The sequence below is a fragment of the Rhinatrema bivittatum genome, chromosome 13 (genome assembly GCF_901001135.1).
Source record: "Rhinatrema bivittatum chromosome 13, aRhiBiv1.1, whole genome shotgun sequence".
NCBI lineage: Eukaryota > Metazoa > Chordata > Amphibia > Gymnophiona > Rhinatrematidae > Rhinatrema > Rhinatrema bivittatum.
In genome coordinates this window covers 69,232,318-70,348,719 of record NC_042627.1, presented here as the reverse complement: position 1 = coordinate 70,348,719, position 1,116,402 = coordinate 69,232,318, and the positions used below count along the sequence as shown (strand labels likewise).

The following is a 1,116,402-nucleotide window of genomic DNA, read 5'->3' as shown; positions in this document are numbered from 1 at the left end:
GGAAAGCAATGAAAGAATTTTAATACTAGAAAAGATTGCTTTCATAACTTTTGCTCATTTTGCATACATGTAGCTCCTTGCCAGTCACATACAAATGTCTAGGTGTAAGTTAGAAGCCAGGGATGTCTGCTGCACCTATCTATGTCCTTACAGATGTATTAAAAGGCTCACAATGTACAAAAATGTCCCTAGTGACCACAATAAACATGATGGATGGTATTTATTTTACTTGAACTCTTATCCTCTCCCTATCACCCATGCTCCCTAATTATGTATCCTCCAACCGTTCAATAATGCAGACGGCTGACTGTCAAGTTTCTCAGATTATTCTGCAGCTGTTTAGTTAGCATTCCCATTCTACAAATAAAATGACAGAGATATTCAGAAAAAAAAAACAAAACCCCACAATGAAAAACAGAGAGTATAAATAGAGGGGGAAAAAAGCAGGAAAAATGTGCTTTTATTGGTTTAAAACTTTTTTTTTCTTTTTACAACACAATGCTTTGCAAACTCCTGTATGGGTTGTGAGCTGACAGGAAGATAATAAGAATTTCTCTTCTTGAAGAAGAAAGTAATTTAAATTGACTTCACACCTGCAGCTTAGAAAACCCAGTTTTAGCACATATTGTGGCTGAGGAAGGACATTCTGTTCTCTAAACGCCCCCCCCCCCCCCCCCATTCACCTCCCCCTCCCACACACACACACACACACACACACACACACACACACACATCCTTTTCACACTCTTTGCTTCAGTAAGCAGCACATGGCAAAGCCATTTGGAATCCACAAGCTGAAATAGAGTTCTGCTGAGGATTAGTATTCCGTGAGCACTACCACTGTAGCACAGATCCTGAAGGGTCTTACGGGGAGCACTAGTTTTGCTTCATTTAGCTCTGAGCTTCCGTCTGTTGTTTGCCTGTTTCTTCTGTGTCTGCCAAAATACGTACGGGTTTATACCAAAGTTTTCAGTAGTTTCCTTTTTTTTTTTTTTTTTAAATTATTTTAACTTTTATTGAATTTTCGAATTATGCAATTAGTAGGAATGTCCTATGACCAGAAACACAAGAGGGAAGACAAGGTAAACCTATATATACATGAAAAAACAAACAGGAAGCTCGTAGTATTATCTGGAGAGAACACAGATGGAAATTATAGGAGAGATAAAAGAAAGAATTACAAGAAAATGGCAAAGGCAAACATCTGGGTGCAATTATTTTCAGACCAAGATCACATCATATTCACAGTACTAGTTCCAGTTATTTTCTTAGAATCTAGGAAAATCCTAAGGTGATCCAGGAGGAAGAAAATATTCTTCACATCACAATATTTACTATGCATTCACAGGGAGAATAAAAAAAATCATTCTTCAAAAGCTTAAGCCATAAATAACTTCCTATGCTCCTGGAGTGGATCTGTCAGTGATGCTGATAAAATGGCACCCAGTGACCTCATGAGTTCCTTGGCCCCGCACGTGCTGGACCAAGCAGCAAGCCATCGGGTGCCATTTCATCCACTGGCATCAGCAGGATGATGGGGGCACTATCTCCTGCCCCCCCCCCCCCCCCGTGTTCCCTTTGAAGACCAACGAGGGCTAGGCAGGGGGGGGTGACAGATCAGCCCCTTGGGGGTCTCTTAGCAATAAAATTTTGAGAATAGAACCTGGTGTGTTAAGAGTGACTAGGAACTGTTAATAAAAATACGAATTATCTGTCATGACCAAGAAGTGTTTGCTTAAGTCCCTGCGCAAAGAAAAAAAAGAAAAGAAAGATGCAGTTTCCTGGTCATTGGTCAGGGTTCCTTGCATTTGGAAAAGAGGATAAGCTGCTCCTAGGACTACACTTCCCAGAAGTCTCCACAAAGCAGTTCCTGGGAGAATCAGTAGGGAGTTTCTCAGGCAGGGTGTGGTCAGCTCTCCGGTAGAAGCTGCCGGCTGCCAGGTGAAATGAATAAGGCAGCTTTAGCAAGAGAGAGTGAGCAGGCAGCCAGGCCATGGAGGAAGATTCAGAGCCATTATAATATCCACAGATTCTCCATTCTTTAAGATAAGTCCTCTATTTATTTATTAAGTGCAAGTGTGATGTTTCTTAGCTACTTAATTACACCCTGGACAATTTGGGACTGTGAACATAAGAATAGGAGGTGGATTGTTATATTAAACAGGATGGGGGGGGGGGGGGGCACTGTAAGTCAGTATGAAATGCTGTTGGATTTAAGAAATGATGATTTTGAAAGCTGTTCGCCTCCTTAAGAAGTTAAAGTGAAAGTCTGTAATAATGGATGTTTTACCCTGATCAAGAGTGGATGGACTGTGAATGCTGCTTTCAAATAATAAAATGTTGGGGGGGGGGGGTTTGTTTTTTTTAAAGCACAAACATGACTCTGCTTCAGTGGTACATTAAGGCTAGATGTGGGTTCTTGGCCTGGCCACAGAAGTATGGAGCCTATGTTGTTTATGCTGCTGTAAAGGAAACAGTCCTCCATAACCTTGAGACTCCTCTCAAGACCTCTAAGCATTTCCAGGAAACCAGGTTATTGTAGCCTTACTTAAATGACATGCTGGTGGCAGTAGGGACCCAGTGCCTTGCCAGATAGTCTTCTGATCGTTTGTTTACACCTCTACAGGGTGAGTTATATTGCAAACTGGTGAAAGTATTGCTCCAGCCAAAGAATCAAGTGAGCGATTCCCTTGCAGTGTCTCTGCCTTATTTATTTATTTGAAATTTTTATATGCCGACATTAGTTTGCAAACATCATACCGGTTTACATTATAACTGAAAGAGGGAAAATACAATGAACAGGGAGGGGAGGCAGAGAATGTGATAGGAACTTGAAGAGAAGAAATGCGGTGGTAGCAGCTAACTAGTCTCTTGCTGAAGGGTAGCAAAAGGATTGAAAGAGTCTATATACAATAGTAATAACATATGCAAGTGTGGTTAAGGAGCATTGCCAAGTTAAAACAGTGTTTTGTGCCAGGATAGAGCACAAGCAGGTAATGGAATGTGGAGAGGAGGGCAGCGGGCAGTACTTATTCTGGGTAGGCTTGTCGAAAGAGCCAGGTCTTGAGTTTCTTTCTGAATTTAGAGTAGCATGTTTCAAGTCTGAGCACTGTCGGGAGGGAGTTCCAGTGCTTAGGCCTGCAATGGAAATTGCGTGATCTCTTGTGGTTGATAGGTGGGCTTTTTTAAGAGAGGGTACTGTGAGGGTTCCTCTGAGGGTCCCGATGGGCCGGTCAGAATGGAGGAGGTGGACGGGTTCATTGAGCCAGTTTGAATTATGGCCGTAGATGGATTTATGAATTATGGATAGAGTCTTAAAGAGGATGCGTGAAGGGATGGGGAGCCAGCGCACCGCAGTGGTGTGATGGCTGCCGGCTTTCACAGGCCCGCCCTCCGCTTCACCCCCCGCCCCCCGTTCCTGCCAGATTTTTTAAGGTCTGCAACCTTAGAAAATCCAGCTCTGTGTGACTTACAAGATAACACTCATAATTTTCAACAAGAAATAATAAAATAACATACATAGAACAAACATATATATTAAAACAATAACATTTCATATTACCAAACAGTTAAAATAATAAAATAAAAAGCAATGAATAATCTGCACTAGAAAGACTGTATATCGGGGAAATAAAATACATAAAGCAATATCCACTCTAAAAACTAAACCAACATCAATCTTGGCCCAGTTGAAGATGGAATTGCTCTACAGTCTGCTCAAATTAAAAAAAAAACAAACAAACAAAAAAACCTTTAATCTTCTTCTTTCTGAAAGATTTAATGCAACTCTCAGATCTTATTTCATTGGGTAAACTGTTCCAGTGCTCTGGGCTGGTAACCACAAATGCATATTCACGTTTCTCGCACAAGTAAAACTGTTAAACAGATGGACCCACAAGGAGATTTCTTCCCTGAGATCTTAACAATCAGGAAAGACCATAAATCTTCCAGAAAGTGGTACCACTGCATGTAATATTTTGAAAATCAGCAACCATATGCCAAAATATGGGTAACTAATGTAGTGATTTCAAAATAGGGGGGTAATATACTTTGTCCTAGAAGTCCCAGGAATTGTATGAGCTGCTGCATTTTGTGCAATCTACATAGCCTGTATAATATATTTATTTTATTTAATAATTTTTATATACCAACTTTTCATGCAAGCATATCAAATCAGTTTACAGTAGTTAGCAATTAATCATTTAAAATTATTTGCATTTCCAAAGAATAAAGAAGTAAATACATTATTTCATAATATAATTAACATAGCAAACTAAATAGTATGCTAAATAATCAAAATTTAAACACAGGCCGATACAGAAAAACGCAGGAGAGCACCTGCTCTCCCGGCACGCGCACAGGCCAGTGTTCTGTGCGCGCGATACAGTAAATAAGAATATGCTAATTTGGGCCCACGGTAAAAGGAGGCGCTAGGGACACTTGTGCATCCCTAGCGCCTCTTTTTTTGGCAGGAGCGGCGGCGGCTGCAGGCAGGTTTGACAGCCGACGCTCAATTTTGCCGGCGTCTGTTCTCGAACCCGCTGACAGCCACGGGTTCGGAAACTGGACTCCTGCAAAATTGAGCGTCCAGTTTTCAAGCCGCGGGCTGATTTTAAGTTTTTTGTTTTTTAATTATTTTTTACTTTTGGGACCTCCGACTTAATATCGCCATGATATTAAGTCGGAGGGTGTACAGAAAAGCAGTTTTTGCTGCTTTTCTGTGCACTTTCCCGGTGCCGAGAGAAATTAACGCCTTACCTTTTGGGTAGGCGCTAATTTCTGAAAGTAAAATGTGCGACTTGGCTGCACATTTTACTTTCTGAATCGCACTAGAATAACTAATAGGGCGCTATTATTTTCGGGGGGTTGGACGTGTGTTTGACGCGCTATTACCCCTTACTGAATAAGGGGTAAAGCTAGTGCGTTGGAGCTCACTGTATTGTATCGGCCTGCTAGAGAGGTAATATAGTTAGGGTAGAGATAGTATAATAAAAATATACATTACCTTGGTATTAAATCAGAAGTGTAAGATAATTATGCTAACAGCTCTTGGTAGGCTTGTTTTAAAAAGCCAAGTTTTAATCCCCTTTTTTAAATTTGATGTTCCTTCTTAACATGGAAGTCCCAAAAATATTGGATTAAAGTATTTTAGGCTATTCAAACATTCCTTGAATGACAGTTTGAAAATTGCAAGGTGACAAATGAGGCTGTGAATGAATAATATGTAACTTAGAAGAAATGTTCAGAGCAACCCTCTTAACATGAGGCCTAAATGAAAGTGTGCTATGACAAATTACCCCTAAATTGTGCACCTGGGTGGAAACTGAAAAATTGTGACCATCAGTCTCTATTGAAGCCAGTACATAATTTTTCAAACATCTAGCCGAAAGCAAAATTTCAGTTTTCTGAATATTCGAGCACAACTTGTTAGCAAAGAATCAGTTTTAATGTATCCTGCTTCAAGGTTAATCTTGTTCAAAACTAAATCCATGGAGTCTGTTACTGGAAATGTAAACTGGATATCTCTTAATTAAGATCTAAATCAGCTAAGCGATGACAAATTGATCTTATATATATAAAAAAATAAATAAAAAATGTATAAGGAGTGGCTGAGCGTGCCAAACTCTGTGGTAGTTAATGAAGCCCAAGAGGAAAAATGTTTGCAAATTTGTGAGAGCAATTATAGAGAAATAATCTAAACCAATTGAGTTCATTCCCAGAAATAACAAAGTTGGGCAATCTACTTAATAAAATATTTTGATTGAAGGTATGTAGCACTGCCAAGATATCCAGAAGGATTTTAAAAATCTTTTTCCAGCATCAAATCTTCTACGAAATTTGTCTACTCTGGATAGCAAAAGTTGTTTTTTTTTTTTGGTCCTGTGACAAGCTCTGAAGCCAAATTGCAGACGGTTCGGCGATTCTTGTTTAGTCAGATGGTCGTCAAGTTGTTAAGAATGAAATTTCCCCCAAAGCTGAGATAGAAATGGTAACAAAGAGATAGGTCAGTGGTTTATAAAATCATTGGGATTCAATGAAGGCTTCTTTAGCAAAGGTCTAACACTAGCACCTGTTAACAAATCAGGCACATATCCCTCAGACAATAAAACAATTTATCATAGAGGTTAGTGCTTTAGCGAAATCATTACGAGGTAATTTCAAGGTGCCAGTTGAACATGGATTTGTTTAAATTTGTTGTATACCACACCGTCCAGGGATTTCCTGATTGAACGGTTAATAAGAATGAATGAATAAATAAATAAATGGATGGATTTAGAGGACAGGAATTACTGTTTAACTGGGCAATACATTGAAGAATTTCAGGCTGAGATACTCTTTTGAAAGTATCCCGTTTGTCTCCCCATCCATAGTCAATTTCTGACACAGTAGAAGCTGTACTAAAACCAGAACTAATAGTCTTAATTTTGTTCTGAAAACAAAACAAACAAAAAAAAAAAAGCATTCTCTCTTGTGATGCTTGAACATATGGAAACTATTTAAAGGCTGAGTCAACTTATGGACAATATTAAAAAGCTCCCTTGGACCTCCAACTACTTTAATCCTGGCTGTGAAATAATCTGTCTTTGCTGTTACTACAATGTGCTGATAATCTGTAAGTCTAGCTGCATGTTGTGTTTGGAGCATCTTGTGGACTCTTAGTCGCAGTGGAGGTGACTCCTCCCACAGGAAGGGGCCTCGTGGGGAACCACAGCAATAGGCTAAACTCAAAGAGCAGACGCTTGTAGGTGGAAAGCTTTATTGTACTGCTGTAGATAGATGGTATGAGGCAGGAAGGAAAGGCACTGAAGTCCGGCAAGGTGCCAATACGCTCAGACAGTCTCAGATGTAGAAGTCTCACCCAGATGTTCAAGGTAGGTAGAGGCCCACAGTGCGGAAATAGCCAGCCTGGTGGGTGGAGTTGGAGAACTGAATCGCAGAGGTACTCACAGGAGCATAGTGTGGATGTCTTCCTGGCAAAGGAGATGGTGGGACCGAAGGTCCGTGGTGCAGGACAACTGGACTGATAGGCCCTTGAGGAGCAAATACCAAATAGTGCAGATCCTGATATGAAATAGAGAAAAGACCCCCCCCCCCCCCCGAGGAGCAGTTGTCTAGAGCTTCATCAGTAGAGACCCCGAGTGGTTGTAGAAAGTGAGAGGCCCTTGAGGAGCAAATACCAAATAGTGCAGATCCTGATATGAAATAGAGAAAAGACCCCCCCCCCCCCCCCCGAGGAGCAGTTGTCTAGAGCTTCATCAGTAGAGACCCCAAGTGGTTGTAGAAAGTGAGAGGCCCTCGAGGAGCAGGTGCCTAGAGCTTCATCAGAGCGAGATTCCCCATAGGGTAGAGAGGCATCTAAGCAGGCAGCTTAGAGCAGTCAGAATAGCTAAACCGAAGTCCTTGCTAACTCAACGTAGGTAGCGAGGTGGAGGCTTAAATACCCAGAGGTATTGACGTCATGCAGTGGGGACACCCCCGAGGTTTTCGCCATGACGTGTATTTAGGCATAGGCAACGTGCGCGCCCTAGGGGGACCATGGGAAGGAGCATGGCGGACTGGGATGCCCATGCTGTATTGGAGACACCAAGGGTTTTGGCACTCAACACTGGAGGCAGCCATCTTGGACAGAGTGGAGGAAAAGGGTAGAAAAGAGGTAAGGCAGAGCGGTTTGAGCCATCTGCGACCGACAGACGAAACACTGCATAAGTCAATGCATCAGATTTGGACTTCCACCAGTGTTAATCAGCTATACGAACCTAATGCTTCATTTTTCAAGTGGTCTTATTAAAACAAGGAGCAACCCACAGCTGTAATCTAGGTTTTTCTTGCATAGGACACATGCTAATGTGTCTTGCCAGACTGAAACCATAGTACTAACGATAGTCATTTCTAACAAACCTTGAATTAAATTCAGAATGTAAAGACTCGAGGTATAGATGAGCTCTTGGTTTGTTTTGGGTTGGGTTTTGTTTTTTTAAGTTACCTCTGCATATTTGTATAATTGCACTGGAAAACTGAGATCTACAAATAAAATAAAATTTTCTAACCATAAAACTTCTTACAATGACCAGGTAATATATGGCCAATGTGTGATAGCTGTTTTACCAACAAAAAATAAATGTAGAAGATGGCCAGCCCTATATGTAGGCTTTTCTATATACTGAGTTAGGCCTAAACCTTCATACATGAAGCAAAGGCCTCATCAAAATATAGATTTAAATCACCCATTAAAATATGTTGTAAATCTGTATCAGAAACCACCAAAATCTCATGAGAGAACAATTCCATAACTAACTCTGGTGGACAATAACAAATAGGGACAGACCAACATGGTCCAGATAAGAAACAGACATTCAAATTGTGGATAAATATCTAATGCACATTTTATTTTATTTATTTATTTATTTAACATTTCTTTTATACCGATATCCGTTCGCACATCGTATCGGTTCACAGTGAACAAAAAACCATTGGGCAGTGCCCGTACATATAACATATAACAGATAACATAATATAATATGATGAACTTAGGCAACATATAAATAATTTTTGGGAGGAGCCCTTACATATAACAGGCATCAATGGGTAGATGCTATGGAATATAACTATATACATGATAGTGCAAAGTACAAAATCAATTGAATCAAAGATAAACACGGTGAGGATTTGATCACTAACAGAGCATCCCCTGATTGAATTTAGAAATAAAGTTTATTAAATGGGTGGACATAGCTGGTTTATGTCCATTAAATCAGAGTTAAGGAGCCATATTTCAATTATACCAAGAATATCAGGAGAATGAGAAACCAATAGATTGCTCAGATTTTCACTCTTATTCCTTACGGACCTACAATTAATCATGCAAACATGAAGGTCCAGTTGGGATAAAGAAGGTTTGCTCCCTTGCTGGAGAGTGATCTTTTTAGTGAATTAGACTTTCTGAACCCACAAAACCCCTAGATTTATGTTTGAATTGTAATTTCTCATATTTTCCCATGCCCATCAAAGTAGTTTTTTTATGTGCTGCTTTAATTCATAAATCCAGAAATGCCCATTCCACGCCCCCCGTTTTTTTTTTTTTTTACTATTTCATTTGTTCGTGTACCAGGAGATACGTGCGTACTCGGGCAGCTTATAAAATCCACTCGGCACATGCTGGCCCAGCATATTATAATATCTCCTGGCTTTGGTGCACATCGTACTTTTAAAATTCATATGCAAATAAGCTTATGTCCCAAGCAATAGGTAGACAACAAATGGAAAAGCACAGCGTCCTTTATCTGGATTCAGCAAGGCTTTTGATATGGTCATACATAGGAGACTCATGAACAAAATAAAGCTTAGGAATGGGTACCAAGGTGGTGAAATGGATTTTCACCCCTACCTCTCCTTCCACCTCCCTCCCTTCCCCACTCTCCTACCCTACCTAACACTCAAGATGTAAAGTAGAAAATGTTACCAATACGAAACGTGTTAGTACTATTATATTTATATTTATGTTTATATATTATATTTATATGTTACCAATATTCAAAACCACCTGTTATAGTTTACCGCATCACGATGTTTCCAACGCTCAAGATGCCTGTTATAGTTTACTGTATTATGTTATAACTGTAAACTGGAGTGAAGGACTTCTCCAAACTTCGGTATATAAAAGCACACAAATAAATAAAATAAAATTGGTTGACTGACAGACAAGCAAGTAGTGGTAAATGGAACCTACTCTGAGGAGAAAGAGTGATAAGTGCAGTGCCTCAAGGATTAGATCTGTGGCTGGTTCTGTTCAATATCTTTGAGCAATACAGTAGAAGTATTAGAAGTTTGTCTTTTTGTGGATGACTCTAAAATCTGTAACAGAGAGAGGACAATCCTGAAGGAGTAGAGAACATGAGAAGTGGTCAAAGATTTTGCAGCTGGGATGCAGTGCCATCCATTTGCAGTGCAGAAATCCAAAAGGTCTGTGTGTGATGGGGGGGGCGAGATTGATGTCTATGATCCAGAAAAAGAGTCCTCTGGGTGATGAGTGTCTGACTATCCAAATACAGCGAAGCAAGGTGGTGGCTGGGCCCTGGCCTGAAAGGCAGGGTCCCAAGGCTGGGGCCTTCACCAGAGACCCATACCCAGCCCTCGGAGCAGCTCCAGCACCTCAGACGTCCTCTCCTTTTCTTCTTCAACTGACGCTGTCTGCTGAAAAGAATCAAACATTCCATGAATTGAAATTTGTGGGGAGAAAAAACGCCCAAAAATGAAACAAAAAATGAAAACACTTTTTTTTGTTCCCTGCACATCCATAGTAATTGCTACCCTCCTGGAGTTTTTAATAATTTTCCATTCTGAAAGCAAATTATCAATTGATATTTGGTTTATGAAGTTCACCTTTAAATGAAGTCATCCATTGCCTGCTTCATGAAACTTTGCCTTTCATAAATGTGATCTTTTCTAAGTCACAAATTCTGTTACAAATCCGAGGCATTAGACTCACATGGAACGAAAGAGAGAGCTTGCCTGCCTTGATGTTACCATTGTTCAGGATGAATGTGTGTGGAACAATAACACAGAAAACCAAGTCATTATCTATTTCCAGAGAACAATTTGCAATGTTATTTGGGATAAGAGTTTGCTCATTCACTATAAATAAAACTTTCACTGTGACATTATGGAGGAGCTTCCAGTTTCACCATGCAAGCTTTTGCACAGCAAAACAGAAATATCAGGGCGGTTTAACATTGCAAATCAATAGGGAGATTTATCAAAACGTGATAAGCAAAATATCTCAGGGGGCATCCCTGCAATATTGTGTCACTCCATGATAAAATATTGTGGTGGGAGCCTTGTGTTTGTTTTTCTCGGGGAAAAATGCAGGGAAAAAAAACAAAACAGCATGGCAGAGCCCTAAAAAAAATATGGGATGGTGATCCACTTCACCAAGGCTGCCATCTTTTTAAAGGACCCACCAAGGGCCAAATGTGTGCCCTGCAAAGTGTTCTACTCCCCCCCCCTCCCCCCAGGAGAGTCCTACCCACTGCTGCCTCACAAGGCAGCATGAACCCTAAAAGCACTGTCCCCTTCCCAAATCCCAGCCTTTTGTCTAAACCTCCCCAATTCCTTTCAAACCACCGCCCACCCCCAATCCCTGGTAGCTTTTTAGTATATTTATAAATGATCTGAAAAAGGGAATGATGAATTACGTGATCAAATTTGCAAATGAGACACAATTATTCAGAGTTGCGAGAAATTGCAAGAGGACCTTACAAGACTCGAAGACTGGGCATTCAAATGGCAGATTAAATTTAATGTGGGCAAGTGCAAAGTGATACACATGGGGGGGGGGGGAGGAAGTAACCTACAATGTACTGTAGATACATGTTCAGTTCCATTTTAGGAGTTACAGCCCAGGAAAAGGACCTGGGTGTCAAAGTGGATAATAATTTTCGACTCTCGGTTTGGTGTGTGGTGATCAGAAAAACAAATAGAATGTTGGGAATTTTTAGGGAAGGAATGCAGAATAAAATGGTGGATGTTATATTGCTCCATTGTGGGCCTCACTTGGAGTATTGTGTGCCGTTCTGGTCACCACATCTCAAAAAAAGAATATAATTGCATTGGGAAAACATACAGAGATGTGCAACCAAAATAAGAGGGATGGAACAGCTCCTCTATGAGAAAATGCTAGAGGTTAGGGCTGTTCATCTTGGAGAAGAGACAGCTGAGGAGGGGGGGGGGGGTGGCGGATATAATAGAGGTCTATAAAAATGAGTGAAATAGAATGGGTAAATGTGAATCGGTTAATTACTCTTTTTCCAAAAATTCAAATACTAGGAGAATACTGCATGAAGTTAGTAACAAGCTCATTTAAAACAAATCAGACAGAACTATTTCACTCAATTAGCTCTGGAATTCATTGCCAGAGGATGTAGTAAAGTTCATGTGGCTGGGTTTAAAAAAAGGTTTGAACATGTTTCTGGAGAAGTCCATACATTGTTATTAACCTGACCAACAACGAACTGCTAGAAATAACATTCAAACCTCAACACCCCCCCAATGAACTCTTAGATCACAGAACAAAGAAATCCCGTACTTAAGAGGTTCTTATCTAATGCTGACTAGAGAGAGTGATTTCAATTGATGGCCCAAAACTATGGAATTCTATGCAAGAAGAAATTTGAACATTAACAGATAAAGAAATTAAAAAATGACTTAAAAACTTGGCTATTCAAAAATGCCTCCTACTTGACTGAAACACCCAGTTCCCCACGACTCAGATAACCAAAATTAAGTCTTGAACAATAACACCCCCCCCCTCGCAAATCACTATAATCTAGCTTTTGTTTTAATGTTATATGTCTACTATTGTATTACTTCCATTTATAATGAATGTTTGTCCACCTTGTACCACTCGTTATAATTATAAATGTTTTTCCTGTAAACCGTTATGAACTATCAATTCTCATATGGAATGACGGTAAATAAATAAACTAGATGGTTGGTGGGAAAGCCACTCCGTATCCCTTGGCGTTAGCAGCATGGGATCTATCTGTTTTTGGGATCCTGCCAGGTACTTGTGACTTGGATTGGCCACTGTTGGAAACAGGATCCTGGGCTTCATGGACCTTTGGTCTGACCCAGTATGGCAAATCTTCTGTTCTAACGCTGTCCCCTCTCCCTGTCCCATGCACGTTTGAATCGTGTCACTGTTTCCGACAGTGGTTATTCCAGACTCCCTCTGCCATCTCAGTCAAGTAAAATTTCCTCTGAGCTTCCCTATTCCCAACTTCCTACAATGACGTCTTACCCTTGAACTACTTTTTCTATGTGAAATATTACCTTTTCGTATTTCATTGAAGCCTGCTGTTTGGATGTCTCACAGATGTTCTTATGCTTTTGTTTTATAAATATGACTATTTTCTGTTTGAACCGTACAGAGCGATTTTTCAAAGGCATTTATCTGGGTAGATAGGTACTGACCTATATAAAATGGCCAGATTGACAATTTCTCTCCTCAGATGTAGTAAAAGTACACACTGCTTCCTGGGACGGTCATTTTCAAACAGGCGTGGGGGCGCGTTTATGTCGGAGCATGCCCAGAAATGTGGCCATTTTATAACTTGTGCGCACACATGAGCGCATGTTATAAAATGGCCTAGCCGTGTGCACAGTTGCATGCAATTTTAAGTGTGTATGCACCTAGCCGTATAAATCAGGGTATCTTATAGGGATGTGCAATCATTTTTCCCCGAATTAGGCGATGTCAACAAAATTGTCTAATTCGGAGTGGTTCGGGAGAACCGAAAAACGATTTAATTTTTTCTAAAATTTCGGAAAAAAATTCATTTTTGAGCTAATGCGTGCTAATAGGAATTAGTGCACACTAACCCGAAAATTGGGGCCCCTGAAAAAAAACCCACGAACCACATGAAAAATGAAATTCCTGCGGGGGGGGGGGGGGGGGGGGGGGGGGGCCGAAACCCAACACAAAATTTTTACCCGAAGCACATCTCTAGTATCTTATAACCAGCGGGCAACCACACCATTGCCAGCTTCACCAGTTCGTCCACCAGTTCACCCAGTCGAGAGTTAGGTCCTCGAAACTCCCCTGGTTCAATAGCCTGCACTTCTCCCCCTCCCCCTATTGTCCACACTCTAAACCCATCAAAAAATGGCTGGTTGGGTTATTTTATTATTATTATTTTTTTTAACGTTACACCTTCTCCAAAGGAGAAGTAAAATCGCATGGTTCTGGATCTGGGCCCATGCCAGAGGAGTAAGTATTTTAGATGCAAATCTCTTGACCCCAGAATGCCTGCACCCCACCCAAACCATGCCCCCCTTTTGAAATCAAGTGAGATGTGCACGCACCCGGGCAGCTTTAAAAATTCGCTGGGCACGCATGAGCTCGACTTGTGCGCGCCTCACCCAATCTTTTGCGTGCTGGGCTTTTAAAAACCTACCTTAAAGCATGCATACGTTTTTAGGCACATTAGAAAGAGACATTCTTGTGGACATGTTTGGGTCAAGGGAGTGACACGGCACAAGCAATCGATTCTCAGCTAGCGTGCGCTACTGCCCCCCCGCTCAGCCTCCCTCACAATTAATGGGGGCATCATATGCTTTTTTTTTTTTTTTTTTTTTTTAGCACACGCTTTGCAGCCGCAAACTTTCAAAGGGAAGCAGTTTGGAAATGTGTATGCATTATGCATGACAAAAGCTACTACTCTTTCAAATTGTGCGCGCCCCACCCAAGCATTAAGATACTGACTCAGCTTTTACATTGATAAAAATTGTGACATCAAACCAGAGAGATGACCCTATAAAAGTGAGGCCTGAGCTTTTTACAGGCAGGTGCGTCATCTTCTCTATGATGGGACTGGCAAATTCATTTTTTTTTATCTGCAATGTATGTCTCCTGCATGAAGGAGACAGACATTTTGGCCCAACACTAGGTCTGAACAGATTTGAAAATATATGTAGAGTCAATAAATAAGGTGAATTCTTACTTTTTGATGGTACGCTTAAATTCACCTTATTTATTGACTCCCTCTCATATATTCCAAGACCGCTGTCTATAAGATTAGGATTTCCCTCATCATAAACACCACTTTAAGTCTTCATGTTTCATAAGCAAGGACAGTTTGCTGTATTGGGCTGTCACCGAAGATGTTGATTTATAGCACTGCACTTTACCAAGAGGCTTGAAATGCTTTATGTAAATCCTTTTACAGCCCCCTTCTTATTATAAACACTCTGAATGCATTATCAGCACTTACGGTGCCAAACAGCCAAGAAGCAGCAGTGGTTGCAGAAGAGGCCCTGAGCTGCCAGCAGTGGTGGCTTCCCTTCTTTTAAGGTCCAGCAGCCATGCATTCCCCGCAGTCTGCCCTGGCATTCATCCAGATACTGGCGGCATCTATTAAGCACTCGGCATTGCACTAGGTCGACCACCTGAAGCAAATAATTAATCGGAGCTGCTGCTTATCCTGATTTTGAATCTTCCAATGCTTTCTGTAGAAAAAGTTATAATTTACTTTATATCGGCTCGGATTTCCATAAAAATGTGCAGGTTAGAAATATTCAAAGATTGTGTTGGGTCTTTGAATAAAAGTGGGGGAAAAAAAAAAGGAAAATATGTCGGTTGAAGCTGAATTGTGGGTGGCTCGAACATTTGCAGTTGATTCGCAGCCTGTCTTTGTTTTTAATTATTGGAAACCCTCTGGTTTGGCTGGAGGTTTAGCTTTAGCACAAACCGGTTTGCTCAACCCTTGGTGCACTGTTTTTTTTTGCTTTACCTTCCGGTGTACAATCATATTGTATGTGTTTATTTGACAAGCTGCTGGTCTGGACCGTATGTATGTTGCAAAAAAGTGCAAACTATGTAGCAGCAGAATGCCAATAACCTACCGGCTATAGATTTTTATTTTGTAACTGGATCTTGTTGCCTCTGTCCACTCGTGCCACACCAAATGCATCTCTGGTCAGAGGTATTTGGGTCTGACGAGTGGCACATGCCTAATTTGTTGGCCAGTTTGTCTATTTAGTAAAGAACCTTAAATAGCCAGACCTTTTCCTCTAAGCACATTTGTGCTGAAGACAGGGAATGTAAAAAGGTTACCAAAAAAGGCAGAGGGGTGAGGGTAGGAAAGAGAGCAAGACTTTAAACTTGAAGTAGTAACTTTTTTGCTTTCAGGAAGAGAAGAAAAACATGTTTTGTTAACTGGAAGGAAATCGTTTGCGATACAAAGTAGCAATCACAAAATTGTTACTATTTGTAGAAACTCATAGACGAGAGCATTAGCAAGTAATTAACTTCATTGTGCAATTAGAGAGTTCTATGTTCCCCTGCAGGTTCTCCAAGTGCACTGAGGAAGGCAAAACATTTTTATTCTTTTCACCGCAGTTTTCTTTGATTTCAGTAGGCTTTTTACCATGCAGCCCACTGCATTGATTCTAATAGAGAAGCCTTACATTTTTTTTTTTTTTTGCAGGATACTTTGTGTTTCTAAGGCAGATTTTTTCCTATAGGAAACACTGCAGCCCCTTTTTATTTTTTTACAATCTTGTTTCTGTGACCTGCAGGGAGGTGACAGTAATAAGTGTCCCTCATACCTCAAGTGGTGCAGCTCAAAATTAACTCCTGTCTAATGAAAGCACATTTCATTTAATAAGGGAGATGAGATGGCGGAGATTTTCCTGAAGGCAATCAATTGTACTAAAGAAAACAAGGCACTTAAGGGGCCCCTTACTACGTATTTTCCCCATAGACACAGAATGGGAGAAAACCTTTAGTAAACAGTCCCCTAAATTTAGTTTCAGGGATGCTACAGAAAAACTGATCTTTACCATGTGGATTTGATAGGAATTCCTGCCACATTTTATAGCAAGTGAATAATACCACTCTGCTCTTCCATTGCCTCTGACACTTCAGCTCCAGGGTCAAGGGATGCAAAACCCATTCATGAGTCCTTCGACTTTAAAGGTATCACCCACTCCCTCAAGGAAGGGAGGGGACATGCAAAATATTTGCGTGCGTTACTGAAAATGAATTCCTGTGACGGTGCAATTCCAAAAAAAAGTGAGTGAATGATCAAATTATGTTACAATGCAGCTTTACAAAGTCTGTCATAAAGGAATTGGAGTCATCAAATTTAATTTTCTTACTATGCAGAATTAAAAAGAGAATATTGCAAGCCTACGCTCAGTTAAAAAAAGATATTTAAAAGCTGTTGTGCTTGATACTGTTCTTTCTGTTTGATCTATAATATAGAGCTGTTTTGAATGAAAGATGAGTTTGAAAACAATGGGGTGAATTTTCAAAAGGTTCACGTGTAAAACTTGGCATATACGTGTGTGAGTAGCCTGCACTTACATAACCTAGTAATGACTGCAGAAAAAGACCAAATGGTCCATCCAGTCTGCCCAGCAAGTTGGCTATGGTAGTAACTGCCGCTCTGTGCAGGTTACCCCCATGTTTCTGTTAAGGGGAGTAACTGCCGCTCCGTGCAGGTTACCTCCATGTTTCTGTTAAGGGGAGTAACTGTCACTCCATGCAGGTTACCCCCCATGTTTCTGTTAAGGGTAGTAACTGCCGCTCCGTGCAGGTTACCCCCATGTTTCTGTTAAGGGCAGTAATTGCCGCTCCGTGCAGGTTACCCCCATGTTTCTGTTAAGAGCAGTAATTGCCGCTCCGTGCAGGTTACCCCCATGTTTCTGTTAAGGGCAGTAACTGCCGCTCCGTGCAGGTTACCCCCATGTTTCTGTTAAGGGGAGTAACTGTCACTCCGTGCAGGTGACCCCCATGTTTCTGTTAAGGGTAGTAACTGCCGCTCCATGCAGGTGACCCCCATGTTTCTGTTAAGGGTAGTAACTGCCGCTCCATGCAGGTTACCCCCATGTTTCTGTTAAGGGCAGTAACTGCCGCTCCGTGCAGGTGACCCCCATGTTTCTGTTAAGGGTAGTAACTGCCGCTCCGTGCAGGTTACCCCCATGTTTCTGTTAAGGGTAGTAACTGCCGCTCCGTGCAGGTTACCCCCCATGTTTCTGTTAAGGGCACTAACTGCCGCTCCGTGCAGGTTACCCCCCACGTTTCTGTTAAGGGGAGTAACTGCCTCTCCATGCAGGTTACCCCCCACGTTTCTGTTAAGGGGAGTAACTGTCGCTCCGTGCAGGTTACCCCCCACGTTTCTGTTAAGGGGAGTAACTGCCGCTCCGTGCAGGTTACCCCCCACGTTTCTGTTAAGGGGAGTAACTGCCGCTCCGTGCAGGTTACCCCCCACGTGTCTGTTAAGGGCAGTAACTGCCTCTCCATGCAGGTTACCCCCCATGTTTCTGTTAAGGGCAGTAACTGCCTCTCCATGCAGGTTACCCCCCCATGTTTCTGTTAAGGGTAGTAACTGTCGCTCAGTGCAGGTTACCCCCCACGTGTCTGTTAAGGGGAGTAACTGCTGCTCCATGCAGGTTACCCCCCATGTTTCAGTTAAGGGGAGTAACTGCCTCTCCATGCAGGTGCCCTGCAAGTCATCTTATGTAAAGAGTAGTATTATTTACAATCAAAAGCAAGCAACTGTCAAACCCAAGAGAAAATTAAAGGTGAATTTTAAAAGCCCAGCGCACACCAAAACCAAGGAGATACATGAAAATGCTGGGCCGGCACGTGCCAATAGGTTTTTAAAATCCTCCGGATAAGCGCTTATCTCCTGCTGCACACACGGGGTAGATTTTAAAACTTAAGCATGGATGTCCACGTGCGTGTGCTACCCGGCGCGCGTGCACATGGACACCCGATATTATAACATGTGTGAGCAAGTGCGCGCATGTTATAAAATCAGGGGTCGGTGCACGCAAGGGGGTGTACACTTGTGCATCTCACGTGTGCCGATGCCCGCGGCCTTCCCCCCCGTTCCTTCCCAGGCTGCTCCAATTTCGAAGCGGTCTGGGAGGGAACTTCCTAACTGCCCCACCCAACCTTTATTTTACCTCTTGCGCCTGCCGGCACGCGATCCTCCAACGCAGCGGTAAATGGCCACTGTGCCGGAGGCCTCTGGCCCCGCCCTGGGACATATGCACATCCCGGGGCTTTACGTTCATCGCCGGGCCTTTCTAAAATAGGCCCGGCGTGTGTAACCCCACCTACGCACATAGGGCTTTGAAAATACGAGCCACAATTTTTTATTTTTTTTTTAAATGGGCATTTCTGGATTTCTCAATGAAACCAGTGCACAAATACTTACGCACATGCCGGTGTTTCCCACTGCATAACTGTACTCCTGCTATGGATGGTGTGCAAGTCATAAAATAAGACAATCTAGGAATGTCGTCAGGGTTTTAAGGGTCAGGGTTAACAGAGGAAAAGAGAGATTAGTAAACTAGAGGGTTTGGAAGACAGATCCCTTGCCTGGACAAACTGGGAATGAACTGGTGAAACTGGCAATGGCTTGGAAACACGCCCCTTTCAAAATGGTGCCGGCGCTACCTTTGCCCTCACTATGTCGACATAGTGAGGGCAAAGGTAGCGCCGGCGCCATTTTGAATATTGGCAATACGGCCCGAGTGCAGAAGGTCGCTCCCGGACCCCCGCTGGACTTTTGGCAAGTCTTGTGGGGGTCAGGAGGCCCCCCCAAGCTGGCCAAAAGTCCCTGGGGGTCCAGCGGGGGTCCGGGAGCGATCTCCTGCACTCGTGACGTCTGGTCACAGGAACCAAAATGGCGCCGGCACTACCTTTGCCCTGTCATATGATAAGGGCAAAGGGCCACCTGCGCCATTTCTCTTAACGCAGCCATGGCCCGAGAGTGGGAGATCGTGCCGGGAACACCCCCCCCCCACCAGACCCCAGGTAATTTAAAACATTTTGGGGGGGTTCGGGAGGGTGGAGGATTTATTTTAAAGGGTCGGGGTGGGTTTTGGTGTGCCGGTTTTCCCGCCCTCCCCCTCCCCCGATAAAAATATTTTTTAACCTAAAAAACTAAGACGATCAGATCCCCCCCCCCCCAGCCAAAATCAATCGTTAAGACTATCGATCACATGATTCACATCCCTAGTGCTAACAGGAGTCTCTGCTAGCAGAAGGCCTGTGCTGAATAATGGGAGCAGTGTAAGCCAGTCTTGAGAACTTATGACATAGAAACATAGAAAAGACGGCAGAAGAAGACCAAACGGCCCATCCAGTCTGCCCAGCAAGTTTCACACTTTTTTTTTTCTTATACTTATCTGTTACTCTTGGCTCTTAGTAACCTTTTGGTTCTATTTCCCTTCCACCCCCACCATTAATGTAGAGAGCAGTGTTGGAACTGCATCTAAGTGAAATATCTAGCTTAATTAGTTAGGGGTATTAACCACCGGAATAAGCAAGCTACACCCATGCTTATTTGTTTACCCAGACTAAATAATTCAGTCCTTGTTGGTTGTTGTCTGTATATAGTTCCACTTTTATTCATTCCCCCTGCTGTTGAAGCAGAGAGCTATGCTGGATATGCATTGAAAGTGAAGTATCAGGCTTATTTGGTTTGGGGTAGTAACCGCCATAACAAGCAAGCTACTCCCCGCTTTTTTTGTGAATGCAAATCCTTTTTTCCACGTTTCCTCTTGCCATTGAAGCTTAGAGCAATGTTGGAGCATTAACCGTGTGTATGTTTATTGAATAAGGGCATTACCTCCAGGTAGTAGCCGTCATTCCCGCAAGCTACCCACTCTTCATTCACGTCCTCTAGACTTTATGGATCCACAGTGTTTATCCCATGCCCCTTTGAAGTCCTTCACAGATCTGGTCTTTACCACTTCCTCTGGAAGGGCATTCCAGGCATCCACCACCCTCTCCGTGAAGAAATACTTCCTGGCATTGGTTCTGAGTTTTCCTCCCTGGAGCCTCAAATCATGACCCCTGGTTCTGCTGATTTTTTTCTGACGGAAAAGGTTTGTCCTTGTCTTTGGATCATTAAAACCTTTCAAGTATCTGAAAGTCTGTATCATATCACCTCTGCTCCTCCTTTCCTCCAGGGTGTACATATTTAGATTCTTCAATCTCTCCTCATAAGTCATTTGATGAAGACCATTCACCTTTTTGGTCGCCCTTCTCTGGACCGCCTCCATCTTGTCTCTGTCTCTTTGGAGATACGGACTCCAGAACTGAACACAGTACTCCAGGTGAGGCCTCACCAAGGACCTGTACAAGGGGATAATCACTTCCCTTTTCTTACTCGATATTCCTTTCTCTATGCAGCCCAACATTCTTCTGGTTTTAGCTATCGCCTTGTCACATTGTTTCACTGACTTCAGATCATTAGACACTATCACCCCAAGGTCTCTCTCTCCTGCTCCATGCACATCAGCCTTTCTCCCCCCATCGAATAAAGTTCATTTGGATTTCCACTCCCCATATGCATAACTCTGCACTTCTTTGCATTGATTCTCAGCTGCCATATTTTCGACCACTCTTCCAGCTTCCTTAAATCTCGTCTCATTCTCTCCACTCCTTCCGGCGTGTCCACTCTGCAGATCTTAGTGTCATCCGCAAAAAGACAAACCTTACCTTCTATCCCGTCCGCAATGTCGCTCACAAAGATATTGAACAGGACTGGTCCCAGGACCGATCCTTGCGGTACACCGCTTAAAACCACTCTCTCGTCAGAGAGAGTTCCATTTACCATCACACATTGTCTTTTGTCTGTCAACCAGTTTGCAATCTAGGCCACCACCTTGGCACTCACTCCTAAGCTTCTCATTTTAATCACCAGTCTCCTGTGCAGGACTGTATGAAAAGCTTTGCTGAAATCCAAGTAGATGACATTAGTGCTCTTCCTTGATCCAATTCCTTGGTTACCCAGTCAAAAAAGTCAATCAGATTTGTCTGACAGAATCTTCCCCTGGTGAATCCATGCTGCCTCTGGTCCATCAATTCTCCCGACTGTATTCTCTCTTTCAACAGTGACTCCATTACTTTTCCCACCACCGAAGTGAGGCTAACTGGTCTGTAGTTACCAGCCTCTTCTCTGTTCCCACTCTTGTGAAGTGGGACCACCACCACTCTTCTCCAATCTCTCGGCACCACTGCCGTTTCTAGGGATCTATTGAACAGGTCACACAGCAGACCCGCCAGCACATCTCTGAGCTCCCTCAATATCCTGGGATGAACATCAGGCCCCATGGCTTTGTCCACTTTAAGTTCCAGCTCTTCCCATACATTTTCTACTGTGAACACAGAACTGAAGTATTCATTTAATATTTCTGCCATTTCTTCGTCTCTCTCCACACATGACTGATCTGTATGTAAGAGAACCTTGCCAAATTCCTATCGACACCGCAAATGGATTAAACCAGTGATATCTTTCATTATCATGAGTAGAGATGTGAATCGGAACTGGAATCTGTTTTGGATTTGTGGACCATCAGGAAATTATTTTTCCCACATTCCAATTGTTGGTTTTTTGTTTGTTTTTTTTTAATTGGCGCCGGCCGTCCATTGCTTCTATGTGACAGGAGCCAGCCAATGGCAAGGACACCTTGTCACATGCTAAGAGCAAAGGGCCATCGATGCCATCTTGTTTTCTGGCAGCCAATGGCCTGAGAGCGGGAGAATGCTCCCGGGACCCCCACTAGACCACCAGGTACTTAAAAATTTGGGGGGGGGGGGGGTTGGAGGGGTCAGGAGGGTGGAGGGATACTAAAGAACTAATTTTAAAGGGTCGGGCTGTGTTTTGGGGTTACTTTTAAATGCCCTTTCTTTCCGCCCCCCCCCCCCGCATAATGATAAGAGAACCCACGAAATTAATCGATGGGGTTTCCTATCGTTATCGGGGACCCCCCAATATCTGACGAGATTGAAAATATCAGACGATATTTTCAATCGTCAGATAAACGATTCACATCCCTAATCATGAGTAGTGAACTCTCTTGCTACCATCAACTTATAATAAAGCTGAAAAAAGAACCTTTTCTTAAATATTTAGCATAACATTCTACAGATGGTGCATTATGTTTTTAGTATAAGAAAACTAAATAAAATGTTAATATTAGACCTCTTGTGGACAGCATTATTTCTATATATCCAGAACTCAGCTATACTGGCAATGAAATTAGCGTCTGAAAGTGGTCTTTGAGGATAATAGATTTTTTTTTTTTCAGTAAAATTTAAGTACATTTTTATTTCTCCTTTTTTTCAGTCCTGGTTCTTCTAGGCATTTTTCTTACAAGAACAAATTTCAACATGCATATGAAAAGACTTGCTCTGAACAAGGATGACTCCTTAGCCTTTGTGGAATAAGTTTGATTATATTGTTTTTAATGGAGGGAATATTCCTTGAGAACATTCAGTCATATATGAATACAAAGAAAGGGGGCAGGAGGGACTATCATTCCTGTGCTAGCTGTGCATGCTTGAAGTCTCCAGCCGTTGGACATATCTCTCCCCAGGATCCTGCAGATAAATGACACAAATCCCACAGTGCTACAGTACTCCCTGTTGCTATGATAAATAGCAAAGTGTCCAACTGTAGCTTATTTTATTAAAAAAATGGAAGGCTGGCTTTGGCACTTATTCACACTTACACCATACCTTTTTTTTTTATTTTGTTTTGTATTGTTTACAATAACATATTAGTCATTAAAAAAAAAAAAAGTCATTGAGAAGCCAAAGAGTTTCATCAAAGAGAATTGTTGTCTTATGGAAAATCCATCAGCTTGTGCTTTATTTTAGTGTTCCTATATAAAACATTCTTCTGTGTTCACATACAATCATTGACCTTGGTTCTATTTGTCATAGGAGTCCCATAACAGGGAGGTTTGTCTTATGCAAAAGATAAGCTATCTGGCTAACTGTCATGGTCCCGGGCCGTGCCCTGGTCCCTCCACCTACCTCGGGGCCGGCCCAGGCCGCAGGAACTTCTCTTCGGCCGTTTAGGCCCGACCTGGCTCCTGCTGCGGCGTTCTCTCCTCAAGGGAGATGCCGCCAATCCTCCGTGGCTGGCCCCGCCCCCTAGGCGCACTCGCACGTGCAGGGGCTCCAGGGTTTAAAGGGACCAGTGCAGGAAAACAGAGCACAGCCCTAGGGATGACATCAGACGCTGCAGGGTTATTTAAACCCTGCAGCTGGCTCTAAGCTTTGCTTTGCAACTTGGTTCCCTCTGTTTAGAGCTCCTAGTTGCTGCTTCGGATCCCTGATCTGGTCTTCGGCTTCTGACTCCTGGCTTCCGACCTTGGCTCATCCACTGACTTCTGGCTTCAGCATCTGTCCCTGGCTGGACTCTGGCTTCTGGCTTCTCTTCATCTACAGGTATCCGATTCTTTGCTCACCAGGGGGCCTCGCCTAAGTCCCAGAGGCTCGGGTCCTCACGGGCTCCTCCTGGGGGGACCGCGGGCTTCCAAGGGTGAAGTCTTCATCGACCTCCTGGTGTCGGCTGCTTCCCTGGTCTATCGCCTCTGGTCCTCGGTCACAGAGGATCTTGCCTAAGTCCCAGCAGTCCGGGTCCTCATGGGCTCCTCACAGGGGGGACTGCGGCCTTCCAAAGGTTAGGCCTTCCAGGGCCATCTCCTCAGTGCCGCCTCCCAGCTGCGATGTCCACGGTGGGTCCCCACAGAGCATCACCATAGAAACATATAGAAACATAGAAGTGACGGCAGAAGAAGACCAACGGCCCATCCAGTCTGCCCAGCAAGCTACGCAGTTTATCCATTTTTTTCCCCCCCTTTTTCTCCCTCCCACCCGTCTCTATTGGCTTCCAGCACCCTCCGGCCCCAATTCCCTTCCACCCCTCCACCAATGCAAAGAGCAGCGCCATCCTAGTGAACATCCAGCTCAATCAATGCCGACTCAAGGGTCCACCCTCCTATCACTAACTCAACTCAACCCTGATCCTCCCATTCCCTACCCCTTATTTAACTGGCTGGATAATTAAGTGACTTATCTAGCTAAGTGGTACATGCCTTCCATAGCCAGATATTATCTGCTGGATAAGTCTGATTTATCTGGCTAAGTCCATTTTGAATTTCAAGCTTCATATATTCAGCTTAGAAATGCAGCTTTTAAATTATAGAAACATAGAAATGACGGCAGAAGAAGACCAAATGGCCCATCCAGTCTGCCCAGCAAGCTTCACTCATTTTTTCTCTCATACTTATCTGTTTCTCTTAGCTCTTGGTTCTATTTCCCTTCCACCCCCACCGTTAATGTAGAGACCGGTGATGGAGCTGCATCCAAGTGAAATATCTAGCTTGATTAGTTAGAGGTAGTAGGGGTAGTAACCGCCGCAATAAGCAAGCTACACCCATGCTTATTTGTTTTTACCCAGATTATGTTATACAGCCCTTATTGGTTGTTTATCTTTTCCCCTGCCGTTGAAGCAGAGAGCTATGCTGGATATGCATCGAAAGTGAAGTATCAGGCACATTTGGTTTGGGGTAGTAACCGCCGTAACAAGCCAGCTACTCCCCGCTTTGTGAGTGTGAATCCTTTTTTCTTCTCCCCTGCCGTTGAAGTTATGCTGGATATGCGTGAAGTATCAGTTTTTCTTCTCCCCTGCCGTTGAAGCAGAGAACTATGCTGGATATGCATTGAAAGTGAAGTATAAGAATGGAGTGATCAAGCTAGTTGAAAGGCATCAGGAATAGAGGAAGGTGGAGGTAGTAATTTGGTTATTTGGTTTGGGGTAGTAACCGCCGTAACAAGCCAGCTACTCCCGTCTTTGTGAGTGCAAATCCTTTTTTCCACATTTCCTCTTGCTGTTGAAGCTTAGAGTGATGTTGGAGTCACAGTAACCATGTGTATGTTTATTGAATAAGGGTATTGTCTCCAGGCAGTAGCCATCATTCTGGCGAGTCACCTACTCTTCATTGGCGGCCTCTTGACTTTATGGATCCACAGTGTTTATCCCATGCCCCTTTGAAGTCCTTCACAGTTCTGGTCTTCACCACTTCCTCCGGAAGGGCATTCCAGGCATCTACCACCCTCTCCGTGAAGAAATACTTCCTGACATTGGTTCTGAATCTTCCTCCCTGGAGCTTCAAATCGTGACCCCTGGTTCTGCTGATTTTTTTTCTTATGGTAAAGGTTTGTCGTTGCCTTTGGATCATTAAAACCTTTCAAGTATCTGAAAGTCTGTATCATATCACCTCTGCTCCTCCTTTCCTCCAGGGTGTACATATTTAGATTCTTCAATCTCTCCTCGTACGTCATCCAATGAAGATCCTCCACCTTCCTGGTCGCCCTTCTCTGTACCGCTTCCATCTTGTCTTTGTCTTTTTGTAGATACGGTCTCCAGAACTGAACACAGTACTCCAGGTGAGGCCTCACCAAGGACCTGTACAAGGGAATAATCACTTCCCTTTTCTTACTCGATATTCCTCTCTCTATGCAGCCCAGCATTCTTCTGGCTTTTGCTATCGCCTTGTCGCATTGTTTCGCAGACTTCATATCATTAGACACTATCACCCCAAGGTCCCTCTCCTGCTCCGTGCACATCAGCCTTCCCCCCCCCCCCCCCATCGCAACTATAGCAAGGGGTCCTGATTCTGCAAAGTTCAGAAAGGTGAAGACCATTATGCAGAGAGGTACATTATTTGGAGGTCTATGTGGTTGAGGAACCTCTGGTAAGCACTGTAAGCTACCTGCACAGACTCTGTCAACAGATAAAGATGGGCATTTTCTTAACTTCCTGCTATTATTGACAATTACATGAACTGTCTCCAAAGAGAAACTATCCAACAGGGGAACAAGAAATATGTTCCTGAGAAGTTATTGGTAACAGCAAATATTGGTTTTCTTGATCCTTTGAAACTGTACAAGAAACATAAAGCAGTGTCAGCATGAGATTTAAAAAGATAGTGGATCAATAACTTACAAACGCACAAGGCCTTGTTAAAGGACAACAGCTGCCCAAGAATTGCAGCTGGTTACTAGGGCATGGAAATAAAATAGCAATGCCGTTTTGAAGAGGAAGCTATCTGTCATGACGTGACACCTACATGACTTGCAGTTTTACTCTGCTGGGTCAGTTCTGCTTCTTCCATTTGGCATCAGTGCTCCAGTGCCAGAATAAATTAGTATTAAAAAGTCAGTTGCCCTATGAAACTAGGGATAAACAGCCCAACGTTTTTTGTTTCAGGGGTTTGATTTTTGATTTTGTCTTGTTACTGATTTTTTTTTTACGTCATTGCCTTTTTAGTGTGAGCCAAATTTTATTAGTAGGTGCTAGTGCACACACAAACAAATGACAGTGCATCCTATTAGAAACTAGGAATTAGAAAGCTCTAGCATAGGCTTCCCAAACCTGTCCTGAGGACCCCACAACCAGTCAGGTTTTCAGGATATCCACAATGAATATGCATGGGGAGTAACCTGCACGGAGCAGCAGTTACTACCCTGAGCAGAAGGCATGGGATTGCCACCTTTAATCAATAAGCTTGAATACTCTTGATGCAACTGCTATTTCGCTCTCTGCTTTACGGGAGGGGTGTGTGTGTGTGTGTGCGTGTGCAGAAAAGAGGAATCTGATTCCGAGTCAACAAACATGGGCCCTGACTATTTTCTACAGTCTGGGGTACTGATGCGCAGACATAAGAGTAAAAAGCATGGGACTCCTCCTACAGCCAAGTCCATAAGCAAAGCACATCAAGCAGTGCTGTCTGAATATTCAAGAAGGCTCATCACCCAGTAAAAAATGTTGCTAGCAGTAACTTTTTATGGATTATCATAAGGCTTGGGGATAACTGTATGGAGTAGCAGTTGCTACTCTTAAGAGAAGTATGGCGGTAATCTGCACGGCAGATGCTACCATAAGAAGCTTGCTGGGCAGACTGGATGCACCATTTGGTTCCAATTCTGCCATCATTACTATGTTACTGAGTTTCCATGTTATGCAAATTTATCTCATGCATATTTATTGTCGATATCCTGAAAACCCAACTGGCTGTGAGATCCCCAAAACAGGCTTGGGAAGCCCTGTATTAGAGACTACTATAACGCATTGTATGTAGGAATCCCCATCACCTGAAACAGCTGCCTACAGCTTATACAGAATACTTTGTCCCACATGATAATGAGGACAGATAAGTCTGACCACATAACCCCCAGACACTGACGTCCAACAGTCTACTACACTAAATTCAAGATCCTAACCCTGAACTACGAAGCCCTCAAACACCCGACGCCAACCTACTTCAGCTGCACTCTCACCCTCTATGTGACCTCCTGTCACTTCAAATGTGAACACCCATTTTTTTTCTGAGTGTTTTGATTGGCTGCTTGATTTATGATAAAGGAGTTATGTTTTCCTGTCCTGTTTTTGGTTTGGTTGATGATGTGCACCTCTGCTTGTTTTATGGGCACTCTCACAGAGAATCGGCATCATTGTGAATTATTTGTTTATTTATTTATTTAAGGTTTTTCTATACCGGCATTCATGATAAGATCATATCATGCCGGTTTACATATAAAAGGGGGTGCAAAAACTGTTCTTTTAACAAGTGCAACGGAAGCAAAAGTTACAATAAAACAAGGTTGTAGAACTGGGAGAGGAAGGAAATAAGGATAGTAGCGTAAAAATTTACAGAGGTAACTTATTTACATTGTGCAGTGATGTCTCTTTATGGATATTAACATTGTGCAGTGAGGTCTCTCAATGGATATTTGACTCCGGAAAGGCTTGCCTGAATAGCCAAGTCTTAAGTTGCCCCATCTGGGGAAAAGAGATATGTTGGAGGCTTCCATGGAGATACTTCAAGGCATGATGGGTATAGTTTCCCTACAGTGCACCGAAAGTCTTTTCCCAAGTCCCAAAGAACACGCTCTGATATTTGCTGACGTAAAAACCATTGATCAAGTTCCATATCATACTGGTAGATGGCATATTTGGCTCTTTCATTCATATGAGTCTCCCGGATAAAGACACAAAAGGAATTAGAGATCACAACAGCTCTAACACAAGGGTCAGAGTAGCGCTTTGCTGGAATATTTGCTGCCATGCTCCATTCATTTTTATTTACATCATATACTTTGTTTGTATATATATCCCTGAGGCAAGCACTATGCTGAAACATGATTGTCAGGTCATGGCATTTTATTGTACATTTATATGCGATGTGGCTGGTTTAATTATTTTTTAATATTCATTACATAATTTGACTCTGATTTTAAAAGGATTTATTTTTTATCTTGCAGATTTTTGTTTTCCTGTTTCAGGGTGCCTTTTTTTTAGTTCCTTGCTCTATTTATACTTGCAGCACGCTGGTACTCTGTTTTACCACAGAGAAGGCGACATTAATCCCACTGCCCCAGATGTCAGGATGAAAGCAAGCATGGGGGTAGGACCACAACCAGAGTCATTGTGGATTACTTCTGAAAGTGGGAAGAAATAGGAAACAGATTGCACCCCGAGAGACTGGTACCCATTGGCTATTGGACACCTTTCACTACTTTTGCCCTTAACCAGAGCCCATCTTGCTGTACTTTTTTCTTTTGAAAAAAAAAATGACCCCCAACATATACTTTTATAACTGTCGAAAGCATCCACATTTATTTTCAAATTTCAAAAAGTAACTTCAAAACAAAGGTTCATAGGTGACACCTATTTGTCTTATGAGTCCTGGGCTTGGATGGCTTCTTGCAGGCAATGCAATGATGAGCTCTTTCTGTACAGAGGGAGTCATCTAGACTTTGCTGCCTCCAAATTACTGGGTATTTCGAGGGGAAATAGTTAGATTGCCTGTGCTTTCCAGTGTGTTGGCAGGTGATTACAGGAATCGCTCTTCCAGGATTACATCTGAGGGTACAGCTTGGTCTTTTCCAGCTTGTGTGGCACAGGGTCCAGTATGATGGCATTGCCTCCCTGCATCCATTCATGCACTCTGTGTAGCAGCTGTGTAATTGACAGACAGATATTGTGTATGCAGCACCTTGGGGTGCTCTCTGCAAGCCCATTGGACCTGTGGAACCAGCCGCACATTCTATATTCCTAATACACTATACCACACCATGCTACAATATAATTGCAGTTTAAATAACATTTTAGAAAGCTCAGATTTTAATGTAAACACCTGCAGACAACATGTTGAGAGTTGTTTATAGGGTCAGCACATTTTTGTCTGCTCGTAATCCTTGCCATTCACCATATGGTTCTATTGCACAGTAATGACTTCTTGCATATTTTCAGCATCCTCAATCTCTTCTCTCTCTCTCTCTTACTCCCTCTTTCTCTCACTCTATTTATCTTAATCTGTCTTTTGCTAAACCTGTTATCTTTTGCATTCTGAAGATCTTTGTGCAGAGCTGTGGAAGGTAGAGCAGAAGAGCAAACAAATTCTAAGCCCTGGAGAAACTTCCTAGCTGTTCAAAATTTTTTTCCATAATCTGGCATGCATTTTAATTTTCTTTTATCTTCCTGTCTCCGTGTCCAAAATTCAATACACTGTTTTTGCTCCTTTGGTGTTGAAGAAAACTTCAGCCTGAGATTAAAAAAAATATATATTGTCCTACGCTAATTCTCAACCCATTTTGAGTCATAAAACTGGTTTAGGGATATTATGTACACATTTATATATGAGAAAAAGAACCGCATTTGCTTGAGGGTTTGATTATATTTTGAAAGAAGGGACGCATCCTTCAGAGAGTTGAGAACTTCAGTGGACATTTTGCACGTGTCTGCTTTTGGCTTCTGGCCATTCACGTTAAAAAAAAAAAAAAAAAAAAAAAAATCCTTACTCAATAGCAAAATGATTTTGTTCTCTTGAAACTCAGCTATGCCAGTGGATAAAGATTTCCACATTCACTGCGATAATTATACACTGTGTTTACACTTTTGAACAGCCATAGAAGTGCATTAAGATTTAGTGGTGTTTTTATTTTCCCATCCTCTACAGCACTGTTTCATAGGGGAAAGCCCCCTTGCTGTTTATTTATTAAAGACATTTATAAAAGGGAGCCTAGCTCAGCCTGGCAGCTTTGTACTAAACGAAATTCCTGTAGACAAATTACAGCTTGAAGTGGGAACTCGTCTGTTAGTGTTCACAAATCAGGATGGCCTACGTCAAATCGGATGCATCAACGCACACACCTAAGGGTACTGGTGGAGGGTTTGTTCCTTTTCATTTAAAAAACAATTGTTCATTTTCTGTTTTGTTTTTTAAAGGGCATTTCATTATTTATCTATTTATTTAAAATTCTTGTATACCACTTATCAAATGCCCTAAGTGGTTTCCAATAAAAACCAAGACACAAAGGCAGTAGCAGGCCAGCACTGGGCCCACACTCGCCCTGCCATAAAAATCACAATTCTAAAAAATAAAACAAAGCCCCACCAGGTAATTTCTCCATCCCCCCTACCTACCCAGGCCCTGTTCCCATCATCAGCTTAACTGCAATCATAACCATTTTTATTTTATTTTATTTATAGAATTTTAACCTTCCATACAGGTACAGTCAAAAAAGAAAAATACAATGGATTTTTGCAGTTTCCTATCTTTTAAACTTACCAATATTAAGAAACAGTAATAACTACATTGTACATAAAATAGATTAACTGCAACATCTCTCCATGTAATATTAATGAAACAAGAGACAACTCCTATCTTGAGCGATCAAAAGAAATTTAGAAAATCTATCTCTGTTGAAATATTGGAAATAGAGAAATTAGTGTTACTTATCATTCTCATACCGTAATCAAGATATTTCTTGATTTGGACTTACCAGGAGCTTGAGTTTAGAAAAATTTGTAACTGATCAGGTTCAAAGAATACGTTCTTAACCCCTTGTTTATTCACTATACATTGGCATGGGAACCTAAGACTAAACTTGGCTGCAATCATAACCATTTTCATGGAGCAAGATTGATCCCCAGATGCTCCTGCCCCACCGGTGCTCTGATCAAAATGGCACCAGCACATTTTGCAGTACAGAGGCATCCCTAGAGATGTACCCTCTGTACGACAAAATGGCAATGGCCTTTTGGCCCACTGGCACCATTTTGAATAGAGCACCAGCGGGGCAAAAGCATCTGGGGACGAGTCCTACCCCCATGAAGCTGCTTGGGAGAGGAGCTGGGTGGGGATTGGGAAGAGGCCTGACAGAACTCTGTTTTAATTGTTTAAAATCATGATTTTTTTTTTTATTGTGGAAGAGGGGAATCGGGATTCTGGGGCTGGCTGCTATCGCCTTGATTTGAAAATGAAACAAAGGGAGCAGAATTTTCAAAACGAAATGAAAGAGAAGACATCTCCAAGCCACCCGCACATGATCGCTCTAGGAGATTCTGTATGTGGAAGAGAGGCTCTGTGTCTATGGCTTAAGAGCAAGGCAATTCACTGAGCCTGAACTGATGCTTCTACAACCACTGTTGGTTGTCACATGTTTGACCTAGATGCAATTAAAGGAAAAGAATTCCCTGGCCTCTCGCTCTTGTCCATAGCTACTTCCTCATCTCTTCGCTTATTCTACCCATCCATGTATAAATGTGACCTGTGACCACAGATCAGACAAGATAGATGGCCAGAGAACGGAGGTGCAGAACCAGAGAAACCAAGCATACAAAAAGCAAAGAGAAATGAACAGAAAACGAAGCAGGGTAATAATGAATGGAAACAGGAAAAGTTAGGTTAGGTGCAGAAATCTTAATTTGAGTTTTACAAATGTCTCCATGTAGGGAAGAGGCATTTCTCCTCCACCACTACTAAAGTTGAAGAAAAAAATGCAAACAGCAAATACTTTTTTTTTTTTATTAGAGTTGGATTCACTCAAGTTCTCTTTCACCTCCAAATTTTGGGAATGTGGTGCCATTTTAAAATGACAGGGGAATGACAGCAATGTTTTCTGTTTTCTAGTGATGTTTCCCATCCAAAACACAAAAACAATGAAATGTCATTTTGTTTGTTTTACCATTTGCTGTATCAGGTTAGGCAATTCCAGACCTGGAGTGCCACAAAGAGGTCTGTTTTTGGGCCATCCACAATGAAATATGCATGAGAGAGATTTGCGTGCATTCATTGTGGTCATCCTGAATGCCAGACCTGGCTGTGGTGCTCTAGGACAGGAGTTCCCTACCCCAAGCTATATTATTAAAGCCATTTAGTGCATGTGAAAACCATTTCAATACACTACAACGATGGAAATGAAATAGAAATAAAACAAAATGAAATGAATCAAAACTTTTTTTTTTTCCATGCCTCCCCCTACCCGATTCTCAGAAAAGTTTGAATAGATATTCACAAAATATCTGTAAAATTTAAAGCAATATTTTCCATGGCCGTAATACTTAGGAAAAGGAGCCATTGTGGGCACTCTGTTACTGTCTAGCCAATGAATACTAATTCATCCAGGTACATATGCTGCTCATTAGCATACTTTATAAAGGAAGCGAAGGCTTATCCCAGGGGTGGCGAACTCCAGTCCTTGAGGGCCACGGACAGGCCGGGTTTTCAGGATTTGTGACCCTGGAGGAACAGAGTTTGCCACCTGTGGCCTAACCGATTTTCTGTGTATTTGTCCCCCCCCCCCCCCCTAATAACATTTTTGTTTGGTGTCGTAACTCTATCAAAATTTGAGGACATGTCAGAAGGGGCATGAGGAGCCTAGCAGGGGTGGGTTTTTGTGTTTCGGGCCCATACACATGCACATCCCAGAAAGTAGATTCCCTTCCTTCTGGATACAACTTCTTGTTCGTGTCCCGGATACTTGGTTATGCTCTCCATTTCACCTCTGTGAGCATTGCGGTCAAGGTTTGGTCCCTCCTGATGCCGGCTTTTCAAAACACGGTCCGCGTGGGTGGACTGTCTGTTAGTTTCGCTCACATCAAGAATTGTATTCCTCGATGAAGTTTAAATAAATAATACCTTTCTGAACAGCAAAACTGTTGAACTAGTCTTCTCCCAGCCTTCTTTGTTACCTGTTACCGGATACTTGAGATCCAAATACATTTACTCCTGCTCCAGGATGGTGCATGTCTGGGCCAGAATGCTGCCGTCATCAAGTTTGACACTGTTAAAACTTTTGCACAATGTATTAAGATTAGGCGAGCTAGCTCTAGCAAACCCCTCTACTTCTACTTTATCATAAAAATTATTTGCGACTTTCCCCGAATTTGAAATACCGGCTAAAGTGAGCCATGCAAAAGTAGTTTTTAAAGGACTGGCACTGCTTTTTCTGCCAGGGCTTATCAGCCTCTTAAAATCTACTTAGGTAAGCCAACTGTAAGCCCACCTCTGGGAGCGGGCTGCACGCCGGTGGGGGCCATAAAACAACTTGTTTCTTTGTGGCTGGGACCCTGGCTAGCTGAACTCTACAGTCTCTGTTTTTCTCCCCAAGGTGTGAGTCCTTTATTTGGGAAATTTCCTTTCAGGGTCCCGAGTGCTACGGGTGGCTTGTAGATTTTTATATCCCTGGGAGGAGGGGTACACACTTGTATGAATCCCACCGTGGGCTATAAGTGCCAGCAATCACGCTAGACTCCAGAAATCACACCACTCAGCATCCAAGCATAATTACTGATAAATAAGCAGTTTTAACATGGCAGAAACAACTTGGTTCTTAGAACCACTGGAAAATGACTTGATAACAGTTCCTTTCCTTCTCTCAATCTGTGCAGGAAGGTTCCTTTTAAGGGACCCGAAGTATCTCCACTCTCCAGGGTGTAGAAAAGTGAAGGCCCTAGGTGGATAAGGTACCCTTTCATCTTTGTAGGGTTTCCACTCCATCCCTGGATAACGATGGGCAAAACCAGACTTGGCACAGAGAGTTGAAATGTAGCTTTCTCTCCCCAGGGGCGAGGATTCCAGATGGTGTCCTCTTGGATGTCAAAAAAAAGTTCTTACTCATACACCGATCAATTCCTTGCTCCTTTAATTGTCCTCTGGATCCCAGATGGCAGGGATCCTCACAGGAAGAGCAGCTCACTGTGTTCCTCTCAGGTAGGAAGGGGCAGCCAAACTCCTCCTCCTGATTTCCAAATGAAGGCCTGGCACTGGGTCACCACCACCTCCGTCCTCCTTTGGAGGTGTAGAAGGGCAGCTCCAATCCCAAGGTTTCCCAGTCCCTGAGCCCAGGAGGTGCGCAGGGTTCCACCAAGTTTCTTACAAATCAGGATTACAAAACCCAGAGGGAAATCCTAACCAGCCAGGGAGAGGTCCGGAAGGAATATCCTCCCGGGTCTGATCAGGATCCCTAGGCTATGTGAACCTGGGTCCACTGACTGGGCCTCAAAAACAAAAAAACAGCAGCTCCATACTATCTCCTAATCTGAGTGAAACCAAAAGGGACTGCCTGCCTCCTTACTCCTACGAGGAAGCTGCTTAAAAATTTTCAGGGGGATGACCATCCAGCCAAGGGGGTCGTATTTGTATGGTATTCTTCCCATCACTAACCTATACCGTTCTGTCTGGGATATGCACATGTCCACATTGTCCAGGGCCTACTGGTAACGTGACTGTGGGGTCCATTACACAACTATTTAGAATATCATTTACAACATGCTCTTCAAATCCTTTAACATATCTGGTGTCTACTCTTCCTTACATTCACATTTTTATACCCTCTAGCTCATGCACATTCACACACTTCCACACATGCCCTGTACACATTCTACATGTATGGAAACTCATACTATCATGGCAACAACCCACATCCATGACATAGAACAGTCCCGCAAAATACATTCACAGACATTTATTACCCTTATGGCCATAGGAAGTACAATGGCTTAACACGAAGCTCAAAAATAGTTTTTGCTTTCAAGCAGACTTGTCTATCAACCAGCATGAGAGCTATCAACTATCATGCATTAATTTACACATACATTACCATAGATTCTGTAGCATTAAATATAATTTACTTGACATAAGAACAGGTCAGGGGTAATTTTCAAAGAGATATTTATCCATGGAGAAAGTCACTTTCAAAGTGGGGGGGAAAAAGTATCGACACACTGTCCACTTTGGCCCATGAGAAAAAAAGGGTCATTTCCGAGGGTGAGGCCAGACTGGCACTGGGGCTAACCCAGCAAAGTCCATGTAGGACATTTTATTTTAAACTCCCTGTGCATGCTTGATTACCAGTTGCCGCACCTGAAATGGGTCCTCTCCAGGCTAGACCTTTCCAGAGGGAATCCCTTTCTGAATGAGCTTGCAGGCCCATAGGTAGAAGAGACCCACGCACCTGCAAGCCACACCTGGGGGGTGGGGAGGGAGGGTGCAGCTGAAAAGGTCTATCATTGGGACTCTGCAGAGAGAAAGTAGGAGGAGTCTGACATGCTGGTTTCCTCCTCCTAAACCCAGTAATGCCATTCTGTTGACAAGAGAGAAAAGCACTGGTTACTATAGAAGAACATTAAACTTTCATATAGCATTAAACTCTTTACTAGCTATGATGACAATAAGATGAAGGTAGAGCAAAAGGAAGAGAATGGCATGTGATAATTCTATAGTGTCATACTAGAAAGCTAGAACGCATGGTGAATAGCAAACTGTGCACTAAGATCTCAGAATGTAAGTCAGATTGGCCGCTGTGAATGAGAGGAACTGGGCTTGATGGACCTTTTGTCTGACTCAGCGTGGCACAGCTTTTATTTCTTATGGAAAAATTAGCACATATTAGGGATGTGCAATCGCTTAGGCCGAACTAGGCAATTTTAACAAAATTTCCTAATTCGTCCTGGTTCGGGAAATCTGAAAACTGAACCAAATTTTCCTGAAATTTCAGGAAAACTCAATTTTTGGGTAAGTGCACACTAACAGGAAAATTTGGTTCAGTTTTCGGGTTCCCCGAACCAGGATGAAATAGGCAATTTCATTGAAGTTGCCTAATTCATCCTAAACGATTGCCCTTCCCTAATATGTGCTAATTTTAGCATAAGAAATAAAAGCTATGCCACGCTAACCAGAAATTCAGGTCCCCCGAATTACAAAGGCCCGAACTACAGGAAATCGAAATTTCCCACGGTGGGCCGAAAATGAAATCTGAACCAAAAGGTTCGGGCTTTGCACATATAGATGAAGGAGTATAAGATACCAACGAGGGCATGCATAAATACCATGGTATGCGTTTCTCTGTGCATTATTTAATGCACACATGGTAAGGCCTAAAGCTTAGCTCCCGCCTTGGACTAGGTGTTAATTATTTAGCTGACAAGCAATTGAAAGAATTGATAGAATGCAATGACACTTACTGATGGAGGAGATGGGACTTTCAGAGCAGGAAGTGTTAGATAGAAAGGAGGAGGTCAGAGAGGGGAGAAAATAACACACGAGCAAATCCCCCAAAAAATATAAAAATTCCACTTTTTTTTAGACAGGAAAATGTATTTTCGAAGCAAAGATTCACTGACAACTGTTTTTCAGACATTGTTATATACTGCATGTACTAAAAAAAAATTAAAGGATAACTTTAAAAAATCTCCACAAAGGCCACCAACCGCCCCCCCCCCCCCCCATGTACATATATATGTGTGCATGGAGAACTACTGTAGAATACATATATTGCTCTGTATAGATTATAGAATACATCTATATCTGCCCTCAACATATGTGTGCTTCAATACGCTTTTTTAATAAAATGAAAGAATGCACTTCTTCTATTACCATATATAAGCATAGGTGTGTATATTTTATGTGTGAAAAAATATAATTATGATTTATAGGTGGAAGGAAGTGTATATTAAAATACGTGTGCATCCTTGAAATCACCATTTCACCGATACCTGTGCAAGGTCACCCACGCTGTCTCCACTTCTCTGAGATCCTTCTAGCACCTCACCCTGATCTCTCACTCAAAAACAGCAGACGGGTCTGATATCAGTTGTGCTACTTAATTACTAATTAGCAGGTGTAAAATTGCATGAATAAGTTGCCTAACGTATTAATTTATTTATTTAAAGAGTCTTCTATACCGATATTAGAGAAGACATCATATCGGTTTACATTGAACTAAAGAGCGGAAAATGATACATGATAGTATTCACGTAGATCTCTTCTAAAATAATAACATCGGTGCTTACCTTTTAGCCCCAGCCTCGTTTGCCGCTGGAAAAAAACCCCTTTATTGCTCAGGTAGTAAGTAACCTGAGGCAGCCCGCATTCCACCAGCTTGCCATCTCCTTACCCCATATCTGCTTAAAATCCTATAACTTCTCTCCCTTTTAATACAAAGCACATAAATAAAAAAATAAAAACAAACTCCAAGAGGAAGTGATGTCTGTGTTGCTGGGTATACAGCCGTACTCTCTGGCCATGACTGCGAGAACCAGTCTGTTTTGGGATGGTGCTGGGGATGACACCTCTGCTATCCTAAGAAGATTCACTGCTAATGGCTCCGAACGGGAAGCAGGCATAAAACTGCTCGGCAGTACTGCGGTGAGGCAAATGCAAATAAATAACCTTTTCATACGCCGCTGGAACAATCGTATTCACAACTGGTGGTTTCCTGGCCCTTGTCCAAGACAGTGAAGCATTTGAGGGCCTTGAAAAACAAACCTTTCAAGGGTTGTAGATTTCTCTTTTCTTCCTTTTTTTTTCTTACACTTATGCACTGATTTATGTTAAAGGAAGTTCTACAGCAGATACAGATGGCAATTTTGAAAATCATTTTCTGTTTATCTACGGGTTAAGTTCCCTTGCTGTGGGCACAAAAAAAACTCGCATCAGAAAAGGGGTGAAGTCCAGGGTGGGGAGACCAAGAGTGGGAAAGTAAATTTTTACATCCATTCAGATTGAAGCCCCATTCCCCAGCTGCCTGCACTTTCAAAGGGAAATCCCATATGGGGGTTTTCCTTTGAAAATCTGTTTGCAGGCCTGTGAGTATAACATTGAAAATTGCCCCAACGGTGCTTAGGAGCCCCTCTGTGAGCCGCACCACTCCACACAACGCTTATGGATCATACAGAGGGATCTGAGCTGGCTGGATGTTCTAGGGTCAGTAAAATGACTTGAAAATGTATTAGTCCAAAAGCAAGACCGATACCCCAACCGAAGGGATGCAACCTACGGAAATAAAGAAAGGGGCAGGGAAAATTAAGTCAGAGGACCTAGGACTAGAACTGTTCCTGGGTGCTGCAGGGATCGTGAATGAACCTGACAAAATTGTTCTGTGGGGCCCCTGCACAGGGAGTCGGGCTAGTGAAGACAGAGAATTCAGGAATGCTACTCCAATCGAGTTTGGGGGTTAGTCACCAGTCTTGTTAAGGCGTGAATATGGAATTTCTGAGCAGTGTAGGAGGCGAATATGCCTCAGCTTTCCAGAATGGTGAATTAGGTGATGACTGAGAAACATTTATGTGGGTGCAAAGCTACTACATGTTGCCTGGACCCTTTTGCCCTCAAAGTAGTGATAGAGTTTAGATCAAGACTGTGTATCATGGCTGGTTTATATTATCAACCCGATTTTGGAACAGGATGTGCTGCCTGAGCTACTGAACAGAGAAGGATGTATAAATATAGAGGGAAAACAAAACACTGCATATCCAGGTTCATTGGGTCAGTAACATCCAATATCTAATTTATTGATTATTATGAGCAAATAGAGTCCATTGTAGTATACTGGCAATTGCTGGATTTTGTGGAGGCTACACAAGTCCTAATCATGTCAATTGGATTTTCAATTTGGGCACTATACTGAGAGAGATTAATGGTGCCAATGCAAGCAGACAAGGTACTATGCAAGGTGAGTACTCTGCTCCAAAATCTCTGAAGTTTTGGATTACCACAGAGGTCCATGTTAACTTTATTATTTAATAGCTATCTGGCCTCTGTGGTGGTGGTAATCTGGAGATTTGTAGGGTCACCTTTTTTGCTGATTATATTCAATTGATATCTAGAGTGGTCTCTCACCAAGGCTTGACCATTGCAACTTTGGGTGCATGTTTACCAGCTGTCACAGTATAGTTAAATGTACATAAATTTAAACTATACCCTGTGAAATCAGAACTGTTTAAGGTGAGCAGGTAGAAGAGGGAACTGTTATTTTCCAAGATTGCAGGGTTTGAGTTGAAACCCAGAGAGGTGGTGGTTAGTTTAAAGTATCCATTTAGATGGCTGGAATCGGATTTAACACTAATACAGAGGGTATAAATTAATAAAGTTCTCTACACTCAATAAATGACTACACTTCTAGAGAACTACACACATCACAATAATATTCAATCTACAAAAATGTTTATTCATGTGCATATAATAAACTCCTATCTAGACAAATACTGCCTGTCCCATCCACACACATCCAATCATGTTAAAAACAAACATACGTTCGCTAGCTCGTCACTTCCGGTGTAACGTGAGTAGCGTGATTTTGTTAGCGTTGGTTCAGGTATGTGTTTTATCTCTCCAGTTTTCTTAGTAATAATAGGGTTTTTTTTCTGGTTGTAGTTCTTGCAATTGGATGAATTTTGTGAAGAATTCCATATCGTATTAAACTTGAGAAGAAATTGAAATGTAATGATCGCCTTTAAGATTTTGTGATGTGGTCTCAGGCAGTGAGCATTTGGAGGACTTGCAGTGGTAAGGCAATAAATATTTTTAGTCGGGGGTAGAAGTGGTGTTTATGGTAGCTGTTTAATTAAAATTGTTTGATTGTTACAGTGGAATATTGGAGTGAATGAAGCCCTAGGAGTTAGGGTGAAACAAAGATCTTTGTTGGACAGTGTGGAAACTGTGGATTGAGGGCAGCCGATTGAATGTGAAGATAAGCAAGCATGCATATATAATGGAGACAGACAAGAAAGTGAATTCAAGTTGATATTGCTACTAGTGGGAGCAACTGAGTATCATTTAGGTATAGGAGAGAATGGCAGTATATTATATACTAAAAATATGTGATGAAAAGATTTCGGAGGCAAGGGGAACGTGACCCAGGAAGCCGAGATGATGATCTGAGCAGGGGTCCCACACACTTTGATGCTATCTAGGGAGAAGGAAATGGGAGGAGGGATCTCCATGAATGACATGGAGGGAGGGCAAAAAAGGCACTGGAGTTTTAAATCTGGCCCTGTGGATGCCTAACTTACATTGGAAGAACAACTTTTACATGTGGTGAAAAAAAAACAAACAACCCTCATCTTTTCCAGTCTTAGAATGATTCATACGTTAGAGTCCTCCTTTGACCAGAAAGACCCATCGTTCATTGCACATTGTTTAATTATTGGTCCAATGGACACCCATGCCTTGATTTATCAAGGGCTACCAGGGGTTAAGTTGAAATATCTGCAGCTCTTGTACTATACAGCAGCAAAGCCGATAAAGAGAAAAAAGAAACACATGTTTTGCAAGAGCTAGGCGGGCTCCCTGTAGAAAAGAAGATCCAATTTAAGATCATTTCACTAATTGTCAAGTGTCTTTCTTCATCTGTGGCAAGATATTTAGTGATTCTGTTATGTCGTTATCAAGAACCCCGAGATCGTCCCAGCAAGCATTTTCAGAAGTGCCGTCTTATCCAACTGTTCCATTGCTTTGCTCCATCTTTAGGGAATTGGCTGCCAATTGGGGATGTGCCTCGCGTTGAACTACTTAAAATAACATAAAATAAAGAATCCTCACTCCTTGAGCATGCCTTTACCAGAACATCTGAAGGAGTGGATTTTTAGGATATTTAGACCATGTGATTAACCGTTGCTTAAATGAGATGGCATTTAGGCATCTTGTTGTTTTAATATACAATTAAAGGTGAATTTTAAAAGCCCCAGCGTGTGCCAAAATCGAGAGATGCGAGCCCAAAGCCGCTCAGATGTGTGCGAATCTCCCGCGGAGTGCGCTTCTCACTCCGATTGAAAAAGGGTCATGAGCATTTCAGGATGTGGGCAAGAGATGTGCCCACAAATATTTATCTGCCTGGATGCACTCCCAGGTCCAGTGCAGTGTAAGTTTACTTCTGCTGGGTAGGAGGGGTAAGTTTGAATTAAAGAAAACTAGCCATATCGGAGGGGTTTTAAGAGTCTGGGATAAATGAGGGAGTGTAGGCTATCTGAACCGGGGGGTTGGAGGACCTAGCTCCTTGCTGGGTGAACTGGTGGACAAATGGGTGAAACTGGCAATGGCATGGCCCCTCTTAAAATTTTCTGACTTAACCAGTAGAAGCATGATGAACGTGGCTAGGCATGCGCCCACTTAAAATTGGGTGCACGCACTGATATCGAAGGCTGTCACCTTTACCTGGCCTGGCTAGTCTTCTCATCATGGGCCGAGCCGTGCTTTTCTGTTCTTTTAGGCATCTTAGCTCGCTGTCTATCTCCATTTATCTGAGCTGATGATTGGGCATTCCATAGTTCTAGTTGGTGGTTGTATGGGGTCTTGCACTTCTGACTTATTGTAGCAATCTATGTATGATGGGTTTTTTCGGGGGGGAGGGGTTATATACTTTGAAAACACAGGGATGCATTGTATTTTTTGCTATCTGTTTTTTCTTGCCAACATTGTATTTTGTCTTTCTATGCATCAATAAAACTGTTCAATATAAAAAAAAAAAAATTGGGTGCACATATGCGTGCGCCCAGGCCATTATGTAACGTGCACAAATGTGCGAGCAAGTTATAAAATTGCCGCGATTCCTGAGCACGTGCTGGCACTCGTGAGCCAATATGCGCACACGTGCTGCTTTGAAATTTACAGTTCCGGTGTAAAATGTTTAGTTTGGTTGCAATCTGCCTTTCAAAAGGAAGGGAATAAATTAATGAATGAACTGGAAATCTATTGTACTAGCAAAGATCCACTAAATCAGGGGTAGGGCCTCCATTGTATGTAAATCAATCTCCTGCATATTCATTGTGGATATCCTGGAAACCAGATCTGTTTCTGGCATTTGAAGGCCAGAATTGCCTATCTCTGCAGGCTGCAGAAAACATTTGTGGTCAAGTTAGTATTTCATTCATTCATTCATTCATTCACCAAATACTTATATCACATCTAACAGGACACATTGAGATGTATATCAAGCATACCTTTTGTTACCCTATTATAAAGGACATATAGCATACCTCAGTGCTCTCTGTGCCTGTCCACATGCCAAGCCATTCATGTCTAACACTTTTTTGCAGATGGAGGAATAGTGCCAGTGGTTAGAGCAGCAAGCTGAGAACCAGGGAAGCCAGGGTTCACATCCTGCTGCAGTCCTTGTGCAGCTCGGAGAAACCACTTCACCCTCCATTGCCTCAAGTGCACACCTTGGGCCTGATTTGCTAGGGCCTTTCTCTCATTCTGCGTCTACGGGTGCTTAGTAAAGCAGGCCCTTCTAAGACTGTAAGCTCTCCGGGGACAGGGAAACTACCTACAGTACTCGAATGTAGCTTGCCTTGAGGTACTAATGAAAAGACTTGAGTGAAATAAATTTTTAAAAAAAGTCACAATCAGAACAGATGCTCCGCCTCCAGCACAAACCTGACCCGGCACCTGGATGCCTCTTGCTCTCACCCTTATGTTCCCCTATCCACTGGCTCCAGTGTACGCACAGAACCGACCAGCAAACACCCAGCTTGGGGAGGGATTCTTCCAGTCCTCTTCGGGGGGGGACTGGACCCAAGGCCAGTCACAGTCTCTCTCCCACTTACTTTGTTGTGGTCTCCTTTTAAAACGAAAGCAAAATAACTAAAATAGTTTTGGTTTTGTTTTTGAAACAAAAATGCTGAAATGTGGGAGGGTTTCTTTTTTTTTTTTTTTCTTTTTAAATAGCGAGTGCTATTTGCAATTAGTAGACACTAAATCATTTCATAAACTGAAGCAAAATGGAAAAAAATAAAACTAATCCTAAACCAAAAAGGCAGCATGCACACCCCCTACCTTTTTTTTCTCTCGCAACCAGGACAGACGTGACCAGGTCCAGCGTCTTTTTTTTTTTTTTTTTTTTCCCCCCCATGCTCATTCACCATGTGCACGCCCCGCTGAAACGCACCGCACAATGCGCCTTTACGGATCAGGTTGAGCAGTTGCTAATTCCGCTCCGGTGATATCACTGCAGGTTCGTGTCGGGTGCCGCATTTTGAGACCGGCATTACTGCATATTCAGGGCAGATAAGAAAAAAACCTCCCATATTATTACAAATCATATCAGGTTCTTATATTCCATGGAGAACAATTTGGGCTTATGTCTGCGATTTTTCTATTTTTTGGAAGTCTCAGAGCTCAGTGGGAGCTCTGATCTGCTGGCAGCATCAGCCACTTTCCGCTGCCTGAACTTGTGAGAGCGCAGTGAATTCCAGAGTCGTGTGGCAATGGTGCCAACAGTGCTGCTGCCACAACTATCGGCAAAAGAAGGAAGTCAGTGCTGCTGGCAGCTCAGAATCCCTTGACTGGGATTAGAAGCCTTCCAAAACAGAAAAATCCCTGAAAACCTTAAATCCTGACAACAATAAAAGGTTATCGGATACGGTGCCTACAATACATTTTTTTGTAATGAAAAATTGGCTTGTCTGAATCCTTAATGCAATCCAGTCTTTCTCAGCCCAGGAGAGGCAATGGACTCTTACTCATCTGTGCATGTCTGTTGCTCTTATGATGACATTTTGGTGGATCACCTCTAGTAATCTTGCTTCTTTCCTGAGCACCAGGCTTTGTTTTGGATGCAATTGCAATGATAAAACACTGTGGCATAATTGATCATCCTGAACAGTTTCACTGCCACTGATTTTCGATAAGATGTTTTATTCCCATGTGGAATGCAGGGTAAACAATGCCAGCAGCATGCACCTCTCTCGCATTACAAGACTCTTACCTTCATAACAAATTAAATCTAAAAGTACCCAGACATTTATCCGCAGTGCCAAAAATAAAAGCCAAAATCAAACTGAACTGAAAATTGTCTTTGTGCCAAAATGAATGAATTTTATCCTCAGACCCTTTAGAAGTGAAATTTCAAAATGTGACACATGTAAACATTAGCATATGTGCCCATATATTTGTGTATTCCATGTTTTATAAAAGTGGAAAATGCACGTGTACTTTCACTATCGCATACATGTGTATGCACATAAAAAAAAGGGGCGGTCTAAGGTGTTCCAGAGCAGGGCCAATACTTAGGGGCAGATTTTTAGAGGAGCATGCTCAGGGTACATTTGTGTGCACTACCCGGTGCACACAAATGACCACCCGATTTTCTAACATGCACATGCTGCCGCGCGCATGTTATAAAATCCAGGGCCGGTGCGAGCAAGGGGGTGCACACTTGTGCACCTTGCTTGCGCCAAGCCCTAGGGGAGGCCTCGGAGGGAACTTTCCTTTCGCTCCCCCCCCCCCCACCTTCCCCTCCATTCCCCTATCTAATCCCCCCCTACCTTTGTTGATTAAGTTACGCCTGCCCGAGGCAGATGTACCTTGCACGCGCCGGCCATCTGCCGGCACGCCATCCCCCAGCACAGCCGCTGTGCCAGAGGACTCGGGCCCACCCACGGACCATCGCCCTGCCCCCTTCCCGCCCCTTTTTCAAAGCCCTGGGACATGCGCGCGTCCCGGGGCAAAATAGGCTCAGCGCGCGCAGGTTGTTTTTGTTTTTTTTTAAGGGTTATGCACATGACCCTTTGAAAATCTACCCCTTAAGGCGTAAGTTGCTATTTTAAAAGGCACGTGCATACATTTCCCACCTTCCTTATGTATTTTTAAATCTGCTAATTATCTGACATAAATGATGATAAACATGCTTATTGTGTAGTACTGACTGGGTAATCAGTATGGGTAAACTGGGGGAGTTCAGGCTGAAGAAACAGGAGGGGCTTGATGCCCTGCAAAAGAACCTGGGTGAATTGGTGGATTAATTGGGAAAACTGGTAATTTCCTTGATTCACGCATGTTTTTAAATTGGCTGACTTACCTGTGCATAGTGACTTACACAAGTCCTACTTTACTTTTGCACGTAAAATATAAGTGTGTAGAAAAAAGTTTTTGGGTTTTAAAAAAGAAGTAAAAGAAAAAGGAGGTTTGTTTCTTCTAAAATATCCTTGTAGGGGTGCGTAATTAAATATGGGGGGAAGGATAATTCCTTCTCAGATCCAGAACAATTAAAAAAAACCTTCTCAGAAAATAGATTCAGGTGTATAAAGAATAAATACAGTTCCATGTACAATTATAATGTGAGTTTATTCCCTTGAAATTTGGCTCCATTTCCTTTATGTATCAGATCTCAAACATTTTCCTGTAGTTAGAGGTTCATTTATTCAATAATGTTGTTTGTTGTTCTTGACTGGATAAGTAATTATCCTATTTAATTTTGGTTCCATGGTTGATGTAAATGATCTGTATTTCTTTCTGGCAAGATATTTAAAAATTCTTGTATTGAATGTGAAAATTCATAAATAAAAAATTAAAAAAATAAGTGCATATATTTTTTAAATAGGAAGTGAATGCACATTCAATGCATTGATGTATGTGGTTTCAATGCATTACGTGAATTTGCACATATGCATACTGTTGGATCATGTGAATCATGTGCCCAATTGTTTTAATGATCTGGATTGGCTGGGGGGAGAGAAAAATCTGATCGGCATGATTTTTTTGGTGGTAAAAAAAATCATTTTTCTGAATAGTGCGCACTAACACGAGTTAGTGTGCATTGACCTTCCGTTAGTGCGCACTATCAAAAATTGTTACTTAATGGTTTAAAAGTAACATTTGAGGAAATGTTAGTTAGCTAGAGGTGCACACTAAGCTGCGCATGCTTGGTGCTGTCCCCCGTGGCCATTTTGCTACCAGATATAGCACGCACTAGCCAGAAAGAGAAAAAAAAGTGCCAGCAGGCTGCAGCAGTGACAGTGCCAGCAATTGCCACTAGCCAGTAGCCAGTCTAGCCTCAGCCTGCTCTTTAAATTTAACCACTGTAAATATAATAAATTAATAATAAAGTTTTTTGTTTAGTTTTTCTATAGTATGTTAATGTTTTGAAGCTCAGGTTGCAAGTTTCTTTATTAAATGTTTTGTTTCACTAAAGTAAAATATAGAGAATTACTTAATTTCATTTTATGTAAAGTTTCTTTAGTTTAATACACAAAGTACTTCTTTCTTTTCACTAGAGTAAAATAAAATAAAATGAAGCTTAGTTTATCACAGGAACTGCAAACTTGAGCACAGTGAATGGGGGGGGGGGGGGAAGAGGGATGTGAAGGGGGAGACAGCCCCTACATTCAGTAGCTCTTATTTTCTGAAGAGATCTGTCCTTCAGAGACCATGGAATGGGACTGCTTGGCCCTTTACCTCCCCCTTTCCCTTCCCTATGTCAAGCTACCAACCGTTTCCATTTCCCATCCCCCATATATTAAACCATCACCTCAGTGGGAACCTTGGTAACATCAATAAATAAGAGGGCAGCCAATAGGAATACATATTCATTTCTAACTGACCTGAAAAGTGTCAAATTGTATCATTTTCGGGTAGTGCGCACTAACATTGGGTAGTGTGAACTAACTTCCGTTAGTGCGCACTAAGACGATTAATGATTTTTTTACAATAAATTGGGGGAATTTCTATTGTTTCGCACTCTTTAACAATTAATGACGATATTAAAAATATCGGACGATAATTTAAATCGTTAAAAAACGATTCACATCCCTACTGTTGGACTGCCAGTATGAGTTCCACTGACATTGTATGGAACCGACTAATTCTTGTGTGTTCAAGTGATTTAGAAGTGTGAGAAGTGATAACTTTATGAATAATGTTTCCAAGAGGGAATTTGTTTGAACATCTGCTGTTTCCTTTTTCAGTTTATTTGATGAGTTGTAAAAATCACAGCTTGCATTCGCCGAAAACAAATCTTCTGATCAGAATTATAACAATTTCTTTCCTATTTGAAAATCATGTCTTAAGGATAAGCAACTTAAAAGAGAAAGGGCTATGAAATAATTGCAAGTCTGACGGAGATGTCTGATAGAGTGATTAGTGGTGTTGATCAAAATTTCAGTTTTATGGTTACCATAGAATAAGGAAAGACCCTTGATACCTCATATTAAACATGTACAATGAAGCAGTCCGTCTGAAAATTCATCATTTATTTGGCTCAATGTCAACAACTTAGAGATTGATGTTGAAAAGATTTTCCAGCTAAAAAAGGTGTAAAACCAGTCAAATTCTGTATCTGGCTGCTATAACCCGCTACAGGAGATCTTTCAAAGACAGATTGTTCAAATTTAGGGCCTTGTTTTCCAATATCGCATTGGTAACGCATTAAGGGGCGTGTCCCATGCAAATGAGGCTTTTTTCGTGCAGCGGGGAAACTTCGCGTGCTGCGATGTTTTCGCGAATCGCGGAAACATCTTCGCGGTGCATGATAAACAACCAAAGAATTATCGCACTGCGCGAACAGCCTTGTTTCCTGAAAGGTTTATCGCGGTTCACGATATTTCCGGACAGCCGAGAGAGAGAGAGAGAGAGAGAGAGAGAGAGAGAGAGAGAGAGAGAGACTGACTTGCTATTATGTCTACTCCCTAGACAGGTATTTGTATCCCTAAGAGAGGCTCACCTAGTAACTCGAGGTGGGGATTAGGTATGAGTGTAGGGGGTTGGGGGCCACTTTCACATTCAACATGAGACGTACGAACAGAACAGTGGTCTCTTGTGAAGATTTGATGGCCTTCGGAGTGAGGAAACTCACTCCAAGATGAGATTTGGGCAATGTTCTCTCAAACTAGCTTGATGGACACTCTACCTGGGCAACAACAAGCTAGTTTGAGAGAACATTGCCCAAATCTCATCTTGGAGTGAGTTTCCTCACTCCGAAGGCCATCAAATCTTCACAAGAGACCACTGTTCTGTTCGTACGTCTCATGTTGAATGTGAAAGTGGCCCCCAACCCCCTACACTCATATCTAATCCCCACCTCGAGTTACTAGGTGAGCCTCTCATAGGGATACAAATAGCTCTCTCTCTCTCTCTCTCTCTCTCTCTCTCTCTCTCTCTCTCAATTTTAGGAAAAGTGGGAATTGTAATTAAAAGAATAATAAAAATTTAATTTAAGAGACTCTTCTTTAACATCAATAAATTGAAAGGATGCAGAAATTTAATTTTCAAGGTTCAAACATTGTTTTGGATCATTAAATAACATGGCCTCCTGCCGATGAACAAAGGAGCATCAGAGATAAAGAAGAGGGAACCAGTATGACAACATCAAATATAAATAAACCTTTACATATCTTTTTAATTTACTTGCAGGATGTATTACATAACACTCTGGTTTTTTTTTTTCTAGGGCTTTATAGGTCATGCAAATCTTATTATTTCAACTATGTTTTGCTTCTTTCAGTTGCTTTAGTTCTTCTGATGTTTCTAAATCTTTAGCTCTGATCTTTCTCACATGCTTGGCTATTCATACTGGGGTAGATTTTTTTTTAAAAGGGTGCGTGCAGTATCCAACGTGCACACATGTATGCCCGATTTTATAACATGCGCGTGCATGTTATAAAATCCGGGGACAGCGCGCACAGGGGGGTGCACAAGTGTGCACCTTGCGTGTGCCGAGCCTGCTCTGAGCTGCGCTGCCAGCCCCGCCCTTTCTCCCCTACCTTTTTTGAGTTGTTCTTCTTTTTTTTTTTTTTTTTGTTGCTGCAAAACTTACTTCAGTCGTGGGGCTGAAGTAAGTAGCGCATGCTGGCCAGCTGCCAGCGCACGATCTCTGGCACAGTAGCAAATGGTCGCTGGGCCTGGAGCCTCTGACCCCGCCCACACTCCGTCCCCTTCCCGCCCCTTTAGTAAAGCCCCGGGACTTACGCGCGTCCCCCGGGCCTTTTGAAAATAGGCTCGGCGCGCGTAACCCTTTGAAAATACGGCCCACTATTTGCAGTCTTCAGAAAAAAAAAATCATCTGTACACAAATTGTCATGTTAGAGACATTTCTGCAAACTTACCATGGATGAAACATTGAGAATTCAACATCCAGGATGGAAGGAAACAAATATGTATGCATTCCACTTGCAATAGGGTATAGAACCAAAAGGAATGACCCAAGATCACTTGCTTACTAGATTCATATCCAAACTATTGCATATGAACTGCTCAGGATCTTGCATCACTGGATTAGAATTCCAGTCTGACCAATTGCCTTCTTACATTAGATGGTGATGTCAAAGAGCAACCTGATCAGCACCTATCGAAAACCTCAAAAAATATCGGTGAAAGGTGTTGGTTCCTATGTGACATAAAAGGAATTTATTATGGTTATCTGGAAAATGTAGAATCTAGCCTTGTCGATGAATCATGAGAGAAGCATAGTCCGAGTTGAATCACAGTTTGCTACTTGTAAGCAGAGTGAATAAAAGCTTTGTCTAATGGCCAACTACAGTATGTCTATCTTTCATGTCACAAGCGCAATACTGTAATTTCGGATCTTTAAATTGGAATTTCATCACTCCATTCACCGAGCGTTAGGTATGAAAAGAACTGTGTGAACAATCTTCCTATTTCTGTCTCAAATGCTCTGTGAACTCATGAGCCCAGGAATATTTTGTTCAAAGTTTAGTGGCGCATCTGCAAGTGAGAGAGAACTCGGGCGCTAATCATCTTCATCTCTGATGCTTCAACCTCAAGCTCACATAAAAAAAAAAAACCTGACTAATTTAAGCTTTCATGCAGTGGTTATATGTTGTAATAAAAAGACAAACCGTGTCGCTTTCCTCTCTATATGCCTCAGCACACTTTCTGAAGTTAAGTAAAATTTCTACTTTGCATCATTTATTTATTTTTTTCAGTCTGCTTTTGGCATAATGCAGAGCCGTGCCGTGTGTGAGGATGGGGAGGGGGAAAATGAAAGTTTTATGCACACTCAGCACATTATGTCCTGTGCTGCTTATGCATCTAGCGCCTTTTTAATTAATCAGGGAAAACATATTTTATGCCTAATGGTTGTGGGTGCTGCATGTGAGCGTGCATAGGTACCTGGACGTGCAGGTATATCTTTTGCCTGCATTTTTAGCTGAGTGCTCCTAAAGGGAGGCTGCATGAGAGCCACCTGGGCATAGTCCACAGCAGTGGCCCATTCGGAAAGCCTGCAATTTTATAAAAGGTTACCTTGGCAGATTATAAAGGTGCAAGCTCTTGAACCGAATATGTATAGTTCCCATCATTTTTTCTAGTGCATTTCGAACCTGAGAAAAAATATCTTGAGACTCGGAGAAAAATGCTACCAGATGTATCCAAAGGGCCTTATCAGGAGCCAGTGACCAGGAAACGATGTGTATATTTAACTTTTGTTATCTAAATAGCTTGACTTATTTATTTTTATTTTTTTTAAATCACCTTTTATTCAAGATAAAGTTGATATTACAGGCAGAATCATTCTTTCAGCCCCAGGAATATATCAAAGCATTTCAAATTTCTGCATAGCCCACCTTCCCCCTTGTGTACCCAAACTAATGCATTCATTTCTAGGTTTGACCTTCACCCAAGCTGTAGAGAAAGTAATCCAGAGACAAACCTGTGATTTCTCCTCGGGCATAATCAAGAAGGGACCCTGTCATTTCCTTACATTCTGGTATTTGTCCTTTGCGTAAAATGTAATCAGTTCCATTGTGAACACTGTCCAGATTAACTGTAGTCAACTGTTCATTGATGGCTTAGATTGTGCTTTCCAATATAGAACATCCTTTTTGTCTCTCCACCACCAGGAGCTATGAAACCAGAGGAATTCCTTCCTTCTTGAGTAAGGGATAAGCTAATTTTCACAAAACCCATCACAGGAACCATTGGATGGAGACTTCCAGAGCATTTCGGGATCTAAGTTATCAATTTCTGCCAATAGATAGATTTACTGGGTATGCTCATCGCATGTATTTTTTTTTAACATACCCTCATCTCTTAACAATCGTAAATATGATACAGTACACAAATTCAATAATAATTGACAGAATATGAATAGACTTAAACATGAACCAATGGACAAGATTAAGAAGAAATTAGATATTTGAATAAAGAAAAAGCAGATGGCTGAGTATTGAGATTAAGACTGGAAGGAAAGGAAAATGTGACTGAAAAAAAAAACACTCTGGGGGAGGGAGACTTGCTGCCAAACGGCCAGATTTAGGCCCAGTGAATGTAGATCTCCAGATGGTGCTCTGGTGTATGGTCTCTGGGCAGGAACTCTTGTTGCGAGGACTGGACTAAAATAAGTTGGGAGAGGAAATTTAAAAAAAAAAAAAAAAAAAAGATGAAAATCACTGGCACATAACGACAAATCCCAGCCCTGGTTTTGACTGACCTAGAAGCCCAAAAGGAGAAGATGGAAACTGCCAAGTCAAAGAAATAAAACCCCCACATGGGATGTCACTGACACATCTGAGGTACCAGATTGGCATCAGTACAAATGATAAGGCGATAAGTTGGTAATACTTGAAGATCAGTACATAGCTGTGTGAAATGCTTCCTTCTGTTTAAATTAATTGACCTCATGTTTCCTTATATCTATTTATGGAACAAACCCTTCTTGAATAAGGATGTGGGAGATCACAAGAATTTTCATAGAAAATCCTCGTCAAAATTTGTAGCGTTTTCACTGTACAGAATGATCTGGGAATGGAGGATGTGTGGAAACTGTCAAAATTATTTGAACAAGTCAAGAATTACTCAGTGAAATTCTGCTACAACTGCATTGCAAACTGTGGATGCTATTTATTGAATTGTGCTAATGCACATTAATATGCGTCATTAATCAATCAGCCCATTAATTTCAATGAGGCCTATTTATAAGCAATGCACATTAATGCATGTTAGCACAATTTCAGGTCAATTTTCTTGGCTAAATGGGAGGAGTGTATGAAAAATCTATAGACGGGAAACCAAGAAAATTATCCTGCTTTGGCTTTAGCGGTTGAAAAATTTGCATTTCTCTCTTCTGGAGTCGCTGATTTTTGAGGCAGTAGCACCTTGTCAATATCCTTACCATAACACCAGATTTTCATTTTTGCTCTCAACAATGTTAGCCCTGTGAAACACGCTCTTATTGATGTGGGAATATTTGCGCACGTGGATGCTGGAATGGTGTGACTGGTCGAGGGAGCGTGAGAGCGTGCGTTCATAAAGACTAAAATGTGAAACTATATACGGCTGCAATGCCATACAGGTATTCCAGATGATGGTGTCATTTTAGCAACTTTTAAAATTAACTCAGATCACATCCTTACTTGTGGCTTAACCTGCAGTTCTAACTATATTTCTCATGTCATACACATCTTCAGCATGGCAGAAGTAATTGAACTTAATGTCCAAACACTAAAAAACAGTCTATAAATTTCTGTGCCATTTATTTGAAATTTCAGAGGGGCTGCTTCCTTTAATCTTATCTCTCCCAGACAGTTACTGTATTCCTGATGTAATTATAGTGATAAAACAATGTGACATAACTGCAGGGTTCTATCACAGGATCATTGCTGTTGACTTAAGTGACAGGGTAATAATTTTACAAGAGGTTTTCTCTCTTTCCACTACTGCTAATCTTTAAACTAGGGGCAGAGATTTTTGATAAAACACATTGCACATTCTAGGAGTTCTTACATTTTCTTCTCTCTTATTTTTTTTAATTACATTCTGAGAGAGGCACTCGGATGAAATGTCTAACACTTTTGTATATGTTACTTGCAGCCTGGAAGCCAAGAACTCATAATCACGAGAAGACTTATATATCTGTAATCCGCTTAGGAACATGAAGCCTATACGCGTGGAATATACGTTCACTAAAAGTAAAGAGATAATTGTACTGACAAAGTACAGTACCCTCTCACCTTCTGTAGCACAAGGTGGTCGATTCTAGCTTCAGAGTCTTCAGTGTTTATTTTCAAATGCATGATCATACGAAAAAAACAGTGTCAGCCTCGGGGGGGCCAATTGTGCCATTTTGAAAATGGGAGCCACTAGGGGGATATTGCTCCTGCCTCATTTTAACTTCTTGCGACCCATGGATAGGGTAAGATGAGTCCTGATTGGGTGACTGGATAGGGGAAAGCCTGGGAGGTGGAGAAGGGGATTAGTGACAGAAAGGGGGAAAAACCCCAATGAATTTTGTTTTGAAATGAACGTATGTAGTGGGTCCCCTGTTTTAGCTGGTTTAGCCACATCCAGGGGTGCTACCGGATGGGGAGAAAAAGTAATTTAGGGCCCCTGGCAAGGTCAGTCACTACTACTATCGGAGTACTGCCCACAGTCAAAACCTCCACTTGGAACAAGGAAGCCCTATAAGAGAGCAAGGGGAGCATGGGATACGGCCAGTGCTCACACCAGGGTCCCTCCATTCAACGAGAGCACTGGGAATAGTAGGCAAAAATCAAACTGGAGTCCAAGGTGGTGGTCAAATAAAATAATCCAAGCTAGTATTCAAAAAATCAGAAGCACTGGAAAGATTATGGCAATAAAAATAATAGTTTGTCCATATTGTGTGTTACTTCCCTTCTAGGCTCTCTTGGAGGGTTGGATAGCTGGAATGGGGTCCCAGGCCAAACCAGCGAAAAGATAGAAAGATATCCCCAAGTATAAAAACTGTAGGGAAACAACTCCCAAATACAAAAAACATTAGACAAATTCAAATATGGGTCAAAAACTCTCAACTTTTAATCCAAATTCAAATCTGTTTTGATGTCTCTAATACAAGAATCCAATGTATATTCTCTTCACCCAAGCTATTTCTGGTCATCTTTGATCCAGTCCTCTGGGATCCGGGGGTATGCCCTTCCCCTTAGGCACTGGTCAATCAATCTTTTTCCAAAATCCTTCTTTAAATCTCTTTCCTCAAAAATCCTACTTGAATGCTTGAATTGTCTTTGAGATCCTGGGGGAATCTCCAGCTCTCCAACCACTCTGCCTTGAGATCCTGGGGGGAACTTCTAGACCCTCTTGATTTCAAACCTGGGGGAATCTTTCTCCACCCCACTTGCTTGAGATCTGGTGGGCATCTCTAGCTGTTCTGCTATCCATCTCAACTCTGAACTTGCTCATGGGGACTTCTATATCCCACACAAGCATCCCACAAAAAGGTGGGATTATGGCAAGAGGAGGAATTCCAAAAATATCCTCCTCCTACCCCTTGCTAGAAAATCACTGGGGATAAAATGAGTGACTGGCGTAGCCCCATCACATACATAATGATGCAGAGTGTTTTGCTGCATTTTTCATATTGCTTTGAAATTAATGCACACCCCTAGTGGAATTAGCAAGACCTGAAAATGCAGTGCATAGTACCACTAAAGGATGTAAGATGGCAGAAACAGTATTTAAGAAACCTGCAAACTCCAGTGGATGGACACAGGAAACTGAGCTTTATAACTTAGTGGAGATAGAAATGATCATGTCTGCTATTAACCCTGAGTATAGTCAGTAATGATTTGCAGGCAATATTACACCTAAAACAAAAATAATAAGAAGAATGCATTATTAAAACAGTAATAGATTTTAAATATTTCCATTTTATTATCTTACATTTTTGAACAGTCAAGAATAACCTCAGCTGTGACCCCATAGCTCATGAATTTCACATCATTATCTTTGTTAGGGGAAATTTTCAAAGACATTTCTGCATGCCAACTATTGCTGGCCTTAGGAAAAACCTCCTTTGAAAATGGACCTTCAATGTCCACAGCATGTATACTCTTCCCTGAAGGGAAAGCTGCCCTGCTGGGGGTAGGGTTAGGGTGGGGCCAGTGACAAGCAGATGGAGACTTCATTTTGATATCTCTGAATCTGCAAAGTACCTGCAGGGTACAAAAATCCCCATGGCGTAGACCCATCACTGAATTTTCTAAAGGAGCTTCACAGGGAGTTTCTCTTTGAAATTACCCATGGCAAATTTGAAATTTGGCCCTCTTACTTACTTATTTATGAACACTTGATGATCTCCTTTTTTCCAAGAATAGACTCAAGCCAGATTCCAAAATTAAATTTAGATCAAATATTCAGGTACAGTATACGATAATAGCAATAATTACGTGTCAATGTGCAATTCTAATTTAATTGTTTTTACAGTATTTTATAGCAGATCATATTTGAAGTGGAGATGGAGATGATGACAGTGAGGAATAGATTTTGATACAGTTATGAGGTGGTCCGAGTTGAATCTTTTACTTTAAGGATCAGGTATGTTAAGAGATAAAACATGAAAGCTCTTTTGGGGAATTTAGGGGAAGGCCTGGTCAAACAACCATGCCATAGTTGGTTGTTTTTGTTTTTTTTCCCAGAAAATGAAACTACTCCGCTCGAGGCATAGGGAAAGTGGTACTTTTGTTCGAAATATTTGGTGAATAGCAGCTGAAAACGTGAAGTCTTGTACAGCTCAATCTGACAGAAGTTAGGGGAAGGGAAGAAAGAAGGGCCATTTGGGAGAAATGGAGTTCCCTTGTGGGAGTATAGGAGGAAGGAAGTTGGGTGTGAGATACTCAGAGAGACCTGTTTGTTAACTCATAAAAAGATGAAGAAGACTGGGAGGGAACAGGGGGAGGCCCAATGGCATCACCGTGAGTAATGTTTGAAAATTCACCCCCCCCCACACGTGCTGCCATCGCGTGCGCGTGCGGATTATGAAATCCAGCACACGTGCAGATGGCCAATGGATTTTAGAATATGCATGCGCCGTTGCGCGCATGTTATAAAATCGGTGTATCCATATGCGCGCGCCAGGGAACAGAGTGCACATGGACACGCATGCACTTTCTTTAAAATCTACCCCATAGTGCATATATTATTGGAGTAAGGTTTCATTTATCGAGAAAACTGTACAGCTGATGAATCTGGAGCAGCATAAAGGAGGTTCTTACCACCTTGGTGATGTGTATTTTCATCATGAGATTTTGATCAAGTTGTTTCCCCTAGGGTTTGCACTGATTTTGTAGGATGAAGGCAGATTCCTGAGGCAGAAGGTTTTACAGGGTGTGACCTTGGTGACTAAGCCAGAGGATTTTTGACTTGATGGGGTTAACTTTGAGTTTGTGTTTGCTCAGTCATTGGGCTATTATTCTAAGACAAATCATTGCAATTGCGAATGGATTAGGTTTTTCAGATCCCATTTTGATGCAGAGTTAGATGTCATCTGCAAAAAGTGAATTTGAAAAAGAGAAACCAGGGGGAAATCTCAAATAGAGCCAATGCCTTACTTAAGAGACCATCATAATTAGGGGCTAAATAGTGTTACCCATCAAATGAAAGGAAAGCATAAGCAATGTTTCTTTTTAACATTAAATTATCATTGGTCTCCTTTGTGCAAGATTTTTTTCTTGTTTTTTTCTTATTTGCTTATAAATTATTTTTCTTAATACAAATTAGACATTGTCCATTATCTGCAAAAAGGTGGCGTTCAGTGTTAAATGACTAGATAAGGTTGCAGATTGAATGAATGTAAATGTTGAAAAGGATTGGAAAGCATACTTGCACTCTTTGGTACTCCACAAATGAGATTGCTGGGAGTGGAGATGTGAATCGGAACCGGTATCTGTTCTGATTCTGGTCTGACTTAATGAAGAAGGGATCCAGTCTAAGTTCTGGAATGCTGTTCTCTCTAGCAGCTGCAAATGCTGGAGATGCCTGATTTCACAATTGCACTGCATTGGCAGGAGAATTTTCACAGGGGCTGGCACTTCAAAGGCACTGGCTTGAGAGAATTTTCATTAGAAGAGAGACAGAGTTTCACAGAATTACCATCACGCGCACAGCAACGATGAAAGTATGAGGAGAGGGAGAGAAAAGAAAAGGTGCATAGGTGCTGGCGCTGATTAAATATTATATTTCAAAGGGAAAAAAGAAGCAAAGGCTTACCGGGGATTTTACTTCATTGGAACTTCAGGAGATATTGCTGAGGACACTGCTGCTTTGAATTTCATAACACAGCTTCTTAAACAGTCCGGGCCTGAATGTCAGAGGCTGGGAAGATAAGTTTGAATGGGGGCCGGTGGAAGATGCGCCGAGGTCAACCGCTGGTGCCGCGTGTGCTGATGTTATCCCCCAGTACCATGAGAGCACCGTTGGATGAATCCGGCATCAGCGGTCTGGGGCATGTTGCTACTTGGACGACATAACCGCAAGGACTTCCTTCACGTTTTCTTTAAGCCAAGAGCGTGGGTCCTCAAAAAAGAATTCTGACAATATTAGAGTAAGCTGAAATGGTGTGCTTGATCTAGTGTTCTCTTCGATACACTTGAAGATCTTCTTCCAAAAAGTGTGGATATGCTGACAGCCCTCGCTCATATGATTCAATGCACTACTTTACCCAGAGCATCTCCAGTATAAGTCCATGTTGTCCAGTCAAATTCTATGCGTTCTGACTGGGTAAGACAGATTTGATAAACAATTAAATGCTGACTGACTCTCTTGACGAGCGACATGCAAGGTAGAAGTCTTACCGTATTGTTTACAATTAAAGGCCATGAGATATAGATTACGTTTCCTTTATCAATGGTCCTGGTAAATCAGAATGTATGGTTTCCCTTTCTAAAAGGAGTGTACTATTGTTCTGGGGAGGTTCACAAAAGAATTAGGCAGAAAGGCTTGGATTTTACTTCCTGATGTGGGCGCTGCAGATGGCCTGTTCTAGCTGTTTATCATTCACAAGCACCATCAATCCTAATGGATTTTGAGTTAGACTTTCATGCAGACAGGAGCCCTCTGTCTCCTGTTGTATAACTTTTTCCTTATTTGATGGAAAGAGGTTGAGGATTTTCCCTGGTGGGGGTCAGCCTCTCATATGATCTGTTTCTGCTTGTTTTTACTCTTAAAAGCCAATTTTTTGAGAGTTCTCCTTGTGAGAGCCTTGGTATCCATTTCACAGAGGATTGGAGCATTCCCTGTTTTTAAGGCTATATCAAGGGGTAGGGAAGATCTTCAGTTTTTCTACTACCCCTTCAGGATGTGGACCTGACAATGACCTGATGCAGAGGAGTTTCAACATAAATTATCTGTTTTAAGTAACTATCTACCTAATTGGGGAAACAAGGAAGTTTTGCCACCCTTCCTGTCTCTGTTTTGATTTTTCCGCCTTTTGGAGATAAATAATTTTTTTTTGAATTTGCATGCCTGGGACTTCTTGCTCCTCTATAAAATATATTGATATGCTTAAGCTTCACTTGCCTTTTGCATTTTGTTTTCTGGAGTTCCACTGTTGCCCTGACAGATATAACACAGATGCACAATAGATAATGACAAACAACAACTGACCCATCCCCTCTGCCATCTTATTCTGGTCTAAGTATAGGTGCGGATCACTCTACTTTTGCTTGACTCTTTATTGGTAGAAGGTAAAAAAAAAGAAATACTTTTTTGCTTGCCTCACTACTCTCAACGGCAGAAATTCAAAAGAGCAATTGAATACAGAAATATCACTTGGCAGTGCTTCAGAATGCAGAAGTTTTGTATTCATCGGCTTAAGTAGATACACAGTCAAGGTGTAATTCTTGAGAAACCTCTCTATTGGCTACATCTGTAAAGTGAAGACCGTGAAAGGCGTGCCACTTGTGCTTGTATTACCAACTCCAGAGGGAGTAAACAGCATATTTTCTGAGACCTTATGTAATGTATGTGTGTTCCATACCCACTTTTAATTTCTATGAGTCCTTGTCTCACATCACCCAAGTTGCTTCATGCATTACAAGATTTCTTCCCCGATCTTTGTTTTCTGTATCAATTCAATGAAGCCCTCATTATACAGAACCGAATTTGCATGTCTTATTGACACGGAGACAGCAGCTCTTCTTGCTCAGGTCATTTTGGATCAGATGTACTGTTGTGTTTCTGCCATTTTGCACCAATGGAAAATGGCTTAGGGCCAAATTTTAAAAAGCCCACGTGCACAAAAACTGGGGTATACGAGCGTGGCCAGGCCATGCGCATTTTAGAAACGGCCCGGCCATGCGCGTATCCCCCGATATGTGCAAAAGTGCCGGAATATATAAAAGGGGTGGGGGAAGACCGAGACAGCGGCCATTAGGCCCTGTCCTTGGGAAGCATGCGAGTGGGGCACCTGCGCACACGTGTTCGCCGATACAAAATTGGGCGCACACATGTGCGCGGGCATCTGATTTTATAACATGCACGTGTTGGCACGCGCATCTTATATTTATTTATTTATTTATTAAAGGCTTTTATATACCGACTTTCTTGATACAAATCAAAGCAACTCGGTTTACATCAAACTAAGCAGTAACTATAACCAACCAGTCAAACCATATATAAAATTGGCGCATGCATTTGCGCACGTTGAGAACCATGCCCAGGTTTAAGAGTCTACCTTCAAGTGTATTTGGCCTTATGTCTCTTGATGACACAAATTGCTCAACTGTAATCGATGCGTAATGACTTTCTGCACTTTGTTTATGAATATGAGAAACAATACATTTACCATAATGATGCTGTTGAAGATTATGAATCACTTTAGTCAGCCAATAGGGGATGAAGGAAATACAACTTTTGAAGCAATGATGAAAATAGTTATTCTGAATAATGTAAGAGATTTGGAATTTGTAGGAAATGTAAGATTTGTATAAGTCTGTAATATAAAATGATTTCATAAATAACAAAGAGGTTAATTTCAGCCACTTACCAAGGCACATACCCCACACTTAATGCAGTTTTGTGTACTAGAAAAATCCTCTAGGTGAATGACATGTTCCTGGGAAAAATGGTGACATCAAACAGTTTGCTTTTTCTCATTCTCCAACTCTGTTACCCTTGAATTTTGACAAATGCATGCACTTCATTTAAATGATCTCCGGAATTGATCTAAGCAATGAGAGCTGACTCGCTAATCACCATTGGTATTTAGATATTGAATTTTCTCTTGAACTTTATTCCGCATAGGGTCTTACCAAGTCATAAAGCTCTTGATATATGCATGCACAAATTGAGATGTTTGTCATCATTACGGAGATTATTACACCCAACTGCTTCATTTTGGCCACTTTTTCCACATTGACATTGTTGTCACAGTAGGACAACCTTTATAAATAAATGCATTTGAATGCCTGGTATGTTGCATTGTGCACATGTGTGCGGAGAAAGAGTTCCTTGATGTATTACTGTTGCCAATTGCTTTGATCTATGAATCATCAGAACCCTCTGAGATTTTCTACAGCAGAATTTTCAGAACATTACAAAACACTTGGGCATGTTTAGCCAATCAGATTGCATGTTTGAATGAACATTCCTTCCCTGTAATTTTGTAATGAGAAAATGTCTTATTTTCTATAATGGAATAACTCTCTTATCTTTTACTGATCCTTTGTAATTAGGGGTTCAGGGAGGATTCATTCTTAATCTTAATTGAAGAAATTGCTCTAGCTTTATAAAACTGCTGAAAGTTTTATATTAGAGTGCCTCATTTGCATGCTGTTTTATTACCAGAATGCTGAATTTAATTGACTTTCTCAAACACCGAGCCTGCTCACATCAAACTGCAGTGGAAGTAATCAGTTAGGGGTCAGTTCAACCCCAGTGGCTCTGGCCTCTGGGGTGTGAATAGCAGACAAATTCTAGATATTCCCAAATATCTACTGCTGTAAAAGAGGAAATGTGATCACTATGTCCATGTGTTTTTGAACTTTCAAAAAGGTCTGAATAAAGATAAAGGGGTTAAGTGTGCATGCTAAAAGGTAAAGTGTATGCACAGGCTATTTATGGAAATAGGATGATAATGACTCATGAGATCAACAGGGCACTGGTAAATTTAGTACCACCTCAGAGGTAGATTTAAATATTAGCATGATGGTAGTACCATAGAAACATGATGACAGAAAAAGACCATATGGCCTCTCTAATCTGCCTATCCATACAATTGCTCAGCTCTACAATCTGGACCACTCTCTTGGATATCCCCCCTGCTTGTTCCATGCTTTCTTGAATTCAGATACTGTCCTTATCTCTGCCGCCTTCTCTGGGAGACCTTTCTATGCATCCACCCTTTCAGTAAGAGATGCTTCCTTAGGTTACTCCTCAGTCTGCTCCCTTTCACCCTTATCCTATGACCCCTTGTTTCAGAGTTTCCTTTCTGTTAAGAGACCCACATCCTGTGTACCTCTGAGGTATTTAAAATGTCTCTCTCATCTCTCCTATCTTGCCTTTTCTTTAGGTTACACATGTTTAGATCTTTAACTCTGTTCCCATCCTATATGTTTTATATTGAATATCATAGAACATTTCAGTAACCATGCTCGAGACCGACTCCATCCTGTTTTTGAAGGTGCGGTCTCCAGAACTGTACACAGAATTCCAAGAGATGTCTCACCAGAGACCTATACCGGAGCAATATCACCTCCTTCTTTTTCTGCTCCAGGCTTCACCCACAACCAAAAACCCTCTTTGAACTTCCCCCAGTACGAAAAAAGACCATGTCAACTCCCTATTTCTGGATGTAGCTGTCTAGCTGATCACACCACTGACATTTTCTGCCTCCCCTTGATACAACTAAAATGTCCTTCTGAGGCCTCAGGCCCCAGCCAAAAACCTTCCCCTGTCTAAACTGGTCACTTTCCATTCTGAAGGTCCTCTCAATCTTCGCTGACTACATTTCTGTAGCGCTACACGACATTCGCATCGCTGTACAAACCATGCATAAAAGACAGCCCTGCTCAATAGAGCTTACAATCTAATCAAGACAACCATACAGGAGGAAATGGATAGCGCTCCTTTTGGCACTGTAGTAGCATGCACGATGGTGCCATCTACTAGCGCTTCACAATGTATCAAGCCATACAGCTTTTATTTCTCTTCCCAAGGACTCTGAGTCTGCACTGAATACATTTTCCTCAGCTCAGAGCATCATCCATTTGCCTGTTGCTACCTAACTCCTCTTAGAAAATTATGGAAGCCAGCCCATTTTACTGTATCTGATTTCATTCCAATAGAATTGTTCAAATAAAGTCACAAGAAAAATTTGCAATATGTTCTGTTTAGATCCATTCCTCCCCACCTTTCAGAAATGGGCCTGCGATTGCTACACTGCATCATCATACTTGGCATTTGAAAAGTGAGATTGACAGTGCTTCTTACTTACTGCAACATCACTAAGACAAGGCAAAAATCACAAAGCACACCCATGGGGCCTATGCAATAAAACTTATTATTGCCATTCTTCTTTAGTTTGCACCAAAAATAAAATGCTATACATGAAAGCCCTAGCTTGCGTGCTGAACTGGCATGAAAACATGTTAACCTGTATGTGCTAAAATTAACTTTTGCAGCTGTAAATGAAAGAGCATCGTATGCAAATGAGGCCTTAGTGAGAGTGAGCTAAATAGCATGGTATGCTGTTTTCATGTGCTTTCTGGCACATACTTGCCAAGACCTAAAATGTAACATTTTACCTTGAACCAAGTGCCAACTTTTTAGCATGCATGCTGTTTCAGTGATCTCAGCCAAGAGGATATATTAGGGCTTACTGACAGAGAAGGTGGAATTGTTTCAGCATGAGATGTTGTGGGAGGTATGGAGTAGAGGATGGGGGGGAGGGAGAGAGAGAAAGGAGGAGGACAGAGGAGAGACACCATCCCATATTTGAGCACTTCCAAAAACATTCCACATTAATTTAGATGAGAAAATGTATTTTTAAACCAAATGTTCATCAATGATTATCAAATGTTCCATTCTGCATAGTGTATAAGACAAAATGTTGTAACTATTGCAAACAGAGGCCCATCCTGCAAGTTTCAGTCAACTACTATGATTGTGATGAAATGTACAGTATGGGTTCTATATCCTACATGATCTTAGTAGGTATAAACAATCCGAAAGAGAGGTGTTGCAGTGGAGACCAGGCTGAGGAAGCTGAGAAATATCACTTTCAATGAATGCACTGAATGGGGAAATAGGAGAGATGTTCATGATGCAGCCTCTTCCCACCCAAGGTTGGAATCTACTGTCGAGCCTTTCAGCCTCTGATTTATGATCTTCTGAGATAACCGCTCCCACATAGCATGGATGGAGTGAGTCAGTCCTGTGGAAGGGGGGAGTAGCTTCTCGGAATGGGGCACTCAGCAGTGTTGTCGGTCACCTGAACTTGCTTTGTTGGCGTATGGCGATAGCCATTGCTCTCATTGTTGTGGTTAGTCTGACCAAGGACCACTATAGGTGGTCTGAGGCTTCAGCCATGAGCAGCTGTCCATGCTCCATGGCTGCTCCCCACTCTGCAGGGTAGTGATGTGCTTTTCATTTGAAATGGAAAAGGAAATTCTAACAACATTTTGTGTTTGGGAAAACAAAAGGAAAGGAGCCGACCCACCTCCTATAGGATGGGGAAGCCACAATCAGGGCAGTGCTCCACCTCTAGCCATTCAAATGGGGTGGATCAGAGAAGGGGGATGAGATTGGGGTGTGCACCAGTGACTATAATAGAAGTGTGAGCAGAGCCACCCAGGCATTCGTTGACTCTATATGTCCTTCACATATATAAGTATTCATCTGACAGTAGACAACTGTAGTTGCATGTGCCTTTCATTCTGTCATCACATTGTAGAAATGCGTGTTAATTTTCTCAGCTGTAAGTTTTACTTTAGCAGGCAGTCAATGTCTACTTGCTTCATAGCTGAAATCTTCACAGCCAATCTCCACTTTGTTCTAAAGCTAATGGGGACAGACGTAAAGATATAAATATGTATACCCTAGAAGAAAGGGGGAGATATGATAGAGATATGGAAATACCTCCAGTGTTTCTATGCAGGAGGCAGGCCTCTTTCAAAGGAGAGGAGGCTCTACAACAAGGGGTCATGAGATGAGGTTTAAAGCAGGTAGACCCCGGATTCTAAGGAAATATTTCTTTACAGAATTGGTAGTGGGTGCATAGAACATCCTCCTCGTGAGCTGGTGGAGAAAATGACAGTATCTGAACTCAGGAAAGCATGGGATAAACACGAGGGGGGGGGGGGGAGCGATATTCAGCTGGCAGATAGCCAGATAAGTCACTTATTCAGCAATCTCTTAGCTGGAGAAATTTGTGGGCAGGCAGTGGGTGGATTAGGAGCAGCATTACTTAGCCAGATAACCTATCCAGCTAAGTAGCGATATTTAGACTTAGCCGGATAAGTTGTCCGTCTAACTTGAAGCTGCTCAATAGCGGATATTCAGCAGCATAGCTGTGCCACTAAATAAATATCCATGTAATTCAGCTGGATAAGTTGTATCCAGCTGTTACTTAACCATTTAGGCTTTAACTCTCTACCTCAGAGAATCTCTGAGGGAGTGGTAGGGATTGTAAAGCTGGGGTGGATGGGCAGACTAGATATGCCCTATCGTCTTTTTTTCTGCCATCAGGTTTCTGTGTTTCTAATTTTTCTATATTTATTTATGTGATTTTTTTGGCCTCTCTCATGATGTGAGCTGCAAGACTATGCTTTTATTAGTTTTTTTTTTCTTTTTCTATGTATTTTCAGTAAATGTAAATGTTTTGGGCTTATTTTGTTTTGTTTTTTTTTAAATGGATCATTTCATTTCTTTCCAATATGCATATTTGATTTATACATTTTGGCAAACGATAAAAAGAAAGCTTTAGAGAGAGAGAGAAACAGCATGTGACTTTCGATTGCGTATAACGGAGGACTATACCCAAAGCACATAAAGGAAACCGCGCCACAGAACACGCAGGGAGAGTCACAGCGGAAAGGGATAGATGGAGGGAGCAGACATTGGATTAAAATCAGACCAAATGGCCCACAAACAAGGCAGGAGGACACATCTGCTACCGCATTAGCATGCCAGACATCAAAGGGAAAAGTCAATCCTGCTATTTTGTTATCTATTTTATATTTTAGGCTGCATTTACTATTTATTGTTTATGCTGCATAAATACCCCTAAGGATCTTTCATTCACCAGCAAAGCACTTTAAACCCCCAACACTTCTGCCTCCTGGATCAGGGCAGACCTAAAATGTCTCATTCAGTAGAGTTTCCATGGGCAAAACAGTGTTTTATTTGCAGAAAGGGACTTTTTTTTTTTCTTTTTTTAATTGCCTGCCCAATATGCGAGTAAACTCTGTTCATGTAGAAGCTTGCCCGGTCTGAAAGGAGATATTTCTGAGGGATAGAGTTGAGGAAGGGTTTGGACATGCGAAAAATACATTTGAAAATGTAAACTGTATGCAAATAAATATTCTCAAAAAAAAAATCCCTGTACTGACTAGCAGGTGTAGTATGTATGTGAGGGCAGGTTTTGGCAAGATTATTTTCAAAGCGGATTTATGCGGGTGAGCCTGCTTTGAAAATTTGGGCAGCTTATGCATGCATTTCCCAAGTAACTCGTGCACAGTGTTACAAAATTCCACCCTAAATGTCCATTTTTTTTTGTCTTTTTCAGCCTCCTGTTCAGCCTTTATAGATTTGAATAGCGAGTTTTTTTTATTCAACGGCCTGTTCAAATAGCTATCTGCCTCAGCTTCCTCTCTGGATGCAATGTGGGAGAAAGTTCCCCTCCCTGTTAATACAGGAGGTAATTTTCAAACAGATTTCTGCGTGTGTACCACTGCTTTACACACGGGTATGGGGTTTTTATATCGATGTACCAGTAAACTTGTGCCCGAATGCCCTATTTGCACGTTTATCCAGACTGCGCTGAGGTATTACCGGGGACAGGATTGGAGTGGAGTTTTCATTTATGTGTATACTTTTTAATTTTAAAAATTACATGCTCTGGAAATATCCATGCTCTGGAAAGCAAGAGGAACTTTATGCAGGCACCTTCAGTGGCATAACTTTCAAAGTGAACACATACACGTACATTTCCTTTGCTAATTGGTCTAACTTAGCCATGTATTTGCTGCATGAGTTGCGATGCTACAAAATTAGTCTCTCATAGTCCTACATGAGAAAAATAGGCAGAAAAGTCCTTGTTATTTGTTGTTTTGAATTGGCATAATCTGAATATATATTTCTTACATTTATTTATTTATTTATTTATTTATTTAAATGTTTTTTTTATACTGAAGTATAGCTAGATGCCTTCACTCCGGTTTACAGATATAACAACTTAGTACATTTTGCCAACAACTAATTAAACAGGGTAAAACTGTGATCAAACCGGGTAATGATCAACAAATTGATTGAAACTTATGTAAATTAAAAACAACAATAACTTAGAGTGGGTTAATTTATATAATTTGAATTGTGTTATCATTGAAGGGGGAAATATATTTTTAACGGAAAGAAGTGGATGTCAATGTTCGATTTACCTATGAGAAACTAATTTTAGAAGTCAGTGGATAATTATATAGCATCATTCTTGTCCGTGAACAGTCAAGCTTAAATGTTCTATGTAATAGTCTTGGGATTGTTCAGGCATAACCGAAATTGGTTATGTGTTAGATAAGTTATGTGTAGTTAACCGATACCGTCTTTAAAAGTTTGACTGAATATCCATGTTTTGAGCTCTTTTTTAAAATGATTTGATGTTGCTTTGTGAGCTCAGGTAGTCTGGTAGTGAGTTCCATAATTTCAGTCCTGCAATGGAAACGGCTCTGTTTCTTGTGTTGGATAGCTTAGCTAAAGGAAGTGATGGTATGACTAGATGTAATTTACTTTTGGTAAAGTTGTTACCTTGTTTCATTGTAACTGCAACTCTGATGCACCAGTTATAGTTTTATTGTTATATGCACCCCTTGTTCTAATGTAAACCGGCATGATGTGATCTGCTCATGAATGCCGGTATATAAAAAACCTAAATAAATAAATAAAGAACCTGCCTTCTAAACATAGAAAGCCAAGATCACCCTTTCATGTGTTTCGGTGTCAGTCCCCACTTAAACTTTATTCAAAGAACACAATAGTCAACTTTTACTCGGGTGTCTTGCAGCCATACTATTTCCATCCACCCCATATTATCCATTTCAATAATAGATCAGACAGTGAATGGCTGGTAACCAATAAGAATATAAGAACATAAGAAATTGCCATTGTTCAGACCAAGGGTCCATCAAGCCAGCATCCTGTTTCCAACAGTGACCAATCCAAGTCACAAGTACCTAGCAAGTGTCCAAACACTAAGTAGATCCCATGCTACTGATGCCAGTAATAGCAGTGGCTATTCCCTAAGTCAATTGAATTGCTGTAAAGTCAAACCAGAAGTCTTCAGTCTTTTGATCACGAAAGGAACCAGTGAAAAGGATAAGTGAAACATGTACTTCCATAGACAAGTCTTCATGCTGACAAAGTTTTAGGCCCAACAGCCACTCGCTGAACTCCCATTTCCGGAAATATGCTTTTATTTCCAAGTCACTCATCCCCAATCACACGTTACCTCCAGTAACCTTACAGACTTAATAGTCGCTGTCTGGTAAACTCTCAGGAACATTTGGGCTTCTGCCACTGATTCAAAAAGATGTGTAGTATTCTTATGCCAGTCTCGCAAATGCACTGGGTACTGTAGTGCGAAGCGAATCTGTCTGCTTCCCAGTGCCGAACATACTGTCGCAAACTGCTTCCTCTATGACAAAACCCAAGGTGAAAAATCCTGGAACAACAATATATGTTGGTCAAACAACCAGAGTTCTTTATTTGTATGATTATAGCTGCATTATTTCCACCTTTTACACATAGTTCAATAGCTTAAATATCACCACATTCTTCCCTCTGCAATTCCTCCAAATTCTCATGTATGCTCGATGAAAAGAGGCTCATGCCTTATCCAGCCCTTGCTCTAAATGGGATTTCAAGTGCTTCTCCTTTATTGATTCAGGGATGCCCACCACTCAAGTTATTTCACCTTGAGTGGTTTTCTAAGTCTTCAAGTTTCTCTGATTGGTCTGCCAGCTGTTTTTCCAGTTTTTGAATTTTTACTGTGGCCACGAATGCATCATCCTCCACCATGCTGTTTCTCCCCTCCATTGCCTCCAAACGCAACCCATAATTAGCTATCGAGTGTTTTACCTCTGTGATTTGAGCTGAAATCACCTCAAATGTACTGCTTAATGCCACCACAATTGCTTCAGTAAATAAGCACAGCCCGATTTGCATCTTTTACCATTAGTGGTGATGCATTTTCTTTTGAGGCATCCATTTTGCAGTCATCTTTCTCTTTCCTGGTAAATCTAGTGGACATTACTTTGGGTAAATGCATAATAAATCTGTCCATATATAATAATGCACACTACTTCTGTTTAGCCTGAAGATAGATTTGACTGTGATGGCACTCAACATTCTGGAGACAACACCTAGAGTCCTAGATCAAACATTTATTTATTTATTTATTTTATTTATTTAAGAATTGTTTTATACCGGTATTAGTCGAAACATCATATCTGTTTACAGTGGAACTATAGAATGGAAAATACAATGAACAGGGGAAAGGGGAGGGGGTACACAGAGCCGATAGGAGTAGCATGGAAAGAAACATCCATCCGGACCCACTGCATCATTTGATATGAAGGAAAAAAACTACAAAAATACAAACATGGACTTTCCTACAGTAGGTCACCACTGTGAGGTGGAATCAGCACGTCTTGTCTTCTCCTAGTCTTCCCAAGAATTTCTCTTCTTGAGCCGGGACCTAGGGATTGACAGGAATGCTTCAGAAATAATGAATTTAAAAAATGTCTTAACTCAAAAAGTTGCAACTACCCTACCAGACTGTTTGTGTATAAGAATGGCACATGTCTCCTTCCTATTCTATGTAACCAGGGGGAAAACAAGTAAAATAGTTCCTACTATTCCAAACTATAACTCAAAATGCCACACCAATCTCTGAACCTGGCTGCACTTAACAGGAAGGAGCCTACCAATATAATCACTACCCAGGAGTGCTGTAACAAAGTGGTATGCTCTCTACCCACGTTCTTGACTAGGGCCATCTAGTGGAGATCCCAAGGGGGTTGCCACAACTAAATTCATATACCATAATAAAGTGGGGAAAATGCACTAAGTTCAACATAGTTATTATCACAAGAAATTTAGATGCATCTCAGGAAGTGTAACCTATAATATTTAGCTAAAAACTCATTTGCATGATATTAACATGAGTCATTAACACATGATACAGTCTATGCACCTTGGTACATTGGCTTCATTGTTTGTCACCAACACTATATTTATCAGGAATAGGTATAATTTTTTTGCTTAAGTGACACAAATATGATTTATCTTTTGGGGGATTTTATGTTCCTGAAGAGTGAGTTGTTGAGTGAGCAAATGCTGACTCAGGATTGCTTGATGTTGAAGGCATGTAGGAAGCATCTAAGTTATTTTTAGCATATTGTGGCAGTGATTAGTGCTTCCTAGTGTTTCATTATATTGTCTCTCATTTTTTCTCTGTTCCGTACTCCTTCCTGTGGATCCAATCAAATGCTACTTAAATAATATAATGGATTCATCAGCCTTAAAAGAAGAACTGCCTTTTTTCTAGATGATGATACCTGACTTCCTGGCATTTGGCACCAGATGACTTTTCAGAACACCAAGTACTGTACCATTTAAAGGAACAGGCATATATAACACATCAATCTATCTTTTTTACTCTATATATAAAACATTTATGGAAACTAGACACAGTTATATTGTAGCTAACATGCTATATTATTTAATTAAATTATTTCAAGAACCATTCTAATAAATCTTTGGAAAATCTTTGGAGAATCTAAAAGAATCTGCTTTTCATAAAAATGGCCATTGTTTCTTGAAACAATTTTATATAGTATAATGCCTACAAATATGATAAGCTTCAACAAGTTTATATAATGAAACGCCTACAGATATAAGCTTCTCAATTTAATTTTGAGAAATACATAGCTGAAATAATTCAAATGATATATACAAAAATTAGGCTGTCTAAATTGATAAATTAATTATCCTAGTATTTTCTAAAGGAAAGTGTTATTTCAGCAGTTTGCACAGTGCTTCCTTTGAGTAGATTATGGAAGTGTTATTTAAAGAAAAACATCAGCATTGAACACATTGGATATCATTGTAATGCAATATTGTGCACATTTTCCTTAGAAGACAGCTCAATTTATTTATCACTACTGGGAAGCCTTGTGGATGCTTTTACTGGCATCAAGATTAATGTAGAATTGGGCTTCTTTTCTTTATGGTCAAATTTATTGTCAAATGATATTGCTTTGCTGGTCAGGTATGAGTGGAGTGTGGTGATCTTCTCGTTCCCTGGCTCAGTAATCTGATCTTTCACTACCGTGTTTCTCAGTATCTATAGAAATGCACATTTTGAAGATTAAATATGACTAATTTGTCGCTATTTTCTACTTCTGATTTATGGATTGTGAGTTCCTACTGGTAAGTAGCAAGGATGGAAAAAGAGAGGTCTAAGGGTTTCGCTTTCAGGTTCCAGGCCTCAGGAATGGTCTCAGGTGGGACCTCTCACCGGGAGCATTGGAGGCAGAATCGGCATAGGTCCAGTTGCAGGATTCGCAGAGTTGAGGAATTGCAGTGGTTCATTGCGCTGGAGCTAGGCAACCTTATTTTGCTTGACACTGTAAATGTATTACTGTTATCAAAGATTTCTCATTTTCTAGTTGACACTCAAGCAAGATAAGTCTTCTGAATCTCAGTATTCTAAAAAGTTGAGCAGATTCACATTGGGGGAGTTGTATAATTTGAAGAATTACCTAACAAGATTTTATTTGCATAAGAAAAAATTAAATAAAAATGTTGAAATATTTATTTAGAAATCCAATAGCTTCATATAAAGTAAAAATGGTACTTGTTCACAGTTTGAGTCATAACCTAGAAGGCGGTTATCACCCTCAGAAGAGGTACCAGACATCAGAGTTAGGCAATAAAATTTTGATTCCCTGTTTTGTTGTTTGTGTTTGTTGTAGTGGAATTCACTACAGAGGCTTGGGTTTATTATAATGATATATCCAAGCCAGATTCCCACTGCTTTTTAAAGAGAAGGCCCACAGGGGTACATATCCATATCCAATACGGCACCTAACACTCTGAACAAGTCAATTTTCAAACACAGAGGACCTACCTAAACTGAATTTGAAAAACATATTGGGCCGATATTGAAAACGCATTCAGCGCTCAATGCCCAGATGAGTCACTTATCTGGCTATCTTTTAGCCAGTCAATTTGTAGATGGGCAGTGGATGGATTAGGGCGGAGCTACTTATCCAGTTAACTTAACCAGATAAGAAGTGATATTCATGCTTATCCAGTTAATCTAATCGGATACGTTACACCAGCCATAGAGCTGGTCTAACTTAGCTGCACATAACTTATCCAGCTAAGTAGCAAGATATATACACAGATATTCAGCGGCATAGCCAGCTAAGGGGGGTCATTTTCTATCCCTATTGCATGCGAAAAGGGACTTTTCGCATGCAAAAAGTCCCTTTTCGCTTGCGATAGCTAGATAGGGGTGGAGTTGGGGCGGCGTCGGCACCGGAAGAGGAGGAGTTGGGGCGGCATCGGGGCGGATGCCACGGAAACTTCGCTGGTGGTGAAAACGTAAGACCCCCTTATTGCTGCCAGTAACGCGCCCAATAGCGCCACCTTTCCTGGTGGCGCTATTGGGTGCGAAACCCGGCAGCGATAACACCGCGGTGGTGTGATTGCTGCCGGCTTTCGCAGGCCCGCCCCCCATTACCGCGGGATTCAGATAGCCCTGTGAAGATAGAAAATCCAGTCCTAAGTTATTTAACTGGCCAGCACTCAATATTGGGCCCCTAGTTATGTGGCTAAATATGTGCATACATTTAAGTAATGCAAATCTGAGCTAGAAATTTAGGTATGTTAGCAGCATGCTCCTATACATTATCCTTTGAAAATGTAAAGTGCATCTTCCCCAGGGTGCCTCTTTTTTTTTTTTTTTTTTTTTTTTTTTTTTTTTTTTAGGACCAAGTTTGTGGATGTTATGAAATTGTTTTAATAATGTACCACATAAAGTGTACCCGCACGCTGCTCCATCACCCGGTGCACACTGCACAACGAGTTAAACTTCTCGAAGTAAGCACAGGATATGGAACAGCTCACGGGCATGCATTTGTTGAAATGGAAATGATTATCTAGAGCACAATTTGGGGGAAATAAAATCATTGACTGATGTATGTTGGGGGTAGCTAGCTCCTTTTTGGGCCCAATATTTGGGAGCAACACTATCATGGAGCTTTAAAGGGGTTGTGCGTGCAAGGGATCTCCCTACCCAGATTAAGCCCTTCCTGAATCTTTCAACATGCTGCTTCTTTATGCTCTGCAATGCTGGCTTAGCATTAGAAATGTTCAGACTTCAAAGATGTTTTGATTTTTAAAAAAGGACCTCCGTTTTATGTTCATTTCCAGTGGGTGGCAGTACCAGGGAATACAGAAGAGTATACTTTATTCACAGGACAATCATGCAAAATGCATCCTTGTAGCATTTTGCATTTTCTGTCTGATAATTTTTGGCTCCACTTGAAATATCAGTGACTCTTTTAAGCACTGACTTTAAGAAGTGCCAGTTTCATTGGTGTCGCCAGCTATAAAGGATGTACTGTTGTGATGCGGAGCTCGCTTCAGCAGTGTAAAGACTTTGTGTTAGCTGTGCATGTAATCCTATTTAGAAAGATTGCTCTGTCCATCCTGATTGTGCTATCTGATTGTTGTAACAACCCATTTAAGACAACTGTTTAGGGAGTTACAAAAAAAAATTCAATAAACATTTTACTCTGCAGAAAAGGACATGCATACTTTCTTTACTATTTTGTTTCTTTCATGTTTTGAAGCCTGCATATAATTTCCTTACTGGGCTTCCGAAAATGACTTCAAGTGATAGATTCTGAGTACATTTTATTGCACAGTAACTGTTACGTTCAGTGGTCTGCAGACTAACCCCTCAAATCACCACCTTCGTTCTCAGGCTGGACCCCTGTCGTGACAAGATGCCCTCGCAGCAGGATGCCACTCTTCTCCGCACCAGGCTCCGCTTCTCTTTATGGCAACACGCCCCCGGCTTGCCCCGTGGCTAAGCACCGCTGATTCTCCTCCGCCACAACTCCCCCTAGATGTGCATGTGGCTGCCACTGCCAGATTTAAAGAGCCCCTTGCAGGAAAAGCCCCACGACGTGGATTGATGACCTCATGCAGCCAGGACAATAAAAGGCTCTCCAGACCTTCACGTCCTTGCCTCAGCAACTGAGGTGAGGCTAACAGGCCTGTAGTTTACAGCTTCCTCTTTGCTACCACTCATGTGAAGCGGGACCACCACCGCTTTTCTCCAATCACACAGCACCACTCTTGTTTCCAGGGATCTATTAAACAGTTCTTTCAGTGGACCTGCCAACCCCTCTCTGAGCTCCCTTAGTATCGTAAGATGTATCTCATCTGGCCCCATGGCCTTGTCCACTTTCAGGTTACTTAGCTCTTCCCATACATTCTCTTCTGTAAATGGGGTTGTGCCTACTGCACTCTCATCCATGGTCTTGAAAATCAGTAATGGTCCTTCCCCAGGGTGTTCTTTAGTGAACAACTGAACACAAACTGAAGTATTTATTTAATATTTCTGCTATTTCTTAATCTTTCTCCCCACATTGTTCCTTGTCAGCTTTAAATTTAACTATGCCACCTCGGGCCTTCCTCCTTTGTCTGATGTATCTGAAAAATGTTGTATCACTTCACTTGACCTCTTTGGCAATCCCTTTCTTCTGCTTGACATTTTTTGCTTTCCTGATTTCTCTCTTCATCTCCTTCAAGTTCACCACATATTCTTCCCTGTGTTCCTCATTTTGGGATCCATTTTGGCTTTATTTTTTCAGCCACCTCCTTTGAGAACCAGATCGGTTTCTTTTTCTTCTTAGTTTTGTCAACTTTTCTAACATAAATTTGTTGCCTTTGTAATAGCTCTTTTGGCCCACTGTTGTTCTACCTCCCCCATTATTCCAATTCTTCCTCCAGGTACGACCCCATTTTGACAAGTCCATATTTTTGAAATTCAATGTTTAGATTCTTGTGTGACCTCTCTATATCCTATTTGCGATTTCAAACCATACTATCTGATGATCACTGGTGCCCGGGTGGGCACCTACCCGAACATTAGCCATCTTTCGGTCACAATGCATTCTGATAACTGAGCCCTTTCTATAGCATGCATGCTAAAATGTTAATACCTGGTCCGAGGCAGGCATAAATTTTTGGTCTTACCATGAACATGCTAAATAGTACATGGAGAGGAGCATACTACAAATTTTCCTATGTACCAGCTAAAGCTTAGCTTGTATGTGGCATGGCTTCATATACATGTTGGCATGCATTAAGTTTAGTTATACCTGCTAACATCTTCTGACCCTAGTTTAGCATGCTACAGTATTTATGTGCATACTAAATGTCCTTGGCATGCACACTGACCTTTAGTGCATAGACGCCTTTGTCACACTGTACTAGATATGGATCATATCAGAATAAAAAGACTTTGGAAGCACTAACAGATGAGGCATAATCTATTCCTCAGTGACCTTTCTGGACGAACTGTTTGCCTGAGGCAATTTACTCTTGACAACCATTAAGAGAGAATAACCTATGCAGAGGTTATCATTTGTATTACAAACCATAATTCTGTTAGTTTTTAATGCCAGCATTTGTTCTATTTACAGCCTGCTATCCTACCATCTACTTTGTACTTTTGATTTTTTGGTTGAGTTTCCATAGAAGTATTTTATCTCATAATGCAGGGTCTATGCCAAAAGTTCTTATGAAATGAGACTTAAAGACCCAGATAATGTATATCCTTCAGAAGAGATCAGACATATAGAAATATAGAAATGACAGCAGAAGAAGACCAAATGGCCCATCCAGTCTGCCCAGCAAGCTTCACACTTTTGTGTTTTGTTTTTTTCTCATACTTATCTGTTTCTCTTGGCTCTTAGTAACCTTTTGGTTCTATTTCCCTTCCACCCACACCATTAATGTAGAGAGCAGTGTTGGAACTGCATCTAAGTGAAATATCTAGCTTAATTAGTTAGGGGTAGTAACCGCCGCAATAAGCAAGCTACACCCATGCTTATTTGTTTACCCAGATTATGAAATTCAGTCCTAGTTGGTTATCTGTATATAGATCCACTTTTCTTCATTCTCCCTGCCGTTGAAGCAGAGAGCGATGCTGGATATGCGTGAAGACGGGGGATATGATAGAGACAATCAAATACATTAAAGGTATACTGTAAATCGAGCACTAGGAGCAAACCTTTTTTTTCAGAGGAAAAACAAGAGTGTAAATAGGCATGGACATTGTTTAAAAATACCATCTTTGAAGCGCAGGCAATATGTATTCCATGCACTAAGAAAGGTGGAAGAAAGGTCAAACAATTACCAGCATGGTTAAAAGGCGAGGTAAAAGAGGCTATTTTATCCCCAAAAAAAGTCTTTCAAAAAGGAGCCATCTGAAGAAAATAGGAAATATCATAATCATTGTCAAGTTAAATGCAAGATATTGAAGACAGGCTAAGAGGGAATTTGAAATGAAGTTGGCCGTAGAGGCAAAACTCATAATAAAAACTCTTTTACATATATCCAAAGCAGGAAACCTGTGAGGGAGTCAGTTGGACTGTTAAATGATCGAGGAGTTAAAGGGGCTCTTAGGGAAGATGAGGCCATCATGGAAAGTCTAAATTAATTCTTTGTTTCTGTGTTTACTAATGAAGATGTTGGGGAGATACCAGTTCCTGTTGCATCCGTCGGTCTTCAACGGCTTCTCCCCACCTACCTCTCTCTACTTGTGGCTCCTCCCACTCACCTTGGACTGATGGCTGCCGCTGCGTCTGCTTGCCATTCTTTCCGGCATCCCCGGACTGGCTTTGGTGCTGTCTCCCGCCATTCTCCTTCAAGGTACTTCCAGGGTGCGCACACATGCCACCCTCATCTTTAACTTCACGTTGGCGCGAACCTCAAGGGCGCCCCCCTGTTCTGACCTCATGACCCCAGGGTAAATCTGCCTACAGTATTTGCTAGCTCATTGAGTTAGCAACAGGATTCGTACAGATGGGATTCACTCTCTGTTCCTTAGCTACTCTGCCACTCCAGCTCTGTCTGGAACTCTTACTACCCTTCGTGGTCGCTAACGGGATACCTGCTCCTTGGGGGCCTCTCTGCTTCTTTCAGGTGCTATCAGGAAACCGGTACTCGCTCCTCAAGGGCCCATGTTCCCTGTGTCGTTGCCTGCAACCCCTACCCTTCTACTTTGAAGAACTAACTTATAGTCACCATCAGTGAGTACAGAAAACATCTCTCTCCACAGTACTGCTTCACTGGAATCAGGTACTCACTCCTCGAGGGCCTGCTCTCTGCTCCGGTGCCAGACCTCTCGTCTAGTGGAATCTCTGCTACTGCTAGTGAGTACAAACCACTGAGTCTCTCTGCTCTCTAAGGGATCAGGTACTCGCTCCTCGAGGGCCTGCTCTCCCTGTCTCGGAGCTCTCCTATTTCTATTTGGGACTCTGAATGCTATTCTTATTGTGCTCATAACTCTGTCTCTTTCCACTACAGCACTGCTCTACAGAGGATTCGCTGTTCCAGCGTTCTGTGACAGACATGCCCAGCCTGGCTCTACAACCACTACTCACTACTGCCACCTCTGGTGGTTCCATAAACTGTTTAATAAAAGATTCAAATCTCTGTTTGTCTGGCCGGAGTTTAGCCTGACACTGTGGTCCCTCAAGGGACTGCCCCCCCGTGGGAGTGGTCAGCTGCCACAGTGTCCAAGGATCCACCCAAACACCATTAACCATAACAGTTCCAGAGATGGCTTTCAAAGGTGATTATTCGGATGGGCTGAACCAAATCACAGTGACCTGGAAGATGTAGTAGACCAGATTGAAAAATCACCTGGACCATATGGTATACACCCCAGGGTTCTGAAAAAACTAAAAAAATGGAATTTCAGATTTGTTGCCTCTCATTAAAATCGTCCATTGTACCTGAAGACTGGAGGGTGACCAATGTAACCCCGATTATTTATTTTAAAAGGCCTCCAGGGGTGATCTGGGAAATTAAAGACCAGTGAGCCTGACATTAGTACTGGGAAATATTAGAAACTATTCTAAAGAACAAAATAACAGAACATATAGAAAGACATGGTTTAATGGAACACAGCCAGCATGGATTTACCCAAGGGAAGTCTTGCCTCACAAATCTGCTACATTTTTTTGAAGGGGTTAATAAAAATGTGGATAATGGTGAACCAGTACATGTAGTGTATTTGAATTTTCAAAAGGCATTTGACAAAGTCCCTCATGAGAGGCTTCAAAGAAAACTGAAAAGTCATGGGATAGAAAACAATGTCCTTTTGTGAATTGCAAACTGGTTAAAATACAGGAAACAGAGTAGGATTAAATGATCTGTTTTCTCAGTGGAAAAATGTAAACAGTGGAGTGCCTCAGGGATCTGTATTTGGACCGGTGCTTTTCAATAAATTTATAAATGCTCTGGAAAGGGATACAATGAGTGAGGTGATCAAATTTGCAGATGACACAAAGTTACTCAGAATAGTTAAATCACATGCAGATTGTGATAAAATGCAGGAGGATCTTGTGAGACTGGAAGAATGGGCATCCAAATGGCAGATGAAATTTAATTCAACTGCAAGGTGATGCATATAGGGAAAAATAACCTATGCAATAGTAACATGATGTTAGGTTCCATATTAGGAGTTACCACCCAGGAGAAAGATCTAGGCATCATAGTGGATAATACATTGAAATCATCAGTTCTGTATGCTGCGGCAGTCAAAAAAGCAAACAGAATGTTGGGAATTATTTGAAAGGGAATGGTGAATAAAACAGAAAATGTCATAATACTTCTGCATCACTCCATGGTGAGACCATACCTTGAATACTGTGTACATTTCTGGATGCCGCATCTCAAAAAAGATATAGTTGTGATGGAGAAGGTACAGAGAATGGAGACCAAAATGATATAGGGCATGGAACGGCTCTCTTATGTGGAAAGGCTAAAAAGGTTAGGGCTGTTTAGTTTGGGAAAAGGATGGCTGAGGTAGGTTATGATAGAGGTCTACAAAATCATGAAATTTCTTGAACAGGTAAATGTGAATCTGTTCCTAGAAGTGAAGTCCATAAACTGCTATTAATAGCAGGGAAAAAGAAGAAGCACTATGGGCCGACTTAAAAAAAGATGGGGCATCCATTTTTATTGGAGTGGTTTACAGGCCTCCAAACCAAAAGGAAGAGCTGGACAGAGATCTGATTGAAGACATCCACAGGATAGCAAAGAAAGGAGAAGTGGTGATCGTTGGAGACTTTAATATGCCAGATGTAGACTGGAGAATCCCATCTGCAGAATCTAATAATAGTAGAGAAATAGTAGATGCCCTGCAATTAGCTTTGTTCAAACAAATGGTAATGGAACCCACGAGAGAAGGAGCTATACTCGACTTAGTGCTCACTAATGGAGATAATGTCTCAGACGTCCAGGTGGGTGCCCACCTCAGCACCAGTGATCATCAAACGGTATGGTTTAATATCACAAAAAGGACACGGAAAAGAAGCACAAAAACCCAAGTTTTGATGTTCAAAAACACAGACTTTGATGAAATGGGGAAGTACCTGGAGGAAGAACTAAAAGGCTGGGAAAACGAGAGAGATGTGGATCAACAGTGGACCAATCTAAAAGGAGCAATCACCAAGGCAACTAATCTATATGTTAGAAAAGTAAAGAAAAGCAAAAGAAAAAAGAAACCTATCTGGTTCTCAAAGGAGGTGGCTGACAAAATAAAGGCTAAAAGAACAGCGTTCAAGAAATATAAAAGATCCCAAAAGGAGGAACACAAAGAAGAATATCTGGTAGAACTGAGGGAGACGAAGAAATTAATCAAGATGGCAAAAAGTCAAGCGGAAGAGAGGATTGCCAAAGAGGTAAAGAGTGGTAACAAAACATTTTTCAGATACATCAGTGAAAAGAGAAAAGTTCAAAGTGGTATAGTGAAATTGAAAGGTGGAAAGGATCAATGTGTGGAGAGAGACGAAGAAATGGCAGAAATATTAAATGAATACTTCAGTTCTGTGTTCACTAAAGAGGACCCTGGAGAAGGACCGACACTAGTTAACAAGAAACTGGAGGGGAATGGAGTAGATGTAACGCCATTCACAGTAGAAAATGTATGGGAAGAGCTGGTGAAACTGAAAGTGGACAAAGCCATGGGGCCTGATGAAGTTCATCCCAGAATACTGAGGGAGCTCAGAGATGTGCTGGCGGGTCCGCTGTGTGACCTATTCAATAGATCCCTAGAAACGGGAGTGGTGCCGAATGATTGGAGGAGAGCGGTGGTGGTCCCGCTTCACAAGAGTGGGAACAGAGAAGAGGCTGGTAACTACAGACCGGTTTAGCCTCACTTCGGTGGTGGGAAAAGTAATGGAGTCACTGTTGAAAGAGAGAATAGTGAACTATCTACAGTCGGGAGAATTGCTGGACCAGAGGCAGCATGGATTCACCATTGGAAGATCCTGTCAGACAAATCTGATTGACTTTTTTGACTGGGTAACCAAGGAATTGGATCGAGGAAGAGCACTCGATGTCATCTACTTGGATTTCAGCAAAGCTTTTGACACTGTCCCGCACAGGAGACTGGTGAATAAAATGAAAAGCTTAGGAGTGAGTGCCGAGGTGGTGGCCTGGATTGCAAACTGGTTGACGGACAGAAGACAATGTGTGATGGTAAATGGAACTCTCTCTGAAGAGAGAGCGGTTTTAAGCGGTGTACCGCAGGGATCGGTGTTGGGACCGGTCCTTTTCAATATCTTTGTGAGCGACATTGCGGAAGGGATAGAAGGTAAGGTATGTCTTTTTGCGGATGACACTAAGATCTGCAACAGAGTGGACTCGCCGGAAGGAGTGGAGAGAATGAGACGGGATTTAAGGAAGATGGAAGAGTGGTCGAAGACATGGCAGCTGACATTCAATGCCAAGAAGTGCAAAGTCATGCATATGGGGAATGGAAATCCGAATGAACTGTATTCGATGGGGGGGAAAGGCTGATGTGCACGGAGCAGGAGAGAGACCTTGGGGTGATGGTGTCTAATGATCTGAAGTCGGCGAAACAATGTGACAAGGCGATAGCTAAAGCCAGAAGAATGCTGGGCTGCATAGAGAGAGGAATATCGAGTAAGAAAAGGGAAGTGATTATCCCCTTGTACAGGTCCTTGGTGAGACCTCACCTGGAGTATTGTGTTCAGTTCTGGAGACCGTATCTCCGAAGAGACAGAGACAAGATGGAGGCGGTCCAGAGAAGGGTGACCAAAAAGGTGGAAGGTCTTCATCAAATGACTTATGAGGAGAGATTGAAGAATCTAAATATGTACACCCTGGAGGAAAGGAGGAGCAGAGGTGATATGATACAGACTTTCAGATACTTGAAAGGTTTTAATGATCCAAAGACAACGACAAACCTTTTCCATAGGAAAAAAATCAGCAGAACCAGGGGTCACGATTTGAAGCTCCAGGGAGAAAGATTCAGAACCAATGTCAGGAAGTATTTCTTCACGGAGAGGGTGGTGGATGCCTGGAATGCCCTTCCAGAGGAAGTGGTGAAGACCAGAACTGTGAAGGACTTCAAAGGGGCGTGGGATAAACACTGTGGATCCATAAAATCAAGAGGCCGTCAATAAAGAGTGGGTGGCTAGCCAGAATGACGGCTACTGCCTGGAGACAATACCCTTATTCAATAAACATACACATGGTTACTGTGACTCCAACATCGCTCTAAGCTACAACAGCAAGAGGAAATGTGGAAAAAAAGGATTTGCACTCACAAAGTGGGGAGTAGCTGGCTTGTTACGGCGGTTACTACCCCAAACCAAATAAGCCTGATACTTCACTTTCAATGCATATCCAGCATAGCTCTCTGCTTCAACGGCAGGGGAGAAGAAAACCTGATACTTCACGCATATCCAGCATAGCTCCCTGCTTCAACAGCAGGGGAGAAGAAAAACTGATACTTCACGCATATCCAGCATAGCTCTCTGCTTCAACGGCAGGGGAGAAGAAAAACTGATACTTCACGCATATCCAGCATAGCTCTCTGCTTCAACGGCAGGGGAGAAGAAAAACTGATACTTCACGCATATCCAGCATAGCTCTCTGCTTCAACGGCAGGGGAGAAGAAAAAAGGATTTGCACTCACAAAGTGGGGAGTAGCTGGCTTGTTACGGCGGTTACTACCCCAAACCAAATAAGCCTGATACTTCACTTTCAATGCATATCCTGCTTCAACGGCAGGGGAGAAGAAAAACTGATACTACAAGCATATCCAGCATAGCTCCCTGCTTCAACAGCAGGGGAGAAGAAAAACAACCAATAAGGGCTGAATAACACAGTCTGGGTAAAACAAATAAGCATGGGTGTAGCTTGCTTATTGCGGCGGTTACTTCCCCTACTACCCATAACTAATCAAGCTTGATATTTCACTTGGTTGCAGCTCCATCACTGCTCTCTACATTAATGGTGGGGGTGGAAGGGAAATAGAACCAAAGAGCTAAGAGAAACAGATAAGTATGAGAAAAAAATGTGAAGCTTGCTGGGCAGACTGGATGGGCCGTTTGGTCTTCTTCTGCCGTCATTTCTATGTTTCTATGTTTCTATGTTTCTATGGAATTTCCACTGCTACTACTGGCAATAGTAGCACTGGATCTATTAAATGTTTGGGTGCCAGAGGTCTAGAATTGGGTATATGTGAATTGGTTATATATCCTTTCAAATAATAGAAGGAGTAGGGGGCATTTCATGAAGTTAGCAAGTAGCACATTTAAAACAAATCAGAGAAAATTATTTTTCACTGAACACACAATTAAGCTATGGAATTCATTGACAGAGGATGTGGGGAGAGAAATTAGCTTAGCTGAGTTTAAAAAAGGTTTGGATAAGTTCCTGGAGAAGTCCATAACTGCTATCAATCAAGTTGACTTAGAAAATAGCCACTGTTATTACTGGCATCGGTAGCCTGGGATAGACTAAATTTTTGGGTACTTGCCAGGTACTTGTAACCTGGATTAGCCACTGTTGGAAACAGGATGCTGGGCTTGATGGACCCAGTATGGCAATTTCTTATGTTCTTTTGTGCAAAGTTTGCATAATTGAATCTCGGCATGTTCTTTCCTGCACATACTTTTGCATTTGCTTCTGTGCGGTTATAAAAAATATGTAGGTGGTTTGAAGCCACATTCCTGGTGCTGCTGGGATTATAATATCAATCGGAAATTTTACAAGGCGTTTCCCTTTGAAAATCAGCTTACAGTGCCCTGGGGGGAGGGGGGTTGTGTCATTATGGCCCTCTAAATAATCTCATGTGAACAACAAAGAAAACGTGATTTCCAGAAGCTTTAGCGCCGAGTTCTAGAAGCTGTAAATGGTCCAGTAGAAAACTGGAACCTTTGTAAAGATTTTTACAACTGACTTTTATAACCAAGTTCATCGTTAACTTTTCAGAACGTTGCAAATACAACTTACTGAATCCTGGTTGGAGCTGACGGGCATTGATGATTTTTTGGAAACCAATAGCCACGCTCTTGAAGTCTTTACCTGAGGTATTTTCCCTGTCTGAATTCTTAACTCCTTGAAGTCCGCAGTCCTGTGGTTCACTCTAATTCTTTCTCCCCTAAAAATCTGATCCCAGATGGGCGAGCACACCCGGTCCCTAGCCTGGGACTCGTGGGCTATAGGCAGGGGGGATGTCCCATTCGAGGCACGGTCGAGGGGGGGGCATGGCCAGCGATGTGGTACAGCTCTTCTTCATTTAAATATGCGCTCGTTTAAACAGGATCACGCCACTTTCCCGTCAGCTGTTATCAGCAGTGACATTTTAGCTTTCTGAAATCATCTTCCGCCTTCTGTGTTACACCTGTGGTGTTCAACATTGGCTTAAGTATTATTTGTTGTCATTTATCAAGAGTAAGAAGCTATGGCCTGTGATAAAATCAAGTCACGGAGAACAAGAGAACTCCTCCGTTCCTAATTGCCAGTCAGAGGGCAATGTTCAAAGTGATTTGCCTGGGTAAAAGGCATTTACTCGCACTAATCTGCTGTCTGCAAGTTACCCTCCCTCCATGGGCTCCAAAGTCGGAACCTTGTTCCCCCAGTGCTTGTGGTTTTTAGCTGCCTTGAGGGTGGGACTGGTCCCTGAATGGTATTTTTTAAATCCTGCGTGGCAACGAAAGTCTACCTGCAGCCAAAAGGAAAGTGCAAGTGACCGTCGTATTTTTTTGCAGGAATTTACAAACGTTGAAAGAGAGAAGCTCGGGCATTCGTCCGCTTTTGAAAACCTGGTAGAAAGGCCTGCAGTAAAGAGAGGATGTGTGGGCTCAGCGCAGGCAGGTTAAAAATCACCCCATAAGAGGGACATTTTCATTTCTGCAGCTAAAACGGAGCTTTTCCTACACCTGTGCGGGCATATTTTACGCACCGTGACAAAAGCCGGCCTCGGGGGCAGGGTTTTGAATGTTCGAATGCAGGCAATTTTTATTATTTATGGGGGGAAATACTCGCACAAATTAATTAGCAATACAGGTAGCTAAAAAAAAGTTATCCCCTTAATATCTCTGTATTATGAGACCACTAGCTGGCTTGCCTCTTCCCACTCTCTATCACTGATTACAATACTTTCCCCGAGTGAGGTGCAATGTGTTCCTGAACTCAATAAAGAGCTTAACGAGGCCGATATCAAAACGCACTTATCTGGGTAAGTGCACTGCTGAATATCTGGCAAGGATCAGCAGGCACCACTTAGCCGGATAAGTCAGGGGTGGGGAATGGGTGTAACAGGGAGGAGTTGAGTTAGCTGGATAAGGGCCGCCGGATACGCTTCTCCAGCTAACTTTAAGACAGCCGGGCATACTCCGTGGTGCTGCTGCACCACTAAATTTATAGTGCTAGTTAGGCAGATAAGTTTATCTGACTAACTAGCAGAGCAGCTGAATGTGGACCCCCAATATTTAAAAAAAATCTTGTATTTCTAGATTGCCTTGCCAATTTTAGCTTGAGGTGGTTCACAACATTTTTCATATATAAGTCCCTACACCAAAGAACTGACAATCCAAGGGGCTTATTTACTAAAGGTTTTCTCCAGTTCTGTGTCTACGGGGAGAAATGCTTAAAGGTGAATTTTAAAAGCCTGGCGCATGCATTACTTAGGGCAGTGCGTGAATAGGTAGGCTCGCGCGTGGTGGGTGGATTTTAAACCGTTTTGTAAACCGTTGTGATGGCGAAACCGAACGGCGGTATATAAAACTCAACAAATAAATAAATAAGCCATAAATAAATAAATAAATAAAAGCCGGCGAGGTAGGCATGTGTCTCCCGCAGCACGCACATCTCGAAAGCTTTCAAAAAATGGCGGGATGTGGCCGTGTTCTGGGTGGGGTATGGGCATTTCGGGGCAGGAACCAGAGATGTGCGCATAAATACTGACGCGATCTGGTGTGTGCCCCTTGTGGAGTCACCTTACTTCTGCTGTGGATGACGTCTAAGTTAAAAATAATGAAAAATAGGCAGATCTGCAGGGTTTTAAGGGTCAGGGCTTATTGGGGGGGGGGAATGAAGACTATTAAACTAGGGGGTTTGGGGGACATCTCTTTTCTGGGCAAACTGGGGATGAACTGGTAAAACTGGGAATAGCGTCGACTCGCACCCCTTTTAAAATCCCCCGACTTACGCGGTAGAAGCAGCATTTGCAAGCACATGTGCGCACCCACTTAAAATTTGGCATATGCATGTGCACACCCAGGCTATTTTATAACGTGTGTGTGTATACGTGCGCAAGTTGTAAAATAGCCACGTCCTTGGGCGTGGACGAACGCACGTGCTCACCTGAGCACTGGTTTGAAAATTACCGTCTTTGTGAAGGCAAAGGAAATAAAGTGGTTTGTCTGTGATTGCACAAAGCATTTGTGGGAGAGGTGAGCTTTGAACTCTTGGTTTGCTTCCCCTGCAGTCCATTGCCCTAAGCACTAGGGGCCACTCTTACCTGCCTGCCCCCTCACCCTGCTGTGCTTTTAATAGCACTGCTGAAGTGGCTCTTCCAGATCCTGATGAGTTTGACGACCCCCTCCCGCCCCCTTTTGTTATTAATTGGGGTGAAAATGAGACACCACCGAACTCATTTATATTTTCTCACATTCCCTTCTCTGGGGAGTAATGGCAGAAAATCTGCTGGAGAGATATATTGCTCCTAGGAGCAAGAAATCCATTTAAGTCACAGATAAATCAAAGGAGGGGATATTAAAAATAAATTCCAAATGTAAATGTTTTTACGCTGTTAAGCATTTTCTGGATTTTGACTGGGCTGTATCTCTTGTTAAAAGATGGAACATGATTTGAAGCACTGATGTCTCAGCATCAATTTGTCTCCAGATTCCCGAGTAGACGGCAGCGGCAGGAATTTGACAAATGCGCTGCTAAATCCACCAGGCACACGAGGCTGATTCAAAATGTGTAGTGTTGTTACTCAAAGTCAGAGATATTATGTTCGTTGCCATAAATGCAGTCAATTATATTTTCTTTCCGAGCGCGGCAACCTGCGGCAGTTCAGAAGCATGGGCCACGTCGCGGAGCATGTCCTGAGTTTTCCAAAGACCCAGCAACCACTGACATCAACCTGAGAAGAAAGTGATAAAATGGAAGGACACTTGTTCCTTGGAATAGTCATCGGAAGAGAGATACCTTCTACCTTGCATCCTGCATGGGTTGTAAGCCACCACGAGTTTCTGTTGGGTCTTTGAAACTGGCTTAGTGGATGGAGCTTGGGACTGAATTCCAGTCCCTGCCAGGGATGAGCATACCATTTTTGCATTAAATTTGGATGAGGAACCCCACCCACATTTCGCATTTTGCTTACCTATAAACAATTATGGGATCGATTGACTAAGATTTATCTCCCATTTTGTGTCTATGGAAGAAAAGCTTAGTTTATCAAGCCTTGTTTGCTCACAAAATGAATAGGCACCACTAGAGAAGAAACAAAAGTTGCATAGGTGCTTAAGATCACTGGACTATAATACTAAGATATTATTATATAATACCATATATCATTTAGTTATATAATGTATGTATAGCACCAGCATTGCATACAGCACATCACAAGATATTTCCCATGACAATGGCCCTATCACACAATCAAAGATTGAGCCAAATTACTTGTTCAAGGTCACTCATGTGCCTATGTACTAAGCTTAGTGCACAATTAGTGTGCCTTTAACACATTTTTAGAACCTAAGATATGCCAGGTTTGATCACACCTAGATCCATTGAGCCCAGCATCTGATATCTGACAGTGGCCAGTTCAGTTCATAAGTTCTATATCTGTCAGATCCCAACAAGTAGATCTATTTATTGTTACTCACTCCCAGGGAGAGCAATGGCTTCCTTAGTCTGCCATGATAGTCACTTTGACAATATCTCCTGCCTTGCACCTTCCTTATGACTAGATTCAGTCCTGACAGAGCATCTCAATCACACCTGTTCTCCCACAGAAATATTCAACTCCAATCAGGGCATTTCTCTTTTAAACCTAATAATTATCTTGCACAATTGAATTCAGACTTGTCTACTGTTCACTATTGGTTGGGTAGGAGGACTGGGTGAAATGATGGAGGTTTCGGCAAACTGATTTCAATTATAAATTCGTATAGCAACTTCGGCATGTCAACAGGATTTTACATGAGCAAGTTGTGATTTTTTTTCACACGTAAAATGCACGTGCTTATATTTTAAAAATAGGTAAGAAGAGTATGCACTTTTAATGCACTGCAGGTCGTGCATGACCATACATATTGCATGTATGTGTGGGGGAAGACAGAAACACATTTTATAATCTGCGCATTCCTGATACATACAGGTTATAAAATGCTGTCATAAATTTCCTAGTGGCCATATACGGCTATGCAGAATTGTTTGAAAATTACCCTTCCTCTGGTAAATTTTAAAATATATCTGCTTCTGCATATTTATAAAATAAGGAGGGAAAGTGAGGGTTTTCATTGCATTGCAAATATATGTGCATGCTTTCAGAGCAGAGCTACACTGCATTTCATAAACTGTGCAGCAACCCACTTTGGATCTTTGAAAAATTCGAGGTGGATTTTGATTGGCAGTTTAGTGGCTCCACTTTAATTGTGACAAAGTTCTGAAGTGGATTAGTTGTTTAGATCCACTCGAGAGGGTTCCCGATGAGTTTCAGAGTTTGCCAGGCTTCGCGGGCAAAAATCTAAAATTCCCAGTAAAGTTGAACTAGGCTGACATCTCCCCAAGGTACGGTCCAGGATCTCAGAACTGCTGAGGTCACTAGAAAGGCGTTCAAATGGAACCCGGCCCCTTTACTAATAGGTGTCGGGATACCACTGACTGACAAATACGGTCACGTACCTCGAAGCTGAAAGAAAGGGCAAGAGAAAAGACAGTTTGTGAACAGTCGGGTGCTGATCTGCAAATTGCATGAACATGTTAAGAACAGGAGCCAATATGAGCGTATCTGGCTATTAACCTATGTGTGTGACACTTCCTTTTGCTCTTCTACCGTAGAAGCAAGTACACCATGCACAAAGCAGTCCATGATGTTTTTCCCTTGTAAGGTATCATTTTGCATCTATTTTTTTTTTTTTTTAGCAAGACCTTTAGACCCACCAGTAAAAAAAAAAAAAAAAAAAGTTCTCCTTTTGTGTGCTGCATTTCATTCCCGGTTTGCTTTATTAAATTTTTTTTTTTCTTTTTAAGCGGTGCCTGTGAGTATAAATCACTCCAGTTTATATGCTTTTGTTGCTGTGGCAACTCTTTGGCTAATTCAATTCCAAAGTGTCTCTCTCAATTTCAGAGAAATGATAAAGGGTGAACTGGCTTTTAAAAGCAGGAGTCTGCATGTATAAAAGAAGAGAAAACCACAATAAAAATGACAATATCCATCTCTCTCTCTCTTTCTCCCTTCTTGTATTTCTATATTTATTTTTTTTTACACTGCAACATTTTGTAACCAATAGTGAGCAGCATAAAGGTTAGATCAATAGCTGTCTACTTTGCTAAGAGTTTTCGGAGGAAGTGAAAGTATAGAATCTTTAGCCAGTAAAATGTAATGTTGGCACTGAAGGTAAAAGGAACAGCAGATTAAAAAAAATAAATATATATATATAGTCAAGAGTGTGAAGGGCGGCATTTCATGTGAGATTGTATCTTTATGCCCATGAAACTCAGGGAAGATTTTTTTTTTTTTACTCTGAAAGTGTTAAGAGTTTGTTTTTGTATATGTGTGGAACTGAATGCCTTAGCTTCACTGTACTTCAATGGGTGGTTTTAAGGGGGATTTTATTGTCTGGAAAGTTAAGGCTTTTCCTTGCCAATGGATGCAAAACACATCATTAGTGTACATCTCTATCCCTTAGGGGAAAAAAAAAAATATATATATATATATAGCACGGGGTTATTTCTGGGTTGAAGAAATCTGTCAAAGGGAGGGCCATTTTCAAATGTACTTTCCATGGCTAAAATAGTGCTTTAGAAATGGTTGGTTATAAAATTGGCTACCCAATATACGAGTAAACTTACACATGTATGCGCTTTAGGGATGTGCATTCGTTTTAAATGATTTGGCACATCTGAAATGAAAATGGCCTTACAGGAAAATACGTGAAAATGAGTATTTTCGTTTTGTAAAAAAAAACAACAAACAAACCTGGCCATCCCAAATCCCACTAACCCCCCTCCTGCCCTGCAAAGCAAGCCTCATAGCTTGGGCCTACCTATCCGGGCTGAGCCAAGCCCAGCTGGGGCCTGCCTAAATCCTTCTGACTCCCCTGCAGAAAACCTGCCGGGGCTGGGGATCTGCCTGGTCCCTCTTACTCTTTCCGTGGGGGTTGAAGGAGAAGAAATGGGCTCTATCTCATTTCTGGTCATCCTGAGGCTGGTGCTGAAGAGATGTCACTTTGGTGCCTGGCTCATGGGTAGCTGGTACCATTATTTGTACAATTGTATGTTTGTACGTCATACAACATAACATTGCCAGCCAGGCCTCAGACAGCGCCAAAGTTATGTCTAGATAGCTTGAGAGCCAGTTCATAACCTAACTGGTCAGCGAGATTACATGAGGAGGGAGACTGCTGGGTATGACTTATGAAAAACCAAAAACTTCCCAGTTGAAATTTTTACATAATTGTTTTTTTTAAATTTTGAAATGCACAATACTTTGAACAGCAAATCTTTAAACATGGATTTTGAATTGGTTTGTTAAACACACCTTCTGGATCTTAAATTTTTATTTTAATGAGGAGGAAAAAGAGTTCAAACGCCATTTCTCGGGCAGAACGCCTTCTGAACTGGTTTAAAGGCCAGAATCATTAGTCATAAAAAAAAAAAAACCAAACCCTCCAGATTAAAATAAGGAAATCATAGCTGTTGAAAGTGTTCTTCAAAAAACGTGTGTACTTCATACTATATTAATATTCACAATTAAAACCTCTTAAAATGTTTTTGGATATTTTTTTTGCTTGTGTAGTGTCCCATTTCTCCAGGTAAGAGTTTGTTTGAAGGTGTGAGATTATGTAAGTGTCACTATGTCATAACTGATGAGATTTTTAGTTGTTAACGATTGCACTGACTGCGCTGAATAGCAATTATTTATATGTGCCAACCCGCCCAAAAGAGCTGATCACCACAGCCTCCTTTCTGACCTCCAAATGGATGAATCATCCCCAGTCTTTGTGATTTCTATTAAGTTGTGCGTGGGTAAGCAAGACATAGCGCCCTGATGGACAAGGCCTTTATTTATTTATTTATTTTTTTCCTCATTTGGGGCCTACAGAAGAAAAATTTAGCAAGGACCCCATAGTGAGACAGTGACTTACTGGAAGTCACGGAGAGAGCCGTCAGCAAAGGGAATTTCCAGGAGCTTTCATGCAGCACTGTTCGATGCTCCAACACTATCCGGCTACATCTCCTCTGCTTGAACCCAAACTGTACATGATAACATCGTCATTATTATGATTATTATTGTTACCATTAGATTTTTTTTTCTTTATTTTTGATCCTGCAGTTTCCGCTTCCTTTTTTTTGGGTTCAGGCTCATAAAAAATGGGCCTCCGATTGGCTGCACTTTCAGCCTCCCCCTCCCCCTCACGTAACCGTGGTCATAGGAAGAGGATGGGATATTTCTTCATCCCCGTCTTGTCTGGCAGCTAAGCTCGTTCGGGGGCTTGCTGTTTAGTTTATGGGATGGGGACGTAGTGGTTTGTGTGTGTGACATTCTTTTCTTAGGATTTCTTTGTGTCCTGGCTCGTTCTGTTACCTGTTGCCTTTGTATTAAGAAGAATCGTCTAAGCTCTTCTAGGTTTGGGAAAAGATCTATGAAATCACTTATACAAATTAAAAAATGTATACAAAGGACTGTTTTCAATAGGGATTTAGTTGAGTGGCTAAGTAGTTACCTGGCTCAACTGCCCTGTTTGAAAAATTTTAAACGGACCCCAACAGCTGCTGAAGTACACACAGCAAGGTTTTGGCTGCATGCATGCTTTTCCTCAGGGTGTGTTTAGGTTAGGGGAAACGAGCAACATTACAGGTATTTCGATTTATTAATGTATGCACAGTGTTTTGCTTTATTCTGCCACCCTGCAGTTGAAGAAAGGGGCAGAGTATGCAGGCACAAAAATATCCACATACCTTGTCGGCAATTTAGATTTTATTGTATCTATTTTTTTAAGGAAAACTACTCATGCTGTTTCCCTTTTGAAAATTGTCTATAAGGTCTACAAGTACAATAGTGGTCCACTATAAAAAAAAATATATGCTTTGATACATACCACACATTTTTTTTTTTTTTATAGAACTAAATGCATGAACTAGCATGATCAATCCATATCTTCATTGTGACAACATAAAAATGTATGCCATTATAATTTACCTGAAGGTTAGCGCAGAGCTCCCATGTTTGTATCAACCATGCTTATATACCAAATGCAAAATAGTATAGTGCAATGATCAGTATGCATTTCCCTCTTGTGTTTGGCCCTTAATTCTATACCATGTGGCCACGTTTCTGCAAGTGTAATAGTAGTGAGCTTTTTATTTGTAAGGTTTCTGTGTACCTCAGGTAACAAACATAAGAATTAGTATTATCCAAGCAACTTCCAGAGATCTTCCTCCTGCCCATTAAAACAGAGCCTCAAATGCAGCTCTGGGACCGGATGCAACAGATCATATCTGTCAGTTCCTTTCTCCTGGATAAGCTTAATGATCTAAAGAGTTAGCTGATGCACCCAGATAATGGAACCGAGCGTGCTGTGTATAAACTAGCTAATAGGGAAATTAGTAGCATTAGCACTCAGAAGATCTTGGTGTCATTGTTGAAAACGAACTATAAGTGTTATTGTACTGTCAAGGTACAGCACTTACCACATCAAGAACTGACTGCACACAACATGTAGCAACTATGGTGCTAGTACGTTTATATAAAATCCTAGGGAGACCACCCCTGCAATGCAATATACAGGTTTGGTGTTCTTATCTTAAGAGGGGAATAGAAGGGCTAGAAAAAGCATAACAAAGAACAACAATTAGGGGCATGTATATGACAAGAGAATAGAAAACCAATACATTTCTTTTTCCCTTGGGAAGGCAAGATTGTCTGTAAATATTTAAAAGTTAGAAACTGTTTTTTGTTAGCTGCTCTTGGCACTCATGTATGTCAGATTGCTATCTATTTATCTAATTTTCACTGGAAGTTTCCACTTGGTGCTAATGAGCTCTTGATTTGCTATGGCAGTAGGGTATTTTCAGAATAGTAAAGTGCAGTACCGCCACTGAGCGACTGGGGCACAACTGAATATTTAACTTGCATAACCCTAGATAACTTAATTATTTCAGCATATTCTACCAGAGTCAAAGATCACTGGTGCATTTAGCAATAATGTCACTGAGAAGTCACTTATTCTGTGAGGAAGAATATGGATGGGATAATCAATTAGCAATTATAGAAACAATGTGAAGTAATGCAAAATAATGACATCAGTTAAAATGTGGTTAACTGAAAACATCTAAAGAGTTTCTTCTTGAAAGAGTTCCACGTCTAAACTGAATCTACTGAGTATAAGGGTGGATGGTAAAATGCCAGCAGAAATCTTCTGCAGGAATTAAGTTATTCTGTAACTGTCGGGATACCAACAAAGAAGTGAGCTGAATCACTGCTAAAAAAAAAATAAAAAATCAGTCAGTACCATTGCAAAGTCTCTTGGCATCTTGGTCAATTTGCATTCAGCCTGGAAATATGAGGTGATGCCTTACTCAGGGCCCTGCTTATGGTAAGCATTTTTCCCATAGACATAAAATAGGGAGAAAAAAAACACCTTCAGTATTGAGCCTGATATTCAAAAGATCTAGACATGTAACTTTAAGCCTTAGATGCCTAGATCTGAAGTTTTAAACTTTTTTCATACTCAGCCATCTAAATGTAGGTCCTCTAATTCACAAGGCACCTAAATGGAGGCACCTGAAAAGCGGGTATGTTTAATGATGGAGACAAGTTGGTGTGAGGAAGTTAGGTGCCTAGTGCTGATTTTCAGAACTAGGTACCTAACTTGGGGCCTCATTTTCTAAAGTATCGCAGGCCTGCAATACTTTTAGGTAATGAGGGGCGGGGGGCCAAAACGGGGGGTGGTTCTGCGCTAGCCGGCAGCGATCGCATTGCCCCGGTGCGATCGCTGCCGGTTTCGCACCCAATAGCGCCACCATAGAAGGTGTAGCTATTGGGCGCGAGCTAGGACACGAAAAGGGCCTTACCTTTTCGTCGTCCGTGGCGTCTTCGCGGAGTCGGCCCCGGTGACGCCCCGACTCCTCCTCTTCCGGGGCCGACTCCGCCCCCATTTTGGTATCACACGCGATAAGGGACTTTTCGTGTGCGAAACGTCCCTTATCGCGTGCGAGCCGTCTGGAAAATGAGGCCCTTGGGCTGCTAAATCTAGGCACTGCCATAGCAGCCCTAAACCTGGCCCCCCCCTGCCTCCCACTGTGATAAAAAGTATGTGCCGGGGGGGGGGGGGGGAATCTGCTGTAGCCCTGGTACCCTTTCTGCTTTAGGCACTTTCAAAATCTAAGCAGGGGAGCTATCAACCCCCTCTGCATCATTCCTCCCCACTCCTGCCTCCCTCCAGGGAACCCCTGACACCCTCCTTCTTCCTGATGCCGAGTCAGGAGAATGGTAGGGTCTTAGCTGAATACTGTGATACCTTTGACAGCTCCTGGAATTTAGTATTCATTTTTTTATTGCACTCATTGAATAGATAAATCCCTGTTCATAATTAAGTACTTACTGTACTGAGATTGGTCTGTTCACTGAGTGTAGCAAATAAATGAATACTAAGTTCCAGATGCTGTCAAAGCTACATACAGATAGAAATGAATTCTTCAAAGGAGTTAAGTGCATGTATGTATAAGCCGCTTGTACACGCATATGTGTTATTTTAGAAAGGTCAAGAACTGCATATGTTTAGTTTCACGTGTACATTTTACTAGGGAAAATCAGGGGTGGTCTAAAGATGTTCCATGGTGGGGTTCTGAGGTACCCATGGTAATTGCTATTTTGGAAGAGGTGTATGTGCATTCATACATTTTACAATTGGTAATTGACTTGTGCAAGCAGAATTAGACTTGGCATGTCATTTGCAGTTTTTGGTTGGGATGTCTGGAGGAACTGGTGGGGGATACAGGATGAAGTGTTAGGGGACCTAGATGAACTGGAGAAGGACTGGATGAATTGGTGGAGATATCGGTGAACTGGTGATCCCAAGTATTTTTAAAATGATATATGTGCATACTTTATAAAATACCTACCTCTGTATTTAATTCTGGGTGTTTATTTATACAGTATCACAATTATTTTGTGTGCAAAATATAAGCATGTATGTTTATAAAATATGCATAGAGAAAGTATGTATTTTCTTGGATTGGAAATATATGCTTGTATTCAAACATATGCGCATACTTTAGAGCAAAAATATCTTGTATTTTACAAATTGTGCAGCTCCTCCTGCAGTTTATAAAATACCAGCATTAATCTCTGCATGTCCACTTACATGCGCAAATGCTGTACCACAGATAGATTTGAAAGTTAGGCTTTCTGAGGTCAAAATTCAAAGCACGATCAGCGCTCTTTAACTGGATAAGTGTAATTTATGCAGCTAAGTAGCCCCGCTCAATATGCGCCTACGTTCAGCAGCTGCCACTTAGCCACATAAGTCACTTATATGGCTAAAAAGTGAGCTGTGTAACTTGCGGGCATGTACTGGGTGGATCGAGTTAGCCGTAAAAGTAATGCAGCTAACTACCGATTTTTGGTCAGCCACACAAGTTATGCGGCTAAGTTTAAACGAGCCATAGAGCAGGTCTAAACTTAGCCGGTCCTATGGCTAAGCATGGATATATATGCATATATTCAGCGGTTTAGCCGTGCCCCTGAATATACCGTGTAACTTAGCTGAAAAAGTTATAGCCCGCTAAGTTACTTAAACGGACAGCCTTGGATACTGACCTCTGTGTATTCAACCAAGCTGGAAGGAGGTAACACCATGTCGTCCCAGTTTGGCTGTGGGAAGGTATTGGTTAGGGATGTGCATTTGTTTCATACGTTTCCTATACAAGCAAATAGGGATGTGAATCGTTTTAGGACGATTAAAATTATCGTCCGATAATTTTAATATCGTCTTAAACCGTTATGGAACACAATACAATAGAGATTCTAACGATTTATCGTTATAAATCGTTAGAATCGTGAGCCGGCACACTAAAACCCCCTAAAACCCACCCCCGACCCTTTAAATTAAATCCCCCACCCTCCCGAACCCCCCCCCCAAATGACTTAAATAACCTGCGGGTCCAGCGGCGGTCCGGAACGGCAGCGGTCCGGAACGGGCTCCTGCTACTGAATCTTGTTGTCTTCAGCCGGCGCCATTTTCCAAAATGGCGCCGAAAAATGGCGGCGGCCATAGACAAACACGATTGGACGGCAGGAGGTCCTTCCGGACCCCCGCTGGACTTTTGGCAAGTCTTGTGGGGGTCAGGAGGCCCCCCCCAAGCTGGCCAAAAGTTCCTGGAGGTCCAGCGGGGGTCAGGGAGCGATTTCCCGCCGCGAATCGTTTTCGTACGGAAAATGGCGCCGGCAGGAGATCGACTGCAGGAGGTCGTTCAGCGAGGCGCCGGAACCCTCGCTGAACGACCTCCTGCAGTCGATCTCCTGCCGGCGCCATTTTCCGTACGAAAACGATTCGCGGCGGGAAATCGCTCCCTGACCCCCGCTGGACCTCCAGGAACTTTTGGCCAGCTTGGGGGGGGCCTCCTGACCCCCACAAGACTTGCCAAAAGTCCAGCGGGGGTCCGGAAGGACCTCCTGCCGTCCAATCGTGTTTGTCTATGGCCGCCGCCATTTTTCGGCGCCATTTTGGAAAATGGCGCCGGCTGAAGACAACAAGATTCAGTAGCAGGAGCCCGTTCCGGACCGCTGCCGTTCCGGACCGCCACTGGACCCGCAGGTTATTTAAGTCATTTGGGTGGGGGATTTAATTTAAAGGGTCGGGGGTGGGTTTTAGGGGGTTTTAATGTGCCGGTTTTGCGATTTTACGTTTTTTCGATTTTTCACGATTTTTCACGATATTTTACCCCCCCAAACGGCAACAATACGATTCCCTCCCCCTCCCAGCCGAAATCGATCGTTAAGACGATCGAGGACACGATTCACATCTCTACAAGCAAATAATATGAAACAAATGCACATCTAATTAGCATGTAATGGGAAACCTATGAAATTAATGAAACGAATGAAACGAATAAATATCCCTAGTATGGGTGTGCCAGGGGGTTTGAGGGAAGAGGGATCATGAAAGGTAACAACACGTTGTTGGGCTGGCAGCTCCCTTGCTCACATTTTGAAAGTGCCAGAGGCAGATGGGGTGCCTTGGGGCTGGCAAGTCCTTCTGGCATGTACTTTGTTTAATGCAGGAGGCAGGTGGCACTGCCAGGAAAGTTAGCAGATCTATCTGTCACATTTATTACATCACAGGTGGGGGGGAGCTGATGGACCCCCTCCTGTTCCCACACGTATTTTCTTCTTTGCAGAAGGGGTGGGTGGAACCCGGACTATTGATGGCATTGGGCAGTCATGGTTTTCAGCAAAGTATAATTGAAGGCACTTCAGTTATGGGGCAATGCGTGCATTCTGTAAAGGTATTTTGCTGGAATCTTCTAGGGACCTTGTGGGAAATTACATAAACTTTAGAAAGGTATTTTGCTGGAAACTGCTGGTGATTTTAAAGGTATATTCTACTGGGGGAAGGTAAGATATCATGCAAGGCCCTACGTTGTTGTAAAGATTCATCTGGATTGACTACTAAAGCACTTGATTATGGGAAGTCTTTGAAGTCTGTTGCTTTATCTTCTTTCTTCATGAAAACTTGGGTCTTAGGGGTTCTATCAGCAGAGCAGTGGGTCCTTTCCCTGGGTAAGAGCTGAAAGTGCCTCTAAATTTCAGGGGTTTTTTTTCCCTCTGAACTTCATAGCGACAAATTAAGACAACTTTGTAGGGAAATGGATAAATTCTGTAAAGGTATTTTGCTGGGAGCAACTAGCAAACATCACTTTGTGTGGAATTGCATAAAGTGTATGAAGGAATTTTGTTGGGAACTGCTTGCGATTGGGAAGGAATTCTGCTGAGGGGAAGGTGGGTAAGTAGCGGAGCCCACCTTCACCCACCCCATGGGATTTTTTTTCCTTATATAGATAGCCTATCGGGAGGCAGTTTGGGCATATCATTAATCAGGCTTAATTGTGGTAATTAAGTTAACAGAGTAATCCTATAAAACATAATTAAATTGAATTCAACCAAATCTTCTTATATCACTTAGTCTAAAACAGCTTGAAGATCAGCTTATATAAAAATATTATGGAGACAGAAGTCCAGCAGCAAGATGGGGGGGAGGGTGTATCAGTCTTTTGGTCTGAGTGAAGCATGCATGATTATCTACCAATTGGGGAGAGGTCGTATGTGTGCACCAGGTGCAAAGAATTTGTGGCTCTCGGGGGACAAGTTGCAGATCTGGAGGAGCTTAGGAAGATAGAGGAATATGATGAGGCCTATAGGAACATTGTGATTCAGTCCCACCTGCTCTCTGGCAGCCCTAGTTCGGCCACATTAGGTCAAGGTCACATTGCAGGTAGTGTTTCTGTGGGAAGGACCAACCTTGCTAGTGATGCATTATCCTCTCATGCCAAGGATATTGTGAGAGGGTCTCAGGAGGGCAAGGTTAATATCACAGAGGTCACTGGCGATACTGTTATGTGGAACATAGATAATTGGTAGCTAGTGGGCATGAAGACTGTATGATGACTTGCCTACCTGATGCAAGGCAAGACACAATTTTTTGAAATGCTGGGGAGGAATAGCCTATCATGGTACTTGTTGGTTCCAGTGACATAGGGAAAAACAACACAGAGGATCTGGAAGGCAAAGTTAGGTGCTTAGGCAGGAAATTGAAATCCAAAGCTTGAAAAGTAGCATTCTCCAAAGTACTATAATTTCCATCTGCAAGCTCACAGAGACAGGCAGCACTCCAGAGTCTCAATGAATGGATGAGATAATGGTGCAGGGAAGAAGGGATTTAGATTCTCTTTATAACCCCCTTCATACCCTCTCTTTATACCCCCTTTATACCCCCCCCCCCTTTGTAGCATTGCATTTTTCAAAATCAACTGTTGTCTTACCCCCATCTCAGCTTTTCAAATCATCTCAGCTTTTCAACTCATTTCACTATGACGATTGTACACTCTGTCTTCCTAATGATTTGTTCATTTTGTCGTTTAATAATTGTACATAATAACTATTCACCATCAGTGATTGTAAATAAGTTCCAAACTGTAATACTATCTATACCCTAACTCTCCCTCAAACCCCCCCCCCCCCCCTTCTCAGTTTAACATCAATTCCACTGTAAAGCCTTGTTGGCTGCATTATTGTTTCATGGAAACCGATGTGATGCTTCTAACGAATGTCGGTATATAAAAACATCAAATAAATAAATAGATAATAGATTCATAAGAAACTAACATTCTGGGGAAAGGGCATCTTATTCTATGATGAGGGCCTTCACCTTAACTGAGATGAATCAGGCCGGGGAAGTGATAATAAAATATGAAACAGGGCAACTTTTAAACTAAATTGTGAGAGGAATTGAAAGTCACTCAGGAAAAATTGGTAACTTGGGCATCCAAGTACCAGTACCAGGACACGCTGCTGGGGTCTACCCTGGAAAGTTGCTATCATGGGAAGGATCTTGGAATTACTGTGGTCCACATCCTGAAACTATCAGAGCAGTGTATAGCAGCAGCCAAGAAAGCCAATCATGTATTAGGGATAATTTGGAAAGGTGCTAATGACTAAGGGAAATATATTATTCTGCCTCTGTATGGAGCTCTGGTGGGACCACACCTGGAGTACTCGGTGCAGATCTGGTTGACTCATCACAAAAAGGATGTAACGGAGCTTGAGAAGGTTCAGAGTGACGATCAGAATGACGAAAGGCCTGTGGGCATCTCTCATGTGAAGAAAGGCTAAAATGCATAGGGCTTCTTAGCTTGGAAAAAAGATTGAGGAGGGACATGATAGAGGTCTACAAAATCATGAATGGAAAATAATAAACCTCTAGCAAGCAGCTGTTTATGAACTCCACAAAATACTATGACCGGGCTGGTGGAGTGGGGGTATCCAATGAAACTGTACAGTTGCAGTTTCAAGAAGAACACTTGAAGGTATTTCTTTATCAATGGGTAGTTAAGCTGTTGCATCAAATGCTGCCAAATGCAGTCATAGGAAGAAGCATAGCAGGGTTCAAGAAGGGTCTGGATGCATTCCTGGAAGACAAGGACATAAATAGATTATGCAAGCTTGGGTACAGGCCAAGTGGTTTTACACTTTTGTAGATCTATAGGTAGATGAACTCTGGTTTTCATCTGGTGACTCTGTGGTCACGGTTGGAGAAAGGATGCTAGGCTAGATGCACGGACCATTGGTCATTCAATATCACAGACCTTTCCTGGTCTCTTTACCTTTGCTTCCCCACCACTCAGGATCTCCTGTGTTCGCCAAATGTATTCATGAACATTATTACCATTTTTCCCTGTAAAACGTTCACTGGGAAACTACTGCCTACATCCATCACCATCTCTGTGAAGAAATACGTTTATAAGTCAGACCTGAGATAACACCCATCTGACCTCAGGTACTATTTGTAAATATATACTGCTTTGCTCTTTATTTCAGTTTTACTCAAAAGAAATGTATGCTGCAGTTAATGTGCCTACCATGAAACATGAATAACTTTGTAGAAGGTTGAAGAGTATCTGGAAGTCAAGATCACAAATATTAGAATAGATGATCTCTTGCTTCTCATATTTTCTCATTATTAAAAAAAAAAGTCTCCTAGTTGCAGCACTGGGATAACTGAATTTCATATGCAGAATACAAAGAGTTCTGTATAGCCAGCTAAGATATTAAGGCTCCTCTACTTAAGATCCCATTGACCTTCATGTTTATCATTCTTTGTTTGTGGCACCAAAGAAGCAGGAAGAAACTGCAAGATTAAAAGAATATTTCTTAGAGACAAAAATGTCATTAAAACAAATCAGTGTTAGGTTTAATTAGCATTAGGCTACAGAAAAAAAAAACTATGTTTACTGCTTCATCACTAGTGAAGCTCTTAAATTAATCCATACTAGTAAAATGTATTCAGTAGGACATATTTTTTAAAATCTATTTTGCAAACTTATACACCACATAATCCGTAAAACAATAAAAGCAGGTCACAAAAATACATGCAAGAGAGCCAAGCATTTAAGAACATAAATTGCCATGCTGGGTCAGACCAAGGGTCCATCAAGCCAACTGAGGGTGTTTCATACTCATATCTTCATTGCACAATGTTAAACCCTATTATTTCAACTGGCAGAATTTTTTAATGCAACCTACTCACTCAAAGCCAGTGCCCCCACTATTGAGTTAGTAGGGCACCCTTGTCTTCTTCAATCTTGATGCCCAGTTCCATCCCATTAACTCAGAGCTTTCCAAACTTTTCATGTTGGTGACACACTTTTTAGACAAACATAATTTCACGACACGGTAATTCAGTCTACTAGTAAACCAGAGATTAAAGGTTAAACGAACGAAACATATTTCGACAATTTATGTATGTTTCCTTAAATATATACATAAATAAAATGTTTCACAACACAACCTATCTCATGAAAACCTTAAATTTATATTAAAAATATATATTCCAAAATTCATGTTATTGTTATAATTTATGAGAAACAATAATAAAACAAATTGTCTGTCCCCCACACACTCATCTCTCTCCTCCCCCCAGCACGTCTGGCCCCCACACACTCATATCTCTCCCCCTCAAGCACATGTCTGTCCCCCCAGCACGTTTGCCCCCCACTCACTCATCTCTCTCCCCCCAGCACATGTCTGGCCCCCACACTCATGTACCTCGTCTTTTTGATTGTTGCCAGTTAAGTGCTTCACTCCCTTCCATGATCACCAGACACTGCTGCTTGCAGTCAGTACTCCTCATGGCCAGGCCTCATTGGCAGCAGCAGCCAATGCAAGGATGACTGGGCTCGTTCCACCCACCAAGCCCCCCAAAAAAACGCGATTGACAGCAAAAATCACCCAATAATAAGCAACCCATAAACTGAAAAAAAAAGTGAATCTCTAGGGAAAAAAAAGCCCAAACTCGCATCAGAGTTGACCGGGCTTGCGCGACACACCTGCACACTGCAGGCGACACACTAACGTGTCCCGACACACAGTTTGGAAAGCTCTGCATTAACTCTATACTCTCTTGTATTAATTTTGCCACAACTTAAGTTGGAAGATATATCGTAGGAACATGCTTACATTTTACCAGGCTGATTTTACATGTTCAGGCATCATGAATAAAACAAAATACAGACAAGTTGATATCACTATATGTTCACTTTTCTTTCTCTTACTGTTTTATTGTATGCACAATGGTAGAGAAGTGAAGTACAAGGTAGAAAAATTGGTTTACATACATACAAATTTTAAGTGATTAACAATTGTAGGGAGAGAACTAAGGTAAGCCTATTCCTGCTAAACATTGATTGTAGTTTTGCAGCTTTATATTTTGACAGCCTTCACCAAAAATGGCTACCAGAAGTAAGCAAATGATTCAATAAGCATTAAGCAACAGTAGCTGCATCTGCAGTGAAAGAATAATTTTTTGATAGCAGTATAATTATGTTCAAAATACTCATTTGCTACTTGGAAAATACTACTAAATGCCTTTCATTAGAGGAGAAAACCAATTGTGGATTTAACAGTGGTGGGACTGGAAGCAACATTTTCAACAGCTTGTCAACCCTTGTAATCTACCGGTAATTGTGGAAATCTGGTTCATCTTTGCCCTATATTTGCCTCAAATCCAGCCACCTAACTGATAAGAAGCAACTTAGAGTGTAATTACAAGGATATCAAACTGAAGCCAATAGTCAGGCAGAGCAGAGCAATCATTTTGGTTTTCTCTTTTAAGGAAGAGCTTGAGTCCAGTTTACTTTCAAGAAGACATACTGGGGGTGATGCTTTCCATAGTCCCACGTTGATGCAAGGCACAGACTTTTAGCATATGAGCTCCTTGTAGCTTATTTTTCATGGGAGAAACTGTCTGGCTAATTTCCCACAAGGTACATGTGTACAAAGTGACTGCATTGTTTGCACCTGCCATTTGTCCTGGCAGCCAACACGAAGCGGAGCAGCATGCATACCTTTGAAAATCGCATTCCCAGGCTCTGGTGTTATTTATTTATTTATTTGTGGGCGTTTGATATTCCGCCTTTTTCCAATGTTGCTCACAAGGCGGATTACAATAGATTTAAATGAACGGAGGCATTAGGGCAGTTTACGGTTAAATCAAAATTTCTTACGGCTTGTGAAGATCTTGCCCCTTCCAGACTCCCAACGACCTGTTTCCGGAGCGGTGGACCTGGGGCGAATGCCCTGTCATGTTAGAGCGGCTTTTTAGGTTGAAGACCCTTGGGGAGGGATTTGTTGCTATATGCTCAGTAAGGGGGTGGGGGGGGGGGGGGGTAGGAGGGCAAGAGAAGGGGATGCCTCTGTGATCTGGGTAGAGCGGGCAAGCTTCTTAGTGGTGGGATTCCTGCTATGTGTGAAGGGGGAGTGTGCTTGGGGGAAGGCAGGTTTGACGAGAGGGCACTTTTTTATCAGCAGGATTTTAGGAGAGATGGAATTCTCTTTGCGGGGATTTCAGGATGCATTGTACACAGGAAATATTTCAAAGCATTTTTGCAGAAGGAGGTTCTATACCATGCTGTTACCTATGGTTTCAGTAACGCCTTATTTGCATATGATCTTCCTCCAGTTACATATAAATAAATACTAATATTGTCACAGGTTGATGTGATGAAGAACTGTCTTAACACATTCATTACTTCCTAGCACAATATTTTTAGCATGGGCAAAAGGGCCTTACTGTGCATGTTTAACTAATTTTTTCAGCTTGTCCAGTTTAATATGATTCAGGTTAAGAGCACATTTTCTAGGCGCTATCCATCTCATCATAGGCCCACAGATTCTGTAGAATTGCATGTGAGAAATAGTCAACCTTATCTCCTGATCCCGTTCTTTCATTAAAAGACAAAATATGTAAAAGCATCAAATAAAGTAATTTAGGCTTGATACCTTCATCCTATGATTACAGTGAATGAAACATCACCCCGTTAACCTTTAATTCTGATGAGAGAGAACCTTAAGGCAGTGAATGCAAAGCCTCACCCTTGCCTAATTCTGCGTGCACTGTAAGGTCAATATAACCCCTGCCAAATGGGTCATTAAAGGACAATGCGTAATTCTTTTAATGGGTTATGGACTTCAGCCTTCCGCATGATCAGTTAAAAGCATCTTGAATGATGAATGGCTGTAAAAATGCATGCCGTAATTACTTATTCAGTAATGTACTTGTGCCGCAAGTTAGTCATGTCCTGTCCTTCCACTTATTTACAAACCAGATAACATGATTCTTTATTACACAATGATAGCAGCAGCAAAAATAAACTCCAGAGGAAGAGGTGTGCATATACCTGTCACTGCAAAAAGGCCATGAAGCATCGGGAGGGAGCTTTGTCATTTTCGGGCTCAAATGGTAAAATCCTAGTATCAATCTCTGCTAAATTCTTGCAGTTTCTAGTCGGCACGAACTAGATTCTGTAGCTTTGCTTTGTAGGGTTGTCACATGATCAAAGTGTGAGTAATGTGTCAGCTGAGACTCACAAAGTCTAACCAGGCAATATTCTCTTTACTTCATTTCATCTGCATAATCTTCAAACGTTCAGTGAACAAGCCCTATATCGGAGGTTGAGTCAGCCAACAAGGCTTGCAAGGATGGCAAGCAGACAAAATATCATTGGTCCCTGGCCATGAGTGGCTCTTAAATGTACTTCTCACACCTGGAGGCAAGGTATTAAACTGGGTGGTGTTGCATCTCCGAGTCCAAAGAACACTATGATGGCTGGCACCTTCCAGTTTCTGGTCTCTGGGGCCAGCCTCTCCCCTGGCTGTCCATGCAGCAACCTGGCCCTCAGAATAGCAAGCTGTGTGCCTGCCTACACCTCTGCTTCCCTTTCCCATTTCATGCTGAGGTGTTTGGAGTTAGAGCCTTTCCATTTTCTCAGAGCTCTGCCCCAGGGACCCTTCTATCTTCTGGAAATAAAGGTCGGCAAAAACAGGTGATGCCTTTTTATTAGAATAACCAACAAAAAAAGTTGCGTCCGTCTAATAGAAAGATGATACAACTTTTTGGTTGACCTTTGTTTCTGCATAGCTTCTGAACTGAAACTTTCTCAAGTCAGTCAATCAGCATCGTCCTCCATGGGGTTGGGTCAGTGCACTGCCTGAAACATTATCTCTATTGTTTGGCTTTAACCCTTTGCTCCCTCTCTGCATTTCTTGTATGGTGCACACAAATCCAGTCACAAAGGAACACATGTTTTTCTTATTTGTGTTTTTGTGTTAGGTGCTATATTCCACATGTTTGTGAGTTCATATGTTAAATCCCCCACAAACCTGCCTCCTCTTGATGCTTTCAGTATCTTGGGCTATATTGTGAACGATTATGTGTTGGACTGAATTAATGTAGGATCCTTGTTTTACCTAAAAAAAATAGGCTTCAGCAAGGGGATATTTGACCCAGATTCTTTAAATGCTAAATCCACGTATCTCAAAGACGTGTTAGAAAACTCAGGGCCAGATTTTAAAAAGGTTACGTGCGTAAATGGTCTTACGCGCACCGGGCCTAATTTAAAAAGGCCTGGCGATGCGCATAAAGCCCCGGGACGCGTGTAAGTCCCAGGGCTTGCAAAAAACGGAGGGGGTGGGGTGGGGGGGGCGGGGCAAGATACTCCGGGCACAGCAGCCATTTGCTGCTGTGCTTGGGATTGCGCGCCGGCAGTTGGCCGGCGCACGCAACTTACTTCAGCCCCAGGGCTGAAGTAAGTTTAGAAACAAAAAAAAAAAGAAGACCAAAAAGGTAGGGGGGAAAGGGCAGGGGAGGTAGGGGAAGGGAAAGTGGGATGCGGGGGGGTAGGGAACGGGGGAAGGCAGCGCGGCTCGGAGCGGACTCGGCGCGCGCAAGGTGCACAATTGCGCACCCCCTTGCGCGCGCATGTTATAAAATCGTGTGTACATATGTGCGCGCCGGGTAGCGCGTGTACACGTACGCCCGCGTGCTCCTTTTTAAAATCTACTCCTCAGTGAGCCCATATTCTTCAATATCACGCCCAACTTTCAACACTTGCAAAAAGGTTTTCACATAACATCCAGTTGTTCGCAACTTACATCTTTATATGTATACTTTTCTATCCAGACATTTACCCAGCTTGCATTTACCCTGTATGTAAAAATATACGTAGTTCTCTTTTATATAAAATTTCAGTTCTTCTCCATCATGGTGCCCTCTTAGCCCTGAATTTTCCACTTCATGTTCTCTGTTTTTATCACTTCAGTTCATTGTTTTATGTTAAGCACGTTTGCTGCCTTCCGTTTTCATGTAAACCGATGAGATGTTCCCAACGACCGTCGCATATAAAATCTTTAAATAAATAAATAAAAAATAACATCCTATAGATTAACTTCTCGAGGTTGCTGGGTTAAATCCTAAAGAAAATATACACTTACAAACAATAACGCAGAATTTATTTATTTAGAATTATTTGTTAATCTCCTAACTGAGAAAAATCTTTCTAAGGGGCAAAGGGTACAGCCCTCTCTCTCTCTCTGTGTCTGTGCGTTATGCATCTGGTGGGGGAGTGTGTTACATTGTCTGGAATAAAATTGACACAGAGGCTGCTGGCACCTCGTAGACTAAGAGATGGATTGAGACATAAGCTTTTTGAGGACAAGAGCCCACTTCATAAGATGCAGATGTCTGGGGAAATTACTCTGATCTGTGCATGCCTGTCCCTGGGTGGTACAAGACCTGTGCACTCATGCAACCTCTGCAATTCCATTCAATTTCTCTAGCACTTTTCAGGCTCCGGTTTTCCCCGGTCTGTTGTCACTTCTGGTATCTGTGTCTGTACCTGCAGTCCCTCAGTTCCATGTGTGACTTGCTTCAATATTGACTCCCTCACTGCTGAATTGCCTTCCGACTCTGTCAAGTATATTGATGGCTTATATAGGGATGTACAGGGGGCCAAGTTTTTGTTTCAGATTTTTTTTTTTTCTTTGTTTCTGGAGGAGGCGAATTTGGGATTTGGTTTATTTAATGTTTATTTCAGTTTGCTTCATTTGTGGAACCAAAATAAACAATACATTTAAAGAAAAAAATGCCCTCCCCTTCCCCCAGTGGGCCCCAGTACCCTTTTGCCCCCTTACTCCTTCTGCACTGCAGGTCCAAGAGTAAAAGGAGCAGAAATTATCCACAGTCGTTCCTGGCCCACCAGTTCTATTTTAAAAATGGCGCTGGCCTGCTCATGTCATTTTATGGTCACAGTGTAATGTGGAGCAGAAGGAACGCTAAGGAATCCACTTTAGACCAACACTGGGACAATCTGCACATTCCTACTTCTTTTCTGGTGCCCCTCACTCATCTGGCACTAAGACGTAACTTATCTTGCTTTTCCAATCAGTTTTACCAGCAAATAAAAGGCACCTCAATGGGGTCCACAACGGCACCCTCAGATGCTTGCCTATATGTCGCCAAATTTGAAACTGAGTCCATGTACACTTCTTTCTGGCACTTCATTCCTCTTTGGCTTCAACAGACTGATGGCATTCGATTAGTTTGGACTGGTACTGACATCCAGTTGTTCTTAGGTTAGCTTAACACTCAGACCCCACACCTTTATTTCATTAACATATTACACCAGTCACAAATCTCTTTGCTCAACATCTTGATTAAAGAGGAGGAAAGTGTTTTTGAAACTACCCTCTCCCGCAAACCAAAATGAAAAACCTGAAAACGGTGGCTATTTGTTCAGTCTTTTTTTCAGGCCCAGTAGGGATTCTTTTCATTTGAAATGAAACGAACTGAAAATGACCATTTTCAGTTCAGATTGCACATTTGTTTCAAATGCATGCACATCCCTAATAGTACCTGTGTGAGCAGCTTGTAGAAGGCACAGATTTTTAATTATATATTTTTGCCAGGTAACATTTCTCAAGCTAATTATACAGTACACATGTCAAGCCAATAGATTCTTTTGAAAGTCTGAGGCAAGTAACTGGGAGTGATACAGCTGCAGACAGTAACTAAACAAGAAGATTCTCTCTGAGAAGTTTGAAGGAGTAATAAAGGGTTTTGCTATTGTATTTTTAATGAGTCTTGGAAAGGTCATTTCTGTGTAAGTATTGTAAATCAATAAATAAGAATTGAACACTGTCTGTGAAACCACTTGGCTAAAGGGATTAAGTTTAATCTGAGGCAAGAGAGTAAACAAGATAGAACCTGATTGCTGGATTATTTTTTTCTTTGCGTTTATTCTGTTATTGAGGGTTTGTGCTGCTCAAAGTCCATGAAAGAGTTCTTTGTGGTGTCGTCAGCAACCATTATCAGGGCTTAAGAAGCATCTACTCATGTGCACACTATTTTATAAACCTCAAACATATGTGTGCGTTTTTGCATCTGTGTACATATGTGCATGTAAAAACAGGTGGTCTGGGGCGGGACTAACATTTATGCATGTAAATTGCTATTTTAAAAGACGCATGTAGATTTGCTCACTTACTTGTGTAATTTTACATCTGCTGGGTTCATATCTGTCCCTGTCCCCCCTCTCCCTTAGTTTTTAAATTTGGAAGAGAGAAATGCGAGGCTTTCAGTGCTTCCCGAGCTCTTTTTTTTGAGGCCATATGAGCCCTTTCCATGTCTGCACTGCCAGCTCCTTGAAGGGTGGCGTGCCACACGACTAGTTTGTTAATTCAAGTGTGCCCTAGGCTTCAAAAAGGTTGGATGGCACTGATTTAAAGGACGGTTTTCAAAACTACGCAGAGTGTTGCAAAATCTGTGGGCACTTACTTTTCCCCATGGATTTTGTTTCAGGTCTGAAAGGGAAATTATTTGTATGCTTTCCCTTTGAAAACTGCCTAGAAAAAAAAGAACCTCGATTTCCCTGAAAAAACAATATATATATATATATATATATATATATATATATATATATATATATAATTATGGAAATGCTAAACTGCTCACTCCCCCCATTGGATCCCCATCTCTGAACCCACCTACTTCTTTCTGCAGGTAAAAATATCCACGGTTACAGCGCACTGCCATTGCTCTGGCCCCAGAGATAAGAGCGAGTCTGGATACCAGTGAGGCTGGCTGAAGCAGGACAGGCCACCTTCCCTTCAGGTTAAGCCTTCAGGTGCTGGTAGCACACAGGATTTGGACAGGGAGCAAGTGCACCGGGAGTGAGACAGAAAGATGCCCGCTGAAACAGAACAGAAAAGGACCCAAGACAAAACAGGACAGGACAAGCAAGACAGGCAAGAATATGCATCCTGAAGGTGGGACTTATCGTAAGGACTCAGAGTAGAGCTAGAACCCAAACACACAACCAGACTTTGGGAAGGAAAGGAGCCAGACAAAACCAGAACAGGGCCGAGACAAGGTCCCAAACTCTGGTAGACACAGTAAAGGCAAACAAGGAACACGAATATAAGGCAATAAAAATGCAAAGCAAACCAAAATGTGAGGCCTAAAGCAGGGCTGAACCAAGAACACAACCTTGAGACTAAGCTGTGTCACTGAAAAGGATGTAAGGCAGAATTATATGTGAGGCAGCACAGAACAAGGCCTCTAGCAAGACCTCCAAGCCATAGAGCCTGGAAGACTAGACAGCAAGTATTCAAGGCCCACTGAGGGCTCCTGCTGGTGGGAAGCATGAATTGACCGCAGACCCTGACATATACGTCGTCGATCCCTTTGTATACTTTTATCTGAATACAGGGTGGGAAATTTTCAGATAGCTCTTTTACCTGGGTAAATGGCTTTTGAAAATTGTTCTCTCCTTGTTCTTTAGGTATGCAAGAATTTTATTTTTTTTTTTCCATTTTATTAATGAATAGAGTGATTTCTATATAGTATTTTATTATCGGACATCTTCTTCAAAGACTTTGGATCTAATGCATTCATAAGGATTTCACATTAACTGCCACCATATGCTGATTTTATTACCGATTTGTGAAATTAAGTCCTAGTGAATCATGGCACCATGGATGACCGTGCTAGTGTGTGACTTCCAGATTGATGGTGACTCTTCGTAAATGAGCTTAGCATTCATCTCCCTGTATGCTTTGGAGTTTGGATGTTTAGATTATTCACCTTCCCAAACCCAAGTTCAAGGCGAGTTATATTTTAAGTACAGTAGACAATTCTCTGACCCAGAAAAATCAAAGTTTTGTATCTGAGACAATGAAGTGACCAGTTCAAGGTCATAAATAGCATCAGTGGGAGAAACAGATCTTGAACCCTGGGCTTTCTAGTTTTCATTTCACTGCTCTGATCGCTAAGTTACTCCACTTGGTTGATGTCATGGAGAATTATGGTGCTTCATGAGACAAGCATTGATTCTGGTTGCCACTACATACTGGCATTTACACCTTCATCATAACGTAGGTATAAATTTGCAATTAGGCATTCTGCAGAATGCACCATGCAATGGCATATTTGAATAACTGGGAACTTTGAAAACCCTTGGAATGAAAAGTCAAAGTGAGACTGCTGTTATTTAATTATATGAGTTACCTTTACCAGCACACATGGAGGTGCTTCTCTTCCAAATGGTCTTAAAGATTTGGATTCAGAGTTAAGATTAAGTCTGCATGTGAGTTTTCTGGTATCCTGCTATTAACCTCTACATTCTCCTGTTTTCCTGTGATTTTATGGTCCCAAAAAACAACATGGAAGCCGATCCAAGATGGCTAGCAGCGATAGACACGAAGAGATAGATCAGTAAAAAGGACTTTTATTGCATCTTGCCCGACTCTGGCCGAGTTTCGCTCTTCTAGGAGCTGCCTCAGGGGCTTATCAGCCACATCTGTTGGCTCTTCCACGAGCACACTAAATTTGGCAGCCCAGTTTATTCATTCAGAACAATGGTTTGTGCCATTTTTCCTTTAGAAATGAAGTCCTTAAATATTTGAATACCTTTTAGATAACCAACCAAGAATCAGCATTATTGGAAGAAAAATATATATATACACACACACCTTTTTAATATATACTAGAACTTACCATTTTTAAAAATAAAAATAATTTAACCAAAGAAGGCATTGCCTACAAATGTTTTGTTGTCTCTGATTAGAATCCCACTTTCTCATATGTCAGATGGAGCCACCATTTAATCCAACATCTTTAACTTTGAGAGGTATCTGACGTAGACAGGGATATCCCCTCTCTTCTTTTTTGCTGTGTATATAGATAACAATCTAAATCAGTCTCATACTAGAATAAAAAACTACTGCTAAATAAGTTTACTATAACTTAGGGCATGTGAATTTTAAAGGAATTCAGAGTATTTTACATAAGAACATAAGAGCATAAGAGATCACTTTATTAAAGGAGGCACTTTTCAGTACCATGGACCTGGTTTACATACTCTCTCCAGGAGCAGAGAAGGAGGGCCAGACAATTAGAGAGATGTTGACTTAAATCCACAGATCAGCTGAAGAGGAAAAGTTACTGAGTATTGTGAGGGCTAATGGTTATTAACCGCTCTTTTAAAAGCTAAGAAACAATTTTTTTGTATCATCTATTGGGAGAGCCAACAATGAATCCAGGAAATTGTTTTGCATTCTTAATAATTTATTAGTACTACTCAGGAGACGGGAAGATCAGATCATTTGACCCTGGATTGTAACAGCTTTGTGAGCTTTTATGTGGGTAAAATGATAGACATGAGGACAGAACTCGAATCATGAAAATATCAGCCGGGGGCTCCTTATTATCAGGGCAGGTCAAGGATGTTTCAGTAGTTGTATGAAAAAAAAAATTCTCTCAGAAAAGTTTGCCCCATATCCCCTATTGAGATGGTGAATGCTCTTTCTAATATGAGAACAACACGTTGTATAGGTGATCCTTGTCTCTCTTACTTTCCACAAAAAGTGAAAGATCTTTTAAGAAGTATTGTTAATATATCACTACAGGAGGGTGTGCTCCTAACTTGATTGGCACATAAGATCAGGGATTATTATCCTATCTAGTACGTCACTTTGTGCGAGATATAGACTGTCAAGAATATCCCATTTATGACAAAAAATAATTGAACGAGTTGTGACTTCTCAGCTAATCTCTGTTGCAGAAGAAAAAAAATTGGATGTGTGTTAGGCTGGTTTCCATGTGGGTCATAATACTGAGAAAGTTTTGTTATTGGTACAGCATGAATTACTATATACATAGATTTATATACATAGAAGGGAGCATGCACGCTAGATTTTCCTGGATCTGACTGAAGTATTTAGATCATACCACTCTTTTGATAAGATGTCATGCATTTGGGATTGGGAGGCAGGTCCTGTATTCGTTAACTTCCCTCCTTTCTCATCATAAAGCATCAAGGGCTCTATTCCTCCCCTATGTAACTGGATTGTGGAGTACCTCAGGGCTCATCACTATTTCTATTGTACTGGGGGGAGCCTACTATAGGTGGCAGGTTTGCATGGATACATTTATGCTGATGACATTAAAATCATCTGTCTTCTGGATCTGAATAGTACTATAGCTTTAGCTCAACTTAAGGAGTCCCTACAGGTGATCTTAAATTGATTATTAAACAACAGATTATCATTAAATGAGCAGACACCGAAGTACGTAATAGTGAGAAATAGTGATTTGTTGCTGGCTCTGATTTCAGTAAGTTTGGTTTTTCATATGGTGGTTTCACTTGGAACAGTGAAATTGCTTGAAGTGATATTGAATGCTTCTCTTTTTTTTTTTTTGGAAATTTGGGTAGCTCAGATGGAACATAACACTTTCTTTAAATTGTATTTGGTAGGTATTCTTCACCTTCTACTGGATTTAAAGTCATTTAGGAAAATGGTCAAGTAAACTGCTGAGGATATACACAGCATCAGGTAGAGCAGTGGTTCTCAACCCTGTCCTGGGGACCCCCCCCAGCCAGTCGGGTTTTCATGATATCCACAATGAATATGCATGAGAGAAAATTTGCATACACTGCCTCCATAACATGCAAATTTTCTCTCATGCATATTCATTTTGGATATCATGAAAACCCGACTGGCTGGGGGGGGTCCCCAGGACAGGGTTGAGAACCACTGAGGTAGAGAAAGATAAGAAAGCATGTTTTATTATAGGGGTCATCTGACAATAACAGAATATAAAGTATAATTTTTAACCATTTTCCTGTGTAATTATTATAGCACAAGTAAAGACAGCTAGTAATGCCACTGAACATAGCAGAAGCCGCACTTCCTCTCTCTCTCTCACTGAACAAAAGTCACACAGCATAAACAATATTTTGAGTTTAATAACATGTATATTCTATTACTTTACAGGTACAACAATTGTCATTGCCTTCCTCAGTTGTTTGTTGGAAGGGATTCTTTATCATTAGTTTTTCCAGTTGTTGTCCATTAATTTTCCCTTCTTTTCTAGACAACAATTGAAAACCTGCCTTTCTAAACTTAAAGTTGACTATTAGTAGGGAATGCAAATCAAAAGCTTAATCCCAAAATTTTGGATTCCTATTGCCCCAAATTAATCTCCATTATAATGTAAAAATTGGCTAAATCGTAGTGGAACATCAGTGAACCAGGTACTGTTCAATCAATTGTAGGCAATGTGACTCCACCCTTTTCAATAACTTGCTCCTTACTGAACTAGTTCAACCTATTTTAACTGTAGTCAACCATCAGGACATATTACCATGAAACACTCAATCCCCCAATTAAATGCCTTTTTGTTACCGAAAACTAATGGCACCCCCTATGTAATGTACGACCCATATTTTTTTGATACAGGTGCCCTATTGTAAACCATTATGATGGTGAATAACTTAATGACGGTATATAAAAACTCCTAAATAAATAAATAAATAAATAACTCCATCAGCTCCAGGCTATCACTTAAAAATAGGAATCCACCCAAAATTTATTAACAAAGCTTACTATTTAATGTTGTTATCCTAAAGTTGCTACCACATCTAAGATTTATATCACCTGAAGTTTAACTGCTTCAAAAGTCTGGCCAAATCAAAGTAAATATAGCAGGGCATGCTGCTGTGCTGCCAGGACTCTCTGTGATGTCTTGGGATTCCAGCAGTTCCGTTGTCCATTGTGATCTTCTTGGTTTAGACTTCTGTACTAATGATTTTGCATGCAATCATAATACACAGAGTTTAGCTTGTCACTATTGATTTCTGGATTATAAGTAGCTGATATCTAGTATTAGGCCTTTTTTTTTTTTATTGGTTAGCCAGTTCTGAATTATTGGCCTTCCAGATTTCTCATGGGCCTTATGTCAATCAGAGAGACACTCTGCAATGTCAAGTTGTTACTAATTGGCTAGAGTTCATTTCAAATCTGATTGAATAGCAAGACTGTCCATGTCAGACCTTAACTGTAATCATGGTTTATTTAATAAAATGTCCACAGTGCTTTCCTGAATGTTATATCTTTTATTGTTGTGCTGAAATCTTGTACAGGTCTCAGGTCTCTGTCTGCTTCACACTGGCAAATCATACTTTGCTGTAATTTCTTTTGATATCTGGAGCAGTTAAACTCAGATTCATCATACTGACCCACTCTACCCCTCTTCTTCAGTTTCCTACCTTTGTTTCTATCTTCTGAGCTAGGAGTAAATGGCTTTGGGTGTTTGTGTTCCTATCTCACAGCATACATCTGTAGGCAGAAGTTATTTGTCTCTATGAAATTGATTTAGTTTTTTTCTAAGTTTAGAAAGAAAAATAAAATATAACAGAAATAAAAGTATATATCTTGTGAAGGGTCCTTACAGGTATATTTTACTGTCTCATCTGAACTACTGAAATGGTCTATTCATTGGCCTTCCTTTGAAGTTGATATACAGGCTTCAATTGGTCCCTAACGTAGCTGACAGAATTGTACTGGGGTGTTTTAAAAGGGCTCCCATTTGTTATGCTTTTTGCACTGGCTTCTTATCAAGCTCTGAGTACAGTTCAAAATTTTGACACATTCTTTTAGAATGATAATGGAATGGTCTGCTCATGTGAAATATGTTTGCAAAATAAATTATTCTGGTATATTCATAAGCATTGTGAACATTTGCTGAATGCTTGCAAAATAACATGGAGAGTGAGCAAACCACGCTCTTTAGCCTTGGATCAACAATGATTCTTTTGCATATGATGTTCCCTTCTTTGCACGCACAGCACACAACTGTTAATAGGCTCATGGTAACATCTTTTTTTTTAGATTTCTTTAATGTGCATGTTAAGGTCTTCCTGCTTGGTATGCTATTTTAGCATGCACAAGAGAGCCTTACCCTCCATCTAAGAGTTTCTTGCATAGGCCCCTGAAGGTCTGATTCACCAAGACTTTTCTCTCATTCTAAGGGGGCAGTTTTCCCAACTGCCTGTTTTGCTGCAGCTTGCAGTTACTTTTTTTTACCTGTGGTCTTTGTACCAGTGTTCAAAGTGAGAGAAACTACATCCTTTCACTTTGAAAACTGCCATGGTTACAGAATACCCACAGATATCTGGACCTGATTGTTCTGTGGGTGCTCTTTCCTTGGAAAAAATATGGCACAAAGGTTTGAAAATGCAAACAGTGGGGCATTCTTTTCCTCCTCCTTCCCCAATCTAAGCAGATCCTTGAGAATGTGTTTCCCTCATGTACTTACCCAGGTAAATGGCTTTTGAAAATTACCCTCCCACATCTATGGGAAAAATGCTTAACAACCTCTCATGAAGAAGAGAAGCATTGCAACAAAGATGGAGAATTGAAATTATTTTAATTGGTAAATTGTCTAAATATTTTTGTTTCAACTGCTGATCTGAAGAGGAATTCATCTGATGTACAGATTCAATATTCATTATTTACGACATATGTCAAAGCATATGTTGTAGCCTGCCAGAAAAATTCCATTCAATATAGTCAGATTTATAGCAAAACATATAGATATAAATATATCTATCCATATACTGTGTGTATATGGATAGATATCTATGTCTTCTTTCCCTTCTCTCTGTTTGGCCCTTTCTTTGGCTGTCCTCCCTGCTAGGGGTGAGGAATCAGAAGGCTGATGTAGACTAAACCTTCCAGGTAAGTAAGTAGGTGCTTGTTCCAAGGTTTTACTATAATTAGAAATGTCTCTTACTTACCAGAATCTGACACGACAGGAAGAGAGACACATACAGCCAATTTGTACAACTCGGAAAAAATTTATTCTGTAGCCAGTAAATATCTTAGTGCATATAAAATCAATCTCCCTTAGTGTTTAATAATTAAGGTGTATTGATAGCTCTCCCTCTTCCTGGGGTGAGATTGCTACAAGTTGCATGATGAACTTCTCTCCAAAAAAAGTCCCACTAATAGGTTCCTTTTGTGTGTGTGTGTGTGTGTGTGTGTGTTCGTGACAGCCAGAACAGTCACTTGGCAATCCTTTGTTACATCCCAATGTCCAGCCTCCACCTGTTCATACTGGTTCGTTATTGCTGACCATATGCTCCCTTCTTCCTTGGTTCTTTAGGTTTCTTTGATTTTCTTGAAAAAAAAAAACCCCAGTTTTATATCCCTATCCCTCTTTCCTGCAGGCACAGAATTCAAATCCTGTCCCCCAGCTGTGGCTGTGTTAACTGAGACATTCTGGCTGCTAGCTCAAGGGATATTTTCCTCCAGGGCTGGTCCATATGTTGATATTAACTTTTTTATACCTTTATGTTCTGTCCATCAATGTCCTTCTGTCCACTGGAACAGAGCTAGCCATTACCTGCCAGACAAGGACTAGTCATTCTTTGAACTCACATCTGAGCATATTTCTACATCTCTCTGTATATGATGTAAATATTTATATATAGAGAGAGAAACGAAGTAAAAAATCGCAGTAGTAATACTATTAACTGAGGGGCAGATTTTAAAATGTACGCCCAATTTTATAACATGTGCGCGTGTAGCCAACTGCCGGCGTGCGAACCCCCTGTGCCGGAGTCCTTGGCCCTGCCCCTGTCCCGCCCCCCTGCCCGCCCATTCAGAAAAACCACGGGACATATGCACATCCCGGGGCTTTACGCGCGCCGCCGGGCCTTTTAAAAATAGGCCCGGTGCACGTAACCCCCTACGCGATTAAATCCTTGAAAATCTGCTCCTAAGTATTCTCATGTGTAAAACCACTAACAAAAAAAACTACTATCAAGAAATACTTAATGCCTTATATGTGCTAAATAATATGGAGCATCATTGTTTTAAGCAGCACAGTGGGTTATGTTTCACAACAGCCAATGTCATATTCATAATCCTCCTGAGGAAGCCAACAAAGGGTGGTGAAACACAGGCCTTATGTTGTGATATTTTGGGGTAGATTTTCAAAGGGATACGCACGTACCCCTCGAAAACCTACCCCAAACCCCCCCTGCGCGCGCCGAGCCTATTTTGCATAGGCTCGGCGGTGCGCGTAAGTCCCGGGGCTTGCAAAAAGGGGCGGTCAGGGGCGCGGTTTGGGATTGGGGGTGTGTCCGGGGCGTGTGGGCAGTCCAGGGGCATGGCTGAGTGCCGGCGCGCGTAAGTTACTACTGCCCGGAGGCAGTAGTAACTTTTCCGATAAAGGTAGGGGGGGCCTAGATAGGGCGGGAGGGTGGGTTAGGTAAGGGAAGGGAATGTGCGGGGGGTAGAAAGAAAGTTCCCTCCGAGGCCGCTCCTATTTCGGAGCAGCCTCGGAGAGAACGGGCAGCGCGCGCTGGGGTCGGCACGCGCAAGTTGCACAAATGTGCACCCCATTGCGCTCGCCAATCCCGGATTTTATAAGATATGCGCGGCTACGCGTGTATCTTATCAAATCCAGTGTACTTTTGTTCGCGCACGCGTAGGTCTTTAAAATCTAGCTCTTTATGTGCAAACTAGTACTGTGCCATCCAGGGCTCCTACCATGTGACAGGATCCGGCCAATGGCACGGATACCCTGTCACATGGTAAGGGCAAAGGGCCATTGGCGCCATTTTGATTAGTGGCAGCCGACGGCCCGGAGTGGGAGATCGCTCCCGGGACCCCCACTGGACCACCAGGTACCCATAAAAAGGTTTTGGGGGGGGGGTCGGGGGGGTGGGGGAAGCTAAGGGGTTACTTTTAAAGGGTTGGGTGGGTTTAGGGGTTATTTTTGTGTGCCGTTTTTCCTGCCCTCCCCCAAAATGATAAGGTAACCCCCACGATCAATATCGTGGGGTTTTCCTATCGTTTTGGGGGAGCCCCCGATTTCTGATGATTTTGAAAATATCGACGATATTTTCAATCGTCCGAAGCCCGATTCACATCCCTAATATATAATAGTGTTGATGGAATATTACCCTCTCTAGGACATAAATTCTTTATTAAATTGAGTGTTTAAAATGGCACTTTGCATTATCTAATCCAGTGGTTCCCAACCCTGTCCTGGGGGCCCACCAGCCAATCAGGTTTTCAGGATATCCACAATGAATATGCATGAGTGAAAGTTTGCATATTATGGAGGCAGTGCATGCAAATTTTCTCTCATGCATATTCATTGTGGATATCCTGAAAACCTGACTGGCTGGTGGGCCCTCAGGACAGGGTTGAGGACCACTGATCTAATCCACCCCCTTTTCAAGCCACCATTAACTCAAATAAATCAAGGCGCAGCTTCATTTCTGCATCAACAACAATGTTGGAGCAGATGCATTAGTTAATTCAAAGTGTGCTAAATTTAAATGAAGAGATTTGCACATGTTGGCATTCTAACAGCTTATTTAAATGTATTAGGGGGTAATTTTCAAAAGGTTTTACATACATAAATGGACTGTACATGCAAATCAGCTTTTTAAAATTGCTACGATAAATGCTACTTTTATGTATGTAGCTCCTTTGAAAATTCACTCTTTAATGTAGCAGTGTGTGCTGTTTACAAAAGCACACTTGCAATTATGATGCACTGGTGTAAATGAATCAGTGGCCATTAATACTGACACACTTTGATAAACAGACTCCCTAAATGCTACATAATATACTCAAAGTGCTATCTCAAATCTTTCTACATCCTCTGGCATTTCCAAATTTTTAGGAACATAGGAGTTCTTAGCATAAATCTGTGAGAACACTTTCTATTACAAAATATTTACCTTTTTTTTTTTCTGAAGTTTATTTAATTTTAAAATCCTTATCTTTCATGAAAACTTGAAAACACAGGTGCAGAAAATGCTTAAACAAAATCCACGAACACATGAATGATTGTTTTGTACTTTATTTTGAGAAGAGACCTACATAAACTATGTCAGGATACATATTTAATTACACTTTTGCCAGTCAATAAATGGAATAATTAACATAATATTGAGGATTATGATATCATGGCAAAAAAGACAATGACGAAGATGATAGAGACATATGACTAAGGAATATTTACAGTGTTCATGTCTGATGCAGTAAGATATATATATATATATATAATCTATAAATCTATAGATATATATATATGTACATAGATAGATGTGACTTTTTTTTTTTTTTAGGAAAAGTCAAGGAATGTTTGCCTTTTCTTTACAGCAACTGGCTAGCTTTTAACATTATTCTGGTGCTCTTTGAGCTCTGATGAATGATGGTTTGAAAACATTAGTCCCATTTTCTGAAGAGTGAAGGGCAAGGAGGTTTGGTAATCCAATGGCCTTTGGCGATATCATTAAACCATAGTTTTCTCCTACGTGGCAAAAATAAGACAATTTACTAAATACTTTTTTTAATATAGAATAATTCTCTAAAGAGAAAAGGGAGAACTCAGTTTTCTTCTAAAGATTATTTCACCTCACCGAAGAGCACAGAAGACTAGAATTGAAATGTGAAGTCTCAATTAATGGCTTACTAAGACTGCAGGTAATACTGTACTCTTTCTTTCCACAAAAGTGAGCATAGGTAAGTCATCAGCAAAGTGTCTAATCTGAAAACAGAATCTAAAGAACAGTAACTACTGTCTCAATCACATGACTTTTGTTTGTATTATATTTTTCTTGGATTTTTTTCTTTTTAGGTCTTGAAACTTTGTATTGGCCTAAGACAGTTCCATTGATGTCCCCATGTTGTGATCACTTTGATTATTCCATCCATTGAATTCTAGAGATGTACTTTTTTATTTGAAAGAATATAGACATTGTCTATATTGTTTATTGTCATTTTTAATGGGAAACAATATATAAAATCCTACAAAATGTCCTTTTTTATTTTTAGTATACACATTCAAAAAAGTGCACACTAACTAGAAATAGTGTACACTAACTCAACTAGTGTGCACTAACACAAAATAGTATGTGCTATTTTAAGTTAGCGTGCACTACAAATGATACCTAGATTGAAAAATGAAAAGTTTCAAAAACAAAAATAAATACAAAACAAAATGAAAATTAAATGAAATAAAAAATGTTGCCATGCACATCTCTATTGAATTTCCAAACTTTGGACCCTAAGTTTGATTGAAAATAGGAGCCTAGGATCTTAAAATAGAAGTCTACAAATTTAGGGATCTAACGGGGTTATTTACTAAAGGCTTATCGCATGCAATATGGCTGTATCGCGTGCAATAAGCCTTTATCGCGCGCGAAAAGGCCCTTTCGAGTCGAGGCAGAGTCAGGGGCGGCGAGGGTGCGGACTTGGTGGTGTCTTCGCTGGTGGCGATAAGGTTAGTAACATTATCATCGCCAGAAGTGCGCTGAATAGTGCCACCTTTCACGGTGGTGCTATTTGGTGCGAAAGTCGGCAGCGAAGACACTGCGGTGGTGCGAAGGCTCCTGGCTTTCGCAGACCCCCCCCCCCCCCCTTGCCCCCGTTTTCGCTGGATTCATCATTCAGCGATGAATGATGAACCCAGGCCTAAGTTAGGGGATAATTTTAGAAGCCATGTATGTGCATAACATGCAAGATTATGTGTATAAATGATTTGTTATACAATTGTCTGGGATTTCTTGCATACTTGTACAAGCACAAAAGAATAGGTAGATGTTTCGGGGGAGGAGAGAGCTGGAGTTGGAACAGAGTTTGGTTTTATTTACATAGATTAGATTTAAAAATAAATGTGTATAAACTAACACATACAAGTTACCCACTGCAAAGAGCAGGTTTAATTTTGTGTGACTTTGTGTGCCAATGTGAACCTATGAGCATAAGTTTGCGTTGTAAATTGGAGTAGCATCATTTTTGAAATGAGTAAGTTATGCGTGTTCTTATAAAATCACCCTCTGTGCACAAGCAGAAAGATTTTTAAAAAAGGGGTGAAGAATGGGAGTGGTCTGGGCATAGGCATGTCGGGGGCTGGCCAAGAAATGTGCGCATAAATACTTAGGCGTCCTTGCACGCGTCAGGGTCCCCTGCTGCGTAAATTTACTTCTGCTTTGGATGGCGTGTACGTATTAAGACAACACAATCTAGGCTGGTCAGCAGGGATTTAGGCATCGGGGTGGAAGCAGCATTTGTGTGCCCGTGTATATGCATCCAGACTATTGCATATCATGCGCACTATGCACACATATGTTACAAAATGGACGCATCTCTGGCTGCGAGCTCGCAAACACAGGCACACGTGCGCCATGCACCTGCTTAAAAGTTATCATCCCGATGTCTTTGCTACATTCGTTTTTGATGTGTTTTGAATGCATTTTTGACATTATGGGGTACATTTTTTTTTTAATTTAACTTTTTTTTATTGAGAAAAAGTGCATATACATGCAGACAGAACAAAGAACAAGTGACACATCATTGTGTACATGAAAGCACCTCTTCCCTTGATTTTCTAAATTTTCCATTTCTTTAATAACCCTGCCCCTATCCCTCCCCCCCCCCCCCAGACATTCATGTAACACATGATCCCGTCTATTATGGGGTAGTGCACATGGATGCGTGGATTTTATAACACGCGGAGTGGACTGGGAGGGAACTGAGGGAGGCCCAATTGTCACCGCATGTAATGTGGTAAAGTTCCCCCCTTATGCGCACCACCCGCGCATGCAGATTATAAAATCCGAGTGCCTATGTGCGCACGCACCTTTTAAAATTTACCCTTTTAATGTAAAAAAAATGCATTCAAAAGTAAAAATGTTTTGAATTTTTTTTTTTTACTTGCTGTTCCATTGGAGCAGAAGCAAGTTGCGGGCGCTGGCCGACTGCCCGCATGCACTTCCCTGGGACAGTGGCTAATGGCCGCCGTCCTGGCCGGCCACCATGCCCCCCCTGCCCGCCTCTTTTCAGGGCCCGGCAATTGTGTGCATATCAGCACTTACACACGTGGCCAGGCCCTTTTGAAAATGCGAGGGCCCGGGCGCCCGAGAAAGCGCCAATATTTGCGCCCGTGGCCGTTTCAAAATCCGGCCATATATTTACAGAATGCATGTTTTTTTTCCAACATTGCTTCTTGCTCCTGTAAATAAATATAAGGTACTTTTTACTAAATCAATAAAGTTTAGACAATTTTGCTTGGATAAATTCTTAATGGGAGAAATTTTGTAAGAGTCCAGATAAGAAAACTGGAAAATAGGTGCCTAAGTTACACCAATTTTCAAGGTGAATTTTATGCATCAATATTGAAAATCACCCCTTGTGACCTTGGGCAAGTAACTTTACCCTCCACTGCCTCAGGTAAAAACTTATATTGTAAACCCACTGGGGACAGGAAAATACCTAGAGCACCTTGAACGTAATCCGATTTGAAAGATGGAATATACAATGAATGAATAAATGACCCCAGGTCCAGTAGTAATCCTCAAAGCACAGTGAGTGTGGGCACTGAGCCTGGTGTCACAGATCCACACCCTCTCTGGGTTTCTGTGTTGGGATAGGGCCCGTGAGCGTAGGCTTAGGTCCCCATGCTTACTGCATTTTGACAATTTCTGCTGGAGTGAGGATCGAGGGGGATGCCACACGTGTCTTCGAATTATGCCAAGGGAGGGTGTGGCAAAGCTCTGGGGGGTGCCGGATGACCAAATCCATCCCTGTATGCACACAATTACACCTGCTAATTTATTGCAGAAGTTTTGAGGAAGATACATGTGCATACTATTGAAAATTCAAAGGTATGTAAGTCCAAACACTTCTGCAGCCACACCCCTAGGGACACCACTGCTCAGTTTGGTTAACTTGCAGGCCTGCAGGATGTAAGCATATAAGTTTACCCATAAGCAATATCTGTTTTACCCTCACAGATGGCTTTGAGATTTACCCTCCCTATGTCTAGCTGTGTGGGTGTGCATTGACAATAAATAATTTTTGTAATTTTTTGTAATTCATCAGTGGTCTGAAAGTGTCAGTTTAAATATTTGAGTGACTATATTGAATGATCCAACTTCTTGGATCCTCTTATTTAATCTAATAAAAAAGTGTCACCACCTACAAAGATTCCAGTTTTCTTCAGGATCAATATGGCTAGCTATAAGATCTTTGCACTTTAACTTCAATAAACTGATAAATTTACATCAATTTCAATAACATTTACAGGAAATAATCATGACAAAATATAGACACTAACAAATAGAAATCAACAATGTAGTTAGTTCTTTAAATCACATGTGACATGACTAAGGCCTCTACTTTTCTTTGGTAACTTAAGCTTAGATTCCTCAACAAGGCATTGTGTGGAATTGTGTCGACAAAATTTAATTAGTCATCAACTTGGAAACGTGTCTGCAATGTAAAACATGACCATAAGGGGGCAAATTGTCTAAATTGGGACAAGATCTGCGGGAACCTTTTGCTCACGTACGTTGCTCCAGTTTCTAAAGAGAATGGGCATATGCACCCTTTTATCATTTGGGTGCTTTCTCCATAGAAAATAACATGCATAAATTTGAAGTTGCAATCTAGGCACGTTATTTACTCCCCTACCTAATCACATCCCCCTAGAAATGTCTACTTTAAATGTAGCGAAAAACACATGGCTTGTGGAACAGCACACAAACTTTTAGCCATATTTCAGGAGGTCAACTTACATGGATAAATCACTATCTACATGCATAAATGGCTTTGAAATTGTCTTTTTATTTAGTGTCCCTTATATTGTAAGAAATCATTGTACGCAGAAGGAAAACGATTCTTTTGCTAATCAGTTATTGAAAAATATATTTTCCAAGCTATTTTACTGTTTTTATGTATTAATGTCTAGCCACATGGGATCTCCCTTTGGTGTTATCCCTGTGCTGGGGGAAAGGCTGCTTAACATCCTATTGAAAATTGAATTCCTATTAAGAGCAGATTGTCTTGATCTGATTTATTTTGCATTCATCCAAAATTTAAAATGTAAGATCTCCATGCAGGCACAAATGTGCGTACGTTTGCCAGCATGCACACATGGATGCAGAGATTTTAAAACATGACGCGCAAGTGTTATAAAACTGGCTATGTGCACAATTTTTTTTTATTAATGCTCATATATGGCGACTCGAGTGCTTACGTGGGGGGAATTTTAGTAGCTACGTGCAATTACCTGTTTCCCGAGTTTGTTTCCACTTCAGCCCAGTAAAGAAGAGGACTTCCTAACACCCCTAGCTAACTTGCATCCCATTTACCTATTAGCCCCCGAGCCTTAAAATCCCACTGACTAACCTAGTTATTTTTGTTACACGACTTACACACTGTCTAGAGTGGAACTAAAGTTAAGCAGTAGTGGATCCTGGTGCGTGATTGTGCGCATAAACACTTGTGCGCAGACTTCATTTGTTAGTTCCAGCCAGCTCATGTCCCGCCCAGACCATGCTCATGCCCCGCCCCTTTTGGTGAGAAAAATGTTTATGCACGTACCCGCACGGCACACACCAGGCCAAGTCACATGCACATCTCCCAGCTTTGATGCCCTTAGGGCTTTTAAAATCGACCAGATATTGAATAGACATATTAAACAATGTTTAGCTTTATATTTCACTATTTTTCTTTAAATGCCTTAGACTCGTTCTTTCATATAGGACAAAATAATTTCTTTTTTGCATTTCTTTAAGCCAATCATGATTGCTCTGCCAGCTCAGAGTGTTTACAGGAGTGGAGTAGCCGCCTAGTGGTTTGAGCAGCGGGCTACGGACCAGGGTTCAAGTCCCACTGCCACTCCTTGTGACCTTGGGCAAGTCACTTTACTCTCCAGTGCCTCAGCTACGAACTTAGATTGCAAGCCCTCTGGGGATAGGGAAATACCTACAGTACCTGAATATAATCCACTTTGAAGTGCTGAAAAAGTGCAAAAAGCAGAATAGAAATCTACATACATCAATGCTTAACTTTGTCTGAGAAATTTGTAAGAGGAATTTTGTTTATATTCTCACTTCGAACTATTTCCATTGATTTGTCTTCCTTTACCATCACTCAAATTTAGTACAGAAAAGGTAATTTAAAAAATATGAACATTTTCGTGAGGACAAATTATGGCAAAAAGCTGATTCAGCAACAGTGAACAGATTCTGTAAAAAAAAAAAAAAAAAATTCTGTCCATAAAATCACAGAAACTAACCCTGGGATTCATCATTCCCCCTCTAAACAGAGCAGAATGATGGCCTATGGGGGGTGACAGTATGCAGCCAGCTGCATTGGAGGTGGTGTGTTTTCTCCCGCTGTTGTTGCAGCTGAGCCGCACACTTTTTTGCCTCCATAGCACCAGGGGAAAAGGTGTTATGTGGAAAACCATTATCTCTGGCAGTGCTGGTGGGCCATAACCCCACCCACCCACCCTCCTCCCCTTCCTCTGATTTAAATGGTACCGCTGCAATAACGGCACATCGCAGTTTAAAGAATGAGAGGGCCTTAGCTATGACACAGAAGTAAAGAGACCCCCTATTTAACTAGGAGTATTGCTCACAGATGCCAGAGGAGCCCATAAAATGTACAGAAAGAAACGTTGAGCACTACAGATTCCCACTGAGCAGATCTTCACTTTCGCTATGAACTCTATTAATGACCTGAAGTATAAACCAGGGTGGAGTGATGGTCAGAATTTACTAAAAAAATACAATAAATTCTGCTGATCCCTCTGATCAGAAATGTGTGTGTTACATGCATTTAAATTTTTTGGGTTAAATTGAGCTGGTGTACAAAAGAAGCTTTGCAAAGTATCGTAACGGTTTTCTTGTGTCTGTTGAAAACTGATTAAAGGTATTTTTCATATGCAGTGCCATGGGTTGTGTGTTTTATCCTACAACTCAATCACTGTAGTGCTTTGCTTCCTTCTGTTTGATTAATTTTATTTCTTTGCTTTAAAAAAAATTCTGTTGACTACAGTGCTTGTGAGAGGTATCAGACTGACAGCACAGAAGCCTTTACGTTTCTCCGCATTACTGGTAAGGCATCGGTTGTGCTACTGAAGGCTTCCCTATCCCTATGCAATCCTTCCAATGTGCCTGAATGCTGTTCTGGTGGGAGGGTACTTTATACTACATATCCGTTCAGTTTCTTATTTTAAATCTTTCTGTTGAAATTGCAGAGTCAGTAACTGTTGCCAGAATTGTTACGATGCTCTTTTCAAGGGACATGGACACCTTTCCACTGATAACTTAACTGAGGCCACCGACACAATACACAGCGGTTTCCAAACAGCATTCAGAAGGTAATACCTTTTGGTCATTATCTGCTGAGTTGGATCTGAAATGGTGATCAAGGGTAAAAGCAAAACTTTATGGAGGCAATTTTCAAAGGAGTTAGACGTGTAAATGAAACATACTATCACAATTTTAAAAAGCCATTTATGTGTGTAAAATGCACTTACATGTCTATAGCCTATGGGCAATTCAATGGCATAGATTTTAGCAATTTTCAAAAGCCCACTTACACGGGTAAAATGCATTTACACGCGTAAAACCTAATTTTAAGCAAACATGGAGAATGCACGTATTCATAAAACACCCAACTCTGGGTTATTATGAGTGCATTGTTGTAATTATTACATGTGTAAAATATATATATTTCCCCTAAATTTACAGACTGGGTGGAGAAAGTATGCATATTCCTGCAATACAGGCGTATGCATGTACTGAAACGTAGGCATGAGCTTTCAGAGCAGAAAAGCACAGCAACTTATAAACTGTATTGCTCCTGCCACACAGTCTCTCAAATACGAACATAGATCTTTGAGGATCTACTTGCACGCACAACTAGTGTACCGTGGACAGTTTTGAAAGTTGGAATCTATAAGCATGTACCAATTAATTTGTTGAGTATTCCATACTGAAAAAAAAAGACTGAGGGTGGCAGTTCTTGGCCTGTTCCTGATGGCTCAGTGGAAGTTCTGAGTACTGCAATGTGGAAGACCCAGGTTCCATTTGGAGACCCAATTTCTTCTTTCTGGGTTGGGAGCGGGCTAGCGAGGTTCCTAGGGTAGAAGCAGCATTTATACCCCTGGAGTCGGGGAGGGGAGGATTCTCAGCCATTGCACTAAGAGGACACCTTGCTGGCCATGTTCTGTGGCCCCTGGTCAGAAAGAAGTGGTGCTCAGTGACCTCCCTGTAAAATAGGGAAGAGAACCTTGGAGGCCCTCTGTAGAAGCTGATTCAAATTGAACTGGTAGCCCAAAGGAGGAGGAGGAAATTTCTGGCAAAGATTAAAAAAAAAAAAAAAAAGAAAGAAAGTGACACTTCTGTGGATGTTTTCCAATATGCTTTGTTCTTACTCACTGGAAAAGTTTAGTGAATTCATACTTGTGTCAGAGGAAGGTCATCTAAGCAATGCAATGTTCGTTTTAACTACAATACAGAAAAAAAAACCTATGAGGTTAGAGAACTGGGCTGGATTATAGGGTTATCAATTTCTGATGCAATGGATCAACAAAAACTTTGCTAATCTGTTGCATGGCTTATTTTCAGCTGATCGGTAGACTAGAAATGCTTCATGCATGTAGCAATCTATTTGCATGGCATCGAAACACAAGGACTAGAGATAGACAAGAAACTGTAAAACACATTTCAAAACACGTTACACAACTGCTCTCAAATATTTAACACAAATGCAAAACCAATTCTGGTCTTTAACATCGCTCCCAAATTGCATCCCAAAGACATTGATGTCTTATTATTGGTTTGAGCGGACCTTTGATGTGTTGAATCATTTTGCACAACTTGCAAGGTAGAAAGTGGGGACAGTCAGTGGTAAGAATGACACACATGAAAGTGCATCATTTACAGATCAAGTTCTCCATTGGCTTTGAAACAAAACATGAGAGACAGAGTTGGGTAAATCCAGTCTTTTTTTTTTTTTCCAGCTTTTTTTTTTTCTGCAGAAAATTACTCTTGCTAAATTTTGCCTATAGGTTTTTCCAGAATTGTTACAGGTTGCTTCTCCTGAAAAATAAAATAGGTTTTTGAGACTGATAAATAAATGTGCTGCCACTTTAGATATAAGTTTATTTAGGATTCCGTGAGCCTGAATTGTAGAATTATTGCTAAGTCATCAGTAAGAAGATGACTTGCTGCACTGGTTGGCAGGGTTTAGTGCTGATCTGTGCTGGCAGGGTTAAGTGGCGTGGTAATATATTTTAGCCCAGATCTTAGGAAGCTGCAGATTCTCCCACGTAGCCAGTGGGTCACTGGCAAGTCCATTATTTCACCATAAATTGCCTGTAGCTAGTCACTGCTTGCCCATAAATTCACATAGAACTCAAAAAACTTTCTGATGGTCTGATTCACATTGTTTTGGCTGGAAATGTAGAAATGCACAAGGAAGGATGACATTAGCCATTTCTGACGATTATCACTAAAATCGGGTCTATTTTCAAAGAATAGCTGAGCAGATGAGGTATCTGGCTATGGGAATTTTGAAAGGAACCTAGCCACCTACATTTTCAGCTGAATATCAACCTAACCCTAGCCAGTCAAACTGTGACAGACTAGATGGCAGGACCACCAAAAAGTGCCAGATATGAATGTGCTAATTTCAGTACCAGCGGTGATTTGGTGCTATAACTAATGTACAAACAATATAGGTATCGAGTCATGAAAGCCGTTCGACAAACAGAGATTATATCTTTGGATAACCAGAATCCCACAAAGCCATACGTTAGGAAAAAATATAAAAGTAATGGGTTCAAGAACTGTTTTCAAGAATTGTTCTAATGCAGACACAATTTTGTACAGTTTATTTGAGGGTGCTGAATTTAGTGGACAGATTATTGGAGTTGTATCTGCCCCATGTTGCATACATTGAAATGACATTTTTTTAAACTAATTTTAACCAGTGTAAAAAAAAACCAAAACCTAATTACAGCATGGCTTTAATTTGTTTCCAGTGCAATGCTTTTTTGTACTGGATGACACCCCCCTCCCCTCCCCTCCCCTCCCCCCCACAAACAATTTTCAGTTTAGCTAACCATACAGTAATCAGAATCAGAATCTATAGAAAACTGTTTTCACTAGATTTGTAGCTTTTATAGTATCATGCTTTGGATTATATGATAGTGATTTCTATTGTTTACTTCCATCACACTTTTACTCAAAGGCTACTTCACCTTAAAAATCCATTATCTTTCAGAGAAGGATTGCTAATGTGCCAATCAAAATGTACCATTGATGGAGATGGCCCAAGGTTGATAGCTTAACCGCAGCCATTTGCATTTTTAAAGTCTTTTGATTGAAAATCCTTATGTGAGTATATGCATGTTAAGCCAAAGGCCTACATTTTGAAAAAATAAACTAAACTTACAACTGCTGACATTTTCTGTAAGTCAGTAATTTAATATCACGGTTTAGCATTTGTGAATGCAAAATCTATGTGTTGTTCTGTTCACCACAAACAAGCAATTTCTGGGGGGGGGGGGGGGGGGTTTAAAGAGGGCAATAATAAAACCCCAGTGAGTGCTCCTTAGAGAGTTTTTCCTTTGAAAAATTTGAGTTGGTTCTCATACATCAAACAGGAGCAACGTCTGCATCTAAAAGCGCGCGTGGATATTTTACAATGAAATCCCCATCAGTACTTTCTGGTACCCAACCTAACCACACTGCTAGTGCCGCACACTTTTGGCATGGCTGAGTGGAATGTGCACTGTCATTTGGTATTTAACCATGTTCCTGGAGGAGGAGGAGGAGTTTTCAAACTGCGATCTAACATAGCTGAACATGCATTTACCGGTATAAAACCTTTCGATATCATTGCTTCCAAACTACATTGAAAGTCAATTTCTTCTTCATCATTGGTGCACTTAGTTGGGTGAACTTTTTGGTAAGTGAATTGTTTTAGCTGTGATAAAAATAAAGCATGGATCCAGGGGCAGATTGGCCTATCAGAGGATCGGGCATCCCCCGGTGGGCCGATCGCTCCAGTCACGTGGTCTGCCGTGCGTGGCCGTGATAGAGCCGCACTCGGCAGACCACGTGATGTGCCCTGGGCCGGCCTGGGCGGCGAATACCCGGGCCAATCCGACATAGTGAATCTGCCGCTGCATGGATCAGTTTATCTTGGAAAAAAAAAAAAAGGAGTTTGTAACTCTGATATCTTAGGAGGACTTTATAGGGACAGTTTTCGAAAGCACTTCTGCGCAAAATAAGTCCAGCTGAACTAGGACAGGCATCACAGCACCACTGCCCATTCTAGCTAACCATTGCTCCCCAAATCCACCCCTTTTCCCAAAATAATCCAGGCAGATATTAGATTGGAGAAGATGATTACTTTATATGTGGTTCTTAAAGGCGGCAGCCTACAGCAACGTCTTCTTAACAATTATTCAACCAAGGATTTTTACACTTTAAACATCAACAGACTTTGTCTAACTTATTTGTGGTGTGGTGGCCACTCCCTCCATCCAGTCACACAACTCAATATAAATTCTCTCTAATCATATACAAGATGCCATGCTCTGCATGAAGGTTGACCAGAAAAGTCAATCCCCTTCCGCACACAAGAAAGAGGGGGAACACTGGCCATCAAAGCCTCAACCCCCCCATCTCCAACATTCTTTTGCAATCTTACCCTTGATTGCTGGTAAAGTGTCTCTTTCCATAAGTCACCATCCCGATCTATAAAAGAGCAGGTTGGATCAGCTCAGGAATGCATAGTCAGCTTGGGGTGATGAGGGGGTCCATCCCGGCCATAAAAGCTGACATTTGACCAGCAGATCATCACTGTTCTTACATTCTCATTTGCAACTAAGGGGGCAGGAAAATTATCTTGCAGTCCCTGCCCATTATGGTTTAGTATCTTGCTTGTTGTGTGCCTCTTCCAGTTGTGGGCATTCCTTCAATAGCTATGCTGTGAATATTAAATAACTTCCCCCCCCCCCCCCCCCACCACCATTTTAAAGCTGGGTGGGGCAAGTGAGAAAGAGAGCAACATGAAAAAAGAGGGGGAGGGATGGTATGGCTGCAGCTTAAATGGAAACAGATATTGGCCTTCCCCCATCTCCTGAATTGTCCTTACGTGCAGGGGCAACCACTAGTAACCCATCTCTTCAGCCCTTCTAACAATGGTATGGATTGGTGATGTGGTTTTCTTGCATGTGGCCACCTCACCACTGAAGATACTGGGCAGGTACCTGAATACTATCCAAAGTGTGACTCTTCTCCCCCTCCACGTTGGCAAGCACCTTTATGCATGTGACTCTCTAAAAATAGCCTTGGTGTGTTGCATGTAAAAGTATGCATGGAACATGATTTCATGCATTCTTTTATGCACTAAATGTGAATTTTAAAAGCTGGGTGTGTGCCAAAATCGGGAGATGGGAGTGCATGTAGCACATCCACCCTATTTTATAAGCCACCCACATAGGCACACAAGTACCGATGCACAAATATCTCACATCTGGAAAAAGAGGCAGAATGTGGGTGGGGCATGGGTGTTTTAGGGCGGGGCCACGAGATATGCACACAAGTAGCTATGCACCTGGGCACGCTCCCAGGTATATTTCAGTGCAAAGTTACTTCTGCTATGGATGAGGTGTAAGTCTTTATAAAAGTACTTCTTGGCATCTGTTTGAGAGGCCTGGGTTAAATGAGGGCATGCAGGCTAAAGAATCAGGAGGATTTGGTGGATCTAGCATGACTGGGCAAACTGCTGGATGAACTGGAGAAACTGGTCATGGCCTGGATGTGCATCCGTTTCAAAATAGGATCACGTGTGCATCCCAAAGTCAACTTACACTGCTGTGCACATACAAGTTTAAAATTAGGAGCACACAAACACACACCAAAACTATTTTATAATATGTGCCCATGTGTGTGTGCAGGATATAAAATTGCCACATATCTATCCACGTGCCTATTTACACGTATGTATGTACACTCACTCACCCATTTGAAAGTTACCATCCCTGGGGTGAATTTTCAAAGAAGTTATGCATGTAAAAGTAGCATATATCATCGCATATATTTCAAAAGCCCATTTATGCATGTAAAGTCCATTTATGCTCCTAGAATCATTTGAAAATTCAGTGAAATTTCAAAGGAACGATGTGCGTAAAAGTAGAAAATGTCAAAAGCCTATTTATGTGTGTAAAACCTTTTGAAAATTGTTTCCATTTTAAATAGACATTCTGGGGCAGAATTGGGCTGTATTCGGGATTGAGCCTCACACAGGGAGGGCAGTTTTTATAAAACACTGCTTTACCTGCAGGAATGACTTTGCAAATAATTGACCTCCCCATTACAACTAAGGGCTTGATTCACTAAGGCATCAGACCCTAAGTTATAATTCCTGAGGGTTCATAATCGAAATGGAGCAACATATAGCCATTGTGAGATCTTAGGAAAGTTTGTGAGGGGGTGGAGGGGGGAGAAAGAAGCAGTATGTATGTGTGACTACGAATGCAAGTATGTGTCTTATGTGCTTCTGGATTTTGTTTATATTGTCAGCTTTTATTTTATTGGTCTATTCTGTTCTAGTATCCAATCTGTAGTACTTGTTTTTAAAACTGTACACTGCCCTGAACTGCTTTGGCTGCAAAAGCTGGGAAACTGATTAACATATGTTTTAAATAAAAATAAATAAAACATTGATCTGTGACTGCAGTCTATAGCAGCCCTTAAAAAGCACTTTTGTGTTAAATTGTTTTTGTTTTGTTTAGCAGAAATCGTTATTACCTATAAATCAGAGCTGCCTGCAAATATCATTAGGGTCCAAGATTGGAAACTTATTTGGGAAGATACAAAGGACCCTATTTTCAAAGGATATTTGCCAGAGGCACCAAATGAGAGAACAGCTACATGAAATAAAACTCTATCAGGTCGGTAGTTCAATGTGGAAGAGGAGATATAAAATGACATTTTTTAAAGGTTAGTGGCATAAACAGCAAAATAAGGAATATTTTATTATTATTATCATTAAGCAGTGAGGCAAATCTCGGGACTTGGCACAGCACACGTTCTCTGCCTCTATAGACAGGGTATCTGCTGTCCATGGTTCTGAAAAGGCCAGAGCAAATTTATGGCAAGTCCATGTGTAAAATCAATAGCAAACACATTGTTTGTTTTTTTTCTTTACTGTTGTGCAATTTACTTATTTACTGACATACACCAATCCATTAATAAATGTGGAAAGACTACTATTTAATAAGCAGCAAGTGCATTAATGCTGATTTAACACACTTTAACTCTTTCATTAATGCTAACACACTTTAGTAAATAGGCTCTTTAACGTGACTGCCCACACTTCTTGCACAATACAGTATCTTTTGTTGTAAAATGATAGTCTATGATTACAGAATATTTTATCTGCTACCTGCCATTTGACCAACAAATGTTTATTCAGCTATCATATGAAATGGACATCTATTTAAATTTTCTTTTCAGTAGGAAGAAACAAAAAATGAGAGGTCTCCTGTAGAAAATCAGTCTGTCAGAAAACAATATAATTTCTTTCTCTGCTCATGCACGTCTGTGAACGGAAATAGCAATCATCTGCAAAGCAACTATGTTTTAGGAACCTTACTGTCAGTGCACTGCCATACAGAGGAACTGGTCATTTCTCACTAGGTCGGGTCATTTTTCATTAGGTCAGCTAAGCTGGGAAACTGCAGAGTCAGTATTCACAGCCCCTGGGAGAGGAGGGAATATTGGTCCTCACTCAGCAGTGACTCCTAGTGGCTGGACATCCCTCTACACTGACATGTTAGCTGGATTCTAGAGGGAGCTGCAGTATGGGCAGAATTGCTGCAATGGTTTGGCTGGGATGGGAGAGGGGTACAGTCAGAGAATGAGATGTAAAATAGGGGGAAAAATCTGGGGTAAAAATGAAGTCTTATGGCATCATAGACCAAAAAAGGCTAATTCTGATTCATTTGGAAGCCCAAAAAAGCAGGCAGAAACTGCTGGCTTCCACCCTTCAAAAAAAAAAAAAAAAAGAAAGAAAAACAACCTATGGTCAATGCAAACTGGCTCTGGAAACTTGTTAAAACACCAATCAGTGTTAACCTGTGTACTGCAAGAACTTATTCAAATAGATGTATATATTATATTTTTTTCTCCTCATTGCTGTTTGCTGAAGGATTGCATGTTTAATGGACCCAGTATTATCTTGCTCTACCATCAACTTCATACATTATATACTAAAATCAGAAAATGCACATATTTATTTAGGCAAGGTATTAAACATAGGTGCAGATTTATTTTTTGAACCTGTAGAGGGCAGGTATTGTAGTTGTCGTGTTCGGTTCAAGATATTGTTTCTGTACTGGTGCCACTAGCTCTTTGAAATTTGATTATTTTATGCAGGAGACAATACATGCCAGAAGAGTCTGCGTCAGCCCATCCCTTTTCTATGCGTCCGTAGCTAAGGCTCTTAGCTATCAGATTTTGCCCATCTCTTTTTATTAATGAATAACATCCTGGATCGTAGAAGTGATTATGCAAACAATCAATGATTCCAATGAATGAAGCCAGCTAATTATAAAGGAAAAAACTGTAATTAACACATGAGGGCCTTGGTAATTATCAAGGTTGGATATAGAAACACAGCAAAGTTGTTTGACAGCTGCTAAAATGTCCTGTTATAAATATGTTAATAGGTGTTGAGTACAACTCATATTATATACGTCATACAGCTTTCATATATTATGTTATAAAAATGTTACCTTAGACACATGAAATAAATACAGATCCCGTGCATAGTTTTTACCGGAGGGATTGATACTAATAATTAAAGGAAACTACTCCTCAAAAAATTACCTGCAGAGATTTGCACCTACTTTGATTAAAGAAAACTAGACTCTTTGGAGTAAATTTTCCAAAGGGATTTCACTTATCAAAATCGCATATACATTTGTAAATATCCTGTGCATATGAGAGCATGTGCTTAAAACAGTAGCTCTCAAACCAGCGCACGGGCACACTTTGGTGTGGGTGTGTGTGTGTTAGCACACACCCAGATACACAGCCATTTTATATCTTGCACACCTACATGTGTGCAGATGATAAAATAGACTGACCGTGCACACATCTGGGCTACATTTTAAGTGGGCAATCAACTATGGGAGAAAATCCAACTTTTTTACTATATAAGTCAGGGAATTTTAAAAGGGGCGCACGTCCACACCATTCATCCACCAGTTCACCCAGTTTATAACTAGGTCCTCCAAATCCTCCTGATTTTGATAGTCTGCATTACCCCTCCCCCCCCCCCCCCCAGTTACCCCCAGACCCTTTAAAACCCTGAGAAATGTCTCTTTCTTTTTATTATTTAACTAACACCTCATGCCTTCAAGAATTAAACTTGTGTGGCAGGAGCAGATCCCCCACCCAGGCGTATAAGTATTTAATGCACGTCTCTTGGCCATGTCCATACCCAGACTCCACCCTTTTTGAAATCTTTTGAGATGTGCAGGCAGCAGGAGATACGCATCCATCTGGGTGGCTTTTAAAATTCAGTGAGTGCGCGCGAGCCTCACTTGTGCGCATATCTCCTGATTTTTTTGATGCGCTTTCAAAATCTACCTCATATTTTCCATTTTCACAGATTTTACCAGGAAAAAAAAAAGTGGTGGCTAGGGTTGTTCCAGAACATGGTACAGAAGTATGCATGGTAGATGCTATTTTCTAAGACAGTGGATTGGCCACTGTTGGAAACAGGATGCTGGGTTTGATGGACCCTTGGTCTGACCCAGTATGGCATTTTCTTATGTTCTTATGCTTATCTATTATCAAGCACATTCATATACTTTATGGACCACATAGTATCTAACTTAGGGACCAAAATGTAGGGGTTCAGCTTTATTTTAATATTGGCTTATTAATAATCAAGATAAATTTAATGTCTAAGATGTTAATCCTACTGTGGAGAAAGATGGGGGAAAACCCGAAAAGTCTGACGTACATTTAGAAAAATAGACCCTTGTGAAGTTTGCAGAGATGGCATCAATAATGCAAAGAAAGAAGGAGATTATGTTTGCAAAAGGTTGCTGCCAGTGACAAAGCAGACTGCAATACTGATTGCTTTAGAACTTAGATCAACAGCAAGAGGGCGGTTCTGGTGGCTAATAGCCTAACTCAAGAAATTCTTTCAACTATAACATAGGCTTTTTTTTAAAAGGGGGACTTTCTTTTTTTCTAAGATTAAATCTACAAAGGATGGCATTTTTCTCAAAGTATATTTTCAACTATATTTCCCCACATCATTGTGAAGCCATTATTCCATCTTGGAAACTTCATTCAGAGGGAAAATGTCAATCTCAATGTGCTCTCCCATTGTGATGGCATCACCGTTGGTTTTACCACGTAGGAAAAGTGAAGAAAAAGGCTTACATGCATGTTAAAGACGTCTAATGTGCATGAAAAATAGCATGCTATGCACAAAGGCCCTAGTGTGCATGCTAAATGGATCTCCAATGTTAGATAATCGCTAAAATTAGAATGTACCCACGTTTAAATGAAGGAATGACATATGATAATTAGCAGGTGTGCACAGATGTTTTGTTTTTCGTTTCATTTTGTATATATTTTAGTTTTTAGTTTTTCATTTATTTAAAATGAAAAAAAAGTAACAATAAAATGAAATAAAACCCCAAAACAATGAAAAGAAAAACAAAACAAAAAAATGGCTGCCCCCATGTTAGAAAGAAATGAAAATTCATCCCATGCCTGCCTTCTGATTACCCCCCATAGACATTCCTCACCCCACATTTTTACTTCTTCACTGGGCAGAAGTCCCTACCCTTTCAGTGCCGGAGGTCAGCACCGTTGTTCATTTCTTGCATACAAAATGGCGCCGGGTTGGGTTGGGGCCAGCCTCAAGTCTGTTGGCACCATTGATAAGCATTCTACCAGCAACCTGGTGAAGAAAGATAATATGGCCATGGGGTTCAGGAGGTTGAGGGGATTAGACGCGGGGTCTATGTTTTGTTGACGACAGTAATGAAAAAAGTTTTAAAACAAAACGAATGAAACTGTGTTCATCATTTTTGTTTAATTTTGAAAAGGAGTTGAAACAAAACTGGAAACTGTTAAATGTTCCTATTTTGTTTCAAATTAATTCAAAATGAGGTGAATTTTAAGACCCACGAGCGTGCGCCTGTTATAAAATCGGCTCTACATGTGTGCCTGACTTTATATTGATGCGTGCAAATGCCACCTCGATCATATAAGTGAGGGGGATTTTAGTAGATACGCACACTGACACAATTGCCTCTTTCCCCAGTTCATTCCCAGTTCACCCCAGAAAAGGAGAGGATTTCCTAAAGCCCCTAGCTAACTTGCCTCCCTTTTACCCTATGAGCCCTGACCCTTAAAACCCTGCTGACCGGCCTAGTTTTTGTTATTTTATTACTTACACGCTGACCATAGCAGAAGTAATGTTATGCAGTAGGGGAGCCCAGAGTGCGCTCGAGCGTGCAAATACTTACGCACAGACTTCATAGTACAGACTCGAACTGCCCATGCCCTGCCCCCTTTTTTGATTTGTGCACCTACCAGGAGATATGTGCGTACTCATGTGGTTTTTAAAATCCAGGCGGTGTGGGCCGGGCCAAGTTGCACGCGTCTCTCCAGGATTTGGCACGTGCAGCACTTTTAAAATCTGCCAGGATATTGCTAAGGAGGCTTCAGTAGGTGCATGGAAATAGTGTACCAGGCCTTCCTCCATCTGCTGTTTAACACGTGCCTGCTAGAACCTAAAATTTAACACCCCTCTCAGTTAATAGGTAGACCTCCTACGCCAAATTCAAGGAGCCCGTGTGGCCCACTCCTCCCATTTAATCCACCTTAGAAGAGTTAGCGTTATCAGACGGAAAATTCCCGTTTTTAAATAAATGAATAAATGTGCCCCCCTCGGGTGAAAAATCAAGGTGCATCTGCATGCGCTTTCCCCATCAGGTAAATCCAATGGTCAGTTAAGGTCATTGAGTGGCTGCGGAGGGAGCGTGATCATAGATGCCGTTGCGTGATGGGCAGGTGTTGCTATCTGCCTTTGGATGCTGAGTTGGGGATCATTTTTCCTGAGAGTCTCCCTGTCTAACTTAAAGATTTAGAAGGATGGATCCTCTGTCGCTACTCAGCAGTGCATGCCATCTGGCTATATTCAAATTTTATGTAGTTTTTCAGGGGCATAGCTGGCTAAATTTAACTTTGGTGAAATTTCAGTCAGAAAATTTTTCCTAAACTTATCCAATTACAATTTAGCTGGATATCTAGAGGCTGAGCTGCTAAGTGAAAATGTATCCTATACTGATCAGACAGACATAAGTGACATGAATCCGAGAGACGTTTGTTCACTTCTAATATTCTTGAGGAGATTTCTTCTAACACAAAATGTATTATTTGCTAGGGCTTCCCTGTCCCAATAAAGTGATTTGAAATTATTTTGGATGCACTGCATGCAAGAAATTTCCTGTCTGTCATCAATTCTAATATCCATGAATTAATTTACATAAATATGTAGTTCCACTGCCCTGTTCAGAAATGTATAGTGTCACTTGAAATTCCTTAAGCATTGCAGACATTACATACCTGAATAAGTTCCCTCATATTCTTTCCATTGAACCTAATTATTTTCAGTGATTTTATACAGCATCACATTTTGAAAGCAATGGTTTCAAGGTATTGTTCTGTAGACAGGAACATATGTATATCTCAGTGTGCACATATACACACACACACACACACACGTATGCTGAGTGCACTGCATGACTCATTGATTGAAATCTTCGTTTTCAACGTTTGCTATACAATCATTGAAAACAATTAGGTTAAATTAGAAGAATATGAGGCAAATCATTAAAATTACCAAGATAAACATGGTCTAGAGAATGGTAATTGAGTTCTGAGATAAGAACAGTTAAGCACTCACTAAACTCTCCTGCCGCATTGCATTAGTTCATGCTATAGTTGTTTGGGCATATTATACATACAACAGGGCACAGAGCTCTTGGTTTTTCCTGCTATACCTTTTCTGCCTCCTTGGTTTTTACTGCACCCCACCCCCATTAGTGAAGATCTGAGTCACAGCTCCCATCACTTTGGCACAGCTCTGCCTGCTTTGAGAGTGGTCGGTACTACACTCCTCTCGGGGCAGGGCACAGCAGCTGTCTTAAGTCCCTGTCTCCTTTCCTCCTATGTCAGTAAGCAGGCAGTCCCAGCCAGGTAGGGGCCCGGTAGGTTCCACCTGGGGATTCACCCAGATATGTAGTTTACCATAAGCATCAAAATCAGCCTCTCTGTAAAATTCACCGCGCAGAGGTTAATCTAGATGTCGGCATTGCCTGACAGTGTGGAAATTACTCCAGGCCAGCGCACCTTCTGAAGTCTTAATATAACAGTCAATTCCATCCAGCCTACAGGAAATGAAAGATTTTTTTTTTTTTTTTGCTTTGTGTGCAGAATCATTCAGTGCCAATTTTCTCCCTTGTTTGAAGACCAAAATTGTGGTCTTGGGGATTCGCCTTACATTAACAATTTTAAGGACATTGACTTGTCAGTCCTGAAGAGCAGAGGGGACAAAGATGGCCTTCATGAACAGCTGAAATTAAACTACGATATTGTGATTTGATATCTCAGTATCATGCAGCGGCGATGCTATGGTTCTGGTTGGTCAATAGCAAATGAGGCAATTGTTACAGTCTAAGAACTGCTGTGCTTTGTCCTGAGTGTGTATCAGATCTCCCGCTGGTGCATTTCATGTTTCTCTCCTACAGCAGATGACCTGCAAGCTTACATCAAATGCAAGCTTATCTTGTTTTGTTTTATCATTCCCCGTAAGGTCTCATTCTTTCCCCATCAAGTCACCTTGTATGGCTTCCAGGAAGTTTCCTGCTTTTCTTTTCCATGTCCTCTCACAGTAACCTCCTGTGGATGGCAGAAAAATATGTAGCTCTTAAAAGATGCTCGCCATGATATTCTTGGCCAGTCACAAATATTACTGTGAATGTGTTTCTTAGCCAGTCGCTATCCTTCTAGGGAATAAATGCTACTTAAGCATGACTCTGTACCTCAGCCATTCTTGTAAAGAGGTACCCGGTCACAATTAATCTTTGGGTCTGATTTCCTCTTCCCCCTCCCTCATGAATAGATAAAGAATTGGAGTAAAACCTTAGTAAATCACACACTTTGATCTTACACTTGGGAAGACAGTGATTTTATGAAATAATACTCTGTTGATTTAAAGCAGTCAACTCGGATATGCCCACGTTTTATGCAGTCCCAAGTTTCTTGCCCAGCTGTGATCGTACTGGTTAAGATAAGACAGAAAAGAAAATGTCATTGCTTGAGTTCTGAAAAGACTGAAGGACCTGACGTATTTTTAGGGAATTCTAACAGATTATCATTATGTGTCCTGAGGATCACTTTTTTGATTAAAAAAGTGTCATCTTTCAGATCTTTAGGGTACCAGGGACAGTTGGTTCCCTGGAAGGGTCACTGAAATTTCGTTTGTTTGAAAGTTAATCCTCCCTGTCTGTGAAAAGAGATACTGCTGAGCTAGAAGAATTCTCATCAATCCATCTAAAAACAGATTATCTGTTCCTGTGACAATAAATGTAAAAGCTGGTGCTATAGGAGAAAAAAAAAACACTTAGCACAGGTAAAGTACAGTACAGTATATGTCAATACCTCTTCAAAGCTGCATATGAAAAGATGTTGTAATAATATTCATCAGGTACTGAGCAATACTTCCACAGCTCACATATTAAGGATAGTTATGACTGGTTGCCGATTGATATTTAGTAGTGGTTTTTAAGTTTGAGTCGTGAGCAGTGATACTCAGCTGGCAGGAAGCAGAAATGTCCTAAGCATTTACAGACTTCATATTCTTTCTGCAAGTTCCCTAATGACTCGAGAGGCGCCATGTTGGAAAGCACGTCACACATGACAATGCACACAGATGCCGGACTACTTCATGTAATCTACAAATTCCTTAAGCAATTATGTAATACAGTAGGATTTACAAGGGAACTGGTGTCTGGTACATAGACTAAAAGCTCCCCCAAGACTTTGTTCAAGGACTCTCCTCAGCTCATGATCATCAATGAGGAAAAAAAACCCCAAAAAACAAGTCCATGCCAGAAGGTGAGATTGCAAAGAAAGCATGGTTGATAATACTGGATATGCTTTCTAGCAGAATCCAATTTAATTTGCTTTATTTCTTTAAAAAAAATACTGCAAGATGTGCGAATACTGGCAACAAAAATGGTACATTCTGATTGACCTATTAACAACCCCTTCCTATTTATTTCATTTAGCTAGTCTTTTGTTCGTTCAAGATAGCAAAAGTGCCTACGTTAAACCATTCATAAGAGAGACCAGAATCGTTTATTATCCTGCTGATAGAAGAACCGCTTTCGGTGGTATATGCAAAGAGGAATTCCACTTCTCCATGTTAAGGGAAATAACAGAAAAGGTTTTTACTTTCTTACACATGAGAAAAAAAAAAGCGATAAATAATAATCAGATCTATAAAGCAGTCCTTCTCCTCTATCAGGAAGATGAAACTTGTTTATGACTCAAGCTCCCCCAACCAGTTCTTGTCTGGGCGGCAACAGGCTTGGGACCTTATTGTTTAATGGCGGCCTCGCACTGCTCAGTGCCCAGCCTTCCATGCTGAAGTGTCAGGCCTTTAACTTTTATTGTCTACAAAACCTATAGGCAAGAACCAAGGAAGAGAAAAGCACAGTGAATTAAATCAGAGAGAGAAAGAGAGAGAGAGAGAGAAAACACTATTTCTGTGTGGTTTTTTTTTTGTTTTTTTGTTTTTCTATTCTGTGGCTTTTGAACAGCTTTGATAGCGTAAGCATTTTTATCGTATGGGCACAATGCAATCTGGTTGCTAAAAGCAGTGCAGCAGATTATTTTGTTTCAGTCAATGGAGCTCTGAATAGCCCAAACAACCCTTCTCCTAAGGGTACCATACTGCATTAAATCTAAAAACTGTAGTAGTTTTTTTGTCAGCAGAGTATGTACGGCTATAATAATTATATAGGTGAGAAAAAGGGGGCACAACATTGATTTCACCATGTTTTTTTTAAATCTTCACTTCGGGTATGCAGTTTATCTTTATTACTGCAAGCCTTCAAGTCCTTAAAGTTCATTTCTGCAAATGGCTAGCCTCCGTCTCCCAAAGAAAAGGCAAGGGGGGGCTCTTTTTTTTTTACCTCTCCTCTACAGCTTTGCAACCGTCCCATAGCTCTGCAATTGTGCATCACTGCATACATTTATGGTAAGTACCTGGGTGAAGGTTATCTGCTTCAATTCGTTGTTTTTTTTTCCCCCTCCCCGTACACACCCTTTTCCTTTGATCATGCTTAGCAGTCCCTCCAAGTCCTGGACAACAACTCCAGCACCGAATCGCTTGCTAATAATCATAAGCTGCTGTTTATCTTGGCCGTTCTTTTCAGTAACGTTAGCACATTCTGATCAAGTGAAGAAAAAAAAAATATGAAACCAGTATCTCTATTTGCCCCTTTCCAGCTTCATTTGTGACAAGAAGCATCAACTCGTCCAAAGTCTTTCAAGCATTTTGATAGGTTCAAGTGGTGAGGACATATTACACAGCATTTCCGTTTGAAAAGGCTTGGTTTCTCCTCTCAATAATTTTATTTTATTGTTGTTGCTGCCCTAAAATAGTATTTGTGTGACCCTGGCATGACCTTGATGAATATATACCGTAGTATCCTCCATTCTTTCATTATAATCTGCACAAGAGCCAGTGCTTTGTAGTCTTTTTCCGGGTCTCCAGGTCATAAGAATTTGAAAAAGTCTTCACAAGTTTCACTTTGCCCTGGTTGTATCTTTAGTGGAAGGCACCTTACCCCTTTATCTTTTGTTGGCCAGGACAGTTCTCATTAAGACACAAGGCCCTGCAATTGGCCCTTTGTTGGTTTCTCTCACAGTGAAAGCATCAGCCCTCCCGGCCAAGGAACCCTTATCCATGATTCTACGTTTTCACAACAGCTCAAAGGCAGCTGCATCAGTTCCTTCAGGGGCTTTTAGACGTGAGGAGAATTAGTTTTATCAAAACGCTACTCAGTGCAGGTGCTGACACGTTACCCACTATCTCAGAGCTAGACCCTTTCCCGTCTCCATCTCTGATTTAAGTCAAATGTTGAGCTGAGTTAAAAAAAATAATAAATTGTATGTGTATATGTAGAAAACAAACCACAAACCTAGCATTCATTTAATGGTGAGAACTCGATCAGATTCTATCCTATCCATTTACAAAGTTCGCCTTGTAGCTGCAGTCTTTCTAACAAGGAAAGGCTAATGATATGACTGTATTAAATCTTTCCAGACTGCCCTCTGGCAATAGAATAATACCAGAAAGGAAATTGTTTCACAACTGCCATTTCAGGCTTAGACCCATCCTTCCTTTACACGTAGAGACCTATTAACAAACAGTCAGTCAAATTTCAAAATGCCATCTTTTATGCCAAACCTCATCTTTCTGACATGTCTAATTTGCATTTTCTTTCCCATCATTTTTGCGCACCTAATAAGAAGAATAACATGTTTGCTTGTGGTTGGGACATTTTTTTCGCAGAGTATCTTACTTTATCTCTCTGAGAGTCCCGCACAAGTCGAACGTGAAGAAACAAATAAGTATCTTCTGTATTACAGAATAGTTAACATACGCCAACATTTTGCTTTATGATATCTAATCAAAGCACGCGAGGTGGATGGTCTGGCACTACCTTCTCCAGCAACTGAGCTGCCCAAAGGGAAGAAGGGAAAACTGTGTACTGCCCAATGCAGTTGAGCAAACTAAGCCATAGGAAAATGAAGTGACTTGTCCAAAGTCAGTCTCAAAGGGAATCAGTGATAGAGCAGAAATGAAAGACGTACACAAAGTATTCAAATGGCCTAGTCTAGCTGCGCATTGTGCTAGTACAATAAAAATTCATTGTGGTGCACACAGGTTCTCTGTGTAAAATAAGCCTTCCACCTCTAGGGCTCACTGCTTTGTTTTGTTTTTTGTAATGTTATTGACAAAATCCATCAAATGTGACAGAGCAGTTCACAAAGATGGCAATGACTGATGTCCAAAACTACTGGATTGGAGCAGTGACCACTCACTGAATGGATTGGAAGGTGATGCTATTCAGTTACAGTTAAGAGCACAAACACCTTCGTTGTGAGCAATGATGGGAAACAAAACACAGTAAATATGACCTTTCAATGGAAGGTTGCTAAAATATCTCATTTTGGTAAATTTGCTTGCATGTGGCAGTGTATTTTTGAGTACGTTTTCAACCTTATTAAAGGTACTAGGTGTTTAATGATGGACTATGAATTTTACAATGTCAACTATGGTTCCTGACTTTGATCTGTGAGCCTTTTCATTTTCTAAAAAAAAAAAAAAGGAATTGATTCAAAGATTTCATTTTACCCGTAGGTGCCATTTACGTTTTCAGAAAGCGCAGATTCTGTACATTGAAGAGTTAGCAAATTATAAAATTGTCCTGAAATTTAGTAGAAGGTAAATGTAAAGTTTCCATGAGCATGGCTGGATTGAATATCTTTCCCTTTTTATATCCCCACACACGGATGCCATTAGGCAATTCAGACTTGAGGTGCAAACACATGTTTCAACTGACTGCCATTCCAGGATGGAAGGACATGGCTTAACAGGGCTCAGGAACCCACTTGGTGTGCTTGCAACAGGAAGTGCTTTGCTGTCATGACTTCTTTTGCATCCTTCCAGAGCTACAACTTTGCACCAAGTTGTGATGTCAATTTGAAGGATTTCAGACTTCCCTGTTTCAAATTAAGATTGTCTCTATGCATTTTCAGTAAAGAGTCTTGAGCTTTGCACTTGGCCAGAGCAAATTAGGGCCGAATTTTCTATGGTCCTTTTCAGCTCGAGTTAAAGAATTTAGGTTAACATTCCATTTGTAGAATCAAATCTCATCTTCTCTCTACCAGCAGCTCCTTCTCTTTCTTCTGTAGTATTGGCGTAGAGGTTATATTAAAAAAAACAAAAACCGAACTTCCTTTACAGGTTTCTTTCAGTGTTGTGTGTAGCAGGCACTTGAGTTTATTTTTGTATGAAGACGTCTGCTGAAATTAGGGCAGGGAGAATGGGAAGAAGATAGAGAGGAAAAAGTGGCAGGATTATTTTGCACAATAGCCGCCGTTAACCAAGGATGTCCAGGTAGATTGGCGTGGCTTTGCCCAGGACCTGGAGTATCTTGTAGATTTCCTTGATGTTAAGCCTTTGTTGGGGCTCTCTTTGCCAGCAGCCCAGCATAATGTCATAGACTTCTTTGGGGCACACACGAGGTCGTTCTAAAACACGCCCTTGAGTGATACATTCAATAACCTGCAACACAGGTCAAAAGAAGACAACCGTAACTACCAAAGCACAGTTCTGAAATACAATTAACATTAAATGTAACCTACAAATACAAAACTTCAAAGCATGGATGCTGTCAATTCAAAATTATAGATTCAAGTATTCTGTATCTTTGCTAATGAAGGTGAACCATCAAAATCCACAAGGTTTTTATAAACTTGGCAAATATATGACATATTTGGCAGAAAGACATGATGGTTTCTTCTTTTTCCCCATCTTCTTATAGACCTCTTCTTCCTACTCCATTGTTTTCTGACCAAAATCTTACCATAGGAAGAGAATATAGAGGGAGATACAATATAGATTGGTATTCAAGCTTAGAGTACTTGAAACTATACAACATTTTTTAAGAGTTGAAAGGGAAGAAGCAAAAATATAGAACATAATAAATATTACATATAAATATCCAAAATTATTATTTAGTCAAAAATTAGATGATAACTGAGCAACAAAAATGTAATTAATAGCATTTAAATCAGGAAAGGATTAACATAATACAGAGCTGAACAAACCCTAGGCATCAAATCATGGCACCTAGTAGCTGCACCAAATTACTCGGGATTTTCATGCCCTGAATGTCCCCAAATACTGTTGTTGCTGTCATTCCAGAACAACTGTCTTATTTTCGTCAACACATCATGTCTCTTTGACGTTGAGCAGCATGGTACAGTGCTAACTCTTGTGCTCGTCTCAGTGTTGCTAAACTTGACACCAGAAAGCCAGTACAGGAGTTCATGCACTGCACAGCTCAAACTGAATGACAGCCTCCCACTGCAGCCTGAAGAAGGACACCTTCACCAAAGCAGTGGCGGCGACAGCAGCAATAGCGTTAAGGGACTTTTGGGATGGCAGTCAGCAAGGTGAGGGGGATTGCTGGCTTAAGCTATCTGGACAGGTAGGTTGTTCGAAGCTGGCTGGTTGGAATGGCAGGTTTGATATGACTAGGGCTAGCTGTCTGGAGGAAGTGGCAGGTGAGTTGACTGAGTGACTAGGAGGATGGCTATCTTGTTGGAGGAGGCTAACTGGCTGATGAATGAATGGTAGAGATGGCTGTCAGAGGATAAAAGAGGATTGAGAGAGAATAAGGCTGGTGGAGATGAAAGGGATTGAGAGAGAGAGGGGAATGTGGGAATGAGTGCATGGGATGGTTGAGATCAAGAGACTGGAGACAGGATGGGGGGAGAGAGAGAGAGTGTCTGTAGGGATTAGATGAAGGACTGAACTTGAGTAGACAGCTGGAGATAAGAGGGAGCTGAGATAGACAGAATGCTGGGGGATGGGTAAGGGATGGGAGAGAGAGAGACTATAGACAAAATGGGAGATTGAGAAACTATCAAGCGCAGGGTGGAGGATAAGACTGGATGGAGGATAGGGACAGAGAGAGTGAGTGGGAGAGAGAGGAAGACTGGTGGGGAACCAGAGCATGAAGATAGGTGAATCAAATAGGCAATCACCTCAAGCATAGCTATCAGTAGGGTGCTGGCATGCTGCTGAAAACATACTTTCAAGGAGAGGATGGGAGGGCTGCTGGTAGTGTGCTCCTGATTTCTAAGCTTTTTCTTCTCCACAGGCACAGTTAATCAAAAAAGAGCTATGGCAGACATTGAGGGACAAACACCCCCCATCCTCACTGATCGCTTTTGGTGGTGACAACTAAAATGGAGGTGGGATGGCATGAGAGAGCTTTCAGTTGCAGGGTCCTATGTTTTGGGGCTGGCTTTTAGATCCAATGAAGGCCTGACATAATATAAGAGAAACGTACATGATTTGCAATAGGTGCTTTTCTTCACTAACATTAGAATTTTACCTATTTCTCTCTATTATTTCTAAAAGTAATAGCCTTTAGAAAACATTTGCAACTTCACCAAAATACTGTATTTCTATAATACAAATCTGTTACAGTATAAAATCCCATTGAACCACGTGTCTTTAGTTTTGCTATTAAAATACCATATTATCTAGGCAAACTGCTTCAGATAACTTTAACAATAAACCAGAATTAGATTTAAAAATCCTATTATCATCAACTTGAAGCCTATTATTACAGGATAATGATATTCGTACCTCTTTTTACACACTCTATCCCTCTAGAAATAGTTGTCATAGCATCAGACTAACGGGTGCTGAAAACTTATAAAGTGGGGAATGGTTTTATGTGCATAAATGACTTGTTATAAACTGCCCGGGACTCAGTGTGTGTGTGACCTAATTTCAAGGGTACTTTTATGTGCACCGGGGAGCGGCATTCCAAGGAGCGGAGTTTGTGTTTTGAAAATAAACTGCGTGATTTTATAAGTAACGTGCATGCACCCATATCGGCACGTGAGCAGAGATTTGCTGCAACTTAACATTCCCCTCTCGCACGTGCAAGCAAGCCCACCGGTTTGCCCAGTTCATATCGAGGTCTTCAAAACCCATTCTGGTTCTTCATCCTGCAAGCTCCCCTCCCCCCCCCCCCCCCCCACTTGACCCTGAACCCTCACGCTGTGTTGAAAACCCTAAAACTTGAGATCTCCAGAGTTGCTCTTCATCTTGACCAGCTGTAAAATTATGTGGCTAACAATCCAGGCACTTGCCATGGTCAGCCTTTTCAAAATATTAATTTACATGCATAAGTCATGGCCTCGCCCCAGAATGACCATGCCTCTCTCCCCCCCCCCCCCCCCCCCCTTATTCTTGATGCATGCACAGGCATGTACACACATACTTCATGGCTTCTTAAAATCTGCATTGCTTGTGGGCGGCCCACATACGCGCATATCTGGGCATTTTTTGCATGAGCAACGCTTTTAAAATCTGCCTGTATGTGCACCTTCACAGGTTATGCCTTTAGACAGGGATGTGCAGGCAAAACATTTCTGTTTCAGTTTGTTTCGGTGGGGATTTTCATTTTCGTTCATTTCATTTTCCGTTTTTAATGGTTCTTTCATTTTTTCATTCTTGGCAACTAATGTGTGCAAGTTCATTATTTGGGTGCACAGTTTGCCAATTTGTACGCACAACTTGGCAAAATGTGCGCAAAACCACAAACTGTGCACACAACTATCAAATTGCACAAATAAGTACTGAACTGTGCACACAAATCAGTGAACAAAGCAAAAAATCGTATTCATTATGGAGCCACTGTCCAATTTGGTTTGTTCCTTTCAGAACAAACTAAAAATGTCCTCATTTGTCACATCTTGTACATTCATTTGAAAAGAATACACATCCCTACCCTTGTCAGAACAGGTGAAACTTTGTCCAGGAATTTTCAAAATGAGCTTATATGCATGGGTTTGCTTTGAAAATTCAGGAGAAAGTTTATACATCAAAAGGGACATACAGACTTTACCTCCACATTTATAAAATTACCCTCCCTGTGGCTTCCAGAAGCAAAGGATTTCATTTTAACTCTCTCTGACGTATTCACAAAAAAAGGTGCGATATCAAATGAATAAATAGGATAAAATAGAAAAGTCATAAATAGGGATTGAGGTGACTTCCTGTCCTTTAGCTCACTCCTCCCCCATATTACCTCTCCACAGAAGCCTGTTAACTTTACATAACTGCTGTGCGACTTTTGCTCTAGCAGCAGGACCCTTCTTGGAAGTCTGCGGTACGTTGGTTAAAAGCAAATCTGGAGTCTTGGCAAAGTATAATCCATATCTCATTCTGTAAGACAGGTCTTTTATAACAAATGAAAGGAGTATTTAAAAAAAATAAAAAAGAAGCAGATTTTATTCTTGGACTCCTGACAGAACCAACTCAATCCAGGTAACCAAATGGAAACAATGCACACTCCTAGCACGTGACATCACAGGGAGAAAGGGATCTTTGCAGATCAAATTGATGTCTTCTCCGACATTATTTTACATAGCATAATACAGAGTCTTCTCAGCTGACCAAGTTGCCGTTTATTTCTGTTTGAGGTACAAAGTTAATCTGTTCACAACTAGAGGGCTGTGCTTCCCATCGATGGGTTAGTTGGTTGCTGTTAGGTCATGGAGAAAGTATGGCTAGGTCTATGAAATGATTAGGGATTTCTTTTCTCTGTGTATTGGAGGCTGATCCTCCCCCTATTCCTATTGATGCATGAGGTTGAAAGCACTCTGATGCTGACAGTTTGACAGCTGACACAGCATGGTCCTGCTTGCCTTTCACTTGAGATTCTTTCTCTCCAAACGGCTGCAAATTTTGCAGCTCACTAGTCAAGAACAGCAGCTCTAATGGAAGTCAACACTGGCCCTTGTTTGTTTTGCACTCTGTAAAATAGTGCTGTCAGCTGCCTAACTTGACAGAACTTCTCTCCTTCAGTGTCTGGATGGTTTGGATAGCATCTTAATTTACAAAGAGTGAAAATATATATATATCATGTTCCTGCACCAGTATTCAAGGGAATTTAATTCTTAGTTTTAAAGTTATTGTACATGAATTACAACACATTGTTGTCTATACCTTGACACAGCTAATCGGATGTTAAATGTCCTCCTTGATCAAGCCTCTCCAGGACCTGAGCTTGATCAATTAGGATGCTACATAGTTCCTTGTAAGCACAGGATGCAGATTCTGCTTTCCAAGCAGAAATGCACATGAGTGCTCCAGTGCATATTTGGTGGGACAGCCAGTGGTGCTGAATGCACAAGGAATGAAAAGTGGCCAGAAAGGATAAGCATCTCAGTGAAAGAGCTCCATGAATGTAGTTATCATGGTTCCTCTACTGCTTGGGCTGCAGTGTATGAGCATTCTTTCCAGCAATGCTTATTGTTGGCTCACAGAGACAAACCTATAGATCTGCTATAACCTAGTTGGTTTGCTCCAGAGTTTCCAAGAATACATACATTATCCTTCTTCATTTTTAAATGATCTATTCCTCAATAAATTAGAGACAGAATCTCCACTAGTAGAGTAGATGTGAACGTCAATATAAAATCATGTGCATATCTGCTTGCATCTACTTGATTTTATAACACGTGTGTGTATGTTATAAAATTGCCGTGTCCATGTGTACGTGCCGGCAAATGCACGCACCTGTGCGCCCACATGCAGCTCTTATAATTTACTTCTATGTGAACAAGTTAGAGTCAAAGGAGCTGCTTTCTATACAGTTGTAAGATAGGCAGTAATAATTCCATGAGATGTTATGCTTACGTATCCTTAAGACCTGAAACATCAAAGTTCAGTGAAAGAGGCTTGACAAGTCTGGAATGAAAATGCATTAGGACGAATATATTGAAAAAAGAGCTTCGAGAATGCATGTGTTTATCTTTTATGAATAGGAATGGCCTAGCTGCTCAAATAAATAATCTTCTCTGATGTATGCATTTAGCTAGCATAAGTAATTCAGATTCACCAAAGGATAGACTGATATCTACTGAGACAAAGGTTGAACATTAAGATGCTTTTTAGTTTAAAAACTACCAGGAATTCCTAGCCAAAATTTTGAAATTTCCATTGTGAGGATCTAAAAAAGATTTTTAAATATTTCATAAGATATGCCATGATGGCAAAGGTCCATGAGCCCCAGCATCCTGTCTTCAACAGTGGCCAATCTGAATCACTAGAACAGTGGTTCTCAACCTTTCTAATGCCGTGACCCCGCAATACAGTTCCTCATGTTGCGGTGACCCCTCGCCCCGCCCTCGCCCCGTGAGGGTGGGGTGAGGGCGGGGCTTTGGTCATATGGGGGCGGGGTTATGGATGGGGTTGGATTTTAGTGCACACTTATCATTTAATTATGACATTTATAATGTGAATGTAACTCAACTCACCATAGGTTCTCACATGCATGGCACACTGACCCATGATAGTCACGGGGCTAGATGTAAAAGTACAGTTTGTATCCACAGGAATCCCCTGACCCACAATAATGGATGTAAAGCAGAATTATGACATTCCCCATACAACTCACCCTACAAAAAAGATATATTCTGGTTCTAGTGACATCTCAGTAACAGCAACTCAAACTCCTTCTATTTCCAGGCTCAATAGCCCTACTTATGAAAAGACAGCAGTTTACCACCAATGCATGTCCTCTGAGAAAACACAACAAATAAGACCGATACAAACGCTTACATGCTAGCAAAATATCTCATCTCGGTAACAGACACAGAACCGACCTAACATACTCCCAGGATCTGTAGTAATGCACATAAACTAATCCGCACACAGTTACACCTGTATTATGGAATACACTAAACAGGAGCAACCCTATCTATGAAAAGGCAACCCTATAAATATTAAATCAGGCCCTAAAAACCAATACACCTCTTATTAGGAAAACAGAACTAGCAAGCAGCTAAAGATCCCCACACAGAAATAATTGTAAAACTATACTAATAAGCAGAATAAATGTTTCTAAACAGCTATGAACAGAATAACATCCAACAATTAAAAACTCATAAAAACTATTAAACATTCTCCAAACACCAATAAAATATTTCAAAAAAGCAGACATCACACAATTAAAATGGCAGTCAAGAAAAATAAACTTAAAAAGCCACCTTTACTTATCCCCTCCAGCAGCTCTCCTACTCCCCTTCCCTGCAGGCCATGGCACTCACCAGAAGCAGCAGTAGAAGCTAAGCTCTATACTTATGGTCCTCTTCCTTAGTGCCCATGTCTCTCACACACACACACACACCATACCAGTCATGCCCCCATGACCAGTTTCTGTCTCTCACACACCAATCATCTCCCAAACAGTCTTTGGCACACACACACACCAGTCACCTTCCTGAACAGTTTCTCTCATGCCATACACACACACACACACACACACACACACACACACACACAGGCTTCCCACTCCCGTGTTCTACTTACATATATGGGCTTCTCACTCTCATAATCACTTTCTCTGTCTCTCTCTCTCTCACACACACACACACTCACTCACTCACCAGTCTCTCACTCCCATGCTTGTTCTCTCCACATGCACAGGCTTCTCATTCCCATAATCACTTTCTCTCTGTTACACACACACCAGTCTCTCTCATTTCCATGCTCACTCTCCACGTGCACAGGCTTCTCATTCCCTGAATCACATTCTCTCATATTCACACACACACACCAGTCTTTTTCTCTCACACGCACCATCACCTTACCAAGCAGTCTCTCTCTCTCATGCATGCACACTCACCCAGGTTTCTCACTCCCATGCTTTCTTTCACCCCCACAACACCAGGCTTCTTACGCACATGCTTTCTCACATACCCAGACTTCTCACTTCCATGCTTTTTCTCTCTCTCACACACACACATCAGTCACCTCCCTGACTAATGTCTCACACTCTCACATACACATCAGTCATCTCCCTGAGCAATCACTTTCATTGTCTCTCACATACACACACACATCAGCTCTCTGACCAGTCAATCACACACAGGCTGGCTGGCTGCTTCTCTCTCTTTCTCTCACTCACTTCCTCTTCTCCCCCGAGCACAAATGGGAGCTGCAGCAGCCTCCGCTGGCCAAGAAAGAAGAATCCCATCGGCCGCGGGAGGCTCATGCTGCTGTCTCCTTTCTCCATTACCGGCTACTTCTATTGCTCGAGGACCGATGCTGCAGCCGCTGCTGCTACTTTTTCGCGCGGCTCTCTCTCCTTCCCGCGCACCGCGATTCACTTCCTGTTCCGGGTCACGGGAGGGGGGGGGGGGGGCAGGCGCAGGAAGAAGAAAAGGCCCAGCCACGGGTGCACAGCTTCTTCTAGCGCCGCTGCCGTTCCCGCTGGGCTTGAACGTGCTGACAGCCCGGCGGCAACAGCAGCGGGAGAGACCGGGAGCGCGCGACACACCTGCCGGTGCTTGGCGGCGCCGCGGACCGGCAAAAAACTCCCACGGCCCGGTCCCGGTCCGTGGACCGGTGGTTGGGGACCCCTGCTTTAGGCGACCCCTGTGTTTTGGGCGTTCGACCCCCGCCGGGGTCGCGACCCACAGGTTGAGAACCGCTGCACTAGAAGGTATCTGGCAAATCACAAAAAGTAAATTCATTTCAGAAATGCTCCTATGAAATAGTCATAATTGTCTTGTATCAATTAAAAAATGTTATATATTTAAATTTTCAACTTTGATACCACTTTCCCAATGGGGTTCAAAGCAGTTTACAACCAACAGGAACAATGCAAATTATTAATGCACATACAGGTCGATTTTAAAAGCATTTCTCATGCAAAAATGGCTCCATACACGCCTATGTGGGCCGCGCACGAGCAATGCAAACTTTAAGAATCCAGGAAGTATGCATGTACACACCTGTGTGTGCATTAAGAATAAGGAGGCAGAAAGGGGCGGAGCCTGGGGGTTCTGGGGTGGGGCCAAGATTACACATGTAACCTCAAATTTTGCAAAGGCTGAACATGGCAACAAGTACCATGTTACCTGCGTAACTTTGCTACTGGTCCTGATGAGGGGCAAGGAGTCCTGAAAATGGGGGCTGGGGAAAGGGAGAGGGAGAGAGAGACACACACACAATCTGGCACTATATATCTCCCACTGAAAGAGGGGCACTTTCAATTCAGGGTGGATTTGGGAGTGAGCGGTGTTACATTGGTCTGCCTAGAGCACAAGGGTCTGTAGACCCTTGTAACACCACCCCCCAAAAGTGTCCCTCTTATAGTGGGAGATATATAGAGCGTCAGATTGTCTCTCTAACAGAGCCTCTCTCTCTCTTCCCCCCCCCCCCCCCCAAAAAAAAATATGGCCACTTGTGCATGTAAAGGCTGCACAAATACGTGCAGCAGGGATATTTTAATTGATACATGTGTACTTGCATGCGAGATATTAAATTAAGCATATCTTTTCTCACATGCCCAATACACGCATTTATGGGCACACGTGTGCTCCTTTTAAAATTTAAACTCAACAAATTAAACTATTTACACCAGTAAAAGTAACCCTGATGCAGAAACATTTGTTTTGAAATGCAGATCGTGTCGGGATGGGATGTGTATTCTTCGAGCTAAGATAAGTTTTTATATGCAATATGTAATCAAAACATTATTTGAAAAAACAGTATAAAACTTTGCCAGATGATTATGCATAAGACAATGAAGGTCTTAGTACTGGTAGTGTCTAGTATGATGGCAAAAAAACATGTGTGTAGTGTATGTGGGAAAGTTTTCTCTTTTAATATATTTCTGAGTTTCCCTTTCCTATTCACGCTGTTTTCTAGTGGAATTACTCTTTTCCATTAAGCCATATCTTTTTATATGGCCAGTGATTTTATTTTTAAAGAATTGCTTCTATCATTTTGCCTGGCACCAACATCAGGAACACTGGTCTATAGTTTGCCAGATCAACCCTAGAGTCTTTTTGAAAAATCAATGTCACATTGGCCTCCTTGCTGTCTTCAGGACCCTTTTAAATGATAGGTCACAGACTACTGGTAAGAGGTTAGCAATTTCATGTTTTAGCTCTTTTAGAACTCTGGAGTAGATGCCATCCAGTCCCAGTAATTTGTTACTCTTTAGTTTGTCAATCAGATCTATTATATCCTCCAATGTCACAGCTATTTGTTTTAGTTGATCAGAATCTCCACCATTAAATGTCTGAGGTGTGCGTATGTTCCCTGCATCTTCCTCCCTAAAGACCGAGTCAAAGAATTCATTCTGGTTTTCCTGCTGTTTCCTCCTCCCTGAACATGACTATTGACCTTGGATCCTCTAGTGGCCCAACTGATTCCCTCCCAGGCTTTTTACTTTGAATGTACTTGAAAAAGTTTTAATTATTAGTTTTTGCCTTATTGGTATTCTTACTTAGCCTGTCTAACAACTCTTTTACATCTAACGTCTATTTTTTCCATTTGGGTTTGCTTTCCATTTTTTGAATGATGCCCTTTTAGCTTTAACAGCCTCCTTTACCTCACCGGTAAACCAGTTGTTTGTTTCTTTTAACGTAAGGAATACATTTTTTTTGGGCTTCCAAAATGGTATTTTTAAACAATGTCTCCACACTTCTTTCAAATGTTTAACCTTTGCAACTGGTCCTTTTAGTTTGGTTTTTTATTATCTTGCAATTTTCTCATTCTATTATAGCCTCACTTTTTAAAGCTATGTGCTACTGTAATAGTTTTATTTAATATTCTCCCTACTTTGATTATGTCAAATTTTATTGCATTATGATTGCTATTGCTTAGAGGCTCCACTACAGTAACCCCTCATACCGGGGGACTAGATATAAAATAGCTGCCCCTCTCATTTCTATGAACGTGGTATTTACTAAAGGGGGCTATTCTAACCAGCCCTCATAACTATTTAAAACAAAATTCAGATTTTGATGGAATTTTTATAAACTAGCTGTCAGCTGTATCAGTCTATATGTCCACCTGAAAGTTCAGCTTCTCACTTTGATCTGCAGAAATAAATGCTGAATCCATAAAACAATTATAGCTTGTCACTTGGCTTCCTTTTTATAACATTTCCCAAATAAAACTGCTTAGACTTCAGCATTTTATTGTTCAAAATGGTGTGCTCTCAGATTCCTTGATATCAGAATTATAAATAATAGCTATGATTTACGTGGGATCTTTCATGGAAAGATGGCCAGAAATGCGTTGCTAGCTTTTTCCATACATATAATAATTATATAGTTTTAATTCATGCATTGTGCATATACAAATCCCTTAAAATATAAATCGTGCTATTTTAAAACTTATAGTTATGTTCCTTAATATCAGCCAAAGAACAAGCTACAGTATATCATCAATGTCCTATAACTCTTTCCAGAACCTATTGTTATGTGCATTAGATATATATACAATCACTTCAGAGGTGCTATGTGAGAAATATTGGACTAAGCACTGAATTATTTAAACAATTTTCCATGGACTGGAAATTTACTATCTGTTAATGCCCTGCCTGGAAGAAGTGGAAATTAAATGTGATACCAGTGGCCTTTAACTCAGACCAGGCATTAAATGACAGTAAGTGTGCTGTTCAGGATTAATTATTGCTGTTATACCTTACAACTGTTGGAGATTTTTTTTTTGTGATATTGATGAAAAATAAACAAAAGATTAAATTATTCCCAGCAGTTAAGTCAATGAAGCAGCATCACTAGGACAGTAAACAGTCAGAATCCACAAATCAGTCAAGAAGCGGCAATCAAATGGACTTTTGCATCAATCCTTTCGATGAAGAACAATGGGAGAAATATTATGCAGATTATATTTTGTTATAACACACTCGTGCTCTCTAGGTTGCTCAGCCCAGGGAGGGAACTAGCTCAGTACCTCTGTGTTGGAGAGCTGGAACCAAGGCTGTTTGCCGTAGGTGAATATCTCCCAGAGGATCACTCCAAAGCTCCAAACGTCACTCTCTGTGGTGAACTTCCTGTACATGATGCTCTCAGGCGGCATCCAGCGAATTGGCAGCATGGTGTGACCTCCCACCTAGGAGACAAGAAATGATGTTATCCTGCATAAAGTATTTATTTATTTAAGACTTTTTTTTTATACCGATATTAGTAGCTACATCATATCGGTTTACAGCAGAACTAAGATTGGAAATTACATTAAACGGGAATCGGGGATGGGGGTTTACATAGTACATTGTAAGTAAGCAATAATACTTTATTTTGAAGGCAGTATGAGGAAAATCATGGCAGGAGAAATCAGAAATATCACATAGTCATTTTGCATCTACAATAGATTTACTAAAGCCATCAACAGGGCTTGTCAAAGTATATGACCCAACACAGGAGAAGACATTGGGGGGAAAAAAGCAATGCTGAAGGGGAGAGTGAATGAATATCTGTCGAATTAAAATTTATTACGGTATCAGATTCAGATGAGGGTCCTTGAGAAACCTGTATACGGTCCAAGACTCCAAAATGCTAGAGGCCTGCTGTAAATCTTATGCGATGCCTAGTTATAGGAAGGGCTCTAAAATATTGAACCAAAGTAGCTCCAGACCAGTAATTTTATTTTCTGATACTGGAGCTCAGCGATTCATGATCAATATGTTCTATTAAGAAACTGAAGTTTCGTTAATACTGCTACCAAAGCAGATCCGTAGCTAGGAAAAATGTGCTACAGCTAAATTATTTGAATTTATTAAAGCTTTTGACAGTACAACATGAAAGGATGTTGGTACAAGGTAAAGAAGACAGGTACTGAGGAGTTCATTTGTCTTTTGGAACAAAATCTGACCAGTGGGGAAGTTTTCAGTAAATTATCATCAATGGACACTAAACCAAAACAGTGTAGAGTAACCAGTGTGCACCAAATTTTCTTTTATTTCTCTTTTATTTTTAAATAAATTAATATGGAGCAGGAGGGTGGTGTTGAAAAGATGAGTATTTACTGCAGGAGCACACCTGTGTTGCCAAGATCTGTAGAAGACAGAAATAAAAATAATCCTCGGCATAAATTCATCCATCCATCACATTTTTAATAGCCTCCTAGCTAACATATGGGAAAAACTAAGTGTCCTTGTTAGTGCACAGGTGGCTATAAAGTAAAATATGTTTTAATTCAGTATTTTAGCTGTAGAGGTGGAGACCTATTTAAACTATGCACCACTTCCTTACACATTTATGAAAAATCTACTCTGCCTGGGGATCAAAATACCCAGAATGTGCATTTGTTTAAAATCTTGGTAGACAAAAATCCTCTTTTACAATTTGCTTCTGCATGTCTCTTTCAGGAAATTGCAGATGGGTTTGTGGTACACCAAAGGTTTTGCACAACTCACTGCCTCACTTTGGCCAAAAGGCTAGCAAAATAGTCAAGTCTCCCAACCATTTGTTTATTGATTGATTTTTTCATTGCTGGGTGAAGATAAAGTAAAGCAGTGCCTGGGAAGAATTGTTTTCTAGCGACATTAAAAGTTACTACTTCTTGCTGATTTCTATGGCTTTCTGTATAATCCAAATTACAGGAAGCATCTCATTGATCTTTTTTTTATATATATATTTTTTTGGGGGGGGGGGCAAGCATCATTTCTATTAATTTTCCCTCCCCCAGATTCATCCTTCATTCTGTTGACTAAAGGAAAATGGCAAACATGGTCCCTGAGGTCAAAGAAAATAACCTATTTGTCTTTCAATGGATCATAATTTCCAAATATGCTATTTAATTTTGCTTTTTTTTTCCAGGGTTCATTACATACTGAATGTCAAGCTGGTTGGCCAAGAAAAGTCAACATTTCAATCAAAGTCCCTGTACTCTTTAATAATAAGTAATTTCAGACCAGATTGGATGAGAGAGTTAGCAGTAGATTGATACAAAGAGAGGGATTTAGTTTAAGGAAAGAGGGATGGGAAAGTAGCTCTTTAATTGTGAAAAGAAGAAATGAGCAGTTTGTAGTTATGATGCTGTTGAACTAGGATCCAGGAAGGAATTTCAGAAGTTGGAAGGCATGGGAGAATTTGGGTAAGTGGACATGACAAAGCAGCAGAGAGACATGACACAGCATTCTTGGTCAATGGCAGAAGAGCAAGAGAGCAGAAACAAGGAATCTGAATAGGCACGATCAGCAGTATCACCGGCTCCTAAACTAGTTGGCGCAATCATCAGTAAACAACCCTGCACTTGTTTCCATTATATGGGAAAACACGAGCTATAATAGCTGGATAAATGGTACATAGTAAATAGCAGCTAAAAAACATGCAAACAAAATGAAGGTTGACCACAGATATTATTAACAATACCAGTATTAAGAGGAATGTTTGGAATGGAGTAGAAAATTAGACAATATGAAGCTATTATAAAAAAAAAAAAAAAGAAGTGCATAAATTCAAGGGTAGATTTTAAAAGGTATGAGCTTGTCCATGTGCGAGCGCTACCCAGCATGCGCCAGATTTTATAATCCGTGCTCGCATGTGCGGGCGGCACACGCAAGGGGGGAGGACTTAGGCAATTCTCACGCGATGACGCATCCCGGCCTTCCCCATTTCCCTTCCCCCCCCCCTACTTCACCTTCCCTACCCTACCCTTCCCCCTCTCCTCCCCACCTCCTAAATCCAGTTTTGTTTTGTTTTTTTTCACCTTTCTTCAGCAACTTACTTCAGCTCCCGAGCTGAAGTAAGTTGCATGCTCTGGGACAGTGAGGCTCTGGGACAGCGAACCATGGTGCTGACCCGGTCCATCCCCTCCCACCCCACTCCTTCCCACCCAGAACTCGTCCTCCTGGCCCCTCCCCCCCCTTTCAAGAGGCCTGGCATTTGAGCGTGTACCGGCCTTTACGCGCGCGGCGGGGCCTCTTGGAAAATTCACCCGCAGGCGTAAGACCCGGCCATGTGCATAAAGGCCGGAATTTACACGCGCCGGGCATTTAAAATCTGCCCGTTAGTCAAATAATAGGTGCCTATTTTTTTTAAAAACTTAGGCATCTACATTTTTGGCTAAAAATTCACATAAATTCATGCTTTAAACTGGGATTTATACATATAAATGCACTTTACCCATGTAAGTGGGCTTTCGAAAGTTGCTACAATTTATGCCATTGAATTGTCAAAGGTTTTACCTTCCTTAAGTGCATTTAATGCAGGTAAATGCTTTGGAAATTTTCTACGATAGGTTATGTTTACAGGCAAATCTCCTTTAAAAATTCACCTGTTACAGTGTAAATTTACGTATGCGATTCAATTGCCTTGATTTAGGTTCCTAAGGGCCTTATTTTCCAAGGCTATTGCAGGCTTGCGCTACCTGCATCGGGGCGGAGTCAGCCCGTCACCGGGGCCGACTCTGTGACGACGCCGTGGGCGGCCAAAAAGGTAAGGGCCTTTTCGCGTCCAATAGCGCCACCTTTCACGGTGGCGCTAATGGGTGCGAAACCGGCAGTGACTGCACCGCAGCAGTGCGATCGCTGCCGGCTAGCGCAGGACCGCACCCCCCCGCCGACCCCCCCCGCCCCCCTTTAGTGCGATTTTCTAAGTATCGCAGGCCTGCGATACTTTAGAAAATGAGGCCCTAAGTTAGATACCTAAAGGTAAGTGGAGTTCACGCTGCAGAGAGGGGCGGTACTAGTGATGCACCACAGGGATTGGACCTTGGACCAGTTCTGTGAAGCATTTTCATAAGTGATTTTGTAGAAGCTCTGTCTTTTGAGGATAAGCACATGCCATACTGGGTCAGACCAAGGGTCCATCAAGCCCAGCAACCTGTTTCCAACAGTGGCCAATCCAGGCCATAAAAACCTAGCAAGTACCCAAAACTAAGTCTATTCCATGCTACTGATGCCAGTAATAGCAGTGGCTATTTTCTAAGTCAACTTGATTAATAGCAGGTAATGGACTTCTCCTCCAAGAACTTATCCAATCCTTTTTTAAACACAACTATACTAACTGCACTAACCACATCCTCTGGCAACAAATTCCAGAGTTTAATTGTGCGTTGAGTGAAAAAGAATTTTCTCTGATTAGTTTTAAATGTGCCCCATGCTAACTTCATGCAGTGCCCCCTAGTCCTTCCTTTATCCAAAAGAGTAAATAATTGATTAACATTTACCTGGTCTAGACCTCTCATGATTTTAAACACCTCTATCATATCCCCCCTCAGCTGTCTCTCCTCCAAGCTGAACAGCCTTAATCTCTTCAGCCTTTCCTCATAGGGGAGCTGTTCCATTCCCTTTATCATTTTGGTCGCCCTTCTCTGTACCTTCTCCATCGCAATTATATCTTTCTTGAGATGGGGCGACCAGAATTGTACACAGTATTCAAGGTGCTGTCTCACCATGGAGCGATACAGAGGCATTATGACAACCTTTGTTTTATTCACCATTCCCTTCCTAATAATTCCTAATATTCTGTTTGCTTTTTTGACTGCCACAGTACACTGAGCTGATGATTTCAAACTATGACACCTAGATCTCAAAATCTGCAACAGGGTAGAAACCCAGGAAGGTGTGTAAAACCTGAACAAAAATCCAGCAAAGCTTCAGGAATAGCCTAGAGCCCACCGGCTAAGATTTAATAGGGATGTGAATCGGGCTTCGGATGATTGAAAATATCGTCGATATTTTCAAAATAGTCAGAAATCGGGGACCCCAAAACAATAGGAAAACCCCACGATATTGTTCGTGGGGGTTCTCTTATCGTTTTGGGGGAGGGCGGGAAAAACGGCACACAAAAATAAACCCCTAAACCCACCCCGACCCTTTAAAACGAATCCCTTAGCTTCCCTCACCCTCCCGACCCCCCAAAAAACTTTTTACAGGTACCTGGTGGTCCAGTGGGCCCCGGGAGCGATCTCCTGCTCCCGGGCCATCGGCTGCCACTAATCAAAATGGCGCCGATGGCCCTTTGCTGCCATAGCATTTTCCTGACGAACCATCTTGGGGGGGTGGGGGGGCTTTCTGCCACTATGCCTTGCTGCTGAACCCCAGACTCTACCCCATGAGGTGTTCTTGACACTGTGGATAGCTGTTTTACACCGCTCATGGTGATTTGTGGCTTTTCTTGTCACATTTTGTGCTACTTTGGCCCTATGTCAGTGCCTGTTTTTTTTTGTCTGCAACCTTTGATGCTTTGTCCCTCTTCATGGTGAATTAGGATATTCTTGCCACTCTTAGTGCCACTTTGCCTCTCTCTTGCTGCCTGGGGGTTCATGCCACTGCTACTGGTGCCCTCTTTTGAAGCCTTGTGGTATTCTTGCCTCTCTTGCTACTGATTTGCTCCTCTGATGGTGCCTTGTGAAATATCTGCAACTGCTGGAACCTTTTCCTATTTACGATGCCTTTGACTCATTGCTATTTTTTGTGCCACTTTGCATAGTTTTCGTGCCTTGGTGACTCTTTCATCTTTTGAGGATGTCTACCTACCAGTTTCTTTAGAACAGATTAGAGAACCCCCATTTTGAAGCTCAACATAGGTTCCATTGCTTCCCATATTGCCTTTAATGAAACATATAGAAACATAGAAATGACGGCAGAAGAAGACCAAACGGCCTATCAAGTCTGCCCAGCAAGCCTTCGCACTCTTTTTTTTTTTTTTTTCTCCTCTCTCATACTTATCTGTTACTCTTGGCCCTTAGTAACCTTTTGGCTCTGTATCCCTTCCACCCCCGCCATAATGCAGAGAGCAGTGTTGGAACTGCATCTAAGTGGATATCTAGCTTAATTAGTTAGGGATAGTAACCACCGCAATAAGCAAGCTACACCCATGCTTGTTTACCCAGTCTATGTAATTCAGTCCTTGTTGGTTGTTGTCTGTATATAGATCCACTTTTCTTCATTCCCCCTGCCATTGAAGCAGAGAGCTATGCTGGATATGCGTGAAGTATCAGTCTTCCTCCCTTGCCGTTGAAGCAGAGAGCTAACTTGCATTGAAAGGGAAGTATCAGACTTTCTCCCCTGCCGTTAAAGCAGAGAGCTATGCTGGATAGGCATTGAAAGTGAAGTATCATGCTTATTTGTTTAGGAGTAGTAACTGCCATAACCAGCAAGCTACTCCCTGCATTTTTTGTGAATGGAAACCCTTTTTGTTTTTTTCCACATTACCTCTTGCCGTTGAAGCTTAGAGCAATGTTGGAGTCACATTAACTGTGTGTATGTTTATTGAATAAGGGTACTATCTCCAGGTAATAGCTGTCATTGGTATAATCTCCAGGTAGTAACCGTCATTCCCACGAGCCACCCACTCTTCATCACATCCTCTAGACTTTATAGATCCATAGTGTTTATCCCACACCCCTTTGAAGTCCTTCACAGTTCTGGTCTTCACCACTTCCTTCGGAAGGGCATTCCAGGCATCCACCACCCTCTCCGTGAAGAAATACTTCCTGATATTGGTTCTGAATCTTCCTCCCTGGAGCTTTAAATTATGACCCCTGGTTCTGCTGATTGTTTTCCGATGGAAAAGGTTTGTCGTTATCTTTGGGTCATTAAAACCTTTCAAGTATCTGAAAGTCTGTATCATATCATCTCTGCTCCTCCTTTCCTCCAGGGTGTACATATTTAGATTCTTCAATCTCTCCTCATAAGACATTTGATGAAGACCCTCCACCTTTTTGGTCGCCCTTCTCTGAACCGCCTCCATCCTGTCTCTGTTCCTTTGTAGATACGGTCTCCAGAACTGAGCACAGTACTCCAGGTGAGGCCTCACCAAGAATCTGTACAAGGGGATAATCACTTCCCTTTTCTTATTCAATATTCCTCTCTCTATCCAGCCCAGCATTCTTCTGGCTTAAGCTATCACCTTGTCACATTGTTTTGCCGACTTCAGATCATTAGACACTATCACCCCTAGGTCTCTCTCCTGCTCCATGCACATCAGCCCTTCACCCCCCATTGAATACATTTCTTTTGGATTTCCACACCCCATATGCATGACTTTGCACGTCTTGGCATTGAATCTCAGCTGCCATAACTTCGACCACTCTTCCAGCTTCCTTAAATCCCGTCTCATTCTCTCCACTCCTTCTGGCGTGTCCACTCTGTTGCAGATCTTAGTGTCATCAGCAAACAGACAAACCTTGCCTTCTATCTCATCCGCTATGTCACTCACATAGATATTGAACAGGACTGGTCACAACACTGATCCTTGCGGAACTCCGCTCTCTCTTCAGACTAAGTTCCATTTATCATCACACATTGTCGTCTTCCGTCAACCAGTTTGCAATCCAGGCCACCACCTCAGCACTCACTCCTAAGCTTCTCATTTTATTCACCAGCCTCCTGTGTGGGACCGTATCAAAAGCCTAGCTGAAATCCAAGTAGATGACATCGAGCACTCTTCCTTGATCCAATTCCCTAATCACCCAGTCGGGAAAACAAAAAAGCAAATTGGAACAAATAAACTTTTTTTCATTTGAAATTAATCCAATAACTGGAGGTGACCTACAAACTGAATAAACAAACTGAAATGAAAATTTTGCCTCCTGACCATAACAAGGATAAGGTGACAGGAAAAGCCAGAAAGATTCTTTAGTGCAAAGGAAGATGAATAGTCAGATAAAAGGAGGTGATATTGCCCTGTATAAGTCTCTGGTGAGCTCTCATTTGGACCTCGTGCCTTCACATGGTAGGGATAAAGGCCAGTTGACGCCATTCTGAAAAACGATGTCAACTAGGCCCGGAAATAGGGGGGCACTTTCTGAGCCCCCACTAACCCATCAACATGACTTCAAGTAGGTAGGGGGGTCTGGAGGTGGGGACCAAGACCTCCAGGGATTATATTTGCAAGGGGGCTCCGGGGCCGTAGTGCTGTTGGGCCACCTGTAGGGGTCTGGCTATTGGGGGAGGGGGATGTTGGGGCAGAGGGTATTCCAAGGAATTGGGGAGGGGTTAGTAGAGGGGTCGGGCATTGCCACATGAATTTTTTTTGTTTAATTTGGGGATCAGGGCCGCCTTGACAGGTGTAGTTTTTTGGAGTCCCGCAGCTTTAACGGGCCTTTCAGGTACATCAGGATGCATGTTAGCAACCCGATGCCCTTGGGAAACAAATAACTACACCTCCCTGAAACATGATAAAATAATGTGGCTGAATGTTTTCAAAGTCTGCTGTGTTATTTCATTACCATAGAATTGCCTATGCAATAGCTGGTTTGCCTGAATTAGGCTAGGGGTGGCCAACTCTGGTCCTCAAGAGCTACAACCAGGCTAGGTTTTCAGGAGATCCACAATGAATATGCATGAGGTAGATTTGCATAGAATGGAGGCAGTGCATGCAAATCTACCTCATGCATATTCATTGTGGATCTCCTGAAAACCAGATCTATTTATGGTTCTCGAGGACTGGGGTTGGCCACCCCTGCATTAGGCAATTTTATGGATGTAAAGTAGTTAATTTTCATAGGGGGATGGAATCTTTGGCAATATTGTGCCATAAACAGCATTTAACACACAAAAAAGCTCTGTTTATCATACGTCATCACCTTATCGTGGTTTCGTGAATCTAATTATTTATTTGTTATATGCGATTAATGTTAAAAAATGAATAAATAAATGCATGAAGTTAGTTCTCTGTGATTTTAGGGTATGCTGTTATGTTAGTATACAGTATATTAGTTGTTAGTGCTGCTTTGCGATTGTTTTTTGGGGTGAGTTCACACATCTCTCCCAGAACCCTATGCAGTTGAATACACAAGCCCTGGGGAACATCTGGTATCAAAGCTTTGCAATCTGTAGATCACGGTCACTGATATTTAAAAACTATTTGTGATCCATTAGCCCACACTGGATTGCTATTTGAATTTTAAAAGTATTATAACCTTGACAACTGACCTTATTAAAATAGGTTTTAAGACAGCACTAATGAAAGGCTGCAGAAATGAGATACAGTCATCTCTGTCCTGACTCATCATCATAATCTTTTCTTATCTCCTACTTTTATCTGTTATTTTGTTGTTCTAAATGTCAACTGTGTGTTACTTACAAATGGCATAATTCATCAAGGGCTTTCTTCTGCTTGTTGCCAGTAGGCAGAAGGACTTGATAGATCAGACCCAGTCATATTGGAACACAGAATACCATTATCAGAGCATTTAGACAACCCTGAAGCTCCTACACAGCGCCCATGAAAAATAAGCCTGAAAATAAATGAAGCATTCCCAGACCCAGGTGTGCTATGGTTATGAGCGCATGCACAATTCAACAGATCTGCAGAGAGAATGCACCGTATTATAGAGAATTTTCAACTAGACACAGCAGAAAATCATAATTTTACAAACTGAGACTCTGTGAAACACTGAAGGATCCAGCTGCTTCCTAATATTAACTTGTGATGAAAGAACATTGATTTTTGTTAGGCAGGCATTCCCATGTATGTAGTTTGCTGATAAATGTGGGCCTAGTTTTAGCAGCAGTGATTTTGTTGAATGTTATTTTTTTGGACAGTACAATTTTATCATTTACAACTACATCAAGCTCAATGTTTCATTGAAAGACTGTGGATTCCGATTTAGTTACAGTAAAGCAGACACTGTCAGGGACTATATAAAAGAATATTTACTTTCCAGTAAAAGCCCCATTATCCAGCATTCAATCCATCAGAAATCTCAACTAACTAGCATCTAGCAATGTGGCATTTTTATTTTTTAAAGCTGCTGCAGGACAGTGAGAATGCACGCCCGCACGCGCCCTTTACAGCCCTGTGGCACCACTCTGAGCACTGGGTGAAGGACAATTACTGGGACAGCTGCCAAAAAACATTTTAAGGTAAGAGAGGACGGGAGAGCACTCTCAGATAATCAACATTTTTTTGATTAACCGGCATGGACTATGCCTCATCCATGCCAGATAATAGGACTTTTGCATGTATACAGCCTACATGCATGTAAATTTGCCCGCACATCTGGCAGGCAATGACAAAACAGGCCATGTCCACATGTAAAGAACTGTTTACACATGCCAATGCCTTTGATAAATACCCTCCCTCTTCTCATTGACAGAAGAAGGAACTTTAGTAGTGTCAAAAGCTTGCTGTCATACAGAGGAATTCTCTCTATCCAACTACTTTGTTGGTTTTCTTTAAACTCATTACATATGGCATACTCTAATATTTTCCTATTCTACATACAGCATCTTTGTCAGAACTGTAATTGGTGTCTTCCCGTTCCAAATATCTAATGCTTGAGTAAAAAAGTATCTAAATTATTAGCAATGACAGCATTTAAATGTCCTTTCAGACCTCCAACCACTAGATGGAGATCACATCCTACATGCAGTTATTCTGTCAATATTCTTAGCCCTTCTCTTGCACACGTGCACATCTATTTCTAATCTGTAGACAGATCATCTCTTACACGAAGAGTAACCTGATTTAGACAAGCTTCTTTTACTCAAACTTTGGAATGCAGGATAATCAATTTGACTGTGGTGCATTAATCATAATATTCAAAACTCATTTCCCCTGATTGTTTTGAAATCTATTTCCTATTACTATCAGTTTTCCCTAATCGCAGGCCTGGCATCCAAAATAGGTATGAATTTAATGTAATTCCGGGGACATTTTGACTTTCTTTAATGCAAGTTCTTTTCCTTCTATGTTATAGTGACTCTTTGAAGCAAGAAATTAACTCCTCATGTTACAGGCTCAAACTCTCTTATGACAATTTCCTCATAACCTCAACCTTTAACATAACCCTTAAAATTAATATGTGAAAGCCTTCTGAAACTATAATTAATTTTCTAGGATATGGTTGGAACAACAAGTAGCCTTCCAGAGGTACTTTCTAATATACTATGCTAGTATTCATTAATAAACACATGACTTTTAAATGCATTTTACTAGAGTATAAAACACATTTGATCAGATATGTTTGCAAATCTAGTGGAATGCATTTGATGCTCATTTATGGAAATATTGAATGAGAACTAGATGTATTATACAGTGATTTGTACAATTAGTTGAAATCTCCTGGATGCTTTGGTAATTAGTGAAATTTTAAATGTAGTAAATGGAATGGATGGAAGAGACAAAGCACAACACCGTGCTGTTTTTAAACAGTTGGAGCTTGATATAACTTATCCAATATTTATAGTCTGATCCACCAATTTCCAGATTACTGTTCTGTTATTAATTCTGTATGTTTGTGATCTAATTCTGTGATGCTCTTGATATACTGTGATTTTAGGACAGTACGGGGGTAAATATTGTTAGAGTTTAGGAGCAATGGGGGCAATTTTCAAAGGGAAATGCCACAGTTAATTGTGTGCAGGCAGAAGAATGAGGGCACAACACATTGAGGTCCCTATTCAGTTGCCGTGTATCTCTATTAGCTGGTTCTACTTAACATAGTAACACAGTAATGATGGCAGAAAAAGACCAAATGGTCCATTCAGTCTGCCCAGGAAGCTTCTTATGGTAGTAACCTTCACTCCGTGCAGGTGACCTTCATGTTTCTGTTATGGGTAGCAGCTGCTAGGGGTGTGCATTCGTTTGCAACGTATTGGCAATCCGCAACATATATGCCGTATTCGTGGGGGTCACGAAACGTATGGCGAACCCCCATGAATACAATTTATCACTAACTAATAAACCCCCACTCTCCTGACCCCCCCCCCCCCAGACTTGCCAAAAGTCCCTGGTGATCCAGCAGGGATCCTGGAGCGATCTCCTGCACTTGGGCTGTCGGCTGCCAGTATTCAAAATGACACCAATAGCTTTTGCCCTCATTATGTCACAAGGGCTACCAGTGCCATTGGTCAGCCCCTGTCACATGGTAGGAGCAATGGAGGGCCGGCGCCATCTTTTGCACCTACCATGTGACAGGGGCCGACCAATGGCACCAGTAGCCCCTATGACATAGTAAGGGCAAAGGCTATTGGCGCCATTTTGAATACTGGCAGCCGACGGCCTGAGTGCAGGAGATCGCTCCAGGATCCCTGCTGGATCACCAGGGACTTTTGGCAAGTCTTGGGGGGGGGGGGTCAGGAGGTGGGGGGTTGTAGTTAATTAAATTTAAAGGATTGGGATGGGGTTTTTTGGGGGGAAACAAATAGATATGTAACTATTGAACGGATCGGGGTCCCCCGAGAATGGATGCAATGGATTTGGGTCCCGACGACTACGAATACCGAATAGGACAAATCCGTTCCTGCTGCACGTCCCTAGCAACTGCTGCTCCGTGCAGGTTACCCCAATTCTTATGTTAAGGGCAGTAATATTAAAAATCAAAACCAAGCAACTGTCAAACCCATGACAAAATTACTGCTAGAGACATTTTTTTTTTTACAGAGTGAGAAGCTTTCCTGATAATTCAGACAATGCTGCTGCTTGGCCTCGCTTTGCTTTTGGACTTGGCCGAAGAAGCAGCCCTGCACTTTTTCGCTAATGCCAGAGTATCAGGACCCAGCATTGTTTGTTGCCTGAATTCAATTCTCCTTTTTTCCTCTCCGCCATCGAAGCAGAGAGCGATGCTGCAGTTGCGTCAAAACCGGCTAACTAGTGAGTGATGTATATTCAGCGGCACAGCTGAATACACAGTGTGTGTATGTGTCTTTAACTTGAAGAGGCTGTGTTTGCATGCGTGAGTGTAAGACTTCTTTTTTGTGTGTGTGTGTAGAAGAGAACAAGTATGATTTTGCATGCATATTTTAGGAATCCATATTCAGAGACCTGCAAGGGTTAATTGCAATATTAACTGGAAAACAAGTGAAATGCAGGATTGGAACAGGCAGGGTAAATTATGCTGAGGGATTTGGGAGAAGTCTGACATGGAGCTGAGTGCAGTAAACGCTACACAGTGCAGAGGTTTGGAGGTGTTTCAGTATTGTGTCCCTTTCTCATTGCCAAGGGAATTGAGGATGCACACCTGTGCCCACCCACAGCTGTGATGTTGGTCCTGAGCCTTTCCCTAGATCTTTTACAGCCTCAAAGGCCCTAGAGTGTACCCTATACCAGTCCCAGATGATGCTAATTTGTGAATGCTAAAACGTAATGCATATATGCACACTAATGAAAGAATGTTAGATGCCAATTAGGATTTAGTGGACATACAGAGATAACATGGTGTGCTTTCTTCCATATGTTATTTAACATGAGCTTGCTAAGGTCTCAAATGTAATGCCTCGGACCATGTGTTAGTTAAAGGGCTCAGCTATCAGTAAGATTTGTGACTGAGAGATGAAGGTCGTGTACAAGAGAAAACACTATGAATAGTTACTTCAAAAAAACAGAATCCAGTTAATGCAGTAATATAACTAAATACAAATAGAAATCCACTACATTACAAAAAAAACTATTTGAGCAAGTGCACTCCAACTAGAACAAATCTACCGCTGAAATAGACTAATGAAACATGGGTCATGTAGCAAGTCTAGATGCTTGGAGAGGGCAATAAATATTTTGACTATGTTTATGTGCAAAATGTTTTCAGTAAAATAAGGGATGATGCAAGACCAATGATTATGTTATAAAGGTCTCAGATCACTGCATTATTAAAGTGTTTGTAATGTGATGGATCTCTATCTATACATACAATAAATGTTTACCCATCAGCCATTGTACTACTACCAATTTCCCAACTCTTTTTTGTTGGAAAAGAAAAAAAAAAAAAAGCCACCAACACATGTTAGACCTTCCTAATCAAATGCACATCTATTGACACAATAAAAGTGTCTTTCCAAACAAAAGGTTAACATATGGCCAGTGGTTTACAAACATTGTTGAGCACTTTACAATTTATAAGGCACAATGGTATGATAGTCACTAAAAAAGGACAATTCCACAAAAACTTATAGAAAGGGTTGGCCAACTCCGGTCCTCAAGAGCCACAATCATCCTGGTTTTCAGCATATTTACAATGATTATGAATTTTATAGTTTTGCATATACTTCCTCTATTATATGCAAATATATCTTATGCATATTAATTATGGATGTTCTGAAAAGCAGGCTTGAGGACCGGAGTTGGCCATCTCTGGTATCGAATGAAAGGATTATGATGGTCATTACTGTCCTTGCTCGGAATCTATTAGGAATGTGCATTTGTTTTACCTGAAGTCAATTTTCAGTTTGTTATGAAATAAAACAAAACTCGTTCTATAAATTTGGAACATTTTTTAGGTGATTCATTTGACAAATTCCTGAAAAATCTGAAGAGAAAAAAAAAATTAAATTTGGACTGAAATGTGCAGAAAATTAAAGAATCAAAACTAACAAACAGAAAGACTGCACATCCCTAGAATCCAAAGACCGTTTCAGGCATTCTGAGACTTGAGCCACTAGAATCTGGGCAATGAGTGGTTATTTGAGGTCAACAATTCTTTTGCTTGACTACACAGTCATTCTCTTAAAACTCTGAGCCCCTTTCTGGATTGTGTCTTTCCCTCAGTCAGGGCTAAAATTGGAACTCTGCCTCCCTCTGGTCCATATCCTCCTTCCTGCTGCAGACTACACATTTCTACAATATCTTGACATTGCCTTCCCAAACTCCAGTAGCCACAGGCTGATCTGGTTCCAGCCCTTCCGGGTGTTCATAGCAGGAAGAGAGTGCTGGGTGCCAAGATCTCTGGAATCGGGGCAAGCATCAATGGGATGGATGTGCTGGCGCTCACCGAAGCAAATTCTAATTGCCAGTCCTTTTCGCTGCATCCTCTGCTGACTGGACGTCAAGTGGGGATAGCAGTAGCACAGTCTCCAGGTTACTGCCTTCACCTCCTTAATCAGATTCCTCCATGTCCTCTGCATCGTCCACCTCCTTGTTTTCCCTTTCCTAGAAGTCTTTTTTTTTTCCTCTCTCTCTCTTCTTCTGGTATCCACATGCCTCTCCCCATTTTCTTCCAAACAGTATTTTATGCAAATCTTTGTTCTTATCCATGATGTTGTTACACAGGCTTGTCTTGAAGTCACTGGGCTTGAGAATGTTGGTGTAGGTCAGAGCTGCAGTCAAGAAGCTCAGCATCTTATTGTTCTTTATCCTGTTATTTTTTATCTAATGGGACATGCCTCTTTGCAACTCTTTTCTGTGTGTGCTTTTATGAAACTACCGTAATGACAAAGCTAGTAATTGATTGCATCCCTCTCATTACAGACTGTAAATGAAATGCATGAACATCAAAATGGCAGTCCCATCGTGAGAAGAGCAGGCTAAATTAAGATAATTAGCATTCCTGAGAAAATGCCATGAAATACAACACAACATAATTACACAGATTAATTCACTTGCACTCACAGCATTTTCTTGTGAAGGGCTCTTAACATTTCAAAGTGAAGCTTTGACAATATTGTGTCCATAATGCAGTAAAATAAGGTGGGACGGTTGAGAGAGAGAGCGAGAGACTGTGTCATGTTTAAAAAGGAATAATTTTCCTATAATAAAGTGAAAAATAAACTGGAAAAACGGAGGGGAGAATTTTCAAGACATTATGCACCATAAAGTGCACATATACAAATGTATGTGAAGCATCTGCATGCAATCTACATTTTATAAACGGGTCCACATATATGTGCCTATGCACTTTTGCGAGTAAAAGTGCGTGCAAAACATGAGGGCATGTTAGAGGTGTGTTGAGATGTAGTTTGCACATAAGCACGGAATGAGCGGTTTTTAAAGTGACTTACGTATGAACATTATCAAAACTATGCAAGTATATTTACTACTACTCATTTATGCACACAAATTCAAACTTTCATGCTGCTTGGCCACATGGTATTTGGCAGGCTGGCTTCTCTGGGTGAATGGTCAGTGGCAGTGACTGTACCTGGAACAGACTGGGCTATACTGGGGATTTACTGAGACATACTGGGCTATAATGGGGTATAAAAGTGAGTGTACCTGGGACTGTCAGAGCTAAACTGGGGGGGGGGGGGGGTACCTGGGACAGATGGGGGAGGTGCAACTTAGACATATCGAGTGGTAATAGGAGGAGGAAGTGAGTGTTCCTGGAAGTGAGGGTCATACCTTCGGTGGGGGGGGAGGGGAGTCCATGATGGAGAATTCATTTTCAGAATGACTCTAATGGGCTTATGGGTACTTGTGTCACAATAATGACTGAAGAGGGAGAAGGAACCCCCTTCAGGATCCACCACTATTTGGAAAATGTCCTTGATCATTTCTTGTAAATTTTCCTTTCCATCTTCTTCAGGCACCCTCACAAATCATACATTAACTCTTCTCTGTCTATTTTTGAAATCTTTCTGCTTATCTTTGAGCTCCAAGACTATTTTTCCCCAAGGTCTTAATCTTTTTATGGGATTGCACAGAAACATCTATTTACTCCCCCATCTGAGTCTCAAAGAGATCCACTCTCTCATAGAAACATAGAAATGACGGCAGAAGAAGACCAAATAGCCCATCCAGTCTGCCCAGCAAGCTTTCACACTTATTTTTCTCATACTTATCTGTTACTCTGACTGCTGAGGTCAGAGCCCTTATTGGTAACTTTTTGGTTCTAATTTCCTTCCCCCTCCCCCGCCATTGATGTAGAAAGCAGTGCTGGAGCTGCATCAAAGTGAAGTATCAAGCCTAATTGGTTAGGGGTAGTAACCGCTGCAATAAGCAAACTACTCCCACGCTTATTTGTTTACCCAGACTGTGCAATTTAGTCCTTGTTGGTTGTTGTCTGAATATAAATCCCCTTTTCTTCATTCCCCCCTGCTGTTGAAGCAGTGAGCTGCGTTGTAGGTGTATTCAAAGTGAGGTATCAGGCTTAATTGGTTTGGGGTAGTAACAACCTCAACAAGCAAGCTACTCCCACACTTATTTGTTTCAGGTCTTATTTGTTTCAGGTCTTTAACATCTGTAAAGTAGAAATGGCCCCTGAGATCTCAGCATGAAGAAGCTGAACTTCTCAAATCAATGCCACCAAATGCCCCTTAATAACTGGACTATCCAAGTTAGACTCAATCTCCTGGGATTGTGTGTGTTGGAGGAGGGATCTGGAAATGAGGATCCAGTACTTGTTTTTTGCTCCTTTTACCCTAACAGACACAAGTGCCACTGACCTGTGATGCGTATGTGAGAGTGGGTCAATTTGTTTTAAATCTGAACTGTCAAAACTTCACTGTATTTCATGCCTGAATTATAACAATTCCTGCTATTTCAATAAATAAATTAAGATGCTCACAGACCATTTTAATATTCAAATAGCTTGACTCCTTAGAATGTAGCATACTGTAGGCGGCAGAAGATGAGAAATTCAAAGAGCCTGAAATATACACTTTGCTGCTTTTCTGGGACCAGGAACACCGAATCCAATCAGATTATACTGTGATTCCTCTTCAATAAGGCACCTTGATTTAACTCTGTAGTTTAGTCTGTCAAAACAGCTATTTTTCAGCATTGTATCTGCTTCTGTTGCGGCCTCTGCACTTCTCTTAGCAGCTCAATATTGCCTCTCCAGTCATGTGACAGGGCCCCTCCATTGCTCTCAGTAAATCTGCAATCCCTGGTGCACCACGGCCATTTTTATAACATCGACATCCCCTATAGCTGCCTGTGACCGCCCCTTGCAGTGTGGGAATCATTCCCTCAAAACAAAGTGAAGCAGAGCCAGGGAAAGAACGGAGTGCAAAGGCTGCAGCTTTATTATTATAATTGACAACAAGAATAATAATTCAGTACACGAGCCAAGGGGCACACCTGACACCCCCCCACACACACTGTCCGCCGTGTTACCTAAGCAAGACAGCCACCAAGCCCGGCCCCCATCCGTACCCTTCCAAGCAAGGGTATGGATGGGGGCCGGGCTGGCAAAGTCAACCCCCCCAGCTTGTGCACCCGTCACAGCTGCGACAATTCCTTAAACAAAAACTATCTTAACACCAGAAATAGAGCCTTCTCAATTGCAGGACCAAAAGCATGGAACTCTTTGCCAAACTATCTATCCTCTAATTAATGACTGCAAATCTTTCAAAAAAGAACTCAAAACATGGTTATTTAGACAAACTTTCATAGTTGGCATTGGATAAACCATCTCTCTCATATCCAGTTCCTCATCCCCACTGATCTTCCTTTCTTTTCTACTCTCTCCGGATATATACTTTATATCCCACCATTCCTCCCCACCCCCCCATATTTTATAGTATATCTTTTTAACTCTTTTCAATTTGTAAATGGAACATTAACTCTCTTTCAATGTAAATTAATATCGCTATATTACATCTCATATCATAACAACCTTCAAGTGCCTCTCTTGATAACTGACTTACGTTATTCTTCTTGTCTTCCTGTTAATAATCTATATCCGAGACTGAAATGTATCCAGTTTTTGTAAACTTATTAATAAGTTAACCCACAGAAATGTTATATGTACTAAGTTGTTTGTTTAATGTAAACCGGAGTGAAGGCAATATGCAACACTTCGGTATAGAAAAGAATCTAAATAAATAAATAAATAAATAAACAGAGTACAGGATTAGAACAACTCTAACTAACTAACAGTGAAATCAGACTAATTATGGTAGCTACAGCCCAGAAATAAGTTGGTGTTTCCCCACTCATGACTAATGGGGGGGGGGAGGGGTGAGAACGCAGGAGCGAGGAGAAAGAGGGTGAGCTGAGGGAGGCAGGCCCCTTTAAATTGGGCTGTGACATCATCGAGCGGCGCCCATTGCCCCTGCTGCACCTGGGCTCCAGGAGGGGGGGGGGGGGTCATCCTAGCCTGCAAGGTTCGCTTCCCTCCTGATCTCCCTCCGCCTCGGTCCTTGCAAGGTGGGGAACTGGAGGAGGTCCCGGCCCGCAGCCTCGATGTTGAAGCAGAGAGCATATCCAGCATAGCTCTCTGCTTCAACGGCAGGGGAGAAAGTCTGATACTTCAAGCATATCCAGCATAGCTCTCTGCTTCAACGGCAGGGGAGAAAGTCTGACACTTCAAGCATATCCAGCATAGCTCTCTGCTTCAACGGCAGGGGAGAAAGTCTGTCACTTCAAGCATATCCAGCATAGCTCTCTGCTTCAACAGCAGGGGAGAAAGTCTGATACTTCAAGCATATCCAGCATAGCTCTCTGCTTCAACGGCAGGGGAGAAAGTCTGTCACTTCAAGCATATCCAGCATAGCTCTCCGCTTCAACGGCAGGGAAGAATGTCTGACACTTCACTTTCAATGCATATCCAGCATAACTCGCTGCTTCAACGGCAGGGGAATGAAGAAAAGTGGATCTATATACAGACAACCAACAAGGATTGAATTACATAGTCTGGGTAAACAAATAAGCATGGGTGTAGCTTGCTTATTGTGGCGGTTACTACCCCTAACTAATTAAGCTAGATATTTCACTTAGATGCAGCTCCAACACTGCTCTCTACATTAATGGTGGGGGTGGAAGGGAAATAGAACCAAAGAGCTAAGAGAAACAGATAAGTATGAGAAAAAAAAAAGTGCGAAACTTGCTGGGCAGACTGGATGGGCCGTTTGGTCTTCTTCTGCCGTCATTTCTATGTTTCTATGTTAATGTCGGGCCACCAGGCATTCCAGCTCGTGACCTCATAAAAAGACAACAGAAATTGCTTCCCCTGAATTTACATTGCACGGGGCATTGAATGGTTATCATTGTGAAGGACAATATATGCTGAGACTCCAGGAAACCTTCAGCACATGCCATCAGACCAAACTGAATATCCTGACTGCAGTTTCAACCATCACATTGGGGAAAGGTTTGCCAGACCCAGCAAAAATGACCTCTCTGAAGGCCTGTGCTACATGAGAAATCATATCCTTTTAAAATCTGCGGACAGCACTTCCACAGTTGCATTTCTTACATGGGGTGGGGGGGGGGGGGGGGGGAGGGAGGGAGAAGCAGTGGATTTGAACGGCCATCCTGCAGCCGGCACATTCGCACCCCCCATTTACTTTCTCTGTGCTTAGATTTTTGCTTGAATAGGACGCTCATAGATTTAAAATTCCTAACCATGCGTGCTATTTTTGTTATGGAATCCCAGGCACAGCTTTAGTCGGACTGAATGTAGGCGGATTTCCTGGGTAAGTCATTATATTTACCCGGGTAAATGACTTTGAAAATTGTCATCTTAAAATCTTTGGGGTAGATTTTAAAAGGTGCGTACAGGAGTAGATTTGTTCGCGCAACCCGGCGCGAACAAATCTACTCCTGATTTTATAACATGTGCGCGCGCTGCTGTGCACATGTTATAACATACAGGGTCGGCGCGTGCAAGGCTGCGCAAAATCGGCAGCCTGTGCGTGCCGAGCGGCGCAGCCATCCACCGTTCCCTCCGAGGCCGCTCCGAAATCGGAGCGGCCTCGGAGGGAACTTTCCTTCCGTTCCCCCCACCTTCCCCTCCCTTCCCCTATCTAACTCACCCCCCAGCCCTAAGTAATTCCCCTCCTACCTTTATTTTACAAGTTATGCCTGCCTGAGGCAGGCGTAACTTGCGCGCGCCATGTTCCGGTCCGGGGGCTGGTCCAGAGGCCACGCCCCTGGAATGCCCCTGGGCCGGAACCATGAACCCGCCCCCGGAACGCCCCGATGATGTGCCGGCCACGACACGCCCCCCTCCCCCCGACACCCACCTCCAGGAAAGCCCCGGGACTTATGCGCGTCCCGGGGCTTAGGCTCGGCACGCGCAGGGAGTGGAAGGGGCAGCTTTTCGAGGGCTACGTGCGAATCTTACTCGCGTAGCCCTTTGACAAATCTGCCCCTTGGTGTTTTTTATCGCGAAATCTTTGCGAAAAAGGCGTCATGGAGAGCCTCCTGCATTCTGGAATCCAAACTGCAGAAAATCTGCGTCAGTAACTGATAGGGAACGAGATATAGCCAATGCCATACACTCATCAGTCATAGTCGAGAGACAGGGCGGGAGAGAATCAGGGAATTGGTCCTTCCAGGCTAATTTGAGTTGGTGTCAGAACGGGACAAGAGAGGAGCTGAGAAATCATTTAAGTGGAAGATTTGTCAAGAAGGTTTGTGGATGGGATAGAACAGCCACAGTTTAAGTCCAGAAATGGCACTTTTTCTCTTTCTTTACTCTTTTGCTTTTCTCATTCTTTTTCACTTTCTATCAGAGTGGAATAATGCCACAGTGTATTTCATTGCACATTTGAAAAACAACAATAAAAAAAAGAAACACAGCAAGGATGCAATTTTAAGACCGCCTGCCTAAACGCAGAGTCTGCGGGTGCATTCGTACCTGCGGAAATTGCGCTAATGTTCAATGTGATAGCACGCACACATTTTCACTTTGAAAATTACCCCCAGAAAAGCCTCTGCACACATTTGTGCCTGCTATTTTGTGTAGGTACTTCTCATGGTGAAAACTGGAATGAGTGATGATAAATGCCACAGTCCAATAAGGCATTTTATGGGGAAAATTTGTATTTTCCTGTAGACAAAAATCCACACATCACCTTTTCTGTTTTCAGAATATTATAAGTTCATTAGAGAAAAAGAGAATGTGATAGGATACATGATAGTTTTTTTCAATGCCCATACACTTTTTGAATTAAAAAAACCCCTAAAGAGCTTTCTTATTTTTGCATTCAGTAAAACTAAGCATTGCTATATAATCATGAAAAATATTACTCCAACAAGCCTTTAATATGCAAATAAATTTTGTTTCACTATAGCCTAATTTACTTTCTAGATAACAGTAGCATGCTATATGCAAAGAGGCACTACCCATGTTGTTTTACTTTGAAAGCAAGCATAAAGTCTGTGTTGTAAGAGCTTCTCCGTATTTTGCATCCACAATTTTTGTGGGCAGTGAAGGTGGTAAAAATAACATGCATACATTTGAAAATCTAATGTACATATGTTTTCCTCCCTGAACTTAAGATGCCCAAGATAATGCCTGTTTTTCTTGCATATAGTGTCATGAATAGTTCAAGATCCCGTGAGAGGGGCATAGGATCACAAGCATTGGCAAGAGCACGCCAAGGCACTATAAGGGGGGGTAAGGTGAACCAACAGCTGCTGAATGAACAAACGTACCAATAGAGGGGCAAAGGGCACAAAACAACAGTGGCATGAAGACCTCAAGGCAACAAAAGAGGTGCAAGGGCATCAACAATAGCGTCAAAGCTTTACAGGTTTGGAGTCCACATTCGTTTCTAACAAATGCTTATCCTTAAATATTAAATTTATAAACCCAAACAATATAACATGAAAAAATTATGAATTCAAAAAGAGACCTGTTATATGGATGTCAATAATCTGAGTGTACCTTCATACGATGCTGTAAAAAAATACGGCTATCGTGACTGTGAAGCCTATGTGTAGGCTTTAAAAATCATTAGGTACCCCAGTGTTGGAATGCAAACTTTTGTAGTGCTCACTGTCCACTGTGCAATTGTTGCTGAAATGATCACGTGGATACTGTTGCAATATTCACTTATCTCAAAATTGTAGTCAGTCTTGCCTCAGCCGACATCCTGATGTTTCGGAGGCTGGCTCCTTCTTCAAGGGCTGGATATGCGCAAGAGAGACCGGTATTCCAGTGAAACATTAGATGTTGTGACAGTGAATTTGATTACTGTGCCAGCAATGTTCAACTTGTTAAGTTTGTTTAGCGGTCTGTGAAGCTCCGTGAAAAACAAGCGGCTGCTCCCACGACTCTGTGCTGGCGCCAGCACAGAGTCTTGCGCATATCCAGCCCTTGAAGAAGGAGCCAGCCTCCGAAACATCAGGATGTCGGCTGAGGCAAGACCGACTACAATTTTGAGATAAGTGAATATTGCAACAGAATCCACGTGATCATTTCAGCAACAATTGCACAGTGGACAGTGAGCACTACAAAAGTTTGCATTCCAACACTGGGGTACCTAATGATTTTTAAAGCCTACACATAGGCTTCACAGTCACGATAGCCGTATTTTTTTACAGCATCGTATGAAGGTACACTCAGATTATTGACATCCATATAACAGGTCTCTTTTTGAATTTATCCTTAAATATTGGCATGAACCAGGCAGCACAAAAAGAGCCAAGTGGCAGCCATAACAATTCCATGACGACGAACGGTGACCCAAAGCTAGAGAAAGCTCTGGAGAAGGTCCACAGCGGTCCCTTACATGCAGATTGATCCTCGTGCCTGGGTACAGGTAAAAGACAAACCAAACCAACTGGAAGCTGTAAGATGGTGATCTTACAATCCCTGGGCAGGGCAAAGTCAAAGGAAATGTCTGGACAAGGGTCGCTGGTGGTCCTGATGTAGTTTTCTATGGCATCAATAAGATAAGGGGCCTGTGCTGAGGTAAAAACACTTCAGTGCATCAAGACATCCCACTGCTATTTCCCTTCCTATCTGGGGGGTGTGTGTGCAATAAATGTGGTATACATAAGATTGCTTCCATGATGCCACATGGGTGCCCAAGTCCTTCAGTTGAGACTCATAGCTTGGATGGTATTAGGCCAATAGTGGCTCATGTGTTACAGGGATCAGGCCTTCTGTTTATTGGTTTTCTTGGGAATGCAGCGTAAAATGGGTGGTATAATCTATTGAAGGCTAAATACCCAATGAGTCTAACAGATAGTAAGAGAACATGAAAAGAACTTTTAAGAAAGCATCAAAGAGGGCACGAAAGTGCTTGAGGTAAATGGATAACATCCATGCAGTAAGTATGAGGATTCGATCCGATGGTATGTTTGTTTGGATCTGGACAGCAGCTCACCTGAGTCATTTGTAAGCACTCCTGATATCCAAGGCACTGAGTAGAAGCCAAAGCAGAAAGAATAAAGACAAAAGCATTGCAAGGCATCAAGAGAAGGACAAATCAGCAGGAGCACTAGTGTTAAAACCCCAAAGCATAATTGCAGAGCAAGCAACAAGAAGAGTGGCGTCGAAACCCAGAAGCATGGATTGCGGAATGATACAGCGAGCACAGCGGCATGAAGACCCCCAGTGGACCATGAGAGATGCAGCAAATATGTAAAGCATCAAATAAGCTTGCTAGTGGCACTGGCCCGATTGCCCTTACCTTTGCTATGTACTAGTTTGGTTGATCCGAAGTGCAGTGAACGCGTTCAGAGGCTTGATTCTTAATGGCATTATCTGACTGCACAGACAAAACGTGTGTGGCAGCTAGCAATGTCCACCGGAATCACTTAGAGACACTCTTTCGATAATGAATATATATATTTTTTTTTACTCAAGAGCTTCAGAAAGAAAGTTTTTAAGGTGTGAGCAGATCAGTGTGTCCTCATCCTATGCCTCTCATCGTCACCTCTGCTATTGGTGCCATCCCTCCTCTTATCTCATCCCCATGTTTGCTCCTGTTGCCAGTAACAGGGGATAGAGAGAGGCAAGATTTTTTTTTTTTTCGTTCGTTTCTGTTTTTGGGGGGTGAATTTGGTTCATTTAATGTTTATTTCAGTTCAGCAAAAACCTCAAAACAGGAAAACAAACAAATTCCAAGCCCCCTCCACTACCCCACATTTTCTGCCACCCCTACTCCTTCCATAGTTGTGTTGCAAGGCTGAAGGGGGCAGGATTGATCCCAGTCACTCCTGACTCCCTAGGGGGCCTCTAAAAAAAAAAAAAATAGAACCAATCAGGACCTTTTCTTTTACACCCAAATGGCCATATTCGGTTTAGTTTTTGATTAATCACAAATTTGGCATTAATAGATCAATGCAATGTACCATAAAAATGTAAGGAAGCTCTGTTTGCACAGGGCATGTCACGTGGGCAGTTACAGCTGTCAGGGAGATGAGCCCACCACCTCCCCAGGCCGACTGATCCGTCTTCAACTGGCGTAGGCTGAACACCATGCGGGGGGATTCTAACGAGACAGTGATTCAGTTCTCCTCTCTACGAAACCTCCTCTATCCAGCACGCCCGTAAAGTCACCTCTCTTAGCAACACTCCTCCTCTCTGTTCCACTGCTTACAATAGTTCCAACTCCACAACCTCTCTCTCTACTCTTTCTTATTCACAAGGGAATCTCCTCCAGTCACAACCCTCTTCAGATTCCTGTCTTCTCCCGATACTGCCCCAGTGTGGGAAACACAGCTTTACAAGGAAACTCCATCTCTCTCTTCCTCATTGTCTCATCTTTTGTGCTTCATGTTTGTCATCTTTTTTTTTTTTTGTCCTGCTAGCACTACTCAGCAGGTAGCATTGCATTAATCAGTACAAAAAAAAAAAAGCTCTTGGCGCTCCTGATTGCCCTGGAGACATATTCCTCTGTATCTATAAATCTGTTGCAGATTAAAATTGCCTTGTTATGGTCAAATTCGAAGTTTCATTTCTTTGAAATAACCTATACGACTATAGAACTATTTTAAAGCATCCCATGTTCCTCCCTTCCTCTTCTCTCTTCAGCTGATAAAGTTAATAACTGTTTCACAATTGCAAAACCAATTCTGATCACCCCTGCACAGAAAAATATTAAATTTTTTTTGTCAAGTATACATTAGATTCTGCTGCTCTGTTCTCTGATTTATGGCTATCCCAGTGAAAGATCACAAATACAGTGAAAATAACAACACTAATTCACATCATAATTTCCTCGTACTCTAAAGTCGGTGTTTTAAACTTCATTATTTCTAAAAATTTAATCAAGGAAAAATGTAATTAGCACAGGGCTGCATAAATCAAGTGCGTTGTTCCCTGCTCTCAAACAAGAAAGACAATTGCTCCGAATGGTGCACAAATCAGTTTCTTAGCTCCTGTCCATGTAGTGTGGTGCAAGGATGTTCGGCTTCCCATTCTCATAACCCTTATATGCCGAGAATCAAACCAGAGTTCTGTCTGTTGATTGTGAAGGCCCATAAAATCAGGGAGTAAGCAAATAAAAGGAAAAAGAAAATCTATTCCCAAAGACAGGAACGACCCCACGCGACCGCCCTGGCCCGTTAACACCAGGGACCCTAGAATCTATAAAACTCTATAACTGTGAAGGTTAAAAAACAAACAAACAAAAAAACCCCCAAACACTTCTCAATATGAAAAACCACCATACATTTGCAGGGAAAACGCAGAAACAAAATGAGCCCCAAAAGTTGCCACCTCCTGGTGCACTGCCAGTCTATTGATTGTTAGTTAATTTGCTTTTTGCAGACTTCAAAGCGTGTATATTTTTATGTCTCCAGCTCTGAAGTGTTTTGCAACTTCTCTTTTGAGGAAGTTTTAGGGCTGTTGGAAGCAAATAAACGCTGTGTACATGCGTGGGTGAATAACCCCACTTTTTGGTTCAGTCCAGAGGCAGACCCAAGAGAATTAAAGTAATATCTCCAGCTCACTTCAAGCTTTTGAGTTGTGTTGAGTATTTTTGGCCAACTAGCACATCTCCCGGATAGACGCTTTTGCAAAGGTTGCCATGTGCCAAAATCGAAATTTCTGGAGACATTCACCTTCCACAGCCCCAAAACAGCCAGAAGTGAATCAAACCAACCCCCCCACCCCTCCTCTCATTTTCACCACAACCAAGATATTTAACATGTAGACATAGAAAGAACATTGGCAGTGAAAACAATTACAACAAATATAACGTCAACTTATTCGTATAAACTAGGACAATGTTGAATGTCTCGCATTGCTTTCATCATACGAGGGCACAGTTTGCACATGTTAAGTGCAGCCAGTTTTCAAATTGTTTCCTTATGAATATTGCCAGTTGTAAAGCACACATGCTAGCAGCATCTGCATACAATCTTTTATGTTATTTGTGCAAGCAGCTTAGCAGGGGCAGAAGAGTGCACATTCATCTGACGTGAATGTACACGTACCGGTTAACTTCCCTGGCCAAGGGAAAGCCACTCTTTAACCCAGATAAACAGTCACATGCCATGAAAGCCCACATGTACTTTTAGCTGGTTGGAGGAAGGGCAGTTTTCAGACAGGCCCAATTGACCCAGGACAATAATGATTAGTTTAGGTAAAATTGTTACTACTTAAATGTCTGTTAAACGTCAATTAAATGTTTTAAATGGCTCGAGAACTCAAGAAAGCAACCTCAGGTGGTCTTTTTTTTTGTTTTATTTTATGTTTTGTGTACTTGAATTCTTGATATTCAACAAAATTGGATCGAGAAGCCCACAGATGCAAAGATGAAAACCAGCAATGGTTCAGACTTTCTGGGGTGACCTGGAGCCATCTAAAAAAATCCAATGATAATTCCTTGCAGACATACATATACCAAGGTAATTTCATGAACACCTTGGGTGCATAAGGATCGAACTGTCCAATCCGCCGTATCTTGTGGCATATAATATTGCCACGGCAAATATTCTTTAAAAGTGTTAACTGTGTATTTATTCTATAATCAACGATACAACTGGAAATTAAAAAGTAAACTTCTTATCTTTCAAAATATTATACAACTCAGTTATCCAGGAGCTAGATGGTGTGTTTTTTCCAGTTTTGAAAGATTCAAATTAAGGGGGTTAATTTCTAAAGCTTTATCGCATGCATTAGGGCCCTAACGCATGTGATAAGCCCATATCACATGTGAAAAGGGCTTTTCACATGTGATATAATGCAAATTAGGGGGAGGGGAGTTGGAGCGGAGTCGGTGGCTTCGCTGCCAGCGATAATGTTACTAACATTTATCATTGGCAGTAGCGCGCCAAATAGCACCACCTTTCATGGTGATGCTATTCGGTGCGAAAGCGGCAGCCGGCGCACCGCCGTGGTGGGAAGGCTGCGGGCTTTCACAGGCCCGCCCCCGCCCTTTGCCCCCCCCCCCGCCTCCCATTTTCACAGGATTCATCATTCTGTGATTGAAGAAAAATAGCGTAGAACCCTTTAAAGATAATCTCAGGCCTCAAAAATTGTTCAGCTCTTTCCATTTAACGTCAATAGACAAACCTATTTAGACTTAAATGAAAGTTGATAATACTTTGTTTAGTATAAAGGAAAATATGTAGCATATGCTGTTAGCATTCCAAACAGAAATTATTTTTTATTGAATTGAACATCTCCAAGAGCATTACTTGATGTAATTCTTAAGCAAACATTATTATATGATTGGTTGATTGTCTCTACGGTATCTAATATCTTATCTGACAGAATCCTCAGATAAGCCTGAACATTTTAGATAATCTTACTCACCTTGATGAAAGTTGCATAAGCTGAAACATCAGTAAGTGTTTACAAATATTCACTGCATGTGATATGAGGTGCAATATGTGATATGACATATTTTACACAATATTGATGGAATACATCAACAAATGATACTGTATCCTATGAAAATCCACATGGCACATTATTTTTTTTTTTATGGTATCTTGTAGTAAAAATCTGTTAAAAGGGACGTGATGGATATCTCATCTACATATTCAAGATTTCCTATTTTCTAAAGAGAACAATATCCTTGGCTTGCAAATTCAGAAAAAAAAAAGGTTTTGAAGTAAACAATGAAATTAGTATGGAGCTAAAATCTTGTTTTGCCATTTCTGTCTGAGGTTCTAAAAAGCATAATGATACTTTACCCTGTAGTAGTCAGTGCTGTAGACATCTCGTGACATCCCAAAGTCTCCAATCTTGACCAACAGATTGGTCCCCACCAAGCAGTTCCTAGTTGCCAAGTCTCGATGGACAAAGTGCTGAGAGCCTAGGTAGATCATGCCAGAAGCAATCTGTGTAGCAATGTGCAACATCTGAGAGAGTCCCAGATCTCCTTTTGTATGCCGAGGCTGCCCATCCACAAGGATCATGGCATCTGGACCGTGAGCCCTGAAGAATTACAGAACGACTAGTTTAGCAAAGATTAAGGCAGGCACAGTCATTGAACATTACCAGAAAAAAAAAAAGGAATGCACTGATTCAGGTTTTGACCCAAATTGACTCCAGAATGGAACTAATCGATATAATTGAATGATTATCACTTTAAAGCCTGTTTGTTCAATTACTTTGTCATAGGTCATCTCTGTTCATAAAGGCAACGCAAAGCACAGTTACCCTCTTCCATGCATCCCACTGAATTTTAAAAAGGTGAGAATCTGTGTTTAACAGGTCAATCATTCTGCGTTAGCAGAAAGACACATATTCCTTGCATAGGAAAGGCTATATGTCATCCTGTGTAACATGGGAAATATGGGACTCTGTACTGTATCTTCAATTTCAGATATTGTTCCAAATTCAAAATTTCAGACATTGTCACAGAGGTGCAAGCATGCCTAAATGTCCAGTCATAGAGAGAACTCACAAAGTTGAGCTACTAAGGCATACCCTTATCTGTAGAATACAATACACTTTTTTACTAGTTTTATTCTTTTGATAGGTTTGTGAGAAACCCAATTGTCCCAGGAAATATAAATGCTCAGTTATATTTTGATGATATGGAAGTTAAATCTTTTAAAAGATGTTGTTTTTTAGTTAATCATTAAGGGGGTCATTTTGTGACAGCCTGCATAAATATGACAGTAAATACATGCATACAATTAAACCGATTTTCTAAGGCTTAAGATTGCTTTGAAAGCTATCCTACCAAAATGTGTTGCACATAATTACACCCGTTAAGTGTGCAAACATTTTTGGGGGAAATTTTATGCACAAACTTTTGAAAATGCAAAAGCATGCATGGAAATGCAATCCTTTCCCAGAGAACGCCTCTGCTTAGTGTGGGCAAACTCATGTGCACAGATGACATATGCCAGTATGTTTTATTGAGTGGGCAATGTTTAGAAGAGGCCAGTTTTGCAGATAAAGTCAATGAAATGCCTTTGAAAATTACTCTCCCTAGGAATAACATAGATTTATGATATTATCTGGCAACATTGCCATTTTATTATTTATTTACCTATTTATTTATTTATTCATTCTTATATTCTACATTTTCCATAAAATTATGTTCGGTGCGGGTAATAAGAATACATATGTAATCCCAACACAAACATGATATTCCGTGGTATAATTTGGACTGTTGAGAAAAACTTCATTGAAATTCAGCTTTATACAGTGTAATAGAATACCATTTATTAAGATGGCAAATAACTTCAATTAACAAATGCTATGTCTCTGCCATGCTTGTTATTTTTAAAATAAATGTTTCACTGGTTATACCCCCATATGGTTGTAAACTTATGCTTAATTCTGAAGATCATATCATATCAATATATATATATATATAAATCAAAAATAAAGGGAATGTGTTTGTTTCACTTGTGATTTCGTGTATTACATGTAAAAAAAACTCCCAAAAAAATTAATTGGGAAAAAAAAGCAAAAAAGCACTACTGCTTATAAATTTACCGTACCAAAAATTTCATTTTTCACTAAAATTGTTATGCTTTATTGAGAATACAATGAAATATTAATTTTTCCAATTTTTTCATAAAACCAATATCAATCCCTAATATGAATGTGTTATTTACTACTTCATTTCAACATTGTAACAATTTCCAACAAACATATCATCTTAAACCCGACTAGTAATGGCCCTCAACTCTGTTCTACTTCTTACCTCAATCTGTCCCTTAACTCCTTTTACATCCCCAGAAATGTAATATTGTTGTTGGTCTTCTATAATGGAAAACACCACTCTATGTTAAAGATCTTATACAAATATCCCCAGTCAAGTTTAGATCATATTACAATGTGATGCCTGAATCACTCATCCTATTCATCAATACCACATTTGGATATCCAAAAACATAATTCTAAATCCCTCATTCTGAACGTACAATCATGGCAGTTTACAATAAAACAGTAATAAAACAGTAATATATAAACCATGTACAAAAAAGTAACAATTTCACAATCACAATTAAAATTAAACAAATCATAAAACATACATATGTCTACTATCCGGCTGTCCTAAAAGCTCAGCATTACCATCCTGATAACTATGCCCTTCTCCCCCTCCTCACAATCAGTGGTTTCCTAACCAGCTGTAGAGGTTCCCTCCCCCACCCTAGCAATTAGTTTAGTTTACAAGATATCCGCAATGACTATACATGAGACATGTTTGCACACACTGGATTTGTGAGACAGGTTTATTAACATAGTAGCATGTTTCAGTTATTCTGCACCACACTTTGGGAGCTCTTGAGGTCTGGGTTGAGACCCACTGTCCCAAATAAAGCAAACCGTTGCATGCTGACGCCAACACTAAGGTACTGCATAGAAGTCAACAAAGGAAAAAAAAAAGCTATGATCTCATTAATTACATAATTGTCCATTGCTAAACAAATAAATAAAGATGAGGGGGGTAATATTCAGTAGGGCGGTTAATGGACAAGTTATCAGACTAAAGTGAGCTGGTTAACTTGTCTCCTATATTCAGCAGGATATATGTCCTGCTGAATATACTATCCTTAAGTTATCCGGCTATATATAGCCGGATAACTTTAACTCTAACTAGCTATCGTTTGAAAATGGCTGGTTATCCCAAAACTTATCTGGCCTTGTGTGGCCAGATAACTAGCTACTTAACTAGATGACATCAAAAGATATCTGGGCCTGTTTTTGGTTTCTGGAAAGGGCACTGGTGTACGACCTCCTGCAGAGAATTGTTACCACAATGCCTGTGCTCTGCGAAACGTGAGGAGCTAGGGATCAGGGGGTGGGCAATTCCAGTCCTTGAGGATGAAAACCAGTTGGGTTTTCAGGATATCCCTAATAAATATGCATGAGAGAGATTTGCATGCACCCTGCCTCGATTGTATGCAAATCTATTCCATGCAAATTCATTAGGGACATCCTGAAAACCCGACCGGTTTGCGTCCCTCGAGGACAGGAATTGCCCACCCCTGGGTTAGATAATAAGGGACAAAAATCCTTAAGGCTCAGAGCGCTGATCCTGGCCCTGGTTCCCACTGTCCTGGAAGCCAAAAGGCACAGGTGGAAACTGCCAGACCTTGGTTCTCTTCCTCTTCCCCTCCCCCCACACACACAAAACGAAAGGATTATGATTCAATTTCCATTAAGTCTAACCTGCAGTGAGTTCTTTGGATGAGCAAATATATGAAAAAGCTTTCAGCCCGTATAACTTAATTAGTTGATCCTTCAAGGTTATAGTATACATTGTAAAATCTAAAAGGCCAGATGAAATATACTGTATAATAAGAAACATGTACCTAAGCTGTATATTACTAGGAATAAACTTATAGTGTAAGCAAAGACAAAACTGATATTGGAGATGAATGAATACATTTATATATAATGCTCAGATATTTCCCTTTGATTACTTCCTGCGAATGTTTACAATGTTAAGCAAAATAGTGTCATGAACTCACAAATATATATGGTTACCATAGCATAATGGGCAGCAGGGTGTGGAACTCTGATCCTGGAGGGCCACAGATCTGCCTGTCCTTCAAGAGAACCATAATATGCAATTTCATCTGGTTCATAGATAATAATTATGCAGATATGTTTCATGAACAGTAAATTGTGGATATCCTGAAAACCAGACTGGTTTGTCTCCCTTGAGAACATACATCTGCTCACCCCTGAAAGACGGTAAGTTAAGAGGAGTTATTGTTGCTTTTTTTTTTTTTTTTTTTTACATCAGAATAAAGAAGAAATAGTATTGATGACCAGGACTAAGGATGTGTGCAGCCTTGTTTTCCATAATGTTGTTTCAGTTAAAGGGAACACACATTTTGATATAGTAGTTATATGGCTGACCTGAGATATTCCAACAATATTTATCGATATTTGAGTTACTCAAGTTGTACAGGTCCTAAAGTGGATTTTTAATGTATCTTCAAAGACTAACCTTAGAGTGTTTACTTCTTGTAGTACCTTGGAATTTTGTACTAAATTCACTTATGAATGTAGTGTGTGTGTATGTGTTTGTATATATATATATATATATATAGTCTTGTAGGCATCTTCATTCCAGCTAGCTCATAAAATTTGACCAAGACAATTCTATGAGCTCTTCAGCAAGCTTCAAAAGTAAAATGCAAGCAGAATAGTTGCCATGCCAACATGTAAAAAATATGTGCAGTCTTTGATCCAATGTGGACAATTTGAAAATTGTCTCCTTATCCATTCTACTTGGATTGCCTGAGGAAGATTCTTCCAGTGCCTAATGTGCGTAGAAATAAAAATGTTTCAGTTTTTTTCTTTTTGGGTTTATTTCATTTTGTTTGCTGAACTAACATAAACATTAAATTAACCATGCAACCAAAAGAAAAACACAAAGAGTCCTGCCCCTGGACCATGCTTACCATTTCTGTGGGCCAGCTGGCACCATTTTTTTAATCGGGAGCTGGCGGAGCAGGCAGTGACAGATTTAGGGTTTTGCTGCCCCTAAGGCACTGTTGGTGCTCTTACCTCCTCCCCCTCCTAGACAACAGAACAGGCATTCTAAGGTTCACGTCCTCCCTTCATATGACAGAGGACAGGGACTAGATTAGGGAGTAGAGCAGCTTTCCTTTGCTCCTTGCTGTGTTATCAGGCATCACCCTTCTCCTCCTCTTCCCAGCACAGGACAGGAGGAAAGGGGCTGGAATAGAGCAGAGCAGCTTTTCTTTGCTGCGTCCCTTTCAGCCTCGCCCCTCCCTTCCTGGTTCTCTGCACTGGGAGGGGAGGGGGAGAGGCTGGATCAGGAAACAGAAGGCTGTTCTCCGCTGAGTGAGATTAAGCACAGCTGGGAAGTAGGAAACTTTCAACTGGCCTGTCACTCTCAGATTTTTACTGCCCCAGTGTGCCCATTGGAAAATCCAGACCTGGAGGCAGGAGTGATTGGGGATTGCTCCCATATCTTTCTACATTGGAGACTACCAGTGGAAAGCAGAGCCATCGTGTGCCATGGACAATATGACCATGGCCATAGGCGCTGCTACCCAAAGGCGCCATTGTACCGCCACCACGTGGGGCCCTCAGTAAGTGGAAATGCTGCGTGGCCCGGCAGCCACGCTGAATTTCCACTCGTAGGCATCGGAACGGGGCTGCCTCATTGGTGGCAGTGTGACAGCGCATGATTTCCTGAACACCACCACGATCCCCTCATTCAGCCTGCCTAGAAGGGCATCCTGGAAGGATCGCAACTTCGAGGCACAGGCTGCTTCTTCTTCCTTGGCTGTCGACACTTAATGTCATTCAGGTACTGGCAGCTGGGAGGGAGGAAACAGCCCATGCTGCAACGCCGCGCTCCTTAGATTCTTCAGGAGCAGGGAGGGTGGAGCAGGGAGGGTGAATGAAGGGTTTGCAGTAGCACCACGGGGGTGAGTGTGTTAAGCAAATCATGCACTGGCCACCTGTGTTGAGTGAGGGGATTGTGGGTGAAAAGGTGTGGGAAGGGGAAAATGGCTGGGAAGCAAGACTGCTAGGAAGTGAAGATCTGGGAGGGAAGGGCCCATGGAGTAAGACCTCTGGGGAGTGGGGTTTCTGGGATGGGAAGGGAAGGGAAGGGGAGGGGTCTGTTGGGGACTGTGGGATCTGGAAGGGGAGAGGGGACTGGGGAGTAAGACAATGAATATGCGTAAGGTATAGGGGAAAAGGAGAATGGATACCTTTTATACCTAATGAAAAGCGTAGAGGGAGAAGTTAAGTAGTTAAGGGATTGATTCCCCAACATGTTACTGTGTATTTGAAACTGTTATTGTTGATATTATTTCTTCATTTTGCAATTTTTTTTATTTTAGGTAATATGTTTTGCACTTATTTTAATGTAAACCACCTTGGTGTCTTCAGTAATAAGCGGGATGTCAGATTTAAATAAATTCTTGAGCGAATCAAGTTTACCTTCATTCGATGCTATAAAAAATTTAGCTATCGTGTCTGTGAGCCTTAATTGTTAGGCTTCACAAATCATTAGCCTAACAATTAAGGCTCACAGACACGATAGCTAAATTTTTTATAGCATCGAATGAAGGTAAACTTGATTCGCTCAAGAATTTATTTAAATCTGACATCCCGCTTATTACTGAAGACACCAAGGTGGTTTACATTAAAATAAGTGCAAAACATATTACCTAAAATAAAAAAAATTGCAAAATGAAGAAATAATATCAACAATAAAAGTTTCAAATACCCAGTAACATGTTGGGGAATCAATCCCTTAACTACTTAACTTCTCCCTCTACGCTTTTCATTAGGTATAAAGAGGTATCCATTCTCCTTTTCCCCTATACCTTACGCATATTCATTGTAGTTATCCCGAGAGCTGGGGCATTCCTTTGATTTTCACCACTGCCTTGTATTGATTTGCAGTCTTGCAAGCCTTGGATATGATCTCTCTCTCCTGTTTGATTCACACCAGCCCTTCGGCTCCGTCGCATACTACCTCTTAGAAAGTGAAGTGGATGAATTGAAAAATGGGAAATGCAGGGGAGTTATTGTGTACACTGCACTACATTCAAGTGATAATGACTTGAGAAGGCTTTGTCTTTCTGTTTCACGGGTACAATACACTGCTTTTATTTTCATCGGTAAGTAAAGCCGTTTGCTTATGTTAAATGGAAAATTAAAATGAATTGTTAAAATCGGGGCAGACTGCTAAAATAATACAGCAGGAGCAATTTGTTTTCTTCCTGAGAGCCCCGAGATAATGTAAAAGTTTGGCGAATGTCGTGCAGTGTCACAGGATATCAAGAGCGCTCTCTTGAAAGGGCACCGAAACTCGCACAGCTGATGTTTGCTCCTGAGTTGCTCTAAGCTCAAATGCCCAAATCACTGATTGGAATAAACACAGCCGACTGGATTGTTAAAATGAAAAATAACCTTATGAGGAAAGACGAGAACTTTCACCGAAAAGCCACACCAGTAAAAATATTTCCGTATTGGCTCAGAAGAGAAATGGCATGCAATATTATGTTTGGAGCTACAGGCCAAAGACAGTAACTTTAAAACGAGCGCACGCGCACCCAGATACACGCACAAGTGAGCACGAGCGCACACGTGCTTGAATTATATATCATCCGTGCAAGTGCACACACATTATGTAAAATACGCCTAGCGTGCATATGTGTGCTCCTAATTTTAAGAGGTTACACGAGGAAACGCTATTCATGTATTTTCCGTAGGAATTGTCGGCTTTTTTTTTTTTCTGACTCTTTATTTATATCATTTCGCAAAAACATTTACAAGCAAAACTGCCTGAAAGAAAACAACATACAGACACTTCCAGGGAAATAAGAACAAAAGAAAATACTTTTAAACTGCAACCACAGATTCAAAAGAAAGGGGTAAAGGGCTCACTGCAGCAACCTCAAAATGGAAAACTATTACAAGAAAAGTTGCAAAATTAATATTAACAATTCCACATTACAATAAACTTAGAGAACTGGAGTAGATGTGGGATTCACAGTTAACTTACGATCCAATAACTTGTTGGCTTTACACGTGCAAGAAAGCACATTTTATAACAGGTTCACATGAAGGAAATTCCCAGTTTTACCAATCAGTCCACCAGTTTACCCAGTCTATCTTTAGGCCATCCAGACCCCTCTGGATTTTCAGTCTGCACTCCCCACAGTTTGCCCAGATCTCTCACCCAGTCAGGTTTTGGCTATAAAGAGTCCTATTCTGACTTACACCTGATAAAGAGAAGAAGTAAATATGTGCAGGTAACAGCCCGACACACGCTGCGTTTGCAAGTTATATAATTGGAATTTATGCGCCTAAATATTGGCCTCCGCCCCAGAATGCCCCGCCCTGCACAGACTCCACCCCATTTTTTACACGAGCAAAGTTATTCACGCACCGGTTCTTAAGAGCATATGTGCGAGGTTTAGAAAATAGCAGTAGCATGAATAAGTGCTACTTGTGCGCACATCTGCTATTTTATGCACGTGTATCTCTTTTAAAATTTACCTTTAATAATATGTCTAGGTCCTAGTGTATTTTAAATAATGTAGAACAATACAGTAATTCAGTAATTGGATAAAGTACAGGAGTGTCTATGTCTAGTAGTATGATAAAAATGATAAATAGTAGTAGTAATATTGGTAAATAAAAGAAAATATATCAGCACATATACAGAAACAGATTGTGATAGTAAATAGACAGCAAGGCCCATCTCTAGTCTATCCATTTTCCCAATACTAGAGACCCCTACTTGATTGTAGCTTTACCCTCTGTTTTGTGCCTATTCCACATGTTCATGAATTTTGTCTCTTTTTTTCCCCCAGTGCCTCCACTGGGATGCTGTCCCATGCATTCACTACCCTATAAATAGGGACCTTCCGTTTCAGTTTTTATTTTATTTGGCTTGGGAATTTCACTGTTAGAACAAAAAGAAATCAGTGGAAAAATGATTTTTCCACTGATTTTTCTCTTGTGTGCTATATGGAAAAGTCATTTTTCCACTGACATCTTTTTTTAAGAAATTGCCATGCTGGGTCAGACCAAGGGTCCATCAGGCCCAGCATCCTGTTTCCAACAGAGGCCAAACCAGGCCACAAGAACCTGGCAAGTACCCAAACCCCAAAAAGATCCCATGCTACTGATGCAATTAATAGCAGTGGCTATTCCCTAAGTAAACTTGATTAATAGCAGTTAATGGACTTCTCCTCCAAGAACTTATCCAAACCTTTTTTGAACCCAGCTACACTAACTGCACTAACCACATCCTCTGGCAACAAATTCCAGAGCTTTATTGTGCGGAGTGAAAAAGAATTTTCTCAGATTAGTCTTAAATGTGCTACTTGCTAACTTCATGGAGTGCCCCCTAGTCCTTCTATTATTCGAAAGTGTAAATAACCGATTCACATCTACTCGTTATAACATATGAAATTCCCAGGCCAAAAAAAAGCTGAAAACCTACCTATGCAGAAATGCCTACAGCTTATCAGCTTTAGAATTTTGCTTTACGTGCCTGGTGTAATTGCATTGACTTTGGAGCACAAGATCCCTCACAGGAATGATAACACGTTACCGTTTAAGATCTTTTAGCTCTCTTCTAATAGTTTTTACTTGCATAACTAGGAAAGAAGCATCTGGTGTTGCGCTTGAGGTGAAAACCTAAGTCATAAATTAGAAGCAAATTCTTGACTCCTTCCACTCCCCACCCAAGGGTGTCCTCTGAGGTCCAGTGTTTGACCAAGTCCTTCAAGGCAGAAAGATGACCACTGTGCACTGTTCCTGTCTATGGTGCTTGACTTGATCCAGTTAAACTTGTATATAGCTGGATACAATTTAACAACTCAACTTCTACATAGCCAGCACGATGCTGAATATCACAGCTCAGCCAACCAGATAAGTCCATCTGGCTATTTTTTGGGCCAGCCAAGCCGCTCGGAATTGACCCTCATAGCACTGAGTAACACCTGACACTATCTTTGAATCTCTGAAATGCACAAAACATCCGAACTAACCTGAGAAATAAAATCAGTAAGAACAAAGTATCAGAGTCAGATCTGCTCCAGGTCAAAGTTTGACTCCAACTATCCATTTGAGGAAATTTTTGAAAAAAAAAATAAAACTAGATATAAATCAGATTGAGGAGGTTTCTAAAATGAATTAATAGAATTATTGAATCAAATAAAAAAATACAGGCATTTCTGACCATTTGACTCACAGAAATGGTCTTTTATGAAACTGCCTGTCCGATATGCAGGTAAACTTGCACATGTATGTCCTGATGGTGTCTAAGATTACCTAGATGGAGTGGAGGCACTCCCAGGCACAGAGTTAGGGAGGGGTTTGGTCTTACATGCATACTTTGGGCTTATCAAAACATTGCACACAATTTTTCCTGAAAATGTTCTGTGCAGGTGATAGCCGGTGCAATGGGGTAGGGTAAATTCTTTCATCCATTAATTATTTTGAAAATTGATGTAGCTTACATGCATTTTTTTGCCACTTAATTTAGGTGGGCTTTTTGACAAATACCCCCTGTGGGGGGAAATTCTCACAACTTTTTTATGTCGGTAAATGCACATTACCACTATAAAAAGCACCTGTCAGTGCACATAGACGTGTGCACGCTTTTTCACAGTGTGTGTGAAAAAGGGCTGGGATCTGGTCATGGGAGGGAACGTGCACAGAACCAGTGGCAGCCCCGCTCCCGCCTCCATCACGGGTGGAGTGGCGCATGCTACGTGAGACTGGGCGTCAGTTTACAGACCCTCCCCCCCTCCCCCCCCGTGTTGAGTTTAACTGAAGTTCTTGGAACAGCTGTGTGACCGGATAAAGAGGAAACCTTAGCAGACCCATATATGAGGGGGGAGACGAACTGGAGAGGAAGACTTGGGCAGGGGCCTGTTTCCTGCAATGATTTCTGGGAGAAGGGGGGTCCCCTCCCTGATGATTTTTTGTGGGGAGAGAGAAAAAGCATAAAAGCACCCGCCTCCCCACCCGGTCTATGTTTTAAATGCAGCCCTGGCCCTAGCGCGCTGGCGTAGATTTTCAAAGTGAAAGTCCATGGTGAGTTTTCCTTGGAATATGCGCTTGCAAGCTAACTGTGGGGTTTGAATACCACCACCTACCCATTCTAGATTGAATTCCTTGCTTTCACAGCTGAGAAAATCTGAGGCAGGGTACGCTTACTGTCTTTCATATGGCACTGTTGTTGAATGGGTAACGTTAGATTGTTGCACAGCCCTTCCGCTGGCCTCCCTTTCATTGTATTCTGATTTCAGGTTTAATACATTTAAGATATCTGCCTCCATCTTTCCAAAAAAAATCTCCTTTTGCCATTGCATTACTCTGTAAGGTTCATAGGAAGTGTGAAGGGATTTTTAAATTTCTCATAAATATGGAGATTAAATCTACTGTAGCAAAATCCTAACTTTTTGAGTAATATAAAGATGTGAGTTTTCAGGTTTCAACCTTTTCATATGCGTGAACAGGAGATTATTTGCTCTGATTTATATGATGCCATGGAAAGGTGAGGAATAACGCAAATTCCTCTGGACTCTGCTGGCGAAATGCTCATATTTTAGGAAAGAGACAAGAAACTAAGAAGTAGCGTAGTCTTGAATTTGAAGCCAATTAATTTCTTTGAAAGAGCAAAAGACTGAAAGATCTTCCTTTTTTTTTTTTTTTACACAGAAACATCTTTTAGAACTCGGTGACTATAGCTGAAATGAGTCTATGGGTCAGTGAACAGTATCTTTGTATTTTAAATATGCCCATCTTAGCTGCAAAGATCTTGGGACGCAGTATTTTGCAAAAATAGGATGCTGCCTGTGGATAACAATACCCCTCTCTTCTAGAGAGGACGTTTCCCTACTAATTGGCTAAAATGCTTGATAATTCTTCATTTTATACCCTTCTGATAGTATCCCTTGCTGTACCATATTTCAAAGAGAAATTGCTTTTCACTTAGGTTCCTTCTAAGAGTCTTTAGATACCATGGCTGTGCATGTAATCCACAATTCCAGGGATCTTTGCAGGTTGTACTACCTTTCATTGGATCTATGCAGATAGTATTGATAAAACGATCAATGTGGTCTCCAAAGCTTGTCTACTGCAACATCTTTTCTGTTGATGGTCCATTTAAAGGTATCAAGGCCTACAGAGATTCTCCAGTACCAAGACAGTTACCAAATGTCTAGACTCCGGTCATCCTGATAATCGTCTTAGATCCAGATGACGTGCCAGTGGGTTCTTCCCTCATTTTGTTTCTATAAGAAAAAAATGCTTAGTGTGCTCTGAAACTGAACGAATATGGGATCTATGTCTTCTATGTTTAACGTTTCCAAAATCAGCTTCCAGCTATGATGTGGAATATCCATTTCATGTTTCTTTGTCTGTTCCCACTGATTCCATGTTCTGCTCAGAACCGCCTTGTAACAGGTTCCAGCTGCAACCGGGCAAATCCCATATCTTTAGCAGATGAATAAATCAATTCAAACAAATATCCCACTTTAAGAGAGCAATTTGCTATATACTTGGGACATAAATAATTATGCATTGTAAATTGATTTGCTTTCAAGACCACCAGATCTCTGGCCTGCGTAGACATTTTTTAACCTGAACAAAAAGCCAAAAGCTTTCTAGGTTGTAGGTTCCCTCACATTTTTTTTTTTAATTTTGTCTGTTTCTGTGCATCTTCTCTTCTGTCCTTCCAAATGATCCACCCAGTAATAAACAAAATCACAGCTTCTTCTCCAGGGGAGGAGATGGTGAGCTTTTAAAAGACTATACAATGAAGTTGTCAGAGCTTAACTGTGGCTTTCAATAAAAATTGGAAAGCAGTAAAAAGGGAGAGGCTAACTTTATAACCAGCTTCTCCTGCAACAGCTCCATAAATAAAGTTGCAGAGGTTTTATTAGAGTTCATCGCACCTCCTGGAGAAAAACAGTGGACAATAAAAGTGACCAATGTGGCAGGGAAGTCATTTTCATCTGAAACTGCCTGCAAGGCTGGGGATGGAATGCACTGGGGGTGGTCAGAATTCACACTTTCAGTGGGGTCTCATCAGGCACCCTTCCTCTCTGTTAGATCACACCGTGGCTTCAAGGATGTCCACATCAGTGCAGGAAAAAGTTCTTCTGCACACACAGACAGGCACGCTGCAAATCGTAGTGTCATGACTGATAAACGGAGGCAGCTGCACGTGGCAGATCCTGTTGAAAGAGGCTGTTGGAGGATGAGGGTGGGGAACAAGCCTTTGGAGGCAATTTTCGAAGGAGTTACGTGTGTAATTGTAACGTACGATGGTAGCGATTTTCAAAAGCCCATTCACAGGTTAAAGTAATCCTTACGCATGTAAAACCTACTGACAATTCAATAGCATCTATTATAGCAATTTTCAAAAGCCCACTTACACACACAAAGTACATTTGCACAGGTAAAACTCAGTTTTAAGTGGTAAATCCTTTTGAAAATTAGCCCCTTTGTTTCTTGGAAACAGAGAAAATGGTTTGGTTTCACATAAGCTGGGTTCCAGATGGGTGAACTGTTAGACAAATATTAATTTGTAGGGTTTCCTCATCTTGTATCTTCTTTTACTCAAAGTACTGTATATATACTTTCTGAATTTAAAATGAATAAATTATGTATTAATAAAAACAACAAAACCAGATCTCGAAGAGGCCTTGACCCAGTAATCTGCAGGTTTTTCACTCACTGCTGTAGCTAATCTGCTTACTGTTTGAGACCGAGAAGGCTTCGGAAATACCTAAGTATGCAACTGTGGTATATTTTAATCTTCCTAGCACTGTAGGACAGTATATGCTGTAGGGATGTGAATCGGACTTCGGATGATTGAAAATATCGTCAATATTTTCAAAATCATCAGAAATCAGGGGCTCCCCCGAAACGATAGGAAAACCCCACGATATTGATCGTGGGGGTTCTCTTATCATTTTGGGGGAGGGAGGGAAAAATGGCACACAAAAATAACTGGATGGCCCACGTAGCGCGGGCCATCTAGTGCTCCCTCCATGTGACAGGGGCCGGCCAATGGCACGGATACCCTGTCACATGGTAAGGGTAAAGGCCATCGGCGCCATTTTGATTAGTGGCAGCCGACGGCCCGAGAGCGGGAGATCGCTCCCGGGACCCCCACTGGACCACCAGGTACCTGTAAAATATTTTTTTGGGGGGGTCGGGAGGGTGGGGGAAGCAAAGGGATTAGTTTTAAAGGGTCGGGGTGGTTTTTTTGTTTATCGGCTCGGGCGCAGCCGATAAACAAAACCACGATCGGGCCTGATGAAAAAAACCCCACATGTGAATCGGAACCGGAATCCGAACCGATTCCGGTTCCGATTCACATCTCTAATATGCTGTAGGTACGCCATGCTGCTGAACTTGAGCCATGTCACAAATAAGGAACGAAAGCAAAGAAAAAGGCAATTAAGGCTTCCAGGCATTGATTTCTTCAGAAAAAGAGGAACTGTTTGTTTATTTGCTAGTAGTACAAGTGATCCGGCAGCTGGAGAAAAACACAGTACAGTTCATTTGAATTCCCGCACTAGTAATGCAATTATGCATGTACTCAGCAGTCAAAACAAGAAAATATCAAGGGTCCAATTTACAGGCAGTGGCAGGCAACAGTAGTAATTATTTTAAGAGGTAAGTACCACTCCATTTACCATACAAGTATAAAAACATGATTTCTGTGTAACATGAGAATATCATCAAAGCACTAATTAGCGGTCCAAGGATTTTTCTAAATTGCTACGTTGAACTTCCTAATAAATATTTTAAGTGGGGGCAAGCAGAGGTTACAGTGCATATTCAAGGCAGGTGGTCCAGAGACTTTAATGTTTTCCCCTATGTACACTTAGTACTGTTTCTCTTTTACTTTTTCGGAGATCTGTTTTTGGGTTAAAAGGGTACTGCAATTATAAGTATGTTAAAAAAAAAAAATCACATTCTGTAAATGTCTATATATCATGACCAGAAAATCCTTCCCCCCCCCCCCCCCCCCGCAAAAAAAAAAAAAATTAAACCCACATGTATGAAATAATTAACAGAAGATTTAGCTTAGATTTGCGATGCACATACAGAAAATGTTTGGTTGAGTTTGTTCATTCGTTTCAACCATTTTTCAGTGCATTGTTTCAGTTTGCTTCATTCATTTTGGTAGTTTAGGCATATAAATGCCATTTTGAATACATAAAATTGAATTTTATGTACCTAGGATAGTGGTATTCATTTCTGGCCCTAGAGGGCCACCAACAGGTTAGGGTTTTTAGGATATCCCTAATGAATTGGCATGAAACAGACTTGCATACAATGAAGGCAGTGTGCATGCAAATCTATCTCATGCCTATTCATTAAGGATATCCTGAAAGCCCAAGCTGTTGGCGGCCCTCGTTGGCTGGGAGTGAAATCCACTGCCTATAGCCTGTTCCAGGCATCAACCGCCCTCTCAGTAAAGAAATCTGCTCTCATGTTTTCTCTACAGCTTCCTCTCTGCAATTCACATCATTTGGAGTTGGCATTTTTTTGGATTTACTGACTTGCCTTTCCATAGCCGAGATCAAGGTGGAGATGGTCCCCACACAAGAGGGTTTATAATCTAAATTTGCACCTGATGCAATGGAAGGTGATGTGACTTGCCCAGGATTATGTCATAATCCCAAGTTTTTACTTTACCAATGTTTTATTGACACCTGTCGAATAGGTGAAACTTTCTATCATGTCCCCGCCATCATTTTTTTCCTTCAGTGAATATATTTTAGGCATCTAAGTACGCACACATAGACACACACATACACAGACGCATGCAAATTGAGGCTGGAGGGCTACTGAATCTGAAGGGAATTTTATAGTTGGGAAGGCTACCAATGCCGAGGGAGGGAAATCAGGCTGTGGGCGTGTTGACCCATTCTGTTAAGATAAGGGAATGAACTGCTGAGAAGGGAAGCTGAGACTTAGGAGGGAATTAAGACTGATTGGAGCTGAGGAGTGGATGGCTGAATCTGAGAAGGGAACAATGAAGATGATTGAAGCCTGGTGGAGTAGGTGCTGAGGAAAAGGTGAATTGAGTGGGAGAAGGGAGAAAGGACTAAGGATTGGGAAGGGGAGAGAGAGAAAGAACTGGGAACAGAACAGGCCCCACCTTTGATATTCTCAGATGGGATGCACTGGGTATACTCTACAGCGTGACATTTTCAAACTCTCAACCACTGCTAGTATAGTCTAATTAACTCTATGTACGTTAATTACCTCTTGCAATTGTTGTAATATTTTACTAACTTGAATGTTTCAAAGCAATTTTTGAGCAATTGTAACCCTCAGCCGACCGAGGGACAGCCCCAAAAATGGCCTCACTTACCCAGGATGCCACTATCCTTCTCTATGCTGTCCATGTCATACATTCACCTAGGCGCATGCATGACTGAGCAATCTATCTAGGCCTCGCAGTGGGAAACCAGGGTAGTTGTGGTCTGATGATGTTGGCGGAAGCTGGGTATTTAAATCTGACCTGCATTCCCAGCCGGCGCCTTAGCAACAGGTCCTCCTCCCTTGCAGAGCGTGCTGCTTGTTCCAGCCTGCCTTGCCTCATTCCAGCCTGTCTCGCCTCTACCCTGCCTTCTCCTTACCCTGCCCAGCTCTCTCCTCAGATTGCTCACCTGTGCCTTGATTATTGTCTGGAACCGGACATTGCCTGATCTCTACCTATTCCAACCATTGCTTGGATTTCCTTTGCTCCTCATCTGCCACATACCCCGACTACTGACAATTCCAGTCTGCTCTCTATTTATTTATTTATTTATAAATTTTTATATACCGAGGTTCAATTAACAGGATTAATTATCACTTCGGTTTACATTACAACCAGCAAAAATAACAGAGACACAGTCTTGTTTTACAATTAACAGGGTAGAAATAACCTGGATAAAACAATGAAAAGGGTAGAAATAGTCTAGAAAAATATAATCTGGATAAACATAAAATATTAAATGTGTGAAGCAAGTATAGAGAATTGGATTTGTATAACTTGTGTGAAGATCAGGGAAATTGAGTAGAGGAGGACTATGAAGGCCTAAAGTTGGAAAGTGTACTCATGAAGCGGATAAGAACTAAGGCTAAGTTGAGTAGTTATGAGAAGGCTTGTTCTCTACAGGACCTTCACCTGCCGGCCTCTGAACCCAAAGGCTCAACCTGCAGAGGAAGGGGCTGGTATAGGTGAAGCTCAGTTCTGGTTCCCTAGAGTCTGCCTGCAGTCAGTAAGGGCTCAGCTGGGGATCACTAATCACATCACAGCACAAGGGCTCACACACCGTGACAGCAATTCCGTGCAGTTTAAAGTGAATCAGTTACCAACCTATGCACTTGTAGCTTGACGCATGATATACCTGACTTTCATATATGCTTAACAGTGCAATTTGGTATCCCATTTGTGATAAAAAAAAAAATAATAATGATAACCTGCTAATTATTCCAGTTCTTTGTCAGCATTCCAGTGTGATCTCTGTCATGCCTTTGGTATAAAGGTGCTTACCTTAGAAACTTATTAAGGTCCCCATGCTTCATGTACTCAAAGACCATGATGAGTGGGTCCCCATCTGCACAGACACCATAGAACTTAACAATGTGGTCATGTTGCAGGTTGGTGAGCAGTTCAGCCTCCCTCTGAAAATCTTTGCAGGCAGCCAGAGTGGGGTCTTTCAGAGCCTGAAACAGGAGAACAAGGTTTATGCAGTGAAAGAAATCTGATCAAGCATGGAGAATGTGAAGAGCTTTGCCGGAGTAGTTGCAGAACATCTAGATCCTGGGTTTATACCATACCACTACGGTATGCAAGTTGCCAGAATAGCCTGCAGAATATCAATATCTGTTGCTCTGGATAAGGTTGAATGCTAGAAGTGGAAGGCATCCAGATTTCTTATTAACATTTTTAACTTTCCACTTCAGGTACTCTTTATTTCCCCAAAGAGGTGATGACTGTTTTACTTTTGCATGAAATGTAACTGAAAAGTAGACTTGTGAGGTGATTTTCCTTCAACCAAATAAGTGACTTTCTGTGCTTTTAAGTATGAAGATTTTCTCCTACTCAACACATGGTGCAATTCTATTTTAATTACCTACCCTCAAGTATAAAACCTAACTAGGAATATTTAGATGGATGATAGCAGCATTGTGCAGATGGGAAAGCATCCATCCTTATCTCGATCAGTCTATTAGCTTTAGTCATTTAATATCTTCATAATGTTGATCCTACACCTTTCAAGAAAATAGCTTTTTTCCCTTTTCTAATTTTAAGTCTGTATGTGATATTTCAAGGGACAATGAGTTTTAAGTTTAATATACTGCCATTTCTACATGATAATGGAAAAATGGAGGGGAAAGCCCATAATAGCATTTGATTTACGGGTGGTGCTATAGAACGTGGACACAAATGTGACTTAGAAACGAATCATCAGCTACATTTTAAAATATACCTCAATGGAACTTAGCTGGTGATGCCCCCATTGGTGAAGGGGAGCGACCTATTGAACCGAACGTATGGAAATGCAAATTTATTACTAGCATTTAAACAGAAACTTTGTCCTTCGTATACAATGAAATATTTCCAAACTATACAAACCACAGTATCAATTAAAACCTTTCCTCTGAAGTCACTATTTTTTGTGTGTGTTAATATATTGTATTGGACAACTCGGGTAACAAGGAAGAAGTTTTTGTTACTAAACAGGTTTCAGGGATTGGTGCCACTCTTTTTTTTAAAAAACATTTCCTTGCAAATGTGTATTTTCCTTTTAAGGTAACAAGTATATTTTTTTATGATCCTTCACAAGTGGTAAATGTTCTCAAGGATACAGCACCAAAGTAAAATGACTGTTTATTGTCCTCTGTTGCTCTGAACTTGTGATTTAAAACAAGGATCCTATTGAAGTGCCTCAGCTCTATATATTTAGGAGAAAGTTACTTTAATTTGTTTTCTCTCCTTAATGTCTGACCCATTTCGGTTCTCCCTAACAAGGGACTATTATCGTGATGTCCAAGAATATTTTTTCTTGGTTTTGTTTGTTTTGCATTATTATTTTGGTGATTTTTCTTTAATGCAAGAATGTAATGTGCTGGCAGGTCTGCTGAAAGACCTATTCAACAGATCTCTAGAAACAGGAGTGGTGCCACATGACTGGAGAAGAGCGGTGTGAGGAGGCTGGAAACTACAGGCTGGTTAACCTCATCTCGGTGGTAGGAAAGTTAATGGAGACTCTGCTGAAGGAAAGGATAGTGAACTATCTACAAACTGGTGTGTTGCTGGACCTGAAGTAGCATAGATTCACCAGGAGAAGATCCTGTCAGACAAATCTGATTGATTTTTTGATTGGGTGTTTAGAGAATGGGATCAAGGAAGAGTGCTCAATGTGATTTACTTGGATTTCAGCAAAGCTTTTGATACCATACTGCATAGGAGGCTCATGAATAAAATGAGAAGCTTGGATGTGGGCATCAAGGTGGTTGAGTAGATTACTAACTGGTTCCTGACCAGGAAACAATGTGTAATGGTAAATGGAACCTATTCTGAAGAGAGAGCTGTGTTAAGTGGAGTGCCACAAGGATCCATTTGGGGACCAGTTCTGTTCAATATCTTTGTGAGAGATATTGCAGAAGGGATAGAAGGTAAAGTTTGTCTATTTGCGGATGATACTAAGATCTGCAACAGAATGAACACGCCTGAAGAAGTAGAGAGAATGAAAAGTGATCTAAGAAAGCTTGAAGAGTGGCCAAAGGTTTGGCAGTTGAGATTCAATGCCAAGAAGTAAAGAGTCATGCATCTGGGGGTGTGGTAATCTGAAAAAGCTGTATGTAATGAAGACTAATGTGCACAGACTGGGAGAAGGACATTGGAGTGATAGTGTCTGATGATCTGAAGGTGTTGAAGCAATGTGACAAGGTGATAGTTAAAGCCAGATGAATGCTGGGCTGCTTAGAAAGAGGGATGACCAGCAGGAAAAAGGAGGTGATAATGCCCTTGTACAGGTCCTTGGTGAGGCCTCATCTGGAGTCCTTTGTTCAGTTCTGGAGCCCGTATCACAAAAAGGATAGAGACTGGATTTAGGTGGTCCAGAAAAGGGCAATCAAAATGGCGTGGGGCCTGTATCAGAAGACTTATGAGGAGAATCTGAAGGATCTAAATGTGCATTTCTTCATGAACAGGGTGGTAGATGCCTGGAATGCCCTTCCAGATGAGGTGGTAAAGATGAAAACAGTAAACAAATTCAAAAAGGCATGGCTATATATTGTGGATCCCTAAAGGCTAGAGGTGGAAATGAAGGAAAGGATGCATGGGGGTAACCTGCTTGATGCAGCAGCTACTTCCCCTAACAGAAGACATGGGGATTACTACCCTTCAGCAATTAACTTCATGATTTTGATGCAACTGCAAAATCGCTCTCCGCGTTGTCGGTGGGATTATAAAAGGGGAATAGGATTCAGATGACAGTCAGCACTGGCCCCTTTTATGGTCTGGGGTACTGGTACGTGGACATTAGGGGGAAAAAGTGCAGGACTGCTTCTATGGCCAAGTCCAAAAGCAAAGCACATTCAAGGACAGCATCGTATGAATTATCAGGAAATCTCACCCTTAAAAAAATGTTAGCAGTGATTTTGTTAGGGGTTCGACAGTGTTTGATTTTGCTTGTAAATATTACTACCCTTTAATATCAGGCTTGAGGGGTAAACTGCACAGAGCAGCAGTTACTATCCGTAATGGAACACATAGGGGTACCTATGCATGGAGCAGCAGTTTCTACCTTAAGAAACTTGCTTGGCAGACTGGATGGACCATTTTATCTTTTTCTGCCATCTTTACTGTGTATTATATCATATTATTGTATTGAAAGCATTTCTATAAATAAACAATAATATATATTATATATATATATATATATAGTGCTAAATTCAAAAAACATTTTACATGTGTAATCCATTTAGTCAACTCATCTGGGAGGATGCCTCTAGCACAATGTACAATATAGTCTATCCAATGATACAAGAAAAAATATTGCAATTACAACATCTAGAACTGTGTGCAGGGAGGACATGGAATTGAAGGAGCCCTAAACATTGCCTTTTAAATCGTTGACAACCCATTAAGATAAATTTAATTCTTTTGGAAGATCATGAGCTCTTTTCCTTTAAATATCTGATCCAAAGCCCATGAACTCTATTGTTGCCTACCAGGCCAATTAACGTTAAAAAAAAAAAAAAAGTTAATTTTAAACATTAAGTTGTACCATAGGCAGTGTAAAGGAATTGTTCGTTTTCTGAACTGCCATCAGATTGATGCTAATGCTAAAATTTTCCTTAACAATTTTTGAAGGTAGCATCCCTGTAGTACGAAACAGGAAAAGTGAAGAGAATACGCTCAGTCCTGGCCACAATCCACTTTTGCCACAAAATATATGCATGGTCATACATAAGGACATTTGGAATGCTGATTCTGCCTTTTTCTTTGCTCCAGAGGAGCTCAGAAAGCATGCTGTCTACCTACTTTATTATGAAATCTGTCTGGGGAAAGTATATGGAAGCACTTAGCATATAATTTATCTGTAGCATAATGGATATTTTATTAGCATCCAGTCTTCCTCATCATGATAATTATAATTGTAGCCACTTTAAGTTAACTTCTTTAAGTAAATCTTCAATTTTTTCCCATATTAATCAAAATAGTCTTTTCCAAACCATTATGGTGCATCACTTTCGAGTACTGCATCCCCTCCTGTTTCCACTGAAATGAATAAGGATCTAAAATAGCCTCTGCGCAATGAATATTAAGGTGGGGAAGATTCTGATTAGGACCAACTGATTTTGTAAACGGACAAATGTGAAAGCAGTGCAACAGTTTAGGGATGAAAACAGCCAATTTAGGGGCCTAAGATCTATGCAGACAATTTTCAAGTCGCCCATGCAGTTTTAAAGTATGCGGGCAATTTTGGCACACAAATTTTATGGTAATTAAAAAAAAAAAAAAAGCAACACAGGTAGCTTCTTTTTGAAAATCAGCAGAAAGTACATATATTGAAAGAGGCCAGGCACGTTGCACCTCTGTATTACAGTTAATAATATGCAATTTTATGCAAAATTAAATTTCAATTTAATCTTACGTTTAATTTAAGTTCAACACGCTAATTGGCCTAATTTTAAGTTAATTTATGAAAATAGTTAAGGATTTATTGTTATTGTTCAATGTTCCTTGTAAAAAAAACCCCGGTCTGACCTCCCAGACCAGGGCAATCTTTTCGTTTCATGTAAACCGGACTGATTTGTATTGTATACAGGAATTCCGGTATATAAAAATTAAAAATAAATAAATAAAAGTGACCATGAGGAGTCAAAAAGCACACGTGCTTGCGAGAATGTCATGTGTATTATGTGCTCTTTAGCATATCTCTGAGACGTCTTCCTCACAGTGCGGCTAAAAAGTAAGAATGCCTCGGAAGCCTGTGCGAACTTTCAGCCAGGTAAGAGGAGGGCAATTTTCAGCCAAATTTTACCCATGCTAATTATATTTAACAAGATAAATGACTTTGAAAATTGTCCTTCTCATGTTTTCCTTTATTGTTACTCTATGGGAGAAATGCTTAGTGCATTGGACCCTTAGGGGCAGATTTGAAAACATACGCGCGGGCGGACATTTGTGCGCACAACCCGGCGCGCGTAAATGTTCTTTTGGTGACTGCACCAGGGGCCCTGGAGATTAACTTCTCCCCCCCCCCCCAATCCAGACTCGAACCTGGTCCCATACCACCCCAAAGTGAAGGAGAAAGTATCCAATCTGGGGACTGGTTGCAGTAAGACTTAGAGGAGACTTGGAGCAACATTTGAAGAAGTGATGAGGAAACAAGAGAAATGCTAAATAAATTCTTCTGTTCAGTTTTTACTGAAGAAAGAGTTGGAGAAGAACAGCTGATGGTTGTCAAAGGTACATATGAGAGGGAGGATAGACAACACCATTTATAGAGGAGAGTTTCTGTGTGTAACTAGAAAAACTGAAAGTGGATAAAGCCATGGGGCCAGATTGGATGCACCCTACGATATTAAAGGAGCTCAGTGATGTTCTTGTGGGTCTGCCGAAGGATCTGTTCAATAGATCTTTGGAGTCCCTGCATGGTCCCTCAGGACTGGAGAAGGACAGATATTGTCTGTTACATCTCTCGGACTCTTCCCAAAGCCTCCTGCGCCCTCCCGATGCAGAAGGAATGCCGCCATGATCCAGCTGGCCCCAGCAACCAACACGACTCTGAAGCTGTCTGCAAGCTGCCATCATCCTGCTCCTCCTTGTGGTCATGTTCAGAAAGGGTATAGAGAGGCTGGAGACTGTCCAGGTAAGGTCAACTAAAATGGTGCAGGGTTTGTACCAAACGTCCTACGAGATGAGCCTGAAGGAACTTCATGTGTGTACCTTTGAAGAGAGGTGAGACAGAGGGGCATATGTTACAGATGTTTAAATAGCTGAAAGGATAATTGATTCTGGGAAATGTGCCAAATGTGGGGTGGAGCAGGGTACTTATTTTCACTGTTTTGGGGGATATCCTTGTGTTTTAATTTCTTGAGGTGATGAATTTCACTGTGTTTCAAATTGGACCCATTCAGATTTTAAGTTAGACTCTGAATTTTGCTTGCAAGACATTACAGATACTTATATATTAGATTAAAAAAAAAAAGAATTTAGGTAAATAGCTGAAAGGTATTAGTGCACAGGAAGCCAAACTTTTCAATGGAAAGAAAGCTGGGGTCATAACATGAAGGTCAAAGAGGGCAGACTCAGGAGCAATGCCCTAGAGAGGATAGTGGTGATGGCCAGGATAGTGACAAACTTCAAAAAAAGCATGGGATACATAGGGGATCCCTATTGGTAAGAAAATGGTAATGAAGCCCTGGGCAGCCCAAGGAAGCACTGGGCTTCCTGTAAGGCATGGGGTAACTTCCAAGGAACAGCACACAATGAGATTGGAGGTTGGGTTCCTTGTGGTAATTTTATCTATTTTGGCTAGATGAGCATAAAATCATTGCTAGGTAGACTGGATGGGCCTTTTTGATCTTTACCTGCCATCATTTACTATGACAGTATGTTGATATCATTAATAGGGAACCCATAATTTCTTTTAGCTTTATAACAATTACTGAAGATTATAGTGTTAAATTAAACAAAAGGGATCTGAAATAATATTATTCACCAATAACTTCTCTCTAGATTATAGTGTATCATATTCTGATTCCAACTTCACCCTCCTCCCCCCCCCCCATCTCCTGCTCCCAATGCACATAAAAGTATGTGTGAAATTGGGCTATGTGAATAGTTTCGTGTGCAGTGGCCCCCTTACTGATTTTCAAAGCATTACTTACATAAAAGAGGGTTTGATGTGCATAAATTGCATATCAAGCCCTGAATAGCTCCCAGAATTTCCTTCTCTATAAAAGTAGATTTAATTGGGCCTGATCCAATGTATTAAGAAAATGCACGAATATCCTCAATATTACATATCCAGTCATATGTACTAAGCATTTTTCCATAGATGTAAAATGGAAAAATCCTTTAGTACGTCACCCCTATAGTTTTTTTTTTAAACTTTATATTTATTGAATTTTACCAAATAAAAGCACCGGTTCCCACCACCACCTCCCCCCGCCCCTCCTCCCTCCCTACCCCCCCCCCCCCCCCCTTAATCATTCTTACGTGCATCTGCCCCTGTCCTACTGTAAATAAGTTTCATATACTAAATATCTCAAGTGCACATGCCAATTAACCTTGTATATTGGTTCTTTTTGTAACGCCGCCTGTTTGACTCTCCTCTCCTCTTCTTTGTATATCACCCAGTTAACCCCTCCCCTGTTCATTGTAATTTCCTTTCCTTTCTCAATTATTTGTAAACCGACATGATGTGTCCTACGAATGCCGGTATAAAAAAGTTTTTAAATAAATAAATAAAATGTCAATTATACTGAAATTAGGTTACAGAGAATAAAAAAATAACAAACGAAATTGTCATAAAAGAAAATAGTCAGTTCTCACATAAACCTCTATGTAGCCCATTAGAAATGAGGGGGGGAGGGGGGGGAAGAGAATCATAAGAAAATAATAGGAAGCATGAAAGACAACAAATTCAATAGAAATCTAAATAAAAGAAAAGGCAAAGCTAGAGGTTACATTCATTTCAAAGCGGAACTAATGAATCTAATTGGTGACATTAGTAGTAGATACAGTAATTTTTGCATGAAGAAAACTTCTGCTGGGTCAAAAAATATATAGCGAGCATTTTCAGATCAGATTACATTACAGATCGTAAAGACACTCCACAAAATATTGGGCAAGTTTGTTATCCTTAAAAAAAAATTTGTGTTAAGACATAAAATGAAACTGTATAAATGTACATATCAACAATGATCTATTTATTGGTTTAGAAGTTTCTACTTGACCATTGGGAATTGGAGTGATGAAATTAGAATTAGGTTCTCAAATACATGCTAATATTTATTTATTTATGTAAAAGTTTTTTATATACCGAAGTATAGCTGAATGCCTTCACTCCGGTTTACAGGTCAAACAACTTATTACAATATGAGAAACAACTGCTATAACACAACGTAATACAAATTGGAAACAAGTAACCAGATAAGGAGTAACATATATAACCTCGTCTTACAAGTTTTGGATAGCTGGGGATAATACATCTTGTTGATAAATCTTGAATTAGTGATAATAAATAAATAATGATAATAATAAATCTTGTTAATAAATCTTGGATTCGTGAATTAGGCATGCGAATGGAAATTGATTGACAATATTTGAAAAAATGGTAAGATATCGTCATCCGTATTAGTCTCGTCAGTGGTATTATTTAGCAGTCAGTGGATATTTCTCTCATGTATGATTATCCAATTCCGTCTTTGTAGGCTTGTCTGAAAAGCCATGTTTTGAGTTCTTTTCTAAATGCTTTGGTGTCGCTTAGTGAGCTTATGTACTCTGGAAGTGAGTTCCAGAGAGAGGGACCGGCTATGGAGATGGCTCTATTTCTAACATTGGATAGTTTGGCGTGTGATATTGGTGGAACGTCAAGTTGTAATTTGCTCCCTGTTCTTGTAATGCGGTGTGCTCTGTGTATCTGTACAATGTTGTTTAGGGCGTTGCATTCTGCTTATCTACTTATATCTACTTATCTACTTAATATCTACTTATGTTTTCTTATGTCTACTGAGATTTAAATTTCCCGGCCCACCGGCAAGCAGCATTTTACCCAGGTTACTTTTTATCTGGGAAAAATTCAACCAGATAAAAGGAGTGATAGCAGATGGCATTCTGGGGGGAGTTGTCTAAATTTCTACGGGTCGTACTGATATTCAGCACTATCCAGGTAAATTTATCTAGTTGGGTACCTTTACTGGGTAACTTTATGGAGATGTATCCAGTAGCAGACTCACCCAAGCAATTCCCTTTGAACATCCCGGTTAAAGTTTCTCAAGTAACTCTATCCAGATTACTTCCTGTTCACTGTACTTCTCATCTGGACCTCACAGTATTTCCCATTTGATGTTTTGGGTGCCTTGCATTATACAGCAACACTATAAAATTATGATTTGTTTAAAATGTGTCTGAAAAATCACATTGGGAAGAATTACAGAGAATAATCGCAAGAAAAGCATGAACTGGTTATCATGATAACTGCACTTCAAAGGGATAAACACTGATCCTAAAATTTAGGAGTATGTAACTTTCAACAATGAACTTAAACAGAATGGCAGAGGGATTTCACGTATCATGTGCTGGTCTCTTACCTTCACTGCAACAAGCATCTTGTCCTTGGTGGGACTCAGGTTATAGCATTCAGCTAGGAATACCTTTCCAAATGCCCCTTCTCCCAATTCTCTTTTCAGAACTATGTCTCGCCTCTTAATGTGCTGGACATCTGTGAGAAAGAAAATTTCAAGGAAGGTTAGTACAGAAAGCACACTTCTAGGAAAATAAAAGTATATATGTTGACCTATGCCGTAATCGAAAAGTGGGTCAGAACATTGCAAAAGAAACATTTGTAGGCAGAAGAAGGTTGAACTCAATGAACTGTTCCCTTCTTTCAATCAAAATAAAAGCACATCACAGTGTAAAGGTTGATTATAATAAAAAAATAAAACATGCCCTTGGAATGCTGTGCAATATTTCTAACTATACATTGCAAGTTGCAATGTTTACTTTTTTGTCAATTAAAACATTTACTTTTAAGTCATTGCGTTGAAATTCCTTTATGCATCTCCCCTACAATTTCCCTGCGGTACAGAGAGCAGTCATGTTGGTTTAGAAGGTCACCATTTACTCCATACAGTCTGGGTTTTGATTGTTTATACAGATGTTTAAAAGGTATCAAACACTTTGAACAAACTGATCTGAAACCAGGGCATGCATTGTGCCACTTTCTTGCTAAGATGACTATTTCCAGGGCTGCAGGAGAGTTACATGGGAAAAGGCTAGAAAACTTCAAACTAGCTTAAAAATAGCATTTTTTTTAATTGATGCAAGATACTACTCCTCTCCATCTGTACTGAAATATTGAACAGTAAACAAAGATTACAGTGTTCTTGTAGTCTAATCCCCATGTTTTATAAATGAATGGCGCATCTGCCACGCTGTGCGTCGTAGAAGCTTACAAGAGAGCCGAGATGCAGCGGCGAAGAGCATCACAGAAGCTGGTTTTTCTCAAGCAGAAAGAAGGGTCTTTATTTCATTTGGTGAAGCTGCTCTCTTTTGGACTAGGACAGGAGGACTGATGAAGAAAATCAACCATTTAGACTGAGATTCCCGGAAAACTTCTCTCTTTCTTCTTTTACTCCCCCATCTCCTCTCACTCACAGTCTAAACAACTGCAGAAATCCACCGTGGCCAAATGAACACGGTTACTGTTGCTTGTAGCGCTTCCAGCATGTGTGTCTTAGATAGAAGGTGCGCTGATGACGGTGGCCATTCTTCCCAGCCTAGGTCGTGCCACACATTAATTGTGTCTTTCAGGATGACACACTCCGTTTTCAGAAAGAGCTAGCAGGAAGAAAAGAATAGCGGCCGTTGCCAGGGCATTTCCACGCACATCAGTAGGTTTTCTCTGATCTCCACCAGTGGCTTTTGTTGATTTACCAGCGCCAACCTACCTGACCTTGAGAACTAACCCCGTTTCTCCTATTTAGCAGCACGGAGCGCTGACCCTGCATTGAAATCTAGGGATGGCCTTCCCTTCCCTCCTCTGCAGTGTTAAAGCGGGGTCTAATAGGATCATTTCGGAACGTCAGACAAAACAAAGCAGAACTCTGGATGACTGTAACTTGGCTAGCTGCTGGAATACAGGGAGATTAATCTCCTTCTGTGATGCATCATGCCAATATCTAATACAGTTTTCTACCAAACTCAATTTCATGTACCACTTCTATTGCGTGAAGACAAAAATAGTATAACTAATAAAAGAGCTAACAGATGGGAATAACAGTGTCCTTCTGTTTTTCATCAAATTAAGTACAGTAATTAGAAGCACACATTTAAGCTTAAAGATGCTGTCTTCAGCAGTCCAGCTTGATTTTTTAAGGAGTTATATGGTAAAAAGATTGTGAAATTAATGGGCCTTGTAATTATAAACACATCAGCAGAGAATTTCCATTGGCCTTTTAATTAATTGTTCAGTGGGCAGAAGGTATCACATAATTGTAATAAAAAAAATATATATATAAGGCAAACAATATATCCCTTTCCCCTGAAACTTAGAACTAGAGTCTGGGCCAGCAACTCATGGGCTGTCTTTTGTGAAAGCTACAAATAAAGGTGAGAAAGCTGAGCAGTCAGATTATTCCTCGGCAATCAGATATAGGCTCATCACATCTTTTTATCACAATAATTTAAAGATCAAATCAGTTGCAATGTTTTGACTGTCAGTTTAAACTACCTGTAAACTCTATAAATTTCAGGATTACGGCCACCTACCATTGCCTCTATACAGTCTATTAACTAAGATAATTGGTACTGTAGGGGCATGCATTATTAGTAGTGGTAAACTTTATTTACCTCTGCACTAATTGCTTGTTCTTCTATAGGCCCGCTATTGTAATTCTGGCAATTTAGCATAACGTCTCAGCTGGGACTGGTAGGATTTTTACCAAAGTCCATGACAGGTGTCCCTTCTGCACTGTGCTTCGCTGTCCCCATTTAGAGTGAAATTTCAGGGGAATACTAATTTGCCTAGGTAAAATGGCTTGGCTGGGAATCACCGTCCTCTGCCCGTCAGTCCCGACGCGATCTCCTGCTCTCTGGCCACGGCTGCGACCCGTATGACATAGTGAGGGCAAAGGTAGCGCCGGCGCCATTTTGAATATTGGCAATATGGCCCGCGTGCAGGAGGTTGCTCCCGGACCCCCGCTGGACTTTTGGCAAGTCTTGTGGGGGTCAGGAGGCCCCCCCAAGCTGGCCAAAAGTCCCTGGGGGTCCAGCGGGGGTCCGGGAGCGATCTCCTGCACGCGTGACGTCGGGAGCCAGGAACCAAAATGGCGCCGGCGCTACCTTTGCCCTGTCACATGATAAGGGCAAAGGGCCATGGCGCCATTTCTCTTAACGCAGCCGTGGCCAGAGAGCTGGAGATCGCGCTGGGCCCCCCTCCCCCCACTGGACCCCAGGTAATTTAAAACATTTTGGGGGGGTTCGGGAGGGTGGGGGATTTGTTTTAAAAGGGTTGGGGTGGGTTTTAGGGTTGTTTTGGTGTGCCGGTTTTCCCGCCCTCCCCCGACTTACGATTTTTAACGATTTTTAACAAAAAAAAAACACGACGATCAGATTTCCCTCCCCCCCCAGCCAAAATCGATCGTTAAGACGATCGATCACACGATTCACACCCCTAAGGAAGACATCCAATGTTTGGAAAAGAGGATGCAAAACCTATAAACAGCCATTATGCAATTCACTGACCACATCACCACTTCGCTGGAGTGAGTCAGTGTGACCCTAGTGTGATAAAGGTCACACGCTGCAGCAAGGAATTGATGCCCTTAGGCCACACACACCTCTGTCTTTGACAGTGGAGTCCATGGCTGCCAGCTGTAGCAAGGTCAACAGGTGCAAGTGGGAAAGAAGGACACCGATGACTTCCTATGGGGGCCACCCTAAGAAAATAATATCAAGGAATCTGCAGATTGGTTCAGCTGACCACTACTTAGATGACTGAGGATCCTGTCTATGTTGTCCCAGAATGGCTTCCTGGGAAGGAGCTGATCCTGTTGCTTGGTCTATAAATCCTAAACTTCTCAACTACCTTGTTCTGTCCCATTTTTCTTTGGGACAGTCTTGTCTCTTTAGAGGTTTTAACCCAAAGGCCACTAGAATTTACTGCTGTTGACTGAAATTATTTTATTTTGGTTGGGTTGTTTTTCATTGCTTTCTGATATATTCCGATTGCTGCCTTTTTCAAGTCTTCATATTATTATTATTATTTTTTTTTTTTACAATTTAGTTTTCTGGAGTTGGTTGTGCTTGGGTAGTGCATGGGTAGTGGAGGCCTTCCCCAGGTCTTAGAAGCCCAATAACTTCTCCCTTCCTGGGAATTTGCATCGGCATTCAATGCCCAGCTAGCTGGTGGCTGCTCCTGTCCTCCTCCTCCTCGCCATATCAGCCTTTATTTTATTTATTTTACATTTATAGTGTGGCCTTTCCAGAACAAACGCAAGGTGGATTACAAGCCTTACCCACATCTGTCTCACCTCCTCGTCCGACCCTTGAAGCATAGTTAACTTTCAGAAGCTTATTGCAGAATGCAGTTTTTCATGGCCTGTGTTAAGCATTCGTAATATTAACATGCTACCTTACATACATTTGTATGTGATATGGCTTCTTCTTTGGCCAGAATTATTTTGTGATATTGGCAATGCTTGCACAACCGTCATAACACTGAAGTTCTTACAGAAAATTAATATAAAAACTTGAAAACAAAGGTCCCTACTGATCCTCAACTGAGGTTCTAAAGGGCTGTAAACAGGTCTGGTTTTCTCGGTAGCAAAACCATGTACATTAGGCTTCTTCTTCGCTCAAGTGTGTGCGGATGTATCTATCTGATGAATGAATGTTCATGGTGGATATCCTGAAAATCAGATCTGTTTGCAATCATAGAGCCGAGGGCCCCCTGTTCTAAGAGTACGCACAAGGAAGTTGAATGACTTGCTCAAGGTTGTATCACGATTGTTGAAGTTAGTAAAACAAACAAAACTAAAGCTGGCATGGCATAATGTCATCCCAACATTGTCCTGGTATTTATAGACCGCTGGGCGCCCGATGTCAGCATGCATTGTGCAAAGCAGAGCCCCGTCTCCATTTTCTCCATTAGCTAAGGAGGAAGTCTGAGCTGAGCCTGATCTCCCCACTAATAGAAGGCTCATGATTCTTCCTCTTATGCTGTGATTATTTTTTCCTGCATCTCAGGCTCAGCCTATTTTACGCTGAGCAAAACCTTATTAGCCTTCTAATAAACCTCAGAGATTTATTTCTTTTTCCTTAGAGCTTGAAAAATTTACATTGCGGAACTGAGAGAGCATCCCCATGGACAGGCTGATGAATTGCTGCTTACTTTTGTTTTATTTTTGTTGTAAAAAGTTAAATCTTTGCTAATCGCAGAGAATCTAAGAAAGGGGGCCATGTATATGTATATATATATATATATATATATATATATATATATGAATTCCCCTGCTCAGTGAGGTTAATAAATAGCCAGTATTTTTCTTCTGGTGACACTTCAGATAGCGTATTGTCTAACATTTGTTTCTGGAGGGTCTGCATTACTCTTGTGAACCCTTATCTGTGCCTGGCAGAACCCTTCAGGGAGTTTGCACGGCAGCAATTCGACTTTTAGATTTTGGGGAGCAAATGGAAAGCCCTCAAGTAAAATTAGGCTTGTACCCTCTCAGAATGCCTCACGTTTAACCAAAATACTGAGATTAAATGAAAAACGATTGCTATATGATTAGTTTATGAGCGCCAGTCTTATTTCTCTTGCCTGAATGAAGATAATGCAGGCTTGAGAAGGGTTTGTTTGGAGCAAACTGAAACATTACCATTTTTCTACTTTGCCCAAAAGGCAAGCTACTATAATCTAGAGCTTTAGTAGTTCAACACACAGTGGGACTGACCCTCTAAAAGTGGCAGAGTGGACACTCAGCGTAAAAATATATACAAAGAAGTCCTACTCTAAATTCAGATTCAGAGAGTAAAAGCTTGCCTAAAGAGCTAAAGTGTGCTCTTTAGGCAAGCTATTTGCATTAATGCGGCTGCATTACATTTTGCACATTTTAATGTGAGGGTTTTTTCTTGCTCTACTAATAGATAATTAACTATTCAACATACTTTTGCTTCTCATTACTTCATTAACATAGATTGTAAGGATGTGCTGCCAACAAATATTCATTTCAGTGTGTTCTTTTTTTTGTTTTGAGAAGAAGGGTTCTATTTTTTTTGGTTCATTTAATGTTCTTTTCAGTTAAGATCCTTTCCTGAATTGAAAAATCCCATTAAACTCGTTAAACACTAAAACTACCCCCCAAAAAAATAAAAATAATTGAAACAGCCTTTTGGAGACCTTCTACACCCCTCCCACCCTGACAATAGCCCTGGAGCTCAGACTGGGCCATTTGGACCATCTACCTCCCACAAAATAGATCTAGACTGGGCATATCCAGTTGGGCTTAGCAAGGCCTCTATGACCCCCTCCCTTTAAATCAAACAGTGGGGGTCAGGGCCAGGGACCTCCCTGGCATCCTTTCCCTGGTGGTCTGGAGGTTTGAACCCTGGTGTTCCAGTGGTTCGAAAGGGCAGGATTGATGCTTTTTCACAATGGTAGTGCTGGCCCTCCTGAGCAGTGCCAAAGTGACATCACTTTGATGCTAATCCAGGAGGGTTGGCACCACCATAGTGAAAGAGAATTGGATGGGAAAGGAGTGACTGGCATCACTCCTGCTCTTTTCAATCACTCGACCACCAAGGAATGCGGAAGTGGAGGCCGGGGAAGCTCCTGCTCCACTGTTTGTTTTAAGGGGAAAGCAGGATCCGAGGGGCCTAGCCCGGCTAGGCTCTGTCTAGACCCAGACTTGTTTTGCAGGAGAAAGGGGATTAGAGGGACCTAGGGGGGCCCCAACTAGTTCCAACCTCAGCCCCTGGGCTTCTGTTGGGGATGGAAGGGTGGATTGTATGGCTTCCAGAACTCCTTTTTAAAATTTTGTCCCCCCAACATTTTGGGCTATTTTTGTGATGAGCCATTTTTGGTTCAATAAACCAAAAATGGCCTTATTCGTTTCATCTTACCCATTTAGGTAAAAGTAAGGCACATCAGTATTTTAGATTTTGCATTAAGAATGATGTACGCTAGTTTGAGCATGTTAACAGTGCTTTTCATGTGCATTGATCCCTTGCATTAGATAATGCAGGTGTTTAAAGCATGTTAATGCTTGCGTTTACTGTTAATGCAGTTTAGTGTATTAACCCCTTAGAGTAAAATCAGTAAAAAAACTCAATTTTGTTTTTATATTTTTCACAGAACAAAATGGTAAAGCAGCTGTTTAACTAAATATTCATAGATGCTTTTTCTTCACTGTAGAGGGATATTTATTTTAAAAATCTGTAACCTGCCTATTTACCCTTCTAGGTTGATAGCAAAGTGAAACGTTCATTAAAAGTTAAACAAACAAAAAAGAAACAACTGACATAAAACCTCACCCTTCCTAATACAATATGCTCAACAGAAAGAGGAGAGTATGTTCAAGTCAATAAAAGCCTTCACCCCTTGCTAACATCCTCAATTTGAAGACCAAACACTTATACAAGTAATACGGTCTATAATTTTTTCTTTAAAAATGTTTGCGGACTGTTCAGCCTTAATTTCTTCAGGGAGGGGTGGTTCCGCTACAAAAGGCCTGCCATGGAAAGCTTTTGACTCCTGAGACTCGGATAAATGGACTGTCTTTAATGGGGGGGACGACATCTAATGTAGACCTCAGTGATCGATTAGGCTTATGTATTGTAGCTTTAGCAGCAGGCTTAAACAAACCGGTAAATCAGTATTCAAAGCCTTATAGACTAAAAGATAGAGCTTTATATTTTTCCCTTGTTGCCATTGACAGCCAATGTAGCCTAATCAGCACGGGGTAATATGTTCCCTCAGTGGGGTGCCCATCAGAATCCGAGCAGCTGCTATTTTGGACTGCCTGCAGAGCTTTCAACATCAATGCCAGGAGACCAAGATAGAGTACATTACAGTAGTCTAAACGAGTCAAAATAAGTGCTTGAAGAACAGTGTGAAATCCATTTATAGAAAGAAAATAGTTTGTTTGCGTGCAACACACAACTTGGGAAATAAAAGTTTTCACCACCGACTTCACCTGAGGATGGAAAGATAAGAGGGGTGTCAATAATTAATTTCTCACCAAATTACTCCTTATTTGGTGAGAAAAAGGGATCTTTACATAAATCACCATCAAAAAAGATGGCAATTCCAAGAATGGAGATCAGGCAACATATCTTAATTCTGTTTTGTTCATGTTCAAGATCGATCTATGTGCAGTCATCCAAAAACTAATAGCAAGAAGGCATTCACTTGCTTGCTACAATGCATTGTTAAGTAAAAAAGTGAATATGTGAATTAATTAGATATGGAAGAAAAACACGGGCTTTCATGCAATCTATGCATTTTTCGAGAAATATACTGTGTTTTATAAAATCAAGAGGTACAATTGCAGATTCTCACAATGGCATAATTTTTTATAAAATAAAATTGCTCTACAGAAACAATTTGTTGATTTCAAGAACTTTCAATGGATTTATCTGTAGACCAATGTTTGGGGGTATCATTTTCTATCACAGATATGATCCCTTTGGCTGTGGAGTGGTTGATGCAGCCTAGCAGGTAAAGCCACTAGGCCTAAATGGTCAGCAGGTGGATGTGCTCTTATAAGGAGTGGGACTAGGGTTTCACCTATACCAGCTCTGTTCCCCACAGGTTGAGCCCTTGGGCTCCAGGGGCTGGCAGAGCTTAGGTGAGGGTCCTGTAAGGCATGGTCAGGCAAGGTTAAGTAGCAGGCCAAGGTCAGGGTAGGCAGCAAGTAAACGGTGTTGAGGTCCAGGCAGAGGTCAGGGCAGGCGGCGATCAGGCAGCAACGAGGTCCAGGCAGAGGTCAGGGCTGGTGGAGATCAGGCAGTGTTAAGGTCCAGGTAGAGGTCAGGGCTGGTGGAGATCAGGCAGTGTTAAGGTCCAGGTAGAAGTCAGGGTAGGTGGAGATCAGGCAGTGTTAAGGTCCAGGCAGAGGTCAGGGCAGGTGGAGATCAGGCAGTGTTAAGGTCCAGGTAGAAGTCAGGGTAGGTGGAGATCAGGCAGTGTTAAGGTCCAGGTAGAGGTCAGGGCAGGTGGAGATCAGGCAGTGTTAAGGTCCAGGTAGAAGTCAGGGTAGGTGGAGATCAGGCAGTGTTAAGGTCCAGGCAGAGGTCAGGGCAGGTGGAGATCAGGCAGTGTTAAGGTCCAGGTAGAAGTCAGGGTAGGTGGAGATCAGGCAGTGTTAAGGTCCAGGTAGAGGTCAGGGCAGGCAAAGATCCAGAAGAGTAGTCAAGGTCCAAGCCGAAGTCAAACCAGGAGTCAGGCAGAAACAGACAAGACCAGGGCAGAACATAAAGGGACCAAGACACGATGGAGGCAGGCAAGGCGGTACAAAGCAATGCAATGAAAAGGCAGGGCAGGTCAACTACAGGGCAATGCAGCAAGAAGACAAGGCAACAAGGAAAGCAAAACACACAGCGAGAGTGCAAGTTGCTGAGGCAATGCTTGTAGCCTGGCTGGGGTTTAAATACCCAGCCATGTGATGATATCACTGGGTGCCAGTAGTTGTGTTTGCTGTTGCAGGGGCCTTAAGTGTTGGCAAACGTGCCTAGGGAGGCCCGGGTAGGACAGCATGGCGGTATGTCAGCCGCATTGGCGGTGTTTGGGAGTAAGTGTGACTAGTTATGGAGCATCCCGCAGCCGGCCAAAATGTTATATTTTCAAAGCCATTTTTCTGGGTTAATAGTGTTTTGTTAACACAGACTGAAAATTGCCTTCCTGCAATGCAATTAAAAGTATGTTTTAAGGGAGGAGTTCCTGGGAGTGTGGATCAGGAGAGGAGAATAATTTATGTAAATTCAACTCAACATGCATTATTTTCCATGGGAAAAAGCACCTGCAGAAAAAGGAATTGAAAAAGTCTGCAGATACTTTCTGTCCGCAGTAAGTTTCAAAGCGAATGCACATTGCTTATTTTCTCTTTTAAAATGGGTGCAAGCCTATTGTGCCGTCACAGACCTTTCTTGATCTGTGGTCTTCTCTTCCCCTCCCAATCACTATGGTCCCTTGCTGTGTATTCTGGTATTTTTTATGGGCTCAAAGAGATAGGATAAAGACAGAGGTGGTAACTTTCAAATCCGGCGCGCAGGCACGCATGTGACCAAGATCATTGACCCATGCCCAGGATCGAGGCTCTTTAATAATATGCATGCCTATATGACCGCATGTTATAAAATACCCTGGCCATGCACACGTGTGCACTCAATTTTAAGTGGGTACGCACCTGTGTGTGCAAATCCTGCTTCTACATTGTGAGTGATTTTAACAGGGATGCGCGCCAATGCCAGTTTTCACAGTTCATTCCCAGTTTGTCCAGTTAAGAAATAGATCTTCCAAACCCCCTTGTTTTTAACAGCCTTCCTTCGCCCCTGTTAGTCCAGACCCTTAAAACCTTGCTGATCTGCCTAGATTTTTTTTTGTTTTATTACTTACACGTCATCCATAGCAGAAGTAAGGTTACGTGGCAGGGAACCCTGGCGTGAGCCAGATTACGTAAGTTTTTACCCTCAAATTTTCTGTAGAGTGCTGTAGCATAAGAACTTACATGAATGCCCTGGCACTGATTCTGATGTATCTTAATTAGGGGTGTACAAGGAAAAAAGTTCTAGTTCGGTTCAGATCTTTGATTTCATTTCCTGTTTTGTCTGGGTTGTTTGGTTCAAATCTGAACATAAGAACATAAGAAAATGCCATACTGGGTCAGACCAAGGGTCCATCAAGCCCAGCATCCTGTTTCCAACAGTGGCCAATCCAGGCCACAAGAACCTGGCAAGTACCCAAAAACTAAGTCTATTCCATGTTACCATTGCTAATGGCAGTGGCTATTCTCTAAGTCAACTTAATTAATAGCAGGTAATGGACTTCTCCTCCAAGAACTTATCCAATCCTTTTTTAAACACAGCTATACTAACTGCACGAACCACATTCTCTGGCAACAAATTCCAGAGTTTAATTGTGCGTTGACTAAAAAAGAACTTTCTCCAATTAGTTTTAAATGTGCCCCATGCTAACTTCATGGAGTGCCCCCTAGTCTTTCTACTATCCGAAAGAGTAAATAACTGATTCACATCTACCCGTTCTAGACCTCTCATGGTTTTAAACACCTCTATCATATCCCCCCTCAATCGTCTCTTCTCCAAGCTGAAAAGTCCTAACCTCTTTAGTCTTTCCTCATAGGCTCATTTGTTTCATTCATTTCCATTAAATTCAATAGGGGGAAGCAGTGCTTCCCTTTTTTGACTAACTGTGAGCTTTGACATCCAAATTTTATGAAACTTGCTGGCAAGCCTCAGCCGCAGAGGAAAATGCACCAAAAATAGGGGCAAATGCATGAATAACTCAAGCTATCATGAAACAGAGAAACAAGGTGGCAGTAATAGACCATATGGCCTATCTGGTTTGCCCATACATCCAACTAATTTAGGTTTACAGTCCACATCACACTCTCTGTTTATCCCATGCTTTCCTGAATTCAAATACCTTTTTTTTTACTGTCTTCACTACCTCCACTAGGAGGCTGTTCCATGCATCCACTACCCTTTCTGTAAAGAAATATTTCCTTATATTACACCTTAGTCTACCCCCATCTGATGATTCCTTTTTCTACAGCCTCCTTTCCATTAAAAGAGGCCTGCCTCCTATGGGTGGAAACATTGGAAGTATTTAAATATCTCTGTCATATCTCCCCTATCGCACCTTTCCCTGAGGATATATATGTTTAGGTCTTTAAGTCTGTCCCCAAATGCTTTAGACTATTAAGGGTGTGCAGGGGTAAAAAATATATTTCATTTTTTGGTTCATTTTCGGGGGTGGGGTGTTCCCACATGAATTTTGTTTTATTTAATGTTTAATTTGTTTCTTTCATTAAAATCAACAAATCAGACATAAAAAAAAATTTAAAAAAAAGGAAATGGGGCCTCCCATCCCCACTACCCATCCCTTCCATGCAAAAAAAAAAATGCTGGGTTCAGGATGCCCCCCCAGTCCCCTAGGCCAAGGCATCAGGATCAGGATGCACTAAACTGGGGATCCGCTGGCAAGACCCAGGCCCAGGCCGAAGATTCAGCTTTGCATAGGCCAAGGCTGAGGTAGGTTGCCGTGACCACAGCCTAAACTCTATGCTAGGCCAAGGCCTAGACCCCATGCTGGGGCCTCGGCCGGGTACTGATTCCTGCACCCTGGCCCAATGCCAGGGCCCGATCTGGAGACTGGGTCCCAACACTTGGGCCTCAGTCTAGTGCCAGGCCTGACAGCAGGGCCTGGCCCAGATGCTGGGTCCCCATCCCTTTCCTAGTCCAGAGCCTGGACCAAGGCATATGTAATAAAATAGCACGTATGTGATAAAATAGCGGAGCTACAATACAATGACAATGACTGTAAGAGTATGTCTTGCTTTCTCCTCTAAATCAAAAGCTTCTTTTTTTTTTTTTCCTAATCTTTTAATTATGGACTTTTGAAGCAAGGAGCTTCAAAATCTCTGCCTTCTTCATCTCAGATCCAACAGAGTAATGATTGAAAATAAAATGCTATTTTCATTTTCACCTAAAAAAAAAAAAAAGACAACATCAATCCGTGCAGCTGTTAGTTGGGATAAATTGTTTGAAAATATGATTGGTCCTGTTCCATCCTCATTCCATCCCCAACCAGTTGTGCTCTGTCTGGCTTTACTTCCACCACAGCCCTTAATGGGACCAAACCAAATGAGCAGAAAAGGATTAACATTTTTCATGGGCCTAAATCCATTTGGTTCCAGTGACCCACACAGAAACACAAATCAACTCATTTGGATCAAATTTCACATTCAGATCATCCAAATGCACATCTAGTCTTAATTGTTATTTCTGCATGAATCATTTTTGTCACAACAACCTGTGTTAAAAACGGCAGACACCTTGCATTAATAGAAACAGAGCTCCAGACTCCATGTTTCTCCTAAATTTGAGAAACAGAAATACATAAAAGCAGATGTTGTGTGACTAAGCCACAGGCAATGTTATGGTACATAGTTTCTAGCTGAAACTACAGTTTTCTTAGAAAGTATCTTCCGGTCACTCAGAAATTTAAGTAGGGTGCACATCAGTGAATGGAGAAGGAAAAATTATCCCAACATGAGGATTTTATATGCCTAAATGTTAACGAAAACAGCAGACTTTCTTAGTAATTGTACAAATTAATAATAGATTCCATACGCTCCTGGGTATTAAGATTTCTTCTCAATATGAAAACTTATCATTCAAGTGAAAACTCCTGTTCCATCAAAAATGCAGCAAAGCATAAGGTTGAACCGGAATGTCATTTGCTGTGTTGGTAATGTGTCAAATGATTGTCCCCAAACTGCTCGGTGTAACAGGCATTTTATGTATAAACATCAGCCTTTCCCTCCTTCATCTCATATTCCCTCCTTGTTTATGCTGAGAGCCTCAAAGATGACAGTCGTGCAATCAGCAGGATGCAGTTTATCTTATAAAGGAAAACCTATATATATATATATATATGGAACACAGGCAAAACTTAAATACATTTTTTGGCCTTTTTTTTTTCATTTTTCCCCCCAGATACCTTCAGCTAAAAGATAACAACAATATAATGTTTCTCCCTTGCTTGTTTCTTTGAAAAGACAATGGCAACAGCCACTGCCTAGCGAATGGGAATATTTTGTATTTCCTAATACACAAAGGAAAGGCAAAAAGAGATCCAAGGCTAATTTTTTTTTTAAATTCAATTCAGCAATCATTGCACTGCTGATTGCAACCCCTCTCTTCAACCAGATACACAAACCTATTTTCTTACTGAGGGGGTGCAGGAGAGCACCAATCCCTTGCCCCAGCCACCAGGGGTAATCCTGCAGTCATGTGGATTAAACATACAAAGACTGGCAGCTCCGGCAGACTATAGAGCCCTGCATGGTTTAAATTGTGCAATGTCCAGAGCAACTCTGATGGGAAGAAAGGTACACACAGCACAGCGAAGACAGGCTTTAATGTTTGAATAGACCTCCAGGCATATGTGCTATCTAACTGTGCAGTCTTCTGAAATGATAGTTAACATTGCTGAATTTCAAAATGCCTCACCAAAATTCGGTTTATCTGTGAAATGCCAAATGCACACACTTACTAGCTGTATATATATATATATATTTCATGGTTGTACATTGTAATGACTTCTGGTTGTGCTATACCTTGAGGCTTTCCTCCACAACATAGGCATGCTGCACCTGTTGAATTTCAAAATGTCTCACATGTATACCATTCGCCAATATTTTTGTTTCTGTGTGACACACCAAAGCACACGCTTGTTGACTATATATCTTTCATAGCTGTGCATTGTAATTATTTCTGGTCATACTATACCTTGAGATTTCTCCCCATGACAATGGTACCCAATTAGACTAATCAAAAAATGGCAATAGCAAGGTCAATGAATGTCTTCTGATCCAATACTGTTCATGCAAGCAGGATGTTCATACCAATTTTGGTTTACTGTGTAGATTGGCCTCCCCCCTTCCCCCCTTAACTGATGGTGTATAGATTATCTCAAAGTTATTTCAATGTTGTTATAATGTAATTGATGTTTATTTTATTTTATTTTTTATTTAAGGTTTTTATATACCGGCAATCATGAGCACATATCTTGCTGGTTTACATGGAACGGGAGTGCATTAAATACAACAACTAGAACTGTGGTGATCGAAGGAGCAGTTACAAATAACAAGGGTAGCAGAACTTGGATAAGAAGGAAGAGATAGGAAAGAATAAACGGTTAAACGGTATACAAATAAATTAAATGCTATGTAAAAATGGCATGATTAATGGCTGAATATTTGAAGTCCTTGGTTTGTATCTATGTTATGTAGTGAAAAGGGATAGTTGGATCCCATTTCTTTGGAGGTTGACTTGACAATACCATGCTAGTAAGGAGAACTTAGGCTCTACAGAGGTCTCCATATTGATTCTCTGTCCCTCTACCTTTCTGAACCTTCAATCTGTGATAGAAAAATTCATTTAGGTCCATAAGTCAGTATGATGTCACAATTGTTGAAAGACAAGTCCTCCTATCATTTGCTTTATGGGAAATGTACAAATCCAAGGCTCAAGGAGTACAAAATGTCAATCATCCAAAACAATCATCCATAAGCAAAACATATATACTAAACTGAAATGAACAGAAATAAAAATATCAAATTATGGCCTAGATTCATCAAAATGCTATAAATTTTGCATGAATAACTCGTGCAAAAAAAAAAAAAAAGGCATGGTTTGGATAATTTTTCACTTACCACAACATGAGAGAGAGAGAGAGACTCTTTATAAGGGTCTACCTACTACCAAACTATTTATACCACTATAGGAGGGTCAACTAGTAACTCAAGGTGAGGTTTTGGTGGTGGACTAGGGTTTGGGGACCAGTTTTACATGCACAGTCAGACGTACGAACAGCACAGTACACATCAGTGAAGATTTGACGTGATTTGGAAGGAGGAAAGGGACACAAAGATGAGATTTGTACAATGTTCTCTCGCCCTAGCTTGATAGATGCATCAAGTGAAAACATGATTTTATTACACGGCCTACCTTTTATAAATAATTCTTTCATGTCAGATCAGAACAAGTAAAAGGAAGAATCTGATCATAACCAGGATAGGACTGCTGTGATATGAAGCTTATTTTAAAAAAAATCATAGAATTAGGTGCACAGCTTTATCTGAAGCCATCCAAGTTGATTTCCACCTGGATCCCTAGTATGGAAATCTTCAGATTTACCTGTGGTCTGCAGATGAAAATCCACCAGATTTCTCTCATTCAAAATAGTGCAACGGCTCCATTTCTTACCAACAATCATGTCTGAAGAGTTTACAGAAAATATAGTTTTTTCCAAAGCCCTTTTTTTGGGTGATGATTCCATCTATAGTCAGAATTAAAGTACACGGCAGAGCAATATGTGGGTAAATGGTCAGAGCAATATTGCTCTGACCATTGTCAGTCTTATATCTATCAATCCTATTCCTACGGAAACAAAATAGAAAATTTATGAACTCCCGATATATATGAAATACCTGCATCCCAGGGTTCTGAAGGAACTAAAAAATGAAATTTCAGATCTATTAGTAGCTGAAGATGGGAGGGTGGCCAATGTACCTCAATATTTAAAAAGGGCTCCAGGGGCGATCCAGGAAACTATAGACCAGTCAGTCTGACTTCAGTGTGGGAAAAATAATAGTGGAAACTATTCTCAAGATCAAAATCACAGAGCATATAGAAAGTCATGGATTTACCCAAGGGAAGTCTTGCCTCACAAATCTGCTTCACTTTCTGAAGGGGTTAATAAAGATGTGGATAAAGGTGAACCTGTAGATGTAGTGTATTTGGATTTTCAGAAGGCATTTGACAAAATCTCATGAGAGGCTTCTAAAAAAAACTAAAAAGTCATGGGATAGGAGGCAATGTCCTTTCATGGATTACAAACTGGTTAAAAGGCAGGGAACAGAGAGAGTAGGATTAAATGATCAATTTTCTCAGTGGAAAAGGGTAAACAGTGGAGCGCCTCAGGGATCTGTACTTGGACCTGTGCTTTTCAATATATTTATAAATGATCTTGAAAGGAATATGATGAGTAAGGTACGGTAATCAAATTTGCAGATGATACAAAATTATTCAGAGTAGTTAAATCACAAGCAGACTGTGATACATGACAGGAGGGCCTTGCAAGACTGGAAGATTGAGCATCCAAATGGCAGATGAAATTTAATGTGGACAAGTGCAAGGTGTTGCATATAGGGAAAAATAACACTTGCTGTAGTTATACGATGTTAGGTTCCATATTAGGAGCTACCACCCAGGAAAGAGATCTAGGCATCATAGTGGATAACACATTGAAATCATCAGCTCAGTGTGCTGCAGCAGTCACAAAAGCAAACAGAATGTTAGGAATTATTAAGAAGGGAATGGTTAATAGAATGGAAAATGTCATAATGCCTCCGTATCGCACCATGGTGAGACCGCACCTTGAGTACCGTGTACCATTCTGGTCATTGCATCTCAAAAAAGATATTGTTGCACTAGAGAAGGTAGACCAAAATGATAGGGGATGGAATAGCTCCCCTATGACGAAAGGCTGAAGAGGTTAGGGCTGTTCAGCTTGGAGAAGAGACAGCTGAGAGGGGATATGATAGAGGTCTTTAAAATCATGAGAAGCCTAGAATGGGGAGATTTGAATTGGTTATTTAATTTTTCAGATAATAAAAGGACTAGGGGGAACGCCATTAAGTTAGCAAGTAGCACATTTAAAACTAATAGGAGAAATTTATTTTTCACTCAATGCACAATTAAGCTCTGGAATTTGTTGCCAGAGGATGTGGTTAATGCAAGTGTAGCTTGGTTTAAAAAAGGTTTGGATAAGTTCTTGGAGAAGTCAATTAACTGCTATTAATCAAGCTGACTTAGAGAATAGCCACTGCTAATACTGGCATCAGTAGTATGGGATCTACTTAGTGTTTGGGTACTTGCCACCTGCATTGGCCAGGATACTGGGCTTGATGGACCCTTGGTCTGACCCTGTATGGCAATTTCTTATTTTCTTATGTTCTTAAAAAAAAAACAATAAAAAAAAGATGCTGACAGATGCTCATCTGCACTGTTTTTGAATGCTTCATAGTCTCACAGCACTGAGATTTGGTATTGAGGTCTAAGGCACACAGTGAAGTTGCCCTTTCCATGACATTCTAGGTTGTTTTTCTATGTCCAATCTTACCTGAACAAATAAAACGAATGTAATGGACATTGCATTATTGCATGGGGTCAGTGTAAGAAATGGAACACGAATTGCAGCAACCTCTGAAATAGTGGGCATTTTATCATTTGTAATTTCACTGCATGCAAACTGTTTCCTCAAAAGGCTAACATATGGATTAATCATAATAATTTCAAATAGGACAGGCTGTGGCTCTATGAATGATGCACCTCACTCGCTTCAGATAAGGGTGTTACAGAACAGAATAGTGCACATACAGAATAAAGCTGTTGGTTATAGTTAGAAATTTTATTATCCTGAATTTTGCCAAGGACTCATAGTTCTTCTGGAAAAGAAACAAGTATCAATAGACCACTCAATGCATTTTAAACTGTGATGTAAAGTAGATGATCATGCTGTATTTTTGGCATGTTATTTTCTAATATGACAATTATAGCTTTGCAAGTATGTCCAATTTTGTGTTACAAGAATTAGTTTTGCTAACATTTAAGAAGTTAATGAGAAATTCTGTCAGATCCTAGCTAGTATGAACGCTCACTTAGGTGAATATGAATTTATTTCAAGTTAATGTAGAGAAGCCTACTGGGTCTCTACTCAAAAGGATTATACCATTTTTGCAGGTGGGGAAAGAGAAGTATATTTGATTGGGTGACGCCCCCCATGTGGGAGGCTTCCATGGTGGAGTCCTTATGCGATAAAAACTTGGGCCACGATTGTGCAGTGTGGATTTTAAGCTGGCCCTTACAAGAGGTAGGGTGTTCCTGTTCCTACTCCTGGTTTTAATGGGTTTTCTCTTGGGAAAGCACCAATAAGCCTCATGGAAGGAGACTTGGAACTGGAGAAGCTTTGGTCCCTTTTGAGCTTGTGAAGAAAGTTGTATTCACCCTTTCTTCTTGGCCTTGTGTAGGCCTAGGCCACTGTAGGTCACTGCAACCATTGTCTAAGCTCTACACAAGGCCAAGGCTTGGCGTTGACGTACAACAAGGAGGCCCAGGAGTTGATACCTCAGCTGCATACCAACTCCTGGACCTCAGCCTAGGCCAAATTCTGGGCCCAGGTTCAATGCCAGGGACTTGTCCTTGGCCCAGGCCTGACAATAGGCACAGCTTGGTTTTGGGACCTTGGCCTTGGACTTGATCCTGGGCTCTGGCCTAGGCCGAGGCCCAGGCGACAGATCACAGCCTCCAGACCAGACTCCAGTGTCAGGTCTGGGGGTTTGGGCAGTGTCGGGACATAGCCTCCAGATTGGGCCTAGCATCAGGCTGAGGCCCAGGCATTGGGATGTGGCCTCTGGATTGGATCCTAGCAGCCCTTGGCTTGTACCAAGGCCCAGGCATAGGGACTCAGATTCTGGACCAGGCCCTGTCATTGTGTTCTGTCTTAGGCCAAGGCCAAGGCCCAGGCAACAGGACGCTACTTCCGGACTGGAGTCCGATGTCAGGCCTGGGTTTAGGCTGAGACCAAGGCATTGAGACCTGGCCTCCGGACCAGGCCCTGGTGTCAAACCTAATCTGAGGTCCAGGCATTGTCATGCCCATGTCTGGATAAGACTCTTGCCTCTGGTCTGGGCCTGGGTCTGTGCTTGGGCCTAGGCCTAGGCGCCAGTGTCACACTCAGATGTAGGCCACAGTTCCTGATTTGGCCTCGACCTAGGTGAGGTACCAGCCTCAGGCCTAGGTATAGGTCTGATGGGAGATTTCATTTTGGGGCCCCCAAAAGAAACAAATTGGCCCTTATTTGTTGCATTTTAGAAATGTGGTTAAAATGAATGCACATCCCTATCACTTATATATTACCTGGCTATTTAGAGGGAAGTAGGGAGTTACCTTCCAGGTATTTACGAGGATTGAGAGGAGAATGAGTAAGAAATAGGAAGTAAATTCTGAACATCTGGATAAAGGTATGAGACATTGGACTTTAATGTATATCATCTTAATTTAGCTGAATTCACTTAAATCCTCAGATCTGGGAGAGAAATTCTAAAATTACCTTTACAATTGGAAAGGATCAGGAATAAATGAACAAATTAACTCCAACAACAGAATAAATCAGCAAATTACAAAGTCACAGATTTATTGAACAACCGAACATGTTAAATGAATTGAATTGTATGAGGATTTGTAAATAGTCATTTTCAATATTCCTCCATGAATTGTCTCTTAAGTTAAGTTGGAAACATATCAGCTTCCAGCATGATTATTACTGTTGTACGCAAAGTCTGTCTTAATAATGCTCAGGGCTTTGGAGATCATTATCTCCCCATGACGGTGGGTGGGGGGGGTTTCGGTGTCTTAAGAAACGTATGTGAAGTTTGAATATCTTAAGCGTGTAGAATTGAGGTTGGCCCATAAACTCTTCTGTGAGGACCTCAGTTCACGAGTTACATTAGGAATACACATGGGAATCAATAGGTGTTGGATTGATACATAATAAAAAGCAAAACACTAAAACATCAGTAACTATGAGAGAATGCCTGTGAGAAGACATTGAATTTCAGCTGAATAAACAACTCTCTAGACGTGTAATAGTTTGATGAAAAATTCAAATGAATGTAATTTGTTAATTTCCTGCTCAGTTAATTTTGGGAAGGAAGCAATAAGTGGAAAGTGCAATATGTGAAACACTTTAAAAAATGAATTTCACGTCTGATCCCTTTTCTAGGAAATGCTGGGTTGTAAAATCAAGGTTTGACCCGGTGATAACTGATAGGGCTGAACACAAGACCAGGGGACGAGGTCACCTGACCTCAGAGGGACCCGCAACCTCTTCAGCTCATCACACAGAGTCAGAACTAAGAAACCTCATTCAGGAAAGGGTGAGGCCTCGGTTTTGGGCCTAGGCCCGGTGGATGGTGTTTTTTTTTTTTTCTTTAGCTTTCAAAATGAAATGATAATCTGATGAAATTTCATTAAAATTTATTTCATTTTGAAAACGATCTGAATCAAAATAGGCTAATTTCGTTGTCATTTCCTGTTTCGTTTCTCCCGAAAGCACATCCCTAGTTCTCACAATATGGCAACAGAAATTATCAGAGAAAATGAACATCAATGCAGATCTTCATCAATGAGCAATATGTTCTTCATTTTCTGATCTGGTGTGCTACACACTGCAAAGTATCAATGATAGATCATAAATACTGAATATGTAGCAGGTGTTAGCCGCTTCGACTTTTATAAAGGAGCAAGATATAGGAATGACATGAAATAAACATGAAATAATTTGATGTCTGTTTTGAAGTCTTTCCCTTCATACCCATGGCTATTGTGTATCTCAGATCCTTGGTGAGATATATATATTTTTTTAAAATAACACCAAGCTTTCACATCCAAACACTACTTTTCTTTCTTTTGTGTGTGCTCCAATCTGCTTTCAAAGTCAAGCACAGCGAGCAGTGCATTTATCTGATTGCCTTTTAGATTCTTAAAAGGCAAGTGGTGTAATGGCAAATTGCAGATAGTAAGTCACAATTAATTTTGCTTTCTGTCACATCTCATTATGTGAAAATATGTAACTACCCATCAAGGAATGGAAAGAAGTAAAGAAACAAGGGAATAAGGAATTCAAGAAATCTCAAGTGCTTTCAAAAGAATAGCAGAGCATTAGAGTATAGCAGAGTGACCATTAGAGTGGTCAGTGTACTGCCATCTCAATTAATATGCATCCTCTTGCAAACACAGTGATTTCATCCTGTTCTTCCCTGAAAGCATATAACACTTCAGGGGTCAGGGATGCAGGATTCTGTTTATTTTTCTTGCTCTTAATGAATGTAGGTTCAAGGAGAATGAAACCAATTCTTAGGTGAAACTTTTGGTTTTTTCCCCAATTGTTAATAATGTTTTATGCATTTCTCCTCTGGAACTTGTCCAAATCTCTTTTAAACCCTGCTATAGGGGTGTGCATTCGTTTTGAACGCATATGTAAAACACAACTTATATTTTTAAAAGAGAAAAAAAAAGGTTTGATGCGCAACGCATCGCAACTTTCAACTTATTCAACATAGCTATGTTGAATACGTTGAACCTAAATAAACACTTAAACCCCCCACCCTCCTGACCCCCCCAAGACTTACCAAAACTCCCTGGTGGTCCAGCGGGGAGTCAGGAAGCCATTCCTGCATTCCTTTGCAATTTCCTCACGGCGCCGATAGCCTGTGTCACAGGGGCTGCCCGTGCTATTGGTCAGCCCCTGTCACATGGTCACGGCGCCATCTTGTGCTCCTACCACGTGACAGGTAGGAGCACAAGATGGCCTACCTGTCACGTGGTAGGAGCACAAGATGGCGCCGTGACCATGTGGCAGGGGCTGACCAATAGCACGGGCAGCCCCTGTGACACAGGCTATCGGCGCCGTGAGGAAATTGCAAAGGAGTGCAGGGATGGCTTCCTGACTCCCCGCTGGACCACCAGGGAGTTTTGGTAAGTCTTGGGGGGGGATTAAGGACGGTGGGGGGGGAGGGGGGTTAAATTTTTATTTAGGGAACCGGGAAAAGTATGGACAGATCCTCAACTTATGGACTTCTCCATAAGTCCATATTGAACGAAATCGACACCCCACGAAAACTTATCAACGATTCAACGAAAACGTTTTGTCTGCACATCCCTACCCTGCTATGCTAGTTGCCTTTGGCATGTCCTCTTGTGATCCCTATGTCATTGGCCAATTGGGCGGAGCTTAGCCTGTCATTGTAGACATCCTACAACCATGGTTAAACTCACTCCTATCCTCACCCACCCAGCACCGCCCCTAAGCCCCCTACAGCCCCTCCCCACCTCAGCCACCAAGCCCTTATTCAAGTGTCTAAACCGCCAGTTATTTATTAGTTACCCCTTCAAGAAGAATAAGGCACTGCTATTTCAGCATCGCATACCCCTTATGCTCCAAACTAGACTTCCAAATGGTTAAGTCCCTTTGTTTCTTTGTATATGATACGATAGTTCCAAACTGTTAAACTTTTATTTTATTTTAGTCTGTTACGATGTAAAAATAAGACACCATTGTCATATTATCCTATGAGTTGCTCTGTAAACCGATGTGATATTCCAAATTGAATGTCGGCATAGAAAAAAATAAATAAATAAATATATAAATTATATCTAAACTCCTTTGTGTCTTTATGTGAACTTAATTTTGACTTCCTCCCGTAATCTGAGTGTATGGGAAATGCATGCATCAATTATAGCTGCAGATTGGGGCGGAGCTGGAGCATACAGGCAGGGAGGGGGTGGAGCTCAATTTGCATACTGGCAATGCAGGCCAGCGCTAACTTTCTTCTTACATAATAATTAGATGCTTTTTTTGGCTTTAGCTGCCTCTTCCATCTTATCACTAAACCATGCTGGTTTTGGAATCTGTTGACCTTTAGGGATCCTCCCTGGTACTTGGGCCCTGGATTGGCCACTGCTGGAAACAGAATACTGGGCTTGATTGATCCTCAATCTGACCCAGTTTGGCAAATCTTATGTTCTTATGGCTTAGTCTTCCTTCAACTTCAAGGTATGGACTTTTGGTCCACTTTTGCTTCTTCTCTTTTATCCCCATTCCTGGGGTCCAAGTGCTCTCCTACTTAGCACTTAGCACTTAGCACTGAGAATCTGCCCCTTGTGACAAACTTACTTTTATACAATATTGTAGCAAGAGGATGAGACATGAGCATGCTATTTAGCTAGAACATGTGAGTAGTGGTCAGATACAAGGGCCCGACATTGAAAGTGCGTTTAGTGCTAGATAGCCAGATAAGTTATTTATCCAGATATCTGAATAACCAGATAAAATATGGGTGGATTGGCGTGGCGCAACTTATCCGATTAACTTAACTGGATTAATAGCAATATTTGCTCTTATCCAGTTAAGTTATTCAAATAAATTCTACCTGACAAAGAGCATATTTAACTTAGTCGGATATGACTTATCCGACTAAGTAGCAGCTTGTACAGGGATATTCAGTGGCATAGCAGTTTCGCTGAATTTCCCTTTTAACTTAGCTGGGTAAGTCATATCGGACTAAGGCCTGGATTCACTAATGCCGCAAGGCATAGCGAATCACGGCAGTAACGGTGGGTGGGGGGGGGCAAAGCGGGGGGTGGTCCTGTGCTAGCCGGCAGCGATCGCACCTCCGCGGTGCGATCGCTGCCGGTGTCGCGCCGAATAACTACACCATAAAAGGTGTAGTTATTCGGCGCGAAATAGGCAGCGATACGGAATCTTACCGTTTCGCTGTCTGCGCCGTCTTCGCAGAGCTAGCTACATCGGGGTGGAGTCGGCCCCGGAAGAGGAGGAGTCGGGGCATCACCGGGGCCGACTCCACCCCGATGTAGCTAGCGCACGCATGCACTAAGTTTTAAAAAATGACTTAGGTTATATACCCAGATAACTTTAAAAATTGGGTCCTATATGTCTTTGCGCTAACATGCATGCTTATAAAGTAGGCATGAACTGCTGTTGCCCAGTTTATAATACACAAGCATCGCATTAGATGCACCGATTTATGCTCTTATGTGCTGATTTATGCACACTGTTCAAAAATGATTCTATAAAACTTTCCTGACATGAGTTTTAGTGCATAGGCCCCATAATGCACCTTGATGCACTATTACAACATCTAGCAGTAAAACCCTGCAGGTTCGGATTTCCATGGAGATCTATAGCAAACCCGCCTTCATAATATATTCACTACTTGTCTCCCAAACAGAAAGGATGTCAATGTGCTGGAGACATAAGTTGATGACATCAGTATCTAGGCGGCAGTTACCCCGTGAGAGTTGATGCAATGATAAAATGCTGACAATGCCCTCTGTGCCTGCCGGTCTCTTTCATAGGAATTCCAATTTAAAATTATGAATGCTTCTCCTCCGCAAGGTAATGCAGGGACCTTCTGTGCTGCACGTTCCACTTTCCCGTCTATCAGCCGTGCCTAGGCCTCAGCTTCAATTCTTTGGAACTCCTCCACAAAATACAATAGATTCATACTTTGCTTCTTTTGTTCAGAGAGAACTATTTGATTGTTTACCCCTCAGAATAGTGCGCCTGATCTTTGCCTGAGGCCAGCAACTGGATTAAAATCTGACAAAACACAATAGGAGCCGTATGACAAGCTTACCGTTCCCTTTCTTCATTTTCAAAATCGATTTACTCAGACTACCTAGTGCACAAGCGGGGGGGGGGGCTGTTTTCTCCTCCTGATGGCTTTGTCACAACTCCTTTTGTGAGATGCCTTTTTTTTCTTTTGAACCTCCCAATTATGTCCCGCTCATCTGCTCCAGACAGCCCAGGCCCTGCTGTACTGCTATGAAACAATCTGTCATCTTTTTTTTTTTTTAGGAACAGAAGCTTACAGGTTGGCAGTGGTACAGTGTCCACTTCAAAAAATGAAATGCAACGTCTACAGGATAAATGTACACTAGAAATCATGTCCCACCGTGTATGCGCAACTCCTACAAGCAGTACAATTGGCAGGTTGCCATGAGTCGTCTTATAGTAGGGCGCCTACAGAACACAGTAACAGAAATTAGACACAAGCAAATATTGTATTTATGGTTTCTATCGGGGAATTTGACATAGCTGGCTCCACTGTAATTATCACATTTTCATTCACTGATTAAAAAAAAGTCATGTGATATCATGTTTTGATATTTACTTCTGTATTCAAAGCGTGCACCTGATAAAATAAAAAGCTTAATGTGATTCAAAGACTTCTCCTTTGAGATGCTACCTGTATTTTTTTTTTTTTTGGTCCCTGCCGCATCGCACCTGCAAGAGACAAACCACGATGGAGCAGTGTCGGAAAGTCTACCCTGCGTGAGCGATGAGGAAAGGCGAAGTCCTGTCCATTAACAGGGCAGAGAAGATTCTCGCGCCTGATCCCGAATCCTGCATACCATCGCGTGATTTGTGTCGCTGATCTGCTATTCAGGCACCTACTTAAAGAGCTTTTTTTTTTTTTTTTTAACGTAAGCCAGTGTGCTGCTGACTCTAAGTTAAAAAAGAGAAACAGCAGAAACAGAGTGAACACGAGGCTGTAAGTCAGCTTCTTGATTTAGGCCTCTTATTTTTTCATGACAATCAGCCTGAGGTTAGCTTTCCCCTGGATAACTATTCCCTCAAGGTGAAGGCTAAACCATATCTACAGCTACAGAAGGTTTTTATATCCATCAAGAAAATAAATACCTTAAACAAGCCTCCACTCTCAAACAGCTTTTTCTTAAAATAATATAGCAGGGTAACTAGCGACTTTAGCTCAAATGCAGTTTGAATCTAATAGTCACCCTCTCCACTTTAAGGATCCCAGGACCTGATTTACTCTGAGAAGCTGCTGGAACCTGCAGATCAAATCTAAATTACACCACATTCAAAGCATATTAAAATAACCAAAAAATACTTGGCCAAGACTAGATCCCAGTTTTTCTGAGGCGACTGCTATAACAATGGAAAACATTTTAGGCCGCATTCTCAAAAGCATTTCTGTGCATAAAAAGTGTTTCTATTCACATATTTTCAATTCTCAAAAGTGTGCATAATGTATGCGTATGCAATTGCACCTTTTCCCAAGCAGGTATAAATTGAGTGCACATATGCTGTGCCGGATTCTGCATACACCCACTAATTTTCAACGTGAACTTATGTACATAAGTCCTCGTTGAAAATTCGGGCTGAAGCCTGCATGCACTTTCTACGTGGGGACTTCAGTCCTACAAGGGCTTTGTTGTGTTCCGCGCCCGCGCCCCCCCTACCTGATCGCGGCAGCGACCCGCCGCGGCAAGCATCAGGAAGAAAGCCGTCCGGTGCCATTGTTCCCGTGCGTCGGCGAAGGCCCCCCGAGGTGACCGCCAGGCTGGGAGCCGATCCTGCTCCTCCTGAGGGGCATCAAGCAGCTTCTCCCCCGCGGCCGGAATCCAAGATGGCCGCTGCCATCTTAGGCACGAGGCCACGCCTCCTCACTAAAATTAAAGGGACCTGATCCCTTTAACTATTTCCAGCTGTCTTCAATGAGCCAGAGCAGAGGAAGTATATAAGGAGGCCACTGCCATTAGCAATGGTAACATGGGATCTTCTTAGTTTTTGGGTACTTGCCAGGTTCTTATGGCCTGGATTGGCCATTGTTGGAAACAGGATGCTGGGCTTGATGGACCCTTGGTCTGACCCAGTATGGCATTTTCTTATGTTCTTATGGCTTCCTCTGCTCATTCCTTGACTTGGCAACTTTTGGGTTAGTCAGGTCTGCTTACTTCGGTGAGTTCTTCTATGTCGGATCCTTGTTCCTGTCTTGTCTTGGTATTTCTGGTGTTTGACTTCGGATTGGCTAGCGGTGATTCTCTGGTGTGTGACTTCAGACTGGCAAGTGGTGATCCCTCAGTGTGTGACCTCGGACTGGTAAGCGACGGCCCTCTGGCACTTGACCTTGGACTTCTTCTTGACCATCGTCTCCAAGGGCCCACCCTAAGTCCCAGCGGCCCGGGTCCCTACGGGCTCCTCCCAGGGGGACTGCGGGATTCCAGAGGTGAAGCTCCAGTCAGCCCTTGCACCGAACGCTCGACTTCTTGACCTCTCAAAGGTCCACCTAAGTCCCAGCGGTCCGGGTCCCTATGGGCTCCTCCTGGGGGGGACCGCGGGCTTCCAGTGGCGAAGACACAGTTCCTTCCTCGACGTCACGACTCTTTGTCTGCCTCCACAGTCGCCTCTGTCTCCAGTGCCGAGGGTCAGCTGGTCATGTCTTTTGTTCCTGCCTCGCCACCCGACGGGAGAACCTACGGATCTTCCTCCTAAGGTATACCACCCTCCCGTCAGCCCAAGGGTTCACAAGCCTGAGCATAACAGGCTTTTATTAATATTTGTTGATATTTGTCAGGGTATAATTGAGGTCAGTGGGTTGGAAGTTTGCACATATTTGTTAAAAAAAAAAAAAAAAAGGCCACTGAGCTGCATGAGCATTCTGTGATCCCATGTCCTTCATGTAACTGCATATTTTTGCTGTTATTATATTCTAATAAAACAAACGAATTGAAAACAAGAGGTAACATCCTATTGCAGTTTGATTTTCCTTGGACCTGATTGAAACTTTTGGAAATATCCAATTTTGTTATTTGTCTAGTTTATGTGAGATGCAGGGAGATGACAATGACCAGCATTGCATAACTTACATGGGATTCTAATTCCTAATGACTCTCGCGGTTCGCCTTGTGTAAGCTGCACAAAAACGAGGACTATTCTGTAAACGGATGATTATTTTTCTTTCCCTCCTGTGAGTTTGAAGGGCATTTTAGTTGGGTTTCAAACCACACACACCAATGCACCTACAGTACATGTTTCCCCAGCAGCACTATTAAACCCATAGTATAACACCTGTCTGGCCATCAAAAGCTGTGTATTTTTGTATATATGCATACCAGATAATGTTTCTGTACCGGCCTGCATCTATTAGGGACATAGCATATGTGTGCAAGAATAGCAGCAGAAATATCCCATATTTAGAGAGATAAATAATTTATAGTAGTTACTTCTATCTTTTTAATTCTGAAACCTGAATCTGGATATAAACAGCTCTTTCCATCTGTAGTAGCCTTCATAAATTAATTTTTATTTTCACCAGGGGATGTCTTCAGTCCTCTCTCTCTGTTTGCACTGTAGCACTATGCTGAAGCCTATCCATACCCTTTCATCATTATACATTGCCTATTTTAAAATTAAATTATTTTTTTTTTACTTAAAATTATTTGTAGCTAGCACACTCCAAAGTTTGGGGCAGGGAACATGGTTACACACACAAAAAATTAAAAACAACCAATTCATAATAAAACAACAAATAATAAAATAAGTCTGCAATATCAAGGTAGCGTATTCACACTAATTAAAATTTGAGAATATTGCATTCATTGTCATGTAATGCTTTATATTATTATTATTACAGTTATTAGTATTCTAAGAACTCTTGACTATATTATTTCTGAATTTGGATGTATGGATTTTTCTAACTTCCAAGGATGAAGATTTGATTGAATGCTTTAACTTCTGAAATGCCTCTACCAGTGGAATAGGGCCGTGCTTTACATCTACAAGACCAGAGTTTTGTAGCTTAAATCACTTCTTGTTATATTTAAGATTTATGTTCATAGACCCCTTGAAATGACAGCAAGCTCTTTGAAATATATTATGGTGCTCTACATACTCATTCTGTTTGTGCCATGAAGCATTTAACTCATCTGAAATAAAGAGTGGTCAGCTTGGGAGGTTTGAAAAAGATCTGAAATCATCCTGATTTTCAAAAGGACTTACACATTGAAAAGTGGGATTTACATGCGAAAATGCATTTTTTCCATGTAAGTGGGCTTTTGAAAATTGCTACAATATATGCCATTGAATCGTCCATAAGTTTTACCTGTGTTACGTGCATTTAATGCAGGTAAATGGCTTTTGGAAATTGCTACACATGTAATGCCTTTGAAAATTCTCCTCTCTGTGTATAACATGAAGGGAGCAATTCTAAACCTGTCTGCTTTGAGATAAACTCTGAGGATACTTTTTACCCTCTGACTTTACATCAATTTTCAAAGAGTAAGTATTTGAGTACCTTCACTTCGAAGCCTGCTGTGAGGACAAGGTAGATATTTGCCTCTGCTTTTTGTGTGGTTTGATTTTCCATGGTAGTGTGCATAGAGTTGAAAATGCAATTTATGGAGTAAAATTTCAAAGGGATTTCATGCATGAACATAGCATCTATGTACACAAGCACTATACATGCACTTAAAAATATATTCACAAAATGGAAAATGTTTAATCAGAAGAATAACGGGGAGGGTTAGAAGTGTCGCAGATCGGGGTCCAGGAATATGTGCGGTAGTTGCTATTTTGTAAGAGATACATACGTATGTATTATTAAACTTATCCGTATGCTTTTACACTTGCTAATTGGTTCATGCAAGTGAAATCAGATTTGTTTGTCACCTGAAGTTTTTTGATGGGAGGTCTGGTTCAGGGTAAAATGCTAATGAATCTAGCTGAACTGGAGATGGTGAACAAGCAGAGGTATTGGTGAATACGCAAGCATTATCAAAAAGATAGATGCGCATATTTTAGAAAATACCTGCCTCTGTGCAAAAGTCAGAGTCATTGCACATATATGTTATATGCTTTTTATGCACATAAAAGAAACATGCAAGTTTCTATCCTCAAAACATTCAGCCATTAAGCATGCTATTTGTACATAGTATTTAATTTAATTTGTTTATTGTCTAACCATTTATTCTTTCCTATCTCTTCCTTCTTCTCCAAGTTCTGCAACCCTTGTTAATTGTAACTGTTCCTTCGGTCACCACAGTTCTAGTTTGATGTATTTAATGCACTCCCGTTTCATGTAAACCAGCAAGATATGTTCTCATGATTGCCGGTATATAAAAATCTTAAATAAATAAAATAAATAAATACGTTTATAAATCAGAGAAAGTATGCGTATTCTTGCATTGGAAATTCTCACAAGACTGAAAATAGGTGCATTTTTTTTGGAGCAGAGCTATGCAGTATATTATAAACTGTGAAGCTCCTGCCGCACAGTTTATAAAGTACTAGCATTAATCCCCAAGTGTGCATTTACACGTGTAAATGCTGTAGCACGGATCGGATTTAAAGGTAGGCTTCTTGTGTGTTATTTCTCTCGTCAGTCTTCAGCACCCTCTTGCGCTTCCCCCGAACACCTACTGTACATGCAACTAAAAGTGTGCAAGCTGTGGAACAACACACATGCTTTTCACCATATTGAGGGATGGCAATTTTCAGACAGCTAATTTACACATGTAAATCACTATTTACACATACAAGTGGCTTTGAGAATTGCTGCCTAATTTCAAAACACCCTATGTTCGGTAGAGAACATCACCAAATATTATCAATGATACATTTTCCAACAATACCAATTACATAATTGTAAAAGCAAAATACATAGTTCATAACATGCTTTCAAGGAATGACAATGATACCCTGTGATTTGGCTCTCTGAGTTCTGCCCGATATCATTGAAAAAATATCTGTGTGTGACTTAACTGATTCTGCTATTTGCAAGTGATTAATCCCCCCTTAGTCCAAGGGGAGGGCAACACTGAAAGCCTTTCTGCGAGTGAAAAAAAACAAACCATTTTCACCACAGAAATAAGGGATTGGGAATTCTGCCCAGGCTCTCTGTTGGGCAAAGGCGTCTACATTGTTCAACAAATGTGCCTGCTTTTATGGGAGGAGGCATTCCTGGGGGGCAGAGAGAGGGATGACGCCCGCAGGTTTGATTATTCCAACCTACATGCATGTTTTGTGCCGAAAAAACCATCTGCAGAAAAAGCAGGTACCAGTCTCTGCGGGTACTTTTTATTTTTTTTCCAATGGGCAATGATCAAAGCAAAAGTGCCCTTGTACATTTACTTTAATTACGATGCAAATGCTGTGGGTGAAAAGCACCCGTTGAGTTTGCACCCAGGCACCCAGTTTTAATTAGTTACCTAAATAGCTACCTTGTCCATGTCCTCTGAATCATTTGAATGTTGCCATGCTTGTGAAATATATGCTACAGGATCTAGGTCTTTGAATTCGGCAAGGTAGCCTTTTAAAATTAAGCCGGTTCAGAGCTGGTATTTAATGGCTGCAGAGAAACAGTCTACAGTATATCAGAAATAAAAGCACGCATAGCGCTATTCAAGGCTTCAGAGGGAGAAGGCTTTTCCAAACAAGCTTGACTGAATTATTTTACTAGTGTAGATTTGCAATAAAAATTAAAGGTGAATTTTTAAAAGGTTGTGCTTAGAAAAATTAACATATATGCGCTTAAATAGCCTATGCCTACATATAAAGATGAAATATCCATGAATAAATAGGGTTCATGCAGAAATATACATCTGTAACAAAGGGGGCAGGATCAGCAGTTACACACTGAGACTTACGCTTGTAGATTTGGCAACTTACTCACTTATGCATGTATTCACCCCTGCTCATTACCTAATGTAAGTGATATCAAACACCTCTGAATTTTCACTTGAATGCATCAAAACTTAAAGCCTGCGCATAGCTCAAGAAAGTGATAGCTGGTTAGGTTTTTAAGCTTTTCGGCTACCTGTAGCAGATAACTTTTATTATTGATTTATTACGTGCTCCTCAGGTTTGATCGAAGTGAGTTACAGTTATACTTTAGGAAAATATATTCAATCTATGGGAAAAGTTATCCAGTTAACTTTCGTCTGATAACTTGTACACTAAACGACTTTATGAATGACTCCCCCCCCCCCCCCCCCCCCCCCCCGTGCACAGAAACCCAAAAATATATTGGCTAAATAGTATGAGCATGTTATACGGATGTATATTTTAATCATGAGATTTGTAGGGATGTGCATCCATTACAACTGTTTCGGTGGGTACGCACATACCTCGCTGAATTTCTAGTACACACGGGAAAATTAATAGTACGTGTGTATCTCATTATTAAATCTACAAACATACTATCTGCTTTCCTGAGTGTACTAGAACGTCAGCGAGGTATGTGCGTTCCTGCCGAAACGAATGTGATGAATGCACCTGGCTATAGATTTGTAATCCATCTTGAGGGATAAGGAAAGGTGGAAGTCAAGTGACAGTGTAACCATATGGGTCACTAGATGGCATTGTAGCTTTCTTTCTGGGGCTATGTACTTATTCTCAGTGTTTACTGAAAAGTTCAGCCTATACTTTAAAATGAGAATGTTCTGGCTAGCAGGAGGAGATAGTGGGTAGTCCTTCCGATAAAGGGAATGTATTGGGTATTTTTTCCTAGAGTTTATTCTATCCCTTAAAATAGGGAACCTTCCAGAGTGTGGTTTAAGGCCTGCCTTGAAGGTATGTGCAGTTTGTGGAGTGGCAAGTGTGACTGCTGGTCAATGGTTGTGTGAACTGCAGTTATATAAAAGGGATATGTGTATAAAAGGAGAAGATATGCATTCCACTCATTATTTTGTAGACCTCTATCATTTCTCCCCTCAGCTTTTCTAAGCTGAGGGGAGAAATTCATAGAGGAATTGTTCCATCCCCTTCTCTGTACTTTTTTAATTCTGCTATATCTTTTTTGAATGTGGTAACCAGAACTGCACACAATACTCAAGATGAGGTCGCACCATGGAGTGATACAGAGACATTATGATATTCTGTTCTATTCTCCATTCCTTTCCTAATAATCCCTGGCATTCTATTTGCTTTCTTGGCTGCAGCTGCACACTGAGCAGAAGATTTCAATGTATTTTCAATGATGACACCTAGACCCTTTTCCTGAGTGGTGACTCCTAATGTGGAACCTTGCATTGTGAGACCATAATTTGCACTTGTCCATATTAAATTTCATTTGCAGATGTGATCTCTGAGTTTGCAAACTCTTCCTGTAATTTCTCACAATCCTCTGTGATTTAACAACTTTGAATAATTTTGTGACATCAGCAAATTTATCACCTCACTTGTTTTTCCCATTTCCAGGTCATTTATAAAAATCCAGATACACTATATCAAACTGACTCACTTTTAGCCACATGTTTATTTAGCTTCCACAGCAAGCTTCTTTCTTTGACTTCCTTATCAATGCTTTGCATCTGACTTGTCAGTGCTTATGCTGTTTCCTGTTGTCTTCATTCGGATCACTTTTCCATTTCTTAAAAAATGTTCTTTTAGATATTATAGCCTCTCACACCTCACCTTTTTACTATGCCAGTAATCATTTAGCCTTCCTTTCACCTTTTCTAATGTGTGGAATACATCTGGTCTGGGCTTCTAAGATGGTATTTTTAAACAACGTCTATGCTTGAGCTAAAAACCTCAACCTTTGCAGTTCCTCCGTTCCTTTTTTTCCTATTTTCCTCATAGTCACAATTTTTGAAAGGTAAATGCTGTCATAGTAGATTTCTTTAATGTGCTCCCTCCAGTTATTAAGTCAAATTTGATAATGTTGTGATCACTATTGCCAAATGGCTCCAATACTGTTACCTCTCACATCAAATCAGGGCCGGTGCAAGGTTATTAGGCACCATAGGCAAAACTGACAGCCTGTTGCCCCCCTTCGTTACACTCTTCCTACATACAAAAAATGTATACATTTATAATAATTTAACAAACAATAAAATCAAGAAATATAAAACATCAATAGAGTAAAACCATACTAATAAAAAGAATAAATATTTCATAATAGCTGACAAATGAAACAACATCCAGTAATTTAAAAATTATACAGATGTTCCAAATACAAATAAACTATTTAAAAAAACAACAAATATATCAGAGAGCATCCAATAATTAAAAGGAATAAAGATAGAGATTTTTAAAAAAATCCCCTGCTGTCCATAACTGGGATCTTTTGAATTCCAGATGCCCTGAGATTGTTGTGGATTAGGAGAAGAGGGGTTGTTGCTCATTAACTTTATTCTCTTCTCTCTCGCATATATATGTATACATATGCTTGCTCTTTCATACATACACACACATGCCCTCATACATGCACACACACCATGACCTCTCTCACAGATGTACCCACATGCTTTCTCTCATACACACACGCACACATGAACATGCTGTCTCACTTCCCCTCCCCCAGCAGCACAATGACAACAGCAACAGCCTCGTCCTTCAGCCCCCAGTGCTCTTCCTCTTTCTTCAGGCCTGTGGGGGATGACGCTTCTCTGCCTCCTGCGCAGCTTCCTACAGCTGAGCAGGAACCGGGGCCAACGTTATGGCTTCCTGAGTGGGCGGGGCCACGCTGGTCAGCTGCTGCTGCTCTTCCTGCTCCTCACTGCAGCACAACCCAGCCGGTGCCACATCTTCTTAAGGGGAGGATGCGCTCTTCTTCTTCCCACCTATGTTGGCATGGGCATGGTCTCTCCCCTCTTCCCGCCCATGCAACTGGAAGAGAACGCACCATGGTGTGGGTCCCGAGCGGGCGGAAAGAGGGAGAGACCATGCCCCATGCCGATGCTGCCCTCCCAACCGGTGGCACCCTGGGCAGTAGCCTAGTCCGTCTGGTGTTTTCACTGGCCCTGCCTTCCACTAGATATAAGATAGGTTTAAACTATTGCTTGGAAATGCATGTGCCTTGCATATTGAAAGGAGGGTAGTTTCTTTGTTTTTACTCCAGTGTGTTGTCATCTCTTTCTCTCCCTCTCCTCCATGTCTCCCCTGTCTTGCTGCCAGTCAGTGAAAACTTCCTTTTCACATTGAAGAGGGGGTGGATGAAAGACAGTTACTTGCCCCGGGAGGAATCCTCCCTGCATGGGAGGCCACTCTGCTTTTGAAGTTAACCACAGGGTAGGGCTGCACAGCCCACCCAAAAAGACTTTTCACGGACAGTAGTGCTTCACCGCTTGCTGTCCAGTAAGAACTGAAATGATCCTATTGCGAGATTTGTTTGAAGAAGACATAAGAACATATTTCTGGTGTGAATATTTGTGCTAATGCTGTTTTGTTTGGGCAGAGAAAAGTATGTTCGCATGCATTCATGTACAAAGTCCTGTGCGTATAATTGCGGTGTGTTATCTCCTGATCATGGCCTCCATTTTCAGGGTCTCTGTATCTACTGTATTTAGCTCAGCCTTCTCGAGAACAGACTCATTTTAGCACAATTATACTATTTAGCTTCCCCTTGATCAGTAAGTTGGCACCAGTTTGAGGTAGGCATTCAGTTAGCAAGCCCATGTAAACAGGTGGAGGGGGAATGTAGTACATTTACTTACCAAATGCATGCTAAACCCTCATTTTTCTATGATGTTCCTTCATTTGCCTGTATGGCTAGTTCAATTTTAGCATGACTTTCACTTTAACATGCACAGCAAGGCCTTCCTCCAGAACACACTATTTTTAACATGTGCATAAGGGTTTTAACTTGCATGTTAACGTTTTATTGCTCAAGCCTCTTTATCTCAGGGAATATGCATTGAAGAGGAAATCGTTTTAGAGACAATTAGAACAGATTCTGTGGAAGTCCATGAAAGTCTGCGGAGCTCCATGTAGTTCAAGTAGAGTTTCTTGTGCTTATAATCAGCTTGTCCATAGAAAAATGGACATTGTAATGGCATCATCTTTCTCAACAACATTACAAGACCAATCTAGCAGCTACAGCAGGTCTGGTTCTCAGATTATTCACAATGAATATGCATAAAATAGGTCTGCATCATGTGGCTTTTGAAGACCTAAGTTAGCTACCCCTGTGCTATAGCATAAAAATGGTCATATTAACATGGTAGCTGTCAATGAATAAGGGCTCCGTTTTCCTAAGTTTGGCCAGTTGCTCCTGCCGAAGGTGTCGCCCTAGACTTTAATGTGATCTCTGACCTCTTCTCTCCCACTTCCTTCCGTACCTGTCCTAAGCATGCTTATATTTTGAATTGGTTTTCCTTAGTTTTACTGCTAGCGCTCAAATAATTTTGCAATTTTTTTTCCCAGTTTTGGAATACAGAACCTACCAGTGGAGACATGAGGCCAGCCATGGAAAGTCCTTGCACATGCCACAGAAATCTCATGAGGCCTTGTTCCCGCTGCAGATTTCAATGGGTTTCCACATGCTTTTCGAATAACCACAGGGGACACTGCTGTCATTACATTCCTAGAATGGCTTCTGCACCTAAATGAATATTTGTTATCAAATCTCTCTCTCTCAGTATTTAAAAGCCCGATAATGCTTTAAAGAAGGATAATTAAATTCCTTAAAAGAGGCCTTCATAATATCTGTATTTCCAGCTTGTACCTCTTGGCTGCATGTCATCCACCAGCATCGGGATGTGAATATTGATGATCTATGAATATCTCCGACAGACCGCGTGAGCTCAATGCAGCCGGGTTCTCAAATCGCCAGCCGGGAGATTTTGCTTAAGTGCTTGCTCAACACAGATGTCCGTGATCACTCTGAATATGGAACCGAAATATTAAAACAGGTAGCACGTGGTCCAGCGGCAAGAGAAAGCAGAATCAAAGAACACAAGGCTGACAAGTCTCCGCTCCAGCCTTTCCTAGATTTCTTCCTGTGGTGGAGCTGCTGGTAATGATAAAAACAAATGGTATAAGGAGAGCTAATATCATTACGGTGGGTTCCTCTCCCTTTCCTGTCTCTGAAGCAGTAGGGTTGAGAAAGTTCATTTTGTATGCATGATCCACAACAAGCAGGAAGGCTGCAGGTGGGTGTCTGTCAATCTCCCCCAAACCACAGGGCACAACTGGGTTCTCAGCACTGCATTCACTACGGATCTGGGCATGCAGGCTCCATGTCACAGTGATTCACTTGTGGTTGTGCTTGTGGCAGGCATGGATAGACACTGCCGGCTCTTCCTGGGTACAGCTGCCCTCCCCGGTCTTGCTATTGATTGCCCACCCCAGCCCCTTCACTGGAGTTTTCCCTCAGCACTGGCTTCATCTTTAGAGAGTCCCAGCCACCTGCAGAGCTTCAGGCTCCCCTGCCTCTAACTTACAATGAGGTCCCTAAATCCAAAATAAACTAATAATACACTTAAAGTCAGCATAGTTAAGATCAGGGGTGTTGCTAGGTCCTTAAAAGATCTATGGTATGGGCCCATAGGTCCTTTGCTCCCCCTTCACCCCAGAGTTGCCATTGTTTCTATAGGCCAGGACTGGACACTTGAGGACAGGGGGAAGGAGAGACACCAAACCTGACCCTCATTTGCATAAATGTGCCACCACTGCCGTGATTCTGCCTCCTCTCTCTAGTCCCTCTCTGCCCAGGACAGTGGCAAAGGACAATCTACCAATGGATCAGCAGAACCAACAATGCTATCAGTGATGACTGATTCATTCATGAATCTATTTGAAACACCATAAGAATGATGCAGCGTAATCTGCATAGACTGATGCATTCCATTAACTGCGTATGCACGTGTATTATATAGTAACAGAGTTAGGACAGCAGAAAAGGACCAAATGGTCTATGCAGTTTGCCCAGCAAGCTTCTTATGGCAGTATCTGCTGCGCTGTGCAGGTCACCCCCATGCTTCTCTTTTACTGGGTGAAGAACCTTCAGTGCTGTTAGACGTGCTTTGCTTATGGACTAGGCCGTTGAAGCAGTCCTCTGTCTTTTCCTTTAATCTGCATATCAATACCCCAGACCCTAAAAGTTAGGCTCATGTTGGTTGTTGTCTTAATCCAATTCCTCTTCGCCCCCCCCCCCCCACCCCTCCCATCATCAAAGCAGAGAGTGATGGTGCAGATGCTTCAAAGGCATCAAGGCTTATTAGTTAAGGGTAGTAATCCCATTCCTTCAGTTAAGAGTAGTAACTGCTGCTCTGCACAGATTACCCCCATGCTTATTAGTTCCCCAGACTGTAAAATGTGGGACCCTCATTGGTTGTTGTCTGAATCCAATTCCCCATTTTCCCCTACCATCAAAGCAGAGGACAATGTTGCAGTTGCATAAAGCCTCAAAGCTTATTTGTTAAGGGTAGTAAACCCCATGCCTTCTGTTAAGGGTAGTAAGTTACCCCATGCACCCTTTTCCTCATTTCCATCCTCTAGCCTTTAGGGATCCACAGTGTTTGTCTCATGTTCCTTTGAATTCTTTGACTGTTTTTGTCTTCACCACCTCCTCTGGAAGGGCATTCCAGGCATCCACCACCCTCTCTGTGAAGAAATATTTCCTGACTTTGGTCATGAGTTATCCCCCCAGAGTTTCATTTCATGGCCCCTAATTCTATTGATTTCTTTCCAAAGAAAAATGTTTGAAGCTCGTGTATCATTAAACCCTTTCAGGTATATGAAGGTCTGTATCATATCTCCCCTGCACCTCCTCTATTCCAGGGTTTACATATTTAGATCCTTCAGCCTTTCCTCAAATCTTCTAATGGAGACCCTCACAGTTTTGGTCACCCTTCTCTTGACCACCTCCATCTTGTCTCTATCCTTTTAGAGATACAGACTCAAGAACTGAACATAGCATTCCAGATGAGTCCTCACCAAGGACCTGTACCGACCCTATGTACCTGTACCACCCCCTATGTACCACCCCTAAGTTCTTACTGGTTATTCCTCTCTCCATGCAGCCCAGCATTCTCCTGGCTTTAACAATTGCCTTGTCACATTGCTTCGCCATCTTCAGATTGCCAGACACTATTACCCCAAGCTCCTTCTTGTGGTCTGTGCACATCAGTCTCACTCCCCATCTTATACAACTCTTTTGGATTATCATATCACAGATGAATGACTGCACTTCTTGGCATTGAATCCCAGCTGCCAAATCTTTGACCACTCTTCAAGCTTTCTTAAATTACTTTTTATTCTCTCTATTCCTTCAGCCATGTCCACTCTCTTGCAGATCTCAGTATCATCTGCAAATAGACAAACTTTACATTTTATCCCTTCCACAATGTCGCTCACAAAGCTATTGAACAGAACCAGTCCAAATATTGATCCCTGTGGCACTCCACTTAACATGGTTCTCTCTTCATTTACCATTACACGCTGTCTCCTAACAGTCATCTGGTTTGTAATCCATGCCATCACTTTAGTACTCACTCTCAAGCTTCTCATTTTATTCACAGGTCTCCTATGTAGGACCATATTAAAAGCTTTGCTAAAATCCATGAAGATCACATTGAGCATTCTTCCTTGATCCAATTCCCTAGTCACCTAATCAAAAAAGTCAATCAGATTTGTCTGACAGGACCTTCCTCTGGTGATCCATGCTGCCTTGAGTTCAGCAACCCACCAAATTATAGATAGTTCAGCGGCATGTCCATGAATTTTACCACCACCACCAAGGTGAGGCCAACCAGCCTGCTCTCTGATACTCTTCTTGTAAAACGGAACCACCAATGCTCTTCTTCAATCCCGTGGCACCATTCCCATTTCCAGGGATCAATTGAACAGGTTCTTCAGCAGACTTGCCAGCACATCTATGAGCTCCCTCAGTATCCTGAGATGTACCTCATCCGGCCCCATGGTCTTGCCCTTATGAGTGTATTGATCATTTTCCCCAATGTTATAGAACTATCATGAGAGCATCAATCCTTCACACCCTTTACTGATCTCTTCTTAAAATGCACTCACAGCTGGCTGATGGACCCATACACAATACAACACAACACAGTACAAAACAGCACATAGCCACTTACATTCAGCCTTTGGGTTACAGTACTGTAGAGATTTACAAATTGTGCTGTCTTTAATTCGATGCTGACAACAAATTGGCAATGAATGCTTTGAAAAAAGTGAATTACAATTACATTGTAGCACTAACTACCAACACTCAAAGAGTAACAACCCTACCTATGAAAAGACAACACAGCAAGTACTACACTAGACTACAACACCAGTACACCTCCTATTAGGAAATTAGAGCAAGCCAAGCTGCTCTAGATCTCCAAACAGAAACTACATGCTACCAAATACCTCGTCCTGGTCACACATGCAGAGCCACAGATAAATTCTCACCAAACACAGACTAAAGAGACCATAAAATATAAAAAGAAACTCTGTATGCAGTACAACAATGGAAAAATATAAACATCATTACCTGTAAAACATAAAAAATAAATCATAAAACCATACTCAGAGAAAGAGCTGCAAAAAGAATATCCAATAATTAAGAAGTCATATACAATTTTAAAAATATTTCCCAGGTACCAATAAAATATTTCAAAACAGCAGACACAGCAAATAAAAAGCAATAATGGAAACAAATAAAAATAAAAACAATCCCTTGCTCTCTATATTTGGGACCTTTTGATTTCCAGTCACCCTGAAATTATCATGGATTAGTGGGTGTAGGGGGAACACAAACATAAGAACATGCCATACTGGGTCAGACCAAGGGTCCATCAAGCCCAGCATCCTGTTTCCAACATTGGCCAATCCAGGCCATAAGCACCTGGCAAGTACCCAAAAACTAAGCCTATTTCATGTTACTGTTGCTAGTAATAGCAGTGGCTATTTTCTAAGTCAACTTAATTAATAGCAGGTAATGGACTTCTCCTCCAAGAACTTATCCAATCCTGTTTTAAACACAGCTATACTAACTGCACTAACCACATCCTCTGGCAACAAATTCCAGAGTTTAATTGTGCGTTGAGTGAAGAAGAACTTTCTCTGATTAGTTTTAAATGTGCCACATGCTAAATTCATAAAGTGCCCCCCTAGACTAAATAACTGATTCACATCTATCCATTCTAGACCTCTCATGATTTTAAACACCTCTATCACATCCCCTCTCCGCCGTCTCTTCTCCAAGCTGAAAAGTCCTAACCTCTTTAGTCTTTCCTCATAGGGGAGCTGTTCCATTCCCCTTATCATTTTGGTCACCCTTCTCTGTGCCTTCTCCATCACAATTATATCTTTTTTGAGATGGGGCGACCAGAATTGTACACAGTATTCAAGGTGCTGTCTCACCATGGAGCGATACAGAGGCATTATGACATTTTCTGTTTTATTCACCATTCCCTTCCTAATAATTCCCAACATTGTTTACTTTTTTGACTGCCACAGCACACTGAACCGACGATTTCAATGTGTTATCCACTATGACATCTAGATCTTTTTCTTGGATGGTAGCACCTAATATGGAACCTAACATTGTGTAACTATAGCATGGTTTATTTTTCCCTATATGCATCACCTTGCACTTATCCACATTAAATTTCATCTGCCATTTCGATGCCCAATTTTCCAGTCTCACAAGGTCTTCCTGCAATTTATCACAATCTGCTTGTGATTTAAATACTCTGAACAATGTTGTATCATCTGCAAATTTGATTACCTCACTCATCGTATTTCTTTCCAGATCATTTATAAATAGATTGAAAAGTAAGAGTCCCTGAGGCACTCCACTGCCCACTCCCTTCCACTGAGAAAATTGTCCATTTAATCCTACCCTCTGTTTCCTGTCTTTTAGCCAGTTTGCAGTCCACGAAAGGACATCGCCACCTATCCCATGACATTTTACTTTTCCTAGAAGCCTCTCAAGAAGAACTTTGTCAAATGTCTTCTGAAAATCCAAGTACACTTCATTTACCGGTTCATCTTTATCCACGTTTATTAACTCCTTCAAAAAAGTGAAGCAGATTTGTGAGGCAAGACTTGCCGTGGGTAAAGCCATGCTGACTTTGTTCCATTAAACCATGTCTTTCTATATGTTCTGTGATTTTGATGTTTAGAACACTTTACACTATTTTTCCTGGCACTGAAGTCAGGCTAACCAGTCTGTAGTTTACCGGATCGTCCCTGGAGCCCTTTTTAAATATTGGGGTTACATTAGCTATCCTCCAGTCTTCAGGTACAATGGATGATTTTAATGATAGGTTACAAATTTTTACTAATGGGTCTGAAATTTCATTTTTTAGTTCCTTCAGAACTCTGGGGTGTATACCATCCGGTCCAGGTGATTTACTACTCTTCAGTTTATCAATCAGGCCTACCACATATTCTAGGTTCACCGTGATTTGGTTCAGTCCATCTGAATCATTACCCATGAAAACCTTCTCCGGAACGGGTATCTCCCCAACATACTGTTTAGTAAACACTGAAGCAAAGAAATCATTTAATCTTTCCACTATGGCCTTATCTTCTCTAAGTGCCCCTTTAACCCCTCGATCATCTAACGGCCCAACTGACTCCCTCACAGGCTTTCTGCTTCGGATATATTTTAAAAAGTTTTTACTGTGAGTTTTTGCCTCTACGGCCAACTTCTTTTCAAATTCTCTCCTAGCCTGTCTTATCAATGTCTTATATTTAACTTGCCAACGTTTATGCATTATCCTATTTTCTTCTGTTGGATCCTTCTTCCAATTTTTGAATGAAGATCTTTTGGCTAAAATAGCTTCTTTCACCTCCCCTTTTAACCATGCCGGTAATTGTGTTGCCTTCTTTGCACCTTTTTTAATGTGTGGAATACATCTGGACTGTGCTTCTAGGATAGTATTTTTTAACAATGACCATGTCTCTTGCACACTTTTTACCTTTGAAGCTGCTCCTTTCGTTTTTTTCTTACAATTTTTCTCATTTTATCAAAGTTTCCCTTTTGAAAGTTTAGCACGAGAGCCGTGGATTTGCTTACTATCCCCCTTCCAGTCATTAATTCAAATTTGATCATATTATGATCACTATTTTCAAGCGGCCCCACCACCGTTACACCTCTCTCACCAAATCCTGTTCTCCACTGAGAATTAGATCTAAAATTGCTCCGTCTCTTGTCAGTTCCTGAACCAATTGCTCCATAAAAATGTCATTTATTCCATCCAGGAATTTTATATCTCTAGCATGTACCGATGATACATTTATCCAGTCAATATTGGGGTAATTGAAGTCTCCCATTATTACCGCACTACCAATTTGGTTAGCTTCCCTATTTTCTCTTAGCATTTCACTATCAGTCTCATCATCTTGACCAGGTGGACAGTAGTATGCTCCTATCACTGTAGTCTTCCCTGACACACACAAGGGATTTCTACCCATAAAGATTCAATTGTGCATTTAATCTCATGCAGGATGTTTATCCTGTTGGACTCTATGCTATCCTGGACATAAAGCAGCACACCACCTCCCGGGTGCTCCTCTCTGTCATTGTGATATAGTTTTTATCTTTGTCATTGTGATATAGTTTGTATAGCACTGTCCCATTGGTTGTCCTCCTTCCACCATGTCTCTGAGATGCCAATTAAGTCTATGTCATCATTCACTGCTAACCATTCTAATTCTCCCATCTTACTTCTTAGACTTCTGGCATTAGCATACAAACATTTCAAAGTTTGTTTTTTGTTTGTATTTTCATTCTGCTTTTTAATTGATAGGGATAAGTTAGAATTTTTTAGCTCAGCTGAATTTTTAGTTACAGACACTTGGACTACGTTTCTTATTATTGGAACCTCACTGTCGGGATGCCCTAATTCTAATACATCATTAGTATCCTTTGAAGATACTTCTCTCCGAACCATGCGCTGCTGAGCGACTGTCGGCTTTCCACTTTGTTCTAGTTTAAAAGCTGCTCTATCTCCTTTTTAAAAGTTAACGCCAGCAGTCTGGTTTCATCTCTTTCTCTCTCTCATATATACACACTCTCCAACACACACACACACACACACGCTCTCTCTACCATATGCTCTCTCAAATACTCACATACATGTTCCTTCACATGTTTTCTCACAAGCACATGCTCTCTCTCTCCCCCCCCAGAACATACAGTAACAGCTTCCTCCTTGGGCTTATGCAGTGTCTCTTTTACACACTCATACACACATATGCTGTCTCTCTCACACACACACACAAATGTTCACACACACACATACACACGCTCTCTGTCTCTTACACGCACAGATACATGCCCTGTCTCACATACACACATGCTCTCTCACACACACACACATTCTGTTGCACACACACACACACACACATGCACCCTCAAGCTCTGTCTCTCTCCTACACACATGCTCTCACACAACGCACAAATGCTGACTCTCTTTCCCCAGAGTGTGCAGGTACAGGCAGGAGCAGTCTTCTTTCTGAAGCCCTGTGGGCTGCTCGATACAGCAGTCTCCTCCTCCTAGGACCACGTAGGCCCAGCCACTGGCGCAGCCACCGCCTCCTCTATGGGCCATGCAGGCCCGGATAACACAGCTGTGCTGCAGTCTCCTCCTTAGAGGGAACTAAGGCTGAGATTCTGGGAACTTCGGTTTGGACTCGGGGCACTGGGGCCCGAGTGTGTGCCCACTGCTAACGCCAGCCCTGGTTAAGGTTCAAATCTGTCTCTCTCAGTTTTCCTTTTGGTGTTTTCTTGGAGTTTTTATGTTGTTACACGCCCCCCTCCCCCCCCCCCCCCAGCACCACCACCACCAAAAAAAAAAATAAAAAATAAAAACATGCCCTACTCTCATTGGCTGTTTGCCCCTGCTGTGCCTATTCATACTAGAGAGCAGGGCTACGGGGAGCCAGCAGTTCTGCTCTGTGCCTGCAGCACTTGGAGGAGCAGGGCAAGGTCTGACTAGCACAGACTGCTTTGGGTATGGATCTGGGTTCTGACTACAAGAACCAAGTGCCCCTGGACTGGTTGTGGTCTGACGCGGACTTCGCCTTGCTCGACCCAAACTGAGGTGCAGAATAGATTTTGTGGCCCTGAATATTTGTGTGTGGGAAAGTCAAAGTTTTGCAAGAATCTGAGCCAGGTCAGAGCGAGGCCCGCTGCACTCTGAACAGAAGTCCCGCCATCTCTGAGCAGAAAGATCAGTTGGGACGTAGGAGGGTCCAATGCAGGTCACAGTCAGCTCGCTCATCCCCATTAACAATCGCAGCCTGCATACTAATAACCTCGTTAGCTCTGGAGAAGGCCATCCCCATTCAAAATCATCGTGTTTTTGTATATTATTATTTAAACTAAGGAAATAATTAATGGCATTGAAAAAGAATGAAGAGATACTTAAGAATTACAGATTTTAAGACTCATAGACCTCCGTGGATATTCTTTTTCTTCTAGGCTGCTCCTTTTTCATATTTCCTATTTGTAGTCTTTGTTACATCAAGCACATCCTTCTCTTTTTATTTTTATTTTTTTCTTCCCCAAAATGTCCTTAAGGTCTGACATACAACTGTAGGCAGCCTCCTGACAAGCTGATAAAACGACGGCCATGGTTGCATGGTAACTACGGAAGAAAATTACAGTTAGAGGAAGAATTGCCACCTGTGGGCTAGAAAACAAGAAACAGCCTCCTATTTGAACTTGTTATAATAATGACCATAGGTCAATAAGAACATGTTACCCAAGAGTGGTGCTTAGTGTAACGCGGCTTCCCTTTGTAATCTGAGAATGCTAACAGTGAAGCCATCCTGACCTCCGAGGGCCTGTAGAAAAAACATTTTAACCTCCTACCTTAGAAACAGCAACTCGGAGGGGTACTAACTGAGGCAGGCTGACACAACACCTGAGCTGACTTGATTAAGGTTTGCAGACGTTATCCAATATATCACATTGATCTGAGTTAAGCCACTGAGCTGCAAACTAAAAAATGGACTAGGAATGAAATACATTGGGTACTTTCACGTCAAAGTTTCGGAGGTGCAGGAGAAAGAGACAATAGGTTCAGATCTGATCCAAACTTGCTCATTCTTCACTTTATTATACCCAATTGTTATTGATGGCGCACATCTAAATAAATAAATAAGAATCCCTTAAAGACCACTTAATGTGGGACAGATTTCCTGTTTGATTATGCAGAAAAGTGTTGTGTTGGCATGACTATAAACCTTGTGAACAGTAAGGCTTCAATCTTTCCATTCCATCACCTCTCCAAAATATACAGGTTCCATAGCCATCTCACAAATACAAATACACAGTTTCTAAAAAAAAAAAAAAAAAAAAAAGTGGGTTCGTGTTATTCCTGTTTCCTGCTATGTTCCATTGAACCCTGTGCAGTGACAACTGGTAGCATGGCAAAGGGTGATGTAGGCATGCTCAGTCGAGAGAGAGAAAGCTTGAGAGCCTAGTAATTGAGCCCCGAACCCTGAACGAGAGAGAGAGAGAAAGAGAGAGAAATAGTTGGAGCAGGAGCCGTGAGAAAGACCTGGTTCTCTTACTAATGAAACCATGGCTCCTGGGAGATTTATGAAGGCCACCTTTGTGGAATATCAATACTAGAGAGTTAATCTGAAAAGTGTGACTACCACAAGATCTCTGCCACAGGTGGGAAGGGTGGCAGGTCTTGCAATGAAGAGAGGAAGAGGAATGCCAGCCCAGCCCCCTGAGGAGTTCCCGTCTCAAATTTTGCACTATAGATTAAATGCTCTTCCCAGAAGCAGAGAACTGGCAAACTCATTGTTACCTGGTGGGTACACAACCTGTGTAAATACTCAGGGGGGGGGGATCATTGTCAAAGGGCCTACTGTGGGTAAAACAGGTTTTTATGTGCAGATGTGGCCTTTTCCATAAGTGCCCACCCGATATGTAGGTAAATGTGTGCACATGTGCCATGTTAGAGCGGTGGGGTTGAGGCGGGCTTTGGATTTACATGTATACTTTCTAAAATTGGACTACGTGCATGTACATTTTCAGGAGATTTCTGTGCACACCAAACAGCAATTGTAGCTTGTTATGGAGAAGATTTGGTGGGATAATTTTCAGAACGGAGTTACGAGCATGTGTCTGCTTTGAAGACAGGTGTAACCTTACGCATGGCACTTGGGGGATGTGTGAAATTTATCTTCCCTATGAGCGATCATCTCAGACTGGATTGGAATTACTCCTGCTGTGTGGCCTTCCTTTATTCGGGGCCATCCCCTACCTGGATGGCACCCACAGCTGCAGAAAAGATATTTGCCCTTCACAGTGAGTCACCACCAGAGGTCCCACTTCCTCAGCTGCCTGTCCTGGTCACCGAACTACCCCCCACAGCCATATACGGAGAGTTCCCCCAAATCCCGACTACCCCAGAGCCGCCAGCCGGCAAAATGGAAGCTGTTCTCAGGGTGAGATTCCGTGGGCTTAATCAGAAAATGGGAATTTGAATGAGATGCTACCACATTTTTTTGGCAAAAGAGAAATAGCTTCACAGGTGGGTCCTTTCTCTGCCTCGAGCAGCTCCTTCTGGGACCTGACTACGGGGAATAGGCGGCTTCTGGTGCAGCGAATGCACCACAGCTTCAGTGGCAAGTCATTCAGTGACGACTTTACTGAAACGTACAATGCTCGTCTTCTCGTTCATCAAAAGAGCCTGCTGGTTGTGCAAAAGGAGAAAGGAATAATGAAAACGGTAACGTAAACAAGCAAGGGCGCTTTCTGGAAGACAGAACATTCTCAAGTACATTCTAATTAGCAGCGTTAGTACTAATTGACGCTTGGAACATGATTCACAGTTTTAAGGAATCGCTGTGAAATTTTTGTTTATTTCAGATGTTATATTCCGCAGCTTCCAAGCAATGAGCGTTCAATGTTATAGACATATTTGAAACTATAACACACTGTACCTAGGACTTCTTCGCAAGCTGCTTGGCATAAGAAATATGCACTTCCATACAGCACCTTAAGCCACAAAACGTGTACAATGATTGCAGCGTGGACAGATGCTGTTACTATGAATTATAGGGGTGTACACTAAAAAATATTTGTAATTTTCCATTTTGGTATGGGTATGTGTCTTTTTTTTTTTAATGTTTCATCCTTTTGTTTGTTTGGAATAAATGCCAAAAGGAACAGGGGAAACAAATAGTTTTATTTTATTTTTTCTAAGGAGCCATGTTCCCTCTCCCCCTGCTGAAACAAAAATTCAGCAACCCTGGGAGTCGAGCATTGACCCCCAACCCCCACCCAAATGTACCTTGCGTGTGGCCTCAGAAGTCCCAATGGGGCAGGAGTGATCCCCAATTTCTCCAGCCCCACAGCAATCCTTTAAAAAATTGGCACCGGCAGCCCCGAGGCCAGCAGCAAAAATGACTTCACTTTGTTGTGGGCTCATCTCGGGCTGGCGCCATAACGTTGAGCGGCTGTGCTGGCGCCGGCCTCAGGAAGACTGGTGCCATTGGAGTCAGACGGCATCACTTCCATCCTTATCTTTCCCCCAGGCACCCACGGGAGGAGTAAGCAGGGAGCTCCACCCAGCTCTGAAGGGTCGTCGGGGCTCAGGAAGGCCCCCCAGTTATGTTCACTTCAGCCCATCTGGGAAGGCCACAGGCCCTGCAGCTTTCTTTAGGGGGCATGAAGGGGATGTGAAGAAACCCTGGGGAAGTCCTAAGATTCAGCGCCAAGAAAACAGATATACCATAAACATTTTCGGGTATTTTCATGCAAGGCCATTTTTTTTCCCCTATTTGGAATGAAACAAAAAAAATGGCCTTTTTTGCTACACATGTGCCATTTATTTAAAAAAAAAACCCAAAAAAAACAAATGCATATCCCAACTTCTCATGGCCAGGCCCGGGAGGGTGACCCAGCTGCCTTTCTGCATCAGTACTGCGACATGTTAATTCCTTTGGAACTGCATGAGACTTTCAGAAAAAGAAGAACAAATAAATACAAATTTTCGGCCCGATTTTCAAAGGCTGGTGTTTGTTAAAAAAAAACGGGAGAAACACACCTGGCTGGGCCGCACACGTGTTGGGGCATTTTCCAAGACCCGCGGCGACACGCATAAATCCCCCAGTACGCGCAGAAGAGCCGGCTTCAAAAGAAGGGGCGGGCTATGGGTGGGCAGGGTCGACGCCATTAGGCACCGTCCCAGTGAAGCGCGCGCCGACAGCTGATCAGCCCACGCAGCCGACTACTGCTCCGGAGACCAGGTAAGTATTGCTATAAAAATCATAAACTAGTTTACAGGGGGCTTTAGGGGATGGGGAGGAGAGAGGAAAAGGTGGGTGGGGTAGGTAGGGGATGTAGGAAATTCCCTCCCAGTCCATGCTTTTATTGGAGCAGACTGGGAGGGAACTGGGGAAAAGGTCTATCGCATTGCCACATGCATTTTATAAAATGCCCCCCTTAAGCACATGTCGATATATAATCAGGCATGCATGTGCATGCAGGTGGCAGATTTTATAACATGCACATATCGATGCGCGCATGTTATAAAATCGGCGTGTCCATGTGTGTGCACCGGGAAGCGCACACACGTGGATGCCTGCCCTCTGTTACTAAAATTCCCCCTTTAAGATAGCAACAAAGGATGGGAGATTAGCTATTGCTTGGGAACAGGGGCATAGCCAGAACTGAATTTTAATGGAGGCCCAAGGTTAACAAAGGTGGGCACTGTGCTAGCTCCCCAACCCCATTCTTTACCTCATCCTATGTGGCTCTTCATGGCAATAGCTACAAAACCCTTTAATTTCTGGCAACACACTACCTGCTGTCTTTTCACACCCTCCTTGCCTTGGCTGTCTGTTGTTTCTCACTCTCCCTCTGTGGTTATGGCAGCTACTTTATACAAACTGCTAAACAGCAAGTATGCAAGCTGGCTTCCTCTTAGACCAAGCATTCCTGAACATTGAATGGGATAGGAGGAAGGAGCATAATTGCCAGAAGTAAACAGAAGGACTTTGAAGTCCTCAAACCTGTACAGGACAAGCCCAAGAGCAGGGTCTTTCCCCTGTTCCAGGAGACCCTGGACTGGCAGTGATTCCAGTGCCCTCTGTTGCACCTTGATGACCATGCTGCTAGGTGTGGTGGCCTGACCCAAATGTGAGGGGGCACAGGCCCCCCCAAGGGCCATCCATATCTACTCCCTTGCCCGGGAATGTAGGAAATATATTGTATAATGGGGGTATTCAATTTATATTATTATTATTTATAATTATGTATAATATATTCACATTTGTAAAAAAAAAAAGGCAGATTATAAAATGCTTATAAAAATCTAAATTAGATGTTATGTTTTTGCTGTTAGTATGTCAGTTTGGGAAAGAGTGTAATGTTGATATGATTATTTTATATTTTAGCTTTGATATACCTGTCTGTTTTAGTTCCCTAGTGAGAGAGGGCGTAGGTCAGGTTTTAATAGGGTTTTCTATATTGATGCACATTGTCTGTTTTTTTTAATATTATAGTTAATGATTTATTGTATGTTATGTACGCTATTAGGCCTATTGTAACACAGGTTCATTTGTTTTTCATTTTGTTTCATTTGCGCAGCCTCCAGTCCCATTCCAGGCCTCTGCCGCTCCTTTCCCCCATAACAAACATTAAAAAATTCAAGGCCCCAGGGAAAAAAGTCTTGATATGGTATTAGATCACAGTTCCTGCTCTAAAGCTGTGGCCTCCCTTTCTCTTTTGTCGGGGTAGGGTTTCAGAATGGATTTGTGCTGTGTTGCATTTTCAGGAGATGCTGTCTTATGAAATTGTTGCATGGAAATCTTAGTATTAGTTGCGCAGTTATATGGAAAAAAACCCAAAAACCCGACTATATTTTTTGCTTTCTATTGTAGTAAAACTAATCCTAAATCACGGGAAGGATAATATTGTTTTGGAGATGAATATATGGTGGAATTCTATTTGCATGTTTTCTAAATTTGAAATATTGGCCTCATGAAGAAGTGGTCGTTTACTTTAATATATTTAAAAAAAAATATGGGATTCCTTACCCCATTTTTCTATTTGAGTATGCCATTGTATCCTAGTTTTGTGACTGCCCTTATGCACCTTGTTTGTTTCCCGTTTTCACATGCAGCATGTTGGTGAAGTTTTGTTGCTGTTTCATATTTGTAAATCAATAAACAATTTTGAATCATAAAAAAAATTCAAGGCCCCCCAAGGACTGTGCCTGCGCCTCTGGATGATTTTTATACTATCATCGGTCTTTCATTTCCCAGTGAGGAAGGAGCAATCCCCAGACATACAATAAAAATGTCCATACAACAAAATGATGCCAAATGAAGGCCCAGCTGGCACCATTTTGAAATACTGACCCAGCTGGGGTTCACTACTGGCCCATCTAGACTCTAAAGAATAATGATGGGGTAAGAAACATCTGGGAGGGGGACAGGCACAAGAGTCTTTGAATTTTTTTTACAATTTTTAATGCACTGACATTTTGGTGGGGAGAGGGGATTCTATTTCATTCAATTTTTTTTTCATTTTATCTTTATTGTTTAATTTGATTCAAATAAATGGCAGGAAATAAAATAATATATCCAAAAAGGAAAAAACTCCAAAACACCTCTTTGTCTCTTAGCAACACTCAGAACCTTCACAATATTATTTATTTGTGTATATACCGCATCAGCAAGCCCGGCGACGTGCTAACCCACAATTTTTTTTTTAAAAGGAAAACCGTCCGGTCTTAGGTTCTGAATGTTGCTAAGAGACAAGAGAGGTGTCTTTGGAGTTTTTTCCTTTTTGGATATATGTTTGAGCTGATGGAAAAACATTGAGCTCTTCTTTTTTCTAGGAAATAAAATAAACCACAAGTAAAATGAAAAAAAAAAAAAAAGTAATTCAATCGCCTATGAACTAGAGAAAGATATGAGTAAGAGAAACTAAATTAAACTAAACCTGATGTTTAAATGTAAGGAAAATCACTTTTCCTAAATTTAAGAAATATCCTTTTAGCTAGGTTTGATCCATCTTCTGATTGCATGGGAAGCATCTATAATAAAGCATATTATTTATAGATTGTAAGATTCAAATTCCTACCTGTGAGAGACTCTGTTGAGCATGGAGAATTAGATTGTGCAAGAAAGAATGCAGAGGCTATCCTTGTGCAGAATAAAAATGCAGTCACTTATGAAATAGTTTGATTCGTGTTTGTATTTTTCATGCAACCAAAGATAAAGATAAGCTGCTGATGATTCTAGTGATTGCAATGTCCCAGGGAGCTTAAATCTTCAATTTTTTTTTTAAACAGATGCCTCATATATATCTATATAAATAAAAATGTTAAATAGTTTGGACAAAATCGCTAATCTCAGAAACCACTGAACCGATTGCTTTCAAATTTGGCACAACCTTCATTTCGCATACAGGAAGATTCTTCTGTACTTACATTACAGATATGTCACACCTGTGACAGGTAAAATAGGTTTAAAGATTTTTCCGAGAAAACAGCTACATCTGCTGGACGTAAGCACCATCTGTTACACCTTTCACTAACACACGCTACACTAATCATTTCGCCAGTCCAGGTCCACGTTTCACTTCCATTTTAACACATTCGCGCACTTTTTTCGCTGGAAGATAACTATTTCCTTTACAGATAAAATACACCCACCACCCTCCTCACACCCCCCACACACATGCCAAATGTATTTACTTCCCAGGCCCTCACAACACACACAAAACCTGACAGAAGTCCGGGAGGCTCCAGCGGGGGGCCAGGACCGGTCCGGGACACATCTCCTGCACTACGGCCATCAGCTGCCAGCAATCAACATGGTGCCGACGGCCCTTTCCCTTACTATACCACTCGGCGACACCAATGGCGGCAGTAGCCCGTTGACATAGTAAGGGCGAGGGCTCCTCGGCGCCATTTTCAGGACTGGCAGCCGGCAGACCTTTGCCCTTACTATGTCAGAGGACCTACCGCTGCCATTGCTCCACCCCACTGACATAGTAAGGGCAAAGGGCCGTCGGAACCCGTTTCAGTGCTTGCAGCCGACAGACCAACGCCAATACATCGCTCCCGGACTGTTCCTGAACGCTCGCTCCACCGACTGACATTTTTATCAGGTCTCGGGGGGTCTGGAGGGTGGGGGGTGGTAATGAATTTATTGCGAACATCTTGGGGAGGGGTCACGAGGGCGGGCAGGTTTCATTCATTCGGCAACTCTGGGGGGGGCAGGGGGGGCTACTGTTTTTCGCAGGGCTGGGGGAGGGGGGCAGGAGAGTGTGAGGTGGTTAGTTTAAGAGAACATTTCTCATAGGGTTGATTTTTGGGGGAAGGGGGAGGTTCACACACAAATACATACACTAAATTTGCACGATCTCGGGAACACACCAAAATGGCCCTCCCCAGACCACAAAACAAATTTGGAAGTGCACATTTGGTTAGGCACTCCCCTTTTTGGCTACATAACGTTCACAGATGCCCAGGGACAGACCACATGTACCACCAACAATTTTAATTTCCCAGGTCTTGGGGGGGTGGGGTTATTTGATTTAAAGGGTTGGGATTGGTGGGTTTTTTTTGGGGGGTGGGGGGTTCCCACAGAAATAGAAAGACAAAAGTTTTCTGATCTGAAGGGTAGGCAGAAGGCGGGGGGAGGTGACAGTGAGGGGAAGGAGAATGAGGGGGGAGGTGAGTGTCAGGGGAGGGAGAATGAGGGGAGAGGTGAGTGTGAGGGAGTGGGGACAGGGGAGGGAAGGGGGGTTGAGTGACCAAGGGGGAGGAGGATGAGTGACTGAGGTAATTGAGCAAGGGGAAGGGGGGAGGGATATGTACTGGCTCCTGATATAATGAAATTAATTTCCCCTTACTCTGTGTTGTGCATGGTATGTTCATCATGATGTTCAACCTAGGTTTGCAGAATTAGAAGAGCAGTCCTGCCACTTACAGGTCTATTTATCAGAGTGCTGTACTGCTACTGCAGACGTTAATCATGATGAATACACCTGATGCACCCTAATTTTGCATTAACGATCATGGGGGGGGGGGGGGGGGAGTTATTTTATTTTTTACTGTTAATGTCAACTGCTGACCTAAATAGTAATATAAGCTGATGAAATGCAAAATTATGCTAATAAGATCATATAAATATAACACCATTTGCATTAACACATGCATTCGTGTTACCAGCAACATGACAATATAATACACTTCTAAAGATATAATTAAGCATTTGCATTAAACTTGCATGCTAATGCAAGATTTTAATGCATCTTTTAGCCGCGCTTGGGGAAGGCAATTTTCAAAGCTATTTCTGTGCATAATACCCCATGACAATGGGATCTGTGAAAATTACACAGCTTTCCTGCATATAGAGTTATGCTTGTAATGCTACTTTGCACATCATTTTGCATACAAGAGAGGTATCCCTGTGGGTGGGGCTGGGAAGAAGTTAGGCCATTTCAAAAGTACCCGTGGATATTTTCCTGGAAATAGTGTGCATGCAAGAAAGTGGTACAAGTCTGTGCATGTACATTTATTTTCCCCCTTTGAAGGTCGACATAAAATCTGCTGCTACAAAAGTACCCACAGACTTTACACTTCGTGCACAGTTTGAAAGTTGTCCCCTGAGCACATGAGTATCTTAAGCCACGAGTTTTGAACTACCATTGGGAAAACACCTCTACCAAAGTCTAAAAGCCAGAATTGGACGCTTTGGGTGGATCGAGGTAGCGTAGCCCTGACACACTAACAAGTAGTTCAAGCAGGATTTATTTGAACAGCAGCAAAAAAACCAAAAGATTTTCGGAGAGTAGAAAACAGGTACAAATATAACAGCTTCATTTTGGCGAAACAGAGCCCAAGATTAATATGAACTCAGAGCCTAACTTTTAGGTGCCTAGATCTACAGTAACAAAAATCCCCCTAGTCCCTTGCCCTCTCCCCTCCCCCTCTTCAGAGTTCCTACATTTACAAAGTTCTTAAATTTTAGTGCCTTTAAAGTAGATGGGGATACAGGTGGGCCAGGTTGGGTGAATGAAGTCAGGGACTCAGAACTAATTCATAGCACTAGCAGGAGAAGCTTGGGCCCCGACTATTATAGTCTGGGGTGCTGATGCGCAGGCATAAGGGAAAAAGCACAGGACTGCTTCTACGGCCAAGACCAAAAGCTACTACTCTTAACAGAAACATAAGTGTAACCTGCAAGGAGCAGGAGTTTCCACCCTTAACATTAACATAGGGGTAACCTGCAAAGAGAGGCAGTTACTACCATAAGAAACTTGCTGGGCAGACTGGATGGACCATTTGGTCTTTTTCTACCGTCAACACTAAGTTATTATGAGAGGCCATAAACTCTCCAGCTAGGCCTTTCCAATTTAAAGTTAGGGTGCTATATTTAGCTTGAATTTTAGGTGCTTTAGATCAGCTGAATATAGCTGTCTAACTTTAATGCCTAACTTAGGCACTATATTGAGGTATTCAAAATGCTTTAACTATCAGGCTCATAGATAATTTAAAAAAACAAAAGTCTTAACCTCAGTATCGGGTTTAGGCTCCAGGAACAGAGGTTCAGCATTATATCATTCTCCATCTAGGCCTCAAGAAAGGTTTTTTAAACTGATAGAGCAGCAACTCAGTGAGGGTGATAAACAATACTTAGGCCTCACTGACTTCAATGTAAAACAAAAACTAGATGGGGATGGGCCTAAGCCCAGGCCTGATGCCAGAGCTCATTCCATTATGGAGGCCTGGGCCCAAAGCTGGGTCCCATTGCAGAGACCCAAGCCTAGATCCTGGTTAGAGGCCAAGCCCCATTGACAAGACCTAGGCCCAAGGCAAGGTCCTGTCAACTAAGGCCCAGGCTTAGCCCCAAGGCTGGATCCTGTCGCCCAGAGGCCCAGGTCCCAGCACGGGCATGAGGCTGGGTCCTGTCACCATGGCCAGGGCCTGGCATGAACTTAGGCCTAGGTCTGGGCCTTGGTGATATGACCTGTCCTCAGGCTAAGTCCTGGCATTGGCCAGGCCTTAGTAATGGGACTCAGTCTTGGGCTGGGCACCAACACTGGGCCCTAGGCTTTGGCGATGGGAGCCAGCCTTGATCTGGACATGGTGTCAGGTCTGGGCCTCCACAATGGGATGGTCCCTGGTGTCAGGCCTGGGCTTCAGCCCAGGCTTCCACAATGGAACACAGCTAGGCCTTAGTTTTGGACCTCAACTTAGGCCTGGGCCTCAGCTACAGGACTCAGGCCCCCATGCTAGGTCTAGGCCAAGGCAATGGAACCAAGGATGGACCTTGGTGTTGGGCTTAGGCAATAGGATGCAGGCCTCCATGCAAAGTCTAGGGCAAGGCCTGGTCTCACCAGAGGCCCACTTCATTTTTTTTTGTTTTTTAATATATGAAAATGCCAAAAACTTTCAGGTATTTTAATTGAAGGCTATTTTCAGTTTGTTTCATTTGGAATGAATCAAAATTGGCCTCTTTCATTGCATTTTACACATTTGTTTCAAATGAATTCACATCCCTATGATAGCACTAAATGAGCATGGCCAGGAAAGGAGTATAAAGTAAACAAATTATATTAAATTCAAAGCATTTATTTAATATTCTGAAATGATAGAAACATATAGAAACAGCATAATTGAGTTTGGGTGGGAAGGAAAGTGTTCTATAGTTCTGGAACATTTCAATGAAGAGAAACACAATTTCCAAATCTTCCTACAAGCTCTTAATCTAAACAATTTGGATTTTTTGCAATTATCTGGGTTTACCTGCACATTCCATCCAACCTTTACAACTGATCCAAAATAATGCAGTGCGCATCCTTACAGGGATCATTCTACCCCAGTTTTGCATCCCTTACGTTGGTTACCAGTTGCGTCATTGATCCATTATAAAATACTCTGATTTTCAATTTAGTACACGACGAGTCATCGATCTGGTGAAACACATCACGCCACATTTACAAACCCACCAGACATTTGCGTTCTGCAAATAAGAACTTATTAGAAGTTCCTATCCAAAAGCAGCGAGATTAGATAATATTGCTAGAAATCGTGCTTTTTCAGTTGCGGATCCAAGACTTTAGAAAAGGATCCCAGAGTCACTGAGAGAAAGCACTAATTTACAGGACTTCAAAAAGAACTTGAAGACTTATTTATTCAAACAGGCTTTTAATGTTTGAACTCCTCCTGCTATTTACCAGTCATGAACCAGAGAGAAATGTTCTCAGGCTATGTGACTTAACAGATGAGAAGACCTAATCTCTGGGGTATTGTAGATCTTATCCATTTGCAGAATGTCCAGTGCATAACCAGGTTTGTTCAATGAATCCCTGTTTTTGCGTCTGCGTTATTTGTGTTTTTAATCAAATATCAGGTCTGACATTTTGACTATTTCAGCTGCAGTCTCACAAATTGTATCTCCCCCTTTTATTGTATGTATATCTATATATTTTAATTATGTATGTTTCTTTTAAATTGTAAACCACATAAAACAAACTATGTAGAAAGCTGTATAGCATTTTATTAAATAAATACAATGAATTTCTCTTTCCTGTTCTCTTTTGCCCTTCTCTTTTCCTCATTTCCTTTCTTCTCTATTTTGCCTCTACTTCTCTGTCTCCCTTTCTCCTAAATGTTCCTTTACTCTTCACCCTATTTCCCTTCCCTCTCATCCCTTTTTCACTTCACTTTCCAGTCCCCTCCTCCCTGCCTTTATTCTATCACCCTACTCGTAGCTCTACAGGGCTCTTTAGCACAATTGTCCCTATGAAAGCACGCCATGCATCAAAGACCATTTCCTTTACAAAATGAGAAAGAAAAAGACGAAAAAAAAGGTTAACCGCACTGGATATTTGCAGAGCAAAAGGTTTCAAAAGTTCAGAGTTTGCACAATAAATAGTAGACTCCTTGATTGGAATAGGATGAGCCTTCCCACAGCTCTGGCTGACTTCATCATTTTTGTTTTAAATGATTCATGGAGACTTAAAGAAAAAAAATAGTCCACGGAGCTGAGTCAGAACCTTTTAATGGGTCAATTTCAGACAGCCTTGACTACTGATGAATTCCAAGTCCCTTTCCTCCCATGACCCCTCATTCCTCCCATGCTCCTCTTATTCATATTTTGACATTTCATCGGTTTCTTAAAGCAAACCTGCACTTCCCAAGATCAAAGCCATGAAAAGCTCTGTGATAACCCGAGCAGCAGCAGCAACCGTTCATCCATAGCAGCAAATATTTACCAGTCTCCCTTTCTCCTAAGTGTTCCTTTACTCTTCACCCTATTTCCCTTCCCTCTCATCCCTTTTTCACTTCACCCCCCCCCCCCCAGACCCACGTGTGTCTCCATATTCTGATCCATTTGTTACCTTTCACCAGATCTTTCTCACAGAATTAAATACTGTTGGGTCAAAATATGCCTAACACAAATAAACATTTCCCGAGACTGATCTCAGTGTCTGGAATTGAAACCTGAGTTTTTGGAGCACTGTTTCACTTTTTTTTTAAATGTCATTTAGATTTACTTTATCGTATTTTATGAGTAGTAAACACCCAAGGCATTCAAGCATTTAATGTACAGAAAACCTTGTATATTAAAGATGCACTATGCAAAAGAGATGAAGAACAGCAGCCATCATAGCCGTGTAGCACCTTCTTTTCCTCGAGCTAAATCTCAAAGCAGAATTTCCGATCACCCGAGAGCTAATAAAAGGGCTGCCATGTCTGCGTGCAATAAAAAAGTGCAGTTTTGCCAAGACACTGAGGAGGTTATTTTCAAAGGAGTTACACATGCAAATGTAACATCCTATTGTAGCAATCTTCAAAAACCCATTTACCTGCTTCAAGGGCACTTGCACATGTAAAATCCAGTTTTAAGTGTGTAAATCATTTTGAAAATTACCCCCTGAGGCTCACACTTGGGTTTGGTGAACTTTTGAAGTTTACTGAGCTCTCTCTGTACAAATTAGGTTGCCAATGTACTAAAGTGGATTCATAGAAACAGAAGCATTACCACATGTTGAACACCTGAATTATCTCTTACAGGAGGTTAAAGCTTCTGTTAATGTTAATTCAAAATCTATGCCACAATAAATTGCCTCTAACCTTCAATATGGTTGGAGGCAATTACAAAAATTAAGCATTAATTGGAGCGGACTGGGAGGGAAATGGAGGAGGCCCGATTACATCGCCGCGCATATTTTTCTAAAATCTCCCCCCGTGCATGGAGCAGGCACGAGGGGGGAGGGGATTTTATCATGTTCGGGGATTTTATCATGCGGGCCCGAAGATGAAAATCCGGTGTCCATGTGCGCCCGCTGGGAACCGCCCACACATGGACATGTGTACGCTCCTTTTAAAACTTTTTGGGGACAATCCTGTTGGAAGTTTGTGGGTTTCCATCCGAAAACTCAGAGCCAGATTTTGCACCGGCTGCAAAGTACGCACGGTGAAAGACGCACAGGGATTTCAAAATGAAATCCCAGGCTGTGCTTTGCCTCCCCAGACCTCCGTTCCTTTCTTTTAGAGAAGAGGAATTTTCAGCCCTGGGAGCTTACTTAGTTGCCTGGGCAAGTTCCCGAGAGTCAAAATTTGCTGTCTCCCCCTCAGTGGTTTGAGGCAGCCTGCTTTTCACCCTGGGGAAAAAGGGACGGGGGTTGAGACAGGGAAGGCAAAGCAGACCGAGGGATTTCAATTTGAGAACTCGCTGCTCAACCCTTTACCGCTTTGAATCAGGGGGAAGGCCTGTCAGCCCATCTGCACGTGCCCTAAATTATCCAGTCCATTGAAAATTAGCATGCGGTTTTGTACCCGCTAACACGCAAGCTCCTGGCAGGGTTTGAAAACCAAGCTTCTCTTGTTTCTACTTAGTTTCTTTATGTCTTAATTTACTAAAAAAATGTTGGGTTTTTTTCCATAGAGACAGAATTGCACAAAGGTTTTGGCAAATCAGGCCCTTAATGTTCATGGGCTCAAAGATATGTTACAAGCTCTTCACCAAAAGCAGTGCAGCTGCCGGGTTGGGTCCACTTGAATAACGTTCAAAAAGGCGGCAGTAAGCGGAACCTTTTTAGGACAGTAACAACCCCTTCAACAAAACGAAGCAAAATCAGAAGGTTAATAGAGCACAGAGAAAGATGTTGTCTCAATATTCATGTAAACCACAGGCTGCACTGCGATGGTGATGTAAAATAAAAAAATGGGAGGAAGGGGGAAAGAAGGGGACGAGGGATTCGCAGAGTGGAGAGAAGATTGAGAGAGCAGGGTCATTATCTTGTAATGGCTTCCTATCTGGTAATGTCCCTAGCAAGTGTTTTTATGATGTTTTGAAGTGTCTGATCATTTTGGTTCCAACTGCCTTAAGTTCTTGGATAGTTTTAAAGTTAAGGCTATTAATGCAATGGTGTGGCCTGGAAAAAAATGTCCTTTTGCAGAAAAGTCACTTTACTGTTCTGTGTGATGTGCTGTCTTGTATCTGTGTACATTTATTGTCGTCTAACCTGTTTCACATTTTCTAGATTGTATATACAATGTTAGTGGAAGGGCACGAGTGGTATTCTCTTATGTACGGGTCTTTCAATATGTGCTGACACTGCTGGCAAACTTCTGTCTTTCAGAGCTTCGTAGTAAATGATGGCCAGTTGAGATTATTCCTCTCTGGTTCTCCACTGTGAACTTTAAAAGCCCAGCGCGCACCCAAACTGGAAGATGCGCGTGCAGGTAGGACTTGCACATGCCTGCCCTATTTTAAAAGCTGCTGATATGCACGCGTATCTCCCAAGGTGCACACATCTCACTCGGAATCAGAGAGGGGGTGTGGCGTGGGCATTCCGGGGCGGGGCCAAGACATGTGTGTGCAGATACTTACATGCCTGGGTGCATGCCCAGGTCTAGTGTCGCATCACTTTACTTCTGCTATGGAGGAGGTGTACCTTTTAAAAAAACAGCAACTATACCTGCCATGTTTTTAACTTTTGTATTTGTAAACTTCAATAAACATATTGAACTTAAAAACAACAAAAAAAAAAAAACATTCCCAAGGAGTTTAAAGGGTCTGGAGTAACTGAGAAGAGTGTAGGCTACTAAACCATTGGGCGAACTGGTAAAACTGGCATTGGTATGGACATGTGCTAGTTAAAAATTCCCTGACTTATGTGGCTAAAACCCTAATTTGCATGTTTATGCATGCCCACGGCTATTTTATAATGTGCATATATGTTATAAAATCACCATGTCCCTGGGCGCACGCCGATGCACACACGTCAATGTGCGCTTGTGTTACCCTTTGAAAGCTACCATCTTAGGTAGACGAACAATGAAACTAACACCAACTAATCCACCATGCCCAAATCCTGTGGCACTGCGGGCCTCCACCACCTCTGCTGTTAAGGCTATTTTAGGGGTGTGCAGGCTCAAAATTATTTTGTGTCATTGTGTGAGTGTATGGGGGGAGGGTCATCAGTTTTTTTCATGTCCTTTTTTTTTCTTTTATTTCCAATATATTGCACACTATTTGCCAATAATACTTAATTAGGGGATCATTTTTCTACGCCATTTATGCAAACAAAACATGGTGTTATTTGAGTAAATGACTGTTCTAAACTGCCTGGAGCTCAGTGAGCATGCAAATATTTGTATAACCCAACTTCACAGATACTTTGCAGTACGCTGGAGAGAGGCATTCCAGAGGGTGGAATTGGGGCTCACTCACATGCTTTTTTTGTTTTTTTTTAATGTTAAGCTGTACAAGTTTTATGCACATAATTGATTTCTAAAATTGACCCAGGCTCAATGTGCATGAAAGTTGGCCTATGTCCCAGTTTGGCGTCTACTTCTACTCATGCTGAGGCAAAACTGGGGTGGAGTCAGTACGTATGTAAAGTTGTGCCCTACATAGGTGCAACTTTCCACGAGTGGATGTGGGCATGGTTCTGGGTCAGCTGACTTAATATGTCTACGTTTGATTTGTAAATACTCAGTAAAGTGCATGTACAGCGTACATGCAGACTCTGCCACAACACCAGGAGATTGGAAAACTACCCTCCTGGGGGGGAATTTTCAAATCCCCTGGGAATCTGTCTAGTGGATCTTCACGGGGAGAAAACTAACCTATTTAGAGATACAATCCAGGTGAGAACTCTGTGCATCTGAAAATTGTCTTATCCCTTCCTAAATGTCCTCAGAGAATTCCTGTAAGCAACTTTGCTTTCTCTTGAAGACAAGCAGGTTTGCCATGTCATATAATTGTGACTCCCTAACTAAAGTTATCTTCATCAGATAAAAAGAGAACAACAGACATCAATATTCAAAAGCTGTGTTATCTCTCCCCCCCCTTGTTCACTATTCCTCTAACACTAATACAGGGTAATAAGTTTTACCTGCTTTTTTTTTTTCCCCCAAATTTCTTTACTAAATAAGTTCAAACCCCATGGATTAACCCATTAATGAGACACTTGCCCTGATGGGGGATATCTCATGCAGCATATTTTGATTGCATTTAGCTTTCAATAAATCATATTTATTTATTTTTTTTATTTTTATTTAAATTCTTTTTACTATACCGATACTCAAGACGCGGTCTTATCATACCGGTTTACAATAGAACAGGGGAAACCAATTAACAACTATATAGAAGGTAAAAAGTTACATCAAACAGGGAGCAAAAAACATGGGAGCTGGAGGACAGGAAAGATATTTTAAAACGATATCAACTGAAGAGTGCTAAAATAGTCATTGAAAACAATGAAAACAAAAGACAGTTGTATGACAGCAGCATTTAGGAATGCGATGCTTATGTTTATCCTTACACCGAAGCACAGGGGATGGCTCATACTCTTTGAGTGGATGACAAAGCTGCATCAACTCTTAATCTGGTGACTTGACTCTTTTTGTGTTTACTGTGGTTGCTTTTCTAGTTTCTTCCTTATCCAGAGAATATTATAACTTAATGTCTTTAAAAAAAAATCTGGGTAAAAAAAAATCATTTTTAAAATATTGCTTCTCATAATAATAACTCTTCATTTGCTAGATCATACTCATAGTTTGAATGTATCAGAAGGATGTTTGAATGTGTCCGACATGTGCATCACGCCTCTCCCTTACCCACCATTGAGAGTCATAGTAATGAAAGTGTAAAGGTCTGAAACACTAAGGTAGCAGCAATTTCACATGGTACAGTCCATAATATATATGTTTTTAAGAGACCGCATCTGCATCTTTGAGACAATTAAGTTTACATAGATCACATCCACTATGCGGATGACATCTGACCAGTGAAGCAGCCCTGTAATAAAACACAGCGACAAGTTTGCAGATTACCTACAGTATGTTATTGCTGTACGTTCCACCTACCATAAGTAAAAGAAAAAGAGAGCGCGTTGATATTTTCTGTCCTGTTCTAAGCTGTTAATATTGCACAATGATTTTCTTTGCAAAATACCTTGATTTTTCATAAGCTATAGGTACCATTTTTTTTTTTGCATTGCGGCAAGCAGATGTCATGCTTCAAATATTTCAGATAGGAGTAAAAGTACAAAAATAAGGAACTATTTCTTCACAGAAAGAGATGGTGAAGGTCAACCAAGTGCCAGAATTCAATAAAGCATGGGAAGATCACTAAAGATCCAGAGATGCGAGGGAATAGCCTGAGATGGGATAGGCTCGGCAGCATTGTGTCAGGAACGGGTAAGCCCAGTGGGACCTTGCAGCTCTCATCTGCCAACATTCTCTCCATATTTATGTGAAAAAGTAAAACTGCAGCTTCTTAAAAAAAAACAACCCTGAAACCTGAATCTAACAGTCTTGTAAAACAGACTGTCACATAAAAAAAATGCAATACAGTACAGCATTTGTCATGGTGAGAGAGCAGAGTTCAGTCTTGCAGCTATATTGTTTTTAAAATGGAAGAGTCATTTTACAATTATATTATTTATGGTAATTGAGTGCTAGTGAATAATATTTATAGAAAAAAGTATGTTCATTCTTTATTTAATCACTTGATAGACTGACCTTTTTTCCTTATAGCCAGGTAATTTCTATTGCAAAATCTCACTGTAGCTTTACTGTGATTTTATCAAAAAATGGACTCATAAGAAATAAACCACATTTAAAAATGTTATAAAAGCAGGGAGAGTAAATAATAATGGAAGCAGAGCTAAAGATTCACCTCCATGTCAGAGGTTTTAAACCACTGCTTCAGATATGCCTCTGAATTTAACTGGGTGTCCTCACCTAAGAGACATACAAATAAAAATAGACCCCGAAAACACAGTATCTGTTCGAATTAGCTCCATTTAAAAATCAGGGTTTATGTAGTGAAGACTGACTCTATGTATACTTCCAGTGAGACTAATTGGAGCATAATGACAAGCTGCAGTAATTGTTTAATCATACTCCTACCGGCATTATTTAAAAACAAGAAAAACGCTTGCACGGTGGAAGGCCACAGTATCTGAGTAATTTAAAATCCCCCTTATTCACTTCCCCGTCTCTGTCATTGATTACATCTGCCGTACAGTTCACCAGTGGCATAGATTGGCTCATCTTAGTTGATCAGCAGTGTGAACTTTACACAAAGAGTGCTAAAAGGAAATGTAGTATGAAACATGAACGGATTGACTGGTCTTTATCAGGTTTAATTTCTCTTTCATAAGGCTGTGTATATCACACAATCAAATATCTATCAGTGAGTGAGATCTAATCACCATAAAACATTTCCTAAAGATAAACTCTTTTCATCACTGTCAGGACATTCAATGAAGTTCTTTTTTTTTTTTTTTTTAAAGGAAAATCACAGTGAATTAATATAACAGAGTTGTAATGCATCTACTAAGACCTAAATGGTCTTACCCTGAATTTCTGACCTAACCATTGGAGATCCTAACAGAGCTGTGACCGCATACTGATAGTAATAATTTGATGGATCTGCAATGAGTGAATAGCCACTGCTATTAATTGCATCAGTAGCATGGGATCTTCTTAGTGTTTGGGTAATTGCCAGGTTCTTGTGGCCTGGTTTGGCCTCTGTTGGAAACAGGATGCTGGGCTTGATGGACCCTTGGTCTGACCCAGCATGGCAATTTCTTATGTTCTTATGAGTGGGGTCCCATGACTGGAGTAAGAGATATCAAAGAATATTTTATACTATATTGAAGACAGATTGACCAAATGACAATATTTGTTAGATTTCATCAGCAGGTTACCATAGAATTCATAGCTATTTAACAGAAGCTCAGGCAGGGGTCTGGCTGTAGGAGCAGACTATGCAGGCCAGATTGACACTGCTGTCAAATCTGCAGATGCTATATACATCAAAAGAAATGACCTTCTGTGATGGCCTTTGGCAAAGTGCTGGGAGCTTCCAACTTCTACACTTTCACACAATACTGTAACTCCATTTTGAAATTCCTTCCTGTGGAGACATATAGGTATACAATACTGAAAAACATTGTATGGGATATAGAAGTGACATATTTTCCAGTGATGTGCACAATACCATGCATCACAATTATGTCACACACACACAAAAAAGCCATCAGGAAGCAATGATGTCCTTCCTCACTTTATGACACCAAGGCTCATTTAATAGAACTAGGCTAAAATATTATGGATCACACTTAGGAAATTAACCTTTTTATAGCTTGAAGATTTTGTCTTCCACCATTGGTATCAATTCATTTATCCAATATAAAATACCTCGCTTCAGAAACCAAAAGTAAAAAATGTCCAATTTGGGTTCAAATTACGTTCTAGCTTAATTTCCAAATGACAAACTGTAGCCTCTACACAGAGAGAGAGAGAGAGAGAGAGAGAGATCACTGCGCTCATGGGTAGTATAGCATCCCAAGATGAACGGTAGAGATTCATTGTTCAATGTCACACATGGGCAACGCTGCATTTCTTATTTTGGTGAATACAACAGTACTCTTAAAACCAGTGCAACTTTACTGAAATTTTTTTTTTATATAAATAGCACATCCTTCCACTTCAAATAAGGATTAATGCAAATATTTTGTTAGAAAATAAAGTGTTTATTAAGAAACTATATATACTGAACACCCCCACATCTCTGTGAAAATGGAATATCCCATTCTCATTGATACAAGAATAGTTATGTCATGAAAAGCGTGACTTGAATGCCCCAAAATGGAAAGGCTGGAAATGAGGTAATGTGGATTTACAATAAAACAACAGCCTTTACGACTCAATGCACACATGGCCACCCATGTCTTGAAAGCAGATATGGGCTTATTTTTCATCCATGACAAATCAGAAACCTCAAGTTTGTCCTGAAATAGATCAGCCGCACTTTTCATCGCAGTGCAAATTCCTTGCTATTAACAACTGTGCAGACTATCCCCCCCCCCCCTCCCCGAGAAGTTGACCTCGCTTTCCTATGGTGGCACGCACAAGCCTTATGCCACATGCTGTCTTGTGTTATGTCATAAAGGCAGAAGAGATTTACACAACACAAAGTCCACATGAAATGGAGTGCTCTGTTCTCGCTTGCCAACCTTCTGTCCTCTAGCCATTCAAAAACACCATGAGCCCCCACCTTCTAAATACAATTAACGGTATCTCATCATCCCATGGTGAAGGATATTCAGTATTGCGATTTCTGATAAACCAACAACCACAAAACAATAAGAATATAAGTTCTTGTACATCAGGGTATGCAATTTAAATATTTTCTGAAAATAGCCGGAAGGTTTGTTTTTAAATCTTTAGAGCAATAGTGAGTAAAACCAAATTGGAAAGCAAGGGAAGTGGCAACAGAACAGCAACTGATTATGTATATTATTTTACCTTCATAAAAAGCTCCCTCACACAACTCTGATATTTTTAATTATTTTTGATTGATAGAAATGCACTATTTATGACACACCCAAGATATTATCACAAGGGACCTTTCATATCCACGGGGTCTGTATATTGCCTCCTGGCTTTAATCATAAAAGGCCCAATTCACTAAGCATTTTTCCCATAGAGACAGAATGGGAAAAAAAGCCATAGGAGTAGATTTTCAAACATGTGCATACTTCCCAGCACGGACATGCAGATTTTTTTTTTTTTTTTTTTAGCATGCACGCACCAGCGCGTGCATTTTAGAAAATCCATGGGCCGCACACACATGCGCACCAGATTTTATAATCCACGTGCATATGTGTAAATGGCGCATGCACGGGGGGGGGGGGGGGGGGGGGGAACTTTTGCAATTTCCATGCAGCAACGCATTCGGGCCTTCCCCAGTTCCCTCCCAGTCCGATCCAATTAAGGAGCGGACTGGGGAGGAACTTCCCTAACCCCCTACCTAAATTCCCCCCTTCTTCCCCTCTCCTTCCCACCCCCTAAACCCGGCATGCGAGAGGCCCGGCGCTTATGCACATACCGGGGTTTATGCCGGGCCCCTTCGAAAATTCGTTTGGCGCGCACAAGGCCCGGTCACGCGCATAATCCCCGGAATTAATGTGCACGGGCCTTTGAAAATCTACCCTTTAGTGAATCAGGCTCAAAGGTTGCTATTGCATTGCCCAAATAAAATCCTGGGTCCCTTAAATCTTTCTTCTTTCTAAAAATGTTTTTAATTGCAAATAAAACTGAAAACGACCACTAAAGGAATGATTCCAACTTAATTTTGAAAAGCTGAATATCCAAAGTCACCTTATCCCCGACATGGTCTCTGTTTTGAATCCATCTCTTCCTGCTACAGGAGGACATGTTCCTGGTGTTTCTCAGCAGACATTAGGTCAGCCAACGAGCCATTGGAATTCTGATTGGTTCTTGACGTCTGTTAAGATGGCAGCTCTGCGCTGACTTAAGAGCTACAAACCGAGAAAAGGCAGAAACAGATCTCCCTGAAGTAGAAAGCGCTGGTTTCCAAAACACGGGCCGTATCTGCCGAGAAACACCAGGAATGGACCCCCTGAAGCAGGAAGAAATGAAACACTATTTCAGAAGTAGAGTGACTTTGGATAGTCAGCCTTTTAAAGTTGGACTCATTCTTTTAATGGTTGTTTCCAGTTTTAATTGCAATAAAAAACTAAAATGTATAAAAGTAGAGTGATTTAACAGACCATGATTCTATTTGGGCACTGCAATAGTCCATGTTTATGAAGGTCCCCTTTTTATACTATATTGGGTGTGTCATAAGAGAGTTTTGTAGGGAGTTTGTGTACTGACCCTTGTATTCCCTCCATTGTACTGTATCACTCAGCAGTATTATTTACCAGCCACATTCATTATTGTCATTTTGTTTCCACTGATAGCCTATGACGTCAACACCAATGAAAACAGGATTCGATTACAATGAGACCATGAGGGCTGACAGATGAGGATGCCAAGTAGACAGAGCAGTGAAGATGGTGACCCCCAACTCCATTGTCTCTTCTAACCCCTGAATGTGTGACGTTGAACAAGCCATTTAACCTCTCTTTGTTCAATAAGGGATTTTAGGATCCTTGAGGGAGGGGGCATTGCAACCATGTGAATTATTTTACCCAGTGGATGCACTTTTTATATAAATATTACAACTACTATCAGAGGGAATGATACAGGTGGAGGCTGTCAATCATTCCCAAAGTATCACTTTAGTGTGTGGCTTTAATGAAAGACCGTGCCATAGGAAAAGCTTTTTTCTAATCTTGTGATTTCTTTTAGGAAACCATCATAGATGACTTGCATGATTATGGTGGCAGGGAGAGGCCAATGTGCCATAATAATCAAGTGTTTAAATCCTCTTTACCAAGCAGTAAAAATAAAAAAATAATTACAGAACACACAAAAAATTGTAAAACATTTCATTTAAAAATAATTACATTTTTTCTACTAAAAAGGAAATAGCTTATTTGATTCATCTTTTGCATTGCACTTATTTGTGCACAAAACTAGAAGCTTTTGGCCTTTTCTTACCAGTCTTCACTTTGCTAGTGACTTCCAAGACTCACAATCCCTGCTTTATGACATCACATTAGGTTGGCAAGGTAAAGGATGATGACATCATTAATAGAGTGATGTGAAGTCACAGGTTCACAAGGAGAACTCAAACACAGATTCCAAACAGGGAAACACAAGTGATTTTTTTTTCTTTAAAAAAACAAGTACAACTAGCTTTTATTATTTAGACAGATCCTTATTGGATTTATTTCCTCTTTATTTTGCTGCTGCTGTTCTTGTACCTTGCACGAGCATTTAGGGAGCGCGGCGATGGCCACTGGAGTCAGAACCACCCCTGGTACCATGTAAAGAGCAAGGTTTCTGCCGTTTTAAAAGTTTACAGGTGAAAATAAATGCAGTCCTGCGAGAGGAACTTTGATCCATAAGACCAGGTTCTTTACTTTTTCCCCCATTTTCTGAGAGCACAGCCTAAACTTGACACCAAAACAGGGAAGGTTAGAAGCTCAAAAGACGTGACGTCCTTTGCTGAAATAAACACCGACATCCTGGACATATATGCCTTGGTTAAGAGGTTTGGGATGTCCAGGGAGGCTTATTGTGTTCAACATAATTTCTCTGAAACCTACAAAAAAAAAGAAAAAACAAAGGCAAAATAAAGGAAAGAAAAAACAAAAATTGAAAAAAATATATCTTTAAAAGAAAAATAAGTAAATTAATAGCTTTATCAACATAAGAGTACAGTTAAAGAAAACCAACCTACATAGAATTTGTATTTATACAATAGTAAAAGAGTTCAAACAAGTAAATACCAAAATTATCAGCTGCCATTAAAATTCATCAGATAAATACAGAAGCTTGCATATTTTTTTATTTATTTTTTATTTTTTTTTAAATTTGTTCTCAAACTAACCAAGGGCAAATATCCTTCAAGTAACATTTTAGAACACCAAGTCTGTGACTCTGAACCAAGTCTTTAAGGACCACCCAGCCATTCTGGTTTGGAGGATATCTACTGTGAGAACAAATTTAGGGTTTTCCTGCCCCCTAGGGACTGTTGGAGCTGTCGCGCCCCTCACCCTATCCCAATAAGGTCAGATAACAGGGAGTAAAAGGTTTAAGGTACAGTTTCCTGCCTCCGTTCAGGGGTGGGTTCTGTGGCAGTTCTGAAATAAAATCCCATCTTTCATTTTACAACATAAAAATAAAGTAATTTTCCAACCTTGCTTGCGTCTGTACAATTTATTTTTCTTTTTATTGGGTGAGGGAAAGGGACCTCAAGCATAGGGAGAAGATATCACAGATAGGGATGGGAGGAGGAGAAGGCTGAGAGGGTCAGGGACAGGGAGAGGAAAGAAGGAGAACCAAGAATAGGGTAAGGAAAAGGTGAGAGTCCTAGGGATAGGGGAGGAGGGTGAGAAGGAATGAGGACTGGAGATAGAGGGAGAGCAAAGCGGCGATGGGGAGGATGAGTGATGGGAAAAGTCAAGAATATCTGGAGGAAGGGAAGGGGAGGGAGAGGAAGGAAGGTTCTAGGATTGGAGGAGGGGAGAAGGAAGTAAGGATGTCAGGCGGTAGGATCTAGGATCTGAGGGGAAGGGAGAGGTAGGAAGGAAGAGGGGGATATGATCTGAGAACAAGGGAGAGAGGATCTGAATTGTGGCGATGGGGGAAAGGGAGGGGGAAGGAAGTGAGTGTTCCTACCATGTTTTCGTCTTCTTCCCTTTGCATCCCCTCCCAATTGATGTGCCATAAACACACAAACAGACAAACCCACACTTATACAGGGCACCAGGACCTTCTCTCTCATACAAAAATACTGCTTTCACCATTGCCTTCGCTTTATCTCACACAGGTACATGCCCCCTCAGCTGATCCCCCAGCCTTGCCCATCACACCCCAATAATCTCCCACTCAAACTTTCTAAATCTTCCCGAAATGGTCCCCTTTTGGTATGTCTGCACAGATTCATGGCATCCCCTTCTATCCCTGAATAACAGGAGGAAAGGGGCTGGATTACAGAGCAGAGCAACTCTTCTTTGCTCTGACATTTCTGTTCTAGGCTTACCAACTTAACTACCATTCCCTAAAACCTGATTGGGAAGGGAGGGCCTGGATCAGGAAGCATAGGGCTGCTCTCTGGTGAACGAGATTCAGCACATCTGGAAAACAGTATACTTTCAACCAGCCTGATGCCCCCAGAGTTTTGCCACTCTAGGCAGAGGCATAGTGGGGGTCGATTTTTAAAGGAGCACAGGCAAGTCCATATGGATGCACCAATTTTATAACATGCACGCACCGGCATGCGCATGTTATAACATCTGGTGGCCACGCGCACATGCAACCTGGATTTTAAAATCCACGCGCGTATGTGCATGCATCGCGGTCAGGGGTGAATTTTCGCGAATTACATTCAGTGACGCAAGCAGGGCTTCCCCAGGCCGCTCCAATTAAGGAGCGAACTGGGAGGGAACTTCCCTATAGCCCTATCTAACCTTCTCACCTTTTCCCCTCTCCTCTCCTCCCCGACCCCTAACCCCTACCTATTAGGTTTTTTTGTTTTTCTACTTTCTTTGACTTCCCTGTTGAAGTAATCTCCATGTGCTGGCCAGCTGCCGGCATGCGCTTCCTCAGGACAGCGGCTAATGGCACTGTCCCGGCCCACCCTCCGCCCCTTTTTCAGGGCCTGGCACTTGTGCGCGTATCGGGACTTATGCTTGGCTGGGCCCTTTTGAAAATGCGCGCAGCGCTCACAAGGCCTGGCCAAGCCTGCAAGTCCCGATTTTTGCGCGCGCGGCCCTTTGAAAATCTGCCCGAGCATGCCTATTGGAAAATCCCAACCTGCAAATTTGGATGAAATATATTTGCATACCTTGGAGGCAATGCTCGCAAATATAGCTCATGCATATTCATCGTGCATATCCTAAAAATTGGACAGCTGGGTGATTCTCAAAGATCAGGTTGAGAATGACCTTCAGGAACAAATGGCAAGGCAATTCTTTTAAAAGACCTCTTTTCACTAGAATCAATGGCAACAGAGACCTCATTTGGCTTTCCAAATGGGAGCATCGAAAGCCCATCATTGTTTTAGATGGAACTAATATCCCTTAAAAAGAAGGTACTGTCTTTCAAAAAACAAGAATCACGGTATCATACTGAACTGACCACACATCTACAAATACTAGACCAAAAGCAAAATATTGTATGGGTTGACAAAACATATATTAAAGAGATTAACTGGTTCTTTGAACTTTTCTCTTGCTTCAAAATCCAACTATCGATTGTCTTCAAAAGGACAAATATTTCTTCCTGTATTGTTTTAGTATGGTTTGCATGGATGTAATCGTGTGCTTGTTGGGTTTTAAAGTCTGTGGCACTGTGTATGTTACTGGGGATTAAATTAAGCTAAAGTTTTCTTGGACCCTTAATTCTATGCATTTTAATCTGTGTTAACGCTTACTTTTAAATACGTTTTTTTGAAATGTAATACATTTTTGCTATGTTTCTATGTTGAATTCCCCTTGTTTATTTTTTGTACTTTATAATCGGGAAACGTGTTGTTACCTTCTTGTTTTGTCACCACGCAGGTACGTTAGCCATGTTATATGTGATTTTAATTTTGTTTTCTGATTTTATATGTTTGTGTTCCCTACCTTCAATGTTGGATTTGTGTGGGATATAAGTTTTCTTAAATAAATTATATATAGCTTGTTTTAAGGCCATATTGCTTTATGGCTATAATATTTTATGGTCGTAAACCAATATGATGCTGATCAGTGCCATTTTTTAAAGAGGACCCAGTGTGACTATCGATGCAGCACTACAGGAGGAATGGGAGGGACCACAGAGGGGTTCCGTTTGTTTTCTGTTTTGGGGTTTTTGGGGAGTTTTTTGGACTAAAATACATGTGTGACATGACAAAATCTCTGTTCTAAGAACAACCATAGTGACCCAGGAGCATCCCATAGACTAAGATTTAACGATAACAAAAGAGCTCCACATCATGGACAAAAAATGTGCTTAAGAGCCATATTGCTTTACAACCGTAATGCTTCATGGCACTAACCAGCACCATTTTTAAAGAGTACCAAATTGGGAATCACTGTTGCCCCTTTCAGCCTTGATGCACCACTATGGAAGGGGTAAAGGGGTAAAAGGGGGTGGTGGTGAAGGCCATGGGTTTTTAGTTGTTTTATTTCTGGCAAATAGTGCACATTATTTGCCAAAATGAAAAAAAAGTGTGTGTGTGTGTGTTTGTGTGTGTGTGTGTGTGTGAGTGTAGGGAGAGGAGATTCTGCACAGGGTCAGGATTTAGTTTGAAACAAAAGCAAAAATGAAAAAGACCATTTTCAGTTCAGAGTACAAATTTCTTTCAGACAAATGCACAACCCTATAGAGTATGATGCTCCTTTATATTTATAGAGGCAACGTTAGAATGCGGCTTCTTTCATTGTTAAGCACTTATCCACTCTTAGATCCTGTTTCCAAAAAGCGATTATCTATTTTAAGAAGAACTCTTTGCTGTTGGCACATTATTAGGGAGATAAATTGGTTTCCGCTTGTCTTTCTAGGGTTTGTTTTCTTCCTGGGTTGCTCAGAATGTAATCCAGTTGACTATAATTTTGCTTTTTTTTTTTTAATTTTTGTACTTCGTTTGCCAAGCTTTCTAAACAATTTGCAGAACAGTAGATTACGCCAAAAGAGGTCAGATGGACCTCATAGAGAAAGTGAATGCATCTGATGAGTCTCCTGATTAAAATTACTTGCATTTTCTGTTAGGTCTTTCACATATCATGCCAGCCACTGTAGACAGCTGTCTGGGGGATTATCTAGCTGGACCCAACCAGCCATGGGGCTCCTATGCAACACTCACTAAGATCCAAAAAGTTGCTGTGGGATCCTCATGGTCAGTCCATGGATCTCCAAAGGTTGGCTGATGTGTGATGAACAGTGATGTGTATTAATTTTAAACAAATGGCACTTCTGAGCCAGAAATGGCCTTGCAGGTAATACCTAAAAATTGTTGGGTATTTTTGTTTTGTTTAAAAAAAAAAAAAAGGCTTCCCTGGACCCCATGGGCCCCCATTGCTGATTTCATTTTACCCTTTTTTTTTTTTTTTTAATTGCATTTTGGGGAATAAATGTAACTTGAAAATCAGTCGACCTTGGAGTCCTTGTGGACAACATACTAAATTCCTTAGCTCAGGGCATGGTGGTGGCAGTCCAAAAAACAAAACAAAACAGTGCCATTTTTAAAAGGATTGAAGCAGGTCAAGAGCATGTGTACATCGCTCCTGCATCTTTCTTCCAGGATCCTACAGAAGAGGTAAGTGGGAACCGGGAGGTCCCTGGCCCTCGCAAATTTATTAGAGATTTGGGGGGGGGGGGGGATGAGGACCTTAGGGGCTTGGGGGAAGGGAGAGATTCCAGCTGGGTTTGGCTCAGACCAGCAGGATAGCCCCAGGCCCTGACGGATTCGTCCGGGGGTGGGTGGGAGGGGGTTTAGATGGACCTTGGGTCCAAGAAGGCCATAAATTTTAACAAAACAAAAATATCCATTAATTTTCAGGGATTTTCATGCGAGGCCATTTATTTGTTCAGATGTGCCATTTGTTTAAAATGAATAAACATTACTATTCATTACATCTATCCTGCAAATCAGACCACTTTGTGCCCAACTTTATACAGCTCTGCTGTAGCACTGCAGTGAGAATTAAGTATTTGATTACTGATCCTGATTACATCTGTTTCAAAGGTTCTCTCCCTTTATGTATACCTTGATATTAAAAGGGCACTTCATTTTGAGATATCTCACTCAACACATTCAGTGATTTGACATATAAATTATTACTGTACAAGCAGACACAGCAATATGATAACTCATAAAATCAACTCAAAATTGCCTTCTAGGAAAGCTGTTATGTAAAAAGTAAGATCACCACAGAGTTTAGTCAACTAGTCATTGCAGATAGTCTCAGTATGACATTTCCTATTGTGGTTGTCTGTTCCCCTCCAGACCTGCCAAAGTATCTCAGGAGAACAGGAAGATGATATGGCAAACAAGAAGTTAAAAAACATAGTAACATAGTTAATGATGACAGATAGAGACCAAAATGGCCCATCCATATTGTTAGGGTAATAACCGCTGCTCCGAACAGGTACTCCCATGCATAAATATAGACTTTGGGGTCAATATTTAAAAGCGAGTCAGTTAGCTATGTTAGTTTGTTAGAACATAAGAACATAAGATTTGCCATACTGGGTCAGACTAAGGGTCCATCAAGCCCAGTATCCTGTTTCCAATAGTGGCCAAGCCAGGTCACAGGTACCTGGCAAGATACCAAGGGTTAGATAGATTCCAAGCTACTTATCCCAAGAATAAGTAGTGGATTTCTGCAACTCTACCTTAATAATTGTTAATGGTCTTTTCTTCCAGGAACTTGTCCAAACCTTTTTTTAAATGCAGCTATACTAATATCTTTCACCACATCCTCTGGCAATGAATTCCAGAGCTTAATTGTGCATTGAGGGAAAAAATTCTCTTAATAGTTTTAAATGTATTACCCAGTAACTTCATTATGTGTCCCTGGTCTTTGTAATTTTTGAAAGAGTAGACAACTAATTAACGTTTACTCGTTCCATTCCACTCATTTTATAGATCTTTATCATATCTTCCCTCAGCTGACTCTTCTCCAAGCTGAAAAGTCCTAACCTCTTTAGCCTTTCTTCATAGGGGAATTGTTCCATCCCCTTTACCATGTTGGTTGCCCTTCTCTGTACCTTTTCTTATTCTGCTATATCTTTCTTGAGATGTGGTGACCAGAACTGAACACAATACTCAAAATGTGGTCGCACCATGGAGCGATTAAGAGGAATTATGATATTCTCTGTTTTATTTTCTGTTACTTTCCTAATAATCCCTAGCATTCTATTTGCTTTCTTCGCTGCTGCTGTACACCGAGCAGAATATTTCAATGTATTTTCAACAATGACACCTAGATCCTTTCCCTGAGTGGTGACTCCTAATGTGGCACCTTGCATTTTGTAGCTATAATTTGGGTTTCTTTTCCCTAAGTGCATCACTTTGCACTTATCTACATTAAATTTCAATTACCATTTGCATTTCCAGTCTCCCAGTTTTGCAATGTCCTCTTGCAATTTCTCATAATCCTCTTGTGATTTGACAACTTTGAATAATTTTGTGTCATCAGTAAATTTGATCACTTCACTTATTTTTCCCATTTCCGGCTCATTTATAAATATAGTAAAAATCATTGGTCCCAGAACAGATCCCTAGGGCTCTCCACTATTTATCTTTTTCCATTAGGAAAATTTAACAATTAGCCCTACTCTCTGTTTTCTATCTTTTAACCAGTTGGCAATCCACAATAGGACATACCAACTATCCCATGACTTTCTAATTTCCTCTCTCATGAGGGACTTTGTCAAATGCTTTCTGAAAATCCAGATACACTATATCAACTGGCTAACCTTTAGGGGCTCATTTTCCAAAGCGATCGCACGCAAAAAGTCCCTTTTCGCGTGCGATCACTAAATGGGGGTGGAGTCGGGGAGGCGTCAAGACCGGAACAGGAGGAGTCAGACTGGTACTGGGACAGACACTGCAAAGACATCATGGACAGCGAAAAGGTAAGAACCCTTTTCGCTGCCAATTTTGCGCCCAATAGCACCACCTTTTATGATGGCGCTATTGGGTGCGAAAGCCGGCAGCGATCATTCTGCCCCCCCTGTACCACGCGATTCAAAGAGCCCGGTGGTATTAGAGAATCCAGGCCTTAGTTAGCTGTACAGACATATCTAGCTAACTAGCATAGCTGTGCTGTTGAATAGCCCTATAGAAATCGCTACTTAGACGGATAAGTCTTATTCATCTAATGTTTGACATGCTATGAGCATGTCTAGCTTAGCCGGATCAGTTATCCATCTAAGGCTAAATATCATCTACTTAGCTGGAGAACTTATCCAGCGAAATTGTGCTGGCCATTCCCCACCCACAAGTTCTGGCTAACTAGATAGCTGGATAAGTCACTTATCCAGCTATCTAGCAGCCACTGAATATAACCGGATATTTATCAGCCGCAGTTGAATAAGTTATATTTATCTATCTGGCATCTGAATATTGACCTCATTGGGTTTAACAGAGGTTATTCCATTCCTTCATTTCCATCATCTAACCACTAATTATCCTCTGTGTTTGTCCCACATCCATTTGAATTCCATTACCTACTTGTCTTCACTACTTCTTTCAGGAAGGCATTCCATACATCCATCACCCTTTCCATAATGAAATATTTCCTGACATTGGTCCTGAGTCTTCCCCCTTGGAGTTTCATATGGTGACCCCTAGTTTTACAACTTCCATTCCACTGGAAAAGGTTTGATTTGTGTGCATCATTAATTCCTTTTTACCTCAACACGATGGTGATTGCTAGACCAGTATCATGGTGTGCTTTACTCTTGGCATATCTATCTTCACTGATTTTAAAAATTATTATTGGAAGACAACTGGCTACTTATTAGGATTAATATATCTAGGAAAAATAATCCTGAAACTACAGCATTTGTAGAAAGGCATACTTCAATAAAAACTCCCTCTGCCAAAAAAACAAATAAAGCACATTCCTATCCCTCTCTTAAATACAGAAAGGACCTGACTGATGAAAGGTTTATACCTTAGGCACAAAATGGAGAGAAACCCCCACATAAATCAGGTTCAGCTTGCATCATACTACCACTACTATTTTTAAACACTTAACATTCAATACATATATATATTTCTTTTCTAGCTGAGGTCAATTTTTAACATGAATAAAGGGTTTATATTAGAAAAGCAATTCACAACATAAATCTGGAATTGACAGGAATGGTCAAATAGATGTCAAATCTGTTACAACCCAGTGGCACCAGCCCAAGGCACAAATCACATTAGGTAATTACACTACAGACTCAACACTACCATCAACAGTGCAGTCCTATAATCGTAAGCCTTTTGTGGGATCACTGAAAACGGTGACATTTAAAAAGAAAGGGTGGCAGGTTTGTTGTAAGTTCATTTGACATTTATTTAACCATTTCCTACTCTTAATCCAAAATTAAACCACTACCCACAAACCTAATTCCAGTCAAGCAGAGTCCAAGCAGTGCCTTAGTACAGACTCAGGAATGACTACCATTGTCACACAGGGAGAATACTTTTCAAACAGCAGCGCACAGCAGCATATATGCATGTATTTTGCCGCATGCATATTTGCTATAGTATTTTATAATATGCACATATGATATGTGCACATTTTATACAATACGTGTAATTCTACAATGCAGCACACGTGCATACATAGGCTTACATGCAAATTGCATGCAATGTATTCGCACCATGTATATCAATGGACTAACCTTGCGTACTTTACCCACTTATTTTAAATATATACATGTGTATATTTTATGCATGAAAGTCCCGAGATACAGGTGTAAGTCGGCCAATTTTAAACAATGCCACTCATTGAGGAAATTAACCAGTTTACCAATTAGTCTACCAGTTCTCCCAGTCCTTCGCCACGTAATCGAGACCCTCCTGGTTCTTGAGCCTGAACTCCTCCAGTCCACCATAACCTCCAGCCCTATCAGTACTATACAATAAACACGTTTAATATCACTTATACCACATAATTAGCAGGTGTAAAAATATGCGAGCAAGTTAGAAAACGTGTATTTTATGCATGCAACATTTTGAAAATTACCTTTTAGAGTGTGTTTTGCTTTATGGTATGCAATCAAAATATTTTAAGCATATCAATTACGTCATTGGGACCTGTTAACAAAACATAAGGTCTTTGAAGAGGAACCAATTTTTACTTTAAGTAGATGCTCCAGTTTAAGAGACCAACTTGTCTTTTCTTTATTTCCACAATGGGAGCAACTTGACATTATCAGTGTGGGTCAATATCAGTGTGGGAACTGCTCAATGTATGAAAACTGTCTTCAGATACAGTTTTCTGCACATCCAAGCTTAAGTTAAACCATACTCTATGTAGAAGGTTTGATTGTAACACTATGCAGGTTATCTCTGCTACAGTCTGTCCTTGTCATAGGTCAAACTTATCCTCTAGGAACTTATCCAAACCTTTTTTAAACCAAGTTACACTTGTGCAGTAACCACATCCTCTGGCAATGAATTCCAGAACTTAATTATGCATTGAGTGAAAATATGATTATATGTCTAGCAGTCTTTCTTCAAAGAAATTTTACCATTTGGTAGTTTGCCCTTGGTTGTGTTTGTTTTTTTTTTACAAGTAATGATTATAAGAGTATACATGCATATCGGATGGCATAATAATAATGTACTATTTATGATCTGTTTTTTTTCACCCTTGTTAGAAATGGGATTGTTTTGTTTTAAAGGCATATAAGGAGTGTTTCATGCATACACTGCTTGATTGGAATTAAGTTTATGGTTTATAATTTTGGATTAACAGTGGGGCGGATTTTAAGAGCCCTGCGCGCCGGTGCACCTATGTTCAATAGGCCTACCGGCGTGCGCAGAGCCCCGGGACTCGCGTAAGTCCTGGGGTTTTCCAGGGGGGCGTGTCGGGGGCGGGGCCGAGCGGCACGCCGTTTTTGGGGCGGGACGCGGCGTTTCGGGGGCGGGCCCGGGGCCACGCCCTCCAGAACTGCCCCCGGGTTGCGTCTAGGTGCGCCAGCGGCCCGCGGGGATTTATTTCTCCCTCTGGGAGGCGTAAATCCCCCAACAAAGGTGGGGGGGGGTTAAGACAGGGCCGGGGGGGTGGGTTAGGTAGAGGAAGGGAGGGGAAGGTGAGGGGAGGGCGTTAGCGAATTCCCTCCGAGGCCGCTCCGATTTCGGAGCGGCTTCGGAGGGAACGGAGGTAGGCTGCGCGGCTCGGCGTGCGCCGGCTACACGGAATCGGTAGCCTTGCGCGCGCCGATCCAGGATTTTAGCGGCTACGCGCGTATCTACTAAAATCCCGCGTACTTTTGTTGGCGCCTGGAGCGCCAACAAAAGTACGCCAACGCGCCGTTTTTGAAAATCTACCCCAGTGGGTTTATATGCAGCCCTTCTGCAATATAGAGTTGCTTTTTTTTTTTGCCTTTTGCTTTCAACCATTTCCTGTCAATTCTTGATTTGTAGAATCGCTTCCCTACCACTTATTAACTTTCTGTTACTTAAACCTAAACTTATAAATATACCTGGAATTATATCTGATAATACACATATTACTTGTTAAAAAGCTGCAAGAACCTTCAAAATTGCCCCATTAACTTCCTTCTCACGCTAAACAATGCTGCCCATGTGGGTACTTTAGGACTTATCTTTTTAATCTTGCCATTCATGCATAGCTACCTACTTGAGATCTTATTTTTGTTTCCATTTTTTTCCTTTCTGCTTTAATCTTGCCATGTGCTTTAATCCTGCTTTTGTTACTCCATTGTTTTGATTGTTCCCGGTTTTTATGTTAAGGGCACTGCATGAAATGTGCTCTGTAAATAAGGTGAATTACTTTGAATAAAAATGAATGCCAATCACTAAGCCCATTGATTCTGTGATCTTGCATCTACTTTTACTGAGTTGCTATGATCCTTAGGGATTCATCCTTCTTTCTCCATACTATTTAACAGCGAGATCTTAAGTCATGCTGAAATTTTATTTGAAAACTTAATCCTTGAAAAAAAAAAAATGCCTTGGATACAAAAATACTCCTAAAGATTTTAAGTGGAGAATTCTCATAGTCAAACTGGACATGGAAAAATCTAGATTGTTTTTAGGCTGTAATACCATTTAATGAAAGAATTACCCAAACCAGTTTTTCACCGTGAGCTTTTTGAGACTATGGGCCTCATTTTCCAAAGCTATCGCAGGCTTGCACTACTGAAATCGGGGCGGAGTCGGCACCGGAAGAGGAGGAGTCGGGGGCGTCACTGGGGCCGACTCAGCGAGGACGGCACGCACAGCGGAAAGGTAAGGCCCTTTTCGCTGGCTATTTCGCGCCCAATAACTACACCTTCTATGGTGTAGTTATTGGGCGCGATGCCGGCAGCAATCACATCAAGGAAGTGCGATCGCTGCCGGACCGCCCCCCCCCCCGTTAGCGTGATTTTTTAAAGTATCGCAGGCCTGCGCCAGCCATCCAGTGCTCCCTCCATGTGACAGGGGCCGGCTAATGGCACGGATACCCTGTCACATGGTAAGGGCAAAGGCCATCAGTGCCATTTTTATTAGTGGCAGCTGACGGCCCGAGAGTGGGAGATTGCTCCCGGGACCCCCACTGGACCAACCAGGTACCTGTAAAATGTTTTTGGGGGGGGGTCGGGAGGGTGGGGGAAGCAAAGAGATTAGTTTTAAAGGGCCGGGTGGGTTTTTTGTTTATCGGCTCGGGTGCAGCAGATAAACAAAACCGCGATCGGGCACGATGAAAAAAAAACCACATGTGAATCGGAACCGGAATCCGAACCGATTCCGGTTCCGATTCACATCTCTAAAGAAGATAGCCAAATAAAGCTTCTTGCCAGGTTCTCCTGGATGTACAGGCTCATGGCCTCAGTCTCTGGAACAGATAATGGGTAGACCCTTCTCCTTGGGGGTACTTGCCTGAAGAAGGTCGATAACACAGTTGTAAGAGCAGTGCGGAGGCAGGATTTCAGCCCACTGCTTTGAGAATACATTGGCGACTACAGCATACTGTGGTGGGATCCCCAGTATAGTGGCAGCCAGAGTCAGTCGGGCCATGGAAGAACAGATGTGAGACAAGTGGTGAAACAGGAGGAGCTCTAATGTCTCAGCTCCAGTGACTGCCAGTCAATGTCTGGTTGGTGGTGGTCAGAGAAACCAGAGGATAACCAGATTCATGTCCCGGGAAGATGTTCTCCTTGTGGAAGAGACTGGCCCGAAGGGTGAGAAGCATTGCAGTCTCAGAGACATCTTGGAAGAGGATCTCTGTATACTGAGGAAACAATTACCAGGTGTACCAGGATGGTGGTAGGAATTGATGTTTTTGAATCAGTGCTTGGTCAATGAAATTCCCTTCCACTCCAGAATCCAAGAAGGCCTCTATATCCAGCTGACAATGCTCAATGGAAATGAACATAAGAACCATTAGCTGTGGAGAGGAGAGGTTCCAACCTAGGGTTGCCTCCTTGATAAACCCTAGGCACAGGAGTTTCCTGATTTCCCAGGAAGACTAGCGGTTGGAAATGAGGGAAAGTTACTACCATTAACCAATTAGCCATGATGCTTATGATGCACCTGCAACTGACTGTGGGGAAAAGGTGAATTAAATTCAGAAGACAGACACCGCTAGACCCACAGCACAGTTTATAAACTCATGTGTTGTGTTCTCCTTCACAGAATTTGTCAAATGTTCCTTCATTATCTGCTGTCCACATGGCCACTACAAAGTCTACAGCGCTTTTAGTTTTGGGTCCAGAGCTTTGGAATTCTTTTCCATGAGAGATATGGAGTGATAGTGCTTATTTGAATTTTAGAAAAAAGGTAAAACATAATTTGTTTATGGAAGCTTTAAATTGATGTTATGTTTTATAATTTTTTATTTTAATTTGTATTAGTGTAATCCACATTGATAATTTGGAAATGCGGAATATAAATAAATTGGAAATAAATAAAAATATAAAATTCTACGATAAATCTCCATGCATCCACTTATGCATGCAAATCCAGAAATGAGAGGACGTTTAAAAGATATCCTTTAAGATGCTTGTTATTTGTTATTTGCAATTTATTTATTTTATTTATATACCGCAGTACGTAAAGAAATACATCACCGCGGTTTACATTTAACAATAACTTAGCAACATGCTTTACATTGACATTATTAATAGGTATTAAATAAACTAAATTCCATATAACAGTTTTGACGGAAAACAGGCTGAACAGACTGTAGACCATCCAATAAAGTATAACATACAATTAAAATATTGATGTAACTATTAAACCTTAACAAACCAACACAAAAACTAAATAGTATCTAAAACAATACCGGTTCTGAGTGTGGATAATTTGGCATAATTGATAAAGATTTGTGGTAAAGCGAGCCGTGTCACATGCAAATACGTGAAAAGCAGCTTTTTAATATAAAAATGGCTTAATATGGATCACGAGAATCGGATGATGGAAAAAGCCCTTTATTAAATATTGCCCGATTCTGGCTGAGTTTCGCTCTTATATATAGAGCTGCCTCAGGGGCAACTAGAAGGGAACGTTTATTTCCAGCGCGCCCCCCCAATTTCCCCTCCCTTCCCCTACCTAACCCACCCCCCAGCCCTAACTAAATCCCCCCCCCCCCACTTTTGTTAAGAAAGTTACGCCTGCCCAAGGTGGGCTGCCGGCGTGCCATTCCCCGGCCCGGGGGCTGGTTCGGAGACCTCAGCCATGCCCCTGGAATGCCCCCGGGCCGGCACCACGCCCACAGCTCCGCCCCTGGAACACCTCCGAATGCCGCACCACCCCGACGCGCGTCCCGGGGCTTTCCGCGCGCCAGCGGCCTATGCAACATAGGCGCGCCGGAGCGCAAGTCCCCTGCACGCGTAAATCTGGCTGGATTTATGCGTGCAGGGCTTTTAAAATCTGCCCCACAGCTTTTACCTGGTAGACTCACTTTAGAATATTGGCACATTCTGCAATCGTTTACGTGCATTGCTGATTTTATTTCTCTGTTTATTGGTTAACATTTTTACTATTGTAAGTCACTGTGGGCATTTGTTTGACTCATAAGCATAATAACAATAAATAAATAAATACAAGATTCATTTGACTTTGCAGACTTTTATATGTAAATTTTGACTTTGATCTTTATACAAGGCATGCAAATTGAAGCCACAGTCAATGAGAAACTCTGCATCATAATGCAAAATAGTACTGTCACTGGTGGCAAAATGTCACAGTAACATAGCAGCTGTTGTCAGATGAGGACCATTTGACCTAAGCAGACTGCAAAGTAAGAGTCAGAAGAAATATATCAGATATGCACTGAACAGAAAAGCTCTCATTCAAGACAGAGATGTACAGAAGTTGAGAAGTTTGCTCCTGGAAGATATTGGTTTAACCATATATTACGGTTGCTCGCCAAACATTTTGTTTTGTTTTTTTATTACAATAGAATAAACAATAGAAAAATAAAAAAGGAAGAAAACAATGGTAGATCCAGTCAAAACAAAATACCTGAATGTAATCCACTTTGAAGTGCCTAAAAGGTGGAATATAAATTAAACACAAATATAAATAGAAACTGGCCCGCCAAGCTCCTTCCCTTCCAGATACCCTACACCACCATCTTACCCCATCTATGCGTCTTCCAATTCCCAGTTGCCTCTCGTCAACCAATGCTAGTTTTCAAAATGGCCACCAGTTAACCTGAGTTTTACGCTGCTATATTTTATGGCAGATTCTGCAAATGGTAGTTTTAACTCATCTGGACAACTGCAATGCAATCTATGTGGGACAAGTTCAGTAGGCAATCATCAAACTAAAGACACCCTGCATTGCAACCACCATTTCAATCACTGGTTACAGAAAGTCGGAACAGGCTTCCCCCTCCTAAGCGTGCTACACTGGCTTCTAATCATCAAAATTAAAATTCTATCATTTACGTTCTAGGCGGTAATGGTACAGATATGCTTTTGTTGAAAGAGAAAATTTTAATTAAATTTCCAATTTGTTTAATTTAGTTTTAGAAATGAAACATAAGAAAAATGGATTCAATTTTGTTTTCCTTCATTTTTTTTTTAAGTTGTCACCTGTCAGCAAGTCCATGGATTTTTCATATCTGCAACAAAATTCAATCTAGCAGTTAAACAGCCTTGGCTGTTGATCCCTTGTGACATATCCTATGAACAAGTATTGCTTCCTACTATTACTGTCCTTAACATGCATTGATTCTTGACCTTAATATGTACACATAAAACCCCTCAACCCAAAAAGTTCACCTTGTTCTTTATTCTGATAACATGCATAGATTTTCAGCCTCAATGTCAATACATACAATTCTCAATCCTTAAGTCCACAATAAGTTTATTGTAATATGCTTCAGCTGTACCTCCAGTGTTTAACTGTACCTACATTGTAATCTGCTGCCAGCAGTCCTCTAGCATGCTTGTGATTCACTTTGCATTGATTGTCCAGTCATGATAGCCAGAATAAAAATTAAAAAATTAAAGTAAAAACCAACCTTTTATTAAACTTTGAATAGTGATACTATGACACTGTTGAAGCTGCAGATCATCAGTACTGAACCCTTATATTTAGATTTTATTGCATTGTATTCCCTTGTATTTATCATCCAATAGGAAGAAAAACACATTCAGTATACTTGCTAGAATATTGATTAATTGCTCCTTTACTTCTGTAGGAGGTAGTAAGATGAGAGCAGAAAGGCATCAAATACTAAATATTGTAGAGTTGAAATGCTCCTACTTAGAACTTTAACTCTGGAAGCATCATTTGACCTGGTATTTTATTTACCTCCTCCCTCTACTACAGAAGAAAATAAACTGCAACAATTTAATCATTGGAAAGGAAAGCTTCCCACCATGATTTTTTTGGGCACCAAGATAAGGAGAAACAAGGACACTAATACAATAAATGACTCCTAGAACATATCAAGAAAGGGAATGGATGAAAATCTATTGAAAATAAAGTCCATATTTGTTAACATTTGTACCTTTGTTGGCAAAATCTAGATTCCTTATTAATACCACTATTGGGTTGAGCATCTAAGCCTACAGACAAATAATTGTTCATCTTGTGCTAATACAACATAATGAGCATAATTTAAATTGCATTTCTCCTTTATTCAATATTATTGTCATTAATATCTAATTTACTATAAATTATTAAGATTAGTAATGCACAAAGAAGAAGGGTAAATGGGCCTGCCTAATCAGCGAGGTGATAAACTAAGGTGAGTCAGCATTAAATGTAATATAAAAAGGATGGACCACAATAGAAATACATTTATTTTATTTAACAATTTTATATACCGACCTTCATAGTAGATTACCATATCGGATCGGTTTACAGTTTAACAGAGGGAAAAAACTAGAGTAACAAATTCACGTAAACGAAAGATAACCAAAGCAGGAATAAGTCAAAGTTACAATCAACAGGGGGCAGGAACTTGGAAGCTTGCAACAAGCTGGAAAGAAGAAAAGGCCAGTAAAGTAATTTTACCGTAGAGTACAAGTTACAAACTTAAGAACGGTGCTTTAATCTGAAGTCTAAGAGTCCATTTATTTTTTTCTTTGAGAAACGGAGTGACAGGCTGGGTAAGAAAGAAGGCCAGCTAGTGATTGTCTGGTGGTTCAGGGAAGGCTTGGAGAAAGAGCCAGGTTTTAAGTCTTTTCCTGAAAGTTAATAGGCATGGCTCCAGTCTGAGGTTTGATGGGATACTGTTCCAGATGGAAGGGCCTGCTGTTGAAAAGGCTCTGTCTTTGGTCGTAGCGAGGCGTGTAGCTTTAGTGGGTGGAACATTAAGAGTGCCTTTGTAAATGTCTCTAGTTGGGTCTGTTAGAGGAGTAAAGTTTGAAAGGTATTTCTAGGTCAAGTTGAAGTTGATGATGGATGGTTTTATGGATTAAGGTGATTGATTTGTATAGAATTCTGTAATTTACTGGTAACCAGTGTAAGTTCCTGAGAATTGGTGATATGTGTTCGTAGCGGCTGGTACTGGTCAACAATCTTGCTGCCGCATTTTGAATCATCTGAAGAGGTTTGGTAGTGGATTTGGGGAGTCCTAGTAGAAGGGCGCTGCAGTAGTCTATTTTGGCGAACAGTAGCGCTTGGAGGACTGTCCTGAAGTCGTGGAAGAATAAGAGAGGTTTAAGTCGTTTTAAGACCTGTAATCTGTAAAAGCAATCTTTCGTTGTTGAATTGACCATTTTCCTTAGGTTTAGTCGATTGTCTAGAATCACCCCAAGATCTCTAACCTGCTTACATGTGATGTGGGGGTTGAGTGGTGTTGGTTGGTGGATATTGATATCATTTGAGGAGATGATATAGAAATACATGAAAACACGAGACTATCTTGGGGCACTTCAAATCAGCAGAACTGAATCTGCCATGAGGGATGCCAGACAACACGACTAGAAACACGACACCAAGACTGGTTCTCTGCTGGATAGGGAGGTGAGGGAAAAAAAAGGCATCAAACACTGTGGTACATGAACTCTGTGGTAAGTAGGGGAAACTTATTAAACAAATAGAGGAGATGAGAGAGTTGATAAGGTTCCATTTTTCAGAGCTGCACAGTTGTACAGTGAGTAGTGATAGCAATTTAATCAGGGTCTTTCTAGAGCATTTCAGAGGAAGCAGTCAGCTACTTGAAGGCCCCTATCTCTGCAATGGAAATTCAGAAAGTTGTTGATTATCTGCCCCCTGGAAAGAATCCTGGCCCATATGGATACTGTCTAGATTTTTATAAAAATGTATGTAATTTATTTCTTTTATTTGTTACATTTATAACCCACAACATCCAAACATATTGATCTGTGCGGCGTACATAATAAATAATTCACTAAAATTCATGAATACAGCATCAAGAACTCTTCAATTATCTACAGAAGTTGCCACTCTCTGCTACCGAGCTGATAGATTAGATACTACTATTATACTCATATATACAGTAAAAAGGACAAGGATAAAAGAGATGTAAATTCTTATTGACCTATTTTGCTCATCAATTCTGACATCAAGATTCTGACCAAGGTCTTCTAGCTTAAGAAGGAGAATCTCATGCCCATTATTGTATATCAGGACCAGACAGGGTTCATTAAGAGAAGGTTGTTAGAACATACACAAGAGGCACTTTAATCTTATCCATTTAACTAAGTAGCATAAAATGCCAGGGGTAATAAACTCACTGGATGCTAACAAAGCCTTGGATACGATTCAATAGCCTTTTCTGTAGAGATGTGAATCGTGTCCTCGATCGTCTTAACGATCGATTTCGGCTGGGAGGGGGAGGGAATCGTATTGTTGCCATTTGGGTGTTTAAAATATCGTGAAAAAATCGTGAGCCGGCACACTAAAACCCCCTAAAACCCACCCCCGACCCTTTAAATTAAATCCCCCACCCCAAATGCCTTAATACTTCATCAACTTTGGGAGGGAAGTACTTACTTGCCCTAAACCAATGGCAGGAAAACCGGCACACTAAAACCCCCTAAAACCCACCCCCGACCCTTTAAATTAAATCCCCCACCCTCCCGAACCCCCCCCCCCCCCAAATGCCTTAAATTACCTGGGGGTCCAGCGGCGGTCCGGAACGGGCTCCTGCAATTGAATTGTGTTGTCTTCAGCCGGCGCCATTTTGCAAAATGGCGGCCGCAAAATGGCGGTGGCCATAGACCAACACAATTCGACTGCAGGAGGTCGTTCCGGACCCCCGCTGGACTTTTGGCAAGTCTTGTGGGGGTCAGGAGGCCCCCCCAAGCTGGCCAAAAGTCCCTGGGGGTCCAGCGGGGGTCCGGGAGCGAACTCCTGCCGCAAATCGTTTTCTGTACGGAACCCCCACTGAACGACCTCCTGCAGTCGATCTCCTGCCGGCGCCATTTTCCGTACGGAAAACGATTCGCAGCAGGAGATCGCTCCCGGACCCCCGCTGGACCCCCAGGGACTTTTGGCCAGCTTGGGGGGGCCTCCTGACCCCCACAAGAATTGCCAAAAGTCCAGCGGGGGACCGGAACGACCTCCTGCAGTCAAATCATGTTGGTCTATGGCCGCCGCCATTTTGCGGCCGCCATTTTGCAAAATGGCGCCGGCTGAAGACAACACAATTCAATTGCAGGAGCCCGTTCCGGACCGCCACTGGACCCCCAGGTAATTTAAGGCATTTGGGGGGGGGTTCGGGAGGGTGGGGGATTTAATTTAAAGGGTCGGGGGTGGTTTTTAGGGGGTTTTAGTGTGCCGGTTTTCCTGCCATTGGTTTAGGGCAAGTAAGTAAGTTCCTGCCCTCCCCCTTCCCCCGATTTACGATTTTTTAACGATAAATCGGGGGAATTGGTATTGTATCGTGGCCCTAACAATTTTTGACGATTTAAAATATATCGGACGATATTTTAAATCGTCAAAAAACGATTCACATCCCTACTTTTCTGTTCATGGTATTAACAAATTTGGGCTCCCTGGTGATTTTATTGACTGATCAGAGCCCTTTATTCTGGTCAGGATTCTGATCAATGGAACTTTGACACCAACTTTCTCTATATTCACTGGTAACAGACTGGGCTATCACCTTTTTTCTATGCTATTTGATCTTGCTATAGAAGCTTGCACAGGCTCTTAGGGATAGTGCACAAATAAGAGGGATTGAGTTTGTTGGATTTACAGACAAGATATCATTATGTGGACAACATCTTGTACTGTCTGACCCAACTTAACTCATCAGCCCATGCATTTGATGCAGTTGCTCAGGGAATACGAGGAGGTATCTGAATATCGAATTAAGAGTGAAATACTCCCACTGGGCAAAATGTTTGGTTCATTTCAGGGATTTGCATACCTGGGAATCTGGGTGACTCCTAAATTCTATAACTTGTACAAGCTAAACTATGCCCTGGTACTTTCAAGAATCAGAAGAGATATGAGGGATGGGGCACAAATATTTATCTCCCAGGCAGGATACATTAATCCACAAAAAGGGGAAGGAAAGATTAGGCCATATAGACAACTTCAATACATGGCTCAAAACCTGGTGTAAGGAAGAAGGTTTTGGACTTATTGGGGGCTGGGGCCATGTATGGAACAGTAGACGAGGCTTTATAGTAAAGATGGTTTGCATCTGTCTATGGCAGGAAAAAAAGATTTTAAATGAGAAATTCAAATTGTATGTCATTTAAACTAAAGGATAGGGTTGGCAGAATGAAGGTGGAATGTCATTCTCAACAAATAGAGAAAGTGGATGGATAAATAGGGCAGAAAAAGTATCCAGGATGAGCAGCAATCTGAGGGAGAAAAGCTGGAAATCTATGAGCACAAATGCTTGTAGTCTGGGCAATAAAATTCCAGATCTCCAGGTCTAAATGGTGGAGTCGGACTAGGATATTGTTGCTATTATGGAAACATTATTCTGCGAGTCCCATGAATGGGTCCAACCATATCAGGTTATATCTTGCTCAGAAAGAATAGAGATGACAGAAATGTGGTAACTTAAAAGCAAGGAACATGGGAAAAGGAAGAAGTGCTGTGGAGTATCTTAAAAAAACTAAAAAAGATGATGTTACTTCCATTTACAGTGGTGTGGTCTACAGGCCTCTGAATCATAAGAACTGGATAGAGATCTGGCTGAAAAAATCCAAAAACTGGAAAAGAAGGGAGAAACGTTTCTTGTGCAGATTTTAATCTGCCAGATGTGGATTGGAGTATCCCTGCTACAGAATCTGTAAAAATTTGTGGGTCTATGCACAGACAAATGGTGATAGAAACCACAAGGAGAGGAGCAATACTGGATTTGCTACTCACAAATGGAGATGGTATCTCAAATGTCCAGATAGGCACCCACCTAGGCACCAGTTATCATCATATGGTATGTTAGCTATAACAGCCAAGAGGGAGGGGGAGTCACATGAAGTTCAAGCTACTGTTTTTAAAAAACATAGACTTTGGTAAAATGGCAATGTACCTTGAGGAGAAGCTAGAAGGTTGGGAGAAGATGGGTGAAATGGAACAACAGGAATTGGAACACAGTACTCCAGGCCTCACCTGGACTACTGTGTTCAGTTCTAGAGACCATATCTCAAAAGGTACAAAGACAGGATGGAAGTGGTCCAAAGAAGGGCAACCAAAATACTGGGAGTCTCCATCAAACGACTTATGAGTAGAGGTTGAAGGACTTAAATATGGAGAAGAGGAGGTGCAGGGGAGATATGATGCAGACCTTCATATACTTGAAAGGTTTTAATGATGCACAATTGACAAAACATTTCCATTGCAAAAAATCAGTAGAACTAGGGATCATGAAATAAAACTCCAGGGAGGATGACCGAAACCATCGTCAGGAAATATTTCTTTACAGAGAGGGTGATGGATACCTAGAATGCCCTTCTGGAGGAGATGGTGAAGACAAAAACAGTGAAAGAATTCAAAGGGGCATGGGATAAACACTGTGGATCCCTAAAGGTTAGAGGATCGAAATTAAGAGAAGAGTGCTTGGGGGTAACGTGCTGATGCAGCAGTTACTACCCATAACCAATAGGCCTTTATACTCTTGATGCAACTCCATCATTGCTCTCTGCTTCAATGGCAGGGAGAAAAGAGGAAAATGGGACTTTGATTCAGACAGCAACCAACAAGGACCCTGATTTTTACAGTCTGGGGAAACAAATAAGCATGGGAGTAACTTGTTGATGCGGCTGTTACTACCCTTAAAAAATAAGCCTGATACTTTTGATGCAACTCCAACATTGCTCTCTGCTTCAACGGCAAGAGGTAATGGGGAATTGGACTCTGTTGCGACCGTCGCTGCTCGACGTCTCCACTCCACCCTCCTTATCGACTCTCTCTTGCTCAAGTGGAAGGTTGGCTGCCACGGCGTCATTCTGCCGACTCCTCCCGGCATCCCCAGAGTGGCTCAATGCTGCAATCTGCCATGATTCACAAGAGCCTAAGGGCGCGTGCGCAGTGCAGCCCCAACTGATGTACCAGCAGTGGTGCGAACCTCAGGGGCGTCCCCCTGAGATGACGTCATCCGTACCAGATATTTAAGGTCTCAGAAATCGCTAACTTATCGAGTTAGCAAGGAGTTGGATTACAAGGAAGGGATTACTCTACCTAAGCTGCTCTGCCTCCTCGGACTTACCAGGGGTACCCGCTCTTGAGCGCCTCACTCTCTCTTTGTTTTTCAGGTCACAGACAGGAACCGGTACTCACTTCTTGAGGGCCCATGTTTCCGGACTGGTTGCTGAATACTTATTCTGCCTGGAAGTCATCACTGCCTACTACATCAGTGAGTTACTATCTCTCCCTCAGAGCTTTCCCTGGAACCAGGTACTCGCTCCTCGAGGGCCTAACTCATTCCAACACCTGGACTACTTCTAGAGACTATTGTGTGAGTGTTACCATCAAGGTTCTGTTCTTGAACTCTGCATACCCTGCCTACTCACTATATTCAGTTTCTTTACAGCTCAGTTATCCAGGATCGCTGTTCCAGTACCTGAGGGACTACAGCCCTGCCAGGCACTTCCAGCTCACTACTACCACCTCTGGTGGTTCAATATACTGTTTAATAAAAGAACTAGTGTGTGTCTGTCTCCATACTCTGAGCCTAACCGGTGATCCCTCTCGGGATCTTCCCCCGGGGGTGTGGTCATCTGCCACCGGCCCAAGGATCCACCCACAACTACTTCAAACACCAACAGACTCAGACAGAAATCAACAAGGACCACGACTTTTATGATCTGGGAAACTGAGTAGTATGTAGGTAATCTGCACGGAGCAGGAGATACTACTATAAGCTTGCTGGGCAGATTGGATGTACCGACTGGTCCTTTTCTGCCATCATTTTTCTATTTCTATGTATCTATGTAACAGTGGGCCAAATTAAAAGGCAACAAACCTTTATGTAAAAAGAGGTAAATAAAAGTAAGAGCAAAAGCAAACCAATATGATTCTGCAAGGTGGTAGCTGAGAAAAAGGCAAAAAGTTTGGAATTCAAAAAACACAAAGTAACACAAAAAGAGACATACAGGAAAGAATATTTGGCAAAGCTGAAGGAGATGTGAAAAGAACTCAGAATGGAGATAACTTGAGTGGAAGAAAAGATCACCAATGAGGTAAAGTACCATGACTTTAGTTTGGTTTTCACTAAATAAGACATTGGAGAAAGACCATTGCCAGATAACAAGAGTACAGATGAGTAATGAAGAGAGTATTTGGTTGGAACTAGGAACATTGAAAGTGGACAAGGCGATGGGACTGAATGAGATGCATTCCGTGATACTTAAGGAGCTCCAAAAAGTGTTAGCAGTTCTGCTGAAGAACCTGTTCAACAGATCCTTGAATACAGAAATAGAACTGCAGGACTGGAGAAGGGCAGTTGTCGTCCCACTTCACAAAAATGGTAGCACAGAAGTAGTGAAAACTATAGAATGAGTCGCCTTATCTTGGTGGTGGAAAATTTAATGGAGAGACTGATAAGGGAAGGGATAATGAACTATCTGCAATTCAGTGGGTTACAGGATCCGAGGCATAATGGTTTTACCAGAGGAAAGTCCTGTCAAATGAATCTGATTTTTTTTGATTGCGTGACTAGAAAAATGGATCAATGAAGAGCGCTCGATTTGGTTAACTTGGATTTCAGCAAGGCTTTTGATACAGTCCTGCATAGGAGGCTCATAAATAAAGTGAGAAGCCTGGGAGTGGGCTCCAAGGGGGTGGAATGGATTACAAATTGGCTGAGTGAGGGACATCATTGAGTAGTGGTAAATGGAACCTATTCTGAAATAAGAATAGTGATAAGTGGAGTTCCTCAAGGATCAGGTCTGAGACCAGTTCTGTTCAATATCTTTGTGAGCAATATTGTATAAGGATCAGAAGGTAAAATTTGTCTTTTTGCGGATGACACTAAGATCTGCAACAGAGCAGAAACACTTGAAGGAGTAGAGAGAATGAAAAGTGACCTACGAAAGGTCAAGTTTGAAGGTTTGGTATTTGGGATTCAATGCCAAGAAATGCAGTCTCATGCATTTTGGACACAGTAAACCAATGGAGTTGTATGTGTATTGAAAGAGGCAAAACCTGCAGGAAAAAGAAGGTGATAATGCCAATGTACAGATCCATGGTGAGACCTCATATGAAATACTATGTTCAGTTCTGGAGACCTCATCTAAAAAAGGATAAAGAGTCAGGACAGAATGGAAGCAGGCCAGAGAAAGGTGACCAAAATAGTATGGGCTCTGTATGGAAAGCCATATGAGGTAAGACTGAAGGGCCTTAATATATATATACTCTGAAGGAAAGGAGAAACAGGGGAGATATGATACAAACCTTCAAACATCTGAAAGGAATTAATGATGCACAAAAATCAAATAATTTCTGATGGAAAAGAAGCTGTAAAACTAGGGGTCACGATATGAAACTCCTAGGGGGAAGATTCAGGAACAATATCAGAAAATATTTCCTCAGGGAAAAGGTGGAGGATGCATAGATTGTCCTCCTAGAAGAGGCAGTGAAGCCGAGTATGGAAATACAATTCAACACAAGATCCAGCTGGCTAGAGAATGGAAATGAAGAAATGGCGCAACCTCTGTTACATCTAAAGTTTACATTTCTGCTTGGGGGTAACCTGCATGGAGCGGCAGGTGCTACTACTCTTAAAAAAAAAAAAAAAACAACAACAACAAAAACTTGCTGGGCAGACTAGATGGACCATTTTGGTCTTTATCTGCCATCATTCACTAAGTTACTATGCCATCCTTTGGCTCTTGCATTAATTATAACATGTCCCAGGCAGAATACTCCAGACAATTATCTCTTCTCTCAACATCAAGATGGGTATCTTTATTTGGCAGATTAGAGTGGCTTATATTAGCACGGATAGCCTTTGCAGACCCAAATTTCAAGGCAGTATGAAGTTACCAGATATAAACGTATATTATTGGGTGGGAACGCTGACTTCCTTAAAATAATGGCTCTGAAGTGATTCCACTCTTTTGTGGATCCAGTTAGAAAAAGACCAGTTGGAGACTATAGACCTACTATTGCTGTTGACGCCACCTAGTAACTCCCTCTGCTTGGGTAATTCTTAGGAACAACCCCATAATAGTCATACCATTCAAATTTGGAAGTCAGTGTGTATTTTTCCCCAGAGTGCTTGAGGAAGTGTTGTCTGATATTTGCCCTCTTGCTAAAAACCTGAAGGTATCTTACTGTTCCTTCTTCTTGGATATGTGGAAGTGGCATCAGTGTGGATTAAGATATACATGGCAGTTCTGGAAAGAAGGGGAAATAGCTTCATTTAATGAGCTAAAGGACGATTATGAGATTATACCTGATACACATTACCTTTATTTACACATAAGAAATTCACTGGTAAAGCTAAGGAATAAAGATTGATATCTGTAAAACCCAAGTATGTTAGAGTTTTTAAGTGACTCCCTATCAAAAGATAAAATAATTTCCCATATTTGCAATTGCATTCTAGACACAGAGCAGATCTCAGAAAGGATCCAAAATCTTATAAATAAATGGAACACTGAATTAAATACAGACCTTATGATTATGACTCGGACATAATATGGCAGTCTGCACATTCAGTCTCCATCTGCTGCAGGCATGGTACAATTGATGGTCTGACTTCTGCATTGCAAGATACTTGTTAGATTTTACATAGTTATCCAGGACAGCTTCCCCTCTATGTTGATGGGGGTCCTGCCCCTTGATTTTAGTGTGAGGTTGAATTGGAGATTAAAATATTTTCTAATGCAACATTTCCTTAGCATTGACTCGATGCCTATGGTTTACTGGAGGGATGTTGATATTTCTCCAAGAAATGAGAAGCTTATTATTCATTTCATTCAGAACGCCAGACATACCATTGTCCATGGAAAGAGACTCCTAACATAATACAGAAGAGAAGGCAGCTATTTGAAGTAGTATTGATGATTAAAAAAATGACCTACACTGTCAAGGAGGAGCTTGATGCATGAAACAAAGTATGAATAAGCACTGGACCTGCATAAACAGCGACACCCTCATTACCTGAGAAATTGCCCTGAAAGTACACTTGCTAAGCATTAAGTTGCTTGAAGGTCCTACATTATTCTATGGGGTTTTGTACTTTTATGTATGATGTACTTTGCCAATATGAAAATAGCCAAGAGCCTGTGTATTCTATCAAGATGTATCTTATGGATGTATAAATTGCCAACACTTTAGTCTGTTAAGTAAAATATGAAATGTTGATGTACTTAAAGATGTTTAGACATGCTGGCAGAAAGTGTAGAAATCTTTTAGCATTCTTGGAAGGGATATGGTGAATCTGTGGGCTATAATGAATTGATGTTGCAACTACAACTAAATGCCTTTGAACACTCACAGATGATCTAGTAGAATATACATATTTTTGTGTTCTGCACCATTGCAGGCAGCTAAGGAGCTGCAGATTCCTGTGGGCAATACTTTATCTGTAGCCAGTTGCAGATTGCCCAAAACTGCCCATAGATTCCTACAGAAATCTGCAGTTTGTTAGGAGTCTCCGCTATATGTGATGTATCTTTGATACAGTGGAGGCACCTTAAAAAAACTAACCAATTTATTGAGGCATGAGCTTTTGAGGGCAGTGTCCACTTCATCAGATGTCAGTCCATGTCAACGTCAATTGTGCTCTAAGAATGCAGAGTGAAAATGATCATCATGATGCATCATGAAGACTGGCATGATAGATACTGCACAATTATACACAGAACGGCAACAGTCTCCACTGTATTAACAGTAAAAAAAAAAAGGGAAAGAGAAAGAGAATAGCAACTCTGATACAAAAGGATATTTTCTAATCAAATATAATAGAGGCCAACATTAGATTACATGAGCCCTTTCCTTATTTCCATTCCTGCTACTAGATGTTTACAGAATTTGCAGATCGTTCTATATTAATGATTATCTTTGCGACTTTGACCACTGTGACTTGTTTGCTAATGTTGTGTTTCATGATGAAGAAAACAATGCAAGCCATCAAGCCGTGAGTATGTGTTCTATGTTTGCTCCTGAACATTTAATATCATTTTACATTAAGGATTTAATAGCTTTTAACAAGAGACCTACTCTATAAATGATCAAAAAGTATAACAAAGGGAGCTCTAATAATCATTATTCGAACCAAGGGAGCTACATAATACATCATCTTAATCTCCTACTTTGCAGTTATGCTAATTAAGGACACTTACTAAAGTCTGCACAGAAATGTCAAATGGTTCGAATCTGGTGTCTATGTATTCAGCTCAGAACCAATAAACTCTCATAATAAGGCCTCCTGATGCCAGGGAAACAATACTTTAGCTTTTCAAATATAAAACCCACTCCCCTCTACAACATAAAAATGCTCCTAGATGGAAAGAGCTCACGAGTACAGCATGAGGAGAGCTACAATAGGCTTCTTTTGATTTGCACCTTGTTTAATGCTAGGTCTCTAAGTTGGTTTTTTTTTTTTTCCCCTTGTGTGCTTGTTTAGTTTTATTATGTCAGTTATTACTAACAAGCTCAGGTACTAAACTTGCAAAATGGTTTTGCAAGAGGAGCTATGCAGGGAAAAATGTACAAAAATGCTCCAAAAGTGGCACACAGCAATGGCAGGTTTTCCAATCTTTGGCCAGTCCGGCAGGTTGCTGCACAGAGTTCTAAAATACCATGCAGTTCCGTTCTGAAAGTACTTGTGCATGTTTCAGTATGCATGAATATTTGCAATGAATTCTAAGCTCACACTGTATCTCTTTCATAAACTAACACATATTTTATGTATGCTAAAATCTTGATTTAAATGCAGAAGTAGGTATATTTTAAACTATGTGTGTGTACTTGAAATCACTACTTTGTGAGTTCACCTGGTCAGTTCCAGTTCAGAGACCATCCTAGTACCCAAAAATAGCAGACAATAGATGAGTCTGATATCAATTGCACTAAATTGCAAGAATAAGTTGCCTAATGTATTTTTATAAATCTCTTAAAAAACAGCAAGTTCCATTTTGCTCCAGGACAGGCAAGATTAGGTTTTTGACCTGGTGACATCCAGCCAGGCCACTGGAGGCTCATTTAAAAAAATAAAATTCCACAAATATGTAAATACCCAAAAGTCTTTGGTATTTTTGTAGAAAGCTATTAAATGGCTTCATTTGTTTTAGGTTTGGAATTTGGGAATTTGTTGGAAATGAATGCACATCCCTAAAATCTATTCAAATTTCTTGATTTGGGACATGACTAGGCATATCCATAGCATTAACAATGAGGTCTGCATTTATTCAGTGGCAATGTGATGCCCTATTTGTATTCATGAATTGTGAGTTAATTCCAGATGACTATCTCCTATTAGGGATGTGCATTCAATGGAAACAAATGGGAAACATGCAACAAATTAGTCCATATTTGCTTCATTCATGGGCCCCCAAAATGAATGGAGGAGACCCACAAATAAAATAAAGTTTGTCTGATTCATTTATGTTTCCCATTCAAATCTATGGCCCATTGAAGTTAGTCTATTGCTATATATTGCTGAGCAAAAAAAAACAAAAAAAAAAAATTCAAACTAGTAACTACAGCAACCAACTCTTGCCTGTGTGACCTCACAGCCTTGTCAGAACTGAGGCAAGGAAACCTCACAAATTATAGTGCAGCATCTTCTTAAACAGTCTACAGCTGTTATCTGGATGAAATGACACTGAACTACTCCCACGATAAAGTCTGAGCATGTGCAACAATCAGTCTATATTTCCTCTCTAGCTGTAGGCAGAGAAAGATGTGTATGTAGAAACTCGCAGAGTTTTAAATGAAGCTTGGAAACTTTGGGATTTGGCACTGGTAAAGGACTGCTTCTGATCTTTTCTCTCTCACTATCCAAGAAAAACAGAAGCAGTGCACTGCTGCTGATTTTGATTATTCTCTTCACTGGGGGAGGGTCAGGGTAGGAGACAGTGTGGAGATTGTAGTAGTGCTAATGATATATATATTTTTTTTTTCTGGGTAGTGAGGTGAGCACAGCTCACTTACAGATTAAAGAGAAGAAGAGTCTTACCAGACTGCCAGTCTTTTTGGTTCTGTTTTTGTTTTTTATTATATAATCAGTACTGAGGGCACACTACATAGCATATACACTGTATGTGTGTCTGTGACAGATAGTTCTCCATACAGTGAGTGGTACTATGGGTGAGGATACAGTTATAATATCAAATTTATTTGTGATATCCATATCCCCAGTAGGCAGTGCACTTCAATAAATTCATCATGAATGGCAGCCTTGACAGGGGCAGAAACATTGGTGCAGATCCAATGCAGTCTAGTAGCAGGCCCCAAATTAAAAATACTTTTTTTAGCCTTAGAACTGCAGAAGTGGAAAGTACTGGCAGCTCAAGGCTCAAATGCTGGTATGCATCATCACCAGCAAAAGCAGCACCTGCTAGCATTGGTTTCAGGGGAGGGTGGCAGTACTAGCCTGGAGATCTCCTTCTGCAGTCAACATAAAAGCCAGATGAAAGTGGTTAAAAGGGGAATACTTTTCCTCAAGATAATCCCATGGCTCATGCCACCAGTGAGGTGGCAGGCCAGAAGCCCCCAGCCTTGTGTTCAAAGCAGCAACCCACCACAGAAGAAATGGGGTGATTTTCCCCAACATTATCCCGGGACAAGAGGCAGGCAGCATCTGAAATAGTAATGAGGAACATTGAGAAATAATTGCCCTTATGACCAGCCCCTGGTAGGTAGTAACGAATGTGGGCTTTATGCATCTGCTGCCTGTGTTAACCACCAATTACAAAGTGCCCTCCAGGACTACATTTAGTAGGAAGGTCATCCCCAACCAGAACTGTAGTCACAAGTAGGTGCAGTTGGCTAAGGCAGAGGGGAGTAGCATGTATTTCACCAGTGATATCAGGATCCTCATGAATGCTGTGCATGCTTACGTCTCCCTGACAGCACACTGGTGGAACCTGGCTGAGGCAAGGGCATGCAACATCTCTAGTGGAGATAGAGCATCAGGGTACAAGTAGGTTTTGCTGCACACCCAATTATGGATAGATGCTATACCTTATGCAATATTCTATCAGCCATAAGAAAGCTGGAGGGTTGGTGACTAGATCAGAGAGGCAGGAATCTTTAGGTAAATTTCTTTGTGACAGACTATGATACAAATATGGTTAAAGCAATAGAAGATGGGGGCTTTGAGGACCTTGCTTTGCACATTGTTTCACCTGGCAATGAGGAGTGCCCTAGAGCTGGGGCCTAAGAACGAGGGCCAGATTTTCATTGACAGCCCCCATAGGCAGCAGGGGAATGGGGAAGAGGGTGAAAAGCACCTCCTCCCCTCGCATCTCCTGAGATGGGGGCTCAATTTCCAGCTGCTTATCTAGAGTGGCATTGTCTTAATCCTCCACAGCAGTGACAGCAGAAACCTAGAAGAAATTCAGCATAGGGCCTGTAGCCTGAAACCTGCTTAAAGCCCTGCCCCCCTCCTCCTACACAGACTTCCTGTTACAATGGAAACCCATGCAAGAGGCAGGGCCTTGAGCATGCAGTCTTGTGTTTCAGGTCCTGTGCTGAATTTCTTTTAGGTGGCTGCTGCCACCATCCTGAAGGATCAGGACTATGCCACTTTAAATAAGCGACTGGGAGGCAGATCCCGATAAAGCATAGCAGCAGCGTCAACACTCCAGAGCTTATCAAAATTTGGCACCAGAGGCAGATGCCTATGTCTAAATCCAAGCTTGTCAATGACCATGGGAATCTATTCCTGAAGGACATGATTGAGAGGTGCAGGAAAATAGCAGACCATTTCCATCGAAGCATGAAGGGATGGCAGCTTCTCCGTGAGAAGCTGGAAGAATTCAGGATGTCTCACAAGCATCAGCTTCAAGATTCTGGCACCTGCTTGAATTCCAACTATATGATGCTGCAGAGGTTAGTGGAGCAGCAGACACACTTTGATAATCTGTCTTTGGAAACAGAGGTAGGTGTGGATCATTCCCTGGGACTTAATGATCGGGTAGTGAGGAGGGGATAATGGAAATCTTGAAGCTTTTCAAGTATGTCACAGAGGATCTGAGTTTCAGAAACATCGCTCTGGATAGGATCATCCCTATAGTAAAAATTCTGGAGGAAAAGTAGATGGCTTCCCTGTGCAAGAGGGAATGGAAGCAGAAGTGCTGCAGTTTTGTGGACTCTGCAGCAGCAGGTGCAAGAGAGAGACTAAAACCTATGATAGAAAACACTAGATATATGCTTGCCACACTTTGTGATCTATAGTTAAAAGGGAGTTTCATCACCAGTCCAATGTCTCACATTCATGAATGAGATGCTGGTAGCTTGGGTATATGCAGAGGCACAATGGGGATTGTAGAACAAGAAACTGTGGATACCTCAGAAAGTAGTGCAAGCAGAAACAACACCCTATCAGCTACCACTCCTTTCGTTACTTCAATGCATCAAAACCACATTGCCGACAAAGAACCATATCACTTGACACAGACCATAGCTCAAGCAACTGGCAAGAAAGAACATGAGCTCATCTCAGCAATGGAAACTCCAGCACAAATTTCTGTGACACACTATCTCACAGAGCCCATCAAGGTATGGACACAGATGTGCTGGCATATTAGGAACACAAATTGGCAGTCTGACTAGACCTAGCCAAAGTGGCTCAACCCTATCTTTCCTACCCAATAACCAGTGTGCCCAGTGAATGTCTTCTTAATGGCAGGGGACAGTATGAACACTCATCACTCAAGGTTGGCATCAGAGTTGATGGAAAAGCTGGTCTTTTTTAAAGTCAATCTGTCTTTTCTTAGGTTTCCAGAATTGTCATATGAGTGGCAAGTCAACAAAGCTTTTCTGCCTACTGCCAAGTCCCAGATACACCATCTTAGGTATCTTACTGCTACCACTCTGCTTACTTGTCATGCCACAGATATACCATCTTAGGGATCCTACTACTACCAACTTGACAAGCCCAAGATGTATCACCTTATGAGTCTTACTCTATTGCTCTGCCTATCTACCATGCATCTGGTTATACAATTTTGGGGGTCATGCTGATAATATGCCTACCTATCATTTTTATAATGTATAACCATGGAAGTTTTGATGCCTCTGTGTTTGCTGTTTGGACCTCAGCCTTGTTCTGCCATCCAGTTTCTTTATTAGTTATACTGGGGTGTTTTATCCCTAGAAAATAATTTTTGAAAAAAGAAAAGAAATACAAGTTTCTCCTTCCACCCCATCTCTTTTCTAGTTTTCCCCATCTTGCTGTCAAGTCCTGTCTAGACCTCTGTGTTGTTTGAAATGGACCATACTCCATGCTTTGGGGGTTATGACACCTTTGGACTGTTTGTGATGGACTGCATGCCAAGAGGGTTTAGAAACCCTTGTGCTGTTTGCAATTTAACACACTCTATACCTTGGGGGTTTAGACTCTTTGTGATATATATGATGGACCACACTAAGCCTTTGGGATTTAAATGACTTTGCGCTGTTTGAAATGGACATCTTGTCCTGGATTCCCTGAATCATAAGATATTAAGCAGTAGCTTAAGAACATTTGATGCCTCTAGTCAGTAGCATCTTAGATTCTAGTGAAAACTAATTCCAAGCCAGATCTGCCAGCTCCTTCACCTAATAATTCCACATGGAAATGGCTTCAGACCTCCTCCAGGGATTTACTCTGGCTTATCTCTACCCAAAGCTTTCTATGAATTAGATGTTTGCTCCTCATTTGGAGCCTTGACATCCTGGGTGACTGCTTTGCACTTCTCATGATATTTTGGGGTCTTCATGCCACTCTCTCATTTGCTTTCACCCTTTGTCACTGCCTTGAGAGGTTTTCTACTTCTTTTGATCTTTGTTGCTCCTTCATGATGCCTTGAGATCTTCATACCACCCTTGTTGTCACTTTGATCCTCTCATACAGTTTTGGAGGGTTCATACCACTGTTGTTCGTGCCCTTTACCCCATTTTTGCAGTTTTGGGGTGATCTGGACAAGTTTTGTTCCTCTGATGATCATTTTTCCCCACTGCAGGCCTTTGGGCTTTTCATGCCACATTTGGTGCCATGTTGACATAAAACTGTTGCATTAGCATGCCTTTGCCCTTCTGATGATGTCTACCCACCAGTTTCAGTAGAAATGGTTAGAAAATCCCAATTTGGAAGCCCAACATAGCCTGCATTACTTCCCCCATTCACTATAATGGGAAATGAATGAATGAAATAAACAAACAAGGAAAAAATATTTTTTTTCATTTGAAACAAACTTAATGAATGATTGTGGGCAAAGAAAGAAATAAACGAACCAAACAATTTTTTTGACTCGTGCATCTGTGTCTCCTATTCTGTTTTCTAAATGAAAATGCTTCTATGGCCAAGTGAAAATTTTATATTTGGATATCTAAAAGCTTTCACCTTAAGGATACTGATCAAAAAGTATTAAGAGAATAATTTTTAGAATCATTACAATCTGATTTCTTTTTTTCTGACCTGGAAGTTTCTTTCTGCTCCTTTGTACTTGCAGCTCAGTCCAAGTCAGGGCTAGAAGCTGGCTCCATGAGCCTTCATTCCCCATTACCAGGGGACCTTCCACATGACAGCATAGCCACTGGGCCAGGCCTACAATGTGATTTCTGTGTTGATGCTCTATTATTACAAATGTAGGACAAATTAAAAGTACACAAAGAGAGCAATTTTAAAAAGCATTTGCATACTTAAAATTGGGTTTTTACACATGCAAATGCACTTTATTCATGAAAGTGCGCTTTTGAAAATTGCTGTAATATTCGTTATTGAAATGTTCATAGGATTTACCCGCATAAGTGCCCTTTATGCATGTAAGTGGCTTTTAATAATTGCTACAATAAGTATGGCACATTTACACGTGTAACTCCTTAGAGAGTGCACCCTATACATAAATTTTAGATAATTCCTACTGGCATGCACATGCCAGTTTTTTCTCAACTATCCCACAAATATTGAGTAACATGGAAACTCATTAAGTGAATGTAAAATTCTTATCAATTTATAATATTTCTCTTAGCACATATCTTTACTGGATATGCTCACATTAGACAGTGTTTGCTAAAAAGACATTCAGAGGGTAATCTATAAACTTCATTTGACCTAGCAAAGATGCCATTAAGAGTTTTATAAACTAGAATTTCATAGCAAAGAGCCATAGATGTTAATTGAACATTCTGGAAGGATGCCACCTGCCAGGTCTACGAATTATTACTTGTCATAAAGATTTGCTGCAAATGATAAAATGACACCAGGTACTAAATATTGGTACCAGCAGGTGACCTTCCTAGAGCCGCGTCATTCACAATTGATTGAATCTACAAAAACATGTCTGCATTGTAACTTTAACTTTCTAATGGGCTTGGTGAAATTTCACTGTATGCAAATTGCTAATTAGGTAACAGACCCACCAGCAAATAGATTTATTAGCACAACTTGAGTAGAGAAATCTTGCACAGATCTTAGACCCTCCACTGTAGACCTGGAGTAAGTCATTGCTCTCTTTTCTCACTTTCATGATCAAGCTTTCTCCCCAAGGACTTTGTTCACTTAAGTTCAAGACGTAGAAAAAATATCGGCACAAACTTGTTTACACCGACGTCACCAAATAAAATATTCACATCCTATGGTAAAGGATCCTCAGGCTTTGTGTATTTCAGGAACAGTAATTAAACTCCCTTTATGCAAGCATTTAGGCTGTCTCCTGATATGAATCACCTTCTACATTATCAGGCTGAAGTCATCATGAATGACCCTCATTATCCTATTTTAAAAATATGGACTTGCTTTTATGATGCTACCAACAGCTCCAATTGGGCAGAAGAAGGGCTCTGAGCAAAATCTGACCATAGGATAAGCACATGAAAATATGGTTGGCCAAACTTCAACCACAGCACTGCATCACTTTCAGATGTTCAGAATCACTTACATAACCCAGGTAGGAAGAAATCAATGGTGAAAATGGAAAAAGAAACCTGAACTAGAAATCTGGGATTCTCGGCAGAATAAATACTGCTATAGAACAATAACAGACATTCTTAAATACCCTGGGTAGCAGCGACTGTCAGTCACCGGGAGGTATGGGGGGAGAGTGCATGGTAACACACCTTACATATACAATACAGACATGGTAGGCCAGATGTGGGACAAATTGGCCACAGCTTTATTACAGTAAAGGTATTACAGACTTCGTACCCGAGCCATAACATAGGTAAACTAACCGAGGATTAACCACTGTGCAGTCAGCACATCACCTCCAGACTTGGGTCCACCGCAATCAAGCAAGGCCTTTCGCCACCCGGGAGAAACTCATAGGGCGCTCCGGTCACCCACCACGTCCAAACAAGGTGACTGCCCCAACGAAGGGTGTGGGCATCCAGTCTGCCGCCGCACCGGGGCCAGCGTGCCTGGCGGCAGACCGGATGCCTCACATAGATGTTATTCATAATGTGCTGTACATGGTTACTCGCTGAACCCCCCCCCCCACGGCTCGGATACACCCACCTGCTGTGACAGAAATATAGAATTGTCTAGCTAACATAACGATCTAACTACCCTGCTACCCTTGTACCACAAGAGAAGGGGTAGAGAGGGTGGGTTTCCCAAGTGAGGCAGCCGCGCGGTGGACAGAAAGTGAAAGGGACTGGGGCACTGCGCCCCAGCTGATTACTCCCTCTGCACGGCTGCCCCCGCCCATGGCATGACCCAGGACCAGAGGAGGCCCAATGAGCCATCCCTATTCTGCACACAACTCCCCAACCCGATTGTGCCCACCTACAAGCCCCCCTCTGTGCCCCCCACCATAACCCGAGGGGCCCACAGCTAGGACTGGGCATGTTATTGGTGGGGAGGAGGGAGGCCGATGTTGGTATACGAGGGTCGCATCGCCTGTGCCATCGCACACATACCCATCACCCACGCCATCATGTGTGGGCCACATCATCGGCCCACGCCAATGCCGGCAGCTGAAGGGCAGCTCTCCCTCCCTCCCTTTCAGGTGATCATGGCGTGCACAGTGCCAGGTTATCGGTGGCACCCGTGCATGCTGCAGCCCCACATTTTAAGCATTAGGAAAAGGGTGACATGTATGCAAACATTTTTGGAAAATGAAAAATAGGGAATAATTTTGAAAGCCTTTTATGGGGGTTGTATGCGTAAAATCTGCATATATGCGCATAAATAGCCTTTGTGCACTGCTGTGCAGAAAAGTCTGTGCATACAAAGGGAATTGTGATGGTGTTCTAGGGCAGGGTTTGGGAGTACGTGCTCATTTACCTATTTTTAAAAAGAAGTATGCATACGTTTACACCTGGTAATCAAGTTGACAATATTAAAAATCCGACTTCTCTTTTGTCTGAAGATTTTGGGTGGAGGGTCTGAGTCAACTTGTAGTGGTCTCAGTGAACTAGTGCTTGCAAGTATGTGCATAAGTAAGCATTTTCATAATTGAGATTCAAGCCTACAACAGCCAATTTTATATAATCCTGCCTCTGCGCAACAGCCAAAGGTCATTACCCAAACATGTTCAATTAATTAAAGTGTAAAACACATGTGCACACTTTTACAAAATATGCATTAAAACTATGAGGCTCTCTACAAGCCCCCTCCCCACCCCCACCCCTCGGTGACCCCCGCCATAGCCCGAGGGGCCCACGGCTAGGACCGGGCATACTATCGGCGGGGAGGAGAGGGGCCGATATTGGCATACGAGGGCCACATCGCCTGCGCCGTCGCACACATACCCATCATCACCCACGCCATCATGTATGGGCCACATCATCGGCCCACGCCAATGCCGGCTCTCTGCATTAAGAAAATGTGATTGTAATGAGACATACATGCTTACATTCGGGGTGGCAATATTTTATAAATGTGGCTCCTGCAGAACAATCCATAACTTTAGGTGCACCTGCTTATGCAAGAATGTGCTGAGCCGTGCACACTATTGAAAATTACCCACAAAGGGTGACATTTTCAAAGGCACTTATGCGCATAAAATTCTACTGAAAAGAATCTGTTCAAGGACCTCCCTGCAGCACATCACTAGTAATGCCCATCTCCTCAGAGTTAACTCCATTTACTGCTACACTCAACCAGTTTCTAACCCAGGCTGTTACATTAGAGTCCGTACTAAGGATGTTCAATTTATTGATGTCACCTGTACTGAAATCCAAGGTCACTACATCAAAACAGTCTCTCCTGATCACCTGGTCAAAAAAAACGTGATCAAATTAATCTGAGAAGACCTACATCTGTTGGAAAGCATGCTGCCTTGGATATTGTAATTAGAGATGTGAATCGTGTCCTCGATCGTCTTAACGATCGATTTCGGCTGGGAGGGGGAGGGAATCGTATTGTTGCCGTTTGGGGGGGTAAAATATCGTGAAAAATCGTGAAAAATCGTAAAAAATCGAAAAAACGTAAAATCGCAAAACCGGCACATTAAAACCCCCTAAAACCCACCCCCGACCCTTTAAATTAAATCCCCCACCCTCCCGAACCCCCCCCCAAATGACTTAAATAACCTGCGGGTCCAGCGGCGGTCCGGAACGGCAGCGGTCCGGAACGGGCTCCTGCTACTGAATCTTGTTGTCTTCGGCCGGCGCCATTTTCCAAAATGGCGCCGAAAAATGGCGGCGGCCATAGACAAACACGATTGGACGGCAGGAGGTCCTTCCGGACCCCCGCTGGACTTTTGGCAAGTCTTGTGGGGGTCAGGAGGCCCCCCCCAAGCTGGCCAAAAGTTCCTGGAGGTCCAGCGGGGGTCAGGGAGCGATTTCCCGCCGCGAATCGTTTTCGTACGGAAAATGGCGCCGGCAGGAGATCGACTGCAGGAGGTCGTTCAGCGAGGGTTCCGGCGCCTCGCTGAACGACCTGCAGTCCTAAAACGATTCACATCCCTAATTGTAATCCTCTGGATTCCAGAAACTACACTCTCCTCTGTTTTAGCAGTGATTCCATTCCTCCCCACTGAAGTCAGATTAACCCGCCTGTGGTTCACAGACTCCGCCTTCTACTTTTGTGAAGAGGAAGTACATCCACCTGTCTCCAGAACTATTCCCCGACTCTAAAAAACGAACTGATATGATAAGCCAGAGGAGCTGCCAGAACTCTTCTCCGCTTAATACTTTTGAATGTATCCTATCTGGCCTCATCACTTTATCTACTTTTAGTTCAGGTATTTCCTCATGAAACACTTTTCTGAAAATTATTCTAATCCTATTGGAGCCCATTTATGTGGTTCTACCTCTGGCCCTTTCTCAATGAACACCACTTGGCTCCCTATACAACATGCAAATGGACATGCAAATATCTACTATAGTATTTTATAACTACATGTATCTGATCCACACAAATTATAAATTATCCGTATATTTCACTGCATGTGAAAATCAGCAACGCATAGAAAGGGCACATTTTTCCTACCTATTCGATAAACATATGCGTGTACATTTTATGCATGAAACAAAATCAGAAGTTGCCCATGTAAAACCTTGGGGGTAGATTTTCAGAGCCCTGCTCGCCTAAATCCGCCCAAAACCGGGCGGATTTAGGCGAGCAGGGCCCTGCGCGCCGGGAAGCCTATTTTACATAGGCCTCCCGGCGCGCGCAGAGCCCCGGGACTCACGTAAGTCCCGGGGTTCTCGGAGGGGGGCGTGTCGGGGGCGGGCCCGGTCGTCGCGGCGTTCCGGGGGCGTGTCGGCAGCGTTTTGGGGGCGGGTACGGGGCGTGGCTACGGCCCGGGGGCGTGGCCGCGCCCTCCGTACCCGCCCCCAGGTCGCGGCCCGGCGCGCAGCAGGCCCGCTGGCGCGCGGGGATTTACGTCTCCCTCCGGGAGGCGTAAATCCCCCGACAAAGGTAAGGGGGGGGTGTAGACAGGGCCGGGTGGGTGGGTTAGGTAGGGGAAGGGAGGGGAAGGTGAGGGGAGGGCAAAGGAAAGTTCCCTCCGAGGCCGCTCCGATTTCGGAGCGGCCTTGGAGGGAACGGGGGGAGGCAGCGCGGCTCGGCGCGCGCAGGCTATACAAAATCGATAGCCTTGCGCGCGCCGATCCAGGATTTTAGTGGATACGCGCGGCTCCGCGCGTATCTACTAAAATCCAGCGTACTTTTGCTTGAGTCTGATGCGCAAGCAAAAGTAGGCTGATCGCGCTTCTTTTAAAATCTACCCCTTGATTTATAGCAGGAAATAGGTATACTCTATGCTTAAAAATGCATCCATAATTGAAATCACACCTCCGCCAGTTTCCCAGTCCATTGAGACTCTCCGAGTACTTAACCCTGAATTCCCACCCAACAATAGCAGGCAGACGGGTCTGACATCAATTGTGCAGGATTATTAGCAGGGGTAAAATCTTCGTAAATAAGTTGTCTAATGTATGGACATAAAACCTTTTATCAAATAGCAATTTAGGTGCATACTTTTCACCCCATCCCAGAGAGACCCTAGACTAGACTGCCTCCTTTTCGCACAGGTAAATGAGCACCTGAAACCAAAAATCTTTATAAAACAGCATGTATTCAAGTACAAGCTACTTACGCATATATATGCTAACTTTACATGCCTAACTCCAGTTAACTCAGAAACATATGGCTTATAAGATATGATTGTTGAAATGTGAGTTATAATGTGCGTTACGTAAAGGAGGGGTTATCTGTACCTGTATATCCTAGTATTACCTAGTGCTACGAATTGTCATTATTGATGTGTTAAACTCGTTACTACAGAATAGGGATTGTACAGCACAAAGTTTCATTTTCAGTTCATCCACTCATGTTTTTCATTGTTTGCTTTTATCTTTTATTTATTTATTTGTATTTGTTTTCTGGCAAGGTATTGCAAATAGTGCACACTATTTCAATTAGCACACACTATTGGCTATTCTTTGCTTAAAAATGGATAACTACTAACATTTATGTTTTTCTGGGGCCAAATTCATTTTGTTTGATACAAAACAAAAACTGGCTCATTCATCCTGTTTTCCATTTTTATTTCAAACAAGCTGTACCTGACCACACGTTGCTGTGGCTCAGTCTGATTAAATGGAAAAGAAAGAAAAGAGAAAGCGCACATTTGTAATGTTTAATTTCACAATGCTTGTGGGTATACAATATTTGTTGTTCCAGTGTCTGTGCAGATATAGAGATTGTCTGGTTTGCCGACTCTAGCTTTGCTGGGAGTGGGGGTAGAGCGATGCCCATGTAAACTCTTCCCGTGGTGGCTGAGACCCTCGGGCGGCTTGACAGCACTGCCTTCCCCCTCCTCCCCCCCTGCAGTTGCGGGATATTTACTTGGCTTCTCCTTATCTGCGGGACTCAGGGGGCAGGGGAGGAGGGAGAGCTGTTCTCTGTTAAGCTCTTTGCCCTTTGGCTGCTGCAGCCTGCAGCTGCTTGTGATCTCTTCACAGCCACTTTCTACTGCATTTGCTCTGCTCCAGCCATCCCAACTCCCTCCCCCCCCCCTCTTCCCCGGTGGTGGACGGACTGGCTCAGTGACTCTTCTACCCTTTCCTCCTCCTGTGTGTAACTGTCCGGCAGTCCCTATGCCCTCCCCCCTTCCCCAGCGGCGGAGGAATGGACTGAGCTGTTTCTCAGAGCGGCGACTCGTCTGCCCTTTCCTCCTCCCCTCTGTGACACCCAGCATGTAGTGCAGAGCTCTATGGTCCACACATGCGCGGTAGAGCTGCTCTCTACTGCGCATTTGCGGTCCGTCCGTCGGAGCCCATTTATATTGTAGATTACTTGTGTTGCTTTTACATCCATCAGATGGTGCTGTTTTTCCAAAAATCATGTTTTTACCTGCCATCTATATAATATAGGTATATAAAAACACGCGCGTATTCGAATGCAACGTTGTATCACAATTTCAAAGCAATCGGTGAAGAACTTTCGGAGATTTAAGATTTTGAACAAACGAACATTTACATTTTTATTTATATAGATGAATGCAACATCCCTGCTGCAGATGTGCTATATATTAGCAATATGTGTATCCGGGAATAATTAACTAAAGTCCTATGAAGACTCAATATATGCAAATATTATCTTATGCATATCCATTGTCTGTATTCTGGAAACCCAACTGACTGTGGTTACCAGGATGGATTTGAGAATTCCTGCATTAAGACTATGCCAATTCAGATTTTAAAAATAAAGTACTGTTCATTTGAAAATTACTTTTACATAGGAAATTTTAGGCCATCTTTAAAAATAGGGGAAGGGTTTTTTAAAATTTATTTTAGGTGTCTTTCATCATAGAGCAAAAGAAGATCACAAGGTGTAAATTATTATAGTGTCAAAATCATTCCCATACAAATCAATAGGAGCTGCAAAGCCATGGCAGCATTCTAGCAGGACTTATGTCAGCCTTGAAATAGAGCAAATATATTTGTTTCTGAGGCCCTGAGGAGCAAATAAAAAAAGTGTATGTATTTGTGGCTAGGTCTGTGGGTAAAGTGAAGGTTAAGACATTGGAATATAGAGAATCTAAAGACCAATTGGACCGTCCAGGCTAGCCAGTTATATAAAAGTCCACACTGCCCCTAATTAATCTACACATCAGAATTTTTAAATTCATCTTTAACCGTTTTAATCTCCTGTAATTAGAATTTATTTTGAGACTATTTCAAATGTTAGCTATTTCAAGGGTTAGCAAAATATCCAGGGAAAACAGATTTTTTTTATTTGACAAAAAGAAATGGTGGATGAATTGTGGAAGATAATCTGTGAACTCTTCCTTGAAAACCTGATATGCAGAAATCCTGCCAGCAGTCAGTCCACGCTAAAGGCATAAAAAGCAAGAACCTACTCTGGGGAATTGAATCCCGAAGCAAGAACTCTGAGAAAGCAAAGCTGTCAGACACATCCCTGGGGACAAAGGGGGGGGGGGGGGGGGGGAGGAGGGTAGACATGAACCTTTGGCAGCAGTCACCTTACAGTGATATTTCAAGTTTATTTCATTTTTATGCAGAGGAACAAAATGAAACCAAATTAAATCCCTTTCTCCACTTCTGAGCTGCTGATAAATAACAGGCGGCCACAAAAGGTTAAATAAATTTCATCTCTGAATCTCATGCACATACAGGTGTGGGAATGCAAGGCATGCAAATCAGACTTCTAAACTTCTACTGGAAATGGAGGTTAAAGGCAATTTACAGAATTAGGTGGTTATTTAGACATCTAAATAATGCAGCCAGGCAGGAATAATTAAAATACCTCTATTGGTCGATGAAGTGGATACATTACTGGATTTTAATTAAGAAACTTGTGCCTTACACCTTGGATCGCAACTACTGTAGGCTTATCTAATCTTTGCAACTCGAATGTATCTCAGCAACCTGTTCTTTTCTTACTGATCCGTATTTGCCAACCAACCCACATCCAGAATCAAATGTGCCGACCTACAGTAACCATCAAGACCTCACAGTGAAATGAATGACTTATCCGATTATGGAGCACAGCCTGATATCAGCCTGACGGGGCCGGGTGCAATAGGCACACCCTCCCGCATGACTCTGTGTCTGTGCTCTCATTAGCAATACGCAGAGTGACAGATAAATCTGTTTTTGCATCGTTCATCTCTGGCTAATCAGATGTAAGAGAGAAAACAAGGAGGCAATGGGGCAAGAAATTAAAGAAGTTGGAATAGGAGAACAAAACTGAGATGAGAGACTGAGAGGGATATAGGGAAGCTAGGAAGTAAGTTTAGGGATTATGAAGTGGCTTAATGCTAACATGGCAAAGGGAATAGAGGTCAAGGTTAAAAAAAAAGAATGATCTGAGTGAGGGAATAAGAAAGTGAGAACTAGGGAAGATAAGGAACCGAGAAAGCGAAACGGCGAAGGGTTTTGGAAAACAGGAGGCAAGTCAATGTGGTGGCGAAGTTAAGGGTGAAAAAGGAGGCTTTTGTAGGAAAGTGACAGCAGCTAAGGGGCCGGGCAGACAGAGATCTGGGAGACAGGTTTAAGAAGGGACCTTGAGAATAAATAAGAGGTGACTTCCAAGTCTCTACGCATATCAGTCATCTTAATTTAACTTTCGCTGTCTTTGTTTGAGAAGTTCCTTGACTTATGCTGCTAATTGCTATTATTATAAGCTTATTATACATTTAAAAAAATGAAGAAGTCCACATTCAGCAAGCCGGAGAATGGACACGTTTTCTGGTTAAAGTTAGCTGGTTAACTTGTTCCAGATACTCAGTGGGATAAACATTCTGCAGAATGTACTTTCCTAAAGTTATCTGGCAATCTTTAGCCAGATAACTTTACACCTAACCAGTCAGGTTAGGCCCTACAGTTATGTGGCCTCGTGTGGCTGCTTAACCAGATACATTCAATGCATCCAGTTAAGTAGCATCCTTTGATTATTAAAAAAAAAAAAAAACAATCATGGGCCTCCCAGTCTGAGTCCCACCCTTCTGCCACAAAAGTCCAAACCCATTTGCAAGGCCAGGACACACCACCACCAGCACCACGACACCTCCAAATGTAAAAAAAAAAAAAAAAAAAATTGCATCCTCCCATACATCCCCTAAGCTGCCACCCTGCCCCCGAATCCTTCCTAACCACTCAGTACCCTGCTGGGAAGGATTTGTAGGGAGGGAGATGGCAGTGCATCGTGATTCTGGGCTCCTCCAGCTTACGCTATCAGCACAAAGGCTCAGCTCAGGGATGAATATTTACACCGATAGCGCATGATCCCGGCAATAATAGTAGAGTAACGCTGCAAGCAATCCTGGGTACTGGGTGGGTGGGAGGGCTACAGGAGGAGGGTGGCGGCATGGGTGTGTGTGGGGGGGGGGGGGGAGGGAGCTGAGAGGAAATGTCTTTGTATTTAGTGGGGAGGAAGGGGGAGGTCTGGAGGAGCAAGACCGGCTGGCCCCAATATCTGCTTTATTTTTACATTGGGGGGGGGGGGGGGGTTTGGCAGGGGGTGGAGTCATGGCCAGTGGTTGGGTAAGAATATTTGTGGGGGTTGGGGGGGGGGGTGAGAATTGGGCTAGAAGTCCACGGTTGTTTGGGATTTTTATTTTTAATCAAAAGGGTGCTATTTAACTGGATAATTTTGAATATATCTGGTTATGTAGCTATTCAGCTGCCAAGGCCAGATAACTTTAAGCCTGCTCTGAAGTGGGTCTAAGGTTATTGGCTGCACCTGAAATTTGGCTAAGGTAGCTGGATAACTTTGGCATGCTCCGAAATGCCTCTTTTTTTATACATCTAAATTATAATGCCTTGCTCTAACCTATAGGACCTGAATTCTAAAGCAATTCGAAGTAGTGATAAATGCAACAAACCACTTTTTCCAGGAAAATCGTTGCAAAACATTGAAAGCCATTCTATATTTTTTGCTGGTTATCTTTGCTCTATTATCTGGGAAAACAAATAAGCATGGGTGTAGCTTGCTTATTGCGGCGGTTACTACCCCTAATTAAGCTAGATATTTCACTTAGATGCAGTTCCAACACTGCTCTCTACATTAATGATGGGGGTGGAAGGGAAATAGAACCAAAAGGTTACTAAGAGCCAAGAATAACAGATAAGTATAAGGGAAAAAAAAAAGTGCGAAACTTTGCTGGGCAGACTGGATGGGCCGTTTGGTCGTCTTCTGCCGTCATTTCTATGTTTCTATCTAATTACATGTATGCACAATTTTAAGTGGAAGCATGCCTATGGGCTCAAATGCTGTTTCTACCGTGTAAGTGGGGTCGATTTTAAAATGCGCGCGTGCTGACACCATTACAAGTTTTCCCAGTTTGCCTAGCTAAGGAATAGGACTTCCAAACCCCACTAGTGTAATAGCCCTCCCCCTCCCCCCGTTATCCCCGTCGTGCACCTGTGCGCGTAGTTTTGTTTACGCGCTGATTTCAATGTGGACCCCCCCCCCCCCAAGCTCCACCCGGACGATGCACACACGCCGCCCCTTTTCTTGAACTTTTCATTCGCGCACGTGGCGATCGATACGGATGTATCTGGGCAGCTTTCAAAAGCCACACGGTGAGCGCCAGCCCACCATGTTCACATATCTCACGGCTTTGGCGTGTGCCGGCCTTTTAAAATTCACCTGATATTGAGGTGAGCACTAGCAGTAAATCTGAAAAGACTGAAATGCTGACTTATGAGTGAAGCTCATTCTCGTCATGGTGAGTGCAAAACAAACACATTTGGAGACATCATCCCAAGAGAGAAACCTCCATCATTTTAATGCTTAGACAAAAATAATTATAATACTAATAGCAATAATTTGTATTTATATCGCTCAATCAATGATATCACAACCATTGTACCCTGCACTCTATCAGATGAATTCCATTTTTGGGTCTATAGATCGTACGAGAACAACTTTGAGAGGTTAAGCAACTTATTCTAGGTCACACAGTTACTGGCAAGGAGAGGAATGGAATCAAGGTTTCTTGATTTGCAACTGTTCTCTCTGCTGTGCTACCACCTCATGATTGCATGATACATTTACAGAAAAACAGTTTTGTCTAACCATTTCCTTTTGTGCTCATGGCAACAGAATTAAATAGATGGTACACTTAAGTGTAATCTAAAACCACTTTTCCAAAATCACAAGCATTATGTGCAATCATATAGTTATCTTAACCATCTATTTTTCATTCTAGGTCATCTTTTTGTTCCGTCTGATTTCTAGAATTGAATAATGAATAATACAAGTGAAAGGTTTTGGAATTTCCCAGACCACCTCCCCTGAACTCTTGAAAGTGCATTAATTAAATCCCTCAAGCAAGCTTCAGGAGCCTCTGCACAAGAAGGGGGAAACCAAGAGAACAGCAGGGCTACATAAGACAGAATTCGGCTCATGTTTGCCTTATTGACTGTTACGGGGGAAGCATGTTCTTATTCATCTAAATGCTATAGAAAGTTAATTCACAGCCATGCAAGATCTTCTTAATTCCTAGTCATACAAACATCTATGTTAAACATTCAGAATCTAACTACTCTGAGACACAAAACCACAGAAAGATAAAATGCCATGAAGATTAGGACAGCAATGCTGTAGAAAAAAGCTCCCCAAATGACTAGGTAATACATTTCAGACAAATAGGAGAACATAATTTGTACTCAATGCACAATTAAACACTGAAATTTGTTGCCAGAGGACATGGTGAAAGCTATTAGTGCAACTGTGTTTAAAAAAAAGGTTTGGACAGGTTTCTGGAAGAAAAGTCCATAAACCATTATTAAGGTGGAGTTTCAGAAATCCACTTATCACTGGGATAAGCAGTTTGGAATCCAACCAACCTTTTGAGTTCCTGCCAGGTACTTGTGAACTGGATTGACCACTGTTGGAAATAGAATACTAGGATTGATGAACCTTTGGTCTAACCCAAAATGGCAAATCTTATGTTAAAGGGAACCAACCACTCTGGTGTTCAGTATTTCCACAATGAGTATTAGGGGTGTGCATTTCATTCCAAATGTAACCACACCCCTAATAAATATGCATGAGGAATATTTGCAGGCACTGCAAATATACCTCGTGCATTATGGAAATCCTGAAAACCAGACTGGTTTGCGGCACTTGAGTACCAGATGTGGGGTCCTCTACAACAGATCACTGCTGATCTCTTCATTTCTTTGCAACTTGGGATTTTCAGTGCTTATCCCACGCACACTTGAATTTTATTACTGTTTTTTGCCTCCACAGTGAAGCCACTCCATGCATCAGTCACCCTTTCCGTGAAGAAATGGCTTGTGATATACCCCCTTGGATCCTGAAAACAAATATATGGTTATTTGATTTGGTGTCATACGTCTTCTGATGATATTCATTCCAGTATGATCCACATTAAGCATAAAATAGTTTAGATTCACTTCCAAGGGTAGCACTAGGTACTTGCCAACACTGTCTAACAGTGGCATAATCCATGAGTAAATTGCACCTCTTCCCAGGTAATGAGAAAGGCAGTAATTAATTATGCACATTCTTTGCAAAAGTCAAACGTGGCTACACCTCATACTGCCTCAACTATTTCTGTTACCCACAATACTAGGCAGGTAATGGAAATACATCTATAATGGTTAAAACAATTGCTGTGATATAAAAAACAAAACAACATCATAAATAAAATAAGATATGGATAAAAAATCTAAACAGAGCAAGTCTGATAAACAAATCACCATAAAAACAAATACTAAAAAACAAGACCATGATTTTTAAACAACTGCGCGGCCGCACATGTACGCGCATATGCCGGCTCGCGCCACAGGATGCGGTCATTTTGTAACATTCGTGTGTATATGATTGCATGATATAAAATAGGCTGTATGCATGCACATGTGCGCACAGTTTTATATGGCGTGCATCATAATTCAAGCAAAGTTATATGGATACTTTTTCACTGCACTATTGTGCAGAGAAAAAGTACCTGCATAGATTTGTGCCTGCTTTCTCATTGGGTAATTTTTCAGCACAAAAATAAATGCATACGGGATTTGGACAAAATATATTGAACCAAAACATTAAGCTTAAATACAATGGGATAAACCTTCTTTGTTTACAGTATAAATATAGGATTCTTCTCTCCAACCCCAGGAACATCGCTACAGTCCATGCATAAAAATGTGCATTTTGTTGAACAATGCGCAGACTTGCACCTGTAGACAGTTGGGCAATATTCTGCAGATAAAGAGCCAAGAATTTAGATTCCTAACTTTTGCAGTTAGGCTCCTAAATTAGCCCTTTTGAAAATTTACTAGGGCAGAGTCCCCAAATTGAGGCTCCTAGTTTCATTAGGAAACAATGGGTGGTTACGGGTGCTGAATTAGAGTGGGGAAACAAGGTTAGGAGCTTAGCACTGATTCTCAGAGCTAGGCACCTAATGTAGGGCCCTAAATCTAGACAAATAGTGGTCCGAAATTCAGGGGCCTAACTTTTAGGCTCTTAAATTTATGTGAATTTTCAGCTGAAAACTTAGGCTGAAACTAGGTGCCTAACTTTAATTGAATATCTGCCCCTAGTTAGGCACCTAGGGGCAGATATTCAATTAAAGCCGAGCACCTAAATTTAGGCCTCTAAATTTGGTTCCCTAGTTATCGCAGACCCTTTAAACCCCTCAGGAATGGCTCACTCCTTTTATTTTATAACTTACATGTCATCCATAGCAGAAGTAAAGTTACACGGGAGGGGGCCTCGGCGCACGCCGGATCACGTAAGTATTTACATGCACATCTCTTGGTCAGGCACCAAAATGCCCAGACCACGTCCATTCCCTGCTCCTTTTTGGAGACTTTGAGATGTACACGCCGCAGCATTTATGCACATATATAGGGCTCTTTAAAATACGGTTGGTGCGCGCGAACCCGATTTTTTTTTCACGCATCCCCCAATCAATGCGCACACCAGGTTTTTAAAATTAACCTTAAAATGTAAAGAGGATGCGTACTTTCAGCTTTTGTAAAATAGCAATTACAGAAGTAAAGACTATTTGTGTGCATATATGCTAATTATTACTTCATAATTCTTTGAAAATTGCCTCCATTGTATACTATGCTTCTATCAAAACGTTCTTAAACTCAATTTTTGGTTCAGTGTATTCTATTCAACAACGAGCCTCCTTTTTTTCTGATTTTAAAGTAAAAATTCCTTAGGGTCTGATTCAGAGAGGCTTTTCTTCCCATTTTGTGCCAAACATAATAATTATAGATTGACTAGTCACCTTAATAAGGTTTTGACGGTGCTATTTTTGCTTATAGTTCTTTGAAGTCTAAGACACAATTTATTTTTTTCTGGCATATCAAGTTGTTCCTGTACTCACTGACTACTCACATATTGACTCATTGCACATTCTGTATGGTAACTTGTTAGTAATGATGCATTGTCCTACTATATTTTAGACCACACAGTAGTTGAGTGTTCCCAATGGAAGAGTCTGGTGTACAACACGGTATAAACATTACCGTGTTCAGTGCAATGTGGGAATAATGTTATTTGACTTTAATTGAATTGTTTTACTCCAGATCTTGGAGATCAATAAAACTCATTTACAAGGGCTCAACAGTTTAATATATGGGGGTGGATTGTAGGGAGTAATATGTTGTGGTACTTTGATGATCTTAGGTTACAAAATGCCAGTGTCTCTATTGCACACCAATAAAGATCAAGATTTACCTTATTTGTGTCTTTTGAAAATTTAGGTCTATTATTTTTTTTTGTTTTTATTTACAGTAGCCTTGTATGTGTACCTCTCTATCTGTTTCTGAAACAAACACATCCTCACAGTGTCATGCACTCAGTTCCCGCTCCTCAGCCACATCTCCTAAAAGTCAGATGTACAATATATTATACATTAGGGAGTGAATTTTCAAAGAAGTTACATGCATTAAATTTACATATATGCGTGTAAATAGCTTGTACTTGCATGTATGCAAGGCTTTACAAGCATGAAAAATATGCATGTATTTTTAGGTTCACACCCACATTTACATGTGCAAGAAAGGGATAATCTAGGGGTGCTCCAGGGTAGAGATAATAGACATATGAGTACATTGAGTAATATATTCACATAATTATACATCTGCTAATTAACTTGTGCAATTGATAGCAGACTCGTCTATTCTTTGATATTGGTATGTGGGAGGTTTTGTTGAACTAGTGGGAGCCAAGAGTAAAAGTCTAGGAGGGTCTTGATTACCTGAAAAAGGACTAGTGGCGATATCAGCAAACTGATGCTTTCAATTACGTGCACATGTTTTAAAACACATCAGCTTCCGTGTATAAATCAGAGTTTTACGTGAAAAAAGTTGTAGGATTTTTTTTCTGCATAAGAAATGTGCACGTATATATTTATAAAATAGGTAGGAGAAATGTGCTTTCTATGTGTCACGGGTATTCATGTAAAACCAAACAAACGCACAAACACTGGGGGATAAATCTGTGCGGATTTTATAACCTGTGTGTACCTGATATGCTCATAGCAAATTTCAAAAGTCGCTTTCTATGAGTATAACCTTTTTGACAATTCAGCCCTATAGAACTGTCAAAGGAGTTGTGTGTGCAAAGGCAGCAGTTTTCAAACGCCCGGCGCGCACATCAGTTAGGGGATGCACCAAGAAGTGCATTGACGGCATTTTAAAATGTGCCCAGATATGCGCGTAAAACCCACTGCGTGCACATTTGAACGTTTTCCAAAAAAAGGGGCGGGGCATGGGCATTTCAGGCCTGGCCAAGAGACGGGCGCGCAAATGCTTACGCGCGCACTGAGGTCCCCCTGCCAGTAACTTTACTTCTTTTATGGAGGACGTGTAAGTTATAAAATGAAAGGATTGAGCCATTTCTGAGGGGTTTAAAGGGTCTGGGGTAAGTGGGAGGAGTGAAGACTATTAAAACTTACATCCAACAAGGCATCGATCTGTGCAGACGGGGTAAATAAGCATCGGGGTAACTTGCTTGATGCGGCGGTTACTACCCGTAAGCATTAAGCCTTATGCTCACCTTTGATGCACCTCCAACATTACTCTCTGCATCAATGGCAGGGGAGGGCAGGAAATTCAAATCAAACAGTTACCAACAAGGACCCTGAACTTGGTGGTTAGTGAAACAGATAAGTATGGGAAAATAAGTGTGGGAGCTTGCTGGGCAGGCTGGATGGGCCGATTGGTCTTTTTCTGCCGTCATTTCTATGTTTCTATATAAACTAGGGGGAGTGGGGTTGGAGGACTTAGCTGTTAACTGTGCAAACTGGTAACGAACTGGTAAACTGGAATGGCGTGGCCATGCGCTGTAAAAAAAAAAAAAAAATGGATTTGCCCACTCATGCTCGCACTCACTTAAATTTTGGCACACATGTGCGTGCAGCCAGGCTGTTTTATAGCATATGTGCATATACGCGCACAAGTTATGGAATGGCCACATCGCTGGGCATGAGCTGACACATACGCGCCAGTGTGCGCCAACGTACTGGTTTGAAAGTTGCCATCTAATACTGTCTGTGGTATGGGGGAAAAAAACCCCCACTTTTGTGTCTGCATGTAAAACCCACTAAGTGACATTTAAGCATGCATGTTAAATGAGTATTTTGCACCCAAAACACTTTTTTTTTTAACTTGAATTTTTATGCATGGTCCCACACAGTTTATAAAATATTAGCATCATCCTCCACCCATCCATTTACACATGCAAATGCTCTGACTTTCAAATCTGTCCGCAGGACAGCATTGCGTGCCGGCGTGGTGCAGCATTGCACTGCTACAAACAGAGCCATTGCAAACTAGTCATAAGCAAACTAGCTCGTAAGATCAGGTACAGCCAAAAAGCAAATGCACTTCAGTGTAGAAGAAAGTCACGAGGCAAGTGTCTGCTAGTGCCATTTTATTGGTCTACCTGAAATCATTTTTAGACAAGGTTATGACAGCTCCTTTCCCTTTGGCTTCTATGCATATTCAATCAAACTGTAAACGAATGTTATACATAGGTAAAAATAATGCTCCAGAAATGTAATTGCTGTATGCCAGTGGTTATCAACCAGGGCCTGAAGCCTAACCTAGCAAATCTGGTTTTCGGAATATCCCCAATGAATATGCATGAGATATAATTGCATACACTGGGCCTTCACTTTATGAAAATGATTTCATACATATTCATTGTGGATCATCTGAGCAGCAAACCTCCAAGGTAAAGCTTCTGGACGGGATTGGGAGAACTGCAGCCTGTCGGTGAGGATGAGGCAAGGATTTGAATGTGTAATGTCAGAATTCAAGTTGCTCCAGTTTGAGAAGGCTCTAAGATTCTGTTTGCGGTCTGCCAGAAGATAAATAAAGATTGTAACCAGATGTGACTGGCATGGAGTAGTCAGGTAACTGATGATTCATGTTAAGCGTGGTCTCGGATGATGCTCATTATTTATTTATTTTATTTAGGATTCTTATATACCGTCATTCCAAGTGAGAATCACTAGATTACAACGGTGTATAAGGTTAAACATAACAAACAATGGAAGAGTTAAAAGGCAGGCATATAAACATGAAGTCAATCAAAGGATATATTATGGATTTAAGTAGAAAACATTTAGTTACTGAGTTAGAGAGAAGACATTGTTGAAGAGCCTGGATTTCAGATCTTGTTTAACTTTCTTGGTGTCGGTAGATATTCAAAGGTTTTCTGGAAAGGAGTTCCAAAGAATTGGGCCTGCTATTGATATGGCTCTGTCTCTTGTTTGTTTTAGGTGTTAGTGTTCAAGTAATCCTTTGTTATGAGATCTTAGTGATCGTCTAGGAGTACGAGGATTACATTTTCTTCCTAGCAATTCATTGTTGGGATTGAAGTTAAGGTGAATTATTGTTAGAACTTTGTAGAGTATTCTGAATTGCACAGGGAGCCAATGCAGAGCAATCAGGGTCGGGGGTGATGTGATCATGTTGCTACTCCTGATCCCAAAATACCACAAACAAGTACCAGCAATCATCAGCTGTCCTGTGGATTTTCCTGGGCTTGGTACAGCAACCTACTGGGGTTGTATTGATTTCAAGGGTGCTAAGAACAAATTAGTGCCACAGCCGCTGACATCCCTCCCCGCCTCTCTCGCATTTTGCAGATGGTCTGCATGTGTTTTTCATCTGGTGCTTTCAGAAGAAAACATTTTTTTTGAAAGACAAGCCCAGCACTATTGTGCAGAGGTATTCACTTCCAGCCCCTGAAGGCCACATGCCAGTCTGGTTTTCAGGATATCCGCAATGAGCACGCATAAGACAGTGTTGCACGCATGTGATCTAAGGCTGACTTCATACGTAGGATTTTGGTTATGCAGAAAACCAGACCTGACTGTGACACATGAAGGGCTGTCCTGGATATCCTGGTCCCAGAGCTTAGCATTCTGCACTGCCTGGCAGAAGACTCGGGCTTAGGGATCAGCTCTGACTCCCACCTCCCTGGATGATGATGAAGCAGATCCAAAAACAAATATGCGTTGCTCCACTCATTGCTAGGACAGAGAAAGGAAGTGCTGCTGCAGCCTCTCCTTGAGGGTGCTTTGACGACTGTTTCCTGCTATTTCAGCTGCAGAAGTTTACTATTGATACTTGGCCTATATGGGATGCTTCTCTGCTGAAAGATGAAGTAGTAGTTATGAAGTTTGCCCGGAAAGGAAAATGAATAGATAAAAAATGAAGCACGTACGTTTGGAGCCTTTCCCGTGCATCAGTCCTGGATTAGTACCCATGCTGAGATACCACTATTGAAAATGAAATTGAATCAAAATCTACTTAATCTGAATTGTCAATTGAGTTTGCATTCATTATAATACTTGAATCTAAAGTAACTGCATGTAGCCCCATACTAATACTGCATGTGACCTGCTGCACAATGATGCGGGCGTTAAATACATATTTTTTTTTACTTAGAAAGTTTAATTTGTATAGAAGGTGGTTCCCGCTTCAAGCTGCCGGCTAAAACTGAGAATTTTAATGGCTAATTTAGTTTGCATTGGAAGATGCAGTATGCACAGCACAATGGAGTGATTTTTGCATTCATGAGAGCAAAAGCCATTGAAGTCTAAGGGAGGAAAATGAGAGTCTGTGAGAGCGGTGGCTGAATTCTTATGAGAAGCATTCTGCAGGACAAAAGACAAATTCTTAAGGGAAATTGCAATCAATGCCTATTTTATTGCCTGTGGCCCAACAATAATGCCCCAGAAATGAAGGTTCAGCAGACTTTTTTATGGCACGTCAGTGGTAGCACAGTAAGAATTCACAATTATTGCTCTGACAAACAGTAAGTGTCCCTGTGTATTTATTTAATGTGTTTGTTTCCCACGCCCTCTGAAGTTCGGGGCGGGGTACAGAAGAACATGCACAATATAAAAACATCGAGGTCGAAATTCAAAAGCCATTTAGATGGATATTTAGCACGTATCTTACCCGGCTATATTTAGCACTTATCTGGATAAATTCTAGCCAGGAAACTACTTACCGGATATGTTTATCCAGCTAAGTAGCTGAGCCGCACAGCGGCTGAAAATGTTCCCATTATGTTCACATCTCATTATGCACATAAAACATAACAATACATCCAACACAATAATTAAAAAAAACAACAACAATATACAGTCCATTCCTTCTCCTAAGCTCCCCCTCATCTCCAGAGTGCCATGACATTAAATGGGACGTGCCTTCTGCCCCAAAGCTCATCCTCATAGGTGTTAATGTCTTTTCATTTACAAATGGAAAATAAAAACTACTCCAGTATCAATCACTGAGATTCTATTTATTTAAAATATTTGTATTCCAATACTTCCAAATGAACAATTTGTCCAGACCGGATTTCTAAATCATCCTCAGTTACACAGGAAGTTGAGATTTGTTTTGTACGGGATGTGTATGCCTAAATGTGATTCTCTGACTCACAGGAAGTGAAAAGCAAAGGGGCAAAGAGCCAATCATGGGCTGCCTTCTCCTCCCCCCCCCCCCCCAGTCCCGTTAGCCCAACCCTGGGTTTAGTTCACTCGTGAGCAGGGGGGCTGCAGCTTGGTCCCACCGCCTCCCCTCTCCTTCCTATTGCTCGGGTCACTGGGCTCCCTGCATCCCTCTTGAGAGTTTCAAACCTAGCAGGGGTCTAAATGTTACTCCTTCTCCCCTTTTAGCTCCTTCCATCCTCAGTCCTTTCTCCCAGCATCAATGTTTTTGGCTCCCTTTTCTTTCCTGGTCCTTTTGCAGTCAGGGAAGTCTCCTAGTGGAAGGGGTTGTGCGGTTTGACAGCAGCCAGATGAGATGGTGTCTGCGCCAGATGGAGTTTCTACAGCTGCAGAGGGATAAAGAGAAGCCAGCAAGCTTCAACCAGCTGAGGATCTGCCTAGCAATGTCACTGCATCCCCCCTCCCCCATTGGGGCAAGAGAGCAGGGCATGCAGGCTACTGTTGGGGAGGCTGGTGTGGTGAGGCAGGGTGGGAGCAATGCAGGAGTGATGTTGGTGGGACCCGATGATGTCAGCGGCGTGTGCCTGGACAGCAGGGCAGTCACAGGCATGGGCATCATCACTAGGTCAGCAGATGGATACAGAGGAGGGGGTGTGTTGGGGATTCTGGTCTGGCTTCTCTTTCAAGATCTGATGAGTCAAATGTTAGGCCGAAATCATCAAGGCAAGAGGCCTGGAGGGAGCATTTTCATTTTCAGGTAGTGCCAGAGTCAGAGCTGGTTTACATACTTGGCGGCACTGACTTCCTTGGTGAGATGAACCAGGTAGCACTGCTAAACAAAGGGTGGGCAGGCATGAAAGGTCCCAGGCAAGGCATTCGTCTTCCTAGGACTCTTCCTCATCATCATCACTGGAGGAGGTAATTAGATTGAATCGGGGGAGCTGGCAGCTGGATTAAACAGGACATTGTTCATCCTGCTTTGGTGGCAATTATGGGAGGGTGTCCTGAGAGGGTTGAGGAGGAAGATTTGCATTGATATACTCAAGTTGTTGGAGGTTAGGAGGGGTGAGAAGGATGATGAAAAGAAGGAATTTAAGAATAAAGAGGCTGACTCTGGGAAGAAAGTGTCAAGGAATATTTTAAATGGAGCAGGCGGTTTCCTTATAGTAGGGCTTTATGATTCACTCACCCATGCTGATAGCATTTTGGGGGCATTCAAAGATTCTAAAGGCGGGCTTAGTTAAATTACGATGAAAGGTTTAGAGACAGAATGGAGGAGAACTGCTTTATGTCCTTGGGTACTCAGGAGACGAATCTTTGGTTGGCACAGATGACTAATAAGAGTAATGCATTTGGGATTAAGCCAGTGGATCAAAGTCAATTGGGGAGTTCCTTTTGTACCACATAGGAGGTTGGAGGTTTTGGAAAGGTGGATGGGCAGCCCAAAGCGCATGGGAGATGGAGGCAAGATGTATGTTGGGAGAAACTGTTGTATTTGCGATCCGCAGACTACTCCCACAAACCGCCGCACTTACTTTCCCTGGCCGGGTCAGCCCCATTGCCTCTCATGTGGGTTAATTTCCACCAGGCAGCCGTGTGGCAGGACACCGCTTTTCGACATGGCAAGTCGCCGCCAGCAGGACGCCACTGACAGCAATGCACCGTGCCTCCCTTTAGGCATGAACAGGCACTACTTCCCAGCATTTAAAGGGTCTATGGCGGGAAAGTCCCCATGCCCCAGAGCTGCCCTATATAAGGGCAGCTTCCTGGAAGCAACTCGCCTCAGCAACAGGTCCCACCTGCTGAGCGTAGTGCATGTTGCTTCCAAGCCTGCTCCAGTCTTCATCTTCATCCTGCCTGGCCCACTCCTTCCTTGCCTGCCTGCCTCAGTCCTATCCATTCTTCTTCTCCCTCGGACAGATACTTGGTTTTACCTCTGCCTGGATATGCTTGACTGCTGCCTGCCTCTGATACTTTCCTGATCACATCTACTTGCTTCCTGCCTACGACCTTCGCCTGGCCTTGGACTACATCGAATAAATATAAGAGCTACTGTTCTTCCATCTAATGTAGTAAATCACCAAAAAAAAGGAAAAACCAAAACAACTATTTTCTTTGTGCTCCACTACTCAAAACTCATTGAAAACTTTATGTATATTTTTTAGTAAATAGACCGTATCGGCAAGCCTGGCGACGCGCAACCTCACAGTTTTTTTTAGAGGGAGCCGTCCGGACTTCTCATCATTTACGGTCCAGTTCAATTTAACCAGGTTCCTAAATAATGTTCAATTTTTGTAATTTTGCATTTTTTAAAGACATTTTTAAAATTTTATAAATATCCCATGGACAGAAAAGAGTCAGCTCAACACCCGGCCGATTTTTCGCTTCTGCTTCTTCAGGAGCTTACAAAATTGAGCCTCTCCCGCCAATTTTATAAATATCCCATGGACAGAAAAGAGTCAGCTCAACACCCGGCCGATTTTTCGCTTCTGCTTCTTCAGGAGCTTACAAAATTGAGCCTCTCCCGCCAATTTTTTAAAGGGACTCTGCTTCTGGAGCTTACTCCTGAAGAAACAGAGTCCCTTTAAAAAATTGGAGGGAGAGGCTCAATTTTGTAAGCTCCTGAAGAAGCAGAAGCGAAACATCGGCCGGGTGTTGAGTTGATTCTTTTCTGTCCATGGGGTATTTATAAAATTTTAAAAAGTCTTTAAAAAATGCTAAATTACAAAAATTGAACATTATTTAGGAACCTGGTTAAATTGAACTGGACCGTAAATGATGAGAAGTCCGGACGGCTCCCTCTAAAAAAACTGTGGGGTTGCGCGTCGCCAGGCTTGCCGATATGGTCAATTTACTAAAAAATATAAAGTTTTCAATGAGTTTTGAGTAGTGGAGCACAAAGAAAATAGTTGTTTTGGTTTTTCCTTTTTCTTGGACTACATGTCCAGGCATTAGCATAGACCCTTGCCTGTTGGCCCCGACACCTAAACTCAGGGATAGGATAGCAAAAATAGAATTTGAAGCTCAGGGTATATTTTTTTTTCTATTGTTGCCTTCATCAGGCAATTATATAACATCACTCAACATTCTACTGTCTGATGTTAGCAGCCGATGGAATACATTGCGGGTCCAATTTCTGGAAGGAGCTTGAACTAGCAGAACAGAGACAATTAGACAACCCACAGTTTCTTATAGTGACCAGAGAAACACGTTTGCCCAGGAAGGTGTGTCGATTTTGATAATATTCTGTGGATGCAGCTGACAAATAAGAAAGACCAAAATACAGAAAGACCTCAGGAAAGCACTTCAGAGCAGGGCTCCTTTTTTATTTTATTTTATTATTTTTTTTTAATGCAGATCAGGTTTTCCATAAACCAAATGTACAGGACACAAAACTTAATCTCCATAAATTACAGGGCTGGAAGTAACATAGCAACAACAGAGAACTGAATGGAACAAACTGTATTTAACACCATTCCTTTTAGAGAAAGGAAGTGTTACTATACTGTCATGATTTTCCAAAACCCTGATGCTACCATGTTGTTGCAGCTAGAGATCTGCTATTCTTCAGGACGAATTAGGCAATTTTAACAAAATTTCCTAATTCAGCCTGGTTCGGGGACCCTGAAACCCGAACACATTTTTCCCAAAATTTCGTGAAAAAATGTGGTTTCGGGTTAATGCGCGCTAACCCGAAATTCGGGTCCCCCGAATCACAAAGGCCCAAACCGCGGGAAATACGATATTTTCTGCGGCGGGCCGAAAACGAAGCACATCCCTAGTTGCAGCCAGCAATGCACTTTCCTACTACATACACAGCACTGCACGTCTCTTCCATACATAAACAATTACATAAGACAAGGTGTGCTTATTGTTCAAATCACACACTTAAGCTCTGGTATAAGATCCAATTGCTTTTAGTCCTTTGAATGCTGATATTCCAGAATGAATGTGTGTTCTGAGATGTGTTACGTATGTAAATGTTTTTCTCATCTTTCTGTCTTCTTCTGCTTATGCAAATTCTAATGAGTAGTGACCCCCCACACACACACACACTATAATATTTAGACAGGTCGGATTATCTATTTGCCAGATTGCTCCTTTTATCAAAATCATTTTATAGTGAAAGTATTAGGTAAACATCAAACCAATGAAAGGCAGTCACAGGACCTTAATTGACTTGTTGAGCATAATAAAAAACATGACGATCTTTAATCACCGACACTGAAAAAGAGAAGGATTTCTGTGAAGGAAAACATTTGGATGGTAGCTATATCCAGAATAAGGTATATTGGTACATGTTCTAAGCATGGGTCAGCAGCTTAGAGTGTAGTACTCTTCCCCAGTCTTTAGATCAATATAATGATTACGACATAAAATAACTTTCTGACCCTTGATTTCCAGTTCTACCACTATCAAATGAAAATCCCAGAGTAGTGTATATTCAAAAATGAAAAAAACTGTTAACAACTTTATATTTCTGTTATTCACCAAACACCCTGCTTAACAGGCACATGTTTAATGAGAATAGCAGATTAGTGATGGCACATCTGTGCGATCCAATTCCATTCACGCTTTAGTAAGACACTAATTTATTTGTTACCGTAGTTAAGTGCTCTTCATTTATATGGGATGTGATGGACAGGTAACTAAGAAAAATGAAATATGATTTCAACAGTGTGAGCTCTCACTTCAGAAATCTAGAGAGAGGGATGGGTCACTAGAATGTCAACTGAAAGGATGTCATAACAACACCTCTATGACACAACTTCTGAAAACATTCCCAGGGACCCCAGAGCCAGATGAGTTTTCAGGATACCCACAATGATTATGCAGGAGATAGTTTTCCATACATTAGACATCTAGTATATGCCAATTTATCTTGTGGATGCCCTGAAAACCTGACTGCCTGTATCATTCCCATGACAGGTTTGGGAAGCCCTGCTGTATGGGGCATGTAGGTCTCTAGTTTAAATCTTATTTAGTGAAGAAACTGACAATTTTGTCCATGAAGTTTTTATTTGCTGAATTAGTATGTTCTGATTCATTGCACTTTACCGTACTTATTTATTTTAAAAGTTTCATATTCTGCCTATAATGAACATATCATTCCAAGAAGATTACAATAAATACACAATCGTAAGAATACAATATCAACTAAAACTAACAAACAAACAAACCTGTAAATTTTGCACCATTTCTCAAAGGAAAAGCATGCACATACTTTCCCTTTGAAAACTGGCCAAGGAAATGATATTCTCAGAGATTTGCACCTAGTTTTTTGCCTCCATAAGATGAACCTCAACCCCATGAATGCCTCCAACGAAAATGCAGATAAAGGTATGCACATTGTAGAGCAACGCAGCATGTATTTTTCCCACATTCTCAAATTTCAAACTTGGATAAATGGTAGGGATGTGAATTCATTTGAAATGAATGTGTAAAATGGAACAAATGAGCCAATTTTAGGTTCATTTCAAACAAACCAAAATTGAGAAGGGAAAAATGACAATTTTTCATTTTTATTCATTTTCAGCAAATAGCACACGCTATTTGCCAAAAATGGATAAAAATTTTAAAAAATTAAAACCCATGAAACAAAAAAATAAAAAAATCATAAAAAATTAACAAAATGAAGATGAAAATTTTGATTGTTCATATCCCTAGTAAATGGATTTTAAAATGTGCCCTCATTTAGTAATATGAGTGTGTACTTATATTTTTTTTGTTGTTTTTCTTTTATTGTTGCTGTCTTTTTGTGGGTTTTTTTGAAGGGATTTTTTGCATTTTGTTTGCTGTTTATTTTATTTAAGAACATAAGAACATGCATTACTGGGTCAGACCAAGGGTCCATCAAGCCCAGCATCCTGTTTCCAACAGTGGCCAATCCAGGCCACAATAACCTGGCAAGTACCCAAAAACTAAGTCTATTCCATGTTACCGTTGCTAGTGATAGAGCTGGCTATTTTCTCATGGAGTGCCCCCTAGTCCTTCTATTATCCGAAAGAGTAAATAACCGATTCACATCTACCCGTTCTAGACCTCTCATGATTTTAAACACCTCTATCATATCCCCCCTCAGCAGTCTCTTCTCAAAGCTGAAAAGTCCTAACCTCTTTAGTCTTTCCTCATAGGGGAGTTGTTCCATTCCCTTTATCATTTTGGTAGTCCTTCTCTGTACCTTCTCCATCGCAATTATATCTTTTTTGAGATGCGGCAACCAGAACTGTACACAGTATTCAAGGTGCGGTCTCACCATGGAGCGATACAGAGGCATTATGACATTTTCCGTTTTATTCGCCATTCCCTTTCTAATAATTCCCAACATTCTGTTTGCTTTTTTGACTGCCGCAGCACACTGAACCGACGATTTCAATGTGTTATCCACTATGACACCTAGATCTCTTTCTTGGGTGGTAGCACCTAATATGGAACCTAACATTGTTAACTATAGCATGGGTTATTTTTCCCTATATGCATCACCTTGCACTTATCCACATTAAATTTCATCTGCCATTTTGATGCCCAATTTTCCAGTCTCACAAGGTCTTCCTGCAATTTATCACAATTTGCTTGTGATTTAACTACTATGAACAATTTAGTATCCTCTGCAAATTTGATTATCTCACTCGTCGTATTTCTTTCCAGATCATTTATAAATATATTGAACAGTAAGGGTCCCAACACAGAACCCTGAGGCACTCCACTGTCCACTCCCTTCCACTGAGAAAATTGTCCATTTAATCCTACTCTCTGTTTCCTGTCTTTTAGCCAGTTTGCAATCCAAGAAAGGACATCGCCACCTATCCCATGACTTTTACTTTTCCTAGAAGCCTCTCATGAGGAACTTTGTCAAATGCCTTCTGAAAATCCAAGTATACTACATCTACCGGTTGTTTTAACATTTATATTCCACCGATCCTAAAAGCTTACTCTCAGCAGATTATTTTGTTTTATGTCATTTATTTGAAAACAAACAAACAATACTAATGAAAACAAAACAAAATAAAAAAGGAAAATGAATCAGAACTCCCCTTGCCCCACAAAAAAAGCAGCACATCAAAAATTTTAAAAAATTCAAGGTCCTTGTGCATGCCCTATTCCCCCCAACCCCACACACACACAGGGGTAGATTTTAATAAAGTACACCCGTGCGTACTTTTGTTCGCACACCAGGCGCGAACAAGAGTACGCCGGATTTTAATAGATACGCACATAGCCGCACGTATCCTTTAAAATCCGGGGTCAGCGCGTGCAAGGCTGCCCAAAATCGGCAGCCTGTGCGCTGAGCCGCGCAGCCTGCCTCCGTTCCCTCCGAGGCCGCTCCGAAATCGGAGCGACCTCGGAAATAACTTTCCTTCCACCACCCCCCCGCACCTTCCCCTCCCTAACCCACCCCCCCAGCCCTATCTAAACCCCCCTACCTTTGTTGGACAAGTTACGCCTGCCCGAGGCAGGCGTGATTTGCACACACTGGGCCGGCTGCCGGTGAGCGATTCCCCGGCCCAGGAGCAGTTTTGGAGGCCTCACCATGCCCCAGGGCCGGAACCACGCCCGCGGCCCCACGCTGAATGATGCGCCGCCGCGACACGCCCCCGACATGTCCCCCCCAGGAAAGCCCCAGGACTTACGCGTGTCCCGGGGCTTGTGCGTGCCGCCAAGCCTATTCAACATAGGCTCAGCGCGCGCAGGGGAACTCGGTGCATGTTTTCAGGGGGGTACACACATATCTTATGCGTGTACCCCTTTGAAAATCTGCCCCACACTACCTCTTATCCTATTGTTTAAAGCCCAAATGGGGCAGGAGCGATCCGAAGTTGCTCTGCCCCATCAGGTTGGCATTTCAAAATGGCCCTGGCTGGCCCTGAGTTTGGTAACATTTTATGGGACAGACATTTTGTTTTTAACCAGACAAATCCTTTGAATGTTAACTTCATAGATACAGATTCCTGGAAAACTCAATATTTACTACTTCTAACTAAAAGCAAATCACTTCTAAAGATTTGTTCTAATAATAATTGGTGGCTGCAAGCAATGAAGGTCACAACATACTCAGTTTATTACTTCCATTATCAACCCAATAGAACATGGGAAAAACAACCATATGCTGAATGATTCATCAAAGCAGCTGTTCTTATCCCACATAACAAGAACTACTGAACTAACTGCATCATTGATTTCTAAATAGCAGATACTATTATTTAACAAATATTCTATACTTAGATAGGGGCTGTAGTGAGCACTTGCTGGAGTTTTTCTATAAATCAGAGTTAATTTTTCCTAGTGGCTCTGAAGCTATTCTTTTGGGCTTCCTACTCTCAAGGCCATTGGACTGTGCCTATTCAAACACATGCTATCCAGAAGAGGATGGTCAGAAAGTTCTCCAGTTTTCTGTTTGCAGTGCTGATAAATCAGGGTGTCAGAACATATTTTTTGCTTCCAAGAAGGCTGGGGTTAAGTTCATGGAGCAGGAATGGATTTAATTCCAATGTCAACATGCATGGGGGTGACTGGATGTTTAGTATAACAGACTCAAGGTGTTGGGAAGACTTGGAAAGGGACCCAAATTTTGGATTAGGTATGGAATTTATAAGAATCAAAGAGGAAGGCAATGAGGCCTGGAGCAGCCTACCAATGGTGGTGATGGAGGTCAGCTCTGTCATGGAATTTAAGAATGTCAGAGACAGATATTTATTTCCAAACATTTGGTATTCTACCATTTTTCAAAATGGCCTCAAATGAAAATACAATGGATGGGCTAACAGGTATACAAGTGACATTTGTTCAAGGGTCATGAGCAGATATCCCTGAATCAGTCTCAGACATGGTGGATCAGATTTTGGAAAGGCCTTATTGAACAGCCATCCCTTTGCTTTTTTTTTCCAGAAATTGAGGTAGGAAAATTCAAGATGAAGGGATAGTGGCACCTCATTCCAGATTTTGGGTGCCTAAGCGCTGAAAGCCCAAAGACGTTTACAAGCTACTTTCATAGGTTAGTGGGGGGGAAGGGAGATGAGAAGGGAATTTTAGGAGGATCAGAGTTCTCTGATAGAAGGCAAGAAGACAGGAGACATATTCAGAATCCTGCTTATTTACACATTTGAAGACAAACAAAAAGGAGTTTGAATTTAATCCTGCAGTACAGTTTATATAATTTAAGTTTATGTGATCTATTGCTTTGTCCACTACCATGCAAGAGTCGGAGGCATTTCATACTGCAGTTGGAAATGCTGTTCAATAGAGAATTACAATAGTCAATTCTGCTGGTGATTTGTACATGAATTACGGTGGCTAGGTTGCGTTGATCAAACTGGTACCATAGTTAGCAAATCTGGTACAGATACATGAAGGAAACTCTTACTACCTTTGGGATTCCATCGTGAGATTTTTGTCAAGTTGAATGATAGGAACAGAGTTGAGAGGTTGGGTAAAAGACATGAGAGGTGGAATTGCTGGCATCAGTTTAAGCATGGGAATTTGATTCTAACTGTAATGTTTTTAAATATGTGCTAATCTACCTGGAGGCCATTTCTTGGTATGACATGTCTACAAATAAACAAATAATTATGGAAATGTATATACTCATCTATACAAAATGGTAAGCAACCCGAAAGGAAGAGAACTGGGCAGTGTTTAATGGGCATCAGTTATTATGTTATCATGTTGCTTTCTTTTAAATAAGGTTCTTAATTTACACCGGTTTTCAGAAAGAAGATCCTTTCAGTGCTCTTTGCTACTGCATCCCCTTCCTCCTAGTTACACGCGTTCCCTTACTAATGCCATCATGAAGTGGCATGGACACGGGGGGGGGGGGGGGGGGGGGGGGTCAGGTTTAAACCAGGCTGGCTCACCCATTCGTAATGTTTTGCAGCATTAAATATGATTCTGCAGGCTCAGAAAGAGATCCGGTAGTCCTTTTTAAACACATTTCCTCTATAATTTTCAAGGCTGCGTGGCTGAACCTGTGACTCATGTAAGACTTTCCACAGTTCTCTTATGCCCTGGAATCAGCCTGTAGCACACAGGACATGAAATGCTGAACTTTAGTTCTAATGATAAAGGAAGAGATGGCACTTGCAAATTATGAATGTGTCTGCCTGAGACACATCTCACTATTAAAGTGGCTCACTGAATGACAGAGGTTGAGTAGCTCTGCTTCAGAGAGATTAATTACCACTTTGCAATGCTCAACAACTAATCAAAATGTTCCTTCTGATTGAGTTTATAATAATTAAGGAAGTAGAAGCTGCATTTTAATACTTTTTTTTCCCCTCCTTCATTTTCTGAAATAATATTCTGATGTCCCCAGTTTTGACCAGTTGGAAACATTTGCCTTGAAAAAAGGATTCAAAGCATCCCAATATTCGATAAACAAATCAAACATGAATTAATTCTATTTGAGAACTGCAGCAAAAAGCAAAGGCTTTCCAAATTCTATTTTTTTTTATCCCTGAAAAGTTTGGCATTAATACATCTATGTACTAATGCAGCCTATCAGGTTTGAGATCAAGGGTTTAATAACAAAAGCTACTGATAATTCTGAGTTGGTCGAAAGTAACATTAAAAACTCTTATAACATAGATAGCCATGACTTTTTCACCTGGCTGCTCCCCCTAGCAGACCCCAGTCCCTTAAGTCAATAAATGAGTGAATTTAAAAGGTCACAGCTTTATTTGTAAAATAACCAAATACTTTTGTACCCAAGCCATTCATTTGTCAAAGTTGCCCAAGTGCCTGACATAGGTTAGTTAGGAAGTATAAAATTCCCACAACTTCTGGCCTACCATAGTAAGAGCTAGGCAGGATCCCTATAAGAGCCAGGTTCCCACCATGTTTTCAAGCTAGGATGCTGGCTTTCCCAGTGGTGCTGTGCTTCTCGAGGCTGTTGGCATCAGCCATGCCTCGAGAAGCACAGCACCACTGGGAAAGCCAGCATCCTAGCTTGAAAACATGGTGGAAACCTCTTATAGGGATCCTGCCTAGCGCTAGAAAGTGCATTGCTCATAAAAATGTCAGTAGTACTCAAACACCTATGTGGAACAGAAGGCGAGAGATAAGATTCTCAAGATATCAAATGATGCAATCAGAGACTAAGAAAATGTGGCTAAAAGAATTGCTCCAAACTGTATTGGGTGCCACTGGCCTGATTTAAAATAACTAAATAACTAAATAAATAAATTCCACAGCCTGTGCATATAACACTCCATGAACTCCAGAAGGAAGCTTTTTTTTTGGCAGAATGGAAGTATTAAGAAGGGCGTTAGTAATACATTTGAGAGACTGAAACCAGACTCACCATGCCTGGCTCGAGAATGAGATTCCTTCATGTTGAGGTAGGCACAAGTTTGTAACTTTTCGGATCAGTTGTCTGGGCCTCCTTACTGACTTTTGGATACGGTTACAAGTTTAACCCATTCAGAGACATCACCCTATAAGATGGCCCCTCTTCGGTGTGCAAAATCTTAGGCATTTCATTTTGGCAGTCACTGATCCCACGTTTCCCGATGCCAATAACCTAGCCTGTTTAAGTATAGAGCATGCGCATCTCCAGAGAGAAGCTCTACTGCTTTCAGAGCAGAGCATTCTATTTGGCAGAAGAGACAATAATGAATGCCTAGAGTTTGAAAGATGTGCAACAGTCACAGATTTAAAGATTAAGCAAAAGTCATGCTATCTGTGCAACGTCTAAGGTCTGTAAGTTTTATTTTTGTACAAGTCATCTCTAAGTAAAGCTTGTGTGCTTTGAGAACTCTGCAAAATTAAGTGTTTTTGGTGCATTTCTCTTATGTTTAGTAATGTTAAGGAGCAGGCCTGGATTTCTCAATAGCCACACTAGGCCTGCACCTAGAGCACCAAAAACATCTGGGGGGGGGGGGGGGGGGGGGGTGGGGGGGGGGGGCGGCAGCAAGCCGGCTGAAGATGCGCTGCCTTGCAGCTGTACTGAAATGCAATCAGCAGAGCACAGCCCAATGCTTCCCGATCCTGCCCCTATCCTACCAGGCAGCCTGGAGGGAGCAGGATGGGAGGGGGTACTTCCTGGAGCAGATAGAGCAAAAAGGGTTCATTTTGGGGTGATCAGAAGGGCTGAATGAGGATCATTGTGGGGTGAGGAGAAAAGCCAGGGGATGAAAAGGGATTAGCTGGGGGATGTGTGCCTGTGTGGGAGAGAGAAGAGGTCGGTGCTGGGTTATGTGCGTGCCTGCCAGATTGGGTGGGAGGTTAGAGAGGGATGAAAGGGGAGCAGGATCAAAGCATGGTAGGGACTTTTGCCACCACCCCAGGGAATTCAGATCCTCTCTCCCTTGATCTTGGAACTTCTCTTCCTTCCTACTGCTCCTTTCTCTCCAGATCCTAGAACCTACTCCCCAACCTCTCATGCTCTCTCCTCTTCTTCCTTCCAGATTCCTACTCTTCCGCATCTCCCATTCTCCTTATCCCTAGTCTTCTCCCCCTCTCCTCCCCACTCCACCCAGTCCTCTTACCTTCTCCTCATCCCATTCTTGGTCCTCTCACCTTCTCCTCTCCCCATCTCTGATATCTCCTCCCCAATTGAGAGATGGGGGAAAGGAGAAGGAGAGGGGTGAACGGACCTGTTAAAAAAAATTATACAAACACAAGCAAGATTGGAAAATTAACTAATTTTTATAAAGTAACATAAAAGATGGAAATTTTTGCCAATGTGCTTCAGAATGTTCTAATTCTTGCCACCGAATCTACCCTTGAGCTCTGCAGTAAACTGTGGGCTGTGCCTTACACCTTCTAATCTATGTTGTCTGACCTCACAGGAAGGATATGGGGGGGGGGGGGGGGGGGGAAGGGTTTTAGGGGGTGACTGCACCAACAATGCGCCTAGGGCTGGCAAAACCCTAAATCCATCACTGTTGAGGGACTTTGCATGTGTACTTTTAATCTGATGCAAGTGCAAAATTCATTGCACACAAGATGCACTTGCAATTTCAAGGGAGATTTTTGTGATTTATTATTGGTCGACACGCAAACTATTTTCAGAATTTTGGGCTCTATCATCACACAAGTTTCTCTAATTCTTTGGTTATGGTTGTTGCTTATCTCTTTGATCACAGGACCTATTACTGGCAAAGGCTGATCTAGTAAGAGTTTGTCTCCAATGAACATGATTTCAACTGCCTACTGTTCTAAAAAAAAAGAAAATGAGTTACTGTTGAAACTGGCAGATATGAAAAAGAAACTGTCATCAACATTCATCCAGAACTTTTTCTCTGGGCAGCACCAATCTCACTACAGCTCAAGGGCTCATACTCCGTGACATCAAAGTTGTTAATTCACAAGAGAATTGCGAGACTAGGACACTGGGCATTCAAATGACAGATGGCATTTAATGTGGATAGATGCAAAATGATGCAAATAGGGAAGAGCTTCCCAAATTATTGTTACACAATGTAAAGTTCCACATTGGGAGTGGAAAAGGATCTAGGTGTCATCGTGGATAATAAGTTGAAATCCTCTGCTCAGGGTATGACAGCAACCAAAAAAGCAAATACAAAGTTAGGAATTATTAAGAAAGCAATGGAGAATAAACAGAATACCATAATGTCTCTGTATCACACCATGGTGAGACCTCATCTTGATGAGTATTGTGTGCAGTTCTGGCCACCACATCTCAAAAAAAGATATAGCAGAATTAGAAAAGGTACAGAGAAGGGGAACCAAAATAGAGTGATTTCCCCATGAGGAGAAGAGATGAGGGGCGATATGATAGAGCTCTATAAAATTATGAGTGTACTGGAACAGGTAAATGCAAATTGGTTGTTTACTTTTTCAAAAAAGACAAAGACTAGGGGATATACAATGAAGTTACTATGTAATACATTTAAAACAAATAGGAGAAAATATATTGTTTTTACTGAACAGATAATTAAGCTCTGGAATTCATTGCTGGAAGATGTGGTGAAAGATGTTATTGTAACTGGGTTTAAAAAAGGTTTAGACAAGTTCCTGGAAGAAAAGTCCATAAACCATTATTAAGATGGAATTAGGGAAATCCACTGCTTATCCCTGGGATAAGCAGCATGGAATTTATTGATCTTTTGGGATCCTGCCAGGTACTTGTGACCTTGATTTGCCACTGTTGGAAACAGGATACTGGGCTTGATGGGCCTTTGGTCTGACCCAGTATGGCAAGTCTTATGTTCTTAATTTTCCAGTTATTATTAAAAGCTATATTACAGTTGTGGATGTGTTGCATTCTGATAATGTGATCTCTGCATTCCTCCAAAGGTATCGCTTGTTCCTCACTGACATTTGAGTAAATTATGTTTCCTGCCATTTGTTGGTAAGTAAATGCAAAGAACATAATTCTAACGCAGACTTGTAACAACATCTTAACTCCATTCCCTAAACTGAGAGACGCACGTAGGGCTGCTGAGCTGCTACACCATTCTGTCACTCAGGTATAATTTTAGCAGCAGCTGAAAGAGAAAACATTCCCATGTACTACAGACAGGCTATTTCTATGCCCTAGATTCACAAGGCATTTGAGTATCACTTCAGTACTGCAACAATGGTGTATTTCTGCAATAAAATCCTATGAGTGAGGTGTCTGGGGTAAAGGTGAATGGGGTAAGAGAGTAAGTGAGCCTCTATCTACTACAAACGCAATAGGGTTTTTCTTCTTGGGCTGTTTGGATCCACAGAAGAACTGGAGCAGGGCCACTCCTGAAGCATGAAGGCAACTAGAAAACAAAGTTAGAAATGCAGAAGGAGAAAAAGAAAGAGGGGACTTGAAAATTCCATAAAAATATAAGGAAGGAAATGAAAAAAAAATCATCATCATCATCACAACCAAATGAAAATTGCAAGAGAAAAAAACAAACGGAGTTCCTCTTGCTTTTCAAAATGTACTCCAAAGGCCAGGATTTAAGCACTGGAGAAAATTGGGACAAAAATACAAGTCAATTTTAAAATTTAAAATAGTTTCCAGCTATTTTTGGAAGAAAAAAAATGTATGCAGAAAGCACTGTGGGACTTTCATCCATCCCTTAAATTTAGCCCTCAGTGGGCTTGAAATGCCATGGAGGAAGATGTGCTAGCCACTGTACTATGGTGAATTGGGGGGGGGGGGGGGGGGGGGGGGAGCAGACTGGGGGCCGCATGTATGCCAGGTTCCAGGGGGGGGCAGCAGCCTGCCACGCTAGCTGAAAGCTTGACACTGTAATGGTTGAGTTATAGAAAGGGAGGAGGATTTTTTTTTAAATTATGTTAAATGCCTAGGGTAGTGGTAAGGCTGATCAGAAAGAGCACCCCCTCCCCCCCCCCCTGGTAGGGGAGAGTTTCAGTTAAACTGGTAGCCAAAATTACAGGAGGAAACTGTTTTGGACAGAAATAACCAAGGAGAAGTGCAAACATTTCATGATGCCTAGTTTTCATCTTTGGTACATAAATTTGCACACAGTCATAAAAATATTCATTATGAGTATGGGCACATTATTATACATAAAAAAACCCGGTTTCCCCTACTAATTAGGCAAGAATTGGATTCAACTTACGACCACAGGAGCTAACCAATGACAAGGCAGCTTTAAAAATGATTGATGACAGCTCTGTGTGTGCTCACCTCTCTGACATTTCAAGAGATGCTGCACGGAGCTGAATTGGCCTATTTCCCTATAGGAAAGGGAAGAAAAGGGGATTCTAGGCACCTGAGACATCAAGGGCACATGAAAAGAGTGAGCTGAGGGTGACCGGTCGCTCTACTACCCGGGGCAGAAATTTAAAAGAAACTAGATGAAAGGTTCACAAGTTATTTGGTGGGGCAGACACAATGATCTGACAAGGGCAGTTTCCTTATTGGAACTTATGCTAAAAAGCAGTCTTTAGAGGTTAAAAAATAAATACCGTAGTGCTTTTTGCACCAATATTTCCTTGCATGCTTTTCAAGAAGTTTCTTGAATTTAAAGCCTTGGGCCAGAGATGTGCCCACTTCATATTTGGCCTTTTACTAAATCCTTGGTCATTAAATCATTCAGGACCAAAAGTCAATTCCAAATAAGAATATTTTTCAAGCTGAAGACTAAACTACAACTATCAGAAAGCTGAAATTGAGCTGACACTTGAGGTAGAACATTCGCATAGCACCAAAGAAAGTTTAAACTGTTCTGAAACAAAAATTATCCCATTCATTTTTCCATCCTTCCATTTACCGGCATGCTACTTAGATCAAGGTGAGTAAAGGAGGAGATAATTAGTTGGAATTTCACCGTTGACCTATCACAGCTTACACGAGTGGCGGAGATTGAGACAAAGGGGTGGGCAACGTTGGTGCTGGAGAGCCACAACCAGGTCTGGTTTTCAAGATATCCACAATGAAGACACGAGGTATATTTTCACGTTCATTGTATTCAAATTATATCCCGTGCATATTCATTGTGGATGTCCTGAAATCAAGACCTGGTTGTGAATGCTCTACCATGGATAGGTTTGAAAGTTAGGCTCAGTGCGTGCTATTTCCCAAAACAACCCCCCCACACAGTTTTGGCTTTTTCAGCACCACCAGGATTTGTTTCTTTTAAAACAAATTGAAACATAAAAGGGATTTTTTGGTTCAAATTCATTATTTGTTTCAAATGAATGCAAATTCCTAATCCTTAGGGACAGATTGGCTAAGGCAGACCCAGGAATGCAAGGACAACTATAATGTTTTTAGTGATTCAGGAAAAACACAGGCAAATATTTATTTATTTCAATTTATATACCGGTATTCAAAGGAAATCACACTGGGATATGACCTCTGTATTGATATGGGTTCAATAAAGGTTTGATTCTAGGACCTACAGGTATAGAATAGGATGATGTAATACACTCATTGCATGCTTGATTTTGCTTTATACTTATATGATTACTATTTTTAGGTTGTTTGTTTTTTTTTGTTTGTTTTTTACTTGGAGCAATATTTTCAGTGCCTTTGTGGACACATTATCTGCATGATCACAAAGGTCTAAATAGGAAACACAAAAGGATGATTTCTCTGAAACAGAAGTCTGCACCCTATGGAAAGAGAGCAAGAAAATGTGCAGAGGGTTGTGGAGTTTTGGTAGATTCAGCAACTGAAAGTGATTAAAACCCCCTCTGATTTGGAAAGAGGACTGGGAGTCAGCTTTCAAGATTTTCTCATGCAACGAGTCTCTCTCAGCTTGATGCAGACTGCTTGGAAATACAGGTGAAGCCAGTTACGTACACACCCAAGGACCTTCACTAGTACCCAGTATACCTATGACGACATCTTGCAGTTTCACAGCCCTTACTTTGCAATGATGTAAATGAATGATCTTTTTAACACAAGGGTCCTATCATTCATTTATTAGCTTGCACCAAGTATGCTACAGCCCAGATGCATTATAAATCAGTTGTATTTTCCAGCATTAAATATTCATCCGCTTCATAATGTATAATGCAAGCCATTTATTTATTACTGTTAAATGTAACTACTTTTAAAACTTGCATCTCTGCATATCCCACTTGTCCTTGGATTACACTGGTCTAATCCTGCAGGCGTATACTATGAGCTGATTTTGACTAACACGCTTCAAAGACTGCTACTAATTGCAAGTGTTGTCATTTGCATTTTCGTCTTGCATTGCTTGGCCGGAAAGCAATTGCATTTCTTTCGTTTTTCAATTGGAAGTTTGGGGATCTGCTTTCACAGAATACTGTACAGGCTAGAAAAAAATAGGCAAACATGCTTACATGAAATGCAAAATGTGAAAACTGCCATAAATTGTCATTTTTATACCTTCATGACATTTACAGTTTCTTTCTGCCTCACGACAATTTCATACATTTTAAACAAGTTATCTTTTGTATAATACACACTCAAACACGGTACAGCTAATAACACATAAATCTTTGATATCAACAACAGTGCATGAATTTGTAGGACACAGAAACATAGACTGTGAGAGCAGATAAAGTCCATATAGCCCAACTAGTCTAACCAATGTCCTTTACAGTGTAATATTACGTAGACCTAACTCGATATCCAGCTTAACCCTCACTTTCTCACAACCAAAGTTCTTCTGTGCTTATTGCATGCCTTCTTCAGTTCTATTACTGTTGCCATTGGGAGGCTGCTCTGTGCATCTGTCATCCTTTTCCTGACTCTATCCTCTCTGGAGTTTTGCCTCATGACCTCTTATTATGGAATTTCCTTTCTACTGCAACATGCTTACTTCTTGACAGAACCCTCAGAATTGGACAGAGTGCTGTAGGTTAGGCCTCACCAGTAATTTGTAGCGAAACATTATCTGTTCCTACTGACAAGCTCATTAGATGGTCATCCTATTACAGATCCAAGAGTGCACCATCAGAAGAGGTACTATGTTGACAATATGTGGAACTGCCAGGTTCCACCTATTGCAGGTAAACAAATGCTTGTTCTGAATTTTATACCCTGCTTTTGTGTTGGCAGGGTTATAGAGATACTGGACTTCTACTCAACATATGGCAGAGCAGTTATGGAAATTATCTGCCTACTTGCTGAATTGTCTTGATTTGTAAACAGATACAATAGTTTGCATGCAGTGACTATATGCTGCGCACCATGCTTTAAAGTACCATATAACCAAATTCAAGTGTACACTTGTGAAACAAAATTATATGAGACTTTGATTTAGGGGAAATTATTACCAGGAAAGGAAATAGGTAAATAATCCTACCATCCTGCCTATTTTATCTAATCATAGCAAATTCTTCTTTAAAACAGCATTATTCAAAAGAGTTTTTTCCTCCAATCACTACAACATTAGAGCTTCTTTTAAAATCTTTCTTCAGCATAGTGCTTGCTTGTATGGGTGGGCTAATGAAACACTCTTTTTCAAGATATGATGCTGAATCACCATTACATATGCAGCTAATGTGACTGAAATTGCACCAGAGAAACTTTTAAATAGTAATGACACTTCTTAGACCAGATGATTAATGCAGGAACTTACTGCTTCATTTCCAGTGACCTATATTTGGGAGGATAATTTGATAAAAGAAGAACCTACTATGCTGTGATCTGTGCATGTACAGTTCAGTGCAGGAAATTGAGGGCCAGACGTAAACCATGCAAATTTCAGCCTAGTTTCAAGATCAACCATTTTTTTTTTTTGGATTATCCCTACATTCGCTGGAAAAATTCTTTTGGATTCTTTTCCCCAGATAATCTGGGGAAAAGAATCCAACCAGATATGATGCTTGGGATCTGCATTGAATCTGTCTGCGGCGGATTCTGCAGATTGGGATTTCCAGTAGATTTGCCCAAACATACTCATCAATTCAAGACTTCTGCTTAGGATTTTCTTTTCTGAATTCAAACTAATTAGATAAACCTGCCATTGTTAAGCATAAGAACATAAGAAATTGCCATGCTGGGTCAGACCAAGGGTCCATCAAGCCCAGCATCCTGTTTCCAACAGAGGCCAAACCAGGCCACAAGAACCTGGCAATTACCCAAACACCAAAAGATCCCATGCTACTGATGCAATTAATAGCAGTGGCTATTCCCTAAGTAAACTTGATTAATAGCCATTAATGGACTTCTCCTCCAAGAACTTATCCAAACCTTTTTTGAACCCAGCTACACTAACTGCACTAACCACATCCTCTGGCAAAAAATTCCAGAGCTTTATTGTGCGTTGAGTGAAAAAGAATTTTCTCTGATTAGTCTTAAATGTGCTACTTGCTAATTCATGGAATGCCCCCTAGTCTTTCTATTATCCGAAAGTTTAAATAACCAATTCACATCTACTTGTTCAAGACCTCTCATGATCGTAAAGACCTCTATCATATCCCCCCTCAGCTGCCTCTTCTCCAAGCTGAACAGCCCTAACCTCTTCAGCCTTTCCTCATAGGGGAGCTGTTCCATCCCCTTTATAATTTTGGTTGCCCTTCTCTGTACTTTCCTCCATCGCAACTATATATTTTTTGAGATGTGGTGACCAGAATTGAACACAGTATTCAAGGTGCGGTCTCACCATGGAGCGATATAGAGGCATTATGACATTTTCCGTTCTATTAACCATTCCCTTCCTAATAATTCCTAACATTCTGTTTGCTTTTTTGACTGCTGCAACACACTGAGCCGATGATTTTAAAGTATTATCCACTATGATGCCTAGATCTTTTTCCTGGGTAGTAGTTCCTAATATGGAACCTAACATTTTGTAACTACAGCAAGGGTTATTTTTCCCTATGTGCAACACCTTACACTTGTCCACATTAAATTTCATCTGCCATTTGGATGCCCAATCTTCCAGTCTTGCAAGGTCCTCCTGTAATGTATCACAGTCTCCTTGTGATTTAACTACTCTGAACAATTTTGTATCGTCCACAAATTTGATAACCTCACTCATTCCTTTCCAGATCATTTATATATATATTGAAAAGCACTGGTCCAAGTACAGATCCCTGAGGCACGCCACTGTTTACCCTTTTCCACTGAGAAAATTGACCATTTAATCCTACTCTCTGTTTCCTGTCTTTTAACCAGTTTGTAATCCATGAAAGGACATCGCCTCCTATCCCATGACTTTTTAGTTTTCTTAGAAGTTTTCAGACTTTGTAAAAAATGTTTTCCTCTTCTATATTCAATGGGCGCAGTAGAGATGGTTCACAAATGGTGGGAAGGGAGGTGGTGGATATCCTGTTTTTGCTCCTGATAAGGCACAAAAGTGAAAGATCACATTTATTTTTATTAAAAGGAAGTTTAATCCTTTTAGTTTAGCCAGGGCTCCAATGTCATCATCGTCCGTCCCCCCCCCCGATGGGGTCAGTTGACAGCCCAGTAACACCCGCCAGTTTTGTGCATTTTCTCAATTCAAGCCAAAAGGCTAAACAAGGGACCTCTTCAAACATAGGCCTGGATTTTCCTATGTCACACAGCTTAGTGAATCCCGCGGTAACGGAGGAGCGGGCCCATGAAAGCCGGCAGCGATCGTACCACCGCAGTGTTATTGCTGCCGGCTTTCGCACCCAATAGCGCCACCATGAAAGGTGGCATTATTGGGTGCACTACTGGCTGCGATAACGTGGCTTACCTTATCGCTGCCAGCGAAGTTACTGCCGCATCCGCCTCCTCGCTGCCCCGACTCCGCCCTCGGCAACAAAATAGGCTTACAAAATAACCCCCATAGTAACATAGTAATGATGGCAGAAAAGGACCAAATGATCCATCCAGTCAGCCCAGTAAACGTCTTAAGATAGTAACTGCCACACCATGCAGGTTACCCCCATATTTCTCTTAAGAGTAGCAACTGCCGCTCTGTGCAGTTATTCACAAGCTTTATAATAACCTATAAAAATTTTACTGCTAGCAACATTTTTATTGGGTGATGAGCCTTATGAAAATTCAAACAGTGCTGATGTGCTTTGCTTATGGACTTGGCCTTTGAAGACGTTTTTTCACTTATGACTGCATATCAGTACCCGAGACCATAAAAGTCAGGGCCTGTGTTAGTTGTTGTCTGAACCCAATTTCTCTTCCCCATCCCCACCCCACCCCGCCAAAGCAGAAAGCGATGCTGCAGTTGTGTCACACGCATCAAGGCTCATTGGTTAAGGGTAGCAACCCCTTGCCTTCTGTTAAGGTTAGTAATTGCAGCTGTGTTCAGGTTACCCTCATGTTTACCAGTTCCACAGACCAAAAAATCAGGGCCGTCATTGGTTGTTTTCTGAATCCAACTCCCCTTTTCCCCACTGCCGTTGAAGCAGACAGCAATGTTGCAGTTGCATCAAAAGTATCAAGGCTTATCATTAAGGGTAGTAACTGCTGTACCACCTTGCTCGCTTATCTCAATTCTCATCTTCTAGCCTTTGGGAATCCACAGTGTTTATCCAATGCCCCTTTGAAATCTTTCACCGTTTTTGTTTTCACCCTCTCCTCCAGAAGGGCGTTCCAGGCATCTGCCATCCTCTCCCTGAAGAAATATTTCCTGATGTTGGTTCTGAGTTGCCCTCCCTGGAGTTTCATTTCGTGATCCCTAGTTCTATTGATTCCTTTCCAGCAGAAAAGGTTTGTCGAATGTGTATCATTAAAACCTTTCAGGTATATGAAAGTCTGTATCATATCCCCCCTGCACCTCCTCTCTGCCAGGATATACTTATTTCAACTTCAACTCATAGCTCAGCCCTTAAACTTGATCACCATAGAAAGATATATCCACAATAACAAAAATGATTCTTAAAAAGAAAAACCATGTTAGACACACGTATGATTTACACTAATTACTGTCTCATGTGTATATGGCGTGAGCTGCAACAACATGAGAAAGAGAGCAGCTTAGGGTAAACATTTAAACTGTCCCTTTCCAAAACATACACTGTTTCTGAAATGCTTTTCTTTCCGATTCCACAACTCACTTAAAATGCATTTGTGGGAAACCTACATGGAGATTGTCATGCATGTTAAATAGATTCTGCTGGCTGTGTGAGTGTAAGCAAATATGACAGGGCTGTATTTAAGAATTAAGAATTCTGTGCATATGGGGGAAAAAAGATCCTTTATTGAATAAAGCCCAAAGTGGGTGGCACAACCACTACAATTATCAAATACAAAGGTTCTCTGTTGCCCTCGGTTACTATATATGGTACAGTTTTTCATGTCAACTATTGGTTCTTTTCCTATCCGGAGGGCTGCACATTGCAGACTGTGACCCACTGTTCCAAATGACACTGCCAGGGCTCTGCAGGCCTGTTGGTTATTTATTAAATTTTAATTAAAAAAAAACCAAAGATATTATGCAAACATAGCCATCAAGTTACCAGCATTCTGTACAAGGTGTCATATTTGACACACCTGTTGTTCAGACCTGTACATCACCTCCAACAGCTCGACGCTCAAAGACCCTAATGATTATTCTGCAAGCCCCGACCTCACCTCAGCATTTTCTGTCTGAAACATGATGATGATGATGATGATTGACTCGTCATTAGATCCTTGGATACACAAAAGAAAAGCCTGAATCTAACTTTTTAAGAAAGCATGAATAGAGAAGCTCGGGTGGAAAGTCATGGTGAATTGGTAAACCTAGCCAAGAGCTGATGAGAACTGAACCCTGGATACCAAGCTAAGAGTCTCCTGTTGCCGACAAACCCTTCTAGCCAGACTAGAAACAGGGACTTTGTAAACACTGAGGCAAGTTTTAAGACCCGCGCGCGGGCGCACGTGGCAATTTTATAACATACGAGCGTATATGCAGATATTCTGCGTGTGTTATAAAATCAGCTATACACGCGTACATGTGCGTATGATTTTCTATTGATGTGCACATCGGCACACAGATGGTGACTGGCGCACGTAAGGGGGGGAGAATTTTAGTAGATATGCGCGCAGGCGCAATTACCTGTTTCTTTGGTTAATTCCCAGTTCACCCCCTAGCTTACTTGCCTCCCCTTTTACCCTATTAGTCCCGTACCTTAAAACCCCACTAACTAGCCTAGGTTTTTTTGTTACATGATTTACACGCCATCCATAGGAGAAGTAAAGTTCCATGATAGGGGACAACGATGCACTTTTGCGCGTAAATATGTATGCACTGACAATTTTACAGGCTCGGCCCTCCCATGCCCCGCTCACACCCCGCCCCTTTTTGGATATTTCTGATTTGTGCACATAGCGGGAGATTAAAATCTGCACTGCGTGCACCTGGCCGAGTCACATGTGTATCTCCCAGCTTCGGCACACATAAGGGGGTTTTAAAATTTAGCAGATCATCATTTATTATGAATGTGTTGTGAATGGTGGCATCACTATGTGCAAGATCCCAGATTCACCCTTATTCAAGGTCATCACACCCAATGCAGAATTTGCCTCTGGCCACGGAATTGCTATAAACCATACAACGCTCCAGATTGACACCTCCCTCCTGGCTTCTGTTCCTGGTTGCCTCTCTCCCACCATTCTCCTGATCCTTGCTGCCTTCTTCCTGGATCTGTCACAGACTATTGCACTTGGCAGTTGCCGCCCTCCTGTGCCTATTCCTAACAGCCTCCTTTCCACTGTTCTCCGGTACCTGGCTACCATTATCCTGTCACTGCCATAGGCTGTTGCACCTGATCGATGTCTTCATTCCACTGTCTCTTCTTTTCCCTGCTGTAAATCCTCTCCCTCATACTGCCACTGTCACCCATGCATTTCACTGTTCTTTCACTTTTGGTCTCCCTCTTCTTGCTGCAGTTGCTTGGCTCGATGGAAGAGAGAACAAAGCATGAAACACTGAAAAGAAGAGGTATCAAGGGCAGTAACAGGAGGGTTCTTGGATATATCTTTGGAATTCGATATTGTTTATCATCAAATTCTGTTGGAGCAATTGAGGGAACTGGGGATGGGTGGATTTGTTTATAGGTAATTAGACTCAATATTTGAGATCTCATGAACAAAAGATCATAATGGTATTTTCTCAATGATTCACAGTCCCTACAGGAGTACTACAGGGTCTTTATTGTCGGTTGCTTTGTATAATGTATACATGCTACCCCTATGCTCCGAACTAGACCCATATTCCATAGTATTTCAGATGTATGCAGATGATAGAGAGATGGATTTTCCTGTCAAAGTGTAATGTACTTTATGTTGGGTTGCCTGCATCTACCATTCATCCCTTGCAGATAATGCAGAATTCTGCTACCTGATTGATTAGCGATGGTCAAAGATGCGACCACTTATTGTGGACTTATGGAACTGAAGAATCATTGTATTTCTTTTTTTTTTTTTGTTACCTCTATCATTTTCTTTTTATTCTCTTCCTTTCTATTCTAGATTGTTTTTTTGAAAATTAATTGGGAAAACTGCATAAATAATAATAATAAAAATAATAAAGATGGGACCACGTATCTCTGTTATTTATTGATCTTAATTGGCTGCTTGTGAGAAAATGCATTGATTTTAAATTAATAATGCTTGTTTTTAAAGCTCTGACAGGTGCTTCTTCTTATCTGTCGGATCTTTTAAAAAAAATATAAACCATCCCGTGACTTATGATCTCAGTGGAAACAATTACTACAAGTTCCTACTATCCAACAGGCATGTTTAGTAGAAACAAGGACGCATGCATTTTTTGTTACTGGGTCCGAGAAGTGGAATGGGCCCCCAGATAGGCTAAAAGGTATAGGCAATGTTCCCACTGTCCGCAAAAAATTGAAAGCATTTGTTTAAGATTAACCGTATTTTAAAATGGAAAGTATATTTTTAACCATAAGGATGATTATTGTGTATTGTATTATTGTTATTGTAATCTGCTTAGCATGGGTTTCCATTATAAGTGGAATATAAATTGTTTTACATTAAAAATGAATTAGAGGCAGGTTAGAAGAAAAGAAGCACCTTTGGAAGGGGGAGGGCAGATCATAGGGTAAGAAAGGTGAGAGAAGAGAAATGAAGCGAGAAAGAAAAAAAGAATGTAGAGTAAAATAAAACAGAAAAAAAAATGAAAGCTAAAATGAAGAAAAAAAAGAATTGAGCCACGCACACAAGAGGCTTGGAAGATATTTTTTTCACTAAAGATGACATTTATGTAAATTGACAGGCATCAGAATATATATTTGTTTAGAGAGGTCTATTTATGTAAATGTGTCACTAAGGGGGTCATTTTCTAACGGGATCGCACGCTAAATTGGGGCAGTCTCGGGGTGGCGGCGGCACCGGAAGAGGAGGAGTCGGGGGCGGCACCGGGGCAGATGCGACGGAAACATCGCTGGCTGCAAAAAGGTAAGGACCCTTTTCGCTGCCAGTAGCGCGCCCATTAGCGCCACCTTTTACGATGGCGCTATTGGGTGCGAAAGCCGGCGGCGATCGCACCGTGGAGGTGCGATCGCTGCCGGCTTTCGCAGGCCCACCCCCCTCTTCGCCCCCCTGCCCCCCGTTACCGCCGGATTCTCTAAGGTCTGCGACCTTAGAAAATCCAGGCCTAAATCCTCTAATTCTTGCCACAAAATCTACCCTTGAGCTGATGTAGGAAGTCAGGGTGGCTGAGCATCCGTAAGCTTTGCAGCTCTCTGTGGCAGTCTGGGGGTAGATTCCATGGCAGGTCCTGTGGAATGAATGGTTCCACGATTTCTAATTTAGCAACAAGTTCCCAGTGTAAAATTATTTTCATTGTGCCGACTCATTAAACACAGAAAGCTAATATTGCTTTCTAAAATTAAACACTCTAAACAAAGTTATGAAATCCATTTATCTATTTTTATAATAAAGTCAAACCTGCCATGGCGGTGGAGATGTGTGTGAAAAGATTTAACAAAATATAAGCAAAATATTGAATGTAAGCACCCAATAGGAACAGACTGTTCTGACTTGGCCCATCCAATGTAAAAAGTATAAGATTCATGCTTGCATCCACATCTTGGGCCCCTCTCATCTACTTCTTTTCAGGTATTTTAAAGCACTAATGCTCCCTCCTAGAAGACAAAGTCATTTTCACACAATTGGTCTGCCGATTTGTCCACCTTATGTCATCATGGTCGTCACCTGAGGCATTCTTTAGTAGGGATGTGCACAGATATTTTTTTTTTCATTTTATTATTTTTTTTTTTATTTTTTCTTGTTTCCTTGAACTGAAATTAAAACAAAAGCAAAAGAAAATGCAAAACAAAAGAAAATAAAGTGGAATCTGCTACCATTAAAAAAAAAAAAAATCCTCTGCAGATCATTCCCCCATTCTTCCTCCCACCTTGGAGCCCTCTTGTCAAAAAAATATATTCACAGGGCAGGAGGGATCCCTTTGTTCCCAATAATTTTTGCCATACAAAATGTCTCCAGCCAGGCTCAGCCCCAGGCTGGCACCATGCGTGCAGGCAAAACTTACGGTGCCAGCCTGGGGCTGCTAGCACTGTTTGCAATAGCAGCAGTGGCGAGGAAGAAGTGACTGGGAATGTTCCTGCCCCTTTAAATAAATTTTCATTAAGAGTGTCCCGGGGTGGGAGGAGGAATGAGGGAGCACTTGGGAGTGTGTGTTTTTTTTTTATTTTATGGGAGAAAAGAGGCACAAAACAAATGAAAATAAAAACATTGTTTGCTTTTCTTCCACTTCATTTTAAAAACAAGTTGAAACAAAACGGACAATTTTGTTTGAATGGAGGACCTTATTCTGCACCAGTTTGTCAGATAACTATTTATCCAGCTAAATAGTTATCCGGCTAAGTGGGGGCCATTGAAAATGACCGAATATCCAAATAGTTCCAGTTAGTTATCCAGCTAAGTGGTATGTGGGCTGGAGGCTTTCCAGGGCATGGCTACTTAATCTGGCTAATTTAGCTAGATAACTACCAATATTCAGCCTTTTCCAGCTAACAGGGTCATTCGTCAAATTGCATTAGGGAGTTATCGTGGGTGTTAGGGCCCTAATGCCCACGATATCGCCATAACACTTGCGATAAATATTGCATCTCAAAATGCATATGCAAATGTGAAATTTTATTCAAATAGGAGGGATCTGGGTGGAGTAAATGGAAATGGAGGGCTGTTTAACGTTGTGTGTGTGATAACGTAACAAATGCTTTCTTGGTGTGATGCCTGTGATAGCTATGTGTTATGGCCAAACCTGGATTTGCGATAAAATATTGCAAATCCCGTTTCGGAAGGGGAGAGAACATGGTTCAAATCTACTCTTCTTTCACATTTTTTCACTCCAAATCGCATTAAATCTTCACTGATGGTAACTGTGCTGTTCGTATGTATGACTGTGCATGTAAAATAGCCCCCCCACCCTGAGTTACTAATGTCCCCCCCCCCCTTACAGTGGTATAAATAGTTAACTATTTTATGAGCCTCTCTCCCCACTTCTCAGTGGGTGCAATAAATTTAACTTGCGTTGCAGTAAAATAGCTTGGAAGTACCTGGAAAATTACCCTTTTTGCAGGCATTAAGCTGAGAGAGAGAGAGAGAGAGAGAGAGAGAGAGAGAGAGAGACACACCCCCTTTATAGGGCTCTCATACAAGTAAACTATATCACAGTAGGAGGGTCAGCGAGTAACTTGAGGTAAGGTTTGCTGGTGGTCTAGAGTTTAGGGGGCAGTTTTACATGAACAATCATAGGTACAAACAGCACAGTAGACATCAGTGAAGATTTGATGTGATTTGGAGTGAGGAAAGGTACACAAAGAAGAGATTTGTTCATTGTACTCTCAACCTAGTCTGATGCACTCCTAGCTGCTATCAAGCTAGGGCAAGAGTACATTGCTCAAATCTCATCTTTGTGTACCTTCTGCTGTTCGTACCTTTGATTGTGCATGTAAAACTGCCCCCTAAACCAGCACCAGTAAAACCTCAGCTCAAGTTACTAGCTGACCCTGCTACAGTGATATAAATAGTTGCCTAATATGTGGGCCACTCCAGAGGCTCTCTCTCTCTCTAGTCCACTCACTCCGTCTCTCCAAAACAAAATTTGCAAAAAATCCCATTTCAGGCATAATGTACAGCTATCGCAGGTCATAACGCTAGAAAAAAAAAGTGTAGTTATTGCCGCAATAGCATGGATAATGCATGCATTGTGCTATCGCACGCAGCGTTACCATATCTCATTTTCATTTACTCCGCCCGCCTGAATAAATTTTGCAAATTTGCATATACAGCATGCGCTGCGATAAATAATGCATGCATTATAGCATTAATGCAGGTGTTAGGGCCCTGCAAATTAGTTAAATAAGTTAGAAAGTTAACTAGATAAACTTATGCAGCTAACTTTTAGATAGATGAGTATATTCAGCTGCATGGCCATGCTACTGAATATCCCAGCAGGATATTTTTATCTGGCTACCTCTCTCAGCTGATAGTGGCTGAATACAGACCTCATTAATGCTGTTTCAAATACATGGGCATCCCTAGTCTCTAGTAGGTATTACAGCAGGAAAAGAAAATGGGAAAAATTAGACTTGCATGGGCCTTGTGATCTTTATTTACTGTCATATTCTATTTTCATGAATGGGTGAAATTTTAAAAGGTGCAAGAACTTTTCTATCAAATCTGTATACAATCTGAGGGTTTGCCGAATCCGTCCATGAGCTTTTCATTTAATAGTTGGAGAGGAGCAGGGAACCAGCTAAATTAGAGTCTCTCTATGGAGATATACTGCAGCTCTCTATAAAATCTGTAACAAAATGTTTGCATACCAGTAAACTTCCACAGATCCATAGCAGAAGCGAGGCAAACAGGATCATAGCTCCCAGCTTTGCCCCCGCGTGGAAAAAGAAACTGCAGACACAAGAAGAGCAACAGCATCCGGCTGTGCCCAGGAAATGAAACAAGGGCAGCGTGGGCCTGATGCTACAGAAGAGGAGGAAGCAGCGGCTCTTGTGGCTAAAGGCGGATCAAGGTGAGAAGAGAGAATAAATATGCATGTATGTGTATGAAAGTGCATGTGTGTGTGGGGAAGGGGAGAGAAGTGAATGAGTGTGTGTGGAAAAGGGAGAAGAGCGAGTGTGCATGTGTGTGAGATTGCATGAATGTGTGTGGAAAAGGAAGATCAGTGAGTGTGCATTTGTGTGTGAGTGCATGAATGTGTATGGCAGAGGGAGAGAAATGAATGAATGAGCGTGCATGTGTGTGTGTGTGCACATGTGGAAAAGGGAGAAGAGTGAGTGTGTATATGTGGGTGAGTATGTGTGTGGAAGAGGAAGAGAAGTGTGAGTTTGAATGAGCATGTGTGTGTGCAAGTGTGTGTGAGAAAGTTTGTGCACATGCAGCTACCAGCATGATGATCTCAGGGTGACAAGAAATCAAAAGTTCCCAGGTATGGTCTTAACTTGAACTATGCTTAGATTCAGCTGGTTTAAGCTTGTCCTACGTTCTAGGCACGCTGAATTTATTTCCACAGAAGACATTTTCAGTCATATCCTTTCTTTTCACATAATTGCAAAAGGAAAATAGTGATTTTTATTTATTTATTTATTTTAATCTGGAGATAAAAACCAAGTAAACGTTCTGCGGCAAGGAGCAGATTCTGCTCAAGACTCCCAACTCCTCTGGATTGCTGAAAAAAGTGTTTTGGCTGTATGAATATTATTTTGGTCCTGAAGGGAATTCATATTCTTCCAGTGTGAAAATTCAGCATCCTGGAGCAACTGTTTCTGGAGCAACCAGGCCAAAACATTAGCAGGAAAACTGTTTTCGATATTTCATCTGTGATTCTATTATGCTGAACTAAGTGGATAGGAATAAACATCCATCATTATGCACCATAAGCAATGTTTGTTAGTATAGTGGATGACAGAAATCTATATCATGCCAATGTTCTATTAATAGGCCATTAAAGATATAGACTTCTTTTGGCTGACTGAAATTTAGTAACAGATATTGACATGTCCTGCGGTATGAAAAACAAGCCTTGTATTCAATAAACTGGAACTGCACTAGGCTTTGATTAAGTCCTTCTGCAGAAGAGTGGACTCGTGTTTTTAATTTCTTTGAAGTTAAAAAAAAAAAAAAAGGAGAACCATGTATAGAGGGGTGCTACCAAGGATGGCATATGTTCGTGGAACTATTAGAAAGGGAATGGTGAATAAAACGGAAAATGTCATAAATGCTTCTGTATTGTTCCATGGTGAGACCACACCTTGAATACTGTGTACAATTCTGGTCGTCGCATCTCAAAAAAGATATAGTTGCACTGGAGAAGGTACAGAGAAGGGCAACCAAAATGATAAAGGGGATGGAACAGCTCCCCTATGAGGGAAAGACTAAAGAGGTTAGGACTTTTCAGCTTGGAGAAGAGACGGTTGAGGGGGGATATGATAGAGGTCTTTAAAATCATGAGAGGTATAGAACAGGTAAATGTGAATCAGTTATTTACTCTTTCGGATGATAGGACTAGGGGGCATTCCATGAAGTTAGCAAGTAGCACATTTATAACTAATTGGAGAAAATTATTTCACTCAACGCACAATTAAGCTCTGGAATTTGTTGCCAGAGGATGTGGTTAGTGCAGTTAGTGTATCTGGGTTTATAAAAGGTTTGGATAAGTTCTTGGAGGAGAAGTCAATTAACTGCTATTAATCAAGTTGACTTAGGGAATAGCCACTGCTATTACTGGCATCGGTAGCATGGGATCTACTTAGTGTTTAGGTACTTGCGGCCTGGTTTGGCCTCTGTTGGAAACAGGATACTGGGCTTGATGGACCCTTGGAGTGACCCAGTATGGCAATTTCTTATGTTCTTAAGATTTCAATTTCTTAAAGACTTAGGGGGTAATTTTTAAGAGGAGTTACACGCGTAAATATAAAATACCATCACAGCAATTTTCAAAAGCCATTTACTCCAGTAAAGTACACTTACTCAAGTAAATCCTATAGACTATTCAATGGCATATACTGTAGCAGTTTTCAAAAGCCCACTTACTGGAGTCAAGTGCATTTACTTACATAAAACCCAGTTTTACCCGAAGTAAATACTTTTGAAAATTAGGCCCTTAGCTCCAAAAGTAATGCAAAATTGTGGTGACCTTTAGTGTTGCCACAGATTCAGTGAGTGCCATAACAACATTTGAATATTAACGATTGCCCTCAAAACACCTAAGACTACAGATTTCTTTAGTAAACTGAGGGCATTCCATAGGCAGCCGTGAACAGTCTACAGGTGGTGTTGTATAATTGTCTTGTGGGGAACTATGAGTAAGCACAGATAACTCTCAGATCAACTGAGGGAATGTATAACTCTTAATCATCTATATTTTACAAGCGTTATAAATTAAAAATTAAGAAAACTTACTCTTAAGCACACTCAGTAGCTTATTGGTAAGTACTGCCCATAGCCACGTTTAAGACCTGGGTTTGATTTTCTGGCCAGATTATGAATGGTATGGAAACAGTATTCACAGCCCCTAGAGAGTGAATCGGGTGGGGGTTTGGAAGGGGGTTTTATCTTTTGCTCAATGCTTAAGGTTGACATTACCTAGATTCCAGAGGGAGCTGTGGTTTGTGGCCCCTGGTTGAGGAGCTGTTATTCTGAAGGCTTGGTTGAGTTAGGAAGGAATGTAAAGACCATAAGAAACGTGCTTGTGAGTTGAAAATATGAAGGGTTCATTGCTCTGTTGGCTAGCAGAGGCCAGATCAAAACAGGAGAAGATTTCTGAGCCCAAAAAAAACAAATAAAAATCTCCGCCTCTATATTCCATGCCAGATGTGGCAAGGCAATCTCTGCAAATGGATCAAACCAACAGCATTGGTCTAAACTGTAAGACTCCTGTTTGTCATGGAATAACGGGAGACCTTTTTTTTTTTTTTTTTTTTTTTTTTTAATGTGCAGCTCTTTTGCTTAGTAAGCGCCATTTTCTTCTTGTTCCTAGGCCATGTGCAGGTTATGTGTAGTGGCTGCAATGGCCATCATTTGTATAGAGGAAGCTGAGAGCTGCTTGGTAACTTCATCATCTGCATGATGCTACCATGTGTGTAGCACTATGCCTGAAGGACCATTACTGACCATTTCTTATCACTGCTTCAAGACTTTTTGTTTTGGTTTTTTTTTTACAAATAGACCTATTTAGCTATCATGAAACCATGTTCAGCCTGTTTAAGAAATATTTTTGGCTCTTTGAAATGTGAATGAAACAATTTAAAATACATAATGTTTCTTTTAGTGTGTGTTTCTTATTTAATAAATCCATTTTAATTGTAGAAAAAAAAGGAGGGAGAGATGACAGCCCCTTTAATGTTATCTTTATCTTGACCCAGTTTTCTCTTGCTCCTTGGGCATGGCACCATGAGCCTTCATTTGGAACTACATGGAGATTTTTCCCCAATGTTATAACCACTTTTCCCTCCCCACCTCAATGCATTCAGTCTAGTCATTGCAGTGACTGGGGGCCAAGCACCGGGGGTCCTTCCAGAGCCATAAAATAAGGGGTCCTGAATCTGACCACTTGGTGATGACTCACCCTTGAGTGATGACCATGACTCCCTCTTAACTGCCTTCATAGCATTTCCAGTCCCAGTCAACCCAGGAAGTGGATCGAGCTGGGGACCTTCCATGTCAGTGCATGGGCTGCTCCTGACATATTTCATGAACAATACAGAAAAGGACCCTTCAGTATTATTTCACAGATCATAAGCTAACTACTAGAAACCTTTTTTTCCCCCCAAACTGCACAAGCATATCCTAGACTTTGGTTTCCAATACAAGGGCTTTCCTGTTATTCCATGGTTTCATAACCATTGTTACTGTGAAACAAAGAGTCTTGTAATATGTATGAACACCACGATGGATCTATGGATGGCCCAGTTGTGGCAACCATCTCTCCCCACTAACCCCCTGCCCAGCAGCAGCATTTCCTTCTCTTTCTGCCCTCAACTTTCTGACCCCCCCCCTCTCCCCCAATCCTCTCCCCATCAGCAGCAGCCTCCTCTCCCCCAATCATCTGCCCATCAGCAGCAGCCCCTTCTCCCCCAATCATCTGCCCATCAGCAGCAGCCTCCTCTCCCCCAATCCTCTGCCCATCAGCAGCAGCCTCCTCTCCCCCAATCCTCTGCCCATCAGCAGCAGCCTCCTCTCCCCCAATCGTCTGCCCATCAGCAGCAGCCTTCTCTCCCCCAATCCTCTCCCCATCAGCAGCAGCCTCCTCTCCCCCAATCCTCTCCCCATTAGCAGCAGCCTCCTCTCCCCCAATCCTCTCCCCATCAGCAGCAGCCTCCTCTCCCCCAATCCTCTCCCCATCACAGCAGCAGACTTCTCTCCCCCAATCCTCTCCCCATCAGCAGCAGCCTTCTCTCCCCCAATCGTCTGCCCATCCGAAATTATGAGCATAAGTTATATGCTGAAAATAACCATCTGACTTAGAAGCCGATATTCAAAAAAATGCTGAACACCTAAGTCTTCTTGTTTAACTTACAGCCAGTTTCTCTTCTTCCTCTGTCTCACTGGGCCACATGCAATCTGCATCTGTAGGTTTCCACTTCACCACAGATAATACTTCATCTCTCTTTTCAAAGAAGGGCTGATAGAGGGCTGCGTATTTCCTCTCCAAATCGTGAACCTCTTTATAAAATGTAGCTTCTATGTGGGCACACTTCACTTGAAGCTGTTTCACAGCATTAATTCTTCTCATTACTGCTTTAGGTGAAGTTTCAGTGCAACTGGAAGGAGCGCGTGAGACACTTTCAAGTCATTCCTGAAGAGCTGCCAGAACGTGTGGATTCTGAATGACCTGATCTGCCCTCTCTCCTCACACTTGCAAGGCTTCTCTCCCAGGCCCCCACCAACAACATGTCCTCTTGGGCAGGACACCTGGGGCTGAAGCCCTGCTCACCCCCACCCCCTGTCCTAGGCCTCTTCAAAGCACAGAATCTACGGTGGTTACTCTTATTTGCCTTCCACCTGCATATCAAAATAACAGTCTCAACAGCTCATACACAGCAACATCTTAGGATAATTTTTGTATTGGGCCAATAAAAGGCATCACGGTCTACAAGGAATCCAGCTCTGTAAGTGATTGGTAACAAATTCAGCAAAACATCCTATGTTTACATATATCTATCCTGTAGGGTCTTTCTTGGTTCTTGAAATACCTACATTATTTATTCTATAGACATATTAAACATTATGGCTACCATACTTATGTCTAATGTGTCTACAGCATGTACGATAAGGGCAAGGTTCATGTCAGGTATTGATTTTACGGTGTAAAACGTGATCCTAAAAATGAATGAAATCTCTCATTGATGGTATAATAGCAAAATCTCAACATTTTTTGGCAAAGTGACAGTAACTAAAGTTTGCAGACAGGAGTGCATACCCAAAGAAAACTCTGGCTACTCATCTCTAGAGTGGTGGCACAGCAGCCATGGTTTTCTATCACAAAGGTACCCCATCCTTTAATGGTTAAAGAAATATGGCAATAATCTACTTCGCTAAATCATTAGTTTTACAACAGATAAGCCTCTTATATTCATCATTAGTGAGCTTTGACCATTTCTTTTTAATCATGACCCAGCACCCTTTCCCCACAGAGAAATTAAAAAAAAAAAGAGAGAGAGAGAGACAGTAATTGGACACACAATGTGACTATGATGATTGAAGCTGCATAAATTGCTCTTCCTTTCAGGCCAGCACTTATTTGCTTTCCGCGAGCTTTGTGACTACAAACAAGGCCAACAGATATTAGAAATCAGTGGCATTGTGTGCATGTTTTCCATGCTATTTTTGTTTTTCAAGATACAGTGTAATTGGAATAGGGATTTGTCTGTGAATAATTGTATCCCTGGCTAATTTCACCGGGCTCCATTAATACAGCAGTGAAGATAAGGACATATGAAGTATCATTACCCTGAGGAAAATGCTTTAACATATCTCCCCAGTGAGCAACAAAAAATATGCTTTTTTAAAATAGATTTTCCTCCTTTCATTTACAAATTTAACTGAAGTCCCAGTGTTCTAATGCATATTTTATGCTTTGCTATAGATAACATTTACACTTTTGAGAGTATGCTTTCTGCCATTTATATTATAGTACTGGTTTACTTTCTTTAGGTGCTTCTGGGGAAGGAGGCAGACAAATTATTGTTTGTTAGTTGGTAGACATTCATTAAGATAGTAACTGAGTATAAATGTTTGAAACAAATACAGATTTTTTTAAGACAATGCTAGAATGGAAAAAAGAAACCATAAAGCTAACATATATCTAGAGAGCCATAGCTGAAACAAGTTTCCATGATGGTAAAATGAATGAAATGGTTGAAGGACAAGCTGGCTTTTCATAGTCATTACAGTAAGCACAATGGAGTATAGAAATTCAATATAATGGTGAGTTCCCTATTCATGAACTTGACGAAACTCATATACAGTACTTTAAGCTTCTCTCCTTGTACAAACGGTCAGCACTGCAACGTCAAATTTTCTGACAATTGGCAGGACAAATGACCTCCTTCAACATCAGCACCATTGTAGTTATCATATAGATTGGCAAAGGAAGCGCATATGAAAATGGTCAACAGTTACCTTTCTCCAAAGCTCAAACAGGCCACCTGCGCGACACAATCATCACGGGAGCTAAACACAGAAACTCAAGGTCACCCATTGCTAACTTGAGTGCCTAGTGTGGCTCTGTCAGTGACGAGCCGTCACATCTGTATTCAATGGTAAGAATGTTTGGATGTATTCTGTAGAGGTTGCTAAGATTTTGCACAGATCTCAGTGGGTAAGTATACTATTAAAAGTTACTTCAGTTTCAGAATTCTCCGTCAACAGTGTATTATGGATAATTAAGACCCAGGTTTATAGCCTGTTGCTTAGCACACAAAGGGAAACACCAATGTGGCGTTGTCTGCTGTTTAATATTTCCATATAATTTTTCCTGTCGGCTGACCACTGTGACACATTGCCAATTTTTTTCTGCTTCTTTTTGGGAATTTGATCTTTTATTTTCACCATACATGTCTAGGTTTTGCAGAGACCAGTTAAGTAATCTAGCTGCTGTGCAAATAGCTTTTAGAAAGCAAGGCTGCTCATGACAGTATCTTATCAATCATTATTTAAATATTTTAAAGTAGAAAGCAAAGGATTTGTGTCTTCTAAAGCTCCTCCAAAGTATTTCTGAGACCCGATTACGTCATTTTTTTTGGCCGGCTTGAAATATTCATTTCTGCCTTTCCTGTCAATATGTTTTTTTGCACCAAAAGATATATTTAGTAGGCTGAGTACTTACAGGTATCTGGTTTATGACAATTGTGCCCCTGTCGGAAATACTGTTGGTTTTCTATGACTGGGATCCGAGTCATGCCTATGACAACAGTATCTGGTCCAGCATCCATTGATGAAGGAGTGGTGATACCATGATTGATGTGATGGAGAGGGCTGGCAGAATCTTCTTCACCACTTATCACTGCCACTGGACCTAAAACAAAGAAAAACAGAACCGAACAATGAAAAAGAATAATTATAATGATGTCCCGTTGGTATTTTCCCTCACCCTAGGGTGAATCAGATGGTAGCAGGGCTCTACAAACAAGAATATCTTTATGGAAATGGATTATCTTGATCTTGTTTATAGAAACATGATGACAGAAAAAGACCGTATGGCCCATCCAGTCTGCTCACCCACATTTTTCTGAAAATCTTTTCCAGGTTTGTGGGTTAGGGAGACAAAGACCTATGGCACTCCTGTTGTAACATAATTAGAATTTATATACCAATGAAGCTCAAACTCTTCTCTACTGATTCTTACCCTACTTAACATTTGCAGGTTTTATAAATGCAAAGCATGAAGCCTATTAGGCCTATATATCCTATTAGAAAAGGATAGGATAGGAAAAATATACTTCATTTTTGTTATTGCTCATGAGTGCTGTTCTTTTTGTCTAGGGAAGTTTTCCTAGAAATAACCTTGTTCTTCTCATATAACCTAATTAACAACAAAAATAAAAATATGAAAGCCTACAAGACTGAAACAAGAGTTTGACTTCTTTCCATGGCATCTGTGTGAGCTGAGCAACCTCATGTGATTTACTGAAGTAAATATCTACTACTATTTACACCTTTATGGGGAAGATTTTATTCAAAGCTAAATCAAGCAGAGTAATCTCAAGCATTTTGTGATGTCTGGTTAACAGTTCTTGTGCGTCTTTTTGACTCAGCTCTATTGTTAAAGACACAAATTTTGATGGCCTCCATCAGAAGCTGTCCGTTTATGTCGTTCCCTCAACAACAGCATCCATTGAAAATGGAGATGTTTACTGCCCCATAATTGTTATATATAGTTTTGATGATGTGCAGCAGTCCTGTGGTGCAGACAATACAATGTGTGTACAGTACTGGAGAATAGTGAAGACTTATTCTTGACAAAATTCCATCTGCTCCTCCATTCAAGAACTAATAAACACTCTATAGTTTCAATTCTGTCAATCCCAATGAAGTCAATTGAACCATTTGAAGGAAAACTCTCTCTTTCATAGTCATTTTTAATAAAAACCTCTACCATGTAAATCTAGATTTGGTTATGATAGTTTGTAAATTATAGTTTGAGTGGATGTTGCTTTAAATAATATCTTTCAACAACTTTATTAAAAACACCATGACATTAACTTTTGCTTCTAAATGTGACAGACTTTCTGTAGGTTTTCAGAAATACATTTCCATCCATTCTGATCTCACTATTTTACCCTGTTCTCATAGGTATTTAAACACTTTTAGGTTGCATATGATATAACTGAGGCTTAGGAACAAGCATTAATTGCTAAGTCAAAATAAGAATAGAATAAATATTGCATGAGGGAGTTAATAAATAATAAATTAAAACAGCTTAAATTCACCTTATTAATTGACTCCCCCCTTCCCCACTGTAAATATAGAATTTGTTATGGGCTTTGTTATGGGCAATTTTAGATTGCCCATAACAAAGCAATTCAATCATAGAAACAGAGGAAACCAGATAAGATATTAAATTTCCTGTTTTATTTCATTTCATTTTTAAAAGTAAATGGAAGAAAAATGAACACAATTTAATTTGTTGTTCTTTTGCTTTGTTTGAAAGAAGCCACCAGCCTCACACTCCCTATGAAAAACAATTAAAAAAAACTGAAGTCCCCTTGGGAATTCCCCTCTACTTTCCCAATGCCCCCAGAGTCCCCTTAGCCCATTTGTGGATTTGCAGGAGTCCAAAGAGGTCAACAGCAATCCTCAGATGTTTCTGCCAGAAGAATCCATTTCTAAAAATGGTGCTGACCAGCCATGAGGTGCCTCAGGTCTCAGGACCAAACCCCGCCATGCAGTGTCCAACACATCTGTTCTCTCCCCAACCCTGTTTAGCCTCTACCTCAGACACCTGATTGATGAGATAATGAAAAATCCAGACTCCAATAATTTATCTATGCTGCTAATCTTCAGGTCTTCCTATCACTGGTATTGGAGAGAGACGCTGTGGTACAGAAAACAATCTACCTTGCAGAAATCTGGAAATTGTCCACATCCCACAAACTTAAAGTGAGATATTAGTCCTAGAAAACACCCCTGTCCCAAGTGTCAACCTCAGATTGATGCTCAACAACATTGCCTCACAATAAAACTCGAAAATCTGAGTTTGGGTGTCATCCCAGACTCCAGACTACACCAGAAGTGACAAATATTAATTTCGGGCAGCTCGAGTAGATAAAACCATACCTGGAGACAAGTAACCTGTGTATTCTCACTTATGCATTTGTTGTTTCTTGAATGGGCTACTGCAACACACTGTAAGTGGGGTCTTGCACATAAAACCCTCCATTGCCTACAACTAGTGCAGAACAATGCTACCTGGATCCACCTACAGGAACCACATTACTCCATTCCTCAGGGACCTCCACTAGCTAAAGCTTCCAGTTCCCTAGCTGTTACATTTAAAGCCCTATGTTTAACCATCAACTAGCAAAAAGATCTAGGCCCTACCTATCTAAAAAGAGTGCCTGTCTTCCTACAAATCCACCCAAGGGCTGAAATCTGAAACAGGAGTTCACCAAAGTACACTTTTGCCCTCCCTAGGCTCTGGAATTCTCTCCATACAGAAGCCAAATGTGCCACCAACATATTGACATTTAGCCACATAGTTAACACCTGGCTTTTTAACCAAGCCTACTCTTCCCACTGTCAGCAGCATTGCCCTAGTGCCCTGTATATGAGCCTGCATGCTACATATACATAACTACCAACTTTCTCATATAATCTGCACCACACTGAACCATATGTTGTATTGTAGTATATGTAATTTATGTCCTATGAATGTAAAGCACCCAAAAACTCAGTACCTTGCTCTGAGTACGAAAAATAAGAGAATGAGTAATTACATCCTTGTAATAAAGGAATAAAATAAATAAGGGACCAGTGGGACAGGATTGCCTTGAGATGGTTCCTGCCCCATTTGGCTTTCTCCAGATCCCTGGATGGTGTAGGGAGCTTTCAGGAAGGGTGGAAGGTTTGGGGCAGGCTCAGGGGACTTCAGGGTTTGTTTGTTTGGTTTTTTTTTTTATTTTGGGTCACTGACAAACTGTTTGTTTGTCCCCTATGATTTTGATTTTGTTCTGCTTTCCACATCACTGCTCTGTTCTTAGGCACAGCAATAGTCTCCAAAACCTTTGTATTGCTTGTATCTTACACAGGCACTGAAAGTGAAGAAAAACAAGAATGAACAAACAATCCACGATTGAACCGGAGGTGGACTTCTTTCAAAGGAAAGGAAGTGCTAGAATGAGGGATCATGAGATGAGAGTGAAAGGGGGTAGACTCGGGGAAATATTTCTTTATAGAGAGGGTGGTAGATGCATGGAACGGCCTCCCAGTAGAGGTGCTGGAGGAGACTAAACCAGCATCCGAATTCAAGAAAGCATGGGATAAACACAGGGAATTGTAAAGCTAAATTAGTTGGGTGGATGGACAGACTAGATAGGTAATTCAGTCTTTTCCTGCTGCCATCACATTTCTATGTTGCTCTGAAACCATGCAGATTTCAGCTTTGCTCATATTCATTGGACACTACAGAAATTCTTTTTCCCTGGGGTAGTTCCACAAACTTCATGCAGTCTTGATCCAACACATTTCAAGAAATTTCATTATGCAGGGTTAGTTCTATATTCAAAAAATGACAACCCAGTGGGGATTAGTAGACAATGTGATGTAGCTAAAAGGTACATCTATGTAATGGTGGTGTGTAGTGTGCTCTGACAGATGTTTGCAAAAATGCTACACCTGTCTGCTACTACCACTGGCTGTTCCCATGCCTGCTGCTGCTGCCACTCAGTGTTCGAAATTCAGCCAAAGAACATCCCAACACCCACCCAAAACTGCTTCTCTATGTTACAGCCTTGTCTGGGTGCAGCGGCACATCTCCTGCCACCTGGCACTGATGCTAGGCACAGCAGTGATTTGTCAAACTTAAGTGCATACGTGTGCTTTGGAAACTCGCATGACATATGCACATAGCCAATGCAGAGCTTGTGCGAGCTGTTGTAAAATTGCCTCTTAGGATGGACAATTTTCAAAGACGATGCATGGGCTTTTGCAAACTTTTAGCTGGATTAAAGAAAAGAGATGCTAGGTTGGGGGAAAGAAAACAGCATACATAACATGGGATTTTCATGTGCTATTTTTACTCCTACTCTGCCCTGGCTTTCTGGCACAGAGTAGGTGCAAAGCACGTGGTCGGTTTTTGCGTGCTAACCATGTGGCATGCGGGCCATTTCCCTTTGCAAACCAGCTGTAATATGTGCAGGCTGAAAGCGCTCGTGTCCTTTTCAAATGATGTAGGCTACTCAAAACTGCTCCCCCGAAAACATTTCTCACTTACTTTTTATGTGTAATGTAATTTAATTTATTAATTTGCAAGATGTATATGCTTATATTGCAAAGAATTGCAAATCCTAAGGCTAAGGTCCTACTGTGTGTTACATTTTGTGCACTATTTCTATTTTAATGCTCATTATTTTCGAAGACTTGTATGCAGATAGTGCCAGTGGCAAAATAGCATGCATAGCTTTTCTACAGAACCCTTAGCAAACATTTTAACTACATCACTTTTTTTTTTATTTGCATTTGAGCAAATATTCCAAGAAACATATCTTGTACAGAAACAAGAATAAATGAGAAACAAAATGCAAAAAAAAGGAAACCAAAAACCACTTAAAGTACTATACAGAAGCCCACTAACTTAATAGCGGGGAGAAGATCACAATTCAAAGAGAATTTACAAAAAGGAAAACACGAGAATGCTCTCCAAATCACCAACTCATTTACTATATAGAAGGATATACCAACTGCAGGAACAATATTACCACACATAAAAGAAGTTAATAGGTTGGGCTAAAAAAAAGTCATAACTAACATTTTGCTACCTTAACATTTTGCAGGATACTTTAGAAAGAACATGGCACTATCTTAGGCTTTAACACGAGTGGGAGCAGGGAGGAGGCTGGAAACTACAGGCCAGTTAACCTCACCTCGGTGATGGGAAAATTAACTTCTGCTGCTGAAGGAAAACATAGCAAACTATCTACAATCAGGTGGGTTGATGGACCTGAGGCAACAGGGATTCACCAGGGGAAGGTCCTGGTCAGACAAATCTGATTGATTTTATTGATTGGGTGACTAGAGAATTGGATAAGGGAAGAGAGCTCAATGTGATTTACTTGGATTTTAGTAAAGCTTTTGATATGGTCCCACATAGGAGACTCATGAGCAAAATGAGAAGTTTGGGAGTGGGTGCCAAGGTAGTAGCGTGGATTGCAAACTGGTTGATTGACAGAAGACAGAACGATGTTATGTGGATTGCCACAGGGATCGGTTTTGGGACAGGTTCTGTTCAATATCTTTGTGAGCGACATTGCAGAAGGGATAGAAGGTAAAGTTTGTCTATTTGCAGATACATACCTGAAGGAGTAGAGAGAATGAAAAGTGATTTAAGAAAGCTTGAAGACTGGCAACTAGGAGTCATGCTAAGAAGTACAGAGTCATGCATCTGGGGTGCAGCAATCGATGTGATGGGGTGAAAGACCAATGCATTCGGACTGAGAGAGAGACCTTGGTGTGATAGTGTCTGGTGATCTGAAGGTAGCGAAGCAATGTGACAAGGTGATAGCTAAAGCCAAAAGAAAGCTGGGCTGCATAGAGAGAGGAATAACCAGAAAGAAAAAGGAGGTGATACAGGTCCTTGGTGAGGCCTCATCTGGAGTACTGTGTTCAGTACTGGTGCCTGTATCTCAAAAAATATAAATACAGGATAGAAGTGGTCCAAAGAAGAGTGACCAAAATGGTGTGGGGTCAGCATTGGAAGACTTATGAGGAGAGGCTGAAGGACCTGAATATGTATACCCTGGAAGAGAGGAGGTGCAGGAGAGATATGATACAGGGGAGGTTTTAATGATACACAATTGTCAAACCTTTTCCAATGGAAAGAAATCAATAGAACTAAGGGTCATGAAATGAAACTCCAGGGAGGACAACTCAAAACCAATGTCAGGAAATATTTCTTTACAGAGAGTGTGGTGAATGCCTGGAATGCCCTTCCAGAGGAGGTGGTGAAGACAAAAACAGTGAAGGAATTCGAAGGGACATGGGATAAACACTGTGGATCCCTAAAGGCTAGAGGATGGAAATAAAGAAAAGCCTGCATGGGGGTAACTTGCTGGTGTGGCGGTTGCTACCCTTAGCAATTAAGCCTTAATATTGGTTAATGCAACTCCATCATTGCTCTCTGCTTCAACAGCAATGGGAAAAAGGGAATTAGATTCAGGCAGCAACCAATGAGGGCCTTGACTTTTATGGTTTGGGAAACAAATAAACAAGGGGGTAGCTTGCTTATGTGGCTTTTACTATCCTTAATCAATAAGCCTGATACTTCTGATGCAGCTCCAAATAAAAAGCCCAAGCAACCTGTGGAATTGATTCAACTGGACCCATTAAAAGCTCTATCAGATAGTTCCTAAATGTCATTCAGAGAGATCATATTAAGTTTTGGAAAATGAATCAACTGGTAGTTTTTTGCTCGAGAAATATTTTCTAGTTTTTCCAACTTTCTATGGATCACATAGTTATCTTTCATCACTGAAGACAAGTTGATGTAATGTTGCACAGCTTTCTGTTCCACCTTATCTACACTTTTGGAGCACTCAGCCAAAGATTTTTCCTGTTCTCCAAGTCTTGAATTTATGTCTTAAGTTCACAGCTACCTGAGCAAGTTGAGATGATAATGTTCTCTCCAGGGCTTCTTTAGCCAATAGGGGTGTTCAGGGATAAAAAATTAGTTTTGTTTTTCCGTTTGTTTTCATGAAGTATTTCCCCATGAATTTTGGTTAGTGGATTGCTTAATTCATTTCATTCATTTAAAAAAATGAATCAAACATTAAAAAAATTAATAAATAAATAAATAATGAAAATGGGGGTCTCCCAAGACCTCCCACCCTGAAAAATGCTGGGGGCCAGGATCCCCCTCAGTCCCCACTTACTCACTTCAGTGGGGATCTTCCAGCAAGGCCGAGGCCATGGTAGGTCATCATGACCTCAGCTTCAGCCTAGACCAAAGACCCGATGCTGAGGCCAGGCCTAGAGGCCAGCTTCCAGTGCCTGGGCCTTGGCTTAGGGTCAGGCTCAGGCCCTGAGCCCTGGCCTCATAGCTCCAATGATCATGTCCTCTTCTTCTTTTTCCTTAACTGCCGCCGGCCGCTGGGGTCATACCAGAGTTAATTAACTCTAGCGCATTCTCCTCAAGAAGGGCGCTATTTTGCTGTACAACATTGTCTCATCCTGAATGACACTGATTTCTTACGCTCTCAAATGAGTAATCAACAGCATCCCAACTATCAGCTCCTTGGAGCTACCTGCTACCTCCATCACTGTAGCTTCCAAGTGGGCAATTTCTAATGTATTGGGCAAAATGATGTCATCGGCTGCACATTGGACAAAGTGCTGAAACCTTCCCCAGTAGGATCCACCATCATCCTTCTTTCCTTCGGACTCAAAGAAGGTGACGATGCTGCAGGAGATGGAAGCAAATCCTTCCCTGCCATCTCTCCACCAGACAAACTCACGGAGATGTGTCATGCTATAAGCCCTCGGGCAATAAACCACTCCATCGGCTCAGAATCAGGAGGCATACAAAGGCACAGCAGGGTAAGTTCTCACTTTGCCTATCTGCTTGACCATGTCAGCAGTAGGAATTAAATTCAAGGAAAAAACAGCACAGAGTAACCAGAGGGATCTACAGACGTCTGCCATCTTGCTCTGCTTCCCTAACTACATCACTTTGAGATACAGGATTCTTTTTTGTGAAATCTCTTTTCTGAGGGGGTTTTCATGAGGAGTTTATAGCTACTAGATGGCTTTGCATAATTTTGCTTCACAGTCACGCTACCTAAGTAGTAAAATAAAATTTCACAAGCATAAAAGTAAGTGTGAAAAATAGTTACTTGCAAAGCAAACAATAATATTGTTCGAACTAAAAGGTCAAATAGTGCATGCAATCCCATTCAATATTAGATTTTAGCATGCAAAGCAGACTTTGTGAATTTGTCCATACATTAGTAAATCAACCTCAGTTTTTGCTTGTTAATCTGAATTTCATGAGAGAGCTACAGCAATGGGAAATTAAAGTTTAAAGTGATGCTCCCTGGGGAAAGTTAACTGCAACTTTGTAGGTGTAGTTAACTTTCCATAGAATAACGCTGCTTGTGAGGCTTAACAGAAACTGTGTTATTTGATTTACATAGTAATGAGCTGATTTACTGCATCTGCATGAAAGCCAACTCATTAGTATACCCACTGTTCCTTCTGCTTTGCTGCTTTCATGGTAGCTTGGGGTATTTCTGTCATGGTTGGTGCTGCTTTACTTCTCTCATTGATGTCTTTGGGTGTTCGTGCCACTATCGATGCTGCTTTGTCCTTCTGAGCAGTGCCTTGGGGTTCTCATGACTCTATTGTTGGTGCCCTTTGCCCCTCTTTTGGTGTCTTGGGAGGTTCATGACCCCGTTCATTCTGTGGTGTTTCTTTCATGGTTGCTTATTTATTTATGTACAAATTATTATAGCCCTCATCTTCCTCAAACTATTTGTCCAGAACACAACACAAGTTTACAATCATAAAAATACCACATACAATAAAACAATCTTAAAATACGTCATACAAAGTTAAAACTAAACAAATAAAATATGCTAGACAGAGGCTTGAGGTATTTCTGCTGGTGTTGGTGCTGCTTTGTTCTTCTTACAATGTCTTGAGGTGTTCCTAACTCTGTTTGGGCTGACTTGTCCCTTTCATGGTGCCATGGACTGTTCATGCAATATGGATGCTGCTTTGCTTCACTCTTGATGTCTTGGAGTGCTGTTACCTTTATTGCTGATACCTGCCTGCAAGTTTCATTAACTTGTATTGAAAACCTCAGTGTTAAGAGTCCAAAATAGGATGCATCACTTCTCAGATTTTAGTGAAGATGAATTAAACATCATAACAAAATAAACAAATTAACTTGGGAACTGAAAGGAACAAAATGAATTAAAATGGCAAATGAACAGAAATAACGAAAACCAAAATTGTTTTCTGTGTATATCCCTAGTAGCTCCTGCATAGTGGTATGGGGGAACACCTATACTAAAGGCCCCTGAATTATAGTCTAGAAGACCCTGTGTTTGTGGAGACCCTTAGAAGTAAACCTAGAAGAGTTAGGGACATGCCCTAAAAAGTCCAGGGGCAGAGTTGTTCCCGAGGGTGAAGAAGCAGCAGGAGTTTAGTAGCCAGAATAGGTGAACGCCATGCAGTTCCCTAGATAAGCTGAGCAGTGCTCCTTGTGTTATCGAGGAAAGCCTTACATGATTCCCACTTTTGAAGGAGTAGAATGAATGGGCTCCAAGAGAGTAATTAAAGCAAGGCCCTATCAAAGCAACACTACACATCAAATTACTGGGCGGGATTGGCTGTATCCTCTTCCCAGTTCACCTTGGAGATGGTTTAGGTGGGGCTTCAGGATGTAAGAGGGGAGCATTCAGAGGGAGTATCACAGGGGTTCTGTTGGTCCCCCTGCTTAATATTTAACATTACACCAGGGGAGAGGGAAGATTGTGAGGGAGCTGTCAGCCCTCACTGATCTTTTACATTCCTGAGAAAGAATGGGAGAAGGGAAGAAGAGCTGACAGTTCCTCACTTTTCATTTCATTGGAGGTGGGTAGGTGAGGACTTAGCCAGAAAGCAGCTAAAATCAGTGCTATCTAGCTAAGTTTAGTCAGACATACTTCAGTGTACTAAAGATATTTGGATAAAATATAGCCAACAAGGTTTAGGAAGATTTTCAGCTGAAAATCTGATGGCTAGATTCAGCTGAAAATAAACTTACCTAAGCTGGCCAAAAAATTACTTCTAAATAAACCCTAAAACCAAGTAGGACATTTGTTGTGGCTGTGGACCCTTGGGCCGAGGTGGCGTTGTTGCAACGTGCATGGAGGAGCCCTGTGGATCTCCACCATCGGCAGGCATTGCTGGCTGAAGCAGAGACCCAACTGGAAATTTGCCAATACCAACCCATGCTCCCCTTAGGTTGAGTGCTGGAGCCATCTGGTCTTAGGTGTGGACTTCTGTGGATGTGAAGATCCATCATGATGAAGGGTCTCAGGCCAGCTAAGAGCAGGAAGCAGAATCAGGACAAGCAGCAGTCAGGAGAGGCAATAATCCAGCAGGGTTGGGTTCAGAATGTGGACAGAGGCAGCCAGCGTTCTCGCAGAGGTGTGGTTCAGGCAGAGGACTGGGTAGGCAGAGTTCAGTCTAAAGCAGAAGCAGGCAGTGGTCAGGGGCAAGTGAAGGTCAGCAGCATCTAAGTCCAATCCGAGGTTAAGCCAGAAGTCCAATTCAAGTCAAAGCCAGAAGTCTAATCTGAAGAGACAAGGATCGAAGAGGAGGCAGGAGGACAAGGGACCACAGGAACAAGATGAGATGCTGAAGATAGATTAAGGAAGACTGACCACAAGATAAGAACCCAGACTGCCAAGGAACCAGGAACACAGGAAATTGGAAACCACACACAATGGAAAAGGAACCAGGAACAGAAACAGAAAGCAGAAACCAGACGTGCAAAGGCAATGTGCTACTCCAAGGGAGTCGACCTATTGCCAAGGCAAGGAGGCATTGCTATGGGAAGCCTTTTATATGCTATGGTCCTGATGCCATCAGGAGTCACTGTGAGTGATTTCCCACCATGGGCCCTTTAAATCAGCGCAAGTCAGGCACATGCATGCCTTGGGCAGTCCTGTTGGAGCCAGCGGCTTCTCTCTCCGGCATGGTGTGGGGCCTGGTCAAGTGCAGCAGTTGGCCACATCTTTGTCCTGGGAGTCTGCTCAGGTGAGGAGGATTCCTGGCATCGGGTCAGGGCTGGAGGTAAAAACAGCAACCCGCAAGATAGGACCGTGGGCCGCTGAGCGCAATATTCTTCTGGTATAAACATATGGTATGACCTTACACCAACGCTATATATATGTTATTAGTTATTTTTTATACCGTTATTCCAAGTGAAGATCACAATGGTTTACAAAAGTAAAATTCACAATTTTCGGTCATTACATGCTTTGGTGTAGGTTGCCAAAAACAACATTTTTCTTTTAGTTCATTTCATACTTTATTTTGGTATAACATACTTTGGTAGTATACATTTTAGTAATACATATACTTTGGCAAGATACATAGTGTGGTTTGATATGTACATTGGTATCACAAAGGTTGGTCATATGAATCTATGGTTCTATTCTTTAGCTTCTCAGCTGAGGATGTGAGAGATGTTAGTAGGATTGGGATTCTGTTTAGTAATTTACATAGTCATAGGGGAATTGTCAAGAGCTATTTTGATCTCTCGTTACTTGGTATTGTCTTTTGTTGTTGTTGACTCTGCATTCTGTTAGAATTTAAGCTAGGTTATAAACGTTTTTAAATAGCCACATTTTAAATTTGCGTTTGAATGTTTTTCTTTCTGGGATCAGTCGTATTGTCTCCAGTAGTAAGTTCTACAGTTTGGGGCCTGCTATGGAGAACATGCAATCACTTATTTGCTTCAGTTGAGTGTTTCGGATTGCAGGTACAGTTAGTAGTCCTTTGTTTTGGGACCTTTGGGTTCATTTTGGTGCGTATGGTTGAAGCGTCATGCCTTAGTCCTGGGTTATCATTGTATATGATTTTAAATTAAATTTAATACTTGGAAATATATTTGGTATTGAATCAGTAGCCAGTGCAGAGCTATCAGTGAGGGTGTGATGTGGTCAAATGTCCTGGTTCCAATTAATTAAAAGTCTTGCTGCTGCATTTTGTAGTAGTTGTAGTTTTTTTAATAAGCTGGTTGGGAGTCCTAGTAGTAGGGAGTTACAGTCATCTACAGTTGAGAAAATTAGAGACAGTAGAACAGTACAGAAGTCCTCAGTAGTTAGTAATGGTTTCAATCTATGTAGGATGCGCAGTTTTGTGTATTCTGTTGTGATTAATTTATTTGTGTGTCTTTTCATAGTAACATTTTTGTCTGTCTATCTGGATTCCTAAGTCCCGGACTTGATCTGAGGGTGTGATATCAAAATTACCTTGTTTTACAGATGGAGGATTAACTATGGAGGAGTTTCTCCTTAACCATATGAGTTTAGGTTTTTTTGTGTTTAGTGTTAGTTTTAGATTAGAGAGTTCTTGCGGTATTGCCTTCATGTATTTGGAGAGTGTCAATGCTGAATTTTCAAATGAGTTGGACTGTAGAACTAAATGTCGTCAGCATATAGGAAGAAGGCGATTCCTAAATCCATCGGTAATTTACACAGAAGTAGCATGTAGACGTTGAATAGGGTTGCTGATAGTGCTGAGCCCTGGGGGATAATTGTACTGATGGGGAATGTATCAGATATAGTTTCCCGGTTTTACTTGGAATGTATTATTAGATAGGAATGAAAAGAACCATTTATGGACTCTACCATCTATTTCTTACACTGCTGCATGATTTGCCTTTGGCCTTTGCAAGCATTTTAACTCCAGTATCTACGGCAAATGTTTTTACTAATTTTGTAGAATATTTACAAAATCCAAATATTACTTTTTTACATGGCATTTGTTGAACCTGAAATCTTTGTTCAAATGATCTACCCATTAGCGCATTATTCTTGTATTAGGTGTTGACATGCTTGTAAGAGTAGAAATAAACATTTTCTTTTTAAACCAAACAAATATATTAGAGAAAAACATCTTTTGCCATCGCAGAAACATGTCATTTATCTTCAAATGAGCATTTTTTCACAGAGCAGTATTTTCCGCCTCCAGAGAGTTCATTAACATTTCATTTCTTTGCCAATCAGTGCCAACCTTTCAGACCTGGTATTTTTTCTCTTCACTGACCATTGATTTTTGTTTGCTTTTTTTGTCTCCTCTTCAGTGTGATTGACAGACAAACTTGAGAACATCAAGTGTGTACCATGGACTGATAACATTAAATGAATTTGGGGAATAAGCAAAGTCTGCATGAATAGCGAGTGAGAGAGATCGAGTTTGTACTGGCATAGTAATGAAGAAAAGGTTGGGAGTTTTTATTTTTCCCAAGATTTCTTTTTTAATTCATTTCTGTATAAAGTGCTTTTTAATCCACGGTTCCTTTCTCACTGATAACCAATGTAGATGGTTTATTGATCCTGGCACTTCATTCATCATGAAAGCTACGTATAGTGTAGAACTTTCAGCTTTCTGTTCTTGTTCTTTCAAGAGCTTGCAGTCGCAAAATAAGAGGGATTCACCATGGGAATTTAAAAGAAATATATAATTTACCAGGACAGATAGAAAACCGTGCAGTTCTAAAGCTATTGAATGAATGAACATAAGAGGCCTATGATGATAGGCATTGCTACAGCAAATGTTATGATGCTGAGCAGTCTTTTAAAATTTGTTGACCTGGAAATCCAGATGAAACACACCTGGTTTTAAACTAGGCCTCAGAGAAACAGGGAGACAAGAGACTTTACCAAGGTCAGAACCATAGAGCCACCAGATAATCCAATTCCAGGAAGGAGAGTATTAGGCCAGTTCTGGATTTCTGATAACCCTATCCTGATGCATTATGGGACCTGCAGCACCTATTTCAATGGATAGAATCAGGGACTATAAATATTAATCACTATATTTTGAACCACCAAACAAAAATGGCCTGGTAGTAATTGGGGCTGAAGATTATGCAAAATTTTTAACTTAAAGAATGCTTTCTGGATCATTTGTTTAATATGAGGAGGTAATGTAGAAAATCATACCTACGTTTCTGACCATTTTAATTTGCAGCTGTTGGTGCCTATAAAGAAGGGATGTTATCACGTGGAAATCGGGCCAAATACATAATTTCAGGGAGGTTTTTTTTAATGTTAAATGCCAGTTTATATCTTGAAAGTGATTGCCTGATGAAATAATTTATGCTGTAAACCCCTGCCACTACTCCAAAATGCAGCAGCCAGATCCCTAACAAACAGCAGTCGATCCGCCCACATCACACCCATCCTCAAAAGACCTTCACTGGCTCCCAATATTCCACAGAATCCAATACAAAGCCCTTACCCTACTACACAAATCAATACACAAAGATGCCCTCCACCACCATCACAGCCAAAGAAACCTCCGATCTAAAAACACCGGCCTGCTGAACATCCCCTCCTCAAAACAAGCGCACCTCACTGCAACCAGAGAATGCGCCATATCAATAGCTGGCCCTTCGTTGTGGAACACATTCCCTGAACAACTCAGACTGGAGACTTCCACCCAGTCTTTAAAAAAAACAAAACAAAAAACAAACCTAAAAACCTGGCTATTCCAAAAAGCCTTTCAGCCCTCAAGTCTAACCCTCTACCCCCCCATCCCCACCCCGACCTCTCAAAAAAAAAAAATGGAAATGTTACAATCCTAATTAACCTTTAGACACGCCTGCCTACCTCAATAAGCCCCACTATGCCTCCTATGCACAGATTTCCCCATGTAAATAACTAGAGATGCCCACCTCCCCTTGTAACTATAGTCATTGCCCTGTTGAGCTGTTTGAATCAAATCGCCCTGTTGAGCTGTTTGAATCAATTCTTTTTCAATGTTCACCACTGCTAAAATGTAATTGTATTAACTGTTTTATTTTCCTCCGCTCCATGTAAAAATAGTAAGACACGTTCGTCCTACTATTTCTCCACGCTAACATGTAAACCGACGTGATGTACCCCCAATGAATGTCGGTATATAAAAGCAAATAAATAAAAATAAATAAAATATCACTTGTACATTTCACCTATTGTAAAGACTTCTCTATTGATGATAAAATAGGTAAAGAGAATTGTATATCATCCGCATAAGGCTTATAATCCAAATTAAGGTCAGCCAGGACCCTACATAAGGGGATGCATGTAAACATTTAAAAGTGAAGCTGAGAGTACAAATTCCTGCAGAACGCCAGTGTCCAGAGAAAAAAAAAATAAGAATGCTTTTCAGCTACTGAGACACGTTGCACATGACCAGAATGTTAATAGTGAAACTAGGCCAGAACCTTATGCTGTAAACCCAATTCTTCAAGTCTAGACAACAAAACATTATCATTTACAGTATCGAAAGCTGAAGAAATATCTATAAAAACTAACAAAATACGGTGACACCCCCCCCCCCCCCCCCTTTGGGCCTCACTCTTCAGTTTTCCCTCCATTATGCATATTCCCCCCCCAGGTCAAAAACTCCACCCTCCAATCCAAAATACAGAAAATGTCACAGCTGTTCTGGAGCCCTTCCCAGCCCCCTCTTACCTACTGGAGCCACCAGAACTCTCTCAGGCCTTGAAGCTCCAATGATTGCATCCTCTTCTTTCCTCTTTCTGATTAGACTGAAGCTGTCTACTGGGGTCATGCCAGAGTTAATTAACTCCCTGTGATCTTCCTAAGCAGAGGGCGCCATTTTCCTGTAAGGCATCGTATGGCAATGCTGTACATCAAAGTGGTGCCATCGGCTGGGCAGGATGTGCCAGAGTTAATTAACTCTGGCGTGACCCCAGTCGCTGGCATTAGTTTAAGGAGAAAGAAGAGGACATAATCATTGGAGCTCCGAGGTCTGGGCTCCAGTTCTGGGCCTGACCCCAGGCATTGGTACCTGTCTACAGGCCAAGGTCCCGATGTCGGGACCCAGCCTCCAGGCCCTGGGGCCTAGGCCAAAGCCCAGTTGTCTGGACCCGGCCTGAGACAGTCAAGGCCCCAGAATCAGGACCCTACCTTCAGGCTGGGTTGTGTCATTGAGATGGGCCCGGGCTGTAGTCTAGGACAAAGCCCAGGGGTCATGAAACTGCCTCTGGGCCAGTCCCAGCATTGGGCCTGGGCCATGGCCCAGGCATAGGGATCTGTCCTGGCCACTTCTTCAGATATCCAACGGATCAGGTAAGTGTCCGTGAGACTTGAGTCTATCTAATGCCCAGCAGCAGCCCGGGTCTAGGCTGAGACCCCAGCGTTGTGCTCTGGCCTAGGCCATGGATCCTGCTTTGGGCCTTGTCCTATGTCCTTGGGGAGGATCTTGCCTAGGGCCTAGGCCTGACCAAATGTTTTAAATTAATTACATGAATAAGGTTTATTTTATTCAGGGAGCCCTCAATTCATTTCGGGGCCCCCGAAGGGAACACATTGTCCTTATTCCTTGTGTTTCACAGATTCGCTTAAAGCGAATGCATATTCCTATTAATTTCCAACCTGAATGTAGGTAGTAATCTTGAAGTGTTCATTCATATGCAGATAATACAAAACATTCTATGACAACTACTATCCTCCCATGAGGCTTGGTATTTGATTCCACCACCCACTTCTCCGTTGTGAAACTCCCTAAAAGTACTCATTCCCTGAAATACTATAAGCAGTGATCCTCTGGCATGGAGAGCCCAGCTGGGTGACTTTATTCACATCCCTAGGTGATGAACAGGGGACATGGGTTGTCTGTACTCTCTCCATACCAGCAGGCTGCTATATAACATACAGTAAAAGCTGACACAATTCTAGCACTTTCTCTCTCTCTCACCTTCTGAAGCATGCCCAGATCATATTTGCCTAGATGGTTAATTGTCTCTGCACAAGGTTTTAGGTTCCAGATTCTCCTGACAGTGTTCATCCAGTCCTGGGTTTACCCCGTTGCATGCAGGGGCTTACAGTTATGAATTCTCTATTGCAGTTCCCTAAGAAAAGTAAGACGAAGTCCCTGCATGTAACGGAGTAAACCCAGGACTGGATGAGCCCTGTCGGGAGAGTCTGGAGACACTTGGCAATCCTACAGGGTTTACAGGAACATTCCAGAATGACTTGAAACTGAGGGGGCAACTACATTTACAAGAGGTAAGTGAATGGAGCAGTAAGAGGAGCTGAAACCCTGGCAATTGCATTAAGGTTCATTCAACCGTTGGTATGTTACCATGTGTTCAATATATGCCAGGCACTTTGCTATAAAATGTAATGTTATTAATCAGTGCTACTGATTGCAATATATAATTAAAGGATAATAAATTATTTTCTTTTTTGGAGCTATCCCAAGGATAGCAGTGTCCAATTGCTTAATTCTCCTGGTTTCACTAGATTGAAGGCCTGTTTTCCATCTTGCATTAGCTTGTGCTCAGGTCTCTTCAATGACTTCACCTGAGCAATTTTTAACAAGATCACGTGTTAAGGGCAAGGATTAGCGTAGCTTGCCGGTTCTATTCCCCACAGCTCACTGTGCTTTATAGCCAGTCAATATATGTCTGTCTTGACATGTAGGGCTTTTTTTTTTTTCCCTTCTGTTCTTAATGAGTTGGCATTTGAATCAGTTTAAACAGATGGCTAATAATCTGTGGTTAGCAGTCCTAATAGATTTGGCGTTAATTTTTAAACACTATTGGAATCCCTCAGGAATATTCAGATGCCATAGAGGTTCTACATATCCCAGAGACAGTGTGATGCAGAATGGTTACTGATCACTTGAAAATATTATTAACTAGACATGCTGAAACTAGAGAACTCTGAGGCGCTCTATAATTTGCAGGATATGCATACACAAGCTAATATGCTAAATATAATATAATAAATGATGACGAAAGAAGACTGCAGTTGAATTTAGGGCATCAAATATACAAAGGGTTTTGGCACTTATATTCAATCAAGAGCACAAAAGAAATCCTACTTGGTATTTTGCTAAACATACTGTGATCGCAATCCCCGACAGGCTGTACCTGCCATAGGGGTACAAAAACAACTTATCAATATCAAGTCATTTAAATGAGCGTGTGCAGCTGAATCTAGTGAATTAGTGAAAATCTTGGATGCATATTTAAACAAAAACGTGATTCCAATGTGATTCAGCAGAGGAAAGAACATACTAGCGCTTCAGTCGAAAACTTAAGTGCCCTTCTATCTCTGATAATATCCTATGATGGTCTCGCGATATGCCAGGTTTTACTTTCTCAAATAGCAAAGATTCAGATGAGCCCTTGGATTCAGGAAACTGCAGTTTTGGAGCAAGTCATTTTCATGATATAACCAAGACACACTAAGTTTTTCTCTCCCCCCCCTTCACTCATAATGTCTGTTTTCCCAGACATTGAATTTTACAGACTGGGAAAACAAAACAAACAAGCACGGGGGTAACTTGCGGAGGTGGCTGTTACTACCCTTAACCAGTAAGCCTGATACTTTCGATCCAACTCCAACTTTGCTCTCTGCTCCAACAGCAAGAGGTAATGGACTCATAGAGCAACCCGTAAGGGCCCTGACCATGACTGTCTGGGAATCCAATAAGTATGGGGGGAACTTGATTTGCGCAGCAAATCCTGCCATAAGCTTGCTGAGCAGACTGGATGGACCGCTTGGTCCTTTTCTGCCGTCATTTCCATGTTTCTCTGTCTCTATGAAAGAGACTGTCTCATCACTTGTGGCTCAGCTTTCATTACAGGAATTGCATGAACCATGAGAAGAGAAAAAAAAACAAAAAAAAACAAACAATTGTTTGGTTGAGAAAGCTCCCACCAGAGCCAAGAAAATTGCAGATAACCAAAGGAGGTCCAGCTGCCCGACGCAAGTTAAGGATAAAAGGACTCTTGTCATCAGTACACCAGCAAATCCAAGGCCTCAGAAGGGGGGCTTAAGGTGTGTGTGTGGGGGAGGGGGTATTGTGAAGCTTGGTGGTCCATGGACTGCGCCCGTGAACCGCCTCTCTCACCTCCTGCTCCAGGTGTAGGAAAATACCTCCTGTGCACCATACCACCACCATGGCAGGACACCGCTGACCATCTGTGCTCTGGTGTCTTTCCTTAGGCATGTATATGCATCTGTGCATCCTCATGTGCATCTTTCACCAGAATTTAAAGGGGCTGTGGCAGAAAATCCCCCTGCGGCTCCTATTGATAATGTCAGCCTAAGGCCCTATTAACAGGCAATGCTACAGATACAACTTGCCTCACCAACAGGTCCAGCTACTACGTACTGTGTGTGTTGCTCCGGTCTTAAATTCTTCAGTTCCAGACTTGTCCTCTGTCTTTGATTCCCTCCTTGTTGCCCCATCTATTCTCCTTGTCTGCCTGCCCATTCTCGCCTTCCCGACGGATACCTGGTTTGACCTCGGCCTGATCTTAGATACACGACTGCTGCCTGTCTCTAACCACTGCCTGCCCCTGGATGTGTTTGACCACCCCCTGCCTCTTACCATTGCCCAGACCTTGGACTCGTCTGACCTCCTCCTGCCCTTGACCCACGCCTGCCATGGACTACCACCCTTGTCATCAGTAGGGACCCCGCTTAAGTCCTGCTGGTCGCAGCACCCAAAGGCTCAACCTGAGTTGAACGAGGGTTGGTATAGGCAAAGGTCCTGAACGGTCTCTGCTGTGCCCGAGTCCGCCTGCCAATGGCGAGGACGTGCAAGGCCCCTCTCTGCAGGTAGCTCCAACCTTGTCTTGGGCCCAAGGATCCACAAACAATGTGTGTACAAGCACATGTGAAACCACTGGGACTACATTCAAAGAGGCACTTACATGAATAAAGCCAAGTTTTATGCACACAATTGCCTTTCAAAATTATCCCTTAAAAATAGAGGCAGGAGAACTCTAAACCCAACTCATGAGTAATGAAGTTACATAATTCAGGTATGAAAAAACTAGGGAGGACTGTCAATCAACCCAAACCGGTCACTGTTGGAGACAGGCTGCTGGGTTCAATGGACTACTGGTCTAACTCAGCATGGCACTTGTTACAATCTTAGGTAGTGCATTCAGGAGTACCGCACAACCTTTCACTTAAAAATACTGTGGGACATGATATAGAACCTTGCGGTCAATACAACGCAGGGCTTTCCCCACACTGAAATAATGTATTTTCTGTGTTAAAATGACTAATATGTTCAAGAAATTTTACTAAAGTTACAGTAGGTTAAGATTTAATGTGGGCATGGCTAAAGGCACATGAACACGGACTTATGAAAACCTCAAAAATGAATTAAATGAAGCAAGTACATACAGTTACCATACTTGGTTTTTTTTGTAAGATGAACATTTGTTTTCCAGCATGGGCTTATCTAATCCTTCATTTTGCCCACAGTTCGACAGCCCGATATTCAATAATACCCACTACAAAAATGTCTTGGTTCAAGCTGGGAAGAGAAAGAAACTTGTCTGGAACTAATCTGGGTTTTTATATTGCCACCAGAGTCCCTCACCAGTGGAAATACAGCTGATTCCATACCTTTTCTTTATGGATTTCTACAAACTGAATGGAAATAAAACAGCCTCTGTTTCTTTCAGCACCACATAACGTCACCCATGCGAGTTATAGAAAGAGAGCAAGGAGATGGTGGTAGGGTCCACAGATGCCCTTCAGGGAACAGGAGCAGTGGATTATTACAATATCATATCATCATTCAACTTGAAAGAAGTGCAACCAAAATATGGACTTTAACCATTTTGTTGTTTGCTAAAATGTTGCTCAAATGGAATTTAAAAAAAAAAAAATGTATAGATGGATTTGAAAGCATAGCCCACGAGTAAACAATTAAGCATGACACTGTAGAAGACAGTTTAAAAAAACACCTTACATAGATGTGAGCAATGAGTGAAGAATATGGTTTCCAGATGCCCAATGATGCAATTTGTAAGCAACATAGAACACGTTGGAAGGTAGCCATCTGATCACCCCTGGTAGTGACCATTTTTCTCCTATGGATGTACGAAGCCAGGCCATCTCCTCGTGTGTACTTACTATTCTTAATATATTATATAGACTATGTCAGCATCTCTTTGACATAAGATAACATCACAATGTCGGAGTCTATCCTTCTTGCCTTGCTGTTTGGTTGTCTGTTTTTATTTATCCAGTGTTCGGAATGTGTGGATATGGTTGGATTATGCTCTCTCTATATGGCTCACCTTGTTTGCTATAAACTCTTGATAAAAGTGCAGCTTGACAGAATACGTTGCAGCCTGAGAATGGGATTATACTTAAACAGAGCCACTTTCCCCATTTCTCTTTACCGAGCAGGTCCTGATTTAGCTTTTCAACAGACCCAGTTAGAAGCACCTTCTCCCTTAATTCCAAACACCTTTACAGAGATGGATTGAAAGGGCATGCATTTGTTTATGCCAAATGTCGGCAGCCATGACGGGCGGCGTGCGGTTCTAATTGTTTGGCTTGTAACCGATTCCTGTGCTGGCATGTCGAGCAGATTTTCACCGGACTGGTTACGCAGCATCCCATCCTGCAGACACCGCTACAAATGGAGAAAGCTTGTGATGGGATTATCTATTCTCTTTCCATGCTACTTCATCATTTGTAATTAGATTGATAGCAATCTTCTTGCCGTGGTGCCTGTGGTGTAGCCATGCTGCCACATGCTGGAAGGTCTGCAGAGGTTTTTGTGGCCAATGCCAAAGGCAGTCAGCCAGCTAAGCTAACAGTGGGCAATGGCTTGTGCCAGCTTTGTTAAGCTTTTGTGAAAGCGTTTGTGGGTTTTTTGTTTTTTTTTAAAGAAAAACTCTTGTATGAAAGAAAAGAGCTTTACTCTTCTTGAAGAGATGATTTTAAGCGAAGACACTGCATCGGAGTTTAAGGGACAGAAAGAGATCCACACTTACAAACACTGCCATGCTGTGATTTCCAAGGGTTCTATACCTTTTAAGTGCCACTCTGGTGCCTACTTGAGTGTGCATTGGGATGAAGAAAAGAAAAAAAAAAATAAGTAAAAGAAAGCCAGAAATAAGTCAAACTAGATCTGCTAAGAGACCTCTGAATATTGACACTGTATTAAAGGGCGGTCAATCAAATTGAATAAATAATAATAATAACAATGGGGTAGGTTTTCAAAGGATTATGCGCGTAACCCTTTAAAAACCCTCCTGCACGCGCCGAACCTATTTTGCATTGGTTCAGCGGTGCGCGCAAGCCCCGGGACGCGCGTATGTCCCGGGGCTTTGAAAAAGGGGCGGGACAGAGGCCTCCAGTACAGCGACTGTGCTGGGGGATGGCACGCCGGCAGCTGGCTGGCGTGTGCAAGATACGCCTGCCAGAAGCAGGCATAAATACTTGTAATAAGGTGGGGGGGAGGGTTAGATAGGGGAAGGTGGGGGGGAGCGGAAGAAAAGTTCCATCCGAAGCCACTTCGATTTCAGAGCAGCCTCGGAGGGAACAGGGAAAGCCATCAGGGCTCCCCTAGGGCTCGGCGAGCGCGGCAGTGCGAGCATGTTATAAAATCGGGTGCACATTTGCGTATGCTGGGTAGTGTGCAGAAATGTACCCTGCGTGCACTCTTTTAAAAATCTGCCCCAATATGATCTGAGCCATAGATGCTCATGAACATCTAGGGTTCTGCTGCAGGTTTGTCATTTATGTTTAGGAAACTGGAAGGGTGGTGGGGGCAGTAGGGGGTGGGGTGAGATTGTGCAGACATTTTCTTCCTCTGCCTATCCTCCCCCTCAGAAAACTGCTTTAATTAATATTCTCTCTCAGATAATGAATGATCGAGATATCACATCGGTTTACATTCAGGTACTGTAGGTATTACTCTATCCCCAGAGGGCTTACAATCTAAGTTTTTGTACCTGAGGCAATGGAGGGTAAAGTGACTTGCCCAAGGTCGAAGGAGCGACAGCAGGACTCGAACCCTGGTCTTCTGGCTCATACTCCACTGCTCTAACCACTAGGCTATTCCTCCTCCCTTTTATGCTTTAATACTTTCTCTTCCTTTTCTCTCCCCTCCTGTTTTTCCTTTTTTCTCCTTTCTATTCTTTCTACCTGCCCTGCTTTCACTGTTTTTCCTCCTCTTTCTCCTATATTATTCTCTGGATTATCCTCCCCCAACCCAGGGTCCTCTCCTTCTCCGTCTCCTGCCATCCTTGGTCCTCACTCTAACCTCTCTTCTTCCGCCCCATTCTCCACCTTTTCTCTCTCTTCCCCTTTATTCTCATCTTCCCCTAATTCAACACTCTCCCCTTCTTGCTAACACCACCTCTCTCCTCCATCTTTCTCCCCTTTTTTCCCTTGCTCTCTTCTCTCCCCCCACACTCTTGCTCTTCCCTCTCCCACACCCACAGTCTTGCTGTCCCCATTCGCTCTCTGCCCTAACTCTTGCTCTCTCCTCTTGCTATTCCCTTTCACTGCCTCACATTATTGACTTTCCCCATGCTTGCTCCTCTCTTCCAATCCTTACTCTCCCTTCTTGCTCCCCCAACATTATTGCTCTCTCCATTCTCTGCTCTCACTCATATGCACACACATCTTACTCCCGCTTCTCACTGCTCCCTCCCCAAAACTCTTTCTCTCCTCTCACTGCCCCACCCACTCACTGTGCTTTCTCTCTCCTCTCACTGACACCACCCATATATTCTCTTGCTCTTTCCTTTCTCTGCCCCCCAAGACACACTAAGTTTTTCTCTCCCCCCTTCACTCACACACTTTCTCAGGTTCTCTCCTCATCTCCTCACTTGCCATCTCCTCTCTCTCTCTCTCTCCTTTACCCTGATCCAGGCAGGAGATAACGTGCTTCTCTGCTCCTCGCTGCTGATTGGTTAATTATGTTGGACCTGAACCAATCAAAGGTGGGGAGATGAAGAACTAGCAGCAAGCTGAGCCCTGTATGAGCTTCTTTTGCTTACTCAAATCCATCCATCGTGAATAAGAGTTTAAGACAGGATTCAGCCTATGTGAAACCTTTTATTTCGGTGGTGGTGATGGTGGGGGGAGTTGTTGTGGGAAAATACTTAATATTGTGAATAATCCTAGGAAAGAACCTTCTCTGATTCCTCCTCCTGCCTCTGTCAAATCTCAGCTAATATGCTGTAAAAAAAGACACCTACTCTGGCTATATTTGGCAACTGTGGATATCAATATCCCACTTGCTGTATCTGTCAGGTCATGTTAGAAATTGGCTTTTTCAGTTTCAGGAACCAAATTACAGACAGAAAGCCACTGAATTACTACAACACAAAAGTCATAACAAGGGACAACTGATACAGTATATAGGAAAAACTGGAAAAATTAAGAAAAAGACTATCATGCATGTTTAAAGGACGCAGATTTAGACTTACTACCATGAACACGTCATCCTTAGCATGATCCTGCCCATGCATTTTATTTGATATTTGAAAATAATTAAACTGAGCATCAAGCACTTTATTCACCATTTTTATTTCAAAGTTTCCAGAGCCATCCAGCTGCTCTCATGCTGGGATTATTTTTTTCACAGAATCCTTACTCCATCACATTAGGGTCCAGCAAGCATTTGCTCATGATGGTATCTCGTTTAGCGATGCATTCACGATCCTGCACACGACTGTGCTTAAACGGTCACGGTAATGTTCTGGCCATTGGAAAGAGATGCTTAGTGGTTACCGTTTTGTAAACAAGAGCAGTCATTTGTAAATTTTGGGACATCGTTGTTTCAATGCAGACTGCAGACAGTACCCTGAGGTGGACAATCTTGCCGAAACACGGACTTTATCAGCTCAGGTAAATCTAATCAGCTTTGAGAAAGAACTTCAATTTGGGCATAAACTACCAGTTTGAAGTTAGATTTTGGGTATATTTTAATAGATTTATCTGGTGTTTTCTATTAAAATTTGGAGTGCTATGTTGAGAAGTATATCGTGAATTTTGCACTTTAAATTATTGAACTTTCAAAAGAAAACTATATAAAAAATATTGTGGGACTAATGACTACAAATTGGGAATGACAATCCTTTGAGGACTCCCTACATTTTTTTTTTTATCATATTCCCTTTCATAACTTCAATTTTTCCTTATTATTCATGCTTTCCAGTACATTTACGCCCAAGTATGGAAAATAAGACATCAGATCCAAAAAAAAGCCATGCCCCCAACCTGCGATGAAAATCCCTCAGCACTTCCAAAATTTAGGACCCACAGACCCCACCACGGTGGCTTCCCTGATTCTCTCACTCTACAGAGATCCAACTTACGTTATCCATGGAGGAAGAATGTCGTCAAAGTGGAGCAGGGTCGATCCCCAGTGTCCCCTGCCCTGCCAGAAGCCTAGTTGAAAATAGTGCTGTTTGGCCTTCAGGGCTGCACTGTTTTGCTATATGGGGTTATAGGTTGTACCATTGGTCAACAAAATGGCACAGACTTCAAGGCTGGCTGGCTCCATTTGAAGTTACTGTCAAACCTAAATTAAAATCCACACCACAGCTAGGTGATACCATACAACAACAACAACTGTTAATCAGATCACCTCTGAAACGAAAATGTTAACCCAACTCATATTTTCTAATGCTTTATAAATAATATATTATATAGCACTTTGAACAATGTCGTTGGAATGGGGTTGCTGATTTCAAATATACGCGATTACCCCACAGTATATGTGCTGGAGACTGATTTTTATAATCATTAACCGCTAACCTCCTTCCACAATGTGCTGATGAAGCTAAAGTGCACTAAACCACTTGAAATTAGGCACCAGGTAGGGCAGGAGCAACTGGGGCTGGTTCCTGCCCCGTTTGGACTTCCTGCACCACCACAGATGAGGTAAGATTGGTCTAGGGTAGAAGGATCAGGGAAGACCTGGTGGGAGATTGGGTCGAGGGAGGTGATATTCAGTCTTGCGAGGGTGGGGGCATCAAAGAATGTCCAGGGTGAGGAGGGCTTCGGTTTGCTTATTTCAGTGGCACAGGGTTTTTGCAGCAGTGGGGAGAATAGGTCTAGTAGCTGCACGATTTAATTTTATTTCATTTTTAAAAAAAACAAACATATGAAATTTCATTTGTTTTCCTTTTGATTTAAAAAAAGAATTGAAACAGGAAATGCTGTTAAAATGTCCCATTTTCTTTAACAAATGCACATCCCTAATTGACATTGCCCTATAAAAGATACAAGAATAATACTTAAAACATTAAATTGCCAACTAACTTCACATTTCAAGTTCCCTGGGCTCTAACCAAATCAGATACACATGACAGTCTACATTTCAATTTTGCTAGAATTAGAAACTCATATCCTTAAAGCTCCACACCAATTATTTTTTATATTAGTTTTTCTGTTCTGTAAATGTTTCTGTCTGGTTCTGGTAAGTCTTTAAATGAGAACAACAATCTTGGAATTAGAAGGGACACCAAGTCAGATAATTCTGGGATGCTGGCGAGGAAGATCTGAGCAGACCCCTGCAGAGAAGTATAGACATTTTTATTTTTTTTTTTCTGCAAAGAAACAATAAGAGCTACAGGAAACCTAGACACAAACACACTGCAGAAGCAGCTGCATCAAGAGGTCAGAGCCATCCCTTAATGAGACCTGATCAAGCCGGAACACCGCATTCTACGGAGCATGTAATAAACAAGGACAGACTCCACTTCACACTATTACTGGTAACAAAAAAAAAAAAAATTCAAGCTAGCACAGTCGAGGTGTCGGGAGAAAGGATTTACTTTCTCAAATAGCAAAGATTCAGATGAAACCTTGGATTTAGGAAACTGCAGTTTTGGAGCAAGTCATTTTCATAACATGACCATTTCCAAAAGCATTCAAGAACACCTTACTTGGAGAGGAAGCCTTTGAATTTGAAAGACCTGTGCTTCAAACTAAGCAAATCGGTCTTACATTCAAAATGGTCTGCATTTCAAGCTCATCTGCAGGAAAATAATTCAGCGAGGACCATTCTATATTGAAAATGTGTAAAAATCCCATGAAAGACATAGTATTAGCACAGAAAAATATTTTTGTACTTAAAGGTTGCAGATGCCCATTACAATATTGCAATTCAATTAATTCTAAACTTTCATCAGAACACAAGTTGCTTATGCCTTTGTCTGTGTATACAGTATCTCCTGAACCATTCAGCTCGGTGTGTAGCTTCTAATATCCCGCTCACAACAAACTTACATTTGTAGCTGGGATAGGAAGTGAAAGGGATGCAAATAGACAGCTTCTATGGGCACTATAAATTATAGTTGATCGGTATATAAAAAGCAATAAAATAAATAAATAAAATTTAAAAAAACTTACTTTTCCTCTAGCTATATGATAGAAAGCCTTAAAACAGAACACTCAAGGAAATACATGATAAAGAGTTATCTGCTAGCCATCCATTGCCATATCTCCCAACCTCAAAGTGCTGACAAATAGCCGAAGGATCATGGATGAGCTCTAGGAACCTCACTAGAACATTGAGGATATGCATGTGTGCCTCACACCCAACTTGCACATTGAGAGAGTGAAAGAGCTTGCAGTACAACCCTTCCTTTTCATGGGGTGGAATGAGAACCACATGCGTGCAGTCTATGGCACCCAAAACATTAAGGAACTGTGCAACAGCACAGAAATCCATCTTCAAAGTCTGCAGTTCAGGCCTCGATGAGGGAAATCGGATGTGAACATGAACATGGAAGTGCAAGGCTCAGAGCACCCAGTGCAAGGATTCAGAAAACCTTATTTGTGACATGCCCCCTACCTACAACAGTCGTTTGGAAGGAGCCAGAGGCCAGGAAATGCACAAGGCCTGGGGTGGCATGGGACCTGACTGGGACAGAATCCAGTTCATATTTCAGCTTCTCATATAATGCCATGATGATGGCCTATCAGCTCAAACGGTATCTCCTCATCAGCCTCTCTTCAGGGAGATGAAGCAATATGGTATGGTCACAAACTGTATGCAGCCACTGGGCCCAGCGTCACCTCCTGCGTGGTGAGAGTCTCTCAGCCCTTGAGGTCCCACCTGCCCCAGTTCCCTATCCACATCCTGCTGTGGCATGGGTGGCATTTTGGTTTCCCTGTCTTCTCACTGGTACTGCTTGCTTCTCTCAGCTGCAATGTAGCCAAAAACAGACAATAGTCTCTAAATATTTTTGCCAGGACATAACCAGGCCTGCTAGGAAGGATTTTTTTTTTTATTGGTCTAGAGCTTGGTAGGTGGGTCAGGACCAAAACATATTGAGAGAAAAATGTGATTTCTGTGCAATATTGCATATCTTTACCCAAAAAAACCCACCTCCTCAGCATAATTCTCTGTTTTCCCTATTTGCATAAAAATTAGCAAAAAAACATTTTTAATACAAACTACAATATTTTACCATGCTATGTGAATATATTTTACATGAAGGGTATTTTTTACATGATAAAGCACTATCATAGCTTAGTGAATGAGCCCCGGGATCAGTAGGTCATAATGTAGAGAGAGTCTAGTGAACAGCTGAAACGTTTTCCCATTCTACTTTAGAATTAACTACAGATACACAGTAGAGGGGGTTGTAAAATGTCAACTTCCTCTAAATTATCATGTAGAGAGAATTTTTAGGTAATTATATGAAGGCTGGAAATAGTAAGAATAACTTTCAAAGATCTCCACATGTCAGCATATCACCCATGTATGAGTGCATGGAAATCTACTATAATATTTTATAATCCATGCATGTCCATGTAGATTATAAAATTCGAATAAATCCACCCCCCAACATACTCATATATAATTCAGTATGCACAAATATTTGCAATGGATTAATTGCAAATACTTTGTCTACCTAATATATAAACATACACATGTAGATTTTATGCACAAAAAAATATAACTTACAAGCATTAAACCATGATTTTTATGCTAAAGACCTTGCACTGATTGCCCATTGTAGCCCAAATTTAAAGATCATGGTATCGACATTCTGGGCATTAAGAGAAGGAAACCTGTGTATTTATCAGCAAGATTACATTAGTAACACTCTGGGACGGGTGGTAATTGGAAGTTTACTGTGAGCTCTTCAATGGTGGAATCTCATTCCAAAAGACCTGAGAGCTGAAAGCAACCATAATATATATAAGAAAAACAAAACAAAACCCTGAAGATGTAACTTTTCCCTTTGAAAGGATGCCTTAAGGATAGGGAGCTCTGAGGGAGTTCAGTTTCTCAGTAATCTGGATAGACAAGGTTTATGGCAAGAATTGTTTTTATCTAGAAGTGTTCAGCACTTTTTATTGTGTATGTGGACTGTGCTGTTTGGTGGTTGCTGGAAATATTTTGTTTTTAATATGATCTGTAATATGTTAATCTATGAAATACTGATGGTGCTCTTAATTTGTAGCTCTGGTTGTTTGAGATTTTAAGTAATATATAAACTACACTTAACAGATGTTTGTCTTTGATTGTGTCATAAGATTTTTCGGTAATGTAAGATTATTAGGTAATGTAAATAAATGACCACAATCCCTGTCAGATACATCTCTGAAACAATCCTGCATCACCGTCTAGATTTTTGATTTAGGAAGTGGAAAACAGTACAGCAAGTCATATCATCTTTGCAAACCAACCTCAGAATCCTTTTGGTTTGAAACGAAAAGAAACAAAAAAAGCAGAATATATAACCACATGCAAAATAACAGAAATATGGTTACCACATTAGACCACTTTTATAAATAGAAATAGTGAACAATAACTAAGTTGTAGGTAGCAGCATTTATTGGACCAATTTAATGCATCTGTGTCTAGCTTTCATGAGTTTAGACTCCATTTGTTAGGACAATGCATTATCTCGAAGGGAGTACAACTCTCAAAAGCTAGCCACAAATGTATTAAGTTAGACCAATAAAAAGGTATCACCCTCAGCCTGCTGGTTGACCTTTCTCTCTACAAAGTCAATAGGTTTGAAAATTGAATTCAGAAAAGGGCACATAAAGTTTTCTCCTTCTCTTAAAGAAAACAAAGAAAGAATACAAGCATTCTTAAATACACTTCCTTTCTGAGTGATCCAGGGAAGAAAAATAGTATAACTGCGAACTTAAATGTAGGCACAATCTACCGCTCAAGTTGTACAGTGCTACTTTCAACACATCGAGGTGTTTTAACAAAATGATAACAGAGTGCCACAAATGTTAAATACAATTAATTTCTCTCTTCTGGTGCTCTTCTGCAATATCAGTGACATGGACAACATAATAATCCAAGAGCTATCCTTTTGCATGCCACAGCTACGGCTTGCCATAAAACTACTATGTTTCCTTCAGTTTTGAAGTCAGCCGTCTGCAGCAGGGCAGTAAAATTCTAACTGAGCAGTTTAGGGTTGAATTATTTCTAGGGAGGTTCAGAAGAAACTTTTGAGCATTGTTCATACACTAAAGATACTAATCACACACTGCTAAAGCAAGGTACTGTGCGAGCAGCGGGTGCTTTGGAAACTTATTTTTCTCTTACAAGTCTGCCAGCATAGTCCAATATTGTCCTAGAACAGCCACCTGCTGTTCTATATCTGGGCCTCATCTGAACAGAGAATATGTGCCAAACTGTGTGCAGGTTTTATTATGAAGGCATCTTTACTACCGCCTCTACATTAGGGATGCAGTTCTGGGCACTATACTGAACTCGAGATGCTATAGTAGAAATATAAGTAAAGAGAAATAGAGAGAGAGATTTACCCCTATTTAAAAAACACAGTCAGTGGCTTGTACTGTTAGGTTTATTTACTATTTTCCATTCTTCATCTGGCTTATCTGCGATAGGACTATACCACGTGTTAAACAATGTATATCATGCTATAAACACTGAATATCACATGATATAGACCTATCATGGCAATATTGTGCACTGTTTGGACCAGAAACCAACCCCTATTACAATGAGCTGCTTTGCATGACATTTGCATGCATGAAGGTTGAAAATCCATGTATACTTAATGAAGTGGAGGAGTAGCCTAGTGGTTAGAGCAGTGGACTATGAACCAGGAGACCAGCGTTCAAGACCCACTGTCACTCCTTGTGACCTTGGGCAAGTCACTTTATCCTCCATTGCCTCAGGTACAAAGTCAGATTATAATCCCTCTGGGGATAGGAAAATACCTCCAGTGCCTGAATGTAATGTGCTGAAAAGAGTGCAAAAAGAAGCATATAAAAGTCTAAATAAATAAAATAAACCTATGTAAATAGAAATAATTCAGCTTACTTAGAAATTTGTCAGCCATGTTATTTTAACTACATCTGTTCCCAAAACGCTATTCACCAAGACCCTAATGTGGGTCCCAATGCTTCCACATTAGAATGAAAGGGCCCTGTGGCCCAACATGGTTCTCCCCACAAGTAAAGAAAAAGTCACCAGGGCTTTGATCTCCCTACCTACCCTGGGGCCATTCTCAATTGGCAGCCCCGCGAAAAAAAAAAAGTAGAATCATAACTTAAAAGTGCCCTACAATGACGCCCCCCTCCCTGGCCAACCCCCGTCTTATTCATTCACTCAACCCCCCTAAAGGATGAGGCCCCCACCCCCTTTCCCTTATAAATAATAGGCTGGTAATGGCCCCTTCACCCCCACCATTAGCTTTTTAAAAATTACATTAGTGGGCTAGTGGTCCCCCAACCCAGACCCTACCACACCCCATAACCTTAAACCTTAGCGCCTCCTTGCTAGCGCGATCCCCTAATTTGCATATTGCATGGCGCCCCCCCCCCCTTTATGGGCATCATGCGTACGTTAAGAAAGCGGGCGCTGAAAAGTCAGCGCCCGCTTTCCGCGAATAATATTGCATCGGCCCCTATGGCTCTGCTGTCATGCGAAGGGGCAAGGTCTTGATGGCACCATTTTGAAAAATGGTGATGAACAGGTCTGAGGCTAGGGTACACACTGGGCCCTCAAACTGAACCCCAATGATGGTTTTAAGGTAATAGAGTGTGGGAGGTCTGGGGTGGGGGCCACTACTGGCCTACTATTTATATGGAAAAGGGGGGCATGAGGTAGGGGGCTCACTTTTTGGTGGGGGTTCAATGAATTAGGAGGACGTTGGCCGGGAGAGGGGCATTGTCACCTGGCACAATTAAGTCTGAATTGGTATCCCTGGGGTGGGGGAGGGTCTAATAAGAGCCCTAGTGACTTTTTCTATACTTGTGAGGGAGCCATGTTGGGCCGCAGGGCACTTTAAGGCCATGGTGGTCCCATGTTTTGGGAGCTGCCCTCACGCTTTGAATAGTCTCGGCCATGTTCTTTTGTCTCGCGGGCTTTTCCTGTGAGACAAAAGAACTTGGAGATACTGTCACGATATTTCGTCAGGGAGGGACACATTTTAGGACTGCTTCCACGATAAAATATCATGGCTTAGTGAATCCAGGCTTATGTTTTGTAATGTTCTCATGTCTCAGTAGTACTTTCCAATCCAGTAAATTACACATGCTATATTTATTATTTAAGTAGTAGTTTCCGTATCAAATATTAGCCATCAAATTCCACAGAAGCATTTTAATTACTGTACTGCAATAACCTTTCTAAACAAGGCTGGTGAGTTTGGTACTCTGGATCAATGCAGATAACTGCCCAGTGGAACATGGGATGTGACTATGTACTTAATTTTCTGGTCCTCCTACCAATCATCTCCCGATGAAGACCCTGACAGGGAGAATCGTCATCAGTTCTGCAAGCCAATACCTATGAGCCTTATACTGCAGAGCTTTTATTCTGAGGTGTTCAGCAGGTAGAGGCTGTCCTTTTCTGAAATCTCTCCAAAACTGTTTCCACTTAAACTAGAATAGTCCAAGGACTGGTGAGGTTCTGAACTAGCTATGGTGCACAGAACATTCAGAAAAGTCACAAAAATAAACGGGATGGTGATTAGCTGAACTTTGTGGCCAAATCATTATTGAGATATTAAAATTTAGTTTAAAACATTACATTTGCTTCTTGGGTCCTGTCCTGGGAGTACTTATCATCCTAACAAATATCTGAAGATTATGCATTTTAAAATTTGTTGAGGTTGACTTGTGACCTTGAACACCATCCTTCCAAACATCATCCAAGAGCCAAGTTAGAATAAAGACAGATGAAAAGTCATCATATGATATGATTGCTTTGGAATTACATGCAGTGCTGCAGAAATCCATTAACAGCAACCAGCATTGGACTTTTCCTCGTCAAGTGTATGTCATCTCATGCACAGCAGCTACATTAATCAACTTTGCGCATTTCCCTTTGTTTCCCCCTATACAGGCTCCAGGTTTCTGAAACAAAATGATATAAAAATGACATATTATGGGGATTTGAGAAAGTAAAATATCTATCCATGTCGATGGGTAACCAGATTACTCATTACCTCATTCCCAACCAATGCATCGAGAGCCAGTTGCTGCACATGTGTCAAATCAGTTTCCATAATCAGATTGGCTGTTGGCCATATCTTCACTATTTAAGCTTTCTCTAAAGCTCATTAAATCTGAGGCTCTCATTTTGTGACAAAATAAATAAAAAGTCATTCACAGAGTGTCTTCTATTCCTCATGTGATGTAAAATTTGGGCTTCTTTCTATATTTCTGATGCAGAAAAGAACATAAGAATTGCTATGCTGGGTCAGACCACGGTCCATCGAGCCCAGCATACTGTTTCCAACAGTGGCAAATCCAGGTTGCAAGTACCTGGCAGATATCAAAGTAGATCTAGGTCCTGTTACTCACTTCCAGGAATAGCAATAGCTTTCATTAGTCTACTTAACTAATAATGTGTTAAAGATTTTTTTCTCCAGGAACTTGTCCAAACCATAGAAACATAGAAATGACGGCAGAAGAAGACCAAACGGCCCATCCAGTCTGCCCAGCAAGCTTCACACTTCTTTTTTCTCATACTTCTCTGTTTCTTTTGGCTCTTAGTAACCTTAGGTTCTATTTCCCTTTCACCCCCACCATTAATGTAGAGAGCAGTGATGGAGCTGCATCCAAGTGAAATATTAAGTTTGATTAGTTGGGTAAGTGGCAGCATAGCTCTCTGCCGTTGAAGCAGAGAGCTGTGCTGGATATGCGTGAAGTATCAGTTTTTCTTCTCCCCTGCCGTTGAAGCAGAGAGCTATGCTGGATATGCGTGAAGTATCAGTTTTTCTTCTCCCCTGCCGTTGAAGCAGAGAGCTATGCTGGATATGCGTGAAGTATTAGTTTTTCTTCTCCCCTGTCGTTGAAGCAGGGAGCTATGCTGGATATGCATTGAAAGTGAAGTATGCCTTGAAAGTCACATTAACTATCAAATATTGAAAAGCCTAATAATTGGTAATACCTATAAGTCCATGAACCCATCCCTGTTTTTTTTTCTTTTTTTAATTTGGAGATGGCAGCCCTCCATCCTTCCGCTCCATGAAGGAGGAACACCAACCACTGGCCACTGGCATCCCGCTCCGTGAATGCCTCTGTGGCTATTTAAAAGAGATTTAAAACCTCTTTTAAACACCTGGTATGCGAGTCACCTTTGATCACATCCTGTAGCAACAGATTGCACAGCTTGATAGGGTGCAGAGTGACCTTTCTCCATTTGGAAAACTGACTATTTAGTCCTATCCTCTCTGTTTCTGGGCTTTTAACCAGTTACCAGTGCACAAAAGGACATTGCCTACTATCCCAGGACTGTAATTTTCTGAGGAGTCTTTCATGAGAAACTTTGTCAAATGCCTTCTGAAAATCCAAATACACTATTATCAACCGGCTTATCTCTATCTACAGGTTTAGTTACAATTTCAAAAAATTCTAAAAGATTGGTTAAGACAAGACTTCCTCTTGCTAAGCCATGTTGACTCGTCCCCTTTAAGCCATGTCTATATATATGGCTTCTACCTTTTTACCCACAACTGAAATTAGACTCAGTGGTCTATAGCTTCCCAGATCACTGCTGGATCTCTTTTTAAAAATCAGCATCACATTGACCACTTTCCAGTCTTCAGGAATCGTGGCTATTTTAAATGAAAGGTTAGAAATTTCTAGTAACAGATTAACAATTTAATCTTTTATTTCTTTTAGAACTCTAGGGTAGATGCCATCCAGTGCCAGAGATTTGTCACTCTTTAGTTTTCCAGTCTGATCAATTACATTCTCCATCATCACAGATATTTGTTTTAGTTGCTCAGAATTGCCACCATTAAATAATTTTTCAGGTGTGGGTATATTCCTAACATCCTTCTCCCTAAAGACTGGGGCAAATAATTCATTCAATTTGTTTGCTATTTCGTTGTCTTCCATGAGCACCTATTTTTCCCCTCCATCACCTAATAGTCCAACTAACTCCCTCACAGACTTTTAGCTTCAAATATACTTGGAAAATATTTTATCATTAGCTTTTGTCTCCGTGGCAAGCTTTTTCTCAAAGCTTCTCTTGGTCTATCTAACTACTGTTTTACATCTAACTTGCCAGTGCTTATGCTTTTGTCCAATGTCATCCTTTGGATCTGCTTTCCATTTCTTACGCAAGGCCCTTTCAGCTTTAATTGCCTCCTTTACCTCATCATTAAACCACGCTGGCAGTCATTTGGTCTTCCTTTTTTTTAATGCATTGAATACATTTTATCTGGGTTTCGAAAATGGTAATTTGTAACAATGTCCATGCCTCATGCAAATTTTCAACCCTTACATCTACTCATTTTAGTTTTTTTTCTAATTTCCTCATTTTATCATAGTTGCCCTTTTTAAAGTTATGTGCTACTATAGTAGTTTTACTTAATGCCCTCTCTCCATTGAATATGTTAAATTTGATTGTATTATGATCACTTTTGATTAGCAGCCCCACCACAGTAACCCCTCATACCAGATCTTGTGCTCCAACGAAGATTAGATATAAAGTATCTGCCCCTCTCATTGGTTTTACGACCACCTGCTCAATGAAGCATTCATTTATAGCATCATTTTCTTTGAGGTCAATTTTCAAACATAGCCAGCTATGTAAATTAGCCGGATAAAAGACTTATACCTGGATAAGTTTAAAATTAGCCAGATAAGGTAACTGGTTAACTTTAAGACTTCTCAATAGCAGGTCTAAAGTTAGCTGGATACCTTAGCCAGATAAGTTTGAATATCACTACTTATCAATCTAACAGGGTCATTTATCAAAATGCATTAGGACCTCAATGCACGATAAAAGGCTCTAACGTGCACTATATCGCATATATTGTGTGATATATGTGATATTTTGCATGTCCCCACTCAGAAAGCCTTGCCTATCGCAATGACTTTCTTTGTATGCAATTTGCATGTATAAATAATGCAAATGCATGCAAGGAAAGTCATTATTAGGAAATTCTATGCTAATATTTTATCGCAGCCAACCAAGAAGGTAGTCAGCCGCGATAAAATAACCTCCCAGGCATGGGTCCAAGGCTCCTGCCACACATTTAAAGTGGCAGGGTTAAAAAAACATGGCCAAACGGGATTGAGTTGGGGGGTCATTGCTGATCCCCGTTTCAATCCAGGGTCACCAGTCGAGGTGGCCCCAACTCTCCAAAAATACAAATAAAGTTAAAAGTATGAGTGCAGCAGCCCCTCCACTCCCAATACACAATCCTCTCCCCCTGACCCCCCCAATAGCATCACTGATATCTCCCTTCTCTCCCTGACTGCCTCACCAACATCCACCTCCCCCAAGAACTGCATCACCAACAACCCCCTCCCTCGTGAGAACAGCATCACAAACATCCCCACCCCCTCCCCACTAAACCCCATGAGCCATAAGCCCCCTTCCCTGCCCCTCCTCCAGAAACCTGCTTACCTTCTCCACGATCCCACAGCAGGGTTGGATGCACCCTCAGACCCGTCCCGGTCAGCGCCATTTCCCAAAATGATGCTGACCTCACCTTAACCCAGCCACGTGACTGGGATAAGGTCCGGGGATCAGACTCAGGCAGCCTGAGTCTGATCCCTCGGGGGTCAGGGGAGACGGAGGATGTTGGTAATGCTGCTCTCAGGGAGCTCAGAGTGAAGGAGGTGGGGAAACTGGTGAGGCTATCGGGGGGGGGGGGGAGTCAGGAAGAAGGGCGGGATTTTGGTGAAGTTGCTCTTGGGGGGGGGGGGGGTTGGAGGAAGGGAGATGGTGATGCTATTGAGGGCTGGGGGGGGGGGCCCACCACATGCATACTTTTCACTTTATTTGTATTTTGGGGAGTCAGGGCCACCTTGACTGGCAGCCCCGGGTTGAAACAGGGCTCAGCAATGACCCCGTTCAACCTTCCCATTTGGTCAAGGGTAATTTTGAGGAGGCCAGCGACCCTGTAAGACAATTGCAGTCCATGAGATTGGGGCCGCCTTCGCGTTAAAGGACCGCTCGCCGCACTCTTATGCAACGCGGTGTTTGGTCGTGACACAAAAGAACGCGCCATGGAGCTGTGATAGTGGGGGCACCACCATCGCAATGACATCCCCTACAATAGTAGGACGCCTCCTGTGAAGACACATAGCAATCTGACGAACCTAGGAGTCAAATTAGCCAGATACATAGCTCCTCCCAGTTATCCCCACAATGCCTCTTTCGTGTCCGGCTAGATTTTAGCCGGATAACGACTTATCCGGCTAGATAAGTGGCTGAATATATGAAGCCTTGCTATTAAGACTGAAAACTTAAAGTTATCTGTCTAAATGGCTTTCTAATATATACCTCGAGGTTTCTGTGATGGCCCAATCAAAGATATCCTTATCTGCAAAGAATCCTGTTTGCTCCAAAGCCAGAGCAGCTACTGGAACTATGCATCGCAGTTACCTTTTCACAGCGTCACCATTCAAATGCTGTGTGGATTACATAAAGGCCGTTTAAAAGCTTCAGCGGCCACTACCCTTATGGTTACACAGAGGGCTGGCTCTCTTAGTGCTCCCTCTGACGGATTGCAGAAATGGAAGATGTAGAACCGGCAGCCTTTACGAAATTACATTCCTTATACATCTCAGCTTATCAAGAGACAAAACAAGTGGGAGGAAGAGAGGAAGACTATGGTCTGCTAGCTTTATGTGGACAATGATGCATTGTCTGGTACTTTGGGGTTTTTTTGAAACAGTATTAATAAAGCAATACACGTTGATGCAAATTAAATTAAGTTGTGATTCATGACCGGGGCGAAGCTTTATACTGGCAAATGCGGTGAATAAAATCTCATAAAACAAAATAAGTGAAAACACAACAAATAAAATATGCTTAGAGATGCACTGAATTTACTGTCCTGTGAGGCAAACAAAGAAAAATCAATTTCTTAATTTTTATTGGTGAAGCTGGGCACAGGGCCAAGCACAGTCTTATTTTGCATCTAAGCAAAGGGTTTCATGCTCACAAGTGTTTCTGCTTATTAATGTTCTTTCTGCCATATTCCATGCTTTCTGTCTCTGTCTTGGTTATTTTCCTTGGGTGACTAAATCATATTGGCTGTCTGATGAACAACTGATTCCTTCTACCTGATCAGTGCTTCCTTTTTTAAACAAAGATTTAAGGTCCCCTGCAGAAGTCTCATCCCCAACATAAGAACATAAGAAGTTGCCAAACTGGGTCAGACCGAGGGCCATAAAGCCCAGCATCCTGTTTCCAACAGTGGCCAATCCAGTTTACAAGTACCTGGCAATTACCCAAACATTAAGTCAATCCCATGCTACTGATGCCAGTAAGAGCAGTGGCTATTCCCTAAGTCAACTTGATTAATAGCAGATAATGGACTTCTCCTCCAAGAACTTATCTAAACCTTTTTTAAACCCAGCCATACTAACTGCACTAATCACATCCTCTGGCAACAAATTCCAGAGCTTAATTATGCGTTGAGTGAAAAAGAACTTTCTCCAATTTGTTTTAAATGCGCTACTTGCTAACTTCATGAAGTGCCCCCTAGTCCTTCTATTATCCGAAAGAGTAAATAACCGATTCACATCTACCTGTTCTAGACCTCTCATGATCTTAAAGACCTCTATCATATCCCCCCTCAGCCGTCTCTTCTCCAAGCTGAAAAGTCCTAACCTCTTTAGTCTTTCCTCATAAGGGAGTTGTTCTATCCCCTTTATCATTTTGGTTGCCCTTCTCTGTACCTTTTCTAGATCAACTATATAATTTTTGAGATGCGGCGACCAGAACTGTACACAGGTGCGGTCTCACCATGGAGCGATACAGAGGCATTATGGCATTTTCTGTTTTATTCACCATTCCCTTCCTAATAGTTCCTAACATTGTTTGCTTTTTTGACTGCTGCAGCACACTGAGCCAACAATTTCAATGTAATATCAACTATGATGCCTAGATCTTTCTCCTGGGAGGTAACCTTACAAATCAGATCAAATATGGAAGTGATGATGGAGGTGAGGCTTGGCTACAGAAAATTGCTATAGCTATTCTCATTTCAGCATTAACAGTATAAAAAACATCCCCCTTCCAAGTTTGTAAACTTCTGAGATTTTGCCAAACTTTTCCAGAGTAAGACCTATAAGGATATCTTTACACAATTTGTCATTTTGCCAACCTTTCCTTTTTTTTCCACATCGTTTGATTTATGTGACATATGTTCACAACTTTTTTTTTTTTTTTTTTTTTTAAATCAAGCATGTCAATAGTTTTCAACCTTAAGGGTTGATCGATGCAGTGCAATGCCTGACAAAATGTGGAACTCTTTCCGTGCCACTGCTGTTCTGAGAGTACTGAGACAATCAAGTGTTGCTAGTCCATCAAGTGTGAATTTTGGCAGGTTGTGCATGGCATGAGGGGAGCTCGGAAAAAATGTTTAGCAGGCAGAGAATGCAGGAATCAGTTCTGATTCCATCTCTGTCCCTTTTGGATATAACAGTGGGAGGGGGAAGGCTTAGTCTCGTATCTAAAATCTTCTCCTGCGCTAGAGAATGAGAGCAAAATCAAAACTACATTGTCAAATACTGCTTCATCTTGTACTCCTACCATGTGACAGGGGCTGACCAATGGCACCGGTAGCCCCTGTGACATAGTAAGGGCAAAGGCTATCGGCGCCATTTTGATTACTGGCAGCCGATGGCCCGAGTGCAGGAGATTGCTCCCGGACCACCGCTGGACCACTAGGGCTTTTGGCAAGTCTTGGGGGACCCCTCCTGACCCCCACAAGACTTGCCAAAAGTCCAGCGGGGGTCCAGGAGCGACCTCCTGCACTCGGACCGTCGGCTGCCAGTATTCAAAATGGCACCGATAGCCTTTGCCCTTACTATGTCACAGGGGCTATCAGTGCCATTGGTCAGCCCCTGTCACATGGTAGGAGCACAAGATGGCGCCGGCCATCCAGTGCTCCTACCATGTGACAGGATCCGGCCAATGGCACGGATACCCTGTCACATGGTAAGGGCAAAGGGCCATCAGCGCCATTTTGATTAGTGGCAGCCGATGGCCCGGGAGCGGGAAGAAGGCCCGGAGCGGGAGATTGTGGGAGATTGCTCCCGGGACCCCCACTGGACCACCAGGTACCTGTAAAAAGTTTTTTGGGGGGGTCGGGAGGGTGGGGGAAGCTAAGGGGTTACTTTTAAAGGGTCGGGGTGAGTTTTTTGTTTATCGGCTGGGGCACAGCCGATAAACAAAACTGCAATCGGGCCCGACTGAAAAAACCCCACATGTGAATCGGAACCAGAATTCGAACCAATTCCGGTTCCGATTCACATCTCTAGCTAAAATAGCCTCTTTCACCTCACTTTTTAGTCATGCTGGCAATTGTTTGACCTTCCTTCCACCATTCTTATTGCGTGGAATGCATCTGGACTGTGCTTCAAGGATGATTTTTTTTTTTTTTAACAATGTCCATGCCTGCTGTACATTTACCACCTTTGTAGCTGCACCTTTCAGTTTGTTTGTTTTTTTTTAAACTATTTTTCTCATTTTCTCAAAGCTTCCCTGTTGAAAGTTTAGTGTTAGAGCCGTGGATTTTCTTACTGTCCCCCTTCCAATCATTAATTCAAATTTGATCATATTATACATTTTTGATGTTTCTAAAATAACATGCATGTAAATACAAGGTATTTATGTGCATGTATGATCACTTTACACATGTGACTTCTTTGCAAATGTATTTAATACTATTATCCACTCAGAGTCTGTACATTGTCCCCAAGCACATTTTATGCAGGCACAGATGTGCTGTTACCCATGAGAAAATTGCCATCTTTACATACCCCATGAAGAATGTTTTCATTTTATTTTGCTTTTAATCAAAATTGTTAAGTGGAATCGACTGATCTCCCAAGAATGCAGCACAAAAATGTTTTTTTGGAGCACTTCAAAGAGCGTCCAACACACAAATGTAGCAAAGTATATAGAGAGATAATTGCTCCAGAGAGAACATATAAATGCACAGTCGGTAACATTTGATTTTGCTGACATCCTTCCTACTATACATTTATTTTGGGGGTACCACCACAACAGTGTTCCTCATTTAAATATTTAATAGGTATCCATTCATTCACAAGAGGGAATATGCTCACTGGATTACTTAAACTGCATGAACCTTGCTTTACCCCAAATCATTGCTATGTCATGCACACCTGTACTGATCAAAGCATGATGAGATTTCATCAGTGCTGACAGCTCTTCACATTTAACATGTGATGTTGCATTGAAATTTCAGCAGATGTCACATAATAACTTCACCAATGACAGCAGATAAAAGAGCAAAATAATCCATCCAGAATGCCCAGTAGAGATTCATCTGTTTTAGGAATATACGTACATTAAATCCCTTATGCAACCCAACACCAGCTCCCTCCATCACTCCGCATGTCTTTTAGCTGTCCTCTCACCACTGTCCCAAGCTTGCCCAAAATTTGTCAAAAGTGACAGCCTCTACCTCTTCAGCAAGTAGGATCATTTCAGGCCCTGCCATCTTTAAGTCTGTTAGTCACAAAGCAAGTATTCAAGCCAACACCTCTTCTGTTTAAGGTTGCAACTGCTGCTCCGTGCAGGTTAACCTAATACTTTCTTTGGATTATGTGTCAGGCATATTGTTTTACATATACACATCGCTATATACTATACTTTAGATACCAACTAATACATTTCTTAAAGGCATGAGCAAATGTTAATCCTATCAGTCGGACCACAGTTTGTAGGGTTATGCAACAGTTTAAAGCAGACATTCATATTCAGGTCTGGTATTCGGGATAACCAAGCAATGCAAATTAATCCAATTCATAGATTATATTTATGCAAATATATGCGATACATTTTCATTGCAGATATTCTGAAAGCCAGACCTGCCTGCGACCCTTGCCGAGATAGCTTGGCTTAAAATTTGCAGCCCAATAACTTGCTGTACATTTTTAGCCTGTCACATTTATAGGTTTCAATCTCCACTTCTCTCCCTCTATGACCACCCATATCCATGCACTTCAAAACCGATGTTACTGCATGCCAGATTGTACTAGAATAAAGCCTAATTCTGTCCCAAACATTGCATCATTTTACACCAAATGTCTTACAGTGCAAAGAAAGGAGCAGTGAGTTCATGTGATATTATTCTGATAATTAAATGCCAAGAAATGAAGGCAATTTGCACTTTATTTGTACACCATCATTTGGGCTCACCTTCCTTTTTACTGTTTTCAACCCTAATGGCAGCAACTATGTGCTAAGGGTTATACGCCACTGGCTGGAGAGAAGGACCCTTCTAAGGAGTTTATTCTTGTCCTTTTGTCACTTCTCCTCTTCTGAAGTTGTTTCCATGAGCACCCAACCACCTACTAGAACTAAACTCTACCTGTCATCAGCCTAAAAGTACTAGGGATGTGAATCGTTTTTTGACGATTTAAAATATCGTCCGATATATTTTAAATCGTCAAAAAATCGTTAGGGCCACGATACAATACCAATTCCCCCGATTTATCGTTAAAAAATCGTAAATCGGGGGAAGGGGGAGGGCAGGAAAACCGGCACACTAAAACCCCCTAAAACCCACCCCGACCCTTTAAATTAAATCCCCCACCCTCCCAAACCCCCCCCCCCAATGCTTTAAATTACCTGGGGATCCGGCGGTGGTCCAGAACGGCGGCGGTCCGGAACGGCCCCCTCAATAGAATCGTGTTGTCTTCAGCCGGCGCCATTTTTCAAAATGGCCGCCGCAAAATGGCGGCGGCCATAGACAAAAACGATTCGACGGAGGAGGTCGTTCCGGACCCCCGCTGGACTTTTGGCAAGTCTTGTGGGGGTCAGGAGGCCCCCCCAAGCTGGCCAAAAGTTTCCTGGGAGTCCAGCGGGGTTCCGGGAGCAATTTCTCGCCGCGAATCGTTTCCGTACGGAAAATGGCGCCGGCAGGAGATCGACTGCAGGAGGTCGTTCAGCGGGGGTTCTGGACCGCCGCTGAACGACCTCCTGCACTCGATCTCCTGCCGGCGCCATTTTCCGTACGAAAACGATTCGCGGCGAGAAATCGCTCCCGGAACCCCGCTGGACTCCCAGGAAACTTTTGGCCAGCTTGGGGGGGCCTCCTGACCCCCACAAGACTTGCCAAAAGTCCAGCGGGGGTCCGGAACGACCTCCTCCGTCGAATCGTTTTTGTCTATGGCCGCCGCCATTTTGAAAAATGGCGCCGGCTGAAGACAACACGATTCTATTGAGGGGGCCGTTCCGGACCGCCGCCGTTCTGGACCACCGCCGGATCCCCAGGTAATTTAAAGCATTTGGGGGGGTTCGGGAGGGTGGGGGATTTAATTTAAAGGGTCGGGGTGGGTTTTAGGGGGGTTTAGTGTGCCGGCTCATGATTTTAACGATTTTTCACGATAGTTTACACACCCAAACGGCAACAATATGATTCCCTCCCCCTCCCAGCCGAAATCGATCGTTAAGACGATCGAGGACACGATTCACATCTCTAAAAAGTACTCCCAAACTTGAAATGTTTGCCTAGCCATGCATGCTTTAGTACTACCTCTGCATCTGTAGCCAGATTGTCTCTGATCAAAGCAAATTAAAATTTAATCTGGAAAGTGTTCTAAATTTGTTTCCCTTCCTCCAGAGTTCAAGGTACAGTGCAGATATTCAGCATCCGTGGGCCCACACTGGACATATTATGGATGCGACTATCCATGCCACCTAACCACAGGGCAAGCAGAAAGAAGTAGGCATTCATACTTCTGGTTAGTCCTAGGGCATTGTCACAGGAAAAGAATCACTGAGTAGCAGAGGACACTGGAGTGAACACCATATAAATATTTTTCCCCCATCTGCTGCTGTCTTTTGAATAATGTGCAAGGCGGCATAATGAGAATTGAGCATATTCAAATCTGTTTAAAGCTCTTTTTTGAAAAACAAAAAGCAAATACGCATGTCATCAGCAGGGAAGACCTTCACTCGTTAATAAATCAACAAAATAAAAATTACAATAAATGCATAATTTATATCGAAAGGGACAAGGACGGGAGAACATGTCCTACAACAGAGGTCAGAAACGAATTTGAATGGGGGAGGGGGTAAACAATGCTGTTTTAAGACGAGAACACTTGAGTATTGCTCTCCAAGCAAGTAGTTAATAGATGTTATACAGTTTTTTCCTTAGTGGCTTTTATTTAGGCTTCGGGCATGGACTGGAAATCTCATTTGCAGATGGAATGATCATTTATGTAAAATCAGCCAGTGGTGTGCTTACTGACAGAAAAAGCAAACAAAGCTGGCAATTCTACTTTTCCTTTCCTCTTGCGGTAGATTTGCCACCTCATCCAGGTCAACCCTAAGAGGCCGATGGGTTTTCTCCATTGCATGCATGAAAATGTAGCCCTAATTTTTCATAGGGGAAACAGAATTACAACTCCATGCGTGCAATGGGGCAAAACTAGAAGTGGCTCAGTCTGTTAGGGTTGACCTGGGTGAGGTGGCACATCTACCTGGCTCACCACATGTGAGCCTTTGGCCCATTTTGATGTCTACGCTATATCACCCACGCTTACTGCCAATCATGATTGTGGAAGCCAAAGATGAGATATTATGGACCTTTACCCCACCCCATGATTAGGCTCAATTGCTCCCCCTCTATCATTGCAGCCATGGTTCTTGATAGAGAGTCAAAGACATTGATTCCTTCAGAATTCAGTTCGTGTGCATCCTGAATCCTAACCATTGGTACTGCTATTGTACGATGGTTGGACTTGCTTGTCACCACATTCAGTATCGCCTGTCTCTGCCCACCTAATCATCAGAACTCAGCTCTGAGAATCATGACCTATAATTCATTTTTTTAAATCTTAAATCTGAATATGGAACCCTTTCAATATTTTCTATGTAAACCTCTGGAAAAATGTAAACCAGTGCATGTAGTGGTTTTAGCAAATACACCAAAACAATTTCCTGCTCTTTAGAAAAAATAATTTTAGTACTTTGGATTGAATCTGAGTCCAGAAATTGGAAAGGACTCAAAATCTTTCCAAATCATCCAAATCATATTTATAAATGATGGTAAAAAGCAGAGTTAAGTTAATGTACCGTAATTCGGAATTGTTCATGTTCTGAGGACCTGTGCTACAGTGCAGGGGTGGGCAATCCCAGTCCTCAAGATTCACCAACCAATCAGGTTTTCAGGATATCCCCGACGAACATGCATGAGACATATTTGCCTGTAACTGAGGCAGTGTACATGCAGCTCTACATCAGGAATATCCTGAAAACCTGACTGGTTAGTGGCCTTCAAGAACCAGATTTTCCCACCCTTGTTCTCGTGAATATGGGAGAGTTTTGGTGGGAAGAAAGGGGGAAGAAAATTGGCTCCTCATTTCTTTCATTGTCTAAGAATGTGATCAGTGTGTGCCTAGCACAATAATAGTGACCCTCTGAACCTGAACTTCCTAATGTTATTTGCTGGGGTCACTAGAGATGTGTGCTGGCCTCACCAGTCCTCTCCTAACAAACTGGAGTGTATTTTCAAAAGTCAGCAATATGCATGTTAGTGAATATAATACAAATTAGACATTTTATAGGGTCATTTTGTAATAGCCCACATAAGAAGGTCACCACATATAAGCATAAATTCCTATTACAATGGGGTTTTTTTTTGCTGTGGATATGCACTAAAAAATGGTCATAAGTTGGGTAACTGGTACTTCTGTTTGGAGGACTGAAAACTCCCCGTGTGTCATTTGTGCATAGAACCCCTGTCTACTCTCTACCCATACCTGCACTCTCTCTGCCTCCTGCTAGAAGACGTTCGCACAGATGGACGTGCACGTAAAATCCACCTGCCCATGCTGTTTCCTGTACTGACAGCAGACTTGCAGATCAATGTTGTGAGTTTGCACTCACACGGGGGCAGATGGATAGACAAAAGATCTTCCACTTTAAAATGCTCTTTACCTCTTTTACACAAAGAATGCATGGAGACCTCATAGAGGTTATTTTATTATTGGCTGTAAAATTTATTGAAAAAAAATATATAGCACATTTCAGATTGTATTGAAATGTTCAGCGTGAAGTATATTACCTGCATCCTCCCCTGAAAATAACGGAAAAAAATAATATAAATTACACCATAAAAGTCCTTGGGGTTATTTTATTGTTGACTTTGAAAAAGTCATAAAAATTTAATCTCAACCTAATGACAGATATGTCTTTCACCATCTCTCATATCCCTTAAATCAGATACTTTGAGAAAGAGGAGGCAGGTTTCTTTCTTTTGACTAGAAGGGTTTCAGATTACCATTTCAGGGGACGAGAATATGCTTCACGCTGAAATCCTAATTTCCATAGAGAATATAATGGTGTCAGCATTAAGTGATGTAGTTTAAAGATAGCCTTGTCAGTCTAATTGATCCTGAGTCATTGCCTTCCTTGTCAGAACTGTCTTTTCCCTTACCCATAATCCCCGTCACTCTAATAGAGTGTCAGCAGTGTGGGACTCGGCCTGGCCTTGCCTTCATCTGCCCAACATTATAAAATTAAAGCTGACACGGCTGTTGGCACTAATCTCCATAAGAGGTTGCAGGCAGAGGCCAAGAGGTTTGGTTGCGCAGCAGTGAAGCTTTCCAAGCAGATCAAGAAGGCAACTCAGGGCCGAGCTCCCTGTTGCCAAGGCTTTGATGGTTTGCCAGCCTGCAGCATCACGGAGGTGACCGAATCCTTCTGGCGGAGAGTTTCTGTGTCTGGCCAAAGTCTATCTTCTGCCAAGCAGCAATGGAAAAAAAAAAAAAAAAAAAGAAACCCAGGCAGGACCCTGCCATGATGGGGAAGAATTTAGATTGATTTTCAGGTGCAATGTGAAATTATTTACGGCCATCAAAACATGATTATTTAAATTTAAAAAAACCATAGCTGGGTTTGCTTTTATAGTGCAAAAATTCCAACTGATCACAAAGCCAGAGATTAGGGGTTGGCTAGGTGTGTGCCAGGACATTTTAGGGCAGATTTCCTTTGGGAGTTAAAAGTTTGTTTTTCGTTAAGTATGAGACAGGTGCTCAAGCACGGTGGCAACTGCTCTCTCTTGTAATAAATAGTTTTGACTAGCACATTATTGAGCCCGGTAATGTGGGAAAACTGCCTCTGCTGTAATCAGCTGACCAGGGTTCAAAACGACTACCAACGTCCCCGTGTGATGGTATAGATTGGATTCTCTTTCCTTGTCTGTTACTTTATTTCTGTGGAATTCACAAGAATATATGTAAAGTTTTAACAGAACAGCATTTGCTCATCTGAGAGGCGGACGCTGCCGTCATAAAAAGGCAAATTTAGAAAGCCCTGAGCGCGCCAAAGCCGGGAGACATGCGAGTATCTCGGGCCGGCGCGAGTCATGCGGATTTGTAAGCAGTGCCCGAGTACGTGGGTTATATCCCAGTACATGCACAAATGGTAAAGGCAAAAAAAAAAAAAAGGGGCGGGTATATAATATGGAATGTGCGCCCAAGTATTTACGTGCACACGCGCGCGCCGTGGTCCCCTACCGTGTAACTTTCCTTCTGCTATGGATGGCGTGTAAGTAATGAAACAAAAAAAAAATGAGGCTAGTTAGCAGGCTTTCAAGGGTTGAGGGGAAAAGGGAGGCGCATTAACCAGGGGGTTAGGAAGTGCTATCTTTTACCTGGGTAAACTGGGGAAAACTGGTAATTGCGTCGGCGCAAGTAACTAATAAAATCTCCCCACTTACATGTTACAGCCAACATTTGCCCGCACGTGCACGCATCCATATAAAGTCGAGTGCACGTGTACGCGCGTTCAACCGATTTTATAATTATTCTCGAATATAGGCGCATATGTTAGAAACCGGCCGCGTCCGTTAGCGCGAGCCGGCATACGCGCTTACATGTGCGCCCGTGCGGCTGTTTAAAAGTTACAGTCATATTGTACAACATGGTTTACGTACACAACCTAATTTTAGGGTCAGAAACCAATGGATACCAACATTTCTGCAACTCAATGACCTTAGAACAAGCTATGAACTGTAAAAGTACCCTAGAAAAAAAACACAACACACACATTTGGCTCCCCAAGTTGCATTCAGAAGAGTTCAGTGCTGAAGCTGTAAAAAAAAAAAACAAAAAACAAAAGTAACTATTCTGCCCCCCCTCCTCTCCCCAAGACCTCGATCAACAGCGGTCTCCCTCATTCCCCCCTACCCCAAAGCCTATGACCTTCATCAAGCCCCTACTGCCACTTCTTTCTCAGCCCAGATTTGTCATTATGTTTGTGCCTAGGGCAGAAAACATTTAGGGGGCAGCAGACTGGCTGAGGTTTGCCACCCTCCAGCTCTGCTGAATCTCAGCCCTCTGCCACCCTGAAAGCAGCAGAATCCTAAATCTGCCCCTGTCCTTCCTCCTGGGCGCCTCCTCTTCCCGGCTGGATTATTCCTCTTTCAGCTGCTACCTACTCCAAGTGCTCTCACCAGCCAAACATGGGCCATGCCATCTAACAGTGCCTACCTCCTCCTGCCTAAAAATAAAAGAGACATGTTTGCCGTTTTTATTTTCCTTAATGTGACCTTTTGCCCTCCCTATATATCTCTGCCTTCTCTTCCTATATAATCCGGCTCTTCTTTCTGCTCTCTCCCCTGTGTTCCTCCCCTCTCTTCCCCCTCCTTGTATATGTTGCCCCTGCCTGTCTCTTCCCTTCTTGTGTCTCTCTTCTCTGTCCCTTTCCCTCCATGCATCTCTGGTTTTCAGAGAACTGGGAGTCTCTCCTAATTCGAACAATGATGTTTCTCAAATTTCCCGAGGATTTAATTTTCCTGGACAAAAAAAATACACCTAGCAATTGCTGGAATCACCGGTTGAATCGAAGCGATATAATTTTATGTAAAAAGTTATCATCTAATTAAGATTCAAATTGGGGGAACTTGCAGAAAACATTGGGGATTTGCATCATTAACAGGAGATTCCATCATCAAGGATCAAATTAACTTTTACTATTTTTCAGTATACTTCTAATTACATTTGTCGGCTTTAAATCTAAAAGCATTAATGTTTTGCTATTTTTGAGCTGCACCAGGGGACAGATACAATATAGTGCGCTCAGCTTGATAAGTGCTTGGACGCGCATTTTGGATGTGCCAGAATAACTCCCGATCGAATAATGGGGTTAGCGCATCCAAAATGTGCGTTCCAAACTAGTGTGTGGCTAATAGTGCTCATCACATGTAAATGCTATGCATATGAGGCTATTAGCTATTACCCCCATGCAAAAAAAATTACCGGTGGCCAATGCACACATTTTTACTTGCAAAAATTAACACCAGCCCTGGAGCTGCCATTAATTCTTGAGGCGCTGCAAGCTGCCACAAAAAAAGAAAATACTGCTTTTCTGTGGTTCCTCCTAGTTAATATCATTGCGATACGAAATAGGAGGAACCATACAAAGCAGTATCAGAAAAAACCCCAAAAAAAAACCTCTGGACAGCATTCCGGTTAGGAAAAAAATGGGCACTCAATTTACCAGCATCCGTTTTCTTAACCCGTGGCACAGCCACCTCTCCTGGGTGCAAAATGACAAGGATGCGCTAGGGATGTACAATTGATCCCTAGTGCGTCCTTTTTAGCTCAACATCTCATTAACATATTGAATTGCGCCCAGGAAAGGTGGATGGGCGCATGTTAGAAAATGGGCGCTTGTACTGAATGCCCGTTTTCTAAGTGCTCACATTGGATCAGCCCCTAAATTTGCTTCTAATTCTTTTCAGATGATTACTGGGGGGCAGGTACAGATATTGATTGGGGACAAGTACATCAGTTATGATTAAATCCCCATGTGCAATAGGTTTCTATCTGGGCCTGTTAATTTTGGTGGAGTCGCTCAAAGCTGAATCACTAAAATTCCAGAGAGAAGTATTTTAGACTACTCAACCTTGAGAAAATCTGGGACAGGCAGTGAAAACTGATCAACAAAAAACACGCCTTCACTAGGACTATTCGCTAATACAACAGTAGTGAAATTACCTCCGTTGCTTGAAATCCCCCAATGCAACCAAAATAACCTGAAGGAAAGCACCTCAGCTACATGGCTGGGCAGATCCATTGTTTGATGGATCTGCCCGTGAAGTATAGGAGGCGGCAGTTAGTGCAAGGAAGCAGCAGGACGTCATGCCTCAGGAATAAAGGTGTCAGCAGGAAACGAGCATGACAATCATGCCTACTTATTTATTTAAAGAATCTTTTATACCGATATTAGTCGAAACATCATATCGGTTTACAGCGAACTATAGGAAGGAAATTACAAAAAACAGGGGAGAGGGGAGGGGATACAATGAACCAATAGGAGAGCAAGGATAGCGCAGGAACGAATCAACAGGCGAACTTGAGAACCTAGATGACAAAAGCAGAGGCAATTCAAAACATTATTAACATATACTTGGCCAAGAACGGTCGTTGCCTGCCATTTCAATTTTTTCTGATGTTTTTATTTTCGCGCTAAGACGTCACGCTGCATTTTTAAATGAGATTTTACAGCAGTAGTGATTTGCATAAGTTTTACAGGTTGGGAAACAACATATTCCATCACAACAAGGAGGGTGAGGAGGGTGGCCTGCCTATTAGACTAATGGGCTAGGAATAAGGATACCAGAGTTCAAGTCCTGCATCTACTACTGACACTTACTGTGACCTTGGGCAAATCACTTTGTCTCCTGTTGCCTCAGGCACCCATTTAGATTGTAAGCTCATTAAGGTTGAGACTTATAAAATCTGTATGCAATTTATTGTACAGTGCCTCTGCTAGGGCACTATATCAATGCTGAAATAAAATAGAGTAGTAGGCTCCAAAATTCAGTTGGTTTTTTTTTCCCTGTTAATCCCTTCAAGACAATAAAACATTGATTTTTATACTCTGCTGTTTTTCACAGATGAACATGCAGTATTTTAACCTGAGGGTTCTGAAGTTTACTAGTATTAATTTTCGCTTGTATTTTTATTTGAACAATTTAATTTTCATATCATTTTAATAACATCAGAACTCTGCATACATAGCACAGTGTTCACTAGTCGCCAGTTTTAGATTACAGAGGGGGAATGAGTCTTTCTGTTCAGTAATGTGATTGGCAGAAGGACCCTGCACTAAGTCCCTGTGCGCCTCCCCTTAATATTTGAAAACCTGTTTTAAAAAAAGGCCTTGAGATATTGCACAGCAGTACAGAATGAATTAGCATTGTTTTCCATAAGATGAATGACAGGAGATCATGTGGTGCTCCCTCTTGCTCCAGTGGGAAGCATTCCATAGGAGTCTGACTATAGCTTTATTTTTTAAGTAATTTAGTGTTAATTTGATAAATATTTAATTGGTTTTAATCATATTTAACATGATAATTTGGGATTTTAAAATTAGTAGTTATGATATTATCTACATATTAGTTTTATGACTATGATTTTGATATAATTGTAGTATTAAGACTGGTTATTTATGATAATTGTACTACTTGAATGGTTGTGCTTCACTTTAGGGTTTTTTTTTATCATAAGGGAGGGTAATAATATGAATATAGTTAATTGATGCATACATAGTTTGGGACTACTGTTAGAGATACAGAACTCTCATCACTAATGGCAATGCACCACATAGCAAAAGGTAACACATATGAACACGTTCTAACCCTTGCCTTTCTCTGACAATTGTTTGTCAGTTCTAGCTGTCTTTCTTCTTCTCTTGTTTTGTTTTTTCCTGAGCGATTAGAAAATTATAGCAAGAAGTACATCTTATGGAAAAAAAAAATGTCTTATGAATGGCTGGGGATAGATTCCTAACCAGGTTAGTCCTCTTGATTTAACACTGTCTCTATATGGAAGAGTAAAGAGCAGATATACCGAGAAACAATCATCTGCTGGGTCTCTGCACCCCTCTCTCTCTGCCCCCCCCCCCAACCCCCCGGCTCTCTGCAGCATGCTTCAGAGTGAAATGCTTATATCATTTTTATAGCGCGCCTGAAATCAGGACTGATGAGTCAGGCGATTAAGCAATGTCAAGTCCTTTACCACGCCATTGCCCTATACCTGTATTGTAAGGTTAGTGATGCTCGAGCTCTAGAGGTGAGGAGCGGGAGAAGTGGGGGCAGTCACAAAAACGACAAGCACAGTTCTTCTGCCATCCCTCTGCTGCTGTGTTCTGGGGGGGGGGGGGGGGGGGGAACCAAGAAATGGCTCAGGGGACCTGAGAGGCAGAAGGGAAGGCCTGAACACCAGAAGTCTCCCAAAATATCTAGGGAGGCAGGAGCTGTCCTTTTTAGGGCAAAAAAAATAAAAAATAAAGCATTTAATTTACCGCCATATGTTATGAAAAGGCATTTAATTCAGAGCATGCATAAAGAAAAATATGCAGAGATACAGCCCATGAAATTGCATTATTTGTTTTGCAGTGTTCACACAATATTTATGCACAGTGGGAAATATATATATATTTTAAGAGGGTAATTTTAAAAATACATTCCAAAGATAGAGTGCTTTCTCCATGGAAATGGTGTCTCATAAAACAGGGGTAAGCAACTGCAGCCCTCGAGTGCCACAAACAGGACTGATTTTCAGAATACCCGTAATGAATATGCGTGAGATATATATTTGAAGGCACCGCCTGCCTCACTTGTTGGGAAATATAAGTCTCATGCATATTCATGTTGAACATCCTGAAACCCAGACCTGTTTGTGGCCCTCAAGGGCTGGAGTCCCCAGCTGGAATTGGCTCAGCCCAGCCCAGGGAAGCCCCAGCCATTTCGCCCTGGTTTATTGGTTGAGGGAGTCAAGGGTGACATTAGGATGGCCCCGAGACCTATAGAAGTGGTGGGGGGTGGGGGGGGGGGGGGGAGTCTGGGGAGACTCCTTTGAATTTTTATTTATTTTTTTTATTTTTTTTTATTTGGGTTCAGTCCATATGGAGAAAGTGAAAATTGCTTTTTTCAAAATGAAAAAGTCTTTCATTGGAAAATTAATGGGCGTCCCTAATAAAAGTAAGCCTGCTGATACCCTAAGTTTATAAGAGAGTAGGCAATGTTCAATAAAGAATAAATTAAACAGTATAACCATAAAAGGAAGCCTGCTAACAGCCATAGGCTTGTGAGAAAAACCCAAGTTTTAACCTCTTTCCAGAATTTTAAATTGTTATTTTTTTCCACCTAAGATCAAATAAAAGGGCATTCTCTAGTAAAGGCGGCTGGTGGCCAAAAGCAGAATGGTAGGTGATATAAGCCTTATTGCTGTGGGTGATGGAATAGTAAGTAATTAGATTGAGTTGCAATGAATAAAAAGCTTGAGAAGGCTTATAGGGAAGCAATGTCGGATAAATATTAAAGATGGCCCCTGTATAAGCAGCATCTGGTGAGGATTTTGAACTTGATTCTACATCCAACAGCAAGCCAATGGAGTTCGGCCAACAAAGGAGTTGAAGGGTCAATTTTTTTTAAGCAGCTGACTAGCCCTGCTATAAGGCATTGCAGTAATCCAGGCGATTCAAGATCATGGAACAGACAATTATTTCAAGATGTCTTTTGTCTAAAAAAGTTCATAATTAGCGAAGATGCCAAAAATAGAAAAGGTGGAACAGGTAACAGATAAGACAGTATAGGCACGTTCTTATGTTTTAATATTGTGAGTTTTGAGTCCAATTTAATACCTGGGGCAGACGTCAACCCTAGAAACGGAGGGAGTACTCTTTTGGAGACAGGGATATGCAGCCCCAAAATTTTTGATTTGGTTCATTTTTTTTCATTTGGATTCAGTTCGTATAATGTTTAGGATTTTTTTTAGTTCAATTCATTTAACAAACATAACTCAATATGTTTTTAAATATCCCTAGTTAGATGTAATTTTATCCAGCCAGAGTTGACCAGATAACTTTAGTCTTAACTGGCTATATTCAAAAGAATATAGCCAGTTAAGTGGAGCTGAGGGGGTTAAAAAACAAAACAAAACAGATTGCAAGCTTACTGGCTCTATCACTGCCCCTTCCCCATTCCACATGCTTGGGCCAAACCTGCAGCTTCTTCCCCTTAAACCCCATCAATCTTAAGAAACCTAAAAATAAAAGAATAAAGGGGCCAGTTCAGATCTTCCCTGACCCCCCCCCCCCCCGCCCCCTCCCAGTTCCAGTCAAATTTTTAACAAATAGTAGCCTCCTGGGCTCCCTCTCTGCCCCCTCCAATACCCCACCACAGCCCTAACCCTTCAACTCAGTAAGCTCTTCATCTCAGATTGTGGTAGCAGCCTACCACTACTCAGACCTGGCGCCTCTGCCATTACTAGCAAGCTTCACTGGAGGCCTACACTCCTAGAATATCACTTCTAGAGAGCTACGCTGGAAACCTACACTTCCAGCGAACCTCCTTAGAGATGGCAGACGTGCTGAGCCCAGGTTGTAATAAGCTGCCACTGCAATTCGGGCTGAAGAGCTTACTGATTGAAGACACTGGGAGGGTGGGAAGGTTAGGATTAGAGAGAGGGTAGAGGAGTAGGGGAGGAGGTGGCCCTGGAGACCCATTTGTTAAAAATTTGACTGGACTTGGGAGGGAGTGCATGCATGGGGAGGAGACTGGCATTGGCCCTTCCATTTTTATATTTCTTAAGATGGGTTTGGGGCTACAGGTACAACCTGGCAGGGCCAAGCATTTGGAGATCAGGAGGGATAGGTGCAGTGATAGCATCTGTAGGCTTGCAATCTTTTTTTTCCCACATAACTGGTTATATTATTTTGAATATATTTATTTATTTATTTATTTAAAATAATTTATATACCGGAGGTTCCTGTATAATATAGCAGATTAAGGCTAAAGTTATCCAAAAACACTTTTCCGAATAACTTTAGACTTGCTCTCAAGCACCGTCTAGGGTTAGTTGAATAACTTATTCCAAATATTGGCATTAGCTGGATACGTTTTTCAGATAACTGAACCCTGCCCTGTAATGCTCCCAACATGCCCCTTTCTGATTTGGCTTTAGCTGGATAAGCAAGAGAAATATTAAAAAGCTCGCATTTAGAAGGATAACTTGTGAGTAATCCAACTAAATGGCTTTTTTTATATTGACCTCTCATGGATCATCCTCCTTGGTGCAATCCTGTATAAAAGGAAGCTTGGCATGTGGATTGTCTGATGAAGACAGAAATGGGAGAGCATCTGTATCCCAGCAGAGCAAGTGAGAGAAGAAAAGAGACTTCCAGGGGAGTTAAAAATCAGAAAAGGATCAGCAACCAAAGAAGCCACAATATGCCATATGATATCCATCTCATTGATGCCAGGGAGAGAAATCTGCCAGGCGTGAGTCAGGAGGACACCAGCATCTGACCACCTCCTCCTCCCAATAAGGACCCCGTCATGTTGGAGCAGCAATGGCAGGTTGACAACTGTTCATAATGAATGTTCAGAATGCCTGCAATTGTCTTTGTGCGGACCAACTGTGTCAACGGATGTTGCCATGTGCTAGTAAATCAAGTTCAGATGATTGACAACACCACTCTGAGCCCCCTTCCCTTTCTACAATGTCCACTTCATCTATAACATTCAGATCGCCATGAAATAGAGGTGGAGAGGCTGGAGAGTGGTACCCAACCTCAGATGGGAAAGGGTTGCTTGCCTGGTAACTATCCCTCCTACTTCAGTGCCTTCTGTGAGGGACTTATAGCTCAAGTCCTGCAGCCACGCCTCTGCTGCAACTCCAGCTGAGATAATGCAGAACACAGAATGCATGCAGCACAGCATTCCAGTACAATCCTGAAATTTGATTGAAACTTGTAGGATGGGTCTTCATTTGCATTATTTACAATATTGTGCCTTACGTACTTGTAGAGTACATTGTTTGGAATGTGATCGGTGAACCTCTGCTTTGAAAAAAACAGTTTCTCGTCTACATAATTTTTTTTTATTTTTTTGGAAGTGCTAGGATGTGTGCTGGCATCCCACCCTTCTGGTCTTCTTGGTGTCCCCCTAACCTCTGCTTCGGACCTCCCACACCACCTCCTAATAACGGTATCCCAAAATACATCTTCTTAACTGAGCCCTCTAAGCAGTGCTTGAGATAAAAGTTAACACACGTTGGAAAGCAGGGAATGTTGTCTTTTTTTTTCAAGCGTAGAAATATGTGGTTTATATTTCCTGTACTTAATGCAAGGGCCAGTTAATCAAGAGACTCTTACAGGCACAAATGTGCACTCTCATGCATTAGGCATTGCTGACTTTGAAAGTCTGAAATGTATTCATGTTTCCATGCTAGTCACTCAGCTTCTATTGATTAAAACAGAAATATTAATGCTACTGGGCATAAAATAATCATGAAAATGGGCATCCAGTATATTCAGCCTATCTTTCTTTTTCATCGAGTTCCCAGGAGCTATCACCAAGAATGCTTCAAGGCTGGTTCCAGCAGAATGATGCATAAGACAGTTGCCACTAGCCTACTAATTGCCAATCTGTAAGCAAAGCTTAACAAGTTATCTGTTAACTGTAAACACGGTGGTGACAACTGCCATTCCAGTCCTGGAAACAGTATGATCTACTGATAATGTTATAGCATTTTCCCCATTAGAACCAAAAGAGACAGTTGGACGAATTGGAATAAGTCTGAAACCTCACTTCATCTTTTTAAATACCATCATTTTCCCCCAGAAAAGGGGACCCAAAGTGATTTATATTATAAAAATACAACACATAATAAAAATACATTTTAAATATACGAATTAAAAAACAAAACACGAAAACAATTTCTCTGCTTATGCCACGTAGACACTTGATTTTATTTTTATGACTGATTTTATTAGTATGTTGGTATTAGAAATTATTAAACTAAACTATGGAAAAGTCTCCAAATGGAGAAAATGGAAGCAAAAATAGTAAGAGAATTCGCAAAAGTGCTGGACAGGCACACAGGAACCTTAGGTCAGAGGATACAAGGGTAAAGTCAGAGATTAAGTTAATTCTGCGGTATTGCAACAGGAAAAGATAATGGGCAGTCTAGATAGGCCTGGTGGTCTTTATCTGCTATCATGTTTTATGCTTCTATGTTACTATCTGTATGTGAATTTGAAGAACCTTGGAGTGAGCTTGCCCAATCCCATTTGCATAATTTATTGATATTACAATACTGCCATCAGCTGCCATTCAAATTGAGATTTAATGGCAATCAAAAAGGGGGTAAAAGCTAGACGTGGCTAAAGACTAATCAATCACAAGGTAAGACGTGAGGTAACTTAGGGAGGTAAAATCAAAACAGCAGGGATCCTTGCCTGGGTTTGGGATGACAGTGGCAGGGAAGCAATGATAACGGGGCATTATTCCCGTCAAACAGCAAAGTGCTGAAAAGCTGCACCGTGAATTATTCACCTTCATTAGATCTCAAAAGAAACAAAGGACAGCATCTGTTACTCAACACAAGCAATACATCAATCCCATGCCAACAGGTTCCTCCCTGGGGAGGCTCATTTAGTAAGCTTTCTTGGGCAACTCAGGATATATAAATTAAATGATTGATAATAGAGCTTGCAGTAAATCAGAAGGTGAACATGCGTTGAATCCATAGATCTCCTTCAGCAGAAAAACAAACGTAACATCAATGCCAGAAGAATTATGAAAATTCTACAGGGTCCATGCCAGTGCAAACTTTTATGCTGGACCCATTAGTAATTTCAACATAAAAAAAAAAAACCCAAAACAAATCTGATATTCTAAGGCTGCATTGCATGTTGAGAAAACCAACGGTTTAATAAACTATGAAGTGGGTAGAAAATTGCGAACCTAAAATAAAGAAGCTATTGAAGCTTGCAACATGTGGTAATGTTTCTGAACCGCAACGAATTCAGACCCCTTCTGCAAAAGAAATATTGGTCTTCAACACTGTCAACATTAAATCACCATCGCACGGATTTTTAAGAGGCCCGCACGCGTAAAATCTGGAGATTACACACAGAGCCGGGCGCGTGCTGAGCGTGTTTTAGAAACAGCCCGGCCATGCGCGTAATCCCGATACACGTAGGCCATGGAAAAGGGGGATGGGGGGGCCGGGACAGCGGCCATTAGGCCCTGTCCCGAGGAAGCCAGCATGCGGAACTTACTTCATCTATTCCAAGATAAAAAAATAAAAATAAAGGGAGGGAAAAAGGGAGGGGCAGAGTAGGAAGGGGGATAGGAAGGTTCCCTCCCAGTCCGCTCCTTCAATGGAGTCGCCTGGGAGGGAACTGGGGAAGGCCCCGATGCGTCACTGCACATTGGTTTTTAAAATTCCCCGCCCGCACATGCGTGCATGGAAAACGTATTTTATAACACGCGCACGCCGACGTGAGCATGTTATAAAATCATCGCGTCCGTGGTCACATGGACGCACGTGCGCTGGTTTGAAAATCGACCCCTATACTGGGACCATTCTGGCAAGAAAGATTTATTCTACAGATGAGCAAACCTTAATCCAGATGTGCTTGGTGAGGTTTTTGCGAATTGTATAATCCCTTCATCATCCAAATCAGTTGAATGTTTCTTTTTCAATTCATAAAATCATTTAGTTTTTCTGACACAAAGTTGATCAAATACATTTTTAACAGCCAAGTTATGGAAAAAAAATGGTTTCCCCTGATGTTATGATTACTGATAACATTAGTAATTAGAGATGGGCAAACCTTTCAAAATATGAATCACTCATAAAATTCCATGAAATCTCCAATTTTAACATTTTCAATTTTGCTAGTAAGACTGACCAGGGTTGTTTTGGGTTTGGTTTTTTTTTCAGATTTTATATAAATCTTCAGAAATTTGGTTTGGATCTTCAGAACATCCCAGGCTGATAACATTAGACTGGCACATCCACAACACTTGTTCAGTTCTGCTTTGGATTTTTCCAAAATCCACCTGCAAAAATCCCAAAGATTCTCCCTGGTGGATGGGAGGTAGGGGGTGGGGAGAGGAATCCAATTTTCCCTGTGAACTGGAACCACACTGAAATTTGCATGGCTTGACTTTCTTGCTCACTATTAAAAAAAAGTGGCACCCAGAACCACCCCTCACTATCCCACCTGAACTCTCGAACCCAAGAAGCAAATTCTTACACAGGCCGGGTCATCATAAACTGACACCTATCACCAATTCAGATTTGAAATGAACATAGGCCGCAGCTTTAATAGTCTAATAATAGCAATTAAACTTTTCAGGTGCTGAGCCTCAACCTTTCTTACATCTTCACTTCCTCCCTCAATCCCCCTCACCTTGCCTCCCTCACTATTACAAGGAATGGCATTGGCAGAGTCAATATAACCAGGACCGTTATCACCATGGGCCCTGCTCCAGCTGCTCTCGGAGTTCCAGTCATAGGCCCCATGATGAGCTAAGGGGCCTAAGCTGCTCCAGGATGGCCCTTCTTTCAAGGCCTGCTGTGGGTCACAAAGCCTTACTTGTCGGTTGCAGAGTCAACCATGCTTGAACTCTGTGGTGGTAAACAAGCACCATTTCACTGCATATCGGCCCACTGAAACTCCTGTATTTATCTCCCACTAGGTGAGCGGCCGGCCAATCGGGTCATCGCTGGCAGCCTGGTGATATCACCACTTGGCCGCAGTGGATGCTGGGAAATCTCAGTCTGCCCCAGGGAGGCCAAAATATTGTTAAAAAAAAAAAAAAAAAAGTAGAAAGATGACTGAACTGTGAGCCGGCACATTGAGGTTTTCCCTCCCCTACTGCTCTGATTGTTGCAGAGGAGCTCAAGGCCCAGCGTCCCTCTCCCTGCCAAGACCTGGTGAGTCCCCAGCTCTGCCTCCCCTCAGCTGGGACTGAGAGGCCGTGCCGCGGAGAACAAGGGGAACCCCCCCCCCCCCCCCCCCCCCCCCCCGAGTGCCCGGTTACTAGTAGTGCCCCCCCACTGCCTGATGTGCTGGTGTTTGCAGGGTGGCACCACTTTTTTTTTTTTTTTTTTAATATGAACTCTTCCCCAACCACAAAACTAGTCAAAAAGGAAAAAATATATCTATTTCTATTAAGAGTCCTCTAAATTCTGGCTGCAGTGTCAGTATTTTTGCCTCAAAATGTCTGAAACTTCTGTTACTGATTTTTTTTTTAGCTTCCCATAAACTACAATTTCACCATATTCATAGCATTAATCTTTCCTTCTTAGCTAATTTTTGGCAAGGATTTTACATTTATGTCCACATATATCTTTAAAATCTGCCATCTGTGCACAGAGACAGGGAAAGTGGCACATAACTGCAGAAAGACGCTGATGGATAGCTCAGCTGTTGAAGAATAAGTTGCAGACGACACAACTAAATTAAAGTTATGACACACACAGGGAGAAACAACAGCCCTTTTGTTGATCTTGTAAATCCATGCCAGGCTGTCACAGTGTTTACCCTTCCTATAGCTGCCACTGTGATAGCCTTGGCAGAGAGCTCAATATTCAAAAGACTTTACCCATTGGCGACCAGGTTTCAGCCGGGTAAATTTCACTCTGGTATTTGGATAACTTTTGTGCAAGTAAAATTGCTACCAACATAAATTCAGGTGGGTAAGAAAGGGGCATTCCAGGGATGGGCTGTTTACCTTTAACCAGGCAGTGCAATATTCAGTGATACCCAGCTAAATTCAGGCAGACAACTCCAGCCACCCAAATCCCTGTTCAAAATCTATCTGCACAGCTCCTCCAGGAAGCATTAACCAGAAATTCTAATCTGCAATTCTTTTAACAATAAGGGCTTCTGAACACCTGGATAAAGATAACCTGGTAAAGTCACCCAATTATCTTACTCAGCAGATTTTAAATATTTGCTTCTTCGTTTTGCTTTGTGGTTCATTTTGTTTCAGCTAAAAGAAACAAACTGAAGTAAATATCAAACATAACAAAAAATGAACTTAAGACAAGCAAAATGAAACAAAAACCATAATGAAACCATTTTATTTATTCATGCACATTTCTAGTAGTGTTGGTCTTTTATGGAACTTTCTGCTCTCTTTTGCTAAAATTTATTTTATTAAAAATGTATTTTTATAAGGAATTTAGAAATACATATTCAAGAATAATGGAAAAAAGTAACTGAAGTGTGCATAGAAAAAAAGCAATGAATAAAAACAAAAATACTTAAATATTAACCAATATAAACTTTATATCAAGCCCTCAATATATAGGGAAATCCAATTCAAAAAGGAAAAATATTATTTGTAATATTGTTTTATAATAAAAAATTGTTTGCAAAATTTCTTTGTTTCCTCTTCTGTGTTGAAGTCTCTTTTTTTTTGTTTTGCTGACCAATTTTGTGTGAAAACCCAAGAATCCTAGATAATTTACCTACAGTGACTACACTTGGAAATGGAAATTAAGCGAGACAGAAGTATAACATGTTACAGCAGTGATACAGAAGGCTTGGCCAGTTGGAATATGGGGGTCACACAACAGACGCGCAGAGAAAGCAGAGGGGAAGTGTGGGTGATGCAATAATAAGTTAGGTGTGGGATAGTGGGAGGACAGGAAACGATGAAACTACTCCACCTATCCTTATGTGTTTACATCTGTCCAGTAAAATTTGATGGTCAACTAAGTCAAAAGCAGAAAACAAAGATCTAATATTAACAATATTGATTCCTCTTGATCTACTTTCACTAAATATCAAGAATAAATGATACAAATGTTGATTCTGTATTGCAAAGATGACTAAAACCTACCAGACTACAATCTAACCCTTCAGTGTCTTGCAAAAATTCTGTTAAATTACAAGATGTCCACTTTCTTGATTTCGCCAAGGGGGTCATTTTCTATTGATATCGCATGCGATATTCGCGTGTGATAGCTTCATAGGGGCGGAGTCGGCACCGAAGAGGAGGAGTCGGGGTGGCACCAGGGCGGAAACATCACTGGTGGCGAAAAGGTAGGAACCCTTATCGCTGCCAGTAGCGCGCCCAATAGTACCAGCTTGTACGATGGAGCTATTGGATGCGAAAGCCGGCAGCAACAACACTGCGTTGGTGCGATCGCTGCCGGCTTTCACAGGCCCGCCCCCCCCGTTACCGCCCAATTCAGAGAGGCTTGCGCTGTTGGAAAATCCAGCCCCAAGTATGAAATATTTGCTACTGGATGATAATTAAAGGGAAATTTCATATCCACATTTGGTTTTGTTTTTTTTACAATAGGTGTAATAATAATAATAGTAGATCTTTTCAAATAGGATGCTACTTTCCCCTGCAAAAACAAAATATTAACTACATTTCTCAGCCATTCTAATACAGTTACAAGACAGGTTTTTATCATATAAGAAGGGTAAGGATCTGGACAAAACATGTTATCTAGACCCTGTTCATAATATTCTTTAGTTCAAGGCTTGATAAAGAAGGAAATCTCTCCAATTTAACTTCCTGTCAAATCCCTAAGTGAATCCAACGATTTCTTCATAGCTAAATTATTAGCCATCACCTCCTAGTTTTATCTTTTCCTGCTGTTAGAAATAGAAAAAGTATATGTTCCTGCATTACAAAAATATACAGTATGCATGTGCTGGACGTACATGGTATTTTAAGTTGGGCAGCTCCCACCGCACAGTTTATAAAATACCAGCATAAGTCTCTGCGACCCAAGTATGCACACAAACTTATGTGCCACAGACCGTTTTGAAAGTTGGGCTGTAAATCTTTTAACCATATTCTAAATAGTTTTAGTGCATACTAGAATAGAAAACAAAACACAATTTCATTTTTTTTGTGTGTGTTGTTTCAAATTGGAAACATAAAAAGAAAGAACGAATTTTGTTGTTATTTACAAACATACATCCCTGGAAAAAGAATCTTCAAGGTGCACAAGTGCGCTACGCCAGATATCCATGGCAACAAAAAACTACTGAACAGGCGACATCATACTCCACTGTAAATGGAAGTCTGTTATTTTTCCTTTTGCATTCATCATCTTCCCTTCCCAGCTGTTAGAACTCTTCTCATAAGAGAAGTTCAATAAAATCAGAAGCTTGGGTATGGTTTTTATTGCCATGTTTAAAGTTAAGCCAGCTGGCTTCTCATGCTAGCACGCTGTTCCTTGGGGAAGCTTGGCAAGCCAGCAAAGTGGGCAGTCTATGATAGCTGTCAATGTTCTCAAATTAATCATCAATTGGTCATCACAGCAAAGTGAATTTCCAAAAGGACTTCACAGATACAGCCCCTTAAAAAAAAATTGTGCATCCATTACGAACATAAAATTGCATACATTTATGTGCATAGGATAGGAGGTCTTCCAAGGGGTGGAATCTAGGCAGGATTGGGACTTATACGCATTCTTTTTATTTCAAAAAAGTACGCATCTAAATTATCTCAGTAAAACAAAATGGCAGGTGTAATTGCGAGCCTGTAGATTTGCAGAGATAATTTATAAAGTGAACTTTGAAAACTGGTGTAACTTATGTGCATGTGGCACTTCAAGGAGGGGGCAGTGCTACTAGTGGGGTACCTCAGGGATGGGTCCTTGGACTGGCTCTTTTCAACATTTTTATGAATGAGAAGGATTATCCGGAAAAATTTGTCTTTTTGAAGATAATTCCAATATCTGCAACAGGACAGACAGACAGGAAGGCATGAAAAATTTGAGGAGGGTCTACTGAAGCTCAAAGAATGGTCTAGCTAAGATTTAATAGCAAAGAAATACAGAGTTCTGCATTTAGGATGCAAAACCCAAGGTGTGTGTGTGTGGGGGGGGGGGGGGGAGGGTAGACTCAGGAGTAATCTTAGGAAATATTTCTTTACAGAGAGAGAAGTTGATGCATGGAACAGCTTCCCAGAGGAGGTGGTGGAGACAAAAAAAACAGTATATGAATTCAAGAAAGCATGGAGCAAACACAGGGGATCTCTGAGACAGTGATGGAAATTGTAAAACTAAATTAGTTGAGAGGATGGGCAGGCTAGATAGAAACATGACAGCAAAGACTCTATGGCCTAAGTTAATAGACTGCCATGTTACTTTGTCTCACGTTTTGCTCTACACTGCTGCCCTATCGAGTTAAAAGGAGTAAATTTGTTTATGTAAGTGAGCTTTACTTTAAAAAAAAAGCTTAGTCTTCATTTTAACAGGCATGTGCTTGCTGCATATTTACAATTTTATAAACCACCTCTCCATGGAGGCTACAAGGTATAGGATGAGTGGAATCAATCATCACTCCACATGACTATTATTGTACAATCACTTCAAGTCACCAGCAATAACTGCATATTGTCCCATCTGGCAAGAAACTGATAGTATGTGGGCTAACCTACAGGGCAATGGTAGTCACTCCCAGCCCTCAAGGGTGGCTATCAAGTCAGGTTTGCAGGATATCCCTAATGAATATGCATGAGATTTGCATGCACCTGCCTTCGAAGGCTGAGTGTAAACACCACTGCATGCGGCTAGCTTGACTCCCTAATGCTACCTCTATTTCAAACCTCATACATCTCCAACTCCAACCATTTATTCTATGAAAAACCATCCAAGTCACAAGCTTCCTGGATTTACAGGCTCTGTACTGGCTCCTTCTAATGGTTGGTTAAAGATAAACACATCACAAGAGAGATGCTGTGCTGAAGTATCAGTGTCAAGAAAGCTTTGTAAATTTTGCACACATCACCAAAAATATCTACTTGCTAGCTCATTCTGGATAAAAACCCCTGGATGTCCCTATTCACTCCCTCCTTCCCATCCTGAGCCCAGCACACTCCAACCCCACTCCTCAGCATACTTCAAACCAACCCAATAAGACCCCCCTCCCCAGCCTGACCCCAGCACACTCTGGCCCCCCTCCTCAGCCCCACCTAAGAACTCACTTCGACCCTCCCCTCCCCAATCCAACCCCTTAACTCCCTTCCCCCTCCTCCATCCAGCCCCAGCACATTGACTACCTCCTTAGCCCAACCCAAGAACTTTCTCCCATCAGCCCAGAACATTCCAGCTCCCCTGCCCAGCCCTTTCAACTTGCAGCCTGAACTCAGCACACTCCAAACCCCTTCCAATCCAAGACCAGAATTCTCTTCCCCCCCACCCTTCTCCAACCTCAACCCAGCACACTAACCCCTCTCTTATCGCCTCCTCAACAGCCTGCCCTGAACAATCCAATCCCCCCTCTTCAGCCTGAATTCACCTTCCCCAGCACACTCCATCTTCCCCTCCCATCAACTAGATACCGGATATTTCACACAGACACACACACGTCCAGCCTGAACCCAATATTCTCATCCCCATCCATTGCTCTGACATCTGATTCGTCCAAGCAGTCTTGCTATATTCTCTCCTCCTACCCATCTGTCTGCTCCTCTGAAGTTCTGCAGCCCTTTTTTTTTTTTAGGCCACCCATCACTGTTGCTCCATCCAGTCCTCTGGTTTTCAGTGACCCTGCTGCAGCCCCCACGTCTGCTGGTCTCACAGCAGGGCGTGCACGGGCAAGCTGAAGCTCATAAGCATCCGCATAATGCATGTGCATGTAATGGATGCGCATAACTCTGGGACTTACAAGCACGATCTCTGAGCTAGATGCATAGGGTTCAGGGCGCTAGGTACAGGCCAGAAAGTATGCGCATATCTCAGAGCACCTGCTCGCTCTCCGCGGAGGGCAGGTACCCCGACTGCCGATAGACTGAGGGCTAAAGTGCATTCTATAGATTCCAAGAGAACTGAAGCCGTTCAGAGTCCTTCCCTTTTCAAAGCCTTGATGGCATTTCTTGGACTATCTAGAGGCATAACTTTTCACTACGCACAAAATGAATAGTTCTGACATTATCCTGCCTTCCTAGCCCATAAAATAATTTTGTCTCTTTTTTTTCTGGGTGAATGCCTTTTGCAAAAAAAGGTCTTTGTAAACTCTGAGCACACACAATAGAGCACAGTAGCGTATTTTTGCCAAGGGGACTGTAGAGCACCGCCTAGCAATAAAAATCTGTTTCTTTGCCACGTTTCAGTGACCCGGTCTTATTGGGTTTTAGTTGAGAGCTAACAGTCTATAATTTACCTCTCTCTCTTCTCTGAAAAGCTGCTGGCTGTTTTTTGTTCAATGTTTAACATGCAGAGCAGAGAGAGAGAGAGAGCAGGAAATGAACAATTTAATTACAGTTCATTTTAGCTTTGGGATGCTTGTGAAAATCACCAACTGGTGACTATGCTGTTAGCTGCCTCCACTTACCCCTAACAGGGCCTGTCTGTTGGTGATCCATCAGCTCACACGCACTCCAATGCACACACGCAGACGCACACATACATTCACATGTGCACCTACAACAACGCTACCCCCCCCCCCTCCCCTACCCGAACTCCTTCCACAGCATCACCACATGACCTTGGGAAGCCTGTCAGGCCGTGACAAGTGTGTTGTGGCTGCAGCCATAAATCTATGGCCCTGTTACCAGGAATAATCTGCCTGCTGCCTGGAGCTGCTTATTTAATTTGCGGCCCGGTACAGTGATGAATGGCGGAGCCGTGGACGTTTCCTCACCAGAAGAGGGGGTCTTAGAGCAGATGCGTTTGCCAATACTCCTCGGTGCCTGCTGCTCTCTGCACTGCTTGTCAATTTCATTTCGCTCTCACGGATTCCGCCTCGGGTAATTTCCTGCAGAGCAAAGATTTTAATAACCGCTTCTGTAATGGGAAGGGCTTGGGAGAGCGAGAAAGCAACATATAAATAATAGGCCAGATTGAACTGTACAGTGTTCCTAGCTCGGGGGTAAAAAGACTGAAGCAGAGGGGCAGGAGAGCGCATCACCCACAAACAAGGCTCTGAGATGGAGGGGGCAGAATTGCTTAAAAGGGGAACCACGTAATCAAAACGTTAAATAAATATATTTGTTTTAAAAACTGAAACGAATGATGGTCCATTTGGCCAACCAGATGAAAATATGCCCCGGCCGAAAGAAAGGTTTGTGAATTACAGTGAATTACCTTAAAGAAAAAACTCTCATTGATGCCGGCTGTGTTCATTGTTTGCTCACAGCGATGTCAGAATGACCTTTCTAATGCAGGCAAGGACCGAAACTGCTGGGGTCTAAAAGTTATTGCTCTGCAGCCTAGATCTATGACCTGGCTGGGCACCCAAGTTGCCATAAATTTGAAGCCCGTAGTTCCCCTTTCATTCTTATGTTTACCTGGGTTGAATAATTTCAGTTTTCCCAAGCTATTACAGTGTACGGGTGTGTCGACTAATCATTCTGGGGCAGAGGGGTGGGGGGAAAGCAGCATTCAGAGGAATTTTCACAGGGGAAAACGTGGGATGGGTGGCAGGAAATATGCATGGAGATTGGTGCCTGCTTCCTCCTCCTTTTCCATGTAGACTTTTCTGGTGTGAAGTATCAAGACTTAGGTCTGCCTGTGGGGTACTGGCGAGCCCCATGAGTGAAAAGTTGACCACTGTTGGAAACAGGATGCTGGGCTTGATGGACCTTTGGTCTGACCCAGTGTGGCATGTTCTTATGTTCTTATGTAATGTAGCCGGATAAGATATGCGGGTAAGTTATACCTGCCAGCGATCAGGTTTACCTTACTCCGGTATAACTCTTCCGGCTAAGTAGCGGCCTGACCACAGATATTCAGCAGCATAGCCATGCCGTTGAATATCCATTGCAACTCAGCTGTATGACTCATATGTGGCTAAGTTACATGAATGGCCATTTTTCAATTTTGGGCCAGCTATTTCAGCAGCCGTGCTTACCCAGCTAAATTTAGCACTAAATAATGTACTAGGGATGTGCAGACAAAAAGTTTATGTTCATAAGTCCATAAGTCGAAGGTGAGGGTCAATTTCGGTCAATATGGACATATGTAGAATTCCATAAGTTGAGGCTATGTCCATACGTGCACCGATTCCCTAAGTAAAAATTTAAATCCCCCCCCAAGACTTACCAAAACTCCCTGGTGGTCCAGCGGGGAGTCAGGAAGCCATTCCTGTATTCCTTTGCGAGGAGCACGTGACGTCGGCGTCACGTGCTTTTGGCCAGCTTGGGGGGGTCAGGAGGCCCCCCCAAGCTGGCCAAAAGTTCCGGTTGGGTCCAACGAGGGGTCCGGGAGCGGAGGCGCGGTGGACCACGTGACGTCCGCGTCACTCCGACGTGACGCCAACGTCACGTGATTCACCGCGCCTCCGCTCCCAGACCACCAGGGAGTTTTGGTAAGTCTTGGGGGGGTCAGGAGGGTGGGGGGTTTAAGTGTTTATTTAGGATCAACGATCGCGATTTCCAACTTATTCAACATAGCTATGTTGAATAAGTTGGAAATCACGATCGTTGCGCCTCATCACTTTTTTAAGTTAAAAAAAAAATAAGTTGCGTTTTACATATGCGTTCAAAACGAATGCACACCCCTATAATGTACTATCCCAACAAATTTTAAAGCCTACTCTCACGAATATGTCCGATCTGTCCCGTTTTTAATCTGGCTAAATTTGTGCAGCCTTTTATTTTAAACCTAGTGATCTAGATGGTTAAAAGGGCCATATTTTTAAAGAGGTAGATTTACCTAGCTGAAACCCAATTTTAGCAAAGATAATTTTTTAATTTCAACTCCCTCACTGATAATTCTTCATCCTATCACATAACGAAGGCACTAAATGGTGCAAGGTCTGCACCAAAAGCCATAGAAGCTGAGATTGAAATATCTGTACCCTAGAGGAGAGGATAGATGGTGAAATATGATGCACATTTTTAAATATTTGAAAGGTAATAATAATGCACAAGAATCAAATCTTTTTGCAGCAGGATGGAAACTGTAGAAGTAGGGGTCATGATATGAAGCTCCATGGGTAGACCCATAAGAAATGTTAGGAAATATTTTTTCACAGAAAAGGTGGTGGATCATTGGAAATCCCTCCTGGAAGAGGTGATGACGATAAGAATAATATTGGTCTTCAAAAGGGAGTGGGATAAATACAGGAGGTTCCCTAGTGGCTAGAAAATGGAAATAAAGAACGAGGGTAACCTATGATAATATGTTTGATGAAACATTTCTGAATGGGGGCAACTCTATGGAGCGGTAGTTACAACTAGCCAGTAGGTATTCAATAGAGCCATCTGAGTATATTTTATAGTAAATGTATGGTTTGCTATTTTGCTTTTTACATTACTTCAACAAAGATTGATCAAGTTCACTTATGATAGGGGTAGGGTGGGGGCATTCTGCTCTTGTATCTCTATGGCTAGGGCAGGCCCTCTGAATGCCCCAAGAAGGAATGAATAAAGTTAGGTGGGGGAGGTCTGGTCATCACTTGCTTTTACAGCTTGGAAAGAGCCTCCTTACTCCAGGATAACCTGCATGGAGTGGCGGTTATAAACCTAAACACCTTGATGGGCACAATGGATGGACCACTTTGGTTTTTATCTGCTAACATTTACTGTTACTCTATTACTTCAGTTGGAACCACAAGTCAGAAGGGGAAAACAGAAAGATGCACACTTTGCAGTTGACAGCCCCTAGTACAGAGGTCTGTGGGAAGGAAGAGCTAAGCAGAATGCATTGAAAATTAGTAGGATTAAAAGCTTCTTCATTTGGACCTATTAACAATTAAACCAGAATTTCTTTTCCCCATAGACATATTGCAGGGCTTTGCCAGTCACAAATTGTCTTCCCAAAATGTTTCATCAGGGGCAGGAGGGGGAATTTTTTTGGTTCTTGATGTCCTCCCCTGGTTGTGACCCCACCTTCTTAAGGGCGTCTTCAGTGGGGTATAGAATCCCTTGGAGCATGACCAGGTTTTTAGTGGGAAGGTGACTGGAGAAGGAGGAGGAGGAGTTTGGCTCTTGGATCTTTTCCTCATCCCTGGGGGATTTGATTAACAGTTGGGATTTCTGGAGTAGAGAGATTTTTGGAAGAAGATAGATTCAGTCTGGAGGGAAGGGCATTACCCCAGGCATCCTGAAACGCTTGATTCAAAGATATTTTTTGCCTGTGTGAATAGAGAAGCAAGGGTGAGAAGAATTGGGATTCTTGACCAAAGAACTCAAGAGACCTAGAAGTTTTAGAGAGTTAGATTACAGTTTGAGAGTTTTGGGGACTTATTGGACTTCAGAAAATATCCCCAATCTTGAAAATCTTAATCTGTAAATATATACTCCAGTTACCTTACCCTTCAAGGGGAGGGGTTCTTCAACATGGACTGTGATACAGAAGAAAGAAAACCAGTAAGGAGATCTAGAATGGACAAGGAAACTACGCTTTATTTTTAATCAGTTAAATATTTTGATGCTGTTTCTAATTTGTATTATTTTGGCCTGATACTTATTTTTAAAAATTGAAGTAAACTATCTTAATTTTGAACACTAATTGGACTCTCTAATTTATTTTTCTGCTTTGCCCTTGCTGAATGGACGGTGAATGGGCTGACTGCTATTGGACATTTTTGTTAATAGTGTTTTCTTTGGTTTTATTCTAGGTTTTCCTGCACTTGGTGAGCATCATTCAGCTGGAGTGTGGCCCATCCGACTTAAGACTTATAGACCATGCCAGGGGCCCTGGAAGACAACTTCCTCCCCCCTCTGGACTTGAACCCCGGCATCGCAGCACCCCTGGATAATGGTCTCAGCACAAAGGAGGGACCAGACTCACAATAAAAAATAGTTTTGCTTGTGTGCAGTAAAAATTTAGCTTTTTTCTAATAAAATGCCACTTAATGGACAATGCACTAAATTTTTTTTCATGGCTGCAAAAGCATTGCTTCCAAAGCGCAGGCATGCTTTCAACATGCATGATAACCCAAAAAAGCTCTCACACATGAACTGTATCACAAAATACCATATTGCTAACCATCCCAAACCATGGTCTCCTAAGCATGGACAATTTCATCTCCCCCCAAGTCTCCTTCAAGATCGCCCTAACCACCCTGACCTCTATGCTCCCATTCAAAGTCCTGACGTCCCACTTAAATTCCCAAACCCTGCAACACCAAGATCTCCCCAAACACTAAGAGCCGTCTCATTATCCAAAATGGCCCAATCAATCGATACTCCTCCTAACCCTCAGGAATGAATGCTTACCATAGTGGAGGGTTATGATATTCACCAGCAGGAGGGATATGAGAGGCTGAGAGCCCTCCTGGTGGCACCAGGCACTTTGATGAATGATGACTCTAGTGGTGTTTTACCACTGTCATATTGGTGGTGGGGGGTGGGGGTGGGGGGGAGTTGGAATGTACATCAGGGTTTCTGGACTTTGAACAAGAGGGCTGGGGCAGGATGATCTAGAGGAGGATTAGGAGGGGAATTACATTCTCCATGCTAGCCAGCTCTTTCACTTTCGGCCAGTTAGCCCAAGGGATTTTGAGACACAGCATGCAACTAAAAAGTTAGCACCGGGTCCAAGGTAAGTGACAATGAAGCTGTTATCAGGTGCATAGAAAACAGCAGGTGGTGAGGAGCATAGTACACATTAAAGCCTAATTTGCATATAATTTCCTTCATTTGCATGCAGATATAATCTAACATGGACCTGCTTAAATCCTCTGAGCCCAGCTTAGTGTACACAATAGGATCATAGTGCATAGCATGCTACATAGGCTTAGAAAGCACTCTTCAGTACATCGGAGAAACATTGGAAGAGTTTATGAAAATGTTGTTTTGTTACTAGGAATATATAATACACAACTGGTAATTAGAATTTTATGAAAAATATATTTTGTGAGTGTGAGTATGTATTTATAAAGGAATGGAGCATGGGTGAGGAATATATGCTGGGGAAGGGGAAGCTGTTAATCAGGTCATTTTGCTATGACGATCTACTAAAAAATAAACCTAAGGAGTTCATGCATTAAAGGAGAAAAACATGGCAAAAAAAACAACATGAGGGACCATAAATAATTCATAACTCATTTAACAATAAACCCCAAAGCATAGGAACAACCAGAATACCACAATAAAGAAAAACAGAGGAGGGCATCCCAAGGTTTTAAAAAAAACTGATTTCTTTATATCACCTTTAAATGTCACAGAAGAAAGGATTTTCCTACATGCACTAAATTATAAAAAAGACATGTTTCTTTTTGATGAAAAGAAAACTGTATTCAGGAGAGATACCAAAGAATCAATAGTGCAGAATATGTGCAGCATGAAGTGTTGGTTCTCCCATGGCCATCAGAAGTCAACCTCCTCCTCCCTTGACCCTTGTCCAATTGTAAGAAACATGAAGCAAAGGGGAATATCTTATGAACGTAAAGTCCTCACCCTTACTTTCTTGAGCTTTTTATCCTTGAATTCAGGGATAAGAAATGACTTCCACTTATGTCATTTAAAACGTTATCTACAAAGACCCACTTAGAAGGCCAAGGTTGATTCTAAAATCAGAAACAGGTAAGATCAGGATATCTGTAATTCAAAAAACCTAAATGACTATCCGGGCACTGACAAGCTAATTAGATATTGAAATTCTTTGTCAAGCAGCCTAACTAGAGACAACTGCACTCCCTTCGAACGACCTGTGTCATCTGAAGAAACAGAATGTAGGTCATCAGCTGACCTCCAATTAATCCTGGGATGACCTTGTAGAAGATCCTGCTGTAAGGAATTAATTCTTGGACATGAGTCAAATGACTGTTCAGATGACTCACTTTAGAGTTTATGAAGATTAACAATCATCCTAAAATGAGGTCTGCTTTAGGGTTTTGTTTAATTTCTTTACTTCGCTGTTAAACTTTTAATGCAGAAGTTAAATGACGTCCTCACACGAACTGCTACCATTATTTGTTCACAGGTATTACACGAGTGAGGCTGGATTGTTTTATGGGCGATGTTACAGAATGCCACACATGTAGCACAGGAATGTACCGGGAGAGGGTCTTCCGGACAGAGAACGATGGTGCTGTCCCGGCCCGACCCCTGGCCAGCCCCTTGCAGGAAGGCCCATGCTTATGTGCATACCGGCCTTTACGTACATCGCTGGGCCTTTCTGAAAACAGGCTCGGCGCGCGCAAAGGCCGGATTTTACGCTCGCGGCCTTTTTAAAGTCTACCCTTATTATTTCAGGCTGCAATATTGTATCAAAGTATGCATGGTAAAACAGTTAACTATCAATCCAATTCATATGCTATTTTATTCACAGAATTCATCTACAGTATGATGCCAACAGGTGCACTGTATTGACCTGCAGTAGCAACAGTACCAAGCTATATATGGTATTTATACCTCTGCAGTATCTAAGTACTTTGCATCCTCACCTTACACTATAAATAGGCTCCTTTTTTCCCTCAAACATTTAGCCCCCCCCCCATCCCTGAGGGGGGGGGGAATGTTAAAATGTTTGTGATCCAAAAAAGAACCTTCACCATCAAGATCACAGAAAATAAAAGCCTCAAACCACTCTGTTGGAGTGGAGACAAGAAAAAAAAAGAAAGGGACAGAGATACTTTTTTCTATAATGACCCAATTCAGCAATGTAATCTGTGTTGTATTTTTCCCATGATCTGCATCAGCAGGATCATTTTTTGAATTGTGAACATTTTATTTATTTATTTTTTATTTAAGTTTTTTTTATATACCAACATTCAAGACAGAAGTCCCATCATGCTGGTTCACAAGGAACAGGGGTGCACAATATAATAAACTTTACAATTTGAACAATAGTGCAGAAAAGCAGTTACATGTAACAGGAAAACAATAACTTGGATTAAGAAGGAAAAAGAAGATCAGATAATTATATATGTAAATGATAACATTGTAAGAGGTGGTTATTAATGCTATAAATTAATATAAATTAATATAATTAATAAATTAATATAAATTAATCATCTCAGCATGACTGTACTGGAGGGTTTCATATTTAATTTCTTTAAATTGTGCCTCTTAAAAGTTTGACTTATTTGGAAAAAAGTCATATATAAATGCACTTAGAGTTACTTACTGGGACGGTAACATTCAAACAGCGCGCACACGCACACACATTTGTCAGCTCGCGTCCAGGGACTTAGTCATTTTATAACATGTACACCAAATGCCAACTTATCCAGCTCAATTTTAACTGGTTAAGTGGCTCAATATTCAAATCCTTGCCATTTAGACGAATAACTTGCGAGTTATCCGTCTAAATGGCTTTGAATATTGATCTCAGGATGAAAGTCTAGTGAGCAAACATTTTGCCGGAATTCCAGATGTAATGCCAAAGGACATTTGATTTCAATAACTGTTAAAACAGGCAATTATCTACAAACACAAATAAATATTTCCTGCTTCATTGGTACTGGCCTTCAGGCAACCAGCTAATCTGAAAGAAAAATTAGTTAAAAGCAAGTTTCTAATAGAATCTGAAAGAAAAAAAAATGGCATGTATTCCTGTAATGTACCACTCTGTAAGTAAGGTATGCCAGAACATACTGCAGGATCTCTCACTCACTCACATGAGAAAAACATTCAACAAATGGGGACCCTAACTCATGCTTCTCTTCTAATGTAGTATATATTCAATTCAGAAAATGTGAAGATACATGCTATATTGGTGAGACAGGCCAGACATTAAAGGCAAGAGGCAATTCACTGGATGACATAAGATAAACCAACATAGGGAAGACCAAGGGGAACACCTCTGTGGGGGAGAGCTTTTTGGAACCAGACCCATGCAAGGGTATTTAAACGAAAATTTGAAACTATCCAGTAACGTAAGACCTCTGAAATGAAAATGATCAGACACTTCAGAATTGGCAAGAAGGTTCTCAAAGACATTAGCTTTCTTAACTCATTATGAGCCTTACACTGCCTGCCATGATCGCCCCTCAACCTCACCATCCTACTCCCAACCCTCTTCCCCCTTCCCATGATCATTGCAATGCCTTTTATGATTCACTTATAATTTCTTTTGCTCATTCAATTCTGATGCAAGGGAAAATTGAAAGCTGGTCAAAAAAAGTTAGCCTAATAAAAAGGTATCACATTATTGTATCTATGTATTATTTTGTTGTACATTGCTTAAAAACAGATCTTATGGTAAGGTCCATGAAGCAATTCATAAATTTTATAAATAAAATAAAGATTAACAAAAAATATATAATGTGACTTATTTCCTTCCTTTGATTGTCACCAGTAATATTTACTGTCTCTTTGCTCTCCTTCATCTCTCTTTTGCCTATATGAGTCAAATGCCCTGCATCTTTATGAGATCTTCAGCACTTTCTGCCTTATTGATCTTCATTTTTCTTGAGCTTCCCACTCAGACATTTTCAGTACTTCATTCATTATAAACAAAATCTCCAGTAAAATCAGCAGCTCCTCGCCAAAATTCTAAAAATATCTCCAATTGAACTTGGGAGAATGTTTCCTACATTCTGTCTTTATGTTTTGATTTTTCTCTCCTCTGTGTCTGAAGGTGATTATAAATGATAATTTTGAGGTACAAAGCAGTGCAACAAGGCAGTGGCCAAAGCTCTGAGCAATGCTAGGGTGCACGGAGAGAGACATAGCCAGTAGAAAACAGAAGCTGGTAGTGCCTCTCTTGGGTCACTGGTGAGATCTCATTTGGAGCATTGCATCCAATTCTGACTGCTGCACCTCCAAGAAAGATAAAACGAGAGAATGAAGGTGGTGTAGAGAAATGTTATAAAAATGATGCAGAATCTGCACCAAAAAACCCTTATGAGATGAGACTTCAGGGCCTAAATATGCAGAACCTAGAAAAAAGGAAAGAAAAGGGCATATGACAAGGACATTCAAATACCTGTATTGTATAAAAAGGGGCGTATTTTAAAAGGGTTACGCAGTACACACGTACATTACGCGCGTAACCGCGAGTACCCGCTCCTGTGCGCCGAGCCTATTTTGCATAGGCCCGGCGACACGCGAGAGCCCCGGGATGTGCTTATGTCCCGGGGCTTGAAAAAAGGGGTGGGGAGTGGGCAGGGTGGTCTGGGGGCTGGACCGAGGCCTCCGGCACAGAGGTCATGCCAGAGGATCGCGCGCCGGCACTTGGCCAGCGTGCGCAACCTACGCCTGCCCAGAGGCAGGCGCAACTTATGGAACAAAGGTTAGTGGGGGGGGGGGCGGGTTAGGTAATGCTGGGGGAGCAGAGGGAACAAGGAAAGCCATCGGGCCTCCCCTAGGGCTCGGTGCTCGCAAGTTGCACAAGTGTGCACCCCGTGGCGCACGCCAACCCCGGATTTTATAACATGCGTGCGGCTGCGCGTACATGTTATAAAATTAAGCATAGATGTGTATGCGCCGGGTTGTGCGCACAAATCTACGCCCGCGTGTACCTCTTAAAATCCAGCCCATAGTGCATAAGAAGGAAACTTTTTATTAGCAGGAAGGAAATTATAGAACAAGAGATTATGATATGAAGCTCAATGGGCATTGACTCAAGGGGTTACATTAGAAAATGTTTCTGCATGAAACCACCACCCGATGGAGATGGAGGCAAACACAATATATTAGAATTCAAGAAAGCATGTGATACACAGAGGATCCTTAGTTGCAAAAAAGCAAAAATCAGAGATCAACTGTGGTCTTTTGACCAAGGATACAAATTGTGTACATTGGATGGACCTTATAGGCCTTTCTGACATCATAATCAATATTTTGTTGTTTCTCTTCTCCTTCTGTTTCTTTGTCTCCCCTTCCTCCTCCACAGTCTCTTTTTTCTGGTTTCTTCCTCCCCATTTTCTTCTTCCTTTTCCCCCCATCTTCTCAGTCTCTCTGCCTGCTCTGTCACCGAGCTTATTGCAACAGCAACATCGATCTCTCTGGTCACGGGCCACAGACCGTCCAGCCAGTGAATGGACATGGGGAGGGCACATTGGGCCTAGAGGCTGCCATGGCAGAGGTAGTCGCCTCCTGCTGGAAACAATAGAGAAAGGAGAATCCTCCTCCCCCTAGCAGCACTGAGCAAAGAAAGGCCTCGCGTAAACTGGCTCAGGTACAAGCTGACGGTGACTCCTGCAGGTGGGAGATGGGATTCTGCAGGACCAGGAGCTGCGGGACTGATATGGAAACTCTTTCAGAGAAAACAAGGAACATACTTCAATCTGTACTTAAGCAGTTCAAAAACCTCTCCAGTGAACGAGAAACACAGTTTCTGACAAAATTGTGTTTATGAAAGGAGTTTAACTTTACTGGATGCCTTTTCCTGGTTTTGCCATTTTTAATATCCCATGTTAGTTTATTTTCATCTATATATCTATAGCTTTTTTTTTAAACTGCTGTTGCTGTAGAAAAAGTCCTCCAAAATGTTAGTTTTCCAGTTGCCTTTGTTTCAGGACGAGATGGCATTTCTAGCTCTCTTTTATCACTTCTGGCACAGATATTCCCATAAGCCAAAAAAGCATTTGAACCTTTATGCCTTTCAAACACATGCTCTGAAAGAACAACTGCAAATGATGCTGATCTTAAGCTTGGTATTACGGTCAGATTAATGCTCAGTGGTGCACGCCAAAGGGAATAAACCATTATGTGAACCAGACCAGGAGAATGTGAGGATGAGGAGATTGGCAGAGCAAAGGGAGTTTCTGCCATCCCATTATTTCAGTGAAATTCTCTGTTCAGACCAAGGAAAAAGAAGAAATAATACTTTATGTATAATAATAACATTATTTCTCATTCTCTCTGTTCAGTGATGTAACACAACGCCTCCAGAGCAGCGGTTAAGGGTGATGAAACAAAAAAAAAAAAAAGAATCCGTTTGAAAGAAAATTTAACAAATAAAATGTCTTTCAACCCTGCTGGGTCACGGAGGACAAACATGCAGAGGAAATGCATATTTTCAACAATTATAAAACTAGAAGGTTATTGTACATCTTGGCATGCATTGTCTGTACCAATATTTGAGGTTAGTTGCCTCTGTGAGTGTCCCTAACCAAAAGAGCAGACAGAATCTGTATGAGTACAATGAGGTTACATAACTTGCTCGCGGTTATAACGTGAAGGGTGACTAGAAGAGATGTGCACTTGTTTTATCTGAATAGGTAAAACTGCAGCGAATGAGCTCATTTTCGGTTTGGTTCATTAGAAACGAACCAAAGCATTGACCCATCCAAAAATATCCAAATATTCTTCAGATATTGTTGGTTTTGCAAATAGTATGTGCTATTAGTAAATAGTACACACTATTTGCAAACAAAAACGAATCCCCCCCACCTTGCTCCCTACGCATAGTATGACCACTGCTTACTCCTTCTGCAGGAGTCTCCAAAGTAGTAAAAGGCAGGGGGGGATTCCCTTTTGCTGCTGCTCCTGTTTCCAAAATGGTGCCAGCCAGTTCTGAGGCCTGCAGAGCTATATCTCCTACTTTAAACTGAAAAGCAGAAAAGAATAAGGTTGTGCATGGCTAACTTTTTCTTATTGTTTCATTTTTTTTTTTTTATTTCCATTTTCTTTCATTTTGTTTTAAAATTTAAGTGTCGTTTTTAGTGTGCACTAACTCAGGTAGGGAATTCTCAAGATAATATTCTAAATAGAGAATTGGTCTCACACATCGGTGGAGGTTAAAAACTCAACGCATGCCAAAGCTGGGAAATTCTCACGCGTGGCTCTTGCCAGCACGCAGGGATTTTAAGAAGCAGCCACGCATCTCCCGGCACACGCACAAATCCAAACGTTCTAAAAAAAGGGGTGGGGTGTGGGTGTGTTGGGGAAAACCAAGAGATGTGCATGTAAATACTTACGCCCACAATCGCACGCGGGGGAGGGGGAAATCACCACCACTTAACTTTACTTCTGCTATTGCTGGCAAGTCAAAAAAAAAAAAAAAATCAAGGCTAGCCAGCATGGTCTTAAGGGTCGGGTCTAACAGTGGGAAAGGGAGCCTTTAAAACCAGGGTGGTTAAGTCGTCCTATCCCTACACTGAATGAGTTGGGAAAAGGGTAAGTAACCTCAGCGTGGACCCCTTATAAAATTTCCCCCACTTATGCGGTAGACGCAGCATTTGTGCGTACATACTCACATCTATATAAAAGACTCAGTGCACATGTACGTGTGTACAGCCGATTTTATAACACATTTATATGTGCACGTGTTATAAAACCGCTGCGTCCATGTGCGTGAGCTGCCATACATGCGCACACGTGCGCACACATGTGGGTCTTAAATTTCACCTCATAGAGCGTTCCTGAAGTCTGTATTTCTGTGTTATTCCATGCATTGTTTTTATGATGTATCCATGATTGTTCTTCTTTGTTTTAATTATGCATGCTCTTAAATTGTACCTTGCCTCGAACTGTGCTAGAGGGCGGGCTAAAAATGATTTCAATACGAATAAATAAACAAACACATACATAAATATTGATCTATTGGTGTTTGTAATGTCAGCCTTTAAGGAGAAATATAAAAGCAAAGATGCACAAAGAGAAGAGACCCAATTTTTGTAAAGTCTAACATGTATATTGGGCATATCGTCATTTCACGATTCTGTACTTTTTCAAAAACATAGAAACATGACAGCATAAAATTACCATATAGCCCATTCAGTCCGCCTACACGTCCAATTAACTTAGCATTATAATTCTCATCACTTCCTTAGACATCCCCTGTATTTATTCCATGCTTTCTTGAATTCAGATACTGTTTGTCTCCACCACTTCCACTGGGAGGCTGTTCCACACATCCACCACCCTCTCTGAAAAGAAATATTTCCTGAGTCTATTCCCTTTCAACCTCATCTCGTGACCCCCTCATTCTAGAACCTCCTTTCCACTGAAAAAGGCTGATCTCCTGTATATGGAAACCTTTGAGATATTTGAATGTCTCTATCATATCTCCCCTATCTTATATCTCCTCTAGGGTATTTATTTTATTGTATTTTTTTAGGGTATACGTTTAGATTATTAAATCTATCCACATATACTTTAAAATGACGACTACTGACCATTTTAGTAGCCACTTCTGAACTGACTCCATCCTGTTTATATCCTTCAGATGGTGGGGTCATAAGAACATGCCATACTGGGTCAGACCAAGGGTCCATCAAGCCCAGCATCCTGCTTCCAACAGTGGCCAATCCAGGTCACAAGAACCTGGCAAGTACCCAAAAACTAAGTCTATTCCATGTTACCATTGCTAGTAATAGCGGTGGTTATTATCTAAGTCAACTTAATTAATAGCAGGTAATGGACTTCTCCAGAGTTGTACAAAGTATTCCAAGTGAGGTCTCACCAGGGACCTATACAGGGGCAATATCACCACCCTTTTTCTGCTGATCATTCCTATCCCTATGCAGAACAGCATCTTTCTGGCTTTTACCTTACTTTATCCACCTGTTTGTCCACCTTAAGATCATCAGATACAATTACCCCCAGATTCCACGCTTCCTTTGTGCTTAGAAGAATTTCACCTCCAATACTGCACTTCTCTCTTGGGTTTTTGCACCCTAAATGAATTACTCTGCGTTTTTTAGTATTAAATCTGAGCTGCCAGACCTTAGACCGATCTTCGAGCTTTATTAGATCCTTCCTGTTTTCCACTACTTCCTGGCTGTCCAACCTGTTACAGATTTTTACAAATGAATGAAATTAACAAAGATGCATATAGCATTTATAAATGCATTAAAAAGGAAAGTAAGCCTTGATAACCATAGGGAGAGTCATTTTAGAGCTAGTTGCATGAGATATACACTACTTAGGTGCATAAGTAACACCAATTTTCAAAGCGAACTTATGCATATAAGTTCGCTTTGAAAATTATTCCTATGAATGAGTACAGACTAACCCCGAAAACCCACTCGGCGACGCGCGGAAGCCCTGGGACGTGCGTATGTCCTGGGGCTTGAAAAAGGGGTCGGGGAGGGGGCGGGACCGGAGCCTCCAGGCACAGCGGCCATTTACAGCTGTACCCGGGATCACGAGCCAGCCGTTGCCGGCGCGCGCAACCTACTCCTGCCCGGAGGCAGGCGCAACTTCGCGAACAAAGGTGAGGGGGGGTTAGGGAGGGGAAGGGCGGAAGGAAATTTCCTTCCAAGGCCGCTCTGATTTCCCCTAGGGCTCGGCACGCACAAGGTGCACAAGTGTGCACCCCCTTGCGCGCACCGACCCCGGATTTTATAACATGCACGCGGCTGCGCGCGCATGTTATAAAATCAGGCATAGATTTGTGAATGCCGGGTTGCACGCACAAATCTACGCCCGCGCGTAAGTTTTAAAATCTGGCCCTAACTGCACAGAGTTACATTTGCTCTCTGCAGGATGCAACTTGTGTATATTAATTTATGCACAGAAAGATGAATTTTAAAGCCCAACGTGCACATTAATTAAGGGATGCATGAATAGGTTGGGCTCGCGAGCGCTAAGCAAATTTTAAAAACTGCCAAGATGTGTGTGCACCTATGGGAGTGCATTCATCCCAGAAGATTTCAAATAGGTGTGGAGTATGGGCGTAGTCTGGGCAGGGCATGGAGATTTCAGGGTGAAAAACCTGCAATGTGCATGTAAATACATGATCTGGGGCACGCCAAGGACCCCTGCCATATAATGTGTGCGTTAAAAAATAAAGAAATTAGGAAGATCTGCGGGGTTTTAAGGACTGGGACTAACTGGGGGAAATGAAGGCTGTTAAACTAAAGGGGTTTGGAAGACCTCTCTCAACTGGGCAAACTGGGGTTGAACTGGTAAAACTGGGAATAGCTTTCTGCACGTGCCCCATTTGAAATCGCTAGATTTATGCAGCAGAGTGGCATTTCCGCACATATGCGTGCGGCCACTTAAAATTTGGCACATACGTGCATACAGCCAGGCCATTTTCTATCATTGCACATATGCGCATAAATGTTCTAAAAAATGACCGTCCCTAGGCACGGTCCGGCGTACAGGCACCAATGTGTGCCCGCACATCAGTTTGAAAGCTACCGTCAGACTTTTTAAAGTCAAAAGGATGTATACAAGCCTTTCCGGACCCCAACTGAATCTCATTGCAACGACAACCACAGTCAGACATTCTTAGAACATTGTAAATAATTGCTCTATTAAATTCCTTTAGACTTTCCTCCACCCAGTTGAATATCCTTGTTTTATTGTAACTTCCGAGTTTCTCTTCACTTGTTACAGTTTTTTTTTTAGTTTATTTTCACTTTACACCCCCTGTTAAATGTAAACCGGCATGATGTGATTCTTATCTTGAATGCCGGTATAGAAAAACCCTAAATAAATAAATGTATATGAATCCCAAATCTATCCCTACTTAAACCCTAGAATATCTGTCCTTTCATGTTCATGAACAGTTCCCTAATTAAGACAGGATAAACAGGTTAGGGCTCTTCAGCTTGGAGAAGAGAACTGAGAGGGGACATGATAAATGTTTAAAATCATCAGTAGGGTGGAACAGTTAGTTACTCCATAAAATTAACAGGTAGCAGATTTAAAACAAAATTGGAGAAATTATGTTTTCACTCAACACACAATTAAGCTATGGAATTTGTTGGCAAAGGACATGGTCAAGGTATCTAGCACAGCTGAATTTATAAAGGATTTGGACAAGTGTCTGGAAGGAAAGTCCATAACCAGTTATTAATTATCCAGATAGACTTGGGGAAAGCTATCCCTGGGAGTGGGCGACAGGAAATGGATTTACTCTTTGGGATGTGCTGGGTTCTTTCTAGAAATCAGAATGGGCCACTGTCACAGACAGGATGCTGGGTCATCGGACCCAGCATGACAATTTTTCTATTTTCATGCAGCTTGCTTGAACCCAAAAATCTGACAATTATGCACTCGCATGCACGCTTTCTGGAGCTCATTTTCTAATGAGTGCAAATGATGAGAAGGCTTCCCTCTTTGCATAAGTGAGTTATGGTAAGCATAGCGTCTTAAAGCAATCACATCGTTTGAAGAAACCTCCAGGAATAGGTTCAACCAAGGTCAGCAATTCTAGTTTCTGCTTGTCAGTAAGTGGCACATGTTCAACCTTCGTAGAGGATTTCCAGCCCTCGGTCAATAAGAGATAAGGAAGGAGGGACAGAAAAGAATAAATCATCTTTGACTTTGAGGTTTGTTCCGAAGTCCTGAGGTTTCGCAATTGGTAGATTAACCTGGGATCTGATATGAAGCTTTTCTCTGTGGCCACACCTGGCACTTTTTTCTTTTTTTTTTTTTTAAACTTCCCATATAATTTTACAATTTTCCAAAGAATATAGCTAAACTTTCCATTACCTAGAGTAAACGATTTTCATTCGCTCCCCCCTTTCTCCTTCCCCTCCCTCCAACCCTGGAAGATGCTGAGCACACAGCAGAAAGAAAATCTATTTTGAAATAAATAAAAGATGTTGCTGGAAATTATTCTCCTTTCTTGTGGAAGTAATGATCTGATTACAGTTAAAAAAAAAAACCATACTGTACAAAGTCCTGCTCTAATTCATCTCCAGCAAGTCTGAACTGTCTGTGAAAGATGGATGTGGGCAGTGGCATGCTTGAGATAGATACATAATTTAGGTGATATATACACACACACACACACACACACTGTATATGCTCAAAGAGAGGATCTTCAGAGATTGAATCCCCAATGATTTCTTTTTCTATCTCCAGGGTACTTGGGGTTATTTTCTCCCTCCGTCTCAGCAGAGTAGCTTCCACTACATTTTCAGCAAGATAAGCTGCACTTTTTTTTTCTTCTTTTATCCCTCGGTACAAACCATAATCTAAAGCAAAAAGTATCCATTAGCCAAAGCAACAATACCAAAAAAAAAAAAAACAGGATAGAAGTGGCCAATGTTTTCTACAAACATTTTTTTCCCCTACTGTCATGTTTGCTTGATTTCCTTTGCTTTGATTCAGATCTAAGAGAACCAAGAGCACAACAAACTCTTCTATCAGGAGGTGGCCAACTTTATTTCACAAAAGATACAAAAAAAAGAGTGCTATTTTCTTGGCCTGCTTGTGTGATACAGACCACTGGGCAAAATACCCTATTCCTGCAATCGCCTCCCCCATACTAGCAGAACCCACTACACCGGTACGTGCACAAATCTGGAAATAATAAAAAGGCAGGGGGGGTGGGATGTGGGCAGGGTCTGGGAGGGATCTGTAACCTGAAGCATGCGTGTATTTACGTGCACAAGCACGCGCCGGGTCCCCTACTGCGTAACTTTACTTCTGCTATGGACAGCGTGTAAGTTTCAAAATTTAAAAAAATCAGGCCTAGCCAGCGGGATTTGAAGGGTTGAGGATAATAAGGTAAAAGGGAGACTCTCTAGCTAGGGGGATTAGGAAGTCCTAGCCTTTACTGGGGTGAACTGGGAACCAACCGAGGAAACGGGCATTTGCGTCTGCACGTGTGCCTAGCAAAAATCCCCACCCCACCCCCACTTAGGCAATAGAGGCGGCACTTGCATGCACATGTGCGTGTCCATATAAAATTGCACGCACATGTACACGCGTAAAGTCGATTTTATAACATGTGCGCATATACGCGCGTCCTTGTATGCCCGCATGGCTGTTTAAAGCTGAGCTAGACATGGTAGCCCCACATGAAGTCTGTTTCTCCCTCACACACACCCACACATAGCCTCATCGGTATACGGCTACACACATGCAATCTCAGGCTTTGGAAATAAGTCAGCATCACATGATGTACGAGCATGAGCAACAGCACCAGCTCAGCATACAGCTGCCTAGGAGGGAATCACACACTTGCAAACCAGTTGCTTTATATTAGCAGGCTGTAAAACAAAGAACATAAGAACATGCCATACTGGGTCAGACCAAGGGTCCATCAAGCCCAGCATCCTGTTTCCAACAGTGGCCAATCCAGGCCATAAGAACCTGGCAAGTACCCAAACACTAAGTCTATTCCATGTTACCATTGCTAATGTCAGTGGCTATTCTCTAAGTCAACTTAATAGCAGGTAATGGACTTCTCCTCCAAGAACTTATCCAATCCTTTTTTAAAGCGGAGACCTGTGGACATAAATTGCCTTTTTTTTTTTTTTTTTTTTTTTTAAATGAAAGTACTAGTGTTCTGAGCTGTCCATAATATGAGACAAGTTTAAAAAAAAAAAAAAAAGAAAAAAGCACTGCAGGCCACCCATACAGGGAAGATATTCTTGTCTGCATGCCTCTCACTGAGGGAGAGGACTGGGGTCATTTGAGATGGACAAGTGAGCCACGTGTGTGGAAAAGGATCCATGTGTATGCCTCACCTGAGAACATGGCCTCTAATCTCACCCTTGCTATGCATTATGGGCAATTTAAATCGTTTCCAGTGCTAGAGGTTGCTTCTAGAACTGCCAAGCAAGTTCCCTCCCTTGTTGATGAAAATCCTGGAGCACAGAAAAGTCATCATCACACCACACCAAGCAAGTGACATGTTTGCCCTTATTCTAACCAAAACCAGAATTGTTGCTTACGCCACAATGCACATAACACCAAAACTGAAAGATCTAAATGAAGGGAACGAAACCAAAATAGTCTGCATTTCATGATGGCCTTTTTCTCATGTTTATCTAGATGCAATAAATACTTGTAGCTTCATAAGTCCTGGACTCTACGTCTTACCAGTGTTGAGCATATCTCCGATAACGTTGCCTATTTCTGGGAAGGAGAAAAAAAAATCTACTTCGGCCAGGTTCACATCTAAATATTTGACTCGTTTCTGATTCTCAGAATCTGCTTCAAGCCAATTAAAATAAGATATCTTTGGAAAATTTAGGCTTAGGTAGATTTTTTTAAATAGCTTCAAATCAAGTGTAAATCTTCAAATATTTGAGTATAAATGCTATTCTGTGGAAATCTGTAGCCAAGTCAGATCAAAAAGATCAGAACTGGATAAATATGATTATCTGAGCTGAGTTACTACTGCTTGGACTTTACTACTTACTGGTAATTTATGGTCTGTTCTAGTTTAAATTTAATTATTCAAACGCCCCAAAATGATAATAAGATTTAGACTAGTACCTACAGACCATTTGGGGTTCAGATTTCATCTGAATATGCTCACTTAATGCACATTTACTGCTGCATCACCAGATGTTTGCCTTTGAACTGGTTTCAGAATAAGTGAGTTATATTCTGAAAAGTTTCATGCCTTCCAGAAGGAGTTTCACTTTTCCCAGGTGAACAGTCTGACTGTGTCTGTTTTAGCCTTACGCATGGTTTCCAAGGTGGTATTTTGCTTTCCTATTTCTATCTTTGCTTTAAGGTACATGGTGGGTAGTTAGACTAGATGAAACCTCAGTCTCTGCACCCTGATTTCTGTTTCTATTCAACAGCACAGCTGAGAATACAATGTGGCTTCTGCAGACTTCTTCAAAGCAAGCAGTGCCATCAAAGAATTTGATGAACCTGGGAAAAAATGCAAAGGTTCATCGCTGGTTAGCACATCTCTCTCTCAAACCACCTTTGGAAGAGGGAGGATAGATAGATCTTTCGTAAAGAAATCCAAAGGTGGTTTGAGAAATGGGATTTGGATTTTCTAAGAAATCGAAACAGATTTCATCTGGTTGCATAACTGATTTGGACTTTAATTCACAACCGATTTTTCTGCCTAAATTTTTTCTAAAATCTACAGGTGTAAACATAATGGATTTTATGAGGGGAAATGGGAAAATTCCATCAGACCGATGCCCACGTGATCTGGGACTGACTTTGGAATATTTCCTAATCAACGCTGAGCAAACACAAGGCTAAAAGTCCAGGTGCTTCCTCTACAACCTGTTCCTACCCCAGCTTTGATCCAGGCAACGATCGACTGTCTCCTGACTTGCTCTGGACTTGGGAGTGTCAGCAGATCTCTCTTCTGGAAGAGAGGCTGTGCCTTTGCCCATACCTGCATCAGAAAGCAGCCCAGGAAAGCAATCACTGGACAAATGGACACTGGAGCACAGCTTTAAGCAATCAGGTGGAGGACCGAGTCCCCACTGCACCATCAATGCTTCTTTGTAAAGTATGGTGGAGGGCCTTAGGCCACCAGGGAATGGTGAGGGTGAGAAAGGCTACCCTGGAACACAACAGACATTTTGGAAGGGGAATCCAGGGAGGGGGGGGGGGGGGCGTTGAAAGGGGAGGTGTTTGGGTAGGAGGCGGGATATCACTGCAATTTTTATTTTTGTTTTTTCACTTTTGTCAAATCTATTTTTATTATTGCCAACAAGAAATTACAATATGCTGAAACACTGAAGTCTCCTGCACAGCATCCAGCATCCTCAGCTGACAATGCATGAATAGCAAACACAGGGACCTCTACCCCAGATTCCCTCTCCCCCCCCCCCCCTTTAAGGTAAAATGTTTACATTGAATAAACCAGAAATAACAGCCATGAAAGTGCATTTGGTACTTATGCACTTCCAAATACTGGAAGTAAATGAAAGAGTCTTGAAACAAATCCCATCATCCATACCCATTCCATCCACCTCCCTACTAACCCCTGGATTAATTAAAAAGAAATTGTAAATATTGTTGCACAGATGACAGTGATCTTCTAATAAAGAAGAAATTCAATTAGTGCTGTTCAGATTTTGGAGAAAAATACCCGCCCATTTCCTGTGCCATTTGTGCAACTAAAAAATACCATTACCCCCTTCCCCCCCCCCCCCAATCCCTTCCTCCCATCCTCCTTACCAATCAACCCCATTCAACGATTACAAAGATCACGTTCTGTGCCAAGGCCTATTCTCACTCCATATCCACCCCCACACAATCATAGCAACCGATATCTTCACGTCTTCTTGTACACTAGGAAACCACCAATCAATACTACGGTAAATTGTCACACAGAAAAAGAAAACTAAACAAAAAAAAGTGAAAATACTCCAGGCTGATGCTTCTAACAGCCATTAAAGTAGAACAGCAGTAGATATCAACTCGCAGTGAACTCAGAGCCACTGCCTGTGATGTAAGCTCCATGTGCACAAACATGGTTTCCCCTTCTGCGTTTTCCCTTTCTTCACGCACACACACACAAGGAAACATCCGGAACAGTCATGAAACTTCTGTAAGTGCAAAATGAAAACAGCACTCGGAACTCAGGCAAGATTAAGCTCAAGAACCCGTAGGTTCTTACAACTGCTCATATCAGGTATTTAGTTCAGGTTGTTTTGTATTTTTGATTCAAAAAGGTAACAAGTTGTTTTTCCGCTTCCACGACTATGCAAAACCACTTTACTCAGTCTTTGTGTGCAACCCTAAGCTTTACAGGATAAAGTAGGGCTGATCTGATTCCTAACGGAAATAATATGGAGCAGATAATTTGGATGAATAGTCTTGAAATACCATGACTTTTTTCCCTCATTATAAGTTAGATGCTTTCCAGTCCCTACTGCTTGTTGAATTTCTACTTTATGCACAAAGTTAAGCAACCGAGCTATCCCCACATGCAGTCTGTCGGTATTCTCCCTCTTGGCGTCCAGCCGATGATCTCACTCAATGCGCAGTACCCTGTGCTTACCAGATAAATTCAGTTCACGGGGTAACTACGATTCCAAAAAGGTTAATAACTCGCGGTCACCCAGAGACTCTGGCAGCCCTATGAACGCAGGTTGTTGCAGCGTGACCGGTTTTCCAAGTCTTCTAACCGCTCTTGTTTTTTCAGGGCCGTTTGCGTTGCTGTGAGTGCTGTCTGTGCAGTAGGCAGGTCTTCTTGTACATCTGAATCTTTGCTCTGCCTCCGTGATCCTCTGCTCAAAACCGGTCATCGTCGCTGAGACTTCATCCATGTTGTCAGCAATTCCTTTTAATTCTGACTCCAAGGCCTCCACCACTACCAGTTTTGAGCTCAGATATCACCAGCATTTTAGGATCAGCTCCATTCACTCCCCATACGTCCATCGGCCATATTTGGAGATACCAGCTTGAACGTTCCCTTCTCTTTTTCTTTTTTCACCAATCGTGCAGACATGCCCGATTAAAAAAAAAAACAAAACCCAAAAAAACCACAAGCAGGTGAGTAGTTTCCCTTGCTTTACCCAAAGGCTGGCGATGAATTAGCTGGAGAAAAACGCAGATGGGAGCGGATTAAAGGTGAGACGGTCCAAGAGAGATGGCTCCTACATCCTACTCTCCTCATAGCATCACGTGATCTCCTTTTAACTTTTTTATTGTTGAAGTGGCCCTAGGATGGGCAGGGGTCTACCAAGACTCCTAGGAGGGACTGAGGTGGGGGGGGGGGGGGGGGGGGGGGGGGAATATTGGGCCTGGGCTCTTTAAAACAATGGTAGCCCTGGTCAAGGAAGGCTATAAATTGCACGTGTAGACCCCATTTCATGGTGCAATGTTTTATCTAATATTTCTTCTGCAATAAAAAAAAGTTCTCATGGCAAGACCACTGTAATATTTTCTCAGGGAGGAGCAAAATATTGTGGGAACACCCCCTGTGATATTTTGCTGCCCTCCCGCAAAGATCACGGCTTAGTAAATCTTTTCTCCAAAGTTGAGCATATGGAGGTGAAAGTTAGGGTGCACCCACATGAGACTACTTAGTGGCCCTGTAGTGCTCCAAGTTGTAAGATATTCATGTGTGTGTGCGTGTATGAAGTTATAAATTCAACCTGTTTTTCTTCATTTCATATTTCTTATGAATGATGGCATCTATTCTGCTATTTCATTTTTTTCCCATTTCGATTCAGTGCCGATAAAAAGGTGTCCAGCCGCCCTAGGCGGTGATGTCATCACATGATTCTCTCTCTCATGGCACACGAAAAAACAATCAGAGCTCCTCAAAGAAATACATACCCAAAAACGGAAAACGCCCTCCGGCTCCATGCCTCACCCATGCCACTTCTCATCTCATTGTCCTTTCAGATCTGCCACCCTTATCGGCTACTCTGCCGCCCCCACCTAATGCTTCCACTGGCCCTATTTGGATCTCTTCCAAAATGTAGTCAAATGTGTTTTGACAATATTTTGTTTACTTTTTCCACTTGGGCTGGTGAATTAAGTTGTGTTTTCTCCATTTTGAGAATGTTTCCCTTTACTGACGCATGCTAATTTTCCCATTTGCAGCTCTTTTTGAATGCATATTTAAAATTGAATAAATAATATTTTGAAGAGTGTAGGGAAGTCATCCCTAAAGCAAGCATTTTCATACATATACTTTGAGAAGGTACTTTTTATAGACCTAAATTGCCTGACTCTTATTTTTCTTGAGCTGTTCTTTTTAGGCACAAAAATAACAAAGCACAACTTGTTCTGATTTCCTTCTCTTTGATGGCTCTGTTCTCTATGGGGCCTGCCATTTGTACTGCGTTATTATAGCGATGCACCGTCAGGTGCACCCGGGCTTCTGCTAATGCAATGAATATATTCTACATGCCAAGACTAACAGACGTGATCCGAGATGATACAATGCAGCAGAGATCCGGCTCCTTGGGTGCAGTCTGTGCCTATTGGTGTACCTGTCTGTCTGTAATGTTTTGGGGGTGGAGGTTGGGTGGGGGGGGGGGTGAGGGGGTGATGCCTGGAGGGTTTGTGAGATCAGCAAAGTTGCTGCTGCATGGTTCAATCTTTTTCATCTGCCACAGTAATTTGTTTCCAGCCGAGATGAATCAAGAAGTAAGTCCTGAGAACCATTCAAACATCATTATTTCACAAGCCGACAAGGCTACAGTAGCGGTAAACAAGGATAACTAAGCTGTGGCTGCAGAAGACATAATCACTTGTCAAAATCTCAAATAGATGTTTGTCAATAAAAATATCTCTCTTACTTCAGGGTCATTTAAGAGAATTTTGTGGGCACTTAACGTAAATCACCCCACTATTCATACAGAGCCCCATACAGAGTGCTGAACACTTGAATATATGTGCGTATGTTAGGTGCCCTTATACAAATAGTAAAGGTACCTACAGAATTTCTTTGAATACAGGTGCCTTACTTAATCTTTAGGAATCTAACTTAGGAGCCCAGTGTTGGAAATCTATTTGCTTTACTTCATTTGGGTGCGTAAGTGGGACTCGTGGAGATTTATAAACAGTGCAGACAGAGAGCAGCTGCACAGTTTATAAAATGCAGCGTAATTCTGCTCTGAACGTATGTAGGTATGTTTCAATATACTGGAAATATTTGAGCATACTGAAAGTGCATGCTTTCTCTACCTATTTTATAAACATATATTTCAGATGCAAGAAAAACAACATGCATGCACATAAAAAATGCCAATTTATACATGGAAAGAGGTAATTTATGAAGTAGGTGCGCATAATGGGCTAGATATTCAAACCTACGCGCAGGCGTAGATTTGTGCGCACAACCCGGCACGCGCATGTTATAAAATCCGGGGTCGGCGCGCACAAGGGGAGCCCCAATGGCTTTCCCCATTCCCTCCGAGGCCGCTCTGAAATCATAGCAGCCTCGGAGGGAACTTTCCTTCCGCTCCCCCCACCTTCCCCTATCTAACCCGCCCCCCAGCCCTACCTAAATCCCCCCACCTTTGTTTTCATTTTTATGCCTGCCTCTGGGCAGGTGTAATTTGCGTGCGCCGGCCAGCTGCCAGCGTGCGAACCTCCAGCACGGCCGCTGTGCCGGAGGCCTCGGTCCCACCCCCGGACCAGCGCCCTGCCCATGCCCCCTTCCCACCCCTGGACCGGCACCCTGCCCCCGACCCCGCCCCTTTTTCAAAGCCCCGGGACATACGCGTGTCGCCGAGCCTATGCAAAATAGGCTCGGCGCGCGCAGGGACAGGTTTTTGGGGTTACGCACGTAACCCTTTGAAAATCTACCCCATTGTTTGAAAATACTTGCTGGTGTGTGCAGTTGAAAGCAACAGTGCCTTGATGGCTCTGCAATTTTACCCAATCCATCTCCAACTTACCTAGACCCTCTAGCGCTTCACTCTGAAATCCTCCCAGTTTACTCAGACTTCCTGTTCAAAATTTTCAGATAACAAGCAAGTCTGATTTCACTTGCATTGATAAATTAACAGCTGTAAAATTGTGCAAAGCAGCTGGCTAATGTGTGCATGAAAACAGCAACTACCATGGGCACTTCTTGACCTCATGCCGGAATGCCCTGGACTTCAAATTTTTTTCACACTGAAAAAATGTGCACGTGAAACTGAAAATGCAATGCATAATTTCGATGATTATAAAGTTAGCATTTTTTGTGAATCTATGTGATGTGATTAATTAACTCTGGCACATTCACTCCAACAGACGGCACCATTTTGATGTTCAGCAATTGTACAGCAATGACGTACATCAAAATGGCACCGTCCGCTGGGGTGAATACACTAGAGTGAACTCCAGCACAATCCCGGTGCACGGCATCAGAAGAAAGAAGACGACGACTATGGAGCTGCGAGTCCTGGGCCTGACCCGAGGCTGAGGACAGGCATCAGGGTCCGACATGCAGGCCAAGCTCTGGCATTGGGACCTGGCTTCTGGCCGGGCTGTGCCATTGGACCTGGGTGTGAGTCAAGGTTCTAGCATTAGGACCCAGCCTCTGGGCCACAGCATCAGGCCTGGGCTCCAACTAAGGTCAAGGCCTAGGCATCGGGATCCAACTGCCGGGCTGAGCCCTGGTGTGGGACCTGCGTTTAGGCTGAGGCTCCAGCATTGCGACCTGGTCTCCAGGCTGGGCTGCGGCATCGGCCTGGGTCTGGGATCCAGTCTAGGCTGAGACCCAGGCATCAGGCCTGAGTCCTGACAGAGGCCTGGCCTCTGAGCTGAGCCACAGTATCAAGTCTGGCTCTGGTCTAGGCAGAGGCTGAGGTCATGGTTATCTATCGTGGCCTCAGCCTATGCAAGGCCGAGGCTTCCTCCTGGGCCTGGGCCTCACTGGAAGATCCCCACTGGACTGGTTAAGTTGGGGATAGGGAGGGATGCTGGCCCTGGCATTTTTCCCAGGTAGGTGGGAGGCCTTAGGAGGCCCTGTTTTCATTTTTTGGACAATTTTTTTTTGTGAGGGGTTTAATGCTTGATTCGTTATTTCACATGAATGAAACAAATCAAACATTTCACGAACCAAAATTTGTGGGGGGAAAAAACTCCCAAAAATGAACCGAAAAACAAAATTGAATTTTTTTTTCCTGAATATCTCTAGTACATATTAAAGAAATAAACACATTTCTCAAACATAGTTAATTGTTCTCATTCATATGTTCTCCATATCAATTAGTAATGTGTATGGGGAAAAAATACTTTTTTTTTTGGGTGGGGGAGAATTATCTGGATTTCAGTTCAGCAAATAAAATGTACCAAAACAAACATTACGTTTAAATAAAAATAAAAAAATAAAAATAAACAAACAATCCTCCCAACCCTATGGACCATGCTTCCTTCTTCTGTGGGGGGATATCAGATATAGAAACGGGCAGAGGCGACCCCCAGGTGCTCCTGGCTCCCTGTTCAAGAATGGCACCTGCTGTCCCCTTAGGTCGGCACCACAGAGACAGATACTGTTTCTACAGAATATCACACTCTTATTTTCTTTTCATTGCTGTTCGTCTTCAGAAGACGTTTGTAGAAACTAACTCATTCGCCTGCGTCTAAATCAGAATTTACCACTATACCTCTGCAAAATATCCTTCAGTTGCTATAGTGATTGTGACTTCATGAGCACCTGTAGTACATTGAGAATGAATGGGTGAGTCACATGCACAAATATAATACATGGAAAGGTACATTTATAATTTGCAGGAAAGGAAGGACACATTTATGCCAGTTATATCAGATAAATAAGCTGCTGGAAGGGAACAATAAACTTCTATTATACATTAGATTTTCTTTAGTAAGATAGGGACACATTAATAATGATGGAATACTTATGATACAATGTGCCTTCTGATTTTATGAATTTTGTTTGAATTGCTTTTTCTGTGCAACGGATTTCAGTGAAGTAGATCCTATTTTAGACATAACCAGTTATGTTCAGTAAAAATGTTCATGGGTAGAGCACTAGATAGTGCTCTCCAGGGTTTTAATTCCAACTCTCTGCCTAGTCTAGCCCAGTGCTTTCAGGGTCAGGCGTAGAGACTCTTCTGATTTAGAGGCACAGACTATGGCTCCCCTCTTAAACGTTGTGTGACAGTAAGCCTTGGGGGAAGGGGGGGGGGGCATTTGTTTTGAAATGACAATGGAAAATACAAATTGAAATGGAGTGTTTCACGGTATCACTTGAAAACTAAATGAAGAGGAAAGGAACAAAAGAACATTTTTCTTTCGTTTCAGAATTCACCCGCTGCCACCACCACTGCCAAACATCTTGGGATCACTCCTGCCCCTTTCAACTTCAACCCCACAGATGGGGGCAAGATCGTTCGTCCAGCGAGGGAAAGGGGAAGGGAAAGTTATCGCCCAACCCCCCCCCCCCCCCTTCACTGCCTGGCTTTTCCTCCCTCCTGCCCGCAGAGGGGAGAAACCCCATGGGCACATCATCAAGACTACACCGCCATGGCTCTTTTTCTTCTTGCCCGTGTGTTCTCCTCCATCTTCGTGTCATTAAAACCGCAATCCGCAGAGGGTGGGAACCCCGTGAGCACGTCATGGAAAAATGTGCTGCTGATGTTGGATCCGGAGCCCCAGCAGGAGTGATTTGGGAGGGGCTGCCTTTTTGCCACCTGAGGTGGCAGCTTCACCTTGCTTAATCATAGAACTGCCTCGCCTTCAGCTCCGTAAGATTGGATCAAGTAGGCACCAAGCCTTTTCCGAGATGGGATTGCTGCTGTTTCATGCTGCCCATACATTCTGCCTCCCTATTCATGTCATCCATATTAGGTGCTACAACCCAGGAAAGAGATCTAGGTGTCATAGTGGATAACACATTGAAATCGTCGGCTCAGTGTGCTGCGGCAGTCAAAAAAGCAAACAGAATGTTAGGAATTATTAGAAAGGGAATGGTTAATAGAACGGAAAATGTCATAATGCCTCTGTATCGCTCCATGGTGAGACCGCACCTTGAATACTGTGTACAATTCTGGTCGCCGCATCTCAAAAAAGATATAATTGCGATGGAGAAGGTACAGAGAAGGGCGACCAAAATGATAAGGGGAATGGAACAACTCTCCTATGAGGAAAGACTAAAGAGGTTAGAACTTTTCAGCTTGGAGAAGAGTTGGCTGAGGGGGGATATGATAGAGATGTTTAAAATCATGAGAGGTCTAGAACGGGTAGATGTGACTCGGTATTTACACTTTCGAATAATAGAAGGACTAGGGGGCATTCCATGAAGTTAGCATGTGGCACATTTAAGATTAATCGGAGAAAATTCTTTTTCACTCAACGCACAACAAAACTCTGGAATTTGTTGCCAGAGGATATGGTTAATGCAGTTAGTGTAGCTGTGTTTAAAAAAAGGATTGGACAAGTTCTTGGAGGAGAAGTCTATTATCTGCTATTAAGTTCACTTAGAGAATAGCCACTGCCATTAGCAATGGTAACATGGAATAGACTTAGTTTTTGGGCACTTGCCAGGTTCTTATGGCCTGGATTGGCCACTGTTGGAAACAGGATGCTGGGCCTGATGGACCCTTGGTCTGACCCAGTATGGCATTTTCTTATGTTCTCTTATAGTTTTGCACATAAGTGGCTCAATTTTTTAAATATAAACAAACAGAGCTACTTCATTTAAAAATTTTGTGGCACTGGCACTCTGTGGCCCTGTGGTTTTGCAGATAGTGAGTCTTGTGGATCAGTGGGGTGGATGTTTGTTTTAAACCACGCCACACCTGTCATAAAATCCACATTCTCCATGTCCTCTCTGCCACATTGGTTCAGAGCCTCACATGAAGTTTCCTTTGCCCGACCTATGTGGTCGGCCTCTTCCTCATCTGACACAGGATACAGGCCTTCCACGTTCTTGTGGTTCTCTCAACAATTCTGGGCCTGCCTCTTCCTCAGAGCCCGAGGAGGATACGCTTTCGGCTGAAACTGGGTCCTCCTCCTCTGACCAACTTTGCACACTGGGTTGAACAGCTTCATCATCACAGCCATCGATAGCCGAACCTTTGCAGTCAGAGTCGCACAGCAACATCTGAATGACTTTAGCAACAGTGCTCTCTGCTGGGAAAACAAAACTTGTAGCTGTTGTGAGGATAAAAGGAGGGAGGCATGCACCAGCCTACACCACCTTGAGCTCACTGGAGGAAAGATGGCTATAAAATAAATATATAATGACAGGAGCAAGGAACGAGGCATGCGATAGATATTACAGTGGAAGGTTGCCCCATGCTTGGATTTGACACTGCATTCCATAGCTCTTTGTCTTATTTTCTGGATCCTGACTGTCCTGCACTTAGCTAGTCAGTAGCATTAGCAGGATAGAAGGACTTTATTCCCCTCCCTTTAAAGAGAATGGGCCAACCATTCAGGCGACCTGTGTTTTGGAAGAAGACCAATGAGCAGCCCCCCCCCCCCCCCAAGAAAGAAATGAAAGCGTCTTCTGGCAAGAAACAGAAGCTTATCTGAAAGAACAGGAGCTTACCTGGGGAAATGGTGACTAATGAGAAGATGAAATGTTGTAAAAATGAAGGAAACTTGGCTGGAACAAAATATGGGCCAGGGTACAAAAGGTATCCCAGTAGGAAAATCTCATTATTTTGTAGATAGTTCAGTACCCCAGGCACCTTCTTCGGCTCACAGAAAGGAAACGGTTAACTCACTTTCCTTTGTGGGATGTCACAAAGGAAAAGTGAGTGAGACTGCTACCAGCAATATTCTAAATGGGGAATGTAGCAGAGTCATTAACTTTTGAGCTTTTTACATGAAAGTTGCATCTGGGATAGGAAATCACCCCAGAAAGCAAGGGGAAGGTTAAGAAAAATGGAAGTTTAATAATGTGCAAGAGCAGCCATCTGAAGAGTAAAGCTGTGAAAGAGAATAAGTGTCACAGGAGGCAGAGAGCAGGAACAAATCCTTTTGTCCTGCTTTCGGAAGAGATAATGACAGCACATCCACGAACGTGGGATAAATGATCGTGGAGGGGGAAGAGAGATAATAATAGGTTTTTATGTTGACTTGGGAGAGGATAATTAGGAAATTAGGACAATTAAAAAAGGGAAATTAGCAGAACCTAATGAATTAAATCCCATGATATACAAGGGGTTATCAGGGGAAGGAGAGATGCTGATGGTGAATGGTGAGTTTTGATAACCGCATGAGAGCACACAGTCCATTGAAGTGTGGATCGGAGAGATAAAGCAGGCCTGCGAGCTTGGCATCCACTGTGGAGAAGAGATTAGGAACATTGGTCATTTACGACACAAGTAGGTGGTTGAAATATAGAACAGCATTAAGGTAGCAACAGTGGCAAACATTCAATCAGTTTAAGAGAGGGAGCCGGACTCCTGTACAGATGAAAAGGAAAATAGAGAGTTTGTGGGTGGCGGCAATTATTCTATTGATTTGATGAAATAGAGAAGCATAAGAAAAGAAACCGGTTCATAAAATCCAAACTCTGCAAAACCTGCAAAGGAGTCTACAGAATTATGCAGTCTTTCCCTCTGCAGGAACATCTGGAAAGCAATGCAGTTCTGGGGTTTGGGATCAACAGTGGAAACCACTACAGGCATCATTGTAGCGTGCCTCGAATGTCATGCACTAAAATATTTTAGCGCACTCTGCTCCCAAAATTATTAAGAAGCCTTAAACCTATGTTGCATCCTGGAGATTTTTGGAGGGGCTATCCAAGCGTGATTTCTTTTGCAGCTAGACTAATGCAGTTTCACTTTACCTGGACCTTTCGAAGACCTTGCTAAATGTAGTGCAGCTGACCCAAAATGTGGCAGCTAGGATAATCACTGGCACGCCCTATTATGAACATCTCTCACTGAAGTTACCTAAGCTTCACTGGCTCTCTACCAGTTGGTGGAGCAAATGTAAGATCCTTTCCCAGGCTTCAAAGCGCTGCACAAAACAGTGCCTGCCTCTTACAATCCGCTATATCTACACGTACCCCGGCTCTCACGCTGCTCTGTTAAAAATTCCTACTGTCAAATGTATTCGCCAGATCCATACCGGCGAAAGAAGGTTTGCAGGAACTGCTCCTGAGACACGGGACACACTCCCACCTGAAATACGGCTCACTAAGTGCTACTTATACTTTCTTGTGAAAGGCAAGGCCTTCTCGCTCAAAGAAGCCGGCGCCATCTTTAAAGATGGCGCCGGTCATCCAGTGCTCCTACCATGTGACAGGGGCCAGCCAATGGCACGATACCCTGTCACATGGTAAGGCGCCATTTTTTTTTTAGAACAGCTGATGCCTGGGAACGGGAAATCTCTTCCCGAGGCCCCCAGGTAATTTTAATACGTTTGGGGGGGGGGGGGTCGATTTAAAGGGTCGGTGGGTTGGTTTTTTTTAGCGGCGCGGGCCTCCCTAAAAAAAAAAGAATTAGCTATGTGAATTGGAATCGGAAACAATTCCAATTCACATATCTTAACGATCAGATTCCCCCCCCCCCCCCAGCCGAATCTGATCGTTAAGACGATCTGGCACACGATTCACATCTCTATTCCTTACCATCCTCACAAGTGCAACCAGTTTCCTCTGCCACATGTGTGACCTCCTGCCTTGCCATCGTTCTCACTGTGAGGTGAGTCAACGGGGCTCACTGATGCAGTGCATGACAGCTGCATGTGCCTCTGGCCTCACGGCTATCAACTCTGACCAACACCATCTCCGTGCTTCCAGATCATTGCCTGGGACTCTGACACAACTGAACCTCTGCTCCTCCATCTTCCCTCTACTGCACCCAACTCTCCTTTGCGCTGTGGGGCCCGGCTTACTGATTGCAATGCTGAACTCAGTGTGGGTGTGTGGGGGGGGGGGGGGGGGGGGGGGGGGGGAGGCCGCACTGCTGCAACATCTAAATCTAAGATATCAGATACAATAGGAATATCATCACAGCCTGCGCAATGCCATGAGAGTCAAGAACCCCAGCGATATAGGGGTGCAACCCCACTGAGCCAGATGCCTTCTATATAACCACATTCCCCTGCATACTCTTGAGTCTGTTCAGGATATGTGAAACCCTACATTACCTGCAGCGATCTCAAGACATCAATATCATCCATTATAATGCCACTGTGGTCGCTGTGAACCTCCACAAACAAAGTCCACCCCTTCTTGTCTGTTTACATAAAGATCAGCTATGGGTTTGATTACAATAAAGCATTCTGATGCCTTCCTATCCTCCCCCACCTCATTTTATACATTTGAGCAACCCAGCTGTGTCAAAGTAACCCATGCCCTTTTTAAAGCCAGGCTTACTGTATGCTGATAAACTATCTATTGTAATTCCCAGCAGCACTCACTCATCTCCAGGGAGCTCCTTACAATTTCAGACAGCCAGGGTCAGGAGGCTGAAGTCTTACCCCAATAACATTAAATTGCTTCCTGGTATCTACAAATTAAGCCCATAAACTCTTGCAAGAAGCCAAAACCAGGAACATCAACCTCTTCCTATTCATTCTTCCATGGGAAAACACCTAGAGGTAGGTAAAAACTCAGTTACAATATTTAATATATTACATTCATTTTCTGGCTGTGTTATAATCGAAGCGTTATTTCCCATGAGATATTCATCTCCAGAGGCAAATTCCTGCCTAACAGACTTTTATTAAAGTTTCTTATATGAAAACTTTGGAGTATACATTGCATTTTCACAGCTTGTTTCATAGTTTACAAAACCTAATCAAGCTACTGAACCGTTGCTACTTAACTATTCTAAAAAAATCATCTGAAAACTTCACCTGCCTGCAGTTATTATTACTAATGTTTTACATTTTGGTTACCTAAAGCTTCTATACCTCTGGTTAGTAATAACTCAGACAGAATGGCCATGTAATCAGAAGCCAATTTAAGACAATTCCAATTGATATTGAGCAAGTACTAATCTGAGATTGTGAGTTAAAACCTGATGGCCTACTCAAGTGAATATGCTTGAACTGGGAAAGGTTGGCTTATGGTTTGGGAACTTTGCTTTGAAACAAAATGGAAGACGGTTCTTGGTGGTTTAAGTCTTCATACTTAACAAATTGACTATGAGAGGAAGCTAAGACAGTGTTTAGTGGAATCTGATGGAAAATCGGTTATCATCCTTTAGAAGAAAAGGTCATCAGGATGCCGGTATTGTTAAATGGTATTTACTTGTATACATTAAACAGCATTGAAAATTGCCCTCAGCAACAGCAGACCTCCAAATTTATATTTTCTATAGTTTAAATTAGCATAGCAGCTCTGCACAAGGAAGTAAAGAGCAAACTTTGCATGCATAAAAAGTACCCGACATCCCATTTCATTTTATAGAGCAGCCAAATCAAATCTTTCTGACCTTTATTAATTTAGAGGGCAATTTTCAAAGCCACTTGAGTGGGTAAATAGCCACTTGTACACAAATGGGGTCAAGAAACTACTCTCCGAATTCAGGTAAAGGTGCATGTGGAGTTCTGCAGAGAGTGTACTTTTAGCCGCATAGAGGGGCTGGGGGTCCAGAGGGCACACTTTGGATAGGATCAGCTCAAAACGCATGTTGAGCATGTCTTCACGTCTCGCATTCCTTTCCTTACAATACCTATCTTCATGAAAAGCAAATCGTCCCTGGGCTCGTTTCATTTGGAAAGCATCCCTGCCCTCGCACGCTGAAACATGGCGTAAAGTCCATGGGTAAATACACCCTGCAGACTTTGCCCTAAAGTGGAACAGGCGATAGGCAATAAGCATGCAGCAAAAGTTTCATTGCGGTTGCTTTTCCATTTCTGTTTATTTTAAGTTCAGATTTTTAGCTTGATTAATGTTTGTTTTGTTTCAATTCATTTGTGCAACCAAAAGAAACATTGAATAACCCTCCCTACTAAAAAAAAAAGACACAGAAATAATACTCCCTGCATCCTCCACATACCCATCGACCCCTGCTTACCCCTGCCACAAAGTAAAAGGGGCAAGAGTAGTTCCCACTCACACCTGAGCAGTGGCTCCCAGTTGAAAATTGGTGCCAGCTACGGTAGCTCTGAGACCAGAACTAATATGTTTTAGGGCTGTAAAGCATGAGACCATATATTTATTTATTTATTTATTTAAAAGCATTTCTTTCCCTTGACCATCAAAGTTCAGGGCGGGTCACAGCAAAAACACACATAATAAAAACAAAATCAAAAGGATACACAAGAGGAAGGCTGATGACTTCGGACTGAGAGGACGAGATGGTAGCATCTAAAAGGCCTGCTCTAAAGAAAGTTTTTAAGGCCTTTTTGAAGTCCATGGCACCGGCAATGGCTCTAATGACTGCAGGACCAACAATAGAGAAAGCTCCTTCACGGCTCATGGATAGTCTGGCCTGCTCGGGGGGAAAGAGGACTGCGAATAGAAATTGTTTAGCTGATCTAAAGTCTCATGCGGGGACATGAAGGTGCAAAACAGAACTTACCCAGGCCATAAAACAAAATATGTATCACGAAAAAAGTCCAACACAACACACAAAATCCCAAAGTAAATGAATTTGTTACTCGTTTATCAAAAGAATTTGTAGGAAAACCAGACCTCAGCACCTAAATAACCGAAGTCAGTTTAAATAATTATTGGGTCCCTTTTTGCTTTGTTTTATAATGTTCAAAACTCTGTTCATGTGCCAAGCTCAAAGTACAAAAAGCTAATTATAAACTCCTCAGTTTTCTTCTGTCATAAAGAGCACTTGATCCCAGCATCTGCCGGTGCCATTTTTCAGCTAGGAGCCACAGGGCGGTAGAGATTGGGGACCACGTCTTCCCCTTTTTGCTATGGATGACTTCCCATGCAAAAGAGAAAAAGGGGGCCATAGGAGGCCATGTGGTATGCATTATTTGCTAAAACAAAAATATCTTACAACTTTGTGGATGTTTTTGAATGACTCAACTTTCAGTTCCATTGTAAAGAACAAAATCGAAAGTTTGAGTCATTTGTAGCATCTTGACCCCTTAAAATTGAACACAAAGGAGTCTATATACCAACGCATGTAGGCCCCAGCATGCATTAAGTAACTGCATTAGCTAATGCACATCCCTGCAAATTTCCAAGTTAGTTCACATTACCATTAACACAGTCCTAATGCACTGATTAGCATGCAGATGCATGCTAAGAAGCTCATGCATAATTAAAATGGGAAAGTAGAAATCATATTTTTTGATAACCCATCATTACACCTCAGAGATGTAGTTAGGTTTTAGCATTAGCTTAGCCAGGCTAATGCAGGTGCTGATGGGAGCCTCCATTGCCCCCTCCTACATCAACTCATGAGACCTTCAGATTCCTGATTTCCACTTCATTCTTTAGTCAGAATCAATGGGCCAGGGGGTTCCTATTATGTCATCCCTCACGACAAATCCTTATGTGTGGAAAATCCCCCATCAAATCCCCCACAATCAGGCCTATCCTGAAAAGTGCGGCCGCGTTTACCCTGCTCCTAAGCCGTTTTTAACTTCGTTTTCGGCCGCGTTAGCCCTTCCTGCGATCCCGAATCCCCTTTAACCTACTCCTACCGCGTCCTAAATTCCCCGGGCAACCCCTTCCGCCCGCAGCATGCATATTGCATGCAAACGAGCGAATTAGCGCGATATTGCATGCAAACGAGCGAATTAGCTATTCCCTAGCATCCCGTAACCCGCGCCTCGACTAACGCTAGTTTTCCCTGCCGTTTTGTCGCGCGTTTAACCTGCAAACTTACCGCCTACCCTGACCCAGGCGGTAGAGGCATGGGTAAGGGTAGGTGGAAAGCTTTCCCCCAGCCCCCGCTCGCCTGCCCCGGCCGCGATCATGGGTGCTGGTCTCCCCAGTCCTCTCCCCTGCTCCCGAAGCCATAAAAAAAAAAAAGCGTAAAAAACATTGCAGCCCCCCTCCGATGTCCGGACTGGGGCTGCCACGGAGACTACAACGGCAAAGCGACTTTTGGGGTTTTTTTTGCTTCGCCGCTGTCAGTGTGCCCCCTCCTCTCAGAGCAGGGCGCGAAAAGCAGCCTTGCTCTGGGAGGAGGGGAAGCACACTGACAGCGTCGAAGCAACGGCGAAGACAGCGGCGAAGCAACGGCGAAGCAACACGAAGACAGCGGCGAAGCAACGGCAAAAAAAAACCAAAAGCAATTTTGGTTTGTTTTTTTTTCAAAGCGACAATTTATTTTTTTTCCAAAAGCGACTTACTTTTGGGATCTGTCAAGATCCCAAAGTAAGTCGCTTTTGGACGCCTGCAAAACTTACTATTCTGAAGCCATCATCAGGAACACATGCGATCGTAGCTCCTCCCGACGAAGATGGCCGCCTGCACGGGGAAAGCATGCAATTGGCCGCTGAAGACGTGACGTCACGAAGTCACGTCTTCAGCGGCCAATTGTACGCTTCCCCCGTGCAGGCGGCCATCTTTGAGTTCGTCGGAAGGAGCTACGATCGCAGGGGTTCCTGATGATGGCTTCAGAAAAGTAAGTTGGCAGGCGTCCAAAAGCGACTTACTTTTGGGATCTTGACAGATCCCAAAAGTAAGTCGCTTTTGGAAAAAAAAAAAAAAAAAACCCAAAATTGCTTTGGGTTTTTTTTGCCGTTGCTTCGCCGCTGTCTTCGCCGTTGCTTCGCCGCTGTCAGTGTCTCCCCCTCCTCCCGGAGCAAGGCTGCTTTTCGCGCCATGCTCCGAGAGGAGGGGGCACACTGACAGCGGCGAAGGAAAAAAACCAAAAGCAAGAAGTAAGTCGCTTCCCCGCTTCACTCTTCCCTCCACCCGGAGCAGGGCGCGAAAAGCAGCCTTGCTCCGGGAAGAGGGAAGAGTGAAGCGGGGAAGCGACTTACTTTTTGCTTTTGGTTTTTTCGCTTCCTGGTATCTGTCATTTCAAATGACATTTGAAATGACAGATACCAGCGTGCCGTGAAGCCTTAGGCCCGCGCACCCAGGATCCTGTATAGGCGCTCTATCCAGTATCCTGGGTTGCGCGGGCCTAAGGCTTTTCGGACGCGGCTTACATTTACATATAATTAGGGTTCAGGATCGAGCGGTAGGTGAGCTGCACTGTGCGGGCGGTAACCGCGGGTGCCGTAGGCACTAACGCAGCTCTTCCTACCGCTCGGTACTGGATTGGCCTGAATGTGATCTCCCCTAAGAAAATATCCCACTCATAAGACAGCCCATCAGTTTCCCCTCCCTCTCATATTTTGCACCCACCTGTACAAGGTCCTATATTTCACTTAGGACCAGGTCTAGGGTAACACCTTGTCTTATGGGCTCTAGAACCAACTGCTGCAAGAAGCAATCTTATATAGCAACTAGAAATCTTACCTCCCTTGTGTGACCTGAGGAGACATTCAACCAATCAGTGAAGGGGTAATTAGAATCTCTCATGATTGTTGTGTCCCCTCCCCCAATTTACAGGTGCAAATGTCTGTGGATACTGTGTATCCATAGCTAGTATCAGAAGCAAAAAGGTATGTGCGAACTTTCACATTGAAAATTGGTGCAAAAATCCAGGGGGTTAAAAATTCCCATAGATTCTGTCCCAATGTGGACAGTTTAAAGATTGCCCCTAAAATTCCCAATCCTGTTAACTGCCTTAGTGGAAAATACACATTGGAATACATTTTCAAAGGAGTTTCAAGCATAAAAATAGCATATACATGCGGAAGAAGCATATATGTGCAGATATGCTATTTTATAAACATATTTTCCATTTTGTGCATACATTTTACAGCAGAAAAAAAAAAAGGTTGGGCTGGGACTTGGTTCAGAGGTATGAGTGGTAGACCCAATTTTGTAAGAGATGTATGGATATACATTAGTTTGATAATTTGTACATTTTTGCACCTGCTCATTGACTGGCACAAGTGAAATCAGATTGGTCTGTTGACTGTAGTTTTTAGATAAGAGGTCTGGATAAACTCCATGAAGGTTCAAGGTAAAGTGCCAGAGGTTCTAAGTGAACTGGAGAAGGACTGGGTGAACTGGTGCAGGTATCAGCAAATTGGTGATTTCAAGAATGTGTGGGGGTTATTACATGTACATGTTACATATTTTCACACATCTAGAATATTTGTGCATATGTTTAGGTAGAGAAAATATATACTTTCTTGCTTTGGAAATATTTGCATGTACTGAAACATGTGTGTGTACTTTCGGAGCAGAACCAAATGGCATTTTATAAACTGTGTAGCTCCCACCATAGTTTATAAAATATTAGCATAAATCTCTGCACATCCACTTAACATGCAGAAATACTCAACCATGGATAGGTTTGAAAGTTAGGCTACCTATGATTATATTTTTCATATTTTTACTCTTATTATTAATAAAGTCTGAGTGAATTCAACTCAAATGCATGTCCAACAGGAGCAGGTGCAGTTTATAGAGACTGAATGGGTAATGGTAGAAGACAGCTGTAATGGATGATACCACACTAGGTCTAGTGCCGTCAGTAGAATACTTCATGGCCCATTCCTGAGTAAACTCCATTCTGCATTTAGCTCACAGACCTCTTGGGGTCAAGGAGTTCGTATTACAAATAAATGCACGCATAACTGCACACACAAGTCTCAGAATCGTGTTTATACACTTAGTCAAGCTTCCACTTAATGGCCTTGTCACATACACTGGGATCCAGCTAATGGTCTTTGGAATAATTGAAATGCATCATGGCCCTTGGCAGGCTCTGTTTAATTCTGCATGCGTTTGTTGTTCACAGCCTGGTATTTGCTTAAGCTGGGAAGCATGTCTATTTTTTTGCTCTGAAAAAGTGGAGTGGTGCATATAGATTTTCCGCTTGTTGCGCTGTGTGCGTGCTCCGTAAAGGGCAATGTGTTGGTTACGCAAGTCTTCTTTCCAGCCATGGCCCTCTGAGCATCAGCCGATCTATAGCCTTTCAGTGATGTCAGTACATGAGAATGAGTAAATTAATTCATGTGTTTACTGACTCTAGAACAAAGGACTCCCAGCGGGTCAGACAACAAAATTATTGCTTATGTAACATTAGATGAATACATACGACCACAGTGATAGAGAGAGGACTAGGGAAAAACAGTCCAGGGAGGACGAGAACCTCCAGTGTTACAGATTTAATGCTGGAAAGCAGAGATTATTTTGTAATGGGATAACTGGAAGTTTACAGATACCTATTACACCAGGCATGAGTATATTAAACTACATCAGCCTATTACTTTACATGCCATATTTATCCAATGCTATAATAAATGATTAATACATTTAATTATTTGTATTTATATTCCGCCATTTGTGATACCTCAGAATGGATTATCCAGAGGGCTTACAATCTAAGGGCCCTATTTACTCAGCATTTATCTCAGTCAAAAAATGGGAGAAAATCTTTAGTAAAGAGCACCCTAAGGGCCAGATTCATTAAGCTTTTTCTCCCATTTTGTGTCTGTGGGAAAAACCCTGACTGGTAGATTTTAAAACCCCTACGTCTGTCAAAGCCAGGAGATACGCACGTGACTCGGCCCAGTGCACATGGCGTGGATTTTAAAACCTGCACGTATCTCCCAGTACGCGCACAAATGACAAATATCCAAAAAGTGGTGGAGCATGGGCGGGACAGGTCTGTAGCTTGAATCTAGTGCATGAGTATTTATGCGCACAAGCACACACCATGGTCCCCACTGCTATGGACGGCGTGTAAGTCATGTAACAAAAAATACTAGGCTAGTCAGCGGGTTTTAAGGGTCGGGACTAATAGGGTAAAAGGGAGGCAAGTTAGCTAGGGGGATTAGGAAGTCCTCTTCTTTACTGGGGCAAACTGGGAAAACAGGTAATTGTGTCAGGGCGCATATCTACTAAAAATTCCCCCCACCTACATGCTTGAATCGCCATTGGCGCGCATCAGTATAAAAATCGTGCACACATGTACGCATGTATAGCCGATTTTATAACATGCACACGCATGTTATAAAATTGCCATGTCCGTGTGTGCACCCCAGCAAACGCACGCAAGGGTCTTAAAATTTACCTCTTAGTGAATCAGGTACCAAGTTTGTACTTGAGGCAATGAAGGGACCTGCCCAAGGTCATAACGAGCATAGCAGGATTTGAACCCTGGCTTTGATGCCATTTTGAACATTTCATATGTTACTCTATTCCATCCCCACGATTCCAACACTGTTCACCCGTATTTAAACCTCTAATTCATTACATTAACATTACATATTTTCATACATATATAAGCTGTTCCACGCCAATGATGTTCACCCCCCAGTGGGTGACTGTGGTATGGGTATTTATGTATATTTATAGGTATTCGACTGTGAATAAGAATTTGTCCCCCGAGGAGATTGAGTGTGTTAAAGACTTCCCCTGAAGAAGCCCTGGTAGGGCAAAACAAGGCACCTTGTTGGGGTGAACATCGTTGGAATAGGGGTGTGAACATCATTGGAGTGGAACAGCTTATATATGTATGAAAATATATAATGTTAATGTAATGAATTAGAGGTTTAAATACGGGTGAACAGTGTTGGAATCGTGGGGATGGAATAGAGTAACATATGAAATGTTCAAAATAATGAATGAATACTGAAATACTAATTGGATTTTATGGGTGGGTTTAGATTTTATGTGTATGAATGAGTGTGAATGTGAACATGGGGTATTAAAGGCACTGGGATATGAGATGTCTGGGGAATATTATAGTATGATATTATGTGATGTAAATATGACACTTCCACAGTTATAAGATGGATGAGGTTTCTCATCTTGGTTGATCAAAGTGTATATTTTATGCATATTGTGTGAATTGGTAAAGTGCAATATAAATTAATAAAAATTTGAAGAATATTATGCTCTCCTTATGTACTGCCATTCACATTCACAAATTCAGGATACATTTTATTCTGTACCCTAGAGAGCGCAAAGTTGGGTTACCTCACTAGAACCTGAGTTAAAGAATCCAAAAGGTAAACCCTGAATATTAATCCACTGTATTTGATCTGTACATTTTTTTCCCCGAGCAGCATAAAAAACAGTCAGTTTAATGGCTAGAACTTTTGGATGTCAAGGAAAAGCAATGAAAAAACAACCAGCTTTGAGGAAGATTCGAAAGGGCTGTGGGGATCTGATGTAGTTTGTTTTTTTTTTTAAATGAAATGTATTGGCTCAAATGTCCTGTTGCTAAGCAGAGACACATATTCAGGTCTATTCCCAAAGCCCCTGTCTGGTTCACGAGCTCATTCACAAGAAAATACCCAGTGGGATGCCAAAGGAGAGAAAAAGTCTAATTTTCAAACTTGCAGACACAGAAACATTTATAAAATGCCAGTGTAGATAAAAAAAAGAAAGAGAGAGAACCAGACAAGACTGGATGAGACAAAAGTTATTGAAGATGGAGTAGGCTTCTCACTCATAGCAAATGTGTATCAAACAATATACCCTGCTGAAAAAGCACTAAGGCAGAACTGATTAGGATTTTAGAGTTTTTTTCACTACGAAACTACTTAGTATACTGTATTAAATCATGACTGTACAGTACATTGCTGCCTCCGGACTCCTCAATAAAATACATCTTTATAAATCTCCTCGGGCAACAATATTTAATAGGACTTGAGGCTATGTCATTCTAATTTTAATTATTCCTGCAACCTCGCCCCATAGAACTATTGCCTTACTCACCCTATAGGTTCTATAAGTTTATTCCATCCATGCACAGAGATTACTTTACGACTATCCACATTAGATTGCGCTAGGGTGCAAGTCTACATATCAAGAAATTCTAGAGCATTTTAAAGATCTCAATTTATTTATTTTTTTTTTAAACTCTTCAAAACACTACCATGTATTTATTTACTCATCTGAACAGATTAGATATTCCTCAACTCCAGTTATTTTGCTCTTAAAATTGGCTCCTGTTCATACATGTTTACACTGAGCAGATACTTCTCATCTCCTCCGCAAATCTGTCTCTGCTTGCACTTGTCATGAAGTTCTGTCCGGGAATATTTTGTACTGGACAGAGCTTTGGAATCCTCTCGTCTAGTAAGTTGCCAAATTGGAAAAAATAAATAAATAAAAATCCAGTCTTCTGTAATCTTATACAAAAACATGTGCCAGTGTTATAACTTGCAACAAACTTTTTTCCTCCCTGTTAGAACCCCTAGGCCTGAACGTATGTGCAATAGTTTTTGACTAATTTCTACCATTCGATTGACTTTTACCTACTTGTGCATGTTATCTAATTTTCACTAGTTGTTTCTAGAGATGTGCTGTAATTATTTTTTCATTTTGGTTTGATTTAATAGGGTTTTGCATCATTATTTTATTCTTTTTTTTTCCATTTTTGTTTCGGAAAATAGTGTGTACGATTTGCAGCTAGTGCATGCCATATTCCAAAACAAATGAACATGAACATTTTGGGGATATTTGGGAGGACTGAGCATTCATTTCAGGGTAAAATGAACCAAAACAAAAAAAAAAACCCGCCCACTTTGGTTTGGATTATCACTTGTTTTAAATCTAAATGCACATCCTTATTAGTTTCAGATGTAAACTAATCTGGCAGCCCTCTCTGGGGAATTTGCATAAATGATGGCAATAAGCACTGCTTCTGGGACAAGCAGGGAGACTTGCTTTGGACATTCTATTTGGGAGACTGGGAAGGTGGTTTATAAGTTGTTTTTTTTAATAATTAGTGGTGATCAAACGCATAGAAATATTGAGAGCTCTGTGAGAAGGAAAAAATCAGTTTGAGAAAAATCTTGGTGACTAGTTAAGGCTTAGTGACTGTTAATGTGAAAACATTTATTTATTTATTTATTTTACACGTTTTCAATACCGACATTCGTGGGTACATCATATCGGTTTACAATGAGCTAAGAGAAATACATCGTATAGGAGAAGTACAGTGCACGGGGGGGGGGGGGGGGGCGGGAGGTGACAGCAAAGGGGGGATAAACAAGGCAAAAGGCATAATGAAAGGGTGATTCCATGGGCGCAAATAACAAGAGGAATTAAGAATATAATATGGAGCAGAATAGAAACAGAATATAAGCTAACACAGAGATAGCATAAGATAATTGACATAATTAAGATAACATTGTGGGGAGGCCTATGCTGGGAATGCCTGTTTAAAAAGAGCCAGGTCTTGAGCTTGTTCCTAAATTTGTACTGGCAGGGCTCAGTGGGGAGTTCAGTAGGGAAAGCATTCCAGTGGGTGGGTCCTGCAACAGAAAGGGATCGCTCTTTCGTGGTGGTGAGATGAGCATTCTTGAGGGAGGGGATGTGGAGGGTGGAACGCAGTGGTTCCTCAAACCGATTGGAATTGTGAGTGTATAAAGTTTTGTGGATAATGGTGAGAGTTTTGAAGAGGATACATGAGGGTATGGGGAGCCAATTAATTTTTAAATGCCATTTACTATCCCTGTACAAGCCGAATAAATTATATCCAACTAAGTTATACATGCTCTTTGGCAGTTATAACTTATCCGAGCCACTTATTTATTTATTTATAACTTTTCTATACTTAACTGGATAAGAGCGAATATCACTACTAAGAACATAAGAAATTGCCATGCTGGGTCAGACCAAGGGTCCATCAAGCCCAGCATCCTGTTTCCAACAGAGGCCAAACCAGGCCACAAGAACCTGGCAATTACCCAAACACTAAGAAGAACCCATGCTACTGATGCAATTAATATGCACCAACTAACCTCTTTCCTTCCTCAAACAATTCTCCAACATCTACTAATTTCAAGGGAAAACCTTGCTTGGTGGTTGTTTTGTACGGTGGCTTTATACAGGGATAACCAATTTTCAGTTATCCTTTTTGTTTGCCCCATCTATTATTCTTTGTTATTTATACTTCTTTTTGTATTTTTCTTTTATTCTTTGCTTATAAAATCCCTTCTCCCCCGGCTACTTATCCGACCCACTGTTTGTTCTTATTATTATATAATTATCAAGGCCGCCACCCTTGTCACTTCTTATGGGTTCAGATCTGCCCGCCCGACATTGGCCATGTTTCGGCACCATGTGCCTGCTTCAGGGACTGAGGGAGAATAATCTACTGTGTGCAAACTGGATTCACAGTGTCAATATCACTTTTTTAATGTTCCATGTATAGAGTGAGCGACGCGCTGAAAGCAGACGTAAACCTGCGCGTGCCAGCGGGCTGCTGGCGCGCCATCACCCGAACCGGGGGCTGGTCCGGAGGCTTCGACCACGCCCCCAGACCCGCCCCCGAAACGCCGCATCATTTTCGGAACGCCCCCAACACGCCCCTTTTACGAAGCCCCGGGACTTACGCGCGTCCTGGGGCTCTGCGCGCGCCGGTGACCTATGCAAAATAAGCGCGCCGGCGCGCAGGGCATTTAAAATCCAGCTAATACTGTATATTTGGGTGAATGGGTGTTAATGGGCAACACGAAGAGCAATATTTTGTTAATATTTCTTATTCACTTTTACAGTAGCTGATATTCATTTTTTCCCCCCACCTTTCACCTTTTGGAGGCCAAACTGAATTTAGATGAATGGAGACCAAGGTGACTAAGCAGAATGGGGCCTAAAATGTACTCCTTAGCTGGAAGAAATCCAGGGGATACATAGTACTTTAATCTCATTAGAAAAAGGAAGTAAATTAAGGAGACTAGTGTACAATTGTTCTTCTATAATAGAAAATGAATTACTTATTTAACATAAATTCACTGCCTTATTAAATTGCAACTAAATATGTTGCTCATGCTTAATTGAATGTGCAACTAGAATATTTTTATTTAGTACAGGAGTTTGAAGAAAATAATTGTGTTATTTCAGCTTTGTGTTCTGTTCTGAAGCTGTATCTCAGAAAGGACAGACACAGAATGGAGGCGGTCCAGAGGAGGGAGACAAAATGGTGCGTATCAGAAGACCTATGAGGAGAGGCCGAAGGATCTAAAAATGTATACCCTGGAAGAGAGGAGGTGCAGAGGAGATTATGATACGGACCTTCAGATATCGGAAAAGTTTTAAATGATGCACAGACTTTGAACCTTTTCTGTTTGAAAGAAAACAATAGGGTCATGAGACGAAACTCCAGGAGGGACGACTCAGAACCAACGTCAGGAAATATTTCTTCACAGAGAGGATGGTGGATACCTGGAATGCCTTTCCGGAGGAGGAGGTGAAGATGAGAACAGTCAAAGAATTCAAAGGGACATGGAATAAACACTGTGGATCTCTAAAGACCAGAAGACAGAAATGAGATAAGCATGCAGGGGGGGGGGGGGGGGGGTCAAATTGCTGGTATGGAGGTTACTATCCTTAGCATTAGACATGGAGATTACTACCCTTAAGCAATATGTTTTGATGTTTTAACGAAACTGCTTCCCGCTTAAAAACGGCAGAGGAGAAGAGAAGAATTGGATTCAGATGACAGAGCGTCCTGACTTCCATTGTCTGGGATACTGATGATATGCAGACATAAGGGAAAAAGCATAGGACTGCATCTACGGCCTAAAGGAAATGAAGAAAGTGTGCATGGGGGTAACCTGCTGGTGCGGCAATCACTACCCTTAGCAAAAGGCATGGAGATTACTAACCTCAACTGTTAAGCCTTGATGCTTTTAATACAACTGCAACATTGCTCCCCATTTCAACGACAGGAGGAAAAGGGGAATTGGATTCAGACAACAACCAAGAGGGCTCCGGCAGGCATAATGGAAAAAAAACACAGGACTGCTTCTACAGCCAAGTTCATAAGCAAAGCACGTCAAGCAGCACTGTCTGAATTTTCAAGAAAGCTCATCACCCAGTAGAAAATATTGCTAGCTGCAGTTTTTATAGGTTATCATAACGCTTGGGGATAACTGCTCAGAGTGACAAGTACTACCTTGGGAAGTCCGCTGGGCAGCGTGGATGGACCATTTGGCCCTTTTCTGCTGTCATTTCTGTTTCTATTTTGGGTTATAAGGGATAGGCGAAACAGTCATCACTTGTCTGAGTAAATGAGACATCAATGTTTCATTGGCTTACAAAGATCAGAAGAGACTGCCATCTTTGAGGATAGGGCTTGTCCACCTTTTAATTTTTATTTATTTGAAAGGCAGTGGTAGGTGGGAAATAGGCTGAGCCACCAACTTGCAGGAAATGGAGTGGGTGGTGATGGGGAGAGATCTGCCCCCAAGGGCATCCTGGAAGTCTCATGGAGGAGGGATAACAGATATTATTTGCTACAGAAATCAAAATTTAATGCTGGAGGCACAAAAAGCTTTTTGCCTTTTAAAAAAAATCAGGAGCACTAAAATCTGCATGTTGTGCATGAAAGCCCTAGTGCAGAGTAAACTGGTCTGGAAAGAAGATAGCATGCACATGCAAATGAACATCAGATGGAAATGATGCTTTAGCAGGTCCTTGCTAAATAGCATGGTCCTAGATGGTACAAAGAGTCTGCAAGGAATGCATTGCAACAGACATAGCTGCATCCCCTTTCTATTGGTACTCTGTAGTGTTGGGATGGCAACGGCCCATAGCCAATAGCTGTTCATGCTGAAGCTGGAGATGGCCTGCAATTGGCTGTGGAGAGACTAACCATATCAATAACAGTTTTGGCCATTGCCATGCCAGAAAAGCAAGTTCAGATGACTGACAAACACTACTATGTGCCACAGTCCCCAAAGTTTGCACTTGTTTCCACGTTGTTCACTCTCTCCATGCAATACAGAAGTCATTGTCTCAAAAGGGTAATGGACTAGATGTGGAAAGGCTGAAGATGGCGCACAATGTTGGGTGAGAAGAGAATGTCTCATGAGCATCTATCCTAGTTTGACTTGATGACTCCTGTAAGGATGGGCATTCATTTGACATGAAAGTGCAAAATTCTCATTTTTGATGTAGTTAATTTCAAATAAAACAAATCCCTAATTCATTCAAAAACCCCCAATTTTTATTTTTTTTTAGGAAGGGACGGGGGGGGTAGTTTATTTCTGCAAATAGCACACACTATTTGCCAAGAAATAAAAAAAACCCCAAAAAATAAGACTATAAAAACCCGCGCCCTTGCAGCCACAATAGCCCCCACCAGCTCCTTATATTTTTGGTATTCTTCCTCCAAGGTGAAAAGGAGAGGAACAATCCAAATTTTCTCCTGCCTTTCTGGGCCCCTTTAAAAAACAGCACTAGCTGGCATTATGTCTAAAGCTGTAAAGCAATGTGACCATAAAATAAGCCTTAGGGCTGTTTAAAACTTGTTTTTCGGCCATATTGCTTTACACCAATAAAACAATACAGCACTGGTGAGGCCCGAGACTGGTACCATTTTGAAAGAAGAACTGACCTGGCAGGAACGACTGGGGATTACTCCTTCCACTTTCACCCTCTGAACAGCACATTAAAAAGGGTAAGGGCCAGGGTGGTGAGGGGCCAGTGTATGGTGCAGGGAGCGGGTGGGGACATGGATTTTCTTTAAAACCGCATAACAAAATAAAGCAAAAATCAAATGCTTATTTCAATTTGACAAATGAACCGAAACAAACAAACTTAATCATAAAAAAAATAAAATTGAAACGAAAATGTTACCTTTGCACATCCCTAGCTTCCTGGTAGAGACTAAAGGCTCAACTGCTGCAGCCTTGTCTCCATTACATCATCCATCTCTCAGGCTGTTCGTACCATCTGAGACCATGGCAGCACGTAGAACACGTGCAATGCAACATTGCAGCACCATCATGGCATTCCCTCGGTGCCTGCAGGCTGGATCTTTATCTGCAGCAGTTATTTGCTGTGCAGTTTGCAGCAACGTGTGAAAACCAATTGTCATTGATGATCCTTTATGTGTTGGTGGTCCCTTCTTTCTGCTCTTCTCCTCACGCTCTCTTGCTCTCTCCAGCCTTCGTACACAGTAGGTTAATTTCTTGTGCACTCAAAGTAGTCTTTGCATTAATCTTTAGTGCCTAGGTCCTAAAATTGCACCACACTTCCCTCTTAACCTTTTAGTTCTTTCTAGGTCTTTCATTGGTCAAGTTGCTTCTTCAGTTAATTTTGTCAAGGTCCCTTTTTTATTTTTATTTTTTTTAATATTGTACTTGCTCATGTATCTCTTAATTAGGGCTTGAGTTACAGAGATAGTCATTTAAAGAGTAAGTCATGTTGCTCATGACAACTTTATTTTCAAAACTGAAATAACTAGCTTAATTATAGTAGACATTAGGCTATGGGTCAGGGCTCATTGATGGTTACAAAATTAGGTCGCATTAGTGAGATCTTCAAGAGTGCAAAGCAGGGGCAATAGAAAGCAATCTGTTGTATTTTTGTAAACTTTTTTTTAAAAAGTTGTCAGGTATAATTGTGCTATATAATAATCCAAGGCATCGCCTTTCTCCAACTGATTTGAATTTCATGCGACCTTGTTTTGCAGTAGATCCTGAGGTTGTGCCGTGGCTACGTTGGTGAATTGCATAGTTTGCCTACTTAATTTGATCCTCAGTAATGAAATGCAGATTCATAATATGCCTAATTGTTTTTTTGTTTTTATTTATTATTATTCTTGCACAGTACTACTGGATGGTGCCCAGGCAACCAAAGGCATTTCAGAGGTCAAAACTAGCTAGCAATTGCCGCCTGATCAGCAAACCTGTAGCGCTGAAGAAAATAGAAGTCATCCAGGATGTGCAAAAAATGATTAAATGCAGCATGAAAAGGAGAAAGAGAGAGAAGGAAACGTCCATAACTTTTAAGGCTTTCAGTCTGTATAATTTATAATGATGCCTTCTTAAATATTTAAATGTATATATAGATATATACTTTGGGCTTCCGACATTTAACTCCCCATACTCCAAGGTTACATTACCCCTGAATTTGCATCCATGCTCACACCTCTGATGGAGTGAGAAAAAAGTGGAGTTCATTTGTCTTAAAACTAAGTATAAGTCCAGTAGGGGTAATTTTAGTGAAAGAACAGGATCAGGAGTAGTTTGATTCTTTTCAGACTCTATCGGCAAAGGAGTTCTCAGCAGAAACGTGGATTGTATATATATTTATTTTGTATTATTTACTTCAAAGGCTTCATCAAAATCCTCAGCAGTGAGCTTCCTAGAATTTGAATTAAGATTTGGCTAGGATCCTGAAACTTATAAGTTTAAAAAGTTCCTTTGGTCGATTTAACCAATTTCTATTCTGCAGATCTGGAAATCTGGGCGGGTTACAGCTTCACTTACATAGATATACAACAAAAAGACTGCTTTACATAGTGAAACCGGAGTGAAGGCAACTCTGCTATACTTCGGTATATAAAATATGCTAAATAAATAAAATAAATATGATAAAAATATCACAATACAAACAATTTGTCATTTTGTTTGGATGAGCCTACACGATCCTCACCTTAGGGGGTTATTTTCTAAAGCTTTATCGCTTGCGTTAGGGCCCTAACCCACGCAATAACGCCTTTTCGCATGAGATATAATGCAAATTAGGGGAGGGGAGGAGTCGGCGGTGGCTTCACTGCCAGCGATAATGTTACTAAAATTATCGTCGGCAGTAAGACTGAATAGCACCACCTTTCACAGTGGTGCTATTCGGTGCGAAAGCCGGCAGCCGGCGCACCGCCGTGGTGCAAAGGCTGCCGGCTTCCGCAGGCCCGCCCTCCCCCTTCACAGGATTCATCATTCTGTGAAGAATGATGAATCCAGGCCTTAGTTCCATCCAGCACCCCTCCCAGCTCCGTAATACTCAAACTGGCCGGTGAGATTATGCCTTAAGATCTGGTCTCCTAAGTCCCCTGTACAGCCTGCGAAACAGGCTTGGCAAGGAGAGCACCTGCACGTCTGCTAGTTATTACTTTTTTGATCTGAGGTGAACAACTAATTGCCTCGTCAACATGCACATGCACGTGATCGCTATTAGTTTTGCCGGGGTTTGGGCACGCGTTTTGGACGCACTAATCCCCTTACAGCACTTGGGGCTGTGGATGCGCGTCCAGACATGAGTTAAACATCGCCCCCCCCCCCCCCCTAGTTATTAAAAGCAATTGCAGCCTCCCAGTCAGGCCCAGCTGCTACTCGATCCTACCCATGTAGCCTGCCCTGCGGTTGCCTGCGTTTCATGCCAACTGCTTTGCCATTCATTCTGGCGGCCTCAGCGCTCACACTGAGTCAGCTGAGTGTGGCTCTTGAGATATTTAAACCATGCACTGTTAGGTGGTACTCTCTGCTGCGTCTTTACTTTTAGCATCTAAAATGGAAGGAGGGTGGCTGCCCCTTGCTCTCATGCAAAGCTTCTCGCCTTCTTCTTTGCTCTTCCTATTTACCCCTTGCTGCTCTCGCTTGCCCTGGTTGGTGCATTTCATCATTTCCTGTCCTCCCACTACCCCACACCTAACTTATTACTGCATCACCCACACTTCCCCTCTGCTTTCTCTGCACATCTGTGGTGTGACCCCCATATTCCAACTGGCCAGGCCTTCTGTATCACCGCTGTCACATGTTGTACTTCTGTCTTGCTTAATTTCCATTTCCAAGTGTAGTCACTGTAGGTAAATTATCTAGGATTCTTGGGTTTTCACAAAAATTGGTCAGCAAAACAAAAAAAGTCAATCATTTACTTATTTATTTATTATTTTAGTATTTGCCTTACCACAGAGGTGACGAAGGCGGCATACAAAAGCAAACATAAAAACAAACAAAAAAAACCCCCAAAAAACCCATAATTATGTAAGCTCTCATTTTTTCCCAGATACTGTTATTTGAATAAAACTGGGTTATTTTAAAGATACAGTCGATTCTGATCTAATAGTTGGAGAAAGATTAATTACTGGGCTATATTATGTAATCAGCAGGAACTGCTGACACCATTATCTGTGAGTGCCTGTCTTAAGGCAGCAAAACTCCAGGATCAATTTATAGCCTGTTAATTAATCTCCATAGAAATTATTTATTATAATACAGATGTGAAGGAGGCAGACAAAACAATATTCTTTACATAGATAGCTAAATGACTGAATGAAGCCATCTGAGGTATCAGGTCCATGCACTGCTATTGTCTACCTGTAAAAAGAAGGACACTTCACTCTCTCCCTGGATACCCATGCACTGGACATTTTCAAGTCTGGATTTACACACGGGCTGACTAGGCCTGTGCATAGGATGGCAAGCTTCCTTCCCTTGCAGCCTTCTGATCATATCCCTTTGTCGAAATGGGGACGTTTCTAGAGGTAAAACTAGAAGACTGGGAGAAAAATGAGAGATGGAATGTTGGGCCAAACTAAAAGGAGCAATTACAAAGGCAACAAATCTATGTGTTAGAAAAGTAAGCAAAAGTAAGAGAAATAAGATTTAAAATCGGAGAAAGGATAAAGGTCTGAAGTGGTAATTGAAAGGTGACAAAAACCAATGTGTGAAGAGAGACAAAGAAATGGGCAAGATATTAAACAAATACTTTAGTTTGGTGTTCACTAAAGAAGACTCTGGAGAAGGACCATCACTAGCTGACAAGAATGTGGATGGGGGTGGAGTAGACGAAACTGTTTACAGAAGAGAACGTATGGGAAGAGCTAGGAAAACTGAAAGTGACCAAGGCCATGGGGCCGGATGACGTACATCTCAGGATACTGAGGAAGCTCAGATGTCCTGGATGGTCCATTTAAGGCCCTGTTCAATAGATCCTTGGAAACTGGAGTGGTGCCGCAAGACTAGAGACGAGCAGTGGTGGTCCTGCTTCACAAGAGTGGGAGCAGAGAAGAGACTGGAAACTAAAGGCTGGTTAGCCTCACCTCGGTGGTGGGAAAATTAATGGAGACTCTGCTGAAGGAAAGGATAGTGAATTATCTACAATTGAGTGCGTTGCTGGATCCGAGGCAGCATGGATTCACCAGGGGAAGATCCTGTTACACAAATCTGATTGATTTTTTTTTTATTGGGTGACTAGAGAATTGGATCAGAAAAGAGCACTCTATGTTATCTACTTGGATTTTAGTAAAGCTTTTGATACAGTCCCACATAGGAGACTCGTGAATAAAATGAGAAGCTTGGGAGTGAGCGCCAAGGTGGTGGCATAGATTACAAACTGGTTGACAGACTGAAGACAGCACATGATGGTAAATGGAACCTGTTCTGAAGAGAAAACGGTGTTAAGTGGAGTTGGGACCAGTTCTGTTCAATATCTTTGTGAGCGACATTGTGGAAGGGATAGAAGGTAAAGTATTGTCTTATAGAGAGATGCAAGTAAGTTCTTAAGCTTTCTTCAACTTTATAAGGCTGAGACCTCTTTAACACACACTCTCTCTAGCCCCAGATGCAGACATTGTCGAAATGCTGCAAGCGTCGGGCACATGAAGTTATGATTAGCAGGAAACCTTTACACCATTTCAAGCTGCTTGGGCTGTCTTTAAGCCAAAATCTTTGTTTAATGCTCCCTAGCTAATAGTAATATACATCTTGGAGAGGGTTTTAAGAACTCTTTTGCAATTTAATCAGACTTTAAACTGCCTTATAAAGTTGAAGAAAACTTTAAATTGCATTAAAAACTACTAAAAAATTAAAAACGGTATACATCTTGAATGAAGGCACATGTCCCTCTAATTAGATACAGGACAAACTATATAGCAACAAACACATTTGCACCCTTTTTGTTGCTTTTGTGTTTACATAGTATTTTTAGGCTGTCTTTAGAACAGGGATTCAATGCCAAGACGTCCAGAGTCACGTGCGGTAATCCAAAAGAGCTTTATGTGATGGGTGGTGAAAGACTAATGCGCATGGACTAAGAGAGGGACCTTGGGGTGATAGTGTCTGATGATCTGAAGGCAGTGAAGCAATGTGACAAGGTGATAACTAAAGCCAGAAGAATGCTGGGCTGCATAGAGAGAGGAATAACACATAAGAAAGAGGTGGTAATAATGCCCTTGTACAGGTCCTTGGTGAGACCTCACTGGAGTACTGGGTTCAACGCTGGTGCCCGTATCTCAAAAAGGATTAAGACAGAATAGAGGCGGTCCAAATAAGAGTGACCAAAATGCTGAGGGGTCAGCCTTGGAAGATGTATGAGGAGAGGCTGAAGGATCTGTATGTAGATGTATACCCTGGAAGAGAGGAGGTGCAGGGGAGATATGATACATAAAGACCTTCAGATACCTGAAAGGTTTTAATGATGCACAAACTTCAAACCTTTTCCATTGGAAAGAAGTCAATAGAACTAGGGGTCATGAAATGAAACTCCAGGGAGGATGACTTGGAACCAATGTCAAGAAATATTTATTCACAGAGAGGGTGCTGGATGCCTGGAATGCCCTTCCAGAGGAGGTGGTGAACACAAAAACAGTGAGGGAATTCAAAGGGACATGGGATAAACACTGCGGGTCCCTTCAGGCTAGAGGATAGAAATAAAGAAGAGAATTCATGGGGGTAACTTGCTGGTGTGGCAGTTGCTACCCTTAACCAATAAGCCTTTATGCTGTAGATACAACTCTATCATTCCGCTCTGCTTCAACGGCAGTGGGAAAAGAGGAATTAGATTCAGACAGCAACCGAGGGCCCCGACTTTTATGGTTTGGGGAACAAATAAACATGGGGGTAACTTGCTGATGCAGCACTTACTACCCTTAAATCACCAAGTCTAATACTTTTGATGCAGCTCTAATATTGTTCTCTGCCTCCATGGCAACGGTTAAGGGAAACTGGATTCAAACAGCATCCGAGGTCCTGACTTTTACGGTCTGGGAAATTGATAAGCAGGAGGGTAACCTGCACAGTGCAGCAGATATTGGCATAAGCTTGCTGGGAAGACTGGGTGGATCATTTGGTCTTTTTCTGCCATCATTTCTATGTTTCTATATATCTTTTAAGAAAGGAAGGGAGCAGCTCCATGTGTTCTGCCTCCCTAAGGAGGTAAAAAAAACAGGCTGTGCTTTTCAATTCCAGGCTCACCTCCTCCTCATTGAGGGAGGTTGAGGAGCGTGGGCAGTGCACACCAGTCTAGTTCCCTCTGCCTCATTCCCCAAAAGACAGAGGAAAGTTCAAAGAGGAAGCCTGTGCTTTACCAGCCAAGGAAGAAGAGGAGGAAAGTTACTAGAGAAAGTAATTTTCTGGGGAAGGGGAATTAATTACCTTCAGGGAGGGGGGCAGCTTGAAGACAACCAGGTTGAGGTTTGGGAGTTTTAGGACTACTGGGGGGAGGGCTACCAAGGTAGAGAGGAGGAGGAGGAGGAGGAGGAGGGTAGATCCTCCATCATCTGCCTCCACCAGTGCTCAACCTACAGCTGCTCATCAAGCACTCACGAGTGAAGGACGGCAGGTGATCGAGCACTGGTGATAGCTGGGATTGGACGATCACTAGGATAAGGAGGAAGAGTGCGTTCATGTATGTGTGTGAGAGAGAGAGATAGTTCACACCTGGACCTGGCCCTACTCCCTTCCTCCTATCCCCACTCCACTTCCTTTTTCTCTACAGAGGGGGGTAAACCATTTTGGATATTACATTTCAGTTTGACTCATGCTTTACATTTCTAGTTTCTCTCTGGGACTTTCTGCTCATGCTAACTGCAGTAAGCTCCTCACTGTGAAATGTTCCCCAGTAAAAGTCTAAACAACAGCAAAGCTCACGTAATAGTACTCCACTTTGCCACAAATGCAGAGAGCTGTATGCCAGAGAAACCCCTTTTATAAAAAGGCGTTCTGCCATTTGTCTCAGCAATATGATTGTTAGACACTCGAGAGTTCATTAATTCCTGTGATTCTGGGGACTCTTTTACTGCTCAACGGGTTTTATGGCCTTAACAGTTGTCAGTTCTGCTGTGCAGCAGTAAAAACAAAAACAAAACAAAAAAATAACCCCAATCTCATGACAACACTGGTTTAAAAAAAACAAAAAACCCCACAACCAGGAAAAAGATCTAGGTGTCATAGTGGATAACACATTGAAATCATCGGTGCAGTGTGCTGCGGCAGTCAAAAAAGCAAACAATGTTAGGAATTATTAGGAAGGGAATGGTGAATAAAACGGAAAATGTCATAATGCCTCTGTATCGCTCCATGGTGAGACCACACCTGGAATACTGTGTACAATTCTGGTCGCCGCATCTCAAAAAAGATATAATTGCGATGGAGAAGGTACAGAGAAAGGCAACCAAAATGATAAAGGGGATGGAACAGCTTCCCTGTGAGGAAAGGCTGAAGAGGTTAGGGCTGTTCAGCTTGGAGAAGAGACGGCTGAGGGGAGATATGATAGAGGTCTTTAACATCATGAGAGGTCTTGAACGAGTAGTTGTGACTCGGTTATTTACACTTTCAAATAATAGAAGGACTAGGGGGCATTCCATGAAGTTAGCAAGTAGCACATTTAAGACTAATCTGAGAAAATTCTTTTTCACTCAACGCACAATAAAGCTCTGGAATTTGTTGCCAGAGGATGTGGTTAGTGCAGTTAGTGTAGCTGGGTTCAAAAAAGATTTAGATAAGTTCTTGGAGGAGAAGTCCATTAATGGCTATTAATCAAGTTTACTTAGGGAATAGCCACTGCTATTAATTGCATCAGTGGCATGGGATCTTCTTAGTGTTTGGGTAATTGCCAGGTTCTTGTGACCTGGATTGGTCACTGTTGGAAACAGGATGCTGGGCTTGATGGACCCTTGGTCTGACCCAGCAAGGCAATTTCTTATGTTCTTAAGTAGTCACATAACAGCCTTATTTATTTATTTTGCTTGACCTATTCACGTGAAGCATAACATTCATATTCCTGATAGGGAAGGGAATGCTCTTCAGTTTTGAAGGGGTTTTGTTTGTTTTTTTTTTAATTTGTTTCCTGTAAAAATTATACCACATTGTCACGGAGCCTTGGTTGGCCTGGATAGCCGGCTGGCGAGCAGAGACGCTCACCTCGGGACTGGAGCATGGACAGAAGGGGGCTGCCTCTCTCCCATAATGCACTGCACATTCGTGGGGAACCTGGTGCTAAATCATTCGTAGACCTGGAGTGATTCAACTGGATTATTTAAACATGCATTTCCTCCTAGTGCCATTTCTTTCCACATCTCAGAATCGGCCTTAGTGGGTCGTGGGCCATTCCTTCCATCTAATTTTACAACTCAAATTAGTTTAATAGTTTCAAGCTAATCTCCAAAAGGCATTAGACCACATCACAAAATGCACCATACCCAGGGTTGGAGGAGTAAGGATGCTGCAGATGAGAACAGACGAGATGAAATAAGGTTAGAAAAACATATTAGGGAAAACTAGAATCCTCAGCCACAGATAAGCAACATTCAATCTACTCCCATCACATTCAGGTCACTTCAGAACAGGGAAAGCAAGCCCAGAATGGTTCTCTGAGCCTAATTTTCAGTGATGTTTTTCCATTCTGTGCCTCCAGGGAAAAAAAGGCCCTCGACAGATGAGACCCTGGATCAGATACCAAACCTCGGACGGTGATTGCATGTCAAACTTCCCCTGGCAGTCTCTCGTTCTTCTTTCGCCTCCTATAGCACGCAGGTCAAACTACAGTCACCTACCCAGACCTGCCCGTCATTCAGTGGCTCCATTTTTACTTCCTCAGAAGGGAGAAGAAAATTTAATCAGACAGCACTTGCCTGCTGTGGCTGCTAAAAGTGGCTCGCAAATAACTGACGGCAATTAAAGGAAACCAAGGATCCAGTTTATAGATGCCAACAGTTTTTTCCCTCTCCCTCTACTGGGAGCTATCAACCCGTCTTTAATCTCTCCGTTAAATAAACAACGCTAGGCTGCAAGACAGCACAGGTGCTAAATAGCTGACGAGGGGCTCCTAATGAGAGGCAGACGGGCCTGATCATTAAGTACTGCAGGTGTCGCAGCATCCACCACGTTGCTTCCCCTCCCATATTTTCAGATGTACCGTGCAGATTCACCATGCATACACAAAACAAGAACAGAAAGACGAATGGATGGCGTTCTATCAGCTGCCGAAGAAACCCCTGTTCTTGCGGTGGGGGGGGTGGGTGGGATCCCCTGCACATCTGCAAGGCACCGGGTATTCGCTCTGTCTGGCATTTCGTGAGAGACGAATGGAGATTGCGCTGAAGCTCCCCTCATTGCCAATCAGCAAATTGGGAAACGGAGTGGCAAAGGTCTTTCATTTTCTCCTGATCTGGCGGCTGAATGACCAAGGGTCATTTTGGTCGTTCACCATTTAATTCAAAGCTGACCCCCCCCAAAAAAAAAGTGTTTTCCTTGGAAGGAGGATGCTGAAAGGAAGGATGTCACCCAGTAATAACCATGTAATTCACACTGGTAAATTTATGTAGCACAGAACGAAAACCAAATGGCTATCGCTTTCATAGCATCAGGAGGATAATATACAAACCTGCGTAGAGTAGAGTGATAAACAAACCGCTCAGCTTTGCTCCACGCTCAGATTAAAAAAAAAAACGGGACCACCAAGGAGTTTACATTTTCCCTCGCTTCATTTAATCATAGGTCTCATAACTGCCGCAGGGCAGGGGAAAAAAGGATAAAATGACTTGTAATAGTGGTTGGGATGAATATATTCAAGATAAGTAAAGCAAATATATGTTGTCAGTTTTTATATGCAACATAAAAACTTCTCAAAAAAAATGTCTTGAATGCGGCAGTTTTGAGACCTATGATTAAATGAGGTGAGGGAAATGTAAAAGCCTTGGTATCCCTGTTATACATAAGCGTGGAGCAAAGTTGAGCGATTTGTTTATCACTCCACTATTACGAAGGTCTCTGCATTATCCTCCTGATGTTATGAAAGTGATAGCCGCTTGGTTTTTGTCTTATTAACCATTATTTGACAAGATGATATGCAATCAATGCCTTTGGCTACTGTGACTCTCAAAGCATTCCTCAGGCTTCTGGTAATATGGGCAGCCAGCACTGATGGTCCCCTCCCATTGGCTCCGTGCAACCTTATTATATATAAAGCACTCAAAAGGCAGAACTGGAACTCAAACAAGGCCTGGGCAGAGCCTGAACCCCCCAACCCCCATCGCACCTCCAGAAACCCAATCCCCACCTCTGTTGTAAGAAGGAACCGCCACACTGCGACCCCCCTGGTCCCAGGAACCCAAGTCCCAACATCCAAAGAAAGAGAAACAGGGGCATTCCCAGGACCAGGGTATGAATCAGGGCTGTTTGTGCCCACGAGGGGTCCTGGAACCTGCCTGTTTAATAAAGCATCGACCGGCAGAATCGACCCTGGTACATGGGCCAATACAGTCTGCCTACCTGGCACGCCACCCGACCCCACATTTGCCGGGATACAAGGTGGGTTGACCGAGGGGGGGGGGGAGGAGCAGGTGCTCCTGCCCCTGCTTTGCCGTGAGCCGGCATGCCTATCACAGCCACAGCAGAAACCGGGACCCCACCGCTAAAATTCACCCACCCGGGCCAACCCCAAAGTTGGCCCGGGTGGGGAACAGGCCCTAAATGCGCAGCCAACCACTTAACTCACAATACCCCGCCGAAACTGCCTGCAGTCCACCTTACACCCCCCCCTCCCTCCCCGGCACTGATTACCTCCCGATCAAGCCGTCTGGTTTTTTTGGGGGGTTTTTTTGACATAGCTGGCAAATTTATCCCCAACCCGGGCTCACCAACACGTGAGCCCCAAAAAGAACAGGCCCCAAATGTGCACTCTCCCACAAGCAATAAATCTCTCTCACCCAACATGGGATTCAAACCCACGAGCTAGAGATTAAAGGCTGCACGCTTACCATTTGGGCTACTCTGGCTTAATACCAACAGCAGGCCACAGAAACTCCACCCAGACCTACCTGCCTACTCACCTCCGATCAGGCCAGCTGCGCTCATCAAAATGGGGCAGGCACAACAGCTCCACCCCCTTTTAAACCCGATTTGAACTGCGATGATGCAGCGAGGCCAACCAACCACAGCCCTCGGGTTGGCCGAGTCGGGCCCACCGCGTCATGGCCACGTCATCGCAGGGGAAGGGGGGCGGGCGGACCAGGATGCACGTCCCGACTCTCCCCCTCCCCCGAGCGGAGGAGCCCGGCTGGCGCCCACATTATCATGGGCCCAGCCACACAGGCTCCCCCGGCCCTTCCAAAAATTCTGTAAGACTCTGGTGATGGGGATAACATTGCACTGCGACTTTCTGGCATTCACTCTGAAGGGAAACAGGAACATGAGGGGTTAATAGTTCTCTGAAGTTCACAGGGAAATAAAGTCATACTTTCAGCTAGACCGCGATGTAGTTTGCTGACTACTAATAATGGAATCAGTCATTATCTGCATTCCCAGGTACACAGAAAACCGAACATATATCCTGCAGGAAATATTAGGGGACCTCTAGAAACCTAAAGACAAGAAGACAAATATAGCACCACTCAACTCATTAACTATGCTTTCAATGTATATTTCTCTTAACGCATTCATTCATTCATACCTATCCATACACAGTCAGCCATAAGTGCTGTGGGTACTACACTCTCTGCTCATGCATTTATTCATCCATGCTTATGTTCGTTTTACCATTAGCTGGTCTAGTCCAGCCGTTCATCTCTGCTTGCAATCACTTCCCTCATTTAAGGATCTATGCAATAAAACTCATCCTAAAAAAAAAGGATTTGCGTGGGTTCACACAAAAAAATAAAATTAATGTGCCTAAGCCCCTTTAGTGTTTCCATTTGAAAACAGAATTTGTTTCTTTTTGTCTCATGTCAATAAGAAAGGACTATTGATCTCCAAGCTCTGCTTTTCCACCCCAGTGCTGCAAGCCCATTCTGAATCTGATTCACTAAGACTTTTCTCTGTGTCAGTAAGGAAAAAAAAAAAAAAAGCATGGTGAATCAGGCCCATGTCTTTTTCCTTAAAGTAGTGTCTGCAAGGCTGCAGCAGGATCTAGTACCCTTGTCAAGCAGCAAATTTATAGAGCCCTGCTTAGAGGTATGAAAGTAATTATAATTTAAAAACCCTAATTATCATCAGCCTTAGAAATGACCTTGCAAGAGATCCAACTTCACTGTACAAATAGTATTTCAATATAGGTCGAGCATTTAAAATGAGACGGTGAGTCAGGAGCTCCTAATGTAGTCCCAATATGGTTGCATTCGTTTACTTATCCATTTACACGTTTCTTTTTACCATTATGAAAACATTAAGCTAAATTTTAAGAGCCCAAAGTGCACCAAAATTATGGGATGCACGAATATGTTGGGCCAGCGCCCGCTGAGCAGATTTTAAAAGCCTGGATACGTGCACAAATGAAAAGTTTTCAAAATTGGGCAGAGCATAGGTGTGGTCTGGGCAGGGCATGGGCATTCTGGGATTTTAACCTAAGAACTGCATGCAAATACTTATGCGCACTGGCACACACCGGGATCCACTGCCGCGTAACATTACCTCTGCTAAGGATGACGTTTAAGTTGCACAACAAAAAATTTTAGGCTGATCAGCGGTGTTTTAAAGGTCAGGCTAACAGGGGGACAGGGAGGCTATTAAACTAGGAGGTTTTGGAAGTCCTAACCTTGAGTGAACTGGGAAAACAGCCAATGGAATCAGCACATGTGGATTTTAAAATTCCTCCACTTATGTGATAGAATCGGCATTTGTACGCACAGGCATCTGTCCACTTAAAACTGCGCGCACATGTGCACGCATATTTTATAAAAACAGCCGTGTCCCTGGGTGTGGGCCGACAAATTCGCACACGTGTGCCGCATTGAAAGTTATCGCCGTTTTGCACAAGTTTGGACAAGCTATTTGCTTCCTCGTGCCTTGGTTTACACATATGTATTGTAGCAACGCGCCAGCGGGGAACAGTCCTCCATTGCCGCTGCTCAGAGATTCTGACTTCCTCAGGTGGCTCCCCCCTCTGCATGACTCAGCAGCCGGTTACAATCCTCAGACGCGGTGGGCCTCCGAAGTACCCTCAAGGCGCAACCCCGAGCTTAAAAGTCCCCTGCAGCAGGTCCAAACAAGCTCCCAGCCGAGTAAGCACAAAGGAAACTTGTAACTCAATGCCTTATTTTCACAGTACCTAAACAAAGCCCAGACACTGTCCCAGAGCACTCAGTTCATTGGGAAAAAAAAAGCACACCCTTGCTTAGCTATCTAGTCAGCAAAAACCACCCTGCTCAGCGGTCATGGTCATGGTCTTCCCAGTCCTTCACAACAATACACAAACCCAGCCTGACAACAAGACCCACCAAAACTTAAGAGTAATCACGCACTTACTCAGGATCCATGTCCAATTTAGTAGTTTCCTCTGCAGAGACCTCTACTTCCATGGTGTCCTCCCAGGAGCCCAGCTTTTCTTCCAACTTTGACGTCTCTCCAGTGCCTTCCCCTTCAATAATCATGGGAACAGGTGTGTGCCATCCCCCGGGCTCCCCTCTCAGCTGTATAATCAAACCGCTCTCTTTCCCATTGGTTCAGCTCAGGCTCTAAAAACCTGGGAAATGTAGTCTTTCCCTGACTCCCCGGCAGGTCTGTTCCGGGCTCTCCCTGAGGTGATCGGGTTCGGGTTTTTCTCCCCTGAGGCAGCCTGCACCTCATCACAGCTTGAGAGCAACAATAACGATGCCTTGACAACAATCAAAGCAGTAGTGAAAACATTAGGAACAGTGAACTGGCATCACTTGAAAGTTCTGAAAAGTAGATATTATAACACCAAGAAAGCACAAAACAAAATGCAAATAGAAAACATTTCACATTGAAACAACATACAGTATGATATCATTAACAGCTCTTTGTCTCAATTCCTTAGTACTATTTCTTAGGCCATATTACTGTAATTTTGTATTACAGATACAGACTATAGTTTATTATTAATTTATCCTGATGCATTTGATATACACATTAGGGTTGTGCAGGCCCAACATGTTTGTATTGGTTTGTTTTTTGTTCCTGTGTTGGGGAAGTGGGGGTGGGAATTATTTGTTCTTTTCATTCTATTGCTTTTTTTTTTTTTCCCCAGTTAGGCTTCTTTAACAAACTGACAAAACTTTATACCCCTCAAAAAAAATCCTAAAACAGCCCTCTGTAGCCCTCTCTGACCCTCCTCCTGCCCTCTAAAAAGCTAACCAGAGCCTCCGTGGCCTCACCCACCCTGTATCCCCAACCCCACAAAAGAAGATGAGGGGCTAGGACCTATTTGGCTAGGCTTAGCCAAGTCCAGCTGCTCCCCCCGGGCTTCTCCAACTCCCACCTACCCACCCCCAAGAAATCAATTTCCAGGGCCAGATTGGTTCCCAGCCCTCCCATTTATTTCTTCATGGGGGGGGGGGGGTCCTGGTGTCCAAAATGCAGGAGCAGTGCCCTCTTGCTTCTGTCCTGGCTGGTGGTAGATTTAAAAATGGTGCTGGCCTCACTGAGGCCGACACTGAAGTGATGTCACTTTGGCACCATTTTGTTGTCCAAAATTAAGCACTATCTCATCAAGATTTTTGCCCATAGCATAGAAACTGTTTTGAAATTAGGGTCAAACTGTGATGGGTTTTTTTATTGGTATAAGACCATAACAAAATATCAGAACTCATACAGTTATATGATTGGTTGACCCACTATTCAAGTAGCAATTTACCATGCATCATGATGTGTAGGGTGACAGTTCTGCAGAATAATAAAGATAGTGCACTACTATAATTATTTTTATCCTTACAATTCAAAAGAATATTTACCCTGCATTTCGGTTCACAGTCTAACTGTACTAAACTGAAGCGAATTGCAATTATTTTTCCAGGGGATGAACTCAGATTTATATAATTTCTTCAATGTGTTTGCTGTTGTGTAATGGCTATTCCGTCTGCTACAGATCAACATCAACAAAAAATCATCTCAGCAGGCAGCAGCTTAAATACTTATGTTATACTGCTTCAGTTACTGTATATCACATTTTTCCTATTCATCTGGAAAATTGTTTATATCATCCCAGCTGTTAGAACAGTGGTACTCAACCTTTTTCTCATCTTGGCACACCTGATGGACAATGTTCACATGTGTGACACACTGCTCATTACAATACAGGACGGAAAAAAAAAAAAGCATAAGCATTACTATTATGGTTAAGAATAACACAAGGCGAAAAATAAGAGTACTATCTCTGAATAGAAATTATATAAACAGGAACACTTTCATACCAGAACATGAAGTTAGCATGTGGCACATTTAAAACTAATCGGAGAAAGTTCTTCTTCACTCAACGCACAATTAAACTCTGGAATTTGTTGCCAGAGGATGTGGTTAGTGCAGTTAGTAAAGCTGTGTTTAAAAAAGGATTGGATAAGTTCTTGGAGGAGAAGTCCATTACCTGCTATTAATTAAGTTGACTTAGAAATTAGTCATTGCTATTACTAGCAACGGTAACATGGAATAGACTTAATTTTTGGGTACTTGCCAGGTTCTTATGGCCTGGATTGGCCACTGTTGGAAACAGGATGCTGGGCTTGATGGACCCTTGGTCTGACCCAGTATGGCATGTTCTTATATTCTTATACCAGTACTCAAACAGTAACAACCCTATCTATGAAAAGACAACACTGCAAATATTACACCTGGCCCTAAAACACCAAAATCTCACCTATTAAAAGACAGTACAAGCCAGGCTGCTACAGATCCCAACAGAGAAACTACACAGTAGCAGAATATCACATCTCAGTCACACGTGCAGAAGACAGACGCTTACCTAATGAAGGAAAAAAAAACCACACAATTTTGTGTGGTTCTTTTTTTTAAGAAACTATATTAATTAAAAAAAAAAAAACAAAAACAAAAAACCTGCTGTGAGAACCCGCCCCAAACTTTCCCTTTATTCAGCACTGACTAACTGTCCCACTCGAGCCCAACCTCCTGATCCCTGGACTCACCAAAGTGCTCCTGGTGTTCCGGTGAGGAGCTGGGAATGACTTCCTGCTACCAGGCCCACTGGCTGCCATTATTCAAAATACCATGGGCCGCCCTTTGTTCCATCATGTGATAGGGGCTACCGCTGCTATTGGGTAGCCCCTGTCACATGATGGGGCAATGGGCGGCCCACTCCATTATTCAAAACGGTGTCATCTAGCCCATTGCCCCTATCATGTGACTGGGTCTACCGAATGGCACTGGTAGCCCCTATCACATGAAGGGACAAAGATTGGTCCGCACCATTTTGAATAATGGCAGCCTCCATGCCCAGGACTAGAAGGTTGCTCCCAGGCCCCCACTAGACCACCAAAGACATTTTTGGTGAGGCCTGGGGAGGGGGGGGGGGGGGCGCTTTCAGAAGGGGCATGCAAACCGTGCAATTTCACAGGGCGGCACACCCAGTGGGGCAGCACTGGGAGCAGGGAGAGGCCCCCGTGTCGTCGCTGATGCTACCTGATCTGGGAGCTTTTGATTTCTAGGGGTCCTGAGATTATTTTGAATTCTCAGGAGAAGGAGGGGCTTGCTGGCAAACTTTCTCCTCTTTCTCTCACTCTCTCACACACACACACACACACACTCTCTCTGAATAATACGCATGCTCTTTATCTCGCTTACACGCACAAGCTCTCAATCACACACACACACATGCTCTCTCACTTACACATAGGTTCTCAATCACACACACACATACACACACATTCTCTCTCTCACTCACTTACTCCCCCCACCTCCACAAGTGGTGATGGTAGTAGCAGCAGCAGCAGGAGCCTCCTCCAGCCCCCCCCTGCTTCAAGAAAGAAGAGTCCTATCAGCCGCGGGGCTGACACTGCTTTGCCTCCTAATTGCTGTTCACTGGCTGCTCCCCTTCTTGTTCTGGGCCCACGCTGCTCCTCCTGCTGTGCAGGGTCAATGCTGCCGCTACTTCTGGTCTCTTCTTCTTTCTTCTCATGCGGGCCCAATGCATATCATTTTCACTTCCAGGCCACGAGGAGAGGGAGGAGGAGGAGAGGCCACGCCGCGACTGCCACCACTTAACACTAACTCCGATGCTATTCCGCACAGGCTATCAGCATTTTCAAGCCAGGGGCAAGAGTGAAAGCCCTCCGTGTCTCCCTGGGGTGGGGAAGCAGCTGGGCCAGCAGGAGGCCGGGATGCGCAGTATCCTGCCAGCAGAGGACGGGTGACATACCTGCATGGGCTTCGCAGCACACCCAGTCGCCACGCCCTGGTCGAGAACCACTGCTTTAGAGGATCAATATTGATAACCTCTGATTTTTCTCATAAATATCTTTTACAGTTTTTTGCTGCCCTTCTTTCTAACCTTTTCTAGTTCTGCTACATCTTTTTTCTGGTGGGGCAACCAGAACATCACACCCAATATCATGCCATAGCTATTGTGTGCACTTCCAGTTGGCCCCCATCTTCTAAAAATTTGAAGTAGATATAGAAAAAGCACAGAGCAGGACAACAACATTAGTAAAATATATGGAATAGCTTAAAGGGTCAGGACTCTTCAGCCTGGAGAAGAGATTGCTGAAAGAGGACAAGATAAAGACTTATTTAGATATTCAGAGAGACAGACATGTTAGTCTGGTGTAGCAAGAATGTCAAAGTGTCTCTGTCCTTGAAAGTGTCTCTGTCCTTGAAAGCTCATGCCTCAATGAATTGGTTATAGTCCATAAGGCTTCGTGTTCCTTTAACTTATGCAGGTCATACTTTTTCACTGGTAGCTAAAGGTGAGTTACATCCATGCATCGGTCCCGACTGTCGGGGGCTCACTGATGTGCTTTTTCAGTTGCTGCCCCCTGTCATGTGGAATAATCTGCCATACGACGAGATCTCTTCAATGTGTCAATACTTTTAAGAAACATCTGACAGCATTACTTTTTAAACAAGCTATTCATGAGTAATTCACTTGTTCTTAATGTTCATATTTATTTTAAGCAATAGTTCTTAACGTTTAGGAAGTGGTTCTAAATATTATTCTTCAACCTAGCTTTTATCAGCAATCCTATCTTTTCATGTTATATTTATTTTATTTGGCTTTATTTCACATATAATTTTAAACTGATGATAGTTTTGTCTCATTTTAGTAATGTGTTTGCTGGTTGTAAGCCGCCTAGGGCATTTGCAAAGGCAGCATATAAATATAATAAATCTCTCGGTACTGTACATATTTCCCTGATCCCTAAAGGCTTACAAGCAGGGAGAATAACATTCAAAACTGCTGGGGCGTGCCCATACACACAAAGTTGCTACAGTATTTTCTAAGCTGCGTGGAAAAGATATGCGCAGGTTTTAAAATTGAAGTGCAAATGCGCTCACAAATGCATGTGTATATAACAGTCATACGAGTCGCACAAGTTCGGACTTATCTGGATAAATGCCAATTTATCTGGCTAAGCAGTGGCACATAGCTGGATAAGTCCAAAAAGTGCTACTTAGACTTATCCGGCTATGTAGGCCTGCTGCAACTTAGCCAGATAAATCAAAATATAGCCAGATAAGTGCCGCAACTTATCCAAATAAGTTCAAATGCATCCATCTAAATACAGGAAAGGTGCTACTTAGCTGAATAAATTGGAAATTAGCCAAATATGTGTGCGCAAATCATATACTTGCATATTTGTACTTCCAGTTTTAAAAAGATACACATGCAGATTTTATTCACGTTAATTTGATGCTTTTATCCCTGGTAAGTCGGGATATAACATGCATGTGGCAATGGAATAACCAGTTTTACCAATTAGTCTACCAGTTCACCCAGTCCAGTTGCAGCTTGTGAAGAACCTCCTGAGGTCCCCCCATTGCACCCAGAACCCTCCCTCCCCCCAAGCCATTTTTTCACTTTAACAATGTTTATGATCACCTACACCAGATATTGAGCAGGAGTAAATATACGCACGTAAAAGACGTACGCGCGTCAGTTTGGCAGGTTTAACATAGCAATTTATTTGCATAAATGTTGGCCCCCATCCCAGAACGCCATTTTCTTAAAGGCACAAAGTTACTCGTGGTCCCCGATTCTTGCGTGTAAGTTGCAGTTTTGAAAACAGCATACTTGTGTATGTGCTCGTTTTTACATGTGCAGCATCTGAGAGTTTATCCGTAAGTTCATACCTGAGGCAACAGAGAGTGACGGGACTCGCCCAAGGTCACGAGGAGCAGCAGCAGGATTTGCACCCTGGCTCCTCCAGTTCTCAGCCTGCTGTGCTAACCACTAAATTACTCCTCCACTCGTGAGTATCTTGGAACTTAATAAGGAAAAGCTACTTACCTTTCAAATAATACTGGTAGTAAGGGATGCTCCAGGGAACTAAGCGGTAGATTTAAACCTACATTTTAAAAAGCTTTTTTTCAGTCAATGAGCAATTAAGCTGGGGAATTTGTTGTCAGATGATGTGGTCAAGGCCAATTGCAGAGCTGGGTTTAAGAAAAGTTTGGACAAGTCTTTGGAGGACAAATCCATTAACAACTATTAGCCAGGTAGGATGGAGAATACCATTTCTTACTGCCAGGAAGAGGGAGGAAAGACCGAGGAAAGGATCTTTCCAATAGGGATCTGTTGGGTATTTCTTCCCAGAAACCTAGATTGGCTATTGCCAGATTCAGGCTGCTCACTTCCATGGACATTTGGTATTGATTCAGTATTGCATTTCTTATGTTCTTATCAGCTAGAAAAGGGATTTTTTTGATTCACGTGACAGCACTGTAACGCTTTGGTAGTGAGCAATAAATCAGAGGTGGGTCCACCAGACACTGTCATTGGTCGGTCAGTAACTTTATCATCAGTACACGGGAATTCAACAGAATTTTCCATCCCCCCTTGTAAAGCCCTGCAGCGATATCATTTAATTCAGATGTCTTGTACAAAAGAACTAATGACCCGAAATCAATGTATACTGTATCAGGTATCATCTTCTTTTTATTAGTTTCAACTGAACATTTTTTCTGGATAAAGAAATAACAGCAGCTAGTTCACAAATAAGGTTAACATAAATCTTTATTTATTACTAGGAAGCATCAATAAATAAGCAGAATTGGTGTGTGTTTTCCTTTTTCCCCATCTGGATTCAAACACTTGATCAGAGTTGGATTGAAGCTATAAATGCTGCAGGGTATTGTAAATCAGCATGAGACCCTGAAAGCTCCCTTGAGATCTCAGTGTCTTAGGACATTTACGAGTAAATTTTCAAAGATTTAAGTGCTGTTTACCCAGATAAAAATAGAGCTAATCCGCCTCAATGTTTAGTATTTGGCCGTATGAGTCATGGAAATGTGGAAACCGAGAAATATACAATATTATGACAAATGCAGGGTAATGTTTAATAACTTGGCCCACAAACGCATAAAGTGAACTGTGCAGTGGGAGCCGAAAATACTATGCATCTCCACCCTGAAAGTATGAACATATCTTGTATTGGTGAAGGCATGTGCACGCGGGTGCCCACTCGCGCGTGTGGGGGAGGGAGCTTGAAATACACACACAGCGATGCATTTGAGCCCTTTGCCCTGTTCCCTATCCTTCCTCCCTTTTCCCCTTTCCTCCCCGACCCCCTAAACCTAACCTAACTCAGAAAATGTTTTTTTTGTTTTGGAACTTACGTCATCTGAGGTACGTTCCAAAACAAAACAATTTGCACAAGTGCTATTTTATAAACCTCAAACATACGCATGCAAGTAATAGAGTGCGAATAAATTTGCCTATATAAAAAGGGGGCGGGCCAGGGGCATTCCAAGGCAAAACCAACATTTATGCATATAGGGGTAGATTTTCAAAGGGTTAGGCGCGTAAGATACGCGCGTAACCCCCAAAAAGCTGCCCCAAGCTGCCCCTTCGCGCGCCAAGCCTATCTTGCATAGACTCAGCGGCGCGCGCAAACCCCAGGACGCGGGTATGTCCCGGGGCTTACAAAAAGGGGCAGGGCGTGGGCGGTCCTGGGTGGTCTGGGGGCACGGAGGGGGCGTGGTCTGAGCCTACAGGCACAGCGGCCATTTCCCACTGTGCCCGGGATCACGGGCCGGCCATTGGCCGACAGGTGTAACTTCTTCAACAAAGGTATGGGGGGGTTTAGATAGGGCTGGGGGGCAGGTTAGGTAGAGGGAGGGGAAGGTGCGGGGGGGCGGGAGGGAATGGAGGCAGGCTGCGTGGCTCAGCGCGTGCAAGTTGCACAATTGTGCACCCCCTTGCGCGCGCCGACCCTGGATTTTATAACATGCGTGCGGCTGCGCGTGCATGTTATAAAATCGGGCGTAGATTTCTTCACGCCGGGTTGCGTGACCAAATCTGTGCCCACGCGCAGGTTTTAAAATCTGCCCCATAAGGTACTATTTTATAACCTTTGAATGCAAAGTGCATACAGCTGTTACCTGCTCATATTGACACTGCTATTTATCTGGTGTAAATCAGAAAATAATTATTTATAGCCAAATACTGACTGGGTGAGGGGACTGGGTAAACTGAAGAACCCAGGGACTTTTGATGACCTAGAGATGGACTGGGCAAACTGGTGGACGACTTGGTAAAACTGTCAATATTCTTCATGCGCGCATGTTATAAAATTTTAGAATTTTGTATGCCTAAAAGCCAATAAGGAAAATACACGAGTTACATTCCCTCATGTAAATGATTAAAATTAGGAACACAAATGCATGCACATAGCAGATTATCTGCCACTTAACTGGATACATTTTCAAAAACGCTACTTGGCTGGATAAGTAAGACAGCCAGAGAAGCCTTCAAACACTTAGCACTTTTCTTTTACTTATCCAGCTATCTTGGGCCTAGATTCATCATTCTGCTATATTTATAGCAGAATGATGAGTCGCGAATAAAAAGGGGCGGAGGGATGATAGTGGGCCGTTGGCCGCATTGTGGCCGTGCGTTTTCACCAGCTGCGGTTGCAGCTGCGCTGCCCACTATCGCCCCCATAGCGCACACCAAAAGGTGGTGTTATTTCTGGTGCTAATGTGTAAATCATTATCACCTGCAGCGGGACCGGCAATAAAGTTTTTTTGCCTGCCCAAAGCCCGCCGTAACCACTCCCCGTTCACAAATTTAAATATTACCGATGCAATGCGGTAGTTATCACGTGCGTTAGGACCCTGATGCATGAGATAACGGCCTATCGTGTTTTAAAGAATGACCCCCCTTACTTAACTGGATGTCTTACCAGTGCTACAAGTCAAAATTTGTCCAGTTATGTTTAAAATACATGCATATTTTTTGATACGCGAACATGTTGTTGACAAGATTGATATGCATTTTATATTGTGTGCACACATGATATAAAATATATGTCCATGCACACACGTGTCCATATAGCTGTGTAATGGGCATGCTTGCGCATATTTTAAAGTTATTCTCCCTGAGGGCAGTTTGCAAACTGCGCACAGGGATGCTAGCTTTCAAACCTAGAGCCTAATTTCAAAAGCATTTACAAGCTTAAAACTGGGTTTTATACATGTAAATTCACTTTACCTATTTAAGTGGGCTTTTGAAAATTGCTACAATATATGCCATTGAATTGTCAATAGGTTTTACCCATGTTAAGAGCACTTAACTCGGATAAATAAATGGCTTTTGAAAATTACTACAATATTATGTTACATTTGCATGTGTAACTCCTTTGAAAATTCACCTGTGACTGAGGTAGAGCATTTATGCACGTAAGTGGACAGGCGGCGATCAATGCTAGTATTTTATAAACTGCTTGGCGGGAACTACATAGCTTTTAAAATACCACAGATTTCTGCTCTGAACGTATGCAGATGTTTCAGCATGCGCAAATATTTCTAATGCAAGAAAATACAGATTTTCTCTACCTATTTTATAAACGTTTGTGCATATATTTTAGATGCATCAAAATAATATAACCTGTCATGTATGCATTCAAAGTTCCTTTTGATATATGAGTCAGAAAATATACAAGCTCAGACCCACGCCTTCTATTTTGGCGGGTTCTTTTTCCAAGGAAATTCACATGCATACTCTTTAATATTACAAAGTGTGCACATAAGGAGTAACACCACTCAACCTCCATCCCATGAAAATCTACCCTATCTGGAGGGAGTTGTTTTGTTTTGTTTTTTTTAACATGCAGATAGAGTAGGCAATTTTCAAAGATCTCATTTTTGCAGGTAAAATACAGCTTTACCCACTGAAATGCCTTTGAAAGTTGCCCTCTGAATTAGCCAATAAAAAGGTCTTCGTAGTGTATAACCCATATGGTAAGGCACACTCATGAAATCAGTTCCTAAATTTTCCTTGGCTCTATTACGTTTGGATGCAGTAGTCTTTATTGATACAAAGCCTTGGAATGTTAATGTGAAATTTTTTCCCTCTACACTTGCTAAATACAATTGTGTTTTTGATTCTGAATCTGCAGTTGCCAAGTAATTGCAGGGATTTATGATCTAAACTTCATAGACTTATTGGACTCTTTAATGAATCTTATCGAAGAGAGGAATTATAGGTGATAGCAGCTTTGACAGGAAGGTAGCATGTCATTTGCATACAGCCATTCCAAATTAATATCTAGACATGGAGTAAAGCAGAACCTATGTTACAGCTCTGTTGGAAATGGTAGACAAGACATGAAGAAACAGATAGAAGGAATGATTCATAAATAAACAGTAAGGAGTATAACTGAATTCCAATTGCAAACTGGAAGAGGCCTAAGGAATGACAATAAACTTCAAAATAAATGATTTCATTAAATTGCAGATTATTAAAATATTTCAGGGTGAGAGACACAGCAAAGTCTTTCTTGCTATTCCTGATTAGTAGAGTATCAGTCTCTTGACCTGAGCTTGACTGCAAGACAATAATTCCAGAAGGAAAGATGCTTTCATTAATATTTTGCTTAATGTAACTCAACATTAATTTCCCATCATCGGGAAAGAAATATGCATTTTCTAAAGGTTAATAGAATTTTTAGCCATTGTAATATTAAAACTGCTGTAGTACCAGGACCGTTTGAATGCACAGATGGAAAAAAAATTGTTTCGCTATTTAATTTTATTTTGGGGGATTCAACCCCTCCCTCTCTCCCTCCCCCCTCCAGGCATTGTTTCATTTAAAGTTGAATTCTAGACACATTGTAAAGCTCGAATAGTTGTTTCTGGCAAAGCAAGGAACAAGGCCTTGCAATAATCCAATAATGACATAACCAAAGAGTGTAAGTTGTCTTGAGATTGCTACTGTTTATAATTGCTATGATTATTTGTTTTATTGTGAATGTTTTTATTTATGTAACCCGCCCTGAACTTTGGAGAGCATGGGATATAAGCGATTTTAAATAAATAAATAAATATAAAGCCTACATGACATATGCAGCTTGTAAAAGACACCCTTAATTACTTGATTCACAATACAGTTTAAAGGACAGCTTAGAATCCATAATGACTCCTAAAGTTGCGGGCTCGACTAACAACAGGAATCTGATCCCCATTTATTATGATGAAGCTAGAAACATCATCGGCTGGAAGTCAGGCAAGATTCAGAATCTCTGTTTTGTTCATATTCAATGATAGCTTATTGCTTCCTAACCATATATTAAGAGTTTATAGACACAGGCCTACCCTATTCAATGATTCTTTGTAACTGTTTTTAACTGGTTAAAAACTGGATATCGCCAACAAAAATGCGATACCCAACGTCTAGCCCAGAAAAGAATCCAACAAATCTTTCTAAGAAGGAAGTAAATTAATATATTACATTAATTATCCCAATGTTTTTACATCAATGTAATAATTGCCCCTGATCAACGGTATCAAAAGCTGCCATCAAATCCTGTTGCACAGGGAAAAATTCAGTACCACAATAAAACCCACAATGGAAAGTATCGAAGCGTAATGTTTCTGCATTGTGATTGGCTCGAAAGCCATACTGGTGTATATCTAAAATCAAATATTAATCCATGGACTTCTGCAGTTGTCTCAATATGGCCTTTTCAAGTATTTTGGCCAGGAAAGGGAGATTTGAGAAAGGATGGTAGTTTTTAAGGTCTTCGGAATTAAGATTTGCCTTTTTTGTAATACAGGTCTAACATAAGCTGCCTTTTGTAAATCTAGTACATGTTCCTCATTCATTGAGTAAGCAAACAAACTCAGTTATTTCAGTCCGTAAACATTTAAAGGAAGCATTAGAATATTTATTTAGGGGTCGATTTTCGAAGGCCTGCGTGGGCGTCCATGTGTGCGCGGTTCCTGGTGCACGAACATGGACGCGGCTATTTTATGACATGCACATGTCAGGGGCACTGAGCGCCTGTGCTGTGCCAGCCTGCTGAATTTCCTAGTCCAGCACCCCTTGCACCTCCCAGTGGCCCTCTCAGCTCTTTCTGGTCCAGCCCCCTTGTTGGTTTAGGAATTGAATGGGGAAGAGCCTGTGTAGAGGATAAGAGGCATGGGCAGTAACCAGTCCACCTCTTCCTCATGCCACCTGGGTAGTATAGCATAGGTTGAGTGGTGCATTTAGTATGGGCTTAGTTTGTCAGAAATTATATTAGTTAAACCGTGTATGTATGACTTCCTTTATATGCAAGTCTTAGGCTTGTTATGGGACAAATTTTTATGTTATCAATGTTGTAGCAGGGCAGGAATACTTGAGCCTTAGGAGAATGTATTGATGAGCAGTGCCATCTACAACAAGGATCTCGCTAGAGTGATTGGGTTGGGTCTTCTGATGCCTGGGCTCTACGATCTGGTGCATCATCAGGCTGGTGACTCCAGATTCAGTGGTATCCAGGTCCAGAGGGCTGGCAGTCCTACTTGCACAGGGATGGGGCTGTCCAGAAGGGCTGTTTGAACCTAATTCCCCCTTCCTGAAGGACTCTGGGCTCCAGAATGCTGTCACTCCTGCTTGCGCGGGTGCAGGCTGACAACGATGATTCGCCTGTTTGAAAAATCCGTTTGCTCTAAGCGGGCAAGTGAATTTTTCAAACTCTGAGTGGGAGCATGATGCAGAAAACAGAACAGCCACCGCCACCCCCTCTGCAAGCAGCATCCAGAACCAGTATGCAGAGCCGGATTCTGCAGATTGGAAGAAAAACTGGACCCAGGCCCGAATAGTTAATTGCTCCTCCTCCCAGACTTGCACTAGTGTGGCAGCCTTCACAGTTTTACCCACGTGACATGGGGTGGGCTGTCCTGGATATTTGTAGTGATTCACAAATGGGCCACGGGTACAAAAGGCTAGACTCCCTTGTCAGGAGCTTGAATACAGCTGCTGCCTTTATTAATTCCACTTGAATAACTGTCTCTGGGTGTTCATTGAGAGTTTGGTTTATTTGTGCGGGGCCCAGCCATGTCACGGTTGCCATGGCTATTAAAATAGGGAACGCTTCGGGTTGGTGCAGCTTGGCCAGCACAGACATTTTAAGTGAGATTGAAGCCTCTGCAGAATTAGTGTTGAGAAACCCGGATTTTGCCCCGGCTTCTTCCACCTTTAAGATTTTGCAAATTTCCAGATCTGTAAAAATCCAAAAGAGGGTTCATGTTTTTCCTAACACCTCAGAAGAAGGGAGTCTACATCAGACATATGCACTTTGGCAAATTTTCAGCCATTTTAAAGTTACTAATAGCCACATTCCAAATGCAATATCGCCGGGAGTGCTCACACAGGAGGGCTTTCCATGATGCATAGACAGGGCAATATTCAGAGAAATCTGGGGAAAGTAACTTTTCCAGCATAATCAGGGGGACTTACTGCACATGTCTCCACTGAGTATATTTGGAGAAAGTTATGCACATTCATTTATCTGGGTAAAATTAGGACTGAGGGTTTGTTGTTTGTTTTTTTTGGAACCAGACTTGAACGTGTAATTACAGTCGAAAAGCAGTCAATGTGTGTGCTCATCGCCTAAAGTTTAGCCCCGCTGGCTGAATGCCTCCATTGAGTCCTCTTTTTGTCCAGATAAATTCTGTGTGCAGAAAGTTTTGTGCACAGAGAGGGCAACTTTCATATAACTCTGCGTGGCCCCATATATAACTCTGCGTGGCCCCAACAAATTCGACAACTCCATAATGCTCTTTCTCTTTTAAATTGGCAGGTTTATTACATTGTTGTTTCTTTTACCTCATTGTTAATTTTCTCTATCGCTTTCTTTACATTCCAAGTTGCATTATGTCCCTGTTTTATTGTAACTGCTATTTCCTCTTCTATCACATGTTAATGTTCTAAGTATTTCTTCTTTTGTCACACCCTGTTAATTGTAAACCGGCATGATGCGACTCCCATCGCGAATGCCGATATATAAGAAATGCAAATAAATAAATAAATAAATATACATATCTATATGGCCAGTGGCGCAGAGATCTACCACAGTATTTTCTAACTTGCACGCATCAGGTATGTGCAGATTACAGAATATGCACATTTGGCCCCCAATATACTCGCGTATAATTTGGTTACATGGGAACACCTGGAATGCATAGAAAATGTGGTCTTTTCCTACCTATTTTATAAACATACGTGTGGATATTTTGCACACACACAGAACTTGCTTGGGTAAAACTCCAATTTACACGCAGAAGCTAGTTTATTTAAAAACATGTGCGCGTGAAATCGCCATTTCCCTATTTCTCCACCAGTTCACCCAGTCCTTCTTCAGGTCATCAAGACCCTCCTGGTTCTTCAGCCTGGACTCCCCCCCCAGGTCACCCGTACCCCCCCCCCCATCCAACCAATAAGAGACAACAGACAAGTCTGATATTAGCAGGGGTAAAATTGCACAAATAGCTTACCACATTTATTCACATGTCTCTTATAAAATAGGTGCATAACTCTTAGCCCTATTTCAGAATGCCCCTTTTTTTGCACGTGCAAATGGGCATGTGAAATTATAGATACGCGCATATTTTTGATGTTTATAAGATAGCATGTACACGAGTACAAGCTACTTATGCATGTATATGCTAATTTTATGCACATAACTCCTTTGAAAATTCATCACAAACGTGCACACAGTTGTGGGGATGAGGGGCAATATTTTATGCACATAATTCAAAATGTTACCCACATAAAGACTTTCAATGTTCATCTCACTATTTTTTCTTTTCTGAAAGGACAGAACAATTTGAGATTTGAAACAAGGAAATGAGAGCTTTTGGGAGTTACCTGGACAGCTGAAGCAGGAGAAGTTTCATATGGGAATCTTTTAATATCCAGCTGAGGGCGAATTAACAGCCGTGCACTTTTGATTGCTGATTCTATGTCATCATGTGAACTGCTACTAAGATAAGTACAGTTTATTCTGTGTATTTCTCTGCTGCAGAGATTATTAATGTATGGTAATCTCAAAACATAGTACTGTGTCACTTTTGCAAGAGTGGAGGTTGGATTAATAGTTGAAACTAACAATTTATGCTTTGAAGCCGGATGAACAGCATAAAACGTACATATGATCACACTGGACTTTAAATAAAAAAGGTTCCTCTGTATGTTCGGAATAGAAACAATGGCATGATTTTTGCAAATATTTTTTAAGGAATGCACATAGAATAAATGATGGTTTTTTTTAACTGCAGTAGATAAGAGAAAAAGAAAAAAAGAGAAAAAATGTAAAATGGACTGATGATTAAATGTTCTGCACTAACATTGGATAGTACTAATCCTAGTACACGTGGTTTGGTGCTTCTTAAATGTAAGGCGTACATTCACACAGGAACAGTAGACATATCACTGAAATAAGATATTTCAGTTGCTTCTGGAAGTTATTAAATAAAGGTAGGTGTTTTACATTAGGATTGTTTTCAATGCATTTATATTGAATGACATTTTTGTTTTATAAAGCAGCATGTACATGAGCACAGGCTACTTACGCATGTATAAACCATAAGCGAGACAGACCCTGGAGAAGGACCATCGCTAGTTAACAAGTCTGTGGAAGGGAGTGGAGTAGACAAAACTCCATTCATAGAAGAGAATGTATGGGAAGAGCTAGGAAAACTGAAAGTGAACAAAGCCATGGGGCCTGATGAGGTTCAACCCAGGATACTGAGGGAGCTCAAAAATGTGCTGGCAGGTCCACTGTGTGACCTGTTCAATAGATCCCTGGAAACAGGAGTGGTGCCGAATGATTAGAAAAGAGTGATGGTGGTCCCACTTCACAGGAGTGGGAGCAGAGAGGAGGCTGGAAACTACAGGCCAGTTAGCCTCACCTTGGTGGTGGGAAAATTAATGGAGACTCTGTTGAAGGAAAGGATAGTGAACTATCTACAATCTGGTGGATTGCTCAATCCGAGGCAGCATGGATTCACCATGGAAAGGTCATGTCAATGAATCTGATTTTTTTGATTGGGTGACTAGAGAATTGGATCAGGGAAGAGAGCTCAATGTGATTTATTTGGATTTTAGCAAAGCTACGTACGATCCCACATAGAAGACTCATGAATAAAATGAGAAGCTTGGAAGTGAGCGCCAAGGTGGTGGCATGGATTACAAACAGGTTGACAGATAGAAGACAGCATGTGATGGTAAATGGAATGTGCTCTGAAGAGAAAACAGTGTTAAGTGGAGTGCCACAGGGATTAGTGTTGGGACCAGTTCTGTTCAATATCTTTGTGAGTGACATTGCAGAAGGGATAGAAGGTAAAGTTTGTCTATTTGCGGATGATAGTAAGATCTGCAACAGAGTGGACACACCGGAAGGATAAAGAGAATGAGATGTGATTTAAGGACGCTTGAACAGTGGTTGAAGATATGGTAGCTGGGATTCAATGCCTAGAAGTGCAGAGTCATGCATCTGAAGTGTGGTAATCCATAGGGATGTGAATCGTTTTAGGACGATTAAAATTATCGTCCGATAATTTTAATATCGTCTTAAACCGTTATGGAACACAATACAATACAGATTCTAACGATTTATCGTTATAAATTGTTAGAATCGTGAGCCGGCACACTAAAACCCCCTAAAACCCACCCCCGACCCTTTAAATTAAATCCCCCACCCTCCCGAACCCCCCCCCAAATAACTTAAATAACCTGCGGGTCCAGCGGCGGTCCGGAACGGCAGCGGTCCGGAACGGGCTCCTGCTCCTGAATCTTGTCGTCTTCAGCCGGCGCCATTTTCCAAAATGGCGCCGAAAAATGGCGGCGGCCATAGACGAAAAAGATTGGACGGCAGGAGGTCCTTCCGGACCCCCGCTGGACTTTTGGCAAGTCTCGTGGGGGTCAGGAGGCCCCCCACAAGCTGGCCAAAAGTTCCTGGAGGTCCAGCGGGGGTCAGGGAGCGATTTCCCGCCGCGAATCGTTTTCGTACGGAAAATGGCGCCGGCAGGAGATCGACTGCAGGAGGTCGTTCAGCGAGGGTTCCGGCGCCTCGCTGAACGACCTCCTGCAGTCGATCTCCTGCCGGCGCCATTTTCCGTACGAAAACGATTCGCAGCGGGAAATCGCTCCCTGACCCCCGCTGGACCTCCAGGAACTTTTGGCCAGCTTGTGGGGGGCCTCCTGACCCCCACGAGACTTGCCAAAAGTCCAGCGGGGGTCCGGAAGGACCTCCTGCCGTCCAATCTTTTTCGTCTATGGCCGCCGCCATTTTTCGGCGCCATTTTGGAAAATGGCGCCGGCTGAAGACGACAAGATTGAGGAGCAGGAGCCCGTTCCGGACCGCCGCTGGACCCGCAGGTTATTTAAGTTATTTGGGGGGGGGTTCGGGAGGGTGGGGGATTTAATTTAAAGGGTCGGGGGTGGGTTTTAGGGGGTTTTAGTGTGCCGGTTTTTCGATTTTTCGATTTTTAACGATGTTCCGGCGAGGGATGGGGTTCGGGAGGGTGGGGGATTTAATTTAAAGGGTCGGGGGTGGGTTTTAGGGGGTTTTAATGTGCCGGTTTTTCGATTTTTCGATTTTTCGATTTTTAACGATTTTTAACGATTTTTCACGATATTTTACCCCCCCAAACGGCAACAATACGATTCCCTCCCCCTCCCAGCCGAAATCGATCGTTAAGACGATCGAGGACACGATTCACATCCCTAGTAATCCAAAAGAGCTGTATGTAATGGGGGTAAAGTGCTGTTTTACATGGAGCAAGAGAGAGACCTTGGGGTGATAGTGTCTAGCGATTTGAAGATGGTGAAACAATGTGACAAGGCAATAACAAAAGTCAGTAGAATGATGTCCTGCATTGAGAGAGGAATAACCAGTTTAAAAAGGAGGTGATAATCTTCTTATACAGGCTGTTGGTGAGGCCTCACCTGGAGTACTGTGTTCATTTCTGGAGACCGTATCTCAAAAGGAATAGAGACAGGATGACTTATGAGGAGAGGTTGAAGGACCTAAATATGTATACCGTGGAGGAGAAAAGGTACAGGGGAGATATGATACAGACCTTCAGATACCTGAAAGGTTTTAATGATGCTCAATCAATGACAAACCTTTTCTATTGGAAAGAAATCAGTAGAACTAGGTGTCACGAAATGAAACTCCAGGGAGGACAACTCAGAATTAATGTCAGGAAATATTTCTTCATGGAGAGGGTGGTGGATGCCTGGAATGCCCTTCTGAAGGAGGTGGTAAAGACAAAAACAGGAAAAGATTCCAAAGAGGCATGGGATCCCTTAAGGGGCATGTCCAAACTTGTGCAGCTCATGGTTTTTATATACGCGAGCATGTGTGCACATATATATTTGTATTTTAAAGCATGCACACATCATATTGGTGCAGGCTATAAAAAACAATAGTAAATATGCATGCATACATAAATGGGTTTTGAAAGTTATTCTCCCTATGAATTATTTTTCTTTCTTTCTTTTTTTTTTTTTTTACAACAGGTGCTGTTTGACAAACCTGAATATGCCACACAATTTGCCCTTCACAAGCAAAGAAGATTTTCGAGTGAATTTATTTATTTAACAAATCTATAGCCCGCTAATCCGCAGAATTTAGTGGATAACAGGATTACACATATAACCACCTTGTTATACCACATTGCTGAGCTAAAATACCAAAGCACACATGGTTTAAATATGTTGTCTTAGGTTCAAAGACACTACTAAAATCAGAAATCCTTCGTTTTCTACTGGGAAAAGGCCTTGCTTATTCACATACATTTACAGCTGCTAGTTTTGTGCTATCCTAAGATATAAAAGCCATATTAGAAAAATATGGAGCCAGAAATACAAGATTCTTAGTAGGGTATGATGCTGTTTAATGAATTAGCATTAAAGACGGAGAACAGGAGCTATTGAAACCACAAAGGTCCCTTGTTCACATCTCAGACCCCAGACTATATAACAAAAAGAATCAAGCTGCAGATCATAGATTTAAGATTTTTGGAGCTTTGTCAGATTCTCCTTTGAATCAGACGGATAATTGTCAATTACGCCTGGGTTAGAGAGCAACGAGATTAATACTGCACCAAGCAGAGCTCTGCAAGAGCCTTGCTCACTTCATATCTGAACCAAAGAGACCTCCAGCAAATCTCCCTGAACCTGGCTCTCGACTTCTGTATGACTGCGAGTTTTTTATCCTCTTGATTTATTTGCATGCTTTACTGTGATGCATGAACACTCACAGGAGGAAAGATAAAAGTTTGCTCGAGATCACTCAGGTGTAAAAATCTTTTTCAGCCATAGAAAGGCAAAACAACAGGAGACAGTAAAGCTGTTGCCAAGCTCACCTTTCTCCTTTCCCTGCCCGAGAAAAATATCTGCCAATAATTCATAATACTCCATTCTAAATTGCTTGAGACTTCATTTGGTCGCTTTATAAATCAAGGAATAGATGCTACATCTTAACCCGTGCGGCCCCCCTGCCACACAGACACCAGACCTTCCCCTGCCCCTGCCTCAAACTGCATGGAATAAAAAGAAATGTTAATTACATGCAAGATAAATGTTAATCCGTGACACTGTAATTCAAATGTCAATTAAATGCTTACAAATGCAAGTCAGAATACTGGTAATATATCTAATCTCAAAGGCAGCAATTCACAAAATGTTTTATCTAATAACTCACTCTTCAAGTTCTCAAACCGAATATGCAGAAAGTCAATTCAACCTTCCTCTGACCACTACCCAAAACTCCCAGCTGAAACAGTCATGACTCGGCATAATACAAAGGAGCTGCTTTCTCACAATCTTGGCAGACATGCCACTTCATTCATGATCATTCTTGATTAAACACTGGTAATTTGAAAGAACACACCCATTGTATCGATATTATACCTGATTGTCTACTTCCCAGAAATAGTGCCATAGAAGCATGTCTATTGAAATTGGACTAAACTATACCTTGCTGTAACAGCAATAATCTGAAACATATCCAAACATGCTTAGCTTCCTCCAAATGCTGTACTTTATTGTATGGTAACGACATCTAAGAGGCAGATGTACTACAGAGCCAATAATTGCATGCAACCTCTTTGGTTGACTAGGAAGCTGGGAATCACACTCAGTCCAGTCATCGTCCTGGCAGAATCTCGACTCTGCCTGAGGGTGGATTCTCCAAACTGTGGGGAAGGAACATCTGCAGGGTCCATGGTGCTATGCCACAGTTCCTCTAGAGTAAAATCTCACTTGCTAGATCTTTAGAATTTTCAGTGCCAAACAAATCAGACTGGACCCTTAAGAGGGGTGTTCCCATCAGTTGACCCAAACACACTTTCTCTTACTTGCAATCAAGATCAGTATAAAATCCAACTCCTTTGGCATTTAGTCCATAACACACGCGATAATCGCAGTACCGCGTGGCGCGAATGCAAATTTTTGAAAGGGGCAGGATTGGGGAGGGCTTTGGGAAAAATTAATGAAAATGAGGGGCAATATCGCAGGTTTTATTGCCAGAGGGAGGGAGGGAGAGAAAGAGAGAGAGAGCCTCTGGGGAGGCCTTCACAGTATTCAACTATTTCTATCCCTATAGGAGGGCCAGCTATTAGCTCAAGGTGAGGTGTTGGGGGTGGTTTAGAGTTTAGGGGCGAGTTTTACATGCAGAGTGAGATGTACAAACAGCACAGTACATCTCAGTGAAGATTTGACATTATTTGGAGTGAGAAAAGTCTCACAAAGATGAGATTTCTACAATGTTCTCTCGCCCTAGCCAGATAAGGTATCTGGCTAAGTAGTGATATCTGACTTAGTCGGCTAAGTAATCCGTCTAACTTAAATCTGCTCAAAAGCACATCTAAACTTAATCAGATAAGAGTTATCCGGCTAAATTGCGCCAAATACTGGAATATGCAGCTGAATAGCCTAAGTTGGCTGGATAAGTCTATCTGGCTAACTTAGATAACCAGCTATGTTTTGAATATCTACCCCTTAGATTCTACTTCTGTGAATGCAGTACCTCTCACCAACAATATATTTCACTTTGAAACTGCTCATTGTTGTGTTTGTGGCATTGTGTGGACTCTTAGTCGCAGCGGAGATGACTCCCCCCCATGGGGAGAGGCCCTGTGGGGAACCACAGTGATAGGCTAGACGCAGAGAGAGGACACTTATAGGTGGAAAGCTTTATTGTACTGCTGTATATAGATGGTATGAGGCAGGAAGGAAAGGCACTGGAGTCCGGCAAGGTGCCAATATGTTCTGATAGTCTCAGATGTAGAAGTCTTACCCAGATGTTCAAGCTAAAAAGGAACCTGCGGTGCGTATTAAGCTGAGCCTGGTGGGTGGAGTGGAGAACCGGATCATAGAAGTACTCACTGGAGCGTAGTGCAAGCGTCTTCCTGGCAATGAAGATGGTGGGACCAAAGGTCCGTGGTGCAGGACTGGACTGGTAGGCCCTCGAGGAGCGAGTACCTGATAATACAGGAGATTCCTGAGGAGCAATTGTCAAGTTAGTAGAGACCCCGAAGGGTAGTTGGAAGCAAGAGGTCCCCGAGGAGCAGGTGCCTAGAGCTTCATCAGGAGCGAGATTCCCTGGAGGGTAGTGAGGCGTCTAAGTGAGCAGCTTAGAGTGGTCAGAGTAGCTAAACTGAAGTCCTTGCTAACTCAAAGTAGGTAGCGTAGTGGAGGCTTAAATACCTGGAGGTATTGACGTCATGTGCTGGGAACGCCCCCGAGGTTCCCACCATGATGTGTACATAGGTGTAGGCAACGTGCGCGTGCACGTGCACGTGCACGCACACCCTAGCAGGCCACGAGAAGAAGCATGGCGGACAGGGACACCCATGCTGAGTTTGGAGACGCTGAGGGTTTCAGCACTCAGCACCGGGGGCAGCCATCTTGCCCAAGGAGGAGGAAATGGGTAGAAAAGAGGTAAGGCAGAGCGGTCGCAGCCATCTGCAATCAATGACGCAACACTCATAACATCAACCACATCACACGAGTATTTTGGAAGAAAAATTATGCACTCATAGACACAGTGATGTAGGGTAAATCATCAGTATTCCAGCTAGGGATGTGCAATCATTTTTCCTGAATTAGGCAATATTAACGAAATTGCCTAATTCGGAATGGTTCGGGAGAACCGAAAAACAATTTATTTTTTTCCGAATTTTCGGAAAAAAATTCATTTTTCAGTTAGTGCGCCCTAACTGGAAAATCGGGGCCCCCGAAAAAAAAACAACCCCTGAACCGCAGGAAAAATTAAATTCCTGCCGGGGGGGGGGCCCTGAAACGAAGCCTGACATGAAATTTTTACCCAAAGCACATCTCTAATTCTAGCACAAATCAGACTTAATATAGGACTGCAAAGGAAGTGTTCTCACCTTTTGAGTGAGATGGCTTATGTTCTGAGTTCTTTGTGAAAGAAACCTGAAAATAATTTCTCATTCCTTTCCTACCCCTGACCCATATAACTCGTCATTAATATGTCATGACATGGTGTGAAATGCACAATCACGTTGCCTTCTTATGTAAATATAATCTCTCCAAGTTTAATGGCTAATCAATAGCATTGATTCCATATTGATTCCCAGGATCATGGTGAAGAGCGTTGTCACTAGCAGTAATTTTCTCTTTTCCTAGGCTTTATTATTCCATTTGGGGGCCCTTTCTAATTATGGCATGAAACCCCCATGTCTTTCATGATGGCTAAACAATACCACATTCACATTCTACAACGAATCAGAGAATACAATAATGAAAAATTGCTATCAGCAGCTTCTCCAGTGTACATTTACAAACACCACTCTTCCCGACACGAACTCTGGAATGCCTTCCAGCAAAACCATTTCAAGCGAATGACATGAGCACCATTGAGTGAGCATCAAATTTAAAAATGTATCAAAACAGAGCTGGAGAAAAATGTATTTGTGCAGATCATAAGAACATAAGAACATGCTATACTGGGTCAGACTAAGGGTCCATCAAGCCCAGCATCCTGTTTCCAACAGTGGCCAATCCAGGCCATAAGAACCTGGCAAGTATCCAAAAATTAAGTCTATTCCATGTTACCGTTGCTAATAATAGCAGTGGCTATTTTCTAAGTCAACTTAATTAATAGCAGGTAATGGACTTCTCCTCCAAGAACTTATCCAATCCTTTTTTAAACAAAGCTATGCTAACTGCACTAACCACATCCTCTGGCAACAAATTCCAAAATTTAATTGTGCGTTGAGTAAAAAAGAACTTTCTCCAATTAGTTTTAAATGTGCCACATGCTAATTTCATGGAGTGCCCCCTAGTCTTTCTATTATCCGAAAGAGTAAATAACCGATTCACATCTACCCGTTCTAGACCTCTCATGATTTTAAACACCTCTATCATATCCCCCCTCAGCCGTCTCTTCTCCCAGCTGAAAAGTCCTAACCTCTTTAGTCTTTCCTCATAGGGGAGCTGTTCCATTCCCCTTATCATTTTGGTAGCCTGCTGCTTGTCATCCTTTCTATTACAAATTTTACAGAGCAATTCTCATGTCCCTAATCCTGAAAGAAAGAAAGAAAGAAAATACAGGAACGGAAAGTACATCTACAATCCATATCGGGTGGGTTAGAGCAACCCATAACTGCAAGGAATGAAAACTTTCTTGTTGGACTCGTGCCAGTTGCACTTCTTCGTCATTACCCACCTGCCACAACAAATCCACTCTTTTCACCTCTCTGCATACTGCCAGCCAGGTTAATCTCTGTTTTAATTTCAGCCAGGGTTGCTAGGAATACTTGATTTTAGCGATAATAGAAGGCCAGCAACTGGAGATTATGAAGGGGTGGCATAGGCCCGAGCAGCTCCAAAACTGTTAGGTAGGCAGGAAACATCCAGTGCTGCAGGAATGTATTTACAAGAATGTGATTATTAGGGATGTGAATCGTTTTTGAACGATTAAAATTATCGTCAGATAATTTTAAAATTGTCCAAAATCGTTAAAGTGCACGATACAATACAAATGCCCATGATTTATCGTCAGGGGCATTTGTATTGTATCGTTAAATAGGGGGTGGGAAAACCGGCACACCAAAAAAACCCTAGCACCCACCCCGAACCTTTAAAACAAACCCCCACCCTCCCAAACCCCCCCAAAATGTTTTAAATGACCTGGGGTCCCGGCGCGATGATCCCGGCGCGATGTCCCGCTCTCTGCCCACGGCTGCTGTGAAGAAAAATGGCGCCGGTGGCCCTTTGCCCTTATCATGTGACAGGGCAAAGGTAGCGCCGGCGCCATTTTGATTCCTAGCTCCCGACGTCACGCGTCCAGGAGATCGCTCCCGAACCCCCGCTGGACCCCCAGGGACTTTTGGCCAGCTTGGGGGGGCCTCCTGACCCCCACAAGACTTGCCAAAAGTCCAGCAGGGGTCCGGGAACGACCTCCTAAACTCGAATCGTTTTGCCGTACAGCAAAATGGCGCCGACCTGTGTTGTAGATGCCGTACAGCAAAATGGCGCCGACCTGTACGGTCGGCGCCATTTTGCTGTACGGCAAAACGATTCGAGTTTAGGAGGTCGTTCCTGGACCCCCGCTGGACTTTTGGCAAGTCTTGTGGGGGTCAGGAGGCCCCCCCAAGCTGGCCAAAAGTCCCTGGGGGTCCAGCGGGGGTTCGGGAGCGATCTCCTACGCTCCTGACGTCGGGGGACAAAAAAACAAAATGGCGCCGGCGCTACCTTTGCCCTGCTGTCATATGACAGGGCAAAGGTAGCGCCGGTGCCATTTCTACAACACACCGGAGGTCCGAGAGTAAAAGATCACACCGGGACCCTCCCTCTGGACCCCAGGTAATTTAAGGCATTTTGGGGGGGTTCGGGAGGGTGGGGGATTTATTTTAAAGGGTCGGGTGGGTTTTAGGGATGTTTTAGTGTGCCGGTTTTCCCGCCCTCCCCCGATTTACGATTTACACGATATTTTAAAAAACAAAACCGCGACGATAAGATTCCCTCCCCCCCCCAGCCGAAATCGATCGTTAAGACGATCGATCACACGATTCACATCTCTAGTGATTATCTTAGTGCTGTGGCGAGGGAGTGGGAAAGTTACACTGACTCTAAGTCCATGTGATTTTTTTTTTATATATATATATATTTTATTTCTCGAAATTTTCAGTTTACAATCAAACATTGCTTAATTATATTTCTGATATTGATAAACAATAGGCATCATTCGTATACCTATAGTACAAGCAGAGTAAAAGAAAAAAGAAAATTCATCTACCATTTCTAAGTCCTCAAACCATGAGGAAGGACACATATATTAAAGGCATAACTCAAAAGAAAAAATATAGGAAATAATAGACAACCTAACTAGAATAACCATTTTCTTATTTCATTAGAGTTACAGCTATTTCTGTTGGGGTGTTACCTATTGTTTCTGTAATTTGTTTTTCATTTATTTATTTATTTATTATTTATTAAAGGCTTTTATATCCCGACTTTCTTGATACAAATCAAATCAACTCGGTTTACATCGAACTAAACTATAACCAACCAATCAACAAGAGACAATTTAAAGGAGCATAAAGTTACATTATAACAAGGATACCTTAACTGGGAGTAGGAAATAAAGAAGGGGAGAACGAAGATAAAGTACTATATACATGGGAGGGAGGCGAGGAGCCGACCTCATGATAACTTGTAGGCGTGATTTAGCGTTTGTTTATTTGCATAAGTGATGAAACAATTCTAAGTCAGGCTGTTGAGCTAGTAGTGGGGAAGTTATAAATCCATGCAAATGTGACGGTTGAAAAAAAACAATATTTCATCTTTTGATATGCAATATTACACTTACATGGATATTTTAGTTTAAATAATGCACCCATTTGCAACAACTTTGGCTTTAATGTGAGAAATTCTTTCCTCCTTATTTGGGTTTCCTTCGTTACATCAGGAAATATTCTTACCTCCATCTGGCAAAACCTTTCTTTAATATTACGAAAAAAAAAGTTTTGGAACCCATTCTTTATCCGATCTTAATAAAAAGGATATTATCATTGTAGCTGGTTGGGCTTCTTCTAAACCAGTGGATTCAAGAATATCAGTGACATTCAAAGGTTTCAATGTTTGTTAATGGTCTGCATTTTCAGATGTTTTTTTCATAGAAGGTGCATAATATACTTGAGATAATGGGAGCAATGCTTGTTGTGGGATTTTTAAAAATTCTAAAGCAAATTTGTTCCACATTTCCTTAACTGACAAACTTACCATTTTAGGAAAATTTATCAGTCTTAAGTTATTACTCCTTAGTTGGTTTTCTAAGTTTTCCATCTTTCTACTCAAAAACTGATTTTCCCTCATTATTAATGCATTTTGATTATTTAATATCTTCAATTCTTGAGATGTTCTTTCAATCTCCAAATCTCTCTTTAAATCATCATTATCTTATTCACCCTATTTTACATATTTTACATATTTTTAACTATTGGTTTTAATTGGAGAGATACATTTTTATCTAAAACAACAAGTGTTTCCCATATAACTTCTAATGAAAATGTATGTGGCCTTACAATGGGTATCATTTTGAATTTCTCACTTTCTAGAACAGATTCCTGAGATAACTGCCCTTTCATAACCATCCCCTCTGACCCACTAGGATTCCTAGTTTCCTCTGCTTCTAGAACCCCAGATGTTTCCAAAGACCCCTCTGTGTCATCACTTTTCCTCAAAGGTGACACAGTGTTCTCTATAGGTTTAGATCGCGAAGTAGCAGGGTTTTCAGGGGGTACTCTACTATCTGGGGATACTGAGATGTCAAAGTCACGAGGGTTTGCATTGCCTTCCTGCATTCCCTCAAGCGACAATCCACCCGATCTTATGGCGATCCTTCTGATATAGGCGTCCATCGGGCCCAATACCGGACTAGCTGTTTCCCCTTCAATAACAATCCTCTCTCTTGCCCTTCGTTTCCGGGCTGAGTGAGGCATAATGTTAATTAATCCAAAGTCAAGGAAAATTAAAGGGAACTTAGCTGAGTTAGTCGTCTCTTCCTGTTTCCTCACATGAGGGATCCTCCTTAATGAAGACTTTCTTGCAATTCCTTGCGAATCCCAGCGAAGCCCGGCAAAGTCTATAAACCACGCACCCCTTAGGGGAGCGTGGCTTTGGCGGCACACCGGCGTCGACTGCACGCCGCTAGGCAGCCCGTTGTTATAGGACTGCTTCCGAGTCCGCCCTCTGCGTCGCAGTAATCACGTGGAAAGAAACGTCGGGGCACTGAGGCACCTCTTACCCCAAACAGGTATGGTAGGCAGTCCTTCCCCTCTCAAAACCGCAGGGAGAGATAAGCGGCCCGTTGTTATAGGACCGCTTCTGGGTCCACCCTCTGCATCACAGAAATCACGTGGAAAGAAACGTCGGAGCACTGAGGCACCTCTTACCTCAAACAGGTATGTTAGGCAATCCTTCCCCTCTCAAACCCCAGTCCATGTGATTTAAATAATAATACTGGGCTCAGAACAGGGAGAATGGTGGGAGATAATGGGCTACTGGCACAGATTCATGCCGCCCTAAAACTGCAACAACTGTGCTTTGTATAGAAAGTCCTAAGGTAAATAGCCACTGACTATTTGAGGTGCTCTAAAAGCCTCCATGTTCTATCAACATCCATGTTCTATCAACAGCACTTGTTAAAACATATTACGCATTTCAATAAGTAAGAGCCCCCTGTTTCCTCCAGCCTTTTGCTATAGTGTTAATCTGCCTTGGACATCGCAATGACACTTCAAATTCATGCTTTAGTTATATTTATGAAATTGAGTACTAGATGCAGCTGGATTCTTCAATTACTTATTATAAAGCATGTTTAAAATGCATTAATAGTAAATAATTTACAGAAGAAAGCCTAATATAAGATGTAGGGATTGTCAAAGCAAATTTATTTATTTATTTATTTTTAATTTTTATATACCGGAGTTCCTGTAAAAGATACAAATCACTTCGGTTTACATTTAACAGAAAAAAAAACACTATGGGCTTAGTATGGGTGCCCTAGGCTTTACATAGAACATGGAACAAGGAGCTAATACAATGAGCATATCATATAATATAATGTAAAGATAATATGAGAATAATATAAAACATATTATGAGGCATATAATAAAAAGCATATCGTAGAAACATAGGTAGAAACCAGAATAAACATAGGTAGAAACCAGAATAAACTTATTTACAGACTTGTTCTATAGGTCAGTTGGGGAGTTGGATCGGTGCTTTTTCTCGGGAATTTTACATGTTGCCAGGGGGTTTTGGATAGAGCATTTAAGATCATTGTGGTTAGTGATGTTGGAAGTAGGTTTGAGATTTTTAAAGGGGCTAGGTGGGGGCGAGATGTAGTATGGTTGGTTTATGTATCTGTGAACGCTTGGCTGAAGAGCCAGGTTTTAAGTCTTTTCTTGAATTCAGGGTGGTTAGGTTCAAGTCTTAGGTCCGGAGGGAGCATATTCCATTGGTGGGGTCCTGCCACAGATAAAGCTCGCTTTCCGAGAGAGGTTTTTATAGGTGGGGTGTACAGAGTGCCTTTATAGGTGTTTCTGATGGGTCTTGTGGATGTGTACAGACAAAGTTGTGTTTTCAAATTGATGGGGGCGATGTTATGAATGGCTTTATGAATAATGCTCAGGACTTTGAAGAGGATCCTGTGTTTGATGGGTAGCCAGTGTAAGTTACAGAGGATGGGGGTGATGTGGTCCCTTTTGTTTACATTTGTAAGGATTCTGGCATGTGTTCATTTGTTTACATCTGAGACATAGAGACCTTATTCATATTGCAGAAAGCATTGTAGCCAGGGACGGTAACTTTTAAACAGGTGTGCGGGCGCACATATGTGTGCGTTCATCAGCCCGCACCAGGGGACGCGGCCATTTTCTAACATACGCACATATATGTGCACATGTTAGAAAATAGCCTGACCGCACACACATGTGCGTGGCAATTTTAAGTGGACGCGTGCCTATGCGCAGAAACACTGCTTCTATCACGTGAGGTGGGGGGATTTTAAGAGCCACGCACATCGACGCCATTAGCCATTCGTTCCCAGTTCGCCCAGTTAAGGGATAGGACTTCCAAAGCTCCCCTAGTTTAGCAGCTCCCTCGTTAGACCCGACCTTTAAAACCCCGCTGACCTGTCTAGATTTTTTTTGTTTTACAACTTTCACATCATCCATGGCAGAAGGAAAGTTACGTGGCAGGGAACCCCGGTGCGCGCCTGTGCGCGTAAGTATTTAAATGTCTATTATAAATTCAGGAACATCCACGCCCTGCCCCTTTTTTAAAAACTTTTCGATTGTGCGCGTAGTAGCAAGTACGCGTGTAGTCGGGCAGCTTTTAAAATCTGTTCAGTGCACACCGGCTCAACATATTGGCACATCTCCTAATTTTGGCACGCATCAGGCTTTTAAAATTCACCTTTAATTTCATACAGGTAAATTTTCAATGGAGTTAGGCATGTAAATGTAACATACCACCGAAGCAATTTTCAAAAGTCCACTTACAAGGCTAAAATGCATTTACACATGCTAAACCCAAGTTTTAAGAGTGCAAGTGCCTTTGAATATCAGGCCCTTTGAGTATTAGTTCCCTTTGTCGCTGTATCTGCAAGTTCAATTGTTTCAGATACCTCAAAAAAATTAAAAATTAAAAGTTCCACCTCCCTTCCCTCAGTCTAGAGGAAGAAATACCTACAGTCCATCTGAATCGGAAAGAAAGCAAGTGATTATTTTCTCCTTTATTTCCTCTCTCCTTAATTATGCATCCAGTCCTACGCTCGGCATTCCTATTCATTGCCACAGATAGTATCACTTGCCTAATCTCTTTTTCCAGAGGCTTGATTTTTCAGCAAAAAAGCCATCAGAAAAGAAGGCTAACTGTAATCCTTTAAATAAACAAAATGCAAAAGGGGGAAAGTAAATGCTTCTGTAACCATTTGCAAAGCGCAATTACAACGAAAAATATAAGCCTTGCTCAATTACGTGGCAAGTATCAAAGCGGCATTTCCAAGATTTAAATTACAACAGAGCGCAATTTGTTTTTCCCATCTCATGGAACCAAGCCCCAGATAAACCTTTATTTGCATTCAAGAGATCTTTGCTGTAATACACTGGAGACAAGTATCATTCTGTTGTAATAACCTATTTCTGATGCTCCAGACATCAAGCATCATGATGCCGTATTACAGCAACTGACTGTGGTGAAAACGATCATTGAGACGCATTTTCATTACTGGCACACCAACTATCACAAAGGACAGTGATTGTCTTCACCATGTACTGATGGAAAAAACAATTACTGTTGTCATAGCAAGCTTATTGTTTTCGTATCAGGCTCTGTGTTCAAAGGAGAACATGTAAATGCCAAAGCAAATGGACAAGCTGTGCAAACTGTGCTGGCTATTTGGACATTCAATTTTTTTTTTCTGCTAATGCCTGTAGTAGCTATCTAGATTTACAAATTGCACATGTAGCAAACATTAGTGTGCAAAGGATAATGATCTGGGTAATACCTGACCTCCAACTGGAGCTTCTATTTTGCTCTTTTTAGAAAAGAGAATCCTATGAAATCCTAATTGAGCAATATGGCAGCAGGAAGTTACCCAGGTACTTGGCATTCAGGTGGTCCTGTGGGGGAGGGGGCCTATGGCTGTATAACAGAACAGTGTCAGCCTCAGGGCCGGAGCAACAGGCTATGTGATCCTAAGGACAGAAGAGGTGCAAATTTGTTTTAAACAAATTGCACATCCAAACAAAAAAAGGCCATTTTTGGTTCACTCTGCATGGAAGAAACCAAAAATGGGCTTGCACGAAAATACCCAAATATTTTCAGATCAAATATTTTGTGAATACTTTTTAAAAAAAGGTCTTGGGGAACCCCATTTTGGGTTTTTTTTTTGTTTTGAGAGATTTTTTTGTTTTTTTATTGAATGCATTTTTTGGTTCAGAAAATAAGCAAACCCCCCCCCCCCCCCCAAAAAAAAACAAAACCAACAACAAAAACATTAAACAAACTGAAAAGCAAACAAACAAAACAGAAAACAAGCTAAAATGAAAATGTTTGCCCTGCACATCCCTAAAAGAAGTGGGCTGGATTTTCGGAGGATTTAAGCGCGTAGCCGTTCGTACGCACGTCGAGCCTATTTTCAAACGGCCCGGCGACGGGCGTAAAGCCCCGGGACACATGTAAGTCCCAGGGCTTGCAAAAAGGGGCGGGTCGGGGGTGGGGTGGGGCGGTCCAGAGGCAGGGAAGGGGCATGGCCAGAGGCCTTCGCATGGCTGCTGTGCTGGGGATCGCGCGCCGGCAGTTGGCCGGTACGCGCAACTTACTTCAGCCCCAGGGCTGATGTAAGTTCAGGGGAGGTAGGGGAAGGTGGGTGGGGGGTGTAGGGAATGGGGGAAAGCAGCGCGGCTCAGCGCAGGCTCGGCGCAGGCAAAGTGAACAATTGTGCACCCCCTTGCGTGCGCCGACCCCCGAGTTTATAACATGCATGCGCCTGCGCACGCATGTTATAAAATCGCACGTCCATGTGTGCGCGCCGGGTAGCGCGCGCACATGGACGTGCTTGCGCTGGTTTGAAAATCTACCCCAGTGTGCGCGCTTCTGCCCATGAAAAGAGAGGAGGATGGGGCAGGACAGGGAAGGTTCACAGGCAATATTTTATCTTGTCAGCACTAAGAGGGATTTGGCAAAACTGTGTTTTGTTCTTTAAGGATTTTTCTAGTTGTTGTTATTTCAGTTTTGTAGATGATTTAATAAAAGCCCGCACAGCCTAAATTTTCAAAATGGACTTATGCGCATACGTCCACCTTGAAAGTTTGTGGGTTGTCCTGGTACATGGATATAAAACGTGCAGAAACTCACACCTGCTCCCAAGTATAACTTTCTCTGTATATATTTTTGTGCAGATGTTAAAAAATGGAAAGCATGAGGTTCATATTCAGTCACTGGCTGGATCGCAAAGCTAGCTGGATAAACCTATTCGGATAACTTTGGAGGGATATTCAGTGAATATAGCCAGATATCCTAAAGATAGCCAGATATGTTTATCTGTCTAACTGTAGGGCTGGATATGTTACTCAGCTAACTCTCATTATGAAAGATAACTTGTCTGACTTATCTATCTCCACCTAGAAATGCCCCTGGCATGTTCATATATTATTATTCAGCTAAATTTTAACCAAATAATGATATCCAGCTAAACTTTAGCTAGATAAATGCATGAAATATTCAAAAGTCAGCATTTAGCCCAATAACTCAAATTATCCAGCTAAATGCCACTGAATGAGAACCTCTAAGTCCCTAATGCCTTTTTCTGCCCCGGTTTCACCTCCCAAAAGCCTCTTGCTAGTTTGGATAAAACTAAGCACCCCTTACGCATATAAAACAGTGTTTTATGTGTATAAGTTATTTTAAAAAATCAAGTCCTTTATACTTATTTCATTTTAACTAAACAAAATGAAAAAGAAAAGGGAAAACACCCAGAAATGAAAAAAAAAAAAAAAAACCTCAAATGAAATTTTTTTTGCGTGCTCCTCCCTAATAACTCTTTGCCGCGTCTATGTTTGTAACCAACCTTATTTCATGACCACTGTAAACCGTTCTGATGGCAAAACCGAATGACGGCATACAAAACACACCAAATAAATAAATAGATAAATAAATAATGCTCCTTTGTTGTGTGAGGTGTACTTGATCATCTGCCAATAAATGACATCAAATAGCAACTGTGCAGATTAGAAAAAGTTCTGGCCCTTAAATTCTGATTTATACATGGCAACTTGATCATTTTAGTTCACCATAACCAACGTAGCAGACACTTTCTGTCTGTGTGCTTATCCTGCTATTGGATCCTGCTTATTTAGTGCTGTCATATTACTGAATGGCCTCCACTCTTTAATGTAGGTGCCCAATGTGCATGACCCAGAATCCAGGGCTGCTTAATACATTCATATTTGCTGATCAGTGCTGATCTTCTTTCAGCTGTAGATTTTGTGTACCCCAATACGACCGTATGAAACCATATAATCAGCATTTAATCTGGAACTGAGTGACCCAAACTTGACTAAAAAGTTGGGAGATTGACTAGTGGAAAATTATTGGTCACAACATGGGCTAATGCAACCGATGGTACATTAACATTTTGTTTGGAAAATAACCACTGTCATTAAGGATAACCCAGGCACTCACGGTCAGGTTAAAATGAATACATTCTTTCCAGTATCAAAAAAAAGGAAACAAAAAAAAAAAAACAAATTGTAGGTTCCATCTTTTTATCTGATTAACTTCATGAATTTGTGACATGGTTTCATGAGGTATGCTCTCTTCATATCACAGCAGAATGACAGCATGAGGACAGAGGCTCGATCAGGGCAAAGTACGACTCTCGCAATATTTTTGTGGCTGTTAGCTTCAGCCAAAAGGTCAGCATCTCAACTACCTTACCTTTTTTTTTTATGAGCTTTCTCCTGTCTTCCCTTTTTCCCCACCCTTCTCAATACCTCTGATTCCTCTTGCATACCTTGTTTCATCATTGATGTTACAATTTCCTTAGGAAACACCTTAAAAGCTGCGGCCAGAATGCACAAAGTCTGTTCTGATCCAAACATGAGGTAAGTGAATGGAAGATATATTTGTTTTGATTTTGTAAGATAGCTGAATTGTATACATATGAGAAAAATGCATGAAGAGACAGAAGCTACGGTTAAAGTCTCTTTGGAAATGGATGCTACTATTTCAGACCCCTATTGATTTGACCACTTTTGCATGTCTGTTACCATGCGTCCAATCTGATGTCATTTTATAACAACCCGTGTAACTTATACATTGCCAAAGTGCGTAAGTTATTGTCAATTTTCAAGAATGCACGCGAGCTCACCTGCAACGTGTCACGCCTGCTCTCTGCAGGGTGCAACTTGTGCGGGTCAATTTACGCGCATGGAGGAGAACTTTCCAACAAACACACACTGCAGCATATACGTGCGTATATGGCCATGAGCAGATCTACATTAGTATTTTATGAACTGCACATATGTTTTATAAATTACATGGATCTCTACCCCGCAACATGCACGCACATGTAACTTCTCCCCCTCCCCCAGCTCCAATGACATTTGAAAATTGAAATATCAACCAGCAGGCCTCCCTCTATCTACCCCTTTTACCCTTCGCAGTCAAAACTAAGGCAGGAGTAATCCCTAGTTGCTCCTGCTCCACCGGGTCCATTTTCATACCGACGCCGGCCTCAGGTCCAGCTGGAGCCATTTTGAAAAATGACCCGGTGGAGCAGAAGCGACTTGGGATCACTCCTGCACTGGGGGTAAGTGGAGTTCATGGAGTGTGAAAGGTAGAGTAAAGACCGAGGGGAGGTTAAGTTTTAAAAATCAGTGCTGGACACTTTTCTGCAGAGTGAAGGCACTTCCGTTCTTTTTTGCTATTTTTATTTTACTTTTTTTCACTATGGTATTTAGTTTGTTTCTAATAAACATCAAACAAAAATGAATTTAAACAGCATAAAATATAAAAAGAAGACAAACATTTTTTTCCATGCACATCCCTCTTATCTTTTGTGGCTACTCGGTCATATTTACTAGTTGATTGATTTCAGACAGCCATTTGTGTGCAAGTAAACTTAACAAGTTAGCCCTGATTATTGCTCTGTCTGGCTAAGAGAACAAAGTATTGACCTGTGAATATTTGCACAGAGTGGACACTACTTGCGTAAAAATGCACAAAATGACCCTAACTGCTCAGAAACACTGGTGGTTTGAGTTTTCGCATGTTTTCACGCACATAGTGCTCGCTCCGTGCCAATGTTCACAAGAAACACCTTCACGAGTAGTAAAAATAGCTTATTACATGTGGAAGTTTATTTCCATTCAGCATTAATGAACTGCTGTGATGCAGAACCGTATAGAGCAGCTCATTAATAATGAATTCTTTGAAGATCAGTGCACAAAAATGGCTTTGTAGCCCAAATTTCATGAAAAAGGATATCTACGCTTCAGTGATGTGTCGTTGTCATCTTTTTTTTTTTTTTTTGTGACGATGCCTATAGAAAATCCCCAGGCATAAATTTGTTTCCAGTGTCAAGTTATAAACCTTATGACTTGTGCACAAAATTCAGCACTGTTTAGTACATCACCCTCTAAACAGAAAACCTGAGAGCTCCTCTGTCTGTCCCTTGACTAAATTGATGAAGATTGTACTTTTAGCCACAGAACTTTGTATGATTGTAGAGGCCATATTTGTAATCAGTTAGATTTGTAATCTTTTTAATATTGACCTCAAATGTATGAAGTTGGTACACTAAAATGCTAATTCTATAACTTGTTTGTTGACATTTATTTCTACATATTCAGGTGGACTAACATGGCAGTATCAGAACTCCAGCATTGTTTTGCAATTTACTCAAAGGACGGTTACCATCTGTTTATTGGAAAAAATGTTAATATTCCCCAATCATAATCAAACAGAAAACCACTTTATTTTAAGTACCTATTAACTAATGTTAAATCATAATGGAACAGCTTTGAAAGTGCATTTGACATCCACATGAATATCAAATGAATGCTCTTTGATCAGACGTATCATAATGAATACCAAACGAATTGATAGCAAGGAGGCACTTACGAGGTTTCCTGACAATGTGTGCTGAATATATTTTTGCCTCGTTGCTGTTAGATTCTCTTAAGGAGGGGGGGGGGGAAGAAAGAGAGAAAAGAAAATGGTTGCTAAGACTTCATACAACTCAATCGTTACTAAGAAGATTAGATTGCCCAGAACAAAACAAAGCTCTTGCTTTTGGCACGATGACTAATTGATCCAGTCTCCAGAAAAAAAAGTGAAAAAAAATACAAGTGAAACTGAAGTTAAAGTAAGCACTTGCTGATTTACACAGAAAAAAAAAATCTCAAAGGGCTTGCAAAGCACAGTTCAGATTTTGGCAAACCTGCAGTAGATGATGTCATATATTTTTTAAGAAGGACATGGTTGACGTGATCCTTGGGCGCCTTGCTTAACAGATTTGAAAGCTTTTTGATTCTGTTTTCAGATAACCCATGTTCTAGAAGTATAACTTTCTTCCTCACTGAGTTTAGCATTCCTGTCCCTCAACAACTACAAATAATATACCGTGGTCTCTTTGGCAGCATTTTCCTTCCCCGGTAACACTGACACTGATTTACATGGAGCCTTGAAAAGGAAGCCTTGGAACCGTGATCTAATATTAATGAGGAACTCCAAGCACTGGAGAAAGAAAAATGTCAATGAGCAGGGCACACTGCCAAGCCAAACAACTCCACCAAGGAACAAGGGGATATTATAGCCCACTTAACAAGGCACCGGCTCCACAGCTTAACTCTCTTTCATTGACAGAGCAAGAGTTCTAGGTCTTTGTCATCCGACAGATCAATAACCAGGTCATAGCTTGAAAAGGAACTGCCAGGTGTCCATTATGTGGAAAAAAAAATGCAGGTTCCTGATAAGGTGTTCCATGACAAAACAAATTTACAAATATCACTATTAATTTACAAAGGCGGACTCTGATATCAAGTGTCATCACACTACATTTATACCACACAACCCCCCCCCCCCCCCCATGAACTCTCAGATCACAGAATCCCGAACTTAAGAAATTCTCAACTAACACAAACAAGAGACAGAGCGATATCAATTGCTGGTCCAAAACTATGGAATTCCATGCCAGAGGACCTTTCGTACATTAACGGACAAAAGGAAATTCAACAATGACTTAAAAAGTTGGCTTTTCAAAAATGTCTTCTACTTGACTGCTCCAGCTTCCCCATGACTCAGGTAACCAAAATAAGTCTTGAACAATAACATCCCCCCTCGCAAACCACTATAATCTAGCTTTGTTTTCATGTTATATGTCTACCATTGTATTACTTCCATATATTATGAATGTTTGTCTACCTTGTACCACTCATTATAATTTTTTACCTGTAAACCGTTATGAACTAGTGATTCTCACAAGGAATGACGGTATATAAAACATGTAAATAAATAGATAAATAATATTTCTAATCCCACATACATGAAAATGTTTGGTGGTTTCATCAAGCTATATCATATCTTCTATAACTATTAAGTATGAATCGAGGAGGTGAGAGAAATAAAATATTAACACAGAAAACATAGAAATGATGGCAGAAAAGAACCAATGGTCTGTCCAGTCTGCCAAGCAAGCTTCCCATGGTAGTATCTGCCGCGCTATGCAGATTACCCCCATGTATAAGTCAGTGCTGCTTGACGTGCTTTGCTTATGGACTCGCCGTAGAAGCAGTCCTGAGTTTTTCCCTAATATTTGTTTGCGCATGATTACCTCAGACTGTAAAAAAGCCATGGCTCCTGTTGGTTGTCTCTGAATCCAAATTCTTCTTTCCCTCCACCCCCCCAGCTTCGAAGCAGAGAGCAATGTTGCAGTTGCATTAAAAGCATCGAGGCTTATCAAGTAATAATCCCATGCCTTCTGTTAAGGGTGGTAAACTGCTGCTCTCTGTGCAGATTACCCCATGCTTATCAGTTCCCCAGACAGTAAAAGTCAGGGCCTTCGTTGGTTGCTGTGGAAAACTATGTCCAAAAAATCTGGAACACCTGTGGTTAGTGCTGCACTGCAACAAAGTCCAAAAATATAAAAAAAAGTCCAAACACTTTCTCTTTCACACACTACTCCCCACAAAGGTAAGCTCTTCCGAGAAAGTACCCTTCCTCCCTGTGCCCTCCCAATACTTTTTGGGTGGTGGAATCTTCTTCTCTATTCCTCAGTCCCTCGCTTCTGTCTCTCTAGAGTCTTTCAAATGAATTTCTTGATCAGTCTTTGTCTGCCGATTTTCTCTCCTCTGACACCTCTCCCAGGTACACTTCTCCAGTTCCCCGAACAATCGCCTTCTCTCTTAGGCCTCTTTGGATTTCCTTTTTGCTTCAGGATTCTTTTCCTTCAGCACACTCTGGACTCCCAGGACTTCACCTCTCCTGAAATCCTGCAATTCTCTGGCTTCTTTTGTCCCAAATCTTTCCTGAGGATAAAGATAAGGCCAACCAAATGTCCTCTGCAAGGAGAGATACCCGCTCCCTTCAGCCCTCAGCTAAGGCTGATGTTGAATTTCTCCTCTCCGTATCTCATGGTTGCAGGGATTTTATACGCTGACAACCCTCCCCTGCATTCGGGAGTGGTACTTGGTCCTCAAAAGTAGAGTCTGGATGAGACCCTGGACACAGGCTAAGGGCTCTCAGAGTAGCTGAAGCCACTGACGCCATGCAAGAAAAGAGCAAAACTGTTTACAGGGGACAGAATTTGGCACCCCCATGACACAATTTGTAACAATTTCTGTGAATGCAATAACTTTGGGGAAAACATTTTCTTAGGCCTTAACAATGACTTAGTGATAGTATCTCTGCATCAGCTTCAACATATACAGTACCAATTCTTGCTTTAAAGAGCAAGAAAAAGCTATTCCATATCTTGTGAGTCAGGATATTACTGTTGCAGCATCACTACAATGAATGCACAATGTCCCAGTCTATGAAGAGTCAGTGCCGGGGAAGGCTCCAGTCCTATTATTACTGTGACTACAACCAAAGCTCAGTCCACCCAAAAATGATTAAAATGTACTGTGAAGCTGTAATTCTCCGGTGCAATAGTAGACTGTGGTTAGAATGTGATGCAAAAGGGAAATTAAACTTAACATAGAGACCATCTGAACACTCAAGTACTCTCTTTGTTATGTATTCTGCCTCTTCCTACCATTCAAAATGATCATAAGAATAGCAATTTCTTAAGGGTAAACATGCACTAGAACAGCTGTACCCCAGAGCAGATGCTCCTTTGGAAGAGATGGGCCCGCTAAGAAAAAGCAAGGGGTTATTTCATATCATGCATGACTAGAGTTGCCAAACAGTGATCATCCAGGGTCAAAGGCATTGTACCAGAGAAATGAGCTTTAGGATCCTTATCTGCTCACAGATTATATTCTGTTTTTCCCTGTTTCCTCTGTTCATGCATTCAGCCTTGTGAATCCTTTTTCCATTAACTATTTCAAATATACAACTGAAACAAGCATATATACGTTTCAATCTGCAAGTTGGTGAACACAATAATACCACAGTCCAGTGTTAAGCACCACTGAACTTTCTTCCTGTGAGAGTGTACGTCAATTCATCAATTGTCACTGCCCACGCCCCAAAATATGAAAAATATGTAGATAAAGGAATGGAAATGCACACACACATTTTCCCACGTCTCATGATGTATTCCTGTACTTCTACTTGTTGCTATGTAATATCATTCTCATTCCTGAAAGTTATGAAATACACTTATCTTGACTAAACTGCACTATAATGTCCTAATAAGCTCAGAATGTGTAGCACTTGAATGTTGATCGATGATCATTACCTTCTGAGGAAAAGAAAGTCACTCTAGGAGAAAAGCCAGAGAATATTCTTTGTGGAGTAATCTATTATTATTTTTTTCCAATAGCTCTGGTTTAACTAGTTCTATTTAAATAAATTATTTCATCTAAAATGACCATTTTATGTTTTAAATTCATGAAGCAAGAGACATAACGATTTCTACAAAATGAATTCATAGCAGTTCTGAGAAGTTCTTAGTAGATAATAGTGCCTTTTTTTTCTACTATTTAGGTGCCTGAATCATCCTGGCCTAATAAAACTGTTGACATCAATTTTTACTGCATACTGTATCATTTTCATATAATGGTTTTCATCTACGTGATTACAGAGTTAGCATACTTAATAGATTAGCTACCATATATTACAGCTCTGCACACTGTCAATGCTGAATTTATCAATCATACAGTTCAATAAAGGGGTAGCAAAATATAGAAAGGTATCAAGATAAATAAGTAAAGAAACTAGCAATATTGGTGTCATTTTCCCACTGAAAAATAGCTCTACATAGTATACCTTTCATTCCAAACTTTGATCGCCGGCCATATTTGTTGATCACGATAAAGAGCACTACCAAGAGGACACAGGCGAAAGCTGCAAGTCCGACGGCTATGGATACCTAAAAGGGTGAAAAAGGTTACACTTAAGAAATATACCATATTACAGGGAGACAGCTTAAATCATGTTGGATAGTCATAGCATAGGCTCGCTTCTATATTCTACTGAATCTGACCATTCTTAAGATTGGCAAATATGGAAGAAAAGAGGCCAATTTTCAGAGTTTAGGCTCCTAACTTTTGGAGTTAGGCTCCCAATTTGGCCCTTTTGAAAATTTACTAGGACTGAGTCCCTAAATTTAGGCTCCTAATTTCATTACATGTCTAAATTTAGAAGCCTATAAAGTGGGTGGCTACAGGGGTAGAGATGGGAAGGGAAATTGATTTTCAGAACTAGGCACCTAAATTTGGAGCATAAATCTAGAAAAATGAATACCAGGCCTAAATTTAGGAGCCTACCTTTAAGACTCCTATATTTATGTGAGTTTTCACCTGAAAATTTAGGCTCCTAAATCTGGCTCAAAATAGCTTCCTAACTTAGATATCTAATTTAGGAGCCCATCTTTTTTTGAATACTGGACCCAGAGTCTTCAAGGAAATTTATAATAGTTTAAACACATGTAGTAATAATTCTTTCATTTAGTTGCCATTTGAGAGATGCTTTTACCATATGTAATTAGGATCTTATATTTTCAGAAATTCACTGATGTATATCAGTGAAGGAACCTAATTGAAAATAAATTCCTTTTTTGGGACCAGAGAAAAAATGATCATGTTATTAATTCAAATTGCACACAGCAGAGTCCAATGAGAAAGATAAAATAAGCAAATTGGAAATGTAAAATCTTTTCCAGTTTTATGATACTCGCTCAATGTTGTGTAGGGTCACCAATGAAATTATATTACAGAAGGTCCATCAAACTGGACATTCTTAGGCAAACCAAAATCTATAAAAAGCACTTCTTATAATCATCAGTCCAATGTGTAACAGTCAATAATTTTGCAATGGAATCACATTTATTATTATTAATATTTCTTTTGCAATTACAAATCCATGCATGAAACCATCAATATTCATCCACTTTGCTACAATCCCTGACATGGGTCTGTATTTTGAAAATAAATTCTGCTTCAGGGGGGTACATTCTTATGTTGACTTTAACCTCTCTTTGGACTGCTGAAACCGAGTGGTACGGTAAGATCCAATACAATGCAATTTCATTAAGTGAAATATACTCACGATCATATATGGTGATGAAAGGGATGTATTCTGATACCCGATGACCAACAGGAATAGAGTACATACTTATGTTAGAAATTAACACAATAATACCACCGATGTGAGCGGTGACTCTGCTCCTTGATAATTGTGATATTGCTGATGAAGGAAGGTGCGTAATTTATTTATTTATTATTTTTTTATATACCGACATTCGATCTGAGATATCACATCGGTTTACATTCAGGTACTGTAGATATTTCGTTATGACATCATTCCAGTGCTATGTGTTGTCAGATTCTGATTGGTGCTTGAAAAATCAGCATTCTTTTAATCTTTCTAGAATCATTAACGAAGCAGTGCAAAGAGAGATTAAAGCCAACATAAGAATGCACCCTGCTGAGGCAGAAGTTGTTTTTTGGAACGCAGACCCGTAACAGGGATTGGAGAAAAGAGGGTATTGGCGCCGGGCGCCTATTTTGTATAGGCCGCCGGCGTGCGCAGAGCCCCGGGCCGCGCGTAAGTCCCGGGGTTTTTTGAAGGGGGCGATTCGGGGGCGGGACGCGGCATTTCGGGGGTGGGACCAGGGGCGTGGTGCCAGCCCGGGGGCGTGGTCGAGGCCTCCGGACCAGACCCCGGGTTGGATGACGGCGCGCCAGCAGTCCGCTGGCGCGCGTAGATTTACGTCTGCTTCTCGCAGGCATAAATCTAGGGACAAAGGTAAGGGGGGGGGGGTTTAGATAGGGCCGGGGGGGTGGGTTAGGTAGGGGAAGGGAGGGGAAGGTGAGGGGAGGGCGAAAGAAAGTTCCCCCCGAGGCCGCTCCGATTTCGGAGCGGCCTCGGAGGGAACGGAGGCAGGCTGCGCGGCTCGGCGCGGCTCGTCGCGCGCAGGCAGCCTTGCGCGCGCCGATCCAGGATTTTATAAGATACGCGCGGCTATGCGCGTATCTTATAAAACCCTGAGTACTTTTGTTTGCGCCTGCTGTGCGAACAAAAGTACGGATTCGTGCTTTTTTTAAAAATCTACCCCCATTGTGTTTAATACAGCATTTGCTAAAATGGAACAAACCACATACATGTTAGAACAAAATAGAAATATTGTAAAAACAAAATGAAATAACAACATAAAACTCCATTTTTTCTCTTCATACCCCTATTTTAAACTGCTATGCATTTGTGGATTTCGCGCCATGTTAGAGGTCTTAGTACATCATCAGCATTACCTAGTGTGCACATTAAACACATGCGTTAGCATCGTTTGGTACAATGATCCATCCTGCCATTTTTGGATCATGCTTAAGAAGCAGAATAAGGTGCTCTTTTAAAACAGAGCGGGAATTCCCACCACACAATAACAAATAAACACTTGGTTCAAATCCTAAATGGCCTTTTCTTTGTCTGCAAGCCTGAGAACAATAGCATGCAAAGCTTTGTTTGCTCTCTGATACTATCATTGCTGCCATAACAACAGACATTATTTTATCCTCTAAGAAATGAGGTAAACTAGAGTACATGCCCTGTGGAAACCAAGAAGTTCGTCTACTGGTGGGTTCAGAATTAACATTGTGTAAATTTGCATGGCTATTAGTGGGTAAGTGGGACTTTAAAGTAGTGTTCTGTTTACATGAGTTCTTAATAACAAAATTACTTCTATTACTGTGCATAATTAGGGCTGCATAAATACTTTTGCATTAAGAATATAGTCCCTGCATTGTCAGTTCTAAGCCCATGGTAGTATCCTTTTAAGCTGATAGGCTTCAACAGCTGTCAAGTCATCTGTACCCTTATAACAGGCAAAAAAAAAAAAACAAAAGAAAGAAAGAAGTGTAATTGATTGACGCAGAAGCTATTAGAAGTATATTTTTCTATGTTGAAATGCAATTGCCTTACTCAACTAATAAAAGTACAAGTCACTGTAAAGAGAAAACTTGGTGTGAAGTGGTTTGTTTCGTGACGTTCGAAATTTGATGTGTTTCTCTTACCAGAGGGTCTTGAAGACAAACTTCTCCCTGTTTGTCTCCACCACTAAAGAACCTTAAGCCTGGTCCTATACTCAAAAGCAAACACCAGGTACAAACATATTCTTCAGTTAAGAATGCATTGGGATGGAAATGTGATCTGCTGTTTATTCAGGTTAGGGAATGCTGTACAAACACTAGGCACCACCAGAGAGAAAACATTTAGGAAAAATATTTCAATTTCTCAAAAAAATCATTTTTTTCCAGATTGAATTCAATGAATAAGAGGTATTGGGGAAAAATTCTATCATGATGTATGAATAATTACACACCCACATTTCCTTGAATGTAACCTTTGTAGGACTTTCAAGACACATCAATAATAATGTATGCACTACATCCGTCAATTTTGATTACCTAGTAATTAGGATAGTACACTGCTAAGCAGCAGAGCCAGGTTGGGTTTTAAGCAGGATGCTGTTTCTTAAAGTGACTTGAGACAGAATGGTTGAATTAGCACTTGTAGTTCCTGGGAGGAGAGAGCACCTCATAGTAATACCTAGTGGCTGACCAAAGAGCAACATTTAAAGTGTTACTCAAGAGAGCTCCATCATATTCTGTAGGCCATAATGGTCTATAGAGTACTCATTGTTCATTCCAGCAATACTAAACAGCTGAACAAAGAGCAAATTGTTCTTAATCTGAGAACTAGAACAATTGTAATGCTACTGTAACTATAAATTTGATTTAATAATAATTGGAAGTGACATTGCAACAAAAGTCGTTACTCTACCTGTAAGTTTGATTTAGATTTGACTGTAATCTGCCTTGAAGCCATGCTTGAAAAAAGGCGGAATATCAAATGTTAAACAAACAAACAAATAAATAACTAAAGTAGGTCTGAACTAAGCTGTATCAAACTCTTATCGACCATTTTTCATGCCATCTCACCAGTGGTGGCCAACGAAAAAGAGAAAGGCAAGATATCTTGTGGGGGAGAATAAAATTATGCATTGTACACTACAGTGTATGCTTACTTAAATGAAAGTCTGGCGAGATGCAGCATTCCAGTAAAGAAAACCAAAGGGGGCTCCGCAAGCCAAGTCAGTCCCTATCACAACTCTTTAATTCCTTTAGAATGAAGAAAATCCTCATAGAATATTCAGTAAGGTTAGGAAGGGATGGAAGGCTTCAAAAGGGAAAGATGAAAGACTTTCATGCAAAGTGGTTTCCTGCAGGACTTGCAAATAGATCAATGATCAATGCTCATTCTGAGGGGCAACGGAAAGTCAAATCTTCAGAAACTCAACATGAAAAAAAAACAAAAAAAACCTGAGCCTGTCATGGATCAGTGAAGCCCACTCATCTTCCACAAAGTAAGCCTCTCTGGATTTGGCCCACCCGTCATCTTTTGCTATTTCTTTCAGGGATTTACAGTACTTGGGTATTAACCTCGCATAAAATTACCAAAAGCCTCATTAATTACATCTGAGGAGTGGACCTGGTGTCACAAGTCTCGTGTACCACAATGTCTCTTTTTTTTTTTTTTTTGTTGATCCAATAAAATGCTCCACAAGGTGGAAAGATTCCAGGGATTCAGAAAATGCGGATTTCAAACTGAGGAGAAAGCAGTTCGAGAATCAGTTTTGTTGTTTATGGAGAAGATGTTTGCAGGGGCAAGCTTTGAACCTAAATCATCCGCTGGAATATGTTATATTATGGCAATATCACCTTCCTTGCCAACCTAAACCCACACGGTAAAGTTCTTCCAGTGCCGTAAAGGCTTTAACTTTTAGCAAAATGGAATTAGTTTGTCTGCGTTGCACGTTTGAGCGTATGCTCCTGCCACAGAGAACTCAAAGGACTGTCCTAGAGAACGAGGAAGTGTTATTGTTCAATTTTTATATGCAATTTAAAATACTAATTTTGAGAGTGTATGGGATCGATGATTATATATGACTTATTTCATTATAAGGTGGAGACATTGGAAATCTTGTGTTGGATATGATGGTCCTTAGTAGAGTTGAAACAAATTAGTAATAAAGAAATAAATAAGTGATGTTTTAAATGCCTATCAGAAGGGCAAAAAGTCAGTATCAGTCATTAGGTTTAGTTTTATAAATGTAGCAAATAGACAATTAGAAAAGGATTTACCATTCTAAATATGAAAGGCATATGAAAAAGCTAGAGAGACAAACAATATAGGCTGGATAGATACAGACACCGGTAATGAAAAAAGAAATTGATGTCTACGGTATCTGAAAAATTACAAGACTCTAAATTCTGTTCAAGTTCCAGGAACCTTTTAATGTATCCCATGAAAAGAGTTTAATTGCTATTTTGGTATAACTAAAAGAATATTGTATGGTAGGATTATCATACCAGTTCTGCACACATTTATTCCTTTTTAGTACAACAGATCTTCCCCTACCCATTCCTCTTGCTAATGGCACTTTTTTTTTTTTTAAATTTCCTCCACTGAAAGCCATCTTTTTTAATGTTTATTCTATGCCTTCACCCACCAATTAAACAATGAACGGTGATAGGTTTCTTGCAGACCTTAGAAAGAACCAGATCCTATAGACAATAAGGATATGCATTTTTGGTTCTGTTCATTTTTTTGACTTTTTTTTTTTGGCACATTTTTCTGGTTTGTTTCATTTGTTTTGGTAGTTTATGCACATAAATGCCATGTTGTATGCATAAAATATAATTTTATATGCCTAAGTTTTATTTATGTGCATAAAATCAGACTTAATGTGTGTAAACATTTATGTGCATAAACTACCAAAGAAATGAAAACAAAATATGCATCCCTAATAGAAAATGCTATTGGCTCCAGAAAATGTACACATTTTGGAGAAGAAAATAAAATCTGGAAGGTGAAAAAGGCAAAGAATGACTGCCCCTCCAAAAAATACATAGTCAAAACTTTGCACCTTTGCATGTGCTCTCATTGTTCTGCTTTTTCAGTTAAACACAGTTTTGAAGTAGGATGGAGATATAACATACTAACATATTGGACACCAATAAATAAGGTATATTTGTCCCACCTGGTCAACACAGTTGTCGCTAACTACACTACTCTAGCTTTGGCTATCACCCTGCTGTCAATCATACATGCTTTCCTTTTCATTATTGACATTTAGGCTTCTTGCTTCTACTGACCCATGAAATCCAATAAATTGGTCATCGCTTAATTCCTGCCTGCTGGCCATTGCGACTTGGCTAAAAGATCACAAATTGAAGTTAAATCCATCCAAAACAGATCCTAGGACATTTTTAAACCCCCCACTTCATCCCTCTGATTTCCACATTGCTCTTCAATCACTGCTACTTAATAGTCTCAACTACTGTAACTCTCTTTACTCTGCACTGCCACAAAATACACTTCCATACCTCCAGATTATTCAAAATACAGCAGCTTGTCCACTTACAGGAACCAATATTCATGATAAATCACACCCGTCCTTAAATCCTTACATTGTCTTCCTGTCTATTGGAGAACACAGTATAAAACAGCAGTGCTCATTCACAATCTGCTCAATAATGAAACATCACTCTGGATTAGTTCAACCCTTAAAGAGTTCACACCCCTTCTCGACTGCTCTGCTCCTCTTTTTCTAATTTTTCCTCTCCATTCCCTCTCCAAAGGCTGCACATCTGAAAGAAACTAGAGAAATCCTTCTCTACTACCATGTGGAACTCTTTATTCTCCAACATCCACAACTCAGAGAAGTCGATTTTAAAACGAGCGTGCGTGCGCCCATACACGCACATATCGCTGTGCAAGCGAAGATATGCTAGACTTTGTAATCATGCACGCACTTACCCACGTTTGTTTTAAAATGCAACAACCACGCATAAGTATGCTCCTAATTTTAAGAGTTTACTCGAACACAGCCAGTGTGCGTATGTCTTCAATAGGACCATGTCGGCTTTTAACATGCATATGTCAGCATTTTTTTAAAACATGCTCACGTGAGGCTTATTCCCTTTTCCAATTAGTCTACCAGTTTGTCCAGTTAATAGCAAGGTCTTTCAGATCCCTCTGGTTCTTCACCCTCAGCTAACACCTTCACCTCCCAGCTAACACAGATCCCTCACCCTGTCCTTGTAGCTCTAAAACTTGAGATCTACACTTACTCCTCATCAGAAGCAGCAGTAAAGTTACACAGATATCTTGTGTGCACGCATTAAGGGTTTTGTTTTTAAAATTCAGAGTTAGGCATGTAAGTCTTGGTCCCTCCCTGGAATGTTCATGCTCCGCCCCTTTCTGCCCCCTTATTTCTCATGGGTGCATGGATACTTACCCGCATATTTTGTGGCTTTTTAAAATCTGCGTTGAATGTGCGTGGCCCACATATGCGCTTATGTGGGCATTTTTGTGTGAGCAACACTTTTAAAATTGACCTGTAAGGATTCTAAAGAATTCAAAAAACTCCTCAAGACATTCTTATTTAATGAAGTTTTTCAATACATATCAGCTATGCTAACATGGTGTCTTCTTTGTAATTAATACCCCATTAGTATATTACATTTTCACTCAGGCGATGTATTATTTGAAATGCAAATTGTGTTTGTTCTTGTCACAAATTTTGAATTATATACATTTTTATTGGTCCCCCACTCGGAACTTATTGGAGGGCAGGTAACAAACATTTTAAACAAATAAATAAATAAATAACATAATCAGCCCCTTGCTATTTTTTTACTGACCTAGTGGGGATGAAGATTAACTCCCAAAACTGTAATTACTTGACTGGGAGTCATCTTAAGACCCTAACTATGAATGCTCAAATTTCTACTGTGGTGAAAAATGTTTTTATTATATTTGTATGTTGTGTCAACTGTAATATTATTTTAAAAGGAAAGACCTAGAAACATTGGTTCCATCCTTATCCTTAGTAGATTGCATTCCTGGAAGGCCCTATATCAGGTCTCTACAGTTCGGCAGATCAGGAGACTTCAGTTACTTCAAAACGGAGCAGCCAAATCGTCACTTGATGCAAAGAAGTTTGATTTCGTTTTACCCTTTACTGACAGAGTTTCAATGACCCCCTGTTAATTAAAGCATCACATTTAAAATCTTTTGTTTAGGGCATAAAGCCTTATGAGCTGGAATGTTCACTTCGTTATCTAAGAATTACTTAAAGTTACAAAATCAGATAAAAACCTGTTCTTTTCACAAGCCTATAAGGAATAGGTAATTATTTTGAAATCACTGAGATTTCTGGTTATTTGAAATAGTCTCTCTAATTATTTTAACTTTTATTTTAAAGTTTATTTGATTTTTTTAATTTGATTTCATTGTTATTCCTTTTACTGTATGCAGTGTATTGCATTTTATCTTAAACCACTTTGTTGAAGGAAAAGTGGTTAATCAACTAGAATAACTAATAATAAACAATAATGTAGTGGAAGGTAGTCAAATCATCCTGCTACTTGTAGCATTTATTTACTGGAAGTAAGTGAAGTGTAGGAAGTGCGTATTTGAAATGTGTGATAGTAGAGTGTGCACACTCAGAGGTTAACATGTCATGTGACCTTCCACCTCTCCCACGTGTACTAAAGCCATACCACCAGTTCATGCTCAGCAACTATGCCATTTCTTCCTAGGATCTTAGCATAAGCAATACTGTTGCTCAGTGCAAGTAGGCTTTGTTGAATCCCTCGTTTGCCCCACTACAGCTTGAAGTAAATTGCCATATGCATTTCTATATCTAAACCAAAACCTAGTTCCTCTCCCTTTTTCTTACCATTTTTCCTTTACCTTCACTTTCAACTACTCTCTGTATTTATCCCAAGCATGTCTGAATTCTGTCATGGATTTATTTATTTAGATTTTTATATTCCGCTTTTTTGGCACTTCAAAATGTATATCAAAGCGGATTACATTCAGGTACCATAGGTATTTCTGCCAAGGTGTGGGAGGCTGGACTCAGGGAGCAACCCCACAGAAGCAGCATAGGGTTGCAAGGCAGGACTAGGACTGGTCTTCTATCTAACCAGACCCCTGCCCCACAGGTTGAACCCTTGTGTTTTGGGGGCCAGTAGGACTTTCCTCCTGGTGAACATCATGGTGCTTCATATACTGGATGGAAGCTGGAGACAAGGCATAGGCTGAGAGCTGGATGCAGGCACAGTTTGGGAGCTGGATATGGGCTCAGGCTAAGAACTGGATCCAGGCAAGCTGAACCAAGCATAAGAGCAAAGCCTGGGAAAAAGACAAGGGGATGATCTGGACTAGGCAGGACAAAGACAGGACTGAAAAAGGACAAGCCTGAACAAAGACTAGGATAAGACAGGAAACAGGAAACAAGAAAGCCCAACAGCACACAAAACAGGGTAAGGTAACCCTAGTAGGTCCGGAGGCCGCAAGGTAGTGTTGGTAGGCCCAGAAGGCCACAGAGCAATAGAGGAGAGCCTAGAAGGCTACAGAGCAAAGCAAGAAAGCCTAGATGGCTACAGAGCAAGAACAGGAATCAAGATAGGCCACAGAGCAAGGCAAGAGGCCAAGACAGACCACAGAGCAAGGTAGGAGGCCAAGATAGGCCAGGAGACAAGGCAGGAGGCCTGGGTAGGAAGTAAGGCAAGGTAGGAAGCCAAAATAGGCCACAAGGCAAGGCAGAGAAACAAAGCAAGGCCAGGCAGGTCAAGGAGATGAGTTGACTCAATGAAGAGGCACTGAGGGATTGGATAAGCTGGGTTAAGTAGGGCTGGGGCTGCGGTATCAAGCAATCAATGAGGAGGTAACTTATGCTGCTGGGAGCAGAGCTCGCACAAGACCTCTGCTGGTGGGGAAGCTGCATAGCAGGCTGAACCATGGCAAAGGGAGGCTGCATAGCAGGCAAGACTATAGCTATTTCCTTACTACCATCTTTACTAGCAGACTATTCCCTGAATCTACCATCTAGGTAAAGGAGTATTTTCTCATAGTTCATCTCATTCTTCTTTTCCTCAGCTTCATATTATGACCTTGTGCCTTTAAATTTCTTTTTCTATGAAAAATGCTACAATCTTATACTTTATTGAGCACTGCTAGGTACTTAAAAGTTTCTTGTAACTTGATAATTGATTACTACTATTCACACAAATCAGGTTATCAAATGTGAATGTCTTTGTTTTAGAGCACAAATTTCATTTTTGGAACATTTGGCTCTGCACAACTCTGAAAGGTAAGAACTTGTAACCTGCCACTTTAAATAAGCAACAAATTAGACAACATACATAACAGTCGAATAAAAAATAAAATTATGCCAGTAGAAAATGGTGAAGCCCAAGCTAATATGCCTGCTCCCAGCATAAATAGCAAATTAATAACCAAACCAAACTAGGAGATAGATCTCTACAAGACAGGATGGAACTTGCCCCAAAAGTGTCTTCCTCTGGTTTGTGAGTCACGCTGATCGGTGGCGTTGGACTTACTTCAAATTCTGCTATAGAAACAAAAAGAAATATAACAAATACTGAGTGCAATGTTTGCACATACTTCCCTGAAAGTATTTCCTGATTATTTTGTGTACTTGTGATTACCAAGTTGTCTGACAGAATGGAGAAATAAAATCTTCCATTCCACAATGAATCAACATGGTTTTGATGGCATTTGAATTTCGGCCATCAACCATGATACCCCATACCGTATCAATTATGCAAACTTTACTTTTATCAGCCATGGTGGTCATTTTTATTATTCTTTATGAGGTCTATATATTCAGTAAGCCAGTTAGTTCATAAGTTATCTGGCTAGAGTTAGCCGGATTACTTATCCAATATATTCAGCTGGATAAACGTGGCGCTGCATATACTTTCAGAAGGTTATCTGGCTACCTGTAGCTGGATAATTTAAAAATCTAACTGGCTATGTTTGAATATAGCCATTTAGGTTTTTAAGTTATCCATCATCATGTAACTGGATAACTTGCTAAGTAACCGGATATTTTGAAAAGATATCCAGGTATGTAATGCTGTTTTATTAAATAGAAAACATAAAGGTGTTCACTATACTACATTAGGCACTTGGTTAAAGAATTTAATGTTTCCTTGAGTTCCAGGCACATTATTCATAAAGTTTATATATTTAAAAAATAATGATTAAAAAGCAGGCAAGAAGAACTCACCTGGATCGAAGTAATATATAGTATCTGTGAAAAGGACAGAGAGATAATTACAATCAATAAAATGATAAACAGCACCTATGCAAATACACTTTAGTCAGGCATACTACATCAACTTCGTAAACTCAGAAGTGGATCTGTCCTTGTCTAGTAATATTCCCTTCAAAATCACTTACGGGACGATACAGTAAAGTCTGCGGGAGAGCGGGCAAACGCCCGCTCTCCCGGCGTGCGCACCGGCCACTCACCGGTGCGCACGATTCAGTATTTAAATTAGGTCCATATATACCCTTATATAGTTGCTGCTAACCAGAGGAGAAGATGGGTGAAAATTTGGTTCCAAGGCTACTTTGAGCATTTGAAGAGGGCCCAAAATATCCAGGTTTTGCAATCACTAACAGCACATCAACTTGCCCTGGAGAAAGGCTTTAAGCTTTTCATTGTCTTTAAAAATGCAAACAGAATTAATTTTCATCTCGTATGGGTATATCAAAGTAGATTTAGGGAGACCAGATCTAATTTATTTTTAAACAATTATAATGCCATTTTATTTATTGAATGTATATAGACTTTCTCCTCCCTACATCTTCTCTCTTTTCTCCACCTTACATTCTCACCAAGCACCAGCACCACCACAATGCTGGGTTTCTGATGAGCAGAGAATCCAATTTTACTAAAATCTTTGCAGTAATGAATGGGACAAATATCCACTTCTAAGTAGGTTCTGGTTTCCAGGCTCATTATCGTGATCCAAGACAGATTGGAATCCAGATGTTCAATACATTAACTCTAACCCACTCTCTTATTCATCAAGCTATTAATATAGGAATGGAAAGATCACCCACAAATTAATATGAACCGGTAAATCAAGAAGTATCATCACAAACGTTTTTGATAGTCAACATTAAAACAATATGAAAGGAAATGTCAATCACTGTATAGCTCTACAGACACTTGTATGATGGATAATATTTGCACCTCAATCCTGCCAATTTTCATTGAAAATTCAGGTGAATGTGGAAAGTTGTGTACCTCCATACTTTGGAGGTGGGTGCAATGTTGCATGATGTAATATTCTTGGGGATTCTGAAATGAAATCTCTGCATATATTTTACAGTGACCGCCCCAACTTCATCCTTCCGGCCTCTACTCTTTTGAGTACCGGTAAAAGTACTTCCACAATCATAGAGCAAGCGCAATTTTACCCATATTCATGGGGTGGGGGGAGCCATTTTTAAACCCTGTCTTTATGGATGAACTTGCTTTGAAATATTCTAAAAGGGCCATCATTAATTTTGACATTTTGAATGGGATTGGTGCTATAACCTGAAATCTGGAGGTCATAATACCATACTAAAAATCATCATGTGGCATCCTAATTGGGCTGCAATAGATACCAGCGATCAACACAATCAGTTTTTATCAAGTTTTCATACAGATTTACAGGAAAATCACAATGAGGGTAATTTTCAAAGGTCCTGCATGAATTATCGCATAAGTGGGCACATAAGTTACACCTACATTTAAAGCTGCCTTACGTGGATATATGCAGTTTGAAAAGTGTCCCATAAAATCTGCCCGTGCACAACTTACACTTAAGTTTGGTAAGCAAAAAAAACTGTTCTTGAAAATATTTGTGCACGTGGTGAAATTTCACAAAGTCTGAGTTCAAACTCCATCCATGCTCCATCCCAGAAATGCCTCTGCTCAGTCCAAATAAACCCGAGGACATGAAATATGTCAATACATTTTTCCGCATAGAAAAAGGAGAATTTTGTAAAGGCGCTTCTGCAAAAAAAGCACGGTTTTCCCCACAGAAATTCCTGTGAAAACTACCCCCTCAATGTACAAAAAAAAAAATGTTTTCTCATTTTTCAGAGCTATTTTTTGAAAATGAATACATCTGAATGCCAGAGAAAAGGCAATTGAAATACTTTCAAAGAACACAGAGAATTCTAAATGACGAGGAGAGGAAAATCTAATTAGATCTCAGAAGGCAGCAATAAGGAATGACAAAGGTGGGACTACAATATAGGGAACTCCTCACCATGTCAAAAGAGATTTTAATTAGTGCTGAACCCTTGGCTTACCTATTACTCACTCACTGTTTGACCTTAGGTCATTGAATTATGAATTGCCCTCGCTAGTCTGCCTAACTATTATTGGGTAATTAAAACAAATTTGCCCTTTGGCAATCTTAATGCAATCCAAGAGCCAAGATGGTGCTTCCAGGCCATCCATCCCTGAGGAAGATCCCATATAGATTTCTGAAACATTTAAAATACACTGGGATCCCTCTTTGGCTGAAACACACTGCACACATCTGAATTATTATTATGTAGAAGTAGAAGCTGAGATATGGTAAATGTCTGTGAAACTAACAAAACATCATGCTTTGTTTCTATTGTTATTTGCCAGGAATATGCTGTAAAAGGGACATTTATTTTGAATATTTAGGATCTTATTCTACTATGCTGTCTCCAACGATCTGTTTTTTGTGGGAGCACAGGAGGTGTCAACATGTTGGCCATGCACATTCCTATCTATTAGGGATGTGCGCAGCCAAAACTTTCATTTTGATTAATGTCCATTTTTTGGGGGGGCCCTATTTTGACCTAAACCTTGTTTGGGGATTTTTGGGGGGGGGGGTTTATTTTATTTTGTTTCATTAAAAAGCATTCAGTATTTGCACTGTTCGCAAATAGCATAACATTATTTCAAATACTGGGGAAGATTTTTAAACATACGCACGCGCGTAATCCCCGTATTTTACGCACGTGGGCGATTTAAAACCCGAACATGTGCTATTTAATGAAATAAATGAATACAAAAGTTTTCAGGATTTTCAGGGGAACTGGGAATTTATTTTGTGACAAAAGAACCTGAAATGAAAATGTCCGTGTCGGTTAACATTGTTATTCATTTTTAAAGGAAAGTGCATCCCTAATATAATAACACAAAAATGTATAAAAATGTAGTATTGTTTAGGGCTGAATTAAGAGGAACGTAAAAAAAAAAAACCTGCTTCCCACTTCAAAAATACCAATTATACTTCCTCATTCTTAATGAATTGCATGCACACACATATTTCATCTACATTATAGTACAGGGACAGGCAACACCAGTTCTCGAGTGCTGCATGCCAGCTGGCTTTCCAGGATATCCACAATGAATATGCATGAGATACATATGCATGCGTGAACCCACAAAACCAAAGACAATTGTTACACTGGTAATTAATTTATAGAAATTTATCTCGCCAAATATGTGTAGGCCCCTCACTCACAGGGTCTGTCAAAGACATACAGACTCCTAAATCGGTATAGGGCCACCTTGCTTTAATTATAAACGATTTGAATTTTTGCAATTTTTACTTTTTACTTAAAATGTCAGGCAAGTAAACGATTTAAATTTTTGCAATTTTTCATCAAAATTGATGAAAAATTGCAAAAATTTAAATCGTTTACTTGCCTGACATTTAAGTAAAAAGTAAAAATTGCAAAAATTCAAATCGTTTATAATTAAAGCAAGGTGGCCCTATACCGATTTAGGAGTCTGTATGTCTTTGACAGACCCTGTGAGTGAGGGGCCTACACATATTTGGCGAGATAAATTTCTATAAATTAATTACCAGTGTAACAATTGTCTTTGGTTTTGTGGGTTCACACATATGGTACGCTGGAATACAGTGAGTGTAAGGGTAGAGATTTGTGATACATATGCATGCAACAGAGGCAGTACATGCAAATACAAATCACGAATATTCAATTTTCAATGTGGATATCTTGAAAACCCAACTGGCTAGTGGTGCTCGAGACTGCCTACCCCTGTTATAGACATCAAAAGAGTATCAGTGCATATTGATGATTGATTTAATCTTATTTTCATTTTATGTTTTTCTCATATGTACCACTGGGCCTTTGCAGATCCCACAGAGACTATGTGCTACTGAGATCTGGGCTGATTTCTACATTTTTTATTAATCTACTTTCCAAAGGAAAAGAAGGCTTATAAGATTGCTATATTATATGTGTGTGAGAGTATATATATTTTTGCTTGATGTCCTATCTAAACCAAATGTTCAGGACATGTCTAGGGGAGAGGGAGGCACATAAGAACTCTTACAGGTTGTGTTTTTTTCTGGATTGGTATGTGCATCCCCCAAAGTAGGCTCCTGTAGTTCTGGGAAGAAATTATTGTTTACAGTTTTACTCACTTCTATGGGGTTTTTTTTATAATTACAGAAAACGATCAGACCTCTATCATTGACCTTGATCATTATGTTTGCACACATTGAAAGAAAGTTCCACTAATCACAAATTTCCTTGAGTTAAAAGTGCTGAATCTGGCATGACTGAAAGGAGGCAACTCAAACTCATACATTCCTGGCATCCCAGTGCTTAGAGAGAATACTGAAACATACTTCCGGGTCAAGGGACTAAAGTGAGGATCTTAATGGTAATAAGCAGGGAACAAGGATCATTAAAAGAGATAATGTGCACTAGGGATGTGAATCGTGTGCCCGATCGTTTTAACGATCTGGATTGGCTGGGAGGGAGAAAAAAATCAGATCGGCATGATTTAAAAAAAAAAAATCGTTTTTCTGAACAGTGCGCACTAACGCGAGTTAGTGCGCACTATCAAAAATTGTTACTTAATGGTTTAAAAGTAACATTTGAGGAAATGTTCGTTAGCTAGAGGTGCTTGGTGCTGTCCCCCGTGGCCATTTTGCTACCAGATATAGCATGCACTAGCCAGAAAGAGAAAAAAAGTGCCAGCAGGCTGCAGCAGTGACAGTGCCAGCAGTAGCCACTAGCCAGTAGCCAGTCTAGCCTCAGCCTGCTCTTTAAATTTAACCACTGTAAATATAATAAATTAATAATAAAGTTTTTTGTTTAGTTTTTCTATAGTATGTTAATGTTTTGAAGCTCAGGTTGTAAGTTTCTTTATTAAATGTTTTGTTTCACTAAAGTAGAATATAGAGAAGTACTTAATTTCATGTTATGTAAAGTTTCTTTAGTTTAATACACAAAGTACTTCATTTTATTTTATTCTACTCTGGTGAAAAAAAGAAGTTTAGTTTAACACAGGAACTGCAAACTTGAGCACAGTGAATTGGGGGGGGGGGGAAGAGGGATGTGAAGGGGGAGACAGCCCCTGCATTCAGCAGCTCTGATTTTCTGAAGAGATCTGTCCTTCAGAGACCAAAGAGTGGGACTGCTTGGCCCTTCACCTCCCCCTTTCCCTTCCCTTTGTCAAGCTACCAACTGTTTCCATTTCCCATCCCCCATATATTAAACCATCACCTCAGTGGGAACCTTGGTAACATCAATAAATAAGAGGGCAGCCAATAGGAATACATATTCATTCCTAACTGACCTTAACTGACCTGAAAAGTGTCAAATTGTATCATTTTCTGTTAGTGCGCAGTAACTCCTGTTAGTGCGCACTAACCCGATTAACAAATTTTTTTACAATAAATTGGGGGAATTTCTATTGTATCACACTCTTTAACGATTAATGACGATATTAAAAATATCGGATGATAATTTAAATTGTTAAAAAACGATTCCCATCCCTAATGTGCACATATCTCATTTTACTAAATCAGATACAGCTATCTACCGAATATGATCTTTCAATAAATGTTGATTACTATGTCAAAAGTTATTTTTGAAGGAGGATCTCTAATAATTAGCTTTCTGTATGTTTCTATTTCATACATGGGAACTTCTCATACTTCACCACGAGTACTTCAATAGATGTATCAACTTTTATTCGTGGACTGACATGGCAACTACTTTGTTCAAGTTTTATTACAAATGCTTAGCCTTACTTGGAATGCTAATTCCCCTTTGTGTTGAATTGCCTAAACAGGAACTTACTAATAAGTATAAATAAACATAGCAGTCACTTTCTAATAGTCCAAATTCTGCTTTATGTAATTTATAAAAAAAACTAAATTTGAGTGGTCTGGCAAATAACCTTGACAATAATCCTGGACACTAAGATGAAGAAAAAAATTGGTTATTTTTATCCCTTAGCAGTTTGATAAAGTGATGCGACCGTGACCTAAGAGTTGGACAACTGATAAAGTTGCCACCGTATCCCAGCTCAATCAATAAGGCTGATCCAGTTTCCTTTCTACGTATTACATGCATTGATTTGTAGTTCTGATTTTCTCATTGATTACTCCTAGAAAATTAGAATTACAAATCCATGCATGGAAAGAGGTAGATCCAGGACTGGATCAACCTATTTAGTTGATCTGGGATGAGGTGGCAGCTTGGGTCCTTATTATTCAGAAGTAGCAGTGAAAGATTTATCTCTATAGGAATCTGTTCCAAACCTTAGTCTTGGATATTATTATAGAATCAGCATAAGGAAATGAAATCTGGGGAAAGCAGAGAAAGGGGAGAAAAAGAAAGCTGAGAACAGTTTGATATTTCAGGTCATGTGAGGACTTTGCAGGAACTCACCTGGAAAAGGCTGCTCAAGAAAGTGGGCATGGACTGATTCTTTGGCAACTCCAAAATTATTGGTGGCGATAAGTGTGTAATTGCCATTGTAATAGTGAGTGGGCTTGTTAAAGAGCAAGCAGCCCTTAGAGATGTCACCTTGCTCGAAGAACTCGGTACGGATAAACTCCACTTCTCCTAAAGGCTGGCCATTATGGAGCCACTTTATGATTGGCTGAGGGTTCCCACGAACAGCAAATTCAATGCAGTCTTCATGATATGTTACTGGCTCTTCCAAAGTCAAAATTTTTGGTGGAACTGTGAAAAGTATGAGAAAGAAGAAGTTAAGATACTAGCGCAAGGCCATATTTTAAGTCTTTTGACAGAGGCCAAGCTCAATGACCATGTGAAGCCAATGCTGTATAAGCTTAATTGGCTCACCATTGACAGCAGAATAAAACTTAAAGTACTTTGTATGGTATTCAAATACCTGAACAGTACAGCACCGGCATGCTTGTCTCATCTCCTGCCCACATACGAGGGACGTTTGGTCCTCCCACCAGACCCTTTTTTCCAGTCCCCTCACTCACTTCAGCAAGGCTAGCCTGCATGCATTCAGTTGCTTCAGTCAACTTAGGAGGAAAATATCCCACAAGACTTTCACAAGAAAACCCCTTACTCTTCCTTTCGAGAAAGAATTAGCCAAGTCTTCTCCTGAATTTAGCATTTCTACCCTTCTTACTGCTAGATATTCTCCCTTAAAAAATAAAATACTGCTTTCATATTTATGTGTCATGTTTGTTTATCTTCTTCTGAGGCATTCTCGCTATTCTATGAAATCAGTGTATTGCTACCTAGACGGTTTTGCATTATTAAATTCACAGTTTTCTGTTCCTATGCTCCCTCCTCTTCCTGCCCCCCTCCCCCGACCCATGTACTGCAATTAACATCTGTCTTTGTAAACTGCCAGTGGATTGGTTTATCAGTGGGCCGGTTGAATTGGTCACATGATAATAAACTGTAGCGTGAGCTCGGAATGCTGTTCCCGCAATCTGGAAAATGGCCCAGAGGAGCCACAGCCTGAACCCAGCTAGAAGGGCCTAAATGGAAGAAGAAAGGTTGTGGGACAGCGACAGCAAAAGAAAAAATTAAGAGAGGCTGCGGGTCCCCCCACCTGAACCCAGGCTAACGATGGAAAAAGAGCAAAATGAGAGAGGCTGCAGGCCGGTGACAGCCAAAAAAAAAAAATTAAGAGAGGCTGTGGGCCACCCCTGGAGCCCAGGCCAGCAGTGGCTGAAGAAAATAAGAAAGGCTGCAGGCCCCTGCTGGAGCCCAGGCCAGCTGCAGCTGAAGAAGAAAATTAGAGAAGCTGGGGACCGGTGACGGCCAAAGAAGAAATTAGGAGTGGCTGCAGGCTGCGGGCTGCAGCCGAAGCCCAGGCTGGCGACAACCAAAGAAGAAAATGAGAGAGGCTGCAGGCCTGCAGTGATCAAAGTAAAGAATGAGATACCAGCAGTGGATGAAACAAAAAATGATAAACTGTGTATATGAGAGTGAGAAGGAGCCCACTTGTGTGTGTGTGAGAGAGAATAGAGAAAGAGAAGAAGCCTGCTTGTGTGTGTGAGAAAGTGAGAAGGAGCTCGCTTGTGTGTGTGAGAGAGTGAGAAGGAACTCACTTGCGTGTGTGAGAGTGAGTAGAAAGCTGCTTGTGTGTGTATGTGTGTGTGAGAGAGTGAGAAGGAGCTTGCTTCTGTATGTGTGAGAGTGAGAAGAAAGCTGCTTGTGTATGTGAGAGAGTGAGAAGGAACTTGCTTGTGTGTGTGAGAGTGAGCAGAAAGCTGCTTGTGTGTGTATGAGTGTATGAGAAATAGGGAGTTGCTTATGTGTATCTGTGAGGAAGGAGAAAGTTTGTACATCCCCTTTCTCCTGCTAATCCACGACAATCTTAGGATGACTGGAAATCAAACATTCCCAGGTATATAAAAAGCAGGGGATATTTTTTTTATCCTTACTAAATCCAATTGTTGTGGATTATTTGATGTGTCTAACAAACACCAAACAAAATTTCAAAACATAAAATTTAAAAAACTGTTTTTATTTATTGGATATGCTATTTATGTGATATTTTTAAATATTTGTTCTTTTTTAAAGTATGATTTTACTATTATGTTTTATATTTCTTGGCTTTATTGTTTGATGTTTTATGAGGAATAGTAATGTTTATGGTTTTTTGTACACAGTGGCTTGGGGTTTCCAGTTCAGTTTTTGTCTCCACATTTCTGTATATACTTTATGATCTCTTCTTATTCTGTATTTGGTGAGGGTCTGTCTGTGTTCTGCCTGTCTCAGACTCAGGCAAAGTATTCTGCTATGGTGTTTCTGTGTAGGGATCTATAGCAGCTTGGCTTGCTCTGTTTTCCTAATAGGAGGTATATTCAGAAGTAGCAGTGAAAGATTTATCTCTATAGGAATCTGTTCCAAACCTTAGTCTTGGATATTATTATAGAATCAGCATAAGGAAATTAAATCTGGGGAAAGCAGAGAAAGGGGAGAAAAAGAAAGCTGAGAACAGTTTGATATTTCAGGTCATGTGAGGACTTTGCAGGAACTCACCTGGAAAAGGCTGCTCAAGAAAGTGGGCATGGACTGATTCTTTGGCAACTCCAAAATTATTGGTGGCGATAAGTGTGTAATTGCCATTGTAATAGTGAGTGGGCTTGTTAAAGAGCAAGCAGCCCTTAGAGATGTCACCTTGCTCGAAGAACTCGGTACGGATAAACTCCAGACGGGGCCACCGCCGACAGCGCGACCGCACGAAGCACCGCTCCAGGCCCGCTCCCCTCGCGGCCGAAGCCCGCCCCCCACCGAGAACCGGCCAACCAGCAGACGGCTGCAAGGCAACCAATCACATCACGACTAGTGACCAACAGCACCTTCAAATTCAGACATCTCAGGCGCCGCGCGCCGAACGTCGCGCGCCGAAGGAGCGCGTCAAAGGGGCTTGCCCCTTTGTCTCGCCCCTTAGTTGCAGCCCCGAAGGAGCCCCGACCCTAACCCGGAGTAGCCACAGACAATCCTCTGCTTACTGTAACGTTCTCGGGGACCCTCGGCCTTCACACAAAGTCTAACCTACCAATCCCTTAAAAACCAGCTTCCAACTCAACAATCGACAGCAACAAACTACATCTGACCACCTAGCAGCATTCATCCAGCACCAACTCCAGACAACCAGCACCAGACAACACCTTTCGCCTCTCAGCACTCAACCATCTTCTCAAGCTACTTTCCCATCATGCACCCCATAACCATCCCTATCATCCACAACCAAAGATGGAAAGCACCCAAGCTCCCCACCACACCACTACACCACAACCGCCAACAGAGACTCAGACCCATCATGCTGACACCAATCACCCAATGCCTCGGCCTGGCTCTTTTCTCAATCACACTGTTTAATGCGCAATCCATATCCAAGAAAACACACATACTTAACGACTTCTTATCCGACTCTAAACCAGATATCTGTGCCATCACAGAAACCTGGTTAAAACCAACCGACACAACTCTAATCAACCAGCTTCCTATCCAGACCTACGACATACTGTCCATACCCAGACGCAAAAAAAGAGGAGGAGGCCTCCTCTTAGCAACCAAAAAAACACTAGGTCTGTCATTGCAGACATCCAACACCATAGCCAACTTGGAATTCGCTTTATTCAACTCAAAGCATCTGACTATAGCACTAATCTACGCTCCTCCCGGTCTCTTGGAATCAGACCCTTCCCCTATCATAGAACTAGCAGCAAAACACTTAAATTCAGGAAAACCAACTATCCTTATGGGAGACTTCAACCTCCACGTGGATGTCCATCCTCATTCTTCCAACTGCAAAACCATTCTCGCCTCCCTCACCCATATGGGTTTCAGACAAATTGTGACAGAACCTACCCACAAAGCTGGTCATACCTTAGACCTGATCTTTATAAACGAAGGTCTATCTTCCCACACCACTCCAACCTGCCTTGCGGTTCCTTGGACTGACCACAGAATCATCTCTTCAATGTTAAAGATCCCTGAGCCTCTTCCCCTAACAACCCAAACTATTAACATCTCAGTCAGGAAACAGTGCTCAGGAGATCACCTAAGCAAACACCTAGCCAAAGAACTAACGAATCTGGACCTCACCGACGCTAACTCAGCAACTTCATCATGGCTCAACATCACTAACAAGGTTGCAGATCATGTATGTCCCTTGACTACTAAGTCTATTAACCCGGACAAAGATAACAGAAAACCTTGGTTCACCACAAAACTGAAGTCTCGTAAACACGAGCTTAGAAGCAAGGAAAACCTATGGCGTAAAAGCCCTTCTACAACAACCCTCCTCAACTACAAATCATGCCTCAACACCTACAGAAACGAAATCCACAAAACAAAAAGAGAATATTACTCCAAAAAGATACACCACCTCTCATTCGATTCAAGAGCACTCTTCTCTTATGTCTCAGCCCTCACTAATCCTCCTGGACCAAGCATCCCAGATGACCAAGCTCTAAAAAAAGCCAGTGAACTTGCCGATTTTTTCGACAACAAAATCACAGCCCTCGTAGCCCCCCTCAAAGGGCCTACGCCACACACTAGCCTTACAAGCAACCACAGCCAGCAATCAGATACAACAACCGCCTCTCAACCCAACACTCACACAGCAGTGCTTGAATCTCTCGAACCCACTTCCACCTTAGAAATAGTAAATATCCTTAAGAAGATAAAACCGTCCTCTCACCCCTTAGACCATATACCATCAAACCTGCTGAGTTCAATCCAGGACACCATTGCCAAGCCAGTGGCTGATATCATTAACTGCTCCCTCGCCCAAGGCCAAGTTCCTAAACAACTCAAGTTAGCACTTCTCAAACCTCTACTCAAAAAACCCAACCTTCCCACTACAGATCTGGCTAACTACAGACCTATAGCGAACCTCCCTATGCTAGCTAAAATTATGGAGAAAATCGTCAACAGACAACTTTCTGAATTCCTTGAAGACAACAACATCCTCACTAACAACCAATATGGATTCCGAAAGAAAAAGAGCACCGAATCCTTATTAGCCACACTAACAGACAACATTATCTTCAATCTCGAAAAAGGCCAACCTTGTCTTCTCGTGCTTCTGGATCTTTCCTCAGCTTTCGACACCGTGAACCACCCTAGCCTACTACAACAACTATCAGTCATCGGCATCACTGGAACAGCTCTCAACTGGTTTAAGTCCTTCCTAGAGAACAGAACATACAAAGTGAAGATAAACAACAAGGAATCTCACCCCATCCAAGTCAAGATGGGGGTACCACAAGGATCATCACTCTCATCCACCCTTTTCAACATTTACCTGCTCCCTCTCTGTCATCTACTCACTAACCTCAAGCTCACCCATTTCTTATACGCAGATGACATTCAAATTCTCATCCCTATCACGGAGACCATACACAAAACCATATCCTATTGGAAAAAATGCCTCTCATCCATCAACGATCTACTAACCAGCCTCAACCTGGTGCTAAACACCAAAAAAACGGAAATTCTCATCATAGCACCAGATCAATCTACCCCGCCAACATCCATCAACTCTCCAGACACCTCAGGATATTCCACCGCACCTCAAGTCAGAGATCTGGGTGTACTACTTGACGACAAACTCAGCCTCAATAAATTCATAAATAACACCACAAAAGAATGCTTCTTTAAACTACAAGTGCTAAAGAAACTAAAGCCCCTTTTACTCTATAGGGATTTCCGCACAGTACTCCAAGCCATCATTCTAACTAAATTAGACTACTGTAATTCACTCCTGCAGGGCCTTCCAGCATACACTACCAAGCCACTCCAGATGGTTCTGAATGCCACTGCAAGGATCCTTACCAATGCCAAAAAAAGGGACCATATCACCCCAATCCTACAGCACCTCCACTGGCTCCCCATCAAATATAGGATCCAGTTCAAGACCTGCATGATGGTTCACAAGGCACTACATAACATCTCCCCCCTCAACCTAACTTTCCAGCTTCAACTACACTCTTCTAACAAACCAACCAGAAGGGCATACCAGAACAGAATGATCACCCAACCTGCAAAATCTACCCTGAGGAAACGCGCTCTATCCACAGCGGGCCCGTCACTCTGGAACTCACTACCACCGGACCTCCGCCTAGAACCGTGCCATACAACGTTCAAGGTGAAACTCAAGACTTGGCTCTTCCTTCAAGCTTTCCCAGAGAGCTAAAGCAGGAAGAACAAACTTCCAGCCTTGTCTTACCACAATAATGTAATGCTCACATTGAGTCAGTTTTTTGTTCCAAGTTGTTACCTAAGTTGATCTTAGTTGTTTCTTAATATAATATATTACACTGTATTATAGTTCTTAATATAATATATTACACTGTATTATAGTTCTTCTGTTCATTATATTATATTTGATATGTTCCATGTAAACCGCCTACCCGGCGATAGCTATATCTGTTAAATGTGAACCGGAGTGATATGTATTGTATACAGGAACTTCGGTATATAAAAACCAATAAATAAATAAATAAATAAATAAATAAATAAATTGATGTTTTAGGGCTTGCAGTGTTGCCTTTTCATAAGTAGGGTTGTTACTGTTTGAGTGCTGACAATTAGTGCCGTTTTTGTAGGGAGCGGCCTCGGAGGGAGCGGCCTCGGAGGGAGTGGCCTCAGAGGGAACTTTCCTTCCACCTCCCCCCACCTTCCTCTCCCTCTCCCTTCCCCTACCTAACCCACCCCCCGGCCCTAACTAATTCCCCCCCCCTTTATTTCAAAAGTTACGCCTGCCCGAGGCAGGCGTAACTTGCGCGTGCCAGGCCGGCTGCCAGCGTGCCATGTTCCGGTCCAGGGGCTTGTCCGGAGGCCGCGGCCACGCCCCCGGCCTGGAACCACGCCCGCGACCCCACCCCCGGAATCCCCGACGACACGCCAGCTGCAACATCCCCCCCTGACACGCCCCCAGCATGCCCCCCCCCAGGAAAGCCCCGGGACTTACGTGCGTCCCGGGGCTTTGCACGCGCCGGCAGCAAATGCAACATAGGCTCGGCGCGCGCAGGGGGAGCTTGGGGCAGGTTTTCAGGGGGTACGCGCGTACCCCTTTGAAAATCTGCCCCATAATTTTTAATTGCATGTGTGTGTCTAAATGTGTGTGCATGCATGTATGTAGGGTGGGGCTGGGGCTGGGGGTGCAAGGCTATAAGTTTTCCCATCTGGCTCCAGATGGGAAAGCAGAATTTGATTTGGAGCTATATTTTCGGGGGACAGGGCTCTCCTCAGTCTTGCCTGCAGCAATGATGCTTACAGTTTTGGGCCACGGCTTCCCTGGAGGAAGCAGGCAGTATGGATTGTTTCCAGTCCTCCCCACTTCCCACCACAGAAACAGGAGACGGTATAGCACAGAATCAATGAGAACGTGCTGGAGTGGGGGAGGCCCTGAGATTTGGAGAGGATGAGCCAGAAGGAGGCCCTCGTAAGGCTTCTACCCGAGGTGGCTGGGCTGAGCTTTGATGGGCAGCTAGTTGTGGAAACGGAGAGTCTTCTGGAGAGTGAGGGTGCCAAGAAGGGGGCGAGAATGGGAAAGGGGAGGGGGAGGGTGGTTGCGGCAGACTAAGGGCTGGCAGCAAGCATCAACGTTTAGGGAACGCTGCAGCAGTGCAGGGACAGGGGGACACTCACTGAACACAAGAGGAGCAGCACAGTAAACGTCTGTGTGTGTTCGAGCCACTGGCGGCTGGCAGTGTGGTGGTCTCATTACTTGGGCAACACCAGACCAGAAAACCAGGATGTATAAGAAGATGGAGCCCAACTTCTGGGGAAGGGTCCAACCGATTGCACTGATGGCAGGGGGACTGCAGCTCAGTTTGCTCATCCATGCTCTATTATGTTTGTTAGGAAAAATGTGAAATTTTGTCGGAGATTTTTTTTTATCTCAATTCTGCCAGGTCACATGATGTTCCTTTCAACGATTAGCTTGGTGTGCTTTAGGAGCGGTTAAAGCACAGGTACCCCACACATTGGCTGGTTTTGAAAAAAAGAAAAAATCCCCCGGGCTGATATGTGCCTGCAATCCACCCCTGTATGTACCTTCCCTAGAAAAAGGAGGAAAATCAAATGGAAATAAAGACATCTGAGCAGGCAAGAAATCTATTTCCAAGGAGCAAACTTCAACTTTGCAGAATTTAGGAAGTCTAAAGTGAAGGGCTAACTCTTCCAAACAGGTATATCTTGCTGCACTGTTTAAACCATGAAAGGATGAAATCATTCTCGAAACTGATGGACTTGCTGGAAGACCTCAGTAAAGATGGGATGTTCCCGCATTACTTACAATACACCGTGAGAAGAACACTAGCATTCGTCATGCCAACCACATTCTCAGCAATGCAGGTCAATCGGAAGCCGTTATCCTCACCAGATACATTCACCAGCGTCAGATTGATGGAGTGGACATTGGTCCAGTTTAGGTTAGTCTGAAAACCACGAAAGTTCAGAAACAGTTTATTATGTTAAATTAAATAAATTGGAAAACTTACTTCAAGAGGTTTCAGAAATGCAATGAAATAAAAACCAAGTGCATTTGCAATGAAAAAGCCAATTCAAGCTCCAATAATGTCTGTGAGGAAATGCAAGCAAAAGCTGTATTAAAAGAAACAATTCAATTTCAGTCTGTTGTACTGGGTAATTTTATTCTTCCTACAATTACTTTGAAACAAGTTGCATTATTGTCTTAATTGTTAGAATAATAAATTTTGCATCAGAAAGTCAATGATAGACAAATCACACAATTAGTTTAATTATGATGAACAATGGCTTCAAATGCTTTGTTTCACAAAAGTATTTTGAAACAATTTTCCATTTTAAAACTGATTATCTTCATGAAGGAAAAAAAGGAAAATTAAAAAAAAACCAATTTAACCTTCAAAATTAGATTGTTTTGTTTTTTTTAAAGGTAAAGGAAGAAGCGGAAAATTGCTGAATTGTGAGCCTGGAGTTGCTATACCTGTAACATACATAAACTGAAAAATGTATGTGCTATGTTGTATAGTATTCAGCAGGATTATACTATATTAAAGTTTGCTACAAAGAAAAACAAAACTTTCAAATATCAATAAAAGAGCAAAAGTCTCAAATTTGGGGATGACATTTGTTGAAAAATAGGGATTTCATGTCCAGGTTTAGTATTATGTGTAAACTTTTTGCTATAGAAATTAAAGGTTCAGGCAAATATTCTATGCTTTTGTGCTTGATGCTAACAATAAATCACCGTAAAATGGTCATAGAATATGATGAGTTTTAAATCACATTCCTACTTTATACCAGCAACATCTGTATATGAAATTTCAAGTCAATGTCTTATGAAATGTGTGATGAACAGCAGTCTACAGCCCACTGTTGAACTCCAGTGACTGGAAATCATTGTGCTCTCGACGTGGGTATTAATTGGTTTGCATTTTCTCATGACCTTTCCATTATGAAATACTGTGACAAGCTGCACATATAGCACATGATGCCGATCTGCATCATAGAGTGAAGACACACTGGCACAGCCATTTCATGGGCAGAAAAGTAAACTCATTTGCATGTTCAAGGGCAGTTAAGGAATAGTGTCCATGGCTTATCAAAGACGGTGACTCCATTACCTTCATGCTTTTCCCTTCCCTCCCCTCCCCCGTGCCATACTCTACCTGATGGGTATTGATTGAATGAAGGCTTGCCACGATCCAGTCGACATCTGGCAGAGGTGAGCCAGAGCCATTGCAGGTAACTATTGCATTCTCACCCTCTCGCACATCTAAGCTGCTGTGGCTGACGCTGATCTCTGGTAGGTCTAAACAAAATTGATGACTTAGTTTTAGGAAATACTCTGCCATACCTCTTTTCACCTCCCCCACCCCAGTCAAAACATGGAAAGCATGAGTGGTTTAGGGAGTTCTTTGAACCTCTAATTGAAACTGGCTGAATTCACTTAACCCTGTTTATCTAGTAGCTAGCTACACCTGCCCATATTTCTTTTCACAGACATTGATTAGCTTTCAGGCCACTGAAGGACATAATTATCAATGTTTCAAATGCTCGATCGAATTCTGGGTAAAATCTGGAAAAATGTCAGTGTGACATTTCTATTTTAGCAAAGGGAAGAATATGCACCAAAGTACAGCAAAACTCTCAAACGTTATTTGGTACGGTGATGCCAGTCATTGCCCCTAGAAAGCCTATTCTGCCTGGAAAATGCCTACTTCATAGACTATTCTAGAATCTAAACACATTTCAGGTTTCCCAAGAAGAGATTTGCATCATGTTCCAGCCACATTTAGAAAATGTATAAAAATAGAGGGAACTTAAAAAGGATCAAAGGAACAAAAAGGGATCCAAAAAAAAAATCACTCTCCAAGAAGTGAACAGCACCACCAAAAAAGAAATTGTTGTTTTGATGTTGAAAAGATCAGTTTCTCCTTTCTCTTCCTCCTCAATCAGTGCTGGGAATCTGGTACACAACTAACTGGGAATGTGTCTCCTATTTAATAACGCCCAATCCACAATTGCACTGCTCCTACTCTAGCCATTGTAGGAATGGCGCCAAGGCCAGAAGCCATGCACCAGGGCTCCTTCCAGAACCCTGCAACAACGGGCGCTAAATCTGACCACCAGGCATCTTCCCTAATGAGGACCCTGACTCCCTTCCCTCTCAGGGGCTGTGAATGCTGCCTGCACAGCTTCCCCAGGTCCTGCAGACCCAGGGTGCGGATGCCCGATTGGGGAGTTGAACTGGAGAGCCTTCCATGTGGCAGTGCACAGAACTGAGCCTGCCGATTAAAAGGTCTTTGAAGAGGAAGGAAGCAGGTGATCTGAAGGAAGCAGCTAATGTAGTATAACAAAAACCTTGTTTTTAAAATATAAAAACCAGCATTTAATTTTTTTGTATGAACGCATGTGTGTGCATGTCGAGTTGAGGGCACGAAGGCCAGAGAAAGAAAGAAAAAACTTCCTGCATGCTTGTTGTATGTATGGCCGTTGCAAAAACACTGCATGCGACATGTATTATGCAAAGATATTCTTAGTATTAAAGGCTTCGCTTGTTTATTCTACTCTCTTGTCTATACCATACTATTTTCTCTGCCTTTCCCTTCTCTTTCCATCAAATGATTATATATTTTGGACTTTAATGAATTAATGAAGAACTCTGAGGACTTATTCATATAAAGCCAATGTTATAGTTTCTTATACACTCTCTCTGTTTTATTGTCTCATTCTATTTCTCTTTTTACTCATTCACCTATCCTTGTGTTATTTTTCCTCCACTCTCTGTCTAACATACTGGGAGATACATCAAGCCACGGTAATGCTCTATCGTGCGTTAAACAGCATATATCATGCAACAGAGCACTGTCGTGGGAATATCGTGCAATATACCCCATAGTTTGCATCTCCCCGCCCTGGTACTCTCCCCTATTACAATGACCTTCTCTGCATGAGATTAGCATACATGAATAATGCATATATATCCAAAGAAGGTCATCACTAGGCAATTTGATGCAAATATTTTATCATGGCTGACCGAGAAGGTGGACAGCTATGAAACAATTAACTACACCTTTTTGAAAAGTGATAAATGTGAAGTGGGAGGTCCGGAAACCTCCTGCCTAACATTTAAAGAGCTGGCAAAAAAAAAAAGTCCAGCATCAACCTACTCGAGGCGGCTCCAACTCCCCAAAAGTGTAAAAATAGACACATGTAGCCATGCGGAGATGGCTCCAGCCTCCCCCCACCAAAAAAAAAATTTCAATAAAATACATAGCAAGCCTCGGGCCCCCTCCCCCACAAAGGTAAGAATCATTGGGGTTCAGTAGTCCCCCAACCCCCATCCACCTCTCCCCAAAAGTAAGACTCACTGGGGTTCATTAGCCCCCCCATTTCCCCTCCCCCCAAAGGTAGCAGCATTGGGGGTTCAGTGGACCCCATCCAAGAACCCTTCAAATTAGTCTGGGGTCCCTTGGTGAGATTGGGGAGCACCCTCTGACCCGGCCCAATTGGCCAACCAGGCCGAGTGCGAGGGTGCACTCCGGCCCCACCGAGGAATCCCAGACTAATTTGAAAGGTTCAGGGGGTGCGGGGGGTCTGGGGGATGGGGGGCCACTGAACCACAATGATTTTTACCGCTGGGGGAGGGGGAGGGGGGCTGGGGCCTGCTATTAATTTTATTGAAACTTTGTGAGGGGGCGGGGCTGTCACCCTGTGGCTCCACGGGGCTATTTTTTTTAACTTCCCCATCCATTTTTTGCTACATTTTTTGGGGGAGAGGGGCCAGTGGCCTTTTAAGGCGATGGCAGTCCTTTTGAGGTTCGGTCTACCATTGCATGTTCTTTTGCCCAATGGTGCTTGGCCACAAGACAAAAGAACACACCCTAGATCCACAATCTTTTTTCAGGGGGGAAGAGCCCCAGTATCGCAGTGACACCGCCCCACGATAGTGGAACCCCTCCTGTGAAAATACATCACGGCTTAATGACTCTGGGCCATTGTTCGGTAGCCCAGCATGTCAAAGTACATAATGAGTTTAGAGACAGTAAATTAATTTGGAGTGCCTGGTTGTCTGTGAATATGCTCCTCTTACCTACAAATGCATTCACACTACGGCTCCTCATTGCCAATCTCCCCATCACCTTCCATGAGAACGCCATTGATCGGGAAAGTCACTCTTAAGTGCACCCTTTTCCTTTGGTGCTAACTCCTGACTCTGCGCTTTCCACCTTGCTGCACACGTGTCTGGAATAGGCTTCCTGAGTCAGTGCATCATGTTCCCTCTCTAGCCATCTTCAAATCCAACCTGAGTCTGCTTTCAAACCAGAAACATGACTCGTTTGTCATGTACATTTGTCTTGACTAGATTGTAAGCTCCATAGAGCAGGGACTGCCTCTTATGTGTTGATGCACAGCATTTACATATCTAATAGTACTTTACAAATGATAAAAAGTAGTACTAGTACTTAATAACTGCAAAAACTACATATCCCAGCCAGCATGCATGTTAGTATCCACAAATATTATACTGTCCTCAGGATTCTTTCTTCCTATATGGTAGGGCCAGCTCTCTAGGAAAAGAATTAACCAACATGGAGTGTATCCAGAAATTAATTTTTGACCTTTCGACTGACCAGCTACAGATGGTCAGGTTCCTTACCACACTGTGTGATGTCCATTTCATGCAAACGGATCGTTATGGCATCCATGTTCATGCAATAAAGCTGCTGACTGTCAAGATTGGCCTCGCCCCTTGTCTGCCAGAGCTGAATCCACCTTATATCACAGCTGCAGTTAAAGTTGTTCCTTTCTATTCTCCTACAGAGGGGTGGGGAACAAACATGAATAAGAAGGAAAAAAGATAAACGACCAGAAGTAGGCAGGGAAAACCCTATTGAACAGGACATCCCAGTAGCTAGAAACTCATAGAATGTGCGCCACCTTCAGGCTATTTGTTAATAAAGGTTTAAAGAATATTTCCCAAACAGTCAACTTTCAAATATATGGCCTCTGTTTTTGTTAGAGCGATTATTTTCTTGGAAACAGAATATATTACAGCAACCAAGTCATAGGAGGTAATTTTCAAAAATATTTACATGCATAAAAATATCAAATATCAGAGCAATTTTCAAAAGCCTATTTATGCATGTAAAACCTTTTAAAAATGTAGCCCTATGGAGCAAAGTTTCAAACGAGGCACACATGTAAAATTAGCATTTTCAAAAGCCAATTTACATGCATAAATCATTTTAATAATTACCGCTTAATTCTGTGAAATGCCACAGTAATGTTATGAGCATCAGAAAATGAGCAAATATTTGGTTTACAATTACTATTTTCTTACAGTTTTCTTATAATTTAGCAATAAGGTGTTTTCTAGATCTAAGAAGAAACTATTTTGGCACATGGTTTCATATTAATTTTCTTTTTTTTTCTAACAAGAAATTACAGAATCTACTGCAAAGTTATTTAACTGGGATATTCCAAATCTTACAGATATTGATAGTGTTCACTTTCCAGCATTGCTACATGACCCATGGTCTGGCAAAAGAAAGCTAGACCTTCTGCATGCTATGCCGTATTGGAAAACCAGCATGGCATAAGATAATACTCTATCAATGAAGACTTTACTTCATAGTCAATATTTATTCATTTAAGCTGCTTCCAACTAGTTCCCATAACCCTGGAAGCAGTGTCACAAATGCAATGCATGAAATACATCATTTGTAACATCCTAGCTAATATGGACCAATGCGTTTGAGATGACTTGTGGATCCCCTGCTTGCATGGTAGCACCGAGAGAGATTCAAAGGAATTGCTGGAGGGATTAACTAAAGAATACCTTATTTTAGTGACGTTAAGTAACTACCAGCTGTTTATAGGTCATGGGTCATACTTTCAATTGCCACAGGTTGCCATGACAAACAACAGGAGATCCACTAAAATAAATGGAGGCACACCACAGATGTACAATAAATTACCAGCAATAAATTAGGAAGATGCAAATACATTTACGACATAAGCATACCGGGTACATTTTAGCTTGGTTTTTCTCCAAGATCCCATAGATTTGTGGTACCCATTTTTTTTTCTTAAAAATACAGAAGAAGAAGTAGCACATTTTGACAGAGGTAAATGCTAATTTGCTACAGATTTTGCCCAACACGTGACATTTTCAGGAAAAATGGGTTTATTGATTATACACCAATATTTTTGAAGACTTTAAAAAATTTCTCTCTAAGCTTAATTTTAAGAGGTTTTGCACATTATTGCACTGCACCACTAAATTCACACAGGGCGTGTGCAGTTTACCACTTTTGAAATGCTGGAGCCTGCACAAAGGCTGTAACTTGCTCTGAAAGACCGACAGCTAGGTTTCTTTTTGTTTCTGAATGCAAAACAATCCTTTTTCCTCTTGCATTCTGACTTATCAAAAAGACACCTTAAGGAGTTGAATTAACACAAATGAATAACTTGGGAGCAGTAGCACATCCAAGCATGACGTGAGTGAATGTAAAATGTACTTCCCATTTCAGAGAGATTTTGTCATATTTCTTAAAGATAATTGAATTAGGGACAAATATGAAAGATGCATGAATGGGCAGTAGCTAAGAGGGATGCTGCCGCTCACAAGTTACAAATTTGTGCTAACTGTATTTGCTACTACGCTTTTATAATAAGCATACACATTTATTTGTATGTCCCGATAAAGAAATACAAGTAATTTGCACTTCAGAAGAATAATCCTACAAGAATCCATCTAGATCACAACAGCCATTTGGGGAGAATAAAATCCAAAAGAAATTACTCAGGTAATTAAGGAGTTAACTGTTTAGGGATCCTTTCAGTCCCCTACTAATACATGGACAGGAATGCACCATTTGGTAGATGGGGAGAGACAGAATTGGTAGTTTGCTGGGTTTGCAGCTCCCCCATGTGGCAGCTAGCAATGGGAGTACCCCCAGTGTTTTCCTAAAGATCACCATTTTGCTCTTGAGGACACTTTTTGCTTTCAAGGAGGCAGAATGTCCGATGCTATGTTCTCAGTTTTCTAAGCCTTAACTTTAATTTTCATGGAGACATTTGTTCAAATGCCACCTTCAACTTATTTAGGTTTGGAGTGCCAAATCCTTTTTGGCCTCAACTAAGCTGTTTTTGAGTTTTCTCTTCTAAGAAATGGAAGACGTCCCCTTCTTGCAAGTGGAACCTGAGGTCATCAGAATGCAAGGAGAGGGTGACTTCCAGACATCCTGAGAGGAGGAGGAAGGAGAGAGAGGCGAGAAGGAGAGGAGACGGACCACATTGCTGGCCCATGAGTATCTACTGAGGGTGAGGGGAAGGAGGAACAAGTCACCCCCCTTGATACTACAAGAGGGGGTAGAGATAAAAGACTTAAGGACTTTAAAAGTACGTTTTGATGCTTCACCTCCATTGGGAGGAAAGTACCCCAACTTGCCCTGAGATCCAATGGGAGGGAAGGAATTAAGTAATTAAAAAAATTAATTAAATTGGAGAGACATCTGAACTTAAGACTTTAAGAAGTCACAGACTTACTAAACGTATTTTGTACCATCTTAAAAGTGACGTACACAACTGTAAAGACTTTAACTCATCATTGCGCCTTATCAGTAAAGAGAAATGTTGGAAACCACCAAACAGCTCTCATGGGTCATACTGAGTAGTGATTTTGTTATCATAAATGCTGAGATTATCAGTGCTGTGTACAAGAGACTTAACTATGGGGAAAAGAAAGAGCAATGTAAGGGCCTTGAAAGGAAAATCCTCCCCCACCCCCCACCTTCCCCGCCCGCAAGCAGGAAACCCTGGGAAATAAATCTAATGCTATAGCTACAGTGTCCAGCTATGACCTCAGGAACTACCATACGGGGGTCAAGCATCACAGGGATTACACCTGGGTAAACGTGAGCGCTGAAAATTGCCTTGCCCTTCCGAGGTTACAAGCTCCCATGCAAAAAAGGGCAGAGGAGTGGGTGGCAGGAGGAAGGGAGGGGAGAGGGCTGACAGCACACAGGGATTTCGTTTACCGTGCAAAGTAAGCCCTCAGTTCCTAAAGTGTCTGTGTCACTTGCTGGGACCTGCATTTTAGCACTGCACGAGGCTTCAAAACTGCCCCACAAAAGCATGATAATTACATGTGCTTTAATTTAAAAAAATAAAATTATATATATATATATATTTTTATTTATTTATTTATTTTTTTTTAAGTATTTCAGAAGCACAAAAGTACTGTGCAACTTGCATATCAGCAGTGTAAAAACATTCCCCTTTTATTGGTGGCTATCATATCATCAAAGACGTAGGCAGAGCCCATAGCTTGCTTATTTATTTGAAGGACTTCACAATTTGTAAAGTGCTTACTACTATCACTCAGCTGCCATCAACTACTGAATTATGTTCTTGACCTCTTGCTGTGGACAGTCACACGAAAAGGAACTACATAATCCTCTTTATAATCCCATCTGAGCAATGTTGCCAGTTTCTTGATCTGACCCTTCTTTGAGCTTAAGTCTTGTTCAAGAAGAAGGGCACACACTGTCAAGTGCAGACTCTACAGGATGAGACGCGTCTGAAGAGACCTTACTTGTGTCTCTGGGCTTTGCTTTTCTTACAAGAGTTGAGAAGGAAAACGAGACGGAAAGTAAGAAACATCGTATCCCACGGCATGGTGCAAAAAAAAAAAAGACCCAAAATTTGCTAAAGCCATTTTTTTTTTTTTTTTGTGGAATTGAGAAGGAAGGAAAAGAAAACGAGTATTGTTTGCATTGAATCAAGCTTTGCCTCGGTGCTTAATTTTTGTCATGTAAGAGGGATTTTTTTTTTTTGAACGCCGAAATCACCCACACAGTTGGACGCACGCAGCAGGCACGCCACCACTGCACCTCGCTTACGCTACTGTTTGGAAAGGAGGCGGCAGGCGCAACGCGCGCATGTTTCTACTGCGCAGCCATCAGATAATCCAGAGTACAGGGTATCTTGTAAGTCAAACTCGTCTTTGTTTATTCAGGCATACAAAGAAGAGTGGATTTTCAAAGCTCCTTAGATGTCCAGTCTTGGGGCTCAAATCCACCCCATGCAGTTTTCTAACCAAGAAAGTTTTCTTGCAAACCATTAGACCCTTATGAGCTCGATATTCAGTGGGCCGGCAAGCAGAACGTTACCCGTGTAGCTGAGTCTACGTGGATATTCAGTGTCACTTAGCTGGGTAAAATCTGCCACTGAAAATACCCAGATAAACTTACCCGGGTACCTGTAGGACAGCAGTTTTTCCAGCCCATACTTATGAAGACAAGTTTATCCAGCGAGTGCTGAATACCAGTGTTAGCGGGATACATTTGCGCCATACACCTGGGATGCTCTCCCCAGCCCCCCCCCCCCCCCCCGGCCGGGATAAATCTGTGCTGGAAATTTAAATCTCTGGGTTTTTTCCAGCTAACTTAGGGGGTCATTCTCTATAGCTTTCGCACACGATAGCTAGATCGGGGCGGAGTCGGCACCGGAAGGGGAGGAGTCGGGGGCGGCACCGGGGCAGACGCGGCGAAGACATCGCTGACAGCGAAAAGGTAAGGCCCCTTATTTCCGCCAGTAACACGCCCGATAGCACCACCTTTCACGGTGGCGCTATCGGTTTGCGAAAGCCGGCAGCGAGGGCACCGCGGTGGTGCGATCGCTGCCGGCTTTCAGGGGGCCCACCCCCCCACTTCACCCCCCCACTTCACCCCCCCACTTCACCCCCCCTGCCCCCGGTACCACGAGATTCACTAAGGCCTGCGATTTTATTTGGAGAAACCCTTTTGAATATCGGTCACATATTGGGGGTAATTTTACAACTCCCTGCATTGTTACAAAGTCAAATTACCTACAGAATTTACACCAGAGCTCACAGTGAATTTATACTCACAAATGTGCTTTCAGAATTGACACAGAAACACTATCTGCACACAGTTATTTACACCTGTTAATTTGTACAGGTATTATATGGAGGGGGGAGGGGGGGATACCTGAATACTTTTACAAATTTTAAGTATGTGTCTAACTTCAGAGCCTCCCCAACCCAATCCCGTCAGTGCCTCCAATCAGTCTGGATAAACTTGTTCAGAGTGTGGCTTTTGCACTTTTCTGTGCATTTAGCACATCGACTTTATAAAAAAATTTTTTTATAAACTAATTAGGTCCGGAATCAAGACAGATGATCATTGGGAAAAGGATGTACATTATACGAAGCATTTTATCGTATCAAATGATCGAAGCATTAGGCAATGCGAGAATTTAAAAGATGCTTGAGGAATTCTAATAGAAACAGAAACACATGTTTCTAAAATGAGTAGAAAGCTGGAGAAACACTCCCAGATATAACGCCTTCTTACTCAGACACTTAGAGCCCGATATGCAGAAAATCTTAGATGGAGAATCAGCCCTATCCGGCTAAGAGGCACCCGATGAACATCCAGCTACAGTCAGCGGGCGCCACTTAGAGAGATAAGTTTTCAGTCGGATAACTCAGGGACGGATTGGCCAACTGGGGTTTCGTGTATGTCCCATTGAGCCATTCCAGCCAATCACGTGGTTGGAGCCTCCTCGCAAGTTTCTCGCAGCAGCGGCAGTGGCAGAGGCGGGAAACAATGCCGCTGCCGCCCCTCACCACTCGGGCTCTGGCTCTCCCTTTGGGAGGTGGGAGGTGGGTAATGACATCTTTTCTCTCTAAGTTAGCCTCTATTGCATTATGTCAGAATTAATTTATTTTCAAACATACATTTTATAAACAGATCCAGGGGCGCCACCATGGCCCCGAGTTTGGCGAACGTATATATGGCAAACTTTGAAGAACAACAGCTGTACACATCTACCTGGTTCAACAAAATCTCTCACTGGTCCGTTATATCGATGATAATTTCTTCCTGTGGCATGATAATGAAGTTTCCTTGAATGCATTTTTGAATTGACAACACCTTGGACACCAATCTAGTTTTTTCCATGCAATATCACCAACACATCATTAACTTTTTGGACATTAATATTATAAAAAAAAGACAATAGTTTGGCAACCTCAATTTACAGAAAATCCTCTGATAAAAACACGCTGTTACATTTCACAAGTTTTCATCCTTACCATCTAAAGAAGAATCTTCCCGTAGGCAGTTCCTATTATTATGTCGATTGTGCACAACCAGAATAGATTTTGAACAGCAAGCTGATACTTTGTCCAGGAAAGTACTGCAGAGAGACTACGGTTATAAAATCAGCACATAAACGTGCCAGCAATGCCGAACGACAATGGTTATTACTGGATAACACAGACAATCCTACTCCGGTCCCCTTAGTATGTACTTTACGTTACTCCACTAAAGTTAAATATATTGTGAGACTCATCAGAAAATACTGGCACATTTTGAAAGTCCATTCTGTCTTCAAAGATCCTCCCATCATCGCATATAGCAGAGGAAGAAACCTCAGAGATATACTAATACGGTCCTTCTTGATGGATATCCCGCTGTTGGACCCTACTATTCAGATTGGTCACTGGCCATGTATGAACTGCTCTATGTGTTCTTCAACTATTACTGGACCTGCATTGATGGACCACAAAGGGACCAATCATAATGCTTACACCTACACAGATTGTAATTCTAAGTTGGTTATCTACATGGTCATGTTTCCTTGTAACAAACTTTATGTGGGTCGCACTAAACACCTTATTCATATGCAGTTGATTGAATACCGCAGTTGTTTATCAACATCTAAAATACAAGTTCCTTTAGTGGCTCACTGTAAAGAACAATCACATTCTTTCAAGGATCTAAAATAGAGTGTGATCGATCAGATTGTGCTTAATGAGGGGGGGGGGGTGATCCTCAAGCAATCCCCAACCTTAAAGAACAACAATGGATCCATAAATTTAATACTATACATCCTCATGGCCTAAACCAGGCCATTGAATGGTATTCCATTTTATAATTACCTCCTATAAATACTTCTTGAGTTTATGAGAATAATATGGATGATTTCCATTGGCCACACGTCATTATTGTTAGTCCTGATTTGATCATATACGTCACATCCGATTTAGCATCATCCTTTACTCCTTATATGGTCATCTACATCATTTCCGTTTTTACAGCATACTGACAACTGGCTTTAAATAGCCCGCCAAAAGGTGTTGTCACTCACATTAAAATTGCAGAAGAAGCAAATATGTCTATAAGGTAATGCTTTTAACGATGTGCATAGTTGTTTTGAAGTACATAACTGTGAACATAACTTATTGGGAACCTTTACGTTTTGACCTGTCTAGATGATACTTTAATATTTTGCATTTTGATATATTGCAAGCTGACTTTTACAATACCGGAATAACACCGGAGCAGTATCTAGCCCTGTGAAGAAGGAATCCTGCTTTCCGAAACACGGACCGTGTCGGGCGTCTTTACATATTGAACTTCGATAAATCAGTTCTTTGGGCTGACTACGGAAATTAAGCAACTTTATAAGTTAAGTCAAGAAATGTATCATTCATAAGAATGTGAAGAAATTGATTATGAATAGATGATAGAATTACTTTAAGTATCGCATCACTTAAAAAACTGAAAAAATGACCGATGATTAAATCCTGTGGCAATGATCAGATGTGCGTTGCACACTCAATGATGTGCACCTACTAAATACATTTTGCCTGAACATGATGGTCATAAAAAAAAAAAATGTTGTTGATTAATTTGGTATGTTAGTTTCTCTTTTGAAAATAGTTAAGTTGTACATATAAGGAGCAGCCTCTCAATGGAAGTAATGAAGGCCAAAATAGTCTCAGAATTTAAAAAAAAAAAGTGTGGAATAGGCACAGGAAGCCTAACTTTCAAACCTATCCTCAGGAGGGCATTTATGAGCCTAAGTGGATACATGGAGAATTATGCCAGTAACTTACAACCTGTTCAGCAGGAGAAGCACAGTTTATAAAATACTACATAATTCTGCTCTGAAAGTACACACACGTTTCAATACATGCAAATATTTCCAATGCAAGAAAGTGCATACTTTTTCTACTTATTTTATAAACATATGTGCGTATATTCCTCATGTATAAAAGAATAACATATGCGTAATAACCCCAATTTATATGCGGAAACAGGTCATATATGTAAAGTATGCGGGTATACTGCTCTGAAAATGCTGGTGTGCATATTTGAAAAGACCAGTTCAGCCAACTCACATCTCCAGTTCACCTAGACGCTTCAGCACTTCACCCTGAACCCTCACCAATTCAACCAGACTTCTCATCTAAAAACTACAGCCAACAATCAAGTCCAGAGTCACTCGTACCGGTCAGTGAGCAGGTGTAAAGGTGTCCGGGTACGTTAGGTAATGTACACGTGCCTCTCTCTTACAAAACAGCAACTACCATGCGCACTTCTGAACCTTGCCCCGAATCGCCCCTAACCCCCCTTTTCTCCCCCTCCTGGTAAAATGTACTCGTGAAATGGAAAACAGGCACGAACGCCCAATATTTATAAAATATCATATCCCTGACTACATGCTATATTTATACACAAAAGCCCTTTGAAAGTTTGCTCCAAAGGATTGAGAGTTATAGGAAAGTGAAGGTAAAGCTGGAGGTGAAGCAGGAGCTGAATTTTTGCAACAGAAAGAGGAAATGATCAGACTTTCAGTCCTTTGTCTGCTGTCATATTCTGTGATTCTCTATAGCATGAAAGAAAAGAGAGTGCGTGGTGCTGCTAAGGTCCCAATCCTCAGGCAAATTTCAAGATGTTTCCTAAGGAAGGACACCTTAGTAGTCCTGACAGCTTGCATCTTAAAATGTTCCTTAAGCTTCACAGAAGATCCCTGTTCCATACTCAAAAAAATTGTTGTTTATTTTAACTACATAACAGATTGTCTGACAGTGCCTTTTTCAACCAGAATCTTTTATGACTTAGCTAACTTTTTTTTTTCTGTCAGAAGAAGGTATAAGTCAATTTGCTGTAAAGTTATATAATGATAATTTATTTTTATTCAATATACTCAGTGCTGTAATAAACCACATGGTTAATCGGTCCCCGCGTTTACAATATTATACAGAGAAATAAGTAATCTGTTTGTGACATACAGTACATATAATAGGAATTCTGCTACCTTCTTTTAACAAGAGTAAGAGCACCTGTATCGGTTCGGGGGGGGGGGGGGGGGAAGGATTTTCCTTTTCAGGCTGTGATATCTTTTATTGGGCCAACCTAAAAATAACCCAACAATGATACTGCGCATATGTTTTCAAAACCACTGAAGAAGGAAACAATGTGGTCTCAAAAGCTCTTATACAACATCTTTGGATTCGTTTTATGTTGCTCTAATAAAAGGTATCATATCCAGCAAAAGATGTGGTTAATCCGGCAAGGTAATGCATGCTTTCCAAGGGGGATTTATACCCCTTTCACTTCTTTGGACAAGGGTGAACTGAGCTGATCAGCCATGAAATCACATCACTGAAGCGAGAGCATCATGGGATAGACTTTGAACTGCTGTAAGTAATAAAGGAGATAAAATACCATGTTACAAGCTTATTGATAATTAATGAAGGTAGCATTAATAATAAAAAAGCAGTGTGCTTATGGGCTAAATTTTACTAACAGTCTGCATTAGAGCCAATGATGTAACTTGTCCTAATCGAAACACCCAAGGGATGGCTGAGCACAAATTAACTCCTGCCATTTACTGAGATCATTTAACACTACTAACCTGGCACTTTTTAACACTGATTAGTTATGTATTTACTATATTATTTATTATTACGCGTCCCACTTGCTTTTAGCAATGTTAATGCAAAAGGGAGGGCAATCAGTCTCCGGGTTTCTGCGCATCGTTGCCATTAAAGAATGTAAATCACAGATGGATGGGACAGGACTTCTTCTCAGTCTAGATAAATCGTTTCAAATTGAGGCGTGGTGCATGCGTAGATTTTTCAGCCGGGTCTCCCGGCGCGGTTAATGAACACTCAGTCCCCCACGTGCACCACGTTGCAAGCGAAGACTCAACGAATTTATTAAACACAAAAGTTAATGGGAGAAGCCCAATACAAGAAGAGATTAAAAGGGGTTGTGAAATGTTCTACCAGTCAGTCACTGGCTAGTTTCCTGAAACTTTAGATTCTTGTTGTTATACTTTGCTGCAATATTCATTAGGTTGATACGCAGCTTGTATGTAATGTATATCACTTGCCAAGACAAACTGCGGTGGTAAGAGAGATGCAGATCAAAATATTTATAGCAGAACCAATGCAGTGCGTTCAGGCTGCCTGCACTATCAATCCAGTGCTAACGTAGCCGCAGTTCAGTTTGTTTAGAAGTTAGGCTGTCCTGAATCAGCATGAACGAGGATTTCCACTCCAGTGTGCACCCTAGTTCTTCTTTCTGGGGCTGAATGCAATCGGGTTAAAATCACATTATAATCGCCGACCAGGCTGTTACCAATCTTGAGCTTTCATAACAAAAAGGTCAACTGCAGGTGTCCCTGTGTCCTTGTGGTTGTAGCTAACACACTGTAGGAATAAATGTGTTCGGCCCACGAGGGAAGGAGGAGGGTCAACATCTATGCAGTCATCCGTAATTATTGTGAATTGTGTTGAAGGCTTCAACCTTGAGGTTTTAATGTCATCCCTCCTCCCCTGCTTCTGACATGTGCCTTTATTGTTTGTGCTCTCACTGGATTTGCTTCCTCAGAAACATAAGTGAACAGCAGTTAGCTTTAAATACAAAGATAGTCAAATCTATCCATATTAAAAACTGCTTGCCATATTAATCCTGATTTTTGCAATGCTTCAAATACTGTCTTCTTTAATGCCTATCGATAGTGTACTTTCACGTATCCCATATTTGCATTTCCTTTCTTCGCTTATATTGTAAATATTTCTATGCATCAATGGTTTTCATTCTGTATTATAGCACAAAAATAGAATCTGGAACCTTCTGTGTTTCACAGCTAATTGCATCTTTTCGAAAAGGGGCTTTTAAGTGTATATACTTGGTGTTCTTCGTTTTATTGACTGCATTTATTTTTTGTGGCCATTTTCCCTTTGCTCTAATTCTCAGTTCACTGCAGTGTATCGCTAATGTTCTATTCTGAAGTAAAGGGTGCACTATGTATGAAGTGGAGGACTCGTTCCTTACTAGATTTGTTTGTGCATTTTCAACCAATAATTTTTTCTGAGTGCAATTGTCAATGAGTAGAGGGAAACAGACAATAGGAGATGAAAGTGAGGTTAAATGACTCAAGGCGCCGGCTAACCCTGTGGCTTGGCAGTAGGATCAGGTTCAGGTCGCTTGCCTCACAGAGTTTGGGTTTAGTAACATACTAACACAGAAGTAAAATTTAAGACCTGCACGCGGGTGCACATGTGCGTCATTTGTCAGTGCGAGCACATGGACGCAACAATTTTAAAACATACGACATCTAGTGTGGACATAGCTACAGAACTGTGTGCACAAACTTCTGAACATGAAAATACAAAAAGGAACCCCAAAAATAAAAAGACAAAATGAAAACAAGCAAGGAATTCCATTGAAATGAACCAAAGCAAAATGAAACAAAACTCTTTGGCCTGATCATCCTTCAATAAATAAATAAATAATTTCTAATTTACCTTGATGGGCACTACCTTGGGTGAATCTCCTCAGAAATGCACTTGATAAGTCATAAATATTAAACAATCACCTCCTTTCCTGCTTCTCCATATACCCAGCAGAATCCCTCTGGCTCTGGCCACTGCCTTGAGATCATCAGACACTCATCTCCACATGTTGCTTCCTGTCTTCTGTTAGGCCAAAAGGGAATCTATAAAACTTTCTCCTTTCACTGACATTCCTGAAAAATGTCTTGTCACCTAATATTACATCTTTAGCTATCTTCTTTTTTTTTCACTTGTGCTATTGTCATCCTGTTTTTTACCTCCTCGACCAGTACAGCTAGCACTATTACTATTACTTATTTCTAAAGCACTACTAGATGTACTCATAAGATCCACATAACAGAAAGCTCCTGCTCCATAGCACTTATAATCTAATCAAGACAAACACACATGACAAACGAGTTTATAGGAAATGTACTTATTAAAGAGAAGTGGTTAAGGTTTCAAAGTAGCTTCAAAAAAGTGATTTTTTTTTTCAGATGGAATTTGAATATGGTTAGGGAAGGAGCATGACATGCTGACTTAGAAAGTCTATTCCAGGCAAACGGAACAGCCAGAAAGGTGGAAAGAGTGGAGTTAGAAGTCATCCATGGAGAAGAAGGGCTCAGATAAGAGCTTCTTTATTTAAGAGGTTGAGGAGAAATGAATGTAGTTCATGAGGAAGGGGACAGGAAGAGAGAAGAAAAGATAGGTAATGAGGAGCTGTAGAGCGAAGGCATTTATAGGTAAGTAAGAGAAGTTTGAACTGCATGCAGAAATGGATAGGGGTTACATGTCATAGTGACAATGAAGGAAAATAAATTGTGCAGTCAAACTTGGAATAGATTACAGTGGAAAAAGATGATTCAGAGATACCCACAAAGAACAGATCACAGTAGTCTAAAGAGGAGGTAACAAGAGAATGGAAGAGAGCTGTGGTATGGATGTGTGTATTATTTTTCGAATGACATACAAAATCAACAAAACATCAGTAAGAAAAAGGAAGTGATAATCCCCTTGTACAGGTCCATGGTGAGGCCTCACCTGGAGCACTGTGTTCAGTTTTGGAGCCCCTATCTCAAAAAAGGATAGAAACAAGATGGAGGCGGTCCAGAGAAGGGAGACAAAATGGTGTGGGGTCTGTATCAGAAGACTTATGAAAAGAGGCTGAAGTATCTAAATATGTACACCCTGGAAGAGAGGAGGTGCAGGGGAGATATGATACAGACCTTCAGATAGCTGAAAGGTTTTAATGATGTACGAATCTCAAACCCTTTCCAATTGAAAGGAAACAGTAGAACTAGGAGTCATGAAAAGAAACTCTGGGGGGAAGACAAAGAACCAACATCAGGAAATATTTTGTTACAGAGAGGGTGGTGGATGCCTGGAATGCCCTTCCAGAAGAAGTGGTGAAGACAAAAAAAGTCAAAGAATTCACAGGGCATGGGACAAGCATTGAGGATCCCTAAAGGCTAGAGGATAAAAACAAAGAAAAGGGTGCATGGGAGTAACTTACTGGTGCAATGGTCATTACCCTTAACCAAAAAGCCTTGATGATTTTGATGCAACTGCAACATTGCTCTCTGCTTCAATGGCAGGAGGAAAAGGAGAATTGGATTTAGACCACAACCAACAAGTGCCCCGTCTTTTACGGTCCGGGGAACTGATAAGCATGGGAGTGACCTGCACAGAGCAGCAGTTACTACCCTTAAGAGAATGCATGGGGTTACTACCCTTAACCAATAAACATTCTCTGCCTTGACAGTGGGAGAAGAGGAATTGGATTCAGATGACAACCAACACGGGCCGTGACTTTTATGGTCTGGGATACTGATTATGTAGACAAAAGGGAAAAAGCACAGGACTGTTTCTACTGCCAAGTCCATACGCAAAACACATCAAGCAGCATTGTCTGAAATTTTCAAGAAGGCTCATCACCCAGTAAAAATGTTGCTAGCAGTACATTTTTAATGGGTTATCATAAGGCTTGAGGGATAATTGCATGGAGCAGCAGTTGCTATCCTTAAGAGAAACATGGGGGTAACCTGCAAGACAGATACTATTATAAGAAGCTTGCTGGGTAGACTGAATGCACCATAAGAAGCTTCCTGGGCAGACTGGATGGACCATTTGGCCCTTTTCTGCCGTCATTACTATGTTACTACGTTATGTTACTCATTCATTATATCTCATTTCAAACAAAATGAAAAACAATGAAATGCATTAGCTTTTTCATTTTGTTTTGTATTATAGCCCCTGGCCCGGTCTCTAACCACTGCCACTACCAACCCAGCACTACCAAAATAAAACAATTAACCCCTCCCCCATGCTGGTAGCAATGCTGCTGGGAGCAATAGCAATACCTGCACTCCTGGTAACCCTGGAGCTTTTTTTTTTTTGGGGGGGGGGGATTCTAGGAAGGATGGGAGGGTTTAGTTTGGGGTGGAGGTGAGATAGGGAGGGTAGAAGTAGGAGCAGGCTCAGAATCCATTTTTATTGCAGATTTGGGGGCTGGGGGGGGGGGGGGGGATGGTTCTTAGGCTGATACAGCCCACCACATTTTTTCCTTGTTTGGGGGGTTTCAGGAGAGGGGGAATAAGGTGCTATGTCCATCAACAGTTTTAGTAATTTTGTGGCATGGGAGGGTGGGAGATCAAGCCTGTTGGCCCAGAATTTCTTTTTTTTTTTTTTTCCGTTAATTAGCCAGCTATACTTTGAAAATAGTTGGTTAAGATGAAACTTTAGGTCTGCTCTCGGGCATGTCCAGACTTAGCCAGCTATCTGCATATCAGTTAGCTGAATAAGTTACCTAGTTGTCTTTTCTTCTCTGATGCTACTAAGAATCTGTTTTGGTATTCCTGAGAACCAAAAACTCCACGAGGCAAACCACCGTTTTATATCCATTGAAATGTGTCCCCAAGTTAATGCCTTTGATAAGAATGTAGAGGTAATCCACTCAGGCCATGGGGGAGGGCTGATGACTAATGCTCTATAGGTGACCCCCAGCTAGCAACAAGAGAGCCCTGTAGGAGAGCCATTTCTCCTCAACCTCTTAAATAAAGAAGCATCTCAGTTTGTCTGACATCAGGTAGAAGTGAAGAGTGAAAAAAAAAATAAGAAATTATATAGAAAAAAAAAATCTATAGCAAAATTAAATTTAGATTTCATTCTTCGCCTTTCCAAACTCAAGATCGAGATGAGATACACTTCAAGTATGGTAGGAATTTACATGCCCCACTAGGTTTAAAATCTAAGAAGGTACTTTCCAAAGGAATTACGAGTATAAATGAAACATACTATTGTAGCAATTTTCAAAAGTCCATTTGCCCACATTAAGTGCGGGTAAAATCTATTGACAATTCAATGGCATATACCGTAGCAATTTTCAAAAGCCCACGTACACACCTAAAGTGCATTTTCACATGTAAAACCCAGTTTTCAGCGTGTAAATCCTTTTGAAAATTACTCCCTACCTGAGGTAAAAAGAGAGTGGAGTGACATACTCAAGGTCACAAAGAGCCTCAGTGGCTTCCCTGGTCCTTAGCCTGCTGCTCTAACCAGGGGGCTACACCTCCACTGTACGTGTGGGAAAGCCAGCCTATGCGGCTTCCCAGCCTTGACTGAGGCACATGTACTCTGAGGAGGCTAGGCCATGAATAATCATGAAACTTTTGTGTGCACCCATTATGCTATAAGTCTAGCTCAATCCAGGGATTCATGCCTATGAAAAGAGACTTGGGAAAAACTGATTAAAGGAAAAGTCGCAAAGTATACAATGGAATCACAAAACTGCAAGCCTAAAATAATCCATTGGAAATGCTAATATGGGACACAGAGAATTTTGACTTGTGGGTTGACATTTTCATTGCATTTTATAGCTGATATTTTAATATATTCAAACCTTGTAAACCACTTTGGAGCATTTGTTTGCAGAATGTGGTTTATGAATGCAAACATAAAATGAAATGAAATATCAGATTGTAAGGATCCAGCTTGTGAAGTGTCCTGAGTTCCCAGCATAATGAAATCACAATCAGCACTGTACGAAGAAAGGAAAAGAAAACCACACAGCCCCGCTGACACCTTAGGTGACAGATCCGAAGAACATCTGAATGTACGTAAGAAGTTCATAAATATTCACAAAAAGAGCTGTATAAATAGCATGTGTGATACATTTTACACATTACCCTCGAGAAAGCTGGTCAGACAGCTGATACAAGTTGTGTTTTATTGTTCTTACACTTCTCTTCTAATGTTGTCTGTTTCGATGAAAGAGCACCTGCATACAGAAGATGCATCTTTTCATACTTAATTTTAATCTGTCAAACAATTAAAAAACAAGCAAAACCCAAAACGGCCAAAAAACAAAAACAAGGACTCCTTGGGCTTCCCGTCCACCCACCTGGAAAAATGCCAGGGCCAGAATTCACCTCGGCCCCCTCTTAACCGGTCCGGTGCGGATCTGCCAGCGAGGCCTAGGTCGAGACCAAAGCCTCAGCCCTGCGTAGGCCAAGAGAGCCATATGTTGCTGTGACCTCGGCCTATAGCTTGGGCCTAAGCTGGAGCCCAGACCTAGTCCAGGTTCCGATGCCAGGGCCTCGGCCCACACCTAGGCCTGATGCCGTGACCCGAGCCTGGACCTAGAATGAACCTCGTGATCCAGCTTGGAAGCCGGGGTCCCGATGCTGGTGCCTTGTCCCAGACCCAGGCCCAATGCCATGACCCAGCCCGCAGGCCAGGTCCTGACGCCGTAACCAGGTCCACAGGCCAGGTCCTGATGCTGAGGCCTTGGCCCAGATCCAGGCCCAATGCTGCAACCCTGCCTATGGGGCAAGCCACAGCTTTGGGCCTGAGTCTGTTCTCCAGGCATCGGTCCTGGCTTGCAGTCCGGGTCGCAGCATCAGGCCTAGGGTATCCAATGGCAAGGCCCAGCCTTGCCATTGGATACCCAATGGATCAGGTAACCTCTTTTTTGGGTCTCAGCTGAGGCCTCAGAATCAGGCTGGGCCTAGGCAGAGACCCCGGCATCACACTTAGGCGTAGGCTGCAGCCCCTGCTTTAGGTCTCGGTCTATGTCCAAGGCAAGGCCCCAGCTTCGGGCCTGGGCTTAGTCCCGATGAGGTCTTTTCAAACGAATGCAACAAATAAGGTTTTTTCATTTGGGGGCCCTGATTCATTTCAGGGTCCCCCAAATGAAACAAATTGCCCTTATTCATCACGTTTTTTAAATTCATTTGAAACGAATGCACATCCCTATTCTATGTCTAATATATCTATATCTACCCACAACAGATCTATATCTACATCTATCTATATGGGAAAACCCTTTAGTACATCAGGCACTGAATATTTAATTTCATTTAACTACATTTAGTATCTAACTACATATATAATTTCATTTTATTTATAACTAATGAACTATATATATAATATAATATAAATATGTGTATCTGTCTATATATAAATACATTATCTTCTAGACTACTTTTAACTAGCATATTGGGAATTGAGCTTTGGAAAGTGAGAGGCTCCCTTTCTTCATGGATAAACTGAAGGTTGAGCATATGCCAGTTTCATGCTGAAAAGATGAGCACACTGGGGACCCTCGATACTTTTTGCATTGTATGGTGCTGCTCCAGCCATTTAATGGTTTGAATCTCAAATTGACCCACACACCACAGGAACTGCCTGTTCCTCACGGTTCAGACTGTAAAAGGGCTGGATTGGCACCAGGCGGGGAGAAAGGACTATGCAGGTTCTTGCGCAATTTAGCAGGAACACCTTGCATACACCTTGCATCGCTATGGTGAGCAGACTGTGAGAACGTTACGCCAGCCTCATGAGAAGACTGCCTGCACTTCTTTGCATTAAGGTACAGTAAGCAGTAAGAGTTGTAGAAGGGAAAGACAACTTGTTAGAGCAATAGAGATTAAGGTCCCCTTGATATATCAATGTAGCCAAGAGTCCTACAGTGTAGTCGAAACCCTAGTTAAAATTAGGCAAGTAAGTAAGGGAGAATAAAATATCAATATCCAACATTTTGTAAATTCCATTGACCTTCCTTACCAAACCCTCTCGTCAAACAATACCTTGCAATTGCTGTATGCACTTGATAATGATTTACCATTACCTGTCAAGGAAGGCAGAAATTAATCACGAGAGAAACATCAGGAGGAAAATTCAAAGAGATGCATCCCTATCAAAAAAATGCAGTTTTCCTGACGTTCAATAGCCCCACAGAGGCCTGTAGGAACCCTTAAGATAGGAATGACTGTATAGTGAAAAGCTTCATACCAAGGGCCAGATTCAGTAAAGCTTTTCTCCCATTTTGTGTCTGTGGGGGAAAAACCTTAATGAATCAGGTACCAAGAGAAAAAAATCCATTTCTACAACGGCTATGTCCGTCTTTAAAGAAGAATAAGACAAAATCCAGACATTGATAAGCAGACTCTAAAAGCGATGTCATATTTAGAAAATAAAATCCCAGAATGGCCCTTTTGCACGTGGGCAGAACTGAGGAAGTTGTACATGGCAACTGCCAAGTCAACAGGGTATTAAAAAGTAGAGCAGGGGCTGAGAATGATGCCAGCTAAAATACTGAAGCAAAGCAAGTAAGAGAACATTGACTTTTAAAGCAAAGATATAAAAAAACCTTTCAAAAGAAAGCAATTCTTGGTGTGAATCTTTCACAAAACCTTCCTAAAATTAATATCACTTATTTAGCATTCCCATGTTTAATGGTTGCATTTGAGCAGCAAACAATAGGCTAGAGATTGATTTTTCTCCCATGAGACCTCTTGTGCATTGCTCATTTCTGAAAAGGACAAGCTAATTTAATAGATATTTCTGTTTGTATATTCATGCTGTTAATTTAACACATAGCATTGCAATCAGTTGCTTTACAACACCCAATAGTTCAACATTTGTAGCTCATAGGAAGAAACATTTGTTTTTAGATTTGGTTTCAGATTCTCTAGGAAAAGCCAGTTATGCAGGGAACAAGAGTTGACCCATTGTCTATTCCATTAGAGTACAGCACCATTTATCCAAGGTATATTAAGTGGAAATTTTCATTATGCAGAAAAAAAATCATGATTTCCAGGCTGTGATCTATTATCTGGAATAAGATTGTTTTTTATGAAATTTGCGCACAGAGCGGATGACATAAGCTACCATTTCCGACTCAATCTCACTTATTTGCTGTTGGCATAGGCATGGCAGATCATCAGCATTTCTCTTCCCCCGTTAGCAGCAATTATGGCTACGAAGAGCCTGGCAGAAAAGGGGACAAAAGACTGAAATTTACTGAAAGCCATTCCTGTGTAGAAGCAGTCGTGGAAGAAGAACATTCTTGTTCTTGTCCTGTTCTCACTATTTCTTGCACTAGTGAGCCTCAGCCCAGTAGAAAAGGACTCAAATGTTCCTTAAGCTCCACAACTAGAAAATCAGAGATCAGTCCAGTAAGGAAAAGAACTAGGTGTGTGCTATCCATTCAGAAGTTAGCTTTATACTGAGAATGACTATGTAATGGGCCTCAGAATTTATATGTGGATGACATCATGTTTGAGTTGCTCCACCAGCATTACCATGAAGGCAATGAAGGATTTAGGATTTTGTGACACCCCCCCCCCCCCCAGGCTCTAGTGCTGCAGTTGCTCCCCTCCCTCCTCTGGACAAGGGACCATGAGCAGAAGGTCTAAGGCACAGCCTTCTTTACTCTACTCGACCTGTTCCCTGCTCACCATCTCCCCTCGTGTCTCTGAATGACAGGGAACCGGGGGGGGGGGGGGGGCGGGATGCCTTGAAGGCAATGTTGGTGGCTGGAGAAGATCAATATTTTTTTCCATACAGAAATGCAGTAAGGATGCAGACTCTGCCTTCTACCATGCCCCCCAACTATACCTCTTTACCTTCAGCCAATAGATCAAGGGTAAGGAGACAAACTCTGCCCTGAGGTGTGAACAGGCCTGGATTTGCCAATAGACACACTAGGCCTGTGCCTAGGGCGGAAAAAATTCCTGGAAGAGCAACAGGCCAGCTGAAGGTTTGCTGCCTCCCAGCTGTGATGAATCTCACTCAGCAACTCAGCAGAGGAACAGCAGGAAAGGGGCGAGACTGGAAGGGACAGAGCAAAGAAAGACTGCTGTACGCCCAGGCTGCACTGCCCCACAACTTCCCCCCCCCCCCCAATCTAGGGAGTCTAAAAATGCCACTCTGCTCTCTTATCCAGCACCCCCCCCCCCCCCGTTCCCTGTTTTTCAGAGATATGAGGGGAGATGGTGAGCAGGGAACAGGTCGAGTAGAGTAAAGAAGGCTGTGCCTTGCCTTATACCTTCTGCTCATGGTCCCTCGTCCAGAGGAGGGAGGGGAGCAACAGTAAAGATCTCCCAAACAGAAACCCCAACTACCATCAGAACAGAGAGGAAGTTATTTAAGATTTTATTGTTGAAAATAATCCAGTCACATGTTTACCAAAAGGCACTTTTTTTAATTTATGGATATTGTAAAAGGAAAGAGACTTGTAAGAATTACCATATATCACTCTCAAATAAACCTTTCCGTTAAGTTGGTTTGGAACGCCCTTCTGTTTCCAGTTTATTACTAACTACTATAGAGACTGTAAGAAAATGGCCAGGGCTAAGGATGTTATCCTCTCCAAACCTCCACCCCTCACTGTGGTGAATCCTGTTGGTCTAGTGCTAATGGGACGTGTATGAGAATTGGTGATGGTAATAGCCTCAATGCTGAGTGTTGTCTTTGTTGACCCTTGTGCTGAGGTAGAGTTGGCTCTACCTTCAGGGAGGAGCCCTGCACGCTCCCACCATCGGCAGGCGGAACCAGATGTTGTAGAGACTTGTCAAGACCTTCACCTATACCAGCCCTCGTTTCCCCTCGGGTTGAGCCTTTGGGTCCCGGGGCCAGTAGGACATAGGTGGGGTTTCTGCAGATAGCAGGAGAGGTCCATATTAAGCTGGGTCATAGGCTTGTGGCACTCAGGCATAGAGGACGTCCAGTCACTGGTCAGAGGCAAGCAGTGATCAAGCGTATCCAAGGTCCAGGTAATGGTCAGAGTCAGGCAGCAGTCAAGCATATCTGAGGTCCAAGCCAAGGACAAAACCAGGTATCTGTCTGAAGGGAGAGAGGAGGGATGGATAGGCAGGGCAGGCAGGCAAGGTGAAGAACAAGCGTGAAATGTGAATAGATATGAAGACAGAAGACAAACTGGATGCACTTGGACAAGGGCTGAAGACAATGCTAGAAGTAACACGCACTACTTAGGAGTAGGTTGACCTTTTGCTGAGGCAATAAGGGAAAGAGCAAGTGAGCCCTTTTTAGATCTTAGCTTGTGAGATCATCAGTGGATGCTGCAGGGATTTTCCCACTGTGGGCCCTTTAAATAAGGAGAGGTCGGGCGCAAGCGTGCCTAAGGAGGAGCACAGCAGGATGAAGCTGGCAGCGTCTTGCCATGTTGGAGCACGGTGTCCCGCTGAACGGAGAGGCAGCAGGACCCTGCCCATCGGGAGCCCAGGGTGACGTCCCGGCTGGAGAGGTGAGTGCGGCGGTTTGCGGGGGCAGCCCATGAACTGCCAAATGTAACATTGAGAAAATGCCTGTGAATTCCTATGAGAGGAGCCCAGTCTGGGGGATGCAGGAACATGTATGGAGGCCTTGCCTGTTAGGAAACCTGAATATTCTAGCAAAATATTCTGTAGTCTTGTTTTCAGTTGAGTAACTTTCTTTTTAATTTTTTTTAAATTTTACACAGAGAGTTAGTATTCAGCAAAACCAGGATATCTTCTAGTATGCGCCTCAGGTTGAAAATAATTTGACTGAATGCAACTCTAAGGGTTGCTATAACCTAGAACACTAAAAATTCCACTGGGGACAAGTTAAAGTAGTTTGGCTGCCAAATTAATCCAATTTAATGTACAGAAATAAAGGTTACTTTTTTCAAGATGGAAGATACTGCATACAGGAAAACAATGTTAATATTTATTACAAGGGAAAGGGGCATCATTGTTAAAGGCACAACCGGATCCTGTTACCCAAGGTCACAATGATGAAGATGGAGACATCTTTTCGAAACTTGAAGTACCTTGATGGTGCTGTTTACCATGCTAAAATTATTGAAGAAGTCACTGATGTTTAGAAATAGTCAAATATCATAAAGAATCCAACCTGGCTGGCTTCAGCTAAACTAATTTCATTCAAGAGAGGGTTAGGTTCCACTAGTCCAATATTTAATTAAATTGACAGCTATTTAATTAAATCTTTCTTGCTTGAAGTACACAATGTATTATTTATTTCTGCCAGTAACCTATTATTTTAATTGCATCTTTTTACTGTGATTCCATTGCCATAGAATTGTATATTTTAGTTGCCTTTAATTTTATAATTAATGTTACTTTAAAAAAAAAAATCAAACTATCAGAACCAAAAATCAATTTATAAAGAAGCACTGCAAATAACTTCTTTCCTCAACAAGACCCCAGTGCTTTGATCGAAAGTATGACAAAACAGTGGTGAATGGAAAGCAGCATATCAAAATTGCACTTACCATATGTAGCCCAGATCATGGAATTTAATGAAGGAGAAACAGTGCAAAGATATATAGTGCAAGGTTACCAATATGCTTTACCTTTATTTTGATACTGAATCTATAGTACCGTCTCAGTAATTCAATCAAGTATACAGGGATGGCCATCATCATTCCCCATGGAATTCACTCATCTCAACCATAATGATACATTGTATTTTCCCCATACCCAACCACACTAATGCTCTATCATGATGCAGCACAACAGAACAAAGCAAGGTGCTACAAGAAATGATGAGAGCATATTAGGTTGCATTGTGATGAATGTTATCTACCTTTCAACCATAAGAGCTGCACCTGGTTCATATCTTTATGAGCAGTGGACTTGTGTCCCGACACTCCAATCCTGATCTGAAAAGGATTCAACTTATCCCTCTCACGCAAAAACACAGAAGATGTGTGCCTTGCATACAGTATGTAAATGAGATTTGATGGATCTCATTTTGAGTTATTGAGACATAATCCAACTATAGTGTCATTCACCAAAAATTATTGGGCAGATGCAACTGCTGTCACCGAGTCCAGTAATGTAGTCTGTAACAGCTCCCATAGCTGCTCAGTTGCTTGCTGTGTTTGCAGATGACACTAAGCTCCTAGGCAAGATATCTGGGATAGATTCTTACTCTATATTGGAAGATAATGAGGATTGAGGTACATTCTATGAACTCTTTACTGATGAGGCATTTGATGCTGACTCCATCATCTGCCCAGCTTGAAACACATCATCTGTATTGTCCTTTCTGTACCTTGTAATTTTATTTTACTGTTATCACTACTATGCTTTTTTTTCTACTTTTTTCTTTAACCACTGTATGTATTACTTTGGCACCACATGTACAAACTGTCATGTCAACAAAGTTTCCTGAATCTGAATGTCTTTTTTCTTTTTCTCAGTAATTTAGACGTTTTCTACTGCCACACTTCTCTGCAGAATGACATGCATGTCTCCTCCAATCCACTGGCTTTCTTTCCTGTCTGTAGGCGATCATCTGCTCTCTAGAATCTACAGTAATTGACATCAACTTGTTTTTGCTCTGCCTTCAAATGTTAACAGATCAGATGCAGTAGAACAGTTCTATTTCCCTTGGCTGCGTTTAAAAACTGTAAGTTTGGGTTGACCAGAAACTACAGGAATTAATCTGTTTTATGAATGCTCGTCTTTCACCACCATCCAATAGGCAGAAAAACAGCATGAGGGTCTGAGAGATTAATAAACTGCCTGCTAGAAATGGGAAATAAGATCAGTGGAAACAAACTGATCTGCTCTCTTCCAAGAAGGCTCACAGTCTAATCTCGTTTGCTATTTCTTTTGGTACATTTTTATCACCTTCCATTTATTTTTCTACCTACCCTTTTTCACCATTTCCTCCCTAGCCTTTCAAATCAATACAGAATCTGTCAGCCTGGATGTGATTAGCCTTTTGTTGAACCTTTTCTGACATAAGACTTACCTTTCACAATCCTAAACAGAGCTGGTTGAGCTATGGGATGACGGCAAGAATGGTCCAGAATTAACCTTACAAGCCAAAGTCATTTTGAAGGATGGCTATCATAAAACTTGATTGTATTTAATTGGTTTAAAATAGGTTTCCTTTTCATAGCTGATGATACTGCACTTGCAAGAATTGGAGAAATCCTCACAGCATGAGTATTTATATCGATCCTACCATGGACAACTCTGTGAACCTTGCTTAGTTTAGAAATTAAACAGGACTGCAGTACCAATGCCCATGAACGTAAAACAAACTGAAAACTGTTTTCAGCAAATTAATCGCAATGAGCTGGTATGTGGTATCTGCTGTATTTATTTGAATCATTATTCACCCTGAAAACCAGTCTGTTATTTGCTTTTCTAGTGCGCTGCATATTCTGTATAATTGTAGGAGATATAAACCACAGGGGAATCTGGAACAGATGAAATCTTGTGAGCTTACAAATTTGAGTTTTGTTCTTTAAAGAAAAGTTCTTGTTCCTGTATTTACAAAAATAGGGGAAAGTGCCTCCTTGGCTGGACAATACATTTCAATAGAAGCTTGTTTAAAGAGATCAAAGCGGACATTCTCCAAGGGAGAATCTATGTTGGGCCAGCAGCAGCAGCAGAGCGGGAATGTCATATCGTTCACCACCTTCCGCTAAGAATAAGTCATCATTCCTTGCTTTCATGTGCTGCTTTCAGCATACAGAGTATGAAGCTTGCAATAGCAGAAAACCCAATTGCAAGACATCGTGTAAGATCTGGAGACCTGCATAGATTTGTTACACTGGCCTAGCACCCATTCCTGACGGGTCCTAGCCTTTTAATACAGGGACTTCATCTGTCCTTCAGCTTCTAGGCTAGACTACCAGGCTTGGAATTCTATAATATTTCTATACATGAAAACTTATTACCATGCATCCTTCTTAAAAATGAGCCATAACGTATACATACTGGTTTCAGAGCTATGACTTTACTTCAGACCAGTTGGTAACTGTGTTCGGTGGCCTTCATGATACTGTCAGTTCCAGAATTTCAGATTGGATAACTAGTGCCATGTCATCAGAAATATTCTACTATTCATCATTTCTAAAGAACTTCTATGTGTACATTCACTGTACACATACACCTAAGAGAGAATCCCTATTATGTGGCGCTTACAAGCTAGTCAAGGCAAACATACATGACAAACAAAAGTCTATAGGGAAGTGTATTTAAAAGCAGCTTCAAAATTTTTTTAAACTGGATTTGAATATAGCCAGAGAGGGGGCAAGCTGCACTGACTCAGTAAGTCCATTCCAGGCATATAACACAGCAAGGTGGAAAACGCGGAGTCAGGAGTTGGTGGTGTAGGAGAAGGACGCAAATAAGAGTGACTTGCTCGATGAACATAATTCACAAGGAAGGGTGTAAGGAAGTGATAAAGATCTGCAGAGTGAATACATTTATAGGTGCATAAGAGAAGTTTGAACTATATATGGAAGTAGACAGAAAGCCAGTGTAGCGAGGGGTTACATTGTCATGATAATATTGATGGAAGGTAATTTTGAATAGATTGCAGTTAAGAAAGATGGTGCAATGGGAGGTCCATAAAAAGCAAATTGCAGTAGTTAAGCAAGAAATTACTACAGATTGGATGAGAATTTTGATAGCCTGATCAAAAAGGAAGAGATGGATTTTAATCTATATATACTAGGGATGTGAATCGTTTTTGAGCGATTAAAATTATCGTCAGATAATTTTAAAATCGTCCAAAATCGTTAGAGTGCACGATACAATACAAATGCCCCCGATTTATCGTCAGGGGCATTTGTATTGTATCGTTAAATAGGGCACGGGAAAACCGGCACACCAAAAAACCCTAAAACCCACCCCGAACCTTTAAAACAAATCCCCCACCCTCCCGAACCCCCCCAAAATGTATTAAATTACCTGGGGTCCAGTGGGGGGGTCCTGACACGATCTCCAGCTCTCTGGCCACGGCTGCATTGAGAAATGGCGCCGGTGGCCCTTTGCCCTTATCATGTGACAGGGCAAAGGTAGCGCCGGCGCCATTTTGGTTCCTGGCTCCCGACGTCACACGTGCAGGAGATCGCTCCCAGACCCCCGCTGACCCCCAGGGCCTTTTGGCCAGCTTGGGGGGGCCTCCTGACCCCCACAAGACTTGCCAAAAGTCCAGTTGGGGTCCGGGAGCGACCTCCTGCATGCGGGCCGTATTGCCAATCTTCAAAATGGCGCCGGAGCTACCTTTGCCCTCACTATGTCATACGGGCGGTTCCCCAAGTTTCTATTTGCTTCCTGCTAATTACTTAACAAAATAAAACAATATTTATCATTTTCACTTTTCTTCTGTTTCAAAATTTATAGTTGTTATAGATGTATACTTTCCTTTTGAAAACTGCCCAATCAAAAAAACCTGCACAAACTTACACCTGCTAGTTTAAGCACAGAGTTTTTGAGAGAAAATGATTTTTCACACATGTTTTTGAGTAAGCAAACATCAGTCACATCAACTAACCCACACTAAGAAAGTTTTTCTATTTTTATAATTTTTATAATTTGTTTTAATTTTCAATTTTTTATATATAATTAACTGGATTCATCACACTTGTATGTCCTACTAAAGTGTTTAAAAATCTTTGAAAAAATCTTTGAAAAAATATTTAAAAGGTGTAAAGTGATGCTTCATAGAACTTCAGGGGCACTATCCAGTGTACCTTGCTTGTTTTTTTATTTAATCATCAGCACCACCATCCACCTTATAGTCCTTTAATTGTTTTTTCAAAAAACTTCTTTTTTATTTGTTTTACTATTTTTCTATATTCAAAAACTTTTTTTTATAAATACAAGTGTGACCAAACAGTTTAAAACAGAGGAACTCAGGTCGCCATTTTTTCGAGAGGAGCATTGACTGAACAGCGCTTTGCGAGCTTTTTAATGGACCTTTTAAATATTTTTTCAAAGATTTTTAAACACTTTAGTAGGACATACAAGTGTGATGAATCCAGTTAATTATATATAAAAAATTGAAAATTTAAACAAATTATAAAAATTATAAAAATAGAAAAACTTTCTTAGTGTGGGTTAGTTGATGTGATTGATATTAGGATTGCCCCCCACTGTTGGTGGATTGGTAGTATTTGAGTAAGCAAAAGCAAACGGTGTAAGTGCCAACTCTTCCCCAGCTCTGTCCCTGGGAACGACACTGCTCGCTGCATGCATGTGCATGTGATTGCAGGCTATACGCACAAATGCTTACCTGCATATCGGGCAGATAATTTTGTAGGGATTCGCAGAGGAAAAACATTTGTTTCAGTTCGTTCATTTGTTTTGTAGGGTACCTCCATTCATTTCAATAGCTTCAAATGAAAAGAAAAAAAAAAAAAAAGCTTTGCTCGTGCTGAAATGCCTGTATATATACATACTTGGGCCACGCACGAGCAACGTGAATTTTAAAAGCTGCAATTTCTGCATACATATGCACATGTGCAAGAAAAAAAAATAAGGGGGCGGAAAGGTGAGAGGCATGGGCGGGGAATGGGAGGGGCTTGGACATTCCAGGACGGCACTAACACTTACTCGCATGACTGTATTTTGAAACCGGAGGCCACAGCCCGCGGCGGCTGGTTAGCTCCATACATTTACTGTTGCTTATGATGAGGAACAAGTCTGCAGATCTTGTGTTTTAGGGCTTACATGACAAGGTGAAGGGTCCGGGTTAACCGGGGAGCGTGCAGGATGAAGAGGGGTCTGGATTGACCTCGAGATTGACTGGGCAAACTGGGAATGTGCCTCGCATGAGCAGGTTTTAAAATCCGCTTACATATGCACATTAAAGCCGGCAAAGTCCTATGGAAAATGCGCAAAGTAGGTTTGCTCAAGTATCCTGTTAAAAATAGGAGTATACTTACATACTGAAGGTGTATTCTAAATGATATGTATGCAAGCGTGCACATGATTTAAAATTCCAGCGTATCTCTACCAAAATGATAAGGGGAATGGAACAACTCCCCTATGAGGAAAGACTAAAGAGGTTAGGACTTTTCAGCTTGGAGAAGAGACAGCTGAGGGGGGATATGATAGAGGTGTTTAAAATCATGAGAGGTCTTGAACATGTAGATGTGAATCGGTTATTTACTCTTTCGGATAGTAGAAAGACTAGGGGGCACTCCATGAAGTTAGCATGGGGCACATTTAAAACTAATCGGAGAAAGTTTTTTTTTACTCAACGCACAATTAAACTCTGGAATTTGTTGCCAGAGGATGTGGTTAGTGCAGTTAGTATAGCTGTGTTTAAAAAAGGATTGGATGAGTTCTTGGAGGAGAAGTCCATTACCTGCTATTCAGTTCACCTAGAGAATAGCCACTGCCATTAGCAATGGTTACATGGAATAGACTTAGTTTTTGGGTACTTGCCAGGTTCTTGTGGCCTGGATTGGCCACCTTTGGAAGCAGGATGCTGGGCTTGATGGACCCTTGGTCTGACCCAGTATGGCATTTTCTTATGTTCTGCTTGCATGCCAATATGCGTTTGTATGGGCGCATACATGCCCGGTTTAAAACTAGCTCGCAAGTGTTGTTTTCTACAGCACAGCAAATGCTGGGTGCTTTCAATTACTATAAGCTACAGGTCATACCTGCGTGGAGTAGGAGAATGCAGATATGGTGCAATCCCACACAGTGACATGAAACAGGGTTTTTTTCTTTTTTTGCAACGGTGAGATTCTTTTGATAAAGAAGAAAAGCGCCAACACAAGAAAGGAGAAATCATGCAGTGATTTATCATCAGGAGTGCAGATGTTGTTGCCTAAGATAATGCGCATTTAAAAATTTGCTAGACCGCCAAAGGCATATCTGCTATCCATTTGCACATTTATATTTTTTTTTATTAGTTTTTATTGCTTGCTAGAGGCATAATTTTATTACAGAATCTTTTTTTAAATTAAAATCTCTGCATTGAGTAAAAAGTAAACGTCCAAATACATAGTAAAATAGTAGATGGTGGCACAAAAAAACCATCATCTGAGCTAGCCTGCCCAGTTATTCCTGTCCACACAGCTAAGGTAATATATTTTTTTAATGCATTCATTTAACATGATAACCGCTTCACAGACAATGCTCAAGGTAGGTATAGTAAATAGTCATAAAACATTTTTTTTAAATTCTTATATATAGAAAAAATAAAACTATACAAACTGCAAAATGACATCTACTCCACCCCCCACCCGCCCTTTAACACTCTCTTCAGACATCGTCATATAACATGCAGGGTACTTCAGTTGTAAATTCGCGCCCCTAAACCCCTCCTAGAGTGCTTAAAAGTAAAGCTGCAAAGTCCATAAGTCACCCCTCCCCCCATTTATTTTTTTTTTTTTAATCAAGCGCCCTCCTGCCTCTCTCCCCGCCCCTCACCCACTTGCAACTTCCTTGGCACCCCCTGACCTGGATCTGGAAGCGGGAGATTCTCTTCTCCGCTCCTAGAGCTTCCAGCATTGCTCTGACAGCAGCACTGAAAGAGTAAAGGTACCAGATTTACTGTCAGAGATTGTCCTTGCTGGAAGTGGGGGAAGGAGGGGGTGTTGGTTACAATCTTTAATTTTTTTTTAAGCACTTCAGAGGGATTTGGTGATGTGGGGAGTCCTTGCCTTGGCAGGGCCGTTTGTAAAATACGAGAGGGGATGTGGAAATCAGACCGTAGGCCTACAATGCTTATATTCTTCTGAATATAGCCGGTTAAGTCTTACGTTATCCAGCCACACAAGGCAGGGTAACTTTAGACCTGTTCTGAGGCGGTCGGAAAGTTATCTGGTTAAGCACCTGATTCACTAAGATGGTGACTTTGATACCAGTGCGTGGACATACGTGTAGGCACGTATGATGTCTGGCACCAAAGGAGGTGGCCATTTTGTAACATACGGGCATATACACACAATTTTATATGGATGCCCGCATCTGCATGCAAATGGCACCTCTACTGCATAAGTGGAGGAATTTTATAAGGGACGCGTGCTGACGCCATAGGGAGTTTTCCCAGTTCACCCAGTTAAGGGATAGGACTTCCCAACCCCCCTAGTCTAATAGTCTCCCTTTTCCCCTGTTAGCTCTGACCCTTAAAACCCTACTGACCTGCTATATTTTTTGTTTTATTTCTTACACGCCATCCATAGCAGCAGTAAAGTTATGTGGCGGGGTATCAACGCTCTCACTTGTGCTTATAAATACTTACACGCACATTTGCATGTTAAAGTCCCGGAATGCCCATGTCCCGCCCTTGCCCTGCCCACCCTGCCACATTTTTGGGCTCTCTCTCTCTTGTGAGCTTACCAGGAGATATGAGCACATACAAGCGGTTTTTAAAATCCGCTCAGCCCGCACCGGCCAGACATACTCGCACAAAATGGGAGAAAAGCCTTAAGGAATCTGGCCCTATGTTAGTTGGATACAACTGAAAATGGCTGAGTTAGCTGAAAAGCTTAGGCCCGCACCTGAACATCCCTGGAACATTTATTTATTCGGCTAAATCTAGCTTTGTAAGTGCCCCATTATTTCCAAAGTTGTCATTAACTGGCTAAATTGCTTTGAATATTTACCCCTATCTTACTATGGGGGGGGGGGGTCATTTATCAAAGAGCCGTATGGCATTTTGGCATGCGTTAAGGTGTTTTTGCATGTGAAAAGCACCTTTAATGCATGCGAAAACACCTTAACACATGGTGCAATGCAAATTAGGAAAAGGGGAGGAGTTTGGGGTGGGATTTCTGGCCAAGTGGGCCGGCTTCACAATTTGTGAAGCCATATCGCAACAGCTTTAACGCGGATTTTTAACTACACCTTTTTCATTTGCGTTAAGCCGTGCGATATGGCTTTATCGCACTTTGCAATGTTTTCGCAAATAGCATTTTCAGTATTTTAAGCTGCTAGGTGAGAGAGAACATAGCCTAGGGCCATGAGGGGGTGGAGGGAAGGAGGGAAGGGAGGGAGAGAGAGAGCACCTAGCTATAAGGCCCTCATACTAGGTAGGTATTTATACCTCTATATGAGGCCCACCTAGCTACTTGAGGTGAGGTTTATGTATTAGTGTAGGGGTTAGGGGCCACTTTGACATTCAGAGTGCAATGTACGAACAGAACAGTGCACTCTTGTGAAGATTTGGTGACCTTCGGAGTGAGGAAACTCACACAAACATGAGATTTGTGCAATGTTCTCTCAACCTAACTTGATGGACTCTCTACCTGGGTGTTCTAAATCATTGGTTCTTAACCTGTTCCTCAGGGATTGCCCTGCCAATTTGGATTTCAGGATATCTTAATGAATGTGTCTTAGTATATTTGATTACAATAGAGGCAGTGCATGCAACTATTTCTCTTGTATATTCATTGTGGATTTCCTGAAATCTGGACTGGCCGGGTGGGCCTTGAGGATGGTGTGAGAACCAAAGCATAACTATAAACTTATTAAAAATGTATTATTTTGAAATGCCATATATTTGTTGATAAATTGGTTTTCTGATATGCTTGCTTTGAACACTTGCACGTATAAACTAAGTAATATTCTTGTAGTATAGGCTGGACTAATATGATTGGATGAAAGGGACAAAAATGTTTCACACCAAGGGTAACCAATAGGATGCAAGGAGATGGGATGTAATATAATATAGCATAAGATACAGCTCAGTCCTCACTGAATCCGGGCAGGGTCAGATCTGGCTAATACCTATATGGGGGATCAACAGGGAAGATGGCCTGCTATAGGCTCCTCCCAAGAAAAGGTCATTGACCTGGCCATGATGCCCTCCCCCTTGACACCCAGAAATGGGTAGAAAGAGGATAGAGAAAACAAACTCACATGTAGAAATCTGTTATACAGTGCCATCCGTATGAAATGCTTCCTCATACATGAGCACTGCAGAAGGCTATTTGAATATTCACAGCATTCATGAATGGAATAGATTGGTAGCAACCTCAGCAGGAACACCTGCCTGATCTTCACCACCTTCTATTTATCATCAGGGCACACAAGAAGTCTGACGGAGTGCTTTGCCACGTGTTATAATTTCTCCAGAAGTGGTGTTGTTTAACAAAAACGCTATTTGCAGGTGTCCTAATGATATTATGTAACAGTGAGTAATAAATTAAGGATGGATGAGTCAGCTGATATTTAGCTCAAGACAGCACTAAACTGGGTTGGGGTAGGTAGAGAAAAAGATGGAGGTGAGGAGAGAGGTGGGAAGGGCGAGAAAGGAAGAGCTAATTTATTTCACGTTATCTGACTTGCTCATAGCTCAACTTTAAATTTGAGCCGGTGTGGCCAAGGGTAGTGTTCCACTAACAAACAGAGCAAAAAGAAGCAACATCCAACACACACTATCTAAATGTAACAGATTTGGTGGTAACACAACTTCAATCTTGCAGAAGAACATCTTAAGAGCTCCAGACTTAATTGCAATGTTGTAGCAACTGATAGCATAAACATACTATTTATCCAAAAGCACTCAGTGCAATCATATACAATTATTTGTGCAGAAAATAAAAATCCAATAATTCAAAAGCATATTAAATCGAATTCCTTTTAACGTGCACCAGCCTGACACCATAGTGATTTGGCATATCTGTGTTTGCTTCAGTGGATCCATGCAATCAAAGTCCACATAACAGAAAGTTGCAGGACACACAAACATACAGCTCTCTGCAGACATTGTGTCTCAAAACTGTTTTAAGATGTAATGTTAGGAGAGAATTGTATGTCTGTGTGTCCTGCAGCTTTCTGTGACAAGGGCTGCATGGATTCCCCAAAGAAGGTATACCGGTGTCACTGAATGGAATTTGGACTAATACACATATTTATTTTATTTTATTTAACAGTTTTTTATACCGACCTTCATAGTAATAACCATATCGGATCGGTTTACATTTAACAGGGAATAACTGGAGTAACAATTCAAGTAAACGAGAGCTAAACAATAGGAGGGAATAAGTCAAAGTTACAATCAACAGGGAAAGAGAACTTGGAAGCTTGCGACAAGCTGGAAGGAAGATAAGGCAGGAGAAAAATAAAGTGTTACCGTAGAGTGTACGGTTAAATGCTTAATAGGTGCTTTAACCTGGAAGAGTCAGAGTCCATTCTTGAGTGTAAATGCCAGGTCGGGTAAGAGTGAGGTCAAACTAGTGAATGTCTGGTGGATCGGTGAAGGCTTGGAGAAAGAGCCAGGTTTTAAGTCTTAAGTCTTATGTGAATTTTTGTATTTTTACACAAATAATTATACTAAGTGCTCGGTTACTTTGGAAGAAATACAGTATTTATGACACTCTTTTTTTATATTACCTATCACAGTACCTGATTCACTAAAGGTTTTTCCCATAGATACAATATAGGGGAAAATACTTAGGGACAGATTTTCAAAGAGATACGCGCGTACCCCCTGAAAACCTACCCCAAGTTCACCCTGCACGTGCCGAGCCTATGTTGAATAGGCTCTGCGGCGTGCGCAAGCCCCGGGACACGCGTAAGTCCCGGGGCTTTCCTGGGGAGGGGCGTGTCGGCGGGCATGTCGCGGCAGCGCGTCATCCGGGGGCAGGGCTGCGGGCATGGTTCCGGCCCGGGGGCATTTTGGGGGCGTGGCCGAGGCCTCCAAAACTGCTCCCGGGCAGGGGAATTGCCCGGCCGACGCGCGCGAGTTATGCCTGCCTTGGACAGGCGTAACTTTTCAAACAAAGGTGGGGGGGTTTTAGATAGGGCTGGGAGGGTGGGTTAAGTAGGGGAAGGGAGGGGAAGGTGCAGGGGGTGGAAGGAAAGTTCCCTCCGAGGCTTCTCCGGTTTCGGCCTCAGAGGGAACGGAGGCAGGCTGCGCGGCTCGGCGCACGCAGGCTGCTGATTTTGCACAGCCTTGCGCGCCGACCCCGGATTTTAAAGGATACGCGCGGCTACGTGCGTATCTATTAAAATCCGGCGTACTCTTGTTTGCGCGGGCGTACTTTTTTAAAATCTACCCCTTAATGAATCTGGCCCTAGAGAGGCAGGTATTTAAAAGCAGTTAGGCAACTTAGGACTCAATTCATTAAGGGCTGGATTTTCAGAGCCCTACGCACGCCAGGCCTATTTTATAAAGGTCCAGCGACATGCGTAAAGCCCCAGGACGCGTCTAAGTCCTGGGGCTTCGAAAAAGGGGCGGGGAGGTGGCGGGGTGGGGCAGTCCTGGGGGCAGGGCAGGGCCCAGAGGCAGGAGCAAAAGGTACAATAGAGGTCGGGGGGTTAGAATAGGGCTAGGGGGTGGGAAGGGATGGGAAGGATAGAGTAGGGGGAGGGAACGGGTGAAGGCCACGGGTGTCGGTGCATGCAGGGTACACATTGTGCACCCCTTTGCGTGTGCTGACCCCCGATTTTATAACATGTGCACACCTGCATGTGCATGTTATAAAATCGGGCGTCCATATGTGTGTGCCGGGTGGCGCACGCACATGTACACCTGTGCGCTTCTTTTAAAATCTACCCCTAAGCAATTTTCCCATAGACACAGAATGGGAAAATGCCTTAGTAAATCAAGACCTTAGCTGGATAAAACCTAACCAGCTAACTTATCTGGGATATTCAGCAGCTGGCTATGCTTATCAAATTAACTTAACTGGATAAGTTTGAATATCTGAACTAAGACCTAGATTCATCATTTTGCTATACATTTTGCAAATTATTGCATTTAGGGTTGTGGGGGAAGAAAGAGGGAGAAACTATAAGGCTCTCATATAAGTAAACTATTTATATCACTGTAAGAGAGGCAACTAGTAACTCAAAGTGATGTGTTCGTGGCGGCCTAGTTTTTGGGGGGCAGTTTTACATGCATAGTCAGAGGTACGAACAGCACAGTAGGTGAGAGAGAGACCCTGGTAGAGCTGTTGGTGGCGGGGAAAGGAAAACTGGAGAGAGGCCTTGGCATGAGGAAGTGTGTTGTGTGTGAGAGCATGTGTAGGAGGATGCATGGGAAGAAAAGGCCATGCTGCATTGAGGAGCAGCAGCATTGGCCTCAAGCAGCAGTGCAGGCTTGGAGCAAAATCAGAAGCAGCCGGCGATCAGCAAGGGAGACAGCGGCATTAGCCTCCATGGTCAATGGGATTCTGCTTTCTTGGGCCATGGGAGTTGCTGCAGCTACCATTTGTGCTCTGGGGGAGGGAGGGAGGGAGGGAGGGAGTGGAAGTGAGACAGTCAAGCAGCCAGTGTATAAGTGGGAGAGAGAACATGCAAGTGATTGAAAGCCTGTGTGTAAGTAAGCGAGAGAGAGAGCATTCTGTGACTGAGACACTGGTGAGGAAGGTGACATGTACAAATGTGTGTGTCAGAGAGCCTGGTTAGGAAGATGATTGGTCTGTGAGATACAGAAACTGGTCCTGAGGGTGTGACGTGTGTGTGAGAGAGAGAGACACAGATTGGTTGTGGTCCCTAAGGAAGAGGCACATGAGGACAGAGATTCAGCAGCCACTGTTGCTTCTGGTGTGTGCGCTATTGGCCTACAAGGAAAGGAGTAGGAGAGCTGCTGGAGAGGGTAAGTTAAGGTGGCTTTTAACGTTCTTTTTTCTTGATTGACTGCCATTTTAATTACTGGGTATTATGTGATGTGTCTGTTGTTTTGAAATATTTTATTAGTGTTAGGATAATTTTTAATAATTTAAAGAGTTTTTAATGGTTAGATGTTCTGTTCAGCAGCTGTTTTGAAACATTTATCAGTATAGTTTTACAATTATTTCTGTGTGTGGATCTATAGCAGCTTGGCTTGTTCTGTTTTCCTAACTGAAGGTGCATTGGTGTTTAGGGCCAGGTTTAATATTTGTAGGGTTGCCTTTTTATAGGAAGGGTTGTTCCATTTGAGTGCCTGCCATAATGCAGGTGTAACTTTGTGCGGATTAGTTTGTGTGCAATATTGCAGATCCTGGGAGTATGTTAGGTGCTTATCTTGGCTTCCATTTCTCCAGGTTTGCACTGCATGCAGAGTGGCTTATTTATTTATTTATTTATTTATTTATTTATTTATAGTTTTTTATATACCGCCGCTCATCAAAGATATCACGTCGGTGTACAATGAACAGGAACTTACGCCGGAGCGTTTCCATTCCAGTTTCTGTCTCTATTTGTAATTTGTGGTCTTTCTGTACTTGGTGAGGTCAGTTCTGTGTGTGTGGGAATGAGGTGAGGTATTTAATTAGCATGGCTAGTTAAATTCCTCACCTTATTTGTTGTGTTTTCTCAATAGGACATGCTTTGGTGGTGAACTGCTGTCTTTTTATAAGCAGGGCTATTGTGCCTGGTAGTAGAGGAAGTTTCTGTTGCTGTTATTGAGATAACATCAAATCATCTTTTTTTTTGTATGATGAGTTGTACAGGGAATGTTCTAGTTCTGCTTTAAACCCATTGCTGAGGGGCGGGGCAGTGGGGTTCCTGAGGATGCAAAGTGTACGTTAACATTTAGTCTTGTGACTGTCATGTTTCAGTGTGTCACGCATGTGAGAACTATCTATCAGGTGTGTCCCGACAGACAAAAGGTTGAGAACCACTGGACTGGGCTATCCAAGCAAGGTCAGACACTTTACGCTAATATCTATCTATCTATCTATCTCTCTCTCTCTCTCTATATATATATATATAGTATACTGTAACTCAACTCAAGGAGGCCCCAACCAGTTTGCAAGGATGAATGTATGACCGTTGCTCACCCCACACTAATTTATTCTCCAGTATGTTGACTTATGGGAATGACCTCACCCAGCATGACTCTTGTGGAACTGAGATCCTCTATAGCACCCTTCAAGGGTTTCATGACCTATATCATCTGCATCCCTGGTAGCCAATCATGATGCCCCCAGGGGGTGATCCACACTGATCTCACTTTCCAGAGACATCATGAAGGGCTATCCATTGGTCCGCCAACCTCTGCAGCATTAGATAGGTGGAATTCCACCTGGTGCCTGCATCTTGAATGAGCCGGTGCAGACTAGGTGCCTACACTGCTTCCTGCTTCTCATGGAGCTGCTGTCAACCCTTCCCGCTCTGGTGAAATGCCTCGTTATTTTCTTGCACCTCTCTAAGCTGCTGTATTGCTCTTGGGCTCACAGGGCATCCTTTACTTGCAAAGGAACAGATCCCCTCATAGCCCCTATCTACCACTCTTCGTTAAAAAAAAAAAAAAAAATCCAGGAACAACAGTCCTGTCTCTTTGTTCTAGCTGTCAGCCCTCCAGCTAAGCTGTCTTGCAGAAAATTATGCCATGAGTCAGATTAATGCTGGCTCAGAAAAATAGACAAAAACAGAGTCATCCTAATCTAAATGGCATCCAAGCGGAATAGGCAGGAACATTTGCCCAGCTTACATCATAACGTGATGAGAACCAGGACTCAGTATAAGCTGACTCAAACTTGTCTGGCTCAGCAACTAGAAATCTTGTAACCTAGGGGACCATTCAAACACTTAAAACTTTTTATACCCCAAGGATTTCTTTCCACAGCCATAGATTCATTTTTCTACCAACATTTCACTGTATTCTGCTTATTCTCTGAGAGATTTTTATTTACAAAAGAATGCATCTGTGTGCATAGTATTCTGATAATATATGATGATCTGATTTGTGTTTCTTTAACATTCCTTGAAAGGGGCATCATACAGGTATTATAGTAATGCTGTTATACCTGCATGAAGGATTTTGGGAAGGGCAAGGGTGTAATTAAAAAAAAATAATAAAGAACTGAATAAAATAGTTTGGGCCACATTAAAATAATTTATAAGGGAAATAAAATTTTGTTGACAATCAAGATTTAAAAAATCTCACATTGATAAGTAAATATAAATCCCAAATAATGTCAGATGTTGTCTCTTGAGTCACTTGTAGGCAATTGAGTTACTTGTAGGAATAAATGCAATCAGTTTATGAATTTACCCCACAAAAAATGTTATTTAAATCCTCAGAAAAATTCTCCTTAGTTTAATGATGGCTTGCATTTGTTAAAACACCAGGTATGGCAGTTCAAAAGACAGATATGATTTAATCAAAGCTTTATTTAAAGAGACAGCTACTAATTATAAGATTGTGTTTAACGCCAAAAAAGGAATATTTTTTCTGGTTTATTGGTTTCAGCTAAAATGTATCCCTCAGAATTGTCCCAGATTGTAAGTTCCCTTTCAGGATCATTTGTGCATTGTTTTGGTGAGGCCATGTCTGACCTACCTGGCTGAATATTTTACAAATAATTTTGATCCAAGTGTTGGGCGATTAATTATGGAACATTAATTATGGACATTGAAAACAGATGTCTGACAAGTGATGTGGCATCAGAATTTTCACTTACAAATAGTTTCTCATCATTCAATTGTGGAAAGTTGACTGTATATGGAAATACTATGACTGTAGAATTACTAAAGAACCCTATGGCCTTCTGATCGTTTCTCATCAAGGTTAGTTAAATTTAGTATGGCTGCCTTGGTCACCGTGGTTTCTTGGGATTATTAATGCCAAATGGAATAAGAACTTAAAGAAATCAATGATTAGCCCAGTCTTAAAAAAAAACAAAACAGAATTTGGACCCTAAGAAAACTGAACATGATCGCCCAGCATCCAATTCTCCCTTTTTATTAAAAAAAAAAAAAGTGGAAAAATTGGAGCATCAACAACTGAATACATTCATGGAAGATACATGGTTTTGTTTTTTTTATACCTCTATCGCTCTGGGCCTATTCGAAAAGGACATGGGACAGAACTGGTTCTGCTAGCACTAATCAATGAGATCCTTACCATGTGACAGGCTATCTGTGCCATTGGCCGGCCCCTGTCAAATGGAGGGAGCACTGGATGGCTGGCGCCATCTTTAAAAATGGCGCGGGCCATCCAGTGCTCCTACCATGTGACAGGGGCCGGCCAATGGCATGGATACCCTGTCACATGGTAAGGGCAAAGGGCCATCGGCGCCATTTTGATTAGTGGCAGCCGATGGCCCAGGAGCGGGAGATCACTCCCGGGACCCCAATGGACCACCAGGTACCTGTAAAAAAATTTTTGGGGGGTCAGGAGGGTGGGGAAAGCTAAGGGATTAGTTTTAAAGGGTCAGGGTGAGTTTAGGGGTTATTTTTGTGTGCCGTTTTTCCCGCCCTCCCCCAAAACAATAAGAGAACCCCCACAAACAATATCATGGGGTTTTCCTATCGTTTTGGGGGAGCCCCCGATTTCTGATGATTTTGAAAATATTGTATGATATTTTCAATCGTCCGAAGCCCGATTCACATCCCTAACGTATACAAAATGTGCGAGCTAAAAAAAAAAAGGGGGGGGCAGAAAAGGGGCAGTGCATGGGCATACAGTTAAGCGTGTAAATACATATTTTTAAAACGGAGGCCGCAACGTGCGGCAGCTTCTTAGCCACGCATATTTACTGCTGCTCCCGATGAGGTTTATGTCTGCGGAAATCATAGGGTCCGAGTCAGCTGGGAGAGTGCAGGATGAAGAACCAGAGGGGACTGGATGACTTTGAGATGACTGGACAAGATAATGGACTGACTGGGAAAAACTGGGAATGTCCTTCGAGTGAGCATGGTTTAAAATCCGCTTACGACATGTGTTAAAGCCAACAGAGTCCTAAGGAAGACACGCGAAGTACATTTGATCGAGTAACCATTTAAAATTAGGAGCATGCTTACAAGTGGTAGGCGGATTTTAAATCAAATGTGTGAAAGTTCGGAAGGAAACTGGGGAAAAAATGGAAAGGATAGAAAGGTTTATGGTGTGACAGCCCCAGGCTCCAATTAAGCTAGGCACCCAAATGGATGACAGCAAATTACTGAATCAAAGAAGAAGAAGAATTTAACATTTTAAAAAACCTGTTATTGATGCTACTAAGTCACCAAACACAGTGGAGTTCATCCGTGTAATGAACAGAGCCTGACAAGTACAGGAAAGGGAGCATGTTTGGACAGTAATAGAAACAGGATTCAGGGGTCAGGTAAAAGACATGTAGGAGAGCTGCTGGCACTGTTTTATGTATGGAGATTCATATGATCTCTATCAATAGGGGTAGAAAACCAGAGAAAAAGACAAGTGGGCAGACTGGATGGGCCAACAGATGGGATTTTATCTACCAGCATTTACCACGTCGCTATGTTTTTACGCAACTGAACTTGAGTGTGTTCGGTGACTGAATGGCTAAGCATCTAACCAGAATAAACAGATAAATGAGATTAGCTTTTGTGGTAGAATGTGCAAGACTGCTTGTGTGCCAACAGGATAATAAATTCCACAGAAAGCTCAAAACAGTCTTAGGCAGTCATAAAACATCCTTTTTTTTTTTTACTTTGGGACTATGTTTCATAAATCAATTCTTCAGACCATTTTATGCCATCTAATGTACCCATGTTAGACTATTACAGAGATTTAAAAATTAATCTATAGTACTGTAATTTGATTACAACCTGTTAATAAAAAATGAAAAAGTATTGCTCAAAACCGATTACTTCTATTTGTAATGAAATGCTACTAAAATCATGATTCTTACTATACACAGTATTATTGCGTTCTCCTTCACTTGCTTTTTTTTTTTTTTTTGCGTTGACACCATGACAAAATAATATATACTGTGTTAAGGGGCATGATAACACCTTTATTCCCACTTGGAAGGCTGTGTTTATTCTTTAATAAGTTCCTTTACTTCCTTATTCCTTATGGCCATATAGATCACATTGCAGGATAAATGTGTTGTTAATCCCAATCCCTCCATGATCACTCCCGCATTTTCCCCCTCCCCCTCGGTCTTCTGAACCAACAACTTTAAAAACTCAACAAAACAAGTCACCGGGGCAGCTTTGAATTGATTTAATGCCAAATTTATTCTTTGAAATGAGTATTCAATGCTTTATCAATAATTCAGTAGACTATAGTGCGAGGACCTCAGATGCCTGCTAGAGATGCTATCAGACCTCTTAAGGAAGATCTGAGAGGCTGTGTTAGACCGAGGACCAGGAAGCATCATTCATATATGAGCCTCCTAGGGCAGCTAAATATGAAGAGGTCACAGTAGCAGGCTTCAGGGGAGCAGACCGAAGAGCAACATCTGAAAACATTTCCTCGCAGACAGGGTGGCGAGAGCGTATGGAATGGACTCCTGGAGATGATGGCGGAGGCAGAAAATGGCAATAGAATTAAAAACAACAACAACAACAACAAAAAGTCATAGGATAAGCTCAGAGGATCCCTTGTGGCAAGGAAGACGGTAATAAAACATTGGATAGCCTGCACAGAGCAGAAGTTACAACCCAAAACAGCGGTGATGCGACAGCACCGGGTTTCCAAGAAGGCATCAGGGGTAACCTGCCTGATAGGAACATGGTTAAAATCCAAACCTGAATGAGCACGCAGAGGCTGCTTTTTCATATTTTGTTTATTTTTGTTTTCAGCAGTCTCACTAATCTTGACGATGACTGGAGAAAAATCAGGGATCTGCATTTGGTAGATTCATTTTTGGTGTGCACAATATTGAAATAGTAAGCTCTGAACTGAAATTAAAGTTTCCCAAAAATGAATAAATCAAAGAAATGAATGGGGGAAAACGTAAAAGAACATGAAAAATTTAACAAATATTTTCTGGCTGCACACACCTAGTGGGGATTATTGTAAAACTTGATATTAAGACAAGGAAGACTGGGTCTTGACTTAAGTATTGGTCTTATAATAATAGCTGAAGGGTGGCAAGGCCTGAAATAGGCTACTAGCAGAGGTGGTGGATGCTATCACTGTAACTGATTTTGAGACAGATATATGGGACACCGGTCAGTAATAGGAAAGGAATGAAGAGGTCCGGTAAAAGACATAGGGGAGGAAAATATTGGTGTTGGGATGCATATTGACATTAATACGTGCATCTACCCAACTTGGAGCGCAGAAGTAGCCCATTGTTGTAAGCCTTCTCTGGGACAGGAACCTTTCTAGTGTACCTGAATTATAATTTGCCTTAAGCATGGGTTTTGAAAATCCAAATTCAAGTGGACAAAATGCAACTGGGCAGATAGGATGGGTCAATTTGGTCTTTTACTGCCATCGCTTATTATGCTACTATTTTACTATGTCACAGTTAGGGACCTTCATTTTCGTTTATTATGGTTCTTTATTTTGCCTGGGAATTTATTAGGATTTATTATGACAAGTACAAAAACAGGAAAAAAAATCAGTTTAAAAAATGACTCATTTTTCCGGATAAATATAGAAGTTTATTTTGGTGGACAGAAGCCAGGACAATAAAACAATATTAAGCTGATTCTCCCACCCACCCATTCAGCAGCATCCCCATCTCTACTCTCTTCCCCTTCCTAGTATATCCCTCTCCCTTCTTCCACACCCCTGCCGAGAATATCCCTCTCCCCCTAAATCTACACTGCATCCTTACAGGTGTTGGTTCCAGGCTTCTTCTCTCTCCCTCAGCAGCAGCAGCGTACTGATACTCCTGTGCTCTGCAACACTGCACTTCTGCTTGCGTGCAGGGCCAGGCAGCCTGCCAGGAAGTGCTTCTGGTGGACAGGGCCTGCTTCAAATGCACGCATGGCACCAGGCAGCAGGCACTGTGATTGCTCAGGAGCTGAGGAGGTGGGACTTGAAACATAGCACTGGGTAGCACTGGAGGGTGAGCACTTTTCACTGGTGGAGGGCGGGATTTGAGAAACAGCAGGAGCTTTGGCCTGCACTGGCTTCCAGCAGTAACTGGAGGCCTTGAAACGCTGCATCTACAACTCTGGAGCAGCTTTTTAATCAGCCTAAAATTAGCGTGAATATCAGTTTAGATGGATTGTCACCTTTGGAAAAATCCAGGAATTTACGGGTGAAAATCGGTTTAAACTGAAAAACGAAGGACCCTAGCTACAGTTTAGGAGAAAAAATATTCATATGAATATTTCATGCTATATTATTTTTCAATGCTCAGAATTACAGAGTATGTAAAAACAGAAATTGACTACTTATTAGAATATTGGTTTTCAAGGAAAAATATGTACTTATTAAGACTTACAATTCAATGCATTCAATAAGTCATATTTTAATGGGTGAATATTAAAAGTTTGGGGGTCATTTTGGATTTGAGATTGTCCTTAAATATTCAGGTTAGGACAGTTGTTAAGAATGCTTTCATAATCGGAGAAAGTTCTTTTTCACTCAACGCACAATTAAACTCTGGAATTTGTTGCCAGAGGATGTGGTTAGTGCAGTTAGTATAGCTGTGTTTAAAAAAGGATTGGATAAGTTCTTGGAGAAATCCATTACCTGCTATTAATTAAGTTAACTTAGAAAATAACCACCGCTATTACTAGCAATGGTAACATGGAATAGACTTAGTTTTTAGGTACTTGTCAGGTTCTTATGGCCTGGATTGGCCACTGTTGGAAACAGGATGCTGGGCTTGATGGACCCTTGGTCTGACCCAGCATGGCATGTTCTTATGTTCTTATGTAAGATGAGGCTTGTAAAACAACTTAGGCTTGTTTCGGTCCGGAGGATTTTAAAATTGTGATGCATTCGACGGTGCTTAGCCTTCTCGATTACCGTCACTCATTGTTTGTGGAGCTGCTGCAGAGGCTTTTGCAGAAGTTACAAATCATCAATTGAACCGAATTCCAGTGGAAAGCTGAGCAATCAAATCTAAATTCCACCACATGAGCCAGCTCTGGTAAGAGATGGTGGGAAAGAGATGTCCCATATTGAGGGCTCTGCACTGGTTACCTATTTTATTTATATAGTTACATTGATTGTATGCTCATCTTTTTAGCCCAGAGCTAGTTACAATAGGCATATTCACCCACAAGCTATATCACAAACAGTTGCAATTAAAATTTAACAATTATCACTTTACCCTTACAAAGTTCTCCAACCCCCAAACTATCCAACCAATTCAATTCCCACCCTTTCATCCCTCCCCTCTCTTATCAAACACCATCACCCTGTTACAACCCAGACCCCAACCCACCTTCCCTTAAATTCCCTATCAAAATAATTATTCACATTTTCTGTATCACATACTTTATCATCAATTAGTTAAAACCAACTCCACACTCTTTCTATGAACCCTCAAATGCATATTCATTATGGATATTCTAAAATCCCAGCTGGTTAAGTGTGCCTCCAGAAGAGGGCTGGGAAACACTGAATTATATAAAGAACCAGAATGTCAACTTCTTGCAAAAAGTTAAATTTAATTCATCTTACAACTCTAGTGGCACAGAGTTCCCCGACCAAGGCCTGAAATAACTAGATGCCCTCTGCCTTATACGCATCAATTTAACTTGTGTCATCCCAGACACTACCAATAGAGCCTATTGTGAAGAGCAAAGAGATCATGAAGAAACCTAGTCTACCAACAAATCAGCCAGATACCTAGGAATATCAGAGCCATAGACAGGCTCTGCAAATCAAATGCTGAGCTTTAAACATCACTCTGTCTCTGCTCAGTTGACTATTGGGGTCCAATTTAAGATCATATCCTTGACATTTTGAGCATTGAAGGATTTAGAGCATTTGCATTTGGTTGAAATAGTTAGTTATTTTATTCCAGGCAGACCTCTTTATTCTAGCCAAGGAAAGCAGTTAGTGGTTCCTACTCCTAAGGATATGCAGGGAGCCAGGACAAAAACTAGATGCTTTTCACATTTTTGGGAAGCTTCTGCCATTGGATCTTAAGGAAATTGATAGTCATTTGCTTTTTCACAGGGCTTTTAATACTTGGTCTTTTGGCCAGTTGTCAGAGAAATAGATTTTTAGGTATGAAGATAGGTGCTGTATGACTGGGGTAACAGAAAGGAAGGGATATGTTGATTGAGGGTTTAGATAATATAGTGGGGATATAAAGGATGGATTTACTGTTATTTCACTTTGTTAATTTTTGTATAATGTATGGTTTATGATTATTTTTACTGTTTTTATTTGAATTTATTACCCATCTTTTTCAATAAGAAATTCACCTAAGGCAGGGTTGAAAATATTAGAATGGCAACATACAGTTAGGGACTACTAGGTGTAAGAGGTTAACAATTCTAGTCTGGGGAAGGTGAGCAGTAAGGATTGAACTTCACATAAGTAATAATGACTAAACGACATAAATACATAATATTTTGGTGGAACAATAGGCTGTAACAGGCACTCATATATAATGTGAGGGTGGTTATAGCAGTTGGCATAATTTAGTGTTTCCCAACTCTCTCCTGAAGGTACAGCTAACTAATTGGGGGTTTTAGGATATTCATAATGAATATGTATGAGATAGATTTGCATATATTGGAGACCCAAGGTTCGTAAATGTATCACATGCATATTCATTGTGGCAATCGTGAAAACCTGACTGGTTAGATGTGTCTCTAGAAGAGGGCTGGGAAAACACTGCTGTTATTCTACGACAGTCAGTTTGATTCTCATGCATGCAGGAGAGCAGCCAGGTTATAGGGGGTGGCCAACTCCAGTCCGCAGGGATCCACAAACAGGCCTGGTTTTCAGAATATGCAAGAGATAAATCTGCATACAGTAAGGGCAATTCATCTGCAAATCTATCTCATGTATATTCAATCAAGGTGGATATCCTGAAAGCTAAGCTCTGTTTGTGGGCTCTTGAGGACCGGAGTTGGCCGCCCCTGTTACAGCAGTTTAAATCTAAAGCAGTCGGCTCAGTTTTAATGCAGGGAGGGGAGCAGATTTCAACTGCATTCCAGGGGTAGAGGTAATTACGGGTTTGGTATTAAAGGCCTGCTGTTTTATTAATGCTGATGGTGATTGCTATAATCCGCTTTGCTCAACTTTTTGTTGTAAAATGCAGAGTATAAATGTGTAAAATTAAATTGCATTCCTGTTAGGATTAGAAAGGCAGGATATAAAACCAAAAACGTCTTCCTCCTCGTCATTCTGTATGAGCTGCCTTCAGAATCCTGAAAAATGCCTAAAGTAGGGTGTTTGCCATGTTAGTCTGCTTGAAATGACATAGAAGCATCGGTTATTTATTTATTTATTACAAGGATTTATTACGTGCTCTACTACCTTAGAACTCAGAGCGGGGTACGGGGTTATTTAGTAGCATACATCAGTGTGACAGAAGAAATACATAGATGCATGGATCAGGAAGCAGGTAGGAGTGGGAGTTAAAGGGTAAAAGGGCAGTGGAATATATTCAGAGCTGCCAAGTTACCCAGTTCCGGGAGGGAGATTTTAGGCCAGTCTTGAATTTCTGCATTATGCGACCTGCAGCACTGATTTCAATGATTAAAATCACAGACTACAAGTATCACACTGCTTTGGAATGTAAGGTGAAGCCCAGGACTGGTCAAAAATTTCCCTCTTGCATCTGGGCAACTTGGCAGCGCCATATATTAGATTGGGGAATGGGATGAGAGAAAGGATATGGTAGCAAATATAACATTAAAAAAATGGTATAAAAAATGGGACTAGGTAAGGGGGCAGGATTTATAGGGTGGAAGGATAGAAGGATACTGCATATATTATAGTATATATAAGCAATAGCATAGTACAATGGTACAGGACAAGATGACATTTTGTCATAGGTTGGTGATAGTCTGCAGATGCAATGACCTAGATTAGAGCTGGTGCCCATGGGGATCGGAAAGCTAGACTTGGTGAAAGAGCCAGGTTTTGACTGTGAGATAGAATGATAGTATATTGGAGGCCAGTATGGTCTGTGTTGGGAAAGAGCTCCAGAACCTGGGGAAGAATATGGAGAAGGTGCACTTGTGGGTTCGGGCCAGCCTTGAATCTTTGGGAGCAGGGAGTCGTAGGAGAACCCCCAGTTTGGATCTCAGCCTCTGGGTTGGTTTGTAGGGGTACAGGCAGTCTTTCAGATACATGAGGTCTCACCAAGTTCAGACTCTCAATAACCTTAAGTTCTTCACTGCAGGGAGGAATAAGGAATGCTCCAGTGGCACAAGATTGTCCACCACTGGTTAGTGGATAATCATGCAAGAACCCAAGTGGAGAAGTGGCCTCCCACGCGGAATAAAGGAAAGGAGGCAAGTGACACTCACCCTCCTTTGCTCTCCCATGGTAGATGGCAACCTTCTAACCACCCTCTTATTTTCTTAATTATGTGGCCGATCCTTTGGTTCGTCATTAATTATGTGGCCGATCCTTTGGTTCGTCATTAGATGGCCCTAGGTCCCATACCAACAGGACTAGTAACAGCATTGGGATTTTCCATTCTCTTTCAGTTTCTCCACTGAGCTGACTGTGATTGGTTATCCCAGGGGCATTAGATGGAGCTAGAGGTAGAGAAAGTGTGGTCATTTTGAGTTAGGTTTTGAGGAGTGACACCTCACCCCCCCCCCCCCATTCCTGAGAGCAGGATCAGGAGACCTGTAAGTGACTCCCTTCACTCTCTAGAGGAAGCAAGACCAGTGACAGTACTAGCCAGTGTATGATATTTTGGATAGACACATTTGGATTTTTCTCCTTTTTGTTAGTGTGGAGTTTTTTCCCCACCCCTCTGCAGACTTGTGGAAGGAGATAGAGGCTGTAAGCAGAATTGGAACATCAGGCCTCTCTCCCAAAGATGTCATCTGAGGTTGGAACATCAAGCCTTGGGAGCTTCCCAACTGGATCTCCACCCCCAAAGTGATCAGGACACAGGCTGTGGGCATCAGACTGAACCTTGGACTCGGGTAGGATCTTTCCATGGTGTGGGGCTCTCTCCTAGGATTCCCCAATCTACTGGGCTGTTTGCACAGATGAGGGGAACGTGGCAAACCCCTTCCCAGGAACTTGAGAGATGGACCCAAGTACCCCAGCAAAGACAATGTAAATAGTTCAAATGTACAGTTTCATTTGTGGAAAGTTTGTGGGACAGTGGTTGACGTTTTGGAAATAATCAGTAAACTTTATTTGAACACCCAGTCTAAGTCCAGTCTATTTGTCCCTGAAGAAACTACATCACCAGAAAGGCACACTCACTTCAGGAGAGATGCTCCATCACCTGGGCCACAAAGGATTTCCTTTTGCCACACAGAAAGAGCTCACCCCCGGGAGGTGTAGGAAGAAGGGGAAGGATGGCAAGAGCAGCCCCTGACTAACATTCTTTTATGGCCCTAGGGGAAATTACAAACCCCCTGGCAAAGGGTTACAGTAACGTTACAGTTTTACATCTTATGCCTAGTGGTGGGAGGGGAGGGGTGCTAAATGAAGCATTTCTTATTTTCGAGCAGTATGGATCTATTTTAACTGGTCGGCATCAGATCACACTAGGCGGTCTTGGTAAGCCATTGGTATGACTTGGGAGCTGGTCCACCAGATGACAGTGGTGCGGGTGAGATTGGGTATAAACATGACTGATGGGGGTCTCCAGTTGGAATACGACAGGGGACCGGTTTGTGGATGCGCTCCTTTGGATAATGCCTGAAGCCCAGGCTGGGCTGAAGGTGGCCTACCTTGTTGAGCCGTGGCAGTTGGGCTGCCCATGCATCGGATGCAAACAGTTTTTCTTGTATTATTTGCCTGGCTTAATTTTTTGTCATGTGTTTGCTAACATTAATAAAGCTGTGGCCTCTGTCATATAAAACTATATGTTTGTACTTTTTTTGACATGTTCTTTTGCCTTAAGGTGTGTGAAACAGGGCGAGTGAAAGAGGAGTACTGGACAGTCTCAGCTGCCCATGTTATTGTACGTCCGTATCCCAGGGACAGAAATGTCCTCAATCCCTGAGATCCCATCCTCAAATCCATTCCTCCCACTTTACCCAATGCTGCAAAACGATCTACTTACAGCTCGAAAAGACTCAGAGTCTGAAAGAGTTGCCATGACAAAGTGGTGAGCCGGTTACCAGAGAGGTCTCTGAAAATAAATAAGAAAGGGAAATTATCAGTTTTGTGATTACTGAGTCCATCTTACTTCGGCTCTCGGTGATTTCATTAGCATTCCTTTGACATCAGGGCAACATTCACAACTTGGGTGCATTTTCAGTGCCTTCACCCCTTCCCCATCCCCACCCCTACCCCTCACTTGCAGTTGATCTATGTGCTTTCCATTAAAAAAAAAAAAAGATTCTCTCCTCCTTCAAGCTGGAGAGCAGCACTTCTTACCTGCGTCTGCCTCTCCTCCTTCAGTTTGAACACACAAGACTAGTAGATGCCATGAGACTACAGGGCCCCACGTGATTCACACCTCTTCCTGAGGCCAGCAGAGAAGGAAGCAGATGCAGAATAAGAAGCACGCCTAAGGGTAACCGGGGAGTGGAGGAAGGAGGGGAGGATTGATTTTCAAGTTATAGCGCCTCCCCCAAACGTAGCAAGATTTCCCATTTAATATTATCATTGATTTGTCTATAATTCTGCAAATCAAGCTTACCTACCCCACTTTTGACCATAGCTCCACTAGGCACATGCCTAATAAGATATCCAGTTTTGTACATCACCGAGGTTTGCAGGAGGTCACACACTGACTGTACTACTGGTGAGCACAACAAGTGTTCTTATGGTATTCAAGGAAAAGAATTATATAAAAAAGGAACACAGGACCCCATTATTCAAAGCGCATTCAGCACTAATTAGCCGGATAAGCGGGACTTAGGTGGCTAAGTAGCAGCTGCCGAATATGTCCCTATGTTCAGTGGCCACCGCTTAGCCGTATAATTCCCTTATTCAGCTAAAAGTTACAAGCACAAAAAAAAAAGGTGCACTGAGTGGATCAGGGGCGGAGCAAGTTAGCCGTATAACTTACTGAGTTAGCCGCATAAGTATCAGTGTAAGTTTAGACGTGCCATAGAGCAGGCCTAAACGTAGCCGGGTAGACTTAGCCGGCTAAGTGCATACATACATACGCATATATTCAGCGGCTTTGCCGTGCCGCTGAATATACACTGTAACTTAGCGGGATACGTTCTATCCAGCTAAGTTACTCACATGGCCAGCTTTGAATATCTACCCTATAATGTTTTTCTCAGGTTTCCCACTGGGACTTGTGTTATCGACCATCTATTTTTTACTCTGCTACCACATCTGAAACCAAGTGCATTCATGCAGTGTAGAAGGTGCGTTATTGATGGTACATATCACACAGTTCCATAGTAACTGGTACCAACTCTAAAGTTATTTGTAATTTAGCATTGTTTTTAGAGAATAAGATGGAGGGAAGAAATAGAAAGATGGAGGGAGAAAGATCATGAAAGACACTTGGAGAACAAAAGAGACAAGGAGAAGTATTTTATAAACAGCAAAGGACAAACCTGGTTCATGCAGTGGTGATTTTCTGCCCAATCATGTCAGATCACAACCCGAAACCTTTTAGAACTTGCTTCTCCCTATTTGGGAAAAGTAGACCACTGGACCCTACAGGCTACCTTTTTTTTGGTGGGAAGAGGGAGGTGAAAATTACCACCGAGCTCATGCATATTCTGTTTTAAGATGGAAAAGGCTAAAGCTTTTGATAACATTGAAAGCATTCGCCCACTCAACCTTTTTTGTGTAATCAGGCAATATATGCGCATCTTTCTATCGCCGACGCTGACTAGAAAACCTTTGTCATCGAATTCCCCTTGGGTTCTTTTTTTTTAAGACAGAAAAAGAGCTGCAGAAATCAGAGCTTCAAACAAGAGAGAGCAATTCAAATTCTGGAGAGATCGCGAGTGAACATCTTCAGGTAGGGAACGTGTTCACCAGGAAATCGCCTATCAAGGGCCTAAATAGCTCTTCCTACTAAATTTTACATCCTGCTGAGTCTCATGAACCCTGGCTTCAAACAGACTCTTGGACAAGGAGCCAGATGGAAGTGAAACTTGTCTCGGAGCCCTCTATCTAGGAGTAGCTGCGTCACACATTCAGTAATCTAGACAGTTCTTTCACCGCTCCGCTTCTAAGAACTGATAGAAAAATACTTCAAAGAAAAAAAACAGCTTAAAGAATAACATTTTGAGGACCCAATTTGCCTCCATTATTGAGCAGAAATATTGCCTATTTTTATACTATAAGTGGATATGCATTTTACATGCAAAAATGATTTCGGATGATGATGATGACGCACTTCTGGAAATCTAGAGAAAGAGGCTTGAAAAGGCATGTGTTGGGTCTTTTGTTTTAATTTCTACAGCTTAATTTCTACATTTTGAAATTCATTTTTTTTCCCCATTCTGCTTTTGTGGAAAAAGCTGTCTGGGAGAGCTTTTTCCAAGGAAAACAAGAACAAAGAAAAGCCTAAAAAAAAAAGTTAAGCCAGCCAAGTCGTCACTGAAACTTAACGAAAAAAAGAAAAAAATGGCAAGAAGCTGAAATTCTGCAGGCTGAAAGTAAAACTTGTTGCTGGAATTCACTGTCTCGGAGGAATGACCAGTAACCTGACAATAAAAGGTTTCCACATCCCTGTGATTCAAGGATTTTGCAGATTGTGTGGGAGGGTGGGGGGGGGGGGTGAGGGGGAGAAAATGCAAGACCAAGTTTAAGGGACTTGTTTTATGGACTTTACTACGGCGAGACTGGCACAGGGAGTGACCACTGCCTAGGCTTGCAGCCGCACCGGTAGCACCACCTCCGCAAGAGAGGACCATCGGCAGACAGTCTGCGTCCATGAATCCAGTGACCGGTCGCCAACCCAGGGGAGCCGCAGTGGCAGGAAAGGACTTAAAATGTAGGCAGAGAAGTCCTTCGGAGCCACTGGGAAAAGCTTGGAAAATCCTCACCTTGAGCTTGGAGGAAAATCAAACCGGAAAGAGTCAGAGAACTCTCTATCACAGGCTACTCTCCTAAATGACTGGCGTTGAGATGCACAGACTGCCTAGAATGTAAATTATTATAGCCTGTCAGATTGTTCCAGACTGTCATCTAACTGTTATAAAAATCCCTCAGAAATCAGCCCCAGCAGCCAGGAAGCACCCAGAGGTTATCCTACCTGACAAAGCATTCAATCTCTAATCTTCCAATTACTGTTATCACTACCTCTCCTCTCCTCCGGCAGAACAAGTGGGACACAGGATTCCAATCATCCAGTTAATAGGTATTGAAGACTTTTTAAAAGGCTAAATACTGCCCCACTCCTCCCCCCTTCTCTTGTGCTCTCCTCCTTCCAGAAGAGGGTATATGTGTAATCAATACACATCCCATTACACCTTATTGCACATCCTTAGCTGCTAAACTAGTTTCTGCTTTCCTGTTTAGCTGAAGCCATTCCCAGAAGCATCCCTGGTCGGTGCCAGTCATCCCCTGCCACTGGGATTTGATGCTCTCCCCCCCTTTTCCCTTGTGCCCTCCTCCCCCACACCCCGCTGACCACAAATCGCTGCCCCTTTATGGATAAAAAAAAAAAAAAATGCAGCAGCAGCTGCTACCCAGATTCTAAAGCAGCGCTGAAGACAAGTAGGCAACCAGGGAGCCAGGCAACCCAGGAGCATTAAGCTAATTACAAATTTACATATGGTTAAAGAAGAAAAATTGGGGTGTGTAAGCTCAAGCAGAAACACAGAGTAAACACAGTTAAACTGCAGAAGCAAAATCCCCTCCCCCGGCTGGAATTAGCAAAATGTGATAAATAGGTGAGCTTAAATTGCTATTTCAAAGGGAAGAAAATAAATTAACCTTTTCTTTATTTAAGAGAGAAATGCTAGATTGTTTTCTAAGAAAATGAAAATACATGTAAATACTTTCAAGCCTAAGATTTAATTGGCATTACAAATATTCAGGCACAGTGGGCTTTTGAAGTCCAGTGGTTGAATATTCTTCAATTTCTACATGTCCCTGTACCTCAAAAGAAGTTTACAAAATAAAAACTTTAAAAAGCCAACATATACAATATACAAATAATAATATACATAATCCCAAATTATATAATACAAATCACATCATAAACTCACTCACCCTCTTCTCTTCTTCTGGTCTCTCACAGAGGGACTGGATAGAAACTAAAGTTCACAATCCTCACATATATATCCAACTATCTTAAAGTTAGCCGGATAAATTTGAAAGCAGGTTTAGGGGTGCAGGGATATGTCTGCTACAGGACACTGCCAGCTACCCTCCCACCTTACTTGTGAACCTAAGTCATGGAAAAGACAACGTGTATTCTCCTCAGAAATAGACTTTTATTTACCAGATTTGGTAGGATTTAGCATTTAGAAAATAACAATTCCTGCCTCTAACATCCTGGCCAGTAAGCACCAGTTTTCCCTAAAGAAAGTTCTGTGTCCTAGGTGGTGACAGACATGCCATAAAGCTTAGCCTGCTTGATATATTAACATTTATGGCTAACTTACTTAACCCTGATTCCAACTTCAGGCGATACCTCTGAAGCAGGATCCAGCTGGAGAGCTGGAGAATGTGGGCAGGGGAGGGGCTTGCTTCCTGGGCTTGGTGCTGGAAGAGCAGGCAGGCTGTGCAGGAAGGAGACGTGCTTCTGGCTCTGGTGCATGCCGGCTGTCTGGGCTTGCTCTTGCCCCTCACTGTCTCTCTCTGCACCTGAGCAGGCACCTTGTCTCTCCGATCACCAGGCCACACCTGGTCTTCTTCCCCTCGATAGCAGGGAGTGCTGGTCTGCTTCTGGCTCCCCTTTCACTTTTAGGGATACACCTCAGCACAGGTTCTCTCTTTTCTAAGGATTCATTCTCCAGGTTTTTTCTCAGGGTTTGTGCTCTCTTTCTCCCTTCCTTCAGGGGGTCCCTCGCTTCAGCCTTTCTCCTCCCTCTTTCTTTTCTCCCCCCATGTTTCTTTGCCCCCTGTCTTATACTTTCCATCTGACAAATATGCATAAGCTTATGCATAATCACGTGGTGGATGGAGGGTCTTTGCTGCATTGCAGGTCTTTTTCCCCCTCCCCATTACTTCAGGGGGGGTCCTGCCAGATTGCAGGTCTTTTTACCCCTCCCCATTTCTTTGGGGGGGGGGAGAACTGTCACATCTGTATGTCAAGCTGTCTTTCCAGTGTCAACATTTTTCTCCATCTCCGACTGCACCCCCAAGGGGGCCTTTCTGACCTATGGATGCAGCTTGGCTCATCCCTGACACTTGCTAACTTGCTTAGGAGCTTAAGTCATTGTCTTTCTGTCTGCTTTGCTCCTATTGAAACAGGAACATGCAAACAGGCAGATCTGATAAGGTATGCTTCAGTGTAACAGGACCAAAAGTTCTTCATTTTCCACTGAGACAGTACAGTTTGAAAGTTCACGTGGGTAAAAGTCATTCTTCTTTCTTGCTGTGACAGTGTCTGGGACCTGTCACCACACTGGCCTGTAGATTTCTTGGCTATTATGATTCACAATTGGTGATTCAGTGGTAAAACATGAGATATCTCCCTACAAGTTTACCAGGCTAACTTTAGGACTGGTATATGGGCTGACCAGAATTAGCCCACTCTCCTCCCACCACTTAGCTGGGTAAATATTTATCAAGCTAAGTGGCAGCCAAATATTGAAACCATGCCACTTAGCTAGTAAAGTTGTAACTTATCCAACTAAGTGGCGCTGATTATGAACCTCAATGCTTTCAGATTAATAAAATTCACCGTGATGTATTTTCCGGGTCATGTTTACTTTAATTTGTCAAATGTACCAGTGAAAAAGTGTGTCTCTGAAAAAAAAAAAAAATAGGTTCATTGATAGTTCCTAGATCTATGAGAAATCCATAAATCATATTTTATTTTAATTAAATATGGTGCCATTAGAGGCTTAATCAGAAGGGCTGTACTTCATGCTACCATGAAAATGTCATTTCGGGTCCCAAGCTTAGCTTTTTCTACTGTTGCTTGATATGCAGAGCCCAGGGGAGAGAGTCCCAACTATGACACGGGGCTCAGGAATCAAAACCACGTCTCTTGCAAGTTAGCAAGCAGTATTGCCCCTGAACCATCTACTCAGTACCCACCCCCCCCCCCCACCAACATTTTTTTTTTAATTATTATTTTAAAAGTCGACAGATCTCATCCTGTGAACCACGGGGGTAATCTGTAGACTTTGATGGAAGCTAATCAGATGGAAATCCACCTGGATGGCTTCCAGGTTGAATTAATTCACTCATCCTTCCTTGCCACTGCTTTGACTCAAAACTGGATCACGTATTTATAGACAAAACAGTCCCACAAGGACAACTATTAGTGCTTTTCAATGCCTGCAAACTAAACTACTTGGGCTTGAATGGAGCAGATCACTATGGTCTCCATTGTACAAAATTCCTGAGGTGTGTAACTTGCCAAATACCTGGAGATATTTGGCCCACAGCATTTTACTCATGCCAGAGGAAAAAAATATTCAGCCTGGTTCAGGGCATGTTCTTCACAGCTCTGTGCTCTGGAGATTTACCCCTCTCTGTATGTGGGGTTTTGTTTTGTTTTTTAATGCTTCTCCAAATTATGCAGAAGAAAGACCCCTGTGAATTGTGCTTCCTGTCAATCAGTGTAAGGAAACGTAGAGGGTGCATTTTGAGACCGGAGTGCATTGCACTGTTCTCTGCAGGAACCTTTATGTTAATTCATATTAACCAATTCATTTTTTTTTTCTTCCTCCGCCTGCCAGCAAGTAAACTCAGATTTGTGGTGGTGTTTTTGTTTTTGTTGGGGGGGGAGGGGTAGGGCTCGTCACTTTGGGCCTGATGTATTAAACGTTTTTTTCCCATAGATGCAAAATGAGAGAAAAGCTTTAGTACCTGAGCTCTGCTTCTGTGACTATTTCTTGTGTTTTCAACCTGGAGATCCTTTCCACTTGTGATTTACCTAGCACCGTCCTCCCGTTTAATGTCTTATTCTCACCTTTCACCCCGTAGGCATAACCACAGGACCGAGAACCTATGTACCATTTAAGCCAAGACCGCAAATTTATGCGAAGCCTCAGAACGCAATGGGGTTTTTAGGAAATTTGGTGTTTGAATGCTGGACGCTTAGCCTGAAAGATTTCTGGCCAGAATTCCTAAGAGATTCACGAAAGAGAAGTTTTACTTGCTCAAGTGGAGGTCATTTTTTTTCTCTCATCCTTTCAGAGGATTTAGTAGGTAGCACAGCAGAAAGATGGGTGAGGGTTGCCACGAAGACACTGGAGTGCTCACAACTTGCAAACTTGATTTTGTCTAAAACGTCCCTCCCTCCCTTTTCCCTTCAATTTCCATTCCTATGCACAGAGGCAAGCCAGACATGACCCGACGATGCTGCATTATTTTTCATAAGAATCTGCCGTGGCGGCAGCTGTTGGGGAGAGCAAACCTGCCTGGCTTACCAGAGACTACACCCGATTGGTCCCGCTCCTGCACTCTCGCGACGCTGAGGGGAGGAACACACGCCTAGGGATGTGAATCGTGTCCTCGATCGTCTTAACGATCGATTTCGGCTGGGAGGGGGAGAGAATCGTATTGTTGCCGTTTGGGGGGGTAAAATATCGTGAAAAATCGTTAAAAAATCGAAAATCGAAAAACCGGCACATTAAAACCCCCTAAAACCCACCCCCGACCCTTTAAATTAAATCCCCCACCCTCCCGAACCCCCCCCAAATAACTTAAATAACCTGCGGGTCCAGCGGCGGTCCGGAACGGCAGCGGTCCGGAACGGGCTCCTGCTCCTGAATCTTGTCGTCTTCAGCCGGCGCCATTTTCCAAAATGGCGCCGAAAAATGGCAGCGGCCATAGACGAAAAAGATTGGACGGCAGGAGGTCCTTCCGGACCCCCGCTGGACTTTTGGCAAGTCTCGTGGGGGTCAGGAGGCCCCCCACAAGCTGGCCAAAAGTTCCTGGAGGTCCAGCGGGGGTCAGGGAGCGATTTCCCGCCGCGAATCGTTTTCGTACGGAAAATGGCGCCGGCAGGAGATCGACTGCAGGAGGTCGTTCAGCGAGGCGCCGGAACCCTCGCTGAACGACCTCCTGCAGTCGATCTCCTGCCGGCACCATTTTCCGTACGAAAACGATTCGCGGCGGGAAATCGCTCCCTGACCCCCGCTGGACCTCCAGGAACTTTTGGCCAGCTTGTGGGGGGCCTCCTGACCCCCACGAGACTTGCCAAAAGTCCAGCAGGGGTCCGGAAGGACCTCCTGCCGTCCAATCTTTTTCGTCTATGGCCGCTGCCATTTTTCGGCGCCATTTTGGAAAATGGCGCCGGCTGAAGACGACAAGATTCAGGAGCAGGAGCCCGTTCCGGACCGCTGCCGTTCCGGACCGCCGCTGGACCCGCAGGTTATTTAAGTTATTGGGGGGGGTTCGGGAGGGTGGGGGATTTAATTTAAAGGGTCGGGGGTGGGTTTTAGGGGGTTTTAGTGTGCCGGCTCACGATTCTAACGATTTATAACGATAAATCGTTAGAATCTGTATTGTATTGTGTTCCATAACGGTTTAAGACGATATTAAAATTATCGGACGATAATTTTAATCATCCTAAAACGATTCACATCCCTACACACGCCTACAAAATCGGTGTTACTGCAGAGCTTAGCCGCAGCTGTTGGGGAGAGCAAACCTGCCTGGCTTACCAGAGACTACACCCGATTGGTCCCGCTCCTGCACTCTCGCGACGCTGAGGGGAGGAACACACGCCTACAAAATCGGCGTTATTGCGGCGCACCGTCGTCGCCGGCGCGCGCGGCTTTGTCCGGCTTCGTACGGATTTCGGCGGTCAGGCGGGGGAAGCTGCTCCACACGGTTGCCATAAGAGACTGACTGATTGGTAAGTTATACCGGTGTGAAGAACCCAACAGATTGTTTTTCTTTATACAATATGCCACACACAAAGAGGAAGGGAAAAGTTAGAGGGGAACCCCCGACCCCAACAGCTAATATTCCCTCTCAAACTTTAATTGGTGATTTCTTCACGCGGCATGGTGTAAATCCGGGAGCAATTCCAGGCTTTGATGCTTGTGGAGAGCAAACACTAGCATCACTGGAACGTAACACCTCTTTAAGCCCCGGGGAACCGCAGACTCCTCTGCACCCACATCTATCACAACTTCCAAATTTGGAGCCGGTTATTCAACCCAACGGGTTAATACAACCTACCCCTATCGGAGGAATTTTGGAGGATAAGGTGATTAGACATTTAAGTTTGGAGCACACTGAAGAAAGAGGTGTGCTAGCAACATCAACACCTGATGGGAGCAGAGGGGGGGCTCAGGCTTCCTATGTGAGAAGCGATAACAGCCCTCAAGGAATAGTGAATATTTTGGACAACTCCAATGAGTCACGAATACACCCCATTACTCTGGAGACTATCTGGACGACACTTACAGATTTGAAGACAATAATTTTAAATCTAAATGCAACTGTTGTTGGGACACAAAACCAGATTTCAAAAGTTGAACCTGTAATAGTTAAACATGAAGAAAAATTAGTGAGTTTGGAAACCAGGTTTACTAAGGTGGAAAAAATTCAGACAGGTCTGATCCAAGGGGATATGTCGAATGCTAGGAAATTAGAAATGATTGAAAATCAGATACGATATAATAATTTAAGAATATTGAACTTCCCCAATATAAAATTAATTTCCCCTTTCGAGCAATTCAGAAACTTCTTGTTGGAGGGTCTGAATCTAACGGAAGGAGAAATACCAGTCCTTGAGAAAATATACTTTATTGCTACAGGGAGGAAAAAAAATGAAGAAAATGTACAAAATATACCACAAAGTGAATCAGGCAATTTAACAGCCTTTTTGGAACAGACTATGTCAGAACAAGTTGAGTTTAGGGGTACCCTATGCGTAAAATTTTCAAAAAGCATAGATAGAGATAAGATTTTCAAGTTGTGCCTACGAAATAGGGAAAAATTATATCTTGGTCAGAAGATCTGGACCTTCCCTGACATTACGAGGGAAACCCAATCACGTAGAAAAATTTTCCTACAAATGGTTCAGGAAGCAAAATCCCTAGGGGCACAATGTACTATCTATTATCCTTGTAAATGTGTTGTGAAGCACCAGCAGGAAAGGTATGTGTTCTTATAACCAAGGGAGTTGAGAAGTTTTCTTGATGCTAGATTACCTGTCACTATATCCTAGTCTTAGGAAATAAGTAAAGTTTATGCACCATTATTTCTTTATTATTACAATGATATTGCTCGATATGTGGTAAATCAGTTAGTCTCTTTTTGCTTTATAACAGGTGTTTTTCTTTTTTATTTTTATTATCCCTGATATATGTAATCAAACGCACCTATTCTTTAAACAAGCGGATATTGCTGTTTCTATTGTTTATAAGTTGAATAAAATATAAAAAAAAAAAAAAAAGAATCTGCCGTGGCTCTCAGCTTTCCCATTTCTTCTAGACATCGAAGGCAATTCACGGTCACTGTAAGGTTTCCTGGCTGCCGCGTGACTTGAAAGTTTGGTTTCCCCTCCCTTCCCCCTCCGCGCACACACACACAACGGATCCCTTGGCCAACACCAGTAGGGATGATGCCTTCTTCCCCCTCAGCCCCTGTTGCCTATGACTGAGATGCCCACTCCCCACCCCTGCCTCGGCTGCTGATGCCTCCCTCCAGGCTTCCACCACAGCTAGCGTTACCCACTCAGCTCCTCAAACGCATGCCGGGCGGTCCTGCTGGTGCCTGAAGGAAGGCACTGTGAACCGTTGCATACTCACGGTCTCGAAGCTTCCCCTTTGTGTGCCCAAGAGAGAGAGGAAGTGGCACAGACAGAGGGCAGGCTGCAGCCCACAACCTGATCCAGGGCTGACCCAGGTGGCAAGGAGGAAGGGAAGAGGGCATCAGTGAAGAGCTAGGGGATGCCACGGAAGGGGGGGGGGAGGAGTGGGAGGAGGAAAGAAGAGGGCTAGCAGAAAGAAATGTTAATGCCCTTATTTCTTGCCACCTGGAAGGTGCCAACCCTGAGAAGATACCACACACTCAGACAGCTCAAGTTTAGAATATGACTAAGGGCCTCATTTTCCAAGGCTATTGCAGGCTTGCGCTAACAGCACAAGCCTACGATAGCTGCAAAGATAGCGCACACCTGCGCTACCTAAATCGGGGTGGAGTCAGCCCCGGAAGAGAAGGAGTCGTGGCATCACCGGGGCCGACTCCACGAAGACGCCACGGACAGCGAAAAGGTAAGGACCTTTTTGCATCCTATTTCACGCCCATGTACGCTCGCGGAGTCGGCCCCGGTGATGCCACAACTCCTCCTCTTTCAGGGCCGACTCCGCCCCGATTTAGGTAGCGCAGGTGTGCGCTACCTTCACAGCTATCGCAGGCTTGTGCTGTTAGCGCAAGCCTGCGATAGCCTTGGAAAATGAGGCTCTTAGTCAAGAACTGCTCAAGGGTAGAATGGCTGATTTTCAGCCAACTAAAAAAATGTAAACTTACTTTTGCAACGTTTACCTTGAGATGTAGTAAAAAGAGATATTCCTGGAAGTATGATTTGGACAGGGAACATTTAAAAAATGCACATTAGAAGATGGTGTAAGTCTAGGTGCATAACAAGTCAATATTAAACACAGTGGATTAGCCACTGTTGGAAACAGGATGCTGGACTTGATGGACCCTTGGTCTGACCCAGTATGCCATGTCTTATGTTGTTATGTACAGAATACGTGGATAGCTTGTGTTTGAATTCAATAGTGGGTGAATTGTTATAGGCATGTAGCATGTCAGTTAGGTGCCCTTCTGAAGATTAACCCTTTAATCTCTCTAGAAGAGAGACTGGAAAACATCACCACCAGGGAAGTGCAGACAATTTGAAGAAGTTAGACCAAGCAGACTTCAAACTGATACCGAGTTCCTCAGAAAAACTGGATGTCCCCCAAATTTTCTGGGAAAGATCTGCCTGATTTTTCCCAGCAAAGATGAAAAATGTCAAAGTGATTCTATCGGTCCAAAGGAATCTGCTTCAGATTTTTTCAGGGAGTGGTGATAAGTTTCTGAAGATTCAACACAAATTTTGAAAAAGACACTTAAATGTACTAGCCAATTTAAAATCTGTTCAAAATGACAAGGCTCGTTAGAAAATAAGTAAATTTTCAGGTTTTACGAGAAATTTCCAGATACTCTGTCAAACCAATCGGGGTCATTCACTAAGCCGTGGTATTTTTCCCTGACCACCAGGGAGACTTTTTTTCTGTAAAGGAGTGTTCAAGGGGTGGGGGCTAAGGTGAACCACCAGAGCCTTGAATTTACCAGAAAGGAGGAAATGGGGGAAAGCAGTGCCAGCCTCTGGGGCCAGAGTTTTCTATGATAGATCAAGACTTCCAGCTTCTGTTACAAAAACTAATTTTTTTTTTTTTGTTAAATCTTTACTCAGCTACAGCCTGCCTGCAAAGGCAATGGGAGTGGGTGCTAAGAAGACTCCCAGAAGACTTTCCAATCATGTGTGTGGGGGGAGGGGGGCTGTTCTCGGGGGTTGAATGACTGCTTTAAGGCTAGGCTGTAGGTGCATTAAAATCTCAAGAAACCTGCAAAAAATAAACTACAACTCCTGAGTTGTAGCTAGTTTCTAATCAAATTAACATGGCTTGTGAAATTTCGGTAAGCTGTGTTGTTTGATTAGCATCGATTAGGGTAATAATGAGCTCATTAGCATACATTTGCATGCTAATGGGCTTATTTAAATACACGCAGTGCCAGGCCTAGAATAATGTGAGTTATTTCCGATAACTCACGTTATCCCCACAGTAAGCCATTAAAAGCATGAAAAACTGGCCTGACATGGCTTAGTAAATGAGGCTGTATGTTTGAAATATTCACATATGTCTAGTTACAACCATGTGGGCTTTTCTATACTATGGTACAGACAAATACAAACAGGCATTCTAACTTTCAAAACAGTTTTTAATACACCATTTGCATTTGTAACTGGATGTGTGGAGATGTATGCTAGTATTTTAGAAAATGTGTGGCACAAGCCACACAGTTCATAATATGCCATGCATTATTGCCCAAAATGTATGGTGTATGTTGAATTGCGCACATTTATTTGTTATACAGAAACATGCATACTTTCTCTACCATTTTTTGCACATAAAATAATGGTAACAATTTGCAAGTAATAACACAGATTTAAACAAGGAGGTACATATATTATAAAGTATGTCCATACACCGGCCTGAAAATACTTAGTTCTCTTCGTACTTGGAATCACCAGTTCAACCAGGTCTTCACCAATTCACCTAGACTCTCTAGCACTTCATCCTGAATCCCCACCAGTTCACCCAGATCCCTCCTCCCCCACACATATACACATACACACTAAAAAATGGCAAACAAAAATCACAGCCAGTTTCAACTGCCCAAGTCAATTAGCAGGTTTAAAAGTTCAGTAATGTATGCACCATACATCTTAAAAAATAGTAACTTCTGCATGTACTTAAAAATCCTGCCTCAGAATGCCCCAGACCATCCATTATTCCCTGTTAAAATTTACTCGGGGTATTACAATTACACGTCTACTCACAACTTTTATAAACAATCATACATTCGCATACATGCTACTTACAAGCATATGCTATTTGTATACATGTGCTCGACGTGTAACTCTCTGAAAATTCCCTCCATACTGTATAAACAGCACAATGCTCCATCCATTAGAAAGCTTGGCAACAAACACAAAGAAGTTAAATCTCCTGAAAGAGAAATCATTTTGAAAAGTCATGCTAAGTGAGAGCATTACACTGCTGGCAATCTCCTCTTGCAAAGGTCATTCATTCCTATATTGGGAAGCAATGCCGAGGGAAGAATTGAATTTGCTTGGAGGAAGGGGAGCAAAAACCTTTCAAAGTTAATAAGGAAGTAAAATATATTTGTATCTTGTTATTCTAATCTAGGACAGGAAGAGAAACAAGCACTTGCTGGCATGGCTCCATTTTGTTCGATAAAGAGATTGATTTTTTAACTCTGCTGTCACCTATTCCCCCATGGGTGAAAATGTACAAGGATTCCAATATTATCCTTTGGTTGGTCATTGTGTCTAAAGGGTCAGGTGACCCCTGCCAAGTCCAGTAAAGTAACATCTTCCTAATTATGAACAATTTTTAAAATTAGTTCAAGGATTTCAAGGGAAGCAATGCAAAAAAAAAAAAAAAAGAAGAGAATTTGGAATTGTCAACATAAGCCAAATTCATGGCAAGACTGCATATCCAGTAAAATATTTATTTATTTATTTGTTTGTTTAACATTTTTATATATCGAACATTTGTTTTTCACTTCATGTCGGTTTACATTGTAAGTAGGACCAAGTTTTAATCCTGGTCCAATAAAACAAGTAAAAATAAAATTAAGAAACCAAAATTGTATAATAAATCATATTAAAGGTCAAACATATTAAAACTTGTAAATTTTCAAAGTAATAAGATACAAATAAAATAAAAAATAAAAATTGCCCAATAAAAAATACTGAAAATAGGTATGTCATCTAAATCAACAAACTACAAAATAATAAAATACAGAGGGTTTTTTTTAAATAAAAAAACCTAAATAAGACAAATCACTAAAAGTAAGCATTTCTTATCTGAGAAGTAACTAAATAATGGGGGAGTCCTAAATAACAGAGGATTAACCTGATTGAAAATAGGTCTGCTCAAACAACCATGTTTTTAACATTTTTTTGAAAGATTGTATGTTCGCTTCTTGTCGAATATCAAGCAGGTAATATGTGGACCAAAAACAATGGATGTTTTCATGCCTTCGTTTGCTTTCCCTTCTCTTTTCACTGTTTTTTCTCAGCTTTAAAATTATCTCTTCTGAAGGAAATAGGGGTCAAAAACATCACCTTAGTATGGCAACTGAAGACAAGGGAGAGCTTCTGATTGACAGCAATAGCAGTTAAATGGGCTGATGTAATAAGTTGCGCATTTACACTCGGGCCGATACAGTAAACCTCGTGGGACAGCCGGCAAGCGCCCGCTCATCCGATGAGCGCGCGATTCAGTAAGCCAAGGTATGCAAATTAGGGCCCGTGGTAAAAAGGAGGTGCTAGGGACACTAGCGCATCCCTAGCGCCTCCTTATTGACAGAAGCGGTGGCTGTCAGCGGGTTTGACAGCTGACACTTATTTTTTCCGGCATCGGTTGTCGAACCCGCTGACAGCCACGGGTTTGGAAAACGGACGCCGGAAAAATTGAGCGTCTGTTTTCCAACCCGCGGGCTGCGGGCAGATTTTTTTTTAGATTTTTTTTTTTTTTTATCTTTGGTACCTCTGACTTAATATCGCTATGATATTAAGTCGGAGGGTGTACAGAAAAGTATTTTTTTCTGCTTTTCTGTACACTTTCCTGGTGCCAGCCGAAATTAACTCCTACCTTTGGCAGGCGCTAATTTCTGAAAGTAAAATGTGCGGCTTGTCTGCACATTTTACTTTCTGTATCGCACAGGACTAATAGGCTCATCAACATGCATTTGTATGTTGCAGGCGCTATTAGTTTTGGAGGGGTGGCTGCATGTTTTCCACACGCTTTTACCCCTTACTATATAAGGGGAAAAAATAGCGCACCCAAAACACACGTCCAAACGGGGCCTAACAGTGCGCTCGGCCCTTTGCCCTTACCATGTGACACGGTGACAACCGATATAGAATTGCAGTTCTTCGCGGACATGCTCAATGCTCCTTGGCTCTACAAGATCCACCGGCGCTACCTTTGCCCTGTCACATGGTAAGGGCCATCTGCGCCATTTTTATTAACGCAGCCGGCCTGAGAGCGGGAGATCGCTCTCCGCGCTCCCGCTGGACCACCAGGTAATTTTAAAACCTTTTTTGGGGGTTTGGGAGGGTGGGGGAGGGTTTTTTGATTATCAGATCGGGCGCAGCCGATAATCAAAACTCAAATCGGGCTGGGCGATAAAAATTTTAAGATTTGGATCGGAACCGGAACCGATCAGATTCCAGTTCTGATTCACATCTCTAGTGCATATTACAAAATACACCAACATATATGCAGAAATCGGGATTTATGGGGGTAAGTCATACTTTACTTTCACACATGAAACATGTGCATGTATATTTTTAAAATAAGTGGGTAAAGTACGCATGTTCAGTGCATTGGTATATGTGGTTTTAATGGATTGCATGCATTCACACACAAGCCTACATACGTGAGTATGTTGCAGGGTAGATATATGCGTGTTTTATAACACACATGATAAAATACTGTAGTAGAACTATGCGCAGCCTCCTACACCCAGAAACGTGGTTGTGCACAGCTGTTGGAATGTTATCATTTCTGTTTTTTATGCACATAAATACAGAGTACAGGATCCCCCTGCATCACAAACTCCCGAGTTCAGAGCCATAAACTAACATTAGCCCAAGAAACTCTAGTCCAGTTCTGTCCTGGAGTTAATGTTTGAGCATTAAACCATGCATTAAGCCTATCTGCACCAGGAAGTGTTACTATCCATTCGTGGGATATGCGCGTACCGCCGAAATGAATTTAACAAATGGAGCGATGAATGCATAGCCCGAGGAAGTAATAGCAGATGCCTTCGCTAACGTGGGATTTACATGGAGGAGCGCGCAACCTGGCACGCACAAATCTACACCTGATTTTATAACATGCGTGTGCAGCCGCGCGCATGTTATAAAATCCGGGGTCGGCATACGCAAGGGGGTGCACACTTGTGCACGCCGAGCCACGCAGCCTTCCTCCGTTCCCTTCTGCCCCCCCCACCTTCCCCTCCCTTCCCCTACCTAACCCACCCCCCCAGCCTTAACTAACCCCCCCTTACCTTTAACTCAGAAGTTGCGACTGCCTCCAGGCAGGCGTAGGCAGGCGTAGGAGCACAGCAGCAAATGGCCGCTGTGCCTGGAGGCTCTGGCCCCGCCCCTGGACTGCCCCTCCCTGTCCATGCCTCGCCCCCTTTTTCAAGCCCCGGGACATATGCGCAACCCAGGCCTTGCGCGCGTCGCCGGGCCTATGCAAAATAGGCTTGGCGCGCGCAGGAGGGGTTTTAAAGGGTTACCCGCATATATTACTCGTGTAACCCTTTTAAAATCCGCCCCATAAAATGTTGGTAAGACTTGAGTGAATAGCCCAGTGCGTCTTATTGGATCAGGCCAGCTGGCCTATTAGCTGAAGATGCATCACAAATCATGACGTTGCGTGCAAATGAATGATGTATTTCACATTCAAGGGCTTATTTTCAAAGGCTTAGCTGGGATTAATGTCTATCATATAAGGATTCGGGACATGTATTTCTTGGAAATGAAATGGAAATTTTTAATAATTTCTGGTTTTGTTTCATTTCATTTTTAAAATGAAACAAAGGAAAATGAAGAGGTGGGATAGGGTTTTGGGGAAAGTTTTTGCGAAGGACCAGACCACTTTTTTTTTTTTTGCTTTATTTTTATGTTCAGTTCCACTTGATTTCTTGCCTTAACCTTCCGTCTCACAACGAGTTACGAAAGCCATCTAACCACCAATAACAAAAAAACAGATATAATCAACTTCACATTGGGTTTTATTTTTCAACTTTTTTTCATTTCAAATATAAATGAACATAAAAAAGAAACCAAAGATAAACAAACTAAAATTAATAAATATCTGTGCACACCCTCTACACCTGAGCTCCACTACAACCTCTAATATAATTGTTAAAGAATCCAAATCACCGTACAAGGACTTTCTCACTGAGGACTTGTTGCTAATAGAAAATAAATAAATAAATAAATAAAGCTATATCTAAAGGTCTATCCTACAACAACAGTGCTGTGGTTTTTCTTTAAAGGTTCACATAACATTTATTTACACATCTGTTACCCTGCGGATCGGAAATCCATACTACATGGTGCAAATCTTGCAATCCTAACGAGCTAAAAAGTTAAATCAGACACTTGATTCTCGTAGTCACAATATCTATGAAGCCAAGATAGGCGATGCAATTGAGTTTTACAGTACATATAGAAGTGGTTTTCTTAAACAATGTACAGCTTATCCAGGTATGCATTGTTCTTAATTTCATTTTTCCAGTTTATACTTGAAGGCGTTCTGATTTTTTTTTTTTTTCTAGTATCTGACCACAATTGAACAGAGTACAACGTTAATAATTCAAAGAAACAAACATTCAGCCTGCTATTATTTTTTTTCTCTTTTGTTTCCCTTCTCAAGTGCAACGTTATGTACATTAATGGCACTAGAAATAAAATCAGCTTACTGTTAGCAGGGGGTCCCTCACTCAGAGGACGTTTCAAATCACTGAGGGGGAGGGGGGGGTGCGTCACCCTTGGAGTTTACAGGATGAGGGTAGAATTTCTGGCCCTTTCAAATGCTGGGTAAGAAAAGGGGCAGACTTCCTGGGGGGAGAGGAGGGGTGCAGTCAGTAAGAGTGCCACAAAGCTAGGGACCCTGCTCACTGCCTTCACCTTCATCCGTTCCCCGAAGGAGGTATTTGTAGGTATTTGTGCGGTGCACCCCCTACTGTTCCCTCTCCTACCTCCTTCCCTCAACCCTCTCCTAACCTTCCTTCCTTCCCCCTTCCTCTAATTCGCCCTCACTCGCTCAGTCTTCTCCCTTCCCTCTCCCTCTCATTCACCCCCCTTCCGTCTCATCCCACGTCCCCACCTTTCCCTCTGCATCAGAGCTTAAGTGGATGATTCCGATCTGGAGAAAATAAGGGGCTTGAATACTAATGAGCCTTTCAAATTAAGTATTATAAGGTAAAGCTGTTTTTGCTAAAAAGGAGAGAGAAATGGGGAGAGATGGCCACGAGATGAGAGATTTATTCTGCAGCTTGGTGGCAGACTAGAGGCAAAAAATATGGAAAATGAATTTCCTTTCTTTTGCTAGAGTGAGTTTGCCATTTGGGTGCCTTCCGTATTCAGGCAGCTGAAACAACCATAGCCCCTCTGTTGTGTTTTTTTTTTTTAGCCTAAATCATTCAGTGATTTTTTTTTTCTTTTTAGATATGCTGAGGTAGATCTTAAATAAGTATGCGCGCGCGAACAAAAGTAGCCGCGCGTATCTTATAAAATCCGGGGTTGGCGTGTGCAAGACTGCGCAAAATCGGCAGCCTGCGCGCGCCGAGCCGTGCAGCCTGCCTCCGTTCCCTCCGAGGCCGCTCCAAAATTGGAGCGGCCTCGGAGGGAACTTTCCTTCCGCGTCCCCCCACCTTCCCCTCCCTTCCCCTATCTACCCCACCCCTCAGCCCTACCTAAATCCCCCCCCACCTTTGTTGTGCAAGTTACGCCTGCTTGAAGCAGGCGTAACTTGCGCGCGCCGCCTCGGCATCCCCCGGCACAGGCCGCACTGCCGGGGGACTCGGGACTGCCCTCCTGGCCCACCCCCGAACCGTCGCCACACCCCTGGACCCGCCCCGGACCGCCCCCTGACCCCGGACATGTCCCGGACACGCCCCCTCCTGCCCCTTTTACGAAGCCCCGGGACTTGCGCGCGTCCTGGGGCTTTGCGCGCGCCGGCAGCCTATGCAAAAAAGGCCGCCGGCGCACGAGTGCCCTGCGCACGTAAATCAAGCAGGATTTACGCGCGCAGGGGGGCTTTTAAAATCCGGCCCATTTTGTTTTGTTTATTTTCCAGTGACTTTCAGAATAGTTGCTTGCACATTATTATTACTGGGCTAATTTAGTTTCAGGAAATTTTAGAAGATCTATTTCAATTTTATTTAGAATAGAGATGAAATGTTTCTTTCTATGAGAGTTCCTCCAGGAGGCAAATTGGTCCCTGGACCTACTGGAGAACTGGAAAAAAGTTTATCCATGCATCAACCACTTCTGCATAACCCATCAGGACTGCAGAGAAATTCATCTAAAGGAGTCAAAAATCTTTTGAGATTAAATTAAGAACTTTTGCTAAAATTCGGTCAGCATTTAGAAGAAAAATCTGAAAGCACAATAATTTTTAATTTTCTGGACATGAACAGAAATGAGATTTATGCTGATGTTAGTGGGTTTTATATTACAATTTACAAAAAGCTAAGTTTCCTTACTTACCTATGCAAATACTTTTTTTTACTTTACAATAATACAATGTATTTCTGTTTCCTATAGAGTATGAGAATCAGGGAGAATAACTTTCATATAACTGTGCATGGTGGCTATTTGCAGGTATATGGCCACAAGTAGATTTACCATAGTATTTCATAACCCTTATGTTAGGATTTGTGGGCCCCTGTGCCGAGGTGAGAGATGGTACCACCCACGGGGATGAGCCCCGTGAGCCTCACCATCGGGAGGCGAGGTCTCAGCTGTGAGGTACGTAGAGCAACAGGTGCTGGAGAGAGAGAGATGAGAGGCAGAGGAAGCGAGGGAGAGTGATCCCAGGTGGTGGAGTCACGGAACGTCAGCGCAGGGAGCTGACGTTAGTACTAGCTTGAGAGTCCTTGAAACTTTATTAGGGAAGCAGCATGACACTGCCCACGGAGCGAGGAGTGTGGCAAAAGACACATAGGTGCTGGGGAGCCCCAGGGTCTGTGAAGTGGGGTATACCCTCAGAGAAGTCCTCAGTAGCAATGGTATGGCAATGATCTGCAGAGCGGGGTACACTAATGAGGGTTCCTCAAAAGCAAAGGTATGGCAAGGGTCCACAGAGCGGAGTACACCAACAAGGGTTCCTCAATAGCAATGGTATGGCAATGGTCCGCAGAGAAGGGTACACCAATGAGGGTTCCTCAAAAGCAAAGTTATGGCAAGGGTCCACAGAGCGGGGTACACCAACAAGGGTTCCTCAATAGCAATGGTACAGCAATGGTCCGCAGAGGCCCCGGGGAATGGAGCAGGCAGAAGTCCAAGGCGGAAAGCCCTCTGAGGAATGGATAGCCGGAGACAGGAAGAGCCCCTGAGGAGCGTCTCACGCCACGGAAGCAGGAGCTGGAACAAGCCATTGCCGCTGTGTCGAAGGATTACGTGCCGGCAGCCTGCCAGCGTGCACAACTTGCGCCTGCCCAGAGACAGGCGCAAAAGGTAAAATAAAAATTTGGGGGGGGGGGTAAGAGTAGGGCTAGGGGGAGGAAAGGTTAGGGGAAGGGGTGGGAAGGTCAGGTTAGGGGGAGGGAACGGGGGAAGGCAGTGTGGCTCGGCGCGCGCAAGGTGCACAATTGTGCACCCCCTTTCTCACGCCGACCCCTGATTTTATAACTTGTGAATATTAGGATTGAAGGGGGGTTACATTATTTCTTCACTTAAAAATAAATTTCCATCTGTATTTTCTTAGATGTTTTTCCCACTTTCCCTAGGCTGGGCTTTGTATTGTATTTCCCTCTTTTCACTTCTTTCTTGGTGAAGTGCCTCAAGTGTAAGGCTAGGAAGTAAAATGCTGCAACTTCTGCTTTTCTGTAAGCTGTTTTTTTTTTTTGCACCATTCTTTGTGTTTCTCTGTTCTCTCGCTGCTCTGGTGCTTTTCATTTCTCTTGCCCTTGCTACACTCACCTCTTTTTGTTGTGCCTGATCTGTGTATTTTTAAAAGCGTGGAGCCAGGCTTTGTAATTTTCAATGGAAGCCTGAACATCTGTTTGGTTTCTATTTCCTGCATGCAAAAGCAGTCCCCTGATCAAACTGAGTCCTAGCCTCCTCCTCCTCCCTTTCCCTATCTCCTTTATCAGCACCACAAGGTCGGGGTTGATGGAGACCCCCAAGGCTGTAGACTGGTGCATACTAAAAAGGGTAAAAAAAAAAAAAAAAAGAAAAAAAGAAACCATAAACACCCCTTGCTTTCAGATAGCAGGGAAATAAGAGGAAATTAGCAACTCAAATAGAATGGCATGCAAGACTTTATGGGTGCTCGTGCCAAAAAATCAAGAAAGGAGACATGCATGAAACAGTTCACATCAAATGCAAAAATTGTGGAAACAGAGCAAGTCAGGTTTTGTTTGCGCATACAATGTGAATGTTTTAAATATGGGCAGAAAAAGTACGCACGTTCAATACATTGCAAATATTTGTACATAAGGAAACATGTGTGCAATGCATGCATCAGGGGCAGACGCGCGTATTTTATAATCTGCGTGAACCCGATCCAGGCAGGTTGTAAAATATTGTAGGGGAGCTCTGAGTGACCGTTACATGGAGTGGCATGGAGGTGTTTGAAAGCTGCCTTCTTAAAAGTGCATTTTGAAAGCCCCAGCATGCACCAAAGCTGGGAGACCCGTGCACAGGTCGGCCAATGCGCACCGCGCAGATTTGAAAAGACGCCCGTGTATGCGCGTTTCTCTTGCTGGGCGCACAAATGACAAGTTCCAGAAAAGGGGTGAGGAGTGGGCAGGGTCTGGGTGGGACATAGTTGTACCTGGATTTCACCTTGAAATTTGCGTGTAAATACTCACACACACACGCGTGCATGCCGGGGATCTCCTGCCATGTGGACTTTTCTTCTGCTATGGATGGCGTGTAAGTTGTAAAAGCAAAAAAAAACTAAACACATCAATGGAGGTTTAAGGCTTGGGGCTTAGAGGGGAAAAGAGAGGCAATTAAACTAGGGTGATTTCCTTATCTGGGCGAACTGGGAATGAACTTGGAAAATGGCTAATGGTGTCGGAGCACGCGTCTTTTAAAATCCCCCCACCTAAGCAGCAGAAGTGACTTTTGTGTGCATAGACGCGCGTCCACTTAAAATTCTGTGAACATGTGCGCATGTTCAGGCTATTTTATAACATGCATGTATACACGCATGCATGTTCTAACATGGCCGTGCCCCTGGGTGCGGGCCGATGAACATGCGCATGTCACCCTGTCTAAAGGTTACCGTCCCTGTTACTACAGTAAATCTGCATACAGTCAGCAAGCAGAGAGCAGTATGTGGCACACATTGGGCATGATTTTCAAAGCATTTACCCATTTGACATGTATAAATGCACTTAACTTGGATTAAGTGGCTTTTGAAAATTGCTACAATGTACTCTTTTGGATTGTCCATTGGTATTAACTGCATTAAATGAACTTAATGCGGGTGAATGGCTTTTGAAAATTGCCCCGATAGTATGTTACATTTACATGCATATCTCCTTTGAAAAGTCACCTGATTGTTTCTAATAAAAGTGACTGTGTCTGGTTACTTTGTAACACTAAAGCTCTCTAGCAGCACTAGTAGTGATTTGAATGTTTCAAATTCCATCACGCCACTGGCATCAAAGGTCAACAATCATGGGAAACAAAGAGTAACGTCTTTTGCTCTGCAGGAACCTAGGGTCATCACAAGCAGCACTCATGAGGACTAGAAGCCCACTGACAAAGATAAGGAGAGAGATTTTTAAGAAGGAGCAACCATCTACAGAGGTAGGGTCAGGTGCAACGCTGGACCGGTAGCTGCCTTCTCCCACCTCTACTGGCACAGGGGAAGAAGGCGGCAAAATCAGTGAAATCAGTGACTTCATCAGCAGTAGGGGAATCTCTAGGAGTAGGGCAGCCAAAACCAGCTCAGTGCTCTTTCCTTCCCCCCCTCCCCCATTTCCTCTTGAGTACAAGACATCTTAGAGAAACCTCTGATTCAGATGAATCATGTGAAAGATTTACAGTTTCGGAGATACTGAACATCTAGTAGTTGAGTGGGAATTTGGGGACTCCAGTTACTAGCCTCCAGCCATCATTAAACCATCCAATAAGCACTGATCAAACTAACCCTCCTTCCTTTGCATTGATTCCTTAAGCTTCTTGAAATATAAATATAAAAAAACAGAAGCCACCTGGCACACACAAAATTAATAACTTCCCACACCCTGGAAGCTCAGTGTACACAAAGGAGCACATTCTTTAGGTGTGCTCCATTTTGAAAGTACTCAGTAAAATCTGTGTGCATGATGCAGTGCATTATAAATTTACCTTTTCTATGTACTGTATTATTAATTATTTGTATTTATTTATTTATCGAGTTTTATATACCGTCATTCAGTTTCATCATCACAACGGTTTACAAAGTTTCGATGTTTAACAGAATGTTCAGAAATTCACGTGCTTGTTACATAGTTATTGTAGTCATTATAAACATAGTTCGGTTGTTAAACTGTACAGGTTAAATTACGTGCTTTGTATTGGTTCTGCATGATTATATGGGTCGGTAGGGAGGGAAGTTGTAGCATAGAAGCATTGGGTGTTTTGGTAGGCTTTGATGAACATCCAAGTTTTTAGTTCTTTTTGAAGGTTTTTAAATTTTGCTGTGTTCTCAGTTCAGTTGGGAGCGTGTTCCAGAGTTTGGGCTTCCTAGGGATATGGCTCTCTTCCGAGTTGAGGTAAGTTGTTTGTGGCGAGTAGGTGGAATTTTTAATAGATCTTTGTCAGCTGAACGGAGATTTCGGTTTGGTGAGTGGAGTTTTATGGGTGCACTTAGCCAGTTTGTTTGTTTTTCATATATTATTTTGTGTATTATGGATATTATTTTGTAGTTTATCCTGTATTTTATTGGGAGCCAGTGTAGTGAAATGAGAGTTGGAGTAATATGATCGTATTTTTTTGTTCCTGTGAGTATTCTGGCAGCTGTATTTTGAAGGATTTGGAGAGGTCTGACGGTAGTGAGAGGTAAGTTGAATAGCAGGGAGTTGCAGAAATCCAGGTTGGAGAAGATGAGTAGTTAGAGGTCTGTTCTGAAGTCGTTGGGGGAAAGGAAAAGTTTTAGATGTCATAGGGTTAGAAGTTTGTGATATCCATCTTTGATTTTTGCAGAGATGTGGTTCTTGAAGGATAGTTCCTTGTCATTTATGACTCCTAGGTTGCGGGCATGGGTGACAGGGGAGATTGCTGTCTTTTGATTCATTATGTTGAGTGGTGGTATGTGCGTAGGGTTGTTCTTTCTATCCAGCATGATTATTTCTGTCGTATCAATGTTTAGGATAAGTCTCATGTTGGTTAGTAGTTGCTTTATTTTGGTGAAGTAATTGGCTATTTTTTTGTAGGTGTCTTCCAGAGAATTGTGTATTGGGATAAGTATTTGGATGTCATCAGCATATATGAAGTGAGTCAGTTTAAGGTTTGACAGGAAGTGGCATATCGGGAGAAGATAAATGTTGAAGAGTGTCACCGATAGTACGGAGCCTTGGAGAACTCGAGTGTCAAGATTTATTTTCTTTGAGAGGGTGGTACGTCCTTTGTGATAGAAAGGATGAGAACCATTGAAGGGTTTTTTCAGTTACACCAATTTTGGATAGATGGTCAGCCAGTATTAGAGATGTGAATCGTGTCCTCGATCGTCTTAACGATCGATTTCGGCTGGGAGGGGGAGGGAATTGTATTGTTGCCGTTTGGGTTTTAAAAATATCGTGAAACCCCCGCTGAACGACCTCCTGCAGTCGATCTCCTGCCGGCGCGATTTTCCATACGGAAAACGATTCGCGGCAAGAAATCGCTTCCTGAACCCCGCTGGACTCCCAGAAACTTTTGGCCAGCTTGGGGGGGCCTCCTGACCCCCACAAGACTTGCCAAAAGTCCAGCGGGGGTCCGGAACGACCTCCTGCGTCGAATCATTTTTGTCTATGGCCGCCGCCATTTTGCGGCGGCCATTTTGCAAAATGGCGCCGGCTGAAGACAAAAGGATTCAATTGAGGGGGCCGTTCCGGACCGCTGCCATTCTGGACCACCGCTGGATCCCCAGGTAATTTAAAGCATTTGGGGGGGGGTTCGGGAGGGTGGGGGATTTAATTTAAAGGGTCGGGGGTGGGTTTTAGGGGGTTTTAGTGTGCCGGTTTTCCTGCCCTCCCCCTTCCCCCGATTTACGATTTTTTAACGATAAATCGGGGGAATTGGTATTGTATCGTGGCCCTAACGATTTTTGACGATTCAAAATATATCGGACGATATTTTAAATCGTCAAAAAACGATTCACATCCCTAGCCAGTATTGAATGGTTTACCGTGTTGAAGGCTGCTGATAGGTCTAGTAGGACTAGAAGGTAGCTGTGGCCATTGTCAAATCCTTTGAGCATGGTGTTGTTTAATGATAGGAGTAGTGATTCAGTGTTTAGTTGTTTCCTGAAGCCGAATTGCATGAGAAGTAGGATGTTGTTCCTTTCCAGATGGTCACTAAGTTGGGAATGGAGGATTTTTTCAATAATTTTGGCAATGAATGGTAGGTTTGATATGGGTTCATAGTTTAGTGGGTTTTCTGGATCAAGGTTGGTCTTTTTCAGTATGGGTTTGCTAAGTGCTGATTTTAGGCAGTCAGGGTAGTTTCCTTCTGTGAGGGATAGGTTCACGATGTCGGTTAATGTTTTGGTTATTGATGGTTCGATGGCTTTGATCATCTGTATGGGAATGCTATCAATTGGGTGCTTAGCTGGGTTCATTTTTTTGATGATATTTTGGATTTCCAGTGATGATGCTGAATTAAAGTTGGGCCAGCTTGGTGTTTGATTGATTTGTATTTTCGGGTCTTATGTGTTGTTGTTGAGGTTGTTGTTTATGAGTTTTTTAATTTTTTCGTTAAAGAAATTTGCAAAGTCATTGCTTGAGAGCTTGGAGGTTGGTGATGTCTGGTCATTGGAGGATTTGGTTAGTCAATGTACGATATTGAAGAGCATTCTTGGGTTGTGTTGGAATTTGTTTTTGTTTTTTTTTAGTAGAAGTCTTTTTTTGCGTTATGGATACTTTTTTTGTAGTATGCTAGGTGAGATCGGTAGGCGTTCAGTAGTGTAGTTGTTTTGTTGTTCCTCCAGGTTTTTTGTTTTTTTCGGAGTTTGCGTTTGGCTGATCTGATGTTGTCATTGTACCATTGGTTCTGGTGTTTTGGGTTTTTTTATTGTTTTCTTTATCGTGGGGTTTAACGTGTCTGCTATTGTTATAGTGATGTTGAGCCAGGATGAGGTGGTGTTTTCTGCATTAGATAGGTCTATGTTTGTTAGTTCTGTTTGTAGATTATCTTGAAGTGTCTCTGTGTTGAAGGGTGGCCGGTAGAAGAAGGATCTAGGTGGGCTTTTTTCTGTTGTAAGTTTACGGTTGGAAGACAGGTTGGTGTAGATTAGAGAGTGGTCCGACCAGGGGATATTAGTGATATTTGTGTGGTAATTAGCCCATATGTCAGTATTGATGAAGATGAGGTCTAGTGTGTGACCTGCTTTGTGCTTTGGGCCTTTGATGATTTGACTTAGTCCTAGGGTTGATAGGGCATCTGTTATTGCGTTGCATGTTGGGGAGTGGGGGATTGTGTCAACGTGTATGTTAAAGTCTCCTAAGATGATGATGGATTTTTGTTGATAGTTAGTTTGGACAAGAAGAATTCTATTAGTGGTGAGCAGTTCCGATCTAGTGAATTGGGGGAACAGTATACCAGACAGATTTGTAGTAAAGGTGAGTCAAATAGTGCAATTTCCAGTGGTAGGTGGGTGTTGGTTGGGAGTAGTTTCATCTGTAGGGTTTTTTATGATTAGCATTAGACCTCCTCCTTTCTTTTTTGATTGGGGGATTGAAAACGTTCTGTAGATGGGGTTATTGATTTGGTTGATTAAGACTGGATCGGTGTTTCTTATCCATGTTTCCGTGATGGCTATGAAATCTGGTTTTTATCTCATTTACCTAATCTGGGTTTTGTAATTTGCCCAAGCTTTTTTTTCATTTAAGCAAGTATGAAATATTTTAAATAAATACAAGTAAAAGGAAACTTGGAGGTCAGATGGAGACTGCAGTATTGCAATAGGTAGTAATGTGAGCAAACTACACGTGCCTTACTGTCTTATATGACTTCATATTTGCATGTATCTTACAATGGTGCTGATATTTCAGAGCAAGTATTGCAGGTAAGTAATTTTACTTTCTTCATGTGCCTTTTCCCCAATCCTCAACCCATACCCTTTATTTAACTCCCTTCTTAGTCAGAATACTAATATCTACCAGATTTGTTTGCTGTGCAGACACATAGAAAGGGTTCAAGCAAGCAGGAAAGCAGAGCTCTCAGCCATAAAAATGCCAATCATCAATTTAATCTCTAATACTGCTTTCCTAGCTCATCCAATTTCACCGAGTAGTGATGTGTATATAGGTTCGCTTGTACTGGGCTGTCTGGTTGTTTGGTTGGTATATGTGTGTGTGCACGATTGACAACTATTTGTATGCTGCAAATTATGAATCAGCAGCAGCAGTTTAGCTAATCAGAAATGTGCTTAGCTATCTGACATTTCAATTTATTCTAATATTTGCAAAATATGATGCATGGTGAGGGCTTGAGATTATTTCACGGCTGGGAGTTGGTGGATAATTTTAGTGCATACATTAGGGGAGGACAGTAAATTTCCACTTAATGAGTTGAGGCAGCTTGCTAAAACAAGAAGCTTGAAGAGATTGAGGAAGAGGATAACAGGATGGGGTTGGGTTTTGTTTTTTCTTGGTCATTATATTTATGTGAAGCAAAGAAAAATATGCAAGCATTTAATGTCTGAATCCGAATGGAGAAACTGACATTGAGATTAATTCTGTGTCTGGCTGTTCTCATATATAAGAAATGAAAGAAAAATATATATGTACATATACAATAAAAGCAAACAAACAAACAAACATATATATGCACAGTATACCAACAAATCATTTCAGAAACTTCATTTCTACAGTATTTCAACAAACAAGCCCTCAGGTTGAAGAAACACTTAGCAGACTTAAAAATCAATAAGTCTGAAATGTTATCTCTTGGCTTTATGGGAGTAAAATATGCAGCAATACTTAACATCCATAAAGGAAAAATATCCTTTTTTTCCTAAACATTTACTTTTCCCATAATCTGGGGTTCAATACGCTTTATAAATTCCCTCAAATGGTGTGCTCTGTTCTGTTTTTTACCCGCCGGTGAGAAATTGTACATGTGCATGCGATGCAAAGAGCTCCTGGCTCTCAGAGAACGAGTTCAATCTCTGGAGGCTAGAGTGGCAGACCTGAAGGAGTTAAGGCAGACAGAGAGGTATATAGATGAGACCTTCAGGGACATAGTAGCCAAGTCTCCCAACTTCAGACTGGCAGCCCTGGTGCTGCCTTGGAGGAAAAAGGTCTCATTATTGGAGAGCATCAACCTGGTTCAGCAGGAAAGGATTCTGTAGCAAGGACCTGCTGTCCAGGTGGTGCATCGTCCTTTCGCACCGAGGTTATCTCCCCAAGGCCTACTGTCCAGGAGGAAAGGGTTAGGTTGGCCGTCATAGTTGGTGATTTGATTATTAGGAATGTAGACAGCCGAGTGGCTGGTGGACGTGAGGATTGCCTGGTAACATGCCTACCTGGTGCGAAGGTGGAGGACCTCACACGTCACCTAGATAGGATTTTAGACAGTGCTGGGAAGAGCCAGCTGTCGAGGTACATGTGGGCACGAACGACATAGGAAAATGTGGGAGGGAGGTTCTGGAAGCCAAATTTAGGTGGTGCATCGTCCTTTTGGGGAACAGGGAGTCTCTTCCAAAGGGATGGGCTCCACCTTAACCAGGTGGAACCAGGCTGCTGGCGCTAACCTTTAAAAAGGAGATAGAGCAGCTTTTAAACTAGAACAAATGGGAAAGCTGACAGTCGCGTAGCAGCGCATGGTTCGGAGGGAGGTATCTTCAAAGGATACTAATGATGTATTAGAATTAGGGCATCCTGACAGTGAGGTTCCAATAATAAGAAAAGTAGACCAAGTGCCTGTAACTAAAAATTCACCTGAGCTAAAAAATTCTAACTTATCCCTATCAATTAAAAAGCAGAATGAAAATACAAACAAAAAAAACAAACTTTGAAATGTTTGTATGCTAATGCCAGAAGTCTAAGAAGTAAGATGGGAGAATTAGAATGCATAGCAGTGAATGATGACATAGACTTAATTGGCATCTCAGAGATATGGTGGAAGGAGGACAACCAATGGGACAGAGCTATACTGGGGTACAAATTATATCACAATGACAGAGAGGAGCACCCGGGAGGCAGTGTAGTGTTTTATGTCCGGGATGGCATAGAGTCCAACAGGATAAACATCTTGCATGAGACTAAATGCACAATCAAATCTTTTTGGGTAGAAATCCCTTGTGTGTCAGGGAAGACTATAGTGATAGGAGTATACTACCATCCACCTGGTCAAGATGGTGAGATGGACAATGAAATGCTAAGAGAAATTAGGGAAGCTAAACAAATTAGTAGTGTGGTAGTAATGAATGTAAGACTGAGAGAGAGAGAGATCGGGAGACCACGCCCCCCACCCCGACGTCATTAAGAGATTCGGCAGTTGAAAAGCGCCTCAACACCAGGCACCGCGCGACAAAGGGGCTCTCCCCTTTGTGCACCCGTTCATGCAACCCTTTGTGCTTCTTGTAAAAAAAAAAAAAAATCTTTTATGTTTTTCTGTTATTTAACCTTTATTCCAAGTCTTTACCTTTTCTTTTCGCTTGTTAACAATTTTAATTAGAAATGTTCATTGTATTAGACTATGGAAATTTATTTCCTGCTTTTCTGTTTAATGTAAACCGGTATGATTTTCATCGGATGTAAGAATGTCGGTATATAAAAATTAAAAATAATTAAAATAAAATAAATGAGAGATTTCAATTACCTTCACAAAAAACACGTTGTGTCACAAATACTTTTTTCTTTATACTATTGGTGCTATAAGCATTTCATAATAGCATTTCATTACAATTTGTATATAAATTTGGGACCTTCGTAACACCCACGGTTTAACAAGCATAGACTTGTGTTTGCACCGCTATGGGTCATTTTTAATCATCGGTCCAATAGTTCAGTTTTGCAACAATTTTTTGGAGTTTTTAAACTTTTTCTTAAAATATCAAAAAATGGTACTTCCCTTATTTTTTAAACCAGTTCCAGAGTCAAGAGTCTAAGTCCAACATGTACACGTTTTGTGAGCCACTGCTTCAGGGACTTCTCAAATTGACTCACTCAACCCAAAGTTCCTCAGAGTGATTGGCAGGGTGCTGCTGCGGGAAATCTCCGGATTTTTTGTCATGACAAACTTCTCAAATTTAGTAGGGGACCCTCTCAATAATTCAGACCTGCCACCATTTTCTGCTTCAACATGAAGGTCATGAACTATTAGACTGATGATTAAAAAGGACCCATAGCGGTGCAAACACAAGTCTATGCTTGTTAAACCATGGGTGTTATGAAGGTCCCAAATTTATATACAAATTGTAATGAAATACTATTATGAAATACTTATATAGTACCAATAGTATAAAGAAAAAAGTATTTGTGACACAACGTGTTTTTTATGAAGTTAGCTTACATCATTGTTCCTTTGATAAAGAGACAGTTAATTTTAGATTTCAATTACCCCAATATTGACTGGGTAAATGTATCATCGGGACATGCTAGAGAGATAAAGTTCCTGGATGGAATAAATGACAGTTTTATGGAGCAATAGGTTCAGGAACAGATGAGAGAGGGAGCAATTTTAGATCTAATTCTCAGTGGAGCACAGGATTTGGTGAGAGAGGTAGCGGTGGTGAAGCCGCTTGGCAATAGTAATCATAATATGATCAAATTTGAATTAATGACTGGAAGAGGGACAGTAAGCAAATCCAAGGCTCTCGTGCTAAACTGTCAAAAGGGAAACTTTGATAAAATGAGAAAAATAGTTTAAAAAAAACCTGAAAGGAGCAGCTATAAAGGTAAAAAGTGTGCAAAAGGCATGGTCATTGTTAAAAAATACCATCCTAGAAGCACAGTCCAGATGTATTCCACACATAAGAAAGGTAGAAAGAAAGCAAAAAACGATTACCGGCATGGTTAAAAGGTGAGGTGAAAGAAGCTATTTTAGCCAAAAGATCTTCATTCAAAAATTGGAAGAAGGATCCAACAGAAGAAAATAGGATAATGCATAAGCATTGGTAAGTTAAATGTAAGATATTGATAAGGCAGGCTAAGAGAGAATTTGAAAACAAGTTGGCCATAGAGGCAAAAACTCACAGTAAAAGCTTTTTAAAATATATCCGAAGCAGAAAGCCTGTGAGGGAGTCAGTTGGACCGTTAGATGATCGAGGGGTTAAAGGGACACTTAGGGGTAGATTTTAAAAGCCCTGCGCGCCGGCGCACCTATTTTGCATAGGCCGCCGGCGCGCACAAAGCCCCAGGACACGCGTAAGTCCCAGGGCTTGCTAAGATGGGCTGTCCGGGGGGGCGTGTCTGTGGTCTTGGGGCGTGTCTGCGGTCCGGGACGGTCAGAGGGTGTGGCCAAATGTCCCGACACAGCAGTCTGTGTCGGGGCATAGCCAGCTGGCACGCGCAGCGGCAGGCATAACTCCATCGAACAAGGTAGGGGGGGACAAAAAAAAAGTTCCCTCTGAGGCCACTCCAATTTTGGAACAGCCTTGGAGGGAACGGAGGCAGGCTGCGCGGCTCGGCACATGCAGGCTGCCGATTTTGCGCAGCCTTGCGCACGCCGACCCCGGATTTTAAAAAATACGCGTGGCTACGTGCGTATCTTTTAAAATCCGGTGTACTTTTGTTCGCGCCGGTTGTGTGAACAAAAGTATGCCCGCGCGCTGTTTTTTAAAATGTACCCCTTAGAGAAGATAAGGCCATCGTGGAAATTTTAAATGATTTCTTTGCTTCGGTGTTTATAGAAGAAGCTGTTGGGAGGTACCCATACCAGAGAAGGTTTTCATGGGTAATGATTCAGATAGAATGAACCAAATCATGGTGAACCTAGAAGATGTGGTAGGCCTGATTGACAAACTGAAGAGTAGTAAATCTCCTGGACTGGAGGGTATACGCCCCAGGGTTCTGAAGGAACTAAAAAATGAAATTTGAGACCTATTAGTAAAAATTTGTAACCTATCATTAAAATCATCCATTGTACCTTAAGACTGGAGGGTGCTAATGTAACCCCAATATTTAAAAAGGGCTCCAGGGGCGATCCGGGAAACTACAGACCGGTTAGCCTGACTTCAATGCCAGGAAAAATAGTGGAAAGTGTTCTAAATATCAAAATCACACAACATATAGAAAGACATGACTTAATGGAACAAAGTTAACATGACTTTACCCAAGTCAAGTCTTGCCTCACAAATCTGCTTCACTTTTTTGAAGGAGTTAATAAACATGTGGTTAAAGGTGAACTGGTAGATGTAGTGTATTTCGATTTTCAAAAGACGTTTGACAAATTCCTCATGAGAGGCTTCTAGGAAAAGTAAAATGGCATGGGATAGGTGGGGAAGTCCTTTCGTGGATTACACACTGGCTAAAAGACAGGAAACAGAGAGTAGGATTAAATGAATAATTTTCTCAGTGGAAGGGAGTGGGCAGTGGAGTGCCTCAGGGATCTGTAGTGGGACTTACAAGAGTAGTATATAAACTATACAATCAAGATCATAAATATAGCATCTGAAAATAGCATAAAAACAATAGCATAATAATAATAATATAAAGTAATAGAATAGAAATAATTCAATGAAAATTACATTATATAATGACGTTAAATAGTAAAAATCAAATGAAACATAAAATACCCCAAAACTAAAGAAAACAAGCCGCCTTCCTCCCAAATTCCCAAAAAAACTCTTCCAGACTATATTTTACTTCCTACCACAAGACGTTTTAAGAGTTTGTCCCATAACAACATTAATGGGGTCAAAGTTATTAATACCACACAAGTAGGACATCAGCAGTCAGATCAGAACCTGAGAGCACAGGAATGCAAGACAATGGACTCTGCCCCATTTCCTGAAGATTTCCTTCTCACCTGGATTCTTACCCCAATTGCAGAGAAACCCTGCCTAACATTGGTCCAGAAAAATATCCACAAAAAGGGGGTAAGAGAACCAGTAAGCCAATACCTGGGCATCAGCAGCTGGGAAAAAAAACCCCTACAGTCAACAATTTCCCATTCAACTCTTAAAAAAAATCTGAATTAATTCATATCCCTAATCACTGAGAAACTTAAATTGAAAATAACCAAGCAAACTCAAAGAGGAGGAAAGGTCCCTAAAACCTTACTCTCCAGGCATTGGCAGCAAGAGAAGACCTTGAAGAACAGAGACTCTCCAAATCTTGGTTTCTCAAGAAACTCTAGATTAGTTCCTCTCCATCTAACACTAAAACATTGGCCAAAAGGGGAAGACCCCAAGGACTACTCAATCAGTGCATCAGCCTCCAGAAAAGAACTTTAATGCTTTTTTAATGTTTTTTAAGGTCTTTGTACACCATTGTGATGTGATTATGAATGATGGTATATAAAATATTTTAAATAAATAAATAAATAGATAAATAGATAAAATAAATGGGGGAGAGAAACACATAAACATTCCCTCTCAGCAAAAAAAGAGTCAACAAAATAAACTAGAACATAGGAACAGTTCAAGAGACAAACAAATGCCTCATAAAAAAATAAGCACCCTCAGTCGAATAGGGGGAGACCACCCCAAATTTTAAAACTTATGGGGCCGATTTTAAATTTTATGCATGCGGGGTACATTTGTGCGTGCTACCCGGCGCGCACTGCCACACGTATGTTCTAAAATCCAGGGTCGGTGCGTGCAAGGGGGTGCACACTTGTGCATGCCGAGCCCAAGGGGAGCCCCGACGGTTTTCCCCATTCCCTCCAAGGCCACTCCAAAATCGGAGCGACCTTGGAGGGAACTTTTTTTTTTGGATCCCCCCACCTTTCCCCCCCCCCTTCCCCTACCTAACCTCCCCCCCCAGCCCTACCTAAATCCCCCCTACCTTATTTGATGGAGTTACGCTACCAGCATGTGAACCGCTGTGCCAGAGGACTTGGGAACACCCCGGCTTCGCCCCCAGACTGCCCCTTTTTCAAAGCCCCGGGACATATGCACGCCCCCGGGCTTGCGCGTGCTGCCGAGCCTATGCAAAATAGGCTCGGCGCGCGCAGGGGTAGGTTTTCGGGGGTTACGCGCGTAACTTACTCGCATAACCCTTTGAAAATCTACCCCTATGTTAATTGTGTGTGTTTGTATATATTTTAGGCCAGATTTTAAAAGACCTGCAAGCGTAAAACCTGGGGTTTACATGCGTGGCCGGGCATTTCACTCACTTTCAAAGTGGCCCGGCATCATGCGTCAACCCAGGTAAGCACACAAGTACCGGGCCTCTTCAAAGGGGTGGACCGGGGGCGGGGCAGGGCAGGGTGCAAGCCGGGACAATGCCTTTCTACTCTGTTCCGATGACTCGCGCCCATATGACATAGTGAGGGCAAAGGTAGCGCTGGCGCCATTTTGAAGATTGGCAATACGGCCCGCGTGCAGGAGGTCGCTCCCGGACCCCCGCTGGACTTTTGGCAAGTCTTGTGGGGGTCAGGAGGACCCCCCAAGCTGGCCAAAAGTCCCTGGGGGTCCAGCGGGGGTCCGGGGGCGATCTCCTGGATGCGTGACGTCGGGAACCAGGAACCAAAATGGCGCCGGCGCTACCTTTGCCCTGTCACATGATAAGGGCAAAGGGCCACCAGCGCCATTTCTCTCAACGCAGTCGTGGCCAGAGAGAGGGAGATCGCGTCAGGACCCCCCCACTGGACCCCAGGTAATTTAGAACATTTTGGGGGGGTTCAGGAGGGTGGGGGATTTGTTTTAAAGGTTCGGGGTGGGTTTTAGGGTTTTTTGGTGTGCCGGTTTTCCCGCCCTCCCCCGATTTACGATTTTTAACGATTTAAAAAAAAAAAAAAAAACACGACGATAAGATTTCCCTCCCCCCCCCAGCCAAAATTGATCGTTAAGATGATCGATCACACGATTCACACCCCTAATAGATTATACTTTTGTATATTTCTTTATAAACACTTCTTAAAATGTCACAAATGACTGATTTGTATTGGGGCATGGGTGTGATAAAATATATCTATGGCTTCCAATGTTTTTTATGGCAACAAGTTGGTTTACCTTCCTTGGGTAAATCATTCTGTAGCAGCAGAATATACTGTACTCAATCCAGGTAGGTACTCTGTCCTCTTCTGCAACTATTGCCTTTGTTGTTGTTGTTATGGCTTGCAATGATCAGAAACAGTAGCATTAGGGGACCAGTCACCACTTTAGTGATCCACTTACTCCAATTACTACTGGTTGTTTGTTTATGTTTGTGTGTGTGTGTGTGTGTGTGTGAAGGTTAGGGCTAGGTTAGCCTTTGTCTCCTGTACTCTGCCCGCTTCTCATCTATCACATCGGTATGCAGTAAAGGCAATTCCCTACTTGCAGGTGCATGACACTAATTTCCATAGCAACAGAATCTAATATCCAAAAAGAAATACTTAATAAGAAGAAAGAGAAGGCGAGAGATTGTAAAGAGAAAGCCTTTGTTTAAACAGATGCATGTTAATTATCTATACCTGCAAAAAAAAAAAAAAAAATTTTACAACATAAGTGCTCTAATGGCAAACAGATTTAGTTTAAAATTATATTTTTAATCATACATAAGGCTCCATGTTCTAATCAGCTGCTCCAAGTGTGCTTGGCTTGAACAAATTACGCAGGGCATGCAACTGGAAAGCAGCAAATGTCACTTCTTGAACCCAATAAGGTCATAGTAACGTAGCATTTCTGATCGGACAATCAGGGAGTTACAGGGAAATCTTCAGCCACGACCGTAAACATTCTACATGAGGAAGTTGAGAGTTTTGGGAGTGGTATATAGTGAGAATTGTTTCTTTCCGTCTCAGCTGGGCTCCGACAGAAGTCCTGTGTTATTTGAGCAGATCTCTTGTACAGATCCAATAGAGATAAGTGTGGGATCAGGAACCACATCATAATGATTATAAATATATACCCAGCTGAGTGGGGCAGCAGTGATCTCCATCATAGTAAAATCCAATGCACAAACAGTACTAAGTAACGTGCTGAAAGCAGGCAAGCCATGTCCGATATTTTGTGTCTGAAAGTGTGGCTCCACACAGGGATGCGCATTTGTTTGAAATGAAATAAGAAAGCTCAACAAAATTTCCCAATTTGTTTCATTTTGAAAGAGAAAGGAAAAAGGAATTACATTTTGTTCTTTTCTCATTTCATTTAGTTAAAAAAAAAACAAAACATGCCCCCCCCCCCCCCCACTAGCAGCCAGTCAAAAACCTGAACTGCCAAAAATTAAAACAAATTCCCCAATCCGCTTTCCCCATCCCTCTCACCCATTCAGACCCTCCCCAGATCCCCCACCCCAACTCATCCACAGTCATAGGGGCCCACATTGGGCAGTAGCAATCCCCATTCTGCAGCATTTTGGACTATCATGGCATTTTCTTTTTCAGCGTGGTGAGCTGCTAGTAAATTAAAAAAAAAAAAAGAAAAATGTTACAAAATAAATGAACACCTACAACAGAACAAACCCACCATGAATAAAAAAAAACATTAAAACCAAACAAAAAGAAAAACAATGCACACTCCTACACCACACTTAAATTTTCATTTTCTATTGTTATGTGGCACCTTTTCCTACCTCTGTAATACATGCAAAAGTGATCTGGACATCTGCAGAAAAAGAGCCGAATGCCTTGTGGTTTTCACAGCCACGGAGGGCATTCATTCTACTATCAATCACTGAAACTGGTCAAAGTACAGAACTTCTTGTTCATTTCAGTCTCTGTAATATACACTAATAGGGAATGTTTATAGTGTACCATTAGGTAGCAATTTAATTAATGTGCTGTGTAGCTAAGACCTTTAGAGGGGCGTAAAAAGACTGAATGGTATATGTATATGCTCCAAACATACAAGTTAACACCTGCTGGTCAATGAAGGACCACTCGCACTTAACCATAATAGTGAAGGCTGAGACACAGGGAGGGCAAGCTTATTTTGTTTTAACCCGTGTTGCAGAATCATCAAAGAATCATCATTATTCACTGTCCAATGTTTGCAGCACACAAAAAAAAATCTGTGGATTTAGACTGCGTTTATTTTCTGATGACCAGACCTTGTGGTTATATCAAGGCTTTCAACTTTGTCCAGGAGAGGAAAGCATGAAGAATCATTGGTGTACCGTCTGCATGCCTAGGATGCAAAATTATTTCATTAAGGTTGTGCCCTCTAGAGAGTTCTTGGCTGATGAACTAGACTAATATAATAATACTGGATTGTGCCACTCCAATCACGTCTCATGGTCATTCTCAGTAAAGCATAATAAATTACATTCAGATCAGCAAAAGAAAAAAGGACAATATATTGCTCAGCCTTGATGATCAACACATCCCTCTGGCGAACGATGAGGAGTAAAAAAAAAAAAAAAACCAAGGTAAAAACCAGCCACGAACACCAAAATCAAAAGTCCACATCTGCTACTGAGGACCTTTTGCACCTGACTAAGAGGTAACTGTGGTCTGGGACCCAGCTTTTAAGAAAAGTGTTCTTGTGATGAGTTTCTAAATCATTTGGAAGAAAACAATAAAAATCAAGCTGGCTGTACACAAAGTATTCACCATCCGCTGCCTAACGCCTTCCAATTAATTTGCTGATTACATGTTAGAACAGAAGGATATTTTAATGAATGTTCTTGACCTTTAAGAATAATTAATATTAGGATAACAAGCTTGCCTGAGAAAAATAATTAAGAAAATTTTAATATTATGCCCAAAGCTGAACTGTTTTTTATTTCTTGGCTTCAGAGACATCATTCCTTGCACAGCCCTATCCATTTTTTTTTTTTTAGCTTTGTGTAATTAATGTGGCCAGATTTAAGCACAGGTGACAAAATAGGAATTGGTATGTAGCAAACACAGTCATCAGGTTTCCCCCCTAGCTGTACTGATTCTTGTCGCTCAGCAACAGGAGCAGAAGTAAAGCATATGGCTCATCCTGGCTACTAGCTATAGCTTTTTAATGATGGCTGGCATTCAAGGTGTTCAAAATGAAACAAAAAAAATCAAGGTCCAGACAGAAGGATGCTCTTTTGAAGGGCAGGATCTGCTTTCCATCCCTGTTCATGTTACATTTTCCTAACTGTTCCATCTCACTAGGATGACTGGCCTTGTAAGGTCAGCTCCGTGACAAGAAAAAAATTAATTTCTTCATGAAAATTGATTTTGATGTCTTGTCCTAAGGCACTTAGTTTACACTACTGTAGTAACACAATAGGTACCATTTTAAGTGCTTAAGTTGTGTTTTTGTTGCTTTGTAGAAAGGCTTTTCAATTTTAATTACAACATAGTCTAGCAGAAACATGCAATCTTTGATGAGTGATTAGAAATTTAATTCTGATTAACCCTTGCTGTGAAATTACTTTCAAGAGCATGGCTTTTCTTCGAGTGAAACACTTCCCCCATTTCGCCTTCATCCTGCCACATAAAAACACTGGCAGACATGACATAGCAATATGAGCACAAAATCGGTAATAAAAAAAAAAGGTAGTGAATTACACTGTCTCATAAACCAAACCAATAAGAATTTTTTATTATTAGGAAAACAAAATTTATGTTTCAAATTTTACTGCATCAAAAAAAAGAGCAGGTCTCAGAAAAAAATAGGTGAAGGAAATACACTAGAGATGTGCATTCATTTTCAGTGAAAGCAAAAAAAAATGCAACGAATGAGGCCATGTTTGGTTTGTTCCAAATGGAATGAGCTAAAAATAAGCACCTATGAAAATACCTGTAAATTATGGGGTATTTTCATACTTGTTGCACTGTGTTCCCACAGTCAAGGCCTAGGCTTGGCCAGGCCCAACCTGAGGCCTAGTCCTAGTTCTGAAACCTAGACCCACTTCATGCCTGGCACCAATGCCCAGCCATGAGGCCTGCTCTCTGTGTCAAAGCCAAGGTCTGGTGTCCAAGTTGATGCCTAAGATTGGCACTAGGGTCCAACCTTGAGGCCTGTTCCCTAAGCTGAGATCTAGGACCAGGCATTCAGCCATCTTCCTTGTGTCCTGGTGTTTGAAAAATGTCTTCTAACTGGAAGATGGTGCTGGACCGCCATCATTTTAGTGCCTTCCTCTAGAACAGATGGCACTATTTTTATGTATGGCACAATAGAAATTCATGGTTATACATCAAAATAGCATTGGCCACCCTGGTGGAAGGCACTGAAGTGATGTCACTCCGGCGCTGTCCTCCAGGTAGATGGTGTCATTTTCCAAGCATTGGGACTAGAAGAAGATGGCTGGATGTCTGGGCCAAGCTCTCAGATTGGGACCAGAGCAAGATCCTGGTGCCAAGTGTAAACATTCACTCTGGGACCAGGCCTCAGGGCCTGGCCCTAGCATTGGGTTTAGGCTTTAGGGCTAGGCTCCAGAACCAGATCCAAGTCTTGGCACTGACTAGGACTCAGACCTGGCCTAGGCCTTGATGCCAGGACCATGCCATGAAGATTGTCCTAAGCCTTGGTACCATGACTAGGCCTCAGTACCAGGCCCAGCCCAGGCCTAGGTCTGGGTGCTAGGACTGAGTCTCAAATATGGGCTCCATGCTAGGCCTCAGCTTTGGTACTGGAACCTGGGCCCTGGCAATGGGTCTAGGCCTTTGTGCCAGGACCCAGGCTGTTTTGGGGCCTGGGATGGCCCAGCCAAGGCCACTAAAGGTCCTTTTTTTTTTAATTTTAAGTAGCTTTTCTTTTTGTTTCAGGGTTTTTTTTCTTTTAGTTTAATGTTTTTTTTTCATTTGGATAAATGAACCAAATAAAAAAAACAACAAAAAGCATTAGACAAACCAAATCCAAATGAAAAAATACACTTGAAACAAGCAAACAAACAAAAAAATGTAGGGGCTGCATGACCCTAAAATTCATCTACACCTTAATCACATAAGAACATAAGAACATGCCTATACTGGGTCCAGACCAAGGGTCCATCAAGCCCAGCATCCTGTTTCCAACAGTGGCCAATCCAGGCCATAAGAACCTGGCAAGTACCCAAAAACTAAGTCTATTCCATGTTACCATTGCTAGTAATAGCAGTGGCTATTTTCTAAGTCAACTTAATTAATAGCAGGTAATGGACTTCTCCTCCAAGAACTTATCCAATCCTTTTTTAAACAAGGCTACACTAACTGCACTAACCACATCCTCTGGCAACAAATTTCAGAGTTTAATTGTGCGTTGAGTGAAAAAGAACTTTCTCCAATTAGTTTTAAATGTGCCCCATGCTAACTTCATGGAGTGCCCCCTAGTCTTTCTACTATCCGAAAGAGTAAATAATTAATTCACATTAACCCGTTCCAGACCTCTCATGATTTTAAACATCTCTATCATATCCCCCCTCAGCCTTCTCTTCTCCAAGCTGAAAAGTGTTAACCTTTTCAGTCTTTCCTCATAGGGGAGCTGTTCCATTCCCTATTTGTTCAATGCCCAATAAAATATGCAAATCTAATAGGCTTAAGGATATTTCACCTGAATCATGAAGATCAAAAAGGTTTTGGTTACAGATAGATGGGGCAGAATGTGGAGGACGATTGTTGATTTTACACACAAAACTAAACTGGACCCATCTGACAATTATATTAGCATTAGATGCAGAAAAAGCATTTGACCAAGTTAAACGGAATTGTCTAATTTTTTTTTGTTTTAGAGAAATTTGGCTTCAGGAACATTTATCTATGCTGTGTTAAAGGCATGTACCAAAATCCAAAAGCTTGAATCTGTGTGAATGGACAGCTATTGGATTGATTTGTCCTGACTAAAGGAACAAGGCAAGACTGCCCTCTGTTCCCATTGCTCTTTGTGCTTATAATAAAGCCTGTAGTTGGAAAGATTAGAGCTGGCGCCTGTATTAAGGGTATTGTTGGTGTTGGGGAATCAGAACTTAAAATAGCCTTTCAGTGATGACATCCTGCTGGATGTCAAAGATCCAGATACCTCATTGTAGGCCACAGTGCAGGCAATTGAGACTTTCAGTAGTTTCTCGGCTTACAAGATCAATGCAACCAGAACAGAATTTTGTGGACATAAAGAGGGACACTTTCAGACCCTTGCATGGGCGCAAGCGTGCGCGTGTTTTCCGGCATGCGCACATGGACACGGCAATTTTATAACACATCCTCTGTACGTACACGTTATAAAATCAGATATATGCACGTATATGTGTGCGAGATTTTATACTGACGCACGCATATGCGAGCAAATGCTGCCTCACACGCATAAGAGGGAGGAGTTTTAGTAGTTACGCGCACTGACGCAATAGCCCTTTATCCAAGATCGTTCCCAGTTCACCCCAGTAAAGGAAAGGACTTCCTAATCCACCTCGCTAACTTGCCTCCCTTTTACTCTATTACCCCGACCCTTAAAATCCCACCGACCAGCATTTTTTTTTTTTTTGTTACGTGACGTACACGCCGACCAAGGCAGAAGCAAAGTTACGCAGTAACTGGGACCCCCGGCGCATGCTTGTGCGCGCAACTACTTAGTGCTGGATTCATGCTACAGACCCAGCCCCCTCCCCCATGTCCCGCCCATTCCCTGCCAGAACATGCCCGTGCCGCTCCCCTTTTGGGCAAAAAAAAAGATTTTTGTGCGCATAATGGGAGATGCGTGCGTGGCTGTGGGACCTTTTAAAAACCGTGCGGCGCAGGCAGGCCTGAGTCACGCGCGTAACTCCCGGTTTTGGCGCGCACCCACGAGGCTTTTAAAAATCGACCGTAAAGCTTAGCAACAGAACTAAAGCCCAGAAATTCCCTTTTCACTGAGCACCCAAAGTCATAATATATTTGGGAATTCGTATTTCAAGCAACGTTCACAGTCTGTATTCCCTGAATTTTATTCCCCTTCTGAGGAAAATTCAGCAAAACATTTAGAAAAAAAATCTAAAAACTTGGCTATTTAAACAAGCTTTTCAAAAAGAGAAGGGAGAATAGAAACCAGGGAAGTGCAAGGTACAAACAATAAACACCCACACAAACGGTAATCACTAAGGGTGTAGTTTTTAATAGAATTCATCACTAAAGGATAAGTTACATTTATAGAATGAGTCCTAGACTCAAAACTGCTATAGAATTGGCCTGGACATGATAGTGTTCACATTCATTTAACAACTAACATTGATTAAAAACTATGTTACCGAACCTTATGGAACCTGTGTAAACTGATAGATTTTAATAGCATTACTTTTGTGCCTTATTGTAAACCGTTGTGACGGTACCCACCTTAACGACGGTATAGAAAAAGATTTAAATAAATAAATAAATAAATAAATAAAATATGGGCTCCATATTCTATTTCTTGGCTGGGCAGAATAGCTACTATAAAAATGAACATATTACCTAGAATTTTATTTCTTTTGGAAATGATTCATATTGGTATTCCTAATTCTTTTTTTTTTTACCTTTCAACTCCTCAATTTCCAGATTATTTGGGTGGGTAAAATACCTAAAGTATCCTTACATATTCTGACATAACCTAAAGGATTTGAAGGCTTAAACCTTCCTAAGTTTTAGCTTTTCCCAAACGTTCTGCACTTGAAGAGCATTATAACACAGCACAAAGAGCTACTGGATAACATTAGAGAAAGAATAGGCAATGCCACATGATTTGCATATACTACTCTGGGTACAGGCAAACCCCTGTAAGATTAAATGGAGACAACACCCTTTTACTGGAGTTATATTAAAGAAACTGTTAGGTGATCTGTCCCTGCTCTAATCTAACCATTATGGGATTATCTCGATTTTCCAGGGCACTTTTCCAAGAGCAACTTCAAAAACTGGCAAAATCCAGAACTGGACAGCGTTGGGAAATTGTATTAGCGATGGAGAAATATTGACTGACCAAAAGAATCAGAGGAAAATTGGGAGAGTTAATATTCCAATATGTACAGTTGAAAGGTCTACTTACTAAGCCCATTCTTAAAAAGGCCTGTGGAAGAAAACTCAGATTTTGAAAGGTTAGCCAATGATGACAATCAAAGCAAGGGCCTCCTTTCAAAGATTTACTTGGCAGTTAAGATTTAATACACAAGTTAAGATTTAATGCCATAAATGACAGATTCATGAACTTGGGATGCAGAAATCAACGGGAGTAGTATGTGGTAGACGATGAGGAGCTGATATGCATTGAGTAGGAGAGGGACCTTGGTTCTGTAGTGTTGGATGATCTCAAGGTACTAAAATAGTGTGATAAGGTGGTGGTGGCCAAAGCTAGTAGGATGCTTCGAAGATACATGTATTATTTGTTAACTGATTTGAATGTTTTATTTTGTTTTACCACCTGGATAACTTGTTTTACAAGTGGGATATAAAATCTAATAAATGAAATGAAATTGGATGTATACGGAGAAGCACAACCAGCAGAAGAAAAGTAATAATTATGCCTCTTTAAAGTTCATTGGCGAGGTCTTACCTGGAGTATTATGTTCGGTTCTGGAGTCTGTATCTCAGAAAGGATATAGAAAGGCTAGAGAGGTTTCAGAGAAGGGCAACCAAAATGATGCAGGGTTTGTACCAGAAGTCCTGTGAGACTGATGGAAGTTAATATGTATACCGCAGAAGAGAGGAGACACAGGGAAGATAATACATGTACATTTAAATACTGGAAAGATATTAATGCACAGGAAACCACATTTTTTCAATGGAAAAGAAACTGTAGAGCCTAAGGGTCACAACATGAAACTTCCAGGGGGGTAGATTCAGGAACAATGTCAGGAAGTATTTTTTCAAGGAGAGGGTGATGGATGCCTGAAATACCCTCCCAGAGGAGGTAGTGAGGACAAATCCAGTGGCAGACTTCAAGAAAGCATGGGACAAACACAGAGGATCTCTGGTGGCAAGAGAATGGTAAAGAGGGAAATGCACGACCTTCATAAAGCAATGGTTGCAGGCCAAAGCAGCAGTGATATGGCTGCATTGTGCTTTCTGGATGGCAATGGGGAAACCTGTACGGAACCACAGTTGCAATTCTAAAGGGGTCAGAGTGGGACTGAGGACTTTGTGGAAAGTTGATCTACTTTGGGTAGATGCACATAAAATCGCTGCTGTGCCTTTGTTCTTTATTTGCTGGCATTTACTATGTTACTGTCTTTTAATCCCAACCCTAAATGACCCCCTAAGGAAGGATAAAGAAGATTAATACGAGGTGGGCAAACATAGAAAGCAGTGAGAACCTGGACAAGAGTTGGTTACAAATATTTTATAGGCTTAGTAAAGGGAATTCAATTTATGCTACAAATCAGGAAAAATGAGTATAAACTACTATATCAATAGAGAACTTTAAAACATTTGACCTAATGTAACAGGATCACTACTAGCAGAACTGTGGGGGTAAGGGATTCCTTGGTCATACGTGGTGGTCATGTCCGAAAATTAAAGCATACTGGGTTGCCTGCCACTGGACATGATCCTCCACGCTCTCTATTTTCACTTGGTTAAAATTGCTATGCCAAGACTATATAATGGAGATTGCCACCCTCCATGTGTCAGATTTTTATCAGAATGTACCTGTGATATGGGAACTATTTTACATAAGAACATAAGATATACCATACTGGGTCAGACCAAGGGTCCATCAAGCCCAGTATCCTGTTTCCAACAGTGGTCAGTCCAAGTGACAAGTACCTGGCAAGTACCCAAACATTAAACAGATCTCAAGCTACTATTGTTTAATAATTAATAGCAGACACTGTGTGAATAAAGTTTTTTGCCTTTTACACTGATCTCATCTTTTCTGTTCGCTACAAAGCTAAATTAATGGCATTTGTCTATATTATAGAGGATGAGTCTTATTTATTTATTTATGTGCTTTATATATCATCATTCCATGTGAAAATCACTAGTTCGTAACGGTGGACAGGCTTGACATTCATAAATAATGAGAACTGAGGTAGGGATGCGTGTAGCTAGTAAACATTTAGTGACAGAGGGTGTCTATCAAAGACAGATACATTTAAGGAAAGATATAGTTGGGCAATAGAAGGGCCAAGGTTAGGGGGAATTGGTCAGGACAATTCTGGTTATTGGACTCATGGTGAACTGGAGTTTTCTGTCAGACAGCAGGCATTTGTGAATAGCCAATTTTTTAACTCGCTCGTAAATATTTTAATGTCTGTTATTGTTCGCGGGTCCTCAGGCAATGAGTTCCATAGTTTTGGGCTAGTGACGGAAATCGCAAACTCTTTTATTTGCATTAGGTGAGAGTTTATTATAGTCTGGATTTCAAGGAGGCCTTTGTTGTGTGATCTAAGCATTCATGGTGGAATATGTGGTTTAAATGTTGTTCCCATCAACAAGATTTAAGGTCCTGATTGAAAATTTACATTTTTCTACAGATTTTCCAATGCTGATGAGAGAAATTAATTTAGATTTAGACTGCATAGCGGTAAACTCTGCATGTACATTGTAAACACAGAATTACTAAGTATTTTTGATGCAAACTTATGCACATTCCTTTGCTTTGATAAACCTTGGGTAACTGGCAGAGTGCACACACACAGTTACTGTGCACAAAGTCACATCTGCTCCAAGCAGGGCACAACACCTTTCAAAAACAAGTGTTTGCACGTAAGTCGAAGCTCGGCCCCAGCTCGGCACCCCTGGAACGCCTTTCCTCGGTGTGCGTAAAAGGAGGCAGAAAGCCAGGTTACATGCATCCTTTTACATGCACTGGCCCCTGCTTGAGTTTCAAAATGCCACTTCCATGCACAAAATAGGGTTTCATGTGCTCAAATCACTTAGGAAATCAAGCCCCTGAAGGGGGCCACATTCTGAAAAATGCTGAAACTTCTGAAAAAGAAAGTTAACTGAACCATAACTTACAAGGTGGGATGAAACTATGTATACACTGGCCCTTCTCAATTTTTTTCCTCATACCTCAAACAAAAGGAGCGTGGTGATAAATTTTCTGTATCAACCTATTTATTATACCAGAATTTCAACTGCTGGTGTATGACAAATACTATGCAAGTTTTGCTTCAGAGATAAGACTTCCCCTTGCCGTAAGTAATATTTGATAATAAAAGGATTTATTATACAGAATCACCAGTGTTCGCTGTAATCTCGTCTTAGTAATGCAGCTCCATGTTCAGCTTGCTTCTAAAGCAATGTAAATTCACGGTAAAGCATGCTACTTACAGAAGCTTCTTTTTAGCACAATGGGCGAGCAGCAGAGGAAAAGCAGAGACTGGTCCCCTCAAGCACACCCAGGACCTGGAACATTCTGTAACTGCAATCTCATTCAGCGTAATAAAGACTTGGTGCAAACAGAGTCCTTAAAAGTCTCTTTTACAAAGGGTCTTGTGACGTTAATTTTCTTGCATCCCACACAGACCAGCTGTTTGTCCCACTTTCTGTTCTTCTAATTTACTAATGCCAAAAGTGCCAAATAATTAAACCCAGTGAGTTGCGGGAATATTTTTGCTAAATAAATTGATTCTAGCCAAGTACATGAAGTCAGCACTGACATCCCATTCTTCATTTTAAAGGGCCAGTAGCCTATACATGGTCAACCAATTTAGACATGCAAAATTTTCAGAGTTCAAATCCTTTCTAATGTTTGAAAGACTCTGAGCATGCGGCAGAATTCTGTTATATTACAATGGAAAATTCATAGGGAAAACTCTATGCGTCTGTAAAGAAGGACATGTAGGTAGAAAGATAATGTAAAATTATCTGTAGAAAAAAATCAACAGAAAAAAATATATTCTGGAATTTTAAAAACTACTTTAGGTGACTAATGGTTTTGCCCAATCTGAAGGATTTCAAAGGAGTTTATTAACATTGCATTTCTGGTTGAGTTTTCAAAGCACAGGACTCAAATTATAAACTAGAATCATATACATAATAAACCTTTCCCATTAAGGCAGCGATTTTGAAAGGGATTTCCTCAAGAAAATGAATGTTTACTTATTAGGGAAAAACCTTTAGAATTTGATTTCCAACCCCGCACACACACACACACACACACACACACACACACACACACACTGCCCCCTCATGCAAGGATAAGTATATTTGCGTGCACTTTGCACAGTGGGGATAAGAGGAAGGTAGAGAGTTAGGGCGAGCCCTCTTATGTATGTATTGGGATTTCATTTTGAAATCCCTGCACATACTTTACCCATTGTGCTTTGCACCTGCAAAATATGCAGGATAATGAATCCCCATTTCACCAGCTTGCCACTGGATTTTCAAAAGGAAAATCTCCAGGGAATTTCCCTTCAAAAATTTGCTTGCAGGTAATGTGAAAATTGCCGGGAAAGAATCTATATGATCCTACATGGCACATGTGCCAAAGAACTGAGAGCATATTGAAATATTGGACTTTTTGAATAGAAAGTCTCATTGTATACAGTGTTCAATCTATCTCCTAGGAACGTACCTGGGAGGCTGTATCAGAAGTTGGAAAGTAAAATTTTACACAATACTAACAGCTATATTTACATGGGACAAACAATTGACAATTGTGCAGGTTTGAAAAATATATGGATCATCTCATTGATTTTGAAAAGTTCACATAGATATTAAATATAGATATATATTTAAAAAATATATATTTTTTTGGACTCAATATTCAAACATAGGGGGTCATTTATCAAAATGCACTAAGGTGTTTTTGCATGCGATAGCACCATATCATATGGTGCATTTTTTTAGCACTGATTTTAGCTACATTTGAGAGAGTGAGAGTGAGAGTGAGAGAGAGAGAGAGAGACCAGCCATAATGTCCTCTCCTTAGATAGGTATTTGTATCCCTATGGGAGGCCCACCTAGTAACTCGAGGTGAGGTTTAGGTATTAGTGTAGGGGGTTAGGGGCCACTTTGACATTCAAAGTGAGAAGTACAAACAGAACAGTGCTCTCTTGTGAAGATTTGACGACCCTTGGAGTGAGGAAACTCACATCAAAGATGATATTTGTGCAATGTTCTCTCAACCTAGGTTGATGGACTCTCTACCTGGGTAACATCTCTCTCTCTCTACCTCCCCCCCCCCCCCCCCCTGGTCAGCAGGTTCACCTGTCCTAAACTCATCTGGCTAACTTTAAGATAGATAGACATATTCAGAGGTGCGGCCATGCTGCTAAATGTATAGGCTAAGGCAACCAGATAAGTTTATTTGGCTAACTAGCTGAGCCACACAGCTCCTGAATATGGACCTCCTCATTACCATGCTATTTTAATGTTATATGTAGCACACCTTTATACATAGGCCTTTACATCTGGTAATGGATGAGGAAGCCAAAGTCCCTATGAAGTTCGTTTGTGCTTCTCAAAGTGGTAGCTCATTTTAATTTTGAATGTCTTATATTCTTCTGCAGTTTTGAAGCTCTCTTTTACTGTCCTGATCCAAGGTATCATAGATGCATGGTCCGGCCTGGAAAAACGTTTCCCAACAGGAGTGTCACCTTCCTTGTCTCTGCGATGTGCTATTTTATGTCTTTAATTTATCTTCTGGTTTTACAAAAGTACAGTAGCATCTCTCTTTACATTTATTTTTTGCATTGGACAATCTGTACTCTATGAATGTAGTATAAATATACTGTGTATATATATATATATATATATATATATATATATCTCAATCAACAAATGACAATCATCAAAAAATAATATTCTCTTCAGAAAAAAATAATCAGAATGACTGTAGAAGAAATATGTTTTGCATTAGTATATATTGAATGAAAATGATCTGATTGATGATTTATAGGACCTAATTTTCATCAATGGCTTTTGACTCCTCTCAGGGCAATATTATTCTAGTAAATACTCTCTCTGGCGTGAATTATGTCTTAAACAAATGAGTGTGATTATATTTCTTGTTTTGCTACATTTGGATAGATTAATCAACCATCCTCCAATTCAAAAAAATTGATCCTCTGTTGAAACTAAGGCTGAAACTATTTTCTACATAGGAATATAAACTGATCCAATTTTTTTAAAGAAGCAAAAATCAAAAACTCTGGCCCAGCCAACAAAAATAATCAACATACTGAAACTAAGTACCACATAATTTTATTCAGACAGATGCTAACCGTGCTGGAATGCGATACCTGGAATAAAAAGTACAAAAGAATCCACAAACTGGGTAAACATTCATTGTAGTGAAAATGTCTTGACTGCTGATTATTGTTTAATGTTTCTGCTAGTTGGCAAGTCCCTAAATTAAAGATTAGAGAAAATTGGTGTTCATTGACAAAGCTAAGGAGATAGTCAACAGCAACACATTCTTAGCACTAATGGGATAAAAGAGAATCATTAGTTATCTCTGGCCAGCAAACACATTTGTCAAGTTCAACAACACACAAAAGGACTGTCTTCCAGTAGCCATTTTACCACAGGGGAGGATTTGAAGAAGACTCACAAACTATTCATCATTAAAATGTGTTGTTGATTTATTTATGCAATGAGAACTGACTGGGAAGGCATCTTGGCCACTTAGAAAAGTGGAGTGCGGTCCTAAGACAAAGAATCAGAGGATCATAAACCTGGTCTGTCATTAGTGAATAGGAAATAGCCAACCCAAAGTGTCTTATTCCTACTGCACAATAAAACATGAAAATTACAATTTATTTTCATTGTAAAGACAGATCAGCAAGGTAAGTTTGAGTTGCTTAAGACATCAGTCTTTTGTTGAGATCATTCCCACAGAAATAGAGGACAGTAAAGACCAGCATTGTTAAGTAAGGCAGTATTACCGGCACCAATATTGTGCATTTAAACAAGAATGTTGTTTCCTCAACTTCCTCTGTTATCTAGTCCAAAGATGATGAGAGAAATATTGGGGAAATTTTCAGCAATAACATCCATTTCTGCTATTTAAAATATACTTATAAAGCCATTAGTGGGTCGTTACATTTATTGTTAGACTGTCACAATAATTTGGGCAAATAATAACCCACAATGTACCTACTGCATGTTAAAATATAACTTTTCAGTTATAGGGATGTGCATTTGCTTTATTCCATTTCATTTCTGCATGTGTGCAATTTTTTGTTTTACACACAAAGCTGTATTTGCATAGATAAAAACAATTTCATGCCCGCATATGTGACTTTACCTGAGTAAAAATGCATTTATGCATATAAAATAACAAAATGAAAAAATGCAACAAAAAAAGGAACAAAAAAAAAATTTGTTCCCATGAACACCTCTAATGGTTTGTGTCATGATGGAAATGAGTTACATCAAAATTCAATTTGCAGATCTTATCTTACTGCACTGCAAAGAGAAGTACAAAGGGAAGTGTTGCATTATAGACAGCTACATGCTAGTTATGGGGTCTACCATCACAAAGAGACTTAACCAATAGTCTGAACAGGAACAGTGATCTTCTTTATTATTTTCCATGGGGCCTTCTAGTGCCCCATTACTCTTACTAGCAACGTATTCACAGTCTTTAACTGATCATTATACACTGAACATAATACTTCATATATTCTCCCTTTACATACTAGAAAATAAACATTCTCCATCAACTAGCAGGTCCCATCTCTCTAAGGGGGTCATTTACCAAGCGGATCGCACGCGATAAGAGACGTTTCGCATGCGAGAAGTCCCTTATCGCGTGCGATACCAAGATGGGGGCGGGGTTAGCCCCGGAAGAGGAGGAGTTGGGGCAGCATCTTTTATGGTGTAGTTATTTGGCATGACGCCAGCAGCGATCGCACTGCGGAGGTGCGATCGCTGCCAGCTATCGCAGGACTGCCCCCCCCACGTTTCACCTCCTGCCCCCCGTTACCGCGAGATTCAGGGAGCCCTGAGACGTTGGTAAATCTAGGTCTAAATCAGTAAAGTTTTGAATATGTGGTTCCCGCACACATCATGAACACCTCAGTCTTTTTTTGTCTAAGATTCCGCACAGATATGTACCCTCTCTGCTTTCATTGTTTCTAATCTGTTGCTAACTCCTTGCTGCCTCAGCAGCCCCTCAAGATCACTTTTCAGTGCCACATAAAAAATAAAATAATAATATTGAGATGTCCAGCTCCAAGAAGCTCACTCCCCGTGGCTTCACAGATTGTTTGTGGCCACAAGATGTCCATCCCTGATGGCCACAAAATCTGTTGCCTAGGAACCAATCAAGACTCATCTAATCATTATGATTGTGGTTGGATGTTGCATTGGTCCCAGTGGAACAGGGCTTGCAAGGTGGATGAACTTTATAGGTCGGTGAAGAGTCAGAACCATTAATTCTTTAAAGAGGGACCTTCTCGGGCTTCCTCTGTGCAAAGTTGAGTAGGGGATTCTCAGGCAGGACTCTATAGAGTGTGGCACCAGGTTACAGATATGCTGGGGTTCAGGGGTTAAACAAGATGAATAAGCATCGAGAACAGGAACCGGTGCGTTCTTTGGTGCACCCATGGGCTTCCCCCCTCTATAAATGGCTAATCGGCACAGACGTAGTTCCATTCTTTGGAGCCAGCAGTGTAGTTAGCGTCACAGCATTCACCATTGATGCATCAGGCCTTGACCCCATCAGTGCACTGGCCCTTGGCATCATTGATGCACCAGCCTTCAGAGCCATTGACACACAGCCTTCCAAGCCCATGGCAATCGAGGCACCTGGCCTCGGCACCTTCCGTGCACAGAGTCTCAGCACCTTTGATGCACCAGTTCCCGGTTCCATCAATTCACTCAGTGCAAGAACAAACTTCAGGGGAACCTAGAGAGCAGAACTCCTTGAAGCTGCCTTCCCTCCATTTTGGTGCCTTTGTTTCCATCTCACCTCCTCTTTCCAGATGGGAAAGATGGGATAGGGGAGATACAACAGAAACATTTAAATACCTCCAAGGCTTCCATGCACAGGAGGCTCTACAGCAAAGGGTCATGGGATGAGGGTTAAAAGGGGTAGATTCAAGAGTAATCTATGAAAATATTTATTTTTCAGATAGGATACTGGTTGCTTGAAATAGCCTCCCAGTGTTGTTGGAGACAAGGACAGTATCAAAATTTAAGAAAGCATAGGATAAACAAAGGGGATCTCTGAGGGACTTATAGGGATTATAAAGCTGAATAATTGATGTAGCTAAGCAGACTAGATAGGTCATATCGTATTTGTCTGCCATCATGGTTCTATATTTCTTTGTAATTCCAGAAAACATAGGATAAGCATAGATAATACTTGGATGTGAGGAGGCAATGGTAAAGTATGAGTCAGGGCTAAGCTCTGCGATGTTGCTTTGTGGTCTTTATCTGCTCTCATTTTCTCTGTTTCCATATTCCTATGAAAGAGATACTGATGCCATTTATGAAAAAAGAACTAAACTATGTTTTGGCTTTTCAGCTAAATATGTGAGGGGGGAGGGGCGCTAATTTTCAAAGCAATTTTGGTGGGTAAAAGTTATTTTATTTGCACAGATCAGCTGTCTGACAATTGTCCTCCCTCAATGTTGCTAAGAGTTTGCACATTCTTCCATGACACTCATACTTTTTGCCTCGCTGCAGGAAGATTTCCAGGGTGTGGGTTTAAGTCAGGTTGGAAAAGTATGGATTGCACTTTCACATCTACATGTGTACTCTTCAAGTAAAATTCTACACCAGCGGAAAGCAGGTGCAAGCGTCTGCACATACTTTATCCTCATTTTCAAAGTGAATGTCCATGCAAAGACCACACGTAAATAAAAAAAAAAAAATTCACACGCAGACTTTGAACCAATTTGGTCAGTTTGGGAATTATCCCCTTATTGTCAAAAAGTAGTAATTGTGTTTTCACTGAATATCCACAATGGGGGGAGGGGGGAACCCTCTTAGATTAACCAACTAGATTACATTAGCCACATTCACTGCATTTCTGTGGAGCAATCTGATTCACTAGTTTTTTTTGGGGGGTGGGGTTTGCTCGCTTTGGAATTAAGACACACAAAATGCTCTTTATGTATCGAGATTGTGCCGATTTGCAGACCTAGACAAACTCAGGGAGGGAAGTATTCCCAAAAAAGAACACTTGGCTGATGGAACAAAATTAAGATTGCACCAATTTCAGAAACCTTCTGGGGACATAAGTATACACTAAATAACAGTGATTCTTATACTAGGAAAATAATAATTTAAAGATTGACATTATAAACACAATAATAAAGGTTACATTCCGTACAACTTCAGTCTTTAATTTTGGTACTGTATATTTATATAAGCAGCAGAGTTACATAAAGTAGAGGAGATTACATGGGTCAAACAATGGCAATTTCTTCTTAGGTTAACTTCTTGATGGAAAGGACATCAAATTATAAATCCTCCTGCCTTCACGACTCACTGTCTGGGAACTTCAAATACTGATTTTGACCACTGAAAGCTTAAATCATTTCCGTGCTGAGGTTTTAAGCAGAAGTCTGGTCCACTTTAATATTTAATGGAACTGTGGCGATTAGGAGTGTGCTTTAACTTCAAACATGACAAAAATATAAGGCTCTCTGCACTAACAGTCGCTGCACTGTCTTATTCCTTATTTTGCTCATGATGGCGACATGTCATTTCCAACTCCATTTGCTTCCCCGCAAATACCTGGGAAGATGCCCAGGAGGAGAGGAGGATGTTGATTCATTACGAAGCAATGTTTAAAGTAGGCTGGGGCTCTCTGGCAGGGATAGAGAAGCGGGATCTCTTGACTGGCTTAATAGGTCAGAGAGAATGTGTCTGGAGGGCATATCCTCTGGGGCTCCTGTGATCCAAGTGCTATCTTCTAAAGCCTCAACCAACATGGCAGTTGGCAGCCAAAACAGCTCCGGGGCATGAAGGAAGAGTTAGCGACAGCCACAGAGTTCTAAAGGGCTGTTCTTTTGACTCGCTGATTATATGCTATATTGCTGGCTCTCTGCTGGAATGGAAGGTATATTATTTGCATTTCCTCCCTGCTTGCTGCAAAGTGACCCAGAGGCTATTGCTCTATTATCCTTCTTAGGTTTGGTTCAGCCTTGCAAGGCATGGAAAAAAACCAGAATCCAAAGAGGTCTTTATCAGACTCTTCTGACTTGATTTTCAAAAGACATAGAGCACTCAATTTCTTGCCTTTAACAGGACATAGCAAATCCTATGCCTGTGTTTTCATCATATTTAGTAGATGATATATTTTAGGATGTTGTGCTGCTGTATGAACAAAACGCTTTGTGTTGCTGGTCACAATAACATGATTCATACTGAGCTGGTAATGAAGATTCCCGTTATGCCATCTATATTGTTTTGGCTAGTTAACCAGATGCCACAGACAATAATATATCACATTCTGAAGCATAAAGCTATAGTATTTACTGTGCAGGTGTATATAGTGTATATTTCTGCACTATGTATATTGAATTCTCCATTCATCACATTCTAGAGTGATATAATTGTATTATGTGCACTGTAGTCCAATATAGTTTGTGTATTGTTCCATGCTTCCGTTTTCTGTATATGTCTGATAAAGTGTATAATGTTTACAGAGCATTTCAGTCTGTGCTCTGTACGTTGTGGTGCAATGCATTCTAAAGAATGGTGGGTACAGTATTCTGTGTAAAAATGTGTGAACATCTTCAAAACAAGTTGGCTGAACAAGTCAAAGTTTGTTGAATTGTTTGCCTAATCTTTTCTGAATGAAAACAGGAAAAATCCAAAGTGAATTTCACCTGATTATTTAAATTATTTTTGGATATTCTTTAAATTGCATCTGTGCTCATCAGGGAAGATTTGACAGATTCTCCCAGCAGATCCAGGTGAAATTCAAAAATGTGATCAAACAAACCAGGGCAAAACTAGTCTTAGTTGCGAATTGTTTGTACATTTCTAATTCTGTATGCACAGTACAGTGTACACCACAACCAGCGAGATATAATTGACAGCTTTGAGACCTGGTAGAAGGAAGATAACCAATGGGACACTGTGATACCAGAGTACAAATTATATATCACAATGATAGGATGGATCAAAATGGTGGAAGGGTAGAGGGCATAGAGTCAAACAGGATAAAAGTTCAGCAGGAAACAAAATGCACTATAGAATATTTATGAATAAAAATTCCATGTGAGAAGGGGAATAGAATATCAATAAGGGTTTACTACTATCATTCTGATCAGAATGAATGGACAGATAATGAAATGCTACCAGAAATTAGGGAAGCTAACAAAATTAGCAACACAGTAATAATGGGTGATTTCTATTATCCCAGTATTAACTGGGTAAATGTTATATCAGGACATGCTAAATTTCTAGATGAAATAAATGGCTGCTTTATAGAGCAGCTGCTATAAGAACTGAGAAGAAGGGGAACAATTTTAGATCTAATCTTTAGTGGAACACATGATTTAGTGTGAGAGGTAAAAGTGTTGGATTGCTAGATAATAGTGATCATAACATGATCAAATGTGACTTGATAACTAGAGGGAAGACACTCAGAAATCTGCTGTGAAAACATTTAACTTTTAAAAGGAACACTATAAGAAAATAAGAAAAATGGTTAGGAAAAACTGAAATGACAACTGCAAAAGTTAAAAGTTTACATCAGGTGTGGACGCTGTTTAAAATACCATCTTGGAAGCCCAGATCAAATGTAGTCCACACATTTAAAAAAAAGTGGAAGGAAGGCCAAATGGCTACCACATGGTTAAAAGGAGAAGTGAGAGAGGTTATTCTAGCCAGCAGCACATCTTTCAAAAAATGGAAAAAGGATCTGAATTAATAAAACAATAAATAGCATAAGCATTGGCAAGTTAGATGCAAAGCAGTTACAAGGAAAGCAAAAGCAGAATTTGAAAAGAAGATTGCTGTGGAAGCAAAAGCTTATATTAAAAACATTTTCAGGTACATTCAAAGCAAAGCAGAGAGAATAAATAAGTTATTTGCTTCAGTCTTTACTAAGGAAGATCTAAGGCAGATATAACCATGCCAGAAATTATATTTAAAAGTGATGCTTCATAGGGACTGAAACAAATCTCAGTGAACCTGGAAGAAGTAAAGGGCCGGATTTTGAAAAGGTTACACGCGCCAGGCCTATTTTTAAAAGGCCCAGCGACGTGCGTAAAGCCCCAGGATGCGTGTAAGTTCCAGGGCTTTACTAAAGGGGCGGGGCAGTCTGGGAGTGGGGCGGGGTCAGGCTCCCGGCACAGCAGCCATATTTACCGCTGTGCCGGGGATTGCGCGCTGGCAGCCAGCCGGCGCTCGCAACTTGTGCCTGCCCAAAGGCAGGCGCAAAAGGTAAAATAAAGATCAGGGGGGTTAGAGTAGGGCTGGAGGGGAAAGGTTAGGGGAAGGGGTAGGAAGGTCTGGCTAGGGGGAAGGGAACAGGGGAAGGCAACGCAGCTTGGCGCGCGCAAGGTGCACAATTGTGCACCCTCTTGCGCGCGCCGACCCAGGATTTTATAACATGCGTGCGCCTGCGTGCACATGTTTTAAAATCGGGAGTACATGTGCGCATGCTGTGTAGCGCGTGCACATGTCCGCCCTTGCACAACATTTTAAAATCTACCCCTATATGAGCAAGTTGCTAAATTAAAGAATAGCAAATTACCTGGACCAGAATGCTGAAAACTGAAAAATGAAATTGTAGATCTACTATTAGTAATCTGTAAACTTTCATTAAGGCCAACCTCCAATCTTCATGTATCATTATTGTATCTGTAGATTGGAGGCTGGCCAATGCAGTGCCAGTTTTTAAAAAGGTTTCCAGAGGTGACCCAGGAAGTCAGTGCAAGGAATAATGGTTGAAACTATTTATGAAGAACAAAATTACTGAACATATAGATAGTCATAGCTTAACGGTAAAAGCCAATATGGATTTAACCAAGGGAAGTCTTGCCTCACCAGTCTGCTACTTCCCTTGGCTAATTCTGTGTTGACTTTGACCTATTAAATTAGGTCTGCCTATATGTTCAGTAATTAATTTCTTTAGAATAGTTACAACCCTTATTCCCAGCACCAAAGTCAGGCTCATTGGTCTGTAGTTTCCCCAATTTCCCCTGGAACCCTTTTTAAAAACTGGCGTTACACTAGCCACCCTCCACCTTCAGGTACCATAGCTGATTTTAATGATAGTTTACAGATTATCAAGAGTAGGTTTGCAATTTTATTTTTCCGTTCTTTCAGCACTCAGAGATGTTTACCATTTTGTCCAAGTGATTTACTACTCTTTAGTTTATCAATTTTTCCCCTAGTATATCTTCCATGTTCACTGAGATTTATTGCCTATACATATCACCCTATGAACTCCGTTAGGAGGCTTTCATTGGCACAATGCAAGTAATAAGATGAGGATGTGCATTTGTTTTAAACAAATGGCACATGTGAACTAGCCAGTGCCAGCCAGTGCCATTGGGTGTAACATAATAGCTCCGGCTTGCCCTGAAAACGGCAACAAAATGATGTCACTTTGACCAGGCCATAGGGCCGTCAGTTTCATTTTTGAAAGACCTGCACATGGGGTAGGAAAGAGTAGGTATCAGAGCTGCCTTTTTCAGCACAAAACCCGCCATGAAAGGAATAAGTGGGAGCTGGCTCTGACAAATCTTTCGGGGATGGGGGTGGGGGCTTTGCAGGGTCCTGTGCATGCTCCAGATGGGCTCAGTTTACCCCAGCCAGATAGTCCATTGGCGTGGGAGGATCTGCTGTTTTGGGGGAGTTGTTGAAGGTGTATTTCAATTTAAGAAATGACCTAAAATAAACACTGAACGAAACAAAAAAATGAAGAAAAAAAAAATCCTGTGACACAAAAAGATAGGCTGAAACAACATTTTTTTTGGCCTGCATTTCGCTAAAAGATGAGTATAAGCAATAAATGTGACAGATTGAGATTGCACCCAAGATATCCTGAGTCATTCCATGAGGTTCATTCTTGTAAGTGTAAAACTAGCCCATTTGATAATGCTACCCTAGAAAATGCAGAACACAGACATGAATCATTTGGTTATAAATTTAAAAAAATAAAATAAAACAAAGACATAGGAAAACAGGTGAATAGGAGCAGAGACAAGGAGTGAGAGAGATGAAAGAGCCTAAAAATTCAATAAAATTCTGCCTGCAGGATTTATTCATCATATAGTAATTCCATCATACTGAGTTTGGGGGGAAAAAAAAACAAAAACTACTGTGGATTCTCTCTCTTTGTGTTTCCTAGCGTGGCCATAATTTGTATAAATTCAGCTCCACTTTATCATAGGGCCAGATCATATTGATGATTTGTGCCAAGGGAAGACTGTGTAAACAGAATGGAGACTTTTGCTGCTGCACAGGCCAATTTACAGCACACATAAACCTCCAGAAGACAGATAAAGACGCCAGCAAAAAGGAAAAGTAAAACACAATTATTAATATTCTAAATGGAATTCTGACTACTTACGTTTTATTTAAGAGCGCCCCCCTTGACTATATAATTACTGAGACTTAATTTGTTTTCCCTCACAGCACCATAAATAAAAACCCCGCCCCCCCCCCCCCCCATCCCCTCACAGCCATTCCCTCCGCAGTCAGAAAGCCGCGGCGGCTGCGGCGGCAGGCCCAGCATGCACTCTGAGCATAGGACGGAAAGGAATTTGTGATTTAGAAAACTATTTAGGACTCGGCGGTACAGAGCTGTGGCCCATTAGATGTACCTCACCCGGCAGCAGATTCGCTTTCCGGCTTTTACTGTGCTTAAAAGAGAAAGTATATTTTTAAAAAAAACAAAAAAAACCCAGCAACAAGGAGATAAGATAATAAATGAAAATTCAGGATCGGCTGGCACCGACAGCCAACCATTGCTCTTAAGGTGACATGCACATCAGAATTCTGAACATTACAAAAAGCGATTCCCCTTAGACTGGGGTAAATAAATAAATAAATAAAACCTCACCTTTTTAATTTTTTTTATTCGTACGTATGCCCATTTGATTCATCATTGCTATATTTATTTTTGCAAAGAATGGTTTTTGCAAATAGGCTTAGTTTTCGGGTACTTGCCAGGTTCTTATGGCCTGGATTGGCCACTGTTGGAAACAGGATGCTGGGCCTGACGGACCCTTGGTCTGACCCAGCCTGGCATTGTTCTTATGCAAACCGTTTACCCAGGTAAAATGAATTGGCTGAGAATCGCTCTCCTCTTTCCAGCGTAAAACCACTCACAGCCTCTGATCGCGCACACTTTTAGTCGCGTTAAAAAAGAGGCGCCATTCCTAGGATCGTATTTAGGGAGAGGAAAACAGTGCCTGGAAATGGGATTTTCCCATGTACCCATGCCATGTTGCTCCCCCACACCCAGATGCCCACACAAATAACAGGCACAAAATACTTGGGCGCTTTTAGCACGCGCGCCTCGCGGCTGCTAATTTTCTAAGGGCATTGATGCACTTCGTTTGACTTTAAAAATTGGCTGCAAGGTACATGGGGCTAGAAATGCCTGCCCTACCCTGCAAACAGCGCAGGCTCTTCAAAACCGCTCCCATGATTTGTAAAGCGTTTTAATCAGAAATGCAGTGCAGCAGGGGGTAAAGACAAAGGGTCAGAGTGTTTAAGAACTTAATTAGATTTTTCCGCAAGGTAGATTTTACTGAGACTCACTGTACAGCCTGTATTGAACTTTAATCACGATATCAGGATTAAGTATCCTTTCCCTTGCAAGGATGCCATGGCGTCTCAAATGTTCTTGACGCATGAGACTGTCTCTTCTAAAGACAACACTTTGACCAGTACCGGGCCTTCTTGCAGCGTTCTAGGGGGCCCACTAACTCTACTTCTAAGACGGGCAGTTTTTTTTTCTCCCTTTCCCAACTATCCCCCTGACGTTTTCAGTCTTCTGTCGAGCAATCAGCAGCAGATATTCAGGGTTTTCCCAAGGAGCAACTGTTGTAAAAGGGTCTATTCAGGAGATATTTATGGCTGGCCGGCAGGAGATGGAGCTACCATAAGTGGCTGCCCTCTGATCCAGCCCTGAACTAGCCCAAAAAGGTAAATCACCCATATTCCATATGTTTGTTATATATTTGTGTGGGCATCTGGGGGGGGGGGGGGGAGCAACATGGCATGGGTACATGGGAAAATCCCATTTCCAGGCACTGTTTTCCTCTCCCTAAATACGGTCCTAGGAATGGCGCCTCTTTTTTTAACGCGACTAAAAGGGTGCGCGATCAGAGGCTGTGAGTGGTTTTACGCTGGAAAGAGGAGAGCGATTCTCAGCCAATTCATTTTACCTGGGTAAACGGTTTGCATAAGAACATGCCAGGCTGGGTCAGACCAAGGGTCCGTCAAGCCCAGCATCCTGTTTCCAACAGTGGCCAATCCAGGCATTAAGAACCTGGTCTGGGCCTGCTTTTTGCTATGCAGCTCTTACTGTTTTATGAGAGAACACTTATTCAAATTATTTCCTTGCCATCCTATGGAAAATGATGGGATTTGGACAATGGCACCTTCTGTCCTTTTGCTGTTTCTTATTCCATTCACATGAAATATGAGGTAATTATAGAAGGTAAAGAGAATTCATAGGTACCATTTTGGCAACCTTGTTTTGCTGCTTTTAAAGAGACAGTGCTGCTTTCTTTGCTGAAGATGATGGCACTTGCTGTGCTTTCTTATTTACTTAAATTTAGCTCATGCCTTTTCATTGGTAGCTCAAGACATGTCACATTCAGGTATTTTAGGGATTTCACTGTCTTCAGAGGACTTTCAAACTAAGGAATGAATCTTCAGAGGAGTTGCATATGTAAAAGTAGTGTTAGGTTCCAGCCTTCTCCCTGGACTCACCAGCGCAAGATACCTCCCACACGGCAGGACCCCAACCTTACCCAGGTACGTGCCCAACTGGAACCCAATGGAGGGACATATAGGCGCACACACGTGCCAAAACGCTCAATTTGGACATGCTTTGGTGGGAAACCCTGGCCGTCATCCAGCATTGATGTCACACGCCCTGTTTATTGAATCCTTCCAAGAACTGGGTTGCTTACATCTGCAACAGGTCTCCTGAGTAGCTCGTTTCTCAGTGTGCATTGCTTGTCCTTGGTCCTGCCTTGTGCTCTTGTTCCCGTGTTCCAGCTCCTTGTCTGTCCAGTCTTCATTCTTCCCTGTCTCTCCTCATCTTGTGTGTGCTCCTGTCACCCTCCTGCTGCATTGGACCGTCTTCTCAGCTTGAGCTCAGCTTGGCTGCGGACCCTCTGGACTGCCTCCTAGCTCTGATTCTTGCCTGCTGCCTGCCCTGACCTGCCCTGGGCCCATTTCCTAGATTCTGCTGTCTGCCACCTGCCCCAACCTTTGCTCAAAATTGGAAATTCTCTTTTGCCTTGTCCCTGGGACCCCTCCAAAGTCTTGCCAGCCATCTGCACCAAGAGCTCAACCTGTGGGAACAACAATTGGTATAGCTGAAGCTTTGACTAGTCCCAACCAGGTATCTCCGCCGATGGTTGATGTGGGCACATGAATCTACCCGTGAGACTGAGTCAACTACACCACCACACAGGGGTCCAGAACTGTAAGAAGTAGCAATTTCCAAAAGCCATTTTATGTACATAAATCCTTTAGAAAATTTGCCTCCTAAGCTTTGAAGTGTCTGATATCTGGAACATAAATCAAATAAATAAATAATAAAAGTTTGTACCTGAGGCAATGGAGGGAGAAGAGACTTCTCCAAAGTCACAGGAAGTGTCAGTGGAATCTGAACCTTGGCATTCCTGGTTCTCGGCTATTCCTATACTCTTAAATTCTGATACTCTTTTTGATGTTGTCATTGCCACTGGAGGTTATTCCATGAATTCTCCATAGAAAGAATGGCGGATACATGAAACAGTCTCTGAATGGAGGTGGTGGAGGCAAAAAGGTATCAGAATTCAAGAATGCATGGGATAAACACAAAGGACCCCTAATTACGAAAAGAAAATAAAGCCAAAGCCAGAGAACAAGCAGAATCCTCATTACAGCAACCAGAAAAGGAAAATGGGCAGACTAGATGGGTTTTGATGTCTTTATCTGTCATCTCATTCCATTCTTCAATTAAAGGTGCTTTGATGGACCCTGCCTGCTGTTTAACCAGCCTAACCTTCTTACTAATCAAGCCATCATTTACTATATTACTGTGCATCTTTCTCTTGCCCTTATATCACCTCCACATACATATATTAGTAACGCTGCCTATACCCACACTGTGCCCCTGCAAGCATTCTTCTGCACACATACACATCATCTCTGCACTGTGATGAGACATTGGGCCTCCTTCATACAGATTACTTTCCCAAATGGCTGATGGATATGCTAGATAAAGTCCGAGGGTTCCAGCAGGAGTGACATATGAGGGCATTGCTTATGGAGGAAACCATATATGAAGTCCTGCAGAGATGGAGCTCATTATCCCACTGCCTCATACTCTTGCTGTTCAATGAATGTCTTGAGTGTTTTGGATTCAAATGTTGCTCTTCCCACTCATAATCCATGTGATCTTGGTCAAATCATTTGCTCCTGTTTCCTCAAATGAGGTTTTTTGAAACAGAAACTCGTGCTTATATGTAATATATTGAACAATGCTCCAATTTAGGACACTTCATAAATGCCAAAATAAAAATAAACAGTATAGGGGGCTAAATACAAGGGGCCCGATATTCAAAGCTCATTCAACACTTGATAGCTGGATAATTAGGACTATAATTCAATGGCCACTAGATAGTTTGCTTATCTGGCTATCTCTTAGATGGAGAACTTTGTGAACTGGCAATGGGCAGACTAAGGCAGCGTTATATGGTTAACTTAACTGGATAAATTGGTTACGTTAACTGCATAAGTTAAACCAGCCATAGAGCTGGTCTAACTTAGCTGGATATAACTTAACTGGCTAAGAAGCAGCTTGTATGCGGATATTCAATGCCATAGCCGTGCCACTGAATATCCCTTGTAACTTAGCTGGATAGGTCCTAACTGGCTAAGTTACAAATCCAGCTAACTTATGTTTTGAATAAGGGAAAGGTCTGTTTTACCAGCTGAGGGGCCAGTGCTGTACCATAATGAGCATGTTAACTGACATTCAGCAATGTGGGAAAAAGATTACAGATGGCCTGATTTACCAAGGCTTTTTTCTTGTTCAATGTCAAGGGGAAATAAGCTTAGCAAATCAGGCCAATAGAAAAGAAATGGTGTTTTGTAATATTTTCACATATGCTGACCTTTCATGGCTACAATTTTTCATGCTTTTTTTTACTTTGATAAGCCATAGCAGATATTTTATAGATTCTAACAAGGCATTTTCTATAAGGATCTGTCTTGCTGACTTTTAGGAATATGCATTTGTTTGAAACAAATGGGTAAAACATAACAAATGTGCCCATATTCATTTCATTTGTGGACCCCAAAAATGAATATAGGGGTATCCATGAATGAAATGAATATTTTTTGTCCCATTCATATGTTTCCCATTCACTTCAATGGCCCATTGAAGTCTAAGGCTGTATAATGCTGAGAAACAAAACTGGTAACTATAGCAACCAGCTCTTGCTGTGTGACCTCACTGCCTTGTAAGAGCCTTGTCAGAGCCAAGGCATGACAAATTGGCAAGGATAGACAGATTATAAATCATGATGCAGCCTTTTTATAAGATAGCCTATAGCTGCTATCTGGGTCAAGTAACACTGATCTCCTCCCACTGAAAAGTTCAAGTCTGCTTTTCATCTCTAGCTCTTCACAGAGGAGGACATGCTAGGAGAATCTCTCAAAGATTTATATTAAAAAAAAAAAGCTTTTGGATTTGGCACTAGTAAAATATTGCTTCTAATCTTCTCTGTATTGCAGTAGCCTCATTCACTGTGTCAGGAAGAGAGGTAGGGCACTGCTGCTGATCTTGAGTTTTACTTTCACAGGAGGAATGTGACAGTAGGAGATAGTGTGGAGATTACATTTGCAGGAATGCTAGTGATTTTATTTTTAATTGATGAGAAAACCACAATTTTGGAGCTCAAAATAGGCTGCAGTGCTTCCCCCATAGACTTTAATGGTAAACAAACAAATGAAACCTTTTAGTTAGAAACTAATGAACCAAATGGAAGTGCCTTATGAAATGAATGAACTAACTGAAATGAAAATTTCTCCTCTGTATACCCCTATTGACTTTTTCCCCAATTATATCCTATGGAACCAGGTTTACATAGGTATCTGAGAGGATAGTTAAATTAAGTAGCATAGTGACTGAAGTGTGGGTAAATATTTGAGACTTCTTCCTCTTAGATCATGCAGAGCAATCCTTGAGTCTACACTACGTTTTGCCTACCCAATTCCACATGTTGCTCTTGACATCAAAGCAACTTTGCATGCCTGAAAATGTAACTGAGCCTCATGAACCCACAATCAGTCAGATTGTCAAGATATCAATAACACATTATCCAGGTAGACTAAAGATAATTAGTGATATCCTTGGGAGTGAGTAAGAGGAATTACATCTACTTTATAGGGTCCGCCAGGTACTCATGATCCGGATTCTCCACAGAGACAGAATGCTGGGCTCAATGGACCTTGGTATGACCCAGCATGGCAATTCTTTTGTTATCATGTTTTTATGCATATGCATAATTTATATTGCATACACTGAAGACCTAGTATATACAAAGCTATTTTATACATGCGCATTGTGGATATCCTGACAACTTGACTAGCTGTGGGGTTTTGAGGGCAAGTTTGGGAACTTCTGACTTAGGAATTTTAAAAATATTGGCATGTATATCTAACACAAATCCAATACAAAAAAATCACTTCCTTAATATATAAATCGAGGCAAGAGGATACATTAAACTGCCAAAAAAAATAGCCCTCTATATTACTCAATATTAGAGAGTGACCATCATACTAGGTGTCATTGACATGTTTTCACATATATAATATATATGCCTTATATATAATCATAGGTCATCTTATGTCCAATTTTCAAATTTTCTTTTTTTTTTTAATTTAGTTTAGTTTTGAAAATAAAATATAAACAACTTTTGTGTCACTGTGATTGTTTTTTGCATGCTCTGGATTACTTATCTGACTAATCTAGCTGGATAAGTGCCATTATTTACATTATCTGGATAAGTTAGATCTGCTGTTGAGCAGGTATAACTTAACTGGATATAACTTATCCATGCTGCTGAACATCCCATGGTGGCGGGAAAATTAATGGAAACACTGCTGAAGGAAAGGATAGTCAACTATCTATAATACAATGGGTTGCAGGATCCATGGCAACATAGTTATAACTAGGGATGTGAATCGTTTTAGGACGATTAAAATTATCGTCCGATAATTTTAATATCGTCTTAAACCGTTATGGAACACAATACAATACAGATTCTAACGATTTATCGTTATAAATCGTTAGAATCGTGAGCCGGCACACTAAAACCCCCTAAAACCCACCCCCGACCCTTTAAATTAAATCCCCCACCCTCCCGAACCCCCCCCCCCAAATAACTTAAATAACCTGCGGGTCCAGCGGCGGTCCGGAACGGCAGCGGTCCGGAACGGGCTCCTGCTCTGAATCTTGTCGTCTTCAGCCGGCGCCATTTTCCAAAATGGCGCCGAAAATGGCGGCGGCCATAGACGAAAAAGATTGGACGGCAGGAGGTCCTTCCGGACCCCCGCTGGACTTTTGGCAAGTCTCGTGGGGGTCAGGAGGCCCCCCACAAGCTGGCCAAAAGTTCCTGGAGGTCCAGCGGGGGTCAGGGAGCGATTTCCCGCCGCGAATCGTTTTCGTACGGAAAATGGCGCCGGCAGGAGATCGACTGCAGGAGGTCGTTCAGCGAGGGTTCCGGCGCCTCGCTGAACGACCTCCTGCAGTCGATCTCCTGCCGGCGCCATTTTCCATACGGAAAATGGCGCCGGCCATACGCGTATGGCCGGCGCCATTTTCCGTACGAAAACGATTCGCGGCGGGAAATCGCTCCCTGACCCCCGCTGGACCTCCAGGAACTTTTGGCCAGCTTGTGGGGGGCCTCCTGACCCCCACGAGACTTGCCAAAAGTCCAGCGGGGGTCCGGAAGGACCTCCTGCCGTCCAATCTTTTTCGTCTATGGCCGCCGCCATTTTTCGGCGCCATTTTGGAAAATGGCGCCGGCTGAAGACGACAAGATTCAGGAGCAGGAGCCCGTTCCGGACCGCTGCCGTTCCGGACCGCCGCTGGACCCGCAGGTTATTTAAGTTATTTGGGGGGGGTTCGGGAGGGTGGGGGATTTAATTTAAAGGGTCGGGGGTGGGTTTTAGGGGGTTTTAATGTGCCGGTTTTTCGATTTTTCAATTTTTAACGACCCGCAGGTTATTTAAGTTATTTGGGGGGGGGTTCGGGAGGGTGGGGGATTTAATTTAAAGGGTCGGGGGTGGGTTTTAGGGGGTTTTAATGTGCCGGTTTTTTCGATTTTTTCGATTTTTAACGATTTTTCACGATATTTTACCCCCCCAAACGGCAACAATACGATTCCCTCCCCCTCCCAGCCGAAATCGATCGTTAAGACGATCGAGGACACGATTCACATCCCTAGTTATAACCAGAGGAAATTCTTGCCAAATGAATTTGATTGATTTTTTTTTATTAGACAGCTAAAGAATTGGATCAAGGAATGTAATTTATCTGGATTTCAGCAAAGCTTTAGATACTATCCCATATGGAAGGATCATGAACAAAATGAGAAACCTGGAAGTGAGTGCCAAAAGTGGTATAATGGATTACAAACTTGTTGACTGACAAATGACAGTGAATGGTGATAAATGGAACTGACTCTAAGGAGAGAAGAGTAATAAGTGGAGTGCCTCAAGAATCTGTTCTGGGGCCAGTTTTATTCAATATCTTTGTGGGTGACATAGCAGAAGGATTAGAAGGAAAAGTTGGTCTTTTTGCGGATGACACGCCTGAAGGACTAGAGAGAATGAAAAATGATCTAAGAAAGCTTGGAAGTGGCCAAAGATTTGGTTGCTGGGATTCAATACCAAGAAGTGTAGAGTCATGTATCTGGAGTATAGAAATCCAAAGGAGATATACATGATGGAGAGCAAGAGACTGATGTACATGGACTGAGAAAGAGACCTCAGGTGATAGTGTTGGAGGATCTGAAAGCAGGAAAGCAATATGACCAGGTGGTGGCTAAGGCCAGAAGAATGTTGGGCTGCATCGAGAGAGGCAAAACCAGCAGGAAAAGGAGGTGATATTGCCCCTGTACAGGTCATTGGTGAGGCTTCATCTGGAGTACCCAGCTCAGTTCTGGAGACCATATGTTAAAAAGAATAGAGACAGGATCAAAGCAATCCAAAGAAAGGCAACCAAAATGGTGTGGGGGTCTGTATCAAAAGCTATATGAGATGAAAATGAAGGACCTAAATATTTACAGTATACCCTGAAGGAGAGAAGAAATGGGAAGATATGATACAGACATTTAAGTATTTGAGGGGATTAAATGATGAATGGGAATCAAGCCTTTTCCAAAAGAAGGAAAGCTGTAGAACTAGGGGTCAAAAAACGAAGCCCCAAGATGGTAGATTCAGGAGCAAGGTCAGGAAATATTTATATAAGGAAAAGGTGGCGGATGCATGGAATCCCTTCCCGGTAGAGATAGTTAAGATGAGAACTGTAATGGAATTAAAAAAGAGCTTGGGATAAACACAGAGGATCCGTAATGGCTAATGAAAGAAAATGACCCCTATGAAAATATGAAAGAAAAATATCATACAAGGCACAGTGTGCTTGGCAGCTCCTCATGGAAAATAGTGGGATGGGAAAAGGATCGAGATTTAGTTTCAGAAAAGTAATGGAAATACAATCAAGTCTGCCACAGTGTTACTGACAGCAAACTTGTCTATCACCTTGCAAAATCAAAACTTCTTAAAGGCACTGTGTAAGTGCTGAGCCTAAAACAATACGATCAGAACTGGTTTTTTTGTAACCACCAAAAATCCTCATCAAAAAGTCCCTAAACATAAAAGAAACAAAAGGAGACATTGTGTGGCCAGTAAGGTTTTACTGAGCAGATGATTTTAAATGATGTATTACTTGAAAAAAAAATCTAATAATATAAGCCCCATTTCTCAGCATCTCACGTAGCCCTCAAGATGGAGCATGAACTCGATGAGATTGTTTAATGTTTACCAGCATAGTGGGGGGGGGGGGGGGGTTTGTGTGGGTGTGCCTTTCTCGCCTCAGGTAGTATCCAATAATGTATTGTTACCATTTTGTGAAATGTATATGCTGAACATGCACTTGCACATAGGGGATTGCTTCTTCTTTTTTTTTTTTTGTTTTATCTCTGGTTGATCCTAGGAGCTTTCCATCTCCTTTGTCTTGAGAGATGCTGACTGCAAGACCCCAGGAAATGAAGAACAATTTTATAGCATCAGCACCAATTGGTGATAAAAAAAAAAAGAGCCAGCACTGTCCATGTTGCAGTACTGCTTGGCTTGATTTCTTCCCTTTCCCCTAACTTTTTCAAAGTGTGATTTATTGCAGAGACTGTCAGATCTGCTGGTCCTTTTCTCATCTCTTGAAAAGTGCAATTGAAAAACAAGTCTTTTTTTTTTTTTTTTTTTACAGATCAAACAAAATTACTGCCCTCCAAAAGGTCATCTCGAGAGTGTGAGCATGCAAATCGAAAACTCCAGTATACAGCTGCGCTCCGTTTCCTATTGAGCATGAGCTGAGAAGAGATTCCCTGGGAGACAGAGAGATCACGCCAACCAAGGTTCCACTTTCAGGGATGGAACAACCAGTAGTCGGGAACTTGGGCCAGTCAGCAGGCTCAAATAATTTTCAATGCTAGGAAGCAGAAAATCTGACTGGCAACAATTTCCGAATACCACCAATAACATTGGAGTAGCACAAATGGGGGTGGTAGAGGGATTTAAGAACATAAGAACATAAGAAAATGCCATACTGGGTCAGACCAAGGGTCCATCAAGCCCAGCATCGTGTCTCCAACAGTGGCCAATCCAGGCCACAAGAACCTGGCAAGCACCCAAAAACCAAGTCCACTCCATGTAACCATTGTCAATGGCAGTGGCTATTCTCCAAGTGAACCCAATAGCAGGTAATGGACTTCTCCTCCAAGAACTCATCCAATCCTTTTTTAAACACAGCTATACTAACTGCACAAACCAAATTCTCTGGCAACAAATTCCAGAGTTTAATTGTGCGTTGAGTAAAAAAGAACTTTCTCCGATTAGTTTTAAATGTGCCCCATGCTAACTTCATGGAGTGTCCCCTAGTCCTTCTACTATCCGAAAGAGTAAATAACCGATTCACATCTACCCGTTCTAGACCTCTCATGATTTTAAACACCTCTATCATATCCCCCCTCAGTCGTCTCTTCTCCAAGCTGAAAAGTCCTAACCTCTTTAGTCTTTCCTCATAGGGGAGTTGTTCCATTCCCCTTATCATTTTGGTAGCCCTTCTCTGTACCTTCTCCATCGCAATTATATCTTTTTTGAGATGCGGCGACCAGAATTGTACACAGTATTCAAGGTGCGGTCTCACCATGGAGCGATACAGAGGCATTATGACATTTTCCGTTTTATTCATCATTCCTTTTCTAATAATTCCCAACATTCTGTTTGCTTTTTTGACTGCTGCAGCACACTGAACCGACGATTTCAATGTGTTATCCACTATGACACCTAGATCTCTTTCTTGGGTTGTAGCACCTAATATGGAACCCAACATCGTGTAATTATAGCATGGGTTATTTTTCCCTATATGCATCAACCTTGCACTTATCCACATTAAATTTCATCTGCCATTTGGATGCCCAATTTTCCAGTCTCACAAGGTCTTCCTGCAATTTATCACAATCTGCTTGTGATTTAACTACTCTGCACAATTTTGTGTCATCTGCAAATTTGATTATCTCACTCGTCGTATTTCTTTCCAGATCATTTATAAATATATTGAACAGTAAGGGTCCCAATACAGATCCCTGAGGCACTCCACTGTCCACTCCCTTCCACTGAGAAAATTGCCCATTTAATCCTACTCTCTGTTTCCTGTCTTTTAGCCAGTTTGCAATCCACGAAAGGACATCACCACCTATCCCATGACTTTTTACTTTTCCTAGAAGCCTCTCATGAGGAACTTTGTCAAACGCCTTCTGAAAATCCAAGTATACTATATCTACCGGTTCACCTTTATCCACATGTTTATTAACTCCTTCAAAAAAGTGAAGCAGATTTGTGAGGCAAGACTTGCCCTGGGTAAAGCCATGCTGACTTTGTTCCATTAAACCATGTCTTTCTATATGTTCTGTGATTTTGATGTTTAGAACACTTTCCACTATTTTTCCTGGCACTGAAGTCAGGCTAACCGGTCTGTAGTTTCCCGGATCGCCCCTGGAGCCCTTTTTAAATATTGGGGTTACATTTGCTATCCTCCAGTCTTCAGGTACAATGGATGATTTTAATGATAAGTTACAAATTTTTACTAATAGGTCTGAAATTTCATTTTTTAGTTCCTTCAGAACTCTGGGGTATATACCATCCGGTCCAGGTGATTTACTACTCTTCAGTTTGTCAATCAGGCCTACCACATCTTCTAGGTTCACCGTGATTTGATTCAGTCCATCTGAATCATTACCCATGAAAACCTTCTCCATTACGGGTACCTCCCCAACATCCTCTTCAGTAAACACCGAAGCAAAGAAATCATTTAATCTTTCCGCGATGGCCTTATCTTCTCTAAGTGCCCCTTTAACCCCTCGATCATCTAACGGTCCAACTGACTCCCTCACAGGCTTTCTGCTTCGGATATATTTAAAAAAGTTTTTACTGTGAGTTTTTGCCTCTACAGCCAACTTCTTTTCAAATTCTCTCTTAGCCTGTCTTATCAATGTCTTACATTTAACTTGCCAATGTTTATGCTTTATCCTATTTTCTTCTGTTGGATCCTTCTTCCAATTTTTGAATGAAGATCTTTTGGCTAAAATAGCTTCTTTCACCTCCCCTTTTAACCATGCCGGTAATCGTTTTGCCTTCTTTCCACCTTTCTTAATGTGTGGAATACATCTGGACTGTGCTTCTAGAATGGTATTTTTTAACAATGACCACGCCTCTTGGACATTTTTTACTTTTGTAGCTGCTCCTTTCAGTTTTTTTCTAACAATTTTTCTCATTTTATCAAAGTTTCCCTTTTGAAAGTTTAGCACGAGAGCCTTGGATTTGAAACAAATGAAGAGATGTGAGGTTATAGATGGTTCCCAAGAAAGTAAGGATGAGAAGCCATATTAGAAGCATTGGAGTCCGTTCCTAACTCCATGGAAAAGAGGGTAGATCCATACACCATGATGAAGAGATTGTCCAGGGACTGGAAGCAGGATTCAACTCTAGGCATGTGCATGGGGAAAAACTATATTTGATTTGTTTCATTTTGTTTTTCTTGTTTTTCTAATTTTTTTTTTACATTTTTAAATTTTGTTTTGTTTAATTTCTTTACTTGTGCATGAAAATTTAATTTTTAAGCCTGCATGCATTTGTGTACACACTTAAAATTGCTTGCGTGCGTGGAAATACAATTTTATTCACATAAAAATGTCCGTGCGCAAAGCGAAAAAAACAAAACAAATGCACATTCCCATTCAGCTCTCATCATGGTGAAAGACAAACGTTATGAGTACAATGCACAGCCCTAACATCAAAGTAAGAATCACGTTATGCTTACATACAAATCTGCAAGTTATAGTTCAGAAGGAATGCTTATGTAACAAATGCTCTAGGACCTCTTCACCCCCGTTTATACCCTTCTGTGAGGTTCCTCAGCTGAAAAGGGCAGAAGTGATGGATGCCTACCTGCTTTTAATCTGCCTTCTGGTCTTTTCAAAATGGCACTAGTGGCTCTGAGAACGGTACCAGTGACATTGGCACCATTCTCAGGGCCGCCGGCACCACTTTTAAGATACTAGAAGGCAAGGAGGAGCAAATGGGTCTCCAGTCCCAGAATGTTTTCAAGGGCGGGAGGGAGGTCAGAGTGGCTCAGGGAGGCTCTGGCTGGGCTAGGCTTTACTCAACTGGGTAGGCCTGAGCCCTGCGTGCTTTTTTTGTGGGGAAAAAAGGCCTCTCCAGCCTCTGGTCCCCTGACACTTCTCCCCAGGGCTCCAGAGAGCCTCCCCAGCTCCTGTACCAGTAACCCAGGGCATGGGCCTAACCTGCTCAGGCAGATCCAAGCCCAGCGAGGCGGGATCCAACAGATTCTCTCAGCACTTCAGGAGGGAAAATGCACATTTCCAGTTGAACTCTAGCCAGCCTGAAATCCACCCAGTGCGAGTTTTAATGCCAAACCATTCACAAGCCCTTACTTGGAAGAAAATATGAAACTTTTTTTTTCTTCATATCACCTGATTACCCTGATATAATATACAACAAACATCTATCAAACATGCCATCTGGGAAAAGCCTATATGCCATTACTATACAATCATTTGTATGAAAAATCTAACCGAGGCTGGCCTTTTCTGACAGTTATTTTCCTCATGGAGAGGGCTAAACTTTTTGACTTTTTGTTCTGTGATGAAAAATGAAAATCTCTCTATAGAACCATTATTTTCTTTTAAACAGCAGGTACTGCAATTAGAGTAGAACAGTAAGTGTTCATCTTGTGATTACACAGCGAGTGGCCAAAGACTTGTAAAAAAAAAATATATATATATATATATATATATATATATATATATATATAAAAAACATTTGGAAAATGACAGGAATAGAAATGGCTTCTGATGTGACAGAAGTCTGCCCTGAATTAAATAAGCAGTAGAAGATTACTGCAACTTCCACTGTAGATGAAATTATTCTGTTAATTTCAACCAAGTCAATTAAAAATAGGGTTCAAACAGTGCACTGAGTTCCTGAGGAGCATCTCCCCAAACTCCGTCTGTTGGATGGGATTGAGCTGGTCTACCTTGAAGATGGATGTTCTCCCAGGAGTTGAATGTTTCAAATTAGTTAATGATACACAGTACTCTGTACAATATTAAGCCTGAGAATAGCCATTTTCAGCTGCTATATAATAAAGGAGCATTGCTTTGCTCAGCACAGAGTCACTTCTAAGGAAGAGGATGCGTGGGAAAACCTGCATTTGGTATGCAGTGTGACTGATGCGAGATGAAAAAACGAACAAGTAAATCTGAACAACCGAAAACAGAGGGTCCTATGAATTAAAAGCATGCTACTTAACATGCTCTCTGCAAAGCCTCTGCATAGGCTAGGTGGGTGCAATAAATTTAATAAGTTATCTGGATAAACTTATCTGGATAACTTAGCGTATATGCATTTCTGAACATCCCTGGATAAATCAAAGTTATCCAGGTAAGTTGATCCAGATAGCTTTAGGACTGTTCCAAAGCTTGACCAGACTTAGCTGGATAGTGCTGAATATTGGCATCATCTAGCTTAGTTATCTGGATAAGTCAATGCCATACTGGAACAGCCCTGAATTAACTGGCTGAAAGGTGAATTTTAAAAGCCAAGTGCATGGCAAAATCGGGATATGGACGCAGATCTGGTACTTGCACGTGTCCACCCGATTTGACTGAGGTGTGCACATCTCATTTCGGGGAAAAAAGAGACTTGCTGTGGGTGGGGCTTGGGTGTTCTGGGGCGGGGCCAAGAGATATACATTGTCATGTGCCCAGGCCCAGAGCCACGTAACTTCTGCTAGGGAGGCGGTGTAAGTCTTAATACAACTATTTCCAAGCATGTGTGGGGTCTAAGGGATCTGGGGTAACTCAGGGGAGTAAAGACTAAAGAGCCAATGGGATTTCGAGCTCCTAGGTCTAGACTGGGCGACCTGGTGAAACTGGTCATGGTGTGGATGCGCACCTGTTATAAAATTCCCTCGCTTACGTGGCTCAAATTCAATTTGCGCTGCTGGGCGCGCACAAGCTTAAAATTTGGTGCACATGTACACGTGCATAGGCTATTTTAGAACACGTACGCGTGCATACGTGCATGCATGTTATAAAATTGCCGCGTCTCTGGGCGCATGCCAACACCCATGTGTATACGTACACCCACGTGCCTGTTTGAAAGTTACCATCCCTGTTTTTATTTACAACGCAGTAGGAAATTTAAAGCCTGCGGTTTGTTTGGCTAAGTTCCAAACTTGTGCTGTGCATACCACCTGAGTATGGTCCTCTTAGGGGGCACTTTTCATAATCCTTTACCCTCCTCTGCCTGGCCAGAAGTGCATGCAGGATTTCATAGCCATAGCATAAGTACTTTTAGCTGGATTATAGAGAGGTATTCCTGGCAGGGTGTTTTGGCCAGGGGAAGAAAGCAGCATGAGTACCTGCCATTTTGAAAAGTATGCAGGCTATTTTACCCTATTTTGGCTGCCCACACAAATATTAGGTATAAAATAGGAAGGCACTTTTAGCATGCATACTTTGCAGCTTGCTGATTCTCAAAGGAAAACACTAGGGATGGTTTCCCTTGGAAAATTTGGTGCAGTATACATGGGCTAAATTGTTCTAATCTTTTTCAAAAAGAAGCTATGTATTTTTTTAATATACACAGCACAATACTTGTACAGCACAAGCTGTACTGCACAATTGAAAAGGATTTGGCTAATGTACCTGATTTGAATGATGATGATAAACATGTTCTGAGTGTGCCAAATTTAATGTGGATAAAAGTGATGGCAAGCAGGTTGATCACGAGGCCTCCATCTGCCTTTTTAAAGGGCATGTCCCTCATAGCTGAGGTGCAACTGGCTTGAACGTAATTCATAAAGTGAATTAGACTGTAAACTCTTAAACCCAACCTACAGAAGTGATATATCCCACTGTGATGCTGCTTAAAAGGTGGATCTTTATGACATAATGTGCCTTGAACGGATAGGAAAGAATTTGCCCATGAAAATTGCTATGCGCCATTTGATTATGGTGGTCCTGGTCACACGTGATCCAAACATTCATATGAACTAAATAGTCTTTTCAAGAAGGTATTTGTGTGGCTGCAAAAGCCCATATACCAGAACATCGTGAACTCAATATTCAGTGCTACTTAGCTGGATAAGTAGTGACTTATCTGGCTAAGTGGCGGTTGCTGAGTATCCAGCTATGTTCAGTGGCCACCATTGAGTCAGAAAAGCCACTTATCCAGTTCTGTAGGTAGCTGGATATCCAGTAGGCAGGTAATGAGCATAACGGGGCAGCGCTTCCTAGCCGGATAACTTAGGCAGATAAGTGCCGATATTCGAACTTATCCAGTTAAGTTAAGCAAATAAGTTATACCTGCCATACATAAGTCATACCACCTAAGTTAGACCTGATCTGGCTGAGTAGCACTTTTTGACGGGCTAGTCATGCTGCTGAATATCCCAGGTAACTTAGGGGGTCATTTATCAAACTGCTATATGACGTTTTTGCATGCATTAAGGCGTTTTCACATGCGAAAAATGCCTTAATGCGTGCGAAAGCACCATAATGCATGCAAATGAGAAAAAGGGGAGGATATTGGGGTGGGCCTACAACCACTGGTGGGGAGAGAGACTAGTCATAATGCCCTCATTACCTAGCTAGGTATTTATATCTCTATGGGAGGCCCACCTAGTAACTTGAGGTGAGGTTTAGGTATTAGTGTAGGGGATAGGGGCCACGTTGACATTCAAAGTAAGATGGACGAACAGAAAAGTGCTCTCTTGTGAAGATTTGATGACCTTCAGAGTGAGGAAACTCACCCAAAGATGAGATTTGTGCAATGTTCTCTCAACCATCTTGATGTTATCCAGGTAGAGAGTTGGCAATCAAAAAATTGTTCCCATAACATACAGATGGGAAGAAAAGCTCTGCTAATTTATACTCACAAGCTTTTTTAATCATTACCCATGTCATCTAGAGAAACTTAACACTAGCCTACAGTTCCTTTTAGTTCTGCTTCCACTTGGCCATCAAAATTTTAATGTGGATGCGGTTTCCAAAACTGATGACAAAATAAACGTATATGTGCTTTTGCTACTGAAGACATGGACTAATGGGCATTTAGCCAGCACATGAAATATAGAGAAGCAATAAGAATAAACATATCCAGATGCTACATTTGCCTGCCACTGGACAAGACTTGCAAGTGGCTGCTGCTATTGCTTATCTGTTATCCATTTCCAGTAGATAATCATATTTGACATGTTATCTAGGGCTCATGATGGACTGCTGATGAGGCATGAAGAAAAATGATGGAGCAGCCCAAGAGCACAAGGCTGCAAAGATCAGGGAACTCCTCTGCTCATTTTCATAGTTTTGTTTGCTTGTTTTATGGTAAGCAGGCGATATCTCTGAGCAACAATGGTAATTTAATCATGTCCATAAAAAAATATGTCGCAGTAAATACCAAACTGAAACGTAGTTTCTTAGGGAGTTGGAGGAGTGAAGGGAGCATTCACTTTAGCTGATAGAAAATTCCCCGACTCTTAGTGAACTCCTGGTGAGGTTATTTTAACTGAAGTGGTACTGAATAGAAGCTTTAAAGTGCATTAGCTTCATCTCACACTCTGCACATCAATCCTCAGATCTTAACTGTACTGCAGAGATGCGGCCAGCATAACGATGAGCCTAACAGAAGCAAGCTGCAGTAGTTTGCTAATATCACAACAGTATCGTATGGACTGTATAGTAGGGGCATATATTATCACTCTGCTCTGGGAGACATTTTTTTTTACAAATGTGACTATGAAAAAATACCGTATCTGGTCAAAGGAGCATTACAGGACTTAACTGTGATCTTAAATACTTCTTCTGAGCAATCAGCACACTGATCTCTGTAGCTGTTTTCTTTTCAGTAACCTCGATTTCCAAATGTCATTTGTTGTATAATATAACCTATGTAAAAACAAGCTACAAAGAAAGAGGAATCAGAATGACACATTCATGCATGCAAAGGGGAAAACAGGAATGGCCCAGCCAGGCTGTCCCTTATCACCTGTTGCTATGGTAATTGTTGTTAGCTCAGCTTCCTGTTCCAAGGCAGAGGCATGAAAGCAGCATTTTGCCAAAGGAAGAGCCATAATGCTTTAGAAATTGTGACCTCACTGTGAGGTAAAAGGAGAAATTACTGCTTACTTGATCATTTTGTTTTCCTTAGTTGTTATGGTTAATGGTGTTTGGGTGGATCCTTGGACACTGTGGCAGCTGACCACGCCCACGCGGGGCAGTCCCATGAGGGACCATGGTGTCAGGCTAGACTCCGGTCAGACAAACACAGATTTGAATCTTTTATTAGACAGTTTAAGTGACCACCAGAGGTGGCAGTAGTGAGTAGTGGATGTAGAGCCCGGCTGGGTGCATCTCACACAGAACGCTGGAACAGTGGATCCTCTGCAAGGCAGTGCTGTAGTGGAAAGAGACTGAGAGTTAAGAGCACACAATAAGATTAACATTCAGAGTCCCAATGTAGAAATAGGAGAAGCTCCGAGATAGGGAGAGCAGGCCCTCGCGAAGCGAGTACCTGATCCCTTAGAGCAGAGAGACTCGGAAGTGTTGTACTCACTTAGCAGTAATAGAGATTCCACTAGACGAGAGGTCTGGCACTGGACCAGAGAGCAGGCCCTCGAGGAGTGAGTACCTGATTCCAGTGAAGCAGTACTGTGGAGAGAGATGGTTTCTGTACTCACAGATGGTAACTGTAAGTTAGCTCTTCCAAGTTGAAGGGTAGAGGTTGCAGGCAGTGACACAGGGAACATGGGCCCTCGAGGAGCGAGTACCTGATTCCCATGAAGCAGTACTGTAGAGAGAGATGTTTTCTGTACTCACTGATGATAACTGTAAGTTAGCTCTTCCAAGTTGAAGGGTAGAGGTTGCAGGCAGTGACACAGGGAACATGGGCCCTCGAGGAGCGAGTACCAGTTTCCTGATAGCACCTGAAAGAAGCAGAGAGGCCCCCGAGGAGCGGGTACCCAGTTAGAGACCCCAAAGGGTAGTAAGAGTTCCAGATAGAGCTAGAGTGGCAGAGTAGCTTAGGAATGGAGAGCGAATCCCATCCGTTCGAATCCTCTTGCTAACTCAACGAGCTAGCAAATACTGTAGGCAGATATACCCGGAAGTCGTGATGTCAGAACAGGGGGACGCCCCTGAGGATCGCGCCAACGTGGAGTTAAAGATGAGGGTAGCACGCACACATGCGCCCTAGAGGTACCTTGAAGGAGAATGGTGGGAGGCAGCACCAAAGCCGGTCCAGGGACGCCGGAGAGAACGGCAAGCAGTCACCATGGCGGCCATCAGTCCAAGGTGAGCGGGAGGAGCCAAAAGTAGAGAGAGGTAGGCGGGGCATAGCCATCGAAGACTGACGGATGCAACATTAGTGTAGACAGATGGACTCAGGACCAGTGGGTTATGCATCTCTGCCAGTAGATGGAGATAGAGCAAACTGATATCATAGTATATATATATATATATACTCTTACTGTGATAGCCTTACAGTATTCTCTTCAAAAGCAACTGTAAACAGACTAGCAAAAAACTTGATTAAAAACAGTCAACCATTACTGTGCTCAACCAACAGGAAACACTGAACTCAGGCAATGAACATATGTATCCCAATATAAGGACTGGATGAACACTTACCAGTAAACCCTGGAACACGTAGGCCCATTAAACCAACCATGTGGCAGCCAAGGTTGAGAAGCTGAGTCCATCTGTCTACATTAAGGAAAATGAAATTATCAGTTAAGTAGTAATTTCTCCTTTCCTAGCATGTAGACAGATGGACTCAGGACCAGTGGACTGTACCCAAGCTACTCCCGACTAGGCTGGGAGGCTGCCCATGGTCCAGCCAACACCGCACGTGCAAAGGCTGCATCCTCTCGGGCCTGCACATCCAGATGATAATACCTGCAAAAAGTGTGTAAGAAGGACCACGGCACAGCTCGAAAAATGTCAACAGGAGACAACAATCTAACCTTCGCCAATGACACTACCTGAGCCCTAGTGGAATGAGCCCTAACCTGAGTAGGCAATGGCTTCTCAGTCTCCACATATGCGGCTGTGAGTACTTCCTTAATCCAGCGAGCTATTGTAGCCCACAAAGCTGGCTCACCCTGCTTCCTTCCACCATGAAGAACAACAGGGAATATGTCTTTAGGAAAGCTTTAGATACCACATGACATGTCTCTTGACATCCAAAAGATGCAACAGGTGATACCCTTCTGCATCTTTTCCCTTATCTAATGACAGCAAGAAACTAGACTGATTCAAGTGAAAATATGAGACCACTTTAGGCAAGAAAGAGAGAACAGTACGCAGCGTATGACTCCTGGAATCACCCAAAGAAACGGCTCCCGCAAGACAAAGCCTGCAGCTCAGAAATTTGGTATGCAGAACATATCACCACCAGAAACACTGTTTTCAAGGTCAATAGCTGCAAGGAAAGCCTACATAGTGGACAAAACATAGGACCCACCAAAAATCCAACACTAGGTTAAGACTCCACAAGGGAACCGGTAACCACAAGGGAACCGGTAACTACAAGGGAGGATGGAGCCACATTAGGATGAGACGATAAGGATTCACCATTGACCTGGCCTCTGAAACAGGCAAGAGCCTCAACCTGTACCTTCTAGGAATTAAGGGCCAAACCCTTATTTAACCCATCCTGCAATAATTCCAAAATGAGCGGGATCTTCACTGAACAAGGAAGAACACCTTGATCCTCACACCAAGCCTCAAACACTCACCCAAGTGTTAAAAGAAAAAATAATTGGTTTCTAGTATAAACCTAATCCCCCACCCCGCTGAACTGCCCCCAACCCCCCCACTCCACTTAATTCCAGTGTTTGAGCCCGGGGTGCCCCCTATCCCTACTCCCAGTTGGTGCCATTTTTCAAAATGATTCCAATCCGACCTTGCCCCAAACATTTATCTGGCTAACTTTCTTATAGGGTCATTCATCAAAATGTGTTATGGCATTAAACCATGCAATAATAACACTAGCACACAGCTTGAATGCAAAATTTGGGAAGGGGCGGGATTAGGGAGGAGTTTGGGCGGGATTTATGAAAATAAGGGTCAATATCGAACCGTGAGATAGCATAACGCATGCTATTGCAAATTTGTACTGTGTTATCTTGCCCTAGCTTGATGGTACCCATCAAGCTAGGGTGCCCATCAAGCTAGGGTGAGAGAACATAGTAGAAATGCCATCTTTGTGAAACTTTCCTCACTCCAAATGATGTCAAATCTTCATGAAAAACTGGCCCCTAAACCACCACCAACACCTCACCTCAAGCTATTAGATGGCCCTTCTGTTTGGAGGTTTGTCAATTTCATTCATTTTATAAAACCTGAAGCATATTTGAGAACTTTGTTTCAGATTTCAGATTTTTTGATGTATTCAAATAAGATATTGTTGGCTTATAACTCTGTCTGGAGAAGACTCAAAGTAAAATCTTTGAATCTGTTCTGGGTTTTGTTTTTTTTTTTTAATTACCTCCAAAATCACTAGTAAAAAGTTAACAGTTTCCCCAGTGGATTTGAAGAAAATCAAAACATATTCCATTTTTAAGTCAGGCTGACATCTACCTGTTTTAAACTAGACTTTGAATTGTTTGCACACCTTTAGATCTCATTTAAAAAAAAATGAGAGAAAAAAAATGGCAACAGGTATTTAATATTTATATTTTCCATTAGTATACAGAGCTGTCCAGGCAAAATTACATGATTACAAATCCCCTGTCTGAAATAACTAGCATCTAAGCCTGATGATTGAGGGATTAACAGATTTGCTGAAGGTGACATAGTGAAGGTCTGGAAAGCGGATTTAATCACAGGGTATCTATAATGAGAGCTTTTGGAACTGGAAGTCTAAAAAAAATAAGAATGGAGAATTAGAATGTATGGTACTAAATGAAGATATAGACTTAATAGGCATCCAACAGGGTCATTCATCATCATGTGGCCTTATCGCATGCGTCGGGTCTTATCACGTGCAATAACACCCTACTGCACGCGATACCAGCCACGTCGCGACAGTACAATTAAAATAAAAGGGAAGGGGTTTGGAAATGTGGGTGGAGTTTGGGCGGGGTTATGTCCAGGCAGCGCTGAGTGCGATAATGGTTTTACACATTATCGCCGGCAGCACCGCAGGAAATTACTACACCTTTTCGCGTGGCGCTACGGGTGCGAAATTGTGAGGCCCGGCCGCAACCACAGCGGGCAGGAACGCACCACAGCAATGCGGCCGACTGTACGCTTTCGCCCCTGCCCCCTTTTTTTTTTTTTTTTAGCACAGTTCATCGTTCTGCTACAATAGCAAAATGATGAATCTAGGCCTTAGTGAGCTAGTGAAAAGAGGGTAACCAAAGTGAAACCAGGGTACAAAATAGGGTGAATCAAAGTGGTGGTGGTGTGGCACTATAGGTTAAGGATGGCATAGAGTCAAGTAGTATTAAAATTCTATCAGAAACAAATTGCACTCTGTGGATAGAAATTCCATGCGAGATAAGGAATATATTATTGTCTGGACGACCAGGATTATGAAACAGACTGTGATATGGTAACAGAGATTAGATGAGCTAATAATTTTGGCAACACAATAATATGGGATTTTAATACACCAATGTTGTTAGTGTAAGCCTCTTATTAGACCATGAAGCCTGGTTCCATGGCTGAGGCCTAGTCCCAGAACCGGGGCCTTTAGTCTCTGTGCTGAGGATCCAGACCTCACTCTTTTACCGGGCCTCAAAGCCAGGCCTTGGCATTGGGACAGACCAGGCCTGTGATTTCCCCCAGTTAAAAAAAAAAAAAAAATCTCCCTTTAGCTTAGAAAGGGGAGCCCTAGTCTTTTCAATATTATCCATAGCGTTATTTGTACTTCTGCTCACCCTAGGTTGCTTTGGAGGAAATTTCTTCCCTCTCCCTTTCCCATTGTTGTTGCTTCTAGTACCATGTTTACCTCCTGCTTCTTGTGGCATGATAGAATCTGAAGTACTTTTCCCAGTCAAGCCACAAAACCGATGTAATATCACAATTATGGAAAGCTAAGGACCTCATACCCGACAACGCTTGCTGAATTACTTGACGTTAACCAGCAAACCCTCATATTCGATATAATCATGGGTCTCAAAGAACGAAGGTTTCAATGTATTTTAGCCCTGCATATACATGAAAACTTGAAAAAACGTCCACTTATCTTATCTTGCTGTCAACGTATATAATCCCTCGTGATGCCAAAGATTCCACATGAATTCCACCAAAAAAAAAAAAAGAGACTTCAGAAAATTGAAAGCAACTCTCTGATGCAGAGCCATGTTTTGAAACATGTACAACATTAATAATAAGGAAGGCCAAAAAATGGATTAGAGAAGAAGCTTGCCACACAGAGGCAGAAATGAATAAGGAAGCCCTGTCAAGTACTTCAAAAACAAGAAGCCTGTGAAGGGAGTCTCTTGCACCAGTAGATGATCAGAAGGTAAAAAGGGGGCCACTTAGAAAAGACAAAAGCCATCACGGAAAAACTAAGTGAACATTTTGCTTTGGTCTTAACTGAAGAGGATGTTAAGAGATTTCCACCCCAGAATCGTTCTTTGAAAGCAATGAGTCAGAGGATCTGAAGCAAATCATTATTAAACCGGAGGATGTATTAGAGCAACACTAAAAGCCGGCATGATTGCTTTAAGAGCGCAGCGAGATCCTAGCCACAGGAAGTGGCTTTAAAAGGTGTCAGGTGGGGTAGGGCTGGGGGGTGCCATGAATAGCGGTGGCCTTGCTGTCAGAATTTGCTTGGCCAGGGAGGGGTGGCCCTTTGGGTGCTTTGAAACGCTGCAGAACGGGGGAAGGCAGGGGTCAGAGTTCCCAGAAGAGTGGCAGATAGAATGTTTGTGACGATATTTCGGTGAAGCTGCAAACACTGCCACGCTCCCAGGAATCCTACTGCCTGCCTCCCATGTTTCCCCAGCATTTGCCCCTTGGAGAAGTGGTAGATGGCTAAATGATGGCGGTCTCTCTCCAGGTCGGTGCAGGGGTGTTACTCACCTTACACGAATTGGTTCCCCCACCTTCCCAGCCCTCACCGCACACAATTAAGAATTTTGGGGCAGATTTTAAAAAAGCACGTGCGCGCGCACTTTTGTTCACACAACCGGTGCAAACAAAAGTTCGCCGGATTTTAAAAGATATGCATGTAGCCGGGCGTATCTTTTAAAATCCGGGGTCAGCGCACACACAGCTGTGCAAAATCGGCCGCCTGCGAGCGCCGAGCCGCGCAGCCTGCCTCCGTTCCCTCCGTTCCTTCCAAGGCCGCTCCGAAATCAGAGCGGCCTTGAAGGGAACTTTTTTTTTTGTCTCCCCCTCACCTTTCCCTCCCTTCCCCTATCTAACCCACCCCCTAGCCCTAACTAAATCCCCCTCCCCTACCTTAGTGTGTTGAGTTACGCCTGCCTCTGGCAGGCGTAACTTGTGCACGTAGCCATCTCCCTGCCCCGCCCCCGGACCGCTGCCATGCCTCCGGCCCCTCCCACATACTGCTGCCACACCCCCCAGACACGCCCCCGAATGCCACGCCGCCCCGACATGCCCCCTGACACGCCCCCCCAAGCAAAGCCCCAGGACTTGCGCACGTCCCAGGGATTTGCACATGCCGGCAGCCTATGCAAAATAGGCACACCGGCGTGCAGGGCTTTTAAAATCTACCCCTATGCATTTATAGCCTTCCAAGGTAAAAATACCACAGCAAGATATATACATTATTTTTACATGCACTGCTCTAGTGTCAACCAGAAACCCCTGCAAAAATTACTCTTGGAACCCATAAGGTATTAAAGCCTATTGTAAAGTGTGTTTGATGCAGACTTGGCCCTCAAAAATCCATAAGTAAACTGAATTACAATTATAAAATTGCTAAACAACTACTTGCCATGTGGAAATTTGAGTTGCTATCAAGATACAAAACAAAATAGTTTGCTTTTAAAGAGGTTTATGTTTATTTACATTTGACAGAGTGCAAATTTTGAATAATCTATATGGTTTACATAATGAATACATATATAATTCAATAAGATAATATCTCAGCAGCTGTGATGTCATGAGGTCTAAGAGTTTGCTGTTTATGTACGTGTTCAGTCATGGACAACAACCGAGTGGCAGAACTAAGTAAATGCCTCAATGCCGTTCCGCATAAAACTCCGTCACCTTTTCCACCTACACTTGAAAAAGGCAAGGGTACTAAATCACGAGATTGAACTTCTTACTACATAAATAGTGTTCAAGCAGTGAGGTCTGATCTAATTAGCATTTCTCACATCCGGGGAAACAGAAGGAAGGCAGCAGCGGAAGTTAACTATGTGCTCAGTCCTTGCCAGCTGCACTGCTGGCATTAATTTTACTGTGGCACATTAAGTGTGATATTAATAGTGTGATGGATGATGTGCCTAAACTACAATGCAGAGCTGCAATATTGCACAAAAAAAAAAGAAATTCCTGGGGGTAGGGAGTCATAATACTGAAAGTTAAGCATCGAGAAGCTGGGTGCAGACTCTTAATCCTACTTTACATTTTCTTAGGCCAATGTGCTTAGGTAAAATTGCATTTTGGATTTAAACCAAAAAGGGTTTTATAAAATCCCATGGTGTAACATAATGTGTGGGCGATGGAGTAATGCTATGCAGGGACAGAGATCAAAGCTAGATGCTTACCCTAAAGATGTTAATTATTTTTGGAGTGAATAAACAGGCAATTCTGCAAAGTTTGCTTCTGTGACTGTGCTGCACAGAAGTACATCTATGTAGGATAGTCAGATATTGCTCAAGCCAGTCTGAAGATCTTTGTTCTGACAAGACAAAAAAAAAAAAAATACTGCAAATAGAATATATACAAATGCTCATCCATTTCCGTGACTTAGTTTTCTAGAATAGAGGCCATGGTCACAATGTTCCTTCCTGTTGTAAGTGGTGGATAAGAGAACAAAACTGAGATTCTCTGTACTCGCAGCTCTATCTTCAAACTACGAGTCAGACTTAGGCAACCTAGACAGGTCCAGGGCAATGGTTGCATAACGTGCCCCCAGCTAAGTTCCAAAGGGTTATAGCCTCTATTTTAATGAAAGTTAACAGCTGCAGAAGTTAAAACTATCGGATGAGGCCAACAAAGGGAAGAGCTGCATAAAATAGGCAGCACGCCTCTATCAAACCCAGCAAGGATACAACAGGCCAGGACAATAGAGGGCAGACACAGGCAAGAAGCCAGACACTAGGACAGAGAGGGGTGCAGGATGCCCATGTTAAGACCCTGTGTTCAAAATTTTTGAAAGACATGCTTTGCCAGTTTTACTCAGTGCTACTTCATGTAGAGACACAATACTTACTAACAGCAAGATGTCCTGTCTCTATTGGTGCTTTTCTGATTATTCACTAAAAGGTGAATTTTAAAAGCCCTGTGCACGTAATCACTGGGGGTTGTGCGCGTGGTTGAGTGCATTTTCGAAAGGGCCTGGCCACACACGTAACCCCTGGTACGCAGAAGTGCCGGTCTGTCTGAAAGGGGCGGGCTGGGGTGGGGGGGGCAGCCTGCAGGTTCACTGCTTCTGTTATGTTCAGTGAAGCTAGTGCTAGTGCCTGGGAATTTCTCTCTCTCTGGTCAGTACTGGTCAGACCTATATGAATCAGCCACCAACCTGCCCAACCCTGTGTAATTATTTCCATTTTACCTGTCCTTATTTCTGTGGCCCAGGCAGCACTGGCAGTTTTTGTCTTCAGGTTATGCTCAGTAAGACTCTGTTAATTGTTTTGCATGTCATTAAAGCTGGAGTTGAAGAATTGGCCTCCTCTGTCTGCAAGCACGGTCTGAGTTAAGCTGTCAAAGATGTGCATGGGAAAAGCACAACTAAGACAGAATAAAAGGGAAAAAATGCTTAGTACATCTGCCCCAAGTCGTTCATTTTTTGCCTGATAAGAACAAAACTTTTAACAGTGGTAGTTATTATGTCCATCACTCACCAACTCTCTCTCAACAGAAGGCTGAAGTTTTTGCAGTCACTCTAGCTAACAAATACAGTGTATATAATTGTTATAACAAATCACAAATAGTAGCAATCCACTTGTCCTGCAGAATCAATGAGTGTTATGTGAATAAAAACATATCCCTATGAAGTTAATGACAACAGTAATGCAAGGGACTGTAACATCAACAATAGATCCTTCCACAGCTTGAATGAAGAGCACTGCCTTCTGTTCCCAGTGCCAGACAAAGAGAGTCAATCTTTCCCAGTTAATTACCTATAACAGTCAATCTTCAGTCTTCTCACCAGTTTCCACTATTCAAGACAGTGCTCCATTGAAAGCAAAATGATTTGGGTATGATCTAGGCACTGAAAGTACATTTCAGGACACTTTCCTCAACCTCACCCCCCTCCCCAATAAACAAAAGAGCGATTGTTTGCCTTTAAAAAAAATATATATATATAATCATATCAATTCCAGAATGCCTTTCAACAAAAGTTTAAAGAGCAAATATGACTCAAAGTGCCCATATAACACTGGCAGCTCAAAGAGAGAGTACTCATAGACTTTGTCCTAGCCAGACAGAAAACCACTGCGAGAATTAAGTCGTCTTTACGTATTAAAATACAAATTGTTTTTCCTTTTTGCAAAATATTAAGCCCCCTTCTCCAAGCCACCACAGTGAAGTAATAAACCTATCTGACAGCCTAAATATATTGCCTTCCTTCAGCTGACTCTTGGGTCACTTGTTTGATGTTGGACTGTCCTCGTCACAGCGCGTTCTGGTACTTGCAGCATGACGTCTCTTCCAAAGTTCAGAAACAAAAGTGCTGGAGGTCAACGAGCATCATCAGTGATGCCCTAGCAAAATTTAACTGAAAGTTATTGTTCTCGTAGGTACCATGAAGGCCTGATCATGCCGAGCCGCGCAGCCTGCCTCCGTTCCCTCCGAGGCCGCTCCAAAATTAGAGTGCCCTCGGAGGGAACTTTACTTCCGCGTCCCCCCAACTTCCCTCCCTTCCCCTACCTAACCCACCCCCCGGCCCTACCTAAATCCCCCCCTACCTTTGTTGGGCAAGTTACGCCTGCTTGAAGCAGGCGTAACTTGCGCGCGCCGCCTCGCATCCCCCGGCACAGGCCGCAGTGCCGGGGGACTCGGGACCGCCCTCCTGGCCCACCCTGAACCATCGCCACGCCCCCGCCCCGGACCGCCCCCCTCCCGCCCCTTTTACGAAGCCCTGGGACTTACGCATGTCCCAGGGCTTTGCGTGCACTGGCAGCCTATGCAAAATAGGCGCGCCGGCGCGCGAGTGCCCTGCGCGCATAAATCCGGGAGGATTTACATGCGCAGGGCTTTTAAAATCTAGCCCTCCATGTACATAATGAGCTAAAATAAGATTTCAGCATAACTATTTAATCAATTATATTATATGATACATTCATTCAACATAAACAGGCTTCACCCTATATTTTAGATGACAAAGAAACATTTCTGTGGATTTACTTGAATGAAAATTAGGAGTGTGCAGGGATAATTTTTTTATTTTTTTGTTTATTTTGGGTGGGTTTTATTCTTTGTATTTTGGTTCATTTAATGTTTAGTTCAGTTTGGTTTGTTTACTGAACTGAAATAAACGAAGAGCAGGTAAATCGCAGTGAACATGATGTTTGGAAAGAGTGAATATAATATGTAATTAAATACATTTTATAAAATTGCACCCAGCAGTAACATCTGCATGGACCTGTTACACGCAAACTACTAGCAATTTTCAAAGCGATTTCAGGCATTTTGAAAACCCTGGAGGAAAGTACCCTAGTGCAAGCATGACACATGCAGAAACTTGTGCAAGTAAACTTACGAGCAGACTGAAAATCCTAAATTTGTGTATAAGTCCTATCCCCACCTTAACTCCACCCTCCAGAATGCCTACTATGAATGTAGGTAAACATGTGAGCACAATCAGGTTACGCACATACTTCTACATGCATACCCAGTGGGGCTATTTTCAAAAAGCCATTTTTGGGCATAAAACCAGATTTTATGTGTGTGACTTTGAAAATTGCCTCTAAATTTAAAAAGCAAGAATCCTCAACCCCTGATGCCAAAATATTCAATTTCCCTCCTCCCCAGACCTTCTGCATAAGTCTCCCCCAGAACCATCTTGCTTATTTAGTTATATATTTAAAAAATGTTTAGACCAAATTCTTATCCTTTCTAGGATGCCAAAAGCAGTGTACAAAGATGTAATAAAAATGTAATTAAAAAATTCACATCTCAAGGATCAGAAAATACATCATAATAAAAACAAAATAAAATTTTTAGTAAAAGCAATACTAAAACATAAAACTACAAACATCCTAAACAAAAAAAAAAAAAAACCATATAAAGACAAAAAAAATAGCCCAAATAGTAGAAAACCAGACAAAACCTTAAGGGAAAAGCCAAGTTCAACTCCAACCTGGCATTTATCGATAATTTATTTTTCAACAAAGGGGCCACAATGATAAAAGCTCTTATTAAGGCTGGTTTTCTTCATAACTTTAAAAGTCAGTATCAATAAAAAGACCCTCTTACTAGAGGCATTTTCCTGCTGGGCAACTTGCTTTCAACTTGTTTTTCAAATAGAAAGGGCCATTTCCCTCCAACACGCGAAAAACCAGCATCAAAATGTTAAACCATAGTTGTACATTACTGGGAAGCCAATTGAAAACCAATAACAATGGAGCAGAAGGAGTGCATTTGGGTTGATTCAACAAAGTCATTGCTGTCACATTCTGGACTACTTGAATTTGTGCACTAGTCTTTCAGGGAGACCAACGCACAGACTATTGTAGTAATTCAGATGCAATATTATCAAGCATGAATAACTTTGTAATTTAAAGATTTTAGATCCAATAGTTAGCATGATTTCTGCACCATATGCATTTTTTTTCATGTGGTATAGGCTACCTGAGCTATATAGGTCTTGAAATTGAAAGTGAAGCCAAAAATAGACCCAAGTGATTTCACAGATTTTACTGAGGTGATTTTATCATAATCCCAAGAAACCAGACCGGATGCCAAATGATTGTTTTCAAGGATCTTGGTTTTCTCAATATTCAATACTAGGTTTTTACAGCATAACCAATTTGAAATCATGTTCAGCCCTATCTGAAATTGGAATAAAACTAGGCTAGCATCTTGCCCTGTTGGCATATCTATCTCTCTGGAGAGGGAGAGAGAGAGATAAGAGATATACAGCCATACAGAAAAATGGTGATGGCATCAGAACCCACCAGTGCAATTCTGGAACTAGGACCTGGCAAGGCAGGATAAACTGGGAATCACTCCTGCCCTATTCTAATTCACAAGTTCACATTGATCTGCCAGGAAAGGGTAAGATACCTCTGGGAGCAGTGGGGGCTTATGGGGAAGGTATTACATCTAGCTACCTGGCATTACACCTAGCTAGCATTAGGCTTGCCAGTCAAGTCTCTTCCTCTTATACACTATGTTAAACCCAGTTCTTTGTATCCAAGTTTGATCATCCTGGTTCAATGTAAGGCATTCTCATGTCATGGTTATTGTTGGAATGTAAACCGAAGTGATTGGTAACTTTGTTACTTGAATATCGGTATATAAAAGTGCTAGCTAAATAAATAAATAAATAAATAAATAAATAAATAAATAAGGTGCAGGTGTGTGAGGGATAATATTAATATTTTGAAGACTTTTTTTTTTTACTTTCCATCATGAAAGTCAAACAAGGAAAAATGTCTTTTTTTGTGGTGGGAGGGCAGAAGTTTCATTTTATTTTTAAACTTGTAACATTATTTTATTTTATTAAAAAAAAAAAAGTGAATGTACTTTAAAACTAGAATATACTTTTGAGGAGATGGGAATGGTGTTCCATACTGTGAGTTAATCACAAATCAGAAAGGCCAATCTAGGCAAGCAGTTCAAAGTTATTCTGCTCCACACTGAATTCCTCTTCCTCCCCAAGCAGATTTCATTTGCATATTTAACAACTGGGCAATTAGGAAGCACAGCTGTTTGCCAGGTGTTTTAAGAAAAAAAAGGGGCTTTGAAAGTTTATCTATTTGTTAAATGTTAATGAGGGCCTAAAGTTCAGGTTCCCTACTGCATGCATGCTCTGCGAAGCACCAGGAAAGTTTTTCACCCACTGTCCAGCTTCTTTGCCACTAATGAGACAACTCCTTGTTAAGGAGAATCAAAGCCAGGCTGAGATTTGGAGTCATAAATCTTGCAACTGCTCAGCATGGGACAAAATAACTCACACTTTATTGCTTTCCTTTTCTTCCCCCTCCCCCCCCCCCTTCTTTTATTTCTCTTCCTTTATAGGAGATCAATGGAAGCCTTGTCGTCAGCGTTCAGGCATCGAGGAGCTGCTTCTGTGCTCTGATGATCCATGCTCTAGATCAGTGTTTCTCAGTTCTGGTCATCAAGGGCCACAAACAGGTCTACATTTAAAGGTAAACCATGCTATATGCAAATTAGCCTTGTTCTTAGATCCTATGCATGCAAAAACATCTGATGAATATACATGGCAGACATAATGAACAGTGGACCCCTTTGTGGCCCTCACTGAGAGACCGTGCACTAGATATTTAGAAACCTTTTATGTCACAGGATTTTATTACCCACTGCCCCGTCAGCACAGGAAAATCTGCACACATAGACGTGAACCTTCAAATGCTCATGCATGTGCAAACCTCTCCCCAACTGTGCTCACAGGAAGGCCTCCTCTCCGTCTGGTTAAACTTACACACAAACAGGGCACGCACAGGTAAGTTTCTTGCATATTGAGCAAGCAATTGAAAGGAATTCTGCTAAAACTCTGTTTCACTGCAGAAATTCTTTTAAGAACCTCCCCAAAATGAGGAAAACCCTTTAGTATACCTTTCCCTATCTAAACTGTCAGGCTGTATCATTTTCCTTTTTCAATTTGCTCTGGAAATTCTACAGATATCTTCATTTTCAATGGGAAATAAAACAGTTAAAGGTGAATTTTAGAAGCCAGCCGCACGCCGAATTTAGGGATGCGCGAAGAAGTCCGGCTTATGCCCGCTAGCCATACTTTAAATAGTGCCCCTATACGCATGTAAATGCCGTGGCATGCACATCTCAAAAAGTTTCAAAAGGGGGCAGGGTGTGGGAATAGTTTGGGCGGGGCCATGAGATGCAAGCACCAAGATCCCGTCCGCTATGGATGACGTGCAAGTCATAAAATAAAAGAATTGAGTCATTTCTGAGCGCTTTAAAGAGTCTAGGGTAACTGGGGGGAGTGTACGCTATCAAATAAAAAATGTTGTAATCCATCGATACCAACTAGGCCACCGCAAGGCGTACAATATCGTTTGGTTGTGTTTCCCTTGTCTACCCTTTCTTCCTTTTCATCTCTCCTCGTGCCTCTGGCTCTTGAAGAAGTGAGGGGTGGGTTGTTTGCAGTGCTGCAACCTTTCAACCCTGTTCCTATCACTATCATAAAATATAACAGCAGGCAAAGAGTATCGAGCTCATCCAGCCTGCCTGACCTCTCTCCTGATGTATCACCACAGACTCCAGCTGATTGATTAAACTGCACTGTGAAGAAGATTGTATTGTGAAGTATCTATTCCATATTATTATACTTTTTGTGTTTTGGCCAAACTCAACAGAACAAGATAATCCCATGGTATGAGCATGTCCTGACTGATTTACAAATGCATCATTTATTACTTAGGCACAGAATAGAAGACAACCCTGCATCAACTGGTAATTCAAAGTATGTTTAAAATCTCACAGGAAAAGCTGCCGAGGGCAGAATAGGAGCTTCAGAAATACACTTGGGGGATGACTGGCTTATCAGTCAAATTTACTTCAGATCATAACTCTGCTGTTCCACTTTACTTGACAAAAATTAATGGTAACAAGTGCTAAAGCAGAGCACATAATATGCTGATTAATATTTGAAGTTAAGTGAAGTGTGTCATTCTTGAACATGATCAGTAATGTGGGAATCTGAGAATGAGCTAGTGTGACTTAATATGCAATGGGATCCTACTATGGATCTAGTCTACACTAGGCATAAGTAATTGAAGAGCTAAAATGTGTGTGCCGAGAGAAACTTAAATTTAAGCAGACCTATGATGCTATAACACTTGTACAAACTGTTGCATGGCTGGAAACATCATTGCTGCTTTTAAAAGCGAGATCAGGTTTACTGTTTTAAGTCCTGGACCAATTTCATCAACTTTTACTTACATGTTAGGTGTCAACTAACTGATAATGCCTCTATTATATCATACCTTCCTAAGGAAATATTTTGACTTAGCTAATTCAAAAATTCAGCTTTGCTTAAATGCTACCCAATGCCTTAAATTTTACAATACCTTTGAAGGATTAAAAGTCCACCCTAAGATTCATGCACCACATACATAATCTTCTATGATTATGACCTCATAACTGTGTGTTGCACTGGTTTTCTATTGCAATATATATATATATATACTGGTCATTAAAAAAAACCCCAACATTGTGATTATTCAGTGCTTATGTCTACTTTATATTTTATATTTAAATATGCAATACCGGCGCAACACATAGTTATGAGGTCATAGTTTTAGAAGATTATGTATGCGGTGTATGAATCTTAAGGTGGAGTTTTAGTCTTTTGAAGGCAGCGTATGTTTTGATATCTCTCACACACACATTGGAGATCAATATAAGTAAATTATATCATTGCTTATCTTCAAAAGAAGAAAATAACTTTAAAATAAAATATTTTTTGCAACTTTTCCTTCTTGGTTCCAAGTACCATTCTGCTCTCTAATCAATGTACAGAATCCCATAAAGGTGTCTTAATGGATCTCAGCCTTCTGGTCAGGATTGACAAGAGCTTAGAGCACCACTAGAAATTGTTCTATCACTGTGCGCCAAGATATGAGTTATGAGGCTTATAAATTCTTAGGGTATATAGCTCTATAGTTTAGCACTGTACACCAGTGAGTAACATTTCAACCTGATCAACCTTTTGAGTCAGCTACTATAAAAGGAAATGCATTGTAGAGAAACTGCCATAAAGCTTGGGCATATATTATCTACTTCTTCATCACTAACACTTAAAAACAAGTGACTACAAATGGAACATGATTAAATATGTCCACCTAAAATAATTGTTGAACTTTACCATAAAACACTGGCTAACAATGCAGGTCATCCATGTAGGTAAATAGGGAGAACATGTTCCTTAACATAATCAATGAAATATTTTCAAAATCCCTGCAGGCTTGCAGGACACTTTGCACCCACGGACAGGAAAACTTCCCATGGAGTTTTCCTGTCAAGAATCTGCTGATTGTGTATTTCAGGTCTGCAGGGCACATGTGGAGATTGGAAACTCAAAGTTCTGTATGTTCTTTAATTCGGCCAAAATTCCCCCTTAAAAGTACGTGCATTAAAGACTGAGCAATTTCTAAAAGCCAGTTTTCTACTGGTACTGCAAGCACATGATTACCCACATAACACCTTTGGAAATTGAACCGCATGGTATTTTGTGATATTTGTTCCTGGGTTTTGTGATATTTCTTCCCAGGTTTCAGAATCGTATGTGGAAGTGAGGGTAGAAATTCTGGATATTACTAAATTGGTGAGGGTGGGGTTTTGTTTTTTTTATAAATCATAGACAATTCCTCTTTTAGATGAGTCAGCTTATCTATTGCAGAGGTCTGAAGGTAAATGGGGCAAGCCCTAAGCTTCCAGAGAGTGAGCCTTAGGACTAAAACACCTTACTTGTTGCACTGAATAAAAGTCATTTTGCCAATATGGGTTCACAAAAATACAAGTCATGCTCATAGATACATTTTAGCACAATAAATTTCTGTTCAGTGTAGCAACAGTTGTTTTACTTCTAAGACATACTGGGCTACATCCTATTGAGGAAGGATGGAGATGACAGATAAAGGGAGAGAAGTAACTCTATGTAAAAACAATATCCAAGCAACTGAACTAGAGGAGGCACTGGGGAAGGAAGAGGCAGCACTGCTGGCAGTCTTAAGACCATGGCGTCTCCATTTATGCCAGTGAGGTCCTACAGGCCTCCAGATCAGAAGAACTGGAAATAGATCTAGCCAAAGACATTTAGGTAGTGGGAAGGAAGGGGGAGGTTTAGCTCATTGGAGATTTGAACCTGCCAGATGTGGATTGGAGTAGGCCTGCTGCAGAAACTTGTAAGAAGTAGAGAGACTGTGGATGCCCTTCAAGGGGATATGCTCAGACAAATGGTGATGCAAGCCATAAGGGGAGGAGCAATACTGGATCTGCTACTCACAAACTGAGACATTCCCTCTAATTTCAGGGTGGGTCCCCACTTCAGCATCAACCATCAGTTGGTATGGTCGCATTAAGATCCTGGATTTCAAAAATACAGATTTTGGGAAAAATGGGGACATACAATGAGGTGAAGTGGCATAACAGTTAAGCAAATTGAAAGGGGTTATAATAAAGGCAATAAATCTTTATGTAAGAAAAGGAAATAAAAGATAGAGGAAAAGGAAACTGATCTGGATCTCCAAGAAAACTAAGGGCAAAACCGGTGGCATTCAAATAGTACATAGGAAGTCAAAAAGAGGAACACAGTGAAGAGCAGCTGGAGAAGCTGAAAGAGACGAGGAAAGAAATCCGGATAGGAAATACTCATCTGGAACAAAGGATCACCATAGAGGTAAAGCAAGGGAACATAACTATTTTCAGATATATCAGGGAAAGGTGGAAGGCCAGAGGTGGCATTCACAAAGAAGGAAGAAAGCCCGACGTGATCATGTTTCATACTCCACCGCATCCACACTGCTTCAGGGGCATCGGTTGACGACGTTACGTCATGGAGACCTAAGTGAACAGCCATATGAACTATCTGGCAGCTTTCTTTGGAATGAGGCCCCTGAAGCAGTGTGGATGTGGGGCATGAAACATGATCATGTCAGGCTTTTTTTTTCCTTCTTTGGGGATTGTTATTTAGACTCTATTTCAAGTGTGGATTTTCTGTAAATGCTGGAATTATCGACTGGAAACACAGGTTTGCTCTTGAAGATGTCAGAAAAGGGAAGTAATGTTTGGTTTTACATGCAATTTAAAACAACAAAAATTTGGAATTATTAAAACATGAAAAGGCTGGTCCTATGATTATAGCACCTCTAGCGAAAAAAAGCTGGAAGTTTTTCAGCTACTTGCTTAAACTTGGTTAGCCATTGGCTAGCAGTATGATGGTCCTCGCTTATACCTTTCAATGATTGCTTAAAAATGGTTTCCATGAGAGGATAAAAGAAATTTAGCGATGAGTTGATGCTCTGCTTTTTTGGTTTCTATATTTGCATTCTGCGGTTTAACTCTATTTTCTTGTGGTACCTAAATGTAATTCACATTGAGCTACCAATGAAAAGGAGTGAGCTAAATACCCAATAAATAAAATAAATAAATGGTGGGAATGCTGTTTTCTGTGCTTAGAGACAGTAACTTTTAAACATGCACGTGGGTGCACATGTATATGTGTTTGCTGGCTCGCATCCAGAAACACGCCCATTTTATAACATAAACATATATATTCATTAGAGATGTGAATCGTGTGCCCGATCGTCTTAACGATCGGGTTCGGCTAGAGGGGGGGGAAAATCTGATCTGGGGTGATGTGAATCAGAATTGGTTCAGATTCACATCGTTTGTTTTTTTTAGTGAGGCCCGACCCTTTAAAATTAACCCCTTACCTTCCCCCACCCTCCCGAACCCCCCCAAAACTTTTTACGATTATCTGGTGGTCCAGTGGGGGTGCGGGGACCGATCTCCCGCTCTCGGGCCAACGACGCCATTTTGGCTGCCACTCAAAAATGGCGCCGATGGCCCAATAAAAAAAACCCCCACCCGACCCTTTAAAAATGACCCCTTAGCTTCCCCCACCCTCCCGAGCCCCCCCCAAAACATTTTAAAATTACCTGGTGGTCTAGTGGTGGTCCCAGGAGCGATCTCCCGTCCTCGGGCCGTCAGCTGCCACTCATAAAGATGGCGCCGATGGCCCTTTGCCCTTACCATATGACAGGGTATCCGTGCCATTGGCCGGCTCCTGTCACATGGTACGAGCACTGGATGGCCGGCGCCATCTTTAAAGATGGCGGTGGCCATCTTTACGACGGCGGCGGCCATCTTTAAAGATGGCGCCGGCCAGCCAGTGCTCCTACCATGTGAAAGGGGCCGGCTAATGGCACGGATACCCTGTCATATGGTAAGGGCAAAGGGCCATCGGCGCCATCTTTATGAGTGGCAGCCGACGGCCTGAGAACGGGAGATCACTCCCGGGACCACCACTAGACCACCAGGTAATTTTAAAATGTTTTGGGGTGGGATCGGGAGGGTGGGGGAAGCTAAGGGGTCGTTTTTAAAGGGTCGGGTGGGGGTTATTTTTATCGGGCTATCAGCGCCATTTTTGAGTGGCAGCCAAAATGGCGCCGATGGACCGAGAGCGGGAGATCGGTCCACGCGCCCCCACTGGACCACCAGGTACTCGTAAAAAGTTTTGGGGGGGTTCGGGAGGGTGGGAGAAGGTAAGGGATTCGTTTTATAGGGTCGGGGTGGGTTTAGGGGTTGTTTTGGTGTGCCGGTTTTCCCCACCCTCCCCCTCCCCCGATTTACAATTTTTCATGATAAATCGGGGGAATTTCTATTGTATCGCGACTCTGAACGATTTTTGACGATTTAAAATATATCTGACGATTTTTTTTAAATCGTCAAAAAACGATTCACATCCCTAATATGCATACATGTTATAAAATAGCCTGCTGAGCTGGCATGCTAACATTTAACACTGGGAGGAGACATTGCCCCTGGGTCCTCTGTCCAACATATAGTGCCTCCATTCAAACCACCCACCACATAAAGATTCCACTGTGACTCAATCATACCATGTTCCCCATCAATATAATGCTCAAGAGGCCACCCCATTTGTAGTTCTCAAGGGGTTGCCATGCCTTGATGTCCCCTCCATCCCTTGCACACAATATTCAAGATGCCATTGTGCCCTGATCAATCCTACTAATCCCCATACAATTGAGTCCATCACCTCCTGATACACAAGAGGCCACTGTTCCCCAGTAAGCCTCCCCCCCCCCACTACCACCACCACAAACACACACACAATGCTCAAGGGACCACCATGCATGATCACCCCCCCCACACACACACACACACACACACACACATCCTTCCATACAACAATGCTCAAGGAGTCACTGTGCCTTTATCACACCCCCCACTTCTGGCTTTGCCCTCCACCCCCGCAAGATCGATGGTCTGTCATGTCCTAATCCCTACTGCCCCCTTTCTTCCCACTACCAAGTGCCCCTCTGCATAACCCTTTTATTGATGCTAAAAGTAGACAGTGGCAGGAGAAAACATGACTCCCTGCTGCCCTGCTGCTGTCGACTTCCAAATGTCACCAGATGACCTCTCGTATTCCTTTGCCCTGCACACATACTTTCAGGAATGACAGTGAAAGATCTTTAAAGTGTTGGTAGCAGGGACATTTGGGTTATGTTGTAAAGTTCTATATGTCGTAGCCATCATCGGTAACACAATGACATAAAGATCCCAGATCAATCTTCCACAGGTACAAAACTCTTAAGAAATACTGGAGAAACGATAGGCAGGCACGTATTGTTCACTTACATTACATGGAGGTGAGGATTCTTTGCAAATGCTCGTGGCTGAATGTTTCTAAGTCCTGAGTTCTTGATTGCTCTGGAAAAAAAAAAAAAAAAAAAGCAATGAAGATAAGTATACACAATGTGAAAGCACAGGATATTTCCAGAGTTAGTTAGACTCTCCGATGAGGTGATACAGAAGAAATATTTGTTCAAATGTGGTACACATCCCTATGTGCAGTGCAGCAGTGCGGCAATAGCGCCCAGGAAGAGTGATCTGGTGCTTAGAACAGTGGGCTGAGATCTAAGGAAGCCAGGATTCAAATCCCGCTTATCCTACTGATACTCCTTGCCACCTTGGGCAAGTAACTTTCTCTCCCATTGCCTTGGGTTCTGGTACCCACTTAAACTTTAAGCTCTTTGGGAACAAGGACGTTTGCCTCAATACTTATTACCATCATACAGTGCAGTGTACATCAAGTAATCTTATAAATATAAGTATCATTCTATTAATATTATTATTCTGTCATTAGACCATGCTTCCATCTTCTTAAGATGAGTTTAAAAAAGGTTTGCACCAATTTGTAGAGGAGAGGTCCATTAAGAATTATTAAGTGAGCAACAGGGAAGGGATTTCCCCATTCGGAGATATTGGGTACTTCCAAGTGTCCCAAATTGGTCACTGCCAATGACAGACTGCTGGGCCTAACAAATCATTGGTCTGTTCAGAATGGCACTTCTTGTGTTCTTATAAAACAGGAGCTCTCAGAAACATTAATACTAGAAACAAAGAAATAGACAAGACATCCAATAAAGCTGATAGAGTCCATGCAGTCTGCCCATTCACATCTCCTGCTCAATTTATAGTTCCTTCCTCTCCCCCTCAGAGATCTTCTGTACTTGCCCCATACTCTCTTGAATTCCAATACTGTCATTGTCTCCACTACTTCCACTAGGAGGCTGTTCCATGCCTTCATCATTGAGTAAAAATATTTTCTTATATTATTCCAGTGACTCCCTCTTTCCCTCTTCCCCTCATCCTATGATCCCTCGTTCTAGAGCCTCCTTATGTTGAAATAGGCTGGCCTCCTGTACATTTATTCCTTGGAGGTATTTAAATGTCTCTGGCATATCTTTCCTTTTCCTCCTTTCCTCCAGATAAATGTGTTTAAATCTTTAAGACTGTCCCCATGTGTTTTATGATGAAGTGTTTTGACAATTGACCATTTTAGAAGCTGTTCTCTGGACCTAATCTACGGTTTATATCCTTTTTGAAGAAGTGGTATCTAGATCTTTACACAATACACCAAATGAGGTTCACCAGAGACTAAAAGGAGGTGATAATGTATCTGTATAAGATGCTGGCTATTTCTTTTCCCACACACCCATGATTCTTCCAGTTTTAGCTGTTGCCTTCTCTATCTGTTGGGCCACATTACGATCATAATATCTGACCATGCCTAGATCCTGCTTCTGTATTGCACACAGAAGACCTTCACCCCTAAACTGTATTGCTCCCTTGGGATTTTGCAACTCAAATTTTTACCATTACTTCTTAGTTGCCGGTCTCCAAACCATCCCTCAAGCTTCACTAGATCCCTCCTTATGTTTTCTACACCTTCCTTGGTATGCATTTATTGCAGATTTGCTGTCATACACAAAAAGGTAAACATTTCCCCGATAGCACTTCCATAGTACTGTTAATAAAAATGTTGAGCAGAACAGAACCAAGGGCAGATTTCTGCAGCACGCCATTGGTAACCCTACTTTCTTCAGAATGAACTCCATTATCCTTTGTCATCTTCTACTCATCAAGTTTCTAACACAGTAAGTCACCGTACCTAGGAGAATCAGTTTGTTTATAAATTGCTTATGCAGAACCCTGCAAAAGACCTTGCTAAAATCAAAGTAAACTACATCTAGTGCTGCCCCTTGATGTAACTCTCTGGTCACCCAGTAAAAGAAATTGAGATGTCTGAAAACCATGCTGCCTTAGATCCTGTAATCCAATGGATTCCAGAAACTGCACTATTTGTTTTAGCAATGCTTCCATTAATTTACTCGCTACGGAGGTCACACTAACTGGCCTGTGGTTCCCAGAATCTTCCTTACTCCCACTTTCGTGAAGAGGAACAGTCCTGTGGAGCAGCTCTCGACTCTAGTGACGTATTGAAACAGTCAGACAGTGGAGCTGCCAGAATTTCTCTGTTCCCTTAATACCATTGGATGTTGGTAAGAATAGTCAGTCTGTTTGTGCTCCATGTTATAATGCTTTCATCCAGCTGAAGAGGTACCGGTATGTCATATTTCTGTTTAGTAGCATTTTTCCCATGTATTGTGGTTCTAATATTGAAATACTGTTTTCCTCTTATTTGTAGCGTTCACTATTAATGGTGCCATCCCTCCCGACTCAACCTTCAGGCGAAACACAGGGTTCGTGCCGGGGGACCTTGGCGAGAGACTGTTAACCTTGTTTGTATGTACATAATGAGCTGCCTATATAATAAATTGAATAAAAAATGACAGAGAGGAGCAACTGGGATGTGGAGTGGCTCTTTATGTCTGGGATGGCATAGAGTCCAACAGGATAAACATTCTGCATGAGACTAAATGCACAATTGAATCTTTATGGGTAGAAATCCCTTGTGTGTTGAAGAAGACTATAGTGATAGGGTATACTACCGTCCACCTGGTGAAGATGGTGAGACTGATAGTGAAATGCTAAGAGAAATTAGGGAAGCTAACCAAATTGGTAGTGCAGTAATAATGGGAGATTTCAATTACCACAATATTAACTGGGTAAATGTATCATCGGAACATGCTAGAGAGATAAAATTCCTGGATGGAATAAATGACAGTTTTATGGAGCAATTGGTTCAGGAACCAACGAGAGAGGGAGCAATTTTAGATCTAATTCTCAGTGGAGCACAGGATTTGGCGAGAGAGGTAACGGTGGTGGTACAGCTTGACAATAGTGATCATAATATGATCAAATTTGAATTAATGACTGGAAGGGGGACAGTAAGCAAATCCACAGCTCTAGTGCTAAACTTTCAAAAGGGAAACTTTGATAAAATGAGAAAAATAGTTAGAATAAAACTGAAAGGAGCAGCTACAGAGGTAAAAAGTGCACAACTGGTGTGGACATTGTTAAAAAATACCATCCTAGAAGCACAGTCCAGATGTATTCCACACATTAAGAAAGGTGGAAGGAAGGCAAAACGATTACCGGCATGGTTAAAAGGTGAGGTGAAAGAGGCTATTTTAGCCAAAAGATCTTCATTCAAAAATTGGAAGAAGGATTCAACAGAAGAAAATAGGATAAAGCATAAGCGTTGGCAAGTTAAATGTAAGACATTGATAAGACAGGCTAAGAGAGAATTTGATAAGAAGTTGGCCATAGAAGCAAAAACTCACAGTAAAAACATTTTAAAATATATCCACAGCAGAAAGCCTGTGAGGGAGTCAGCTGAACTGTTAGATGATTGAGGGGTTAAAGGAGCACTTAAAGATAAGGCCATCATGGAAAGATTAAACAATTTCTTTGCTTCGGTGTTTACTGAAGAGGATGTTGGGGGGATATCCGTTCCAGAGAAGGTTTTCATGGGAAACGATTCAGATGCACTAAACCAAATCATGGTGAACCTAGAAGATGTGGTAGGCCTGATTGACAAACTGACAAATTTCAGATCTGTTAGTAAAAATTTGTAACCTATCATTAAAATCATCCATTGTACCTGAAGACTGGAGAGTGGCTAATGTAACCCCAATATTTTAAAAGGGCTCCAGAGGCGATCTGGGAAACTACAGACCAGTTAGCCTGACTTCAGTGCCAGGAAAAATAGTGGAAATTGTTCTAAAGATCAAGATCACAGAACATATAGAAAGACATGGTTTAATGGAACAAAGTCAGCATGGCTTTACTCAAGGCAAGTCTTGCCTCACAAATCTGCTTCACTTTTTTGAAGGGGTTAATAAACATGTGGATAAAGGTGAACCGGTAGATGTAGTGTATTTGGATTTTAGAAGGCATTTGACAAAGTACCTCATGAGAGGCTTCTAGGAAAAGTAAAAAGTAATGGGATAGGTGGTAATGCCCTTTTGTCGATTACAAACTGGTTAAAAGACAGGAAACAGAGAGTAGAATTAAATGGACAATTTTCTCAGTGGAGGGGGGTAGACAGTGGAGTACCTCAGGAATCTGTTCTGGGACCTGTGCTTTTCAATATATTTATAAACGATGTGGAAAGGAATACGACGAGTGAGGAAATCAAATTTGGAGATAACACAAAATTATTCAGAGTAGTTAAATCACAAGCGGATTGTGATAAATTGCAGGAGGACCTTGTGAGACTGGAAAATTGGGCATCCAAATGGCAGATGAAATTTAATGTGGATAAGTGCAAGGTGCTGCATATAGGGAAAAATAACCCATGCTATAGTTACACAATGTTAGGTTCCATATTAGGAGCTACCACCCAGGAAAGAGATCTAGGCATCATAGTGGATAATACAATGAAATCATCGGTTCAGTGTGCTGCAGCAGTCAAAAAAGCAAACAGAATGTTAGGAATTATTAGAAAGGGAATGGTGAATAAAACGGAAAATGTCATAATGCCTCTATATCGCTCCATGGTGAGACAGCACCTTGAATACTGTGTACAATTCTGGTCGCTGCATCTTAAAAAAGATACACGGTAGTTGTGATGGAGAAGATACAGAGAAGGGCGACCAAAATGATAAAGGGGAATGGAACAACTCCCCTATGAGGAAAGACTAAAGAGGTTAAGGATATTAAGCTTGGAGAGGGGGGGAATGATAGAGGTGTTTAACATCTTGAGAGGACTAAAATGGGTAATGTGAATCAGTTATTTACTCTTTCAGATAATAGAAGGACTAGGGGGCACTCTATGAAGTTAGCATGGGGCACATTTAAAACTAATTGGAGAAAGTTCTTTTTCACTCAACGCAAAATTAAACTCCGGAATTTGTTGCCAGGGGATGTGGTTAGTGCAGTTAGTGTAGCTATGTTTAAAAAAAAGTTTGGATAAGTTTTTGGAGGAGAAGTCCATTACCTGCTATTAATCAAGTTGACTGAGAGAATAGCCACTACCATTAGCAATGGTAACATGGAATAGACTTAGTATTTGGGTACTTGCCAGGTTCTTATGGCCTGGATTGGCCACTGTTGGAAACAGGATGCTGGGCTTTATTGACCCTTGGTCTGACCCAGTATGACGTGTTCTTATGTTCATTCTCTCCACACTCCTCCTAAATGTATGATACTATTTTGAGTGTGGCTCCCTGCTCCAATTATGTTTGGAATTTAATAAAGTAGATAATATCACACAATATCAGTCGTTTCTGGACAATTTATTTTAAATTTCTAGAGGCTGATAATATATATTATTGAAAATCAAGGACTTGAATGGCATTCGTTTTATTGTAAAGGCCCCTCAGTCTGTTACACCTTACACAGGCACTTGTTTCTTGCCTCATGCATGAACTGAACAAGTCGTGGAAGATACGGGTTACAAGATGTTTAATTAAACAAATACGTTTTTCATTTTCTCTATCATATAGTGCTATTGTCAATCATCTTCCATACACAAGGTCACTGGCCAGGCTCATGCACAGGCAGGAAACTTTTGAATAGAAGAAATGAACAATGCTTGGTCTGCCAGCACCGTTTCTAGGCAAACCACTAGCAGGGCAGGAGCGACTGGAGATTGCTCGTTCTCTGTGAAGGAAAAAAGCATGGTAAGAGGTTTCATAAGAGTATGGTGGGGAGGATAGGAGGAGAGACCTAAGAGGGTTTGTTTTTCCCTCCAATGAAAAGTGGGTTTTGTTTTCCCTTTAAAATAAACGTATGCCAACTCCTCCTAAAGAACGTTACGCTACATTCCCATATATAGAGTTACATGCTGAGGGGTGAGTTTTAAAAGCCTGGCACACGCCAATGTGGGGAGATACGCACAAAGGTTGGTTGGGCGGGTGGGCGCGCGCAGATTTTAAAACGCGCCCACGTGCGCCCGGATCTCCAAGAGCGTGCACAAATAAGAACTTGGAAAAAGGGGCGGGGTGAGGGGGTGGTCTGGGCGGAGCTTGGGCAGGGCATGGGCGTTCCAGGACTTCAATATGAAGTCTGCGCATATTTACGCGCACAGGCGCGAACCAGGGTCCCCTCTCGCTTATCTTTACTACTGCTAAGGATGGCGTATAAGTAATATAAAAGAATTAGGCTAGGCAGAGGGGTTTTAAGAGTTGGTCCTAACAGGGTAAAAGGGAAGCTATTTAGGGGGGGGGGGGGTGGTAGATGAACTGGGAACAAACTGGGGAAAATGGTAACTGCGTTGCGTGCATCCCTTATAAAATTCCCCCCACTTACGTGCTAGAGGTGGCATTTGCGCCCACACGCGTCTCCATATAAAATTGTGCTCACACGTGCGCGCGTTCAGCCTATTTTATACCATGCGCGCGCACACATGCATGCGTTATAAAATGTTCTTGTCCCTTGACACGAGCCAGCTGTTTGAAAGTTACCATCTAAGCGTGTGGACGGTTTTTCTTTTCATCGTTTTTTGTTTTTTTTGGGGGGGGGGGGGGGGTTTCATTTATTTAAAATAAAAAAATTTGAAACAAGAAAAAAATTGTAAAATAAAGGCAAACATTTGGAGTCCTTTGGGAAGACGTGGCCTATGCTCCTTTTACAGGGAAAACAAAATCTATTTTTTCACTCTTGTAGGGGACAGAGCCCAGGAATTATGCTTTTCATAATTCAAGTTGCACAATAAGATAAAGCAACCACTACTTATGCTTCCAGATATTTCCCCCCAGGCTGAAAAGAGCAAAATTTCCCCCAGGCTTGAGAAGGAATGGAGTTGACTGGAGAAGAAAGGGGGATCAATGCATCAGGAAGCAGCTGATAGTATCTAGGCAGAGCATTTCATTCATTGGGTCTCTTTAGCTATCCAGCAGTAAAACTGAGAAGTCTATTTATAAAAGTGTGTTAACACTAAGGTCTAGTTTACACGGGCTCCTATCATACGTAAATTGCTATTAACCCACTTGTGTTAACTTTAATGATAAAAATTATAATAAGAAGGTGATAAGATTCAAAACTATGCAGATTACCTCATTATCTCTTACTGCAGGAAACCAGAAACGCATTAAATAGCCAATCATAAATGCAAGTGGGTTACTGCAAAACATTAACTACACTTCCCGAGGTATAGTTAACTTTTTCTTTTAAGGAGTGAATTAATTTGTGCAATCCAGCAAAACCTGCATATTATTTTGTCAATATCAATTTCACTTGGCCAGCAATGTGCACGTTAAAAATTAAGGGCCTAATTTTCGAAAGCATTTACATGTGTAACACACAGTTTTATGTGTATACACATTGTTTTTTAAAGTTACCCCTCCCCCCCAGGGGTTGTATACATAAAAGTATGCACAAAAGTGATTTCCTGTGTACTTTTATGTGCACTGCAAAGAGGAATTCCCAGGAGGGAGGTGAGGCAAGGAAATCATTTTCAAATGTACTGTTGATTTTCAAAATTATGCCTGTAAATGTATGGACATTTACACCTGCTCCCTAGCATGTGTAAACTTGTCTGTCTATGCTGTACCAAGGTATGTGCCGTCCTGCTGATTTTCACAGAGGACCTACAGTACGTGCCTCAGTCTACTTTGAAAATACGGGCTGTTATACAGTTATCCTCCATGTGTTAATGCATCATTTTTATCGCAGCTTAGTAGCCAGACTCCTGAGTGTCAGAGCAAATGACAGGTGTCTTTGACAATCAGTGTCAGATATGTAACAACATATGACTGGCATATAAAATCTAGTAGGGATGCATGGGATAGTCATGGGGGATCAAGGGAGTCTAGATCATCTCTTTGGTTAGGCAAAGCATCAAGGTAAGAATGAATTGAAAGTGAATAATGACTCTTCTGGAGAAGAATCCGACTCAGCAGGGTCATATTATGATTTGTAAAATTAGTAAATTCTTAATTTAGTAATGTAGCAATTGGAAGATTTGTTTTAATTCACTGAAATAATCAATCAAGGGCTTAGATTAAGTATGAGAGTCAAATAGTTTATTACATCAGCAGTGTTTCTGCAGCTGGGATATAATAAATTGTTAACATGGCATATTCATAACTTACAACATTATGGAGTGAATTTTAAAATTACAAATAATGTGCGACGTATAGATATTTATCTATGCAGTGCAGTAAACCTACAGTTCTCCTAACCATGCCTGTTTTTTAATCTCAGGTGCTTTTTCTGCTATATTTATAGCAATTTGATGAATCTAGGGGTCAAGGATCAAATGGAGGATATTCCTCCTGGTAGTGAACAGCATTTGCCATTGGGCCAAATTCAGGTCCAGTTTTTCAGAATAGCCAAATTATACAAATACAGAGTTTAAGGCCTTGTTCTTAGACCATGTATGTATGCAAACACATCTGATAAATATTTAGACTTTTTTCAACTTATATATATATACACACACATATATATATATATCTGTATATAGATATAGATTAAAAATATAATTGTATACATACATATGGATATATAATTTTGTGTATACAATATATATACACACATATAAATACATGTATTCACACACACATATATATATATAGTTGTGATAAGTACAATCATGTATACAATCTGCTCAGCCCACTATAACATTTCATGATTTATGGTTGGTATGTAAAGTATTTTAATTTTAGGCCTCTTTGTATAGTTGCATTAAACTTTGTTTCAAAATGTTGAGTGAGATTATGCGATAACATTATGGAAATCTAAAACCTGGATCTTCCTCATGTACATCACTTTTTTTTGTTCGTTTTTGATATCCTTTCTAGTTATAATGCTGGCAGATACATCCTTGTCCATGTAAGAAAAGAGAAGTTCCTTTAACACTCACAGTTTCTGAAGTCCGGTGTACAATTCCATATCGACGGCATTTAATGTGTGTAATCCCATCCAGTTTTCTATGTGTCTATAAAAGGAAAGGAAAAGACGTTTGCTTTGCTTGGAGGATGAAGTATTCTTTATTCCTGTGACTAAATCCGGAGTTCTCAACTCCAGTTCCTGAGGGCCGCATGCACGTACGGTTTTCGGGGTAGCCAACCTATGCAGATTAGCCCTTCTTCTTAGCCCATATGCATGAAAATATATCTCTTGAATATTCAATGTGGTTACGCTGAAAACCAGACCTGCTTGTGGCCTTCACGGATGACCCCTTGAGCTAATGCACTGCTTTATACTCTAAGGAGTTCCATTTACTAAGGAGCGGCTTTTACTAGGGGTGTGCATTCGTTTTGAACTTAAATGTAAAACGCTACTTTTTTTTTTTTTTAACTTAAAAAAGTGATGAGGCGAAAACGATCGGATTTCCAACTTATTCAACATAGCTATGTTGAATACGTTGGAAATCGCGATTGTTGATCCAAAATAAAAATTTAAACCCCTCACCTTCCTTAATCCCCCCCCCAAAGACTTACCACAACTCCCTGGTGATCCAGCGAGGAGTCAGGACGCCATTTCTGATCTCCTTTGCGAGGAGCACGTGACGTCGGCGCCACGTCGGAGTGACGCGGCGTCAAGTGATTCCCCGCGGGTTCGCTCCGGCACCCTCGTTCGGCCCAAAAGGAACTTTTGGCCAGCTTGGGGCCTCCTGACCCCCCCAAGCTGGCCAAAAGTTCCTTTTGGGTCGAACGAGGGTGCCGGAGCAAACCCGCGGGGAATCACGTGACGCCGCGTCACTCCGACGTGACACCAACGTCACGTGCTCCTTGCAAAGGAATCAGAAATGGCGTCCTGACCCCGCTGGACCACCAGGGAGTTTTGGTAAGTCTTGGGGGGGGGAGGGGATTAAGGAGGGTGAGGGGTTTAAATTTTTATTTGCACATATGGACATAGACTCAACTTATGGAATTCTCCATATGTCCATATTGACCGCAAATGACCCCCCCTTTCGACTTATGGACTTATGAACATAAACTTTTGCTCTGCACATCCCTAGCTTTTACCACAGCTCCCATTATTCTTAAAGGGGCCTATTCCCTAATAATAACAAGCAATAACACACATTAACATGCATTACCCTGCATCACACCTTAATAGATAGATCCCTTAATTTGCTGACTAGAGGAAAAATTATGTTACATTTTCAAAGCATAAAATGTTTGTACTCAACTTCAGTAAAACTAAAGTGCGTGAAATAAGTTACAGAACTGAGTAAATTTCCATACACAAAGTAGATCATTTTGACGTCCCCTACCAACAGTTTACATTAGACTGATCAAAACAGATATTCACGAATATTATTCAAGCCTTCTCCTCTGTTCCATATCATGAGTGATGCTACTACGGTCACCTCAATAAATGGATTCTGTGGCTCTTCTGATTTTTTATCCCATCAAAAAAAATTCTATGTCAACTTCAGTTTCACAAGTTCCACTTAATGACATATGAATATTATTTGTGTATTTAAAAGCATGAATGCTGCTGACATAAAGATAATGTGACTTATGTTTTATAAACATATGAAAGTCCAGCACCTCAGCAGGAGGATGGGTGGAAAGCATTCCCAGGAAAACCCAGCAACATCCAAACCACCCACCAGTTCTGAAATCTAAAGCAAAATACAAGTGAATGAGCTTCTTACCATATTGTTGGAAACAGACTTGTACAGAATCATATTTCACTTTGGGCACAATAGCAGAGCGGCGATTATCAGTCGGGGGGGGGGGAGGGGGAGATTGGGGCAGATGGCTCAGAAAAGCAGTAAAGCACTTGAAATTAATAATTCATAGCCACCAAAAATCAAGAGATAGAAAGTACCCCAATGGAATTTCAATCGTAAAATAATAACAATTACTTGCATGTGCTTATGAAATATTAGGAGGTCATTTTCAAAAGGTTTTACATGTGTAAATGGACCTTACACGCATGAATGGGCATTTGAAAATTGCTGCCATACCTTTACATGCCACTGACAGTAAAGAGGGAGTAATTGATTGGGTTTCAGTTATGTATTAGAAAGAGATGGCAACACACAATACTTTGCATATTGAAAAAAGTAACGGGAGCTCGTGCACAGTGTAAGGAGGTGGCTAATGCATTCTGCAGCTCAGAGCCTGAGGGGTTGCATCCACTGTCTCACACTTGCATTATTGTACTTCTGTTTTCCTGTATACTACTGTATTACTTTGGCTTACTGTTTCATTATATAATTTTATTGTGCATGTTCTTTTGCAATCCACTCTGGAATTCATTGCCAGAGGATGTGGTTAGTGCAGCTGGGTTTAAAACAGGTTTGGATAAGTCGTTGGAGGAGAAGTCCATTAACTGTTATTATCTAGTTGACTTAGGGAATAGCCACTGCTATTACTGGCATCAGTAGCATGGGATCTACTTCATTTTTGGGTACTTGCCAGGTACTTGAGGGCTAGATTGATCACTGTTGGAAACAGGATGCTGGGCTTGATGGATCCTTGGTCTAACCAGTATGGCAATTTCTTATGTTCTTATGTGGGTCAGTGGAAGATAAGAACTTAAGAAATTGCCATGCTGGGTCAGACCAAGGGTCCATCAAGCCCAGCATCCTGTTTCCAACAGTGATCAATCCAGGCCATAAGAACCTGGCAATTACCCAAAAACTAAATCTATCCCATGTTACTGTTGCTAATAATAGCAGTGGCTATTTTCTAAGTCAACTTAATTAATAGCAGGTAATGGACTTCTCCAAGAACTTATCCAATCCTTTTTTAAACACAAATTCCCGAGTTTAATTGTGCATTGAGTGAAAAAGAACTTTCTCCGATTAGTTTTAAATAAATAAAAATGCATTCTGTTCATCATGAGATTATATAAAAGGTATAAATGATGAGGTAACTAGGGTACAGAGAGAGGAAAATAAAAAAGAGAAACAGGAACATAGACCAAAGGGAGGAAATTGAAGAATGACAGGAAATTATGATGTGGAGAAAGGGGCAGAAAACTGGAGAATGGAGGCATATTTTTTGTGAAAATCATAATGGTTTCCCCCAAAGTGCCACAATTCGGCAAGAGAGATTTCAAAAGTCCAGGACCAGCCAACAGTCTTTTTCTAAAAAGTAGGTTTCATCACATCCCTGCCAACAGGTCAAGGTCAATAGTCAAGGTTTATTTGTAAATGTTCAACAGATACTTACATAAAACTGTGATAGAATATAACACACACTTATTTTTAACACAACAGATAAAGCTTTGTGCTCATGTAGGGGCCTATGCAATAAACCTGTCTTGTAATTATAGTGTGGACATTGGTAAACATGTACGTGCATGCTAAAACGCCACATAACATGGGATGCACTAACCTATCCATGCACAAGTGTTGCATGCTAACACAAAAAGTTTAGCCTTCTCATGGTACATAAGAAAATCCCCCATATTAACTGGTCCATGGTGAAAAGGCCAGTTAGCATAAGGGCTTTCATCCCCCATCCTCTTCAACTTTGTCATCAAGATCAGGACAAACTTCCATCAATCCCAGAACCCCTACCCCCTCCCCCCCCATATCAAAATAGCTGACACCAACAAGAAAGATGAGCCTCCCAATATAAGAGCAACATCCCATCAAGGTAGACTAACCTCAATAAGACAACCCCCCTCCATCAAGATGGCCTCAACCTCAACATCCAGACATCCTCTCTACAACATCCAGACCCCCCCACACACACTAGAACATCAGACATCCTCCCCATCCAATCCTACCTCTCCAGAATATATCCTTACCATTTCTGAGGGTCCCAGTCTTTGCCTAGTTGCTCTTCAGGCTGGGACCCTTAGAAATGGTAAGGATACATTCTGGAGAGGTAGGATTGGATGGGGAGGATGTCTGATGTACTAGTGCGTGTGTGTGTGTGTGGGGGGGGGGGGGGGTCCTGGATGTTGTAGAGAGGATGTCTGGATGTTGAGGTTGGGGCCATCTTGATGGAGGGGGGTTGTCTTATTGAGGATAAGTCTACCTTGATGGGATGTTGCTCTTATATTTCTTTGCTGCTATCTATTATGTTACTTTGTTACTGTATTACCATGGTAGATCTGGGAGAGTCCAACATTTCTATTGAAGGAGCTAGGATGAAATATGCCAGATTCAAATTCAGCTTTCAATTGTTTACACATCTCTACACACGAGAATGCAGAGCATAATAAACATATATCTTTCCTCAGTCTTATCTATTCCGGTACTTCGAGGCATACCTCTTAACTCATCCTTGTCACAAAGGTGACCTTCTTTCTACCACATTGCTCTCTTCCATAAACTTCAGTGACATTAGACTAATAAATGTCAGGATTTCTCCATTGTAATAATTAAATGACATAAAATCTTATTAAAGAATAAGCAGGTTGAGTGGTATATAGGATGCTAATTATGTCACGTTGGAAGGACAGCAAAGATGTGTTAGCATATGCTTCTTTTCTATACTGTACATGGGCGCATCAGTCTGCTTTTCATCTATTTATGCCTCACTTCTATTTGGTGGATTTATGTCTGTTAGACTTTCATCTGTTTATAACATTAATATCTTTATATTTACTAAGAATTATTTAGCTAGGCCTGTTTCTTTAACTCGTCTTACAATCTCATTTGGGGTAATGTTTAAAACCGGTTATGCACATAGACCTTAACTTTTAAACCGGCACACGGGCGCTCATATGCTTGCATTAGTCAGCCCGTGCCCAAGGACACGGCTATTTTCTAACATACACGCGCAAGCCCCACTTGTTCACACATCCCCTGATTGTGCATACCGGGCTTTTAAAATTCAGTAAAGCACAGGTTTGTGTATGTAAATCCGCATAATGTTCAACCTGCTCTTTGGTGAGTGTAACTTAAAGATGTTAACTTCCATCCACACTTCTATTTTTTTGGTCAAATTTCTTTAATGTTTTAAAATCATCAAATACAATCAGCAAAAGAGTAGGGATAATTTTCACTATAAGTTACACCAAAGTTATGCACAAACGTTTGCTTTGAAAATTATCCCTAAGAATGTATACAAAATCATGGCTTGTTATACAATTGCCTGGGGATTTTAGTACTTAAAAGTATGCACATAACCTGATTTTGCACATACTTTTATGTATTTATTATTAGATGTAGATTTATTATTATTATTTAGATTTATGTGCATGAAAAATAGGTATTCTGGGATGGAGTTGGTACAGTTAGGGTGTACGTGCACATTTTTTATTTTAAAAAGAATACATGAGGTAATTCTGATTTTCTCCATGTATGTTTTTATTTAGAGAGAGAGAGAGAGAGAGAGAGAGAGAGAGAGAGAGATAAATATAGATATGTTATTTTCCTACTCTTTTGCTGATTATGGGCCTTATTTTCTAAATGTATCGCACGCGGTAAGGGACGTTTCGCACGTGAAATGTCCTTTTTCGCGTGCGATACCAAAATGGGGGCAGAGTCGGCCCCAAAAGAGGAGGAGTCGGGGCGTCACCGGGGCCGACTCCGTGAAGCCGCCGCGGACGCCGAAAAGGTAAGGCCCTTTTCGTGTCCGTGTTCGCTCCCAATAGCTACACCTCCTATGGTGGCGCTATTGGGTGTGAAACCCGCCCCTCATTTCCTAAAGTATCGCAGGCCTGCGATACTTTAGAAAATGAGGCCCTATATTTGATGATTTGAAAATTTTAATAAATAAATTTAACCTAAAAGAATACCCTGTATGTTTTGTTATTCTGGAGGTGGATTTGACACAGTAGGGGCGATTTAAAAAATATTTAAAAACTGGTCATGTGCCGAAATCGGGAGATGGGCACGAGCCTAGCACTAGCAAATATCTACCCTATTTTATAAAGCGGGCAGATGCACGCACAAGTGCCAATACGTGCACATATATTACATCGGAAGATAAAGGGCGTGCTGTGGGTGAGGGCACTCCGGGGGCAGAGTCAACAGAGATGTACGCACAAGTAACTATGCAGCTGGGTACTCACCCAGGTCCTGTGCCGCATAACTTTACTTCTGCTATGGAGAAGGTATAAGTTAAAAAAAAAAATACAAGCATCTGTCAGGGGTTTGAGGAGTCTGGGGAACTTGGGGGGGGGGGGGGGGGGGGAAATACAGGCTGTATAACCATGGGGTTTTGAAGGATTTAGAACACTGAGCAAACCAGTGGATGAACTGGTAAAACTGGTCCTCAGCTGGTCGTGCATCTGTTTTAAAATACAGGCAGTAGTACGTTCATAAGCCGACTTATGCTACTGGGCTGCACAAGTTTAAACTTAGGCGCACACATAAGCATGCCTAGGCTATTTCATAACATATGTATAAAATATGTGCATCTGTGCGCTTGCTTTGAAGTTACCATCCCTGGTAATTCATATCTTTCTTGTAAAATTATCATAACTTATTTAGAGGGTCCTAAAAATATAGGGGTAGATTTTAAAACATACGTGTGTGTCCATGTGTGCACGATTCTTGGCGTGCACGCATGGACGTGATTTTATAACATGTGCACACCGGTGCACATGTTATAAAATCCGTTGGCCGCGCGTGCATGTGCGGGTGGCACGCACAAAGTGGGTGAATTTTTGCAAAGTCTACGTGGCGACGCTATCAGGCCTTCCCCAGTTCCCTCCCAGTCCTCTCCTGCCTAGCCTTCCTTCCTCTTCCCCTCTTCTCCCCATCCACAAAAGCTAACCTACCTTGCCTGAATTTTTTTATTTTATTACTTGCTGCTCCTCGGAAGCAGAAGTAATTTACATGTGCCAGCCAACCATCGTCGCGCACTTCCCCAGGACAGTGGTTAATGACCTCTGACCTGGTGAGTCTCCATCCTGCCCCCCCCCCCCAGCCTACCATTTCTCAGGGCCCGGAATTGCACACATATCTTCAATTACGTGCATAGCTGAGCCCTTTTGAAAATGTGCGCGACACGCACAGGGCCTGGTCACGCAAGTAAATGCTGATTTTTATGCACGTGGCTGATTTAAAATTTGGCCAAAATTTTTTAGAAAAGATATTTCCGAATGAATATTGAATACTTCGACCTCAACTACGGTGGTTAGATAAATGTGCTACAATATGTTTTAATGTTAGCCTTTGTAATAACCTGTGGATGATTATGAATTTATGACTTAACAGACAAGAAAAGCTAAGGATTAACTGTTGTACTTAAAAGTTTGTGTGATTTTATCTATCCTGCATCCTTTTTCTCTCTATCAGAGAAATACAGCATCAATTATCACATTTAATTCACAGAATAAATAAAATCTGATTCTCTGAAGATATTTATCAAGTTTTCACGGTTTCGCCAGCAATCTCGATTGCGTAGATACATATTCCATCTGGTGCTAAGATGTCTGAAATCACACAATCTGTTGTATACATTTAATTTCCTACCCTCTAACCCCTCAGTTTCAGGGTGCCCTGGGTTTACTTGCTTCCCTCTGTAGTACAGACACAAATCAAATATTGAAGAAAATATTGTAACTTTGAGGTTTGATCTAACCAACATTAATGATGCAAGTTATGTATAATTTTTAATGGTGCTTTTACATCAGACTTTAAAAGTCATGATTTCAACCTGCTGCATTAATTTTTACAACTGTGCAAGCATTTATAGTTCATGAATGCACGAAAACGTGCACTCAGTGGCTCTAGTATTGCACAATGTATGAAAATAATGATATGAAGAAAGTTCTGGTCACCCTATCTCAAAAAAAGATAGAGTATAACTTAAAAAGGTACAGAGAAAGGCATAAAAATTAATGATGAACCTGTCCCTTATGAAGAAAGAATGAGCAGGTTAGAACTCTTCAGCTTGGAGAAGAGACAAGTGAGAGAGGATATGGTAAAGGTTTATAATATCATGAGTAGTCTGGAACAGATAAATAAGGAACAGTTATGTATTCTCTCAGGTAGTACAAAGACTAGGGGACACTCCATGAAACTAGCAAGAAGCAGATTTAAAACAAATTGGAGAGAGAATTTATTTTTCACTCAATGCACAATTTTTTCTATTTTTATTAAGCTTAGATCATTTATTTGAACTTTTATTTGTTTATTCATTAGAAAATTTGTTGTCATTTTAATTTTTAACTTGGTTAATTATTGATGATGTGCACTTTTCCTCTTACTGATTATTATGATTTTACCTATTATTTTTTATGTATTTATTTTATTGATTCTATATACTACTTTTATTGTTTGTAAACCATTGTGACGGCTAGTTCCAAACATCAGTATAAAAAAAGCCTAATAAATAAATAAGCTAAGGAATTTGTTGCTGGAGGATATGGTCAAGGTATCTAGCATAGCTGAGTTCAAAAGAGTTTGTATAATTTCCTGGAAGAATAGTCTATAATTTAATATTAGCCAGGTAAACATAGAGAATGCTACTGTTTAACCCTGGAAGTGGGCTACAAGAAATGGATCTACTCTTTAGGATCTTCTGGATGCTTCCTAGAGATTGGGATTGGCCACTGTTGGAGACAGGATACTGGTCTCAATTTGAACCTTGGTCTGACACAGTATGGCATCTCTTATGTTCTTATGTGCTAATAGTTATATTGGTCTGGGACAAAATTGGTTATTCGTAGGCTATGATAACTTTTATTGGATCAACTCAAGAACTATCCAAAGATGATTTTGTATGTAAGTCTTCAGGACCACATAGATTTCCTGTCCAGTTGTGGCTACTGGGCTGAAGGAAGGATAAATATCTTGATTATGATATGCTCTGGAGAAACCTGTGTGTCCTTCCTTAAACACATCTGAACCATGAATCCGTGGAAGGCTCTTGTGTTAGGAATAAACAAACATTTAAAAAAAAGCATGAAAATGTTTGATAAACCTGTGAAATAAACTAGCAGTTCATTGACACTCTTTAAAAAATATATATTTGAAGCAGATTCCTGAAGTTCAAGCATATTTGTCCAATTCACATGGTCTTCCCAAAGTGAATTCCTGCAAATCAGCAAAATCAAAATGAAATCTGTTGGACTTTTCCCAGACCTGCCGGAAAATATTTTTGCATGAACTTCCTCAGTGAGTAAAATCCTAAAATGCAGTTCAGCCTGAACCAGCCTGAAAAGTGCCTGGTTAGAGTTTGAGCTCAAGCTTTCTGCAAACCTCTACTCATGCATAAGATTTTACATGCATAAAATATTACAGTTCGCAAATAATCCAGTTTATTCACCATAGTAAACATTAACAAGAGAGGGATTGCTATTGGCAATCTGTAAGTTACCATTCAGGAACCTACAATAACTTAATTTCTTTAAATGCAGGTTGTTTTACAGACAGACAGTCGTGGGAAGACTACATGCAGCACTTTCATGCTGCACATTTTTAATGGGGATGTATAAATTAACTGTCTGAATATCAGTGTGTTTTTGTTTTAAAAACAAAAATCCACACAAAGTTTTGTAATCATTGCTCCCCCTCCCCCCAATTATTACAGTTTTTAAGAGGTCTTCAGCTGTAATACGAAGCGAGAGTCTTTAGAAACCAGCCCTAAGTGTAATTAATACGGCAAATATATAAATAATAATCCCTGCAGGAAATGTTGGAAGGAATTCAGACAATAACTAAGCTAATCCTTCAGATGCTTACAAAACTTTGTATACAATTGCCCACCCACTTTATTTTTTTAGGATCCCTCGTTGTTTTTTGCTGGTTGGCATGAGATTTGCTTTGGATTAGAGTATTTTAGTATGCATTATAATGGCAAGGCAGCTAGACTAAGTGCATTCAATAATTATTGTAGGAATAATGCAAGTTCACTGAAAAGGGATTGCGGTAAGCACTATACGACATTCTTCTGGCTGACAGTGCCGGCTGAGACCAACAATGCCCTGTTCTCACAGGCTTCAGAACTCTGGCTTTCTGTAACCTACCTGCAAGGGAGCCATTTTCAAAGGGATTTCCGTGGGATTAAAGCCCAATGTGGGGGACGCCTACACGCTGTCCACATCCACAGTGTGTACACTTTCCACCCGTAGGTGAAAGGGGCAGTGCTAGGGTTGCCCCAGCAAATTGCACACGAGTGCACTTTGGGTATCCATTGGCCGCCCCCCCCCCCCCACTGGGAAGGTGAAAAGGGAAACTCTGCAAAGATTTTCCCTTTGAAAAGTAGCTTGCAGGCCTGTAGATACAAAGCACCCATGGGCCTGAAAGCTCTATGGGGTGCGAAGGAAAGGGGGTCGGGGGGAAAGACTCTAGGAATATAACCGCGAATGTAAAAAATCCAAAGAAAACAGGACATTTCTTTCCGAACAAAGCCGCCTCGCAGTCAGTTGGAGAAATGAGTTCCGTCTCTTAGCTATTTAGCTGCGTACATGCTCACAAAATAAACTGCACGCATTTGGTGAATCTGTGTCTCGGGTCTCGGCGCTCTTGAGCTGCAGCACGAGGAATCCCGGTTCACATCTGCCAGAGTACCTGGCCAGGCAGACATAACCAACCACGTGTGGAAGAGAAGGGGCAGCAAAGACAAATAGAGGGACTATGCAGGAAAAAAAAAAAAACCCTTACGCTAGACAAGTAAAAATTCAATATTTTACACCAGTGGAACCATTCCTACAATTTATATGCATGGCTTCACCGCGCTAGCTGATTACACCAAATTTGCTTTCTGTGCATCTTGTTTTTCCATCGTCCAGACTAAGAAGGCAGCACTTAGAACAGTTTAATTTCATCATCTATCTGAGCCTTCAATGGAGCAGAGAAAGGAATGGAATAACAATTTTCTCTTTCCACACACTTTAAGAATTGGAGATGTCCACAGTGATTAGTTTAAAAAGACCAACAAATCCTTATGAAAGAAGAAACACAATTTAAAGTGTGGATAAAGCTAAGCTGCCTGCTATTCAATGGTAAATTTACGATGCAGGCGTCTGTGCTCCTGTAGGACAAAAAGAATAATCATTCAAAGGTATATTGCAACTGCTGGTGGGGAAAAAAAAAAAAAACTGGCAGCACATTGTTCATTGCACACCCACTGTGAGAGTTCTTATTGTGGCTATCGATGCAGACTGAAGGGCAACAACTCTTGGCATGCCAGTGAAATAAAACAGCATAGCAATAAAAAAAAAATACATCAGCTCTGCTGAACTGCTTAGCCATGGGTGTCTGGTGCTGGTAAAGTATGTAGAAATATTTATCCATGAAAAGAAGCTGTGGTTTCCTAAGAATATGATTACTTTATTGTGATATTTTCTTTCCTCTGCCCCTGGCACGCTTTTGGATCCCATCAATGAGCATTCATGGAGCAACAAGTTACGGGGAGGACTCCGAAGGCCATATCTTCAAAGGTTTAGGTCGTGACGTATATGTGTAAATCAAGGGTGTACATGAGTAGCACTGGCTGAATCCACATAAGGGAACTTTCAGTTGTCTGGAAGAATATGAGTTATTTCACAAAGTGCACATATTTAACCGCAGTCAAAAAAAAAAAAATAGTTATTCCGGTGAGGAGAGCGAAACGTAAATGTAAAACACTGTCAAAAGCTCATTTACCAGGCGGGTAAAACCTATTGACATTTCAATAGCAGATACTGTAGCAATATTACGCGGACATGCTGACAAATGTACGCGTACAAATCTCTTATGAAATAGCGACTTGCGTGCTTATCTCTTGACCCCACTCCAGAACACCCCTAGACCTCTCCTCTTTCTTGGGCTTAAATGTGCATGCAAGATTGAAAATACGTGCATACTTTTGATGTTTATTTTTAAAAAAAGCATGTACATGAATACAAGCTTGTTAACCATGCATATGCTAATGTTACCTGTGTAAATGTTTTGAAGGACCAGAAATACTTTGAGGGTAATAGTCAGTAAAAGGTGAATTTTCAAAAGTTGCACACAAAATTCAGCATATGCACGTGTACATAGCATAAACTCGTGTATATACTGTTTTATAGACCTCAAGCCTATTGGACAAATTTTCAAAGGGCCGCGCACATAAAAACTGGGACTTACGTGCGTGGCCGGGCCCTGCACGCGATGCGCACATTTTCAAAAGGGCCTGGCCACGCGCATAAGTCCCAATACGCACACAAGTACCGGGCCCTGAAGAAGGGGCGGGCTGGGACAGCGCCATTAGCCGTTGCTCCTGGGAAGCAAGCGCCGGAGATTACTTCAACTGGGTTGGGGATGAGAGGGGGAAAAGGTAGGAAGCTTAAATAGGGGGATAGGGAAGTTCCCCCCCCCCCCCAGTCCACTCCTTAATTGGAGCGGACTGAGAAGGAACCGGGGAAGCTCTTCTCATGTCGCTGCAGGTAATTTGCAAAAATTTGCCCCCCTGTGCGTGCCGCCCGCAAATTCGCCCCCCTGTGCGTGCCGCCCGCAAATGTGTGCGGCCACCAGATTTTATAACATGTGCGTGCCGGTGCGTGCATGTTATACAATTGGTGTGTCCATGTGCATATGCCGGGAACCGCGCTCCTTTTAAAATCGACCCCTATATGCATGAGGGTTTCTGGGAATTTATGTATGCAAAAAAGGGGTGAGCAGAGGCATTCTGGGAGGGGCCAAGGTTTATGTGTGTAAGTTGCTATTTTACAAGAAATTTACGCATAAAAGGGAAGATTTTAAAAGCTACGCAAGCACGTCCATGGTTATAAAATACAGGAGTTGATTTAACACAAATCAACTCCTCTAGTTATTCTTTTCATCCATTATAATGACTACAAATCTTTAGTTATGTCACTTTTACTATGAGTACCTCAAAATGTTTCTGTAACCCCCCCCCCCCCATCTTCTGAAACCCACCCTGATTGAAAGTGCCCCTCTAAAGTAGTGCATATAGAGAGAGTGTCAGACTGACTGTACACATATACAGAGGCACTCGCTCTCTCTCACATGCATGCACATGTTGCAGGGTACATTTGTGTGCATTTTATAGCCTGCGTATATCGTATACATGCAGGTTATAAAATAGCAGGAGTAGATTTTCTCACATCCAAATACTTGCATATATGGGGGTACAACAGCTGTTTGAATTTTATCCTCTAAGCCTGTTAATGCACAAGTTATCTCACTAAAGTTAGCCGGATAACTTTTACCATATATTCAGCAGATTAAACATCCCGCTGAATATACCAGCTTAAAGTTATTTGGTTATATATAACACTACCTGGCCAGCATTTGAAGGCAGTCCCAGGTGCTTCCAGCATATCTCTTCTCTAGTAACAAAACTACAAATGTACTCTTATCAGTTTATTTACACCGATAAGAGTACTCTAATCAGCATAAATAAGTATTATTTGTGAGTTATCCAGCCAAATGGCTTTGAATATTGATCTCAATATTTTCTGAGTAGTGACTTTTTGTTTTCAGTTTTTATTTTATTTTTCCTGGAAACTTTATCAGAATTTATGGTATTTACTAGGTTATGCCATTTGCAATGTTATAGTTTTCTGCGTTAGGTTAATGACTGAAAGTTGGTTAGTGGTGAATTAAGGATCATTCGGTGTCTGGAAAGGCTTTTTTAAATAGCCACGTTTTGAGTCTTTTCCTGAATGTTGGGAGGCAGGGTTCCTGCCGCAGATCCGGTGGGATGGAGTTCCATAGAGGAGGTCCTGCTGTGGAGAATGCCCTGTCTCTGAAGGTTATATGATGGGAGGTTTTGGAGTGAGGTACCTGTAGAGATTCTTTATAGTACTCTCTTATGGGTCTGGAGGAGGTATGTTTTCTGAAAGGGATTTGTAGATTGAGCGGAGCGTATTGATGGATAGCTTTGTAGATTGTGGTAATGGACTTATAAGATTCTATAATGAATTGGCAACCAATGTAGGTCTTTGAGGATTGGGGAAATGTGATCTCTTCTCCGTGTATTTGTCAAAATTCTGGCTGCCGTGTTTTGAACCATCTGAAGAGGTTTAGTGTGCGATGATGGGAGACCTAATAATAAAGAGTTGCAATAGTCTAACTTAGAGAAGATTATTGCTTGTAAGACTGTTCTGTAGTCATGAGCGTGGAACAGTGGTTTTATTCTTTTTAGGACATGAAGTTTATGAAAGCAGTCCTTGGTGGTTTGGTTTATAAAAGATTTTAGGTTTAGCCGATTATCAATGATCGCTCCTAGGTCTCTCACTTGCGCTATTTGTAAGTTTGCTGGGGGATTTGTTGTGATGTTGCTGTTATCCGTGGATATGAAAAGGAGTTCCGTTTTTGAAGAATTTAGGATTAAGTTCAGACTGGAGAGGAGGGAGTTGATTTCAAGAAGGCATGTTTCCCAGAAGTCTAGGGTTTTTTTGATGGATTCTTTAAGAGGGCTTGATGGACCCTTGGTCTGACCCAGTATGGCAGTTTCTCATATTCTTACGTTCCACTTGGGAGCCAATGCAAGCTTTTCAGGACAGACATTGTATGCTTCCCTACAGAGCAGCCTACCACAATATGGGCAGCAGCATTGTGAATACACAGGAGACAATGGAGCCGTTTCTCTGGAATGCCTACCAGCAGCAGATTAAATTAATCTAAATGTGTAGTAATGAGGGAGTGGATGACCCTAATCAAATCCTCCATCTTCAAGAAAGGTTTCAACTGCTGAACAAGTTTTAATTATTACAGAAAGTAAACCCAACACGTCTGAGCGATACAGGAGATGATGAAAGGCTATTCACGGCGATTACTCCCAAATCACAATTTAAACGTAGTTTCTTGATCCTTGGGCAAACTATGACCAGTCAACTGTGGCCTGCCTAACCCCCTACCTCCAGAACCTCTGTTTTTGAATAATTTAATGTCATCATATTTGCAGCCATCCATTACCTGCTGTTTGATGTACATCTCTTTGAGCTTTGGTTTGGGAATTAATTCAGTGTAAAGAAATGAAATAGTACCACATAAGCATTCACCCATAGGCTTTAGACTGGATTTGGACAGGATGAAAAGGGTAGACATACTTTTGCAGTTACTCTATCAAAAATTCACCCTGTAGAAATCTAAGAGCCACCAGTTATTAAAAAAAAGGAGAATCGCTAACATCATATATGGATGTATAAATCTCTTTAAAAAGTTTTCTCCTGATTTTACAAACCTGCGGAAAATTACAGAGATTCTATGAGCCTAGTTTTCAAATATTAACTTTTTTTTTTTTTTAAACAAAATATATTTTTAAATCAAAATCCTTTGCAGAACAATCTGAGTGTCATCACAGAATATCACAGTCTGGATATTTGCCTTAATATAAAGCAAAAAACAAATGAAATGAACTAACTTTTTCTTTCGTTTAAGATTAGGATTGCCAACTAGCTTCAGATTTTCAGGACAGGTTGATCCAGTCCTGCTTTTACTCCCCTGCATGCTGGGACTTATAGTTTTGCTTTTCTTAGGGAAATGCAATAGGGAAATCAGAATAAATCCCTGCATGCAATGGGGGTAAACCAGGACTTGATCAACCTGTCCTGAAAATCTGGAGCCAGTTGGCCACCCTATTGAAGATGAACCTGACAAATGACAGTGCCCTACAAAATGAATGAATGAACCAAACCAAATATTTTTCCTCTGCACATCCCTGGTGCGGTATTGCGGGCCAATCTGACCCTTTAATCGTTAGCAGTCTTTTAATGAAATAACACAGCTTGGGAGTTTTGAGGCAGACCACGTTATTTGATTTATATCAAATTGTCTAGTAATGATCTGATTTGTCTGCATTTGCATTAAGCCGGTTATTGCATGATAATACAGGTTAGTAAATGCCCCCTCCCCCCCAAGTTTGAACCTGAGACAACAAAGGGTGAAATGACTTGCCCAATGTCACAAGGAGAAGAAGAGGGATTTCAGACTTTCTTATTTCTGAGCCTGCTGCTCTAACTGCTAGGCAATAGAGATGTGCATTCGTTTTTGCCGAATTGGAAAATTTCAATGAAATTGTCCAATTCGGCATGTTTCAGGGAGCCCGAAAAAGATCGAGATTTTCTCGTTTTTTTGCAAAAATTTGTTTTTCCGATTAGTGCGCACTAACGGGAGTCAGTGCGCGCTAACTCCCTGTTAGTGCACGCTAACTCCCCGTTGGTGCACACTAACAAAAACCGTTAGATTTTGTTACTTTTTCTTAGTTTTTTTTTAGTGTGAACTAACAGGAGTTAGTGTGCACTAACGGGGAGTTAGTGCACACGAACTAAAAATTGATTTTTCGCGAAAAAAAAGACCCGAACCGAAAAAACCCGACATTTTCCATGGCGGCCGAAAAACAAAGAATACACAAACACAAAAAATGATGCATATCTCTACTAGGCAACACTACCAGAAAGACAGGTCTAGTAACTAGAGCAGCAGGCTCAGACACAGGGAAGCCAAAAGCCCCATGAAGTCTGGTGAGAATCCTTTCGCCCTCTGTTACTCTGGGTGATGAACAAAGTCGCAAAAATAAACATTTTACCAATGGAAGTGCAGTGCTGGCCTTGCCCCCCAATCCCCAAACTCCTATGTTTTATCCCCTTTTTCACATGATGGGCCAAAGGCTTGACATCAGCAGGCAGGCGCCATTGTGGAAAATGGCTGCGTCTGGTCTGGAGCCTGTGGGGCATTCTGGGCCTCTCTTAGGGCTACCTGAGTGAGACCCACCAGGGGAGGTCGAGAGGATGGGCTAGGCTGGGCTACCTGGGTACCGGGAGGGGGGGTTCAGAGAAAGGGGAAGGTTTGGGAGTTTGCAGTGGGACGAGCGCTGCACCTTCCGTTTGTAAAAAAAATTATTTTTGTGACTTTAGCCACCTCAAGGGGGGGGGGGGGGGTGGGGAGTTGGGGCAAGGGATCTCAACAGGGGTTTTGGGCACTCTTGGAGCGGGCGTCATTTCACGCCTAGCAGCCGAAAAAGGGGGCTGCCATCATGTAATTTTTGAGGGGGTCTGCAGGGATGGTAAAACTTTTAAACAGGCATGTAAGCACGTATGCCAGCTCGCACAAATGGAGGTGGTGATTTTATCACACATGCGCGTATACGCGTACAATTTCATGTGGACACGCACAAATGCTGGCTCTACCGCTTAAGTGGGGAGGATGTTAAAAACAACGGCTGCTGATGCGATAGTCCTTTTTCCCAGTTAACAGATCAGATTTTCTAACCACCCCGTCAAGTCGCACGCGCATTTCAAGACAACTTCCTGGAACGCCCATGCCCCGCCCAGACCACGCCCCCTTTAAAAACATTTTGATTTGTGTGCCTATTGGGAGGTACGCGCGTATCCTCTGGACTTTGGCGCGCGTAGGGCTTTTAAAATGTTCCCTGGAGGGACATTTTCCCTCCAGGGGAAACTGTCATGGCATAGTACATAGGCCCCTTAGATTTCAAGCCCCCTGGGGACAGGGAAATACCTACCTTTCCTGAATGTGATCTGCTTTGAAGTTGCTGACCACTCATGAAAAGCAGAATATAAATACAGTGGGGGAAAAAAAGAATAAAACCCTCTCAGGTCCTCTTTGGATTTTTCTTCAGATCTTTCCCCAGAATTGCTGGAAAAAAAGACAACAGCTTTGCCCAGCAGATCTGGGGAAAATCCCCGATTCCTGTCTTAATCTTGACTACCTGGTATGAGCTCCACTTTGAATTATTTACAGGTCCCCACTAAAAAAAGTTATTAAGGAGATCATAACTTTTACTGAAGTATAACTTTACTGAAGTATAAAAGAAACGTTAAATAATAAATAATAATAATAATACTATGTAAATATTAACTGTAAATGCGTTTTTACTATGTAAATATTCCTGTCCCTCTCTCTTTTTTTCCTCCTATCCCAGTTGTTAACTTCCCCGTTCATTGTAACTATTATTTTCCGCACCAGTTCAATACCTCTAGTTCTATGTTCAATGCACAACTTGTTAAATGTAAACCGACTTGATGCAACCTCTGGTCGTGAAAGCCGGTATAGAAAATAATAAAATAAATAAATAAATAAATAAATAAATAAGTAAATTTTACCCTCTAAAAACATTAACGGCATTATGCATCCTTTGCTTAAGCAGCTCTGCTGCTCAGAACACAATCCTCCTCTAACTTCCCCTGAAATGAATTCGAAATACATTCAATTTCACTTCAAAGATATGGATTTCTCTCCCATTGCACAGTTCACCTCAAATGCATTCGTAACTCAAATAGCTTTCAGAGTCATTTGAGAGAACACTAAAGAAGGAATGTACTGAACATTAAAAGCTGACCTTTTGCTTGGCGATGTTGAAATGCTGCTTTAAAGTGAGCTGGTAAAATATGGCAGAACAAATACATTAGAATATCCTTACAGCAACCCACACTGCAACTGTTAAGTCCAATTTCAGCATTAAACGCACTCATCTTCCTAAAGCATCTGCAGAGGGTGTTAGGTCAAGGCATCTAACAAATCAATCCCTGCACCCTGTTTTAGGACCTGCAGAATCACTAATTACTCTAGCACTAATTGCTAATCTATTCCCCATATAGTTACAGATCTGTCTGTAGTCAATAACCGGCACTTTTTAAGCACTGTACTTTTGAGTAAAGTGGTTTCTGTTTTCAAACTTCAGCAATTTCTGACCAAAATTTAAACAACTTCCTGCAACGATACTAACTTGGACTTTGTTCTTGCCACATCTGCAAAGCTAATCAAGTTTGAGACTAATTAGCATTTTGATAGGAGGCTTCCAGTGAAAGAAGATTGGATGCTGCAGGAAACGGCTGGTGGTCTGCACTGTAGAGTGTGCACCGTATGTGAGCTAAGTCAGAACCTGTCCCTAAGTACCATGCACGAAGGCACCATGCTATATTTCAAACACGACATTTAACCAATTTCCTGTCCACTCTCTGGACATGAAAGATCCTCTGACTTTTTTTTTTTTTTTTTGCAAGGGTAGTGATGCAGATCAGTGCCAAGGTTAAATTCCACCACAAATATCTGACCAGTGAAATGTTCCTGTTAAAAGCAATTAAACTGAACTAAGTGCAGAAAACTTTCCTCCCCGTTACTTACGATATGCATCCCCCTGTTGAACAATTTACAATGTACTGGGGAAAAAAGCTTGTTTGCTTTAATGTTCATTTTGAGAAAGAAATTAGGGGCATGCAAAGATATTTTTTTTTCATTTTGTTAATCTCTTTTCACTTATTTAAAACATAAAGCCAAACAAAAAAAAAAAATCAGTCGGTCTCCGCAAAAAAAAAAAGCAATCAATTTTGCCATATAAAACAGTAGTGGCCAAGCCCAGGCCATGTAGGGAAGGAATTAAAAAGTGGCCCTGGCTCAGTCTGCTGGTGCCATTTCTAAGTAACTACAGCAGTGGTGGGGCAGGAGAGACTGGGCATCACTCCTGAAAGGCTTTGGGTGGGGGATGGACCTGGGGGTGGTGGGTTGGCTGCATGCTTTTTTTCAAACAAAAGGAATGAACACAAATGAAATTCCTTTTCTTTAATTTTTGTTTTGTATTAAAAAGAAATTTAAAAAAAAGATGGGAACTGTTAGCCTTTCCCATTTCATTCCAAATGAATGTGCATCCCTCAGATATGATAAATCCAAGTTAACAAGCTTCACTCAACTTTGCTCTCCTGGTCGCTAAAGAAAAGGAACGTTTCCATGTGGTGTTATTGTATATTGACATTTGTCCATATGTTTTATGTTAAATATGTGCTAGAAAGGAATACACACACACACACACAATATGCTTATGGTATTAATGCATCAGTTGGTAACTGGGGGAGGGGGAGAGAGAGAGAGAGAGACATAAGGAACTTGTCTGATCTAAAAACAGCATCCGCTGTGTATCTCGCTACAGAATATAAGGTGCTACCTTATAATTAGTTTCCAGCAAAACGTTCCGTTTTAGTATGGCCGTAATGAGTTCAGTGAAAAGAAAAGCAGTGCGCTAGCTTAATTCTCTTTAAACCTCAAAGAAATCAATTCAAACCACTTGGACCCACTGGTACTGGAAAACAGATAAAGCAGAAATAGCCTGAATATTGTTAAATGGCTTGGACCAGTCCATACCTTTTGGTACATAAAACCCCACGAATATCTATGAGCCAAAAAAAGGTTTGATTTCGTTGTCGTCTTTACTATAAATGGGGATGCATGGGGCACAGCACAAGACAACTTTCACGCTTTCTTCTCGTCACTGCTAGCTACTGTTCTGGGAAATACATTATAGTTGTAACCTCAATTCAGGATAAGGGGTAAATCTTGCTGGGGCCATAATATCCCAACATTGTAGCCACCAGTGCTTTTGCCCTGGGGGAGTGATTTCTTGATCTCTCAGGGGGGAAGGATATCCTTCAAGACCCAGGGCATGGGTGAAATCCCTTCCTTGTTTGTTAATGAGAGCCTCTTCGGGGAAAGAATACTGACAGAACTGTCTGGACTCACTGGTTGGGTATTCAAATATAAAAGTTTACTGTGATTTGTTGCACAATAATTAAGGTGCTTAAACAAGATGGTGTCTAGTTACATCCAGGTTTTACTGTCATCTTGGAGAATATATTTAAGGACTCTCTAGTACCTCTGTGGAAGTGTCCCTCAAGGCTGGATCTAGAGACTGGCTTGCCCTCCATGGAGTGGAAAGACAAGTGTCCCAAGATGGTTGAGGTGTCCTAGGTGTGGATGAATTCCCTTCCCGCAGTGCCTAAGGTTCAGGTGTACCCCCAGTTCTTCAACCTGGCCCCCCGTCCTGAATAGCTGGGCAGTATCCCGGGTCCCTGGCTGAAGACTCCTTTAGGGGATCCAGATGTCACTCGCCTTTCTTCAGTTCACAACTCCAAAAATCTCTTTATCATCAGTAGACGACCTCGCTGGAGGGAAGGCGTCCTCTGGAAAGCCAATTTTAAAAAGGTCCCCAGCTGTAGGATAAGGAAGGGTGGCAGAAAACGTCCTTCCCTAAACTCAGGCTGTCAAAAATACAAAAACTTGTGAAAATATTATTGGTCTCTTTCTGCATCCTCCAGGTCACTGCAGCCCCCTCTTGATCTAGGTGAAGAGATATGCAGGACCCTTCTGGCCCGTCCTGGGCAGGGGAAACAGGTCTCAAACAGGAAAAATGCTCACAAAACTTTGCAAAAAGGACAAAAACTCTCTCGCTCAGTGTTTCCCTCCAGCACTGTAAAGGAGCTGGCAGGGCAATGCCTCGCCCTTCCTTATCTAGGCAGAGGCCTAAGACTTTGAGGGAATGCTATAAAAGCTCCAGATCCTTCCAACTCTGCTAGCACCTCAGTGCCTCCTCCCTTATGATACAGTAGCTCACGAATCCAGAGGAGGCACATGCCCCCTTCTCCTCTGCTCCTACCCCAAAGTGTTACTAGGGGCATCTGATGCAGACCCAAAGGGTCTCTACACAATCCTCAGAGTTTTACCAGCTCATCACATTTTTTTGATCCTGGTGAAAGACCTACCTTATCGAGAAAAAAACCGAAACCCTTTTTACTGAACAGTCAGCCCATTTTCATCTAGTTGACCTTTACTATTGCTGTGTTCTGCCCGGTATTCTTTGCTTGTTTTCTATTTTTTTTTTTTTGGTCTTTGTAAGGTGCCTTTGATGGGACACCCAGAAAATAACATAAATAAATGAAAAAAATAAATAATAAAAGGTAGGTGTTCAGAGATGTAAACTGAGTCATGCGTAGCTTAGGTTAAGCAACATTTTTTAACAGCAAGGGGTACGCGCGTACCCCCCGAAAACCTGCCCCAAGTTCCCCCTGCGCGCGCAAGCCTCGGGACGTGCATAAGACCAGGGGCTTTCCTGGGGGGCATGTCGGGGGCGTGTCACAGCAGTGCGTCATCCGGGGGCGGGGCCGCAGGCATGGCTCTGACCCGGGGGCATTTCAGGGGCGTGGCCAAGTCCTCCGAAACTGTTCCCGGGTCTGGGAATTGTATGGTGGCAGCCGGCTGGCAGGCGCAACTTTTCAAAGGTGCGGGAGGTTTAGATAGGGCCGGGGGGGGTGGGTTAGGTAGGGGAAGGGCGGGGGGGGGTGCAAGGAAAGTTCCCTCCGAGGCCGCTCCGATTTCAGAGTGGCCTCGGAGGGAACGGAGGATGGTTGCGCGGCTCTGCACACGCAGGCTGCCGATTTTGTGCAGCCTTGCGCGCGCCAACCCCGGATTTTAAAAGATATGCGTGGCTACGCACGTATCTATTAAAATCCGGCGTACTCTTGTTTGCGCCGGTTGTGCGAACAAAAGTACGCCTGGGCTTACTTTCTTAAAATCTGCCCCAGTGTGTGGATGTCGTTCAGTCCTTATCACTTTGCTGTTCCATTTAAAATGATATGTTTTAGTGGCATGAGGAATCCTGTGTCCCACACACCTCAGTATGCCAAGATCAGAGAAAGCCACAAAGGAAATGTAGAAGGAAAAGTTGTAGGAACAATGGCCCATATCAGACAGTTACAATTTTAGCCGGCATTATGTGCTTAGAAACCCATAAAGGAAACTCAGTTGAAGCACAGAGATCAGATAGGCAATAAAATGAACTAAATTAAAAAAAAAAAAAATACTGCTCTTTAAATTTAAATTGCATGTGGTGTTTTTTTATTTTTTTAAATCATTATGTATGTAAACAAGTCCATGAAAAGAAACAGGAAAGTGGCATGATGAAGTGAACTGGATTCACCAAATCAGCAAATAAAGGACATAGCAGAATTTTAAAAAAGGGTTGATTGACAGCAGAACGGTCACCATCTTTCTATGAACGGTGATTGACAACAATTGTGCAAATCTGACCCATGTACCATTCTTATGTCACTCTGTTTACAGTATGCGGGAGTCCAAAAGTGTAAGTCAGGACCTAGTAACCAGCCTTTGGGTCATGAGATGAAGCACCATCATGGTCACGCAGTCAGAAATACAAGATGTACATAGGGGGACTAGACAGCATTTGCAAATTTGTTTGAACTCAGGTGTTCATTTGTAGCATTAATGATGGGGAAGCATCACATGTAAATCTTGGCGTGTCATATGGTTTTGTTGTAGTTCGGTAAGTGAGTGCCTTGATGGATTCTTTCGTGCACAATTTTTAGTGCAAATGACCTGCTCTGACATTCTTGCATATCTAAAGCAAAAACTGAAAAGGACACATTTTCACCGTTGGCTTTTCCCTCTTACACATTTATGTCGGGTCACCCTGTTATGTGACCTTCGCCGTCGTCAGATCACTGACAATCAAACCCCACCTTTCAATACAAACAAGGCCATGTAATCTGCACCCATGCGCGGAGGGGGATGGTAGGATGAGTAGCAAACCAAGTTGTCACTCAGGTGCGGCACCTGTTGTCTCCTGATCAGGACTGGGGCATTGATTTTCGATGATCAGTACATATAATTAGTATTATAAACACACTTTCTGCTGTGAGCAAACACAGGCGGGAGCAGAAATGAAAATGGATGTTATTTAAAAGGCAGGAGCACGTAGTCTGGCTCCAGCTGCCATGAAATATCGTACTAGCACGATATTTCCAGTCGAACTAAGCATAGGGAGCTGGCATTTCCTATTTAACATCCCCTGAAGTCCTTCTCAGCAATAACCGCTTTCACTTGCTTTTAACGGGAAATGATTTTTTTTCATCTCGACAAGATGCAGTGTTCTGGGGATCTTTCCGTTTCAGGACTCAAAGTTAATGAGATATCCAAGAAATGTGCCATCAGTTTTCTCCTGTTTCTATTTGTAGTAATGTCTCTCTGATTTTATAGACTTCTTTCTTAAGTATTAGCACAACTGCCAACTGGCTGTTTTCATGCTGATAGTCCCTTATTTGGGATACAAAAAACCACAAATTGCTATTTTTACATTTGGAACTATCCATCAAGTTCAAAGTGTCTCAATGAGTATGCAAAGCATGTATTTTTTTTTCTTCTTTTAATACATCCCTTGATCCTCATAATAACTTTTAAATGTTGGCAACTAACCCGGTTATGACTGCATTCCCCCGATGCAATGTGAAGGATTTGTTCATTTCTCCTTCTCGTGTTTAGAAAAATCTCTCTTTATACCTCACGCATACCGCCTATCAGCATAGATCATGTTGAAGGCAATCATCAGCAGCTCGCCTAGGCGAAAAGCCCACAGCTAGTTTTGTACCCGCAGACCTGCTAGGAAATGTTCAAAGAAAATAGTCTCCCTGAGCTTTGCACCTCCTTGTCCTGTAGTCAAAGGGAGAGAAGGCATGGCCATTACTGTGATCCCAGCACATACTTTTTGGCTGCTCTAAAGGCAAAACTTCAATGCCAATTTCCCCTGGTAAATGGCTTTACAAATGTTCCTGTTTATCAATGCATGTAAAATAGCCTTTTCCATCTGTTCTATCCACTCTCACCTAGTCTAATATTTCCTAGGGTCAATAGAGTTGAAACTAATTTATGCCTTCAAATTACAAAGGCAGAAACATACCATAATACACAACTGCATCTTTTAAAAATTAGCTGTAAGTGATTTAAGGGGCCTATGCTTGAAAGCTTAGCATGCGCGCATACATGCAAAGGCTCTTCAGCATGAACACAAAGTAGCATGCTATGCCATTCTGAATATACACTAGCTTGTAGCTCGCACAATTAGCATATACACACATGAAAATGAAGGAACATCAAACACAAATAAGGCTTCAACAGGTGCCTCTAAAAACCACTGTATGCTCCCCTCCATGCACTCTTTAGCACACACTCACTAAGACCTAAAATTTAACACTTGCCTCAGACCAGGTATTAACTTATTCGAATTGAAACTGTTTAAAGGTCTCAGTTAACAGGATGCTTTGGGAGCTACTGACAGAGGGGATGGGGCTGTTAGAGCAGGAAATGTTGTGGAAGAGGTGGGGTAGAAGACAGGGGAAAAATAAGAGAGGAGAAAGAGAGAGTATGAGGTCAAAGAAGGGAGACACTAACATTTCAGCATTTCCAAAAATAAATTCCACAATTAGGTTTACAAGAAAATATTTTCAAACCATAGGTTCACCAATATCAACTGTTTTTCCAATGTGGTTGTACGTTGCACAGTACATTAGGCAGAATTCAGTAACAGCTAGGGATGTGCAGCGTGTTGCGGTCTCCACCGCTTCCCCTCTGTATGCTGTGTTTGGTACTCACCTCCAACGGGGGAAACGCCGCTCCCGCGGCTCCGCTAGGCCCCAGGGCACCCGCCATTGCCAGATCATCTCGCTGCTGCCATGCGCGCGCAAGGACGCGCATTATGGACGCACGGCCGCCGGAAGTCTGGCCCCGCCTGGGTTAACGAAGCCACGCCCCAAGCCTGATTTAACCAGCGTCCGCCTGCCTTCTCATTGCCTTGCAACGAGGGTCACTACTGTTAGTAGTTCTTAGTTGCGCTTCTCCAGTTCTGCTTTCCGTTTGACCTCAGCTTGCTCCTGACTCCGCTTCTGCCTGCCGCCCACCATTGACCTCAGCTTGTTCCTGACTCCGCTTCTGCCTGCCGCCCGCCATTGACCTCAGCTTGCTCCTGACTCCGCTTCTGCCTGCCGCCCGCCATTGACCTCAGCTTGTTCCTGACTCCGCTTCTGCCTGCCGCCCGCCATTGACCTCAGCTTGCTCCTGACTCCGCTTCTGCCTGCCGCCCGCCATTGACCTCAGCTTGTTCCTGACTCCGCTTCTGCCTGCCGCCCGCCATTGACCTCAGCTTGTTCCTGACTCCGCTTCTGCCTGCCGCCTGCCATTGACCTCAGCTTGTGCCCGACTCCGCTTCTGCTTGCCGCCAGCCTCCGACCCTTGCCTGTTCCTGAGACTGCTTCTTCTGGCTGCCAGCCTGACTTGGGTTCGTCTCCGTTCCTACTCACCACCCGTTCCAGTTCCATTGCACGTTACTGACTCCAGTCCTGCCTCCTGCTGACCTCAGTTCACCATACGCTACAGACTCTGTTCCTGTTATCTATCTGCTCCGCTCCACGGCATACTGCAGACCCCTGGCCTGTTCGCAGACTACTGCTATTTCAAGCCAGAGACTCTATCTGACCACCCCGCTCTGCTGGGCCTTCCTGCTTCCTGGTTACTGACTCTGTGGTTACTCCTTGCCCAGGCCTTCTTCTATAGAATGTGCTCCTAAGTCCCAAGGTTCTAGGACCCTACGGGCGCCTCCTGGGGGGTTCCTGGTTCCCGGGTGAAGACCTTGGCCTGTGGCTCTGCCTCCCGACCTACTCTGCCTTCAGGGTAGTTCGGCTCAAGGGTTCACATCTAGTCTGCTGTTTCCCAGACTGCAACACAGCGGGAAAAGATACATTGCTATTCGCTATTCGTTGCACTGGGACCCAAATCCATTGCATCTCTTTTCATAGGGGGAAACCAGATTCGTCCATTAGTTGCATTCGGTATTTGTTTTTCATTAAAGTTGGAAAAAAAACCAAAAACATCCCAACCCTTTAAATTTAATTAACTACAACCCTCCACCCTTCTGACTCCCCCCTTCCCCCCCAAGACTTGCCAAAAGTCCCTGGTGGTCCAGCGGGGGTCCTGGAGTGATCTCCTGCACTCGGGCCGTCGGCTGCCAGTATTCAAAATGGCGCCGCTAGCCTTTGCCCTTACTATGTCACAGGGGCTACCGGCGCCATTGGTCAGCCCCTGTCACATGGTAGAAGCAATGCATGGCCGGCGCCATCTTGTGCACATCCCTAGTAACAGCTGAAAATGAAGGCCCAGCCCTCAAGGTCCCATTGAATGACATGATTGTGCTGAAATGTTGCACTGGATGTATTCTAGAGTTAATCTTCAGATGGTGTAAAGTCTATGAATACTTCTTACTTGCAGGTTATTTCTTCTGTTGGTACTTGAGGGTACTTAGCACCAACACTTCCCCCCCCCCCCCTCTCTGTATCAGCCTCTTGGAAATGACAGGAGGGGATTAGTTGGATTAGGAAGCTGAGTAAATCTTTTCTGCTGTATTCTGTCTGCGCCAGTCTTAACCATTCCCTCCTGATCTCTGCAGGTGTCTATCTGGGAGAGGAGAATCTGGATGGCACAAGAAGCAGAGGACTACCCTCTGCATGGTACCAGTCCTGTATGCCATGACAGAATCTGATCATTGTCCAAACTCTTAACCATTCTGTACCCTACAATTATAATCACTGTTATGAGCACTACTGTATATTTTTTTCTTTTTTTTTCTCCTTTTAACCATAATGGACCCAGTATTCAAAGACATCTGGTTATATCTAAGTTATTCGGATATAACATATCCAGATAACTTAGAAAAGATATTCAGCAACACAGCTATGCTTTTGAATATAACCAAATAAATTCTAGTCAGCCAGAAAAGTTATATCCGGATAACTTTAGACATGCTATTGAATAACTTATTCTGTTAACTTAGCCAGATAAGGCTAAATATAGGCACTTAGCCAGGTAAGATAACCGGATAAGTTGTCCCATCTCAATGTGTCCATTGCCACCTCCTAGATATCTGGCTATCTACTTAGCCGGATAAATACATATCCAGCTAAATGGTGGCCACTGAATATAGTCAGATATTCAACAGCTGCCATTTAGCTGGATATGTTCCTATTTATCCAGCTAAGTAGCGCTAAATATCAGTCTCTTTATGTATTGTTTTGGCCACACATGAACAAATGTTGTCATGACACTGTTGGTGTCCATTTGCCCCACTCTTGGTGTCTTGATCTCCCGCTTTCTCTGCTGCTGATGCCTGCCTGCCTACTGATGCCAGCGATGCATTGGGGGTATCTATTTGAATAGATACCCCCATCAACTTTAATGGAAACAAATTAAGCAAATTAAGCAAATTAACAATAAAAATTAACAATATAACAAAACGAATGAACGAACTTAGGAACTGAAATTTACTGAAAGGACAGGACAGGAAATAGCAAATAGATCAAAATAATGAATGGTGTCAGAAATATTTTTTTTTTCCATATAACATCCCTAATGAACTTAGAGGTTCATATTCCCTAAAGAACTTAGAAGTTTATCAGCTAAGTTCAGAACCTTTCCAGAGAAGTCATAGTTTTCTTCAAATTTCCACTACATTCATTAGATCCAACTTACTCAAGTAAGTCATTGCCCAGATTAACACTCAGCCAGATAAGACAGAATTATTCCAGGGGTAGGGCTGATTCAGCCGAATAACTTAGCCAGAAAACTCCAATTTTCAGTTATCTAAATAGGTTAACCATATAAGTCTGGTTCATGCCAGAAGGTGGACCTAATGTTTTCTGGATAAACATATAACTTTATTGGCACCTGTTAGAATGTATGATATCCTACATTTACTTACCTTAGTCTATGTGCCTATTTGTAAACCGTTGCAATGGTATATAACTTAGCGACGGTATAGAAAAGTTTTTAAATAAATAAATATCCAGATAACTTTATCTGGGTATATTCAATGGTGCAGCTGCACCAATAAAAAAAATAAAATCGAAATTCTTGGCTGCACACCTAATCTGTTTTTCCATGGAAAACTGCTAAATATTGCAACAGATAAAGCATGCAAAGCCCATCTGGTTTGCATTAAACATGCAGTACTGTGGATTTTAACTTGCATTACCGCAGCACAATGATCCCCTACCGAGTAAGTTTACTTCTGCTATGGACGGCGTGTAAGTCATGTAACAAAAAATACTAGGCTAGTCAGCGGGGTTTTAAGAGTTGGGGCTAATAGGATAAAATGGAGGCAAGTTAGCTAAGGGGTTTAGGAAGTCCTCTCCTTTACTGGGGCAAACTGGGAACAAACTGGGGAAACGGGTAATTGCATCGATGCGCGTATCTACTAAAATCCCTCCCCACTTATGTGATCGAGACAGCATTTGCATGGCACACGTGCACGTCAATATAAAATTGTGCGCCCATGTGTGTGTACTAGGGATGTGCAGAGCAAAATTTTATGTTCATATTTTTTATGTCCGAAAGGGGGTCCCACTTGCGGCCAATATGGACATAAAAAAAATCCAATGAGTTGGGTATATGTACATATGTGCAAAAAAAAAAATTAAACCCCCTCACCCTCCTTAATCCCCCCCCCAGACTTACCACAACTCCCTGGTGATCGAGCGAGGAGTGAGGACGTCATTTCTGCAATCCTTGGCGAGAAGCATGTGACGTCGGTGGCACGTCGAGTGACGCGGCGTCACGTGATTCCCGGCTCGTTCGCGCCGGACGGCTCGTTCGGCCCAAAAAGAACTTTTGGCCAGCTTGGGGGGGCCTCCTGACCCCCTCAAGCTGGCCAAAAGTTCTTTTTGGGCCGAACGAGCCGTCCGGCGCGAACTTGCCGGGAATCACGTGACGTCGGCGTCACGTGATTCCCGGCTTGTTCGCGCCGAACGAGCCGTCCGGCGCGAACTTGCCGGGAATCACGTGACGTCGCGTCTGAGTGACGCGGCGCCACGTGATTCCCGGCTCGTTCGCGCCGGACGGCTCGTTCGGCCCAAAAAGAACTTTTGGCCAGCTTGAGGGGGTCAGGAGGCCCCCCCAAGCTGGCCAAAAGTTCTTTTTGGGCCGAACGAGCCGTCCGGCGCGAACGAGCCGGGAATCACGTGACGCCGGCGTCACTCGACGTGCCGCCGACGTCACATGCTTCTCGCCAAGGATTGCAGAAATGGCGTCCTCACTCCTCGCTCCATCACCAGGGAGTTGTGGTAAGTCGGGGGGGGGGGGGATTAAGGAGGGTGAGGGGGTTTATATTTTTATTTTGGCTCAACAATCGCGATTTCCCACATATCGAACATATCTATGTTCGATATGTGGGAAATCCGATCGTTTATGTCGAATCAATTTTTTAAGTAAAAAAAAAATATGAGTTGCGTTTTACTAATGCGGTCAATCCGAATGCACACCCCTAGTGTGTACAGCCGATTTTATAACGGGTGCACATACACGCACTTATGTTATAAAATCTCTGCATCAATGTGAACAAGCCAGCAAATGCGCGCAGGTCTTAAAATTCACCTCACTCATGTTGCATGATAGCAAATTGCCATTTAGTGGAGTCTGGAAGAGATCCACATTCTGTGGCCCCTGTCTAAAGACCATTGCTATGATGGTTAGGTTAGATAAAACAGAGAAGAGAGTGTTAAAAATGGGGGGGAGGGAGGGGATCCCCAGGCAGTGAGAAATTAAGACTATTGATGCAATAATTCCAGTAGAGAACGCTTCTAATTGAACTGGAAGCAAATAAAGTAGAAGGAAGTTGCTAGGCAAAACCCACCCAGTAATTTGAGAATTATAGCAAATTCTTTTAAATATAATACAAAATCGGTCATTTACAAATATGCTTCTATAAATAAATCTGAGGAGAAAAATTAAAGTGAAAACATTTTGCTGTTTGCAAATAAATTCCTAGAGGTAAACACATTTGCTTTCTTTAATACTGGTGTGAACATCTTCAAACGTGCTTGAATCCTGACATGAAAAATACAACTTAACATGACGCCTTGCTAGGCCTGCTAAGCACCAGCCAGTCCTACTGAATTTGACAATGGCTTTATGCATAGAAAGCACATTCACCAGGGACTACGTGGAGACCTCTGAATTCCTTTGATATACGACTTAAACCAGATATGAAGCCAAAGCCCCAGATAAAAAGCTCATTCGCTTCCTTTCTAGGTAGGTTCCTATTTCAGTTTCCTGAACAAAGCCTCTAGAGATACAATACGTTCGTTTACAAGTAGGCCCTGGAGGCTATAAGTAGCTGATGTACAGTGATGCAAAATCTTATATTATAGGTACCTTTAAAGCCATGAATCAGAAAGATCAATACTTTATGATACCTTACTAATGTAAAGAACTGCCTAAGGCAAAATGACTGAGCGGAGTTCTAGAAAGGACTATATTTGCATATTTGTCAATTCCAGTGAGAGCTGACCTCTGCACTTCATAATCTTGCTTCAGGAAGCTATAAAGAAGTCAAGCCATCTATTATAATGCCGTAAAGTACTTATCGCATGCATTTAATAACTGAAAAGCATGAAGAGCTTAATTCTCTCAATATAGACATTATAAAATTGAATCAGTAAATGAAGAACATAAAAGAAGTAGCAATAGAAAGACGAGGGCCTGATTTACGAAGACTTTTCTCCAACTCTGTGTCCATGGGACACAAGCTTAGTAACCCAGGTCTTAAGACTATTAATACCTTTACCGTTTACTGTGTAGATCTTTTCCCCCCGCCTCTGGACAAAGAAAGAAAGGAATCTAACAAGGAAGAATTTGCTTCATTCAAGGATAATTAGAGTTCATATGAACATAAGATATGTCATACTGGGTCAGACCAAAGGTCTATCAAACCCAGCATCCTGTTTCCAACAGTGGCCAAGCCAGGTCACAAGAAGGCTTTAAAAATAATTATCATTACTATAACCCTAGGATGTAATTACGATTTGTCAAGCTAATGAATGTAAAAACTAGAATGCGATATGGCTTTCCACTGTAAAATATTTCAACGCTGGATTTAAAATTCAGGGCTAGGAAATAATAATGAGAATATTTAGCTATTTGTAAGAAACCAAATATTGCATAACTCAGTTTAAGATAAAAACAAGTTTCCAGTTTGAGATCGTAAGTTCTATTCAGATGAGCATGAGAAAAATGATGCAATTATATGATAGGTTTACAAAGCATGCCCTTCTCTGGTCTGTAGGTTGCCCATAATAATATACATTTTCAAACAGACAAGATGACGGTAATGAAGACAATAAATATTAGTGATGGTGTTCACAGGAATATGGTATTTCTATGGACAAAGATCCTGAGATCAAAGAATTGCTACAGAATATAGGAAAACAACATTTTACCAGTTTTCATCCAAAATATTGAGAATGGGAAAAAAAAAAAGTGAAGCCAATGCAAAACTGAACCATATATAGGGTGAATGGATATAATGAAGTGATGAAAACCAGTATTAGAGACTGTGGAATGAGATTTATTTTATATGTTGTCCACATGTATAGATCAGCAAAGAAAAAAAATAATGAAAATGTCGTATTTTAAAACATTGATTTCAAATGTGTTAAGACTCAACCCAGCCAGCCCAGTGGTGCAGCTGGTAAATGCTGTAGAATATCCCCGGTTCAACTCCCAGACTGGCTGTTCCATTCCTTGGGCCCACCAGGGCTGGGAATGCTGCGGAGGCAGAGTTCACAGGCCCGGGTTTGGGGGAGGGGGAAGGGGGGGAAGAGTCATGGCCATTGCCTAACTGTGACACCTAATGGCATGATTCAGGGCTTATTATTATTGCAGGATTCCGGAAGGAGCCCTCATGAATGGTGCCTGGCTTAGTACCATCACTGAGGAGATTGGACTGAACATAAATTGGGAGGGGATGTAGATCCCTAGGTAGCTGTGAATGGAAACTCACGGCATCAGATCCCAGCCCCGCTGGGCCAAAAAAAAAAAAAAAAATGAATGAATGAATCTACCTTATTTCATACCAGTCAGGGTTTTGGAATCCCTGCAACATATATTATGTTGCTAAAATGGAAAATATGTTTCCTAGAATTGGTGAATGATGCCATATAAATCTATTTCTCATGTAATGTAAATGGAAAAAAGGCGCCGACGTATGGATGCTAATGTCTTTCATAACCCACTAGAAAACTCATAACTCCCAAACCACAGGTCCTCATTGACTCAATAACACTAGCAGTCACAAAGTTAATGAAGTCGCATTTCTCATTCAATTTTCAATGTTATACAGGTACAACAGAACACAATATTAAGATTAAAGCAATACATAGAAGCAGTTTTTCAAGTTACAATAATGTTGGCAGTCATAATTGTTAATCAAGTCGCGTTTGTCATCTAAAGTTATAAAGTTAGACTGTTAAAATGTTATAGTTATCATGTTAAAGCAGTATGTTGAGGCAGTTTTTCTTACAAGTTACAGTGTTACAATGTAAAGATAATATGACCTGTTGTCACATTATCACACAAGTTATCATGTAAACTGATGTGATACCCATGTTTGAATGTCAGTATATAAAAACAAACAAACAAATAAATAAATAAAGCATCTATTCCTCTGAGCATCTTGACTTCTGTGCCTTTATCTGATGCCTATAATGCCTCTCAAGCAGAGTTCATGCTGGGGGAGTAGGTTAGTGGTTAGAGGAGTCTCAAAACCAGATTCCCCTTCTGAGGCTCTTCGTGACCTTCACTTCCCCCTCTGATGCTTTTTGTGACCTTTACTTCCCCCTTTGAGGCTCTTTGTGACCTTCACTGCCCCCTCTGATGCTCTTCGTGACCGTCACTTCCCCCTCTGAGGCTCTTTGTGTCTTTGGGTATCTTTCACCCTCCATTGCCTCAGCTACAAACTACTTGAGGAGTGCCTGAATCAATCATCTTTCATCCACCACCCTGTCCTCTAGCTTAAAATGCATGCCAATGTATAATCTGAATCTTTCTCCTACGATCCTTTGTCCTTTCACAGATACATTTAGGCCATCACTAAAGTATAACCAGAGCCCCCATCTTCTTTATACCGGGTTTTGAGCTGTGTCTTGAAATTGGTGATATAATATAGTTTCCTTTCCCCTTGCCATACACAGGTAATACCTCTGAAAATGCTATTGTCCTTTCCCGCTGCCTAACACTGTCCCCTAATTTCTTAAGCTTTTCCTTTACTATGCTGGCTTCACACTTGCCAGTCAAGCTATGTGTGCCCAAATGGACAATGATATCAACCTTGTATTCCCTTATTTTACCAGCAGCCCTAACCAACGTCACATGGTTGTAACCTGGCTAGCTGAGGATCTCATATTCACTTGACATCACTGCCTTATCTTTAATTCATCTTAATCATCTACCATTTATTAAAATAATTGGATCTGTGGGTTTTTTTAACCTCTTAGTGCTTTATGTATCTCTTCCTAATAGGTATAAATAATTTCTTGCTACAATTGACCCCCTTCTAGTCTTGTGGATCAAAATCAAAGTAATACTCTTAAAGCCAGTTTGTATTAATGAAATGTGCCAGGGCATCTAATCCTGTTTCAACAAATGTCAAATCTGATTTTATGTTCTTATTATTTTTTTTAAAACCAGCAATAATAAGTAGGCTCCAGTGTCCCCACTGAAAGTGTTTTACGATGTCAACACCAAACAATGCAAATTCCACCACCTCATCTATATTACGGTGATTAAACCTCAATCAACCTCATTAAGAGCAATTGGAGACAGAGTGGACCTGCAGATGCCAGGTTCAGTGGATGTGAGCATGTATGAGAAAACAGTATACTTATGTCAATGAAGTCCACCTACTTCTAAAGGAGGGAGCAGCCTCCATTTCCAAGGAGAAATTAATTTTGCACAGATCTTTACAGTCTGCATTTGGGCTGAACTACTCTTCTAGTTTGTTGGGGGATAGGGCTTTTGGAGATACTATAGGGTTGCCATCTGGCTCCAGATTTTCAGGACAGGTTGATCCAGCCTTGGTTTTACCCCATTGCATGCTGGGACTTATTCTGATTTCCCTATTGCATTCCCTAAGAAAATCAAGACTATAAAGTACTTGCATGCAGGGGGGAGTAAAACCTGGACTGGATCAACCTGTCCTGAAAATCCGGAGCCAGTTGGCAACTCTAAGATACTAGGACTTAGTTTATTTCATAAAGATGAGTCAGGATGACTTGAAGTAAAATAGTCTCTCTCCAATGCTATCAGTATACTTTGTACTTCCTTAGCACTCAACTTTATGTCCTGTCAGTACAGTCTAAATTGCTATTTCAGTCTATCTATACATAAATTAGAAAGAGCAAACCAGTGTACTATTCACTGAATCAACACTGAATGGTGGCTTGAATGTACATTGCATAGTACATTTTATTTTTGGAGAGAAGCTAGCAAGGGTCTGTTGTTGTTGTTGTTGTATTGAACTGCCTCTACAATTGTCTTCCTCTACAATTCAGTTGGAACCTGCTCCAACCCTGCTCATTGCCATTTATTGGATGATGGGAGGGGGAACAAGCTGAAGCTAAGATGTCATGGCCTTCATTTGAGGACTAGCAAGTTGTTTCCCCAATTAGATCGTATCATCCTCATCTTTAACCCAGATGTTGGACAGACTCCCTTCAGACCCTAGTACGTGAGCAGCACAGTGAACAACACTCCTAGATATCACTACGGTACAACAACCCCCCCCCCCCCCCCAAGGACACTGAAGCTGCCTCCATTGCATTCCCAAACCCTACTGGAAAGGGAAGCAAACTTAAATCCAGTTAACTTCCAGGACAGCACACTTTGCGGAGAATTTTTAAAGTCCAGCGTACGCATCAATCGGGAGATGCATGAATAAGTCGGGCTTATGCGCGTAGACCCTATTTTAAAAAGCACCCAGATACGCATGGAAAACCCGCTGTGCGCACATCAGAAAGGTTTCCAAAAATGGGGCAGGGTGTGGGCATTTCAGGGCTTGGCCAAGAAATGCGTGCATAAAAACTTATGCATCCTGGTGCGCACCAAGGTCCCCTGCCATGTAACTTCTGCTATAGCATCTACTATTAGGCTCCAGAGGTTTTGGTGTAGTGGTGAGTGCACTAAGTAATGAGCTAGGAAGCCTCTTAGGTTCAAAGGTTCAAATGGTCACCAGCCATTGCCTTAGATGAGCCACTTTATCTTCTTGCACCTGAGTTTATCCACCTGTAATAGGATGATCACAGCAAATCCATTCTCTGGTCCTCCCCGCCCCCCCCCCCCCCCCCTCCCAACCACACCTTTAGATACTGCTATATAGCTCAATCACCAAAACAAGGAACCAGACTGTGTACCCCAGAGGTAGCAGTATGCATTATTTCTGAAGTATTTTATAACCTACTCTAGGATCCAGACTGAGTGAAAAGTGCTACAGAAATGCAAATGTCATATATTATTTTTTATTCGTACACAAATGAAAAGGGAAAATATGATACTGCCAAAAAAAATATCTTCTTCTCCTCTGTAATGCTGTCTGCACTCATTTTATTATGTGACATTTGTATTTGCAACTGCTTTTTTCTACTGTCCAAAGGTTTCCTCAGCCAGGAAAGTGTCAAGTTTATACAGCCCTAACTGAGATTGCCAGTCAAGCCTCCCTAGGAAGCTTTTGTGCAAAGTATGCTCTCCTTATCCCTTATATTGTGTATTTCATATTTACCGTACGTCTTTTCATTGGTAGCCCAAGGTGATCCATCGAGGAGCCCAAAACCGCCTGTAAAATTACTCAGAACTCTTATAGTAGTGGTGGCTTGTTTTCTGAAAGCATTAACAGCTACAACAACACTGGGATGGTCTGTTGGCTCGGGGACGGTGCTGGGTACGGCCATGCTGAAGGTCTCCAGTAAAAATCCCCATGTTGTGGCTTCAAGTCATATGGGGGTTGGGGGCTAGAGTTGGAGTTCTTGCAAAGATAGCATTCATTCACAGCCCTTCTGATGGAAACAGCCCCTTCTCCTTCCCCTGGGGTACGGGGGGTGGTCATCCTTCCATGCTCTACAGAGTACTAACCCACTCATATCAGGGATGGGGACTCTGGTTCTGTGAATTGGATTTAACTTGTAGGGCCCCCAAAATAAACCAGTCTATGCCATAGGTTGTGTCATAAAAGAAAGATAGTTTACTCAAACCTACCTTTATAATCGGGAGGTAGAAAAATCAAGAATCCAATGTAATCAAGTTCATAAAAGGAACACAGATTCTTCCAAAATCTCAAAAAGTAATAGCAGACACAGTTCTTATATTGCTTAAGGTTACTCAGTACTCTGGAATCTCTAATTATTCTCCCAAAAGTGTTATGCTCCTCAGCCCAAGGGAAAAGGTACAGAATCCTTCTCTTGCTCACAAGTTGCTCAGAGTTGGCTGGTTTGCCCAGGACAAATCCCCTCATGAATTTTATGATGCTAAGATGTTCTTGAGTTTGCCATTTGAAGAAGAGAGCCCCACGGATCAACTGGAAGCCCTAGAGCAGACCACACCCCACGGTGGCTCTTCCTGGCTCCCTACAAAATGTCTCAACAGTTCCCAACTCCCTTTCCTGCAGCTCCCCCCAATGACTCATAGAGTCACCATATGTATACTTGAGATGAACATGCTCTGCCACTCTTGGTGACACTGCCACTCAGTAACTTCCCCAAGGTAACCTCAATGACTAAACACAGTGAAGCCAGAAGGGCCTTCCCATCCAACGAAAGCCTTTTCAGAATGTTACAACTTGATTGAGATGCATTGTGTAATAGGGAATTCTGCATCAGTAAAGCAAATGCAAAAACAAGCAGAACACAATAGAAGAAGTGTAATCTGAGATTTCAAGATTAAATATAGCAGTCTGCAATGCTCTATTATTAATTTCCTTTATTCACAATTGCCAGTAATTAAGCTTAGAATTATGAAAGCAACAGGTAATATTCTCAAGACACATAATTTTCAACTTACTTGGGTTGCTGGCTGTGAAAATGGGAGCCCAAGAGTACAATATAACATAAACCAAAGATCAAGAATTTCACTCTAATATCTATGGGCACATGGAGGTATCTTTAGAAAAATATTGTATCTATATTTAAATGACCTTCATAATAACACCAAAGAATTGCATCAATTTGTTTGGATGACTAATGTCCAAAATGACGTCAATGTAATCATCTGTCATAAAAAGCACAAACACACTCATGGAGAAAATGATTCTTTGTTTTTTTTTATTTTTTTTTTTAATATGCAAATAAAAAATCACTTAAAGCAATATCCACACTTATCTGAAAAATATTTCTGGAGATCACTGGTGATGCCTCAGTCCATCGGAGGAACAAAATAGGGAGTCTATGCAAGTAGTGCTTTTCAGACTTTTCTGGTTAAGTTCCACTACTCAGCCACATAAATCAGAACTTATCCGGATTATGTATGTGCACATATGTACTTTTATATTAAAACCTGTGCATATCATTTGTGTGCAGATTATAAAATACAGTAGTAAATTATCATGCGTCTATATACACATATATATGGATGCACGCGAGCAGTTTCAAAAGTTACCCACCATGTTTATACACAATCATTAATGGCTAATGTTAATACACTTTAGTGCAACTGCCCCTGTAGTCTGCTTTCTGCCACATACTGTTTGTATTGAAATATGAGTATGCATTAAAATGCAATAAAGATAAAAGAAGAAGAAAAAAATTCACTATCAGATTGACAAATAATCTGCACCCTTGACCGTTCGGGTTCTGATCAGTTTACCATGCTTGGCCCGATTACTTTCCTGTTGTAGTTGTATAGTCGTAATTTTTGCATGGTTGCCCTGGTGTAAAGAACCAGTTAAATATATAAAAATAAATAAAAACAAATAAATAATCCCATTCCTTAGCAAGAAGAAGTGACAGTATCTCCACACTGAGAGAGTCAGAGGAGGAGGAGGAGAGAGAGAGAGAGGATGACAGCAACATCAGGCTGGTTTCGTTTATTTACAGTAACTGAGTAGCAGCAGAACTATTGTTTGATAGCCCCCATACTAAATTATATCTTGAAAGGGAAAGTCCCCAGGTCTTTTATCAAAAGCTGGTAAAGGAATGCTCACAGGCTGGAGAGAACTTCACCTGATTAGGAGTCTGCTCTGTCTCCGCTCAGTCCTTAACCATATAGATCTATTCCCCCGCGCAAGACCTGTATTTCACTTTAAAGCAGCTCACATTGCTGTAAAGACATTCCCTTCGGGACTTGCCTTCTTCAGATGTAAAAATAATGGTCTCTCTTCACTTCTGCTGGGGCTTTTTTTTTTTTTATTGCTTCTTGTTGGTTTTCAAATGGAGGAATCTCGTTTCTTGATGAAGCTTCTCTTAGCGACCCATTATTCCGACTATTAAAGCCTTCCACTAAAGACGCAGGAGGCAGTTAGAAGATGAAGCTAGTAAGTGGCTCAAAAGAAACTACAAAATGACAGTCAAAAGAAGAATGGCAATTTACTGCCTTCTTTCCATTGTCATTTGAGAGTAAGGAAATCGAAGGGGTCTAGATGCTATTATGGACTAATGTACTGAGCTAGTCAACGCACAGCCTCTGTAAGACAGTGGAATATGAAGAATTAGTAAGAATCTTAAGCTTCCTGTTTGATGCAACATAGCTTATTTTTCGTCATGCATAAATATGCAGTCCTACGTATATGTAATGTGTTGTCTAGGAGGGCCATTTCTATGGCTCTCTCGCTTAGGCTTAAAAGACAAGCTTTTTTTTTTTTAATTCTATTTAGAATCCGGCATTTCTAGGGCTTACCAAATAGTCAGAATTCACTCCCAGTCAATACTAATTACAGATAAATGCCTAGTAAAATGCTGATTTATTTGTGGTACCACAGCAATGTGTTCTGCAGAAAACCAGACAAAGAACCACCACAAAATACATGATTTTTTTAATTCTATACGCAGAACAGGAAAAGAATTCAGTTTACTGGAATCATGTACTTTTAAGTTCCATGCTCTGTTTTCCATCAGCAAGACGACGGTCCTTGTACTCAACTTTGCACACTGTACTTGTGCTGAAGTCCATTATCGGGCAGGCAGAACCCATTTGGGAGCAATCACTTAAGTGGACAGTGATCGGTTAAGTACAGGTTTCTTTTTTAAAATCTACAAGTGAAGGAATGAATAAATTAATATTAAGTGACACTTAATATTAATGTATTCACTCCATTTACTGCCAATTGGTCCATTCACTGTCACATATCAGTGAAAGGACCAACTCCCTTTCAGAAGGCTGACATGTGTCAATGCAAAGGACCAACTGGGAACAGCCATGCTGGGGGCGGGTCTCCAGCAAGCATTCCTGGTCTGGAGAGGGGATTTGTGGTCTGGCAAGGGCTGTTTTACCAAATGGACCTCAGAATCTTCCATTTCAGGTACAGGACCCCCAGGGTCTGACCCGGACCACTTGACCCATTAGGCCAGACCTTGTGGGGGAGGGAGGTTTGATCAGATCAGCCGCTGGGGCTGGTCTGAGCGATCAGCCACCTTTCCTGGGCGCCCAATATTTTTGAGCACTAGGCACGAACAATTTGTCCCTAGTATGCCCTTTTTTACCGCACCAGCTCATTTAAATATTACATCGGCACCCAGGAGAGGTGGCTGTGCGTGCATTAGGGAAACGGGTGCTCAATAATGAGCACACGTTTTACCGCACGTAATATTGCATTGGCCCCTCTGTTTTAGCAATGAGTCTTACCCTAGCCCATAAGTAATATTCTCTAGTTCATGCACTGTAACTCCATCCAGTCAACAAACTCTGAAATGACCCTTTATCCAGGGTTATGGTTTATAAAGAACCAAAAAGGAGAAAGAGGAAAAAAAAATCTTGCATCCATGCTTCATGCTTGCTGCAAACAACTTGGAAACCTTAGCGGACCAAAATGATTCAATTCCCAAAGATAAACAGTTGACTTGCTGAGTTTAATGATAGGTATCGAACTTTATACCTAGAGGGATTATACATGTACAAGAAAAACTAACACGCCCAGGCTTCGACAGTATATGGAGTGTATCCCATGCAATGTTCGTGGCAGCTGGGTGGTCTCAAATTCCTTTAGAAAATCAGTTCTGTCCTGAAGAAAATCCCTATAGTCCATGCTGCTTACAAAGAACAATCCTAATTGGCCTGATTATTATATTACAAGAAACACTTTCTCTGTATAAATATTTTATTTGGAACGACAGGAATACTACAACAGGCTATGCACGCTAAAGGATGTGTGGTAGTAATATGTTTCAGCTTAGTCCATTATGGAATCATGATCACTCTTTACTTAAATACTCCATTTATTATTGAAATTAAAAATAACCAAAGAACGCACAATAGTTTTGATGCATTTCTTTCCAAACCTTTTATCTTTTTAAGTCAAAACTCACAGCAAAGAGAAGAACGTGTTTGTGTGGATTTATCATTTATCAGGGAACCTGTCTACTGTCTTTAGAATTTGGAAAGCAGCAATCATCTTTATTAGAAAGAACTGCAAGATCAAAGCTAACCTTCGGTTTATTATTGGATTTCGGTTTTTCTATTTCTGCTTCTATCTCTACTGGAGGACTATTGCTTAGACAATAGTCAGCTAATAAACATCAAGAAAAATAAAACCAAAGTATGAGCAAGATACTGGTAGCTAATCCAATTTAATCTATGTGGAAGTGGTCAGCTACAAGTATATTTCACTATTACAGTATAAGCAAATTATATAATGGTATAGCCCAGTGTTATCTGCACTCCATAGAAAGATAAATGAAAAGACAGATTTATTGGTAGGATATGTAGAGAAATACTTGTGAAGCCTTAAAGGTGAACTTCAGAAGCCTAATGTAGGCCAAAATAGGGAAACATGAGTGCATGTCGGACATGCCCAGCAGATTTTAAAAACTGCCTGCATGCGCGCGCATCTCCTGATGCATGAATATCTCGCTCCACTTCAAAAGGGGGCGTGGTGTGGGTGTGGTCTGGGCAGGGAGGGTGCATTCCGGGGCGGGGCCAAGAGATGTGCTCGCAAAAACTCACACACCTGGACACGAGCCTAGATCCAGTACCATGTAACTTTACTTCTGCTATGGAGGAGGTGTCTTTTTTTTTTTTTTTTTAAACAGCCATCCCTGAGAGGTTTAAATAAAGGGTGTGGGGTAACAGGGGGGTTTGGAGGATCTAGCTTACACTGGGTGAACTGGTGAAACTGGTCATGGCGTGGACACACACTAGTTATAAAATTCCCTAGCGTGGCTGAAAGAATATTTGCATGGGAGGCACACCTGCTTGCAGAATTAGATGCACACATTTTCACATCTAGGCTATTTTATAACATACACGCATATGTGGGCGTATGTTATAAAACTGCCATGTCCCTGGGCTCCCGCCGACTCACACATGTCAATGTGTGCCTGCACGCCCCTTTGAAAGTTACCATCTTGAATTTGTAATAGATTAATTCAGAGAGCAATCAAAATGATCCCTATGCAGAGAATGATTCATATTTCATAATGCAAATAAAGGGTCTGATTTTAAAAAGCATTTACTCATGTAAAACTGGGTACTACTCAAGCAAATGCACTTTACTGGAGTTAAGTGGGCTTTTGAAAATTGCTACACTGTATGCCGTTGAATTGTCCATAGGATTCACTCACGGCAGTGCACTTTGCTCAAGTACATGGCTTTTGAAAATTGCTACAATAGACTGTAACATTTACATGAGTAACTCCTTTGAAAATTACCTCCATAGCCAGACCATTCACAGCCCATGGGAGGGAGGGATGTCATGCTCATTGCTTAAGGGTGACACCTGGTGGCCAGATCCAAGCCTGTGTTAGCATGATTCTGGAAGGAGCCTTGATTTATGGCCTCTGGCCCAGGACAGTCACTACAATGATCAGACTAGGTATGTTGGGGATGAGGGAGATATAACATAAAGAGAAAAGCCATTTATGTGGGCAAATAGCCATATATGCATTTTAATTAGCCATCTGAATATTGCCTTTCCTCAATATGGTTTCCACATCTCATGTAAAAGTTTAGAAGAAATTAGAAAACTTGGTTTATGTCTCAATCTTGTTTACATCTAATGTGGTAATTACTGAGCGGGATGGAATAATGAGATCTGTAAGTATTGGGCTCATTGTCTCATTTAGTTACTATCTGACCTGTTGTATCAATGAGGATAGTTCGGGTCTACTAAGAAAGAAGGCATTGGGTTATATAATGTTTGTAAGTTATTCTAAGAAGTAATTTTGTTCTATTAAGTTCTATGTATGTGTTTGTTTAATTGCATTGTTATATGTTATTATGTATTAAGTTGTACATCACAGAGTAATTTTTTAATCAGTGATGTGATATATAAATATTGTTAAATAAATAAATATATGTCTTTTTGGCTGCAATTAGGAGAGGAGCTCTGGGGGAGGGGCATGTTCTGGATGGGAGCAGAAAACAGCGCTCAGATTGTCTTTCCCAGTCTATTAGGCATTATTTTGTATAGAAAATCTACCTGCACTAAAAAGCAGGTGCGCCCACGGCAAATTTCCAAGTGAAAGTACACACATACCTTCTCTTTGAAATGTAATGCAAATTCCACAGATAAAAATGCAGTTTGAGAACAGCGCCCCCTCCCCTCCAAGAGCCGACATACAGGGTGGCCCATGGAATGCTCTGGTTCCATGGGCCACCCTGTGGTAACAACAAGATCCAGTATTCAGCAGAAATCTACCAGCATTCTTTGACAAGGGGGAGGTTTAATTCTAAGATCCAGAGAGCCAGAAATCTTAAAAGTTGTGCCGTAGGACACAAAATGGAAAGAGGGCTAAAATACTCATTAGCACACATTGTGAAAAGATTTGCTCTATGCCTAAAGGAAGAATTTTAAAAAGTTCTGACAGGGGAAATATTGGGCCACAACAAGATAATACATCTGAGTTGTGTGTGCAAGGACATGGGGGGGTGAATTTTAAATGAATTTTAAATGAATGCATAAAATGGACCATTTTTGTTTTGTTTCAAATGAACCGAAAACATTTTTTCAAAATTAAAAACCCGATTTTTAAAAGCCGGCGTGTGCGCATAAGCCGGGAGATAAGCGCGTGGCCGGGCTGTGCGCGTGCCAGAGGGATTTTCAAAGGCCCGCAGCCTCACGCGTATCTCCCGGTACGCGCGGAAGACTAGACTTTGAAAAAAGGGACAGGCCAGGAGAGGACCAGGACAGCACCATTAGGAGCTGTCCCGCTGGCAGCCGACCGGCCCGCACAACTTGCTATTGCTCCAGAAAGCAGGTATTAAAACAAAAAAAACTAACCTACTTAGCAGGGTTTTAGGGGTCAGGGCAGATAGGGGGAAAGGGAGACAGATTAGCTAGGGGGTTTAGGAAGTTCCCTCCCAGTCCCCTCTTTTATTGGAGTGGACTGGGAGGGAAGTGGGGAAAGTCTCTATCACATCGCCATGCGCTTCTTAAAAAATGTACCCCCTTATGTATGCAAGTTGGTACTTCCGTGCACATGCGCACGCTGATATAAAATCAGGCACGCATTTGCACGCATGTAGAGGATTTTATAACGTGCGTCACGTCAACGTGCACATCTTATAAAATCGGCGCATCCATGTGCGTTTTTAAAAATGCACCTTTTAGTGAATTTTTTGTTTTTGTAACTAGTGCACAGTGTGAACTATTAGCAAAAGGGAGTGCCCTATTTGCAAAATAATTTGTGCTCCTTAAGGTGAATTTTAAAAGCCCAGTGAGTACATCAATTAGGAAATGCGTGAAGAAGTCGGGCTTACGCGCATCAACCATATTTTTAAAAGCACCCATATACGTGCATAAATGCCGTGACAGCACATCTCAAAACTTTCCAAAAAGGGATGAGGTGTGGGTGTGGCCTTGGTGAATCCCAGGGTCCTGAGCTGATGCACCCCCTGCCAGTTGACATTGCATTAGTTAACCACTGTTATAGCTCAGGTACTTAGGCCTTTATTGTAATATTATTCTTGTAAATAAAGCTGCAGCCTATTTTACACCAGTTGGTTGTCTGACTTATCCTGTGTAGGATGTTCTGAGCACACTCAGCCTTCACCCCCACCACTTTCTTGACAAACTGGTCGCGGCTGTGAAGGTTAAAGGGTCTGGGATAACTGAGGGGGAGTGTAGGCTATCAAACCAGGGGAGGTTGGACGACCCAGCTGTTAAGTGGGTGAACTGGTAAACAGGGATGTGCCCCTTTTAAAATCCACCAACACACACGTTAGAAGTGGGATTTTGGTACACATGTGCGTATGGCCAGGCTATTTTATAACGTGCACGCATATATGTGCATAAAAGTTATATAATAGCCGCATTCCTTGGCATGGGCAGAAACATGCACGCAAATGTGTGCCTGCACACCAGTTTGAAAATTACCATCCCTGCTAATAGTGCATACTCTTTCCTGAAAACAAAACATAAAAACATTAAAAAAAATAAAAACACAGAAAGGGAAAACAAAAAAAATCCCCCCCCCCCCAAAAAAAAAACAACTAAAAACCAAAACAAAGACAAAAATAAATAGTGTGCACATCCCTATAAGGAGGATTAGTATGAAAACATGAGAAGGTATTTGCAACTAGGAAAGTCAGCCAAGGTATCGACAGAAAGATGTGAATAAAAAATATGATTCCACAGGCCTTGCCTAAGAGCATAAAGGACACAAGGCAAGTAAATAACATATAACAACACTAAGGGATGACTTTGCATTTCTACATTTACACTGTATTCCAGTGGTCCCCAAACCTGTCCTGGAGGGCCACCAGCCAGTCGGGTTTTTGGGATATCCACAATGAATATGCATGAGAGAAAATTTGCATGTTATGGAGGCAGTGCATGCAAATTTTCTCTCATGCATATTCATTGAGGATATCCCAAAAACCCGACTGGCTGGTGGCCCTCCAGGACAGGTTTGGGGACCACTGCTGTATTCCATTGCCACTGGCCAACAGAAAGAAGGAAAAATTTACCTTTTAAAAAAAACAAACAAAGAAGAACTGACACTAATCTCAGTCAAAATAAATAATAAAACAAGGATATCGTAGGGGGAGGGGGGGGGAAAGACACGGCTTTCCAAAAAAAAAAAAAGTTGGAAATTACGCCCTAGATACTGCAGGATGTTAAGTTATATTTGCAATCAAAGGAAACAGACTGTTGCTTATAATAGACTGTGATGCTCGCTACAGAGAATGTTAATATTCTCAATTATGTTGGTGGTAAGGATGGGCAAACTGGCTCCAGCACAGATGAAACCCACGGTCAGGTTTTTGAATTTTTTGCAAGAAATTTAATCAAAAGTCCACTTCAACCCAATGCATCTAAATCTAATTTCTTCTGGGAAGGCGTGTTTTCCTTTAGACTGCGCCATGCATGTACCTATTGATATGCAAGAGCATGGCAGAGAAATTGAAAGAAGGCCTGTTCAGTCATGAGGAGCAAACACAAGCTGGTGCTGAAAGACCCGATCCAACCAAAAATACTCAAAAGCCCGAATGCATAACAACTGAACTAGCAAATTCACTTTCTTTAAAACCAGTCTTCTTGTCTTATGTAGCCCCCTATAGATTAATGATTCCTTTTTTCTTACTTGGGCTCTTTAATAAATGAACAAAGAGTTAATGTGCCAAAGAAAAAAAGTACATTTGAAAGCCAACTTTGCGTTTTAGTGGACGGAATCCAAATAGGATGCCCATGAGCTAGTAATTAATTTAATAAAAGTCTTCCATTTGTTTTCATGTTTGATCTCACGTAGTTTATCGCTGATATCACTGCTACAATGTTATAGGTTAGTAATGTCCTTACGGTATTTCATGAGATGATTTTAGCCTATCTACAGTAATGTTTACATTTAAAATGCATCACTTTTTCCCTTTTGCAATTGGATTGAGTATTTTATGTCAATATGTTCCTGTCTTATACAGCATGAAATATAAATCCAGTGAATATGCCAAATGTTATTATAACAAACACCAGCACTAATATTAACATTGTGCACTGTATGTTGTAAAACAGGATAGGTATATTCTGCATATATTTGATTTACTGCCACCGACTATGTATTCAAGTCATTACTACAGTCATGGCTCATTTTTATTATGCCTGTACTGTATATTTATTTTATACTGTGAAAAGCTCTGAGATACTGTGCACGGAAGGCACAGCGTAGATTAAACCACAGACCAGCTGATTGATTGACTGAGGGTTAGTAATGGAGATTATGAGCTGAATAGCTGTTTTACTGCACTGCTCTGCCATTACCCAGGCATTTTCTGTTGGGGATAAGAGAATAATGTGCCTGCCTTTCTCTGGATTAACCTTTGTTTATTCATAGATGAAAACTGCTGCTTTTTCCCAGTCTAAGCAAATAAGTTCTAGAATACAATTCATCTAAATTTTGCAAACGCAACAGTAATAAATTGCTTTGTGATCTTCAGTATAAATTATTTCTGTTTTATTAAAAAGAAAAACAACAAAAACCCCAACAGCTTCTCATGCTTCCTCCCTCCTCCCCTTCTTAGTTCCATAATTCACAAATCTTATTTCTCTTATAATTCATCCATCCTAAGATGAAATCTATAGGGCCATTAAGGCTGCAGAGGCTATAAACCGGAAGGGACAAAAATGGAAACCAGTTTCGTAGGCCATTTCTCCTTCTCCCACGAACAATTTGCTCTTCAAAACTAGTCCCCAGGTGCCTGCACTTTGAGCCTTAAAACATTTTGGCTTCTGGGATGTTTTTGCAGCTTGAGTGACTGGGCAGTTAGGCTGTGCTGTGTTGGGTTAGTGCCAACAAAAGGGCATTCCCCTCTTCGGGATGCTACACATCCCTTTGGCCGAAAGGCGACTTGAGTTTCTAGTCACACTGGGAAGAACGCATGTACGTCTTCTTCCTGCAAAGTACATTTCCTGGAGAGCTGCCAGTTTCTAGCATTTGGTTACAAGCAAAGCTAAAGAAGAAGTGTATAAAAGCATTAAAAAAAATTGGAATGATAACACAATGTAGGCTCATTAGACAGCGGGCCCTTGTGTTCCAAGGGCTAAGTACAGGCTTCGAGTATGCAGGGTGCACTTTCAGAACCCATTTCATCTTGTGTGAACATTTCCGAACGCATGGGAATGTGTCTGCTTTTTTTTCCACCTACAAATATTTTGGATTTTTTTTTTTTTTTAATTCTGCATTTAAAATTTAAATCACGAAAAATATATCCTGTACAAAACATTGCTGAGGGATTCCTTATCACACTAAAGAGGAAAACAGCCATAATAAAGCAAATATCAATGCTATCAAAGCAAAAAAAATTTGCAGGTTCAAGAGAGGGCAAGCACAAGAGAACTTCACAATTTCAAGGAAAATTTTTGCCGAAAAGTAAAACACTTTTTATCACAAAATGCATAGAAGGATGACCGTTAGCAAAAATTAGGAGATTGATGGCACAATAGGACATGAAGCAAGTGTTCCCAATACAGGTTTGGAGCTCAGAAACATAGCTCAATGAGATGATGCATAAAAATATCCTTCTTGGACTGATATTTGAAAACACACTTACATAGACAATTAAGCCAGAATAATAATCCAATCTGCAAAACTCTAAATAACAAAAATTACTTGGTGCCTTCTCTTTTTTTTTTTTTTTTAGCTGATTTCACTATATTTGCAAAAGTACAAATCATATTATGAAGGAAGAGAGTCTTCTGCTGTTTTTAAAAAAAAAACAAAAAAAGCAATGGGACTGGCTTCATGGAATTTTCCCCTACCTTCTTCAGAGATTGAGTCAAATTTAAAAAATCTGAGTATAACTCAGTGGACGACAACTGTACTGACCCATTCTTCTCTTAAACTGCAAACCCAGGAAATTGGTGGGCAAGATTGTTCCAGAATCTTAAGGATTTCAAACATATCTGCAGATTGGTGGGGCAGAAGATGTCGGACAATTTACAAAACATAATGTCTGATGCCTAACAGGTATTTTCCAGCTTCTCCAACTTAAAAGAGTCTGGTTGTGTCTTATCACAACATCCAAATGTTGAACACAATCCAAAAACTTAGGGCTTGATTTTCAGAAGAATTTGCATGCTTAAAACTGGATTTTACATGTGTAAAATGCACTTTACTCGTGTAAGTGGGCTTTTGAAAATTGCTACAATATGTGCCAATGAATTGTTAATAGGATTTACCTGTGCGTGAATAACTTTGCACGTGTAAAAAAAAAAATAAGGGGGGGGGAGATTTGGGGCGGGTCAGGAGCATTCTGGGGCAGGGCCAACATTTATGTGCATAAATCCCGATTATATAACCGGTGAATGCAGCGTGCGCCGAGCAATTACTTGCGCATATTTACTTCTGCTCTTTATCAGGTGTAAGCCAGAATAAAACTCTTTATAGCCAAAAACTTGACTGGGTGAGGGGCCTGGGTAGACTAGGGGGAGTGCAGGCTGAATAACCAGAGGGGTCTGGATGACCCAGAGATAGACTGGGCAAACTGCTGGACATTTCTCTCACTTACCCATGTTATAAAATCAGCTGTGTGCACGTACACGAGTGTGCAATTTCATGTGGACGTGTGCACGCAAATACCTCCTCTACCGCATATGGGGGGAATTTTAGTAGATACGCGTGTCACGTTAATTACCAGCTTCCCCAGTTCATTCCCAGTTTGACCCAGTAAAGGATAGGACTTCCTATCCTCCCAGCTAGATAGCCTCCCTATTAGCCCCAACCCTTCAAATGCTGCTGACCAGCCCTGATTTTTTTTTTATTTTAAAACTTACACGCCATCCATAGCAGAAGTAAAAGTTAATCAGTAGGGGACCCCGGCACGCACTTGTGCGCGTAAATACCTACACGCGTACTTCAGGTTGCGGACCCGGAACGTCCATGTTCTGCCCAAGCCCCGCACTGATTCCGCCCTGGCCTCACCCCTTTCTTGACTTCTCGATTCGTGCGTATACCGGGAGATACGTGTATACTTCCGTGCCTTTTAAAATCTGTGTGGCGTGCGCAGGCACGACTTCTATGCGTGTCTACCGGCTTTGCTGTGCCTAGGGCTTTTGAAATCTGCCTGCCTATGATTTTGAAATGAAAAGATAATTTTAAAGTCTAGCAGTAGCAACTCAAAGGACCTCGGTCAATCACTGGAGGCTTGATCAGGACTTCGCACAGTGGGGGAGAGAAAGCAGCCTGTCCCCTAGTGCACCAGCCCTGCCAGAATTGCCAGAGTTTTGCACCGATAGTTACATTTGCTGTATCTGTGGATCAGAACGCTCCACATTGTCTCTCCTCCTTCTGCCCTCCTCACTTGTTCTGCACCAGCAGAGCTCTCCACCATTTTCGGCAGTGTTTGTTCCATTACCGCCGCTGCACTGCCCGACCCAGTTCCTGCCACGTCAAGGTTGCCAAAGTCATCCAGCCAGTTGGCCGGCTGCTATGCAGAATCTGCCAAACAAAACTCCACCACACAAAGGTGATACCTATTAGTAATACCAAAGCAATGCCAGCAGAATTCATTGCCCAGGGCTCAATGTTATTTCAGACTCTAGAAAAGGCTAGCAGCATTTCTGGACCTGTTAGAGCCTCTAATGGAACCCCTCTGGTAACAACTACACCACCAGGCTGTTTGGTACACATCTATCATTCTGGTGGCTGAAGGGAAGAGAATAGCTGTAAGATACTGTATATATGCCTCTTTCCTTTATGTTTCACCATAATGGTGAAGTGAAAACTCCAAAGAAAGAAAAGAAAGATTGAGATACTCCCCAAGATAGTGAAGAGTGCAGCATTTAAGGATTTGCTGTCTTGCCCCTGGATTTGGATTGTTATTAAGGATGTGCATTCATTTGAAATTAATGGGTAAAATGCAACAAATGAGTCAATTTTCATTTAATTTGTGGATCCCTGAACAAAATGGAGGGTACCCACAAATGATTTTCTTATCCGTTTGTTTCCCATTCAAATCTATGGCAGTGCTGAGCAAACAGGTGCAGCAAGTTCTAAATGGTAACTATAGCTTGCTGCCATTCTGCCTATCTACCATGCTCCAGATGTACCAACTTGGGGCTCTTGCTCCACCCTGCAGCCCTCAGCCATCTAGTTGCCTAAACACCTAGCAGCCCCTATTTAGCCTCCCATGGACCAATCTGAATCCTTAGGGGCACGGTAGGGTTCCAGGCTAACAACTAGTCTGAGTCTGCATCATTTTAACCAATTCAGCAGAGCACTAGGACTTGAGAGAACTGATACTGAAGACAGATAATATACATATACAGACTAGTAAAATCTTCAGTCAGAAGGAAGAAATGCAGGCATAACAGAAAACATGCACAGGAGATACCTGATGCATATTCTGAATGTAAAAAAGGTTTCAGGAGGAAGAGAGTGCTAATGCAACACAGAAAATCAACAAGGGAAGAGACTGTGTTCAGCTACAAAATATGGGAAAATCTTTCTTAATAAAGCAAATCTCACAAATTACCAGGAAAGCCACACTGATGAGAGACCACTGTCATGTTCTGATTGTGAATTCAACCAGAAAGAAAATTTTACAAGAAACAAAAAATTCCAAGATCAGTTTCAAGTACGGAATGTAATAGAAGCTTATATCACAAAAATGATACTGATGACAGATCATTCTCTTCTACTTAGTAATTGATAGGTGGCATATACATTTTATAAATAAATAAATGCTAAATCTAATAAGTGGAAAGTGCTTCAACAGGAAAAGAGACATCTCCTATGCCATTCTGCCTTACTGCTAAATCCCTTAACCTACACTTTAGAGGTCTCTTCCATTCAGCTTGCTGCCATACCTAGATTTTTTACATTCAGGGTCTTGCTGTCACTCTGACTTGCTGCTATTCTCCTGATAAACCACCTTGGGGGTCTTGTTACCTACCATACCCCAGACTCTACACATTTGGAGTCTTACCACTCATCCTTGTTGCCATACCCAGACTCTACCTTGCTGCCACTTTGTCTTGCTGCTAAACCCTTCGTGCTACATCTTAGGGGTTTTTCTGCCACTCAGCTGACTGCCATACCCATAGTTTACACTTTGGAGCTCTTGCTGCCAATCTGCCTTGCCGCCATACCTCAGACTCTACAGCTTGGGACATTCTTGCCTCTGTGAGGGGCTGCTTTGCATTTCCCATAATGCCTTGGAGTGGCAAAGGAATGCCAGCAGCGGCAGTTCTCCAAGGCACCATCGGAGGAGAAAAGCAGCATCAAGATTGTCAAGGACACACCAAGGCTTCAAAAGAGGGCACTGATAACAGTGGCATGAACTCTCAAAGTAAGCACAAGAGGAGCAACGTGGCAGCAGGAATGGCATGCATATCCTAAGGCACCATGAAAGGGGAACAAAGCAGTAAAGCTGGCAGAGAAAAAACAAGGCACAAAGCAGGACAAAGAATAGCAGAAAGACTCCAACCCTCTGCAGCGTCTGCGCACACATTTACTCTTCATTAAGATCAGTTTATGGCAAAGTAATCAAACAAGTATGCACGTAAATGGTTTCCCTACCTAACTCCATGTAAAAACATGTGCAAAATCTCTTCCATGTGTACTTTTATGCGCACAACTCCCATTTTCCAAAAGCCCATTTATGTGTATAAAACCACATTTAACCCGTGGTAAACACTTTTGAAAATTACCACTTAGGTGAAATAGATGCAAACTGAGTTGCTGTTTCCATTTTTTAGTATGAAGTGGTCTAGCTAGCCAGCACCCCTTGTAGCCATGGCACTTGACTAATCCTATTTTGTCAAGTGCCTCCACCGTATCCCCCCCCCCCACAGAGGGGGAAAAGATGAGGACTATAAAATCATGAGAGAATTAGAATAATTAATGTAAATCGGTTGTTTACTCTTTCAGAGACTACAAGGAATAGGGGGCATGCCGCATGTAGCACATTTAAAACAAATCAAAGAAAATTATTTTTCACTCAACACATAATTAAGCTCTGGAATTTGTTGCCAGAGGATGTGATTAAGGCAGTTAGCTTATCTGGGTTTAAAAAAAGGTTTGGACAAGTTCCTGGAGAAGTCCATAAACTGCTATTAGTCAAGATTATTTAGGAAATAGCCACTGCTTATTACCGGCATCTGTAGCATGGGTTCTAAATAATGTTTTGGGACTTGCCAGGTACTTGTATCCTGGATGGGCCTTTGCTGGAAACAGGATATCGGGCTTGATGGACCCTCAGTCTGACCCAGTATGGCAACTTCTTATGTTATTATTTTGAAATTTTGCACCCCCCCCCCCTCCCTAGGCAAAGTGAGATGAAATACATTTCAGAGAGCTGACAATCTCTAAATTTTGTTGATAATTACAAATAAGCTCTTGATGCAGCAAGAATGAGGAATCAAATACATTTTTGACAATTACAAATCAGAGCTCTGGTTCCAGTTTAGTCTGCCAATATTTACTCATAATAATAACCAGCTAAAGCAGAGAAGCAGGATAAATGGTAAATACTGTTCCGAGCTGAATGTTATTCATGAGGCTTCCAGACTCTCCCTAGTCATCGGTTTCCTGCCATGTCCTTGGTAATTTCACCCTGGAGATCTGAGAGAGGTTTTAAGCCAGGGACAGGCAACTGCAGAGCCGCTCTAGTGAATGCCAAAAACATGCTTAAGAATTTCTGCTTCATTGTATCAAATAAATACTGTATGTGGAAATTACACCTTGATTTATTGGAAGAGTGCACTTCTTGAAATTGGAATCCAAAATCCTAAATTAGAAATCAGAGAGATAACATTAGCCAAATCCAAACCTAACTCACTGAGGTCTCTTGCTTTATCTTTATTCAGGAGTATAAAAAAAAAAATGCATTAAACATGCCATTACTGCTTATTAACCGGTATGAATGCTGAAAAGCAGAGACTAATCTGAGCAAAACAACTGTCAGTGTTCCTCATTACCCTTCCTAACCCTAGCTCAGACCTTTGCTTTTCTCCTAGGGAGATGTTAAGCATTGTAGCATTATATCAGCCTGACATCAAAGGAAATACATATTCACAGTTCTGAGAAAAAAAATTGCGTGGTCTTAGCACAGCGTGATGAGGAGATTGACAGAGAGGCACCGAGACAATACTGGATCCCAGTCCTTAGACTTGCCTGCTCATGGTACCGTGGCAAAGACGCAGCCAGCGTTGCTGTAGCAACAGTGCTGCACAGTGGCTGACACACTGGACATTGGCCAAGCAGAGAATGAAGTCAACAACGGAAGATAAAGACTAGAGAGAAAAACAAAAGTCAAAGGCCAGGGAGCCATGCTCTTTCTGAAAGACTTGGGGGCTGGCACACACTGCATATGGAGCAGCTGTGATCCAATATAGGCATCATCGTGCCAGGTTGGGTTTGTTTTGTTTTTTTTAATATATATTTTTGTTTATATTTGTGTATTGTGCTGATGTATGATGATATCTCTTCCAAATCTCTCTTTGGTTTTAAGTGCTCTACCATGCCAAATTGTATACAGAAAACAACAGATGGTGGAACTAAGAATTCATTTACCTTCATGGCCTCTTGCATTAAAGCACGGAGAAGGCTGCAGTTCCAGATAAATAAATAAATATCACAGAAAAAAAATATTTCATGTAAGTTGTCCAGCTTTTTTAGATAGTATAGCAAGGGAATAACAAAATTAAAGGTGAATTTTAAAAGCCGGGCGCCTGCCAACGTTGGGAATTGCATGCACCCACCTGATTTTTAAAAGCCATCCACATGCGTGCACAAGTTCCAATGCACTAATATCTTAATTGGACCAAAACGGAGCAGAATGTGGACATTTAAATACCTACACAACTGGGAGCTCACCCAGGTCCAAGACTGCGTAACTTTACTTCTGCTATGAAGGAGATACAAGTCTTAATAAAACTATTTCCAGGCATCTGGGAAGGATTTAAGGGGTCTGGATGGCGTGCAGGCTAAAAAACCAGGAGGGTTTCAAGGACGTAGCCTTAGACTGGGCGAACTGGTGGACAAACTGGTCATGGCATGGACACGCATCTGTTATACAATTCTGTCACTTACTTGGCCAAACCAGACTTACGCTGCTGGGCACGCACAAACTTCGAAATAAGCGCATATATATGCATGCCTAGGCTATTTTATAACATGCACATGTATGTGCACGCATGTTATAAAATTGCTGCTTCTCTGGGCGCACGCTGATGAATGTGTATATGTGCGCCCACATGCCCGTTTGAAAGTTACCATCTTAAAGTTTTATTGATGTTGAATGATTGCATAAATCAACAGATGTGATTCCATGTAGAGAGCAAATAATTGCAATGATAATTCTGTATGGGCTTGCATTCATCCATTTTCTAAAACTATAATAAATGCTATGTTCTGTGTCAGTAACTAGTACAGTAGAGATGGATTTTGTACTAGTCCATTTTCCCAGCTTATATCTCAGAGGTTCTGCCGAGCCATAACAAATTCCAGGTGAAACCGATTTAGCCATGAGTCTGACCCAACCCGTCTGTGGTAGAGGTGTTTACTTGGCACACTAAAAACACTTACTAAGAGGAGAAACAGCCTAGTGGTCAGAGCAATGGATTAGGAACTAATAATAATAAAAATATTAATCAGGATCACAGTACAAATCCTACTTCCTCTACTGAGGCTACTTATGACCGTGGGCAAGCCGCTTTATTTTCTGTTGCCTTAGGTTTCCATTTATATTATGAGCTCCTTAAGATAGGGACACCTATTGAGCCTTGAGATGAGAGAATGGGAAGCTCGATATACAAGGAATTACAATAATCCATAGTTTGCACAAATGCAAAAATCATTTTGATCAAAGTTATTATGGGTAAATTTTCAAAGCCCGGTGCACTCAAATACTTGGAGATATGCGCGTGGCCGGGCCGTGCGCAAACCAAGCGCATTTTCAGAGCGACCCGGACACGTGCATATCTCCCGCTATGTGAGGAAGCGCAAGATTTTAAAAAAGGGGTGGGGTTCCGGCCGGGTGCAGTGCCATTAGGGCCTGTCCCAGGAGAGCAGGTAAGTTCCGCAACAAAAACAAAATAGGATAGATAGGTCGGGTTTAGGGGTCGGAGAGGGGAAAAGGGAGGAAGGTTAGGTAGGGGGATAGGGAACTGGGCTAAGGCCTGATTGCACATGGCTTAAAAAAATCCCCCCCCCCCTGAGCACGTGCGAGTGGGCAGCCGCACGTGCGTGATACAAAATCGGGCGTGCAAGTGCGCGCAGGTACTGCATTTTTATAACATGCGCACGGTGATGCGTGCATGTTATAAAATCAGTGCATCCATGTTGTGCGCGCCTTTAAAAATGGACCCCTTATACTTGAGATGCCATAGCAAAATCTAATTTATAATAACCCACTCTTAAAACCGCCAGGTTCTTGAAGGAAAGTCCAGAATCAAATTGAAAACCCAAATTCCTGACAAACTATTTAAAAAAAAAAAAAAAAAAAAAAGGAGTTCCTTGCACAGTTAATGATAAACTAATCTAAGACTGTCACTACCACTTGGGGTCCTCAGTTTTAGATTGAGAATAATTTGATTCTGAATCTGACATCCAGCGGTTAAAGTCCATTAAGCAGTCTTGAATCCAGTTCAAAGTAAAAGATACATTGTTCCTAAATGGGGGAACCCAGGTGAAGTTTATCAGCATATACCACCAAACTTAACAGCCAAAGAATCTAAAACCCAGCATTGTGGACACAGATAAATAATAAATAATGTAGCAGACAAAACGGACCCATGTGGAACTCCTGACCGAATAACTGTCCAGGCAGACCGTTGATCCTGAAATCTGAGCTGCTGTTTCCCCTGCCTGTTAAATAAGACTTGAGACCAACAAAAAACGTCCCCATACAAACTAACTGCATGTGGTTTAATAATATGGAAAGGCTAACTGTATCAAAAGTGGCTGACGCGTCTAAAAATATCGCTGTACATACAAGCTCCGCCAGAATGAAGCTCGTGCAATAAATAATTCGGTGACAACGAGCAGAATTTCAGAGCCGTGCCCACTACAGAAAATGCAGGGTGCAAAAAAAACCAAAAAACTTTCAAGCTAAGAGATGACAACTTTTTCAAGTCAAGTTTGTGAACCAAACATCCTGTCGAAGTGTCAGCCAAGTCATCCTTCAAGGTTCCAATCATATTATCCCATCATTTCTTAAACAGCACAAAAGCAATGAATCCGCAATTCAGCTACGTTAGTAACAGATTCACTCAAATCTAAAGAGGATTTCTAAAAAGAGAGGGAAAATAACAACCATAAGAATGATCAGACCTCAGTATTGGTTGCACTGTTAAATTATTAATGGCGCCCAAGCAAGGATTAGAAAGCAATAATTGGTCCAGAATATGCAAAGCGGAGGTCAGAACTTGTGAAAGCTGCTATGCAGGCAGTAAATCTTGAAACTCCTGAAAAATCTCTTTCCACCTGCTATCTAAATGGCTATTCAGGTCTCTTATTACCAAGATCTTATCAGCCTGTAGCAAGCCAGAAGTTAAAAAAAAACAAACAAAAAATAAAAAATGAAATTGGGGTAAAATCTTTTGAAATTACCTCAGGGAGACAATATAACATTCAAATCCAATTATATAGTTTGGCCACTAAATTCTCACATCCATTACCCTTATCGGTAGTGACTTGAGCTTTAAATTAAGAGCAGTCGTATGTAATAAGAACACCCCCAACCCTTTCAATTCACTCTTACATGCTGAAAAACAAAGAACACACAGAAGGGCACAGTAAGTTTAAAAATGGAAGATCCGTTTGGGAAAGCTGTATCTCCATTAAAAACAAAATATCTAAACGTCCATCTACTAACCAAGTTAAAATTACACCTGCTTTCTTTTTTAATAAGCAAACATTAACATAGGCCACTGATAACATTTAGAAAGAAGATTCGGTGACCTTAGCCCGTATTGGCCATATTAATCTTCAGTAATGAGCAATTTAAGGAGCGTGCATGTAACGGAAGGAACATGGTCTACATTTGCCATAAATACCAGGAAGAACTTCTCCCTCCATCAATAAAATCAGCTAAAAATGGCGAAGCCAAGTTGCAAGTGAAGGGGGCATGCAAAGGGGTGATCCCGCCTGCAGACCCCATTGTTTTAACAGGTCCCGCAGGTCGGCGCCAATGATGTCACCGGGAAGGAGGCGGGACTGACTGCCTCCACTGGTTCGGTAGGTAGCAGTGCAACTTTCCAGGCTAGGAAATCCTTCAGTGGAGTGCACAGTGCAGATAACACTGGACAACAGCTAAAACATTTTTTTTTTTAATGGCCCCACAGGCCTGTGCTGCTGACGTTGCTGGGAAGCAGCAGAGCTGACTCGCTCCATCGTTCAGTAGGTGGCAGTGCAACTTTCCACGCTCAAAACCTTTAACCCCACAGGCAACTCTAAAATGCCCATTTATATACATAAAATCTGTTAACCTATTCAGGGTATCCACCCTGTGGTTTTTTTGGGGGTTTTTTTTATTATATTAACTCTCATTGCTAAGTCTTCTCTCATTAGTGTTAATTTTATATTTATACACCGTTCAATGTAACATGTTGTTTGTATATGTAAACCGGAGTGAAGGCAACTCTGCTATACTTCGGTATATAAAGAAATACTAAATAAATAAAAATAAAAAAATAAAACAGGGTTCCATGCTCCTAGGTACTTTTGAGGATTTGTTATGCAAAGAAATGTAAAACATGTCCTTGCCACATTCCTCCCCCTGTTAGAATGTCTCTCTTTTTTGTAACATAATTAGTAGTCGATTTTTAAAGCCCTACACACACACACCAAAGCTGGGAGATACACGTGTAATGCGGCCCGGTGCGCAACGCGCAGATTTTAAAAGCCACGCGAGCACGCACGTATCTCCTGGTACGTCCACATAAAAAATGTTCACATAAAGGGGTGGAAATGGGCGGGCCGGGTCTGTACAATGAAGTCTGTGTGCAAGTCTTTATGCGCACAAGCTCCTGCCGAAGTCCCTTACCGCGTAATTTTACGCCTGCTGTAGACAACATGTAAGTTATGAAATAAAAAATATAGGGTAGTCAGTGGGGTTTTAAAGGTTGGGGCTAATAGGGTAAAAGGGAGGTGAGTTAGCTGGGGGGGGGGGGGGGTAGGAAGTCCTCTACTGGGGCGAACTGGGAATTAACTGGGAAAAGAGCTAATTGCGTCGCTCGTGTCTAGTAAAATCCCCCCACTTACATGAGTGAGGTGGCATTTGTGCACAAATACGTGCGTCAATTTGAAATCAGGCACATATGTACGCGTGAATAGATGATTTTTAAAACATGCACACATATACAGGCAACTTATGTGCATAGCTTCGTTTTGGTTTTTTTTTATGTGCATAGCTTCGGGTTTTTTTTTTAACCTAAGCTTTAGGAAATGTATCTCTGTCACAGCTCTATTAATGATCCATGTGCCAAGTGTCAAGGATCTTTTTTTTTTTAATTACTACTATTTTTTTTTATAGGATTGCATCTCCATGCTTCACACAAGTAAAGAAAAAAAATGCAATTCTAGATGGGGGAGTTCCCGTATTAGAAGAAACCTTCGATCTGTTGCAGATGACAGTAATTCAAAGAGGATTAAAAATGCATAAAAAATATTCTTGCGTAGGAAATATTTTTGTAAGACTTCTTCACCTTTTCATCAAAACTCTTGCCATAAAATGGAATAGGAAATCTTTTGCAGGAGCAGTCAAGATCTGACAAATCTTTTCATTAGTAAGTAAAGAATGACCATAAAAGACAGAAAAGCCAATGAGTTTCTACCTTTTTTTTTATTATTATTTACCTCAAAGCTGCATACACACCTCTAGGATTATACCCTTTTTTCATTCATGCTTTGCAGGAAGGATGAATAATGAAACACTGGAAGTTGCACCTTGCCCCTCACGGCCATCATCCTACAATGCACGGAGACCTCTTTATCAATTAAAGGGGGAAAGGGAGCTAATCTTAGATATATAGTGAGAAAGAAACATCATGGTATTTCTTCCCTGGATGAAAGAGATACTGCTGGTGAATAATTTGTTGCATTTGGCATGGAAATATTCACACATCTCTACCAGTGATGTTTCCATAGATTGGAAGTGTTACCCATTCATCATCTGACCTGGGTGCTTCTCTTCTTGTATCCCTCCTATTATCTAAATGTCTTGGGCAAACAGCAGGAGAGATTGGCAAGATAACCATTGCCACCCAGTCATGATGTGATAAATCCATTGCTTGAAGAGAAGAATTGCACCTCAGCTTGCAGATGTCCAACAGATGTCTTATCTCGCTTAATGATGTATATTCTCTCACATGTGGCAAGTTAGAAAGTGTTGATCTGACTCAGCAATCAGAATTCCATTAAAACAAGAAAAACAACTTGAATTCCAAATAGTCTTACCGAAGTATACAATTTAAGTTGCATCTATGCGGTCTTCATTTTGGTACTTTTCTACTGAAGTGTTTCATAATACCGTCTTATCTCATATTATTTTGTTCACAGCATGTATCATACATATGTTTTTATCTTGTATTAGCAATATAGGTATTGTTCGCCTACACTTTGGATAAACTGAACTGCACCTTTTTTGCATATTAGTTTGGCTTCCTCTGACTGTTGATATTTATTTGATGTTTTTTCTTCTCTAAATAATAGGGTTGCATGGTCCTTTCCCTGAAGACCCTGTAATCTCAGAAAACTATGAATGCAAGCACTTTACTCAAGTAAGACTGATAGGAAGAGCGAAGAGTTGAAACCAGATGATAGATTTCATGTTCTACACTTCGCTAATGTCCCATATCATGGCTGCCGCTGCACAGGCCTGTCATGCCCCCATATCAAGTTCAGCATTTTTATTAGCAGAGGCATCCCTCATGGGTAATATAGACGTGAGTCAGCAATGCCCCAACCCTACCTCCTTAGAGTACGTGTGCGCTACGGATATTCAGTGAGCCAGATGCTCACAACACCAAGTAGGACAGGGGCTCAGTCCCCGGAACAGAAGAGAGTTGGTAGGACGGAAATGTGCCTGGCTATTCTAGTGCCAGCAACAGTCAGCTGTCCAGGGCTCCAGGCAGGGCAGTCATAGGAGGATCACACAAGAGCATAGAAATATTCCACAGCCCGTTCTACTCGCAGGAGTCAGCGATTTTCAACCGCCCACAAAGGCATGTTGAGCCCAGCGTGTCTCCCAGGAGGATGCTCTCCTCATGGGCAACATGCTAGCCCATGCACTAACCTCAGAACAGAGTCCTCTTCCAATCGGACCCACAATGGATGCTCCATGCTGGATACAGGAGCTAAATCCTTACAAGATCCTGGTATGAGATGGAGATTCTATTAGAAATGCCAGGAGTCGGGCTCCAAACCACAACCATCTAGACCAGTGGTTCTCAACCCTGTCCTGGGGACCCCCCCAGCCAGTCGGGTTTTCATGATATCCACAATGAATATGCATGAGAGAAAATTTGCATACACTGCCTCCATAACATGCATATTTTCTCTCATGCATATTCATTGTGATATCATGAAAACCCGACTGGCTGGGGGGGTCCCCAGGACAGGGTTGAGAACCACTGATCTAGACTGAGATGGAGCTGCAAGTCTGACATCTCACAAACAAACATTTACCCTAAGTTCATATTTGGATGTTATCCTGGGTGTGTACAAGCAGTATGAGAGCTTCGCCTGGATTAAATATGATGAGGCCCTCAGAGAAAAGATGGCCAGCAATCTGAAGGTATCATGGAAGACACTATGGCTAACTCATGTGTTACGATGTAATTCACCCAGCACAATTGTTTTGCTATAGGTGGAATGGAAGTTTTATTAAATAAATAAATAACTGTTGGTTTAGGCCCACAAGGCATGGCATGACTCTTGCAACTTTCAGGGTACTGCCAGCAGTTTTTCACTAGGTATAGAGAACTGTAAGCCATCAAATGTATGCAGATGGCTCAATAGAAACAATTGCTTGCCACCCAATTGCCGGTTCAAATATGCATTCACCAAGTGTGCAGCAGCTCATCCCTTTGTCAAATGAACCCAGAAACCTGAAGCCAACCAACGTAAATAGTAATCCACTGGGAACTAGAGCTCCTACTCCAGTTTGCTGGGAAGCTTTGAAATCATGGCTTACGTAGTACCCACAAGAACAGGCAGCAGCAATGCTGCTTGCTGGTTTTAGGAATGGTTTCAGAAAACCGTATAATGGACCTCCCTCCAGGTCATATCCCCTGAACCAAACATCGACCAGCCATCTTGCATCTATCATCAACAAGTTGAGAAAAGAAATCCAACTGGGTTGAATATCAGGCCCATTTGCCATGCGCCCCTTTCCATGGATGATTCTCTCTCCACTCATGGCAGTTGACTGGACTGCAGGCTCTCCCTGGGTTTCTGCCTCACCTTATGAAGCAGCTCTCTTTCATGCTGCATTTTCCCTCGGCTTCTTTGCTGCCCTATGGTTTGGAGAGTTGTGGCACACATAAGGTCTCCAACTGAAGTGGTTTGTTTGTTTTCCTCCATCTCAGTCAAAGAGGAGAACCTGACCCTCTGCATACCGAGGTCTAAAATGGATCAGCCTGGTAGGGGACAATACATCTCCATAGCTGCAGTTCCCAGCTTAGCAAACTGTCCCATAAGGAATGCAGAGAACTACTTGGCCATAAGACCCTTCGTCCCGTTAGTCATTTCCAGTTTTCCTTTATTTTCAGACAAACTCTTGAGGTAGTAGGCCTACAGCCACAACACTATGGCACCCATTCTTTCAGGATTGGTGCAGCCAGTTGTTCCACTGCCTCATTTCCTCAATGTCTTGGAAGATGGCACTCAGCCACTTATTTCACCTACATAAGGTGAGTATGGGACTCCCAAAAGTCCATGCTTTTAATGCTGCTTATACTGACACTGTTTCCAGAGGATCACGGCCTGCTTGATTCCTGGGTCACTCCTTTATAGTCAGGGCTGGAGAGGCAGTGCTGTCCACTACCCTCCATGTGCACTGGGGGCAAGAGATGGCACACTTAAAAATACCACTGGTTTGGCAAGCCAGGCATGCTCTGGGCAGAACTCATACATAGTAACATAGTAATGACAGCAGAAAAAGACCAAAATGGTCCATCTAGTCTGCCCTGCAAGCTTCCCAAGGTAGTAACTGCCGCTCCGTGCTGGTTTAACTTTTTTATTTATTCCCATCCTCTAGCTTTTAGGGATCCACAGTGTTTATTCCATGCCCCTTTGAAATCCTTCACAGTTTTAGTCTTCACCACTTCCTCCGGAAGGGCGTTCCAGGCATCCACCACCCTCTCAATGAAGAAATATTTTCTGACGTTGGTTCTAAGTCTTCTTCCCTGGAGTTTCAAATCGTGACCCCTAGCTCTACTAAATTGTTTCCAATGGAAAAGGTTTGTTGACAACCATGCATCATTAAAACCTTTCAAGTATCTGAAGGTCTGTATTATATCACCCCTGCTCTTCCTTTCCTCCAGGGTGTACATATTCAGGTTCCGCAACCTCTCCTCATAAGTCATTCAATGGAGACCACCCACTATTTTGGTCGCCCTTCTCTGAACCGCCTCCATCCTGTCTCTGAACTGAGATAACTACATCTGTTGTTGGCCCACCTAATATTTCCCCGTCATTACCCAGATGTCCTGATCATTCAATGATATGTGAAAATACGCTACCTGCTGACTTTTGTTAAAAACTATGATATGCAACTTGGCACTCATCGCTTCCTGGTTCTATTCTAATATGATCCAAAATCATTCCTTCTTCAAGATTGCTCACAAAAGACTACGGACCATATGAGTGTTCAGGATTAACAGACAGGTTGACAGGGCTGCCTCCCTGCTGAATGGATGGCATGCTCACCACGACTGGATAGTCTCCTCCTGTGCTGAGCTGTATAATAGAGATGGCATTCATTTATCCATCTTGAGTATAGCCTTATTTCTAAATGCCCTGTGCATGGCCTTGCTCAGCAGCTTTCTTCTATTTAATGATATATAAAAAAAAAAAAAACCTACCAAAAAAACATGTATTGTGCTGCAGTTTGGTGGGTGTACCTATCGGTTTGAAAGCGCACTCATACCACCCACCTTTGGCGGGTGTCTAAGCCTCTGGGGGCAAGAGAGAGGGGTTTCTGCAGTTGGCACATCAAGGAATGTCAACAGCATGGAGCCACGGAATATCAACAGCGTAGTGTCCGGATCCTCAACCAACAAATAAGGGCTTGTGATCTATATTGGTTCTTGGAGAGATTCCACCTTGGGATAGGTTAGGCCCTTTGCTTGGCATGGAGTTTATGACCAGAACTGCGAGAGCAGCCAGGCAGGAAATGTGCTGGTAATGGCCCTGGTAGTTTTGACTGAGAAATCATGCCAGTATTGATAATTTTAATTGTGTGGGGGGGGGGGGGGGGAGGGGAGCGGGAGAAGGGGAAGTGTATAGGATGCACAGAGGGTCGAGACTCAGCATCGGAATTTAGGTCAAGTTGTTATTGTTACAATACAGCTATGACCTTCTATACATTCCAAATCAAATCAGTAGTCAGTGGCAGTTTATCATGGTTGCACAATTTGTAAAAGAGTCTGCTTCATGATTTATTAAACTGACTGAATTTATTTTGGGGGGGAAGGGGCATGTAGTCCTGGGTGCTACAGTTAATGCCAGAAATTACAATCATTCACAATTTAACATGATAAGCTGCAAAATATTCAGGATCTATAACACTGCATTGAGTCAAAAGGAAGCCATTGTTCTGACAGGAAACAATGACATCTGGTTGACCTTAGCATAAATATGGTGATACATTTGCAATTAACCTCTGTTGTTTATTCTTCTTGATAGAACTGCATTTTGTTGTAACTTGCAATAATAATTTTAGTAAAAAAAAAAACATGCAAAAATTAAAACATTAGGAACAATAATCATTACTAATTACATCCGAAATCCAAATTCTGTAACAAAAGTATATTTTACTGTGATATTTTGTCATATATTAACAAATTTCATTTGCTGTGGGTTTTATTGACTTGATAACAGCCTGTGACATTTATTACAAGCCCAAAGAATACACTATTTCTCTTGAGGTCTATTATCATGCTGGTGGAACAATAAAAACATTTTATTTGGGCCTGTGAGACAGAATGGAGAATACAAAATTCTCTGTGCGTGCTCATATTTCATTTGCAAAACTGTCATGAAGACTTGTTCATCAGGATCCTTAGCAAAAGGATGGAGAAGGTAAGAGAAGAGGAAAAAAAAAGTCAGCTTCAGGCGATGTTTACACTGACAGTAAAAGGGGGGAAAAGTTCTGTAAAACCCAGAACTGCTATTTAACCTCATCATGGATGAGGTTTAAATAGCAGACCTACCCCGACTCTAACCAAACCTAATCCCCCCTGCCCCTGCCACACCGCCACACTACGACCTGCCACACCTCCCTCCAAGAAAAGGTTAATTATGCAATCTATTGAAATGTAAGGATTTTGTTAATGCTGTTATTCCACTAAGGATATTGTTAAGACTGTTATTTCAGTTCCTATCCACTTTTTCTCCTTTCTCTCCTACTCTTGCTTTTCACGCCCCTCAGGCTCTAGCTTTCTCCCTACCCCCCCCCTCTCCCTTTTCCTCCTCTGCTCCCCTTCCCCTCTCCCGGTTATTTGTAATTTCTATTTCCTTTTTCTCCATGAGTTTATTGTGAACCGGTATGATGTGACTCACGAATATCGGTATATTAAAAGTTCATAAATAAAATAAAATAAATAAATAAATAAATAAATAAATCGATCTAAGTGAGAAAGTAAGAAACACTGGGTGTCTTCCCAGCACAGCAAGTAATGGAGGAAAGTTTTGTAACAGCCCAGAAAGATTCAATGCCCGTTTTCATAGGGAGAGCATGAGTATACATTCTTTTTGAAAATGATGCTACCAAAACTGCCTCACACCCTTACACCTGCAAATGTGTGTGCGTTGGTTTTAGAAGAAAAATGCACGCCTGCTTTTGGAAATGCAGACGTGTGCGCGCAAATAAAGGTCCTTCCCCAAAAGCCGCCCCCAGAAATACTTCTGCGCTTTGCAAGTAAAAATACAGACGTAGAGTCCCCACATACAAACATTTGCTCACGCATCCGGCGGCCAGTTTTGTAAGCCTGCTTGCACAGGAAAAGCCCCATTCTGCTTACGAAAAATGGCTTTGAAAATTAGCCCCTCCCTGCCCAGCTGTGGCTGCTGCACGTGCCCAGACGCAAGCGTTGCTGCGCTCATTTTGCAGTCCAATTTGCAACAAGAATGATTTGCATATGTGACTTTGAACATGCATTTCATTGTATAAAGCTCATTTCAAGCAGTAAGACCTCTGTTCTCTTTATTTGTTGCTCCCTATAAAAGAGATGACTCTGAAAAAAATTGCAGCCCTTAATCCATAATGATTACTTCGCAAACATATCCATGAGCTCCTGTGCTTTCTTTACTGCATCTTGGCTAGGCCTTCTTTGCAAGTAAATGACTTCAGCTCACTGCTCCAATTAAACTAAATGCACTGAGTACAAGCGATCATATAATCAAGTCTGGCATAATGAAAAGTGACTGCAAAAAACCTCAAGGTAGACATGCAGGTATTAGTATTAGAAGCAGTGGAGAAGAAAGGGCAAGCACGCCAGAAATCATGTTTCAAAAGCCTATCCAAACCAAAACGTTCAGATTATCTATGGCACATCAAAACGTTCAGATTATCTATGGCACAACCAAAACGTTCAGATTATCTATGGCACAACCAAAACGTTCAGATTATCTATGGTACATCAATTTTTCATTGGTTAAAACAGGTATCACACTCAGGATTAATTAGTAATAGCCATTACTAAGATCAAGCATAAGATCTGAGTCATGCATTGGGCATGATCACTTCTTGACCTTTCGGCTGAGACTGAAATCTGGGGAATATAGAGAGGGAAGGGGGATGTTTACATGATCCCCACTGAGGGATATGAAATTCTGCCCCTTCACCAATCTGGAAAGATGAAACCTTCCATTAAAAAAAAAAATCACCTGCAGAGGACTTTATATAAGCATTCACTTACTATACAAACAATACTGAACATACATAAAAAGACCTTTCTGCACTAGACCTTCTCAGCATCTACTGGAGATACGCAGAAAAATCTCTATGGATGCATTTTTCCAGGGATGGCTTCTGCTATAGAAATGTGCATTCGTTTGGAATGAATGGGTAATCTGAACCCCCCCCCCTCCCCCAAAAAAAAAAAAAAAGACCACAGTAAATGATGGACCATAAACTGGTCCATCCAGCCTGCCCAGTTGATTTCTGTGCACCTTGACTAGATGAGCATATAAAGTCTGATGTGCAACACAACCCCAGCATCCTCCTACCGGTCCTCTCAACCCTTTTCCTACTCCTGCCCTCCATATTTGACCCAAACATGGCCAGAACCTGTGACAGTGATGGACGCCACCACCTCCGCTAAGACATCACTTCGGTTCTTCCCATCTCGGTGCATGAGCAATGTATAAACCGACACCTAGGCTCCCTCCTGTTAGGGTCTTTAAGTTTTGAATTACTCCCCAGAGCTGCCAAGGTTAGTGAGGTTGTTGTAAAAAGCCCAGGCTCCCCATGCTCACTGATGTTTGGGTTTTAACCTGGGTCCTTCCAAGAAGGTCAACTCAGACTTCTTGGAAGCCCGATGCTATTGTACCACTTTTGGCCAGGGCTGTAATGCAGTACCAAGCGGGTTACCCCGGTGCTTTCTTGGAGGCACAAAGCAATCATACTACTGCTGTTTAAGTTATTTCAGCCACTCGGTGCAGGTTACTCCAATGCCTTCTTAGAAACCCAATGCAGCAATACTACTGCTGTTTTGGGGCTGAATCGCTGCTCCGTGCAGGTCACCCCCAAGGCTTCAGTACCATTTTCTTGCCACTAGGAATTCTCTGTGTTCACACTACAATTTATAAAATTCTGTTATTGCTTCATTCTCTACCATCTCCTCTGGGAGGTGCACTCTATCCAACTTTTCGACTTCATCCAGAGAAATTGGATGTAATGATTAGAATTTCCCTGACCGTTTAGCAGAAGCAACACTTATTGCTCTTTGAGAAGCTATAGTCAATGAATGAATTTGTATGTGACTAATTTGAGCGATTAGTTTGCTTTGGTTTTATGGTTTTTTTCCAATATATTCTACATTGCAATTTGGCTCATCTGTTTTTTCTTGTAAATCTCTCATGCAGCAGATGACTAAAAGTTAACAAACTATTAAACAAATCTAGAGCATAGACTACAGCTAAAAATGGGTGAAGTGGAATGTTGATTTGACAGATGAACTGGGAGACTGGAACATTGTGGGCAAATTAATTTTATGTTACAAACTGAATGGAATTTTACTACATCATGCTAGATAAGAAAGGCATCCTGATAAGGGGGAATTTTTCTATTACCATTCTTCAATTTATTTAGTACAAAAGGTTTACTATGTACATATACTAGTTTTCAAAGATATATTACTTAGTCAAAGATGTTGGTAACAAGGTTATGGATGTTGCTGCCGTACACTTGAATTATTTCTTCTTTTTCTCTATCATTAATACTATTTATGTAGCCCTGCTTTGGGGTTTTGGCCGAAATGTGCACAGGTCACACTCAGTCCTGGGCTAAGTCCTCACACAGTCTCACAAGTCCCCAAAACAGCCACAGGGCATGGACCTCCAAGGCCCACGGCAGAGGGGAATACCTCTCTTGCTGACCAGGTATATTAAGACCTGCTTGAGGCAGCGCATGTATGCGCATTTGCCGGCTCGCGCACATGGACGCTGCAATTTTATAACATGCGTATTAGAGATGTGAATCGTGTCCTCGATCGTCTTAACGATCGATTTCGGCTGGGAGGGGGAGGGAATCGTATTGTTGCCATAAGTATCGTGAAAATCGTGAAAATCGTGAGCCGGCACACTAAAACCCCCTAAAACCCACCCCCGACCCTTTAAATTAAATCCCCCACCCTCCCGGGGGGTTCGGGAGGGTGGGGGATTTAATTTAAAGGGTCGGGGGTGGGTTTTAGGGGGTTTTAGTGTGCCGGTTTTCCTGCCCTCCCCCTTCCCCCGATTTACGATTTTTTGACGATAAATCGGGGGAATTGGTATTGTATCGTGGCCCTAACGATTTTTGACGATTTAAAATATATCGGACGATATTTTAAATCGTCAAAAAACGATTCACATCCCTAATGCGTATGCGTGCGCATGTTATAAAACCAGCCATACACACATACACGTGCGCACACTGACTCATGCATCTGCATGTAAATGCTGACTTGATCGCATAAGTGGTGGGATTTTAGTAGATACATGTGCCGACCCAATTAATTGTTTCCCCAGTTTGTTCCCAGTTCACCCAAGTAAAGGAGAGGACTTCCTAAAACCTCTAGCTAACTTGCCTCCCTTTTACCCTATTAGGCCCGACCCTTAAAACCCCGCTGACCAGCCTAGTGTTTTTGTTTCATGACCTACATGCCGTCCATAGCAGAAGTAAAGTTATGCAGATAGGGACCCCGGCGCATGCTGGAGTGCATAAATACTTACGCGCTGGTTTCATTCATATATCCTGGAATGCCCATAGCCCAACCCAGACCACATCCATGCTCTGCCCCTTTTATGAAAAAGAAATGTTACTCGCACACCAGGAGATACGTACATACCCGAGTGCATCTTAAAATCCGCATGGCATGCAATGGGTTGATATATGCGCATAGGGCTTTTAAAATTCACTCAATTTTCTGGATTGCTGCAACATCTTAACCAACAGACCATTGGACACTTGAGTGTGGTGCTCCAAAAAAACAGTTTTACTGTCACAGACCTTCAAGGTTTAACAACCGTCAACCATTCATGAAATCTTCCATACAACCAAAGGTTAACTGCAGTCTTAGTTCTGCTCTTCTGAGGACAGAGGATCTACGATAAATTTAAGTGATGAACATAGTCACCTTGAAGCAGATTAAATTGAAACATAGATCTGTGCTGGGAAAGGATTCAAGCAAGCCTCAAGACTGCAGGTAAATGACACATTTTGACCTAGATTCATCATTTTGCTATAAATTTTGCTGGAATAACACCCATGATAAAGAGGAGGCATGGCTACAGTATTTTGTGAGAGAGAGACTTTATAAGGCTTTCATTTAAGTCTACTATTTATACCACCATAAGAGGGGCAACTAGTAACTCAGGGTGAGGTTTTGGTGATAGCCTAGGTTTTTTTTGGGGGGGGGGGCAGTTTTACATGCTCAGTCAGTAGCACAGTAGACATCAGTGAAGATTTCATGTGATTTGGAATGAGGAAAGGTACACGAAGATGAAATTTGTACATTGTACTCTCGACCTAGCTTGATAGCAGCTAGGTAGAGAGTGCATCAAGCTAGGTCGAGAGTACATTGTACAAATTTCATCTTTTTATAGTTTTCCTTACCACCTTAATGTGTATATTTAGGATTTATTGCATATTACGCTAGCCTTAGCAGGCATAAGAGAGTCTTAATGTGCCTTTGTTTAGCACATAGGTCCCTAATTCTTTGAATTTATCCCACAGTGTAGCATCCTTCATGGTGCACAACAACAACATTCCTTTTTGATTTCTGTCAGGCATTAAGATATGCTTCTGCGTGGAAATAATTCCCCATGACTAGCTTTTCCAAGTAGAATTTGGATTTATATATGAATAATAAACAAAGCTTTTTGGAAGCTTCACTCCCTGTTATGAACTGGTTTGCTTTGCCCAGAGTTAGTGGGACTAGAATCTCAATTACTTAGCTCACTGTCCTTCTTCAGCGCATGGATATGTCTGCTTGTGAACACATCTGTGCATGCTCCCTGCTCAACTGGATGTTTAGTATTTACTCTTCAATGCTTGAATACCCAAGAGAGAAAACTCACGGTATCAATAGGATTGCATTGCTGAGGGAAAGCAAACACTGGTGCCGTCACCCTGCCTTGCTGGGGTTAGTAGGCATAAATAATGAGGAGCTAAATGTTTTAAAACACTGCAGGAGCCATGACACCATATACAATTCCAACCAATAAAAACTAATGATACAGCTGTCAAGACGGATTAGCCTGCATAGTGGAAAAAATTGTAGTGCTGTTTAGTCACAACAATATGAGATTAATTTATCAATATAGTTTAGATGGAAGAGTAGGAAACGATACATTTACTGAGTGATTTCATCCAAGGTTTTGGTAACGTTAGAATCTTCCACTTGACCAATCTTTTAAATACTGAAAATCAGGTGGTAAACCTACCCCTGCTGTCTTGGCTTCCTTTAGCTATGCCCCAGTCAAAGCACACACAAACAGTACCTTTGCACTGAACCAAGATCATAATCCAGCAGATAGTGTGTCATGACCATTTTTTATTATAAATGTCTGCAAAAGATATTTCGGCTTGCACAAACTGAATTTTCTACATTTTATCTTTTCTATGTTACTATTTTGATTCCAAGTTAGATCCTGGACAGCAGGAATTGATTTGCATTCAGGAGATATGGGAAAAGGCTCAAGCACTTATAAGGACATTTTCCTTGGAGTCATAATGTGGGGACGTGAGTTAATGAAATGATATTGCAGCAAAACGTGTGATAACCCATGGAATCATGATAAGATGTCCGTCAATTTTCAAAGGGGTTCTGTGTGAAGAATAGCATATATGCACATGAGTAGCATGTCAGCAGGTATATGCTATTTTATAACCCTCAAGAGTGTGTATGTATTTTCAATTGCATGTATACATTTTACCACAGAAAAAAGGGGTGCCTGGAGCATTCTGGGAAGAAGTTCAAAAGTACACATGCTAGGTGCTATTTTGCAAAACATATATGTTACCAAACTTATTTACTCCTACAAGTGAAACTGGATTTGTCTGTTGTCTGCCGTTTTTGGCTGGGAGGTCTGAGTGAATTGGTGGGGGATCAGAGTGAAGTGCTAAAGGGTCTATGTGAACTGGATTGGGTGAACTGGTGATTCCAAGTACATGCACAAGTATTTTCAAAATGATATGCTATTGTAAAGCTAGCCAAATAAATTTATCTGGTACTATATGGTAGGCCCAGAGTTAGCCAGATGTGTTAACTGGCTAACTCTGAATATCAGAATTAGATGGATAACTTATCCAGCTAATCTAAATCCAACCAGAAACGCTCCCATGTTATCCAGAGGACCTCAGTAAGCCCGGCTCCAAACTGTTCTCCAGCATTCTCTGGCTCCTGTCCTCAGCCTGTGCTTCAGCCTCTGTGCCAGCAGGGGACCTCCTCTAGTTCATTTCCCTGGCTGATCAACCCCTTCTCTCCTGCCTGTACCATAACCAGACTCCAGCCCTACATAACTCTGTCTCTCCCATCATGCCTCAATGTTTCAGCATAGAGTCCTTCTTGGCTCTCTGCTCTAGCCCTCTCTGTCTTGTGGCTTTCTCAAGCTATTCTTGCTTTGTCTAGTGGCATCCAGGCCTTCTGACTCCTGGCCTCTGGGGCCTTCTGTTCCCAGCTTGCCTTGACTTGCCTCATGGCCATCCGACTTTCTGTTCCAAACCTTGCTCCTTGTACTGCGGGTCTTCTGAGCCTTCCTTGCCTGGTGGCCTGCCCTTGGTCTCTCTGTTTCCTGCCTCTTGGCCTAACCCTGAGACTCCCAGGTCTCTCCCTGCTTCTAGGCCTCTGTCTTGCCCTTGAGACTTTCCTTGCCTATGCTGTCTTTGGGCACTCTGTGTTCCATGTTCTGTGTAGTTCTTGTCCTGGTTTGTTCTGTCTTGCCCTAGTCCCACTTCCATGCTTGCTTGCACTCAGATCAAGTCTGTTGCAGCATTCCAGATCCACATATACCTGCATTCACTCCACTCTTACCTGCACCCAGATCCTGTTGTTCCTGCTGTTCCAGTCCACTCGTATCTGCCCTCAGATCCTATCTGTTCCAGCGTTCCAGTTTCACGTATACCTGAAGTCAGTCCACCCTTACCAGCACTTAGTTCCAGTCTGTTCCTGTGGTTTCCTGCACTCTGCTTCCAAGCTCCATACCAGCCAGTACTTCACTCCAGAGCTTCATTCCAGCCTCACCGGACCACCCATGCCTAACCTAGAGCCTTGCCGCCCTGCGCCACTCCAGGAGATGGTGTCTCCATCACCCCCTCTACAGCTGCCCTTCACAACATTTAGCCAGAAAAGCACCCAAAAAATCAGCATTTAGCCAGATAATTCACAAGTTATCCCGTTAAATGCTACTGAATATGGCCCCCACAATTTCATTTATGTTGATGATGTTTTAATAAAGAATAGTTTGCACATGATAATGCCAGGGGACTCCTTGAAACCTGATTGGATATGGTTGATCATGTTAATTGCTTAGAGGTCTTTATTAAAAAAATGTGTTCATGTAACTTTGGGAGCTTCCTGCACAAATCTTAAGCCGATTTTAAAATAAGTGTGCATGCACCCATACACTCGCGTATTGGTGCGTGAGCAAAGATATGTTGGAAATTCTGAAATTGTGTGTGCACTTGAGCACGTATGTTTTAAAATACACCACCCACACGTAAGTATGCTCCTAATTTTAAGGGGTACTCGAGTACAGTTAGTGCGCATGAATCTTCCATAGGATGTTGTCGGCTTTTACTTACTCAGGGGCTTTTCAACTACTGACATAATTGCCCCCATAGAAACTTGGACGTCCATATTGAGCGAACTGGAAAACACAAGGAAAGATATTGTGGACTCTGCACCAGTTCTGAAAGGGAAAGTGTATGCCTACATTCCGTTTGAAAATTGCCCTCAGAGATTTGCACCTGCTTTTCCCATGGGCATTTTCCCCCTGTACAACAATGCGGGTAGCTTTGAAAATGAAAACTATGAAAATGTTGTTGCTTCCTTCTGTGCTAACCTTGCCCCTGAGCCTGGCTATTTTTCCCCATGGGAAAAAATCCTCAGGTTATTGATCCCCACAAATACCCGAAAACAGACTGGTGGTCAGTTTCCAGATAGTCTGGTAAGTACGTACCTACTCACCTGGAAAGATGGCTTTCGAAACTTGCCCTCTAGATGAATGCATTCGCTTTCAGGGTTTTTACTTAAACCGTGTAGGATGCATCCCCGGTGAAGAGTTAAGGGTGGCTGTTCCCCGAATATGCTGAAGTGCTCATTTTTCAAGATTTATAGGTTGCCTGAGGCAGGCATGATATGTGCCAAAACAGCGCTGTGTCGGAACCTTTACAAAGAAGATTTCCTTCCACAGATGAGTTTTGTTGATTTTGGACACGTTGCCGGTGAGTTTTATCAGCACAGTAAATATTCAACTAAGAGTTAGCAAAATTTAATGAGAGACATTTGGGGCTATGATTAAATTAGTGACCGACCGTACCATCAGAGTTTGTGAACACTGAAACAAATATAGGAGCGCCTTTTTAGGTAACTGATAAACTCCTGCATGTTATTTCTTGCATAGATTTATAGCAATTTGGCATTCAAACTTTTATAATTTTCATAAGTTAATCAGCTTGATACTGTTTTAAATTATCAAAAACACATTCAAATGTTATCGTTTTGCTTTAAATTTCACATGAAAATACTCTAAGCATAAATTTTATTTTTTTCTTAGCCAATTATCTATGTTACAAAGTGATTAAATAGTCCAGGCAGATCAAGACCTCGTCCCTCCTTCTTCCCTTTGAGTAATCTCCTGGAACATCCCTCTAAGTTAATAGATAGCAAGTGCCTCCATTTCTTAGTCTTCCAAATTTTTCTTTTTTGTTCCCATTGGGTGGTGATTTGGATTCTCTAAAATACTGCTACCCTTTCAGGAGGTCATGTTTTGCAACATCATTTCATAAGAAGGCTGGCAAATACGTCCATAACTTACACAGTTTTCAAAAAGATATTAAGTCCACTTTTAAAATCATTCTACCAAGTTTACCAGTACAAATCAAAATCATACCTGCTAAAATGCCACCAATTTTCCACAATTTTAAAAAACCTGGCATTTGCATGCTTAAAACTGGGTTTTACTCGAGTAAATGCACTTTACCTGTGTAAGTGGGCCTTTGATAATTGCTACAATATATGCCATTGAATTGTCCATAGGATTTACCTGCATTAAGTGCACTTAACTTGGGTAAATGGCTTTTGAAAATTGCTATGATATTATGTTACATTTACATGCTCAACACCTTTTAGAATTTCCTCCATAATTTTTAAAACCAAAAAGTATGTGTGTAAGGGCCAACCTCTTCCTAACCTATTTACCCAACGCTGCCCAAGCAATGTTAGCTGGATAAAAATAATTGGACAAATATTCATCCTAAACTTATCCAAATAATCTGGGTATATTCAGTGGAACATTTACCTGGGTAAGCTCCACTGAACATCTTACGAAATTGATAACTTTCCTGCTCGCCAGTGTGGTCTCGATATAGACCACTTATGACGCTAACATGGTGCTGTCATTCCATTGCAACTTTAGTGCTTCCAATTTTCCTTCATCTCAGGGATCCATATACTTAAATGTAAGGGCTCAGATGGGAGTAGGCCAAGGAGTTGCAAAGGAAAAGATTTCTTCACCGTGGAAGTGGTGGAAGCGAAAGCAGGAACAGAAGTTAAGAAGGCATTTGATAAACCCAGAAGCCTCCCAAACTGTGCATAAGTAAAGGGAAATGCAGAGATCAGCTGACATTGCAGAAGGAAGCTAGATGGGACTCCCAGTCTTTATCTGACATCACATTACATGCAACATCCTTATATCGTTTCCTTACATAGACTTAAATAATGTCAGCTTCATAAATGTAAGAAATAGCTTAAACTTTGGCTTTTTATCAGTCTCTTCTGTTGGAAAAAATATAAATTGATGCTCTTTAGCGATTTAGCAAAACATAAGGAGTCCAAGATTGAAAAAAAATCCAGAGCTGGATAAGTCAGACTTAGCCAGATAAGTGGCACCGCTGAACATCCGGCTACGGTCAGTGGGCACCACTCAGGGGTGGCGAATGGGCAGATCAAGGAGCAGTCAAGTTACCCGGATAGCCACAGTACTGTCCTAAAGTTAGCCGGATACAGGTATCTGGATAACTTTAAGATAGCCGGGTATGTTCAGTGGTGCTACCGTGCCACTGAATATCCTGGCAGAGAAAGCCAGATGAGTATATCCAGCTAATTTGCCAAGCTGCACAGCGGCTCAATTTGGACCCCAAGGTTTATAAATAAAGGTGCTCTAAAATTTAGTACAAAAAAAAAAAAGATTTTGCTATAAAAGGAAAAAAATATCTACAGTGCTGTAAGAGGAAGCCCATTTTATTTTCTGTCCTCCTGCTATGTCTGCAAGAAAATTCCTGTACACCAAATTTCCAGTCAGTGGTCTTCTCTGGGTCTCCGAGGCATTAGATAAATGTTCCCTGTGCCTTATCTGTATCTCTTCTGTTTACAATTAATTAAAATAAGTTTTTATAAGGCTTACAAGAATTACTTTTACATCATTGCCAACGTCGTAAAAACATTGTAGTCATGCAAAATATCTGCTGGATGTCTGCTCTCCCTGAACTGTTCGCTGTGCTTGAATCTTCTCACCTGGGGAGCACTTGGTGATGAAGACGATCACGTTCTTTGAAACAGAAGCTGCACAAAGATGCTGGAGACTGTGGACGACTTACAGTTTGCTGAGCCTGGGTGCACGAGATCATATTTAGCAGTAAAGAAATGTCTCCTGGATTGAAATTGAACTAGATAAGCCTTTTATCTTTGTCCTCCTTCTAGCACATTAAATGTTATATTGTTTGTTACTTGTTACTGTGCATGGGTTTGACTATTTTGAGGAGTACAATTGTAATCTATTCGGGACATCTTTAAGATTGCAAGTGGGGGTTTTTTTGGTCATGTACTTTGCATTTAACAGCAGTGTGAATTTAACGTGAAGAGCAATACATTGCTATCATTTTTTACACACCGGATTTCCAGAAGACATTTGTAACCCACACACACACCTCCTTCGTGTAATTTAGGAGGGATCATAAAGATGCTATTCTATGTCCCAGGTCTCTCCTTTTCTCATATACGCCTTGCAAGGACCGCTGGAGACACTGGAGTTCATCTGCTGGGGATGGGGAGGAGAGGGTTAACCTCCTGAGCCCCTGGTGCAGTTATGGACACAGTAATTATATTTACACTCACCCCACTCTTCCTTGTCACTGGTCAGTGGTATTTCCCAATGGTAAACATGCCCATTGGGCATTCAGGTACCAAATAACCACAGAATACAATGACTGGCATTCAACAAAAATTGACTTCAAGTCTGAAAATCAAAATCCAGACTAGTATGGAGAAAATGAGGAACAGCATCAGAAAAGCAATAGTCTCTGTCCATGGTAAATCCCCTAGTTAGTTATTCTTCTCCCAGTATATTATCCAGCTCTAGAATTCCTTCCCCTCGGAGCGTAGGATCACCTCTTTCAGGTCCCTTGTTCAAAAATTAAATCTTGCAACATTAATGAGCTATACAGTATGCATTTATACTGTTGAGAAGAAGAGAGGAGAGGAAAACTATGAAAGACTTTCAAATCCATTCAGAGAACAATTTTCAAATGATTTCACCTGGTGAACTAAGTAGTTCTCAGGGTAAACTGGGGGCTGGGAATTGCCATGCACCCATTTAAAAAGGGAGAGGGATCCAGGGATTTAGAAGGGTGGAGAGAGCCAATAATCCATGGGGATTTTATTTTGAAATCCCTGCTCATGATTAACTGTCCCTGCTGGATACTCCCCGGGTCCTAACTAACGCACCTGCACTTCCAAAAAACAAACTGTGCGTAGAGTTTTCCTTTTTAAGTGCACGTGCAAGCCCACGGGAGGAAGTCCCCTTAGGCCTTCCAGCTCCGACCCCCATGTACTGGTTATGCACAAGATGCAAGCCTTATTTTCAGTAGAAAGGACATTCTAGAACGAGAGGCTGTGTGATATGAAGCTCCAATGATTGGACTCAAGAGCCGCACTGGAAAATATTTCCTCATGGAAAGGAGAGTAGATGAATGGAACGACTTCCCAGGGGAGGTGCCCGAGGAAAAACAGTAACAGAATTCAGGAAACAAGTGCAAATGTCCTTAAGCTGCAGAGAAGTGAAAGGAAAGCCAGAGATCACCTGGGATTTATAGCGGTGGTTCCTAAACATATCCTCAGGGAAGCCCAGACCGTTGTGTTTTCAGGATCTCCACAACGAATAGGCATGAGACGTATTTGCATACAGATTAGGCAGTGCAGGCCTATTCGTTGTGGAGATCCTGAAAACCCGACTGGCTGTTGGTTCCCCAGGCCAGGTTTGGGAACCACTGGACTATGGCATAGCAACAGGAAGTAAACTGGACAGACTAGGTGGGACTTACAATCTTTATCTGTTGTCATGTTATGAAAATTCATAGAGCATTATTACAATAGGAGCTACGCGGGTAGCACTCTGGACACCATTCTTTAGATTTTCCCAGTTTGTGTTATTCATTGGTACTCTTATATTAGGCATTATAAACCTGTATGACTAATTTGGTAGATATGCGGGATGAGAGGGTTGTGTGATGTCTATAGAAAAGTGTTTCTGTGCAAGCAGGATAGGAAAGCTCTCTTTATATCTCTGTTCAGTGCCCAATCTACCTTTGTGTTTCAAGTCTAGTCTCTAGCATTGGCCGCACACCCCCAGTTGATGACGTGGCAACGTTAGAATGTTTTTTAATCTGAGATTTTGAGGAAAACTTTCAAAACTGCTCGCTTTCGCTCATATACACATCAATATGGGCCCACGCGAATTTGTGGTGGCATTTTATAACCTGCATGCAAATGATATGCGAGGGTTATAAAACACAAGTACATATGCATGCAAGCATGCTCGTGTATGCAAAAACCATGAGCCGTACAAGTTTGAACTTATTCAGAAAAGTAGCAGCACTTATTCAGACGCTGCGATTTATGCGGCCAAGTAACGGCACTTAGCCAGATAAGTCTGAAAAGCGCTACTTGTCCATGTACGTATCGCTCTTCAGATTTATCCGGAAATGTAAGATAGCCAAATAAGTCTAAAAAGAAAAGTGCTGTTTATCCGAATAAGTTCAAATTTCTCCATCTGAGTAGCAGCAAAGGTGCTACTTAGCTGGATAAGTCGGATTTAGCCGGAGGAGCGTGCACAAATGATATACCCGTGTATATGTACTTAAGAGAGAGACGCAAAAATAATTTTACTCCCGTTTAGACACCTTTACCCCTCTCCCCCCGTAAGTCAGCTTTTAAACGCGTAAGTCAGGGGATATTATAACATGCACGCGGCAAAGAAATAACCAGCTTTACCAATCAGTATCCCAATTCTCCCAGTCCATCTGCAGCTCGTGAAGACCTTCCTGGCTCTTCAGCCTGAAGTCCATCCCCCCCCCCTCCCCCCATGTCATCCAGACCCCCATTTTTTCACTTTCTGAGATGTTCACGATCACTTACACCAGATATTGAGCAGGAGTAAGCAAACGGGAATATAAGACTTGCACGCGTCTCTTTTGCATGTTGTAAAACAGCAACTTCTGCGCATAGCTGCTGGCCCCTCCCCCCGACTGCCTCCGGGCTGCCTCCTCCTTCTTACAAATCAGACTTTACTCACAGACCCTGATACGTGTGCAAATGCTGCAGTTTTAAAAACAGGGTACAGTCGCGTACATGCTATTTTACGCATGCACGTGTTATTTTTTATGTGCGCATCTTTCAAATATTCACCTCTTTGTGCTTTTCATGACTTTGAGATCAGTCTGAACCGTACCTTTCAATAAGAACTTGCTTGGCTCCCTTTGTTAATTAGCTTGGGTCGGCGTCAAAGACCATTTTTAAGGATAATGAGATGATTTTACATGCCTAGAGGCACTTCAGGACAAGGATATTCTTTTAAATATAATGAAAATGTGTAGATGTGCACTGTAAGAATGACAGAGGTAAGGATGCAATGAGATATGCGAACACTGGGAATAGACCAGGCTGACAATTAGACACGCCACCACAACGGGTTAAACTGTGATTGATGGAAACGTGACAGCAGAAAAAGACTGTATGGTCCATCCAGCCTGCCCATCCATCCAATTAATTTAGCATTATAATTCCTTAGAGATCCCCTTGTATTTATCCCGTGCTTTATTTCTGCTTTCCAGTGGCTTCCTCATACTAAACATAATTCAACAATAAAACACTGCAGCTTTTGTACCATACTGTGCTACTAAAGCAAACCCTTGGAAAATGCGAACTGTACTATGATCTGCGCAGCGACATGTGTGCTTGGAAGGGTTGTTTTAGTTCGTGTGTGATCTTGGCTGAACCTTGGTGTACAAAGTTTAAGAATTCATAGGGGTATCTTTTTTTTTCTGGAAAAGCTTTTGGCTTCCTGCTCGTTTTTCTACATGGCCAGGGAATGTGATAAACAGAAATGAGCTGTACCATCGAGCCAGCTCAGTGAATGAGCTTTAACTCTTGCTTGTCATGGATAGCAGACTGGAAACTGAGGTTAGAAGCTTTTATGATACCGTTATCCCTTACCTTTCATAACTTTCTCAGACATCTAGCAGTTCAAACATTTCTGAAGTAGATCTGAGCACGGTTTTCCATGAAAAACAATTAACTGTGTCCACAATTCCAAACCAATGGTTCAACTGGTCATTTGTGGAATTGTGGACACACACTAAGGTAAACTGGAATACAGTGATATTTGGGGTAAGGGTTGTGATTGAAACAATTAACTGTAACAGGGGTGGCCGTGTCTTCCCCTTCCCACCCCTTCCCACCCCACATACACCCATCTTCCGTCCTGTCCCTTTGGTGCTCCTCCCTTAAAGAATGCAGACACATCAAACACAACACCCCATGTTGTGTAAATTTGACTGTAACTTTGTTAGATGACATAATGAAGGAGTCTAAATCTGGGGGTCTCTTCACCACCACCCCACCACCCCCCACACACCCCTTCCCCAATCCCTGAGCAGGTGTTGTCCAGGTGAGAAAATCACATGGTGCCCCAAGGCTATCTTCAAATATCAAGCCCTTGATGGTAAGTTCAACTCCTGCGGGCCACTTCAGCTGCCCATCACACTCCAACAAGGCCATCAATCTATCAGCTGTGGGCTAGAGCTGTACCAGGTGTGGACCATGTTAGGACACTACTCAGAGCTAAATGCATGCTCACTCCTCCCTATTTCCTATCTTTCTAGGCTCAAGCATCTCCCAAGGCTGGAGCACCCCGCTGTAACATATAGTTCCATATGACCTTTTATTGTCATTTTGTTTTCATCTTTTTTAGTTTTGTTTATTGATTATTTTCATTTACTTAAAATGAAAAGAAATTAATGAAAAATGAAATATTAAAGTTGAATAAAAAAAAGCAAAATAAAATAAATATTAGATCCCCATCAGAGAAGGGAAGAGAGCCTCTCCAAGTCCTCCCCCTTTGACCTTTCCCTCCCTCCAGAACCTTCTTACCATATTTTTTTTATCTTCATGGGGCAGGAACTCTGTGTGGTCATTCCCTGCCTGCAGAGAAATGGCACGGGCAGACCAAGGCAAGCACCATTGCTAATTTCTTCCATAAAAATAGCACCAGCCTGCTTCTGGAGCTGGCCAGTGCCATGTTGTGCATGGAGGAGGAGGAAGGGGCCACCGATCGTGCTCCCATCCCTATTTAGTAGTACAAGACATTTTGGGTGGGGAGTCCAAAGGTTGCTTTTGTTGTGAAGAGTTTAGTAAAAAAAAACAACAAAAACCTGTTGTTTGTTGGTGTGGTACTGAGCAACTGCTGTTTGGTGCTTATGCAGTTGTGTTAACCTGTCTGTGTTAAGGGGTATGGTGGGGTGTCCCTTTAAAAGAGTTGTGAGGAGACAATTGGCTGGGGAGTGGCCTGGGAAGCTATGAATTCTGGGAGAATTCAGCAGAAATCGCCCTTTCTGAGTATGGAATGGAGGAAAAAGAGGGACCTCCGGGATATAGGGAGCCTGGAGTAGCCAGGCTGCAAGTGGGTGGGCCCTAGGACCTCTCCCCATAAGAAGTGGGGCCATGCAGGGCCTTTTACCCTTAAAGGAAGAGGCCCGAGGCCAAGGAGCTAGAGAAGAGGAGATTTCTCCCCTTGCGGAGAGCGAGGAGTACCCCAAAGGATGGCCAGAGTCTGCAGGGGATGGGGGGAGACCGGCACTCTGCTGGAAAGTGAAGTCGGGAGGACTGAGGAGAAGGGCAATTTCCATGGTGGTGTGAGTAAAGTGAGGGGGTATGGAGTCCCACGTAGGAGTTTGATGTTTACAAGGAAGAGGAGTCTGCAGTCCCTTTGTGATAGGACGAGGTTACACGTGGAAAGAGGGGCACCTGAAGGGTGGGGAACTGGAGTAATGCAGGATGTAAGCCATACATTGGAGGAAGTTATGACAGTAATGTAGGGAAGAACACCAAGCGCTGGGATACAATGGTTCCTCATTTTGGCCAAATATTGGTCCTGATTACATAACCTATTAACTCTCATTTATTCGGTATGGTCTACCTGCCCTTTATAAATGTCATGCTTATAGTTGCTGGCTGCAATTTTCCAGATGAAGAAAAGTTGAGTGTTTGAAAACATCCTTGAGCCAGTTTTGTTTTTCCAGGGCTCCAGGGTGGCCAGCAAAGGGAAGTGCTAGCCTGGAGGAGGAGAACTCATGGAGGGGAGTGAGGGTTGTTATTTCCTGACCAGATCAAGAGAGAATGGGAAAAGTGCTCCCCACCTCACTGCCTGTATCTGTGACCTCTTCTCGCTATCTGCAGGACCCCATTTACTGAGCCCACAAAACAAATCAGAGAGCCTGACCCTTGCTTATACACAGGATGGATCCTCTTGATATTTAATGCATCTCGTAAGAAGGGGGGGCATCACACAAAATAAATCGATGCTGGCCTTGGTCTGCCAATGCCATCTCTAAGCATAGCACCGGTGGGGCAGGTGCATCCGGTGATCTCTACTGCCCTCTAAAGAAAAAATATGGCAAGAGGTCGGAGATCTGAGAGCGCGCCTGGCAGGGCTCAGTGGCTGTAAAAATCTATTCTTAATGAAACGAATAAAAACCAACTAAACTGAATTTATTTTCCTTTCATTTCATTTAAAAATGAATTGAAATGAATGCACGCCCCCTAATGTGTGTGTGTGATGAGAGCGGCCTAACACGCTGTTCATTAAAGATCAGAAAGCCATTATAAACGTGCGTTACCAGTCGGCCCGGCCACTCGGCGACGGTGCCGCACACTGTGGCGTGGGAGGGGCTGCGTTTCCTTTCCTGCTCTCCCGTTTATCTGGGGATGTTACAGAGAACGTGCTCACGGCCCTTGGTGGGGGGAGCGGGGGCAGCAGTGGTGGTAATCACGGTCAGAGTGATCTCTCCTTTGATTTTCAATAACTTAAGAGCCGTTTGCATGGATAAAAACAGAGCTAAACCCCTAAATCAGCCGTATCTGGCTAAGCATATTTTTTAGCGTGTTTTTTCAGAACCCGCGTACCTTTGGCTGCGTAGAAAAGAAACATTCCGGGGGGGGGAGGGGGATGTTTTGGAGGTATATTTAGAAAGCGATAGAAGTACATTTAATTTCATGCCGCTACCCTGCCTGGCTTACGTCCTCATTTTGCAACTCGTAAGGATCCGCGCGAGCGTTTTTAGCAGCACAACAACCCGATGTTCAAAGACAAGGGACGCGGATAGCTTGCATCTTGTTTCACACAGGCTTGGAAAGCTGGGGCATGACTTTGCAAGCCGGCATGCCTTTGAAAATGTCTCCCAGAATGCAATTCTCTGTAGGTCATGGCCATGAAATAACTGGGATAGTGCTCGTGCATATGTAGCCCACGGTGCAAAATTTCCATCCGGGGGTACTTAAAAATGTAACCAGGATCAGCAGCAAACAGCTGAATGCTTACACCTTAGTCCTGACTGCCCACAGCTATCTTACGTTCATGAGACCCCCCTCCAAGGCCTGCAGTTATGATTCCGGTCCACTTTCTTGCGTCTGAGCTCAAATCATCCCACCTAATGGTGCGCCACTACCCAGAAGAGTCTGAAAGCGAAAAATGCTTCACACTCCGCCCGCCCCCCACCCCCCCCAGTTGAGGTAAGCAGCCTGGCAGTAATAAAGTAATCTGGTAGCACAGTAGGATTAAAATGCCTTGAAATAATAAGATTAGAGAGAGTCAATCCTCTGCCTTCTCCTAGTTCACAATGGTAAAATAGGAGGAGGGAGCCTGGGGGTCCGCCCAACCTCGCTCAAAGTCAAAACAGTCCCTGCAGAATGCACGCTGCCTCGCCGAGTGATATTCAGGTCATTAAATTTCAAGCCACTGGCAACTTTCTAAAAGAAACATGCTAATGTGGTATATAAGAACATGGCTATAAAAGAAGTCTGGCGGCCGGTGAGATTTGATATCTGTTGGTTAATTAAAAATCATTAAAACGGGATTACAGCGGGGTGAATAACCGTCGCTAGTCTCAGATGTGCTTTTTGGTTGCTGGGGCACTTATTAAGACAGTTTCTTGTTGTAAGATGTACGTAAAGTTTCAGGCCTGAACGCCACCTTCTCTGGCACGGCCTGCAGTGCAAAGCCTGTCTGGATATTAAATTTAAAACCTGGCAAATAATTACAGGCTGAAAGGAAAAATGGTTCTTTGCTGATCCAGTATTGAAGAGCATGTTATTCCAGCTGCATAGTCTACTTGTAATCATTTGATTTCCTTCATATATTATCCCTGCTTTGGTGAAGATGGTGGGGAACTCTTGGGCACATTAATTGTAAGTTTATCTCCCAATAAAAGCAATGCATCTTGGCTGGTTAATATTCATTCAGTGTTAAAAGGTCGCATATACATTCTAAATACACATATTCAGCAATGCTTTATTTCAATCTTATTTTGCCCATCAGTGATTTCCTTTCAGCATTTTATGTGCATTACTCTTTTAACTTAATAACCAAGAAGATGAAAGGGGTTTGTCACTTCGTAAGGATGATCATGATGGGTCTACCTGCAGGCATTAATCATACAGAGCTGGATTATGGAGAAAAAGTAGTTTGATTTTGAGCAATTTCCAGTCATTTACTTTTGACAATTTAAGACCAAGATTTTTTTTTAATATGAAGATATAAATATGGAGAGGTTCTGCAGCAAGAAGCAAATTCAGTTTATAATTTCAAAAAATGTTGGAAGAAAGAGCGGCCTCAATAATGATCTCTTAATTTTTAAATCCTATTCTATTATTGAGCCCTCTACTTAAAAACAAGCAACTTTCTTAGAATTACGTTATTTCGGATCCCTATAGCCATTTTAGCACAGGGCTAATATGGCTCCATATACATGTAACTCCCACTCTGGCTGCTTAAGCCTTTTGTGGAGAGAGGATCACCCTAGAAAACAAAATGTGGTAAAATAAATAAAAAACAAACATATTAAATAAAGTTTAAAAAAATTGAAAATGCAGGTCAAGGAAAAAAAAAAAAAAAAGCATGAGAGCGCTGTAATTGGTGCACTTTACTTTTTTCTCTCTTTGTGAACACCTCTCAGTTCTTAAGTACAGTTTATGCATTTTTTATTCTTTTTTACCATTAACACACAAGCTATTGGGAGAATTCCAAATCTCATGGTTTTCCAGTCTGTTGGACACTTGGCTCCTTTAAGCTCTTTATTTGAAATACTGGCCAGGTGCAGGCTGCTCATCGCTGTTGCTCTTCAACTAGCTACTAAGCGATAAATATTCAGCCGCTGAGCGGCTAGTTAAGTTAGCCGGATACCCATATCCGACTAACTTAACCAGGATATTCAGCAGCATGGCCACGCCACTGAATATCTACCTTATAAATGGCCTGTGACCGACGGCCCGCAAATGCGCAGTAGAGACCAGCTCTACCGCGCATGTGCGGGCGAGCACGTCGCTCTGAGCCAGCGTCAGAAAAAAAGAAAAAACAATGGCGGCGTCCAGTGGCAGCGGCGGCGGCGTTGGGTGGCGGCGTCCAGTGGCAGCGGCGGCGGCGTTGGGTGGCGGCGTCCGGTGGTAGCGGCGGCGGCGTTGGGTGGCGGCGTCCAGTGGCAGCGGCGGCGGCGTTGGGTGGCGGCGTCCGGTGGTAGCGGCGGCGGGTGGCAGCGGCATGGCGGCATCCAGCGGCGGCGGCGTTGGGTGGTGGCGGCGTCCGGTGGTAGCGGCGGCGGCGGGAGGCAGCGGCGGCGGCGGCGTCCAGCGGCGGCGGCGTTGGGTGGTAGCGGCGGCGGCGGGTGGCGGCGTCCAGCGGCGGCGGCGGCGGGGGGCGGTGGCGTCCGGTGGCAGCGGCGGCAGCGAGGGAGGAGAGAGAGAAGGAGGGACTGACAGAGAGGGAGGGACTGAGTGAGAGGGGAGGAGAGAGAGGGAGTGGGACTGAGTGAGAGGGAGAGAGGGAGTGGGACTGAGTGAGTGGGAGGGAGAGTGAGTGGGACGGAGGGAGAGGGGGGGGACTGAGTGAGGGGGGAGGGAGATAGAGAGGGAGTGGGACTGGGAAGAGTGGGACATAGATAGGGAGGGGGGAGGGAGTGGGACATAGAGGGAGGGGAGGGAGTGGGACAGTGAGAGGGGGAGGGAGTGGGACTGAGGGAGAGGGGGAGGAGTGGGACTGAGGGAGAGTGGGAGTGGGAGAGGGGGAGGGAGTGGGACTGAGGGAGAGTGAGAGGGAGGGAGAGAGGGGGGGAGGGAGTGAGACTGAGTGAGAGGAGAGGGAGGAGTGGGTGGGAGGTAGGGGGTGGAGGGGAGAGAGAATGAGGGGGAGGTGAGAGACAGAGGGATGTAGCCCTTTTTAACGGCTTAACGGCGGTGGCAGCGAGGGAGGAGAGAGAGTGAGGGACTGAGTGAGAGGGGAGGAGAGAGAGGGAGTGGGACTGAGTGAGAGGGAGAGAGGGAGTGGGAGGGAGGGAGTGGGACGGAAGGAGTGGGACTGAGGTAGAGTGAGTGGGACTGAGGGAGGGAGGGAGTGGGACTGAGGGAGAGTGAGAGGGAGGGAGAGAGGGGGGAGGGAGGGAGTGAGACTGAGTGGGAGGGAGGGACTGAGTGGGAGGAGTGGGTGAGAGGGAGGGAGGTAGGGGGTGGAGGGAGTGGGACTGAGGGAGAGTGAGTGGGAGGAGTGGGAGGAGTGAGTGAGTGGGAGGAGTGGGAGGAGTGGGTGAGAGGGAGGGAGGTAGGGGGTGGAGGGGAGAGAAAATGAGGGGGAGGTGAGAGACAGAGGGATGTAGCCCGTTTTAACGGGCTTAACGGCTTGTACATGTATAAGTTATAGTTAGCCGGATATGTGGTATCCGGTTAACTTCAGACCTGCCTATGGCACGTCTAGAGTTAGCCGGTTAAGTTACCCAACTAACTCAGCTCCTCCCTGAAACACCTACCTCCCACCTCAGGAATGCCCCCAACTTACCCGGCTAAGGGCCTTATTTACCAAGGCTATCGCAGGCTTGCGCTGTTAGAAAAGCAAGAAATCAAACGAGGTGTAAACAAAATATGGGAAGGCGTGTACAAGCAATTTCAGGTATTACTCAAATGTGGAAAAGCTTGTACAAACAAGTAAGATTTAAGTGCTTTCCTAAATTTTAAGAACTCTTTCTCAAGATGAATGTTGAGAGGTAAGGAGTTCCAAAGACAAGGGGGATAAAAAAGGAAAAGCAAATAGCTCTAGAACTTTCAAAACAAATGCTTCACATGGAAGGCAGCACTAGACGTTCTTGATGCAAAGACCGAAGAAGGCGAGAAGGAAGATAAGGAGAAATAACAGAGGCAAGATAAGATGGAGTGCCCCAACGCAGGGTATTAAAAGTAAGGCATCCAATTTTAAATTGTATATGATGGGACACTGGAAGCCAGTGTAAATCAACCAAAAGGGGAGTAACGTAATCAGATTTAGATCTATAAAAAATGACCTTTGCGAGTAATTTTCAGAAGGATTTACACACTTAAAGCTGGGCTTTACACATGTAAGTGGGCTTCTGAAAATTGCTACAATAGATGCCATTGGAAGGTCCATAGGTTTACCCACATTGGGAAGGATTTTAAAAGCCCTGCGCGTGTACATCCAGCTGGATTTACGCACACGGGGGGGTTACGCGCGCCAAGCCTATTTTGCATAGGCCCGGTGACATGCGCAAGCCCCGCATATATCCCAGGGCTTGAAAAAAAGGGGCGGGATGGGGGCGGTCCGGAGCAGGGTGGGGGCATGGCCAGAGGCCTCCGTAGGGCCTCTAGGCCAGGGGATTGCGCACCGTCACTTGGCTGGCACGCGCAACCTATGCCTGCCCGGAGGCAGGCACAACTTTAAAAACAAAGGTCAGGAGGGTTTAGGTAGGGCTGGGAGGCGGGTTAGGTAGGGGAAAGGAGGGGAAGGGGGGCGGAAGGAAATTTCCCTCCGAGGCCTTTCCGATTTTGGAGCGGCCTTGGAAGGAACATGGAAAACCATCGGGGCTCCCCTAGGGCTCGGCGCGTGCAAGGTGCACATGTGCACCCCCTTGCGTGCGCCGATCCCGGATTTTATAACATGTGCACGCGGCTGCGTGCACAATCCCACAGCCTTAGCCTTTATACAGCATAAAAGTAAAAAACTATATATTTTCTTGTTTCAGAGCTGTAAATGCAATGTTTAATTTAGGCTGAGTTTCTTAAAACAGACCACTCGGAGCAGATGCTGGGGAGAACTATGGGGGGCACCCTTATTTCGTTATCTTGCCAGTTTAAGGGCTTGAGTTTCTAACCTCTGGAAGTTCCATGCAGTGCGGCACAGAAGGTGGGTTGCCTTTGTTCGCCGTGTGGCACTGCGGCAGAAATCCCAGTGAAATGGCATTTCTATTCAAACAGAGTAGATCCCGTTTCTACAGGACAATCCTCATTTAACTTTCCAGCAGATGAGCTTGAAATGCATTTCCCTTGTGTTTCACAGGCAGTTAAAGTGGGCCGCTGAGTGAGGCGGTAATGAATTTCTGCTTCTTTGTGTGTTTCACCTCTAATACGCTGGAAAGCGAGCTGGAACTTCTCTTCAAACTCATTTGAGGAAAGTTAAATGTGGGCTATGCTGCAAAAGCATCTGTAATAAGAAAATTTGCATAGGAAGAACATATTGTCAAAGTCCTAATGCGGTCTTGTTCTATGAAAGCAATTCCAGCTATGAAAACATTCTGCGCAATAGAAAAAAAAAAAAACTCTCTTATCTGATCCCCAGGGTATTCCTATAAAAATAATCTATGCTCACATTTAATTCACTTGCAGTGCTCTAATGGGAAGTGTATGCTTTTCTCTTCAACTCGATTTTGGGGATTTTAAATAAATATTTTACAAGCTCCCCTTTCCCAGAGTTCCTTGAGGGCAATTCTCCGACAGCCTGCTTAGATGCAAAATGTTTGCGTAGCTAATGTTCAAAGGGAAAGACCCCATTTACTTTCCATCTACTTTTTCTGTGGGCAGAGTTTGGCGCAGCCCTAGGAATGCCTCCCCTAAAGTACTCCAAAACAAGGTGTGTGCTTTCACCCACATTGCATAGGCAGGGTTTGGGGAGGATCTGTCAGGTGCCGAATTGGCCTGTACAGGTACGAAAGGAATGGGCTGATGTGGCGTCACACAGGTCGGCGCCAGCCCCCAAGAAGGAGCAGGGGTCGCATCGTCCCAAATGAGCCTCCAAGGAGGAAGTGGTGTCATGTTGGGCCATGTGGTCAAGAAAGAAGAGGAGTCCTGGGGTCAGCCTACAAGGGGCTTGAAGGAGCCTCATCAGCCTGCATGCACCCAAAGAAAGTAGAGGAGTAGTTTGTGGCCGGCGTGGGCCAGAGGATGGAGAGGGGCAACTGTAACTGAGTCGCTCTGCCGAAGCTGACACGGTGGGAGAGAGAGAGAGCGTGATAGACCTGAGTTGGGGGGTGGAAGGGAGAAGTTTGCCTCTCAAACACAAATCAGGCAAACAGCACCTATGCCATATCGGAGGTGAGAAATTTTCAAAACGGGACAATTTAGGCCATTAGCCTTTTTCAACGCACCAAGCTTGTTCTGAAATGTATCCTCCTCCTCATACTAGAAAAGATCTTCACTCTTCCTTGTTATCAATACTGTCACTCATTTAGGGTCTTACTCCAAAAGGACTTTTTCCTGCTGTATCTGTATAAAGCCTTTCATGGGCCAACTTTTGTTCCCTGCTTTTTCATATGACTCTCACCACTGCTGTTGACCCCCCTCTGCTACAGAAAGAAATGTGATGCACGCTTGAATGGTGCAAGTCAAGCGCATTACTCACAAAAGAGCTTGCATTCAGAGAGCATGCTCCAAGTGCATAGATCTTTCTGTAATAGCTGTCACCTGTTTTCTCATTTCTGTGGTTGTATATATTAATAGCAAAGCAAGATCCGGGCAAATATTATAGCAAGAAATTTGCAGGTTAGAAAACTATAAACACAGGAAATGGACAACCTCCACCCAAATATGCAAGACCCATCAAAATGTGGGGGAAAGAAAATGCCAAAAGATACCCATATGTGGAAGGCATTTTCATTACCAATGCAACCCTATGTAAAAATTATGTAGTGGTTATATAATCGTATATCTTTCACACAAGGAAATAATGAAGATTTGGGGGTAGATTTTAAAACATGCGTGCGTGCGTCCATGTGCACGCGGTTCCCGCGGTGCAGATACATCCGTGCAGATAAATCAAAGTTATCCGAATATGTTTATCCAGGTAAATTTAGGGCTGTCTCTTTGCACACCCAGATTAATATGGATATCTTAGCCGGATAAGTCAGACTATCCAGATGCCAGAGACGTAGCTAGCCTATGGCCGATGTGGCCTCGGCCTTAGGCGCCATTCACCAGAGGCGTCACTGCAAGAGAAGCATTGGTCTCCTCCCTCCCTCTGCACCTGCAATAAGGAGCACAGCGGGCTGCCACAAGCTTTGGTGTGTCCTCCTCCCGTTTCCCCTCCCCAGAAGTGAAGATCGGCGCGGTCCATGGGGCCATTAAAAACCACTGGCCTCCTCTTCCCTCTCCCTGCACCGTCAATAAACAGCAGACTGGCCTGCGGGGGTCACAGAAAGCATTGGCCTCCTTCCGTCTCTGCCAGCCCTGGCAGAGGATCAGCGCAGCCCATGGGGCCGTGAAAAACATCGGCTTCCTTCTCCCTCTCCCAGCTCCGGCAATGAGAAGCAGCTCAGCCCGCGGGGGGCCTCAGCGGCCATCCCCCCTCCTCTCCTCGCCCTCACAGTGAGGAGCAGCACAGCCCGCGGGGGGCCTCAGCGGCCATCCCCCCTCCTCTCCTCGCCCTCACAGTAAGGAGCAGCACAGCCCGCGGGGGGCCTCAGCGGCCATCCCCCCTCCTCTCCTCGCCCTCACAGTGAGGAGCAGCACAGCCCGCGGGGGGCCTCAGCGGCCATCCCCCCTCCTCTCCTCGCCCTCACAGTAAGGAGCAGCACAGCCCACGGGGGCCTCAGCGGCCATCCCCCCTCCTCTCCTCGCCCTCACAGTGAGAAGCAGCTCAGCCCACAGGGGGCCTCAGCGGCCATCCCCCCTCCTCTCCTCGCCCTCACGGTGAGGAGCAGCACAGCCCACAGGGGCCTCAGCGGCCATCCCCCCTCCTCTCCTCGCCACCACGGTGAGGAGCAGCACAGCCCACAGGGGCCTCAGCGGCCATCCCCCCTCCTCTCCTCGCCCTCACAGTGAGAAGCAGCTCAGCCCACAGGGGGCCTCAGCGGCCATCCCCCCTCCTCTCCTCGCCCTCACGGTGAGGAGCAGCACAGCCCACAGGGGCCTCAGCGGCCATCCCCCCTCCTCTCCTCGCCGCCACGGTGAGGAGCAGCACAGCCCACAGGGGCCTCAGCGGCCATCCCCCCTCCTCTCCTCGCCCTCACGGTGAGGAGCAGCACAGCCCACGGGGCCCAAGAAGCACTGATCTCTCTTCTCATGCTCCAGCCCCCCTCCCCACAGTAGGAGCGGCAAAGAAGAGGCTAAAAGAAAGGGAAAGTCTGGTGGGCCCTAAAGGCTGAAGGAGGAGGCTGCTGCCCTTTGCTGCTCCCCTCTCTCTGCAAATCCATAACCATCTCAGGACATCTGGAAATCAAAATTTTACGGATGTAGACAGAGGGAGATTTATTTTATCCTCACTTTTAATTATTGGGTGTCTTGAAATATTTTACTGTCATTTGGAAAAGTTTAATATGAATTTTTTAATTACTGGATGCTCTATTAATCAGTTTATTTGAAATATAATTTTTATTAGTATGGTTTTTACAATTATGATTTATATTTCTTGATTTTATTGTTTGATGTTTTATGAGGAATGGTTATGTTTATGTTTTTCCATTGTTGTACTGCATATAGAGTCTGGCTTGTTGCAGTTTCCAGTTCACTTTTTGTCTGCATGTTTCTATACATTCTATGTTCTCTTTATTTAGTATTTGGTGAGGGTCTGTCTGTGTTCTGCATGTGGGAACAAGGGGAGGTGTTCTGCTAGCATGTAGTTTCTGGTCTAATGTAGTTGGATAAGCTCCTGGAAGAGAATCCCATAAACTGCTATTTATCAAGTTGACTTAGGGAATATACCACTGCTATTACTAGCTTTAGTAGCAAGGGATCTATTTAATGTTTGGGTACTTGCCAGATACTTGTAATTTGGATTGGCCACTGTTGGATACAGGATTCTGGGCTTCATGGACCCTCGGTCTGACCCAGAATGGCAACTTCTTATGATCTATAGCAGCCTGGCTTGTTCCTAATAGGAGGTGTATTTGTGTTTTAGGGCCTGGTGTAATATTTACAATCTTGTCTTTTCATAGGTAAGTTGTTACTGTTTGAGTGCTGACATTTAGTAGTGTTTTGATATGGGAAAATGATTATATTGTAATTCAGTTTATTCATGGCTTTCTCAGGGCCAAGCCTATACCCAACAAGTTACCATAGGTCTAATACCATATGGCATAGATTTCAATACAATGGAGGTAATGCATGTAAATCTATCTCATGCACATTCATTGTCCATATCCTGAAAACCTGGCCTGTCTGTAGCTCTCCAGGACTGGAGTTGGCCACCCCTGCCGAATGGGTACCAAATGCCTTTTTTATTTTTAACTCTGCAAAAAAGACACTTGGAACTCTTATGGAATTTATAATGGAACCTCAAAAAGCAATGAACAAACATAATTACCATATAAAAATGAATAAATAAATAAATAATTGTCATTACAATATAGTAAACCTCCCATACCAAAGCAATCCTAACTGCCAGTACTCAAACAGTAACAACCTTATCTATGAAAAGGCAACACTGCAAATATTACACCAGGCCCTAGAACACCAATACACCTCCTATTGGGAAAATAGAACAAGCCAGGCTGTTATAGATCCCTACATAGAAAATACATGCCGCAAAATAGCTCACCTCAGACACATACAAAGAATACAGACAGACTCTGACCAAATACAGAATAAAGAGTCCAGAAAGTATAAATAGAAACGTGCTGAGAAGAACTGAATTGGAACCCACAACAAGCATGAGAAAACAGAAATATTACCATTCTTCATAAAACATTAAATAATAAAATCAAGAAATATAAAACATAATAATAAAATCATATTCATAAAAAGAATATTTCAAACCAGTTAATGAATATAATATCCAAAATTTCCCAAATATCAATATATTTCAAAAAATCCAATAATTAAAAAATGTTCTAATATTTTCCAAAAAAACAATAAATATTTCAAACAGCAAAAACATCAAATTATACCCAATAATCAAAAATAATAATAAGGATTAAAAAATCTCCTGGCTCTCCATACCTGGGATCTTTTGATTTACTGTCACCCTGAGTTTTTCGTGGATTTGGGAAGATAGGGCCGCACAAACTTTCATCTCTCTGTCTCACACATATACACACACACAATAACACATTGACTCTCTGACACTCCCTATCTCATATACACACCTATGCTCTCACACATACTCCCTCTCTCCCTTACAGACACGTGTTAGTGTGTGCATACCTGTAAGCGCCTATATGTGATACATAGGTTCTCATATGTGCACATATACACATACACACAGGCTCTCTCACACAGCCACACAAGCTCTCACACAGCTACAAATGTGCATACAGGCTGTCACACACAAGCTTTCACACAGACACATACATGCATACAGGCTGTTGCACGAGACACACACACACAAGCTTTCATATAGACACACACATGCATTCAGGCTGAGATACAGACACAGGCTCGCACAAAGACATACACACAGACACACACACACAAATACACGGCCTCCTGTTCTGTTTGGGCCTGGTGGGATAAGCTCCGTCACGGCCCTGTGGGCTCCTCTTCTCTTCGGCCCACCACGACCCACTGGCCTTCCTGCTCTTGAAGTGAATTGGCATTAAAGTGGGAAATGTTGTGTGCGGGGGCACATGCGGCATATTGCAGGGAATACTGCAGCAGTTAGGTATTTTTCTCCATGCCCTGTCTCTGCTGTTTCTCCCTCTCAGGCTACTGAAGAGCAACTATGTAAATAAGCTTCCACCCAGACCAGGCATTGGGGGAAGGGGGGGGGGGAGGGTCATTGATTGCCAAAAGTAAACAGAAATACTTTGATGGCCTGAAACCTTTCCATGTTTAGCACAAGGGCAGTGGCATTTCACCGGTCAAGTCGGCCATCTTAAAAGTGCAAGGGATCATGAACTGGCAGGGATTCCAATGCCTCCAGTCCCTCTAACTACTGCATCTTTAAGGCGTTGATCCTAGATGAGTCATGACCTGCTGCTAAGGGTAGGGGGGTCTGATCCAAAAGTGAGGGAGCAGAGGTCTCCGAGGTCCACCCAAGGCTCATAGGAATGAACCAAATGTAGCATATTGGCCCAAATATAAGATATCCCAAATATAGGCCAAACCCCTTGTATTTGGGCCAGTACAGTAAAAAAAAAAAAAAAAAATTTGGCCAGCAGCCAGACTCTTCCTTTATTAGGCCTGGATGAGATACCACTGCTGTCTCTCTCTGGGCTCAGGCAGAGCACCTTCAACTCTTTTCCCATCGGGCCGGGTGGGACACAGCTGCTTCCTCCCCCAGCAAGCCTAATGGGAAGAAGCTTCTTCTTCCTCCAGTGCACCTGGCAAGGCACGACTTACTGTTCTCCCACCCAGCCTGAGCAGATGCCACTGTCTCCTTCCCTGGCACTAGGATATGAACATAAGCTAAGCTAGGTTTTGAAAAACAATTTTTCTAGTCCTAATTCTGATATTATATTTAGGTCGATACTGTAGGCTTGTTTCCTCTTAATACAACCAAGTTGCTAAAGAGTCATCCATAGACATGGACAAGTTATATATTAACGCAGGGATGCTCAAACCAGTCCTTGGGGCCCTCCTAGCCAGTCAGGTTTTCAGGATATCTCTAATGAATATCCATGAGATTTATTTGTATGCACTACCTCCTATGCATGCAGATCTTTCTCATGCATACTCATTATGGATATCCTGAAAACCCGACTGGCTGGGGGTGGACGGGGGGGGGGGGGGGGGGGGGGCAAGGACAGGTTTGAGCACCCCTGAGTCATCTCTTCCAGAATGTGGCTATTATTGAAAAATTAATATCTATAAATATGTGAAAAGTTATATTCTGAGAATATGAGATTGTTTCCCTATTTGTGAACATTTTCTTTCCACGACTTGGCAACTCTGATTGACTGGAGAGATTTGAATCAGGTTCTTGGCATGCAACACATTGCGTTCGACGTGACATCTCACCGCTGTATTGATTTGATCTTGTAAATCCGTTCAGAAAGTACATCTCCGAAGAATACAGCAACTCCATAACCAAAGCCTTAAAAGATAGGTCTGACAGCCTGCAAAGCATAAAAATAAGTTCCTCGGCAAGATTGATGGTTTCCTGTTGCCCTGATGAAATGACAGTGTCAAATTTAAGAATGAAATAATGCAATGGGGGGTGGGGAAGCTACTCAAGTAGTCGATATCTTCAAATGCCAAGGATGAACTGAAACTGATGATGTCACTTGACTCTGATGTCAACAATGTTAAAGCGCAAGGCCACACAAGAGGCAGGAAGTGCTCTATTTTCTAAAACGTTTGATTCTAAATATAGGATGAGGGAGACCCAGTTGTGGAAAGGACCTTAAGGAGGTAATTTTCAAAAGGTATTGCACTTGTAAATGAACATTTGAAAACTGCTGATTTTAGGTGTATGACTCCTTTGAAAATTCACCCGGTAGGGCTGAATTCTTTACCTGCATAAATAGACATTAAGCAAGTAAATAGGCTTTTGAAAATTGCTTCAATATATGCATAACTCATTTGAAAATTCACTCCTAATTGCTTTGATGAGTGGAAGAACCGGTCTTAGGTGAATAACATAAAGAATAGACAGAAATATAAATAGATAAATATAGATATAAGGTGATACCGAACTCTTAATACATTGCCTGACTAGTTTTCAGGAGTTATAATTCCCATTCCAGTAAAATACCACAGCAAGCACTCTCCTTCATATATTGTTGAGGAAATGAACAGATAACATTTAAACCTTAGAAATATTTGATGGAAGGTGGCTGCTGAGAAAGGAATAAAACCCTCAAATTCTGAGTAATTCTGTGATATTGTTTGTTGTAACAACTGTTCTGTGCGGTTATGGGTTCTATGAATGGCTGCTTGTGCCTTCTCTGAAATAAACTTAAGTTCCCTGTTGTAACTTAGGCAAAACAAACTCTATACCGGCAAAAACATCAAAGGCAGCAAACTAGAAGCAGGAGATGTTCCACCTGAAATTATTTTTTTAGGAGATGACCAGAAGAGATGAAAGCAGATAAGCAAAAAAAAAAGAGAGAGAAATGGCAGGAAATAACGAATCCATTTTAGTTGCTATGTAAAGTAGACTTCCCCTTGTAAACCCTACATGGAAGGAAACAGTGCCGCAGCATAGAAGTTAATGCAGTGCCCTCCACTACGACAGCGATCTATAATGCAGCTGAGCATTGGCAGCATGCATTAAAGAGCTCACATTTTTTAGCATAGAGCTGCAACACAAGCATATACACTGCCCTCCACCATAACAGCCATCTGTAATGCAGCTGTAGCTTGGCAGGATGCATCAAAGAGCTAATGTTTTTCAGCAACGGACCTGGAACATAAAATATGGCATGAAGGATTGGGTTATCGCTTGATTTGATTGCAATAAGGGATGGCAGCAAGCTCACCACGTTTCATTTGGGCTTGCGGTTCGCACAGCCGACTGCTCGCAGGCATTTGCACATTTCCGTACACTGAGATGATGACCTTTCAGCTTCTTTTGCAGTTTAACGATAACGTATGACATTCTGTCCAGGTGTTGCGATTGGATTGGCTTACAACGCCGAGCATGAGGAGAGCCATGTCAGGCACCAGCAGAGCAGGCTCTCTCTTTATCATGCTGCATATCACCTCATGCCCGCTGAGAAACAAGGGATTTCAGAGCCAGCAGGGCAACGCTTGGCACAGAAATTAATGTCACTGGATGTGTTTATTCCTAGAAAAGTAATCCAATAAAAACCTTTGGTGCAGCTGGGGTTGACACAAAATTATTCAAAGCAAGTTAAAACGACAACAGATCGTGAGGAATTGCAAAAGGCGCTGCAAGACTGGGGAACTAAGCTTCTAAGTGGCAGATGAAAGTTATTGTGGACAAGTGCAAAGAAAAATAAGCCTAACTATATATACTCAATGCTGGGTTCCATATTGGGAGACAGCACCCAGGAAAAGGATATTGGAGTCATTGTGGACAATGCATTGTAATCTTCAGCATAGTGCAGCAATGGCCAAGAAAGCAAATAAAATGTTATGAATTACTTGGAAAAGAACAGAGACAGAAACGGAGATCATCATATTTCCTCTGTATAAATCTAAGCTGCTTCTCACTTGACTGTGCTCTCCGTGGAAAACCACAATTCCACTCTGATCTTTAATAATAATAATGAATAAATATGGTGTTGCATGTACCCATATAGATTCAATAGAATTAGATTATTATTATTAGGACCTTCATTTCCAGGGCTTAACCATCGCAATGCTTATATAGCAACTCAATGGTTGCCCAAATCAATGTTTTAAAAAACATTTTTTGCATGCATTTAAAAATATGTCCCAACTCAATAACTTTAACAATTCACTCTAAAATTTACTAACTTCCAAATCCCTAGCTGGTAACTGCAGCCACGTGAAAACAAACTTGTAATACTTATTTACAATCGGTACATCTTCACACACTGTAATAGGTAAATATTAATTTAATTTAGTTGCTACTATCTCCTATTTTATTTTATTTATCATTTTTTATTTTTAAACTCTTGTTTATTTTTGTAAACCATTTTGGTGAGCTATTCGCTTTTGAAAGAAGGTATAGAAATGTTTTTAAATAAATAAATAAAATAAAAGGAGCGTGCATGCGCCCATAAATGCTCGTATTGGGCATGAGAGCAAAAATACACTTCATTTTATATTGTGCATGCAAGTACATGCATACCATTTAAAATATCCCTATTGCGCACACTCACACAAGTGACCAGAGGGAGGGAGAGAGAGGGAGTGAGAGAGAGAGGGTCTACAGACCAATATAATACCGCCCCCTCCCCCCAAATCCATGCTGAGTTGAAAGTGCCCCTCTTACAGTGGGATATATATATAGAGAGAGTGTCAGATTTTCTCTCTCTCCCCCTCCTTCCTGGTGTCCAGGATCCCTCTGGCCCAAAATCTCAGGACCAATAGTAAATTTACGCAGGTAACAAGGTGTGCATTGCCATGTTCATCCTTGCAAAATTTGGGGGTTAAGTGCGTAAGTCTTGGCTCCACCCTGGCACATCCATGTACCGGCCTTTTTCTGCCTCCTCGTTCTTGATACAGGTATGCATGCATGTACTTCCCAGCTTCTTAAAATTTGTGTTGCAAGCCCGCGGCCCATATACGCGTGTGTATGGGGCTGTTTTTGCGTAAGCAATGCTTTAAAAATCTACCTGTTATTATAACCATGACCTGTAATCGCTTAATGTTATGCAGGACAATTGATTTAAACTTGATCATTTGTATCACTCTGTATTTTAATCACTGCCATGATTTATCTATTTTATTGTATTTTTTATGCTATTGGCTTATTTTATATGGTATTACCCTTGTATTTTACAATAGCTGTTTTTACTACTTTTATTTCTAATTATTTATTCATGTAAACCGTTGTGATGGTATCCTCCAAACGACAGTATATAAAACCTTATAAATAATTAAATAACTTGCTTGTTACTGCTCACTGACCATATAGACACACCCTACTCAGACTGGGTCATGGACCGATGACACTGAAGCGTCGGTTGTAGTTGGAGGGAGGGAGTCCCAAAGTGTTCCTGCCAAAGGCACAGTACCTCTTTAAGCTCAGGAACCTGTGCTTTCTTTGGGGAAAGCAATACAAAGAAGGAGGCTTGAAGTTTCGAAGCCAGGTACGCCTCACCCTCTGGAATTTAGCAAGGAGCTCTTACGGTAATCCATGGCTGCAATGGGCCCATCTCTCTCTATCCAAATTTCACAAGTTTCTTCAAAAATTGATGACACAATGGCACTATTTATGGAGCAAGAGACAGAGTTAAATCTCTGAAAACTCGCTTAGAAAAGGTGGAGAATGGTATGGGAGAGCATAAATCTCAAATAGGTTCTCCAGGAAAATTGGAAAGTTTATTAGATGAAGACTGCAACGCCTTGAAAAGTTTTCCAGTGTTTCAAACTTAACCACTACTTCATCACTGAATTTGTTCAAGAAGTTTCTTAAAGAATGTTTGAAGATCCCGGTCCAAAACTTTCTACCTATTTCTAAAATATACTATCTGTCTCAAATGAGGAGAGAACTGATTATAGAAACATAGAAATGACGGCAGAAGAAGACCAATAGGCCCATCCAGTCTGCCCAGCAAGCTTTCACACTTATTTTCTCATACTTATCTGTTACTCCGACCACTGAATTCAGGGCCCTTATTGGTAGCTTTTTGATTCTGATTTCCTTCCACCCCCACCATTGATGCAGAGAGCAGTGTTGGAGCTGTATCAAAGTGAAGTATAAGGCTTAATGTTTGAGGGTAATAACCGTTGTATCGAGCAAGTTGCCCCGATGTTTGTATACTCATACTGCTCAGATCAGTGCCTTGTTAAATGTTGGCTGGATGTAAATCCTATTTCTTCATTCCCCCTGCCATTGAAGCAGTGAGCTGCGCTGGATATGCATTCAAATTGAAATATCAGGCTTAATTTGTTAGGGGTGGTAATCGCCACAATAAGCAAGCTACCCCCACTCTTATTTGTTTACCCAGACTGTGCAATTCAGTCCTTTGTTGTCGTCTGAATATAAATCCTCTTTTCGTCATTCCCCTGCAGTTGAAGCAGTGAGCTGCACTGGATATGTTTTCCAAGTGAAGTAACAGGCTTAAATTGGTTCGGGGTAGTAACTTCCGCAACAAGCAAGCTACTCCCACGCTTATTTGTTTACCCATACTGTGCAATTCAGTCCTTGTTGGTTGTCTGAATATAAATCCTCTTTTCTTCATTCCCTCCCTGGCATTGAAGCAGAGATTTACACTGGATATGCATTTAAAGTGAAGTATCAGGCTTAATTGGTTTGGGGTAGTAACCACTGCAACAAGCAAGCTACTCCACACTTGTTTACCCAGTGTGCTACTTTGTTGGTTGTTGCCTGAATGAAATCCTCTTTTCCACATTTCCTCTTGCCGTTGAAGCATAGAGCAATGTTGGTTGTTGAAGCATAGAGCAATGTTGGTTGTTGCCTGAATGCAAATCCTCTTTTCCACATTTCCTCTTGCCATTGAAGCATAGAGCAATGTTGGAGTCTCATTAACCATGTGAATGTTTATTGAATAAGGGTATTAATCACCAGGTAGTAGCAGTCATTCCTGCAAGCCACCCCCATACCTCTTCTATTCACTCCCATCCTCCAGGCTTTATAGATCCACAGTCTTTATTCCTACAAGGCACCCCCATACCTCTCCTCTTCATTCCCATCCTCCAGGTTTTATGGATCCACAGTATTTATCCCACACCCCTTTGAAATCCTTCACAGTTTTGGTCTTCATGACTTCCTCTGGAAGGGCATTCCAGGCATCCACCACCTTCTGCATGAAGAAATACTTCCTCACATTCAACAGCAGGGGGGAATGAAGAAAGGTGGATCTATATTCAGGCAAAAACCAACAAGGACTGAATTACATAGTCTGGATAAACAGATAAGCATGGGTGTAGCTTGCTTATTGCAGTGGTTAATACCCCTAACTAATTAAGCTATTTCACTTAGATGCAGTTCTTACACTGCTCTCTACATTAATGGCAGGGGTGGAAGGGAAATAGAATAAAAAAGGTTATTAAGGGCCAAGAGAAACAGATAAGTATGTGAGAGAGAAAAAAAGTGCGAAAGCTTGCTGGACAGACTGGATGGGCCATTTTGTCTTCTTCTGCCGTCATTTCTATGTTTCTATATTGGTTCTGAGTCTTCCTCCCTGGAGTTTTAAATCGTGACCCCTGGTTCTGCTGATTTTTTTCCAATGGAAAAGGTTTGTCGTTGACTTTGGATCATTAAAACCTTTCAAGTATCTGAACGTCTGTATCATATCACTCCTGCTCCTCCTTTCCTCCAGGGTATACATATTTAGATTCTTCAGTCTCTCCTCATAAGTCATTCGATGAAGACCATTCACCTTTTTGGTCGCCCGTCTCTGGACCTCCTCCATCCTGTCTCTGTCCCTTCAGAGATACGGTCTCCAGAACTGAGCACAGTACGCCAGGTGAGACCTCACCAAGGACCTGTACAAGGGGATAATCACTTCCCTTTTCTTACTCGAAATTTCTCTCTCTATGCAGCCCAGCATTCTTCTGGCTTTAGCTATCGCCTTGTCACACTGTTTCACCGACTTCAGATCATTAGACACTATCACTCCAAGGTCTCTCTCCTGCTCCATGCACATCAGCCCTTCACCTCCCATCGAATACAATTCTTTCAGATTTCCACAGCCCATATGCATAACTCTGCACTTCTTGGCAGTGAATCTCAGCTGCCATAACTTTGACCAGTCTTTGAGCTTCCTTAAATCCTGTCTCATTCTCTAAACTCCTTCCGGCTTGTCCACTCTGTTGCAGATCTTAGTATCATCCGCAAACAGACAAACCTTACCTTCTATCCCATCTGCCATGTCACTCACAAAGATATTGAACAGGACCGATCCCAACACTGACCCTTGCGGCACTCCACTCATCACCGCTCTCTTAGAGTAAGTTCCATTTACCATAACACATTGTCTTCTGTCCTTCAACCAGTTTGCTATCCAGCCTACCACCTCTGATTGAGGCTCAATCTTTGATCCTTGGTCAAGCGTTTGACATACTTATCTTAACAGATTTTCTAGAAAGATCTGGGAGGGGATTCTGCTTCTTCTGCTATCTTGCTAGTTTCTTTAGCCTTGGACTCATATAGGTAACTATCATTATTTCTATTTCTTAAGCTTAGAAATGTTTCCTTTCTAAATTGTAAGGTTAGAATGTTCTCTGATTTCTCCAAGTCCACTCTAAAGAGGCACAAACAGTTTCTATTGATGCATCCAACTGTGTTGCAACTTGGAGCACTATTTTTTCTTCGTTACCCATGTGAATGTACTGTTAAATTCGTCCATCAAATATGTTTTCTTCGATCCCCCTCAGCATACTGCCTTTCTCAAAGCTAAGAAAAAGGGTAAGCTCCTGTTGGCAATCTATATTAGAAATAGCGTAAAAATTGACCTGTCATATACATTTATATGTTTTGAAGGTGGAATCTCTTTTTGCTACCTCTTTCTACTTTTTCGGATTCTGTTTGATAAGCTCTGGTCATTGGAATCCCTAATTTGAGGACTTGAGTTTCAGAGCTATGAATGTATTCTTTTATTTTGATTAACATTTTTCTATGTTCCTTTTGGTACCTCTGTTATATTGCTAACAAGCGTGTACTTTGTATTTTTAATTGCATAATAAAAAGAAAGAAAGAAAGAAAATGAACAAAATTGTGCCTATAGTAGGGGGTAATAAAAAGCACACAATGAAAAATAGAAGCTAAGGAGTACACAGAGCATTTACCTAAGCTTATGCACTATGTTGCACTCTAGATCGTACTGAATGGCTGAACACAACTATGAGTTTGTACATTCCTCAAAGAGACTTGAGATCAGCTAATAAGGGCCTACCAGCAGTACCAACAATTAAATCTGCTAAGCTTAGCCAAGTAAGAGAACGTATACTTTCAATTGCAGGAACAAAAGTATGGAACTCGTTGCCTACCCCATTGAGATTGCAGGCAGACAAGAAAAGATTTAAGGCAGAATTAAAAACGTGGCTGTTTAAACTCACTTATACCGAATTAGAGCACTAGAAACATATGGGCTTGTTTAATTTTTTTAACTGTATAATTTTTAATTTTTATCTAATATTGGAAGGTTTATTGACTTATTTTTATTTAGGAATCTTAAGGTAACTTCTTTGTTTTAAAATGTAACAGTATCATGATGTCTTTTAACAGCTAATTTATTTTTGTGCTTCATCTTTTTTAGTATTTTTAGCTGTTATTTCTTTTTTTATCAATCTATTGTATTTCCATGTTAAATTATTACTGTACACCGTTGTGAAGGCTCCGGCTGATGTGACCATTTAGAAAAACAATAAACTATAGATCAGTGCTATTGTGAGCTATTGTGAACATATGCAGTAGATTTGCTATAAAGGTATACATTAACAATAATTATAGCATTAAAATCTGTACCTGATGTAAGCACTTTGTAGTAGAGAAGCTGGTCTTTATATATATTTTACTGCAAGATCTGCAAAGTTGCTGAATATAGTCAGAATGTCCTGATACGGTTGAAAATAAAAATGGTGCATAACATCTGTTTCTACTATACCGGGAGAGTGAAAGTTTTAATTTAATTGCTAAAGAACTGCAGAAGCTCAGATACCCTGAAAATCTCAGAGGTATGACTTTGTGAAAAGAGATAAAGGTGTTTTTCTCTCGGGAGCATCCATTAAGCAAACAGTACTAGCCACAGGGGTGGCGTGATTTCCCATCCGCTTCACCAGAAGCAAGGGAAGATTCTGGCAGTAAACAACCCACATAATGAAATTAATAACGTGCTATGATTGTTCCTTTCTGTGACTTTCCAAAGCTATCAGATGACCTCCAGAAAGTTCATAATGCAAACTCTAAGCAAACTTTTTCTTTCCCTAAAAAAAAAAAAAAAAAGACTTTCTATAACATTTTGTTGATCAGAGGCAGGCGGTGAAATATTATAATAGCAAGATCATTTGTATTCATATCCAGGCAGATTAAATAATTATTACTATTATGCAGTGAAAATTGATACTCATTTTATCTCTCTTGGATGAATGAAAGACTAAATTGTCCATGCTGGAAGCTAAACTTGACAATGCTGCGTCTACAGAGAATGACTGTTGATAATAGATAATTGAACCAGCAGCAGTGTCCATTTTAAAAAGTTGTTTGCAAAAAGTACAGGATAAGGAGGAGTGGCATTACTCTGAAAAGCACAGTACTTGCCTTTACGCACCGCTGCAAGAGAGACAAAGTTTAAGCAAGCTTGGGAGAGAAGGGCAAGCAAGGGAGCTGTCCAAAGGCTGCATGGAGTGGCAGTTACTATCCTTAGCAGAAGGCACAGGGTAACCTGCAGAGAACGGCAGTAACTACCGTTGATGAAACAGTCTTTACCTACCATCATTGATCATAAAGAATTATGGTGACCTATTAAGAGGTAGGAATAACTGGGACAATCAGATTTGATCACTTCACTTGTTGCTCCCTTTTCCAGATCATTAATGAATAATAAGAATATGTGGTATCAAAAATTTTGGTTCAGTTTGGTTTTTTTTGTTTTGGGTAAGGGGTTGTGTTTTTATTTGGTTCATTTAATGCTTTTTTTGAATCGGTTCATTTGCCAAACTGAAAAATAAAATATTAAACAAGAAAAATGTACCCAAAAGGAAAAAAATAGTAAAAGGAAAAAAAAAAGTGGGCTTTCAGTAGCCCTAACTAACCTTCACAGGCCAAAAAAAATGCCCCAAGCTGGGCCTGGTGCTGAGGTCTAGCCCCATGCCGAAGCCTTGCCCACTGATTCACGCCCAGCACCATCTCCTAGCCCTGGGGCCAGGAGTGGGCCAGGGCCGGAGGCCTCAGCCACGCCCACGGAACGCCCCCGGGCTAGCACCACACCCACGGCCCCGCCCCGGAACACCCTCGAATGCCATGCCGCCCCCGACACACCCCCCAAGCAAAGCGCGCGTAAATCCAGCTGGATTTACGCTCGCAGGGCTTTTAAAATCTGCCCCTAAGTCATCTTGATTAATAGCAGTTAATGGACTTCTCCAAGAACTTATCCAAACCTTTTTTAAACCCAGCTACGTTAACTACACTAACCACATCCTCTGGCGACCAATTCCAGAGCTTATTTGTGCGTTGAATTTAAAGACCTCTGTCATATCATAAGAGCATAAGAAATGCCATACTGGGTCAGACCAAGGGTCCATCAAGCCCAGTATCCTGTTTCCAACAGTGGCGAATCCAAGTCACAAGTACCGGGCAAGTATCCAAACATTAGATAGATCACAAGGTACAGAGAAGGGCTACCAAAATGATAAGGGGAATGGAACAGCTCCCCTATGAGGAAAGACTAAAGAGGTTAGGACTTTTCAGCTTGGAGAAGAGACGGCTGAGGGGGATATGATAGAGGTGTTTAAAATCGTGAGAGGTCTAGAACGGGTAGATGTGAATCAGTTATTTACTCTTTCGGATAATAGAAAGACTAGGGGGCACTCCATGAAGTTAGCATGGGGCACATTTAAAACTAATTGGAGAAAGTTCTTTTTTACTCAACGCACAATTAAACTCTGGAATTTGTTGCCAGAGGATGTGGTTAGTGCAGTTAGTATAGCTGTGTTTAAAAAAGAATTGGATAAGTTCTTGGAGGAGAAGTCCATTACCTGCTATTAATTAAGTTGACTTAGATAATAACCACCGCTATTACTAGCAACGGTAACATGGAATAGACTTGGTTTTTGGGTACTTGCCAGGTTCTTATGGCCTGGATTGGCCACTGTTGGAAACCGGATGCTGGGCTTGATGGACCCTTGGTCTGACCCAGTATGGCATTTTCTTATGTTCTTAAGCTACTATTGCTTATTGATTACCATAATAGCAGTTTATGGATTTATCCTCAAGGAACATATCCAAACCTTTTTTAAACCCAGTTACACTAACTGCTGTAACCACATCCTCTGGCAATGTATTCCAGAGCTTAACAATGTGCTGAGTGAAAAAGAATGTTCTTCAATTTGTTTTAAATGAGCTACTTGCTAACTTCATGGAGTGCCCCCTGGTCCTTCTATTATCTGAGAGAGTAAATTACATTAACTTGTTCAAGTCCTTTCATGATTTTGTAAAGTCCATTCATGACGTTGTCTCTTCTCAAAGCTGAACAGCCCTAACCTCTTTAGCATTTCCTCATAGGGGAGCCATTCCATGCCCTTTATCCTTATGGCCATCTTTCTCTCTATCGCAACTATATCTTTCTTGAGATGCGGCGACCAGAATTGTACACAGTATTCAAGGTGCGGTCTCACCATGGAACGATACAGAGGCATTATGGCATTTTCCATTTTATTTACCATTCCCTTCCTAATAATTTTTAACACTCTGTTTGCTTTTTTGACAGCATACTGAGCCGACAATTTCAATGTATTATCCACCTTGATGCCTAGATCTCTTTCCTGGGTGGTAGCTCCTATTATAGAACCTAACATCATGTAACTACAGCATGGGTTATTTTTCCCTATATGCATCACCTACATTAAATTTCATCTGCCATTTGGATGCCCAATCTTCCAGTCTTGCAAGGTCCTCCTGCAATTTATCACAATCCGTTTGTGATTTAACTACTCTGAATAATTTTGTATCATCCGCAAATTTGATAACCTCACTCGTCGTATTCCTTTCCAGATCATTTATATATATATATTGAAAAGCACCGGTCCAAGTACAGATCCCTGAGGCACTCCACTGTTTACCCTTTTCCACTGAGAAAATTGACCATTTAATCCTACTCTCTGTTTCCTGTCTTTTAACCAGTTTGTAATCCACGAAAGGACATCGCCTCCTATCCCATGACTTTTTACTTTTCTTAGAAGCCTCTCATGAGGAACTTTGTCAAACGCCTTCTGAAAATCCATCTACCAGTTCACCTTTATCCACGTTTATTAACCCTTCAAAAAAATGAAGCATTTGTAACCCAAGTATTCTTGCTGTGGCAACAGGATCTTTTCACTTCTGCTCACAGTCTTATTGGTTCATATGTTACAGAAATATAGAAACATGACAGCAGAAAACAATCATATGGTCCATCTTGTCTGCCCATCCACTCAATTAATTTAACTTTATAATTCCCATCACTCCCTCAGAGATATCCTTGTTTTTATCCCATGCTTTCTTGAATTCAGATATTGTTTTTGTCTCTATCACCTCCACTGGGAGGCTGTTACATGCATCCACCACACTTACTATAAAGAAATATTTCCTAAGATTACTCCTGAGTCTACTCCCTTTCACCTTCATCCCATAACCCCTCATCTTAGAGCCTCTTATCCACTGAAAGAGCTTTGCCTTCTGTGCATGGAAACCTTTGAGATATTTAAATGGTTCTATCATGTCTCTCTCCCCTAGCTCACCTTTCCTCTAGGGTGCACATGTTTAGATCTTTGAGTCTATCCACAAGTGCTTTAGAAAGAAGACTACTGACCATTTTAGTTGCCACCCTCTAGGCTCTGTCCTGTTTATTTTCCAAATGAAGTCTCACCAAGGACTTATACAGGGGCAATATCACCCTGATCTGTTTGCAATTCTTTCATCTCATGATGAATTTGCATAATATATGTAATAATTAAATTTCTGATGTCTGGTTACATCAGTGGTTTCTACATTTGTCTGGTTTTCAAGGCAACCAAACTATGTAAATTAACCTAAGCCTTATACCAAATATTTGCAAATATATATATATATATCATGAATATTCATTGTGACTATTCTTAAAATGAAACCTAGTCCTCATGGATTGAAAAACCTGATACAAGGGATAACAGTGGTAAGGCTTCTTGGCAATATTGACTATAAAGAGGTCAAATTTGACACAATTGGAGGGAAAACATTTTTTTTTTTTAAAGTACTACCCTAATATGTAAGTTTAGAAAAGGAAATTATGATAAAATGAGGAAGTTAGAAAGAAATTCAAAGGAGCAGTTACAAGGGACAATGGTTTACATGATTTAAAAACAGCATCCTGGAAGCATAGAGAAAATGTATTGCACACCTTAAAAAAATGTCAAAGGTAGACCAAACCTCTGCCAATATGATTAAAAGGTGACGTGAAAGAGGATATCAAAGCCTAAAAGGTATCTTTTAAAAAATAGAAGGTAGATCCAAATGAGGAGAATAAGAAGGAGCACAAACACTGGCAAGCTAAATATAAAGCATTACTAAGGCTTGCCAAGAGAGAATTTGAAAAGAAGCTTACCAAAGAGAGAAAATTGTTTTCAAGTACATTAGAAGCAAAAAGCCTGCAAAAGAATCAGTTGAAGCACTCGATGACCAGAGAATAAAAGGGATGCTCAGAGAGAACAAGGAAACAGCAGAAAAACTATTCCACAGAAGCTCCTAAGTTTAGAGCCCTAAGATAGGTATCTACAAGGGTCATTTACTAAGTCGCTTTAGGGCTTTAATGAAAGATAAAAGCCTTAATGTGCAGATAATGTGCAGCATTTCAAAAGCCGCACATTATCTCCCTCCCTAGAAATCCTGGCACAACGTGCATGCAAATCAGCTCATTATTACTTAAATTTATGGAAATCAAAAAACGCATTTTGCCTCTTAATTTGCAAGCTGCATTATATGATGTAAAGTTAGCTCAATCTTATAATCCGGCCAATACAAGATAGATAGAATAGAATATGCTAGCGGATTCTGTCCATGTCTATGAAATTGCACTCTGGCGGTGTCCACAAGGTGGCAGTATCCTATTACTTTAATAGCAGATTCTGGCATCTTGTGGCCAAGGCCACTACTGTAGTCTTTCATATTTCCTGGAGAAACACAAGTATGTTATCACAATTTCTAAATCCATTTGCTAGCAATACTAGGCACACATTTTGAGTGAAGGAGACCCACGCGTGTGCCTGCAACAATTCAGCTGCAATAGAACCACAAGCAGCCGTTCAGAGGCCTAGAGACCGTGTCAACCAGCGGCTGAAACCATGGAGCCAGAGATGCGAGTGACTTCTTGTGCAACTGCATCCGATGGCTTCACACTCGCTGCGAGCATGATGATAAGACAGAAAGCCACAAATGAGGCATGGGAAGGCAACCAGAGGCCGAGGTGGCAGAGGAAACTGGTTGTCCGTGTGATCATTGAAAGGGAGAAAGGGAAGGGGGAGGGGGCCGGGTTGAGAGAGGCTAAAGGGTAAGCCAAGAGGAGGGCATGGGTTGAGAGGTGATGGGGGTGGAAGAGGAAGGATGGTATTCAGAGAAAGCTGAGAGGCTAACTTTGGGAGTTAGGAGCCTAAGTTGATTCTTCTAAAAGTGTTCTAGGGCAGGGTCCCTAAATTTATGATCCTACAATTAGGGGCCTAAAAGTGGGAGGCTACAAGAGCAGAGTTAGGGTGAGGAGATAGGTGCTTAGCACTGATAATCAGCAATAGGCACCTAACATAAGGATCCTAAATAGGCAAATGAATGTCAGTCTTAAATGTAAGGCCAAGGCTGGCCAAAATCGGCAGCCTGCACGCCCCGAGCTGCGCAGCCTGCCTCTGTTGCCTCCGAGGCCGCTCCGAAATCGGAGCGGCCTCGGAGGGAACTTTCCTTCCACCACCCCGCACCTTCCCCTCCCTTCCCCTATCTAACCCCCCCTACCTTTGTTGAACAAGTTACGCCTGCTCGAGGCAGGCGTAACTTTGTGCGCGCAGGGCCGGCTGCCGCGCGCCATGTTCCGGTCCGGGGGCTGATCCGGAGGCTACGGCCACGCCCCCGGAACGCCCTGGATGACGCGCCGGCCGCGTCATGCCCCCCAACACGCCCCCCCCCCCCCAGGAAAGCCCCGAGACTTACACGCGTCCTGGGGCTTTGCGTGCGCCGGAAGCCTATGCAAGATAGGCTCGGCATGCGAAGGGGGGGTTTGAGGTAGGTTTTCGGGGGTTACGTACGCATGTAACCCTCTGAAAATCTACCCCTGCATTATTTTATGTTGTGTTTTATCATTTTCTGATTTTGGTTTCATTTTTCCCTCCTCACTTGGGAAAGCCTCAAATCTTCCTCCATCACACTCAACCATGCACACCTGGAAAGTGTAATTTAATTAATAGCAGAGGCACCAAAATATGAAAACTAAATCTTACAGGGGGATAAAATATATTTTCAAGCCTCAGAAACTATTTCCATACGAACCCAGTTCCCTGCTCGACTTATTTTTTTATTAGTTTCATCATTTTTTTTTCTCTGTCTCCCAATTACGATGGATGGACTGGTTTTACAGTTGGTGGCAGCTCGCTATCATTGCAATTAGTTGAAAATCAGACACAGCAGCTTTGGCGGCGAGCCAGATGAGCTGACCACGCAGCTGCTGGACCACAGGTGGCCTAGTAGCGTATCCTGTAAGACCATGAACTGGAGCGTGTTTTTTTTTGTTTTTTTTTAGGATAAGCTTTCCTACTACAACGACCATATATTAAAACATTTTATGGCAGAGAGCACCTACGCTTTGACTTTCCAAGTGTAGCAGAGATTTTCGGTCCAATGGGAGCCCACGTGTACCTGTCAGGCATTCTCCCCATGAAAAAAGCCCGATACTTGATGCTCCAGTACAAAATGCAATGGAATTCAGCTTCCTAGTCTTCATTTCCTTTCATGCAACCGTTCATTAAGCACGTGATTTCTCAATCACACATTTCCATCTGTGTTGCTTTAAGGTGAAAGTTTCTGTAAAACAGCATTCGCTCAGATCTGCAATCTACCTACGCAGGAATCAATCTGCAGAACCACTGACCGGTTAAAAAAAAAAAACGTGGAAGAGAAAAGCAACACCGAAGAGGTTCACGTGCAAATAGGAGCAGAGTTTGGTGTTTTCAGTCCAGAAGATGAATTATAGAACAAATCCGCAAAGCATTTGGAAAGAGCCCTCTTTAAAAATAATAATAATAAGCTGAAATGGAAATATTTTACTCAAGATTTCAAAAGTTAGGATTACAAATGAAAACCCGAAATAGTTCTGCCGTATTGCTAAATTCTACATATCCGACATCTGACTTTCTCGCTGACTATCCTCATATTATCCTCTGCATATTACACAAAACAGGGCAGGAGTCTGACAGACTAGTTAACACCTTAAAGAAGATATGCACCAAGGACACGGCCCAAGAGGTTTTGCTTACCTAAGCAGCTCCAAAACCTGAAGCCTTCGCTGCTGATCCACTTCCCGGCCCTCTGCCTTCACAGCTGTCATCAGACCTCCGCCTCCGCTGCTGACCTCCACCAGTGGACTGCTGCCTTCTCTTCCGTTTGTCCACCACGCCAGACTGAACCTCACCTCTCCTCTCGCACTAGTAATATTCCTTCCCTCGGTTGCCCTGTACGTGGGCTTCCTGGGGAGGGGGAGGGGGCAAGGCCCCCGTGGGGACTACGTGCATGAGGTGCACAAGGAGAGCTTGGTGCTGTTATCTTACTATTGGCACCATGTAAGGGCCACCCTGCTGCTTTGAGATGAAAAGAAGGTTTTCTGAGGAGCTGAGGGTGATGAGACCTTCAGGGGGGGGAGAGAGGGATATTTGGGTAGCAGGGGAGAAATTGGCTGTGGGAGTTGCAGGGAGAGAGAGAGGCTGCAGGAGAACGAAGATGGAGGCATGGCAGGGCGGTGGCATCCTACAGAGGCCGCAGAGATGGAAGCCCACGTAGGTGCTTTTTTTTTTTTTTTAAATCCAGAATTAAAGTCCTTCACGCCAGGCTCCACTACCCTATCCCACGCAGAAGTAAAGACATCCCATCCCCCCCCCCCCCCCCCCCATCCATAGTGCAAAGCTCCCGCAGCTCCCTGTGCCCCCCTCCCATCCTCTGAAGCCCGCTACAGGCCCCTCTGCTAAAAGCCTTTAGTGCGAACGCTAAGAGGCAGTGGAATTTAATAAGAAACTCCTTATGGTAATTATCTCGGCTGAAAAGTTCTTGTCTGTCGGGCAATCCAAGAACTGTGCATTTTGGCTATAGCCGGAGTCACGTTGGTGAAACCCGGATGAGATATGTTTGATTTGGGCTTTTTTTTTTTTTTTTTTCACTTTTCAGTTTGATTTCTTTAATGAAAGCACGGATGCAGGATTACGGAGACAAAGCAACAAATAATTCCGTTGGCGTGATTGCACACTTGGCACCGTAGGCCTCCTCCCCCAGCAGCACTGCCATACAATCCCACGTCTAATAGAGCAGGCGGTAGTCAGTCACTGCTTCTGCTTCGCACTGATGCCAAGACGCGCGCGCAATACAGCCCTCTCCCACAGACCCCAAACAAATTGATTTCACAAAATAAAAAGGCTTCCAGGGCTCAGCACGCCAGAAAAAAAAAAAAAAAAAAAAAAAAAAAAAAACAAACCTGACCTCAAATTACAAATTACATGACTCGCAGCTAGTTGATAGGTGTTCTAAGTTTCAGCATAGGATAAAAATAAGAGCCTATTGTTCGTCTTTACGTCCCGTGCCCGGAAACGGAGAATGTTCTGCCGCCATTACTGCCCCACCGCTATGGGTCTCATGATTTACATCTCTCTGCTTCCAATATCTTGTGGAGTTTGAGGGAGTTCCCCTCTTTCTTATCTGTTTTCCCCCCAAAAGAGGGTAAAGTGGTACAATCTAGTACCCTGTGCCTTTTTGGTTACTAGTAATTTGAGGTCAGGTTTGTTTTGGGGTTGTTTTTTTTAAATCGTTATCCCAGTGCCTATTAATTGAGTCAGTGCTAGCGTTTTTTTGCTGCCCTGTCTGAACAGTTACTGTGCTGCCCCTCCCATCCTCATTCTTTTTTTTTTTTTAAACACAGATTTTTTGTTTTTCCAATAACCAACACGCAGTACAAACTGAGATGTGAGCTGTACCTCATTTTAACTTTTTGGGAACATTTTGGTTGGGAGTTATATTTATTAGGGTATGTGGGAAATTTTGCTTGGCTGGGGTGAGTATAATTTTCTTTTGGAGGTATATGGTTTTTGTTTTTTGGGATTTTTTTTTGTATTTGTGTTGATATGTGTTTATTTTGAAGATATTTGTAATATTGTTTGAAATCTATAATTATTTTGTATGCAATTTTTATGATTAAACATAAAAGAATGTAGTTTTGTCTTGGAGACATATTTTTGTATGTGATTTAAGCTTTTTAAAAAAAGAAATTTAGTTTACATTTTCCCTTTTTCTAAAAACTCATACTCTGTCCCGGGCCACCTTCCACATCAGAAAAGATCTGTTCCCTCTGGCGATCCAAACATTTAAAACTGACCCCACCCCACCCCACCCCAACTATGTAACCCCATCTGCAAGTGTAAAATGCCTAAATTGGGCAGGAGTGAGCCCCAGGTGCTCCTGCCCCATCTACTGGTATGTAAAAATGACGCTAACTGGCCCTGTAGCCGGCACCATTTTGTTGTACAGAAATACTGCTGAAAACCCTGGAAACAAAAGATACTTGAACTCATATGGTGTTATGCCTAGTGTGACTCATGTTGGATGTGGGTTTGGCCCTCAGAAATCCTTGAGTAATCTGAGCTACAATACAGCAAGCTTCCAAAACAAAACAGTACTAACTGGCAGCAATCAAACTGCAACAACCCAATTTTGAGAACCGCAACACTGCACATTTAACATCAGGCCCTAAAACACCAATGTGTCTCCTGGTAGAAAAACAGAACAAGCCAGGCTACTACAGATCCTTACACAGAAACTACACGCTAGGAGAATACCCCACTTCAGTCACACACACAGAACACAGGCACCACCAACACCAAATACGTAATAAAAAGACTATAAAATATAAATAGAAACAAGTAGACAGAAACTGAACTGGAAACCGCAAGAAGCCAGACTCTGTATGTAATGCAGCAATGGAGAAACAAAGCTCACCAATCCTCATAAATCATCAAATCAATAAAATCAATAAATATAAATCAATCATAATAGTAAAACCATACTAATAAAAAGATTATTTCCAAATAACTGATAAACAGAATAACATCCGCCATAAATTTCATTAACCTTCATATGCATGTGCCGGAACAATATCAAAAGATATCTAGCAAGACTATTCACAACACTCACAGGTCTTCTGGAATCTCTTCCGTTTTAAAGATGCCGTGGGTCATATTTAATCATGTCTTGCTTAGATTAGTCCACTTCTTTTTTGAAATTTTTTGCTATTGCACATAAAACTCTACTCTGTTTTTCTTAATTCTTTGTGCTACATTTAAAACTCATTAATGTCATGAGCATAAGAGGTATACTTCCCTCTCCAATCAATATTGTGCAGCATTCACTTAAAAAAGAGCAGCGATTTAACTAGCCCGACATAGAGCCATCCATGTTTCGCTGGTTGCTGCTCCAGAGGCGAACGGCTAGAGGCCGTTGTCTATTCAAGTCTCTTGACAATTATCTGCTGTGTCTGCGGAAACGGACTATGAAATATGTGGTTTTACACGCAGGACCAAGATTTGAGCTTTTTCAAGAATATTCTTGTCAGTTTAACTTTGTGGTTTATTTGATTGTGTGCCCTTGCAATTTATGGTATATGGGCAAGACCAAAAGGAAGTTAAAGACCAGACATATTGAACATAGAAGCTGGCTAAATACAGCATGGTTGAATGCCCCTATAAGTTCCTAATTGCCTGGAAAAACATCATGTTTTTGAGGAGTTAAAGTGGACTGTTCTAGATTATATACATGCAGATCCAAAGTAAACACAGCTCCTTTCTTTGTTTAGTTCTTCTCTCCAAGTATGACTTGGATATGGTCTCTTTGATTTTACTGTATTTGTTATGTTTTATGTTTTTAATTTATCTTATTCTTTTTTGTGTCTTTGACAACTTTTTATGAATGTACCATTGTAACCCGCCCCGAACTTTGGTGGGCGCCGGCTATAAATTCTTTTTAAATAAATAAATAAACTTGGCAGGGAAGGGATCAGGCGAAGATTCTTAATCAAAGGGAACAACTTTGGATTTTTCATCTCAATACGCCTCACCCAGGAGGGCTCAATTCAGAAATAGAACGGCATTGGTTTCAACAATGTTTTTTCTTCCTAGAAGCATACAGAAAGTTGTCTGCATTTTGAACCACATGGGTCATGTGATCATTTTAATGTCACCGGTAACATGCTATGGTGACGTAAAAAAAAAGTGCATAGAGAAACAATCGCTTGGAGGGAACGTCGTCAGTCATTAAACGAGGCTGTCAGCAGACTTTATAGATGTGCGCATTGATCACTCAAAGAAGTTATTTCATAAAGAAAATAATAGTGATGATATTGTATAAAACATTGGTGTGCTCCCATAGAAATATATTTGTGTCTTGATTTAATTTGCAGTGGATATTGAAAAAGAGTAGTACTCTCTAGCCAGACGCCCCTGAAGCAGCAATCCGTGAAACATGGCACGCTGTCAGTCTTGTTACATCTCTGCTCTTTTTTAAGTGAAAGCTGCATGATTTTGAATGGAGAGGGACATATACCTCTTATACTCATGACATCAATGAGTTTTAAATGTGACACAAAGAATTAAGAAATAGCAAAAAAATGTCAAGAACAAGAAGTGAAGTGGACTAATCTATGCAAGATATGATTAAATATGACCCATGGAATCTTTAAAACGGAAGAGATTCCAAAAGGCCTGTGAGTGTTGTGAATAGTCTTGCTAGATATCTTTTGATACTGTTCCGGCACACGCATATGAAGGTTAATGCAATTTATGGTGTTTTCAAAGAAATATAATATAATGTGAATTCTTTTTGTGACATTTTGAATATGTGCATTCTCTCTGACTGTTTTGGGGTAATTTGGGGATAAGGTATGCCAGGGGTACAACATATTGGCTACTGCTACACAGCTGGTTAGGCTCCTCCCTCATTCAGCAGGTTAGGTTGGCAAATAGAAGAGAGGGACCAACCTAGGCATTTCTTTTTGTTAGGAAAGCCCAATTAGGGCCAAAAGAAGCCATTTTTTAAAATGGCACAAACACAAAAGTACCTAAAAATAGCTGAATAAGCTATTCAGAATTTTACAAACATGACAGATCTAAAGTTATCCATCTTCGTGTGGCTGTACAACTGTAGCCTTAACCGACTATAGTCACAAAAATATAGTCAATATTGATGGGTAAGAAGGAATGGCTTATTTTAAAAAAAGCCCGAATCCTTGTCCCCACTCAAGTTGGGAAAAAAACGTGACCTGCTTGGGCATGCCGTCCCCCCACCCACACACCTACACTCTCTCACCGAAACCCCATCCAGGTATTAATTAAAAATAAAAGTTGTAGTTTTACCCCTCCCTTGCCCCCTCCCCGGTTAAGACTCCTTTCAAAAGAAGGTCCCCATCCTCTCTCTCCTTGCTCCCCCCCCCCCCCCCCCCAGTACATAGCAGCACTCCTCCTCAGCATGGGATCCCGGCAGCTTCCTGTTCTGCATGAGAATTCGGACTCTCTCCCCTCCATGGAATCCCCAGGGAGTGGAAGGCCTGACCCAGAAATTAAATCTTGACCCCTCCACATGGCAGTGAACTGAGTCAACAGGCTACCAATCAGATCCTGTTTTATAATTCTATTCACCTTTGGTCCCTCAGAAGGTCATTTTAACAATCAACCATGACCATGAACCACATTTGAATTTGGTTTTGCCATAACCACAAAACAGTAGCATGGCATCAAGTTTATTCTTTGCTATTTTAATATTCTTTTTTTTAATAACTGCACTATAAGGGTAATTTTCAGTAGGGATATGCAGGAGGAAAAAGATTGCTTCATTTCAAAATTAATTTTGTGGGGACCCCAATTAATTTCTTAAGCTTGAAAATGGAAAAGAAATTCACAGTTTATTTCCATTCATTTTTCATTTGCCATTAGTCAATGGGGAAAGCAATATAGTCTATATTGGACTCCAAAATTAGGGTTTTCTAATCTATTGTCATAAAACTTGTGGAAAGAAATCAACAGAAGGGGGAAAGAATTCCAAGGTACATAGAAAGACTGTGGATACTGGATAAGTAGCACCAAAAGTGGCATGAATAGCCTAAGGCTCCATAAAGGGAGAAAAGGGTACTAGGATTGGCAGGAGTTCTCCAAATCATTGTGAGAGGAGCCCCAAAGTAGTAAAAGTGGGAAGAATACGCCAAGACTCCAAAACAGGGCATCAGCAACTTAATGACATCTCAAGTGGCAAACTGATATCAAAACTGGCATCAGCTTCATAAGGCAGCATGAAGGGGGAATGAAGCAGAAAAGATAGCAGAAAAAACCCCAAGGCAGGCATTGATAAAAGGGCCAAGCAGCACAAAAAGTGGCTTCAAAGCAACATGAGAGCTGCAAAGCAGCCCTCCAGACTGGCAAGAGCAACTCCAGCTATAAGGTCTGGGGTAAGACAGCAAGGAACAGTTGCAAAGAGAACTGCAGGGTTTAAAGTCTGGGCCTAGAAGCAAGGCTGAGAGGTGCAGGGTGGAATTTCAATTTTCTTGTGAAATGAGATTTCCAAATGAGATTGATATCACATTTAGACATGGGAATAGTTTCATAATGATAGGAAGTTTATACTAAATTGTAAGGATTGCTTGTACAGAAAATATTTCCCATATTCTGTACTTGAACTCTGGCTGTTGCATTTTCTGATTCTGTGGTGTTGCATGAGTTCCCTTTTACTACTTTAACCTTTTATGACAGTTAGTACAGGAAATGGTTTCTCTTGGGCATCTTTTCTCTTGTGCCAATATTTCTTCCTTTGAATGAGGGCTTTTTTTTAACAAACCAGTGTAATCAACTATCAAACAGGATGGGAGAACCAAGCTGAGAGTGTAGAAGGGCTATATGCCCACTGACTGTGCCACACTAATATGTGTATGCAGAGAACAAAGAGACAATGATGCACAGAGTATCACATCGTGTGCACTAGTTATGAAATTGCTGACAGGCTCTACAACACGAACACAGCCTGGTATGCTTCAGTTTCTACCCTGCTTTTAGTGTTCACTTTGTGCCCGCTGCCCACTGCCAAGGTACAGAGACAAAATCAGTAGCAGCTCTCCAGTATGCTTTCAGTCTCTAAAAAGGAAAAAAGAACAGCAAGCAACATAACTCTGCTTTGACACAGAGCTTACGACACAGAGCTAGCTGGCTGCTTTCCTCTAGTAACAGTCTAAAATGGGCAGCAGCCATAATGTGTGGAAAAAGTAATCTAGAAACTCAAGGAGAGCACAAACAGCATCCGCCTCCATAGACAATGTCTTCAAAAGGAATGAAAAGCAAATCTCTGACATGCATAGTCTCAAGATCAGCATCATTCTATCTGGGGTACGGCAATAGGTTGACTGGAAAAATGCTTTGCTGTGATTTGTCATCCCTGTTATTTCCTTGACATCATGTCCGACCTATCTATGTCTACTCGCCGGCTGTTCTATACTTTGTATGAATTCCTAACTGTACACATGTTGCTCTCCTATTGGTTTCTGTAAGGCCATTGACTTTAATGGCTTATAGAAATCATTCTATTCAAAATGAATGAAACGAATAGGATTTGTTTAATTCAGGGGCCCCTCTCAATTCATTTTGGGGATCCCTCAAAAGAAACAAATTGAACCCTGTTTCTTTATTTTTACCCATTTCTTTGAAACTAATACACATCCTTAATTTTCAACAGTGTGCATAAGTCAGCACATAAACATATAAGAGAGTGTACACAAATTTATGCCTGCATTTAAGAAACTCTGTAGCAGGATCCAAACAGTTTATAAACAACTGTGTAACTCTGCCCCAAACTTTTATTAATGCAGGGAGCAAAGCATATTTAAAAAATGTGTGCATATATTTTACACACAAAATAATTGCAACAATTGTGTGTAATTACCACAGTTTTTGTACAGATATTTTACAAACTATGCACATACCACACTTATTAAAATACATGTGCTCATAATTTTAAACGCCAGTTTGCAAACACCTCCACCAGTTTCACCCAGATCCCCACCAGTCTATCAAGGCCCTCGAGCACATCAGCCTGACACCCCACTAGTTAACCCAGACCTCCCACCCAAAAACTTCAAACAAAAGACAAGTGGAGGAGTAGCCTAGTGGTATAGCAGTGGGCTATGAACCAGGAGACCAGGGTTCGAGTCCAGACCAGGGTTTGAGTCCCACAGTTTCTCCTTGTGACCTTGGGCAAGTCACTCCATTGCCTCAGGTACAAACTTAGGGGGTTATTTTCTAACCCTATCGCACGCGAAAAGGGACTTTTCGCGTGCGATAGCTAGATCAGGGCCGCATCAGCACCGGAAGAGGAGGCATCAGGGCGGACACTGCAGAAACTACGCTGGCAGCAAAAAGGTAAGACCCCTTATCGCTGCCAGTAGCGTGCCCAATAGCACCATCTTTCACGATGGCGCTATTGGGTGCGAAAGCCGGCAGCGATAACACCGCGGTGGTGCGATCGCTGCCGGATTTCGCAGGCCCGCCCCCCATTACCGCGTGATTCACAAAACGTTGCGAAGTTAGATAATCCAGCCCTTAGATTGTAAGCCCTCTGGGGATAGGGAAATACCTACAGTACCTGAATAAAATCCACTTTGAAGTGCTGCAAAAAAGTGGAATATAAAATAAATAAGTGTGATTTAAATTCCTGATTCTTGATTAGCAGGTGTAAAAGTGTGAATCCACGTTCTGTAATGTATACACATATACCACTTACAGAAGTGTGAACTTCAGAAACCATCCCCCCCACCCAAAACATCACTAAACCATCCCTTCTTTTTGCGCTCAACAATTATATGCAACACTGCTAGTATGCGCATACTCCTGGCTTTTGCAGAAATACTACTTATACGCGTAACTTCCAATTTTACACACCGAAACCTTTTGAAAAATAACTCCATAAGGAAAGCTATGCATACCTTCATAAATTGTAGACTGAGTAATACAGCCCTTTAGTAAAGTACGTGTGCATTTCAACCCAAGAAATAAATTAGCCCTCAGCACCAGAGCAAATTATTACAGACTAAGGGATACATTTACCTTCTCTACAGCTGAAGTGACGGTGATATAGCCAGTTTAGATGTGTTGTGCGGTGTAATGGAGTTAACATGGATAATATCCCAATTGGTAGCCTTTACGGTGTGCAACACGAGACGCTCAGAATAGACATCATCAATCAAAAATGCCAACCTTGCTCATTACACAGCATCATTCAAAATGCAGAGTTCTGTGCACTGAATTATCAGGCACACAACAGTCCAAATACATCTAAATGAAATGAAGAAATCAATGGATTAGATATTTTATCCAGTTTCCAGTCTGGTTATTTTATTAGAGGAGCAAGGATCAATATGGCAATGCATACACAAAGGAGCAATTTTTGCTGTATGGGCATCTACAGCATTCGTTCTCTCTCATAGACTCTAGCCATTTTATTACGAAAAATAAAAAAAAAGTGAATTCCATTATTGGAGGCAGTCAGGTAAGTTTTCCATGTATTGAATGCCTTGTCAGTGCTGAACTAGAGTAATCAATACTTAAAGACCCACACAGGGCTCCAGTCTGTACTGAATAAGTATCAAACCCTTTCATCTGTTGAATCTAATCTTATTTGGGCTTAACCTGATTATGCCTTTGCATTTCATTTTTGAAAACGCAGGATTTTTAAAACTCTAGCTTTTACTATAGATGTCTACTTGTTAGCACTGAAAGCAATTATCGGGGTCTTCTTTATTAAGGGAGAAGGAAAGGATAGAAGAAGGATTAAGAGCGTGCCTTGGCTTTCAGTTAAGAAATGTTCCCCCTGGTCCACACTGCCCCAAATTTACTCCTTCTGTGGGGGTTTTCAAAGTAGAATGGGACAGGCGGGATCTTCAGTAGCTCCAGCCCTGCTGACTCCCGATTCCAGAATGGTATCAGCTATCCCTGAGATTGGCACCGATTTGTCTTACAGAACACCAGGCCCCTCGGAAACCCCTCCCAGCCTGCCAGATATTTCTGGGAGGGTGTTGGAAGGGCCCAGGAGGCTCCAGCTGGGCTTGATTCTGCCCAGCCAGATAGACCTGGGCCCTGCAGCTATATTCGGGAGGCAGGAGGGGAATTAGAGGGGTCAGAAATCCTGGAGAAACCCTGGGAATCAGTGATCCCAATAAAAAAAAACAAAAAATCTTTAGATATAATCGTGCAAGAAATGTTTTGTTCATTCCATTTGGAATGAACCAAAAATGGCCTTTTTCAGTTCTGATGTGCCATTTGTTTAAAATTAATGCCCATCCCTACTGAGTAACTCGGGGGTATTTTCAGCCATTGACCAAATTATGCAGCTAACTTTAACGGATATTCAGTAGCAAGGTGGCACCGTTGAATGCACCCAGCTATCTTAATGATAGCTGGAAAATGTTCTTTGTTTATTTAATTTATTTAAAAAGATTTATTTTTTATCAGGGTTAGCTGGCTAACTTATACAGCTAACTCAATTCCTCCCCAAAATACCCCTTCAGTATCCATTTTGCCAGATGAGTTATCCAGTTAAAATGTAGCCAGATAAGTGCCCAAAATATTCAAAAGTCAAATATTTTGTCAACTAAATGCCTTTGAAGATCGACACCTCAGTGCACCAGTGTTTGTTTGGATGTAGAAAGCATGTGGAAGTCAATTGTTAGTGCTGGAGGTACAACTGAAAATCTGTTATAGGGGGAGATGATTTGATTGAAAAGACAATATCTGTTTTTACAACAGTTCCTATTCATTATTTTGCTTTTCTATTGTTCCCCCGTTCAGAGGCCAAGACGAATTTGGATGAATAAAGCCTGTGTCTATTTTGATAACAGCAGTGAGACATTGCACATAATGTACTTCTGGGAAGTTAGCACTCTTACAGAGTGATTGATGTCCCTTCAACGTCTGCCTTTTACTTCATAATATACTTGAGTTATGAAATAACTCCATGAAAGAGCTCTGTTTAGGGAATCTTTTTTTGTTTGGAAACAATGAACGCATCAAGGACTTTGTGTGTATTCTACAGTACAAACGCAATGTTCTGTAGTTACTGATTACAGAAACTAATTACAGTAATCCAATTATATAGTATAGTAACCACTAATGCTACTTACTTCAATATTTTGCTAGTTGAGTAACTAAGTTGTGTAACTAATTGCATTTTTCATAAAATGAAACTTTTGTTTTAAATTACATTTCTACTATGCAGTCACACGAAATTTCACTAAATTTGCCATTTCAATAAATGAAATGAGCATGCTCTAACTGAAGTCAACGTGCAATAAGGGGTAAGAAGTGACAATGTCTTATCTAAGTATACTCTAAACCAGCCCTTTTCCTTAGGAACAATGATGAATGGCAAAGAGAAAAAAACCAGAGAAATCTTTAAGTCCTAGTAGACAAAACACCTTCATAAATGGAGGCAAGTTGAAGAAGGCTCACATGTATATGAAGGAATCCATATTCCACCGCTGTGCTAGTTAGCCAGTTATACATAACCGGCCAAGTAGTGGTGTATATTCAGTGGCACTCCCACAATGCTGAATAAACCCAGCTATCTTATAGTTAGCTGGTTAAGTCTAACTGGCCAACTTTTGGACAACCCTACAGCCAGACCAGAGCTAGCCACATAAGTTAACTGCTAAACTGAATATCAGAGTTAACCCATTAACTTATCTGGCCAACTCTGCTTCTCCTCAAAATGCCTCCTGCCCACCCCTAGAACGCCTCCATCTTACCCAACTATACCTAACCAAGTAACTAGTTACACAGCTAGAATTTAGCCAGATGAGGGTTGAATTTAGCCAGGTAAGCTATTTAGATGGATAACTATTATGTTATCCAACTAAATGGCATTTTGAATATGTACCTTGATACGACAAGTAATCCGTCTCGAGCCCTTTGCATACTTTAAGTTGACCTCATTTCCTCATGAACAGCATTGAACATCAAAGAGGACTATTACTGTCATAGAAATCACCACTCATTAAATATATATGAAGTATTATTCTCCTCTCCAGAAAGGGTAGGGGAACAAGTACTATTCTCCTCTCCAGAAAGGGTAGGGGGAACAAGGACTTGACCATCCAAGACCACACATACATATACATGAAAAAATGTAGGAGGGTCATGATATCCCATCACTTTTGATACCAAAAGCACCTTCCTTCCAATATATCCCGATGACCATGCAGTTGTTTGAACAGTGGCAGGGAGACTGGTATTTTTTTTCTGAGCTCCTATGCAGTTTCCTTTGGTAAAATGAGCAGTTGAACTCTTTCTTGATTCTTCGTTTGTCTTAGTGTTCATATTGCCAGGCTCACAACCATTCCTGCCACCGTTGTGGACAGTTAAAAATAAACGCTCAGCCATCACATGGCTTTCCCCATTGCCTTATTGACGATGGAGGTTCCAAAACTTGTACCATAATTTTTTTCCCATTTCCCCTTGACAGTGATACATTCCTAAGGTATTTTTCTGGTCATGATATTTCATGTTTTATTCTCTTCTAATATCAGTGCAAGAGTTGTGCTCTGCTATTATGCCGAACAGATAGCTATCCATTTGACCTTTACTTCAAGATTTAACATTTGATAGACTTAATCGCTAGTATGCTGCCGTTCACTCAAGCCCCCCAACATGTTAAAATGTTACCGTATGCCATTCTCTGCCTCTTGCTCTACTCTCCTCTGAGTACATTGTAAGACTCACTGCAACCATGGTACACTGCTTTTCATGGCAGTTTGATGCTGTCCTGGAGTAACATTTTTCTTTTCACTTTTCTCTCCTACAGAAAAGCAACCTTGTGCTCAGCATGGAAGAAGCAAGAAAGGAGCAGAAGTCCTCCACAACACCAAGAAGAAGGTGAACAAGTGAAATGCCCGAGCCCTCCTACTTCATTCCACATAGCTAGCAGAATGAAATATAATGGAACAGTTCCCTGTCCCCATTAAGTCTTACTGCAGTCGGGCCCTCTGGAGACCATTGTATGGGATATGGAATGGAAACCAGCTGATTCAGACTGTAGTTGCATCATAGCATTTCGACTCCCACCTTCTCCTCCTCCTGCCGCTACCCTTTCCTCCCAGTCTGCTACTGGTCCCAGGCAGGGTGGAAGGACCTCAGACGCATCAGCTAAGAATAATTCTTTATTTTCAAATTAACCCATTATGTCCCAGTTTTTTTCCCAAGAACCTATCCTCTAAATAGGACACCGGCGCCTAATGGGTTAACTGAAAAATTGTTTTGCCCACATTGTACACAAGACTCCTGTGTAGGTGAAATTTAACTCTCTGGTAATCAAAAGTAAATGAAAGAACCAGGAGAGGAAGAATGAGCAGTACTGCTAATTTAAATCAGTGTGTGCCTTACATATTTGTTGGAATTCTTGAAGCTTATTTGCTTTTCTTATTTACATTTTCTTCCGGGATACGTTCTTGCAGCCTGTTTCCTTGCTCATCAAATGAATCAGAAAATGCTCATAGCAGTTTCTCTCAACTGCATATTTCTTCGACTAATTTCTCTTTTTTTTTTTCTAGCCCTATTCTTTCCCCCTCATACAACATGCATTTTCCTCGGATCTATATTTCCTCATTAAAACTTTTATTTGCAGCTGCTTTGCTTAGAGCCAGAATAAATCACCAAACAAAAAACATGGCTTGGAGTGTGAGTGTTCCCCTAAGGATTGCGGGACATTCTTTGTTATTCCACCGGTTAAGACACTGCAGACCTCCGGTGCATGGAAGTGAATTATCTCTCATAAGCCTTGTTCAAAACTATGGCTGTACAAAAGTGGCATGCAGGGGGGTTTTTTTGTTGTTTTTAAAGTTTGACTAATGTTCAGGAATCTCTCAGCTTTTATAAATCTCTGTCTTCTAAAAATGACTTGTAGCCTGGGGACAAAACTATGTGTAAAACTCACTGAATAAGTTAATGGGGCATGGAGAATCCATTTCAAACCCACCATAGGCCATTTTCTTCAAACCAAAGCCTGAATAAGCTTAAAAAAATACAACCACACACACACAAAACAGAGCTATACACTGCGTATTGCCAATAAATAACCCCAAGCACAAGCAAATAGCGTATAATTTGCAAAGACATTACCATGCAGATGGGTTGTAAAATACTTCTTGTTTAAGAAAACTCCCACTTTTTAATACTTCAAACACACAAAAAAAACGGCTTTGAAGAAAGGGAAAATTTATGGATTGAAAAGCCGAGAAAAAATATAGAATAAAAAAAAAATGTACAAATATGCCAAAGGAGAGAAAAGAAAACAGGAGCACCTGCCTCTGCTCTGCCTCTAACCTAGGGGCCCTGCCAGCTCGTCCATCAGGCAAACTAGATGATCGTCTAGAGGGGGCGACACCGAGGGCTTCTACGCACGAGCGCACGGGACTCTGCTCCATGGCTCTGCCGGGCAGTGGCTAAACCTCAGGCAGCCAAGAAGCTGCAGGGAACAGGAGGGGAGAGGAAGAACCTGCAGCAGACAGAGCACTGCCGTGTAGCCTTTTAGGACGAGGCGGTTGACAAATAATGGAACTAAAGGGAACAGAGCAGAGCAAGAAAGAGCCATTATGCTCCCTAATCCAGCCCCCCTCCCCCCTCCTCCTGTTTCTGTTCACCCTTCCTTTCATGCAGAGAACAAGATGGGAGGGTATGAGGCTCCAGTGGACAGAGCAAAGCAAAGATCCCTACCCCAACCCCTCCCCTCCTGTGGTTTCCCGTTTCTGTTCCGTCTTGCAGGGAACAGGAGAGGAGGGGTTGAGGTCAAAAGTTGTCAAGAATTCAGCTTTATTTTTTTGCATATTTCCATTTATTGTTTATGGTCACTTACTCTGTATTTGGTGAGGGCTTTATTGTGTACTGTATGTGTGACCAACATGAGGTACTCCACTAATGTGTACTTTCTGTATACTCTAGCTTGCTCTGTTTTCCCAAAAGGAAAATAAATTTAGATTTTTAATCCACCTCATGTAGAAGGTGGCTTACAGCATTTTTAGAAATCGGTATAACAAGTTCCTTCCCCAAAGAGCTTTTAATCTAACTGGGTACCTGAGGCAACGGGAGATAAAACGACTTGCTCACCCAAGGAGTATCTAGCCTGATACTCCATTCTCCTGCTGCCTTTGTAGGGAAAACATTCTCCATGCTCCCTATGACTTCAGGGCTCACAGATGCTGCACCTTCTCCTGGCTTGAGAGTAGCAGCAATGGGGGTTCTCTAAATAACCATGTACTCTCTCCCGGTGGGCATGGAGTGGTTTCCCCGCATGCTCTCAACAACTGTAATAACCGCCAGAGGGAAAACCAAACACCACTACCATTGTAGCCATCCCAGAGACTATTGAATCTATCATGCTGAATGCCCAAGATCATCCGCTTGCCAGATTGTAATGACATTGTGGCACCGAGATGAACTTCTGCAGAATATATACCAGATTTGGCCCAGCTTTCACTGCTAAAGTTAATCATGAACCACCTCTGGAGACAAAAGACAGGGCCTCATTTTATCCTTCCTTTTTCCATATGAAACGCACCATAGAAAACATTTAGAAAGAAAAACAGAGAAACATTCTCGGCTGTGCAGATGCAGGTCTGCCACCATCTTGCCCTGCCCAGAATTCCCACTTTTCTTCGAAAAGTGGGAATTCTGGGCAGGCTACACAATTCTGTTTTCCCTTCTGCCTATTTTGATCTCTTTTAAGGGAAAAGCAGAGTATTGTTTGCCTCTATAACACTGCATTCTACCTTTACAGACCTTTGCAATAATGTGTCCCAAGTCATATGACCTTTGCAAAGCAAATCACAAATTTTATAGCTCTCTGCAAATGCCAACCACCAAATCATTACTGAAGATATTAAGAATGTGCAATAGTTAAGCAGCTGCTACAGTCCTTGACACCGCAAGCCAGCTCTTCTTCAAACTTTTGTAGCATTACATCCTACCCTGTAACTCCTGGTAGTGCTGCTCTTGAACTCTATAGCATTCTTCAGTGTCAGACATCGGTCCCATAGCCTTCTGCACCGACTTTCAGCCCTACAGCCTACTATGGTGTCACGCCTTGATCCTATAACCCTCTTCACTATTTGGCAACTGTGCATCCAAATCCCAATCCTCATGACCCCCAAATTTAATTACCCAGATTAACTTGGGTCTTAGACCAAATAAGTGTAAATACATCTTAAGCAGATTTATTGCGGTTATCTTGTAAAATGAGACCTGTGCATTAACAAGCAATCTTTAGAATCATTGGAAACCATCACAAAGAAATAATTGCTTTAATATGCAGATTGTAAATTAATATGTACCATCATTGAACTGCTATTATTGTGTAACCTGTTTTAAGCTAGACAAGTAAGTTGCCATGGTAGCAGATGGTGATCCACCATCCCTCATCCCAATGTTTAAGACCATGCCTCCTACATATTCACTAGGTTTATAGAAACATACGAACACAGAATATAGAAACCGAGATATATAATGGCAGAAAAAGACCATTTGGCCTATCTAGTCTGGCCAACCACAGAACTGTTCAGCTCTACAATCCCCACTATCTTGGAGATCCCCTGTGCTTGTCCCATGCTTTCTTGAATTCAGATATTGTCCTTGTCTCCACTATCTCCACTGGGAGGCTGTTCCATGCATTCACCACCCTTTCTGTAAAGAAATAATCCCTTAGATTACTCTCGAGTCTACCCTCTTTTCAACTTCCTCCCATGACTCCTCAGCCCAAATTCTTCTTTCTATTGAAAGAGGCCTACCTCCTACGCATTGATACCTCTGACATTTTTGCAAACGTACACTGGTGTCTTTTTTTTATTAGGATGTTATTGCAAGGATCAAGTCAATATTTAACAGTTTTACCCTGCTATTCACAGAAAGTTAATTTCTTCAGTTAGCAATGAAATATTTTCTCTCATTCTCATTTGTTTATTAAGATTTACTTTTAACAAAAATCAATGGACAGAAACCCTGTCTAAGTAAGCTGGAGTTGCCCAAGGCTCTGGAAAACACACCTTATAGTATATGTGCAAAGAATGTTAAATGATTTCTAGAATAATCCCTGAAAATCAATGGAATCCTGTGTCATGCCATCTAATATCCTGCCTTTCTTTAAAAAACATAAACGCCCTAAAACTGGTAGAAAATATACTCAATAACAAAAAAAAAAAACTTGTTCACTCCTGCTTGTTTATAGTTACTTGCTGTCTGTATGAAGCATACTCGTAAACCACGTTCGGATCCAATGGAAAAAGAATGATTCCTCACGCATACACTAATTTCCTAAGGGAACAGTTATCTACTGTATAACCTGTTTAATGGCTGTGTTAGAAGAACAATCTTCAATTTGTTTAGCTTTGTTTTCTGTGAAAATTAAACTCATTTCTCTGCAAATAAACAGCCAAAAAAAAAGGTCCACCAAACAAAAACAAAAAAAAAATACGATTCCTAATAAACCCAGAAAATATGATAGAAATTCATAAGTCACATAACAACATTACTTGTGTGGCTGATCATAGATCTAAATGCCTGTCTAAATTACTTGCCTTGAAAAATACAAAAAGAGTTGTTAACTGGAGAATCATTTCCAACTAGCTCTGAGGTCAACATAATAAATGACTTTATGAAACAGGCTGATTAGCTTCTGCACCTGATGGCTCTTAATCCTCATTAGATTCATCCTTACCCACAAACAGAGACAGCCAAGAGCTCGACTCCAACTCAATTACCCATGGTCATTGTGGGGGAATTAAAGACAGGCCTGCTTTTTTCTCTTGCATCGAAAAGCAGGATGAAAGCCGGCCTCTTGCTTTAGTTGCAGTATTACGCACTGCCACCTGGATAGACCCAAGTTCAGGTCTTCTGATTCATAGGCTGGCCAGGGATGAAGGTGCTGAAGGGGGGCTGGGGGGTGGGGGAGAGTGTGTGTGCAAGAATAAAGTAATTGCTTAGTGGTGACTGGATGTAGGATGCATGATTTTAGCCTTCCTGAAGGAGCCTTGTTACATGCCCCCCACCCCTCCCAGCCGAGGAGTGTCACTGCAATGACTAAAATAAGTTGAAAGGGGATAGTGAGTAGGGAAACAAAATCGCCACGCAGTTGCAAATGAAGAATGCTCATGGCGTCAGATTCCAGCTCTGGTTCCAGTTGGGCTGGAAGCTCATAGGAGAAGGAGGAAACTGCTAGATCAACAAAAAAAAAATAATGGAAAAGGATAAAAGCAGGACAACTCTCTCTTTGAAAACTGGAACAATGTCTGCAGTTAAAAGTATCTACAAATTTTGTCTCAAGACATATAGTCTGAAAATAACCCCCGAAAAGTTCTTTCCTTTGGAGAATGTGTAACATTGTAGTCTAGTGCTATATGCCTGCAGGTAAAAATTCAGGATCAACTGGCTTTGTGGAGAAGGTACTCTTAAAATTATTCCTAATGGCCTTCTAAGGAGCAACAATGGAAGTGACTCTTGAAAAAAAAAAATAAAACGCATGGTATTCTCCTAATCCGAAGTCATTGCAGCCTATATCATTATGGCCTACATCTAGGACGAGATATTGGCTCCATCAACATTGGAAGATGCAAAAGAGGGCTCTAGCTCCCCCTGCTGGGAAGAAGAAAGATGAAAGATTGCAGGGTAGGTTATGAAAACCAAGGCCAGACAAAGATGTCTTACTGTACTTCCATGCTTGAATTTTACACTGTCCAAAATGTGGAAAATATGATGAATACAGACTTGCTCAAAATTCCACCCTGTGCATTTATAACAAAAAAAATATATATATATAAGTCAATCTTTATTGCACTCAGAATATAGTTAATAAACGTTAAAGGATCATCATTTATGAGGCTATTCTGCTCCGAGTAAGTTGAATGATGTCAGACACCGATGAACTAAGTGAACTGAGGAGAGTCATCCCCTGAAGAAGGAAGCATGTCTTCTGAAACCTGGACCATGTAGGGTGCTTTAGTGCCTCATGATGATGGGCAAGTAACAGCAAGTAACACTTACAATATGTTTTGTGAATGAAAGTAAGCATTCAATGAAAGTCAGCATGCATGCAGCTACAAAACAATTTGAGTGTAGATCGTCATTGGATCAGTGTATGATAGTGCTGGCAGAACTGGAACGATATTAAACATTGTAATATTACCAAAATAAGTAAAAAAAAAATTTCTCATATTTTTAAAAGCATAATTTAAAAAATACATATAAAAATGACATTGGACCAATGATTATATAACAGTGGGCGTGGCAATGCTATAGTTGCTTCAAGAGCTAAGTGATGTTTTAACACCATAAATGATGGCCCTTTAACAAAATTATTCTGAGTGCAATAAAGATTGATTTATACATATTTTTGCGTTATAAGTGCACAGGGTGGAAATGTGAGCAAGTTAGATCTGGTGTAAATAATTCACAAACTACTTGTGTCATGGGAAACTTCTACACATGAACAGAATCTGGTAAGATGGTGGACCTATAAATCCTGTAATAAATATGTAAATATGGACACACTGAAGTCTGTAGAAATCTGCTGCAAAATAGTGGTGCAGTCTTTAGTTATTACTGCAGTTCACTATAAACACGATTACCTAAGAATTCTATTTACAGAATTCAAGTGTTACAGAATGCGGCAGCCAGGACCATCTTCGGGAGGGATAGAGCATCTCCTTTTTTTGAGAGAACTGCACTGGCTTTCCATGAATGCCAGAATGCAATTTAAATTACTGGCATTAAATTACTGGGGATCATGTAAGATGAAATGAGCCTGTTTTTTTTTTTTGTAGGAGGTTTTTAAATATTCCCTCGCTGAATAAGCTCAGATTGGTGAAATCCCGGCTGAGGGCTTTTTCTGTGGCACCTCTCCATCTCTGAATCTTCTTACCTAGGAATCTAAGATATGTAGAAAACTACCTGACTTTTCGAAAGCCATTAAAACATGGCTATTTTTGCCTGATTAAATCTGTGAATCTTATTGATGCTATTTAGCTCAATCATTTATTGGAATATATAAGGGGACAGTAATAGTGACATACGATTTGGACACATCAGATAGCATTATTTTAAGATGATGGTTTTATACTTTTATGTTAATTTTTATGAGTGATGTTAATATATTTTATTTGTTTATTTATTTAAAGGCTTTTATATACCGATATTCATGTACTAGTACATATCGCGTCGGTTTACAGATAACTAAAGTTAAAAATTACATCGAACATGTGGGTACAAATAACAAGGTGAACTTAGAATGAATTAAATATAAACCAAAAAAAATGTTAGTCTTACATCTATTACGTGTAATAAGAGTTATAGATAAACCACAAACTAAGAATTACATCAGACTTAGTAAGCATGAGCATATTTTTTCTATAATAGTTTTGTTTTATTTTTCATGTATTTGGTTTATGTTTTTATTGTAAATATTTTGTGTGTTTATTACCATTCCAGTCCACAAAAGGACTGCTTTGGGCAGTAAGAAAATTATTACATTAAATTAAAATGCATTGATTTAAAGTTAACAAAAATCAACTAAAGCATTCAAGAGGTATTCATTAAGCTACAGTAATTGAAACAAAAGCACTTTACATAAACTTTAACCTGAAATTACAGTATGTCAGTCATTTTGTTTTAAATGCATAAATTAAGCAGACATTAATAGCATAAGACCATCAGCGTCATTCACATACTGCAGCGCTAAAGCATTTGTCACACATCACTAATGGCATAACCTGATTCACTGACTTATTTTGTAAATGACACTGGTGGGAAAGCTTGAGGGATAGGATGCACTTAGCGAAAGTTAACTAAAACCCAACATTATATAAATGAAAGAGTATGAAAATCAGGACAAACCTTGAAAATTAGATCTTTCAGACTGCACCATTTTGGTAGTAGCCCTTCCAGGGACCTCCATATTTTGTTGATGTTACTCAATCATGGACTGAACTCCCTGGTCCCCAGTAGAAAAAGATAAATCCTATGAATTAATATACAGCAGCTGGATGACATTGTTTCCTGATCATGTTGCATCATTGAAACAGATAATCATTCAAACCATCTCTCATCCTACAGGAAAGGAATATTTCTAGCACATTACAAAAATATCAGTAATCTGCAGTCATCCTGTGGAGTTTCAAAGATATTCACAAAATTTGCCTGTGACTTTTACAGCAAAATTTGTGGCTTGCTGCAAATGCCCTGGGTTATTGGCATTTTTCAAGAGCTGGCCCTGTAACATTTTTTTTTTCAGGGGCAGCAACTCCAAATGGGTTTGTTCTGCGCACACCTTGACGGAAATGAGCCTCGTTCACCAGCCACGGTGTGCTGGAAATGTATCGTTACTTTGCTTCCTTATACTTGCAGCGCACCAAAGTCAGCCTCCTTCTGGAATTCACAGGATGCAATGAGAATAATTTTTATAACTGCCCGGGTAGGGCTGAAGCTGGGGTGTCAAAGATGCCCGCCTGTCTTCGGCCCTAATTTTTAAAAGCTGACCTGTGTATGTAAATCTGCTTTGAAAATGAGTGGGGAAACGCGGAACTCTGCGCAGCGCCCACATCCATAGGCTGCGTAACGGTGTTCATGTACATTTGCAGACAGACTTTCAAAAACTGGGTTTTAGATGTGCAAATACACTTTCCTCGAGTAAGTGGGCTTTTGAAAATTGCTATAATACATACCATTGAATTGTCCATGGGATATGCACGTGTAAGTGTACTTGTACGCATGTAAATGGCCTTTTAAAATTGCTATGAGAGAATGTTACATTTACACGTGTAGTTCCTTTCAAAATCTACCCCTTAATGTATAGGCAACATATCAAAGTGCACTTAGAAATTATTTTTAATCAGGCCAATGGTAGTAATACAGTTGGGATCAATTCTATATCTTTCTGCCACATATTCTTGATTTTTTTACTGCATCTCTTTTTTCCTATTAGAATTTTGTTCTTTTGAGCATTTGCCATCAACCATTCGGTTCTTCATTCACATATTGCCTCAGAAGAAGCTTGTCTTCTGGACCATGAAGTTGAGGCAGAAGACTGATTCCATATCCCCTACTACAATTATCTTCATTAAAATAAAACTTAAAAAAAAATTTGCATTACAAGCAACACATTTTCCTGAAATAGCAGCAATTGGTGCTTTAAGACTGTGAATAGCAAGGCAGGCTGTACCCTGAACAGCAGGGCAATTTCTATACATTTTCAACAAGTGCTAATCAGCGTTATTTCAATGTATAGTGAAACCTCAAAGATTGAGATTTGTTGAAAAGGTTAATCATCTGGCAAGTGCAGCAAGAAATCCCACAAGAGAAGACAGGAATTAAGGATCCAGTGCCTCTACAGCACCAACCCTTCCCATTTCCATTGTGACAAAATGTCAGAGTTGTACAAATCTCAACAGATGAGACAGTCCTGGCTTCTTAAAGCTACAGTGCTTAGCCAGATTTCTCAAAATATTCAATTACCTGTACTGGGGCATCTGGGATCCTACCACCCACCAGCATAACCATTCACCCTGCCCCACCTTACACAACAATTCACCCATCCAGGGTGACACCAGTTTCTGATTTGGTTAAATGGCCGCAGCTTTATCAGATGATTAACAACAAATCTAATAAACGCAGGTGTTGAGCCTCTCTCCCTAGCACCATTCTTCACTCCCTTACCCTTTTTCAAGATTGCCTTAAGGGGCCTCATGCCTATTGTTAACTACATGCCCTATCTCAGAAGCTGCAGCGGCACCATGCCAAGGCCCCTCGCCTCATGTAACAGAGGCTAAAGGCAGCATCCCCAAGACCCACCATATATCACAAGGCCTTAACTAATTTGCCCAAGCCAGAGGTTTGTAGCCTGTGCCACTTCCCTAGCAGCGTCCCACTTTATGCTGGTTTCTCATCCTCTTCCCATTACAGGTTCAATCACCCATCATAAAGACAACTCCCTCCTCCCACCCCCTTCCCCATGAAAGGGTATGACCTGCTGCGGCCAAAACTCCTATTTAATTGTGCTGGAGGAACACAATTAAAATTCATAGCATCTCCAACCCAGAGAAGTGCGTCCCATCCTACTCAGACAGAACTAAGCAAGAAATTGCCAATTGGTTTACGGTGCACGTGCTGCCAACTCAACAGGCTTGCCCACTTAATTGTGGAGCATCCAAGCTCACAATAAGGAATAATTTAGGACCAGATTAAGATATCCAAGATGAAATTAGGGCCATGCTAATGATCACTGTCTTCAACATTGTAAATAGGAGGACTTCCCTAGCTCATTACCTTTAAGGTACACCTCAAAGTCAACTGGGTAAGCTCCTGGGTGTGAATGGCAGGTCTATTACTGAAACAGTATGGGGACAAGCTCCTCTCCAGCATATAATAGCCCTAGTCAGTACGATTCAGGTGCGATTGGACTATCGATGCTGCCTTCTCGGCCTGGTTGATGAAGGGAGTGGCCCAGGATCCTAGCTGTATAGTTTCTTTCCTTGTCACCTAAGGGGAACCAGGGTCCACAAGAGTGGAAGTTCAGTAGTACAGCTATATTGTACCTCCCATTATTTGAATTCACTAACGAAGTAGATTTTTAAACTCAAAGATGAAAGGTTGTTTCATTACTCATTTTGATATCGAAAAGGTTGATTCCATTAAGATATGCTGCATCGAAAGGATCATTATATTGCATTCTTCAATATCTTATGATACACATTTAACCACTGCTGGGAACCACAGGCACATACATACCTGCGAGCGGGTCTTAAAAGTTACCTTTAAGAGCGCAAAGCATGAATTAGGAGCACAGATGTCATGGTCATGGAAGTAACTTTAAATATCATGGGATGCTTACTATGTGCATACTTTATACTAATTAATTATACAAAAGCATGACATGCATAAACTCTCCCACCCTACTCTTTGCAGGGTATAACTTTTGCATGTTAATTTTTAAAATCAAAAGTATTTAATAAACCCAAACTCCATTCCAACTTCACCCCCCCCCCCCCAGAACGCCTATCTCTGTGTGCAAAAAAAAAAAAAAAAGCAGGAAACCAGATTCTGTGCATACTTTTATGTACACAACCCCCCACCAACCCACCCACCCCAACAATTAAGCTATTTACCTGCATAAACCTGTGTACATATCTTGGAAAATTGCCTCCATAAAAGGTGGGAGCACAAAACATGAGCCAGGAGCATAAAAGTTTATTATATAGCAAACAGGCTAACACTAACCCCAGAAATGCAGGTTAACCCTTTCCTCCATCTCTGACCAGGAGTTAAGTTCCCAGTGTTACAGAAGCTTGGGCTCAGGGTTTTGGTGCACTTTCCTACATTGGGGAATAACAGTCAATGCCTTCATTAACATGGGATCTGCATGGAGGTGTGCTAACATGTATGCAAGTTTTGGTACATACCTATTTTGGGTACAAAGTTTCTTTGTAAATTAGGAATAAAGTTGTATGCACAAAAAGCCTGTACACCCAGCTGTTTGCTAACGTGTGCAAAGCCCTATTGCGCCTTATTACATTGAGGCCCAAATCAGGCAGCATGCTGATGAAAGTATTCACCTTCTTGTTCTTAGTTTGAACTGAAATCATGGCATCAGCCTATTTTCCTTCCTCATTCCAGATGCTGGTGACAGGGGAAAAGATAGCGAGGGTTATGCATTTTAAAAATGAAGATGAAAATGTATTACATAATGCTGAGCTGGGGATCTGCCTAAAATCCCACCTAAGCAGGGTATATTCAGTTTTCCTAATATGCACAGACCTTCTAGGTCATGTTCTTTAACATAGGGTGTGATTTATTTTTTTTTCAAAATATTTTTGCAAGGCACAGTTTTAGGTGAATGAAGTCCTCTGTGTAAGGATACAGGTCTACTGTTTGAACATGTGCACAGCTAATTTAAATGCAGTGGTTAAATGTGTATCATAAGATATTGAAGAATGCAAAATAATGATCCTTTTGATGCAACAAACCTTAATGGAATCAACCTTTTCAATATCAAAATGAGTAATGAAACACCCTTTCATCTTTGAGTTTAACAATCTGCTTCCTTAGTGAATTCAAATAATGGGAGGTACAATATAGCTGTACTACTGAACTTCCACTCTTGTGGACCCTGGTCTAGCAAAAATACGTGAGATAAAAAAAAAAGAAAGTGCACAAGTTCACCTGTTTTCCATTATCCTGAGTCAGCATTTTGCCCAATGCTAGTCTTTCAGACCTTTGCAATTGTTCACAGAAATCTTCTTACATTGTCTTGTAGTTCCAAATTACTTTTGCTTCCTGTTTCACCTGACACCAGTAAGCATGTAAAATATTCTTTGCTCAGCTATCCATACCGGGTGTGCTTTTCTTCATGTTCTCCTAGGCTGAACTCTTAAGCATCTGGACAGATTTAGAACTGAGCAAAGGAAAAAAAAAAAGGAAAAAAAAAACTACGTCTCATCTTGTTAAAGACGCAAATGAAAGATCGCACCTCCAACCCTGTGGAAGCCTTAACTTCATCCTGCTGCTGCTGCTGCTTTCAGCCCAAGTGTAAATTGCTTATTATATCACAGCTTGCCTATGCTCGACTTAAGCCATGAATAACAACACCTAGGTTTCCCTGAGCAGCCAGAGCTAACGTGAGCCATCAGTCTGCTCTGTTCTCCGGGCAGGGTCACCAGCTGAGCCTGGTTCAGCAGAAATAAGTTGAGATTTTTCTTGTTTTTTTTAACCCATGCCACTGCATTTTAAACCTTAGGGACTACTATTTAATAAGAAAATAGATACAAGTTCCGTAAGTGGTTTGTAATCTATTATTATTATCAGTTGTAATTGTATTTATTCAGCAAATAATTTTGTAGGACCAAAGGATTTAAAAACAAAATTTAGATTAGTATCTCTAGCGTGACCTAGGTCAGTCTGTAAACCTCCTTTTTTTGGCCAACCAATCAACATTTTAATATTTACAATGACATTAACAGTTAATAAAAACGCTTAGGCCTGACTTATTTTGATCTTTTCGCCTTATCAAATAAACTCAAAGCAGATTACAAATTGCAGAAAGCATTTAACTCCTTGATCAGTACCCAACCATAACCAAGTTTTTCTCTTCCCTATTAATCAACTGACAGCCATCCATCTTTAACTACTCTCCTCTCATATTACATTTTTTAGAAGGCACTATGTTTAGCATTCTTGTATCTTTGTTTGTTTATTTTATGTTTTTTGAACTATGTTTTATATCACCGTATTTGTTTTTACTGTTAAATTTTTAAGTTTTTATCTCTAGATTATGTATGTTTTATTTTTGTTAACCGTTTTGATTCATCTCCCGATTGTAAAAGCAGTAAACAAACATGTTTAAATAAATAAATAAATCCCATTACATATACAATTCCCCTAATCAATACAATAATCTCCAAAATCAAGTCTCATTACCGATTATATAATACAATTATTAATAAATTCTCTGCTAAGATGCTGTATATTTGAGACACCATATTTATATTGTACACCTGTATATAATTAACCTTCTCTATCTCTCTCTATTTCTTACAATCCCAGTTCATTAGCCCTTGTTAATTGTAACTGCCTCTCTTCATCACGTTATTTTGTTTTTGGTTGTATTATTCGCACCCCTGTTTTCTGTAAACCGACATGATGTGAACAAGTTCATGAATGCCGGTATAAAAAAACCTTAAATAAATAAATAAAAAATATTTAATATATCCTACAAAAAGCATCCCCTGCCCATCTTCATCCACATGCAAACCCCACTACCTGATTCATAATCCTTTATCCTCAATGTTCTTGATTATCTCATGACTACAGATGAACAGATCAGACAAAAACCAAAGGTTCAAGAAATACTTGCCTAATAGTCTAACTTCTCCCTAAATCCAAAAACTAGAGGTGTTTGAAGAGGGGTGCTTTTTTTTATTATTTTTATTTTGTTTCATTGGTAGGGGTTTTTGTTTCATTCTATTTATTAAACATTTTTCTTTTGCTTCAGGTTTAAATAAAAAGTGCTTTGCTATCTTTCTTTTAAAAAACGTTATTTTTAATAATATTTCAATAAACAAAGCATAAAAACTTTGTAACAGTAACCAGAGGATGTACAAACGCAAGCAAGCAAAATAATGAGAATATATGTAATATATACAATCCCCTGTAAACAAGAAACAATAGGAAAAAAGGGGGGAGGAGGGAAATATAGGAGACTATAAAGAAATTTTAAGGCAAATCCACTGAGTTGATTCTGCTATAACTATTACAAGACTTCACTGGGCTCCGAAGGGAACAGCAGAAGATGTTAACATCTTACAAGCCTCAATAAAAGATTTCAGTTGTTCTGGAGGGGGAAAAAAGGAAACTCTGAGCGATATTTTATGAAACATTTACAAGGATAACACAAAATAAATGAGGCTCCTAGAGGCAAAGTATCCTTTCTGAGAGCCAAGAAGGCCTTTCCACTTTGCTGTGTCAACTGTGAAAGATCAGGAAAAATTCTCAGTTTTTGACCCAGAAAATCCACATTTAAATTCTGAAAATATGCAACCAATACTTTACAAATAGCTTCAGAAAAAAAGGAAACTAATAAGGTAGTTCTTTCATTAATTTCTGAGGAAGACTACTCCAAAAAGCCCATTAAGTTCAAAGAAGAGACCTACTGGAGCATCTTGACCAAACACAGCATTAAACTGAGGAGAAGATGGTAGAAAAAACAACTTATTCACAGAGGGGGTAATTTTCAAAAGAGTTACGCATGTAAATGTGACATACTATCGTAGCAATTTTCAAAAGCTATTTACTCGAGTAAAGTGCACTTACTTGAGTAAATCCTATGGACAATTCAATGGCATATATTGTAGCAATTTTGAAAAGCCCACTTACTTGAGTAAAGTGTATTTACTCGAGCAAAAACCAGTTTTGCTCGAGTAAATGCTTTTTAAAATCAAGCCCCATGGGAAGTAACTCTGGAGCTAGATGTAAATTTTCTACTAAATATTTCTTAAAGGTAATCCAAGGTATTTCACCCATAATCTTAGGAAAATTCAATATACAAAGATTAATTTTTATTTTTTTTATCAGGATTCTCCAGAGCTTCAATACATCGAAACATTACAACTTGTTCCCCCAAGTCATTCTTAATCTGCGATAGTTGTTCTGCTTGCCCCTAAACTTCTAGATCAAGCCTGTAAATCTGAGGCTCAAATTTTAAGGCAAGAGAATCCATTTTTCTCACTGAAGCACAAAGAATCTGGCCAAACTTGGCCATCATGTCCCATAGGGAGTCCAACGTTATGTCTGCCAGTTTATTAAAGAGTTGGGTAAACTCACCACAAAGAAGGCCTCCCCAGAAGACACAGCAGCCATGAGAAGAGCGCCATCCAATGAGACTTCCAGCCTTCGATTAGCTGTCTCTGAATCAATGTGAGTTTTCCCAACTCCTGCACAGATTGAACGGGCAGCAATGCCTCCTCAGCCCCCTCCCACACTGCTAACAGAGAGACATCATTTTCCTGTGACTGATGGCAAAGACTCTTGTGGCCGGGGGGCTGAGAGAAACCTCCTCTCCTGGCTGAGCCGATGCTCCTCCATCAAACCCAGCAGTGAAGAACTGGCCACCGGACAAAGCAGAAATCGAGGACGCAAAAGATATCATTGTTTGCTGACCCAGTAGGTGGGTGAGTTTGGAAAGGAAAACTCTGACCTTCCCTTTTCTTTTAGAAGCCCTTTGAAAAGAAGAGATGAATTCGTTCTGCAAACGGCAAAGTTCAGCGTCCTCAACCCGCGGCCATCTTGCTCCTCCCATGAAAGCTGCCAAGTGCTTTGTTTTCAAACAAAAGACCCCAAAGTACCTTCTCCACCTCAGCTTATGGGCAATTGCAAGCATCTCCATGGATTATGAGCAAGCCCCAGATGCTCCTTAAGCATCAGTGCTCAAATCAAAATGCCACTGATGGACCCTATGGCTGACAAGTATGGCCCAATAAAGGTACTGCCTTACAACAAAGTGGCACCAGCCTGAAATGGCCAGCACCATTTTGAATAGAGTACCAGCAGGTCAGGAGTGTCTAGGGATCGCTCCTGCCCAGGGAAGACACTTACAATTATGGGAAAAGGAGGGATGGGTCAGAGTGGCGGGGGGAGGGGGGAATGGGGAAAGGACCCAGCAGGACTTTGTTTAGTATTTTAGGACTGAGATTTTTACAGTGGGGAAGGGAACTCTGGGGCTGGCTGCTACTGTCTTTTTTAAATAATTAAAAATATAAAAGAAATAAAGTGAACAAAAATTTTTCTTTACTATTTTTTTTTTCTAAAAACAAAATAAAAAGCACATCTCTCCCAAATACTGGGCTTCCAGCTGAATCTCCAGTGGGATCATGTTCCATAAGACTGGGGCAAATATCATTCGACAAGCATTACCTGCAAAAAGTGTCAGCACTTAAATCAGTGCTTGCTGTGATCATGAAGGTGTACACGGGAGAAACGTTACTGACGATATACAGGCCCTGTCTGGTTTATTCATACGTACACAAATTGCAACACCTTAAATTTAACTCGCCATGGCACCAGGAACCAATGCAGCTCCTTCAGGATCAGCCTAATAGGATGGAGCTTGGCTCCAACCAAGGTCCATCACAGCAGATTCTACCTAATGCTGGCTTTTGCACTGGTGCTTTGATCAAACAGTGTAAAAAAAAAAAAAAAGAAAGGAAAGGAATAAAAAAACTGTTGCATTCTCAAGACTGAATCATCAGCTTAACACGTGTATGCTAATCTGTTCTGTGAGAAGTAGCACTTAAGCACCAAAAGATTTTTTTTTTCCCCTTGTAGTATGGCTTAGAGGACAATAGAAGCAATTCAGATCAGAATGCCTCTAATATGCAACAAGACTTGTCTTTCATGGCTGTAGCGTGTGCAGCTGCATAGGGAATCCGGACCCAGATTCCCTATCCGATGGCGCCAGTCATCCCTAGGTATGCGGCAGAGGTGCCATGCTCGGGCCCCAAGGGGAGAGGGAAAGACAGCCGGAGCTCCTGTGGCAGTCCCTGCTAGCCAGCGACGAACCCCTGAGGGTGCACCTTGCAGAAGGTAGGCCCCCCTCCAGCTCTTGGGCTGCCCAAGATCCTCTGGGCCACTTTGGCGACGCTGTTTGGGAAGAGGAAAGTGGCAGGAACCGTTGACAGAGTAAAAGGAAGAGGGGAAAAACATAAAATGGACTCCATCACAGTCCATACTGAAGCAGCATGTCAACCTAGTTTGATTTCCATATAGTTAAAACGGTCCTCTGTGGGTACCTTCCTAAAAGAAACAAAATTAAAACTAGAACTAATTGGTTGGTGTTGAATAGCTTACTTACTATCTGTCATTCCCTTAACTTTAGCCACTTGCAAACTGCAAGCAGAAGTTTCCCTAAAGATCCTTCAGAGCGAGGACAATAAACCACACGTAATACTGGCAACACCTGACAGCACTTTTTCCTCATTACACCCCATGCTCCAATTAGCATATCCGTGTCATCACAAAGCATTTGATGAATTGCCTTTGCTTCAGGAGTTTTGAAAGTAACCTTGTCTTCTCTTTTCGGACAATACAAATCATCTTTATACCATGGCTTATGCCAACCAAGTGAGGACGTAGAGGGGGAAAAAGCACTGACCCCAATTACATCATTATTTCCAAAGCAACAAAAACCCCACACTGCAGAAGAAGATCAGTAGGTTGTGTGAAAATAACGGCACAATTTTGTAGGAGTGCAAATGGAAAATTTTGTTTCATTTCAATTTGTTTTGTTATTTTTGGTTGCATTTTGTGCCTGCATTTTAGGGTGCACTAAAATCATTTCAGCGCATGCTAAGTCATTCTAGCATGTGCTAAAATAGTTTAGCTTATGTTGAAATGCAGAAACAAAATGAAAAGATGTTGTTTTTTTGGGTCAGTTTGGCAGAGCCATAGCCAGGCAATTTAGGCATCTATGGCCAAGTGAAAAAGTGCACCCTCACCCTGTACAAAACACATGACACCATGAGCTAGGAAACTGTTGCATTTTAGTTTTAAAAAAATTAACACTGTCATCATTCACAATCTTTAAGTAGACACATGGTCCCTTAGGTCTCTATAAGGATATGATTCTTAACCTCTACCAGTCTGGTTCTCAATCTTTACATTATTATGCAGCTTACCTAGACATACAAGGAAAACCCAACAACCCACCAACAACAGTCCTCTAACCGAACCAAAACAGAACCAGATCCCCAAACATCAGGCAATTTATCACCCAAGAATGCCAAACACCAACATTAACCTGACATTCAACTACTACCCAACATGAATACCTACCTGGACTTTCTCACCCTCTACTATTCAATTTGTCTTTAGCTAAGCAGATTTGTAACCTAATCCGTTTATTATCAATGAAACACATATGTAAACTGTCATAGATTGTATAAAACATGTAAACCGTTGTGATGGCGATACCGAACGACGGGATATAAAACCCAACAAATAAATAAATAGAGGTTAACAAGGAGTGTGTTCCTTTAATGCTATGATGATGTTATTCACAGATAGAGCCTCAAAAAATACAGAATAAGTGACCACAAATTGGAAAAAGAAACATGCAAAAAAAAAAAACTATACTGGAAAGCTTCAGATGTCAGGCACTGCATGCATTGCAACATGAATATACAAAAAGAAACAGAAATGTGCATATTGTGTAAAATGCAAAGATATCACAATACACACATTCCAAACTCAACATATTCCATTCACTAAACTAAAATGCATTTTTTGTTTTCTACCTTTGTTAGCTGGACATCTTTATCATCACTTTGGTCCTCATTTCTTTTATCTGTATTCTTTCTGTTGATCTAAATTCTTTTTCAGGGTCTCCTGTCAGTCCTGTCCACTTTTTGTTTCTTCACTCTCCTGTCTTATTCAGTTTTTTGTCTAAATTTCTCCCTGACATCGATCCTTCCCTTCATCTCATTTTACTCCATTCTCTCCTTCTCTGCATATCTCCACCCTATACTTCCCCAGATTTCCTCTCCATTTTCCTCTTCTCAGCCCTTCCTCTCTTCCACTTTGGGTTGCTCCATTTACCATCTCCAGCTATCAGCTTCTCTTCTCCTTTTCTTCAATAGCTACTTCCATTCTTGCTCTCTGAAAATCCATGCTTCTCCAAAATCATCTTCCCCCTCCTCTCTCTCACCTTCCACCCTCCCCTTACATCTTCCCTTTTCTTCCCTCATCTTACAACCCTTCCTCCTTATCCTCATTCTTCATACTCCCCCTCCTCACCCTCACCTTCCAAACCCCTCACTCTCCATCCTCCCCCCGTTTCACCTTCACCTTTCACCCTCCCCCTTATCTTTCAACTTCTCTCCCCCCCCCCCCCCCCCCCCCCCAATAGCAGACGAATAGGAGAGAAAACCGGTGCCCTATGCTTTTCATCACCTGAACCGAAGCAGAGGGAGAGGAACCAGCAGCAGGCGGAGGAAGTTAAAGGTGCCAGCTACCAGCTTCGTTCACCAGGAGATGGAGATGCGAGGGAAGAGGGGGGAGAACCACTGATTTTCAACACGGCTAGTCATGAGTAAACGGCAGTAGAAGCTTTGGCAGTAGGAGCTCAGCTCTGCCGACAATCTCGGGGATGGGAGCAGGGCACAGGGCACAGGAGCATCAGCACCTGAGGCCCCCCGGGCAGGTGCAGGGAGGAAGAGAGAGGCACTTTTTTTTTTTAGCAGCGGCAAGAAGCGATGCTCTTGCCTCGTGCATGGCACTCATAGCAGAGACCACACTGCCCATAGGATAGATATGGTTTTGCAATTCAAACTGGCAAGGATACAAAACAATCAATGCTGTGGACGATGTTTTCAATGTTTTAAATGACTAAATAGTACCAAAAATCACGCCAACCAGAATAATTTACCTCGAAGCAGATTACGTAACACGGGGACTGTTTCGGGTCTGGAAGTTTGGACAGTATGACTGATAACAGAGGTATTTATCAATATATTTAACGTATTGATTTTTATGTGTAAACATTTAAAAAAATATATGGGACAGGACTTAAATGATTAAAATCATGAACTCAACTCAGCCATAAAACTAGTTGGCATTTAAACCCAGTGTTTTGAAGGTCTCCATTCACTGCCAGCTGTCTGTGTCTGCAATGTGGCAAATTTTTGTTACTATTTTGCTATAGCATTACTATATGTGGTTCTTATTTTGAGGCTTATTTTAAATGACTGCACATCCCTACTATTTTGTGCAAAATAAGAACTGGCAGGATAGCAGTTATGTATAAGATGGAGATTAGGAGTCAGACCTGTAACCTTAGAGATCCTATTTCATGCCTTAATCTCCTTGCCCTTAAATTCTAACTCAAGTTCACTGTCAGCAGTATTCGCAGGGCTCGGACCAGGTCCAAGCTGCAGGCGAGGGTGCCCAGGCAGAATCTGACAGGCTAGGAAAAGTTCAGGAGTCAGCACTTGGTAGACTGGCGTCCCTGCCTGAAACATGCAGGGTATAAGAGCTGGAGCAGCGCTGCATCTGGAGCTTGGCCGGGAACTGTAGTCAGAAGGCAGGTTACAGGGCTAGAACAGGGCTGCGGGTCTAGGAGCTGAAGTCACCAGGCAGGTGCTAGAGCAGCAACAGGGGATAGAAGCAAGATGGAACCAGAGGCAGGAAATGGGTCGCCAGCAGCCAGCACAGAACTAAAAGATTAGAAATGGAAGAACTACAAGACAAAGGCAAAAGACTAGAACCATGGGATTGAAGGGAAAGGCTAGACTGAAAGGTCCAACGTGAAGAATCTGGGCAGTCAGGATTCTGTATGTAGAGAAGTCCGATAAGAAAAGGGTGAGTCACTACAACTCCCTGTTCCATCACAACCCTTTTTGACTGAGCTCCAGCCAGTCCCTGATACCGAGGAGTATGGGCTCAAGGCTTATCAGAAGCAGTCGCCTTCTCTGCCGCCTCTGCTACCTTCAGGATTCCAACTGGGGGGGTCTCGAGGTTAGGGTTCCTGTGTTGATGCCTATTTGAGTCTCCCGTTAGGGTTTCATGCTGTCATTCCTTCCCATCCAGTGCCACCCTCACCTCCCTACAGGAAGTGTTTCTGGTGGAATTCATGCAGCTTTCCTGGGGCATTGACATTTCCCAATGGTTCCCAGGGACATTCTTCATGGCCATAATCTCTCCAGCCCACTAGGTACACTAATTTGTTTTGGGTTCTTCTGGAGTGCAGCATCATTTTCTTACACCTCTGGGCCTGTATTGGGGAATAAGCTACCTGGGTCTGGCCTGAAACAGGATTTTCGGGGAATGGTTTCACTGAGATAGCAATGCTTTCTTTGGATTCACCTTCAGGGCTCAAGAAGCACTGAGGGAAAGGTCACTTTTTCACTGGAACAATCAATTTTAGGATTGTGCTGTTTCAGTTAGGAGGTTCCTAAGATGATTGGTGGATAGGGGGGGACTGAATAAATCCAAGCGTTATACGTTCTCAGTGGACTCAGATACCCATCTCCAGGGATGCAGTCTCGCGGGTCACTGCCTCCACGAGACTCCTCGGCCCGGGAGGGCCTGGACAGCCCAGAATCGAATCCAGATGGGCCTGGGAATCGAATCCAGGTGGGGCAGTGCAAGCACTGCCTCTGAGCCCATTGCCACAATATTATTATTATTCAAAGATGTCCATGACAGTAAGAGGCAGGACAGCTGTGCTCCGAGCTTGGAGGATTGCATTCCTCCATTTCAAAACATTCGGCCTAGCTGTACCAATGCATCCCTCATTCAGGTCAGTCTCGCTTCCGTTGGAAGAAGTCCTCAAAATCTCGCCTATATTCATTGCTCTCCTCCTCAGTAATGTTTGGACTAAACTACCATGCCATTACAATTGAAGAAGCTGTTACATGGTCAGGGAAACCTTTTCATTCATTATCCTCTCTGTTCTGTGCTGGTGTAATATACCCAACATGTGATCAGGCAATTTGCTCTCTAGGATGCTTATTTCAGTCTTAATTTTATGCCTTACCTTCTACCTCAAGAGAATATGTTCAAGCTCCCAGTTGATTTAAAAACAATAAACTCCTGCCTTTGATTTGGTTAAGGAAAATATGTAAATGACTTTTCATTTTTCTCCCACTTATTGAATTGTGCTAATAGGATGCGGAGCCTCTGGCAAAGAGAACTGGAGGCTTAACAATAATAAATGTAACTCCCTTCCCGAGCCTAGTTGAACATGTAATTTTCTTTGAATTTATTGATAAAATAATGCTTGCTAATAAAGGCTTATCTAATCTGGTGCCTTTTTGTTATCTCTTTTGATGGTGACATGCAGAATCCAATAGCTAGCGCTGGTGTGCATGGAACTGTCAACAATCCTGCAGCGTGCGTATCGGCCTGCCCCTCTGGCACTACGGCACTCTTGCATGCTAAATACAAATATTTTGCAGTGCTGAAGGAAGAGCCTAACCACATGCACAAAGGAGTCTCCTCTACTTGAAGTGGAGTAGGTGGTAATTTAAAGCTATTGAGCAAATTTTCAAAGGGGTTTCGCATGGAAAAATTAGCATGTACGCGTGCATGCAATGTTATGAAGATTGAAGGTGCACTTGTACTTTTGATTTCAGAGACATATTTACTAGGGCAAACAAGAGGTGGTCTAGGGGTATTCTGAGACAGAGTTAAGAGGGACATGCAGAAGTTGCTATTTTATAAGAGATGTATGCATGCAAATCATCAAGCTTATTTGTATAATTTTACAGCTGCTAATTGACCAGCGTAAGCAAATCGGACTTGTCTGTTGTCTGCAATTTATGAGTGGGAGGTCTGGGTGAACTGGCATCATAGTGGATAATAGGGATGTGAATCGTTTTTTGACGATTTAAAACAATCATCAGATATATTTTAAATCGTCAAAAATCGTTAGAGCCGCGATACAATAGCAATTCCCCCGATTTATCGTCAAAAAATCGTAAATCGGGGGAGGGGGGAGGGCGGGAAAACCGGCACACCAAAACAACCCTAAAACCCACCCGACCCTTTAAAACAAATCCCCCACCCTCCCGAAACCCCCCAAAATGTTTTAAATTACCTGGGGTCCTGTGGGGGTGTCCTGGCGCGATCTCCCGCTCTCGGGCCATGGCTGCATTAATAGAAATGGCGCCGGTAGCCCTTTGCCCTTACCATATGACAGGGCAAAGGTAGCGCCGGCTCCATTTTGGTTCCTGTCACCCGACGTCACGAGTGCAGGAGATCGCTCCTGGACCCCCGCTGGACCCCCAGGGACTTTTGGCCAGCTTGGGGGGGGCCTCCTAACCCCCACAAGACTTGCCAAAAGTCCAGCGGGGGTCCGGGAGCGACCTCCTGCACGCGAGCCGTATTGCCAATATTCAAAATGGCGCCGGCGCTACTTTTGCCCTCACTATGTCATACGGGTCGTATGACATAAATGACCCCCTAAGTTAGCCAGTGAAAAAGCATATGGTCAAGTCTGGAATTTATGTGTGTATATAATACTTACAAAATAGCAAACCCTGCACTGGACCACCCCTAAACCATTCTTTTATTCCCTATTAACATTTACGTGCAACTATGCAAGTAGACACATGCTCACAATGTTTCCAAAATAAAATATACACTTACACATGCTACTTAAATGTCAATTTAATGTGTAGAAAAAACTTTTGAAACTCGTCCTTAAAAATTTAATTGTGCTGGAAGTGAGATTTCAACCCGCAACTCCATTCAGAAACCAAGGCACCCACAACTCAAGCTGGTTGCGTTGATTATTACCTAGCGAACAATTAGCCACAGAGATATGTGCCTACTTTCTCCATGGGTAACGTTTTCTTCCATTCACTGCCCTCCCCAGGGAATGCCTTCACAATATACAGATAAAAGTACATGTCTTATTGAAAAATGCATGTACTTTTACAAGCATAAAAGATGGACACTTGTGAAAGAGCCCATTCCTAAAAGAATGCCTTTGATCGTTGACCTCATAACGCACAAGAAAAATCTCTTTCCCCCTCTCTCTTTTTCAGTTTTCAGACTGGGTCGCCAGTTGGATCATGGCGTTGACAATATTTTGATCAGCCCATCTCTTAACTGTGGGTAAACAAGTGGAAAATAATTGGAGTTGAACTGGAACCGGGCGGCTTACAGTTTGCTTGGAGCCAGAGAAAATCTGCTGTGCACAAGATGTCGTTCAGCCACACGCAGCCAGGAGCGCTTGCTCTTTCAGCTTTGCACTGTAATGATTTTACCTTCTGCACTAGAATCCATGCAGACATTTGACATTTAAGATCTTAATTCAAAGAGCTGAAGGCAAATCCTTTTATAAGAAATAGAATTGCAAATGTTACTGTATAATGTAAGGGTTGTTTGTTTGTTTTTGGCTTTTCTTTTTTTTTTTTTTTTAAATCCTGCTTTGTCCTGAAGTATACTTCACTCCTAGAGTACACACTACAGAAATGCTGTCATTGCAGTTTTATCATCACAGCTCACTGGATTGCCATGTGATGTTGGCCTTCAGGCAAGCAAATATGTAGAGCCCCCTTATATTTGAGAACCACCCCTCTATACTCCCTTCCTTTCAATACCAAAAGATGTACCAGCAAGCAAAATATGTAAAATACAGGGGCAATTTTCAACCTGTCCACCCACAAAAGTAACTGGAAACCTTCTACCTAGCTTTGAAGAGGAAAGTTTGCTCGTATTTTCCCACTGAAAATTGCCCTGGATTCAAAGCACCCATGGAATTTGCACCTGTTTTGGGTTTTTTTTGAGCGAGAAATGTTTAAATGGAAAACAAATAGCGCGCATAGTTTTGATAATGACATCTATGAGAGATATTTTTACAATCCCACCCAAAACACAGCCCATTCCCTAAATGCAGCTTTTAGTACCCACATTATGAAATTATGTGCACACTTGTAGCTGCCTAGAAGGGGCACAGATGGCTTTTAAAACTGCCCCCCCCCCCCTTGTTGTTGGAGTATTTGAGAACAGCTGTGCCACAGGTAATCACCGAAGCCGACGTAATCTTACCTTATTTTTTCATTGCTGTTACATAAAGAGCTTTCACATTTTGTTTACTGCGCAAGAACCCAGGCACACACAATCCCTAGGTCTCAGTTTTCTTCATGCGGTTTTAGCTTGTGAACTCATGAATTACTTGCATGCAAGAAATCCCAAGTGAAAGTCCTAGACCATTTGTTTCTCTACATTCCATTTCATTTCATTTTGTTACCCATTCCTTGTGCATGGTTACCAGAACGGGTTTCAAAAAACAAAGGGGATGGAACATCTCTCCTATGATGAAAGGCTACACAGGCTAGGGCTTGGAAAAGAGATAGCTAAGAGGGGGCCCGATATAAGTTTATCAAATCATGAGTGAGGTGGAATGGGGAATTAAAGGATGATTATTTACCCTTTCAAATAATATCGGAACAAGGGGACACTCCATGATTCAACACAAATCATAGAAAGTACTTTTTCACTCAGTGCACCATCTTGCTGTGGAATCGTTGCCAGAGGATGTGGACAGGGCGACTAGCATAGTGGGGTTTAAAAGAATTTTGGAAAAGTTCCTGGAGGAAAAGTCTGCAACACATTCTTAGACAGACAGACTAAAGAAAGCTGTTGCTACCTCTGCGAGTGAGTGATAGGAATTAGATCTATTTTATGGGATCTGCCAGGTACTTGCAAACCCTGCCTGGCTACTGTCGGAGACAGGATGCTGGGCTCGATGAACTTTGGTCTGGCCCAGCATGGCAATTCTTATACTAAAACCAATTTAAAAAAAAATACAACACAACATTATAACAAGGCCTATGTATATCCTTCTCCCCATCTACCCTGCTGCCTTCCTCCTCAATCAAACTTGCTCTAAACTCTCCCAGCTCCCAGGAAAATTTCCCTGCAATAACTCACATAGCAGCAAACAACCAGGATTTTAATTGGCATGGAAACAATGTCAGATCTGTTAACTGGCACAAACATTAGACAAGTGATGCCACAGCCATGGACCCATCCCAGAAAAAGGACTGATTTCAAGAGATCATTAATCCCGGCCTCTGTAAACTGTAACCAAGCCTAATTTCCTCTTGGGAATGCAGTGATCAGCCAAGGACCTACCTTTCGATTTTACTATGCAAGTAATCTGGCCCAATCCCCTGTAAGTTTAAACATGGTGACCAAGGTCTGAGGTTGATATCCAGTGGTCAGAAGACTGGGAACAGTTTACTGGGTAACTTTACCTGGAAATTCATCAGCATTACCTAAGTCTGCTACTGAATATTTCCAGTTAATGTCCCCCCAGTAGTTTTAGTTTTAGGTATTTTTAGGACCAGACGTATCCAGCTATATTTAGTGAGTGGCATTGAATATCAGCACTCTCCAGCTGAACAATTTAGCCATGCTCCCAAAACACTTCTTTTTATCTGGTTAAATTTTGTCTGGATAAAATATTACCCAGACAAAGCCTATGAAAAGTTGAAAACTGACCATTTTCAATACTTCTTACTAGCCAGTGATGGATTTGACCTCATGGAGGCCTTATCTCTCTCCTCTGGGCTAGTAGAGTGGTACAGTGCGGCTCATATAAATGCTATAGATTTGTGTGTGAAACTGCAGGTAATCCATGGATCAATGGAAGCAATCTTCAGTAAGCATCAAGAAAGGAATGACGTGGCTGGTGAGCTCCCACAAATATCCCCCGGATTACTTCAACTTTTTAACAGTCTGCACTACACATTAGTCTTCCAGTCGCTACGAGACAGGATGGAAAATGAAAGCTGAAGACATCCTTGGAGATCCTGCATGCCTCAACCATACATGGGAAATTCAAATTCTGCAATAACTATAAATATTCAAACGCACTACAAAGCAAAAAAGTACCCCCCTCACTTATATGAAATTCAATAGCAACACTAATTTATACACACAATCCTACAATCTTTGTTGCCATTTTGTCATTTCATTGTAGGCTATTGTAACGATTATTTATTTAAACTCTAATCCTTATATGACAGTTTAAATAATCTTCTATATTCCTTCTACCCACAGGTCTCTGATAATGGTGTTTTATATATATTAACAACAGTGATTGTTTAGCCAAGTAGCTCTCATAAGTGACCTTTCCACCTGGCTGAACCATGTGCTTAGAACAGTCTTCCTGAACTGGTGCATCAAACTCGCTCTTTTGCCATGTTTAAATCCCATCTAAAGACCCACCTTTTTAAAACCACTTTTAAATCTTATGCCCAAATGTCTGCTTTTAGTCTTGACTAACTTTCTTTCTTCAAATCTCTTGTCCTGTATGTTTGTCTTATTAGATTGTAAGCTCTATTGAGCAGGGACTGTCTTTTTGTATGTTTGTACAGAACTGCGTATGTCGTGTAGCGCTATAGAAATGTCTAGTAGTAGTAGCAGTAGTAGTAGTAGTAGTAGTAGATGACCAAAACTGGATGACAGAATAATCCTTCCACACACTATTTTTGCCAGAATCTGACTATGTGTCTTTCGTATGCGTAGCCAAAAATCTTTATTACCAGGACAACAATTATCTAAATTACAGCAAGAAGGCTTTAAAAGCCCAGATAAGGGCACTCCAAGTGTGGACTAAGGTCACAGCTCCAGTCAGGAGTATTTTTTTAAGGTAAGATTCTTTGCTTAAGTTTAGAGAAAGAAAATGCAGCCATACCAAATTTCCAGCACCGTCAATTCCTTGAATTTAACAAAAGAAATAGGCCTTTAAACATGCAGTAAGCACAATACAATATAATAAAAAGGAGGAAAGAAAGTGATTTTGAATATCAAGAGCTGTTTTCAGCAAAGGTCTCTATGCAGACACAGCCCTGATGATTAGTATGCTTTCCTTGCATTTCACTGTCTGCACCAACAAAAATACAAACTAGAGCACCGATCTTTATCTGCAGTTGTATCTATATGTTGTGCACTGTAAGAAAATTAATATCCGTAACCCATCAAGCCATACATAAATGTCCAGTTCTGTTTATTTCTCTTGTCCAGAAGTAATGAAAGGCTACAACTTCTGATGACAGCTTCATGAAGGGAGAGGCCAAATAAAGCAACCAGCGAGCCCTCAAAAGAAGATTCTAATGGGATACTATTTCTAAAGAGCGGTGTTCCCCAAAAAATGATGCACGGGGTAAATCTCAGAAGGGAAAAGTCACATACCCCCTCAAATGGCCCGACTATATATATAGAGAGAGATTCAACATGAAAAGAAAATCTTGAAGGTGAAATATACTCACATATGTGACTTTTTACATAACTCATGAATTTTTGTAGAATCAAAGACATACATGATGGTTTCTGTGACAAATCTCTCTGAATCTAGTCCTAAATATTTCTCCTAGTGATAGGAAATGTCAAAAACTCCTCAGTGGAAATAAAGCCTCTCTCTCTCTCTTCTCTCTCACTCTCTCTCTATTCTTTCACATGATCATGGCAAACCTCAAAATGGAGATTACTGATTTTCTTTAGTTTTTCTGATAACAATTGATTCCTTTTACGCGAGTGGCCCTGATCTCAGTCAACTTTAACCTTTTAAGTCTAAAACTTCTACACTGCTTTAAACAAAGAAAACTGAGGCAATTGCCTTTTTGTTTTGTAGTAATTAATTATACAAAACACATGCAAGCATCAGATGTGCTATCACTTTAATTCCAAAGCAAATTCATATGTACATTTAAATGAAAGACATCAGTTTGTATACTGTACATTTAAAGGTGAATTTTCAAAGGTTTACTGGCATAAAAACATAATATTCCATCGAGTTTGTTGGCAGATTGATGCATTTTATAATGTTTATATTTTTTAGATTTCAAAAATTGCTAATAGTGGGGGATTTTAATATGCATTTGGATGATTCAACTTGTGGTAGATCGAAAGAGTCTGAACCTGTGCTTGCTGCCATAAATTCTGAGCAATTGATAACCTGTCCTACACACAATGCTGGTCATATAATACATTTAATGATTTGTCAACAGCAGTGGGTTGATTTAATTCTCAATCTTAAGATAGACAAAATGTTATGGACACATCATTGTCTAATAACATTTGGAATCTCGGGTTCTAAAGTAGAAAGAAAGGGAAAAATTAAACGACATAAGAGATCAAGAGTAGACACTAAGCAGTTTGTTGAATCCTGGATGGTAAATGTTGAGTCCCAAGATTGGAATATAAATTCTACTGATGTCTTGATAGATAATTTAAATGGTCTTATTGGTAAGGTATACAATATAGTAGCACCCGTTTATGAAAAATGGGTCAGTGTTAAAGCTAGTTCTGCAGCCTGCTTTTCAGAAACTTTAAGGGAGGAAAGGAAAATATTATGTAAGTCAGATAGGGCTTGATAAAATTTTGAACAGATAGTTTGAAGCGGAAATATCAGACTTTATTATTGAATTATCGAAAATCCTGTGGGCTGGCTAAACGTAATTATTTTACATAGTCATTATCAAATTCACTTAATCGACCTCTGAGCTTGTATTCAATAGTAAGGAAATTAACTAAAAAAAACGGTGGATTTTGAACAAAATGTCCAAACTTGTGACCAAATAGATTATTTTCAGCAAAAAAAAAATAACACTCTGCAACAGCATTTAGGGACAAGTAAGATTTTGCATGTTTCGTCTGATATAACAGTTGCATCCGTCCACTGGTCAGTTTCTTCTCCTGTATGTCTGAAAGATGTTTCTTCTGTAATAGCCTCTTTGGACCTGTGTCTATTTAATAAAGAATTTGCAGGATGCCTCTGTTGCGATTATACTAAAAATAATAAATTGTTCTTTGGCTGAGGGTGGTGTTCGGAGTGTGCCAAAGCAGGCAACGGTTAGACCAATACAAAAAAGATTGCAAGATGTCACTTAGTGTATTGTCTAATTTACTGGGAATTTCAAAAATTCTTGAATGTAGTGTGTTATTACAGTTACATTAATTTATGTTGGATAACAATATTCTTGATGCGAACCAATTTGGATTCAGACAAAGTCATAATACTGAGACAGTAATGATTTCCACCTTTGATACATTATTGTACAATTTGTAGCATGGCACGAATGGAATATTGGTACAATCAGACATTTCAAGCACCTTTGACACTGTGAATCACAACATTTTCTTGTCCTGTTTGCAAGCTATAGGGATTACTGGCACTGTGTTGATGTGGTTTGTGTCCTTTCTTAAAGACAGGAAGCAATGCATTGGAACTGGAAATCAAACTTCGACGTGGCGTGAGTTGTTAATTGGTGTTCCTCAAGGTTCGGCTTTATCCTTAGTCACCTTTTGTAATCCTATTGTTAAATTCACCTTATCGTTTTTATGCTAATCCACCTTAAGAATCTCCTCTCCACAACTTCTCCCCCTAGATCCGCACTAGATCCGCGCCTCTATCCCACCACGGACGTAACTCTGAGCTCTTCTCAGAAGGTGATGACATTTCGATATCGGTTCCGCTTCAATGCTTGGTTATTACCTTAATTATATGTTAGCAGTTATTAACTTTTTAACTTCCTGGATCCCAGTTCTATGCAACCCCTTGTTCTATGTAATGCTTTTATCTTATAACTGTTTCACTGTAAACCGATGTGATATGTATTTTTTACATGAATGTCAGTATAAAAAAGTTCAAAATAAATAAATAAATCTGCAGTTCTTTTTAATTTGTACTTAGCTCCAATCCGCTCATTGCTTCGAACATTGGGAGTATTTTTTTTTTTTTTGTGTGCATGGATGATATTCAGATGTACATCCCGAGTGAGGTTTCCAATGATGTTCCTGAAAAAAAGTTTTAGAATTGTTATGTATGAAGTAAAGAGCTGGTGGTGAAATAATGGTTTGGTTTTAAATGTTTTAAAGACTAAATTCTTGTGGGTGGGATAAAGTTCTTGGACAATGGATAAAGCAACAATAACTTTTGAGGGAGTTAAGTTAACCAATATCACTGGAAATAAAAAGTTTCGGAGTGCATTTGGAGTCACAGCTTAGCATGAAACCCCATTTAAAAGTATATACGCTAAAACAGCATTTTATAAGATGGAGATGCTTAAGCCGTTGAAATATATAATACTGATAGATATATTCTAAACGGTATTTCAGTCCCTTGCTTTGAAGCATATTGATTATTGCAGCATGATTTGTGTAGGCTTACCAGGAAAATTAATACATGTGCTGTAATGAATTCAACACGCTGTGGCACGTCTTTTATTAAGTATGACTAAATATGAATATATCAGCCCAGCATTGCAGAACTTACATTGGTTGCCAGTAAGGTACAGAGCAAAATTGTGATTATTGGTTACAATATTTAAATTGTTGCATGAAGGTACATCTTGCATTCTTTGAAAAAAACTAAAATGGTATAGTCCAGCATGTGCTCTTCATTCCATTCATATGTATTGATTGTAGGTTCCCTCGAATAGAGAGATTACAAATCTCAAAAAATACGGGGCAGAGCTTTTTCATATGTGGCCCCAATATGTTGGAATGGCCTACCACTGCATTTGAGAAAAGAAACTGATATAAAATTGTTTAGAAAAAGTGTAAAGGCGATGCTTTTGCAAGAGGCATTTGGGTAAAATAGTTTTGCAGTTTATTTTATATTGTATATGTGATATTAGTTTTCATGTTTATTTGTACTTTATGTATGTTTGTATATAAACCGCACTGAACAGTAAGTTGTTTGGAAGTTTGCAACATATTAAGTTTTATCAAAGTGTGTAAGCATGAGAGTTTAAGTTCATGGCAGAGACGGGCTCTAGCTGAGTAGTAGGCCAATAATGTGGTCTGGAAATGGTAATATGACATAGAAGGACCATGTGAAAATCTCCATTATGGCCATATCCTAAATTATACCTCTGGCACCATCCCTCCTAGAACACAGTCAGTCCAGCCACTTCCAATGTTTTTGTCCCAGCTCCCAGGCCTTCTTCTTCAGGTCCTCATTCTATACAGAGAAACGGGAATGCAAAGTTGTGAATGTCATATTGGTATGTACTGATGTCTAGAGTGAGTAGCATGGCTCTTTGCACTCCCTTAATGCACCTAGAAGTGGTGTGTTCCCTTCAGGACCGAAAGTCCCCCAGAACAGGGTCACTCTATGAACTGCTATGGTACCCCTTTTCATGAGGGAGCAAACTGGGCATTCCAGCTAGTGGGGAATACCTCTTTCCAGAGAGTAACAGGAACCGTATGACAAGGCAAAATCTCTCCCTTCTGAAAGAAGGACATTTGTTTACTCTGCTACTGGGGCCACCAATACATCTATTCAATGTCCCAGAGGAAGTTCTAGCTCATAATTGCAAGCTTGCTATACTTGTGACTAATGACAAGTCATCCCTTGCCTATTATTTCACTCTTGCATTCTATTATATTGGCAATACATGTATCTTGATCATGCTATTAAGGGGATTACATCTGTTACTGTACTATTCAGACATACCTATTGACTCTTGACCTACTTTTAGGCCACTTTGAGGCCCTCCAAGCAGGGCCAGCAGGAAGCATTAGGCAAACTAGGCAGCTGCCGCACGCACCATGGTCAATGTGAGGGCTTCATGCAACATGATGCATACATTGGCGAGATTGCCAGAGAGAGATCATGTGGTAGGGTGATGTCACTGCCTAGGAAGGCTGAACATCATTGTACCAGCACTGCCTCCTAGTGACCCCACACACATACCGTAAGCAGCCTTCACCTCCATCTCCACACTCCCTAGAGCCCCAAGCACACCCTAACCAGCTCTCACCCTTACTAGCCACAATCTACTTACCCCACATGGGTAGGAAGCTCCGAGGTTAAACTCCTGCTGCAGGCGTTTTGGTGGATGAGGAATAGCACTGTCTCATGTTTCACTACGAGGGACACCAAGCGGGCGATGTCCCTGGTGGTGAAGTCAGGTTGTGTTGCTGGTGGCAGCATGGCAGAATGAACCTGCCCCGGGAAAAACAAAAGTTGTGCGTCACGCAAGAATGCATGTGCATGGTACACATGCAAAGTTGCGCGCAAATGAAAAACCATGTGCATGTGCATGCGAGCCCATATGTGCACGAATATATGGCTCGCCCACATTTCTTTTAAAGTTATCCTCTTAGGGTTGTCTCGTTTTTCACTGCTTATTAGCATGCTTTGGATAGACTCAGATAAGACAGTCATTAACATTTTATCAGTTTCTGTATAATTGGATAACAATAATATTGGCACTGTTCTTATCTCTCCCTATTCAGAGACTACTATGGGGAAAAGGCAACAATATCTTCAAAAGATACTGTTATAACAGGGAAATTAAAGTATCCTGACAGTGAGGAGGTAGAATAAGCCGAGCTATCTCAATTGGACTTAAATTTAAAAAAAAAAAAAAAAAGACAAATACAAATGTTTTCAAATTACCTGAATCAACTGCTACTAAGCAGGTTGTGAAAAGGAATAAAAAAAAAATGAATTTAAGTGTCTTCATGGGAAAAGCCAGAAGTCTAAAACATAAGATTAGACCAATGGACGGTATGGCACTACAGGAAGATATAGACGTAACAGCTATCACAGCTACCTGATGGAAAAAGGAAACCCAATGTAACACAGTGATACCTGGGTACAAAATATATCAAATGCCAGAGTACATGGAAGTGCTGGTGGCATGTCACGACATATATATCCTGTTTAACTCTACGGAACCCTTAATAAATATCTATCTATCTATATCTGTAGATAGATTTATTAAACGATATATTTATTAAACAGGATATATATTATGCAGGAATAGAGAAAGGTTATTAGTTTAGTAACAGAGGATTGTGAGGAACTGCAGAATGATCTTGTAAGACTAGCAGACTGGGCATCTAAAATAGCAAATGCAATTGAATGTGGAAAAGTGCAAAGTAATTGTACGGAGGCAAAAATAATCCCAACTACAGGTACGTGATGCCAGGTTCCGTGTTAGGAGCCAACGCCCAGAAAGAGAACATCGCAGTCCTTGTGGACCAATACCTTCAAATCTTCGGCTCAGTGTGCGGTGAAGGTCAAAAAGGCAAACAGAATGTTGGGAATTATTTGGAAAGGAATAGAGAAGAAAACTGAGGCTGCCATAATGCCCTTGCATAGATCCATGGTGTGCAGTTCTGGTTGCCTCATCTCAAAAAAAGACAAAGCAGACATACAAAAAGGAAACGAGATGGGCAACAAAAATGATAAAGGATTGGACAAGCTTCCGGTTACCAAGTTAGCTGCTGCATAAAATTTATCAATACACCTCATATTTATAAAGACACCTCTAATTACCAACTAACTACTATGTTGTTAATCGGTATATAATATTACCTCTTTAATGAAAACATTGAATAAATATGCTATCAATTTAAAAATAGAATATTTAGATATAGAAGAGCAACAAAAATGATAACAAGGATATAATCACTCCCTTATGAAGAAAGATTGAGCAGATTAGGGCTCTTCAACTTGGAGATCATTGAAAGGGAATATTATAGAGGTTTATACAATGATAACAGATGTGTAAAAGGTTAATAGGGAATGATTATTTACACTTTCAAACAGTACTAGACCTAGGGAACAATCCATGAACTAACTATAGAAGATATAAAGCAGATTTAGGAAAGTATTCTTTCAGTCAAATGCACAATCAATAGGGGCATGAAAGTTAAAAACTTTTAGTTTTTTTAGGGGGTTTCCAGCTGAATTGTCGGGGGGACTCTTTTTTTTCTTTTTGATTCATTAGTTTCAGAAAATAGTGCATGTTATTTGCAAGGAGGGATATGCATTTCGTTTCATTTTTATTTTCATTTCATTTGGTTTTACTTTCATTTCTTATTTTATTTGATGTTTATTTCATTTTCTTTTAATTGAAATAAAATAAACATTAACAAATAACTTGAAAACAAAAAAAAAAAAAAGAAGAGACCCAAGTTTCCCACCTCCTCCTCCAGCAAAAAAGCCCATAGCTCTGCCACGATACAAATCTTAACCCCCCCCCCAACCTCGTTCTTCCACCCTCTCTGGATACAAGATTTTGTCCCAGCAATGGAGCAGAATAAGTCATAGCAGGGCAGTAGGTGACCCCTGGTTGCTCCTGTTCCACCAGGGTAAAAAACTACCAACTGGCCCTGAGGCTGGCACCATTCTGTTGTATGGATGTTTGTTGTGTGGTAGTACAACCAAATGGTGCCGAACTAAGGGCCTGTGACTGGGGATTCATGCCTATTTTTCACCCCCATGGATGGGGTAAAATCATGAGAAGGGTTAACTTTTGTAATTCAGTGGAGCTTGAGGGAGGTTTGGCAGTGAAATGAAAAGTAAAAACCCAATACATTTCATTGGGGGTTTTTCTTTTTGTCTCATTTTGAAATGACACACAATGAAACAAAGTGTTTCATTGTGTTTTTATGTCATTTCAAACTGAATGCATACCCCTATTTGCAAATAGTGTGCGTTATTTCCCAAAATGAAAGAAACGAGCCCCTTTTTAAAATCAGCATTATATTAGCCAACCTGAAGTCTGCAGATACTGTGATCAGATTAACAAATGCTTTCAAAACAAAATGTATTAATTTTGCACTAACCAAGGAGAGCAGACACTGCAGTGTTAACACAAAATAGCCTCAGATTTCCCACTGCTTTTGCCACTTTTAGTTCAACTTGGGTTCTTTTTTAGATATCTTTTCTACATGAACAAATTTGGCTGGGAACATTCCTGCTGTCATTAACATGCAAGCCTGAAATAGATTGTTTGCGTAGGAAATTAAAGTGACACGTCCACTCCGGTGCCTCCATGCTGGTCTTTTCGATAACTAAAGCAAAGTTTAATGCTGAGGAAATGTAAAAAAAAATAAACAAAAAAAATGGCATGACAATTTAAATTTTTGCTTTATCAGACTAACATAAAACTGCTTTAAACTGGTTCAATGAAGCCACAAATAAAATGGTTACCATGATTCTTACTTTTTCCTTTATTTTTTAAAGAATTTTTAAAATAGCAGATGATAAATATCAGTATGGTGAATATGCCATCAGAATACTCAGTACAGGTAAACACGAGTTGCAAATAGCAATAATATAAATGAGAAGGAGACTTTGAGCTTAGTTGCATGCTGTCACGTGAAACGTTTAAAAACCCATGTAGAGTTTTTTACTTGGCATAGGAATGTTTGCTGAAGCGCTGGATACCTGAGTAAGTCATTGTTCTTCACAGCTCTTTTAGTGCATTGTATGTTGAGACACTACCAAATGTATCTCCATTTTATAGAAGATGGTTATAGGACAAAGAATTGGTTCATCAGTGAGAATGGCAAAAGTATTCACTACAAGTTGATGCCCCTGAAGGAGCTGCTGCGAAACATGGTATGTCAGGCTTGGCAAGATGACAGCATAAAGAAAGGGAAGTAAAATTATTTCTTTTGCTTTGGTTGAAGTTATCACGTTTAAAATTGTAAAAAAAAAAAAACCACACAAAAAAGGATCAATGATTATACAAGACCCTACAGGTTGTTAATGTGAACACTACCAGGTTCCAAAAACCGTAAGGGTGGTATGAAGTTCCCATAGATATATTCGAAGTCTCTTTCTCATTTATATTATTGCTAACTGCAATTCGTGTTTACCTGTACTTTGAAATAATTTGATTTGCTTGATTGGGCTTTCCTTTGATGATCAGAAAACTCAGGACATAAAGCAATAGGGAAAGGAGCAGCTGACATATCTTGTGCAATGTTCTATCAGTGATAAGAACGCTACTGGAAGGTTTGCAGCTAGACCAGAGAGGCAGGAGTCTTCAGGCAGCTTTCTCTATAACATTCCTATCTGCATACCTTTCTCTATAGCATTACTGAAAATATGGCAAATACTAGATGATGGGGGGCTTCCAGGGTATCCATTGCTTTGCACACTTGCTTCACCTGGCAGTGAGGGATGCCTTGGAGTTTGGGCCCAAGAATCATGGGACTCTATCTTGAAAGCCCTAATAGAGAGCTGCAAGAAAATAGCAGGGCATATCCACTGAAGGTGAAGGCAGGTTAGCTTCTCCATGAGAAGCAGGAAGAATTCAGGATGCCTCACAAGCATCTGATTCAACATGTTGGCATCCACTATAGTTCTACCTATATATTGCTGCTGACATTAATGGAGCAGCAGGCACCCCTTCATGATCTGTCTCTAGGAAAGAGAGATAGATATGAATTCCCCCATCTGAATCATTATGATTAGGTATTGATGAGGCAGTTGATATAAATCCTGAAGCCCTTCAAGAATACCACAGAAAATCTGAGTTCTAAAAGTGTCAACCTGGGAGAGTTCATCTCTTTAGTAAATATTTTGGAGGAAAACTTAGAAGGAATGAAAGCAGAGCTATTGTGAATCGGTTATTTACTCTTTCGGATAGTAGAAGGACTAGGGGACACTCCATGAAGTTAGCATGGGGCACATTTAAAACTAATCGGAGAAAGTTCTTTTTTACTCAACGCACAATTAAACTCTGGAATTTGTTGCCAGAGAATGTGGTTCGTGCAGTTAGTATAGCTGTGTTTAAAAAAGGATTGGATAAGTTCTTGGAGGAGAAGTCCATTACCTGCTATTAAGTTCACTTAGAGAATAGCCACTGCCATTAGCAATGGTTACATGGAATAGACTTAGTTTGTGGGTACTTGCCAGGTTCTTATGGCCTGGATTGGCCACTGTTGGAAACAGGATGTTGGCTTGATGGACCCTTGGTCTGACCCAGTATGGCATTTTCTTATGTTCTTATGCAGTTTTTGGATTCCTTGAAACCTCTCACAGAAAACAATACACACATGCTTTCTATGCTTTATGATCCATGTGTGAAAGGGAACCTCGCTCTCCAGTCCCAGTGTCTTACATCCATGAAGGAAATGCTGGTAGGTAGAGTAAACAGGAGCTCCAGAGGCACAGGCCCCAGTGGGGATGTAGAACAGGAAAAAGTGGCCACCTCATAGAGTAGTGCAAGTAAGAGAAGCATTCTGTCAGCTACCATTTCCTTTCCTAACTTAATGTGCCAAAGCCACGTTACCTGCAAAGAACCAACACTCCTGATGCAGGCCATAGATAAAGCAGATGATAAAGCAGCTTGGTACACAACTCAGCAAATGAGACTCCAGAACAAATTTCTGTGACATGCTATCTTTCAGAACCCATTGAGGATGTGGACACAGATGAGCTAGCGTATTGGGCACACAAGTTGGCAGTCTGGCCAGATCTAGCCAAGATAGCTTAGGATTCTTACTGCTACTATGATTACCTGCCATGCTCCAGAGGTACCACCTTAGTGATCTTTCTGCTACTATGTCTACCTGCCATGCCTCAGATGTACCATATTTAGAGTCTCAGTTCTACAACTGTCTCCCTATCATGCCCCAAATTTACCATAATTGGGATCTTTTTGCTACTATACCTATCTACCATGAGTCAGATTTACCACCAGAGGGGTCTTTCTGCTACATGCCCACCTACCATTCCTCTTACATACCACCTTGGGGTCTTACTGCTTTTGCTCTGCCTACCTGTCATGCCCTTGATATACCACCTTGTGGGTCATTCTGTTAATATGCCTATCTATCATGCCTATGATGTACCAGCATTGGGGTTTTGAAGCTTTTACTGTATATTGTTTGCTGTTTCAATCTCAGCCTAGTTCTCCCACCAAAAAAAATTACACAAATTTCTCCTTCCATCCCACCTCTTTTTTCAATTTCTCTCTTCATGTCAAGGCTAATCTAGGATTTTCTGCTGTTTATGATTTACTGCACATCATGCCTTGGGGGTGTAGACACTTTTGTGTTCTTTGCAATTCCCCACACTGTTGTTCTTGGGGGCTTTGATGACTTTATGCTGTTTGAGATTATCCGCACTATGGGCCTCATTTTCTAAAGTATCGCAGGCCTGTGATACTTTAGGTAATGAGGGGCAGGGGTCAAAGCAGTCCTGCGCTAGCTGGCAGCGATCACACCACCGCGGTGCGATCGCTGCCGGTTTCGCACCCAATAGCGCCACCATAGAATGTGTAGCTTTGGGCGCGAACTAGGATGCGAAAAGGGCCTTACCTTTTTGTCGTCTGTGGTGTCTATGCGGAGTCGGCCCCGGTGACGCCCCGACTCCTCCTCTTCCGGGGCCGACTCCGCCCCCATCCTGGTATCACACGCAATAAGGGACTTTTCGCGTGTGAAACGTCCCTTATCGCGTGTGAGCCATTTGGAAAATAAGATCCCTATGTCTTGGAGTCAGCACTCATCGGCATATATTAGCTCTACAATCAATCCCATAGTTATATAAATAAAAGATGGAACCATAACTGATTGAATGAGTCATTTACAGTTTTACTGTACTGGCTGTGTATATATAACACGTGCATGGCTCAATCTTTACAATTTGACAAAAGCATATGCTAGCCTTCTAGTGGGATAAACCACATTGTTCCTATTGAGACAGGGACTCTCATCTCCAGTTGTCTTTGACTTTCTATCCAAATTCCTTCCCCTATGGTACTTGCTGACTTATGGTCTTGCCCTGGCCATCCATTGCTATGCACGCTTGCTGCAGCACTCCTCGGGCTTTAGATACCATTCTTCCTCTGCTTCAGCCATTGAAGTACACCTTGGGGCTTTTACCTCTACTCTTCTTTCTATACTCCTACTGTTTTAGTTTTTACTGAATTGCCAGCACCACTACTGCCACAGCTGCTCTTGGTACCTTAGAGTGCTTCATCCATTATTCCAGCTGTCATAAGAACATAAGAAGATGCCATACTGGGTCAGACCAAGGGTCCATCAAGCCCAGCATCCTGTTTCCAACAGTGGCCAATCCAGGCCATAAGAACCTGGCAAGTACCTAAAAACTAGGTCTATTCCATGTTACCGTTGCTAGTATGAGGTTCTTTACCAATCCCCTTCCCCTACAGTTCTTACTGACTCTTGCTTTTTCCATAGCCATCAGATGCTTTCTTCAGGCCTTCACCACACAGTTATCTTTAATGGTTTCATGCTCGCTTGGCTATTTTCTTCAAACTCACTACTCAGGCTCCCTATTTACTGGAGAATTCAATTTAAAATTGTATCTTTTGTGCACCATGTTTTAAGTAAAGAAACTCTGGCATGTGTGAATGAACTACTGAAAATATACAGAACAGAGAGGGCTTTAAGGTCTGCAGGACTTAATATATTAGAGGTAACATCATTTCAGCCAGTGCGGTTGGATGAAACCAGAGAGAGAACCGTTTATGTGGCAAGCCAATATTTTGGAATAGTTTAGCCGATGAGATTAGGGCAAAAAAAGGTTATACAACACTTCGAAAACAAGTTAAAGCCTTTTATTTTAAGCACATATCAAATACCGGTGTTGGCAGGGCTTTTATGTTAAGAACATACAACAGGTTTGCAGTCTCAAGACTATTTAGGATTATAAAAGATATTTATTATATAAATACTTCAGGATTATTTTATATTGTTTTAACGTGAACTGTTTTGTTGAAAATGTTGTGTTTTATTTATAATGAATGTGTATGCTTTTACTGAAACCTGCCAAGTATATTGGACTGTGCAGGATATAAATCTTTTTAACTAAATAATCAAACGTTTAGCTCCCAATCTACTTCAGGTGACCTCTCACCACCAGCCCCCTCCTATTCCTCCCTACATACCCTCTGCACTCATAAACTCAAGCACTTCTGGGGTTGTTAACTCCCCCCAAAAAAATGAGCCTCGCCAACATCAGGAAGAAAACCTGCTTAGTCAGATAACTTATCTGGCCTGCCCATTGCCCACCCACAACTCATCCAGCTATCTGGCTTTTAAATATCGACCTCTGCATCTTTGAACTAATCTTATTCTTAAACTGTACTAAGTATACTACTTATAATTAGATAGCATCTTTGCATTAATTATATTTAGACTGTACTAGTACTACACTATCTATTGAGGTACTCGGGCAATGTTATTTAACCATGTTATTTAAACTACTGTAAACTTTCCTTTGTCTTCTTATCATATGTAGCAAAATAGGCCAATTCACATCAATTCTGTTTAAATCTTAAGATGATTAGAGCACACTGTACTTTCATTCAGCCTTTTTAAAGTCACCCTGACATTGGTTGATATGAAAACCATTTTTTAAGCTGCTTTGCCATTGGTTAGTACCTGTGACCCTGTTTCTTGCCTTACCTTCCTATAGAGAAAAATAATTTCTAATGTTTCATGGTGCATTTTCTCACATAGAAATTCACATACTGAATATTGTCATAAACACGCATACTTACTTAATACTTTTCTTTAGCAATGAAGGAAAACTAAGCACCATGAAATGTTTGCAATCTCATTTCATTTTCTTTAGGAATATTCACTTTTTAACCTTCTGGAGAGGTTTGGGTTATCTGCGATGCTGCTGAAGGCCCTGTGTCCTTTCTAAATACGACCCTAAGCTGTCTTCAAATCATGATGCTATAGAGCTTAGCTTAGGTCAGGTAATATCTGTAAACTAAGATCTCTACAATATCTGGGAACTCATTCTTGCACAGAAACAAATAATTTATACCTCTGGAAAGTTAAGCCCTATAGGACATTTAATCGTTCTAATAAAGGTCATGACAGGATCAAAAATTGTACTTATGTAGACCTTAAACAAAAATTGCAGATGTTCAGTGATTTTTTTTTTGTATCCAATGGATCTGTGCTCATCTACAACTACAGTACCTATTTGCCTCAATTAGAAATTGTTTATTTTCTGGATCCATTACAAAAAGAAGGTTTATATGATAACCTAGCAGCATCACCATGCATTGTTGTGATGGAGATTCAGGTTTGAATCACAAAGCTATTCCCTGCTCCTTGGAACAGCAGAGGCTGGGAATGTTGCAGAGGGAGCATTCACAAACCCCTGACTTGCCCTTGGAGATGGAAGGAGACTCAGTCATTGCTCAACAGCAACACCTACTGGTTGTTTCATGAAACTTTCCCAATGTGATAGTCCGTTCACTCATGGGACACCCTGATCTGGACTCTCTCATGAGTATGTACTAAGAAATTCCCCCATGGCACTTTTTAGAATCCCTGACACTTGCTCGCTCTCAAAATGGGCAGCTCCTGCAATATTAACTCATCTAACCAAGAACGTCCAACAGTCTGCAAAATTCAAACCTAAAGCACAAAGGTTCCTCTGTTCTCATTAGCAACAGGGTGCTACGTTCAGAAACGGATCTGTAATCCAGGTTCCTGTAACGGTTTGCTGGAAAGATTTCCCTCCCTGCTGCCTCACTTCATCTGCAGGTGCTCGCAACACAGCCTCTGCAAGCAAACAAACCTTCTCCTGCGGTTCGCCAGAGCTATTTTATTCACTGCTGCAATAACACAGACCTGAATGAAGGTTTTCTGCTGCATTTGACTGGCAGCATCTAAGAGAAGCTTCTCTTCCAGCTCTCTAAAACCTCTGCCCTCGCTAGACTGAAAAGAAGAACCTAGCTCTTCCCTGTCCAGCTTCTATCTCACTCACTTGCTTTCCATGTCTTTCACTCTAGCAACCAGGACATGGTAGGGCCCCCCCCCCCCCCCCCCCCCCCCCCCCCCCCCGCTCCCATCTTCCCCCTCCACTCTCTGGGTTCCTTTTACCTAGAGGCTGTGGCCCCTTTTTTTTTTTTGCCTGTTTCCCAGGTTCCCGCCCCTTTCTTTTCCCGCTACTCTTGCAGAGGATGTAAAATCCATCACAGCCAGGTTCTGGATGGAACAGCGGGTCTGTTTCTTGTAGCCAAAGGACGAATGAAGGTCCCCAGGTGGGTCAGAAATGATTAAACTGGAAGCCAAAAGGAGGCCAAAAGGAGGCTGCATATTTATTATTGTTTTAATTATGCAAAAATAAATATCTAACTATGATCATTTTTTTCCTTCTAGAAGGGTAACTAATAATGTTCCCTTTAATTTTAAAAAGATTCTTTGCCTTTACTTTTTAAATTATAACCCATTTCCTAAGCTCAATAAGCTACCTCTTCAATGTGCAGTGAGATAGATATTGCTACGTTTGTTACCTAGTGTAAGTCTCCAGGTGAACAACCGGGACAGCAGTAACACCTGTCTTACCATACACCTACTCGCGACTGATTGCTTGCGTCTATTAAACAATTGCTTAGGTAGATAGATTTTTTTTTCTTTTGGGGCTTTCGGCAGGCCTCTTTTTCTCTAGTTTTTCCAGCACTCTGATTTCTAACATTTTCAAAATACTGTCTGCTGAAACGATGGGTCATGGTTTAAGAATCAGAAGCTAACGGTGTCCTCTTTTCTACACACAGGGGATAAACAGCGAAGCAGGATGAGATTTGGATGCTCTTGAGGCCTATAGTGCAGTACACAATGGGAGAGAAGAAGGGGGTTGACCTCAAAGCACAACTGCCCTGCCATAAATCCAGGCTACTGGGCCCAGGGCCAATTATATTCCCTTACAAGATGGAACTACAGAACCCATGACTTTGGAAAGCAGCAAAGTCAATGACCTTTTCTGAGCAAAGCTGTGTGAAAACTCATCCCCTTTAACGCTTGGCTTGATCTCCTGATTAGGGTTGATACTGGAAACACAGATTTATCCTCTCATGAGAGGGATAAAGTACTTGGCAAGCACAGCACAAGTAAGTAAACATACAAGTGGCTCCTGCCACAGTGATGCATTCAGAAATAGGATCTGATACAGGAGGTCTTTCCAAGCACATTAGTGTTTGACTAGAGTAACTATGAGCTATGAGTAACCTATTTAATTGCCAAAAATTTACCATCAAATTGAAGAGCACTTCGCAGCAACAAGGTTTTAGTCTGTAAACAAATGAAGAAGACACTGTGTTTCTCGCAGATGTTATCAGGGGCAGGTAAAGAAACAGGAGGAAGGAAGGACTGCATCCAGAAAGTGTACAAATAGTGTGCCCTTGACCCAGTTGGGTAGCAACTTCTTTAAGAGGTCACATTGTGGTCAAAGTTAACCGCACTGATTATTTTATGCAATGAAGAGGGCCTTTAATGCTGAAAATTGTTATAGCTTACTGGCTCAAAGACCAATATAATTTACATAGAATCTAATCATTTTCATACAGAATCCGGGGTGACAAAGCTATGGTATATCTTGAGTTTCCGAGTGATGCAAAATATATACTCTTGGCATTCTACTGTACTCTCCAGTGTTATCTGACATTTCCATTTCAGTGCTCTTTGTTGTAAATTAAGATGTCAATGTACTAAGCTAAGCTGATGTTCACAATAGGGATGTGCATTCATTTTTTTACGAATTAGACAATGTCAATGATATTGTCTAAATTGTCATGGATCATTTGTGCCAAATTTTTCGCCAACATTTCAGCAAAATTCGTATTTTGTGATAGTGCGCACTAACCGAGTTACTGCACACTAAATATCTGTTAGTGCACAGTAATACCAATTATTGTGCACTGTTTTCTAGCTAACTCCTCTGAATTGATACTTTTTACTTTTTAAGTTGCATTTTTTAGTGTGCACTAACATTAGTTAGAGCACTGTAAGTTCTATTAGGGCGCACTAACCAACCTGTTCGTGCGCACCAATGAGCCTTAATGCGCATTAACATCTAGCTAGTGCGCACTCTCTCGTTCAGTATGCTGTGCACTAATGCTGAGATAGTGTGCACTAACTGGTTGTTAATGCGCATTAAGGCTCGTTAGTGCGCACTAATGCAATTTGGGAGAAAATGCCGAAAAAAAACCCGAACCGCGCGAAAACGAATTTTTTTGCAGAGCAGCCAATCCGAAGCCCAATATCTTTAAATGAAGCACATCTCTAGTTCACAATAACTTTAAAGCATGTTACAAGTGCTGTTAATATGTATTATGTTGATTACATAAATTATCAGTGCTTTTAATGTGTATTATTTTGCTATCATGAACATCTGTGCAAAATCAGTAATGAATCGCATTATTATCCAAATCAGCTCATTACCTATGAAAACACTGTAAAATAGCATGCATTAATAAATCTGAACATCAGGTGGTTCTAAGATTGGTACTAGGCAGTGTCTCTGGTGTGCTGGCTTGATTTTTTTCCTGTTGCTATAATGTCTTCTAAACGAATGGGGAAAGTCCGAGTTTACCCCTGGAGCCCAGACAATCCCTGATGTTCCAGCCCAAGATTATCAGCTTTTTTGTCTCTACTCCTGCAAATGTGGGGGTGTTCGATAGCCCCCCTGAGAGCCAGAACATGGGAGCAGTCAGCTTTCCAGGGGCAGATATCTATCTCATTCTGCCTGACAAGCAGAACTCAGATTGGTGGAACTGAATCAGTGTTGATGCAGAACATCTCAAAGTTCGCCAACAAGCTTCAGCAAGGGGTCTGCTCTGCTTCTGGGCTTTCCGGGAAGGTTATGCCAGCCAGAGTGAAATTGGGAGGCTCGTATGAGATGCTTGCAGCTCCTGAGGAAGATCGACGAATTTTGGAAATCTTTCTGACATCATTTGAGTTACCCAGGAGTCTCATCTCCTTCCTGGTTAAACATCAGATGGTCACTGTCGATTCCATTTGGGAAGCTCTAGTAAGACTGGATGCATCTGTGCAAGATAACTATAGAGATCTCAATAAATTGGCTTAAAGAGTAGGCGGCTTAAAGCAAGTATAAGATTCTACTTTGAGGAGTTTGGCAAGCAAGATAGAAATATTGTAATTAGAAGTTAAGGATTTAAAAGTTGTGAATTCAAAAATTATTGGAGATAAATTAATTTTTTATCAGAACCTGGAATCATTTGAAAACTTTACTACAAAAAGGCGTTTTTGTGTTTGAAGAAATAAGTACCTGTTCTTTTTTTAAGACATCTTGAAAAGTAAATGAAACATGATAATATTATTAAGCAATGTAAGAATTTTAAAAAGGTTTTTTTTCTCCATGTGATGGCAGCTTAAATGGCTGAGCAACACAAGAAATTAAAAGCTAGATATTTTCTGTGGGTGTGCTGCTTGAGGTTTTCCGTTTTACACTGCTAAAAATTCTTAAAGCAATAAAAATCCTTAAAGAGAAGAAGTTTCTTAATTATAGTGGTTTACTTAATGTCTTATGCAGCCTAGAAAAAGAGTTAGATGAGAAACAAGATATGAAATAAAAATTGTTATAATAAAAATAAAAAATAAGAAAAATAGTAAAAATTTGGTGAAAGGTATAAGGTGGTTTTTGGTATCACTGTGTTGGCACACCGTTAGAGTCCCATTAGTGAATCGTGATTTATCTAAATTTTATCAACAACATTTTTGTTATTTGGAAAGGCATTGGGATAACCCTGTTGGAGTTTCATTGTTGGTTGAATCAGTGTGATACATGTCTGCAATTTAGGTTAAATTATCATCAGCAATGCATCTCGTTTTTGGATATTATGATAATTAAGCCAGGACATAGGATTCAAACCAATGTTTATCGCAAACCTAATGAGCGCAATTATTTTCCCTCTTAGCAAAGTTGCCATCCAGCTGTTTTTAAACAGCATTTGCTAGGACAGTGTTTTTCATGTCAGGATTTCAAGATTAAAGCCCAGGAATTGGCAAATAGATTCCTTCAGAGAAGGTATCCATTAACGTATGTTAAGCAGCCTATCGTAACAATAAATCTCTTTTTGCAAATAATATACAACAGGCTTGATCAATGAAAGCTCTGCTGGTGATATGATGGTCCTTGCATGATATTCTTCATGCTATGCTGCATTTAAATCAAGAAAGTTAAGTTTGTCGTGGTGCATTCATTTTTTATTCTTTTGTGATTTGTAAAAAAAACAAAACATAAAAATAATGAATCTCCTGTATAGGACTGTATCAAAAGCATTGCTGAAATCTAAGTAAACCACACCAAGCACTGCTCCCCTTGTGGGTTCCATCACCATTTGCCTGAACATAGACCCTTGAAGGCCATCCACCACGTCTTGAATGTTTACAGATTCTGCAGCAGGGATACTCCAATCCACATCCGGCAGACTAAAATCACCAACGAGCTACACTTTTCTCTTCCTTCCCATTTTTTTTATGTCTTCAGCCAGATCTCTATCCAATTCTTCTGACTGACTTGGAGGCCTGTAGACTATTCCAGTGTAAATGGAAATGCCATCATTTCTTTTTAAGACAGCCCATAGCACTTCCTCCTTTCCCCTAGGGTTGCCAACTTTTCCACAGACTATGGGATGACCAGATCTACACACAATACAGGTGTAATTCCTAGCAATCTATTTGCTCTTTTGACTACCTCCACCACTCACTGAGCTGAGGATTTCAATGTACTGCCAACACTGATTCTAAGATCCTTTTCCTGAGTGGTTACTCCTAACGTGAATCCCAGCATTGTGTATCCATAGTTAGGATTATTTTTCCCTATGTACATCACATGCTAGATTTCAACTTGATATTCTCCCTCGTGGGCACAGCCACTCAAGGTGGATTACATATAGCAATACACAAAAAGGCAAAAAAACAGCAAGCAGTAATAGAATCCCTCCTCCTCCCATTTCCCTAATAAAACATTTTAACATTCCACCATCCCTACTCTTCTACCCCCTTACCCCATCTGCTTAACAGTACTGCAGCCAACTCTCTGTTTAATCCCTCACAAGCTCCTGAGATGTGTCCTGACTATCAGTTTACCCATTTCTGGGCTCTCTTATTTCCTCTTTGGTTCTTATTGATGGAATCCTTTCTTTATGACCACACATACTTTATTGCTTGCACGCTCTTGGAATAAAGGTTCTACGTCTGTCTGAGAGTGAGTTTCATGGGCTAAAGTCTGCAGGTAACTTTTTACACGTAGACTTCAGTCCGAATTTTCAAAGCAGATTTATGTGCATCCACCCCGCTTAGAAAATTGTGGCCCAGACACACACAATGTCATGCCTTCTTGGGAGCAGGCCTACCTTTGTGCAATACATATTCACCTGCATAACGTTCGAAAATCTAAAAATGATGCGTTTAAATCATATCCCCACCCCCCTGGAAGGAATATGTCTCTGTAGCGCGCATAAAAATATGCACGAAAATCGCTTTTGTGCACAATTTTATATGCACAATCCCCCGCCCTCGCGGTCTTTTATGTACATAAAGCCAGCTTTGATACGGGTAAATGGCTTTGTAAATTATGCCTATGATGCTTATACGCTCCTGGGTTTTATCAGTCTCCTTTCCTGACTTCGTCACTGCGATGCCTGCATGGGACTCCAATAAGAATCAGTACAGCGGTGGGCCAATTTACTTACATTCGTAATGCTTGCAACTTTAAACACATATCTGCACCGCAGTAAAATACAAAAATCGCAGCCAAAAAAAAAAGGGGGAGGGGGGAGTCTTAATGATTTTCTTAACTCTAACTGCCAAATGACTTATCTAAAAAAAAATGTTTTCACCAGAATTGCTACTTTAAAAGTATATCCGGAATTAGCATTAAATGGCGATTTCCATTCCTGCTCGATCTATTAGCCACACAAAAGAATGCTGTGCACCGAGGTTTGGGGGCAGCTTGATTTACATCCTAATCGACGTTCCAATAAAAGCACGCTGGTACCACCGTTTATTGCCCTCCGCTGTTTCAAAAGTACTTGCTGATATTTGTTTTGTGCTGCCATCATGATAAAAAAAAAAGTTAAAAGTAGTGCCATTTAAAAAGATTTCCCTGCTCCGACAGCAGAGCTGCATTTACAGCAGAAACTTCCTAATTATTATGCCTCTTACAGGAGTATTTAAAACTTGGTGTCTAATCTGTTTAAAACTCTAAAGGGAAGATTTTCAGAGCAGCTTCACATATGCAAGTTGGAGTCATCCTTACCTGTTTCTAGATAGGAACATAAGATGTATGAACTGACCAGAAAAGTCTTAACAATGACCTGGGTTTTCTTCTTCTATAGCTCACTAGCAGACTTCTGCTGAATGTCCCCTTCTTATCACTCCAGTACATCAAACTGCTCCCCCACTCCTCACTTCACAGTATCATTGGAATTCATGAGATATATGCGTTCATTTTCATGTGTTTCCGTAGATTGCGTGTACATTTTATTTTACAGGCATAACATTCATTCTGCGTGTAAAATAGCATTTACATGCATAAACTACCAAATTAGACAAACTGGAAAAACACACACACACACACACACTGAACAAAAGCCAAAACAAATCAAGCCAATAAAAATTTTGTGCCAAAATAAATGAAGATATGAACCAACATTTTTTGGGCTGTGCATCCCTAGAATTCTTTTCTTGAATTTTCTGGCACACTCATCTTTTGCTCATTCCGTTTTTTGGACCTGAAAGCAGGTCAAGAAATGCATTAAGTTAAAAGGTATCCCCTTATATTATTTGTTAATACTGGAAAGGCAGGGATAGCTTACAGGAGAGAGGACAGCAAGAACAGGCTCTTCTCTCCTGTTCGATGAGAGATTGCAATGACCGTGGACGTTCTCTGCCAACAGGAAATGTTCCTTCTGGTCCCGAAAGTAAACAAGTCTAACCATGAAAAGAATGTGACACTTCTGCATCCCAGTAAACTCCTCAAAGCCACCAGGATTTCAAGAAAAACAATACCGTGATACCCAGAGGAGAAGTCCCAAAGAGCAAAGAGAAAATCCAAGCGCTGGGAACCTCAGGCTAACATACTGGAAGTGACAGAAGAACAGGGGGGGATCATCGATTTCACAGAGTGACAATTACCTAACCGTAGAAGGATCAGAACGACAAAGGTGTAAAAAGAATGAAGCCAAGCTTCCAGCATTTAAAACAGAATTCCTAATCCTTTTGTGACGAGCAGCACAGACGTCTTCGCACACTATGCCTTCTGGCTTTGAAAGATTTACATTGTTCGAATCTTAAGATGCACAAAAAAATGCAGTGAATTGTTATCAATTTGGATGGAGAGAAGGAGGCAGAAGGGAGGCATCAGCGTAGAGTTCCCACACATGCTAAAGCCATACGATATAATTCAATATCGCGACAACTGGTCAAGAACATCTAAATCAGCTTAAGAACAAAACAGAAAGCAAAACCAGTTCCGCCATAAAGTGTGTGATATGCGTAAATGGAGCAAAGGAATTCACCATTTTTAATGGTCAACTTGGATATTCCTAGGACCCACAATGTATCCTGGGAGCTTAGGGAAAGGAGTGTATGCAAATTATGAAGCAGATAAGAAGGGAAAACAACTGCTTAACATAATTTTGTCTTAGTAAAGCAGATTACCTCTCCTTAACTGCATCCAAAGGATCAGGAACACTTGATTTAATCCTGCTTTCTAAATCAAATCTCAAATTGACCCAGGTGACAGTTTTGTATATGGGGAGGACAATTCTCAAAATGTTTTACCTACATGAACCAGCTGCCACCCTCAGCGATTCTTCCAGGGCACGCGTGACCTTTAGCCACATTGAGACAAGGAGTTCCCATCCGTGCGCTTACAGTGGGGGAAAGAAAGTACATACACGGAGTGCATTTTCAACTCTGCACCTAGATACACTGTTCCAGACAAATTGTACCCACAAACAACGCAGGTACAGGTGTGACCTGCACATTCTGTACCCACAGCAAGATTCAAGGAGAGAGGGCATGCGTATTTCCTTTTTGAGAACTGGCGCAAAGCCCGGGCGCTAAACGCCCATAACCTCTGAAAATTGCCCCCTGTATTGACACATAAAGGTTTACAAATTAGATGTAATTTGGAGAGGCAAAATTTTTTTTTTAAAAAGTAACCATTTCAGTCAGTTAGCCCCTTAATTCATGCAGCAATTTCACCTAGATTCAACACAGCCAACTCAGAAGGCCATATTCATACACTGCCCAGCGAGGATGTAGTGTTAACTTATAACACTATAATCCCTAAAAACAAACAGATTGTAGCTATGGAGGCTCAGGCTTAGTATGAGGGCTTAGTTCATGCATAGTCCCACAAATTTCTGGTAGGGATTTTCCGAAGGGGGAGGGAGAGGAAATAGATCTCCAAGGCCCAACGAGTAGCATCTGTCTTTTTCGGCGGGTATAAACTCAAACTCTGTGCCTCTGTAATTTCCCAATGCCAAGAAACAGGGGTGTTACAAAATAAAATCTCTCTCTTCAGCTTGTTCAATGTTAATTAACTGCTCCTATATTCATAATGATAAATTAAGTCCAAAATAATCTGTAATTGTTGTCCTTTAATCTTGTCCCAGGTTGCCTGGGTTTGGACTGGAAAGGGATGTCCGGTGCGGAGTTCCAGTTTCCTCCTCTCCCCTCCCAGCTCTGGGTTCAAATTGGTATCCAACTCTTTTCTTCACAGTTCCCGTAGATGGTACAGGGATCATTAAGTATGAAAGAGAGAAAAAAATGATTACGAACAGGAGAAATCCTCTTCTCCTCACTGGTCTCTCGGGCAGGATGGGTGGACAAAAAAGCTTCTTCTGAACAAAAATCCACTTACACTCAAAACACATAAAAATCTCTAAGATTTGATCTATTATCAAAACCCAACCTCTAGCCTATGTTAATTATGTTATTACCCCCATATATCTTAATTATGTTATTACCCCCATATATCTTAATCCAAGTTAATTCGACCTGTTCATTGTAAGACATTTACTTGTCATTGTTGTTATTGTTTAAAATGTAAACCGAATTGATCAATAATTTTGTTATTGGAAAGTCGGTATAGAAAAATGCTAAATAAATAAATAAATAAGATCACAGTCATTAGCCAAATGATATAGGCCAGAAAAAAAAAAAGATCTCTTTGTCTGTGACAGAGGGGCTGAGCAAATACTGACAAAGAATAGAGGAACTACGAAATCAGACCTCTTACTTCAAACTCCAAAAGAAAATGCTACGTGAAAATATGCAGGCAGCAAGTCATAGGGATGTGCAGGCCCCACAGTTTAGTTTCAGTTCATTTCTTCATTTTTGGGCGAAGATGTGGGTGGGGTTTGGATTTCGATTTGTTTAATGTTTATTTTGGTTTGCTTCATTTGCCAAACCGAAATAAACATTTTAAAAAAACTCCCAAAAATTAAAAAAAAAAAAAAATGAGCTAAAATGGAGCCTCTCTGGCTCCCTCTGATCCTTCTAACCCTCTTGAAAAATCTGCAAGGGGTGGGGACTTCCTTTGTCCCCCACTTACCCCTTTCCACGGTGGTCCTAGATAGATAAAGGGACGAGAGTGATACGCATTGGATCCTGCCCTGCCAGTGGCCCTGCGATGTCAAAATAGTGCAAGTCTCAGGGCTGGTCTGCACCATTTCTACAGCCATTCAAGCATATGGCCAAACAACAAAATGGTGCTGGCAGACCCTGAGGTCAATGCCATTTTGACATCACCATGGCACCAGTCTCAGGGCCGGCTGGCACTATTTTTAAAGTGATACCACCAAATAAGCGTGGTAGAGTTTTAATAATATATAAGTTAAGCAATTTAACTTAAGAAGGTGCAGGTAGTAGAAGGCCACTGTAGAAAATTGGGCTTTTTGTTGAATTTATTGGGTCCCCAGGGATAAGGTGTGAACTCTTTAAAAGTATTATTGAGTTTGTAACTGACCTCCTGCTTAATCTTTGGTAATCTTGTGATAATGGGTGACTTGAATCTGATTTTCTGAATGAGATGGATATTACACAGTGCAAACAGATTGGGGGACTTTACCAGCTCATGGGAGAGGACACCCTTGGATGTTGTTTATAACAGTCCTGAAAACTCATGAAGTACTCTGGTCAGATCATTTTTTCTTACCATTTACAACAACATGTAACAGGGATAAATCTTAGTCTACATGGAAGAAGCAGACTGTGTTTTTGGTGTAGAGACTGAGGAATTAAAAAAATGCATGGGAAGAAAAGATGGTAAATAAGGACTAGGTAGGTACTTCCATTGAGCAGGTAGCTAATTTTTTGAATACTAGTGTAGGAGCAGTATAGAACAGGTTGCACCACAACCTGAAAAACCTAATCAGAGGACCAGGGAATAGGGTACCATGGTACACTCATGTTTTATATTGTTGATTAGAAGAATTTTAAGAAAAAGTGAGAGAAAGTGGAGAAAGAAGAATATAAGGAGTCCTTACGGGAATATCAGCTGAGCTATCAGGAAACTCAAAGGGCTTATGCCTGCCAGTTTGAAAATTCTTTAAATCGTCCATTGAAGCTCTTCTCCATTGTAAAATCATTACTGAGTAAACCACAGATTGATATTAGTATTTTTATCCTACATGTGACAAATTAGATGATGTTTTGAGGTTAAAATTATAAATATCCAATGTCAATTATTTCTCTCTCTTCCTGTTGACATTAAGATTGCTGATATGAATTGTATAGTACCCAAATGGAAAGAATTTAATGTAATCTCAATAGAAAGAATTGAGTCAATTATTGATGGGCTATGATCTACTAGCTCTTGACTTGACCCATGTCCGTTCTGGCTAGTTAGAGAAGTAAAGGCCTCTGTTATAAATAGCGAGCATAGGGAATAAATGAGTGCATGAAGACTATGTTCCTGATTACCTAAAGCTAGCTAATGGCTATATGTAAAAATAAGAATTGCCCAACTCAAGAACTGTCAAATTTTCGACCAATATCAAATTTGCCCACATCTTGAGCTGGGAGAGATATGTCTGCACTTTTTGATTCAATGGGTTATGACTTTCTTCTTTATCAACTTAGTCAACACGGTGTTGGAGGGACTGTTCTTAAATGGTTCATCTCTTACTTAAAAGAGAGAAAACAGAGTTCAGCTAGGATCTGATTGCTCTTCTTGGCACACCATGTTTTTGTATATTCCGCAGGGGTCTTTTCTCTCCTCAACATTGTTTAATGTTTATATGTCTGCCATCGGCCCTTTTCTGTGGGAATTAGGGCTATCTTATTTCATTTATGCTAATGATATGTAGATATTTAACTCATGTGAAAAGAGAATATTCCCGTTAGATCATTTTCAGCAGTGAATTCATGAGATTAAACTTTGGTTAGGAAAGAAAAGGCTTGTTTTAAATATTGCAAAAACTATACTCCTCTGGATTGGAGAATAGTCTCCTCCTGTAGGATTACAGATAAATCAGGAAGGGATCCTATCAATAGGTTCTAAGTCTCCCCCCCCCCCAGAGATCACAATGCAGTAAGGGGATCAGAGTACCATGGAGGCAGCTCTTTACGTTAGTGCTGTGCTGGCGCATGGTCTGTCAGCAAACAGGAGCAGGGTTCCTCTTTGGTATTTGGGGACTTCAACATTTGGCACCCTAGCCAGTTGTCTATGTTGTTTATGACTAAATCTGGGCTTGCTGATAAAGTTCTCTAGGGGACAGAAGGGTAGGGAAACGTAAAGCACCAAAAACAAGCCTTAAAATTAAATTAGCCGGGGTCTACATAGAGCTGAAGTCCATGTCTACAAAATACCCATGGACTTCAGTCCTAATTTTCAAAGTGGGCTTGCATGCATAAGTCGGCTTTGAAAATTATCGGGCTAATGCATGCCTTAGCAGGTATCGGAGCACACATTTCCATGAGAACATTTATGCACCTACTTTCGAAGATCGAAATTACACATACAAATGTTTTCCCCATCCCAACTCTGCCCTTCGGATTGCCTCTTCCCAATACTCTTAAAAGTACATGCGATTGCTTCCGCGCACACTTTTATGCATACAGTCCCAAGGGTAGGTTTCCAAAAGCCCATCTGCGAGTGTAAAGCCTCGTTTTACATGCAGAAATGCTTTTGAAAGTTACCTCCCAATAGCCCAATAATGCAGGTTATCCTTCCCTGCAAAGGTGTCTATGATCAATTTCCAGTCGGTACTGTAATGAAATGCTGCTTTAGCATGACCATTTACAAATGACTAATAGGTTCTTTTTGTAATAATGCTTTGTGCAGATGTCACTTTGTGATAGATATCAAGCAGCTCTTCCACCACCACTTGTACTTTTTGCATGTTCTTTCTCATTGAAATGTCACATTCTTGTAACTAAAAAACAAAGTTGTGAAAAGTGAGTCATCATTGTCACAGCAACCGAGGGGGTGGTGGAAGCTTGGAATAGCCTACCTGCAGAGGCAGCAGCAACCGAAGCTGTGACAGCATGCGAACAAGCTTAGGGAAGACACAGCAGCACAGTGATAAGGAGAGATGGGAGAAACAGAAAAAAAATGAAGAAAGGGAGGTGGGGACTAAGTGTTTGCTCAGTCATTTAAGTCTTCCAATATCCAATGAGAGATAATACAGCCAGTTGATGGTGGACAACCGTATTAGGTTTCCAAGAAGGCTGGGGCAACTGGCATACAGCTGCTATCATTACAGCCCTAACGGCTATGGTCTAGCAGCATTGGACGTCTGGAGTAACCTACACAGAGCAGCCACAGAGGACAGTGATGGGAACAGGCTTGAGAGATTGGGTAAAAGACATGGAGGGAACAGGTATGGGTTTAAGTACGGGGGATTGTATGATCATCTATCCAAAGTGAAAAAAAGTGGGAAGGAAGTCAACTTAAGCACAGCGAATCTGCCACAATTTACTATAGAGGTCGATATTCAGTGTCATTTAGCCAGATACGTTCGGACTTACCTGGCAGTAGTGCTGTTTGAATATTCAGCCATGCTCAGTGGCTGCCACTTGGGCAGATAACTATTTATCCAGGTAAGTGGTGGGCAGAACGGGGGTGTTCCAGGACATGGCTACTTGTCTGGCTAACTAAGCTGGATAGGTGTGATATTTAACCTTATCAAGCTAACTTGTCTGGCTAAAGTAAGACCTGCTATTGATCAACCGCACAACTGAATATCCCAGATATGTTTATCTGGCTAACTGTCTCAGCCAGATAGTAGCTGAATAACTGATATTTAGTGAGCTGGTGAGTGGAAAGATAGCCAGAAACTTCCTGGCTAGTCAGTGGAACATATTCCGATAAGTGTTCTGCTGAATACATCCAGAAACCTTTAGAGCGGCATTTTTCCAGAAAAACTGCCTTTGGATGGGTGGCACTGAATATCATCGCTCACCGGCTAAAGTTTAACCACATCCCCAAGCACCTCCATCCCCACCTCTTTCATCACGTTATATTTTAGTACGTGCATACTTTCCGTTTGAAAATTATCCCAGGAAAACCACCGGCACACATTTATCCCTGCTAATTCGTTTGGATTGCCAAAAATAAGCTCATAAGGGCAAATACCTCCCCCCGAAACACTCCTTCCTAATAAAGCTGTGCATGTAGTGATGCTGCGGATGTAAGTTTACCCACATCCAGGGAGGGTAATTTTCAAGAAGGCTTTTCCAGCAGGGAAGGCAATGTTGCACCTGCACAAATGGCCTTGAAAATGTATCTCCCATTGCTGTCATCCTAATTTTTGCCTGCGCATTATTTTTTTATTTCGTTTTTTTCTGCTACTACTTACATAGCTTTACGCTAGCTAACATGGCAGATCTACAGCAGCTCCCAACAATGCATTCTGTTCGTCAAACATCTTAGTGCTTGGATTGGTCGTGGCGACAATGGCCATCGTATTACTGAATCTGCGCACGTCAACGCTTGAGACCCTATATAAGAGACTTCATAAAGGAAATAGAAGAATGCCTTTAATCTTCCCCTGAAATGTGCTGCAAGGCTGGCAAGCTTTAGGAAGATGCCACTTCTGCAGAAGTAAAGTTGGCGCTCACCTCTTTTCAAGCCAGAACCTTCAGCTTGCAACCCATCTCTTTTTTATTTTTTTCCATATAGCTTTTTCTTTAGCATTGCTTCTGCATATCAATTATGCTTGAAATGACAGTATCTGTTGGAAGGGCAGCGAGTGGCCCAGTGCTGGCCAAATGCATCTAAATATGCACTGTTAGTTTAACACAATGCTAACCATTCATCCCACTGATCAATTCACATTTACGTCTTCATTAGGTCTGCAGCAAGCACTTGAAAATTCATTATATATAGGCTGACACAGGATGTGACATTCATAGCCATGATTTCTGCAGACTTGGTTCCACGATCACTGCTGCCTGAAAGATAAACCCAAGCAGAAGCCTCCCCTTAATGATTCTAACCTGAAGCACTAATTTAAATATTTCAATTTCTTATAGGGTCTACCACAGATCAACCCCTCCCCCCACCCCACCCCCCCCCCCCCAAAAAAAAAAAAAAAAGATGATGCATGATCCCTGCTGTTTATGCATAATTCTCCTCTACAATGCTGATTATTCATAAGGCCATGTACTGAGCACACAGTGAGCAGAAGCACGGCATGGGCAGTACGGCAGGAAAATTAACACACATGCTAAAAAAAAAAAAAGATTTTAAAAAGCAGGCAAATACAAAAATGTTCGCACAAATCCAAGTTAAAATGTGCACTCTGTCTTTTGCATAGGCTGCACGCACATTTTACCTTGGGCTAGGAAAAGGAGTCTCTCAAAAACATGATTTGTACTCACAAAACACAAATATTTATTTTTGTGCACCTTCAAGCCTTTCGTGCACACAAAACCCGACTGGCGCTTGTTTTGTGTGCATAAATCACGAGACAGGAAAGGGAAGAGCAGAGCCCGGGGCAGAGACTGCAGGGGAGAAAGGGAGAGGACACAGGATTCAAAGCCCCTGCATGGATGCTGTCTCCTTCCCTTCCTCCCGAAAAGGAGGAATCCCACCCCCTGCCCACAAGTGAAAAAGGGACTTGTGCTTTTTTTTGGATGGGGGATCCTCAAGGTCCCTTTCTGGGAAAAAGAGGCAACCGGCAATGTTTTAACGGTAGGAGGAAAACTGAGGCTGAATCTCTCACAACTGCAACAACAGATTAGAACTGATTCGTCTACCTCCGCCTGGCACAATATTGATACTGGGGTGCCACTGGGATCTACGTTCTCAGCATTTATCGGATCCCGATTATCTACATTTCAAATGTTCTCTCTTTGTCTGACAACAATTAAACTCACTTTAAAAAGGTAAAGACTGAAGCGATGACTTCGGAATGTCTGCCCTCTCAGGATAAGCCTTCTACCTTTTTATTTGAGGGCCATCAGATTCCTCTAGCTGCTCAAGTTAAAAACCCTGGAGTCCTGTTAGATGCTAATCTGTCCGTCAAACCACAGATTAACACAGTTACCAAAGCAGCAGTTTTAAAAATAAGGCTCCTTCGACAATTTAAGACTATTAGTAGGAGCTTCTGAATTTCGAAAACTGTTGCAATCTTTACATTGTTCTCAGGTTTTGACTATTGTGATGCTTCATTGATATACTGGAGTTCCTGCCACTAGACTCAGACCGTTGCAGAGAACACTCAAAACCCAGCCGCCCATGTGTTAGCTGGTGTGGACCGAAGACAACACATCGCGCCTGCTCTCCAGAGATTGCACTGGCTTCCAGTATCTTTAGTGCATCGAGTATACGGTAGCGATGATTATCCATAAACATCTTTACTCATCAGCCCCTATTATACTATACTCTATAATAGGGGCTGATGGCCGGCGCCATCTTTAAAGATGGCGCCGGCCATCCAGTGCTTCTACCATGTGACAGGGGCCGGCCAATGGCACGGATACCCTGTCACATGGTAAGGGCAAAGGGGCATCAGCGCCATTTTGTTTTTAGAACAGCTGATGCCTGGGAACGGGAAATCTTTCCCCGAGGCCCCCCTGGATCTCTCCTCTCCCCGAGGCCCCCCTGGACCACCAGGTAATTTTAAAAGGTTTGGGAGGGGTCAATTTAAAGGGTCGGGTGGGTTGTTTTTTTTTAGCGGCGCGGGCCTCCCTAAAAAAAAAAAAAAAATTAGCGATGTGAATTGGAATCGGAAACGATTCCAATTCACATATCTTAACGATCAGATCCCCCCCCCCCCTCCCCAGCCGAATCTGATCGTTAAGACGATCTGGCACACGATTCACATCTCTAATGTTTAATAAAAAAAAAAAAAAAAAAGAGGCCACCTAGTGGCCGTTCATGATACTACACCTTCCACAGGAAATGAACCATAACTGTTCTGGTATCCTACAGTATAGCCACACTCCCTATTCACGCCATGTCTATCACGTCTATCAAATGCACCAAACAGAGATTAGGTAGTCTCCCCTACCCAAAATCCTTTCCAAGGGTCTCATAGTGACAGAAGAAGGGCTCCTTCTGGAAAGACAGAGCACACATGCTATTTGCAATAAAGCACTATACAAATAGTATGCACTATTTCTAAATAACGTGTGCTATAAGCAAATAGCATGCACTATTTCTACATAGCGGGTGCTTTAAACAAACTGCATGCACTATTTCTGAATAGTGCACACTATTTGTGAATGGTGCATGCTATTCAGAAATAGTGCACATTGTTTGCCGAAACCTAAAAAAAGAAAAAAGAAACCCTGAAATCCCCCAAATGACATGGAATTCTGATGGCAACCTCCCCAATGAAGAAAAAACAACCAAAACAATATTTTTCACCTGCACACACCTATTGGGGGTAATATCTAATGCTATTATTATGAGATTTGCAGTGGAGGATCCTAATAAGCACTACCAGTATTCATAAGCATCCCTTCATTGCTTTATATTTAATCATCAGTCCAAGGTCTTATTTTTATATATATTTTTTTTTTTTTGCAAATAAAATTGATGAGTCAATAGTTCAAATCGACTCATCTTTATGCTGAATACGTTTGTAGTAGACATTCCTTTTCTTGAGTGATTTTCCAATATTTCAATCTCAGCCTCTTTTTCTTCTCATTTGTAGATACCCGACACACGTGTTTTGGAAGGTTGGCTCTGCGTCAGGGGTATCGTCATTGTACAACTTGTTCTGTCTTTATGCGTTTGAGCGTTTGAACAGCAAGCAGGACAGAATACGTTGTACAATAAAGATACCCCTGACGCAGAACTAACTTTCTGAAACATGCGTGTCGGGTAACTACTAATTAGAAGAAAGAGAGGTTGCAAAGCAAATATTGGGTAATCACTGAAGAAAAGGAATATCCACAACAAACCTATTCAGCATAAAGGTGAGTCGATTTGAACTGTTAATTCTTATCAATTTTATTTGCAAAAGAAATATATTGAAAAAAAAATAAAAACTTGGACTGATGATTAAATATAAAGCAATGAAGGTATGCTTATGAATACCGGTAGTGCTTAATATGATGGTCATTCCTTAAAAGCACATTACTGTTTTATATTGCAAGTTAATATAATCCATTTTGACTGTAAAAACTGTGTCTATTTCTTTTTATTTAAAATATTTAAAAGAGTTATTTATTTACTAAAACTAGTTATCTGGGATAAATTGCAAAGCAAAATTCTGCACGTAAGTTTGCTTTGAAAATTGGTATAATTTAGGGATACAAAAGCCCACAAATGTATGCAGGTTGTTACAAAATTACTCCTTGAAAATACTGACATTATAATCACCATTAGGGAAAACCAATTCAGATTAAATCAAAACACCATTCAAACCAGGAAAGATCAGATAAGAATCAAACTGAGGAAGCCACAATAGCAATTCATATACATTCAGACCATTTACAGCTTAATTCTCCATATTTATCCTGTTCAAATCTTTTGACCCAGTTAAAAAAAAAAAAAAAGGAGAGAGAATGCCTGAAGATTAGTACTTAAATTCCAAGTATTTGAATAGTTGCGATTTGAAAATATTTGACTAAATCTGCACTAATCCAAGTAACTAAGCTACAAAACCTAATCATTGTAGTATAGTGACATGGCAGATGATGACAGATAAGGGCCAACTGGCCAATCCAGTCAACTGTAGAATGGGTAGATGTGAATCGGTTTTTTACTCTTTTGGATAATAGAAAGACTAGCGGGCACTCCATGAAGTTAGCATGGGGCACATTTAAAACTAATTGGAGAAAGTTCTTTTTTACTCAATGCACAATTAAACTCTGGAATTTGTTGCCAGAAGATGTGGTTAGTTCAGTTAGTATAGCTGTGTTTAAAAAAGGATTGGATAAGTTCTTGGAGGAGAAGTCCATTACCTGCTATTAATTGAGTTGACTTAGAGAATAGCCACTGCCATTAGCAATGGTTACATGGAATAGACTTAGTGCTTGGGTACTTGCCAGGTTCTTGTGGCCTGGATTGGCCACTGTTGGAAACAGGATGCTGGGCTTGATGGACCCTTGATCTGACCCAGTATGGCATGTTCTTATGCTCAAGACAGATTTGAATCAGGTCAAAAAGGACTCCTATTGGCTGGCCCAGTAACTCAGTACAAGTGGTACCTAAGACTGACTCCTTAGTCCAAAGGCTATCGAGACAGCAATTTGTTTTGCGCAAATTACTATAGCGTCAGTCTGACCACCTCCAATGTGCTGATTCCCAAAACAAACTTCTGGTGCAATATCTCGCACGGGGGGGGGGGGGGGGGGGGGGTGCTGGAGAGGCAGCAGGGAAGCAGGCACAGATGCAGTCATCTGCATGCATATTAAGTATCAGAGATGCAGGGGAGCAGAGACACAGCTGGGCGCATGGCATGCGTAGCTGCAGCTATGTCAGCCATTCGGTGTGCCACGGGGTGCTGCTCACTGCTGCTTAGTTACACTGGTGAAGGAAGCAGAGCAGAACCAGGGCTGCGGGAGGTTTTCAAGAACGGATGACAGAAGACAGAAGGAAAGCAAAGAAAAATAAGCACCTAAATAGGGGAGTGGCAGACAGGCTGGAAGCAAAGAGTCATAAGAAATATACCAGAAGCTAATTGCACAAAACAAACAAATCAAATGAAAAAATATTTCTTAGTCAGTTTTAGGTTAAGAAAGAGCACACTTAAGCGTGGAAATATGTATTTCTATCTGCTTTAAGCCAGGATCAAACGTAAATATAGCACGTGCAAAGCTGGATTCAAAATAACATATATCCTTTTTTTTTTGTTCGTTACCCCATCCTCATATTTCTCACTACAACTGATGAGAAAAGAGCTCTGCTGCCTTGACAGGTAATGTAATATGTGTGTAATATATGCTTTCATACATTAAATAATAATTACAAACAAACCCATTTTTTTCCTGCAACCAGCAGGAGGACTATACGTATATTTTAGCTGAATGTATATACAAATCCACAAGCAAAGGAGGGCTTTAAATGTGTCCCAACAGGGAACCAATGCTTTCTAGGTTCACTTTTCGTCACAGGAGCTCCAGGCTGTTGGGTATCCAAGTAATGAGGCTCCCATATAGTTCAGAGAATGCGGGAGGTCTGGACAGCAATGCAACAGATACAAAAGGACCCCACTGTCTTTTACGGGGAAATAAGAATAGGTGATTAAACATATTAAATCGGCTGTGAGCCGAACCAAAAAGTTAAAATCACCCTTTGTTTAAACTCTGCGTTGTGCTGTCCAGTCTGTTATCAGCAACAATAAAAGTATTTTCAAATGTACGGGACAACAACGTGGATTCATTCTGTACCTAAAAGTGATTTCTAACCTCAGCAATCACAATCTTGAAGTTATTCATTGTGGACCTTGCCCAGGGTCACACAGACAGCGACAGAATTAGTGTCCACAGTTTCTGGAAAGCTTACGCTCCAGGCCCAAGTTCCATCTTGGGCTGTTAAAAGGGGAGGGGAGGTAGCCAATCCCAGGCCAGCGGAGAAGAAGGTGCCAGCACGCCATGATGGAAATCCACCCTGCAGTTGGCTGTAACACTCCCTTCCTCCCTTCTGCAACATTGTAAGGAGACCCCAGACTCCCTCCCCACACACACACACACTGGCCTCCCGGTGCACCATTTCACCCGGTGACGGACCAGGTTCCACCCATGAGACATAAATTCCTTATTTATTTTTACAGCAATCTTAATGAAATACTTAACACAACACTCAACACATCCCAGCCAGTGAGCTCACGTTCTCCCCTGCTTCCAGATCCAAGTCAAAGTTCGAGTTAACTTGTGGTCTCTGTGGGCTGACTCAGTGGCTCAGCGTAAAAGGTCCCCAGTTCAATTCCCGAGTTGGGTCTTCCACCTCCTGGGTCAGCTGAGGCTGGGAGGTGTTGCAGTGGCAACGTTCATAACCTCAGGTAGTTGAGGGGGAGGAGGAGTCAAGGAGTCAAAGCCATTGCACAATGGTGACAGCCAGTGGCAGGATTCAGGGCCCACATTTTCCAGGATTCTGAAGGATGCTTGGGGCAATAGCTCCTGGCTGAGTACTGGCACCGCAGTGACCAGAACAGATATGTTGGGGGAAGGGGGTTACAAAAATAGGAGAAAGAATCCACAGGTAGTTGCAAATGAAAGCCTATGGCACCAGATCCAAGTCGTGGTCCCGACTGAGGTAGAAGGTGGATAAAAAATTGAAAAAATTGGTCATTTGAATACCAAATATAAGCATTCGGACCAAACACAATACTACCATAGCTCTCCAGCACACTACAATCATAGCTGAGAGATGGAAACAAACAGGTGCATTTTCAAAGGAGTTGGTCGCGTAAATGTAACATGCTATCACAGCAATTTTCAAAAGCCCACTTATACCTGTAAAGTGCATTTACACGTACAAAATCAATTTTTAAGCACAAAAATGCTTTTTAAAGTCAGGCCCTAAGAAAATGCACCTGCACAGTATGTACATATTCAATTGCACCTCTAACTATCAAAAGAAATATTATAAGAAAAGATGCATGGATTGGAAATTTATAAACAGATTTGCCCCAAACATGCATTGCTCTCCGTGTCAAGGATAATGATGAACATGCAGAAAATAAATGATTTCCTGAATCAGAATTAATTTAAAATTAATGCTGTTTGTGGAGAAACAGAAAATCAGCACAAATAAGGCAAGAAAAAGTGAGCATTGCTTTTGAAAGCAAATGTTATTAACACTGCTGCCTTAAGCTAAGAGAGGATCTACATTAATCAGAGGGGGCTGAAAGGCCTATGAATTGATAAATTATCAAGAGATACTGATGCACTTTTCATAGGTTCTGACTTCAAAAAATAAAATTGAGCATAGCCTCACATTCCATTATTTAATGATGCTCCATGCAAGGAGCTTTATCAGAGCATAGTCAGTATTACCCAATGCTAAGGAACAATACAATAATTGCTGATGTGATCGCCAACTTACACAACAGTGATCCAGAATCCATATGTAAAGGGGACCCCAAATCTGCCCCTTAATAGGAGGCGTTGCTCTTTACTGTTATGGCCACAGTGGTCTCAAAGGACCCGGTGTAGCAGTAGTGTAGTCATTGGTTCCAACAAACCCTGCCCCCTTATAGTGAGGTCGGTGTAAGCAGAAGTGCTTAAGGGCCAGTTTGGCCCTTTCCAGTGGGAGGGGCCCTAGGTTTGATGAAACTGCTGCACTCATGTGACACAGACTGAGAGGAGATGAGATTGGAGTTGCAGAAGCCACTCTGCTATCTGCAGTCTGAGGGTGCCATATCCCCACAGAGCGGAGCTTGGTTGGGGGGGAAGTGCCTGGAACAGGTCCTTTTCACAAGTCTCGTCCAGTAAAGGGGTACCCAGCACTTCCAGGAAGGAAAGAGGTCCTGAGGTTCAACGGGGAATTCCCTGAGGGATATGAAGAGCAGAGCTTAGCAGGAAACCCTCATCTGCCTTGGGAGACGTTTTTGGTGAGGAGTCCACTGGCAAAGGATTCTGTCCTTGGAGGGAGTTTTGAGAAAGGAAGCTGAAGAAAAACGAAGGCGTTCCTGCTGTATGTTTATGATGGATTTCATGAAGGACTGTTAAATATTGTACTGTTTTCACGTTTTGTAAACCACTTTGCAATGGACTGTTGTCCAAGGAAGATATTTATTTATTGAAACAATTCCGTCCCGCATTATCCAACATTCTAAGTGGCTTACAAATAAAACCTACAGAAAATCCAAATAACACAAAACTATTCTACATGAACACATTATATTCTTAAAAAAAAAAAAAAAAAAAGCAAAATTATGAACGATGCCCCTTTTAGCCACTGACAGAGTTTACTTGCCTTCACTTGAATTAGGAAAAGGCTTGTCAAAACAAACAAGTTATTTAATTCCCTTTTTTGAAAAAAAGCATCTCTGCGTGGCATGTCTGGAAGCCGATTCCATAGTGTAGGACCTGAAGCAGCAAACATTCGCTCCCCAACAGAAGGAATTTCGAGCAGACACTGCCCAGGAGATCTCAGGCTCCTGCCTGGCCTACAGATCTCTAGCTGCAAACCGATACAATGGGGAGCCTCATTGTTCAGAGCTCTCTGAGTCAAGGTTAATATTTTGAAAGTCATTCTCCACTTAATTGGTAGCCAATGTAATAAAAAAAAAAAAAAGAATAAGTGCTACGCGGTTGAACCGACATGATCCAGTATGAATGCCTGCCGCCGAATTCTGAGTAATCTGTGGCGCTCACAATGCGGATTGAAGGAAGGCCTAGAATGAGTGAGTTACAGTGACCTGATTCTCTCTGTACGGAAATAATTTGGCCGCAGAAACGATTTCAGATTCCGGCGCATTCCTAATGTGAGAAAGAAGTCCATGCCACTGATTTAATGTGCGCTTTGAAAGACAATCCCTAATCAAAACTAATTCCTAAAGGTCCATATCTCATTTACAGTTAGAATGAAAAAAGCCTTTCAAATTGCAAACTGCTGGGTGTAACTAAACCAGCGGATCTACTAAAACTGAGTCTCTAAAACGTAACTTAACAGAACACAACAAGGTTTCTGAGGAGCCAGCCAGCAGCTCCCCCGAGATGGAGAAAATGCCAACAGAAAAAGAAGAGAGCTGCTTTCAAATTAGATACCTGGGAGGACCCAAGGGAGGAGGGTTCCTGTCCTGTAGAGCTGACCTATTTGGAAGGGCAGTCGAATTGTTGCTGAAAATGACTGAGATTTGGATTTTGTGTTGCTGATTGGAGTACTAGCAAATTGGCTTATCACTTCTTAAGGACTTTATATTGCCCTGCAAACAGCGCCAGTAAAGAACTTTTATTCTGGTGTCCGAGTGGTATTTTTGGTACCTGGACTGGGCTGATGGCCAGAATAGCCCCCAGTGAGGAGAAACTTTAAGGGCCTTGCAAGAAAACCCCAGGAGGTCATGGGGCCTGCACTAGGCCATCAGCCTCGCATGAGCCCTTGTGGACAGGACCAGATCGGAGCAAGGGTTCTCAGATGATTAGCAATGCAAGCCATTAATTCCACTCCTTTCAATCCACATTGCCAGCAAGCGCAAGCAAAATCTGTTCCCAGGATGTCGCGGTGCTGAGTGACAGTATTATTTTATTATCAGATAATGAATTAGATTTCGGCAAGAAAATGCTCATCGGATGGAATCCCTGAGGCTTGAGTGATCAAAAACGACTTCGCTGAAATGCGTTCATCAGTCTGGGAATGGATAACCACATTTGGAAACCCAGTGCTGCTCTACATGCTTTAACAGGGATCTTTCTTCACTGTAGGTAGCTATAGTGCAGAGCAGAGCAGATGATGTGCAGCTTGGCTCTTAAACTGGGGGTGGGGACAGTGTAGTGCGTCATCAGTGGGGGAGGGGAAAGGGGGGTAGAGAGAGGAGGCATCATTGGCTGGGAGGAGCGTGACAAAATTTGGACCCACAGCAAGCTGCCAGAGATAGTGCCATGGCCCTGCTGGTAGCAGCCCTTTGTGTGAGTCTGGCTGCCCTGGCTGCTTACTCTCCCCATTTCTCCCATTGAGTTGCATTGGGATGCGACGGAAGCCCACGGGTGCATCATTTCGTAACCTTTGCACGCTTTTTGGAGGGGAGGGCATCGTCTGCAATATAATACACTCTGCACACTACTCTGCTGATATATGTATTTGTAAAAGAGAAGTCTATTGCTTTCAAAGACACTACATTAGAGCTATAAACTAGGCTTACTGTACCAAGTCCACTCACATCATTACCTTCCTATTTCCATAAATTCCTCCTGAGTAAAAGCACATTTATTTTCTCTCTTAGTCTGGAGGCACAAATCTTCATTTTGTCCCCTAGAGCAAGGTCATTAGAGAGTGATCAGACAGTGCCTTCTAGTTCTAAAACCAATTCACCCACGGAAAATGTGCAGGAAAGAAAGGGTAAAGAGGCATGCACTGCAATGGGTTTCAAACTGGGTGGTATTTGAAATTAACTAATTTGGAATAATATTTGGTATTTAATCAAATGATAAACTACATATTAGACATCTGGTTCCCTCTAATGACACAGCTGCTTTTCTCTTGTACTAGTGCTTTTTCTTGCAACTGCCAGCTCAGTAGTGTAGGGCATTCAACCTCTTCGCCACCCATATATAGAACCGACTGGGCAGTTCCTAGCCAAGAGCGGGGAGAAACGGATTCCCAACAACTCAGGCACTAATGGGTTGTGATCCTTTCTAACAGTAGAAAGAGGCCTTGAACCAAAGGCAATACAACTTTTGTGAGGGTATTGCACATGGGTGAAGTTGCAACAGCAACTAGAACCCAAAACCTGAATCTTTAGCCACTTGCTTGGACTGGTCTATTCCAGAGGAACGAGGGAAGCTTGATTATGGACAATGCCACAGAAATGTTTGTGTGTAATTCTGTAGGCTTCTATTTGATCAAATTTGGGATCCTCGCTATATTTTTTTCCTCATGTAATAGAAAACATGCACGCTGGCCCTTATTGACTGAAATTCAGAGGTCTGCAAAAAATTATGCACAAGAAGAAATCTCTGCTGGACAGAGCTGTATATCCTCCAACGCTGACCCAAATATTTTTTTTTTTACAGCATAAGAGAAATTCGAAATCCCAGATAATAAGCTGTTTATGCAGCTGAGATATTTATCATAGGATTTCTGCTGCCAAGGATAATCTAAGGATGTCCTCCATCACCTTAAGATATTCCCTATTGAAAATTAAGGGATAAACTGGTCTTTAGACAGAGAAGCATGATTTAATGTTCTTTTCCATGTCGGGTAAAAGGAAAGAGATTTGGTTTCACAGCCCATAGTAATGCCACTTTTCTTTAAAATATTTGAAAATACTTTTAAAGGCCAAGAACAAGCTGCACCAACATCTAGGCACTATGAAAAGGACCTGGAAAAGAAAGACTAAGGAAAGCAGAGAAAAATCTGAACAGTTGAGACAAACAATGATGCTGCCCCAGACCTGTCAGGATTGACATCTAGTAGATGCCGAAGAATGTCTTTTTCAAATCTTTATTGGCTGGAGACACTTAAAAACAATTAAAAAAACCGCCCGACTCAGGCCGAGTTTCGCCACATCCGTGTGCCTGCCTCAGGGGCTTGCAAATAATTGTCAGATTTGTAGCAGATTGAAATTTATTCGCAGCAGATTAAATCATATGGGTTCTTAAACCCATATGGAGTGGAGACGGGGCATATCAACCGGCAGCGAAAAACATATAAGGCACCATTAAGTATATGGAGCCAGCAAGAGTATATGAGCTACTTGATCTTCTTTAAGATACGTGCTGTGCTGCGGTTTATGTTTAAGAACCCATAGGATTAATCTGCTGCGAATAAATTCCAATCTGCTACAAATCTGACAATTATTTGCAAGCCCCTGAGGCAGCCACACGGATGTGGCGAAACTCGGCCTGAGTCGGGCGTTTTTTTTAATTGTTTTTATACGTCTCCAGCCAATAAAGATTTGAAAAAGGCATTCTTCGGCATCTACTTTTACGTTTGCTCAAGGCTTTTCTAGATTGCCTACCTTGTTGCTTTTTGAGCCCAGGATTTACATCTATGCATCTGACAGTTTCCTTGTCATCATATGAAGGTTAATTTTAAAAGCCATTTTTCTAGGCCTGGGGTGGCCAAATCCAGTCCTTGAGAGCCACAACAGGCTGAGTTTTCAGGATATCCACAATGAATATGCATGAGACAGATCTGCATACAACAGAAGCAGTACATGCACATCTATCTCATGCATATTCATTGTGGATATCCTGAAAACCTGACCTATTTGTGGCTCTTGTGGACTAGAGTTGGCCACCTCTGATCTAGGCAAATATGTATTTACCTGAGTAAATTACCTTATCTGAAAATTTGAAATTTCTCTTCTCTACCTAGTTAAAAATATGTGGGAGCTTCTACAGCACTGCGTGCTTTTAGCTAGATTGAGGACAGGCATTACTGTTGGTGAGGAGAGGTTGTATTAAGGCAAATGGCATTAAAAAAAATGTTTGAATTTAAAACCTATGAGCAATGTTTTGCATTAAATTGTTACGCTCACAAAAAAAGCAGGAACAATGTCTGCGGCTACTTTGAAAATTAGCTACAATGCCAGTGAGTTTAAAAATAACTGGGAACTTTGCAGGTATATGGGCTCCTTGTACAAATATATCTTATTATTAACTGCCCATTTTCTCTCTCTTCTTATCTGTAGTATATCTGGATTTTCAGAAAGCGTTTGGCAAAGTACCTATCATGGGATAGGAGGCAATGTCCTATTGTGGACTGGGAACTGTTTAAAAGACAGAAAACAGAGAGGAGGGCTAAATGGTCAACTTTCCCAATGGAGAAAGTGAATAATGGAGGGCCCCAGGGATCTGCTCAGGGATCGTTGCTTTTTAATATATTTCTAAATGAGAACAATGAATGAGGTGATCGCATTTGTTGGAAATACAAAATTATTCAAAGTTATTAAATCACAAGAAGATTGTTAGAACTTGAAAGAGACCCTTGCAAGACTGGAACTGGGCATTGAAATGGCAGGTGACATTTAATGTGGACAAATGAAGAGTGATGCAGCTAGGGAAGAGCAACCCAAATTATAGCTACACAGTGCAAAGTTCCACCTTGGAAGTCACCGCTCGGAAAAAGGATCTCGATGTCACCCTCTGCTCAGTGTGTGGCAGAGGCCAATAAAGCAAACAGAACGCTACAAATTATTAGAAAAGGAATGGAGAATAAAACAGAAAATAATGCCTCCATGGTGAAAATGCACCTTGATTATTTGTCACGGATGTGAGCTCTTGGGTTGTGGCATGCTTAACACAGCCTAGTAGACGAACCTACTAGGCCCACACCGACAGCTGGTGGACTCACCCTTACTGTGACCGGAGCTTGGCCGTCACCTATATCGGCCCCATTCCCTTGGGTTCCAGAGGCCAGGGGCAAGAGTACCATAAGGCGTAGTCAGACGGAGTCAAGGTATGGACGGAGGTCAGGGTTGGCAGGGAGTAGGCAGGGTCCAGGTCCAGCCACGGTCGGGGCAGGCAGAAGTCCAAAGGAATGGTTGGCGCCTATAGCGGAGGACAGTACCAGGCAGCAGACAAGAGATCTGAAGTAAGGATCAGAACCAGGCGGCTGGCAAGTGCGTAATTAGATGCAAAGCAAAGGTCAGAGCCAGGAGAAGGCAGGGACAGAGAGACAGGATATGACAAGGTACTAGGACAAGGCTCAAGCAAGACAACCAAGGCAAGGAAGGCCAATGAAGAGGCAAGGCAAGGAAACAGCAAGGCACAGGAAGAATGAGTAGCAACATCACTACTGGGCAGGAGGGTCTGTGGCTGAGGCACAGGGCTGCAGTGCAGCTGAGGTTTAAATACCCAGCCGCGCTGATGTAATCAAGGATTGGAGTTGGAGAAATCCACTGCTTATCCCTGGGAATCTATTGACCTTTTGGGATCCTGTCAGATACTTGTGAACTGGCTTGGCCACTGTTGGAAACAGGATACTGGATTTGATAGACTTTTGATCTGACCCATTATGGCACATGCTATTTTCATATGTTCTTAATTTTACTCATATTACACAGTTGTACAGCTGTGGAGGGCAGTGATAGGAACAGGGACGAGAAGTCGAGTGGGGGACATTGGTGGTGGATGGGGGCGAACTGGTGTTGTTTTAGGTGATAGGAATATATGTTCTCATCTACCAAAAGTGGTAGAAAACCAGCAAGAAAGAGTCACAGTCTGGAGCAGACTGGCTGGGCCAATTGGTCTTTATCTGTTGACATTTCCTATTATAACTACATTTCTAAACTATTAGTAAATGTCTACACCAATCATTCCACACAACAAAAGGCAACCTCGAAAACCATGCCTACTGGCAGACATTTCACAGCAGATTTAAAGTAAAAATCCACTTCAGTCAACAACTTAATGTCAGCTGAAAGAAGAACTTCAAATTTAGCCAGGTAATTTTATAGCACTTTTTTTTTATGTATATACTACTTAGCTAAATAATGAATCCATCAGAAAAAGAGCAGAGGTCATGGGACAAACTACAATAATTATTAAACTAAGTTTACCACTTCCCAGTTTCTATTTAGGCACGGTTCCAGAGGAAAGCAAAAAAAAAAAAAAAAAAGGCTAAGATTCAAAAAGCAATGAGAAAAATAATTCTTTCTGGCTAATGGAACAGCTCTGAGATGAACCATGAAAGCTTCTCCCAAGGTTAATCACACAACTCTTAAGTGTCATATAGATAAAGCCAATCTCCTTTTAAACTGTATTGGATTACCATCTCTTTCCGCAATACCAGAGAGAGTCCTACTTCATTACCTTAAAAACCTTGATTCAAAAAGCTTTTCCATACTGTCTCTGACCTGATCCCCTGCATGATCAGTGTCATATGCTTGACCGGAGGGAAGTGCCAGAGTGTCATGTTTTCTATAGAACTACCACAGGGGGGTCTCATCCAGATGTTCAGGGGGTCTCTTCCAGCTGATATGAATTTTGCTGGAGGACTTTACATCTTGGAAGAGACCCCATACGAAACAAAGCACCATGTTGGGGTACTTTTACAAGGACTAAGCTAAGTACCATTTTGGGAGGTTGTCTCTAATTTTGGTTGCTCAACGTCATTGTTATAATTTTTATCATTATTAAACTTATCTGCAATTTAATTAAAAAAAGAAAAAAATATATAGCAATAGGACTGATTTTCTATTTTGCAGTGTATGTATTTAGGCTGAATGACATACTGTCCTATAAATTTTGCAATTTAATCTGGGGAATCTTTATTTTGCTTTGTTATCGTCAGTTTTCCCTCTACCATTTAATATTAAGGGGCGTCTGAATCACGCCCCTTAATTCCATGCATATCAGACGCCCCTTAATTCCAGACTGGGTAGAAAATCACATTACAGAAATATGAATGTTAACAAGGAGGGGACTATCTGCTTCTCTCACACATTAACATTACCCTGCAGTATTAGTACAAGGTGCAGCTATCATACAGAAGTGCTAGCTTGTTAGTCCCCAGTTAGTCCTGCAAAGAAATGCTACTTTCAGTCTGAGCATTAGGTACGTGCTGTCACTTAAAACAACATGGAAAACACGACATTTCTTATGTTGTTTAATGTCATTTTCCATTTTAATTGACACAAAACCCCCCCAAACAATTAAATGCTGCTTTGTTTCATTAGCACAGGCTAAAACATAGAAACAGAATGAAATGAAACAATTGTAAATTAAACAAAATGAAAACGTTTCCCATGCATCACCCTAGAACCTGCTTAACAATGCAACTTTGAGTTTTTGGACAGTCCCCACACGTCACCATACTTGTGGGCTTCACCGATGTTGAAGTCTTTGCACCAACCACCAGAAATCCGAGTCAGCAGTTTCCCTTCTGTGTTGCACCCTTTCCCACGATCCCTCCCCTAATCAGTACCACATTCCCGGGTGTCACAGCTGCCACCATGACTCCTGTGGTGGTGGGCAAAGATGCTACCGCAGCTACGCTATCATTTCACTTGCTGTATCATGTTAGCAGTGAGAGAAGTCTCAAAGATCCATATTTACATGAGGTCCTTTTCTTAAGCTTAAATTTTGAGTCTTGCTTCCTTTTGAGTCTTTGTGGTAGAAAAGTCACTCAGAGAGCCCCTTAAGAGCCACAAGCTAAAGTCTCCGTGTCCCAGTTTTACATTTGTCAACTCAATCAATGCTCGATGCATCAAACGTTTGATGGAGTCAATGAAAAAAAGCCTCACCCACTGCCAGAACTCTTTGTTTTAATAAAAGTGATTGCCTCCTTCTTGCTTTACCAAAGTACGAATTTTGGGGGTTTTCTGGTCCCGGATCATTTAGTAAGGTTGTTGATGGGTAAAGAAGCAGGTTGATATTGGCTGTAATTGAGAGGTGCTGGGAAATATAAAGCATTCCCTCATCCTCTTTTTGGATTTATGTGTTTAAGAATATTTTCCTGTTATATGGTGTCTCTCTTTTGCTAATGTGGGCTAAGTATGTAATATCTGAGTTATCATATCTAAGCTTTCTTTTTTCCCTGCCCTACGGTTTCTTTTTTTTAATATTACAACACAAAGATACTCCAAGGCAAAATGTAAGTTTCAAATCTCAGTAATGATTAAATTGTATAGAAAGAGCTGACTAGAGAAAAGAGTTCAGAACTGTTTTGCAGAAACTTCATAATTTAAAAAACTTATCATTTTGCTTTTATTATGGTAAATATGTCAATCCCACCCACAGTGCACTCAGATCCCAGCACAGAAACAATATGAAAGCCCATAGGTACAATAATGGTGCTAAGGCAACAACTGGTTTCACCCCAGGGCTGGAATTTTAAGGTTAAACTTGTTCCCACTAGCCTAGGGGATCCTGCCTTCCTCCTCCCGCCCCTCCCCCTTTCTTTTTTCTGGCAACCATGGCACTCACATATTCAGGACTATGGGGGTCATTTTCCAAAGCGATTGCACGCGAAAAGTCCCTTTTCGCGTGCGATCGCTAAATCGGGGCGGAGTCCGCACCGGAAGGGGAGGAGTCGGGGCGCAGTCCGCGACGACTTCGCTGACGGCAAAAAGGTAAAGGGCCCTTCCACTGTCACTAGCGCGCCCAATAGCACCACCTTTTATGATAGCGTTATTGGGTGCGAAAGCCGGCCTGCCCCCCGCTTCGCCCCCCCGCCCCCCGTTACCGCGCGATTCAGGAAGCCGCGGTAGCTTAGAAAATCTAGGCCTATGAGTGGAAGGCTCACTTTTCATTGGCTCATCAGTGTCCTTCTACAGAATGCACAAAGCAATACTGGTGACATTCTCAGACAACCATTCACCTCCTTCTCAATTAATATTCCAATAGTGTGAAGTAATGTGAAACAATTAAACCATTAGTCACTCACAAAGAAAATCCATAAGCACTCAGAAACTATAAAAACAGCCTATAGGATATTTTTATTATAAATTTAATGTTCTGCATGTGATTTTTATTTTGGAACTTCGAATGTTTCTGATATCTGTTACAAACTACTAGGTAGGTTTAAGTTAGGTGCCATTAACACCATGTTTAAAAATGGTTGGAGATGCATTGTGGAGGCATTTCAATGCAGACTGTATTCTAGATGGCATAATAGGAAGCTAGTCTGTTTTCAGAATATTCAAGTTAATTATTTGGTAACGATGCAAACTGCCACATGGAAGTGGTGGAAATTTCTCCATCCTGAGAAAGTACAGTACAGTCTGTAGGGCATGCAAACTTTTTAAAAGGAAGATTGTGAACTAATTTGTCAAACCCATGGTATATCTGTGGATTGGTTGAATTAAGGCCAGATGTATAGGTTCCCCATTGGCATAAAATGGTAAAAAAAATCATTAGTTAACCTGATCCATAGCTTGCAAGAATTTTTATTTTTTTTTAAGAAAATGGGGCAGTTATTGGAAAAGCAGATTTACAGAAATCCGCTGGCAGATCCATATAAAATCTGACATGGATTTCCATGGATCACGAGATTGCCACAGGTCCACTGCAAAATTCTACAGATTTCTCCAAACTCTTCCGTTAAAAATAAAACTATAGATTTTTTTTTTATGACTACTAGGTAAATCTGTACTTTTTTTCAAACTTATATGCTGAAATATGCCTCGTTTGCATTGATTTTATTGACCTAGGAAGCAAAAGAGAAACCCTACATCTCAGATTAGTGAATCCCTGAGACAATATCTCAGAAGACAATCAAGCAATTGGGATGCATAGGAGTGCCCATCTTACAGGCGGATTTTAAAAGCCCTACATGCACCACAGCCGGGAGATACGCGAGTATCTCGGGCCAGCGTGCGCCATGCGGATTTTAAAGGCACCTGAGTACGCGTATTTCTCCCAGCATGCACACAAATCAGGAAGTCAAAAAAAGGGTTGAGTGTGGGCGGAGTCTGGGCGGGACATGGGGGTTCCGGATCTGTAACCTGAAGTATGCGCGTAAGTATTTAAGCGCACAAGCACACACTGGGGTCCCCTACCATGTAACTTTACTTTTGCTATAGAAGGCATGTAAGTTTAAAAAAAAAAAATCAGGGCTAGTCAGCAGGGTTTGAAGAGTCGGGGTAATAGGGTAAAAGTGAGGCTATCTAGCTAGGGGGGGATAGGAAGTCCTATCCTTTACTGGGGAAGACTGGGAATGAACTGGGGAAATGGGTACTTGCGTCGGTGCGCGTACCTAGCAAGATCCCCCCACTTTTGCAGTAAAGGTGGCATTTGCACGCACATGTACGCCTCTACATAAAATTGCGCGCACATGTACACGCGAACTGCCAATTTTATAACATGCATGCATAGACATGCATATGTCATGCACGCCCATGCGGCTGTTTAAATGTTACTGTCACCACGAATATACAAACACAGTTTGACTACATTGGCATACACAATTTCAAAATATTTTATTTTTACAGATGGACTACTGTGGCATTTCTCTCAGTCTAGCCACTCTAACCTCACCGTTATCCTGCAGATCCCCACTCAGAGAAACTTAGTAAAATGATAGCAGATAAGTCTGCCCATTTGTCTTCCTTACTTTATCTCCATCACTTTGAATAGATAAACACACGGATTTCTCATACCCAAACCAACACCAGCTGCCCCCTCCTCCGTGTCCCCGTGTCCTCCTCCATGTCCCCCATATATTTCCAAATCATGCACATTTCTGTTAGAGTTATAACCATGGATGCTCCATGCAGGTACCTTGTTAGAAGCCTAATGCTGCTGTGCTGCTGATGTGAGACTAATATATCACACATCAATAGTTTTCCTACAGTATGAAAGTGTTGAATTAATTGACTGCTCCTATAAACAACTTTTTTTTTTGTCAGAGCTTGTCCTATATAGTACAGTGAATGACAAAAGAAAGTGGGAGTGAGAACTCTAAGCAAACAAGTGCATGATGGGTACTGGCTCCATAAGACAAGTTTAGTAAACCAACTACCCACACAGTGAGCTTTAAGGAGCAAGACTATTTATCTAGCTGAAACACATTTGACATATTATGACACTGAGAACAGCAATTACCTAAGTACATACAGTAAGAGAAGATCATTTAAGACTTTACAACTCTGGTTAGAGGAGAAGCTTCTAGCAACTCGTGCTCACAAAGAATCACTAAAGTTCTTCTAAAGAAGATCCCTTGCATATTAATGTAGGGCAAAGATTTTGACATTAACTTAATGTCAAAAAGAAAAAGAAATCCATATCATAAAACTGCAAAAGAGAAGCAGAAAAGCACCACATATTAAAAAGTGAAAAATCCAGTGGGTGATCAAAAAAACAACAACAACAACAAAAATCACATCAAAAAATATATACAGCAACCAGAAAAACTTCTATCACTATCTATAAACCCAATGTGAAAAACAATTTAGAAAGATTGGGTTTCATCTAAAATTCAGATCAGGCATTTAAACCAGAGGAAGGGGGTGGCGAAGGGAAGTCAATTAATTCAGGCTGACCCCTGACAAACAAATGAAGATTGTGGGGAAAGTCGCACAAGTGAGAAACTCATTAGCCTATTCTTGAGCATTGGGGAAGGTTAGGGGAGCAGTTATGAGGCTGTATAGATTATAGAGATGTCAAGGAGAAATAAACAGAAGGCCATTAGCAGAAATGCACCTAGACTCTAAGCAATACAATTCCTGATCTGCAAGCCCTCATGGCAGCGGCAGACCTAGATATTGTTGCTATCACGAAGATAAGATTTGATGAGTCTCATGAATGGAATACAACCATACTGGGCTGTTTAGGAAGTTGGCAGAAAAGGGGTGGAGCAGCTCTTTATGTAAAAAAATATATCAAAGTAATTGAAACTCAGGGGGTTTGGGGGAAAAGACAAGGCACCATGGGCTACATTGGAAAGGGGGTGATGGCACTTCCATTTACAAACCACCAACTCATGTGGAGGAACTGGACAGAGAACTGGCTGAAGACATTTATAAGGTGGGTAAGAGGGGAAGCTGGTGTTTGTGGGACACCTCTCTTTGTTTAAACATAGACCTACTCTAGTACACTTCTAGTGACCAGGCAGTGGCTACATAAATAAGTACTTGGGTTTGCTTGTCACTGAAGAATGAATTGGAAAAGGATACGTAATAGATGTCATTGGGATCCGGACAGATATGACATCTTTTATGGAAGATAGTGTGTGTACAACTAGCCAAACTGAAAGTGGACAAAGCCATAGGACCAGATGGGATACTCTATAGGAGAATAAAGAAACTCTAAGAAGTATAATTATTTACCAAAGATGCTCGTTTCAAAGTCTTTCTTTTCTTTTATAGCAGTTATCTTCAAAAACATTGATTAGACTCCCACAAATAGTCCAATAACATATGGGGTGATATTAAATGCATTTGTCCTGCTAAATTCAGCACTTAGACAAATGTTGGGGTTTCAAATTTCCTATACACTGAATGCCTCAGACATCTAGCTAAGCAGTCATCTGGCTAAACCTTAACCAGATAACCCATATTTATTCCGGCGACATTCTGGTGTCAGTACTGTTTATCCAGCTCAGCAATATTCTGGGTTATTTGCTTAATGTAGCCAGCTAACTTTAGGCCTGCCTGATAGCTGGGTATCTTCAGCTGTGTGTCCATGCAGTTGCATATCTGGTAACTTAGCTAGATGCTCTACAGCTCAATGTTGGCCTAAAAAAAAAACCCCTCAGGTGCAAACAGACAGCACTAATCATGTTTTGGCGCTATTGTGTCTGCCTCAGGGGATGCTTGTAGTCTGCTCATGTGCAAACACAGCTCCCTACAAAACAGAAACTTTAGTCAGATGAAAAAGTCCCAAAATATATCTCACAACAGAGTCTGGGAACAAAAGACACAGATAAGTAATGAAGACCCAGAAGGGTCCAATCAAAATCTTCTCATCCAGATGATGCCATTGACTATGGATAGTCATCATGATTCATGGAGAAGAAGCTGCCTAATTAGTGAAGCTCACCTTACCTATTCACTATTTCTGTCAGCACCAACCATCTGAAATCTACACACACAGAACACCACATGACATCGTGTCCAATTGGTCTGTGTAAAATAACTGGAAAAAAAACCAAAAACACATGGACCTCTCAAAGGCAGGTTTTTTCATGAGTATGAACTTCAGAATCAAAGTTTAACAGACAGCGATCGTAGAAGCAACTGTTGGAAATCCTGAAGTATCATAAAAAGACAGTCCAGTCAAATTCTCCATTTAATCCATGAAGCGTTAAAGTCTGAAATTTCAAGATCCATGTTTCTTCCTGTTATAATCACCACCACACAGGGATAACTGAACATAATCAGTGGCTGTAAACTGCAAATCCTCAAAAAGAGGTGTTGCATCCAAACCGTTAGATGCAAATGACGCTTCTATTTGTTTCTTGTGAAGACAGCTTCATTTCTTTTGTTAAACTAACACAAAGCGCTCTTTTGGTCTTGCCAATGTAAACTATATTGAAGGGGCATGCCGTAATATTCATATATCATATGAGATGCATTGCAATTGCTAAAGAAATAAATATCCACATGTCCATTTAATGACTGCGAACCATCTTAAGAGGTGCTGGATTGTAAAGCAAATCTTTTATATTAATAGCCTGTTTTAAAGCAAAAATAGGAAGTTCACCAAGGATATGATGTTTCATTAGTTTGTAAGAAATATTCTTAGTTATCACCTGGATCCTGAGGACCCTGCTATACAGACTTTTCATAGACTTTTCTCTAATAAGACATTTTCATGAAGGCCTAAGTTTCAAAATGTGACTAGAAAGGAGCATTCGGCATAAAAGTCCCTACAAGCAGACGCAGGCCTTGCCATGAACTTTTGGCGTTTGCAAGGCCAAGACTGAGAAACAGTTGGCAAGCACAACATTTTATGTAAAACTCCCAGAGGTTCCTAGTTCTGAACTTAAACATGAGATTTACACTGCTTTATCAGCAGTTAAAACATCGGGTGACGTTGTTGAGAAAGAATTTAATTTACTAAATGCGGAAGGACTTGCATCAGTCCAAAAATGTATGCTTTAGCTAAGATTCACAAAACCTTTCCAATAGACATTTCTGAGAGCACTCATTCCATCAGTCCTCATTCCATCAGTACTTCCTACATGTGTGGTTCTGTTGATTCAGTTTTCTGCTTGTTATTTTGACTGTTACTATGTTCTTTGTAAAGGCTATGCCTACCTATACCGTGGTTTTAAGTTATCTGTAAACCGACACGATGTGCAAACGGTTGTCGGTATATAAAACCTTTTTAAATAAAAATAAATAGATGTTATCTCCGTTTTAGAAGCCTCTCCTGAAGTACTTTCAGATCTTTAGATACGGCAAACTTGTACGCTAACACCCCTCATGACAGCACACACTTCATATTATTAGAGGTCTACTAGACCTGCAAAGTGGCGACATCAGAGGTTCTGTGATTTGGCAATGTTAGACCTTAAAATCAATTTTTTTTTGTAAAGATTTGAAGGTTTCCACTACCAACAGATAAACAGCACAGCTCTAGATGCCACTATGGTACTCTGCATTGAAACCTGTATGTCAGTGCGCTGGAAAAACATTGGCTTTCATTATCCTTGTTCAAAGATCAGGTCAGACTATAGTGGAGGCATACTGATGCTGTCCTATTGTTTTGGATGTTGTGATGCTTATAGACAAATGGAAGCCATGACAGAGTGTATAACTTGCATTAACTGTTCTGAGACTTCTTGTCCACTATATTGGAGTGAGTACATTGCTGAAGGCTGTTTTATTAGCTATTATATTATTAATTTTGTAACACTCTTTATTGCAGGGTTTTTTTTTTTGTGGTGCATGGCCTCTTAAGCAAGCATTACCATTGCCAAAATACTGTCAGTGTCGGGCTGATACATGTGGTGAGTTCTCATGGGACCCTCAATCTAAAAATGCAGCTAAGTATTTCATCTTCTTACTGATATGCTTTTGTTATGTGTTTATCACATACACTTTGATAGTTCACTATCCAGCTTAAGTATTTTATCGGCAAAAAAAGAAAAAAAGCTTCATTAAAAAGGCAGACAATTTGGTATATGATTATAAAGAGTGCATGAGAAGTCATTACTGTTACCTGCTTACTCTGCATCCATGAGGTTTAGAGTTCATTGACTAGCTGCATAATTTATGATACCAAGTCTAGTACATTATTCTATAGTTGATATATTATAGGCTCTCAATATATCATGGTGCATGGAGTGGAGAAGTAGCCTAGTGGTTAGAGCAGTGGGGGTAGTCGCACTGCTGTTCCTTGTGACCTTAGGTAAGTCACTTCACCCTCCACTGCTTCAGGTACAAACAGTTTATGAGCCCTCTGGGGCAGGGAAATATCTCCAGTAGTTAAATGTAATACTGAAGTGGTAGAAAGGCATAAAATAAATAAATATATAACAGCCATAGCCTACTATAGATATTAAAGAGAGCACAATTTACTATAAGGCCACCAGGTGGCACTGTTCTGTTTTAGGGGTTCAGGTAAGGGGAGGAGGGGGTTCTCTCTTTACTATTCCTTTGCATTGTGTGAGTTGTTCAGGCACTGATCTCCCTTAGAGGGGGGTTCCACTCACTCCGTCTCAGGCTGTAACAAATTGAAAAGCCCTCTATATTAAAGTCCTGTTTCCTATTCCTGCTATGTCTTGTTCTAGAATATGTCTGAATAAGCTGATTTGGATTTATTTGTTTTATATGGTTCAACAGCTGCGATACAAATTTTAAGTTTACCCATCATGCAGGTTCTTCCAATGTTCCTTTTTTTGGATATTATGATCTCCATTGTAGATGGGAGATTTGATTTCTCCATCTTTTGGAAGGTAACAGATATTTATTTATTTATTTAACATTTTTCTATACCGACCTTCATGGTTAAAAACCATATCAGGACGGTTTACATCGAACAGGGGTAAAATAACTAGATAAAGGAAAAAAAAAAAAAACAAAGTTACATTAAAACGAGGACTGTGAACTTGGAAGCTAGAAGAAAAATATAAAGTTAAGTTGAAGGGAGAGAAACAAATTCCGGACTAGAGGTAGTCCAGACTAGAGATATAAGTATACTGTTTGATTTTACCAATTGCTATCCACAGCAACTTAAAGAAAAATTGTTCATGGGGTAGTTCCTTTGGCTACGTAGATTGTTTTTGAGACATTCATGATCTCAGCCTGAATTTTAAACTCAGCATAGACAATTTGTGGCATTAGGTTGTCCTCCTTGTATGGCACACATGCATATAAGCATGCTGTAAAGATGTGAATCGGAACTGAAATCCGAACCGATTCTGGTTCCGATTCACATCTCTATTCTGTATATTGCAATAGGGTGTATTTATGTGTGCCAAAGAAAAAGATACAAGAAGATCACATTGTATGTATCCTGCCTTTTTCTCAAATGGACATCTTATTTCTTGACATTGGGAGAACTTGTGGTTGACCAATGCATTCAAAAGACCTTCTATTTTTACTTTTAGATGGGATATTCATAAAAAAATCTTTTGGTTAAGTCTGCTTTACCAACCATTCAATCCCAAATGGATTGCTTTCTCAGCCGAGGGGGTCATTTCCAGTGTGGACAATTGCTCTGTTTGTCCATAAACATTATAGGGATGTGCATTCTTTTGCAAATGAAATTTAAAAAAAAAAAAAAAGGCAATGTAACCATTTCATTTTGTTTACAATTTTGAAACTAAAAAATAATCCTGTCTAAATTTTAAATATTTTTTTTTGTTGCTTCCATTTTTGGAAATACCGTGTACTATTTGGAAATAGTGTGCCCTCTTTACCAAATAGCATGCACTAATTTTAAATAGCCGGTACTATTTCCCAAAGCCAAACATAGAGAATAAAGAAAATTCAAGAACGAAAGTAACTTTGGCAGGCAAACCTCCTGAAATGAAACAAAGGTTTTGACCTGCAGACCCTTAAATGGACATCTGGGGGGTGGGGGGAGGTTAGTCCCTGGATATGCAGATATCTGGGGGGAGGGGGGAGGGGTTAGTCCCTGGATATGCAGATATCTGGGGGGGGGGGGGGGAGGTTAGTCCCTGGATATGCAGATATGCATATTAAATGTCTTTAGCAATTGCGACACATCTCATCTTGAAAATGCTGTTGGTCTTCCCAATTTACATTGGGAAGACCAAAAAAAAGCACGTAATGCTTGTTTAATAAACACCCAAGATGTCTGCACAAGAAACTGAGAAAGCACCATTGATATTTCACTGTTCAGACAGAAACCCCCCACCCGACCCATCTTTTTAAGGATTTGAAGTTTATAGTCATTAATCAGTTATCCCAAGAAATGGATGTTGAAACTTCGGACTTTAATACCTGATGGAGAAACTGACTAAGCCATGTTACTTCAGGATTTTCTAGATTGAAGAATCTAAATATGTACACCCTGGAGGAAAGGAGGAGCAGAGGTGATATGATACAGACTTTCAGATACTTAAAAGGTTTTAATGATCCAAAGACAACGACAAACCTTTTCCGTCGGAAAAAAATCAACAGAACCAGGGGTCACGATTTGAAGCTCCAGGGAGGAAGACTCAGAACCAATGTCAGGAAGTATTTCTTCACAGAGAGGGTAGTGGATGCCTGGAATGCCCTTCCAGAGGAAGTGGTGAAGACCAGAACTGTGAAGGACTTCAAAGGGGCGTGGGATAAACACTGTGGATCCATAAAGTCTAGAGGACGTGAATGAAGAGTGGGTGGCTCGCGGGAATGACGGCTACTACCTGGAGATAATACCCTTATTCAATAAACATACACACGGTTAATGCAACTCCAACATTGCTCTAAGCTTCAACGGCAAGAGGAAATGTGGAAAAAAGGATTTGCATTCACAAAAAAGCGGGGAGTAGCTTGCTTGTTACGGTGGTTACTACCCCAAACCAAATAAGCCTGATACTTCACTTTCAATGCATATCCAGCATAGCTCTCTGCTTCAACGGCAGGGGAGAAAGATCGATACTTCACGCATATCCCTCTGCTTCAACGGCAGGGGGAATGAAGAAAAGTGGATCTATATACAGACAACAACCAACAAGGACTGAATTACATAGTCTGGGTAAACAAATAAGCATGGGTGTAGCTTAATTATTGCGGCGGTTACTACCCCTAACTAATTAAGCTAGATATTTCACTTAGATGCAGTTCCAACACTGCTTTCTACATTAATGTTGGGGGTGGAAGGGAAATAGAACCAAAAGGTTACTAAGAGCCAAGAGAAACAGATAAGTATGAGAAAAAAGAAAAGTAGAAAGGTGCAAAGCTTGCTGGGCAGACTGGATGGGCCGTTTGATCTTCTTCTGCCATCATTTCTATGTTTCTATGATTAGATCAGGGGTGAGCAAACCTTTTCAGCCATGGTCCGTCTCCCCCCCTTCCATCATTACAGTTTGTTGGGCCCCCCACCCATCAAAGTTGGGTTACATCATGAATATAAGAGATAGATAGAGAGATAGATAGATATACATATATAAATATCAAAGTCTCCCACCAACCAATCAGCTGTTGAACCATTTGCCAAATAGCAGGCAATCACACTGCCAGCCAGAAGTTCAACATTCCAGTTTTGATTCTCTTCAAGTTGCTGAAAGGAGCAATCAGATATACACAAACGGATCGATGCAATACAGTGCACTCAGCCGAGCGCACTGGTTAACCCATGGTTGGTCACATTTTGGGGATCAGCATATCCAAAACAGGCATCCAACCCCCCATGAAGCTAATAGCGCTCATGTAAATTCATGTTGATGAGGCTATTAGCTTTATCTCCTGATGCAAAAAAAAAAAAAAAAAAAAGTGCGCCAATCCGCACATTTTTACCCTCAGAAATTAACGCATGCCTGGAGCAGGCATTACATTTTTGAGGAGCTTCTAAAATTGACAGAAAAGCAGAAAATACTGCCTTTAATATTAGGTCGGAGGAACTGAAAAAAGGAGTTAGGTACAAAAAAAAAAAAAAAAAGAAAAGAAATTAAAAAAAAAAATGTGTGCCAGTTGTCAGGTTAGGAAAATGGATGCTCAGTTTTACGAGTGTCTACTTTCTTAACCTGTGCACAACCACAGGTTAAGGAAATTGATTCTCGTTAATTTAGCAAAAAAAGACCCTCCATCCAGACTGCCCAGCAAGTTGACTAGGATAGTAACTGCTGCTTATGCAGGTTAACTCTAGGTGTAACATTTCTGTATGGAGTCAACAAAGCTTACCCATATCTTCATTTCTAACCTTTTGAATTCCATTACTGTTCATGTCATCACCACACCTCTTTTGGGAGGGCATTCTGTGCATCCGCCACCCTTTCCATGAAGAAATATTTCCTGAAGTCGTTCCTGAGTCTATCCCCTTGGAGTTTCATATTGTGACGCCTAGTTTTACAGCTTTCTTTCCTTTGAAAAATGCTTGATTCTTGTGCATTATTAATACCTTGCAGGTATTTAAAAGTTTGCATCATATCTTCCCTGTCTCTCCTCTTCTCCAGGGTATACATATTTAGGTCTTTAAATCCCATCTCATGACTTCTGGTGCAGACCCCACATCATTCTGGTTCCCTTCTCTGGACTGCTTCCATCCTGACTCAGTATTCCAGGTGAGGCCTCACCCACAATCTGTATAGGGACATCATCACCTCCTTTTTCCTGCCTCTCTCTGTGCGGCCCAGCATCCCTTTGGCTTTAGCTACAGTCTTGTCACCTTGCTTCGCTGCCTTCAGATCATCAAACACTATCACCCCAAGTTCCCTGTCCCAATCCATGTACATTAGTCGTTCCTCCCCCCCATTTACCATTACTTGAGGTCATCTATCAAACAACCAGTTTGTAATCCATTTCATCACCTTGGGACCCATTCCCAGGCTTTTCATTTTATTTATAAGCCTCCTATGTTGGGACCATACCGAAACCTTTGCTGAAATTCTGTGCTGAGCAGCTTCAGCGAGCTTTCAAACATTGGTTTGACCTGCTCATTTGTTTTGATCTGATGAAGGGAGAATATAGCTCCCAACGGAAAGTCAAGAAATGTTTTAAGTTAGTCTAATTAAAAGGCATCACCTTATTGTTTTTTTTGTTTATTGACCACATTACTTCGCAAATCTACATGATACCAGTCTTTCTAAATGTTTAATCATGTTGAGTTTATAGAAGGTTTTCAAATTTCAAGGTATACAATTCTATGTATTTTTTGATCACCCATTTAACTGTGGATTCATAGGGCTCATACAGTTATAGGTTCCTGTAACAATGAATAATGTGATATTACAACTTGACCATGACTGTCATCTGTAAAGCAGTTTGTTATCTATAAGAACATTCCCATTGTTATTTGGCCTTTAACCACTTGTGACTCATTGATTTACGTGCAAATACACCTTACTTTTTGCCATCATAATGAATAGTTATGACCAATCAAACCTCCAAAACTTGACTGCACCCCTTTTAAAACCATAGCACCTTGAATACTGCTGCTGATGGGTAGCTATTCACCTCCAAGTAAGATATTTTTACGATTAAAAGTATCAACAAGATTCAAATTCTATAAGATCTTCAAAGTTAAGCATTTTGCAAACAAACAATCTTTGACCACCAAGTAATAAAACAGATGATATCAACATTACTGGAAACAGAATTAAAGATAAAGCATGGCAATGCAAATAATGACTACAGCACTGCATTTGATGAGAATTAAATGCTGAATCTTTCAGCGGTCCCAATTCCAAAACAAGCTAAAACTTGGCAGCCCAAAAAGGTCGGTTTTAACCCACAGTGCACAAAGATAGTGTAGATGATGGGCAAAGGGGATACAAATACGATTGGAAGCATCCCAAGAAGAACCATGAAGCTTCCTCTTTCATCAATCCATTTTATGGAGTTTGAGCTACAGCAAAATGGGTTACACTACAAATTTTCATTATCTTCCACCAGCCTCATTGAATCGACATCCCTGAGCTTGGATACTAGATAATGTTACAAGCAGTTACACATGTAGGATATAAGGAAGAAGCATGGACACATCAGCTCTTTATAAAGAAAGAAGAGACAAAACAGACACTAGAACAGTAATCAACAGAGGCTTCTATTATATTAAATTCATAAGTATCCTTAACACTACATTCGTTCTTATCACTAATACTAGATTATGAAGGCGATATTCAGCACCACTTAGCCATATAAGTTAGGACTTATCCAGAAAAGTGGAGGTGGCTGATCTGGCCCTTCTGAATGGCCATTGGCCACCACTTAGCCAAATAACTATTTAGCAGGATAGGGCAAGGGTATTCCAGGGAGGAGTCAACTTAGATGGATAAGTTGTCTAACTTGGATAGTCAAACATTCGTATAACTTATCTGGCTAAGTCTGGTTGGGCCATAGGGCTGTCCGAAAGTTAACTGGATACATTTATATGGCTAACTTTAGGATAACTAGGAATATATTATTCAGCAGCATGGTCGTTCCACTGAAAAACAGGCTAAGTTACTGGAGGGGGTCATCCAACTTACTAGTTGAGCTGCACTGTGACTGAATATTATTCTCTGTTCTTATGTTTTTATACTTTTCTGTTAGCAGCAAAATATAAGAACACGTGAAGTGCCATATTGGATCAAACTAAAAGGTCCATCAAGTTCAGCTTTCAGTCTCAGAAAGTGGGCAGTCTGGGTCACTAGGAAGTATCCAGCAGATACCTTAGATCCATTATTTTTGCTCACTCAAAAGTACAAGCAGTGGCTTTCACAAGACCCCTTGGCAAATAATTGTTTATGGACTTTTATTTAGGATCTTGTCTAAAACCCTTTTCAACCTAGCTATGCTAGATGCTTTGACCACATTCTTTAGCAATAAGTTCAGCTTAATTAATAAGCATATTACTACTGTAGATATTAGTTTTTAGGGTGATAAAAAAAAAACCAGATTTGTAGGAATTTAGTTAAGGATCATGGATGTTGAGGGTGCAATAGAACATAAGAGAACCTTTAACAAATCTGCATACATGCATATATACAATCATCCGTCCCTATACATAGCAGTGAATGAAGAAATGACAGAATCTAGACATCCAATGCCACTGTTTTACTGAAGCAGCCAAATGATTACAAAGAGAATCTGAGTAGTTGTCTATAATGATCTTATACTACATAGAATTTCTAGCTCAAAGCAAAAACTGTACAGTGAACTAAGGAGAAAAAATGCTGTTCATTAGTTTCTGTTATTCTAAATATTTAGCAATAGCCTCTTCTAGGTTTTTTCACTCTACTTGGCTAGGGTTAGGGCAAGGGGATCATGAAGCGAAACACTCAGCAGCATATAGTGACTTTTCTTGAGTTGGCTACGCACAACTATGTGATCTGGTAGTGGAAAAAAAAAACCTGAAAAAAAAAAATCAATGAGCTTCCCCCTCCCTTTGTGTAGCTCCAACTGGGTGCTTTTTGGGGAGGGGAAGTACTGTCTGCTACAGTTAATTTTCAGCAAGCTCCTTCTATCCCTTAGCTGACGCCAATGGAGAGATCTGCAACAGTGAACAACAGTACATGTCGTTTTTTGTAATCATTCAGTTGCATCCCAAGGTATCGCAGCACGTTCAATATTTAACAAGCCAATCAACTGCATAAAATGAGAGTGAGAGAGATGGTGGAAATGTGAGCTTCCTAAAAAAAAATAAAAAAAAAAAATATGCACGCTAGTTCAACTCAGTGCTTCTTCCAAAAGGCAAAGTAAGCTGCATCCTGAAGCAACAGTTCCAGCGGTCCCGTGCTGCAGAGATGTTCCCATTCACTCTACACACAGAAACCTAACCTTCTCAATTTTTTAAATCCAAAACAATAGTTGCACCCTGTGAGCGCTGCCTTCTTCTTCTTAATATTTTTTTTTTTACCCCTGCTCTCTGATTCCATGACCCAGTCCTGTCTTCGGAAGAATGAGCTGTGGTGCATGTGATAGTCAGCAGGTGACATGAATGCTAAACTCCTGGTGCCATACTGGAAACGAGGAGGAACACGGGACCAAGAGCCAAAATATGGAAGCCTTTCTACAGCTTTCTAGGGTGAAATGACATTTCCATTAAATGTTTGCCTGGGAGCATTTTTCAGCCTTCCAGCAACCAACCCAACCAGAAGCAAAAATCTAGCACTAGGCAAGCTTCAAGCAGAAGCTCGGAAAGAGGAAATCCTGGGGTCATTTTATCCAAACTGTTCTGGAGTTGGGGGTGAAGAGGGATCCACAGAATTTTAAACGGTTGGCCCGTGTTAGGTGATAGTAAGTGCACTGGTAGAGGATGCAGTTTGAAAAATCCGAGGTTACCCATCATTTCTGTCTCCTAAATCACAACGTACTTTTGTCATTCTCAACTTCAAATTTCTCCATTGAAATATCCAGCTCCTTGGGCAGCCAGCTTATCCCTGTTTCTCATTCAAGGTTTATAAAATTGCATTCTGTACTCCCACCCCCATCGAGCTGAAATTCCTTCAATAGTATTACTTCATATAGAAATCGGCGTCTAAATGTATCCCATACATTAGTGATTTGCTCCAGCAGTCATCCAGTACAACCTGGCAGATAATGCTTGGTGTCCTTACCATTGTATCAAGGAGGTTAAATGGCAAAAAAAAAACCCAGCTATAAACAGTAAGCACAGCGTACATGATTGCTTCATTCCAGTCAGATAGATAGATAGATAGATGGATAGATAGATAGATGGATATCTTACCCTAGAGAGAATAAGTGTTACGCTGTAGAAAGACGAGCAACAGATTTACATCCTTCATGAAAAAAAAATATATTTTTTAATTCATTGGATTTTTAAAGATTTGCTAAGAGACCATGCTCTGAATACCAGACAGTTTCTTTTTTTTTTTTTTACTGGGACTAGATCCGAAGAAATTTGCAGGGCCAATCATTCACGAACCCACCCACCCCCACCTCTCCAAAAAAAAAAACAAAAACCTGTTAACAGCGACGGCGCTGCACTGGTTCGGTAATCTTTATCCTACCAAGGCAAGACAAGAAGGCATTTAAAGTGGGCACTGCAATTATTCTTTGGGGCTTTGCAGCCAATTTCACTGTGACAAAACACTCCCTGCCTCTGGAAAGGGATTATCCGGAGCTGGAGCACGTCCTGTCTGTCTCGGGCTATTTCACAAGTGCGATAAAGAATTAACCCCTCACGGCGCAGAGCCGACTGTCCAGAAGGGCGAAGATCCGAGAAGGGGGGGGGGGCATGTTTTCCACAGGGACGTGAGGGTTATGGAAATAAATAAAGCTCTGCTATTGCCATCACAACGCCAAGGGCAAGACTTAGGTATAAATACAGAAATAATAATTTAAAAAAGGGACCGCATTTAGGATACTTGGGATTGCAGGATAATAGTTGGTGCATGGAGGGAAGAGATTATTGGCAGAGAGAGATCTACCGCTAGGGCTGGAGAGAACAGCGCAAAGTTGATCTTAACACCCCCCCCCCAGCCACCCATCACAGGTAATGCCACCATCTTTCCGCACCCCTATTTCCCCGTCAGAAAGCGCGATCACACACAGGGATCCATGCCAGGATGAGGAGGGGGGGGGGGGGGCAGAAAAGCCATCAGACGGAACTAAACAGATATCAAAAAGAGCCGCCTTCTCCTTCTCAAAAGTGGCTTCCAGGGAGAGCGCGCAGAGCCCGGATTTTCAGACCAACCCTGGTCTGGCCAGAGGCAAATCCAACGGCTCCGGACTCCTTAACTCGGATAACTAGTTTAAGAGAGCAAGCACCCGGAATACACAAATAAATTACAATCCGAGCGGTCACCTTGCATGCCCCTCCGCCTCTATGTACTAAAGCGCGTTAAGTTTATTCAAGCTAAGTATGCTCCAAAATCATCGGCATTTGATGGGAACAGAAAATTAGAGTCATGGGGGCTTTATTCAATAGTTTGCCACAATGAGACAGGAAGGGGGGAAGTCCCTTTTGCATAGCCCTCCACTAATGAACTTGAAAATACAAGTAAACCGCATTGCTCTCCTAAAGCCGGGGCAAAGTGGCTGCACCTGAAACACTAATTGCAACACAAACATTTGGATTTTGCAACTTAGCCCGGGCGCGCTGCCCTGTTTCCTGAGGGGCTGGGAGGGGGGGGGTAAGTAATGCATTTTGGCAGCCACTTACATTGAAGTGATGTTCCTGGAGATGTCGGTGATGTTGACGCCGGCGTTGCCATTGCTGCTCCCAGACTCCTGCCCTTCCAGGAGGGGAAAGATGTTGCCGTCGTCCGCCTTCCTGCAGCCGATCTCGGTCTCGCTGCACAGGCAGTTCGGGGGGCAGGCCAGCACCGACGCCAGGGCGTCCAGCCCGACGCTGCACAGCAGGAAAATCCTCCAGAAGCTGCACTTGCTCGGGCAAGGCGACGCATCCATCTCCGCCAGCTGCTTTTTTTCCAACCCAAGAAAGGAGGAGGGGGGGGAAGGAGAGAGAGGGAAGGAAACCAAGCTGGTAAAAAAAAAAAAAAAAAAAAAAAAAAACCCCACACACCAAAAAAAAAAAAAAAAAATCCCCCGTGTGGCTTGCTCAGCAATCAGATGCAAAATCCTCCAGGCATCCTGCGAAGGACTCAGGGACCCAGTTCTCGGAAACGCATCGCCAATCTGCTGTACCCTCCCCGAGTGGCTCTGGTTCCAGGTTGGAGTTTGTGGGTTTGGTGGAGGGTTTTTTTTTTTTGTTTTGTTGTTGTTGTTTGTTTGTTTTTTTTGTTTTAAACAGGAGAGAGGTCTGAGACACTTCTGAAAATTGCAACAGAAGACGGCGACAAAAAAAAAAAAAAATAATAATAATAATAATAATAAAACAACTGGTGCTAAAGTCACCAAATCCCACCTACTGGGCAGAATTAAAATTGACACATCTGCAAAAAAAAAAAAAAAAAAAGAGGTAGAAGAAATCAAGGGAGAGAGGAGGCGATGCCCACCGGATCAGAGATCAAGCAGCGCAATTTTGGAAGCTGGGGTGGAAAACCGCTCAGGACCCGCACCTGCGCCGAGCCCAGGTCTTCCAGGCTGGGAGTTTTCCAACGCTCGGGCGAGGAGAACATTGAAGAAGAAAAAATAATAAATAAATAAGCCGTGGAGATCCAGCAAGGCTGAGAGAGGACTGCGAGAGTCTGCACCGGAGCCAGGAGCCGGGAGTTCAAGCTACGATTGCAATCATCAGGACAAATTAAAGCTCTCCCTTTCAATTAAATTAATTTTTTTCCCCCCAGTTTTGCAGCAATCACGACGCACTGAGAAGGTCTCCAGCCAGGGGGTGGGGGGAGGAAGTCACTCATGGGAGCTCAGATGTGTTATTCCCCCCGTAGGATCATAAAAAAAAAACAGGGGGGAACCCAATTTAGGATAAGAAAGGCAGTAGGCTTCAGTCTGGCCACACAAACTAAGGAGGAAGCAGCGATGAAGCCCCAGCTGATTGTAAGAGCATTCAGAAAGTGAAGCTGCTAGGACAAGAAGTCTTTTTTTTCCCCCCTCTCTTACGGCAGGAATCTGCAGTCAGACCTGGAAAAAAAATACAAAAACCCAAAACCCAGCAAGTCTTAGAAATAAAAACCATTAAGAAAACATTTTTTTTTTTTTTTTGGATTAGAGCGAGGAGGGACAGAAAAGCAACAGCCTGGGAAGAGCCTGTCGTGATGAGCAAATTAAGATGCAAGGAGCATTTTTTTTGGCAAGCACCAAAATCCAGGAAGATCACAGCTCGGCTTTAATTTGCCTCTGCCCTTCTTCTCCGCTTCCTTGGATGGCTTGGCAATTACTCTGCTGCTCGCTCGCTCGCTCTCTCTCCCCCTCCCAAACCGCTTGGCGAGAATGGACACCCAAGGATAAACGAAGATGAACCTGCAAAAGGAAAGGGGGTACAGGTGTACACAGCCGTCCAAAAAAAAACCAAAAAAACAAACCCCAAAAAAAAAACCTGCACGCTTCCGTATCCCGAGACGAGCTGCTGTCTCCTGTCCAAGGAAAAGAGAGAGAGAGAGAGAAAATAAGCCGAGCGTCTCAGCTGTTTACTGAGAGCGAGAGAATCAAAGCAGTGTGATCCTGAGGAGGAGGAGGGAGCGGAGGGGGGGTAGGAAGGGAGGAGGCGATGCAGGCAGACACACGCACACACACACACACGCACATCACCAAAACTAATTCTGCATGCTGAGGAGAAGGAAAGGGTAGGGAGACTGCTAACGCCTTCTTCCACAGCACTTTAAACTTAACACACACACACACTCACACACACACACACACACACACACACACACACCACCACCAAAACTAATTCTGCATGCTGAGGAGAAGGAAAGGGTAGGGAGAAACATAGAAATGACGGCAGAAGAAGACCAAACAGCCCATCAAGTCTGCCCAGCAAGCTACGCACTTTATCCATTTGTTTTCCCTTTTTCTCTCTCCCACCTGTTACTATTGGCTTCCAGTACCCTCCAGCCCTAATTCCCCTCCACTCCACCACCAATTTAGAGAGCAGCTCCGTATCTGCATCCAAGTGACATCCAGCTCAATTAGGGGTAGCGACTGCTGTAACAAGCAGGCCACCCCCTTGCCCCATACTCTTACCCACCCCTGTTTTTATTTTTTTGTTTGTTTTTTTTATTTTTTTTTTGGAGATAGCAGCCCTCCATCCTTCCGCTCCGTGAAGGTGGAACACCAACTACTGGCCACTGGCATCCCGCTCCGTGAATGCCTCTGTGGCTACTGCCGCTCCGTGCAGTGTTTGAATGCCTCTGTGGCTACTGCCGCTCCGTGCAGTGTTTGAATGCCGCTGTGGCTACTGCCGCTCCGTGCAGTGTTTTGCTGCCTCCACTTTATTCATGCCCTCTAGACTAGAGACTGCTAACGCCTTCTTCCACAGCACTTTAAACTTAACACACACTCACACACACACACACACACACACACACACACACACACATGTTGATTGCTGGCAATGCCTTTGCAAAGCACAAAAGGAAAAATAAAATACATCTCACCGAAACCAATACTACATCTGTGAGTTGTTTATAATGAAGTTAACATATTCTAAACCCTAAGTTTGTTTTTATTCTCCTTTCATAATTTTTTTTTGGGGGTCAAGTAAGTGAATCTTGGGTCCACTTACTTGGGTAAGTGGACCCACTTTCTTACCCAAAGTAAGTGAAAGTAAGTGGACCCACTTTCATTTCACTTACAGATCCACTTACTCAAGTAAGTGGATCTGTAAGTGAAATGAGGAGGAAACCCTCCTCATTTCACTTACAGATCATATCATAATGGGTCTAGACAAAGGCTACTCCTTTTTATTAGTCTTGTTAGACATTTCGGCGGCATTTGACACCGTCAACCACGCCATCCTTCTGGATCGCCTAACAGATATCGGTATCTCTGGATCAGCCCACAGTTGGTTCAAGTCTTTTCTCTGCAACAGATCTTTCAAAGTTAAAATTAATAATCAAGAATCGCCCTTAACAAAATCAACCCTTGGGGTACCACAAGGATCCTCCTTATCTCCAACCCTTTTTAATATTTACCTCCTCCCCCTATGCCAATTGCTAACCGATCTTAATTTAATTCATTATCTGTACGCAGACGATGTGCAGATTCTAATCCCTATTACAGAATCTATCTCAAAAGCGCTCAACCACTGGAATAACTGCCTTGTATCTATCACCAGCCTCCTCAATAAATTAAATTTGGTCCTTAATGCCTCGAAGACGGAGCTCCTTCTCATCTCTTCAAACGAAGAAAATATTCCATCATCATCCCCACACAACTCCTACATCAACCATAAGCATGTGAGAGACCTTGGGGTTCTTCTTGATAATCGACTAAACCTAAAGAAAATGGTCAACACCACATCTAAAGACTGCTTTTTTAGACTCCAGGTTCTAAGACGACTCAAACCACTACTATTTTTCCAAGACTTCAGGACAGTCATCCAAGCGCTGCTATTTGCCAAGATAGACTACTGCAGTGCCCTTCTCCTTGGCCTCCCCAAATCTACCACCAAACCACTGCAGATGATACAAAATGCCGCAGCAAGATTACTGACCAACACAAGCCGCGGCGATCACATTTCACCCATCCTCAGAAATCTACATTGGTTACCAGTGTATTTTAGAATCCTTTACAAATCAATCACCCTAATACACAAATCCATCCATCATCAACTCCAACTCGACCTTGAAATCCCCTTTAAACTACACTCCTCCAACAGACCAATTAGAGATATTCACAAAGGCACTCTGAATTTCCCCCCCAACTAAGGCCACACGCCTTTCCTCGACCAAAGACCGAGCTTTTTCAATAGCAGGTCCATCTATTTGGAATAACATCCCGTCAAGCCTCAGATTAGAACCCTGCCTCATTACGTTCAGGAAGAAACTCAAGACGTGGCTCTTTCATCAAGCCTTCTCTGATCCTCCAGACAATCACTAGTCGTCATTATGCTCACATGGACGAATGGTCTTCTATCCTTCAAAAGATGGACTCGGGCACTTCCAGGTTAAAGCACCTTAAGCTGTAACCCATATTCTTTCTGTATTATGTTACAATTACTTCCTGCCTTTACCTTCTTCCAGCTATCAAGCGTCCAAGTTTTTACTCCTTGTTAAATGTAACTTTGCCTTATTCACCTCTATTGTTATCTACTTTATGTTTTGCTTCAGTTATACCCTTGTTATATGTAAACCGATCCGATATGGTTATTACTATGAAGGTCGGTATAAAAAAGTGTTAAATAAATAAAAAAAATAAATGCTGTCCTTTGACAGCCCATACATAAAAACTGTGAATTGCACAAGGATTTTGATTGCTTCACAGATTAGGCATTTTTGACCTCTAAGGCCATGGTCCATGCAGCAGGCAACACTAGACCTGATGTCATCACATCTTGCCTTTTTTTTTTTCCTGCTCTTTGTGCCACTATTTCACAAAACCAATATGGATTACCACTTACCATTTTAGCAGACTAGTGACTCTCCCAGAATGGCAATCCATCCTCCAGAAGTAATACTGTTCTTAACTTTCCTCTTTTAGCTTCAGTGATGTATGTGTTTATAAGTTATAAATTAATTGCCTGAAAAGTAAAATTCAAATCTGAAAGCAATTTATGATGGTAATTGAGTTCACATAAGGCCATTCAAGGAATAACACAGGGAGGCATCTTGTCATACATGGTATAACTGTGATGTTTTAGTGCTGTGATAGTTACAACTTAGTGAGTCTGCAGCAGCAAAGGCATATTTTTAATGCCTCCTGTATTAGCTATTGAAATGCTACCCTTTAAATGAATGCATTAAATAAAAGCAAAGACAAAGAATTTAACATTCACAAACAAGTTATTATATTTGATAGGATCCTTTAGAACACTGTGGGGCTTGTTCTGATTCCAGTTCCATCTCTGGAAAATATGAAATAAAAGAAAGATTGTTAAGATAAAAGATTTGAAAATAAAGAATATTCTGGTCATTGAGTCAGGTGGAAAGTGCCCCCTGGATCGATCTCTGAATTGAGTCTTCCACTTCCCTAACCCACTGGGGCTGAGGATGTTGCTGAGGCATTATTCATGGTCCTCAGGAGGCAGGGAGTTATGGTCATTGCTTAACAGTGTCACTTACTGGCTGGATTCAGGGCCCATGATTTCAGGGTTCCAGAAGGAGCCATGGTACATGGCCCCCAACCTAAGACCATCAGTGCAATGATCAGACCAGGTATGTTGGAGTTAGGGGCTATTTTATAAGTGAAAATTCCCTAATAGTTGCAAGTGAGGGTTCATTGCACTTTTTAAAAATATATCCATAACAGGAAGCCTGTGAGGGTGTTGCTTGGACCATTAGATGATCCAAGGGTTAAAAGGGCACTTAGGGAAGATAAGGCCATTTCAGAAAGACTAAATTAATTCTTTGCTTTGGTATTTACTGAAGAGGATGTTGGGAAGAACTCATTTCAGAAACTGTATTCAATGGTGATGATCCAGAAGAACTGAAATAAATCATGGTGAAGCTGGAAGATGTAATAATGCAGATTGATAAACTGAAGAGTAGCAAATCGCCAGGACCAAATGGTATACACCCCAGAGTTTCGAAGAACTGAAAAATGAAACTGCAGATCTATCACTAGTAATTTGTAACCTATCATTAAAATCATCTACTGTACCCGAAGATTGAAGGGTGGTCAATGTAACACTGATCCTTAAATAGGGCTCCTGGGGTGATGCAGGAAACTATAAACCAGTCTTACTTCAGTGACAGGAAATATCATGGAAACAATTCTAAAGAACAAAATCACAGAACGGACATAGTTTAATGGGACACAGCATAGATTTACACAAGGGAAATCTTGCTTCACCAATCTGTGGATAGGGGTGAGTCACTGGATATAGTGTGTTTGGATTTTCAGAAGGTGTTTGACAATGTGCCCCAAGAGAGACTCCTGAGAAATTTTAAAAAGTCGCAGAATAGAAGGCAAAATCCTATGGTGGACTGCAAACAGAGGAGGACTAAACATTTTTTTTCCGTGGAGAAAGGCATAGAGGAGTGTGCTGTGACTGGAGCTTTTTAATCTATTTATAAATGATCTGGAAAGGGGAGCAATGAGTGAGATCAAATTTGCATTTGACACAAAATTATTCTAACTTATTAAATCGCAAGCAGATTATGAAAAATTGCAAGAGGACATTCCAAGACTGGGCATCCAAATGTCAGATAAAATTTAATGTGGACAAATGCAAAGTGATGCACATGGGGAAAAGTTATTCAGATTGCAGTTACACGGTGGTAGTTTCCATATTAGGAGTTATCACTCAAGGATCTGGGTACAATAGTGGACAATACTTTGAAATCCTCAGTTCAGTGTGTGGTGGTGGTCAAAAAAGTAAATGGAATGTTAGGAATTATTAGGAAAAGAATGGAGAATAAAATGAAGAATGTCATAATGCATCTGTATTACTCCATGGTGAGACTACTCCTGGAGTACTGTGGGCAGTTCTGGTCACCCTCCTCTGCACGTTTTCTAGTTCTGCTATGTCTTTCTTGAGATGGGTCAACCACAGCTCCACACAATACTCATGGTGAGGTCAGACCAAGACTCGATTCAGAGGCTATATGCTATTTTCTGTTTTATTCTCCATTCTGTTTTGGATCATTCCTAATCTTCTATTTGCTTTGACTCCTCTCTCTCCTTCTCTACAAACATCTGACACACTGCGAAAAAATGGGTTGTTTCTTTCCCTAAGACATCACCAAAATTCATCCTTTTCTTTCTGAACACGCTACCAGATCCCATATCACCTCCCACTTATATGGCAACCTGCTCCTCATAGGCCTCCCAGAGAACCTTCTCTCTCCATTGCAATCTCTCCAAAATTCAGCTGCATGACTTATCTTTTGCTAAAGTCACTATACCCATATAACCCCTCAAGTCACTACCTTGGCTCCCTATCCATTTCCACATACAGTTCAACCTCCTCTTACTCACCTGTAAGAACCTTCACTCCACAGCACCTCACTCCCTCTCTTCTCTTTCCCTACACTCCTCCTTGTGAATGCCACTCATCAGGTAAGTCACTCCTATCTCTGCCCTTCTCCTCTACCACCAATCACCGACTGCGCTTTCCACTTGGCTGCGCCATATGCTTGGCATAGACTTCCTGAGTTGGTGCCTCATGCCTCCTCTCTTGAATTATTTAAATCCAATCTAAAAAAAAAACAAAACCCACTCTTTTGAGGCTGCTTTTAAATCTTTTACCCCTGATCATCCCCCTGTAGCTTTGAGGTGGGAGGTGTGGGTGAGCTGGTGGGGGGGGGGGGGGGGGGGATTCAGGATCCAGTGCTGGAGGGTCTAGGCGAAATGGTGACAGTATCAGTGAACTGGTGATTCCAAGTACACGTGCAACTAAGTAATTTCAGAAGCGGAGTTCTGGGCTATTACACAGGCATTATTATAATTAGTGCACAAGTAAATTGTATGGGCGTAATTATATAAAATGGGTAGAGAAAATGTGGGTGCTCCTGCATTGCAAATACACAGGGGTACTGAAACACACACACCCACTTTTAGGGCACTCCCGCCACACAGTTTATAAAACACTGGCCTAAATCTTCACGAGCCATGGACAGTTTTCATTTTCTGAAATGCATTTATCACCTAACACTGACAGCCTAAGTGATGTACAAAATAAAACATTCACAAATAACAACATGTTGATATAATACAAAACATATTTACATCATAAACAAAATCATTATTCACCGCATAGACGCTTTTCGCAGGAGGACCAATGCCCATATTCTTATCCAAAAGCCTGTTTTTAACAGGAAGTTTTTCAGACATTTTGAGTTCCATTGGTAAGGTGTTCCAAAGAATAGGCGCTGCCACTGAAAAAGCAGATTCTCTTGTGGCTGTGAGGCGAGCAGCTCTGGCTGGAGGGCACAATAAGCAGCCCCCGTTGCGAGGATCTCAACTGTCGAGCTGTGTTGCTTGTCAAGAACTCAAATTAATTAAGTTAAATGGTCATCCCAATTTTATATGCAATTTGCTGCTGCATTGGTAACTGAAAACAGGGGTGATATGTTCAGATTGTTTGATCCCAGTAATGAGCCGTGCAGTAGAATGTAGCAAAAGCTGCAGAGGATGCGACAAATTCAAAGGAAGAGCCAAATAAAGCCCATTGCAATAATCAACCAGAGGAAAAATAGATGCTTGAACAACAGTACGAAAATCACAGCTATGTAGCAGATGTTTTAACCCTGAAAGCACACATAACTTAAAAAAAGCCAGATTTAATTGTGACTTTGATTTAAGGTTGAAAGGAAAGAGAGGAGTCAATCCAAACCCCCAAGCTTTTAATGGAGGCATTAATTGAAAAATTCAAATTATCAATCAAAATCGATTCCTGTTGGAAAGTTGAATATAGTCTCCGAATCAATAAAAATTCAGTTTTAGACACGTTAAGTGACAATTTATTCTGGTGTAGCCATTGATTGATTGATTGACGATATACAGATTAGGGATGTGAATCGTTTTAGGATGATTAAAATTATCGTCCGATAATTTTAATATCGTCTTAAACCGTTATGGAACACAATACAATACAGATTCTAACGATTTATCGTTATAAATCGTTAGAATCGTGAGCCGGCACACTAAAACCCCCTAAAACCCACCCCCAACCCTTTAAATTAAATCCCCCACCCTCCCGAACCCCCCCCCCCAATAACTTAAATAACCTGCGGGTCCAGCGGCGGTCCGGAACGGCAGCGGTCCGGAACGGGCTCCTGCTCCTCAATCTTGTCGTCTTCAGCCGGCGCCATTTTCCAAAATGGCGCCGAAAAATGGCGGCGGCCATAGACGAAAAAGATTGGACGGCAGGAGGTCCTTCCGGACCCCCGCTGGACTTTTGGCAAGTCTCGTGGGGGTCAGGAGGCCCCCCACAAGCTGGCCAAAAGTTCCTGGAGGTCCAGCGGGGGTCAGGGAGCGATTTCCCGCCGCGAATCGTTTTCGTACGGAAAATGGCGCCGGCAGGAGATCGACTGCAGGAGGTCGTTCAGCGAGGCGCCGGAACCCTCGCTGAACGACCTCCTGCAGTCGATCTCCTGCCGGCGCCATTTTCCGTACGAAAACGATTCGCGGCGGGAAATCGCTCCCTGACCCCCGCTGGACCTCCAGGAACTTTTGGCCAGCTTGTGGGGGGCCTCCTGACCCCCACGAGACTTGCCAAAAGTCCAGCGGGGGTCCGGAAGGACCTCCTGCCGTCCAATCTTTTTCGTCTATGGCCGCCGCCATTTTTCGGCGCCATTTTGGAAAATGGCGCCGGCTGAAGACGACAAGATTCAGGAGCAGGAGCCCGTTCCGGACCGCTGCCGTTCCGGACCGCCGCTGGACCCGCAGGTTATTTAAGTTATTTGGGTGGGGGATTTAATTTAAAGGGTCGGGGGTGGGTTTTAGGGGGTTTTAATGTGCCGGTTTTTCGATTTTTCGATTTTTTCGATTTTTAACGATTTTTAACGATTTTTCACGATATTTTACCCCCCCAAACGGCAACAATACGATTCCCTCCCCCTCCCAGCCGAAATCGATCGTTAAGACGATCGAGGACACGATTCACATCCCTAATACAGATATGAAGATGTTCCAAAGTTTCATTCCATGAGGGATGCAATCAGAGGAAGAATTGCAAATCCTCAGCATAAATTTTGGACCCATCACAAACACTAGCTAATAGTTTGGTAATTGGGGATAAATAGATGTCGAACAAAACTGCCGATAAGGCAGAGCCCTGAGGAACACTGGACGTCAAAAAAGACCATTGTGATAGGTCATTCCCAAGTGTCAGCTGTTGTGAATGATTACTAAGATAACGCTGTAAACCAGTTCGGCACATTTCCTGAGATGCCACATTCTTGCAAGCGGTACCGGAGAAGGTGCACGATCAACGGTATTGAAAGCCGAGGAAATGTCCAACGAGACGAACTGTGAAAGCTGGGCTCAGAAAATGCAAAGTAATAGAATTTCTGATTTAAGAATGGTGAAAGAACAAAGCAAAAAGACCCCCAGACCATCTTCTTTTTAGAAGTTTTTCCTCTCCCAGTCTTGCTGCACTTGTGCTATCCACAAATAGCAGAATATCTGGCCTTGAGTTAAACATATGAGGAGAAAATAATGGAAAAAATGGTGATTCACCGAGTGTTATTATTATCAGACAAAATCAGATTACCCAGTCATACATTCAAGACCCTTTGCTTATGGGCAATCAAGTGCATAAAGACTACATTTACCATTTAAAAAAATATTCCGTTCTACATGATGACCGACTGAGCTGTGTTGCTTGCCTTTGTCAGATATCTTCCAGAAATATGAGGGGGCAACATTAAAACTGTGCCCAGAAATGCACAGCCTGCAGGTACTTTTTACTGCAGACTTTTATGTCAATTTTCAAAAAAAAAAAAAATGCTTTCCTTTTGAAAACTGACACAGATAAAATACTCACCTGAACATGCTCTCAGGTCCAGCACTACTAGGTGTGTGCAAATGGTGAAATTGTGCAGGGAGACTGTGGCAGTGCAAGTGAGGAAAGGAGCTCACTAACGTTAGCAGAGAGAGGCCAGGGCAGCCACTGGCGGTCCCCCATCCCACCATCAGTGAAAGAAAGCAAAGGTCTGTGCTGCTGCCGGTGGACGTCGTGCCCCCCCCCCCCCCCCCCGGCAGCGGAGGAAAAGAGAGGCCCTCACGCCACACCTCAGCCCATGCACCGTACAACCTGAACCAGGAGAAGCCCATTCTGAGGTTCCTCCTTGTGTGCCGGGCCCTGCAGTATTCACTTCCTTGACGCTCATCTCATGCATCATAAAATGAGCATCAAAGAAGTGTTAGCCCCATGAGGTTTGTATGCCACAAGGCTGGTACATGAGGAGGAAATGCAGAACGAGCTCCTACAGCTGCGGAACAAGTCCTGCCCTCCTCCTCCAATGAACAAGGCATGGGTCAGTAACAGCAGTGGAGGCATAAGACAGAGAGGGGAGACTGCCTGGTTTCTGTGTGTGTGTATATATATATATATATATATATATATATATATGTGTGTGTGTGTGTATGCGTGTATGGATTGAAAAAAGTTTTGGATAAGTTCCTAGAGCAAAAGTCCATAAACTGCTATTAATCAGTAAGGATTAGTAGGATCTATTTATTTCATGTTTGGGTACTTGCCAGGTACTTGTGACTTGGTTGGGTACTGTTGGACACAGAATACTGGGCTTGATGGACTCCTGGTTTGACCCAATATGAAATATCTTAAGTTCTTATGTTCTGTATGCAATACAGCAATAGAAAAACAGAAATATCACCTGTCCTCATAAATCATCAAACAATAAAATCAAGAAATATAAATCATTCATAATAAACCACACTAATGAAAATAATATTGCCAAAGAAGTGAAAAGTAAAATAACATCCAATAATTAAGATATAAAAAGTTTAAAAAATTTTCCAAACAGCAATAAAATATTTCGAAATATTTCAAAACACCCAATAAATAAAAGAAAATAGAATGGTAGGAATTATTAGGAAAGGAAAGGAGAATAAAACAGAGAATATCATAATGCCTCTGTATCACTCCTTGGTGCATTTGCATGCTGAGTATTGTGTGCAGTTCTATGCAGAATTAGAAAAGGTACAGAGAAGGGTAACCAAAATGATAAAGGAGATGAAACTATTCCCCTATAGGGAAAGGCTAAAGAGGTTAACGCTCTTCAGTCTGGAGAGGAGGCAGCTGAGGTAAGATATGATGGAAGTCTATAAAATAATGAGTGGAGTGGAATGGGTAAACGTGAATCGGTTGTTTACTCTTTCAAAATTTACAAATACTAGGGTACATTCAATGAAGTTACTAGGTAAGATACATTTAAGACAAATAGGAGAAAATATTTTTTAACTCACTGCATAATGAAACTTTGAAATTCATTGCCAGAGGATGTGGTGAAAGATGTTAGTGTAGCTGGGTTTTAAAAAGGTTTAGATAAGTTCCTGGAAGAAAAATCCATAAATCAATATCATGCGTGGCAGCTATAAGAAGCTTGCTGGGCAAACTGTATGGATTATTTGGCCCTTTTCTGCCATCATTACTATGCTACTATGTTAAGGTGGACTTGAGGGAAATCCACTTCTTATCCCTGGGAGAAGCAGCTTGGAATCTACCTACCCCTTGCGATCCTGCCAGGTACTTGTGACTGCCACTGTTAGAAGCAGAATACTTGTCTTGATGGACCTTTGGTATGAACCTCTTTGGCAAATCTTATGTTCTTATGTTATGTTCTTATGGATGAAGCAGAGATCTTTCTGATAAGGAAAGAGGGCCTGGGACAGTGTGAGCAGGGGCGGATTGGCCTATCGGGGGATCGGGCAATCCCCCGGTGGGCTGATCGCTCCAGTCACGTGGTCTGCCCTGCGCGGCCGTGACAGAGCCGCGCTCGGCAGACCACGTGATGCGTCCTGGGCCGGCCTGGGCGGCGAATACCCCGGCCGGTCCGACATCGTGAATCCGCCGCTGAGTGTGAGACAGAGTATGTGTTTTTTTTAATTGGGAAAACAACTAAAATTCTGTGTTAAAGAAACAGAACAGAGGGGAGACAGCACAGCATTTGTTCGCACAGGGCGGCAAAAATGCTGGCACTAGCCCTGCCTGGACCTGCCATTTGCATACGCACTTTTTCTGATAAAATATCCACATGTACTTTTCAAAACTTCAAAAGTATGCTTTTATGTGCTAAGTGCTCCCCAGCTCTCTGCCTCTCAGAATACCTCTTTTACCTGTGCTCAAATTTAAGCGCGGAGTGGCACTGCACCGGTAATTTTCCGCACATGTAAGCAGTTGTCAAAGACCCTGTTTCCGTACATGAAACACTGCTATATGCGCAAAAAACAGTGTCAAAGATTAACCCTCTCTTTGTGCAAGGCCCGGGCCCCAGACTATCTTGCAACAGATATCGCCACTTGGATGTGCAGATCACATGCGCCTGAGTGACCAGAGGTATCCCTGACAGAAGGAAAGAATAATATTAATGCATTTACCCTTAGTTCCAGGAGGGCTATGCGCATTCTTTGAGTATCAGTAGGAAAGGTGACTTGTCGATCACCGAGATGCTGAAGCCCTCCCTAGAGAAAAAAAAACCATTGCTGTCTACTGAACCACTGAAGCGACAGTCAAAAAAAAACAAACCCAACAGTCCTGAGGTTAAGATGATGTATCACAGATCACTGAATTCACTCCTTCACTTCACCTTTAACATGGAAAGCAATATCCAACAAAATTTGAAAAGCCTCAGCACGCTGAATTTGAGTCCAGCAATTTGCATGCCCTTGTATGCTTCATGGCAGCTCAGAAAGCTTTGTCTACAAGAACTAAATGTGCAATGGAGAGCAATGAAACAGTTGGAATGACTTTCCATTTCCCAGTTCTTAAGGCTAAATTAATATTTCTTTGGCTGCATCAAAGTATCTGTTAGTGTTTAGTCAGATTTCCTATTGACTTCAATAACAAAGGCAGCCTTTACTCTTTCATGATTAGAAACGGAATCAAGGTGTTATAGCTCCATGGTCGGGTCAAAGACGTCCAGCTCTCTTCTGATTGCTTTACAACAATCTCTATTTATCTTTTCTATATTTTAGTTTAAACATTTGTATGCCAAGTTATACAAGGTCCTAAGCTGCTCACAGTAAAACCATACATAAAATAATATAAAATTAAAAATGCACAGTACAATACATTTTGATCTAGGAAACCAGCGCAGATTATACAGTTACTAGACATCATTTGATGTGAAATAAGGTTCTTACCTCTAGTTTCATGAAGTGCTATAAATTTTGCATGAATAATGCCCGTGATAAAAAAAAAAAAAAAGGGGCAAAGTTAGAGTAATTTTTGAGTTACCCCAATGTGGGGCTAATTTTTGAAGGTTCTCATATTAGTCAACTATTTATACCGCTATAGGAGGGTCATCTAGTAATGTGAGGTGAGGTTTTGATGTGGACTAGGGTTTGGGGGCCAGTTTTACATGCACAGTCAGACGTACGAACAGCACAGTAGACATCAGTGAAGATTAGGACGTGATTTAGAGTGAGGAATGTTCTCTCTCGCCCAGGCTTGATGCACTCTCTACCAGGGTACTATCAAACAAGGGCGAGAGGACATTGCAGAGATCTCATCTTTGTGTGACTTTCCTAACTGTAAATCACGTCAAATCGCTGAACAAATCCAGCGCACGCTAGGTGTTAAATTAGATGGTCCATCATCGCTTGCTTTAGCGCTAACTCACTTTGATAAACAGGATTGTAAGTTGGTTCGATTTTTAAACTTCTTTGATTGGAAATAGCTTGTTGAAGTGAGCATATCTTTGCTTTCAGTTCATACGGCCTATTCATGGAAGCCTAAGGAGCCCTGCAAGACAGATCAGGATAAGGCAGTGACCTTCCTCCTCTGCCTGGGAAGGTTGGATTTCATTAATGTTTTATCTAAGCCCACCTTTGAAGACAGAGACTATTGAGCTAAGTTTGGTTAGAAGTAAAGTTATTAAGCTTATTGTGTCCAAAGTAAGATTATTATTATGTATGAAGGCACACCTTGGACAATCCATCAGTGGATGGTTAGAAATATATGACTATTTTCTAGTTTAGCCATAAAGTCTCCATACAAGACCAAAAATGGACTCTATATATTCCAGAGTCCTACCTACAGACTACAAAACACAAAAATAGATCATGTTTCAAATACTGACTTTGAAATGTAGCTCTTAGTATTACTTGATGTTTTTGCTTCTTATTTACCAATATATATTTAGAGTTTATATTAGAAAATATAACAAACCTATTTGAAAGTTAGTTAATTTTGCATTCAACTGCATATGAGACTGCATATATGGCATGCAGATCCCCGAACATTTAAAATTCATAACAATTTAATTGTTTATACACTGTAACGCAGCAACATCTATTGAAAAGGACATTGTATATTATATATATGTGTATATATATAGTGTAAGAAACCACTGGTTTCCTTACCAAAAGGAGAATACTAACTTTAGTGGAGAGAAATGTGGGTTTTGCTCCCCCATGTGGGAGTTGCAGATGGTGTGCATCTACTGTTTATCATCACCAGGCACCGTCTTCGGAGCGTGGAATTTTAGTTGGATTTCCTGAAGGCAGGAGCACTCTGCCTCCTGTTATTTATTTGTTTGCTAACTTATCCTAGGGGACTGTCTGTTTTCCCTCTCGGAGATCAGCTTGTCAGTCTGAGCTCCTTGTAATTGCTTTTGCTCTTTTAATCCATTTTTGGGAGACTTCCATTTAATTGGGGCGCCCCTGTGTTTGGTTAAAGCAAGGGAAGGGAAGATTCAGACTGCGTTCTATCCCTCCTCCAGGGGGCTAGACCTGTCTGTGATCCAATAAAGAGGAGTTCATAGAATCCGACTTCTGTGCCATCTCCTCAGTTGTGAGGCAAGGAAGTTTTTCCATCCTTCCTGTCGCCTCTTTGCTTTTCCCCCTTTTTGTAAAAGACTATTTTCCTTCCACCTGGAGCTGAGGGCTTTTGGTAGCTGGGAATCAGTTTCTATTCTTTTGGAGAAAATGGCGTCTTTCTCCTAGGAAGATCCCGAGGAGTGAAGGTTACATCTGAGAAGTGGAGTCCTGTCCCATGCTTCACGGAAGGACCTGAGAGGCTTTTTTTTTTTTTTTTTTTGAGAACTGTGTTCACTGCTGACTCAAGTAAAACAATGTTTTATACACAGAAACGGATTTTTACAAGATTGTCCGCCCTATGAACAGGTAAATCTATGCACATCTGTCATGTATCCAATAACGAAATAAATGGTTGTCTGTAAAGTTTATCCGAACTGAATGAATGGAGGTGATCCCTGGGATGGGGGTTTGCACTTCTACAGTCGTAAGCTTGGAGGGCCAAAAAAAGGAAATGGTTTCTGGCTTCCGGGCCCACCGGCACCATTTCTGAAGCCGAGCCAGCAGGGCAGGAGTGATTGCCATCGTAGCCCACTTTGGGTTAACAGCGGTGTTAAACGCGTTTGTGTTAATACATGTTTTTCAATATCATCGTAGTTCACGGTATCAAATTTATTTAAATGATGAGCTGATGAAATTCAAAAGTGTGCTACAAAGTCTATCCAAAGGTAGCACAGTGCGCATTAATGCATTCATCTGCATTAACGCTGCCATTAATACAAAAGTGTAACTGCACCGTTAGAGGTGCACTTAAGTGTTTGCATTATTGCGTATTACCGCTTGATTTTAACCCACATTGATAAATGAGCCCCTTGATATAGCTCGCAACTAAGTCAATCAAAAACATTTGTGTGTCAATCCATGCCTTGCAGGAACAGAGGTCTCTTAAAATGTTAAGCATGTCTTCTAGTCCCTGGAGTGGAGTCTGTGTGTAAGAAAATATTCTTTGTACAGCTTTACTTTGATTACGTATCGAAAATAAAATGGTACAGCATCGACTCTGTTGTTATCAAACACGGCACTATGACTGCTTCTGCTAGTCATTCATCCCAAAATAAAAGCTTCCCTCCGTTCCTTCATATGTGTAGCCGAAGCATTCCGAAAATATAAAAGTGAAAAAAAAGTCATTTGCATGAAGTACAGAAAAAGATTAAATGTAGCTTTAAGTTGCCCTTAAAGACAGAGAATTACTAAGATGTGGAAGCTATATTAAAAAAAAAGAAGAAAATTCATCGAAGCCAAATAGCAGCAGTTAAATGTTCCTTCCATATCTTTCTAGAAGTGTTTTCATGTATTTCCATCTAACATACCTCCCAGCTCAATCTGGATTGATCGAAACGTAAATCAAAAAAAATAGTGAATCTAAAGAAAACATAAAAATAAGACGTTCCCTTTGACTGACTGATAAAGCTCGTGCAACAAGTTCACCAGTAAGGGCAGAGTCTGAGCACCCACCCTCTCTCCAGTACCTGTCAGAGCAGTGGCACTGCGGAGCACTGCAATCACTGAATAGTGAGAGCTCCCAGAAATTCACTTTCAAAGCTTGAGCTGCCAGAAGAGGTAAAGAAATGTAGAACAAAGAGTGACCTCCTGCAGGTGGCCCAGCTTGTAGAAATGCCGAAGGCAAGGAAAAGAGCGAGGATGAGAGCGAGGATGAGAGCCAGAGCAGCGTAGGCAGAGTCGACTGGGCAGACTGAGCGGGCCAAATGGTTTTTTTTAATCTGCCAGCATCCAAGTGTTCCATGTTGCTAAAACTTATAGTCCTGTGGGAATTCTGCACTACTGTGGAGTGCAGAATTCCCACAGAATTCTCCTCCTGCACAGTTCCGCAGAATTTGTGCAGAATTTGGCAGGCCCCAGCATGCCGCAAGCAGAGGCCATCCCACTCACAATGAAGAAGGAACAGACCCCGGCGTGCTGCGAGCGAGATGGCCTCTATTCATGGCAAAGTAGGAGCAGGCGGCGAGCGGAGGCCATCCTGCTCACAGCGAAGATGAAGCAGGCCTCGGTGACAGTGACTGTGTGTGTGTGTGGATAATACTGCGAGCCTGGGGGATGAGAGAGAGCATGTGTGAGGGTGCGTGGGTGTGGATGCCAGAGAGAAGGAGCCCATTTGAGCAGATTGTGAAGGAGTGTGTATGTGTGTGAGAGATTGGGAGCTGGTGTGTGTGAAAAAGGGATTATGTGTTTGTAAATTTGCTTGTTTATGAGAGAGGGAGCCTGTGTGAGGGTGCTTGTTTGTGAGAGAGGGAGCCTGTGTGAGGGGGTGTGTATGTGTAGGAAAGAGATCCTGTGTAAAGGGATGTGTGTGTGTGTGTGTGTGTGTGTATGAAAAAGAAAGGGAGCCTATGTGTAGGGGGGTGAGCGAGAGAGGGAGCCAGTGTACAGTGTGTGTGAGAGAGACATTGGTAGTCTGTGTTAGGGTGTATGAGTGAGAGAGTAGGAAGCCTGTATGAGGGGATGTGTTTGTGCAAGAGAGAGAGAGAGAGGGGAGCCTATATGAGGGGGTGTGTATGTGCACTAGAGAGAAGGAGCTTGTGTGTGTGAGAGAGATAGGGGCAGAGGGAACCTGTGTGAGGGGCAGTATTGAAAGAGGGGTCAAACTGGGAGTGGAGATAGAGTGGAAGGGATTGAGCCTAGAGGGAGAGGGGAGAGTTAGTGGCAGCTGGAGGAGTTGGGGTCTGAAAGGGCAAAGTGAAAGGAGACTGGCCAGGGGAGTAGGGAGACAGGGTGGAAGAGACACTCTTACAGTGAACCTCTAGGGAAATTCTGCTCAAAATAATTAAAACTGCATCCTTAAGTAATGTATTTTTTCTGTATTACATTTTAAATTAATTACTTAAAGATTGTCATATATAGGGCCAAATCTTAAAATCTACGCCTGATTTTATAACGTGCACGCACTGCCCCGCGCATGTTATAAAATCCGAGCTCGGTGCGCGCAAGGGGGTGCACACATGTGCACCTTACGCCCGCTGAGCCCAAGGGGAGCCCCGATGGCTTTCCCCGTTCCCTCGGAACGACCTCGGAGGGAACATTTTTTTGGCCCCCCCACCTTCCCCCTATCTAACCCACCCCCCAGCCCTAACTAAATCATCCCCCCTACCTTTATTTCAAAAGTTACGCCTGCCGGCTCGCCATCCTCCAGCACAGGCCGCTGTGCCGGAGGATTCGGCCCCGCCCCTCGGACCGCCCCCAAATAGGCTCGACGCGCACAGGGGCAGATTTTTTTCAGGTTATGCACGTAGCCTTTGAAAATCTGCCCCATATTGTGTTATTTTGACCAATATAAAATAAGCAGAATTTTGCAGAATTTTAAGTTTTTACGCACAGAATTTTACATTTTTGTGTGCAGAATTGTAAATATTTTGCGCAGAATTCCCCTAGGAGTAAACTTACTAAAAGGCCGATACAGTACAGTGCGTTCCGACGGAGTGCACTGTTAACCTGTCATTGGACGTGCGTTTTCCCTTACCCCTTATTTAGTAAGGGGCGGAAAACGCACGTCCAACCCGCCGAACCTAATAGGGCCCTCAACATGCAAGTGCATGTTGAGGGCCCTATTAGGTATTCGCGCGCGATTCAGAAAGTAAAATGTGCAGCCAAGCCGCACATTTCTGGCATCGGGAAAGTGCACAGGAAAGCAGTAAAATCATGGCGATATTAAGTCGGAGGTCCCGAAGGGTAAAAAAAGTAGAAAAAGAAAAAAAAATTTGAAGTCGGCCGGCGGCTGTCGGGTCAAAAACCAGACGCTCAATTTTACCGGTGTCCGGTTTCCGAGCCCGTAGCTGTCAGCGGGCTCGAGAACCGACGCCGGCAAAATTGAGCATCGGCTGTCAAACCCGCTGACAGCCTGTGCACGTGCCGGGAGAGCAGGCATTCGCCCGCTCTCCCGCGGACTTTACTGACTCGGCCTGTAAGTGAGCATGAGAGACCAGGTTTGCCTGCCTGGCCCCTGCCCTATGACTTCCAGATACCAGTGCAGATCTCCAGTTAGAACTATTTTGTTACCCTTTCAAGAACTGCTCAGTGAAACAGCTATTGACACTCATGCTGTAATTGCCCTACATAGTTTGTAACTATCCATTGTCAAACAAATATCTTTACATACAAAAATCAGTGACTTTGATGGTAGAAAAACAGAACAAACTTATTGGTATTTCCTTAAAAAACAGTACACATATTCTTTTTTTTTTTTCTCATGGCAAACTTCCAGCCGTTATAATATAGTGCATATATGAAACTCAGCACATCACTTAATCCTGCTCGGACTTTCAGACTGTACTCGGGAGGTTAGCAAGATATTTTAAAATCTATTACTTGCTGCAGTTTATTTTTGCTGATGCTAGTCCAGCTTACAATAGCTCACATTGTTCACTGCCAAATATGAGTCCAGCGCGTAAGGTATGCAAGTATCTTAAGCAGTGCATCCAACAGCTGATGTAGCAGCTTTTTCACGTAGGGGTATGTGACGGAACGTGAGGCGGCTGGCGGAATGAGCGCTAGCATTAGCAACAGGATGACGTTGATTATTTACAGGGCGCTACCAAAAATCCCATTCTCACTAAAGCCCCTGTGCAGCGCAGAAGAATCCCTCGGATCCACTGCAGCAGATTTGATGACATTTGACCGCTTGCGTTGTAAGGCATGCAGAGTCTCCATTTGTGCTATGGGGCCAATCTATAGCCAAGGTGGACTCTTTATTAATCTTAGTTTATGAGGTTACCCCATGACTGTGCGGGTGTGTGTGTGTGTTTATGTGGCTGTCTGTCCCCTCCTCTTCCCCCAATAATTTTTGTGCTTAATGTTCTATCTGCGCCAAATCTTCAGGCTGCATCAGGTGGTCTAAAAGGGATTCTGAAGGGGGGTATTTTTTTGTAATCCACATATATGTGTACGGATGTGCAAGTAAGTGCTCTCTGGACAGTAGGCTCTAGTAGTTCTGTTCGAAGCTCCTTGTTTACTTTTACATTTCAAGGACTTTGGAGTGTTAAAATGGAATTCTTTTGAGTGGGTCCTTCTGCTGATATTGGGGAATCTCAATGACAGTATTTCTTTCTTTCCTCTTTTCAAAACGAAGACACGGTACTAACAATTATTATTATTAGAAGATTTTGAAACATATGCTACAGACCAGAACTTGTATATAAATTCAGCTTTGAAATGTGTTTTACATTAACAATCAACAGAAACTATTTTTCTTCAAAGGCACCCCTGATTCCTAATGGATCTGGCTGAGGGCATGCTTTTGCTTCGCAGGCAGTAGAGCAGGGGGGTGGCAACTCAGCTCCTTGAGAGCCAACATCTGTAATGAATATGCATGAGATAACTTTGCATACAGTGGAGGCAATGTGCATGCAAATCTACTTCATGCATATTCATTAGGGGTATCCTAAAATCCTTACCAGTTGGTAGCCCTCCAGGACCGGAGTTGCTCAACCGTATGATAGAAAAGTACACATTACTGAAACTGATTTTCAATAAGAAATATATAAAAGGAAATGGGGGTGGGATAGGTTTCAGATTAGGCTGCCATGTAACATTCAACATCATCCATATCATTGTTTGGTCTTTCCATAAGGAGTAATATATTTACCAAGAGGAAAGGATACATGGAATTATGGAGCTAGGTCCTGACCACTCTAATCGTAACCATTATTTGTCTTTTATTACTTTTTAAGCATATAGACCAATATTCAAAACAAGTTGAGCATCTAAATTTAGATACATTTAGGAAGAAAATAGGTGTCTAACTTATGGTCCTGAGGCCCTGGTTTATTTGATGAGATTTAGGAACCTAAGGCCTGGATTCACCATTCTAACGCAGAATGGTGAACCCAGCGAAAACGGGGGAGGGGGGGCAGGCCTGTGAAAGCCGGCAGCCCTCGCACCACCGCGGTGTTATCGCTGCCGGCTTTTGCACCCAATAGCGCCACCGTGGGGGAGCTATGGTATGGCAACCAAGAAATAGTTGGAGAAAGATAAAGTTCGTGGCCCCTAGTACTTTTAGCACTCTGGAAATCTGGAAAAAGTGTAAACCTAGATTTTGTGGAAAGACGGAATATTTTTTCTCCTCGGATTTATTCCATAATAATCAGTTTATCCCATGCCAGTCTTTGGGATCGTTCAGGGCCTGGAAGGACTGTGGAATAACAAATATGGAACAGGTATGGGATTTGGGAACTGGCACAGTTATGAGGAATTAAAAGGGAGATATAATTTGCTGAATACAGAATTTTTAGCTTATTTACAACTGACTCATTTTCTAAGATCTATTAGGGCCAGAGTTGACTTAGCAATGGAGAAAACGTATATTGAAAATCTGTGTCAGAATGCGATGAACACTAAGAGTGTGATTTCCAAACTTTATGGGGTCCTGAACCAAAGGGATGTTAAGCTGACACATGTGATTTTGTGGGAAAAGGACTTGGGAAAAGAGCTCTCTTCCAATGAATGGGAAACAGCAGACTTGCATACAAGAAGGGCTTCCATATCCGCTCTACTGACAGAGAATAGCTATAAAGTATTGCTCTGATGGTATCTCATTCCAGTTCAGCTGCACAGACTTTATCCGGAGGTAAAAGATGCATGTTGTAGGGGTTGTTCTCAGCAAGGACCATTTTATCATTTGTGGTGAGAATGCGATATCATTGGTACATACTGGAAAGAAATAACTACGTTGGGCTCAGGCATAGTGGGCGCATCAGTTTGAAAGAGCCCTAAAAATGTTTTGTTGAACATTCCAGATGATAAGCTTGATGAGAATATCCAACTTTTGTTTATTCAAATTTACTTGGCAGCTCATTGTGCTGTGGCGTCCTGCTGAAGGCAACTCTCCACTCCATCTATCGTACAGAGGTTACATCAAGTGTATATTGAATAGATTAACAGCAATAGAATGATGAAAATACTCCAAATTTGAACAAGTTTTGGAATGTTATGTTAACTGGAGGGCTAACCCAAACAATAGTTTTCTTACTAGACTTTAGGCTTTGTCTTTGTACTATCTGGTTAGGGGTGGGGTGTTGTGGGGGTATAGTGAAGAGGGGAATTACAAGCTTTTGATGCTGAGGATGAAAATTTACTAATTTACTTAGTTCTTCGGCTGTTTGGGGTGGGAGGGGGAAGAGGGGGGAATGAAGAAGAAGAGTAAAAAATATGTTAATGATAATGTTAGTTTTGAAAAATGTTTCAGTGGGATAATGTTGCTAAGGCGGACAGTACATTTTCTGTCATATTTTGCTGTTTTTATTTGACTGTGTTCCACCGCATGTCTGTCCTTGTGTGAAACAGTAAACATTTGTCAATTATACAAATAGAAAAGGTCTTCGAAGTCAAAGCTGACTTAATCATTGCTTTAAGCTGCATGGACATGATCAGGTTAGAGTCAAGCACTACCTCCAAACGTTTCGCATGCATAATGATTGGAATTTCCTTATTTTGAGATAAAAAGGAAGACATTACAGTTGACGATCTTCAGAGCCATGATTTCAGTTTTATTCAAGTTTCGTGCTAGCATGTTGCACGCCAACCAACGTTTCATTGCAGCCAGACAAATGGATACCATTGCAAAGGTTTCAGCTCATGTTGATGATATTGGAATACAAAATAGCAACTACCACACATTCTTCTGAACCCTACCCTGAAACACTTGTAGTCTTCACTACAATGTACATGTGAAATGGAAATGGAAAATATGTGCATGCTCTAGACATGTACATATAAAATATCATGTATATATGTACACGCTGCTTTTGCACATGGAATGCCTTTGAAAATGTATTCCATAGGTTTGGAATATGCAAGCAGTTTTGGTCGGAAAAAATATCTGCAGATAAAGCAGGTCCAAATCAACAGGTGCTTTTCCCTGGGGAAATTTTCAAAGTAAATGTTTGTACAAATCGGCGCAAATACCATGAGTAAAAAGTACCTGCAAACTTAGCAGCAAAGCATGTAGTATGAAAATTGCCCCCGCAGACAGTGCTAGTACCTGGCCTGTCTGCACTTCAGCTTCCTCATAACAGGAGTTTTCCACAGTAGCAGCAGAGGGTAGATTCTGATTCAAAATACATCAAAATAATCCTGCACCTCCCATCCAGGAATATCAAATTAGAATGAAAATACAAATCCTCTGTTAATGTCCTTGGTCAGGGTGCCAACTACCCCAACGGAGTTTCAAACTTTTGGGGAGGCTGGCGTCTTCTCCTTTTCGGTCTGTGATTGCAGTGAACATTAATAGGCTACAGGATTAAACTCTTATCTTCTTCTGAACTGATATTGATTGTAAAGTGTGGATGAATGCAAGATTGTTTCAGCAGTCTTTAAACCTAGTGATAAAACCAAAATGCTATGCTGTTTTATCTTCACTTCTAATCACTCCTGTGCTAATGATCAACTATCATAAGGTCTCAGGGATCAGACAGGTTAGGTTGACTTTCTTTGTTTTTAGTTTTCTGCACTTGTGCGTTCTAGAATTTTAATTATATTTTTCCTATAATTGGAAAAAATTAACCCTATATATCCCAGGATGCACTAGGGTACAAGTAATAACACATAGGTTGGTTTGCCTTTTGCTTCTGACTGGATCAGTAGATTATATTATCAGCAGTCATTCCATCTATGTTTCTGCCACTGGTTGATGGCAGCATATCAATGCTATTGTATTTCCATAATCTGGAGGGAACAGGAACATCAGCCATGCAGCTTAACTTGCTTTTCCTATCTCTCTCTAGCTTGCAGAAGCTGTACAACACATATACACATCAAAAGTTAACGCAAAAGTAAACCCTCATCCCTTACCAGGGCCAAGGGAATTCTTTCTGAGTCAGTGACTGTTCTGATCTCCACTTCTTTATGCAGGGTAAGTACACATGTAGTTCGCTGTCTCCCCAGCCATTCAGTCTGCCTTTGGTGCCTGGGGTCATTATGCACGCTGACTATCAGTCTAGTAGTGGCAAACAGAAGCTACAAAATCTTTGCAGGTTCACAGGAGAACCAGGAGAAAAAGTCATACACCCAGTTTCTGCCGTTATTTTTGGCATTAAGGACTCCTGGAGGAGGCAAAGTGAAAGCAAAGCCAACGAGAGACATGCAAATTCTTTTTCAAAATAAGTTTTTTAAATACTTCAGTGAACCTGTAAGGTTTTTTTGTTTTTTTTTTTTTGTTTTTTTTACTACATCTTTTTCAAATTGTTCATTGGACACTATCTTGAAAGAAAAATTAAAATAAATCAGATTGTTAGGATAGTTGAACGTTATGCATTTGGGCTGTAATAACTCAAGGAAGTGGTACAGCATGGAGGGTGACATTTTTCTATGTATAAATAAAGAGCAGGATCTGAAGGCAATCATATCTAATGATCTCATGTTAGCCAAACAGATGGAGATGTCGGCAAAAGCCAGAAAGATGCTTGGGTGCATTGGGAGAGTAATGTTCAGCAAAAAAAGAGAAGTGATATTGCCCCTGTATAAGTACCTGGTGAGAACTCATTTGAAATACTGTGTTTAATTCTGGAGACCACATCTTGAACATAATAAAAACAGGATAGAGTTAGTTCAGGTGCTGGACACTAAAATAATCAGTGGACTTTGTTGAAAAGCATATGGGGACGGACTTAGAGATCTAAACTTGTATACCCTAGAGGAAACATTGGCTGTGGAGATATGATAAATATCCTGAGCTGGACTGTGTCTTTCTCCTTCTGGCTGAGGCCTTATTCCCCACCTAGATGCCAAGCTAAGAAGCTCCTCCCACCAAAGCCAATGTCATAGGCAATTGCCCTTGGGGCGGACGGGCCCACTGTTGGTGGGTCACCGACAAAGGGATGCAACAATGGTTTGGCCCCTTTGTTCACCCCTTTGTTTGCAACTTTGTTTTCTCTTGGATTTTATCAGTCATTGTTGGCTCTGGTATGATGCATGTAAGTAAGATTCCAGTAGTCACAGGTCAAGGCAATTATAGCTTTATGCCCTGTGTGCAATGTTAATAAACCTATCAACTGATATTTTTCGATACTTCCACGAATGCTTTCAGGACCAATAGCTGAACCATGTATTTTGAGTTTAAGAGCTTTTTATTTAAATATATCTATTCTATGACTGGTTACATATTATAGTGGGATACCTATCAGATGGCAAATTGACAAATTATTTTTGTCTGAGACATGGTTCTCTAAAACAGATGAGCCATTATTGAATTTAAATTGTCCTAAAGGGTATTCCTACACTCATCAGGAGAAAGTAGATAGAAGAGGGGGTGGTGTTTTAATTTCTTATAAATCCTCTCTTAATTTAATGCCTTACTTGACGCCAATAGGTAATGGGCATGAGAATCAATGATTGGTTCTTAGCTCTGCTATATTGCCTTCCTGGGACTCCATGTGCTTATATGACTTCTTTGAATTCCTCATATTGTTAACTCTAGTTAGTAACAAAATTATTACTGTTAGTGATTTTAATATGCATATTGATTGTAAACCCAGAGGTATATACCAAGAATTTTTAGATCTTTTAGGTAATGTTGTATTTGAAACCTGTACTGCATTTGGCAACTTACAAAAAAAGGCCATATATTAGATCAAATCTTAGTTCCAGAACATATAAATCAACCACCATTAATAACTAATATTGTTGCACCCGATTTCTTGGTCTGATCACCATATCATTATGGGTTTTTTGGTTTGTTTGTTTTTTTAAATATGCATGTGTTAACCCAATTGAGACCTCATAAAAGTCTTTCAACTAAGACTTCTGCAGGACAATTGATACCGAAGCCTTTAGAGTTAAGTGAGTGTCTAAAGAAGAGAGTTTGGACACTTTCTCAGCCAATTATTTGGCCAATTCATTGGTTGAAACATTATTCTCAATCAAGCAGAAGATAATACCATATAAGACTAAGGATATTCGATATTTCTACCCACGAGTTCTGTGGTTTGACATGAACCTTACTAATAGTAAGCGTTTGATGCGACAAGATGAAATGGGATGGAGGAAACATTTGTCCTTTGATTTGCTTCTGATTTATCTAATGTAAAAGAAAGTAAAGAATTGTTTCAAACTAAAAGGAAAATGCATTTTTTTCCAAGCTTTTGCAGGATAGCTTAAACCACCCTAAAAAACTGATATTTTGAAACCAATAATGTCCAATCTTATTGATGATAAAAATAAGCCTAATTTTTCACCACAACTTTATGCTAATTTTAATGCCGTTAAGGCATCCAAATTAGCCTTAGAAATTCAAACCCAGTCTTTTCAGCTTAACCCAATTTTTGATAATAAAGATTTATTTTTATTCATTTATTATTTTTATATACTGACATTTGATCTCAATTGAGATATCACACTGGTTTACATTCAGGTACTCTAGGTATTTCTCTCTCCCCAGAGGGCTTACAATCTAAGTTTTTGTACCTGAGGCAATGAAGGGTAAAGTGACTTGCCCAAGGTCACAAGGAGCAACAGCAGGACTCAAACGCTGATTTCCTGGTTCATAGTCCACTGCTCTAACCACTTGGCTATTCCTCCTCAAGCATTCTGCTAAGCCTTACAATATGGTATAATTTCTTCTTGATTGGAAATAGTACAGCTGACAAGATGTTGAGTAAGATTAAAAATTAGTTCTGTCCTCTGGACCCAAGCTCTTTTGCTTTCATCTTTGTTTTACATTCTAATTTTTTGAATATGATCACACTATTGATCAATTTGTCCTTAAGCGAGGCAATTGTTCCTATCATCTTTACAGAAGCTCTTGTTCATCCAATTTATAAAAAGGGCAATTTGCACCTTGATGATCCAGTAAGTTTTCATCCCATCTTGAATTTTCCAGCTTTAGGGAAGTTATTAGAGAAGGTAGTTTATTCTCAGTTAGAAGACTTTCTGAGCGATAATCATATCCTTCATCCTCAATAAAGTGGATTCCGAAAGTCCCATAGCAAAGAAACTCTGTTGTTTTTGGTTTTGAGCTATCTGTTACAGCAACTAGACTCAGGCTCAACTGTGCTAGCTGTTTTTCTGGATGTTACAACTGCTTTTGACATGGTTTCTCATTAAATGTTATTAGATGGTTGAAGCAACTAGGGATTCAAGGAATAGTTTTTTGCATGTTTTTCTTCTTATTGTATATTCAATCTCAACAGGTTAATTTTAATGACCCTAGATCTGATTGGAATGACCCTAGATCTGATTGGAATGATATGCTATTGCTTAGTGCCGTCTTATTTAGTATTTATATGTGCCCAATCTGTTTTCTTTTAGATCATCTTGGCATAGAATTTTGCATGTATGTCAATGACCTTCAATTGATTTTTCCTATTAATGGAGATTTAACAGGTACTCTGAACCAAGCCCATGAAACTTTGGAAATGATCAATATTTGAAAGTGTAATAATCAGATGATGTTAAATCCCTCCAAATCAGAGAGAGTTTATTTTTCCCGCAATAAATCATTTTTAAGAGATCATGATCTTGTAACTTTTTCTTTTTTAGGTCAAACTAATCCATTCAAAGATAGCCTGAAGAATTTTGGGTAATAGTTGATTCTTCTCTATCATTTAAACCTAATTTCCAACAGATTCTTCATTCTGGATATTACAAACTATGATTACTATAGCATGTAAAATATATCCTCACCCCTTTATATTTTCAAATAATAATATAGGCCTATGTTTTAATTTATAATGACTACTGTAATTCGTTGTATCAGGGACTGCCAAATTCTAGTCTTAGAGCCTTGCAGATCCTGCTAAATTCTGCTGCTTGCCTAATCACGAGCTCACAGTGGAATGAGCATTCCCCCCACCCCACCCCCCATTCTGCAGAATCTGCATTGGTTTCCTGTATAGCAACAAATTAAATTTAAGATACTTTTAACAGTCTTTAAACTGTTGAAGCAGAATGGGCCAGAGTACTTTACATCTTTTTTTTATTATTTATCTTCCACAAAGAAGTCTTCATTCTAGTAACAATATAATTGGCTTCTTGTTCCCACAGTCAAAAGTGCACATCTTAGTAGCACAAGAAATCAAACTTTTGCCATTGCTGGACCAGTTTGCTGGAATGCTTTACCTAATTTTATGAGAGAGATTATTAATATCCAATACGAAAGGAGATGCAAAGAAACTTAATAGGTCCAAGAGTTTAATAATTTATGTGAAGATTTCTTTTTTATTTTTCAAAGCGGCAACTCCATTGCTCAATTGTCAATCATGAACAGTTCTCAACCCTAAAGAGAACTGTTCATGATTGATAATTGAGCAATGGAGTTGCCGCTTTGAAAAATAAAATAAATAAATAAATAAAAAATCTTCACATAAATTATTAAACTCTTGGACCTATTATGTTTCTTTGCATCTCCTTTGGTATTGGATATTGATGATTTGGAGTGCACATCTTTGGTTCCATTATTTATAATGAGAGAGATTAATGACATGGTGGTCTTTAGTAAATAGCTCAAAGCCATTCTCAATATTGAAACTTTGTGCAAGGGTATTGATGATTGCAGTATAGGTGCTATCTTTTTTATGTCTGTTTTTAACTTGTTGTTTTATTTGTTGTAATATTTTAATGTATTTTATATTATTGTTCTACGTTTTACTGTTATTCGCTTAGCACTATTTTGTTATAGGTGAACAATAAATATTTGTATAATATATATCATTATAAATAAATAAAATAAATATCTTCATAGAATCAATGCACAGGAAGTGGGCCTCTTTCAATGAAAAGGAGGTGCTGGAATGAGGGATCAAGTGATGAGGCTGATAGGGGTAGACTCATGGATAATATAAGGAAATATTTATTTACATAGGGTAATGGATGCCTGGAACAGCCTCCCAGTGGAGGTAGTAGGGACAATATCTGAATTTAAGAAATCATGGGAAAAGCAGAATGGATCTCTGAGAGAATAGTAGGGCTTGTGGAGCTGCTTAATTTGTGTGGATGAGCATTCTAGATTAGTCATTTAGGGGTAGATTTTAAAAGACGCACACATGCATGCACCAATTTTATAACATGCACGCGTCACAATTAAGGAGCAAACTGGGACGGAACTTCCCTATCCCCCTACCTATCCTTCCTCCCTTTTCCCCTCTACTCCCCAACCCCTAAGCCTATCCTATCTACCCTCATATTTTTTTATTTTAGAACTTACTTGCTCCAAGGAGCAGCAGTTTGGCGTGCCAGCCGGCTGCCGGTACACGCTTCCCTGCAATAGGGCCTAATGGCCGCTGTCCTGGCTGGCCCCTGCCCCTGCCTCACCCTCGCCCAGACCCCATCCCCAGCCTGCTCCTTTTACAGAGCCTGCCCCTTTTGCACGTACCAGGAGATACTTGCGTGGCCGGGCCATTTCTAAAATGCACTTTGCTCGCAAACGGCCTGGCCACGTGTGTATCTCCTATATTTGCGCGTGACAGGTTCGGAAAATTTACCCAATAGTCTTGTTCTTCCATCACATTTCTATGTTTACAGGAGCTTTTTTTGATCCACTAAAGATTTCTCATATTCTAATTTCACCCAGATTTGCAGCAGAAATTTTGATAGATCTTCTCAGCAAATCTGGATGAAATCTCAAAATTCTATTAAATTTGAACCTGATTAAAGTTGACACAGATTGGTTGCATATTTCTAATCACCTATTTCCTCTTTCATATTTAACCCATTCATGCCAAATACAGTGGTTCCCAACCCTATTCTGGTGGAACACCTACTGTAACTGGTCTGCTTTTCAGCATTTCCATAATAAAAAACATGTAAGATAGATTTGCATACATTAGACTACATGTTTGCAAACCTATCTCATGCCTAGATGTTAGATATGCCTTAAGGATAGAGTTAGGAACTATAGCCTTGAAATTATTATAATTCTATGATTTATAGCAGTTTAGCTTCCTGTTCCAGGCCAGAATGCTGAGGGCAGCAACTGATGATGCAGAGAGCCATAATATATTGGTAATTGGGATTTCATCATGAGCTAAGGGCAAAGTAATCATAGATTTATATATTCAGATTGGGAAACATAAGTCAATCTCTCGCTCACTCATGCATTGATCTGGCTCATCGATTTACAACTTGAATGTAATCCAGATACAGATTAGTGATCTGTGTTATCACAAATTACCAAATTTGGATTACCCCATCTCTAAAATATGTTCCAATATCTGATGACATCACTGCCAAGCAAAATTATTCTCACCATGACCCTTGGACTACATGATCATATCCCACAAATAAAACAGAAAACAAAATTATTTTGATTGCATAATAATGTGACTGTTGAATCCCATGATGTACATAATTATAGCTTGAGGGGAATATATTTCTAAAGATAAATAAGCAAGCATGTCTATACCTTGACATAAATTTAGCCCACACATTTGGTAAAACTTGGCTGAAAAGGATTTAAATACAAGTAAAAAGATTTTTGTTTCATGTCTTTGTTGTGGAGCAGATAATGCTCTATAATCTCCTAAATAGTTTATGAATATTTTTTCTGTGGGAGCATAGTCTGATATACTAAGGAAAGATGAGAGGATATATATTGTCAAGGTAAAGGCACATAATGGCAATAAATTACAACATCTGTACTAATTTTCACAAATATTACTACTGATAAAGTAGACAGAAAGATAAAGTGGATAAAATGAAATATTAGGGGGCCTATGCATTAAAGGTCAGTGTGCACATAGGGAGGATTACTTTCAAACAACTGCATGGCAGCAAATATGCCTTTATGTGGTCATACGCATATTTGCTGCAGTATTTTAAAATGCTTGCAAATGATATGTATGCATTTTATAAAATACATGCAATTCTTTCATGCAACATATGCATGTACGTAGGCTTATGCGCAAATATTGGCTTACGCACAAATACATGCAATGCATTGAAATTATGTATATCAATGGATTGAACGCATTCACTTTTTCCATGTGTTTTAAATATATGCGTGCATATGTTTTATGCATGAAAGTATCTTATAAAATCCAGCCTATTTTTGTTCGCGCCTGGTGCGCGAACAAAAGTACGCGCTCGCGCAATTTTATAAAATCCGGCCTTAAGGAAATTAAGCAGTTTACCAATGAGTCCATCAGTTCACCCAGGTCGTCGAGACCCTCCTGGTTCCTCAGCCTGAACTTCTCCCAGTCCCTCCAGACCTCCCACCCTGTTAGTACCACATAATAAACACATTTAATATCACTTCTAACAGATAATGATCAGGTGTAAAAATAAATGAGTACGTTGGAAAATGTCCACGTGTAATTTTTAAAATAGCAACTTATGTGCGTAATTGTTTGCTCCACCCCAGAACACTCCAGACCACCCCTTTTTTTTCATGTGTATATGTGCGCACGAAGGTGAACATACGTGCGTATTTTCAACTTTTAGAAAATACAGAATACATGAGTAGAGACTACTTACATGCGTATATGCTGTATTTTATGTCTGCAAAATTTTGAAACTTCACCGTTAAGGTATTTAGAAGTCAGAAAAATTAGCAGGCTGAGCACATAAGGTCGATATTCTAAAAAAGCTAAGCTCCTAAATTTAGGCTCCAAGTTAGGTGCCTAAATGTTTGGTGATTAATTCAGTGGAAGCTAGAAGCCCAGGACAGTAACTTTCATACCAATGCACAGGTACACATGTGCATGCTTTCGGTGGCCCGTACCTTCGGGCAAGGCTATTTTATATTATATGCATGCATGTTATAAAATAGTCTTTCGTCGTGTACATGTGTGCCGAATTTTAAGTGGGCATGCACATATGTATGCAAATTCTGCCTCTTATGCATAAGTTTGGGGATTTTAAAGGGGACACGCACTGATTCCATTGCCAATAAAACCAGTTCATCCCAGTTTGCCCAATTAGCAGCTAGCTTTGCCAAACCCCTCCTAGTTTAAATGCCTTTACTCCCCCACCCCAGTTTCCCCAACCCTTCAAAACCTGCATCTCTGCCTAGCATTTTAAAATTGTTAAACTTACACGACATCCATAGCAGAAGTAAAGTTCTATGGCCCTATCCAGACCATTCCCACAACCCACACCTTTTTGAAAACTTCTGAGATGTGCGCACTGCTTCATTTACTCACGTACCCGTGTGGCTTTTAAAATTCGAATGGCATGTGCAAGCCCAACATATTTGTGAATCTCCTAATTAATGTGAACATCAGGGTTTTAAAATTCACCTTTAAGTGTTCAGATGAAAATTCAAATGAGGAACCTAAAATTTGGGATCCTATATTTTGATATTTTGCCTAGATTTTGGCTCCTAAATTAGGTGCCTAGTCCTAGTTCTGAAAATCAGTGCTAAGCTCCTAACTTTGTTTCCCTGCCCTAATTCTGCCCCATAGCCAACCACCTTTTAGGCTCCTAGTGAAACTAGGTGCCAAAATTTGGTCACTCAGTCCTAGTGAATTTTCAAAAGGACCTAATTCTAAAAGTTAGGAGCCTAAACCCTTTGAAAATTGACCCTAAGATCCTAGTGTTCATTCTAAATCAGGATCAGAAAATGTTTGTGGGTATGAGCAAAAATTAGTTCTCGCCCACATATAAATGAAAGAACGTCATATGCAAATTAGTCTTTTGCAGCCAGATGGGAAATATTGTCGTATGCTGTCCTCTACCTGCTATTTAGCATGCACTGCCTTGACCAGGTTTAAACTTTTTAGCTCACACCTATTTCAAGGGCTCAGCTACCAGTATGAATTGTGGCTGAAAGAAGGTGATGCAACATTCAAAAATGTAGCATGCTTAAGGCTAATACTGTCTCCAATAATTCCACAAAGTAATAAAGGATTCAATCCTTTATAAAATTTTATAAAATTGCCCAGGGTGTAGTGCATGCATGACCTGACTGCCCATGTACTTTTATGCATACTGGGGAGAGGTGTTCTGGGGGTGGAACTGGGTCTGACATGCATACTTTTCTATTCCAAAAGGTATGAGACTGATATTCAGCACTATTTATCTGGATAAGCTATGTTCAGCGGATGCCACTTAGGGAGATAAGTAACTTGTCTGGCTAAGTAGATGGATATCTAGTGACGGATTGTGGCAGCTCTGCTTATCTAGCTAACTTGGGACTAGATTCATCAAAATGCAATAAATAGAGCAGAAATAGAGCCCACGATAAAAAAAAAATGGGCGTGGTTAGGTTAATTTCCTGTGTACCGCATCGCATCAGCAATTTTCGCAAAGCACACTGCGTTATTGATTCATGCATTGTGTCAGCGCAGTATTCTATGAAAGCTGCAAATATTTAAGTAAATCTTTGTTGACCCCATAGTGAATGTTGCAATACTCTAATTGACTAGAGATTAGGGCATGAATAAAACATTGAAGATCTTTCCTATCAATGAAATTAGAAACTTGGCAAAGAACATGTAGATAAAAAAAAGTGATGAATACACTAAGACAGTGACTTGCGGCCTCATTGACAAATTTTAATTAATTTTTACATCTAAAATGGTAATTACTTCTGACGGTTTAACAATTGCCCCAGAAAGTGTGGGAAAAGTCAACAGAGGGTTATTAGGTTTCACAACCCGCAAGGCCTCTGATTTTGAAGGGTTCAGGTTCAATTTACGGTCAGCTAACCATTTTGCAACTGCATCCAAACAATTATTTAAATTTTAAATATCCTCAGGAGCTATACAATCAAAGTAAGTCAACAGCTGAAGATCATTGGCAAACATACAACAGTTATTTTATTTTTTATTTAACAAGTTTTATATACCGTCATTCGGAAACGTCAAAATAACACCATCATAATGGTTTTTAAAATAAGGTTATAGGGATAAAGGGGTTGACAAGGGGTGTAAAAACATAACATGTTATTAGGCTTAGTAGTAAACAAATTCATGCTTAAGATCAAAACAAATTTTCTTATTTTAGAAAAGTATAGTTGTGCTGATATTCATTTAATCATGAGGTTGTAATGGAGGGTGGTGATGATTAGTTGATTCTTTGGGTGGTTTGATATGCTTTGTTGAACAACCAAGTTTTTAATTCTTTTTTGAATGTTTTTAGGTTTTCTTGAATTCTGAGTTTAGTTGGGAGGGAGTTCCAAAGTTTTGGGCTACCAAGGGATATTGCTCTATTTTGAGTAGAGGTGAGTTGATTTGAGTGCGTTGGTGGTGTTTTTAGGAGTCCTTTATTTGCTGACCTCAGGTTTCTACTTGGGGTATGGAGTTGAATGTAGGGGCTTAGCCAATTTTTCTGTTCTTCATATATAATTTTATGTAGGATGGAAAGGACTTTATATTCGATCCTGTATTTTATTGGCAGCCAATGAAGTGATATGAGGGTTGGGGTGATGTGGTCATGCTTTTTGGCACCTGAAAGGATTCTTGCAGCTGCATTCTGCAGGATTTGGAGAGGTTGGATGGTGTTTAGTTAATACAAAAGATTGAATAACTGTTGCTAGATGACTTAATAAAAGGTTAAATTAGGTGAGTACCAACACTAAACCCTGGGGCACTCCACATGACTTTACAAGATATTAGACCCCCAAGCAACCTTATAGGGTCTATCTGTCAAGCAGGATTTAAACCATGCTAACAGAGCATCTTCCATGCCTACTCCAGTCAATCTTTTTATGCCTAACCATGTGACTAAGCATATCAAAGGCAGCGTTGACATCCAATGAGATTGTGAGTGCGTTTGTTTATCCATCTACATTTATCCAGACCTAATGTATCATGGCTTTAAATAATGTTTCTGATTTGTAGACCTTGAGGTAATAGATTGTCTGGGATGGAAAGCCTGAGTGTTATCTAGAAAGTCATTTAATTGCTAAAAAAAAATACTCTTTCAAGAACTTTAGACAGAAAGATCAAATTTGAGATAGGGCAGGAATGATCAGGCCCAGATTGATCTAGTCCATACCAGATGTACATAGCTCTGTACAGACACATATATTCCTTGGAGTTTACAAGTCAAGTCAAGACAGACAGAGAAGATACACAGCAAAAAAAAACAAGAATCTTTTGTATGGAAGAGGGGTGGTGTGAGTGTGTCTAAGTGAAGAATAGGAATGTAGAAAAGGCCACTATGGCTGTCTACATAAGGGGGTATGGGAGAAAAGATATCCTGCAATGACAGAGAGCTGCAACTGAGGCACAATCTTCTGAGGAAAGCCAGGCGTGAGGTGAAGCTAAAAAGTGGAAGGTGGAGATGGTGAGAGGTGAAGAGGTTGGAAGCAGAACTGGCATTCCAACGAGAACCTGTGGCATGGGGAGAGGAGTAATGAAGAAGGGAGACAGAGGAGTTGAAAACACAGAGCGAACAGTAATTGGAACTATAAAGCAACACCAGGGAAGGGCCAGCAGGTAGTCAGAGAAAGAGAAATGCAAGCCTGTTAAGATTCTATAGAATAAAATAGCTAGTAGGGAGGGATGGACTCTAGAAAAGGAATGATTAGGTGGGATGCACTTCAAATACAAAGGGCTCGGTGCTTTCTGCTTAAACATTGTCTGCTTTTGTGTGGGCTTGAAAGTATGCACATAGAGTGCCAGCTACACACCCTGATAAAAATTGATCTCACCATGGAATGTAAATATGTCTTATGAGAATTTGTGTGCGGTTTATTACATATTGATATGTGTGTGCTTTTTGTTAGATGTATATGCTTTTTGTTAGATGAATATGGAACTTCGCCCCGCCAATATTCACCTCATTTACTAGTTTGGACATATCACAATGTACTTAATTTAATACCTTCTTAAGGCTTCTCTTTTTCCAGCTGAACCAGCTTCCAAGTTCAAGGTCCTTGTTATTATGTAACTTTTTGCTTCTCTGCTCTTGTCTCTTACCACAAAATTTGCTCCTTATGTTATGTTACGTTATACTGATCTACCCCTGTTCGATGTAAACCGACCTGATATGGTATTCAACCTTGAAGGTCGGTATAGAAAAATGTTAAATAAATAAATAAATAAATAAATGTAATTAAAAAATTGTTTTTAGAAACATTATTGCCACAGTATTTTCGACGTTGTTGACCATGTGAAGCATGTGTTCTTTTGAGTTAGGCTTTCAAATCACATCATCATAGAGGGGTTCTAAACTACTGCAGTCACATACATATAGGGGGTAATTTTCAAAAGGAGTTACATGCGTAAATGTAGCTACTATTGTAGCAATTTTCAAAAGCCATTTACTCAAGTAAAGTGCACTTATGTGAGTAAATCCTATAGACAAGTGAATGGCATATATTGTAGCAATTTTCAAAAACCCACTTACTCAAGTAAAGTGAATTTACTCCAGTAAACCTGGTTTTTACTCGAGTAAATGCTTTTTAAAATCAGGCCCATAGTGTTGTCAACTGGCTCCAGATTTTCAGATCAGATTCATGCAGGGACTTGTAGTTCTGACTTCCTTTTTGCAGCTCCTTAGAAAAGCAATGGGGTAAAAGCCGGACTGGATCAACCTGAAAATCTGGAGCCAGTTGGCAACCCTACATAAACACAGGAAGGGCTTATGCTCTTGCATTCAATTATTGCGGTCTTCATGGTATATTGATTGAAAACAATGTAATCCATGGTGAGACATCAAAACCCATCCTGCTAATTCACAGTTTCCCAGCATTTTGTTTTCTAATTCTTTATTTAAACATTTTCAACAGCTATAACAGATACTTCCTAAGCAATACAGCAGTACAATATTCGCTGTCTTTCCATCAGACAATAGTAAAATATATACAGCACCAGGCACGACAGTGCATAGGAAACATTAAAGGTTACAGGATGTGACCCCGCTGCTGTTCACAGTACTCAAGGTGTGGCCCCTATATGCTCAAAAATTTTGAGTGAGCATTCTTTTGATCATAATGCAGATGCTCTATGTCTGCAAGATCCTTAATTCGGGCCCATCAGTATTCCACATTTGGGTTAGTTTTCCAGAATTTAGTGATTAGAGATGTGAATCGTGTCCTCGATCGTCTTAATGATCGATTTCGGCTGGGAGGGGGAGGGAATCGTATTGTTGCCGTTTGGGTTTTAAAAATATCGTGAAAAATCATTAAAATCGTGAGCCAACCCCCTAAAACCCACCCCCGACCCTTTAAATTAAATCCCCCACCCTCCCGAACCCCCCCAAATGCTTTAAATTACCTGGGGATCCAGTGGTGGTCCAGAACGGCGGCGGTCCGGAACGGCCCCCTCAATTGAATCCTTTTGTCTTCAGCCGGCGCCATTTTGCAAAATGGCCGCCGCAAAATGGCGGCGGCCATAGACAAAAACGATTCGACGCAGGAGGTCGTTCCGGACCCCCGCTGGACTTTTGGCAAGTCTTGTGGGGGTCAGGAGGCCCCCCTAAGCTGGCCAAAAGTTTCTGGGAGTCCAGCGGGACGCCGCTGAACGACCTCCTGCAGTCGATCTCCTGCCGGCGCCATTTTCCGTACGGAAAACGATTCGCGGCAAGAAATCGCTTCCTGAACCCCGCTGGACTCCCAGGATTCAATTGAGGGGGCCGTTCCGGACCACCGCCGTTCTGGACCACCGCTGGATCCCCAGGTAATTTAAAGCATTTGGGGGGGGGTTCGGGAGGGTGGGGGATTTAATTTAAAGGGTCGGGGGTGGGTTTTAGGGGTTTTAGTGTGCCGGTTTTCCTGCCCTCCCCCTTCCCCCGATTTACGATTTTTTAACGATAAATCGGGGGAATTGGTATTGTATCGTGGCCCTAACGATTTTTGACGATTGAAAATATATCGGACGATATTTTAAATTGTCAAAAAACGATTCACATCCCTATTAGTGATTGCAACAACAACAACAACAACAACAACAACAACAACTGCCCAGCCAACATTCTGCTCTTTAGCGGTATTGAAGAACCAATCCATCTACCCAAAAGCCCTAGACTCAGCACAATAAAAACAGGATGTCCCAAAATGTCAGTCATAGCCTGGGCAACCTGTGACCAAAAAATTGGACACTTTGATAATCCCACCATATGTGCCGAAATGTACCAACCTCCCCATAGCCTCTCCAACACATGGTACTGGCATCAGGGTATATTTTTTGAGTAACATAAGGGCGTCTGATATGTTCTGAGCAGCAACCTAAACATGAGAGCAACCTTTTTGGCACAAATTATAACATGATGGGCAGATGTCCATATACCTTTCTAGTCCCTATCGGTTAAGGCCTAACCTAAATCCACACTCCAAACGTCCACAAGACCACATTACCAAATTTACTACTCAAAATACCACAGTAAACAAGAGCAATCCCGTGCTTCTTCACCTTGGGCTCCCTTAAAAACCACTCCTTTTCATTCAGATTTGTCAGTGTTAATTTTATAACCAGAAATGGCTCCATACTCAGCAAACGCAAGAGAGTCGGCCCTGACATGGAGGGTACTGACATATAAATCAAAACATCATCCGTGTATAGGGAAATCTTCTGATCCCAACCACCCAATTTAATACCGCAAATACCCTCTTGTTGACTTATGGCAGCAGCCAAGGGTTCAATGGCAATGTCAAAAAGCAGAGGGGACAACGGGCACCCATTGTCTCAAGCAATGGTAAAAAAAAGATGTTAATGAGCCATTTATTAAAACACATGCCCAAGGACGATAATACAAAGCCTGAATCCATGCCAGAAATAAATCCAGCAGCCCAACATGTACAAGGGTGTGAAACAGATATGCCCATCCCAACCTGTCAAAAGCTTTATCAGCATCAAGAGACATAACCAGATCCAGTTGCCCCACATGCTTAGCCATACATTGAACAGATGCCTAGTATTGCCCATGGAGACCCTACCCCTGACAAATCCAGTCTGATCCTTGTGAACCAAGAGAGGTAGAACAGCCTCCAATCGCATCTGCAAGATTTTTGCAAGTATCTTCAGATCAGAATTTAACAAGGAAATGGGCCTGTAAGAACCACAATCTAAGACGTCTTTACCTTTCTTGGGTATGAGAATAATAGTGACATCAGTCATATCCTACAGAGTTTCAGATGACACAACAGCTTCCTGAAATAGGGAGAGAATGAAAGGGGGCCACCTCCGAAAGGTATTTCTTATAGAATCAATCTGAAATCCATCAGGCCCCGGACACTTTCCCCCAGGCAACGTCATAACTGCATTCTGAATTTCCAGCAGGGAGACAGGAGCCACTAAGCACAGCACTCTGTTCCTCAGACAATCACGGCAAGTGGATGCCATCAAGGAACCATGCAATAGCTTCCACAGAAGGAGTATTCAACACGTCATAAAGATTGGGAAAGTAATACACAAATGCCTGCTCAATTGCTCCAGGGTTTGAGGTTATTGAGCCCCTTGCATCATGAATAGAAGGAATATGTGACTCGCCTGCCCTTATTTTAACTAATCTAGCCAACATGAAGCCCGGTTTATCCGCATGCTCATAAAATTTTAATTGCAAGTATTTTAAGGCACGTCCAATCCTATCCATCTTGAGAGATTTCATTTCACCCTGCTTGGCTTCCAACAACTTGTACATATGAGGAGAGCAGTCAATCTTGTGTTTTTTCTCCAAACCCGCAATCTCTTCAAGCAAGTCAACTGCTCTCTTCCTGCGCACTTTCTGCAGATGGCTTGCATACGCTATGATCCTAACCCACAAAAAGGCTTTAAAAGCCACCCACCGAAGTCCAGATCCATAATCAGTCTCGGAGCTACACTCGTTAAAGTCCGCTACAGGCTTTTTAACCAAGTCTGGAAATTCTTTATCACCCAGAAGGGAAATATTTAATCACCAATTAAAAGCCGTCAGCCCTGGGGAGCTGTCTAAGCTGAATTGACATTGGATGATGATCCGAAAGTGTACTAGTTAGGACTGCACTGTTCAACACATTTGAATAAAGATTAGACATGCATAAAATAGTCAATTCTACTATACATTGAGTGTCTAGGTAAACAAAAAGGTATAGTCACGCTCTAATGGGTGATGTTGCCTCCAGACATCAACTAGGCAAAATGTGGTAATAAGATCATCCTTGTTGACAAAGCCAATCAATCCCGGCCCAGGGTGAGAGATTTTATCCAGTTTAGGATTGAGACATACATTCCAGTTCCCCCCTACTAAGAGAGCTTCAAAACCAAAGGAAGCTTTCTTGTCTGTCAGCTGTCGATAAAAATTATGGTGCTCAGTATTAGGACCGTAGATATTCACAAGCATAAAAGTCATAGAGGTAAGTGTACATGCCAGGATTAGATACCGATCAGCTACATCAGAGTAAAATTTGTTAACCTTCAGTGGCAGGCATTTATCTATTAAGACACAAACACCTCGACCGCAATGAGTAGGAGGCGTGATACACTGCTCCAACCTATCCCGTTTTTAACTTTTCATGCTCTTGCAATGTGAAATGGGTCTCCTGCAGAAGAATTATTTGAGCCTTATTCCTACGGGCAAATTGCAAGATCCTTTTTCTTTTAATTGGAGAGGAAATCCCCCCAATGTTCAGGGAGACACAAGTAACATGTTCATTCATAATAAGGCACTAAAAAAGAAATAAAGCGAGCAGCCAAAGAGAGAAAAAAGATCTCTACAACAGTACTCCTGAGTACAGCAACAATTCCAAAAATCATAACACAAGAACATGAAAATCTGAACACTAAGAATACCACCGCGCCCAAGCTATGAAAGTACTAATAAAACCAGAGAACCATTAAATAAATTATCTGAGAAATCCCCACCATTTCCCCCAAAACCCCAACAAGACACCCAAAGAAATCTCGCCAATCCAACCAGCCCAAACCAGTAGTTTAGGTAACACAACATTCAACTGAAAAATAAAACCCAGGACAAATCGGACCGACCCATTGCCCTTGGATGGGAACTAAATCGGAATCCGAGGAGTGGGCCACACATCCCAGCATAATAACAAAAGTGCCCACAACCCCACTAACAAACCAAAAAAAACATCTACCCAATGTCCTAAGACTTATGCTCAGAGAAAGCCACCTAAGGGTTCCCCTAAAACTGCTCATCCCCCCTAATACCCCATACCCCTACTTACATAGCCTGGATGCCCAGGAGGACAGGGAGGGAGCATATGTAAGAAGCCACTCAGAGTTGTAAAATGACAAAAGAGAAAAAAAGATACTCAAAAAAGTTAAAGAAAAAAAAAACACCCTCAGAATCCCCCACTGGAGACCACCCTAAACCTTCATAGCTTAAGAAAAGAACAATTAATTGTAGGCAAAAAAAAGAGGCAGATACATCAGAAAACAGCAAGAAATGAATAAACATATCAGAGTTCATGCCTTCGCACCACTCCCCCTTCCCCAAACCCCTCTGCAGAAGGTAAGAAATAAGAAAAGTCCGGAACCGCTGGCATTGACAGTTTATGAGCGTCACAGCAGCTGCCGTCAAACAGTGCTCACTGGGGTAGATTTTAAAAGAAGCGCATGCGGCCTACATGTTCGCGTGCTACCTGGCGCGCGCACATGTACGCCCGATTTTATAACATGCACGCAGCAGGGATCGAAATACGCCAGCGACCCAACCTGAATGTAGTTATTAAATAACAAAAGAGGATATAATAAAGAAAAGGCACAGTATCAAGAAAAAACATGTACCCTAGAAAAAACAAACCCCCACAACAACCACACAGATATGCACCCACTCCCCCTCCCCCGGAGCATCACCTTAAACCCCCCAGGCCCCTCAAATGCAGGATACTGGTCAAAAAATACTGTGAAGAAGAAAGAAAGAGAAAAAAGAGGAAGGAACAGCAGGCAACAGTGCACTGACAAAGAAGTAAAAGGAGAAAGGAAGTGAGAGTAAAATAATCAGGTCTCACAGAGCATTGAGGCAGCACGCTGTCGTCTGGCAGGCCTTGTCACTCCCACCTGCTCCAGGAACCGGCGCGCTTCCGATGGTGAGTTAACAATTCTAACTTTGTTATTGTTCAGGGTGACTTTCAGTTGTGCTGGGTGAAAAAGTGCAAGCTGCACTTCTGGAATTAGTTTTTGATCGGGCCGGATTCCGCCCTGCGTTTCTGTGTCGCCGCGGCAAAATCCTGAAAATCCTGGCCATGGTGCATGACATCACTAATCCTGGCCATGGTGCATGACATCACTAATCTCCCGAGCTTTATTTAAAATCCTCACTTTATCTTCATAGTGGTGCACTTGCATTGTAATGGAGCGCGGGAAACCGCCCGGCCCCAGAGGTGGCATGAGGGCACGATGCGGCAGCTATTGCTCAAAGAAATCTGTCGGGTCTGCATCCTCATCACCTCCAGGAAATCCGACCAGCCTTATGTTACACCGATGTCCGCGGTTCTCAAGTTTATCAATCACAGCAGTGTATTGGCGTTCAAGCTTCTCAACTTTCCTGCTCGCTTCAGTTGCTGCCAGCTCCAGATGCTCCATCTTGGTTTCCATAAATTCAATTCTGGTAGAAACATCTTGCACACAGGAGACCAAGGTAGAAATTTTATCCACAACAACGGCCAGCTCGTTATTAATGGTTTCAATGGTTTTGTGGAAAAGGCCTCAAAAAGGTTTTTGAGCTGTGAATTGGCATCTAACAGTGTTGTAAGTGCAGGCCATTCTTCCTCTTCTGCGGCCCACTCCTCAGCTTCATCCCCTCTGCCAGCCTGAGCTTTTTTCCCCCGACCTCATCTGCTTAACAGGCTGATCAGCCCACGTGGTTGGCAGGGATTTAGATCCTGTATCTTTGGACATGTTCAGGTAACAAAAAACAGCCAACAGACCCAAGGATGCTGAAGGATTATGTTCAGAGGCCTAGGAGCCAGAGCGAGGCATGTTCTCTCCCTTAGCTGCTGATCACATGACCTCATCCCAGCATTTCTAAACAATCAAATTTGTTGATAATATGGACAATCTTCCAGGATATAAGTTATAATAGAAAATACTGCAATTAGGCCAAAATAAATGCAAAAACTGGATATATGTTTCTATGATTTCTAAAAATCTGTTTCTTCCTTTACCTCTTTGTATGAGTTGCACTGAAAAAGAGAAACAGGATCCTCTGAAGCTGGACTTTCGTTAGACAGGTTCAATCATCAGCCATCTGATAACCAAAGCATGAGCACAATAAAAGAACTGAACCTAGTGGATTACAAAGGGCAGGAAACCAGAACCGGCGTCACCGAGAGACAGGTGACTAAATACAACTCTTGCACTGCCTCCATTATAGAAAAGGAAGGTTTAAAAAAAAATATATACACACATTTGCAGGGTAAAACAGACCGTATGAAATCAGTTCATACTGATTAAAATGTTAAGTGTCCTGTTCCGAAGCCTTTTCTGATGATACCTTCTTCAGTAGCAGTGAATTAAGATGACTTTCTGAAGGATACCTTGAATGTTTCTCACAATCATCTTTTCTGAACAGCTCACTCTGCCACTAATGGCGGGGACAGAATGTAGCCTATGTTCTGAGATTTGCTGCATTGCTCACGAGATGACAGATTCTGTACTTAGCGGTATAATGGTGTTTTGATCCACTGTTTCAGCATCTCTGAAGGCTTTGTGATTTGAAAGGTGATATGTTTTTTTTGGGGGGAGTAGAAATAAGCCTCTAATTTAGGTTAGACAAGGTTGTTCTTCCTGAGGAAAGCACTGTCAGGATAATGACAGTAAGGTTATGTTCTCAGTTGTAAATATCATAAAGGCATAACTGTCAGGTTGCTCACCTTGCTGATTAATAAGGACTTGGAACAATAAGGCCATAGAACAGAGGATACTCTTGCAAGTGGATAATGGAGAAGATTAATATTTGCATCTTGATGGTTTCTCTAGCTAACATCCATCAAGCAGGACCCCGGATGTAAAGGGACTGGCGGGGCAGCATGCCTGTGATTCTCCAGTCCTACTACATCGTTCTAGGGAAAGGAATTTATGTTTCTTGCTCTGGAATGATAATAATTTGTTCCTTCCTGTGTTCCAAAGAAAACACACACACAATGTACATGCAAAAGAAACGGGAATTGGGCACTTGGCACGTAAAACTGAAGTGGATGTTCTGCCAAAAGTTCTCTAATAAACAGATCAATAATTAAGGGCATACACATTAGCATTTGAATGCTTTCCAGATAAACTTTATTTTGGATGTTTAAAAGTGAAAGAGGGGTGACCGCATCTATGCTGTTTTTTTATGGTCTAATTTTATACTCTTAAGAGTTTGAAGCAACTCTTTCTTGTATCCTTCTCCATTTATCTGCCGACATTACTATGTTACTGAGTTATATATTCTCCTTTTCAGATGAAAATATAAAAAAGCAAATATTTCCATAGGTTTTTCATATCAAGTTTTGATCAACAAAAGATCTAGAAACAAAATCAGTCTAAGCGAAAAAAAAAAACCAATAATAATAATGATAATAATAATACATTTACACAAGTATATGTACAGGAAAAATGGATAATAAGAATTGCGGCTCAACACAATTGCAACTCAATTCAAATCAATTTCTATTTATCTGTATTATTTCTTTACAATCAATAACATGTGCAGTCGGGATAAATTGGTGGTGCCCAATCTGATGTCAAACCCCCCCCCCCCCCCCCCGGCACCTCCCAAGCAACATGCTAACACCAAAATTGGAGTGAACAAAACTATCAAACATTAACATAATATAAAGCCCCACCATGACTGGCATGGTAGCCACCCCGTCACAACCCAATGGTAATAGCATACCTCCCTTGGATTCCCATGCCAACCAGCCCATTCATCATCAGGCCCAAGACCTCCCTGTCACAAGCCAATGGTGGAGATCCCATGCCATTCGGTCAGTACTGTACTGACCATCCGGCTGCAGGTAGACCAAGTGTCCGTCCCCACAAAGATAACAGCTCAACATCCGCTTAAAGGGCTCGGATCACACCAACTGTGACATCAATACAAACCGCACTTAGAAATTTGAACAAGGAAGGGAAGGAAAGCGAGATGGCTCTGAGGAGCATTCTGTGGGGAGCTCTCCTGCCCCCCCTTAAATATTAGCACAACCTTACATCCCCTACCCGTCCACCCTTGAGGTGCTAACCAACCAACATTCTCTATATTTAACTTAAAGTTCAGCACCCCGAGGATGGGTGGGCACAGGACACCTCAGGCCTAAGAAAAGGTTGGGGCAAGATCAGGCCCCACCCGACGCCATGTTATAAACAGCTTGGGAGAGACGCAGGCTTCCCAGCCTTCATTTATTTTGTATATGCAGGTGCATCCTGAAATTTCAAGGGGGTTTAGAACTGCAAATTCAAACACTTCTGGTAGGGTTTTCCATTTCATCACTGTTAGGAACCTAGTGCCATACGGTAAAATGTATACTGTTTCTGGATTACACTCAAAAGTCTTCTTAATGGCGTATCATAGCATTTATTCTGTATTCTGTATTTCTTTTGGTTGTTTCTGCTTTATGCTACAGAAAACAATTAAAAATAAAAATAAAGTAAAAAAAAACAAAACACTGAGCTCCACTAAGCAGATTGGAGCAAGGTCTGGTTCTGATAATTTTCAGTTATTTTGTTGAACACGAGAAACTGTCATTCTAAGGTTAAATAGATTACTGGGTATAGGTTCAAGTAGGGATCTCATATACAGTATATACTGCTTTAATACATTGTAATGCATTGCAATACATTTCAGATAACGTGGCAGAGCCTGTATGCTGTGTGCCATCCTAGGTCCTCAAAATCTGAAAATTTCTCTCAATGCTCAATTTCTCTCAATGCTCTGCAGCAAAAGGCTTCTCAAACTTGTCTCAAAGCCAGTCCGGTTTTCAGGATATCCATGATGACTATGCACGAGGATCTCCTCTGTATTCAGATTTACCTCATGCATAGTCATCGCTGATATCCTGAAAATCGTGACATGGAGGCAGTGCTATAAACCACTATTTGAAGAGATCCGGGGTCAATTCCTAACTCGAATCTTCCAGCCCCCCCACTGGGTCAGTTGGGGCTGCAGAGGCTGCAGAAGCACCATTCACAGTTGCTGGTGGGAGTGTCGTGGTCATCATGAAATAGTGACACCTAGATGTGGCATACAGGGCCATTTGTCTGGCCAAGGGGGTCATTTACTTCCCTGCAGTATTTTTCTGTGGAGGAGGAAAGATACCATGGTCTGCTGAGAAATACCCTAGGAGCTTCGCAAACTGGAGTATTGGCTATCACAGCTCTGGAAAACATGCAGTATTTTTCACCATGGCAAATTTCCATCGGACAAAATACTGTGCTGAAAATGTTCACAATTCACATGATAGCAGAAGGAACAATATGCAATGAATGATGTAATGTGAAATGATAATAGAATTAGAATTTGTATTTACTGTCACGTTGATCTAGAAGATGTATGAACATGCACTAGAAAATGTACTTGCTACAATGCTGAATGAATGTTAAATCAAATATGAATGTCGATCAAAAATATGAATATTGATTTTGTGAACCGTTGTGATCGTCTTTTGGAATGACAGTATATAAAACACCTAAATGAATAAATAAATGATAGGACTAGACTTACTATAAGGGCTGGGACAGCGCCATTAGACGCTGACCTGGGGAAGTGCGCACCGGCAGAGTTTAAGTTTGCTCCAGAGGAGCAGTAAGTATAAAAAAAAAATTTGGGATAACTAGGGTAGGTTTAGGGGTCAGGGAGGAGAGGGGGAGGAAGGATAGGGTTAGGGTTAGGGAAGTTCCCTCCCAGTCCGCTCCGCTCCTTTATTGGAGCAGACTGTGAGGGAACTGGGCAAAGGCCCGATCGCGTCACCACACATATTTTTCTAAAATTTCCCCCCCCCCTGTACGCAGAGGAGGCCACCCACCCTTTGAATAAATTGCTCTAACACACCCCTGCGATGTTACTCTTAAATTATTTCCCTAATTGACTAACATCACATGTTAAATCTCAGCAAGACCGATTTGTAAGTCGTTCTCTTTTATATCTGTTCTACTTCTGCTTTGCCGAAATGTTACTTGTTATCTACATTTTTCGTGCGTTGTGAATACGTTTTATGTATGAAGTTGTTTTTCACTGTAAACCGGAGTGAAGGCATTCTGCTATACTTCGGTATAAAAAAGAATCTAAATAAATAAATATGCGTGCACGGACATTAAAATCCAGTGCGCATGTGCGCATGGGAACAGTATTTTATAACACACGTGCGGACCTTTTAAATTCATCCTCTTAGTATTGACAAAGGTCCAAATGTTAGAAGGTAGATGCCGCCCTAATTATGGACAAGAGTGTATGTGTGGAATTAGAAAAACTGAAAGTGAACAAAGCCATGGGACCAGATAGGATATATCCTTGGATATTAAGGGAGGTCAGAGAGGTTTTGGCAGTTCAATAGATCTTTGGAAAAGGGAATGGTTATACAGGACTGAAGAAGGGAGATGTAGTCCCTCTTTAGAAAAATGGTAATAGGGAAGAGATTGGAAATTACAGACCAGTTAGTCTGACTTTAGTGGTAGGAAAATTAATGGAGACTGTTCAGAAGGACAGGATAGTGAAGAATCTTGAATCTAGTGGATTGCAGTCTCCAAGGCAGCATAGTTTTACCAGAGGGAGATCATTTTATACAAATCTGATTGATTCTTCAGTTGAGTGACCAGAGAACTGGACTGGGAACAGGAACTTGATATATTTGGATTTCAGCAAAGCCTTTGAAAATGTCCCACATAGAAGACTCATAAATAAACTGAGCAGTCTAGGGGTGGGACCTATGGTGGTGGATTATAGACTGTTTGAGGATTAGATGATGGAGGATAGTGGCAAATGGAATACACCCTGAAGAAAGGAATGTAATGAGTGGAGTGCCTCAGGGATTGGTCCCGAAGCCAGGTCTGTTTAATAGCTATCATATTATGAAGGGGTGAGGAGGAAACATTTGACTTTTTATGGATGATGCTAAAATTTACAACAGAGTGGTCAAGCGTTGAGGGAGCAGAAAGCATGCAAAGCAATTTAAGAAAGCTTGAGTAGAAGTCAACTACTTGGCAACTAAATTTCAATACTGAAATTTGAAGAGCTGCATTTAGGATGCAGACATCAGAGGGAGCAATAGGGATGCATTGTCAATTAAAAACAACATTTGTTGTGTGCTTCCAAAATTAAATGATACAAAAAAATAGCAGGCTAAAAATGTTTAGTGCACACTAATATGATCTGGCACATGTTAAGCAACTGAAATAGAATGAAAATTTAAAAAAGCGACATTAATAGCAAACACAATGAAAAACAAAAACAAACTGAAAGATTTTTACGTGCACACAACAGATGGTGAAATACTGAAGGCCATGAAGCAGGAAAGAGACCTTGGGTTATTATTAGGGGTGCACATTCATTTGAAATGAATGGGAAAAACACATAAATGAGTCCATGTTTGTTTCATTTGTGGACTCCCAAAATGATTGGAGGGAACCCACGAAGGAAACAAAAAATATTCAGTTCATTTCTTTCTTTATGTATTTATAAAATTTATAGCCCGCCAATCCACAAAACTCAGAAGGTTACAATAAACATACATAATAATAAAAAAGACATATAAATACAATATTATATTATTACCTTCACAAAGGCAAACTGACATGAATACACAAAAGCAAGTTAAAGTAGACATTTCTCCAAGGTAAGAAAAATAAGGTTTAATCTAGAAAAGCCAGGGAAAACAAGTGTGTGTTTAGAAGTTTCCTGAAGCGCAAAAGGTCATTTTCTTCCTTGAAGCTATTAGGAAGTTCATTCCATAGTTGGAAGTCTGCCAACCCAAATATCCGTTTACGAGATTGAGCCAAGGAAATCTTTTTGAAATTACGGATGGTCAGCAAACCCCTCGGGGCTGAATGCAAGGGGAGGGCCGGACAATAGGCCACAGGTTTTAGAAGACCTCCAGGAGCTAAGCCCTTAATGGTTTTAAATATTAATGTTAGGACCTTGAAGTTTATGCACCAGTTTATAGGCAGCCAATGGAGTCCTGCTAAGACAAGGGTGATGTGATCATATAAGGGAGTACTAGGGGTGTGCATTCGGATTGACCGCATTAGTAAAACGCAACTCATATTTTTTTTTTACTTAAAAAATTGATTCGACATAAACGATCGGATTTCCCACATATCGAACATAGATATGTTCGATATGTGGGAAATCGCGATTGTTGAGCCAAAATAAAAATATAAACCCCCTCACCCTCCTTAATCCCCCCCCCCCCCCCGACTTACCACAACTCCCTGGTGATGGAGCGAGGAGTGAGGACGCCATTTCTGCAATCCTTGGCGAGAAGCATGTGACGTCGGCGGCACGTCGAGTGACGCCGGCGTCACGTGATTCCCGGCTCGTTCGCGCCGGACGGCTCGTTCGGCCCAAAAAGAACTTTTGGCCAGCTTCTCGCCCAAAAAGAACTTTTGGCCATGCTTCTCGCCAAGGATTGCAGAAATGACGTCCTCACTCCTCGCTCGATCACCAGGGAGTTGTGGTAAGTCTGGGGGGGGGGATTAAGGAGGGTGAGGGGGTTTAATTTTTTTTTTTGCACATATGTACATATACCCAACTCATTGGATTTTTTTTATGTCCATATTGGCCGCAAGTGGGACCCCCTTTCGGACATAAAAAATATGAACATAAAATTTTGCTCTGCACATCCCTAGGGAGTACTAGAGACCAATTGAGCAGCAGAGTTTTGTATTGCCTATAAGGCTTTCAGTGTCAACTGTGGGAGTCCCAAATAAAAGGAGTTACAATAATCCAAGGATGATGCAAGCAAAGATTTTGTGACAAGAATAAAGTCATAAATGTTTAAAAATGACTTAACAGTGCGGAGTATTTGGAGTTTGAAGAAACAGTAATGAACTAAAGAATGAACTTGTGGATGCAAGGAAAGTGTTGAGTTTAATAATATACCTAAATCTCACACCTTGGCCCTTATGGGAACACATGTATCCTTAAAGATCCAGTATGTGAGAGCAGGGCCAGGTTCAGTACAGGAGAGAAATAATATCTCGGTTTTCCTGAGATTTAAAACAAGACTGTTACTCGACAACTACTCACTGATCTTTGAGAAACAGAGAGAGAGAGTTTATTAAATGCCTCTGTAAAGATGGATGTGATAGGAAAGAAGAATTGCACATCATCAGCATACAATTTAAGGGTGACATCTAGGGAAAGAATGTGGCAGAGAGGAAGCAAGTAAATATTAAATAGTATAGGAGAAAGCGAAGAACCCTGGGGAACCCCTATCACTAGAGGAACTGCACAAAAGACAGAATTACCAATATAAATTCTGTATGCTCAATTCCTCAAAAAAGAAGTGAACCAGTGGTATCACAGTGGAGGCAATACCCAGAGATTGAAGCTGACCCAGAAGAATACTGTGATTTACAGTATCGAAAGCGGAGGATAAATCAATTAAAACCAGAAAGTATTTTAGTCCCTGGTCCAACCCCTCCGTAATTGTATCAATGCTGCTAAGGAGTAGAGTCTCCATATTGTGTTGAGGATGTAATCCGAACTGAGCTTCTTGAAGAATGCTGCTATGAGTTAAGAAGGCCCGTCACTGCTTGCACATGTTTCCTATTGAAGTCTATAGTTTTATGAAACTGAACAAAAGAACAATGAATAACTATGGCAACTAACTGTTGCCTGTGTGACCTCACAACCTTATCAGAGTTGAGGTAGAACAAGTTGGCAAGGAAACCACAGATTTGATGGAAAAACTGCTCTTTTTGAAATTAAGTCTGCCTTTGCTTGGATTTCCAGAATTTCCATGTGAGCAGCAAGAAGTCTGAAGTAACCTTGAAGGTTTTGTTCCTGCTCTGATTACCTGCTATGCCCCTGATATACCACCTTAGGGTCTTACTGCTACTGCTCTGCCTAACTGGCATGACCCTGATAAAGCAGGTTAGGAAGCCTTATTGCTACCACTCTGCCTATGTGCCATGATCTTAATATACCATCTTAGGGATCATGTTGTTCATATGCCTACCTGCCATTTCTATGATGAAGCAGTATGGGATTTTGGTGCCTCCATGTTGTTTGCTGTTTGGATGTCAGCCTAGTTCTTCCACCCTGTTTCTTTGGCCTGGATTTATCAAAATGCACTAAATATCATATGCAATAGGAAAAGGGGTGTGTTTTATGGTAATAGGCACTTTATCACAATAATACCTATGTGAAGCACTATCTTAGCGCAAATTGCAATAACTTTTTCACAATAAGTGCTAGAATTGATGTATTTCCTACATACAACCACTGGGGGGACCATGTTTAAGGAGAGAGAGAAAGCCTAGCCATGATGACCTCACACTAGATTTATATCTCTATGGGAGGCCCACCTAGCCACTCGAGGTGAGGTTTAGGTATTAGTGTAGGGGTTAGGGGCCCCTTTGACATTCAAAGTGAGACTTACAAACAAAACAGTGCTCTCTTGTAAAGATTTGATGACCTTCGGAGTGAGGAAACTCACCCAAAGATGAGATTTGTGCATTGTTCTCTCAACCTAACTTGATGTTATCCAGGTAGAGAGTCCATCAACTAGGTTGAGAGAACATTCTTTTTCACTCAACACACAATAAAGCTCTGGAATTTGTTGCCAGAGGATGTGGTTAGTGCAGTTAGTGTAGCTGGGTTCAAAAAAGGTTTGGATAAGTTCTTGGAGGAGAAGTCCATTAATGGCTATTAATCAAGTTTACTTAGGGAATAGCCACTGCTATTAATTGCATCAGTAGCATGGGATCTTCTTAGTGTTTGGGTAATTGCCAGGTTCTTGTGGCCTGGTTTGGCCTCTATTGGAAACAGGATGCTGGGCTTGATGGACCCTTGGTTTGACCCAGCATGGCAATTTCTTATGTTCTTATGTTAACATTGCACAAATCTCATCTTTGGGTGAATTTCCTCACTCTGAAGATCATCAAATCTTTACAAGAGAGCACTGTTCTGTTTGTACGTCTCACTTTGAATGTCAAAGTGGCCCCTAACCCCTCCACTAATACCTAAACCTCACCTCGAATGACTAGGTGGGTCTCCCATAGAGATATAAATACCAATCTAGTGTAAGGGCATTATGACTAGTCAGTCTCTCTCTCCCTCTCTCTCTCTCCCTCTCTCTCTCTCAAAACAGTATGTGCAATAAAGCCCTATCACAGCTTTACACAAATGAAAAAGGTATAGTTAAAATTCACATTAAAGCTGTGCAATATGGCTTTGCAAAACTGTGAGCCCACTTGGCCAAAATTCCTGCCCCAATATCCTCTCATTTGCATCATACCAAACATTATGGTGCTTTCGCATGCATTAAAGGCATTTTTTGCCTGCGAAAACACCATATAGCACTTTGATAAATGACCCCCTTTGTTAGTTATACTGAGGTGTTTTGTACCCAGAAAAAAAATGTAATAAAGAATAAAATACAAGTTTCTCCTCCCATCTTTTCTGGTTCTTGGTTTTGTTCTACCCCTCTAAATTCCCAGCCTAATTCTCCCACCCTGTTTCTTTGTTGGCTATACTAGGGTGTTTTGTCCCCAGGGAAAAAAAAAAGTTTATCCTCCCACCTCATCTCTCTTCTGGTTTTCCATTTATTATTTGTTTATTTATTTACCTGCTTACTTACTTACAAATCTTATTTGCTGCAAACTTACATAACTGTGTTCAGTGTGGCTTACAAATAACATCCATAAAATCACATAAAACATAACAATAAAATCAATCAACATACACATATGCAATAACCACCACATTAACATGAGCTTTGTCCATATCCAAATACCTCCTGAAAGAGCATGGTATTGATGCATTTTCTAAACATTTTATCATCTGTTATCTTTGGTTGGAGCTACATAAGAATATGCACATATGCCCTGTTTTTTTGCAGCTTATAATTCTTTACAGAAGGTATACTTAAAAGGCACTGTATTTCGGTATGAAGTGACCGAGATGGATGATATCATTCCTGTTTCTTTTGCACGACAAAATTAATATCTGCATATAGCAACTTATGAGATGCTGTCAATGTCCAATATTTTAACTTTGATCGGACTGGTAACCAATGAAGATCATACATTGCCAAGCTTATGTGATCAGCTTTTGCTAACCCCAATAATAAATGTGCAGCTACATGCTGAATCAGCAATAAAAATAATACAATAGTCCCAATGTACCAATTTAAGTGCTTGAAGCACTGAATGAAACATATCATCCGGTATTAGATATTTCAATGGTTTAAGCATTTTCATCTTATAAAAAGCTGTCTTTGCCAAATGCATAATATGAGATTTTAATATAAGCTGAGAATCCAGTAACAGTCCTAGATTATTAACTTCTGACTGGATAATTATGGTCTCACCCTTAATTTTGACTAAGACTAGATCAGTGGCTTGATGGTTTTTTTTGCCCACCCAGAGAATTCTCATCTTTGAGACATTTAAACTCAAACCATTAGCAGCCAGCCATGTCTTATCTTTAACAGACAATTACTCAGACTAACCTCTGGGATAGTACCATTTACATCACTTGGAATATACAGCTGAACATCATCAGCATATAAGAAATATAATACAACCAGGTTCTGCAAGACAGCGTCTAAAGGGGCAAGGTATAGATTAAAAAGGACAGATGATAAGGCAGAATCTTGTGGTAGGCCAATTTTCAGATTCCGCCATGTGGAATATGGATCTCTAATTTGCATACGGTGTTTGTCATCCAAAATGAGGTGAACCAACCTAATACCTTCCCAGAAATCCCTATTGATTCTAAATGGGTAATGAGAACATCATGCCTCATCATGTCATAAGCACTCAAGATGTCCAACTGAACTAAAACTCAAGTGCATCCATTTTCCAACTGGGTATGTAAGGAGTCCAACAAATTCACCATCAAAAACTCAGTATTGTAGCCTCTCCTGAAGCCAAAGTGGTTCTCATCTAGCAGATTTACTCTAAAATTTAAAAGAAAATCATCCAGTTTGGACAAAACACTCTTTTCCAAAATTTTGTATAATGTTGGCAAGTTTGATATGGGACAATAATTTGTGATATCACTGACTGGCAATGCACAATCATTTTGGACAAGTTTGACAGTTGTATATTTTAATACACCAGGTTCTAGATCCTCAGAGACAAAACAATGAACTATCTTCCTGATAATCTCATAAGCAACATCCTTTAAGTTTTTCACAATATAGAATGGACAAAGATCTAATGAGGATGTTATACTCTTCAAGGCAGATATTATTGAAGCAATTTCTCTCAAAGTGCGCAAAGAAAAATCTGTCCACAAAATAAGATTTTGTGTTGGTCTAACTACATGCCATAGTTCCTAACTTGTTTTGTGTAGCTTGAATTTTGGCCATTTTGATCTTTCTTCTTTAGTAGAAATTTGTTCGGAGGTGAACAGCTTGAAAGACTATTTTTGATATTTCAATCTCAGGTCCACAGCAACCCTTAATGTTTTAAGATATGACCTAGGACCATTTTTTAAAGGTCTAACTCAGGGGTCGGGAACCTTTTTGGCTGAGAGAGCCATGAACGCCACATATTTTAAAATGTAATTCCGTGAGAGCCATACTAACTACAACCCCCCACCCTCCTGACTCCCCCAAGACCTGCCAAATTAATTTACTACAACCCCCCATCCTCCTAACCCCCCCCCCCCCCCAAGACCTGCCAAAAGTCCCTGGTGATCCAGCGGGGGTCCAGGGCTCGCAGACAAATCTTTAATAAAAAAAGTAAAAATCTAACAAAACCCTCCACCCTCCTGACGCCCCCCAAGAGCACCAAAATTAATTTACTACAACTCCCCACCCTCCTGACGCCCCCCAAGACCTCCAAAATTAATTTACTACAACCCCCACCCTCCTGACCCCCCCAAGACCTAACAAAAGTCCCTGGTGGTCCAGCAGGGGTCCGGGAGCGATCTCCTGGACTTGGGCTGTCGGCTGCCAGTAGTCAAAATGGCGCCGGCCCTTTGCCCTCACTATGTCACTGGGGTCGACCAATGGCGGCGGTAGCCCCTGTGACATAGTAAGGGCAAAGGGCCGTCGACGCCATTTTGATTACTGGCAGCTGACGGCCCTTTGCCCTTACTATGTCACAGGGGCTACCGCCGCCATTGGTCGACCCCAGTGACATAGTGAGGGCAAAGGGCCGTCGGCGCCATTTTGACTACTGGCAGCCGACAGCCCAAGTCCAGAAGGTCGCTCCCGGACCGCTCCTGGACCCCCGCTGGACCACCAGGGACTTTTGGCAGGTCTTGGGGGGGTCAGGAGGGTGGGGGATTTTGTTAGATTTTTACTTTTTTATTAAAGATTTGTCTGTGAGCCAGATGCAGCCATCAAAAGAGCCATATCTGGCTCCCGAGCCATAGGTTCCTGACCCCTGGTCTAACTCATGCCTCTTTAATTTAAGGGGAGGTCCCAGATGACCTGAAACAAACTATTATTCACCTGTACCTTAAGAGATCTAATTTAGCTGTTAATAATCCATCAAATTACTGGCCAGTGTCTTCTATCCCTATGTTAGAGAAAGTTCTAGAAAAAATAGTCCTGGTTCAATTACAGGATTTTCTTGATGAAAATTGTGTAACATGAGTCTCAGTTTGGTTTTCAACCAAGACATAATACAGAGATTTTACTGTTATTTATTCTCAGCTCTATTCGTAGGGGCTTTGATTTTGGAGCTTGCTATTTTCTTGTGTGCTAGATTTGTCTGAGGTGTTCAATATGGTGGACCACTCTATTTTACTAGCAAGGTTATCTACCCTTTGCTCGACAGCATCAGTGCTGTCTTGGTTTGGGGTTTTTTTCTATCCAATAGAACATATAGAGTTAGGGTGGGAGATGCTTGTTCTAGTACATATAAGCTTTATTTGAGGGGTGCCACAGAAATCTGCATGTTCACCTCTGCTTTTCAATATTTATTTGAAACCCCTTTGTGAAATCTTGTCGCAGATAGAGGTGTCATTTAAGATATTCACTGATGACATTCAATTTTTTTTTTCTTGTTGAGTTGCCATTTGATAATGCATTGAACAAACTAGCTAGATGTTTTTTATCAATTAACCATTAATTTTCAACGAATAACCTGAAACGAAATGTCGCTAAGACAGATATTTGTTCTCTCATGTCAAGAGGCTAGCAATGTTCCTACTTGGAGTTATGGAGATCATACTATCCCCATTAAACAACTGAGGGATTCCTCTTTATCATTGTGACCCCAAATTCAAACTGTGATATGACGTTCTTATTTTAAACTTCATCAGTTATGCTTTCTAAAGCCTTATCTAAACTTTTCAATTTTTCGATCACTGTATATTTAGGTTTACCTAAGTCAGCAATATAAAATCTTTGCGATGTATTCAAAATTCTGTAGCACATCTTATATCAAGCTGGCCCCACTGGGTGAATATATCTCCTATGTTTGCTAATTTGCACTGACTTCCTGTTCAGTTTAGAAAATGATTCAAAATACTGGTTTTAGTTTTTAAGTGTTTACATGAATTAACGCCTATGGGTTTTTCAGCAACTATATGTGCCTATCAACCGACTCGCTGTTTGTGCTTAGCTGATAGATCTTTGGTAGAAATACCTTCAGTTAAGCAGATCCACCTGAAGAAATCACAGGCGCGAACTTTTGCAGTGGCAGGCCAAACCTTTGGAATGTGCTTCTTGATTTTTTAATATCAACTCAGGATTTGCTTAGTTTTAGAAAGTTCTTGAAAGCCTATCTTTTTAATGAGTCTTATGCGAGCCTTTCTTATTGTAATTCTAGTTGAAGGATGGTTCTAGTGGAGTATAGATACAGTCTCTAAGCTCAAATATATTTTCTGATAGTCTTTATTTCATGTTTTCATTGATGTTACTGTTTTATTGTTTGTGTTATTGTTATTGATTGTTTTGGTAATACTTATTATGTATATGCTTGTGTTCCTCGCTGAGTTTAAGGATCAGTGGGTTATAAATTTTCTATAAAAAGAAAAATTAACTAGAAGCCCTAGCAGAAATGCAGCTGCTCACATAGCTGAGTCTGTCTCACAGACTATGCACAGAATCTAGGAGGCCGGTAATTTGGACAACTGCTGTCCTGGAATTGGTAGTTATAAGCTTGTAATAATCTAAATATGAATTGACATGGTAAGGGAGGGGTGCTGGGTGTATTTTCATCTGCCTAAGATAAGAGTACAAGTGAAGAGGATGATGAAGTGTTTTGGATAAGGAGAGATATTTTACATGTAGTCAGGTTGTATGACTGCCAGTTGGGTTAAATCCTTGCAATTTGGAAGAGAATAACTAGGAAGATTGGATGGGCCAATTAGTCTTTTTTTGCCATCTACTATATTACTATGTTCTGAATCATGCTAAACAGAAAAGAGAAGCTTAAGTGAGATGAATTAAAATAATTAGAATCTGAGAAGTGAAGTAATAAAACAATTGAGCAGAAAAAAAACAAAAAGACAAACCATGAAGTATATTAAAACCAATGAGACTAAAACAGATTCCAAGCGTGCACAAAAGGATACTAGAGCTGTCATCCCTTCATGATGGGAGACCAGTTGCTGGATCACACAAAAACACTTTTTTAAAAATTGGATTTAGCATGCTTAAGATACAACTTACATAGTGATTTAACACTCAACAAAATTAAAGAGACACTGTTTTGGCATGGTATAATTACGCTTCGTTGACATCCATGTCTGTTTCTACAGGCTGTGTCAAAGCAAAGAGACAGAAGACGTAATGGTTCCCCCATGGGGAGGGCAACTGCCTCCCCTCAGTCCAGCTAAGGGCATGGATGGTCTTCTGTGGCACGTATGCTTTTAGCTGGATAATGAGGATGCGCTCCCTGGAGCACGTGTAAGTCGGGGAAGGTACTGAATGCATGTAGATAGTATTTTCAAATCTACGCATGTTATTTTCCATTGAAAATTCACCTACACAAGAAAGCAGATGCAGAGTCCACAAGTGCTTTGCACCCCGTAAACATATTTCAAAGAAAAAGCATGCATGTACTTTCCCTTTGAAAAGTAGGTACAAGGTCTGTGAGGAGCAAAGTGTCTGTGGAATTTGCAACGAGGAGAAAAATTGTTCCACCTAGGTTTATTCTTCCCAGTCATGAGTGAAAGTGTGTGTTTAGCACTGATGAGTTGAGAAATCTAGCCTTACTGATGGGAACCCTTTTCTCTTCTCCTAACTCCCCAAAAGTGGAGGGGTGGGGGGGGGGGGTGGCTGGGACACACCTGTCAGGGCTTGGTCAGAGCATAGACATAACAGGCACAGTTCACAAACAGCTTCAATGAAAGAAACACAAATCAAACATAACACTGGTTCCTGTCTTAACAAGTAAGCAGGAGAAACAAACGTATTCAAGAGTACCTCCTTACCAGGCAAGCACAAGGCGAGATCCAAAACAGATCATCCAGATTCAGCCCAAGGAATTAGGGACTGATTTCAGTGGCGTCACCCCAGATAGCTCTGGCGACCTGCATTTTCTCCTCAGAGTGCCCTAGATCAGTGGTTCCCAAACCTACCCTGGATAACCCCAGCCAGTTGGGTTTTCAGGACATTCACAATGAGATGAATTTGCATGCACTGCCTCCGTAGCATGCACATTTTATCTCATGTCTATTCATTGTGGATATCCTGAAAACCCAACTGGATGGGGGACCACCAGGTCAGGTTTGGGGACCTCTGCCCTAGGCTGCTGCTGGTATTGTTGAAGAATTTACATAGCAATAATTCTTGAATGCTTATTTATTTTCAGCAAATTAAAGTTTTTCGTGTGATGCCTACTGAGCCCACAAAATGTGGTTAATAATATGTTTGTATGTGTCACAAATTTCAGTTTCTTACTCCCAATTTTATTCTATTTCTTCTTCCCATATTCTGTGTACGGTGTCTGAAGTATCCATCTTTCTCTCCCACATAAGTTTTCTGTCAAGCTTATTGAACTTTGTCCTGGGTATAAATATACACAGTATTTGTTTGTCTTCATGCAGCTCTACAGTATCTGTATTTCTCACCCGCCTACAGTATTACAGTATATATCTTCATCATTATTGCACCTCTCCGCAGTATTTTTCCTCACACTATATCTGAAGTATATATATGCCATCTCTCGCGCTCTCTCTCTCTCTCTTTCTCACAATGGCTATGCTATAATTCACTTTGTCAACCTGTAGCTATGGTTATCTATAATCTCTCACAGTGAGCATTTTTACTGTCTGTCCAGTCCCCCCTGCTACAGAGGCCCAGGAATCCAAGGGCGCACCCTAAAATAAGCAGTGGGGATCTCACTGTATTCAGCAGGGCTGGACAGGCACGCCTGGTGCGTCTGAGTGGTGCTGTGTTTATGCTGTGTTATACCTGTCCATTCTTTTACATGCGTTCCCTTCCGTAGTAGCAGCAGGAGCTTCAGAACCTGCTTTTATTCTCTTCTGAAATTCTATTGCCCTCCAGGTCTCTTTGTAACCACCTGGCACAAACAATAGGGAGTTACTCTGGGGGTCCTCCTCTTAGGGGGACAGACTTCTCTGTTAGATTTCCCCCGGGGGAGAAATGTATAGCCCTTTCCCCTCTGCTGGTGGTTCCCTAAAGAAAATCTTTTCACTTATTATAAGGAAAAAGAACCGATACAGTCCAGTTGGCAAATACACTCCAAAAGGTAAAATAAATGACGCAGACAGTCTCTCTCATTAGGCTAGAGGACTTCATCCCATGGTTGCTGAAGTTGAGAAGGGAGGACAGGAGCTGGGCACACTGGATATCTCACTTGATGCTGAATCCAGGCAAAATAGTTACCCACCAGTTCCTGTGCTAGACTTAGTCCTCTCCTTAAATGTCTCCGCTGCAGACTCTACAAATCAGCAGTATCTTTCAGCCACATTGGAAGAAAGCCTCATGACTTCATTACCTTCCTTCAAACATGGTAGAGAAAGCATTGGGGAAGAGACCATACAGTATAAGGAGGAAAATTAAGTTTACTTCCTACTTCTTCCTAAACAAGCTTAACATTCCCTCTGAAACTCACTGAGGCCATGTTCTTCCACCTGCTAGTACAACCCAATGACATCAGCCTCTTCCCAACATCATATCCTTCCACCAAGGGACTCCTTACATGTAGTTCCTATTGTTCCTCTGTACTTTTCCAATATGCATAAGCAATTCCTTTCCTCCATCTTGTACAATATAGCACTCCTTATACTGGAACTCTTCTAGCAGGGTCTGAAGCACCTGAAGCATTCGGATAATCCCTAAATCTCCTTTGCTCACTTGTTAGCTGCTGCTGCAGAGGGAAACTCCAGAAGCAAAGTTATCTCAGCCAGGGCCAGAACATGAATCATATCTGCAGCCAAAGAGCAGACACTGCCTCACCTGCTCCAGTGTCATTTGTGGAGGAACTTGCACACAGTTGGTGATTTTAGCACCGCTACTGACTGTGTGAGAGCACTATGCTCACAAATGGTCATTATTGATCTAAGTAGGTACGATGGTTGTAAAATGATGTCTGTTATATCTGTCTATAACTGTATAATCTTTTTCAATATCTACTGTATAACAAATATAAACAGAGGCCATTATCTTTAGGAGGCTATTCAGCCAAACCTAACTGGCTAAGTTTTCAGCAGAATAGAATATTTACTGCCGTCTAGTTAGCTGGCTAGATTTAGGATGCTCCATCTTGGGACACATAAACAGTCGCCGGGAGCTGAAAATTAGTATTAGCTGGTTATGTTGTCCTGGCAGTGGCTCTCTCCCACCCCCAAACTGTCCACCCACAAAAGAAAATTTGCAGTGGGACAAGGGTAATCTGATCCCTCCCCCCCCCCCAAACCCACCAGAGAAAAATTGTAATGGATGAGGGTGCCCTGATCTCGCCCTCCTTCCAGCCCACAAAAGAAAATTTGTAGCAGGCCAAAGATAACCCAATTCCTTCTTCCTGACACCCACTTGATTCAACAATAAACCTTCCAACAACCAGTTCCTTCCTTCCCCGTCCCCCAGAAGCCCAAATATACCCCCCAAAATTCCCCAAGTGTAGCTGGGAAGAGGATTGAGGCTTTTTTCCCCCCTCCTCCTGGTTCTAGCAGGCCATTTAAAGTGCTGCCAGTTCCTGAAATTGCTTACTGCCATTTAATCATTCACTGCACTGTCAACCAAAAGACCGATCCCCATTCAGAACTAGGCTACCAATCAGGTAGGAGAGAGTAATGGGTCAACCTCGGCCTGCTACAAATTTTCTTTTGTGGACGGGAGGGAGGGAGATCTGAGTTCCTCTTCCATTAACACAGTTTGGGAGACCACAATGGTTAAATACCTTTCAGGAGCCTCAACTGGCAGAAATGAAAACCAGATAGCTAATGTAATTAAAGAAGAAAGTAAGGATTATAAAACGGATGTTATAATTCATTTGGGTACTAATGATCTTACGAGAAACAGCATCTCTACAGCACAGAGACATTTCTAGATGCTGGGAAAGCAGCTTGGGCACATAGTGAAGATCATGTCCTTGTCACAAATATTATCTGTTTATGCAAGGAGAGAGGAAATACTATAAATATATATGTGGATCAAAACTTGGCTTAAAGAAGCTGGTTGTAGATATATTGGGGCCTGACCGTGTATGGAACATCTTTCAGAGGCTGGAAAAAGAATCCTAAGTGAGAAATTCAGATCATATTTTTAAACTAGAGGACAGGGTTGAGAAATGGAAGTCAATGAATTTGGGATGGGTCCAGCCATGGATCCAGCCATGTTGGGGGTGAATGGCTTGCAGGGCCCTCCCCTGAGCCAGCAAATGTAACACTATATCTATCTATATGACCAGCGATTTTATTTATTTATTTATTTATTTATTTGAGATGACTTCTATACCACATGCTCTCAAAAAAGGTCGCAGCGGTTTACAATGACATGGTCACATACACAATTAAAACAGATACTTGTTTTTAAGAATCACTTCTATCATTTTGTCTGTCACCAATGTCAGGCTTACTGGTCTATTGTTTCTCAGATCACTCCGAAGCCCTTTTTAAAAATCATTATCACTTTAGCCACCTTCCAGTCTTCAGGAATTGTGACTGTTTTAAATGATATTACTAGATTACGAGTAGTAGGTTAGCAATTTCACGTTTTACTTATTTTAGAACTCTGGGCTGGATCCCATCAGGTTCTGGTAAAGTGTTAAGCAGTTGGGGTGATAGTGTCTGATGATCTGAAGGTAGTGAAGCAACAGGCGAGGTGGTGACTAAGGCCAGAGTGATGCTGGGCTCTATAGAGAGAGTCATAACCAGCAGGGAAAAGGAGGTGATAATGCTCCCGTACAGGTCACTGGTGAGGCCTCCCCAGGAGTACTGTCTTCAGTTTTGAAGGTCATATGCCTACTGCATGAATGTGCGCGTGTAATCCAGTTACACACAGACTTTTACATGCATACCTGTTGGGGCAATTTTCAAAGCACCACTTGGAAGGGAGGGGGAAACTGGGTTTTATGCATGCAAGTATCTTTGAAAACTACCCCCTACGTTTCTTCCATACAGTGTTCTCTTGTGGCTTAGCCACATCCACATGTTTGCTTCAACAGCCTTTTTAAATCCTAATCCTCCGCTTGCAATCTCATGCTCTTCTGTTTTGGAAAGCATTCAGACAGATGCAGGATTTGTTTAGCTGACCATAAGCAAGACAGCAGCATGTGACAAATTGTAAGCGATACACACCTTGCACACAAACATCCATGTTCACAAAGAACCAACTGGGCCAAAAATACAGCAAAGAAAAATTTAAATAAGTTGAATCGTAGCCAAGTATTGTAATTTCTAAGCAACCCTTGCAGCATAAGTATTAACTATCTTCCCAAGACTGTTTCTTGAGGGCATACAAGCAAATTCAAAGCCATATGAAGGAAGGATTGTTTTTGAATCATCACTTAAAACATGAATTTAACTTGTCACTTTAATGAAAAACAAGTTTTTTATATGACCATGTGGATTCATGCCTTGGGCAATATCTATCAGAGCCTCTGACAATGGCTGTTATTGGAATATGAATAAGTCAGTTCTAGAAGGATCTGCTGTTTTGGAATTCTAGCAATAATATATGCTAATGTACAGTTTCTAAAAGAGCAATGTAATAGAAATGATAGATCCATTTTAGAAAAAGTTTTCTACAATTAGTTCCACTGAAAGTCAACTGGGACCATAAGCAGAATAAAAAAGTACAATTTCTACCCAGTGATGTGCAAAATCCCTTTAAGATTTCTGCAGGTTGGGTTTGGATTAGGTTTGATATTGATAGCTTTGCTTATGAGGCAGTATATACATTTTTAAATAAATTAAACATAAAAAGATAAAATAAATTGCTACAGTTAATCCAGCTACTAATTCATTTTGGACATAATAATTTAGAGAATAGAGATGGCCACCTGCCCAATTTGTTGATTGATCTCAAGGACACAGACTCCTTTTAGGGGAAAAATTTTAAAGTAGCTCACAAAAAACCAGTAGAACCTCTGAACTCTTGAAGAAGAAAAAAAGAAAGCTATTACTAGATGCTCCATTAGTACAACCACAAAATTCTTTTATGCGGAAGGTTCTAACCACTATTCTTCTCAGTGGAATCCACTGCCCAAAGCTCGACGGCAGCTAAACCAATATCGTTGTGCATTTTGTTTTCAAACATTTTCAAACCACTGCAGCTGCATTCAAGACAGGGCTTTTGTTCATGCCCTGCAGCAGAGTTTGAAAAGGAACTGAATTCCTGTCCATCTCCTTCCAGCAGCTACCCGCTCTCTTGCCATCTCTCTGATCATAGTTGCAGAATATATCACCCAATATTATTTGTAGGATAGAACTGTGGCAACAGTGTGCGTTGAAAGCAGACTGGCCCAGGCCGCATTGCTTTCTGGGAGATTGGCCTCATCTACATTGACGACAAGTTGTGGTGCCTGAAGGAGAAGAGACAGAAACCAGGAATCAAGAGAATTGTTGGGGGAGAGGAACTATGTCAATGAAACCCAGAAATACTGAAGGAGTACTTTAAAGGTTATTGGATTGTAACCACACTGTCAGGCCGATGCTCATGTTGAACGCCCATTTTCTTAAAGCACACATAGCCACGTCTGCTGGGCGCCCGATGCAATATTTAAATGAGCTGCTGCATTAAAAAGGATGCACTAGGGTAGAATTATGCAGCCCTAGCACTCAAATGCATCGGGCGCCCAGGAGACGTGGTTGTGCGCCCACATTTGCAACGAGCGCTTAATACGAGCGTCCGTTTTATCCCGCTTCATGTGGATTTTGCCCAATAGGCACTCCCAATATACACGCACAATAGCAGGGGGCAAAATCGGTCTTGAGCGTGTAAATTGTGCGTGTATATTGTGCATCCAGCATTTTTTTTTTTACATCAAACCTTTATTCTTAAATACCACAAGCAGTAGATTTAAGTATTGCAACGATTCTAACTAGGAGGAACCAGAGAGGACCGTATTTTTTAATTTGTAATGAGCCCTTGACTCGCAGATTGACTTATCGCCAGCTCCAGGGCTGAAGTTAATTTTGCCACATTAAAAGTGTGCATTGGGTACCCAGCAATTTTCTCCATTGGGGGTAATAGTTAATAGCCTCATCTACATGGAATTTACATGTGACAAGCAGCTATCGGCTACGTGTTTGGGCATGCATTTTGGATGCACTAATCTCCTTATTGCATAGGGTGCTAGACTAGTGCATCCAAAATGCATGTTCAACTGCACATAAACCTGTGTGCTAGTCTGGGAGCACTTTATTGCCTCAGCCCCTGTGTGGATTAGCTAGACTGATTAACTTTGCCTCCTAAGAGATAAAAAAAAGATTGTAGTTGCGATGATTGCTCACTGTAAGATCCTCTTATTTTGTCATAATAGTCTGCAAAGCAAGTGCAGTAAATGACCTTGAGATGAAAGCCAATCTTTCCTCCACACTACTTTTAGCATCAATGCCAAATTTAATGTTGCTGTTTTTAGCAGAAGTAGATATGGCTATAATGCTAAATCGATCCATAAATCAGTTGAATAAGGGGAAAATTAAAAGCTATTATTGGGCATGAGGAGAGAACTGCCAACCAGGGAGAAGCATTCATCCAGAGACTCAGGGATGAGTTGTCATTTTGGACGTCACAAAGGAATTCTTTTCATTGGTGCACAATTAGCTACAGGTATTCAGAATCGCATCTCTCTATTTATTAAAACATTTGTTACCCCCCTATAGCAACACAGTTCTGCTAGGTGGATTAAAGTATACACTAAAATCCAGTATCCCATAAAAGTAAATACCCAAAACAAAAATCCTTTACTTCAACTACAAGTTGAACATATACGCCAAAGTGAGCCATAAGCCTCTCGAAATAGCACAGTCTCTTTAACTGCTTTCCAAAGAGGACATTATTTCTTTCTTTATTTATTTGCAGAATTTGTATGTAATCCGGGCCTCATCTTGGGTTACCAGTAAGCCCTCGGTGTTTCATATCAATCCACTAGCTAGAGTAGGTTGGATAATAGGAGGATCCATACTAATGCAGCCCCTCCTTCTGCTGGGTCTGGAATGGCCATCCCCTTTGGTTACAGTAGATAACCGCGCCCTTGCTACAGCTTGGGAGGTAGTCCTTTGAGCTGTGAACAGTGTTCAGAGGTAGAGAGGCGTTTAGTTCTCGTTATTTACAGGCACAGCCAGAGGATCCAAGCAAACCCTGTCTGGTGATGCTGGCCAGGGTCGGGAGGGTTTCTGCCCAGCCAGTACTCAACCTGTCTGGTGGGAGTTATCCCTCTGAGTGCATTTTTTGGAATTTAAACTTTTAAGTGGCAGGGGCCTTGCTGGAGCCTGTTCAGCTTCTGGGCCCAGGGAACGGGGAACCCTAGGTCTGGGCCTGGGCAGGTTAGAGAAGACCTGCCCCCCATAGCCTCAGTAAGGAAGGGGGTGACCGTGACCTGCTGTAAGGAGTTACCCCAGTGTTATTCTCAGTTGTGTAAAGATGAAGTTCCGTATCGAGGAGGACGCTTTTGACTGCCCTTCCTGCCTGATTTGGAGCACAGAAAGTCCTGTTCCAAGAGATCCCTCCCATCAGGGATTCGAGCAAGAGATCTAAGGGCTGCAGTAACATCAAAGAAGGGTTTAATCAACTAACTGTGAGTAAAAGGCGAAGCCTAACATCAGTGAAGCCACCCATCCGGTGTTTCAATCAATCTCGGAGAGAAAAAGAGATTTATCTTTGTGTGTAGGGACAGAAGTAGAGTATTCTTGCCAGTTGGAAGGGGTGCTTCTGCCCATTCAAGGGACACCCTGAGCACCTGGGAACCTGGTAGGATCTCCCCTGGTCGGCCTGAGATGCGCCTGCACAGATTCGGGAGAACACCGTAATAGACTATTTCATTGTGTTGCTGTGGATCAAAGAGTCATGCCATTTCTCAAGTATTGTCTTCAGTAAAGAATTATTTTTTGGACACTAACCCAGTGACTCCAGCGTGGCTATCTGGTGCTCAGCGCACAGCGAACAGAAAAATAGCCCTCTCCAGGGACACCTAAAGAGAATTAGCCACCCCACACTGGGAACCGAGAGGACTCCTTTCATCCCCAAGTCTATCGAACCTACATCCCGGGAAGGAAGGGAAATAGTATAGCTAGCCTGGGTTCCTGCCCCAAAGAGTTAGAAATTATTGTCTGTGGCTATCCATACCAGACTTATACATTAAGGAGGGGGTTACATATTATCTGTTGATCCACACATCTCAGCGAGGGACAAGTGTACACACATAAAATTGTTCAATATGAAACAAACGCAATGATTCTGGTAGGAGTATTCCAAAGCCCTGGGTACACTGAAAAGAAGGCACGATGTCCGGTTCCTGAGAGGCAGAGCCCCTTTTATAGAGGGGGGGGGTGTCACCAACAATAGTTTTCCAGAGGACCTCACCTCTCGCGATGGAATGTAGCAGTCTAAAAGACTGCTAAGATAGTACGGATCTCCTTGCTTTTTCAAAATTTTAAATAGAGTTAAAATTTTAAATTTCACACACTGTTTTAAGGGAAGCCGATGCGTTTCCCTCAGCACTGGGGAGGCGCGCTCCCATCATGGCCTCCGGCAATCAGGCAGGCTGTGGAATTCCGTAGGACCTGCAGTGCTTTTAGACAGCTTGCAGACAATTCAATGTGCAAGGGATTACAGTAATCTATAGTTGACAATGCATAAGCTTGTGCAAGCGTCCTGAAGTCCCCCTTGATCCAAAATGTACTTCAAGGACCTAAATAACCTGCTTTGCCCTATAGGGATCTGCTCTTGTCTTAAATTACATGGAGCATCGCATAGGAGGGTCAGTGAAGACAGCTTGGAGTCTTGATAGCAAAGGCAAGAGAGAGATGTGATTTGTAATTTCGAGTTCCAGGCACAAGAGGATTTCATAAAATTTTTTGCAGGTCAAGGATTTTTTAATTCATAAAACATGAAGCAAATTTGATACTCTAAATCCAAAAACGCTGTTCAGAAGATAAACATCATAAAGAGTCTTCGGTCCTCCCTGACACGGAACCGTGTTTCGCGCAGAGTTGCGTCAGGGAGGGCTCGTATCTGCCGGTTAAACAGTGCAAGAATTACAATATAAAAGTACAGCGTATACAAAGGTATTTAAAAGACTGCAACTGATTTCAGCAAGAAATACAGACAGCTTACCTTATTCACAATAGTGAGGGCTTATTACTTTCGGGAGTGGACAAACGAGGCTCTACAGGAACATGTTCAAACACTGGAATTAGCTTTGAGGGCAAAGGCTCCACAGAGAGGTCTTTAAAAACCCAAACTAATATCAAAATCGAAAGGAAGAACAGACAGCTTACCTTATTTACAATATTAAAGGCTTATTGCTTTCGAGAGCGGGTTGGAGGATCAAAGCACATATAAATGAATTCAAATTGGCGCCAAAATACTCATGTGATCAGTGGGACCAATCTCGTAGTTGCACGTCAGATTGAAGATCCAAAAGAGGGTTTGAGCCACGTGAGAGAATTTTATCACAGGCGCGCGTCCACGCTATGACCAGTTTCACCAGTTCGTCCATCAGTTTGCCAGCCTACAGTTAGGACCTCCAAAACCCGTGGTTCATTATCCTGCACCCCTCCCCCCCCCCCCCAAGTGAATCCAGACCCCTCAAATACTTTCTAGATACCTGTACATTTAATAATTCAAATGTACACCTCATCCATAACAGAAGTGATGTTACGTGGCACTAGACCTGCTTGCACACCTAGGTGTGTAGGTATTTGCGCACACAGCTCTTGGCCCCGCCCCAGGACACCCAGGCCCCGCCCATACCCCACCCACATTCTGCCCCTTATTTTGTCCAATGTGAGATATCCCCGCATTGGGATTTGTGCACGCATGTAGGCGGCTTTTAAAATCAGGTGGATACGCCCATGTCCCTCATGCACGCACATCTCCCAATTTTGGCTCTTGCCAGGCTGTTAAAATTCAACTTTAAATGAGCTGCTTTTGTATAATTTTGCATTGCAGCAACTCATTAACTATACATTTTTTTTTATAAATGTAAATAAAACTTTGCAATTGTAAAACTGCACACAAAATTTTGCGAAGTTGACACATTTTGCAAAGTCTCTTTTGTGCTCTAGAAAGGAAACAGTGGCTGCTGTTGCAAACAAAGCATACTATTTGCTATTTTTGTTTGCCTAGAGGAGTTTGCTAAATTTATCTCACTTTAGAACACTGGCCTCTTAGCCTGAATGCAAAAGCTGTGCAGCTTCTCAGCACGTCACTTGTCCCATAGCATTTCACTCGTGCCAGTATTTCACAGCAGAACCCAGAGCAAAGCTCCGTGGAATGATCTACTCAATTTGGAAAGTGTTAAAGTACAAATGTGGTTTGCTGCGTATGAGGGGGGAAAAAGTACACACACTGGAGGTCATTTTCAAAGAGCCATGCGCAATAAAAAATTAGCATAAACACACAAAAGTAGCCTGTACTTGTGCAATCACTATTTTATAAGAGTCAAAAGTGTGCACATACTTTATGTCATAGAAGTGCATAAAAATGCTTCGTCTAGGGGGGGATCCGTGGAAGAGCCAACGGTTAAAAGCACGAGTTGCTATTTTAAAAGAGAAGTATGCGTGCACATTTGGCAACTTACTCGGGGCCTTTTACCCCTGCTGATTCTCAGACTTGTTTATTGCGTAGTACTGGCTGGGCATGAGGTCCGGATGAACTGTGAGCCATTTCCAGCTGATGACCTGGGGAATGAGTGTTGGAATAACTGTTAAACTGGTGAATTTCAATTACGTGCGCATGTTTTAAAATATGCCGACTCACGTAAAGGCATCGGGTTTTACATGAGTGAGTCCTACTTTATTTTCACGCATAAGACATTGTATACTTTTAAAATAGGTAAGAAAAGTGTGCACATGAACGCATTGCATGCATTCGCACATACACATGTAACCCTTAGTGAGGTTTTTAACCCCAAGGACACACAAACTTATTTATTATTCGGGGCCTCTCCGGCTGGCACTCTTCCCATGCACCACTCTCTTTTTGTGGGTGGGGGAAGCTCACGCTTATGGCCCAGATGATGGCATTTCTCCCTGTCTTGTGTTAGCTGCTGTGCCCCAGGGTGTGAGATGCTGGGACAAACCAGGCAGGACAAGGCACAGAGTGTTAAATTAAATGTTTACTGATTCTGTAATAATTAAAGCAAAGTCCATTTTTCAATAAAGGTGAAATTACAGCTGACTGATGAAGGTCTCTTTAGTTATCTCATTTGATAATTTAGTTCCTGGTGGTTTATTTTTTGTTCTATACTGTTTTACCTCCAGTACTGGGTTCTTATGTTTTGAGTTTGAACATGATCTCGCCAAAGTTACCCACACACAGTTGCACCCTGCCGAAAGGTGCACCGAAGCTTTTTTGAGCCATTTTACGTGCATTCTTATGAAAATCCCCAAAATATACAGGTTACATCCACCCGCTCCCCGCCCCGGGAATGCCTCAGTAGATACATGCGCAATTTTATAACAATGCGATCCATTTCTGCGGATAAAGATGTCTTAGTGAAAATTGACACTGCCCCACCAACAACATGCATAAACCACATAAGCAAAATCATATTGTGAGGATGAGATATTTATGTTGCCATGTATAATATGCTTCATTGCACCTGGGTATGCACTGTAGACATTAAATCAACAGTATTTAAGTGCTGCTATATTTCCAAGCTCCTGTGACGAACTGGAATTATTGAAATAAAATGATTTTAAAAAAATCGTCCAACACTATGAAATTAAATAATGCTTTGAAAACTGCTGTCTAATCCGTCAGTGCTTTCTCTGCACAGTTTGTTACTATCTCTAACACTGCTGCTTCTTTTGTGATTTTGTTTTGGGGGCGGGCGCTTCACTTGAAAAAGATAAGATGGGAAAAGTTTTCACTGCTCATGTATTCCTTGAAACTTTGTTTGTGGGGGGAAATCTGCTCTCTCTTATTTCCCTTCTCACTGGCTCAAAAAATACACAGCAGAGGACCGTCACAGTAAGTTTACAAAAAAAAACCAACAACAAATGAATGGAGCTATGCAATAAAACCTGGAACACAAGAAACGGTGCCAGGGCTCGAGTGCACTGACTTTACTGGTCTTGCTCGCCTAGAGAGAATGGGCTGTTTCCCTTCTCACACAGCAGCGCCACCTGCTGCTCACACAAAGGTAAGGACGTGGACCCAGAGACCGATTTGCTGGGGAAACGTCTCGCTGTGCCATGCACGGCAGGTACTGCCAGGTTTTGCACCTCCATATTTACGTTTGCCTTTCTCACAGTTTGTCTACTCAAGGAACGAGGAGGCTGTGGCTTGATAAGAACTGGAAGACTGTTAGCTCCTGCTCCAGGGGTATGTGATGCAACTGTGGGATGTGCGAATAAGTCCTGCGGCAGGGGGGGATAATAAAGAACCTTTGCAATTATGAACCTAAAGCAAAGGGGGAAAAAAACCCAAAAAACTCTGGGGCATTTTTTGAAACAATTTTACTGAGAAAAAGAGAGGAGAAGGAGGAGAAAGAGAGCTTTGTAAGATTATTATACCTGCAGTGGAAGGGGATGGCATTAACCTCAAAGTGGGGGGGGGGGAAGGAGGCTGCCGGAAAGTCCAGACAGGGGAGAGAAGGTGAAGGCGAGTCCTCGCCCTGCGCACCTTTTTCTTTTCACATTCCTACACCAGTCTCTACAGCCGACTCTAAGGGGGAAATTTTGTAACTTCACTCACAGAAATAAAAATTGAAAACAAATCAATTCCCAGCAGACTTTACACCAGTCTCCAAAGGTAACGTACTCAAGTACTTTCCCTGTGAAAATAATCCCATCATAACTCCACAGACATCTACAGCTGCCTATGTGTGTGTGAGAGGGTGTGTATGTGTGTGAGAGTGTGTGTGTGGGGGGGGGGATGTGAATGAGAGAGTGTGTGGGGGGGTGTGGGGGTGTGTGTGTGAGAGAGAGTGTGTGGGTGTGTGAGAGAGAGAGAGTGTGTGTGGGTGTGAATGAGAGAGTGTATGGGTGTGTGTGTGAGAGTGTGTGTGTGGGTGTGAATGAGAGTGTGTGTGTGAGAGTGTGTGTGGGGGTGAGAGAGAGTGTGTGTGTATGTGAGTGTGTGTGTGTGTGTGTGTGCATAGTTTTATGGGGGGGGGATAGGTTGGCGAAGGGAGGTGGAATGACAATCATACTTTTAAAAATGCAAAAGTGTATGCACAAGGGCAAACCCCACCCCCAAGCCTGCCCCCCGGAATTCCTCGGCTTAAGACGAGTAAAAGTGCGCACACACAGGCCCTGTGAGCAGCATGGACGGGCCGTTTTGGAAAAGCCCCTTTCAGCAGGTGAAGCGCTGTTCTCTTCATGGAAACGTCATTGAAAATTGTACTTCAGAAGGGTAAATTTATAAACTGCGCATGTTTGGGTAAAATCTGCGCGTTTGCACAGACTTTCCCCAAATGTTCAAAGGGAGCTTATGTGCACCAATTGGTTTTGAAAATTTGCAGGTTATTGGCCGGGCACGAGCCAGAGATTAACTCGCACAGTTACACCTCCTCTTCGGAGGGCGTAATTCGTTGGGTAAACCACATACTCCATGCTTTTTAAATCTAAAAGAGGGCACTTATATTGCAGCTCTGCCCCGACATTTATTCACATAAGCAGCAGGCACACAGGCGCAGCCACACTATTTTATAAACTTTGAGAACCCTCTCAGATTTCCAGTTTCATGGGAATATTTCACCAGGGAGAAAAAGGGGGGCAGTCTCGGGTCATTCTGGGGCTAGGTTCAGAAGTATGCACGGCTGCTGCTATTTAGTAAGAGATGCACACAGATGCGTTGCTGAACTTATTTGCACACGTTACGCCTGCTAATTGACTTGCACGAGTGAAAGTGAACTTGTCTCTTGTCAGCAGTTTTTGGAAGGGAGGTCAGGGAGAATCCGATGGAGGTTCAGGTTGAAGTGCTGGAGGTTCCAAGTGGGCTGGAGAAGGACTGAGAACTGGTGGAGGTGTTTGCAAACTGGGGATTCCAAGTACTCGTGCGAGTATTTTCAAAAGGGATACATACTTACTTTATAAAAACACCTGCTTCCACATTTAATTCTGGATGTTTATTCGTGCACTGTCGCATTATTTTGCACTTAAAATATACGTGCGCATGTTTATAAAACGGGTATGTTTTCTTGCATTGGAAATTCCTACTCATACTGAATCATATGCACGCTCACAGCAGAAATGCATGGTATTTTATAAACTGTGCAGCCCACACCACACAGATTATAAGATACTAGCATTAACCTCCGCCCGTCCACTTTACATGCCCAGATGCTGCACTGGGGAAAGGTTTGAAAGTTCGGCTCGACGGAGTCCAGGGCCTTTTTCTAACAGCAGTTCGTGCACATAAAACATGGTTTTATACACGTTGATGGCTTTGAAAATTCATCCCTAAGAGGGTAAAAAAAAAAGCAAGATTTGCAAAATCCCTACAGACCACATGGAACTATCATGTATTGGAAAATTCCACTAAAGTCGAAACATTCCAGCTTCTTTTACTCTACAAATTATTATTATCATGATTTGTATAGTGCATGCCAGATGTATGCCATGCTTTACAGAATCACATAAAAGAGAGTCCCTGCTCCTTGGAGCTTATAATCTAGTCAATAAAGACAGACAAGACAAACAAGATGAAAACAATTAAGAGGCTTTGAGTTAAAGTACTAAGGCCATGATTGGGATTAATTAAGGCAGGGGAAACTTTAATTGACTAAGCACTAAGGAATGAGGCCTCTTAGTTGTGCTAACACACGGTAAAATGTGTTTACTGCACGTTATAAACATTAGCAAGGATATAGCGTACAGAATGTACAATTTCCGTGCATTATATCCTGGCCCATAAACCTGGCACGATGTGGGCATCGTAAAGAGCTGCTTTGGACTACTAAAGGGGGCTTCTTACAAGAAATGTAATCAATATTGCCCCGCGAGCATTCGAGTACTAAAGTGTGTTCCATTCCTCCCGGGTCAGAATTTAAAGGGAATGCATGACTCCAGGAAAGCCCCTATTAGAGTCTGCAAAACATTCCTAGGGGTACAACAGGATCCCCACCCAACACTGCCCCAAAGCTCAAGCCGTTAAAGAGTATAAACGTTTGTCAGAAGCCCCTTCGATGCCACCCTCAGTTAAGAAACTCCACCACCCTTGAAATAAATGCCCTGCACTTGCCCTGGAGTGTCCCCCCCCCCTCCTCCGCCCAGCCACCCGCAATCCCCCAAAGCTTACTTGAAGTCCTGGTGTTCAAGTGGAGGCAGGACTGACCCCCTACTCGCTTCTGCCATGACCCCGGGCACTCCTTTGCCCTTCTCACATGAAGGGTTTTTTTTTATTCACCCCCCAAAGGGGGTAGAACATCTTAACTGTGGCTGAGGGTCTAAGGGAGGCTTCTTACAAATGATTTATTTTTTTAAGTGGGTTGAGATGCAGGATGGAAGTTAGAAGAGGGGGCCCTACTTGACTCCCTGGGATTTTTCACACACTCTGGGGTGGGGGTACCTTTCAGGGGCTGTACGAACCCCTTTAACATATATCATTCCCAGGATAGAGGTTGCCCCCATAGTGCACTGCTGTGGCCAGAAACGCATGGAAAGCACTGCGGTGCTTAGTATCACAGTTCAGATGGTCCCACGATACTTTCCCCTCTGGTACAAATAGACCCCTATATAGGTGTGGGGTAGGGCGAGAAGCATTCTAGGTAGCAGTGGGCGTGGAAATATTTTTCTTTGCTTTTTCTTATTTTGTTTTTCATATTGCTTGATGCTTATTTTGTTTTGTTTCATTTATTTGAACTGAAATACACCCCAAATCCAAAAGAATTTTAAAGAGAAGGAAAGGAAGAGACCGGGTTGTTTCCCCCCCCCCCCCCCCCCCCCACCCATCCTGCCAAAAACTACCCTAGCATTGCCGTAGTAAAACAAGTAACCCCCCCATCCACAATCCAGCTTACCCCATCCCTGGGTCAAATGGGGAAAGAGGGCTCCTCTGGCCCGTCCTGCCCCTCCAGTATAATAAATGGCGCCAGCCTCAATGCCAGCCACCACCAGGTGGAGCTAGGGGCGACGTCTGTCCCATTCGGACTACTAGAATCCCACGAATGGGGTGATAGGAAAAGACCCAAGGGAAAGGTTTCTTTTATTTCAGCAGTGCTGGCTGGGAGGTCTGGGGAGGCATTTGGCGGCGGTGGTAGAAGACTGAGGCGGGGTCCCAGAGCTGCATTATGAAATGAAGCAGGTACTCCCCCCCCCCACCAATGAATTTCATTGGGTTTTTCATTTTATTTTATTTCCGAAGGCCGCTTCAAATTGCATCTGAAAATGCAGATATCTAATTTTAAGTGGGCCAGGTCTGCACCTCTCAAGCTGTATCCTGTCTCCATCGACTACCTCTCTTTTCACAGCAATTTAAGCATTTTTCTAGGAAAAGGAAAAGCAGCAAACATGCCAAAAGGACTTCCCTTAGCGCCCTAGGTAAGGCAGGCTCTGTTACGTGGGCTAGATCTGCACCTCGAAAGCTGCGTTCCCTCTCCACCTACCTCGCCTTTAAAGAGGAGCGAGGGGGTGTGAAGGATGGCTACTGTACAGGATTAGCAGTGCAGAAAATCTTGTACAGTACCTCTCTGCATTGCATCACATCCTGATGGTCTCTCACTTTAATAAGCACTAAGATTCATCAAACAAATACATGAAGAATGTTTATTTCATCAAAGCCTGAATGATGCAATAGAGACAAGACTGGGCACATAACAGGATAGCATCTGTTGCAGTATACCAGCCAAAAAGCACAGATAAACCAACATCTTCCCTATAATATCCTATATAGGACTAATTTCATGTTGTTTTATAGTGCCCGGTAAAACTACTCCCTTCCAAACTGTGTAAGTCCCAGAGCATAAATAGACAGAGATATACATTTGAATACTTAGGGGGGTCATTTTCTAAAGCTAGCGCACGCGAAAAGGGGCGGAGTCGGAGCAGCATCTGCCCCAGAAGAGGAGGAGTCGGGGTGGACGCCGCGAAGGCAGCGTGGACGGTGAAAAAGGTAAGGAGCCTTTTCGCTGCCCATTTCGCGCCCAATAGCACCACCTTTTACGATGGCGCTATTGGGTGCGAAAGCCGGCAGGGATCGCACCGCAGAGGTGCGATCCCTGCCGGCTTTCACAGGCCCGCCTCCCCGCTTCGCCCCCCACCCCCCTGCACCACACGATTCACGCCTCCGTGGTGTTTTAGAAAATATAGGCCTTAGTGAATTATATTCAACTATAAGAAGAACTACTAACAAGCCTAAAACTTAATAAACATTGAAAAACTGAAATAATAATCTTGGAATGTAAACCCACCCCCTTACCTCCTCCTCCACTAAAGCTGGAAAACCAAATAGCAATAATCTCCCCAGTAACACAGACAAGGAACCTAGGAGTCATTATTGACAGTGAACTATCCTTCAAGAATCACATAACAAAATCAAGGATGGATACCATAAATGATTAACCCTAAGGCGACTAAAACCATTCCTAACCCCACAAGATTTCAGATCTATACTTCAACTATTAATTTTCTCAAACATCGACTACTGCAACTCCCTTCTACTCGGTCTACCAGTTTCCAACATCAAACCACTCCAAATACTGCAAAACTCAGCCGCCAGAATCCTAACAGGCAAAAAAAAGAAAGAACATATAACCCCCACCCTAATATCACTTCACTGGCTCCCAATCAAATACCAAATAGAATACAGGACACTGTCCATCACACACAAATTAATTCACAAAGAACAATCAAACTGGTCAGACTTAAATATCACTCTCCATAAACCCAAACGAAACCTATGATCCAATAACAAAGGCCTCCTGACAGTTCCCTCCATCAAATCTACGCAACTCACAACAATCCGAGAAAGAGTTTTCTCCATCGCCAGCCCCAAACTTTGGAACACACTCCCGACTGAACTAAGGCTACAACCCAACCTAAAACATTCAAGAAAGAACTGAAAACACTGCTGTTCACCAGAGCCTACCAAGACACACTTGAACAACCGAACCATTCCCCCACAACAAAAGACTTCCTAGACTAACATAATCAAACATATATCCCTCAAAACTTATCACCCTAATAACCTAGTATTTCCCTCCCTCAACATAATACTGCTATCCTACTTTTACCCAACTACGTAATTATACCAGAATGTACCTTTTCATGCTGCCCCAATGTTCATTATGACCGCTTTAATACTTATGTAATAACTACTGTACCACTCAAATCCTTGTAAACTGTTATGATGGCGAAACCGAATGACGGTATATAAAACTCGATAAATAAATAAATAAATAAATAAATAAATAAATAAATAAATATAAGAACATAAGATATGTCTTGCTCAGTCAAATCAAAGGACCATTGAGCCCAGAATCCTGTCTCCACTAGTGGCCAGTCCAGGTTACAAATACCCAGCATATCCCAAAGAAAAAAATCTTTTCCTTGTAGCTCAATCACAGGAACACACAGTGTCTTTCCCAAGTCTACCCAGCTAATAATGGTGTAAGGACATTTCCTCCAGGATCCTGACCATGTGCATTCATTTGAAACGAATGAGTAAAATGTAACTGAAGAGTCCATTTTCTGTTTGGTTTGTTGCATCTCAAATAAATCGACAGTAATGTTGTGTTGTCAACTTTAGATCACACAGCAGACCTTTCTATAATGTTATGTCCTTTATTTGTAACTTTATCTTGAGCATTCATGAGCTGTCAAAAAAAGCATAACCTCCACCTCTGTGCTCTGCTTCTTCCTTTCTCCTTCAGCCTCCTATAGCTACCAGGAGGACTGAGATGTTAAAGGTACAGTGTTACCAATATCATACGTACAACAGATTAGGGATGTGAATCGTTTTTTGACGATTTAAAATATCATCCGATATTTTTTAAATCGTCATTAATTGTTAAAGAGTGCGATACAATAGAAATTCCACTGATTTATCATGAAAAAATCATTAATCGGGTTAGTGCACACTAACGGGAGTTAGGACACAACCTAAAAACCCACCCCGACCCTTTAAAACCGCTCCCTTAGCCTCCACCACCCTCCCGACCCCCCAAAAAATGTTTTAAAATTACCTGGTGGTCCAGTGGGCCCCGGGAGCGATCTCCCGCTCTCGGGCCATCGGCTGCCACTAATAAAAATGGCGCCGATGGCCCTTTGCCCTTACTATGTGACAGGGTAACTGTGCCATTGGCCGGCCCCTGTCACATGGTAGGAGCACTGGACGGCCAGCACCATCTTTAAAAATGTCACGGGCCATCCACACGGCCAGCGCCATTTTTAAAGATGGCACCGGCCGTCCAGTGCTCCTACCATGTGACAGGGGCCGGCCAATGGCACGGTTACCCTGTCACATGGTAAGGGCAAAGGGCCATCGGCGCCATTTTTATTAGTGGCAGCCGACGGCCCGAGAGCGGGAGATCGCTCCCGGGGTCCACTGGACCACCAGGTAATTTAAAACATTTTTGGGGGGTCGGGAGGGTGGTGGAGGCTAAGGGAGCGGTTTTAAATGGTCTGGGTGGGTTTTTTGTTTATCGGCCGACAGCCCGAGCGCGAGAGAACGCTCCTGGGACCCCCGCTGGACCACCAGGTAATTTTAAAATGTTTTTTGGGGGGGTCGGGAGGGTGGTGGAGGCTAAGGGAGCAGTTTTAAAGGGTTGGGTGGGTTTTTTGTTTATGGGCCGACAGCCCGAGCGCGAGAGAATGCTCCCGGGACCCCTGCTGGACCACCAGCTAATTTTAAAATGATTTGGGGGGGGGGGTCGGGAGGGTGGTGGAGGCTAAGGGAGCGGTTTTAAAGGGTCGGGGTGGGTTTTTTGTTTATCGGATCGGGCGCAGCCGATAAAAAAAAAAACCGATCCGGTCGGACGAAAAAAAAATGCATGATTTGAATCGGAACCGGAACCAAACCGGTTCCGATTCTGATTCACATTCTCTACAACAGATGCCTCAGAAAATAACCAAAAATTTTAATTTCATTCATTTTCAGGTCCATTAAAATCTATCTGGCAAGCAAAAGTGCATACATTTTTTTTCTTCATGCCAGACAGAGTGAAGACAAGATGAGAAGAGACAAGAAAAAGCAGGACCAATCAAAGTAAAGCTTTTTTTTTTTTTTTTAAACCATCCTCTCTCAACATGATTTCTTGTTTTGTTTTGTTTTAATTTGAAACTGAAAAGAAAACTAATCATTGAGCAGAGACTATTTTGTTCAGAGTCATTTCTCTGTTCGCTTTCAGACAGAAAGGAGAAAGGTTCTGAAGCGCTTGATCAGCATGAAATAAACAGCTTATGAAAAGATTTAGATAGGAGAAAGCAAGATGATTTGGAAGCAGATAAAAATGATGTGAAAGACATGGAGCAATCAAAGAGTGCCACGGGTCTCTGCCAGTGGAGTCAGAAAGAATGGTCTGGTCTTTTCATTCTCCTGAACCTCAATTCAGCTTTCACACTGTACTAGTCAGGTAGGAAGATAACCTCTGTCTACGTTTCCACCAAAAGACGCCCCCCAGGAATGCCTTGCCCAACTGTGGCCAAAAGAAGGTGCATCATGGAACAATAGACATACTGAAGAAGGGCAATATTCAGTCAATTTATGCAAGAAAATCGCTATTCACCCTTTTAAATGACTTTAAAAATGTCCTCTTAAACAACAAAATTATGAGACTGCGACTGTACTTTGGGGAAAAACTGAAGGATTTTGAGAAAATAAATATATTTCAACCATGCAAAAGAGGGATAAGCAGAAAGATATTTAGAAAAAGAAACATATCCATGCTCTTTGTAGATGTCTTATTATTACTTGTCCTTTAAATGAAAGAGAAGTGACCTTCTGAGAATAAAAGTATCAATAGTGCACGGTAAAGCCATATGTTGATTGGCTGAGCAATCAGAAAAGGTTTCTGAATTATGTTGTGGTGTATTTTAAATGCATTCAGGGTTTTGTCTATTCTGTGGAAGACGAACATAGCAGTTCAGTATCTAATGACCAGTGCCCAGCGTAAGAATGCCGCACCATCTTCTCACTTGTTAAACCCCTGTGGTTGCAAATAGAAAAGGTCTGAAGTGGGCATTAGGTATTCAGACTACAGTAGGGAAAGTGGAGGCAAGGACAGCAGCTCAGCATGGATCCAGGAGGATGGCTAATCCTAGTTAAGCTGCAGAGATCCTCCTGATGGATTTTGTGTCATTAACAAATGCTACACCAGGCCCTGCTTTTGCCCTCTTCCTGGAAGTAAAATCCCTTTAGTTCTCAGGAACAGAGCCATGCTAAAAAGGTCTCCACTCTGGAAGGAGTTAATGGAATCACTTACCACTGACACCATCTGCTTGAGAGAGCTGAGAAAATTAGGAAGACACTTGAATGGAACACAGGGAAACCAGCGCTGGTTTATAAAGGAATGCAGAGCTAGTGAGCACAGGAAAATATAGATTTAACCAGCAGAGACAGAAATGCAAGAGCGGACAATTCACTTTGCCTACGTGTGAGCCCAGAACCTCACCAGGCAAGGGTGCTGGGTTTGGTGGACCACTGGGCTAAGCGTGGCGTTTCTTATGTTCGTAACTTATTCAGGCCTTACTCATATTTTGCCCCGAGTTGGCATTTACAGTAGCAGAGATTTCAAATAACTGCACTAGTCCTGGAGAAAACCAAATTCATTGCATGTTATAAGTATATAAGTAAATAAGATTTGCCATGCTGGGTCAGACCAAAGGTCCATCAAACCCAGTATCCTGTTTCTAACAGTGGCCTATCAGGTCACAACATTCCAAGCAGGATCCCAAGGGGTAGATATAACTCATGCTGCTTATCTCAGGGATGAGCAGTGGATTTCTGCAACTCCACCTTAATAATGGTTTATGGACTTTTCCTCCAGGAATTTGTCCAAACCATTTATAACTCAGCTACACTAATAGCTTTTACCACATCCTCTGGCAATGGATTCTAGAGCTTAATTATGCTTTGAGAAAAAAATATTTTCTCTTATTAATTTTAAATATATCACCTAGTAAATTCATTGTATATCCCCTGGTGTTTGTACTCTTTGAAAGAGTAACAACTGATTAATTTTAACTTGTTCCACTCCATTTTATAGTTACTTGTTCCACTTCTCTATCATATTTCCCTTCAGCCGTCTCTTCCTCAGGCTGAAGAGACCTAACCTCTTTAGCCTTTCCTCATAGGGGAATCGTTCCATCCCCTTTATCATTTTGGTCGCCCTTCTCTGTACCTTTTCTAATTCTGCTATATCTTTTTTGAGATGCGGTGACAAGAACTATCCACAATACTCAAGATGATGTTGCACCATGGAGTGATACAGAGACGTTATTAAATTCTGTTTTATTCTCCATTCCTTTCCTAATAATCCCTAGCATTCTATTTGCTTTCTTGGCTGCTGCTACACACTGAGCAGAAGATTTCAATGTAATATCAACAATGACACCTGAATCCTTTTTTTGAATGGTGACTCTTAATGTGGAACCTTGCAATTTGAGTTACACTTCCCTGAGTGCATCACTTTGCACTAGTCCACATTAAATTTCATTGCCATTTGACTCCACTATTCACCTTTCTCTATTGGGGAAATTTACTATTTAGCCCTATTCTCTGTTTTCTATCTTTAAATCCAGTTTGCAGTCCACAGTAGGACGCTGCCTCCTATCCCATGACATTTTAATTTCCTAAGAAGTCTCTCACGAGGGACTTTGTCAAATGCTTTCTGGAAATCCAGATATCACTGATCTATAGTTTTCTGGATCAACCCAGGATCCCTTTTTAAAAATTGCCATTACATTGACAAACTTCCAGTCTTCAGGTACCACAGATGATTTTAATGATAGCTTACTAATTACTAATAGCAGGTTCACAATTTCATTTTTCAGTTCTTTCAGCACTTTGGGATGTATACCATCTAGTCCAGGTGATTTACTACTCTTTAGTTTGTCAATTTGCCCTATTATATTTTGCAGGTTCACTGAAATTTGTTTCAATTCTGCAGAATCATCATTTGTTTTAATATTTTATATTAGACACAAAACACGGAATAGTACCTTGAATAAATAATAATTGAAAACAAAAAATGTAAATGACTGAGACTCTGGTAGACAGCTTCAGCACGTCCACCAGACTTGCTGAAGCTGCAAAAATAGAAAGATGCAAAATACAAAATGCAAAAATAGAAAATGATAAAAAATACATAGGAGACTGATGATTATAAAAGCTGGACATTTATCATCTTAATGGTTATGAGATGAAATTTATATTCCTCTAACTAATAAGCGATTTATTTAAAGCCCATTTACTTGGTATAAAGGTCTCATAAAAATGGTCTTATAAATGATGATAGGCTTATGAGTCCTGGAGTGTGTGGTTTTCTTTGCATGTTGAAAAAAGTTTTTTTGTGAAAATACGATAGTTGTCACCCTTAGTGTCTTCATGATAGTACACCGTTTGGGCGGTTCTTGAGGTTGCTTCATTTACCGCTCAACAGTTATTGAGTTTAAACTAAGGGCTATCAAGCTGCATGACAGTTTTATAGCAAGAGGATACCCGAAGACCATAGTTAATAAAGTGTTGAAGTGAGCACAACGGAATGACAGAGATTCTTTATTGCAATCTAGAATACGAGATGTTTCCTCCTGTTTTACCTTTTTCTCCATCTATTTTTTAAGGTAACAAAAAGTATCAATAAGCATTGGCACAAACCATGAATAGCTTACCAAAGAGGCAAATATGTTAGAGGTCAATTAGTAAGATCACAATTTGTTGGGCATGTTGATGATGTTGTTTTGGAGGATAAAGGACATTTCCCATGTGGACGATGTTCTGTGTGTGCACAAGCACACTCTAATCAAAATTTGCCTTTTGAAAAGTTACGCAGTTATAAACCTGTAGTAAGAACTATGTGTGCCTCTAGTAGGGTAGTTTACATGTTGTGGTGCCCTTGCAAACTGATATATGTAGGAAAACCTTTACAGATGTTAAAAACTTGGATAGCAGAACACCATAGTGCAATCAATCGCCAAGCACCATTGGTGGAACATAGCTTGACACACAATCATGTTTCTGAACATTTTTTGTTTACTGTTTTGGAAGAGCTAAAAGTAAATAAACATGGGGGAGATTTTAACTAACAGTTGTTGTAACGAGAACAGAAATGGATTTATATGTTACAAACGGTCCAGCCCTTAGGATTAAATAAAAAAGTTGATTGGTCAGTGTTCCTCCAATAGCATGATGATGTGTCAAGAACTGCGGGATTGGTTGTTTGAGTCGAGAGGCTTTTTTCTTAAATTAATGTATGCGGTGGCATTCAGCAAGCTAATTGCCATTTTTGACAGTTCAAATTGAGCTGTAGTAGCTGTTTTTAATTTATTGCTTAATATTGTATTTGGGTATGACTATGAATATTGTTCTTTTTTGTAGAATTTTTGAGTGGATTCCCCTGATGAAGGCATCGGAGGATGCTGAAACATTGGCAATGTTGGGATACATCTGAATATTGCAGTAGGAAAGGAGAGGGACACTAAAACCAAGTGATATTTTGTTTTTAAGATTTTTCGAGTTTAAATAAAAAATATTTAATTATGGGAACTGGTAAATGACATGAGCTTCAGTGCTTGGTCTATGATACTGGTGGAAGCCCACTGCGGGCAAGAGCCTGTAGATTAAAATCACAAACACTAAGGATTAGATTTTAAAAACATACGCGCCGACACATGCATGTTATAAAATCTGGGGCGGCGTGAGCAAGGGGGGTGGACAAGTGCAATATTCACGTGGCGATGCATCACGGCCTTCCCCAGTTCCTTCCCAGTCTACTCCAATTAAGGAGTGGACTGGGAGGGAACTTCCCTACCCCCTACCCTAACATCCCTTCCCCTTTCCCTTCCCCTCCCTTACCCGCCCCTATCCCTATCCCTATCCTAGCTCCCCCTATTTTTTTAATTTTACCTTTTGCTCCTCCAAAGGAGTTGCAAGTTGCGCGCGCCAGCACAGCAGCAAATGGCCACTGTATCGGCTGCCTCCAGCCCCACCCCTCCCCGCCCCCCCTCCCTGCCCCTTTGCCGAGGCCTGGCTCTTGTGCGCGTAACAGGGGGTTTAAGCGCGTGGCCGGGCCCCTTCTAAAATGCACGCGGCCCGCACAAGGCCCGGCCGCACGCATAGCCCCGAGATTTTTCGTGCAAGGTCTTTTAAAAATGTGGCCTTTATTATCTGATACCGTTCCCTGTAGAGAAAAGAAAAATGGGCAAAAGATAAGAACATAAGAACATTGGGGCAGATTTTTAAAAAATACGCGAGCGCGTACTTTTGTTCGCACACCAGGCGCGAACAAAAGTACGCTGGATTTTATAAGATACGCGCGTAGCCGCGCACATCTTATAAAATCCGGGGTCGCCGCACGCAAGGGGGTGCACATTTGTGCAACCTGCGTGCGCCGAGCCCAGCGCGGCCTGCCTGTTCCCTCCGAGGCCGCTCCGATTTCGGAGCGGCCTCGGAGGGAACTTTTCTTCGCCCTCCCCCCACCTTCCCCTACCTAACCCCCCCCCCCCCGCCCTATCTAAACCCCCCCCACCTTTGCGCACGTCGGCCGGCAGCCCCGCTCCATCCTCCGGTCCCAGGGGCTGGTCCGGAGGCCTCGACCACGCCCCCAGGCCGGTGCCACGCCCCCGGGCCCGCCCCCGAAACACCGCGGCACGCCCCCGAAATGCCACGTCGTTTCGGGAACGCCCTGGACACGCCCATTCCCTCCCCTTTTCGAAAGCCCCGGGACTTACGCACGTCCCAGGGCTTTACGCGCGCCGGCGCGTGGGCCTTTTAAAATCCGCCCCATTATGAATTATATATTGGACCAGCATTATCCAAAGACATTGCTATGAATAAGATTTTCAGATCTCCAGATATGTTTTTGCAGAATAACTGTTAAGGACAGCAACCGGTATAATAATTTAAAGGTGGTATTGTATTTCATGATAAAAGTCGCATGGTTAAATTTGAATTTTTGCATTGCACGTGAGCGGTCTTTAAAAAAATAACTTCCTGATATTGTTTATTTAGCTGCTTGTTAAAGATCACTTGTGGACACTCAGTTCCTATACACAGAAAAGGGAATGCAAAGCAGAGGGCATTTTCTCTCCTGAGTTAACATCCGACAATTAGCCGACATCATTATTAGACAAGCAGTACCCCGCTGTCTGCTGGCAACAGGCCAGAAAAAAAATTGCATCTTGGACTTCCTATTTCATTTTTACTGTGCAATGCCAGAAAAATGTCAAGGAACTTTGGCCAGTGCACTGTGCAAATAATGCCTTGAAAGTGATGGAAGTCCTACATAAAGATGAAATGCAAAGTGATTTTTTTTTATTTTTTTTAAATTAATGACACATATCAGGTTTTTAGCATGCCAAGACCCATCCAACCTCCTTTCTTATGGCAAGTGCGCCTTTTCAGTCTGTAGCCTCAGAATAATTTGACCCTTCACCTGTGTAATCGCATAGGACTCAGCAATTTTAAAATTGAAAATGAAAATGTTTCTTTTTTTTTTTTTATGGCATTTTTAACAGTAGTGATTTTAATTGAAACTTGTTCCTGCTGTACGCTGCTTATAATGTGGAGTTCCCAGCTGTGATTTATTGTGCTTCATCTGCAGTTCAGTCTTTTGATGACTGAACCGCAGGTAAAGCGCTTTATAAAGAAAATTGCAATAATTATTATAATGGTTTTTGACATAAATAAAAATTCTAAAGCCATGAGACTGGATTTGTAGATGTAACGGTCATGGGACTGTTTTACGTCAACTGGTTTCAATTTATTTTTAGGCCTGACATCTCTTTCCCACCCACCTCCTGCCGCCCTCCCCTCCCCTCACCCATCACCTCCCCCTTCCACACAACCAACCTCTGAATTTATCAATTTGCTTGTTTCCTCAGCTGTACCAAAAATACTTGGGCTTTCTTCAATTGCCCTGCTTGCCACCCCTCCAAAAGCCTTGTAATTAGAGATAATTGGCCTTGTGCTTTAGCCTCTCTAATCATTGCTGGAACAAGAAGGTGCTTTTTAAAGACATTTGGTATTCTGTTTGGAACAGCTGATACTTTTTTCTGTATTTTTCTTAAACTCAGTTAGATGCTGCAGCAGAGAAAGTAGGTGTTGATCATACTTGCCGCCCACTTAAAAGAATTTTAAGTAGCTGTATATGCACCCACTGATGTTCAGTCACCTTTCTCCTACTTTATATAGTGATAGATTGCTGCATTATGCAAAAGGTAGGGAGCGGTTTGCCTGCTGAAGAGGTTGCCACCTCACTCGATTCAATCTCAAGGCGCCAGATCCAGTCCTCATTTCTGACCCATGGCACGCAGAGAGATGCAGTCCTACTTTTCGGTGAGAAATCACAGTAGCAGCTCCTTTGCCTGCAAGGCAAAGGAGCAAACCCAGGACTGGATTAGCCCCCTACAAGTTAACCTAGGTGAGATGGCAAATCCTTCTTCTAAATTGGCAGCTGTGCAGTCTGTTTCTCCCACCAGTGGACCTTTTGTTGTCATAGTATGCCACTGAAAGCCCGAATGGCACACGGACAGCAGAGAAGACCACGGGTAAAACATTTCAACCAGCAAGCCAAGAGGATGGTAGCAGTTTTGTAAATTTGCTGCTATTTTATAAAATTCACCTTTTCTAGTGACCACTAAAATACGAGTAAATCATTATAGAATCTGTCTTATTCCCATTATGGCTACTGTTTAACTATTATCAACCAAACTGCAAAGAGGACTGATATTCCCTGATATTTTCCTTTTAAATTAACAACATTTTGAAGGTCAAAGATTTATCGCTGTCTTCCTAGGGACTGCATACTGGACTTAGATACAGTATTTAATATGCCACGACAACATTAGAAGTGCGTGATAAATGGCATTTAGCACGCACTAAATCTGGGTTATTGCAGGCTATTTGCAATGCTTGCATGAGCATTTCTGACAGCGCAATACAAAATCAGCCCAACATGAGTTAAACAGTAATGAGTTCTATCGCATGCAAATTCATGCAAAGCAATTCATTAATATTAAAAACAGAGTAACAGGAATTATTATTATTATTTTACCTAACAATACAATTGCAATAAACTTCACAAGTCACATTATTCCTTGGAAAGTTAATTGCACCTTAGGGGGTTTAGTTAACTTTCTGCTGAGAGGATCGTCAGGCTAATATACATGTCACTGCTCTGGGAGCAACTGTTCCCTGTCTCCCTGTCCCCCTAGAGTGTAAAGGGCCAGTAGGCTCGCCTGAGTGTTGCTCAAGCTTTCCATCCCCGGCAGGATTTCCATCCCCCACCTTCAGCATAGCTCCCCGATAACAGATAGATTGGAACCTCCAGCCCCCAGCTTCTAACTCTGGAGCCCAGTCCCCTGCTCCAAAATCCCTCCCGTACTGTACGTTTAAAATGATGGCACCCCCTGGCCCTCTAGCTCCCACCTCCCAAGTCTTCCATTGTTGCTCCCAAGGAGCCAGGGGGATTTGCTGACAGGAGCGACGCCCAATTGCTTCTGCCCTGCTGACGTCATAATCCAAAATTTCAAAGGCTTTCCTGTTTCATTGTATAATGTGCATTACGCCCCTGACGCAGGGAAGAGCCTTGAAACATGGCACTTTTCAAAGGCTTTTGGCTATTTTTCTGAGGTGAAGGGAGGTGGTATTTTAATTTTAAATGCAAAGAAAAAGGTTAAGAAAACAAACAAGGTCTAACGGGACAGGTGCTGAAAACATATTATAACAGAGATAAATCACCCACTTCCCTTGTCTCTTTCTAACAATTTATATTGTTCTTTACTTTTCCAAAAATAAGACTGAAACATTTGTGAGTGTTCGAAATGGTGAAGGAAAGGGGTAACCTAACCTGTGTTAACTGAGGCAACCTGAACAGACTGGGAACTACTAACCTTTAGCAACTTGTTGGGAGAGTGGATGGACCACTTGGGTATTTTTCTGCCGTCACTTGCTGGCTGCTGTTATTATTGTGTATATCTATGGCTGGAAAAAATAACAAATTGATATTGTGGGGTATTCTTTTTCTATTGTTATCTGAAATGTTTTTCCAAGTACTTTATGTAACCCCCCCCCCCCCTTGACCGCTTACCTCGGGACCGACCTGGCGGGAGCCCCCCCTAGGGTAGACTCCGTCGGTCCTCACGTTCCTGGCACCTGCTGCCTCCACCTGGGGAAAAAGGCGTTAGTGGGTGGGATTTCCCTCCCTTCACCCCAGGAAAACAAATGGGACTGTGAACAAGTCTGGCAGTTTGTACAAATATATACATTTGTACATACTGTACAATAAGTACATTTGTTTTCCTGAGGTGAAGGGAGGGAAATCCCATCCTCTAACGCCTTTTTCCCCAGGTGGAGGCACCAGGTGCCAAGAAAGTGAGGACCGATGGGGGGGGGGGGGGGGGGAAGCTCCCGCATTTGCATTAAATTTACATAAATTAGTACCTACCATTAAAAAATCTAAGAGCAAGGTAAAAAAATGGCTACTCACCAACGCCTACTGTCTGACAGAAAACTCCAGTTCCTCACAAGTCTGATAACCAGAAATGTCCTGGCCAATTCCCCTTCTCTTGACCCTTCTATTGCCAGGTCATGACTTTCCTCAGTTGTACCTGCCTTTGGTACGCACCTTCTGTCTCTATAGTTTACTACTTGTACGAATGCCTACCTCAGTTTTCTCTATTTATTTGTGAATGTCAAGCCTGTATGCCACTATGAACCAGTGAATTTCACAAGGAATAAAAAAAGTACTTTACTTGTTTTAAGAAAAGTTAAAGGGGCACCGCTGGCTCTGCCCTTCAGCATGGTCTAACGGGCGCTACTATACCAATATTTTTCTAACAATATTACCGATGATTCGGTTTTTCTTTGATTCAGCTGTTGCCTGGGAAGTGGAGGGATATTTGATTAACTGAAGAATAATGTCAATTTCAGAACTGGAAGATGTAACTGTATATTGGTTCTTTATTATAACTTTTGATTTACCCTTGGAGGACAAATTGTTTCTTTACCAATTTATTGTTGACATATATAGTCTATAAATCAATAAAAAAAAGAAAGGCACAAAAATTATCTGCAATTTGAAGGGTTTAAAATAAAAGATGACAGTGCCTTTTTAAAATTAAAAAGACAATATTTGGGTAAAAGTATTCATAGTGCACAAGTAACACTATCTGAAAGGTATTAGTACTGCACAAGTATCAAAGCTTTTTGACAGAAGGATATTCTAGAACAAAGGAGGTAGACTAAGAACCAACATCAGGAAATATCTTTTTTCATGGAAAGGATGGAGGATGCATGGAATGTCTTCCTGAGGTAAGTGATAGAGGCTACAACAGTAACAGACTTTAAGAAGGCATGAATTAAGCAAGGAAGATCCTTAGTTGCGAAAAAAAAAAAAAAAATCAAATGAAGAAATAGTAGAATAATTAATTAGCATTGGATCCACCTGTCAAGTTGCCATGGTGAGGGAAAAGTGAGGGTTGAGTTGGTCCCTGGCCATGGCTAGGCTTGATTTAACCCATGTAGGCCCCAGCCCTTGCTCCGGCTGGGCTTGTCTCAAACCCCAGGTAGGTCTTGGCTCTGGGTTGGTGACAGGGTACATTTAAAAAAAAAAATTTGGCAAATACTGTAGTGCGTGCTGTTTGATACTTGCACGCACTATTTGCTGAAATGAAAAGCACCTGAACATTTTGGGGTTTTCATACGGTCTGTTCATTCATTTTGGATAATCCAAACAAGAATGAAAATGGGCTGTTTTGGTTTGGATTACCCATTCGTTTATAACAAATGCATATCCTTAATAATGACTACAGAAGAACGTGAGCTACGACCTGCTGGCTCAGAGCAAGGTGCATCAAGTTCAGCATCCTGTCTCCAACTTTGTCCAGTCTAGGTCTCAGCAGACTCTGAAAAGTAAATCTATTTCTTGTTACTCATTCCCAGTAATAGCAATCACTTTTCCTAGTCTTCCTGGCTAATAATATTTTATGGACTTTTCCTCCAGGAACTTGTAAAAATCTCTTTTAAACCCTGCACAAGGATGGGCATTCGTTTAAAATGAATGAGTAAAAAGAAAAAAATGAGATCCAAGTAGTTTCCTTCGGGGATCCCCAAAACAAATTGAGAGGGGCCCCGGAATTAAATGAATCCTTTTTGTTTCATTTGTTTTGAATAGAATGAGCTCTATAAGCCATTAAATTCAATGGCCTCATAGACATCAATAGGAAAGCAACAGATGTACAGCTAGGAAATGATATAAAGTACAGAGCAGCCAGCTGTCAGTCATGGGTAGGACGGACATGTTGTCTACTTTTAGTTAATTCTGAATGGAACAAGCTGAACATGAACTTACCCCAACATTTTTCAGACATTTTTTATTGATTCGACGAAATTACAAAAATATTAAAAAGGATTTCCCCGGGTTCCACTGCCACCACTGCTGCAGTGCCCAGGGACCGCCCTGGGTTCCTTCACTCTCTGCTGCCCCCACCAATAAGCCAGGGCTGGAAAGTGCCACAGGCTCAACCAGGACCTCCATGGGCCCCTCCAACCCCTGAAAACAAGACAAGGCCTGGGTCTCTCCATTCCTCACTTACCCTTTCCTTGGAGGACTTTAGTGTGCAAAGGGTAGAGAGGGACAGGAGCGATTCCCAGTCTCTCCTATCCTTCTGCCTTCACTTTAGAAATGGCCAGTGTTATTTTGTTGTATAGCTGTTTATGTCAAACATTGGCAGTGGTCGGCACCATTTTTTAACTTAAGCCAGCAGGGCAGGAGAAGTAAGTAGTAAACTAAAAAACTTGGGGTGAGGTTAGGTTTAGGGGGTGGGGAGGAAAGAGAAAGAGGGAGGGAAGGGTAGGGTTAGGGATAGGAAAGTTCCCTCCCAGTCCACTCCTTAATTGGAGCGGACTTGGAAGGAACTGGGGGAGACCTGATTGTGTCGCCGCGCGTAGCTTATAAAATCTCATGACCCCGTGCGTCCATGTGCGAACTAATAAGCCTTGATACTTTTGATACAACTCCAACATTGCTCTCTGCTTCAACAGCAGGGGAAAGGGAGAAATTGCATTGACAGCAAGCAATGAGGGCCCCAACTTTTTCAGTCTGGGGAACTGATAAGCATAGGGGTAGCCTGCACAGAGCAGCAGTTACTACCCTTAACAGAAGGCATGGGATTCCTACCCTTAACCAATAAGCCTTGATGCTTTTGATGCAACTGCAACATTGCTCCCTGCTTCAAAGGAGGGAGGCTGAAAGGAAAGAGGAATTTGGATTCAAAGACAACCAACAGGAGCCATGACTTTTTTTTACAGTCTGGGGTACTGATGCGCAGACATTAAGGAAAACACACAGGACTCCTTCTAGGGCCAAGTCCATAAGGAAAGCACGTCAAGCAGCACATGGGGGGTAACCTGCACGGCGCGGCAGATACTATTATGGGAAGCTTGCTTGGCAGACTGGATGGACCATTGGCCCTTTTCTGCCATCATGTCTATGTTTCTATGTACAATGGAGGGAAACAACAAACATTGCCTTTGATAAGGAGCAAAACCCTACACACAATCATGCTCCATGGCTTGCAGCTGGGATATATCCTTGGCAGTGTTACTATATTTGATAAACAAGTTAACTCTTTCGAAGTCCACTGCCATAGCTAACATAAGGAAAAGTTTTTGTAAATAACATTAAAATCAATTGTGCATAATCATTTTCAGAGCCAGCTGCTGCATCTACCCTAGATGGATACTCGATTCCTATTAAGGTTCTATCAGGTTTTTGATTGCCTGGTAACTGATAAGTGAACGGTCTATGAATCAGGATGCAATTTGCAGTCAAGATGCTTGCAAATTTATCCTCCCTAATAACAATAATAATAGCACACAAAGTTGGGAAATGAATTCGCTAAGTGCAAAAAAAATCTTGAGTTGAAGATGGAGAATGTTGCTCAGCTGAATAAGACAGCACTTCAGAGGTTTTTCTTTCTATTGCAGGTGCTTGATTCACAGTTAATTATTTTTCACAGCTAGTGTACTGGCTAGAAATCTCTATGTCCTCAGATTCCTCAGCCCCCTGCCCTTCCAATATCATCATCACAGCATATCCTTGGTTTTCAAGTTATATTGCTGTTAGGTGGCTGGACTCCATCTTCAACTTGAAAATTTCATCAATAGGTCCTCTCCATATGCACTGTAAAGTTATATGTGCAACACAGCTGTGACTTATATTAAGCCTCTAGGTCTTAGTTTGCTCCCAAACAAAGCACAATGATGTAGATTTCTATCTTCACCATCTGCTCCCCTCTGTGGCTGTGATTGGTCGTTGTAGGTAATGTATAGTTAGTAAATTGTGCCTAGCTTCTAATTTATCATCCAGACCACTATTTTAGCAAGTGCAAAATCTGGGTGAATGTTTACCCTAAATAGTTGGAGATCCATATTCAAATGCATATAGCAAGACAACCAAATAGTTATCCAGCTAATTGAAAATGTGTCCACTTAGCCAGCTAAATTCTAGCCAGATAACTAGTTGACTAGAATTTGGCCAGATAAGTGAGGGCCGTTCCAGGAATGGTCCAGAAGCATTCCAGAGAGGAGCTGACTTAGCCAGTTAAGTTATTCAGATATTCTGAGTTAGCCGCATAACTTATCTGGCTAACTCTGGTTGTCCCATAGAACTGGCCTAAAATTAGCTGGATAAACGTACCTGGTAAACTTATGTTTATCCAGCTAACTAGCAGAGCCACACAGCGACTGAATATGGACCTCTCGATGCTTAGAAATGTTAACAATAAAATAGTTTGTAGAGTTCCACCAGGGTGCAGTGCTCCAAAAACATGAAGAGTTATCATACAGTATGTGCTATTCCAACAAGTCTTTGTGACACATCTTCTACAATAGTGTAGTGTTCAAGTTACCCAATGACTACAAATAGAATAAATTACATCCTATTTTTAAAAATGTGGCTCAGAGGCCCTGGAGCTTCAGAAAAAAAGAAAAAAATAACACACAAACCCTTTCCGTATGACTTCTTAGAATGGTCCCTGCTCCATTATCAATCTTATTTCACTGTGCAAGAGCCTCTTTATCTGCTGGGATATGCAAAGTAATCTTCACGAGATCGCCAATATCATCGAATCGGACAGAAGAAAGAAACGGAGCATATCCAGCTTGTGAAGACAGAACTAACAGAAGGTCAGCGTGGCACGGGCATGGATTTCTGAAATCTAGCCTCCACTGCTACTCCACTTTTTCAGTCCTCCAGTGCTTCAAAGATATGTGTTCAGGATATCCACAATGAATATGCATGAGATATATTTGCATACAATGGAGGCAGTACAGCAGTAGTGAAATGTTGGCCATTTTTTGTGAATTGTTATTTTTCCCATTAGTGCTGCATATGATAAGAGATTTTGTTTTGAAGAATTTTTGCACATTTGTCACTGAAAGAGCATGGATACTGAAATTGAGATTAAAATTAAAATGGAATTTTTTCACCTATGATGGAGAGAAGGATCCACTATTAGATACAGTATTTTGGCAGTTAAGCTCTGAGGTCTTTTTTTCCTCCAGTTTACATAAGAACATAAGAAACATAAGAAATTGCCATGCTGGGTCAGACCAAGGGTCCATCAAGCCCAGCAACCTGTTTCCAACAGAGGCCAAACCAGGTCACAAGAACCTGGCAATTACCCATACACTAAGAAGATCCCATGCTACTGATGCAATTAATAGCAGTGGCTATTCCCTAAGTCAACTTGATTAATAGCACTTAATGGACTTCTCCTCCAAGAACTTATCCAAACCTTTTTTAAACCCAACTATACTAACTGCACTAACCACATCCTCTGGCAACAAATTCCAGAGCTTTATTGTGCATTGAGTGAAAAATAATTTTCTCCGATTAGTCTTAAATGTGCTACTTGCTAACTTCATGGAGCCCCTAGTCTTTCTATTATTCGAAAGTGTAAATAACCGAGTCAAATCTACTCGTTCAAGACCTCTCATGATCTTAAAGACCTCTATCATATCCCCCCTCAGCCGTCTCTTCTCCAAGCTGAGGGGGATACTCTGTACTATTTACAACAATTATTTTTTACAAAAAAAATGGCGGGCTGTATTTTGTTATACGCAATCACTGAGAGCCATGTGGTGTCAGAAGGAAACAGCTCTCCCAGGAAGGACAGTGGGGAGGAAGCACCAGCAGAGCATATTGGTAGGGGGGGGGGCTGATGGGGGGAGGCACTAGTAAGAGGCACTGTTTGAGTGGCTCTTCATCTGAAAAGAGACTTCCAAGGGACTCATCCCTCCCCCATGCAAGACCCCTCCCCCTCCAAGGCTTCTTTAACCCCAAAATGTTTGCAAACCACTGACCTAAACTTACAGTATTTAGGAGAAATATTTGATTTTTGGTGGAATATCTTTTTTTTTTTTTTTTGCTCTTCCTTTTTCTCTGACTAGTGATTAGAGTAAATGGTTCTACAAGACTATTTCTCAATCGCATCCAGTCTGGTAAAATTCCATTCCCCCCTGGGATCGCCTGTATTTGCTTTGGTGTCAAAGTTTAATGCTTTCATTACAGTATTTTCCTTTCAAGTCTGCTGTTTGCTAAATCCTGTAAAGCGTCAGCCAGTCCAGGCTGTAGCAAGTGGAGAAAATAACAGTATTGATGGATACTCATTAGCATTAATATAACAACAGTTTTAACAGAACAAGGGTAAACAGCATTGCAATGCTAATTACACAAGGCTGATTCAATTTAATTCAGTGTTCTCAAATATAAATAATAAAACCCCAAAATTCCTCTGAGAGGGCCTGCAGGAAATATCTTATATTTAGTATCTTTTAATTTAGCAGGTTACTATACATCTTGGTGGCTGATTTCCAAAGAGAGGCTTTTAAACTGATTGCAAAATTAAATGATAGCAATTTTCACATGACACCATGAAGACAGTTTATCACGGGAGGGGCAAATTAAAACCTTTCAAATAGACTACACTTTAATACCCCTATCACTGCCTCCACCACTATCACACACACACCACCACTACCAACAGCCCTAATACCACCTTTTGGTTTCCTATCTGTTCCAGCTTGACAAGTTGAAGGTTCAGATTCAGTTCGATGGCTTAATTTTTACATATTTTGGGCCGGATTTTAAAAGGGTTACGCGCATAAGGTACGCGCGTTAACGACCCCCCTGCGTGTGCCAAGCCTATTTTGCATAGGCTTGGCGGTGCGCGCAAGCCCCGGGACACGTGTAAGTCCCGGGGCTTCGCAAGGGGGGCATGTCGGGGGCGTGTCGAGTGGGCGGTGCGAATTTTGGGGCATTCCGGGGACGTGTTGGGGGCGTGGCACAGGCCCGGGGGCATGGTCAAGGCCTCCAGACCAGCCCCCAGGTCGGGTGATGGCGCGCCAGCAGCCTGCTGGCGCGCGCAGAGTTACGCCGGCCTCTGGCCGGTGTAACCTTAGCAACAAAGGTAGGGGGAAGGTTTAGATAGGGCCGGGGGGGTGGGTTAGGTAGGGGAACGGAGGGGAAGGTGCAGGGGGTAGAAGGAAAGTTCCCTCCGAGGCCGCTCTGATTTCAGAGCGGCCTCGGAGGGAATGGGCAGCGCATGCAGGGCTCGGCATATGTGCAAGTTGCACAAATGTGCACCCCTTTGCGCACGCCGACCCTGGATTTTATAAGATACGCGCGGCTACGCCTGGTGTGCGAACAAAAGTACGTGCGCGTGTAGATTTATAAAATCTACCCATTATTTACTTCCAAAGACTGCAGACAGAAATCTGGTCGTCTCTTTCCTAAACCAAAAGTAGACAACATCTGTTCTATCATCTGATCACGTGGGCTCACAAAAAAAAAAAAAATCCTTTAATTTGAATTGTATATTAAGGACTATATATCACCTTCATCAATTATATTTACAGTTACTTGGAGCTGAAAGGAGGTACAAATTATGTATTTTTCCACCCTCTCTTCAGATTGCATGACTAGACAGTTTATGGGGCTCTTGCTGGCCTGAGAGCTGTAGGGGTACCACCTCAGTGCTGCTTGCTGGCTGGCAGGGATAATCACAGTAACAGCAGCCAATCTTTTTTCCCCCTCCTTAGGCCTGAGTCATAGGGTCTGGTTGGTTTCACCTAGGATTTGATTTTTTTTCCCCAGTATTAGGTTCTTTTCCTAACTGCTTTGCCTAGCCTGGCTTTCACTGTGAGAAGAGCCTAACATCAAATTCAAGTTACTACTCAAATATCTTTTCTTTTTCTTCTTGTCAAAGCTACGAAGCCTGAGGTCACTCCCACCATAACCATCCAACTCATGACTAAACCCAAGCCTCGTGAACCTTCCGTAGCCAAGAGTGGTTTAGAAAGTTATTCTTCTAGAAGTCAGGAACTATTATCTCCGTGTCCTGAAGTCATATATTTTGACTTTGATCTCTTCAGCTCTAACAAGCCAGCCGAGATGGACCTGTTCATTACTTTGATAGGCAATTGTGTGAAACATTAAGCAACTATAAGAAACAATCATGTTGGCACATTCAGCTGAGTAAGGGCCACTCTACTAAGCAATTGCATTTTGGATTAGAGGCATTGTTACTGCTGCAGGCGCCACTTTCAGGACTGATTTGAATAGAGGGCTTATCTCCCTGTAGGCATTAAAAACATCCCATGTTGCTCTTCACAAGTTATACATTTAATCTTGATCTCCTGATCACATTTCAGTAAAGTTTGCCTGCCAAAATTTCTCCTAAGTAAATTCAATTTGATATGGAACAATATTTGCTTCCCTGTACTAATATTGGTGAAAGGATGTCTCTGGAAATAAGCTGCTGAATCTATAATAATGATAATACAAAAAATTAATTAGCTTGTAACCTCTTTTCCACCGGCTAGTGAAACTGTAGGGCACATTCAGGATCGGTGGGGGCAAGCAGACAGACAGCCCATGCTCTCATGGGTTCTTTCGAATGGGAGGGTGGGGGCAGAGAGTTACAGTCTTTCAAGGCTCTTAGGCTGTTAGAAGGTCTTATTTAACCTTTCACTAAGAATAGCATACTGCCACACAGTCTGGTATTGTTCGGAAATTAATCCTTTATTGGAATAACTGATGCAGATGAATAAATTCAGTAGAGTGCACCCTGAGGAACAGTATAATCCATGTAGGAACAGAAAAGACAATACTCATTCCAAACATCACAGTCACTGCAAAGCTTCACATACAGTCGGGTAGATTTTAAAAGGGTTACGCGCATAAGTTATGCGCGTAACCCTTTTAAAACCCCCCTGCACGCGCCGAGCCTATTTTGCATAGGCTCGGCGGCGCGCGCAAGCCCTGGGATGCACGTAAGTCCCGGGGCTTCGCTAGGGGGCGTGTCGAGGTGCATGTCAGGGGCGGTGCGACGTTTGGGGGGTTCCGGGGGGCGTGTTGGGGGGCGTGGTGCCGGCCTGGGGGCGTTCTGGGGTTTCGGCCGAGGCCTCCGGAACAGCCTCCGGGTCAGGTGACGGCGCGCCCGCTGGCATGCCCGAGTTACGCCTGCCTCCGGCAGGTGTAACTTTGTCGACAAAGGTAGGGGGGGTGTAGATAGAGCAGGGGGGCGGGTTAGGGAGGGGAAGGTGGAAGGAGGATGAAGGATAGTTCCCTCCGAGGGCGTACTTTTGTTTGCACCTGGTGCACGAACAAAAGTATGCGTGGGCACACTTTTAGAAAATCTACCCCTAAGGGTTTTTTTTCTCCACTACCTGCTAGCTCTGCAGCACTCTTTGGAGATAGAACCCTCTCGGGATGCTCCCCTTTCTGATACATGCTTTCTGGTCCACAGATCTCTGTAGTCCAGCAACAAGAAACACTTTTCTGAACAGATGGGCTTCTTCTAAGTAGACCTCCAAGGCTGGCAGTCTTTACTCTGACTCCAAGCAGAAATGCACTCTATAAACCTTAAGGCAAATCTTCAGTGACATGCAAGGACTAGCGAACCCTTCAGTACACCTCTTTTGGTTCTCTCAATCTCAGGAAACTCCTTGGACTCCAAGAGAATCTCTTCACCTCATGGAAGGTCTGAGGGCTCAAATCTTGAGCCTTAGATACCTTCCCAGAAACGGAAAACTGGAAGAAAGAACACAAGTCAAAGATAGCTCATGAGTTTTATGAAATTACACTTCTGTCTAAGACACCTCCCACTGCAGAGTGTCAGGGAACACCATACACGTCAATTCACTCTGACTTCATGCATCCAGGGTCTGATGCATATAGTAAGAGATGCTTTGGTAACACCCTTACCAGCATATCTAACATAGCAATGACTTTATAAAATGCAATGGAGGGTAATTTTGTAACATTGCACATAAAATATGTGCATGTTATACCATATTTCAAACAAATTATGCGCTTAAGTCTACTTTGAAAATTATCCTGGAAAACTACATGCACACAATTATACTTGCTACTTGGTAAACATACTTTTCCTGAGTAAGGATGCGCAAATGTGCATTCGTTTGATTTAGTTTTAGGAGTTTGTGTGCATAATTTCTTTTTCTTGCATAAAATTCAATTTTATGCTCATAAGTACAACTTTTCCACATAAAATTCAATTTTATGCATATAAAATGACATTTACATGCTTAACTTCTGAATATAAATGGAAAGATGAGACTTTGAGAACAAAATCCCAAAAACCAGCCAAAATGAAAACAAACCAAATCAACATTTGTTTTTGGTTTCTAAAGTCTGCCTGGCAACAGAAATAGAGGGCCAGTCTGTGTAACCTGTGTGAACCTGAACTTGGGTTCAGCGCACGGAAACGTGTGTGGGCAATGGAGAAAGGCAGCCTTGCATATAGAGGAACATGAAGATGGCAGAAAGCAGCAAGATAAATGATGTGTTACCACAGGTGCTGTAGTAAAACAGAACAAGACAGAACAGGCACATATACGAGAAGGGAGAAGGGGAGAGTAGGGTAACTGGAAATTAATGGTTACTGGAAATTTACAAGAAGTCTCATGATGCGTGATGAAAGGGCTAAAAATGGTTAGGGAGCCCAAAGCCTATAGCATAAAAAATGTGACCCTGGATGTGATCCCCAGGTGTGGCTTGGAAGGTCATAAAGGCTGTTATCCTCTGCGTCATGAGATTTTTCGTAAATTTCTTGTAAATTTCCAGTAACCCTTAATTTCCAGTTACCCTATTCCCTACAGAGTAACCTCGGCAGACACATCCAAGAGGAAACCGTGATAGTAAATGAAGCCATATGAAGACAACACCATAAGGACCAGAGGTTGTAAGTATAAAATCTATTGTACTGTTTAGTTTTCTTCTGTTGTGGGGATGCCCACTGACTTTTACAAAAATTTTGTTTTTGCAATATAAGCTTCAGTATGTCTGATTCTGCTCTAATGCTACTTGAGTCGAAATCTGTACAGAAGTTCCTTTAAACAAAAAACTGGAGCACAACAAAAAGTGGTATAAGGCAGCAAAATTTAGCCCTTTTTTGTGTTAGCCATAGGTAGGCTCCTTAATAGTAGCCTTGCTTGTGGGGATCTGAGATTACTTATGAGAATATAAGAAGGATAATTCTCTTGAAAAACATTTGCAGATTTTGGACTTGTGGGAGAACTATCATCAAACTAGGGAGGGAGAAAAGGATACCCCCCCCCCAAAAAAAAAAAAGACTGTAGATTTAAAGAATCTTTTAATGCTAGGAGAAACTTCTGATTTGATTTTTGAAATTATTTGCCTTTTCCAGCAAAGGTTGGCAGGTGTCAGTAACTGTTTTGAATAGGGTCTTATGTTTATGTTTGATTGCTTCTATGGTGTAACTGAGTTACGCATTGCAGTGAAGAACTGCTGTCTGCCCAAATCCTGGAGTGGGGATCCACTCTGTGGACACGCACAATTGTGTAGGGATTCAGAATTGGGTCATGGGGGGACACGGCGATTGTTCTATGGAGAATATTGATGATTCTGTTGCTGAAGAAGCAATTGCTAGTGCTGAAGTTTTAGAACTTGAAAGGACACAGGGAGCTGAAGAGGTAACTGACTTTTCTGATAAGGAGAACAGAGCTAGTGAGATGGAGGGGAAGTGAGGGATGTAAAATTGAAAGTGTTTCTCATACACAAATACAAACAGAGGAGAAGACTCATTTAAATGAATTGATTTTTCTGTTTAAATGTTATAAACAGACTGATGGGTAATTAAAGATGTGGCGAAATGAGTTGATTTTTACAGAAAGTGAATTTAATTTAGTAGATTGTTTAAGAATGTTTAGTTTAGCTTGCACTGAAGTGTGATATGTAACTTGTCAAAGTGACAGCAGAGAATGTATACTTCTCTTAATGGCTATTTGTACAGAAACTAATAATGTATGGTTTCTTTAAACACTGGGTACATAAATACTTGTATGTGAATTAGATGAGGAGGTGAATGACACTGATCAGGAAGAGAGAGCAACTATCTTGTCTATTTTCCCTAAATATAATGTATGTTTTGTTTCCACTTTTTTTTTTGTCTTAAGCAAAATTGCCTATTATTATGCATGTCTGGTAATGAAACGCTTTTACTGTTGACATCCCGCTACAAAAGAAAAATGTACATCCTTCTGGTCCTGAATCAACAGACTGGAATTCCTGTCACACTAAATTAGGGGATATAGAACTGCTGAGGATATGGCTGGAGGTAGGAGTCAATGCTGAAAGATACTGGGACTGTTGTGTCTGCTTGCCTGTTTGTCATCACGATTGAATTCACAAGCCCTTTTGCAAGCAGAGATGCATAAGATCATCTATGCTGCATATACTTGTTTCATCCCTATTTCTTGGACTAACTTTATGAACATTCTACAAAAGTTTGTTTTCATTGCTTTATATTACATTTTCTTGTTTAGTATTAGAATCATTTGCAAATATCACATGAATTATAGTAATATACATACACGTAGTAAGCACGCCACCCTAGCAGAAGCAATTACATAGGATCCTTTAACCCTGACCAAAAGAGATAGCCTTATTGCAGCTACAGTTTTACATGTAGAAATGCACTTTACCCATGTAAGTGAGCTCTTGAAAATTGCTACAATGTATACCATTAAATTGTCATTACATGAGTAAGTGGCTTTTGAAAATTGCTATGATGGTATATTACATATACATGCATAACTCCTTTTAAAATTACCTTTATAATTTTTAAAATAAAATATGCATGTAAGTCCTAATTACACCCAGACGTCAGGCTCTGGTACATTTCTTTCCTATAGGGCAGATTTTAAAAGGCTTGCGCGCATAAATCCGGAATAATACCTTTGCCGACAAAGGTAGGGGGGGGTTTAGATAGGGCCGGGGGGGTGGGTTAGGTAGGGGAAGGGAGGGGAAGGTGGGGAGAGGGCGAAGGAAAGTTCCCTCCGAGGCCGCTTCGAAATCGGAGCGGCCTCGGAGGGAACAGGCAGCGCGCGCTGGGCTCGGCGCGCGCAGGTTGCACAAATGTGCACCCCCTTGCGCGTGCCGACCCCGGATTTTATAAGATGCGCGCATCTTATAAAATCTAGCGTACTTTTGTTCGCGCCTGGTGCGCGAACAAAAGTACGCAATTGCGTATTTTTTAAAGATCTACCCTATGAGCATAAAAGTATACATAGATAGCCCTGATGTCTGAAGCATTTACATGCTTATAACTGAGCTCTACATTGTAAATGCATTTTACCTGTGTAAGTGGGCTTTTGAAAATTGCTACATTATATGCCATTTGATTGTCAATAGGTTTTATTCATGTTAAATGCACTTAACATGGATAAATGGCTTTTGAAAATTGCTGCGATAGTATGTAACATTTACATGCGTAATTGCTTTGAAAATTCACCTGATACAATGTGCATGCATGTAACTTTATAAATGTATAATCACATTTTTTCTAAAGATGTGAACATAATTTACCAAAAATGAATAAAAAACAAAAGGGGTAGATTTTAAAAAATGCCCGCGCACATCCCTGTGAACGCGGTTCCCAGCGCACGCACATGGACGCGCTGATTTTATAACATGCGTGCGTGCATGTGCGAGCGGCACGTGCAAGGGGGTTGTGAACTTTTGCAAATTACATGCAGTGACGCAATCGGGCCTTCCCCAGTTTCCTCCCAGTCCAATTAAGGAGCAGACTGGAAGGGAACTTTCCTACCCCCCTGCTTAAACTCCCTCCCTCTTCCCCTCTCTTCCCCACCCCCTAAACTCTACCTATCTGTTCTTTTTTTGTTTTGTTTTTCAACTTACTTTAGGGCTGGAACTGAAGTAAGTTGTGCGCGCCGGCCAGCTGCCGGTGCACAAGTCATCAGGACAGCGAACAACGCTGTCCCAGCCCTCCACTTTGAAGAGGCTTAGCACTGTGTGTGTACCAGGATATACGCGTATGGCCAGACCTGTTAGAAAATGCGCACGGCGCGCACAAGTCCCGGTCATGCGCATAAACCCCAGGTTTTATGCGAGCAAGCCTTTTAAAATTTGGCCGAAAATTTTCACTTTTCTGGGCCCAAATGAGTGTTGTTTGATAAGAAAAGAAAATGGGCTTATTCGTCTCATTTTTTTTTCCACTTTTATTTCAAATGTACATCCATATTATTTTCTACAGCTCCATTTGTGCAGGCAAATCACCACTTTAACCACAAAATTCCCTTTGAAAATTTACCTGCCTGTGTGCAGTGTTTCCATGATATACGGAAAGATGGCAAGGCGCTGTTCTTAAAAGAGGAGAATAAATAATGGACAAAGGCTTCCCGAAACCCAAGCAACATGTCTGTCAACCCTTCAAAGTCACCTGCTTGGGGGTAGTAGAGCAGAGGGCATATGAGGAAGATCCCTTCCGGTAGAAGCACACAGCATACACTCACACAAAAGGAACCTGTACTCTTGCCACTTTTGTAGACTCCTGAGACCAGCTGTCACATTTCCTCCTGATCCTATATCTAAGTCATACTGAAAGTAGAAAATCTGAGCTCCAGGTTATACTGGATGATAAACGGGGAACAGATGCAATAACCACCTGCTCTGTTTCTTAGCTGAATCTACGAGACTAGAAACATAAAATAGGGCTTTTTGTTTTGCTTCTTGAAAGCAAAATGCATGAAAGAATAGCAGCCTGGATGCAACTACTGCTCAGCAGCTGTAAATAACAGTCTGCATGTTCACTATTACTCATTTTCTGATTTCTAGTTAATCAGAAGTTTTATTTCGCAACAGTTAATTGTTCACAATATTTAATTTAATTATCACATTAGTACAGCACATATTTCTTATTTAATTTCTAAATACTTAAATATCGCTATCGGCAAGGGGGTTTTGAGGGTCTTGTAGCTGTGCAATTTATGCTATACAATGCTGAGTACTCATATGCACCCTCCTCTATCAGATGTTCTCTCTCTCTCAGTACAAGGATAAGGAAAATGGTATCTTTAAACAAGATGGCAACCTGCTGTATTGCATGTCCTGCCATAGTACTGGTGCCATATCATTTTGAACCTTATCTTTAAAGAAAGATTTAGGAACGCTCACAATGTCCTACTAGCTATAAGTTACTTCATGCCGAAAAGCAAACTAAAGAAATGAAACAGGCAGAGTATGCAGATGTATTAGCAATGTATTCATTTCTGCACATTTACTTGTAATTATGTAATCATATTTATGGAAGACATGCATTCATTGGCCCGCAATAAAATACTGAGAGTGTTTCAAGAGAAATTAATGTATGCTTCAATTTACAGTTTCTTCATTAATCGCTCTTCTGCACCGATAATTACATACATCCCAATTTTCAGACATGTAAAAGGGGTTTGTGATGCTTTCATAACACAGGGTGGTAGATGACAAAATATAAGAGCAGCATGGATTTAGCAAAGAGAGGTCGTGCCTTACTAATCTAATAGAATTCTTTGAAGGTGTGAATAAGCACGTGGATACAGGTAAGGCAATCAATACATTGCATTTAGATTTTCAGAAGGAGTTTGCTAAAGTCTCTCATAAGAGACTCCTCAGAAAACTAAAAAGTCATGGGATAGGAAATGAGGTCTTACTTTGGATTGATAATTGGTTAAAAGATAGGAAGAAAGAGTAGGGCTAAATGTCCAGTTTTTCCAATGGAGAAAGGTGAATAGTGAAATGTTCCAGGCATCTGTACTGAGACCAGTGTTGTTTAACCTGTTCATTAATGATCTGGAAAAGGGAGCAGCAAGTGAAATGGTCAAATTTTCAGATGAGACAAAAAAATTCAAAGTAGTTAAAGCACAAGCAGGCTATAAGGAACTGCAGAAGGACCCTGCAAGACTGAAGAACCGAAGATCTACAGTAAACAGCAGATGAAATTTAATGCCACCAAATGCAAAGTAATGGACCGAGAGAAAAATAACCTAAACTATAGGTAGCCACTAGCCAATGCTGGGTTCTATATTTGGAGTAACCACTCAGGAAAATAATCTTGGAGTCATTGTGGACAACTGAAATCCTCAGCTCAGCATGACGCAATGGTCAAAAAAACAAAGAGAATGTTAGGAATGGCGGACCGCGTCTGGACCGCGTCTTAAGTATTGCATGCTGTTCTGGTTGGCCCATCTCAAGAAAGATATAGTAGAACTAGAAAAGGTAAAGAGAAGGGCAACCAAAATGATAAAGGGGATGGAACGACTCCGTTATGAAGAAAGGCTAAACTTTGTGCTCTTCAGTTGGTAAATGAGATGACTGAGAGGTGATATGATAAAGGTTTATAAAATTGTGAATGGAGTAGAACAGGTAAATGGGAAATGATTATTTATCCTTTCATTTATTGATTTACTTTGCAGATTTATATGCCACCTGTGCTGAGGCTCTAGGAGGCTAACAATGGAACATCCCTAATAAAATAAAATACATAAAACAAAACAAAGAAACAAAACCGCTCTGCCTTACCTCTTTTTCTCCCCTTTCTCTCTCTTTGGGCAAGATGGCTGTCTCCAGTGCTGAGTGCCGAGGGTCTCGGCATTTCCAAATCAGCATGGGCGTTCCCATCCGCCATGCTCACTCCCATGGCCTCCTAGGGCGTGAGCATGCACATTCCTACATTTAAATACACGTCATGGCGGGAACCTCGGGGGCGGCCCCACCACGTGACATCAGTACTTCCGGGTATATCTAGCCTCCACTTCCGCTACCACCTTGAGTTAGCAAGGACTTCGGTTTAAGCTACTCTGACCGCTCTAAGCTGCATGCTTAGATGCTGCTTCACTCCAAGGGCCTCGCTCCAGTAGAAGCTCAAGATACCCGCTCCTCGGGGGTCCTCTCTAACTAGACAACCGCTCCTCGGGGGTCTTTCTCTCTCTTCTACATTTCAGGATATCGGACCATCAGGTACTCGCTCCTCGAGGGCCTACCTGCACCACTGACCATCATTCTTGTGAGTACCTCTACGATCCGGTGCTCCAGCTCCACCCACCAACTGCGACGTTACCCGCACTGTGAGCTTCCACCTATCGTGAAACATCTGGGTGAGACTTCACATCTGAGCCTGTTGAACGTACTGGCACTTCTTGGATCAGTGCCTTACCTTCCTGCTTTACCATCTATCTACAGCAGTACAATAAAGCCTCTATCCATACTGTGTCTGCTATCTGAGTTCAGCCTATCGCAGTGGTTCCCCATGGGGCCCCTCCCCATGGGCGGAGTCATCTCCATTGTGACCAAGGGTCCACAATGCCACAAACACAACAGCAGAATGCACAAGACTAAAACACAAGGACTAGGAGACACTCCATGAAACTAGCAGATAGTAGATTTAAAACAAATTGAAGAAAGTATGCTTTTCACTCAATGCATAATTAAGTTGTGGAATTTGTTGCTGGAGGATACAGTGAAGGCATTTAGCATAGCTGAGTTTCACAGAAGTTTGGACCAGATCTTGGAGGAAAATTCCACAAACAATCATTAGCTAAGTAGACTCGGGAAAACTGCTGCTTATCCCTACAAGTGAGCAATAAGGACTTGATCTGCTGGGTATTTTCAAACAACCCTATCAGAAATAGGATGCTGCGTTCAATAATCATTGGACTAACCCAGCAAGGCACATCTTAATTCTTATGTGCCGTGATGTCCTGCGCAATCAAACCAGCAGAGTGCTCAGAAAGACACAGGTTGCTGGCACTGTCCAACAATTCTTCTACTAATATCTCTTACAAAATCCTCACCATCATTCACAAATATATCCACAAGCTCATCCCACTGGAACTCAACATCCCTCTTCGACTTCTTATTCCCGATAGACCGGTGAGAACAGCTTACAGGAATACCCTCATTGCCCCAGCCATTAAATCCACTTTAAATAAATGAACTCTATCCAAAGCAGGCCCACAACAATGGAACTCGTTACCCCCTGTACTCCGACAGGAACAATGCCCGATCACCTTCAAAAAGAGACTCAAAACTTGGTTGTTCGAGCAAGCGTTCAATCTATGCCAATAACCTACCACTACTCACTTCCTTCCTTAGTTATCATGTCTCCTTCAGAATACACCAATATCGTCACTCCAGTTAACATTAGCAGCTTATCTACTCGCAGATTGTCTAGTCTGATCACTATCTAATTTTGTTTAGATGATTCAAGTCTAACTATTGTCTAGCCTGTTACACAAAAATATCACACTATTCATTGTTCATGTTATATGGTGATAACAGTCTCCCAGTTTATTTGTTCCAAGTTATATACTCCTTGTTCTATGTAATAGCATTCTTACATGCATGTTTAATGTTAAAATGTAAACCGAATTGATTTGTAACTCTGCTACATGAATTTCGGTATATAAAAATGCTAAATAAATAAATAAGATAATATCAAGAGTGCAATATTTTGAAATTATACAGTTTACAATTCTATAAAATGCCTTGCATTAAAAATGAGCAACTCAGCTATGACATGTCTCTCATGCTGTTGGGCATGGTCAAGTCATCCTGCTGAACGAATCAATCACAATGATAATCCAGATTTTTAACCTGACTCTCACCCGTTTCACATACTAACTCGAGGGGATAGTTATATATCTTTCTGTTTCCGTTCCAGTAAAGAAGGAAAATTTTGTAAATTTTGTTTTAAATTATATGAAGGAGGTCTTTGAGGACATGTATCAGGGGAGAGTGCAGTCAACAAGATTAGACTCTGCTCAGTTCTTCTAATCAAAACTGATTACCTGCCACTGCAAGGCAAATTTGATAGACTTACTGTTATTAATAAGGCAGTCTTTCCCTCTCCGTCCATTTTTTTGTGTGCATATTTGTTTGATAAATTAAAATATATGCTTAAGTAATATGAAAATTATGATTCTTGAACCCTGCTCCTTGCAGATACAATAGCAATAGATTATTCTGGTGTTTGAAAGGTAGGAGTGAAACAAAAAAAAACCCCAAAGGGCAGATGCAATGTGCACTGCAAAACAAAGCAATATTGTTTGCAGACAAAAAATAGGGCATGTATATTCAAAAGGTAGCTATAAGAGAAGAAGTTAATGAGGGGCTGTGGGAGCACAATGCAGGCTAGGGCTAACTGCCTACAATATTTGCTAGAAAATTTGTAACAGGAATTATTATTATTCACATACTCTATCAAGGCAGAAGCGCACAGTCTGAGTCCAACCAACGGAAAACTGAAGAATATTTCAAGAGAAATTGTTATATACACACACTAATGTCAAGTGGCATATCAGGGGACACAAGATATTTTAAAAACTACACAATAAGAAGGTAACTTTCAAAGGCATGTGCAGGGGTGGGTTCTAAGCTGGCCGCAGCAGTGCTTGCAGCGTGAAGCGCAATAGTTTTTCCTCCTCGATTTAACTGTATTACCTTTAAAGATAATGCCGCACACAGGTCATAAGCAAAGGCTGAAGAAAAAGGACTTGCCCTGCAGCCCTGAAGGAACCCTCTTCTATCGGCCCAATGGACGTGCATGTTGTGCGCGGAGGCGGATCAGGAGTGTAGCCTTTGGCGACTGAGGCTGACGAAGTTTTACATGCCTCAGCCCTGCGGTCATCCATCTCGTTGTCCCAGATTGAGAGGATCACTGCAGTCAACCCGGCAGTTTCCTGAGACCCGGAAGCACGGACGGGGTGGGCACTGGCTGATGAAGCCACTATCACGAAACCTCGGTCGGGGACCGTGCTTCCGAGGAGCGAAGGAACCGATGCCAGAGAGAGTTCTCCAAGAGGGCTGACTGGCTTGCCGACTGTGGGAACTTTGAGGAATGAGGAAGTGATTTCATCTTGCTCAGCTCCAGGCGTTGAACCCCCTGAGAATTTTTAAAGAATTCCTGCCAGTAAGACCCTCGCAGTTTACACTTGAGACAATTTGGGAAGTCATTGAAAGTCTTGTCATCTCCATTACCATGCAATTAAATCCTCTGTTGTTGAAGTCTACTGAAAATGAGAATAGAATTCGTATATTGGAGTCTGCTAATGTTACCTACTTTCAGAAAGTTAAGGAAATTAAACAAGAAATAGACCATATTAAACCTATCTGGGAATTTTTGATAAAAGAGAATCAATTGTTACAGAGTCAATTGGAGAACTTGGAGAATTTACAACGTGGGAAAAACTTGAGATTTAGAAATTTTCCTAAAGTATCGCACATATCCTCTAAAGATATGTTTAACAGATTCTTATTGTAAGAACTTAAGGTATCAGAACAGGCAGTTCCCCCATTGTCTAAATCTTATTATTTACCTCTCCTTAAGCAGGGTAATGAGCTCCAAATTGGTTCCCAAAGTATGGAACCATTAATTCCTTCTAAGTTGGACATTTCTAAGATTTTGGAGACTTCAGACAGTAACCAGATGGACTCTGCTACAATGATAGACTCTTTTGTTTTGGAACCTGATCAAGACTGGGTCCTTAGGCTTTTTTTCAAACATCGCTTTGAAACGTTTCTACATCTGAATATCAGTCTTTCCCGAGGTCTCTAGACAAACATAGAAGAAGAGGAAACAATTCTTATTACTTGGACCAAGAGTTCTACAAATAGGGGCTCTTTTCTTATTAAAGTTTCCTTGCAAATCTTATGTTAAATTTAAAGGCCTTTCCTATATCTCATTCCTTCCATCTCAGTTGTCTCTCTTTTTGAGTGATAAGGTGATACAATGGACTGAAATTAGCAAAACCACCTCTACTTGATTCCCAAATAGCCAGCTTGAGAATTCTCAATGTATAAATATCTCTGCTTTTATCTTAGCGCTGTTATTTCTTCCTACTTTTGATTTCATGGAATTGTGCAATTGGATCCCTTATTGTGGACTTTCGGAAAGATCGGTTGATTGTATTCTTGTAATCTCTTTTTTCAATTTGGTTATTGTACACATGTACCTTCTTTCTTTTGCTAAGTCAAGATTATTCTTATATAATATTTGAAAGTGCAAAAATTTAAAAAGGGACACGAACATACGTGCGCATGTTATAAAAATACTTGGGCACTCAGTCAAGTGAGTCCAATTTTAAGCTTGTGCATGTCCAACCGCATAAATTGAGTTTGGGCTGCGTAAGTCAGAATTTTAAAATTGCCACGTGTCCACGCCATGACCAGTTTCACCAGTTCATCGACCAGTTCGCCCAGTGTACTGCTAGGTCCTCAAGACCCTCCCCTGGTTTAATAGCCTGCACACTCCCCCCCCCCCCCCCCCCCCAGTTAACTCAGACCCCTCAAACCCTTCTGCGATGCATGGAACTTGTTTTATTTAGACGTACACTTCGTCAACAGCAGAAGGAAAGTTACGCAGCACTGGACCTGAGTGCACACCCGGGTATGAAAGTATTTACAAACACATCTCTTGGCTCCGCCCTGAAATGTCACACCCTGCTCAGACCACACCCCTTTTTTAATCCAAGTGAGATATGTGCACTCTGGGAGATGTGCACGCATCTGGGGGGGCTTTTATAATACAGCCAGTGTGTGTAAGCCCTACAGGCTCACGCATCTCCCAATTTTTGACGGGTGCTTGGCTTTTAAAATTCACAAAATGATGCTGGCTGAAATATTTTGTAAATGAGGCTCAAATTGTGAAAGCTAAGAAAAAAAACTGTTGGTAAATATAATTAAAGCCTAGTATAAACAAGCTTTGACAAGTACTATCTAGCGTGCGCAAACTGATGTCACAACATATGAGCATGTGCATGTGATGTTGCAGTACTGGTGCATGCCTTTGCTTTTCAGTATATTAATTAAAAGTTCAATCTGCCTCAAATCATTTTGGCCTCTGGAGGCCAAATAGCAGAAAATCTGGGTTTTGCTAAATAGCAACTGTTGTAAAAGGAGGTATTTCTGAGATATTTAGAAGAAAAATAGTAGTTCATTATATCCTAAAAAAGTTATTTGGTAAGTGCCTAAGATATAAACATAATAAATGCTCCATCTACATTTTCCACTCTAACTCATAAAACAACCCACAAACCCCTATCACCCAAATAATTTATATTTGGGGAGAAACAGAGATGTTGGTTTCCAGAAGCCTTCTTTTCCTCTCTCTTACAACATCTAACAAAAATACTAGCAGCCTTTCTTTAAAAATCCCCCATTCAAAAGGTGCTTTTAAAGGGAGCATGCTGCTATGCACCTTTGAGAAACTGCTTCGGCCTAACCTAATAAGTCCATCTGTAGCAAGACAACATGTACAACATTTCTCTTATCATAAATCTAAACCTACTTTCCTTATAGTTACATCCTTACTACTTCTCTCGATCACACTTCACACACACTACACTGAGTTCTACATGCATTCAGAAAAATTCTGGATAACCTAAAGAAGACATATGTCATCAGTACTTTAGCTAAAGATAAACATTACTACCTATACTTGCAGCAGTATAATATACTATAGCAGTCTTACAAAATAACAGGCCTACAATAGCATTTCACTAGTATGCACCACACTCTCAGACAAAAGTAGAATAATAATATATTTGTTTAAAAAAAAAAATCAACCAAATTTCTGTACTAACCAAACTATACACTACTAGCCACAATGCTGTGGCACTCACTGATTCATTTATGTATACACATTGGCAGGGACTCTATTGGGAAGTTTTTCATAAGAGCCTGCATCGATGCAAAGTGTTCTCACCCACAGATTTCGCACGAGCTCTAAAAGGGAAAGCACAACAATACTTTCCCATTGAAACGACCTTTAAATGAAGCACCTGCAGAGATTTTTTACACTGCTTTTTCTGCCTGCATTTTTTTCACTCTAAAATACTGCACCTAGGTTGGAAAATGCCTCCCCCCTCCCTAAATATGCCCCTGGAAATGCTTCATCCCACAGTGGCTAAAAGAATGCAGGCCACTGAAACCTGCACACACTTTCAGCTGGTTAATTTAAAGGCTAGAGCTTTTCAGACAACCTATGGACCCTGGTAAAATGTTTCTGAGAAATGCTTTACTCAGTACTAACTAGAAAATAATTAGCATAATAATACATAGATATGTATATTGTATATATAGAAACTTCTAATTAGAGTGGCTCAGCAAGGAGGAATTAATGGCTGTGGTATGTCCCCTATTAACGTGCTTCTTGGTGGTATATAATAACACTGAATCACGAGAAGCTGAGAGCGTCAACACGCTAACTGGTAAGAGAGAATCATCAAGCATTTATTTTCCCATCCAGATGGAAATATGTCGTTCTGTATTGTTTAAAGGAAGCAAACCGGTAACCGATCCAATGTGACGAACAACAGAAGAATGAAAGGATGGATCGGTAAAAATGGACTTTTATTGGAACTTGCCCGACTCTGGCCGAGTTTCGCTCTGCCGAGCTGCCTCAGGGGCTTGTTGAGCCAGAACTTGGCTCTATATACTTGTGCTGATTTCCTAGGATGAAGGAATATGAGTGAACACACCGAATCCGGGCTTGTCACTTGTAATTCATCAATCACTTGTGTGAACAGTATTGAAGCAATTCTTTGTTGAACTTGCACCGGTCACATACTGCTCTGACAAACACTCCTTCATCCTAGGAAATCAGCACAAGTATATAGAGCCAAGTTCTGGCTCAACAAGCCCCTGAGGCAGCTCGGCAGAGCGAAACTCGGCCAGAGTCGGGCAAGTTCCAATAAAAGTCCATTTTTACCGATCCATCCTTTCATTCTTCTGTTGTTCTGTATTGTTTTCCCTTTCTCTCCTTTGCTTTCTACAGGATTGAGTTGATTATAAGATCCAGTGCATTGTGAAATGAGGCAATAGAGTAAGTACGGTGCCTACAACCAATTGTTGGCCTCTTTCCCTTGGGCTGCGCTGACAACACAGCAGGAGCGTGCCCAGAGTGCCTCTTCAGTTCCAGATGTTGGTGACATCAGGAGTAGGGCTGTGCAGCAGAAAAAAATTAATTTTGTTTCAATATTCATTTTGTGCGGATACTGATTCATTTAGTTTCAAAACAAAAAAAAAATGTGTTTTTAATTTGATTCGTTTTTTTTTGTTTGCCATTAAAGTCTATGGGGGAAGCACTGCAGCCTATATTAGGCTCCAGAATTGGAGTTTCCTAATTAACTGTCTTAAAACTTGTGGGAAGAAATCCACAAAAGGGGAGAAAGAGTTCTGTGGATACTGGATAGTGGCACTAAAAGTGGCATGAATACACACTAAGACTCAGGAAAGGGGCAAAGGGGTACCAGCATTGGCAAGATTTCACCAAGTCACTGTGAGAGGAGAAGAGAAGCAGAAAAAGCATGAAGAACACCCCAAAACTGCAAAAGATGGCACCAGCAATGGTGCCATGAACCCTTGATGGCATCTCAAGTGGTAAACTGGCACCAAAAGTGGCATCAGCATCCTAAGACAGCATGAAGGGGGAACAAAGCAGAAAAAGTGGCAGAAAACGCCCCCAAAGCAGGCACTGATAAAGGGACCAAGCAGCACAAAGAATGGCTTAAAAGCACAAAATTAACATGAAAGGTGTAAAGCAGCCCACCAGAGGGCAAGAACAACTCATGATGTTAGGTCTGGGATATGACAGTAAGGCACAGTGGCAAATGGAACTCCAAGGTGTAAGTTCGAGGCCTGGAGACAAGGTTGAGTGGCACAAAGACCCCAAGGTGCTGGGTGGAATTTCGATTTTCTTGTAGAATGGGCTTTCTGAAGGAGAAAGTTATCACATGTAGGACATCAAAATGGTTTCTCTAATGATTGTGGTGTGGTTTTCCTGGATAGTGGTGAGGACTGATTTACTAATAAACCTTTCCCATATTATTTAGCTGACCTCAGGCTGTTCCTTCTCCTGATTTTCTGGTTTTACATGAAATCTATGACCCTACTTTAACTGTTACCACTTTCAGAACATCAAGATGATTAATCAAGCATCTTTTGATTTGTGTCTGTATTTTGTCCTTTTGAATGAGGGCTTTTTTGGAAAAACTACCCCAGTGTAATCAACCATTCAATAAGGCGAGAGAACCTGGCTGAGATTGTTGGAGGAAAAGAAGAACTATAGAACAGGTTTTCTGCCCAGGTAGTGAAACCTGTGCCTTTTATTGACTTTTTCAAATTTTTGTTCTGGGGACAACACCCTAGCATAACAAATAAAAAAAAAAAAAAGCAAGTTGGGAAGAACACTCCAAAGCCCAAAAAGATGGCACCAACACATTGACATGAATACTTGATGGCATCTCAAAGTGTCAAACTGGCACCAAAAGTGGCATCAGCATGAAAAGGGGAACAAAGCAGAAAATGTGACAGAAAAAATAATCTGAGGCAGGCATTAAAGAAATCCCACTCTGCCTTTCCCTCCTGATATGACTGATTTGGTCACTGGAGTTGTGGATATTAAAATGATTTAACATTTCTCAATGATACCGTAATGCCTGCTGACTGTCCCATGCTAATGTGTGCATGCGGGGAACACAAAGACAATGCTACACTGAGTGTCATACTGTGTACACTAGTTCTCTGGCACAGCTGAGCTTAGTAACAGGCTTCACAACACAGACTGGCATGCTTCAGTCTCTGCCATGCTCTCAGTGCTCACCTTGTACCCATTGCCTACACTGCCCACTCTCCACTGCCCAGGCAGAGACAAAAATCAGTGAACCTCTTGATTTGTGGTTTTTGTGCGGTTGCTATCTATGGATCAGCCATTTGTCTTAGCTGGCCCATTAGGATAGCTCCCGTGTTTTATTCTTTAATTTTCTTAACAAACAATTTTCGTTTTTTGTTTTTTAAATTCTCTTTATAACTACGTGCTCCTGTTCTCCCGATATGCGGTGCGACCCCTCATTTATTGTTATCTTTCGTAAAAAGATTAACTTATCTTTTAGCTGCTCAATTGCTGCCGCCATTCATGGGACCACCTCCGCTTGCCCGACACTGGCCATGTTTCGGCAGTTATCTGCCTGCTTCAGGGGCCAGGGGAAGAAATTTTTGTATCGCGGATCGTCCGTCAGAATGCACTTGAATCCTTTGTTTTTGCATACTAACTCGTCAACGTGAGCGGCGCCTTCGGAAGAAACAATTTACTTAGGCCTAGGTCAAGGCCTGGGCTTATTGCTTCTGGCTAGGCCCCAGGGAAGGGACTAGGCCAAGGCCTGATCCCATCAGAGTCCTGTTTTATTGGGGGGTTAGTGAACAAATATGAATATACACAAAAATGTTCATATATATTTGTTTGAGGCCTATATTTGATTTGAATCATTTGTATGAACTAAAAAGTAGCCTCATTAGTTACATTTTATATATTTGTTCAAAATGAATACACATCCCTACTAAATTTAACCACAAAGTGGCTGAATTTAACCAAACAAAAAATGGGGTGGCTCCAAAGGCATTCCTGGGGTGGAATTACAACTTAGCCCATTAGAACAGATTTTCAGTGCTAGCCGGATAAATTTAGCCATTCAACCCCCGCTGCACAAATAACTGTCCTAAATCTAGCTGGTCAATAAATGTCTTAATATATTTAGGAGAATTTTCAGCCAAAAACCTAGCCTGTTAGGTACTGCTGAAAATTTGGCTACATGAAAATTGTCCCCTAGATGTTGCTGAGGAGAAATGATTGACTTTCTCCCTTAGAGAGCTGTGAAATCCTCCGCATCCCCAACCCTGACCAAACCGGGAGCAATCGTATTCATAACTTCTGCCTGCCAGTGAACCATCAGGCTAGGTCTACAACACTGCTGGAGAACATGGAACATAAGAAGTGCAGCTGAATTCCAATGCCTGCTGGCTCTGAATATGGAATAAAATTAAATATTTAAAAAAAATCAGGGGGAAAGAAGATGTGGAATTATTTCCCCCCCGTTCTGATGAGGTTGGGGTAGATCCTGCATTTATAAAAACACGTCCATTGCAGATCAAGAGTGAGTTGCATCAGTATTTGCGGCAGCTCTGTCTTTGATTTCTTTCACACCCGAGAGAAATCATATGTTACAAATGAATGTTTTATGCAATGGGGAATGCTCAATCTTAAAACAGAAAGGAATGGTGGCATTTATTCCACTAGGCTAAAAGAATCCATTCCGTTAATGCACAAATTAGTATGCTGAAGTTTGTTTGGAAGTTAATGACATCAAATATTTAATGCTAGTTTGAAGAAAGCTGTTTTAAGAGATTGAATGCATTTGTGAAAAATGTTAACGATAAGAGTGAGGTTGCATAACCCAGAAGTCATCATGCCAGGTACGATGTATTGTGGTGTTCACAGTATTTTAGATTGAGTTAACTAATAAAAATGTGTTAACAAATAAATTGCTGACATGAACTTACAGTAGAATGTATATGGGTACAGCATAGTATGGACATGCATTATCATATTTATCAATAGAAATAGAATGAACCAACCTAAGTTGTAGGGGTCAGAATTCATTATTTGAGATCTCAGTGACTGGGAATTTAATTTCATTCTTTTGATTCGGCTGTTGATTGCTGTTTAAACTGAGAATTTCAGATCATGATCTGGACTGAGACAATTGTTGTTTTGACCATGTATTTAGAATAATCCCCATTTAATAGGCAAAAGAAACTTAAAAAGGACCTTTGGACTAAAATAAGATTTTTATGGATGACAACGTTAGACAAAAAAAAACAGAAACATTAATTCTCATCTATCTACCCCTTGAAGGATCAAAACTATAAATGATAAACCTGATGATTTCTTTAATGCAGCTAGAATTGTTGGGTCTGTTTTTAAAATATGCTCAGTGCCTTACTCAGATGGTCAAATTTTGTCCACCTAGTTCAAACCAATTTTCAACTATAACCAGTTTGCAGCTAAAAATTCATCTAAATCTAGTTATCCAAAATTCGACCTTCTGGATTCAGGCCTGCCTTTTATGCATTGTGATTAGGAGGTTAAACTTTATCTGACTAGCACAGCAAATCAACACTGATTGGATTATTCCTCCCCCTGGCCCTGAGAACACTCTGTGGGACTATCCTCGTTTTGAAAGGCTAAATTTAGCTGCTCATCCCCAGCACATTTTCAAAGGGACTTAGCTAGCGGGCCTAACTCTCAGATTTGGGTGGCTGGACCAACGCATAATTTACCCCATGCTATATTTACTTCTCAAAAAGGGCTTGATTTATCAAGGAGTTTTATTATATTCTGACCCCTACCCTCTTCCCCCTTCTCCTCCTCCTCCTCACCCCTGCCAAACATTTCTCCCAGAACAAACAACAGTGACAAGCAGTTTCCAGTACTAAATAGTAGTGACATGCAGGGGGGTAGCTTTCAAGCCACAAACAAGGCTAATTTTCAGGACATCTACAATTAGGGGTAGATTTTCAAAACGTGCACGTGCACGTGCTACCCGGCGCGCTACCCGGCGCGCACACATGGACACGAGATTTTGTAACATGCACGTATGTCATAAAATCGGCGGTCGGCAAGCGCAAGGGGGTGCACATTTGTGCGACCTGCGCGCGCCGACGCCCCCGGCCTTCCGCAGTTCCCTCCCAGTCCGCTCCAATTTAGGTGTCACCCTTAAGCCATGATGATGATTAGCTGCCCCCAGGTGCAAAGGGGCTGTGAGTGCTGCCTTCACAGCATCTCCAGTCCCGATCAACCTAGAGCAGTAGACCAAACCGGGAATCTCCTGCACGGCAGTGCAGAGCACTTGCCAAATGAGACACCGGGGTGACCCATGTTTTCATTTTCTGTTTAACCAATTTTTTTTGCATTTATTTCTTTATTCGTGTTATTGCTTTTTATTTATTGTAAACCGATGTGATGTACCACACGAACGTCGGTATCTCAAAACAAATAAATACATATTTAACAAATTTCTAAACTGCCTTCCCAGCCAAAACAGTGTACAAAGCTAAAATAAAATGCATAACATACGGTAAATATAAAACACAGTATTATTCAGAATTACCCTTGCCTTTATCCTTCCTATTCCTCTTCTGAGCTGAAATGCTTTTGCGTTTAGCGGTTCAGCAGAGCTTGGACGAATTAAAGTGAAAAGAACCATGATGGCAGTGTTCAAAGTGTCAGATGCTGTACACAGAGCGCCAAGAACGGGAAATGTCAGTCAGACTACAGGCAGGGCAATCACTTGGTTAAGAAACCGAGGGCAAAGCTTAAAAAATTATGTCCCTAAATGGTTGGAAACAGGAAAGATTTAAAAGTGGAAGGCATTTTTCCTGTCACATGACTGATGAATTTTGTTGGTATGGGCCCATAAAATCTGAACCAGGCTTCTACCTACCTTCTATTCATTTGTACTGTATCTTCTAAACCATGCTGGTTTTAAATCACGGGCATGATCGTATGAATAGGAAATGCATATATTGTAACTGCCACTCTCTGGATTCTTGCACAATATAAAATCTATTTTAAGCTAGCTTAGCCATGTCACTTTTCAGTATTTTTATTCTGTTTCCTTTGGCATGTAAGCGCATCAATAAAAAGAGAAAAAAAATAATTTTTATTAGGATGCTTCTATAACACAGATTGTAAAATAAAAATGCCTGAAAAATGATATCGTTAAGGAAGCAGATCTAAACATAGACAAGAACACTGAAAGGCAGCTGATGAAATATTACAGAGTTTACTCTGTTCTGCAAAATACTAAAGGTGAAGATTTGATTCCTTGCAGATTTTTACAAAAGCTCCAAATGGATGATCTCGCTGTCACTGGGAAAGGGCTTCTCCTTGTCCTACTCAGGAAATGCTAGCAGCACTCTTCTTGGAAATGTTATGCTTTCTGTATATGCTATCAGCTGTAAGGGGCAGATTTTAAAAGTTGTGCGTGCATGTTATAAAATCAGGGGTCGGCGCGCAAGGGGGTGCACTCTAGTGCAGCTTGCGCGCGCCGAGCCCTCGGGAAGACCAGCTGGCTTTCCCCATTCCCTCCGAAATCGGAGCAGCCTCGGGGGGGAACTTTCCTTTCCCCCCACTTTCCCCTACCTGTCCCGCCCCCTAGCCCGAAACCCCCCCCCCAATACCTTTGTTGTTGAAGTTACGCCTACCTCTGGCAGGCGTAACTTGCGCGCACCGGCCGAGTGCCGGCGCACAATCCCCCGGCCCCAGCGGCCATACGGAGGCCTCTGGCCATGCCCTACCCCGCCCCACCCACGCCCCGCCCCCAGACTGCCCATTTTTTCAAGCCCTGGGACTTATACGCATCCCGGCGCTTTATGCACGCCGCCGGGCCTTTTGAAAACAGGCCCAGCACGCGTAACCCCCCTACGCGCGTAAATCCTCCTGGATTTGTTTTAATTCCCTCCTAGCTGGTTAACCTTTCTTAATGAGAGACAACCCCAGGTGAATCCTCCTTCGCCCTTGGATCCTGGTCCCACGTCCTCCCTAGCTGTGGAAGGCACTAGCGAAAATATACATCTTCTTTCTTATCATTTTTTTTTTCCTTGGGGAATTTCATTTATTAAGAAAATAGTTAAAATCAATAAGGCTGTAAGTGGGATAAACAGGGGTTAAGATTTAAAAGCTGCCTCAAAAAGGTGGGTTTGAATAAGGCAAGAGAGGGAGTCTGACACATCATTTCAAGAAGTCTACTCCAGGTGTACGATGCAGCCAGGTGGAAAGCACAGAAGGGAGTTAGCGATAGAAGAGAAGGGCATAGTTAGAAGGGAGTTGCCTGATAAGCGGAGTGCATGAGGAGAGATAAGAGAGAAGAGGTAGTGAGGAGCTCCAGAATGAAGGCTTTTACAGGTGAGTAAGAGGAGCTTCAGCTAAATGTGGAAAAAGATAGGGAGCCAATGTAATGACTTGAGAAGAGGGATTATATGAGTGTAGAGACTTTGGGAAAGGATAAGTCATGCGGCTGAATTTTGTATAGATTGTAGATAAGATGAGATGGTTTACTGGGAGTCCTGTGAGGAGCAGGTTGAAGTAGTCCAAGTGAGTCTAAGCCCCCCACCAAAAAATAAGCCCACTTTGTGATAGCGATACCCTATTCCCCCTCTCCTTAATCTCAACTACTGGTCATGGTCTAGTTTCCAGCAGTGCCCTTCCCCTGTCCACAAAGTCCCCTAGCAGGCCAACTGACACACAACCCCCCTCCTCGAATTCAAATCCCTGTTTGCAGTCTAATCCTCCACTGATCCCCAACCTCCCCCAAACCACAACCCTGTATCACAGCCAAGCCCTAGATGAAAAGCACACACATTATGATCAACGTGGCACAGCACCAGTTCCTATGGAATTTAATGTTGTGACTATGTTGGTTATTTCTCTGAAGGATATTTAGATTTAAGTTTACTTAAATCTAAATATCGGAGTGAAGGCATTTTTTGCTATACTTCGGTATAAAAAAGACTTTAAATAAATAAATAAAATAAATACTGTGGAATATTGCTTTATTGTTTTATTAGGGCGATTTTGTGATTTATTATACCCTTATGTGCATCCTTTTGATCCTATTGTTAATCTGTTTTGTTATTTGTATTGTAGGTAGTCTTGATATCTTACCTTATTTTTTGCTTTGAGCTCAGTATTAAGTATTATAGAAACCTAAAAAATGAAATGAAATGATAGCAGGAGGGAAGATGGCTTCTCTGATGTCTGGTCAAATAGATAAGTGTAATCTAAAAGTGTCATTGTGGGGGAGAAGGAACTGAATCCTGCCTCTTGACAAGGCCAAAATCTAGTTTGGGCGATGCAGTTGGCTGCCACAAATGGAAGTTGACGTCTAGAGGAATGGGTGCTCCCCTAAGTGGGGCAGCTATCTCAAGGTGGGCTATGACTTGGTCAAGAACTGCTGTGAGCTATGAGTTTTGCTGTGCAGTGGGGAATCCAGAGAGCTACAATGGCTCTTAGAGGACACAGGACATTAGGCCCAATTGCCATCAGGCAAGAGGGTCTGTCAGCTAGGCAGTTTCCTCGCTCTGATAGGCCCTGTCATTCTGACCCGATTCGTGTTAGGATGTCATAGTTGCAGGTTGCAGTCTGCATTATCTTGGACATGCTGTGCTGAATGTAGTCTTGGTAACCTAAAGCGTTATATGCATATCGCTAGTTTGTAGATTTCGTGTTACAGACCGATGCAACTCCAGTGATAAAACTGCAAATAACTCATGTTACTATTCCAGTTTTAATTGGCGACAATTGTCTGTGACGGCGTCAAAGATAATTAATGTCAGCAGAATCCATAATTTTAGATTGACTTAAATTAAGTACCTAAAACAGATTGAAAGCAGCAGCACCTCCGTCTGAAAACAAAATTTAAACTGATTGTAAATAGAAAGACAAGCTTTACCATGTAAGAAAAGTGCCATTCTCCACAAAGTGATCCCAGTTTATAAAATCTGCAGCTCCTGTTGAATTATTGGGAACATAGAAAATTGCTGGTAAATTCTTGGCCTCCTGCCTACTCTCTTCTCATGACTAGATTGCCCTTTATCTTAGGTTTATATTGATTTGGGGTCTGTACCTCACTGGGAGCTTCATTGATTGTATAATATAGTGTAAATAAATCAATATAAAAATCACCCAAATGATGGTCAGGGTTATGGTTGGGAGGAAAGGCGGCGAGAGAAGACTTATGAGCTCATTAGACATTTTCTCAATTTGCAGTTAAGTCAGTAGGAGCCAAACCTTTCCCGAAGATGGGAACATTTTAGAAAATGCAGCTCTGGTGGCTACGGCCCTTTGTTATGGTAACGTTTGCTATTGAATAGAAAGTACTGCTGCTTTAAATGTCTTGTAGGGTCATTTCTGGAGGTGCAGTATGTTGTTAAATAATAAATAAAACACACAGTTTGAGGGTACAAGTATCCACCTACCCACAGATCAAGAAGAATGCTGCATGCAAGGTATTTAAATCTCTAGAAGGACTCTGGTCGCTGGGGACCATATAGCAGTCAGGTTTTCAGGATAACCCTAAGGAATTTGCATGAGATGCATTCGCATGAACACTGCCTCAGTTGCTTGCATGCATATTACTTAGGGATATCCTGAAAACCAGACTGGTTCGTGGCCCTCAAGGACCAGAGTTGTGCACCCCTGCTCTTGAAAATCTCCATAGCATTTCTTTTTCTAATTTTCAATTGATCATCCCCCCTGTTGCTGTTGCATTCGCTCTTGCTGAAAAGCTAGTACAAGGCGAGTTTACTTGCTGGAATTTACCGCAGATGCTTCTCTTGGAATGCATTAACCTTAACCCTCTTTGAGGGCTGAGTCTTTTATTGCCATGGATGTACCTGTGGTTTTCTTGGAGATAAAACAGGAGACGTTATCTATTTAAGCTAGTAGAAAACATTTCTTTTTGTGGTAAGCATTTGGGTCTTGTGTGGAGCTCAAGGGAGTTCTAAAAAGCCAATTTACAAAGCATTTTGGGTAATGTTACACATCATTTTAGGCCATTACTAAATCATTGTATTGGTGCTACAGACTCCAAAGAAATATTTATAGCACTAGTTTGTGGCATAGAAGAAAATGATAAAAGATAAACTATGCTCATCTCTTTCTAGCAGATTCTACCATTCCTACTTGTAAGAGCAAAGGCTGAATATTTAGACAATTGTATGTCATCTTTATGTGTCAAATGGCATATATTTTAAGATGACTATAATAAAATCATGATCTTCCTGATGCTGGTCTGGAGCTTTGCAAACATTTAACTTTGTGAATCCTTACTGTTAAGTCAAAGTTAATCCAAGGGATAGACTTTGTAAATATGGTGAGAACCTCCTCTAGTGAATCCTTATCTTAAGAATTCACTAGATTAAAGGGGAGCAGTTCTCCTTATTCTGTCAACCACATAAGAAAATTATCAGTTACAGTCTGCACACATAAAGCACATACACACGCATGCATGTTAGAAATGGACTAGGAATGCTTCCTTCTTCCTAGCTTGCTTAGGATCTTCTTTGCTCTCTTGCTAAAGCATGCCTTCAGGTCAACAGCTGAGAGAAAATACTTATGTACAAGATCAGTTGGGTAACTGGTCAACCTCTCTCAAGTCAGAACAAAAATCAAGGTGCACGAACTAAAGAAATGCAATTTGCTGACAATGCTCCTGTGACAACTCATACTGAAAAAACATCTCCATTGCCTCTTGGATCATTCTTCCCAAGTATGTCAGGACTTTAAACTCACTATTTGTCTGAATGAGTGATAAGATATTGATGTCTCCCCTCTAGTAGTGTTAACTTATCAATGCTAGAGATCATTGATAATTTCACTTACTTGGATTCTATCATCACACAACCTTTCGCTTGATGCATAATTAAATCTATGCATTGGTAAAGCTGTCACCACTCTGTCTAGGTTCCTAAAAAAAAGTCTGGAAGAACAGCAAATTTATGGAATGCACCAAACCCAGCATCTACAAAGCCTTTGTTAGCTATCTCCTCTATGTCATTGAGACATAGACGTTGTACTCCCATCAAGTAGAAATGTACTTTCTTGTTCAAAGGTCATGAAAACACCAATGAAGCATGCTGTTTCATTTACTGTTGTGTGAAAATGAAAAGAAATGCTAATGAAATCTCATTTTCATTTTGTTTCATTTCATTTTCCATTTTGGTGTGTGCTATTTGCAAATAGTGTGCACTCAACTGGAAACAAAATTAGAATTAAAAAAAATGACACACATAATAGAATCCCTCCCCCCAAATCTGAATTGACATGAAACAAAATTTTGGGGAATTCACTCCCCTACTATCAAGAGAAGAGGCAAGTTTCCACATTCGCTCACCTGTGATGCATCCTTGACATCTTCTGGAAAGACAAAATCACAAACTCCAAAATTCTAGAGCAATCTCAAATTCCCACTCATCACCTAGCTCAAAGAGAGACATCTTCAAAAACTCAGGCCTGTCCATCATATGGATGATAGCAGAACTCCTAAAGATATTCTATATTGAGAGCTAGCCACTAATAAAAGCCCAACTGTCTGTTCACACCTGAAAATCAAGGATGCATGCAAGCATGACCTCATGGCTCTTGACCTTAACATTAACATCTGGGGAATGGTTGTTCAACATCGCAGCCACTGGAATTATGAATTCTATAAAGGCATTCAAAAATTCTGCAAAGGACTGATGTGCATCATCAAGCCAAAATAGTAAAGGGCATGGATATCTTCTTGATGACGAAAGGCTTAACAGGTTAAGACTTTTCATTTGGGGTTTAAAATAGGTTTCGGCGAGTTTCTGGAGGACAGATTCTTTAACAATTATTTTGCCAGGGAAACAGGGAAATCACCAACAACAAGGAATGGATCTCTCCATTAGGATCTGTCAGGTTCTTTCATGTGATCTGGGTTGGACACACCCAGTCTCACACTGGAACACCATGAAATGCCAGCAATAACCTCCAAATCAAATATCTGAGCAGGGGCAGCCGACCACAGAGCAGAGAGCCTCCATGACCCACTAGCAGAATTACTGCAGCTGCACTTGGGAGAGCAACAGCCAGCGAAGGCATAACAGGAAGCAATCATAAAAGATAATTAAGGGAATACAGCTGCATATCTTACCTGTTATCCCCCCATTGCTAATCAACACCATACAAAACCACACCAGGCCTGTGATATATCAAATATAAATCTACATTATACAGGCCATCACATATTTGTCCCTGCTCACTAATTTATATCAAAGCAAATGAATCACTTTTTTAAGTGAAAAATTACTTTATTAAATCCTAACCTCATGTATAAATATTATGCCTATAAAACATCCAAATAAAGATATATATTATTTTTCATCCACACATCAATCAACAACATATTCCGAATCCCCATTGCTACCAAAAGTAAGAGAACAACTGCAGCCTGATGTGCCTGTGATAAACCTAGTCTCAGTAAAGCATATTCATTTGATCATTAAGATAAACAAAGGTATTTGACTTTACCAAAGACAGCATAGCCTAACATAGTGCTAATTTTGTCACAAGTGATTTGTAGCCTTGTTTGGGAAGGAGCCAGGTGTAAAGAAGAATAGGAAAAAGCAGGTGACTTTTGACACGGCCCCTCAGAAGGGACATATAGAGTTAGGTGGACAGAATGAAGAGTGTAAGTGGAGCTTCTACAGTGATCCCTGCTAAGTACTTGGAATATCTTTTTTTGGGTAATGGTGATATTGGGTTTTTTTACAATAACATACTGCTTTTTTCCTTTTTGGGGGGTGGGGAGGGATTTATAAATGTATCCTCCAGAGGTTAAAAAAAAGAATTTGGCTGAAATGGACTCTTCATTACTATGGGTATAATTCTGACTTTGGCTTATCTCTATTTCATGTGACATAAACCGCTTAGTCTATTCGTTTTAGGCGTTCAGTACATTTTAATAAGCTAAAGAGACTGTCACTTTTAAACTGCAACTGTAAAAATTAAGGGGTAGATTTTAAAACATGTCGCACACACGCATGTTATAAAATGCCGGGTCGGCGCGTGCAAGGGGGGGGGACATATGTACTTACGCGCGGCGATGCCTCGGGGCCTTCCCCAGTTCCCTCCCAGTCCGCTCCAATTAAGGAGCAGACTGGTAGGGAACTTCCCAACCCCTTAGCCTAACCGCCCTTCCCCTTCCCCTATCCTGCCCTCCCCTTATCCCTATCCTAAATCCCCCCAAATTCCTTGTCCTACCTTTTGCTCCTGCTTCTGAGCAGGAGCAAGTTGCGCGCTCTGGCACCGTGGCAAATGCAAACCACCCCCAAGCCTTATATATTAACAAAGCAACATTTTTACTGGGTGATGAGCTTTCAATGCTGCTTGACGTGCTTTGCTTATGGACTTGGCCGTAGAAGCAGTCCTGTGCTTTTTCCCTTATGTCTGCGCATCAATACTCCAGACTGTAAAATTTGGATCCCGTGTTAGTTGTCCTCTGAATCCAATTCCCTCCCCCCCCCCCGTCAAAGTGCAGAGCAGTTGGATCAAAAGCACCAAGGCTTATTGATTAAGGGCAGCAATCCCCATGCGTATTGTTAAGGGTTGCAACCTCCACCAAACAGGTTACCCCCATGCATTCTTTTCTTCAACCTTTAGGGATCCACAGTGTTTAGCCCCATGCGCCTTTGAATTCAGAAACTCCAATAGAAGGAATAAATGTGACCCGGGAGAGGTGTGGGAACCATTTTATTGGGTTTTTTTTTCTTTGAGGGGAGTTTAATTTAATGTTTGTTTTGCTTCAGCAAATGAAGCAAACTCAAATAAACATTAAACAAACTGAAACCTGGATAAAAAACACCTCTGAAAAACATTTTTTTTCCTTGTACATCCCTATGGATATCTAGGAGAGGACTGGAAGATAAAAAATTTCAAAGTGATATATCTGTAACTTTCTTCTCTCCAGAAGGGGGCAAGATAAACTTCAGCATCGTACAGGTGAAAAGAGGCAAATGGCACCTCAGAGTTTATTCATAATGGAATTTAGTTTCCAGTAGGCATCTTTATCATGAAATGATAATTTCCAGAAAGTTGTTACAGAAGGGAAAATATTAAATGTTCGACCAGCGATCTATTGTCTAGCTTTAAATTTCTCTCCTCTAACTGCATTAAAGCATGTCAGAATTGCAGGAGGCACATGCCTGTCTCAGACATGTCTTCTATCCCGGAATGATCATGCAGCAGCCGTTCACGTGAGCTGAGAGGTTTCCACTTCTCTTCTGCCTATGCCATCAAATCTAGTCAAGGACTGTGGGCCACCTGTAAATGGCTTCTCCCACACAAGCATTGTCACCGACCACTGTGGAAATGACACGTCTACAGAATAGTGTCCAATGGATCCCATCTTTGAGACTGAAACACTCCCCGGCCGACGCTGTATCTCTTCATCAATAACTCAATCGACACTGTGGCTATTTTTCCGCTCACCACTACCTGATAGCTGAGATTACGTCTCTGAGATCTTTCTCCAGTCACTGGGTGTAAACACCGCTCCATGCTCCTTCTCTCTCTCTCTCTCTCTCTCTCTGGCTCTGTGTGGAATAAAAAAAAAATCCTTCTTATACCACTAGGAGTCCCCATTAGCTCTCCATTGGAATATCTCACTTACTTGTCCACCTAATGCGGTGCAACTGACTCTTCCAGTCCTTCTGCCAACGACAGAGCTACAATAACCCTACTCTAGTGAGGCTCTGATCCTCCCCACTGTTCTGTGTGGGGGAATCTACGCAGCTGCTGAAACTATTATTAGCCGGATAGCTTAAGAAACAGATTTGGGGTTAAGAAAGAGTGCATCATTGCTAATTTAGATGCCTCAACACTAAATGGATAAAGGATATATCTTTTGAGCAGTATGACCAAAACTAACCACAGGCTTTTAAAAATCCATTTGCAACTGCTGACACATCAGATTCAAACACATTCTTTTGCTAATTGGGAACCAACCGCCTGAAAAAGCTTTTAAGACACAGCAGTCATTACGTCCTAAAATAGTCATAGAATCATATTTGGTTCTTAATGTCTTGCAAAAAAAAAAAAAAAGCAGCCAGAAAGATGTCTTCAAATGAACCCTTATGGATGATGCTAGTTGTCCAATCATAGCCCCCTATTATTAGGCTAGCAAAATAGCACCTACAATTCCAACCTCAATTTAGTGACATATGACAGCAACTTAGAAGTAATTAGAGAAATGCGGCAGTAATTGTCTGTTGAAAGTTTTGGCACTTTCCAAAAGATGAGTTTTAATGCAAGACTGGCATATAAAAAGTCTCTAAACAACCAGACCACAGCAAAGAGAAATAACTTGAAGGGCTTACAATGGCTTCTCAAGGGATATTTACATTTTACATTTATTAAAATTTGTTAACTGCATAACACTGCAAAAGGTATAAGCGATATACAATAAAACATGCATAGTAAAATCAAGAATCACATCTGTGAGCCTTTTACTGATTAAACAGGTAAATGCTTGTCAAAACACTGAATTTCTGAAGGAGACAAATATCATTAGAACGTGGCTCGCGTCAGTTGGACTATATTTGATAGCAGTCATTGGGTGAAGAATATGAGGGGAAACGCCCATTTATTTAGTTATTTATTGAACTGCGCACTATAGCTCAGATTTTAAAAGGCCTGCGCGCGTAAAACTGGGGGTTTACGCGTGTGGCCGGGCCTTGCGCGCACTGCACGCATTTTAAAACGGGCCCAGCCACATAAACCCCAGTACGTGCACAAGTGAGAAGCCTCTCCTAAGGGGCAGGCTGGGAGGGCGAGGGAGGGGCGGGCCGGGTCTGCGCCATTGATGCTGTCCCGATGACTCGTGCGCCAGCAGCCGGCCAGTGCACGCAACTTTCTTCAGCTCCGGCCCTGAAGTAAGTTCAAAAACAAAAAAAAAAAGGATAGATAGGAAGGGTTTAGGGGGAGGGGAGGAGAGGAGAGGGGAAGAGGAAGGGAGTTTAGATAGGGGGGTAGGTAAGTTCCCTCCCAGTCCGCTCCTTAATTGGAGTGGACTGGGTACTTGTCAGGTTCTTGTGGCCTGGATTGGCCACTGTTGGAAACAGGATGCTGGGCTTGATGGACCCTTGGTCTGACCCAGCATGAAAATTTCCTACGTTCTTAACTGGGGAAGGCCCGATTACATCGCCGCGAGTAATTTGCAAAAATCCCCCCCCCCCATTGCGCACATGTGGGTGCGGCCACCTGATTTTATAACATGAGCACGCCAGACCCCCTTAAACCTCGCTAAGTTGCCTATATTTTTTTATTTTATTATTTACACGACGTTCATAGCAGAAATAAAGTTTCACAGTAGGGGACCTCGGAGTGCGCTTGTGCACATAAATAGGTACGAGCAGAAATCATGCCTCAGACCAGGCCCCCCCCCCCCCCCAGGCCCCACCCCCTTTTCTCTGAAAATCTTTGTGTGTGTGTGTAATGGGAGATATGAGCATTGTCGTGGGTCTTTTAAAATCCGTGCAGCACGCACATGTTCTAGACACGCCCATATCTCCCGGTTTTGGCGCACGCAAGGCTTTTAAAATCAACCAGTACGTCTTGATCTATACGGAAGGACAAAGTTCTCTGGAATATTCTCAAGATGTAGAACGTCTCTCTAGATGACCAGAGACAGACATCTTCCTTTCAATTTTTTAATCTGATAAAGAGCCGTCGGCAAGAAAGGAAATAGCACATGCAAAAAAAAACCATGGACAGACAGGAAAAACATAAGACAACAGATAGAAGCAAGGCAGCCCTTGAACTAGGCTTATTGGTCCTGAAGTCCTCTTCATGGTTTCTAACTGTCCACAAGATGCAAACAGCAACACGGGATTCCAACTGGATTCAAATAGGTTGTTTCACTGGAAATCATCCAAGTACTGGCAAAGTTTCTAGCTATACCAGACATGGATAGGCTGGTAGCCTTCTGGCACGCCTCCAGTCAGAATCCCAGAAGCTGACAATCAATTTAAAAATATGGAACAAAATGTTCACAAAGAACTCCCTTCCTTATCTTCCTATTCAGTGTTCCTGGAGGCAGACTTAGCAGTCTCATGTTTTACCTGCAACTCAGAGGGGGAAACTGCAAGCAGGATGTAGGGAACGGAGTCCTGTAGAAACCGGCATATATTCCTAGCCAGTCTGGACTCTGCTATTGAGGTCTGTCCTGGCAACTTATGCTCACTTCTTACGAACTCCATGCAGTGGTGCTTCTCTTGCCTCGGGGGATTCTCCGGAGACACATGGACTCTTCCAGCTTCAGGCCATACTTACTGACATGCTCAGCCAGTGGCTTCCTTGTTTGTGGTAGGCCTCATCCAGGGACTCTAGCATTCAGATCCTCTCTCTAGGCCTTTACAGAAGGGGCCACCCTGCATCCTACCCAGGATATCACGGAAGACATCACTCACTAGGAAACAGAGGTAGTCCTTCTTTCTGTAGTACTTGGAAAACATTTTCCTCTTCAGCCCTGCCCTCCTGCTGAAGTCCAAGAGTTGCCTTTTCAGCTCCATCCTGTCCAGCACACAAGGTGGCCATCTTATGTCCATTGAAATCCATGAGGTATTGTCTTCAAATTTTTCCAAACATTTTGGGGTGCAATTTATACGCAGGAAAGACAAGCCCCAAAACATTCAGAATGCTTTCAGGCCCCAGATTGCAGGGCACTATTTTTATGTAACTCTTATTCCACTGGCTACTAGAACTCTGGGGCACATTTGAGATTGATGGGATAAGTAGATATCCCATGCTCCTTGTTCTTTCCTGACAGGGAAGGGAAATAACAGTATTTCAAAACCCTTAAGATTGTTTGGAGATCTTTTGATGCCTTCTAGAAATAACACACTGCCACACAGTTTGGAACGTTTCAAAAATAAATTGTTAACTGGAATAACTGATGCAGATGAGTAATATCAGCAGAATGCACACCGAAGAATAGTGCAAGCCATGCAGCAAAAACAAAAGACATCATACAGTCCAAAAAGTTAGTGTCACTGCAAATCTTCACAGACCAGAAGGTTTCCTTCCTCCCCTACCCACTAGCTCTTCAGAGATGGGTTCCTCCATGGACTCTTTCTGGTGTGCAGATCTCTGCAGTGCATTCGCTGAACTGGAAACACTGACCTGAACAGATGAGCTTCTGCTGGCTCCTTCAAGCAGTGACTGTGAAAGTAGATCTCCCAGTCTGGCAGTCCTTACTCTGATTCCAACCAGAAATCTGCCCTGTAAACCTTAAGGCAAATCTTCCATAAAATGCAAAGAGTATGGACTAACTCTCCTTTCATGACTTTTAAACTCTCTTGGTTCTCTCAATCTCCTCCTTGGACCCCCAAAAACTCTTCCTCTTGGGAGGCCTGAGGGCTCATATCTTGAGCCTCAAATACCTTTCCAGGATGGAAGATTGGAAGAAAGAACACAAGTCAAGCTTGGGTCATGAGGTCTGTGAAATCGCACTTCTTTATAAGCCACCTCCCACCGGAGTCAGGCAACACTATACACTCTTGTGCTCTCTATCCGAGGTCTGAGAAGACTCTGATGCATAAAGCAAGAGACGCTTTGGTAACATCCTTACATGTGTACGATTTTTCTGTAGTTCGTCCTGATTAGCCCTGAATAAGTCATAAATGTGGAAAATGTGTGAAAGGGACAAGTGTGAGTAAAGTTGATGTATAGATAGACAGCGATGTGAAGCCTGTGTAGCCTCCGTCCTGATCCTGTCCTGGACACAGGGGTGCATGGGGAGAATTTTGGCCTAGAGAATGCCCCATGACCTCTTGGAGTTCCCACACAGAGGGAAAATGTTTCAACTCTTCAATGCCCTTAGAGTTTCTGCTTGCTGAGGCTCTTCTGCTCATCAGCCCAGCAAATAAAACAAGCACATGGATCACACAGACTCCCAGACTGTTGTCCAAAAATAAAGGTTTTACTGCCTGGCACTGAACGCCACATAAAATAAAGGCCAAACGCTGACACACTAATGACTAGTGCATCCAACCGCAGACAAAAATTCAGAGCAGCACAAAAAAATAAATCTCAGTTACGCTCTACAGAAAACACCACTGCTCTCCCCACCAGGTCAGTTCTTGGGACAGGGACAGATCTCCCTCCGGCCTCTCCCGGGTACCTGCTATGGAGGCAGCTCTTTTCCTGTATCACAGCAGTCTTTCCTTTCACTCTGTTGAGCATCTGGTTGTCTCTTTTTTCCAAACAACAACTCCTTAAAGCCTTTTTTTTTCCCCCCCAATAGGCCATTCCTCTCTTTTTCCAGATTCCCAGAAAGGACCAACTCCCTTCTCGATACGCACTTCTCCAACCTTCTTTCACCATAGCTGAAGAAATGTGAACACGCCTGATCTCTGGCAATCTCCTCAGCTCCCTTAGGGTTGTCGCTGTTGCCAGTCCCGAGACCTTTCCTCCTACCTGGAAGCCCCCTTCACGGGTCAGAAAATCCCCTCTTCTCCAGAATCTCCTCAGTTGTGAGAAGGTCTCGTGCTGGGTATTTCCCCCATATAAGGGAAGACCACCCTAACACATTCTGTGGGGAGGTGGCAACATCAGAATGTGATGGGCTTCTCCAGACTCCAACTCAATCGCCTACCGCATCACATGGATGCAAAAGGTTTTTTTCTTTATATAAAAACTAAGACTCCTCTCACTGGGGAGCGTTACACCTCCTAACATACCCCCCCCACCCAGTGACCTCGCTAGCAGCGCACGGTCTGTTGAGACCGCTAGGCCCATAACAGTTAAGGACAGACTCCACTAGTAGGAGGTGGATGTGTGAATGCTTTCGTTTATGTTTATAAAATAATCTAGGAATCTAATTTAAAAAAGACCCCAAGAACCACCCAGAAAAGCTGTTTAGTTGTAATGTTGAAGCTGGAATACGACTGGCCAAGGGACTAAGGCAAATGCACAACTGGTAATATCTACTCTTATTACCTCTCAGTTCTATAATGCTACTAGACATATTCAGCACTAAATAGAGGCACTTGGGCTAGTCTGTGCTCCATCAAGCTGAAAATCCAGGCAAATATCTATGCTCAGAAGAAGCCTGAGTTTGCACCTTGAATCAGTTGAAGAATGCAGATTATTGAAACAGCAGGCAAAGTTAATGGTTAGAAGTTAAGCCAGGGTCAGAAGTTAAGAAGTCAGTGCAAGGATTGAGAAGTAAAAAAAAAAGGCAAAAACAGAAAATAAGGCAGGAACAATCTGCAGTCAAGATCTTGCAGTGAGATGCAAGGCAGTAGGTTTATAAGTATAAGGGCAAGACACATCTGACTCAGTTCTTATTCCAGCAATAGGCCTCCTAGACAGAGTTCCTCCAGTCAGAACCCGGTTCCGGCAGATCATTCCGAAACCCGAGAAAGGGCTGTTCAGGAGCCAGGAAAATACACCTGGGGATTTCATTTTGAAATTGCTGTGTGCACTTTAATCCCCACGGTTCCCCGCCGACCCACGTTTTCAGAGGAAAAAATCATGCCGGGCATTTTCCTTTCAAGCATTCACCTGCAGATCCACGGGCGCAAAATGCCCACGGACCTGCCAGGGCTTCTCTCAAAATTGCGCCCTACTGCTCCCAAATTTCCTGTGAACCTGATGGGCTTCTGTGACCGATTTAAGCACGTTCAAATGCAAAGTCAGCATGAGCGTGCTGCACAGCACATGTCAAAAGGGAGAGAGCATGGCACTCGAGCCAGTAGGTGATAATAGCGTTGCCATGGCAGCAGATTGCGCATTGTACTAGAATTGCCCAGGAAAATATACACCTGTGGGGTGTCACATAAACATGCCAAAGAGCCGCCACTCGGAAAGCGCAGCGAACAAAGTGCTAGCCATGAGAGCATTTAAAGGGTCCGTGCCTGAAAAGAGCTCCCCCGTAGCGTGCATCCCGGATCCGGGGCAACCGTGTCGCCTCGCTGCGGCGGCACGAGGAGCGGTTAAGAACAAAAAGACAGGCAACCCGGTCACTTTTTCGGCACCTGATTTCATACTGCATCAGGATTCAAATATCGATTCCCCTCTATTTTCTGTAGCTCCAGATGCTTTCCAGCTGCTTTTATAATTTATACTTTATTGATTTTGAAATCAGGGCAGTAGACAGAAAAAAAAAAGTATCACAACAAAAAAAAGATACAGAAACGTGCAATAAACTTCTGAAGTCATGCACCGTATGGCTCCTTGGCAGAGATTCAGGTTTCTCGGAGCTCAAGCAAGGAAAATAATGGAAGGCAAACACGACAAATTACCGTTGGTTCTCTCTGGCTGCGACATCCCCCAGAAGACTTGCTTAGGTTGCAGGAAAGAGTTACATTGATCACCATGTTTATATGCTAAGCTGCGCTAGCGTTTCAGCGCGCTGGGCAGCCTTTACGGCCCCTTCGTCATGAAGGAGGAAAGGTAGGGATGATTCGGTTCTGCCGACAGATTTAACAATGTATTCCCAAATGCGTTAACTGGAACCGGTAACGGACGCAGACCCGGCAGAGGAAGCGAAGAGGGGGCGTGGCCTAGGTAGCACCCGCCCTTAGGTAAAATAGTAGAACTGCCCACCAAGGGAAGAGGGGTTATAGCCACAGTAAAATAAAGAGAACCCCTCTACCCCACAGCAGGGCCCCTGGGGTATTCGGATAACAGAAAACCTCCATACCCCGGACCTCCCTACCCACAGAGAAGGACATACTTCCAAAAATCTTTTCTAAAGAATATCACATCAAACATTTCTTTCCTCTGACATTTGGTCACCAAAAACAGACTGGCATCAAAACAGTTGCTCTAGTCCTAAACAAACCCTTTCTAAATTCCTCTAAGCCCTCCAGTATCCCGTATAGCCCTGGGTACCCAGTAGCAGAAGATAAACCTTGCCGTATATTTATGCACGCACAGCTGTTGGAGGCCTCCTGAGATACAGATGTTGGTATGTGAGATCAGGCAATAGGTGCTGCATCTGGAAGTCTCTGTGTAAGTCCTAATAATGTATGGTAAAGGCTCTCCCCAGGAACTGTCTTTTTAGCAGTGATCCCTTCCAAGAACAGGAGGCCTCTGGGCTGCCCCGTTCCCACCTGCAGCCTCTCAGGTTTATTGCTAGCAGGGGTTTGTTCCACGGGCTGTTTGCACTTCATGTGTGTGCCTTTTAGCTTTTGCAGCTTGGTCCTCCCCAGCACAGGGAGAGGGAAAAGAAATATCTTATCGCCAGTTGTATCTTTCAGAAGCTACCCATCCATTTACCTCTGCAGGCCTTGTGCTCAGTATGAGTCACACTGAGCGGAGGCAGAGAATCCAGTCCCCAGCTTAAGCATCCTCATTGCCTCTCTGTCCCAGTGCTCAGACCTTCTGGCACTGGCCTCCCGTGGCTTACCTTATCCTGAGTCCCAAATTCTGTGCCACCGGGACTGCGCACTCTTTCCCAAATACTGCAGCAGGACGCTAATTGCTTCTCCTCCAACAGCTCACTCCTGTTTCTGCCTCTGCACAAGGAAGTCCAGGGCAATTTTCTTTTTAAAAGGGTGCTAAATGTGTCTCTCTCTAAATAGTTTGGTAGAGAACCAGCTACTTCCTGCTCTCCCCTCATTGTAGATTGGCTCCCGCTTGTCATGTGACTCCAGGCTCTCTAACCAGTGTCCTTCACATCTCTCTTCTCTCTCCAGGGTAGTTAATCCTGAAGTTGCTGAAACACACACTGCTTCGGAAACCCCTCCACCCTTGCAGCTTGCAGCTCCTGGCACCTTAATGTCCCGTAGGCATGTGTGTTGTGCATGGTTAGAATCCAGTCTCAATCACAGACCCAGTTTCTTGATCTATCATAATATAAGCTCAAGGGGATAGGGACACATACGTTAACACCTTGTCATGTATCAGATTCTCAAAAATGAAGCAGGTGATAAATTTAAATGTAGTTATGTAGCCTGACAGTTCTGGATAGTACTCTCTGTGGTCATTTGTCAATCAGGTGTTGTAGTAGACCAGGGGACTGAGCTTTTTACTGTATTAAAGTTGACCAAACCTCTCTGAGGTTGGGATTTTGTCTCTCAAGTAGGGCAGACTACCAACACTAACTGGAAACTAGTTTATAAAACATTTTGGTAGTGAAAATCAGAGTATCAAATTTCATAAACTAAACTAAGCTTGATTATAAAATAACTCCAAGCCACTAAAACAGCTGTGTCTCCAAAAACAGGCCTGTCTTTATTTACAGAGGACAACAGTACTTACAAGTCCAATCCGCAAGACAATTTACATTAAATATTAAAACTCCTGAATTGAGATGGCAATAACAACAAAATTCTTATATCCCTTGAGGCATCTTTTCTGGGTTCATCTTAACTAGGGGCAAGCTGAGCAGGAGATATGAGTGGGCAGACTGGATGAGCTGGAAGGTCTTTATCTTCTGTCATGTTCTATGCTTTGTTTCCTGTTTGTTTCATTTATTTGAAAGGAAAAAAAAAAAAAAGTAATAAAGAGGCCTGCCAACTGACCCCCTCATTTATCAAAATGTGCTGTGTGAGAGAGAGAGAGAGAGAGAGAGAGAGAGAGAGAGAGAGAGAGACTAGCCATAGTGTCTTCTCCATAGACAGGTATTTATATCCCTATGGTAGGCCCACCTAGTAACTCGAGGTGAGGTTTAGGTATTAGTGTAGGGGGTTAGGGGCCACTTTGACATTCAACATGAGACATATGAACAGAACAGTGCTCTCTTGTGAAGATTTGATGACCTATGGAGAGAGGAAACTCACCCAAAGATGAGATTTGTGCAATGTTCTCTCCACCTAGCTTGATGTTACCCAGGTAGAGAGTCCATCAAGCTAGGTGGAGAGAACATTGCACAAATCTCATCTTTGAGTGAGTTTTCTCACTCCAAGGTCATCAAATCTTCACAAGAGAGCACTGTTCTGTTCGTACATCTCACTTTGAATGTCAAAATGGCCCCTAACCCCTACACTAATACCTAAACCTCACCTCGAGTTACTAGGTGGGCCTCCCAGGTAAGTTTGGTCATGGTGGAGAGCAAGTCTAACGTTATCCCAGTAGACTCCAAAGGGTAACTTTAAGCTTAATTCAGTGGGAAACATATCCTGAATAACTCAGCAAGAGTTTAATTGCTGCTCACCCCCCTGCTCAATATTGACCTCCATAAGAAATTTTATAAAAGAAAAAAAAAAGACAAGAAAAATAAAATGATCTATGGCTTTTTTGAGACTATGAGCATTATAAGCTATCAAAGGTGCTGGATCCTACTGCAGAGCTACATGACACGGTAACAGGTCAATTGCTTACAATCCCAAAACAAGGTTCAATGTATAGGGGTTGCATCCATACCGGTATGTAGATGGAGTGGTTAGTCTTGGATGGTCATTGTGCTGGCAGATGGGGGATGAACCCTTTCACCAGCAAGTGGGGGTGGATCCTTTCACCAAGATGTGAAAATCTTGGAAGAGGTTACGGTAAAAATCAGTGAAACAAGTACCAAGCATGTTTTATACCTGCATTTATTTGCTTCTTGCTTTGGCAGGTGCTACCGATGTCCAGAACCAAAGGTGCAACACCAGACAAAAGCAGAACTATAAACGTTAAGAGGACCCCTCTAGGAGATCAGAGGAAGCAACTGATTCTTACTCTGCCTGAAACAGAACCACAATTTGTGGCAGAGGTCCATGGACCACATGGGAAAGACAGTGAAGGGTCAGTCTGATTGGGAGCAGTGGTACATGGATATACACACAGACATTTCTGTCCTCACCTTCAACCTCTAATATATAAGTTTGAGACCTTGTGATAGCAATGTGTTTACCAGCATAAAAAAAACTGTTGATAATTTTACTCCCAATTTTTTGCACTGGTGATTTATCATTTTAAGAAAGTGACATTCTCAGAATTTTCATGGAGATTTCAGAACCAAATTCTACAAATTTTGCAGCTTTTACATTGATTTTTGAAAAAGCTAAAAGCAAAAAAAAACCCAAAAATGCCTCCTGTAGTTAGCAAGTCTAAATTGTACATCAGAAATATTTTGCAATCATGCTTTCACATTCAGTCACGAATAAAGTGATGTGATTATATTAATCCATGTAGATCCATAGAAGTAAAGTCAACAAACAAGATGTGGATATTAATCCCTCTTTCCTGGTCAGCATTAGATTAGTCCAATAAAAAGGTACCATCCACAATTTAGGGGTTGACCTCTATTTCTACTTGCAGTCATAAAATTCCTTGCAGCTTCTAGTTTTGCTAGTGGACCACGAGAACCAAAATAGGGAGTTTCCCTTTCAAAATCAGCTTACAGCCTCCAATAGGTATTTAGAAAATTGTGTCTTGTGTTGTCTGCAGCACACACTCCAGAATAGCTTATTCCAGAACCAAAGCACAAGTCATAAAATGTACGTCATCTAGAAAGAGAAAAATAAACGCCTTGAAGGCAAGAAATGTCCATGGCCCTTTCCTAGCGTAGAAAAGTTTGCTGTTTTATGTTGACACGGGACTGTATCTATTTTCAGATTTTGGAACTGCAAATCTGTGCTAGATTAAACTTTCAGCCCTCTCCCCCCCAGCCTACTGCTGTAGGCCTGTTTATCTTAGCCAACTGGTTTAACAATATTTTATGAGCAGTGATGTGCTTGTAGTGTTAAAGCACTTTAATACATTTTAATGCCCTGAGTTCTGATCTGCAGTCATACCAGGGTGGTTAGTGTAATGCATACCTCTCACCTCAGGGTTACTAATGAGGTCAGAAAGTGCACAATCTCCAAACTGAATAATTCAGTAATCAGATGCCACCGACTCCAGCTACAGAATTTATTTCTGACACCAAAACAGAAAATGGGTTTTTGGATGTGCTCTCTCCGCGCGCATGCTCTCCCTCCCTCTCTCTCTCTTTTCCTCTGTTCTTCTGTGCAATTACTGCTGTGTTGAATTGAAGGTAATACTATTTGCTTAAAATAATTGTCTCCTTTCAAACATGAAGTAATAATTGACACCAAATGATACTTAAAAGGATATGAGCCCATCTTGCCTGCCGTTTACAGTATAATTGATGCTGGAAGCCTTAGCTTCTGCGTGCCATTCAGTTTTGAAGCACACGCACCTTATTTCTTCGTGTGAGCAACTGTTAAGCTCTTTATTGTCACATAAAATAGCCAAAGGGGGCCTGTGGAGAGATGACAGCTGTATCCTGGTAACAGCTGGAGAAAGCTGAATTTTAGCTGCCACCTGAATCCATTCTGGCACTCTTGTGCTGACCATGAAATCAGGACTTCAGATATTAAAATGCATTGACGTATGACTTAAAAAAGATGCTGCTTGCATATCCACATGAGCTAGATTGTAGCTAGCTAGTCACAGCAGGCAGCTGCTCTTTTAAACTCAACTTGGGAAACCAAATCCAGTGCCATATTGAAAGAGGCCTTTAGTTTTTACCATGTCCCTATTCTCTGCCAGCTCCTCTCCAATCTAAAATTAACCCATTACATCTATGCAGACGATGTCCAAATATTCATCCCAATAACAGAATCACTACAAAAAACACTAGAATTCTGGAACAACTGCCTCCTAGACATCAACAATCTGCTCTTGAGCATCAACTTAATTCTTAATCCCAACAAAACTGAATTACTCCTCGTTTCACAGGACAGCAACTATGCAATGTCCAACATACTCCCCACCAGTCAACCTTCATTCTCCTCTCAAGTCAGAAACCTCGGAGTCATCATGGACAATCAATTAACCTAAAGATGGATGGCTTCTTTAAATTACAAGTCCTGAAACGCCTCAGACCCCTCCTCCACTTCCAAGACTACCGATCAGTTCTTCAAGCAATCATTTTCTCAAAAATCGACTATTGCAACTCCCTTCTACTCGGCCTCCCAGCCAACCCCATAAAACCACTAAAAAATGCTTCAGAACGCTTCAGCCAGGATTCTGACTAGGTCCAACAAAAGAAACCACATTACCCCCATCCTAAGGAAGCTACACTGGCTCCCTATCAAGTTTAGAGTCTCGTATAAAGTTCTCACAATCATTCACAAATCTATACACAAGCTCATTCCACTAGAACTCAACATCCCATTACAACCACATATTACATCCAGACCGACGAGAGCAGCTTATAGAGACACTCTCCTTGCCCCACCTATCAAAACCTCGTTAAATAAACGATCTCTATCTACAGCAGGCCCTGCACAATGGAACTCTCTACCTCCAGAACTCCGGAAGGAACCTTGCCCAATCACCTTTAAAAAGAGACTCAAAACTTGGCTATTCGAACAAGCTTTTAATACATAACAATAATCGCCCATCAATGTGCTCCTTGTAACAGGACTCCCTATTTACTTAGCCAGATTTCAGTTATAGAATATTATTACCTAATCGTAATCATTGTAATTTACTCCCCAGTTCATTGATCCAAGTTATCCTACCTGTTCGATGTAACCGCATTCTTATATGCCTGTTAATTGTTATAATGTAAACCGAAATGATATGTAACTTTGCTACATGAATTTCGGTATATAAAAATGTTAAATAAATAAATAAATAAATAAATAAATAAATAATAATAAATAAATTCTAAATTATGGTTTACAGATACTGCCTTCATTCCGTGCTGATATCTGTTTGCTCAGATGATACTTTAAATGCAATACAGAATAATCAGTAAACTGGTTGCAATTGCAGTTTCAAACTGGTTTCAATAAGTGAACTTACTAAATGCTACATTAACATTTTCAAATAAATACTATATTTGTATTGGCACACTGTATTTAAATTATTGATACTTATACTCCTTAGTTAACCTCCCACCAGGCTGTAAAATATATTCCACTACATACAAGTTTTCTGTGCACATATTTTGAATTTTCAATACAATATTCATTTCATCATCTAGTTGGAGACATCATGGACTGAAGTGTCAAAGAAAATTAATCAAACTGTATTTGAATTATAAGGAAACTATCTGTAAAAATTATCAGCATGAAATGTACTATATGCACTGAAGATCTGGCAAGGCAATATTATTATTTTTATATAGAGTTGTGGTGCTGAATGGCAGAATTTTCAGATGAAAGATGCAGAAGGTATAAATGCAAGGCCCTTTCCATGGTCAACTCTGCTTTGGGTCCTGGAGGGCAAATAGCAGGACCAGAGGTGTACCTAAAGTATTTGGCACCTGGGGCGGATACTTCTTTGGCATCCTTCCCCCTCAATATATAATTTAAAAATTTCCTAAACATCGATAAAATATTTAAAAGCAGCAGACACATCAAATAACACCCAATAATTAAAACTAATAAGGTTTTTAAAAATCTCCCACTCTCCATATCTGTCATCCTAAGATTGTTGTAGACTGGGGGCATGCACACACACACATACACACAATATGCTTTCTCTCTCTCATACACACACATACATGCTTGGTGAGACACAGAGGGAGCATGTGTGTGTGTGTGTGTAAGACACACACACACATACTTTTTCGGTACCTCTCTCACACACACACTTCCTCTGGTCTCTCTCACACCCAGACATGCTTCTTCCATCTCTCTCTCATATACACACGCTTCTTCTGTGTCTCTCTCACACGCTAACACACACACAGACACACACAAGCACACTTCCTCTATCTCTCTCTCTCTCTCTCTCTCACGCACACATGCAGACAAAAATTGGAAACCACAAGCCAGATTCTGTATGCATTGCAACAATGGAAAAGCAGAAAATCACTATTCCTCAAAACAATACAATCAAGAAATATAAATCAATCAGAATAGTAAAACCATACTAAAAATATAAATTTCAAAACAGCTGATGAATAGAATAATATTCAATAATTAGAAGCTCCTGAACAAATTAGTAAACATTTCCTAAACATTGATAAAATATTTCAAAACAGCAGACATCAAATAACATCTAGTAATTAAAACTAATAAGGATTTAAAAATCCCCCACTCTCCATACCTGTCACTGTGAGATTGTTGAGAACTGGGGGTACACACACACACACACACACACACACAGAGAGAGAGACAGAAACAAAATATGCTCCCTCTCTTTCTCACACACCTACACGCTTGGTGAGAGACAGAGGGAGCTTGTGTGTGTGGGTATGTGTGTGTGTGTGTGTGTGTGTGTGTGTGTGTGAAAGAGACAGACACACATTTTCTCCGTCTCTCTCTCACACACATACAAGCTTTCTCTGTATCTCTCATACACGATTCCTGTGTCACCTACCCATACACACACACACACACACGCTTCCTCTCTCTTATCCCTACCCCCACCCCCGCACACAGGAACCCTCTTATACACACACACATGCACCCTCTCATTCACACACATAGGAACCCACAGGCACCCACACACTCACGCTTCTATACACTCACCCTCATACACACACAGGCATCCTCTCATACACACCCACTCACACCCACACACCCTTATACACACTCACACACACACACGCTTCCTCTCTCTTACCCCTACCCCCACCCCCGCACACAGGAACCCTCTTATACACACACACAGGCACCCTCTCATTCACACACATAGGAACCCACAGGCACCCACACACTCACGCTTCTATACACTCACCCTCATACACACACAGGCATCCTCTCATACACACCCACTCACACCCACACACCCTTATACACACTCACACACACACACGTTTCCTCTCTCTTACCTCTACCCCCACCCCCGCACACAGGAACCCTCTTATACACACACACAGGCACCCTCTCATTCACACACATAGGAACCCACAGGCACCCACACACTCACGCTTCTATACACTCACCCTCATACACACACAGGCATCCTCTCATACACACCCACTCACACCCACACACCCTTATACACACTCTCACACACACACACCCCCTCACCCTCATAGCACACACACACACACACCCATACACTGGCACTTACTCTCTCAGGGCCAGTCTTCCCTTCTTCAGCCGCCATTGGTTCCGCAGGGCCTTTACTGCCACACCGGCTCCAAGAAATACCCAGCGGCACCACTTGCCTCTGCACTGCAGGCCCTTGCTTTTGCTGGTTCTCCCGCCACGTCACTGTTCCGCACCACCGCAGGACCTTCCTGCCAGCACCAGTGGCATCCCTCCCCTTGTGGCCACCCAAGGCAGACCACCCCCTCACCCCCCCCCCCCCCCACCAGAACGCCTCTGAGCAGGACATATTTAGGTTCTGCTAAATAGCCACTGTTGCAATAAAAGATATTTGCAAGGAGTTCTACATTCAGTCGCTGTCCAGCTAGCAAAGTTAGCTGCATAGGTTCACTGCCAAATATCCCTGGCTAAAATTATCCTGCTATGAAAATCGGCATATATTGGGCTAAGAGCCGGCTAGCCAACTCTACCCCAGGATGCATCACTCTGCCCCCGAGTTAGTCGGATGACATTTTATCTGGATAAAAAAAATTATCTGGCTAACTTGGGGCCAGTCAGCACAACGAGATTTTCAAATCGCACCATTTGACCAGCTAAGTCTGAATTTCGCTTGGATGTAAGATGCTGAATATCAGTCTCAAGATATTTGTGGGTGAATTTTCAAAGAATTACGCATGTAAAAATGAGCATATATGCATGTAAGTATGACGTACTCGTGTAATCACTATTTTATAAAAATCAAAAGTACGTGTGTATTTTATGTTTCATGTGCACATATACACATGAAGAATGTGGGCTGTCCAGGGCCCTTCTGGATAGGGCCAACAGTTTAGGGGGTCATTTTCAAAGGAGTTACGCATGTAAATGTGACATACTATCGTAGCAATTTTCAAAAGCTATTTGCTCGAGTAAAGTGCACTTACTTGAGTAAATCCTATGGACAATTCAATGGCATATATTGTAGCAATTTTGAAAAGCCCACTTACTTGAGTAAAGTGTATTTACTCGAGCAAAAACCAGTTTTGCTCGAGTAAATGCTTTTTAAAATCTACCCCTATGTGTGTAAGTTGCTATTTTAAAAGACACTTACAAGGTGCATATTTGGTAACTTGCATAACTTTACCCCTGCTAATGAGCTTGCATAAGTGATATCAGACTTGTTTATTGTGCACTTATTGGATGGGTGGGAGGTCTGGGTGACCTGGGGGGGGGGGGGAGCGGAGTTCCGGGTAAAGAACCAGGAGGGTCTCGATGACCTGGAAAGAGACTGGGTGAACTGGTGGAGGAATTGGAAAACTGGCCATTTCAACGACATCATTTAAAATATACTGACACTCGCACGTGAATTGTTTTTTTCATGAGCAAGCCTTGCTTTATTTTCATGCATAAAATATACACGCGTATATTTTTTTTTAACTGTACATCCAAACGCATTGAAATACTTGATTTCAATGCACTGCATGCAAGCATACAGGCGCACATTTTACAATACGCCCTTATCTGATACACACGGATTATAAAATACTCTGCGTTGCTGGGAAGAAGTTATTTTGGAACCATCCTGCTCGGTCCTTCGTTTGTAGTCCCAGCTATTACCAAGGATCCTATGGAATATCCTGCCGATGAATCTACAGCAAGATGTGGACATTAAAAAGTTTAGGAAAGCCCTTGAAACCATGTTGTTTCAGGAGGCATTTGGGTGTTGATGTTTTGATGAACATTACCAATGGTCATTCTGCAGATTTGAGCCAGCTGTGTAATAGATTGCCTCAATGTTTTAAATGTTTTAGTTGACACGTATTGCGTTTTTATATTATGTGTGTTGAATATGTAATCTTACACTGGATATAATTTTTTTTATAGAAGTTTGCAGAATGTAAGTTTTTAATAAATGAAACAAATAAATGCATAAATCTTCACACAACCATATACATGCTTATTTGCAGCCACACAGAGTTGTCTGAAAGTTACCTTCTAAGAAAATATAAGAAAGAAATATTCAGCCTGGTCTGAATAAAAGAAGTGAGAAATGTTCAGGAGAAAGCAGCATCATAGTGGCTCAATTAACCCCCTCTTCTCCACCCATAGACATACTCATACCTAATCACGTAAATGCGTAGCAATACCATCCTTTATTTGCCTGCAGGAGATCTGAGATTAGCACGGTCCTGCTTGAGGAAGGAGCTGGCTCTCAGTCAGGCAGCTCCCATTACATCCTATGAAAGGAAGTCTGAAAAATTGTTTTTGCTTTTTGACAACTAGCAAAGATATTATTACTCATTTTTATTAATCTCCAAATGGCCGAAGCTCTAAGCAATTTACAAGTTCAACATACATATTTAAAATAATACAGGACACAAAATAAAGCATTTAAAATCACATTAGAATATCTAAAATCTCGAACACTTCAATTCAAACAAAGTCATAAGCGTGACTCCCTCAGTTCCATAGGCAAAAAGAATTAACTTACCATATTGGTAAAAGCTGGTTTAAATCAAAAGGTTTTTAATAACTCTTTAAAAGTCTTAGGACATTCTGTCAATTGCATCTTTTCTGTAAAGGAATTCTACACCTCAGGTGCAGCATCTGAAAAGATTTACTCATGTGTATCCCCCAAGCTGGCATGTTTTAAAGAGAGAATCCTCCTTATAATCCACCTCGTAACCTATTCATATCTGTTTAAATGTCCTTCCTTTGTGTTCATTGTTCCTGTATTGATTGGAATCTGTAACTCAGCTGCATTGTAATTTTCATTATAACTTTGAACGTAATCCACTCTGAGTCTTATCTTAGAAAAAAGGCAGAACATCAAATGTTTATAAATATCTGGAACAGGCCTTCTTTTACCCCCATCAGATAGCAGCCACACCAATATCAATAACCTTCCCCTATTTTTAAACATAGTTTAAAATTTCTTATATAAAATCTGTTTTCAGGAGGCAAATTTGCAACATCACAGGTAAGTTAGCCGGCAAAATAGACATAAAGTTATGCCGAGTGTCAGCGAGGACTTGTGCGTTATCAGTCCACTTTGAAAATTATCCAGGGAAAACTATGAGCATAGAATTACACCTGCGGCTCAGTGTGCTTAGTTTTACCAAGAAATTCTAAGCACATACTTTTTAAAATTCAAAAGTGTGCTCTGTGTCTCAGCCTTGCTCAGACTTTGCCCCCCTGGAACACCTCTTTCCTATGCAATTAAAACTACTCACGTACGAAAGATAGCTTTAAAGCAAATGTGCGCAGCAAAATATATGCATGTGTATGGCAGTGATTAGATATACAAAAGTATTTTATAACGCATGCATATGTTTTACACCCATTTGATAAAATACATTTATCTCTATCCCACAACAGACGCACGTACATAGGCTTGTGCATGAATACATACAATGCAATGAAACCATCTATATCCATGCATTGAGCATGCGTACATTTCCAACCTATTTTAAAAACATAAAGGCATATATATTTTACTCATGAAAGTAAAGTAGGACTTACTGAGGTTGGACAATTTTAAAATGTGCGCGAATAAATGAATTGAACTAGTTTTCCAATTTGTCCACCTATTAAACCGCTCCTTCTCCAGGTCATCCAGACCCTCCTGGTTCTTCAGCCTGAATTCCACCCAGTTCACCCGGACCTCCCGCCCAGTCAGTGCCACACAATAAACAAGTTTATTACCACTTACGCCAGATAATTAGCAGGTACAAAAATATGCAAGTTGGAAAATGTGCAGACGTCAGTATTAGCCCCGTCCCGGAATATCCCTAGACCACCCGTTTTTTACACAGCTGTACGTATTTTCGACTTTTATAAAATATGGAAAACATGACTGGAGGCTACTTATGTGCTTAGGAGCTAATTTTGAAAGCAGTTGCGTGCGTAAATGCAACATACTATCGTAGCAATTTTCAAAAGCCATTCACGTGTGTAAAGTGCACTTAAACAGGTAAATCCTATGGACAATTCAATGGCATGTATTGTAGCAATTTTCAAAAGCCCACTTGCTCAAGTAAAGTGCATTTACTCGAGTAAAATCCAGTTTTACGCATGAAAATGCTTTCTGAAACTGGGCCATAGATTCTCATTTTTACATTCGTAAAGTTCTGAAAATTCACCCGATATTGTATATGTATGTGATTTTCTATAGGACCATTCCTTCAAGGAAATCATTACTTTGCCCAGAGAAATCCCTTTCAGAATTGCAGCCCATTGCTTTAAATCTCTGCAGACTTAAAAAAAAAAAACTGATCAACATTAGAAAATGGTTTAAGTGAAGTACTTCATTTTAGACAGTTTTCTGCCCCCAGATTCCTATCGCAGGTCTGACAGTTAAAGACCACTACATGCCTTATACAATTAGGAGCCAATTTTCTGAGGGTCTGCATGACTAACTTAGGAGCTGATGTAATAAGCTGCGCTAAGGCTGCTGCGTTTTTTAGCGAATACTTGCACGGATCTGCACGCGTTTTTCCCGTGCTGCTCTTATGCGTGCATGTAATGACATGTCCAGCTTGGGGAAGTTGTGCGCATAATCCCACTTAAAAAACCCACGGCTGATTTGCACGAGTGCGTGCAAATGGCATGCAAAGGAGGTAATTGACTATTCACGGGACATGCAAGGAGTCACGCGTCAGTTAGTGCGGGTAGTGTGGCTTTCTAGCATCCGGGTCAGGGCAGGAATTAGGTTAAAGATTGTGCCTGGAAGCCGGTTTACGCCACTGCTAGGCATTAGTTGTGTGTCTGTGCAGCTCTGGGGTTAATCATGGATTACCTTCACTTTTCCCCAGATGCTATGATACATTTTGTGGGTGAGCTGAAGAAATCTCTGCTGCATTTCCATTGCTTACTAGCATCTGCCAGTATAGCTGCCACATGGTCAGAGAGGGAACATGAAGGGGGTTAGACATTACTCTACCCACCTTTAGTCTCACTCCTGGACCACTGACTTCTTCACTGTTTTATGAAAGGGGAAAGCTTTCGCCCCCGAGAATCACTCGCAGGTCACCACATTAATGCAGGTTTCAGTTCGGGTTCCTGAATGGTCTATTACATAGGGCTGTAAGTACATTTAGGGGTGCAAGGACCTGTCTGCTACAGGACATTTCCAGTTCCCCTTCTGCTTCACTTCACAATCCTAAATTCAGAAAAAAGACAGCATGTTTTCCTCAGAATTAGACTTTTATTTATTAGATTTGGCAGGATTTAGCATTTAGAAGATAACAATTCCTGTCTCTAACATGGCCACTAAGCACCAATTAACATAAAGAAACGTCTGTGCCATGGGTGGTTTCAAACGTGCCATAAACCTTAGCGTGCTTAATATATTAATACATATGGCTAACTTACTTAACTCTCGTCCCAACTTTAGGTGATATCCCTTTGTTCACCTCTGAAGCAGACACTAGCTGGAGGTCTGGAGAATGTGGGCAGGGGAGAAAGCTGGCTTCTGGGTCTGCTACTGACAGTGCTGTGTGTATTTGTGCACATTTTCACACGTGTTTTACTTTTGCGTGGATTTTCTGCATGCATCTCATTTACATAACTGCCCTTTATTACATCCGGTAGAGGCACCTGCTTTTCCCGCGCACACTAAAAAAAAAAATACGCACAGACAACTAGCACCAATTTCACCATGGGTCTTATTACATCGGCCCCTTAGGAATGTAGATGCATAAATCGGCCCTTTCAAAAATTGACTAGGCTGGTGCACTTAGATTTTTACACCTATTTTCACTAGACACCTAAATTTAGATGTATAAAAAGTGGATGGCTATGGAGGAGACTTAGGGTGATGAAAATAATTCAACGCTAGGTATAGAACTTGAGGACTTGAAGCTAAACAAATGAATCACAGTGCTAAATGTAGGGAAATGTCCTACCAACTTCCTGCTAATTTTAAAGATTCCTTGTAAGAGATGTGTTTCTAGCAGAAATACTATACCTGAGTTTCTTTTGGTAATGAACAGCACATGCCACTGACATTCAGGAAACGAATGCTTTAATTAGCTTTCATAATAATTAGCTAGCAAATACACGCATAAGTTACAGTAATTCCTTAGACAGACCTGGACGTATAAGTCCACTTTGAAGATTATCCCACCAAACCTCCCTGTGTACACTTACACCCGCTAAAAGGTATGCAGAATTTTTGGGGCCAAATTTGTGAGTGTCCTGTGTAAAAGGTAAATATGTGATGTTAAATCCAAACTCTTCCTCCATTCTGCCCCTGGCAACGTTTCAGGTCTGCTTAAATGTATGCATGAACATGACATATGTGCATGAGTTTATCCTCATGTCAGATGGGCAAATTTGTGAAAAATTCACCAAATAATACCTCCACCTGTTCACAACTGAGAAGGGTGGATTACGCATGTAAAACATTGTTGAAGATCTCAGGAATCCTTACAATAGTAGGAGGTGAAAATCAGCTGGAGAGGACTCAGCTCTCTCCCTGCCACCCACCCAATTTATCATCCTCCCCAGTCCCACCCCTAAAAGTTCCTAAAAAAAAACAAACCCTGCAAAGGTTTCCTAGCTGAGCTGAAAATACGGGCTTATTTAGCCGACTAGATCCTTTTGAAAAGAGATGCCTGTGCTTTATACCGTGTGAAGTACAACGCTCGAAAAGCCTCTCTAATATGTATCCATTATCTCTAAGAGGACATATTTCTGGCGCACATATTGTGTACGTGTATAAAACTCCTGAAAAATGTGCTGGAAAAAAGCGTGTGTGATGACAAAGAGAAGTGTTGAAAACTGCATTCATCCTCAAGAGCCTATGGGTACAATTTTAGTGTCATCTGCTGGACATGGCCTTCGTTTTTCAGATCTTTTTTTTTTTTTTTACTTTAGTTTAAACCCCTTTCAATAGCATCCAGGTTAGATAGTTACGACCTGGTCCAATGAAGGTATTAAAGAGAGTGCCATTAGCGAGTGCTCGCTGTAATGCGCCTTGTTCTTCAGCAAGTCGCGTCGCCTTTCTTCGCCTCAGGAACAAGCTTACACCAAGAACAGGGAAATACCTGCTGCACCGAATGTAATTCATCTTGAGCTACTAATAAAAACGTGTGAGCTAAATCTTAATAAATGAATAGCATGGAGGGTGCATATACCATACTATTTAACTTACACATGCTAAGTTGTGCTTTACTTACAATATTCTTTTTTTTTTTTTTTTAATTTAGATTTATTTTCCGCTTTTCACACTTATATGTGCAGACAAACTAATTTTAGTACGCTCATGCTTGTGGCATTCTGGAACATTTTAATGTGCATGTTAAGGTCTGAGGACCTTGACATGCATGTTTGGGTCATTGCGTAGGCCTCAATCTATTCTTTTCAGAAAAAAATGAAATTATTTTGAATCTGTGACATTTAACGGTTTTCTGAAAGAAAGGCAAGTTTTCAAGGCATTACAGGGGTCCCCAGGCAAATCAGCTGAACGCACTCCAGTACATTTCTGTAGGATCTCCCTGACACCTTGCCTCATGAGTCATATTTATTTATTTAATTTATATTCCACTTTTCAGCACTTCGGAGCAGAATACATTCTGGCACTATTGGTATTCCCATATAGCTATTCAGATGTTTTTTGGTTGTTGGTTTTTTTTGGAGGGGAGAGGGTGCTGGGATAATGCTGTATGCAGCTCTAAAAATGCACAACTCAGCCAGCACTAGCGGTCCCGAAAGGATCTGTTTCCCGCGCAACAGCTCTGCGTTACGTTTCCGTTTGAAACTCATACAGAGAAGGAACGGAGAGATGAATGAAAACCGGCTACCAATCTGACTCCAGCTACTGTTCTGCCTTCCCTCACTGTACTTGTCTCTACTGGAAATCAGAGCTCCTCAAGAGACCCCTCTTTGCTTCTCCTCCATACTGTGAGCATGCTCAGGTGTTCATATCCCACCGAGTTAGACTTCCTTCAGTGAAACCCTTTCTACAGTGGAAGGCTAATAATCACTTTCTAGTTGGCAAGGAAACCGGACTGAGATGGTGCTGCCTTTTTTCTGTGGCGAACTTGATCTGCTGTTTAGGGCAGTAAGAGTTGAAATGACTAGTTGCTATTATAATTGCTACGCTACATTACTTATATTACATACAACATTGTAATGTGGAGCAGAATATTACTGATAACAAATCAACACAGGGAAAATAAGGGATTACTCTTCATGCTGCAAAGGTTTATCAAGTTTGAAGAAAGCTCTCTTTTCCATCTCAGTTTGTTTACATACTATAACTTCTGAGCAGCTGGATTTTTTACCCGGCTTCATATTGTTGATAGCGTTCTATAGTCTATTCCTGATGTTTTTGACATTGTAAAAGACTGTGTGATAGCTAGTTACTCTTCCGTTTGGATCCAGAGTTCTAAAGGTAACTTACACTTCTCAATTAGTAATGGATTTCGCACATCTAATTTGGATCAAATTTTAAATGAAGCAAAGTTCAAAGATATTTTAATAACTTGACAAGGCATAATGTTGGTAAACTGATCAATGCTTTTTTTTTTTTTTTTTTTTTACAGCTCTACAACTTGCCAATGAATATCACAACCAGAAATGATGGAGTCATTTTAAGGAAAGTGAAATAAGGCAGGAAATCGGTAGTAGTAAGACCGCTCTGCTCAGATTTCCTTGATAATAAGGTGCCGTAGTTAATAGTGATCAGTTCCCAAAAGAAATTCATCATCGCATAGGCTGTAGGGATGTGCATTTGTTTTTAAACTAAATTAAAAATGTGACAAAAAAAGTCATGTTTCATTTAAAAATTAAAAAAAAAACTCTCCAAAATTTTGAAGGTTTTTTTTGTGTGTGTGGATTTTCAATTCAGTAAGGGGCGGATTTTCAGAGCCCTGCTCGCGTAAATCCGCCCAAAACCGGGCGGATTTACGCGAGCAGGGCCCTGCGCGCCGGGAAGCCTATTTTACATAGGCCTCCCGGCGCGCGCAGAGCCCCGGGACTCGCGTAAGTCCCGGGGTTCTCCGAGGGGGCGTGTCGGGGGCGGGGCCCGGTCGTCGCGGCGTTTCGGGGGCGTGTCGGCAGCGTTTTGGGGGCGGGTACGGGGGCGTGGCTACGGCCCAGGGCGGTCCGGGGGCGTGGCCGCGCCCTCCGTACCCGCCCCCAGGTCGCGGCCCGGCGCGCAGGAGGCCCGCTCGCGCGCGGGGATTTACGCCTCCCTCCGGGAGGCGTAAATCCCCCGACAAAGGTAAGGGGAGGGTTTAGACAGGGCCGGGCGGGTGGGTTAGGTAGGGGAAGGTGAGGGGAGGGCAAAGGAAAGTTCCCTCCGAGGCCGCTCCGATTTCGGAGCGGCCTTGGAGGGAACGGGGGTAGGCTGCGCGGCTCGGCGCGCGCCGGCTATACGAAATCCATAGCCTTGCGCGCGCCGATCCAGGATTTTAGCGGATACGCGCGGCTCCGCGCGTATCTACTAAAATCCAGCGTACTTTTGTTTGCGCCTGGAGCGCAAACAAAAGTAGGCTATTCGCGCGCCTTTTAAAATCCGCCCCTAAGTCAACACACAAAAAAAAACAAAACCCTGGAAGTTGCTCAAATAAACCCTCACGCCAGTCCTTTCCATAAGCCATTCCTCAGAAGAGTAGAAAGGGGCAGAAGTGATGGTGCCACGAAGCTGGCACTATTATCTTGTTCAGCCATACACATGGCTGGCGCCGTATGGCAAATCAGCGCCGGCTTCAGGGACAGCTGCCACCATATTCCGAACAGGACCCGGCAAAGCAAGAGCGATTGGGAGTCACTTCTCCCCTCTTTCTATTTCGCTGACCTGGAGGAAGTGAGAGAATTATGGGGAAGGCCTGGAGAGCTTAAATTTGATGTTTTTCCCTGGGGAGCAGTTTTATTTTTCTTCTTAAGAACATAAGAAATTGCCATGCTGGGTCAGACCAAGGGTCCATCAAGCCCAGCATCCTGTTTCCAACAGAGGCCAAACCAGGCCACAAGAACCTGGCAATTACCCAAACACTAAGAAGATCCCATGCTACTGATGCAATTAATAGCAGTGGCTATTCCCTAAGGGGTAGATTTTCAGAGCCCTGCTCGCCTAAATCCGCCCAAAACCGGGCGGATTTAGGCGAGCAGGGCCCTGCGCGCCGGGAAGCCTATTTTACATAGGCCTCCCGGCGCGCGCAGAGCCCCGGGACTCGCGTAAGTCCCGGGGTTCTCGGAGGGGGGCGTGTCGGGGGCGTGTCGGGGGGCGGGCCTGGTCGTCGCGGCGTTCCGGGGGCGTGTCGGCAGCGTTTTGGGGGCGGGTACGGGGCGTGGCTACGGCCCGGGGGCGTGGCCGCGCCCTTCGTACCCGCCCCCAGGTCGCGGCCCGGCGCGCAGCAGGCCCGCTGGCGCGCGGGGATTTACGTCTCCCTCCGGGAGGCGTAAATCCCCCGACAAAGGTAAGGGGGGGGGTGTAGACAGGGCCGGGCGGGTGGGTTAGGTAGGGGAAGGGAGGGGAAGGGGAGGGGAGGGCAAAGGAAAGTTCCCTCCAAGGCCGCTCCGATTTCGGAGCGGCCTTGGAGGGAACGGGGGGAGGCAGCGCGGCTCGGCGCGCGCAGGCTATACAAAATCGATAGCCTTGCGCGCGCCGATCCAGGATTTTAGTGGATACGCGCGGCTCCGCGCGTATCTACTAAAATCCAGCGTACTTTTGCTTGAGTCTGATGCGCAAGCAAAAGTAGGCTGATCGCGCTTCTTTTAAAATCTACCCCTAAGTAAACTTGATTAATAGCAATTAATTGATGATTGCTTCCTTTGTAGTCTGTAAACCGTAGAGATAGAAACTTGTTTTCTGTGCCATGATATATAAAAACTGCACAAATAAATTAATAAATAAATAATGGACTTCTCCAAGAACTTTTCCAAACATTTTTTGAACCCAGCTACACTAATATAGGGTAATTTTCAAAGGAACTTCTTCAAGTGAAATAGTACTTTACCCGCAAAAATGACCCTTTAGAAAACTGTGTGATGCATAGGTACATAAAATTATGCACATAATAATATTTTATGATAGTGGTGAAATGATTAATGTGAAGACGAAGTACAGAAGATTACAATAGCAATAGGCTGTATTTTTTCTATGTAAAAGACGGAACTGTTGGTGAATTCCTAATGTGTCCACTGTGTTAATCTTGGCCTCTGATGAAGCTGACATCAGCGAAACTTCGGCCATAGTTGAGCCGTGTTTAAGGCACCCATACCGTCCAATTTTACATGAAAGTGTCTGCATCTATTATTGGAGCTTTAACCGCGTGCACTGAACTCTTTACAAAATCCTATGATCAATTTATTTACACACTGTCAGAGTGACTATGCATCCAAAGTGACTGCAAGTGATTGAGAAGACCGGGCGCTCTTCATACTCTTGGAAGAGATGCCGTCTGGCTTGCTGATGCAGTTCACTTTTATATTATTAAAAATATATGAAAAAATATATGGAATTTTTCTAATTAAACAGTCATCTCAAAACAAAATAAAAATTAAAAAAAAATGTAAATTTAAAAAATAAAAAATATATGTAATTAAAATTAATAATTAAAAAATTATTATCTACAATTTTCACAAATTCACAAGTGAGCAACTGAATGAAAATTAAGAATTGCTTCCCCTTTTTGCTCGTCTGATTTTTTGACGGGATTGCTTGGCTCTTTTGCTTGTTTTCTGCTAATAAAAAGCAGTACATTGAAGTTACGAGTAATGGTTTAAATAATTATATATTTGGATTGTGGAAGGACCATGCCTATATAATAGATGACGTGCTTAGATTTTAATACACATGTGATTATTTTCACATATTTGAATAGTGAGGATTCATTTGAGTGCTGATTCTCCAATCAAGTATTTGGTAGTGTCACTCCCCCAAGAGAAATTCAAGTACAATGTACGGTTATGAATCATAATTAACAGAGGGACAAGTTTATGCTGACCCCATCTAAAGAAGCCATTTAGGCAAAACAGCAGGGCCCATTGTTGGGGTAGATCTGTTACTTTTTGGCCACATTGTGAATTTAAAAATTATATATAAACTCTAAACTCAACATTTATAACATTGGTGATTTTTTATATATGTGTGAGTGTTAAGTTGAGAGTGGTGTGAATGGTGGGTTGTGAACACTTCCATTTTGTGATTTTAGTGTGTAGATGTTATGAACTTTGTAATGTATACATGTTTGCATATATATGTGATAGCTTGTATTTTGAGATATAAATTTTGCATTTTGTAATAAAATGGTATTTTTGTAACATTGTATTTAAATCAATTGTTCCTTTATATGATTGTAGAGATTATTAAGGTTAGGAATTATATGTGAACTCCGATTTAGTATTGCACCTTAAATCAGAAACTTACATTTGTATTATGTGTGTAATCCTTTTCACCTAACTCCTTTCAATCCCTTTTTGATACTCAACGTACAAGCAGGCTCTTAAGGATTACAAGATAAGGTACCTGAATTGTGCTGGACTGATGTGGCCCATCTGTAGGGCAGGTTCTGAAAAGCTAAACAGGGTCAACTAAAATGTTAAGAAAAAATTGGATGAAATTTAAATTTAAATAGTCTAATAATGGAATGTCATCAGTGTCACTTATGTTCAGTGTTCAGCTAGTGCAGATGAAAGGCGAGGGTCCTGACATGAACTCTTGAAATAAATTGGGGGGGGGGAGGGTATGCGTTCTTTAATGCATCTTATGGAAGGTTTTTTTAAAGGCTTAGCCCAACAATATCAGCTTTGCATGTCTTTGGAAAGATGTCAGTTGATGGAGACAATGTTTACAGCATTAATGATGAGAGCAGTCAGCTGTGAGAGTGGAAAAAAGAATTAATTGGAATTGGATGAAACTGTTAACATTCTTAATTATTTCTTCATCCCTCCTACTCTTGAGCAGCATTTTTCAACTCAGATATGCTCCAGGGCAGGCGCAACAGTTTTCCAAAGTGAAAATTAAGAATGACCACATTACTCTCTAATGAAGGACCAACCCAAAGAAAATAAAGAGTATTTGTTGCAAGCAAATGGAGGCCATAATTGTCTTTCTAAAGATTAAACGAATGGCAGAAATAGGAATTGAAGTTCACTTTATACAACAATGATACATAAACTGAAATAGTGTTAAGAGATTTCATGACCATCTCTCTTGTTAAATCACGGATTATCAAAATCAGAAGTAATGGCGTCCAGAGATTGTGATTCAGAATGATACACCTGGCAAAGGGAGGGAGTGTAAGCTTTCAAAGGGACTTCTGCAGGTAAAACAGTGTTCAACATGCAGAAATTGCCTTTTACAAAATTGTCCGCTTGATAATGCAGGCAAACCAATATGTGGGTAACTCCTGGACTGAGGAGCTCATGGGCTTAAGATGTTCAAACGTCCTTCCCATGTAGATCTTCAGTCCCTCTCGCTCTCTCTCTCTCTGCCTCTGCAAGTTTCCAAGATTCCCTGTTGGGGAGGAGGTTAAGAGACTTCTCTCCAAGGCTGTGAGCACCGATAAGACAGTCCTTGTAATCATGCTAGAAGCTGATTGTGGTTTTCAACTTTATTTATTTTATTTATATTCCACTTTTTCAAGTACGTAACTGACAATTGTTGGTGGAATAGTCAAAATGGCTATTTACAGCTCCTCATGCAGTCCAATCCATTTACATGTTTAGCTCTCAATAAATCTGTGACTTTGTAACACTTAATGCATATGTTAGTCCGTTACTGATCCTTGGCCGATAATAAAAGGAATTTAGAAGTTCCCTCCCAAATGTTAGAATTCATGTTTTCTCTAATCCATTTCAGATGAGTCGCTTCAAAGTCACAAAAGACATAACTTTGTCCAGATGAATAGAATGTATTTGTTACTATTCAGTTCAGTCTCCTCTCTTCACTATCCAGGTGATGGCATAGTGGTTCAAACCCAAATGGTGCCACTGTCCTTTCTCTAAGATCCAACTTCTCCTCCTACCAGGAACGAATGAGGATTCATTCCTTCAGTGACCTTCAAAGGTTGATAGGTCTCTGAGGGAGAGAAGCTACTACACTACTTTTAGATAGGATCACTGAGCCTAAGGGCCACTGGGAACTGAGGTATAGAGTAAAAATGAACCAGTTTCCAAAAGGTAACCCAAAATGAGGAAAGAAAGGTGGATAGAACGTCTTCCTCAGATCAAAAAGGTTTAAAACAGGAATCATTCAAATGTAAAACAGGCTCCTTTTCCTCTAGTCTATACCCCAAGTTCCTTTAGAAGAAACCAAAGATCCTTTTCCCAAAACCAACAAAAGCCAGGTACAAGTATGACAGCAAGCTGTCTCAGGAAAGGGAAACTCAAAAGCCACAGATACAGAATGGTGCCTTGGGTTTTTATAGGTCACAACTCAACCATTAAATTCTCCCACACAAAGGAGTTAAAAACCCATATAAACCTACTCTTTTCTCTACCCCTTAGTTAATTGGTATGCCTCTATTAGTAGAGACTAAGTGGTGCTCTCTAAAAGGTGAATTTTAAAAGCCATGCACACATATTAATTAGGGGATTTGTGAATAAGTCAGGAGCGCGTGGGCGTGGCCAGGAGACGTGTGCATGCATACTTATGCACGCTGGTATGCACCAAGGTCCCCCGCTGCATAACTTTACTTCTGTGGATGGCGTGTAAGTTAAAAATAAAAAAGATCAAGCCATTTCAGAGGAGTTTAAAGGGTCTGTGGTAAATGGGGGGAGTACAGACTATCAGACCAAGGGGGTGTGAAGGACCTAGAAACATAGAAAATAGAAACATAGAAAGTGATGACAGAAAAGGACCCTAAGGCCCATCCAGTCTGCCCAGCAAGCTCCAAAAGTTATCAGTTTCCCATACTTATCAGTTACTCAGACCGCCAAGGTCAGGGCCCTTGTTGATTACTCCTGAGACCAATCTCCCTCCCTCCCCCCTCCCCCCACCGTTGAATCAGAGAGCAATGCGCAAGGTTGGAGTTGCATCAGAAGTGTAGTATCAGGTCTTTGGTTAAGGGTACCAACCGCCACATTAAGCAAGTTACCCCCACCATGCAAGTTACCCCATGCTCATGAGCATTCCCACACCCTACAGTTCGTGTCCCTGTTGGTTGCTGTCTGAATCCAACTATTCCCCTCCTCTCTTCCCCCTGCCATTGAAGCAGCGAGCAACGAAGGAGCTGCATCACATTTTGAAGTCCATTTGCCAAGGGTAGTATCCGCCACACCAGCAAGACACCCATATGCCTTACCTCATTCCCCTCCCCCTTGCCTTAAGGGATCCACAGTGTTTATTCCATGCCCTTTTGAAATCTTGCGCCATTTTTGTCTTCACCACCTCCTCCGGCAGGGCATTCCAGGCGTCCACCACCCTCTATAACAGGATACTATCAAGCTAAGGCGAGAGAACATTGTAGAAATCTCATCTTTGGGAGCCTTTCCTTACTCCAAATGACGTCAAATCTTCACCGAGGTGCACTGTGCTGTTCGTACGTCTCACTCTGCCTGTAAAACTGGCCCCAAAATCCTAAACCACCACCAAAACCTCAGCTCCAGTTATTAGCTGGCCCTCCTATAGTGATATAAATAGTTGACTACTATGAAGGCCTTATAAAGAGTCTGTCTGTCTGTCTGTCTGTCTCTCTCTCTCCAGTAATTCAAAAATAAAGATGCCCCTTTTTGCTATCCATACAAAATTATAGCATTTTGATGAATCTAGGGGTTTATTAGTTAGCTGGCTAACTTTAGGACAGCTCTTTGACTTGACCAGACTTACTCCTAGATTCATGATGAAAACAAAATGGGCAGGGGCAATAGCGGGCAGCCGGCCGCATCGCGGCGGTGCGGTTTTGCTGCCGTGCTGTAGCCACACCGCTCACTATTGCTGCCATAGCGCCACGGGAAAAGGTGGAGTTACTTCCCGCGGTGCTGCCGGCGATAATGTGAAAAACATTATCGCCTGCAGCACTGCCAGGAGATATCTCCACCCAAACCCCGTCCACACTCCTCCCCTTCCCCTAATTAGAATAATTTTGCCGTGGTGCGGCTGGTATCGCATGCAATAAGGCCGTACAGCACGTGATACCGGCACATCGCAGAATAAAGAATGACCCTGTCAGCCGGCTAAGTTAGCAGGTTAACTTGGCCGGCTAACTCAACTTCTCCCATTTATGCCCCTGGAATGCCTCTAACTTATATACGGTAGCTAAATTCTTCCCACCCAACTTATTAGCTGGCTAGAATTTAGTCGGATAAAGGCTGAATAGATTCTGGTAAGCCATTTATATGGATTACTATTACATAATCCATCTAAGTGGCTTTTGAATATGGACCTCTAATAGTCCAAAAACCATCAAAACATAATATAAAAAGTAGAAAAACAAAATCCACACTAGATCTTCAATTAAATCCACTTGCATATGAGCTGTTTCAAACAATCAACAAAAAAAAAATCCAAGCTGCTCTTCCTCCAGGCAACAGAATAATCAGCGCTCGTACATCATGACATTCGGCACCCTTGAATACTGATTAACCGTGAAAACTGGAACTTTTTTTTTCTTCTTATGTCACAACGAAGCCGCTCAACTGATGCGCAGAGATAATCTTCATCCTGCTGCAAACTGAAAAGAGCAGGGCCATGACTACCCACTCACAATGCAAATGACTGCTATAAAATAAAAAAAAAAGATCACAGTCACGGCAACAACTTATGGATGAGAAAGAGCAGAAAAGCCCGTGGGTGATGTTTGCTGTTGAAGGAGTGCAGAAATACTCAATAAGACTCAGAGCAAGATTATGTGATAAATGATTGCATTAGTCCGGACATCTTCTCATTTTCCTCCAATCTGGCCTGCCTGCCCTTTCAGAACGGTGCCCCTGATAGCATTCTTTTCCCTTCGCTGGCTTCCATTTCTCCTGCTAGGTTGTCAAAATGTCATGGGGGGGGGGGGGGGGGGGGGGCGGAGGGAGACGGAGGGAGAAAAAAAATAAAAAAGTAATTTCTACACTGTTATCTCATTTCACGCGTATAGTTTTTACACGATCACTAAATATATGTAGATGCTGTTTAATACCATTATCTATGAAACCAGTGAAATTACAACCAAAGTAACAAAAATCGCAAATCGCATTTAGTAATGAAACTGCTGCCCTGACTTCTGTTTGGGCAGGCGGGGTTGTGGGCACTGGGAGCTCGTGGACAAGCACGGGATCCCTGCCTCCTGCTTTACATTCACATTATTTAAATTGGATCTTTCATCAGATAAGTGTATATATATATATATATATATACACTTATCTGATGAAAGTTCCATATTAGCAGGTACCGGAACCAGACAGGGAATAAGAATCCTAGGAGGAGAAGAAAGAGAGAAAAAGGTTGTTTAATGTTATTCACTAATGTTAAACAGTACTTTCCACTTTGAATGTTATTTTCAAAAGTTCACAAGAAGTTGAATTGCTGATTTACACTAATTGCTTGATGAACAAAATGGCTAAAGTGTTTTCTTCAATTTAACGTTGAATTTATCTGTGCATTATGCTTTTAAAGACACTTCCTTCCCTCTCTATCCCTGGGAGACTGGTTGGGTGGGTTTCAGTCCCCTCAGTTCCTGTTATTGGAAGACCCAACAGGAAGGAGGGCACATTTTCCTCTCATAGCCTCTCTTTATCGATCTAGTGGCTCCCAGAATAACAACAGAAACTCCATATTCTAATAGCCACCTTAGCCACCGAAGTGGGAGAGTCACTGCCCAAAAGTAACGGGCTACAGACCAATCAAAAAGGACAGTAGAAGGAGATACTGATAATATGGACATCCATGACTTCACTCGCTCGCCATTCTCCTTCCCCTGCCCCAATAAACACATTGCACCATTTTTGGGTAAAATAAGGCCGCAGCTTTATTAACCAGGAGACCCGAGCCCCACAACATAACAACCATATTAACACTATGTTAACAATATACTAACATTATATTCACAGTAGCGGTTTCAGCTTCCCCCCTTTTCCGACCCTCCGCCGCTCCCCCGGCAGGAGTGGTCCCCCTCCAGCCTTCGGCTCAACCAACCGGCTTTCCCCCACTGGGTTCAGACTCCCGCCACCTGCCTGCAAGGAGCCCTCCCGGGTGGACTCCCGCCGCCATCCTGCAAGGAGTCCCGCCGGCCATCTCCCGCCACTTCTAGCAAGGAGCCCCCCCCTTTTGACAACAGCCCCCCTCAGTTGTCACCACCATCTTCTGCTGAAACCCCGCTTTTTAACAATGAACCAAATATACAACTCAGGCTCGGGCCCTCCGCCAACGCCCCCACCCCGCTGCGACAACAAGCCCCAACCACCTATACATAAGGGAGGGAGGGAGGGAATTCGCTCTGCTGCTTCCTCCTGCTGCTGCCCCGAGCTTTCTGGCGCGCGTTCCCGTGCCCCGCACGCCTTCCTAACCTCCCACAACCCCGCTGGCCAGCCGACCAATCAGCGCCTCAGGGACCATGGCAACCAGCCATTCCCCCAATCTCTGCCTTCCTTTACGCGTCCCCTTTGCTCCACGCTCCCTAGCCTCGCCGCGACCTGCCGTTTGTCCTCTCGACCCGCCCCTCCCCCCCCGTTTTCTTCTCGAGGCTCCCGAGCGGCCTGGGTCCACATTATCTGGCCCAACCGGTCACGGGGGCCCAGTCGGGCGTCCAGAACATGCAATAGGAATGTGCATTCAATTAGATCCAACTGAGTTGATTTTTGGTTTGGTTTGGGTCCTCCAAACTGAATGGCCTCTGAGAAAATATGAATCCTTTCGATTCCCATTAAAGTCTACGAGGGAAGCAAAGAATGCAGTTTTTGCACTCCAAGCCAGACACAACAGAGCCAGTTAGAGATTGGATAAGGAAGGAGCAGTACAAATATATTTCAGTGATTTTTCTACCAGCCTATCCCCGCTGGTAGCTGCATGTCATGATTTCATCATTTTTTTTATGTGAATGTTAGAACACTTTGAACAGATCATTTTATTCTTAGTCATTTCTCTGTTAGATCTCATACATAGAAGATCTTTGCTTCAAAACTTAAAGGTGAATTATAAAAGACCGACATGTGGCCAAACTGGGACATACATGCATATGTCAGGCCGGCGCAAGTGGAGTGGATTTTAAAAGCCACCCAGATATGCGTGTACCTGCTGCTGCTTGCACAAATGAATAAATTTTTAAAAGGGGCAGGGTATGGGCATGGTCTGGGCGTGGCATGGGCGTTCCTGGATTCTAATTTGAAATTAGTGCGTAAATACTTATGTGCACAAATGTGCTGGGGTCCCCTGTCGCATATCTTTACTGCTGCTATGGATGATGTGTAAGTTCTAAAACAAAAAGTTCTAGGCAGATCAGCAGGGTTTTAAAGGTCAGAGATAAAAGGGGAGAAGGGAGGTGATTAAACTAGGAGGATTTGGAAGTCCTATTCCTTACCTAGGGGAAATGGGAATGAACTGGAAAGCTGATAATGGCATCAGCGCATATGTCTTTTAAAATCCTCTCCCTTACACAGTTGAAGCAGCATTTGCAAGCACAGGTGCTTGTCCACTTAAAATTGCATGCACACGTGCACTCAGTCAGGCTATTTTATAACACACGTGTATGTTATAAAAAGGCCCGGGCCCTGGTGCGGGCTGACAAATGAATATACGTGTGCGCCCACTCACTGGTTTAAAAGTGAGTGAAAGAAAAGATTAGAAAAAAAAGATAATTTACAGGAGAAAGCAAAATGTGCTGTTAGAATAACAAATCACCAGGACCAGATGGTATGTACCTCAGAGTTCTGAAGTACTGTAAAAGGAAATTGCAGACCTGTTTTTGGCGATTTGCAACCTATCATTTAAAACAGACATGATACCAGAAGACTGGCAAATGTGATGCCAGTTTTTAAAAAGGGATCCAGGGACAAGGTGGGAACTATTGGCTGGAGAATGTGAGATCTATCTATGCCTGGCAAAATGGTCAAAACTATCCTTAAAAATAAAATTACTGAACACATATATAGACATGGTTTAATGGGCAAGAGTCAACATGAATTTTGCAAAGGGAACTCTTGCCATACCAATTTACTAGATACTTTTCAGGACATAAATAAACATGTGGGTAAAGGTAAGCCAGATGATATTATGTATTTGGATTTTCAGAAGATATTTGACAAAGTCCGCCACAAGAAGCTCCTCAGGAAATTGGGAGGTCATGGGATTGGCAGCTATGTCCTAACATTGATTGGTAACTGAATAAAAGACAGGGAACAGAGGGTAGGACTAAATGGTCAGTTTTCCAAATGGAGAAAGATGTTTAATGGAGCACTCCCAGGGCCGGTATTGGGACCTGTGCTATTTAGCATATTCATAAATGATCTGGAGATAGGAACGATGCCTGAGGTGACCAAATTTGCAGACGATACAAAATTGTTTTGAGTCATTAAAACAGCAGCGAATTGTGAAGAACTGCAGAAGGATCTTGTGAGACCAGCAGACTGGGATTCTAAATGGCAGATGTAATTGAATGTGAACAAGTGCAAAGTCATTCATGTAGGTAAAAATAATCCCAGCTACAGGTACACAGTGCTGGGTTCTGTGTTAGGAATCACCACCCAGGAGAAGGACCTTGGAGTCTTTGAGGACAATACCTTGGGGATCTGATGCGTAGTTATGACCTGGACTGGCCACTGTCTGAGACAGAATGCTGGGCTCGAAGGACCTTAGTCTGACCCAGCAGAGAACTTCTTATGTTCTCATATTCTTTTGTCATTCTCTGACACGGTGCCTAGTTTAGGTTTGGGATGCTAGCTGGTAGCAGGAGAAAGTCTGTAATCTCTGTGAGAGGGTTACAGTGCATATCATCAAATTAAGACTACCACTATCGCCGACACTGTGCAAGTAGCAGCACGAAAGGTATAGAGAGATTGTCTGTTTCCTGCAGCAAGTGCACTGCAGTGACATAGAGGCAGCTCCTGCTGTCTGTATGTAAAAGATTCAGTGTGACAAGGTACTAATTCTTGTGTGTGTGTGTGTGTGTGTGTGAGACTCTTGCACTAATTTTGATTTATCTTTTTTAGTGTGCACAGTCAGCCAGCAAGCATCATCAGTTCACTCCCTGTGCTCTGTTTGTGACAAACGTGATTGACTGCTCTGCAGTCTAGGATATACAAGCATTTTAACACTAAAAGCTCCTAGCCGTTAGTGAACTGCTTTAATACATTTGTTTATGCCTCTGGCATCAGGAGGTAAACATGGCAGCAGGAAAGGAAGAGGGACAGCTCTTCCTCCAGGGATACCTGGGGCCAGTACATGTAGCAATGGTCACTTAAAACTGACCATATACGATGCACTGCCATGGTCAATGTTTTGCTTTGATACAGTGAAGTGCCATATAACATATACAAGTGGTTACAAATATATATATGATGTATGTAGATCATGTTACATATTTACTTTCCAATAATAAATTCAGTATATATTTTTAAAGATGATATTCCCAGACAAACTTTGAATATCCTAGTGTCAGAACTCATATGTGAATGCTTCCTTGTTTGTGGTTAACCACTATCCATAGGTGAAAATATTCTTTTCTAGCATACATCGGATGAATTTTGTCCCTTGACTCCAGTCTCATATACTATTGCATCTTATTAATATGAAAGTTACCAGGCGTTTTTAACCACTGGCAGAAAAACGGGTTGAAATCCATAAGACATGTTCTCCTGGCTGCCTTTGCTCCCCCTGAATGTTTTAAAATGAGAAGATCAAATGCAATCAATTTCAATAAGCAGATGAAAACAGAAAAGGCTAGATATTTCCAGTAGAGCTAGTCCAAATGAAGCCATGATAATGTCCTGCTCTAGCAATGAAAATCTTTGCAAATTTAATTAAAGAATGCATGTGTTAGAAAAGCCTTTGTAATTGTTTAGCCTAGCCATTTCTCTAAGAATATTGAAATTGCCAGTAAATCAGCAAAGCAGCCAAAGTTACAAAATTAAAAAAAACTGCTGAAAAATCTTTCTAAACATTGCTATTTAGATGCAATGTGTAAAATTACTCAAATGGAACTGCAGAGGATTCAGGCAATGAGGAATCAGTATTCTAAGGAATCCTGCCACCTATGACGATAGGTGGCTACATCCCTGGGGATACAAACTCCCGCCCCACTTAGTGGCTAAATCTAGCCATCTAATTTAGATTTGGGCTTCTCAAATTTTGGGCAGCCCTTGAGTCAGGAAAAGAACCTATCAGACTGTGTTGACTTTCAGTTCTGCCCTATTAAGTTTAACCCTGAGCATCAACATTTTGCAAAAAGTACAGAACAGAAGAAATTGCCAGGCTGGCTCAGACCAAGAAGGGTCCATCCCGCCCAGCATCCTGTCTCTGACAACAGCCAGTCTGAATCTCTAGGAAATACCTGGCAGATCCCTTAAAGAGAAGATCCATTTCTTGTCCCTTACCCCCTAGGATAAGTGATGGTTTTCCCCAAGTCTTCCTAGCTAATAATTGTTTATAGACTTTTCTTGTAGGAACTTGTCTAAAGCCCTTTTAAACTCAACTATGCTGGATGATTAGATCACATCCTTTGGCAACAAATTCCACAGCTTAATTGTGTGTTGAGTGAAAACATACTTTCTCCAATTTGTTTTAAATCTGCTATCAGTTAGCTTAATGGAGTGTCTACTAGTCCTTGTACAATCTGAAAAAGTAAACAACTCTTCCCTATTTATCTGTTCCACACCATTCGTTATTTTATAAATCTCCATCATATCCCCTCTTCACTAAGCTGAAGAGCCCTAACCTGTTTAACCGTTATTCATACAGGAGCTATTCTATTCCCTTTATCATTTGTGTTGCTCTTCTCTGCAGCTTTTCTAGTTTGGCTATATCTTTTCTGAGATGGGGGTGACCAGAACTGAATGCAATACCACAGGAGCAGTTGCACCATAGATCTGTACAAAGGCATTATGATATTCTCAGTTTTATTATCCTTTTATTTCCATAGAATTCCTAATATTATATTTGCTTTTCTAATTTCCACCATACGCTGAGCTGAGGATTTCAACTTCTTGTTCAGAATGACACCAAGAGCCTTTCCCTGGGTGGTGACTCTTAATACAGAACCAAGCATTGTGTCTGTAATTAGGATTATTTTTCCCTATGTGCATCACTTTGCCTTTTTTTATTTATTTGAATTTCATATTTTACATCAAGCAGCTTGAGAGAAAATACAGGTACCTAGCAATTCATCTAACTCCCCTATGAAATGCTGTATGTAAAGTAAAAAAGACATCATCACTAGCAATGTTTCTCAACCTTCCCCTGGAGGCACATCTAACTAGTAGGGTTTTCCGAATATCCATAGTGAACATGCATGGGATAGATTTGCATACATTGGAGACCCAGGATATACAAATCTATCTGTCAATATTAGCTGCTGAGTGGCTCGGCTAGTTAGCCAGATAAACATATCCAGATAACTAGCAGAGTATATTCAGAGCTGTGGTCACACCGCTGAATATACCCAGCTATCTTAAAGTTAGCCAGATATGTTTATTCGGCTAACTTTAGGACAGGTCTATGGCACAGAGTTAGCCACATAAGTTAACCAGATAACTCCAAATATTGGCATTAGCTGGTTAACTTATGCGGCTAACTCCACTCTTCCCTGGAAACGCCTCCTACCCATCCTTGGAATACCAACTAATGCATCTAAATTCTAGCCGCATAATTTAGCCGGATAAGTCTTAATATGCTGGTTTTGCCATTTAGATGGATAACTTTTTAGTGCAGATAAGACCAGGCCATATGAAGAGAGAAATCCCCAATCTCCTCTCCAGCCCTGTGATCCTGCATTGCCATCACCCTTCTGCCCTTCTTCTACCAGTGCTCATGTAACAGGTAAAGAGTGTAAACAACAGTATACTAAAAAGTAGTATTACCATCACTCTATCCCCCATGTACCTAAGCTGTAAGAAATAAACAAGGGTAGAGGACAGTACCTAAATACTTATTATGCTATGCCTACCTGTCCTAACAAACCTATGGTAATTATGAGCTGTACCTTACCTAGTCCTCTCCATGCTCACAACTGTTAGATGGTAAACCCAAGCTAATCATCTAAAGGATGACCTAAGGACATCTCTCCCAAGACCACCCAGAAAAGTAACTCTGTAACATCTGTGTCTAGCCCACAGCTTTTTGGAAAAGTAGGAAATGCAGTCTCATGGGCTTATGTCTTCATCAAACACCTAAGCTCCCAGCAGAAGGCAATCACGCACTCCACCACTCTCTCTTCCATGTATGGTTAATGGGAAGGACTAGAAGAGTGATCTGATTGAAAATAATCCTGATAGTTAGCCTCACACCTGGTTGTTGATGTGAAGTGTAATTGTCAGCAGCTGTTTAGCAATCACTCGGAATAATAGGTGGCTCTCCAGTATAGCATACCCAAAACTAGTAACGCTTATAACTCATATCAATTTATGCATGTACTAATTGACAGCACGTAATAATGCTATCAACTTTAATTAGATGCAAGCGTGGGTTGTACACGCATAAGACCTGCCCACTTAAGTGCGACTCTGCATATGATTTTATGTTTCAATGCGCGTATCGATACACACGCCATGTGCCTTTGCTACCATAAAAGAAGGGAGTGCCACCATGTCTCAGGGGCAGCCTGCACACCTACGTAAGCCTAAATTTCTGCCCAGGGAGGTTGACCTCCTTGTCGAGGAAGTGATGAAGGCTTACAATGTTCTGTATGGCAAGAAGTCCAAGACTCATACCAGTGAGAGAAGATCTTGGAAGTGGATCAGGCAAAAAATTAATGCTGTTTTCCACAACAACAGGAGCATCTGGGAACTGTGCCACAAATGGCGAGATCTGAGATGTCTGGTAAAAAGGAAGCTAGCACGGAAGGAGGCAGAGGGCGCAGACTCCCAGGTGGCATTCACCGGAGCTGAGCGGATGGTGTTCTCCACCATCTCTCAGGCATCTGTGAGTGGGAGGGTAAACCTAGACACCTCACAGCCTGAGCAGCAGCTCGATGAGTAATGCATATAAGATACCTCGTGCTAGTGTATCTACATGGTATATAGCTAGTGTGGGCATACCTGGTCCTTCTACTATTATGATGTAGGCCACCAATGCTCTGGTCTGGAGAGGAGGGCAGTCCACTAAAAGCTACGTGTATGCTGTAAGTGCCATGATATTACAGTAGGACCTGGGGTCTGGACATAGAAGGCAAGCCTTTTTTGTATGAGACTGGTACATCGGGAAAGGTTTGCATTTAAACATGAACTAGTGCTGTGGACTGCCGTATCACATCCAGACCCTATGAAATGGAATCTTCTTTGCTAGCCTTGCTATTCCACCGTATGACCTAACTGTTATAGAAGAGCTTGCGGTGCACCCAACCTCTGCAGGATGTGACGGAGGAAATCTGGCCTGGAACCTCTGAAGAGAAGGCCAGCACAAGATACAGTGTGCCCAATTCCCCCCAATAATCCAAGACCTGGAAAGCGGAAACACAAGGCACACTGAACATTATGTACAGCACTTTTACTTTTGCCCACATGTCCACAAATAAAGCACTTTCACTACGAAAATATCTTTGTATCAGAGTGTTCCTTTCCTCTATAGCCTTTCTTTGACTGTGGCGATGTATCACTTGCAATTCCTCTTGACTGAACTCTTGTTCCTCCTCCTCTTCCTCCTCATCTCCACTCTCATCTGTCCCTTCGGAGGAGGCATGCATCTGGTTTTAGCCAAGTTATGTAGTATACAGCAGGCTAGGAATATCTGACAGACTTTAGGTGGGTTGTAGAGGAGACATCCCCCTGATCTATCTGGACAGTGAAAGTGGGCTTTAAGTAAGCCAGTTGGGCCCTGTTGTATCGCACCTCCAATGCAGTCTGTGGGGTGGCCACAGGGATCATGAGCCTCTGACACCTGCAAGAGAGAAACCACAGAAAGCTGTTATGTATGAATTCAGGTTGTAGTGTATATTAGGGGTTTAAGCTAGGTCAGAGCTCTCCTCAAGACAGGCAGCCCACATACGGGCCGATACAGTAAAGTGCGGCCATGGTTACCCTGTTTTTAACCCGCTTTGGACACACGTTTTGGACGCATAAGGTGTACCCGCGATTCAGTATTGGCTTTTACGCGTCCTTACTGCTTGCTGAAAAGGACGCGTATATATAGAGAGAGACTAGCGGATTTGCTCGCCAGCCCTCGGCTTGGACGTCCGAGGTCGGGCGCTCAAGGCAGCGGTGCCTACAGCTGCCTACAGCAGTGCCTACAGCGGCTTGGACGTCTGCTGCCTTGAGCGCCCGGCTGGACGTCCAAGATCATGGCTTGGACGTCCGGCCGGGCACTCAAGGCAGCGGGGTCTATAGAAAAGAACTATCCTCTTACCTGTGGAATGACATTTCAAAGGACAGGTACTAGCGCACCCTGGATACTGTATAGGCGCTGCATACCGCTCTATACAGTAAAATGGATTGCGAGCGCCTACCGCTTCATTGACGCGCTTTGAATGCTGCTTGGATTTGCATCTAATTTGAATACTGAATCGAGCGGTATGTGAACCAAAATATGCACGCGGCAAACGAGCAGGTGCCCAGCACTGCCGCACTGTTTCTTACGCGTCCTTACTGTATTGGCCCGATAGAGATGAGGGACACCCACAGAGAAGGCTGTTTGTGATATGTTGAGAGCAATGGATTGTTTCTTACCTAGTAGCCAGCCCCCGTGATGTGTCTTTCCTGGAAGCAATCTTCAATTCTGGACTGCAAGAGGATGTAGGCATCATGAGTGGATCCAGGAAACGGGAACAACGTCCAGGATGAGTCCCTTAGCATAATGGACCACTTACATATTGAAGGAGTGCAATCCCTTGTGGTTGCAGTAGGTGGCCTCATCTTCTCCTGGTGCCCTTATAGGGATGTGTGTGCAATCGACTGTCCCCAGGACAGAGGGAAAGCGTGCCACTTGATATAAATCCTGCATGATTTGTTCTTGATGCTACCTGCTTCGAGGGAAGAAAATATACTGGCGCGTTCTCCTTAGCAAGGCGGCAAGCACCTGATCAATGCACTGCTATTTAAAATTAGGCACACGTATTCACATCTAGGCTATTTTATAACATGCGCACATTTGTGTGCGCATGTTATGAAATCTCCACGTCTCTGGGTGCCCGGCAGTCTAAAAGTTACCGTCCTTGTTAGTGCAGTGGTAGGAGAATTTGTGAACCCAATGTAAAGACAAAAGGCCTTTAACCCATCAGTTCATTAACAAGAAATTTCTGAGTTTCAATATGTTTAATTTTTTACTGAAAATTGTAATTAAAACCAGGAAGTTTCACCCAGGACTGAAAGAGCCTATTTTTTGGATGCGCATGTGTATGCATTCTTGATCCATGCATAAGTATGGATCAAAAAAATAATACCCCCATCAGAGTCCTCATACTCTTCCTGACATGTTCAGAAAATTTGGTGTAAACAGGACGGATGTCAAAGAAAAAAGTTATTAGGGACACATACACATCTCAAACACAAGGAGACAAAACAGCCTTCTTTTCTAGTAAAAAGGAATGCTCGTTAGTCTGGAATGAAACAGGAACTTTTAATGATGTTTCCCAGTCTGTTTCAATCTTTCTTTTAAAACAAAATTAAACTTCTCTTATATTGTATAAATGCATTGGTATAATAAAAAAAAAAATCTTTAAAATAATCTTTTGAGGACTGGTTTTGTCAGTCCTTATTGTAGTTAAGAAGTCATTTCATCCCTATGCTCTTTCAAGCTACATTGCCTAATACTCACCCTGGGTGGCTTTCAAGACATTCCAGGCACTTAGTTCACAATTACTTCACAGCTAATTGAAACCGATTATCATAGACATTCTTCCTCTAACATGTCAACATAGGTATCTGGAAGCCAATATGCAATGCGCTGAAAAAGGTTCTTTTCTGCTGCTCCTTATTTGTAATTTCAGTTCTTCTTCAGTGCAGTCTTACATAAGAATTTCGTAAATTCATTTAGTCATGAAAATGGGCTGGAAAAGACATTTCAAAAATGAAAAATGCCAATTAAATGGCCTTCTAGTTCACTTTATTAGAGTGTAAGCTCTATTGAACAGGGACGGTCTTTTTTTGTGTGTTTCTACAGCGCTGCCTGTGACGTGTAGCGCTATAGAAATGTTTAGTAGTAGTAGGTAGTTCTGGTTCTGTAGCACTTTAAATCTCATCACTTTTTCCTTTGCAGACTCAATGGAACAGTGGAAAGCCCTGGTTGTCGGGGGGAAATGCCATATTTCTGTACCACCAATATTGCAGAGGAAAATATGGAGAGAGAAATTGATTAGATTTTTAGGAAGCAGCAGGGTGGTCTCATTACTGTGAGTGAGTAAGTGAGTGAGTGAGTGAGTGAGTGAGTCTCTCTAGGATGCTCATCCCCCACTGTTTCCATTAAGAAGGTTCTCCTGTTCGCAGTCCAGGTAGTCAGTTCTCCAGTTCTAGTCTAAAGGAAATTTAATGCTTCTTTTGTTATAACTTGTCACAAACAGGATATTCCTTATTTATGGCAGAGGTGCTGCGCCAACTGCCAGTGGTTTCAGGAAGAGTGTCCAGTCAATTCAAATCTCGGATGGAGATTCTCTAATCTCAGTGAAATTCAATAAAGTTACTTATCACTGCTCCTCAGCATCCATCCTTCTTGGCTACTGTGACTTAATTTGACTCAGGAAAGTTAGATTGACCAACTATGGGGGTCATTTATCAAAATGCAGTTAGGTGCTTTTGCATGTGAAAAGCCCTGTGAACACATGTGATAGTACCATATTGTATGGTGCGACGCAAATCCAGAGGAGTGGGAATGGGCTGGATTTGCCAGTCTGCAAAGTGCTATTGAACAGACTTAATGCTGATTTTAACTACACCTTTTTCAGTAGTATTAAGCTGTGTGATAGCTTGCATTACAGGGTGGCAAGGTGTTAGCACATTTCCTGATGTCTCCTGAAAGGCATGAAGGAGAGAGAAGGGGAGAGAGAGAGAGAGAGAGAGAAGGGGAGAGACTCTTTACAAGGTATTAGTGTAGGGGGTTAGGGGCCACTTTGACATTCAACGTGAGACGTACGAACAGAACAGTGGTCTCTTGTGAAGATTTGATGACCTTCGGAGAGAGGAAACTCACCCAAAGATGAGATTTGTGCAATGTTCTCTCCACCTAGCTTGATGGACTCTCTAACTGGGTAACATCAAGCTAGGTGGAGAGAACAATGCACAAATCTCATCTTTGGGTGAGTTTCCTCACTCTGAAGGTCATCAAGTCTTCACAAGACAACACTGTTCTGCTCGTACGTCTCACGTTGAATGTCAAAGTGGCCCCTAACCTCCTACACTAATACCTAAGCCTCACCTCGAGTTACTAGGTGGGCCTCCCATAGGGATACAAATACCTATCTAGGGAGAGGACTCTCTCTCTCTTTCTCCTGGAGTATATTTCCATGTGACAGAGCCAAAAATGGCCACAAGAGCTTTTGCACAGCATGAAAAGAAATGCTGTGGCCTAAAAGTCTCCAAATATTCAGATAATTATATGACTTTTACAGAATGCAGGTTTTTCATACAAAGGGCTCTATTCTTAATATGGGTTACCTTATACCAAGTAGCATTTGTTAAATATTTCTTACACACTTATTGTGACTTACATTTATGCAGTGGATATAGTCATGATCGTGTGGCAACCCTTGGAAACCTCCTACACATTCAGTAATACGTTACCCTACTATCTATTAGTACTCATGATAAATTTCTTTCTCTATCTACTCATCACAGAAATTAACCGGTGTTTTCTGCTGGTATTCAGGAAGCACCTTCAGACAGCTTTATGATCTAAAAGGCAAATTTATTGATAGCAATACAAAGACAATATAGACAATTCAAAAAGAGGAACAAGGAAAGAGGAAGTCGTTGTTTCTCTGGAGGCGCAGGTCAGTGGCAACTGGGCATCAGCTTGCTTCTCAGCTCTGGACTGCCTGGGTCGCGACTTTTAAACTTATTTCATTGTCCAATAGAAATACATTGATGCACATCCTGGGTGTATTAATTTCAGTCAATATCCAATTATGAACGTAGCTTTATTGTCCAATCAGGTACCGTCTCTGGGGTGTTGCCATCTTCCGGTATTGAGCTTTGCCAAAGCACATGGTTGTGGAATATGTTGCCAGCAGAATCAGGAAATACACATTCAGGCTTAAGGCCTATATACATTCCCCCCCTTGAATCGTTGGGAAACGATTCACCAATGAAAGGCTGAGATTGTATTTCCTGGATTGAAATGGTCATAGCATCAATTTAGTATGACCCACCTTTTTGTACTGTTAAAAATGGCTTCCATATTCCTTATGGTGTTGAATCATTCTTTTTATATAACTCACATCCACAATCACAATCACAATTGCTCAGACATACTCATTTTGTATTGTCATTCAATCACACATTCATTCTTCATTCAGGTATTGTTCTGGCCTTCTTCCAGTTGATCCAAGATTTCTGTAATGTGGTCCTATTAGCAGCATATAAATCAATTAATCCACTTAATGATTGATTATTGATTGTCAATGAATGGTTAGAATAGTTGAAGCAATAATCCATCATTCTACTCAGGGTTAATGCCACTGTCTTAGGTTGCCCAGGGTGCGCAATCCTAATGATTTGCTACCTGGTGCTTACCCGTCATCGTTAAGCATAACAGCCTGAGGAAGTAACATAGCTGCTGGTAAATGAAGGGCTTCCTTTAATATGGTATAGGAGTTCATAGTTGTCTTCACAGTAATGCAGGATGATGTCTTAGGCCATTAAAATAACAAACTTCACTCATTCTCACAATTAACCATTGCAAACTCACTTAGAAATGTAAGCCACTTTAAACTGTGTTTCCCATCAATTAAACCAAATTCTGTGGAAATGCAATCTTTTCCCTTGGAAAATCTCATTCATTAGTTTCAGAAGGAGATTAGCTTCAGAAGGAGATGTTCATCATTAGACGTTGTCTAACTGCGGTGACTTGAGAGTAACTTGAGAGTATTTGAGACATAGCAGAAGCAATAGTTATAATTAATTAATAGAAGCAAAACCATGCTTGGGAGTACTATTGCTTATGTCTTAGCCTACCATACATTTGAACATTATGGGAATATAAACAAATGCTTAAAATCTAAATTAGGAGTAGGATGTCGAAGGAGACATCCATATGGATGAGGGATAAGAAATCTCTATAACCAATGGGATGGTATCTGCAAACTCTACTAAATGTGATGTTTAAGAATAGGGAAATCAAATGAATGTCATAATTCTGTCTTCAATCACCAAGAATAACTATATAAATATTTGGGACTACATTAAACCTTTAGACTTACTAGCTATGCATGTTCTCTTCAATTTGGGCATAGCTATAGCTGGTCTGTGCAGCCTATTCACATGAGCTGCCCAAGAACGGTGTGAAGGCTGAACCGACAAACCATGCTGCGGCACATTGCGCCGGTCTGCCACTGGCTCGCAGATATCCGAACAAGTCTGGACTAAAAAGGGCAGAGTATATCAACTGGAGATGAATATAACGTGGAAAGCAATAATGAAATCATAGATGGTAAGCCAAACTAGTTATCTATGGGACCTAGGGATGAATGATCATCTTAATTAATCATATAATAGATATGAGTGAACTGGGAATAGCAGCAAAACTTTAGTATTTTAAATTAATGTGGTGTGTAACATGTTGGTGTATGTAGATGTATGTAGATATCCAAATCATGGCATTTGCAGAATGGCATATGGGCTTGGAGTATATGGCAATCAATTATCAATGGCATTTGACAAAGCATAGTGTGGTGCAATGCATAACAGCTAGTCTTTGTGTAAAGAGCTGACAATAATTGGAAATGGATCTAATCTGATCAGGGCAATAAGATTCACACAATCATGAGAACTGCATTAATGTAGAGTACAACAGCATAAAGGCAAAATATAATCAAGCAAGAGTAGTAAAGTTCAATGATGAGTGGAAGATGAATTCTATGTTAAGGCTGAGACTTCCATAGGAGGGATGGGAAGAATGGAGTGAGTCCCATAAATGTTGTTTTCAAGCTTTCAGTAAGGTGTAACAGCTTTTCATTCATCACGGCCTAATGAGAATATGTGCTTCTTTAATAGTTTCAGATACCTAATATGGTAAAGTAGCATAAAAGCAAATTAAGCATTTAAAGAAAAGTCATCTGTGGTAAGCTGAACCACAAATAACGAATATTTCAGACATTACATTAAACATATGTCACGCTGGACTGACATACACTCATCCATCCAACAAATGTACATTCCTTGTCTTCATCACAGAGGACGAACAACAGATAACATATAATTTGAGCTCAATGGTCATATCAAAAATGTATCAAAGAAAAGTGGATCAAAAATCAAAAATTCAAAAATGTGTATGAAAAATAAAAGTTCAGAATTCTGTCAAAAAGGTAGAAGTCCTATCCAAAAGGTAGAAGTCCTTGAAGACCTGAAAAGTAAATACTAGCATACAATTGAAATATCAAATTAGCAAATATTGTGCATATAGATTTCCAACCAATAATATTAAATAAATTTAATCAATAATGTTCTGAGCTTATAGTCAATGTGTCATATCAAATAATTAAAATAATTAGAACTCAAAAATCAAATAATTAATACTTAAATATGCTACATTTTAAACTAGAAACTATTTCTCCTTTTTTTTTCTCTTCCGTTCGCAGCACAGCCAGTGCTGGCAGAACAGATAAGCTGTACTCTGCAGGTTTGCAAGAGACAACTTCCCCTTTTTTTTCTGTTAAGATACAGTTTGACTCTTTAGTTAAAATGTCCTTTCAAATTCATAATTCTCCTCTCAGAATCATAATTCAGCAGCTCAGACTCTAAATTCTAACACTAGTATATGTTCTTGTCAGTACTCAAGTCCAGTATTAAAGGAATGTGAAGTCAGTAACGTAATAAAGAATCAGTATGTAAAGTTAAGAGCAAAAGGGATTTAAATTGGTGGGAGGTGTATCTCGCTCCCCCCCCCTTGATCCCTCTTTTACCACAAATGTACAGTTCAGAGCAGAAAGGAAATAACATGTTGTAAGAGAAAGGTATCGCATGCGCTTGGTGATCACCTTAATAAAATACATTCACATTGAAAAGAGGAACTTACACTTAAAACGTAAAACTATATGGTACCATTTAAAAATTAACTTACTTATACTAAACATGCTTACACTAAAATAAACCTGCAAATGGTAACACAAATAAATCTTAATAGCTTGAACAATAAGACCTGTAAATACATTAACATAGGAAGCCTAGCAATCTGTTATATCTGTCCACAAGCTTATTACTTTTAGAGCGTTAAACATCTATGATGGCACTACAAAAGTTCTCAATCAGATAACAACTGACTGACCACATGCATCTGATCCCAGTGCACGGCTGCTGTTTTCTGTAGCAGGGACAGCACGTAATTAGACAGACAAAGTCTGTAGAGACATATCTATTTTTGGATTTTATATACCGGAGGATTTTATATACCGGGGGTTCCTGTATGCAACGCGTGTCACTCCGGCTTACATGACAGACATCGGGAAGGCTGGCAAGGATTTACTAGTCTTATGTACGCAAATATTCTAGGTAAGCAAATTCTTATCTTAGCTTCTTTGTCCTGAAATGAATATTGCAGTAAAGCAAGCAATAGCTATAAAAATAAGGCTCAGAATAAGGAGATCATCCTAAAGGATGGTCTTACTAAATGTGGTTCCATTTAAAACTGTGTTTCATATTAAGTTCACACTGTGTTCTGTCCAAGCTTCACTAAGGTGGCCATGTAAGGTCCTACATACGCAGATAACGTCTCTGATAGGTGTGAACTCACTTTATCTGGGGACATGCTCTCTAATAACTCAGGTTTCCTGTAACGGAATACAAGGGCCCATGAAAGGCACTTCTTCCAGATGTTTTCAGCTTGCCCCATTACTTGGCGTAATCTGGTTTGAAACAGACCATTATATTGTCTCACCAAATCATTTATTTCACGCCGACACTGTTTCTGTTTATTATGCCACTGCG

The 1,116,402-nt window shown here is 41.7% G+C and overlaps 1 protein-coding gene across 8 annotated transcripts; it reads right to left on the bottom strand.

Annotated features, from left to right (window-relative positions):
• Positions 1-142,382: 142,382 nt before the first annotated feature.
• NTRK3 (neurotrophic receptor tyrosine kinase 3) lies at positions 142,383-1,074,815 on the bottom strand. 8 transcript variants are annotated; one of them, XM_029575291.1, is made up of 17 exons: positions 1,074,738-1,074,815; positions 725,987-726,061; positions 717,067-717,138; positions 618,791-618,859; positions 569,968-570,125; positions 566,474-566,616; positions 565,117-565,258; positions 556,752-557,048; positions 550,276-550,299; positions 549,527-549,594; positions 538,938-539,040; positions 370,895-371,083; positions 210,959-211,089; positions 201,675-201,847; positions 184,366-184,609; positions 155,885-156,043; positions 142,383-144,643 (listed from the first exon to the last, which is right to left on the bottom strand). In XM_029575291.1, the coding sequence occupies exons 2-17, from the start codon at positions 726,043-726,045 to the stop codon at positions 144,458-144,460; spliced, it is 2,217 nt and encodes a 738-aa protein (XP_029431151.1). In that variant the 5' UTR covers positions 726,046-726,061; positions 1,074,738-1,074,815; the 3' UTR covers positions 142,383-144,457. The 8 variants fall into 8 exon arrangements, with proteins under 8 accessions (XP_029431151.1, XP_029431144.1, XP_029431145.1 ...); XM_029575284.1 differs by lacking the exon at positions 1,074,738-1,074,815 and adding an exon at positions 940,116-940,382; XM_029575285.1 differs by lacking the exon at positions 1,074,738-1,074,815 and adding an exon at positions 940,116-940,382 and having other exon boundaries at positions 549,527-549,591.
• Positions 1,074,816-1,116,402: the final 41,587 nt, after the last annotated feature.

Coding starts and splice junctions, on each gene's coding strand:
- NTRK3 (XM_029575284.1), bottom strand. CDS start 940,363: ATGGATGCGTCGCCTTGCCCGAGCAAGTGCAGCTTCTGGAGGATTTTC. Junction 726,062..940,115: donor TCCAGGAACATCACTTCAAT/GTAAGTGGCTGC, acceptor TTCCTTTTATAG/ACACATAGAAAACTGGATGG. Junction 618,860..717,066: donor AATCCTCACCTCCATGTAAT/GTAAGTGAACAA, acceptor ATTTATTTTCAG/AGACCTCTCTGGTAACCGGC.